At 43.9% G+C, this 1,143,781-nt stretch overlaps 2 protein-coding genes across 3 annotated transcripts; both read right to left on the reverse strand.

Moving 5' to 3' along the window:
- Window positions 1-408,847: 408,847 nt before the first annotated feature.
- On the reverse strand, window positions 408,848-932,567 carry LOC124544843 (myrosinase 1-like). 2 transcript variants are annotated; one of them, XM_047123549.1, is made up of 12 exons: window positions 932,417-932,567; window positions 662,804-663,102; window positions 650,670-650,803; window positions 541,689-541,823; window positions 508,578-508,700; window positions 499,962-500,145; window positions 473,256-473,350; window positions 458,684-458,831; window positions 434,530-434,678; window positions 423,391-423,525; window positions 414,725-414,831; window positions 408,848-409,679 (listed from the first exon to the last, which is right to left on the reverse strand). In XM_047123549.1, the coding sequence occupies exons 2-12, from the start codon at window positions 662,967-662,969 to the stop codon at window positions 409,517-409,519; spliced, it is 1,539 nt and encodes a 512-aa protein (XP_046979505.1). In that variant the 5' UTR covers window positions 662,970-663,102; window positions 932,417-932,567; the 3' UTR covers window positions 408,848-409,516. The 2 variants fall into 2 exon arrangements, with proteins under 2 accessions (XP_046979505.1, XP_046979506.1); XM_047123550.1 differs by lacking the exon at window positions 932,417-932,567 and adding an exon at window positions 754,334-754,452.
- Window positions 932,568-1,019,191: 86,624 nt separating this feature from the next.
- LOC124545949 (WSCD family member AAEL009094-like) lies at window positions 1,019,192-1,126,564 on the reverse strand. The gene is made up of 5 exons (XM_047124911.1): window positions 1,126,550-1,126,564; window positions 1,115,605-1,115,799; window positions 1,101,764-1,101,962; window positions 1,091,878-1,092,129; window positions 1,019,192-1,019,607 (listed from the first exon to the last, which is right to left on the reverse strand). Exons 1-5 carry the CDS (start codon window positions 1,126,562-1,126,564, stop codon window positions 1,019,192-1,019,194), a joined length of 1,077 nt encoding a protein of 358 aa, XP_046980867.1.
- Window positions 1,126,565-1,143,781: the final 17,217 nt, after the last annotated feature.

Here is a 1,143,781-nt window from a genome sequence, read left to right on the forward strand (position 1 = left end):
ACTCAGAGGGTCATAGAGACGGGTTCACAGGTAGATGCCGTGTTTCTTGACTTCCGTAAGGCGTTCGATACTGTTCCCCACAATCGTTTAATGAACAAAGTAAGAGCATATGGACTATCAGACCAATTGTGCGATTGGATTGAGGAGTTCCTAGACAACAGAACGCAGCATGTCATTCTCAATGGAGAGAAGTCTTCCGAAGTAAGAGTGATTTCAGGTGTGCCGCAGGGGAGTGTCGTAGGACCGTTGCTATTCACAATATACATAAATGACCTTGTGGATAACATCGGAAGTTCACTGAGGCTTTTTGCGGATGGTGCTGTGGTATATCGAGAGATTGTAACAATGGAAAATTGTACCTAAATGTAGGAGGATCTGCAACGAAGTGACGGATGGTGCAGGGAATGGCAATTGAATCTCAATGTAGACATGTGTAATGTGCTGCGAATACATAGAAATATAGATCCCTTATCATTTAGCTACAATATAGGTCAGCAACTGGAAGCATTTAATTCTATAAATTGTCTGGGAGTACGCATTAGGAGTGATTTAAAGTGGAATGATCATACAAAGTTGATCGTCGGTGTAGCAGATGCCAGACAGATTCATTAGAAGAATCCTAAGGAAATGCAATCCGGAAACAAAGGAAGTAGGTTACAGTACGCTTGTTCGCCCACTGCTTGAATACTGCTCACCAGTGTGGGATCCGTACCAGATAGGGTTGATAGAAGAGATAGAGAAGATCCAACGGTGAGCAGCGCGCTTCGTTACAGGATCATTTAGTAACCGCGAAAGCGTTACGGAGATGATAGATAAACTCCAGTGGAAGACTGCAGGAGAGACGCTCAGTAGCTCGGTACGGGCTTTTGTTGAAGTTTCGAGAACATACCTTCACCGAAGAGTCAAGCAGTATATTGCTCCCTCCTACGTATATCTCGCGAAGAGACCATGAGGATAAAATCAGAGAGATTAGAGCCCACACAGAGGCATACCGACAATCCTTGTTCCCACGAACAATACGAGACTGGAATAGAAGGGAGAACCGATAGAGGTACTCAAGGTACCCTCCGCCACACACCGTCAGGTGGCTTGCGGAGTATGGATGTAGACGTAGACAAGAATCGCCCTGCTGTCCGGCATCTGACCATGAGTGCAGTGTGGCAGTCTGGCTGTGCGGCCAGACAAACGCCTACAGGCTGTTACCTGTGTCGATAGTACTGTAACCCATTGAGGAGCTATCTGATGCCGAATTCCCTGAGACACGGGAGACAGAGACGTTAGACGCCCTGAAAACGATCGCTCGCGGCTGTCCGGCAAACTCGCAGTCGGGCAGCCGACCCGAGCGGAACGGCACGCTGCTCTCTGCACCTGGCGTTGGCGTAGCTGCCCGCTTGATAGCTCCTCGGAGTGGTCTCGAATAAGCTGCAACTGGCGTAGCTGCCGGTGACGCTCTTCTGAGCGGCACGAACCAGCCCAAGCCGCTGAACGCTTCCAGGCGCTAGGCGGCAAGTGTTTCGGCTCAACTTTCCGCAACTCCAGTTGCAAACCTCCCCAGCGGGACTCTCCCCTTTTTTGGTACGGTTATTTCAGCGTCAGGGGCCCGTTCACGTAGGACAGGCTGTGGAGGCTCTCACGACTGCCGTCCAAGACGCAATGACTGACGCCATTCCACATACAACACCAAGACAACACTCGACGGCCCTGCCCCAGGAGATCCTGGGCGTTATCTCAATGTGGAACCGCCTCAGGAGATACTGGCAGCGTACCAGGCGCCCGTTCTATAAACTACGCGTCAACAGACTCCAGGGCATAATATAGGATAAAATACAAACATTCAAAAACGAACAATGGGGACAGAAACTCGCTGGGCTGGATACCACACGTCCTGGCGTGTGGCAGCTAGCCAGACACTTCACCAGGGAGAAACACTACATTCCAACGCTACAAGGACCAGACGGCCCAGCCTACTCCGCGACGGAGAAGGCAGAGCTTATGGCCACAACACTTGCAGCGTCTTTCATGTCGAATCTGGTTCCTTCAGACCCAGCATTCACACTTGAAACGGACCAGGAGGTTACACGACTTGTAGCCCAGCCCTCGCGCAACGAAATAAGACGTGCTAGCACAAATGAAGTCACATGGGCCATCAAGCACACCAACGCTAGGAAAGCCCCTGGGCTTGATGGCATTCAAAACCGTGTCCTCCCGGAGTTCACGGATAAAGCCGTAGAATTCCTCACACACTTAACGAATGCCATCCTGAAACACCAACACTTCCCTGACTTTTGGAAGGCGGCCAAGGTCCTGATGTTCAGGAAGCCATTGAAAGACCACTCCCTCCCGCAAAATTACCGACTCATCAGTCTGCTGTGTTGGCTCAGCAAGATTGTTGAGAAGGTGATATTAAAACGTATCACTAGGCATTGCATCGCCAACGACACCCTAAGACCGGAGCAATCCGGCCTTAGGAATCACCACTCGACAACACAACAACTCCTCCGCGTAGTCGAACATATAACACACGGCTACAACATGATCAAAGCCACAGGGGCCGTGTTCCTGGACATCGAAAAAGTTTTCGACGGTCTCTGGCACAACGGCGTTATACGCAAACTAAGCGAAGCTGGTTTCGCGGACGGACAGATGTTTCAACACTGATGTGCGGGCCAATCAATCAACACAACACGGTATCCAAGCTGGAGTACCCCAGGGCCCATCTTGTTCAACCTGTACATTAACAACTTCCCAGCAACACAACACACGACGTTATCCATCTACGCGGATGACACCGCCATCCTTGCGCAAGATTGGAAACCGTCGAACATTAATTCACGAATACAGACAGCACTCAGAACAGCTGAGCTTTGGCTGGAGCGATGGCGTATTAAAGTAAACGTCGACAAGTAGACCGAAACTACTGCGCAAACATCAGCACCGTAGACCGAAACACCACAAACACGTCCAATACGTTTCCGAGAGAAAGTCAGATATCTTGGTGTCTGGCTGGACCGGAAACTTACATGGGGGGACCATATAGAGTACGTTGCCAACCGAGCGCACGCGAGGCTCAAACAGCTCTACCCAATGCTCAACAGGGAAAGCACACTGAATAGGAGGGTGTCGAGGTCCATATACATGACACTGATTAGACCTCTGATGACGTACGCAGCTCCCGTCTGGGGATATGCAGCTCCTACACGACTGCGCCGCCTGCAGATCATACAGAACAAAGTGCTACGAATCATTAGCAACACTCCACGCTGCACACGCACCGTGGATCTTCACCAAGAATACCGCCTCAAAATAGTATTCAAAAAACACGCCACACGACTATACAGGAATTCGAGACACTCGAACGATCCTTCCATCCTCACGCTGGGAAATTACGATCACAACCGTAGGTGGAAGCACAAGCGGTCAAAGACGCTGCTAGCTAGGGCATTGCCACCTATGGCAAACTAACATACACTAACAAGCGACAAACGTCGGCAAGCCCCTGCATATCAGCAACACTGACAGGTAACTACCAGCTGCTATTAGGGCCGACCAACAGGCCACAGCAGGGACACCGACGAGCTCGCCCACTGACGCACATATAAACCGCTAACATCACCCTACACTGTGCATCCGGTGTATGACCTATCGGACACAAAACGATAATAAACCTAACTGTCCCAGTTGCAAATAATTATTCACTCATGTTTATAATAATAATGAACTCTATTTTCAAGTAATAATTAACACATAATTACAGTTTCTTCACAGACCTCAGTTTGATACGCGTCCGCAGTCTACAAAAGCCATTCAACAAAAGGTAAAAACGAAGGAAGACAAGCGCAGATCATAAAAGGAATTTACAATTATCACTGTCTTTGTATGATACACATCGATATGTCTAATTACACAATAAAAATGGTTCAAATGTCTCTGAGCACTATGGGACTCAAGTGCTGAGGTCATTAGTCCCCTAGAACTTAGAACTAGTTAAACCTAACTAACCGGAGGACATCACAAACATCCATGCCCGAGGCGGGATTCGAACCTGCGACGTAGCAGTCGCACGGTACCGGACTGCGCGCCTAGAACCGCGAGACCCAATCTATCTCCAGATGAGCGCGTATTAGTGGTTAACCCTAACCAGACGTACGCAAACATCGCAGTACCCACATCCTGCGACACCTCACATTAGTGAAAACTAACCCTTATGCAGAGATGGCAATAGACCTATTGAGTTGGCCAGAATGCCGGACATTTGCCACGCCGGACATTTGCCACACTTGCCCCTTCGCCAGGTAGCGATCCCTAAGGTAAGGGACGCCCTTCCTACTTCTGTCCGCTTTCAAACCGTCGTCTCCGCATCTTACTCCATACAACCAGTACGTAAGGGACCTTCTTCTTCGACATCTTGGTCAAATACAGAGCTTCTTTTCCGACATAGGAATATTTATAACTTTTGGGAAACAAAAGCAATACCGACGATTATGTCAGTATATAATTAGTTCTGCCAAGTATAAATATAGATCCCTCTGTCTGTACGGGAGCTTCCGTTCACGCTTGCTGATTGCGATAGAAACAATCTATCGCCATGAGAGCAACAAGAAAGGAACGATGTAAAGAGAATGCGAATGCGCGCTAATCATTTCTTTTTGATCACTGCATTTGTGCCTACTTTAATTACTACAACTGCATGCCCAAAAAACAATAAGGAAAGAAGAAATGGGTATGTGAATGTTTGAAAAGAAGAACGACATACTCTATATTAATTTACTCTCTAAAATGCGATATCCCTTGCGGCGAAACATTAGTTAATAAAGTGTAGCGGGACAATGTTTAGAACATGACTGAAAACATGTTCACTAAATAGAGATTGACATGTCATCTAAAGTCGACATACAATTTTAAAATGTTAGAAATAAGGAAGTAATACAGAATGCTATGCTTGTAACGTACATAGTTGTTCTACATTGTCTAGCTCTGGTATTTACAGGGTCACAGAGAAAGCATCGTAGGTTTTGGAGGGAAAAGCCGTAATTGTAATGATCTGCAAAACAACAGAAACAAGAAGCACAACTTAAGGCCGGCCGCGGTGATCTAGCGGTTAAGGCGCTCAGTCCGGAACCGCGCGACAGCTACGGTCGCAGGTTCGAATCCTGCCTCGGGCATGGATGTGTGTGATGTCCTTAGGTTAGTTAGGTTTAAGTAGTTCTAAGTTCTATGGGACTGATGACCACAGCAGTTGAGTCCCATAGTGCTCAGAGCCATTTGAACCATTTTTGAACCACAACTTAAGGAAAAATAATATAATGTGTGTTCCAGCTGACGAGCGACATTGAAGCAAGACATTCCTGTGACTTAGTATGGACAGAGTTCGACAACCGGAATAAAGTAATAACTGGATCCTTTTACAGACCCCCGCTCTCAGATGAAACAGTTGTTGAACAGTTCAAAAAAAACTTGAGTCTCATCACAAATAGATACCCCACTCATACAATTATAGTTGGCAGTGACTTCAATCTACCTTCCGTGTGTTGACAAAAATACATTTTCAGACCGTACTGTAGATAGAAAACAACTTCTGTAATTGTTATAAATGCTTTTTTAAAATTATTTTGAACAGTTAGTTCACGAGGCCATTCAAATTGTAAGTGGTTACGAAAACACACTTGACGTCTTAGCCACAAATATTCCTGAGCATCACGACGGATACAGGGATTAGTCAACACACAGTCAATTCCATAACAAAGAAATTCACCAAAACTAAACGCGAAATATATCTATTTATAAAAGCAGCTAGAAATTTGGTTGACGTCTTTCTAAGAGACAGTCTCCAATCCTTCCAAACTATGTAAGTGAAGACCATATGTGGCCTAAGTTCAAAGAAATAGTATCAACAGCATTCGAGAGATTCATACCAAGTAAATTAATAATGGACGGAACCGATGCCCGATGGTACACAAAACACGACAGAAAGCTGTTGCAGGAGCACCGAAAAAGGCACTTACAATTTAGACGAGCGCAAAATCTGCAAGATTGGCGAAGTTTTACTGAGGCTTGAAATTTGGTGCGGATTTCAATGCGACGTGCATTTAATAGATTCCACAACGAACTGTTTCTAGAAATGTGGCGGAAAATCCATATAGATTCTGGTCCTACGTTAAGTAAACCAGCGGAAAGGCTCAGTAAGCGTGGAGGAGGAGGAGGAGGAGGAGGAGGAGGAGGAGGAGGGGGGGGGGGGGGAGACATGGGACCCAACCCTCCGGAGCAGGTAAAATCGTGGCAAATGTCCGGCGTGGCAAATGTCGGCACACCGTTTGCCATCATGCCGGTGTGGGCGTGGAGGGGCTCCACCTCTTTATGAAAAAAAAAAGCTGTCCGCCAAACTGTGCTCGCCGCCGCCGCCGCCGCCGCCGCCACCGCCGCCGCCGTGTTTACCTGCGGCCAAGGACTCCGCCGGCCGGCCTGGCTGCTTAGTCGGCCAACGTCCTCGCGGCCTCCACTACGCGCTTATCTCAAGGCCGGCCCGCCGCCTGGACCTGCCAAAGAGCTGACGCAACGCCTGCGACGAGTCGAGATTGTGCCGAGTCGCACATTAACCGGTCACCGATTACACTGTTGTAAACAGTACACCCCCGGCTCTTCAAACGAGAGAACCCCCGTGTATCCAACAGCCTCAATCGTCTCATTACTTTACAAATTAGTTAATGTGTTACAGCTGAGCATAGAAGCCAGAATGAGTTTACAGAAGGATTGAAATTACGCTGGTATTCACTAAGTGCTCTCGTTAAAACACCAGATGAATATACTGTCCTCAATACGAGCTCCATTTCAAGCAAACGCCTGTTTTTATCGCATCTCACTGTACTCTTAACAAGCCCCCCGGAGTAGACAACATTCCATTAGAACTACTGACAGCCTTCGGAGAGCCAGTCCTGACAAAACTCTACCATCTGGTGAGCAAGATGTATGAGACAGGCGAAATACCCTCAGACTTCAAGAAGAATATGATAATTCCAATCCCAATGAAAGCAGGTGTTGATGTGAAATTACCGAACTATCAGTTTAGTAAGTCACAAATACTAACGCTAATTCTTTACAGACGAATGCAAAAACTGGTAGAAGCTGACCTCGGGGAAGATCAGTTTGGATTCCGTAGAAATGTTGGAACACGTGAGTCAATACTGACCCTACGACTTATCTTAGAAGAAAAATTAAGGAAAGGCAAACCTAAGTTTCTAGCATTTGTAGTCTTAGAGAAAGCTTTTGGCAATGTTGACTGGAATACTCTCTTTCAAATTCTGAAGGTGCCAGGGCTAAAATACAGGGAGCGAAAGGCTGTTCACAATTTGTACAGAAGGTATAAGAGTCGAGGGGTATGAAAGGGAAGCAGTGGTTTGGAAGGGAGTGAGACAGGGTTGTAGCCTAACCCCGATGTTATTCAACCTGTATATTGAGCAAGCAATAAAGGAATCAAAAGAAAAATTCGGAGTAGGTATTAAAATCCATGGAGAAGAAATAAAAACTTTGAGGTTCACCGATGACATTCTAATTCTGTCAGAGACAACAAAGGACTTGGAAGGGCTGTTGAACGGAATGGACAGTGTCTTGAAAGGAGGGTATAAGATGAACATCAACAAAAGCAAAACGAGGATAATGGAATGTAGTCGAATTAAGTCGGGTGATGCTGAGGGAATTAGATTAGGAAATGAGACACTTAAAGTAGTAAAGGAGTTTTGCTATTTGGGGAGCAAAATAACTGATGATGGTCGATGTAGAGAGGATATAAAATGTAGACTGGCAACGACAAGGAAAGCGTTTCTGAAGAAGAAACAGTTGTGAACATCGAGTAATTATTTAAATGTCAGGAAGTCGTTTCTGAAAGTATTTGCATGGAGTGTAGCCATGTATGGAAGTGAAACGTGGACGATAAATAGTTTAGACAAGAAGAGAATAGAAGCTTTCGAAGTGTGGTGCTACAGAAGAATGCTGAAGATTAGATGGGTAGATCACATAACTAATGAGGAGGTACTGAATAGAATTTGTGAGAAGAGGTGCTTGTGGCACGACTTGACTAGAAGAAGGGATCGGTTGGTAGGACATGTTCTGAGACATCGAGGGATCACCGATTTAGTGTTGGAGGGCATCGTGGAGGGTAAAAATCGTAGAGGGAGACCAAGAGATGAATACACTAAGTAGATTCAGAAGGATGTAGGCTGCAGTAGGTACTGGCAGATGAAGAAGCTTGCACAGGATAGGGTAGGATGGAGAGCTGCATCAAACCAATCTCAGGACTGAAGACCACAACAACAACAACTTCACAAATGAGTTAACGTGTTGCAGCTGAACATAGAAGCGAGAATGAGTTTACAGAAGGACTGAAATTACGCTGGCATTCACTAACTGCTCTCGTTGTCAAACACCGGATGAATATACTGTCCTTAATACGCGCTCCATTTCAAGCAAACGCCAGCTTTTATCGCATCTCATTGTACTCGTATATGACGACATATAAACCATGAAGTACGTATCTTACAATTGTATTATTCTGTGGTACTTTCTGGGAAATGTGTACACAGGGCCTGCAAAATGTGTAGCACAAAGTGTTAGTAAAAGAGCAGCAGTAAATTAAACGTTATGGCGATGCTGTCGCCGATGCAGTACTGGTTATTGGTTGAAATGGCTCTGAGCACCATGGGACTTAACATCTGAGGTCATCAGTCCTCTAGATTTAGAACTGCTTAAACATAACTAACCTAAGGACATCACACACAGGGGCAGGATTCGAACCTGCGACCGTAGCAGCAGCCCGGTTCCGGACTGAAGGGCCTAGAACCGCTCGGCCACAGCTGCCGGCTTATGTGTCTTACAGTCATATAATGTTGCAGGTACATTTCGGTGGTACATGCGGATACTGTCTGCAAATTGTGTTGCGACAGAAGTAATGCTTCATGGAAAAGTTAGTCTGCTCGAACTTCAGTAAGTGATAACTGTTTTTCCATTTCATCATTTGCAGCGAGAGGGGAGGAGGATAGAGAGTCAGCTAGTAAAAATTTCGTAAAAATTTGAAATTATACCTGAAGTTTGTTAGATATCGTTAACAGCTGTCATTCTCAGATACTAGATGAATACAGTCCGGGCACTTGCGCGCCGTCAGTTACGCTGCAGCAGCCAACGCACGTATTCTAAGTTCAGTACTTGTCTTGTTGTGTGAAATTTTAACGTAAGAATATAAATCTTATTGAGTACATCACGACAGCAGTTTAACTTTTTAAATTCGGCCAATAACTACGCGAAATATTGAAAACGAAATTTTCGTTGCCCCTGAAAGCCGTTGGGCAGGCAACCCGCAAATGACAATGCGTTCCGAGATAGAGGGTTGTAATGCAGATATTAAATATAGCACAGGTAAGTGGAGCGTAGTATTAACACGAATTCCTTACAGGCGAGTGGAAAAACTGGTAGAGTCCACCCTTGGGGAATACCAGTTTGCATTCCACAGAAATGTTGGAACAGGTGAGGCAATACTGACCATACGACTTATCTTAGAACATAGATTAAGGAAAGGCAAACCTACGTCTCTAGCTTTTGTGGACTTAGAGAAGGCTTTTGACAATGTTGACTGGAATTTTCCTTTTCAAATTCTGAAGGTGACAGGGGTCAAATATATGGTTCTGAGCACTACGGGACTCAACTTCTGAGGTCATTAGTCCCCTAGAACTTATAACTAGTTAAACCTAACTAACCTAAGGATGTCACACACATCCATACCCGAGGCAGGATTCGAACCTGCGACCGTAATGGTCTCGCGGTTCCAGACTGCAGCGCCTAGAACCGCACGGGCACTTAGGCCGGCTGTCAAATATATGGAACAAAAAGCTATTTGCAAATTGTACATAAACCAGATGGCACTTATAAGAGTCGGGGGACATGAAAGGGAAGCAGTGGTTCCGAAGGGAGTGAGACAGGGTTGTACCCTATCCCCGATGTTATTCAATCTGTATAGTTCGGAGGCAGCAAAGGAAACAAAAGAAAAATTTGGAGTAGGAATTAAAATCTATGGAGAAGAAATTAAAACTTCAAGGTTTGCAGATGACATAACACTTGAAACAGAAACTTTGAGGTTTGCCGATGACATTGTAGTCCTGTCAGAGACAGAAAATGACCTGCAAGAGCAGTTGAACGAAATGTACACTGTCTTGGAAGGAGGATATAAGATGAACATCAACAAAAGCAAAACGAGGGTACTGGAATGTAGTCGATTTAAATCGGTTGACGCTGACGGAATTAGATTAGGAAATGAGACACTTAAAGTGGTAGATACATTTTGCTATTTGGGGAGCAAAATAACTGATGATTGTCGAAGTAGAGAGGATATAAAATGTAGACTGCTAATGGCAAGGAAAGCGTTTCTACAGAAGAGAAATTTGTCAACATCGGGTAGATTTAAGTGACAAGAAGTCTTTTCTGAAAATATTTGTATGGAGCGTAGCCATGTATGGAAGTGAAACATGGACGATAAATAGTTTAGACAAGAAGAGACTAGAGGATTTCGAAATGTGGTGCTACAGAAGAATGCCGAAGATTAGATGGATCGATCACGTAACTAATGATGAGGTATTGAATAGAATTGGGGAGAAGATGAATTTGTGGAACAACCTGACTAGAAGAAGGGATCGGTTGGTAGGACATCTTCTGAGGCATCAAGGGAACACCAATTTAGTAATGGAGGGCAGTATGGAGAGTAAAAATCGTAGAGGGAGACCAAGAGATGAATACACTAAGCAGATTCAGAAGGATGTAGGCTGCAGTAGATAGTTCGAGATGAAGCTTGCACAGTATAGGGTAGAATGGAGAGCTGCATCAAACCAGACTCTGGACCGAAGACAACAACAACAACAACAACAACAACAACACGTGGTGCGCAATAAAACCTTCACGAAGTTATAATGGCTCGAGAGTTAGCGAGATGCACGCTAACTGGGCACCCACAAGTGCAACAGTAATACAAACAGCTCATTTTAATGATAATGTCGGTAGAAAATGTACGGGACATGCAGGACGTTTCCGTAAAAACTCTCGACTCTGTACAATTGTACCTCCAATGAAGCCCATTTGCGAAAGGTTGAACCGACATGTAAGTGCCACGGTCAGCAATGCGCTACCAACTTAAGAAACATTGAGAAACTGTTTGTGTGTGAATCACCTGGCAAACGATATGCAGCGACGCGCTGCTGTTTCCCGTGCTTAACTGGCGCCGTCTCAAAACGTCGCGTCTCGCTCACAAGTGATGTTTTCTGATGGATGTGCGATACACTGCAGTCACCACGGCGTAAAAGTGGTTTTCTGGTGTAAGGAGAACACACATTATGTGCAAGAGTTGGTAAGAAATCGTCCCTCAAGTTTTTTTATAGAGGTCTGTAAGTCATCAAGGCACCTAATTAAACCTTTTTGTTTCCATGGTATGTGAACAGACACACTTTTCTGGACATGTTGAAAACGTGGTTAATAACTGAGATCGACGACGAGAGACCACGTGTGATTGGACGGAGCAACAGCGCACTCTGCTATTTACGTGCGTGAGTTCACTGACAAACCGTTTCGAGGACGCTGCAATGGGCGTGGTCCAGCAGATTCTTCCTGCCCAACCGAAATGGCCACCACGAGCGCTGCTCCTTCCACACCACACAACGTATTACGGGGAATATTCGGGTATCAAGTGCTTCAGCGTCGCTGAAACACAACTGAGAGGGTCAGTGTTCATGCGACACCATTCGAGAAAACAACCGGCAAATTTCAAACTTCCCTGCGGATTAGAAATCTGTGTGGCACGGGCATCTAAGTGCTCTACCCCCTACCACTGTTTCGTTTTATTTTGTTTTGTTTTTTGATTTTTATAACGAAAAATATTTCATTGTGTTGGCATACTATGAGGGACAACACTGTGAAAATACTGACAAAAAGATTAAGCATTATTATCAGCATGCCCTTCAAATTATTTATACTGGCAAAGAACTGGACAGAACACACAGAAAATGTTGTGCGATAGGGCAACCTAAGACTGCGTTTTATTGACACAGCACTTAAAAGATGCACCAGATCCACTAAAGAGACTGCCTACACTATGATTATCCGTCTTCTTTTGGAGTACTGCTGCGCTGTGTGGAATCCTTACCACATGGGGTTACCGGAATACTTAGAGCAAGTTCAAAGAAGGGCAGCACGTTGTATATTATCGAGACAAAGGGGAGAGTGTGTCACCGACATGATACAGAATTTTGGGTGGGGATAATTAAAATCTAGACGTTTCTCGTTTCCGTGGAATCTTCTCTTCCGAATGCGAAAATATTTTGTTGACGCCGACAGACATAGCGATATCGATCTTCATAATAAAATTAGGGAAATCCGAGCTCGCACAGAAAGATACAGGTGTTTGTTTTTTCCGCGCGCTGTTGGAGAGTGTAATAATGGAGACTTATTGTGAACGTGAATCCTCTGCCAGGCATTTAAGTGCGATTTGCACAGTATCCATGTAGATGCAGCTGTAAAAATTAATTAATTAAAAAATAAATACAATAAAGCGACATACCAGCTTATATTTTGTGCCTACCAGAACATAATTGCTTTGAAATACTTCTCGCTGAACAATTTTCTCAGTATGTTGATATATTTTTTGAACTGCTTTTAGCTATAAATTAGCTAAGTTAAACAACACAGTTCCAACAGCTTCCAAAGGGATATATGTATTTTTTTTCTAAAATAAGGGTTTCGTGTACTTTAGAAGAAAGTCAAAATATGACACGTGCGTTAACGCAAGCCATAATTTGTTCAGATCTGTTGTAGATGAAAGCGATTAATTTAAATTACATAGGTACGAAAATTAGACGTGAGACTTAAAACATATTTTCATCATTTCCACGAAAAAAAAAACAAAGTTCCACCAAACGGATCTGTTGCACTGTAATGTGCAGTCTCAAAACAATCTAGATTTTAAGCCTATTTTCTTTGTAGCTTTACATGATTCTCACAACTGATTTCTTTCATCAAGTGACTGTGTCACTGCCTCAAATTCGAATTTTTCGTCATCATTTTCTATTGTCAACCTGTCTCGAGAACTGAACCGAAACAATTGTGCACCGACGGTCCATGTCTGCGCCTACACGAGATTTGAGACTCATATATTGCAATGAAAGAAATCGAAAAATTCCCATAAGCCAGTGTTGTTGAATACGGCGAGAAAAAAATGCCAAGTGACCAACAAGCCACGCAAAGGCATCTTGTTTAAGGACAGGGAACAATTTTCAAACTTGCTCCGCATTTATCATATTTAAGCGGTTCTTACGACGGTGGAGAGTTTTTTCGACTCTCTATTCCAAATGTTAAACGTTTTGTTACACAGATATATGTGTGACATATTCGTTGTAACATTACAGACCTCACATAAAGCTGAGGAGATCAGTTTTATTTTAGATTCCTTAAGGAGAGTTGGCTAGGTTTCAGAAATAACATCTTCGTGAAGGAGTTTCTACATACTTTTGGCCATTTTGAGTGAGGATGTTCGATGTGCATAGGATGCATAGAAGCGAGTCGGATTATTGGCTGACAGAGTCTGTCAGATGATTGCCTCAATGTGTCCTTTCCGATGTAGCTCATTTCTATGAGAAATATCTGTAAATCTGACGTTCCGGATCGATATCAATTGGCAGCTGTAAGTCTGAGAGTCGAGACATTTGGAAGATATTTTCTGTGTTGCTTCTTGCGCCTTTCCAGAGTATCTTGCTTATTTGCCTGACAAATATTCTCACGAAGTGCAGTTATAGATTTCTCTAACCCAGTACGCCGTTGATACATGGACTGGCCTTCATGATAAAACGCAATTTAAACCGAAACTTCCTGGCAGATTAAAACTGTGTGCCGGATCGAGACTCGAACTGGGGACCTTTGCCTTTCGCGGGCAAGTGCTCTACCAACTTAAAAAAAAAAACTCATTATGGACAGAGACGCTACTCATTAGGCTTTTTTTCATTTTGTACTGCAGAGTGAAAATCTCATTCTGGCAATTTGAACCATTTTAATCGACAGAGGTACCACTCCACCGCGGAAAGTATTTGTCTCGCACAATATTCAGGCGAAAGAAGAATTGCAACAACATGATTTAGCTTAGACTTACATAAGCATTACCATAGTACGACAGCCTCTATTTAGAAGTCTAAGGTTTCCGTCGTTTTTATTGATTGCAACTTCTCATTCCAGTTGGGTTCCAACATCTGCATGGGATCTGCCGTAACGACCATGCACAAATGGCGTTTCCTGTCCTCTGTACCCGGCCGTGGGTGTCGTCGAGTTTCAGAATTAGGTCTTTGAAACAAGACTCACCAAACTTCATAGAAGTTCTCGTCCATACCTTGCGGAACTAGCACCACACAAAGAAAAGATACGGCGGAGAAGTAGCGACAGCCTAGCAAGTTTATCAACACATCCACGCAAGGTTCTGTGAGTATGGCAACCAGTTTATGGGTCCGTCCCTTCCACGAAGCGGAAGTGTTTGTTTAGCGCGGGGCTGGAAGTCAAACGCCCGTCGTATACCCGTTAGCTGTGTGCGAGCTGCTGGCACAGTCTGATCGACTGTTCCAGCTGACTGTACCCGTCAGCTGTGGAATCCACGCAGCTCGGTTTCCCAGTTTTGTATTGTATTGTATTGTATTGAACTGTATGTTAAGCGAGGACCTAGAAACGACAGAGGCTCCGTCCCCGCCGCAGCCACAGTGGTCCACAACCCCACGGCGACTACCGCAGTCCACTTCACCCCTCCGCCGCCCCACACCGAACCCAGGGTTATTGTGCGGTTCGACCCCCGGTGGACCCCCAGGGAACGTCTGGCACCAGACGCGTGTAACCCCTATGTTTGCGTGGTAGAGTAATGGTGGTGTACGCATACGTGGAGAACTTGTTTGCGCAGCAATCGCCGAGATACTGTAGCTGAGGCACAATAAGGGAAACCAGCCAGCATTCGCCGAGGCAGACGGAAAACCGCCTAAAAACCATCCACAGACTGGCCAGCTCATCGAACCTAGACACAAATCCGCCGGGCGGATTCGTGCCGGGGACCAGGCGCTCCTTCCCAGTCCGGAAAGCCGTGCGTTAGACCGCACGGCCAACCGGGCGGGGTTCCCAGTTTTGGTTCCCGAACATGGCTGTAATTCATCGATACGCTTCTGGCCACGTGCCGTAAGCAATGTGCAAGTTTTCTCACAAAAAAACTAAAAGTCACACTGCTTTCCAGCATCTTACATTTCTAAGACGACTTTAATATTGTTGTTTCGAAACGTGTTCGCCCTGGTCGTCCGAGAGGGACTGTTGATGCGTCCCGTCCTGGCGCAATGACTGCGAGGGAGGAGTTTCTTCAGGAACAGACTGCAGTGATGCCTTTCTGTGCTACACAGTGAGAAGAAAACTTTTATTTTTATTTTATTTTTTATTTATTTATTTATTGTTCCGTGGGACCACATTTAGGAGAAGTCTCCATGGTCATGGAACGAGTCAATACATGAAATTATAACACGATTGTAGAAACAGATAAAATGAAACAAGTCGTTAGTTTAAATAAAGAAAATCAAGAATGTAACACTGGAATTTGCTTAATTTTTTATCTCTTCCAGGAGCTCCTCGACAGAATAGAAGGAGTGAGCCATGAGGAAACTCTTCAGTTTAGACTTAAAAGTGTTTGGGCTACTGCTAAGATTTTTGAGTTCTTGTGGTAGCTTATTGAAAATGGATGCAGCAGAATACTGCACTCCTTTCTGCACAAGAGTCAAGGAAGTGCATTCCACATGCAGATTTGATTTCTGCCTAGTATTAACTGAGTGAAAGCTGCTAACTCTTGGGAATAAGCTAATATTGCTAACAACAAACGACATTAAAGAAAATACATACTGTGAGGGCAATGTCAAAATTCCCAGACTATTGAATAGGGGTCGACAAGAGGTTTTCGAACTTACACCATACATAGCTCGAACAGCCCGTTTTTGAGCCAAAAATACCCTTTTTGAATCAGAAGAATTACCCCAAAAAATAATACCATATGACATAAGCGTATGAAAATATGCGAAGTATACTACTTTTCGTGTTGAAATGTCACTTATTTCAGATACTGTTCTAATGGTAAATAAAGCGGCATTTAGTTTCTGAACAAGATCCTGAACATGGGCTTTCCACAACAGCTTACTATCTATCCGTACGCCTAGGAACTTGAACTGTTCCGTCTCGCTTATAACATGCCCATTCTGTCTGATTAAAATGTCAGTTCTTGTTGAATTGTGGGTTAGAAACTGTAAAAACTGAGTCTTACTATGATTTAGCATCAAATTATTTTCCACAAGCCACGAACTTACTTCATGAACTACATTATTTGATAATGTTTCAATATTACACGCAAGATCCTTCACTACCAAGGTGGTGTCATCAGCAAACAGAAATATTTTTGAATCACCTGTAATACTAGAAGGCATATCATTTACATAAATAAGGAACAGCAGTGGCCCCAGCACCGACCCTTGGGGAACGCCCCATTTAACAGTGCCCCATTGGGACTGAACATCATTACCACTCTCAATATTGCGGAGGATTACCTTCTGCTTTCTGTTCTTAAAGTAGGAGGCGAACCAATTGTAAGCTACTCCCCTTACTCCATAATGTTATGGTGACTGATGTCCTTCTAGTATTCAGCTTGGTGGAGGAGGCGGGGTAATTTACGTTAAATGGATTTGTTAATTACGGAAAATGAATTTGGAGGCGTGCGGAAGGTTGGATACGTGTGGAGTGTTATTTGGGTGGGTGACTGGTGAGTAGGATAATGAGTACTGCGACTGGGTTTTGCGGTTTCATGCCGGATTCGTAGGTACCTTAGGGAAGTGGATGAGCTGCTGCTATAAGGTGCGAGATGGGAGAAGACAGCGAGGTGCGTTAGTCGAGACGGAGCACACGTCTTTCTAGCACGCGGAGGCACGAAGTGATGAGGTCAACACTAGTAAAAGTAAAACTGTAATCTAAGTCAGGTAACACTGGGAAATCAGATTAGTAAATCAGGTTCTGAGAGAAACAGACGAGTTTCGATATTTGGGCGTCAAAATAAATAATGTCGACAGATGTGTGAAATGCAATCGGAAAATTTAAAGAAAAGTTTTTCTAAAAAACAAAATAATACAAAGTTTTGAACTGTGGTGTTCCATAAAAATGCACTTCAGGGCTCAATGTGGTCAGTAATAAGCTGGAATTCAGTCGAAATGGAAAAGATAACGGCACAACTTCACAAAAATCAGAGATCGGTAGGTGGGGCACATACAGAGGTATTAAGGAATAGTGCATTTGCTGGTGGCAAGAAGGCCAGATGGTAACAACTGTTGAGAGAGAGAGAGAGAGAGAGAGAGAGAGAGAGAGACAGAGAGAGAGAGAGACCAGGAAGCACTTCCAAATGGCTGTAGGTTCTGGAGAAGAGGATGTTCGGACAGTATAGATCAGCGTGGAAAGCTGCATAGAACCAGTCTTCCGTGTGAAGATAGCGAGAAGCGCGGCTCTGACTTGTATCTGTGTAATTTACTGTCCCGCGGCAGTACATTCGTCAGAAACACACACGTGTTATTTGCTTGTTACCGTCGATTTCCTTAGTTTAATTTCACGTCCTCTGTCTGTCACAGCGGGATTCGAAACCGCAGCTGCGACCTGGCGATGCTTTGTCGCCATGATGACCCTGACCCGCTCTGACACTACAGCTGAAATGCACTATGTGGTCAAAACTATCCGGACACCCCCAAAAACTACGGTCGCAGGTTCGAATGCTGCGTCGGTCATGGATGTGTGTGATGTCCTTAGGTTAGTTAGGTTTAATTAGTTTTAAGTTCTAGGCGACTGATGACCTCAGAAGTTAAGTCGCATAGTACTCAAAACCATTTAAACACCCTCAAGAACATACGTTTTTCATATTAGGTGCATTGTTCTGCCACCTGCTGCCAGATACTCCATACCAGCGACGTAAGTAGCCATTAGACATCATGAGAGAGCAGAATGGGGCACTCCGCAGAACTCACGGGCTTCGAACGTGGTCACGTGATTGGGTGCCTCTTGAGTCATACGTCTCTACGCGAGATTTCCATACTCCTAAACATCCCTAGGTCCACTGTTTCCGATATGATAGTTAAGTGGACACGTGAAGGGACACGTAAAGCCCAAAAGCGTACATGCCGACCTCGTCTGTTGATTGACAGAGACCTCCGACAATTGAAGAGGATCGTAATATGTAATAATCAGACATCTATCTAGACCATCACATAGTAGTGTTGAGTGGTACTTAAGTAAATAAATTAGTGAAATCAAAGTGAACTAGAAATTAGAATATAAATGGAAAACTTGGTTTAGTTTGGAGAGTTACATACTGGCACACAGCGGGCACAACAGCAGAGCAGAAGAGACAATGACCGTGAAGTCAGCAAGTTCCACATAAGCGGGTGCTGTCGATTCAGCCGTCAGGGCATCGCCCGACCGGCTCACGTGTTTCTCAGTTGTCGCATGTGAACAAAGGCCCTCGCCTACTTTCCAAGAGCCAATGACCAACGATAAGAAGATTCTTCGAGAAGGTTTTCAACGTGACAGAAGAGGCAATGGCCGTGAAGTCGTTCACCTCCAGTGAACTGAAGTGAATAAATACGCGAGATGCGGTGGGCCCGACAGATGAAGACGGGGACGAGGACGAAGACGGAGACGAAGGAAGAAAAGAAGAGTAGCAGTAGTTTTCAGTCAGTTTCGGTGCTGAAGACCGTCATGCAAGAAGAGACTGCATCATGCACAGACGCACCAAGTCCGCCGCTGTAATGGAATAGCAAGCAGCAGCCGCGGCGCCAGAAGACAGAAGTTAAAAGGTATGTGAAGTCTGATTTTTACGTACCCGGGTGACTCGTGAGGACCGGAAGGAGACGGCCTCACCTCAGCAGTCACCTGTGAGCTGAGATGAAGACCTGACAGCCGAAGACTGGCAAGCGGGAGTCCGTGGTTCGAGTTCGGGACACTGGCCTTGCCCCGCCGCGACGCTCCGCTGGTCGACGCACAACACACGCGGCCGCTTAGAGAAGAGAAACACTGGGACGCCACATCCAAGGTATCACCGTCCGATGCACGACTTCGCTCTCAATAATTAAACGGGCCACCTCGCGCTGCGCGTCTCCAGTCAACTGGGCGAGACGGCGACACGAGATAAACATCGCTACGCGTAATCAGACGCCGCCGCCGCCGCCGCCGCCGCAGCAGCAGCAGAAGACTTCACAAACGACACAGCTGCCGCTCTCCGAACCAGAACATCCCGTAAGATACAGTTGTACAAATCTTCAATAAAAGTTATCTTATGTAAAAATGATGTTTCATTCGACCTCATACCCGAGCCAAGGAAGAACCCACCCTGCCCACATGTTGTTAAGAGAGAAAAGTTAATTTATTTAATATTTTCACCCTGACAGAATGCTTTAGAATACTCATCCTGACAATTGACAGCATCAAAAGAGAAAACCCAGTTACATTTAGTGACAGAAGTGTCACGTTTAGTAACACAACTGTTACAGTAGTTCCAAACTGCATGAGGATCCACTGAAAGTACTATGACAGCTAGGCGGGAGGTGAGAAAACTTTGATTTCATGGTCGAGCGGCTGCTCATGAGCCACACATCACGTTGGTAAGTGCCAAACGACGCCTTGCTTGATGTAAGGAGCGTGAACATTGGACTTGGACTTCATGGTCCAGCAGCTGCTCATAAGCAACGTCTCACGCCGGTAAATGCCAAACGACGCCTCGCTTGGTGGAAGGAGCGTAAACATTAGACGACTGAACAGTGAAAAAACGTTGTGTGGAGTGACGAATCACGGTAGACAATGTGGCGATCCGATGGCAGGGTGTGGGTACGGCGAGTGCCCGGTGAACGTCATCTGCCAGCGTGTGTAGTGCCGACAGTAAAATTCGGAGGCGGTGGTCTTATGGAGTGGTCGTGTTTTGCATGGACGGGGTTTGCACCCCGTGTTATTTTGCGTGCCACTATCGCAAAACAGGCCTACACTGATGTTTTAAGCACCTTCTTGCTTCCCACTGTAGAAGAGCGATTCGGGGATGGCGACTGCATCTTTCAACGCGATCCAGCACCTGTTCATCATGCACGGCCTGTGGCGGAGTCGTTACACGACGCCACGCGGAGTGTCCGCGCGGTTTGAGGCGCCTAGTCACGAACTGCGCTGACCCTCCCGCCGGAAGTTCGAGTCCTCCCTCGGGCATGGGTGTGTGTGGTGTTCTTAGCATAAGTTAGTTTAAGTTCGTTTAAGTAGTGTGTAAGACTAGGGACCAATGACCTCGGCAGTTTGGTCCCTTAGGAATTCACACACATTTGAACATTTGGTCACACGACAATAACATCCCTGTAATGGACTAGCCTGTACAGAGTCCTGACCTGAATACTAAAGAACACCTTTGGGATGCTTTGGAACGCCGACTTCGTTCCAGGCCTCAGCGACCGACGTGGATACCTCTCCTCAGTGCAGCACTCCGTGAAGAATGAGCTGCTATTCCCCAATAAACCTTCCAGCACGTGATTGAAGGTATGCCTGCGAGAGTGAAAACTGTCATCAAGGCTAAGGGTGGGCCAACACCACACTGAATTCCAGCATTACCGATGGAGGGCGCCACGAACTTTTAAGTTATTTTCAGGCAGTCGTCCGGATACTTTTGATCACACAGTGTAGTATGCGAGGCATCGCGAGCCGCTTCATTGTTAAACTTGTACTGAACACTGTCGCCACGATACAAAGACAACTAGGGCAAAACAAGCTCCACTGTCCCTAACATCACATTAATCCAATACTTACACCGTATTTCGCCTCGCTCTTCGCGTTGACTGTAAGCTTTCTACTTATTTGTCTCGCCAGTTTCTACACTGACACGCCTCTCCGGCTTCTCCATATAAGATCCCTGCTGTACCAACTACACACTGCACAAAAGAAAGATGCTCCTTCCCTTCCGTCCCCTCCTGTATTTACGCCATGTACGTTCATTTCAAGAAAATGTCACTGCAAAAAATAGTCTTTAGACACGTGTAACCTCCCCCTCACTTATCGACCTTAATGACAGTGAAAAATTAAACCGCCAGCACCTAATGGAATTTTGGGAAAAGCAATCGTCACCGAAGTTAATCTGTCGGTAAAGAGGGAGGAAAGGGTTACATCTAAATGAAAGGAAAAATGCAAATGAAATTGGTGAAAATTAATTTTGAGAAAAGGGGTAAAGTTAATAAAGGAAGTACATGTGCGGTCGTTACGTTAACAATTAATTGGCGTTAATTAGATATTTGAGATTTGTGGGAAATTACGGTCGCCAGTCCTATGGACAACTACTATAATAACTGAAAATGAAAGATTAATGCACATATAATTAGCACTAAAAGCGTGGCAACTGAAGGTTGACACATGTTGTGTGAAAACTGAATGTTTGTCAGAAGTAATAAATTTCGCTACTCTGTGACTTAATTTAGCAAAAGAATTAATAAAACTGGAAAATTGAAAGTTAATTTAGTGACTGAAATTAATAGTGAACTTTGCTTCTGAAGCACTACGAAATTCAATAAAATATGGTTAGTCTTGGGCTACCTCAACAATCATTTCAAAAGCTACTTGAATCTACACAATTTTGAAATAAGAGATTTAACTTTGAACTTGAATTAAATGATTCTGAACAATTAACAGTAGTAAAATTTAGTACGTACCAAGCTGAGCTGCAGTCACAGGTAAGCTAAAATATGGTAACAAAACTCGCACTCTTAATTTCTGCTTGTGTAATCTAAATATTGTGGCCAGCTACGAATACCTTAACTGAACTTTGAAACTAAAGCAGTGAAATCGAATGATATTACTTTAATGCTGGCGTTTGAATGCTGGCGACACTCGAGTTCATTTCGGAAAAGGAAGGGACCCTGCTTGGTAATGCAATTGGGACAATGAGCAACAAAGGTTCATGCTAAGTTGCTGTAATTTTGCGAGGCAAATGGTACAATTTTAAAAGCTGAGGTCTGCCATACAGTTCTAAAACTTTACGTGCTTCCAGTCTTCCTTGTTGGCTGAGTGAAGGTTTGAAGTCGTCGATCGAGGCGGTGGCGACAGTCACTCATTGTCGGCCGTCGCTGTTGCAGAAGCTGGATGTTGGCGCGCCTTCTTCTCGACACGGTCACCAGGCGAAACGGGCTCTTGATGTGCGCCAGCTAATGCTTCCCGTCCGCGACACCGCGTCACAAACTATCATAGCAAGTCGAGCGCAATTACATGCTGCCAAACCCCGAAAGCGCGGCAACTCGCGGGAGCGTCACACAACACACCCGCTCCACCGCCCTACTCCAGCCAGACTCCCCCTGCCCGCACTCCACGCGACAGAGTTAACACTACCAAAGATCCTAAACACTTTGGTTCTCCACACGACCTATCGATGTAATCGTTCGATAGCACAGTTTTCCCTAGGCCAGAACCAGCTTATAAATACAAATAATATTTACAAAACAAACCAATTATACATCTATATATATAGTAAAACAATTACAATATATAAAGACATGGAAATGTCATATCTTCAGGTAACAAAATAAGGAAAAAATTTGTAGTACAATAGGTGGAGGTAGGAGGATATGCATTTCCGGCGTTACACACATAATGAAACGACTGATATGCGTCAGTACACTATTATGACGATTTTGGGGGTAAAGTAGTAATTTTTATTTGCAAACGTCGGCATTACTGTCATCTTCTTTCAAAGCCATTTCAATGAAATAGCTACAGATGCTGATTCCATGCCCAAAGAACTGCCATTCTTCAAGGATTTTTTTAATTATTTAGAACTGTAGTATATTTTAGTCTGAATTCTTCCTTCAGCTAAGAGTAATGTTACTGGAAATGCCTTTCGACAAACAGATGATGAGGCAGTTAGTGCTGCTCTAGAGTTTGCTTCAGACAGGACAAGCTCTCGTGTGAAACAGATGTCTAAAACTACTGCTCGCATAGAAATGTTGTTAGCATTGTTTGTTTGCCAAATGGTCAGTGATGTCGCCTGTGCTGGAATGTAAGGAGTAGTAACAAGCGTCACTCTTCACTTAAAACTTCCGGGCTGATAGGCCGTGGTCGAAGTATAGAACTCTCTCCTGACGTTTCGTCTCCGACTGCGGGAGACATCCTCGGAGGTAAAGCGGTGAACTGCGAAGAGAATTCGAGGAAGCGCTGATCATACATGTAGTACAGAGGGCGCCACAGTCGATCACGTGGCGTCGGCTGTGAGATTGTCTCTGGTAATGCCAACATTCTCGATTGAAAGTAATCGATCGTCACGCTTGCGGTGCTAAGCTGATATCCAAATTTTATCCAGTTTAACACCTTCGTCTTTCATGATAAAATTATTACGATGCTTATCAATCTCGATAGCCTCTCTATACAAGCGTGCATAATAATGCGAGGTTTTTGATATGACGCTAGTCTCGCTGAATTTTATTTCATGATCACCTTCCTGGTAAACATGTTCCGCTACGGCCGATTTATCCGTGTGACCCAGGCGGCAATTCCTCTTATGTTCAACAAGACGGGTGTTCACACTTCTCTTTGTGGTACCGATGTAAACCTGCCCACAACTACAATGAATTTTATATACACCCGGTGTAGCCAAAGGGTGTCGTACATCTTTTGCCGACCTTAAAAATGCTTTTATTTTCCTGGTGGGTCTGAAAATAGTTTCCACCCCATACTTGCCCACACATACTGATCGTTATCTACACAAAGATTCAAACCACCATCCTAGACAAAAAAAGAGGTGTAATGAAAACTTTGGTAGACAAGGCGTACAACCTTTGTGAACCTGTTAATTTAAAAGATGAGATTGAACATCTACGGTCAACTTTCGTGAAGAATGGCTATTCTAGCAAGGATATAGATCGAGCACTTCGCTCTAGGCAGAGAATCAGGAGTAACGAGGAACAATAGTCGCCCAAGGGCAAAGTTTTTCTTCCGTTCATTACTAAGGTCACAAATCGCATTGGGAAAGTTTTAGGTAAGTATGGGGTGGAAACTATTTTCAGTCCCACCAGGGAAATAAAAGAATTTTTAAGGTCGGGAAAAGATGCACGACACCCTTTGGCTACACCGGGGGTGTATAAAATTCCTTGTAGTTGTGGACAGGTTTACATCGGTACCAGAAAGAGAAGTGTGAACACCCGTCTTGTCGAACACAAGAGGAATTGCCGCCTGGGTCACACGGATAAATCGGCGGTAGCGGAACATGTTTACCAGGAAGGTGATCATGAAATAAAATTCAGCGAGACAAGCATCATATCAAAAACCTCACATTATTATGCACGCTTGTATAGAGAGGCTATCGAGATTGATAAGCATCGTAATAATTTTATCATGAAAGACGAAGGTGTTAAACTGGATAAAATTTGGATGTCAGCGTAGCACCGCAAGCGTGACGATCGATTACTTTCAATCGAGAATGTTGGCATCACCAGAGACAATCTCACAGCCGACGCCACGTGATCGACTGTGGCGCCCTCTGTACTACATGTATGATCAGCGCTTCCTCGAATTCTCTTCGTAGTTCACCGCTTTACCTCCGAGGATGTCTCCCGCAGTCGGAGACGAAACGTCAGGAGAGAGTTTTATACTTTGACCATGGCTTATCAGTTCGGAAGTTTTAAGTGAAGACAATATCGGCCGTGAAACCTTACATTGTATGATCAAGCGTCACTCTGTTTGTAGAATGGACACGTAACATCACAACTGCGTTCCTTGCCACCTATCAAATCGGACCAATGGTACTCAAGTAGTGAACCTGCAAAACCTGTGTCTACAGACTACACAACTGAGCACGAACTATCTATACTAATAACAAATCTCTGTAAAACGTCATGTCTGTCTGTATGTCTGTATTGAACACGCTAACCTACAAAACGGCCAGGTGGATTGTTTTTGACGGGACAGTCACTTGACCGTAACTCCAGCGTAGCGCAGCCCACTAGTGGTCCACGAGCTGCAAGCGGCCGGCGCGCCGGTTCTGGCGAGTAACGGCCGAATCCGAATCCGAAAACGTCAACTAACGTTAAGAGCGTATTACGAGTGTAGTATTCCTCTTCAATAACAAAAATACAGAGATAGCAGTATTTTAAGATGTCCTTAATTTTAACTGACCTTTGTGAATTTGGCCGCTTATCCCAGGGATTGGCCGGTGCAGAGCGCGATAGGACGAAGTTTTATTGTTCGCCTTCCGACAACACATGGGCGTACGCGACTCGTACCCATCAGCTGCTGTGGCACAAATGTCAAACGGAAGCACCATGGCCTCGTGAGTGTGCGTTATAGAGACGTTACAAATTTGTAACAGATAATATGAAATTAAATTAAGCCTGTTGTAGCACAACCTAATGAGGAGAAGAGAAACAACATTCGAAACATTTACCAAATCTGAGGCATCCCGTCTCATATTGCATAACACATTTAATCACAAGTACAGTTATTGTATTAATCAAATAATCATCTGCTGTCGCATGCAATACAATAACACTTCATGGCGGGGGGAGGGGGAGGGGGGCTATCTGTAAAGCAGAAGTTTTCCGAATGGGGCCGACTTTCAACGATCAGAAATTGGGGGACCGGCGGTCAACTTACCTCGCCCTTACCGTAGATAATCTATAGGAGGCTCATAACACAGTAATTTATGCAGGATACCAATTAATAATGAGGGTCGGTTCATATGCGGTATAGGGTGTATTTCATCAAAATGGGAACATGAAAAAAAATATATTCATATTTCTTACAAAAATGTATGTTTGTTCCATATCTCCTCCGAAGCCACTCGACCGATTTCGACCGGACTTCGTACATACATGACTTACTGTGTGGAAAGTATCTCTGCGGGGGCAGGGACCACCCCTCCCCACCAAAGGGGTGGCGGCGAACTGTAGTTCAGGCCACCGCCTGCGAATACCCAGGTTTTATTCAACCAGCATTTGAGAATCACAGCTTCCAGTGATTCTCAACGAACTTTACACATAATTTCAAACCTTTACGAATTTTTTTCCCGCTGACAATCGCCGCAAAATGATGAAAGGAAAAACTTTGATCTCGTACAAGATGTCCGCTGTTCGTGCAGTAAAACGTTTTCGCTACTTATTCTATTCGCCTCGCATTTAGCAGACAACCTCCACAATATGCTGCTGAACGTAGCTACAAAACTATGTTACTCTGCGACACAAAGTTCAGGAGATACGGGATAAGGAGGAGGTCGAAAGAGCGGTGGGGGGCCAGGAGGAGATTGACAAAGAGGGGGGAAAGAGGAGATGGACAGAGAGGGGGCAAAAGAGGAGATTAACTAACAGAGGAATGGAAGAAGTACGTGGCCGGGCATTTTTTTTATGAATAACTGTTAAAAGCGCGGGAGCTAGTAATAAATAATTAAAAGTTTTGCAAACATAGACCTGTCGAAGTGTACTTAAAAACGTACCAGAACTGGTCGAGAGTGTCACTAGACACAGGACTGATCTTCTGACCGGCAGACTGCTGTCTGGCACGGTCTACTCTGGTGTTCTTCCAACGGGACGGCGCACCCCTAACTGCATCGCAGATACCTGCACAGCGCACCCTTGAAATGAAATCTGCATTTCTACCGTGATTTAGTTCCTGGTTGACAAATTCCAAACAAGCGCAGTTTCTTATTTTTGTTTGAGCTGTGCATTTATCCACCGATGCACAGTATTTGGTAGTCCCCTCACACACTAACCCAAGGGCAGTATTCAGAAACGAAGTGCAAAACACAGCCTATCAGCAGAGTAAAATGATACTTTTTTTTTTTCTCTTTCTTGTGGCTTTGTCCCGCATCGGCCTAGGGTCGCCATTGCTATGAACGGATTTGGCACTGTTGACTTAAGTGGTGGAGGATGTCCTTGGCAGGGGTAACGTGTACCCCGACTGTCTGCATGTAGAATTATGCACGCGAAAGGGAGCGAAATTTTCCCAAGTATTCGCGAATCGTGTAACTATGGCAGGACTTTGGTGCCAGCCCAGTATTCACGTATCAGACTGTCAGCAAAACTGCACGATTATGACTGGAAATAGCTGCTCTGTGCAGTACGGAAAAATTAATTGGTTAATCTGTCCATTACCTTAAACCTTTCTACTTGTTCCCTTCGCAAATTCTTATTTTCGTAATTCGTTATTGCATTGATGAATGCATTCCACAAGAAATGTGAGTGAGAGGACAATTCTTTCATAAAATTACAACTCAACTCACAGATACAGCTCTGAGCTAGCCGTTTTTATCACCATAGTGAAACCGCGTGAATGGCTAAAATTTGCACGTTTACTTCTTGACGACTGTCGGTGGCAGTTACAACGCTGCACTTCCACATTCTATCTTTGTGATCAACAACACGCCAGTGAATTGGCACAGTGGCGAAACAGACCCCGCGGTCGCATCCAGGGGGACGCCAGTTCTAATCCCCCGTCCCCATACATTCACCCAGAGTTGGGTTTTCTTTGGTTTCCTTAAATCCCTTAAGACAAATGTCGAGAAAGTTGCTCTAACAAAAAAATCGATATCCTTCGGATTTCCGTAGTTAGTCACTGATCTTCCGTCCTTCCTACCACTGCAGAAGCTGGTGACGTTGTTGTATCTCGACGGAAATGAGGAAACGCACGGCATTTCAGTTGTACTGATTCCAACAAGCTTCTCAATTTCGCGTTAGCATGTGTGCGACGAGAAACAGTCACCCCGCTGATTTCGAGAGCAATTCGAAACCTAAACAGTCACCGCCCTGATTTCGAGAGCAATTCTAAACGTAAGTTTTCTATATGTTCTACATCAACTGTTGAAGTGAGCGGGCATTATTTCGCAGATGTTGGTCCTAGCTTCACCGCGATTCTTTCCTTCGCGCCCGACTTTAACTAATTTACGTTAACACTAACTTCTTTACGATGCCCATTTCACCCCTATCCACTAAAATATATTCACAGGCAATGTGGCTACCTGTCATTTGTTTATATGTACATGTATATCACATCTACAAATTTCCATCCCATTGATTCGTTGCGAGCGAATTTTTTAAAGTATATATTAACATTCGACCTAACGTCCTGGGTCCTTCGCTTTTCTGTCTAAAGCGACACAGAGATGAAGTAGGAAACACCCTAGTGATAATTAGAAAGCTGTCGAAAAGATACGCGGAAAATGTAATGTGCATGACAAGCTACTAATGGTCGTGACATAATACCGTATTTGAAAGAAATGAAAATTTCTGCTACTTTTAAATCATCCATGTTTCATTACAGTTTCAGGCACTTTGGCTCTTGATTTATGAAGACAAATACGTTTTGTTGCATTCGACACTTAATGACGTAAGGTATGATCTTGCTACATTGCGTAGACCCAGAGCGAACCTCGACATCAGACTTACGAATGCAGATCTCGTAACACCTTCATTTAAGTAAACTTATGTCTCCTCTGTCATACAGACAACAAGAAATGAGTTGTTAAACGAAAACGCACACAACAGAGACTGTATGACACATCTGTCAAAGCACGCTGCCAGGTCACACAGATAAGTCAGACAAACACATCGAGGCACTCCATGTGAGTTGTCACAATAATAATAAGAATATTTTGAAAGGTTGTCTAAACTGTGTAGGTCGGTAGAAGAAACCAATATTACAAACATTTATGTCGAGTAAAACTTACAAGACCATTCAGTGAGCGCCTTTGACGACAACACAGAATTATCGTAGGTTACAATTAATGAATCTCCTCCTCGTACTAAAATCACGTGAAAAGTTTTGCACTGTGTCTCTTAAACGACAATACAATGAATGCAAACGTTCCAGGAAATCTGCATAAAGAAGTGAAGTAGTGAATTTGGTATTTCACTTTCTTATTTATCACAGACGTGACATCATTGGAAGTAGAGATTAAGAAACATCAAATTGCTTCATCATGATTGCAGATGTAAGAGTGATGTATGATCATACGAAACAGACCTGGGCGCCACTACCACAAAATGGGAGCACACAGACTGTGCTCCTTTATTCGGCACGACGCCACGATTTTGCACTGTTTTTCATTTGCAATGATTGAAGGACGGCTGCATGCTGAGTCACTTCCGTGTAGGAGAGCTGGGAAAACCAGCCGCGGGCAACAAAAGGCGGTTTTTTAAAGATATCTGCAAATTGCTTTTGAAAGTAGAACGGGGCCATGCGTCGCCAAAGTTTTTCGCTTGACGAATGGAAGAAATACGTGGACAATAAAAGTGTTTGCAGCAGTAATCTGGGCCAAAGAGTGTCAGTCAATGAGAATACCTTCTAAGAATAAGCGTGCGTCACTTTGAGTTGTAATCGAGCAGAAGTTGTGGGGATATTACACGTACGAAACTCCGGAAGCCGTCAGAAACACCAACTATCTCTCTGTTCTAGAAAACGGAATATTATTTCACTTTATTATTCACTTGCTTAGCTTGGAGGTATTTTGGCCCATTCTTTTGTTAGAAAAGATATCTTATGGTGTAGACATGCATATTTTTTACGTGAAACAGACAATACAAGATACTATATAATTGGTTTATTACTAACTGTTACCAGCGGCTGCACTCGCGTATTATTGTTTCGTTATGATGAGCGATGTTGAGTAAGCTACTGTGCGTGCGATAGCGTCATCTGCCCCTAAATTGTTTGAGTACGCATAGCTAGTTATGTGCTGCCATACACAGCACCTAAACATTACACAACGCGTATGTCATACAACAAATTTTATAATTTTATCAATGTTTATGTTCACTGACGTAAAAAAAGGTGTTCCATTTTCTACGGTACCCCTTTAGCTGTAGATTTTCTTTTTTAACTTCGAAAGTAGCTTATGTTCTTCATCATGTTTCAAGCTATCTCCGTACCAAATTTCACTAAAATCACTCCTTAGTTTCGTAGCGAATACGCAACGGACAGAGTGAATGGCCGGCCGGGGTGGCCGAGCGGTTCTAGGCGCTACAGTCGAACTGAGCGACCGCTACGGTCACAAGTTCGTATCCTGCCTCGGGCATGGATGTGTGTGATGTCCTTAGGTTAGTTAGGTTTAAGTAGTTCTAAGTTCTAGGGGACTGATGACCTCAGAAGTTAAGTCCCATAGTGCTCAGAGCCATTTGAACAGGGTGAATGTCTCACTTAAATATGGATTAAACTCATTGAAGATTGCATAAACATTATGTCCATTATCTCGAATCGTATTATGTAGGACAAATCAACAAATGAAGCAATTTCACGAATATGATACATTTCAAAAGTCAAGGAGTAAATAGCTTTGTCAAAGAGTAAATATTTTTCCCTAGTTCACGTAATATTCTTAAAATCAATAAATATCTTGCCCTACACACTTTCTGAAGCAGCCTATGTTCTTACTCAGCATTCAAGCTATCTCCCTACCAAAATTCATCAAAATCGGTTCAGCAGTGAACAGGTAACACACAGAGTACTTTCGCGTTTATAACATCGGTAAGGATGTATGCCAGTTATAGTTGTTTGTAGTATTTATAATACAACTTAGGGTTGTGGAGAGGGAGAGAGAGAGAGACCAAAAACGAATAAAGCAGGGTAAAAAACGGAAAGAGTAACGGAATCAAAGGGTCAGAACGTTTCTACGATTCATGGTAACAATATTTACAATGGAGATTGTGATATAATGCCAATTATCGTATTAAAATCACGCACAATTCATGGGTAGCATATACATAGTCGATAACTGTCTGACTGCAGTTCTTTGCACCACAATTTAAAGTTACGAAGTTTTCAGTTGAACTGCGACTGCATACAACTAAATCTCCAAAAACATCTTAACTCTTCCTCTAAGTGTCTGGTTTGCTTGATATCAGACACAACAAAACATTTCTCCATGTGGATATCGGTGACTGAATTCAGTATTCTCTTCGATTTCTGTACCTGGGGAGTGCTGGGCAGCTGTCTTGCATGACACCTGAAGTGTGGGCGGCGCACGCAGGTCCTACTGCATCGTTTCGGTTACGTCACATGTGTGGCACTGCACATGGCGCAGCGTAACAAAGCAGCTGAACAGACACCATCGACATCAAGGGAAAGACTGTATAATGCAGAGCACTCTGTCATTTCGCTATTTGTGTTGTAATTGCGTGAGATATTCTAATTTGTGGAAACAAATGTTGGGAAAAAAAAGAAAATAGTCCAATGGAGAGGAAATTCGGATTGGAGTATAGGCGTGGTACAATTTTCAGCTATCGTGGCATAGTCAACTAATTTAGATAATTGAAACTAGTCAATTAAAGTTTGTAAACTGCAGCACTTTGGTCGTACATAGTACACAACTAGCCGATCGTAGATATACGTAAAAAGAAGTACCTGAAAATGCAGTTACACTCTCGAAACGCAACGCGAGTGTGAAAATGAAGTATCATTCATAATGTCGATGGTGACAGAAATTGATTTCTTTATAAAAATAGTATTCGTACTGTCACAGACACTTTAGTTATACGAAATAAACACTGCGATGTTTCGATATGAATACCTATTGTAATCGAAGGTGGGAGCAACAATGAAATATTTGAGCGGGTGCATATTTTAAATATCTGGGTTGTGACACCAGTTACGACTGTAATAATGATAAATCGATATGTGGAAGAATGAACAGAACAGTTAATTACGAAAGGGGAAAAGATACAAACATTAAAGCGACAGCACGCACACCTAATATCTTCGGAAACGCTGCGTATAAAAACGGAATTTTCCGGTGCTCATACTTCGTGTTCTGCTGATGATAAAAGCGTGGGGCTAGAGTGTTTTGGATAGCCCATCAGCTGGGATCTTTAGAATACCCAACGGAAGGAACGTCTTAGTGTCACTATCCTACAGTACAGACTCGGTGAAAGTATGAATATTAGACACTTCCAACTGCTTAGGTAAATGGAGCAAATCGGTTGGTTCTTTTTGCTTTTGACGTGGTCTGCATTGGGAACGATGGACTTACGGAGGGACAATTAATTTATGGACGATTCCTCAGAAGACCCACCAAATGGTTCAAGTGGCTCTGAGCACTATGGGACTTAACATCTGAGGTCATCAGTCGCCAAGAACTCAGAACTACTTAAACCTAACTAACCTAAGGACATCACACACATCCATGCCCGAGGCAGGATTCGAATCTGCAGCCGCAGCGGTCGCGCGGTTCCAGACTGAAGCGCCTAGAACCTCTCTGCCACAGCGGCCGAAGACCCACCAAAAAGATGTTTTTCGTTTACTATATTTTCGCCGTCAAAGTCCAGCGGAGGATTCCAATACAGCTATCCACACCAAGTGGTTGAAATTTTTTGTATGTATTTCTAAGATCCTGATCTCGAAGAACCTTACATTTTTTTGATATCCCTTTATCCGTTTACAAGATACAGAGGTTAGTAGCTACTCTACTTGTGAACGTAAAAAACACACGTAAAATCCGCTATGAGGTTAAACCGTAGCACGGAGAAATATGCTGTAAAGTGTCTCCGCTGTAACTGGGAACCCCATGTTGTAATACTGAAGTACGTGCAAAAATTTTTTGCACGTAAAATACGGTCTGACGTGTAAAATTAGTATTGCTTTATTTCAATTTCACAAGGATTCCAAGACAATTTCGTTCCTGCTGATCCTCTAGTAACACCAGTTCATACTGAACCAGAATGACACTTTTTTTTTAAATATTTTTATGCAGCGGACAGCAACTGATATTGTTTATATACGAATATACACCCTACAGTTGCAGGTTAACTTTTCGTTTCATCTTCCAATAAATGGCGTAGGAACACGGGGGTCAGCCTTTGCGGAACATCTGGTGCAAATGGCTCATACACCTAAACCTTTACGTGACAGAGCTACTACAAATTTATGCACACCTAATTACAGATAGAGGCAATTTACTGAACGATCAACTGTATCTAAAAAATAGGGCATACTTCGAAGGCTTCCAACCTATACTAGGTTTACAATAATTCATAATGCATGTGACCTCACAGTTTCTGTAATAATAGATCCTTTCCTACAGATGTTCATACGAGATTTGTTGGTCAAGTTTAGATAGCTCTGTAGTAGAATGTAAAACGTAGTCATGCTGGATACTGTAATTAACTTACAATAGTAAAATATAAAATTAATTCATAGCGAAAAGGTTATCTGACGCGTGCGTAATAAGAGTTTGATTCTATACGTCTCTCTGTGAGGCAGACCGCGAAGCCCTCGCGGTCCGCAGTTTCTAGTCACACGACGAGGCCCATACAACGGGCTTAAAGTGAATTTGCTACAGCTTGTTTAATAGAAGTGACAAAACCTTATGGTTATGCATCAAGTTTTATAAAGTTGACTTAGGACATGGCCTGTTTTAGGCAAACATTTAAATAATATTTTATGTAAGTACTACACGTTGCATCCTGTAGGATGACCATATCTAATATAATTTACTAGCGCATTATAATATTAACTTGTTGTAGGTTCTGAAGAAGACGTTATTACTAACGTTGAAACCTAGGTAAACAAAAAGTTAACCTGCAACTGTAGGCTGTATATTCTTATATAAAGAATGACACTTGTTATTTGCTTATGCAATTTTACGATCAATTCCGAATAAGTTAAAAGGTTTTCACATAAATAGGGTATCTAAATTTTACTGAGCAATACATTCGTTTTCATATGAGTTACACGCTGTGCTGCAACGGGGAAAAGAATGGAACCAGCAGGAAAATGCTCCTATCGGAGCGCAAAAACGCCAGTATGTTCCTGTATAAAGCACTCTGAGTGAGAAGTGGGGCACTAGCTGTCTCTTTCTACCTTCCTGAGAAACTTTAGAAATACTCCCAAACATTTTGGCATTCGAAAATAGTGGCGCTTCTTGAAGCTGAGGGGGAAAAGGGGACGGTGGTGTTAGGAAAGAGAAAAGTCATAAATACTGGAAGGTAATAGACAGTGGTTGAGCTATAGAAAGAGTGAAGGGGACAATGGCAGTGTGAGAGAAAGAGGGAGACAATAGCAGTGCAACGTAACTGACAGTGACAGAACCGTGCTGGGAAAAGAGCGAAGGAGACAATTCCAGTGAGAGAGGAATGAAGAGAAGGAGAAAGTGGCAGTGGGTGACAGCCAGTTATAGTGAGAGACAGAGTATATGAGAACCACAACGAGGAAGAGAGAGAGAGTGACAGTGAGAAGAGGCAGGAGCTGTGGGAAGGAGCGAATGAGATAGTAGGAGAGGGAGAGGGAGACGATGTCACTGAGAGGAGAGTGTAGTAATAGAAGACTGAGGTTGTAATACATGAGACAGTGACAGAGACAGAGACAGAAACAGATGAGTTGGGTGAGTGAGTGAGAATGGGCAAGTGCGAGTGGATGGGTATGAGTGAGTTACAGCGAAGTACCAGTGATTGTGAACGAGCTACAGGTAGGGGAACTTGTGGAAGAGAGAGGCGAGTTGCATGTTAAAAAGAGTGCGAATATGTTGGCGTGCCAAAATTTTAGGGAAAATTTTTAAAGGTGCTGAGGAAAGTAGAACAAGACAGCTTGGGCCGGCCACACTTCTCAGTCAGAGTCAGACAACAGCATATCTGCCTTATTTGTGCTCCGATAGGAGCACTTCCCCTGGTAAAACTATGGCGATAGCGCTAATCCCTTACATAAGAGAGAGTTGGATAAATGAAAAGAAAGATGACAACGAAGTACAAGCAGCAGAGCCGAGGTTTTTGAGAAGGATTAGGAGTTGTAGTAGAAGAGATTTAATTATGGATGACGAAATTGATAATGTGCTGAATGTAGATGCTGTTGATGAGGAAACAACGGACTACAGAGACAGGTGGAGACAAACGTTAAATACAATGAGATATGAAAGACTGCCTAAGACAATTCTGAACTAGAACACCAAAGGCAGGAGAGATATACAGGGTGGTCCAATGATTGTGACCGGGAGAAATATCAAACGAAAGAACTACGAAGGACGAAACTTGTCTAGCTTGAAGGGGGAAACCAGACGGCGCTACCGTTGGTCCGCTAAATGGCGCTGCCATAGGTCAAACGGATATCAACTGCGTTTTTTTAAACAGGAACCCCCACTTTTTATTACATATTAGTGTAGTACGTAAAGAAATATAAATGTTTTAGTTGGAACACTTTTTTCGCTTTGTGATAGATGGCACTGTAACAGTCACAAACATATGGCTCACAGTTTTAGACGAAGAGTTGGTAACAGGTAGGTATTTTAAATTAAAATGTAGAAAGTAGGTAAGTTTCAACATTTTATTTCGGTTGTTCCAATGTGATACATGTACCCTTGTGAACTTATCATTTCTGAGAACGAATGCCGTTACAGCGTGATTACCTGTAAATACCACATTAATGCAATAAATGCTCAAAATGATGTCCGCCAACCTCAATGTATTTGGCAATACGTGTAACGACATTCGTCTCAATAGCGAATAATTCGCCTTCCGTAATGTTCGCAGATGGATTGAAAATGCGCTGACGCATTTTGTCAGGCGTTGTCGGTGCATCACGATAGCAAATATCCTTCAACTTTCCCCACAGAAAGAAATCCGGGGACGTCAGATCCGGTGAACGTGCGGGCCACGGTATGGTGCTTCGACGACCAATCCACCTGTCATGAAATATGCTATTCAATACCGCTTCAACCGCACGCGAGCTATGTGCCAGACATCCATCACGTTGGAAGTACACCGCCATTCTGTCATGCAGTGAAACATCTTGTAGTAACATCGATAGAGCATTCCGTAGCAAATCAGCATACACTGCACCATTTAGAATGCCATCGATAAAGTGGAGGCCAATTATCCTTCCTCCCACAATGCCGCACCATACATTAACCCGCCAAGGTCGCTGATGTTCCACTTGTCGCAGCCATCGTGGATTTTCTGTTGCCCGATCGTGCGTATTATGCCGGTTTACGTTACCGGTGTTGGTGAATGACGCCTCGTCGCTAAAAAGAATGCGTGCAAAAAGTCTGTCATCGTCCCGTAATTTCTCTTGTGCCCAGTGGTAGAACTGTACACGACGTTCAAAGTCGTCGCCATGCAATCGCTGGTGAATAGAAATATGGTACGGGTGCAATCGTTGTTGATGTAGCATTCTCGACACCGACGTTTTTGAGATTCCCGATTCTCGTGGTATTTGTCTGCTACTGATGTGCGGATTAGCCGCGACAGCAGCTAAAACACCTACTTGGGCAACATCATTCGTTGCAGGTCGTGGTTGACGTTTCACATGTGGCTGAACACTTCCTGCTTCCTTACATAACGTAACTATCCGGCGAACGGTCCGGACACTTGGATGATGTCGTCCAGGATACCTAGCAGCATACATAGCACACGCCCGTTGGGCTTTTTGATCACAGTAGCCATACATCAACACCATATCGACCTTTTCCGCAATTGGTAAACGACCCATTTTAACACGGGTAATGTATCACGAAGCAAATACCGTCCCCACTGGCGGAATGTTACGTGGTACCACGTAATTATACGTTTGTGACTGTTACAGCGCCATCTATCACAAAGCGAAAAAAGTAGTCTAACTAAAACATTCGTATTTCTTTATGTATTAGAAGAATATGTAATAAAAAATGGGGCTCCTATTAAAAAAAAAAAGAACGCAGCTGATATCCGTGTGACCTATGGCAGCGCCATCTAGTGGGCCAACCATAGCGCCGTCTGGATTCCCCCTTCAAGCTAGAAAAGTTTCGTTCTTAGTAGTTTTTTTAGTTTGATGCTTATTTCGTGAGATATTTGGCCCGGTCACTATCAATGCACCACCCTGTATAGTAGGTCGACGTAGAAAACGATGGACACGAACTTCGTGAAGACGGAAGAGGCAGCAGTGTGATCCTTGTACGTAAGACGAGGACAAATTTTTACTGTAGCTGGGTGGGACAGAGTGTTGTTGTTGTTGTGGTTGTTGTCTTCAGTCCTGAGACTGGTTTGATGCGGCTCTCCATGCTACTCTATCCTGTGCAAGTTTCTTCATCTCCCAATACCTATTGCCGCCTACATCCTTCTGAATCTGCTTAGTGTATTCATCTCTTGATCTCCCTCTACGATTTTTACCCTCCACGCTACTCTCCAATACTAAATTTGTGATCCCTTGATGCCTCAGAACATGTCCTACCAACCGGTCCCTTCTTCTAGTCAAGTTGTGCCACAAACTTCTCTTCTCCCCAATCCTATTCAATACCTCCTCATTAGTTACGTGATCTACCCACCTTATCTTCAGCATTCTTCTGTAGCACCACATTTCGAAACCTTCTATTCTCTTCTTGTCCAAACTATTTATCGTCCACGTTTCACTTCCATACATGGCTACACTCCATACAAATACTTTCAGAAACGACTTCCTGACACTTAAATCAATACTCGATGTTGACAAATTTCTCTTCCTCAGAAACGCTTCATTTGCCATTGCCAGTCTACATTTTATATCCTCTCTTCTTCGACCATCATCAGTTATTTTGCTCCCCAAATAGCAAAACTCCTTTACTACTTTAAGTGTCTCATTTCCTAATCTAATTCCCTCAGCATCACCCGACTTAATTCGACTACATTCCATTATCCTCGTTTTGCTTTTGTTGATGTTCATCTTATATCCTCCTTTTAAGACACTGTCCATTCCGTTCAACTGCTCTTCCAAGTCCTTTGCTGTCTCTGACAGAATTACAATGTCATCGGCGAACCTCAAAGCTTTTATTTCTTCTCCATGGATTTTAATACCTACTCCGAACCTTTCATTTGTTTCCTTTATTGCTTGCTCAATATACAGATTGAATAGCACCGAGGATAGGCTACAACCCTGTCTCATTGCCTTCCCTACCACTGCTTCCCTTTCATACCCCTTGACTCTTATAACTGCCATCTGCTTTCTGTACAAATTATAATTAGCCTTTCGCTCCCTGTATTTTACCCCTGCCACCTTCAGAATTTGAAAGAGAGTATTCCAATCAACATTGTCAAAAGCTTTCTCTAAGTCTACAAATGCTAGAAACGTAGGTTTGCCTTTCCTTAATCTTTCTTCTAAGATAAGTCGTAGGGTCAATATTGCCTCACGTTTTCCAATATTTCTACGGAATCCAAATTGACCTTCCCCGACGTCCGCTTCTACCAGTTTTTCCATTCGTCTGTAAAGAATTCGCGTTAGTATTTTGGAGCCGTGACTTATTAAACTGATTGTTCGGTAATTTTCACATCTCTCAACACCTGCTTTCTTTGGGGTTGGAATTATTATATTCTTCCTGAAGTCTGAGAGTATTTCGCCTGTCTCATACATCTTGCTCACCAGATGGTAGAGTTTGTCAGGACTGTCTCTCCCAAGGCTGTCGGCAGTTCTAATGGAATGTTGTCTGCTCCCGGGGCCTTCTTTCGACTCAGGTCTTCAGTGCTCTGTCAAACTCTTCACGCAGTATCATATCTCCCATTTCATCTTCATCTACCTCCTCTTCCATTTCCATAATATTGTCCTCAAGTACATCGTCCTTGTATAAACCCTCTATATACTCCTTCTACCTTTCTGCTTTCCCTTCTTTGCTTAGAACTGGGTTTCCATGTGAGCTCTTGATGTTCATGCAAGTGGTTCTCCTTTCTCCAAAGGTTTCTTTAATTTTCCTGTAGGCAGTATCTATCTTACCCCTAGTGAGATAAGCCTCTAATTTCTGGCTTGTTCAGCCATAATATAAGGCTCCAGGAAGCTATTCCCAGGGCAGTGGAGATGCAAGAAGCATAGAGATGACGTAATTTGGGATGAGGTACCGGTGACAGATGTCAGATTCGGTACCATTCGCGCGAGAAAGACCGCCTGCATTATGCTGCTGCTCTGTGATTGGCTGCTGTGTTCGGCGGTAGGGCGCCAAAACGTTAAACTTTAGTTGCTATTATTATTTAAACCTGTCATCCAAATTACTCCATTTTATTCAATAAACATCTCTCAACAGCCAGCTATCAATCAGTCATTTCAAAATTATTAAAATCAAAGTATAACTAAAGCAAAAGACTGACGATATTACTGCCGATGCACTTCCGTGGCGTTCGGGTCACGCCTTGCTGGCTTGGCGCTCGAAGTGTCTCGGGCAGTCCGGCTCTCCAGTTCTGACCGTTCCAGTAGACAGACATGTTGTCTGTTATAGCAGTACTTGTTTCATGCAATTTTATTTACTACAGTTCCGACCGTCGCTAGTTACAGACAATGTAATAGTAGTATTTGATTCATTTAATTTTATCCTTCATTTTTGACGGTTCCAGTACACAGACATGTTGTCTGTGGCAGGATGTATTTCATGTTATTTTAGCCAGATATAATGACTGTGGAAAGATATGTTCAATACGTTGTGATCAAGAATAGTTTCTCGTGTCTATATCAATAAAAACCCGAGTGGCATCCCAAATGAGTTATACTTTATTCGTAGCAGCAGTTCCTTGCGAAGTTAATTTCAGCCTCAAGAAAAAGAATCCACGACCTGCGTGCTGTTTTCTGCGCTGGGGACATCATCATCATCATCATCATCATCATCATCATCATCATCATCATCATCATGAAGACAGCAGGTTAGTGAAGTGTACCAGAACTTATGTATTCCACACAGGGCAGTGGAGACAACTAGGCACCTCACGTGTACTGCATGCACAGTGCAAATGTGCTCAGTGACATGTCATCTGCACTAATGCAGAGGAGGTAAAGAAGGATGAAAGTATTAACACTATCTCACTTTTATTCCTTTTCCTTGCCGTACAGTACAGAACAACTTTACGTGTTTCTCAAGTTTTATCCAGCAGGGTGAATTGAGGCGCAAAAGAAATTGGTACACCTGCCTAATATCGCGTAGGGTCCCCGCGAACACATAGAAGTGCGCTGCAACACGGCGTGGCGTGGACTCGACTAATGCCTAAAGTAGTGCTCCAAGGAATTGACACCAAGAATCCTGCAGGGCTGCCAATTCATCCGTAAGTAACGGAGTGCAGATGTCTTCTGAACAGAACGTGGCAAGGCATCCCAGACACGCTCAATAATGTTCATGTCTGGGGGGTTTGGTGGTCAGTGGAAGTGTTTTTACTCATAAGAATATTCCTGGAGCCACTCTGTAGCAATTCTGGACGTGTGGATTGTCGCATTGTTCTACTGGAATTGCCCAAGTCCGTCGGAATGCCCGATCATAATGAATGGTTGCTTACGTACGTGTCACCTGGCACACTTCCATCTACACGGATCAGGAGTCCCATATACCTGCAACTGCACGGGCCGCACAGCATTACAGAGTCTCCTGCTAACATGAAGGGTCCATGGATTCACGAGCTTGTCTCCATACCCATACACGTCCATCCGCTCGATACAATTTGAATCGAGACTCGTCCGACCAGGAAACATATTTACAGTCATCAACAGCCCAACGTCGGTGTTGACGGGCCCATGCTTTGTGTCCTGCCATATCGATGATGTTTCGTTGAATGGTTCGCACGCTGGCTCTTGTTGATGGCCCAGCATTGCAATGTGCAGCGATTTGCAGAAAGGTTGCATTTCTGTCACGTTGAAGGATTTTCTTCGGTCGTCGTTGGTACCGTTCTTGCATGATCTTTTTCCGGCCGCAGCGATGTCGGAGATTTGATGTTTTACCGGATTCCTGATATACATGGTACATTCGTGAAATGGGCGTACGGGAAAATCCCCATTTCATCGCTACCTCGAAGATGCCGTGTTCCATCGCTTGTGCGCCGACTCACTTAAATGTTGATAACCTGCCATTGTAGCAGCAGCGACCGATCTAACAACTGCGCCAGACACTTATTGTGCTATTTAGCCGTTGCTGACCGCAGCACCGAATTGTGCCTGTTTATAAGAGGGTTGGAACTTAAATAGTGGCAACTACTTGCTCACAACCGATAGAAAAGAGTTACATGTTTGGAACTGTTACTCTCCTTCAAAGCAGTCACCAGCGTTGTGTGGAACCCGTTGGCAGCGATGTGGATGAAGTAGTATACCGTTAGCAGAGCCAGTTCTGTTGATGGCGCGAGTGGAGCGGTCTATTGCCCCTTCCAATTCTGGAAGAGTTCTGAAGCGAATGCCACGAAGTGATTCCTTCACCTTCGGAATCAAATCAAAGTCACAAGGACTTAAGTCCGTGGAGTATGGTGCACGGTACAGTGCTTCCCAGTCCCATCGACCGAACAGAGCAGCCACAGTTTGCGCCGTATGCGCCCTCGTATTGTCGTGCAAAATGTTGGGTGGGTTGCACAGAAAGTGTCGCCGCTTCTTTCGGATAGCTGGTGGCAGGTGATTATCCAAAAAACGCAAAGTAATACCGTGCGTTGACGGTCTGCCGTGGAGGAATGCAACGCGTTAGGGTAACACCATCACAGTCTTACTCGAGAAGCACCGTAACTTTAGACCGCTCCATTCGCACCATCAACAGAACAGGCTCTGTTAACGGTATACTATGCCTTCCACATCGCTGGCAACGGGTTCTACACGACGCTGGTGACTACTTTGAAGGACAGTAACCGGTACAAACATGTAACTCTTTTGCATCGGTTGTGAGTCAATAGTTGCCACTAATTAGGTTCGAATCCTGGTATAAATGATTTGATGGATAGCGTCGGAAGTTCCGGTGAGGCTTTGCTCAGATGATTCTGCTGTTCTAGCAAGGAAATTTTCGAGGCCAGAAATTTGTAGCGAATTGCAGGAATACCTCGGCAACCGGTGCAACGAGTTTCAGTTGAGCCTCAACGTAAATAAACGTAACGTACTGGGCATGCACGGACAGGAAGACACTCTGTTCATAGATTATAGTCGCTGATCACTGGACACAGTGTCTGCCCCCGGTAGCAGAGCGGTCAGCGCGACAGAATGTGAATCCTAAGGGCCCGGGTCCGATTCCCGGCTGGGTCGGAGATTTTCTCCGCTCAGGGACTGGGTGTTGTGCTGTACTAATGATCATCATTTCATCCCCATCGACGCACAAGTCGCCGAATTGGCGTCAAATCGAAAGACTTTCAGCCCGGTGAACGGTCTACCCGACGGGAGGCCCTAGTCACACGACGACTGGAAACAGTTAACAGCCGTAAGATCTTGCAGTATCCATTCAGAACAACCTGTGCCGGGACGAGCACATTAAATCAGAAGCAGAAAAAACAGGTGCCAGGCTAAAATTCAGAGGAAGAATCCCCAGGAAATATAACTCAATCAGCGGAAAACATGCTTTCGAAAGTAGTCGACGACAGAATATTGACTGCCGGTCATCAGTCTATGGTCCTTACAAAGAGGAATTTGTCGAGCAAACAGAGAAGATCCAAAGAGGGAGGTCCGTTTTGTGACTGGTTCGTTTGGTAACCGAAAGCGTCACGACGATTTTTCTTACTAAAGTTGAAAGGTCTCTGTTGGATTCCTTTCATGTTAATTTCTTAAATCTGCTGTCATTTACGGCATAAATTCCTCTTCAAAATTTACTGTGGTGTTTCTGACTATCTGGGAGGAGACTGAGCAGTGGAACGTGTTACTTTTACACATAAACATGAACGATCTGTCACACTACTACACTTTAAAACACAGTTTATATGTAATTCATGCCACACAGTCTCATACGGAACCCACATCCGCTTTCTTTTATATACCGTATATGACAAGATACTGTCATCCCCCTTCCCTTCTGTGTGAGAGGATGAATGAGCAAATGTATTTCTAGTTGCATGCTGGATGGTAGCAGACAAGCCTGTCTGCTAGAGAACGGTAGGACCAACGTCGGAACAGGTAGTTACGCTTTCTGGAAGCAAAGAGGTTTCTGTCCTTAGTATGGTCCTGACCGTCCCTTGTCATGTTGGTATAGGAAGCTGCCTCTCTGGTCACTTCCGTTTTGTATACGGAAGCACCCTTGGTAGGAGCCCAGGGCAGTCTGTCCGCGGCGAGCGTCTGAAGTGGTAAGATCTCCGGCTAAGCGCGTGTCTGCTAAGTCCGTAGGACAATGGATTTCTTAAGATCAGCCTAACTGAAAATTTAACCACCTTTATTTCAGGTTTAGATCTAAAATATCTATGTTGTTGTTGTGGTCTTCAGTCCTGAGACTGGTCTGATGCAGCTCTCCACGCTACTCTATCCTGTGCAAGCTTCTTCATCTCCCAGTACCTACTGCAACCTACATCCTTCTGAATCTGCTTAGTGTATTGATCTCTTGGTCTCCCTCTACGATTTTTACCCTCCACGCTGCCCTCCAATGCTAAATTTGTGATCCTTGATGCCTCAAAACATGTCCTACCAACCGATCCCTTCTTCTAGTCAAGTTGTGCCACAACCTTCTCTTCTCCCCAATCCTATTCAATACCTCCTCATTAGTTACGTGATCTACCCACCTTATCTTCAGCATTCTTCTGTAGCACCACATTTCGAAAGCTTCTATTCTCTTCTTGTCCAAACTGGTTATAGTCCATGTTTCACTTCCATACATGGCTACACTCCATACAAATACTTTCAGAAACGACTTCCTGACACTTAAATCTATACTCGATGTTAACGAATTTCTCTTCTTCAGAAACGATTTCCTTGCCATTGCCAGTCTACATTTTATATCCTCTCTACTTCGACTATCATCAGTTATTTTACTCCCTAAATAGCAAAACTCCTTTACTACTTTAAGTGTCTCATTTCCTAATCTAATCCCCTCAGCATCACCCGATTTAATTTGACTACATTCCATTATCCTCGTTTTGCTTTTGTTGATGTTCATCTTATATCCTCCTTTCAAGACACTGTCCATTCCGTTCAACTGCTCTTCCAAGTCCTTTGCTGTCTCTGACAGAATTACAATGTCATCGGCAAACCTCAAAGTTTTTACTTCTTCTCCGTGAATTTTAATACCTACTCCAAATTTTTCTTTTGTTTCCTTTACTGCTTGCTCAATATACAGATTGAATAACATCGGGGAGAGGTTACAACCCTGTCTCACTCCTTTCCCAACCACTGCTTCCCTTTCATGCCCCTCGACTCTTATAACTGCCACCTGGTTTCTGTACAAATTGTAAATAGCCTTTCGCTCCCTGTATTTTACCCCTGCCACCTTCAGAATTTGAAAGAGAGTATTCCAGTTAACGTTGTCAAAAGCTTTCTCTAAGTCTACAAATGCTAGAAACGTAGGTTTGCCTTTTCTTAATCTTTCTTCTAAGATAAGTCGTAAGGTTAGTATTGCCTCACGTGTTCCAACATTTCTACGGAATCCAAACTGATCCTCCCAGAGGTCCGCTTCTACCAGTTTTTCCATTCGTCTGTAAAGAATTCGCGTTAGTATTTTGCAGCTGTGACTTATTAAACTGATAGTTCTGTAATTTTCACATCTGTCAACACCTGATTTCTTTGGGATTCGAATTATTATATTCTTCTTGAAGTCTGAGGGTATTTCGCCTGTCTCATACATCTTGCTCACCAGATGGTAGAGTTTTGTCATGTTATCTTAAAGTGCAATGCAATGTAATTCGAGTGTGAAGTTCAGAATATCTTCGAGTAGTTGCTTTGTCACTACTTTGGGAGTAAAGTGGAACCACATGTGGATGATCTGTAACTCTAACTAAGATCATCAATCATGAATGCGAATGTGCGTGAGATTATAACGTCTCGTCTTGATAATATTTTTCAATATAGCAACTTTTCTTTATGTTCAACCCACGTGGGATGTACTTTGTGAGACCAGTACCACGTGCTTATACAATTGTTTGACCCATCAGGTTAATAGTAAGACGATAGTAACCAGTTCGAGGTTTTTTTTTGTAAATTGCTTTTCGATCTAATTTAATTTAATTATAAAAATTATTGTGGAGTACACTCTTTGTGTAAACCAAGTTGGCCACGTGAAGCATGTGGTGTAATCATCAAAGTAGCCCCCAGCTATTCTTTTCGGGAAGATTTCAGAGGGAGTTAGCATGAATTTAGTATACCAGTATGTGGAAATTACATGACGGACAGGATTGTGCTACGAACGTAACTTCTTTGGGTGAAAATTGAATCGGTTGGTTGTGGTTAATTTCCTCTTGCATATGTTTCAATGTTCTTCGTGTGTTATTTTATGATTGCAGCGTTGTATGCAGTCTCCCAATCTTGGCTCCACATTTGATGTGTTCCGTGAGATTACAATCTCACATTTTCACAATCCTAAATAAGGCACCAGTTTAGTTATGAATGAAGTTTAATATGCTGAAATTGCAATGATCAATGTTAAAATAAATTTCCAAATATAAACTGATTTATTTCTTTTTATTTGGTTGGGAATTTGGTAAGGTAGACTGGATACCTGGTGAAACAGTTGCGCAGTAACGCAAGTGTAACTTCCCCAGACAGCTCACGGCTTTTAACCTGCTTTTATTGTCTTGAATATAAGCACCGCTCTCATAACAAATTAATGCAACAACATTACAAAGTTCACAGACCTCGCGTTCCAGCGAGATGCGACTGCCGGCGGGGGTGGCCGAGCGGTTCTAGGCGCTTCAATCTGGAAACGCGTGACCACTACGGTCGCAGGTTCGAATCCTGCCTCGGGCATGGATGTGTGTGATGTCCTTAGGTTAGTTAGGTTCAAGTAGTTCTAAGTGCGAACGCCCTCTTCGGGGATCGAATGGGAGTAACTCTTTGTCACACTCCGATAAACTGGCTTGCCTAGTATAGATGTGGCGGCTGTATTATGATAACTGAAGTGTCGGTAAAATTCCACGCTTTTCTTTCCCGTTTCTTAGGCTCTTTTACGTTTTGCAGGATGAGAACAGCGGTGGGTGCACGGTGGGTGCGTTTTTCTGCAGATGTGTCGGTCTCGGTCAGTGAGCTTACGGCCGAGTCGCTCGCTCACGTAACCGCCTGCCGGGGTGGGGTACTCCATGCTGCGCCGCTGTGTTGCTGCATAGTGTATACAGTACAGTGTACTGTATGGCGATGCCGGCGTCTCTCCTTATCTGAAGAGCTTTTAAGCTACCGGAGGAGTTCGCAGCAGGCAGAGACACAGATAGTCCCCACACGCTGCCCACTCGTGTTCTCTCTCTCTCTCTCTCTCTCTCTCTCTCTCTCTCTCTCTCTCTCTCTCTCCCCTGTCTCCTGTCTCTCTCCCCCCTCATGAGATGAGGTACTGCAGCCTTATCTAATCTTTAAGAGAATGAACGGAGACTGGCGGTAACCTTCCCGTTGATTTGTGGGTCATTAGGGCAGAACAGCAACTCAGAGGACTACTGACGGGTTGGGAACAGCAGCGGCGTCTAGAAGGAACCATCCTAGGATTCGCCTGAAATTACGCAGGCAAAGCAAACCTGAACGAGAGCGCTCTGCCATTCTGTTCATCGGCAGCTGCATTCACCTGTTCTGGATTAACCGCTGTCGCTGTGAAGCAGTTTCCAAGTGAGAATCAAATACATACCTCGTGCAGCGTAACAACCACTGCTTGTTTGAAACCGAAGCATAAGAAAGAAAAAAACAAAAATGAAAGAGAGGACTCACCTACTGTATAACTCGCCAAAGAGCAGTACTGCAGTTGCAGTGAAATACAGCCAGCCGCGGTGGCGGAGCGCTTCTAGGTGCTTCAGTCCGGAGCCGCGCCACTGCTACGGTCGCAGGCTCGAGTCCTGCCTCGGACATGGATGTGTGTGATGTCCTTAGGTTACTTAGGTTTAAGTAGTTCTAGGGGACTGATGACCTCAGATGTTAAGTCCCATAATGCTCAGAGCCATTTCAACCATTTTGCATTGAAATACTTCGCAGTGAGAGTGTACCCGTGGTCTAGCGGTAGCGTCTTTCATTCATAATCAAAACGTCTTCGGTCCCGGGTTCGATCCCCGCCACTGCCTAAATTTTGAAAAATAATCAGCATTGGCGGCCGAAGACTTCTGGCATCAGAAGTCAGCCTCATTCTGCCAACGGCCTTGTCAAAGAGGGCGGAGGAGCGGATAGAGGTTCAGGGCACTCTCTTGTCCTAGGGGTGGGAAATTGCCCCTAAAGGCGGAAGAATCAGCAATGATCAACGACATGAGGATGCAGAAGGCAATGGAAACCACTGCATTAAAGACACGTAACGTGTATCCACAGGACATGTGGCCTGTAATTGAAGAAGTGTCATGATGATCTCTCCATTGGCAAAAGATTCCGGAATAGTCCCCCATTCGGATCTCCGGGAGGGGACTGCCGAGGGGGAGGTTACCATGAGAAAAAGATTGAATAATCAACGAAAGGATAACGTTCTACGAGTCGGGGCGTGGAATGTCAGAAGCTTGAACGTGGTAGGGAAAGTAGAAAATCTGAAACGGGAAATGCAAAGGCTCAATCTAGATGTAGTAGGGGTCAGTGAAGTGAAGTGGAGGGAAGACAAGGATTTCTGGTCAGATGAGTATCGGGTAATATCAACAGCAGCAGAAAATGGTATAACAGGTGTAGGATTCGCTATGAATAGGAAGGTAGGGCAGAGGGTGTGTTACTGTGAACAGTTCAGTGACCGGGTTGTTCTAATCAGAATCGACAGCAGACCAACACCGACAACGATAGTTCAGGTATACATGCCGACGTCGCAAGCTGAAGATGAACAGATAGAGAAAGTGTATGAGGATATTGAAAGGGTAATGCAGTATGTAAAGGGGGACGAAAATCTAATAGTCATGGGTGACTGGAATGCAGTTGTAGGGGAAGGAGTAGAAGAAAAGGTTACAGGAGAATATGGGCTTGGGACAAGCAATAAAAGAGGAGAAAGACTAATTGAGTTCTATAACAACTTTCAGCTAGTAATAGCGAATACCGTGTTCAATAATCACAAGAGGAGGAGGTATACTTGGAAAAGGCCGGGAGATACGGGAAGATTTCAATTAGATTACATCATGGTCAGACAGAGATTCCGAAATCAGATACTGGATTGTAAGGCGTACCCAGCAGCAGATATAGACTCAGATCACAATATAGTAGTGATGAAGAGTAGACTGAAGTTCAAGACATTAGTCAGGAATAATCAATACGCAAAGAAGTTGGATACGGAAGTACTAAGGAATGACGAGATACGTTTGAAGTTCTCTAACGCTATAGATACAGCAATAAGGAATAGCGCAGTAGGCAGTACAGTTGAAGAGGAATGGACATCTCTAAAAAGGGCCATCACAGAAGTTTGGAAGGAAAACATAGGTACAAAGAAGGTAGTTGCGAAGAAACCATGGGTAACAGAAGAAATACTTCAGTTGATTGATGAAAGGAGGAAGTACAAACATGTTCCGGGAAAATCAGGAATACAGAAATACAAGTCGCTGAGGAATGAAATAAATAGGAAGTGCAGGGAAGCTAAGACGAAATGACTGCAGGAAAAATGTGAAGACATCGAAAAAGATATGATTGTCGGAAGGACAGACTCAGCATACAGGAAAGTCAAAACAACCTTTGGTGACATTAAAAGCAACGGTGGTAACATTAAGAGTGCAACGGGAATTCCACTGCTAAATGCAGAGGAGAGAGCAGATAGGTGGAAAGAATACATTGAAAGCCTCTATGAGGGTGAAGATTTGTCTGATGTGACAGAAGAAGAAACAGGAGTCCATTTAGAAGAGATTGGGGATCCAGTATTAGAATCGGAATTTAAAAGAGCTTTGGAGGACTTACGGTCAAATAAGGCAGAAGGGATAGATAACATTCCATCAGAATTTCTAAAATCATTGGGGAAGTGGCAACAAAACGACTATTCACGTTGGTGTGTAGAATATGAGTCTGGCGATATACCATCTGACTTTCGGAAAAGCATCATCCACACAATTTCGAAGACGGCAAGAGCTGACAAGTGCGAGAATTGTCGCACAATCAGCTTAACAGCTCATGCATCGAAGCTGCTTACAAGAATAATATACAGAAGAATGGAAAAGAAAATTGAGAATGCGCTAGGTGACGATCAGTTTGGCTTTAGGAAACGTAAAGGGACGAAAGAGGCAATTCTGACGTTACGGCTAATAATGGAAGCAAGGCTAAAGAAAAATCAAGACACTTTCATAGGATTTGTCGACCTGGAAAAAGCGTTCGACAATATAAAATGGTGCAAGCTGTTCGAGATTCTGAAAAAAAGTAGGGGTAAGCTATAGGGAGAGACGGGTCATATACAATATGTACAACAACCAAGAGGAAATAATAAGAGTGGACGACCAAGAACGAAGTGCTCGTATTAAGAAGGGTGTAAGACAAGGCTGTAGCCTTTCGCCCCTACTCTTCAATCTGTACATCGAGGAAGCAATGATGGAAATAAAAGAAAGGTTCGGGAGTGGAATTAAAATACAAGGTGAAAGGATATCAATGATACGATTCGCTGATGACATTGCTATCCTGAGTGAAAGTGAAGAAGAATTAAATGATCTGCTGAACGGAATGAACAGTCTAATGAGTACACAGTATGGTTTGAAAGTAAATCGGAGAAAGACGAAGGTAATGATAAGTAGTAGAAATGAGAACATCGAGAAAATTAACATCAGGATTGATTGTCACGAAGTCAATGAAGTTAAGGAATTCTGCTACCTAGGCAGTAAAATAACCAATGACGGACGGAGCAAGGAGGACATCAAAAGCAGACTCGCTATGGCAAAAAAGGCATTTCTGGCCAAGAGAAGTCTACTAATATCAAATACCGGCCTTGATTTGAGGAAGAAATTTCTGAGGATGTACGTCTGGAGTACAGCATTGTATGCTAGTGAAACATGGACTGTGGGAAAACCGGAACAGAAGAGAATCGAAGCATTTGAGATGTGGTGCTATAGACGAATGTTGAAAATTAGGTGGACTGATAAGGTAAGGAATGAGGAGGTTCTACGCAGAATCGGAGAGGAAAGGAATATGTGGAAAACACTGATAAGGAGAAGGGACAGGATGATAGGACATCTGCTAAGACATGAGGAAATGACTTCCATGGTACTAGAGGGAGCTGTAGAGGGCAAAAACTGTAGAGGAAGACAGAGATTGGAATACGTCAAGCAAATAATTGAGGACGTAGGTTGCAAGTGCTACTCTGAGATGAAGAGGTTAGCACAGGAAAGGAATTCGTGGCGGGCCGCATCAAACCAGTCAGTAGACTGATGACCAAAAAAAACTTCGTCACGTCTTCAGCACCTGGGCAACGGCGGAGCATGACGAGTTAACTCACCCACACCACTCGAGGTGTTAAAATATGGTGGGGTGTCTTAGTACACAACAAAAGAATCAAACACGAGAAGAATTAAGAATTTTTTTTTTTTATAAGACGCCGGTTTCAGTGACAATATTTTCTTATTTTGGCCCAACGTGTTTGGGAGGTAAAACACCGTTCCCAACGATTACAATGAGCTGTTTTGGACCTTAAATCGGATTCAATTCGTGAACTTCATTTCGACAGAAAATGTTCCTCTTCTGCATAACTTTCTTTACTTTCGAACAAATAAGCGCGTAACCGACAACATGTTGGGATGTGTGTCCCTGAGTGAATTTTCGTCCGCGTTTGGCATTACATATTTAATACAGTCCATTACTTGGATCAGAATGTATCGCAGTTTCAAGCAGTGTTGTTTAATTGTTACTTGCTCCTTTTTTCGAAAGGGATTCCAATAGTAGGTTCCCGCATCTGGTTGGCAGTGTGAATTTGTGCTCTCTCCTGCAATTATGCGGTGCAAATGTGCTAGACACCGGTGCATATTTGTACCTGTAGTTGTTACAATATTTCCAATTTTCATTCCTATCCTTATACACGGTCCAGTCACGTTGATGTGACCACCGCCTACGTTCGACGCAACGTGCAGTAATCACTCACAGCAACACCGAAATTAAGTAGACAGGGGGACTGAGAAAAAAGATCACGCACGACTAAAAACACTTAAACGTGACTGGATCGACAAGCTACCGGAAACTCGTTTTCAAAATAAACTTTCGTAATATTTTGCAAACCACGAAACACAGAATACAGCATGTTGCTCCGCTCTTAGCGGATAACAAGAACTTACGATTTACGATGGTGACTGTTTTTGGTAAACACTCTCGCTTATACCGTGAAACGCGTGTTGCATCATTCTGGCACGGAGTAATTAATTCCACGGGTTGGGAGATCAAACGGTGTTAAACAAACTTCCTGGTACATTCAAACTGTGTGCTGCGCCGGTGCAAGAATCCCGAACCTTTGCACACACGGAAGTTTCAAATTAGCGCACACTCTGCTGTACAGTAGAAAGTCATACCGTAATACTAACTGATACACAACATAACTGTGTTCTCTCCGTTGTCATTCTTCAGAGACGTGTTAGGGAACTTTACCTTAACAGTTTAGGTAATACAGTAACTAGAACGACGCAGGAACGCGGTTTCAACCGAGCAAAAATTACACTTGCGACATTTAAACGGTGGACTGGCAGAGCAAAAATTACCCTACGATTATTTAGCCGGCTGGAATGACCGAGCGGCTCTAGGCGCTACAGTCTGGAACCGTTCGACCGCTACGGTCGCAGGTTGGAATCCTGCATCGGGCATGGATGTGTGTGATGTCCTTAGGTTAGTTAGGTTTAAGTAGTTCTAAGTTCTAGGGGACTGATGACCTCAGAAGTTAAGTCGCATAGTGCTCAGAGCCATTTGAACCATTTTATCATTTCGCGTCCCCTCCCACCCCACCCTACCCCCGCAAACACCATTCCTTGAGATTCTGCTCATTTTACGCATGTCATAAATATAATAATCCTCTCCGTTGTTGACTGGTAATAGTCACACGTTTCATGCTCTGGACGTGTGTTCCATAGCTCGTGACCGTACCAATTTCAACTGATATTCCCGCCACTAAAACAGCGTCAGATGAAACTGTTGGCACCGACCTGTTGTAACGATTCGTGTTGAATGTTACTTGAGTTTCTTCTGCCTGGTCCATTGATGAGTGAATGCGAAATTTTCATGCTTCACAAAAATTTATTCAAATTAATTGACATCCGAACTGCGCTCTCGTCATGTCAACAAAACACGGACAGACTTCGCTGATCTCTCCAACTTCCGAAAGTAACTTCAAAACTGACTTGTCGCAGCATCACTGCGTCACTTTATACACAATTTTGACAGTGGCTTCCGAAATAAAGCATTATTAATTTTGATGTTACAATTAAAATTTGCAAAACGTAAAGAAACTGATGTTACAGCCGAATAAGGTATAAAGTACAATATTGAATGACAATCTTTTACAGTAATAGCTTTAGTTTTCCATAAGAAAATCATTCTGAACTTTAATTACAATAATGTCTCTTGTATTATTTTAGTTACGTAATTAATTACAGTTTGGATTTGGTTACTAACATTTAATGGTAGTACAGAGCTCGTGCTTTATCCCATTACAACCATAAAATGCACAAATAAGGCCTCAAAGTCTGAAAATTGGAAAACTGTGAGATGTAAACAATTAGAGAGTTAATTAGAAATGTAATTACGAAGATTATTAATTGCAGAGGAAGATATAAAAATGAAAATACATCGCTTGGTAATGACTTTTAAGCTGTTTCTCAAGATAATGAGGTCTTCTGTTACTGGATTTTTAGGTTACCATTTTGTTAATTAGAAACATTTTTTTTTCGTGCTAACATCTCTGCAGTCTCTTAGTTATTTATTGCTAAGGATTTATTACTTCAATATCTTGATTAGTTAATTTAGTTGATTAGTTAATTTAGTACATGTACAGAATTTTATCAATGACAACAATCCACCGATAATTATGACAACGCACATCCTTCCAGAACATTCCATGTGCTTTCGCAATGAATATCAAGTTTTTTATCAAATAGAACAGAATGATATACACTCCTGGAAATTGAAATAAGAACACCGTGAATTCATTGTCCCAGGAAGGGGAAACTTTACTGACACATTCCTGGGGTCAGATACATCACATGATCACACTGACAGAACCACAGGCACATAGACACAGGCAACAGAGCATGCACAATGTCGGCACTAGTACAGTGTATATCCACCTTTCGCAGCAATGCAGGCTGCTATTCTCCCATGGAGACGATCGTAGAGATGCTGGATGTAGTCCTGTGGAACGGCTTGCCATGCCATTTCCACCTGGCGCCTCAGTTGGACCAGCGTTCGTGCTGGACGTGCAGACCGCATGAGACGACGCTTCATCCAGTCCCAAACATGCTCAATGGGGGACAGATCCGGAGATCTTGCTGGCCAGGGTAGTTGACTTACACCTTCTAGAGCACGTTGGGTGGCACGGGATACATGCGGACGTGCATTGTCCTGTTGGAACAGCAAGTTCCCTTGCCGGTCTAGGAATGGTAGAACGATGGGTTCGATGACGGTTTGGATGTACCGTGCACTATTCAGTGTCCCCTCGATGATCACCAGTGGTGTACGGCCAGTATAGGAGATCGCTCCCCACACCATGATGCCGGGTGTTGGCCCTGTGTGCCTCGGTCGTATGCAGTCCTGATTGTGGCGCTCACCTGCACGGCGCCAAACACGCATACGACCATCATTGGCACCAAGGCAGAAGCGACTCTCATCGCTGAAGACGACACGTCTCCATTCGTCCCTCCATTCACGCCTATCGCGACACCACTGGAGGCGGGCTGCACGATGTTGGGGCGTGAGCGGAAGACGGCCTAACGGTGTGCGGGACCGTAGCCCAGCTTCATGGAGACGGTTGCGAATGGTCCTCGCCGATACCCCAGGAGCAACAGTGTCCCTAATTTGCTGGGAAGTGGCGGTGCGGTCCCCTACGGCACTGCGTAGGATCCTACGGTCTTGGCGTGCATCCATGCGTCGCTGCGGTCCGGTCCCAGGTCGACGGGCACGTGCACCTTCCGCCGACCACTGGCGACAACATCGATGTACTGTGGAGACCTCACGCCCCACGTGTTGAGCAATTCGGCGGTACATCCACCCGGCCTCCCGCATGCCCACTATACGCCCTCGCTCAAAGTCCGTCAACTGCACATACGGTTCACGTCCACGCTGTCGCGACATGCTACCAGTGTTAAAGACTGCGATGGAGCTCCGTATGCCACGGCAAACTGGCTGAGACTGACGGCGGCGGTGCACAAATGTTGCGCAGCTAGCGCCATTCGACGGCCAACACCGCGGTTCCTGGTGTGTCCGCTGTGCCGTGCGTGTGATCATTGCTTGTACAGCCCTCTCGCAGTGTCCGGAGCAAGTATGGTGGGTCTGACACACCGGTGTCAATGTGTTCTTTTTTCCATTTCCAGGAGTATAGCAAGAGTTCACGCCGCCACTGAGCAAGTTACAGCTGCAATGCTATAGCGAGTATGGGAAGAAATTGACTCCCGATGGGATGTGTGCAGGATAACCAACGGAAGCCACATACAACATCTTCAGTTTAAGGTAAAAAAAAAACTTGATGCGTTTCCCTATAAAGTAACACTAAACCCAGCTCTATTTCTTCTTTCAGTAAATTTATGTGAATTTTTGAAATTGTAATGTCCTTTTTGAAACACTCTGTATGTATGGGGGCAGAATGTCTGTCCGCAACCACCATAGTGCCGAAGTGGAATGGTGCGCAAAGTTCAGTGCTGAAGACACGTCCTCATATCGCAAACGTCGCAACACAGAAGCGACGCCAACTCAAGTGGCAGAGACTCGATTTCCTGTGCTGTAGTCCCGATCTCTACATAAACTATCACCACGCCTACGGTCCCTTAAAAAAGACCATGCAGTGACGAAGATTCCTGAAGCACGAAGGTATGCAGCAGACAGTTTCGGACTTCTTCACGCAGCAGCACACGGTGTACTACCAAACGGGTATCTGCCATCTGGTGCGTCTGTGGGCTTACTGCCTCTATGCTCACGGCGACTTTGCCTGATCGGCATACAGTTTCTGGACTGGGCGGCCTACGAAAGGCAACTTCTTGATTGCCCCTTATACTCAGCCCCCTGTAGAATAAGTAAATTTGCCGGCCAATGTGGCCGAGCGGTTGTAGGCGCTTCAGTCCGGAAACGCGCGACAGCTACGGTCGCAGGTTCGAATCCTGCCTCGGGCACGGATGTGTGTGATGTCCTTAGGTTAGTTTGGTTTAAATACATCCAAGTTCTAGGGGACTGATAACCTCAGCACTTAAGTCCCATAGTGCTCGGAGCCATCTGAACTATTTTTCGAATAACAAAATTTTATTGTCATGTTTACAGATAAATAAACAATGAATCTCTTGTGGCTCACAGTATAACGGCACAGCCTCCCCAAGGACTCATATGAAATGTCCGATACCACGTTTATATATATATATATCTGGATAGTTATCGGACGATTCAGTGCTTCCTGAGGCCTTGTATGTGTGTCTTTATATATACACTCCTGGAAATGGAAAAAAGAACACATTGACACCGGTGTGTCAGACCCACCATACTTGCTCCGGACACTGCGAGAGGGCTGTACAAGCAATGATCACACGCACGGCACAGCGGACACACCAGGAACCGCGGTGTTGGCCGTCGAATGGCGCTAGCTGCGCAGCATTTGTGCACCGCCGCCGTCAGTGTCAGCCAGTTTGCCGTGGCATACGGAGCTCCATCGCAGTCTTTAACACTGGTAGCATGCCGCGACAGCGTGGACGTGAACCGTATGTGCAGTTGACGGACTTTGAGCGAGGGCGTATAGTGGGCATGCGGGAGGCCGGGTGGACGTACCGCCGAATTGCTCAACACGTGGGGCGTGAGGTCTCCACAGTACATCGATGTTGTCGCCAGTGGTCGGCGGAAGGTGCACGTGCCCGTCGACCTGGGACCGGACCGCAGCGACGCACGGATGCACGCCAAGACCGTAGGATCCTACGCAGTGCCGTAGGGGACCGCACCGCCACTTCCCAGCAAATTAGGGACACTGTTGCTCCTGGGGTATCGGCGAGGACCATTCGCAACCGTCTCCATGAAGCTGGGCTACGGTCCCGCACACCGTTAGGCCGTCTTCCGCTCACGCCCCAACATCGTGCAGCCCGCCTCCAGTGGTGTCGCGACAGGCGTGAATGGAGGGACGAATGGAGACGTGTCGTCTTCAGCGATGAGAGTCGCTTCTGCCTTGGTGCCAATGATGGTCGCATGCGTGTTTGGCGCCGTGCAGGTGAGCGCCACAATCAGGACTGCATACGACCGAGGCACACAGGGCCAACACCCGGCATCATGGTGTGGGGAGCGATCTCCTACACTGGCCGTACACCACTGGTGATCGTCGAGGGGACACTGAATAGTGCACGGTACATCCAAACCGTCATCGAACCCATCGTTCTACCATTCCTAGACCGGCAAGGGAACTTGCTGTTCCAACAGGACAGTGCACGTCCGCATGTATCCCGTGCCACCCAACGTGCTCTAGAAGGTGTAAGTCAACCACTCTGGCCAGCAAGGTCTCTGGATCTGTCCCCCATTGAGCATGTTTGGGACTGGATGAAGCGTCGTCTCACGCGGTCTGCACGTCCAGCACGAACGCTGGTCCAACTGAGGCGCCAGGTGGAAATGGCATGGCAAGCCGTTCCACAGGACTACATCCAGCATCTCTACGATCGTCTCCATGGGAGAATAGCAGCCTGCATTGCTGCGAAAGGTGGATATACACTGTACTAGTGCCGACATTGTGCATGCTCTGTTGCCTGTGTCTATGTGCCTGTGGTTCTGTCAGTGTGATCATGTGATGTATCTGACCCCAGGAATGTGTCAATAAAGTTTCCCCTTCCTGGCACAATGAATTCACGGTGTTATTTCAATTTCCAGGAGTGTATATGTTCAGTTAGTGAAGCCGGCAAAGGAGGTACAAACACGATATCCGTGACGAATCTCCACAAAAAAAAAAAAGTCTGGGCAACGTCGGGGCCATGCAGTTGGCACATGACGGCCAATCGATTGACCTTGAAAGCGGTCACTGCGAAAATTGCAGACGTCATCCAGGTAGTGGGGCGGTGCACCATCTTTAACGAAGTAAAGATTTCGTTCTCGGTCATCCTCATCGATTTGTGGTATCAAAAATCGTTGTAACATATGCAGGTACACTAACACGTCCATGGTTCTCTCACAGAAAAAAAGGGGCCGTACACTTTGTTCTTGCTCAGTGCACTTAAAAACGTTCAGTTTATGGCTATCACGAACATGCTGCAATGTTCGATGCGGATTTTCACTGCCCCAAATCCTACAGTTGTACGTGTTAACCTTACCACATAGGTGAAAAGTAGACATAATGTAATGTTGATGCATTACGTTGTTCTGAAAGCGGTGCTTATATTCAAGACAATAAAAGCGGGTTAAAAGCTGTGAGCTATCTGGGTAAGTTAACCTTGCATTACTGAGCAACTGTTTCACCAGGTATCCAGTCTAGCTTACCAAATTCCCAACCAGACTAACATTAATTTATAATCTTTTAATAGTCATCTTACGAAAACCGGTGATAAAGAGAATTTAAATAAAAAGAAATAAATCAGTTTGTATTTGGACATTTATTTTAACACTGGTCATTGTTCTGTTGAACTTCCAGCATATTAAACTTGATTCATAACTAAACTGGTACCTTATTTAGGATTGTGAAAATGTGAGTTTGTAATCTCACGGAACACATCAAATATGGAGCCAAGATTGGGAGACTGCATACAACACTGCATTCATAAAATAAGACACGAAGAACGTTGAAACATATGCAAGAGGAAATTAACCACAACCAACCGATTCAATTTTCACCCAAAGAAGTTACGTTCGTAGCACAATCCCGTCCGCCATGAAATTAGCGCACATTGGTAAACTAAATTCATACTAACTCTCTTTGAAATCTTCCTGAAAAGAATAGCTGAGGACTACTTTGAAGATTACACCACATGCTTCACGTGGTCAACTTGCTTTACACAAAGAGTATAACACCACAATAATTCTGATAATTAAAATAAATTACATCGAAACGCAATTTACAAAAGAAAAACCTCGAACTGGTTACTATCGTCTTACTATTAACCTGATGGGTCAAACAACTGTATAAGCACGTGGTACTGGTCTCACAAAGTACACCCCACGTGGGTTGAACATAAAGAAAAGTTGCTATATTGAAAAATATTGTCGAGAGGAGACGTTATAATCTCACGCACATTCGCATTTAAGATTGATGATCTCAGAGTTATGGATCATCAACTCGTGGTTCCACTTTACTCACAAAGTAGTGACAAAGCAACTACTGGAAGATATTCTGAACTTCACACTCGAATTACACTGCGTTGCAATTTAAGATAACATTAGATATTTTAGATCTAAACCTGAAATAAAGGTGATTAAATTTTCAGTTAGGCTGAACGTAAGAAATCCATTGTCCTACGGACTTAGCAGACACACGCTTAGCCGGAGATCTTACCACTTCAGACGCTCGCCGTGGACAGACTGCCCTGGGTCCCTACCGAGGGTACCTCACAGATACAAACGGAAGTGACCAGAGAGGCAGATGCCTGTACCAACATGACAAGGGACGAACAGGACCATACTAAGAATAGAAACCTCTTTGCTTTTAGAAAGCGTAGCTACCTGTTCCGACGTTGGTCCTACTGTTCTCTAGCAGACAGGCTTGTCTGCTACCATCCAGCATGCAACTGGAAATACATTTGCTCCTTCATCCTTTCACACAGAAGGGAAGGGGGATGACAGTATCTTATCATATCCACTATATAAAAAAAAGCGCATGTAGGTTCTGTATGAGACCGTGTGACATGAATTGCATATAAACTGTGTTTTAAAGTGTAGTAGTGTGACAGATCGTTCTTGTTTACGTGTAAAAGTAACACGTTTCACTGCTAAGTCTCCTCACTGATAGAGTCAGAAACGCCACAGTAAATGTAGAAGAGTGATTTATGCCGTAAATGACAACAGATTTAAGAAATTAACATGAAAGGAATCCAACAGAGACCTTTCAATAATAATATAATAAAATATAATTAATAATAATAATAATACAGTAATATAATATTAGCTGATGCATTAGTGGATAGACGGCAGTACAGTCTACTAAATTCTGATATTTACTGCGAAAAGCAAGAGCGCCAAAGTATGTTAAAGGGACCACAAACGCTAAATAACGGGTAAACCTTACTGGATCCGGACCGAACTGTTGACTCTTTTTCAAAATAAGATTTCACAATATTTTGAAAACATCGAAATTAAGTAGACAGGGAAATTTATGGAGAAAAAAGGTCACTGAAGTCTAGAAACACTTAAACGTGACTGGATCGACAAGCTACCGGAAACCCGTTTTCAAAATAAACTTTCGTAATATTTTGCAAACCACGAAACACAGAGTACAGCATGTTGCTCCGTTCTTACCGGGTAATAAGAACTTACGGTTTACGATGGTGGCTAACTGATTTTGGTAAACACACTCGCACACACAGACATTTTCATCCTCATGTAATCGATTTAACATATCCGCAGAGAAGGTCTTACTAGCAAACTTATCAGCGTCTCTCATTGGTTGTACGGTAGTCAATCTGTACGGTTTCAAATGTAAACGATTTTCTCAAGGCACGCCAAACAGTCGTGTGTGGGATTTGCAGTTGGCGAGGTGCACGCTGGATCGATTTCGTAGGGCTGTTGAGAAAACGTTGTCTCACTCGCTCAACGACGTTGTCAGATGTGCTTGGACGACCTGACGATTTCCCATGTCTTACTGAGTGAGTACCCTGTTTCTACAAAACATTTATGCCGCTCACAAATTGTAGGCATACTAGGAGGATCTTTAGCGTACTAGGTACAGAAATCACGCTGAACTGTTGTTACCGACTTCTATCCTCCAAATTAAAATACACAGCTAGGACGCTCGGGTCCAGCGAAGGCAGCTATGTTTAACGCAACTGCCCCTAGCACTCCTTACGGTCAGATTCGGCATTAGAGAACTACGCGAGACAAAACTTTATGTATTTCCCTACAAATTGAACTACAGTTACCTCTATAGGTACTACGAATTAATTTATATGATATTGAATGTTGTAAAGTCTTTTTCGAAACACTGTAATCTTCATTCTCCAGTGGACGTTATAGCGTCCCCAGTGCTATATTACGAAAAGACTTAAAAAACAGTATTTATAAAGAAGGGACATTTAAAAATTGAATAATATATTTTTATCATGTAGCAGTAAAACAATAATTTCTCTGTCAAGAAATGCAATGCAAAGAAATATAACAAAGTGATCTAAAGAGACGACAAGATACGCTCTTTTGTTAATTTTTTAGTCAAATTCACTTCTTCTCTTGTCTTTGTTGTGTATAGACGGACATCTGCCGGCCTTTGTAGCCGAGCGGTTCTAGGCGCTTCAGTCAGGAACCGCGCTGCTGCTACGGTCGCAGGTTCGAATCCTGCCTCGGGCATGGATGTGTGTGATGTCCTTAGGTTAGTTAGGTTTAATTAGTTCTAAGTCTAGGGGACTGATGACCTCAGATGTTAAGTCACATAGTGCTTAGAGCCACGGTCATCTTGCGAGTGCTGGCAAATGTAAGCATATTTGTATGAGTTAAGCAGATTATATATATACTGATTTAATATTATTGTGCACTTTTAATTTGTAAGAGGTGATCCCGATTTCATGTCCGCCGTCCTTTGAATTAACCTGCATTCGAGTAATTTACAGTTCAACAATCGCAGCGGCCGATGCAGCCAACGACGCCATTACGTGGCGATATTAACTTATGAAAAATTAGCGGAAGCGGAAAACTCGCCCGCTATTAGCATAATATTAATTTTTCTCCACAGCCGCACGAAGTTGCAGAAATACGTAGCTTTAAGAGACTTATTTTCAGTACCATAGCCGACAGCCAGAGCCAGGACTCCGACTACGTGGCAATGGTTAACGGAGGTAAGAAAAAATACTCTCGCGCGTGTGTGGGCCGCAGTTGTAATTAATACCTAAAGATCTGTTGCTTTAAAGTGAGCTGACTAGCCGAGGAAACTAATATGTAAAGTTTATTACATTGTTCAGCTTATACGCTCATGTTTTAAGATTCAGCGAGTCTAACATTCATTAACGTAACAAGTAATTTGAAATTAATATTGTTAAAAAGGAGAACTTCAGGAAAGCATTTAATCGTAAAATCAAAATTAAATGAAATATCATTTTCATTTAGGCCCACCACGTAAGTCGGCAACAATCAAAATAATAATAATAATAATAATAATAATAATAATATATTAAATTACGACGGCCGACGGACGCGAGAACGTCTACCGGCGTTTGTCCTTCAGCAGCCAAGAAAAGAACAGCAGCATGTTCGTCCTGTTCTGACGCATTTGCTAATACCGTCGGCACAGATCGCGTTTCCGTACAAACCGCACGCACGTCGCAAAGACCCGCACAACACACACACACATACCTTGCCTACAAGTCGCTGCTTACGTACCCGTATCAGAGTCGCGTTACATTGCACAAGCGCTGTACCGACGACCGCTAACGGAAACGCTTTGATCGGCCCTAATAATACGTGGAAAATCTCTCGGGAATGGACAGAGTAATTACAAAAAAAAAAAAAAAAAAAGAAAAGAAAAGCAGAAACGTTACATATGGTGAGAGGCACCCACATGCCTTGCTCATACTGTGGCATCAAGCAGTCAGGCCTGCAAGATGAGTGGTCTGCCAAGCGAGTGGATTCATTCTTATTTATCGAGTATCATGAACTCTAGTACTCACACTTAAGTTACAAGTTATCCACCTATGTGATTAATACGCAACGGAAACACGCATCTGACCATCAGTAATTTACAGAACTCTGACTGTACACTACGCACTGGCAATACCACATTTTCTTTTTGTCTTTTATTTAACGGCTTTTATCAACACGTGGCCACCGCACTGAATATGAATGGCGCACACATTATAAATTCGGGACATTATTACAACATACAATTCGAAGGAAAAGTCCACCAATCTTTTTCTTTTCACTATCTTATTTATTCCAATAAATTCTCTAACCTAAACACACAAATTCTACAACCTACAACAATAACACATGAGAAATTCTGCCCAGTGGGCATGGCTTTACAATGGTTAATCTCTATATTATGGTCTCGTAATTATTTTTAACGCTACAGTGCACTTTCTGGATAGGATGGTGGATCTTTTATTATACCGCACACTTCGACTCTCACAATCATCATCACTAAACTTTCCTCCAGACCGAGCGGTACCGAAGGAACAAGCATAACCCACTAATCTTTTGAAACTACCTCGCTACTCTCACATGCAAACGACACATACCCAAATTACATGACATACACCACACTACAACATGAAATACTACACAGAGAATAGTCACAACATTATCACTTTCAGCTTTCCCACTTCAATTAATATTTATCCCAGTTTCACACGACACTGTCCCACTTCGTAATTCTACTTTCTTACTATGAACTCTGGAGATATATGCACGTCTTCCTGTGCAATGCAAGCCAAGTGGCGTTGCTGGATAGACGATCGACTCACCTTGATTCTCTCTCAGAGTTTAAATCTACCGTCACACGGAATCATATCACGCAAAGTAATATTAAGAACATACTCATCACACACGCGAGTCCTCAACTGATACCATGGACGTGTACTTCTCTTTATCTTTTGTCTCATACACAGTTTGAGACTCACATAGTACTCACCACGTGGAAGTAATCGTCTCTAAATTCAAGTCCTGCACACGCCATTTCTTAAATATTTCAACTTATGGTACACACACTATTTCTTAAATATTTCAACTTATTGTACACACGCTAGTAATTCAGCTTAACTTAAGCACACGGAAGTATTTCAACTTATTGCTACACGTGGTTTCATTGTGACCGTTGGTCACTTCCGAAGATTCCTACAATCCCATTAATATTACCTGCCTGACATTTAATTCTCCCCACAAAAGTTCCTGAAATAGAGAAATTTATATTTCAAACTACTCTTCAATATTCCACATGCATACTATGTCTCCACTCTTTCGTCATTACGGAGCACAACTAAAACAGGTCTTAACAGCACAAGATCCAGCGGCAGAGTGTCGAAACATGGCCGTTCTCCAGGTCCTCTCCCATCTCTGTCAAGGTGGGGGAAGCACCTTGCTATCGTATTGGTCAGCCACATTTCAGGTGCTCAAAGCTCAGGCAAATTTCATCTCTTTAGTCCCACCGAAGGTGACCAAAGGATCGACTCAAAGATGATCATATATTCACATTCACTATCTGCGGTTAGCAGACGACCATACGTTCATTCATTTCACAGATCTCACCAAACTGGATGTAGGAATTTACTTTGTGGGAGTGCACATGTGATCAATTAAATAAATAAATTGCCATTCTTTCCCACACTGGTATCCGGCTTCGCTGTATTAATTGAAATTGAGTTATTTTACAAAAAAAAGTGTTGTTCTGACAAAAGTAATGAAGTATGTTGTACCTATTTTCAATGTCGGGCAGTACTGTACCCTTTCAATGGTCAATGTTTTTTTCTTAGTTACAGACAATTTTTTGTTGTTAATGTTTGCTTTGTTTGTGGCTTTTTGTTTTCAGATTCCCAGCTTGGGTCTGCAGATATTTTTTCCTTCTCAAATGTCTTCAGAAGACTAAATGAAATGCTCAAAATGTCAACCTTCTAAACGCCACCTCATAGACTGTCTTTATGGTTCCCGTATTCCAGGTGTCTGCATTATCTGCTGAAGTCCTCCTTGAACACGCTGGTGAAGAATGTAAAATATAAATATTAAACACGCTGTGTCCTTTAGATGACCCCAACAATAAAAATTAAATGGAATGAGATCAGGAGACCGGGCAGGCCAAGACGTTGCTGCAACGTGACCTGTCCGTTTATTTGGAGAACGCTGGTTTGACACTGTGCTAGTGTTCTCGCCTGCAGAGCAAATTAAGGTAGTGACCCATCGCGCACGAACCACATGTTCTCACGTAAGGGAAAGGAATGTCTTTCAGCGGGATATTTAAATGTTGCATTAAAAATTCAATTTACGGTGATCCAGTCAGCGTTCCACGGGCAATGAGAAATCGAATCAATCTGTACCCAGCTAGATCAGCTCATACATTAATATTACACTGCTGTTGATGTCTTACTTCCAGAACTGAAAATGGACTTCATCCAGCCGTATATGAGTGTTGTGAAAGTTCTGCACTCCACTCTGGTTAAAGTTTGCTTCATCAGTGGATAGTATGGTAGACAGAAAGTATTGGTCTAGAACAAGCATCTCCAGTAACTAACTGCAAAAAGCTTTTCTGGACTGAACACCAGTCTCAGTAAGAGCCTGCACTATGTGGAGATAATACGGGAAAGCAGTTACTCTCATTACACCTGCCACGCTGTCACACGACTCCCACTCTCAGTTTCTGCTAGTTCTCTGGTACTGCTGTCATCACTGACCTCAACATGATGATGTACTCCATGTTGTAAACCAGGAGTTGAAACAATATTTGATCTTCCACAATGAAATGTTTTCTCAAAACAGCCTGTCTCCACGAGACGTTCATCGATTCATCGAAACGTATTATCGCTGGAAAACAGCGTACAAACATCTGGCTTCAAACGGATTGCAATTTGCAAGTCCATACGTCAGGTGCATGTCCGAAATGTGGTAATCAGAATACATTTTAGCTAGGAATGTGTTGCCCACGCTAGTCCAGTAAGAATACGGCCGAGTAGGCGTCACACCCGGGACTGGAAGCCAGACACAACACTTGGCTGTTCAGCTGAGGTCGCTATGGTCGCTTGTTCGATGGCGCCCTTTTGGGAAACAGCCGCTTCGATTCCTGGTGGGGGAAGAAAGTTGAGTACATACCAAACAATCGTCGCTCAAGAACTGCAGAGTAAGCATCCACTACTGATTGTGTTGTCAACACTAAAAAGATACGTTTATTTAATAGCACCATGGCAACCGAGATAAACATAAGAAGGCTATGACTTAACACTCACGAAAACGAACATTTGAAGAGGAAACATACGTGTACAACCAAGCTGAAAATTTGGAAACAAGAAGACACATTGTCCGCAGCTCGTGGTCGTGAGGTGGCGTTCTCGCTTCCCACGCCCGGGTTCCCGGGTTCGATTCCCGGCGGGGTCATGGATTTTCTCTGCCTCGTGATGCCTGGGTGTTGTGTGCTGTCCTTAGGTTAGTTAGGTTTAAGTAGTTCTAAGTTCTAGGGGACTGATGACCATAGATGTTTAGTCCCATAGTGCTCAGAGCCATTTGAACCATTTGAAGACACAAACGAAGCAAACAAGTGACAGCAAAAAAAGCCTCCGTAACGAAGAGAATAGGAAAAATTGCCCGTATGTACATACGAACTATTTTGCTCAATTTAAGTTCGCTGTCAATTCCCATACTTTTCCCAAATATTAGTTAACACCTTGTGAATACAAGGTGGATCACAGTTAGCAGTGAAAACTGAGACAGATGAAGATACAAGACATCAAAGGCAAGAACATCCCAGTCAACGTGGGTACACAAAGGAGCCGCATGCGAGATAATTGCTTCTCTTTGGTTACCATTTCACAATAGAATGTTGTCCTAGCTAGAGTAAACGTTTTTGAAACGTGAACTCTTCGATTAAGTCCCCGACTGATTGGGTTCAAATTCCACACATGCCGTTCGTGACTCACCACCAGCAACATTTCTCACTGAATGTGTCCCAAAGGGTCACGGACTCTTTCAAAATGAACTGTATGAACGACAGTCCTTTCGGTTTCAGTGGTTGGCGGGATCTTCAACGACTGCCTGAGGATGTGTCCCTTACACGCGGCACCGGTACATTTCGCTGCTCGTGTAACTATCACGGCATCTAATACGCCAATATGGACAGACATGGATAATTGCAGACGGGCTCGTGCAAAAATTTAAGTGCATGGCCCTCCCGTTGATAGAGAACCGGAATAGCAAATTGTAGAGTCATGTCTGGATTTACGAGATGTCCCGGGGTGTTTCAAAGAGTTGCAGAGACGAGTACCGTATCTAACTGCATGTAAATGCGGGGGCGACACGTGGAACACCTCCTGTAGCAAGCGCTAGCCTACAGTGCTGTAGTTGTAGGTAGGACACGGGTGAAAATTGAACCCAAATAGACTAAGATCTGATCGAAAGTTCACGTTTCATACGCTCTTCTTCTGTAATTTAAATAATGAAAAACTAAACGACTTATGCATTTTTTATTAGTTATCAAGGCGCGTCTCGAGAATTTATTCTCTTTATCAAGTGCATTTATTTACACAAGCATTTTCTGTGAGGTCTGTGCCTGTGATTTTCTGCCTCTTTTGGACTGTACCCGTTTCTTTAAGGTTATACTTCAACTGGAAGATCAGACAAAATAAATGTGGGGCCACTTCTTATATGCTAATGTCAGAAACAATATTTTTGTTGGTATACTTGCGCAACAAAACTGGATATATAACATCCTCGACGTACTGCTGTGCTGTGAGGAGCCGCGGATGACAAACAAAGGCGTCCTGTCTATGAAAAGGCATAGCACCCCACACCATCACCCATAGTTGTTGGGCTGTATCTACATCTACATTTATACTCCGCAAGCCACCCAACGGTGTGTGGTGGAGGGCACTTTACCTGCCACTGTCATTACCTCCCTTTCCTGTTCCAGTTGCCTATGCTTCGCGGGAAGAACGACTGTCGGAAAGCCTCCGTGAGCGCTCGAATCTCTCTAATTTTACATTCGTGATCTCCTCTGGAGGTATAAGTAGGGGGAAGCAATATATTCGATACCTCATCCAGAAACGCACCGTTTCGAAACCTGGACAGCAAGCTACACCGCGATGCAGAGCGCCTCTCTTGCAGAGTCTGCCACTTGAGTTTGCTAAATTTCTCCGTAACGCTATCACGGTTACCAAATAACCCTGTGACGAAACGCGCCGCTCTTCTTTGGATCTTCTCTATCTCCTCCGTCAACCGGATCTGGTACGGATCCCACACTGATGAACAATACTCAAGTATAGTTCGAACGAGTGTTTTGTAAGCCACCTCCTTTGTTGATGGGCTACATTTTCTAAGGACTCTCCTAATGAATCTCAACCCGGTACCCGTCTTACCAACAATTAATTTTATATTATCATTCCACTTCAAATCGTTCCGCACGCATACTCCCAGATATTTTACAGAAGTAACTGCTACCAGTGTTTGTTCCGCTATCATATAATCATACAATAAAGGATCCTTCTTTCTATGTATTCGCAATACATTACATTTGTCTATGTTAAGAGTCAGTTGCCACTCTCTGCACCAAGTGCCTATCCGCTGCAGATCTTCGTGCATTTCGCTGCAATTTTCTAATGCTGCAACTTCTCTGTATACTACAGCATCATCCCCGAAAAATGGTTCAAATGGCTCTGAGCACTATGGGACTTAACATCTATGGTCATCAGTCCCCTAGAACTTAGAACTACTTAAACCTAACTAACCTAAGGACAGCACACAACACCCAGTCATCACGAGGCAGAGAAAATCCCTGACCCCGCCGGGAATCGAACCCATCCGCGAAAAGCCGCATGGAACTTCCGACACTATCTACTATGTCATTTGTATATATTTTGAAAAGCAATGGTCCCATAACATTCCCCTGTGGCACGCCAGAGGTTACTTTAACGTCTGTAGACGTCTCTCCACTGAGAACAAAATGCTGTGTTCTGTTTGCTAAAAACTCTTCAATCCAGCCACACAGCTGGTCTGATATTCCGTAGGCTCTTACTTTGTTTATCAGGCGACAGTGCAGAACTATATCGAACGCCTTCCGGAAGTCAAGGAAAATGGCATCTACCTGGGAGCCTGTATCTAATATTTTCTGGGTCTCACGAATAAATAAAGCGAGTTGGGTCTCACACGATCGCTGTTTCCGGAATCCATGTTGATTCCTACAGAGTAGATTCTGGGTTTCCAGAAATGGCATGATACACGAGCAAATAACATGTTCTATATCTTTCACGTCGATCTGTTGTAGAATTTTAGGTCTATAGTTTCGCGCATCTGCTCGATGACCCTTCTTGAAGACTGGGACAACCTGTGGTCTTTTCCAATCATTTGGAACCTTCCGTTCCTCTAGAGACTTGCGGTACACGCCTGTTAGAAGGGGGGCAAGTTCTTTCGCGTACTCTGTGTAGAATCGAATTGGTATCCCGTCAGGTCCAGTGGACTTTCCTCTGTTGAGTGATTCCAGTTGCTTTTCTATTCCTTGCACACTTATTTCGATGTCAGCCATTTTTCCGAATGTGCGAGGATTTAGAGAAGGAACTGCAGTGCGGTCTTCCTCTGTGAAACAGCTTTGGAAAAAGGTGTTAAGTATTTCAGCTTTACGAGTGTCATCCTCTGTTTCAATGCCATCATCATCCCGGAGTGTCTGGAATCAATCGAGCTCGTATCCGACCAGTGATGAGACCCGATTAGAACTGAACCCCGATGACCAACGAACCCACAAGAAGAAAAAAGCCCAGTAAACGTGGATTCTAAGATGCATACCTTAACAGCTATGCACACGTCTTCATTTTCTATGCTGTGAAACAAATCTCTTCAACTGCAAGCTCTTCGTTTTGCATATTTTGCGAGAAGCTGGTATGGACCAAAACGAGAAAGAAATGTGTAGTAAACCTCGGCTCTAAAACGCATACCTTATGAGTTGTGAACACTTGCTGATCTTCGCTTCTGTGAAACACGTCTCCCCTATCGAACAAGTGCTGCTAGCTCTTAAGGTATGCATCTCAGAGGCCATGTTTACCGGACTTTGTTTCTACTTGTTGTATGAAGAATCCATTCCTGAAGTTCTGTCATTAATTTCTGAAACAAGCTGTCTAGCATGGACCGGTTGGCGCGAACCTATCGTAAATGTGCTTTGTTGCTGTGGGCCGAGAAGCGCGCACGGTATTTGAATCTGACAGATGAAGTACGCGTTTTTGGGGCTGGTTTGTTTACAATATTACGGGAATTGAATGAGTTGGGCTCGGCAAAATATTCCGTATGACTGAGTGCGCTTCTGGGTGAATTCCACAACGGTGGTCCTATACACTTGTTGCATCTATATTAAATGTCAGAGACTGGTGTTTCTTAAGTTTTCTTCATCCTGCATTTTTCATTCTTAGATAAAGATACAGGGTGAGTATAAGGGAAGAGCTTTTATGATTTTGAGTTGGACAATAAATTTAATTTCATTCTTTTCACCTTCGAATCCCACTCGTGGAAGTAATTACTTTCAGCTAAGACACTTACGTTCATTCAATGTAGTATAAGGAGAGTATGTCACCACTTTATAACCCAGTCATTTACACTATTTAAATTTAGACTGACAAATGCATTGTGTTACAGTGTCTCAGCGCACCGTGTGACTTTTTCAGGAATCGTTATCATTGGAGGGTGTTTTAGTGACGCGGCTCTACAGAGCCATAAGCGGCTACAGTTCTTAACACAGATGCTGCGCAGTTTCTGGAGGACATCGCATTCGATATGAGGAAATCCACGTGGCAGCAACAAGACAGGTGTCCAGACAATGAAACACAGATGATTACGAACTTCCTTAGCCGAATACTTGATCGTTGGAACGGTCATTCAGGAAATACACTTAACACCTCTGGACTTTTACATGTGTGGAGTAAATGAAAACAAAAGGTCTGCAAGGAAACACCGACGCCTGGCGTATAGCCAGGGGGCCAGCTGCGACGTGTCCATATGAAGTTCAAGGTGCAGCGTTCCCTATCCAGAACCGCTTTGTCACATATATGAATGCTCAGGGTCAACATTGGGAACACTTAATAACAGTCTATAAGATGAACATCCACAAAAGCAAAACGAGGATAATGGAACATAGTCTAATGAAATAAGATGATGCTGAGGAAATTAGATTAAGGAATGAGACACTTAAAGTAGTAGATGAGTTTTGCTATTTGGGGAGCAAAATAACCGATGATGGTCGAAGTAGTGAGGATATAAAATGTAGGCTGGCAACGGCAAGGAAAGTGTTTCTGAAGAAGAGAAATTTGTTAACATCGAGTATTGATTTAAGTGTCAGGAAGCCGTTTCTGAAAGTATTCGTATGGAGTGTAGTCATGTATGGATGTCATACATGGACGATAAATAGTTTGGACAAGAAGAGAATAGAAGCTTTCGAAATGTGGTGCTACAGAAGAATGCTGAAGGTTAGATGGGTAGATCACATAACTAATGAGGAGGTACTGAATAGGATTGGGGAGAAGAGAAGTTTGTGGCACAACTTGACTAGAAGAAGGGATCGGTTGGTAGGACATGTTCTGAGACATCGAGGGATCACCAATTTGGTATTGGAGGGCAGCGTGGAGGGTAAAAATCGTAGAGGCAGACCAAGAGATGAATACACCAAGCAGATTCAGTGGTGCAGTAGGTACTGGGAGATGAAAAAGCTTGCACAGGATAGAGTAGCATGGAGAGCTGCATCAAACCAGTCTCTGGACTGAAGACCACAACAACATTAACAGTAAACACACGAACGGTACCCCAGTTATCGTATCTGGTTAGGTTTGCTGTGACCGTCGCTCCTGGCGGTGGGACAGTAGTTTTACGCTCCTGTAATCTTGTTATCGTTTGATCGGATTCGACATCACATTATGTCGTTCAAGACATCTTCTGTGGTTCTTTCAAGTGCCAGATTTTTTTAAAAAAAGTCGGTGTCGCAGCTCGGCAGCAATAAACGTTACAAATTATAGGCACGTCTCGTAAAATTCTCCGCATTGTACGGTATAACTTAGATCTTCAATATACTTACTCATGATGTGTGTATCTGGAGGTGTCCCGGCTTAGCTGCATCGCACTGGACAGACTGCGTGTAATGTGGCACAGGCTGTTTCGGCTGTTAAGTGTGTCCCCATCTTCATTAAGCATTATCGTATAGTCCTCAATGCCTGTACGTTCACATACACAACGAGCCTCAGAAATGGGTAGCAAAAGGGGAGGAAGGAAGATTGGTGTTTCACCTCCCGTCGATGTGTAGATCATTACAGACCGGCCACAAGGAAGTCTATCAATTCTTTATCCCTTTGGTGCAGTTTTCCACTGCGGTGGACGGTTTGTAACGGTCGCTTCTTTGGCGTTTTCAACAGTTCACGAGGCTGCTAATGTTGTAGTGTGCCAGTAAATAAGTAGTTTACTTTTCAGTTATGTTGTTATTAAAGGCCAAAACTGATCAGTAATGACGTGTAATACATGATGCAGTAAAGGTCATCTTGTATTTAAAAAATTGACAGCGTACGATGGATATTGAAAATTGTATTACCGTTGAGAGATTTTGAGCGAATAACGAAAAATGTAAATGTGAAGGGTCGGAAGGAGGACTGAACCGCCAACCATTTGGACACGAGTCCAGTGTGAGCCGTGATCGACTCGCGTTAATGCCGTTTTTCCTTTTGGGTATTTTGTCACCATCGAGTGGCGCCTTATTGCTCCCTCAGTTACTGTCTGAACGAGTCGCTCACTTGCCTCCGTCAGTGGCAGCAGCAGCGATTATCGATACTGGTACTGCCGTAACTTCTTTGGTGTGGCAGTTACATTTCCGTGCCATGGTGTGTACGGGTAGTTGGTCAGTTGCGGAGGAGCAGCGAGGAAGTCTCTCCGGCGGCGTGACCGCGCGATCAGAGTTGTGTGGCACTAGCTGGGAGAACTGACAAGTTCGTCGCCCACCGCACCTGCATACTGGAGTCGAGTAACCAGTGAACCTTGCATGGGGGCTTAATTAAATATTATAGATTGAAAATGATTTTAATTGCTGTATGTCCGATTACGCAAGTCTCGTAAACGGTTGGCCCTGACTAGTATTATTACGCTATCTGACTGCAACAAACAATGTAAGAAAATTTTCGTAAACACAGTTAATTAATTAAGTCCCCAGCAACTATAAAACCTACAAAATCCAAGCACAAATGTAACTGTTCTGTATGTGGGAGTGTGACTCAACGTCCACATCTGGCACGGTTCTTTTCCAACAAGACAAGAATTTTTTTTAAATACCAACTATGCTGACGTGACAAAAGAAATTTAGAAAAACTGTAATTGCGTAAGAAAACCAGAATTCACTCTAATATAAGAACACAAGCCAGATGCTTTGTTGACTGAACCTGTAGTGACACATTATTTCAGATACACAAATAATAAAAAGATATTATAAGTTTTACCTTCATATATATTGACGAAATGCACACAATAACATCTGCTATCTCTCCCATCAAATAACTGCATAAAACAAGGAGCAACACTCTTTACTACCACATCTCACTCCGACTTCACGACAATCACGAGCTCTTAACACACACTGTGCTCTCTACTAGCACTGACTGCCACGAACTCTCAACAACCACTGACTTCTACAATCTCATAACAAGCACTGTGGAGGCGGCTTAATAGTACTCTTTGGCGCACTCTCTGGCGCAGTGGCACAGTGTAGCCACCTTTCATATGCCCCTCCTCCACAGGCCAGAATTTGATGGTATTTTTGCCAGCATTGGTGGTGAAAATACCACCAAATTCGTCCAGAAAAATACAGACAAAAATAAAAGATAATATTAATACCTAAATGTCACATAATTAGTTAAAATTTTGGCTTTGCACTGACCTTTTACTAACCTAATATATAAAGTACAGTAGGCAATACAAATTCTTTTCATACACGTGGCTTTACATAATAGTTTACACAATATACAAAAAAAACAGTTTATACAAATGTTCACATAAAATGCTTTCAATGATTAGTTAATACAAAAAAAAGAACACCAACAGGTGACATCTTTTCAGTAGGAGCAGTCCATCAGTTGCACCCAGCAATGTTGAGTAGGTGCATACAGCAACAAGTGACTTCATTTCAGTGGAAACAGTTCATTAGATGCACCCAGCAATGTTAAGCAGGTGCAGACACCAACAAGTGGCCTCATTTCAGTAGAAGCAGTCCATCAGTTGCACCCAGTAAAGTTTAGCAGGTACACCCAGCAACAAGTCACATTAATTCAGTAGAGCAGTTCATCAGAGGCACCCAGCAATGTTGAGTAGGTGCAGACAGCAACAAGTGACTTCTTTTCAGTAAAAACAGTTCATCAGTTGCACCCAGCAATGTTGAGTGCAGGTGCAGACACCAACAAGTGACACCATTTCAGTAGAAGCAGTCCATCAGAGGCACCCAGCAATGTTGAGTAGGTGCAGACAGCAAGAAGTAACATCATTTCAGTAGGAGCAGTCCATCAGTTGCACCCAGCAATGTTGAGCAGGTGCAGACAGCAACAAGTGACATAATTTCAGCAGAAGCAGTTCATCAGTTGCACCCAGCAATGTTGAGCGCAGGTGCAGACACCAACAAGTGATACCATTTCAGTAGAAGCAGTCCATTAGTGGCATCAGCAATGTTGATCAGGTGCACACAGCAATAGGGGACATCTCTTCAGTAGAAACAGTTCATCAGAGGCACCCAGCAATGTTGAGTAGGTGCAGACAGCAACAAGTGACTTCATTTCAGTAGAAACAGTTCATTAGTTGCACCCAGCAATGTTGAGTGCAGGTGCAGACACCAACAAGTGACACCATTTCAGTAGGAGTAGTCCATCAGTTGCACCCAGCAATGTTGAGCAGGTGCAGACAGCAACAAGTGACTTCATTTCAGTAGAAACAGTTCATCAGTGGCACCCAGCAATATTGAGCAGGTGCAGACAGCAAAAAGTCACATCTCTCAGCAGAAGCAGTTCGATAAAATTCACTAGCACTGATCACACTGTTCATCAGCAGAAATTAGACATGACTAAATGTCACACATCATGTTGAAAAGTGCAGGTAACAGTCCATAATATTCACCTTCACTAAACTGACAGTTCAGGCATGAACAATAGTTTGAAAACACACACAAATGCTTTTACAATGCTCTTACACTAAACATACAAATTCTAATAAACACACAAAAGATGTCAGATAATTGTCATATTAACTATTACAAATACTCAAATATCAGTAAACCTATAATATTCATGGGTGTCAGTGCAAGCCACTACACACAAATAAAATAATATTTAGGAGATAGATGGGTAGGATTAGGAAAGGAAAACACACAAAACACACTCACGCATCTCTCATCCACATTAAATACTACTGTGTAATTGAATAGTGTTAATTGTGTAAATGAAATTCTGTCTAAATCTGATGTTCATCATGTGTATCAAGTAGTACTGGCAGCAATGTATAACAGTCAATAATAGTTAAGTCAACGTCATAGTCATCATGTCAAGACCAATGTTTGCCAAGCCAGATCAAAATGTACTGTTGTTGAACAACTGTCAGTGAGCCAAGATATGCAATTACTTCCTCTCTCCAAAAAAAAGTATATACTGCTTATTGATTTAACAAAGTGTGTATAGACAATCTTCCTTCTATTTTAGTGTTCTAGTCTGCTATCTTCATCCTCCTTGTTCCATAAGACCAACAAAAAAAAATATGCTCCTCACTTACTTTACCTCATACACCAAAACTCCAATAATCAACAGCATCACATAATCTCAATAATACCTCAATAATACGTCGATAAATATAAACCTCAGCACCAATATCACCTTACCTCTTGTCCACAAACAACTTCATATACTCTCAATACCTATAATAATACGTCGATAAATATAAACCTCATTGCCCATATCATCTCACTTCCAACAAAACTCTTTCCTCTAGTCAGTCTCCTTGAACAAGTACAGATAAAATCCTAATGCAACTTCAATTCAGCATCCCATACAATCCGAAGACACATTGTCAACACACAACCTCTGTGTAATCCATCTGACCCAAATCTTCTACTCATTATAAATTATAAACAAAGAAATGCATACATGACCTCTAACAGACTTAGTTCGAATAACTCTCAGTAATTAAGTACGATTACGGAGTGTGAATGATCATAATATTTCACAGTGTGTACACCACTTCAAGAATTATGGCAAACAGAAGCAAACATGTGGAGTATTTCTTGTGTCAAGTGTCACTTCCTATTTCAATTGCTCACGAAAAATGCAGTGTAATAACTGTCAATGGTCTAAACCTAGTTTTGGTATGTCATGTCGTTAGCTTCCTTCCTATTAGCATAAATTTATACAGCTTCCATAAAACCTCCAGCTCATGTGACTTCTATGAAGTTTCTTGTACTAATGTCGTTTATGTCGAATTATAGCAGTTCATTTTCCTATCATAAAATATAAGGCACTGAGCGTAAGCAAAACATGCAATAGCGAGTAAATATACCAGTAGAGAACAGAATGTCAACAAGTGGATGCAGCACAATTCTTACAACGAGGCTCTGCCAAGCGAACAATCTATAATTAATACAATAGTGTGACCTAAACTCTATGTTTGTACACAGTATATCAGCATTTCTACACACCAAATTAAAGAGTAGTTATGACAACAAACAGAAATGTATAAATATGCAATACATACGCATAGCAGTAAACATGTCATTAGCATAATAAACAGGTCATTAGCATCATATCAGCATAAGCAAATAAATGTTCATATGTCATCTTAATAAGTAAACATGAAGGCGCAAGCAGATAAATCACAAAGTATAACCTACATACATAACCACAGTCAGCACAATCAGATGACAATTATAATTTAAATAAATAAGCACAGCAGGCACACAATTAAAAGAAAATATGACATCAGTGAAAAAGCAGTGCAGCCAAGCGATGCATAATATATACAAGTTACAACCCAGTTCATTAATCAATAATTGTCAAAATCAGTAAATGTATACAAGCATGTCGCTTCACAAGTAAATTCATAGAACATGAAATTAGCACAAAGTATGAATCACGTAATCGCGAGCAGCAAATTACGTCTAAAGTACGTACCTAAGTGGAAATATGTTACCTGAAAATGAACTCAATTAATAGTTACCTTTTTTTAGTTTATTACTTTCTTCTTCGAAATTACATTCTTCCTGAAATTTTCTCGATAGCAAGTCGTCTTAACGTCGGAGACACGCACAGAATTTACCTGAAGTTCTTAAATACTTTATACAACCGTATCCTGCAAAATACTAAATGTTAATAACAGAATTCATCAAGTCACTATAGCTTTATACTGAATTTAGTCGGAGAAATTAGACTGAGTATTTGTTTACGGCTGTCAGTGCATTCGCACTGAGCGCTCGATCAGCTGTAGCCGCGTGACGTAGGAAGCAATTGTTCGCGGTCAGCGACTGCCTTGTGCGGCGCGCAGACTTGACTGTTGCTTTGAGTATATGCCGCCGCCAAAACACAGCGCGGTATCCTTGTACTCTCCGCATGTTTACATGTAGCTGTTAGTTCTCCAAAGTATGTCATTCCACAAAAATTTTTACGTTAGATATATGGTGTATTCCTTTAGAGCGTCGAGATTTAAGAGTTTCTACTTCAACAGTGTTATCATGTATAATTTTGCGAATTCTGTATGGACCGTTATAAAGCAGAAAAAATTTGCGACATAAGCCTTTTCCTTTATGAGACAAACGGTGGGACTTAATTAATACCTTCTGACCAACTGACAAATTTTTTAAACGACCAGGACGTTTCGCCGATTTCTTTCTTCTAGCAGCCGCGGATGCAATATTTCGTAGAGCCATGTTCACAACTTCAGAATGCCGTAGTTTCCGTGAAGGTGGAAAAGGAACTATTTCAGAAATGCGATTTGTCGGTGCTTTATTTTTTAATATCAATAGAGGCGGTAAAGAAGTTGAATCATTAGGGAGTTCATTCAGAATGTTTTGAAAAATATGAAGATACTGATCCCAAGTTCTGTGATTCTGATGACAATAAAGACGGCACAATTTATTGATTTCCTTCATCCATCTCTCTGAAGCATTAGATTGAGGGTGAAAAAGTGAAATAAAGATTGGTTTAATTTTACGACGCTGTAGAGTACGAAGCCAAATTTTAGAGCGAAACTGTGATCCATTATCTGATATAACCTTATCAACATGACCCACTTCTTTAAGGAAATGTTTGATAAAAGCGTTAGATACTGAACGAGCTGTTGCTTTGCGTAAAGGTGTAAAACACACATATTTTGATGTCAGTTCCACTGCTACGAAAATGTACGCAAAACCATTAGTAGATCGAACCACTGGACCAAACAAATCGACTGCAGCCATCTCCTTTAATTTCGCTGGAATGATGGGAAACAACGGTGCTCTGTGAGAAATCGTTGGAGGCTTAGCCATTTGACATAATTTGCATTTGGCAAGAACAGATCGAATACGTTTTTCCATATTACTGAAGTAACAATTTTCTCGTAATTTATGAAAGCATTTTCGGGGACCAAAGTGCGCATAACTGAGATGCGTATACCAAATCAATTTATTGACCCACTCATCAGGAATACAAACTAACCAAACGGAGTTGTCGACCGATTTTCGTTTAAAAAGAATGTCATTGCGGACTAAATAATGCTGTCTAATCGCTACGCTTTCCTTTTTCCTCCACTTCTCCTTAATGTCCTTCCAGATAGGATCCTTATTTTGCTCCTTAGCGATGTCCTGGAGCGAAGACGAAATAAAGTTCTCAAACGCAACACCTTGAATATACATCAAACAATAATTGTCTTCCTTGCAGTCCTCTTCAGCACTTTGTTTCAAACCCATAGGTGCACGTGATAAGGCATCGGCAACAATATTTGAAGAACCCTGTATGTAAACAATACTAAAGTCAAATTCCTGTAGGTACAACGCCCATCGTGACAATCTGCCGTGAGTTAATTTTGTTGACATAAGAAATTCCAGAGCTCGATGATCGGTGTAAACCTTAGTATGTCTGCCAAACAAAAATGTGCGAAATTTTGTAAAAGCCCAAACAACAGCCAAAGCTTCAAGTTCCGTAATCGAATAATTCTTTTCTGATTTAGAAAGAACGCGACTTCCAAATGCAATAGTTTTCTGTACTACAACGCCGTTTTCTTCTATCTCTTGAAATAAGTGTGCCCCTAGGCCCTTGTATGATGAGTCCGTCGCCAAACAAAATTCTTTAGATAAATCCGGATGTGAAAGAAGTGGAGCAGCAACTAAAGCATCACGAAGCTGTTCAAATTCTGACTCAGCTTCCTCATCCCAACACCAATTAGATTTCTTTCCAGATAGTTCACATAAACGAGGTGTGGCCAAATCGTCCAATTTAACAAAGCGTCTAAGAAAATTACAGACACCAAGGAAACTACGAACATCACGTTTTGTGGTAGGAACAGCATAATTACGAATAGCATCTAATTTTTCTGGATCAGGAAGAATACCTTCTATAGAAATAATGTGACCGAGAAATTTCACCTGTGAGCGATCAAATTCAGATTTTTCCAAGTTCACTGTCATGCCAACTTTTGCAAAGATGCGTAATAATGAGTCCAAAATTTTGTTGTGCTCACTCCAAGAACGTTTAGCAATAAGAATGTCGTCAACATAAGAAGTAATGTTGTCACGAAGATAAACAGGTAAAATTTCATTTAGGCTACGAATGAATGCTGCTGAAGATACTGTAAGTCCAAACGGTAATTTCCGAAATTGGTAACAGTTACCAAAAGCTAAAAAGGCGGTGTATTTTCTACAGTCAGGGTGGAGTTCTATTTGCCAAAAACTTGCGCGCATATCAATCGTGGATAAAACTTTAATTCCATGAAAATGTTGAAGAAGTTCATCTAAATTTTGTGGGCGGTCAGTTTCAGGAATGATGATGTTATTTATCTGTCTGGAATCCAGAACCAAACGAATTGACCCATCCTTTTTAAGAACAACGTGTAATGGGCTAGTATAAGGACTGACTGCAGGCTCAATAATGCCCTGATCTAACATGTACTGAAGTTCATTCTTAACCTTGTCTCTGTAAGCCAAAGGAATAGCGTACGTTTTTCCGCGAAATGGTGTGTGTTCTTTTACTTTAAATAAATATTGTAAGCCTCGTATAGTTCCTGTGTGATGACTAAACACTGTAGCATGTGAAGTTAAAATGTGGTGCAGCTCTTCTCTTGCAACGTCATCTGGCACTTCAGCTTTCTTAACCTTTTCTTTAATTAATTCTTCGCTATTAATTATATCATCCATCGCGTCTCTGTATCTATTGTCATTATCATGAATAAACACATTGTCGTCATAATGCTCAACGAAAACATCAGAAGTAAGAAACCTTAAACATTTTGTATCTGACTCAGATCTTGTTAAACACTCGAAAAATTTTAAACATTTCGGCATTCCAGCAACAGTCAAATTTACACTTCCTTCTTTAAAGTTCAAAATTGCCTTATGTGCGTTAAGAAACTCCATACCTAATATAATTTGTGTACTGAGTAATGGAACAATAATAAAATTAGCAGAAAATTCGTATCCTTGACAAATGAAATTTAAATTGGTCTGTTGTTTGACCTCCACACTTTTTCCAGAAATCGCACCTCGAATTGTAGTTTTAGAAATAGGTAACACAGGACAAGCAATAGTTCTTACACATATACGAAAAACTGATTCACTAATGACATTCAATGGGCTCCCAGAATCTAATACTGCAGTGAACTTATTCTTACCCACACATACTTCAATAACAGGATGTAAAAATGCGTCTACATTATTTTCCTTTTCGTCTAATAAAATGTCTCTCATGTCTTCCAGGCGTACGTAGTGTAAAGTCGTAGTGTCATTACTTTCTGAACCGTCTATATTGCTGCCAGAAGCCGAAGCTGCAAGTCATTGTCGATTGTTTGCGTCACGTCTTTGAGTATTCGCGTCATTTCGCGGATCCATTTCTACGATTTGCACTTGTCTCTCTGAAATTCTGTCACGTGGAGGATGCCAATTAGGTCCCTCCTGTCTGTTAGATACAAATTCTTGGTTGTGTCTGTTATTAAAATTTCTGTTTTCCTGTCTGTCTGCATAACTACTTCTTGTGTAATTTCGACTGTCATTTCTGAAATTATTGTTGTATCTACTACCCTGACTATTTCTGTAGTAAGAATTTCTATTACTGTATGAATGATTTCTGTCCTGATGATACCGATTACTGTTTCCGTATGATTGATCATTCCGGTACGAATTACCGCTATTGTCTGTGTAATTTCTGTTAGAACGTCTGTTATTGTCATAGGGCTGGTATCTATTGTCGTGTCTGTTACGTCTGTCATTCTCAAAATTACCCATATAACGCCCGTTCCGACCACTATCACTTTTCTCTGAAAATCTATTGTAATTACTGTTACTGAAAAAGTTACAAGAAGTCCCGTCGTCGTTGTCATACTCCAGTTCTTGCAACAAAGTCTTAAAAGTCTCAATGTCATCTTTACATCTTCCGGCCAAAGCAATTTGTCTTATGGATTGTGGCAGCTTAGTTAAACAAATGCGAATTAATTCAGTCGGGCTATAAGGGTTGGACAGGAACTGATTCTTTCGAATCATGTCTTCAAAGTACTCTGCCGGCGTGCGGAACTCAGACTGTTTGAAATTACGCTGCATAATAAGACTGTGTTTGACTCTGTCTTGCGTGTTTTCGGACCAATATGCCGATAGAAATGCATGATAAAAATCATTCAGATTATTACAATCTCTAATGAGTGCGCGCATCCGCGTCGCCGGTTCGTTTTCTAAATATCCACACATAAATTCCAGTTTGTGACTTAGTGGCCAATTTGGTGGAAGTGCGTACATAAATTGATCTAACCATGCACATGGATGTATGTCATTCTTAGAATTGCGGAAGATCTTAAATTTCCGGACAGTCAAAAAGTGTTTATAATCAAAGTTTTCGCCTCGTGGCGACAAAGACCTACCGCATCTGTCCCAGTCCGAATGTCGATTATTGTAAAGTTCGCGCGCCTGGCGCTCTCTTGTTGCATCCCGTAAATGAAACAAATTATTTTCTTCAAACCCCTCTGCTGTCTGTGATTCGAAATTTCTTCTGCTGTCTTTTCCTACAATTTCGCCTTCGATCTGTTTGACTTGCTTTCGTAATGCCTCAACTTCCCTTTTAACGCGTTCATTAAATTTTCCCTGATTTTCAACATGCTTATTTATGTTCTGATACTCTTCGGTTTCTGCAAATGGTAATGGGGCTGTATCATCCGAATCTCTGTCCCCATGTAAACTAAGATTTGTCAATTTATCTGAAATTTCCTCAACTCTTTCCGATAAGTCGCCTATTTTTTCTTTCTGTTTGTTTACATCTTCCGTAAGTGTCGCGACTCGCGTTTCAGTATTGACACATTTGGTAGTTAACTGTTCATATTGTCGTGTTAGATTATTTATTCTGTCATTTGGTACGGATTCCTCGATCCTTTCAAATATTTCTTCCTTGTCTTGTGCACGTTGTAAATTTAACTCTGAAAATTTCTGTCCTATCACGCGATCTTTTTCTTCCTGTTCCCTGCCCTGTTCCTCTTGTCTGATTTCTGTTGAAATTAAGCTATTATTGTGAGCCTTCAAAATCGGTTGTACTTCTTCTCTAATTTCTTTATTTGATTCGTCTTTCATGTATTTGAAACATGTCCCTGTTCGTGAGCCTAACTGATTTTCCATTGTTCCCCTATCAGTTTCTAATTCAGATCGTAACTGTGATCCCACTGCCTTCATCTCGGTTTTAGTTGTTCCTATTTCTGTTTCATTTGTTCCTATTTTTGAGCATAAACGTGTTGTCATTGCTTTCATCTCAGTTCTAAATGTTTTTAATTCAGATCGTAATGAGTCTAACTGCGTTTCCATTGTTCCCATCTGTGTTACCATTGTTCCCATTTGTGATCCCAGATTTAATATTGCACCCATCAACTGCTCTATCTCTTCTGTCGTTAATCTCGTAATCTGTGAATTTTCTGATTGAGAAACATTTTGAACTGTTACCGGACTATTTTCCTTGCTTATTAAATTGTTTTCCACTACATTATTCATGACACTGTTTTCCTCTGTTGGCGAGTTCGCCATGTTAACAATTTCGTTATTCTGACTATTCATCATTTTTGCCTGTTTCATTGACCGCGTAATCATTTACAAAACATAAAAAAAATTCGTCACTGTTCGAAAATTACACACAATGCCTCCTTATCTCCAACAATACTATTCACACTAGATGTTTCCTTCAGACACGATCAATCGAACAATTGAAATAATTGCACTAATTTGTCAAACGCGTATACAAGGCAATAAAAATTAAATTTTGAAAAATACCATTAGAAGAATGCCAATTACCAAATCTACACATGCAAAATAGACTACAATTACTATACTACAAATTACTACAACAATACTACCGTCTACTATTTTCACAATCAGAAGAATCCAAGGGACGATCCGAAGCAGCGGTCGCCACGTGCATGGGGGCTTAATTAAATATTATAGATTGAAAATGATTTTAATTGCTGTATGTCCGATTACGCAAGTCTCGTAAACGGTTGGCCCTGACTAGTATTATTACGCTATCTGACTGCAACAAACAATGTAAGAAAATTTTCGTAAACACAGTTAATTAATTAAGTCCCCAGCAACTATAAAACCTACAAAATCCAAGCACAAATGTAACTGTTCTGTATGTGGGAGTGTGACTCAACGTCCACATCTGGCACGGTTCTTTTCCAACAAGACAAGAATTTTTTTTAAATACCAACTATGCTGACGTGACAAAAGAAATTTAGAAAAACTGTAATTGCGTAAGAAAACCAGAATTCACTCTAATATAAGAACACAAGCCAGATGCTTTGTTGACTGAACCTGTAGTGACACATTATTTCAGATACACAAATAATAAAAAGATATTATAAGTTTTACCTTCATATATATTGACGAAATGCACACAATAACATCTGCTATCTCTCCCATCAAATAACTGCATAAAACAAGGAGCAACACTCTTTACTACCACATCTCACTCCGACTTCACGACAATCACGAGCTCTTAACACACACTGTGCTCTCTACTAGCACTGACTGCCACGAACTCTCAACAACCACTGACTTCTACAATCTCATAACAAGCACTGTGGAGGCGGCTTAATAGTACTCTTTGGCGCACTCTCTGGCGCAGTGGCACAGTGTAGCCACCTTTCAACCTGTCACGAAAGCTCAACCGTTGTGCCATCTCTCCGTTGACTGCTGGTTGTTGCATACCGGGCTGTCCCCGCAAGCAGCCACTTGATGGTGTGTTGGAGTCGCGAAATTTTGCACCCGTCTCCCTGTATGGTGTTTAACCTTTGAAATGGTTATAATTTGTTGGTGAAGAGCACCAGCGGTATCTTCTGCCCTGTGGCTGTTTACGTTCCGGTCACCTGCCCTGGTCGTTAGCGTAGTTTTGCCGCAGTGTGTTTTCCTCGCCGTGTTGATGCTGTCCGGCACGGCGTGTAGTTAGACAGCTTGGTGTTGTTCTCCTTTTCTCTTTGAGTGTTTATTCTGCCTTGACTGTGTTTATACGCCAATTATTACGACGTAATCCTGCTGGGATCTTCGTCTTCGCTGGTACATTTGGTTGTCGTTCTGTTGGTAAGGTGGCATGGAATGGTTTAGGCGGTTGGTCAGTTCGTCAGCCGTCTGTAGGTCGTGCTGCAACCCGATTGTTTAGTGTTTTCGCTTGGCTGTCCGCCTCGCCTACACTGTAGGTTGGAGTTTCCTCGCCAGGCCGACCCTTGGTACACTTCTGAGCACCACTGTTTGTTGTTTGTCATTTTATTTGGTCGCAGGTATTGTGCCGGGCCTTCAGCCATGTATTAATGTTGTCTGTTTTCTGTTTAGTATATGGCCTTCAGCCGAACTTCATAACAACTCTAAGATTAGGCCTTCAGCCATGTTTCATTTAAAATTCTTCTTGATCTGTATTTAGGCCTTCAGCTACGTTTGTTTTAGAATCTGTGGCTTTAATGTGTAAATCCTTGTCTGTAAGCTTCCTCTTTAACTATCTTGAATTCTTGAAACGGCCTTCAACCGTGTTGTCTAAATGTTTATCTTAAGGTTGTTGGCTCAAAAATGGTTCAAATGGCTCTGAGCACTATGCGACTTAACTTCGGAGGTCATCAGTCACCTAGAACTTAGAACTAATTAAACCTAACTAACCTAAGAACATCACACACATCCATGCCAGAGGCAGGATTCGAACCTGCGACCGTAGCGGTCGCTCCGTTCCAGACTGTAGTGCCTAGAACCGCACGGCCACTCCGGCCGGTTCTTAAGGTTCTCTTTCATTATTGTTGAGTAATTGTTTGGGCCTTCAGCCGACATGATATTTCAAGTTTTCTTAAGATGCTATTCTGTTGTACTGTGAACAAGCTTATATTTAAAGTCTCTGTTTTATTACGTAAAGAAAATTTTTATAATTGGGCTTTCAACCGAAGAATTAACTTGAATTTTCCTTAATATGGCCTTTAGCCGGAATTTGTAAATGCTTCAAAAATGGTTCAAATGGCTCTGAGCACTATGGGACTTAACATCTATGGTCATCAGTCCCCTAGAACTACTTAAACCTAACTAACCTAAGGACAGCACACAACACCCAGCCATCACGAGGCAGAGAAAAATCCCTGACCCCGCCGGGAATCGAACCCGGGAACCCGGGCGTGGGAAGCGAGAACGCTACCGCACGACCACGAGATGCGGGCTGTAAATGCTTCACTTTTAAAGAATTTCCTTAGCTGATTTGAAATATTATTTGGGCCTTTAGCCGAGAAGATATTGTAATTTTACCTAAGTAAGGCCTTCAGCCGTTACTTTAAATGCTGGTGTTTTAAAAGCAGTCATTTAAACTTATTCTGGAGAAGTTACTTGGGCCCTCAGCCGTGAATTGATCTTTGTTGTCTTAAAGAGAGAACTGTGCATTGGTTTGAGGAATAAAGTTGTATGTGTTCTTGTGTAACTAACAGTAATTGACCGTGGCCGTTTTCCACAACCTGATCCGCTGTGTCCTGCGAAACCAGATTTCACAGTGTGTATCACGCCAATATCTCATCAGCGTAGTGTAGAGTAGTGTAGTGTAGTGTAGCAGATGATACGGTATCTGTCTGGGACTGAGAATTCGCGCATCTGGTCACGAGAAGACTCGATACGACGCCATCGCAGTAATAAGCGCTCGCGGACACGACCATCAGCTGTTCAAACATTTGTCGAACCACCGGCGCTGCGATAGGAACGGGATTACGTGGTCTGTTGGAGTTTAATTACCCAGCTAACACGGAGGCAGCGGCCACACCGATAAACGCTGCAGTTCCCGTACCCAGTGGCTTTGGTCCGCTGCCAGAAATTTAGTGTCCTCATAAAAGTCCGTCTCAATGCCACCATTGTAGTCAAATGGTTCAAATGGCTCTGAGCACTAAGGGACTCAACATCTTAGGTCATAAGTCCCCTAGAACTTCGAACTACTTAAACCTAACTAACCTAAGGACTTCACACACACCCATGCCCGAGGCAGGATTCGAACCTGCGACCGTAGCAGTCCCGCGGTTCCGGACTGCAGCGCCAGAACCGCTAGACCACCGCGGCCGGCCCATTGTAGTCGCGATTTATCGCAACAAATACGGAAATTATTCTTTTGTTGTAATGGACAAATGGCCTCCTTGCGTGCTGCACTATAGTATTAGGTTCTTTAATGTACGAAACATCATATGTGCGCACTCTACAATATGGCTTGTTTTATAGTACCACAGAAATGATACTGATACGTTTGACAGTGTTCCCTTATGTTTTGTTACGCTGAATAGGTAATTACGATTGTTTTCTTCTGCTACCGACTTTTACAGCTTTCGTCCACATCATTACAGACAAACTTAAACTGGAAATGTTAACTGCGTTCTTTGCTTTTACTGTAGTAACTATTTCTCTGTATTGTTGGTGCAGTAATAGCTAATTCGTTTCGGACTGTACACATTCAGAGACTGATAAATTGTCTTTTTTTTAATTTCCGATTTCATCTGTTTTATTTGAGCGTGTGTGAGTGTTGCCAAAGCGAATGCAAGGGTCGGGAAGGCTTCAGTAGACTAAGCAAGAAATGTTCCGAAGGGGGAACCAGAATGATTGCAGTACTGATAGTGGGAAAACACAGTTAACGGTCTAGTATAACGGCGACGTGGTCAGTGGAGAATGTAGGGTAAAAGGTAAGAGTGGTGGGGACGATTGGAGCAGAAGTTACGAGTTCAGTAGTTTTGTTACTCACAGTAGTGGATCACATGCAAACATGCCATACTGACAGACACTGAATACTGCTACTGTGCCATCTAGCGATACGAATGTAGTCGTACATATTTTAATAGTGAAGCACTCTTCCGTTTACTTGAGGCGAGGAGCAGTGTTCAACTGAAAAAGAAGCTCCTGTTTCAAACAAGGTCTCTTCTCACCAATTTTCGCGTCTGTTGTTGTTGTTGACAAATGGGAATAAAATTTCTCTGTTGACTGATCTACTACTCTGAAGGAAATCAGCGAACGAAATAAATTCAGCATCCAAGAACACTAACTCATTTATCGTTTTTATCGGGAAACAAACATTGTTTACGTTGCCATTTTCTGTAAACTCACATGACTGCTGGTAGAATTCTAGAGCGTAACGATAACTGTAAGTCTGTATTCTAATAGGTGACGATTCGTGTAAGTCTCAGAAACGAAGTAAGTTTCATTCTAATCAGGACGATGCTGAAATTGTCGATAAAGTTTCAAACTTCATACACGCTTTTGGTATAGTGTGACAAAACGCAGCTCCTTTCTTGTGAAAAGTACTTAGATGGGCATTTTTCGTGTTCCACTTCCCCCCGCAAATTCACTTTCAAATGTTTTCGGTATCGGTAATGTCCCACACTTCGGTCCGCCGATCTCCTCCCTGCAGTATAACACACGCAACATCGCGACGACTTTCGATAACGATGCGCTTCTCGTAGTGACTTTGCGAAATAAATTCTAGTGTCCGATTCCACTCGTCGGCTTTGAGCCAAGACCTCATACATGAGACACAGGCGCTACGTACAGGCAATTTATGAAAGCAACGTATCATACACGTAAACAAACGAATGTAGCATACGATAAAATTACAGTCCCATTCACGAAGTTATTTACTTAGTCACGAATTATATCGAGGCGAACTGAATATAACAAAAGTAATTAAGAACAAGAGTTAAAAACAAATTTTTATGTCTGGTAAGAAGTATTATCGTAATTTATGCGACTAGAAGAGTACAGAGAACCTTTAAATTCCATTACAGTAAAGCGCATGGTGAAGTCACACTATTATAAAATATCGTTACGTTTATATTAATTATTGAATCTAACGGGAGAAGCGCAAAAAATTGGTGGTTTTGGCGGGGAGAAACTGAAATGTATCAGAAAAACTGGAAAATTAAATGAATCGCAACAAATACGAAACAGTAGGGTAAAATGTGGAGAAACCGACGCACGGAATTCTGAAGGAAAAGCCAGTACATGACAAACGAATATCTACAAAAAATAAAGAATATTGGAATCGATAACTAGAATTAATATATGTAGGTAAATTCCAGTTACAGATTCCAACCGCTCCATGATTCATATGCAAATTATTTTTGCAGTTGTATGCACTGAAACGTACTACCAATTCTACATCTGATTCTTCCCTAAAATTACTGCGGGGTGTAACATAAACTGGAACTGACCTCGTGTGTAGGTCAGTTTTAGTTACCAATTCCAATATTAGCGACTTTTCTGCAGTAGTTCAGAGAGAAATTAAAATGCAGAAATCATATTAGTCTACATTTTGGTGCACACACGTGTGAAAAAACCATGTAATTAATGAATCATCGAATAATTGGAACCAGTAACTAGAATTTACCTACATAGGTCTAGTTACCGATTCCAATTTTTCGATGGTTCATAATTTTGGACATTTTTGGAGTAAATCTGTGGCCAGGTTTTTGTAGGATTTATAGATTTCTTATTGATCTCAGAACTACTACGAAAACCTATTAAATATTGTAGTTACAGCTTCTAAATTTTTCTCTTTTTCATATTAATGAAGATAATGACACCGTATGTACAAATTCTGTAACAATTTAGTGCACAAACTTCTTGTTAAAACCATCTAAATAACGAACAGTGGAATGGTTGGAATCGGTAACTATAATTAACCTATTAAGGTCAGTTCCAGTTACCGATTACAGTATTTCTTAGAACCTACTTTTTGTCAATTTGCGTTACTTCTGTGCTCGTCCCTTTAGATTTAACAATTACTATTACAAGTTAACGCTGATTCACAATATTATGACTTCACCAGGAGCTATACTGTACTGAATTTAAACGTTCTCTGTGCATCTCTTACTCGCATAAATTACGATAATTTATTTTAGTCATGTGTACTTCTCTTTTACTGTTGTTATTTATTTTCATTACCTTTTATTCTTGTCGGTATAGTTAGCAGCTAAGTAAACAATCGTGTGAAGTGTGTGTGTAATTTTATCGTATACTATATTCGTTTGTTTGCGAATACGGTCAGTTGCTCTCAAAGACTGCCTCTATGTAGCGTCGATGCCTTAGGTATGACGTCATTGCTCAAAGCCGACGAGTGGAATCGGACAGCAGAATTGACCCAGTGTATCACATACAGCACCGGTACGGCCACGTCTAGAATCGGCAGCTTTAGTTGTATTCTGTGCAAACAGGAGATTGGGTGCATACATTTTCATGAACGTCAAACGACCCTGATTTGCTCAGACTCGTTATAACAAAGAATTACTCCCCCCCGCAATGCTGTGTTTGACTACAAGATGTAGAACGAACTGAGCAACAGCAGGAAAAACAAAAATGACGGCAAACGACAGAGCCTACTCATTTGTTGATCTGTTATTTTCCATCAGTTCGAGTTCTTCGTGCGAAGCATAAGGCGAAGTGTTCCTAGTTATTACGCGTGGGGATTGGAAAGTACTGCATGAACTAAGTAACCAAAGGAACCTACTGCGGAAAGTGGCACACGCAGAGTGTTCTGCGTCTTACTTGTGTTGGAGGGTGATGGCGTCAGCAGGAGCTACAGCCTGAGACACACAGCTTAATGCATCAAATTCTTTCAGCAAATGGACGCACAGAAACCACTTAGTACGTCCTCACGTCTTGCTTTTCAGCTGCGAATTCCAGCGTCAGAGACGACACGAAACGCAGGCAAGAGGAATTCTCTTGTGCTTTAAACAGAATCATTTGGCTCTGTCCTGAATAATGACGCACATATGTATTTCTTACTGAAATACGACACTCCGGCAGGTAAAAATAAACACGCGTGGCCTGACACACAGAACACACAGAGTCGTAAACAAATTTTCGTCGTTGTTTCAAACTGCTCTTTTGCAAATAAATGGTGAATCTAGAAACACGAACCAGTCTTCTTGCACTCACTTCTTGGTAAAATTCAGCTTCCTGATTTACAGCTCAATGTTCACTGCTGCTTAAGGAAAATAGTACCGCAGCTGTGTTTCTGAGGAGATCAGTGATCACACGCAGCAAACATGAGTTGAAGAAAGTGATACCAGTTCTTAATTTCCACTTTAGACCGCCTGAATTTTAAAATACCTTATTATAAATGGATTAGCTTGAAACGTCCCCTAAGAAAAATTAATGAATTACTGTGCTGGTAAACCCCTTACGTTATTTGATTTTCAAACAGCTGAGCAAAACTGAACGTACTCCCACGATTACACAAAAATCAGTTGACAATTATTTCCGAATCCATTCCCAACTTTGTTTTGGCGCTAAGATTTTTCTTAACTTTGTGTTTTTCGATAGCTTTGTGTATGAGAACCGTTTTCTCCAAAAGTCAAATTAATTAAGAATTACCTTACGTCCACTATGAGTCAAGCACGGCTGTCTAATTCATCAGTTATTCAATAAAGTCAGCTACTGTGACAGAGGAGGTCTATCGGAGCAAGTAGTTTAGAGTAGCTACGACTGCCGTGACACAAAGGCAGCAGGTATTGGGAGTAGATTTTAGAGATTTCTGGTTGGGCGCAAATGTCACTGTGAAACGTCCCCTTAGACAAATTATACATGACTGTGCTTAAACTGACACACAATAATTTTAGCCCAACGCAGTCTGACTTTCAATAACCCCTACAAAAGAATGGCCCTGACTAACAGTAACCTATACCTTTCACAAATCACTTACCTCACAAATATCTTCGTTACTCGAACTACTGCAATACAGGGAGCGCCAATACTGCCAGCTAAATAAAAGATTCTAACTACTGAAGGTACTAACTACTGATAGGCAAAGGTAGCAAATGAAAGATTTTGTCAGAGAACAAACAATGCAATATATATATATATATATATATATATATATATATATATATATATATATATATATATATATCTCAGTTCATGACATCCAGTCTTACAAATTTACTGTCTCTGATGGACACACGTCCAGATCATCCGCTCTCAAAACTCTGCCATCTCTCTCCCCACATCCACCACTGCTGGCGGCTCACCTCCAACTGCGCAACGCTACGCGCGGTGTTGTTCACATCCAACTGCCCAACACTACAATGGCGAATATTCCAACAATGCCAACCAGCCATAGATGACACGCAGCACAACCAGTGATTTTCATGTAGAGCGCTATGTGGCGTTACTAATATAGAAACCTAAACAGCCTACTTACAAGCTTGAGTATAGGTAAGTTTGCGGGGAGGGGAAGTCACACACACACACACACACACACACACACACACACACACACACACACACAGAGAGAGAGAGAGAGAGAGAGAGAGAGAGAGAGAGAGAGAGAGAGAGAGAGAGAGGGGGGGGGGGGGGAGGGGGAGGGAGGGGGAGTGGGACGTGGTGTGAGCAGTTTCTTTTTTCTGTTTTCCTGTTTGTAGAGACTTAAACGACGTCGTGTAGAAATGGTAGAATGTTTCAGTGCATACAACTGCAAAAATAATTTGCATATGAATCATGGAGCGGTTGGAATCTGCAACTGGAATTTACCTACATAGATTAATTCTAGTTATCGATTCAGTATTCTTTACTTTTTGTATATATTCGTTTGTCACGTTTAAGTACAAAAATGGTTCAAATGGCTCTGAGCACTATGGGACTTAACATCTGAGGTCATCAGTCCGCTAGAACTTAGAACTAATTAAAAGTAAACAACCTAACGACATCACACACATCCATGCCTGAGGCAGGATTCGAACCTGCGACCGTACCGATCGCTCGGCTCCAGACTGTAGCGCCTAGAACCGCTCGACCACCGAGGACGGCTCGTTTAAGTGCACAAGTAATTTAAAATACAGAGGCGCTTCAGTAGCAGAGTAGCAGTGAGCTCTTAAATCACTCATACTTCCAAGAATTAGCGACATTTCCAAGGCAACAGCGAGAGTTTTGCGTCTGGACGAAGCATGAAGAAGTGACAACTATCTGAGTAGTTCTTTTGACTGGAAATTTTAAAATGACTGCTTTGTCACACTTTTCCAATTTCAAACGAAATGAAACGAATTATATTTAGCTATGCACTGAAAGAGTCTAGCATTTCTTTAGATTTGCTAGTGTCGCAAATAAGGGTGTGTACTGTGCTCTTACCCAGGTAAGGAGAGGGCAGTGGGACAAAGGAGGAGGGAGCGGGAAGGGGGTGGGTGTGGGAAGGGGGGATGGGAATGGGAGAAGGGGGGCGAAGGGGGAAGAGGAGAGGGGGGAAACCGGGTGTGGAGGAAAGGGTGAGTTTGGTTTTCAGATACTTCGATATATTAGTGATCTGGAGGCACTGTTTACACATTAAGTCACTTGAACAAGGTGCTTCTAAAAACACCTAAGAGTGAAAGTGCGAGTGTTGTGGTTCAAAATAATAAAAAAACAGAGATAAACAGAACTTTATGCTCATATATGATGTTGTAACGTTGATGAATTAATTTGTTCTGAAAGCGGTGCTGATATTCAAGACAATAAAAGCGGGTCAAAAGCTGTGAGCAATCTGGGGAAGTTACCCTTGCATTACTGAGCAACTGTTTCACCAGGTATCCAGTCTAGCTTACCAAATTCCCAACCAAACTAACGTTAATTATAATCTTTTAGTATTCATCTTACGACAACCAGTGATATATATATATATATATATAAAGAGAATTTAAATAAAAAGAAATAAATCAGTTTATATTTGGACATTTATAATAACATTGATCATTGTTCCGTTAAAATTTCAGCATATTAAACTTGATTCATAACTAAACTGGTGCCTTGTTTAGGATTGTCAAAATGTGAGTTTGTAATCCTACAGAACACGTCAAATATGGAGCCAAGATTGGGAGACTGCATACAACACTGCATTCATAAAATAACACACGAAGAACGTTGAAACATATGCAAGAGGAAATTAACCACAACCAACCGATTCAATTTTCACCCAAACAAGTTACGTTCATAGTGCAATCCTGTCCGTCATGAACATACCACACACTGGTATACTAAATTCATACTAACTCTCTGTGAAATCTTCCCGAAAAGAATAGCTGAGGGCTACTTTGATGATTACACCACATACTTCACGTGGTCAACTTGGTTTACACAAAGAGTGTAACTCCACAATAATTTTTATAATTAAAATAAATTACATCGAAACGCAAATTACAAGAGAAAAACCTCGAACTGGTTACTATCGTCTTACTAGTAACCTGATGGGTCAAACAATTGTATAAGCACGTGGTACTGGTCTAGAAAAGTTGCTATATTGAAAAATATTGTCAAGACGAGACGTTATAATCTCACGTGCATTCGCATTTAATATTGATGATCTTAGTTAGAGTTACGGATCATCCACATGTGGTTCCACTTTACTCACAAAGTAGTGACGAAGCAACTACTGGAAGATATTCTGGGGAAGAATTACGCTGCGTTGCAATTTAAGATAACATTAGATATTTTAGATCTAAACCTGAAATAAAGGTGATTAAATTTTCAACTAGGCTGAACTTAAGAAATTTGTTGTCCTACGGACTTAGCAGAGACGCACTTAGCCGGAGATCTTACCACTTCAGACGCTCGCCGCGGACAGACTGTCGTGCGCCCCTACTGAGGGTGCTTGACAGATACAAAACGGAAGTGACCAGAGAGGCAGCTTCCTATACCAACGGACAGGACCATAATAAGAATAAAAACCTCTCTGCTTTTAGAAAGCGTAGCTACCTGTTCCGAGGTTGGTCCTACTGTTCTCTAGCAGACAGGCTTGTCTGCTACCATCGAGCATGCAACTAGAAATACGAGGGCAGTTCAATAAGTAATGCAACACATTTTTTTTCTCGGCCAATTTTGGTTGAAAAAACCGGAAATTTCTTGTGGAATATTTTCAAACATTCCCGCTTCGTCTCGTATAGTTTCATTGACTTCCGACAGGTGGCAGCGCTGTACGGAGCTGTTAAAATGGCGTCTGTAACGGATGTGCGTTGCAAACAACGGGCAGTGATCGAGTTTCTTTTGGCGGAACACCAGGGCGTCTCAGATATTCATAGGCGCTTGCAGAATGTCTACGGTGATCTGGCAGTGGACAAAAGCACGGTGAGTCGTTGGGCAAAGCGTGTGTCATCATCGCCGCAAGGTCAAACAAGACTGTCTGATCTCCCGCGTGCGGGCCGGCCGTGCACAGCTGTGACTCCTGCAATGGCGGAGCGTGCGAACACACTCGTTCGAGATGATCGATGGATCACCATCAAACAACTCAGTGCTCAACTTGACATCTCTGTTGCTAGTGCTGTCACAATTGTTCACCAGTTGGGATATTCAAAGGTTTGTTCCCGCTGGGTCCCTCGTTGTCTAACCGAACACCATAAAGAGCAAAGGAGAACCATGTGTGGGGAATTGCTTGCTCGTTATGTGGCTGAGGGTGACAATTTCTTGTCAAAGATTGTTACAGGCGATGAAACATGGGTTCATCACTTCGAACCTGAAACAAAACGGCAATCAATGGAGTGGCGCCACACCCACTCCCCTACCAAGAAAAAGTTTAAAGCCATACTCCCAGCCGGTAAAGTCATGGTTACAGTCTTCTGGGACGCTGAAGGGGTTATTCTGTTCGATGTCCTTCCCCATGGTCAAACGATCAACTCTGAAGTGTATTGTGCTACTCTTCAGAAATTGGAGAAACGACTTCAGCGTGTTCGTAGGCACAAAAATCTGAACGAACTTCTCCTTCTTCATGACAACACAAGACCTCACACAAGTCTTCGCACCCGAGAGGAGCTCACAAAACTTCAGTGGACTGTTCTTCCTCATGCACCCTACAGCCCCGATCTCGCACCGTCGGATTTTCATATGTTTGGCCCAATGAAGGACGCAATCCGTGGGAGGCACTACGCGGATAATGAAGAAGTTATTGATGCAGTACGACGTTGGCTCCGACATCGACCAGTGGATTGGTACCGTGCAGGCATACAGGCCCTCATTTCAAGGTGGCGTAAGGCCGTAGCATTGAATGGAGATTACGTTGAAAAATAGTGTTGTGTAGCTAAAAGATTGGGGAATAACCTGGTGTATTTCAATGCTGAATAAAACAACCCCTGTATCAGAAAAAAAATGTGTTGCATTACTTATTGAACTGCCCTCGTACATTTGCTCATTCATCCTTTCACACAGAAGGGAAGGGGGATGACAGTATCTTATCACACACAGTATATAAAAGAATGCGGATGTAGGTTCTGTGTGAGACTGTGTGACATGAATTACATATAAACTGTGTTTTAAAGTGTAGTAGTTTGACAGATCGTTCTTGATTATGTGTAAAAGTAACACGTTCCACTGCTCAGTCTCCTCCCAGATAGAGTCAGAAACACCACAGTAAATTTAGAAGTGGAATGTATGACGTAAATGACAACAAATTTAAGAAATTAACATGAAAGGAATCCAACAGAGACCTTTCAATGTTGATTAATAATTTCACACAAAACTTCTTTTTAAGTACGTTAATAAAAAGATATTACTGTGACAGATTGTAACGGGGAAGGGGGAAGGGGGGAAGGATGGGAAGAGGGGAAGGATGGGAAGGGGGGAAGGATGGGAAGGGAGGAAGGGGTGGAAGGGAAGTGAAGGAATTAATTACATCAGTTGCATCGGGACTTTGTGTGGAATCAATGGCGACAGGTAAAAATGTGTGCTGGACTGAAACTGGAACTGGAACCCAGGATCTCCTGCTTTATTAGATAGTTGCATTAACCACTGTGCCATCCAGACTATCCCAGCACGCTGCTGGCCGACTCTCACTCCCAACTAGCCACGTACACCAGGGCAGGCCACTACGCTGTACAAAGCTGTTCAGAAAGCGCCACGCTAGGCCACTGTTGGCGACTTCCCCCCTCCCCCCCCCCCCCCCCCCCCCCCGAGAAAAAAACAAGTTACCATAGAACACATAGTACCTAAAGGTTTACAGAATGAAACAAGTACATCACATTTACGATAAACATATTTGGCAAAATAATTCAGGTTGCACATCTGTATTATAGTGTCACACGCAGCATCCATCAGCATCGGGGTACCATCTGCTGTGATTACAGCAGTCTATTTTCCGACCACCTGCTATGGAGATACAAGCCTGTACACCAGCACAACACACACTGCCCAGACAACTTCGGATTTTACTGCTGACGTTTACTCCTTATATGTTTTCAAGTTTACAAATGATTCAAATGGCTGTGAGCACTATAGGACTCAACTGCTGAGGTCATTAGTCCCCTAGAACTTAGAACTAGTTAAACCTAACTAACCTAAGGACATCACAAACATCCATGCCCGAGGCAGGATTCGAACCTGCGACCGTAACGGTCTTGCGGTTCCAGACTGCAGCGCCTTTAACCGCACGGCCACTTCGGCCGGCTCAAGTTTACAAAAACTACTGGAGATACTATGGGAATAATAGTCGATCCATCTTGGATTTATTTTTAAAAAACTCGTCAGGTGCCAGTAGGACTCATGCTCAGAGGGTTCCACACAAACATTATTATGTACAGTGAGGTGACAAAAGTCATGGGATATCTCGTAACACTGTGTCTGACGTCCTCCTGTCCGGCACAGTGCAGCAACTCGACGTCGCAGGGACTCAGCAAGTCGTTGGAAGTCCCCTGCAGAAATATCGAGCTGTGCTCTCTCTATAGCCGCCCACAATTGCATTCGGGAGGACGACGGTTCAATTCCGCGTCCGGCCATCTTGATTTAGGTTTTCCGTGATTTCCCTAAATCGCTCCACGTAAATGCCGGGATGGTCCCTTTGAAAGGGCACGGCCGACTTCCTTCCCCAATCTTCCCTAATCCGATGAGACCGATGACCTCGCTGTCTGGTCTCCATCCCCAAACACCCCAACCCAACCCGTCCTCAATTGCGAAACAATCGGCGGTGCAGGATTTTCTCCAGGAACTGGCCTCCCGATTACGTTCCTTGTTTAGCGATCTGGGTGGCACAATCATTCGCTCGGATTGTCGTGAATGTTGTTTAAACCAATCGCGAACAACTGTGGCCCAGTGACGTGGTGTGTTGTCATTAAAAATTCCATCGTTGTTTGCGAACCGTAAGTCCACGAGCGGCTGCAAATGGTCTCCCCAAGAAACCGAACACAGCCATTGCCAGTCGATGATCGGTTCAGCTGGACCAGAGGACACAGTCCATTCCATGTAAACAAAGCCCACCACATTGTGGAGCTATCACCAGCTTGAACAGTGCCTTGTTCACAACTTGGGTCCAAGTCATCGTGGGGTCGGCGCCACACTCAAACTCTACCATCACCTCTTACCGACTGAAATCAAGACAGTGGCCGCGGTTTTCCGGTCATGTAAGGTCCAACAGATATTGTCTGGAACCCGGGAAAGGCGCTGCAGGCGATGTCGTGTTGTTCGCAAAACCACTCGCGTCCGCCTTTTGCTGCCATAGCCTGTTAACGCCATATTCCGCCGCACTGTTCCAACGGATACGTTCGTCGTACGTCCCACTCTGTTTTCTGCGGTTATTTCGTGCACTGTTGCTTGTGTGTTAGTTCTGACGGCAACCGACGCTGCTGCCGGTCGTTAATTGAAAGTCGCCGTCCATTGCGTTGTCCGTGGTGAGAGGTAATGCCTGAAATGTGGTGTTCTCGGCACACGCTTGCCACTGTGGATTTAGAATACTGAATTCCCTAACAATTTCCGAAATGGAATGTCCCATTCGTGTAGCTGCAACTCCCATTTCGCTTTTCAGGTCTGTTAATTCCTGTCCAGCGGCCATAATCACGTCGGAAACCTTTTCACACGAATCGCCCGAGTACCAATGACGGCTCCGTCAATGCACTGTCCTTTTATACCTTGTGTACGCGATATTACTCCCATATGCATAAGTGCACGTTAGTATACCATGACTTTAGTCAGCTCAGCTTATACAGACAGTTCATCCGTCCTGCATATCGAGAATCACGACGATTTTTGCCTGTTATCGACACTGATACTGATAAGATTCCGGTCACGGAAATTCCAAGACTTTCGCAAATGTTTTAAAGTCGGATAATAAATCACAAAAGAAATATTTACATGTTATGTAATTACAGATTAACGGTTTTCTGGTATTTTTACTTTATTCCCTATAGGTTGTCATGACTGAGTTTATGAGTAACAAATCATGTGACGTAAATGGCCGTATCTTTTGATTGTACTGATTTAGAAGCTTATACTTACTAAACATGCTATGGGTGTGAAACATGGACTCTCGGGACAGAGGAAGACCAGAAGCTAAATTCTTTTGAAATGTGGTGCTATAGACGCATGCTCAAAATAAAATGTATCGACAAGGTCACAAACGAAGTGGTTCTGGAAAGAGCAAGTGAGAAGAGAAGCTTCTGGAGTTTCATTGTTAAAAGAAGAGTGCAATTTACAGGCCATCTACTAAGACATAAAGGACTCCTGAACACAATCATAGAGGGATATGTCGAGGGAAACAGACCAAGAGGAAGACCACGACTGAGGTACATGGATCAAATCGTGAAAGATGTGGGATGTAACACCTATAAAGAAATGAAGAGAAAAGCTGAAAGACGCACAGAATGGAGACAAGCTGCCATTGTAGCTGTTGCAAACCAATCCTTGGATTGACCACTACAGAAGACTTACTAAACCGCCAAGAGGCTATAGACCTGAGAATGCGACATAAATATCGACCTGATACGCCTACCCGTTACTGAGAAGGGTTTTTAACAGTCAGACAGAAAGACAGACAAACAGGCTGGCAAGCAGGCAGACAGAAGGACAACAGGGTGGTCCTAAAAGGGCTCCGTTTCTCCCGACTGAAGTGCGGAATCCTAAAAATAATCACACATCAACCATAGGAATACTGCAGCATTTCTGGGAAACAAAGTATCATTAATAAGGTGGCAGCTGCAAAAAATTTGTGGAAACAAAGATTGTCGTAAAATGAGAAATAACAATGAGGAAACTTCCTGCCAGATTAAAACTGTGTGCCAGACCGACACTCGAACTCGGGACCTTTGTCTTTCGCGGGCAAGTGCTCTACTGCCTGAGCTACCCAAGTACGACTCACGCCCCGTCCTCGCAGCTTCAGTTCCGCCAGTACCTTCTAACTTTACAGAAGCTCTCCTGCGAACCCTGCAGAACTAGCACTCCTGATAGAAAGGATATTGCAGAGACATGGCTTAGCCACAGCCTGGGGGATGTTTCCAGAATGAGTTTTTCGCTCTGCAGCGGAGTGCTAGTTCTGCTAGGTTCGCAGAAGAGCTTCTGTGAAGTCTGGAAGCTAGGAGACGAGGTGCTGGCGGAATTAAAAGCTCTGAGAAGGGGTTGTGAGTCGTTATGGGGTAGCTCAGCCGGTAGAGCACTTGCTCGCGAAAGGCAAAGGTCCCGAGTTCGAGTCTCGGTCCGGTACACAGTTTTAATCTGGCGGGAAGTTTCGTATCAGCGCACACTCCGCTGCAGAGTGAAAATCTCATTCTGGAAACAGCGAGGAACTCTTTCAAGAGTAGAGCACTATATTTAAGAGGACACAAATGCACCCAAAAGAAAATGTTGATCATCAAGGGCATTAGAAATGAAGCGCACAACTTGACGAGAACGCGCGTGAGAACTGGAAAAGTCAGTAAACAAAACAACTAAGAGAGGGAAAAGTACTCGAGACGTGACTTCACACTTAATGGTCATTGCGGAAGAAACAAATGTGTTACAACGTTTTGGCTACATTTTGTTACTGTTGAATGACTGGTGCTGCTTTGGACGGCATTCAGTATTCACGTTTTGTCTTTTAATAAAGTTTATACGTTTCACTCGAAAAAGATAGCCTTCCTTTTCCCTGAGGCGAGATTGATTGACAATTGCAGCATCATGAAAAAGTATGAATAACTTATTTTGTGCTGCATCAGCATGATAAGGATGGTTTAACCCTTCAGTTTTGACGGCAGAATCGCCTTTCGGTGAGCTGGAGATAACAGGCTTACGAATACACGAAGATAAACAGAAAGCATTCGAGTATTCTATTTCCAACTGTAATGCTGACTTGCAGTTTCAACTAAACGAAATGTGATTATTGTGCTATGGTTCGATGATGACTTTTGACATTTTAGAAATATCTGGGCAATTTACTTTTTCGTAACAAACTCCTAAAGTAAAAAAAAAAATAAAAATAAAAAATAAAAATTAAAATAAAAAATCTGGGGAGAAACAAACAGTACGTTGAAGTAAATAGGCTGGAATTTGCACACGATTTTGATGTACTATCTGCATATCTAGTAGATGGATAAATAAAGTCTTTTCGGATAGGTAACTAGCAGACGAAGTCCAAGAATTTCTGGAGAAAGAAACGAATTTGCCGTTTGCATAATAACGCACGGACATTTTTAAGGACCGATATAACTCAAACACAAAACTGTGAAGGTTCTGAAGTACCTACGAAAGATCACTGACGAAAATGGATTAGAAAAATGTGCTATAATGAAAAGTTATACGATATGAAATGGGAATACGGAATAACAACAAAAAAAAATTGAAATAAAAAGTGCATATAAATAAATGCAAAAATAACGGATTAAAATATGGCACTGAAACCGGAAAGCTTCTATTCAATTGAAGTTGTAGCACTGAGTAATAACTTAAAGAAAGTACCTTTACAATATTTTTTCGAGTAATGAGGAGACTGTCGGGTCCAATAAGAAGGAAAGGAACTTGTAAATTAAGAAGCATTAATAAAATATGCCAAAACGTATAAGAAACAGAACTCATAAGCAATGAGTCTCATTTTGCACGTTGATACAAGATAAATGACAGTAGGCTGACAAAACAGGTTTTTGAATATTTGTGGGAAAATAAATTAACAATAAACTGCGTCCGAGAAGCCAAAAAAGGTTTGGAAAGACACAAAATAAAGGCAGAATAAGTATCAGCAGTAATAGATAATTTTGAAAGGAAACTATAAAATTTGGTGTGAATGTAAGGCAGAAGTAGTAAGAAAACACAGGTGAAGTAGTCTGAAGAAAGAAGATAGGCGCAAGTCGAAAAGATAGGGGACGTCGGAGGAAAGGAAAAAGAAAACTAGGAAGAATTGGAACTGTCACGGTGTTCCCAAATGGCGAACATCGGACGAAAAACAGTACTTCTCACGAAGCTGTTTGTTCCTTATTTTCATGTCATTACTTAAAATTCGAAATATGTGACAATCAGCAATGGTGCTTGTGAGCTGTACTGGAAGTCTAGATGCCGATGCTGTATTCGCTACGACGCTACATTAGATGGATGGCGATATTGTTCTACCCGTCCTCTGCACATACGACCTCCAGGGAGCTTATCGACTCACTGCTCTCAACAGTGTCAGCCTCCAGTGGCTGCAGATGGGGTAGGCTCTGGTCTCTGACTGTAAGGCGCGTAACAGAAAATGTCGTCTCACCCTTAGGCGTCTTCGATGACCCTTTGCATATATATATTTTTTGTTGAGTCATCAATCTTCTGACTAGTTCGATACGGCCCGCAACGAAATCCTCCCCTTTGCCAGCATGTTCATCTCAGAGTAGCCATTGGAAAATACGTCTTCAGTTATTTGCTGTGTGAATTCCAATCTCTGTCTTCCGCTATAGTTTTTAGCCTGTACAGCTCTCTCTAGAACCGTGTAAGGTATTAGCTGATGTCTTAACAGGTGTACTATCATACTGTCCCTTCTTTTTGTTTGTGTTTTCCATGTCTTCTATGTATTTATTTGGCAACATCTCAAATGCTTCGATTCTCCTCTGTTCCGGTTCTCCCGCAGCCTATGTCTCACTAACATACAATGCTGCGCTCCAGACGTACATTCTCAAAAATTCCTTCCTCAAATTAAGGCCTATGTTTGATACTGGTAGACTTGTCTTCACCAGGATGTTGTTACAGAAGTCAATTAGAAACAGGGCAGATATTTATCCTCTTCGCAACTCGAGGGTGAGTTCGTCCTGTCTCCTGTGTCCTGAGAACAGACCTGCATCACCGAGCGAGGTGGTGCAGTGGTTAGCACACTGGACTCGCTTCCTGAAGATGACGGTTCAAGCCCGTGTACGGCCATTCTGATTTAGGTTTTCCTCGATTTTCCTATATCGCTTCAGGCAAATGCCGGGACGGTTCCTTTGATAGCGCACAGCCGACTCCGTTCCCACTGCTTCCGTAACACGATGGGACCGATGAGCTCGCTGTTTGGCCCCTCTCCCAAATCAACCAGCCCACCACCAGACCTGCACAACAGTTTGTTATAAGGGACGTCCGTGGTTTCGGCCAAATCGTTCCGTTCGTGTCTTACAGCACTAGTGCCTGCTAATCTCGCCGGACACCATGTTACTTACCACTCAAAACAGCACAGCGATCGCTTCGGAGAGCTCTACACGGAATGGAAATGGTACCGGGTGCTCGAGTGACTGAGCTAGTCATGGTGGTGAAGTGTTACGTACACCCCAGACGGTTGTGTGGGCGACGTAAGACGAGGCAACGCGGTGAGCTGGCAGAGTAGCTCAGAGGAGCCGTCGTGTGCGGACGTGCCTGCTTCCACACCGCAGATCACGTCTAGAGATAGGTCGTTCGCGAAATAACGGGCCCAAAGGAACGGTTCGCCAAGATGAACGGAACGGGCGAAGAACGAATTCTAAGGAACAGTCTTTCATAGTTCACTTCGGTCGCGGCTTTCTGCTTATAGTTCCCGGGAACGGGAAACGGCCGGTCTCGTTCCAGCCTGGGTCCCGTTCCCACTCTGCCTCTGTCTCGGTCTCGCTCGGCCGGACTCGTCCTTCTTCGCGTAGCCACTCGTTGCAGGTCCATTGCCGACTGCTCCTAGTTCAGTATCGAGTTGTTCGTTTAGTTCGCTGCGCACGCCCATTCTAGATCTTCTGTTTCAAACAGTTTTTGAACTCTGAGCTTCTGGTTCTTTTCTCTTCAGCGTCCACGCCCGGTAATTAAAATGTATTTTATAATTACGTAAATTACAGAAAAGTTACGTGGTATGTAATATATACATCTTTTCAGGCAACAAAACGGCATATCAGCTTACTTCACTATTTCGATAAACAGCAGAAGAAATACTCGTAAAAAGGCAAGATTGTTTTTTTCAGAGTGTGATTCTCACCCTACAGCGGAGTGTGCGCTGATATGAAACTTCGCTGCAGGGTGAAAATCTCATTCTGGAAACATCCTTCAGGCTGTGGCTGAGCCATGTCTTCGCAGTATTTTTCTTCCAGCAGTGCTAGTTCTGTTAGGTTCGCAGAAAGGCTTTTGTGAAGTTTGGAAGGTAACAGAGAAGGTACTGGCAGAATTGAAGCTATGAAGAGGGGTCGTGAGTCGTGCTTGGGTAGCTCAGATGGTAGAGCACTTGCTCACGAAAGGCAGAAGTCCCGAGTTCGAGTCTCGGTCCGGCACACAGTTTTAATCTGCCAGGAAGTTTCAAGATTTTTTTTGTTATTACACATGTAAAGAAAGGCGCGGCACACACGAGTGGCCATTTTCCGTCTTTTTTTGATCCAAGGTGAAACAGGATGTACATTGTTATGGAAGGCAGACCGACTTACAATCGAATGAAGCCCGCGCTCCATAATCGAGTGTCTGGTGTCAGGTTCTGTAAAGAGAATGTGATAACTTCTACAATATTATTTCAGTGGTACAGGGTGGCACACGAAAAATCGTCCGCGACTACTAGACTGCTCATTGTCGCCCATCAATTTTCATCTGTTGTTTCGAAGTTGTTGTCTGCATTAGCTTATTTGTTACATCTTCACTGCCTAATTATTACATGTTCATCTATTCTGCTCGTGGCGGCCAACAAATCGTGCGTAATTGGCGAGTAGTCTCTACTCGAGGCCTGTTATTCGTGCGCCACCTTATATTATTTCACTGCGATCAGCCACCTAACGCTACAGCTGGCTAAACGAGATGTTTTGCAGAATCACGAAAATTACAAGTGCGTGAGAATTCTGTTATGAATAAAAACTCTGTACTCCAGTGGAGGCATGTGCCCCCTATTGGCGCCTTCCATCTTCAGCCACCTATGCTAGTAATTTTCAATTTTTCGTAAGAACCATGTACCTAGCACAGTGAACTGTGAACGAATAAAAATGAACGGTTCCCGAAAAACAGCGATTACCAGTGAATTGCTTCCCAAGGATGAAAGAGTTTGCCCATCTCTAATGACGTCATGTGAACGCCGACTTCGCAACGTGTCTACAACCACAGGTGCGCCTCTCGCAACGGCGAAGGACAGCGTAACAGCTGTGGCACCAAAAAAGACCCTGGCCGACAGGAAACGGACGCGAGTGTCATGTCAGGCGATTGACCAGCGGTTTCAAACCCAACAATAATTGGTGCTGCCGAAAAGTACACGTCCATCTCAGCCGATTTCTGGGCAAACACTGCGAAGGGAACTGCATGCAATGGACATCTGCAGTCGCGCACTTCTCTATAGGCGACTGCAACCAGAGGCACACGAAGCTGCACGTGATTTGAGCTCATCCAGTCATGTAACCGTGGACACGAATCGGGGTGTTTATTTCAACATTCTGGGTGACGTGTTCGCTGGGGGTACTCCCATCTTCGAAGACGACGGCTACCGTGATCACACTAGTTCCCGTCTTGACGGACACTTAGGCAACTATGTCCCACCTCGCCTGTCCCACTAAATCACCCGACCGTAAGCCCACAGGAAATATCGCCGCAACTACCTGCAGCAGTGGGTGAGAAGCAGGAATAAACATCAGCGAAATGTTTCTACTTTGTCATATATAGTCGGGTAAGAGTGGCTTCATCTGGATATGGCATATCTGAAGGAATATAATCAATTATCACGACTAGACGCGCTGTTACACGGTATTAGCGTGACGTGTTGGGAGGGAGGGAGGGTTAGTGCTTGTGGACAGATGGTGGGAGCAGACTGCCGGTGCTTGTTTCGTGCAGTGGTACTGCTATAAGAATGAAGTCCCTTGCCGCTTCAGTTGGTTTACGTTTTCTCGAATTGTGCGCCGTTACGATATTCCTTTGATCTGTTCAAAGTGTAAACATTCACGAAACTTATAACCTCAAGACGAACCGAGGAAAATGTTAAGAGAAACTAGTAATGCATGACATATCTATTAGGACATTTTGCTATTCCAGGATCTGTTTTATTTCTTTCGCCTATTTCAGACTGTCGCTGATTAACATCCCCTTTGAAACTCTCAATCTCTGGCTGTTCAGTTCTTCTTCAGCGCCCCATTTCATTGATTTCCTATCTTTTTCCAATTCCGTCAACTTTAATCTGCGTTTCATAACTACTCTATTATGCTGGTAGCCAATATCTGCCCATGGAAATGTTTTGCAATTTAAAAACTGATTTCTAAATATCTGTCTTAGGGTTTTGTTCAAATGGTTCACATGGCTCTGAGCACCACGGGACTCAACTTCTGAGGTCATCAGTCCCCTAGAACTTAGACCTACTTAAACCTAACTTAACCTAAGGACATCACACACATCCATGCCCGAGGCAGGATTCGAACCTGCGACCGTAGCGGTCTCGAGGTTCCAGACTGTAGCGCCTAGAACCGCTCGGCCACTCCGGCCGGCAAGGATTTTGTAATTTATCTTCAACTTTCCTGTGTCTTCATGCCTCTTCTTCGCATACAATCTTCTATCATGTTTCTGAAATTTTGTGTATTGCAAGGAGATTCAACGGAAAAGACGAGCTATTCGATGCTACCCAAGGAAAGTAAGAAATGAATAGGTGCTGGAAAGTAAACCAATAAAGAAGAGTAACGACAAATTACGCAAAAAGAGCCAATTTGGAAGGAACCTGTGTTAGGCCATCCAAAAATAATTAATTAAATACGCCAGAATAAAATTAATGGAATCAACAAGGTAGCGTAATATCTGCGAAACCCAATAACGTGAAACGATACCAGGGTAAACTGTTTACAAATCCCGTACAGCAGCGAAACGAGTATTTGGTGATGATGGTACATTTGTGTCCCATTCGAACTCCGAGCCGCGCGGGATTAGCCGAGTGGTCTACGGAGCTGCAGTCACGGACTGTGCTGCTGGTTCCGGCGGAGGTTCGAATCCTCCCTCGGGCATGGATGTGTGTGTTTGTCCTTAGAATAATTTAGGTTAAGTAGTGTGTAAGTTTGGGGACTGATGACCTTAGCAGTTAAGTCCCATAGGATTTCACACACATTTGAACGTTTTTTTCGAACTCCTATCCCCTTGCTCATCGCAAGCAGGCGCTTTAACCATTTCAGCCATCCGAGCAGCAATGTTCTGCTGCCGGAGCGAGGCTGCCCGCCGTATGATGGACATCCGAATTCGGATCGCTGCCTGACACTTTGCCTCTGTCGCAATATGTGCACTTCGCTTCACTTTACAAAGGAGTAGATAGCTCGGCACTTAAGGCAAGCGTACAACGATAAAGTAGCACAACCACACAGAGATCTGAACGTGCAGACCGGTTTATCGAGTACAGTACGTTGTGTATAGCAGATATGCAGAGGTGAATGTACTGGGACATACACCCAGAGGTAAGAGAGCATTCGCGTAGGCTAATGACAACGAAGAAAATCACGAGTTCTACCGAAGATAATAAGGAGCGTTTACATCTACTTCCTTCTAATTTCTGTTTAGCGTAGAGCAAGAAAACATTTGTAACTGTCGTTCGCTCATCATCGGCAACGAATGTTCGCACCGTTGACGTTCTCTTACATGTACAGTCTAACGTGGCATACTTCGAGGAAGGCGTTGGGGACCGTAATAACACTTCGACTTGTTTCCGCTGAGTGCCGATGTTAGTTAAAAAACAATACTACCCGTGGTGACACTGAAGAGTAGTAATTTGTAACGACTAGGCTTCATTTGTGACTGTATAAAATAATTTAAGAGCTTATTAGCTCCCTACTTTAGTAGAACCACGAGTGTACGAATGTTTCACGAGGTTGCTGGCTTGGGGGGGTAGTCTATTGCGCAGGCCATGGTCGCAGGACACTGCTCGTAAGATGATCAACACGTCTACACCGTTGGCGGTACTCCACTTTCGTTCATGTTTTTCATCGTCCAGATTTATTTTAATTATTCTATAAAAAACGACTTCCACAGTCCTTTTATCTTTCTTTCATACTGAGTAACATTAATAACATTAACGAGTTCATTATTGTTCGTATAAATTAACATTCTTGAACTTGGTTTACGACTTTGGTATATAGCTTGGTGTTAAGCTTTGGAACCTAAGACAGTGAACGCAGCAAACAGCTTGGCAAGATGAGCACCAACAGAAGTCCTCGGATAACACAAGACAAAATGTAAAACGGCAGTATATGAATCAGGAAGAAGAGAATACAGACACGTCTAAAAATGAAAATGACGGAAGACGCAAATTTGGAAAACAGGAATGGCTCGAGGATAAAGGCAGCGATGTAGAAGGACGCGTGTATGAAGGAAACCTGGCGCCACACGTACAGTAGCCGTACAGTTGCACGCAGGCTGCATCCCGGTAATCGTGCAGACGTGGCTTCAAGAGATTCGCACAGGACTAACTGCAGTGGACAGTTTCACAAAACCCGTAATCGGAGTGAAGGCCGCAACCTCAGCAACGATATCCATCGCAAATATTCGCTCATATATTCGTGGCAGCGAAAGGTTGACACTAAATTGGTTTCAAATCCTCGTTCCAAGCGGTCGCCGACAAGACGAGAACATCAAAACGAGTGCAGCACATCTACACCACTAATCTGAAAATCGCTGTAAAGTGCTTGTCAGAGGACAAAATGGCTCTAAGCACTATGAGACTTACCATCTGAGGTCATCAATTCCCTAGAACTTAGAACTACTTAAACCTAACCAACCTAAGGACATCACATACATCCATGCCCGAGGCAGGATTCGAACCTGTGACCGTAGCAGCAGCGCGGTTCCGGACTGAGGCGCCTATAACCGCTCGGTCACAGCAGCCGCCTGTCAGAGGACAATTTCCATTGTATGATACGTATTGCCCTCTCTGCGAGCTTTGGTCAGTTTGGTATCTTCTCGGTCCACGTGGGAGCGGCACGAAGCGGAGGACACAGCTCGTCGGAGAGCTACGGCGACGGAACTACACCGAGCGCCCGGCCTCTCAACAAACTCACGTCTATGTAGCGTACTTTTGTAAAGACTTTATATGTGGATGTAACGGCTGAAAAAAAAGTCAAGTATTTGTAATGTGTGTACTACGCGCTGGAGTAACTACAATACTGTACACGTACTTAAAGGATGAGGAACTCAAAATACGAGTCAGCATTTAGCATAGCAAACATCAGGCAGAGTTAAGGAAATAATCAAGTAACGTAGAGTAAAATAAGAAAATTGCCTTTTATTTTATGTCGGAAAACAAAGTCTGCATATTAACGTCAGTTAGTGGGAATTTAAGGAGATTGGACCTGGATAAACTGAAAGAACCAGAGGTTGTAGAGAGTTTCAGGGAGAGCATACTGGGAACAATGGACAGGAATGGGGGAAAGAAATACAGTAGAAGAAGAATGGGTAGCTTTGAGGGATGAAGTAGTGAAGGCAGCAGAGGATCAAGTAGGTAAAAAGACGAGGGCTAGTAGAAATCCTTGGGTAACAGAAGAAATATTGAATTTAATTGATGAAAGGAGAAAATATAAAAATGCAGTAAATGAAGCAGGCAAAAAGGAATACAAACGTCTCAAAAATGAGATCGACAGGAAGTGCAAAATGGCTGAGCAGGGATGGTTAGAGGATAAATGTAAGGATGTAGAGGCTTATCTCACGTGGGGTAAGATAGACACTGCCTACAGGAAAATTAAAGAGACCCTTGGAGAAAAGAGAACCACTTGCATGAATATCAAGAGCTCAGATGGAAACCCAATTCTAAGCAAAGAAGGGAAAGCAGAAAGGTGGAAGGAGTATATAGAGGGTCTATACAGGGGCGATGTTCTTGAGGACAATATCATGCTAATGGAAGAGGATATAGATGAAGATGAAACGGGAGATATGATACTGCGTGAAGAGTTTGATAGAGCACTGAAAGACCTAAGTCGAAACAAGGGAGTAGACAACATTCCATTAGAACTACTGACGGCCTTGGGAGAGGCAATTATTAGATAGTTGCATTAACCACTGCGCCATCCAGACTATCCCAGCACGCTCCTGGCCGACTCTCACTCCCAACTAGCCACGTACACCAGGGCAGGCCTCTACTCTGTACGAAGCTGTTCAGAAAGCGCCACGCTAGGCCACTGTTGGCGACCTCCCCCCCAGAAAAAATACAAGTTACCATAGAACACATAGTAACTAAAGGTTTACAGAATAAAACAAGTACATCACATTTACAGTAAACATAATTGGCAAAATATTTCAGGTAGCACATCTGTATTATAGTGTCACACGCAGCATCCATCAGCATCGGGGTACGGTCTGCCGTGATTACAGCAGTCTATTTTCCGACCACCTGCTACGGAGGTACAGGCCTGTTCACCAGGACAACAGGCACTGCCCACACAACGTCGGATTTCGCTGTCGACGTTTACTCCTCATATGTTTTCAGGTTTACAAAAACTATTGGAGATAGTATGGGAATCACAGTCGATCTATCTTGGATTTACTTTTAAAAATTTCGTCAGTTGCCAGTAGGACGTACGCTCAGAGAGTTCCACAGAAACATAATTGTGTACAATGAGGTGACAAAAGCCATGGGATGTCTCCTAACACTGTGTCTGACATCGTTTCGCCAGGTGTAGTGCAGAAACTTGATGTCGCAGGACTAAACAACTCGTTGGAATTCTCCTGCAGAAATATCGAACTGTGCTCTCTCTATAGCCGTCCACAATTGCGAAACAATCGGCGGTGCAGGATTTTCTCTACGAACTGGCCTCCCGATTACGACCTTCGTCGAGCGACCTGGGTGGCAGAATCATTCGCTCGGATTGTCGTGAAAGTTGTTTAAACCAATCGCGAACAACTGTGGGCTGGTGACGTGGTGTATAGTCATTAAAAATTCCATCGTTGTTTGCGAACCGTTAAGTCGACGAATGGCTGCAAATGGTCTCCCCAAGAAGCCGAACACAGCCATTGCCACTCAGGGACCGGTTCAGCTGGACCAGAGGACACAGTCCATTCCATGTAAACAAAGCCCACAACATTGTGGAGCTATCACCAACTTGAACAGTGTCTTGTTGACAACTGGGGTCCGAGGCATCGTGGGGTCTGCGCCACACTCGAACCCTACCATCAGGTCTTACCAACTGAAATCAAGACAGTGGCCACGGTTTTCCGGTCATGTAAGGTCCAACAGAAATTGTCTGGAACCCGGGAAAGGCGCTGCAGGCGATGCCGTGCTGTTAGCAAAACCACTCGCGTCCGCCATTTGCTGCCATAGCCTGTTAACGCCATATTTCGCCTCACTGTTCCAACGGATACGTTCGTCGTACGTCCCACTCTGTTTTCTGCGGTTATTTCGTGCACTGTTGCTTGTGTGTTAGTTCTGACAACAACCGCCGCTGCTGATCGTTAAGTGAAAGCCGTCGGCCATTGCGTTGTCCGTGGTGAGAGGTAATGCCTCAGATTCGATATTTTCGGCACACTCTTGCCACTGTGCATTTAGAATACTGAATTCCCTAACGATTTCCGAAATGGAATGTCCCATTCGTGTAGCTGCAACTACCATTTCGCTTTCAAGGTCTGTTAATTCCTGTCCAGCGGCCATAATCACGTCGGAAACCTTTTCACACGAATCGCCCGAGTACAAATGACGGCTGCTGCTGATGTTGCATGACGGGGACACATGGGCCCCTGTTGTTCTATGGAGTCCAAGCGGGAGAGCTATGCCTCCAAGGTGGCGAGTGTTCGTACGTTGATCTGACTTCGTGAGGATATCGTTGCAGTCAGCTGGGACGGTGTCTTCTTGACGCATTTGCGGCTTATTGGTCGAAGCAGGTGGAGCCATCTGGTTGCGTTAAGTCGCTGCACCCGGTGACCCAATGCTCGGAGGAAGGCACTGGTAATGTAATGCTCTGGCCACGTAAAAACAGATAAAACTGTCTACTCACCAAACTAATAGGGGCCAGTAGTTCTAGAGACAGAAATTCTTAGGGTGAATCTCAAGTTTTCAGTTTATTGGTTCATTCAGATGTCATATTTTGTTGGTCTCTTCATAAAGGAGAACCTCCAGGGAAGTGGGCAGTATCAGCTTATTAATTACGCAGAATACCAGACATGAGAAACTGATTTCGTACAATACCTTTAACTACCATTATCCTACAGTTCCCTGCGTATGCTTAAAAGGCAGTAAATTAATATAGTTAACCGGAAGCAAATAAAAAGAAAAGAAAACTTAAAAACTGATGTTTTTATTTCTTATACAAAGTGGCTGTAGTTTATCTATTTTTGTTTACTGTTTACAAGAGAGTTCCAAGAACATGCTGTCAGAATAGTATGTATGTATTTTAGCTATCCCCTAATCTAGAACCCATGATTCCATCTTTCTTGAACTAGTGTGGAAAAGTAGGGACAATAAATGTGTAGAGCAGATGTGAAAAATAACTCACGACACACAGTTAAAAATCACAATAAGAGATGGCTTGAGGCACACATCTTTTTTGCATGTCTGATGTGTTGTTGCCGCATACCATCATATTCCATTAAAAAGATTATTTGTCTATCTGAAGTATTTCAACATAGATTCACATAATACCATTTATAATAGTCATATGTCAGGGTATCTTTTCTTTACTCATTTCAGAGCAATTTTTTTGAACAAAGAAACCAAATAATTCATGAAGAATAATGGGCAATTAATTTCAGTGAAACTTTTGTTACAGACACTGGAAGGCGTGGAATATTTGGAAATAACTCCTGACAGGTGCTTGATCTTCCCATCAGTTGATTATGTACGCAATTTGATGATGAAGCACAGCATGAGGAATGACATGCCAATTGTCATTAACTGCACTCATGTATTTAAAGCAGATTACACAGCTGCCAACGTAAATTATTTAGTAGTTTTGTATTTAGTACCCTGATTCCAGAGTGTGAGATCTCTGAATGTAATAATAGGACTGATAGTACAGTATACCATATAGTAATACTGTGAGCACATCTTTGACTGCAGCTAAGAGACAACAGTAACAATAATTGAAAAACAAGTACAATAAACTTACACCACCACTCACCAGATTTTTTTGGATAACAAAAAGCCACTGCAAAAACTGTTCTGAAAGACCTCTCTTGGGAACAAAGAGGCAAATGCCAGACTTGTCATAGAAGATCCGTGCAGCCTGGCGGAACCTATCACGCACAGTAGGTATGTTTGAGAGCCGGTGGAGATCGGCTGACGGGGAGTCCCGAGGCAGGTGAAGCGCCAGCCGCAGGATCCGGTTCTGTAGCAGTTGTAGTCGTCCGACCTGGGTCGCTGTAGCGTTGCCCCAAACCACAGCGGCGCAGTCGATGAGCGGTCGTATAAGAGTGAGGTAAAGCGCAATACCGAAGTCAGGTGGTAGCGCAGTCGGATTTAGGAAGGGGTATAGTTGTTTCAGTCTATGCCTGACCTTTCTGACGACGCTGTCAACATGCTGTCGCCATGTTAGTCCTCTGTCCAGCGTCACACCAGGTACTTAGCTGTAGTGCCCAAAGGTACGGCGGTTCCCCTGATGGTAATGTGCGGGAGGTCGGCTGGGACGTGCTTCTTTGTGATGAGTAGGGCTTGCGTCTTAGCCCCATTGAAGCTAAGGCGCCACTTTCTCGCCCACTAACTGTGTCAGCTGGTGCCTGCATGCGTCGCTGGAGCGGAGCTGCATTCATACTTCTCGCGTACAGCGCCGTATCATCGGCACAGAGTGCGAGGTGGACCCTGTCCGTCCGTGGCATGTCCGCAGTGCAGAGGATGTAGAGTACGGGACCAAGGACGGAGCCTTGGGGAACTCCGGCCCTGACCAGACGGAGCGTCGACACGTGGTCCGTGCGCCCATGGAAGCTTCTGTCGGCGAGGTAGGATTTCAAGAGGCGGACACGCGGTAGGGGCACGCCGACGTCGTGGAGTTTGTAAAGAAGACCCTCATGCCATACGGAACCGAACGCGCGCGAGACATCCAGGAAGATAGCCCCGAAATACTCCCGAGCACAAATGACGGCTCCGCCAAGCCACTGCCCTTTTATACCTTGTGTACGTGATACTACCTCCATATGCACATGTGCATGATACTTTCGTCAGCTCAGCGTATACAGACAGTTCATCCATCCTGCATATAGAGAATTTTTGCCTGTTCCCGACACTGATACTGGTAAGATGCCAGTCACGGAAGTTCCAAGACTTTCGCAAATGTTTTAAATTTAACTTTGCAGTCGGATAATAAATAACAAAAGTAATATATTCATGTTACATAATTACGAATTAACGGTTTTCTGGTATTTTCTCATTATTTGTCCTGTGAAACCTTGCTTATTCCCAAATTTCGTAATTCTCGGTCAACGGGAAGAACCCTATAGGATTTCATGAGTGAGTTTACGAGTAACAAAATATGTGACGTAAATGGCCGTATCTTTTGATTGTACTGACTTAGAAGCTTATACTTACTATACTGCCAAGAGACTATAGACCTTAGTATACGACCTCAATTTCAACATGATCCGTCTACCCGTTACTGAGAAAAAGGGTTTTTAGCAGTCGGTCGGAAAGACAGACTGGCAAGAAAGCAGGCAGACAGACAGAAGGGCAACAAGGTGGTCCTAGAAGGCCTCCGTTTTCTCCGATTGAAGTGCAGAATCCTAAAAATAATCACACATCAACCAAAAGAATACCGCAGCATTTCTGGGAAATAAAGTATCACTAATAAGGTAACAGCTTCTAAGCATTTGTGGAAAGAAAGATTGTCGTAAAATCAGAAATAACAGCGACGAACTCTTTCAAGAGTACAGCATTATATTTAAAAGGACACAAATGCAGACAAAAGAAAATGTTGAGCATCAAGGGTATTAGAAATGAAGCGGACAACTTGACGACAACGCGCGTGAGAACTTGAAAAGTCAGTAAACAAAACAACTAAGAAAAGACAAACCACTCGAGACCTGATTTCACACTTAATGCTCATTACAGAAGAAACATATGTGTGGCTACGTTTTCGCTACATTTTGTTACTGTTGAATGGCTCTGATGCTGCTCTGGACGGAATCAGACGTTCCACACGACGGCATTCAGTATCCACGTTTTGTCTTTTAATAAAGTTTATACGTTTCACTCGGAAAAGTTCGCCTTCCTTTTCCCTGAGGCGAGATTGGCTGACAATTGCAGCATCATAAAAAAAGTATGAATAACTTATTTGTGCTGCATCAGCATGATAAGGATGGTTTAACCCTTCAGTTTTGACGGCAGAAGCGCCTTTCGGTGAGCTGGAGATAACAGGCTTACGAATACACGAAGATAAACACAAAGCATTCGAGCATTCTATTTCCAACTGTAATGCTGACTTGCAGTTTCAACTAAACGAAATCTGATTGATGTGCTATGGTTCGATGATGACTTTTGACATTTTAGAAATATCTGGCCAGTTGACTTTTTCTTAACAAAGTCCCGAATTAAAAAACAAACTGGGGAGAAACAAATAGTACGTTGAAGTAAACAGACTGGAATTCGCACACGATTTTGCTGTATTGTCTACATATCTAGTAGATGGATAAATAAAGTGTTTTGGAATAGGTAACTAGCAGACAAAGTTTAAGAATTTCTGGAGAAAAACACGAATTTCCCGTTAGTATAATAACACACGAACAATTTTACGGACCGATATAATTCAGACACAAAACTGTGAAGATTCTGAAGTACCTATGAAACATCACTGAAGAAAATGGATTAGAAAAATGTGCTATAATGAAAAGTTATACGAAATGAAATGGGAATATGGAATATCAAAATTTGCAATAAAAAGTGCATATAAATAAATGCAAAAATTACGGATTAAAATATGGCACGGAAACCGGAACGCTTCTATTCAAGTGAAGTAACTCAACTGAGTAATAACTCAGAGAAAGTACTCGAAAAAATATTGTAATTATAATGAAGAAACTGTTGCGTCCAATAAGAAGGAAATGAACTTGCAAAGTGAGAAGCATTGATAAAATACACCAAAACGTATAAGAAACAGAAGCAATAAGCAAAGAGACTCATTTTGGACGTTTATACGAAATAAATGACAATAGGGTCACAAAACAGATTTTTAAATATTTCTGGAAAAATAAATTAACAATAAACTCCATCCGAGAAGCCTAAACGGGTTTGGAAACACACAAAATAAAGGAAGAATAAGTAGCAGCAACAATAGATAATTTTGGAAGGAAACTGTCAAATTTGGTGTGAATGTAAGGCAGAAGTAGTAAGAAAACACATGTGGAGTGGTCTGAGGAAAGAAAATAGGCGCAAGGCGAAAAGATGGGAGACGTCGGACAAAAGGAAAAAGAAAACGAGGAAGAATTGGAACTGTCGCGGTGTTAATCAAACGTCGAACATCAGACGAAAATGAATACTTCTTACAAAGCTGTTTGTTCCTTATTTTCATGAATCACCTAGTCATTACTTAAAATCGGAAACATGCAACCATCAGCGAAGGTGTTTGTGAGCTGTACTGGACGTGTAGATGCCGATGCTGGGTTTGGTACCACGCTACATTAGATGGATTGCGATGTTGCTCTACCCATCTTCTACACATGCGACCTCGAGGAAGCTTATAGACTCACTGCTCTCAACAGTGTCAGCCTCCAGTGGCTGCAGATGGGGTAGGCTCCGGTCTCGGTCTGTAAGGCGCGTAACAGAAAATGTCGTCTCACCCTTAGCCGTCTTCGATGACTCTTTGATAACTCAACAAGAAAAAATTATAAGCAGTCTTCTGGCAAGTCTGGGCCGGCCCGCCACGAATTGCTCACCTGTGCCAACGTTTTCATCTCAGAGTAGCAATTGGAACCTACGTCTTCAGTTGTTTGCTGGATGTATTCCAATCTCTGCCTTCCAAATCAAATAGCTCAGGGCACTATGGGACTTAACTTCTGAGGTCATCAGTCGCCTAGAACGTAGAACTACTTAAACCTAACTAACCTAAAGACATCAGACACATCCATGCCCGAGGCAGGATTCGAACCTGCGACCGTAGCGGTCTTGCGGTTCCAGACTGCAGCGCCTAGAACCGCTCCGCCACCTCTGTCTTCCGCTATAGTCTTTAGCCTGTACAGCTCTCTCTAGTACCTTATGAGGTACTAGCTGATGTCTTTAACAGGTGTACAGTCATACTGTCCCTTCTTTTTGTGTGGGTTTTCCATGTATTCCTTTCCTCGCCGATTCTCCGGAGAATTTCCTCACTGAATACCTTATCAGTTCACCTAATTTTGAACATTATTGTTTACAACAACATCTCAAATGCTTCTATTCTCTTCTTTCCCGGTTCTTCAACAGTCCATCTCTCATTACCATACAACTTTGTGCTCCAGACGTACAGTCTCAGAAATTCCTTCCTCAAATTAAGGCCTGTGTTTGGTACTGGTAGACTTGTTTTCACCAGGATGTTGTTACAGAAGTCAATCAGAAACAGGGCAGATATTTATCCACTTTGCTACTCGAGGGTGAGTTTGTCCTGTCTCCTGTGTCCTGCGAACAGACATGTATCACCGAGCGAGGTGGCGCAGTAGTTGGCACACTGGACTCGCATTCGGGAGGACGACGGTTCAAACCCGCGTCCGGCCATCCTGATTTAGGTTTTCCATCATTTCCCTAAATCGCTTCAGGCCAATGCCGGGACGGTTCCTTTGATAGCGCACAGCCGACTCCGTTCCCACTGCTTCCGTAACACGATGGGACCGATGAGCTCGCTGTTTGGCCCCTCTCCCAAATCAACCAACCCACCAACAGACCTGCATAACAGTTTGTTATAAGGGACGTCCGTGGTTTCGGCCAAATCGTTCCGTTCGTGTCTTACAGCACTAGTGCCTGCTAATCTCGCCGGACACCATGTTACTTACCACTCAAAACAGCACAGCGATCGCTTCGGAGAGCTGTACACGGGGTGGAAATGCTACCGGGCGCTCGAGTGACTGAGCTAGTCATGGTGGTGAATTTTTACGTACGCGCCAGATGGTTGTGTGGGCGACGTAAGACGAGGCAACGCGGTGAGCTGGCAGAGTAGCTCAGAGGAGCCGTCGTGTGCGGACGCGCCTGCATCCACACCGCAGATGACGTCTAGACATGGGTCGTTCGCGAAATAACGGATCCAAAGGAACGGTTCGCCAAGATGAACGGAACGAGCGAGGAACGAATTCTAAGGAACGGTCTTTCATGGTCCACTTCGGTCGTGGCTTTCTGCTTATAGTTCCCGGGAACGGGAAAAGGTCGGTCTCGTGCCCGAACGACACGTCGGTCGGTCTCGTTCCAGCCTGGGTCCCGTTCCCACTCTGCCTCTGTCTCGGTCTCGCTCGGCCGAACTCGTCCTTCTTCGCGTAGCCACTCGTTGCAGGTCCTTTGCCGACTGCTCCTAGTTCAGTATCGAGTTGTTCGTTTCGTTCGCTGCGCACGCCCATTCTAGATCTGTTTCAAACCTTTTTTGAACTCTGAGCTTCTGGTTCTTCTCTCTTCAGCGTCCACTCCCGGTAATTAAAATGTATTTTATAATTACGTAAATTACAGAAAAGTTACGTGGTATGTAATACATATATCTTTTCAGGCAACATAACGGCATATCAGCTTACTTCACTATTTCGATAAACAGCAGAAGAAATACTCGTAAAAAGGCAAGATTTTTTTTCGGAATGGTATTTTCAGCCTGCACCGGAGTGTGCGCTGACATGAAACTTCGCTGCAGGGTGAAAATCTCATTCTGGAAACATCCTTCAGGCTGTGGCTAAGCCATGTCTCCGCAATATCCTTTCTTCCAGCAGTGCTAGTTCTGCTAGGTTTGCAGAAGAGCTTCTGTGAAGTTTGGAAGGTAGCAGAGAAGTTACTGGCAGAATTGAAGCTGTGAAGAGGGGTCGTGAGTCGTGCTTGGGTAGCTCAAATCGTAGAGCACTTGCCCGCGAAAGGCAAAGGTCCCGAGTTCGAGTCTCACTCCGGCACACAGTTTTAATATGCCAGGAAGTTTCAAGATTTTTTTTTATTACACATGTAAAGAAAGTCGGCGCGGCACACACGAGTGGCCATTTTCCGTCTTTTTTCATCCAAGGTGAAAAACCATGTTCATTGTTATGGAAGGCAGACCGACTTACAACCGAATGAAACCCGCGCTCCATAATCGAGTGTCTGGTGTCAGATTTTGTAAAGAGAATATGATAACTTCTACAATACTATTCCAGTGGCACGGGGTGGCGCACGAAAAATAGGCAGCGAGTACTAGACTGCTCATTGTCGCCCATCAATCTTCATCTGTTGTTTCGAAATTGTTGTCTGCATTAGCTTATTTGTTATATCTTCACTGCCTCATTATTACATGTTCATCTGTTCTGCTCGTGGCGGTCAACAAATCGTGCGTAATTGGCGAGCAGTCTCTACTCGAGGCCGGTTATTCGTTCGCCACCCTATATTATTTCACTGCGATCAGCCACATAACGCTACAGTTGGCTAAGCGAGAGGTTTTGCAGAATCTCGAAAATAAAAAGTGTGTGAGAATTCTGTTATGAATAAAAACTCTGTACTCCAGGGGGAGGCAAGTGCCCCCTATTGGCGCCTTCCATCTTCAGCCACCTACGCTAGTAATTTTCAATTTTTCGTAAGAACCATGTACCTAGCACAGTGAACTGTGAACGAATAAAAGTGAACGGTTCCCGAAAAACAGCGATTACCAGTGAAGTACTTCCCAAGGATGAAAGAGTTTGCCCATCTCTAATGACGTCATGTGAACGCCGACTTCGCAACGTGTCTACAACCACAGGTGCGCCTCTCGCAACGGCGAAGGACGGCGTAAGAGCTGTGGCACCAAAAAAGACCCTGGCCGACAGGAAACGGACGCGAGTGTCATGTCAGGGGACTGACCAGCGGTTTCAAACCCAACAATAATTGGTGCTGCCGAAAAGTGCACGTCCATCTCAGCCGATTTCTGGGCAAACACTGCGAAGGGAACTGCATGCGGTGGACATCTGCAGTCGCGCACTTCTCTAAAGGCGACTGCAACCGGAGGCACACGAAGCTGCGCGTGGTTTGAGCTCATCCAGTCATGTAACCGTGAACACGAATCGGGATGTTTATTTCAACATTCTGGGTGACGTGTTCGCTGGGGGTACTCCCATCTTCGAAGACGACGGCTACCGTGATCACACCAGTACCCGTCTTGACAGACACTTAGGCAACTACACTCCTGGAAATGGAAAAAAGAACACATTGACACCGGTGTGTCAGACCCACCATACTTGCTCCGGACACTGCGAGAGGGCTGTACAAGCAATGATCACACGCACGGCACAGCGGACACACCAGGAACCGCGGTGTTGGCCGTCGAATGGCGCTAGCTGCGCAGCATTTGTGCACCGCCGCCGTCAGTGTCAGCCAGTTTGCCGTGGCATACGGAGCTCCATCGCAGTCTTTAACACTGGTAGCATGCCGCGACAGCGTGGACGTGAACCGTATGTGCAGTTGACGGACTTTGAGCGAGGGCGTATAGTGGGCATGCGGGAGGCCGGGTGGACGTACCGCCGAATTGCTCAACACGTGGGGCGTGAGGTCTCCACAGTACATCGATGTTGTCGCCAGTGGTCGGCGGAAGGTGCACGTGCCCGTCGACCTGGGACCGGACCGCAGCGACGCACGGATGCACGCCAAGACCGTAGGATCCTACGCAGTGCCGTAGGGGACCGCACCGCCACTTCCCAGCAAATTAGGGACACTGTTGCTCCTGGGGTATCGGCGAGGACCATTCGCAACCGTCTCCATGAAGCTGGGCTACGGTCCCGCACACCGTTAGGCCGTCTTCCGCTCACGCCCCAACATCGTGCAGCCCGCCTCCAGTGGTGTCGCGACAGGCGTGAATGGAGGGAGGAATGGAGACGTGTCGTCTTCAGCGATGAGAGTCGCTTCTGCCTTGGTGCCAATGATGGTCGTATGCGTGTTTGGCGCCGTGCAGGTGAGCGCCACAATCAGGACTGCATACGATCGAGGCACACAGGGCCAACACCCGGCATCATGGTGTGGGGAGCGATCTCCTACACTGGCCGTACACCACTGGTGATCGTCGAGGGGACACTGAATAGTGCACGGTACATCCAAACCGTCATCGAACCCATCGTTCTACCATTCCTAGACCGGCAAGGGAACTTGCTGTTCCAACAGGACAATGCACGTCCGCATGTATCCCGTGCCACCCAACGTGCTCTAGAAGGTGTAAGTCAACTACCCTGGCCAGCAAGATCTCCGGATCTGTCCCCCATTGAGCATGTTTGGGACTGGATGAAGCGTCGTCTCACGCGGTCTGCACGTCCAGCACGAACGCTGGTCCAACTGAGGCGCCAGGTGGAAATGGCATGGCAAGCCGTTCCACAGGACTACATCCAGCATCTCTACGATCGTCTCCATGGGAGAATAGCAGCCTGCATTGCTGCGAAAGGTGGATATACACTGTACTAGTGCCGACATTGTGCATGCTCTGTTGCCTGTGTCTATGTGCCTGTGGTTCTGTCAGTGTGATCATGTGATGTATCTGACCCCAGGAATGTGTCAATAAAGTTTCCCCTTCCTGGGACAATGAATTCACGGTGTTCTTATTTCAATTTCCAGGAGTGTATGTCGCACCTCGCCTGTCCAACTAAATCACCCGACCGTAAGCCCACAGGAAATATCGCCGCAACTATCTGCAGCAGTGGGTGAGAAGCAGGAATCAGCATCAGCGAAATGTTTCTGCTTTGCCATATATAGTCGGGTAAGAGTGGCTTCATCTGGATATGGCATATCTGAACGAATAGAATCAATTATCACGACTAGACGCGCTGTTACACGGTATTAGCGTGACGTGTTGGGTGGGAGGGAGGGAGGGTTAGTGCTTGTGGACAGATGGTGGGAGCAGACTGCCGGCGCTAGTTTCGTGCAGTGGTACCGCTATAAGAATGAAGTCCCTTGCCGCTTCAATTGGCTTACGTTTTCTCGAATTGTGCGCCGTTACGATATTCCTTTAATCTGTTCAAAGTGTAAACATTCACGAAACTTATAGCCTCAAGACGAACCGAGGAAAATGTTAAGAGAAACTAGTAATGCATGACATATCTATTAGGACATTTTGCTATTCCAGGATCTGTTTTATTTCTTTCGCCTATTTCAGACTGTCGCTGATTAACATCCCCTTTTAAACTCTCAATCTCTGGCTGTTCATTTCTTCTTCAGCGCCCCATTTCATTGATTTCCTATCTTTTTCCAATTCCGTCATCTTTAATCTGCCCATGGAAATGTTTTGCAATTTAAAAACTGATTTCTAAATATCTGTCTTAGGGTTTTGTTCAAATGGTTCACATGGCTCTGAACACTATGGGACTCAACTTCTGAGGTCATCAGTCCCCTAGAACTTAGAACTACTTAAACCTAACTTAACCTAAGGACATCACACACATCCATGCCCGAGGCAGGATTCGAACCTGCGACCGTAGCGGTCTCGAGGTTCCAGACTGTAGCGCCTAGAACCGCTCGGCCACTCCGGCCGGCAAGGATTTTGTAATTTATCTTCAACTTTCCTGTGTCTTCATGCCTCTTCTTCGTATACAATCTTCTATCATGTTTCTGAAATTTTGTGTATTGCAAGGAGATTCAACGGGAAAGACGAGCTATTCGATGGTACACAAGGAAAGTAAGAAATGAACAGGTGCTGTAAAGTAAACCAGTAAAGAAGTGTAACGACAAATTACGCAAAAAGAGCCAATTTGGAAGGAACCTGTGTTAGGTCATCCAAAAATAATTAATTAAATACGCCAGAATAAAATTAATGGAATCAACAAGGTAGTGTAAAATCTGCGAAACCCAATAACGTGAAACGATACCAGGGTAAACTGTTTACAAATCCCGTACAGCAGCGCAACGAGTATTTGGTGGTGATGGTACGTTTGTGTCAGATTCGAACTCCGAGCCGCGCGGGACTAGCCGAGTGGTCTACGGAGCTGCAGTCACGGACTGTGCTGCTGGTTCCGGCGGAGGTTCGAATCCTCCCTCGGGCATGGATGTGTGTGTTTGTCCTTAGAATAATTTAGGTTGTGTGTAAGTCTGGGGACTGATGACCTTAGCAGTTAAGTCCCATAAGATTTCACACACATTTGAACGTTTTTTTTCGAACTCCTATCCCCTTGCTCATCGCAAGCAGGCGCTTTAACCATTTCAACCATCCGAGCAGCAATGTTTTGCTGCCGGAGCGAGGCTGCCCGCCGTATGATGGACATCCGAATTCGGATCGCTGCCTGACACTTTGCCTCTGTCGCAATATGTGCACTTCGCTTCACTTTACAAAGGAGTAGATAGCTCGGCACTTAAGGCAAGCGTACAACGATAAAGTAGCACAACCACACAGAGATCTGAACGTGCAGACCGGTTTATCGAGTATAGTACGTTGTGTATAGCAGATATGCAGAGGTGAATGTACTGGGACATACACCCAGAGGTAACAGAGCATTCGCGTAGGCTAATGACAACGAAGAAAATCACGAGTTCTACCGAAAATAACAAAGAGCGTTTACATCTACTTGCTTCTAATTTCTATTTAGCGTAGAGCAAGAAAACATTTGTAACTGTCGTTCGCTCATCATCGGCAACGAATATTCGCACCACTGACGTTCTCTTACATGCACAGTCTAACGTGGCATAGTTCGAGGAAGGCGTTGGGACCGTAATAACACTTCGACTTGTTTCCGTTTAGTGCCGATGTTAGTTAAAAAACAATACTACCCGCAGTGACACTGAAGAGTAGTAATTTGTAACGACTAGGCACCATTTGTGACTGTATAAAATAATTTAAGCGCTTATTAGCTCCCTACTTTCGTAGAACCACGGGTGTACGAATGTTTCACGAGGTTGCTGGCTTGCGGGGGTGGTCTATTGCGCAGGCGCGGGTCGCAACACACTGCTCGTAAGATTATCAACACGTCCACACCGTTGGCGGTACTCCACTCATGTTTTTCATCGTCCAGATTTATTTTAGTCATTATTCTAGAAAAAACGACTTCCAGAGTCGTTTTATCTTTCTTTCATATTGAGTAACAATAATAACATTAACGAGTTCATTATTGTTCGTATAAATTAACATTCTTAAACTTGGTTTACGGCTTTGGTATATAGCTTGATGTATAGCTTTGGAACATAAGATAGTGAAGGCAGCAAATAGCTTGGCAAGATGAGTCCCAACAGAAGTCCTTGGATAACACAAGACAAAATGTAAAAAGGCAGCATATGAATCAGGAAAAAGAGAATACAGACACGTCTAAAAAATGAATGACGGAAGATGCAAATTTGGAAAACAGGAATGGTTCGAGGATAAAGGCAGCGATGTCGAAGGACGCGTGTCTGAAGGAAAGACTGGCGCCACATGTACAGTAGTCGTACAGCTGGACGCAGGCCGCAGTACGGTAATTGTGCAGACGTGGGTTCAAGAGATTCTCACAGGACTAACTGCTGTGGAAATTTTCACAAAACCCGTAATCGGAGTGAAGGCCGCAACCTCAGCAACGATATCCATCGCAAATATTCCCTCATTTCTTCGTGGCAGCGAAAGGTTGACACTAAACTGGTTTCATATCCTCGTTCTAAGCGGTCGCCGACAAGACGAGAACATCGAAACGGATGCAGTACATCTGCACCACTAATCTGCATGTAAAGTGCACGTCAGAGGACAATTTCGACTGTCTGACACGTATTCCCCTCTCTGCGCGGTTAGGTCAGCCTGGTATCTTCTCGGTCCATGTGGGAGCGACACGAAGCGGAGGACTGAGCTCAACGAACTACACCGTACGCCCGGCCTTTCAAGAATCTCACGTTTATGTAGCGTATTTTTGTAAATAATTAATATGTGGATGTCATGGATGACAAAAAAGGTCAAGTATTTATAACGTCTGTGTACTACGCGCTGGAATAACTACAACACTGTACACGTACTTAAAGGATGAGGAACTTAGAATACGAGTCAGCATTTAGCATAGCAACCAACAGGCAGAGTGCAGGGAAGTAATAAAGGACAAAATAAGAAAATTACCTTTTATTTTGTGTCTGAAAACGAAGTCTGTATATTTATAATGTCAGTTAGTGTCGTATAACATGGGTTAGTTTCGTAAAGTTAGTACGAGATACTAGTTATTATTATAGTACATATTTTCGTGCCTTTATTCTAATGAAATACTCAGTAAAGTCGTTGAAATCTGTTTCACTCGGAACTTCTCTTTCAGTTGATAAAATTAACGAATTGGCTAGACGTTCTTGATTCATCGTAGAGTAAAGATAATTTTTGTTAGTTTCAGTTTAGGGAAACTTCCCTCGCACGCGAATGAAACGCAAATGGTCAAGAAGTATTGGATTATAAGTGATGTGTAAGATGACTACTCACGGAAGACCCATATCATTATTAATTGAAGGATTACTTTGTCTGTCCATCTAGCAAATGTCCACACGAGTATCGGTTGCACATAGATATCTATGATACCTTTTTATCTCACGCTGCACCTGCTCCTAATCAAACTTAGCATAATTTTCTATCAGACTCTCCAGCGCTACAACTATCGGAAGCTTGAATCATAATTTCTTTTAACCGTCTGGAAAATTCTCGTGATTTCTTTCATGCCCGTGTATCTTTGTGACAGTTCTTATACAAATCGTTCTATGAATTCAAACACTGACCGACAAACTACTTCCTCAGTCGAGAATCCAGCTGTATTGTTGTGTGCCTCACTGCTTTTTTTTTTCTTCTTGAACTAATTTGTGCCTGATTTTATTCTGAGAAGCTCAGTAATGTATGTAAATACCGTAAATGTAAATGTGACTCAAAAAGTACTTGAAGTGAAGTGAAGCGCAGCTGGACAGCAAGAAACTCTTTAGCGCGCAATCCCCACAACGATAGTATTAGAGAATCTTTGAGTATGGACACCAAAAAGGACAATTGATTTTATTAAAAAAAAGAGTTAATCTGTACCCTGTGAAAAGTGGACGTGTTGCTAGGCCGTCGCTCAGAACGCATCGTTACATTTAATGAAAATTGATATTTTAGTGATAGAACCGAGTGAAGTATATGTAAGAGTTGCCAAACATTTATGTATACAAATTTTCTGGAAGTGAAGAATAGAAATATCTTGTTTTTGGAAAAGGAGGTGAACATTGTCGTTGCCGTCTATCAATCGACAAAATTGTAAGTGTACAAAGTACACTAAAATACAGGAAAAGAAATGCATTCTCTACAGTTTTCATTCAATAAGTAATAACCTCCCATAATTTCTTAATTACAGTAATTGGATTATGTTCTTGTACAATAGTATGGTGCTGAACTCCATTGACAAATTTTGATGTAGCAGGACGTGTAGTTTGTGTGCCAAGCAATCTCCTTTTCTCACGGAAAGCAGATTGCTGTTTGGTCTTATTTACTTGCAACAGTGGTCCCTTAGGTATGAAAAACCACGAAAACTTGGGCTCAAAGCTGTCCTCAACTAACAGAGTCGTATTTTAAACCTTAAAGAAGTTACGACTTAAAGTAAAAATCTCAATCAATGTCTCTCTCTCCAAACACATATATAAATTTTCATATTACTAAGATAAAAGTTATTTTATACACGTCATGAGCTACTTCACCCGACTTCGTTTTATTATTCCTCCTCCTGCCTCGTCGGCCAATGTTAATGTCTATATGACTGCATATTTTAGGGGCTGAAGTAATAGTATTGTCTATAATTGTACTTCGTTCCATCATTAAAAGTTCATTCAGGATTTTTAACTTGGCGAGTCCTTAATCCAAAGACATTTTTGGAAACTGTAGATACTACTGGGCCGCCAGCGGCCTTGCCGCAGTGGTAACACTTGCTCCCGTCAGGTCAAGCGGTGTCTGCACTTGCATCATGGATGACCGTCCGGGTCTGCCGATTGCTTTTGGCAAGCAGGGTTGTAAGTAGGCTCTTTATGTTTTCTTATTAGCAACGTTACGTAGCGCTCTGTATCAAAATCACTGGCTGTGCTGTGTTTAGTCTGTGGCTAGTTTGCATTGTTGTCTGCCATTGTAGTGTTGGGCAGCTGGATGTTAACAGTGCGTGGCATTGCGCAGTTGGAGGTGAGCCGCCAGCAGTGGTGGATGTGGGGAGAGAGATGGCGGAGTTTTGAAATTTGTAAGACTGGATGTCATGAACTGCTATGTATATTATGATTTTTCAACACTATTAAGGTAAATACATTGTTTGTTCTCTATTAAAATCTTTCATTTGCTAACTATGCCTATTAGTAGTTAAGTGCCTTCAATAGTTTGAATCTTTTATTTAGCTGGCAGTAGTGGCGCTCGCTATATTGCAGTAACGAAGATTTTTGGTGAGGTAAGTGATTTGTGAAAGGTATAGGTTAATGTTAGTCAGGGCCATTCTTTTGTAGGGATTTTTGAAAGTCAGATTGCGTTGCGCTAAAAATATTGTGTGTATAATTTTTCTAAGGGTGCGTTTCATATGTCGACCCTTAGCCGAGGCTACCTCACTGGAATCTTCTGATTTTTTCTTGTAGTTTGTGTAATTAGTGTAGATTTTATTTGTTGCTAGTGCGTAATTGTAGAGAGAATCTCCTTTGTAGTTGCAGTCTTTCACTGTTGTTGTGGCATGCATGTAGATTTGCGCCAAGTATTTCGCAGCTGCGCTTGCAATTAACGAGATATTATTTTCAGTGCTATGTTAATGTGTTCTCTTATTTTTGCTCTTCAAATTGTGGTTCTCTGTGTTGTCGTGTGAAATATTGTGAGCATAATAGCATGTGAAAAACGTAATACTAGGCTCCAAAGTAAAATGAGAAATCACAGTGAAGACGAAAGCAGTGTGTTAGCGCCGCCCGGTAATGAATTAACTAATGTTCAAAGTAATAATTTGGTACTTGTGCATAGGGAAATGGAGCGGGCTGCAAATAATGGTGTAGGCAGTGAAACAATTAGTGAGCAGGGAAGCATTATCGATCGATCGGTCGGTCGGTCGGTAACAGCTCACCTCAGGATTCCGAAATGACAGGGCACAATCTTGCAAATACTGTAGATTTAGGTTTTGCCTCCTCACCGTTTTCTCAAATAAATCAAGACACATTTTCTGCTTTTCAAAATGCGAATATTGCCGGTTCAAACGCACTGCCGAATAGCACTGAGGAACATGTTTCAGACACCAGTGCACTGTTATTACAGTTATTGCAACAAATGGGACAAAGGCTACAAAAGTTTGACACAACGCTTGAACAAAATCAGAAACAAATGGGACAAAATCTTCAAAAATTAGACACAGTGGAACAAAATCAGAGACAAACACAGCAAAAGCTTCAAAAGTTAGACACAATGGAACAAAATCTTCGGAAGTTAGACACCACACTTGAACAAACACGTGAAGATTTAACTACTGAGTTACATAACATTGAATCGAAATGTCAAAAAGTCTGTAATGACGTAAAAACACAAATTTGTGAGCATTTCCAATCTATTTTTCCGCGTCATGAAAATGCATTACAGAATCACGAAGCAGCCATAAAAGAACCGCAAACTACTGTTCATGAAAATCACGACACCTTGCAAGCTAAAATTGACTCAGTTGCATCTACCGATTCGGTTACGCAACTTGCAAAAACTCAGGAAAACTTAAAGGACACAGTAGATACTCTGAAACTTGGTTCAGAAAAACACACTGAGGAAATAAGTACACTATCGGCGAAAGTAGCCGAACTTTCGGATCAGTTCACTAATTTATCTACGAAGGTAGATGATAATCTGAATGACACAAAACCGGTAGTCTTTACTGACACAGAAGAGTGCGAACAAATTAGGAAATTCAATCAAAATCAAATCAATATACAGTACAAAAGAGAAATCCGGGAAGTACAAGATCAGTTGGCACAATTAATACAAGAATTACATATTTCAGGGGACACTCGTGCTCCAGTACAGGGAGAGGGACTTATAAATACGGAACAACCACAAAATAATAACACAGGACACTTCGGAAATTATGAAAGAAATTGGCAAGGCGCATTGTATTTTGAGATGGAACCGCCGAAACGACGTAACAATGAGCGATGTGCGACTCGCCGACACGATGATTTTGACTATAATCTGTTCATTACTACACGTAAATTCAAAACATTTAAGAATTCTGACAACGACATTCATCCCCAAGCATGGCTTCATCAATTCTCTCATTGTTTTCCTCCCAACTGGTCATTGGAGCACAGGTTAGAATTTATGTGTGGCTACTTGGAGAATGAACAAGCTGTAAGAATGCGGTCGGTCATTCACGATTGTCACAGTGAAGGAGAATTTTATCATGCCTTCCTCTCAGCGTATTGGTCACAAGCTACACAAGACCGAGTAAAACATAGCATCATAATGATGAAACGTTTCGAACAATCTGAATTTTCCAGTCTTATCAAACATTTTGAAGACATGTTGCATAAGAATCAGAATCTTTCAAACCCATACAGCCCCTCAGAACTCATCCGCATTTGCTTAATCAAACTGCCTGAACATTTACGACATATTATTTTAGCAGGACGTTGCAAAGACGACATTGAAGCTTTTCAGGGACTGTTACAAGAACTGGAAATTGACACCGACAATCGCGGAACGCGAAAACAGGAGCACAACAATTACAGGTCACATCTGTCACAATTCCGCGATGACAGAAATAATACACGACAAGGCTATTCTTTCAACGTAAATCGTGACCAAAACAGACACCACCCGTATGACAACCATTGGCAGAGTAGTAATAATTACAGGGAATGATCACCTCTCCGCAGTAATGACTATCACAGAGACAATCAGAGAAACAGAAAATGTGGGAACCAAAATAGTTATTATCAAGGGAGACAGAATAACTTCAGATGCAATGGTCCAGCGCGCAGTTACGATTCAGGGAGAAATTCTCCACCACGTGACCAACAAGAAAGAAACTATGGAATCTACCGACATGACGACAGACGATATGATCGTAACGACAGACCTGAATTGCATCAGAACTGGCGGGATTCAAACAGAGCAGGCCCCTCTCGACAAGGTGAATTTGTAGAAGTTAGGTCTCCAAATCCCAATAACGACGCGCGCCAACGAAGACACAATAGGCAATGACTCTTATCGCTGGCAGCCACAAAACGTACTTATGAAACTGACGATGCAGCTGCCGTAGCTAGTAATTACGTAAAAATTGAAGACATTAGGGACATCTTACTCCAGGAACACGACGTAAAACATAACAACATTGCATATCCTGTGATTCACATTACTGTAAACGACGTAAAATTTACGGCAGTACTTGACTCTGGCAGTCCCATTTCAGTAATTAGTGAAACAGCTTTTAGCAAATACAACAAATCGAACGATTGCCCCACACTTCCGTTACGTAAGATTAAATTGCAAGGTGCAATCGTTGGAAAAAGTGTATATGTACGCCAACAAACCAACTTAGAATTCTTTTGTCAAAGCCACAGCTTCTCTATGAACTTTCTCATTGTTCCATTATTGTCGACGGAAATTAAATTGGGAGTAGACTTTTTGAATGAATACAAAGCAATCTTAAACTTTCACGATGCTGAAATAAGTTTAGAGAAAGAAGGTAAGTCAATAGCTTCGAAATTTGAAGATTGGCTCTCAAACCATGACGAGGAAATTAATCGGCTTTACCTTCTGTTAGACAACAGCTCGGAATTTTCTACGGAACTAGACACTAACAATCACTCTGCAAGAACTGACAGGGATGATATCGACGGCATATTTGAAACTAATGAGTTAATTCAGAATAAAATTCAAACAATTGAGAATTGTAATGACACTGATAGGCAGGACCTTTTTGAGATTTTACAAGCACATTCCACAGTTTTTACTCACAAAACAGGAACAATCAAGGGATTTCAATATCAATTTCGTGTTCGTGAGCATAGTAAATTTTGTGTTAGACCATACGTAATTCCAGCACATTATAGGGACCGTGTTAGAACAGATATACAATCTATGCTTGATGAGGGCATTATTGAGCCTGCAGTAAGCTCATACAACAATCCATTACATGTTGTTGAGAAGAAAAATGGATCGATCAGGCTTGTCTTAGATTCGAGACAAATCAATACTATCATTATTCCTGAAACAGACAGGCCGCAAACGATGGAAAAACTTCTTCAAAATTTTAATGGTGTAAAAGTGTTGTCTTCCATTGATCTCAGATCCAGCTTTTATCAGATCGAACATCATCCAGAATGTAGAAAATACACGGCTTTCCTTTGTTTCGGCGTTGTTATCAGTTTCGGAAACTTCCTTTTGGTTTGAACATTTCTTCGGCAGCATTCATTCGCGGGCTAAATTCCATATTACCTGAGTTCTTAAAACGTCACATCACCTTATATATCGACGATATTCTAATAGCAGAAGCTTCATGGGAACAACATAATCGCATCCTCAACAGTTTGTTACGTATTTTTGCAGAATCTGGAATTACAGTTAACTTGGAAAACTCTGAATTCGGTAGGTCAAAGGTGAGGTTTTTGGGACACATTATTCCTTCTGAAGGCATTCAGCCGGATCCTGAAAAGTTAGAAGCAATCAGAGCCATTCCAGTTCCATCCACAAAAAAACAGGTCCGCAGTTTTCTAGGTCTCGTAAATTTTTACCGTCGTTTTCTGAATATGCAAATTCTTGTTACACCAAAACTTTGTTCTCTCACTGGAAAAAATACTATTTGGAACTGGGACGAACAGGCACAGTTGGAATTCAATTCTTTGAAAGAATTGCTACTTAACGCGCCAATACTAGCTCATCCAGATCTGTCACAAGATTTCTGCCTTAGCACGGATTCTTCTAAAGTCGGTCTTGGTGCCCATTTATTTCAAGAAGCCATAGAAAATGACACTACCATTCAGAAAACCATTGCTTTTGCTAGCCGAGTGCTAACAAAATCTGAAAAAAATTATTCCGTTACTGAATTAGAAGCTTTAGCTATCGTTTGGGCATTTAACAAATTCAGTTTCTTTCTTTCTGGTAAGCACGTAAAAGTATACAGTGATCACCGTGCAATACAATTTCTTATGTCTTCAAAATTAAATCATGACAGGTTAAGACGTTGGGCATTGTTTCTGCAAGAATTCCACTTCACAATAGTCTACATTCCCGGCAAGGAGAACATTGTTGCGGACGCACTGACACGCGCACCGGCTGGGCTTGAGAAAATAACACAGAAGGCAACCTCGAGAAAAATTTCAGTATTATTTACATTCAGAAAGTCGCCTTTGAAAACTTCATCACCACATCTTTAAAGGACATTGCTCATGAACAAGATAAAGATCCGATTTGGAAAGACATCAAAAGTAAATGGCATGTAAAGACACACGCTCAGATTTGGCATTATTATCTGGTTAGAAACAACATACTGTTCAAACGCTGCACTGTTGGTGACAAGCTATGGGTACTTTGTATTCCAGACGATTTTGTTAATAAGCTCATTTGGTACATTCATTTCAGCTACGCACATTTTGGTCCACGAAAATGTTATCATATTCTTCGAACGACTTGTTATTTTAACAATATGGAAAAGAGAATTCGAAGAGTCTTGTCTATTTGTAAACTTTGTCAAAAGGCGAAACCATCTACTATCTCACATCGTGCTCCGCTGTTTCCTATTATTCCTTCAAAATTAAAAGAATTTGCTGCTGTTGATCTCTTGGGACCGCTTGTCAGAACATCTAATGGATTTTCGTACGTTCTAGTCGCTGTTGAACTTACTTCAAAATTTGTTTCTTTCACACCGTTACGTAAAGCCACTGGACGGTCTGTATCCAACGCCTTTGTTAAAAAAATTTTACGTGAAGTTGGACACGTTAGTAAAGTCATTTCAGATAATGAACCGCAATTCAGATCTGCTGTTTGGTCACGCATGCTTCGGAATCATAAAATCAAACCTGTTTCTGTTTCATTGTACTGACCACATTGTAACCCCTCCGAACGGATTATGAAAGAAATCAATAAGCTTTGCAGACTTTATTGTCACAGAAAGCATCAGCACTGGGACAGATATTTACACTTATTTCAAAACGTGCTGAATGAAATGCCTCATGACTCCACTGCTTTACCACGTACTCTTGTACTGAAGAATGAAGAACCACCGAACAGAATCAGAGACCTGGTACCTTTCCCGAATACACGTTAACTTCGACCCAAAGACATAATTGGTTTGGCTATTATAAATATAAAATCTGCAGCAGACAAAAGGAGAAAACTACGCGGTAAAGCAAATGCAAAGAAATTATATATTGGTCAGAAAGTTCTCATTAAAGCTCATTCATTGTCACATAAGAAGAAACACTTGAGTCACAAATTCTTTCTAGTTTACAATGGACCTTACAGAATCCGACGTATACCACATGATAATTGCGTTGAAGTTGAAACTCTGCGTACTAGGAAGAGTAAAGGTTTACACCACATTTCACATGTAAAACCGTTTAGTGAAAGATAATCTCCTTGTTAACTTTGTCTTTGCCATATAACTTTTCACTTTACATTACTAGTATGCTTTGTCAGACTTAGAATCTGTTAACATGCAACAATGTTTGAAGTTAAATATCCAGTCAAGAACCAAGAGAACTTATTTCAACAGAAATTACGAATGCATTGTTTAGTAAACAGACGACACAGTGTTGTTAATTTTTACATTCTTGCTTGTTAGTTGCACGATTACGTAACGACTATAAGGCTCACATACTTAGAACATTTACCAGTACTGCTAATGAGATTTTAATGAAACATTTTGGTTTACTTGAAAATACATTCTGGATTTAAAGTACTTTCTGTGAGATACCAGATGACACAGTGGTTAGTTTATGTGACAGCTACACGATTTTATCGCGACGCTACTAATGAGTGACAATTTACAATGTTGCTTTTGCGGTGTTTCTGTTTTATATCTGCACAGTTTTTCTGAATTATTCTGGAAAGTAAAACATGTTTTAGTAGTAACTTTTGTGATATAGCTACAATGAGACAGCCTTTTCCGTAGCACAACAATATGTTACAGCACAGTACTTTCATCACGGCAATAAGCGTAATAACTAAGATATCTATACTCAAAGCATTTCACTTTTGTTTATCATGAGGTAAGTACATTGACTTCTGCAGAACTTAGCTTTCGGAGGACGATAACCACGACAGTTCCACAGAGATTATCTTACAACAAGACGCATAGTTTAGTGCTACAGTACACATATTTGAGTAATTAATTTTGTACTTAAAACATTTATTTTCAAAGATATTTGAATTGTAACGCAAATATTTCGACCTGTGAAATTTTATTTGTATCCAACTGTCACTGTAGTGGAAACATGTAAATATTTCAGGAGGTCACTGTAAGCACCCAGCTGCACGACAGTCGCCTGGAAAAAAGCCATTAGTGTGTGCCTTTCAGAGGCACAGGTGGAGAAAAAAAAAGGAGGCCATTATCCTCGCTATTGACATTTCTTTGTAAAAAGCATCGTGAATATGACACGCCCAAACTTGAAAACATGATTACACTGTGGAGTTCTTAATTTATGATATTTACTGAAATGAAATGATGAGAAACATTTCACATCTATTGTCTTTCTAATTGAGAGATTGCTCGTTTTGTTTAATATCTGGTTTCCAGCTGTGTTGCAGCATTGGTTTTATAAAATAAACTTGAATGCATTTGCTAATGTGAACACTTTCTGTCAACAGATCTATTAAATAATTATTTTATGATCCACATTCTTCGAAAAAGGAGCTCTTGGAATGGAAAGAACAATAAGAAGGGACTAATAACAGTAACTGAATATATAACTTTCTTTTCAAGTACTTGGTAATTTTTTGTAGAGTTAGTTTTTGTGGTGCACCACTTTAATTACATAGACAATAAGATGTGAATAGACATTTCCCTTATCTGCATTGTTGTCTTTACTGTAATATTTTTTCTGCTTGTGGGGTTGTCATGTTTAGATATAAGTTATTGCAGTTGCTGCTGCTGTTTGCCAGGCATAGTGTTACTGAATTTCACTTTGTATTACTCTGTTAAGCTAGTTTTACTACTGATTTATTTTCTTGTTTGCTGCTCATTGCCTTATATTAGTTGTAATTTTGCTGCTTGATTTGCCAATTTGCATTTTTCTGTCATTGCTGTTTGTGTTAATTGTTTTGTGCTGCTGCATTGCCTCGTCCATTAGTTTAGCATCTGAGTTCAGTAGATTTAAGTTAGCTTAAGATGGGGTAGGCCATAAGAGAACGAGTTGTGATGAATTGGAAGAAATGCATTGAGAAGCAGTAAGAAAATGGTTTGTCCAAAAAAGGGTTGTGAAAGAGGATATGAATAAAAAAGTAGGATTTAGGGACAACAGGTTTAGGTAGGATTTTCTTGGAAATAAATGATGAGGTAAGATAATGGAAAATAAATAATGAGGTAAGGAATGTGTGAACATATAAATACAGAAGCATGCTTGGATAGAATTTTTTTGGTGGAAACAAATGTTGAAATAAGAGGAAAGATATATGGAAGGAAGTTTTGAGGTGGACTGCAGTACCAAATGTCACACTGAAAACAAACCCTGTCCTGTATTTGTGTGTTTTTACACTATGTGAATTTGTGTTTTTCCTGTCTTAATGTGTTTAGCTAATAAGAGTTATGTTGTAGAATTTTCCTCATAATATGTTATTTTCTTTGTAAAGATGTTTAGACATTATTTATTCTGTTCTGTTTTAATGCTCATGTGTGAAGTTGATGTTTCGAAAGTTATTCTGATCTTTTATGTATGTACTCATGTCATAATTCCTGTAACACTGGTGTATATGTTATTTCGATTCTTTTGTGAAGCCTGTACTACAAATGTTACCTGTATTGTTATGTTCTTTAATGATGTATTTTGTACCTTTGTAATTGTATTCTTATGTTATAAAATTGTAATTGACACCAGTTCATCATATTATTAACTTTTAAGTTCCATTTCACTGCACACGTTTCTGTTGGTCATAGTATATGACAATATGTGAGAAGTAGGGACTGTTAGTGTTTGCACATGTGTTAATAATTCAGCAAGGGACTGGATAACAGCATTGCTGGTTCTAAGGACAATTCCAAAAACTTTGTGAGTGCACGAGTGGTGGTTATGGACTTGCTATATTATCCACAAGACTCTTCAATGGTGATGTGCACCTGCACAGTCACAACAGATGGCTGCTGGCCATCTCTACAAGGACTACAGTGGGTCTGCATCTTTGATGACCAACCAATACCATTATTTCTACAAGGACTGCAGTAGGTCTGCACCTCTGGTGGCCCACCAATACCACAATCTCTACCAGAACTACAGTGGTTCAAATGGTTCAAATGGCTCTGAGCACTATGGGACTCAACTGCTGAGGTCATTAGTCCCCTAGAACTTAGAACGAGTTAAACCTAACTAACCTAAGGACATCACAAATATCCATGCCCGAGGCAAGATTCGAACCTGCGACCGTAGCGGTCTTGCGGTTCCAGACTGCAGCGCCTTTAACCGCACGGCCACTTGGGACGGCAACTACAGTGGGTCTACTCTGTGATGACCTGCCTACCAATATTCTTCAAAACTTTGAATGACTCTGCTGTGTGTTTGCTCTGTTGTGACCCATTACTCGTCTGCATGTCGAGAGTCAGCACTGTCTTTCCGTTGGAAGGACAACACTACTTCTTCAAGAGTGCATGGAAATCCACCAATTCAGTGTGCATTTTATTTTACTCCTCAGACTTTGAGAAAAACACTGCAATTTTACTGTGATGAATGATCAGGACTGTCTTTATGATGGACTGTGAGAAAATTTTAGCTTTTGACCAACATTGTATCAATAAGTGTGTGCATTTGATATCTTTGTTATTGTAATTATGAAAAATTTTATCAAATCATTATTGGCCACTGCCCAAAACAATTTGTAAAATTTTTTGTGGGGTGCATGGGGGCTATGTAAGTAGGCTGTTTATGTTTTCTTATTAGCAATGTTACGTAGCGCTCTGCATGAAAATCACTGGCTGTGCTATGTGCAGCCTGTGGCTAGTTTGCATTGTTGTCTGCCATTGTAGTGTTGGGCAGCTGGATGTGAACAGCGCGTAGCGTAGTTGGAGGTGAGCCGCCAACAGTGGTGGATGTGGGGAGAGAGATGGCGGAGTTTTGAAATTTGTAAGACTGGATGTCATGAACTGCTATGTATATTATGATTTTTCAACACTATTAAGGTAAATACATTGTTTGTTCTCTATTAAAATCTTTCATTTGCTAACTATGCCTATTAGTAGTTAAGTGCCTTCAATAGTTTGAATCTTTTATTTAGCTGGCAGTAGTGGCGCTCGCTGTATTGCAGTAGTTCGAGTAACGAAGATTTTTGGTGAGGTAAGTGATTTGTGAAAGGTATAGGTTAATGTTAGTCAGGGCCATTCTTTTGTAGGGATTTTTGAAAGTCAGATAGCATTGCGCTAAAAATATTGTGTGTCAGTTTAAGCACAGTCTAGTATAATTTTTCAAAAGGGGACGTTTCAGGGTGTACTGACCCATTGTGAGCCAAATTCAGAAGCTGTTACGGTCACGAAACCTGACAACAGCCGGTAGAGCGGAGTGCTGATCAGATGTCCCTTCATATCCGCATCCAGTGACTCCTATCGGCAGAGGATGAGACGGCGGTCGGTCGGTAGCGTTGCGCCTTCCGAAGCCTGTGCGGACGGAGGAGGAGGAGGAGGAGGAGGAGGTACCGTTGGACTACTCAGTTTATTTGCGTCAGTATCGTGTGCTAAATTTTGCTGTAGGTCAAGAAGGTGAAATCACATATAGTTGGAAGGAGTAGCTTGCTGCAGATTTAGCATCAAGGTCGTGCATATCTTTCAAACTCCACCTGTCTACAGTTCCAAAACGGGTGACGCTTTCAGGGGCACATGACAATCGATGAACTCTACCAAGCTTTATGGAATGATTTGTTCAGGAACTGAGCGGTGTTTCCCCACTGACTTTTCGAATTTTTCGTTGTCCTCCATTCACGCCTGACACTGGCGCGACTTTGCCATTACCTTCAGCCCTACGCAAAGCAATTTCCGGCCCATCTTTTTCCAGCTGCTGTTGAATCTCTTTCCACTTATCCCCTGCACCCTTTACCCACACATGAAAAACCCAAGAAAAATTCTAGAACTTCCACAGTGTTATCTTCTATACTGACGTAAGTGGAATTACAGTACACATGCGTAAGGTGTAGGTATCAAATAACGTTTTATGTAGGGTAACTGCCCCTAGCTGAAAATTAATTATCTACGGCTACATCTAAATATATACTCCGCAAGCCACCGTATAGTGTACGACAGAGGATATCTTGTATCACTGCTAGTCACTTCCTTTACTGTTCCACTTGTAAATAGAACGAGGGAAAAATGGCATCTGTATACCTTCTTATGAGCCCTGATTTCTCTCATCTTAGTGGCCCGTACGCGAAATGTACGTTGGTGGCAGTAGAATCGTTCCCCAGGCAGCTTCAAAGAAATATCATTCTACAGACTTTAAGTTTCGTCTAACGTTTTTGAAAAATTCTGAACACACACATTGACGAAAGTTTCTGGCAGGCTAAACTCGGTGCAGGAGCAAGACTCGAACTCGGGACCTTTACCTTTCGCGGGCAAGTGCTCTACCGCCTTTTTTTTGTGGATCTCATTTTTGTTCTATATTGTTTGTTGAATTTGTTCTTGGCGGAAGTCCGATGACACCCGTTCAGGTTGTTTGTTGATCCGTTCACTCAGGTTTTTTATCACATAGGATAGCTAAACCCTCTGACCGAACACGCCGAGCTACCGTGCCGGCAGACTGAGCTACCCAAGCACGACTCACGATCCGTCCTCACAGCTTTACTACCGCCAGTACCTCATCTCCTGCCTACCAAACTTCACAGATTCGCAGGAGAGCTTCTGTGAAGTTTGGAAGGAAGTAGATGATGTACTGGCGGCAGTAAAGCTGCTAGGAGAGATGGTGAGTCGCAGTTACGTAGCCCAGTCGGTAGAGCATTTGCCCGCGAATGACAAAGGTCCCGAGTTCGAGTCTCGGCCACGCACACTGTTTTAATCTGCCGAGAAATTTCGTATCAACGCACACCCCGCTGCAGACTGAAAACTTCATTCTGGACACACATTGACAATTGCCATGACCTGATAACGGGGCCTCCTAACTCCGAACTGAAACGGTCTGGTCCTGGGGTCCTCCAAATCGAGGCCCGGGGCAGGATGCCTCCACCCCCCCCCCTCCCCCCCCACGAATCACTCATCAAATATTCCGCCACTGGCAATACGTGGGACGGCAGTAAAGTGCTGTATTCCTAGATCCCGGTATCGCGTTAAACTATTCTCTCTCTCACACACACACACACACACACACACAGAGAGACAGAGAGAGAGAGAGAGAGAGAGAGAGAGAGAGAGAGAGAGGGAGAGAGAGGGGGGGGGAGGGGGAAGGGGCTTTCCCGCTGTGACGTCAGGTGCCGAGCAGCGCTTTCTCCGTTGCCTGCGGCGAGAGCTGCAAGAGAAACACACACAGACGCCACTCGTCTCCCGTTACTACAGTCGCGTTACGAGTCAACATGCACCTAGTCTCTGCATCTCGCTATGTCTCCTCAACGACACAAGTAGTCATCTCAATTTTTTTCCTGGCGTACGGGAAGACAACGGTTCAAACCCTCCTCCGGCCATCCAGATTCATGTTTTCCGTGATTTCCCTAAATCATTCCAGGCAAATACCGGGATGTTCCTTTGAAAGGCACGACTGACTTCCTTCCCCAACCCTGGCAAAATCCGAGCTTCTGCTTCGTCTCTAATGACCTTGATGTCGATGGGACGTTAAACAGAATCCTCCTCCTCCTTTTAAAAAATTCAAATGGCTCTGAGCACTATGGGACTTAACATCTGATGTCATCAGTCCCTTAGAACTTAGAACTACTTAAACCTAACTAACCTAAGGACATCACACACATCCATGCCCGAGGCGGGATTCGAACCTGGCGACCATAGCGGTCACGCGGTTCCAGACTGAAGCGCCTAGAACCGCACGGTCACACCGGCCGGCGATGTGTAACTGTTTGCGGGTATAGCATCCATGTTTGACTCCAGTACTAGTGGTACATATTCGTTATAGACATTCTCCTGTAATGTAGACATTCTTCTTTAACACGCTGGCTACCGCGTGACACATGGGGGTCACAGCAGACGGCCCTGTTTTGTACACATTCCTGTTTAGTTGCTGCCTACTTTGCTCTCGCGAATTCGTTTCATGGCGTCTGCTTTGGCTTCACTCCTTTTGTCAAAGAATTCGGCTTCTACAGGATATAATGTCTGTATCTTACGCAAAACAACTATACACTGACGTGACCAAAGTCATGAGGTACCTCCTCATACTGTACCGGACCTCCATTCACCCGGCGTAGTACAGCAACTCGACGTGGCATTGGCCTCAACAAGTCTCTGGAAGTCGCCAGCAGAAATACAGAGCCATGCTGTCTCTACAGCCGTCCATAACTGCGGAAGTGTTGCCGGAGCAGGATTTTGTGCACGAACTAACCTCTGATTATGTCCCATAAATGTTCGATGTGGTTTAAGTCGGGCGATCTCTGTGGCTAAATCATTGACACGAATTGTCCAGAATGTGCTTCAAACCAGTCGGGTACTAATGCGGCCCAGTAATGTTTGGGAACACGAAGCCCATTAATGACTGCAAATCGTCTCCAAGTAACCAAACCTAACCATTTCCAGTCAATGGTCTGTTCACTCGACCAGAAGGCCCAGTCCATTCCATGTAAACACAGCCCACACCATTATGGAGCTTGCACTTCGGTGCACGGCTTCGTGGAGTCTGCACCACGCTCAAAGGCTACCATCACCTGCTACCAAGTGAAATCGCGACTCATCTGAACAGGCCACAGTTTTGCAATCGTCTGGCGTCCAAACAATATGGTCATGCTGAACGGCAACTCCGTTGGGACTATTTAAATGATTGAGAATGTTGGCATAATTTTAGTCTCCTAACAACATTTTTTTTTTTTCAATCAGACATAAATTATGCTAAACAAGCTACAAACTGAATACCCTGAACAACTAACAGGTTGGCAAACACAGTTTAACTAGGTTGTCAGCGAGTCAAGTACCCTGGCCCTGAACTGATCTGACGCTGAGCAGACTTTGACTGACCAAATCTACTGCACTTTCTCTACATAGGTGCAGCTGAGAGCAAGTGGCGATTCAGATCTGTACGCCCTGACAGTGCTGAAGTGGCAGTACGTTTATTCCCCTGTGTACGTGACTTGCAGCTGGCGAGATGTGTGCAGCAGAGGCGAGACGTGGAGGCGGCTCCTGTGAATCGATCGCGGCCATGAAACAAATGCAAAAGTCTTATGGTCTACCGATCAGGGATCGCAATTTACTCTCTACCAGTGCTCTGAAATTACGATAGAGTTCAGTGTGAGGCACACCTTTTCTGGCCGTACCAAGGACGAATTTGGCTCACTTGTACGACAGAGTAGAGGAGGATACCGAATGTCAAGGCTGGTACACCAAAAACGAATAACTGTGCCCTCGGCAAACGAGTAGTCTGTCAGTACAGTAAGAACTTCACCACAGACTCCCCAGTCTAAACTACTTGCAAGTGAAGTCAGTCTCAGGACATGTTCCAAGTACCAACCAGACATACCAGATCTTAAACCAGAAGTGCTTACCAGACCAAAGTCCTGCACCCAAGTGCTTCACACCTCTCCAGAAAAGTCCGTTTTCCTTCAAAGTGCATGAACGACGCCGCCTTCACACCGTCTTGAGCCAACTATAGAGTTCTAGAGGCGCTAAATCTCCCCTCCCACACGCCAGCGCAAACTCATCTCGAACCAGGGCAAGAGTTAAGCAACCTGCATCTCCGAAAAAAAAAAAAGAAAAAAAAAAAAAAAAAAAAAAAAGAAACCTCCCAATACTAGCTTTTTTAGGTTTTCGCAGAAGGGGAGAGGGATGATTTTTTTTCTGAAGACATGTCTCTTCCCATGTCAACAAGCAAACAGATACAATCTTAAAGATCTTTATATAACCACCTTGGAGCTTGTTAGTCCTAGCTATGAGGTGTAATAAAGATTCTATCTCTAAACGTTTTTCAGAAGCCGGAGTTTCTTATACAACCGAGGCAGCTGATGGAATTTGTTCATTGGCCTATTTGCACGATCGGTGAAGACGAAATTAGGTGAATTTTTATTATGTGTGGCCCTGCACACAATGCCTGGTTTATGACTACACTGTGTAGACACGTCCCTTCAGTCCATCACCCCATTCCCAGCTTTAGCTGGTGCCAATGCAGGTATGATGGCATTGTTCTGCTGGATGCCTGTGTCGATGAGGGGCTGCCCTATCTCCGCTGTATGGCTGTGGGCCTGTCGAGCTGGAGTGGCTGAGTGGTTCTAGGCACGACAGTCTGGAACTGCGCAACCGCTACGGTCGAAGGATCGAATCCTGCCTCGGGCATGGGTGTGTGTGATGTCCTTAGGTTAGTTAGGTTTAAGTAGTTCTAAGTTCGAGGGGACTTATGACCTCAGAGGTTGAGTCCCAAGGTGGTCAGAGCCATTTTCACCCTTTTGATGGGCTCACCGCCAATTGCTTTCAACTCCCAACAAGCCGTTTCTACAGACTAAGAATCATGAAAATACCTCATGCTTTTAGTGCCCTACCAGGCTCCACCAACGTCTCCTCAGGGCATTAACTTTCTAGAGTCTCGTTCAAGGTGCATCAGGTTGTAATGAAATCTTCAATAATTTTCTGTACGTGAAAAGAGTAACTTGTTCTCTCTCAACGAGCCCAACAGAGGCGCTGCAGGCTGTGTCGTGCTGTCAGCAAACGCACTCGCGTCGGTCGTCTGCTGCCACAGACCATTAACTCCACGTTTCGTCGCCCAGTCCCAACAGATACATTGGTCGTACGTCCCACATTAATTTCAGATATTTCACGGAGTGTTGCTTCTCTGTTAGCACTGCCAACTCTACGAAACGCCGCTGCTCTCGGTCGTTAACTGAAGGCCGTCGGCCACTGCATTGTGCGTGGTGAGAGGTGATGCCAGAAATCTGGTACTCTCGACACACTCTTGACACTGTGGATTTCGGTGTACTGAATTCCCTAACGATTTGTCCCATGCGTCTAGCTCCAACTACCATTCCGCATTAAAAGCCTGTTAATTCTCGTCGAGCGGCCGTAATCACGCCGGAAAACTTTTCACGTGAACCAGCTGAGTACAGATGATAGTTCCACCAATGTTCTGCCCTTTCATACTTTGTGTACGCGGCAAGGAAGGAAGGAAGGAAGGAAGGAAGGTGTTGGGTTTAACGTCACATCGACATTGAGGACACTAGGACAGAGCACAAGATCTGATTGTGTCAGCGATTGGGAAGGAAACATCCCGGCATTTGCCTATAGCGATTTAGGGAAATCACGGTAAACCTGAATCTGGATGGCCGAAAGCGGGTTTGAGCCGTAGTTCAAATGGTTCAAATGGCTCTGAGCACTATGGGACTCAACTGCTGTGGTCATCAGTTCCGTAGAACTTAGAACTACTTAAACCTAACTAACCTAAGGACATCACACACATCCATGCCCGTGGCAGGATTCGAACCTGCGACGTAGCAGTCGCACGGTAACGGACTGCGCGCCTAGAACCGCGAGACCACCACGGCCGGTGAGCCGTAGTTCTCCCGAATGCAAGTCCAGTGTGGTAACCACTGCGCCAGCTCGCACGGCCTGTGTACGTGATACAAACGCCATCTGTATGGGTGCATTTCGCAGTCCCACGACTTTCGTCACGTCAGTGTAAATCCAAACGTAAGACAGCAGCATCGCGAGATAGTCAGTGGGTATTCTTTACTGAAATGTAGAAAAATTAAGATTTTAATGAAGAGTACCACGTACGAGGGCGCAGAGGTGTTGAAATATGTTTAGATTTATGTGAGAAAACAGGTGTTTGCAGAATAGACGGATCTTACAGTCAATTTTATCAGGAAACACGGCCATTGCCCCTGAGCACCGAAACCAAATGATGAATAACGCAATTATTTGTTTGTGTGAGTTCATTCTTTTAATGTGGCAATAGCATCCTAACCGCCGTTTTCTGATCTGATCTCAGTATGGATATCTGCGTATTGTTCACTTCCTATTTGCGCTCCTGTGTCGCTGTTGTTTGCCTACAAGTTTCGGGCCTAGATTTTTTTCTTACGATTTTGCGTTCCTTTTTCACACTGGTTTCAACGTCTGTTTTCCTGTTCCAAATTAGTGATTCCGAACCACACAGGTATTCTGGTTTGATGACTGTATTGTAATGTCTTAGTTTTGTGTGCTTACAAATACCTTTCTTGTTGTAGGCGTTTAGGATAAGTCCGTATGAAGTTCCCATCTTTTGCCGCCTAATTCCGTTTCATTTTGTTTCGATTCCATTTCAGTCAACGGTTTCGTCGATATATTTAAACTGTGTAACTTTTTTTGTTTTCTCATATTTCGCCTCCATGAATTTTGGTGTTTCTTTGTTGTAGGTCACGTATTCTGTCTTTTCAAAAGGTATCCGGCGGCCGACTTTCTCTGGAGTTTCTTTTAAGAGTTCCGTCTCATTTTGGAAATTATTATTATTACTAGTAAAGCCATCAATGCTCCTCATCTGTTATCTATGTTCTAGACTTGGATATAAGTTCTTATCTCCTTCTCCGCTTTTCCTTTGTCCATCTCCTACTCCTGCTCCTCCTCCTCCTCCTCCTCCTCCTCCTCCTCCTCCCCCCCCCCCCCCGCTCTGCCCATCTCCTCCTTACCCCTCCCAACGTCCATTTAGTTCCTCCCCCATCTCTGTCCATGACCTCTTTCCACACTATCTCTGATTTTCAGACTCATTTATTGTTCCTGCAAACAAAACCTTGCTTTGGAATTGAAGTCGCTTAAAATGAGTGGCTAAATCGGTTGGGATCATTGGTATACGGGGTGTCAGAACGAGACATGTTCAGCTGCTGGTTCCATGAGGATAGTAGCTAAAATGAGAGTATTAGTAAGGGAATAGGCAGGATTTGGAAGTTTTCGGACCACTCGAGATTCCGTAGCAGTAGTGTCATTATATGCCGGTAAGCAATAAATGCAACTTTTGTGTTTTTAACGAAGTGTGAGGAAGAAAATAAAACTGCACATTGTTGCATATACAAATTTTGTTTAAAACTATATGCAGGGTGACTCAAAAGTAAAGTCTCATAGGATAAAGTCGTATTCGGGGGGATGAGAGAAGTCCGCAGCTTCTGGTCGGGCGGTAGCGTTCTCGCTTCCCGCGCCCGGGTTCGATTCCCGGCGGGGTCAGGGATTTTCTCTGCCTCGTGGTGACTGGGTGTTGTGTGATGTCTTTAGGTTAGTTAGGTTTAAGTAGTTCTAAGTTCTAAGAGACTGATGACCATAGATGTAAAGTCCCATAGTGCTCAGAGCCATTTGAACCATTTTGGTATGAGAGGAACGCTCATTTGAAACATAAAAGTCTAGTAGATATGGGCTCTGAGAGGCACTACATCTCCGATACTGTGAAACACATGTCTTCCACTGCAACGTCTTTCCGTTCCATATCTAGTGAAGTGGTGGTACGGACTAAAACAAGAGAAAAAAATGGTTGAAATCGCTCTGAGCACTATGGGACTTAACATCTGAGGTCATCAGTCCCCTAGAACTTAGAACTACTTAAACCTAACTAACCTAAGGACATCACACACATCCATGCCCGTGGCAGGATTCGAGCCTGCGATCGTAGCGGTCGGGCAGTTCCGGACTGAAGTGCCTAGAACCGCTCGGCCACACCGGCCGGCCCAAGAGAAAAGAAGTCCAGTAAACATGGATTCTAAATTGCGCAGCTTAAAAGGTATAAATACTTCTACGATAGTGAACAAGTGCTCGTAATTCTTTAGGTATGGCTTTACTGGCGTTTACTGGACATTTTTACTTCGAAGATGGTTCCTGTCATATCCCGGGAAACGACTTCGTCCTATGCCGCATGACTATTCAGCCACCAAGTTACAGTTTGTCGTATGGGACATGAGTGTTGAGTGACTCTCTATAAGGACAAAAATATTCTACGCTTGAAAAAAATTGTCTGTTTAAATGGTCTGCTGTCGTAGTTAAAACACTGAGAGGAAGAAAACTGGACCACACATTTTTCACAGCATGGGATAGCGCAGGATTTTCTTTTTTGCGATCTCTTTTAACAGAAGACCTGTACATTGTCATACAGCCAGTGTCGTGTCTAAATGTTTCGTAAGAGTGTCGTGTAAAAACCTGAAGTAAATCGGTCAAGAACTTTTCGAGGTTTTTCCTAACAACGTGAAAGAAGGTCTAATCTTGTCTTTACATAGTATTATAGATATTAAAACATTCATAATTTATAGTTGTATATAGCAGCTGTTGAACAAGGTGTCAGTTATTGAACTATATGAAAGACACTTAAATTAGTCACGAACTACGACGTGCACACACTTTATTCAACATGTAAACGTCACTACAGATATTCGGATTTACGTTATGACATGTTCGATATGCCTGCCATCATTGCCGATGATGTGGCGCATATGAATAGCAAAATTCTGCATGACCAGCTGAAGAGTCGGAACATCGATGCTGTCAATGACTTCCTTAATGGCTGTTTTCAGCTCAGGAATAGTTTTGGAGTTATTGCTGTACTCCCAGTCTTTAATATAACCCCACAAAAACGAGTCGCATGTGTTCAGATCCGAAGAATGTGGCTGCCAATCGATGACAATGCCAGTGGCCTCTGGGTACCCCAGAGCCAGAATGCGGTCCGCAAAATGCTCCTCCAGGACATTAAAGGCACTCCTGCTCCGATGGAGTGGAGCTCCGTCTTGCATGAACCGTATCTTTTCGAAATCAGGGTCACTTTGGATGAAGAGGATGAAATCATCTTCCAAAAGCATAACGTACCGATCGGTATTCAAGGAATGTCGCACCGATTATTCCCTAACTGGACTCTGCACATCACTCAGTTACCCGTTGAGGGTGAAGAGACTTCTCGATCGCGAAATGCACATTCTCAGTCCCCTAAATGTGCTGATTTTGCTAACTTTACGTACAAATGGCCGACAGCAACAAGGCGCATGGCCATATTAATTGTCCGCAGCTCGTGGTCGTGCGGTAGCGTTCTCGCTTCCCACGCCCGGGTTCCCGGGTTCGATTCCCGGCGGGGTCAGGGATTGTCTCTCCCTCGTGATGACTGGGTGTTGTGTGCTGTCCTTATTTTGGTTAGGTTTAAGTAGTTCTAAGTTCTAGGGGACTGATGACCATAGATGTTAAGTCCCATAGTGCTCAGAGTGATTTTTTTTTTTTTTTTTTTTTTTTGGCATATTAATACCCAGCATGCCCCGCGGCCAACCGTGCAGTTGGAACGTCCTAACGCAAACCGTTCGGAAGTTGTTGTTGTTGTTGTTGTGGTCTTCAGTCCTGAGACTGGTTTGATGCAGCTCTCCATGCTACTCTATCCTGTGCAAGCTTCTTCATCTCCCAGTACCTACTGCAGCCCACATCCTTCTGAATCTGCTTAGTGTATTCATCTCTTGGTCGCCCTCTACGATTTTTACCCTCCACGCTGCCCTCCAATGCTAAATTTGTGATCCCTTGATGACTCAGAACATGTCCTGCCAACCGGTCCCTTCTTCTTGTCAAGTTGTGCCACAAACTCCTCTTCTCCCCAATCCTATTCAATACCTCCTCATTACTTATGTGATCTACCCATCTAATCTTCAGCATTCTTCTGTAGCACCACATTTCGAAAGCTTCTATTCTCTTCTTGTCCAAACTATTTATCGCCCACGTTTCACTTCCATACAAATACTTTCAGAAACGACTTACTGACACTTAAATCAATACTCGACGTTAACAAATTTCTCTTCTTCAGAAACGCTTTCCTTGCCATTGCCAATCTACATTTTATATCCTCTCTATTTCGACCATCATCAGTTACTTTGCTCCCCAAATAGCAAAACTCCTTTACTACTTTAAGTGTCTCATTTCCTAATCTAATTCCCTCAGCATCACCCGACTTAATTTGACCACATTCCATTATCCTCGTTTTGCTTTTGTTGATGTTCATCTTATATCCTCCTTTCAAGACACTGTCCATTCCGTTCAACTGCTCTTCCAAGTCCTTTGCTGTCTCTGACAGAATTACGTCATCTGCGAACCTCAAAGTTTTTATTTCTTCTCCATGGATTTTAATATCTACTCCGAATTTTTCTTTTGTTTCCTTTACTGCTTGCTCAATATACAGATTGAATAACATCGGCGACAGGCTACAACCCTGTCTCACTCCCTTCCCAACTGCTGCTCCCCTTTCATGCCCCTCGACTCTTACAACTGTCATCTGGTTTCTGTACAAATTGTAAATAGCCTTCGCTCCCTGTATTTTATCCCTGCCACCTTCAGAATTTGAAAGAGAGTATTCCAGTCAACATTGTCAAAAGCTTTCTCTAAGTCTACAAATGCTAGAAACGTAGGTTTGCCTTTCCTTAATCTATTTTATAAGATAAGTCGTATGGTCAGTATTGCCTCACGTGTTCCAACATTTCTACGGAATCCAAGCTGATCTTCCCCGAGGTCGGCTTCTACCAGTTTTTCCATACGTCTGTAAAGAATTCACGTTAGTATTTTGCAGCTGTGACTTATTAAACTGATAGTTCGGTAATTTTCACATCTGTCAACACCTGCTTTCTTTGGGATTGGAATTATTATATTCTTCTTGAAGTCTGAGGGTATTTCACCTGTCTCATACATCTTGCTCACCAGATGATAGAGTTTTGTCAGGACTGGCTCTCCCAAGGCCGTCAGTAGTTCTAATGGAATGTTGTCTACTCCCGGGGCCTTGTTTCGACTCAGGTCTTTCAGTGCTCTGTCAAACTCTTCACGCAATATCGTATCTCCCATTTCATCTTCATCTACATCCTCTTCCATTCCATAATATTGTCCTCAAGTACATCGCCCTTGCATAGACCCTCTATATACTCCTTCCACCTTTCTGCTTTCCCTTCTTTGCTAAGAACTGGGTTTCCATTTGAGCTCTTGATATTCATGCAACTGGTTCTCTTTTGTCCAAAAGTCTCTTTAATTTTCCTGTAGGCAGTATCTATCTTGCCCTTAGTGAGATAAGCCTCTACATCCTTACATTTGTACTCTAGCCATCCCTGCTTAGCCATTTTGCACTTCCTGTCGATCTCATTTTTGAGACGTTTGTATTCCTTTTTGCCTGCTTCATTTACTGCGTTTTTATATTTTCTCTTTTCATCAATTAAATTCAATATTTCTTCTGTTACCCAAGCATTTCTACTAGCCCTCGTCTTTTTACATACTAGATCCTCTGCTGCCTTCACTACTTCATCTCTCAAAGCTACCCATTCTTCTTCTACTGTATTACTTTCCCCTATTCCTGTCAATTGTTCCCTTATGCTCTCCCTGAAACTCTGTACGACCTCTGGTTTAGTCAGTTTATCCAGGTCCCATCTCCTTAAATTCCCACCTTTTTACAGTTTCTTCAGTTTTAATCTACAGTTCATAATTAATAGATTGTGCTCAGAGTCCACATCTGCCCCTGGAAATGTCTTACAATTTAAAACCTGGTTCCTAAATCTCTGCCTTACCATTACATAATCTATCTGATACCTTCTAGTATCTCCAGGATTCTTCCATGTATACAACTTTTGTGATTCTTGAACCAAGTGTTAGCTATGATTAAGTTATGGTCTGTGCAAAATTCTACCAGACGGCTTCCTCTTTCATTTCTCTCCCCCAATCCATATTCACCCACTATGTTTCCCTCTCTCCCTTTTCCTACTCTTGAATTCCAGTGACCCATGACTTAAATTTTCGTCTCCCTTCACTACCTGAATAATTTCTTTTATCTCATCATACTTTTCATCAATTTCTTCATCTGCAGAGCTAGTTGGCATATAAACTTGTACTACTGTAGTAGGCATGGGCTTCGTATCTATCTTGGCCACAATAATGCGTTCACTATGCTATTTGTAGTAGCTTACCCGCACTCCTATTTTTTTATTCATTATTAAACCTACTCCTGCATTACCCACCCACCCCACCCACCCCCCCCCCCCCCCCCATGAACCATGGACCTTGTCGTTGGTGGGGAGGATTGCGTGCCTCAGCGATACAGATGGCCGTACCGTGGGTGCAACCACAACGGAGGGGCATCTGTTGAGAGGCCAGACAAACGTGTGGTTCCTGAAGAGGGGCAGCAGCCTTTTCAGTAGTTGCAGGGGCAACAGTCTGGATGATTGACTGATCTGGCCTTGTAACACTAGCCAAAACGGCATTGCTGAGCTGGTACTGCCAACGGCTGAAAGCAAGGGGAAAGTACAGCCGTAATTTTTCCCTAGGGCATGCAGCTTTACTGTATGGTTAAATCATGATGGCGTCCTCTTGGGTAAAATATTCCGGAGGTAAAATAGTCGCCCATTCGGATCTCCGGGCGGGGACTACTCAAGAGGACGCCATTATCAGGAGAAAGAAAACTGGCGTTCTACGGATCGGAGCGTGTAATGTCAGATCCCTTAATCGGGCAGGTAGGTTAGAAACTTTAAAAAGGGAAATGGATAGGTTAAAGTTAGATATAGTGGGAATTAGTGAAGTTCGGTGGCAGGAGGAACAAGACTTTTGGTCAGGTGAATACAGGGTTATAAATACAAAATCAAATAGGGGTAATGCAGGAGTAGGTTGCGAAGTTATGACGATTTTATTTCATATAGTTCAATAGCTGTCGCTCTGTAGGTTGAAGGTAGGAGTGACTGCACATCTACATCTACATTCAAGTGACTGGCAGGGGGTTCATCGAACCACCTTCACAAGTTTCTACTATTCCAATCTCGTATAGCGCGCGGAAAGAACAAACACCTATATCATTCCGTAGGAGCTCTGAGAAAGCTGGTGACTGGAATTTCGTGAGAAGATTCCGTCGCAACGAAAAACGCATTTCTTTTAATGCTTTCCAACCCAGATCCTGTATCATTTCTGTGACACTCTCTCCCATATTTCGCGATAATACAAAACGTGCTGCCCTTCTTTGAACTTTTTGGATGTACTCCGTCAGTCCTATCTGGTAAGCATCCCACACCGCGCAGCAGTACTCTAAAAGAGGACGGACAAGCGTAGTGTAGGCAGTCTCCTTAGTAGGTCTGTTACATTTTCCAAGTGTCCTGCCAATAAAACGCAGTCTTTGGTTAGCCTTCCCCACAACATTTTCTATGTGTTCCTTCCAATTTAAGTTGCTCGTAATTGTAATTCCTAGGTATTTAGTTGAATTTACGGCCTTTAGATTAGACTGATTTATCGTGTAACCGAAGTTTAACGAGTTCATTTTAGCACTCATGTGGATGACCTCACACTTTCCATTATTTAGGGTCAACTTTCACTTTTCGCACCATTCAGATATCTTTTATAAATCGTTTTGCAGTTTGTTTTGATCTTCTGATGACTTTATTAGTCGATAAAGGACAGCGTCGTCTGCGAACAACCGAAGGCGGCTGCTCAGATTGTCTCCCAAATAGTTTGTATAGACAAGAAAGAGCGAAGGGCGTATAACACTATCTTGGGGAACGACAGAGATCACTTCTGTTTTACTCGATGACTTTCCGTCGGTTACTACGAACTGTGACCTCTCTGACAGGAAATCAGGAATCCAGTCACATAACTGAGACGATATTCCATAAGCACGCAATTTCACTACAGGCCGCTTGCGTGGTACAGTGTAAAAAGCGTTCCGGATATCCATAAATACGGAATCAATCTGAAATCCCTTGTCAATAACTCTCAACACTTCATGTGAATGAAGACCTAGTTGTATTTCAGAGGAACGATGTTTTCTAAACCCATGTTGACTGTGTGTCAATAGACCGTTTTCTTCGAGGTAATTCATAATGTTCGAACACATTGTTCTAAAATGCTGCTGCATATCGACGTTAACGATATGGGCCTGTAATTTAGCGGATTACTCCTACTACCTTTCTTGAATATTGGTGTGACCCGTGCAAATTTCCAGTCTTTGGGTACGGATCTTTCGTCGAGCGAACGGTTGTATATGATTGTTAAGAATGGAGCTAATGCATCAGCATACTCCGAAAGGAAGCTAATTGGTATACAGTCTGGGCCAGAAGACTTGCTTTTATTAAGTGATTTAGGTTGCTTTACTACTCCGAGGATGTTCACTTCTACATAACTCATGTTGGCAGCTGTTCTCGATTGAAATTTTGGAATACTTACTTCGTCTTCTTTTGTGGAGGCATTTCGGAAGGCTGTGTTTAGTAACTCTGCTTTGTCAGCACTGTCTTCGATAGTATCTCCATTGCTATCGCGCAGAGAAGGCATTGATTGTTTCTTGCCGCTAACATTCTTGACATACGATCAGAATCTCTTTGGATTTTCTGCCAGGTTTCGAGACAAAGTTTCGTTGTGGAAACTGTTATAGGCATCTCGCATTGAAGTCCGCACTGAATTTCGAGCTTCTGTAAAAGGTCGTTATCTTGGGGATTTTGCGTGTGTTTAAATTTGACATGTTTGTTTCGTTGTTTCTGCAAGTGTACCAAGGAGGACCAGCTCCGTCGGTTGTTAATGTATTTGGTATAAATGTCTCAATTGCTGCCGATACTATTTCTTTGAATTTAAGCCACATGTGGTCTACACTTATATTATTAATTTGGAATGAGTGGCGATTGTCTCTTATGAAGGCGTCAAGTGAATTTTTATCTGCTTTTCTGAATAGGTATATTTTTCGCTTATTTTTCGAGGATTTGGGGATTACAATATTCAGCCTTGCTACGACAGCCCTGTGTTCACTAATCACTGAATCGGTTTTGATGCTCGTTATTAACTCAGGATTATTTGTTGCTAAGAGGTCAAGTGTATTTTGACAACTGCTTACTATTCGCGTGGACTCGTGAAGTAACTGCTCGAAATAATTTTCAGAGAATGTGTTTAGCACAATTTCGGATGATTTTTATGCGTACCTGCGGAATTAAACATGTATTTTCGCCAGCGTATCGGGGGTAGAGTCGGGTACGTGTTTGAAATCAAAGTCAAGTTTTCTTTGAACCTTTTAGCAACTGCGTCATCTGAAACGTCCCTTAGAAAAATTTATGAATTACTGTGCTGATAAACCCCTTACGTTATTTGCTTTTCAAACAGCTGAGCAAAACAACGTACTCAGACATTACTCTCTTTACTTATTCTGATCAACACTAAACTGACACACAATATTTTTAGCGCAACGCAACTGACGTTTAATAATCCCTACAAAAGAATGGCCCTGACTAACAATAAGCTATACCTTTCATGAATCACTTACCTCACAAAAATCTTCGTTACTCGAACTACTGCAATACAGAGAGCGCCAATACTGCCAGCTAAATAAAAGATTCTGACTACTGAAGTCACTAAGTACTGATAGGCATAGTTAGCAAATGAAAGATTTTGATAAAGAACAAACAATGTATTTACCTTAATAGTGTTCAAAAGTCATTATATATATCAGTTCATGGCATCCAATCTTACGAATTTACTGTCTCTGATAGACACACGTCCAGATCATCCGCTCTCAAAACTCCGCCGTCTCACTTCCCCACATCCAGTACTGCTGGCGGTTCTCACGTCCAACTGCGCAACGCTACGCGCTGTTAACAGCCAACTGCCCAACACTACAATAGCGAATATTCCAACAATGCCCACCAGCCACAGACTGCACACAGCACAGCCAGTGGTGGTGGTGGTGGTGGTGGTTGTTGGATGTGTAAGGGGGACTAAACAGCGAAGGTCATCAGTCCCCCAGCACAGCCAGTGATTTTCATACAGAGCGGTATGTGGCGTTACCAATATAAGAACCTAAACAGCCTACTTGCACATCTTACACTTTACAACCTCCCAGGGCAGCTGAGAGCGCTGACGCGTTGCTTCCTGGACTCTGGCAGGCGCGCCAGCCCCGGATCGAATCCGCCCGGCGGATTAACGACGAGGGCCGGTGTGCCGGCCAGCCTGGATGTGGTTTTTAGGCGGTTTTCCACATCCCGCTAGGTGAATACCGAGCTAGTCCTCATGTACCGCCTCAGTTAGACGTGTCGCAGACATTTGAAACACGTCTGCACTATTTCACACTTTACACTAGACGCAGACAGTTGGGTTCAAAATGGTCCAAATGGCTGTGAGCACTACGGGACTTAACATCCGAGGTCATCAGTTCTTCTTCAGCGCCCCATTTCATCGATTTCCTATGTTTTTCCAATTCCGTCAACTTTAATCTGCGTTTCATAACTAATTTATTATGCTGGTAGCCAATATCTGCCCATGGAACTGTTTTGCAATTTAAAAACTGGTTTCTAAATATCTGTCTTAGGATTTTGTTCAAATGGTACAAATGGCTCTGAGCACTATGGGAGGTCATCAGTCCCCTAGAGCTTAGAACTACTTAAACCTAACTAACCTTAGGACATCGCACAGAACTATGCCCGAGGCAGGATTCGAACCTGCGACTGTAGCAGTCTCGCGGATCCGGACTGAAGCTCCTAGAACCGTACGGCGACCGCGGCTGCCCAGGCGGTTGGGGTACACTGATTCTGTTCTGTGGGGTAACCACGCCGACTCTGCGATTGCTGCGGGACTATGGCGTAAGCGAAAGACAGAATGAATCATGTTACACTTTACGGGGGTCAACGGCGCAAGGAACTCCAACACCAACTCAAAGGAAGCTTTGATCCGCTTCTGCGTCCCAGGCGCTTAAATTTTTACGTCGACTGCCGCTGCTGATTGGTGTACACCTTCTTCCAAACCAGCAGTGCGAGTGTTTTGCCACGCTCTGTGGTGGAGAGCAGTGGTACTGTTTGTTAGTGGCAGTAGTTTAGCAGCAGCAGCAGTAGCAGCAGCGGACACTTGCGCAGACGCCTGGAGCGTCGCCAGCCCGCCGGCGGCCAGAATAAGAAGCGCCAGGGACCAGGGACGCGCCTTGACCGTGACTCGCCACTGTGGCGGCGGCGGCGGCAGCGCCGCGTGCTGCCCGGTTCTCCTCTGGATGGCGGCGCGACCGGCCGGCTATCTGTGACGTGGGCCGGCGATAAGGGCCAAGTTCAGAGGCGGGCGGGAGGGCAGCCGGCGCCGCTCTGGCCTCGGCCGACCCATCCAGCCAGCCAGCCAGCCAGCCAGCCAGTCAGCCAAGTCAATCTACTGTCTGAATGGAGACGCGCCTGAAGAACCAGCCACACACCACACACCGCACGCACAGTGGCAGGCGGGCGGCCGCCTCCCAGCCACGCCACGCGGCGTGCGCCGTCTGTCCGGGCCTTTGGACTCCAGCGGCCGGCTCCACACTGCGTGGAATCAAAGGACTGGAGAGGAGAGGGAAAGGCCAAGGCGACCGCACGCACTCGCCGGCCTTCGTCTGGCCGTAAATGTCTGCTGTGGGCCGCAGACCACGCGATGACGCGCGGACGGCGACTGAGTCCGAGCAGTCTGCTGCGTTCTTAGTTACGTGTGTGTGTGTGTGTGTGTGTGTGTGTGTGTGCGCGTGTGTGTGTGTGTGGTTTGAGGTTTTCGGGCGCTAAACAGCGTGGTCATCAGCGCCCAAACGCTGAGAAGCAGTAACACATGCGGTGAAGTGACGAAGACGGACAGCGAACAAGGAGAACGGCTAAAAGACACAGACCTGACGCAGTTCCAAATCCTCACATACAGAGACAAAATAGGAGAAGAAACGCACTAAAAAGGAAAGGAAACACAAGGAAAAGATAACAGAAATCGAAGTGAAACTAGGTAATCGTGACTGGCGGACCTCTCACCTAAAACCTGGGTGAGCCAGTCACCCAGCAGCACATTAAAATCCTCTCCCTAAAATCCGGGGCAACAAATTGGACAGGACACAAAACCGTAAGACTTTAACCACAGTCGTTGCGTCATCTCTCAAAATAGAGGGCAAATCCGGTGGCAAGGAAACCACCGCCCTCGGGTCAGAGAATGAAAGACAGTCAAGTAAAATGTGGCGGACAGTAATCTGGACGCCACAAGCACTGCAGATTGGGGGGTCCTCCCGCCGGAGTAAAAAACCGTGCGTTAAGGGACTGTGCCCGATGCGGAGGCGAGTGAGGAGAACCTCATCCCGCCTGCATGACTGGTAGGACGTACGCCATGGCCGCGTGGTGGCCTTGACCAGACGCAGCTTATTTTCACCGACTGCCAGCCACTCCTCTTCCCATTGACGCAAAACACGAAAACGCAGGAGGGAGGTAACAGCATGGAGGCGGACGGCACATTCAACAACGAGAGGGAGGGAACATGCATCTTTGGCAGCCACATCCGCCAGTTAGTTTCCCCTAATACCCACGTGCCCCGGCACCCAGCAGAAAGAAACCTCCTTCCCCCGCCGTTGCAGGTGGAGTAGGGCATCGTGGATGTTCTGGACGACCGTATCCGCTGGGTACAAGTGTTGCATGGTCTGAAAGGCACTCAGGGAGTCAGAACAGATGAGGAACTTAAGACTGGGAACACATCTCATCTGCTCCAATGCCCGCAAGATCGCAAACAATTCGACATCAAAGATGGTAAACGCCGCAGGAAGCCGTAACTTGACGACTCGATCAGGGAAAACAACAGCACAACCAACAGAGTCCCCTAAATACTGGTACATGGTCGGGATGCTGGTGTAAAATATCGGAAAATAAGGAGGTAAGAACAAACGCAGGAGTGCAGCTCCTCCGGTACTCTGACAAATCTAAAAGGACGCTGGGCCTCTGAAACAACCAGGGAGGCAGGCGGGTAAAACCCTGGAGTTGGGGTGCCACACGCTCCACACCAAGAAACTCAAGCAAATGCTTGGCACGAATCCCAAATGGTCTCGTTGCCCTGGGACGACTGGAAAAGAGACGTTCCATAGGCGGTCGGGCAACGGTAGGGTACGCAGGGGAGGTAGGACAGGCAAGGAATCGACTCACCCGTCGCACCATGAGGAGTTTCCGCCGGATGGCGAGCGGCGCTTCCCCTGCCTTAGTTACGAAACCGATGGGTTGCCACTGCTTGTTACAGACGGTCAACGTCGTGGATATCAGCGCCCTTACAGTTATTACATGCGATGAATGTACCACATGGTTATAACTGAGACGTGATCTTGATTTGATTATCACAGCGCAAGGAAGAGCCTTCGAGGAAGTAGAGGTAAAGTTGGAGAATACCCTAGAAGCTATATCAACATTCTACGATGACAACTCGCTCAAACCAAGCCAAATAAAACGAAAGTTTGCGCTTTTCAGATGCACACAGGCCCAGCAAACAGAAAGCTACACGTTAACTGGAAGGGGTGTACCCTTGAGTACACAGACCAGCCAGCATACCTCGGAGTGATGGTTGACAGCTCCCTCAGAGATTAACATCAATGCAAGGAAGCCCGAAATAAGGTAGCTGCAAGGAACAAAACCCTTAGGAAGCTGACTGGCAGTAAGTGGGACGGCAAACCTATTGTGATCAGGACCACAGCTTTAGCACTTTGCTTTTCCACAGCTGAGTACGCATACCCTGTCTGCTTGGTTGGTTGACTGATTACGGAGGGGAGGGGGGGGGGGGGGGGGAACCAGACAGCGAGGTCATCGGTCCCATCGGATTAGGGAAGGATGCAGAAGGAAATCGGCCGTGCCCTTCCAAACGAATCATCCCGGCATTCGCCTGAAGTGATTTATGGAAATCACGGAAATCAGTCTTGGGTAATTACTCCTTTATTATTACATCACTACCGGTTTCGTGGCACTAAAAGTCGCTCCTTCAGTTGATCGTATGACTAAAACATTGAGCGGAAAAAGCTCTAAACCTTTTTACCTAACATTCGTTGTGCATCAAGACAAAACATCAGTAGAAGACGGCATGTCACAGAATAAAAACAAAATTAATAATTAAGTTTGTGGTAAGGTTTTAAAGGACCAAACTGCTGAGGTCATCGGTCCCTAAGCTTATGCACTACTTAATCTAACTTAAACTAAATTACACTAAGTACAACACAGACCCTTGCCCGAGAGAGGACTCGAACCTCCGACGGGGGGAGCCGCGCGAACCGTGACAAGACTCCTGAGACCACACGGCTACCCCGCGCGGCCAATAAAAACAGCTAGATGCCAATATAGTGAATGGGTCCGCTTCTTTTAGTGGCACGAAACCGTTAGTAATCCAATAGACAAAATAGAGCTGAAGTGATTATTAATGCCCAAAATGAATACTCATAGCTGTGGTTGTCCCGCCTACAAGGGAGTCTGCAAATCACGGAAAACCTATGTTAGGATGGCCGGACGCGGGTTTGAACCGTCATCCTCCCAAATGCGAGTCCAGTGTGCTAACAACTGCGCCACATCGCTCGGTACCCTGTCTGGGCTAGATCGACGCATGCAAAGGAGGTAGACGTAAGCCTTTACGGAACCTGTAGGCTAGTCACAGGATGAACCGCACTCCACTCGAAAAGCTCTACCAAGCTGTAAGTTTCAGCAGTCCGAAATTTCGTAGAGTAGCTCATAAACAGTTCAAAAATACATGTGATGAGGTCCATCCACTATACGGCAGCCATTATGCACCAAAAAGACTAAAATCAAGATATGCGCTCCTGAATTACACTTTGGATGAACCCAATGTCAATTACCACATTTTAGAACACCCAGCAAGTGCTATTGATGTAAACTACAAGTCATGGACAATGCTGAAACGTATCAGTACTGGTGCAGCCCCTGTCAAAACCAGTACGATAAAACGGAGCTTCTTAGAACCTCATGACAACAAGTGAGACTGTGGAGAAATACACAACGTGGGACATTATCTAACATGCCGAAATTGTCCTGCACCTCCAGACGACCTCTAGCTAAGCAAGCCTGAAGCTTTTGGGCCCAAAAATTGACAGCTCTGGACACGAAAAAGAAAGACAGTATTGAAGACTTGAAATAAAAAATGCTCTACGTGCCAAAATCATGAATTTCAGGAAAATGAGTTTTAAGCACACTACGTCATTAATGCGTTTTACTTAAGAGTTAAGCATTGTATTTTCAAAGGAAACAACAAACTTTATACTGCAGTGGTATAGAAAAGTTACTGAAATTGGAAATAACATGGAAAGGTTTAAGTACCATGCTTTGGTTGAAAGATGACGCCCACTTGCACTTCAATTGGTTCGTCAATAACCGAAATTGGAGCATTTAGGGGACTGAGAATCCGCATTTCGCTATCGAGAAGTCTCTTCAGCCTCAACGGGTGACTTTGGTGTGCAATGTCCAGTTACGGAATACTCTGTGCCATATTCCTTGGTGACTACCGAACGGTACGTGAAGGTTTCGCTAGATGATTTCATCCCCAGCCGGCCGTTGTGGCCGAGCGGTTCTAGGCGCTTCAGTCTGGAACCGCGCGACCGCAACGGTCACAGATTCGAATCATGCCTCGGGCATGGATGTGTGTGATGTCCTTAGGTTAGTTAGGTTTAATTAGCTCTAAGTTCTAGGGAACTGATGACCTCAGATGTTAAGTCCCATATATTTCATCCCCATTATCCAAAGTGACCCGGATTTCGACAACATGTGGTTTATTCAAGACGGAGCTCGACCCCATCGAAGCAGGAGAGTGTTTGATGTTCTGGAGGAGCACTTTGGGGACCGCTTTGTGGCTCTGGGGTATCCTGAGGCTACTGGCGAGATCCATTATTGGTCGCCATATTCTCCGGATCTGGACACATGCGACTCCTTTCTGTGGAGCTATATTAAAGACAAGGTATGCAGCAATAACCTGAAACCCATTGCTGAGCTGAAAACACCAATTCGGTTGGTCATCGACAGCATCGATGTTCAGACACTTGAGCGCATCATACAGAATTTCGCTATTCGTCTGCTCCGCATCATCGCCAATGATGACAGGCGTATCGAACATGTCGCAACCTAAGGTGCGTGCACCTCGTAGTTTGTAACAAATTTATATTTTTTCATACAATTCAATAATTGTCACCTTGTAAGTTAACAGCAGTGCCTGTTAAACCGCTGGAAAAAGGCATTGCACTTTCTATTTGTTACTCTGTGGTGTGGATACAAAAGCCATCAAATCTCGGTTCTTTCCTCTTTCAAGAGAATACACCCACAAGACATATCAAATATAGCGTGACGTCCACACATTATCGGGACCTCCTTGTACAGCATGTGATTCCTGCTTTGAAAGAGCGGAGCTACGTGGAAACCAGTATCTTCAAGCAAGACGGGGCAAGACTCACGTCGCTCGCCCAGTGAAAGATCTGCTTAATCCTAATGCAACCTTCCAAGACCGTAATGCAGTCGATAACAACAACAACTGCTGGCTTGCATCGCGAAGTACTGTACTGTACTGCACGTATGCTGATGTGTGAGTGTGGTAGGCGGGTCCCTCGCGAGGGAACGGTCCACTTAACTGTGCCAGAGGACCGGGGACCGACTGCTGACGAACGGCCGTTCAGCCTGCAATTCAGGTCACTCTTCTTCCTGCTTTCACCTCCGCCTTTCTTCGTTCAGCTGTAGTTCCTTTCGTTCATTGCATTCGCCTGCTCTTGTTCAGTTTTGAGCCGTTCTCTAAATCTCTACTTCTAGCTCTTTGTACGATCCGTTCACTGTTCGCGACAGGTAATTTATAGTAAATCCATATTTATATACTAGCGAACCAGGCAATACTTCGTAGCTGCTAAATATGTACGTGAATTCGATCTACATCCTAAACTACTCGACCACTCTCCCCTCCTCCCCTCCTCTCTGACCATCTTTTCCTCTCTCTTCTCTTCGTCCATCTCCTCTTCACCCCCCCCTCTCTCCCTCTGTCCATCACCTCTTCCCCCATCTCTCCGTCCATTTCCTCTGCCATCTCTACGTCCATTTACTCCTCCCCCATTTAACTCTTCCATCTGACTTCGACTTACTGCACATGAAATTGATAAATGGAACTATTTTTGCTAAAACATGGAAGCGTGCAGTTACATATGAGAACCCTGTAAATGACTTCAATGCTTGTGGGATTCATCCCCTGAACCCGAATCGCCTGAATGAGAAAGTCTTTGCTCCCACAACTGTGCATGAAGACCCCACTAATGCTCTATACCAAATACCGAGGAGAATTAACTGGAGATCCACAGGTGACAGCTGTACCAGGAAATAATCGAGTGGAGGAACTGCAGGCACGGCCAACAACAGATATCACCAGAGAGACTGCGAAGGGGAGAAGAAGTTTGAAGGACCTCACTCCTGGGATCTGCCGCAATCAAACAGACGATGGGAACAACATTCACTTTGACAGATCCTACTTTTACTACTGATTTAAAATAGAAAAAGACAGGGTGCCAAACAAGAAGGTAGCGAAGAATACAAAATCTGATATGCATCAGAATGAAGTGTGCAATGTGTGTAAAAAATCTATACAAACACGGTGATAATTGGGTGTAATGTCCAGTTTGTTATTTCTGGTTTCATGCTGTGTGCTTCAAATTGAAATGATCCCTACTTTGTCTGCCAGAATTGTTCAAATGATGAGAGTGATTAAGAAGAGTGGTGTCCATTTGCCCCGTGTGGAGTGTCCGTTTGCCCCTATATTTGGGGACAAAGAGACGTTAGCGCACCTTCTATTTATTTTAGTATCCCTGGGCTGAAAACAAAATTTAAAAACAATTACCTTTTATTCTTTCCACGTAAGATAAAAGCTTGTTAGTGATATAAAAATTTGAAATTTGCCATTTTTAATAAGTACAGGTTGATTAAAAAAGAATACCACAACTTCAAAAATTTGTATTTAATGAAAGAAACATAATATAACCTTCTGTTGTACATCATTACAAAGAGTATTTAAAAAGATTTTTTTTCACTCAAAAACAAGTTCAGAAATGTTCAATATGGCCCCCTCCAGACACTCGAGCAATATCAACCCGATACTCCCACACTCTCTGTAGCATATCAGGCGTAACAGTTTGGATAGCTGCTGTTATTTCTCGTTTCAAATCATCAATGGTGGTTGGGAGAGGTGGCCGAAACACCATATCCTTAACATACCCCCATAAGAAAAAATCGCAGGGGGTAAGATCAGGGCTTCTTGGAGGCCAGTGATGAAGTGCTCTGTCATGGGCTGCCTGGCGGCCGATCCATCGCCTCGGGTAGTTGACGTTCAGGTAGTTACAGACAGATAAGTGCCAATGTGGTGGCGCTCCATCCTGCTGAAATATGAATTGTTGTGCTTCTTGTTCGAGCTGAGGGAACAGCCAATTCTCTAACATCTCCAGATACTGTAGTCCTGTTACAGTAGCACCTTCGAAGAAAAAGGGACCAAAAACTTTATTGGCTGAAATGGCGAACAAATGTACAACTAAATGAAACTTTATAGCTCCCTTAATTCGCCGACAGATAGTGCTTAGCTCTGCCTTTTGTCGTTGCAGAGTTTTAAATTCCTAAAGTTGTGGTATTCTTTTTGAATCACCCTGTATTTTAAAAAATCGCCTTAGGGTGTCCGTTTGCCCCAGCTTTATCCTAATGCAGCTGTTGCCTCGGCACGACGTCACAGTGCTGCGATCTGGTGGAGAACCCTCACACCTTTTGTAGGAAGCATCTGTCCACAACATTGCCTACACATTATTTAGGTCTTCATATTCTTACATGGATGTGTGTAGTGTTCAACCTGCTCCAGTCCCATAACGATTGGAAATCAGACACTTGTTCATATTGTTCATAGGACTTTTTCGGTTTATTTTCACATGTAGAATCACCTCAAAAATTACTTGTCATTCCTCCTGTGTCAGGGGAAGAATATAATTTCAAAATGAAATTAAATGAATGTACCACAATAGTTCCCTGCACCATTTACATTTTTCAGGTGGTTATTCTTGCTTCCTGTTAACGGGGCAGTCGTACTACCTCGAGTTCATTGTAATCTGTTTCTTTCCCTCAAGTTACTATTTGAATTCGAATTCCGAAAATTTCTGATCAGACTCGACTCTGACGTGAATAGGATGTGCATGTAGTTTACCGACTTGCTCCTTTGGCTCAGACGTCCAGACGTCAGTTTCCTAAAGCGACAGAACGCTACTCTGGAAAAAAAATCGGTAAATCGGCTCTGAAGATGGCAAAATTTATCAGCACTCTTACACACAAAACAATTGCAACGTAGTCGCTGGTTATAGAGTGTGAAGTGTCATTCATGACAACGGTCAAATTAAAAAAAAAAATTGGACTGCGTAATAGACAGCTGATTTCGTTCATTTACCATTAAACCGATAAAACACTGAACTGTTAAAGAGAGAGATCATTTTGTCCACTTTTATTCAGTTGACAGCGAAAAAATGTGTAGCGGAAATGTTTTCTAACTGTAATGTCAGTGGTTCAAATCTCACCAGTAGTAAGTCTTCCACTTCTTTCTTTAACTTCCATATATGAATCGGACTTTTTTTTTTTAAAGGGCGTAAGTCACTGCTACTGTGGTGGTTGTGGGCTTACTGTCTATTTTGGCTACAATAATACATCCACTATGCTGTTAATATTAGCTTATCCGCGTTCCTAGTTTGTTATTCATTATCAAAGATACTCCTGCATTAAGCATATTTGATTTTATATTTATAACCCTGTATTCACCTGACCAGAATTCCTGTTTCTCCTGCTACCGAACTTCACTAATTCTCACTATATCTAACTTTAACCTATCCATTTTTCTAAGCTACTGAACCGACTGAGGGATCTGCCATTCCAAGCGCCAACCCGTAGAACGCCTGTTTTCTTTTTCCTGATAACAACGTCCTCTTGAGTAGTCCCCGTCTGGGGATCCGAATGGGGGGCTATTTTATCTCCGGAATATTTTACTCAAGAGGACGGCGTCGTCATTTAACCATACAATAGAGCTGCAGGCCCTTAGGAAAAATTTCAGCTGTAGTTTCCCCTTGCTTTCAGATGTTCGCAGTACCAACCCACCAATGCTGTTTTGGTCGATGTTACAGGGCCAGATCAGTCAGTCATCCAGACTGTTGCCCTTGCAACTACTGAAAAGGCTGCTGCCCCTCTTCAGGAACCACACGTTTGTCTCTCAACAGATACCCCTCCGTTGTGGTTTCACCTTCGGTATGGCTATCTGTGTTGCTGAGGCACGTAAGTCTCCCCACCAACGACAAGGTCCATGGTGCATAGTTAAGGGAGACGAAAATTTAACAGTCATGGGGACTGCATTCTATAGTAGGAAAAGGAAGAGAAGGAAAAATAGTAGGTGAATATGGCGTGGGGGTAAGGAATGAAAGAGGTGGCCGCCTGGTAGAATTTTGGACAGAGCATAATTTAATCAGAGCTAACGCATAGTTTAAGAATCATGAAAGAAGGTTGTATACGTGCAATAGACCTGGAGACACCAGAAGGTTTCAAATTGAGTATGTAATGGTCATCATCATCATCATCATCATCATCATCATCATCATCATCATCATCACTTAAGACTGATCATGCCTTTCAGCGTTCAGTCTGGAGCATAGCCCCCTTATAAAATTCCTCCATGATTCCCTATTCACTGCTAACATTGGTGCCTCTTCTGATGTTAAACCTGTTACTTCAAAATCATTCTTAACCGAATCCAGGTACCTTCTCCTTGGTCTGCCCCGACTCCTCCTACCCTCTACTGCTGAACCCACGAGTCTCTTGGGTAATCTTGCTTCTCCCATGCGTGTAACATGACCCCACCATCTAAGCCTGTTCGCCCTGACTGCTACATCTATAGAGTTCATTCCCAGTTTTTCTTTGATTTCCTCATTGTGGACACCCTCCTGCCATTGTTCCCATCTACTAGTACCTGCAATCATCCTAGCTACTTTCATATCTGTAACCTCAACCTTGTTGATAAGGTAACCCGAATCCACCCAGCTTTCGCTCCCATACAACAAAGTTGGTCGAAAGATTGAACGGTGCACAGATAACTTAGTCTTGGTACTGACTTCCTTCTTGCAGAAGAGAGTAGATCGTAGCTGAGAGCTCACTGCATTAGGTTTGCTACATCTCGCTTCCAGTTCTTTCACTATGTTGCCATCCCGTGAGAATATGCATCCTAACTACTTGAAACCGTCCACCTGTTCTAACTTTGTTCCTCCTATTTGGCACTCAATCCGTTTATATTTCTTTCCACTGACATTACTTTCGTTTTGGAGATGCTAATCTTCATACCATAGTCCTTACATTTATGATCTAGCTCTGAAATTTTACTTTGCAAACTTTCAATCGAATCTGCCATCACAACTAAGTCATCCGCATATGCAAGACTGCTTATTTTGTGTTCACATATCTTAATCTCACCCAGCCAGTCTATTGTTTTCAACACATGATCCATAAATAATATGAACAACAGTGGAGACAGGTTGCAGCCTTGTCTTACCCCTGAAACTACTCTGAACCATGGACTCAATTTACCGTCAACTCTAACTGCTGCCTGACTATCCACGTAAAGACCTTTAATTGCTTGCAAAAGATTGCCTCCTATTCCATAATCTCGTAGAACAGACAATAACTTCCTCCTTGGAACCCGGTCATATGCGTTTTCTAGATCTATAAAGCGTAGATACAATTCCCTGTTCCACTCATAACACTTCTCCATTATTTGCCGCAAGCTAAAGATCTGGTCCTGACAACCTCTAAGAGGCCTAAACGCACACTGATTTTCATCCAATCGGTCCTCAACTAATACTCGCACTTTCCTTTCAACAGTACCTGAGAAGATTTTACCCACAACGCTGATTAAAGAGATACCTCTGTAGTTCTTAAAATCTTTTCTGTTTCCATGTTTAAAGATTGGTGTGATTACTGCTTTTGTCCAGTCTGATGGAACCTGTCCCGACTCCCAGGCCATTTCAATTATCCTGTGTAGCCATTTAAGACCTGGCATTCCACTGTATTTGATGAGTTCCGACTTAATTTCATCCACCCCAGCTGCTTTATTGCACTGCAGTCTATTGACCATTTTCTCCACTTCCTCAAATGTAATCCTATTTCCATCATCATTCCTATCCCATTCTACCTCGAAATATGAAACATTACTGATCGTATTTTCACCTATATTGAGCAACTCTTCAAAATATTCCCTCCATCTGCCCAAGGCATCCCCAGGATTCACCAGCAGTTTTCCTGACCTGTCCAAAATACTTGTCATTTCCTTCTTACCTCCCTTTCTAAGACTGCTAATTACACTCCAGAATGGTTTTCCAGCAGCTTGACCCATAGTCTCCAACCTGTTTCCAAAGTCTTCCCAAGATTTCTTCCTGGATGCTGTAATTATCTGTTTGGCTTTGTTTCTTTCTTCAACATAACTTTCTCTGTCTACCTGAATTCTAGTATGTAGCCATTTTTGATACGCCTTCTTTTTTCCCTTTACAGGCTGCCTTGACTGTGTCATTCCACCAAGCTGTTTGCTTCATCCTACTTTTACACACTACTGTTCCAAGACATTCTTTAGCCACTTCTAGTACTGTGTCCCTGTACCTTGTCCATTCCTTTTCCAGTGACTGGAATTGACTACATTCAACTAACTGGTACCTTTCTGAGATCACTGCTATGTACTTGTGTCTGATTTTCTTATCCTGAAGTTTCTCCACTCTTATCCTCCTGCACATGGACCTGACTTCCTGCACTTTCGGCCTCACAATACCAATTTCACTGCAGATTAAATAGTGATCAGTGTCATCAGAGAATCCCCTGAATACACGTGTGTCCCTCACAGCCTTCCTGTATTCCTGATCTGTTATTATATAGTCAATGACAGATCTGGTTCCCCTGCCTTCCCAAGTACACCGGTGAATGTTCTTATGTTTAAAAAAGGAGTTTGTGATTACTAAGCCCATACTGGCACAGAAATCCAAGAGTTGTTTCCCGTTCCTGTTGGCCTCCATATCCTCTCCAAATTTACCCATAACCTTTTCATACTCTTCTGTTCGATTTCCAATCCTGGCATTAAAATCACCCATGAGCAGAACACTGTCTTTGTCCTTTACTCTAACAACTACATCACTGAGTGGCTCATAAAAACTATCCATCTTATCTTGATCTGTCCCTTCACAATGCGAATATACTGACACAATCCTAATTTTCTTCCTAGACACTGTCAAATCTATCCACATCACATACCTTATTGCAACTACGCTGGGTTCATTTCTTTCCTGATGAAAAGCCCTACACCCCATTGTGCTGTTCCTGCTTTGACTCCTGACAGGTAGACCTTGTATTCTCCCACTTCCTCTTCTTTCTCACCCCTTACCCGAATGTCACTAACAGCTAAAACGTCCAGCCCCATCTTACTTGCAGCCTCTGCCAGCTCTACCTTCTTCCCAGAGTAGCCCACATTGATATTAATAGCTCCCCATCTCATTACCATTTGTTTGCCAAGTCGTATCTTAGGAGTCCCTGGTTTGTCAATTAGAGGTGGGACTCCGTCACCTCCAAATGTTCGAGGCATTTTGCTCTGATTGTCGCCAGCATCATATTTAAAGTACCAGGGAAGCTGGTTGCTAGCCTTACTTGCCCCGAGTCCCACTGAGTTTTACCCCTAACGGTTGAGGGACTAACCGGTGGATTTGGTAGTCTTTGCCGTATGAGCACAAAAGTGACCACGACTCAGAATATGTCCGAGATGCCCAGCCTTATTCCAAAGTAACTGGTATCCCGACTGTCGGGACCTGGACTCTGACCACAATTTATTGGTTATGAACTGCAGATGGAAACTGAAAAAGTGCAAAAAGGCAGGAATTTAAGGAGATTGGACGTGGATGAACCTAAAGAACCAGAGGTTGTAGAGTGTTTCAGGGATGGCATTAGGGAACGTTTGATAAGAACAGCGCAAAGTAATACAGTAGACGAAGTATGAGTAGCATTGGAAGATTAAATAGTGAAGGCAGCATAGGATCAAATAGGTAGAAAGACGAGAGCTAGTAGAAATTCATGGGTAAATTGGTGCAAATTTAATTGATAAAAGGAGAAAATATAAAAAGCAATAAAATAAGTAGGCGAAAGAGAATACAAACGTCTAAAAATGAGATCGACAGGAAGTTCAAAATGGCTAGAGGACAAATATAAGGATGTAGAAGCATGTATCACTAGCGGTAAGATAGATGCTGCCTACAGAAGAATTAAACAGACTTTTGGAAAAAAGAGAGCCACTTGTATGAATATCAAGAGTTCAGATGGAAAAGAGATCGAAGCAAAGAAGGGAAAGCAGAAAGGTGAAAGGTTGAAGGAGTATATAGAGGATCTATACAAGGGCGATGTACTTGAGGGCAAAATTATGGAAATGAAAGAGGATGTAGATAAAGATGATATGATACTGTGAGAAGAATTTGACAGGGCACAAGAAGACCTAAGTCTAAACAAGGCCCCTGCAGCAGAGAACAATGCGTTAGAGCTACTGATAGCCTAGGGACAGCCAGCCATGGCAAAACTCTTCCATCTTCCATCTGGCGAGCAAGATGATGAGACAGGCGAAACACCCTCAGATTTCAAGATGAATATAATAATACCAACTCCAAAGAAAGGAGGTGCTGATGGGTGTAAAAATTTCCGAACTATTAGTTTAATAAGTCACGGTTGCAAAATATTGACAAGAAATCCTTTACAGCAGAATGGAAAAAGTGGTACAAGCCGACCTCGTGGAAGATCAGTCTGGATTCTGGAGAAATGTTGGAACACGCGAGGCAATACTGACCCTTCGACTTCGCATAGAAGATAGGTTAAGAAAAGGGAAACCTATGTTTATAGCATCTGTAGAGGTAGAGGAAGGTTTTGGCAATGTTGACTGGAATACTCTATTTCAAATTCTGAAGGTGGCAGGGGTAAAATACAGGAAGCGAAAGGCTCTTTACAATTTGTTCAGAAACCAGATGGCAGTTATAAGAGTCGAGGGACATGAAAGGGAAGCAGTTGTTGGGAAGGGAGTAAGACAGGGTTGTAGCCAATCCCCAATGTTATTCAATCTCTATATTGAGCAAGTAGTAAATGAAACAAAAAAAAATTTTGAGTAAAAATGGAGAAGATGTAAAAACTTTGGGGTTTGCCGATGACATTGTAATTCTGTCAGAGACAGCAAAGGACTTGGAAGAGCAGTTGAACGGAATGGACAGTGTCTTGAAAGGAGGATATAAGATGAACAACAACAAAAGCAAAACAAGGATAATGGAATGTAGTCAAATTAAGTCGGGTGATGCTGAGGGAATTAGATTAGGAAATGAGACACTTAAAGTAGTAAAGGAGTTTTGCTATTTGGGGAGCAATATAACTGATGATGGTCGAAGTAGAGAGGATATAAAATGTAGACTGGTAATGGCAAGGAAAGCATTCCTGAAGAAGAGAAATTTGTCAACATCGAGTATAGATTTAAGTGTCAGCGACTCCATTCTGAAAGTATTTTTATGGAGTGTTTCCACGTGTGGAAGCAGAACATGTACGATAAACAGTTTAGACAAGAAGAGCATAGATGCTTTTGAAACGTGGTGCTGCAGAAGAATGCTGAAGATTAGATGGATAGATCACGTAACTACCGAGGAGGTAGTGAATAGAATTGGGGAGAAGAGGAGTTTGTGGTACAGTTGACTAGAGAAAGGAATCGGTTGGCAGGACACGTTCTGAGGCATCAAGGGACCAAGAATTTAGTGCTGGAGGGAAGTGTGGAGGGTAAAAATCGTAGAGCGAGACCAAGAGATGAATACAGTATGTAGATTCAGAAGGATGTAGGTTGCAGTCGTTACTCGAAGATGATGAGGTTTGCACAGGATAGAGTAGCATGGAGAGCTGCATCAAACCAGTCTTCGGACTGCATACCACAGCAACAGCAAGTCACCAGTTTGGCTACGTCACGTTATGGTTCAAATGGCTCTGAGCACTATGAGACTTAAGATTCGAGGTCATCAGTCCCCTAGAACTTAGAAGTACTTAAACCTAACTAACCTAAGGACATCACACACATCGATGCCCGAGGCTGGCTTCGAACCTGCGACCGTAGCAGTCGCGCGGTTCCGGACTGAAGCGCCTAGAACCGCTAGGTCACCACGGCGGGCGTCACGTTGGGTAGTGGATGATATATTACGGGCGTGGATGTATCGTATGTGTTTAAAAGGGCGCCTGTAACACGTTCGGATGTCCGCAGCTCGTGGTCGTGCGGTGGCGTTCTCGCTTCCCGCGCCCGGGTTCCTGGGTTCGATTCCCGTCGGGGTCAGGGATTTTCTCTGCCTCGTGATGACTGGGTGTTGTGTGATGTCCTCAGGTTCGTTAGGTTTAAGTAGTTCTAAGTTCTAGGGGACTGATGACCATAGATCTTAAGTCCCTTAGTGCTCACAGCCATTTGAACCATAACACGTGCGGTTCTCTTGTAAGACGGTATTGAAAATCCCATTTAGTTTGGAACCAGCGTAAGTCAATGACGGTGTGCCCTTTTGAAAATGAACAGTTGGCAATGCTCCGGTGAGTGCGAACAGTTGATCTGGCTGCCACGTGCGTCATGTTTTCGAAGTTTCTGGTATGCTTATTAGAAGCATAATGTGTGATGATGAATGTGTTTATGGCAATATTGAAGACTAGAGACGAAAAAGGATTGGACGAAACCCGCTTCGTTCCAAGAGCAGAAAAATACAAGCGTCTCGGTAGAAAGGCCAAGTCTACTTAAACCACAGTGGGAATTTAATACAGTCCAAAGGACGCGGCTTACCTTGCAAGTAGGTTCGCGATTTGTTTTTGCATCATCTACAGATACGTATGTTTCAAATGGTACTTGCTATCGTCTCAAATTAACCTGCGTAGTATGTTACCTTCGGTGAATGCTGTCGTGTTTTACATCCTTGCTTACATATTCTCCTAAACGTAATTCCATTCCTTAGCATTTTTCCAGCTGCAAGAAAAGTCATTTAGAACATCTTGGAGACGACAACTGCATGGACATCTTTACAAGGTTTCACGATATTTCAGGAAGATCTCAGTCAATTTTTTTATGGTTTTAAGGGACAAAACTGCTACGGCCATAAGCGCCCATTCTGTGGCTAGTAAAGGGTTATTAATGGAAATTTAAATCAGCAGCGGTGGAAGCGAAACTCAAGGAGGGAAACTAAAAACGGAAGGGAAATATTAGAAAATTGTATTGAAGGGGGATTGTCGTCCCCTAAAAAGAGCGACAAATGACCGACGTCAACTCACTAACACCGATAAACTCAAGGACGCGGTCGGCTGAGCGCGTGTCATCTGCTAGAATGGACGGTACATCAGACGACAGCTGTAAACGGGCGCGTAGCGGAGTAAAATAGGGGCACTGAAGCAGACGAAAAGGTGTCTCATCGTCCACGATTGAGAGCAATGGGGATAAAGCGGGGGAGGATCGCCGCTTAAAAGATGTCGATGGCTAAAAAGACAGTGCCCTACCCGGAGTCCAGTTAAAATTACGTCCTCCCGATGACAAGGCCGGGAGGAAGAGGTCCAAGCACAGGCAAGAGCTTTCACGTCCCGTAATTTATTATCGGGAAGCGTAGACCAACGTGCGTGCCATAGAAGAGCAACACGACGACATGAAACGCTCTGTAGATCGGCAAAGGGAAGCATGCAAACAGCGGGCCGAGGAAGAGAGGCCGCAGCTTTTGCCATTATATCGGCTGCCTCGTTCCTGCGGATACCAACATGGCCTGGGGTCCAGAGGATAGCCGCAGATATCACCACCAAGTGGAGCATGCGGAGGCAGTACTGAATCTGGTGGACCAGAGAGTAGACGGGATAAAGAGCTTGGCTGAGAAGAGAGCTGACCGAATCCGAGCATATGACGACGGATGTATTGGACAGCCTAGAGAACAACGTAAAGCTCCGCAGTAAAAACCGAACACTGGACGGGAAGCCGAAATCCAATAGGGGTGTCACCAACAATGTAAGCCCTCCCAACTACAAAGGTGGTCTTTGAGCCGTCAGTGTAAATAAATGTGGCATCCTCGATAGAGCAGTAAATGCCCGACGATAAAGTATAGGAGGGCGGGGGGGGGGGGGGGGGGGGCGCTTCTATCCTTGGGAAGCTGACGAAGGTCACGGAGTAGGCAAGTCTGGAGAACAAGCCAAGGTGGTGTCGTACTCCCGTTTGTCAAGGAAGTTTCAGGAAAGTGGAAGGAAAGAGAATGTAGCAGTTGATGGAAGTGGACTCCCGGTGGTGGTAGAGAGGAAGGGCGGCCTGCATACCCTAAATCCAAGGAGGCGCCGAAAAAAAGGGTATGGCATGGAAAAAAAAGGACAGCTCGCCGATTGGACAGAGGAGGTTCAGCAGTCTCAGCGTAAAAGCTCTCCACGGGGCTGGTGTAAAAAGCTCCAGACGCTAAACGCAATCCACAGTAGTGGACAGAGTCGAGACGGCGGAGAATAAACGGCCGTGCAGAGGAGTAACCCAGCTCGCGCTATTCGTCCACGAGACTCAGAGGTCCATAGACGGGTTCACAGGTAGATGCCGTGTTTCTTGACTTCCGCAAAGCGTTCGATACAGTTCCCCACAGTCGTTTAATGAACAAAGTAAGAGCATATGGACTATCAGACCAATTGTATGATTGGATTGAGGAGTTCCTAGATAACAGGACGCAGCATGTCATTCTCAATGGAGAGAAGTCTTCCGAAGTAATAGTGATTTCAGGTGTGCCGCAGGGGAGTGTCATAGGACCGTTGCTATTCACAATATACATAAATGACCTTGTGGATGACATCGGAAGTTCACTGAGGCTTTTTGCAGATGATGCTGTGGTGTATCGAGAGGTTGTAACAATGGAAAATTGTACTGAAATGCAGGATGATCTGCAGCGAATTGACGCATGGTGCAGGGAATGGCAATTGAATCTCAATGTAGACAAGTGTAATGTGCTGCGAATTCACAGAAAGATAGATCCTTTATCATTTAGCTACAAAATAGCAGGTCGGCAACTGGAAGCAGTTAATACCATAAATTATCTGGGAGTACGCATTAGGAGTGATTTAAAATGGAATGATCATATAATGTTGATCGTCGGTAAAGCAGATGCCAGACTGAGATTCATTGGAAGAATCCTAAGGAAATGCAATCCGAAAACAAAGGAAGTAGGTTACAGTACGCTTGTTCGCCCACTGCTTGAATACTGCTCAGCGGTGTGGGATCCGTACCAGATAGGGTTGATAGAAGAGATAGAGAAGATCCAACGGAGAGCAGCACGCTTCGTTACAGGATCATTTAGCAATCGCGAAAGCGTTACGGAGATGATAGATAAACTCCAGTGGAAGACTCTGCAAGAGAGACGCTCAGTAGCTCGGTACGGGCTTTTGTGAAAGTTTCGAGAACATACCTTCACCGAAGAGTCAAGCAGTATATTGCTCCCTCCTACGTATATCTCGCGAAGAGACCATGAGGATACAATCAGAGAGATTAGAGCCCACACAGAGGCATACCGACAATCCTTCTTTCCACGAACAATACGAGACTGGAATAGAAGGGAGAACCGATAGAGGTACTCAAGGTACCCTCCGCCACACACCGTCAGGTGGCTTGCGGAGTATGGATGTAGATGTAGATGTAGATGCTTCAACAGTCAAATTTCGAGCGCGATGTAGGCGGAGCAGGCTGAAATGGCTCTGAGCACTATGGGACTTAACTTCTGTGGTCATCAGTCCCCCAGAACTTAGAACTACTTAAACCTAACTAACCTAAGGACATCACACACATCCATGCCCGAGGCAGGATTCGAACCTGTGACCGTAGCGGTTACGCGGTTCCAGACTGAAGCGCCTAGAACCGCACGGCCACACCGAGGCGGAGCAGGACCACTCGTTACGCTCCACAGGAGATACTACTCAGAACGCGGAGGGTGTTGAGGGATCGCAGACAACGGGCCGAAGGATATGACACGTGGGAAGACCGCCACAGTTTTCTGTCAAACATAAGGCCCAAGAATTTGACGACGTCCGCGAACGGAAGGTCAACAGGGCGTAGATGTAGGGAAGGCGGAGGAAACTTCATACGACGCCAAAAATTTACACAGACGGTCTTACTGGGAGAAAAGCGGTAGGCGGTTTCGGTGCTCCGTGAGTGGAGGCGATCGAGACATACTCGAAGACGTCGTTCAAGAAGGCTGGTCCGTTGAGAGCTGTAGTAGATCGCAAAATCGTCGACAAGGAGCTAGCCTGAGACATCGGAAGGGAGACAATCTATAAATGGATTTATGGCGATCGCAAACAGTACAACACTTAGCACGGAGACCTGGGGCACCCCGTTTCCTTTTGAAAGTACGCGAGAGAGTAGTGTTCACCTGCACCTTAAATGTGCGCTCTGTCATAAATTCATGAATAAAAAGGGACAGCCGACCTCGAAAGCCCCAAGAGAACAGTGTGCGGAGGATGCCTATCCTCCAAAAGGCATCGTATGTCCTCTCCAGATAAAAAACTATTGTTACCGTTCGACGTTTCCTGAGAAAATTGTTCATGATGTAGGTGGAGAGAGCAACAGATGGCCAACTGCAGAACGATGCTTTCGGAAACCGCATTGGGCAGGTCTTGAAAGGTTTCGGGACTCCAGCCACCAGCCGAAACGGCAATTCGCCATACGCTCCAAAACCTTACTACACTACTCGTGAGATATATGGGGCGATAGATAGATGGGAGATGTTTGTCCTTTCCAGGTTTCGGAACAGGAATGACGATAGCTTCCCGCCATCTTCTGGAAAAGGTACTGTCGGTCCAAATTCGATTGTGAAGGCGAAGGAGGTTATGCCGACTACAGTATGATAAATGCAGCAACATTTGGATATGGATACCATCCGGTCCTGGGACGGAAGAGCGAGAGGGAGGGAGTGCGTCATGGAGATCCCACATAGAGAAAACAGTATTACATCTTTCGCGATTTTGAGAGGAGAAAGCAGGAGGTCGCACTTCCGCTGCTCGTTTCTTCGGGAGAAAGGCTGGTGGGTAATTAGAAGAGCTCAAAGACTCAGCAAAGTGTTGACCCAATGAGTTAGAAATGGCGACTGGGTCCACTAAGGCATCGTGCTCACCCCAGACATTGGGGAGAAAGTAGACGTGCTAGATAACAGTCAAAAGTGGCTCCAAACTGCAGAGGGAGTAAAGGTGTTAAAGTAACTGGTAAAGAAGTCCCAGCTTGCCTTCTTGCTGTCGCGGATAATGCGACGGCATAGCGCATGTAACTGCTTATAGTGGACACAGTTGGCCAACTAGGATGATTGCGGAAAACGCGAAGAGCACGTCTCCACTCACGTATTGCGACACGGAACGCCTCGTTCCACCAAGGAACTGGGAGGGGGGGGGGGGGGGGGGGGGCGCCGGGCAAAGGAGAGGTATGAGGTATTGAACGTTCCACGGCTGTAAGAATAACTTCCTTAACATGAGTGACCTGATAGTCGATGCTAGGAAACGGATGGTCATCAAATGTTGCTAGAGAGGAGAAAAGTGTCCAATCGGCTTGGGAAAACTTCCAGCGTCTTGGGCGCATAGATGGCAGTTGTGGCTGTAATTGAAGGACACAGAGGGATGGTCAGTAGAGTGTGTATCAGCAAGGGTGAACCATTCCAAGCGCCGAGCTAGCTGAACACTACCGATGGAAAGGTCCAAATGAGAGTAGGCTGACGTGGAGGCAGACAAAAATGTAGGTTCCCCAGTGTTGAGGCAAACAAGATCCGCTTGGTGGAAGAGGTCAATCAATAGGGAGCCTCTTGGACAAGGACGTGGAGATCCCCAAAGTGGGTTGTGGGTGTTGAAGTCCCCAACCAGCAAATAGGGAAGTGGGAGCTGACCAAGGAGGTGATGGAAGGAGGTGAAGGTGATCAGCTCTTGCCATTGGTGTAGAGGGTGGAAGGAATAGAGTACAAAGAGAGAAGGTGTATCCAGAAAGGGAAAGATGTACAGCGACAGCTGGGAAGGAGCTGTGTAAGGGGGCTGGGCGATAATGCATTGTATCATGGAGAAGAATCTTAAGTCCCTGTCTGCCGGACTGCCATCAACAGAGGGGATATCAACCTGGACTGATTGGAAATGAGGGAAGACAAAGCGATAATGGGGACATAACTTTGTTCCTTGAAGACAAAAGGTATCTGGGCAGTAGGATCGTAAGAGGATCGACAATTCATCCCGATTTGAGCGACTTCCGCAGATATTCCCATGGATAATTGACATAGGGTGGACAGAAAAGTAAAAAATCTCCCGATGGTTACCGCGAACTCACCGACCGCTGAGAGCCGGCGACCGACGCTGTGAAACAGCATTCACCCAAAGGCAGAAGATCCTGATCCATACGTTGTTCAGGGGCAGCTCCTGACGCCAGTGATCGGCTGTTTGATAAGCTACCAGTAGTGCGTCTCGGCGACATGGAAGACGGATGGCCACTACCATTGGGTGGCGCTGTAGAGGAAACACGCTGTGGCGGAGAAGGAGAGGAACTTTGTTTTGCATTAACCTTCTCGGACGCAGGACGTTGAGATGAAGGAGGAATCGATGGTTGTGAGGTCGGGGTACGTAAGAAATCTTTGCGGGTAGGCTCTTTTTTGGAAGTCCGGGTGTCCGATTTTGGGGCCCGTGATTTAGCAGGAGCTGATGTGGGGTGAGCCTTGGAGTGAGCAGGTGATAGTGGGGAGGTTGAATGGGTGATCTTTGGGCTGGCTGATTGGACGACCGTGGCGCTAAAGGTGAGAGCGCAAGTCTGTGTGGCTACCTCCTTAGTAGGCCGAGGAGATGCACGGACAGTGCTATATTTACCCCCTGGGAGCACAGTGGGCTTTCTACTGGCGAATAACTCACGAGCAATAAAGGTAGACACCCTTTCCTTCACTCGGATGTTGTGAAAAATTCGTTCATCTTTGAAAATAGGGCAATCTCGAGACGAAGCAGCATGGTCGCAATGAGGCGATGGAGATGAACAACCTTCCTCATGGGTGTCCCTGCTATATGTAACGCATTTGGCCATATTGGAGCACAACTTGCTGGCACTGACACCGATAGCAACGCATAGGGTTGGGGATGTAAGGGCGAACTGAAATCATCTCATAGCCCACTTTAATGTTCGATGCAAGTTGAACTCAGATAAACGTCAAGAAGAGAGTACAGGTCGGTACGAAATCCTTGTCAACCATTTTCGTGACTCGATGGACAGCCATTACGCCCTGGACAGACAGGTAATTTTGAACGTCCTCGGTGGATAATCCGTCGAGTGATCTTGTATAAACCACCCTGTGCGAAGAGTTTAAAGTCGGTGCACTTCCACCTGGATAGAGAAGGTGTTTAGCAGTGTAGTTCGAAGCAATTTACTTGCCTGAAGGGCACTGTCTGTTTCTAACAACAAGGTGCTATTTCGTAACCGGGAACAAGACTTTACAGGACCTGGAACTGCGTCGACACCTTTCTAAGTAATGAATGGGTTGACTGTAGAGAAGTCTTGATCTACGTCAGACAGAGAAACAACTAGGAGGTTTAGCACTGTTGGAAGAATTGTCTGTGGCTGAGACTCGTCTAGCTTTGTCATGTGGGCAGAAAATGTAGAAGTAGAGGAAACCATTGCGAAAACATCCCCCATGATTACCGGCGTCTCCAATGGCGCGCTCCTTCGTCTGAGGACACTCCCGCCTTAGGTGATTCTCCACACCTCAGGTCATACCTCCCGAGAAATGGACGGAGGGACTAATTGGCACGTTCGAAAGGTAACAGCTCGGGTAATCAACCCTACCTGGGCCTGGCCTTTACCAGGGGGTACGTACGTGTCCTACCTGTCTACCAGGGGTGAGGAATTACGCGTTACCCCGTCACCGGCTACGCGTGGGAACGTGAGGGTCGGCCAACAGACACGCACAGGGACGAAAGAAAGAGAAAGGGAGGAACAATGAAAAGGGAAGAAGAGAGGTCTCGAACGCCGCAGCGGAGAAGAAGGTAAAGAGAAAAGGCATGGAAAAAGAGAAGGGCAAAGGGAGGACAGAGGCTTAAGAGACTTTCCAGCAGAGAGACCAAAGAACTACGTCTTACAGCCACAAGCGTCAGTCTCCAGACGTAGGCACGAAACACACTTCCAAAAAGAGGGAGGAGGGGAAGGGTAGGGGCGGCAGGAGGGGGGGGGGCGGAGGATCGGGGTCAGAGAGGAACGTGGAAAGGGAAGGTACGCAAGCCCGGAAAGGAAACAGAGCCACACTAGCTCGGGCTTCCGTGCTCGCCACAAAAGAGTTGTGGACCCCCTGGCGGGATCTCAGTCGATGTTTTCTGCGTTCAAGACATTAAAAAGAGATCAAACACTTTGTATGTTTATCATGAAGGAGCCGGTGGGCAGGATTTCAATGAAATCTGTTCCTTTTCATTTGAATATATGACGTCTATCCCCGAAAATATCACACAGGAAGCGACTGTCCTGCGGTAACTGCACAGTGCAGAACAAAAACCAAATGTCCTCTAGATTGGTACTCTCACTAAAAGATTCTGGGCGTTTCAGTCTTATTCAACAGTATTTCGCAGTGAGGTAACTTTTTATCGTGCGGTCGAAACTTTGGTATCATTTCAAAGGAACTTCGACATAATGGCAGGCTATTCACAATTTATCAAATAACACAGCACAGTCTACAAATTAGTACAGAAACCTGAAAATTTATGGTTACATCTGTTGACACATCTGAAATTCTTGACTTTAAAGGCTAGTAGACAAAATATTATAAGAAGAGGAGAGTTTCGTAAGAAACAAGGAACAAGCGAAGATGTGATAGAGAAAAATTTCCAGTCGACACTTTATCTCGTTCGACGTGTACCAACGGATTAGTGAGTCACACATCCTTCATGGCACGTCAGCGAGAACCTGTTCTTCCACCTGCGGACGCCGCCTACACGGCGGGACAGGCGCCAATTGAAGTCCAAAAAATTCAAGACTCGCAAAAGATGCAGCAGTACCACGCAAGTCTACGGAGAACGTACCAGCTGCATTGCTGACAGTAGTACAGCACGTGAGGATCACTGAGGAACAACAGCCCATCACAAGTGAAGGACTTGAGTTTCCATGTCCCTTTCGAATATTTCTACGCATTTCTTTTGCAAGTATGAGAATATTACGTTCATTGTCTGTGCCTTGGAGTCGTTTTTGTAACATTTAATTCGCTAGTGTGGCCAAATATCAGTGTTATGATCTGTGTCTCCTTCGTATGAGACCAAATTTGTTTTTACAAGTGTGGATGGTTTAACATTTTAGATGTTCATAACGTTGTATATATTTGAATTCATGTAAAAATTAATGCATACACCAATCAAGGGCCACCTGTGCTACTAGTCCGTACGAGAAGAATTCCTTATTTCCTGGAATTTTTCTTCTAAAATATTTTTTTTATTTCCCACTATGATTATTTTCTTATGCCCTTTTAAAAAAAGAACGATGCATATATTAGCGAAGTAAATGTTGTTAACAAATATAGAATTGCATTTTTGGTGAGACTAACTACTTTTATTTCTGATTAATGATCATATCATCTTATGAAAATAAATCAATATTGTATATAGTCATACAGTACTGTACATTGAGGTGACAAAAGTCATGAGACACCTCGTAATATCGCGTCGGACCCCTGTTGCCCTGTAGGTTCCGTAACTGCGAAAGTGTTGCCGGTGCAGGATTTTGTGCTCGAACCGACCTCTCCATTATGTCTCGTAAGTGTTCGACGGGATTCACGTCGGGCGACACTGGTGGCCGATTGCACTACTGGCCATTGAAATTGCTACACCACGAACATGACGTGAAATTTAACCGACAGGAAGAAGATGCTGTGATATGCAAATGATTAGCTTCTCAGAGCATTCACACAAGGTTGGCGCCGGTGGCGACACCTACAACGTGCTGACATGAGAAAAGTTTCCAACCGATTTCTCATACACAAACAGCAGTTGCCTGGTGAAACGTTGTTGTGATGCCTCGTGTAAGGAGGAGAAATGCGTACCATCACGTTTCAGACTTTGATAAAGGTCGGATTATAGCCTATCGCGATTGCGGTTTAACGTATCGCGACATTGCTGCTCGCGCTGGTCGATATCCAATGACTGTTAGCAGAATATGGAATCGGTGGGTTCAGGAGGGTAATACGAAACGCCGTGCTGGATCCCAACGGCCTCGTATCACTAGCAGTCGAGATAACAGGCATTTTATACGCATGGCTGTAACGGATCGTGCAGCCACGTCTCGATGCCTCAGTCAACAGATGGGGGACGTTTGCAAGACAACAACCATGTGCGCGAACAGTTCGACGACGTTTGCAGCAGCATGGACCATCAGCTCGGAGACCATGGCTGCGGTTACCCTTGACGCTGCATCACAGACAGGAACGCCTGTGATGCTCTACTCAACGACGAACCTGGGTGCACGAATGGCAAAACGTCATTTTTTCGGATGAATCCAGGTTCTGTTTACAGCACCATGATCGTCACATCCGTGTTTGACGACATCGCCGTGAACGCACATTGGAAGCGTGTATTCGTCATCGTTATACTGGCAGGTAGCAAAGGAAGTTTTAAATCATCAGACACTTTGGTGCATAGTGAATTATTAATTGTCGATATGTGTCCCCGTCTGAAATAAATCTAATGGTAGTTAGCAAAAGCGTAGCAAGTGCAACAAAAAGATGTTTTCTGCAGTCCACTTAGCTGATTACAATTCGAGTTAAAAAGAAGTAAATTTTAAAAAATGGTAAACATCAAGTGAAACACAAGTTTGGTGTTACCAGTTACTGTTTATTTATCTCCACGTCGCGTTTCAGAGGTTTAAACCCTCATAATCAAGTGGATTTACATTTGTTATTATGACAGGCGTGTGCGCGTGCGTGTGCGTAAGCGCGTGACGATTTTTTGGAGGAACTTACGGCACTTTCTCCACTGCTCACAGGTTCCTTTCACTGTCGCAACAAAAAAATAGCTCTGAGCACAATAGGACTTAATATCGGAGGTCATCCGTCCCCTAGAACTTAGAACTACTTAAACCTAATTAACTTTAGGACATCACACACATGCATGCCCGAGGCAGGATTCAGACCTGCGACCGTAGCGGTCGCGCGGTTCCAGACTGAAGCGCCTAGAACCGCTCGGTCACTGCGGCCGACACTGTCTTAACACATCACATGTCATATGAAGGGCTTATTTCAATAATGGTACAAGTCCACTTTTGTTCATTCTGAGATACGGAGTCCTACAGTTAAATGGGCGCTGAAAAATCTGCAGTTGAGATACCAGAAATATTTAAGCATATGGCTTCTTGCTAGAGATGAACCTTTCTTTCTGTTTCTTTGGACCATTCATCTCAGAAGCATTGTAGACAGAAAAGGGGAGGTAATGGACTTGTACCACTATTGAAATAAGCCCTTCATATGTTGTACACAAATGTGGCGTCTGGAAACTATTAGACTTTTTTTTTTTTTTTTACAAGATATGACAGTCAACGTGTGATCTGTTACGACAGTGAAAGGAACCTATGATCATTGGAGACAGTACCATAAATTCCTACAAAAATCGTAATACAACACACACAGAGACGTCATACTAACAAACGTAAACCCACCTGATGATGGAGGATTAAACATTTGAAATGCGTCGTGGAGATAAACAGTGATTGGTAACAGTAAACTTGTTTCATTTGATTTTTGGAAATCAGTGGTATGTTCCTATGGGACCGAACTGCTGTCATCGGCCCTAAGCTTACACAGTACATAATCCAACTTAAACTAGCTTTACGTTAAGTACAAAACACACACCCATGGTTGATGAAGGACTCGAACCTCCGACGGGGGGAGCCGCATGAACCGTGGCAAGGCGCATCAGCGTGCGGCTCCCCCGTGCGACTTTCATTTGACGTCAATAACAAATGGCTCTGAGCACTATGGGACTCAACTGCTGTGGTCATAAGTCCCCTAGAACTTAGAACTACTTAAACCTAACTAACCTAAGGACAGCACACAACACCCAGCCATCACGAGGCAGAGAAAATCCCTGACCCCGCCGGGAATCGAACCCGGGAACCCGGGCGTGGGAAGCGAGAACGCTACCGCACGACCACGAGATGCGGGCCGTCAATAACAGTCACGCTGAAGCCTAACCTAAACGCCCGCATCTCGTGGTCGTGCGGTAGCGTTCTCGCTTCCCACGCCCGGGTTCCCGGGTTCGATTCCCGGCGGGGTCAGGGATTTTCTCTGCCTCGTGATGGCTGGGTGTTGTGTGATGTCCTTAGGTTAGTTAGGTTTAAGTAGTTCTAAGTTCTAGGGGACTGATGACCATAGATGTTAAGTCCCATAGTGCTCAGAGCCATTTGAACCATTTTTGAACCTAACCTAAACTGTTCGCATTTAAAATGGTAAGCAATTCCATAGTGAGTTTCTCAAGGTTTACATACAGGTTCGTGAGTGAGTGACTGACTGACTGACATTTGCACCTGTACTGCGAGAATCAGTACAGAGTGTGTGGTGGATGTTGGTTCCTGCAGAGAGTCCGGTGCAAAGTGAACAAACAGCAGACTGGCTCACGCCAGGGAGCTCCGCGCCCCCGGCATTGTGTTGGTGGCGGCCTACAGTCAGCGGTGGAGCAGCCCTGTACTGTACTGTAGTGTAGCGGGCACCCCACTTGTTCCCGAGGTCCGTTGCGCTGATCAGAGGCAGGGCGGACGCTTTCACTGGCTCACTCACGACGGAACGGCGGCAGCAGCAGCAGCAGCAGCAGCCAGCGAAAGCCGGCGAAACCCGCGGCTGCTGGCAGGGACACTCCGTAGCCACACGTCGCCACGTCACACTCGCGAGGTGCGGGCAGGCGTTCTGTTGAGTCCGGCGTTCAGCGTCCCTCCGAGGCGAGGTCATTACATCCAGGGCACAAGTCGGAACTGATGCAGGTTGCGACGCGGCTGTTTCAAGATTTGGCGGTACCGTATGCAACGAAAAGTATCTGCGCTCGTGGTAAGCGGTCACACCCCTCGCTTTTAGTGTTCACGCGGATGACTGTCCACTGCACGTTACTTGTCCCGTATTCGTTGCGACGCGGTTCAAAGTTCTCGCGGCGCGACAAGCGATTTCGGAATTATCTCTGTCAAATAGATCACGAATACTGAACCTTCAACACTGACATGAAGTACCCAACTTCCGTGTGAAGAATTTTAATTACGTCGACAAAATTACTCCTAACTGATGACTTGAAATAGAAAAAGGCTCAATGCGCCACAATAAGGAATTTTGAGGTGTTGTGTTGGCAGAAGAGCTAGTGGATGCCGAAATGCACGCGTTTCAGCTCACACAGGCTGACGTGAGGAGGGAAGGACTATACTGACGTCAGGTCTGGAACATGACAAGGAATTAGAATTCAGATAGCGGACGTAATTAGTTTGATACTTAACTTTAATCCATTAATGATTAACGTCGCTCCTGACAGTACAAGATTCGCAATATTGTCTGTTCAGAATTCATTGTAATTACTGAATATGGCGCCTTGCTAGGTCGTAGCAAATGACGCAGCTGAAGGCTATGCTAAACTATCGTCTCTGCAAATGAGAGCGTATGTAGGCACTGAACCATCGCCAGCAAAGTCGGCTGGACGACTGGGGCGAGTGCTAGGGAGTCTCTCTAGACTAGACCTGCCGTGTGGCGGCGCTCGGTCTGCAATCACTGATAGTGGCGACACGCGGGTCCGACGTATACTAGCGGACCGCGGCCGATTTAAAGGCTACCACCTAGCAAGTGTGGTGTCTGGCGGTGACACCACATGGAGGTATCTGTGTGAAATGGGATCTACATGCCGAGCCCAGTAACGTGGGAAAAAGGCTCTGACTCCTATGAATAAAAATGCAGTACCAAACGCGGTTTGACAGCCACTGCCGTTAACATATGAGAGGCTCTACGTTCCAAGCGCTTGCTGCTTATATGTCGGATGAATTGCTGTGGGGGCGGATGTTTGTAACATTTTCACTGGACAAAAAATTGTTCAAATGGCTCTGAGCACTATGGGACTTAGCATCTGAGGTCATCAGTCACCTAGAACTTAGAGCTACTTAAACCTAACTAACCTAAGGACATCACACACATCCATGCCCGAGGCAGGATTCGAACCTGCGACCGTAGCGGTTGCGTGGTTCCAGACTGTAGCGCCCAGAACTGCTCGGCCACCCCGGCCGGCTTAACTGGACAGAAACGACGAATTAAAGGGGAAGGTACTGTGGCAAGTATCAGGAAACAGCTGAAAAATCGACACACGAGTTAAAGTGATAAATGGATTCCTGCGGAAGCTCGTCGAGCACAGCAGTTAAGCGTCATTACTGATCACTACCCTACGACGTAACAGGGCAGAATCTCTATTCTTGAGTTACCAAATGCATTGTTTCAGAAGTTGTGAAGGACATGAAACAGCAACAAAACAAAGAAAACCATTCATCTTCAGTAACATGAATAAATCTGACTTCTTAGTTGTCAAGAAACCTGTAGATGCTAATACAAACGCAACAAATCCGAACATGTCCAAAGTACTGGGGCTATGTTTGGACAAAAAAAAAGCCTTATGTAGTTAAGACCAGGAGAACGTTAAATTCTATTCGGAGCCGGAAGCTACCCCTATTTTGAGAAAAGGTGTAAGATTACAGGACGTCAAGAAAATGCGACCACCTGCCCCAGATGGTACAAGCCACGTCCGTGAACAAAATAAATTTAATTCACATGATGCAGTATCTGGCAAATAATGACCACATACAGTTTAGAAAGGCAGAATGAACTTTTACTATATTTTTGTTGACTTTTCAACTATTGCGCTTAGAGCTTTTCGTTACGTTACCACTTTCAATAAGTTTTTCACACTATCGCTAAACTTGGGTTACACGATAAATCAGTAGGATAAATGAGAGATTTGTTAGTACCATCACCGAGTGTGACTGACGGTGAATACCTCGGAATGGTTTCTTCGAGCCGTTGTCCGCCAATTAGTAGAGAATTTTGCTTGTTGTTGTTGTGGTCTTCAGTCATGAGACTGGTTTGATGCAGCTCTCCATGCTACTCTATCCTGTGCAAGCTTCTTCATCTCCCAGTACCTACTGCAACCTACATCATTCTGAATCTGCTTAGTGTATTTATCTCTTGGTCTCCCTCTACGATTTTTATCCTCCACGCTGCCCTCCAATGCTAAATTTGTGATCCCTTGACGCCTCAAAACATGTCCTACCAACCGATCCCTTCTTCTAGTCAAACTGTGCCACAAATTTCTCTTCTTTCCAATTCTATTCCATACCTCCTCATTACTTATGTGATCTACCCATCTAATCTTCACCATTCTTCTGCAGCACCACATTTCGAAAGCTTCTATTCTCTTCTTGTCCAAACTATTTATCGTCCATGTTTCACTTCCATACATGGCTACACTCCATACAAATACTTTCAGAAACGACTTCCTGACACTTAAATCTATACTCGATGTTAACAAATTTCTCTTCTTCAAAACGATTTCTTTGCCATTGCCAGTCTACATTTTATATCCTCTCTACTTCGACCATCATCAGTTATTTTACTCCCTTATCCTATTTATTACTAATCCTACGTATTAACTACTTTAGGTGCCCATCCATGTACAGCATTTGGTGTTTTCTTGGCTAGATTGCCAGCACTTTTGCTTATTTGCTGTCACATCTCAGCTTCCTGCTCCTGTTCCTCCTCATTGTCACTATTTTCGTTGTCACTGTGGGTATCGCTGTCCATCCTCTGGAGATTTCTGTTACGCTGCACATAGGCATGTCTGTTATGCCGTGTCGACATGTACTCTTCATGTGTTGTTTTTGAAATACTGTTTGTCAGTGCGTTTAATTGTGCCCATTGTCCTTCGTCTCTTATTGCTGTGTATATATCTATGTCTGTATCTGTGTAATCTAAGTGTAGTGTATGTCTATTTTTTCGCGTATTGCCCGCAGAAAAGGACAGTGTGTTCTGGGGAACCTTCTTCCCCGCACGTGCATGTAGGTGTCTGCCTCAGACTCACGCGGTTTAAGTGCGTGGGATAAGGTCCGTGTCCGGTTAAGAAATGTACCATACTGCGGCTGGGATCGATATGTCCCGTTCTCAACCGCTCCCTTATGTCAGGGAGGAAGTCGTGCAGTCTACGTCCCTTATCACTTACATCCCACTCACCTTGCCATGTATCCAAACGCCAACTTTTAAGGTGACTTATCGTCTCTATGAGCACACCGATTATTGTGTGTACCTTATCTAGTCTCCCCACCTTTAACCAATACCTTGCAACTCTGTATTTGATCGTCATATCTATGGGGCATATTCCGAGCACCACACACAGTGCATCCGCTGAGGTGTTACCGAAGGCTCCAGATAGCCTAAGTAGGACACTTCTCTGACCTCTGCCGCGTATAGAACACCGGTACGACGCATTCTTGAGTGCTGATCCAGTGTTTGGGATGCCCACTAGGTCGTATTAAAGGAAGACATCGAAGTAGTTCAGAGGCGGACTGCCAGGTTTGTTACCGGTTGATACGATCAAGAAGCGAGTATAGCGCGGATGCTCCGTGAGCTGAAATGGCTATCCCTGTAGTGAAGGCGACATTATTTTTGAGAAACGCTATTGAGAATATTTAGAGAAACGGCATTTGCGACTGGTTTCATGACGATTCTACTGCCGCTAAGGTACAGTGCGCGTAAGAACCACGAAGATAAGATGACGTACGTAAGGGTTCATATGGAGGCAGATAGACTGTCGTTTTTCCCTCGCTCTTTTTGCGAGTGGAACAGGAAAAGGGAACAACTAGTAGTGGTACTAAATACCCTCCGCGATGCACTTACTCTGGCTTGCGGAGTATGCGCGTACTAGACGGTACAGATAGCTTCTGCGGCAGCGACAATCTGAGCTACCTACGCCGTGCGAATACTGCCGCTAGTCACGGGAACGCGCTACTCGTGCGGCGCCAGGTAGATAAGTGAATCGCCGTCTCATGTAATTACTGAGCTGTCAGAGGGGCGCGGCGGCAGTGGCTTATCTGCTACTACGCTACTGCACATCAGGCTGACACACTGCATTAAGAGCAGCGTGCGAAGCCGTCAACTCGGACCGAACCAATACCGAAGTCTACGAATAACGGTCAGGGGAAGCGCAAAATGGGTGCAACTTTATAGGACGACGATTAGGAAAAAAGAAAAAAAACGTTTGTTTAAAAATATAACATACACTACTGGCCATTAAAATTTCTACACCAAGACGAATTGCAGATGATAAACGGGTATTCATTGCACAAATATATTATACTGGAACTAACATGTGATTACATTTTCACGCAATTTGGGTGTATAGATCCTGAGAAATCAGTACCCAGAACAACCACCTCTGGCCGCAATAACGGCCTAGATACGACTGGGTATTGAGTCGAACGGAGCTTGGATGGCGTGTACAGGTACAGCTGCCCATGCAGCTTCAACACGATACCACAGTTCATCAAGAGTAGTGACTGGCGTATTGTGACGAGCCAGTTGCTCGACCACCATTGACCAGACGTTTTCAATTAGTGAGAGGTCTGGAGAATGTGCTGGCCAGGGTAGCAGTCTAACATTTTCTGTATCCAGAAAGGCCCGTACAGGACCTGCAACATGCGGTCGTGCATTATCCTGCTGAAATGTAGGGTTTCACTGGGATCGAATGAAGGGTGGAGCCACGGGTCGTAACACATCTGAAATGTAACGTCCACTGTTCAAAGCGCCGTCAGTGCGAACAAGAGGTGTCCGAGACGTGTAACCAACGGCACCCCATACCATCACGCAGGGTGATACGCCAGTATGGCGATGACGAATACACGCTTCCAATGTGCGTTCACCGCGATGTCGCCAGACACGGATGCGACCATCATGATGCTGTACACAGAACCTGGATTCATCTGAAAAAATTCGTGCACCCAGGTTCGTCGTTGAGTACACCATCGCAGGCGCTCCTGTCTGTGATGCAGCGTCAAGGGAAACCGCAGCCATGGTCTCTGAGGTGATAGTCCATGCTGCTGCAAACGTCGTCGAACTTTCGTGCAGATCGTTGTTGTCTTGCAAACGTTCCCATCTGTTGACTGAGGGATCGAGACGTGGCTGCACGATCCTTTATAGCCATGCGGATAAGATGCCTGTCATCTCGACTGCTAGTGATACAGGCCGTTGGGATCCAGAACGGCGTTCCGTATTACCCTCCTGAACCCACCGATTCCATATTCTGCTAACAGTCATTGCATCTCGACCAACGCAAGCAGCAATGTCGCGATACGATAAACCGCAATCGCGATAGGCTACAATCCGACCGTTATCAAAGTCGGAAACGTGATGGTACGGATTTCTCCTCCTTACACAAGGCATCACAACAACGTTTCACCAGACAACGCCGGTCAACTGCTGTTTGTGTAAGAGAAATCGGTCGGAAACTTTCCTCATGTCAGCACGTTGTAGGTGTCGCCACCGGCACCAACCTTGTGTGAATGCCTTGAAAAGCTAATGATTTGCATATCACAGCATCTTCTTCCTGTCGGTTAAATTTCGCGTCTGTAGCACGTCATCTTCGTGGTGTAGCAATTTTAATGGCCAGTAGTGTAAATGATGCAGAAGCCGACAACAATAATGATAATTTTAGAAAAGTCGTTCCTATCATTGCCAGTGAGGAACGAACGCGTAAGAAGACTGCTAGTTAAAAGTTAGCTTTTGTTGTGGAGAAACAATAAAAAGTGGACTCACCACTGAAGCAGCAGGAGAAGCAGACTGTTACAGAGAAGATCAGCGAGAGTCGCGAAGAGCAGAACAGCCGGTAGCGAAATGCTGATTGCATCGGTTGCAAAACCGTTACGGATCGTGCAGTGATATGTTATTGTCAAGATCAACCGCGATAGCACGTCCCGCGGATGGAAACTTAATCCCTGTCATAGCGCCTGAAACAGCCGGCGTCAAGTGCTGCGTGTCTCGCCTCAGAACAGGAGTCAGGCGGGGGCGAAACACCGGTAACAGAGAATGTGGGCGGCATATTCAGCAGCAGCTGGCCACGTGGTCGTTTGCCGGAACCGTGGCTCAGGTTGTCAAAATTCTGATACCTGCTGTGTCCCACAGCGAAGCTCGCGTGATGTTCAGCGATTTGTCAGCTTCATTGCTTCTCATGTTGTCGACGATGAAATTGCAAACTTTAAAATGAAATGTCCACACGACCGATTTACACCCTTCCTGTTTCGTAAATTATTACCTTATACTATTTTGTTTTATTCGTGAGATTATAATTTAGAAGGGAAAAAAGGATGAATGAGTTACGGGTACTGTTCTACAGTTACGGCTGTTAGAACATTAAATAACAATTAATAAATAACAATTAAATAACAATAACAACAAAACCACAGCCGAGTGAATATATTAAAAAAACAGGGCGTATCAGTTAGGCTAGCTTAGTGAAGCTCCGAAGATCGTCCTGAATGGGTGGCTTTCGGACGTACGTTCATCGCATTGGCTTTGAGAGCATTCAATGATAGCATACTGCATTACTTACCGAGAATTTTGCGAGTGCATTTTCATTTGCAAGTTATCATGTAAATCTCACACAAATGTCTGTAGCTTAGAGAAACTCTCAGTACAGTAGCAGAATGTACGGAGATATTAAGAATGTAATAACCGCACTCCCATAGAAGGCAGGTGGTGACAGAATCAACAGTTTAGTAAGTCCTTTCCAGAAGATTGGAAAAAAACTGGTAGAAGCCAACCCCGTGGGGAAATCAGTCGGCATTCCAGAGATATGTGCACTACCGGCCCTAAGACTTATTTCAGAAGGTATGTTGAAGAAACGAAATTTACGTTTGTAGCGTTTCTACTTTAAGAGAAGGCTGTTGAGAGTGTTGACTGGAATACATTCTTCGAAATTCTGAAGGTAGCAGGGATAAAATACAGGGAGCGTAAAGTTATCTAGAGTCTGTACAGAAAGTATGCTGCAGTTACAAGAATAGAACAAAATGAAAGGGAACCAACAGTTATGAAGGGACTGAGACACTTTTGTAGCCTATCACCAATGTTATTCAATCTGCGCCTTAAACAAGCTGTGAAGAAAACAGAAGAGAAAAGTGGAGAAGGAATTAAAGTTTAGGGAGGAAAAATAAAAACTCTAGGGTTCGGCGATGACACTGCAATTCTGTCAGACACGGCGAAGGACTTGGAAGAGCAATTCAATGGAGTGAATAGTGTCATGCAAAAAGGTTGTAAGATAAACATCAACAAAAGTAAAAGAAGAGTGATCAAATTTAGATAAACTAAATCAGGCGATTCTGAGACAGTTAGTATAGGAAACAAGGCACTAAAAATATGGCCGAAGCAGAGAAGGTATGAAATGCAGAATAGCAACAGCAAGTAAACCATTTCCGAAAAAGAGGAATTTGCTAACATCTAGTATAAATTTCAGTGTTAGGAAATCTTTTCTAGAGGTATTTATCTGGAGTGTAGCCTTGCACGGAAATGAAACGTGGAAGATAAATAGTTCAGATAGGAAGAGAGTAGAAGCTTTTGAAATGTGGTGCTGCAGAAGAATGCTGAAGATTGGATAGGTAGATGCAGTGACTAATGAGGAGGTACTGAATGATGGAGAACAATTATCGCACAACTTGACTGAAAGAAGGGACCGGTTGATAGGGCACATCCTAAGGTAGGGAGGAGCCGTCCATTTGGTAATGGAGGAGGTGTGTGTGTGTGTGTGTGTGTGTGTGTGTGTGTGTGTGTGTGCGTGCGCGTGCGCGTGTGTGCGTGTGTGCGGGGGGGGGGGGGGGGGAGGAGCCTGGAGAATTACATATGAAGACCAAGGTATGAATATAGCAAGCAGGTTGAGTCGATGTAGGTTGCAGTAGTTATACGTAAATCAAGAGGCTTGCACAGGATGAAATGGTGTGAAGAGTTGTATCAAACCAATCTTCAGACTGAAGATCATTACAAGGAAATATTAATGATTTTTTTTTTTTTTGCAGTTACTAGAGATCATAGAGATGGTTTCTTTGTGTAATGGGGACTGGCAAATGAGAGAAAATTGTGGCGGGTCACATTAAACCAGTCACGAGGCTAAGCGTCGAAAGAAAACTGCCTCCCCGTTAAGTCACGAACGTCCAACTTAAGCAGTCATAACGTCTAGAAATTTGAATACAGTTAGATGTTGGGATTCGATTTTGATTTTGTCTGAAACATGTGGCAACAACTGGGGAGAGGATAAACTGATGCAGAAGGCGAATCAGAGTGGATGACACTCACAAAACGATTTGGAGGCAGTGGCCAAAGGGGTGCGGATCTGTGCGACTTTTGCAAAGGTGATGATACGACGGGTGAGGCTCTTGCAGGAGGTAGTGGAGAGTTCTAGGCCTATGTTTCGCTATTTAGTATTTTCAGGCTGCTGTGGGTTTCGTTTCAGATTGGTAATGCGTAGGGACTAAAAGTTTTTTTTTTTTTTTACAGTATATTAGTTCAAGGTACTTAGTTGGATCAACCGGATGGTCGTACATTGTCAGGTAAAAGTATCCAGGGGGAAATATCGCGTAGATTTTCGTATAACTTTTGCCTGGATTTCCGCAAGCTTCATGGAGAAGAACCACTGGTTACAGTAGGAGCGGATATTATTGAGGTGGAATTGAGGGAATAGCTGGGACTAATCAAACGTGGGATGGACAGCAAGAAGAGTAGCGCCGTCGGCGTACTGAGGTAAGGACACAAGAGGGAGTGGTTCAGGAGCCTCGGCGTTAGGACAGATTCATCAGGTACACTAGCAGTCCAATGGAAAATACGGGGGTGGGTGTTGTTCATTGTAACATAGGGTGAACGGTTGGCTAGAATGGACGTAGTTAGGCTGATATAACAGACTGAAAGCGGTACTAGTAGAATCTGAAGAAGTAGCCATACATCTTACTTAATTTTAGGCTTTGTCATTGTCTAGAGACAAGATAAAGGGAAGTCGGTTTAGGAGATGGACTAGGCGTACGTGTTGATGGTCAGCTGAAACGTAGAGACGGGAGCCACACTGGGTGATGATTAGAGGGAGGGACGGAGTTTGTGGGTGCGTTCGGCGAGGGTGGGTTCAAGGACACTGATGAAAACTAACGTGAGGGTAATGTGTCGGTACGGAGAGGTTTTATGGGAGGCTTTGCTGCGAGAGCGGTGTTATTTAGGCTTGCTACGGTTTCTAGGAATTACGAGGGACTTTCTTTAGGCTCCTCGTAAATGATGAACTCATGACCAGGGGCGATGTTCTTGAGGACAATATTATGGAAATGGAAGAGGAGGTAGATGAAAATGAAACGGGAGATACGATACTGCGTGAAGAGTTTGACAGAGCACTAAGAGACCTAACTCGAAACAAGGCCCCCGGAGTAGACAACATTCCATTAGAACTACTGACAGCCTTGGGAGAGCCAGTCCTGACAAAACTCTACCATCTAGTGAGCAAGATGTGTGAGACAGGCGAAATACCCTCAGACTTCAAGAAGAATATAATAATTCCAGTCCCAAAGAAAGCAGGTGTTGACAGATGTGAAAATTACCGAACTATCAGTTTAATAAGTCACAGCTGCAAAATACTAACGCGAATTCTTTACAGACGAATGGAAAAAAATCGTAGAAGCCGATCTTGGGGAACATTAGTTTGGATTCCGTAGAAATGTTGGAACACTTGAGGCAATACTGACCCTACGACTTATCTTAGAAAATAGATTAAGGGAAGGTAAACCTACGTTTCTAGCATTTGTAGACTCATAGAAAGCTTTTGACAATGTTAACTGGAATACTCTCTTTCAAATTCTAAAGGTGTCAGGGGTAAAATACAGGAGCGAAAGGGTATTTACAATTTGTACAGAAAGCAGATGGCAGCTATAAGAGTCGAGGGACACGAAAGGGTAGCAGTGGTTGCGAAGGGAGTGAGACAGGGTTGTAGCCTCTCCCAGTTGCTATTCAATCTGTACATTGAGCAAGCAGTAAAGGAAGCGAAAGGAAAGTTCGGAGTAGGTGTTAAAATCCATGGAGAAGAAATAAAAACTTTGAGGTTCGCCGATGACATTGTAATTCTGTCAGACACAGCAAAGGACTTGGAAGAGCAGTTGAACGGAATGGATAGTGTCTTGAAAGGAGGGTATAAGATGAACATCAACAAAAGAAAAACGAGGATAATGGAATGTAGTCGAGTCAACTCGGGTGATGCTGAGGGAATTAGATTAGGAAATGAGACACTTTAAGCAGTAAAGGAATTTTGCTATTTGGGGAGCAAAATAACTGATGATGGTAGAAGTAGAGAGGATATAAAATGTAGACTGGCAACGGCAAGGATAGCGTTTCTGAAGAAGAGAAATTTGCTAACATGCAGTATTGATTTAAGCGTCAGGAAGCCGTTTCTGCAAGTATTTGTATGGAGTGTAGCCATGTATGGAAGCGAAACATGGAGATAAATAGTTTAGACTAGAAGAGAAAAGAAGCTTTCGAAATGTGGTGCTACAGAAGAATGCTAAAGATTAGATGGGTAGATCACATAACTAATGAGGAAGTATTGAATAGAACTGGGGAGAAGAGGAGTTTGTGGCACAACTTGACTAGAAGAAGGGATCGGTTGGTAGGACATGTTCTGAGGCATCAACGGATCACCAATTTAGTACTGGAGGGCAGCGTGGAGGGTAAAAATCGTAGAGGGAGACCAAGAGATGAATACACTAAGCAGATTCAGAAGGGTGTAGGCTGCAGTACGTATTGGGAGATGAAGAAGCTTGCACAGGACAGAGTAGCATGGAGAGCTGCATCAAACCAACTGAAGACCACAACAACAACAACATGACCAGGGGAGGTGTTGTTTTTCTTTGCAATGCCGGCTTTTACGTCGTCTGATGTGACTGGTGTATTTACATATGTTCGTGGTGTGGCATTTCTCTCCTGCAAACTAGGATTAGATGTGTGTACACGCTCACGGACGTATGGGGCCATGGCGTGGCGAAAGTTTTGGATTATTAGGAATGGTGAAAGTGTCTTTGGTGTAGGATAGGTAAAGGTTGGTTCGGATTAGGTTGTCAGGGAGGACGTTTCTTCTACAGAGGCGCGAGGAGTGTTGAACGAAGCTGCTGGAGTTTAGGCAAAGTGTCATCAGTCATGCTGTCTTTTAGGAATTCATGAAAAATGCGTCCAGTGACATTTGCGCCCAACCAGAAATCTCTGAAGCCTACACCCAATACCTCCTGCGTTCGTGTCACAGACGTCGTAACTACTCTAAACTACTTGCTCCGATAGATCTCCTCTGTCACAGTAGCTGACTTTATTGAATAACTAATGAATTAGACAGCCGTGCTTGACTCATAGTTGACTTTCGGAAAAAATGAGTTCTCTTACACAAAGCTATCGAAAAACACAAAGTTAAGAAAAATCTTAGCGCCAAAATAAAGTTGGGAACCTATTCGGAAATAATTGTCAACTGATTTTTGTGTAATCATGGGAAGTTTCGTTTCTGAAGTTTTAATGTAATGACTAGGATCTGAAACAACAACTGATATACGTTCCATGGTTTTGCAACGTGTGTAGATTTCTTGTACAAAGCTGTCGATGCACTCTCAACACAGACGTTCTCAGTTCGCAGCGTGCTGTATAGTACGGCTTGAAAAAACGAGCTCCGAAACCTCTTGGTTGCGTCCCTCAGCTCTTCTACCTACCGGGCAAGGACAGTAATGGACCCTTCCTCGACCCTTTCTGGGCGAAAATTTCAGTGGGCGCGCTTTTCAGCACAACGTCTTTTAGCATTCAGTAAAGTGCGGACGTATCTCTATCATCGCCGTGGACGTGCGTCTCGGTCACAGGTGGTGTAGACGTAACAGTAGGTAGGATCGGCTGGGTTCAGAAATGTTTACCGCCTGATCCCTTTTACGGAAAGAACGTTTACAAGAATCACGTATCTGGGAATGTTGTATATCCTTTTTTTTCGAAATTCTGAGAACATGTTGAAAACTTTAATTTCTCAGCAGGATTGAACATCACCCAATTTACACCTGTATCCAACGAGTGGTCTCAAGAAAGGACCGGTCGTTACGGGGCGTACGGACCTCGCACTGCAACATCGGCCTCTAAGGACGCCTCCTCTCACACTGTGTGATTTCTTTTAACGATTTTGTGGCGCTTTTGAAGGCTTCCGTGCATGTGCTTCCCATTCCAGCAACTTTGGGTGAACTGTGACAGCAAATAGCAAGAACAGGAAACGCAATAACTCGAAACACGCAGAAGTATTGGGCGACTAAGGGGATCATGCAGGTATCTGCCGTGTGTTCAGTGATGGTGACATTCAACAGTCGTGAAATGGAAGTGAAAACTTTGTTCCTAACCGTAAGTGTCAAATTTAGCGCAAGATTGTATGTACATGCATGTGAAATATAGTCTGAAGAGCCAAAGAAACTGTTCCCTTCCTAATATCGTGCAGCGCCCCCGCGAGCACGCAGAAGTGCCGCAACACGACGTGGCATGGACTCGAATAATGTCTGAAGTAGTGCTGGAGGGAACTGACACCATGAATCATGCAGGGCTGTCCATAGATCCGTAAGAGTACGAGGGGGTGGAGATCTCTTCTGAACAGCACGTTGCAAGGCATTCCGCATATGCTTAACAAAGTTCGTGTCTGGGGAGTTTGGTCTCCAGCAGAAGTGTTTAAACTCATAAGAGTGTTCCTGGAGCCACTCTGCAGCAATTCTGGAGGTGAGGGGTGTCTCATCGTCCTGCTGGAATTGCCCAAATCCGTCTGAATGCACAATGGACGTGACTGGATGCAAGCGATCAGACAGGATGCTTACGTACGTGTAACCCGTTAGAGCTGTATCTAGACATATCAGGGGGCCCATCTCACTCCAACTGCACTTGCCGCCCACACCATTACAGAGCCTCCACCATCTTGAACAGTCCACTGCTGACATGCAGGGTCCATAGATTCATGAGGTTGTCTCCAGTCCCGAACAAGTCCATCCACTCGATACAATTTGAAACGTGACTCGTCCGACCAGGCAACATGCTTCCAGTCATCAACAGTCCAATGGTCGGTACTGACGGGCCCACGCGAGGCGTAAAGCTTTGTGTCGTGCAGTCATCGAGGGTAAGCGAGTGGGCCTTCGATTCCGAAAGTCCGTAACGATGATGTTTCCTTGAATGGATCGCACGCTGACACTTGTTGATGGCCCACCATTGAAATCTGCGGAAGGGTTCCACTTATGTCACGTTGAACGATTCTCTAGAGTTGTCGTTGGTCCCATTCTTGCAGTATATTTTACCGGCCGAAGCAATGTCGGAGATTTGATGTTTTACCGGGTTCCTGATATTCACGGTACACTCGTGAAACGGTCGTACGGAAAAAATCCCCACTTCGCCGCTACCTCGGAGATGCGCATGGAGAGCTGCATCAAACCAGTCTCAGGACTGAAGACCACAACAACAACAACACCAGCTCGGAGATGCTGTGTCCCATCGCTCGTGCGCCGACTATAACACCACGTTCAAACTCACATCTTCATAACCTGTATTGTAGCAGCAGTAACCGATCTAAGGAAAGCGCCAGACACTTCTTGTATTATATAGACGTTACCGACCGCAGCGCCGCATTCTGCCTGTTTACATATTTATGTATTTGAATACCCATGCCTATACCAGTTTCATATGAAACGTCCCCTTAGAAAAATTAATGAATTACTGTGCTGATAAACCTCTTACATCATTTGATTTTCAAACAGCTGAGCAGAACTGAACGTACTCAGACATTTCGCTCTTTACCTCTTCTGATCAATACTAAACTGACACACAATATTTTTAGTGCAACGCAATCTGACTTTCAATAATCCCTACAAAAGAATGGCCCAGACTAACATTAACCTATACCTTTCACAAATCACTTACCTCACAAAAATCTTCGTTACTCGAACTGCTGCGATACAGCGAGTGCCACTACTGCCAGCTAAATAAAAGATTCAGACTACTGAAGGCACTAACTACTAATGGGCGTAGTTAGCAAATGAAAGATTTCGATAGAAAGAATGTATTTACGTTAATAGTGTTCAAAAATCATTATATAAATATATCAGTTCATGACATCCCGTCTTACAAATTTACTGTCTCTGATGGAGACACATCCAGAGCGTCCGGTCTGAAATCTCTGCCATTTCTCTCCCCACATCCACCACTGCTGGCGGCTCACCTCCAACTGCGCAACGCTACGCGCTGTTAACAACCAACTGCCTAACACTACAATAGCGAATATTACAACAATGCCACCCAGACACAGACTGCACACAGGACAGCCAGTGATTTTCGCACAGAGCACTACGTGGCGTTACCATTATAAAAACCTAAACAGCCTACTTACAGTATTATATAGATGTTACCGACCGCAGCGCCGTATTCTGCCTGTTTACATATCTCTGTATTTGAATACCCATGCCTATACTACAAGTTTCCTTGGCGCTTCAGTGTATATCGTTGTACAATCACATTAATATTTTAAAAATAGAAACTTTCTAGTCTTATGCGTAAATTTAAATTGATCTGAAGTTTCTGTCTTCTGTCATACAGAAGGCATGGTGGTGTGGAATCCGAGGGAGCTTTCTGAAACACAAACTCGTCGGGGCAGAAGACACAGACTGGAGCAGATTGGGCGAGTCTGTACGGGCAGCAGCAGCTTCACTCAGGGTTTACTGCAGGGCAGAAGCAGGGGTAGGGATATCCTCTGAATCTCAGAACGTAACAGAGTGGCCATTATGATCGATATCGTATTTCGCAAGCGAGTATCAAAGAATGCTTTCTGTACTGACAGAGGCTAGCTGAACAGGTATTACAGACAGGGGCAATGACGCAAAACTCGACTGATAATTCGCAGCGAACTCGGGCGAGCGCATGAGTCACGGCGCACGTGGCCTCCACGTGGGCCGGCCGCCTCACTGCGCTGCGGCGACACGTGAAACCCTGTGACGCAGGTCCCCGTGGCGGGCGACTCATTCGCCAAACTGACGCTTCCCGCGAATCCGCTCCCGCGTAGTAATATTGCCGACGTAGACTGCACGCTCATCTGCCACTGCCACAGTCACCACCTCCAGTGTGTTAACGCGTGACGTGTCAGGCCGTCTGCACACGGAGCGACTGGAGAGCAACGCAACGCGCCGGCAATCTGAGTCAGTGACTGAGTGCCGACTCACTGGCAACGCAGGTCCGCATTCCGCACGCAGTGCAACTCCGAGGTGTGAGAGAGAGAGAGAGAGAGAGAGAGAGAGAGAGAGAGAGAGCAATAGCTGTGTGCGACTGTCTAGGAAGAGGAGGGGGAGAGGAGGAGGAGGAGGAGGAGGAGGAGGAGGAGTGGGGGTAAGCGGTACTGTTTGTTGCACCCGGACGTCTTTTTGTTACGCACGGCGTACAGAGTACTCTGTTGTTATCGCACGCGTATAAGAAAACAAGCTACATTATATTTTTAGGGTGGGAAATCTAAATGTGATACTAAAAAAACTGCATTACCCACCATTTCTTCACATTTTACAGTTAAATATATTGAACTATTTTTTTTAAAAGAATTTAACAGCTTTTATATATGTGGAATAATCGGGTCTACTGCCGGATGTTTGTGTCGCTCTAGCACAATATTTCGGCCACGTAACTCGTTGCCTTCTTCAGGTGCTACCTGAGACTGCCGTATTGGAGGATCTTGTCCAGTATTTAAGGTAGCACCTGAAGAAGACAACGAGTTACGTGGCCGAAATATTGTGCCAGATCGACACAAACATCCGGCAGTAGACCCGATTATTCCACATGTCAAGATCGCGCCGGGAAAGCCTGAAGTGTTATAGCTTTTATATAGTTAAAATAATTTAAAAAGAAGGTGTAATGAACGTAGACGACGTTGGTAGCACTGCTGAAAAACATTTGCTGCCAAAAAAGGTCGATTCTATTTTTGTGTTAACGGATGGTGTTTTGTTTACTGTCAACCTAACCTCACTTTCCCGTTTCCTGTACTTGTGCTCAGTACAGTGTCTAATAGTGGTTGTAAAAACTCTGGTGACAGTTTTTGTGTATGTGTGGTAAATTTGTGATTAAAAATACCATAGAAACATTAAAGACTTTGTGAAAAAGGTTTATCTATCAGACTTTGGATCTAAACTTGGTGATCAAGATAAATCTTGGGCGACACATAAGGTATGTTTCGTGTGTGTTGAAGATCTGAGAAAATGGTCCAAAAAAGAAGATTGGATTGAATTGTTTGAGGGAAGAGACCAAACAGCGGTCTCATCGGATTAGGGAAGGACGGGGAAGGAAGTCGGCTGTGTCCTTTCAAAGGAACCATCCCGGCACTTGCCTGGAGCGATTTAGGGAAATCACAGAAAACCTGAATGAGGATGGCCAGACGCCGGGATTTAACCGTCGTCCTCCCGAATGCGAGTCCACAGTGTGCTAACCACTGTGCAACCTCGCTCGGAGATATATATATATATATATATATAATTCCTGTAGATAGCTGTTGCTATGATATGGAGGGAATCAAGAAATCATTCCGATGATTGTGATGATTGCTACTTTTGTAGTGTTGATATTACTGGTCATAATTCGAAAAACAAAAAGGTAATAAGCTACCCAGACCTTCCATCTGCCATCTGACCAGTAGGGCATGGTGTAGATTTTCGGTTACTGAACCACCAGATGATTGAAATTCTATTCCAATAGAAGTATTTTCTGATGTACAGTGTGATTTAGATGAACCAGATGATGAATTCCATTGTAATACAGAAAGTCCAGAGTCCGAATTGTTAACTCAGACCGAGCTTAACGATTTGGTTAGAGATTTGAGATTAACAAAAGGAAAGGCGGAATTGCTTGGCTCTAGATTAAAAGAAAAGAACTTGGTTAGGGATTTGAGTTTAACAAAAGAAAAAGCTGAATTGCTTGGCTCTAGATTAAAAGAAAAGAACTTATTGGCAGTTGAAACCAGCATATACATCTATAGAAAGAGAGCAGCAAGTTTCCAAGTTTTTTCAACAAGGCGATTTAGTGCACTGCTCAGACATTCGCGGTCTGATGAATGAGTTTGGTATTGAATACAAAAAGGAAACTGGAGGCTGTTTATTGATTCATCTAAGACTAGTTTAAAGGCTGTTTTATTACACAATGGTAACATGTATGCATCTGTACCTGTTTGCCATTCTGTACATATGAAAGAAAGTTATGAAAAACTAGAAATAGTGCTAGATAAAATAGACTATTCTGCTGATTGTTGGATGGTATGTGGCGAACTAAAAGTAACAGACAAGGTCGTAGGTCCGGATGGTGGCTTTACCAAATTTCCATGTTGCTTGTGTGAGTGGGACAGTAGGGCTTGGGATCAACACTGGTGCAAAAAGAACTGGCCTTTGAGGGGGTCTTTAAAACCTGGCGAGAAGAACATTCTACGCAAGAACCTTGTAGATCCAACAGACGAACTCCTACCACCTCTACGTATAAAGTTAGGCTTAATGAAACTGTTTGTAAAGGCTTTGCCTAAGGATGAACCATGTTTTAAGTATCTCTGCCAAAAGTTTCCACACCTTTCAGAAGCTAAGCTAAAAGAAGGCGTCTTTGTCGGACCTGACATTAGAAAATTGATGTTTGATGCTAATTTTGAATCCAAAATGGCCTTAAATGAGAAAGAAGCATGGGTATCATTCAAACAAGTCGTTACAAAGTTCTTTGGACATGAAAAAGACCCAGGATATGTTTCTGTTGTAGCTACAAAGCTGAAGAAGTTTAAAACTTTAGGCTGTTTAATGAGCTTGATAGTTCATGTTTTGAACAGTTGCCTTGATTACTTCCCAGGCAATATGGGAGATGTTAGTGAGGAGCAAGGAGAGCGTTTTCACCAGGACAGTGATGGATAAACGATACCAAGGCCGCTGAAACACCAACATGATAAGGGGACTACTGTTGGTCACTTCACTGAGAAGCTCAGCAAGTGACTCACCATAGAAAAAGCTACAGAAGAAGCTTCAATGAGAAAATAGAAATAAAATACAAACCAATACCAACTGACAAGTGAAACCTCTATTAACACATAGCACTGTTTCAAGTAGCTTACTGTAAATACAGACCATGCTTATATTGTAACAAAGCGTTTCATTAATTTCCCCGTTTACTGTATAGCATAGGATTTTTATACTATATAATAAAATGCATATTGCTCGAAAACTATGGGTGATACAAAAAAACTAAAGGTATATTTGGTTTCAGCTCATAAAAATGTATAAAGATCGGCTATCAAAGTAAAAAAAAGTCACGAAAAAAATTTTTTTCGTTGGCCTGTGTTATCGTCCGGTGACCGACTTCAACTTTTATACAGTTTCTTGCGTACTTTGTTAGGAACTGGATATCGCTAAAAGTTGAAGGACGCCTGCAATAAACCCATGGAGACCGAAAACAGACAGTAGCATAAAGATACACATACGTGATTATAATCTAGATGATAATACATTTATTTCTTAGGCGTATTGTTACTTCACCCACATGTATTAATTTTATCTTATGTCAGTGTTGAAGCACATGTCTCCTGTCCTCAGTGAAGTATTTCGGAACATTTTCGTTATCGACAGTTCTCTCTGTTTCCCCAGTCGAGCAATACTGATGTTTCCAGAATGAGATTTTCACTCTGCAGTGGAGTGTGCGCTGATATGAAACTTCCTGGCAGATTAAAACTGTGTGCCCGACCGAGACTCGAACTCGGGACCTTTGCCTTTCGCGGGCAAGTGCTCTGCAAGGTTCGCAGGAGAGCTGCTGTAAAGTTTGGAAGGTAGGAGACGAGGTACTGGCAGAAGTAAAGCTGTGAGTACCGGGCGTGAGTCGTGCTTCGGTAGCTCAGTTGGTAGAGCACTTGCCCGCGAAAGGCAAAGGTCCCGAGTTCGAGTCTCGGTCGGGCACACAGTTTTAATCTGCCAGGATGTTTCAATACTGATGTTGTTCTATACTCTGTCAGTATAGTGAAGAGCGAGAAAACGGGTACCCACTCTCTCTCCCTACGCAACTACTTCAGAAGCAGAAACTATAGGCTTTTCCACAGTGTTATACCGGCCATTCCGTAGCACGCCACTTGAAATGAGTGGCAACACAATATTCCGACACACCTGCGAATGTATGTTTTCCACTAAATTTTTTCACAACACGCAGAAGGCAGGAAATTAGTAGCTAATACAATTAACACAAGAGCGCGCATGGAGGGAATCGACACAAATCAAAACATGCGTCACTATCCCACTAGAAGGGAAACTGATTAATGGTGTTCCAGTACTGCAGTTGTAGAGTTCTTCCGTAAAAGACCACTTCCCCCTCCAGAAGCGCTTTCACTGTACAGTTTATCCGCACAGTATACACTAGGTGACCCACTAACACCGTGTAGGACCTCCTTCTGCCCGGCAAAGTGCAGAAACACGACGTGGCGTGGACTCAACAAGTCGTCGTAAATCCCCTGCACAAATACAGAGGCCTGCTGTCTCTACAGCCGTCCATAACCGCGGAATTGTCCCATAAATATTCGATGGCATTCGTGTCGGGCGATCTGTGTAGCCAGAAAGTTCTTCAAACCCATCGCGAACAATTATGGCCCATTGAAATGGCGCACTGTCACACACAAAAATGACATTGTTGGGTTAGATAGAGCAGCAATCGGTCGTAGAATTAAGTTGCTTTAATATGACATTTATAGTCACAACGCAGATCAGATTTCGACCTGTGTCAGGTCATTATCAATGCTAAAACAAATACAAGAGTACAGGGTGTTTCAAAAATGACCGGTATATTTGAAACGGCAATAAAAACTAAACGAGCAGCGATAGAAATACACCGTTTGTTGCAATATGCTTGGGACAGCAGTACATTTTCAGGCAGACAAACTTTCGAAATTACAGTAGTTACAGTTTTCAACAACAGATGGCGCTGCGGTCTGGGAAACACTATAGTACGATATTTTCCACATATCCACCATGCGTAGCAATAATATGGCGTAGTCTCTGAATGAAATTATCCGAAACCTTTGACAACGTGTCTGGCGGAATGGCTTCACATGCAGATGAAATGTACTGCTTCAGTTGTTCAATTGTTTCTGAATTCTGGCGGTACACCTGGTCTTTCAAGTGTCCCCACAGAAAGAAGTCACAGGGGTTCATGTCTGGCGAATAGGGAGGCCAATCCACGCCACCTCCTGTATGTTTCGGATAGCCCAAAGCAATCACACGATCATCGAAATATTCATTCAGGAAATTAAAGACGTCGGCTGTGCGATGTGGCCGGGCACCATCTTGCATAAACCACGAGGTGTTCGCAGTGTCGTCTAAGGCAGTTTGTACCACCACAAATTCACGAAGAGTGTCCAGATAGCGTGATGCAATAATCGTTTCGGATCTGAAAAATGGGCCAATGATTCCTTTGGAAGAAATGGCGGCCCAGACCAGTACTTTTTGAGGATGCAGGGACGATGGGACTGCAACATGGGGCTTTTCGGTTCCCCATATGTTTATTGACGAAGCCGTCCAGGTAAAAATAAGCTTCGTCAGTAAACGAAATGCTGCCCACATGCATATCGCCGTCATCAATCCTGTGCACTATATCGTTAGCGAATGTCTCTCGTGCAGCAATGGTAGCGGCGCTGAGGGGTTGCCGCATTTGAATTTTGTATGGATAGAGGTGTAAACTCTGGCGCATGAGATGATACGTGGACGTTGGCATCATTTGGACTGCAGCTGCAACACGGCGAACGGAAACCCGAGGCCGCTGTTGGATCACCTGCTGCACTAGCTGCGCGTTGCCCTCTGCGGTTGCCGCACGCGGTCGCACTACCTTTCCAGCACGTTCATCCGTCACGTTCCCAGTCTGTTGAAATTTTTCAAACAGATCCTTTATTGTATCGCTTTTCGGTCCTTTGGTTACATTAAACCTTCGTTGAAAACTTCGACTTGTTGCAACAACACTGTGTTCTAGGCGGTGGAATTCCAACACCAGAAAAATCCTCTGTTCTAAGGAATAAACCATGTTGTCTACAGCACACTTGCACGTTGTGAACAGCACACGCTTACAGCAGAAAGACGACGTACAGAATGGCGCACCCACAGACTGCGTTGTCTTCTGTATCTTTCGCATCACTTGCAGCGCCATCTGTTGTTGAAAATTGTAACTACTGTAATTTCGAAAGTTTGTCCGCCTGAAAATGTACTGTTGTCCCAAGCATATTGCAACAAACGGTGTAATTCTATCGCAGCTCGTTTAGTTTTTATTGCCGTTTCAAATATACCGGTCATTTTTGAAACACCCTGTATATATTACAATGTGGTTTACATAAGTTATAAGTCCATCACATCGTTGTCTTTTAATGTTAGCATTACATACCAGTGCGGAATTGTAGCAGTTGTTCGTGCTCAAGTGAATGCTCACACAGTTCAACCATTACTGTCGTAAAATTATATGTTGGTTTCACAGTACACATCGGTTTTGCGTATGGCGCGCTCTACGAGCTGCGCCTGAAGTTTGTAGTTTTGACGACATTTTTTGTAATATTTATGTTGTATAGTAACTAAGTAGTAACATGAAATTACTATGAGTAAAACTATGTAAAATTACAATTCTTACTTTTTCTCATGTCTGTAATGTGCTAGATGTTTAAAATTACTATAGCACGTAACAGTGAAATTTTACGCCTCATGGGCTAAAATTAATTAGAAAACTGATATGGCTACGTAAAGTACGTTATAGGAAATATTGCATATTTTGTCGTGTTGGGACCTGTCTTAACTTAATTTGTTGTTACTTGACAAAAGATCCAACGTGAACTTTATTTACAAAATGCACTTAGTTGGCGCCAGTAGCGCTTGCAAGCATCATTTCCATATGTCGCACTTAGTGGTCGAGAAATAAAAAACAATATGATAAAGGGTGAGCTTTTGAACACTTATTTTGAAAAATGACAGTCTTACGTATTAATAGTTGCTAATATTTACCCTCATGAGTTTGTGTGTTATTCTAATGCGATAAGTTATGTAAATATAGTGTTATGAAAGTGGTACTCGTTTAGATCTTATGCCTAATTGAAAACAGTGAAAAATTCGACCCAGGGGGCCTCAAAGATCAGTCGCAACCTCACGCCATTATGTAGCAGCCACTTGCATAAGATCTTAACGAGTACCACTAAAACAAGAAGCAAGAAGAATTTACGTTGGAAGGTACGCAGCCAACTAGTGTAAGCGTTTTTGGCACTGACGAATGTTACGGACAAATGTTAAGTCGTGTGTGTTTCATCCAACCGACTGAGAAAAGTGTCCGACGTGTTGCCCGTCGTGAAAGTGCTGCGCAGCAGATGGTCCACTTATCTGTATGCTAAACTGGCAGGTGTCCCATTAAACAGTGGTAAAAATGAACCTACAGACGTGTAAGGCAGTTTGTACGTCAGTCGGGTAACGTGCCAGTTACATGACGGGATAGGTCATCACGTTGTGAGTTGCTGAGCGGTGATCTTGGAGTCAGATTAAAGGACACGTTCACAGTGGAAACTAGAATTAACTCCTTACGCAGCACTGGATGGCCATCTTACCTGTTTTTTTCTTGTAACGTTACAGCTTTCCGGGTCAGTACGCCAGCGAATACAGCCGCAGAAGCCGTTTGTGCCACTGGTGCTTCAGCAGTGCGGACGCAGATCTGGAATGCGAAGAAAACATCCTTGAGTAACGCTCCTAGGAAGTCCCAGTCAAGGAAATACGCGCGACACATACACTTGTCAGACAGAGAGAGAGAGAGAGAGAGAGAGAGAGAGAGAGAGAGATTACTTCTGCACTGTACAGCAAGATCGTGCGGTAGCGTTCTCGCTTCCCACGCCCGGGTTCCCGGGTTCGATTCCCGGCGGGGTCAGGGATTCTCTCTGCCTCGTGATGACTGGATGTTGTGTGCTGTCCTTAGATTAGTTAGGTTTAAGTTGTTCTAAGTTCTAGGGGACTGATGACCATAGATGTTAAGTCCCATAGTGCTCAGAGCCATTTTTTTACAGCAAGAAAACATGTAAACATGACCAGGTTGAATGGTTGGATTAACAGAAGAAATAGGTATCGTCCCACGAAGAGCGGCACGTTTCGTCACTGCGTCACGGGATCGATAAGCGTGCGCCGGAGAGTTTCGGAGATGCTCCACAAATTGCAGTGCCAGGTGCTACAAGAGGGGCCAGTATCAAGGAGAGTTTCTCTGTTTAAATTCTAAGAGCACACGTTCCTAGAAGAGCCTGGAAATTTATCACGTTGTCCAAGATTGCTCGTAAAACAACCACGACAAGAAAATCAGAAAAATTACTGGTATTCGCCGGAAGTCGTTCTCCCAACTGCACGAACACCGCCAGTGGGTGCTTGGAGCGTGGGATAAACGCTACCTGGAATCATGAGTCACAGTACACAAGGTCTACCATAATTAATGGCGTTATCTCGTACAGTTCAAACTACAAGAAAAAAAGCTCTCGATAAACATAGGTCCCCAACACAGCCGTCTGCGAGGAAATTGCGACTTTGTGCTTACCAGCCACCACTGACGTGATTCGGTGTAAACACCGCATGATGGTGCGTGGTGTGGTCTTCGTTTACATTTTCGAGGCGTGTAGTTGTAAACAGACCGGGTACGACAGTACATCACACAATCGGAATACCACTCGTGTCAGCTGGTTGCGGAGCGTCAGTTGTGTTGTACGAGAGTCGGTGGTTAACGTCGAACACTGCGGTAACGAGCAGTCTGCGAATATGCGTTTCAAGTGTGGCAGGGGTAGAGGCAACGCACGGGATGCCGCACGCCTGTAGCCTGCCCGAGACTCTGGCGTTTACATGGGAGCATCGACGCCTCCGAGAAACTGGCAGCTTTGCAGGTGCTGCAGGAGCTGCTATGTCTGCACGAATTGCATCTGTGCTGGAAGATGTGGTGCTCGAAAAAAGTCGAACACTTGCATGGGGGCTTAATTAAATATGATTGAAAATACTTTTAGTTTTTGGTAGCTGTATGGCCGATTACGCTGTATCTCGTAGTCGGTTGGCCCTGACTAGTATTATTACGCTATCTGACTGCAAAGAACAACAACAAAGAATGAAATGAAAATTTTCGTTAACACAGTTAATTAATTAAGTCCCCAGCAACTATAAAACCTACTAAACCAAAGCATAAGTGTAACTGTTCTGTATATGGAAGTATGACTCAACGCACATCTGGCACGGTTCTTCTTCAATAAGACAAGAATTTTTAAATACCAATTATACTGACGTGATAAAAGAACATTACAAATACTATAATTGCGCAAGAAAGCAGAATTAAACTCTAATACAAGAACACACGCCAGATGCTTTGTTGACTGAACCTGTAATGACGCGTTATTTAGAACACTGAAATAAAAACAAACGGAGTTAATTACCTCATTTATATTGATGAAAATCATTCTAATCCTTACATTATATCTCAACCAGAACTCTCCAATATCACATCTCAGCAAGCACTGCCTAATAGCACATCTCAGCAAACACTCTCTGCTACAACATCTCAGCACAGACTACCACGAGACCTCGACAGGCACTGACTACGACGAGCTCTCGACAAACAGTGACTTCTACGAGTTCTTAACAGGCACTGACTTCCACGAGCTCTCGACAAGCACTGTGGAGGCGGCTTAATAATACTCTTTGGCGCAATCTCTGGCGCAGGGGCTCAGTGTAGCCACCTTTCACACTCTCCACGAATCTGACAAGGTGACTTGACACACAAATTCCTGGAATGAGCCACAGTAGTGTTTGGAGAATAATGCTTCTCAATGCATTATACCCGTACCACTTCCACACAGTTCAGTGTCTTAGTGAAGCGGACGTGACTGGTGGTCTAACGTCCTGTCAGTGGTTGCAGCAACAATCTGTAGGTAAACCTCCAGTCGACAGTGATATTTTATTTACAGGTGAAGCAGGGTTCATTCGTCATGGTGTGTTTAAGTTCCGGGATTCTCACGTCACCCATATACTGTGCGTGAGTCTCCACGTCAGCGACGTTTCTCATTGAATGTATGGTTAGGGACACGAGGTGGTCCTCTTATTCGGCCGTGCACGTTACCAAACAAACTCAGTGGGCGGAATCACCTTCGGTTTCTGCAGCATCATCTTGCAGGGTTGCTCGAGCATGTTCCCTGAGAGCAACGCAACAAGACATGTAAAACTCCGATGTGGCCGAAGATGGATGACCTCCGAAGATCACCTGGTCTGAACCCCGTGGACTTGTGCGCTTGGGACCATCTTAAAAGTGTAAGCCGGCCGCTGTGACCGAGCGATTCTAGACGCTTCAGTCTGGAACCGCGTTGCTGCTACGGTCGCAGGTTCGAATCCCACCTCGGGCATGGATGTGTATGCTGTCCTTACGTTAGTTAGGTTTAAGTAGTTGTAAGTCTAGGGGACTGATGACCTCAGGTGTGAATCCCATAGTGCTCAGAGCCATTTGAACCAATTTTTTTTTACCAGCAGTCGTTCCATACCAGACAGGAAGCGTGTATTTACGCTGCCGGTGGTCATTACGAACGCAGCACGTGATGGCCAATTGTCTCCTTATTGTCGGAATCCATATAACTAGTGAATGCATTTGTGTTGTTCTTTATTGTCTGCTAGCCCAGGTATGGTACAAGTTTCTGAGTGGGAACTTTTCAGTATACAATAACTTTCCAATACACAATATCTCCTAAACGACTCGCACTAGTATCCTGCAACAAACAGCACTGACATTGTATTTTACCCTATTTTCAGTTTGTTCTTGTGGTCTTCAGTCCTGAGACTGGTTTGATGCAGCTCTCCATGCTACTCTATCCTGTGCAAGCGTTTTCATCTCCCAGTACCTACTGCAACCTACATCCTTCTGAATCTGCTTAGTGTATTCATCTCTTGGTCTCCCTCTACGATTTTTACCCTCCACGCTGCCCTCCAATACTAAATTGGTGATCCCTTGATGCCTCAGAACATGTCCTACCAACCGATCCCTTCTTCTGGTCAAGTTGTGCCACAAACTTCTCTTCTCCCCAATCCTATTCAATACTTCCTCATTAGTTATGTGATCTACCCATCTAACCTTCAGCATTCTTCTGTAGCACCACATTTCGAAAGCTTCTATTCTCTTCTTGTCCAAACTATTTACCGTCCATGTTTCACTTCCATACATGGCTACACTCCATACGAATACTTTCAGAAATGACTTCCTGACACTTAAATCTATACTCGATGTTAACAAATTTCTCTTCTTCAGTAACGCTTTCCTTGCCATTGCCAGTCTACATTTTATATCCTCTCTACTTCGACCATCATCAGTTATTTTGCTCCCCAAATAGCAAAACTCCTTTACTACTTTAAGTGCCTCATTTCCTAATCTAATTCCCTCAGCATCACCCGACTTAATTAGACTACATTCCATTATCCTCGTTTTACTTTTGTTGATGTTCATCTTATATCCTCCTTTCGAGACACTGTCCATTCCGTTCAACTGCTCTTCCAAGTCCTTTGCTGTCTCTGACAGAATTACAATGTCATCGGCAAACCTCTAAGTTTTTATTTCTTCTCCATGAATTTTAATACCTACTCCGAATTTTTCTTTTGTTTCCTTTACTGCTTGCTCAATATACAGATTGAATAACATCGGGGAGAGGCTACAACCCTGTCTTACTCCCTTCCCAACCACTGCTTCCCTTTCATACCCCTCGACTCTTATAACTGCCATGTGGTTTCTGTAAAAATTTTAAATAGCCTTTCGCTCCCTGTATTTTACCCCTGCCACCTTTAAAATTTGAAAGAGAGTATTCCAGTCAACATTGTCAAAAGCTTTCTCTAAGTCTACAAATGCTAGAAACGTAGGTTTGCCTTTCCTTAATCTTTCTTCTAAGATAAGTCGTAAGGTCAGTATTGCCTCACGTGTTCCAGTGTTTCTACGGAATCCAAACTGATCTTCCCCGAGGCCGGCTTCTACTAGTTTTTCCATTCGTCTGTAAAGAATTCGCGTTAGTATTTTGCAGCTGTGACTTATTAGACTGATAGTTCGGTAATTTTCACATCTGTCAACACCTGCTTTCTTTGGGATTGGAATTATTATATTCTTCTTGAAGTCTGAGGGTATTTCGCCTGTTTCATACATCTTGCTCACCAGATGGTAGAGTTTTGTCAGGACTGGCTCTCCCACGGCCGTCAGTAGTTCCAATGGAATATTGTCTACTCCGGGGGCCTTGTTTCGACTCAGGTCTTTCAGTCCTCTGTCAAACTCTTCACGCAGTATCATATCTCCCATTTCATCTTCATCTACCTCCTCTTCCATTTCCATAATATCGTCCTCAAGTACATCGCCCTTGTATAGACCCTCTATATACTCCTTCCACCTTTCTGCTTTCCCTTCTTTGCTTAGAACTGGGTTTCCATCTGAGCTCTTGATATTCATACAAGTGGTTCTCTTCTCTCCAAAGGTCTCTTTAATTTTCCTGTAGGCGGTATCTATCTTACCCCTAGTGAGATAGGCCTCTACATCCTTACAATTGTCCTCTAGCCATCCCTGCACTTTTAGTTTATTACTGTGAAAAAGCATTTTTCCATTTAAAAAGTTGCATATATGCACAAAAATACACTTTCCAAGACTTAAATCAATTTCTTGATTGGCTAACAACACGGTAACAATACGAGCCCTTGAGTAGCCCCTGACTATCAGTCCATTCTGTGGAAACCGCTCATCAACACTTTCAGTTTCCGCAGTATCTGCGGTGCAAGTTTGGAGTGATCGACCCTGTATTCGCGCAGCAGACAGGGTCATTTCATTGTCTCGCTCAGATCTCCGCTTTTCAGCCAGAGCGCGTGTTTTTGCACTGCCGGTGTGGGCAGTGTCCTTTTTTTTCCTTTTTCACGAAACTGTCGCCCGCGAGTACTTCGAGCGCTCGTGGAGGAGCGGCATCGCGGCCATTGCACGAATCGTTCCAGTAAGGTACCGAGGACGTGCTTCCAGGGCACGTTTCCAGGTGGAGTTTTGTACTGCCTCGAGCACCCGTAGGTTCGTGTGAATCCCCGTGCAGCAGCAGCAGCAGCGTATTCCAGCATTTGCAACACCGTAGTTTCATGTAGGCTTATCCGAGGAAGAGAAAATATGGGTTTCAGAAGGACCTAAGTTTCTCCAGTCTTCCGACCTGGAGAGTGTGTCGGTATCTCATCAGTGTGCTGTGAAACGTACGCCAAGGTGCACGGCTGTAGGGAACGATTCGACAAGTTCGCCCCGCTCCATCGCTTCTTGTGAGCCTCCGAGCACCACCTTCTGGGAGACTACGACACACTTGTGTTTTTGAGGCGTTGCACGAGCGCCGCCATTTCCTCGCCCACCCTGCGACGTCGCCGGTTGCCTGCTGCAGTGGCCTGCCCATCAAGTCGGCGTTCGTGCTGCACGTCAACACAGCGGCGTGTCCGCACTCGAGGCGAGCTGCACCCGTCCGGTCTGGTGTCGCAGGCCCGCAGTGTTGAGCACGCACGACACAACAGCGGGCCGAGCACACAACCCTGTGGGGCACCTGTCTCACTGAGTGAGGCGACGGCGGCCGGAGGCGGCGACGTCTCGGAGTTTAAGTGAGTGTCGCTGCACTTTCCAGCCGGCACTGTACGTGTCCCGCTCTCTGGCAGAGAGCGCCGCTAATGCAGCCGCCTCCTTGCGCCACCTCGAGGTACGGCCATCGAGCCCAGGCCGCTGTACCTCCCACACAGTGTCGGTATCGTCTGCGTCGCGCCGGCGATACCAGAGTAGTAGTGCTATATACAACTGCCTCACAGAGTTTCCTACCTTATCCGTAAGATCGTTGATACAAATAGTGAGCACTAATGATCATGTAACTCTCTGCTAACTTAACTTTCACAATTTCGCTCTACTAGGAACAACGTTATCTATAAAATAACTAGCTGACCCGGCAACCTCAGTTCCGCCTTGAAGCCAATAAATAATCAGATTTTGGATGTTAGGTTCAATTTTTATTACGAAATACAAATAAAAAATTAAGTTTTTTGATGATTCTTTATGTTTTTGTGCATAGCTTCCACTCTTCAATTAAGTACCTTGTGATACACGACATTTTTTTGTTTTATTAGCAGGCGCAAGAACGAACAACGCAGATGGTCTTCCGACCTGTGAACATGCCACATATAATTGACCATGTGAGAAACATGGATATTCCAGATTTAAACCACAAACTTTCAAGGATTGGCCTGTGATTTGTTAATGGTCTTGGCGACTGCAAGACGGATAGGAAATTGAAGTCTTTTAAATTCAAACGGCATATCGGTTGGGATCATCGGGATCCTTGGAATGACAACTTCCTCACCTTAGAATTTTCCTTTGAGTGTCGTCGCGTAAATAACATTGTTCATCAATTTACTTACCACCAAACGCGTACCGCTGCGCAGTTTTCGTTGGTTTATGTTTCGAAGCATGATTACTACGGAGCCAACTTTAAGGCGTAAATTGTGCGGTGGTAAGCCAGGCACATCCAAGGAGTTTAACAATTCAATTGGATAGTTGGTGGCTTCATCTTCATTTGTTACACAGTCAATACATTTCAATGAATGCATTTTACCAATGATCTCATTCTGAGGTCATCTACATCTTATTCTTAGCCGCTAAAATTGCTCGCTCACTCAACCATTCATTACTTTTGTAGTTAGTAATGATGTTTGGGAATACTTTGTTGATAAGTTCGTTTTTCGATGAGACAAAGTTACAGAAATTACGAGGAAATGAAATCAATCCGCTCGATTCTTCGACAGGTACTCGACCATTTCCGGTAGTCAGCAATTGCTCAGAGAAATCTTCAGCACATGTATCATTAAGCAATTCAACTCTCATGTTTGTTGTCAGCTGAAGTTTCGTCACATTGTGCCATAGATTCGATGATTTGAGGCAAGCATTTATTTCGTCTGGCGCCGTTGATCTTGAGAGTACTGGCAGTGTTTGGCGGAAATCGCCAGACAGTAAAATCATTGCTCCTCCTAAACATCTCGAGTCATTGCGTAGATCTTTCAATGTTCGGTTAAGTGCCTCTAATGCACGTTTATGCGCCATTGTGCATTCGTCCCCGATGATGATCTTGGATGCTGATAAAACTTTGGCCAATGCTGAGTTTTTTGTAATATTACATGTTGGTTCTTCAATAGCTTGAAGATTTAACGGTAATTTTAATGCTGAATGAGCCGTACGGCATCCTTCTAACAATGTGGCTGTTATTCCAGAAGAAGCAACTGCAACCGCAACGTTGGACCTCGCACTAACAGTGGCTAAAACTACTGACATGAGGAATGTCTTGCCAGTTCCACCAGGGGCATTGAGGAAATATAAACCACCATTTCCATCATCAGTTGCCTTCATTAATGTATCATAAACTTCCTTTTGTTGGGGGTTCAACAGGGGTGCATTCGTTTGATCTATCTATCTATCTATATCCGAATCCCGCTCCAGCTACTGCCGGGTCTGGGTGCTGACGAGTCTTCTCCATTTGGCTCGATCCTCCCACCACTTTTCTTCCTCCACTTGCTTTCAGGTCACACCTCTCCTTTCAACAGATATTCTCACTCCCATTTTCCATCGGGTTCTTGGGCGTCCTCTAGGTCTTTTCCCATCCATCTTTAGTTCTTCCATAATTTTGGGGAGTCTCTGCCCATGCATCCTCTTAACATGCCCATACCATCTTAATCTCTTTCTTTCCATTTATTCTTCCGTACTTCCTTGTTTAAGGTCCTTTCTAATCTCTTCATTCCTTACTCTGTCCATTCTTGTTTTTCCCTTAACTGCTCTGAGAAATTTCATTTCGCCTGCTTGCACTCTGCTCCAGTCCCTTTCTGCCATTGTCCATGTTTCTCCACCATAGGCAACAATAGGGATGTAATAATTCTTATACATAAGGAGTTTTGCTCTTTCTGAAACTTCTTTATTCCAAATCCAAAGGCTAAGGGAGACAACCCCAACAGAAAATCCTTTCTTGCGTTAGGCCTAGCAAGCCAGTAGGAAAGTCTTCATATGTTGCTTTCAAAACACAGACGAGCCTCGGAACGAACCACTCGTTTGAACTACTAAATCTAATTCCCGGTGATCATATTCACATTCCCGTTCCAATTCTCGACTAAATGCGTCATTCATTTCACGGTTTGGCGCTGGCATTCCTAACCTGACTAATAAACTTCCGCACATGAGGTAACATATGTCTTCGATCAAGAGTAAAGCCCGATTATGTATCTCCTCATTCATTTGAAGATCGTGATTTCTGGAACTGACACGAATTTGATGTAAAATATTTGTTATACCACGTTTTGTAGTGACGTTTAGCTGACATTTGCGTTTTGTTATTCCATGCCAGATGCGTTTTTATTATACCACGTTTTACAGCGGTACAACGGGATAAAAAGTATCCTATGCCCGTCTCCTGGTTCCAAGATACCTCTCCACCAATTTTCAGCCAAATCGGTCCAGCCGTTCTTGAGTTGTAAATAGTGTAACTCACACGACTTTCTTTTATATATACACTCCTGGAAATTGAAATAAGAACACCGTGAATTCATTGTCCCAGGAAGGGGAAACTTTATTGACACATTCCTGGGGTCAGATACATCACATGATCACACTGACAGAACCACAGGCACATAGACACAGGCAACAGAGCATGCACAATGTCGGCACTAGTACAGTGTATATCCACCTTTCGCAGCAATGCAGGCTGCTATTCTCCCATAGAGACGATCGTAGAGATGCTGGATGTAGTCCTGTGGAACGGCTTGCCATGCCATTTCCACCTGGCGCCTCAGTTGGACCAGCGTTCGTGCTGGACGTGCAGACCGCGTGAGACGACGCTTCATCCAGTCCCAAACATGCTCAATGGGGGACAGATCCGGAGATCTTACTGGCCAGGGTAGTTGACTTACACCTTCTAGAGCACGTTGGGTGGCACGGGATACATGCGGACGTGCATTGTCCTGTTGGAACAGCAAGTTCCCTTGCCGGTCTAGGAATGGTAGAACGATGGGTTCGACGACGGTTTGGATGTACCGTGCACTATTCAGTGTCCCCTCGACGATCACCAGTGGTGTACGGCCAGTGTAGGAGATCGCTCCCCACACCATGATGCCGGGTGTTGGCCCTGTGTGCCTCGGTCGTATGCAGTCCTGATTGTGGCGCTTACCTGCACGGCGCCAAACACGCATACGACCATCATTGGCACCAAGGCAGAAGCGACTCTCATCGCTGAAGACGACACGTCTCCATTCGTCCCTCCATTCACGCCTGTCGCGACACCACTGGAGGCGGGTGGCACGATGTTGGGGCGTGAGCGGAAGACGGCCTAATGGTGTGCGGGACCGTAGCCCAGCTTCATGGAGACGGTTGCGAATGGTCCTCGCCGATACCCCAGGACCAACAGTGTCCCTAATTTGCTGGGAAGTGGCGGTGCGGTCCCCTACGGCACTGCGTAGGATCCTACGGTCTTGGCGTGCATCCGTGCGTCGCTGCGGTCCGGTCCCAGGTCGACGGGCACGTGCACCTTCCGCCGACCACTGGCGACAACATCGATGTACTGTGGAGACCTCACGCCCCACGTGTTGAGCAATTCGGCGGTACGTCCACCCGGCCTCCCGCATGCCCACTATACGCCCTAGCTCAAAGTCCGTCAACTGCACATACGGTTCACGTCCACGCTGTCGCGGCATGCTACCAGTGTTAAAGACTGCGATGGAGCTCCGTATGCCACGGCAAACTGGCTGACACTGACGGCGGCGGTGCACAAATGCTGCGCAGCTAGCGCCATTCGACGGCCAACACCGCGGTTCCTGGTGTGTCCGCTGTGCCGTGCGTGTGATCATTGCTTGTACAGCAATCTCGCAGTGTCTGGAGCAAGTACGGTGGGTCTGACACACCGGTGTCAATGTGTTCTTTTTTCCATTTCCAGGAGTGTATATAGATTTCCACTGCTTCCGTCACTCTTTACTATGATTCATCGAACGAGGTGGCGCAGTGATTACTACGCTGGACTCCCATTCGGAAGGACGACGGTTCAAACCCGCGTCCGGCCATCCTGATTTAGGTTCTCTGTGATTTCCCTAAATCGCTTCAGGCAAATGCCGGAATCGTTCCTTTGAAAGGGCACGGCCGATTTATTTCCGCAGCCTCCCTAATCCGATGGGACCTTTGACCTCGCCATTTGGTCCCCCAAATCGATCAACCAACCAACTACTATTCAATTAGCACGACGCCTTTCGGCAGCGTGGTTCCATCATCAGACGCATTCCAGTTACATCTACATTACATTAACCACAAGTGTGATTAGGTTCATTTGTTGTGTATGGCAGTGAATTTACGAATCGAAATATAATTCCGTTCGCGTAGTTACATGTATGTCAGTGTGTATATTAAGTGATTTGCATCTTTAGATCATTGCATCAGTGCGCCTAACTTAGTTATCTGGTACAGACAGTACAGTGACAAACGCATCACAGAATGAAATTTCCACTCTGCAGCGGAGTGTGCGATGATATGAAACTTCCTGGCAGATTAAAACTGTCTGCCGGACCGAGACTCGAACTCGAGACCTTTGCCTTTCGCGGGCAAGTGCTCTACCATCTGAGCTACCCGAGCACGACTCACGCCCCGTCCTCAAGCTTCATATCAGCGCACACTCCGCTGCAGAGTGAAAATCTCATTCTGGAAACATCCCCCAGGCTGTGGCTAAGCCATGTCTCCGGAATATCCTTTCTTTCAGGAGTGCTAGTTCTGCAAGGTTCGCAGGAGAGCTTCAGTGAAGTCTGGAAAGTAGGAGATGAGGTACAGGCAGAAGTACAGCTGTGAGGACGGGGCGTGAGTCGTGCTTGGGTAGCTCAGTTGGTAGAGCACTTGCCCGCGAAAGGCAAAGGTCCCGAATTCGAGTCTCGGTCCGGCACACAGTTTTAATCTGCCAGTAAGCTTCAAACACATCAGAGCTTAACACTTTCATATACATATGTTTTAATCAGTCCAAAGAGATTTAACTACTACGACAAACTAGTTTCAATTGCTAGTACAGTAATATATATTGAAGATGAAACTGTTTCTGTCTTGATGCATTTATCTCATGACACATACTAGATAATGTGATTACTTGGTAAAGACAATTTTTTGTTAACGGCAATATTTTCAGTAAATAATCATTAACCAATCGAGAAGTTTTTGAAGAAATTAATATCGTTTCTTTCTAGCTCCTAATTCAGTAAGATGTTACCATGTACTGTTCAGTAATTAAAATTTCTTATTCTTCATGTAAGTTCCTTTCGTATCCCTTGTCCATTTCATGTAACGAAAATTATTTCATAAATTTACAGTACAGGAGAATTTCTCGAAACATTCCATATAATATGGATAAATTTAAGTTAAACAACGTTATCTGCTGAAAAGTCCTGTACCCAATCAGAAAGCTAGTAGCATAGTCTGTAAGGTCGTGTTTTGTTCGTGTATGGAAAGTGCAGAACCGTATCGAATGCTTCCGAAAGTCGAAGAACAAGGCGTCAGCCTGGACGTCTCTCTCAGTGGTGTTGTGTATCTCATAAGCGAGGTGAGCGAGCTTCGTTTCAAGTCACCGCTATCGGCGGAATCCTTGTTCATTGATATACAAGGGATTTTTGTTCCCCAGAAAGGTTATAATACGTGATCATAAAATCTATTCCTACCCAATTCGGAGATTCGAGTCCTCTGTCGTGCGTGTGTGTGTGTGTGTGTGTGTGTGTGTGTGTGTGTGTGTGTGTGTGTGTGTATGTGTGTGTGTGTGTGTGTGTGTATGTGTGTGTGTGTGTGTGTGTATGTGTGTGTGTGTGTATGTGTATGTGTATGTGTGTGTGTGTGTGTGTGTGTGTGTGTTTTGTCCTTAGCGTAGCGTAAAAAGTTAGTTTAAGTTAGATTAAGTAGTGTGTAAGCCTAGGGATCGATGACCTCCGCAGTTTGGTCCCGTAGTCCTTACCACAAATTTCCTATTTTAAATAAGTCTACCCAACAGACTGAGGTTAGGAACACATACATGTACGTAGGTACGACGACCCTTCTTTGTAACGGGAACGACCTGTGCCTTTTTTCCCAACGGCTTCGAACCCTTCGCTCTTCCACCAATCTATAATCGACTGTTGTTGGACAGCCCAACTTTCAAATTCCTTCCACATCCCTGTCCCCAATGAACTGCCGTGACCACAAATCTTTTGTTTCAGCTGCAGGCAGTAGATACACTTGAACCGCCGACGGGATATTACAGTGTCTGTGCGTGATGTTGCACGTTTCTGTCAGTCTGATCAGCGTGTTCACTAGCCCTTGGGCAAAGAACGTCCCTCTCACTCAGTAGACTGTTAATTCCGGTTTTATCGTCGCAACTGATAGATTAACTACTAACAAATGCAGACAAGAATTAGAGTTAATAGTCTCCGCGACTGGCCGGCCGGAGTGGCCGAGCGGTTCTAGGCGCTACAGTCTGGAGCCGCGCGACCGCTACGGTCGCAGGTTCGAATCCTGCCTCGGGCATGGATGGGTGTGATGTCCTTAGGTTAGTTAGGTTTAAGCAGTTCTAAGTTCTAGGGGACTGATGACCTCAGAAGTTAAGTCCCATAGTGCTCAGAGCCATTTTTTTCTCCGCGACTCCTGTGCAGCTGAAGATAAAATCCAGCGTTTTCTGTTTAGGCAGTGTAAAATGTAAAGCATAGGGTGAAAAAACTACACGAAGTACTTTATTACTTATCCCTACGATTAGTTCTAATTTCTGTCACCTATCATGCCTGTAAATGAATTTATAAGCTCTTCACACTTTCTAATAGGGATTTTTTAATAATAATTTGACTGGTACAGTGTTCAGTGTTTTTATTTTCGTCATAAAGTGTACAGACATTAATGTTGTACATTTTTGTACGCTCTCGTCCTTCGTGTGAGTAATTACCGTTTAACTTTGTCTCATATTTCTGAATTTCTTACCTACTTGAGTTGGCCATTGCCCGAAGCCATTTCAACTAAGATTAATAAATAAGATGAGAGCAAGTTCCTTCCCATAGTATGTACACAACGGTATAGGTGTGTCATCAGCTCCAGACGCCTTCCCGTCTTTTGAGCCGTTCTAGTAAGCTGACTATTCCGCGACCGCTTACCTCAGTATTTGCCAGGACAGCGTTCACGGGATGGTCGAAATTGGTGACTGTATTCATTGTTACCTGCCGCTGTTAAACAACTGACAACCAGTCTCGCCAGGGAACACGTGGACGGCAGGAGTGTGTGTGTGAGACACGCGGTGAGTGCCGCTACGACTCTGACGTTCTGCAAGGGCAGGGTCACGGATAACCACCGGCGAACGCTCTCGGCGACGTGAGTGTGCCAATCTCGCCTGTCAGCGGAGAGGAACACCCACTTCCTGTGCCTGACAGCCGGACTTTGCGTCTTATGAGAAATTCCGCGTCTCGTTACAACGACAGATGACAGCCAGAAGTACAGAAATCATTCACGACCGGAAGTCGTTTACATCAGGCGAGGCGGACAGATCGAGGTAAAGGAGTCTGGAAATCAGCGCTGAAATTTTCAACTCCGGCTTTTTACGTATACAGGCGGTACGAAAGCGACGTTATTATTGCTGTCCAAAGTCTAAGCTACAAACAAGAGAGAAGAAAAAAAAAACCGTGCTGAGGTCGTGGAACATTCCACCTCGTCGACTACGGAAATGAAATGCAGCAACGAATGCCTAGGAGAACCAGCATTATACGCCGCTCAAGCGGGTTAGTAATCAAGTTTTTACCGTCACATGGAAAAGTAAAGTTACGTAATTTTTTGTTTGTTGTGCAGATACGCGCGTGCAGTCGTGGTGGTACTCGGTGAAACTGTGGCGCCGTAGTACCACAGCACGCCGCTAGGGGAGCCAAAACAGAACGACGCGGAGCACATATACTGTGCTGCATTGCGCGATGGTTCAGTTTCTCCTTCTGAAGAGGAACAGCGCCACCACAGTAAACCGCACCTGAGATGTTGCTGGGCGTGTTCGAGTACGATTCACCATCCTGTAGCACAGTGGCCCACGAGGCGCAGACGTTTCCAGCGCGGCCAAACGTCTGAATCACGAAGGACGAGGCGGAAGACCAGCTCTCGATAAGAACTGGCAAACACAAGGGAAGGGGTGGCGTTGATGATTGAATACTGACCTGTTACATCTAAGCGTTAATCGACAAAACGAAAACTAGTGCTGGATCGGGATCAGGGCTACAATATTGAGTGTGACCTGGTAAAAACAGCATCTGCAACGAACCATACAAATGTTGGCTTGGTTGCTGCTTCCATGCGGTATGATCGGCCTCAATTGAAGAACTCTGTCAGGAGGGTCAATATGGAGCTACATCAGCTGCTTCGGGCGGCTACTTTGTCGGGCATAGGTTTGGTTCCTGTTGATGGTAGGTGGGACTTCCCAAGACATGGCCCGCATCTCAGTAGGAAAGGGAAGGGTAAACTGTCTGGGTTGATAGCAAAATCTTTAAGGGGGAGGGCACTGAAACTCATGGGAGTATTTTATTAGGCTAAGATCAGTGTTCAATCGTCCTACTTTAATAGAAATTAAGCTTAATGACAAGTGCAGACAGGCAGGTACTGGAGATATGAAAATATCACAAGATTCTCATAACAGTACGGTGATAAATAATGTTAGTGCGTCACTAGATTCACATAAAAGCACAGTGTACAATAATGTTGATATATTGCATCAGAATATCAGGGGATTAAAAAACACAGTAGAGCTTCTTGTTTGTTTAGAAGATTTAGAAACGGAGGGTGGAATAGATGTACTATGCCTGTCTGAACATCATATAGTCACAGGTATGGAAATGGCAAATGTGGGTGGATGTAAGTTTTCAGCACATGTAAGTACGGAGAGAGGAGGAGTTGCCATATACGAGGGCTGTCCAGAAAGTAAGTTACGATTGATCGCGAAACGAAAATCACAGTGAAAATCAGAAATGTTTCATTTGTAACAGTTAGCTACACCTTTCAGCTACTTCTCTACGTAGTCGCCGTTCTGACTCAGACATTCGTCGTAGCGTTGTACCAACTTTCCAATACCATCATCATAGAAGGCAGCCGCCAGTGCTTTCCGCCAATTCCCTACGCTGGCCTAAAGCTCCTTGTCTGTGCCAAAATGTTGTCTTCATAGCCAGCGGTTCGTTTGAGCAGAGATGAAACTCTGTGGGAGACAATTACAGGCTGCATTGTGGGTAACCAAACATTTCCAATTGAAACGATGCAGGAACATCTTCATTGCCCCTGCAGAATGAGGCTGAGAATTGTCTTGAAGAAGAAACCGCACAACAGTTATGTAATGTTGGTTGCATAGCTTCAGGGGAAAATTCTCACCAGGCCCTCGTACTTGGCGGGAGACACTATTTTCTATAACATCTTTATGCGCTCACTAAGAGCTCAGGAATGAAAAGAGCGACATAATTCTACCTAGAGTCATACTAGAGTCACTGCCCAACACATACTTGCAAAGCTTTATCGGATTTTCATAGTCGTTTCCATTTCGCGACCGATCGTAACTTACTTTCTGGACAGCCCTCGCATGTTAAAATCTGTCACAATGCGAAAAATTTGGAAACTAAAAAATTTTGCATAGAGCAACATATGCAAACATGCGCATGTGAGCTTAAACTAAATAATGGCACTCTGATAATTGTAGCCGTGTGTATGCCCCCATTGAGAAATTTTCAACAATTTTTGAAAAACTTATATTCTTTGTTGTGCTATCTGTAAGACAGAGGAAAGCAAATTACTGTTTGTGGAGATTTCAATGTAGATTTTCCGAAAGAGTCCGATAGAAAGCTTGACCTTGAAGTATTGCTTCGTTCTTTCAATTTCACATCAGTTATTGAGTTTCCTACACGGGTGACACAGGATAGCAGCATAAATGATACATAATGTTTTCATAGAACAAGATAAATTTAATCAAATAAAAACTTTTCCTATTAAGAATGGTCTGTCTGATCATGATGCACAGCTAGTTACAGTATATGATATAGCTCCATTTTTGCAAAACAGTCCTCCAAAATAGTGCATTCAATTAACGATTTAACAATTCAAGATTTTAGGGAAAGCTTGCAACAGATAGACTGGGATGAGGTGTACAGGGAACACGATGCTAATTTAAAATTTAACCTATTTGATGACACCTTTGTGAGTATATTTGAAAACAGTTTCCCTAAGAAAACAGCGAAATATAATTGTAAGAAACCATGTAAAAAGCCATGGCTTACTAAAGGGATAAAGGTATCTTGTACACAGAAAAGGGAAATGTATCTTATAGCTACGAGGAGTAATGATTCCAAAACAGAGAAACATTATAAAAACTACTGCACTATATTAAGAAAAGTTATTAAAAAGTCCAGAGCCATGGACATTATGTCTGAGATTAGCACATCTGAAAATAAAATTAAAACAATTTGGAATATTGTTAAAAGGTAAATAGGGCATGAGGGCACAGGCAGACTGTATTTCTATCAAACACAATGAAAAGTTTGATAACAAGAAATCAGAAGTAGAAAACATTTTTTGTAATCATTAAAGTGTTCTAGAGAAAACAGGATCCAGTTTTTCATTAGAAAATGCAAGGCAATATATGGAAGAGGCAGAACCTACACAATTTGAAAACTGAAATTCAACCCACCTCTTCTACTGAAATTAGGAAAATAATAAATTCACTCGAAAGTAAAAGCTCACTTGGAATTGATGGCATTTCCCGCAGAGCATTAAAAGCTTGTTCCCAACAAATAAGTAGGATCCTCAGCCACATACGTAGCATCTCACTGAAACAGGGCATTTTTCCAGATAAACTGAAATATGCTATTGTTAAACTATTGCATAAAGAAGGGGATAGATCTGACTAATAACTACCGTCCAGTCTCACTTCTGACAGTTTTATCCAAAATTCTCGAAAAGGTAATTTATCCAAGAGTAGAATCACACATCTGTAAAAATAAAGCACTAACAAAATGTCAGTCTGGTTTTGAGAAAATCTTTTCAACAGAAAATGCTATATATGCTTTCATTGACCAAATATTAAATGCATTGAATAACCGGCCATCACCATTTAGCCATTTTGTGATCTCTCAAAGGCTTTTGATTGTGTGACTCATGAAATTCTTCTAAATAGACTTAAGTATTGTGGTCTGAATGGAAAAGTGTACAAATGGTTTAATTCATACTTAAATGGAAGAATCCATAAGGTTCAAATTAACAGTAGAAAGAGTGTGCAGAAACCAGCAGAATCCTCTAACTGGGGAGATATCAAGAATGGCATCCCACAGGGTTCAGTCTTGGTTCCCTTATTGTTCTTAATATATATTAACGACTTGCTACTCTACATTCCCCCCCATGAACCTTGGACCTTGCCGTTGGTGGGGAGGCTTGCGTGCCTCAGCGATACAGATGGCCGTACCGTAGGTGCAACCACAACGGAGGGGTATCTGTTGAGAGGCCAGACAAACATGTGGTTCCTGAGGAGGGGCAGCAGCCTTTTCAGTAGTTGCAGGGGCAACAGTCTGGATGATTGACTGATCTGGCCTTGTAACATTAACCAAAACGGCCTTGCTGTGCTGGTACTGCGAACGGCTGAAAGCAAGGGGAAACTACAGCCGAAATTTTTCCCGAGGACTTGCAGCTTTACTGTATGATTAAATGATGATGGCGTCCTCTTGGGTAAAATATTCCAGAGTTAAAATAGTCCCCCATTCGGATCTCCGGGCGGGGACTACTCAAGTTAGATATAGTGGGAATTAGTGAAGTTTGGTGGCAGGAGGAACAAGACTTTTGGTCAGGTGAGTATAGGGTTATAAATACAAAATCAAATAGGGGTAATGCAGGAGTAGCTTTAATAATGAATAAAAAAATAGGAGTGCGGGTTAGCTACTACAAACAGCATAGTGAACGCATTGTTGTGGCCAAGATAGACACAAAGCCCATGCCTACTACAGTAGTACAAGTTTATATGCCAACTAGCTCTGCAGATGATAAAGAAATAGATGAAATGTATGACGAGATAAAAGAAATTATTCAGGTAGTGAAGGGAGACGAAAATTTAATAGTCATGGGTGACTGGAATTCGTCAGTAGGAAAAGGGAGAGAAGGAAACATAGTAGGTGAATATGGATTGGGGGGAAGAAATGAAAGAGGAAGCCGCCTTGTAGAATTTTGCACAGAGCATAACTTAATCATAGCTAACACTTGGTTCAAGAATCATGAAATAAGGTTGTATACCTGGAAGAATCCTGGAGATACTAAAAGGTATGAGATAGATTATATAATGGTAAGACAGAGATTTAGGAACCAGGTTTTAAATTGTAAGACATTTCCAGGGGCAGATGTGGATTCTGACCACAATCTATCGGTTATGAACTGCAGATTGAAACTGAAGTAACTGCAAAAAAGTGGGAATCTAAGGAGATGGGACCTGGATAAACTGAAAGAACCAGAGGTTGTAGAGAGTTTTAGGGAGAGCATAAGGGAACAATTGACAGGAATGGGGGAAAGAAATACAGTAGAAGAAGAATGGGTAGCTCTGAGAGATGAAGTAGTGAAGGCAGCAGACGATCAAGTAGGTAAAAAGGCGAGGGCTAATAGAAATCCTTGGGGAACAGAAGAAATATTGAATTTAATTGATGAAAGGAGAAAATATAAAAATGCAGTAAATGAAGCAGGCAAAAAGGAATACAAACGTCTCAAAAATGAGATCGGCAGGAAGTGCAAAATGGCTAAGCAGGGATGGCTAGAGGACAAATGTAAGGATGTAGAGGCTTGTCTCACTAGGGGTAAGATAGATACTGCCTACAGGAAAATTAAAGAGACCTTTGGAGAGAAGAGAACCACTTGTATGAATATCAAGAGCTCAGATGGAAACCCAGTTCTAAGCAAAGAAGGGAAGGCAGAAAGGTGGAAGGAGTATATAGAGGGTTTATACAAGGGCGATGTACTTGAGGACAATATTATGGAAATGGAAGAGCATGTAGATGAAGACGAAATGGGAGATAAGATACTGCGTGAAGAGTTTGACAGAGCACTGAAAGACCTGAGTCGAAACAAGGCCCCGGGAGTAGACAACATTCCATTAGAACTACTGATGGCCTTGGGAGAGCCAGTCATGACAAAACTCTACCATCTGGTGAGCAAGATGTATGAGACAGACGAAATACCCTCAGACTTCAAGAAGAATATAATAATTCCAATCCCAAAGAAAGCAGGTGTTGACAGATGTGAAAATTACCGAACTATCAGTTTAATAAGTCACAGCTGCAAAATACTAACGCGAATTCTTTACAGGCGAATGGAAAAACTGGTAGAAGCGGACCTCGGGGAAGATCAGTTTGGATTCCGTAGAAATGTTGGAACACGTGAGGCAATACTAACCTTACGACTTATCTTAGAAGAAAGATTAAGAAAAGGCAAACCTACGTTTCTAGCATTTGTAGACTTAGAGAAAGCTTTTGACAATGTTGATTGGAATACTCTCTTTCAAATTCTGAAGGTGGCAGGTATAAAATACAGGGAGCGAAAGGCTATTTACAATTTGTACAGAAATCAGATGGCAGTTATAAGAGTCGACGGGCATGAAAGGGAAGCAGTGGTTGGGAAAGTAGTGAGACAGGGTTGTAGCTTCTCCCCCATGTTATTAAATCTGTATATTGAGCAAGCAGTAAAGGAAACAAAAGAAAAATTCGGATTAGGTATTAAAATCCATGGAGAAGAAATAAAAACTTTGAGGTTCGCCGATGACATTGTAATTCTGCCAGAGACAGCAAAGGACTTGGAAGAGCAGTTGAACGGAATGGACAGTGTCTTGAAAGGAGGATATAAGATGAACATCAACAAAAGCAAAACGAGGATAATGGAATGTAGTCTAATTAAATCGTGTGATGCTGAAGGAATTAGATTAGGAAATGAGACACTTAAAGTAGTAAAGGAGTTTTGCTATTTAGGGAGTAAAATAACTGATGGTCGAAGTAGAGAGGATATAAAATGTAGACTGGCAATGGCAAGGAAATCGTTTCTGAAGAAGAGAAATTTGTTAACATCGAGTATAGATTTAAGTATCAGGAAGTCGTTTCTGAAAGTATTTGTATGGAGTGTAGCCATGTATGGAAGTGAAACATGGACGATAACTAGTTTGGACAAGAAGAGAATAGAAGTTTTCGAAATGTGGTGCTACAGAAGAATGCTGAAGATAAGGTGGGTAGATCACGTAACTAATGAGGAGGTATTGAACAGGATTGGGGAGAAGAGAAGTTTGTGGCACAACTTGACTAGAAGAAGGGATCGGTTGGTAGGACATGTTTTGAGGCATCAAAGGATCACAAATTTAGCATTGGAGGGCAGCATGGAGGGTAAAAATCGTAGAGGGAGCCCAAGAGATGAATACACTAAGCAGATTCAGAAGGATGTAGGTTGCAGTAGGTACTGGTAGATGAAGAAGGTTGCACAGGATAGAGTAGCATGGAGAGCTGCATCAAACCAGTCTCAGGACTGAAGACCACAACAACAACAACTCTACATTCATGAAGATACAAAGCTAGTTCTTTTTGCTGATGATAGAAGTATAGTAATCACACCCAACAAGCAAGTATCAGCTGAGGTAATTGCAAATAATATCTTTCAGAAAACTGTTAATTAGTTCTCTGAGAAAGGACTCTCACTAAAGTTTGAGGAAACACAGTTTATACAATTCTGTACAGTAAATGGCATAACATCATTGATAAATATAGACTATGAACAAAAGTCTGTTGCTAAGGCAGAATACTCAAAATATCTGGGTGTGTGCATTGATGAGAAATTGAATTGGAAGAAACACATTGATATGCGCTGAAACGGTTAGCTTCAGCTACTTATGCTATTAGACTTATTGCAAATTTTGGTGATAAACATATCAGTAAATTATACTACTATGCCTATTTTCATTCACTGCTTTCATATGGCATCATATTTTGGGGCAATTCGTCATTAAGAGACTAAGTATTCATTGCACAAAAGCGTTTAATCAGAAAAATAGCTGGAGCCCACGCAAGATCACCTTGCAGACATTTATTTAAGGAACTCGGGATATTCACAGTACCTCCGCAATACGTACACTACTGGCCATTAAAATTGCTACACCAAGAAAAAATGCAGATAATAAAGGGTATTCATTGGACAAATATATTATACTAGAACTGACATGTCATTACATTTTCACGCAATTTCGATGAATGGATTCTGAGAAATCAGTGCCAGAACAACCACCTCTGGCCGTAATAACGGCCTTGACACGCCTGCGCATTGAGTCAAACAGAGCTTGGATGGCGTGTACAGGTACAGCTACCCATGCAGCTTTAACACGATACCACAGTTCATCAAGAGTAGTGACTGGCTTATTGTGACGAGCCAGTTGCTCGGCCACCATTGACCAGACGTTTTCAATTGGTGAGAGATCTGGAGAATGTGCTGGCCAGGGCAGCAGTCGAACATTTTCTGTATCCAGAAAGGGACGTACAGAACCTGCAACATACGGTCGTGCATTATCCTGCTGAAATGTAGGGTTTCACAGGGATCGAATGAAGGGTAGAGCCACGGGTCGTAACGCATCTGCAATGTAACGTCCACTGTTCAAAGTGCCGTCAATGAGAACAAGATGTGACCGAGACGTGTAACCAATGGCACCCCATACCATCACGCCGGGTGATACGCCAGTATGGCGATGACGAATACACGCTTTCAATGTGCGTTCACCGCGATGTCGCCAAACACGGATGCGACCATCGTGATACTGTAAACAGTACGTGGATTCATCGAAAAAATGACGCTTTGCCATTCATGCAGCCAGGTTCGTCGTTGAGTACACCATCGCAGGCGCTCCTGTCTGCGATGCAGCGTCAAGGGTAACTGCAGCCGTGGTCTCCATGCTGCTGCAAACGTCGTCGAACTGTTCGTGCAGATGATTGTTGTCTTGCAAACGTTCCCATCTGTTGACTCAGGGATCGAGACGTGGCTGCACGATCCGTTACAGCCATGCGTATAAAATGCCTGTCATCTCGGGATGGGCTACAATCCGACCTTTATCAAAGTCGGAAACTTGATGGTACGCATTTCTCCTCCTTACACGAGGCATCACAACAACGTTTCACCAGGCAACGCCGGTCAACTGCTGTTTGTGTATGAGAAATCGGTTGGAAACTTTCCTCATGTGAGCACGTTATAGATGTCGCCACCGGCGCCAACCTTGTGTGAATGCTCTGAAAACCTAATTATTTGTATATGACAGCATCTTCTTCCTGTCGGTTAAATTTCGCGTCTGTAGCACGTCATCTTCTTGGTGCAGCAATTGTAATGGCCAGTAGTGTACATTCACTTATGAAATTTGTCATGAATAACCCACCCCAATTCAGAAATATCAGCGATGTCCATAGCTACCACACTAGAAGAAAGGATGATACTGGTCTGAATTAAATCTCACTTTGGCACAGAAAGGGGTGAATTATGCTGCCACAAGGGTCTTTGGTGATTTGCCAAATAGTATTAAAAGTCTGACAGATAGCCAACCAACATTTGAAAGGGAATTAAAAGAATTCCTTCTCAATAGATTAATATTTAGAAGTGAAGTAGTAACTGTAAAAAAAATTAATTTTAATTATATTGTGTAAAGAAAACTTGTATTAACGTGACACATTCCACATCATTATGAAATGTTGTATTCATGATCTATGGAACAAGGATTTATGTATGTATGTATGTATGTATTTATGTAGGACATTGTGAACTAGACAAAGGTGACCACCCGCAGGGTTCCGCGCTTGCTCACACTCAAACCTTACTGTTCCGTCTTTAATATACATCCTGGTGGACAACTATCCAAAAGTATCCCTGCCGAGTATCTAACAAGTTCAAAATAGCTTGTAGTGGTGTAGATGTGTCATCAGTTCTGTATTTAAATATTCTTCTACCATTTTATTCAGATGAACAGAGATTATAAAAATCATGACATAGGGACACGCACTTATACAGATGTCGACACCATCGCATACACGAGGTAAAAATGAGCAGTGGATTGGCGGAGCTGTCATTTGTAATCAGGTGGTTTATAAGACTTTCAATGCACCTGCAACCTACACACGAAAATAAGACATCAAATCATGCATCTCAGCAACAGAAGAAATGATCCAAATCAACAGACATCAATCCGGACGATCTAGATTGAAGCAATCCAGAGAGAGTGACTTTCTTTACGTTGGTACAAGTGAAGAGATAATGGCTGCACGACAGGTATTAATAGACTCTGAGCGCAAAATGGTGGTTGAAGCTAGACGCATGGGACATTTCATTTCGGAAATCGTTAGGGAATTCACTATTCCGAGATCCACATTGTCAAAAGCATGTCAAGAATACCAAATTTGAGGCGTTACCTCTCACTATAAACAACGCTGCGGCCGGCGGCCTTCAGTTAACGGCCGAAAGCAGCGGCGTTTGGGTGCAGCTGTCAGCGCCAACAGACAAGCAACACTGCGTGAAATATCCGCAGAAATAAGTGGGGGACGTACGACGGACGTATCCGCTGGGACAGTGCGACGAAATGTGGAGTCAATAGGCAGCCAGACGACCGACGCGAGTGCCCTTGCTAACAGCACGACACCGCCTGCAGCGCCTCTCCTGGACTCCTGACCGTATCGGTTGGATCCTAGACGACAGTGAAACCGTGGCCTGGTCAGATGAGTCCAGACTGCAGCTGGTAAGAATTGATGGTAGGCTTCGAGTGTGGTGCAGAGACCACGAAGCTATGATTCCAAATTGTCAACAAGCCAGTGTGCAAGCCGGTGGTGGCTCCATAATGGTGTGGGCTGTGTTCATACGGCATGGTCTGGGTGCTCTGGTCCAGCTGAAGCGATCATTAACTGGAAACCGTTATGTTCGGCTACTGGAGACCGTTTTCAGCCATACACAAACTTCATCTTCCCAAACAACGACGGAATTTTAATGGATAACAGTGCGCCATGTTACCGCGCCACAGTTGTTCGCAATTGGTTTGAAGAACTTTCTGGACAATTCGAGATAATTATTTGGCCACCTATATCGCTCGACATGAACGCTGTCGAACACTTATGAGACATAATCGTGAGGTCAGTTCGCGCACAAAATCCTGGACCGGGAACACTTTGGCAATGATGGACTGCTATAGAGGCAGCATGGATCAGTATCTCTGTGGAGGTCTTTCAGTGACGTGTTGAGTCTGTACCGCGTCGACTTACTGCACTATGCCGGGCAAAAAGAGGTCGAACACGATACTAGGACATATTCCATGATACGTAATGAAAAAAGTATTTAATTTACTGTCAATTTGTCGTCTGTGAAATGTAGCGATGTGTGAACTTTATAAGCCTTATCGTTTGTAAAAAGCAAAGATGTTACTGTCAATCATTTATAAATAATGTGTACGAATGTAAGGAAGGTCACTCTCTCTCTAGACTGCTTGGATTTAGATCGCTTGGACTGATGTGTCTTCATTTGGATCATTTCTTCTGTTGCTGAGCTGCATAATGTTGTGGGATCGTGGGAGTAGCCAGTGATGCGTGCTTCGTTTACTCCATGGAAGTGCAGCGAACTTTAGATTTAAGTTTTTACTCTTCCTCAGTTAGTTCAGTTTTCTTTTCCGAATCGAAACAATTTTGAAAAGCTGTATGTGAGTAATTTGGTGCCTACAATTTAATGCCTTCTTTTCTTGTGTCGATAGAATGTGCATTAAAAGTGTAAAAAATATTTGTTGCATCACGTATATGTCCGCCTCTGTGACGCTGCGGTAGCGTTACCGCATGCCACACAAGGGGGCCCGGGTTCGATTCCCGGCAGGGGACTGGGTGTCGTGTGTCCATCATTATTTTCGTTATCACTGACACGGAAGTCACCGAAGTGGTGTCAACTAAAAAGACTTGTAACACGGCGGCCGAACTCCGAAGGGGATATCCCGGCCAATAAATGGTATCACGACAATGTCATTTAGGGGGCCTTTTCGTTTCAAATTAGGATGAAAGTCAATTTTGTGTAATAAAACTGAAACAGTTAAAAATGGAAGCTATTCGTTTGGTTCCCGATGATTTTAAACTCCGTTTTGTATGCAATTGCTACTTCATTGTCACATTCAATACATCCTGCATGCATTTATTTTTCACGAAGTCACTTCACAATTCTGAGTACAATTCTTTAGGAAGGTATCATCCAGTCTTTTCACGGTCAGGCAAAATTCTAAATCAATTGTTTCCAACCCAACTGTGACCCGAGATATTTTTCAGTTTTGCAGAAAATCAAAGTTAACAGTATTATCGTCATTCTTGACTTTTTACGAAAGCAGTTGAGAATTAAATCAGGGATATTATTTGGCCCCAGTTTTCTTATAATGTTGCCGCCAAAGAGTTTCGATAAATAAATCTACCCGACAGTCGATGCTTTTAGTTGTCCGATTCTGAGTATAAAGTCAATTTCACGAAACTACAGTGCGAATATTGTACGGGCTAAATGGAATATAAAATTTCTGCATGCAACCTCCGACCTGGTGATCATCTACTGTCGTGCAACGGAAACGAATTCTAGCGCTTAGGTTCAGAAATCTTCAAATGTGTGTGAAATCATATGGGACTTAACTGCTAAGGTCATCAGTCCCTAAGCTTACACACCACTTACCCTAAATTATCCTAAGGACAGACACACACACACCCATGCCCGAGGAAGGACTCGAACCTCCGCCGGGACCAGCCGCACAGTCCATGACTGCAGCGCCTTAGGCCGAGCGCTTAGGTGGTGACAAGCTATCTGCTTTGACGTCACAAATCCTCTTTATTTCTAAGACGTCAACGACACCAAGAACACATCCAACAAAGAATGATTACAAAATCGTTACACGACGAGGCATTGTCCTCATAACACAATAATCCTGTGAAGACATCGGGAATACAGTATTGTGGGGAGGAAAATACGGAAACAGTTGCGTATGAAGAGGGTAAATTATTATTCTCTCGCACATCTCTTGCAGATACAGCTATGAAACGTGTTTCTCTGCTAGCTACCGGCCACTATTCCAAGCACTTGGGGCTCAGTGAGGGAAATTACGGCCTACCGCGGAACGGACTACCGTTGATACTTTGGTTGCATCGAAAGCGTTGCAGTAGGGTTTTGGAGCATATACTGTATTCAAACATTATGAATCACCTCGAAGGGAACGATCTATTGATACGTAATCAGCATGGTTTCAGAAAACGTCGTTCTTGTGCAACGCAGTTAGCTCTTTATTCTCACGAAGTAATGGCCGCTATCGACAGGGGATCTCAAGTTGATTCCGTATTTCTAGATTTCCGGAAAGCTTTTGACACCGTTCCTCACAAGCGACTTCTAATCAAGCTGCAGGTCTATGGGGTATCTTCTCAGTTGTGCGACTGGATTCGTGATTTCCTGTCAGGAAGGTCCCAGTTCGTAGTAATAGACGGCAAATCGTCGAGTAAAACAAGTGATATCAGGTGTTCCCCAGGGAAGCGTCCTGGGACCTCTGCTGTTCCTGATCTATATAAATGACCTGGGTGACAATCTGAGCGGTTCTCTTTGGTTGTTCGCAGATGACGCTGTAATTTACCGTCTAGTAAGGTCATCCGAAGACCAGTATCAGTTGCAAAGCGATTTAGAAAAGATTGTTGTATGGTGTGGCAGGTGGTAGTTGACGCTAAATAACGAAAAGTGTGAGGTGATCCACACGAGTTCCAAAGGAAATCTGTTGGAATTCGATTACTCGATAAATAGTACAATTCTCAAGGCTGTCAATTCAACTAAGTACCTGGTTGTTACGATTACGAACAACTTCAGTTGGAAAGACCACATAGATAATATTGTGGGGAAGGCGAACCAAAGGTTGAGTTTCATTGTCAGGACACTTGGAAGATGCAACAAGTCCACCAAAAAGACAGCTTACACTACATTCGTTCGTCCTCTGTTAGAATATTGCTGCGCGGTGTGGGATCCTTACCACGTGGGATTGATGGAGGACATCGAAAGAGTGCAAAAAAAGGGCAGCTCGTTTTGTATTATCACGTAATAGGGGAGAGTGTGTGGCAGATATGATACGCGATTTGGGATGGAAGTCATTAAAGCAAAGACGTTTTTCGTCGCGGCAAGATCTATTTACGAAATTTCAGTCACCAACTTTCTCTTCCGAATGCGAAAATATTTTGTTGAGCCCAACCTACATAGGTAGGAACGATCATCAAAATAAAATAAGAGAAATCAGAGCTCGAACAGAAAGGTTTAGGTGTTCGTTTTTCCCGCGCGCTGTTCGGGAGTGGAATGGTAGAGAGATAGTATGATTGTGGTTCGATGAACCCTCTGCCAAGCACTTAAATGTGAATTTCAGAGTAATCATGTAGATGTAGATGAGGGAACTGTGCCAAACGTCAACCTGACTTGACTGAACCAAATAAGCATAAACGGAAACGACGCGAACGCGTCCTATCGTGTCCTACAGTACACCTGGTCCTCGCGGGGACAGCGGGAGGCGCTCGGCGGAGTTATCCGACACCGGACGCCGCCCTTGCGTTCATCACGTCCCGACGTTCGCCAGGGCCGCTCACCGACTAGGGAGACCTCACGCAAATGAGGTCGTGCCGCTGTCCTTAGGAGCGGGAGAAAGCAGCGCACGTTACGTCTGAAAGTGACCGGTCACGCCCTCTCCTTACTGTCCTTGAAGTGAGACTACGTCTTAACTCTGCCGTCTGCCTCCGCTAGTCTCTCGTGAGAGATAATTTCGCATCCAAAGCGAGAGGGTAAAAGATCGTCAGATTTTAAAATCTCCGCTCATCCCAAACGTCACATTTCTGTCTCGCCTTTGGCCGCCTCCACCGGTTCCAAGACGGCTCTGTGGCAACCAGAGCTGGGAAGCCGACTGGTGCAGTTGAAACAATCCAGTCAGGGGCCACAGGTTTTTCTGTGACTATTGCATCCTGCACTTCTGTCATATCCAAAACTAGCTCTCTCTAGTTTTCGTTATAAGTTGAACATGTTTTATATTTTTTCATTATTAATTCTGACGGGTTCGTGTGTGGATAAATGCTAGGCAGAGAGCCACACTTATTAAAATTATTCAGTAATTTCTTGGTTAAATAATTTTTGTTACTGCATTACTCTTGTTTGGCGCGTATGACAATGGCTTTGTCTGTAAGGTCCGTTCTGGTTCTTTTACTCGACCGTGGATCTCTCTTCAAATGGTAAACCGTTTTATTGGACTTCGAAAACATTTACTCACCGAAGAAATGGCTCGTACTGGACTATTCATGTGCATTTAATGAACAGGGAACCTTACGCCATGTCAGGTCGCTGTATAGCTGCGATGACTTAACATAAAATGAAACAAATATGAAGTAATATCACTATATTCAATTATCACACATAAACAACAAATTTACAGTGACACATTAAATCAGTTGCTGTACGCAACAATATGCGAGTGCGCCTAATGTGATTGCGCCTCTACAAAATATAAATGGTTATGGTGGTGTGCCGTATAAATCTGACGTAATCGCAGAGAGCGTCCCTCTTGTCTCGCTTCTAAAACAAAAAAAGGTGCCGTCCCCTTCATAAAAACAATTGACGAACGTAATTCTACATTTGTTTCTGTGGTCGTATCCTACAGTCGACACAACAGTTCACAGAACTTAATTTTTAACTGGTGACCGTTTGGGATCCTTATCAGGTCGGATTGAGGGAGGACATAGAATCAATTCAGAGGCGGGCTGCTAGACTTGTTACTGCTAGGTTTGATCATCACGCGAGTGTTACGGAAATGCTTCATGAACTCGGGTGGGAGTGTATGGAGGAAAGGAGGCGTTCTTTCCGTGAATCGCTACTGAGGAAATTTAGAGAACCAGCATTTGAGACTGACTACAGTGCAATTTTACTGCGGCCAACTTATATTTCGCAGAAAGACCACAAAGATAAGATAAGAGAGATTAGGGCTCGTACAGAGGCATATAGGCAGTCATTTTTCCCTCGTTCTGTTTGGGAGTGGAGCAGGGAGAGAAGATGCTAGTTGTGGTGCGAGGTACCCTCCGCCACGCACCGTATGGTGGATTGCGGAGTATGTATGTAGATGTAGTAAGGAATAAACCTTCTAATGAGCGTACTACCGATGTCTCCTGATGTGGCTCAAATTCACCATGAAGACAAAAGGTTGCAGCAACTTGTCCAGAAGGGTGTTTCCACTCCACGACAACGTCCTAGTTCCTTCCACATGGGACACAGTTCGACATGCTGCATCTTTGGGCTGCCTATTTCGCCTCTTCTTCCATATCGTCCTGGCCGTGGTATCAACTGTCTCCTTCCTTTTTGCTCTGACGAAGAAACCGTTGCAGTGACAGGCATTTACCGAATGACAAGGTGGTCGTTTTCGAGATGGAGCGCTTCCTTAACAGCCAACATGCAGGCTTCTATGCGCAGCCTCGCCACAAAATCATCCATCGTCGAGAAAAATGTGTTGCACCGAAGGCTGAAGATGTAAAGAGGAATTATCACAATGGTTAAAGCCGCGTTTTAGCGAATATACCAAATTACCACAAAATACCTACATCTATTCTCTACAAACCACTGTAAAGTGCATGGTAGTGGATACGCCCCATTCTACCAGTTATTAGGGCTTATCTCCCTTTCATTCGCCTATGGAGCGCGGGAAGAAATATTATTTGAATGCCTTCTGCGTGCTGCAGTTAATCTAATTTGTCATCAAGATCTCTACGGGAGCGATACCCAAGAGGTTGTAGAATGCTCATAGATAAATCATTTAAAACCGGTTCTTGAAACTTTGTAAGTAGACTGGTTTAGTCGGTCTTCACCAGCGTCCCAGCCCACTTCTTTCAACAACTCTGTGACACACTTGTACGGGTCAAACAGATCTGTGACCATTCGTGCTGCCCTTCTCTGTATACATTCAGCATCCTCTGTTGGCCCTATCTGGTGCGGGTCCCACACGCTTGGGGCCGGACGGGGTGGCCGAGCGGTTCTAGGCGCTACAGTCTGGAACCGCGCGACCGCTGAGGGTCGCAGGTTCGAATCCTGCCTCGGGCATGGGTGTGTGTGATGTCCTTAGGTTAGTTAGGTTTAAGTAGTTCTAAGTTCTAGGGAACCGATGACCTCAGAAGTTAAGTCCCATAGTGCTCAGAGCCATTTGAACCATTTGAACCCACACGCTTGAGAAATATCCTGGTACGGTCGTACGAGTGATTTCTAAACAGTCTTCTTCGTTTCTCGATTGCATTTCCCCAGAATCGAAGTCTAAAAATGGTTTAAATGGCTCTGAGCACTATGGGACTTAACATCTATGGTCATCAGTCCACTAGAACTTTGAACTACTTAAACCTAACTAACCTAAGGACAGCACACAACTCCCAGAATCGAAGTCTACCACCTGCTTTATCCACGACTGAACTTATGTGATCGTTGTATTTGAAGGGCTTATTTCAATAGTGATAGAAGTCCATTTTTGTTCATATTGAGATACAGAGTCCTAAAGTTAAATGTGCGCTGAAAAATCTGCAGTTGAGATACCAGAAATATTCAAGCATATGGCTTCTTGCTAGAGATGAACCTTTCTTACTGTTTCTTTGGCTCATTAATTTCAAAAGCATTATAGACAGAAAAGTGGAGGTAATGGATTTGTACTACTATTGAAATAAGCCCTTCATTTCATATCCCTACAAATTTTTACACCCAGGTATTTTTATGAGTTTAGCGATGACTCACGTACATTATAGATATAGGATACTACGTTTTTTTTTTCGTTTCGTGAAGAGCACAATTTACATTTATTAATGTTTAAATCGAGTTGCGAGTCTTTGTACCATTTGAAATATTATCAAGATCTCACTGGATATTTATGCAGCTTCTCTCAGGCAGTAATTCATTATACAAAACTGCATGATCTTCGAAAAGTCTCATGCTACTACCAGTATTGTTTGCAAGATCATTAATATACAACATGAACAGCAAGGGTGCCAACGCACTTCGTTGGTGCATACTCGTAGTTACTTCTACACCTGACTGTGACTCTCCATCGAAGATAACATGCTACGTCCTTTCTACCAAAAAGTTCTCAATCCAGTCACAAATTTCACTTGATAGTACATACGATCGAACGTTTGGTAATGGGCATAAATGTGGCATTCAGCCGAATTCTTTTCGGAAATCCGAGAAATACTGCATCTATCTCACCGCCTTAATCCATAGCTTTCAGCATGACGTGTGAGAAAAGTGTGAGTTGGTTTCACATGAACGGATGTTTCCAAAATCCATGCTAAATGGCATGGATGAGGTTATTCTGTTCGAGATACGTCATTATGTTTGACCTCAGAATATGTTCGAAGACTCTACAAGAAATCAGTGTCAAGGATACGGACGATAGTTTTGTGGACCACTTCTACTTTCCTTTTTGTAGATCGGTGTGACCTGTGCTTTCTTCCACCTTCTGGACACCGATTTTGTTCGAAAGAGCTACGATAGCTTACAGGTAGCGTAGTGGCTAACTCAGCGGCAAACTAAGTATAGAATCTCATAGGGTTTCCATAGGTCACTGGAGCTTTGTTCAGTTTCAATGATTTCAGATGTTTCTCACCGTTGGTGACACTAATATCTATTACACTTATCTTTTCAGTGGTACGATTATTAAATTACGGCAATTTCCCTGGGTTTATCCTTGTAAATGAACATTTGAAAACCGATTTCAGCATTTCTACTTTTGCTTTGCTACCCTCAATTTCAGTACCTCTGTCATTTGTGAGTGATTAGACACTATGAAAGGTGGCTACACTGAGCCACAGCGCCAGAGAGTTTTGTTTCGCCGCCTCCACTGGCAGTGATTATTGAGAAGTAGCGGAGGGCAGTGCTTGTTGAGAACTCGTAGTAGTCAGTGCTTGCTGAGATGTCGTAGTGAACAGTGCTTGTCGAGATGTGGCAGTAGTCAGTTCTTGTTGAGATGTGGTAGTAGCGAGTCGGTGTGGAGATATTGTAATGATTAGAGTGCTTTTCATCAATATAAATGAAGGAAACAAACTCCTTTTCTTTTTTTCTCATTATTTCAATGTCCTGAATAATGCGTCATTACAGGTTCAGTCAACAAAGCATCTAGCTTGTGTTCTTGCCTTAGAGTGTAATTCTGGTTTTCTTGCGCAATTATAGTATTTCTAATTTTTTTTATCACGTCAGTATAAATGGTATTTGAAATTTCTTGTCTTATTGAAGAAGAACCGTGCCAGATGTGTACGTTGAGTCACACTTCCACACACAGAACAGTTATACTTGTGCTTTGGTTTCGTAGGTTTTATAGTTGCTGGGGACTTAATTAATTAATTGTGTTAACGAAAATTTTCATTTCATTCTTTGTTGTTGTTCTATGCAGTCAGATTGCGTAATAATACTAGTCAGGGCCAACCGTTTACGAGACAGTGTAATCGGACATACAGCTACTAAAAAATTTAAAAAAAATTGCATTTCATATTCAGATAATTAAGCCCCCATGCAACTAACAGCGTTTACATACGACCAGCATTTCTTTAGCTTTTGTGAAAGATCTTTCGACAATATTCTGCTACAATAGTCAGTGAAGGCTTCATGCATTGCTCTCTGGACAGCCAAATGCGCTTCATTCAGCACCTGGTACCTGCTTACCTGTAGGCCTACGCTTTGTCTTGTACCTATTACGCAGTTGTGTTGCAATGGCAGTATACGTTGGACGGTCCCTCCCATCATGAACTGCTCTATCCAGTGCATAATCAACAATTCTTTTGAACGTGACCCAGAGTTCCTCTACATTCTACTGTTCTAAAATAAAAGCTTCAAGTTTCTCATTGAGATACTACACTACCGCTTCTATGTCTAGTTTTCGAACGTATAAATCCTTCTGCTTGTTTCACTTGCTCTTTGTACTTTGGTATCCACTGTTGGTGTAAATGTTTCATCATCATCGATACCAGATTCAATGCGGACGTCCTCAAAAAGGTCAGGTCTGTTTGTTGCCATTCGATATAATATACTTCCATCACGAGTGCGGCCACGGACTATCTGTTCAAGAGTGTTTGTAGAGAAGGCAGGCATTTAATAATGTTTCACACGATGTCTTGTCATGCCCACCACTGACAAAACTGTAATTACCCCAACGAATTGCTGGATTACTTAAGTCTCCTCCGATGATTACACTACGACTGGGGTACTTTTACATACATTTAAGGGTATTAACAAGGTTATAATCGATCTTATAACTAGGGACAGCTCTGTGATTTCTCCTGAGATCATCAAATATGGCTGCTACTCCTTTAAATTTTGTAGGTGAATTAAAATTACTAAATAGAATTATTTCTGGATACTCCTTTAGATTTTTGGTATTAATCTTTTATCCTTTTTAGAGGTGTTTATACTTTGTGTATGTCTTCCTATCCCTAGCATGGTTATTATGCTGGTGTATGTACTACTTCTCTTGCTTATCGACCTGAATATCATACTCGGGCAAACTGATATTTTCTATTACATCAGAAGGTGAGTGGGGTGGTCGATAGACTGCTCCTATTACAATTTTAAGCCTACCCTTCTTACTGAGTCTTGCCCAAACGCTCTGACATGTTTCAGTTTCTATCTCGGTGAAATTGAGTTTCTTTACTACTGCTCCCATTAGCCTATCCTTTCGGTATACCCTCAAATTTTCCCTAAAACACATCACTACTGTCTAGTTAAGGTTTTAACCAGGTTTCTGCGCCCAGTATCTTGTGAGCTTCGCTGGTCTGTAGAAGCGCTTCAAACCCTGGAGCTTTGTTGCGAATGTTTCGGAACTTAACCACTAGGATTTTAATCTGCGTGGGTTATTTCTTTGGTACTTCTGAGTCCCCTAAAGTTATCGTTAGAAGAACTGGATGGCGAACTTCCTGATCGGCAAAAAGTGTGTGCACCACACAGACAGTCAGCCACCTGTGGAGCTGTCTTTGATGTGTAGAGGACACTTTATCTGTTTAGGGGGAACTTACAGTTCTCAACCCTATGCCACAAGTCTAGGAAGTGACGGCTTACTTTGTCACAGAGCCTTCGCAGTCTCTGATTCTGGTAGTCCTCTCCACTCAGAAGCAAAGAGGCCATGACCCATTCTGGGGACGACGCTGCAGATGGTGAGCTTCGTTGAAACTCTTTCAGCAAGGCTGGTATTCTCAAGCATGTCTGCTAGTCACTGGAATGGTCCAAGTATGACCTCTCAGTCCAGACGACAGGCATCGTTTGTTCCTGCATGTGCCGCAATCTGCAGTTGGATGTACGCCGTTCCCCTGACCACTGCCACAATAGCCTCTTCAGCATGCTAAGTGAGCTCCCCAGGCCTACATACCTAGTGGATCTGGTGTTTCATCCTGTCCCTTGCTGCCATTTTCCTAAGAGAGTACCATTATTCGCTGTACGTCTCAACTGCCGACGAGTAACAGATTTGCGTTCGCCGCCTCTTCACACAGAACACAACACATTTCCCAACATGCGAAGCTAGTTTCAGTTTCGGTTTCAGTGTAAGACTACACTTCGCACCAGTTGATTATGGGGGCTGGTGCGACACCAAGAGTTCTCTCCACTCCCCGTGTCCCCTGCAGAGGAAGCCCAGACCTACCACCGAAGCGCCACTCGCAGTCAAGTGGACGGGTACTGGTGGGCCATGCATTTCCTGCGGAGGAGACACTATGCACAGGAGAGGACAGGGTAATAGGTTAGGCAACTTTGATATCTAGATCTCTCTCGGTAGCCTTTCACAGTACTCAGGGCGACTTCCATCTGATTTCGAATAGCAACTAATTGATTCAAACACAGTGGGACATTTCGCTCGGTACAGTATTTTACAGGAAAGTAAAGAAATAACTATACATTAGGCTTTCTGTTTCTCTTTTATTCCATGAGTCATGCGCCACGAGTTATCACCAGTACTCTTTCAGATTTAAGATATTTAAGCTTAGTACAAGTTTCACTATTTCTCTGAAACGTTTTTCAGGTTAAGGTCAGTAATCAATTCGACAATAGTGTTAATTTATGATAAAAGCGAAAAGCATATACATCTTTTAAAACAGAAAACTAAAATGATATAATTGTTACTTATTTACAGTAACTGTAAATCACAAACGCCGATCTACTACGAAAGAGGTTCTGCAAAACACTCGTAACCTACGAAAATCTTTGCAAACGTCAAAAAATTCACAAAAATATACCATTGTTTCACGTAAATGTAAAGTGAAATCAAGGAACTATTGGTTTCGAAGCAGTATATTGTGGCTCAAAGTTGTTCGAAATAACGATGTAAGTCTACAAATGACGATATTAAACTGCACAATGACATTCCCCTGCTTTATCTCTTCGTTGATAGTCCTCGGAGCCGACGTACTGAATAATAAACTGGTGAAAAATGGCGGAGGGGTGGGGGGGGGGGGGGGAGTTCAACACCGATTACTGTAAATGATGTAGTCGACAGTTGCACAGTTTCGTTTCACAGTTCTTTACTTTTACTGTTCACATCCCCATAATATTAACAATTTTATGGCCCTTTGATAAGTCTCATTAATACTGCTACAATAGTTTACCGTTGAACTTCTATGAGCAGTAAAACACTAACCACACAGTTGTACAGAATAATACGATACGTGTGACACTATTGAACAGACACTGCCATAAACACGGCCTATTTGCACTCATAAGTTGATACATCGTTGTTACTTGAAACAGTACATAATTCCCCTCTGAAAATCGGCCGTGGACTGACTATCTCATGACCAAAAATCCATCCTTTATATATATCGTCACAATAATAAGTATTGAACCTATAGATTGTTCGATATTTAAAATACAGAAATTACAATTAAAACATAACTCATTCAATTAACTGAATCTACCGAAGAACTCGTTCTTTGCAACAGTTTCTTTTACCACAAAGGTTAGGCCGAATTATTTGTTTAAATAATACTTTTGACAAACCTGGTAATTATTTTTGAAATAATAAAGGGCTGGCTTTGCTAATATGTTTTCGAATGGAGTCAAATAAAAACTTTAAGAATCCTACTAGTTCTTCTTCCAAATCCTAGTAGTTCTTCTTCCAAATGTTTATAATTAGTGCACAATTTGTATCTGTTTATAAATCAACAATAGAATCTAAGTCCCGAAACAATTACTGACTTCACCATATAACAAAAGTACTGACTAGGAGTGGTCAAAATGAATTAGGAAATTAATTACATACACAAAACTAAGTACAATATTAGACCCGGTGCTAATTATTTAAGACTGAGGGCCAACGTTTCTCTTTTATGGAAATGCAGATTATACTTACGTATGTTAATGGTAGATTAGAAAATGAGACACTTCAAGTAGTAAAGGAGTTTTGCTATTTAGGGAGTAAAATAACTGATGATGGTCGAAGTAGAGAGAATATAAAATGTAGACTGGCAATGGCAAGGAAAGCGTTTCTCAAGAAGAGAAATTTGTTAACATCGAGTATAGATTTAAGAGTCAGGAAGTCGTTTCTGAAAGTATTTGTATGGAGTGTAGCCACGTCTGGAAGTGAAACATGGACGATAACTAGTTTGGACAAGAAGAGAATAGAAGCTTTCGAAATGTGGTGCTACAGAAGAATGCTGAAGATAAGGTGGGTAGATCACGTAACTAATGAGGAGGTATTGAGTAGGATTGGGGAGAAGAGAAGTTTGTGACACAACTTGACTAGAAGAAGGGATCGGTTGGTAGGACATGTTTTGAGGCATCAAGGGATCACAAATTTAGCATTGGAGGGCACCGTGGAGGGTAAAAATCGTAGAGGGAGACCAAGAGAGGAATACACTAAGCAGATTCAGAAGGATGTAGGTTGCAGTACTGGGAGATGAAGAAGCTTGCACAGGATAGAGTAGCATGGAGAGCTGCATCAAACCAGTCTCAGGACTGAAGACCACAACAACAACAACAACAACAACAACATGTTAATGGTAATTAGTCGAATATGAAAAAAATGAATTTACGGAGGGAGATGGTAAAACAAGAGAGTAACTAAAGAGCTCCCAGCTTCCTTCGTCACAGCTTCTGGAAAGCATAAATTATGTTTGCAATTGACAATGTAGAGGGTGTCTGGGGAGCAGGGAATATAATTAAAGTGCTACAGGACAAACAAAATTTATCGAATATGTAACGTTTTTTGGACGAACACATTGAGGAACGTCTGCCATTCATGTACGAAAAATTATATCCTCCATACGACCACCCAAGGCCGCGCACCAACGAGCAACGTGTTCACAGAAGTTCTCGATGACGCGTTCTCAAACATCTGGTGGGATGCCGTTAATGAACCTTTTAATTTCATCCTTTAATTGGTGTATTGTTTGTGGTTTGTTCACGTACACATTTATTTCATAAATCCCCACAAATAAAAGTCAGAAGTCGTACGATCGCATGATCTGGCGGGCCATTCCTGGTTGCCACACAGAGAGCTAATTCTCGGAGGTATGTACCGTCGATGCAACCAATTGAAGACAGTTCGTTTCTCATATTGTATGGCAACAAACAAACTGCCTTCAATTGGTTGCATGGGCGGTACATACCTCCAAGGACTTAAAGCAACTAAGGGAAAGACGAAAAATAGAAAAAATTACGAGTGAGATTTTTTTGAGGAAACTTTTCATTCAGCAGAACAATCGTTTCATGGGATGTGTTACAAGTGGCACCATCTTGTTGAATCCAAAAATCGTCAGTCAGAAAGCATGTTTCGGTTACGGTCCCCGTTCACAGTGACGGCAGCTTCCTCAACATGTTCAAAAAAGTACAGGCCGATCACTCCTCGTGCCCAGAACCCACTGAAACGTAACAGCCCATTAAGACCCCACTTAAAACGAACATTTTCCAGTCTAATTCAGGATCGCACATGTAAATAAAATATGTAATTCGTCTAGAGAAAATTATGACTGAGAAAATAACTGTTCAATCTCTTTCACTTCAAAGTGTAGAAGCTCTCTAAGTGAAGGGAACAATTCCCATGAAGGGAGCCTGTAGTAATTCACAAAAAATGTAAATGTGTTATTGTAATATCTTATTTCAGAATTTATTCTCGAATAAAATAACAGACATGTACTAATATGTAGTGTACTAGCTGTTCTGGAGTAAATATACAATCAGATATGTATTTTCAATTCTTTTGTATCAATTTTAATTGTTAATTAATCAAATATTCATTTTAAACAATGCCGAGGATTGTTCAGGATGGTTAAGTAAGTATAAATACACTCCTGGAAATGGAAAAAAGAACACATTGATACCGGTGTGTCAGACCCACCATACTTGCTCCGAACACTGCGAGAGGGCTGTACAAGCAATGATCACACGCACGGCACAGCGGACACACCAGGAACCGCGGTGTTGGCCGTCGAATGGCGCTAGCTGCGCAGCATTTGTGCACCGCCGCCGTCAGTGTCAGCCAGTTTGCCGTGGCATACGGAGCTTTATCGCAGTCTTTAACACTGGTAGCATGGCGCGACAGCGTGGACGTGAACCGTATGTGCAGTTGACGGACTTTGAGCGAGGGCGTATAGTGGGCATGTGGGAGGCCGGGTGGACGTACCGCCGAATTGCTCAACACGTGGGGCGTGAGGTCTCCACAGTACATCGATGTTGTCGCCAGTGGTCGGCGGAAGGTGCACGTGCCCGTCGACCTGGGACCGGACCGCAGCGACGCACGGATGCACGCCAAGACCGTAGGATCCTACGCAGTGCCGTAGGGGACCGCACCGCCACTTCCCAGCAAATTAGGGACACTGTTGCTCCTGGGGTATCGGCGAGGACCATTCGCAACCGTCTCCATGAAGCTGGGCTACGGTCCCGCACACCGTTAGGCCGTCTTCCGCTCACGCCCCAACATCGTGCAGCCCGCCTCCAGTGGTGTCGCGACAGGCGTGAATGGAGGGACGAATGGAGACGTGTCGTCTTCAGCGATGAGAGTCGCTTCTGCCTTGGTGCCAAAGATGGTCGTATGCGTGTTTGGCGCCGTGCAGGTGAGCGCCACAATCAGGACTGCATACGACCGAGGCACACAGGGCCAACACCCGTCATCATGGTGTGGGGACCGATCTCCTACACTGGCCGTACACCACTGGTGATCGTCGAGGGGACACTGAATAGTGCACGGTACATCCAAACCGTCATCGAACCCATCGTTCTACCATTCCTAGACCGGCAAGGGAACTTGCTGTTCCAACAGGACAATGCACGTCCGCATGTATCCCGTGCCACCCAACGTGCTCTAGAAGGTGTAAGTCAACTACCCTGGCCAGCAAGATCTCCGGATCTGTCCCCCATTGAGCATGTTTGGGACTGGATGAAGCGTCGTCTCACGCGGTCTGCACGTCCAGCACGAACGCTGGTCCAACTGAGGCGCCAGGTGGAAATGGCATGGCAAGCCGTTCCACAGGACTACATCCAGCATCTCTACGATCGTCTCCATGGGAGAATAGCAGCCTGCATTGCTGCGAAAGGTGGATATACACTGTACTAGTGCCGACATTGTGCATGCTCTGTTGCCTGTGTCTGTGTGCCTGTGGTTCTGTCAGTGTGATCATGTGATGTATCTGACCCCAGGAATGTGTCAATAAAGTTTCCCCTTCCTGGGACAATGAATTCACGGTGTTCTTATTTCAATTTCCAGGAGTGTAGTTACAGCCATGTTGGCAGTGTGGGTCAGCACTTTGAGTGCATTTAGACAGAAAGCATGCATTTAGTTGACCTTGATTTATTTCATTATTGTAAGTATGTTACAACTTGTTTCAGATTTATCAAGATTCTTTTAATTGAGATTATAATAAATTTTCAGTGGAAACAAAAAACAGGATTAATTATTTAAAAAATAACTTTAAAGTTTTTTTTTCAGTAACTGCCTCTAGGACTTATACTGCGACAGATTTCCAGATACGATGAGCAAAACAACCCCTGAGAATGTTATACCACACTACTCAGTCGTGCGTTGTGTATGCACCTCGTCTTCAACTGTGGGTTTTCGTTACTTCAAATTCTGCAGTTCTGCTTACTGAAGTGTCCACTGAGGTGGAAGTGCGCCTCATCTCGGAAAATAATTCTTTTTGTGAAGTTCTCGTTCTCCGCTTGTCGAGCCAAGACCTACTGAGCAAATCGATGTCTCTTTCCATGATCTGCAGGCTTCGACTCTTACGTAAGTTGAATCTTGTACGCATGCATTTTCAGATCTTTTGAAAGGTTTCATGCAGTGAACTTGGTGACAAGTTTATGAGCTCCTCGACGAACCGATTTCCAGGCGCTGACGGTCACACTGTCACATACGACAGCAATGTTTCCCTGTGTGCCTACAGAGCGCGGTCGTCCTGTTTCCTTAACGTTTGAAACGGATGCCATGCTCTCAAACTTCCGGATCAACTTCCGAACTGATGATATGGTTAGAGCAGTATTACATCAGAGTGTCACACGCAGTTCACGAACGGTTGCCATGCTAGTTTCACTGTTTTCGTAATAACTTTGTATCGCTTGGATATGTTGTTCAGTTGTCATCTGCCGCATGACGAAAATAAACTACAAATAACAATGCTCACCACACAAAAGCTATCAGGCTACTAATGTGAAGGATCGCAAGTAACAAACACGAACAAATCACGGCGCAGAATTTAAATTCATCCTTACTTCCCAGACACACGTTATCACTATACAACATATCAAGACACACCTGCTACACTTTTGCTCATAAATTAAGAATAATTGCAGAATGTGGTGCCACACAACGTGGCACTACACAAAACAGACGCTAATAGCATGGGCACATAGGGAACACACACGACACAGATCTGTAAGTCCACGGTATTGGTGATAAGTTGAGAGAACTGTCCCGAAACACATGTGCTACAAAACGCCACTGTTTCCTGTGGATGCACCCCGACATCAATAAGGGATATGGTTACCATGCACACTTACACAGGCCGCACAACGGGTTGGCGTACTCTTGATCAGGTGGTCAAGCAGCTGCTGGGGTATAGCCTCCCATTCTTGCACTAGTGCCTGTCGGAGTTCCGGAAGTGTCGTAGGGGTCTGAAGACGTGCAGCGATACGTCAACTGAGAGCATCTCAGACGTGCTCGATGGGGTTTAGGTCTGGAGAACAGGTACTGTTCTGTTTCAAGGTACTCCTCCACAATGGCAGCTCGGTGGGGCCGTCCGTTATCATCCATCAGGAGAAAGGTAGGACCCACTGCACCCCTGAAAAGGCGAACATACAGGTGCAAATTGACGTCCCGATACACCTGACCTGTAACAGTTCCTCTGTCCAAGACATGCAGGTGTATACGTGCACCAATCATAATCCCACCCCACACCATCAAACAACGACTTCCATACAGGTTCATTTTCAAGGACATTAAGGGGTTGGTATCTGATTCCTAGTTCACGCCAGACGAAATCCCGGCGAGACTCACTGTTCAGACTATACCTGGACTCTACTGTGAACATAACATGGGACCACTGTTCCAATGACCATGTACTGTGTTCTTGACACCAGGCTTTAAGGGCTCTCCTGCGACCAGGGGTCAGTGGAATGCACCTTGCAGGTCTCCGGGCAAATAAACCATGTCTGTTCAATCGTCTGTAGACTATGCAGTTAGCAATAAAAGTCATTGAAAAACATGGAAGGGAAAATGTCAGAAAAATCTTAGGACGAGAATGTCAAAACGAAATTTAGATGAAAATGAAATCACAGGAGATGTATCAACTTAAAGGAACAAAATCAGAAATACTGTCAGGAAATTGCGATCATAGTTTTATGGTCACCTATAGAGAAAGAACAGGAGGTTCTGAAACAAAACTCTAAACTTAATCTTATTTATGCAACCCCACAACTGGCTAACAGAAGTTAATAAAGACCTAAAAAAATTGGCATTTTTCAAGATACGATTCAAGATAGGTCGATACTCAGAAGCCTAATTTACAAACAGAAATTTGCTGAGAATCGTACCACACATAATTCACGGTTGGCATCAGAACGCAAAAAGAAATCAGAAGCAAACTAAGAGATACGAGGAGGAAAATAAGAAAAAAAAGTGCTAAATAAGTTCAAACGCGCTACCAGTATGGGCACAACGAATAATAAAAAGTAATGATGAACTTCCAGATGTGACCAAGTAAGGGAGTGAGGGATAGGGGAATGACCGGCAAGAAACAACAAAATATAGGCTATGGAGATAAACACAGGAAGACGGTAACTGTGTGTGTATGTTGTTCGTTGTTGTGGTCTTCAGTCCTGAGACTGGTTTGATGCAGCTCTCCATGCTACTCTATCCTGTGCAAGCTTCTTCATCTCCCAGTACCTACTGCAGCCTACATCCTTCTGAATCTGCTTAGTGTATTCATCTCTTGGTCTCCCTCTACGATTTTTACCATCCACGCTGCCCTCCAGTACTAAATTGGTGATCCCTTGATGCCTCAGAACATGTCCTATCAACCGATCCCTTCTTCTAGTCAAGTTGTGCCACAAACTCCTGTTCTCCCCAATACTATTAAATACATCCTCATTAGTTATGTGATCTACCCATCTAATCTTCAGCATTCTACGGTAGCACCACATTTCGAAAACTTCTATTCTCTTATCGTCCATGTTTCACTTCCATACGTGGCTACACTCCATACAAATACTTTCAGAAACGACTTCCTGACACTTAAATCTATACCCGATGTTAACAAATTTCTCTTCTTCAGAAACGCTTTCCTTGCCATTGCCAGTCTACATTTTATATCCTCTCTACTTCGACCGTCATCAGTTATTTTGCTCCCCGAATAGCAAAACTCCTTTACTACTTTAAGTGTCTCATTTCCTAATCTAATTCCCTCAGCATCACCCGACTTAATTCGACTACATTCCATTATCCTCGTTTTGTTTTTGTTGATGTTCATCTTATATCCCCTTTTAAGACACTGTCCATTCCGTTCAACTGCTCCTCCAAGTCCTTTGCTGTCTCTGACAGAATTACAATGTCATCGGCGAACCTCAAAGTTTTTATTTGTTCTCCATGGAATTTAATAGCCGCTCCGAATTTTTCTTTTGTTTCCTTTACTGCTTGCTCAATATACAGATTGAATAACATCGGGGAGAGGCTACAACCCTGTCTCACTCCCTTCCCAACCACTGCTTCCCTTTCATGCCCCTCGACTCTTATAACTGCCATCTGCTTTCTGTACAAATTGTAAATAGCCTTTCGCTCCCTGTATTTTACTCCTCCCACCTTTAGAATTTGAAAGAGAGTATTGCAGTTAACATTGTCAAAAGCTTTCTCTAAATCTACAAATGCTAGAAACGTAGGTTTGCCTCTCCTTAATCTTTCTTCTAAGATAAGTCGTAGGGTCAGTATTGCCTCACGTGTTACAACATTTCTACGGATTCCAAACTGATCTTCCACGAGGTCGGCTTCTACCAGTTTTTCCATTCGTCTGTAAAGAATTCGAATTAGTATTTTGCGGCTGTGACTTATTAAACTGATACTTCGGTAATTTTCACATCTGTTAACACCTGCATTCTTTGGTATTGGAATTATTATATTCTTCTTGAAGTCTGAGGGAATTTCACTTGTCTCATACATCTTGCTCACCAGATGGTAGAGTTTTGTCAGGACTGGCACTCCCAAGGCTGTCAGTAGTTCTGATGGAATGTTGTCTACTCCGGGGGCCTTGTTTCTACTTAGGTCTTTCAGTGCTCTGTCAAACTCTTCACGCAGTATCATATCTCCCATTTCATCTTCATCCTCTTCCATTTCCATAATATTGTCCTCAAGTACATCGCCCTTGTATATACTCTCTATATACTCCTTCCACCTTTCTGCTTTCCCTTCTTTGCTTAGAACTGGGTTTCCATCTGAGCTCTTGATATTCATACAAGTGGTTCTCTTTTCTCCAAAGGTCTCTTTAATTTGCTTGTAGGCAGTATATCTTATCCCTCGTGAGATGTATGTAGAACAAGCAAAAAGCGAAACCAAACTAGGCGAAGGAATCGGATCGACAAGACTTGGAACATAAGAAAGACGAGGAGCATAGGCGTCTCTGTCTGATTAGAACAACAAACACGCTGCAGTCACCGGGAAGTCTACAGGAAGGCGCAACCGGCCATCTGCAAACTTCCCGCCGCCGCAGTTTCACAGAAGTGATGACGCGTTCTGTTTACACGCTGCGTCAACTCGGACCGCAGCTACCCGCGGGTTGTGTGAATGAAGGGAGAAAGGAATGCCTCGCAGCCGGCGGTTCTCTGCTGTGGAGTGCGCTCGGCGGCCACTAGAAGGCTTATTTGTACACTGGTGTCCAAAATTAAAGCAACAAACTGCTATTCCCCAGTCCTGCGTCTGATTCATACTGTCTGCAGATGTCCGTACGATCGTGTTCTGCACGAACGACGGCATTCCGGTCAATGGACAACCACGCCAACAATGACGTCATGGCACCCACCAAATGGGGATAGTTTTGGCCAGGTAGTCTCACATCCACGGTCGCTGCGTGCACAATCACAGACGGTGCAGTGTGGCACAGAGAAGACGTTCTGCTGTGGATGACTGTAGGAAGAATGGAAGCGGGAGACGCAAACTGATGTGACCCGATGGCTTAGTGTGACCCATTCTGTTGTTTCTCGGATGTGACGACAGCTTATAGAGACCGAAACTACATCTCGGAGACCAGTAGAAGGCCGTCCACGTGTGAAATAAAAAAAACTGGTCCATTATTTGGCTGTAAGGACACGCCAGTACCGCCTTACTACTGCACTGCAACTGGCATCTGACCTGGTAGCATCCACTGGACGTGTTGTATCGAGGCAAACGGTGTAGGGAATGCTTCCACAGAGTGGCCTTTACTGTCGGAGACCTGCTCTCTCTCTCTGTGTGTGTGTGTGTGTGTGTGTGTGTGTGTGTGTGTGTGCCTCTGATGCGTCTTCACAGAAGGTAACGTTCACAGCGGAGTCGTCAGCATCCCACCTGGGCGGTTGAACAGTGGGGCGCTGTTCTTTGGGCTGGAGAGCGATTCTCGGCGGATTCACCTCTGAAGGGAACGCTATTTCCAGACCCAAACATTGTGGAAAGAGACTGAGATCGAGGAGGATCGCTAATGATATGGGCAGGGATTATGTTTCATCACTCGAACACCTGTTCATGAAATTGCACGGGTAAATCGGAATGATTTACCTGCTGTCAAGTATCGTGACGAAGTCTCGGGTCCTCATGTACAGCTGTTGCGAGATGCTGTGGGCAAGAGCTTCGTACTGATTGTAAGTAGGCTGTTTATGTTTTCTTATTGGCAAAGCCACGTAGCGCTCTGTATGAAAATCACTGGCTGTGCTGTGTGCAGTCTGTGGCTAGTTTGCGTTGTTGTCTGCCATTGTAGTGTTGGACAGCTGGATGTGAACAGCGCGTAGCGTTGCGCAGTTGGAGGTGAGCCGCCTGCAGTGGTGGATGTGAGGAAGTGGGATGGCGCATTTCTGAGAGCGGATGATCTGGACGTGTGTTCATCAGAAAAAGTACATTTGTAAGAATGTATGTCATGAACTGCTATATATATACTTTTGAACGCTATTAAGGTAAATACATTGTTTGTTCTCTATCATAATCTTTCATTTGCTAACTAGGCCTATCAGTAGTTAGTGCCTTCAGTAGTTTGAATCTTTTATTTAGCTGGCAGTAGTGGCGCTCGCTGTATTGCAGTAGTTCGAGTAACGAAGATATTTGTGAGGTAAGTGATTTGTGAAACGTATAGGTTAATGTTAGTCAGGGCCATTCTTTTGTGGGGATTACTGAAAGTCAGATTGTGTTGCGCCAAATATATTGTGTGTCAGTTTAAGCACAGTCTTTTACAATATTTCTAAGGGGACGTTTCATATGTCGACCCTTAGCCGAGGATAGCTCACTGGAATCTTCTGATTTTTTCTTGTAGTTTGTGTAATTGGTGTAGCTATTGTTTATTGCTAGCGCGTAATTATAGAGAGAATTTCCTTTGTAGTTGTAGTTTTTCATTGTTGTACAGTAAAACAGTTTTGACGTGCATGTAGATTTGCACCAAGTATTTCGCAGCTGCGCTTGCAATTAACTAGATATTATTTTCAGTGCTATGTTAACGTGTTTTCTTATTTTGCTCTGCAAATTGTGCTTTTCTGTGTTGTGTGAAATATTGTGACAATAATGGCGTGCGAAAAACGTAGTACTAGGCTCCAAAGTAAACTTAGAAATGACATTGAAGACGAAAGCAGTGTGTTAGCGCCACCGTGTAATGAATTAACTAATGTTCAAACTAGTAATTTGGCTATTGTGCATAGGGAAATGGAGCGGGCGGTAAATAATGGTGTAGACAGTGAAACAAGTAGTGAACAGGGAAGAATTATCGATCGATTGGTCGGCAACAGCTCGCCTCAGGAATTCGAAATGACAGAACACAATATTGCAAATACTGCAGAGTCAGGTTTGGGGTCCTCACCGTTTTCTCAAATTTGTCAAGAGACATTTTCTGTTCGTCAAAATGTGAATGTTGCCGGTGCAAATGCACTGCCGAAAAGCACAGAGGAACAGATTCCAGACACTAATACATTATTATTGCAATTAATGCAGCAAATGAAACAAAATCAGAGACAAACACAGCAAAAGCTTCAAAAGTTAGACACAATGGAACAAAATCTTCGGAAGTTAGACACCACGTTTGAACAAACACGTGAAGATTTAATTACTGAGTTACATAAAATCGAAGCAAAATGTCAAAAAGTCTGTAATGATGTAAAAACACAAATTTATAAGCATTTACAACCTATTTTTTCGCGTCATGAAAATGCATTACAGAATCACGAAGCAGCCATAAAGGAACTGCAAACTATTGTTCATGAAAATCATGAGACTTTGCAAGCTAAAATTGACTCAGTTGCATCTACCGATTCGGTTACGCAACTTGCAAAAACTCAGGAAAACTTAAAGGACACAGTAGATACTCTGAAAATTGGTTCAGAAAGACACATGGAGAAAATTAGTTCATTATCAGAGAAACTAGTTAAACTTTCGGATCAGCTAAATAATTTATCTATGAAGGAAAATGATAATCTGAATGACACAAAACCGGTAGTCTTTAATGACACAGAAGAGTGCGAACAAATTAGGAAGTTCAAACAAAATCAGAATCAAATTAAATTAATACGCAACACCAAAGAGAAATCCGGGAAGTACGAGATCAGTTGACACAGGAGATACAAGAATTACATATTTCAGAGGACACTCTCTCTCCAATATGGGAAGAGGGACATAGAAATACGGAACAGCCATTAAATAATAACAAAGCGCATTTCGGAAATTATGAAAGAAATTGGCAAGGTGCACCGAATTTTGAAATCGAACCGCCGAAATGACGTAACAATGACCGACATGCGACTGGCCGACACGATGATTTTGACTGTAAGCTGTTCATCACTGCACGCAAATTCAAAACATTTAAGAATTCTGGCAACGACATTCATCCACAAGCGTGGCTCCATCAATTCTCTCATTGTTTCCCCCCCCCCCCCCCCAACTGGTCATTAGAGCACAGATTAGAATTTATGTGTGGCTATTTAGAGAATGAACCAGGTGTAAGAATGCGATCGGTCATTCACGATTGCCACAGTGAAGGAGGAGTTTATCATGCCTTCCTCTCAGCATATTGGTCTCAAGCTACACAAGACCGAGTAAAACATAGCATCATAATGATGAAACATTTCGAACAATCTAAATTTTCCAGTCTTGTGAAATATTTTGAAGACATGTGGCACAAGAATCAGTACCTGTCAAACCCATACAGCCCCTCAGAACTCATTCGCATTTGCTTAATCAAATTACCTGAACGTTTATGACATATTATTTTGGCAGGACGTTGCAAAGACAACATTGAAGCTTTTGAGGGACTCTTTCAAGAATAGAAATTGACACTGACAATCGCGGAACGCGAAAACAGGAACACAACAATTACAGGTCACATCCATCGCAATCCCACGATGAACGAAATAATAACTGGACACGACAAGGCTATTCTCACAACACAAATCGTGACCAAAACAGACACCACCCGTATGACAACCGTTGGCAGAGTAGTAATAATTACAGGGAAAGATCGCCTCTCCACGACAATGACTATCACAGAGACAATCAGAGAAACAGACAATATGGGAACCAAAATAATTATTATCAAGGGAGACTAACATTAGACGCAACGGACCAGCATGCAGTTACGATTCAGGGAGAAATTCTCCACCACGTGACCGACAAGAAAGAAACTACAGAAGCTACCGACATGACGACAGACGATATAATCGTAACGACAGACCTGAATTTCATCAGAACTGGCGGGATTCAAACAGGGCTGGGCCCTCTCGGCAAGGTGAATTTGTAGAAGTTAGGTCTCCTAATCCCATTAACAATGCACGTCAACAAAGAGACAGCAGACAATGACTCACACCGCAGGCAGCCACGTGCGCCGGCTGGCTCAGAGAAAAATAACATAGACGCTAACCTTGAGAAAAATTTGAGCATTCTTTACCGATGTACCATATACCACATGATAATTCTGTTGAAGCTGGAGCTCTGCATAGCAGGAAGAGTAAAGGCTTGCACCACATTTCACATGTAAAACCTTTTATTGAGAGATAATCTGCTTTTTAACTTAGTCTTTGCCATAAAATTTTTCACTTCACACTACTAGTACAATTTGTCACACTGAGAAACTGGTAACATGCAACAATGTTTGAAGTTAAATATCCAGTCAAGAACCAAGAGAAATTATTTAAACAAAATTACGAATGCATTGTTATAGTGAACAGACGACACAGTGTTGTTATTTGTACATTCTTGCTTGTTAGCTGTAACGACTATCAGGCTTACATACTTAGAACACAGACTGGTACTGCTAATGAGATTTTAATGCAACATTTTGGTTTACTTGAAAATACATTCTGGATTTAAAGTACTTTCTGTGAGATACCAGATGACACAGTGGTTAATTTATGTGACAGCTACACGATTTTATCACGTTGCTTCTGGAAAGTGTAACATGTTTTAGTAGTAACTTTTGTGGTATAGCTACAATGAGACAGCCTTTTTCATAGCACAACAATATGTTACATTATAGTACTTTCTTGATCACGGTAAGGTACATAATAACGACGATATCTATATGCATAGCATTTCACTTTTGTTTATGATGAGGTAAGTACATTGACTTCTGCAGAACTTAGATTTCGGAGGACGATAACTACGACACATCCACAGAATTATCTTACAGCAAGACGCACATTTAGCGCTACAGCACACGCATTTGAGTGATTAATTTTGTACTTAAAACATTTATTTTTAAAGATATTTGAAGTACAATGATACAAAGGTTTTCCGTGATACATTTCATTCCATTGCTGTAATCTGTAACACCTAAGGGTATCATTACATTAATCCTCAGGGGATACAAGCCTACTTTGTGTAACATGCGTTTGGCAAGCACGAGGAGCCCTAGCTAATATGGTATTTGCTTATACAACTTTACACATCGGTACCATATTTCTCTAACACGTAATTACACAGCTATCTGATAATTTAACTGAGAGAGACAAACATTTCTTTACTACATCAGTGACAGATGTTTACGTAATTACAGTATTGGATAACTTCACACTCATGAAATTGTATATTGTCTGTACTTTGTGAACTGTTCATATATTTTATCGGAACCATTGTGATACTATGACAGCTATGAATGGTGTGTTTGGTATGGGATCATGATATTTAAAGTACGTTTGAGGTAGATGACACTATTTAAATGAGTAGAAAATTTTTTTTTTAGGTTTTGAAATTATTGCAGAAAGCTACGACGGTTTTGCGATTTGACTGAGGTGTTATGATATTATTACGACGACGATATGTATTATGCTGTTGAGGAATTTGATTATGCTATGTATTTATTATGATGAAATGTGAGAAGTGTCGCTGCAAGATTGACGTGTTGACGAATATGTACGTGTGTAATAAGGTAAGGAATAAGGAGTAGTGGTTAGGGACTCTGATTTATGAAAAGGATGTTGGAAACCAAGAATCGTACTTTAAGAGTTATGAAATGTGTGTATATGCGTGAATGTATCACAAGGCCGCCGAAAATTTTTTGGACACTGTTATATTTACAGGATTTTGTTTCTACGCATTTGTAACGCAAATTATCAACCTGTGAATTTTTTTTATATGAGACTACCACTGTAGCGGAAACTGCTGTCTTAAATATTTTGCTAAGAAAGGTAAGTGACCATGACGTAATGCGTTGTGAGCGGCCAGGTGTTCCAGCTGCCTTGAGAAAAATCCATTAGATGGAGAAGAAGGAGGCCATTATCCTCGCTATTGACATTTCTTTGTAGAAAGCATCGCAAATACGACACGCTCAAACTTGATAACATGATTACACTGTAGAGCTCTTAATTCATGATATTTACTGAAATGAAATGATGAGAAACATTTCACATCTGTTGTCTTGCTAGTTGAGAGATTGTTTACTGCATTATGAAATACCATATGGCTAGTGAACGATGTTTCACGCCTTGCTTTGCCTATTTTGTTTAATATCTAGTTTCTAGCTGCACTGCAGCATTGGTTAAAATAAAATTTTATAAATGTACTAATATAAATATTTTCTGTCTACAGATCCAGCAAATAATAATTTTGTGATGTACTTCCAAAAAAATGAGGGAGCACAAAAAGACATTTCCCTTCAGAGGAACTGCATACATAATTTTCTTTTCAAGTACTTGGTAATTTATTTCATAGAATAAGTTTTTGTGGTGCACCACTTTAATTACATAGACATTAAGATGTGAATATACATTTCCCTTATCTCCGTTGTTGTCTTTAGTGTACTATTTTTTCTGCTTGTGGATTTGTCATGTTTAGATATAAGTTATTACATTTACTGCTGCTAGCTTTGCCAATTTGCATTTTTTTTCATTTCTGTTTGTGTTCATTGTTTTGTGCTGCTGCATTGCCTTGTTCCTTAGTTTAGCATCTGAGCTCAGTAGATTTAAGTTAGCTTAAGAGGGGGTAGACTATATAAGAAACTAACTATGGAGAATAGGGAAAGAATGCATTGAGAAGTTATATGAAGATCTGGGTCAAAATGAGTATTGCACACTGAGCAGTATCAGTGAAGGAACAGCTTGCGCTTGTTCGGGGTAGCTGAAAACGATCGAGAAAACACCGACGACCTGGCCATTAGCCTCGTGCGTGAGAAACTTGGCGTGCAGATCGACGTGGCCGGTATTGACAGAAGCCACCGTGTTGGGCGCAGGATACCAGGTGCGATGAAACCCAGGCCCATAATAATTAAATTTGTGTCATACCGGAAAAGAGCTGAAGTGTTTGCTCAGAAAAGAAAACTTGCCAAGAGTGGGGTTACCCTGAGGGAAGATCTGACGCGCGAAAGACTAAAAGTTTTGAACACTGCGATCACACAGTTCGGCCTTCAAAATGTATGGACCCAGGATGGCAGGATCGTAGTCAAGACGGAAGGAGGGAGGAAAACGGTGACGAACATGTCCGAACTGAAAGACTGAGCGAAATCTCGCGAGACACAAAGTCTCATATTTTACTCTGTCTAATATAAGTTAATTTTTATTCTTTCTTTTCATTTTTTTTACATAAATATTGCTTCGTTATTTCTATATGTACCATAAGTACTCTATTTAAAATCAGTCAATTGTTTCACATAAATATTGCTTCTTTAGTTGCCTATCATAAGTGCTCATTTATATTCATATTGTCAGTCAAATGGGAATTAACATTCTCCATTAACAGGAATCTCCTTAAAACCGCCTTTCTATATCTGTTATTTTCATCCTCGTCACTACCACTACTACTACTATTATCTTTATCGTAACCACTACTGCCACTTTCCATCTTTCTTTTCGCTCCCTTCTCCGATACCACCAGCCTGTCTTTCACCTTTAGCCCACAGACGCTTGAGTCAGTCACGACCTTGGACACACCTGTAAATATGTCTTCCCCCGCGAAATCCAGCTTTTGTCCCTCTTCCGGCCGGCAGGTAGACGGAGCGCGCTCGGTCCTACAGGCGGCCACAATGGGACGGACCGGTTCCGGCGGCGGGCTCTTTGTGGCCCACGCGAACGCTCAGTCGCTAACGGCTCACTTCGACGAGTTCTGTGACCTGTTCTGCCAATCGCTGTTCCATATTATCCTCGTCTCTGAAACTTGGTTGAAACCAAACATTTCTTCCGACGCTATCCGAATCACTGGTTACTCTCTCCTAAGGGCAGATCGTGAAACACGACGCGGGGGTGGTGTGGGTGCCTATATTCGCTCTGATCTGAGACCTACTATACTATGCACATCGGATGCAAAGGGCGAAGGAGAAGCAGAGTTCTTGTTTTTCGAAATAAATACATCAAATCAGAAACTGCTAATTGGAGTAATCTATAAAACTCCAAACGTCGGTGCTATGTCCTCCTTTCAGTCTGCCCTGTCCTCGCTCGTGACACTGTATGAACACAATCATTATGGGCGACACAAACATCGACTTACAGTTAAAATCTCCCTCTGCAGAAAAACTTAGGAGACTGTTCCACTCCAATGATATGAGTTTAGCACCGCTGGACCCAACTCATCACACGCCACACAGCCATACACTCATAGATATAATAGCAACAAAGCGACCAGATAAAATAATTCGCGCCAATCAGACATCCGCTCCAGGACTCTCTGCTCATGACGTGATTTTCTTAAATTACTCAGTACATACTACCAAAGAAAAATCTCACCTGGTAACCTACAGAAACCTAAAAAATGTTAACCATGACGCTCTTCAAAAGGATTGCTCAGACATCCCTTGGCATGATACAAGCAATGAACCGACTTTAGACGGAAAAATTCGGGAATTATGTCGCAAAATTATTGCACTGTATGATAAACATGCTCCTCAACGCACTGTCAAGGTAAAGAGAGCTCCCGCTCCGTGGCTCACCACTGCATTACGCCAGTTAATGAATGAAAGTGATGCTGCACATAGGGCCTTCAAGCGTAACCCAACTCCCGAGGCGTAGGAAGCTTATAGGAAACTCCGAAATAGAACCAAGCAAAGCGTGAGGAATGCCAAAATCAGACATGCCCGCTCTGTCGTATGCGGCATATCAAAACCTGCCGCACTGTGGAAAAAGCTGCGCAGTTTCGGTATAGGGAAGCGAAGATCTGACGCTGTTTATCAAGCGTCTGCAGAAGAATTAAACGATTTCTTCTCAACAGCCGTAAACTGCCACGAAGCGACAAATTACCAGCCCCAAGATATCAATCTCTCGAGAGACAAGTTTTTCCTAAAACATGTCACTACCGGCACAGTACACAAGGCAATTATGAGAATCTCTTCCGAGGCAGTAGGAAATGATGGAGTGAGCATTGGCATGATTAAGAACGTCGTAAACACTATTACTCCAGTTATCACAGACATCTTCAACCTGTCTCTTGTCAGTAGTACATATCCTACTGAGTGGAAGCAAAGCTTAATTCAACCTATACCCAAGACTGACAACCCTAAGTCGCCAGGTGACTACAGGCCGATCAGCATACTTCCTGCAATATCTAAAGCCCTAGAACACATCGTCCATGAACAGCTGACAGATTACCTCAAAACTCATAACATCCACGACAAATATCAGTCAGGTTTTCGAAAGCACCATAGTACAGCAACTGCATTAATCAAAGTAACTGATGACATTAAACATGCTATGGACAGACGTGAAGCTACCATCCTAACACTGCTTGACTTTAGCAAGGCTTTTGATACAGTTGACTTTGATATATTACTAATTAAAATGAAGCAGTTGAATTTCTCAAACAGCGCAATACACTGGTTCGACAGCTACCTCAAAAACAGAAGTCAACAAGTCATTTGTGGATCGGAAAAGTCATCATGGAAAAACGTGCGCTCTGGAGTTCCCCAAGGCTCCGTCCTTGGTCCATTACTCTTCTCACTGTACATCAATGATATTTCTTCAGTGATTCACTCCTGCAACTACCATCTATATGCCGACGACATCCAACTGTACATAAGTGCAAGCCCCAAGAACATTGCTGACGCAGTAGCGAGTATGAACGCAGATCTTTGCTCTGTTTCTCGATGGGCACAGAACCTAGGTCTGAAACTAAACCCCAAGAAATCCCAGGTCATACTTATATCTCATCCAAAGTTAATCAGTCGGTACTTTCGCGAAACAGTCCCTCAAATACTCCTCAATGGTACCCAACTACCATACCAAAAAACAGTAAAAGACCTTGGAATAATCTTGGATGAACACCTAAACTGGGAAGAACAAACAGTCACAGCTTGCCGGAAATCGCTCTCCTCCCTACATGCAATTCAAAAGTTTAGAAAAATATTTCCATCCCATGTTAAACAAAAATTAGTCCAAACACTAGTCTTGCCTAATCTTTACTACTGTGATGTAGTTCAACATGGCACAAATAATGAAAATTCGAGATGCCTCGAGCTAGTGATGAATGCTTGTGTTAGATACGTATGCAACATACGGTTGTATGATCATATCAGTCCTTCATACTCCCAGCTAGGTTGGGTACGCCCACATAAGGCACGCGATCTCCACACGATGTGCTTACTTCATCGATTTCTTAGCCACTGGTGCCCCCAATACTTATCTTCTCACATTAAACACCTATCATCATTCCACAACCGCAATACCAGATCGGATACGTCTAGCATCTTGGCTGTACCTTTACATAACACAAAATCTTTCTCCGTGTCATTCTCCATCTCAGCCATACGACTATGGAACGCGCTCCCCTGTGATCTGCGTCTTATCCAAAACCATTCCACATTCAAGAGGGAACTTAAGACTTACATATTAGGGACGGTATAGCCACCATTGTTGTGGCCCCCCCCCTCATCTTTTTCTTTCTCCTCTCCATTATAGCTTCGAATTTTACCATTCTATTTCTCTTCCTCTAACCTATCTACCTCTTCTATATCTCTTTCACCCCATTCCATCGTCTTATGTCTCTGCTTGATGAGAATAACTTACAAGCTGCAAGAATATAACGAGAAAATTCCCAACTAGCAATAGGACTGACACTCATATAAGAAAAATATGTTTACTTTCATATACATAGTCATTATTATTATTATTATTATTATTATTATCATTATTATTATTATTTTTATTATTCTTGATTGTTATAATTATTTTTTGATTGTTATAATTATCATTGTACTACTTTTATAATCTCTATTTTTTTTCTTTAACATTAATACTGTATAACATGTTATATGTCCTAATTTTCTGTAGACACTGAAATTTGTTGAATCTGAGTATGCCTGGTTAGGTGTAAGAGAGGGCCTGAAGGCCCTAATCTTGCCAGGTAAAATAAATGCATAAATAAATAAATAAATAAATAAATAAATAATTATTTTGAAAGAAATATGAATAAAATACAGAAAACAGGTATAGATAGGACTTTTTGGGAATAATGATCAATGAAGGGAGATCTCCAAGAAGTAAAGAAAGTTTTGTTTGCAAAATACTGCAGTAAAACAAACCCTGTCGTTTCCTTTTGTATTATTCCGCTATGTGTTTGTGTACTCTTGTATATTTGTGTTCTTCCTGTCTTTATGTGTTTAACTAATACGATTTATGTTGTAGAATTTTTCTAGTACTAAGGTACATTCACTATGATGAGGAATACTGTTATCCTCAAATATAATTTGCATTAATAATATGTTACTCACTTTGTAAAGATGTTTAGACATTATTAATTCTGTTCTGTTTCTATGCTCAAGTGTGAAATTAATGTTTTGAAAACTATTCTCATTACTTTATATATTTACTTATGTCATAATTCCTGCAACACTGATGTATATGTTTATTTCTATTCTTTTGTAAAGGCTGTACTACTACAAATTTATTTGCATTGTTATGTTCTTTAATAATGTATTTTGTACCTTTGTTATTGTATTCTAATGTTATAAAATTGTAATTGACACCAGTTCATCAAATTTCTGATGGTCATAGTATATGCAAAATATGTGAGAAGTTGGGACTGTTAGTGTTTGGACTTGTGTTAATAATTCAGCAAGGGACTGATTAACAGCATTGCTGGTTCTAAGGACACTTCCAAAAACTTTGTAAGTGCACATGTGGTGGTTTATGGACTTGCTATATTCTCTGCAAGACTCTTCGACGGTGATTGTGCACCTGCAAAGTCGCAATGGATGCCTGCTAGCCATCTTTACAAGGACTACTGTGGGTCTACACCTTTGATGGCCCACCAATACCATTATCTCTACCAGGACTACAGTGGGTCTGCTCTGTGATGACCTACCTACCAATATTCTTCAAAACTTCGACTGACTCTGTGGGGGGTTTGCTCTATTATGGCCCATTACCTGTCTGCATGTCTAGAGTCAGCACCGTCTTTCCGTTGGAAGGACAACACTACTTGTTCAAGACTGCATGGAAATCCACTACTTCTGTGTTTATTTTCTTTTACTGCTCAGACTTTGAAAAAAAACCACTGAAATTTTGCTGTGATGGATGATCAGGACTGTCTTTATGGACTGTGAGAAAATTTTAGCTTTTGACTAACATTGTATCAATAAGTGTGTGCATTTGATTTCTTTGTTATTGTAATTTTGAAATTTTTTTTCAAATCTGTATTGGCCACTTCCCAAAACAATTTGTAAAATTTTTTGTGGGGAGCATGGGGGCTATGTAAGTAGGCTGTTTATGTTTTCTTATTGGTAACGCCACGTAGCGCTCTGTATGAAAATCACTGGCTGTGCTGCGTGCAGTCTGTGGCTAGTTTGCATTGTTGTCTGCCATTGTAGTGTTGGACAGCTGGATGTGAACAGCGCGTAGCGTTGTGCAGTTGGAGGTGAGCTGCCAGCAGTGGTGGATGTGGGGAAGTGAGATGGCGCATTTTTGAGACCGGATGATCAGGACGTGTGTCCATCAGAAACAGTACATTTGTAAGAATGGATGTCATGCACTGCAATATATATATTATCAGTTTTGAACATTATTAAGGTAAATACATTATTTGTTCTCTATCACAATCTTTCATTTGCTAACTATGCCTATCAGTAGTTAGTGCCTTCAGTAGTTTGAATCTTTTATTTAGGTGGCAGTAGTGGCGCTGGCTGTATTGCAGTAGTTCGAGTAACGAAGATTTTTGTGAGGTAAGTGATTTGTGAAAGGTATAGGTTAATGTTAGTCAGGGCCATTCTTTTGTAGGGATTACTGAAAGTCAGATTTCGTTGCGCCAAAAATATTGTGTGTCATTTTAGTGTTGATCAGAATAGGTAAAGAGCGAAATGCGAGAGTATGTTCAGTTCTGCTCAACTGTTTGAAAATGAAATAACGTAGGGGCTTACCAGCACAGTAATTCAATAATTATTCTAAGGGGACGTTTCATGATGGACGATAACGCTCGACCGAATAGAGCACAGGTGGTTGATGTTTTCTTGGAAATGGAAGACACTGCACGCATGGCATGGCCTGCCTGTTCTACCGATTTGAATCCCATAGAGCATTCCTGGGATGCACCAGGGAACGGGTTGCATCAAGTCAGCATCCACCAACCACTCTCCAAGACATGCGAGCATCTCCGCAGCAACAATGGGCGTTATTGCCTCAACATGACATTTATGACCTTATTCACAGCATGCTCGGTCGTTGTCAGCACTTTATTGCTGCCAGAGGTGGTCAGACCCCATAGTGAGCACACTGACCAGTTGTCGGAATGTTTGTGGAAATCTGTTATGTCGAAAAAAAAGAAAAGAACGAACATTTTCGACTACTGTTATGCACGTTGCAGTTGTGTACGTTATGTATTCTTTACATATTTTCTAATTTTCTAATTTGCTATCACCTATTTATACTGATCTGTGACAAAACAAACGCAACCTTGCAAAATTTCCGTTTGTTGCTTTAATTTCGAACATCAGTATATTTTCACGTCCCAAAAGTCCGCCAGTGCACCAATGATACAAACGCCAAAATCGTAAGTGGACAACTGTCAACTAAAAACGTATACACGCGATTTTAGCCCGATAAAAATTGATGCATAACTATCTGCATCCCACACAGGCTGTCGTGTCAATCACAATAAACAACGAGAGGGAGCCCCACACCCGCAGAAGACGTCACTCGATATCAGTTTCTGGCCAACCACTGTCCCGCCTCCCTGCAAATACCCCAACGGCAACACGAGCAACGAGCAACTAACAAAGTGTCCTACGTTACTTTAGTTTAAGACCTTTCATTTTTAAGTACCAATTTTCTCTATGTATAATCGCCTGAATATCAGCAGAACATGCTTGTAAGTCATTGACTCGCCAGGTTAGCCGAGAGCGCTAATGCACTGCTTCCTGGCCTCGGGTAGGCGCGCCGACCCCGGATCGAATCCGCCCGGCAGACTAACGACGAGGACCGGTGTGGCGGCCAGCCTGGATGTGGTTTTTAGGCGGTTTTCCACATCCCACTAGGTGAATACCGGGCTGGTCCCCTCGCCCCACTTCAGTTTTACAACTCCCAAACATTTGAAATATGTTTGCACTACTTCATGGATTACACTACACGCTGACAGCTGGTGTACACTGATTCCATCCTGGGGGGTATGGGGTGGCGGCAGGAAGGGCATCCAGCCACCCCTTCAATTAACCATACCAAATCTGATCGTAAGCATGCTGACCCTGCGAAAAATGTGGGATAAGGCGCAAGCGAAAGAAGATGATGCTCGTAAGGCATTGCAATATCTTAAATTAGACATAACACAAATGAAAGTGACCGATAGCAGAAAATAAAAATAATAAGTAATTACTCCACACAGTCACGGTGCCCAAACATAGCCCGTGAGCCCACAAGTAAAAATAGAGCATCCACGTCAGAGACACGCCTCCAGATGTGCTGGACGTTCTGTTCAAATGTCACACTCTTGGGACACCTGTGGCTGCGCTGTCAGCTCACATTTCGTATCACCCTGAACTGGCATCGGGCTGAAGACCAGTTTCAGCAGTCTTGGTCATAATTTCGAGGTGTGAGAACCTACATCGTTTCGGTTATCTCATCTCACAGATACGTACATGTAACGCTCTACTAGTAAGATGAGCGTCCATATTAAACTGTGTAATTTAACAATCAAACAGGACAAGTTATTTCGAACATAATAACGTACTCTACGCTACCAAGACCGAGACCGGAACCGAACATTTATTTTGTTTTCTCTCGGGCATGCAGCGTGGTAGATGGTTTGAGGTGACGTTGTAATAATAGTACTGAACCGGAATGCTGCTATATCGTATGTCATTTTATTGCAATAAAACAACATCAGTTATTGCAGCATTGTGGCTCAACAAGATACCGAAAACATTGTGAATGCTAAAATCAACTCACACTTTTCTCACATGACGTCCAGAAAGCCATGGCTCGAAAAGCGTTTGATTCAGTGCAAAATCCAGGCTTGTTAGCGATACGGGGTATGAAGCGAAATCTGTGACTGAAGTCAGGATTTCTTGGTAGGGAGGTCGTAGCATTTTATCTTGGATAGAGCGTCCTCGTCAAATGTAGATGCGAACTTCTGGTGTACCCCAGGAAAATGTGTTGGTAGAGCACTTGCCCGCGAAAGGCAAAGGTCCCGAGTTCGAGTCTCGGTCGGGCACACAGTTTTAATCTGCCAGGAAGTTTCTTACTGTTCATGTTGTATAGTAACAGGCAATATGAACAGAAGCCTCACACTTTTCGGAAGTGATGCGGTTACTTATAACGAAATACTTCCTGATATAAGCTGCATGAATATTCAGTCAGATGTCAATAAGATTTCGAAGTGGTGTGAAGATTGGCAACTTTCTTTACATGTAAAACTGCGCACCACACAAAACACAGGAAAGTACTATTCTATGACTACGATATCAGTGAGTCACAACTGGAAGCAGTCAGGCCATACCTGTATGTAACAATTTGTAGGAGTGTCAAATTGAATGCTCAGTCGAAGGCAATGCGGGTCGTCGACTTCAGTTCAGGGGCAGGATACTAGGAACATGTAATCATTCTGCTACTTAGAAACCACACGTGCGTCCAGTCTTAGAATACTGGTGAAGTGTGTGGTCCGATACCAAACGGGACTACCGGAGCTTACTGCACACGTGTCGGGAAGGACAGGTCTGTTTGACTCAAGGGAGCCACACGGTAGTGCCGAAAAAACCTCAATTGAGTGACGCTTAGAGAAGACTGTTATCCCGCGAAAGCGTACTCACTAAGATTCAAGGGCCAGTATTAAGTGGAGAACGCAGACACACACTTCGGCTCTGTGTGTCGCTCTCGAAGACATAAAACGAAGACGAGACCAGACCACTTACAGCGGGCACGCAGACAATTAGGCAGCCGTTCTTCCTGCCGTCTACACGCGGTTGTAACGTGAAGAAAGTCCAGTTAACTGCCGGGTATCCTTCGCCATGCACTTCACACGAATTTGTAAACCGTGTATGTAGATGTGCAAAAACTAACGATTCTTTCACAAACTGACGGAAGTCACATAGGGCATTTATCGTTATTCTCACATTCTGATCTTGGCTGCTGTCCCTTCTTCCTTATCCGTATGACACGGTGAGTACGCACTCTCTCCTTACTATGAGGTCCGGCCTCTGTGGCTGAGCGGTTCTAGGCGCTACAGTCTGGAACCGCGCGACTGCTACGGTCGTAGGTTCGAATCCTGCCTCGGGCATGGATGTGTGTGATGTCCTTAGGTTAGTGAGGTTTAAGTAGTTCTAAGTTCCAGGGGACTGATGACCTCAGAAGTTAAGTCCCATAGTGCTCAGAGCCATTTGATATTTTTTTTACTATGAGGCTGTCAAACACACGCACTTGAGAATGAGCTCACCGCGTGACGTATTTTCTCATTCGTTTATTTTATCGAGACGAGTGTTGAATGCTTGACCCTAAATATGTTCAATGGGAGAAAAAAATTTCTATACCTCTGTTTCTCATATTGGAGGAATGCATTGCACATCACCACTCTTATATTTTACTTTAGTGAGACACAGTTGGCCTCTGTAGGTGATGCGGTTTCCCATTACAATACACTGTACCCATGGTACAGTCCTAGCTGAAAGGGGTCTGCGTTATGCTTTTGTTGTTGTTTGTGTTAGGCCGACGACAGTATGCTCATTAGTACCCAAACAGTCATAAATAAAAATTCAACCAAATAAACTCATATGAGGAAACATTAACACCAAAGCGCGATGGTTACAAAAGTACAGAAATGTTAAAAGCAGTAATTTGTAGTAGAGAACATTGCACACGGATAAGTGCACAAGTAATTGTATATTCTAGGGATGTCTCAAATACAACTCTAATACTGTTTGATACCCAACGTAAATCTTTCTGCCCAACACTTTTCATAAAATCTCAGCAGATAAATGACACATTGTTGATGTTCACATAAACAGACAGCAAGTCCACGACGAAACTGCATTACGCACACATTTGTAAAGTGGTGTCACTCTCCCGAAATGCGAGCTACTGATGTGTCGGCTGTACACCACATTCACCACAACGTGGTGAGTCCTCTGGTCAGGCTGGGTAGGAATCCAAGTGTAGTGCCTGACCATCCAGGACACAGCAAGGAGCACTTCGTTTCACCGTATTAGCTGAGCGGATGAACACCACAGGTACCAGCGGAGTAGTGCACGCTGATCAAGATGGAATCAGGAAAAAGTCCAAGTAAGAGTAGAAGTTAAAAAATTGTACTTTCCTTTCGACAGCAAACTCATTTCCTTACAGAGGATAGCGGAAAGTGACAGTTGGAATTGATATTAAAGAAAAGTTCTTTTTTACCTACGATACTTAGTTATTTTTTATTTATTTTACATTTCAAATTAAAGGCACACAAAAATTTCGGAAAATACAGAAGAAAATGTAAATGTCATTCATTTCTCCATGCTGAACGAACTGTGTCATCAACACTTGCGTTTCCTCTACAAATCATTTTAGAAACAAAGTCGTCTTTTTATTTCGTGAGCCACAGTCAGTAGCGGCGAACCCTTTAGTGCGCACACAGTAGCACGAGTGTGTTTTGTCTTCTACACTCATTAAGCCGTTTCTACTCGTCTCGTCACCTCTCCCTCCACGTATGTCTTTTTAGCAGTAATTATTATTACCTTCGTGCTTCAGAATTTTCGACAACGTCCCATCACGGTGTCCCGAAAGTTTTCGCTACATCCTTTCTTCTTTCCTTCTACTCCAGAGTCCGCGGCCTCAGTTATCCGCTTCTTTTCTGCGAAAGTCAAACAGCCGTGCTTCTTGGAAGTCATTGTTACAGCTAATTGATTTGTATGTTCTGTAGTAAGTGACCCATCGCTGAGAAATCGAAAAAAGTGTTTCGCAGAACCGACTGGAATACAGTTACTTGAAGAATTGCTCTAACAATTCGAATTACCCAATACTGCGTTGTCACTGATTAGATAATCCTGGTTGTTTGCGAGGTTGTGCGTCATGACAATCGTTTCAAATTATCGTGTATAAGAAAAAGAAAATTTCTCCGATTTAACGAGGTTCTTTTCAAGGTAACTTCACAATGAGTCCGACGTATCGACAGATTCCATTTATCGACGTTCGAGAAAACAATAATCGCTAGTATTACCACCCATGAGCAGAGCGAGGTACACATTTGCCTTCATGTGCGTATCTGATCTTACATTCTAAACCAAGTACCGCATGAAACTATGTGCCGGACCAGTATTCGGAAAAGGTCATTAAGCTACAGAGGAAATACCAAGGACTACAACATGGCAGCTTGTGAGAAAGCACAAGTACTTAGATCCCAGTTGGAAGATGGCTCAGGCTTAACAGGACTCGTTGTTGGTACCCATTCCTTTTTGTCCACGGGATACTACTGAGAAGTACTTTAGCGACATTTCCTGTTGTTGTTGTTGTTATCGCCAGTACAGAGACTGGTTTGATGCAGCTCTCCATGCTGCTCTATCCTGTGCAAGCTTCTCCAAGTACCTACTGCAACCTACATCCTTCTGAATCTGCTTGGTGTATTCATCTCTTGGTCTCCCTCTACGATTTTTACCCTCCACACTGTCCTCCAGTAGTAAGTTGGTGATCCCTTGATTTCCTGTCACACCATAATATTCTGTCTTACTAAATAGTATTTCCTAATTTACGCAGCCAAACGCCTTTGACAGATCACAGAATATCTCAGTAGCCCATTACACAGGGAAAAAGTGCAGCAACTAGATCCCGGATACCTGGACGGGAATCTGAATAGTGTTCCCCGAAATACGACCGTCGTGCCTCCACGTTCAGCAGTGATTGCAAAACTGTTACTGGAGAAACTCGTGAGGCGATAAGAAATTTCAGCTACATGGTTGTAATGGCACCATTTTTAGTGCAGACTTGCTTGTAAGGATGCCACTCGTTTCAGAATGTGAATACTGAAAACGGGAAGCACACATCTGAAGAATAACTAATACTGATTCAAAATGCAACACAAATCTAACATCAAAAGTCATCTTGCTCCACACAAATAGGAAGGTCACAGGCACTGGAAAAGACCTTTTATATAAAAGCATTTCTTCATTTTTCATGAAGATATGTTCTGTCTTTGCAGCTAGGTGAGAGGGAGTTTGTTTTTTGCCATTAGTGTTTCGCTTCTTTTATTTATGAAGCATCTTCAGTGGCATGTAATACATGTCTGTCTGTACGTCTATAATAAATGCATTATGTAGTTTGTACAAGTATGTATGTTTTACTACGTTATTCTGTTGTTTTTCATATTAGAGGCAAAAAGTTGTTTCTGGCCCGAAAAACAACAATTTGCTTCAAACTTGAAAAACAAGTGAATAAACTGAGGAAACGTAACGTAAAATGCATTTATTGTACGCAAGGTGATTCAGGTGCCCCTACTTACGGGTTTTATGCAACCCGCAATGCCTTTAGAAATACGTATGAGATTTTCATACTCTCTCGCTCGCTACACGCAAACTGTCAGTCCTACATTTCAAACCCTCAGGACGTTTTTGTAGCATACTTAATGGAGTTGAATTTTGTAATAGGATAGGGTTATGCTAGATGCTGTAAAATTATTCAAGAAAACATGCAAAACTGATCTTGGAACGCACTTTTCTTTAATATCCGAAAATCCATTGTCGCCTGCGAAAACGTAGTCCAGAAGAAAATTTAAGCACATTAAATTTCCTTCGAAAGGTCATGTTCAGTTTTTCAGTAACAAGAGAGAAAATATGAAAATTTCGCCTGTGGTTTTTGAAGATGCTGGAGGTTGCATAAGATCTACAGGCTGAATCACCATATATATAAAAACAAATATATATTACGGGCCGTCACTGAACACGTTCCATAAACAAAAGACAGCGAAATGCGTACCACAAAAAACAAGGTTCCTTTTATTTAGCTGCAAAGACGAAACATACCCATCTCCATGAATTTTGAAGAAGCTAAGGAACGACGGAAAACCGGAAAAGATGACGATACTTCATTTTATTTAAGGTAGTGGCGAAGGAAATAAATAATTCTGCGGTTAAACGGTTAAATATTTTCCAGGTGACACAAAGTACGTTGGAATCACCTATACAGTCTTTCCCAACTTTCCCCCTCGTAAATACGGCTTGAGTAGAGAAACAAAGGGAACTGCGTTCGACTTTCTTCTCTGAGCACATAAACACACAAACACAAACTTGGTGCGTTGCCCAACAGCGCAGAGACGAAAACAATGTCGGAACCCGTAACATATGTCAGCCTTATCGCCCACTTTACGCAATTTCCGTCGCAAGCGCGATGCAGCAAAGCACAGTATATAACCTTCGAAAGTAAAATTATAACCACGTATATTCAGGGGACTACTGTGAATCGACGGTTTTATCACGCCAGCGAAAAACTTTAACTGGCTTTGACTTGCCGGGCGGATGCAACGGAATAACGTGAACGGAAGGCATCGTTTTGCGCGTAGGTGACCTGCTCTCTAGCAACCGTAAAACTTGTAGCGTTTCACACAAGAGCGTCCGTCTACAGCAGCACAAGCTAGGACGACAATGGAGCAGAAGAGCTCTTTCCCGGAGGAGACGCCAGGTTACACGTCATCTCACACAACGTCAACGCACGCCACTCGACATCACGTTGCACACTGCTTTCACAGTTCTGTGCAAGATTACTGGCACCAGCTGCGGCCGCTGGTGGGGGGAGGCGGGCTGCCAGTTGCCACCAGACAGCGCGCGGAGCCATCTAGCGAGCCGCGTCAGAAACATCGACGTGGAGGCCGACGAGAATGCGACTGCGTGCGCGACGGGAAGTTTGCAAACTGCAGGCTCATTTCCCTAGGATTCCGCCGAGAGCGAAACGTCCGGTTTCAGGCAGCGCGCGGCCCGCAGCGGACTGTAAACTCGAAAGAAGAAAGTTTAATGTCCCGTAGACGTCGAGGCCATGAGTGATGGGGTCACGAGATAGGACTGTTTCAAGGATGGGTAAGGAAGTCGGCCGTGCCTTTCTCGACGGAACCTTCCCGTGAATTGTCCGGAGCGATGTAGGGAAATCACGGAAAACGAAATCTGTGTGGCTGAAATGTTAGTAATCTCGAATACATGCCGGCCGCGGTGGCCGAGCTGTTCTAGGCGCTTCAGTCCGGAACCGCGCGATTGCTACGGTCGCAGGTTCGAATCCTGCCTCGGGCATGGATGTGAGTGATGTCCTTAGGTTAGCTAGGTTTAAGTAGTTCTAAGTTCTAGGGGACTGGTGACCTCAGACGTTAAGTCCCATAGTGCTCAGAGCCATTTGAACCAAGCCAACCTGAATACATGTCCAGTGTGTGATGTAACCACTGCCCTATACCTTTCGCTCTGCCTATAAACCGGTGAGGAGGGGATAGGACTGGGGCTGTTACCAGCCATGTGTACTGTGTAATTTATATTGCTTGCAGGTGGTCATCAAGCTGATGACTTTTGCAAACATCAAACACAGGACAAAAGAAAAGTTTCACTGTAATAAATACGAGGGTTGATACTTTAATAGTGGCAACTATTTATTTACAGCTCGTACAAAATAGATACGCGTTTCGAAGTTTTACTGACCTTCGAATTATAACTCGTTGCCAGCGATGTGGAAGGCGTAGGATACTCTTAGCAGTGCCAGTTGTGTTGACAGTTCGAGCGGCGCTGTCTATTGCCAGACGAATTTGTAGCAGTTCTGAAGCGAATGCCGTGAAGTGTTTCCTTCAGTTTAGAAATCGAGTTGAACTGACGAGGACTTATGTCAAGGGAGAGCAGTAGGTGGTATAGCACTTGGCAGCCCCATCTGTCAAACAAATCAGTAACAGCTTGCACTGTACGTGCTTGAGCATTGTCCTGCAATATGATGGTCAGGTCCTGCAGAAAGTGTCATCACTTCTGTGTCTATGCTGTTCATTTTTGGAAAACAACCTACGACCAGCTTAGGGACAGAAGGACAGTGCTAAAGCACGTACAGTGAAAGCTGTTACTGATGTGTTTGACTAGTGGGGCTGCTAAGTGCTATACCACCTACTGCAATCCCATTAATTAAGCCCTCGTGAGTTCAACTCAGATTTCTAAACTGAAGGAAACACTTCACGGCATTCGCTTCAGAACTGCTACGAATTCGACGGGCAATAGACCGCGCCGCTCGAGCTGTCAACACAACTGGCACTGCTAAGAGTATCCTATGACCTCCACATCGCTGGCAACGGGTTATACACAATGCTGGTGACTACTTTGAAGGTCAGTAAAATAAAAGGAGCACTCAAATCAAAGTGAGAGAGGCGAAAAAAGGTAAGTAAACTGTTTATTTTAAAAGCAATCGCCATAGCTGTTAATACGTTTATCCCACTGTGAGACAATACGGTCATTGTCTTCATGGCAAAAATGCTTGCGGATACCAACGGAAGCATGATTGTACACAGGCCAGCACATCTTTGTCCGAAACGAATCAAAGGCCACTAATGTCTTTCTTCACGGCTCCGAAAGTATGGAAACCGCATGGGGGAGACATCGAGACTTTGAGGCGGTTGTGTAACGGATTCCCAGAGAAACTTCTGCAGCGTAGTCGAAACAACAGGCACGCCAGCTCCGGGAAAGTCACGATGACCTTTTCTCTCTGACTGCAAAGGACCGCTGCTCATTTACCTTCTGCAACACGGCGCCACAATTAACGCACAGCGGCGAGTGGACACTTTGCAAAAATGGAAGGGCGGCATCAAGTCCAAACGCCCCGCAATATTCACGGACGGCATCGTTCTGTTGTCGGATACTGCTCACCAACATGTTGCCAGCGTTTTTTTGACTGCACTGCGGAAGTTTCACACTGGAACCCCTTATGCATCTCTCATGCAGCCCGATGTCTTTCAATGGAAATTCTACACTTTTGGAGCCCTGACGAAAGACATTCGTGAACGTCGAGTAGCTTCGGACGAAGAGAAGCACGCCTGGGTAGAATCATGATTCCGTAGGCAAGAGGAAATATATTTCCACCAACCCACTGACTGCCTTGCATCCCAGGGCGATAAATGTACACTACTGGCCATTAAAATTGCTACACCAAGAAGATATGCAGATGACAAACGGGTATTCATTGGACAAATATATTATACTAGAACTGACATGTAAATACATTTTAGCGCAGTTTGAGTGCTTAGATCCTGAGACATCAGTATCCAGAAAACCACTTCTGCCGTAATAACGGCCTTGATACGCCTGGGCATTGAGTCAAACAGAACTTGGATGGCGTGTACAGGTACAGCTGCCCATGCAGCTCCAACACGATACCACAGTTCATCAAGAGTAGTGACTGGCGTATTGTGAAGAGCCAGTTTGCTCGGCCACCACTGACCAGACATTGGTGAGAGATCTGCAGAATGTGCTGGCCAGGGCAGCAGTCGAAAATTTTCTGTATCCAGAAAGGCCCGTACAGGACCAGCCACATGCGGTCGTGCATTATCCTGCTCAAATGTAGGGTTTTGCAGGGATCGAATGAAGGGTAAAGGCACGGGTCGTAACACATCTGAAATGTAATGTCCACTGTTCAAAGTGCCGTCAATGCGAACAAGAGGTGACCGAGACGTGTAACCAATGGCACCCCATACCATCACGCCGGGTGATACGCCAGTATGACGATGACGAATACACGCTTCTAATGTGCGTTCACCGCGATGTCGCCAAACACGGATGCGACCATCAGGATGCTGTAAACAGAACCTAGATTCATCCGAAAAAATGACATTTTGCCATTCATGCACCCAGGTTCGTCGTTGAGTACACCATCGCAGGCGCTCCTGTCTGTGATGCAGCGTCAAGGGAAACCGCAGCCATGGTCTCCGTGCTGATAGTCCAACGTCGTCGAACTGTTCGTGCAGATGGTTGTTGTCTTGCAAACACCCCCATCTGTTGACTCAGGGATCGAGACGTGGCTGCACGATCCGTTACAGCCATGCGGTTAAGATGCCTGCCATCTCGACTGCTAGTGATACGAGGCCGTTGGGATCCAGTACGTCGTTCCGTATTAACCTCCTGAACCCACCGATTCCATATTCTGGTAACAGTCATTGGATCTCGACCAACGCGAGCAGCACTGTCGCGATAAGATAAACGGTAATCGCGATAGGCTACAATCCGACCTTTATCAAAGTCGGAAACGTGATGGCACGCATTTCTCCTCCTTACACCAGGCATCACAACAACGATTCACCAGGCAACGCCGGTCAACTGCTGTTTGTGTATGAGAAATCGGTTGGAAACTTTACTCATGTCAGCACGTTGTAGGTCTCGCCACCGGCGCCAGCCTTGTGTAAATGCTCTGAAAAGCTAAGCATTTGCGTATCACAGCATCTCCTTCCTGTCGGTTAAATTTCGCGTCTGTAGCACGTCGTCTTCGTGGTGTAGCAATTTTAATGGCCAGTAGTGTATTAAGAGTTATTATGGCGGTTACCTTCAAAATAATTAACGTTTTGCTTGCTTTTTTTAGATCTGTTTAGTTTTGATTTGACTGTCGTATGCATACAGGGCGGTCAAAAAGAGTCTGAAAATTTTGTAACGGTGTTGAAGGTTACGTTGTGCTGACAAACAGTTGTTAACAAAAAAATTCGGTACGTTGCACTGCGTCCGAGTTAATTAGCATTGGAGTTAGCCAATCAGACCGCTGCGCGCTCGTAATTTCAAAAGCGCCGCCTGAGACGGCGTCGCCGAACTTGTTCCTCGTGTGGTTTGCTAAAACCGAACAAGAGAGCGATACAAAAACTGGACGTGGGACGCGGCAAGGATCGAACACGAGCGAAGGGCTGAGCAGTCTCGTGCTCTGTCACCTGCACTATGAGAACAGCTAACACTAATTGTATCTGGCGGGCCGCTAGAATTTGCCCGCATAACGTCCTGATTGGCTAGCTTCAATGCTGATTAATTCGGGAAAGGTGCAACGTATCGATTTTTTGTTAACAATTATTTCTCAGCACAACCTGCGCTGCAACATCGGTAGAAGTTTTCACGCTTCTTCCGACCATCCTGTAGACGGGCTGACTCAGCTGCCCCTGTTTCATGCAACCAGCAACGCCTTCAAATAAGGGCTTCAGTCCATTTTAGCTACCTGTTGGATTATTAAGAAAACCTATCTCGAATTTTTACTATCATAAAACAAAGGTAAAAATTGTTACCATCATACAGTGAATACACATTAGCATTCCTCTGAATATGTTCCATGAATGTATCATACAGATTGATTAAATCTTGTGGACTGATGATCTTTCTTTGTGAAAGAGTATACAACTCTGAAGCTGTAATGATCTAACCACACAAAGCAGCGGTTTTGCTCGGCCTGAATTCGGGAAGTCCTCGCTAGGTTTCCAGAGTTACACAGTGTCACCAGACATCCAGAGGCACAGGTCATGCAGTCCCAGCAAACTACTGGCCGGCGGTGTGAGATCGCGGTGCTGGCGCCCAGTACTGTGACTCAGACATTGTAAGTAAGACGTTAATAAAGGTACATTTCGGTTAATTTAATATACAAAAGAAAAACTCTTATGTATAAAGCAGCATAAATTAAATAGCACGAACCACCAGGCAGCTTAATTCTTCATTCTGAGGTCATCTACATCTTTATTCTTAGCCGCTAAAATTGCTCGCTCACTCAACCATTCATTACTTCTGTAGTTAGTAATGATGTTCGGGAATACTTTGTTGATAAGTTCGTCTTTAGATGAGACAAAGTTACAGAAATTATGAGGAAATGAAATCAATCCGCTCGATTCTTCTACAGATACTCGACCATTACCGATAGTCAGCAATTGCTGAGAGAAATCTTCAGCAGATGTATCACTAAGCAATGCAACTCTCATGTTTGTTGTCAGCTGAAGTTTCTTCACATTGCGCCATAGATTCGATGATTTGAGGCAAGCATTTATTTCGTCTGCATAAAAGAACCAATGCAAATGGAGAAAGACTTATTAGTTTATGCAGAGGACATGACATAGTTCTAAAATCTACATTTTTCAAAAAACTCCCTGGAAAACAAACTACATGGGTATCCCCGAATCCGGTCTATGAAGAGAAACGACTTGGCCATGTTGCTATAAGCAGACAGTCTACATCAGAGATACTAAATGTAAAAGTTGCTAAGAGTGCAGGTTTAGATTCAGATGACTATCTTTCTATCGTTAAATTCAAAATTAGGCCAATACTTAAAAGGAACAGTCAATATCAACCTAAAAAGTCTGACACTCGGAAATTAACTTAGGAAGATAATATCAGGACGCTTTTGGAACAGAGAACACCTAAAACATGGGAACAACTTCAAAAAGATATAGTACAGTCAGCAGAAGAAACCGTTCTCCTTACCAAAAACTGGAAACATGCCTGGTGGAATGACAAGTGTACGAACTAATCCTAGAAAGATATCGAGATTGAAACATACGGAATGCAAATAAAATCGATAAAAATAGGAACTCCCTAGGCCGGCCGCTGTGGCCGAGTGATTCTAGGCGCTTCAGTCCTGAACCCCGCTGCTGCTACGATCGCAGGTTCGAATCCTGCCTCGGGCATGGATGTGTGTGATGTCCTTAGGTTAGTTAGGTTTAAGTAGTTGTAAGTCTAGAGGACTGATGACCTCGGATGTTTAGTACCTAGAAGAAAACGCTTTGTTGACAAACAACCAAGACACATTCAGAGAATATCAGTCTTGTGAAACACAACCAGTTCTTTATTCGCACAAATTAATCCGTGTTCTCGCCAGGTGATGTCAAATTGATTCTATATTTCCAGATATCCAGAAGGCTTTTGAAACCGTTCTTCACAAGCGACTTCTAATCAAATTTGCGTGTCTATGGAGTATCGTCTCAGTTGTGCGACTGGATTCGTGATTTCCTTATATCCAGATCACAGATCGCAGTAACTGATGGAAAGTCATCGAGTAAAACAGAATCAATGTCTGAGGTTCCGCAAGGAAGTGTTATAGTCGTCTGTTGTTCCTGATCTACGTAAACGATTTAGCAGACAATTTGAGCAGCCCTCTTAGACTGTGTGCAGATAACGCTTTTACAGTCTTGTAAAGTCATCGGATGATAAAAAACAACTGCAAAATGATTTGGACAAGATATCTGCGGGATGCGAAAAGTGGCAACTGAGTTTAAGTAATGAAAATTAAGAAGTTACCCAAGTGAGTACAAAAAGATATCAGCCAAATTTCGGCTACACGCAAAATCACAGAGATCTAAAGCCTATGAATTCAGATAAATACTTAGTGATTACAATTACAAATAATTTGCATTTGAACGATCACACAGACAATGTTGTTGCAACGGCGAACGAAAGACTGCGATCTATTGACAGAAAACTTAGAATATGCAACAGCCCTACTAAAGAGACTGCCTGTGCTAAGTTTCCGGAGTACAGGTGTGCGCTGTGGGATTCTCATGAGATAGGACAAGCGCAGGATATCGATAAATTTCAAAGAAAGGCAGTTCGTTTTGTACTATCGCGAAATAGGGAAGAGAGAGAACCACGGATACGATACACGAATTTGGGTGGCAATCATGAAAGAAACGCTTTTTTCGTTGTGGCAGGATCTTCTCATGAAATTTGAATCACCAAATTTTTCTTCTGTGTGCGAAAATATTTCGTTGGCGCCCACCAATATAGGAAGAATGAAGTTACTATTACATCAATAGCATTAGCTGCTGACAAGCGTTGATATACACCAACGGGGAGACCGAGAATACAAAATAGGGAACTGAGACGTGCTTAAAGCAGAACCATAATTTTAGAAGACTCTGCACAGTCAGTGACATAGCTTAGTAATGGGATCCTCCTTGAGCGCCTTATTATCTAAAATGTTTATGAAAAACTTTGAACAAACACATCTCGATAAATAGCCCCCGAGTTCTAAAATACAACAACAGGCACGTATGTTGACGATGTACTGTTCTTGTGGATGGGTACTACCAGACAATTCAACAAATATTTTTTTAATATTTTAATAAAATCAGTAACCAGAAACTTTATTACGCATTTTTCTTTAAGGTAATACGCGTTTAGAGCTTTCATGCATCTTCAGTTAACGTAGTACATATCTGAGTCTTCAGTCAGTAGATAGTTACAACATAGGCAACAAACTGGATGCTGCAGCTGCGCTGTACAGAATACACTAACTGAAGATGCGTGGAAGCCCGAAACACCTATTAGCTTAAATAACAATGTGGCTGGTCGCTGTATCCATCAAAGTAATATAATCGACAGTCACGGAGTTCAACAGTGACTAAAGATGATAAAATATCTTCTATATTTAAATTTACAACACAGCAAAATTAAATTTACTGAGGAGCTGGGAGTAGACTGTGAGCTTCTTAGACCTCACCATTTAGGCATTACTGTACAAAAATATTTATATAATATATACGAGAATAAATACCATGGACCTTGCCGTTGGTGGAGAGGATTGCGTGACTCAACGATACAGATAGCCGTACCGTAGGTGCAACCACAACGGAGGGGTATCTGTTGAGAGGCCAGACAAACGTGTGGTTCCTGAAGAGGGGCAGCAGCATTTTCAGTAGTTGCAGGGGCAACAGTCTGGATGATTGCTTGATCTGGCCTTGTAACACTAACCAAAATGGCCTTGCTGTTCTCGTACTGCGAACGACTGAAAGCAAGGGGAAACTACAGCCGTAATTTTTCCCCGAGGGCATGCAGCTTTACTGTATGGTTAAATGATGATGGCGTTCTTTTGGGTAAAATATTACGGAGGTAAAATAGTCCCTCATTCGGATCTCTTGGCGGGGACTACTCACGAGGACGTCCTTATCAGGAGAAAGAAAACTGGCGTTCTACGGATCGGAGCGTGGAATGTCAGATCCCTTAATCGGGCAGGTAGGTTAGAAAATTTAGAAAGGGAAATGGATAGGTTAAAGTTAGATATAGTGGGAATTAGTGAAGTTCGGTGGCAGGAGGATCAAGACTTTTGGTCACGTGAATACAGGGTTACAAATACAAAATCAAATTGGGGTAATGCAGAAATAGGTTTAATAATGAATTTTAAAAATGGGAGTACGGGTAAGCTACTACAAACAGCATAGTGAACGCATTATTGTGGCCAAGATAGACACGAAGCCCACGCCTCCTACAGTAGTACAAGTTTATATGCCAACTATCTCTGCAGATGATGAAGAAATTGGTGAAATGTATGATGAGATAAAAGAAATTATTCGGGTAGTGAAGGGAGACGAAAATTTAATAGTCATGGGTGACTGGATTTCGAGAGTAGGAAAGGGGAGAGAAGGAAACATAGTAGGTGAATATGGATTTAGGCTAAGAAATGAAAGAGGAAGCCGCCTGGTAGAATTTTGCGCAGAGCATAACTTAATCATAGCTAACACTTGGTTCAAGAATCATAAAAGAAGGTTGTATACATGTAAGAATCCTGGAGATACTAGAAGGTATCATATAGATTATATAATGGTAAGACAGATTTACGAACCAGGTTTTAAATTGCAAAACCTTTCTAGGGGCAGATGTGGACTCTGACCACAATCTATTGGTTATGAACTGTAGATTAAAACTGAAGAAACTGCAAAAAGGTGGGAATTTAAGGAGATGGGATCTGGATAAACTGACTAAACCAGAGGTTGTACAGAGTTTCAGGAAGAGCATAAGGGAACAATTGACAGGAATGGGGGAAAGAAATACAGTAGAAGAAGAATGGGTAGCTTTGAGGGATGAAATAGTGAAGGCAGCAGAGGCTCAAATAGGCAAAAAGACGAGGGCTAGTAGAAACCCTTGGGTAAAAGAAGAGATACTGAATTTAATTGATGAAAGGAGAAAATATAAAAATGCAGTAAATGAAGCAGGCAAAAAGGAATACAAACGTCTCAAAATCATATCGACAGTAAGTGCAAAATGGCTAAGCAGAAGAATGTAGAGGCTTATCTCACTAGGGGGTAAGATAGATACTGCCTACAGGAAAATTAAAGAGACCTTAGGAGAAAAGAGAACCACTTGTATGCATATCAAGAGCTCAGATGGATACCCAGTTCTAAGCAAAGAAGGGAAAGCAGAAAGGTTGGTTGGTTGGTTGTTTGAGGTTAAAGGGACCAAACAGCAAGGTCATCAGTCCCTTGTTTCAAATAGACTCCATTCTGCTAACGGGACATCTCAGTATAGTCAGAAAAATAAAACGGATAAAGGGGAAACGTAAAAGGGCAGTCACGTTGTCATTAGTAAAAACAAATGAGGGAAGTTGGCAAGAGAACGAACCCAACACTATGCTGAAGCAGCATAGGCAAGACCACCTGTGACTTAAAAGGTACAACTGCTATAATGCAGAAAGTACGTATGGGAATAGAAAAACTAACCAAGCCTTAAAAAGAAGGGGTAAAAACAGAGTAAAAGGGAAAGAAAAGAGGATTCCGGTCAGGGAGGTGAATCGGGAATCTCTGAACACTGCCTACAGTGGGAGACACCCAAACACTCACCGCCCTGCCCCAACACCAGAGGGAGATTAAAAACTTAAAAACTGAGAATAAAAACCACTCTCCCGGAGGAAACCTAGAACCAGAGAGACAATCCGGGAATCGTCAGCCAGCATCAAAGGTAAAGTGTGGGGGAGTCTGTACTTAGCACGCAGAGCCAAAAGAAGGGGGCATTCAACCAAAATGTGGGCCACTGACTGGAAGGCTCCACAACCACATAGCGGGGGTGGCTCATCACGCAAAAGGAAACCATGGGTCAGCCTGGTATGGCCAATGCGGAGACGACACAGTGTGGTCGAGTCCTTGCGGGAGAGGCTAAAGGAAGAACGCCATGGGCCTGGATTCACCTTAATGGCACGAAGTTTATTAGACAGTGGAGTAGCCTCCCAAGAATTGGCCCATGACTGTGCAAAGTGGGATTTGATGTGAAGCCGTAAATCCGCTGCAGGAGGGGTTACAGAAAACGGGGGGTAAGTAACTGCTCCCCCAGCCAAACGATCAGCGAGCTCATTACCCGGGATACCCACATGGCCCGGGACCCATAGGAAGTCAATGGAACAAGCAGCACGGTGAAGATCAGCGAGATGGTCATGGATGGCAGAGACCAAGGGATGGCGCGAAAAACACCGGTCAATAGCAAGAAGGCCACTCATCGAGTCCGTACATAACAAAACGCGGTTGTGTTGGGATTGTTTAATAAAGGTAAGGGCCTGGGAAATTGCCATCAATTCCGCAGTAAACACCCCACATGTAGGTGGCAGCAGATGACTTTCCGTTCCAACAGAGGACGTGAAGGCATACCCAACACGATCAGCAGATTTAGAGCCATCAGTGTAAAAAACAACAGCATCCCGAAACTCCCATAAAATTTGGCGGAAAAAGGAACGGAACACCACCGGGGGGATGGAATCTTTCGGACCGAGGCGGAGATCCATCCGAATTCGAGGCCGAGGAACTAACCAAGGAGGGGTGGAGGGGAGGGAGCGAGGAAGACAGGACAAAGAAGGAAGCCGAAAATCACGGTTAAGAGACGCAAGGCGCAGCCCAACCGGTAAACCCGCCCGAGGGCGGGAGTCAGGCGGGCGACGTCCATGGTCTGGGAATAGGATAGAATAGGAAGGATGAGCGGGAGAAGAACGGATAGTAAGGGCATAAGACACCAGAAGCTGGGACCGCCGAACAGAAAGGGGGGGGATCCCAGCTTCAACCAGGAGACTATCAACAGGGCTAGTAGGGAAGGCACCGGTGGCCAAACGGATACCACGATGGTGGACTGGATCCAGCACGTGCAGCGTGGAAGGAGCAGCTGAACCATAAACTTGACAACCATAGTCCAAACGCGACAGAACTAGAGCACGATAAAGACGGATGAGGAGGGAACGGTCCGCACCCCAGGAGGAGTGGGCAAGGAAGCGAAGGACATTGAGTTTACGGAAACATCCTACCTTCAGGAGTCTGATATGGGGCAGCCAAGTGAGCTTGTTGTCGAAAAGAAGACCTAGGAAACGAAACTGTGGAACCACAGGCAATCTTTGTGCAGCGAGATAGAGCTCTGGATCAGGGTGGACCGTAGTACGGCGACAGAAGTGGACCACCCGCGATTTTAAAGGAGAGAATTGAAACCCGCGTGAGAGGGTCCATGCAGAGGCACGCCGTATAGCCACCTGGAGCTGCCGTTCTGCAGATGGCATCGAGGAGGAACTAACCCAAATGCAGAAATCATCCACATACAGGGCAGGGGTGACCAAGGGACCGACAGAGGCCACAAGTCCATCGATAGCAATGAGGAAAAGAAGGACAATCAAGACAGAACCCTGTGGGATGCCCGTCTCCTGGATCCGTGGAGAACTAAAAGCAGTACCAACTCGAACTCTGAATGACCGATGGATGAGGAACTGGCGGATAAAAATCGGGAGTGGGCCCCGAAGACCCCACTGATGAAGGGTTAGGAAGATGTGATGGCGCCAAGCCGTGTCATAGGCCTTGCGAAGGTCAAAAAACACTGCAACCAAATGGCGGCGCTGGGAAAAGGCCTGCCGAACTGCGGATTCCAAGCGAAGCAAATGATCGATTGGAGATCGTCCCTCTCGAAAGCCACACTGGTAAGGGGACAATAGATCCCGAGATTCAAGGACCCAAGTGAGCCGACGGGCTACCAGCCGTTCAAGTAACTTACAACCAACATTGGTCAAACTAATTGGCCGATAGCTGTCAACAGATAGGGGGTTCTGACCAGGCTTAAGGACAGGAACCACAATGCTATCCCTCCACTGAGAAGGGAAGTCACCCTGGAGCCAGATACGGTTAAACACCCGAAGAAGATGGTGCCGTTGTGGAGCACTGAGATGTTGAAGCAGCTGGTTATGAATGGAATCTGGGCCAGGGGCCGTATCATGAGAGGAAGATAGAGCAGAAAGAAATTCCCATTCAGTGAAAGGTTCGTTGTAAGTTCTGACTCACAAGTGGTGAAACATAAGGTGACAGCTTCAGCCTGCTGTTTTTGATGAAGGAAAGCAGCTGGATAGGAGGCCGACGCTGATGCCACTGCAAAATGGGTCGCAAGATGTTCTACGAGAACTAATGGGTCCGTACAAATGCCATCTGGGAGGTGAAGGCCTGGGAGGGTGGAGAGAGCGAAGTGTAGCCCATACCCGTGACAGAGGGACAGTGGAACCAAGGGAAGAAACGAATCGTTCCCAACATATCCGCTTGCTCCGTTTGATTAAATAACGGGCTTTAGCGCGAAGGCGCTTAAAGGTAGAAAGGCTGGCTACAGATGGGTGCCTCTTAAAGTGTTGCAAAGCTCGACGGCGATCACGGATGGCAATGGCAATGGCCGTACTCCACCACGGGACTTGCCGACGACGAAATTGTCCAGATGAGCGCGGGACAGCAAGGTTAGCAGCGCGAACAATCGCGTCAGACACGTCACGTAGGACGTCATCAATACAACCCGACAAAGAGGGAGAAAACTCGACCTGTGCAGTATATAGAGGCCAGTCGGCGCGGTGGAAAGACCAACGAGGTAACCTGTCCATCGGGGAGCGGGAAGGGAGCGTGATAATCAACGGGAAATGGTCACTATCACAAAGGTCGTCGTGTGGCGACCAGTGTAATGAAGGGAGGAGAGAGGGAGAAGAAAGAGAAAGATCAATGGCAGAAAAGGTACCATGACCAGCACTGAAATGAGTAGGGGAGCCATCATTAAGAAGGCACAGGTCGTGGTCTGCAATAAATTGGTCTATAAGAAGACCTCGTCTAGATGGAAAGGCACTGCCCCACAAAGGATGATGAGCATTAAAATCCCCAAGGAGGAGGATGGGAGGAGGAAGTTGCTGAAGAAGGGTGGTTAAGGCAGCAGGTGTAAGAGTCCTGTCAGGAGGGAGATAAAGATTGCATACTGTGACTGCAGAGTCTAAGTGGACCCTAACAGCAACCGCTTCCAATGTAGTTTGGAGAGGAATCCACGTGCTAGCAATGTCTGTACGGACCAACGTACAAACGCCACCAGAAGCCCGCAAGGGTCCGACCCGATTTCGACAGAAAACACGGAACCCACGGAGGGTCGGTGAGTGAGCATCAGTAAAATGAGATTCCTGGAGAACCACACAAGCTGCTGAGTAGGACGAAAGAAGGGATTTCAATTCCGGAAGGTGACGATAGTAGCCATTACAATTCCATTGGAGAACCACAGAACGATGGTTTAAATGAGGGCTGAACACGCTAAATCCAGTCATACCGCCGGGTCCCCACCCGTCACCGACAAGGAGGGGGCGACATCCATAAACGACAGGTCAGAATCCGGTTGTGAAGCCGGGGAAGGGACCTCCGGTGACACCAGAGGCTCTTTGTCCCGGGACTTATGTTTCTTCTTCTTTTCAGGCTGAGATCGAGGAGGGCTGTGTGGCATAAAGGAGCCAGCTGCAGCAAGATCAGGAACAGAAAGAGACCGGGCGACCCGGGGGCCGATAGACCGCGGCTCTCGCGGTCGCCGCGCTGCAGCAGACCTTTGACCTGGAAGGTGCCGGGAAGGGGCATCCCGGGAGAGGCGCCCTTGACCGGCAGACGCCGAAGGAGTGGGACACTTCTCCGGCTGGGGAGGGGGAGCGGCGCCCAGAGGAGAAGGTGTGGGAGCCGCAGGGGAGGGGGGAAGGAGAGGGGTCCGGGACGGGGGTAAGGAAGGGGGAGGAAGGGATGAAGATGTAACCAAGGCGTAACTAGATGTCATGGACACAGGGTGCAATCGTGCATATTTCTTACGGGCCTCTGTGTAGCTTAAACGATCAAGAGACTTATACTCCTGTATCTTTTTTTCTTTCTTATAGACTGGGCAATCTGCTGAACGTGGAGAATGACTACCATGACAATTTACACATACAGGAGGGGGAACACAGGGACTCCCCTCATGGAGTGGACGTCCACAGTCACCACAGAGAGGGTCCTGGGTACAGCGAGAAGACATGTGGCCAAAACGCAAGCACTTAAAACACCGCGTAGGAGGTGGGATGTACGGCTTCACATCACAGCGATAGACCATAATCTTAACTTTCTCAGGAAGGGTATCCCCTTCAAAGGCCAGGATAAAGGCACCAGTATCAATACGATTATCTTTAGGACCCTTCTGAACACGCCGAACAAAGTGAACACCCCGCCGTCCGAGATTGTCCCGAAGTTCCTCATCAGTTTGAAGGATGAGGTCTCTGTGAAAAATCACACCTTGTACCATATTTAGAGACTGGTGAGGGGTAATGGACACGGGAATTGTGCCAAGATGGGTACAGGCACGAAGGGCCGCAGATTGGGCAGCCGAAGCAGTTTTTATCAGCAACGAACCCGACCGCATCTTGCTCAGGGAGTCCACTTCGCCGAACTTGTCTTCAATGTGTTCCACAAAGAATAAAGGTTTGACACTGGTGAAAGTATCTCCATCAGTCCTGGTGCAAACTAGATAACGGGGGAAAGGTTTTGCCCCTAGACGACGGGCCTGACCCTCCTCCCAGGGGGTAGCCACGGAAGGGAAGGCCGAAGGGGCAAGAGAAGCAGCACTTGAGGAATCAGTACCACGCAGAGAGACGGCCGCAGAAGAGCGGCCAGAGTTTTGGACCCGTATGCGTTTCATCTGCATAGCGTCCGCCCTGATACCACCCACTCCGATCAGGGGCTCTCCTCACGGGCGCCACCCAGCCACAGCAAGGGCCGTCTGGCACGGCGGCCATTGCCGGGAGTTCCGATGCTCCAGGATGACGAGCAACCACTCCAAGGCATGCATGAGGAGGTCACAGCTCAGGTATCAGAAGTGTGATCCCTGTGTGTTCAGGGGGCTCAACCAAAAGGGTACATAGCGACCCCACCACACGGGCTGGCTACCGCGCTGGCTATGCACCCTAGCATCAGACAACGACGTAAAAGAAAAGGTGGAATGTACTAGGAGGGCACACGTCGGAGACACTAGGTAAGGTGCTCTTCCCCAAATGGCTCACACTACGGAAGAGAAATTTTGGAATGGAGGTCAAACCCCAGAGGGGGACCAAGGAATGCCAAAAGGAGGAGATGATTACGCAACAAAGCCGGAGTGCAAAACCCAGGAGGACAGTGGGGGCCAACATAAGCAAGGACACCAATAGAGGGAGAGGAGAGGGCGAGGGGAAAGGGGTATGGAGGGGAAAGGAGGGGAAGGGAAAGGAAATGCAGCCCGGGAGAGAAAGAAGGCTGCAATGGCTCGGGGCCCCGTGCCCGCCACGCACGTATCCACGAAAGAGTTGTGGACCCCCTGAGGGGAAAGCAGAAAGGTGGAAGGTGTATATAGAGGGTCTATACAAGGGCGATGTTCTTGAGGACAATACTATAGAAATCGAAGAGAATGTAGATGAAGATGAAATGGGAGATATTATACTGCGTGAAGAGTTTGACAGAGTACTGAAATACCTAAGTCGAAACAAGGCCCCGGGAGTAGACAACTTTCCATTAGAACTACTGACAGCCTTGGGAGAGCCAGGCCTTACAAAACTCTACCATCTAGTGAGCAAGATGTATGAGACAGGCGAAATTCCCTCAGACTTCAAGAAGAATATACACTCCTGGAAATGGAAAAAAGAACACATTGACACCGGTGTGTCAGACCCACCATACTTGCTCCGGACACTGCGAGAGGGCTGTACAAGCAATGATCACACGCACGGCACAGCGGACACACCAGGAACCGCGGTGTTGGCCGTCGAACGGCGCTAGCTGCGCAGCATTTGTGCACCGCCGCCGTCAGTGTCAGCCAGTTCGCCGTGGCATACGGAGCTCCATCGCAGTCTTTAACACTGGTAGCATGCCGCGACAGCGTGGACGTGAACCGTATGTGCAGTTGACGGACTTTGAGCGAGGGCGTATAGTGGGCATGCGGGAGGCCGGGTGGACGAACCGCCGAATTGCTCAACACGTGGGGCGTGAGGTCTCCACAGTACATCGATGTTGTCGCCAGTGGTCGGCGGAAGGTGCACGTGCCCGTCGACCTGGGACCGGACCGCAGCGACGCACAGATGCACGCCAAGACCGTAGGATCCTACGCAGTGCCGTAGGGGACCGCACCGCCACTTCCCAGCAAATTAGGGACACTGTTGCTCCTGGGGTATCGGCGAGGACCATTCGCAACCGTCTCCATGAAGCTGGGCTACGGTCCCGCACACCGTTAGGCCGTCTTCCGCTCACGCCCCAACATCGTGCAGCCCGCCTCCAGTGGTGTCGCGACAGGCGTGAATGGAGGGACGAATGGAGACGTGTCGTCTTCAGCGATGAGAGTCGCTTCTGCCTTGGTGCCAATGATGATCGTATGCGTGTTTGGCGCCGTGCAGGTGAGCGCCACAATCAGGACTGCATACGACCGAGGCACACAGGGCCAACACCCGGCATCATGGTGTGGGGAGCGATCTCCTACACTGGCCGTACACCACTAGTGATCGTCGAGGGGACACTGAATAGTGGACGGTACATCCAAACCGTCATCGAACCCATCGTTCTACCATTCCTAGACCGGCAAGGGAACTTGCTGTTCCAACAGGACAATGCACGTCCGCATGTATCCCGTGCCACCCAACGTGCTCTAGAAGGTGTAAGTCAACTACCCTGGCCAGCAAGATCTCCGGATCTGTCCCCCATTGAGCATGTTTGGGACTGGATGATGCGTCGTCTCACGCGGTCTGCACGTCCAGCACGAACGCTGGTCCAACTGAGGCGCCAGGTGGAAATGGCATGGCAAGCCGTTCCACAGGACTACATCCAGCATCTCTACGATCGTCTCCATGGGAGAATAGCAGTCTGCATTGCTGCGAAAGGAGGATATACACTGTACTAGGCCGACATTGTGCATGCTCTGTTGCCTGTGTCTATGTGCCTGTGGTTCTGTCAGTGTGATCATGTGATGTATCTGACCCCAGGAATGTGTCAATAAAGTTTCCCCTTCCTGGGACAATGAATTCACGGTGTTCTTATTTCAATTTCCAGGAGTGTAATTCCATTCCCAAAGAAAGTAGATGTTGACAGATGTGAAAATTACCTATCAGTTTAATAAGTCACAGCTGCAAAATACTAACGCGAATTCTTTAGAGACGAATGGAAAAACTGGTAGAAGACGACCTCGGCGAAGATCAGTTTGGATTCCGCAGAAATGTTGGAACACGTGAGGCAATACTGACCCTACGACTTATCTTGGAAAATAGATTAAGGAAAGGCAAACCTACATTTCTAGCAATTGTAGACTTAGAGATAGCTTTTGACAATGTTGACTGGAATGCTCTCTTTCAAATTCTAAAGGTGTCAGGGGTAAAATACAGAAACCAGATGGCAGTTGTAAGAGTCGAGGGGCATGAAAGGGAAGCAGCGGTTGGGAAGGGAGTGACACAGGGTTGCAGCAGTCCCCGATGTTATTCAATCTGTATATTGAGCAAGCAGTGAAGGAAACAAAGGAAAAATTCGGAGTAGGTATTAAAGTCCATGGAGAAGAAATAAAAACTTCGAGGTTCGCCGATGACATTGTAATTCTGTCAGAGACAGCAAAGGACTTGGAAGAGCAGCTGAAAGGAATGGACAGTGTCTTAAAAGGAGGATATAAGATGAACATCAACAAAAGCAAAACGAGGATTACGGAATGTAGACGAATTAAATCGGATGATACTGCGGGAATTAGATTAGGAAATCAGACACAAAGTGGTGAAGGAGTTTTGCTATTTGGGGTGTAAAGTGACTGATTATGGTCGAAGTAAAGAGGATATAAAATGTAGTCTGGGAATGGCAAGGAAAGCGTTTCTGAGGAAGAGAAATTTGTTAACATCGAGTATAGATTTAAGTGTCAGGAAGTCGTTTCTGAAAGTATTTGTATGGAGTGTAGCCATGTATCGAAGTGAAACGTGGATGATAAATAGTTTAGACAAAAAGAGAATAGAAACTTTCGAAATGTGGTGCTATAGAAGACTGTTGAAGATTGGATGGGTAGATCACATAACTAATGAGGAGGTATTGAATAGAATTGGGGAGAATAGGAGCTTGTGACAGAACTTGACTAGAAGAAGGGATCGGCGCCACAGTCATCACAAAAGTTCACACCATCAAGACCGAAGGCGAACACCTCGGGAGTTCACAAACCGTGTAGGACGTTTAGCGAGGTGTCCACTCTTAAAGAACGCATACAGAATCATACTGGTGTAACACGCTGATGCGAACTGGCGGAATGTGATGGCTCGCAGCCGGATACGAAAGTCTGTCGTGGAATGTGTGGTGAAACTGGCTATCCTGTAAGGTGCAGCTGCAGGCCGTGAGACAATGTGTTTTGTAGGCGCGGAGAAAATAACGATCCAGAGGCTGAACTTGTCCAGCATTCGTATAAGTTGCAATGTCAAACACTTTTTAGAAGGGGTAGTTTGCTCTAATGGAGTATGATTTTTATACGCAGACAAGGAAACAAGCTAATGGAAGTTATTTTGACCAGTTATAGGCCAAAAGCAGTGGTCATATCACAGTTGTAGTTCCCGTAAGCCCATCTTCGCACACTTGCTTGCTTTTACGTAAATATTCCCTACTGCCCTTGCAAGATGACGCACACGAGAAAGAACTGTAGTTGCCAAAGCACCTCTAATTTCTCGCAGCACAATAAAGAACGTTCCAGCAAATTTGCCATATAGATTAGCAGTAAACATAATTGTATGCGAATGCGTTAAGGCGTTGATATTACCTGATCTTGATAGAACTCTCTTCGTACCTCTGATTTCCAGGGTTCCTTTCATATGCACCTCCCTGTCCGACAAGAATGATGAACTATATGGCTCTAAAACTGTTTCACTTCCACTTTCTAAGAATGTTTCGTCATCATTGTACTCCTGATGTACATTTCCCGCACAGTTGAGCGTATGAGACACCATGCATTCCAATCATCTTGCAGGAAGACTAATATTTCATGTGCTACTTATTTATGACTGTGAAATTTCTTGGGTTCCTTTCCAACGAAATGTGAACTTCGACAACTATTGTGGTAGACATAACGGAATATTTGCGTTGTCTATCGTTGCATTGCTCTGCTTTGCATGAACACCACTAGCAGTGGAGCAATGGTGTGAGTTACTCGTCAACTAAGCACTTCCAATACGATCCGTAGCCTCATGCTGCACTCACCATTGGATACCCCCTAGTCCCGGTCCCTTTTGCCATCAGCAGCCAATATTTTGGTAGCATGGTAGACAATATGCGGCCGGCCAGTGTGGCCGTGCGGTTATAGGCGCTTCAGTCTGGGACCGAGAGAGACCACTACGGTCGCAGGGTCGAATCCTGCCTCGGGCATGGATGTGTGTGATGTCCTTAGGTTGGTTAGGTGTAAGTAGTTCTAAGTTCTAGGGGACTAATGACCACAGATGTTAAGTCCCATATTGCTCAGAGCCATTTGAACCATTTAGACAATATGTGGGTCGCCGAATGCCGTAAGTGTCAACAGCATTCTACATCTACATCTACATCTACATTGATACTCCGCAAGCCACCCAACGGTGTGTGGCGGAGGGCACTTTACGTGCCACTGTCATTACCTCCCTTTCCTGTTCCAGTCGCGTATGGTTCGCGGGAAGAACGACTGTCTGAAAGCCTCCGTGCGCGCTCTAATCTCTCTAATTTTACATTCGTGATCTCCTCGGGAGGTATAAGTAGGGGGAAGCAATATAGTCGATACCTCATCCAGAAACGCACCCTCTCGAAACCTGGCGAGCAAGCTACACCGCGATGCAGAGCGCCTCTCTTGCAGAGTCTGCCACTTGAGTTTGCTAAACATCTCCGTAACGCTATCACGGTTACCAAATAACCCTGTGACGAAACGCGCCGCTCTTCTTTGGATCTTCTCTATCTCCTCCGTCAGACCGATCTGGTACGGATCCCACACTGATGAGCACTACTCAAGTATAGGTCGAACGAGTGTTTTGTAAGCCACCTCCTTTGTTGATGGGCTACATTTTCTAAGCACTCTCCCAATGAATCTCAACCTGGTACCCGCCTTACCAACAATTAATTTTATATGATCATTCCACTTCAAATCGTTCCGCACGCATACTCCCAGATATTTTACAGAAGTAACTGCTACCAGTGTTTGTTCCGCTATCATATAATCATACAATAAAGGATCCTTCTTTCTATGTATTCGCAATACATTACATTTGTCTATGTTAAGGGTCAGTTGCCACTCCCTGCACCAAGTGCCTATCCGCTGCAGATCTTCCTGCATTTCGCTACAATTTTCTAATGCTGCAACTTCTCTGTATACTACAGCATCATCCGCGAAAAGCCGCATGGAACTTCCGAAACTATCTACTAGGTCATTTATATATACTGTGAAAAGCAATGGTCCCGTAACACTCCCCTGTGGTACGCCAGAGGTTACTTTAACGTCTGTAGACGTCTCTCCATTGATAACAACATGCTGTGTTCTGTTTGCTAAAAACTCTTCAATCCAGCCACACAGCTGGTCTGATATTCCGTAGGCTCTTACTTTGTTTATCAGGCGACAGTGCGAAACTGTATCGAACGCCTTCCGGAAGTCAAGAAAAATAGCATCTACCTGGGAGCCTGTATCTAATATTTTCTGGGTCTCATGAACAAATAAAGCGAGTTGGGTCTCACACGATCGCTGTTTCCGGAATCCATGTTGATTCCGTTGATTCCTACATAGTAGATTCTGGGTTTCCAGAAATGACATGATACGCGAGCAAAAAACATGTTCTAAAATTCTACAAGAGATCGACGTCAGAGATATAGGTCTATAGTTTTGCGCATCTGCTCGACGACCCTTCTTTAAGACTGGGACTACCTGTGCTCTTTTCCAATCATTTGGAACCCTCCGTTTCTCTGGAGGCTTGCGGTACACGGCTGTTAGAAGGGGGGCAAGTTCTTTCGCGTACTCTGTGTAGAATCGTATTGGTATCCCGTCAGGTCCAGTGGACTTTCCTCTGTTGAGTGATTCCAGTTGCTTTTCTATTCCTTGGACACTTATTTCGAAGTCAGCCATTTTTTCGTTTGTGCGAGGATTTAGAGAAGGAACTGCAGTGCGGTCTTCCTCTGTGAAACAGCTTTGGAAAAAGGTGTTTAGTATTTCAGCTTTACGCGTGTCATCCTCTGTTTCAATGCCATCATCATCCCGTAGTGTCTGGATATGCTGTTTCGAGCCACTTACTGATTTAACGTAAGACCAGAACTTCCTAGGATTTTCTGTCAAGTCGGTACATAGAATTTTACTTTCGAATTCAATGAACGCTTCACGCATAGCCCTCCTTACGCTAACTTTGACATCGCTTAGCTTCTGTTTGTCTGAGAGGTTTTGGCTGCGTTTAAACTTGGAGTGGAGCTCTCTTTGCTTTCGCAGTAGTTTCCTAACTTTGTTGTTGTACCACGGTGGGTTTTTCCCGTCCCTCACAGTTTTACTCGGCACGTACCTGTCTAAAACGCATTTTACGATTGCCTTGAACTTTTTTCATAAACACTCAACATTGTCAGTGTCGGAACAGAAATTTTCGTTTTGATCTGTTAGGTAGTCTGAAATCTGCCTTCTATTACTCTTGCTAAACAGATAAACCTTCCTCCCTTTTTTTATATTCCTATTAACTTCCATATTCGGGGGTGCTGCAACGGCCTTGTGATCACTGATTCCCTGTTCTGTACATACAGAGTCGAAAAGTTCGGGTCTGTTTGTTATCAGTAGGTCCAAGATGTTATCTCCACGAGTCGGCGATCTCGCACTCAAGGAGTTTCTTGTTAGTGAATGTCCTTATGACATTATGTACGATAGTCTCCATGTACGAGGGGGAGTTGGAAAATAAGTTTCCCCTGTCGACTGTGGGCCGAGTTGTGTATGAAAGGAAAAAAAAAATAGAATAAGACTTTAAAGATATATATTATTTTTCTACATAATTTCCAAGTACATTGAGACATTAGTCATGCCACTTTATACGCTTCAAGAAACCTTTCAGGAAAAAAATTAGGGCGTTGCATACGGAAGAAGCGTTGAACGGCTTGTTTGACGTCAGCATTGCTGCCAAAGCGCCTTCCGCCGAGAGTTTTCTTGGAATCTGGAAAGACATGGAAGTCACTTGGTGCGAGATCCGGACTGTACGGCGGGATAGTTTTGTTACGCGAAACCGTCTGTTTTCGACTGAGTCACAGAACAGAAGTTTCGGCTAGCCTGTTCCCTCACCACGTCATTTCCCTCGGACTTGTTTGTGTTGCACTCTTTGCACATGAAACTTGTCGAAGGCCGAAATAACAGGTAAGATACAGAATCGCAGAATGAAAACATTATGCTGTTGTTGGTGACATATTCTCACCTTCCATTGATTTACGAATCGATTTACTATATGTGGCATAGGAGGTACACAGAATCGGGACGTTGCAAGCCTACATTTTCTACGCAACCAAACTATTTTCAAAACCGAAAGTCATGATTAGTGATAGAGAAAAATATCGGGATCGAACAAGAATCTAATCTGGAACCGCTAGATTTGCAATCCGACACATATTCGCTGACCTGTAGAAGCAAACACCTTCGATCTACGAGAAAAGATACCCAAGTCCATTGGAATTCTTAATCACGATCAAAGCCGTTTATGGATTTTATTTGGCTTCGGTGTTAGAGAATAATATTGATTGATACCCTTCTGTCAGCTGCTGCTGTGTGCATCCGACAGTTAAAAATTAAGCAGCAGTCATTGGATCGCGGTGTGACTGGACCGATGGCAGTGTAGAAATAAGGATTTCAAGCACAGCCTAATATTTCACAGCCATAACGAGATGCGAATGTGTTTGAAACTGCAGCACCTCTGACTGAGTCGGTGGCCAACTTTTCCCCTCCGACTGTTACTATGAAGATGTGAACTTCTAAGAGGTCAAGAATCTTCTTCTGCGGCGGGCAAGGCGTACCACGTGTTTCCGACTGTCAGATACCTGCCTATGTTGCAACACCGGCACATAATTCAGTGTGCGTAATCTTTCTGGAAGCCGTCTTAGCGTATTATCTGATAAACTTTATCGGCAGTTCACTACCGACGTAATCTCGCACCATCTCTTAGGGACACGCACTAGCGAAATTGTCAACAAGAGGGTGATGAAGATAAATCGATAAGCTACCACTACGGAGTGGCAGCCGGAAACTTAGGCAGAGAGTCAAAAATTTCTTACTCTGCAGGTGGGACAAAATCGTCTGTGACGTCTGTCAGAAACTGCGAACGTTATCTTGGAAGCGAAGAGACAAACCGCAGAAGATATTCCAGAAACATTGTCTTTTCACATTAACCTGATATGTTTTTAGCACATACATTTAATTATTCTTCCATGTGCTCACCACTTACGCTGCTGGCATTTGTGAGCCTTGCAAGTGAACTGCTTTACTCCAGCGTCGTGAAAGTCACCTACATGCACCGTCACTCACTTTATCAACGGGTCTTCAACCGTCATTAGTCTACAAGAGTCTTTCAAGCCAGTAATTTTTTCAGTTTTGAATCCAAGATGAAGTTACGTTTTGCGCTGATATAGAACGAACGATGGATGCGTCCTGGCACCCGACTTGAAGGACTGCTTCAGTTCCGTACGGAAATGTGTTGTTTCTAATTAAAAGTACATCAGTCTGCAATACAAAGTGAGGTCAAACTTCCTGGCAGGTTGAAACTGTGTGACGGACTGAAACTCGAACCAAGGACTTTTACCTTTCGCAAGCAAGCCACTTCTCCGCAATACCCTTTCTTCTAAGAGCGCTAGCTCTGCAAAGTAGGCAGCACAACTTCTTTGAAGTTCGGAAAATGGAAGGAGAGGTACTGGTGGAAGACAAACTGTGAGGGTGGGTAGAGCACTTCCCGCCAAAAGCAGACGTCCCGGTTTCGAGTTCCGGTCCGCCCCACAGTTTTAATCTGCCAGTAAAAAGTTTCAGATCAGTGCACACTTGGCTGCAGAGTGAAAAATTTGACATGGAAACCAAGTCAGGTACTTCACATATTTCGTCACCTTACCGTCGTTTACATTCTAAGACATTAAAGATAAGACATAACTTTATTTTTCTACATAATTTCCAAGTGCACTGAGACATTTATCATACCGCTTTATAAACTTCAAAAAGCCTTCCAGGAAAAAATGAGGGTGTTGCATACGGAAGAAGCGTTGAACGGCTTGTTTGACGTCAGCACTGCTGCCAAAGCGCCTTCCGCCGAGAGTCTTCTCCAAAGAAGGAAACAGATGGAAGTCACTTGGTGCGATATCCGGACTGTAAAGGGGGTGCTGTAGGCGCTCCCAACCAGGAGTTAGAATATGGTTTTGCGTCGCCGTCGCCGTGTGTGGTCTCGCATTGTCATCCGACAGCAGAACGCCAGATCTGAGAGGGCCAGGCCGCTTTTTCCGAATCACCTCTTTCAGTTTCGACAGAGTGGCACAGTACCGCGCAGCATTGATGCTTGCATCCTCTAAAGTATGCAACGCCCTGATTTTTTCCTGGAAGGCTTTTTGAAGCTTATAAAGCGGTTTGACAAATGTCTAAATGTACTTGGAAATTATGTAGAAAAATAGAGATATGTCTTATCTTTAATGTCTCATTCTATTTTTTTTTTCCTGTCATACACAACTCTGGCCACAGTCGACAGGGGAAACTTATTTTCCAACTCCCCCTCGTATCAAATAAAGACAGAAAACTAATATTACTGGAAATTTTGGATGTCAATAACATTAGTCACATTTTTTGTCCATATACGATACTATTCTACGTCACTGCTCACTTGGTCACTGTTTTTCCCTTTATATTCATCTACTTTTTACCTTTGAGTAGAATATAATATTATATCGTTTACTGGCAAGTACCTTCCTTATATACAGGATGTATCACCTAAAACTTGATCCACAAATATTGCGGACAAGGAAAGTACTATTTAAATGGTTGAAATGGCTCTAAGCACTATGGGACTTAACATCTGAGGTCATCAGTCGTCTAGAACTTAGAACTACTTAAACCTAACTAACTTAAGAACATCACACACATTCATGCCCGAGGCAGGATTCGAACCTGCGACCGTAGCAGTGGGGCAGTTCCGGACTGAAGCGCCTAGAACCGCTCGGCCATTACGGCCGGCAAAGTGCTATTGATGTGTTGTTTTTTGTGGGCTTGTTTGTTCCTTATGTGCATAGCGACTACCTAGTCCGTAGCGTGCGACGGTCCAAGCAGTAGGCCGTGGGTGGACGATGGGATTTACCAATGCAGAAAAAGCCGACATGCTCATGGTGTATGGATGAAGTAGAAAGAATGCAGTCCATTCTTGTATGATGTATATGGCAAAATATCCCAACAGATTTAACCATCTAGGCAATCATTTACCAACCTCTTCAAACAATTATGTGAAAGTGGTAGTGTAACAACTAGATAACATAACAGAAGGAAAGAAGTGACGATAGACGAGGGAGAAATTAACGTTCTTGCATCTGTCGCACTTGTTTCACACGTTAGCTCCCGCGCAATCGCACGGGGAAGTGGCATAGGTCAGACAAGTGTCCCGCGCATTCGCCATCGACATAGGCTCCATCCATATCACATCTGTCTCCAAGAGAAGCGTGGAAACGATTATGGGTTTCGTGTACATGGGCGTTAAGACAAGATACTCCAGATATATCATGTACCTTGTTCAGTGATGAAGCCACTTTTACCAATCACGGCCAGGTAAACTGCCGGAACGTGCAGTATTGGTCTGTCGACAATCTCCGTTGGATTCGTCTGGTGGAACGTCAGCGTCCATGGAGTGCAAACGTGACGCGTGGGACAGTGAATCATCAGCTCAAAGCCCCGCGTTTCACAGACAGAACACTGAACGCGTACAAGTACCGCAATCCTCCTAACAGACCATCTTCCACGGATGGTGGAACAGGTTCCTCTGCACACTAGGAGGAACCTGTGGTACCAACGTGATGGCTGTCCAGCCAATAGTGCACCAAGCACTACAGCATTTCCTCACGAATTGTTTCCCAGCAGGTGAACTGGACTGGAGGCAGAGGAGCAGTACCTTGGCCTGTGGATTTTTTTCTGTGGTGGAAGCTGAAAGACGTTGTCTGCATGGACATACCAACTACACCCAATGATATGCAACGACTTATCACTGCAGCCTGCCCGGACTTCTCAGCTGAAATGCCAGCACGTGTGCAGCAGTTGTTCCATACTAGACTGGAAGCGTGATTTTTGCCGCCAGTGGTCATTTTGAACACAACCTGTGACGGTCAACTGTCTAGTTACTGGTCAGTATCCACATAACTGGTGTATGCACTTGTGTTGCTCTTTAGTGTGTGCTACGACAGGTGTTGTACAAGTATTGGAGTGGGACCTATACAAAATACGATATCTCGTAAACGACTCTCCCTAGAATGCTGCGACAAACACCACTGACATTCTAATTTACCCTACTTCTAGTTTGTTAATGAGAAAAAAAGCGTATATTTGCACAAAAAATACACTTTGTAAGTAGTGTTACAACATTTTGATTGGCTAACAATACGGGCCCCTGAGCATCAATCCAGACTGTAATAACCGCACTTTCAATTTCCGCAATATTTGCGGTACAGGTTTTCGTAATTCACCCCGTATGTTTCAGCACCAGCTTGTTTGTAGCTTAGAGATTTTAACCACTATCTGTATAGCTGTATAAGTATGTTGAGGTCAGTCAAACATTTGGGTTTGTGAATTTATAATTACAACTTTAAAGTCTAAAATATTCAGTACATGATTACGTATCATTTCTTGCTCTATACCCATTTCAAATTGAAACATTCCAATTTTGTGCTTTTCGTAAAGATGCATAATGTTTAATGCTGTACAGTTATGGAAGTAGTAGTCTTTGCAGAAGTTCTCTCTGATGTAATGTGGACTACCTGTTCGGTGTTAAGCTGTCCGAATCCCAGTTTGCAACAACATATAAAATAAATATTACGTCGAACATCAGTAGGGTGCATTTCAGATTTTTGTATAGAAATAAGTTGCAAATATTGCTCTCTTATAGGTCTCAAAAGAGACAGTTGTTGGATGATGCAGCCGGCCGCTATGACCGAGCGATTCTAGGCGCTTCAGTCCGGAACCGCACTGCTGCTGCTGCTGCTGCTGCTGCTGCGGTCGCTGGTTCGAATCCTGCCTCGGGCATGGATGTGTGTGATGTTCTTAGGTTAGTTAAGTTTAGATAATTCTAAGTCTAGGGGACTGACGACCTCAGATGTTAATTCCCATAGTGCTCAGAGCCATTTCAACCATTTTTTTAATTGGATGATTCGATGCTTTTCCCTTTCTACCACACAATAATACGAGTATTCACCACTATTGTTCTGCGCGCACGGAAGGGTTTGGGTGTTTGCTTTAAGACACGCCTTCACCGCCCATGTTTTCGGTCGGACGGATTCAAGGAAACGCAAGAAAACAATGATTCGCTACGGCCAGGTAGAGATCTGAATCCAGCTGACTCAGCCAGCTGGTTTTTCCGTCGTTGCTGCTCCGTGGAGAAGGTGGCGATCTTACGACCTTGGTCGCTGCCACTCCACAGGCTATTAAGTCCACCCATTCTCCGTCGCAAGAAATAGGAGGTGGTTCAGGAAAGGAAACGCTTCACTGGATTCGTATTTACAATGCCGCGTGCTTCCATGTATACCTAAGAGTAGCGATTCAGAGACACAGATCTTTTAATGCGCTCCAAAGAAGCGTTTCATTTTGGGTTCAATTAACTGAAGCTGCTCGAAATATTCTGTGACTCTTGTTTTCGGTCCAGTGCCTGCATTGTATATCTAAGAGAACGCGACATTTATCACAGGTGAGGGTAATCACCTCGACACAACAGAATTTTGAATCATTTGTTCTATAAAGAAAACTGCGTCATGACTATTGTTGGCAGATGAGCAAAAACCGTTGTTACTCTATTCGTGCTTACACTGAGAACACAACAAAAGGTTCAATTGGCTCTGAGCACTATGGGACTTAACTTCTGAGATCATCAGTCCCCCAGAACTTACAAGGGAACCTCCCCATCGCACCCCCCTCAGATTTAGTTATAAATTGACACAGTGGCTAGGCCTTGAAAAACTGAACACAGATCAATCGAGAAAACAGGAAAAAGTTGTGAGGAACTATGAAAAAATAAGCAAAATATACAAACTGAGTAGTCCATGAGCAAGATAGGCAACATCAAGGACAGTGTAACCTCACGAGCGCCGTGGGAAACAAGAGGTCTTGGGTTCGAGTCCTCCGTCAAGTGAAAATTTTACTTTCTTTATTTTCGCAAAGTTAGGATCTGACTGTTCGTTCATTGACGTCTCTGTTCACTGTAATAAGTTTAGTGTCTGTGTTTTGCGACCGCACCGCAAAACCGTGCGATTAGTAGACGAAAGGACGTGCCTCTCCAATGGGAACCGAAAACATTTGATCACAAGTTCATAGGTCAACCGATTCCTCCACAGGAAAACATGTCTGATATATTCTATACGACACTGGTGACGGCATGTGCGTCACATGACAGGAATATGTTGTCGACCCACCTAACTTGCACACTAGGCGAATGGGTAAAAAGATTCTTCTACCTTGCCAGATTTAGGTTTTCTTGTGGATGTGATAATCACTCCCAAAAAAATGATGAAAACACAAGAGTTTGTCACATAAACTGCAACAAATGAATACAACAGTTTCACAGTCGCACAGTTTTCCCTGTGCTCTGTCAAAACGTATGTTTTTTACGTTTTCAAATGTTTCCGTGTGTAGACCGTAAAACTGTGCATATGTCCAAGTAAATCTGAACACGCCCTGGAATTTTGGAGAGCGAAGTTAATTATGTGTGAGAGCCTGGCCTTTGATAATTGTCCGAAAATAAAAAATGAAACTTTTCTCTCAAGAGAAGATTCGAACCGAGGACCTCTCGTTTCGCAGCTGCTCACGCTAACCACGGGACCACGGCGCTCGTAAGCTGGCACTCTCCTAGATGTTGCACACATTGCGCATGGACTACTCAGTTTGTATATTTTGCTTATTTTTGCTTATTTTTTCATAGTTCCACACAACTTCTTCCTGTTTTCTCGATTGATCTGTGTTCAGTTTTTCATGGCCTATCCCTGTGCCAACTAATAACTAAATCTGAGGGGTGCGATGGGGAGGTTCCCTTGTTAGAACTACTTAAACCTAACTAACCTAAAGACATCACACACATCCATGCCCAAGGCAGGATTCGAACCTGCGACCGTAGCGGTCACGCGGTTCCAGACTGGAGCACCTAGAACCGCTCGGCCACTGCGGCCGACCAGGTAGCGGTAACGCCATCTACATTCTGTGTACAGAACGTTATGGGTATAAGAGCGGATACTTTTATTGGTGACTGAGGACAGTGTACTGAACACTGTATCACTGTTTACTTCATTTGCAGAGTGTAAGTAGGCTGTTTAGGTTTTTATGTTGGTACCGCCACGTAGCGCTCTATATGAAAATCACTGGCTGTGCTTATGCAGTCTGTGGCTGGTTTGCATTGTTGGAATATTCGCTATTGTAGTGTTGGGCAGTTGGCTGATAACAGCGCGTAGCGTTGCGCAGTTGAAGTGAGCCGCCAGCAGTGGTGGATGTGGGGAGAGAGATGGCGGAGTTTTGAGAGCAGATGATCTGGACATGCGTCCATCAGAGACAGTAAATTTGTAAGACTGGATGTCATGAACTGATTTATATATATATATATATATATATATATATATATATATAACTTTCGAACACTATTAAGGTAAATTCATTGTTTGTTCTCTATCAAAATCTTTCATTTGCTAACTATGCCTATCAGTAGTTAGTGCCTTCCGTAGTTTGAATCTTTTATTTAGCTGGCGGTACTGGCGCTCACTGTATTGCAGTAGTTCCAGTAATGAAGATTTTTGTGAGGTAAGTGATTCATGAAAGGAATAGGTTAATGTTAGTCAGGGCCTTTCTTTTGTAGGGATTTTTGAAAGTCAGATTGCGTTGCGCTAAAAAATATTGTGTGTCAGTTTAGTGATGATCTACTTTCTTAAAAAGGGAGCACAAATAGACATTCCCCTTCACAGGAATTGCATACGTAATTTTCTTTTCAAGTACTTGGCAATTTTTTTTGTAGAATAAGTTGTTGTGGTGCACCAATTTAATGACATAGACATTAAGATGTGAATAGACATTTCCCTTATCTCCACTGTTGTCTTTAGTGTATTTTTTCTGCTTGTGGGTTTTCACGTTTAGATATAAGTTATTGCATTTGCTACTGCTGTTTGCCAGGCATGGTGCTACTGAATTTCACTTTGTGTTACTCTGTTAAGCCAGTTTTACTACTGATTAATTTTTCGTGTTTGCTGCACATTGCCTTATATTAGTTGTAATGTTTCATTTGCTCTGCTAATTTAGATGTATTGCTGCTTGTTTTGCCAATTTCCATTTTTTTGTCATTGCTGTTTGTGTTAATTGTTTTGTGCTGCTGCATTGCCTCGTCCCTTAGTTTATGGATCTGAGCTCAGTAGATTTAAGTTCGCTTAGGAGGGGTTATAGTATATAAGAGAATGAGTTGCGATGAATTGGGACAAATGCATTGAGAAGTTATATGATAAAAGTTTGTAAAAAAAGGGTACTGTATAATGAAGAACTATTATTTTGAGAGGGGGTATGAATAGAATACAGAAAGCAGATATAGATAGGACTTTTTGGGAATAATGATGAACGAAGGGAGATCTCCAAGAAGTAAAGAAAGTTTTGTTTACAAATGAAATACTATAAATACTGCAGTAAAACAAACCCTGTCCATTCCTTTTGTGTTATTCCGCTATGTGTTTGTGTACCCTTGTGTATTTGTGTTCTTCCTCTCTTTGTGTGTATCTGATAAGAGTTATGTTGTGGAATTTTTCTAATAATATGTTAGTCACTTTGTAAAGATCTTTAGACATTATTTATTCTATTTTGTTTTAATGCTCATGTGTGAAGTTGATGTTTCAAAAGTTATTCTGATCTTTTATTTATTTACTTATGTCATAATTCCTGTAACACTGATGTACATGTTTATTTCTATTCTTTTGTAAAGCCTGTATTACTACAAATGTTATCTGTATTATTATGTTTTAATGATGTTTTCTGTACCTTTGTAATTGTATTCTCATGTTATAAATTTGTAATTGACACCAGTTCATCAAATTAAGTAACTTGTAAGCATTCATTTCAGTGCACACATTTCTGTTGGTCATAGTATATGAACAATATGTGAGAAGTTGGGACTGTTAGTGTTTGCACGTGTGTTAATAATTCAGCAAGGGACTGGTTAACAGCATTGCTGTTTCTAAGGACAATTCCAAAAACTTTGTGAGTGCAGAAGGTGGTGGTTTATGGACTTGCTATATTATCTGCAAGGTTCTTCGGTGGTGATTGCGCACCTGCACAGTCACAATGGATGGCTGCTAGCCATCTCTACAAGGACTACAGTGGGTCTACACCTTTGATGGCCCACCAATACCGTTATTTCTACAAGGACTGCAGTGGGTCTGCAGCTCTGGTGACCCACCACTACCATAATCTCGACCAGGACTACAGTGGGTCTGCTCTGTGATGACCTACCTACCAATATTCTTCAAAACTTCGACTGACTGTTGTAGGTTTGCTCGGTTGTGGTCCATTACCTGCCTGTCAAGAGTCAGCACTTTCTTCCCGTTGGAAGGAAATACTATTTCTTCAAGACTGCATGGAAATCCACTACTTCCATGTCCATTTTCTTTTTCTGATCAGACTTTGTGCAATGCAATTACTACTGTGACGAATGATCGGGACTGTCTTTATGAGGACAATTTTTGCTTTTGACCAACAGTGTATCAATAAGTGTGTGCATTTGATATCTGTTATTTTAATTATGAAAAATTTTATCAAATCGTTATTGGCCACTGCCCAAAACAATTTGTAAAATTTTTTGTGGGGAGCATGGGGGCTATGTAAGTAGGCTGTTTAGGTTTTTATGTTGGTAACGCTCTATATCACAATCCATTCTCTTATATTGTCTACCCCTTCTTAAGCGAACTTAAATCTACTGAGCTCTATATTGCGCAGGTGGAGGTGAGCCGCCAGCAGTGGTGGATGTGGGGAGAGAGATGGCAGAATTTTAAGAGCGGACGATCTGGACGTGTGTCCGGCAGAAAGAGTAATTTTGTAATACTGTATATCATGAACTGATATATATATGATGACTTTTGAACATTATTAAGGTAAATACATTGTTCTCTATCAAAATCTTTCATTTGCTAACTATGTTTATCAGTAGTTAGTGCCTTCAGTAGTTAGAATATTTTATTTAGCTGGCAGTAGTGGCGCTCGCTGTATTGCAGTAGTTCGACTAACGAAGATTTTTGTGAGGTAAGTGATTTGTGAAAGGTATAGCTTAATGTTAGTCAGGACCATTCTTTTGTAGGGATTATTGAAAGTCAGACTGCGTTGCGCTAAGAATATTGTGTATCAGTTTAGTGTTGATCAGAATAAGTAAAGAGAAAAATGTCCGAGTACGTTCAGTTCTGCTCAGCTCTTTGAAAATCAAATAACGTAAGAGGTTTATCAGCACAGTCATTCACTAATGTATCTAAGGGGATGTTTGGAGAGTAATCATTATAGCTATAACGAGTCATATGTTTTTAGGCTAGGTAGTAGCTCCAAGTACATGTGGCAAGAACAAACCATTATTGTTTATTTTACTGTGGGTAGCAGGTCTGGCACTGAAATGTGGATGCCAAACTTTTAGTCTACACCGACAGGCGTAGTATACGAAGTGGTGCAGTTATCACTGTTTGGAAAACATCAGGTCGTAAAAACTGTGACATGTTTGTGGGAAGCCTGTTCGACGCAGAGAGTAAACAGCCATCACACGTATGCCTGAACGTGTTAAGGTACCACGTATAAAAATATCTGCAGTTATTCCTGCTTTATTCTGTATAAGGAACGATTGCGCACCCGGTTTCTTATTCAGAAATCGCGTTTGAATGTTTCTTGTTTCTATATTTACATCTAGAAATCGCGTTTGAATGTTGTTTCTGTATTTACATCTCTACTCTTCAAACCACAGTTAAGTACACGGCAGAGGGTATGTCCTCTCATGCCAGCCGCTATGGATTTTTCCCGTTTCATTCAGCTATGGAGTGCAGGAAGAAGATGGTGTTATAGTTCATGTAAGAATGACGCACTCTGCCAGCACCCGTTTGGATCCATCATTGGCCGCAATGGTTGCCCATCAAGACTGTTTATTCTTGTGTGATATTGTTGTTCACATTGACTGGGATCCCATCACACGAATGTAGAACCTACGGGATCAGTTGGGCCATAACAATGCCGCGCGGTTGGCGTCCAAGACTACATACATTTTGTTCGTTCGGACGTCCAGAGTTGTAGAGCTGTTATAGTATGATCTCTACTTGCCTGATCAGACAGTTCAGTATGGCTGTGTCTAACTATTAACCATGATAATCACATGATTGCCCTCCAATGCTAAATTTGCGTTCTCTTGATACCTCAGAACATGTCCTACCAATCGATCCCTTCTTCTAGTCGAGTTGTGCCACAAGCTCATCTTCTCCCAAATTCTATTCAGTACCTCCTCATTAGTCATGTGATCTACCCATCTAATCTTCAGCATTCTTCTGTAGCACCACATTTCGAAAGCTTCTATTCTCTTCTTGTCTAAACTATTTATCGTCCATGTTTCACTTCCATACATGGCTACACTCCATATAAATACTTTCAGAAACGACTTCCTGACACTTAAATCTATACTCGATGTTAACAAATTTCTCTTCTTCAGAAACACTTTCCTTGCCATTGCCAGTCTACATTTTATATCCTCTCTACTTCGACCATCATCAGTTATTTTGCTCCCCAAATAGCAAAACTTCTTGCCCACGTTAAGTGTATCATTTCCTAATCTAATCCCCTCAGCATCACCCGATTTAATTTGACTACATTCCATTATCCTTGTTTTCCTTTTGTTCATGTTCATCTTATACCCTCCTTTCAAGACACTATCCATTCCGTTCAGCTGCTCTTCCAGGTCCTTTGCTGTTTCTGACAGACTTACAATGTCATCGGCGAACCTCAACGTTTATATTTCTTCTCCATGGATTTTAATACCTACTCCGAATTTTTCTTTTGTTTCCTTCACTGCTCGCTTAATATAGAGATTGAATAACATCAGGGAGAGGCTACAACCCTGTCTCACTCCCTTCCCAACTACTGCTTCCCTTTCGTGCCCCTCGACTCTTATAACTGCCATCTCGTTTCTGTACAAATTGTAAATAGCCTTTCGCTCCTTGTATTTTACCCCTGCCCTCTTTAGAATTTGAAAGAGAGTATTCCAGTCAACATTGTCGAAAGCTTTCTCTAAGTCTACAAATGCTAGAAACGTAGGTTTGCCTTTCCTTAATCTATTTTCTAAGATAAGTCGTACGGTCAGTATTGCCTCACGTGTTCCAACATTTCTGCGGAATCGAAACTGATCTTCGCCGAAGTCGGCTGCTACCAGTTTTTCCATTCGTCTGTAAAGAATTCGTGTTAGTATTTTGCAGCTGTGACTAATTAAACTGATAGTTCGATAATTTTCACATCTGTCAACACCTGCTTTCTTTGGGATTGGAATTACTATATTCTTCTTGAAGTCTGAGGGTATTTCGCCTGTCTCATATATCTTGCTCACCAGATGGTAGAGTTTTGTCAGGAATGGCTCTCCCAAGGCTGTCAGTAATACTAATGGAATGTTGTCTACTCCGGGGGCCTTGTTTCGACTCAGGTCTTTCAGTGCTCTGTCAAACTCTTCACGCAGTATCTTATCTCCCATTTTATCATTAAATACATAGACAATTAAAAAAATATATATCAAAAGAAAAGAAGCAAAAGGTAGGCCAGGAGCCTGTAGGGAAGCAGCCTACTCACGCTGTAGTAAATTCACATCAGTCTTTCCATTGTGTGCCAGCCTAGTCCGCTGTAACTAGCTCTGACGTCATAAATGTTGCGCAATACTTTTTAAAATCACGTAAATAACCTGAAACGGTTCTAGCATGTCAGGAGTAATACTAAATCAGTATATGTTGAATATCAGTTCAATAACTGTAACCATTTTCGAAATTTGGACGTTTTTCTGTAAAAATCATTGGCGCAACAGAAAAGGGCTAGAGACTTAAAAATTTGTATTTAGATTCCTTTTTCATAATAATTTAATAGAAACAGTACTTTGGATTTCACAAATTAAAATTTTAGTGGAAATTCATGATTTTCTGGTTTTTGTCTTAAAAATTAAGGAAGCAAGATGGATTAAGTAGGCTAATAAATAAGGCTAGGATGTTTATATTTAAGTAGAATGGAGATCCGCTATAACCATAAAGATGTGAGAAGTTTCATTTGAATAACTATAAAACTATAGCGATAGCGTATCTCCAAAGGGCAAGTTCAGAGCTCGTCTACTGCGTGCAGTGTAATTAAATTAATTCTCTCGCCCAAAATATGTAACTTAGCCACGTTAAACTTTTATTATGATTACTTACCTGGGTGCTGAATGCACATTTAAATAGAGAGCTTCATCGGCCATCAGCAAAGGAAGCCATGATTTATTCAATAACTTAATGTGGTGCATTACTAGCCCAGCGGCTAGTCGGGAGAGCCGATTTGATCAGGCGTTCCCTTAGCTGTCCGCACCGCGGCTATATATATAAGAACGCTGCGCGAGGAAGCAAGGCCCCAGTTCTCTCCAGACGCTGAATAGCACACCGTCTGTGTCGGGAGCAGCGTCGCGTCGGTATCATTGCTATAAACAGCCTCGGATGCCGTATTAAGTTACTCGGGATACGCGTAACCATGAAATCATTTTCGAGAGAAGTGTTAATTCTGGGATGACTAATTATGTATCTTCAGTTTGCGTATGTCGTATGTTCACGTACCGCCGCGGGACAGACATTCTACCATTATTTAGCGTGGCGTTTGATGAACATTATCATCAAATTATGGCGAGCATTCACTTAAACATTTAATTTGGACAGTTATAGTTGCATCAGCGCATTAGACTCTGAACTGCTCTGTTAGTTAGATTTTGTGGATTCTTTTTTTTATCGGTGACTTTCAGAATATACTGAACTATTTTTAGGTGTATTTCTCAGATGAAGTGGGCACTAGGAATTCTAATTACAGGCTTCACGTTTTGCTAATCACTTTCTGGTTGCCAATATTGTAGTTAGAGAGCCAGTGTTGAGAACGGCAAAACAACAGCATAAATAATAGGAACACTTATATAACAATTAATTCCACCCGTCGCTCCACATATGATTAATCGGCCGTGAAGTGTTTCATCATTGAAACATTTATACAACAGTAAATTTTCTAACTGCCGCCTCCACATATGGTGCATCGGCCGGGAAAGAAACTACCAAACACTTTTATTATTCAAAAAAAGTCCACCAGCTGCCCCACAAGCATAATGTCTCTGTGCTTTCTAAGTCACAGTAAATATTTAACGAGTTCCTTCATGAATAGTATATACCGGATATAAACAAAGGCATAGATGAATAAATATATTTATAAGCATGCTGCTACCGATTATTCGTGTAAGTGTGGAGTACTTCTGGCCTGACGCGATCGATAGTAATCGGCCACTTTGACCTCCAATAACTCATGTACTATTCAGGTTACATGCCTGTAATTCATACCACTTTAGGTTTACACTAATAGCTTTCTAAAGACACAGCGATCTACGAAATCGGATGAAACGTTAACATTTTGTAAATTCTATGCTGGGTGTTACTTGTCTAATTTACAGTCAGATACTAACCTTTAAAGTAATATATTGAAAATCTGATTACACTATCAGAATCTTTGTGCAAATAATGTTAATGTACATGTTTCTTTTTGAGGTATCATGATTCCTCTGGCTACTATTAATTTGTATATCAACTGTGAAATGTCTGCCATTAAGGTTTCACAAAGTCAGCCATCTTTGGCACTCCCGGCATAGAAATCTCCTTCGTCGACACAAAGTAGCGTCCTCGTCATAGCGTCAAATGGGATTCCTCTTGCTTCGGCCAGCGTCCGGCACCACGTGGTCGGCCAGCTGCTTCCTCCAAACTTGTAATATTTTCAGGGCGCGCCGACTCGCCCGTTACCTCACAACCTGGGTGCCTAGGTCGGTAGCGAGGTGGATTTTTGTAAGCTTTTTATAGTCGTGTTTGTTATTTCGTTTTTATGTTCTCCATTGTACACTCCTGGAAATGGAAAAAAGAACACATTGACACCGGTGTGTCAGACCCACCATACTTGCTCCGGACACTGCGAGAGGGCTGTACAAGCAATGATCACACGCACGGCACAGCGGACACACCAGGAACCGCGGTGTTGGCCGTCGAATGGCGCTAGCTGCGCAGCATTTGTGCACCGCCGCCGTCGGTGTCAGCCAGTTTGCCGTGGCATACGGAGCTCCATCGCAGTCTTTAACACTGGTAGCATGCCGCGACAGCGTGGACGTGAACCGTATGTGCAGTTGACGGACTTTGAGCGAGGGCGTATAGTGGGCATGCGGGAGGCCGGGTGGACGTACCGCCGAATTGCTCAACACGTGGGGCGTGAGGTCTCCACAGTACATCGATGTTGTCGCCAGTGGTCGGCGGAAGGTGCACGTGCCCGTCGACCTGGAACCGGACCGCAGCGACGCACGGATGCACGCCAAGACCGTAGGATCCTACGCAGTGCCGTAGGGGACCGCACCGCCACTTCCCAGCAAATTAGGGACACTGTTGCTCCTGGGGTATCGGCGAGGACCATTCGCAACCGTCTCCATGAAGCTGGGCTACGGTCCCGCACACCGTCAGGCCGTCTTCCGCTCACGCCCCAACATCGTGCAGCCCGCCTCCAGTGGTGTCGCGACAGGTGTGAATGGAGGGACGAATGGAGACGTGTCGTCTTCAGCGATGAGAGTCGCTTCTGCCTTGGTGCCAATGATGGTCGTATGCGTGTTTGGCGCCGTGCAGGTGAGCGCCACAATCAGGACTGCATACGACCGAGGCACACAGGGCCAACACCCGGCATCATGGTGTGGGGAGCGATCTCCTACACTGGCCGTACACCACTGGTGATCGTCGAGGGGACACTGAATAGTGCACGGTACATCCAAACCGTCATCGAACCCATCGTTCTACCATTCCTAGACCGGCAAGGGAACTTGCTGTTCCAACAGGACAATGCACGTCCGCATGTATCCCGTGCCACCCAACGTGCTCTAGAAGGTGTAAGTCAACTACCCTGGCCAGCAAGATCTCCGGATCTGTCCCCGATTGAGCATGTTTGGGACTGGATGAAGCGTCGTCTCACGCGGTCTGCACGTCCAGCACGAACGCTGGTCCAACTGAGGCGCCAGGTGGAAATGGCATGGCAAGCCGTTCCACAGGACTACGTCCAGCATCTCTACGATCGTCTCCATGGGAGAATAGCAGCCTGCATTGCTGCGAAAGGTGGATATACACTGTACTAGTGGCGACATTGTGCATGCTCTGTTGCCTGTGTCTATGTGCCTGTGGTTCTGTCAGTGTGATCATGTGATGTATCTGACCCCAGGAATGTGTCAATAAAGTTTCCCCTTCCTGGGACAATGAATTCACGGTGTTCTTATTTCAATTTCCATGAGTGTAGTTTCTGAGTCATAAATAAAAATTTTCTGATTGGGTCTACCAGAAAACGACATATAAAAAAAATTGGCAGTACTTCATTCATCTTTATCATTACACCTTATAAGGGAACTGGACTCTTCTGCTTGCTGGATAAGTTGCGGAGTTAGTGCAGGGGGGATGAGGGGACCTTCCCTCGACCTTTCCTTCGGGCAGATTTCACTGGGCGCATTTTACACGACAGCACATTCACCGTCAGGCACGGACGACGCAATCGCCTTACAACATGCCCCACACACCCTGCAGTGAGCATTGTTCCTCCGAAGTCGCGTACTCTGGGAGGCATCTCGGTAGCAGAGGCGTGACGTGGTCGGCCATTGTGGCCGAGCGGTTCTAGGCGCTTCAGTCCGGAACCGCGCTGCTGCTACGGTCGCAGGTTCGAATCCTGCCTCGGGCATGGATGTGTGTGATGTCCTTAGGTTAGTTAGGTTTAAGTAGTTCTAAGTTCTAGGGGACTGATGACCTCGTATGTTAAGCCCCATAGTGCTCAGAGCCATTTGTCCCACGTGACGCGCACGTCCTCCACTGCCCCTGCACCGAGAGGCAGCAGCTGAGCTCGTGGCCACGAGCTTCTTCCGCTGTTCGCTATCTGCACGCCTCCCCTCCCCCCATCCGTCCATCCTACTAATAAAATTTGATAGAAGACAGCAGATAAAAATACATATAACACGACCTGTGTAGTGATTTAGGAAAAAATTTGCACTACCGAGTTCACTGAAAACGCAAATGCAGGCTAGTTGAAAGCACTGAGCATGTCGTTGACACTGGTTCACTGCACGCTGGCAGACAAGGAAAGTCAACTTCCCCGAGGTCTGTTTGCACCAGCTTTTCAATTCTGCTGTAGATAATTCACGTCACCATTTTGTAACTATCAGACTGATAGTTTGGTAAATTAACACCTATCAGCAACTTCCTCCTTTGAAATAGAAACTATTATATTCGTCTTGATTTTTAAGTTTATAGTGTTAATTAACCAGAAACAACATACGGCAGTCAGTAAGTGAGTGACAATTCAGTGATTTGCTGTTCCAGCTGGTCGCAGTTCTGTACAGACTTTCTGTGCAGCTGAGTTCGGCTAGTCGAATCCAATAGCCCCCTTGCTGCTCTGTAATCGTTCCGTGCTACGCTTAGAGGAAGATAGTTCCCAAAGAAGACGAATCTATGCTGGTAGCAGTTGACAGACAGTCATGATTTCTGAACTGGACCGTCCATGCATTTTGTGTAAGGTACTTACAATTCTTCAGCAAGTACTAAAGTGGAACCATGAACCGCTGCTACAAGCTTATGACAGGTAAAAGTGCACTGCTGGTAAGTTACTTGGGCAGTTTTTCCAAATGGTGGTGGCAGACAAGCTCTGTGTAGACAGCAGTCACTTTTATCCTCTACACTAACAACTGTCTCATACTCACCTGGGCAGACGTGCGTGTTAAAGCGCCGCAGCCGGGACGGGGAGGTGCGCCGGTCCCACGTCGAATCCGCCCAGCAGATTAACAACCAATATGGGTGTGCCTAGCCAGCCTTGATGTGGATTTTGGGCGGTTTCCCACAGTCGACAAGACGAATACTGGGCTCGTACCCAAGTCTGGCGTCTGTTACATGATTCCCAAACATTCGGAAAACTGTCGCCCACTTTCACGTGAATAACACTGCACGCAGACAGTTGGGGTACATATACGAGCACTATTCGGAAAATAAGGTCCGATCGTTCGCGAAGCGGGAACCACAGTGAAAATCCGGCAAAGCTTTGCACAGATGTGTTGGCAGTGTCTCTAGTATGCCCGTCAATGGCGTAGCGTCGCTCTTTTCAGTTCTGAGCGCACAGTGAAGCCGTACAGATGCCTAGAACAGTAGTGTCTCCCGTCAAGTATGGGTGCCCACCGCGAGGTTTCGCCTGATTTCACGCAACCCCGCATAACATACCTCTCATGCATTTCCTTCTTCATCACAGTTCTCGGCAGCACACTGCAGGGGCTATGAAGCTCCTGCAGCATTTTCAATGGGAACTGTTTGATCAGCCATGATATGGCCTGGAATTGGCTCCCTCTTATTTGCATCTCTGCTCACATGAACCGCTCCCTCTGAAGACAACATTTTGGCCCACACAACGAGCTGCACATCGGCGTAAAAAAGGACAGAGACCACAGATAACTGCCATCTATGACGAGGGCAATAGAAACTTGGTACAACTCTACGACAAATATATCAGTCGGAGTGGCGACTATGTAGAGAAGTAGGTGTGGTTTTCATTTCGTGACCGATCGGAGTTTACATTCCGAATAGGCCTCGTATTCCGTCCTGGTGGTGGGGGTGGTGAGGGGGGGGGGGGGTGACAATGTGGAGGGCATCCGGCCACCCTTTAAACTAACTTTGCCACTCCGTTAACAACCACGCAGACCCTGCCCCGAAGTGGGACAAGAAGAACATTAACACCCGTCTCACTGTTGGAGCCCCCAGTGTTAGGATCTGAAATAACCACGAGTTTTTGTCGATGTCTCAGTGAAGACGGCTTGGCGCGTCGGTTTCTGCAAGAAGCGCAGCAGTGTAACAAAAGCACGGTGCAGCAGTAACAGAACAGCGGTACAGCACCACCGGCTGTTGTCCTCGGCTGCTATAGCAGGTCGCCGTCTCTGGTCATCTCCTGGCTTCTCGCAAAAACTCCTTTAGTAGCGTCTGTTGCACCCCTCTACATTCCTCTGAGAAACTTTCTGACTGGTGGCTCTTCACACTCCTGTACTCCCTCAATAATTTAATCTCTCGTGTGGTCCATGCTCCTACCAAAATTTAGTATAATACTCCTTTAATAACATGAATTATTTATTTATTTATTTGTAATTACCAGTACTATACAGGTTTAATAGTTGGCGGGAGACAGTGTTGTTCTAGCCATATTTATGTGCTCACTGTGTGCCCATATAGGTTTTTAGTTCATATTAGTCTCCTAGAGTTTCCACCAGTGGTAGGTTTCTAATCGGTTTGACTGAAGCTCACCCCACTATTTCTCTGTGTGATGCGCAAAAGTGTCGAGTACGTCCATCTTGGTATCCTGTAGCGATGTTGCACAATATTTTTCAAGAAGGAATTTCGAAGATTTTAACACATCCATCATAGCAGAACAGTTAGGATCGTTCCAGATTCGGTATTTTATAAAAACAATGTTTCTAAGTACATTTCTCAAGAAAAAGCTATAGTTATTTCACAACTGACTAAGAAACACGGCAACACCTCTTGGCAACGTCACGGAACTTACCCAGCAATATTTTCATGCAGTGTCTAGTTTTTTAGTTCCAAGTGAGTGCGTGACAGTAACCTGTGTCGTAGCTCTTGATAATTTGAATGTTACGTCACAGCATCACTGCAAGTAGTCGCTCAGGCGTATAGGAGGTCCAACCAAAGCACCACGCTCGCTTCAGAGCTAGCCCGTTCAGCCTGCGACGTATGAAACCCGCTGTACACCACTCCTGTTTGGCTTGCATAAACTGCAGAGTCAATATCCGAAACACGTTCGGGCTGTCATCAAACCGACGCCGAAGTATTTCGTCTGTCTGTTTGGCGGGGAAGGAATCGAGCTCGGTTTGTGACTTTTTTTCTACATCTGGGGGAGGGGACTTCCCCCTCCTCTCACTGGGGACGCCAGTGTTAAGCGCCGTCTCTCGCGTGCCGGTGACAGAAAGTAGAAGACAGCACGTCACTGTTAGCAGAAACAAGACATCAGACGTAAAAGCACCTTCAAACATCCCGAAAAGGAGCGTTACAGGACCATCTCTTTTCATCACATACAATGGTGACCTCGTCGACAACATCGAAGTTCCACGAGGCTTTTCGCAGATGGTAAAATGCAGAAATACCTGCAGAGCAGAATGAACAAGTGTAGCGTATTTTGCGCAGTTAGGTAGAAATACCCGCTGTTGTACGATACGACTGCAGCGTAATCACTGGTCGTAGTCCCGTGCATTAAATATATGGGAGTACGCGTACGGTCAGATTTGAAGTGAAATGACCACATTTGAACTAATCACAGGAAATGCAGGTCCCAAGCTGATGTTCATTGGAAGAATTTTCAGGAACTGTAATCCAGCCATGAAGGGGCCAGCTTACAGAACCCTCGTTCGACCAACTGTGTCTACTGGCATTCATACGTCTTTTCCGTTTATGTAAAAACGTCGGTCAAGTGCGAGTGTCCGATCAGACCAGCAAGGTAAGCCCCCAAGTTAATCTGTGAAAAATCGAAATAGAGATAGTCGACAGACCTAAATTCAGAAAGTATATTTAAAGGTTTTTGATCATTTGCATAGTGAATGTATTCAATAACAGTGTGGGCTATAAAGCTACAAGAGCAATGATAGGAAATGACGAAATGTTACTTACTGTGGGTACGCACTGTAGTACGAAGAAGAAGAGATTATTAAATCTGTAGGTGATTTGATGATACGATTCGCTGATGAGATTGCTATCCTGCGTGAAAGTGAAGAAGAATTAAATGATCTGCTGAACGGAATGAACAGTCTAATGAGTACACAGTATGGTTTGAGAGTAAATCGGAGAAAGACGAAGGTAATGAGAAGTAGTAGAAATGAGAACAGCGAGAAACTTAACAGCAGGATTGATGGTCACGAAGTCAATGAAGTTAAGGAATTCTGCTACCTAGGCAGTAAAATAACCAATGACGGACGGAGCAAGGAGGACATCAAAAGCAGACTCGCTATGGCAAAAAAGGCATTTCTGGCCAAGAGAAGTCTACTAATATCAAATACCGGCCTTAGTTTGAGGAAGAAATTTCTGAGGATGTACGTCTGGAGTACAGCATTGTATGGTAGTGAAACATGGACTGTGGGAAAACCGGAACAGAAGAGAATCGAAGCATTTGAGATGTGGTGCTATAGACGAATGTTGAAAATTAGGTGGACTGATAAGGTAAGGAATGAGGTGGTTCTACGCACAATCGGAGAGGAAAGGAATATGTGGAAAACACTGATAAGGAGAAGGGACAGGATGATAGGACATCTGGTAAGACATGAGGGAATGACTTCCATGATACTAGAGAGAGCTATAGAGGGCAAAAACTGTAGAGGAAGACAGAGATTGGAATACGTCAAGCAAATAATTGAGGACGTAGGTTGCAAGTGCTAATCTGAGATGAAGAGGTTAGCACAGGAAAGGATTTCTTGGCGGGCCAGATCAAACCAGTCAGTAGACTGATGACCCAAAAAAAAAAAAAAGTTATTTGAGGGTCTACTGGACGAGAACTTTACCACGCAGACCTGCCTGCAGCAACATCGGCCGGGACCCAGCTGGGCAGAGGGTCGAACTGAGCTTGGATGACAGCAGATACGGGTACAGCATTCAGTGTTACTTCAGTTTTGTGACAGAGTTCATCACCAGCAGTGGCCGGCAAGGTGTGGAGTGGAAATCTGTCGGCAACCAATGACCGGATGTTATCCAGGGGTGAACCTACTGGTCAGGCCAACAGTGGATCACTCTCTGTGTCGAGACGGAACTAGACAGCAGGGCGCGTCGGTTGAGAAGGCGAGGCAGTTCCACTGGTCTTAGCGCGATGGAAATACAGGGTGAGTCAGGGGGGGAGCTACACGCTCTGAGGAGTGATAGTATTGGTGTTTCTGAACAAAAAACTGCGATGAACACATGCCATCTCCTTAGGCGTATCCGACAAACAGCTGTTTGAAACTCTGGGCGTCAGTCGCATTTCCTCCATCATAACTCACATACGAATGCAAGCAAAGCGACATTAGGCTACATACTGTTGTATTTACTAACGTTCAACGCGCTCTTCGCTTGCGCATGGTGGGGTGAGGAGTCCTCCTAGTCTACACGTTGTTTACCTCACATCTCAGTACAACAACAGTTGCACCAGCCTACAACTGTGACGATACCTGTACAGTCAAAGCAGTACGGGGAAGAGCAGCGAAAATACCACAGGGCAACTGCTCGCGAATACGAAAGACGATTTCCTAAACGCAGAGTGCCAGATACCGGGGTATTTGGGCAGGATGTTAGACTCAATGAGCGCGGTACATTTCCCAGCGTACATGTTGTGCCTGAACGTTCCGTCCAACGATATCTTAGTGAAGACGAGAGCATTCTTGAAATGCTATAATGCAGCTCAACAACCACCTCTAGAAGAATTGCTGCACAGCTTGGTGTTCCACAAACACGAATGATGCGCACAGTACATTAGCAGAATCTGTATCCGTATCATCGGCACAGTGTGGAACATCTGCATGTATGAGATGATGCCAAGCGGAAGTAAGTCTGCCAATGTATCATTGCCGATGAATGCTGTATTCCACGTATTCTGTTCGACACGTGTCGGCAGATGAAACTCTGCACACTACTGCCGAAACAAATTTTCAGCCATATTTCTCAGTGAACGTGTCATGCGGCATTAATGATGACCATCTCATCGGTCCAGCTCTTTTCGATAACCGTCTCAATGGAAAATAGTATCTTGATTTCCTTCAAAAAGTTTTACCACAATATTTGGAGGATATTCCTTTCGCAACACGACGTCGTATGTACTTCCAGCACGGCGGTGCTCCTGCAACTTTCTGTACGGTCAGTGACACAGTACAGCAGGCCGGCCGGCGTGGCCGAGCGGTTCTACGCGCTACAATCTGGAACCGCGCGACCGCTACGGTCGCAGGTTCGAATCCTACCTCGGGCATGGATGTGTGTGATGTCCTTAGGTTAGTTCTAAGTTCTAGGGGGCTGATGACCTCAGAAGTTTCATAGTGCTGAGAGTCATTTGAACCATTTGAACGGTACAGCACTGAAACTTACTCTTGCCGTTTGACTGATCGCCCTGGAGTCATTTCTTGGCCACCGAGTTCGACCAATATTATTCTATCAGATTGTTGTTTGTGGGATTCACGTAAGAGCGAAAGCTACAGGCACAGAACGGACACAAAGGACGAAGTTCTCACTCGAAGTGGTCAAGTTAAGGACCGTATGAATGAGATCATATTACCAAGACAGCAGATGTATACAATAGCTTCAAAAATACGTTTGAGTTGGCAGTGCACATTCTGAACATCTTTCGTGACGGAATGTACACAATTAAACAAAACACTAGATCAACTTCATTTGTTCTGTTCTCCACGGTTTTCCTTAGTTTCCTTGGAAACCTTTTAGAATATGACACAATCTGACGGGAAAAAATCGCAGCACCAAGAAGAAAAAAATGGTTCAAATGGCTCTGAGCACTATGGGACTTAACTGCTGTGGTCATCAGTCCCCTAGAACTTAGAACTACTTAAACCTAACTAACCTAAGGACATCACATACATCCATGCCCGAAGCAGGATTCGAACCTGCGACCATAGCGGTCGCGCGGTTCCACACTGTAGCGCCTAGAACCGCTCTGCCACTTCGGCCGGCCACCAAGAAGAAGTTGTGCGACAAAAGAAAGTTATTAGGGGTAGGCGTGTTTCTTCATCTCAAAGTTCATGCCTATTCAAATTTCGCGTCAGTCGTGTAAGAGTGACGCTGATAGCCTTGCTTCAAATACACACCGTAACGGTCGTGAGCGTTAGTCACCTTTGACACTGTATGTGGTGAGTTAATATTAGTCAAGAATGCCTTTAAGGCGACAAAGACCGCATCACCAACACCACACTGAGTTTTAACGGGATCATGTAATAGGGCTACGAGAAGCTGGACGCTCCTTCTGCGATACTGCAGAAACACTTGGCAGGACTGTAGCCACTGTACGTGACTGCTGGCAGAGATGGTCACTAGAGCCTACGGTCTCAAGAACACCGGACTCCGGACGGCCACGTGGCACTACCGACAGTGAAGGCTATCGTGTTTAGCGTACGGTTTTGGCGCATCGCACCGCATCTGCTGCAGCAGTCTGAGCAGTTGTTGGCACCACAGTGACACAACCATCTGTTACAAATTGGTTACTTCAAAAACAACTCCGAGGCAGACTCCCCGTAGAGGGCATTCCACTGACCCCAAACCACCGCCATTTGTGACTTTAGAGGTGTCAAGTGAGAGCTCATTGGAGGGCAGGGTGGAACGCTGTAGTGTTTTCTGATAAAAGCCGGTTCTGCCTCAGCGCCAGTGATGGCCGTGTGTTGGTTATGAGGAGGCAAGTCGAGGGCCTGCAGCCAACCCGTCTGTGTTTTTTTTTTTTTTTTTTTTTTTTTTTGTGGTTTTAGGGCCCAAAACTTCTATGGTCATTAGCGCCCAGCCCGTGACGTAGAAAACAGGAGAAAAAACGAAATTTAAAATCAGCAGCAATGGGAACAAAGTCATAAAATTTGAGAAACTAAAGGCAGAAGGAATGCTTAAAAATCCACTATAGAAAGGGGTTGGTTGTCCCCCAAAAAAAGCTTCAAATGACTGACGTCATTTCACTGTCACTAATAAACCGTAGAACGCGGTCAGCTGAGCGCGTGTCATCTGCTAAAATCGACGATAGATCAGGCGATAGCTGTAGACGGGAGCGTAACGGATTAAAATAGGGGCATTCAATTAAAAGGTGTCTGACCGTCCACAGCTGAGAGCAGTGGGGACAGAGTGGGGGAGGATCACCGCTTAAAAGATGTCGATGACTAAAAAGACAGTGCCCTATCCGGAGTCTAGCTAAAATTACCTCCTCCCGACGACGCGTTCGGGAGGAAGAGGTCCAAGCGCAAGGAAGGGCTTTCACTTCCCGCAATTTATTATGGGGAAGTGTTGACCAATGCGCATGCCATAAATGAGCAACTTGGCGACATAAACCGCTCCGTAGATCGGTAAACGGAAGAGACTGAATAGCTGGCCGAGGAAGAGAGACTGCAGCCTTGGCCGCTATATCGGCCGCCTCATTCCCACAGATACCAGCGTGTCCCGGGAGCCAGAGGAACGCCACTGAGACGCCCCCCAGGTGGAGCAAGCGCAGACAGTCCTGAATCCGGTGGACCAGAGGGTGCACAGGGTAAAGAGCTTGGAGACTTAGGAGAGAGCTGAGAGAATCTGAGCAGATTACGTACTGTATCCGCTGATGGCGGCGGATGTAGTGGACAGCCTGGAGAACAGCGTAAAGCTCCGCAGTATAAACCGAACACTGGTCGGGAAGCCGAAAGTGATTTGGGGTGTCGCCAACAATATAGGCACTCCCTACACCTAACGGTGTTTTCGAGCCGTCGGTGTAAATAAATGTGGCTTCCGTCATTTGTGCACATAGAGCAGCAAATGCCCGACGGTAAACAAGTGTAGGGGTACCATCCTTGGGAAATTGACATAGGTCTCTGAGCAAGTCGATCCGGGGACGGAGCCAAGGCGGTGCTGTACCCCAAGTTGTCAAGAAGGTTTTACGAAAGCGGAAGGAAAGAGAATGGAGCAGTTGACGGAAGCGGATTCCCGGGGGTAGTAGGGAGGAGGAGCGGCCTGCATACCCGACATCAAAGGAGGCGTCGAAAAAAAGGTCATGGGCTGGATTAGCAGGTATGGAAGACAGATGGCTAGCATAACGACTCAGAAGGACTGCCCGCCGATTGGACAGCGGAGGTTCAGCAGTCTCAGCATAAAGGCTTTCCACAGGGCTGGTGTAAAAAGCTCCAGACACTAAACGTAATCCACGGTGGTGGATAGAGTCGAGACGCCGAAGAATAGACGGCCGAGCAGAGGAGTAGACTATGCTTCCATAATCCAATTTCGAGCGCACTAAGGCGCGATAGAGGCGGAGAAGGACCACTCGGTCCGCTCCCCAGGAGGTACCATTCAGGACACGGAGGGTGTTAAGGGAACGCAGACAGCGAGCCGAAAGATAGGAAACGTGGGAGGACCAGCACAGTTTTCTGTCAAACATAAGACCCAAGAATTTAGCGACGTCAGAAAACGGAAGGTTGACAGGACCTAGATGTAAGGAGGGCGGAAGAAACTCCTTACGTCGCCAAAAATTAACACAAACAGTCTTACTGGGTGAGAAACGGAAGCCGGTTTCGATGCTCCACGAGTGGAGGCGATCGAGACATCCTTGAAGACGTCTTTCAAGAAGGCTGGTCCGTTGAGAGCTGTAGTAGATCGCAAAATCGTCCACAAAGAGGGAGCCCGAGACATCAGGAAGGAGACAATCCATAATTGGATTAATGGCGATGGCAAAAAGTACAACACTTAACACGGAGCCCTGGGGTACCCCGTTTTCTTGGGAGAAAGTACGGGAGAGAGTAGTGTTCACCCGCACCCTAAATGTGCGCTCTGCCATAAATTCGCGAAGAAAAAGGGGCAGCCGGCCCCGAAAGCCCCAAGAGAACAGTGTGCGGAGAATGCCTGTCCTCCAACAGGTATCGTATGCTCTCTCCAGATCAAAAAATATTGCTACCGTTTGGCGTTTCCGGAGAAAATTGTTCATGATATAAGTGGAGAGAGCAACAAGATGGTCAACGGCAGAACGATGCTTTCGGAATCCGCATTGGGCTGGTGTTAAAAGACTGCGGGATTCCAGCCACCAAGCTAAACGGTAATTCACCATACGCTCCAAAACCTTACAGACTACTCGTGAGAGAAATGGGGCGATAGCTAGAGGGGAGATGTTTGTCCTTTCCAGGTTTCGGAAAGGGAACGACAACAGCTTCCCGCCATCGCCTGGGAAAGGTACTGTCGGTCCAAATTCGATTATAAAGGCGAAGGAGGTAACGCAGGCTATGGGTTGATAAATGCAGCAACATTTGGACATGGATACCATCCGGTCCTGGGGCGGAGGAGCGAGAAGAAGAGAGGGCATGTCGGAGTTCCCGCATGGAGAAAACAGTATTGTAGCTTTCGTGATTTTGAGAGGAGAAAGCAAGATGTCGCACTTCCGCTGCACGTTTCTTCGGGAGAAACGCTGGCGGGTAATTTGAAGAGCTCGAAATCTCAGCAAAGTGCTGACCCAATGAGTTAGAAATTGCGACGGGGTCCACTAAGTTATCATGCGCGACAGTGAGCCCAGAGACCGGGGAGAAACTAGGCGCGCCTGAGAACCGTCGAAGCCGACTCCAAACTTCCGAGGAGGGAGTGAAGGTGTTAAATGAGCTAATAAAGAATTTCCAGCTTGCCTTCTTGCTATCGCGGATGATGCGACGGCATCGCGCACGGAGCTGCTTATATCGGATACAGTTGGCCAAAGTTGGATGGTGACGGAAAATGCGAAGAGTACGTCGCCGCTCACGTAGTACGTCACGGCATGCCTCGTTCCACCAAGGAACTGGGGGGCGCCGGGGCAATTCGGAGGTGCGTGGTATTGAACGTTCCGCAGCTGTGAGAATAACGTCGGTAAAATGTGTGACCTCATCGTCGACGCTGGGAAAGCGACGGTCATCGAATGTCGCTAGAGACGAAAAAAGTGTCCAATCGGCTTGGGTAAACTTCCAGCGTCGCGAGCGCATATATGGCAGTTGAGGCTGCAGTCTAAGAACACATGGAAAGTGGTCACTCGAGTGTGTATCATCAAGGGCGAACCATTCGAAGCGCCGAGCTAGCCGAACAGTACCGACCGCAAGGTCCAAATGAGATAAATTTGCCGTGGAGGTAGACAAAAATGTGGGGACCCCAGTGTTGAGGCAGACTAGATCCGCTTGGTGGAAGACGTCTAGCAATAGTGAGCCACGTGGACAAGGATGAGGAGATCCCCAAAGCGGGTGGTGGGCATTGAAGTTCCCAACCAGCAAATAGTGGGGTGGAAGCTGATCAAGAAGATGAAGGAGATCAGCTCGTGCCATTGGTGTGGACGATGGAATGTATACCGTACAAAGAGAGAACGTGTATCCAGAAAGGGAAAGACGGACGGCGACAGCTTGGAAGGAAGTGTTTAAGTGGATTGGGTGATAATGGAGAGTATCATGGAGCAGAATCATGAGTCCTCCATGTGCTGGCGTGCCTTCAACAGAGGGGAGGTCATATCGGACGGACTGAAAATGAGGGAGAACAAAGCGGTCATGGGGACGCAGCTTTGTTTCCTGAAGACAGAAGATGACCGGCGAGTAGGATCGTAAGAGGATCGACAATTCATCCCGATTGGCTCGAATGCCGCGGATATTTCAGTGGATAATGGACATAGGGTGAACAGAAAATGGAGGAACGTGACCATGGGTGCTGTCAACTCAACGACTGCTCAGAGCTTGCGACCGACAGCATGGAATGGCATTCAGTCGAAGGCAGAAGATCCTGATCCATAGGTTGGTCAGGAGCAGCTCCTGCCACCAACGATCGGCCAGTTGACCGGCCACCAGCAGTGCGCCTCGGCGACACAGAAGATGGCCGAGGGCGATTTCCGCCAGGTGGTGCTGTAGATGGGACACGCCTTGGCGGAGAAGGAGAGGAACTGTGTTTCTTCGTAGCCTTCTTGGAGGTATGATGTTTAGATGAAGGAGGAACCGATGGTTGTGAAGTTGCAGTACGTAAAAACTCTTCACGAGAATGCTCTTTTGTCGAAGACTTGGCGTCTGACTTTTGGGCTCGAGATTTAACAGAACCCGACGAAGGGTGAGCCATGGAGTGGGCAGGCGAAAGTGGTGAGGTTGAACGGGCGATCTTTGCGCTGGCCGATCTGACGACCGTGGTACTAAATGTGAGGTCGCAAGTCTGCGTGGCCGCCTCCTTTGTAGGCCGAGGAGAAGCAAGGACAGTGCTGTATTTTCCTTTCTGAGGCACGGTGGGCTGTCGACTGGCGAGTAACTTTCGAGCAGCAAAGGTCGACACCTTTTCCTTCACTCTTATTTCCTGGATGAGCTTTTCGTCCTTAAATACGGGGCAATCTCGAGAGGAAGCAGCGTGGTCACCCATACAGTTGATGCAGCGAGGGGATGGAGGTGGACAAGCACCCTCATGGGCATCCTTGCCACACGTAATACATTTGGCCGGATTGGAACAGGACTGGCTGGTGTGATTGAACCGCTGACATCGATAGCAACGCGTAGGGTTTGGGACATAAGGGCGAACGGAAATTATCTCATAGCCTGCTTTGATTTTTGATGGGAGTTGAACTTTGTCAAATGTCAAGAAGACAATGCGGGTTGGAATGATGTTCGAGTCAACCCTTTTCATAACCCGATGAACAGCCGTGACGCCCTGGTCAGACAGGTAGTGCTGAATTTCTTCGTCAGACAATCCATCGAGGGAGCGTGTATAAACGACTCCACGCGAGGAATTTAAGGTACGGTGCAGTTCCACCCGGACAGGGAAGGTGTGGAGCAGAGAAGTACGCAGCAATTTTTGAGCCAGGAGGGCACTGTGTGTTTCTAACAACAGGGTGCCATTCCGTAATCTGGAACAAGACTTTACAGGACCCGCAATTGCGTCGACACCTTTCTGAATAATGAAAGGGTTGACCATGGAAAAGTCGTGACCTTCGTCAGACCGAGAAACAACAAGGAACTGTGGCAACGATGGAAGAACCGTCTGTGGCTGAGACTCAGTGAACTTACGTTTGTGAGCAGACATAGTGGAAGGTGAGGAAACCATTGCGGAAGAATCCCCCATGATTACCGGCGTCTCCGATGGCGCGCTCCTCCCTTGTGGGGGCCCTCACCGAGTGCACACCCGCCTTAGGTGATTGTTCACACCTCAGGTCACACCTCCCGACAAACGGACGGAGGGAGCAATCGGCACTTTCGGAAGGTATCAGCTCGGGTAATCACCCCTCCCTGGGCCTGGCCGTTACCAGGGGGTACGTACGTGTCCTACCTGTCTACCCGGGGCGGGGAATTACGCGTTACCCCGTCACCGGCTACGCATGGAAGTCCGTGGGTCGGCCTTCAGACACGCACAGGGAGGAAAAAAGAGAAAGGGAAAGGAAAGAAGAGGGGATCTCAAACGCCGCAGCGGAGAAAAGGGCAAGGAGAAGAGGGAAGGAAAAGAGAAGGACAGAGGAAGGACGAGGACTTGCAAGTCTAGAAAGCAAGGAATTTGCAACAGTTTCGAGCGTCCGTCTCCGGACGTAGGCACAAACCATACTCCCAGAGGGGGAGAAAGGGAAGGAAAGAGCCAGAGGTGAGGAAGGGGGGGCGAAGATGGGGGACGGGGAGGGATGCGGAAAGGGAAGGGAAGGTATGCAGCCCGGAAAGGAAGGAGGGCCACATTAGCTCGGGGTCCCGTGCTCGCTACGCACGTGTCCACAAAAGAGTTGTGGATCCCCTGAGGGGAACCCGTCTGTGTGCCAGACACGCTGCACCTTCACCTGGACTTACGGTGAGGGTTGACATTTGGTATGACAGTAGGAGCACCTTCGTGGTCATCTCACGCAGACTGCCTGCAAATCTGTACGTCAGTTTTTATAGACCACCAGTATCAGGAACAAACGTCGCAGAACGTTTCAGGGAAAGTCTTGGAGTACATTGGAAATAAATATCCAAACTATCCATTAGTTATAGGTGGAGACTTTAATCTGGCATCCACTGACTGGGAAAATTGAACGTTTATCACAGGGGGCAGAAGCAAGGACTCGTGTGAAGTTATTCTAGGAGCGCTCTCAACGTACAACCTTGAGCAATTGGTTAGAAAACCAACTCGAGATGGGAACATATTAGATATCTTGTCGACAAACAGACCTGATCTTTTTGAGAAAGTTAATCTAGAAGAAGGTATTAGCGACCTTAATGTCGTTATGGGTTCTATGTCAGTGTAAGTTGCAAAAAAAAAAAAAAAAAAAAAAAAAAAAAAAAAAAAAAAAAAAAAAAAAAAGAGTTTTCTTGTTTGGCATTAATGAATATCTTCATACATAGAGCATCTTTGGTCTGAATTTAAAGGTATTGTCCACCACGTGCTAGAGAAGTATTTGCCCTGCAAAAGTATAGGGGAGTGAAAGGATAAGGACGTTGCTGAGAAGACACAGAATTTTGCACAGTCGTTATAAGTGTAGTCACTGCCCCGCTGACAAACAGAAATTATGCGAAATGAAAGCTGCTGTCAAAAGGTAAATGAGAGATTCTTTTGACGAATTTGAGACCAATATTCAATCTACAGATTCTAAAAATAACCCCAACAAATTTTGGTAGAAAGTAAATTCTATGAACGATACAAATAATTCAATACCTTCTCTTGCTGACAGTACGGGTAATGTAACTGATGATGATAAACAGAAGGCCGAAATTCTAAACCTAGCTTTGAAAAACTCGTTTACGGTAGAGTACTCCAGCACCATTCCCCCTTTCAATTACCGAACAAATGCAAGGATGGCTGACACTGTGGTTAGTGTATCTGGGATTGTAAAACAGTTAAGATCCTCAGACGCCACGAAGGCATCTGGCCCAGACGGTATCCCGGTAAGTTTATATGTTGACTATGCTACAAATATACACTCCTGGAAATGGAAAAAAGAACACATTGACACCAGTGTGTCAGACCCACCATACTTGCTCCGGACACTGCGAGAGGGCTGTACAAGCAATGATCACACGCACGGCACAGCGGACACACCAGGAACCGCGGTGTTGGCCGTCGAATGGCGCTAGCTGCGCAGCATTTGTGCACCGCCGCCGTCAGTGTCAGCCAGTTTGCCGTGGCATACGGAGCTCCATCGCAGTCTTTAACACTGGTAGCATGCCGCGACAGCGTGGACGTGAACCGTATGTGCAGTTGACGGACTTTGAGCGAGGGCGTATAGTGGGCATGCGGGAGACCGGGTGGACGTACCGCCGAATTGCTCAACACGTGGGGCGTGAGGTCTCCACAGTACATCGATGTTGTCGTCAGTGGTCGGCGGAAGGTGCACGTGCCCGTCGACCTGGGACCGGACCGCAGCGACGCACGGATGCACGCCAAGACCGTAGGATCCTACGCAGTGCCGTAGGGGACCGCACCGCCACTTCCCAGCAAATTAGGGACACTGTTGCTCCTGGGGTATCGGCGAGGACCATTCGCAACCGTCTCCATGAAGCTGGGCTACGGTCCCGCACACCGTTAGGCCGTCTTCCGCTCACGCCCCAACATCGTGCAGCGCTCCTCCAGTGGTGTCGCGACAGGCGTGAATGGAGGGACGAATGGAGACGTGTCGTCTTCAGCGATGAGAGTCGCTTCTGCCTTGGTGCCAATGATGGTCGTACGCGTGTTTGGCGCCGTGCAGGTGAGCGCCACAATCAGGACTGCATACGACCGAGGCACACAGGGCCAACACCCGGCATCATGGTGTGGGGAGCGATCTCCTACACTGGCCGTACACCACTGGTGATCGTCGAGGGGACACTGAATAGTGCACGGTACATCCAAACCGTCATCGAACCCATCGTTCTACCATTCCTAGACCGGCAAGGGAACTTACTGTTCCAACAGGACAACGCACGTCCGCATGTATCCCGTGCCACCCAACGTGCTCTAGAAGGTGTAAGTCAACTACCCTGGCCAGCAAGATCTCCGGATCTGTCCCCCATTGAGCATGTTTGGGACTGGATGAAGCGTCGTCTCACGCGGTCTGCACGTCCAGCACGAACGCTGGTCCAACTGAGGCGCCAGGTGGAAATGGCATGGCAAGCCGTTCCACAGGACTACATCCAGCATCTCTACGATCGTCTCCATGGGAGAATAGCAGCCTGCATTGCTGCGAAAGGTGGATATACACTGTACTAGTGCCGACATTGTGCATGCTCTGTTGCCTGTGTCTATGTGCCTGTGGTTCTGTCAGTGTGCTCATGTGATGTATCTGACCCCAGGAATGTGTCAATAAAGTTTCCCCTTCCTGGGACAATGAATTCACGGTGTTCTTATTTCAATTTCCAGGAGTGTAGTTATATTCTTATCCATCATCTATTAGAGATCATTGGAACAACGGAAAGTTCCACGGGACTGGAAGAAGGCTTAGGTCACAGCAATCTATAAAAAAGGGTAGAAAATCGGATGCACATAATTACCGGCTAATTTCACTGATGTCGATTTGTTGTAGAATCATGGAACATATTTTGTGTTCAGACATAATGCCCTTTCTAGACTCTGAGAAGCTGATCTGCAGAAACCAGCAAAGGTTTGGGAAACAGCGGTCATGCGAGACACAGCTGGCCCTCTTTGTGCATGATATACGAGTACAACAGGTTGTAGACACCTGCTCCCAGGTTGATACCATATTTCTCGACATTCGAAAGGCATTGGACTAAGTTGCTCCAAAAAGTGTGCACTTATGGTCTATCCGATGACATATGCGGTTGGATAGAACGTTTCTAACAGACATATAGCAGTATGTCGTCCTCAATGGGGTGACTTCAACAGAAACAAGCGTAACTTCAAGTGTGCCGCAGGGCAGCGTAACAGGTCCGCTGCTTTTTACGATTTACATAAACGATCTGGTTGATGGTATTAGCAGCGGCCTTAGACTGTTTGCCGATGATGGTGTAGTCGACAGGAAAGTAGTGTCACACGAAAGTTGTGAACAAATCAATGAGGATTTGCAGAAAATAAATGCGTGGTGTAATGAATGGTAGTTATCTCTCAATATTAGTAAGTGGAACCTACTGAGTATAACAAGGCGAAAATCCTCATTAATGTATGAGTACAAAATAAATGATCAGTCTTTGGAAGCGGTAACATCAGACAAGTATCTGGGTGTGACTATTCGAAATGATCTCATATCGAATGATCAGATTACACAACTAACGGGCAAGGCAAACTCTAGATTGCAGTTTATTGGTAGAATCCTGAAGCGATGCAGTCCTTCAAGAAAGGAAATTGCTTACAATTCGTTAGTGCGTCCAGTCAGAGTATTGTTCGTCTGTATGGGATCCTTGTCAGTTGGGCCTGCTTCAAGAGATGCAGAAGGTCCAAAGAAGAGCGGCAAGATTCGTGACTGGTACATTTAGCCATCGCGAGAGCGTTACAAATCTCATTGAAAATTTGATGTGGGACACACTTGCAGACAGACGACGAGCTAAACTGAAGGGGCTGCTCACTAAATTCCGAAATCTGATCTTCGCCGAATATGTAGAGGATATATTATTACCACCAATTTTCAAATCGCGCGATGATTACCATTAAAATGAGTGGAACGGGGGGGGGGGGGGGAGGGGGGGAATGTGACTTTGGTGAGAGTTGTGCCCTCCGCCACACACCTCTCGGTGGTTAGCGGAGTATACATGTAGATGTAGTCTGCTGATTAAACCTGTTCTATTGTCATCCAAGAACACCAATTGCAGGGGGTGTTTTTCCAACAGGATAACGCTCGCTCACGTTCCGTTATCGTAACCCAACGAGCTCTACAGAGTGTCGACATGTTGCCTTGGCCTGATCGATCATCAACTCTGTTTCCAATGGAGCACGTATGTGACATGATCGGCCGACAACTACAAACTGACATATGACAGCTGTACAACATAATGCACGCACGTTTGCATGCTTTCATGTGACATTCTGGCGCTTACAGCAGTTTTTAACGTACCAGCATTCCACATTTGCAACGGATTATCTCATGCTTACATTAACCTTTTGTCTTGCATTAACCTTTTGTCTTGCAATGTCAAACGTCCCCTTAGAAAAATTATACATGACTGTGCTTAAACTGACACACAGTACTTTTAGCGCAACGCAATCTGACTTTCAATAATCGCTACAAGAGAACGGCCCTGACAAACAATAACCTGTACCTTTCACAAATCACTTACCTCACAAAAATCGTCGTTGCTCGAACTTCTGCAATACAGCGAGCGCCCACTACTGCCAGCTAAATAAAAGATTCAAACTACTGAAGGCACTAACTACTGGTAGGCATAGTTAGCAAATGAAAGATTTTGATAGAGAAAAAACAATGTATTTACCTTAATAGTGTTCAAAAGTCATATATATATATATATATATATATATATATATATATATATATATCAGTTCATGACATCCAGTCTTACAAATTTACTATCTCTGATGGACACACGTCCAGATCATCCGCTCTCAAAACTCCGCCATCTCTCTCCCCACATCCACCACTGCTGGCGGCTCACCTCCAACTGTGCAACGCTACGTGCTGTTAACAGCCAATGGCCAAAAACTACAATAGCGACTATTGCAACAATGCCAACCAGCCACAGACTGCACACAGCACAGCCAGTGATTTTCATACAGAGCGCTACGTGGCGTTACCAATATAAAAACCTAAACAACCTACTTACAAATGTTAACCACCTAAAACGTTTTACCTACACACATGTATTCCCGAAAGTCCATCACTGTAATAATACTGTCAGCCCTGAAACCATGTACGTCTCCTCTTGACTCACTGTGTAATACCTGCTGTCCACATTAGCGGCTACGCTACCGACGATCGTGTTTGTGTGCGCAGTGACACACGATCCAGACAGGTGCTGGATCCGAATGACGACAATGAGTGCTCCACACTCACATACGTGGGTCGTGACCGTGTACACAGAAGCAGGGCACGCTTGGTAAGACGACGCGATGCCACTCTTGTGTCCGTCGTTGTCGGCGGCGCCACTGTGGGCTCCCACCGTCCCTCTGCTGTCACGGCCGCAACAGAGAGACAGTCCGTGAGGCTCCACACGTAGTCAGACTGTCCGGGCGACACTGCCGCGAACAAGCCCATTTCGAGACTTCAGGTACATCTACATCTACATCCATACTCCGCAAGCCACCTGACGGTGTGTGGCGGAGGGTACCTTGAGTACCTCTATCGGTTCTCCCTTCTATTCCAGTCTCGTATTGTTCGTGGAAAGAAGGATTGTCGGTATGCCTCTTTGTGGGCTCTAATCTCTCTGATTTTATCCTCATGGTCTCTTCGCGAGATATACGTAGGAGGGAGCAATATACTGCATGACTCCTCGGTGAAGGTATGTTCTCGAAACTTCAACAAAAGCCCGTACCAAGCTACTGAGCGTCTCTCCTGCGGAGTCTTCCACTGGAGTTTATCTATCATCTCCGTAACGCTTTCGCGATTACTAAATGATCCTGTAACGAAGCGCGCTCCTCTCCGTTGGATCTTCTCTTTCTATCAGAAATCAACCGTTGGATCTTCTCTACCTATCAGATATCAACCCTATCTGGTACGGATCCCACACCGGTGAGCAGTCTTCAAGCAGTGGGCAAGCAAGTGTACTGTGACCTGCTTCCTTTGTTTTCGGATTGCATTTCCTTAGGATTCTTCCAATGAATCTCAGTCTGCCATCTGCTTTACCGACGATCAACTTTATATGATCATTCCATTTTAAATTACTCCTAATGCCTATTCCCAGATAATTTATGAAATTAACTGCTTCCAGTTGCTGACCTGCTATATTGTAGCTAAATGATAAAGGATCTTTCTTTCTATGTATTCGCAGCACATTACACTTGTCTACATTGAGATTCAATTGCCATTCCCTGCACCATGCGTCAATTCGCTGCAGATCCTCCTGCATTTCAGTACAATTTTCCAATGTTACAACCTCTCGATATACCACAGCATCATCCGCAAAAAGCCTCAGTGAACTTCCGATGTCATCCACAAGGTCATTTACATATATTTTGTGAATAGCAACGGTCCTACGACACTCCCCTGCGGCACACCTGAAATCACTATTACTTCGGAAGACTTCTCTCCATTGAGAATGACATGCTGAGATCTGTTATCTAGGAACTCTTCAATCCAATCACACAATTGGTCTGACAGTCGATATGCTCTTACTTTGTTCATTAAACGACTGTGGGGAACCGTATCGAACGCCTGGCGGAAGTCAGGAAACACGGCATCTACCTGGGAACCCGTGTCTATGGCCCTCTGAGTCTCGTGGACGAATAGCGCGAGCTGGGTTTCACACGATCGTCTCTTTCGAAACCCATGCTGATTCCTACAGAGTAGATTTATAGTCTCCAGAAAAGTCATTATACTCGAACATAATACGTGTTCCATAATTCTACAACTGATCGACGTTAGAGATATAGCTCTATAGTTCTGCACATCTGTTCGTCGTCCCTTCTTGAAAACGGGGATGATCTGTGCCCATTTCCAATCCTTTGGAACGCTACGCTCTTCTAGAGACCTACGGTACACCGCTGCAAGAAGGGGGCAAGTTCCTTCGCGTACTCTGTGTAAAATCGAACTGGTATCCCATCAGGTCCAGCGGCCTTTCCTCTATTGAGCGATTTTAATTGTTTCTCTATCCCTCTGTCGTCTATTTCGATACGTGACGTCTCTGCGCGGCCGAATAAAAAATACGTCTATCCTCTCGGGCGCTAGTAGCGTGGGGCTGTTGAGAACCTTCAGGACGTTGAGTGCTGCCCTCCCCACCCCATCTATTCCCAGTCGCGAGTCCCCACCAGTGCCAGCAGCAGCACCGCGGAGCGATGGGCCGCAGCCACGGTAGGACACGGTGGTCAGCCGCTGTCGTGCCGGCAGACTTTCCTCAACCGGACAGGGGGCGTAGTTCTATCTTCTCACGTACAAACGACGTTCTAAAGCGATTTATGAATGCTACACCGGCTGCATAACCTTTCCTTGTCTAAATAATGCAGATGGCTCTACTACCAGTGCTTAATTTGTGGGGGTACGCGCCAGTATCCCATATCGGTACTTCCGCCAAAGAAAAATTAGAACCCGGAGTATCAGATATCAAACTTCATCTTCTGCCACTGGAGGACGTCAAAGGACGTGATAAACATTGGCCAGACTTTTGGACTTCTGAACAAACCAACGAGCTTTCAAAACAAAATTATAAAAAAAATGGTTCAAATGGCTCTGAGCAATATGGGACTTAACATCTGAGGTCATCACTCCCCTAGAACTTAAAACTACTTGAACCTGACTAACCTAAGGACATCACACACATCCATGCCCGAGGCAGGATTCGAACCCGTGACCGTAGCAGTCGCGCGTTTCCGGACTCAAGCGCCTAGATCCGCTCGGCCACCACGGCCGGCACAAAATTATAGTTCGCTTATTGTACACCACAGAAAATTTGGCTGTGAGGTTTGCTGAGTAGTTGAAGCCCTGGGCGTTGAAAGAAACTGCTATGAAAATGTCTAAGCAACTGACTGGATGTAATATCACTAGTTTTGGGGAAACTCGAACCCAGCAACGACAGCTTTGAGAAAAGAGATATTTCACTACAAAGACAGTGCCGCACCGGAGCAGCTGTAAAAGTTTTATCCTAGTCCCAAAAGCTTACAGTAGAAAATTTTTGTTTGAAAACCTTATCAAAGGAGAAAGAAGCTACAGCCGCGAACCTTTCGTACTGCCTACAAAGTTGCTAAATAAAACCAATCTTTCAACAAGTTTTAATCAGAAATCTATGTTCAAGAGCTCAGTGAATTAAATATAGGGCGAATACTCTACATTCGAAGAAAGCATTTGTCGAAATCATTAACCGTTTGCCGGCCGCTGGTGGCCGAGCGGTTCTGACGCTAGAGTCTGGAACCGCGCGACCGCTACGGTCGCAGGTTCGAATCCTGCCTCGGGCATGGATGTGTGTGTTGTCCTTAGGTTAGTTAGGTTTAAGTAGTTCTAAGTTCTAGGAGACTTATGACCTCAGCAATTGAGTCCCATAGTGCTCAGAGCCATTTGAACCATTAACCGTTTCAGTACGGAAATGAGAGAACGTGTTATGCAGGGTATAGTACAAGCGGATAATAATTTTGCAACCGTCGTAGACTAATCAACTACTTAAGGTAAAGAAATAAGTTTAATTTTGCACATTACAGTCTGCCTTACAAAACTCAGTAGCATCCTCTGTAAGTTTATCAAGACAATTCCAATATCATCTGCTGAATGTGGGAGAGGGCTTTTCCAAATGAATCTGATCACTACTGACGCTAGAGCCTCTCTGTTAACACAAACTATTTCTGCACTACTTTTTCTGACGGTGAATGGGCGACAAGTAACTGGTATGGATTCTTCAAAGTACAGTACGTGCAGTCTCGGCTGATTCGTGGGAGGCAGTCCGCTATGTACACCGATAGCAAGGAAAGAGAGAGAGGAGGGACGCTCAACCAAAACCTTTAAAGCCTTGGACAATTTTATTACCTGTATCTTAAAACATTTATGTTTTCTTACCTTTCTTAATATCTTATAGTTCAAATTTAGGTGTGCTCACCTTACTGTAACTCCTTGTAACTAACCGTAAATTCAAAGATTATATTTAACTTAATTAATAAAACATGTTATAAAAGGTAGATGGTGCACATGGAAGTTATTTTTACGAGTACGAATTTTGATTCCACATTTTTAAAAAACGCTGTAAAAGCGTTAAAAACGTTTCAAAAACACCGTCCGGGAGTTAACAGTACCGGAATCTCCTTTTTAACAAATCAGGACCAGTTCACTGCCATACAGTCGTACTTTGTGCTGCCATTTGCGTCTCGGACGTGTAGCAAACGTCATGCCCATTTCATGTCTAATGTACTCCGCCTTCATGGTATTGCAATCTTATTGCGCAACTGGGTTCATTTCCAGTGTTGTGGTACAGTTTATAGGCGTTGCGATAATTTAAGTAAATGTGCTTTGCTAACTGAAAAGAGTCAAATTACATAAAAAGCAAACTCGTTAAAAAAAGAAAACAGTTCGCTTTGATCTTTGGAGGAGACCTGTCTTGAAATCTAAACTGTAGAAATCACCGTCTCTGTCACATTTTACTTCATTTGAACAGTTCAACGGTTTCTGCTTCACAGACACCATCAAATCTGTAAGAGGAAAACAGAAAGAGGTATTCCAGACTTAACCTATTATATACTAACGGGGTTACTTTAATGTAAAGTGAGGCGGGCTTGCCTAACACAGAAGACATGGACAGGGCCAAGCACTGGTGCCTGGGTTCTGTGCCTGATGTGGAACTGATTCTCGAGAATGACTACGACGCGGGAAGTAGTAAGTGCGACACGACCTATTCCTCATAGCTAACTCATATCAAAAGTATTAAAAGCTGCGATTATTGAAATTTTCCTGGTGTGAAGATCATTCCATGGAGTTTCGGGATTGCGGGCGGGACAAGTCGACCTCTTGTGGCGGTATTTCGGCTGACAGTCATTCAGCCATCTTCAGGCGAGTGCTTGCAGTGCAAAACACTCACCTGATGATCGGAAAATGCTAACGCTTGTATCAACAGAATTCTTCATTGTCCTCTATTCTTTGCTTTCAAACTAAACACACATAATAAGCTTACTTTAAGAGCAGGTACACGTCTGAATGTGTGACACTCCCTCAAATGTCGCCTGCAGTGGATTGTAGAGAAGGCTGACATATATGTACATCATTCGCAGTAATCGGTATTTGCTCACTAAACATTCCATTAGCGGTCCCTTACTGATTGCCACCGTATCTGTGGACACAGCTGTAAGCACTGAATTTCAAGAAGCCAGAAAATGTCACGAGGTTTGGGATGACATCCGCAGAATTCTCTGTCAGCTGACGTAAGCAGCCACACCGCTGCCGCGGGAGAGCCGAGACGTATAGTTGTCATACATATGTCTTTGGATAGGGTCCGCCTTTAGCAAAACACAATACTGTTTTTTTAACCCTAAAATGTTTCACTGCAGTTGCAGCATCTTCAGTGCGCTTTTATTTTATGGCTGTTAGGCCTTAAAGATAAAGAATGTTCTTTACTGTTTGTATACATGTAAATATTGGTTTTTAAATCGTAATTACTGATATTTGAAAAACACATAAAATTATGAATTCATACTTTTTTACATGGTATGGTTTTTCTGGGGTGTTATGTTTCTACAGTGACTTGTTTCATAGTTTGTCATCTGCTACCACTTACACCTTTAAGTAGACAAATTATTTAAGCCAAAATTACGGTTTGAAAATTGTTATGGCTATGCCTGAAATTAATTAATTCTGTGTGTGTGTGTGTGTGTGTGTGTGTGTGTGTGTGTGTGTGTATGTATTTACATTATGTTTCGCTCTGAAATATTCAATGATATCATGAATACAGTCAAACAAAACACAGAAGCACAAATAAAATCAAAATGGAATAAACTCAAAAACTAAACACGCTTTTAAAACAAAATAAAGTTTTTACACATAAAACTACAAAGCAAGCAAACCAAACATTCCGCAAACGTCTGCTCGACCTTACTAACATACAACTAACTAACCAAGAAATAAATTATCTACAAAAAGTCCCAAAACACAATCTCAACACACACATTACACGCAAGACAGTGGAGAATCTTATCACAGAAAGTCAGTACATCATAAAACAACAAGAAAGAAACAGTAACCCAAACTCCAATGCAGGTCTAACAAGAGAATTAGTCGCAGAAGAAGTGAGATGCATAATAAAGAAAAACAAAAACAACATACTGACAGGAATAAAAACTGAAGGAAAAAACCTCCAGAAAAATAAAGGACAAACTCAAAGACAATGAGGCACTATTTACGAGATCAGACAAGGGCAGCGCCATCATAATAAAACAGGATCACTACAAAGAAAAAACCTTAAAATTTCTGGAGGACTACAAAAGGTAACCGATGACCCAACACAAAGATATAAAAAAACACACTAACACTCCTAAAAAATAGCTCACACATATTCACAAACCAGAAAGCGAAATGGCTGAAACTTAAGAACCCCCAAGCACTCACACTGAACAGCCTACTAAAGCTCCACAAGGAGAGCATTCAGACATGCCTCGCTGTCAATTTCAGAAGTGCACCCACATACCACTTAGCGAGAGAAATGCACACATCCTTACAGAAACATTCCATATAACAAATAACATAAGCGTACATAACACTCAAAAGCTGATACAACAAATCAAAGACATCAAGATACCCACAACAGCCACACTCACATCATTTGACATCACATCCATGTACACCAAAATCTCCACCACAGGAACCATCAACATCATCGAACAACAATTAGAAGAACAAGCCAAAATTCCCAAACCCCACATAAAAGAAACAGCTAGCATTCTAAAACTAATCACAAAGCAAAACTATTTCTTATTTGAAAATCAATTCTACTCACAAGAAGACGGGCTTCCAATGGGGTCAGCAGTCAGTGGACTCCTAGCCAACATTTTTCTCAGTCACATTGAAAACAAAATATTTGAAACAATAGTAAGACACAAACAATCCCGGATAATATATTTGTATCGTTATATAGATGATATACGCTTTCTAGATGAAACACCAGGTCACATACAACAACTCCACAGTGACCCAAAAATAAAAAGGTTAAACTTCTTTGACCTCACAATATACAGACACATCAACCAACAACAATTCTCCATATTCAGAAAAGTAACCACCACCAGTACAACCATTCACAAACATTCCAATCATATGATTATGCAGATTAGATTAGATTAGAACTAGCCAGCTTCCAATATATGCTACACAGACTGCACAAAACCCCACTCACTGAAAAGAACTACAAGAATGAATTATAGACAATCAAACAAATAGCTGAAGAGAATGGATATGACACAAACACTAGAGATAAACTGAACCACAAAATTAAAACAAAATTAAAAAGGACACCCAACACAAAAACAAAACTTCCTCATCATCTTACAAACACACAGAACACACATATGAGCACACATGCACAAGAAACACCCCACAATGACAAACAAGTGGTTCACTCTCACCCACAACAACGAAGCAGTTCACAGACCAGGCAACATACTCAAAAAACAAGGGGTAAAAATAGCCTAGAGGACAGACAACTCAACACAGAGAAAACTAAGGTCAAGCAACACAAGCGCCAACAAACACAACACATCTGGTATTTACACACAAACATGTCAGGACTGCAAATCAGTTTATATAGGGCAGACAAGCAGAAAATTTAATACCAGATACACAGAACACACAAGAGCATTAATAAGTGACAGCTGTCATTCCACATTTGCTGAACACATTATGGACAAGAAACATAACCCAACAGACATCAATACCGATTTGAAAATTATCGAATGCAGCAACAGCCCCTCTCAAAAACTAATAATTGAAGAAAATTATCAGATACAAAAATCCATAGTGGGAGGAAAACAAGTGATAAATGAATACACTGCTCTCTGCAATAGAAATCTGTTCTCTGTCCTCAAAGAATTATTAGGCAAGACCAACCTATATAGCTCTCACACCCTCCCCCCCTCCCCCCCTCCCCCCCTACACATACGAAATGGACAGACACCTCTGGAAGATTCAGAACAGTCTCCAGGAACACCTTCAACTGTTCCACAGACAGCCGTTTTGTTTTTACACCTTCAACTGTTCCACTGTCTGCCATGTTTGTTTTTACAGCTGGTAAACAGTGAAACGGTGACAGTGACAGCTCAATATATAGTGTTTTACAGTCATGAAGATGAGGAAAAGGAAAACGTAAGTTAAACATAATGTAAATAGACACACATAGCCATAATTTTCAAATCGTTATTTTGGCGTAAGCAACTTGTCTACTTTAACCCTTTGTTGCCTGACGGTACTTAAAAGTACCAGTAAGTTTTGACTTTCATTATTTTCTCCTGGTGCAGTTTCGTGATCTGAGAGCCTGTCGGTACGTAACAGTAACTCTGCTCTACTGTTTCATAGATGTTATTGTGCAATACATAGACCTCTCTGGCGGTCAGAGCTTGAAATTGTTTTTCGCGCGCTGCTGTGAAAGCGGAAGATTGTATGTGCTAGGTTCCATGGTGTTGCCTGAATTTGTACGCAATTTATTGAAACTTCCGTTGAGTTTTCCATTGTACGTACTTACCTTCTTTGTTTTTTTATAATAGTTTGAAGAATTACGTTACATGTGAATGAGGTAAAGTGGAAAATATAAGGCGGACTTATTAGTACCGTCAGGTTGTGTGAACACTTTATTGTAGCAACAATGCATTACCTCTCACTAGTTGTTCTGTCCACTTTTTCTAACACAGAAATCGGTAAATACATTTGCCTTTGGAACAATTAGAACAAACAGGAAAGGTTTGCCAGGGAATTTACCTAAAGAAAAATGTCTAAATCAAATCACAGAGAGTCATCTTTAGACCTAACAGTATTTCAATGGAAGGAAAAGAAAGTAGTGTATTTTGCGTCAAACTTCCATGGCACTGAACAGAGCGTAGTGACAAAAAATCAGAAAGATGGAACTAAGATGACTATACCATGTCCAGTTATTGTATGTGATTACAATAAAAACATGGGTGGTGTGGATCATGCAGACAGATTACGTTCAACTTATGGTTTTGACAAGCGATGAAAGAAATGGTGGCACCGTCTCTTCTGTGGAGCAATAGAAATTGCTTTTGTCAATGCTTACGTCATTTTCAGTGACCTACATGGGGCACTGCCACTGCTGAAATTCAGGCATGCTGTGGCACTAGGGCTAATGAATGAACAGCAAGTGCCAAATCTCAAAAAGAGAAACTCTGGTAAAGATGAAATAACTCTCCCAAAGAGAACGAAGGATAATTTTTCTGTTCCGAAGGATGTACGTCTTGGCAACCGAGGAAACCATTTTGTAGTGTTCAGTTGTAAAAGAGGACGATGCGAAATGTGTGCGAAAAATAAAATTCAGTCGAGACCACATTCACAATGTAGTACATGTAAAGTTTTTTTTTTTTTTTTTTTTTTTTGTATGTGGTTTTAGGGCGCAAAACTTCTATGGTCATTAGCGCCCAGCCCGTGACGTAGGAAACAGGAAAAAAACGAAATTTAAAATCAGCAGCAAGGGGAACAAAGTCATAAAATTTGAGAAACTAAAGGCAGAAGGAGTGCTTAAAAATCCACTATAGAAAGGGGTTGGTTGTCCCCAAAAAAAAAAAAATCAAATGACTGACGTCACCTCACTGTCACCAACAAACTGTAGAACGCGGTCAGCCGAGCGCGTGTCATCTGCTAAAATCAACGATAGATCAGGCGACAGCTGTAGACGGGAGCGCAACGGATCAAAATAGGGGCACTCAATCAAAAGGCGTCTGACCGTCCACAGCTGAGAGCAGTTGGGACAGAGCGGGGGAGGATCACCGCCTAAAAGACGTCAACGGCCAAAAAGACAGTGCCCCATCCGGAGTCTAGCCAAAATCACCTCCTCCCGACGACGCGCTCGGGAGGAAGAGGTCCAAGCGCAAGGAAGGGCCCTCACTTCCCGCAACCTACCATGGGGAAGTGTCGACCAATGCGCATGCCACAAATGAGCAACTCGGCGACATAAACCGCTCCGTAGATCGGTAAACGGAAGAGACTGAATAGCTGGCCGAGGAAGAGAGACTGCAGCCCCGGCCGCCACATCGGCCGCCCCATTCCCACAGACACCAGCGCGTCCCGGGAGCCAGAGGAACGCCACCGAGACGCCCCCCAGGTGGAGCAAGCGCAGACAGTCCCGAATCCGGCGGACCAGAGGGTGTACAGGGTAAAGAGCCCGGAGACCTAGGAGAGAGCTGAGAGAATCTGAGCAGACCACGCACTGCATCCGCTGACGGCGGCGGACGTAGTGGACAGCCTGGAGAACAGCGCAAAGCTCCGCAGTATAAACCGAACACTGGTCGGGAAGCCGAAAGTGATTTGGGGTGTCGCCAACAATACAGGCACTCCCCACACCTAACGATGTTTTCGAGCCGTCGGTGCAAACAAATGCGGCCTCCGTCATTCGCGCACACAGAGCAGCAAATGCCCGACGGTAGACAAGTGTAGGGGCACCATCCTTGGGAAATTGACATAGGTCTCTGAGCAAGTCGATCCGGGGACGGAGCCAAGGCGGCGCCGCACCCCAAGTTGTCAAGAAGGTTTCAAGAAAGCGGAAGGAGAGAGAATGGAGCAGTTGACGGAAGCGGACTCCCGGGGGCAGTAGGGAGGAGGAGCGGCCTGCACACCCGACATCAAAGGAGGCGTCGAAAAAAGGGTCACGGGCCGGATCAGCAGGCATGGAAGACAGATGGCCAGCACAACGACTCAGAAGGACCGCCCGCCGACTGGACAGCGGAGGCTCAGCAGTCTCAGCACAACGGCCCTCCACAGGGCTGGTGTAAAAAGCTCCAGACACCAAACGCAATCCACGGCGGTGGACAGAGTCGAGACGCCGAAGAACAGACGGCCGAGCAGAGGAGCAGACCACGCCTCCACAATCCAACCTCGAGCGCACCAAGGCGCGATAGAGGCGGAGAAGGACCACTTGGTCCGCCCCCCAGGAGGCACCATTCAGGACACGGAGGGTGCTAAGGGAACGCAGACAGCGAGCCGAAAGACAGGAAACGTGGGAGGACCAGCACAGCCCTCTGTCAAACACAAGACCCAAGAACTCAGCGACGTCGGAAAACGGAAGGCCGACAGGACCCAGATGTAAGGAGGGTGGAAGAAACTCCTTACGTCGCCAAAAATCAACACAAACGGTCTTACTGGGTGAGAAACGGAAGCCGGTCTCTACGCTCCACGAGCGGAGGCGATCGAGACATCCCCGAAGACGTCCCTCAAGCAGGCTGGTCCGTTGAGAGCCGCAGCAGATCGCAAAATCGTCCACAAAGAGGGAGCCCAAGACACCAGGAAGGAGACAATCCACAATTGGACCAACGGCGACGGCAAACAGCACAACACTCAGCACGGAGCCCTGGGACACCCCGCCCTCCCGGGAGAAAGTACGGGAGAGAGCAGTGTCCACCCACATCCCAAATGTGCGCTCCGCCACAAATTCGCGAAGAAAAAGGTGCAGCCGGCCTCGAAAGCCCCAAGAGAACAGCGTGCAGAGGATGCCCGTCCTCCAACAGGCATCGTACGCTCTCTCCAGATCAAAAAACACTGCCACCGTTTGGCGTCTCCGGAGAAAACCGTTCATGATACAAGTGGAGAGAGCAACAAGACGGTCAACGGCAGAACGATGCTTTCGGAATCCGCACTGTGCCGGTGTCAAAAGACTGCGGGACTCCAGCCACCAAGCCAAACGGCAATTCACCACACGCTCCAAAACCCCACAGACACCACTCGTGAGAGAAATGGGGCGACAGCCAGAGGGGAGATGCCCGTCCCCTCCAGGCTTCGGAACGGGAACGACAACAGCCTCCCGCCATCGCCCGGGAAAGGCACTGTCGATCCAAATTCGATTGTAAAGGCGAAGGAGGCAACGCAGGTTGATAAATGCAGCAACACCCGGACTCGGACACCATCCGGTCCTGGGGCGGAGGAACGAGAAGAAGAGAGGGCATGCTGGAGTTCCCGCATGGAGAAAACAGTATTGCAGCCCTCGTGACTTTGAGAGGAGAAAGCAAGATGTCGCACCTCCGCTGCACGCCCCTTCGGGAGAAACGCTGGCGGGTAATTTGAAGAGCTCGAAATCTCAGCAAAGTGCTGACCCAACGAGACAGAAATTGCGACGGGGTCCACCAAGGTATCATGCGCGACAGTGAGCCCAGAGACCGGGGAGAAACTAGGCGCGCCTGAGAACCGTCCAAGCCGACTCCAAAACTTCCGAGGAGGGAGTGAAGGTGTTAAATGAGCTAATAAAGAATTTCCAGCTTGCCTTCTTGCTATCGCGGATGACGCGACGGCATCGCGCACGGAGCTGCTTAGATCGGATACAGTTTGCCAAAGTTGGATGGTGACGGAAAATGCGAAGAGCACGTCGTCGCTCACGTATTGCGTCACGGCATGCCTCGTTCCACCAAGGAACTGGGGGGCTCCGGGGCAATTCGGAGGTGCGTGGTATTGAACGTTCCGCAGCTGTGAGAATAACGTCGGTAATATGTGTGACCTCATCGTCGACGCTGGGAAAGCGACGGTCATCGAATGTCGCTAGAGACGAAAAAAGTGTCCAATCGGCCTGGGCAAACTTCCAGCGTCGGGAGCGCATATATGGCAGTTGAGGCTGCAGTCTAAGAACACATGGAAAGTGGTCACTCGAGTGTGTACCATCAAGGGCGAACCATTCGAAGCGCCGAGCCAGCGTAACAGCACCGACCGCAAGGTCCAAATGAGACAAATTTGTCGTGGAGGCAGACAAAAATGTGGGGACCCCAGTGTTGAGGCAGACTAGATCCGCTTGGTGGAAGACGTCCAGCAACAGTGAGCCACGTGGACAAGGATGTGGAGATCCCCAAAGCGGGTGGTGGGCATTGAAGTCCCCAACCAGCAAATAGGGGGGTGGAAGCTGACCAAGAAGATGAAGGAGATCAGCTCGTGCCATTGGTGTGGACGATGGAATGTATACCGTACAAAGAGAGAACGTGTATCCAGAAAGGGAAAGACGGACGGCGACAGCCTGGAAGGAACTGTTTAAGGGGATCTGGTGATAATGGAGAGTATCGTGGAGCAGAATCATGAGTCCTCCATGGGCCGGAGTGCCCTCAACAGAGGGGAGGTCATATCGGACGGACTGAAAATGAGGGAGAACAAAGCGGTCATGGGGACGCAGCTTTGCTTCCTGAAGACAGAAGATGACCGGTGAGTAGGATCGTAAGAGGACCGACAATTCATCCCGATTGGCTCGAATGCCGCGGATATTCCAGTGGATACTGGACATAGGGTGAACAGAAAATGGAGGAACGTGACCAAGGGTGCTGTCAACCCAACGACTGCCCAGAGCCTGCGACCGACAGCATGGAATGGCATTCAGTCAAAGGCAGAAGATCCTGATCCATAGGCTGGTCAGTAGCAGCTCCAGCCACCAACGATCGGCCAGCTGACCGGCCACCAGCAGCGCGCCTCGGCGACACAGAAGATGGCCGAGGGCGACTTCCGCCAGGTGGCGCTGCAGATGGGACACGCCTCGGCGGAGAAGGAGAGGAACTGTGCTTCTTCGCAGCCCTCCTGGAAGTATGATGCTTAGATGAAGGAGGAACCGATGGTTGTGAAGTTGCGGTACGCAAAAACTCTTCACGAGAATGCTCTTTTTTCGACGACTTGGCGTCCGACTTTTGGGCTCGAGATTTAGCAGAACCCGACGAAGGGTGAGCCACAGAGTGGGCAGGCGAAAGTGGTGAGGTTGAACGGGCGATCTTTGCGCTGGCCGATCTGACGACCGTGGTACTAAAGGTGAGGTCGCAAGTCTGCGTGGCCGCCTCCTTTGTTGGCCGAGGAGAAGCAAGGACAGTGCTGTATTTTCCTTTCTGAGGCACAGTGGGCTGTCGACTGGCAAGTAACTTTCGAGCAGCAAAGGTCGACACCTTTTCCTTCACTCTTATTTCCTGGATGAGTTTTTCGTCCTTAAAAACGGGGCAATCTCGAGAGGAAGCAGCGTGGTCACCCATACAGTTGATGCAGCGAGGAGATGGAGGTAGACAAGCACCCTCATGGGCATCCTTGCCACACGTAACACATTTGGCCGGATTGGAACAGGACTGGCTGGTGTGATTGAACCGCTGACATCGATAGCAACGTGTAGGGTTTGGGACATAATGGCGAACGGAAATTATCTCATAGCCTGCTTTGATTTTTGATGGGAGTTGAACTTTGTCAAATGTCAAGAAGACAGTGCGGGTTGGAATGATGTTCGAGTCAACCCTTTTCATAACCCGATGAACAGCTGTGACGCCCTGGTCAGACAGGTAGTGCTGAATTTCTTCGTCAGACAATCCATCGAGGGAGCGTGTATAAACGACTCCACGCGAGGAATTTAAGGTACGGTGCGGTTCCACCCAGACAGGGAAGGTGTGGAGCAGAGAAGTACGCAGCAATTTTTGAGCCTGGAGGGCACTGTGTATTTTCAACAACAGGGTGCCATTCCGTAATCTGGAACAAGACTTTACAGGACCCGCAATTGCGTCGACACCTTTCTGAATAATGAAAGGGTTGACCGTGGAGAAGTCGTGACCTTCGGCAGACCGAGAAACAACAAGGAACTGTGGCAACGATGGAAGAACCGTCTGTGGCTGAGACTCAGTGAACTTACGTTTGTGAGCAGAAATAGTGGAAGGTGAGGAAACCATTGCGGAAGAATCCCCCATGATTACCGGCGTCTCCGATGGCGCGCTCCTCCCTTGTGGGGAGGGCACACCCACCTTAGGTGATTGTTCACACCTCAGGTCATACCTCCCGACAAACGGACGGAGGGAGCAATCGGCACTTTCGGAAGGTATCAGCTCGGGTAATCACCCCTCCCTGGGCCTGGCCGTTACCAGGGGGTACGTACGTGTCCTACCTGTCTACCCGGGGCGGGGAATTACGCGTTACCCCGTCACCGGCTACGCATGGAAGTGCGTGGGTCGGCCTTCAGACACGCACAGGGAGGAAGAAAGAGACAGGGAAAGGAAAGAAGAGAGGTCTCAAACGCCGCAGCGGAGAAAAGGGTAAAGAGAAGAGGTAAAGAGAAGAGGTAAGGAAAAGAGAAGGACAAAGAAAGATGAAGACATACAAGCAAGGAAGGCGAAGAGTGCGGTACATTTACAAGCGCCCGTCTCCGGACGTAGGCACAAACCATACTCCCAGAGGGGGAGAAAGGGAAGGAAAGAGCCAGAGGTGAGGGGGGGGGGGCGAAGATGGGGGATGGGGAAGGATACGGAAAGGGAAGGTATGCAGCCCGGAAAGGAAGGAAGGCCACATTAGCTCGGGGTCCCGTGCTCGCTACACACGTATCCACAAAAGAGTTGTGGATCCCCTGGGGGGCTACATTTAAAGTGTATTTGTGCTGCAATGAAAAAAAGAACTGTTTCCTACAATTTCATGAGGTATCACTAAATATGTGATATGTATACACTGTCAAAAATGTATAGCTAAGTTACTATGCATTGTGAAGTTGCTCTAGAAGAAATTTATGCGAAATTAAAAAAAAAATTCAGAAATATCATATTTCTGTTAATTAATTTACTAATGTAAAAATATTTAATATTTATGTGGAATAAAATACAAGTTATAAAAATTGGAGCATTTTTCTGCGCATGTTGTGATTCTGTCCATGGAGTCTGACGGTACTTCTGAGTACCAGGAGAGAAAAAAGTTGTGCAAAATAAAATAAAATATTACAAAAAATCCTACCGTCATTTGAGGCCACAGTAGCATAAATTCTGCAAAGAAAATGTTAAAGAGCAAATTTTTTCTTATGTCAGGAAACAAAGGGTTAAGGTGTAAGTGGCTGCAGACGACAAACTGTGAAACAAAAGTCACTTTAGAAACATAATACATCAGGAAAACCATACCATGTGGTAAAAAGGTATGAATTCATAATTTCATGTGTTTTTTAGTTATCTGTAATTACGATTTAAAAACCAATATTTACATGTATACAAACAGTAAAGACCACTCATTATCTTTAACAGCCATAAAATAAAAGGCCACTGAATATGCTGCAACTGCAGTGAAACATAATTGGGCTAAAAAAAAAACAAAATTGTGTTTTGCTAAAGGCGGAGCCTATCCAGAAACATATGTATTGATAAAGCAAACACGGAAGAAAAGAGCTTCAGCCCCAAGATGATTGTAGTTGTAGTGTATGGGGTTGGCATGAGGTGTTCCACATAGTTTTCAGCACACACGTACCAGTGAGGTGAGGACCAGAACTGTGTTTGAGGCGCAGTGTTTTCGATCCACGGTTTGCCGTTATCATGTGCGCTAATGACGTCACGTGCCTCTAGTCTCACTGCGGTGACAAGGTGAACCGGGCGATTTATGACCGCCTGCGAGAAAGCAGCCGTTTCCGTCCAACATCTGTGTAGGTCAGCGCCTTTTCAAGCTCTCGACTGCACCGATTTAAGAAATTCGTGATGCGGAACAGGAAACCAAGTTAATGCACCCCACCTTTTCGCTCAAAAGTGGTAACGTAAGAAACTTGGTAGAGCTGTCGGCGGACTTTTTTCTCATCTTGCTCCATGCCCTCCATCTCTTTGTTCTGAAGCCTCGTATACTAACAAGGCAATGGTCCAATCCGACATGTCGAAACGCACCCTGAAATTTTTCGGAGAGGGAGAATACACGGAAAGAAATTCACTGTCAAACTTCTAGCTGTTAAGGCGCATTGCAGGTACTTTTCCAAAAAAAAAAAAAAAATTGAAGTTACTCGTTTCTGCTGCACTGTTAGCCGCTTATAATGGCGGACTGTGCAGCCCTTACTGCCTATCGCTCGAATCGGAGGGTAAGCAGACGTATCCGCAACAAGAGAACGCATCGCTCTGTAGCGCAAATTACAAAGTGCACGCACGCGAATTTTAAGCACTTAAGCCGTACCAAAAATGCCGCAAATCATTATTTTTCTTTGAATAGCTTACAGTTTATGTCAGCAGATAAACTACTCCAGGTTTAACTGTTACACAAGTGATCATCAGAGGAAAGAAAATCAAGGCAGCGTATGCTGTTGCATCACAGACCACTTCCGTCAGTATCGATATCAATTTGTTGACTTGAAATATTTTATAACAAATCGTGTACCACAGTTCCTGGGATAATTTTTCGATAATGCACACTGAAGCACCAAAGAAACTGATATAGCCATGCGTATTCAAATATAGAGAGATGTAAACAGGCAGAATACGGCGCTGCGGTCGGCAAGGGTTCTTAGGTCGGTTACTGCTGCTACAACGGCAGGTTATCAAGATGTAAGGGAGTTTTAACGTGGTGTTATAGCCGGCTCATGAGCGTTGGGACATAGCATCTCCGAGGTAGCGATGAAGTGTGCATTTTCCCGTACGATCATCTGACGACTGTACCGTGAATATGAGGAATCCGGTAAAACATCAAAGCTCCGACATCGCTGCTGCCGGAAAAAGATCCTGCAAGAACGGGACCAACGACGGCTGAACAGAATCGTTGAACGTGACATAAGTGCAACCCTTCCGCAAATTGCTGCAGATTTCAATGCTGGGCTATGAACAAGTGTGAGCGTGCGAACCATTCATCGAAACATCGTCGATATGGCCTTTTTGAGCCAACGGCCCACTCGTGTACACTTGATGACTGCACGATAAAAGCTTTACGTCTCTCCTGGGCCCGTCAACACCTATATTGGACTGTTGATGATTGGAAACATGTTGTCTGGTTGGACGAATCTCGTTTCAAATTGTATCGAGCGGATGGATGTGTACGGGTATGAAGACAACCTCATGAATCCATGGACCCTGCATGTCAGTAGGGGACTGTTCCAAGCTGGTGGAGGCTCTGTGATGTTGTATGGCATGTGCATTTGGAGTGATATGGGATCACTGATACGTCTACATACGACTCTCACAGGTGACACGGGCGTAAGCACCCTGTCTGATCACCTGCATCCCTCCATATCAATCGCGCATTCCGACAGACTTGGGCAATTCCAGCAAAACAAAGTGACACGCCATATGTCCAGAATTGCTATAGAGCGGCTCCAGGAACACTCTCCTGAGTTTAAACACTTCCACTGGCCACCAAAGTCCCCAGACATCTGGGCTGCCTTGCAACGTGTTGATCAGAAGAGATCTCCATCCCTTCGTACTCTTACTTATTTATGGACAGCCCTGCTGGATTCATGGTGTCAGTTCCCTCCAGCACTACTTCACATTAGTCGAGTCCATGCTACGTCATGTTGCGGCACTTCTGCGGCCTACACGATGTTAGGCAGGTGTACCAGTTTCTTTGGCTTTTCAGCGAATGTTTACTGACAAACACTTTCTTGTTTGTACCCGGTAGTCGTCACAGATATTCGAAGTGCCTATTGGGTGATGAAAGCGAACATTTTCCTTACATCAAGCACACTTGACAATAGAAAATTATTGCATTGAGGCACATCACAGTAATTGTTGGTTTTATTTAGACAGAATAGGGATGGAGGAAGAAATGGCCTTGGCCGTTTTTCTGCATGTTGTACTGCGTACCAGGCATACGCAATCACATTCGTAAAACGGTAAAACACTGTGATGCAAACTGACAAAGCACAAATGTCTGAAGTTTAACGGTACTGTTCCGCTGATAAACCTAAAATAACAACAAGAAAAAATGGTTCAAATGGCTCTGAGCACTATGGGACTCAACTGCTGAGGTCATTAGTCCCCTAGAACTTAGAACTAGTTAAACCTAACTAACCTAAGGACATCACACACATCCATGCCCGAGGCAGGATTCGAACCTGCGACCGTAGTGGTCTCGCGGTTCCAGACTACAGCGCCTAGAACCGCACGGCCACTTCGGCCGGCCCTGAAATAACAAAAAGCTATCAGAAGTTATATTGTCCGACAGTTCTTTGATAAACGGTATACACTGGCGATAAATGTCTTTATCCAGAGGCTGAACCACACTATCGGTTCCGAGCGAAATCTGAATTATATTAACAATCCTTTCGTCGTCGTTCTAAAAATGGACGTGGCGTTATGACCAGGTGAAGATGCCAACAAAAGCAAAGAATTATTTTCTGCAACTGGCAAATAACTCCAGCATCCAGTCACATCGTTATGTATTTTTATATAAGCTAATACGCCTTTCGAACTTTCACCCACTAGCGTAATACATATTTCAGTCTTCCATCAGTACAACATCGACAACAAATTGGCTGCTGCAGATTTCCGGAATGAGTTCCTCATTAACCCTTTTAAATTTGAATAGAGATACTCAGTACTGAATAGTTATGAACTATTGAAGTGCAGAAACGACATACGGTTTCCTGAAAAGGCTGAGTTGGCGTAATTTGATATCACTGAACTCTGCACAACCATACCTGTCAATAAAACAATAGAGATAATTAAAAATAACTTGCACAAGCGCAAAAACGTTTTCTTACCAGAAATACGAGTTGACTGATTTGTTAACATTAATGCTGTCAAATAACTACTATTTTAATAACAAAATGAACCAGCAGAAAAATGGCCTAGCTATGGACAGCTGCCTTGCCTGTTTACGTGCTGCTATTTTCCATCAATAATTTAGATTGTAAATTCTTTAAAGTAAATACGCAGATAGCTAACTAATTAATATTGATATGTTGATTTACTGATGTTATTGCATGGTACAACAGAGGATCTCGCAAAAGGAATGAATTAAATACGTCAGAATGTCATCTTCACTGCTGAACACCAAACAGTTAAAGGCTTAAATCCCCTGGATCTCTTCACAAGTAGCTCTACCAACGTACACAAATTTCAAGTGTACAGGAAACCAACGCACATAGATGCCACAATCAAAAAAACCTCATGCCACCGAGATAAACACGAATTGGCTTCATCCAGAGCAATGTTAACAGAACGCGCAAAATCCCATTAGGATCAGGTGACTAAACAACTGCTTATAAAAAGGGCTACAATCAAAACCTAATAGATGAGATAAATAGTATAATAAATACCCACATAACCAATCACAAAGACAAACGAATACTAAATAACCCTACACCACATAACAGAAAAATATGTGAGCATGCCACTTTTAGCAAAACTATCACACAAAGTAGTAAACGTTTTCTGCAGAACGAATGTCAGAATCAGTTTTCACACAAACAATAAAACGAAGGACAAAGCCATCCATAGCGTTAAAAATAATAGCAAGCCATACACTCTATCAGGAATATACAAAGTTAACAAATCATGTTCAGTGACATACATTGGCCAAACAGGAAGAAATTACAGGATACGATTCCGGAAACACATGGCTGCCTTTGTTACATATATAAACAACTTAAGCAAATCCCCCTTTGCGCTACTGCTAGCTGAAGATGAACGTCAAGAGACAGGCATAGCTCACAACTTACACATACTCCATCTAGTCAAGAATGGAGAAAGAATAAACATACTTGAAGAAATCGAAATTTATTCTCACAAATTTGCATCCCCAAATGACATCCTTAATGACCAAACAGAGCTACCAGGCAAAATTCTTGTAAATTTCCATAATTTGCCCATACAACTATACATCAAGCACAGCGATGAAAAAACATAACGCAATGTGACCCCATCCAGTGCATAAAATAGTTCTACATGATGTTAAACTGTGAGAGAGAAAAAGAAGAAAAAAATACAATTTTTCTTATATATCAGACAGATTTCCAGAAACCAAGCTGGATTTGTGAAGAACTGCGGCACAACTGATGCGCTTCATGCTGCAAGACTCTTAGTCGAGAAACATCATGAGAAAGCCACGCTGCTGCATCTAGCATTCCTGGATCTCGACAAGGCCTTTGATCGGGTGCCACACAGTCTCATCCGGGTAGCACTTTGACAGCATGATGTGCCAGAGCAGCTCATTAACTGGGTGCAGTTACTTTATGCACAGCCAAGAAGTTATGTCCGTACAAGCTGAGGACTATCCACGGACTTCCCCACGGCCCCCACCAAGGTTCTGCATTATCACCCCATCTGTTCATCCTCGTAATGGACGCCGTGACAGCTGACCTGCACTGGCCATTAGCATGGACCCTACTTTGTGCTGACGACGTGATGCTAGCAGCAGAAAACAAGCTTGATCTGCAGAGACTAACTCTAGAATGGAGTGACCGGTTGGGGCAACACGGTTTGCGCCTTAATTTGAAGAAAACCGAGTACATGACATCAGACAGACATGAAATGGGAACCATCACGATTAATGGTGACGATCTGACTGGTGTGAGTAAGTTTAAGTACTGCGACGGTACAAACCCCCGTTACTAGATGAATAGGCCTAGTATGCAAGCATTGCTTTGTAGAGAGCGAATGCGCAACATGGTGCGTGATTCGCGGAAGCGCGTGGCGCGCCCGCGCGAGATTTGCAACGGTCGCCGGGAGGCCACGTGGCCCGCAGCTTGGGGCAGTGTTTGGTTTTTCGCGCATTACGCCAAAACTATGTAACTTATGGTGAAGAGCGATGTGGCAGTGGATTGTAGTCAGCAATATGCACCTTCTTAAAGATCGATCTTTATTTCGAGTCATGAGACGCAAAAGTTTTAGTAACCTCAAAATCGGTTAATATCACGAATACTGAAAGATTAATAAAAATAGTAAATAACAATTTACAGGGATGAGCGAGCAATCATTAAAAACCTTTATGTCATAGCGGATGGAGTGTCAGTCATACTTTAAGATTCATAAATAATTAAGCCCATAAAGAGCAATAAAAAAAGTTTGAGGGAAAATTGTTTATAAAATTCAAAAAATTCGATAGAAAATTCATGACGTAAAGAACGGCACTATTATTTTGGGTGGCATCATACGTATTTTAAACTAGTTAAGTTATACTATACACTTAACTTGCAATATTTTCATTGTTTGCAAATTATTATTAACACTTGTTGTCCATAATTAATTAATTAATTAATTATTATAGATATGAAGATTTTGAGCAGCGCAATGTGTAGATCGCTATAGATTACGTATAAAAACGGTGCTATAAGCAGTTCTGTTTTAAAACTTTGCAGCACAGATGTAAGCAAACAAATTTGCGCTATGTGGCGAAATTTTGCAGAAACTAAAACTTCAATTACGGACGATAGAGTAATCATAGAAATTAATGTAACATAGCAAATAAGATGTACTTTTTACCGCTGTTCCGATGGTGTACTTATTTCTGTCGAGGGATGTATGTATCAAAATTTGTAACCTTAACTGGTGAGATTGGTACTTGCATATCAATGGGGGCTAGACGTCCGAGCCTATATAAGCGAGCGGCCATCTTGGCCAGGGGTCAGTCGTTGGGCAGTCGTTTTGGAGCGTGGGTGGCGAGCGAGCCCCACTTGAGGGGGGCCCATGTGGTCATTTGAGTAAGAACTTCTCGCGCCGATTTATTCCCATATTTCGACAAAGAGTACTGTTTAATAGTGCAAGTGTGCAAGCATATATTTTGTGAACTGGAAGTGCTACGATTATTTGTATGAGTACGAATTACGAGGTATACATCGGCGTAAGTGAACATGTCGTGATCTGCGACTTCGCGCCAAAACTGTTAGAACAAAGAGGACAGTGGGACTTATGGTTCTGTTCGAATTGATTGAATAATTTTCGTTTATAGCAGCCTACGTTACTGCTATTGCGGCCTTGGAGTCAAATTATCATTAAAGTAAAACTGTAAATCGTCTCACCAGTGATAATTTCGTTGTGTGAAGGAAAAGTACAACGGCAATAAATAGTGATTGAACTGTGTCGTGAAAAAACTGATATTTGCTATAATAATCGCCTAATTTTTGTTCCCTAGCATAAACTGTACTCATGTCTGAGTGAATAATTAATTCAAAAACTATAACTAATGCGGGGGTGTGGAAATGTGTATTAATGCAGCAAGTGTGGAAATCATCCCCTGAGACTTCCGTGGGAGCCAAAAATTTGCAATAACATTTTTTACCAACATTTTTATATGCACATTCGTGTGAACTCTGCTTCAACCGCACTACTTCTTTATTGACCTCCCCGTCGCGGTACCTCGCTTCCACGGTCACCGTCGACGGCCGACTCACCGGAGACGTCAACACCAGAACTCAGGCAGCCTGGATGAAGTGGCGAACAACAACTGGAGACACTTGCGAACGCAGGAGGAAAGACAATTTAAAATCAAAAATCTAAAACACTGTCATCCGACCAGTCGCCTTGTATGGTAGTGCGTGCTGGGCGACTACAGTTCAGACAGAACGCCGCCTAAGTGTAATGGAAACGAAGATGGTAAGGTGGACAGCAGGCCTCACTAAGTTAGATCACGTTTCTAAAGACAGCATTAGGAAACAGTCTGGTGTTGCACCGATCCAAGACAAAATGCGTGAGAGTCGTCTTCGATGGTTTGGGCATGTTTTACGGGCCAGTGATGACTCTGTTGCCAAGGCGGGTTACACACTTCAAGTCGTCGGGGCAGTAGACCCAAAGGACGACCTAATCAACGTTTGGCTGATACGATTCATAAAGACCTGCGTAAACATTCAACGGACCAATACAGCGGACCACGCAGGCACGTGGGACAAACGCTGAAGGAAAAAGAAGAAGAGATACCATATTATTTTTATTTTTTATAATACAGGGTGTTTCAAAATGAATATAGGGGATTTAAGACTTTGTAACACATATTATATTCAGCTTACAATTATAAATAATACCCCAAATGAAAGAGAAACACAAACAGTTTTTCTTACAATTATCCAGTGAGAACACCGATCACACATCGAGTCGATAGGAGAGTTGTTCCGAAACCTTAATCAATGTGTCAGCAGTAGCTCTTGCAATAACACTGTTTGTAAAGTCGGATAGATCAGCTGCTATCGCAGGCACATACACAGGATCGCGTCAGATCGTGTGTGAACGTGGAGGTCATGCACAAAACGCTGCTTCCAATCTACCGGTCGGATACAACGTCGTTTAAACAGGCGGCGCACCATCTTGTCCCCAAATAAAGATGTGTTGTGCAGCTTCTTCCCACTGAGGCACGGGCCATAGCTGTAGCGCATCAAGGTAAGAAACATCAGTTACAGTTTATTCACCGACAAAGAAAGGCCCATAAACTTTTCGCGACCGAGCGAGGTGGCGCAGTGGTAACACTGGACTCGCATTCGGGAGGACGACGGTTCAATCCCGTCTCCGGCCATCCTGATTTAGGTTTTCCGTGATTTCCCTAAATCGTTTCAGGCAAATACCGGGATGGTTCCCTTGAAAGGGCACGGCCGATTTCCTTCCCAATCCTTCCCCAACCCGAGCTTGCGCTCCGTCTCTAATGACCTCGTCGTCGACGGGACGTCAAACACTGACCACCACCACCAACTTTCCGCGTGGATATTTCTCGGGGCTAAGCGTGAAAGACTCGCACTCTTTCAACACGTTTTTCAGTAACTCTTCGTCATTCCCTACTCTTCCCATTGCGTACACGTAAACAAACAAAACTGTTTGAGTTGCTCTTTCATTTGGTGTATTATTTACAATTGTGAGTTAAACGTAATAAATGCTACGACGACTTAAAACCGTTATGTTTACTTTGAAACACCCTGTATTATACCACATAACCTAAACAGTCAATAATGCACTTATTTAATAAGCATACAGAGTACTCAGCACATTCTTGTTAAACAATTTCAATTCTATTTAGTCATACAAAAACTGTAAGCAAAACACAACTTTGACCATTGCAGAACATTGAAGTAAGATATAATCTTTGACGAGAGATGTATTTTCAGATGTAAACAAAGAAGTCAGTCGGCAACATGGCCGATACTGGGCTATTTTGTTCAAAACAGAAGTAAAAAAGTGCGTGTGCCACATCCACATGGAAAAAATCGAAATAACACAACTAGAGTAGAAAGTAAGTACACCTAAAAAGCAGTACATAGTAAACACACAACTCTCGAATGTAGTAGCTAAACATAGTATTTACTTAAAATAGGGCAGTTGCAGCATTCCATTTGCTGTAGATGTTGCAAATATGTACTGCCTGAAGACTCAAATATGCATTACGCAAATTTCAGATGGGTGAAAGATCGAAAGGCGTATTAGGTTAAACAAAAATACGTGACAGTATGGCTGGCTGCTGTACTTATTAAAATAATATAATCTATAGCCACGGAGCTCAACAGCCACTAAAATGGATAAATTATGGAAGAAGACGTTTCGGATATAATACTGAAACTTATTCTGCCCTATTTTTCCAGATTTTGCAGTGTCAAATGTTCAAATGTGTGAAATCTTATGGGACTTAACTGCTCCGGTCATCAGTCCCTAAGTTTACACACTACTTAACCTAAATTATCCTAAGGACAGACACACACACCCATGCCCGAGGGAGGACTCGAACCTCCGCCGGGACCAGCCGCACAGTCAATGACTGCAGCGCCCAGACCGCTCGGCTAATTACGCGCGGCATGCAGTGCCGATTACAAGATTTTTTTCTAACTGAACAGTCTTTCTTTCAAATTTTTTATCGTAATTTGCTTCACAGGTTTCTGAAGAGAGAGATAAAGATGCGGAAAGAGTACCCACTAATACTTATCAGTGGCATTATTGTAAACGAAGGTGTCACAGCATTCTTCGATTGCAAAGCGATTCTGTCTTTTAGGCTAGAAATGATGAATTGCGGATTGCACGCAATTCTTACAAGAAACCTGACTGACTGGCTTTATACACAGCATTTTATGGAACAACAAGGAGCTTCATCTTACGTGGCCATTCCACACAGACACGCCAGGCTGTCCGCTTCAATAGACCAACAAACGTCCCCCAGCCCACTGTAAGGCGCTGATTCCACACAGCCGACCGACGCGTACACCTTACTGCGCTGCCAAGGTTTCCGTAAGGGGTCGAGGGTCGCTCCACCATCCGGCACGAGTTGTACGTCGTCTGCATCGCCCCAAAGCGATAAGGGTGCTCTTTTAAAACTGTGACAAATGTTTTGTCCGACGAGCTTATTATCTCATTGTAAATAAAATCCTGAAATAGCTTTCTACATTAAGTCTAATAATTCTTACACAGTTAATGAAAATCTCGAATATGCATTTTGGTTGTAATTATTTTACTGGACACCAAACCTTCCCCCCAACACTAACACATAAACAGTGATGCACACGCATAATTCATTCCTACTACTACGTATTTAATAATGTATCCCTTGAAAAATTTAGAGCTAAACAATTACTGTAAACGTGACAAATAACGCGCGTCAGGTTCTTATATTCGAGTCTTTCGCTGACGCATGCGGTAAGTAGGACTCTGGTCCCTGTGTCATGTTGCCTGATTTCAGTAATATAAACGCGGATACCTCGTGTACTTTACGGTGTGGACATAGTCTTCGTCCTCCTCTGGAAGTAGTTTCTGCCACCTAATACAAATTTGGAAATTTGTGGAAGCACTATGGCAGCAAACTGCTGAGGTCATCGGTCCCTAGGCTTACACACTACTTAATCTAACTTAGGCTAACTTACACTAAGGACGGACGGACAGACAGACAGACAGACAGACAGACAGACACACACACAGACACACACAGACACACAGACAGACAGACAGACAGACACAGACACAGACACAGAGGAAGAGAGAGAGAGAGAGCGGACTCTAACCTCAGACAGGGGGAGTCGCGCGAACCGTGGCATGGTGCCTAAGACCTAATACAGCCATTCAGCAGGTAAATCAAGATTGGTATCTTGGGCGGGAGTACTACAGCTTCCAGACGATGAAATTCGCAACACTGAGCGGAGGCGAGACTATATGGACTGGTTTCAGACAGGCACTGTCAGGTTAATAAACAGGGAGTAACACAAAAAATTAATGTTTAATATTTATGAAATAGCTTTTTGCGTGGTCTTCAGCATATAGAACGGAAATTCGACTCAGAAAGTCCCCCCGGATAGTGTGTCCGCAGCTCTCTGGCTAAGAAGTGAAAACTGTGGGCTTCGTGAAGCTGGAACGCGGACAGCCTCGTTCGTATGTGGAAAATAGTGTCTCTGTCTATGTATTCTTTGCGGATGACCCTGTATACTCTGCGTTTGTAAGCAGCGTTTCTGATCGCCCGTTTCCATGACAGTGTAACTGAAATAAGTATCTAAATTTGCTCCGAGTGTCATCCAAACATTTATCGAAAGACGTTTATACGCACGAAGATTATTAAGGTTCAGTTTAACAGACCAGTATATTAGAGCGACAAGGTTTATTAGACTTTGGTTAGGGATACCTAACTGGGGGTCTTTTGAATGAGTGTTTCTCTAATCACTGGCATTCAAAGTTCATCTAAATTGGCAGTTCTAACAATTATGACTGATGTAGCTGTACTTCCTGGGATGGCAGCTGCCACAAGGGTGCAAGATTAATGCTGTTCGAGGAGGTAACGGTTACGACAGCCATACCGTTACTCTCTCCGACCCCAGGTGACACACCTCTATTGTGGACGAAACAATCACCCAGTGGCACGTGACATCATGAACCTGTCGCCTGTCACGTGTTGGCAAAAGCTGTCTGTGGCACTGCGTGAAGTAAAACAGCGGACAAGGTGGCCAAAGCAGTCGCTTACGGCGGAGAAAAAGAGAAAAAGAAAACGTGTCCCAGTAACAGTGCCAAATCTTGTAAAAAGTGACATACTAGCAGTGGGAGAGGAGTGAAATACTGAAAGGTAAGAGTCATCCAAATGCAAACTCACAGGTTAGGCCGAAGTTGTCACCTGGCGCTAGTGACCAAGCTATGGCAACAAAAACATCAGACCACCAGAAGATTTAACACGCTTCAGACAACCAAGGATGCTACAGTAAACAAGTGCATCGCATTAACCTGGTGGCATCCTCATTACACGACTGCCGTGAATAAGCGGCTGCCAGCCACATCTTCTCTGGTATCCCCAACAGATAGGATACTACAAGTCATCTGTGGTATGGCCAACATGGCTTATCCTCTGCCCACTCCTGTAACCCTGCTGCTGTACCTGAATGGGTTCTGTGCATATCTTGTGCTTTATTCCTCTCATTCAAGTGCACGTCAAGTTTTAAAGTGTTGTACAGTGCGAACCAGAACTTCACCTCTGATCTTCCAAAGGTGGTAGTATCCACTAAAACACGGAAAAGAGTGTCCAGTAAACACTGACTCAAAAATGCATGCGTTAAGAGCTATAACTACTTGTTCAGTACAAGAGATGTGTTTCACAGTAGTGAAGTTTAATAATGTCTCTTACCTCGTAAGATATGCGTTTTAGAGCCAATAATTACTGTTCATTTTTTTCTTGCTTTGGTCCAAGCTACCCCCTTCGAAAGTTTGTTGGAGCACTGGTTCACTCTGTAGGGGAGTATGTATATATGTATGTACGTACTCGTACGTATGCAAGCATGTTGCTGTGCTGATTCTATGAAATTTCAAACTGCAAATAAAAAATTCATTGAAACTTCCTGGCGGATTAAAACTGTGTGCCCGACCGAGACTCGAACTCGGGACCTTTGCCTTTCGCGGGCAAGTGCACTACCATCTGAGCTACCGAAGCACGACTCACGCCCGGTACTCACAGCTATACTTCTGCCAGTCTCTCGTCTCCTTGCAGTTCTGCAAGGTTCGCAGGAGAGCTTCTGTAAAGTTTGGAAGGTAGGAGACGAGGTAGTGGCAGAAGTAAAGCTGTTAGTACCGGGCGTGAGTCGTGCTTCGGTAGCTCAGATGGTAGAGCACTTGCCCGCGAAAGGCAAAGGTCCCGAGTTCGAGTCTCGGTCGGGCACACAGTTTTAATCTGCCAGGAAGTTTCATATCAGCGCACACTCCGCTGCAGAGTGAAAATCTCATTCTGGAAAAAATTCATTGTTTTTATGGTGACAGTGCAGTCTTACCGTTTGTGACCAGTAATGTTAATTTACTTCTGTATAATACGTGAGTAAACGATTTGTTTAAAATTTATGTTGTGTAATACGTAAATATTTATTGTCTTTGTAGAAGGCAAATATTCATGCACTTTGTCATCTTCTTTGAAACTTTTACTACTGTCATTGAAATACATGCGTATTGAGCTTGTGGAACCTATTTCATTATGATGTCATACAAAAAATTTAAAAATCGAATGTACGGTGTAAGTTTTAATAAAAACCTACATGTATTCATTTGTAATTCTCTATATACGAGGCGACTTCGAAAACTAAGTTAGGCCTACACATTATTACGACAGGCCGAGCAGCTTTTATTGAACGGGGCACTCCAAAGTGACACAGACGGATGATACGTGACACTGTTTTTGGACATAGTCACAAAGTCTCCGAAACAACAATTGGAACATACGACGAGTAACTCGGTTCCTCGACGATGAAAATCCGTTCCTCAGTGACCAAGGAATTCGAGAACCGCGGTGTCTTCGTCCTCCTCATTGCTGGCACCGGGATCGACGCCAGGTGCAGGCAGCGCTCAGGGCAGGACCAACGAGGAAGCGGCCCTGCGGGACAGTATTGGTGTTGTTGCCATACAGCAATGGCTTACCGAATCCCCCCTCCCGCTCTGCCTTTTTTACTTTTATTTTTTGAAGGTAGGTACGAACGAGGGACTAGCCCGGAATCTTCCGGCACTAGAGAAATCATCACGACACTCTTTCAATTACAGGCCACATGTCCTGTAGATACACATTACGTGTCTCTAATGCAGCGGTTTCCACCACCTTCTGCATCCTCATGCATCATGGATCATGGATGATTCTTCCGCCTTTTAGGGTCAGTTTCGCACCCCAAGAGCAAGAGAGTGCTCTGAAACTGTCCTCTACTCCGCCCTTTTTGACATGGCCGTTGGCAGAACAAGAATGACTTCTTATGCTGGAAGTCATTGGCCACCATTTCTGGTGTTTTTCATTCAAAATTTAAGCTGTGTCGAGCTTCTAACCAGGGATCGAAGACGTCTCCGTTACTAGTCGAATACGCTACTCTTTTTTTCCTTCCTCTCGACCGTAATTGGGCTCGATATTTGATCTAGGCGGACGTCACATGACACCTGTTCAAGTTTATTGTTGAATACGTCACTCAAAGACTTATTTTAGGGAGGAGCCAGCCCTCTGACCGAACACGCCCAGCTACCCCCCCCCCCCTCTCTCTCTCTCCCTCTCCCTCGTATGCGCGCGCGCACGCGCGCGCACACACACACACACACACACACACACACACACACACACACTTTCTGTGAGAGACCTAGTATTTCACAACAGCTCCGAAAATTGCAATTAAAAACGCACTAAAATTGCTACTGACTAGTGTTTCTAGCGTGTTGGCTTCGCAATGAAGGTGTTTTCAGAAGAAATGAAGCCCCGACGGTAAAGCTGTAACTTCCAAACATCCGTTAGCCTAGTAAGAACGAAATTAACAACGCAGGAAACGGTTTTTACTATTACGTTCTGCTTTCCAATGGCTCCGACGGAACCTTTCAGGTCTGTGAAAACGCATGACCTTCCTGTCCAATGCCTTGAGTCTAGGATGGCCGCTTCACAGGGTCGAAACCGCTCACCGGAAAATATAACACTGTGATTGTGTTAGAAAATCAAAATCGTTCTTGCCGTGTACCTTTCTTCTTTCGTCAGTATTTCAGCAGTGTCTACGTCATTCGAGAGCAGTAGGCTACTTATCAAAATGGAGTTTGCTCCCTCTGCTTTCTCTCCCACAAATAACACCACAAACACTTCACACCCACTCTTCAAAATCACGTACACTGAAACAGTTCCAGTTAACGAGTAAGCCGGTTTGTGTGGCCTAGCGGTTCTAGGCGCTTCAGTCTGAAACCGCGCGATCGCCACGGTCGCAGGTTCGAATCCTGCATCGGGCATGGATGTGTGTGCTGTCCTTAGGTTAGTTAGGTTTAAGTAGTTCTAAGTTGTAGGGGACTGATGACCTCAGATGTTAAGTCCCATAGTGCTCAGAGCCATTTGAACCACGTAGTTAAGGAGTAACACTTCAGCCATCGTACTAATAACGAAGCAGAAAGGTTCGTCTTATTAGAATGGTATTTTAGCTTCTGCCACAGAGTGTTGTGTTATCGGATGAGTGGTTTCGACCCTCTCAGATGGGCCATCCTCAGATCAAGGGACATCACACGAGGGCCCCACGCTGTCCTTGACTTAAAACATTCCACAACAACCATGTCTGTTCTTAGCAAACAAAGTCCTCATCCGACGGCCAAATCACCACCATCGGCGTCACATGCCCACAGTCATTCATTCAGACATTGCGGACACATTCAAGATTGAACCCTGGACGTTGGCGCAAATTCTACCGATCGGAAAACTGACATCACTACCTCTCCATCCACTACCGACCAATTTCTGGCTACGGAAATGCCTTCCACCTGCACGATTCTGACCGGCTGCCTCTGATCCCAGCACCAGCGCACCACAGCGCCCTCTAGCAGACTCGCCTAGGAGCACACCAGAGAAACACGGACAGGCGGTCTCGCCTAGCGACGAGCGCCCACCAGCTCCGGGCCACATCCCGTAGCCTTGCCGCCTTCACGTGAGCCGCTGCCGGTGCCTCTTGGGACACACAGTGCTAGGCGGGGCTTATGTAACGCCGCTCCATTCATCCATAAAGCCGTCACGCCGCGAACAATGCCGCACAGCTACAGCCAGCCACACCACACGGCTCTCTCAGGCTCCTGAAGCCGTTCCACGGGCCGGCAGGCTACGGATCCGTTTGCCACTAGACAGTCTTCCACCGCTCCACAGCTACTGTACTGTCCGAGACGGAACCTGTGGTTACTGACGCCGCCCGCCGATTTACAGGACGTAAACGAAAACAGCTTTGTTTACGCTCAGGACACAATTCACATGCTAAGCGCCGGTGGACCGCCGAGTCCAAATAGTGTAGATTTTACCTCTTGTCCCTTTTCTCTCTTCATAATAAAAAAAATAGGAGTGCGGGTAAGCTACTACAAACAGCATAGTGAACGCATTGTTGTGGCCAAGATAGACACGAGGCCCACGCCTACAACAGTAGTACAAGTTTATATGCCAACTAGCTCTGCAGAGGATGAAGAAATTGATGAAATGTATGATGAGATAAAAGAAATTATTCAGGTAGTGAAGGGAGACGAAAATTTAATAGTCATGGGTGACTGGAATTCGACAGTGGGAAACATAGTAGGTGAATATGGATTGGGGCTAAGAAATGGAAGAGGAAGCCGTCTGGTAGAATTTTGCACAGAGCATAAATTAATCATAGCTAACACTTGGTTCAAGAATCATGAAAGAAGGTTGTATACATGGAAGAACCCTGGAGATACTAAAAGGTATCAGATAGATTATACACTCCTGGAAATGGAAAAAAGAACACATTGACACCGGTGTGTCAGACCCACCATACTTGCTCCGGACACTGCGAGAGGGCTGTACAAGCAATGATCACACGCACGGCACAGCGGACACACCAGGAACCGCGGTGTTGGCCGTCGAATGGCGCTAGCTGCGCAGCATTTGTGCACCGCCGCCGTCAGTGTCAGCCAGTTTGCCGTGGCATACGGAGCTCCATCGCAGTCTTTAACACTGGTAGCATGCCGCGACAGCGTGGACGTGAATCGTATGTGCAGTTGACGGACTTTGACCGAGGGCGTATAGTGGGCATGCGGGAGGCCGGGTGGACGCACCGCCGAATTGCTCAACACGTGGGGCGTGAGGTCTCCACAGTACATCGATGTTGTCGCCAGTGGTCGGCGGAAGGTGCACGTGCCCGTCGACCTGGGACCGGACCGCAGCGACGCACGGATGCACGCCAAGACCGTAGGATCCTACGCAGTGCCGTAGGGGGCCGCACCGCCACTTCCCAGCAAATTAGGGACACTGTTGCTCCTGGGGTATCGGCGAGGACCATTCGCAACCGTCTCCATGAAGCTGGGCTACGGTCCCGCACACCGTTAGGCCGTCTTCCGCTCACGCCCCAACATCGTGCAGCCCGCCTCCAGTGGTGTCGCGACAGGCGTGAATGGAGGGACGAATGGAGACGTGTCGTCTTCAGCGATGAGAGTCGCTTCTGCCTTGGTGCCAATGATGGTCGTATGCGTGTTTGGCGCCGTGCAGGTGAGCGCCACAATCAGGACTGCATACGACCGAGGCACACAGGGCCAACACCCGGCATCATGGTGTGGGGAGCGATCTCCTACACTGGCCGTACACCACTGGTGATCGTCGAGGGGACACTGAATAGTGCACGGTACATCCAAACCGTCATCGAACCCATCGTTCTACCATTCCTAGACCGGCAAGGGAACTTGCTGTTCCAACAGGACAATGCACGTCCGCATGTATCCCGTGCCACCCAACGTGCTGTAGAAGGTATAAGTCAACTACCCTGGCCAGAAAGATCTCCGGATCTGTCCCCCATTGAGCATGTTTGGGACTGGATGAAGCGTCGTCTCACGCGGTCTGCACGTCCAGCACGAATGCTGGTCCAACTGAGGCGCCAGGTGGAAATGGCATGGCAAGCCGTTCCACAGGACTACATCCAGCATCTCTACGATCGTCTCCATGGGAGAATAGCAGGCTGCATTGCTGCGAAAGGTGGATATACACTGTACTAGTGCCGACATTGTGCATGCTCTGTTGCCTGTGTCTATGTGCCTGTGGTTCTGTCAGTGTGATCATGTGATGTATCTGACCCCAGGAATTTGTGAATAAAGTTTCCCCTTCCTGGGACAATGAATTCACGGTGTTCTTATTTCAATTTCCAGGAGTGTATAATGGTAAGACAGATTTAGGAACCAGGTTTTAAATTTCCAGGGGCAAATGTGGACTCTGACAACAATCTATTGGGTGTGAACTGTAGATTAAAACTGAAGAAACTGCAAAAAGGTGGGAATTTAAGGAGATGGGACCTTGATAAACTGACTTAACCAGAGGTTGTACAGAGTTACCGAACTATCAGTTTAATAAGTCACAGCTGCAAAATACTAACGCGAATTCTTTATAGACGAATGGAAAAACTGGTGGAAGTCGACCTCGAGGAAGATCAGTTTGGATTCCGTAGAAATGTTGGAACACGTGAGGCAATACTGACCTTACGACTTATCTTAGAAGAAAGATTAAGAAAAGGCAAACCTACGTTTCTAGCATTTGTAGACTCAGAGAAAGCTTTTGACAATGTTGACTGGAATACTCTCTTTCAAAATCTAAAGGTGGCAGGGGTAAAATACAGGAATCGAAAGGCTATTTACAATTTGTACAGAAAGCAGAGTCGAGGGGCATGAAAGAGAAGCAGTGGTTGGGAAGGGAGTGAGACAGTGTTGTAGCCTCTCCACGATGTTATTTAATCTGTATATTGAGCAAGCAGTAAAGGAAACAAAAGAAAACTTAGGAGTACCTATTAAATTCTATGGAGAAGAAATAAAAACTTTGAGGCTCGCCGTTGACATTGTAATTCTGTCAGAGACAGCAAAGGACTTGGAAGAGCAGTTGAACGGAATGGACAGTGTCTTCAAAGGAGGATATAAGATGAACATCAACAAAAGCAAAACGAGGATAATGGAATGTAGTAGAATAAAGTCGGGTGATGCTGAGGGAATTAGATTAGGAAATGAGACGCTTAAAGTAGTAAAGGAGTTTTGCTATTTAGGGAGTAAAATAACTGATGATGGTCGAAGTAGAGAGGATATAAAATGTAGACTGGCAATGGCAAGGAAATCGTTTGTGAAGAAGAGAAATTTGTTAACATCGAGTATAGATTTAAGTGTCAGGAAGTCGTTTCTGAAAGTATTTGTACGGAGTGTAGCCATGTATGGAAGTGAAACATGGACGATAAATAGTCTGGACAAGAAGAGAATAGAAGCTTTTGAAATGTGGTGCTCCAGAAGAATGTTGAAGGTTAGGTGGGTAGATCACGTAACTAATGAGGAGGTATTAAATAGAATTGGGGAGAAGAGCGGCTTGTGGCACAACTTGACAAGAAGAAGGAACCGGTTGGTAGGGCATGTTCTGAGGCATCAAGGGATCACAAATTTAGCATTGGAGGGCAGCGTGGAGGGTAAAAATCGTATAGGGAGACCAAGAGATGAATACATTAAGCAGATTCAGAAGGATGTAGGTTGTAGTAAGTACTGGGAGATGAAGGTGCTTGCACAGGATAGAGTAGCATGGAGAGCTGCGTCAAACCAGTCTCAGGACTGAAAATCACATTAACAACAACAATTTCAAACACACATTCAGGAGAGCTCTAACTCCATCGACAACATTTCGCAGGTTCTTCAGCAGTATCTCACAGTGTTTTCGCATAAGGGAGCCTTGGTCCCCGATGGTTCGTTACAGAGTAAATGCTTCTCGTTGGTTTTCTTAACCCCCACTTATATCTTTGGAAATTGGAAATTTTTGGTAAGTTCCTATGGGACCAAACTACTGAGGTCATCGGTCCCTAGGCTTGCATATTACTTAATCTTACTTAAACTAACTCAACGCTAACGACAAAACGCACACACACACACACACACACACACACACACACACACACACACACACACCATGCCCGAGGGAGGACTTGAACCTCCGACGGTGCTTATATCTTTGTATCTTTAACTGCACTGAAAACATCTACTCATTTTAGCTACTAATAATGAATATGCCGTTCCAAAATCAGAAGACGAGGAGGTATACTGGGGAAGGGCCTGGAGGCAAGGGAAGATTCCAGCTGAATTCTGTAGATCATAGGTACACAAAGGTTTTGAAATCCGATGGCGGTAGTAACATGTACCCGGGAGCACATGCAGATTCAGATCGCAATTCATTAATGATGAAGAGCAGACTGAAGCTCAAGACAATCGCTCGGAAGAAACAGTGTGGAAAGGAATGCCGTACTAAACTACTGACCAATGGTGAAAAGTGTCTGAAGTCTCTAAGGCTGTACATACTGCGATTATGAATAGTACACTACGCAGGTCAGTTGAAAATGAACGGACATCTCTTACAACGGTAATCACCAAAGCTGGATATGCAAATAGAGGAACAAGGAAGTAACTGAAGAAATCTTTGGTCACAGAAGAAATACTTCAATTCATTGACGAACGACTGAAGAACAAAAACGCTCACGAAAAGATGGGAATGCAGTAAGATAAATCACTTAGGAATGAAATAAATATGAACTGCAGGGAAGATGAATCGAAAAAGTTGCAAGAAAAATGTGAAGAAACCGAAAAAGAAATGGTAGTCGCATGGACAGCTTCAGAATATAGAACTAGAAAAAATATAAAAATCGGTCAAATTAAAATCAAATTTGTGAACATTAGCAGTGGAATGGGAATTCTACTGTTAAATGCAAAGAATAGAGTGAATATGTGGAGAGAGCAACCTGAAGGCCTCTACAAGGGGGTGGACTTTGATGACGTGATGAAAGAAGAAATGAGAATCGATATAGAAGCCGTAGGTTGTAGAATATTGGAGTCAAGAGTTTAGTAGAGCTTTGGAAGACTGGCAAACAAATAAGGAGGAAGGCATAGATAACATTCCTTTGGGATTTCTGAAATCATTGATGTGTGTGGCAACCAAACAACTATTCAAGTTGGTGTGTGGAATCTACGGGTCTGCAGACCTATCATCAGATGTTTGGTAAAACATCATCCACACAATTCTGAAGACAACAAGGGCAGGTAAGTATGAGAACTATCGTGCAATCAGCTTAACACTACATGAATCAAAATTGCTGACAAGAATAATATTCAGAAAAATGGAAAAGAAAGTAAGGCTATGTTACATGACAATCAATTTGGCTTTAGGAAAGTGCATGGCATCAGAGAGAGAATTCTTACGTTGCGCTTGGTAATGGTGGCAAGACTTAAGAAAAATCAAGACATTCTCATCTTGATGTTGAAGCCCTGGTCTGTGTTTGCTTTTAGAATACATACGTTTTCGTGTGGGGTCCGCCTTTAGCAAAAAAAATTGTGTTTTGCTGAAGGCGGACCCCAAACAAAAACAAGACATCTTCATTACTTCATTTGATTGGTGCACCGAGAAAAAGTGACTTACGGTGAAAAAGGATTCAAGGCGACTCAAATTCTGAGGAAAATAGGGATAAGCTACAGGGAAAGACAGGTAAGCCACAGTATACACAAAATTTAACAGGGCACGTTAAGAATGGAAGACCAAGAACAAAGTGCTTGGATTAAAAAGGATGTAAGACAGGGGCGAAGTTTTCGCTCCTACTGTTGAAGCTATACATCGAATAAGCAAAGACAGGAATAAAACGAAGATTCGAGGTCGGAATTAAAAATCAGTGTAGAAGGATGTCAGTGATAAGACTAGCTGAAAACATTGCTGTCCTCAGTGAAAGTGAAGAAGAATTACAGAACTGTTGAATGGAATGATGAGTCTAATGTGTACCATGTCTACCATGTATGGAATGAGGGCAAACCGAAGAAGACGATAGTAACGAGATGTAGCAGAAATGAGATGAGCGATAAATTTAGCATCAAAGCAGAACATCACGAAGTAGATGAAATGAAAGAATTATTCTCTCTTGGAAGCAAAATGACGCGACGGATTAAGTGAGGAGGACAGAAAAAGCAGACTTGGGACAGGCAAAGGGGCATTCCTGACCAAAAGAAGTCTACTACTATCAAACATCGGCCTTAATTTGAGGGAGAAATTTATGAAAATTTACACTTTGGAATACAGAGTTGTAAGGATGTGAAACATGGGCTGTGGGAAAACCGGGAAAAAGAGATTCGAAGTGACAAAAATGTAAATAAAATAGCTAACATATGTACATATTCCAGGCCACTGATGATGCCTTGCAGAAAATAAAGGCGAAACGCGTATGGCACTAAAATTGTGTTTTATTCAGTTGCTGTCAGACGGTCCATAAGTAAAAATTATCAATATACCGTAAGATTCGAAGTGTTTGAGACGTGATGTTGCAGTGGGTTGGTGGACATTTGGTGGAGTGATAAGATAAGGAATGAGGAGGTTCTTCATCGAATCGGTGAAGGCAGGAACATTTGCAAAACATTGACAAGAAGAAGGGACAGTATGATTTGACAGGTGGTAAGACTTCTATGATATTAGAGGGAGCTGTGTACAGTAAAAATTGTAGGGGAAGACAGAAATTGGAATATACTCAACAAATAACTGAGGCTGCAGGGCCCAAGTGTTACTGTGAAATGAAGAGGTTGGCACAAGGGAGGATGAACTCGTAGCGGTCCTCATACAACCCGTGAGACGACTGATGAAAAAAAAAAAATGTAGAGTGAAATTAACAGCAATAGCAGAGCTCGGTCACAGAAAAGGAGTCTTTTGACCTAGGTTTCCACACTGGTACGAATGACTTCATCATAAATAAAACCTTCAAATTGGCACGACACGTATTAAACTAAAAATCAAGCGATAAAGCTTTAGTCACAAAATTTTTTGCACCAAAAATCACAAAAGGGCTGTTCACATGCGTCGAGCTACGGTAGCATCCGACTCATTTTTTGCGACCGATGGCTGCTATTGCTGTTAATTTTACTTGTAAACGGTCGCTGACCACGCAGCCATGCTCAAAAATTTAAAATGTGTAGAGTCCTACCTTCTGGGAAGTCATGAATCCAATTACAAATTCGTACTTGGTAAGCTCGTATGCTCTTCACTAATCGGACGCCTTCCCGCAAACAGAGTCTCCTCAGCCCTCACAACCTTGCTCGGCGCATACCATTCTAAGGCACTGCGTACAATGGCCTGAAAGCAATCCATTTGCGTTCCACGTCTTCATCCCTAGAGCTGGATACTTGATCTTGACTATTCAAATAATCTGCGACTTGATTCCTATTGCTATTGCTAACCAAAAATACTTTCCTACCTTTCTTATCGTTCCTTGTTAACACCTGTAGTCACCAAAGCTAAAACTGTCTTATGATCACCGTCTACCGCTATAAACCCCCGTGGTGTTTGTAACATATAGCGTATGTGTTTGGGATTACCTAACATTGTCTCCACAGTGGAGTTCTCAGCCTACAAATGACTAAAACGACGCTGTCATGGACCATCTACACCCAGCTATTTCCATAAAACAAAGTACTGTGTTGTGGTTTTGCTTTACCTGAGTGTAGCGAATCTAACCAGTTATTCCTATCGGGATGCTACCAGAATGTATCATAACTAGGGTACCGTAAACTATTTACTGTCGAAAAAAATGTAGAGTGCATAAAATTATAAATATGAAGCACACAATGTCAGCTTGTATCCAAAATGTAATTTCGAGACAGGTATTTCATGTTTGACTTTCAGAATGAGATTTTCACTCTGCAGCGGAGTGTGCGCTGATATGAAACTTCCTGGCAGATTGAAACTGTGTGCCGGACCGAGACTCGAACTCGGGACCTTTGCCTTTCGCGGGCAAGTGCTCTATCACTTGCCCGCGAAAGGCAAAGGTCCCGAGTTCGAGTCTCGTTCTGGTACACAGTTTCAATCTGCCAGGAAGTTTCATGTTTGACTTTGATTGGACCACGCCCCCTTTTATGAGATGGACTAGCTGATACTGATTAGCGGTAAGGAACAGAAGATCTACACACTGACTGGTACTTTCAGAAAAATCTCAGTGTAGAAGCAAATGGAACTCAGTACATTTACTGTGAGTGTTTCCCTATCGGCCGAACCAGAGTGCGTCTATCACATATTGAAATACGGGAAGCAGATGCACTGAGCCAATGATCTGCTCATAGGGGTTTTGGCCTCTGTGCAGATGACGTTCGTGGGTGGCGTATCTGTAATTATCTGCCTACATAGTGGATGCAGTATACCTTCTGTGAACTCCTACGGCTGGAATTACCTCGGTACAAGACAGAACACGAGTCAAGATTTCTGTTTGCTCACTAGCTAGGAACAGAAACTCGACTGAAGTGTTCCTCTGCAAAGAACAACTTCACTGTGTGTCAGACACCGCAGAGAGCTAAAGAATCGTCAGCACAGTAAACAGAATAGCAACTCCGTCTACTTCACGTGCTGCTTGTGTCCCAAGCAACTCTTCTCAAAATCTAAGCGCCAGATTCTCCGCTGTGGGTCTCGCCAGTCTCTAGCTCGATACCCAGAGGGGAATGTCTCCGATCGTACCCCACAGGGAACTTTCTCCACTCCATACTCCAGCTCATTCCTGGACAGGCGGCGTCTATGTTTGCACTCGGACGAAAAGTGTCAGCATCCAGTAGAAAAACACTACTTCCCACTGTATGGGTCATGAATCTGCCAGACAATCGCCTCGAGCTCCTATTCATTTTAGATGATTTTCTGGAAGTTTCCATTTTCCCTCCTACGTCCTATAACACTCTGCCAATCAAGTACGGATCTCTCCTTTTCAGAGGGAAGCATCGCCACGAGCTTCCCGTGAGGCGATTCCTCGGAGGTCGCCTCACGACCATCGTTTGTGACCCAGCGCATTCCTTCGCACTAAAAGGTCTTTTCGCCTTGTTCTGCCCCCTACACTCTTCCACCTGGTATGTTATACTGAAATATTTTCTGTTCCTCCAGAGTGCAACCTCCGACCCACATTGTCGGTGCTACAGGTGTTCTGGAGCCTCCAGCATTGTAAACCGCCGCCCCCTCGCTCTGCTCTCTCTCAGGGCAGTAAACGTCCGCCCCTGCAGAACACAACTCCCTTGCCAGCTCGTCTTCAGCCCCTTAGCGGTCTCTGAATGCCCAGTTCACTCTTCCTCTCAGTGATCAGCTCTATTTAACTCCCAGACATGCAGTGCAACAGAAATCGTTTGTGTGTCGTGCTAGTATCAGCCAATGAAACGATTAATAATCAGATTCTGCATTGTAAACAGTGATCTAATAAGAATATAAATCAAAAGTAATTCACACAATATTAAATGCATGGTGGCTAAATCTGGCAACTTTGCATCACCTGTACGTTTAGGGCCTAATATTTCAAGAAGTTTGTTTCTGTTACCTGGAGGGAGATCTGAGGCGTTGGCTTTAGAAGTTGGTTCTCTAACTAACTGGTCGAAGTATTTCTCAGGAAGAAAGGTTACAATAGTTCAAACGGTACCTGGTACATGATTTAATCGCATGATTCTCCCATTCTAACAAAGATACTGACTTCTTCCCTATTACAATAGCATGAAATTACTCACAATATTATCTAATTTTTGTCTGAAATACCCTGCCGCTACATCTACTGAGGCAGGGAGTCTAAAAAACGACAAGATTATCGTGCTTGACCAAACTTTGACGCCGGCCGCTGTGGCCGAGCGGTTCTAGGCGCTTCAGTCCAGAACCGCGCTGCTGCTACGGTCGCAGGTTCGAATCCTGCCTCGGGAATGGATGTGTGTGATGTCCTTAGATTAGTTAGGTTTAAGTAGTTGTAAGTTCGAGGGGACTGATGACCACAGACGTTAAGTCCCATAGTGCTCAGAGCCGTTTGAACCATTTTATCCAAGGCGTTCAACAGCCACCGGAAGAGTGTCACCCACATCTCGGTCGAGACCTTCTGGCAAACATACCGAGTGCACGCTGGCATTCTTTCCCAACCTGTGCGCTATTTTCTTGAGGGGCTCCTTTACCCATCTAGCGTTGCAGTTACAAGTGACTAGCATACTCGCCCGCTGCATTTTTCTGGACTGTGCAGGAAAATTGGCCGCTGGCCCAAAAGGCGAGGCATCCCGTGCTGGCTCTGATACGCTACCAAGACTGAGCAACATCTCTGTCCTGTTTCCGAGATGTAAGGCTTGTTCCCACGATCACCTTTCACCCAAAAATACGCAGCCCACCTTCGAGTCAGGGCTAAGCGATCTGAGGTTGTGCAGAGGAAGACGTAGTGACATCGTGGTTCCCAGGGAATTCCAGCCACAGCAGAGGTGTCACGGCTCTTGACACCTCGCCTCAGCCTCGCACCAGCTGAGGCCAGCAGCCTGAAGCGCGTCAGCTGTGGCCAATGCAGCGTCTACATGTTTCCACACAGTGACCACTCCATCTTGCATCTACATGCGGGAAGCATAGTACCTGTTAATCTTCTACTACGGACAACTATTAAAACATCACGAAAAAATGCACTAACTAAACTAATTCCTTCATTAGTTGGTAATATATTTACCCTTAAAATATCTTCTAGGTACTTCTTCATGGTAGCTTCGTTATCTAATTACTAAGCTCATTACCAGACCACGAATAAGCATCTGAGGATGATAGACTTAGAGATGGAACAGCTCAGTCTTGAACTTACGTTTCGAAGGAATATTTAACAGTTCACTTTTCAAATCACTTTCATTATCCGAATTAGTAAAATGTATCGAGTAGACACGAGCATTTTCAGCGAAAATGAACCTGTACTTTTACAAGCATTTACTACAATAAACCGTTACTTTTCACTTAAAAACTCACTCTAAGCAATCCATAAATCGCCAGTTACAAATAAAAGTTCACACTGCCGTAAGCATCCTCGTTGTCCCTCGTAAACGCGATTACACCATGTGTTACGGCAATTGCGGGCTACTGAGCTCTGGTTGGGTTCACTCTGACGTCAGCGGTGCGGCTTGCTACTGCGCATACATCTCGTGACCCCACAGGGTATTCTGGTATCTGTGGTTACACCACTGTGTTTTCTATTTGTAACAGATATGGAGATGGCAGTAGATGAAACCGGTAATTGTGAATTGTAAAATTTGTGTGATCAAGATCGACCTTTACAAATAAAGTGCCATAACATGATGGTGGACTCATTTAGAGACAATATGTTTTCAGTTGATAAAGCAGCTCTGACTGTACCGAAATTGGAAAAGCAAACCATGTCCTATGGGAATGTCTACTAATTGAAGATATAGCAAAGACTGCTAGACAGGCTTGTATAGGTAAATCTTTTTATGACATGATTAGAGCAATCTTAAATCTTGTGGCTGATGCCATCTCGAGGGAAGCAAGACTAATTACAGCCAACAGACACCACAGCAGAGGCGAGTGAGGTTTGTATACGGTCCTATTGAACGTCGACGAAGCCCGATAGCTGTACTATCACATGGCCCTGTAACGGGATGAGTGAAGGTAGGTAGTTACAAGCGTACCCAAGAAGAGCGAGAGGAACCAGTGAAGTGTAGCTGGTAAACTCCGATCCGTCGTCATTCTGTCTGAGGGCAGCAGAATATCGGTGAACTCGACGAGGTGGCCGATCTGGCAGCGAACTTAGAAACTAGATACATTTCGATTGTACTAAATTGTATGTGAGTCCATCACAGACTACAATAAAGACAAATAGTGATCATTTGTAATCATAGTAGAAATATCGAAATACTAGTGTTAGTAGCAGCAATATAATCTTCTGTAGCAGTGACATTAGGTGATAAATCTTGACGACGGGAATAGTATCACCGACTTTTCTGTGATTGTAATAGTTAGGTTGTTTGTTATTGCAGAAGTAGCATACTTTGCCGTAACAGTGCTAATAGCCGCGGGTATAATACTAACTACGAATTAGTGAAGATAATCTGAAACAACGAAAACCTATGACACTCTCTCTGTGTCTCAGTAAATGTAGACGCGACTGAGGGCGTACAGAGGTGCCATAGGAAAACGAGTGATAGTCATCTAAACGTTAGAGTGACAGTAGTAGAAAAATATAAAGAGAAGTATACAGTAGTAGACAGTGTTAACCTGGAATTCCCAGCCATGTGGTCGGCCTGGACCACGCGCTGGATCTACCCCTCTTGACCCGGCTAACGTACGACACCACGCGGTCGCTGACGAGCCCCAGCTTGTCGAGTGGCGCGTGCGGCCGCGCCAACTCCGAATTAGAATATTTTCAAGGCACCACAACTCGACCGTTACCTCACACAGTCAGCCTTAGGAAGCTGCCATTTAAGTGTGCACGCAGGTGGGGTAGGAGTCAGCAAATGGCTAGCACACAGGAAATGGTCGCTCGAGTAGGTGTCAGAAAGAACAGACCACTCATGATAGGCAAGCTGGGCAGTGCACAAAGAGAAGTCCAAAGGAGAATAGGTGTGTGAGGAGTTGGAACGGAAAGTGGGTGCTCCAATGTTAAGGCAGAAGAGGTTGAGTTGATTAAGAAGATCAGCGAAGAGGACACCTCTCTGACAGATTCTGCGAGAACCCCAAAGGGGATGATCTGCTTTAAAGCCACCAATTAACAGAAATAAGGGAGGTAGCTGCCCAATAGGCTGAAGGAAGTCTGCTCTAATGACATCAAATGATGGAGGGACGTAAATGGTACAGAGAGAAAAAGTCAGGTGGGGAAGGAAAAGGTGAACTGCAGCAGCTTGAAGAAGGGTAGTCACAGAGATGGATTGACTATGAATGTCATCCCGTATGAGCAGCACGACGCCCCCATGAGATGGGATGCCGACCTCAGAGGAAAGATCAAAACGAACCAGGAAGAATTGCGAAAGCTCAAAGCGGTCTTGAGGGCGCAATTTCGTTTCCTGGAGGCAGAGTACAAGGGGACGCTGTGATAGAAAAAGCAGCTATAAAAGCTCTTTGTGGGAAGCCGAAAACGCTCCACTGGAGGAGAGTGATGAGGAAGAGATGTGGGGGTGTCACCTCAGTGACTGCTCAGTGACAGCCTTTGAAGAGTCGCTACTACAAGGCACAGAAGCAGGAGGATCCTGCTCCATGGGGTCTACGGAAGCATCAGCTTACTTGAGCTGTCCGTCTGTGGAGTCCAACGCTGAAAAACGGTTGGTGGTGCGCCCTGGCGACACTGAGGATGGCCAGGTTAAGGTAACACATGGCGACACTGTCCAAGAGGATCTTCAAGTCACCGAAGGAGAAGACCATTTGCCTTTGGTGGACATCTTCGAGACTTTCTGGTTAGAGGAAGACTAGGGTGTTGGTTGGCTGGAGGGATGTAGGCAGTCCTCCCTTTAGTGCTCCTTCTGTCCTTTCTGGCTTACCTGTTGTGTAGCTGCTGGCTTCGCCTCTTGAGGCGAGATTTTGTTGTACAACTGGACAGGGGGATGGCGATGCTATTTTGACACTGGGCGATTTCACAACCTGAGATGAATTGGAGGTCATTGTCTGCATGGCCATGTCCTTCACAGAGCGAGTGGTAACAAGAACAGAACTATGAGTGCCAGACAGGAGAACGCAGGATGCGCGACTATCCAATAACTTGCAGGCGACTGGGTAAGGTACTGTTTCCTTTACCTGGATCTCTTGGACAGCCCACTCATCAAGATACACGGGGCAATCCCGAGAGGAGGCAGCATGGCCGCCATTGCAGTTGATACAGTGGGGGGGAAGAAGGCAGACAATCACCCTAGTGTGCATCCCTCCAACAGGTTACAAAGCTGGCTGGGTGTCGACAAGACGTTCCAGTTTGAGTGAAACGATGATGCTGGTAGCAGCACATGGGGTTCTGAATGTACGGCTGGGCTCTAATAATTTCACAGCCTGCTTTCATCTTGGTGAGAAACAGTGTGTGGGTAGGCACTAAGGAGGAATCTTCCTTTTTCATTACCCAGTGGACGGCAAAGACACCCTGATCAGACAGGTAAGATTGGATTTCGGTCTCGGTTAGACCGTCAAGCGGCCTAGCGTAAATAACACCACAGGAAGAATTCAGAGTTCTATAGACCTCGACACAAACAGGGTAGCTGTGGAGAAGCGAGGTGGCGAGCAGTTGTGCTTGAGAATCATAAGTAGTCTCCAAAAGCAAAGTGTCATTTCGTAAACGAGAGCAAGATTTCGCACAGGGCTGGCAACTGCATCAACATCTTTCTGAATAATAAATCGATTTACCGTGGTGAAGGGCTGACTGTCTTCAGTATGTGAGACCACGAGGAAACTTGGTGCACCAGGAAGGGTTACTGAATCGATGGCCTCCTTTCGTTTAAGTTTTGTAGACGTTGATCGTAAAGATGATTGACTCATTTCGAGGAAATCCCCCATGATTGCCAGCGTATCCGATGGCACACTCCTTCCAACTGGGGGCCCCCTTCACAAGGGTGTGCACCAGCCTTAGATAATTGTTTACACCTTAGGTCGCACCTCCCGAACACCTGACAGAAGAACCAATTAGCGACTTGGGAAGGTTGCAGCTCAGGCAATCACCCCTTCCTAGGCCTGGCCTTGATCAGGAGTATATGTGAACCTGACCTGTCGACTCAGGACTGGAAATTAGGTATTACCCAGTCACCTGTTACGCGTCAGACACAGAGGCCAGGCTTCAGGAGCGCACAGGGAGGGAGAAGAAAAAGGAACCTCAAACGCCGAGGCGGAGGAAGGAGAGGAGAAGGGAAATAAAGAAAAGGGAGCGAAAAACAATGGTGAAACTGTTTTTACGTCATTGAGAAACAATGCTGAACATTCCCAATAACACCCCAGACATGCTCCCCAAGTGAGGGGAAAAAGAATAGCAAGAGGATAGACATGCAGGACGGAAGCGAAAAAATGCTGTAAAGGGTGCGGCCCCGTGGTAGCCAATCAGGAATGCACCAAAGTATGGCGAGCCCCCTGGGGGTCACATTGATGTGACCACCACCTTTGTTTGATGTCAACACAGGTGGCAGTTGGCAGCACTTCCAGTGGACGGTACATAAAGGGTGTCCAGGGAACGCGGAAAACAGTGCTCTCGTTGTTGGAATACAGAAATGTAGAGATTTATCTGATGTGCGAAACGACATGATCAAATGGTTCAAATAGCTCTGAGCACTATGCGACTTAACATCTATGGTCATCAGTCCCCCAGAACTTAGAACTACTTAAACCGAACTAACCGAAGGACATCACACAACACCCAGTCATCACGAGGCAGAGAAAACCCCTGACCCCGCCGGGAATCGAACCCGGGAGCCCGAGCGTGGGAAGCGAGAACGCTACCGCACGACCACGAGCTACGGACACGACATGATCATTGGCTTTCCGTCCAAAGCTGGAAGCATTTACGAAACATTGTTTGACAATATGGATTAGGAAAAAGAAACAACAGAGGAGGAATGCTAGTGGAAGTCTGTCACCGAAATAATTTTGGTGGTGATGAACACTTGGTTCAAGGAAAGGAAGAGTAAACTGTAGACATGGAAGAGCCCAGGAGATATGAACAGATATCAGATAGACTACATTCTCGTCAAACAGAGGTTTAGGGGCAGTGTGAAGGACGCCAAGACTATGCCGGATGCCGACATCGACTCGGATCACAACCTTTTGGTTGCAGATATCAGCACAAGGCTGAAGAAGATCCGACAGAATGGGAGGAGAAGACAGAGATGGAACTTGGAAAAGCAAAGAGAGAATAACGTGGCAGTAAGAAAATCGTTAGAGAAAAAATTTAACGAAGTAAGACACAAAAATACAACTGCAAGTGGGGAAGATCAGTGGCAAAATGTTAAAATGGTTTTGTTAAATTCTCTGAAAAGAGAAGTTGGGAGGGAAACAAAGAGAGCGAGAAAACCCTGGATCATCAATGAGATGCTGGAGAATATGGAGGAAAGGATGAAGTGTAAAAATGTTAATGAAGAAGAATACAGAAGACCTAACAACGCCCTCAGGAGGGAAACACACAAAGCGAAGGAAAAGTACTTAGAAGAAATGTGCGACGAAATAGAAGAACTACAAAGAAGAGGAAGGTACGACCTCATGTACCAGAAAACGAAGGAAATGGGAGAAGGAGAGAACAGAAGTGTGAGGACGTTCGGAATAGAAGATTCTAGAGGAAAAGTGGTTACTGAACAAGTAGAAGTGCTGAAAATATGGGAAGAATATATAAGGAAACTATAGGATACAGAACATCGCCCAGATGACATCGACATAGATCCAGAGAAAGCTATTGACGATGATGAAAAAGGGCCCAGTATACTAACATACTAACCGTCATTACCATCAATCTCACTCTTACTATCCATCGCGATGAAGATGAGGAAACCATGACCTTTATCTTATAGTAGAATTAAGTTAAATGAATTCGAAAATAAACTGCGCGACTCAAGCCACCATACGACCCGGGCATGAATCATACGTTCCATCACCTTGCAAACACAGCTGGTAAGCTTGTAAACAGTTCGCATGCAGCCGTGGTTATAGAACACCGTGCATGGCAAAATGGCGCCATGCAAAACTGGCGCCGTGGCAGGTGTGGTCGCAGAAGACATGGGCGAGCGGCTGCTGCAGGGACGTGCTCTGGCGAACAGACGTGGAACTGTAAACAGCTGACTTCCCAGAGGAACCAAGGGACTACCAACAGCGCATCCTCAACGACCGTTCAGCAAACGCTGCTGCGTGTGGGTCCCCGAAGCAGGCACCCGGCTTATGCACCCATGCTGCCTGCTGTCCACCGCCGATGAAGGCTGGAATTTGCACACCAGTACAGTATCTGGACGACGACTGAGTGGCGAGAGGTTACCTTTTCCGATCAATCAAATTCTGTGTTCCATCTGACAGATGGCCATTGCTGTTTACGGACCTGTCACAATCGACGGAAGAACCCAGGCAGGAGGAGGGAGCGTTATGGTCTCGGGAATGTTTTTGTGGCCTTTCCTCTCGTCATCCTGGAACGCACGAAGGCTCCATACAAATATGCATCTAGCTTTGGGGAGCTTGTCGACGCTTACACGTTGTTTATTTTTCCTAGGCACGACGGCATCTCCTGGCATGACAATGCAACGTGTCACACAGATCCCGCTGTATGTGGTGATTCAGCGGGCACTAGGAATGAGTTTGTCGTTCTCCCCTCGTGGCCAAATTCCCCGAATTTAAATCCAATCGGTCATCTGTGGAACTAGCTGGATTGTGCTGTCCGCGCCATGCAACCAAGAAATTTGAAAATAGTTTCCGTTATTGATCAGAATAAGTAAAGAGAATAATGTCAGAGTACGTTCAGTTCTGCTCAGCTGTTTGAAAAGCAAATAATGTAAGAGGTATATCACCACAGTCATTCATTAATTTTTGCAAGGGGACGTTTCAAAACCACCGAAGCGAACCACGACAACATGAATAGACGTGGCTTGGGTAGTTGAAGCCACTGCTCAACTTTGACGTCCTGGGTGGGTGAACCACGAAGCTCGTAGCGATCGGACAGCTCCACACACGCTCCGACACTGTGCAGGGGCTGCCAGCGGCCCCAGCCGACTGCACCGTGCGGAGATAACTTCCCTCTTCCGCAACAACCGACCGACTCACTCCAGACCCCCTTGCCGGAAACAATATGCACCAAACCAAAGATGGTACACGGCGCAAATATCGATACACATGACTGCTGCCACACGTGGAAGGAAGAAGAACCACGACGTAACCGCGACAAGGGCGGGAAACCAAACACAGAGAGACAGCCAAGTTCACGAAAACGCAAAGTTGGGACTGAGCGCGGCTCACTAGTGATGTGCGTTTCTCAGTCGTTTCCGAGAAATCAACATTCAAAGTTTTATTAGCCACCTGAATACAAAACCGAGATCCAGAAACTGAGTAGAAGTGCTAACGCAGCAGCCGGCTAAAGCGACAGACTAGAACTCTCCCCGTACCCCGTCCTATTCTCGTCTTTTTTTTCGCTAATCTTCCTCTAAACACTCGTACGATGGTTCCTCAATAGCGGCTGAAAGTCTTGGTAACGGATCCATTTCAAGAAGCGAAGTAAACTATGTTTCCAGTGCCCGTAGCGAAAGAGTTCCCAGAGCTTGTATGAACTGTTGACTTACAGCGTGATCACTTCTGGACTCGAGAAGAGGTGGTCTGGATGACAGCAGGTAGGAAGGCAGACAAAAGCTCCACGAGTATCGGGCACGCGCGGCTGCTTTCTAGTGATCCACCAAAAGCGACACGAAGGCGCAAGGCGTTCGATACAGTTCCCCACAGTCGTTTAATGAACAAAGTAAGAGCATATGGACTATCAGACCAATTGTGTGATTGGATTGAAGAGTTCCTAGGTAACAGAACGCAGCATGTCATTCTCAATGGAGAGAAATCTTCCGAAGTAAGAGTGATTTCAGGTGAGCCGCAGGGGAGTGTCGTAGGACCGTTGCTATTCACAATATATATAAATGACCTTGTGGATAACATCGGAACTTCACTGAGGCTTTTTGCGGATGATGCTGTGGTGTATCGAGAGGTTGCAACAATGGAAAATTGTACTGAAATGCAGGAGGATCTGCAGCGAATTGACGCATGGTGCAGGGAATGGAAATTGAATCTCAATGTAGACAAGTGTAATGTGCTGCGAATACATAGAGAGAAAGATCCCATATCATTTAGCTACAATATAGCAGGTCAGCAACTGGAAGCAGTTAATTCCATAAATTATCTGGGAGTACGCATTAGGAGTGATTTAAAATGGAATGGTCATATAAAGTTGATCGTCGGTAAAGCAGATGCCAGACAGATTCATTGGAAGAATCCTAAGGAAATGCAATCCGAAAACAAAGGAAGTAGGTTACAGTGAGCTTGTTCGCCCACTGCTTGAATACTGCTCAGTAGTGTGGGATCCGTACCAGATAGGGTTGATAGAAGAGATAGAGAAGATCCAACGGAGAGCAGCGCGCTTCGTTACAGGATCATTTAGTAATCGCGAAAGCGTTACGGAGATGACAGATAAACTCCAGTGGAAGACTCTGCAGGAGAGACGCTCAGTAGCTCGTTACGGGCTTTTGTTGAAGTTTCGAGAGTCAAGCAGTATATTGCTCCCTCCTACGTATATCTCGCGAAGAGACCATGAGGATAAAATGAGAGAGATTAGAGCCCACACAGAGGCATACCGACAATCCTCCTTTACACGAACAATACGAGACTGGAATAGACGGGAGAACCGATAGAGGTACTCAAGGTACCCTCCGCCACACACCGTCAGGTGGCTTGCGGAGTATGGATGTAGATGTAGAATACGGTGTGTTTTATTCGAAGCAGGTGCAGCTTGGTATGACTTCACTGCGATACGCGCACAAATGTATCGATAAATAAATGTTCATTTGGTCACGACTTCTTTTGGTACTTCGATTATAGCTCGACTTGAATGCCACACTACGGTTATCTTCATTATTATTATTATTTTTATTCCTTCTAGGAGAAAGATGATTTGGTTTTGGGAAGAGAGACGAAACTGGGAGGCATTGGGATGAGACAGAATTTTATGTTGCCGCCTCGGCCTGTTGAGCTAACGCCCTGGCGCTTTGCTATGGCATTCAGCAGGCTCTGAGAACTTTGGACCTCGAATTCCCGGAAACACTTGGCAGGTGCATAATTGTAGCGCAGCACTCGCTTTGTGTAACGACTTACCACAGCTGTGCGGAAGGTGAGCAGAATCGTTACGTGTGCGCTTCCAACGAACGCCACACCACGTTGACAGACTGACTGACTGCCTGCCCTTGCTCTCAGTGAGGAATGTCACGCAGGAGCCAGAGATAGGACCCTCGCGGGTCGCCGGTTTGCCACTCAGCTTCACTTCCCGGATGTAATTTCCTCGAGATCCCGGCGGACTTGTCAGCGCGCTTTTGTAACGTAGCGAATTTGCGGGAGTCATTTTTTTGTCCCCCGTTCAAATTGGATGCTAGCATGCAAAGGATGCAGGAAGGCTGCGTCTGACGTGGTACTCTGAGACTAGAAGCTTCTTTTAGAAACTCTGGCTCTATAGCATTAACCTTGTGGTTTCACTGAAGGGCTTCTAGCAAACGAAACACACTACGCATTCTTAACGGAGAGAAGTCTTCAGAAGTGGAAATGACTTCAGTTGTAGCCCCAGTGACAGTTATAGGACCACTACTTTTCGCAACAGCGCGTATCTCCTCAGAGTCATCAGCCGCATTCCTTCTGGTATTTTGGCAGATATTTGCAGTTTAGTTCCTGCAGCGTGTAGCTGGAGTCAGCCCAATAAAATCCGGCTCCTCGTGTCTTTTGTGCGACGCCCACTGTTGGCGGAAACCGTCGGTTTGTTTCCCACTACAACACAAAATTATTTTTAAAGAGGAATTTTACGTGCCTATTCGACAGAGCAGTCCCAAATTAGTCTAGTGTGATCATTGTTTGATCGATATGTATTAGCAGGGATAGTGAAATACACAAAGTATAACCAGTACTACAGCGGCGACAGTACCGCCGGCCGGCCGATGTGGCCGAGCGGTTCTAGGCGCTTCAGTCTGGAACCACGCGACCGCTATGGTCGCAGGTTCGAATCCTGCCTCGGGCATGGATGTGTGTGATGTCCTTAGCTAGGTTTAAGTAGTTCCAAGTTGTAGGGGACTGATGACCTCAGACGTTATATTCTTTGTGTGCTTCACTGTCACTGATAATACATGTCGATAAATCTATGGTCACACTACACTAATTTGGGACCGCTCAATGGAATGGAGACGTAATATTCCACTTTCCGATGATTGTTCATAAAGTAAGTTCCGATAAGTCTGCGAAACACAAACCAAAACGAAAAATTTGCTACCGTCTTCTACAACTTGCAGCTACTGCTCTGTATAGTCGCCCCTCCGTCTTAGGCATTCGCCGTAGCGTTGTACAAGCGTTCCACTACCCTGGCCACAGAAGGCAGCCGCCTGTGCTTTCCTACACTTCTCTACGCTCATCTATAGTTCCTTGTCCGTGTCAAAATGTTGTCTTCGTAGCCAGCGGTTCACGGGAGCCGAGGTGAACATCAATGGGAGCCAAGTCCGGGACGTAAAGTGGGTCATAAAACACTTCCCATCAAAAACGCTGTAAGGGCGTCTTCACTGCCCCAGCAAAGTGGGGCCTAGAATTGGCACGAACAAGGAAATGCTTGACATGGAACTTCCTGGCAGATTAAAACTGTGTGCCGGACCGTGACTCGAAGTCTAAACCTTTGCCTTTGGTGGGGGGAGTGCTCTACCGACTGAGCTACACAAGCACGACTCACGACTCGTCCTCGCAGCTTTACTTCCGCCAGTGCCTCGTCTCCTACTTTCCAAAACTTCACAGAAGCTCTCGTGTGAAGCTTTCGGAAACAGCACTCCTGGAAGAAGGGATACTGCGGAGACATGGTTTAGCCACAGCCTGGGGGATGTTTCTTGGCTTGGCCAGCATCTGCATTTGTGAAACTTCCTGGCAGATTAAAACTGTGTGCCCGACCGAGACTCGAACTCGGGACCTTTGCCTTTCGCGGGCAAGTGCTCTACCAACTTCGACCGAGACTCGAACTCGGGACCTTTGCCTTTCGCGGGCAAGTGCTCTACCAACTTGGCTCTACCAAGTTGGTAGAGCACTTGCCCGCGAAAGGCAAAGGTCCCGAGTTCGAGTCTCGGTCGGGCACACAGTTTTAATCTGCCAGGAAGTTTCATATCAGCGCACACTCCGCTGCAGAGTGAAAATCTCATTCTGGATCTGCATTTGTGTTCGAGCATGCATTCCTCGCGGTTTTTCCAGTTTTTCTCCCATCCCTGTACTTATCAACAAAAAATCTAGTGACGCCGACGCTGAACAGATGAAAAATCTGCGACCTAGTTTTTGTCGAGATTACTCTGAGAGGCACTCGTGAGCTCTCCTACGCGTTATATTCCTACATTTGTGGTGTCACGGATTATGCGTGAAAAACTAGTGACTTCAGCTGGTACGGTACCAATCAGCATTTATCAACAACTGAAATCTTTTCCTAGTTAAAAATCACTAAAAACGAGGTGACATCTTCAGTGAGCAACGAGTGGCTAAGGGGTCTTGCCACATGTGAAAGACGCTAACCAATCAGCCACCATAACTGCGTTTATCTGGGTTTAATTGTAATCACACAGTAATACGCAATACTATTCATGCTTGGAAGAATATAATAGGTATATACCTCAAGACATACTTAAGTACTGCTAAACATGTGTTGGCAGTTTTGTGAAAGCCTAGGGGGCAGAAGAACCTGCGAATTTATGTCACCTGACTGCATTTTGCAGTCTCTCGGAGCATATGCAACATTTCTGCATCCTCAGTTGAAATCACATTTCAGTGCTGGCAAGGTCTTAATGGCACAAACGAGACTGAACACCTCGCAGCAGTTTCTTCGACAAGAACTTGCGAGACATGTACCCAAATGTAACAATTGCGCTAAGAGTATCTTTACGCGTCCCACTGTCTGCAGCCTCTGTAGAACGTGGAATATGCCATTAGATATAGAAATACCATCGTTCAGCATCGATTTCTGTTAACAGCAGACGTTAAATATATATATATAAAAACATAACGTAAAAATATAATATTTATAAACAATTTTTAGTGATGCAGAAGTAGTTGCTGTTAACAAAAATCTGTGCTGAATAATTGTCTTTGACCGAAACTGGCTACATAATAAAGAATAAATTGAACAGCAGCGTGCAGTGTTACATGACGTCATGTCTACAATTTATCAAAACTGTGAGACACAGTCAACAACAAATATTTTACACATTTTGGGTTGTGTGGGTAAAGTGCAATCCACGACCAGCATTCAATTGACATTAGATGAAAGAGGGAACCCTCCTAATGCGTGTGTTTCTCCTACAGCTCGAGAAAGGTTCAATCCGAAAGCTGGCAAAGCAAAGCTCTGTACCTTTTCTTTGTGTGTACCTGTTCACGGCGCAGCGCTTCTGCGTTTCGGTGAGTCTTCTCTTTATTCCTAAATAATTCTCGCACACGATCTTGAGACTTATGAAATAAAATATGACGACTACACAGTTTGCCGTCCAGTATGCATTTACAGTTCAGATAACTGCCAGTTGTTAGCATGGATGTAAAAAAAAAAAAAAAAAAAAGAGGGAGTGATATTACGTCAAAAACTTGAAGCCGATGTCCGCCATCTTAACTAGCCCAAAATAATTAGGTTCACCGCGCTGAGCCGGCCGCAGTGGTCTAGCGGTTCTAGGCGTGCAGTCCGGAACCGCGCGACCGCTACTGTCGCAGGTTCGAATCCTGCTTCGGGCATGGATGTGTGTGATGTCCTTAGGTTAGGTTTAAGTAGTTCTAAGTTCTAGGGGACTGATGGCCACAGATGTTAAGTCCCATTGTGCTCAGAGCCATTTGAACCATTTTCACCGCGCTGACACTTCCCCGTGATGTCACCTTGACGTGCCCGCGCCCAGTTTCGACCGTGTTAAGTGCTATGATTATGTGGAGACGTCGTTTCATTAAAACTGTCAGCTTGCGTTGTTTACGGGTGTACTAATTTATCCTATCGTAATCTGAAGTTTAAAGGAATCACATTTCATTCGTAAGTGGGGCAATTCAACCAATATTTTCTTTTGTATACACTAATTGTTGTCCCACTTTTATTGTAGTGCGTTCATTTCTGTCATTTGACTTAAGATTCGCCTTACTTTGCTCAGTGTCCGCTCTTTCTCAACTTTCCTGTGTTTTTCATTGCCTTCCAAATCGCAGACGCTCCGGCATTCGCGTCACACTGCATCAACAGTCCCGTCCCTCACAACACACGGCTACGTAACCGCGCCCATTGTTGGGACAGCACATGATGCCCCAAATCCCTCCCCCTTTAAAAAAGATTCTGGCTAGAACAGTCCGAGACAGCGGCCATGTGCGCGTTGAGTTTAGTGTGTGTGTGTGTGTGTGTGTGTGTGTGCTGTGCTTCCTTTCTGAAGAAGTCTTCGGATGAAAATTTATGTGAACACTTTTCGTCGCTCCTGCCTTATGCTCGTCGTGTGAGTAGCGATCTATCCGTCTCATTAAGTTTGTTGTAAATAATCCACTGCACTTCAACAAGAACAATGATGTACACAATTACAATAACAAAAGAAAAAATGGCATTCATTGTGCCACATTAAGGTTGTCTGTAGCACAAACGAGTTCACAATACGGCAACCAAAAGTTTTGATCACTTACTGGTTGGTATAAATGGTATATAGCAAAGTAAAAATTGAAACTAAACTGAAAACGTTTGTCTTTGATAATCTTCCACGGAATAGTAGTTATCTATTAGTGTAATGTGTAGGCGGTGATGGGAAGAATTACTGACCAACATCTGTCTGTCTTTAATTAAAGAACGTGAGAAACAATAAATGATCAGCATGGAGGCATATTTATAAAAAGAAATATTGATGTCTATATATAATGATTCGTTCCATATCATTACGATTTATCTTGGAAATGATACGTGGAACATGAAACTATTGGTATCTCACAAAGCATGGTACAGACATATACTTTTAAAACCTCAACATGAAATTCAAAAGTAAAATCAAGCAGATGGTCACTGTATACGCACATTGCAGTTGTGCTATGTTTGGTTATTCCTGAAAAACTGACAGAGTTACTGGTGAGAAATATTCCGGGGAAAGGTAGGCCTACATGTTACACGGGTTAGGCTGTCATTTCTAAAAAGTTACACATATGTCAAAGCAAAATGTCAATTTTAAAGGGTCTTAAGCGTTTGAGATCATTCCCTTAGTCACGTTTATAGCATTCCACAACGCTGGAAGACATTGAAAAGATTATATCTTTTTTTTAGCGTGTAAGTTGCTATTACTGGCCACGCACTGAATCACGCATCATAGGTAAGATTTCAAAGTGAGAAGCTGGTAAACTACAGTGAGAATGAGGCTCTAATACAATAAGAACTCTATTCTGCATGGAGGTATACCTCTATGCAGTTCGGTTTCTTTGACATTTCAATAATCATTCACTTTGTTGACATGCACAAGATAAGATAAAAATGGTTCAAATGGCTCTGAGCACTATGGGACTTAACATCTGTGGTCATCAGTCCCCTAGAACTTAGAACTACTTAAACCTAACTAACCTAAGGACATCACACACATCCATGCCCGAGGCAGGATTCGAACCTGCGACCGTAGCGGTCACGCGGTTCCAGACTGAAGCGCCTAGAACCACACGGCCACACAGGCCGGCTAGATAAGATAGTATGCGTTGTTTCTTTCCTAATTGCACAGTTTATGGGTTATCAAAGAACACGTAGGTAAGTTTTTTTTTTTTTTTTTTTTTTTTTTTTTTTGCAAGTGTGAACAGTAAAAATGTTTTGCATACGAGTTGAAAGCTGAAAATCTAACGAATAAGAAACAGTACCGATACCAATAAGCAAACAAGCATTGATTTCGGAGTTCAAGTTTCATTTGCTATCAATACAAAGACAGTAAAAGTGGAATGAAATGGATTACGAAAGCATGCTTTTCACATCACTTCCTTCTGTTTCTGATTATCCGAAATATAGCAGCAAAAAAGAAGTTACGTTAACGAGAACAAATGTGTCTTATTACTAGAGCAAATACACATTCAAGAACAGAGAAACGTTTAAAAATGCCGTCCTGACACTGTTATTCGTGTAAGCTCTATGAGTTTTAGTATTTAGAAGAGTTGCTGCGTGCACACGACAGAAATAATGAACAAGGAGCAATCGTAAACGATAGTCTGCTTCTATTTTGGGTTACCTAAAGTGGCGGCAGGCGCTTCCCACTCTGGCAACGTATAGCGTAAGTCTGTAATACCACCTCCCTTCTTTTATTACCTCCGTTATCACCATCCGCTAAAAATCCCTGGCATCGTAAAATAACTGTTACTGTAACAATTGTCATCGCAAAATAACCGTTTGGCCCATTTTCTTCGCAGCTACAATTCCATACGCCAAGACTTATGCACTGTCGTCAGCAACAACACAACGGCACAACACAGACGATAGCATGATCACCGCAAAAAAATTCAGGGACGTCAGCGGTTGCGTCATAGAGTACGAATATCTGTGGAGTGAGCATAGCGTTCTGCGCGTGACGCCGACATCAAAGTGTAATAGTTACTTGACTGCGGTGTAACACATTTGTTTACATTTTGTGGTAATAGCGATATTTGAATACTACATGGACCTGTCTTGTTTTTATGTAGATATTTATTAGTTATAGTTGTTTACTTGTGACGAATTTACTATCCAGTAATTGGCTATGGTTATAATGGTTATGCATTGTAGATTTAATTGTATGATGGCAGTGAACTTTAAAACTGTAAGTGGAACAATAAAATGATTGAAGCAATGATGCATCCCTGAGTGAAATGGCGAAATTGTTAAATTTTCAATTTCATGAACTGTTTCATTCAAATGATTCTATGTCTCTTAGAGCTAAAGTTTATAATATGCGTAACAAATTTGGGTCAGGCAACATTGTCCGGTTAATTGGGCGATGTGTCATCTCTGTTTTCAGCCTCCTCTTAACACTATGACTATAAATTACGAACTAAAAAAAGACAGGAGAGAGGGCTGTTACACACTTCCCACAGCATCGTGTCTCGCTTCCTGCAATTTGTACATCGCCGACTTGAAGTCCTGTTTTCTCTGTCAGTACTTCAGTATTCTTGGTGTGGGTTTAGATGGTCTGGAAGACATGGAGGTGTGAAGCGTTTCAGACGAAGCTGTCTCAATTCAATAGCGTTTAAATGGTGGAGAAATATTTCGATCTCATTCTTTTCATGGTATCTCGGAAACTTCATAAATGTTATAGACAGTTTAGGTATGTTCTCGAATGTCCCAGAAATTCTGCGAATATACTTAAATGTTCTGTAATGGGAAATATGTTTTAGACGGATATCGAATGCTCTTGACATAGAAATACTCAATATTACGTTTCAGAAGTTCGAGTGTGTAGGAATGTATGCAGGAAAGTTCGCCTCGATTACACGAATATCGAAAAACCAAACAAAGATTAAGTTAGTTTCGAATAACAGAACATGGTGGCACGAAACAGAAGAACGTTACGTCGCAGAAGCTTCGATCTCACAGTACTTAAACGTTCCTTGACGGCCAATAATACTGCAGTTATTGAAGTTTTCACTAGACTGCTCAACAACACTTCACAATAATATTGTGGTTCGGTTCAAAATGGCTCTGAGCACTATGGGACTTAGCATCTGAGGTCTTCAGTCCCCTAGAACTTAGAACTACTTAAACCTAACTAACCTAAGGACATCACACACATCCATGTCCGAGGCTTGTGGTTCGGAATGTTGTCGCTCCTGTCGTGATAATTGCTTTTACTTCATTGCAACTGGAAAAAAAAGGTGGATGAAAAATTCGTTCTGGAGAGAATTGAGGTCGAACAAACAAAAGGTTATCATAATTTTTACTTGTAGATGGTCGAATATTAGATAAATTATTGTAAATGCTTGTCTACATACATAGGCAGTCCATTCCCCCTTTCATTTGGAGTAAGCTTCTATTCAAAAAAATTCTCATTCACTTCTAGAAATGATTTTCGGTGATTCTGTTAAACCCCTAGTCTAGCCAAATGCGCTACACGCCTGATTACCGTCAAACTATACTAAAGCTTTAGCAATCGCTGCGTAACTTACTTTCGGATAAAAGTTACGTAGGGGGGTTATATTCTGATATGCACATACATAAATATCTATATAAACTTTTATTCATAACTTTGCATTAAATAATCCTGAAGCACTAAGTGGGAGAAAATGTTATATTGCTATTAAACCTACGTAAATTTTACTACCCCAAATTTTTATTCAGAGGAAATCTTAAATTATTTTATTCATGGCTGTATAACTGTCATAAATTAAGGTTTATGCAATAGTTAATTACAATTATTAGAGCCCCCAATAATATGTTACGTACAAAATGTCCTGTTTTATACTCTATGACTGTTTTACTGCTCAAAATGTCACAATTTATGTTATGCTCTAGTTACAAATTGTTATAGCCCCAAAAGTATTTTACACACAAAATGAGCAGTGAGTCTTCTGTTTTAGACGCTATTATTACAGTTTAATCACGACCTGGCTCGGTCTTCCCCAGTCACCTTGCGATTCTTCTTCCGATTCCTAGTTTTCCTCGTTTGCTGCTTCAAAGTCTGCGCCTATAGTACTGTCGAGAACATTCTAAGACTAAATTCTCCATTATCTGTATCTTTCTATCAGCTTCTTGAAGCAAATCACCGAATATGTTACTAAGACAATCAGATTCAATATCATACCTATTGCGCCAACTTCAGCGCAAAAGGCGAGATTATCACTTAAGAGGGCTAATGTGAAACAAGCCAACACTTTTCTAACTGTGACTGCTTGATATGTCAATTAAGACGCCACACTAAAACTGTAAGCGATAAAACAAATGTGTCGACTGTGAGAAAACAGGCGCGCCGTTGCACAACATTAGTAATATTTACGACAAGAGCGCCAGGGTCATCAAACCGCTAAAGTCAGGCAGTAAATAATTTAGCCATTGTTAACAATGTTTGCCACGAGGATACTCAAGGGCAGGTGTCGCTGATGATTCCAGATTGGCAGGAACCCCAAAGAGATACCAACTACAATAGCAAAATTTTAAGAATTTTCTGTTTTCTCACAGTCGACACATTTGTTTTATCGCTTACAGTTTTAGTGTGGCGTCTTAGGATTAAAAATTTTTAAATTATCTTCCTTCGTGGCTGTATGGTACCCTTCCCGGTATCTTCTGAGCAAAAAATCGTACCGTTCATTCTTAACATGTGTTTCTGTACTCATCTTGTTTTGAACTCATTTTCAACACAACAACAACAAAACAACGACAGCGAACCACGGTCAGCTACCACACAGATGTCCAACGACTGTAGCACGCGAGAGACAGGCAAGGCTATTGTCAATGCTGCCCACACACAGCACATCATCTCCGGCCAGCGCAATATATTTCAAGAGTTTTTGATGCTCCCAATATAATTGTGCAACCTCTCAGTCTCACTCCAACTCGTTCAGTATTATCGTGCATCATGAAATATTGCGCAATATTGCGGACCGCTTAGTGGTCGTTTAGGGCAAGCATTGGCTCAACTACATAGGTCTCAAACAACAAAATGAGTTAGTTTCGCCCAGTGAAGACAGGAAGAAATGGGACAGAAGGACGCTATGTTCTGGAAATTTGGTATCTGGGAGCACATAAGAAGTAAAGATCGATTACAGTAATAATTACTTTAAATGAAGACATCTGTGAGAATCACGGAAACGTGTTATCTGTAGTCATTTTCAGTGTTCAAGGCCTAAACTTAAGACAGTATTTGCGCTATTTCGGGCGAAAGCACAGAGAGAAACGGGGCAACACGGTAAAACGAAACAGAAAAAGAACGAGGAAGATGACTTGTTTCAAAACTGAACTCCTCTCGAACAGGCCATGAAGGCCCAACGGCACCGACCGGCCGCCGCGTCATCCTCAGCCCATAGGCGTCACTGGATGCGGATATGGAGGGGCGTGTGGTCAGCACACCGCTCTCCCAGCCGCATGTCAGTTTCAGAGACCGGAGCCGCTACTTATCAATCAAGTAGCTCCTCAGTTTGCCTCATAAGGGCTGAGTGCACCCTGCTTGCCAACAGCGCTCGGCAGACCGGTTGGTCACCCATCCAAGTGCTAGCCCATCCCAACAGCGCTTAACTTCGGCGATCTGACGGAAACCGGTGTTACCGTCGGCAGCTTCAAAACTGGAATGTTATTAATGTACGAGAATGTGTCCAAATGACATGGACCTACATGTCGAGATTATTCGTATGGTGTTTGGTGACAGCCATCATATATACATACATCTTATGATTTGTTCACATATGACATTTCAAAAATTGAAATATAGAAACAGGTTTGACCTTACATGTTTTGATCTTCAGACAGAAGAGTTCATCGAAATTATGATAAATTATACTGTACATTACACAGTGTGGAAAAAAAACTGCCCGGGAATGAGGTGATGTAAAACAGAGTAAAAATCTTCAGGTAACCGCAGCACCGTTGTGGAACTGCGGTGAACTCGCGTAAGTTTATCTGGAAAGCAAACTTGTGTGGGTGCGTCTATATTAGCTGTGTGCTTTCGTCCGCCAAAGCTGGTGCTGTATCCGTTAGACGACAAATTTCTTTTTTGCTGTACATTGGCAAAAATTTAAAACATGTGTTTTTAGATTTCGTTACGCATTAATAACACTGCACCTCACTCACAGTGCGACAAGTCCTCCATTCTACTGCTGTGTCGCTTCTAAAGTGCAGTTTATTACCTTAACAGGTTAATGGCGTTACCGTAGCTTTAGCATAGCTGATTTATTGGTCAACAGTTTACACTGTAAACACAAAATATTCGTGTCTAGCGTAACAAGCTTTGGAGAAGAACTTAAAGTTTGCCTAGCTGTTCAGTTGGAGCCATTATCTTCAGCTGATTTAATTAGCAACTGCGGGTCGGATGGACGTAGGATGCTGTGGCGGAAGAAGAATGAAGAATTTTAAACTCCCAACGGTTAAACCGACTATAAGGAATGGAGACGGCAAGTCTGTATATCTACATTTGAGCCGCGTGAATTAGTATTCACCACCAGTATTACGGACAAATATGTCCATCTGAACGAATAAGAAACAACTTGAGCAACAGTGTTGAAAAAATAGGGATCTCAAACACGTTCACGTTTCAGCAGGACAATGACCGGAAACACAAGGCTCGCATTGTGGAATATTTTTTACAGTAGCCCAAAGTCTTACGACCACAACCTACTTCACCAGACCTCGCCCCTACTGAGAATGTGTGGGCAGGACTAGAGCGACGTATTAGGAAAACACCGACATCTTCCAAAGAAACTTTGAAGTGTCGATCGAAAGAAGAATGGGACGGCCTATGAACTGACTATTTAAAAATAAATCGTTGACAGTATGCCACGGCGATTGAAAAAAAGAAGTGATACAACAGAATGACTACACGACAAGATATTGAAACATATTTTTCACAAAAATTTGTCTTGAAATAGTTCTGAAAAGTTTCTGGATATTAAAGTAACGTGAAAACAGGACCGAGTTTGATTTAAGTTGTACTATCAAAAAGTTTTGTTAGCCATGTTAATAGAGTTTACGCTATTGTTTACAGAACATTTAACTAAATATATGCTACTTGGTTACGTTTTTTGTTTGTTATCATTACAAAGTAAAAATCTCAGTGTCCGAATATTAACCTAACTCGCTTGTCCCGTAAGAAAACTTGTTGGGTGTGTTTATAACAGCTGTGCGGTTTTGTCCGCTGAAGCTGGTGTGCAGTACTTTTTCGGATAACAATTTATTTTTGCTCTCCGTAAGTCAGGAAAAGTTTGTAACAGGTGTCCATTAGATTTCATTACGTGTAAATAACACTGGACCACACAGAAGTGCATGTCGCCCATCCCCCCCCCCCCCCCCCCGCTGCTTCTGCAGCACAGCTTAAGGTTACGTTAACAACTTACGGTAGTTTTAGCGTAGCTAATTTAATAGTAAAAGTTGACTCGGTAAACCTGACAGTTTCACGTCTAACGTAACCAGCCATGGAGAGGAACTTAAAGTTTGCCAGCAAGAGAGAGAGAGAGAGAGAGGGGCGGGGAGGGGGGGGGGGGGACCTACCTGGGCCCAGGTCTGCTGGAATGGCGAACCTCCTCCTGTGGTTGCTGCGCCTGCCGATCTTCACGCGTCGCGGACGATGCATGGACGCCTGTGTACTGAGCGCACAGCTACGCCCGTCCTCTAATAAAAGCCCTCGGTGGCTCAGCGGGACGTGTTTATCTGCACGGCGCGACGCGCGCGTACTGTTCCATCGCGGCGGACTTCAAAGTTGAAGGTCGCAAACTCACAACCCGAGCGCGCTGCGCTTCAGCGGTCTGCTTTCGAGTGTTCAGCACAGCTCTTGGTTCCATTTCATACACAATATTTCACCAACATCAGGTGTCGCGAGCTGTGTTGTTAGTATGCATTCGCTGCCTGGATTGTGATGAGCTTTTGCTGTCGGGCCGCCATTTACATTCGAGTTCAACTCTCGACTCGCACTACGACCTCTGATGCTCATTTGTTTCTCGGAGCCCGTAATGTTATTTCGTGAAATGCATATTGTCTCGGCGTTTTACAGCCCTGTTGGATGAGGAAGCCGACGATATCTTGATAAATTCAGTGCTAGTTCCCAGCCGTTGCTAAAACTTAAACCCTCGCCTTGGTTTATAGAGTTTGGTCATCGTTATTTAGATAAACTACGTAACTACGCTGTCCCTGAAACATGCCGTTTAGCACGGCGATAGTGGTGTCCTCGTATTTTATTTCTTAATTACAGTCGAGACAGTGTTCAGCGACAGCTAATTAGCTTACTTAGCTCTGTAGAAACACGTTGCTTTGAGCTAGGCGAGCCCTAAAGCGTTTGCTTCAAAGTCGTTGCGGCACTCCATTTATTACGATTTCGCCGGGCACCTCATTAACCAGAACTCAAAAACGCTGAGAGAAAGTGCGTTTCATCGCACAACAGTGCGTATGAAAGACAAATGACCATCGAAGAGCGTAAGCGGCTGCCAGAAGACGAACTCTAGAAGGCAATTGCCGTCGGTAGTCGAAATATCGCGCACGGAATGAAACAAACAGCCCGGCCGAACACCGGAAAGCGTACCATTAATAAATTACACCGAAAATAAAAAACCTGTGAGATCACATGCTGCACTTTAGTAGTTGACTTCATTCCTGACGCGTGCACGATAAACGCCTTCAGTCTTCGATACAATTCTACTCAATTCTCTGCTCTTTTCATACCTCAAAGATCGTTTGTTTTAGGTGGAATACCTCTTGTTCGTCCAAATAAAAAGTAATAAAAGTTGATTTTGGTGTAACAGAGCAGATATTTTCGGGTACTAAGTAAAACTGCTTGACATTTTCCGTCTCTTTGAATATAGCTCTTTATACATACACTAAGTTGATCAGCTGCTTCAATTTTTTGTATTTGGTTTCCCTTTTACAAACTATCTTCAGAGATGTCAACATTTATTGGAAGTCAAGCACCACCTACAGTGATGTAGTACATTTTGTGTAGGATACCTTCCAGGAAATAATCTCATACATCCTGATCCGAGAGCACTGCGTAATATATTTTTCGGCGCTTTCTTCGAAAAGCATTAAGTATTACAGTCGATATACCTCAATACAGGCGGTAACAGTAGCTAGGAGTCGGATTCTGCTATAAATAGCGGCACGACACCCGCAATACTTCACAGTCTAGTTGGAGTACGCGTTAACAACACAGTCCGCAGCAAGCGAAGACGACGAGACGGTCTTTGGTCGTCAAAATTCCGTTCAGAAAAACTGAATCAATAGCTCGGTTTAGCAATAGCTGCGAGCACAGCATTATTCAATAACTACTCACTCCAAACGCTCGCATCCTCGTTGATATTCTGTCCACAGGGTAGTTCAGACGTTTGCAACCCACATGACATCATCCATTGCTCACCACCAAGTTTTCGTTTCCAGACGTACTCATTCCGACTCCCGTCAGCAGAATACCGCAGGCCGTTCCATTCGATTGATTTCTGCCTTCTGGAGAAAGGTCTTCACGAGCTGAGTACAGTCACCTCGTGCGTTATTTTCTTGAAATACGAACCGTCGTCGAAATGTTGACCGTAGGGCTGCACTTTAGGTTTTAGAATCCTGTTCCGATACTTAACAGTCTTCAGATTACCTTCGAAACAGATGCGGGGCGTCCTACTTCCGTGAATACTGTGATACCCGGCGCCAGACGAATTATGCACGCCTCGGCGAAGAAAACCGCCTCTTTGCAACGTTTGCCCATGGTTCAAATGGCTCTGAGCACTATGGGACTTAACTTCTGAGGTCATCAGTCCCATAGAACTTAGAACTACTTAAACCTAAGGACATCACACACATCCATGCCCGAGGCAGGATTCAAACCTACGACCGTAGCGGTCGCGCGATTCCAGACTGTAGCGCCTAGAACCACTCGTCCACCCCGGCCGGCCAACGTTTGCCCATCATTTGAGTGTCAGGTACGTTACTAATCTGTTCAATTAATGACTAAAAGTCCCTGTGTCACTTCTTTTTAAAATAGTAAACTTATTTGTTCCTCCGGCTGTATGTAACTAGCGACCCACCCGGACTTTCCACGGGCACCCTAAGTATCTACTACGGGCGAACGACTCGACTGTCGTAGGAGTAATCTCTGTCTACGAAAATTGGTATTTGAGTTGTCGGTTAGAAGTAAAAGAAAATACGTGTTTCAGTATTTTTGGAACTGTTTTATGAAAATATGTGATTGTGAAACCATTTTCAGGCCGGCCGAAGTGGCCGAGCGGTTCTAGGCGCTACAGTCTGGAACCGCGCGACCGCTACGGTCGCAGGTTCGAATCCTGCCTCGGGCATGGATGTGTGTGATGTCCTTAGGTTAGTTAGGTTTAAGTAGTTCTAAGTTCTAGGGGACTGATGACCCATAGTGCTCAGAGCCATTTGAACCAATTTCGAAACCATTTTTATAGCTAAATCTACGGAAATTGGTATTTTGTTTCCCGGTTAGATATGAAAAAAATTTGTGTTTCACTGTTTTGGGATATTCAACCCTTAAGGGGGTGAATGGTCCATACTGATCCACGGAGTTATCACCGACCAGCCTAAACTGCTAAGGATATAAATTTGAAATTTGCAGAGGGTTTGAGTCTTATTCTGTAGGCATCATTTAAGAAGCAATTGTTCCAAATTCCGCTCCTGAGGGGATAAAAGGCCTTTTGAAAACATCTCTCTATCAAGACAACTTTGGAGCTATAATTACGAAAATAAAAAAATACGTGTTTCAGCATTTTTGGAAATTCAATGCGGTAAAATAGTGAGTGCAAGTTTTTTTAAAAAAAATAAATCATTGTTAAGGAACTAATAAAGCATTCTTAAATAAAGCTACATCAATGAAAATTAGTGTTTGACTTTTGGTTACAAATTAAAAAAAGTACTTTTTTAAGTGTTTTTGAGAATTCAACCCCCTAATGGAGTGAAATTTCGTTTCGAGCTTTTATTTTGCAACATGTCAAACACGATACTTGTATGTTGGAAAATCGAATTGTAGAACTGCAATATAAAAAGAAAAGTTTCATCATTCAGTATACTATTCACCCCAGTTGCTTGACGTAAAGAATTATGATGCCATCCATCCTTTATTGTTTGTCACACTAGTAAATGCTGCTCTCAGGTCTGTATAGTGAAGAATAGTGGGTACATTCCACCTCGTTTCACAACGGCATGTTCGCTTCTGTTACTGGAACGTCTAAAAATTGCACGAAGTCCTTATAGATTTGCCACAAACATTTTTACTGGACAAATTATTGTAAAAGCATAGAGGAGGACTAGGTTCAACTGTTGAGCGTAGCAGTGGATACAGAGAGCATGCTTGTTTCACAATACAATGGACACTATAATTTTTCCCTGTCATTGCACAGCGGCCGTCGTATATTTACGATACTAATTTGTTTTTATCAATATTCCAACTGCTTAGCACTTGCAACAAAACAGTGTCTATGCCTTGTGCAGCCCGATCTTCGGATACGTCATAAAACCCTGCGATTCTCTCTTGTATTTCCCCTGATCTGTTATTTGCAAAACGAAAAATTACACTCTTTTCATTTCTAATTGTGACATCCGTTCTTTCCTCGGCTTTTAATGATATAAAAGACAATTTCTAACTTAACTTGCAATTTGTTCTTTAACAGCATCCATAATAAAGCTATTAATTCATTCCGTGCGTCAGAGGAAGTGCCTTTAAATGCTCCATAGGATGCTAAACGATCTTTTATTTGTGGTTGTTCTTCTGCGAAGAAAATAATTTCCCTTATTTGCTGATACCTCAGATTCGTCATGATCTAGAAGAGCTAACTCTTGCCGTGCTAAAAAGCAGACAATAGAAATAAGCCTCTTCATTATACTGTTTCGGTCAACCTTCTCGTAATGTTCAAAGCTTCCAGGCATGTTGCTTCTGAAAGAGCATAGTCAGGTCTTACTGTACCTAGTTGATTGTATTTAACAGCTTCTGTAATGTGGAAATGCAACATTCATAGTTTTAGCTTTCGAAAGGGAATTTTGAAGACTCTCTTCGCCTACTCCCCGCTTACGCCATGTTAAACCGTCTTTACCTATTCCAGATAGTACACAGTAAAAACAAAAAAGTTTATTCCTAAAAAGGCTGCCACTTTATCACGTTTTTTAATTGTACCATTGTGTTTGGAAAGGTCTTATAAATTTTCGTAAGATTTTTTAATAGACAGACTTGGCGTCAGCTTTCTTTCTTTCATCAGGAGTTTATGTTCAAAGAAAGGCGTGAGAAGAATGTAAGATTTACAGTTAAAAAATTCATTGGATCTTGTGATGGAATAAATGCATCCATGACAGTTTGAGGTAGTCAGCAATACCATGCGTTACAAGATAATGATTTAAATATTAGAATGATTTACATATTCGACAACTTACAGTTTTCCTTTCGAGAACATAATGACGAGACAAATTGATGATGACGTCTCACACGTGACGGGGTACACCGAAGTATACTTCATTAATCAGTTAATTACAACCATTGCAGACCCAGCTCAAACACCAGCAGCAATATTATCAACAGCAGGTGCAACAGCTGAGCAACTACCAGGGGAGCCAGACACAGAAGAAAATGCTGCTGCAGATGGTAATAGAAGAATAGGTTCAGTCGGGAAAAGAAAAGCAGTACTTCCAGCACACCTGAATGATTTTTTATTGACAAGGTAAAGGTAAGTGATCAATTAAATATGCCAAAGTCTAACAATATGCCAAAGCCTAACAAACGCTTTGATTTCATGCTGATTCATCAAAATGTCCAATCATTGCTAAACAAATTAAGTGAAGTTTAAATTTTATGTACTGATGAGCTAAAAAACGTTTCTGTAGTGTGTATAACTCAACACTGGCTGCCTAAAGATGCAATGTCAGTCACAAAACTTGCAGACTTCAACCTTTCTTCATCATTTTCTAGAATTACATCCAGTCATGGAGGGTCATGTATATTTGTTAAAAGTGGCATGGATTATTGTAACATAAAATGCATTGAACTGTTAGCTGAAGAGAAAATTTTTGAAGTATCCACAGTTGAACTCTCTGCATTAAAATTAATAATCATCTGTGTATATAGGAGCCATGATGGGAACTTAAATGATTTCTGTCACCAACCAAAAGTAGCTTTAAATACTATAAAAAACTTCAACAAAACAGTGATCATATGTGGAGATTTTAATATTAATTTTCAAGAAATCTCAAAAGACCAGCAAAGCTTGATGACCCTACTGGAAACATATAACATAAAAGCCACCATAGACTCTCCTACAAGAGTTACACCAACAACTAGCTCAACAATTGATCAGATATTAATAAACACAAATGTAAATCACAATTTATGTGCCAGAAATCTTAATACTGGCTTCAGTGATCACTATGCACACTTTATTGCTTTGCACACCCCAAGTGAAACAACTGAGAAAGAGGAACTTGTAAAAGAAGCAAGGAAATTCACTAACAAACAAATAAACCTTTTTGTACAGAGACTAAGTGAAGAAACTTGGTATGAAGTGTATACCTGTGAAAATACTAACAAAAAGTTTGAAAAATTCATGGAAATCTTCATGTCATACTTTGAAGCTGCGTTTCCATTAAAAAAGCAAAAATGTCAACCTAACTTCAGAAAGAACAAATGGATTACAATAGGTATTAGAATATCTTGTGCAGAGAAAAGAATATTACACAATATAGCAAAGACACAGAACACGCCTCATGAATTTCATTTGTACCTGAAGAATTACAAGAGGATCCGCAAAAATGTTGTAAGGAAAGCTAAAACAATGGCAAATGACAAATACATTGAAAACTCAAAAAACAAATCTAAAGCTATATGGGAAGTTATAAAAAATCAAACAACAAGTGAAACTAAACAATATAAAAATGTGAACTTATGTTATGAAGGACAAATGATTTCTTGTCCAACAGAAATTGCAGGGACCTTCAACAAATATTTTGCAAATGTAAGTGAACAGTTGGTGAGTGGACTGGAAGAACACAACAAAATATCACCTCCAACATGCAATAGTGTGAGAAATGTGTCTACATCTTTGTTCCTTTCACCCACAAATTCTGAAGAAATTTTATCAGTTATAAAAACCTTGAAAACAGGCTACTCATGTGGAATTGATGGAATACCAGATGCAATTATTAAAAAATGCTGTCTTGCCTTAGCTGAACCCTTGACACATTTGTGCAACAGCTCACTGGCATCAGGAACCTTCCCTTCATGCTTAAAAACAGCAAAGTTGAAACCACTGTTCAAAAAAGGAAATCCAGAATGTGTTTCAAATTATAGACCAATAGCCCTACTGCCTGTATTTCCTAAAATTTTAGAAAAAGTTTTTTATAAGAGATTGTCTGATTTCCTAAATAAAAATAAGATTCTCTCTCCTTCACAGCATGGCTTCAGGAAAGGCTATTCAACTGAAAGTGCAATATTTGAATTTCTTAATGAAATCTATACTAAACTGGATGCAGGTGAGTTTGTGACAGGCATATGTCTTGATTTATCTAAAGCTTTTGATGTCATTGACCATAATGCCCTACTGCAGAAGCTTGACCAGTTAGGAATTAGAGGTATATCCAATGAGTGGCTCAAGACATACCTATGTGGTCGCAAACAGGTGGTTGAAGTGCAGTATACTGAACATAACAAAATCAGCTACTACTATTCAGGATACGAAAATGTGAAATATGGTGTCCCTCAAAGATCAGTATTAGGACCCATTCTGTTTCTCCTCTATGTCAATGATCTTATGTACAACAAGTATTGCCAAACTACCCTCCAATTTGCAGATGATACAAGCTTCCTTATTAGTGGTAAAACAGAAGAAAAACTGAAAGACTCCGCTATCCAAACAATGAACAGTGTAGAACAGTGGTTCAGCTACAACAAGCTAATTATAAACAAAGAAAAGACAGTAGCACTGAATTTCTGTAATGTAAAAGGAAGACACCACCCAAACATAGAAATAGAACTTAGGGACAGAGTTCTTGAAAGTGTTGACAGCACTAAATTTCTGGGACTCTGGCTCCAGAACAACACAAAATGGGTGGTACATATTGAATATTTGCAAAGAAAACTAAGCAAAACCTGTTACATGATATGGATCTTAAAAACTTGTTGCAGCAAAGCCAGCCTGTTAAATGTATACTACTCCTATGAGCATTCCGTAATTAAATATGGCATAATCTTCTGGGGCAATACAACAACAAATATTAAACTTTTCAGGATGCAAAAGAGAATACTAAGAATTATTGAAGGGGTAAACAATACGAAATCGTGCAGACCATATTCAAAAAACTGTCAGTTCTTCCTCTTCCTTGCATTTTTATCTATGAAACATCAGTTTTCATCAAACAATATATCAATAGACACCCAGATATCTTATTAAAAAATGAAGATATACATGCACACAATACAAGGCAAAAAACTGACCTTCATGTGAAACGGGTGAGAACATCATTGTGCCAAAAAGGTACACTACATACTGGGATAAAGATTTTCAATAATGTACCTAAACATATTAAATCAATAGGTAAACTCAGTAGTTTTAAGGCTGAAGTAAAGGCATATTTAATTGATCATTGCTTTTACAGTCTGACAGAATATATAAAAGCCAAACAACAAAAATAAAGATGCATTATTAATATTCTAATTTGTATGTTGCCTGTAATGTTTGTTGTATTTATGAATCTGTGCTAAATTACTTCAATATCTAGTCCTTAGGATTGCAATACAAACTGTATTTTATCTTGTAAATACCTAACCATGTACAATATCCTTGTATATATTCTATACATATAGGATTTGAAGGACTAAATAAATAAACCACTACCTACTACATTTTAACTACAAAATTTTTGTTCCAGGTTTCACCACGAGCACATCTAGACCTATACTCTGTTCATCATCATAAGGTTAATTCTTATGACCGAGCGATGTGTGATGAAAAAGCGGACTACAAGGATTTCACCATACTGTTGAAATCATAAGCCAATGAAGGTATTAATTAGTCAGTCGTCAGGTAATCTCTTAGCTCCTTCCTCATCCGAATCCGAGAAATACGTTTGAGTTCTGGGGCTGTCACCTGCTACGTTGATAATGAGTCGATCAACAACAGAATCTTCTTTTGTGACATGCCCTTCTGTATCCTGCCAGCGCTTGAAAGTGACGTGTGAAAAAGCTTCGTGCGTTAGTTCCAGTACGTCTGGCAGCTTAACAGCCGTGTTATTTCTCGGTTCAAATCCCCTAACTTGGTTCCAGATCAGTTCTGTTGGCTTCATATAGTAATGGTACAGTGGCAAATGTAAAAATGCAGCATTTGAACGGTGTGCTCGATGCTGTGAAAATGATTGTCTTCCATCTTTCTACGACACTTATCTACATCTGTTATAAAACAATGAACGCAGTCCAAATAAAGAGTATTTGGTTTTTTTTAATTTTTGCCTTAAACAATTAAATTGTTATGTTTTCTTAGTTTACACAACTTTTAGTAACAGTATTTCCACAAAATATCGATAATTAAGAATTTATGTTTGAAAAGAAAACAGTAGTTTCGCATGCAATATGTAATTAGAAACAAGAAGACCTGCATTATTCGTAAAAATGTGATGATGAATTTTACAATTACGAGGTGTAGGTATTTCAAATTGAACAAGGAAAAAAAAAGTAACTCAGGCGAGACTTGACCCATCGAACCATGAACTTAGTAATTTGCTATGCTACCGATAACGCTATACAAACATTGTCAGTTCATGTGTCAATTGTATCTAACACAGTCCTTGGAAACCTTCAAAGCCAATTATTTCTGTAAATTTATGAAAAACATTATGAACTACCTATTTCTCAGCACTTTTTAGCCGTGTTTCACTACGGAGCAGAAGGCAGCCTCAGCCATTTTCGTACTGCGCATTAACAACGCGACAATCAGAGCACACAACACCGCAGAGGCTGTGACTGTACACGATTTTTAAGTAAAAACTACGTAGCTAAAACGTGATTAAGAAATACGTCGATGTTTGTTAATACGCTACTGGCCATTAAAATTGCTACACCAAGAAGAAACGCAGATGATAAACGGGTATTCATTGGAAAAATATATTATACTAGAACTGGCATGTCATTACATTTTCACGCAATTTGGGTGCATAGATCCGGAGAAATCTGTACCCAGAACAACCACCTCTGGCCGTAACAATGGCCTTGATACGCCTGGGCATTGTGTCAAACAGAGCTTGGATGGCGTGTACAGGTACAGCTGCCCATGCAGCTTCAACATGATACCACAGTTCATCAAGATTAGTCACTGGCGTATTGTGATGAGCCAGTTGCTCGGCCACCATTAGCCAGACGTTGGTGAGAGATCTGGAGAATGTGCTGGCCAGGGCAGCAGTCAAACATTTTCTGTATCCAGAAAGGCCCGTACAGGACCTGCAACATGCAGTCGTGCATTATTCTGCTGAAATGTAGGTTTTCGCACGGATCGAATGAAGGGTAGAGCCACAAGTCGTAACACATCTGAAATATAATGTCCACTGTTCAAAGTGCCGTCAATGTGAACGAGAGGTGAGCGAGACGTGTAACCAATGGCACCCCATACCATCACGCCGGGTGATACGCCAGTATGGTGGTGACGAATACACGCTTCCAAAGTGCGTTCACCGCGATGTCGCCAAACATGGATGCGACCATCGTGATGCTGTAAACAGCACCTGGATTCATCCGAAAAAATCACGTTTTCCCATTAGTGCACTCAGGTTCGTCGTTGAGTACACCATCAGAGGCACTCTTGTCTGTCATGCAGCGTCAAGGCTAACTGCAGCCATGGTCTCCGAGCTGATAGTCCGTGCTGCTGCAAACGTCGTCGAACTGTTCGTGCAGATAGTTGTTGTCTTGCAAACGTCCCCATCTGTTGGCTCAGGGATCGAGACGTGGCTGCACGATCCGTTACAACCGTGCAAATAAGATGCCGGTCATCTCGACTGCTAGTGATTCGAGGCCGTTGGGATCCAGCAAGGCGTTCCGTATTACCCACCTGAAACCATCGATTCCATATTCTGCTAACAGTCATTGGATCTCGACCAACGCAAGCAGCACTGTCGCGATACGATAAACCGCAATCGCGACAGGCTACAGTCCAACCTTTATCAAAGTCGGAAACGTGATGGTACGCATTTCTCCCCCTTACACGAGGCATCACAACAACGTTTCACCAGACAACGCCGGTCAACTGCTCTTTGTGTATGAGAAATAGGTTGGAAACTTTCCTGATGTCAGCACGTTGTAGGTGTCGCCACCAGCGTCAAACTTGTGTGAATGCTCTGAAAAACTAATCATTTGCAAATCACAGCATCTTCTTCCTGTTGGTTAGATTTCGCATCTGTAGCAGATCACCTTCGTGGTGGAGCAATTTTAATGGGCAGTAGTATACATTTGAATATCTTAAAGTTTCCTGTAACGTAACTTAGTAATAATATATCTGATACATAAGTAGGACTTACTTCCAGGACCATAACAACACCAGTGCACATGTGCTACGGCTTCCGACGAATCATCGTATTTGTGTTTATTTAAATCAGGTAAAATGAAATGATCATGTGGGTATATCCCCTTCGGGCTTCGGCCACCGTAGTGCAAGTCTTTTTAGTTGACGCCACTTCAGCAACTTGCGTGTCAATGACGATGAAAGATACACACCACTCAGTCCCCTAATGGGAATCGAACCCGCCTCCAACATACCTTGAGATCAATGACATCATCACACACAGTACTTGATATTGTTTTCAAATATAAATATGTTAAAGCTGCTAGTAATCTTTATATTTAACACATTGACTGCCATGTGAGTTAAATATAACTCACAGGAAGTGTTCTCTTTGGGCCACATGAAGTAAATACACCTCATGGACATTTTTCCATTTAAAGCTCCGTGGTGCAGTTGTAACTCACAGGAGCTTGCTGTGGCTCGGTGTTATAGTTGATTATGGCCCCAGTAACAAATAATGTTCGTGGTCTACAGATTTCAAGAGCTCAAGAGTAGCTATTGACATCTGAATTCGTGAGTTATATATAACTCACATGGCTCAGTCGTATTGGACTTTTCTTCTTTTTATTATTCATTTATTATCTAGTTTGACATATTACTTAACAGTAGATTGCAAATCACATTCCGTTTTATTTACATTCTTCAACTCTAATTGCAACAACAATGAAACTGAAAAATTTGGGTCATTCCACTTAGTTTCTCTAACACCTGTATGCACTGTGCTTTATGAAAAAACACTTTACGCAAAAATATGAGTCACAATTCTTCCATTTCCATGCAGTTTGTTTGCATTTCTTGACGGCTTGCCCTCATCCGAATTCATTCTTCATTTTTTTCATAGCACACTGTACACCTACGTCTGGCTGCTCCCATGTTCACAAGTGCAAAATCTGTAGGTTCAAAATGGTTCAAATGGCTCTGAGCACTATGGGACTTAACATCTGAGGTCATCAGTCCCATAGTAATTAGAACTACTTAAACCTAACTAACCTAAGGACATCACACACATCCATGTCCGAGGCAGGATTCGAACCTGCGACCGTAGCGGTCGCACGGTTCCAGACTGAAGCACCTAGAACCGTTCGGCCACACCGGTCGGTGATCTGCAGGTAACGCGGTAGCTTTGGTGAGAGGTCTCGGGCTCATCAGCATCTTATGTGTGAAATAGTCTCAGCCTCACTTCCTCTTTGAATTCTGTGACTGAGATCTTCTTGTTATTGATGTATCGATAAATCACATGAGCATTTACCAATGCTCACCCTGTCAACAATTCAATTGCAAGCTTCCTGTACCATTTCACACCCCACCTTAGACAATGCAAGTATGACTTCATTTGGTCAGAAAGATCTATAAAAGACTTTGACTGATTATAGTCAATTATCATGGCTGGTTTTTTTCTTTATACGCTTCCTGGTTTGAACTAGTGCTTCTTCTTCTCCATGAACTGTACTCAGCATCGGAACATCCCTCTTATCTTTCCATTTCAGTACTACTACACCTGTAGTACTTTCCTTTGCTTTGTGTTCCCCCTTCTTCAGTTTTGCCTCAACAACATCTTGAGGATTCAGTTTTCTGTTTGAGCTTAGAGTACCAACTAAATGTGTTGATTGTTCAAGAAGCTGGTGTGCTACATGAACACTTGTGTAAAAATTGTCTGTTTATAAGATTCTGCCCTCATTTAGTAATCCACCCGCAAGGCTCATAACAACAGAAGTGGCAAGGGGAACACCAGGATTTGCATTCTTCCCACAGTTAAACTTTCATATTCCAGGTGTAGCCACTCTTTATACAAAGTTTGAACAATTTAATTCCGAATTTATGGCGCTTATTCTTTATATACTGAATGAAACTTAGTCTGCCTCGAAATAGCGCAAGTGTTTCGTCAATGCAAACATCTTTCTCCACCACAACTGCACTTTGAAATCTCTGCAGCAATTTATCAATAAGAGCTTGAATTTTGAATAAGTGGTTTCCCAGTGGGCACTGGTTGTTATCGGAAATATGCCACATACGTAAAAGCAGTTCAAAAGGATTGCGTGACATAACATTTTTTACATTGTTGTTATATAGTATATTTCTTGACCAATAATTTGGAATCCTCAGTTATACATTTTTTTGTGGCGGCGTTAGTAGCGACAAACAATTCGCTGTAGAAACGGCTTACGAAGTCACCGCCACACTTTTAATAGCGGGCCGACCGGTCCGCTGGAACAGTGAACAGAAAGATGAAAACCCAAACACACTGATTAAATAAAAGTCGGTACTTATCTTTATTAACGAAGATACAGAAACACAGTAGTGAACTCCGTGTCTACAGAGATCTGTCTAGTTCGAGTCGGAGCGGCTAGGTCAGCGTCGGCTGACGACAAACAACAACTCTGCTGACACAACTGACTAGCAAGTACACAATTCGGTGGCGAGTATACAACTGAGCGGCGAATACAGAACTGTCCTAGCGCTCGCGACTCCAGCGCTTAAGAAACCAGAAGCCAGCGGTGGCGCGCGCAGACTTGCGGCGATTTCCTGTCTTGCTGGCACTGCTTATGCGGACGGCGTCCGGACTTTGATGCTGCCAACCTTTTGGCAGCGGGCTCGGGTGGCATTACTGGCTAGGATATAACACATTTAGTGACATCCATAACAAAAATCCTAAAGATTGTTCGATTTCAGTTTTGCTGACATCAGTCCACTTTTTCAGTTGTGAATTAACAGTTACTGAATGACTTTCTAAGACTTGTTTTACGTACAAATTAGTTTGTTGAGTCACATATTCTAAAATTTCATCAGTTACAAAATATTTGAAGAAATCGTATGGTGTCTTGCCTTTGAGAGTTAGTGCAACTGAAGCATTTACACCAAAACTGGAATGAATAAATGTAAAGTTTTTCATATTTTTACCTGTAACTGCCTCCCAGACAATCTCAAATATTAGAATTTGTTCTAAGTGTGTCATCTTCATCTTCAGAGCTTTCTGATGTTACACTTACTTCAATTGGACCTGAATCAACTGTAGTAGTTATGGCACTAACACGGTTAGAGGTGCTTTGTTGCCTGTTTTTTTTACAGCTGTGAAGTCTGGTTCTTTGGCTGAATGTCAACATAAAACTCTTCTTCCTGCCATCACTGATGTGATTCCATCATCAGAACTTCCAGTTTCGCTTCCAGTCTCCTCTGGTAAAAATTTGTCTGAGCTATCACCAAATAAAGAGACAGAATCTTCATCACTTATGTCCATAACTTCATCTAAAAGCTGCCTTTGTTCATCTTCACACCTTCTACGAGACATTATCTTCTGCCACAATATCACTTTGTTACAGAGCAAACAACAGCAGATAAAGACTGTAGCAACAATGCAGGAAAGCAATAATAGAACTGTACACAAATAATGCTGTGGAATGAAAAACTGACAGAAGAACAAACCCAAAATTATTAGTGGCACAGCAAATGACACACCTTGTACCTTCACTCTGGAGCCATGTGAATCATATGTAACTCACACAAAAACAATTTAAAAAAGGTACTGAAATGCCATATTTTCAGTTTATTTGCACTTAACGAGTTTACTCAGAGCAAACTAAATCAGGATATTGAAAAAAAGTAAATGGCCCCAAGGGGTCGGTAATCCAACTATACCATGGCAGTCAATGTGTTAAAACCAAGGACTAGCAGTTGGATCACCACTGGCAAATTGTCTGGCGAATATTTTTATGTCTACATTTGAATACTGTGTTATGATATATTTCCAATGTATGTCAATAAAATCATATTGTGGGGTAAATATGTGGATGATATTCTAGTTTTATATGAAGGGAAAAATGATGATTGCCGTGGTTTTGCAGATGAGTTCAGTGGTTTATGTCACAAAATCTGTTTCACTGCCCAACATAGTTAGGGCAGATCACGTACTTACTTGGATCTTTTGATCACTCTGAATAATTCTAACATGGAATTCAGTGGATACAGAAAAGTAAATGCTACCGATCTTGTTTTTCACGACACCTCTAATGAGCCCTTAACATACAACACGACTCGTTTGTGTCATTGCTTTATAGAATGTGTAACATTCCCTGTTTAACAAAGCCTCAGAAAGAAAATATGGATTTATTCAGTACATAGCATAGGCTACAGCAATGGCTATGATGCAAATTTTGTGAATAATATTAACAAAGGCATTTAAAAAAAGTTAAAGCCAACCACCTTTTGCGGCTGTCAGTGAAATGATATAACTGTGGTGAATGTGGACCATGAGACTGGGGAGGAAGTTATGATATGTAGATTTCGATACTTTGGAAGAATCTCAGAGAAGATCGACTCCGACATTCAAGCCCACTATATAGGTTGACTCTTGCAGAGAAGACAATAGCAACCAGCCACTTTTTTACACTGCTTTTTATTTATTTAAATACAGTTGTTACCGGTTTCAAACTGAAAGGTTCATCTACAGACTGCTAGTTCATGTTAAGATACTTTTTACATTAGCCTTCACTTTTTGTTTTCCCAACTGATGAAATTCCCTTGTGCTGGTAGTGTCCTACAACCAAAACAAGAAGTGAGACAATCTATTTTTAACTGTGTTGTGTGTCACAAAGATTTTAAATGATGTAAGCAAATTATTCTAGTGGAATTATTTTGGTTACTTACCTTTCCACTAGTATAATTTGTTTACATCATTTAAAATCATTGTGAGGCACAATTAGAGTTAAAAAGACATTTTATCACATCTTGTTTTGGTGTCCTACAACCAAAACAAGAAGTGAGACAATCTATTTTTAACTGTGTTGTGTGTCACAAAGATTTTAAATGATGTAAGCAAATTATTCTAGTGGAATTATTTTGGTTACTTACCTTTCCACTAGTATAATTTGTTTACATCATTTAAAATCATTGTGAGGCACAATTAGAGTTAAAAAGACATTTTATCACATCTTGTTTTGGTTGTAGGACACTACCAGCACAAGGGAATTTCATCAGTTGGGAAAACAAAAAATGAAGGCTAATGTAAAATGTATCTTAATGTGAACTAGCAGTCTGAAGATGTACCTTCCAGTTTGAAACTGGTAATGGAGGTATTTAAATAAATAAGTAGCATTGTAAAACAGTGGCTAATTGCTATTGTCTTCTCTGCAAGAGTCAACATATACTTACTACACAGCCACAGGCTCAGAATGTCAGTTTTCAACAAAATAGCACAAAGCCTACTTCTTTCACATCCAATAATATCACCAGCAGATACAGACACAAAGAATGTACCACCAACTAAAAATATCTGCTACAGGTGTCGACTGTACCCAATGTGAAAGCTGTCCCGTGGCGTACACTGGCCAAACTAGAAGGGGTTTTGACATCAGATTTTGAGAACATTTGAATTTAACCCTTTCAATACCAGCTTTAAGTACACACTTCTCTGAACAAGGACATTCTGTAACTAATTTGTTGAATAATCTAAAGATTTTATATTGAGAAAACAAAGGTTAAACCACCTGAAATATTTTGGGGAAAACTGAGATATTATGTTGTAAGAATCATCTCCCACAATACACATTAAAAGGTCAAACTGAATTTAGGGATCTTATTCTTCTTGCAAATTTTTACTGCCTAAATTGGGTTGTTTAGTTTTAGTCTTTTTTTACTATTGCAGTAATATATTTTTATGTTACGTATTTTCCCCTCTTTTTCCTATTTCCTTCTGCTTTTCCCTCATCAATAACTTTCACTTTGATAATGAAGATGTCACAACATTGAATCTGACTAAATGCCATAGCTAAAACAAAATCTGATAGCAAAAAATAGGAATAGACAGTTTTTGTGACAACTAGTGCTTGGTGCACTATAGATCACAATTTAAATATCCCAAGCATTAGTGAATGTTACTCAATGAAGTGTATAAGTCACAGGCATGAAAAAAATAATATGTCACAGATAGAGAGACAGATGCACTTGTTTCCCTAACTTGCCCCTAGCAAACATCTCCCTCTCCACAATCCTTTCCATTGACCCAACCAAGCTATGTCTAACAGGCCTTATATTTTATTTTGCAGTAGTCGAGCAAAGACTTTATTAACTGGTTTTTGGCTCCCAAGTTAAAGTCTGAGGATGGCTTCGTAAGCCAAAGACCAGTTAATAAAATAAATTAATGCTATGTAGCAATCACAATTTTGTGCTCTTCATGCTCACCTCACCAATGGGTCTCAGTTGCACTTTTTTTCTTAAAGTTCTTTACCCCCAAAGAATGAATTTTACATCTCTAAATTTATGGGTTCTATGTTGGGTGTACCCAGCATGATGGCATAATAGTTAACACACTAGACTCAAAGTTCAGAAGACAAAGGGTTCAACTACCTATCCAGCGACCCAGATCTAGGTTCTTTCTGGTTTCCATGTCTTCGTTAAGATAACTAGGGGATTGCTTCCTTTCAAATGAATGCAGCCAATTATTGCCCTTTGGCCTTATCCTATCTGTGCTTTCATTCTTTTCTGTTTACTGCATCCAGTTAAAGATTTTCCTAACCATCTTTTTTACTTCAGTGAAAGTCTGTCTGCAGTTGAGAGATGTTGTCAAGCAAAATAGTTTCGATGAATGCTGTAACAGCCTTTGATACGAGACATACTTATGGTTAAAACTACTTAAAATGCTGCTAATGGAGTCTGCTTCTGATGCAAGTAGGTACCTGAACTTCTCTCATTAAAAAACTTCAAAATATTTTATGGGAATGTACCATGTGTAAAATGAATAAAGTTGAATTTAAAATAAATATACATATAATGTACTTCAGAGGAAAAGGGTACTGGAATAGTTACAAAGACACATGTAATATTACATACATCAATACAAAAATATGCTTGTAATTTAGAAAATTTGAGCATTTCACATGTTGTTTTGCCTGTTTGTAAGCTCCATAACAATATATATACAAAAAAATTCATAAAGCTGCTGGGTGTCTTTTTAACAGTGGCACATGAAGACCAGCAGGCCTCACTTGTTTTGATGTGAGTCACTTACAGCTAAGCACAAAATAAATATTTACAAAGTATGATTCAGATTCTTTCAGAATCATTAACAGCAAAATCTCTTGATTTATATTCTATGTCATATGCGAACTCACTTTTCAAGTGATTTAGTTGTGCCATTCCTATTACATTTATACTTACTAAAAGCACAACAAATGCATTACATCAAAACATTTTCTTTTTTTTACAGTGATAAATTTTATCAATAGCAAACATGATCCAGTTGCTCTGTGACTTCCTTAATCCTAGAATTCTTCCCTAGTGTGGTACAATACTAAGTCACAATAGATTTTTATATTGAAGCAATCCATACTATACTGATGAGCAAGGAACTTGTTCTGTATCACTTTACAATTATTGTGCTGTTATACTAATATTAATGCTGTACATTGTTCCACGTGATCACGTAACAAGTACTACTCTTGGCTCAGGCATTTCTCCTTGTAATAAATTGGGTACAAGTGCTCGATGTTTGATGATTTTGCGTAAGGCTTGAGCAGAGTCTTTTGGAATCCTTGCAAGATTGGGATCTGTGAAGTTGACTTGGTAAATTCCAAATTTTTCCCTGAAACATACACAGAAACATATGTAGTAGCTTTTTAAGTAACACAAAATTCTTTACTATCACAATATGTGTACTGTGAGTAAAAAACATCTTGGTGGTATGTTTTTGAATAAAGAACCATAACTTGTTATTTCATGTTTAATTTTTGTAATAGCATATCCACATTACTGAAACAGCTTACTATCTTAACGTAATCTGTAACTACTGTATTAAGCACACTACTTTATAAATCTTTGTGAAAGTCTTCTTTAAATATTAGATATGCTTCAAACACAAAATTCTATTTTCTGTGAGTTAACTCACAATGGCCAATTGAAATTTTTCATATGCTGTCATCTACAACTTGCTGAGTACTATCACCTCATGAAGAAAGGATAAGGTGAAGTCTAATCATCTTTTCAATTACTTATGCACAGATATTGGTATGTGCATCTATTCAGGGTGTCCTTCCTAAATGTTACCAGGTGCATGTTCTATTTTGTTTTGGCAGGTATTGGCAATTCTTTTTTGCATCTTGTAGCTCGAGTCAGCCCAAACAAATCCTGCTCATTCCATTTTTCATATACATGCAGCATCAGCAGAAACCTTTACAAACATAATTATTTTTGAAGAGAGATTTTATGTTCCCATCTGACAGAGCAGTCCCAAATTAGTCTATTGCCATATTCATTTTATTGAAGAGAGAGAGAGAGAAATTCGTTTGATATTTACATCCACGTGACCACTCTGCAATTCAGAATGATGTACTTGGCAGAGGGAGAGTTCACAGAACCATTTTCATGCCATTTCTCAGTCATTCCACTCTTGAATAGCATGTAACTCTTACCGTGTGAACTCTGATTCCTGTTATTTTATTACAATGATCATTTCTCCCTATGTAGGCAGGAGTCAACAAAATATATTCATATTTGGAGGATAAAGTTAGTGTATGAAATTTCAAAAATGAAAAATAGTTTTGTTTTAATAATTGCTGACCCAGCTCACTAATCTTATCTGTGACACTCTCTCCCTTATTTGTGAATGCTCTGTAACTGAGATCATTGGTGCAACCTCACCATTCATGCAGCCACCTTCCACAAATGGCAGCTCACGAATCATGCATTGTGTCAACAAAGACAAATACAACCAACATATATTTTGAGACTCTCTGACACCAGCATTGAAATTGCAGCAACTAACCCAGTGCAACCTCAACATCAAACAAGAAACACTTCACTTACAAGAAGGATGGCACACATACAATGTGTGGTGACTATTGGGATCTCAACACCTGCACTAACCCGGACAGTTATCGAATTCCAAATATTCAGGACTTCACTCATAATTTAGCAGGCGCCTCCATGTGCAGTGTTCCAAAAACACTTATGTGCAGATCCCCAAAAACCATGAGGATACACTAGAGATTCCTATTACCATCCCTTTTGGACTTTGTGAATTTCTTTGCATCCCATGCAGACTAAAAAAATAACGCAGACTCAGCAAATGTTCATAAATAATGTTCTTTTCCAGTTTCCCTTTTGCTATGCCTTCTTAGAGGATATTTTAGCCTCATCTACTTCTCAACATGAACATGGTGAACATCTCAAACTGGTCATCAATGCCTTACATACACTTGGCATCACAGGCAATGATGAAAAATGTCAGTTGTGAAAGTCAGTAGTTACTTTCCATGGGCATTCTGTTACCAGTGATGGTATATGGCCTACAATACAATGAACTGAGCTCTTTAGTCAACTACCCTGGTCATGTAACTTTCAAGAATGACACCAACTCCTTGGCACGATAAATTTTTATCGCAAACATCTACTTCACACAGCTGCTATTCAGGCTCCATTGATGAATACGTTAGCAGGCAAACACATTACAGGCAAAAGTGACATTCAGTGGGCTCCACATGTGCAACAGACATTTGGACAATTAAAGAGTGCCTTCCTCAGACTAAGGTGCTGGCACACCCATTACCCAATGCAAATCTGTTAATACAGCTGATTCCACAACTGAAGTGGTTCTCCAACACACAGTAGATGTAACACAACAACCACTAGCTTTATTTCCAAAGGGTTAACTGACTTCCAGCGCAAGCAACCAACTTCTGACAGGGCATTGCTGGTGGTGTATGAAGCAGTATGGCACTTTAAAGGAGACTGAAGGGCAGACCTTTGACCATCTACACAGTTCATTGGCCTTTAGCAGATTCCATTCACGATCCGGCAAAAGACTGTTGCCCACCACATTTTTGTCAATTAACTTATATTCCACAGTTCACAGCAGGTGTCCGACATCTTCATGGCACTGATTAGCTCTCTAGGATCAAAGTGCTCTCAGTAATTACTGGCTATGATAAATTAGCAGAAGCACAACTACAGGACACACAATTATGTGAACTCTTACACAACACCACTGTCGGTTTGTAAGTAGAATGCCAGCCTGTTCATTTCTCCTCAAGAGAGGTGCTTTGTGATGCTTTACTGAATCATCTTTCACTACTGGTATCTCTTGGCATATGGAGACTCATCTTCAGTAAACTACACAGGCTATCACATCCAGAGAACCATCCAACAGTGAAACTTGTCACAGACTGCTCTGTGTGCCCAAATAACAAAAAAAAGATTGTAAAACTTGGATGTAATCACATGCTGTCTGCCAATAGTCTAAAATAGGATGGAATGCACAACAACGACATGGCTGTTAGTCAGTTCCTAAGGGCTGCTTTCAGCACATCCATCTAGGCCTCATCAGATCTCACCCCAACTCAGATGGTTTTCGTCATATCCTTTCTGCAGCTGATAGGGTAACTCAGTGGGTTGAGGCTATACCTATATCTCATATCACCTCAGAAACCACGCCAAAAGCATTTGTCAGTTTATGAATGTCCAGTTTTAGTCATCCTGCCTCAACTGCTACTGATCAAAGCACACAATTTGAATCACCACTTTTTACTGAACTCAGTCATCTGTGCAGTGTTCAGTACTTCCGAACCACACCTTACCATCTTCAATGTAATGGACTAGTGGAGCACTGGCACCTTATGCTACAAAAAGCCATCAAGTGTCAAGAAGCCCTGCCATGGGCATTTTAGGCATGTGTTCAGCATATAAAGAAGACCTCTGTGCATTTCTTGCATAAGTACTTTCCAGGGAACCACTTGCTCTACCAGTGGACCACACATGGCTCACATAGCATCTCCATCCATCAAGCCCTAAAGGACTGCAACTACACAATGCTGACAGGTGGTACTGTCTGCCCGACATTGCAACCACTGTATCAGGTCTGCACAGAGTGATTCAATGGGACAGTGACATGTGTGACATCTTATTGAAATGGAAATTTATGACTGTTACCGTCAATAGACTGAAACCTGAGGAGATCCTTAAGGAAACCTCCAACACGATAGTAAGTATCATCAACCACATGGACGACATCACTCACATCGATCAGCATGAGAGTGTAGTTATAGTACAAATAGACATGCAACAATTTGAACCTGAAAAAGTCCCCGTTAGACTCATTTATGACCTTTTCAGTTTGGAATGACAGGAAGTTGAATGATGGAGCTACCAAGGGACACCTCTGGAAATATACTCTGGCCATTACAGGCTTCCACAGGACAGGAGCACAAAAATATAGGAAAGACTGAAACAATACACATTACCATGGCTAATACAGTGTAGGAAAACCGTTGGCATTCAAAACAGCTTCTTTTAATCTCAGAACGGATAAATACATGTCCTGTAAGATTATCAACAAAATCTTATATTATTATTCCTGCAAAATAGTGGCACATTCAGGTGACAACAATGGAGGTTGAGAGAGACCACACTCCCATCTCTCCAAAGACGACCACAAAGCCTCCATAACATTGAGATCTAGTGACTGTGGTGGGCAGTGGAGATGTGACATTCCATCCTCAAAACCAGTCCTGAATGATGTGAGCTGTGTGAACAGTGGCCCTGTCATCTTGGAACACAGCATTCCCACTGGGGAACAAACATTGTACCGTGAGATGGACCTGACCAGCCAGAACAGTCATATAATCCTTGCCAGTAATGCAACCTTGCAGACTAATCACGGCATCCATAGAATACCATGGTATGGCTGCCCAAATCATCACCAAACTCTTGCATGTTTCACTATTGGGACATAAATTCAGCCAGAAGTTTGGAAGCAATGTGAAACAAGACTCACCTGACCAAATTACATTCTTCCATTGTTAAATAGTCTAGATTTTATGGCTTTCACAGCACAATTCTTGTTATGGGCATTTACATGACTGATAATTGCTTTTGGAATTCCAGGTCAGCCTAGAACTTGCTGCTTATGGAGTTCCTTTCATGTTGTTTTCATGCTGATAGAGTTCGTGAGTGCGACATTCAGTTCAGGCTGTGACTTTTGCAGCTATTGTATTGTTATTTTTCATGACAATCCTCTTCACTGCCTATCCATCATGAACATTAGAATCAACACACACCTTTGTCCATGTTGTGATTTAGAGGATGAGGTTTTTCTTCCCTGTATGCTGTATAGACATTTGGTACAGTGCCTCTTGAAACACTACATACTTCAGCTACCTTGTTTGTAGAAGAACTCATCATACAAGTGCTAACAATTTGCCCATGTTCAACTTTACTTAACACTGCTTTGACCACAAATGGCACTTGCAACATGTTGAGGACATTGCAAACGTGCCATTCATGGCAAAATACAACAGGGCAGCCTGCAGGCTTGGCCAGCAACTGCATTTATGTTCAAGCATCCATTTATTGAGGTCTTTCCATATTTTTGTTCAACCTCTGTATATCATACTTTACCTCTTCCACTGGAAATGATTTATAGACCAATAAAATACAATAAAAAGAAAAATTGTGATAAAAAGTATCATGTAGATCCTTCAAGCATTTCCAATCTTGCAACAGAGTAGAAAAGATTTTTTTGTAGCAATTATACGTTCAGCATTTTGATAAAAGCAAAACAGTTGCATAAAAATATTTATTTTTATTCCCATAAAATTTGTCAGTAAGAATGTTTACATTAATTTTCATACTCACGTATATCCTCTTGCCCATTCAAAATTGTCTACCAGACTCCATGCTGTATATCCAAACACATTGCACTTATCTATATAAATAGCCTTCAGCAGTTCTTGTAAGTAGCTCTGGAAAATTATAAGAGTAGCTTTGGAATCAAAATGCATATCATGTGTTCCATATGAAAATCCACAGACATTTTAGTAGTTTATTTATTTAGTTATTTCATGTGTGATTCATTGATCAAGAAAGTGACTGAATCACTAGGATACAAGAGAGTCAAGGTTTTCTTCACAAAAATTAAAATCTCAGTACTGGTAATGGGAACATATTGATGTTTATTTATTTATACGAGTCCAAAATTACACTAAAACACAGTATAATCTAAAATTATAGTATAATATTAATGACACAGAATTTCACACTTTCTTGTTTAATGTTCAGCAGGCAGAATGGCACATCATGAACAGCAACTGCTAGATAAACTTACACATAAGGCAATATACTAGCATAAATAAAGAAGTTAACTATGTATACAGACTGAAGTGATAAATGAAAATTTGGACCAAGGCCAGCCAGTACAAATTTTCATTCATTGATTCAGTCTGCATGTATACATCATAGATGTTTCAGACTTGAAAAGGTCTCTGCAACCATAGAGCTTCATTTGATTAAAGAAGTTAAGCAATGAACACGCGAAATTGTCAGAGATCCAGTAAAATAGATACACAAAGAAATTATATTAGTATGTCACGATCATTTTACTACAATTTCTAGCTTCAAGTGACAGTACCAGTGTCACATATAGATCTGATCCTTAGACTCTGCATCAATGTGAGAGCTGCAACAATTGATAAATTTTCAGTAGGCACACTGGGGGAAAGGGGAGGGAGACAAAAAATCTCGCATTCAACTGTGCACATTTTTCATGATGAAATTGCATTTTTTCTTTTCTTTTGCTAAATTTACTTTATCTCATGAGGTGCTTGCTTTGCTCATACCATATTTTGTATTACTTTCAATATTTTCTATTAAAGCCTCCAAGGAACTGACTTTTCCAGTAACTTCACAATACATAAAATCCCTAATGCAATTTCTTTTAAGTAATGAATCATAATTCAGAAGGAATAATAACATCCATAATTCCATAACAGATTAGAAAGGGCCATTACTTTGAACTGAAATTAACTTCATAAGGGATGAACGATGCTGAAACAAAAATTCTCTTTATTCCTGCTGTGATATAAAAATGCCTAGTAAATAGCAGATTTAACACAAAAATTAACTTAATATGATCCTCTTTGACAGCCCTTTTCCTTCTGTTGACAAGAATGTGTTTAGAAATTCATACATTGCAGACTAGTGTAAAAAAAAGAAAGTTAGGGTTAAGTGTCCAACTACTGATAAGCTCCACAGAGGTGGAGTACAATGCTGGATCAGAAAGAAAACTGGTTGTGTCGTTTTCCACTGGAGCTGTTTTGACTCTGCTTCTTCAGCAACACAGATTTTATTGAGAGGAATCTATTTACAAATAAATCATGAAAAGCAACATCTATGAATATACAAAACAATACAGTACCCTGAACAAGTGTTAAATAACTCACATGTCAGTGCTGGGAACACTGTTTGTACGAAACACTTGGATATGATCCACACTCTCAGTTCGCCAATATGCCATCAGATTGTTTGCAGAAAACACAGTGGCCAGTTGAATGGAGAGCAAAGACAGCCCTGCATTAGGCAGATAGGCAAGTCTATTCTCGAGTCAAACATTGTTAGTAGGTAACAACAATGTCCAAATTACAGTCCAGGAGAAAACCATGTGGCATTTGGGTCATTGTTCACAGACGCACTGAACAGCTTGCTGTAAACATTGGCGAGACCATGGCAGTCCATGGTTTCTGTGCTCAGAATGGATGTCTTCTTTTATTCTGGTATCATGACTGTGATACACATTATTAGGTTTAAAAAAGGGACTTGTTCCCTTATGAAACAAGTCATGGATAATACATACTGTGCAGTGGGTGCAAGGATTTCAAGTTCTGTAAAACGATATCTGCATATGGCTTGACAGTGGACTCCACAAATTATTCTTATTGTTTTTTTCTGTGCATGAAGCACTTTTCTAGCTAGTGGCTAAATTCCCCAAAGTATGATTCCACATGTCACAATAGCATGAAAATAATTGCAATAAATCGATTTAATAGTTGCTATATTCCTATAAGAGCAAACAATGCATAAAGCATAAGTTGTAGAGCACAGATCCAGGATATGGTTTGACCAATTTAGTTCTTTATCAGAATGTAGGCCCAGGTATTTTTGAAAGGGCCAGCCCTAGTTATCTGCTGGTCACCTACTTCTTTCCTAGTCCTTAATCTTTAGAGTTTTTGTGAAACTGAATAAGCATTTATTGATGGTATTTGATTCATGTACTGCATTTATTGTATTGTTTTATTGATCTTCTTTATCATTTTTGTATGTACATGCAGCCTGACATGGACATAAGGTCATAGCAAAAGGCATAGTTCTCTGCCCAACATTTCATCTTCCATTACTGGAGACTTCATCAGAGAGTTTAACTACTCAGAAAGCTGTTATAGACTCAGACAAGTTTGGAAAGCTGAACTGTTTATATATATGCACATGATGGCCACCTCATGACATTGTGTCTGAGATTAGGAAGTCACACCATTATATACTGTTGAGATTGTAGTGGGGAAGAGCTGGTGCTGTTTGTTTTATTTAGTACTAATGACCACAACTTGTTAATTTCAATTCTTCTTCTTCTTCTTCCCTTCCTTCTTCTTCTTCTTCTTCTTGAAATCATTTTTTTCTGAATGTCTATGACCTCCCTGTGTATCACAGTGTAGTAATAATTACAGCTTGCTAAAACCTGTGTCAGAGAAGAAATGAATTTGATGGTTTCCCGATCATAGTATGTGGTCTGCTACTGCTGATTGTATGTGTCTTCCTCAGGAAACAACTGCACTTTTTTTTTTTCTTGAGGTGTGTACAAAGGGGAATTTTATATACTTCTGCTGTACTAATTGGCAGGTGTAGGTCCTTTTCAGTGTTCAGATGTCATGAGCAAACTGACAGTGTGACCATGTGTAGTGATAGAGAAATTTTGTTACAAAAATTTGAAGAAGCAGCCCTTCAGACAATGAAGATGAAACCCTCTTGTTCCTTTGGTATGAGGTTGATACTTTTGTTATATGTGCAGCCAATTGGAAAACCTTTTTGAACCTTAGGGCATATAGTCTACATAAAGCACAGTCACTGATACACACTTTTACAAAAATTCCAATCACCATCCCAAGCAGAAAAAAGGAGTGATCAAAACATTAGTGAACTGGGCTGGAAGAATGTGTGAACCACAGTATTTGGAGGACAAGCTTGTTCATTTAAGAACAACCTTCAGAAGAAACATTTGCTGTGACAAAAAAATAAATAGGGCACTAAATCTTAAATGGGATAGAGTTTGAAATGAAAAAGAACCAAATAAAGAGATATTTCTCCTTCTATTCGTAGAATCAATCACACAGTGCAACAGCAAAAATATTCTAAAAACATCTGCATCTATACTCTGCTAACCATCCTAGGAGCATAGCAGACATTATGTCCCATTGTAGGAGTTATTAGGGTTTCTTCCCGTTCCATTCACATATGAAGCACAGGAAGAATGATTGTTTCAATGCCTCTGCATGCGAAGTTAATGTTTTGATCTTATCCTCATGATCCATATGTGAGTTCCAGAGTCAGCATTTAAAGTTGGTTCTTGAACATTGTTAACAGAAGTTTTTTGGATACTTTACGTCTATCTTGAGGAGTCTTTCAATTCGTTTCCTTCAATACCTCTGCAATACTCTCCCACAGATCAAGCAAACCCGTGAACATTCATGTTCTCTGTATACATTTGGTATCCCCTGTTAGTCCTATTTGGTAGAGTTCCCACTCAAAAGCAATGTTCTAGAACTGGTTACACGAGTGATTTGTAGACTGACTGCACTCCTCCAGTATTGTACCAGTAAATTGAAGTCTACCACCTGCTTTCCCCACAGCTGAGCCTATGTATTCATGCCATTTCACACAGGTATTTGTATGAGATGGATGATTACAACAGTGACATATTGATATTATAGTTTTAGGATACTATATTTATTTTTAATGTTTTCATCTTTGAAGTGCACAATTTTCCATTTCTCAACATTTGAAGCAAGTTGCCAATCTTTGCGCCACTTTGAAATCTTATCAAGATCTGGTTGAATATTTATGCAGCTTCTTTCAGACAGTACATCATCATGGATAACTGCATCAACCGCAAAAAGTCTGGCAATTTTACTATTAATATTGTCTGCAAGGTCATTGATACACAACATAAACAGCAAGGGTCCCATCAGTGACAAACGGAAATGTGTACCAGGCTGGGGTTCAAACCGGGATCTCCTGCTTACAAGGAAGGTGCAGTAATTAATGTACCATCCAGGATGCAGCGTTATCATAACTGCATGGACTATCTTGGTACCCATCGCAGCCAATCCACATTCCCATTGAGAGCCACCTATCCACAGTCCCTGACCATTATACTCCTGCTCGCTACTTAGAGATTCCCACATGAGGTCAGACGTATTTGAGCATTTGCACTCAATTATTTAATGCACACTGTCTGTTCCTTCAAAAGAACAGACATCATGCAAATTCAGCTGCTATGAAACACTATATGTAAACTGAATAGGGATCACTGCTATCAACTGCAGTGGGACATTAAGCAGAATCAGTGGTGATGAACAAAAATGTGTACCAGACCAGGATTCAAACCCAGGATCTGCTGTTTACTAGGCAGATGCAGTAACCACTGTGCCATCCAGGACGCAGCATTATCGCAACTGCATGGACTATCTCGGTATGCCTCACAGCCAATCCACACTCCCATCAAGCACCACTTATTCGCAGTCCCTGTCCATTATACTCCTGTTCGCTGCTTAGAGATTCCCACTGGAGGTCAGGCGTATTTGTGCTGCTGATTCTGCTTAATGTCCCAGTGCAGCTGATAGCAGTGATCCCCCTTTAATTCACATATAGTGCTTCACAGCTCTGGATTTGCATGGTGCATGTTCTTTCGAAGGAGCAGACACTGTGCATTAAATAACTGATAAGCCTGGCTGGGCAATGGATCCACTTTCTTCAGTGTGAATGGTTATCGCAACTGCCTAGTAAGAAGGAGATCTGGGGTTCAAATCCCAATCCAGCATGCATTTTTGTTCATTGCTGTTGATTCTGCTTAATGTCCTGCTGCAGCTGATACCAGTGATCCCCATTCTATTTACATATCAAAATTTAAACACTACGCACTTCCTCCAGCCCAGCATTCTTCAGCATTATGTGTGGTCTAGGGAGGAGCTTAGGTGGCTTACAAAAGCACCATATGTTCGCTGGTGGTTTTCTTAGAAGACCTCAAAAAACCATGACTTTTGGGTACAAAAAGTACCAGTTGTAGGGACAGCAGCTTCTATGATAGAAAATTATCAAATTTTTACTGTATGTTCTTAACATTATATCCTTAGAGAAGCCTGAAATTTTTTTGATATCATTACTCATTACGAAGAACCATAAGTCCAAATTTACTGTACTTATGCACATAAAATATGCTTATAATATCCAGTCTAAGGTGTAAATGAGTTTTAGCTTACATAGTGAAATTACATAGCAACACATTTAGAGTTCTACGGTCATCACTAAGATTCTGAGGTCACCAAGCTATGTTTTTAGTCATCATCTTGCCATTAATAAAACTTCATGATGTGCTGTTTCTGTATAATGTGCACTTCATGATTATATAAATATGCTGAAAGTGGTACTGCAGTGACAAAGTATTTGCATATATATTCGTTTTATATAAGCAGCACACCCTGCTGTAGCTAGGAAAAAAAGGGAACTGGCAGAGAAATGATCCTGTCAGAGAACAATGAAGGTGAATAGGTCCCTCTTTAAAAGACCATTATACAAAAATAGGGATGCAGGTGTTGCAGTCTCCACTCCACCTTCCTTGACAAAAATTTTGGCATGCAGACAAATTCTTACTTTTTTGTGATGAAAGAGAGTAGCAGAGATACAGTGAAAGTGGAAGAGAGAGGAGACAGTGCCAGTGGACGAGAGAAAGTGACTGTGAAAGAGAAAGGGAGATGGATGAAGACAATAGCAATGGGAACCAAAGGTGTAGGAGATATTGATGGCCAGTCAGAGACAGTGACTGAAAAAGAGAAAAGGAAGATGGATGGAGATAAAAGCCATGGGAGCAAAAGAGTGATGAGACAGTGGAAATGAAAAATACAGATGAATGAAGACCATACACACACTTCGGGGTTGTGGGCCCTTCCAGACCGGTGAACTTTTAACATATAGGAGAGGGTGCCCTTAGAACCAAAACTTTAAACATTTGGGTAAAGGGAAAAAAATAAGTTGGACTCTCCCCTCTGCCTTAGAGTTTTTTAGCTGCCAAGGTATGGTGGAGACAGTGTCAGTGGAAGAGAGACAAAAGGAGACAGTGTAAGTAAGAGAGGGGGCACTAGCCGTGGGATGTAGTGTAAATCAATGGGGGAAGAAGGAGAAAGTGGGAGAGGGATATGTATAAAGACAGTGGCAGTGAGAGGTAGATGCTGAGTATGAAGGATTAACTATAAAGAGAGACTGGGTAAAAGGATTTACAGTGTTCTGTGTTGAAAGGGCATGGACAAGTTTGTGTGCCAAAATTTTTGATGAGGAAGGTGGAAAGGATTGAGGCAGTTAGTTCCCCACTCTTATGTCACAGTCTTTTATGTGCTCTGGCAGGGGCAATTTTCTGCTCATAAGCCTATGGCTGTAAGTGAAGAAACAAAAAAAGTTGAAAAATAAAAGAGAGCATTCATTAATAAATACCTTTTTCGGAAGTTGTTTCACATAATAAACTGAGGAGCTACTTAATACCGGTAGAGAAAGGTAGCACTTCAAACAAACAGTACAGAGAGGATGTAGGCTGCATGTGACCAAAGAGTAAGATGAGAAAAATATCAGTTAAAAATAAAAGTAAAAGAAGGCCTATGACTCTGTTGACAGGCAGACTCTCTTTGACACACTAGAAGAATATGAAATAGACAGAAAAACTAGGGCACTTATAGAACAGACACTCACAGACACCACACCCAAAATAAAATTTATGAGAGAAATCTCAGAGCCATCTGAGGTACATACAGGGGTCAGACAAGAAGATGGTCTCGCACCACTTCTATTCAACATAGTACTAACAAAATTATCAATCAGTGGGAAGAAAAAGTAAAAGGAATTGAGTTAGAAAGAATACGTGCAAACAAGACAATCATAAAATGCCTAGCATTTGCAGATGACTTGGCAATACTCAGCAACAACAGAGAAGAGGTGCAAGAAGCCCTTGAATATATATATGAAGTCTCTGCTAAAATGGGGTTACAGATATCATACAAGAAAACACAATATATGGAAAGAAAGAACAACAATACTCAAGTCATGCACACATATTACGCATTGGTTAACAGAGTGGAAAAATTCAAGTATCTTGGAGAATACATACAAATAGGAGGATCAAACAAGGCATCCAATACAGAACAAGCAGAAAGCATACAAACTCACACGGACGCACTACAATAAAAGAAGCATCTCAAGACAGGTGAAACTCAGGCACTACAATGCAGTTGCACTACCAGAAGCCCTCTATGTATCAGAAATGACCACAATCGGTGCATCGGGCACCACAGAGACAGAAAAGATAGAATATAAAATCCTTCCAAACATTTTTGGAGAAGTACATAGAGATGGTCCATGGATGAAGAGGTCAACCAAAGAACTATACAAACACGCAGACAGACTCACAAACATAATCAGAAAAGGTCAATTAACATTCTTTAGGCACATAACCAGAATGAACAACACCAGACTCACAAAGAGGATTTTTGATGTAGTCAACAGCTCAATCAAAAAAACCAACTGTTCTCATGAAATAGAAGAAGACCTAAAGCAACCAGAAATCAATGAAGAATTAATAGATGAAAGAGACAAATTCAGAAACAAAATTATGGACATGAAATCTGAAGTAAAAGAAAGGAAGAGACCAGGAAAAGTATGGACAGAACATAGGAAACCCGAAAAGTCGAAGAATGAAGAGGTTTGGGGAAGAGAAAAAGAAAACATAAAAAGGGGAAAGTTGAATAATGATGTAATGTTCAAGTTCAATCACTGTCTTAAGAGCAAAAATGTATAATAATAATAATAATAATAATAATAATAATAATAATACAGGATAAAGTTGACATTATACCAATTATACTATCAACTACAGGAGTCATACCACACAATATCCACCAGTACATCAATGCAATACAGCTACATCCAAACTTATATATACAACTACAGAAATCTGTAATTATTGATACCTGTTCAATTACCCGAAAGTTCCTAAATGCAATAAAAGAAATAACAATAATAATAAAAGTAAAAGATACACTTCAGGCTGAGGAACTATGTGAGAAAACTGTTTACAAATTTGGACAGAACATTTGAATGTTAAAAATGAGCTTCATAATAATAAAACAAGAGCTTAGAGCACAAAAATATTGCAAAGGAAATCTCATATGGGCATCCAACATTTTACCCTATGCATATCCAATAACTTTACTTACAACGAAGTAATTGATGCGATCTTTATCGTGTAGACCACCATGGTCAGAGAAACCATTTTCTGTAATCAGCACTGGAAGGTTGCCATATTCTTTCTTAATCCAGTTCAGCATCTTCCTCAGACCCCAGGGCACAACCTGAAAAAAAATCAAACAACAAAGAACCATATTTAACCATCAGTAAAAATTAAGTGGCACTAACCCTATTAGTATAAAAACTCAGTTTCTGTTTGGAAATGACTGTTCTGTGCTGTACATTTGTCAGAGTATACAAGTATAATGTACTGTAACAGATCTCTGTCTGCTATTTCTTTTTTTCTCTTTTAGTAATTGTTGATATCTTTGTTGAACAAGTCACTCAAAGTGACACCGTCTGTCATTTCTTTCATTGTCTGAATAACTACACAGAGACAAAGTGATTTTATCTTTTATCAATCAGTATACAACCAGAAGACATTTCATCAGTTCCAGTGTCTGTTTCATAACAAAAAATTCATTTTCAGACTTATAATAAGCGAACAAGTTTATTTTTTCATTGGGATTCTTCATCATCACGCTGTATTAGTAACTGCATTCAAGCAATACTACAACAATCTTCTAAAATGTTGCCAATGTCCTCATTCTGCTCACTTTTTTTCACCAAGATGGGGTCTATACTTTATTTTCATCAGTGCCACACTACTGCAGAAGGGGACAGAAAATCCTGCAATAGTCTCCAAAGAGAAGACATTTATGTCCATGAAGCTGGTGAAAATTACAAACACATGATGTCTAATGGACTTGTTTTACTTGTGAAAATTGATAAAGAGACATGGTAGTTAGTTAGTTAGTTAATTTGTTTGTTCATTGCACATTCCATAGATCATTTTGCATGATAAATCACAATGATGTGGAACAATTCTGTAGCAACCTCAGCTGTCAGCTCATTTGTGCAGTGTGGTACGTGTGTGTTTACAGACTTTGTGCTGTCCCAAAATAGTTTTATCACTAGCCGGAAGGGGCATTGTGTTTCTATTATATGCTCTACGTTTCTGCTTATTCTTAGAGCTGCTCAGAGAGCCTTGCTGTATTATCTGATTTTGACTAGTGAATGAAGTTGTTGCTACAGAACCAAGACATTGTTTGTGGAATTTAATTACAATACCACACAGGATTAATAGCTGGATGAGCGAGATCACAGCTCAACAGCCACAGCAGTGACCCAAACAAGCCTGCATAACACTTGAATTTGACACGATACTATCAAGGACAATTTATGAGATGACAGAAAGCCCGGCAGCGACCAACCTCACTGTGTCAAGACTTGCAGTGTGACTGCTGCCCTTCTGACTTCACAATACAGCCCTCTGTTTTGTGCAAGACAAAGCTATCTTCACCTACTAAGGCACAAGTGCCAATGCTACAAAGTCTGCATTGGTCATAAGTCAGCTTGACCACCAGTATGCTGCTGAGGTGCGGGACGTAGTTACTGGGCCACCTGAAAGCCATTCATACACCCGACTGAAGGCAGAGTTAATGAAAAAGGTATTATCTTCACAAGAAGAATGCCTCCATAAGGTTCTAACACATGAGGACACTGAGGACCATGAACCATCACAGTACTTGCAGCACCTGCATAGTAAGATCAACACTGGTGCGGTTCTAGACAACCTGCTACAAACTATTTGGAGTAGCTGTTTGCCACCTCAGATATGTCTCTGGATTCCATCCTGTATATTTCATTGTGTAAAGATAGTAAAATGTCTTATTTCATATGACACTTTCACACTATGGTTTTCCTTTTTTTTCTTTGCTGGAAAAATTTACTCTCAGGGCTATGCAGTGTATAATAGTAACAATATCCTCTTTCCAAGTTCAACATCTCAGTTGTTATATAGGGATGCTGACACAGTTACTCAGGATAGCAAATGTGAAGTTGTGGTACATAAAATGGAAACCAGACGCCATTACTATGGTCCTGACATCAGCTGGTAGTGTGTACAGTAACATTATGAAACTATGTGTGTATAGTTATATATAAAAACAAAGATGAGGTGACTTACCGAACAAAAGCGCTGGCAGGTCGATAGACACACAAACAAACACAAACACACACACAAAATTCAAGCTTTCGCAACAAACTGTTGCCTCATCAGGAAAGAGGGAAGGAGAGGGGAAGACGAAAGGAAGTGGGTTTTAAGGGAGAGGGTAAGGAGTCATTCCAATCCCGGGAGCGGAAAGACTTACCTTAGGGGGAAAAAAGGACAGGTATACACTCGCACACACGCACATATCCATCCACACATACAGACACAAGCAGACTGCTTGTGTCTGTATGTGTGGATGGATATGTGCGTGTGTGCGAGTGTATACCTGTCCTTTTTTCCCCCTAAGGTAAGTCTTTCCGCTCCCGGGATTGGAATGACTCCTTACCCTCTCCCTTAAAACCCACTTCCTTTCGTCTTCCCCTCTCCTTCCCTCTTTCCTGATGAGGCAACAGTTTGTTGCGAAAGCTTGAATTTTGTGTGTGTGTTTGTGTTTGTTTGTGTGTCTATCGACCTGCCAGCGCTTTTGTTCGGTAAGTCACCTCATCTTTGTTTTTATATATAATTTTTCCCACGTGGAATGTTTCCTTCTATTATATTGTTATGTGTGTATAGTGTGTGTAGTATGTGCCATGACTGGGAGTGAGGAATAAGTGAACAGTGTAGTACTAGTCTTTTACTTTATTAAATAATGTCTTTCTAAAACAGTCCTGTACATTAGGGACAAACTGTTATAAACAGTCTGGCCTCGTATTTAGGAAGGTGCAGGCTCCAGTCTCCATCCTGCCGCCACGATTTAGGTTTTCTGTGGTTTTCCTAAATTACTTCAGGCAAATGCTGGGATGGTTCCTAGTACAAGGCCATGGCCAACTACCTGCCCCATCCTTGTCAAACTAGACCTGTAAGTATATAAATGCTTGTACATATGAATTGCGTTATTTTTGTTATTCTGAAATTGTAGCAGCAAGACTTGTCCAATATCATTGTAAAATTGATTTATGGATGAACAAAACAACAACAACAACAACAACAACTACTACTACTACTACTACTACTACTACTACTACCACCACCACTACTACAGGTGTAGTACAGGGACTCATGCAGGGTCTGCTCTTGTTCTTGTTATGATCTTACATCATAGGTTCAAGAAGCAGAAATAGTTTATCTTGCTGATGAAGCAAGTATTAAAATCAAGCCAAATGAATTAACTTAAAAATCTGAAAACGCAAATAATTTTTTTTTCGAAAATTACAGTTGCTCGAATGAGATTTCAATTTATATGTTTACTCATCAAAAATTGCAAGCATTGAATAATAAAATATCAACAGTTGGTATATTTTGTGATTTTTTCCCATGCCATTTGAAAGTGTATATCATATTGGTGGTTTCACAAATAACTGTCTATGTACCTAAAATCCCATAAACAATGCAGAAATATAATCAATCAGAATCAGGTGAGAAACGTCAACATTCAGTCGACGATTAACGATAATACATAGGGTGCTACAAAGATCAATCTGAGGACCATTTGTTTTTCTTCTGTGTGTAAATAATATCATACAACCTGCTGATTCCCATATAATTACTTATGCTGGTGACACCATACTGCTGTTTTATGGTGATAACAAGGAGGATATGACACATTTTTAACATACGTGACATCACAAATGACTAAATATTTTAGTAACCATGGCTTAAAAGTCAGTACCATAAAATCACAGTTACTGGAGTTCAAAGCAGGCAACTCATGCCACAGTTGTGTAGGACATATTTGTGGAATTTCATACAGAGACAATGAAGATTGTAAATTTCTTGGTCTGCATTTGTATGTCAGTCTTCAGTGGGAATCAATGTCAACTTTGCATGCAAGAAAATAATCAGTGAATTCTAGTCACTTAGCCAATGGTCCAGAATTGTATGTGATATAATGCTGAAAATGGTATAGTATCGGACAATGTTCCCATTTATACATTATAATGAAACACACATGACACTGGTGTAATATAAGTAAGTTATGGGAGAGAGCTAAGAGGGAGAGAGAGCCAGTGCACTTAAACAGAATACTGGTGCTACAAAAGAGCCGTTAGGCTGATACATGGTCTGGGCTAGAGGGAGATCTTTCATGACGTTCTTATCGAAAGTAAATATCTCACAGTATACACAATTTTTTTTAAGCCATCAGGCCAATGCACCCATATGTTCTGATGAACATAATCACAGCACAAGAAATAAAGAAATAAGCACAATTATTTCAGTCAAAGAACAAAATTAAAAGTATAACATAACAGTCCTTATATCAGTGGCTCAGTGTGGTACAACAAATTGTCAGAATTTGTAAGAGCACATACTGGTGATCCGTTTAAAACAAAATTTAAGTTTCTTGTCGTAAATAAGTGTCTGTATTCACTGAAAGAATTCTAAGCTGTATATATTTTATAGATTAACCTTTGTAGATAAATCTGTTATGTATTAAATGCCTGTACAAAAATACTGCATGATATATAGTGGAAGATGCTCTAACATGACATACTATAAGGGAAATATTCTACTGTGGGTACATTTTCTGAAGTATAAGTTAACACTACAAGTATAAGTTAACATTAAAGCTATTAACTACACAGTGATATAGGAAAGAAAACTATGTTATACCTTATATGATTGTTACAATGTAGTATTAGAAAGATTACACAATGTCATGTCCTGAGAGTCATTGGGCAAAATGACATACTCTTGTGTCTTCTATGGATGTTCACTTTTATTTGCAAATATCATATGGAAACACCACAAATAATGGCTTGTCAAATTATAGGTAGGCTATCAAATGTGTGGGGTCTTGACCAGTGAGACACTCCAACACAGCATCTCTGATTATAGAGTGGTGCTGAGTAGATACTCTCTGCCAGTTTAGCCTGGACCCAACCTGCGTCATGTTAGGACATTGTGTAAATAAGGTATTGAACTCTAATGTATGGAATTGTGTTGTATCTTGTCACACCTGCCCATACTCAAGTTCCTAAAAGGTGACTCTTGGCTATCTCATCGTGTTGTATTTTCTCACTTTACTGCTGAGCCGATTACTGTGGAACAATAATGCAACCATTATTGAAATCTGCACCTACACATTTTGCATGAACTGACAGTGATCTGCATGCATCCTTGTTTTACATGCTGCACTATGACACAGAACATTTGTCCACGGTACATCAAACTGTTTTCATACCTGAAACAATGACACAAACATGTAGTGTACCGCCCACCAGTGCATCTACGGTGTCCCACCTGCCATCAGTGTGCAAGAAATGGCCCATTTGGGCACAGAATATATAACTGATGTGTTTGACACTCTACAACAGTGCTTACAATATTCTCCACAGGATGTAAACTCAGATATGAAGTGTCGTTACAATGCTGGATGGATACACACTATCCATATAGTTAGACAGCACATTCTTTTTGATGGTATGTTTTGATCACATCATGTTTGAACAGGAATCATTTTCATGATTGCACCTTTCAACCAGTTGAACAGTGTTGAAACATAATTTTCTGCCTACTATTTTGTACAGTCGACAATGTGTGGTCGACACCATCAACAATGACAGCCATCTTGCCTCACCGCAACCTCCACTCACCTCTCGAGAACAAGAACCTGAACTCACATGACTTCAGCTGACCCTCACTGATCGTGACACCCTCATCAACATGCCATCTCAGATTGTCATGGGATCTGGCATCCCCTTCGTGCCATGGCAGTCAGCCATAATGTCATGCCTTTGTCCAAATGACACTGTGATGACATGACTCACTCTGATCACCACCTTGGAAGGAGGTGACACTTCCTTGCAGTGGTGCCAGAAAACATAACAAATTCTCATGCAGCGAATACTAATCTCCCACCATGCGCCAAGTCTATGCTGGTTCCACCTGTGTTTCGGCTCTTCCGCATGCAAGTGCCAATATCTGCACACATTTAACTACTGTGTTGCATGACCCGCACCATGTGCGCTAAATCACAGATCCTATCTGATGTCATACTGCAGCGTTTGCACCACAAGAAGAACAGTGTTATTGCAATGAACAAACATTCCATGATGATATCATGGTTCCACAGACATCTATTGGGCAACTTGTTACATACAAGAAGCCATCTTTGCAACATTTGTTCCCTCCTGAACAATTGCAACAACTGCATACAGGTTTTGGCATACAATCTGCTGGTTTCAAACAACCCCTCCCCTTACAACAAATGACAACTGCAGTGCAGGGGATGCAATCTACTGCCCCTGTCACAGTTAGGAAATCTCAACCTGATGACTCACATCCTAATGGTCTGGTCATGCCTCACACAGACAACATTTATGGCACATCTGGCCAGGTGCATCTGTGTCTCCATCCTGTGAGAAAGGATCCACCTGTGGCCTGCCTCACAGCCAGCCATGAAACATGCGGTCACACACACCTGTTCACAGATGACCACACCAACAACCCACCTCCCTTCTCTCCTCATTGTCTGCTCTTCACTAGAGGGTGGAGGGATGGCTCTGTGGATACTCAACCAGTGAGACTGCCCAACATGAAATATCTGACTATTGAGCAGTGTTCAGTAGATGCTCTCTGACAGTTTAGTCTGGACCCAACCTGTGTTATGTTAGGATGTTTGGTCCACAGCAGTATACATACTCTGTGTAAATAAAGGAGGGAACCCTAATGTATGGATCTGAGTTGTATTTTATCACACCCATCCGTACCTGAGTTCCTACAACTGCTTATTGTTTGTTTTATTAAATTAAATATGAGTTTACCTGCCATCAATGGCTGCTTGCTGAACTGGTTGCCAATTTCATTCCACATGGTGTGACGAAGCAAGCTGGGATAATTTTATTCCCCCTCTTGTTTTGCCATCTGCCTCCTTAAAATTCATTTTTTTCCACTTTTAACTAATTACCATTAACATACATGAGCATAATCCACATTTTCATAAAAGAGAAAGGTTGGCACTCAGTTTTAAGGAATGTAAACCAGATCTAATTTTGTGCTTGGTTTTATGTATGTAATTGATTTTCTAATTTATTTTGACTATTCCTAGTTAGTATCTTTCACTATAGGGCAAAGTCAGTAATTGTTTGATAACTTAAATTCTATTGTTGACACATAAATAAATATAAATTCTGCAATAATTATAAACGTTTGGAAGACGAAATGCTAGTGATATTATAGTATTTATTTGGCTCTATTTGAAAACATGTTAGCAAAGCCAGTTCTTAATTAATTCCAAAGTAATTAACAGTTCTGTCAAAAGTATTGTTTGCATAACTATATGTGTTAGTTTTATGATTTAAACAAATTATTTGGCCTAACTCTTGCAATAGAGGAAACTTAAAAACATTCTGCCTAACTCATGTACTAAAAGAAACCGTTAAAAGGACTGAATTTTTATATGTATTCAGTTCATTTAATGAGTTAAGTTTTAATTGTAATTTCTGTAAATTAAACTTCGAACTCATTGCATTAACTCAGGGTACCCTCCGCCACACACCGTCAGGTGGCTTGCGGAGTACGGATGTAGATGTAGATGTAGAACAATTTGTAGTTTCAGCACCTATTATTATGGGGATATATAAGGGCCCAATTTTTGGTCCCGAGACAGTCAGTCCACAGCTGAGCTTCAGATGAGGAACCTGTGTTGGTTAGATCAACAACAATGCGTCCTTGAAATAAGTGTTACCTAATTAGGCTGTGTGTAAAAACAATGACAGTGACTGTTTCCATACATACCTTTCTGTACTACAGGACTTGTGAACTTTTTGGTTAGGTTTTTTACTGCTCATAGATGTTCAACAGTAAACTACTGTAGCAGTATGTGGATGTTCGCCTGAAAACTATTAATGTGGCTTATCGAAAGTTAAACAATAGTGCACTGGCCATATTAAATGTGTATATGGGGGGTTGTGAAAAGTGAAAGTAAATAACAGTGAAGCACAAGCGTACATCTGTTGGCTACATCAATTACAGCAGACTGCAGTCGCACTTCCACAACCCATATTTCAGCCAGTACGTCGACACTGAGGACAACAAAAGAAGAAACAAAGAAGGTGAACGGCTACAATGGCTAACTCAAATGCTAGTTTCTTTACGTCATTCAATGTAAGGCATAACAGCCTGGATTCAAGGTCTTTAATGTGCTGTTTTACCTCAGTTTCTAAATATGTTCAGAGCATCGCTGGAATCAACCTAAGCCATTATCAGCACTTAAAACTTACTTATCCTTACCATGTGTTCTCCTTCTTGAAGTAGTCTGAGGAACACGAGGTATTTTTCAAGGCCACTAGCAGTTCATTTGCTTGTTAGTAACACTATTAGTAGCCTTCTGTGCAGGCAATTAATCAGGCTGTCCGAACAGGCCTTGGAAGACCCAATGGTACTGGCCAACTGCTGTGTCATCCTCAGCCTACTGGTGTCAGTGGAGGTGGATATGAAGGGGCATGTGGGTAGCACACTGCTCTCCTGGATACTGTCAGGTTTCATGACCAGATCATTCCCTCATAATTACTAAGCTAATCATGTGTACATATCCACTTACTCATTCCACATGATTTCAATAAAATACCCATTCAAATGATCCATGCAACATGTAACTAATGAACAACCAGTTCCCTGCAAATGGATAGCTATTGAATTTAGATGAAAATGATACATATGATTCAATGGAAAGTTCTGGATAGTAACAACAGTGTAGAAAAGATAGATTGCTACTATTTACATAGAGGGCACACTGACTTATGGACAGTCACAATGAAAAAGACTGCTAAAAATATAATCTCTTGATTTAAAAAGACTGTAGCAACTACAACACATTCTGTACCAGAATTTCAAGCACCTCTTGTCACGCACTGAACTGAGGAATACCTTTCCCATTGTCCTCCCCCTACCTCCTAAAAAGATATTCCACCATCCACCGAACCTATGCAATCTCCCCGTCTGTATCTACTCCATCCCTGCTCCCAACTCCCTGCCTTGTGGCTCATACCCCTGCAATATTTCTAAATGTATGGCCCATCCCATACATCCTCCCACTACCACCTACTCCAGTCCTGGCACAGCCCTCTCCTACCCCATCAAAGGCAGGGCTACCTGTGAAAGCAGCCATGTGATTTACTAACTAAGCTGCACCATTTTCTATGTGGGCATGACAACTAACAAACTTGTCTGTCCACGTGAATGGCCACCGCCAAACTGTGCTCAAGAGGCAGCTGGACCACCCAGTTGTCGAGCACACTGCCCAACACGAGGTGCTTCACCTCAGTGACTGCTTCACAACCTGTGCCATCTGGATGCTTCCTACCAACACCAGCTTTTTGAATGGTGCAAGTGGGAACTGTTCCCACAATATCTCTGTTGTTCCCTGGCCTCAACCTTCGCTTTTCCCTGTCCTCTTCCTACTTGTCCACTTCCCTGCTCCCACTCCAGCACTACACATGCGTCTAACCCACAGACAAACCTACTGGTCTTTTCCCGTTCTCTACTTCCCTCCTCTCCCCTCTCCCTCTCCCCTTCCCCCCTCCATCCCCAGCATGGCCTCCTGACTCTACACCTAACAGCCCATCCTGTCTCCACCACATCCCTGCACACTCCCACAGGCAACATATCATCTTTCTCCCCTAAGCAGCTATCCCTGCCCCTCCCTTGCAACTAAACACTTCTCTATGTGGAGAGTAGCAAACCATTCTTTTCATGTTGTTGTTATTATATACAATTGAGTGTTGCGAAAAGCCTGACCACAGACTTCAGATAATGGATGAGGGTAAACCAGTAAAAAAATGCAGAATATTCTACGTTCTAGGGAGTTTACATTAATAAGAACCTGAACTGTGTGTCACATGCTACAGATCTTTTCAAATATATGAGATCTGCAGCTTCTGCATTACAGATAGTATCATATGTTGAAGACAAAAATATAAAAACAGTTGACTTATTTTTTCCTATTTTTCTACACTTATGTGGCATCATACTCTGAGGAAATTTATCAATGAGGAAAGAAGTATTTGTTGCACAGAGGCACTTACTAAGATTTATGTGTACCATCCACTCTGGAACATTTGGGTGTACCAACAGTAGCCTTGCAATACATTTACTCTCTTACGAGGTTTGAGATGGAGAGAGGAAGAGAAGATAGCTAAGTATAAATCACGGTGTGCATGAAAAAACCTTAAGAAATCATTAACTGGTCAGCATGTCACCATATTTTCTGCTGCAAATATGTACTGTAATTGTAAAACTGTCTCACAGTGAAAGGCAGTGCTTGGTTTGTGATGATACACGATACTGGTACCTTTGACAAAAAAGAGTGTTAAAATAATGTTTTATGATTGGTGATTTATCTGGTAATAAACATGCGACCAGTCACTTTTTTATGAATTATTCAACCACGAATATGTTTTCAAGCCACCTCAGGCTCATCATCAGATGGAGGTGTTACAAGAACATTATGTTGTGGGCCAAGATGAGATAGATGCAGTGCTGGTGCTGCTGGCAGAAATGATAGAAATTTAGTAATAGGTGACAAAATGTTTATGAACCTGAAAGTTTTTTTATGTTTTAGGTACTTTCAGGTTTGTAAACATTTCATCACTGATTACTAAATTTCTGTCATTTTCCCAGCAGCACCAATACTGCATCTAGCTACACTTGGTCCACAACATAATGTTCTTGTAACGTCTCCATCTGATGATGAGCCTGTAGTGGCTCGAAAACACGTTTATGGTTGAATAAATTGTAAAAAAGAAAGTGGCTGCATATTTATTACATGATAACTTACCAGTTTAAATCATAGTTGCAGTTTGTCATCCACAATGGATCTACTGAAATGTTTTAAGATGTCTAAATTTCAAAAGGTTCACCCCTGAAGGCTACAGTACTAGAATCTTTTCTTTTGCTAATCAAGCACTGATAAGAGGTAACAGTTATGATCCACAGAACATGCTAATAACTACCTAACTAAGAAACTATATCTTTATTCCACACAAAATAAGTAGGTAAACATTTTTTAAAAAATTGTTAATCACTGTCCTTTGAGTAATTCTTAAATTTCAGGTATTTTAACAATAAACCATTTTACCTTGAGCCAGGATGATGCAGATGAAGGCCATTTGGGGTCATAGCTTCTAATAACTCCTGAATCTCTTTGAAGAGATGGAATTTCTCCTTCAGTGCCCGAAGCAGCATATCGTGTTGTGTAATGATTGTATGCGAAGAAATCTGCTGTACCTGAAAACAAGATTAAACTGGAATAAACACTGTTGATTTTTAAGAGGAACATTTTTATCATGTTTCACACTGCTTAATCCAAAATGCAAAGTGCCATAAAATATAGTTGTTATCCCACAAATATGTAAACTACTTTCTTGAGATCATTCTATGATAAATGTAATGCACAAGCAAACAAAAATTAGATTCTGAGTTGGTTCATTTATTTGTGTTTGCATAACATCTAGAAGCTGTTGCTAAAGCATAATGACAGTTGTGTAGGTGGTCTGAAACATACTCCTTCCTGATCCACAGAATGAATGCATGTGTGAGTGAATAATGTAAACAGATATTTTTTCCCCTTTCACTGAGAAATAAAACATAAAGTTCATTTTTCAGTCCAGTTATTATCTTATTATATAATTTTGGGAATTATCCATTTAATCTGGTTCATACACATCACCTCTAATCACCATTGTACAGCATTCTACCAGAATTGACATGAAATGTAAGTAGCCTAGGGGAAACTAAACTCCAAAGTTATATTTTATGACCCTATCCTGTACAAATATGCAGGTAAAATGAACTAAAAGTAAAACAGAAACTCATGTAAATGCAGCTGGATAAGTAACCCATCAGTCATAAAGCCATATAAAGTGGAAAAGGGGTGCAAAAGAAACTGGATATGTAACCCATAAACTCAACATAATTATATTCACAATGAAAGGTCTGGCATATGCAAATGAGGGTGTAATGATTGTGAAGTATCATATATATGCCAGACTGGCAGAATGTTTGAGACTAGGTTCAATGAACACAGGCCAACTAAGAAAGACCAGGCTAAACAAAATTACATGTTTTCTGAGCATCTTTAGTCAAGTGGACACTAATCCCCCACACTAGAAATCTTGAGAACACTGCACCTTGCCCAGAAGGAGAGAAAGCTGCAGCTGCTCGAGGAGCTGGAAATTGTTAAGTATCTGTATGCTGATAGGACAAGTCGCTGAACGGTCAGCTGATTAGCAGAAATAAAGTACATTATGATACAATGCTACCAGTGTTTGGAGTGTTGCTTTAATGATATCTTTATTTTATGTCGATAGCACTATTTTTTAAATTGTTTGTTTTGTTATCAGGCAAGTTAGAGGCATTACATTTCAAGGTGGGCTTTTCAATGGCCTTATTTTATCATAAGTGACTTTACTTTTTTGTATTTTATGTCTTATGTTTCTTTATTTTAATGGCTAAAAATAGGCTTTTGTCTCTAGTTTGCAACATTTATGATTGCCCCTGATCCTGATGCCTTGATGTTTGGGTCTGTTGATCTTGAATGCATGTACTGTGTGTGTACTTTAAAATTTAGCTATTTTATCCTGTACCACAGAACTTTGATGACATATTTTGGATCCCTGTTTATCATGTCACCATTTTACATATTTTTTCTACTTGGTGTAGGGGTACCTTAATGTAATTTTGGTTAGATGAGATTGCAATGCTTTACATATATACATATTAATCTATTTGTTTTATATAGATCTACATTTCATAGATGTGCCTTACACCAGTCTTGAATGCCAGCTGGGCACCTTTTGCCACATTGTACATGGTGTTTGCATCCTGGTCGGTCACAGTAATATTTGTGTTCATGCCAAACGGACATTACTGGGTGTTATGCAGCTCATACCACATTTATTTTGTGAGCGTGGTCCTTTTCTGTGCTGCTGTGGTGGAGTTGACTGGTGTGCTTAAAGTAACATGTGATAGCTTCTGAAATTTTTCTGCGCCTTCTTGTATCTCCTTGAACAGAAACTGATGGTTTTCTTTTGTTTTAACGAGGTCCACTTTCCATTTTATATGTTTTATGATGGATGGGTTACATATCTAATTACTTTTGCATCCATTCTCCATTTTATATGGATGGATTACATATTCAGCTACTTTTATGAAGTTTCTACAGTTATTTTACCTGCACAGTCACACAAGATAAGTCCATGCCCCTTCCTCTATATGTTTATAATAGATTGTTTTATAGACAATCTGATGATATCTTGAAAGGGAGAAATGCATTGTTAATATTAAATAACTTTGCAACCAAGACTGTTTTTATTTTGAAATAATTCAAAACCGATTGATATACCACACCACTACAATTGAGCAGGAAAAATATTATATTGTTAACGAGATATGTAGAACCAACTCCAGAGAAAGAATGGATACGAAATCCAAGGATTGAGGGCAGGAGTTGTGCAAGAATGGACGAGTATATTGTTTAGGTTCAGTGGATGGTGGAATACCACTGTGAGAGGGGTGGGAAGGATAGTGGGCAGGGCATTTCTCATTTCCTAATGCATCCCCTGCTCCCAATCCCTTACCTCATGGCTCATACCCCTGTAATATACCTAAATTCAAGACCTGTCTCACACATCCTCCAATGACCATCTACTCCAGTCTGGTCACTAACATCACCTATTTCATCAAAGTCAGGGCTACCTGTGAAACCAGTCTACAAGCTAAGCTGCAACCACTGTGCAGCATTCTATGTGGGCATGACAAACAACAAGCTGTCTGTCTGCACGAATGACCACCAACAAACTGTGGCCAAGAAACAAGTGGACCACCCTGTTGCTGAACACACTGCAAAACATGACATCCATCATTTCAATGACTGCTTCACAGCCTGTGCCATATGGATCCCCCCCACCAACACCAGCTTTTCTGAACTGAGCATGCAGAAGCTTTCCTTGCAATACATTCTATGTTCCCATAACCCTCCTGGCCTCAACCTTCATTAGTCACTGTCCTCATCCATCCAGCCCCTTCCCTGTTCCCATTCCAGCACTACACAGGTGTCATTCCACCACCACACCCAGTCTTTTTATTTTTCTCTCCTTTTCCTCAACTTCCCCCCCCCCCTCCCCCCTCCTCCCCCTCCCTGTCCATCTCTCCCCTGCCCTCTGTTTGAACTGCAGCAATTCACTGTCTGCCACCCCCACCATACTATCCCTCCCCCTTTCCGCTGCAGCCATCTCCTTACCCCCACCCAGTCGCCATTCCCATCATGCACTGATGCTGCTGCTTGCAGTGTGGTTTCAGTTGCCTGAGACTGCAGTCAGGTGTGTGAGTTGCATTTGTGTGTGTGTGTGTGTGTGTGTGTGTGTGTGTGTGTGTGTGTGTGAAATGTTGATGAAGGCCTTAATGGCTGAAAGCTTTAAATGTGAGAGTCTTTTTGTTGTGCCTATCTGTGACACAGCATGTCATGGTGAAATACAAATAAAATTGTTTTGCGCCATTCCATTCTTGTTTCACAATGACAAGCCCATACCTATTCCTTCATTAATGTTCAGCTAACACAGTGATAAACTGAACAATAGAAAATCCAGGATGGAATGTAACAGTATTATGAAAAGGGTAGTTGTTATTCACCATATAGCAGAGATGCTGAGTCACAGATAGGCATGAAAAAAAGACTGTCAGAAAGTGAGCTTTTGGCCGACAAGGCATTCATCAAAAATAAATAAACACACACACACACACACACACACACACACACACACACACACACGCACACACACACACACACACAAATGCAACTTGCTCCACTTGTGTGTGTGTTTTTTGTTTATTTCTGATGAATTCCTTGTTGGCCAGAAGCTTGTCTTCTGTCAGTCTTTTTGTTGCGCCTATCTGTGACACAGTACCTCTGCTATATGATGAGTAGCAACTAACCCTTTCACAATACTGTTACAGTAATAAATTGCATTGTCATAAGTCCATTTGAGCAGCAGTAATATAAAATAAACAGTAAGCTAGGTCAGAAAAAATTACAAGCCTTGTAAGAAAATCACCCACGTAATGAACTAGCAGCACAATCGTACAATGAGGCTGCTGCCTATGAGATAATGTGTAAATGAAGAAGTGGCTGGTGGGGTTCTGATGCTTCTGCACTGTTTAGTGGTTTGAGTGGGTCATTCCTGTGGGGTAACACCTGTCTGTGGCAACAGAGGAATGTGATGAAAGTTTATTTCATCATTGTTTAATTAACCTGTGCTTTAGTACATATTATGTGAGTTTATTTCATCATAGCTTAATTAAACTGATCTTAAACCATTATTTTGCTCTTACATGTTCACTTTGGTAACGTAAAGACAGCTGTTCCTTACATGTGTCAAGGGTTAAAGAAAATAATATCTGAGCCACAACACTTCAGATTTGCACAGCAAAAATCCTTACAGGATAGAGCTATTCTGAAAAACTGTGATAATTTTGATCTCAAACTATACATGAACACACCTTTAATCCAAGAGCAACACTGATAATGGATTCATAATATATTTAGTCTGGAATTTAATGAACCTTATACTCAGCTATGAACACAAAAGCATTACTATTACATTTATTAAAAGCAGAATTGAAGGACATAATCAGTAGCAACTTATTTTTTTGCTTCAGAAGAAACCACTAAGCTATTACAAAATTCTCTTGACCTAATAAATAACATAAGAGTCCAATGCAGAAAGTATATTTCTGAAAGCTGCCATGACCTTTTATCCTCAAAATCAAATTTTGATAGCATTTAAATGTATGAACAAAATCATAATCATGAAAGGAGCCTAAAAGCAATTGTGCATTTCATGCAATGACTGTAATGCAATGTGAATTTGAATATAACACATAAATGAATGTATTCACTAACTCTTAACATATCCCATCAATGAGTTAGTTCGTGTAATACTGTCGTATAAGAACAAATTCTCTTTCTCCAAACAGATTATGTGTCACATTGGTTGTATACAGCAGGTTAGAACTGTGAGCCAGGCATAAATTTTAAATGAGTCATAGAACTACCAAGATAACCAAATCATGTTCTGACTCATTGCTGGTCTATACAGACTTTCACTATTCAAGTTAGGAGGACTACTTCATACTGGTTGGTACCACTGCTTAAGTGCTGTAATGGGTAGCATACAGTTCTTTGTTAGAGATGTATGGTAATGTAGTGACCTGAAGATTGATTGAGAAATCACAACCAACAATTTACTGCCACAGAGAGATGTGTTTTGTCTTTTGTAAGATCTTTGTATTGTGTTTGGCACATTCTCTTGTGACCTAGCAACACTGCAAGCTGTATGTGCTGTCACAGTGGATGAGCACATCAGTCACAAAATCCTACAGTGGTGACCCAAGAGGGAACACGAGGAAATGACAGACCAACTTGGAAGTGTCAGCGTTAGACAAGAGGACATAAATGAGGTACAGCAAACACGATACCTCACTGCAGCAAGTACTTCCACTGACCAGCAACCACTGATTCATCTGTTTCCTGAACAAGATAGGGCCACATGCCCAGTCAAACTGCAGGTATTCTGAACATCTAGACCAGAACTCAGGGTCATGGAAGCTGATAGCATTTCTTGCCAATATGGTATTTAGTTATAATAGAGGGAAACATTCCACGTAGGAAATAAATATCTAAAAACAAAGATGATTTGACTTACCAAATGAAAGTGCTGGCAGGTCGACAGACACACAAACAACCACAAACATACACACAAAATTCAAGCTTTCGCAACAAACTGTTGTCTCATCAGGAAAGAGGGAAGGAGAGGGAAAGACGAAAGGAAGTGGGTTTTAAGGGAGGGGGTAAGGAGTCATTCCAATCCCGGGAGCGGAAAGACTTACCTTAGGGGGAAAAAAGGACGGGTATACACTCGCACACACACACACACACACACACATATCCATCCACACATATACAGACACAAGCAGACATATTTAAAGACAAAGACTTTGGGCAGAGATGTCACTCGAGGCAGAAGTGCAGAGGCAAAGATGTTGTTGAATGACAGGTGAGGTATGAGTGGCGGCAACTTGAAATTAGCGGAGATTGAGGCCTGGTGGATAATGGGAAGAGAGGATATATTGAAGAGCAAGTTCCCATCTCCGGAGTTTGGATAGGTTGGTGTTAGTGGGAAGTATCCAGATAACCCGGACGGTGTAACACTGTGCCAAGATGTGCTGGCCGTGCACCAAGGCATGTTTAGCCACAGGGTGATCCTCATTACCAACAAACACTGTCTGCCTGTGTCCATTCATACGAATGGACAGTTTGTTGCTGGTCATTCCCACATAGAATGCGTCACAGTGTAGGCAGGTCAGTTGGTAGATCACGTGGGTGCTTTCACACGTAGCTCTGCCTTTGATCGTGTACACCTTCCGGGTTACAGCACTGGAGTAGGTGATGGTGGGAGGGTGCATGGGACAGGTTTTACACCGGGGGCAGTTACAAGGGTAGGAGCCAGAGGGTAGGGAAGGTGGTTTGGGGATTTCATAGGGATGAACTAAGAGGTTATGAAGGTTAGGTGGATGCCGGAAAGACACTCTTGGTGGAGTGGGGAGGATTTCATGAAGGATGGATCTCATTTCAGGGCAGGATTTGAGGAAGTCGTATCCCTGCTGGAGAGCCACATTCAGAATCTGATCCAGTCCCGGAAAGTATCCTGTCACAAGTGGGGCACTTTTGTGGTTCTTCTGTGGGAGGTTCTGGGTTTGAGAGGATGAGGAAGTGGCTCTGGTTATTTGCTTCTGTACCAGGTCGGGAGGGTAGTTGCGGGATGCGAAAGCTGTTGTCAGGTTGTTGGTGTAATGCTTCAGGGATTCCGGACTGGAGCAGATTTGTTTGCCACGAAGACCTAGGCTGTAGGGAAGGGACCGTTTGATGTGGAATGGGTGGCAGCTGTCGTAATGGAGGTACTGTTGCTTGTTGGTGGGTTTGATGTGGACGGACGTGTGAAGCTGGCCATTGGACAGGTGGAAGTCAACATCAGGGAAAGTGGCATGGGATTTGGAGTACGACCAGGTGAATCTGATGGAACCAAAGGAGTTGAGGTTGGAGAGGAAATTCTGGAGTTCTTCTTCACTGTGAGTCCAGATCATGAAGATGTCATCAATAAATCTGTACCAAACTTTGGGTTGGCAGGTATGGGTTACCAAGAAGGCTTCCTCTAAGCAACCCATGAATAGGTTGGCGTACGAAGGGGCCATCCTGGTACCCATGGCTGTTCCCTTTAATTGTTGGTATGTCTGGCCTTCAAAAGTGAAGTTGTGGGTCAGGATGAAGTTGGCTAAGGTAATGAAGAAAGAGGTTTTAGGTAGGGTGGCAGGTGAACGGCGTGAAAGGAAGTGCTCCATCGCAGCGAGGCCCTGGACGTGCGGGATATTTGTGTATAAGGAAGTGGCATCAATGGTTACAAGGATGGTTTCTGGGGGTAACGGATTGGGTAAGGATTCCAGGCGTTCGAGAAAGTGGTTGGTGTCTTTGATGAAGGATGGGAGACTGCACGTAATGGGTTGAAGGTGTTGATCTACATAGGCAGAGATACGTTCTGTGGGGGCTTGGTAACCAGCTACAATGGGGCGGCCGGGATGATTGGGTTTGTGAATTTTAGGAAGAAGGTAGGGGTGCGGGGTGTCGGTGGGGTCAGGAGGTCGATGGAGTCAGGTGAAAGGTTTTGTAGGGGGCCTAAGGTTCTGAGGATTCCTTGAAGCTCCGCCTGGACATCAGGAATGGGATTACCTTGGCAAACTTTGTATGTGGTGTTGTCTGAAAGCTGACGCAGTCCCTCAGCCACATACTCCCGACGATCAAGTACCACGGTCGTGGAACCCTTGTCCGCCAGAAGAATGATGATGGACCGGTCAGCCTTCAGATCACGGATAGCCTGGGCTTCAGCAGTGGTGATGTTGGGAGAAGGATTAAGGTTTTTTAAGAAGGACTGAGAGGCAAGACTGGAAGTCAGAAATCCCTGGAAGGTTTGGAGAGGGTGATTTTGAGGAAGAGGAGGTGGGTCCCGCTGTGACGGAGATGGAACTGTTCCAGGCAGGGTTCAATTTGGATAGTGTCTTGGGGAGTTGGATCATTAGGGGTAGGATTAGGATCATTTTTCTTCGTGGCAAAGTGATACTTCCAGCAGAGAGTCCGAGTGTAGGACAGTAAACCTTTGACGAGGGCTGTTTGGTTGAATCTGGGAGTGGGGCTGAAGGTGAGGCCTTTGGATAGGACAGAGGTTTCGAATTGGGAGAGAGGTTTGGAGGAAAGGTTAACTACTGAATTAGGGGGTTGTGGTGCCAGATTGTGTTGCTTGGCATTTTGAGGTTTTGGAGGGAGTGGAGCTGGAAGTGGGAGACTGAGCAGATGGGAGAGACTGGGTTTGTGTGCAATGAGAGGTGGTTGAGGTTTGCTGGAAAGGTTGTGAGGGGTGAGTGAGTTGCCTTTCCGGAGGTGGGAAACCAGGAGGTTGGATAGTTTTTTGAGGTGAAGGGTGGCATGCTGATCTAATTTGCGGTTGGCCTGTAGGAGGATGCTCTGAATAGCCGGTGTGGATGTGGGAGAGGAAAGATTGAGGACTTTTATTAAGGATAGGAGTTGACGGGTGTGTTCATTGGCTGAGTTGATGTGTAGGTGAAGGATTAGGTGGGTGAGGGCAATGGATTGTTCAGTTTGGAACTGGTATAGGGACTGATGGAAAGAAGGGTTGCAGCCAGAGATGGGAACTTTAAGTGTGAGGCCTTTGGGGGTTATGCCAAATGTCAGACAAACCTGAGAAAATAAAATATGAGAGCGTAATCTGGCTAGGGTGAAGGTATGTTTGCGGAGGGGATGTAAATAAAACTTAATGGGGTCGTTGTGGGGGTGTTGTGAGGGTCACATGGTATTAGAAGGTGGAAAGTGTAACATGAGGTTGAAATGAAAATGAAAGATAAAAATATATGGGGAGAGATAAGGGTGAACTAGAAAGTAACTGGAGATCTGGTATGGAAAAAGGCGAAAAACTGTTGGTTAAGTTGATCCTGTGGTGAACTTGGGTTGGTAGACAGCGATGTGCATGAAGGTTAGGTGGTTGTGTTGCCGCTAAAACACGTTAAAGGACGGAGAAATTCGGGAAAATTTCGAAAACATGTGTAAATGTATTAAAAGGAGTGGTGTTGTGGTGAAAGATTACGAAAATGGGGCTAACAAATGTGAATAATGACGTTAAAACCTGTGGGGAGCGGCTAAAAATGATCAGTGATGTGCGAAAAACGGAAGTGGAAATGAAGTCAAAGTTATTAGAACTAGCCGAAATGGTTGTTTAATACGTGAAAGCAGCTGTTATTGAACTAGAAACGGTGGATTTCATAGCAGCGGTAGTGTTGAAAGCGGAAAATAAAAACTATTTGGTTTTGGTTTGGAAGTGGGTAACGTATTATTGAGTATATATAGGCAGGATAAAATTGTATTGCGGTAAAAAGTGGAAGGTGAATACAAAGTGAGACTACTGGTGAAAACAGAAAGAGAAAATAAAGAGAAAATAAGACGACAGGAAAGATTTCGAAATGTAACAGCGACAATAACGAACGTAATTGTTGGGTTCAAATTAATGATATGGTTATAATAGAGGGAAACATTCCACGTAGGAAATAAATATCTAAAAACAAAGATGATTTGACTTACCAAATGAAAGTGCTGGCAGGTCGACAGACACACAAACAACCACAAACATACACACAAAATTCAAGCTTTCGCAACAAACTGTTGCCTCTTCAGGAAAGAGGGTAGGAGAGGGAAAGACGAAAGGAAGTGGGTTTTAAGGGAGAGGGTAAGGAGTCATTCCAATCCCGGGAGCGGAAAGACTTACCTTAGGGGGAAAAAAGGACGGGTATACACTCGCACACACACACACACATATCCATCCACACATATACAGACACAAGCAGACATATTTAAAGACAAAGACTTTGGGCAGAGATGTCACTCGAGGCAGAAGTGCAGAGGCAAAGATGTTGTTGAATGACAGGTGAGGTATGAGTGGCGGCAACTTGAAATTAGCGGAGATTGAGGCCTGGTGGATAACGGGAAGAGAGGATATATTGAAGAGCAAGTTCCCATCTCCGGAGTTCGGATAGGTTGGTGTTAGTGGGAAGTATCCAGATAACCCGGACGGTGTAACACTGTGCCAAGATGTGCTGGCCGTGCACCAAGGCATGTTTGGCCACAGGGTGATCCTCATTACCAACAAACACTGTCTGCCTGTGTCCATTCATACGAATGGACAGTTTGTTGCTGGTCATTCCCACATAGAATGCGTCACAGTGTAGGCAGGTCAGTTGGTATATCACGTGGGTGCTTTCACACGTAGCTCTGCCTTTGATCGTGTACACCTTCCGGGTTACAGGACTGGAGTAGGTGGTGGTGGGAGGGTGCATGGGACAGGTTTTACACTGGGGGCGGTTACAAGGGTAGGAGCCAGAGGGTAGGGAAGGTGGTTTGGGGATTTCATAGGGATGAACTAAGAGGTTACGAAGGTTAGGTGGACGCCGGAAAGACACTCTTGGTGGAGTGGGGAGGATTTCATGAAGGATGGATCTCATTTCAGGGCAGGATTTGAGGAAGTCGTATCCCTCCTGGAGAGCCACATTCAGAATCTGATCCAGTCCCGGAAAGTATCCTGTCACAAGTGGGGCACTTTTGTGGTTCTTCTGTGGGAGGTTCTGGGTTTGAGAGGATGAGGAAGTGGCTCTGGTTATTTGCTTCTGTACCAGGTCGGGAGGGTAGTTGCGGGATGCGAAAGCTGTTGTCAGGTTGTTGGTGTAATGCTTCAGGGATTCCGGACTGGAGCAGATTTGTTTGCCACGAAGACCTAGGATGTAGGGAAGGGACTGTTTGATGTGGAATGGGTGGCAGCTGTCGTAATGGAGGTACTGTTGCTTGTTGGTGGGTTTGATGTGGGCGGACATGTGGAGCTGGCCATTGGACAGGTGGAGGTCAACATCAAGGAAAGTGGCATGGGATTTGGAGTACGACCAGGTGAATCTGATGGAACCAAAGGAGTTGAGGTTGGAGAGGAAATTCTGGAGTTCTTCTTCACTGTGAGTCCAGATCATGAAGATGTCATCAATAAATCTGTACCAAACTTTGGGTTGGCAGGCCTGGGTAACCAAGAAGGCTTCCTCTAAGCGACCCATGAATAGGTTAGCGTACGAAGGGGCCATCGTGGTACCCATGGCTGTTCCCTTTAATTGTTGATATGTCTGGCCTTCAAAAGTGAAGAAGTTGTGGGTCAGGATGAAGCTGGCTAAGGTAATGAGGAAAGAGGTTTTAGGTAGGGTGGCAGGTGATCGGCGTGAAAGGAAGTGCTCCATCGCAGCGAGGCCCTGGACGTGCAGGATATTTGTGTATAAGGAAGTGGCATCAATGGTTACAAGGATGGTTTCTGGGGGTAACGGATTGGGTAAGGATTCCAGGCGTTCGAGAAAGTGGTTGGTGTCTTTGATGAAGGATGGGAGACTGCACGTAATGGGTTGAAGGTGTTGATCTACGTAGGCAGAGATACATTCTGTGGGGGCTTGGTAACCAGCTACAATGGGGTGGCCGGGATGATTGGGTTTGTGAATTTTAGGAAGAAGGTAGAAGGTAGGGGTGCGGAGTGTCGGTGGGGTCAGGAGGTTGATGGAGTCAGGTGAAAGGTTTTGTAGGGGGCCTAAGGTTCTGAGGATTCCTTGAAGCTCTGCCTGGACATCAGGAATGGGATTACCTTGGCAAACTGTGTATGTGGTGTTGTCTGAAAGCTGACGCAGTCCCTCAGCCACATACTCCCGACGATCAAGTACCACGGTCGTGGAACCCTTGTCCGCCAGAAGAATGATGATGGACCGGTCAGCCTTCAGATCACGGATAGCCTGGGCTACAGCAGTGGTGATGTTGGGAGTAGGATTAAGGTTTTTTAAGAAGGACTGAGAGGCAAGACTGGAAGTCAGAAATTCCTGGAAAGTTTGGAGAGGGTGATTTTGAGAAAGAGGAGGTGGGTCCCGCTGTGACGGAGGACGGAACTGTTCCAGGCAGGGTATGAAAAAAGGCGAAAAACTGTTGGTTAAGTTGATACCAGATCTCCAGTTACTTTCTAGTTCACCCTTATCTCTCCCCATATATTTTTATCTTTCATTTTCATTTCAACCTCATGTTACACTTTCCACCTTCTAATACCATGTCACCCTCACAACACCCCCACAACGACCCCAATAAGTTTTATTTACATTCCCTCCGCAAACATGCCTTCACCCTAGCCAGATTACGCTCGCATATTTTATATTCTCGGGCTTGTCTGACATTTGGCATAACCCCCAAAGGCCTCACACTTAAAGTTCCCATCTCTGGCTGCAACCCTTCTTTCCATCAGTCCCTATACCAGTTCCAAACTGAACAATCCATTGCCCTCACCCACCTAATCCTTCACCTACACATCAACTCAGCCAATGAACACACCCGTCAACTCCTATCCTTAATAAAAGTCCTCAATCTTTCCTCTCCCACATCCACACCGGCTATTCAGAGCATCCTCCTACAGGCCAACCGCAAATTAGATCAGCATGCCACCCTTCATCTCAAAAAACTATCCAATCTCCTGGTTTCTCACCTCCGGAAAGGCAACTCACTCACCCTTCACAACCTTTCCAGCAAACCTCAACCACCTCTCATTGCACACAAACCCAGTCTCTCCCATCTGCTCAGTCTCCCACTTCCAGCTCCACTCCCTCCAAAACCTCAAAATTCCAAGCAACACAATCTGGCACCACAACCCCCTAATTCAGTAGTTAACCTTTCCTCCAAACCGCTCTCCAATCCGAAACCTCTGTCCTATCCAAAGGCCTCACCTTCAGCCCCACTCCCAGATTCAACCAAACAGCCCTTGTCAAAGATTTGCTGTCCTACACTCGGACTCTCTGCTGGAAGTATCACTTTGCCACGAAGAAAAATGATCCTAATCCTACCCCTAATGATCCAACTCCCCAAGACACTATCCAAATTGAACCCTGCCTGGAACAGTTCCGTCCTCCGTCACAGCGGGACCCACCTCCTCTTCCTCAAAATCACCCTCTCCAAACCTTCCAGGAATTTCTGACTTCCAGCCTTGCCTCTCAGTCCTTCTTAAAAAACCTTAATCCTACTCGCAACATCACCGCTGCTGAAGCCCAGGCTATCCGTGATATGAAGGCTGACCGGTCCATCATCATTCTTCCGGCGGACAAGGGTTCCACAACCGTGGTACTTGATCGTCGGAGTATGTGGCTGAGGGACTGCGTCAGCTTTCAGACAACACCACATACACAGTTTGCCAAGGTAATCCCATTCCTGATGTCCAGGCAGAGCTTCAAGGAATCCTCAGAACCTTAGGCCCCCTACAAAACCTTTCACCTGACTCCACCAACTTCCTGACCCCACCGACACCCCGCACCCCTACCTTCTGCCTTCTTCCTAAAATTCACAAACCCAATCATCCCGGCCACCCCATTGTAGCTGGTTACCAAGCCCCCACAGAACGTATCTCTGCCTACGTAGATCAACACCTTCAACCCAATACGTGCAGTCTCCCATCCTTCATCAAAGACACCAACCACTTTCTCGAACGCCTAGAATCCTTACCCAATCCATTACCTCCAGAAACCATCCTTGTAACCATTGATGCCACTTCCTTATACACAAATATCCTGCACGTCCAGGGCCTCGCTGCGATGGAGCACTTCCTTTCACGCCGTTCACCTGCCACCCTACCTAAAACCTCTTTCTTCATTACCTTAGCCAGCTTCATCCTGACCCACAACTTCACTTTTGAAGGCCAGACATACCAACAATTAAGGGGAACAGCCATGGGTACCAGGATGGCCCCTTCGTACGCCAACCTATTCACGGGTCGCTTAGAGGAAGCCTTCTTGGTTACCCAGGCCTGCCAACCCAAAGTTTGGTACAGATTTATTGATGACGTCTTCATGATCTGGACTCACAGTGAAGAAGAACTCCAGAATTTCCTCTCCAACCTCAACTCCTTTGGTTCCATCAGATTCACCTGGTCGTACTCCAAATCCCATGCCACTTTCCTTGATGTTGACCTCCACCTGTCCAATGGCCAGCTTCACACGTCCGTCCACATCAAACCCACCAACAAGCAACAGTACCTCCATTACGACAGCTGCCACCCATTCCACATCAAACGGTCCCTTCCCTACAGCCTAGGTCTTGGTGGCAAACGAATCTGCTCCAGTCCGGAATCCCTGAAGCATTACACCAACAACCTGACAACAGCTTTCGCATCCCGCAACTACCCTCCCGACCTGGTACAGAAGCAAATAACCAGAGCCACTTCCTCATCCTCTCAAACCCAGAACCTCCCATAGAAGAACCACAAAAGTGCCCCACTTGTGACAGGATACTTTCCGGGACTGGATCAGATTCTGAATGTGGCTCTCCAGGAGGGATACGACTTCCTCAAATCCTGCCCTGAAATGAGATCCATCCTTCATGAAATCCTCCCCACTCCACCAAGAGTGTCTTTCCGCCGTCCATCTAACCTTCGTAACCTCTTAGTTCATCCCTATGAAATCCCCAAACCACCCTCCCTACCCTCTGGCTCCTACCCTTGTAACCGCCCCCAGTGTAAAACCTGTCCCATGCACCCTCCCACCACCACCTACTCCAGTCCTGTAACCCGGAAGGTGTACACGATCAAAGGCAGAGCTACGTGTGAAAGCACCCACGTGATCTACCAACTGACCTGCCTACACTGTGACGCATTCTATGTGGGAATGACCAGTAACAAACTGTCCATTCGCATGAATGGACACAGGCAGACAGTGTTTGTTGGTAATGAGGATCACCCTGTGGCTAAACATGCCTTGGTGCACGGCCAGCACATCTTGGCACAGTGTTACACCATCCGGGTTATCTGGATACTTCCCACTAACACAAACCTAACCAAACTCCGGAGATGGGAACTTGCTCTTCAATATATCCTCTCTTCCCATTATCCACCAGGCCTCAATCTCTGCTAATTTCAAGTTGCCGCCACTCATACCTCACCTGTCATTCAACAACATCTTTGCCTCTGCACTTCTGCCTCAACTGACATCTCTGCCCAAACTCTTTGTCTTTAAATATGTCTGCTTGTGTCTGTATATGTGTGGATGGATATGTGTGTGTGTGTGTGTGTGTGTGTGTGTGTGTGTGTGTGTGCGAGTGTATACCCATCCTTTTTTCCCCCTAAGGTAAGTCTTTCCGCTCCCGGGATTGGAATGACTCCTTACCCTCTCCCTTAAAACCCACTTCCTTTCGTCTTTCCCTCTCCTTCCCTCTTTCCTGATGAGACAACAGTTTGTTGCGAAAGCTTGAATTTTGTGTGTATGTTTGTGGTTGTTTGTGTGTCTGTCGACCTGCCAGCACTTTCATTTGGTAAGTCAAATCATCTTTGTTTTTACAATATGGTATTTACAATGACACAGCTCAAGTTCACTATGTCATTGAACATTTAAAAGACTTGCAGACCGTACAGGTAAAGGAGAATTTACTTATATGCATTGAAAATTTGCTTACCTAATAAAACAGTCCACACCTACTCCATAGTTTGGATTACAGAGGTTATTATGTTACAGAAATCAGATGAGGGAAGTGAGCCAACCAAACAACCCTTGCTAGAACTTCATTCAATGGCAGGTTCGGATCTGTTGCATGAGAGATCAGTGAGAATGCTTTGGTTATAAAGGCTTCCTGATATCAAGAGAATGATACTAGCCAGGGACACAGAATTGCCTCTAAGTGTTGACAGAAAAGCAGAGGTAATTTCTGCTAGTCTACAATTCAATGTTTGCAGCACTGTGCTAGAACTGATGTGGCTGATGGGCCTGAATCAAGTGTTTCAGAGGCAGTTATATGTTCTGGCCCATACCAGACATTCGACTGGATGTTCTGACAAATTCCACAGAGCAAGCTGGCAGGGATCTTTCAGGCAGTCAGCACATAAGTTGTGCCACCACAGAATAGGTAATGTTTGGAGGACACAAAAACTAGCAGAAGGTGTCAAGCCCCAATCAAGCAGTATAAATTCAGGACAAATAAGCATAAGGATTATTGGTTTTGGTTTCACCAATGTTTAGGAGACAGGGCATGCAAGTGCACGACCCCTCTACAAATACCCAAACTCCCTTGATGGACTTTAAAGGGCGCTACACACCATGGTGCTGCATTTTTCAGTCACCCCTCCCCCCTTCACCTGCTGTGACTACTGTGCTGAGTATTCTGATGACATCCATAACTGAAAAATTACACAGTGTGCTTTCAGGCACAAAGCACAAGATGATTTAAGTGGAGAAACCACTGTGTCATTTTCCTGCACATAGCGCTGAACAGGTGAATTGGTCTAATTCTGGGAGGTCTCAGTTTTCTTGGCCCTAGTGCACAGAACAGCAAGACAACAGTTTTTTTTCAGATAGCAAAATATGGGTGCACAGAATCATAAATTTGAACCTGTACACAGAGCACAATCAATCAATGTACAGCTTCATTGCATTACTTTCGCATCTGGCTGCAAGAACCTCATCTTTGAGGAGCTATGATTTTATTTTGGTGATACAACCATTAGGCCTAATGTGCCTGTTTAAAATCCACAAAGAATTGGTTTCATGAGTGCACTGGGTGTATCTTGTCCTTATCGTGGACATGTATTCAAGAACAAAGTTTTAGGCGGACACAGGTTCAGACCTAGGTGTGCCACTGATAAGTCATTTGGAACCGATCAGTCTGTTGGCTCCACTACATCTCACAGCAGCAAACAATTCAGACATCACAGCATACAGCAAGAATATCATGACATTAGCCGTTTGCTTAAACAAACAATTTGAGAGGAATTTCTTGGTAGGGGGATGTCAGTGACACCATTTTGGGAATGGATTCTTTACACCATTTCAAACTGGCCATGGACTTCAACAGAGGAACACTGCAGAGACTGTTGCAGCGGTCACAGCTGCAGAGTATGCAGGAGATCTGAAGTATATTTTGGATGAGTTTCCTGGAATAACATCAATGACAGATGCAAAGAGCACGGCCAGACACAACACACTGCACTTCACTTGCACTTCATTAGGTCTTCTGGTAGTGACCATACCCTGATGGCCAGCACCTAAGCTTATCCATAAATTTTTGTGGCACCAACTGATGTTGAAAAGATGGCCCTCACCATGCAATTTGGATTATTTGGGTACCATTATATTGCATAAGGGTTGAAGAATGCCATGCAAACTTGGCAGTGCATCATCCATCAAGTGTTCAGGGCTTCGAATTCCTCTTTTGTTATGCGGATGACATCCTGATTTTACTCAATACTAGATCCATCTGCGTCAAGTTTTTTGGCATTTACAGGAATATGGGGTGGTAATCAGCTGAGATAAATGTGCATTTGGTAAGAGCAGCATCATGTTACTGGACTCTGAAATTCATCAGCAGGTATCACACTCTTGTTGGAATGTATGGAAGCAACCCACCACTGACTGCACTGCTAAAAAGGAAAACATATCGCCAGAACATGGAAGATAAAAGTGGCAAACAGAGCAACTGACCTTTTTCAATAGAGTCACAGACTATGCAGTGGTAGCTGTACTGTTTGCATATCCACACCATAACATGCCTATGACACTCATGGTAGATGCTAGTCAGGTGGCTGTGGGGAAATCCTACAACAGTTCCCAGAAAGTGTGTGACAACCTTTAGCATTCTTCTTTCTCTCCTCAGCTTCTCACCAATGCTCAGAAGAATTGGCGCACCACTGACAGAGAGTTGTACACCATATATGCCGCTATCTGGCATTTTAGACACTCACTTGAAGGGAAACATTTCTCCATCTACACTGACTGTGCTCCTTTAACAGCACTATTAACAATCTTTACTGCTTGCTCAATATACAGATCGAATAACGTCAGAGAGAGACTACAACCCTGTCTCACTCCCTTCCCAACCACTGCTTCCCTTTCATGTCCCTCAACTCTTATAACTGCCATCTGGTTTCTGTACAAATTGTAAATAGCCTTTCGTTCCCTGTATTTTACACCTGCCACCTTTAGAATTTGAAAGAGAGTATTCCAGTCAACATTGTCAACAGCTTTTTCTAAGTCTACAAATGCTAGAAATGTAGGTTTGCCTTTCCTTAATCTTTCTTCTAAGATAAGGCGTAAGGTCAGTATTGCCTCACATGTTCCAACATTTCTACAGAATCCAAACTGATCTTCCCTGAGGTCAGCTTCTACTAGTTTTTCCATTCATCTGTAAAGAATACACGTTAGTATTTTGCACCTGTGACTTATTAAACTGATAGTTCGGTAATTTTCACATCTGTCAACACCTGCTCTCTTTGGGACTGGAATTATTATATTCTTCTTGAAGTCTGAGGGTATTTCCCCTGTCTCATACATCTTGCTCACCAGATGGTAGAGTTTTGTCAGGACTGGCTCTCCCAAGGCTGTCAGTAGTTCTAATGGAATGTTGTCTACTCCCGGGGCCTTGTTTCTTCAACTTAGGTCTTTCAGTGCTGTATCAAATTCTTCACGCAGTATCATATCTCCCATTTCATCTTCATCTACATCCTCTTCCCTTTCTATAACATCACCCTTGTATAGTCTCTCTATATACTCCTTCCACCTTTCTGCTTTCCCTTCTTTGCTTAGAACTGGGTTTCCATCTGAGCTCTTGATATTCATACAAGAGGTTCTCTTTTCTCCGAAGGTCTCTTTGATTTTATTGTAGGCAGTATCTATCTTACCCCTAGTGAGGTAAGCCTCTACATCCTTACATTTGTCCTCTAGCCATCCCTGCTTAGCCATTTTGCACTTACTGTCGATCTCATTTTTGAGACGTTTGTATTCCTTTTTGCCTGCTTCATTTACTGCGTTTTTATATTTTCTCCTTTCATCAATTAAATTCAATATTTCTTCTGTTACCCAAAGGTTTCTACTAGCCCTCATCTTTTTACCTACTTGGTCCTCTGCTGCCTTCACTACTTCATCCCTCAGAGCTACCCATTCTTCTTCTACTGTATTTCTTTCCCCCATTCCTGTCAATTGTTCCCTTATGCTCTCCCTGAAACTCTGTACAACCTCTGGTTTAGTCAGTTTATCCAGGTCCCATTTCCTTAAATTCTCACCTTTCACAGTTCCTTCAGATTTAATCTACAGTTCATAACCAACAGATTGTGGTCAGAGTCCACATCTGCCCCTGGAAACGTCTTACAATTTAAAACCTGGTTCCTAAATCTCTGTGTTACCATTATATAATCTATCTGATACCTTTTTATATCTCCAGGATTCTTCCATGTATACAACCTTCTTTTATGATTCTTGAACCAAGTGTTAGCTATGATTAAGTTATGCTCTGTGCAAAATTCTACCAGACAGCTTTCTCTTCCATTTCTTAGCCCCAATCCATATTCACCTACTATGTTTCCTTCTCTCCCTTTTCCTACTCTCGAATTCCAGTCACCCATTACTGTTAAATTTTCGTCTCCCTTCACAACCTGAATAATTTCTTTTATCTCATTATACGTTTCATCAATTTCTTCATCATCTGCAGAGCTAGTTGGTATATAAACTTGTACTACTGTAGTAGGTGTGGGCTTCATGTCTATCTTGGCCACAATAATGCGTTCACTATGCTGTTTGTAGTAGCTTATCCACACTCCTATTTTTTTTATTCATTATTAAACCTACTCCTGCATTACCCCTATTTGATTTTGTATTTATAACCCTGTATTCACCTGACCAAAAGTCTTGTTCCTCCTGCCACCAAACTTCACTAATTCCCACTATATCTAACTTTAACCTATCCATTTCCCTTTTAAAATTTTCTAACCTACCTGCCCGATTAAGGGATCTGACATTCCACACTCAGATCTGTAGAATGCCAGTTTTCTTTCTCCTGATAAATACGTCCTCCTGAGTAGTCCCCGCCCGGAGATCCGAATGAGGGACTATTTTACCTGTGGAATATTTTACCCAAGAGGACGCCATCATCATTTAACCATACAGTAAAGCTGCATGCCCTCGGGAAAAATTACAGCTGTAGTTTCCCCTTGCTTTCAGCCGTTCGCAGTACCACAACAGCAAGGCCATTTTGGTTAGTGTTACAGGGCCAGATCAGTTAATCATCCAGACTGTTGCCCCTGCAACTACTGAAAAGGCTGCTGTCCCTCTTCAGGAACCACACATTTGTCTGGCCTCTCAACAGATACCCCTCCGTTGTGGTTGCACCTATGGTACGGCTATCTGTATCGCTGAGGCATGCAAGCCTCCCCACCAATGGCAAGGTCCATCGTTCATGGTTCAGTAAAGGAAACAAAAGAAAAATTCGGAGTAGGTATTAAAATCCATGGAGAAGAAATAAAAACTTTGAGGTTCACCAATGACATTGTAATTCTGTCAGAGACAGCAAAGGACTTGGAAGAGCAGTTGAACGGAATGGATAGTGTCTTGAAAGGAGGATATAAGATGAACATCAACAAAAGCAAAGCGAGGCTAATGGAATGTAGTCGAATTAAGTTGGGTAATGCTGAGGGATTTAGATTAGAAAATGAGACTCTTAAAGTAGTAAAGGAGCTTTGCTATTTGGAGAGCAAAATAACTGATGATGTTCGAAGTAGAGACGATATAAAATGTAGACTGGCAATGGCAAGGAAAACACTTCTGAAGAAGAGAAATTTGTTAACATCGAGTATGGATTTAAGTGTCAGGAAGTCGTTTCTAAAAGTATTTGTATGGAGTGTAGCCATGTATGGAAGTGAAACATGGACAATAAATAGTTCAGACAAAAAGAGAATAGAAGCTTTCAAAATGTGGTGCTACAGAAGAATGCTCAAGATTAGATGGGTAGATCACATAGCTAATGGGGAGGTACTGAATAGGATTGGGGAGAAGATGATTTTGTGGGACAACTTGACTAGAAGAAGGGACCGGTTGGTAGGACATGTTCTGAGGCATCAAGGGATCACAAATTTAGCATTGGAGGGCAGCATGGAAGGTAAAAATTGTAGAGGGAGATCAAGAGATGAATACACTAAGCAGATTCAAAAGGATGTAGGTTGCAGTAGGTACTGGGAAATGAAGAATCTTGCACAGGATAGAGTAGCATGGAGAGCTGCATCAAACCAGTCTCAGGACTGAAGACCACAACAACAACAATAACAACAACATTAACAATCTCCAATGGGTCTCCTAGACAATGCAGATACACAGAGTTCATGTCACAGTTAATGATGGACGGGCATCACATTAGTGGAAGCAGAAATGTGGTCCTGGATTTTCTGCCCAGATGCTGCACAAACGTAAAGGCTGTAGACTTGAGTAGTGTGGTGTCACCGCCAGACACCACACTTGCTAGGTGGTAGCCTTTAAATCGGCCGCGGTCCGTTAGTATAAGTCGGACCCGCATGTCGCCACTATCAGTGATTGCAGACCAAGCGCCGCCACACGGCAGGTCTAGAGAGACTTCCTAGCACTCACCCCAGTTGTACAGCCGACTTTGCTAGTGATGGTTCACTGACAAAATACGTTCTCATTTGCCGAGACGATAGTTAGCATAGCCTTCAGCTACGTCATTTGCTACGACCTAGCAAGGCGCCATTATCAGTTGCTATTGATATTGTAAAGAATGTACAGACAAGAGCGATGTTCACCATTTATGGATTAAAGTTAAATATTCTACCAGTTACCTCCTTTTTCTAAGTTCTAATTACCTTGTCCTGTTCCAGACCTCACGCCAGCCTGCGTGAGCTTAAACGTGTGCCTTTCGGCTTCCTCCAAACTCCGTTGGTTGGCTCCTGCCAATCCACAACAAGTAGTATTGCTGTGGCTGAAAGACTGGACCCTGAGCATCATTTCCCCCAGGAAAAGGGCAGTCTAGCTTGGAAGTAGCATAGGTGCACATTCCAGAATTGGCTATATCTTTATGGTGTGACAAATCTTGTAATATGCTTTGAGTCTTTGTTCACCACTAACTGAGATAGGCAGTTTGAAGAACCATTGTTTCAGGAGTTCCTTCAATGATGCAGTTGCCTGAACATTCGCACCACCAGTTACCATTCCACAAGTAACAGGATGGTGAAATGGCTGCACCAGACTTTGAAGGCAGTGTTGACATGCAGAGGTTAAAAGTGAACAGATGGCTTGCCTTTGGTCCTGCTGGGTTTAAGGATGGCTCTGAAAGAAGATGTAGGACACACAGCAGCCCAGTTGGCCCCTGGCAAAACATCGAGACTGCCTGCTGAGCTGCTTATGGACAAACACACACAGATTCCACTGGTGGTGAGTATCTCTGAGTTTTGGAATGTCTTTCCTCAGAATGTGTCTGTGCTGTAACTGACTGAGCCGAAGCCTCACTATGACAAATTGGTGTTCAGTCACAGGGATCTGTTCAGTATTACTCATCTTTGGGTGTGAGACAGTGCTGTGCACCCACATTCAACATCAATGTACTCTGGTTTGTACATGGTGATATGAAGAGGACCACATACTTCTAAAATTTTCTGGAATGCGCAAAAGGAGACAGTTTCTGTCATGCACTTAAAGCAGGCTCATCTAGCTGAGGAGACGACCAACACAAATGCAACTGAGGGCCAGCCTAAAAAAAAAAAAAAAAAAAAAAAAAAAAAAAAAAAAAGAAAAGTGAGTTGTAAGGTGGAGGAGGTGTCACAACTTGAAGATCAATTGGGAAATCACAAACAACAATTGACTGTTACAGTGAGATATATCTGTCTTTTGTAAGATGATAATACTCCTTTTGGTGCATCCTCTTATAACCTAGTGACACTGCATTGTGTTAACTTTGAGGATATTAAAAGTATTTATTATCAAGCTGTATGTGCTACCAGTCACAAAATCCTACATTAGCAATGGTCAAGTCAAGTAAAATAGCAGGACAGTATCACTAGTATATACTGGGTGAAAATCAAATTACAAAGCAGCAACATACGACATCCTAGTGTTGCAATCAGGATAACTGTGGGTAATTTCAAAGATGTTAGTAAACTCATAAAACTTTTGTTCACTAACAGCCACTGACAAGCTGAATCACTGTAAGATAAATTGAAGACTTACAGTGATAGAGAATTAAATTGACTGATCAAACTCTTAGATTTTGCAGAAGGTTTAAATTACGGCACACTCCAGAGAAAATGCAACTTTAATAGAAAAATTACAGAATTATGAGTTCTAAGCTAAGTTTGGATGCAAATTGCTAACTGCACCTAATAAATATCAATGTTAAATTTCGTTAATGGTTTTCATTTCAAAATTTCAATTTTTATTACAACCAAACATGATTGACAACAATTAAAATTAGTAAGAATCATAATTTTGTTTAGGCAACACTCTCAGGATCTCTCTCTCCCTCTCTCTCCACCTTGTCAATGTGTGTGTGTGTGTGTGTGTGTGTGTGTGTGTGTGTGTGTGTGTGTGTGTGTGTGTTTTTCAATAATAAACAAGGTGGTCTTGGCATGATTTATAGAGCAAGTCGAAAAGCTTCAACCTGGTGCGAGCTATCCCATTCCCTTCAAAACTGTGCAGTGAGCTCCTCCTACCCTCCTCCCCTTTACTCACCCTATGGTGCCAAGAGGATAGCACCACAGTGAAAAAAATATAGTGGGAGTTGGTTCTAGGTTGCTGCTGAGAATGAATTTTGTTTGCCTATTTATAGTGAGGCTACACAGATTTTATGTAACGAGCTGAAACTGTGCCAGACAAGGTGTAATTGGCAGCAAACTGCCAGTGAAAAGCAAGACTTTGGGTATGAATCTTTGTCCAACATGCAGCTTTCACTTCTCATGTATATAATCAATGGGACACATATTCTGCAAAGAGTATGATAATTCATTCGGCAACAGACTAAGAAGTGACTGGTAAGTAAAACTTCCCACGGGGCCCTTTCTCATGAAGGTACTACTAGTCTTTCAGTATAAACTGAGAGGGCTTCTAGTTAGTATGAAGCCAGTGACAGGCTCAAGCTTTGAGACATGACCAGATGGCATACTTGGTTGTGGCAGAGATGTAGCTTCAAATTTTGATGTGGCATACAGTTTTATCTCATTATGTATAATCAACATTGTTTAGTGTTTTTTTGTTATGGAATGTCATGGTCTGTACCCCAAAGGCACAAATGTTTGGCTACAACAATTATTTTCCATTATTACCTCTGATAAATTTGACCCACTGTGGAGAAAATTCTGGTAGACGAGATCTGAACCGGCCCTCTGCCAGGCTGTTTCTCATGATTCTCTCCTTCATTACAGCAGGATAGTCACCAATTTTGCTGTAGATTGGATGGGCCCAGTATCCAAACTTAAATAAAACAGTAAAATTTTCACATTATGTAAGCCATTTTACATAATACATAATTCGTAGATAAAATAATGCATTATGAGTAGTAATTACAAAGTGTTTACTAGCAACTAAAAATTAAACTTATGTATTTAAATGGTTGTACGTTTGTTTCCAAGTACATGTCTACAGTCCTGGTATGTACTGAAATCTGACACCACAGTACATCAGCAAGGCACTAGAACTGCCAGAACAGTGTGGAAGCCCATCACTTTATCACCGGGCTGAACCATTTTATTTTGGCACTTCTAGCATTTTGCTTCACTGCTGTGGAGTGAAGTTCCGGTATGCACCGGGACTCCAGACATGCACTTGCAAATAAAAACAAACAATGAAATACGGAACTTTCCTTTTTTAGTTAACAGAAAAAATTTTATGTTTACTTCTCAAATTACTGAGTGTGGTAGGCTACTATGAAATTCTTTCAGTCAAAATACTTTGTGATATAGTTTTGTTAAATTCTGATCTGTAACTGCAATATTGTACAAAAACAAATAATGAAACAAAAATAACAGTTTTTTATTTGCCCTTTACAGACAAAGGTCCTAACTTATAACATCGGTGTCAAGTAAGCTTAAAACACAAAATAAAATCCACTTACATAACAATAATGGAAATTCCTGGATGGAGCAATGCATAAAATAAGGGAAAGGCAACTACTCACCTACATCACATCAATGCTTGGGGCACAGCAACTCTTAACAGAAAGCAGCATTCACACTAGTTTTCATGCACTAGCTCATTTTTCAGCAGCAGTACACACATTCATACATGCATCCACACAGACACCCAAAAACATACTCACATGCCCACAGCAAGACTAATCATTGACACTCGATTTTTAAAAGTGGTTGTCTTAGGTGATGGGGGTGGGGAGGGGATAGGAAAGGATGCAAAAATAGGGTAGCAAAAAAGAGGCAGGTCTTTGAACAGATGACTTCATCATGACTGCTAAACAAGATGAAAAAAGTACAGAGGATAAAACAAAAATAGATGTAGGAAGAGGGAGGGAGCAAGGAACTGAGGGGGGGAAAAGGGGGAAGGGTAAAAAGGAGAGAAAGGTGAAGATCAAGAAGAAGAGAGAAGAGAAGTGGTGGAACAGGAGAGGGGAGGAGGCAAATGGGGAAAGGGAAAGAGAAAGAGAGAGAGAGAGAGAGAGAGAGAGAGAGAGAGAGAGAGAGAGAGAGAGAGAGAAAGGGGGAGAGGGGAGAAGAAGAGTGCTGGGGGAAAGCAGTGGATGATCTGGATGGAGAAGGAGTGGTACACGCAGAAGAGAGAAGGTAAAAGGCACGGTGAGGCAGTGGGAACAATTTAAGTTTGTCTATACACCAACAGCCCCCATGCCCTAGGTATTGTGGTCATGGAACACTACCTTTCCCAGTGTCTTCCTGATACCAAACCACCACCTCTTTCCTAACCCTCTTAGCCAACCACATCCTGATCCACAATTATTTCACTTTCAAAGACCCAATGTACCAAGAAATCTGTGGTACTGCGACAGGTACTTGTATGACTCCATCCTGTGCCAACTTATTTATAGGTCATCTAGAGGAAACCCTCATATCCAATCACTGCCTAAAACCTCTTGTGTCTTCAGATTCATTGATGACATTTTCACAATCTGGACTCAAGTAAAGACAACCTTAGCTCTTCCCTCTATAACCTCAACTCCTACTCCCAAGTCTGCTCCACCTGGTCCTTCGTATGTCATTGAGCCACTTTCCTACACATCAACCTCCACCTCTCAGATGGCTCCATAAATACATCTGTCCACATCAAGCACACCAAATGCCAACAATTTGACAAATGTCAACCATTCTATCAAAATATCTCTTCCTTACAGCCTCACCATCTGTGGACACTGCATCTGCTGTGGAAAGTAGGAAAGCCTTACCAAAACCTTTACTGAGAGGCAATATTTTATCCAACTCATCCATAAACAAGTCTCCCTTGCCATCTGTTCATATAACACCAGTAAACCTGTTAAACAGCCACCAGTATCACTGTGGCCTTGAAAAGACCAACCATATTCTCCACCAGATCTTCTACTACTTCCTGTTGTCCCATGAGATGATGGATATACTACCCTAAATGCCACGCAAATCAGCCAAAGTGGTGTTCTGCTGCCCACTCAAGCTTCAGAATATCCTGGTCCACCCCTGTTCCAAACCTGTACCCCTTGGGTCATTCCCTCATGGTCGACAGAGGTGTGAGACCTGTTTCATTCACCCACATACCACCTCCTACTGCAGTCGGAGTCATGCGTGAAAGCAGCCATGTTATATGTCAGCTATGCTCAAATTAATGTGCAGCATTCCATGTGGCCATGAGAAGTAACCAACTGTCTACTTGCATGAATGGCCACCACCAAACTGTGACAAACCACAAACTTAAGCATCCAAACTTAACCACCCACTTGCCAAATATGCTGCACACCACAGCACAAGTGGCAGAAACAGTTGCTTCACTGTGGGGGTCATTTGGATATTCTCTTTCAGCACAAGTTTCTCTAAAATATGCAAATAGGAATAGTCTCTCTAACACATCCTGCATTCTTGCAGTCCCACTGGTCTAAACCTCCACTAACCTGTTCCCACTGATTCACCTTGACTTTTCCCTTCTCTCTTCTCTCTTCTCCCTTCTCCCCTCCCTCCCTCCATCCCCCACTCCTCTCCCCTTTTTCAGTCTGTCTCCTTTCTCTATCCCCTTCCCTCTCTCCCTCTTCATCTTCACCTTTCTCTCCTTCTTCCTCCTAATTTCTCTGCCCCCTCTCCCTCTTCCTACATATTTTTTTTTTTTGTACCTTCTACACTTTTCTCATCTTATTGTGCAGTCATATGTCTAAAGTCTCTTTCCCACTTCCCCATCCCGTCCCCACCTCCATCAGTTCAGGCAACTGCTTTCAAAAATTGAGTGCCAGTGACTAGTCTTGCCATGGTGGTGTAATTGTGTGCTTGAGTGTCTATGTGGTTTATGTGGTTGCATGTTGCATGTATGCATGTGTCTAATGTTGCTGAAAAACGAGCTAATGCTCGAAAGCTAGTGTGAATGCTGCTTGATGTTAAGTTTTGCTGTGCTCCATGCACTGATGTGATATAGGTGAGTAGTTGCCTTTCCCTTCTTTTATTTGTTGTTGTTGTGGTCTTCAGTCCTGAGACTGGTTTGATGCAGCTCTCCATGCTACTCTATCCTGTGCAAGCTTTTTCATCTCCCAGTACCTACTGCAACCTACATCTTTCTGAATCTGCTTAGTGTATTCATCTCTTGGTCTCCCCCTATGATTTTTACCCTCCACGCTGCCCTCCAATACTAAATTGGTGATCCCTTGATGCCTCAGAATATGTCCTACCAACCGATCCCTTCTTCTGGTCAAGTTGTGCCACAAACTTCTCTTCTCCCCAATCCTATTCAATACTTCCTCATTAGTTATGTGATCTACCCATCTAATCTTCAGCATTCTTCTATAGCACCACATTTCAAAAGCTTCTATTCTCTTCTTGTCCAAACTATTTATTGTCCATGTTTCACTTCCATACATGGCGACACTCCATACAAATACTTTCAGAAATGACTTCCTGACACTTAAATCAATACTGGATGTTAACAAATTTCTCTTCTTCAGAAACGCTTTCCTTGCCATTGCCAGCCTACATTTTATATCCTCTCTACTTCGACCATCATCAGTTATTTTGCTTCCCAAATAGCAAAACTCCTTTACTACTTTAAGTGCCTCATTTCCTAATCTAATTCCCTCAGCATCACTTAATTCGACTACATTCCATTATCCTTGTTTTGCTTTTGTTGATGTTCATCTTATATCCTCCTTTCAAGACACTGTCCATTCCATTCAACTGCTCTTCCAAGTCCTTTGCTGTCTCTGACAGAATTACAATGTCATCAGCGAACCTCAAAGTTTTTATTTCTTCTCCATGAATTTTAATACCTACTCCGAATTTTTCTTTTGTTTCCTTTACTGCTTGCTCAATATACAGATTGAACAACATCGGGGAGAGGCTACAACCCTGTCTCACTCCCTTCCCAACCACTGCTTCCCTTTCATGTCCCTCGACTCTTATAACTGCCATCTGGTTTCTGTACAAATTGTAAATAGCCTTTCGCTCCCTGTATTTTACCCCTGCCACCTTTAGAATTTGAAAGAGAGTATTCCAGTCAACATTGTCAAAAGCTTTCTCTAAGTCTACAAATGCTAGAAACGTAGGTTTGCCTTTCCTTAATCTTTCTTCTAAGATAAGTCGTAAGGTCAGTATTGCCTCACGTGCTCCAGTGTTTCTACGGAATCCAAACTGATCTTCCCCGAGGTTGGCTTCTACTAGTTTTTCCATTCGTCTGTAAAGAATTCGTGTTAGTATTTTGCAGCTGTGACTTATTAAGCTGATAGTTCGGTAATTTTCACATCTGTCAACACCTGCTTTCTTTGGGATTGGAATTATTATATTCTTCTTGAAGTCTGAGGGTATTTCGCCTGTTTCATACATCTTGCTCACCAGATGGTAGAGTTTTCTCAGGACTGGCTCTCCCACGGCCGTCAGTAGTTCCAATGGAATATTGTCTATTCCGGGGGCCTTGTTTCGACTCAGGTCTTTCAGTGCTCTGTCAAACTCTTCACGCAGTATCATATCTCCCATTTCATCTTCATCTACATCCTCTTCCATTTCCATAATATTGTCCTCAAGTACATCGCCCTTGTATAGACCCTCTATATACTCCTTCCACCTTTCTGCTTTCCCTTCTTTGCTTAGAACTGGGTTTCCATCTGAGCTCTTGATATTCATACAAGTCGTTCTCTTATCTCCAAAGGTCTCTTTAATTTTCCTGTAGGCGGTATCTATCTTACCCCTAGTGAGATAGGCCTCTACATCCTTACATTTGTCCTCTAGCCATCCCTGCTTAGCCATTTTGCACTTCCTGTCGATCTCATTTTTGAGACGTTTGTATTCCTTTTTGTCTGCTTCATTTACTGCATTTTTATATTTTCTCCTTTCATCAATTAAATTCAATATTTCTTCTGTTACCCAAGGATTTCTACTAGCCCTCGTCTTTTTACCTACTTGATCCTCTGCTGCCTTCACTACTTCATCCCTCAAAGCTACCCATTCTTCTTCTACTGTATTTATTTCCCCCATTCCTGTCAATTGCTCCCTTATGCTCTCCCTGAATCTCTGTACAACCTCTGGTTCTTTTAGTTTATCCAGGTCCCATCTCCTTAAATTCCCACCTTTTTGCAGTTTCTTCAGTTTTAATCTACAGGTCATAACCAATAGATTGTGGTCAGAGTCCCCATCTGCCCCTGGAAATGTCTTACAATTTAAAACCTGGTTCCTAAATCTCTGTCTTACCATTATATAATCTATCTGATACCTTTTAGTATCTCCAGGGTTCTTCCATGTATACAACCTTCTTTCATGATTCTTAAACCAAGTGTTAGTTATGATTATGTTGTGCTCTGTGCAAAATTCTACAAGGCGGCTCCCTCTTTCATTTCTGTCCCCCAATCCATATTCACCTACTATGTTTCCTTCTCTCCCTTTTCCTACACTCGAATTCCAGTCACCCATGACTATTAAATTTTCGTCTCCCTTCACTATCTGAATAATTTCTTTTATTTCATCATACATTTCTTCAATTTCTTCGTCATCTGCAGAGCTAGTTGGCATATAAACTTGTACTACTGTAGTAGGTGTGGGCGTCGTATCTATCTTGGCCACAATAATGCGTTCACTATGCTGTTTGTAGTAGCTTACCCGCATTCCTATTTTCCTATTCATTATTAAGCCTACTCCTGCATTACCCCTATTTGATTTTGTGTTTATAACCCTGTAGTCACCTGACCAGAAGTCTTGTTCCTCCTGCCACCGAACTTCACTAATTCCCACTATATCTAACTTCAACCTATCCATTTCCCTTTTTAAATTTTCTAACCTACCTGCCCGATTAAGGGATCTGACATTCCACGCTCCAATCCGTAGAACGCCAGTTTTCTTTCTCCTGATAACGACATCCTCTTGAGTAGTCCCCGCCCGGAGATCCGAATGGGGGACTATTTTACCTCCGGAATATTTTACCCAAGAGGACGCCATCATCATGTAATCATACAGTAAAGCTGCATGCCCTCGGGAAAAATTACGGCTGTAGTTTCCCCTTGCTTTCAGCCGTTCGCAGTACCAGCACAGCAAGGCCGTTTTGGTTATTGTTACAAGGCCAGATCAGTCAATCATCCAGACTGTTGCCCTTGCAACTACTGAAAAGGCTGCTGCCCCTCTTCAGGAACCACACGTTTGTCTGGCCTCTCAACAGATACCCCTCCGTTGTGGTTGCACCTACGGTACGGCTATCTGTATCGCTGAGGCACGCAAGCCTCCCCACCAACGGCAAGGTCCATGGTTCATGGGGAGGTTCTTTTATTTATACATATGTAATTCAGCATGGTTATACAAAACACTAAACAATGAGTTAAATCATATGGTAAGAAAAGAATGATTATTAATATAATGTAATCCATTCTGGACATCAGGAAACCGATTTGAATAATTCCACACCCAACTCTATACCTGAGATCATTATCAAAACTAATAGTGGTGTTAGATACAGTTTAAGTCATGGTGTCTTGACTACATTCTCCAGATTATGCTTTTTTGATGTCAGTCTTTTCTGTACTAGTTATCAGGAAAGCATCATCATGAATTAAGATGATAAGGTCTTGCCTTCCTCTGACCTTTGACCTAGCTTACTTGTTCAGTTACATGAGGGCCTAAAGTTTTACATCAGCTCCAAAGCACAGTGCAACTTGGCATCAGTATGACAGTTTGATCCAGACCAGTTCATAGTCTGTATAGTTCCTGCGTTTTTGGAAGCCAGTGATGCCAAGCCATTTCTGTGTCTACATAGTAGTCAAACGGCAATGGACATGTCATGCAGCAGTATCTCTGGTTTCTTACTTCCCTTGTAAGAATTGAGAATGCTAATGATGCTAGAATCTCTCAGAAACTTCTTTGCACATAGTACTGCAATATTATTCAAGAGAGAAGTTTTACACTTCATAAACCTGTTGATATTTTGGCCCTTCCTGGTCTTGGATCACCATTCTCAGTAGTCAGCAAGATGATTAACAAGGAGTGGCATTCAAGTTGCTGTCTGTCCACTCTGATGTAGGCTATATGGATTCCCTAAGTCAATCAGGGTTGCTGAGTTGGTTCCTTTCAAACAGAAATGGCCATTTTCCTTCCTCATCCATACCCTGTCTGAGCTTGTGCTTTATCAGAAATGACATTGTGGCATAGAGCGCCATAAATATCGATATTTGTTCTGTGCGTAAGTGTGCTATCTTTGAGGAGAGGGCTTTGGGCAGGATGTTGGACGCGAACGGCAGTTAGCCTCCGGACTTGTATCTGTGTAGAAGCTAAGTGTGAATAAATCTGTATCTGAGTGAATTCTAGTTGTTTACCTACAACTATTGTATATTCCATCACTGGTGACCCTGTTTTTGTGTAATACGCGTCTGAGTTACTGCCCGAAGGTTATTTACACGCCTACCGCGTCGGGTTTCTCCGCGATCGCGAGGGCCTTTGTTCAGCTCCAGACAATGGCCTTTCAGCATTCACCACTGCCCGGATTCCAGCAACATCTCTCCAGCACTCCTGCCATCGTAGTGGACATGCCGCAAGAATCTTCGGAATCCTTCAGCCAGAACATGCAGTGGGATTCATCGAGTGCTGCCAGTTTCTTCCAACCGCCAACGGTCGTGGACTCTGGCTTTGTTAGCCTGGACCTTCCCACGTGTTCTCCACGGAGTGCTGGTCAGAACATTCCTACTCCTGTGTCGAACACACAATTCGATACAGTTCGTGGCGTCGAGCGAGGTTGTGCTACTTTGGAAAATCCAGTAGTAAATTCAAACTCGAATCAGTTCCCGCCACGTGTGTATCCTTCCACGCCGGCTAGTCAACAATGCTCGCCAAACAGCAAATATCACACCGAGTGTGCATCCTAGTGGACGTGTGTGGGATCCTTGTGTTGCTTCTAATCAAGTCAACAATTCTGTGCTGGACAGTAATTACTCCGACATCTACAACCAGCCCCACCACTCACGGTCGAGTGAATACTGTGTGCATAACGGACATTCACCGGCGTACTTAAGCACTTGTGACTTCTATCCGAGCTACCACGTCAATGAGAATGCACATTTTGACTACGATCCTCACACCGTTCGAGCATCCGTCGCTTCTCAGCCGCCACCCCGGCGTCAAGTGAATTAAGCGATTCCCGCATTACGGGACGCCAATAATTCAGACTCGCAATCTTCTGTATGCTCTACTTCCGTCCAAAGTAATGGGCGCACCTCCGCAGTGCCGAATCTGCCGAAATTACCAGACTTCAAACCCGCTCACCCTGAGTTCTGGTTTAACCTGGTTGACCAAACATTCAATGTCTGTGCTTTGGACGACGACGCACGCTTTGCCTGCCTCACGAACCATCTTCATGACCACGTCGATTTAATTTATGATCTGGTCAAAGCACCTCCCCTAGCAGGGAAGTATGCTGTGGCGAAACAGACGATACTGGAGCGTGTCTCTAAAACCAGGAGAGAAAATGTGCGACAGCTCATCTATGAAGAGCGTCTCGGCGACAGGTCTCCGTCCCAGCTGTGGCGGTGCATCCGTCTTCTCGTCGATGAGAAAGTTATGCCTGATGACACGCTCACAGAAATCTGGACCGAAAAGCTGCCTTTGCCTGTCCAGACTGCAATCTCTGCATATGAAGATAGGCCAGTAAATGAACGTTTACGCGCTGCCGACAGAGCATACTCCGCCAGGCAACGTGAGCTCCGTGCACTGCATTCTGGACGTGACCGCACTAAGACGCTTTCTGACGCCACGCCCTTGTCTGGTGCTGCTAATAACAAACATATTCCTTTCGCTTCGCCGAGTGGCAGTTCAGCTAACACCAAACATGTGTGCTGTGCTAAGAAGTGTGTAAACCTATCCTTGGACAAACAAGTGGCTAGTGGAGTGCGCCAAGTCTTCGAAGTTGCGGATGGAACGTACGGAAATGCTGCTGCACCTCCGCGACATACACCATGAGTTGGCCTCCACACAACAACGCCTCGCGGCACTACAAGCAGACGACTCGTCGGCTACCGACAAGGTCAGTCCATGGCAATCTGGTGTTCCCGTGCCCGCGCACGTTAACGACAATGTTGTGAACTCTAAACTGTGTCAGCACCCCCTTCTGTAATGATAGGGTATGCCCGAGTGCTCATGCTGCTTGCGTTCCGAATGGAAAATTAACTTGCCAAGCTTGTGGCAATGAACTACGGCCATCTGCTGTCCGGCCACGCCCACTCGGGCCTACAGCTCTCGGAGCGGCACGGCCCGCTACCAAGAACCAGTGTACCAACCTCGCCCATGTTAACACGTGTGCGGCCTTTACGCAGCCTACGAGCGGGTGGCACACCTGTACTTTCGTGCCCTCAGCGCCACAGCTTGGCCCGTCCGCCACTGCCTGCTCCGCGTCACGGAAATCTGACTATCGTGCCGCGCCACGCATTCCAGTAGTCACTAATGGCACAGTTCATCGGTTACGTCTAACCGATGGGCCGCCCATATCGCAACGCCCACGCCGCCTCAAGCCGTAATTTATGAAAATAGCAAAAGAACAGTTGGACGATCTGTTACAAAAGGGAATAATTGAACCTTCTTCCGGTTGCTGGGCTAGTCCTATCCTGTTTCACCAAAAGAAAGACGGTACTTGGCATATGGTCGGAGACTATAGGCGTTTAAAAGCCTGCACCATCATTGATAAATATCCGGTCCCACAGATTGCAGACTTCAATCATGCGCTCGCAGGTGCAAAGTACTTCTCTGTTTTGGACTGTAAGCACGCATTTCATCAGATTCCTATGGCTCCGGAGGATATTGAAAAGACTGCCATAACCACTCCCTTCGGGCTGTTCCAATACAAATTTATGCCATTTGGGTTGAAAAACGCAGCCCAAACGTGGCAGCGTTTCATCAATCAAACTTTATCCCATCTAGACTTTTGTTTCGTATACATGGACGACATATTGGTTTTTGCTTCTACTTTGGAACAGAGTGAGGAGCGTGTTCTACTCGTGACAGATATTTTAGCAGCCGCTGGTATTGAACTTAACAATAAAAAGACTCAATTGCACCAGTCATGCGTCACATTCCTAAGTTATGTTGTGTCATCGGACGGTCTGACACCACCACAGGACAAGATCAAGCCTGTTCTCGAGATGCTACGCCCTCAGACCTATAGGGAATTATGCAGGTTCATCAGAACAGTTAATTATTACCGGAAACATTTGCCAGCCGCTTCTGCGGTGCAGGCTCCTCTCACAGATGCTCTCGCTGGCCCACAAACTTCTGGCACCCGCCAGGTACCATGGACACCAGACATGGACAAGGCATTTAATGAACTCAAACAGCTGTTGGCCTCCGCCGTCACTATTGCTCACCTACGGGCGGACGCCACAATGTTTATCACTACTGACGCTAGTGACAATGCTATCGGCGCAGTACTGAGTCAGACATACAACGATGTTACGCCCCCTGCAGTTTCTCTCAAAAAAGCTAAACAATGCGCAGAAGAAATACTCAGCATTCGACAGAGAATTACTTGCAGTTTACGAGGCCATAAGACACTTCAGAACTGATGTTGAGGGACGAGATTTCTATGTGCTCACTGATCACAAGCCATTGGTTCCTGCCATAAAAAAATCCTGCGGCTGATCCGCCCCCACGACGCTTTCGTCACATCGATTACATCTTACAATTTACAAATGACATTCGCAACATCCGAGGAGCGAACAATGAGGTCACTGATTTTCTCTCGCGTGTTGGTGCTGTCACAACCTTAATTGACTTAACGGACCTACCTCGGTTGCAATCGGCTGACCCCGATACCAGGCAGTTAATTTCAGACCACAGCTCCTCTCTCCAACCGGTATGCTGATGAATCGACTGGTACGTTGCTGCCATTCAGTCCTAAGCCCCTTCAACGCCAGGTCTTTGACAAACTACACACATTAGCACACCCCGGTGTCAAAGCTTCCACCCGTCAGGTAGCTGAACGGTTTGTCTGGAGAGACATGCGCCATGACTGTCAGTCTTGGGCAAGGGCATGCGTGGTGTGTCAACAGAGCAAAGTTTCCAGGCACACTTCTCCACCCCTTGGCTGCTTTTCCCAACCACCAGGCCGGTTTCACCATGTTCATGTCGACCTCGTAGGCCCTTTGCCCCCCTCCGAGGGTTTCCGTTACTTGTTTGCAGCTACTGACAGGATGACTCGGTGGGCTGAGGCTGTGCCTATTCCGAACATTACCTCTGAGACAGTAAGTCGAGCATTCTTAGATTCATGGATCTCTAGATTTGGCACACCCATTTACCTCACTACTGACCAGGGGCGACAATTCGAGTTTTCAGTTTTCTCTGACTTATGTAAAATGTGTGGTATCATCAAAATTCATACTTCTGCATACCGCCCCCAAAGCAATGGGCTTGTCGAGCGATGGCATTGCACCTTAAAGTCTGCCCTGCATTGCCATGACTCACTATGGACAGAGGCACTGCCCTTCGTGCTTCTCGGCCTTCGTGCGACTTTCGAGGAAGGTCTCAAGGGTTCTGTAGCCGAGTTTGTGTATGGCCAACCTCTGGTTTTGCCTGGAGAATTAGTCACTCCCACCCCACTTCCACGGCCCTCTGAACTCCCTTCACTTCTCGAGCGGGTGCACTTGCACAGCAGCAAAATTCAGCCGCCACCTCCGGCTGCACATACACCTCCATGTGTGTACGTACCGCGCACGCTAGACTCTTGTGAGTACATGATTCTCAGAGACGACTCAGTCAAAGCCCCGCTTCAGTCGCCCTACACAGGTCCTTACAAGGTCGTCAAACGCTCTGAGAATAACATGGATCTCCTCATAAAAGACTCTGTAACCACGGTCTCACTCAACCAAGTGAAACCAGCTTTCATTGAGCCTCAGGTGAACCTCCCCGATTCTGCCCCCATTTCTCCCACTCCTGCTTCGAGCGGCCATCCATCTTCTCACACCGTGCATTCGGGTATTGATTCTCCACAGCGTGCTTCTCTGCTGAGCACTGCTCCTTCTCCGCGTTCATCTAATTCGAGTGGCCAATCTTTCTGGGGCTTCACTCCTCACAGCTCTTGCAGTTGAACTGTCGACCACTCGGATCCTACCATTGTGGTACCATCTTCGTGTGACAGCTCTTTGTCACGCCGTTCACTCCACGCTGGCTCCTTGTTGCCTTCGGTCACGCTCCCTCGTCTTTCAGCTGATCGCCCAAGGTTGTCTCCTGCGCAGTCCAGTGCACCTGCCACCCTCCTCTTGGCAGATGCTTCCCCCTGCCATGGCTTTCCCACACCTCCCTGCCTCCCTACCATTGCTCATACAGGTGCCATCCAAGAATTCACAACACATGTGCACCCTGATGACATACATAAATTATCTGTTGTCGTAGGTGGCGATACGGTGTGTGTGGTACTCGCGTGTGACAATATTGAGGGAGGAAGTGCAGAATCTCATGTGGTGCGCCACTTTAAATTGACCAGAAGTGCTGCGTGTGGCAATTTGCATGCCTTTGTTAGGGCTTCTGGCAAGGTGATTCTCCGCCTGCCGGCTGACGAAGTGCTACACCTCCACTCCAGGACGGGACGTCGTCTTCAGCCGCCAGCGTCGCTTGCTGACTTCACCGTCGACGTACCGGGTTTCACCCCCCCGGTCTCCTACCAGTCGACCGCTTCCGCCTGACGCAGAAGAACTGTGCGTTACCTTCCTAACTTCTAACCCCCCCTCCCCCCCGCCCATTCACAGGGACGTACTCCATACTGTGCGGGGGGGGGGGGGGGGGGGGGGAGGGCTATGTGGCGTAGAGCACCATAAATATCGATATTTGTTCTGTGCGTAAGTGTGCTATCTTTGAGGAGAGGGCTTTGGGCAGAATGTTGGACGCGAATGGCAGTTAGTCTCCGGACTTGTATCTGTGTAGAAGCTAAGTGTGAATAAATCTGTATCTGAGTGAATTCTAGTTGTTTACCTACAACTATTGTATATTCCCTCAACATCATTGTCTGTGGGCTATAACAGTCTTACTCTTTCTTCTTTCAATCATTGTTTATTCTTGCACAACCAGCACTTCAGGAACTATGCCAACTGACAGTGCACAAGCAGTGAATTTCAAATGAACACTTTACAGACAAAAATTAAATAAAGACACACACACACACACACACACACACACACACACACACACACACACACAGTACTGAAGAATTTAGACAATGTAAATTATTCAAAAATTAAGTTATCCAACACTGCACTGAAGTACTTACTCACACACTAGAATTTACAGTAGTTCCTTTAATATGAGTCAGATATGGAAACTGCAAATACTTGGAATCTTACATGAATAAAAATGTACTCGTCACTTTGCAAACAGTATGTAAGTTTTCAAAGCAGTATCAAAAGCTGCGTTATAATATCAATTTTTGAGGATTCAGCAACATATGCTTCTACATAAATTTATTCTGAAAGCCAAAAAGTTTCAGTTGTGAGTTGGGTTTGCTACAAAAAGTGAAAGTTCCTTGTGTTCTCTGAAACATGTTTGGTTTTTGTTATCCATCTTAATTTAATTCATGCATGAACATTTTTTTTTTGCACGTGCAGTTTTTATGTGAGCTTTCTGATGCTAATATCATATCCTGTGTCACTCCCTTCCTAGCACTGTTTTTCTTTGTCTTCTTCATGTTTCTCATACTCTTTTTATCTTTTTTCTCAATAACTTTTACAAGCATCTTTTTTTATGTGTATCACCCTCTTTTTTTCTTGTAACTAAAATATTCATAAGTAATGTTTCTTCCTATTGGAATTTCTTTTTTGTGTATTTGTTTATGTTTAGGACACTATTTCTGTGCCTTTCATTTCTGCCCCTCCAGTTTATATCTCCACAGAGCTATCATATAAGGGTTCTTCTGAAATTTCATTTGTTTGGGCCTTACTCTTTTTCTGCCTTCCTGTTGGTATCTGCTGGGCCTACAGTTTGAAATTGCTGATGGCCCTTTTATTACAGATCACAACTATGCTTAAACATTTCCTCTCTTTCCTCAGAAGGGCACACACAGACTTTTGACTGAAAACCTAAGACAAATATATAGTTTCAAATATGTCTACAGGCATTCTACAAGTTCTCACCTTAAGACTTTTTGGTACATTGCTATTGATGTAGGAGAATTTTTTTTCCCCTATAGGTGTCAAATAAGTACAAAATAATCTTCGCACTACATGCAGCTGAATTATAAAATAAGTAACATTTGATTTGAAATACTTACATAAAACTGTCTAGCTCTTTCAGCTGCCTGTCTATCTTCTTGAGAATTTGTTCGAGGCTCAAGCCATGCTGAGTTCAGTGTAATGCTTACACGACCTTAAATTGAAGCAAATGTGCACTGTTACTAACAATGCTAGAAATCTGATACATAGTATAAATACGGAAAAGAGATGCTTAGAGAAGACTGCTTGGCATCTTGTTTCACTTCTCATAATATAAATAAAATGTATAACTCTTAGAATTGCACAAAACAAATAAATTTGGTATAATCTTCCTGCAGTTACGTAATTATGATAGCAAATACTTATTTGTTTGATCAGCTTCTTTCAGTATCAGTGTTATTGCAAAATAATGTTTGAATTTCCCTGTTAAACTATTTTCTAATAATTTTATATTGTTTAACTGTTAAAGAAACACTTTAACTTCCAATGGTGTTGGTATGTAAACATTACTCTAGCTTAACTGTCCCTGAGAGGTACAGAGATAAACTTCTCTGCCATGCATTTCACAGGAAGTCATTGTGAAGATGGTTAACACTGGTTTTATGTGGAATTTTGTACTGCAGTCTACAAGAACAGTGATGTTGGTCATTATCCGTGATGCAGCTATGGCTACTATTAGCACACAGCACTAGAGAGGACCAGCTGGTGCTTAATGTTCAAGTTAATTTAAGGATACAGGGTACTTATAAATGGTGGAAAAATCGAAAATTTTTTATGGCCTTATTAAATTCTATAGTCTTTCCTGATTACATTGATATATACATTATAGGGTTTCAAATGAAAAATGACCTATATATACCAAATTTTATAGTTACGGTCATGTATACCACCATGCTCTCTTTATTTCTGTTGCAGAAAGCAGTATTATTTCGAAAAGAACTATGAAATACCTGTTTCCAGAGATTATATGTATGATACATCATATATGTTGGTAACAGTGCAGGTTTATAGTGCCAGTAAATGATTATCTTTGTTAGCATTTACTTTTGTTTCGCTGAAACAGTTTGTTCACAAGTTACTGAATGTTTTTAGCCCAAGTGCTACATATATTTGTGGAGGTACATATCCTTTAGTGTGCAATACATACAAACAATACCACATCTCAAGAAATTCAATAAAAGGAAATTCTGTGGTAGGTAACCAGTTCACAAACAAAGCAAGCCACTCTGTTGAAAGTAACCTATGTATCAGTTCTTCAGGGAAGAAACTTCCACATGGCACACCTCCTGGTGATTCAAATTTTTGTGTTAACAATGACACTGTTTGTGCTGGATTTGTTGTTGTTGTTGTGGGCATCTTATCTTCTCTGATAAAGAAAATGGCGAAATTTAAACAATGTGATGGTGTAGGCTATCTGGAAATAACTGAACAACAAAGTAGCAGGAAGGGTTTAGCGTCAAAATTAGTTGTTCTATGTAGGTCCTGCAATAAATCTACCTTGAAAATGACTTCAAACATTGTGTATAATTCATATGATGTGAATCTGAAGTTAGTGTATGCAATGCATGCAATAGGAAAAGGAAAAAAAAGCTGCTCAAACGTTTTGTGGTTTGATGAATCTTCTTCCTCCTCCCAGTAGGTTTAGGAAGTACATAAAAATACTTTTAGGTGCCTTGATGGTTGTGTCAAAAGTATCAATGAAACATGCAGTAGAAGAAACTGTCAATATTAGTGGTACTAGGGACATTGCTGTTGCACTTGATGGGACATGGCAACATCAAGGACATTGTTTCTTGAATGGTGTTGTAAGTGCTACTTCTCTGGAGAACAGAAAAGTTGTTGATGTTGAGTGCTCATCTAAGTACTGTCACACCTGCCATGGTAACACTGAAGGACATATTGAACGGCTGTGTTCTAAGAATTATGATGGTTACAGTGGAGGTATGGAGTGTGATTGAGCTCTAAAAGGGAGAAAAGTTAAAGTTCTTATACATTGAGGTATAGGATAAACAATGTTCACAATGCTATAAAGTAATGGTAAATATGATTTTCAATGAAAAAAAACTCATTCTGGATAACAATGACTAAAAATGAAGGGTCGTGCCAGTGTTAGTTTTTGGAAATTAGAAATTTCTTTTTTTTCTTATTTTTGGTCAGAAATGGCTTATCCCAGATGCACACTGTAGTCTTACTAGCATTGTTTTCCTCCAAGAAGGATGTTTATAATGTTAGATATATGAAGTACCTAGGTGATGGGGACTCTAAAGCTTTCAATAGAATTAATGAGTTCTATGTTTATGGTGATGTCTTGGTAACAAAACTGTAGTGTTGTGAACATGTGCAAAAGAGGATGGGTGCTAGATTGAGGAGCTATGAAGAAAAATGAAAGGAAAGTTGCTATCTGATGAAAAAATCTGTCTGGATGAGGCAGATTGACAGATACTGAAATAGACCTTCTTCAGAGTTATTATGGCCTGGCTGTTAGACGAACTGCATCTCTGAATGATGTTACAGCAATGAGAAAAGCTGTATGGGTCACCTACTTTCATAAGTTGTCCACAGATGACCAACCTGTTCACAGACTTTCCCCTAAAGGAGCGTATTCTTGGTGTGGTTACCAAAAAGCAAAAGAAAGTAGTCAAATACACAGTCATTACCATTCTCTTCCTGAGCCTGTTAAAATAAATAAAACCAATTTTTAGAGACCTGAGTGACCCAATTTTGCTTTGTAAATGTCTTCATGGGGGCACTCAGAATACAAAAGAAAGTTTCAACCATTGCATATAGGAAAGATTACCCAAGAATGTTTTTGTAGAACTAAATACATTAAAAGATGGTGTACTAGATGCGGTGATATGTTTCAATGATGGAGTGATAGGAAGGTTGGAAGTCCTGAGAAATTTAGGCATAAAATGTGGCTGTAATATGGAAGATCAATTGCTTGTGTGTGACAGACAACGGGTGCATGAAGCTGAAAGATTCGCTCTTCAAGTTACCAAAGAAGCAAGTAGTGCAGAAAGGAATGCCAAGAGGAAGTTTTAACATGAAGAAATGTTGCAGGGTGAAAACTATGCTTCAGGAGTGTTCTAAGGCACACTTTAATTGGACTTAGGGTGAAGGCTCTAGTTTTGGCCACTACCCCACTTATGGCCACCTTGATGTCAAAGGTTAATTTTTAAGCTTCTCTGGAATACCAGCCAGTTCTACTATAGATTATTATAAACTTTGTGAAAGGCTCTCTTCATTTGTCTACATAATCATTCTTTTGCCTGTTCTTGTTTGGAGACACCATTTTGTGAAATGATCAGTGTTGCAGAAGCTGGGTTTTGCAGAAGTTTTCTTTAAGCAACACATGATCTGTTTTTTTGTATTTTACATGTTTAAATAAAACATCAGAAGAAACTTAATCTGTTCAGAGGCAAGATAAGACATTATATTTTCATTTCTTTAAAGTTTTATATCGCTCCAGCCTAAAAACATGTTATCAAAAGTATGTGGCCATTAACAGATCCATATGTATCCCTGGTTCTGTGTTATGGCCATTTATGTGGCCATAAGTGGAGACATATATGTATCCTGTTTTGGCCACTTCTAAAAACTGATACAAAAACATCAATATTAGTGTTCTGTCCTACATTACACTAGGCTAATTTTATTTAAATAGGCTTATTAAAATATTTTTGGTATTTTTAAATCAATGTATACCTCATTGTTAGTATTGTCTTGGCATATCATAGTAATTTACCTATGCTTGTAAGATACAAAATATGCAATAGGCACTATTCAAATATGCAACATTCTTTAACTAAATCTTTGTGCATTATTTATAGGAAAAATGAGTCAACCAAAGAATAAGAAGTTTCAGTATTCTCCCAGCAATGTTAAAGATGCTATAAAGGCTATTGATGAGGGAATGAAGGTTGCTACTGCAAACAAGTTGTACAAAGTTCCAAGGACAACATTAAGAAACAAAATTTCTGGTGTATCTCCAAAAGAATCTACAGGACACTGTGGTCCACTTTCTGTCTTAGGAGAACAAATTGAATAAAAATTGGTGGACTGGGTTTTGGACTGTTCTAGCGTGGGATTTCCAGTTACTAAAGAAAATCTCTGTGCATCTGTGCACAAACTTATTGAGAATGCAGGTATGGAAAGTTGTAAGGCTACATTTACTAACAATCACCTGGAAAAAAGTGGTATTATGGATTTCTTAAGAGGCACAAGGTTCTGTCACAAAAACATGCAGAATATGTCAATAGGTCTAGAGGTTCTGTTACAGAAGAGAAAATAAGAAACTGGTTTCAGAAGTATCCATCACTTTAAATGATATGGATGTGTTAAATGACCCAAATAGAATTTTTAATATGGATGAAACTTCTTTTTTTCTGGCTCCTAAAGGGGAATTAATCATAGGTCCTCGTGGCCATCATGTTTATGAAGAGTCGTGTAACTCTGACAAAGATAACGTTACTGCATTGTTTGCAGTGAATGCTGCTGGAAAAGTTGCTCCTCCCTTAACACTGTTCAAATATGCAAGGATTCCAGCATCATTAGTGAAAGCAGCTCCTCCAAACTGGGGCATTGGAAAAACAGAAAATAGGTGGATGACAGGTGAAAGTTTTTTTGAGTATATAACAAATGTATTTGATCCGTTCTTGAAAGAAGCTGAAATTTCCCGGCTTGTAGTAATATTTTTAGATGGGCACTGCTCTCATTTGACACTTCATTTGAGCAGATATTGTAGGGAAAATCAGATCATTCTAGTTGCTCACCATCCCAATTCTACACACATCTTGCAACCATTAGATGTAGCTGTCTTTGGACCTATGAAAAAAATGTGGAAGAAGATTGGTCAGAAATGGCATTTTGAAAATAATGGCACTGAAATTTCAAAATCTGATGTACCTTCTGTTCTGTCACAAATTATTACAGAACCTAAAATGGTGGCAAATATTCGTGCTGGTTTCAGGGCCACTGGTCTGTTTCCATTTAATGTGAACAATGTAGATTACAGCAAGATAGTTGTTCGTAGTATACCAGCCTCAACCACAGTTCAGACAAATGAGGAACTTCCGAGACATTTCTCATACATAGAAAAGCAAATTGATCCTGTCCTTCTAGATGAGTTCAGAGCAACCAAGAGAAGCAATCATTAGTGGGAAGGAAATCAAGAAGCATTATTACTTTCCAAGTTCTGGAGAAAAATAGCTGATGAGGTTGAAATGCATGGTGCTAGTGGTAACACTGATGACATTCTGACATATAGCATAGCGCCTCCCTCTGAAGATAATCAAACAGAGAATGTTTCACAAAACGCAGACAGACTTAATCAAAATGTTGATAATATTGACATATTTTCAACACGCAATTCAGATGTTCCTTCAACACCCACCAACAGTCTTATTCCTGCAGATATATCAACAACCCCCAACAGTATTTCACTTAATTCAGGTACTCCAATATCCAACCATAGTCCATCTTCAGTGTGTATCCAAGTGACACCACCAAAATCATTAGCAACAGTTTTTGAAAGTGTTATCACTTGGCCAGAACCTAAACAACGAGGCACAAAGAGAAAGAAAGAACATACACCCACTGTTGTGACTAGTGACAAGTGGGTGGAATATCATGAACTGAAGGAAAAAGAGAAGCAGGAGAAGGAGCAGGAAAAAAGGAAGAGAGAAGCTATGAAGGAATTAAAGTCCAAAGAGCAGCACTTGGCATTATCTCACGTAAAAAGGGGGAAAACAAGAAACAGACAAGAGTTAAGTGATAGGCCAACAAGGTCTTCCGAGGAACGAGAATGGACAGACAATGGAAGCAGTTTCGATGACTATGTAGAAGGAGATGAAATACCAGAAAATGTGAAACAATCTTCGAGTGAGAATTTGAAAGTAGGGGACTTTATTTTGGTAAAATTTAGTTTAACAGGAATTAGAAGAACAAGACCTGCAATTTTTAAGTATGTATCTGTAATTTTGAAAGTGCTTTCTGACTCTGAATATGAAATTCAGTGCCTAAAAAGTTCTAATGTTCAGAAAACTTGTTTCGAATACATTGAAAATGATGTTTCGACTATAACGGGTGAAGATATTTTAGGGAAACTGCCAGATCCAGTCTTGATGCAAGAAGGACGTTCATTAAAAACAAAGTTCCCTGGTTCCATTGAGACTCGTGAGAAAAACTTGTGTGGAAATTGATTTAAGTAATTACTGGGACAATTCTTTGCCTAACGAATTTTTTTTTCTGTTCATTCAGTTTCTGTACCTTTTACCTATTTGATGTATGTTTGTTGTCTGTTGTCTTATATACTTGTATAAAGCACAAATTACTTTCTGGCACATGGATTGACAATTATTTTAGCCATAGTTTTATTATAATATGAAGTGGCCATAAGTGGGGAAACAACTGGCCATAGGTAGGGTTAACATGGCCAAAACTGGGGAAATGCGCCATTTATTTTTCAATATTTTTTTCTGCTTTTGTTAAATAACTTAGAATATTTGTTTCTACATGGTTGTAATGTGTAGACTTTGAATCAATAGATACGATTTTTTTAAGTAATTTGTATACTTTCTTCCTATACTAAAAATGTGGTGTATCTCGAATTGCCCTTAATGTGGCCATAACTGGGGCCTCAACCCTATATCTTCATTTGCAATTTCCCGCAAGCTGTATTTTTCAGAATTCAGGTACAATATTTCCTAAAGATTATAAAGCATTGCTCTAATTATTTTTCTGTAATTTGCAATAGTCCATACTTATGTAGCAGACCTAAGATTTTTGGCAGCATTAACTAAATTATAGAAAAAATAACATTTTTATTAGGAAAAAAGTTATAAAAATTAAAATGTAAGATGTGATTTTTTTATCCTTGTAATATACATAATAGGTAGAATTAAATAGGTTTAGTACCTCAGACATCATATCATGCACATCTGGTAAAAATTTGGTCTCCTTCAAATGTATAACATTTGATTATATGGTACCTCAATTTGAGGAAGCATTTTGGAAAAAAATTGCAACAATTTCCTTGTAATTTTTTTAATAACCCTAAGAAGGTTCAAAAATATTCAAAATACCTCTGATTTGTTCAGAAAGTGTGCTGCATTACCTGATATCAACAGAAAATCTGTAAAACATTTTCATCATAAATGGAGTGTGAAAGAAATAGGTGTTGATTTTTACATAACATTGAGACAGAAAAGTACCCTGTATCCTTAATGCAGTATTCATTCACTCACTTAATGTACTATATACACAATGAGAAACCTCCAGGGATATGGAAAGAGTCAAGGAACATATTAGTAAATAAAAACAGCTATTAGAAACTAATTCTGTAGACTGTATTAAGTGTGGTAACCTCTCCACTGAGAGCTCAAAATATTACACAAGTAAAACTCTTTGGAGTGATATTAGTTTAGTCTTCCCACAGGGAGGAATATCCTTGCACTCTAGCCATCCTCACTTCACTGTGAAGAACTGTTTTGTATGCATGTAATCTTTCTGTACACTCTAGTATCAGTAAAAAAAAAAAAAAAATCATGTTAACTTTACTCACTGCTTCCAGCTTCATTCCGCAAACCATTAACACCCAAATTCCTACAATGTTCATATGATCATTTATTAGCTATTCAGCATGTTTACCATGCAACTGCCTTTGTCAAAATACATTTTACATATTCATAAAAGTATAGTTGTTACTAATTTTACATTATGCATATACAGGGTGAGGCAGCTAAGTCATAACACCCCTTGTATCTCCCCAACTGTAATAGATAAAAAGATGCCGTTTGGACAGTGAATTGCTGGGACAGGGGTTACTTGAATATATCATATTTCATGTTTTTGCTAGTTTTTATTGCAGAGATATGAGACCATCTTTGGTTTTTTTAAAAATGGAACCCTATGTTAAATTTTAGTGTAACATGATGGGCTTCAAAAGATGGTTTCAAATATGTGTATATCATAATATTTAGGCGAGTAGACAGAATGGTGATTTTAAAAGTGACTCCTATAACATTCTCTTTCACTTTGATCAGCTTACAATTTGTGTAAAACACAAGAGTGACATACTACTGCACTCACCACCAACAGCAACAAGGTGAACATATGTATGAACAATGTGTAACGCATTTTGATCTCCTTAGTGATTTCGGTGAGAAGCAAATCTAGCCTCATATCAACAAGGTAGTATTTGGTCAACTAGTTCACATCTGCATAACAATATTTTGAGTCTTTATTTTCCTTCAATATCCACCACAGTTGTGATAATATACATTTCTTTGTAATGACTATTTTTGGGCCGTACTGACCAATTTTAAATCATGGCCTTGGGCATAATTGTAATCATATAGCCCCCAGTAATGTACATGTGGGTAACGTAACATTCATCATTCCTAACCAATAAATATTATGTAGATATAAAAAGGTAAACTTCACATGAGCATACAATGTGAATTCTTTCCAGTTAAATGCAGCAAAGAATTAACATTGTATGCTCATATGCAATTCATCATTTTTTAGCTATGTAATAATTACTAGTGAGGAATAATTAATATTTGGTTATTCACATGTATGTTGCAGGGAACTGCATTATTACACTTATGTCTAACGCCACGGATTGAAAATGGATATGATGGTCTTAAACTAGTCATCACAAAGAAATGACTGTCATTGCAACTGTGATGGATATTATAGGAAAATAAAGATTTAACAGCCCAGTTGCTGGTCCTATCCACCATCAGAATGCTGAAACTTCATAAATGTATTGAGTGATTTTACCAGTCCATAAACGCCAGGAATGATCAAGATGACTCCATTCATAATCCAATGCAGGGCCCAGCTGGCTGGCAATGCGACAAGATACTCAATTTTCCACCCATACTGTATATGGTCTACAGGATACTGTCTGTCATTGATGTCAGACTGAACTTTCCAGCAGTTCCTCAACAGGACTTCTGTGGAGTACATATATCAGCAGGTTCTCAACTTAAACTACTGACCTTACAACCAGAACACCTACAGTCATTGAATTCATACAGCCAAGGCACCTCCACGAATAGATCAACTTAATGTTATGTCCAGCAGCACATTCTGGATGTTCTGGTCAGTTAAATTACTGGCTTTTTTTTCAGCTGCCGATGATTGCATGAGTATGATATGAGGGAAAATAAATTATTTCTGGCTGACTGACTTTTTGCCATCCCAAAGCAATGACAATATTTGAATATGAGTGCAACAACAAATGCTGCCAGCACATTCTGGCATGACATGCCAACTACAGCCATGAGAAAATGTCAAGACTCGAACAGTTACGTACACTCATGAGAGAGATGTCACGAGTGACAAGCCTGGGAGTCGTGATCTTCAGCAGCATGTGACTGCCACACCTGTGGCTGACAACAACATATATCGAAGCAGCAATGGGGTGTGGCAGGACCTGTGTTGGTTTCACTCAGGTTTCAGTGATGAGGCATGCAGTTGCTCCAGACTGTGCAACAATCCAAATGTAAGACACAGCCTGGATCACAACGCACAACAGAGTTGTCTACAGCTCAAGCAAGAGGGCAAATTAGTTTTGCCCCATCTACAACTGGTGGTGGTAGACTACATGTGTTAGTGCAAATCACACCTCCTTTGCATCACCTCCGGCATAAAAATGTTCCTTTTAAAAGCACTGGAAAATGAGAGCAATATTTTTAAAAACTGAAACATGTGTTGCTTGGTTGTCCATGTATCACGTATTTCGATCTGCAAAACCTGTAGTGAATATATTGTGGTAAGCTGTCCTGTAGCTACAGGTTGTACAAAATTTATTGTAGAGTATTCCAACAGAGCTGTTTTTTTATTTACCATTTTTATTTATTGCTACTGGTTTCGAGCATAGCTCATTGTCAAACCATACCGAAATATAATCAAGTTATTATTGGTACATATATTTATATATGTACATATAAATTGTAATAATTGATTGTGACATAATTTTTTTGCATACACTATAGGACGGTATATGCTGTTTTTAAAATTGGAAGTACTTTTGTATTGATACATTGCGGATGTTGTGACGAAGGAAGCTGGAATACTTTTACTTCCTCACTTATTTTGCCATCTGCCTCCTTAAAATTCATTTCTTCATGTCTGACTAATTACCATTAAAATACGTGAGGATAATCTGCATTTTCACAAAATAGAAAGGTTTGCCTGCAGTATTAAAGAATTTAACACGAGATCTAATTTTGTGATTAGTTATGTAATTGATTTTCTACTTTATTTTGACTGTTCCTAGTTAATATCTTTTGTTATAGGATTAAATCGTAACTTAAATTCTACTTTTTACTTATAAACAAATATAAATTCTGAACTTATTATAAAAATTTGGAAGACGAAATACTAGTAATCTTAAAGTATTCATTTGGCTGTATTCAAAACATGTTAGCAAAGCCAGCTCTTAACTAATTCCAAAGCAATTTCCAGTTTCTGTTTGTGTAACTATATTTGTTAATTTCATGATTTAAACAAATAATTCGGCTTAACCCTTGCAGTAGGAAGGAACTGTTAAAAAGAAGGAAGTTTCCGATGTATTCAGTTAATTTAATGAGTTAAGTTTTGATTGTAATTTCTGTATTTTAAACATCGAACAATGTGTAGTTTCAGTGCCGATTATTGTGAGGATATATAAGGACCCAATTTTTGTTCCCGAGACAAGTCAGTCGTCCATGGCCGAGTTCAGACGCAGAAGCCATATTGTATAGATCAACAACAATGCATCAGCTTAACTGTGAAATAAGTGTTAGACCAATAGGCCGCATGTTAAAGCAGTGGCAGTGTCTGTTCAAATTATTTGAAAGACTGTGAAATGTGTGGTTAGGTTTTTAACGCTCATAGATGTTCAACAGAAAACTGTTGTAGCAGTATGTGGATGTTTACCTGCAACCTACTAATGAGGCTTATCGAAAGTTAAACAGTAGTTAAGTGGCCATATTAAATGTGTTTATTGCGGGGTTGTGAAGGGTGAAAGTAAAGAACTGTAAAATGCAAATGTGCACCTGTCGGCTATATCATTTAAAGTAGTCAGTGTTGAACTTCCACCCCCTTTTTTTAGCCAGTACAGTAACGCAGTACATCGACACCCAGGACAATGAACGAGGAAATAAAGCAGGCGATCGTCACAATGTGTCATGTATATCACATGTAGAAATAACACCACTGGTCAGAATGATGTCAAACTGCAACGGAATATTATCGGAGAAGCAAAAAAAGTGTGAAAATTGATCAATAGATGGTGCTGTATGTGTCATAAATCGTAAATGAAAACACCTGTCATGCACACAACCCTCTGAAGTTTGTATAAACAAGCCAGGTACACAGCTATTCCACTTTTTGCGTATGCGACGTTCGACATGACTGTCTCAAGGCAGGATCGCGCTCTACTTGTAAAGCTGTATTATAAGAATGGTGACTGTGCACGCGTCGCTCTGCAGAAGTTCCGGACACTGAAGGATTTGAAAAAAATGCGTTGAACCGGTGACTGCCGTGGGTCGAGAAAATGAATCGGAAATTCGAATAGACGTGTTCTTCTGGTGTGCAACCTGGTAGAGGGAGGAAAGGAATTGATTCGACGTCAGTGGAAGCAGTGGCCACAGCAATGCAGGAGGAGACGAGTGATGGTGTGCAAACGTGGACACTTGACGCACCCGTGAGCACGGTGCGTAAAATCCTATGAAATGTCCTTCTTTGCTATTCATTCAAAATTACCCATGTGCACGAGTTGCTTCCTGTTGACCTGCGAGCAAGAGAGACCTTTGCTTTAGAATTTCTTGCTCACATGGAAGTGGACAATGATTTGCCCTGGAAGATTTTGCGCAACACATTCTGAAAGTGACCCCGAAAACACTTCTATCAGTTGTGGAACTGCTGTTTCTCGATTTCAACTTGTTGCAGAAAACGGTGGACAGCATATTCATCATGTTTTGCGCCAGTCACATGGAAACCAATAATCCTGTTTGATTCTGATAGATGCATTTTATTCGGTTTTTGGCCTCAGGACAATTAAAAACCGATGTGGTTGATGCTTTTAATGTGGTGTTTGGCCTCAGAACAATTAAAATCGATGATTGATGCTTTTTATGCGGTTTTTGGCCCCAAGACAGTTAAAACCCCATGTAAATGATGCTTTTTATGGCGTTTTTGGCTTCAGGACAGTTAAAAACCTCTTTTCCCGACCGGATGTGATATGACTTTGCCGTGGTGGATGGTTTTACGTAACTAAAAGTATCACACCTGTTCACCCACGCACACTGAATAGTAGAGTTTGTTTAGCGTCAAACATGCATCTGAGGCATTGTTGTATGATTCATTTGTCATTTGTAGTCGACCACTATTAAATTATGATGCTTACAGCGCCATCTATTGCCACATTTTGTAACTATTTATTTTTCTTCTGCCATATGTTTTCCCCCTTCTCAGATAATCCGTTGCAATTTCATGTCATTAGGATCAGTGATGTTATTTCTACAGCGGTCTGAAAGTTCAACTATAATCACGTCTGTATATATAATTTAAGCGCTCTTTTTGTTATTTGGGAAGTAGATGTAATGCTCAGATTCCTCTTTAAACAGTAAACTGATCCTATCATAACTTCCTGCTTCAGAGTAAGGGGAAGGCAGAGGTGTACCACCTGCAACAACACGACACCATAAAATATTGTGGCTTTCTAAACGTGTGGACTGGCAGTTGATTCACTTGACTGAAGTATTTCGAAAGGTATTTTGTGTAAGAAAAGCTAGAAAACTATATTGACGACCAGCATAAACAGAAGCAATACATAACACGTGAGTCATGCTGCTGCAGGTAAAGGCAGGTTCTTCAAAGGAGAACAGATGAATCATGGAAAATGGGGACGTTTAATAGAATGTGCAGAATCACAAGGAAATTTAGATCCACATCCAAACTCTGTAAATGTACAAATGTGTGTGAATTCCTAAGGGACCAAACTGCTTAGGTCTTCAGTCCCTAGACTTACACACTACATAAACTAACTTAACGTAATCTATGCTACACACACACCCATGCCCGAGGGAGGACTCGCACCTCCGGCGGGAGGGTGTAAATGATGGTGAAGTGCATGGCAGACAGTATATCCCACCGTACCACTTGTTAGGGTTTGGTTGGTTGGTTTGTGGGATTAAAGGGACCACACTGCAGCGGTCATCGGTCCCTTGTTCCAAGACTTGAAACACCAACACAGAGTAAAAACGACTATTGCAAAAGATGACAGACGACACAGGGCAAGAGAAACTTAGACAAAGACCAGACAAAACGAATTAAAATCACACAGAGTGTGATTGTGGTTGGCCGACCATAGAGAGAAAAAAAGGAAAAGCCAACCACCGAGAACACATTAAAAACTCAGTCTAAAATCGTAGGCCAAAGGCCAGACTAAAAAAAAAAAAGAAAAACCACACAGATTAAGTTATAAAAACCCCCTGCCCGAATAAAACGCAAAACTAAACCTGCCATAGAAGAGTCATCAGTTAAAAGGGCAGGGAGCGTATCAGGCAGCGCAAACGTCTGCCTGAGCATAGTTAAAAGTGGACAGGCCAACAAAATGTGGACCACTGTCAAAGCCGACCCGCAGCGACACAGAGGGGTCCTCACGGCGCAATAAGTGGCCGTGCGTCATCCGAGTGTGCCCAATGCACAGTCGGCAGAGGACGACAGACTCCTTGCGAGAGACTCGCAAGGAGGAGCGCCACACAGTCGTCATCTCATTGATAGCACGGAGTTTGTTAGGGGTGGTCAGATCGCGCCATTCAGAGTCCCAAAGCGCGAAAACTTTGCGGCGTAAGACAGCTCGCGAATCAGTCTCCGGGAGGCCAATGTCCAGAGATGGTTTACTGGTTGCCTCTTTCGCCAGGCGGTCTACATGTTCATTGCCCCACGCCCGGGTTCCCGGGTTCGATTCCCGGCGGGGTCAGGGATTTTCTCTGCCTCGTGATGGCTGGGTGTTGTGTGATGTCCTTAGGTTAGTTAAGTTTAAATAGTTCTAAGTTCTAGGGGACTGATGACCACAGATGTTAAGTCCCATAGTGCTCAGAGCCATTTGAAACATTTGTTCATTGCCGGGTATCACAACATGGCCTTGGGTCCACACAAATACCACAGAGCGTCCGCAACGGGCAATAGCATGGAGGGACTCCTGGACAGCCACCACCAGACGAGAGCGAGGGAACCACTGGTCGATAGCTCGTAAACAGCTCAGGGAGTCGCTACAGATAACGAAGGACTCACCTGAGCAGGAGCAGATATACTCTAGGGCACGAACGATGGCGACTAGCTCTGCAGTGAAAACGCTGCAGCCAGCCGGCAAGGATCGTTGTTCGTAATGGTCCCCTAGAGTTAGAGCATAACCGACACGACCAGCAACCATCGAACCGTCAGCGTAAAAAACGCTAGAGCCCTGTTACATGACTAGGATGGAATAAAAGCGGCGGTGGAAGGTCGCCGGAGGGACTGAGTCCTTTGGGCCCTGTGCCAAGTCGAGCCGAAGCAAGGGCGGGGCACACACTACGGGGGTGTACACAGAGGGGCCCAGAAAGGAGGTGGAAGACGGAAGACCCCAAGCCCGGAGAGAAGCTCTCTGACGCGGACTGGAATCGTACAACCCGACCGGGGCCGACGTTCTGGGAGATGGACGAGCAACTGTGGGAATAGTAGTCGATAGTTAGGATGCCTGGGCAAGCTAAAAACATGGGCAGCATAAGCGGCCAGTAAATGCTTGCGCTGTAACTGCAGTGGAGGGAGACCTACCTCCACAAGTAAGGTGTTCACAGGGCTGGTCCGGAAAGCACCAGTAGCAAGGCGCATCCCACTGTAAAGGATTGGGTCCAGCATCCGCAACACCGAAGGGGATGCTGAACCATAAGCCAGGCTCCCATAATCCAGACGAGACTGGGTTAATGCCTGGTAGAGCCATAAGAAGTAGAGGTAGATCGGTCAGCGCCCCAGCAGGTGTGGCTCAAGCATCGCAGAGCATTTAGATGCTGCCAACACATCTGTTTAAGCTGCCAAATATGAGGCAGCCAAGTCAACCGGGCAACAAAAACCACATCCAAATACCTATGTGACTCCACCACAGCAAGAAGTTCGCCATCGAGGTAAAGCCGTGGCTCCGGGTGAACAGTGCGTCATTGGCAGAAACGCATAACGCAGGTCTTGGCAGCCGAAAACTGGAAGCCATGCGCTACAGCCCAAGACTGCACCTTGCGGATAGCGCCCTGCAGCTGACGTTCAGCAGCGGCAATGCCAATGGAGCTATAGTAGAGGCAGAAGTCGTCAGCATACAACAAAGCGGAGCCAGACATTCCCACCGCCGCAGCGAGCCCGTTAATTGGAATTAAAAACAGGCAGACACTCAAGATTGATCCCTGTGGTACCCTGTTTTCCTGAATGTGGGAGGAACTATGGCAGGCCGCGACTTGCACGCGTAAGGTACGATGTGACAGAAAATTGCGTATGAAAATCGGCAACGGACCCCGAAGACCCCAATCATGAAGTGTAGAGAGGATGTGATGGCGCCACGTCGTATCGTACAACTTCTGAATGTCAAAAAAGACAGTGATGAGAGGCTGACGGCGGGCAAAGGTCGTACGGATGGCAGACTCCAGGCTCACCAGATTGTCGGCGGCAGAGCGGCCTTTACAGAACCCACCTTGAGACGGAGCCAGGAGGCCCCGAGACTCGAGTACCCAACTCAATCGCTGGCTCACCATCCATTCGAGCAACTTGCAAAGAACGTTGGTGAGGTTAATGGGGCGGTAGCTGTCCACCTCCAAAGGGTTCTTGGCAGGTTTCAAAATGGGGATGATAATGCTTTCCCGCCACTGCGACGGAAACTCACCCTCAACCCAGAGACGGTTGTAAAGGTCGAGGAGGCGTTGCTGGCAGTCCACTGAAAGGTGTTTCAGCATCTGACAGTGGATGCGATCTGGCCCAGGAGCGGTATCAGGGCACTGTGAAATTCCCACTCACTGAATGGAACATTGTAGTATTCAGGATGGTGGGTGCAAAATGAAAGGCTCCGACATTCCATCCGCTCTTTAATGGAGCGGAAGGCCAGTGGGTAATTTGCAGAAGTGGAACTCAGAGCAAAATGCTCTGCCAAGCGGTTGGAAATTACATTGGAGTCAGTACAAACTGTTCCATTCAGTGAGAGTGCAGGTACGCTGACAGTGGTCCGATAGCCATAGAGGCGCCTTATCTTGGCCCAAACCTGCGATGGAGAGACATGGAGGCTAATGGTGGAAACATACCGTTCCCAGCACTCCTGCTTGCGTTGGCAGATAAGGTGGTGGGCCCGCGCAATGAGGTGTTCTAAAGATGGATGCCGCTTGTGACGCTGGAGCGCCCGCCGGCGATCTTTAATCGCCTCAGCGATCTCAGGCGACCACCAAGGCACAGTCCTCCGCCGAGGGGACTCAGAAGAACAGGGAATGGCAGATTCTGTGGCAGTAAGATGCTGGTGGTGACCGAGTGAACCACCACATCAATGGCGTCATTAGAAAGAGGCTCAATAGCGGCCAAGGAGGAGAACAAGTCCCAGTCAGCCTTATATGTAGCCCATCTGCAAGGGCGTCCAGAAGAGTGATGCTGTGACAGTGACAGAAAGATCGGAAAGTGGTCACTACCACACAGGTCGTCACGCACACTCCATTGGACAGAGGGTAAGAGGCTAGGGCTGCAGGTCGAAAGGTCGATGGCGGAGTGCGTGCCATGCGCCACACTGAAATGTGTGAAGGTACCATCATTTAAAATGGAAAGATCGAGCTGTGCCAATACATGCTCAACGGTGGTGCCTCGACCTGTTGCCACTGACCCACCCCACAGAGGGTTATGGGCGTTGAAGTCGCCCAGTAACAAGAAAGGTGGTGGCAATTGGGCTTTCAGCGCAGCCAGGACATGCTGTGTGACATCACCATCCAGTGGAAGGTAAAGACTGCAGATGGTAACAGCCTGTGGCGTCCACACCTGAACAGCGACAGCCTCTAAAGGTGTTTGTAGAGGGACAGACTCGCTGTGAGAAGAGTTAAGGACATAGATGCAGACATCACCAGACACTCTTTCATAAGCTGCCCAGTTCTTATAATAACCCTGATAGCTATGGAGGGCGGGGGTTCGCATTGCTGGAAACCAAGTTTCCTGAAGAGCAATGCAGAAGAAAGGGTGAAGGCTGATAAGTTGTCGGAGCTCAGCTAGATGGTGGAAGAAACCGCTGCAGTTCCACTGGACGATGATATTGTCCATGGCTGAGAAAGGCGTGAAGGGACTGGGAAGGCAGATTACGCCACTGGGTCAACTGCTGCCTCCGATTGAGCACCTGTGCTAGTGCTATCCAAGGTGTCTGAGGGTATGGCGAGATCGAGGTCCTCAGCGGACGCCAGAATCTCCACCTGTGTCCTCAGACGCGAAGCTTGTAGGAAGCGGTGGGATGGATGCCACAGTAATGTCATGGTGCTTGGGGACTTTCTTCTTTTTCTGCTTCTCTCACTGTGCCTTCGGTGGTTCGGGCTGGGGGGGGGGGGGCTTCATTGGGTCAGTCTCAGGGACAGATGACGACCGCGAGGCCCTACGACCAGCGACTGGTGGTTGTTTCAGCCACTTGCGGGTGTCCGCTTTTCCGCTGGTCGTAACTTGCGAAGGGAGATCCCCAAGGGGCCCCTTCCTGGCGAGAGTAGCTGAAGAAGTCTTACTCTTCTCCAGCTGGGGAGGGGGTACTGACGTCCCCGATGGTTGGGGGGGGGTGTTGCTCATGAAGTAGATGGAGCCGGAGCAACAGGGAGTGAAGTGCCCCCCCCCCCCCAAAAATCAAGGGGGGTGGTGGATTCTGACCCATCATAGAGCTAACCATATGGGACAACATGGGAGATGGGAGAACCGTCGTTGCAGCAGCGGCATAGGTTGACGTCATTGGCACAGGATGGAGCCTCTCATATTTCCACCTAGCCTCGGAGTAGGTCACGTGGTCCAGGGTCTTATATTCCATTATCTTCCGTTCTTTCTGGAATATCCTACAGTTCAGCGAGCAGGGGGAATGGTGTTCTCCGCAGTTAACACAGCGGAGCACATGGAGAATTGGGATGCGAAGGACGGCCACAATCTCGACACATGATGCCGGAAGTACATCGGAAAGACATATGCCCAAACTTCCAGCATTGAAAACACCGCATTGGAGGAGGGATATATGGTTTCACATCACAGCGGTAAACCACCACCTTGACCTTTTTGGGTAATACGTCACCCTCTAAGACCAAGATGAAGGCACCGCTGGCTACCTGATTTTCCCTCGGACCCCGATGGACGTGCCGGATGAAGTGAACACCTCCTCGTTCTAGGTTGGTGTTTAGTTCATCAGCGGACTTCAGAAGAAGATCCCTGTGGAATATAATACCCTGGACCATGTTTAAACTCTTATGGGGCGTGATGCTAACAGAAACATCCCCTAACTTATCACAACCAAGCAACCTCCGTGACTGGGCAGAGGATGCCGTCTTGATTAGCGCTGACCCAGAGCGCATTTTGGACAAGCCCTCCACCTCCTCGAACTTGTCCTCTATATGCTCCACATAAAACTGGGGCTTGGTTGACATAAATGATTCACCATCGACTCGGGTACAGACTAGGTACCGGGGTGAATAATCTGCACTGCCTTCTTTAGCCATACATTCCTCCCATGGAGTGGCCAGGAAGAGAAATTATCTCGGATCAAATTTCTTCCCATTCAGGTTAGACCTCGATCGCTTAGAGACTGCTGGTGGAGGCCCACCAGCGAGAGATGATGTACCACACTTCATTGCGGAGCATCTGCCCTGATGCCACCCACTCTGACTGGGGCTCTCCCCACGGGCGCCACCCAGCCACAGCAAAGACCACCTGGCAGGATGGCCTTTTCCAGGAGTCCTGATGCCCCAGAGGGATAGGCATCTACTCCTCGGCATACATGGGGAGGTAGCAGCTTAGGCATCAGCAGTGCGATCCCTGCGTAGTCAGGGGGCTACCACCAAGAGGGTACATGACGACCCCACCACAGCGGACTGGCTACCGTGCTGGATGTCGGGTGTCAAATATCCATGTACGTCATGAGGGCAAAGATGGAAGTGCACAATGGAGGGAATGTATACTACCTGGAACACACTGCAGCTGATGTGGCCGGAAGCTCGTTGTAACTCCAACTCCATGACAATATCGGGTGTGCCAGATCTTATGGCAAGATGGATATATAATGCACCACGTAAGGCGTCCTTCCCCAAATGGTGCGCACTAACGTAAAATTTTGAAATGGAGTGGTCAAACCTCTTAGCGGACCATCAGATTAAAGGCCGAAACAGTTGAGACTCCTTTTAGTCGCCTCTTACGACAGGCAGGAATACCGCGGGCCTATTCTTACCCCCGAACCCGCAGAGGGGTGTTAGGGTTTCTTCCACTTTTCTGTGCGTACTGTAACTAGTCTGATAGTGTCCTCACAATCGCTACAGGGACGATAAGGAGGTTTCAATAACACATTACTAGATTGCACTATCTTCAAATGTATTCCAGTTTAGTTTCTTTGGCACTTCCGTGAAAGTCTCGCACAGGTCAAACAAACCCTTGACCATTCATTCTGGCCTTCTATGTGTATGTTCAGTATCTCTTGTTAGCCCTATCTGGTACGAGTTCCACACACTCGAACAATATTCTAGAATGGATTGCACGAGTGTTTTGTAAGTAATTTCCTTTTTTAGACTTACTGTGTTTCCCTACTATTCTGCCAATGAATGAAAGTCTGTCAACTGGTTTACTTATGAGTGAGCCTCTGCGGTCTACATTTCATATCCAACGACCTCTGTAGTCCAGGTCGCTAAAGCTCGCACATGCGGTGATGCTCGATTCAGACGTAACACGGTTCAATCTCTCGTGGTATGTGTAATTTCCTTTCCCAGTATTTTGCAGGCAAGTGGAGGAGGGATGGTGGCTCAAAGTCGCTGATCATCAGTCTTTGCGCCAACGTCCTGGTTTAAATCCCAAACCCCTCTGCAGTGTATAATGAAGAGAGGGCATGTGACACTGTTGATGCTCGTCCATACATCGGAAGGGGGCATTAAACTCGGTGGCCTCCTTGGTGCTATTTGAGAGGAGTGGTCTGTGTGCCAGCACCAGGTTTAACCCTCTCTCTCCTCACATCATCATATCACCATCATCATCATCATCATCATCTTCTAACAGATACCGAACACGACACTGAAGTCTAATCAAGATCCAACTGAATATCAGTGGCGCAGCGTGAGGGGAGACTCTGAGACTTAGTTTCCCCTGTATTCGTGCTTAAAAAAATTGCAATAGGAATTCATAAAAAAAATATAAACAACTTCCTACTAAGAGCACAAAATGTACGAAGACATCAGTTTTGTAGCCCGCGCCGCCGCACCCTGAGTATTGGTATGTCTGCCTGCTTGAGACTCGGCTGTTCTCAGACTCTGCCTCCCTTCTCCTACCTGGCTGTGTGCGCCTGCGCCCCCTCCACTTCCCCTCTTCCACGAAGGCCGGTGCGCTGCACTTGCTAGCAGGTATCGAGACTAGAGATGGGTCGAAATCGTTTATTCCCGTGAACTACTTCATTCATTTCACTCTTTGCCGTGAAGCGTTCAAATGAAGTAGTTCATTCATGAAGTACGGAAGCCTGGCGAAGTTGCCCAGTTCGCCGCTCAGCCGTTGCTACTCTCGTTCGCCTCGCTCTTACAATAAAGCTTCGTAATACTTCATAATTTTAACAACAGATGGCCGAACTATGCAATAACGTGCACGCAACGTTTTACACTTTTACAGCGTCTGAGTTAAAAAACAGAGCATGGTCGAAGGGGACAAAGGAAAGATAAACAGAGAAGCTTGTCACATATAAAGAAGGTATTACATTTAATCTTGCTCGACATTTTCTCATGAAGCGCCCAAAAAAGTATTTATCTGCCGAGTGAAACATTATTTGTCGTATTCATGGACTGAAAACTAGGGCTACCAACGAAATGCAGTCCAATTTTATGTTCCTTTTAAAATTTAATCCAAAATAGAATGAGTATGTTTACCACTGTCACAAAGTCTATATATATACGTTAAGTAATGATTCAGAAGTTTTCCTGTAGATTTTATTTTTGTTGAGAATAATAACCCTCCAGATTCAAAACGTAAACTGTCACCTGTAGTCATTGGTACGATTTTAGGTAAAATCCCTCTTTCAGTGTTATTAACAAACCTTTTATTTTCATGTTGGCTGTGCGTGCTCACACAGCCAGCCTCTTCATTTGTATCTGAAATATTCATTTGTCCGCAAGCGCTGCCAACGGTAGGCTACCGGTAGACGCGAAGTATAACTGAACTGCACAAATAGTCACGCGTAATGATGTCAGCACTGCAGGAAGCAGCTGACGGTGCCTTCCCCTCGCCCCTCACCTCCACAACCCATCGCAAACGTATCGTTTCCTCACAAACGCCGCGCGATTCGTCGACAGGCAGTAGAGGGGGGACTGAAGTGAAGGGAGAATGAATGACGTAGCGCCGATGTAATGGGCCAGGGAGAGGGGAAGAGAGTGAGTGAACTAGAAAAAAGTGTGGAGTGTGTTATCTGTGAAGAGTTTGAAGTGCCAGTTCATTGAAATTGAGTGGTTAGTTCACACTTCATTGGAGTGACGCGTTCATTTGAACGACTCATTCGCGAGCTCCCCATCACTAATCGAGACTAGTCTCTGCCGCTTCTAAGCTGGCTTTTAACACGGAAGTGAACAGTCGCGCGGCTTGTGTTCATAGTCATTCTTGTGTTATTTTAGTGCATATTTTCGTTGTGTCGCCAACATGAGTGAGCCAACAACTGAACACCTTATAGAATTTTTATTAAAAACGCCTTTTTCTACACCAACGTAAGGAAAAAAGTTCGAATTGAAGGACAAACGACCTACTCCTATGCGCAGTGTAGTTTTAAGTGAAGCCAAACAAAAACGAAGTTTTCAGGCAGTCTGGTATGAAAAGTATGTTTGGCTGACTGCAAATGCAGTTAATCACAGATTATATTGGTCTATATTTCTTCTGTTTAGTGGCGAAAAGGAATGATGCAGTTAGGGCATTTGTACAATAAAGAACTTTGACAGGAAAACACAAAAGCATCAGATATCAAAACGTCACCTGCAGAACAAAGAATCATTTCAGTTATTGGGCAAAACTAGAATTGGGCACGCCCTTTCTGAAGCCGCTCGTCTGACAGCAATAAAATACGACAAACAAGTTGCATCCAGCAGGAGAGTATTGGCTCGTCTTATTCAGGCAATTGTATTTCTTTGTAAACACGAACTAGCCTTTCGCGGCCATCGAGAAGACGAATCCTCCACCAACAAAGGTAACTATCTGGAATTGTTGGATTTAATAGCTCAAGGAGAGCCGTTAAGCCGAGACCATCTGTCATCATCTTCAACCTTTAAGGAAACATCTCCAGATATACAGAATGATGTAACAGTAATGATAACTCTGGCAGTTGATGAGAAAAGAAAATCTGAAATTCAGAACTGCAATTTCATTTCGATTCAGGCTGATGAAACATTAGACACATCATGCAAGAGTCAAATGATTATAATATTCAGGTACTGTATTGTAGACAAAATTGAGGAAAGACTCGTTGGATTTTACGATGTTTCTGGAGATAAAACTGCTGAAGGTTTGTCAAACATTGTTCATGCAGTATTGAAAGAATGGAATGTGGAAGGATAAGTGGTTAGTAAACCATATGACGGCGCTACAGTAATGGCGGGCAGAGAAAGAGGTCTACAACAATTGGTGAAGCAGTTCTGTCCCTATGCGCTATTTATTCATTGTTAAGCACACCAACTGAATTTGGTACTGTTACGTGCCTCCAAAATCATACGACAAGAACGCATGTTTGTAAGTGATCTTACTGCATTCCATTCGTTTTTCAGCAAATCATCAAAACGAACTGCATTGCTAACTGAGAAAGGATTTAAACTGTCATATGCAAGCAACACTCGCTGGAACTTTCGTTCCAGGGCAGTTTCAACAACATCTAGTCATTTCTCAGGGCTATGTAGTGTTTTTAATTATATATTTGATGATACAGACTCTCAGTGGGACCCAGAATCTTTGAGCTGTGCTGTGGGAATGAAACGACGGATGGATGATCCTACGTTTGTCTACTTGCTTTGCTTCTACCGAGGGCGCTTTGTTAATGTTGATCATCTCTTTAACGTTCTTCAGCCAAAATCTGTCGCTATAACTGCTTGCCACGACGAAATAAGAACTGTTTTGAGAAACTTACGACAATTAAGAGCGGAAACATTCGTTGATGAATGCATTAATTGCAGCTTGTGTTTGGGTGGCAACTACGACAATTAAGAACTCAAATATTCGTTGATGAATGCATTAAATGCAGCTTGTGTTTGAATGGCAACTTATCATTCTGTGGCAGTCAAAAGACATTTCTCAGGGCATTAACTTACGAGATACTGGATTTGCAAATTGTTCAGATGCAAAGAAGGTTTCAAGACTTTCCCCAAATTTAGTTTGTTGAACTTATGAACGAAAAGTGTTTCCCGAACTATCAAAAAGAATTCCCAAAGTTGAAACTGCTTCACTTATTAGAACAGTACCCTTTTTTCAAACAAGAACAACTTGAAAATGAACTTCATAAAAACTGATGAGAAAAAACACTTATCTCCAAGAACCCTCTTAAAGTACGTTGTCAACAATGATTTAGACTCCGTTTATGAAGAAACAACGAAGTTCCTGCGTTTGGTTTTGACCGTACCCGCAACTGCAGCGAGCAGTGAACCAAGCATGAGTGCTCTTAAACGAGTGAAGAATGATTTAAGGTATTCAGTGTCCATCATCCGGCTGTCGTGACTGAGCACGTTAGCAATAGAAAAGACACTACTTGGAGAGCTATCCAGTGATCAGATCTTTGTAGACCGAGTTATGGACTTATTCGTGGAAAGAAAAGACAGGCGCATTGCATTTGTGTACAAGGAAATATAAGTGCTTCTTGTTTTATTCGAAGCATTTTGTTTCATTTGTTTAAATTATTGTTTACTGTACTATTTTGTCTCGCTATAATAACTGCAGAGTGTCCCCAACATTTACAACCACGCTACGCCACTGCTGAATATCTGTGCAGCTTTTTTCAGGCAGTGTTTAGTTTAGATAACTGTAACATCTGGAAAGAATCTTAGGTTGCTATTAATATTGACTGCAAGATCATGAGCAGCAATACTCCCAACAGACTTCGCTGGGGTAAACCCAAAATTACTTCCGCTTCTGTCGATGACTCTTCATTCGAGATGAGACGCTGCGTTCTCCCTACCGATAAATCGTCAATCCTGTCACATTTTTCGCTTGATATCTCGTAGCATTGTGTCTTCGATACCAAGCGTGGATGTGGTAATACGTCATATGCGTTTCAGATATCAAGAAATCTAAAAGGTTTGAAACTTCCTGGCAGATTGAAACTGTGTGCCGTACTGGGACTAGGGCTTTGGACCTTTCCCTTTCGCGATCAGGTGCTCTACCACTATACTTTAGTGTACTCTCAAAGGAGGACCAGAGAAAAAAATAGCTCATCATTATGTCGTCAGCCTTTGCTCTACAATAATATTGTAGAAGGCGGAGGTTCCAGATTCGATTCCCAGTCAGTCACATAGTTTTAACGTGGCAGCAGATTTCAGATCACTGCACAATCCACTGCTGAGTGAAACTTCATTTTGAAAGTGCAGATTTGTTCACCAACAGATAGGATTGAAGCCGTCGGCACACGGACCGTGCTGTCGAAAGTTAACGTCGATCGTGTCAAGTTCAAAGTGCTGCTGAACGCTCAGGAACCATGCGACTTGTGCACACGGTACGTGGGCCCCAACGTGGTATCCGCGATCGCAACGCACTCCAGCGGCAGTTGAAGGATGTTTCTAGTTCGTAAATCACACTCTTTATTCAGTGGGCGCGCGTAAAATTCCCACGTTAGCTCTATTAAAACGCACATTTCCTCCATCGCCCAAGAAAAAGAAAGTACCATGTCCAATCAATAAGGTCAGGCTTATAAAAGTTCCATTACAAACAGTGCGTTTCAAATTTGGAATATTTCTCCGCATAAGATAAACATTATTTCATCATTCCCACATTTTAGTAAAGCCCCACGGTCAGTCTTACTTGACCACTGTTCTCGCCCAGTAGCAGAATCTTTGCAACACGTGAATTACGAAGCGTAAAAGAAAAAGGAGGGAAATATCTTTATGCAACTAGCGCAAGCTCTCCTGTAGATTAAGCCAATCGAACAAAGACACCCCTCAATAAAAGGCGATCTTATATTTACATAACATGAAATATTATAGTATATACTTACATTAAACTAATAATGAAGTATCAGAACCTAATAAAAACGCGAAAGTTAGGGGAAAAAAATTGGAAGTGTTACGACGCGAACCACCGCCACATCCTACTTTTTAATTAAGGACAGTGACACTACTCATTACGCTTTTTTTTTTTTTTTTATCTCATTTCGTTCGTTGTATCTGCTCGGAGCGGACGTCGAAAGACACCCATGTCAGTTCGTTGTAGATAATGTTCTCTTGGCAAACATAGAGGAAGATCTAAAAACTACTCTAAATGCATTCAGTCTGGCATACAAATCTATTGGTCTAGAGCTTAACACAGACAAAACGAAAGTCCTCTGTCAACCAGCCCCAAATTCCACCGCAGCAGCTCCAGTTATCACAGTTGACGGAACACCTCTAGCGATTGTAGAGTATTTTCCTCACCTGGGAAGCCATCTTTCTGCAAATTCAAACACAGATGCAGAAATTCAACACCGACTAAACTATCCACTAACTCAGTTTTTTTTATAACAGAGGGTAGCTTGCCCTCTTTTCTTTTCTTTTTTTCTTTTTTTTTTTTTTTAATTTTCACTTTGTTCGCTGTAGTTCGTTGCATCTGCTCGGGGCGGACGTCGTAAGACATCCATTTACGTTCGTTGCTGATCTGTTAACTCAGTTTTTTTATTACAGACGGCGCATTACCCTCTGACCGAACACGCTGAGCTACCGTGCCGGCTGACGCTAAACCAACAGCACATTTTCTTTGTCTAATCATGTTATCTTACCCCTTGCTGAAAACCTTAATCGTAGATATGTTGCTAATTGAAATTTAATTATAACAAATTGTACCAAGAATAATGTGTTTTGGGTGGATCTTCCATGTGTCACTGCCTTCAAATAGTCTACTCTCATAATACGTAAGTTACAATAATTCTTTTGTCCCGAATATGATGTTTCTCATTATTTTATTGGAACGAATCACACAGTTAACAACGGGTTTTCCAGTGATCCTCAAATTGCTGGTGCTCAGAAACGGCATATATACATATAGGCTTGAAATGAATGCCAATATGGCGCCTCACAACTCTGTACTGAAGCGAGACGGCGTGCGTGTGACGTAGGTGGCGTTGTGCCATCTCATTGGTCAACGCTCAGGCGTACGCTCAGAACATCTGACATGCCAGATATTGCTCTGCACGTTCGGAAAGACTCCCGAGCGTGCTATTCCACGCTATGACGTCAGAAACTCGGCACGCTCAACGCTCAACGTTCGGATGCACGGTCCGTGTGCCGACGGCTTAAGAACTGTACCGTGAGTCTCTTACTCTGGATGGAGTGTGAAGTTATCGTTGAAATGTTTGAGACGAGAACGCTCACCTTTCTGCGTCTTGCGGAAGTACTTGTCGTACAGGTGGTAGGCCTTGGCGTGCGCCTTGAGGAGGGTGTGGCTGGCCTGGTAGTCGGCGACCCCGTGGTCATCCAGCCCGGGCGCCCCCAGGCGGCTGTTGGCGTAGCTCTCGATGATGCTGGCGGGCTCGTTGATGGTTATCCAGTACTTCACCTGAGCATTTACGTACACGTCAGTAAAAGAACAAGGTGGGCTGACAGCTACCACCGCTCAAAATATCACGTACAAAGAGAGCCACTGTATCAATATGACGTGTCGCTTGTTGCCAACTGCTTGTCGTCCGAACCATTGAGAACAGTCAAGTTTCCAGATACAAATAATGACACATTTTACATGTTATTAATGTTTCAAAATTGTTAAAGGCTTTCATGGCCACTTGTTGAAAAACTGCCTATTGGCTTCTGTCTCGGGTTCTTCCGCCGACGCTCATCTAACGATTTTACTGACGTTTCATTGAGAAGCTTAAGAAACTGAAACTTGCGCCAAACGACATCCTGGTCAGCTTCGATGTTGTTTCTTTGTTTACGAAAGTGCCACTCAGTGACGCTCTGGAGCACATCGGTTCCATTTTACCGCAAGACATCACAAAGCTCTCCCGTGCATGTCTCACCACGAGCTATTTCACGTGGAATGTCGATTTCTACGAACAGCTGGAGGGCGTTGCCATGGGCAGTCATCTTACTCCAGTGGTGGCCAACTTCTTCATAGAACAATTCGAAACACAGACACTGAACTGGGCGACTTGCAAACCTAAGGTGTGGTACAGGTACGCCGATGATACTTTCGTGGTGTGGAGCCATGGTGAAGAACAGCTCGGTGACTTCCTAAGACACTTGAACAGCCTCCATGCCAACATAACATTTACCATGGAAGTAGAAAAGGACAAGAAACTGCCATTTCTAGATGTGCTGGTCACAAGGGACGGCGAAAACCTGGGACACAGCGTGTATCGAAAACCGACACACACGGACCGATACCTGCACAAACTGTCAAACCACCACCCGAGCCAGAAAAGAGGCTTGATTAGTACGCTCGTAACGAGAGCAAGACGAATATGTGAGCCGCAACACCTCAAACGAGAAATGCAACACCTGGAAACTGTCCCGAGCAGCAATGGGTACTCCACAAATTATATTAGAAGTGTAACAGAGCCAAACACTCGGTGAAGTAAGGAATCAGAAAAAGAAATGTCGGGTACGGCCTTTCTACCATACATTCCCAGAGTGACGGACAGAATCGGCCGTATATTGCGCAAACATGGCGTATAGACGATTTTCAAACCGACAAGGACGATCAAAGAGTGTCCAAGATCGGCAAAGGAGAAAAGGGACCCACTTGAAATGTCGGGAATATACCGTATACCATGCACATTCGGAAAAGTTTATGTCGGAATGACTGGACGATCAATCAACAGCAGGATCAAAGAACATAAGCGACATTGCAGGTTGGGGCAGGTGGAGAAATCGGCCGTGGCAGAGCACGCACTGAATGAGACCGACCACGTAATAAAATTCGCCGACACGGAAGTTCTGGCTGTAGAGAAGCACTATCACACGCGCTTGTTCAGAGAAGCTGTAGAAATCCAAAAACACGCGAACAGTTTGAACAAGAAAGAGGAAAGCCTTAAGGTAAACGGATCCTGGCTTCCCGTACTGCAGCGAACGAGCGTCGCAGGTAGCAAGAGGAGAACCGCACCGGAAATGACCGAGGAGAAGCCCTCGGACGTTGGCGCACCAGGTACATATAGTCTGCGGCCGCGAGCTCGGCTCCAGTTCACCACCGGCAATAGAGGGTGAAGCTTTGACAATGCCAGCCACTCGTGCTCGCGAAACGTCAGAAAAATAATTAGATGAACGTCGGCCGAAGAACCCGAGTCAGAAGCCAATAGGCAGTTTTTAAAGTTTACTTATAATGACAAAAAGCCTCACTAGGTCTCTAGTAACATACAACAGAGTAAATACTAGCTCATCAAGAGTATCTGGACACTTTCTATTGGTGGATATTGATATGCAGTGTGTGTACCTTCGCCTTTATTATGGCTTGAACTCTGGTGGGGACACTTTAAATGAGGTCTCTGAATGTCCGTGGAGGAATGGTGCCCATTCTTCCTCAAGGAGCAAAACTAAAATGGAAATGACGCTGGTCGCTGGGATCCGGAACGACGCCGAGGTTCTAAGTAATCATAAAGGTGTTCCATTGGGATCGGGTCGAGACTGGGAAGGCAATATTACTGCCCACTAGCGATTGCTTCACAATCGCTTTGTGACAGGGTGTACTGCCGAACTGATTCAATCAAGAATCATCTCTGAACTGTTCCTCTGCTGTACACAGTACACAAAGCTTGGAACGTGTTCATATTCTCCCGAATTTAGCGCTTTCTTAAGTGCAATAAAGGGACCACACTCTAAGAAAAACACCCCCGTACTGCAACACCACTTGTTTCATACTTGACTGCTGGCACTACATATAATTAGATGAATGCGTGTCCGAAAGAACAGACACCACGCATTCACAGAATTTAAACGTCCTGGCAGATTAAAACTGTGTGATGGACCGAGACTCGAACTCGGGACCTTTTCCTTTTCTCGGGCAAGTGCTCTACCAACTGAGCTACCCAAGCACGACTCACGCCCCGTCACTTACCCGCGAAAGACAAAGGTTCCGAGTTCGAGTCTCGGTCCGGCACACAGTTTTAATCTGCCAGGAAGTTTCATATCAGCGCACACTCCGCTGTAGAGTGAAAATTTCATTCTATATTCATACAATTGATTCGCCTCGTTGTTTTATTGTTTGGTCTTCAGTCCAGAGACTGGTTTGATGCAGCTTTCCATGCTACTCTATTCTGTGCAAGCTTCTTCATCTCCCAGTACCTACTTCAACCTACATCCTTCTGAATCTGTTTAGTGTATTCACCTCTTGGTCTCCCTCTACGATTTTTACCCTCCACGCTGCCCTCCAATACTAAATTGTTGATCGCTTGATGCCTCAGAATATGCCCTACCAACCGATCCCTTCTTCTAGTCAAGTTGTGCCACAAATTTCTCTTCTCTCCAATTCTATTCAGTACCTCCTCATTAGCTATGTGATCTACCCATTCGCCTCGATGGGCAATGAATGAACAACGTTCAGTGTGGATGCATATTTCGTTCGACATCCAGCGTCAAACTAAAACTAGCGAGCATCGAGAATACGGACATTGACTGCAGATAGATGGCGGTAGGTGGGTATGTGGATCGGCCGGGAACTGTGCCGAGACAATTCGGACACTTGCCATAAGTACTCTGTGTGTGGATGGCGCATTGGTTAACCCAATAGCCTTGTGAGCAGGACATCTGGGGTTCGAGCTCCAGTCTGGTAGACGTTTTTACTCCGCAGATTCCGCGTAATGTCCCGATGAAGCTGGTATCATCAGTTCCCTTGCATTCCTGTCCTTTGTACCACCTCCGTGCTCCATTACATACTAAACATAAGGGCGGATAACGTTTTCCACGCTTTCGCCAAATCAGAACCCATCCATCCGATAGCCACAGGGTATAGAGTAATTCATTACTCAGAGTCACTTATCAGTACTCATCTGCTGTCCTAGTGCATCATTCTTTTTCATTACCTAAAACGTCGCTTAGCATTGGCAACAGAATCATAGACATTTACTCGTTCACGAGTGTAAAATGTCTTTTGGTTGCGTTATCTGTGGATTCTTTGGTGGGTAAATAGTCCTGTTCTGGAGCCACAGATTTTCCTGCAGTAATGGCATACCCAGTTGATGTTGACCGAATGGTGAATAGGTTTGTTCCTCTCAAGAGCTCCTGTTCTCTTCTGCGATCTCTCTTCCTATTTTCCAGCAGTTGTCTCTGCTTTTCAAAGTTAAGTGTTCCTTGGTGAACAATTTGTCGCCATTTGGATCTATCTAGGTCTGCAGCTTCCCAGTCATTTGTGTGTATTTGACATTTTGTCATATTTGACTTGAGGATACCTTTATATCGTTTTGTTTCCCCTCCCTGATTTCGTTGGCCATTCTTCCATTGGGAGAACATGAGTTGCTTCGGGAGACGACAGTTTGGCATGCGGATGATATGACCAGCTCAGCGAAGTTGATGTTTGACAATTTCTGCTTCAGTGCTGGTGGACTTGGTTTCTTCCGAAATGCTGTTGTTTTTTCGTCGATCCTGTCAATTTACTTTCAATGTTTTCCTTAGGCAACGTTGGTCGTATTTTTCTGACACCTGTAGATGGCCCAGGTTTCACACTCATAAAGAGGTGTAGGCATGATAATGGCATTGTAGACTGTAAGCTTAGTTTTAACACTCAAATGGTTCAAATGGCTCTGAGCACTATGGGACTCAACTGCTGAGGTCATTAGTCCCCTAGAACTTAGAACTAGTTAAACCTAACTAACCTAAGGACATCACAAACATCTATGCCCGAGGCAGGATTCGAACCTGTGACCGTAGCGGTCTTGCGGTTCCAGACTGCAGCGCCTTTAACCGCACGGCCACTTCGGCCGGCTTTAACACTCAAATCATGGTCATCAAACACTCTAATCAAAAGACGACCATATGCGGTACTTGCACCCTCTAGTTGGTGTTGAATTTCTGCATCTATGTTTGAATTTGCAGAAAGATGGCTTCCCAGGTGAGGAAAATACCCTAAAATCTCTAGAGGTGTTCCATCAACTGTGATAACTGGAGGTGCTGTAGTAGAATTTGGGGCTGGCTGATCGAGGACTTTCGTTTTGTCTGTGTTAAGTTCTAGACCAATGGATTTGTATGCCAGACTGAATGCATTTAGAGTAGTTTGTAGATCTTCCTCTATGTATGCCAAGACAACTTTATCACTAGCGCACTGAAGTTCTACGACGGCTGTTGTGGTTATTTCGCTTTTAGCTCGGAGTCTGACTAAGGCTGAATAGCTTACCATCAGTCCTATAAACTATTTCAACACCCAACGTTAGGTTTTCCTTAACAAGGCGAAGTATGATTCACACAAATATCGAGAATAGGCTAGGGGCAATAAGACATCCCTGCTTGATTCCTGTGGTAATCTTAAACGTTTCTCCGGATCCAATGCTGGCAAGGATAGCGCCACTCATGTTGCCATGTAGAAGCCGAAGTATTCTGATGTATTTTCCGGGACATCCATTTGATGCCAGAATTTTCCTCAGTGGCTCGACCACTGTTTCCCTTTCCTTCTAACTCATGCACAGTAACTGTGCTAGCTGGGCTGCGAATAGAACTTTGAAATTTATGAGAGATTCCGATGATTTCATACGATTTTTCAGTCACGCTTCGCAACGCGCGATGGTCACTGACCGTCAGTACATGACGTCTGTGTGGCCTTGCGTTAGCTGTGGCAGATGTTTCCTTAAAGGTTGAAGATGATGACAGATTGTCTCGGATTAACTGCTCCCCTTGAGCTATTAAATCCAACAATTCCAGATAGTTACCTTTGTTGCTGGAGGATTCGTCTTCTCGATGGCCGCGAAAGGCTAGTTCTTGTTTACAAAGAAATACAGAGGCCTGAATAAGACGAGCCAATACTCTCCTGCTGCATGCAACTTGTTTGTTGTATTTTATTGTTGTCAGACGAGCGGCTTCAGAAAGGGCGCGCTCAGTTCTAGTTTTGCCCAATAACTTCGCGTTTCCACTCCACAGTCACCTCAACAACAGTCAGTAGGCTTGGGCAGCTTTAGAAGAGCTTAAATGTCCCTGATATGTCTGACACTCAGGTGATATCCAGTGATTAGTGCAAGTTCGAAGTCATTGAGCTCTCGTGAACGACCCATTCCCCTGTATGATGCTTCGCTGCTGACAATACAGGACGCCCCGCCTCCTTTTATAATGGCGGGTCTGCCTTCCGTGGCATCTATTGGTCATTTCCACATTACATAGGAGTGTTCGGATACTTTTGATCATATTGTGTATATTACAGCCTTATAATTTAATTTGATACGAAAAAATAAATTAAACTTATTTTATTCATGAGTTAACAGAAAAGTTTCATAACGATGCAAATGTTCACACACTAAAACATACAACAATAATGGGGAGGCTATTGTTGTCAACAATTATCAAGAGAAGGCAGCTTGCAGTAGCTTCTTAGGCAGATTGCACTGCTGTGATGATACCTACTTCTGCTAATAAGTTCGCCAACGGGGCAGAACGTCGCTAATACATCCTATAAGCTTCTCTTGAACTGTACATCACTGACATGTGAAGTCCGGCAGCCGGCTTTCGAGAAATATATATTTTCTTTCAGCGTTCTTGATAGACATGCTATAATCACAGAGTTCTCTGTGAAAAAATTGAATAGTTCTGAAAAATTTCGCGAATAAAACCATAGTACTCGAGCAAATATTAATCTGATAATTAAAATTATTAGCCAATTATGATCACAATTCTGAATATCTCTCCAGGGTTTCTAAAAAAAAAAAAAAAAAAACCTAATGACATTTTTTGTACAGATTATAGTTTATACTAGAGAATTACGGTAGCGAGGGGCCCATTTTCACTAATAGTGACGTCGGCACTCGACTTTCGAGAAATATACATTTTTTTCAGAGTTATTAATAGATATTCTAGAGTGCTTTTGTAAAATCTGAATAGTTCTGCAGAAATTCGCGAAAAAAATATGATCACAATTTTTTCCAAGTGTCTTGTTTGGTGATTTTATGATAGCACATTTTTCTGCTGACGGTAGAAGATCAAATTGTTTTGTTAAGTCCTTATCGGACGATGAACCAAAAACGTACCAGAACTCATCTTTGCTGTTGTCATCTTTTTCTTTAACGAAACATTCCAGCGTGAACGTATTTCTAACGAACGTAAGAAGACCATGACGATCTTCCTTAATTGTTGTGCAAAAATGTTTCAATGACATTTTGATTCGATGTCTTCCATCGCATCTGACAGTTTCTGAAAAACAAGATGAGACGCAGTGAAGAGAATGCCTCGATGGCGGATCACATAACATTCTTCCAAGGCGAGAAGACGTTTCAGTTCTGGCAGCTTGTACATTTTTAGGGTTGTTATCGTTCATAAATATCAGACGACTACACAAGAACATTTACTGAACGAGCATAACTATACAGCTCAAACGAGCGTGGGAAGTATTGTTGCGTATACTTCTTACACTCTTCTTAGTTAACGTGTTCTTTATTTTCTGATTGTTACGTACTCCTTTACGAATAAACCTTAGGGACATGCCATCTCAATATTCGCCTTTTCTTTTAACAGAATTCCGTGGTATTCTTCTGTCTGATAAATAATCCGGAGCTGGTATGTCGTCGAGATCGTTTTACAAAATAAGGTATTCCAGCCTTCAGTAAACAAATTAAAAGAGCATCGAGAATTTTTTACCATAGCATTTCCATAGTGCTTCAGATTCTAGAAAACTTCATATTGCACATTAAATGTGCCTTACCACAAAAATTAAAAAACGTTGCACACTATATCTTTGTCACAATTTTATTTTAAATGGCTAACTTAAATTAGACAACCTTGCACAGACTGCTAGCCATTTGGGGCGAATCATACTGAGGACGTAGTTTTCCAACAGCTATGATCATAATTTCATTCGTAAATTAGCAAATAATTATTTTTTTTTAAGATTAAAATTTTCTGCGATATGTTGCAGAAGTATTCAAATTTTGTACAAGTAACTGTAGAACTATGGCACAGCTACCGAAAGCTCTGAAAATATGTGTATTTCTCGGAAGTCGAGTGGTATCCTTACCAGCAGGCTTAGCAGTTAAATTCTGTATTTCAAATTGTTGCAAAAATGTTGTGTTTGTTGAGTACTGTATTGTAAAGTAGTCTCATGAAGATCACATTGTATGCTATACTGACACCTTCAACGTAAAATAAGTTTAATTTTACTGAAACTGTTGTATTAGTGCACGAATGGAAATTAAAGCTGACTCTCTTTAGCCCAAAAACAGAATTTACAGCAGTCGCAACAGTGCTCATCACAGTTATATGCCAACAGTAGAAGTGTTAGCAAAAGCACGGCATCAGATCAGACAGTCAGCAACTACTTTAGATCTTAATCTATAATTTTCAAGCCACTTTCCGGTAGGTGGCGGAGGGTACTTCTGGTAACACTAATTTCTTCCGCCCGTCCCCGTTCCATTGCCAATGGTGTACGGAAGAACGACTTTCGGAAAGGCTCCTCATGAGCTCTAACTTTCCTGATTTTCTCGTTGCTGTCATTTCGCGAGATATTTACGAGAGGAGCTAATATGGTTGCTAGAGCCACTTTGGAAGATACGCTATCGAAATATCACCAACAGCGACGAACAATGTGTCGTTTGTATTGTCTGCCACAGTATTTTGTTGATCGTCTCCGTAATACTCTCGCGCCGACTAAATGATCTCGTGACGAAACGCGCCGCTCTTCGTTGGATGTTCTCTACATTGTATGTCAGTCCAACTTGATAAGGGTTACAGATTCATAAAAATGTGTGATCATTCCTCTTTGGGTTGCACCAGATGGCTGGCTACTCCTTGGTATTTTACAGCAGTTACTGTTTCGAGTAATTTATCATTCAGTAGTGTAATCGAACATTAGTCAGTCTCTTCGCCCCTTACCCGGTCGCCGAAATGACGGAACAGGATCCTGGCGTAGTCCTCAAAGTAGTCAGCGATTACAGGATTGGGCCATCCTCCTAGGTCCTGCAGCGGTTGTGGGAGGTCCCAGTGGAACATCGTCACCTGCAGAACAAAAAAATTATGTGATCAATCGCTGTTAAAGAGGCTACTAATAAAGCATTTCTTACTGTTTTTAAAACGACATTTTTACGTCACTTCGTTGGAGAAGACTGTTCAAAATGTATCCTATCATTAGATTTGGTACTCAAATGGAAGATGATGGATATAAAGCGTTAAAGATCTCCAAGTGAATCACCAAGTATACTTGAGGTCAGTCAGAACGAAATGTATCGACCATTCGACTCTCGGTGCGTGTTTATTACTGAAATGCGTTGTTGCCGCTGAAATCTGGCAACAGTGCCATCATAGTATCAGCGGTATGTTTTCTGTGGTGTTGTCTTGTATTTGTGTTTAAAAATCCTTAAACAATGACTGTCGAAGGCTGTGATCAAATAACGGACAGTTCTCTGCTAACCTCGCTGCGGAAAGCATTAGGAAATGGACATTTTATTTTCAGCATCCATGTACCTCATTCTGTGGTGCGTGAACTGGAGGTGACTGATCCTGAAAAGAGACACAGAAGCAGTACTATCATATCTGAAACAGGAGCTCGAAACGTTTAGCGCTGGGCAGGAGCATATAGAGGAACTGTGGCACAAGTTTAGGAAAACAGTTGAGTAACCACTGGATAGATGGCTAGTAGAGTTGTTGATGACGTAAGGGAACCTCTGTGGTAAAAGGCCTCTGTAAACAAACGTCTAAGCAATCAGCGTTTACCGCGCAACAGCCGTAAAAAAAAAGGCTCTGAGCACTATGGGACTTAACATCTGAGTCATCAGTCCCCTAGAACTTAGAACTACTTAAACCTAACTAACCTAAGGACATCACACACATCCATGCCCGAGGCAGGATTCGAACCTGCGACCGTAGCGGTAGCGCGGTTCCAGACTGAAGCGCCTAGAACCGCTCGGCCGCTACAGGTGTAAAACAATGCATAATCTTATAGATAAAGACGCTAAAGAAGACGTATTTGGCTATGAAACGGGCATTGCTTGAAGCCTTCAAGGACTACAGCAGCAGAATCTTATCAGAAGAGCTATTACAAGGCCCAAAAGTTATAGTCACATTTAAGGCTGTCGGTGGAACCAAAGTTAGTGTTCAGGCATTCACGGAAGCCACAGGAACCGAAACTTGGGTATCAAAGCAAAAGCAGAAAAGCTGAACTCCACTTTCAAATGTTCCTTTACAAAGGAAGATTCAGCAGTACTGCATAGTTTGCTTTTCGCACCATTCCAACGATGAGCTATCAGATATTAGTGTCAGTAGCGTTGCGAAACAGCTAAAATCACTGAACAAGACTACGTGTCCCGATGGAATCCCTGTCAGAATTTGTTGCTGAGTTAACCCTTTTTTTGTTAAACCGTAATATACCGTAGACAGCTACGCACAGTCGTTCCAAGAAAGCACACCCGCCTACAAGAAGGGTGACAGAAGTGACCCTCAAAACAGCCATCCCTAACACTGACATTCACCTACTGCACCAGGGCATATCCTAAGCTCAAACGTGATTAGGTATCTCGAACAGGATGACCTCAGCCATGTCAAGCAGCACGGATTTTGAGAACATTGGTCGTACCCGTCTCATGTTTTTCGCCCATATCCTGAAAGCCATGGATAGAGGCAACCAAGCGAATCCAGTACTTCGTCACTCTCGAAAAGCATTTGACTGAGTACCATATCAACGCTTGTTCAGGACACTACGATCGTATTACAACGAATATACGTTCTTTAAAAAAGATAGATATTTTTAATACCAAAGTCCGTGGTTAAAAATGGCGCTGAGCACTATGGGACTCAACTGCTGAGGTCATTAGTCCCCTAGAACTTAGAACTAGTTAAACCTAACTAACCTAAGGACATCACAAACATCCATGCCCTAGGCAGGATTCGAACCTGCGAGCGTAGCGGTCTTGCGGTTCCAGACTGCAGCGCCTTTAACCGCACGGCCACTTCGGCCGGCAGTCCGTGGTTAGTTACTTTATAGTTACATTCCTTACATTCAGTGCGTGACTAGATTCGAACTCCCAGGCATCTCCCTAGGGGTGGGCGTTATCTTCGATCATTGGTGAGACTATTTTTTTACTTCCTGATTATGTTCACTAAATACTCAGTGTTTGTATTCAAGTGTGTATTTCGGGACTGAAAAATCCATTCGGTTTATATTTGTGATTGCTAGTGAAACATTAACGTTGGGCATAAATAAACAAATACCACCCGGATAACTTCTTTTATTTCTGACTACCGGTTACAATGCAGTTTATCTTCATGTCTAATTGGAGCAGGAAAAAGTGGCAACAAGAATAACAATTACAAAAGAGTGACATTACAAACAATACTATAAGGGATTACGCAATTAACAACAAAATATTATTAGATTCCAGAAGTACTTGGCGCCGCAAAGTGCAGTTTGTCAACTAACGTAAAATACAGGGTGTTTCAAAAAGAATATAAGTGTTACAAAGAATTATGTTGTCAAAGCAATCGATCGCTGCGCCGCGGTTGTTTATTGGAGGAAGGAATACATTGCCTGGTTTGTATCCATTGCCGACACATATCATTTTTCTTCTGTTTGCTTAGTTACCGTCACATGTTGCAAAATTACTTCTCCGCAGCTGAAATTAAGTGTAATTACGTGATTACAATGCAAAGACGTTCCAGCATGAGGTACCACACTCATTCTCCGAATGGGTGAAAACTCGCATATGTTATCGACAGTGTGTAAACACAGGATGTGTGTGTAAGGGAAAGAGTCCTCGCCACCTACATGTGTCCAACGAAAATGTCGTACGAATTCAAACCGCTTTCCAACGCTGTTCTAAAAAATCAACCCTTCGTGCCAGTCAGGAGTTACAACTGTCTACAAAAATAATTTGGTGTGTTTTGAGATGTCGTTTGGTTATGAAGCCGTACAAGTTACAGCTGTTACGAGCTCTATGCATGACGACAAACACAAACGTGTGGAATTTCCTGGCGATCTTCAGAATGCTATGAGAATGATAACTCTTTCGCACAACGTATCGTGTTCAGTGCTGAAGCGATTTTCCATCTTAGTGGGAACGTAAACAAACACAACGTTCCAATTTGGGGGGCTACAGGAACCACATGCACACACTGAAAGCGCACGTGATTCACCCAAAGTCAAAAAGTGTTTTAGGCGATATCACATTCTTCTGTCTACGGCTCATTCTTCTGTGAAGAAAACACGGTTAACGGGTCAGCAGTATCTTGCTGTTTTACAAAACGGGTTGTTTCCGAGGATGAACGGAGACAACCTCATTTTTCAATAAGACGAAGCACCCGGTCACTAGAGTCGTCATGTGCGTGAATATCTGAATGAAACTCTAGCGATCCGCTGGATTGGTCATCGAATAGCCGGTGACTTAGCACTTCTCGGCTGGCCTGCGCGGTCACTGGATTTGACTCCCTGTGACTTCTTCCTGTGATGTTTCATTAAGGACAACGTTTATGAGCCAACACTACCACAGACCCTTGAAGAGTTCAAGAACCGTACTGCTATGACATCAATGACGATGGACATGCCTGCAGGAGTATGGGAGGAATTCGAGTATGAATGTGATACTGTTCGTGTCGCTGGTGGAGGACATACGGAACATCTGTAATCTACAAACTTGATAGAGTCGTAAATATATGTCCCAAGTTTCATAGTTATGTGTTTTACGTTCCAGATACGTACTTCTTTTTGAACACACCCAGTATAAAGGTTGTGGGCGGTGTAAAAATGTTTGTGTTGTCACGTGACTTGTGCTTTTGTCATACGTTAGTACATTAAGGAAGCGTCAAAGAGATTCCTCCACCATAAAAAATAAGTAAAGGAAAAAATTTCAAGAATACAAACGTCACAAAAATGAGATTGACAGGAAGTGCAAAATCGCTAAGTAGGAATGGCTGCAGGATAAATGTAACGATGTAGAAGCTTATATCACTAGGGGTAAAGTAGATGCTGCCTGCAGGAAAATTAAAGCGACCTTTGGAGAAAAGAGAACCACCTGTACGAATATCAAGAGCGGAGATGGAAAACCAGTCCTACGCAAAGAAGGGAAAGCAGGAAGTTGGAAGGGTTGTACAGAGGGTCTATATACAAGGGTCATGTACTTGAGGGCAATATTATGGAAATGGAAGAGGACGTAGATTAATATGAGATGTGAGATACGATACTGCGTGAAGAATTTGACGGATCGCTGAAAGACCTAAGTCGAAACAAGGCCCCGGGAGTAGACAACATTCCGTTAGAACTTATGGAAGCCTTGGGAGAGCCAGTCCTGACAAAACTCTACCATCTGGTCAGCAAGATGTACGAGACAGGCGAAATATCCTCAGACTTCAAGAACAACAGAATAATTCCAATTCCAAAGAAAGTAGGTGGCGATAGGTGTGAAATTTACCGAACTATCAGTTTAATAAGCCACGGCTGCAAATTACTAACACGATTTCTTTACAGGCGAATGGAAAAACTGGTAGATGCTGACCTCGGGGAAGATCAGTTTGGATTCCGTAGAAATGTAGGAGCACCCGAGGCAATACTGACCCTGTGATTTATCTTAGAAGATATATTAAGGAAAGACAAACCTAAGTTTATAGCATTTGCAGACTTAGAGAAAGGTTTCGATAATGTTGACTGGAATACTCTCTTTGAAATTCTGAAGGTAGCAGGGGGAAAATACAGGGAGCGAAAGGCTATTTACAATTTGTACAATAACCACATGCCAGTTATAAGAGTCGAGGGACATGAAAGGGAAGCAGTGGTTGGGAAGGGAGTGAGACAGGGTTGTAGCCTATCCCCGATGTTATTCAGTCTGTATACTGAGCATGCAGTAAAGGAAACAAAAGAAAAGTTTTGAGTAAGAGTTAAAATCCAAGGAGGAGAAATGAAAACCTTGAAGTTTACCGGTGGCATTGTAATTCTGTCAGAGACAGCAAAAGACTTGGAAGAGTAGTGAAAGGAATGGGCAGTGTCTTTACAGGGGGATGTAAGATGAAGAACATAAAAAAAAACGAAGGCAATGGAATGTAGTCGAATTAAATGAGGTGATGCTGATGGAATTAGATTAGGACACGAGACAAAGTAGTAAATGAGTTTTGCTATTTGGGGAGGAAAATAACTGATGATGGTCGAAGTAAAGAGAATATAAAATGTAAACTGACAACGGAAAGAAAAGCGTTTGTGAAGAAGAGAAATTTGTTAACACCCACTATAGATTTAAGTGTCAGGAAGTCTTTTCTGAAAGCATTTGTATGGCGTGTAGTCACGTATGGAAGTGAAACATGGACGGTTAACAGTTTAGACAGTAAGAGAACAGAAGCTTCTGAAATGTGGCGCTATAGAAGAATGCGGAAGATGAGATGGGTCGATCTCGTAACTAATGAGGAGGTACTGAATAGAACTGGGGAGAAGAGGAATTTGTGGCACAACTTGAACAGAAGAAGAGGACGATTGGTAGGACACATTCTGAGGCATCAAAGGATGACGAATTTAGTATTGGAGAGAAGCGTGGAGGGTAAAAATGGAGGATAAAAATCATAAGGGAGACCAAGAGATGAATACACTAAACAGATTCAGAAGGATGTAGGTTGCAGTAGTTACTCGGAGATGAAGAGGTTTGCACAGGATGCATAGGGTAGAGTAGCATGGAGAGCTGCATCAAACCGATCTTCAAATGGTTCAAATGTCTCTGAGCACTATTGGACTTAACATTTAGGTCATCAGTACCCTAGAACTTAGAACTACTTAAACCGAACTAACCTAAGGACATCACACATCCATGGCCGAGGCAGGATTCGAACCTGCGACCGTAGCAGTCGCGCGGTCCCGCCTAGAACCGCTCGGCCACCCCAGCTGGTTAAACCAGTCTTTGGACTGAATACCACAACATCAACAAAAGAAATAACGAAATCAAGAACTAAAAGACATGATAATGTAGTAGATTTCTAAATGTATGACGCGTCATACAATAGAGGATGAAATACACATGTAAAAAAAAAACAGCCTCACAGCACAGTGTACATGCTACATTTTCGTTCTTGTCTGCATATTTTAAAAGACAGTTCAGAATTAACGAACATATCTAATCAGCATAGTTCGAGCCTTCCATCTGTCAAAATACAACTGAAAGAATTGGCCTTCATAATAACAATACAAATATACTGAGGATTCTAAGAAGTGGGAGATGAGGGAATCAGTTACAAAAATAACTATAGCTTTTTGCGAATAATGTACTATAAATTACAGAGTCGTTTAATGAGTAGTGTGAGAAAAATAACGGAGTTTCCGCCAGAGTGCGCCACCTACCACAACAGTCTGAGTGACGAGGTAAGCAGTAGTATGTTGATTATGCACGTCACAGGCTGCATCTTCAGGCAACTACGTACGTCATACGCCGACCAAATGACGTGCTAAACAGACTCATGTTCGTCGAACGAGGAAAAACACTAGCTATTGCGCACCTACTGGAAAGAGTCATCGGTAAGCGTTACGTTCTGTTCGTTAAGATTCTTGTCAGATTGTTTTATTTTGGCAGTATAAATTTCAACTTCCTCAAGTACGTCGAGGCACTGCCCTTTGTTTGCTCTACGCAAGATCTCCATGTTATTGTCAGCACCAGTGATTTCATGTTTGAATATATTGATACAATACAATACGACGAAGTGCCCTAGTACAATTTGACTTTGTCCAAGCGAACGTCCATCAAAGCGAGTTTTACATATTGGACCCTTTGGGCCAGTGTAGTTCTTCTGACAGTCATCACACGTTACATTACAAACACCGGGGTGTAAGTACTTATTTCAGAGGACAGCTTCGGTCGGTGTGGCGTGTCGTAACGATGGGTCTGTACGTGTGACGTCAGGCGGCAGCTGTGTACTGCAGTGTTGCCTACGCGGACGGCGCCGTGAGTGCGGGACTGGGCGGTCCAGACAGCTGCAGCGCTCTCCATGACAACATGGCGAGCACAAACAACACGGAGCAGACAGTTCTCTGTCTACATGGGCATATATTTATTCTATTTGTGCTATTCGGTGAAGTTGAAAAGTGTTTAGTATGTAATAAAGAAGTACAGACTGTTAAGAAACGTAATCTATAACGTCACTACTCTGTGTGCCACCAAAAGAGTATGACAAATACAAAGGAGAAGAACGTGGGGCAGTAATATCGGAATTAAAGGAACATGCTGATATGGAGGACTACCAAAGTAGTGGAGCGTCTTCCTTCATATAGTCAAGGAACTAGAGCCATTTACTGAAGGACACTTTGCGAAAGAAATGATTGTGCTGGACGCTGAAGAAATGTGCCCAGATTTGGCACATTTATCTCCTAAGACTATTACGCAACTTATTCAGGAAATGGGTGCAGATGCCCAAGAGGAACTATTTTAGGTGTTATGGCACACGAGTTTCCACATTATTCCTTCGCTGTCGACGAGAGTGGTGACTTGTCACATACTGCGTAATGAGCTATTTTCATTAGGGGCGACGACGACAAGTTGAACATCACAGGGGTATTGTTGGATTTAGTACCCCTTAAGGGAAGAGCTGTTGAAAACGCTGGCCTAATTTGGAATAAGCCTGTTTCTGTCGAAACGGATGGAGCTCCGTCTACAGTAGGAGCAATTGTTGAATTAATAACACAGATGAAAGGACATACGAAAATGTGTTCCTGGTGCAACACGTGATCTCACTGCTCTCCACTGCATTATTAATCAACAGAACCTTCGCGCCAGTTACATTAAAGCTAAAAATGTTATGGATACCGTGGTACAGGTCACAAATTCCATCCGATCAAGAGGCTCTAAGTGTAGACAGTTTACAGGTTTTCTTGGACGATGTGGCAGTCAGTGTGGAGATCTCCTTTATTGTTGTAGTGTGAAGTGGTTGAGCAGGGGCAAGGTGTTGAATCGATTCTGTGAGTTACGAGACGAAATAGCATTATTCATGAGTAATCAAAATCAACCTCTTCCGTAGTTGGAAGACAAAAATACTAGATTTGTGACTTAGCTTTCTTGCTGATTTAACAGGTCATGTGAACGATTTAAATACCTCACTCGAAGAAAAGGGTTTCATCGGAACAGGTATGTACTAAGGAGTGGAAGGCTTCAAAATGGCGTTGGATCTGTGGACGAATCAACTACTGGCTGGAAACACTGTGCGTTTCCCAGAGGTATCGCAGATGCTTAGCCCAGATACCAGCCTCTCTGAAGAACGTGTGCAACTCCTACAAAATCTTCGTAACCAATTCGTGTCCAGGTTTCAAGATGTAGACACATTCTCCACTACGTTTCCGATCTTTGCAGCCCCGTATTCAGCGGTGATCAACAGAATTTCCTACCAGGCACCAAATGAAAATGTTGGCAATGTGACGATTTCTTGAAGGGCACTGCAGTCTGGAACCGCAAGACCGCTACGGTTGCAGGTTCGAATCCTGCCTCGGGCATTGATGTTTGTGATGTCCTTAGGTTAGTTAGGTTTAACTAGTTCTAAGTTCTAGGGGACTAACGACCTCAGCAGTTGAGTCCCATAGTGCTCAGAGCCATTTGAACCATTTTTTTCTTGAAGGGCAAATATACCCACAAGGACCCGGCTGATAGCCTTTCCAAAACCATATTTCCGAGTTTGTATGCACTTGCTGCACGGATGTTATGTATCTTCGGTTCGACATAATGTGTACCAGCAGTTTCTTTTCCGCTATGAAATTATCAAAATCCAAATCCCGAAACACCTTGTCGGATATCACAACCTAACATGCAGTCTTCGACTGCAAATATCCCAAACATTACGTCCTAACATTGTTAAAGCAGCTAAAGAAAAACGAAACAGAAATGTCGGAAAATGTTCAAGTGACTGTTCTACACGGACAGAGCGAGGTGGAGTAGTGGTCAGTCCGCACACTGGACTGACATTTTGGAGGTCGATGGTTCATAACCGCGCCCGGTCACGCAGATTCAGGTTTCCCATTCTTTCCCTAGATCGCTCGAAGCAAATGGCGGGATGGTTCCTTTGAAAAGGGCACGGCCGATTTCCTTCTCCATCATTCCGTAATCTGCGCTTCTGCTCCGTCTCTGATGACTTCGCTGTCGACGAGACGTTGAACTGTAATCTCCCTCCCTCCCTCCCTCCCTCCCTCCCTCCATCCCTCCCTCCCTCCCTCCCTCCCTCCCTCCCACCGTTCTATACAGCTCCCTTTTAAATTTTAGCGAAAGTGGTGTTATGTTCTGTTCTATTTACGTCATGACAAGACAGTCCTTCACATAAAACTATAATTTTCATACAGTGTGATTTAGCTGCCCGTACCAATCTCGTTTTATGCAACCTACAAATTTCTATCTGTTCCGAAAACATCTGTCCGTCTGGTTTGCTCAGCAGACACAAACATAAATCTTGATATTTACCGCCTCACGATAAAAGAATGCCGTAATGTTATAAAACAACGAAAATCATGAGTGAGCTCTCTAGAGAATATAAAGCTAAGACGCTGGCGAAACACTAAGGTGATACTGTGGCCGTGTTGAAACCAACAGAAAATACTCTGCTCTGAACCAGTTGTGCTGCACTGAACTGTAGCGTATTTGAAAGAACTGACCGAGCGTTGTGGAAAGGTCTTGCGGTTGAGGTACGTCGTTCGAAACCTGGGTGAGGATTCCATTTATTTTTTATGTTTGTGTGATTTTTAACGCACATAACTAACGTGAAATATCCTATTTTTATGCAAATTGTGTGTGGATCCAAGAAGGGCCTATTTGTCAGCAGGTCGGACAAATATTGAACAGAGATAAGGGGGACAACACTGCACTAATGATGTTTTTATTATCAGCAAATGTTCTAAGCGATGACCGTTTTAGTTAACGCACATCTGGGACCACTGCCGAACCGAATACCTGCCACGTGTGTCCAGAATCGTTTTGAAGATGAGCTTACTAGTCCTTAGTACAGTACAGTAAGCGAGCAAGGTAATATCGACAATATGACGACTTCACACATTTGTTGGATTGCATCGTAAGAATTTCGGAACGGGCTACTGAGTCCCCCTGTGTATTTTCTTATAGCATACATCCGAAATTCAGTTGTTTATAATGCGTGGTCATTACGAAATTGAAACAACCAGCATTAAAATGGCAATATGCAAGACGTCAGTTGTCAACACCAGATCTGTTTGGTGTCTTTCCTAAATTTCTGCTTCCCGCACACCTCTGTTCTTGCAGCAGCAGCAGCAGCAGCAGTACACAGGGCGGTGACGTCACATGCTTAACTCTTCTTCGTTGGCAGCATGTGCAGCGTGACGGCTGGCTGTCCTCTCCTGACTTATTCCTTCCCTGTGAAATGTTATGACGAACCCTGTATCCCAATGTATTTTCAGTTGTAAAGGCAACTTTTACATTATATTTACGTAGGGACCTTCTGATTTTATCGTCCGCAACTCGTGGTCTAGCTGTCGCGTTCTCGCTTCCAGAGCACGGGGTCTCGGGTTCGATTCCCGGTGGCGTCAGGGATTTTTACCTGCCTCGAGATGACTGGGTGTCTGTGTTGTCCTCATCATTTCATCGTCAGTCCTGAAAGTAGCAAGATTGGACTGAGCAAAGGTTGGAAATTTCTACGGGCGCTGATAACCGCGCATTTGAGCGCCCCATAAACCAAACATCATCATCTGATTTTATCACACGTCGTGCCATGGTAAGCGATTCTGACAAAATTATGCTTCTTCCTTACTTCAGGGTCGTGTTGACTACGCTTTAATTTATCGTACATGCACGTAACCACAGAACAGCTGTGTTCATTTGTTTCCGCAATCTATTTCAAAGTCTCCATTTCCTTATCTATCTTGACTTGCGACAGAAACAGTCGTATTACCTTTTATGTACTACTTCTTATACAACGGTAAGGAGAGGTGGGTTACAAACTGGTGCAAGAGCTCTCATCATAGGGAAACTGGGCAGGATTAGAAATGGTTATCGAACTTGTAAGTAAAGTAAAAAGAAGTTTTAGTTAACATGTAGTGAGTGTTCTCCAAGTGTTGCAAAGAAACTTTACGAAAGAATAAACAGCAATGGGTCCAGCTATTACAAGAAGCACTTAAGACCGTCGTGCAGGGTGAGCTGCCACTACTGATACATGAGGGAACTGTCAAGGGCTCAGACTGAAGACTGCCACTGAGGCTCGGCCGTGCAGCTGCCGCCGGGTCCCTGCGCGACCGCTGTCGGAGTCTGCCGCAAATGTGCGTTTCCATTGCTAACTGCGAGACGCCGATGGGGTTCGTATCGATCTATGATACCACATCATTCTACAGAACCCTTCCTCAAAACGCTTAGGATGTTATCATTTTGCATGGACTATAGTCACTTTTCTAAAGATGCAGAATTTGTGTTTGCCATCAGCTTTGGATTTACACTACTGGCCATTAAAATTGGTACACCACTAAGATGACATGCTACAGGCGCGAAATTTAACTGACAGGAAGAAGTTACTGTGATATGCAAATGATTCGCTTTTCAGAGCATTCACACAAGGTTGGCACCGGTGGCGACACCTACAACGTGCTGACATGAGGAAAGTTTTCAACCGATTTCTAATACACAAACAGCAGCTGACCGGCGCTGCCTGCTGAAACTTTCTTGTGATGCATCGTGTAAGGAGCGTAAATGTGTACCATCACGTTTCCGACTGTCATAAAGGTCGGATTGTAGCCTATCGCGCTTTATCGTATCGCAACATTGCTGCTCGCGTTGGTCGAGATCCAATGACTGTTTGCAGAATATGGAATCGGTGGGTTCAGGAGGGTAATACGGAACGCTGTGCTGGATCCCAACCGCCTCGTATCACTAGCAGTCGAGATGACACGCATCTTATCCGCATTGCTGTAACGGATAGTGTAGCCACGTCTCGATCCCTGAATCCACAGATGGAGACGTTTGCAAGACAACAACCATCTGCACGAACAGTTCGACGACGTTTGCAGCAGCATGGATTATCAGCTCGGAGACCATGGCTGCGGTTACCCTTGACGCTGCATCACAGACAGGACCGCCTGCGATGGTGTACTCGACGACTAACCTGGGTGCACGAATGGCAAAATGTCATTTTTTGGGATGAATCCACGTTCTGTTTACAGCATCGTGATGGTCGCATCCGTGTTTGGCGACATCGTGTTGAACGCACATTGGAAGCGTGTATTGGTGATCGCCATACTGGCGTATCACCCGGCGTGACGGTATGGGGTGCCATTGGTTACACGTCTCGGTCACCTCTTGTTCGCATTCACGGCACTTTGAACAGTGGACGTTACATTTCAGATGTGTTACGACCCGTGGCTCTACCCTTCATTCGATCCCTGCGAAACCCTACATTTCAGCAGGATAATGAACGACCGCATGTTGCAGGTCCTGTACAGGCCTTTCTGGATACAGAGAATGTTCGACTGCTGCCCTGACCAGCACATTCCCCAGATCTCTCACCAATTCAAAACGTCTGGTCAGTGGTGGCCGAGCAACTGGCTCGTCACAATACGCCAGTCACTACTCTTGATGAACCGTGGTATCGTGTTGAAGCTGCATGGGCAGCTGTACCTGTACACGTCATCCAAGCTCTGTTTGACTCAATGCCCAGGCGTATCAAGGCCGTTATTACGGCCCGAGGTGGTTGTTCTGGGTACTGATTTCTCAGGATCTATGCACCCAAATTGCGTGAAAATGTAATGACATGTCAGTTCTAGTATAATATGTTTGTACAACGAATACCCGTTTATCATCTGCATTTCTCCTTGGTGTCGCAATTATAATGGCCAGTAGTGTAATAATGTCAAGGAAATTGAGGATATTATTGTTATCTATTTTTAAAGTAAATTGTAGACTGAAACCAATAATTAGTGAAAAAAGAGGTGGTCCAAACAGTGTGTGTTTATTTATTATAAGAAAAAGAGATCACTGTTCCCACGACCTGACGTCAGGTATGAAACATTGGTGATGTGAGTGGACGGTAAGGTGGAACCTAGCGGTGTGCAAACGAACAGCCATTGCGAGAGGTGAGGGAGAGGGGATGAATTAATTATCTTCTCAGAGTGGTGTAGTCTTGGAAGGCGCACGTGGAACTGTTTGCTCACAGAAGGATTGCTTGCGTGTTGCAGCGCCGCTAGTTTCTGGGGGCAGATATCTCATTTCTAGCAGGATTTTTCGTGGTGTTCTGCAGGGGTGGTTTCGCGGCAGTTCGTGTACGCATGATTAGCGCTAAAAAACTCGGACTGTCCAGTACAGGCAGCTGTGCAACTTGACTGGGTCGGCGGATCTTAATTTTTTGTAGCTCTTCTAAGGAAGTCAATTTTCTGGGGGGGGGGGGGGGGGGTCGACTCTATTTCGGATCGCCGGAGAGAGAAGACGTGCAGCAGAGACAGGACATTCGGTAGAGTTAAAGAGTTTTCACTGACTCGGTAGCCCACACAGAGCTCTGTAAACGCTGATCCAGACCGCGGGTCAGCAATACTCGGTTTCGATGTCGCGACTTGTTGGTACATCGTCCACGGGCACAGTTCGTCGGGGAGTTTGTCTCGGTCCGGCACGCAGTTTTAATCTGCCAGGAACTTTCACATCAGCGCAAACTCCGCTGCAGAGCGAAAATTTCGTTCTGATTACAGAAATAGTTGTTCGAAAAACGAGAAACATGTGCCTTTCACCCACATCCTTTAAAGAGGAAAACAAGATGTTCGTGTCAACAGTGTGGTGTTACAACATGTTCTAGAAAGTGGAGTGTTCCAGGAGGTCTTTGTGAAATGCACGCAGGCTGAAAGTACGTAAAATATCACTCAGAGCCATATGAGAATACGTAATCACTTTCTATTTCATTTTTTAAAGTAAAATGTGGCAAAGTTGATTTCACATACAATTTCTCATAACTGAAGTGTGTTTTTCAACATAGTTACGTTGCGAATCTGTAATATTACCTCCCTGATGATAATTTGTAAGTGAGTAGGTGGGTAAACATCTACCGTTATTTTAGTAATACAGAAAATAAAAAAGTTGCGAATTTTGCTGTGTTTTAGTAGTCCAAGTGGTTTGAACTTTCAACTGTTTAAACTTCTAAAAAATGTGATGGACAACAGGAAGTCATGAAAATATATGTTCACGAAAACAATGGTTCTATACAGAAAAAATGACAACACGGTCTTTGAGACCCTTCCTTAGTAATTATGTACCTGTTAACGCCCATAGTACTTAAGGGTTAAGCATTGTGTAAGTCAAACGGCCCGTAAGTCACAATCTAACGACAATAGTGGCAGACTTCATATCACTTTTGTTCTGGGAAAATTATATTTTTACGTATGGCTATAGAGCCGCTCTTAATTTCTTAAAGAACTTTTCTTGTTTCGAAATAAACGCTTCAAATGGTTCAAATGTCTCTGAGCACTATGGGACTTAACTGCTGTGGTCATGTCCCCTAGAACTTAGTACTTAAACCTAACTAACCTAAGGACATCACACACATCCATGCCCGAGGCAGGATTCGAACCTGCGACCGAAGCGGTCGCGCGGTTCCAGACTGTAGCGCCTAGAGCCGCTCGGCCACTCCGGCCGGTAATAAACGCTTTATGTCATTATTTATCAATTAGGTAATTTTGGCCCCTTGGGCGTTGTAAAGTTACACGGTGGTTAAAATTGAAATTTTCCTATCTGACAGGACATTGCATGAAAAACGGGTGATCGAAGGATAGTGAAGCTTTGTGGAAACATTTTTACCGAGATGTGGAAGAGATGCAACGAATAAACAATTGAAAAACACATTTTAATTTCCACGTGAGAGACTAACAGTTATTAATTGCTTACCAAGTTTACGTTGCAGGTTAGAAACGTAGCTTAATGTGAGGACCACCTGCATCCTCGACAGCCTCCTTTATGCTCATCTTCAGCTTCCAACGTGTGTTAGTGTCTCGTTGATAAAGCCTGTCATTCAAGTAACCCCACACCTAAAAATCACGCCTGGTTCTAATCCGGTAATCTTGTTAGTCACGCAGTTTGGAACGATCGGCCAATGATTCTGTTTTCTCCAGACGTGTTACGGAGTAACCGAGTGACCTCACATGCAGTGTCAGGCGGAGCTTGTAAGGTGCCTCTTACCAGTTTTAGTAAATTATTGTCTCTTATTGATGTATTCACGATAGTTATGAAGTGCTGTAGTCCGTAGGCGGCGATGAGTCGGAGAGCATTTCCCACGCTGGCTGGCTGGCTAGGTGACGAAGCGACCATATGTCGCGCGTAGTGGGGTGGGGCTCGGCGCTGGACCGTAGCAGCAAGCGTCAGCCTGGGAAATATACGTGACGGGAAGTACCGCCATCTTGGCGCCAAAGTCACCGATTTTGTTTATTTATATTTAATAATTAAAATCATTTACGACAACATGAATACTAGGAGGAGCCTCTGAATGTTTGAAACTATCTATCATAATTTTGCCCCGTTAAACTTCACACCCGTTCATTAACAAATGCATATCTTAGTAAGTACCAACTTGATCGGAAATCCGCGAACTGTGACGAAACTAGTAAGAGATACGGACTGCGCGCCAAAGTCGGCAGCCGGCGTTAAGAGCTCTTCCTGTCTTGTTCGATGGTAGCCATGCTCTCGGTTACGAGTAGTTTGTGACATGAGTGTTTCAATATTGATATAATAGGAATAATGTTAATTTAATAATAGGAATAATGTTAATTCCGAGTAAATAGATACCACAAAGTTGATCGACAGCAATTTCAGATAATTAGCTTCCACCGACAGACACATCCAATGCGCCACTGAAGAATCTGCACGGGACGACATTTACGAGAGCTGCACCGCGCACAGGTAAGAGGAAATCCGACGACACGACCCACCGAGTCGGATCAAGGAAGGTCCGACTTACACTCGCAAATTCCGGGTGGAAATGCTGACCAGTTATACTGTACGTCACATATACCACCCTCTAGGGACTCGCGGATAAGCTGAATAATAACAGTATCAGTTCAGAAGCGAGGGGATCTTGCAAGCTGCATCGTGCATCAGAACAGTTGAGTGCAGTGCAGCTGTCTCCCTTACGCCACGCGGGGTAGCCGCACGGTCTGGGCGCCTTGTCACGGTCCGCGCGGCTCCCCCCGTCGTAGGTTCGAGTCCTCCCACTGCCATGGCTGTGTGTGTTGACCTTAGCGTAAGTTAGTTTAAGTTAGATTAAGTAGTGCGTAAGCTTAGGGACCGATGACCTCAACAGTTTGGTCCCATAAGACCTTACCACAAATTTCCAATTTCCTCTCCCCTTAGAGCAGGTATCACTTGTTGGCGAAACAGACCACAGTAGCATGTGCCGTGCACGCTGCACATGCTTGGTCTTTGGGCTCAGACTTCCTGAAAGAAAACTGGACCAATAGTGAACTGTGCCGTGAAACCACTCAGCACAGTGACGCGTCCACTATGGAGGAGAACTTCATGCACGTTCGTTGCCGGCGACGAACTCCAAATGCGACAGATGTGAGTGTTCGCTACCCCATTGCGTGTACTGTGTGCTTCATCACTGCACAAAATGTTCCGAAGCCACATGTGGCTAAACTTCAACCCTTGCAAGAAATGTAAGAACGAAGACTACCCGAACGTATGCTTCACGTGGCAGAAGCTCGTGAGTAATGTGAGGTTTGTACAGATTCCATTTCACTATGTTGTTTGCAGCACTTTTCGAACGGTGCGCCACGAAATGTCCAAGTGTCGTGACACAGTTCGTGCACTGCTTGAACATCGGACGTTGCGTCCAGCATTCTCAACCACGGCAACAACAGCTCGTTCAACGATTTGTAGCCCAATTAGCCGTCGGCCTCTCCCAGAAGCAATTGGCAGTTAATTCGAACTTCCGAATCACGTTCTTCAACCCCGTTGCGTCGATAAAATAGTTTTTACGGAATTGGTGGCTTTACACAAAACTGGTTAGCATCATACTTAACAAACAGAATGCGGACAGTTGTGCTAAATAAATTAGACAACCATGGAAAAGTAGAAAATTTTAGTGACTTAGGAGAAATCGGAATCCCGCAGGATTCAGTTGCGGATCAATTCCTTGCCCTTATACATGTGAATAGCCTTCCACTTAACATTCAACAAGCGAAACTAGCAGTTATTGCAGGTGATACTAGCAATATAGCAAAGGAAGAGACTGTTAATGACATTTTAGAAAGAATTATTCAGTGTTTCTCTGAAAATGGACCATCCCTGTAAGTTGAGAAATCACAGAATATTCAGTTCTGTACAACTAACAGTCATACCAACAATTGATGTAGCACATGGACAAGAGTCAGTAGGTAGGGCGGAATGCGTCAGGTTTTTGGGCGTTTTTTTCATGAAAACCTGAACTGGAAGAAGCATTATTGCTGCGTGTATCAATCAGTTTTCAGCTACTTTTGTTCTTCATGTAATTGCTAGTCTTGGTAACAAAAGAATCAACCTCCTGACAAAATGGTTCAAATGGCTCTGAACACTAGGGGACCTAACATCTGAGATCATCAGTCCCCTAGAACTTAGAAACCTAACTAACCTAAGGACATCACACACATCCATGCCCGAGGCAGGATTCGAACCTGCGACCGTAGCGGTCACGCGGTTCTAGATCGAAGCGCCTAGAACCGGTCGGCTACAACGGCCGGCCAACATCCTGACACATTTTGCATATTTCTACTCAGTAACGTCGTAAGGAACAGTGTTCTGTACTAACAACTTGGAAAGAAAGTATTAATTGCGCAAAAGCGAGCAGTAAGAATAATACGTGGTATTCATGTGCACTTGTCTTCTAGGTATTTTTTCAAGAAGTTGGAAATTTTAACTGCACCATCAAAATACAAATAATCGCTAAGGAAATTCGTTATAAATAATCCATCATAAATTGATAAGCGTAGTGATGTACACACCTACCACACTAAAGGAAAATTTTAGGGGTTCAGAAAGGAGTATGAGGCAACAAAAATTTGTTATGATTTTCACAATACCACAAGATGTCTGACAGGTATCACAGCGCAGCAAGTGTTGAATGTAACATAAAATCGTTTCTCCTGGTCCGTTCCTTCTGTTCCATGGGCAAATTTCTATTTAAAAACTGCTAGCCAGTAAAAAAAAAAAAAAAAGAAACATCTAGTTTTTAAGTGTAGAGGCATGAGTAGGAATAAAAAACAATGCGTTAATAACGTTAACACAAGTCATGTACACATATCCTGTAAAGCAGCTGTATCGCACACTGATGCATGTGTTTCAGTACGGCCGCCTGACGGCAAGTCGTGACACTAACAGTATTAACAACGAAAATCCTGCAGTGCAAAGCGAACAAAAGTCGTATAAAGTTGGGTACCTGTATGGTAAATAGCTTTCCGTCTACACTGGCCTCAGTAGCGAATGATAGCCCTCATGTACATCATTATATATTTTTTATATTTTATATTCTGACAGACTGTAACTTTGCAGTGTTACTTGAAAATGGCCATAAGGCCGAAATTGCAATATTAACAAAAAATATTTTATACAGTCAACGGCGACTATGATGTCTTTTAAGAAATATTATATGACTGTGAATCCCAACCATGAGAAGTTAATCACAGTTAAAGCTGTTAATGCTTACAGCACGTCATACTCCATACGTTAGTGTTGAAGGCAGGAGGAGAGGGGGTTTGGGTGGGGGAGGGTGGAAGCGACATCTGATGGCGTTCCTAGTAGAGGCTGAGACGCGTGCTGACTTAATGTCAGCCGCCGACCACTCCATTCGTGTTTTCACTCTGACCTCCTTTAACGTGTCACGTATGCTAGCACTGTGATAACAGTTTTACATGTGCACTTCGACGCATCTGTCACAGTTCTGCCGATACCTAATATGAGCGTGTGAAACTCTTAATAGGGCGGCCATCGGACCCTCCTTGTCTCCCGACACTCATGTGTGGAATACGACACCCTGTAAGCGACACACCTTGATAATATCCAAGGGGGCGAATTCAGCTATTTGCCAAACAATGAAATAAAGGACCACGACAGTCTGAAGTCCGTGCGTACTTTTTCACCATTGTCCCCAAAAAATAAACTACTGGCCATTGAAATTGCTACACCACGAAGATGACGTGCTACAGACGTGAAATTTAACCGACAGGAATGCTTTTCGGAGCCTTCACACAAGGTTGGCACCGGTGGCGACACCTACAACGTGCTGACATGAGGAAAGTTTCCAACCGATTTCTCATACAAAAACAGCAGTTGACCGGCGTTGCCTAATGAAACGTTGTTGTGATGCCTCGTGTAAGGAGGAGAAACGCGTATCATCACGTTTCCGACTTTGGGTTGTAGCCTATCGCGATTGCGGTTTATCGTATCGCAACATTGCTCCTCGCGTAGGTCGAGATCCGATGACTGTTAGCAGAATATGGAATCGATGGGTTCAGGAGGGTAATACGGAACGCCGTGCTGGATTCCAACGGCCTCGTATCACTAGCAGTCGAGGTGACAGGCATCTTATCCACATGGCTGTAGCGGATCGTGCAGCCACGTCTAGATCCCTGAGTCAACAGATGGGGACGTTTGCAAGACGACAACCATTTGCAAGAAAAGTTCGACGACGTTTGCAGCAGCATGGACTATCAGCTCGGAGACCGTAGCTGCGGTTACCCTTGACGCTGCATCACAGACAGGAGCGCCTGAGATGGTGTACTCAACGACAAACCTGGGTGCACTAATGGCAAAACGTAATAATTTCGGATGAATCCAGGTTCTGTTTACAATATAATGATGGTCGCATCCGTCTTCCGCTACATCGTGGTGAACGCACTTTGGAAGCGTGTATTCGTCATCGTCATACTGGCGTATCACCCGGCGTGATGGTATGGGGTGCCATTGGTCACACGTCCCCGTCACCTGTTGTTCGCACTGACGGCACTTTGATCAGTGGACGTTACATTTCAGATGTGTTACGACCCGTGGCTGTACCCTTCATTCGATCCCTGCGAAACCCTACATTTCAGCAGGATAATGCACGACCGCATCTTGCAGTTCTTGTACCGGCCTTCTGGATACAGAAAATGTCCGACTGCTGCCCTGGCCAGCACATTCTCCAGATCTCTCACCAACTGAAAACGTCTGGTCAGTGGTGGCCGAGCAACTGGCTCGTCACAATACGCCAGTCTCTACTCTTGATGAACTGTGGTATCGTGTTGAAGCTGCATGGGCAGCTGTACCTGTACACACCATCCAAGCTCTGTTTGACTCAATGCCCAGGCTTATCAAGGCCGTTATTACGGCCAGAGGTGGTTGTTCTGGGTACTGATTTCTCAGGATCTATGCACCCAAATTGCGTGAAAATGTAATAACTTGTCAGTTCTGGTATAATATATTTGTCCAATGAATACCCGTTTATCATCTGCATTTCTTCTTGGTGTAGCAATTTTAATGGCCACTAGTGTATAATAATTGCTACAAATGAAAAGAATCAATAATACAATAAAAATATTATTCGATATTCAGACCATGTCAGTTCAGTATGTTGCTTCTAATAGTAATGTAGGAGCCAGTAGTTGTACTTTGTCTTTATGTTTTGTTCTAAACTGATGTTTAAGCATTTTCTCCACAGAACATGAATCATGACCGTGAGGACTATAACCACCTCAGGGAAAGAACGAGGCGTATTTTTTAGAAAGACATGAAAATAGTGTATCGAGTCGCTAGTTAGGCCTACTGTTTTAATATGGGTATGTGTATTTATAAGCATAAATGCTGTATCTGACCAATCGAGGGGGCTTGCGAAGGAGCATAATTCTGAGAAGAAAGGGACGACATGTGAAGGGAGGGAGGGAGAGCTGTCTGGCTGCCTGTCTGGCTGGCTCTATCGATTGCATCCCCTGGTCTTCAGGGAATGGCGGGACGCTCGCTTTGTTCTCTGTAATGTAATGTAGGAGCGCACGCGGAAGGGACGGTGCACCGTAATGGCAGCGAAAACGTCTGAGCGAGTGACTTTATTAACGCAGAGGTGTCAAAAATCAACTGTCGCATGTTGTGCCTTTTCCAGTACCTCTTAAAACACAAAAGTCGTAAAAGAAAAAATACAAAATTAAAAATCCTTAAAAAATGATATAATTGTAGTGGCAGTTAAGTGGTTGTGAACCTTAACCAAGAAAAGATAATACGAAATGTAAAGACCACTTTTAAAACGCATCAGGATTTCTTGAGCGCGCAAAAATGGCTTAAAATGGTTTAAATGGCTCTGAGCACTGTGGGACTTAACATCTGAGGTCGTCAGTCCCCTAGAACTTAGAACTAATTAAACCTAACTAACCTAAGAACATCACACACGTCCATGTCCGAGGCAGGATTCGCGCGGTTCCAGACTGAAGCGCCTAGAATCGCTCGGCCACCGCGGCCGGTGAGCGCGCAAAAGAATACGCCTTCTTATGCGAATTAAATAGAAATCAGTAGACCTCTACTGACGAATTTACGGACTGGTTAGAATGTTTTCTGCTCTGTGGATTCGATAATTCAAAACTGTACGCGTTTCCAAAAAATATGTATGACTGAGTTCCACCTGTTTTAGAAAACTAACCTTTCCACTTTACTTTTAGATCATCGCAAACCAAAGACTTATTATTTCAACGTTTAGTCAGGCATTCGCCAACCAGCCCAACAATAACTCCTGAGGACAAATCTCAATATAAAATTCAAGATAGTTGTTTAACAAAATGCTTACATCTAAAACTCACTCTAAACTCTCATAAAAATGCTTTTATATTTTCAAACAATGCAAAATCCAGGATGGAATGTATCAATATTACACTCCTGGAAATGGAAAAAAGAACACATTGACACCGGTGTGTCAGACCCACCATACTTGCTCCGGACACTGCGAGAGGGCTGTACAAGCAATGATTACACGCACGGCACAGCGGACACACCAGCAACCGCGGTGTTGGCCGTCGAATGGCGCTAGCTGCGCAGCATTTGTGCACCGCCGCCGTCAGTGTCAGCCAGTTTGCCGTGGCATACAGAGCTCCATCGCAGTCTTTAACACTGGTAGCATGCCGCGACAGCGTGGACGTGAACCGTATGTGCAGTTGACGGAATTTGAGCGAGGGCGTATAGTGGGCATGCGGGAGGCCGGGTGGACGTACCGCCGAATTGCTCAACACGTGGGGCGTGAGGTCTCCACAGTACATCGATGTTGTCGCCAGTGGTCGGCGGAAGGTGCACGTGCCCGTCGACCTGGGACCGGACCGCAGCGACGCACGGATGCACGCCAAGACCGTAGGATCCTACGCAGTGCCGTAGGGGACCGCACTGCCACTTCCCAGCAAATTAGGGACACTGTTGATCCTGGGGAATCGGCGAGGACCATTCGCAACCGTCTCCATGACGCTGGGCTACGGTCCCGCACACCGTTAGGCCGTCTTCCGCTCACGCCCCAACATCGTGCAGCCCGCCTCCAGTGGTGTCGCGACAGGCGTGAATGGAGGGATGAATGGAGACGTGTCGTCTTCAGCGATGAGAGTCGCTTCTGCCTTGGTGCCAATGATGGTCGTATGCGTGTTTGGCGTCGTGCAGGTGAGCGCCACAATCAGGACTGCATACGACCGAGGCACACAGGGCCAACACCCGGCATCATGGTGTGGGGAGCGATCTCCTACACTGGCCGTACACCACTGGTGATCGTCGAGGGGACACTGAATAGTGCACGGTACATCCAAACCGTCATCGAACCCATCGTTCTACCATTCCTAGACCGGCAAGGGAACTTGCTGTTCCAACAGGACAATGCACGTCCGCATGTATCCCGTGCCACCCAACGTGCTCTAGAAGGTGTAAGTCAACTACCCTGGCCAGCAAGATCTCCGGATCTGTCCCCCATTGAGCATGTTTGGGACTGGATGAAGCGTCGTCTCACGCGGTCTGCACGTCCAGCACGAACGCTGGTCCAACTGAGGCGCCAGGTGGAAATGGCATGGCAAGCCGTTCCACAGGACTACATCCAGCATCTCTACGATCATCTCCATGGGAGAATAGCAGCCTGCATTGCTGCGAAAGGTGGATATACACTGTACTAGTGCCGACATTGTGCATGCTCTGTTGCCTGTGTCTATGTGCCTGTGGTTCTGTCAGTGTGATCATGTGATGTATCTGACCCCAGGAATGTGTCAATAAAGTTTCCCCTTCCTGGGACAATGAATTCACGGTGTTCTTATTTCAATTTCCAGGAGTGTATGATAGATAGTTGCTAATTCGTTTATATTTTCACATTTTCAATAAAACAAGGAGGCACTGAAGACGGTCCCGATGTGCTGATGTACGTCTGGGCCACAAAAATGTGGTAAAAGGAATTTATGTTTCCTAAAAGGAGGTGGAATACAGGTCTAGAATAAATTTTTAAAGAAATGTTCAAACTGTTTAATGATGTAATGAGTGATGTCTTAGAGATATGGCTGTCAGTGTAAGGACTGTGAAAATTGTCACCGAAGTTGTACTCGGTACACACATAATTTAATTCGCGCATAGATCAGGACACGTCTGGAGAAACATTGCCTCGTTCTTTTTAACAACAGAGGCACTGCAGCATGGTATTCATCCGCCGATACCAGACACTTTCAATTAAAATGTCCTCTCCTGAACGGGAATCACGTAATGCGTGTCCAAGTACAGGTTGTGTGACGCTGGAACGATGACAGCGTGCGTGGACAGTAAAGCGGGATATGCGGGTTCGAGTCCCGATCGGCACAAATTTTCACTGTCATTATTTCCTTATACAGATGACGGTTGGTCGTATTCGCAACTGCGAATTCATGTATTTCATAACGACTGTAGTCGCTGCAGTGGCTGCTCTTTGGCCATGCATGCACCATTCTTCTTAACAACACAGGAAATACAATATCATACCCATTCCTAACGTTTCGGTAAATGGTTTTTGAAGTTATGTCAAAGAGGTGAGTAAGAATTTCCGATACCTCACAGATTTCCGCTGTTGTTGTTGTTGTTGCTCAAGATCCGTTTTACTCCTTCAAGATTCCACGGCGCTTAACAAAACGCAGTTGTTGAACTTTATCATTAGAACCACTGGCTTCATTGTGTTGTATGTCCCGTAGATTTGTCATATTAGTGTGTGAGGAGTAGAGAAAGTTCTAATTATCAACAGGAAACAATAAAGTTAAGTAAGCAATTGTTTGTTTATTTGCAGATACGTGTCTCCATTCCTCGTAAACACTGAAATCCCTGCACCACAGTACCTTACCGCGCCGCTAGATGACCAAAAAACGCGATGGCGCAATCCTTTCATAAAGTGGAATACTGTATACAGTAACCCGTTTAGTGAGACTGATTGATAACGACGCTGTGCTACAGACAGTATTGAGTTGACGGAAGTGGGCAGGACGCGAGTAACGTGGAGAGGGGCAGGGGGAGGGGGGGGGGAGTCCTCGACGTCGACGACTGGCATCTGACAATCGAAGCGGCGGTGTAAAAAGCGAAACCCAGACAGGGGTTGGTTTCCAGCAGTTGCACGCCGCTCTGACCGTGACAGAGGGCACCCCAGTTGGATTCCGCAACTAGTCACCCCCCCCCCCCCTAAAGAAGCCCGCGGAACTTCGGCAGCCGTGTCTGGCCAGTCTAGGTGAATCCTTCAGCCCCTTAGTCACCTTCGACGACCACTAGCTGTACCGTAATGATCTTAAGACAGAGCAGAAAACAAGCATTTGGAATGCTTGGATTCGCAACTCCCGAAAAAGATGAAGACCCAATCATCGTCATGTAGGGTGATGCTGAGATTTGTTGGAATTGCCACAGAGTGGGGCTATCAGATAATACTTGTAACAGGGCAAACCATCATAAGAGCATAGCACCGAAATCTCACAACGAGGTGACAGACAGCTGTCTAGATGAAGCATCGCAGGAAACTACCCAACAGTTTTTTTTTCCCCCCATGAGAGCAGCTCGGTCCAACCTGCACAGAACACAGTTACACACGCTGCTTCTTTGGGCTATCAAACTGTTTCTCACTACCTTCCCCTCCCCCCCCCCCCCCCCCCTCAACGTCCTCACGTATTCTCCTGGCATTTGACCCAGTGACTCCTTCCTCTTTCCACAAATGGAAATACTGCTGAGTGGCATGCATTTCCAGTTTGACACTGAGATGATACTGTACTATATGGGAACGGCATTGCTCTATAATGTGCTGAACAGGCACAGTATTGCACTATGTTGTACTCTATGAGCCCTCCACTGTAATATACTACACTGTATCAGCATTTGTACTATAGTGTCCTGCACAGGCACTATACCATACCATACTGAACTGCACAGCTACTTTACGAGGTTCATTCAAGTTCTAAGGCCTCCGATTTTTTTTCTCCGGACTGGAAAGAGATAGAAACATGTGCATTGTTTTAAAATGAGGCCGTGTTCATTGTCAATACGTCCCAGAGATGCCAGCACCGTACGGCAGATGGAATTTTACCACCAGCGGCGAGAATGAGAACTGTTTTAAACACTTAAAATGGCGACGTTTTCCTTACTTGAACAGCGTGCAATCATTCGTTTTCTGAATTTGCGTGGTGTGAAACCAATTGAAATTCATCGACAGTTGAAGGAGACATGTGGTGATGGAGTTATGGATGTGTCGAATGTGCGTTCGTGGGTGCGACAGTTTAATGAAGGCAGAACATCGTATGACAACAAACCGAAACAACCTCGGGCTCGCACAAGCCGGTCTGACGACATGATCGAGAAAGTGGAGAGAATTGTTTTGGGTGATCGCCGAATGACTGTTGAACAGATTGCCTCCAGAGTTTGCATTTCTGTGGGTTCTGTGCACACAATACTGCATGACGACCTGAAAATGCCAAAAGTGTCATCCAGGTGGGTGCCACGAATGCTGACGGACGACCACACGGCTGCCCGTGTGGCATGTTGCCAAGCAATGTTGACGCGCAACGACAGCACAAATGGCACTTTCTTTTCGTCGGTTGTGACAATGGATGAGACGTGGCTGCCATTTTTCAATCCAGAAACAAAGCGCCAGTCAGCTCAATGGAAGCACACAGATTCACCGCCACCAAAAAAATTTCGGGTAACCGCCAGTGCTGAAAAAATGATGGTGTCCATGTTCTGGGACAGCGAGGGCGTAATCCTTACCCATTGCGTTCCAAAGGGCACTACAGTAACAGGTGCATCCTACGAAAATGTTTTGATGAACAAATTCCTTCCTGCACTGCAACAAAAACGTCCGGGAAGGGCTGCGCGTGTGCTGTTTCACCAAGACAACCCACCCGCACATCGAGCTAACGTTACGCAACAGTTTCTTCGTGATAACAACTTTGAAGTCATTCCTCATGCTCCCTACTCACCTGACCTGGCTCCTAGTGACTTTTGGCTTTTTCCAACAATGAAAGACACTACCCCCAACCGCACATTCACCAGCCGTGCTGCTATTGCCTCAGCGATTTTCCAGTGGTCAAAACAGACTCCTAAAGAAGCCTTCGCCGCTGCCATGGAATCATGGAGTCAGCGTTGTGAAAAATGTGTGCGTCTGTAGGGCGATTACGTCGAGAAGTAACGCCAGTTTCATCGATTTCACGTCGGTAGTTAATTAGAAAAAAATCGGAGGCCTTAGAACTTGAATGCACCTCGTACTTTGACACATTGTGCTGCAAAGGTACTGCACTGCATTGTACTGTACAGTACAGACGCTGTATTTTTTTATACTGTAGTTCATTCTGCTCTATCGTACAGGCACTGTACCTGGTTCTACTGTACTGTATGGGCACTGTACTGTGCTATGCTGTACTGTATTGTGTTGTATTGTACTGCATTGTACTGTAATGTAATGTAACGTAATGTATGGACTCCTGACTTCACTACAGTGGAATGTATGGCCACTGCATTGCTCTGTGCTATACCGTACTATATGGACACTGTACTGTGCTGGCACTGTATTGCAGGATACTCTACTGTGTCAGCACTGTACTTTGTTATAATGTGCTGAACAAGCACAGTAATACACTAAATTGTGCAGTATGGGCACTATACTGTACTGTGCAGGGTCTGTATTGCACTTTACTGTACTGTACTGTATGGTCACTGTTTGGGCACTTTAACGACTGTACCGTACTGTACTCTACTGTATGGGCTTTATTTTGCAGTATGCTGTACTGTGCACGCATTTTAGACTATATTATACTGTGTGGGAACTGTACTGCATTAACTTTTACTGTACAGGTACTGTACTTCATTCTGATGCACTGTACAGGCACTGTGCTACATTCTACCATACTATACATGCGCTGTCTTGTGCTATAGTGTGGTGTATCATACTAGCACTGTGTTTCACTATACCGTACAGGCACTTTATTCTGCTATATTGTATTGTGCATGTGTTCTACTGCACTACACTGTACTGTAAGAGCAATGTATTTCATTTAGTTGTGCTGCACAGCTGCTGAACACTGTTTTACACCATACCATACTATACTCTACTGTACTGTACAGGCATTGTATCCCACTTTATAGTACTGGACGGACACTGTACTTACCATACTGTACTTATGATCAATGTATCACTCTACACTATACTGTATGGGCACTGTACTTAGTTATACTGTATTGTATGCACACTTTTAATGTACAGGCACCCTACTTCTTCGTACTGTACAAGCACAGTACTTCGTCAGTGTGCCACAATACCGCACTGTAAGCTGTTATTATTTTTTGTAATGTCTTCTCCAGCAACAAATTTTCCGCAGTTTTTCCATATCGTCCATTGTTTTATTTATTTTGCAATTCCAAGGCGCATGTAAGTAGCTATGCATACTTCTGATGATGAACTGCATATCTGATGTAGTAAAGGCACGAACTGCAATTTTTATTCCGAAATTCGCCATCGATTCGATGTTTTGAGCTCAAGTATATTTGTTTTTGCAGACATCAGCATCCAGTGCAACAAAGTCATCTAGTGATACCATATCACAGTTTTACAATGTTTACAGATTACCTTTTTTTGCTGTTGCGCATAAAAAATAAAATACAGGGTGATTCAAAAAGAATACCACAACTTTAGGAATTTAAAACTCTGCAACGACAAAAGGCAGAGCTAAGCACTATCTGTCGGCGAATTAAAGGAGCTATAGAGTTTCATTTAGTTGTACATTTGTTCGCTTGAGGCGCTGTTGACTAAAGTTGTTGGTCCCTTTTTCTTCGAAGGTGCTACTGTAACTGGACTACAGTATCTGGAGATGTTAGAGAATTGGCTGTTCCCTCAGCTCGAACAAGAAGCACAACAATTCATATTTCAGCAGGATGGAGCGCCACCACATTGGCACTTATCTGTCCGTAACTACCTGAACGTCAACTACCCGAGGCGATGGATCGGCCGCCAGGCAGCCCGTGACAGAGCACTTCATCACTGGCCTCCAAGAAGCCCTGATCTTACCCCCTGCGATTTTTTCTTATGGGGGTATGTTAAGGATCTGGTATTTCGGCCACCTCTCCCAGCCACCATTGATGATTTGAAACGATAAATAACAGCAGCTATCCAAACTGTTACGCCTGATATGCTACAGAGAGTGTGGAACGAGTTGGAGTATCGGGTTGATATTGCTCGTGTGTCTGGAGAGGGCCATTTTGAACATCTCTGAACTTGTTTTTGAGTGAAAAAAAACCTTTCTAAATACTCTTTGTAATGATGTATAACAGAAGGTTATATTATGTTTCTTTCATTAAATACATATTTTTAAAGTTGTGGTATTCTTTTTGAATCACCCTGTATTTTAGGTAGCTGGATTTAAAAACAAACACCATGAAATGACTTTGACACAATATTCACTTATTTTGACTCTTACTTCATCTACTTTGACAACTGTACAACAAATCCGAAAACAGAATTTTTTTATTTTTTATTTTTTTAATTTATTTTATTTATTTATTTATTTTTAGAGAGAAGGGGCGATGTAGCAGGAGTAGCAACCGTTGCTTAGTTACTTCACTTTGGCAAAAAACACTAAGAAAGCAGGGGCAGTCGCGTCTACAGAAAGCAGGTGCATGATTTCGTCCGAAAAGCAAAAGCTTTTCGTAGTGAACGATTTTTATTTTGTGTTAGAAGAAGAAAAAGGGTATTAAATTACATAGGATATTTTCGCAACTACAGTATTATTTCTTGATAATCGGTTTTTCGTGAACGTTTTGCATGGTACGTATACTGAGCTAAAGTAAACAATAACACCATAAACTGCGTCTGCTGGCAACAGATAACTCCGCAGTTTGTGGTCTAGTGCAGACGGTGAGCCGGAGCTTGTTACATTACGCCGCAATACCCGCTCGTGAATTATCGATGACGGCCTGTCGTGACACTACCATAAGTGGTTCAAAAATGGTTCAAATGGCTCTCAGCACTATGGGACTCAACATCTCAGGTCATAAGTCCCCTAGAACTTAGAACTACTTAAACCTAACTAACCTAAGGACATCACACACATCCATGCCCGCGGCAGGATTCGAACCTGTGACCGTAGAAGTCCCACGGTTCCGGACTGCGCGCCTAGAACCGCGAGACCACCGCGGCCGGCACCATAAGTGGGATGATGGCGTATGCGTTTGTTTCCCCAGCCGTAAAGCCGACCTAACTGGCGAGAAATTAACTCAACCCTCCGACGGGCAATTTCGCGTTACACCACTTTTACTGGAAACAAGCGTCAAAACAATGTCCGTACTGTGAAGCATCAAAATTAACATGACGCGGTGAATATTGGTGGCATTACTAACATTTTTTAGTTATTTTACACCGATTTTATTCTTAACTGGTTGTATTACTAACATTTGTTAAGTTCTATTACACTGATTCTACAATGAATAATTTACGGCTCATAACAGTAGAACTTTCTCTGCAGAGAAGGGCAAAACACAGTTTGTACGTCAGCGCACAGACTTTCCAGCCACATGTATTTTGAGGAAACTGCCCTCACGAAGAAGTACACCGAATTTTTTTAAATTTTACATGACACCTTTGCGCCCCCACTAAGCCCGTGACAACAATAATATAGCTTTCAGCTGTTGGTGTGTGCTGCTGCCATTTGAAAATCTAAGCTATCGTGTTCGAAGAGGTCATGACGAAATGGTCAAAGCCAGTCACAGGTGACAGCAACATGGAAGTCAAGTAAAATGGGCAAATAAAATGGAAGCTCCCGTATCCGGACTATCTGGAACCGTATCTCATCCGAATATAGAAATCCAGATAATACGGAGAATCGGGAAATATTAGATAGAAGTTGGTTGAAGTGCCATAAACATACACGTTGTATTTATTTTCGCGTAAACGAAAGAATTACACATTATTTTCAAGTAACTTTTGAGCGTACGTTGAAGAAAAAAAACAGTGCTCTACCAACTCAGCTAAGTAAGCACGAGTCAAGAGTCGTTCTCATAGCTTTACTTCCGCCAGTAGTAGCTCAGGTGGTAGAGCACTTGCCCACTTACGGCAAAGGTCCCGCGTGCGACTCTCTGCCAGGAAGTTCCACACCAGCGCACACTCCGCTGCAGAGTCAAAATTTCATTCATAATTTTACATAACGTTGTTAGAGAACAGCGATCTTTATTTTTATAAAATTATTTAAAAGCAGTGTTGATTGCAGCCGATGTTAACTTCAGACCGGTTTCGGCCTTTTAATTACGGGCCATCATCACAGTTTGCACCTCTGGATGACGGCGATGGCGCCTGAACCGCTGTGGAGGTCTCAAACACTGTAACTGTTTTTAAATAATTTTTATGAAAATTTCATTCTAAAAATGTAATTGTTGGTTTGTCCAAAATCGGGTATCTCAGAAAGTTCTTGACCGAATGCGTTGAAATTTTGCCACAACGTTGCACTCTAATAGAGCCGTGTTGTTAGGTACGCGTTTTTATTTTTTATTGATATATGATTTTTATGATTTTTTTCTGACAACGTTTCCCTACAATTATATTTTAAAAATGTATTACACTTATTGAAACAGGTTTATAAAAACACACGCGTCTTCCAATTAAACTTTGTATTATGTTTTAAACATCTGGTCAAAAACTTTTGGAGATTTGCGATTAGGAACATTTACAGTTTCTACAAAAGTACGAAAGTAGATTCTAGTTTTTTCAGACTCTCAAATCTCCGAAAGTTCTTCACGGATTGCTTTGAAATTTTGACGGAACTTTACATTCCATACTGAAGTGCTTTTATGTAACTACTGGAACGCCATCTGGTTTATACGTAATAAACACGGAAACATTATACAAATGTATCTTGACACAACGTTGAATTCTACAATATGAGTGTTTTTAGGTACCAAATTTTTTAACACACACACACACACACACACACACACACACACACACACGCACACACACAAAGGGGAAAAATCTCAAAATGTTCGTTTCCGATTTACTTCAAATTTTAATACATTACTGTAATAAAATGGGTTTAGAAAACATCGTTCCTGTGAAACACAACTAGCTCTTTATTCACATGAAGTGGTGAGTGCTATTTACAAGGGATTTCAGATCGATTACGTATTTCTGGTTTTGCGGAACGCTTTGGACACTGTACCACACGAGCGGCTCGTAGTGAAATTGCGTGCTTAAGGAATATCGTCTCAGTTATGTGACTGGAATTGTGATTTCCTGTCAGAGAGGTCACAGTTCGTAGTACTTGACGGAAAGTCACCGAGTAAAACAGAAGTGATTTCCGGCGTTCCCCGAGGTAGTGTTATAGGCATTTTGCTGTTCCTTATCTATATAAACGACTTGGGAGACAATCTGGGCAGTCGTCTTAGGTTGTTTGAAGATGACGCAGTCGTTTATCGACTAATAGAGTCATGAGAAGATCAAAACAAACTGCAAAACGATTTAGAAAAGATATCTGAATGGTGCGAAAAGCGGCAGTTGACCCTAAATAACGAAACGTGTGGGGTGATCCACATGAGTGCTAAAAGGAACTCGTCAAACTTCGGTTACACGATAAATCAGTCTAATCTAAAAGCCGTAAATTCAAGTAAATACCAAGGAATTACAATTACGAACGATTTAAATTGGAAGGAACACATAGAAAATGTTGTGCGGAAGGCTAACCAAAGACTGTGTTTTATTGGCAGGACACTTACAAAATGTAACAGATCTACTAAGGAGACTGCCTACACTACGCTTGTTCGTCCTCTTTTAGAATACTGCTGCGCGGTGTGGGATCCTTACCAGGTAGGACTGACGGAGTACATGAAAAAAGTCCAAAGAAGGGCAGCAGGTTTTGTACTGTCGCGAAATATGGGAGAGAGAGTCACAGAAATGTCCGCAGCTCGTGGTCGTGCGGTAGCGTTCTCGCTTCCCGCGCCCGGGTTCCCGGGTTCGATTCCCGGCGGGGTCAGGGATTTTTTCTCCCTCGTGATGACTGGGTGTTGTGTGATGTCCTTAGGTTAGTTAGGTTTAAGTAGTTCTAAGTTGTAGGGGACTGATGACCATAGATGTTAAGTCCCATAGTGCTCAGAGCCATTTGAACCATTTGAGTCACAGAAATGATACAGGATTTGGGCTGGATATCATTAAAAGAAAGGCGTTTTTCGTTGCGACGAAATCTTCTCACCAAATTCCAATCACCAACGTTCTCCTCCGAATGCGAAAATATTTTGTTGACACCGACCTACATAGGAAGGAACGATCACCTAGATAAAATAAGGGAAATCAGAGCTCGTACGGAAAGGTAAGGGTGTTCATTCTTTCGGCGCACTATACGAGATTGGAGTAATAGAGAATTGTGAAGGTGGTTCGATGAACCCTCTGCCAGGCACCTAAATGTGATTTGCAGAGTATCCATGTAGATGTAGATAAAAACGTTTAGCGGCACATAGATTATATGGCTTATTGGAGTTTATCATTAGAATAGTACGACAAAATCGGAATATGCAATAACTATATAACAGGGCTCAAGTTCAGGGACGAGGGGAAGGGGAAATGGACGAAGACAGCCCGCGCCAGAAGCGGCCGACTCACCACGGGCGTTATCCTGTGCGCCATCAGCTCCGTGAGGAGGCGGTTGTAGTACCAGAGGCCCTCCTCGTTGACGTAGTCGACGGTGCCTCGCGGCAGGATTCGTGACCAGGAGATGGAGAAGCGGTAGAAGTCAAACTGAAGCAAAAAGAAAACAAACACAAGCAGTCAGAGCCGTTTCTATTTATCCGTATCTAGTTTATTACACGAGACTTCGTAACCTCCCGCTCTCTTATCGACCTTAATGACAGTGAAAAATTAAACCGCTTGCCCCTAATGGAAATTTGGGAAAAGCAATCGTCACCGAAGTTAATTTGTCGGTAAAGAGGGAGGAAAGAGTTACATCTTGATGAAAGGAAAAATGCAAATGAAATTGGTGGAAATTAATTTTGAAAAGGGGTACAGTTAATAAAGAAAGTAAATGTGCGGTCGTTACGTTAACAATTAATTGGCGTTAATTAGATATTTGAGATTTGGGGAAAATTACTGTCGCCAGTCCCATGGACAACTACTATAATAACTGAAAATGAAAGATTAATGCACATATATGAAGCACTAAAAGCGTGGCAACTGAAGGTTGAAACGTGTCGTGTGAAAACTGAATGTTCGTCAGAAGTAATAAATTTCGCTACATTCTAACTTAATTTAGCAAAAGAATTAATAAAACCGGAAAACTGAAAGTTAATTTAATGACTGAGATTAATGGTAAACTTTGTTTCTGAAGCACTACGAAATTGAATAAAATAAGGTTAGTCTTGGGCTACCTCAACAATCATTTAAAAAGCTACTTGAATCTACGCAATTTAGAAATAAGAGATTTAACTTTGAACTTCAATTAGATGATTCTGAACAATTAACAATAGTAAAATTTAGTATGTACCAAGGTGAGCTGCAGTCACAGGTAAGCTAAAATATGGTAACAAAACTCGCACTCTTAATTTGTGCTTGTGTAATCTAAATATTGTAGCCAGCTATGAATACTTTAACTGAACTTTGAAACTAAAGCAGTGAAATGGAATGATATTACTTTAATGCTGGCGTTTGAATTTCAACGACACTCGGGTTCATTCCGGAAAAGGAAGGGACCCTGCTTGGTAATGCAATTGGGACAATGAGCAACAAAGGGTCATGCTACGTTGCTGTAATTTTGTGACACAAATGGACCAGTTTGAAAAGCTGAGGTCTGCCATACTGTTCTAAGACTTTACGTGCTTCCAGTCTTCCTTGTGGGTTGATTGGAGGTTTGAAGCCGTCGATCGAGGAGGTGGCGACAGTCACTCATTGTCGGCCGTCACTGTTGCAGAAGCTGGATGTTGGCGCGCCTTCTTCTCGACACGGTCACCAGGCGAAACAGGCTCTTGATGTGCGCCAGCTAATGCTTCCCGTCCGTGACACTGTGTCGGAAACTATCATAGCAAGTCGAGCGCAATTACATGCTGTCAAACCCCGAAAGCGCGGCAACTCGCGGGAGCGTCACACAACACACCTGTTCCACCGCCCTACTCCAGCCAGACTCTCTCTGCCCGTGCTCCATGCGGCAGAGTTAACACTATCAAAGATCCTAAACACTTTGGTTCTCTACACGACCTATCGATATATACGTTCGATAGCATAGTTTTCCCTAGGCAAGACCCAGCGTAAAAATACAAATAGTATTTACAAAACAAACCAATTATACATCGATGTAAATGCATAAATATATATATATATATATATATATATATAAATAGTAAAACAATTACAATATATAAAGACACAGAAATGTCATATCTTCAGGAAACAAAATAAGAAAAAAAATTATAGTACAATAGATGGAAATAGGAGGATATGCATTTCCGGCGGTACAACTTATACTAGACAGGAAAAGCAGTGAAATCCACCAATAGTGTAAAAAATGTGTACATATCTAGTTTTCCATCACTTTTACTTGCCATCTCTTCCACACCCACACTTCAATCCCTAAGGACGCTAGATTTGTCGTATCTAAACAGTGCTTTTTTTTCAGACAGCACGTCTATAAGGTAAGTAGTTTGCTTTAAACTGCTCCAGACCTTCCAGCGCTATGCTTACCAGCCAAAAACTTTCACAGACCCATCCCCACAACGCCAAGAACTACGGGTATCGTAATCCCACGGTAAATATCCCCTGATACTAATGCGTAAGAGTACCAAGCTTGGCGTTCCAGAATTATGGAATCTCTCTCTCTCTCTCTCTCTCTCTCTCACACACACACACACACACACACACACACACACACACACACACATACACAAAAGCTGAGGCACCAAGGTTACTTTCGTCCCGTTAAAGGCATTTGTAATCTGTTTTCACCGAGACAAACAGTGGCCAGAGGCTCACAGAAGAGTAAGTAATACGTTCTTATAGCTTCATTAATAACCGGATACAGATATCAACTTCGTTTCTTTCAAACATAACTATGTTATTTTTGCCACCAGAGTTGCAGAAGTCGATGAGACAAACTGAGTGATGTAATTATTTTGTAGATCTTGGATTGAAAATACTGGCGCAGCAGCGATTTTTGTGCTGTTGTCGCAGTCGTTGAGTGGCCGCGACACAGAAATGTTAACACTACTGTCCAAGTAAACTTGGGCCGCCGAATTAACAGGCAGTGTCATTCTTGTGAGCCAGAATTTGCAGATGGCTTAAACATGTTTCGTACCTAAGAACACCTACATCGCTGGAAAGTCGTCCAGCCGGCGTGAGGATGATACAGTTCTTTATCTCCCGCAATGTTCAGCAGATGATCAGACATCCATCTGGATCTCTGCTTCTTACAAAAGAATGCTCGTTGGTGACAAAATAATAAGCTAAAGGTAAGACAGTTTTTGCACCCTTAGAGATCGACGTGTGAGCGTGGAAGCTAAAATTTATATTTTTACATGAAAATCAAATTTTTTCTGCGTTCCTTTATTTATTTTTTTTACACACTCTGCGTCATCTGCACACCGGCAAAAAAATTGGAAACTAAAATAACGAGTAACATAAATGAAATCAAAGATGTGAACAAAAAATGAAGACACAATTATGTGCCGGATAGTTTCTGTTGGTGAAATTTTTCAAGAGTATGTCCAAAGTGAGAAAAATTTGCATCAGGCGCCTTTCGTACTCGCCGCATGACTGACGAACTAACAGGTGTCGAGGTACCTGTCGTAGCCGCCTTACACGCAGCGGTAATTAGCTCTGACGTTTACACCACACCCGCTGCAACCAGCTTGTACGCCACACGCCGTACACGAGGCCAGACGAAGAAATCAAACGGCGTGAGGACAGGCGGTCGTGCTGTAAACCTGTGAACACCACTGGCTCTTTCCACCGACCAATATGGAAATAACCGACTTAACGCATCTGCTGCTACTGAAGAATTACAGGCAGGACATTCATCATGTTGCATGTACATTATTTGATGAGTTATCAAGCGTACACCTTCTAATAGCAAGGCTAAGCTACACATCTTTGCTGATCATCGGGACTCAGTTCGAAGCGGGACTCACTGAAGACAATTTTACTCCACTCAATGAGATTCGTGGCCGAAGATGTGTCTGGAGCCGCCCCGGACAGAGGTGGGACAGCAGCCCAGCTGTCGCCTGCTACACGGTTCGACGACCAGGAGTGACGATCTGGGGTGCCATTAAATTTCGTCGCAGGAACCCCTCTGGTTGTCACCCGCTGTACCCCCAACAGCACAGCCCTACGTCGAAGAAATTCTACGCCCCGCTCTGTTGCCCTTCATGGTAATCCAACGTGGGCTTACATTTGAACAAGATAACGGCCGCCCCCACAGGGCGAGAGTCTCTACTGCCTGTCTTCGTGCTCGCCAAGCGGCCAGCAAGGTCACAGAATCTGTCCCAAACTGAGAATTTTTGGAGCGTTATAGCAGGGCCTTCCAACCAGCTCGAGATTCTAACGATCTATCACGTCAGTTGTACAGAATTTCGCACGATATTCCCCAGGAGGACATCCAAGAAATCTGTCAGTCAATGCCAAGCCGACTAACTACTGGCATAAGCCCCAAAGGTGGACCAACGCGTTATTGACCTGCTGAATTTGTGAAGCTCTTTCTTTTGAATAAATCATCAAATTTCTTTGGAACTGTTGTAATATGTCTGTGTACGTACATCATGTCCATCGCTTTTCGTCCCATTCTGATAATTGCTTCGTGGTGCGTCGGTTTTTTCTCTCTCTGAGAGTGTATTTATCCTCGCATCGTAAGTGTCAAGTCTTTGGGTGTCTGTTGCCACGTCTACTTCATAAGGAACTCGAACACTGCAACAGTACTCTAGAACTGGTCGCATTACGATCTTCTATGCGATCCCCTTTCAACGTGCACTGCGCTTTCACAGAAGCCTTCCGACGCGTCCAAGTCGTCGCCTTTTCAGCTACCGATTTTGAGTAATCGTCCCATTTCACATCGCTTCTCAGTAGCTCCTAAACGCTTGTACGTTGTGACGCGGCAGCAGGTGCTGGTCGCCCAACCTTGTAGTCGCCTACTGCCAGTGTCTCTCCGCCAGTGGCCACCCACACTTAGGTTTTCTGGGGTCTCCTAAAGAGCTTCAGGCGAGTGATGGCACGGTGCCTTTGATAGGGCGCCGTCCACTTCTTTACCCGCCACCCCCCAATGCGAGCTTGTGCTCTGTTTCTACTGATCTTGCCGTCGGCGGCACAATCCTTTTTTTGGCATAATTCTACGGTTGCACGCACAATAGACCTGGTAGTACGTGGAAACAACTTTTCGTGAAGAACGGATCTCCTATGGGCTTCCTGAATTTTGCAGGGTAGAAAATCAATATTCATACATTCTACCGTATCTTCCTTCGCCGTCGGCGTTGTCGTTGTTACCATGAGACACCGTTATACCAAGAGGAAAGGCGCGTCGATCTTAGAGCATGAGATATGATGACCTTAAGCCATTGACACCACACAACGGTCACCGTAGCACCTGATTCCAGAATAGCTGCAGTAGTTAGGATCTACGAACTATCCCCTCTTGACCATGTCCCCAAAACCTAACTCGTAACGAGATCCCTTCAAAGCAAATTGTCATAACGATCGTCTATAAAGGCTTCGTACAACGAGAAGAAATGTTACAGTTTATGGAATAATAACAGATACGACCAAACTGTCTTGTCTCTTCTGCTTTGTTTAACATAACTTCATTCACAGTTTCATTTCGTATTCACCACTCATTCACCGAAACCCTTTGATGAACAGTTTTGGTTGCTTGACACGAACAGTCAATGATAATGATACAGCTTTTCTCCTTTTTATAAATTGAAGCCCGCTCTCCGCGATATAATTAAAAAACCGGTCTCAATACCGCGTCCCTCGTGAGATGCGAATAGACTTATCCCGGAATTGACCGCCCTGTAGGTGTACCAAGTTTAATGACCACACTTCGCTATCCGCTATTTCGCGTATCTGAATGTCGATTTGTTAGTCTGATAATACACCGTAGCTATTTAAAATTCGCCCCTATATTTTTCACAACGCACAATTGCACTTCTTTACTTGTTTTTTTTTCTAAGAGTAAACGGAAAAAAAGACGCCGTATCATCGGCTTAGTCGATATAAAGCAAAACACCTTAATATGCCTAATTTTACCTCTTCTTATAGGATCGGCTATCTTACTCATTAATTTAATACATATTATTTCCAATAACACTAAACAGGTATCGCCGTTATATTTTAATTGTATTCAAAAGCATGTTACTACTATTATGACCGACCAAATCGTAACATATCGCGCGGCCTGCGTTTTTAACGATAACTTTACGCTATTCAAGTTCCGTTACAGCTATCTTGACTCGTAATGTTACAACATGTCGGGGGAACCTTTCACTACTAGAATTCTTTTGACAACATTTGTTAACTATAAAATAATAACAGTAACTCTTGCTGTAAACGTGAATCTGTCGATACAACTCTGTCGAAAATAGCAAATGCAGATACGGCGGCAATGTTTCAGAGACGGTTCATCAGGTAATGGACTACTGCATTAGTATGGCTAGAACGGAATACAGGATCAGACATGCCTCACTGGGAATACAGTGCACCAACAACTTGAACTGGAACTGCACTCGATTCATCTTGATAAATGGCAATATTGCAAATATGAAGCGGCTACACAATGATCATTGCTGAATGTACTGTGACCGTACAATACTAAGAGTCTGTGCATCAACGGCAACACACCCTGACAGAGAGCCACAAAATAAGTTTATTTATTTTTAATTTTACTTACATTTCCTTTTGCGAGTAGTCGTCAAAGGACGTCTTTTCGAAACATCATGTTGTGCGTAAAGAAGTGGTACGTATCATATTTATGTACAAACATTTAATGTATAACTCATAATCTGCAAGTGGCTAATACGTAACATACACAGCTTACAATTATTTCAATGAATACAGACGTTTTTAATTTTGGTTTAAAAGCATCCCCAGTATGTACTCTTATGGATCGTGGCAATTTGTTGGAGCACATCTACTGATGTATGGTCTGTTTTTAATTTCGTTCTCTGTCTGTAATAACCATGTTTATTTCTTGTGTTGTGGTTATGTAATCACTACATTTGGATGTGTCGTCCTGATGGCTTACAAACGTGTGGTATATACATGTAAGGACGATTCCTGAGGTAACTATTTTGAATAAAAGAGGTAATTATTTTGGATAAAAGCAGAACGACAATTTCTCTGCACCCCAGACCATGTGTCACCAAACAGCTCTCGCTTGCAGTACCAGCATTCTGTCAACTGCATAGCAGCAGCACAAACCCCGTAACTTATAAATGGGAAAATTGTGTTGCATAGGGAGCAGGCACTACGGAAGTAGTGTGCGACAAGTTGCCAATATGGATCTGGCCGTGAGTGGGGCTCGGATGGGCGATCACTGCGACCGCTGGCGTCCAGCAGGAAATCCGGGTTCGAGTCCCGGTGTAGCAAAAGTTTAAATTGCTTTGAATGCCCTCATGCAAATGATATCGGTAATTCACTTTCATCTTGATAATCAGCGAGACACACTGAAATGAAGGCAAAAAAGGGTAAGGCAATTTTACGCAACTGTACGACCATTATTTATGCCAAGTGCTGGATAATTTCGGTTTTGCTGAAGAGATATAGCAGCCAATCCGTTGAATGTATATACGTTTAAATCAATGTGCACCTGCGAGAAAGATCTACGTATGACAGTCTGAGTCATAACCTCCGGGCTATGCAGATTTCTAAACCTTTGTGTTTATTTTTAGGCACGCACAATAGACAGCAATACGACTACCATCTACGACGCGGGGAATCATTATGTTCGATTAATATTCTAGTTTAATTGTGTGCTTCCGTGTTTTCAGCAGACTGGTTGATTCCATTTTTCTGTTCGATATTTCACCGACCGACCAAGACTGCTGGATTCGTCGTCCAAATATTGCGCACACCATGGAAACAACAGTTCACTTGAACAATTGGATGTGCACCTTTAACCAATCATACCTGAGATATCAAAATGCTTTAGTTTGTTTAACGTTAAACGAAAATTACAAACACGATAGCTGAAAGTAAAAGCGAAAAAATTTGCCCGTAAAAATTTTGATTGTCTAATAGCTAGCTAACTTACTGCATGCCGTAGCTCCAAATTCGGTGTGTTTCGTCATACTTTGACGTACCACGAAGCTATTTCGCACGCTACCGTAACATAACGCATTAAAACATAAATTCGGCGATACGACGACATACAACACAATACGTAAAAATAGTGATGGCTTTCCTTTCATTTCCTAAAACAAAACAAAAGAGGGAGTGTGACACTTGGCCACAAACAATGGGAATGCTGTTCAAAGGTTTAAGCAAACTTCAGTCCAGGTACTGAATGCAAATTATTAAGATGGATATGGTATGAGTGTACAAAATTCACGGTAGTTTTGAACGGTTTCTGACTATACTAACGATGTCATGGCACTGAGTCTGCAGAGCGCTTCTAGACAAATCTTATGCCGCATCATGGTCGCGTGACGACAAAAATTTCGTTCTGAGCATCCGAATGCTCACTCAACAGATAATCATACTTTATGAGGTGAATCAACGAGCTCAGAGGTCAAAGCGATAATTATGACGACCAAAGTAAAGAATTTGGCGATCTACAATTTTACATTCGTGATGGCACGAATACTTGTCGAATAAACGTCAGACCGATTCCACAGTCAGAAAATTCGAAAGAAGCGAAGAGGGGAAAGAAGACATATTGTGTTCCAGTGCCCAGAAACTCTTACGTTGTCTTCACTTGTAAGGAAAACCATTGTATTTGATATCAAAATAATGAAAACAGTGGTAATACCACTGTCTTCTAAATACACTCCTGGAAATTGAAATAAGAACACCGTGAATTCATTGCCCCAGGAAGGGGAAACTTTATTGACACATTCCTGGGGTCAGATACATCACATGATCACACTGACAGAACCACAGGCACATAGACACAAGCAACAGAGCATGCACAATGTCGGCACTAGTACAGTGTATATCCACCTTTCGCAGCAATGCAGGCTGCTATTCTCCCATGGAGACGATCGTAGAGATGCTGGATGTAGTCCTGTGGAACGGCTTGCCATGCCATTTCCACCTGGCGCCTCAGTTGGACCAGCGTTCGTGCTGGACGTGCAGACCGCGTGAGATGACGCTTCATCCAGTCCCAAACATGCTCAATGGGGGACAGATCCGGAGATCTTGCTGGCCAGGGTAGTTGACTTACACCTTCTAGAGCACGTTGGGTGATACGGGATACATGCGGACGTGCATTGTCCTGTTGGAACAGCAAGTTCCCTTGCCGGTCTAGGAATGGTAGAACGATGGGTTCGATGACGGTTTGGATGTACCGTGCACTATTCAGTGTCCCCTCGACGATCACCAGTGGTGTACGGCCAGTGTAGGAGATCTCTCCCCACACCATGATGCCGGGTGTTGGCCCTGTGTGCCTCGGTCGTATGCAGTCCTGATTGTGGCGCTCACCTGCACGGCGCCAAACACGCATACGACCATCATTGGCACCAAGGTAGAAGCGACTCTCATCGCTGAAGACGACACGTCTCCATTCATCCCTCCATTCACGCCTGTCGCGACACCACTGGAGGCGGGCTGCACGATGTTGGGGCGTGAGCGGAAGACGGCCTAACGGTGTGCGGGACCGTAGCCCAGCTTCATGGAGACGGTTGCGAATGGTCCTCGCCGATACCCCAGGAGCAACAGTGTCCCTAATTTGCTGGGAAGTGGCGGTGCGGTCCCCTACGGCACTGCGTAGGATCCTACGGTCTTGGCGTGCATCCGTGCGTCGATGCGGTCCGGTCCCACGTGCACCTTCCGCCGTCCACTGGCGACAACATCGATGTACTGTGGAGACCTCACGCCCCACGTGTTGAGCAATTCGGCGGTACGTCCACCCGGCCTCCCGCATGCCCACTATACGCCCTCGCTCAGAGTCCGTCAACTGCACATACGGTTCACGTCCACGCTGTCGCGGCATGCTACCAGTGTTAAAGACTGCGATGGAGCTCCGTATGCCACGGCAAACTGGCTGACACTGACGGCGGCGGTGCACAAATGCTGCGCAGCTAGCGCCATTCGACGGCCAACACCGCGGTTCCTGGTGTGTCCGCTGTGCCGTGCGTGTGATCATTGCTTGTACAGCCCTCTCGCAGTGTCCGGAGCAAGTATGGTGGGTCTGACACACCGGTGTCAATGTGTTCTTTTTTCCATTTCCAGGAGTGTACATTCACGACACTCTCAGATGAGAAAGTTGTTACTATTTGACAGACAGAGCGACACTAGCGCTCAAAGCGGTGAGAAAGCAGAGTGTCGCATGAGTCATAATGTTTGTTTTTAATTATATTCTACTTAATTAACGGAATAGTTGTTAATTTTGCGTTCAATGCGTTACCAAGGGACATGAATTATTGCGAAATGCACGTAAAAATAGCCGAATCATGCTGTTTCAATTACATAAGCTGCAGGTCATTCATGAAGAAATACTTTAGAATATGTTTATATACGCATCTTATTCCCCGCAAAGCAAGAGAATATAAACACAGTTCACGCGTGAGAAACATATATTTTTGTTGTTATCTGATGTAATTATCGTACGAGTGCAATGAATCGCCCTTTCTTACTCTTCATTAGACTTTCTAATAGACGAATACTTCTGTAAATGTAGTTACTTTTGCTTCAAAAGCGAATGTGTTGAAGATTATTCCCGTTTGTTGCTCAGATTTACCAACAATTGTGGAAATGCTTTCTTCTGTGTTGGGAAACAGTGTTATTGCTTTTGACGTTTTATTGTCACGTCTGTGTGATTTCCCCTTAAGATACAGTTGTGGTGACTTATTTCTTACGTTAAATAATGTAGGTATTACATTTCGTCTAGCTTTCCTAAGTTCCAGATTCACCGATACGGCAGAAAGTGTAGCAAACAGAACTCTGCTTTGTTGGATAGATATGCGACGTCTTTTTGTAAAAGGTCAGCTCTTCTGGTGTTTACCAGCAATTTTTTTGTTATTAACGCAAAACGACGACATTTCTCGGGAAATGTCTGTGCATTACAAGAGAATTGTAAATAAACTGTCCCGTAATACACCGTTTCGTACCTCGCTAGGTCATTAGGAAAGTAAATAATCACAAATGTGGTGTAACTTTTTAGTTATTGTCGATTTTCATGGCACTGCACAAACTACCTATTGTAAAAACTATGTTACACATTAATATAATTGTTAATATTCGCACTCATGCGATATCGTATTGAGAAGTGTCGATTTGTGGTCGCTAGGGACGCTGCTATCGCTGGGGTAACAGAAACGAGACGAAGTGTCGCGACTGTTGTGTGGGGCTGTGGTGATACTAATATACACTGCCTGACAACGGAAGTGAAGCACCCAGAAGGGGGCAGGAAATGAAATGAAATGAACCTTCACGGTTTGAGAGGGTACATGATGCTATTTCAGTGATTACGAAATCGAGTCACGTTTACAAAGTGCTTGGCCGCATGATCCCACCTGTCAGTTTGAGTTCGCACGCGATTAGTCCTGGATGCACGCACTGATTCCGTGTATCCTCTCCCTCTCCCACCCCTCTCCCTCTCCCTCTCCCTCTCCTTTCCCGAGGCAAGCTGGCCCACGTGTGTTGCAGCTGGTCTTTCATAACCTGTATACTGGCACTGGGGTGTAGTTTACGTACGTACCATTGGGTCGGATCTGGATATCTAGATGACCACGGGAGTACTTCCAGCATCACGGAGACAGTTCAGAGAGACACGTTCCATATGTGGACTGACATTTCCAGCTGGGAAATGAGGCCATGGTACTGCCGCTTGAGAGGATGAGGACGGGGGGTGCCCCTCAGCCTCTGCCAGCCGTGCGCTGACGTTATACCCGAGGGCTGCCCCCGCCATGCCACCAGGATTAACACTGCTCAGGCTCTCCGAAACGGTGGAAGAATGAGACCTCTGCCAGGTCGCCCCACCATAGTCGCCGGCGGTGGATCATCCGGGGAAGTGAGGAACCGCGATTCATTGCTTAACACCGACGACGCTCACCAACAGTCCATGTTTCCCGGTCACTGCACCAGGCGTTTTGTGTCGTGGTGTTGAAGGCAGACCACTCATGGGACGGCAACTCCCCGGTACGATTGCTTCCAGTCTGCAGCCAATGTTGCGGGATGGAGCAGAACTTTGCAAGGAGTCCCTTTACTTGTTCTCGAGTGGCAGGCGCAGGAGTGTGATGGTTGCGGTGTGCTTTGTGCACAGTAGGCCGATCCTCCATTGTGGTGGTCACACGTGGTCGACCGGGACATTCACGACAAGTCTGCCAGCCCCCACATTCCCACGCAGTCCAACGTCGGGCCACTGTCGCATGAGTACGCTCCACAGACCTGGGTACTCCATGACTCGACCAACTGGTCAAATGGGGAAGCTACGATGAGGCCCCTTATAAATTGTGTCAGGCGCTGACAACGCCGTCTCACATTAATACACGTACCTCCGTGTCCTTCACAGCAGTCACTCAGCGTCTGGCGTTGTTCACCACTGCCGTATACAGGGCGTCCATAATTAAAGTTTCTGTTTCAAAACGCACTACAAAGAGAACCACTGCTCAGAATCACGTCGAATTTGAACAGTAAGTTATTGACGTACGGGGAAACAACATGGAACAAAAAAGAATTAAAGAAAACTTGCCAATAGATGGCGCTTGGAGGGTCAGAAAACGCGCTCTAGAAGACGCGCGGCACACGGCTATTCCTCAGTTTGGATCCGAGACTCCCAACATGACTGCCTCCATGAAGATCTCGTGCTGCTGGTAAAGCTCTTTTACTAAGTCGGTGACTGTACGGTGCCGAAACTCGAGGGTCTCAAAAAGGCATTCCTAAACTTCGGGAAAAATGATTACAAATCTCTGTACGTCCATCTTTATACTCGATAGTTATGGGGCACCGGTTGTTCAATACAAAATGTCGAATCGAAACACCTTCAGGCGTCTTCCAGTTTCACTTTGGCTATTACTTTCAGTGTTACATTACGCCACGTTCATAGCCACTGACCGACGTTCAGGACGAATCGCACTCTTGGACAGTCAAGTCTGCAGGTGATGATCGAATGCATCGCTTAGTGACTCTATTGTGGGCCCCATTTTGACTGTGAAATGGTTCAAATGGGTCTGAGCAGTATGGGACTTAACATCTGAGGTCATCAGCCCCCTAGAACTTAGAACTACTTAAACCTAACTAACCTAAGGACATCACACACATCCATCCATGCCCGAGGCAGGATTCGAACCTGCGACCGTAGCAGTCGTGCGGTTCCGGACTGAAGCAACTAGAACCGCTCGGCCACCGCGGCGGGCTTTTGACTGTACAAGAGGTGGAATTCGTCCTACACGGCGGTCAGGGCGCCAGAACATGGCTTAATGTACTGCTGAAACTGATAGAAAAAGTGAAATAAAACAGTAAATTTAGACGGCTGAAGGTGTTTCGATGTCACACTTTATAATTCCTACGAAATTCGAAAAGACAGGTTCTTTTCAACTGCAATGTGGCAGAGGGAGGAAAGCAGTTGAGACCACAACACTAAAGGAGGGGTCGAGCAGAGGTGTGCAAAACTGAAGTGCATGGGGAACTGCGCGAATGTTAGACACACCTGCGGGCACGGTGCATAAAATCCTGCGAAACATCATGCGTTGCTATCCTTATAAGGTCATCCGTATTTGCATCCTGCTGACCGGGCAGCAAGACAAAGTCTCTCTGGAGTTTGTTGCTCGCATGGAAGTGGACAACGAATGTCCATGAAACATTCCGTGGACAGACAAAGCCGATTGCCATCTACAAGGACATATCAATGTGCAGAAGTGCAGAATATGGGCAACGGAAAATCCGTTCGCACATCAACCGGTATCTCTTCATTCGGCTAAAGTGTCTGCGTGGTGTGGGTTGACTTCATCGTTTACCGTAGGGCCATATTCTTTTCGAGGAGATTAGTCCTGCGGGTCCTGTTTACCTGTGCCGTCACTGGTAAACGCTTTGAGAGTCTTTCTCCCACCAACGTCATCGCAACCCTTGTACAGTGTAGATGTGTGGGTAGGATCATTTTTATGCAAAGTGCCGCTCCTTTGCAAGTTGCACAGCCAGTGCAGCGGCTGCTGCAGAGTCCTTTTGGAACTGGTAAAATTATAAGGCGTCATTTCCCTACAGAATGGTCGTCCAGATCTGATCTTAATCAGCGTGACTTCTGGATTTGAGGTTGTCCTAAAGGCTTGTGTTCAGATTTTGCGGCGTTCGATGGACTTACCTAGCTAACAGTGCCGCAACTATCGACTGCCGAACTTGTGCAGTGGTGCACATTGAACAGTACAGGTAGTGCAATGTGCAGCTCAAACCATACTGCAGCTGCGTTAGCCTACTTCAGATAATTTTTTTTGTCTGCTAATCACCACGGCCGATTGCTGAGTGTATCATTACGTCACCGACGGAAAGGAGCAAAGCAGCTTAAATCACTTAATAAAGGCAAGGCTTCCGGTCCAGATGGTATACCAGTCAGGTTCCCTTCAGAGTATGCAGATGCAACAGCTCCATATTTAGCAAATTATATGCAACCACTCGCTCACAGAAAGTTCCGTACCTAAAGACTGGAATGTTGCTCAAGTCACACCAATATCCAAAAAGGGAAATAGGAGTAATCCGCTGAATTACAGGCCCATATCACTAACGTCGATTTGCAGTAGGGTTTTGGAACATATAGTCTATTCGAACATTCTGAACTGACTCGAAGAAAATAATTTAGTGACACATAGTCTGCACGGATTCAGAAAAAATGTTACACTCATGAAGTAATGACTGCTATCGATAGGAGATGTCAAACTGACTCCATATTTTTAGATTTTCAGAAGGCTTTCGACTCCGTTCCTCACAAGCGTCTTCTAACCAAATTGTATGCCTATGGAATATCGCCTCAGTTGTGCGACTGGATTCGTGATTTCCTGTCAGAAAGGTCACAGTTCGTAGTAATAGACGGAAAGTCATCGAGTAAAACAGAAATAATATCGGGCGTTCCCCAAGGAAGTGTTATAGGCCCCCTATTGTTCCTGATCTATATTAACGGCACAGGAGACAATCTGGGTAGCCCTCTTCGATTATTTGCCGATGATGCTGTGATTTACCACCTTGTAAAGTCATCAGATGGTCAAAATGAATTGCAAAATGATTTAGATAAGATATCTGTGTGGTGCGAAAAATGGCAGTTGACCCTGAATAAGGAAAAGTGTGAAGTTATTCACATGAGTACTACAAAAAAAATCCGTTAAATTTCCATTACGCGAAAATTCACACAAATCTGAAGGCTGTAAATTCAACTAAATACTTAGGGATTGCCATTACATATAACCCAAGCTGGAACGATCATATAGATAATGTTGTAGGTAGAGCAAACCAAAGACTCCGATTCACTGACAGAACACTTAGAAGGTGCAACAGATCTGCTAAAGAGACTGCTTACACTACACTTGTCCGTCCTGTTCTGTAGTATTGCTGTGCGGTGTGGGATCCGCATCAGATGGGACTGAAGGATGACATCGAAAAAGTACAAAGAAGGCAGTTCGTGTTATAGTTTCGCAAAGTAGGGGACATAATGCCAGAGACATGATACGTGAATTGGAGTGGCAATCATTAAAACAAAAGCGTTTTTCGCCGGGACGAGATGTTCTCATGTAATTTCAATCACCAGTTTTCTGCTCTGATTGCGGAAACATTCTTTTGGCACTTACCTACATAGGTAGAAATGATCATCTCGATAAAATAAGAGGAATGAGAGCTCGCACAGAAAAATTTAAGTGCTCATTTTACCCGCGCGCCGTTCGAGAGTAGAACGATAGAGACATAGCTTGAAGGTGGTTCATCGAACCCTCTGCCAAGCACTTAATTGTAAATAGAAGAGTAATCACGTAGACGTAGATGTAGACCCAATAACCATACAGAAAGCTGAGTGTGTTTGACATGGTCACGGTGTGGCCCTAACAGATTCTGCTCTTCACGGGCAAACCGTCACAGGAGAATACCACCGAAATCTGCTCACGAGACTGCCGAAGGCTTTCCAAGGGAGTGCTTGTGCTCGACGCCCGGCTGGAGTGGCCGTGCGGTTCTAGGCGCTACAATCTGGAATCGAGCGACCGCTACGGTCGCAGGTTCGAATCGTGCCTCGGGCATGGATGTGTGTGATGTCCTTAGGTTAGTTAGGTTTAAATAGTTCTAAGTTCTAGGGGACTGATGACCTCAGAAGTTAAGTGGCATAGTGCTCAGAGCCATTTTTATGTGCAAGACGACAACGCCCGCCCGACCTCATTCTTTCGGCTGCCAAGTTTTACCTCACTCCTCTCTCCCGGTAGTCTCCTGACATGCCAGCCAATGACTTTTTCCTCTTCCCCTCGGGTGAAGAACCCAATGCCTGGAAGACGTTTCCAGAATGATGATGAAGTGATTTTCGGTGTGGAATTTTTTCGACGTGACACTTAAAACTCCGCGAACAGCCGTCGTGCTAACTAACCTGGACGATTCGAGAACTAACAGGGAGCGTACTCGATCGAGTTGGAGGCCGATCCCGGTCACAATCGACGTGAATGGGAGAAACTGACTCCAAGTACAATTCTAACAGCTTGTCTTCCATTCATTAAGCGTGAGCTGCTTCAGAGTCCAAGCTCTTTTCGGTAAGAATCCTTGTTGCAGCTCACATGTAAGGTTGATGCATAAGTTACTAGCGTTTTGTTCTAAATGTCGGTATTCCGGTTGCTACGGGTTTATTTATGGAATGTCGTCTTTTATTTGTATTTCACTGTTGCTATCTGAGTTCACATTTGTCATTTATAGATAGTACGTGGATCTGTGGACGCTAAAAATTATGGTGCCAAGTGGATAAATCGGAACATTTCCGAGCACAGCAAGAAAATAGCTTTCTAGTTTTAAGGAGGATTGTTTTGAGATTAATGACTCTCCTCGTTCAGGAAGATCTTTGGGATTTGATGAAGATCGTTTAAACTCATTAATCCACAGTGATACCCGTCAGTGTATTCGAGAACTGGGGAATGTGATGAACTGCGATCGCTCCACCATGGTGTGGCATTTACGTGCAATGGGGAAGGTTCAGAAATCGGAGTACGCTCCAAGCCAAACTCACAACAATCAGCAGGTGGCCATACGTGCATCTCTGCTTGCTGGTCATCAATTGGCTCGTGAACAACATCGACAATTCCTATCCCGTATCGTTACTAGTGACGAGAAATGGTGTCTTTATGCTAACATAAGGAGAACAAATGACTGGTTGAGCCTAAACGAAGCAGCAACTCGTAGGACCAGGACCTCCGTGCACGCACAACAGATAAAGGTATTCATCTGGTGGCTGAGCGACGGTATGGCGCACTACGAATTGCTTCCCCAGGGTGTAACCATCACTGTTGACATTTATTGTCAACCACTGGGAAGTCTTGCAGACGCAGTCCAAGGACAGCGACCAGGAGGACTGTGTAAAGTGATGCTACTCTAAGACAACGCCTGCCCGCATTCTGCTAAGTTGACAAAAAATGCTATACAGGAGTTGATCTGGGAAGAAGTCATTCCGCACCCACCTTAATGACCAGTTCTTGCGCTCTTAGATCTTCACTTTTTCCGCTCCCTATCGACGAACCGTCAAGGAACTTCCTTTCTGGATGAAAATATGCTCCGAACGCGGCTCGACGAGTTCTTTGCCTCAAATCCACCGTCATGTCGACAATTCCGGAATCGAAAAGTTACCTCAGCGTTGGTCGACTACTCTTAATAGTGAAGGAAAATGTACTTTCGATAACTAAAGTCTCTGTGAAGTGTACTGAAAAACGCTACGAACGTATGCGCCAACAAAATAATTTTCGCGATTCATCGTTCCAGACCCGTTTCTTATATCACGTGCAACATGCATAACTGCAAATTGTGTGTAAGGTCACATCATTGTAGCTTCCAGCAGTGAACTAATTTTTTTCCATATAATCATTCGATTAAGAATGATTTTGAAGTAATAGGCTTAACATCAGAAGAGGCACCAATGTTAGCACGGAAGAGGGGATCATGGAGGAATTTTATAAAGGGGACTATGCTCCAGACTGAACGCTGAAACGCATAATCAGTCTTAAATGATGATGATGATGATGATGATGATGATGATAATCAACTACACTACTGGCCATTAAAATTGCTATACCAAGAAGTTATACAGATGATAAACGGGTATTCATTGGACAAATATATTATACTAGAACTGATATGTGATTACATTTTCACGCAATCTGGGTGCACAGATCCTCAGAAATCAGTACCCAGAACAACCACCTCTGGCCGTAATAACGGCCTTGATACGCCTGGGCATTGAGTCAAACAGAGCTTGGATGGCGTGTACAGGTACGGCTGCCTACGCAGCTTCAACACGATACCACAGTTCATCACGAGTCGTGACTGGCGTATTGTGACGAGCCAGTTGCTCGGCCACTATTGATCAGACGTTTTCAATTGGTGATAGATCTGGAGAATGTGATGGCCAGGGCAGCAGTCGAACAATTTCGGTATCCAGAAAGGCCCGTACAGGACCTGCAACGTGCGGTCGTGCATTATCCTGCTGAAATGTAGGGTTTTGCAGGGGTCGAAAGAAGGGTAGAGCGACGGGTCGTAACACATCTGAAATGTAACGTTCATTGTTCAAAGTGCCGTCAATGCGAACAAGAGGTAACCGAGACGTGTAACCAATGGCACTCCATACCATCACGCCGGGTGATACGCCAGTATGGCAATGACGAATACACGCTTCCAATGTGCGTTCACCGCGATGTCACCAAACACGGATGCGACCATCATGATGCTGTAAACAGAACCTGCATTCATCAGAAAAAATGACGTTTTGCCATTCGTGCACCCAGGTTCGTTGTCGAGCACAGGCGCTGCTGTCTGTGATGCAGCGTCAAGGGTAACCGCAGCCATGGTCTCCGAGCTGATAGTCCGTGCTGCTACAAACGTCGTCGAGCTGTTCGTGCAGATGGTTGTTGCGTTGCAAACGTCCCCATCTGTTGACGCAGGTATCGAGACGTGGCTGCACGATCCGTTACGGCAATGCGGATAAGATGCCTGTCGTCTCGACTGCTTGTGATACGATGCAGTTAGGATCCAGGACGGCGTTCCGTATTACCCTCCTGAACCCACCGATTCCATACTCTGCTAACAGTCATTGGATCTCTACCAACGCGAGCAGCAATGTCGCGATACGATAAACCGCAATCGGGATAGGCTACAATCCGACCTTTATCAAAGTCGGAAACGTGATGGTACGCATTTCTCGTCCGTACATGAGGCATCGCAACAACGTCTCACCAGGCAACGCCGGTCAACTGCTGTTTGTGTATGAGAAATCAGTTGGAAAGTTTCTTCATGTCAGCACGTTGTAGGTGTCGCCACCGGCGCCAACCTTGTGTGAATGCTGTGAAAAGCTAATCATTTGCATATCACAGCATCTTCTTCCCGTCGGTTAAATTTCGCGTCTGTAGCACGTCATCTTCTTGGTGTAGCAATTTTAATGGCCAGTAGTGTATTAATTCGCTACATTGCACAACTGTATTTGATTGATTCCTTTAAACTGGCCAACTACTGTATAATCAGATCGACCTCCAATTGTGGTATGTTGCTACACCTACACCAACACACACTCCCCGTCCTGTTGCCAGGCTGCGTCAGGCCGTCCTTACCGGTCCATGCAACGCGCCCCCACATCTGGCCCTGGTAACATCTTCTACCCGGCGCTTCCCCTCCTGATCCACATTAGGACTCCCCTACCCGCACCTTCCCGTCCTTCCCTCTCCATATTACCACACACACCCGCTTCTCCCATGTCTTCCTACAATTCTTCCCTCATCGTATGACTAGTTCTCGCAACAACATATTTTTCTTTTGTCCTTTTCTCTGCGTCTGGCTCTCTGTCCAAGACGCCTTCTTCTCAAGAACTGGGAGGGGTATCAGGTTGAAATTTATGTCAAATACTAAGGTCTACGGTCCCTTGGCGGCATACGTAATTTAAACTTCGAAGTCCATGCAATCAAACGATACGGCCATTTACGTCACATATTTGGATAGTCACAAACTCTCTCATCAAAAACAATAGATAAAGTTTTCACATACATGTCGGGTATAAGTAGCCTGGCGGCAAAGCTCCCTCCTACGTATATCTCGCGAAGAGACCATGAGGACAAAATCAGAGAGATTAGAGCCCACACAGAGGCATACCGACAATCCTCCTTTCCACGGACAATACAAGACTGGAATAGAAGGGAGAACCGATAGAGGTACTCAAGGTACCCTCTATCACACACCGTCAGGTGGCTTGTGGAGTATGGATGTAGATGTAGATGTAGAAAGCACGTGCCTGGAAGCCGAGAGGTCGCAGGATCCAGTCTTGGTCGGACCACGAATTTTTCAGTCTTCGTTTTAATCCAGGCTTAACTGTCAACGGTGTGAGAAACAACACGCGGTTAGGATTCCACGTCATACTGTTGCTGCCCTCTCCACGCCGAAGCGGCGTCCGATAGCAAGACCTGCATCATGCCGCTGAACCAGACGAAATTAAATAATAATAATTATTACCGTTATTACTATTATCGGTACACAATTAGCACAGAACCGTCATTGCTCGAGTCTTACCGGTTTTTAAATTGCCCATTAACTCCAATGTTGTGTACTACAACAAACCGGAACTAACGTCATACATTAACTACTGGACGTGTGTTTTACCATTTATTGGTTATCATCGGCCTATAGCCCCAAAAACTTATCGCTTTTTACGTCTTCTATTTTTTCGTTCGAATAAGCTGTTTTAAAGACGTGAAGTTCAGCAATAAGTACTGAATTGCATGTGATGATTTTTACTGGAAGTTAATGCTAACCCATCTGCCTTGAACCACATGTTGATGTTTTCAAACATTTGATTAGTCCTTTTCTAGTGAGTGGTCTAACACTACTTTCATACCTGTGCTTGTATCACCTGAAAAGAGATCAGCGTAAGTGGAAGATCATTTATGTACATCAGAGACAACAAGGTACCAAAAATTGAACATTGTGGTACAAATGCGAAGTGTCTACTGATAAGTTAGTTTGTCTATTATCCCGTAATACGAGGCTCATTTAAAAAGTACTGTACGGTGTGCATGCGCGACTGTTACGGTGGCGTGATCAAGTCGAAATGCGTGTCACTCGTGAGCGCGACTTTAGGCGTGACGGTCATATATGTTTTTCTTTTTTTTCTGGTTCGCGTGACTGTGTTGCGAGTAATTCTGTTATAAAATGGAAGCTGAAACCGAGTCAGGTCGCATCACATATAGTAACTAGCGTTCCTAGGTCAAAATCGAATGCCTATGTGGAAGGAACCCAACGGAAATCGACAGCGCTCTGAGAGAGGTGCGTGGGAACAGTGTAGCGGGTCGTAGCACCGTATCACCGGGGTCTGCTCGTTTCCGTGAAGGTCGGGTAAGCACAACCTAAGAATTGCAAGCGCACCTCTCAAGTTATTGCTAACGACATTTTGAGAGAGGATCGACGAAAATCATGTGAGGAAATTGCATACGAGGCCAGAATGTCCGTTACTTTTGTTTACGGAACCATAACTGAAAAGTTAAAGACAGGAGAAGTTGCTGCCAGATGGGTTCTGCATCATCTGAGTGAAGAGCAGAAATCAAGTGGCAAAAGAATGGCAGAAGAACGGCTTCAACATTATCGAACAGAAGGAGAACGGTTTCTGGAAAGGACTGTTGCACTCGATGAAATCTGGATACGAGATTTTGAGCCATAAATGTAGTCTCAGTCGTCACAATGGAAAAGTTCCGACTCTCCACGTTCGAAAATATCCTCCCGTCTACAATCAAAGGTGAAACTGATGACGGGCTTTGCGTATGACACGAATGGAGTGATAGCTACAAACAGAGTGGCCCAAGGGACGTCTCTAACAGATGCATACTACAATCTGTTCCTGCAGAATGTTTTGAACCAGGAAATTAGTCAAAGAAAGGGTGGCATGCTTGCACCTTGTGTCCTCCTCTTGCACGTTAACGCAAGACCCCATATTTCTCTAACTGTGAGAGAAACTCTCAACAGATATGGATGGGAAATATTTCTCCACCCGCCATTGTGTCCCACCAGACTTTGATTTGTTTCCCAAATTCAAGGAACAACTCTGTGCAAAACGGTTTGATGCAACTAGTGAATCTTTCAGTGGCGTGACCAAGTAAACAGACAGCTCTACAGTAAAGCTGTCGTATCCGGAATACATAAGTTGCCGAAACGTAGGGAAGCTGTCATAAGCAAGAATTGAGATCATATTGAAGACCTCTAAAGGTATTTAGCAAAATAAATCATTTTCTTCAATTCTATCTTACAGTGTGCAGAACTTTTGAAAGACCGCCGTATTTTAAATTTTGCGTGAGGATATCTTCATAAACATTAGATAAGTCACAAAATACTTCCGATAGTAGAAATTTATGATATATTGATTCTATGACACCATCTCATAACATAAAAATAGCGTGTTCAGCTGACTGTCCTTTTTGAAATCAATGTTCGTCCTCTACTGGTACCTTAATAAACGTTTAAAAATTTATTTTGTATGATAATCTCGAACTTTTTTTGAAAATACTGGAAAATGAGACCAATTAATAATTCTTTGCTGCTGTTTTATCCCCCTCCTATCAAAATGGCTGATAATAGCAAGTTTAATATTCTTCAAGAACTGCGCGCTAAACGACTGTATTAACTAAATCCAGGATAGGAGGGTGAGCGGCACCGTTTAGTGCAGATCGATTTCAGCTACTATGTAGCCATCTGCAGTGCAGTTATAACCACATTTTAACTGTCTGTTATCTGTAATGGCAAGGTGGTACAACGTGCTACTTTATTTACGATCAATCATAATGGCGTCGATATAATTTTACTGTAGCTGAAATCGATGTGAATGAAACTCCTTTCGTATCTGCCGTATTGAACAGTACTTTTTGCATTTTTTTGCGCTTTCGAAAGAAAGTGAATGATGTTGCTTAATTCCTATGTTGTAATTTTAAATAAAATAATTTCTGTTGTTATCAAGGACAAGCCGATCAGCGCATAGGCTTCCGATCTTCGACGACTCGTGTTTCGTACTCGGTGTAGACTGTCAGCTTTCTTTTATTGCCAATACACACGGAAGCGCCAGACAAACTGGTATACGCATGTGTTTTCAAATAAAGAGATATGTAAAGGGGCAGAATACGGCGCTGCGGTCGGCAACGCCTATTTAAGACAAGAAGTGACTGGCGCAGTTTGTTTGACCGGTTACTGCTGCTACAGTGACAGATTATCAAGATTTGAGTGAGTTTGAACGTGGTGTTACAGTCGGAGAACGAGCGATGGGACACAGCATTCTCGAGGTAGCGTTGAAGTGGGGATTTTCCCGTACGACCATTTCACGAATGTACGGGGAATAGCACGAATCCAGTAAAACATGAAGTGTCCCACATCGCTGCGGCCGGATAAAGATCCTGCAAGAACGGGACCAACGACGAATGGAGAGAATCGTTCAACGTGACAGAAGTGCAAGCCTCCCGCAAACTGCTGCAGATATCAATGCTGGGCTGTCAACAAGTGCCAGCGAGCGAACCATTGAACGAAACATCATCGATATGGGCTTTTGGAGCCGAAGTCTCAGTCGTGTACCCCTGATGGCTGTACGACGAAAAGCATTACGCCTCGCCTGGGTCCAACAACACCGACATTGAACTGTTGACGACTGGAAACATACTGCCTCTCGGACGAATCTCGTTTCAAACTGTATCGAGCAGATGGACATGTGCGGGTATGGAGAGAACCTCATGAATCCATGCAACCTGCATGTCAGCAGGGGACTGTTCAAGCTGGTGGAGGCTCTGTAATGGTGTGGGGCGTGTGCAGTTCGAATGATACGGGACCCCTGATACATCTAGGTAAGACTGAGACAGGTGACAAATACGTATGCATCCTGTCTGATCACCTACATCAATTCATGTCCATTGTGCATTCAGGCAGACTTGTACAATTCCAGCAGGACAATGCGACATCCCACACGTCCTGAATTGCTACTGAGTGGCTCCAGGAACACTTGTGAGACGTCCGCTGGCCACTAAACTCTACAGACATGAACATTATTGAGTATATCAGGGATGCCTTGCAAAGTGCTGTTCAGAAGAGATATCCACCGCCTAGTACTCTTAAGGATTTAACGATAGCCGTGCAGGATTCGTGGTGTCTGTTCCCTCCAGCACTACTTCAGACATTAGTCGAGCGCTTACCACATCGTGTTGCGGCAGTTCTGCGTGCCCGCGGGGGCCATAGACTATATCAGGCAGGTGAAACAGTTTCTTTGGTTCTTAAGCGTATCTTATTCTTCTGTAGCAAATGGAAAGAGGAAATGACGGCCACACGTCCGAGATCCAGTCACACTGATGTCACCGCCGCCTATGTTCGAGGTCAACGTGCAATAACCTCTCACAGACGGCGGGTGGCAGCACTAGCTATATTAATCGTATTGGGGGAACGTGGAAAGACTGCAGTCGTTGTCATAATGCGGAAAAGGAGCGATTTATGTGACGTCCAAAAGGTCATCATCAATGGCTTTCGAACCAAGGGTGGAAGCATTTTCTAAACTGCTAAGTCTGTAGACTGTTCGCGTGCCGCCGTGGTTAAAATTGACTGTGGATAGAAAAATGGCGCTATCCAGACTGCGGTGCGCCACAGGCCATAGATCAAGGGATGAACGACGGCTGCGGAGACGTGTTCGGGGCGAACAGACGTGCAACTGTTGAGCAGCTGACCGCCCAGATGAAGCGAGGGGCTACCAGCAGTGTCTCCTCAACGAACGTTCAGCGAACGTTGCTGCGTATGGGGCTCCGCAGCAGGCGTGTGATTCATGCTGAGTGTGGTTCATGGGTGACGAAGGTTGCAATTTGAACGCCATTACATGAACTGCGCCTTCGGTGAGTGGCGGCAGGTGGCCATTTCAGATGAATCACGTTTTATGCTCCATCGGACACATGGCCGTTGACGTGAAACGTCTGAAAGCCAACACCCTGCAACAATCGTCGGAAGGGTCCAGGATGGAGGGCATTCCCTGGGTGATCTCGTTGTTCTAGAAGGCACAACACAAGAATGCACCTATACTTGGCTACCATGTCCACCGCTACATGCGGTTTGTTTTTCCTCAGCGCGATGGCATCTACCAGCAGGACGATCCAACGACTCACAGAGCTCGTAGCGTACGTGCGTGGTTCGAAGAGCACCAGGTTGACTTTACCGTACCACTGGCCCCCAAAGTCTCCGGGTTTAAACACAACCGACAATCTGTGGGACCACCTCTATCAGGCTGTTTGCGCAATGGATCCTCCACCGAGAAACCTAGCGCAGCTGCTCGCGGCCCTGGAGTCAGCATGGGTCGACATCCCTGGCGGTGCCTTCCAGAACGCCGCTGACTCTCTTCCTGCACGTTTCGCAGCTGACCGCCCTGCAAAGTGTGGTCACTCTGGCTTCTGACAGGTGGTCACAGTAATGTGACCGGACTCAGTACTATTTAATTACTGCTGTAACACCGATCTCTTTGACTCATTCCGCGTGGCAAGCCTTCACAATGCGTAAAGGAAGTGTCGACTTTGGGTCAGGATTGCATGGTTGCGCATTCACTCTAAAGCAGTTCTCAGAAATGTATGCTGAAAAGTTTAAGATCGATGTAGTAAAGCTAATGAACAGGTTGTGGGGTCAGAATTTCTTCAATCCAAAGACAAAGAAATGGTCAAAACAGAAGGAAGTGGACAACAAGCGTTCTTTCTAACAAAATGTCAGTTGGGTTTTCAGAAAGGCTTTTCAACATAAAATGCTATATACGCTTTCACTGATCAAATATTAAATGCTCTGAATAACTGGACATCACCCATTGGTATTTTTTGTTATCTCACAAAGGCCTTTGATTGTGTAAATCATGGAATTCTTTTAGATAAGCTAAATCATTATGGTTAGAGTGGGGCAGTCCACAAATGGTTTAATTCATACTTAACAGGAAGAATGCAGAAAGTTGAAATAAGTGGTTCATGTAATGTTAAAACAACAGCTGATTCCTCAAACTGGGGGGGCTATCAAGAACGGGGTCCCACAGGGTTCGGTCTTAGGTCCTTTACTGTTCTTGATACACATTAATGACTTACCATTCCACATTGATGAAGATGCAAAGTTAGTTCTTTTTTCTGATGATACAAGTATAGTAATAACATCCAAAAACCGAGAACTAAGTGATGTAAATGATGTTTTTCACTAAATTATTAAGTGGTTCTCAGCAGACGGACTCTCTTTAAATTTTGATAAAACATAGTATAGACAATTCCGTACAGTAAATGACACAACTCCAGTAATAAATATAGACTTTGAACAGAAGTCTGTAGCTAAGGTAGAATTTCCAAAATTTTTAGGTGTGTCCATTGATGAGAGGTTAAACTGGAAGCAACACATTGATGGTCTGCTGAAACGTCTGAGTTCAGCTATGTATGCTATTAGGGTTATTGCAAATTTTGGTGATAAGAATCTCAGTAAATTAGCTTACTATGCCTACTTTCATTCACTGCTTTCGTATGGCATTATATTCTGGGGTAATTCATCGTTGAGTAGAAAAGTATTCATTGCTCAAAAACGTGTAACCAGAATAATTGCTGGAGCCCACCCACGGTCATCCTGCAGACATCTATTTAAGGATATAGGGATCCTCACAGTAACCTCGCAGTATATATATTCACTTATGAAATTTGTTGTTAATAATCCAACCCAGTTCAAAAGTAATAGCAGTGTGCATAGCTATAACACCAGGAGAAAGGATGATCTTCACTATGCAGGGTTAAATCTGACTTTGGCACAGAAAGGGGTAAATTATGCTGCCACAAAAGTCTTTGGTCACCTACCAAACAGCATCAAAAGCCTGACAGATAGCCAACTAACATTTAAAATTAAATTAAAAGAATTTCTAGATGACAACTCCTTCTACTCATTGGCTGAATTTTTAGATATAAATTTTAAAAAAACTTAAACATTAGTGTCATGCAATATTTTGTGTAATGTAATATCTTTTACAGACATCTTTTATTAACCTGACACGTTCCACATCATTACGAAGTGTCGTATTCATGATCTATGGAACAAGTATTAATCTAATCTAATCTAATCTATGTCCTGGATCCAGTTTACAAGGTATTTGATTCAATCATGAACTATAAAAAAGAGCAAGCTGCAAGTCTCGTGCAGAAACTGAATATTGAACTTAAACCTGAAGATAGCTAAAAAGACGGCGAGGCCCTCCTCAAGGTTGTGATGAGGACCTGGCTCCCAGCTGGTGAAGCTTTGCTTCAGATGATAGCAATTCATCTGCCATCTCCTGTGGTTGCACAGAAATATAGACTGGAAATGTTGTATGAAGGTCCCCATGATGATGAAGCAGCAGTTGGTGTTAAGAACTGTGACCCCAATGCCCCATTGATGATGTATACAGGGTGTCCCAGCTATCTTGTCCACCCAAAATATCTCTGGAACAATAACAGCTATTGGAAAACGAATTTCACCGGTATCAATGTAGGGCTGGGGCTCATGAATGTACATATTTGGAAACATTCTAAAACTTATGTTTTTTTAAATGGACCTCCTATATTTTTTCTTCAGCAATCCATAGCAAAAATGGCTCTGAGCACTATGGGACTTAACATCTATGGTCATCAGTCCCCTAGAACTTAGAACTACTTAAACCTAACTAACCTAAGGACAGCACACAACACCCAGCCATCACGAGGCAGAGAAAATCCCTGACCCCGCCGGGAATCGAAACCGGGAACCCGGGCGTGGGAAGCGAGAACGCTACCGCACGACCACGAGATGCGGGCAATCCATAGCATGACAAAGCACATACACAATGGCGTTTACCCGACATGCGCTGCTAGCGCACGTCCTGAGGCTCAGGCGTGAACCCCATGCTGCCCGTAATCGCGATGTGATTGACATGTGTAATCACACCTCCATACTTATCAAGAGGTCCGAAACGAATAATACGGTCTGCTGCCAACAACTCTCATAAGCACGTAATGGTTTCCCTCTTGCACGTTTTACGCATCTACGTACACAATATGAACCAGTACCGACCGGTGTACACCCGTCAGGTTGTCTTATTTATCCTGCACACCCAAAATAAGGTTTATCTAATGCGTTATATGACCCATTGTGCCTGTCGCGCGAGGAATATGCATTATTGGGCCGCAGACAATCAAAAATGGCTCCGTCAGGTAGAGCATCAACGTCCGTGGAAAGTTAATGTTTGGTGTGGGATTATTGGAGATACCATTATCGGACCTTTCTTTATAAATGGCATCCAAAATGGCAGACAATACTCCAGATTTATACGACACAATCTTCCTGTTCTCTTGGACACCGTACCTCTGAACGGGAGAATGGTCATGTGGTATCAGCATGACGGATACCCTGCACATAACGCCTTACGAGCACGACGACTTCTGAACCGTAAGTTCCCTGGTAGGTGGATTGGACGAGGTGGCCCAGTTAGGTGGCCTGCCCGATCTCCGGACCTTACACCGCTGGATTAGTTTCTTTGGGGAGCAGTGAAGGATGCTGTTTACCAACATGAACCAACAACACCAGAGGACATGAAGCAACGCATTATTGATGTTTGTACAGCCATCAAAGAGGAAACAGTAGCACGAAGTAGGGCATCTTCATCCGCAGTGACCCTATGTATGCAAGCCAATGGGCATCACTTTGAGCATGAGATGTGAACGCTATGTTTAGTGTGTAGTGCTGGTATCACAGTGGAAGTTTCTACAAAGGGCCATTTTACCCAGTGATGTTAAGAAACATTTGTTTGCAACAATTTTCATTTAACGCATTAGATAAACATAACATTGATAATTATGTGATAATAAAACTAATTGGTTAAACATGTTTACATTCATCTTCTATGTCCTACCTGAACTTCCTAAATCAAAACATTTTTACCTAAACAACGGTAAAACTTTTAGTCCACTTGCTCGTTTCACTAAAACCATCAACATGAATTTTACTATTACGAGTGAGTGATTAACTGTCACTTGCGATAGATCTACAGTAAAGTAAAGTTTTAACGTTGAACGGCATTACCTTTTTAGTAACGGATTAACGATAAGCGAAGTTAACTTTGTGACTAACGTTGCGGTACACAGATATGTTACAGAACCGCATCACCCCTATGGGATAAATACCTGCTGGAATGTACGACGTTAATGCAGGATGGCAGCAGACCGTATTATTCGTTTCGGACCTCTTGATAAGTATGGAAGTGTGATTACGCATGACAATCACATCGCGATTACGGGCAGCATGGGGTTCACGCCTGAGCCTCAGGACGTGCGCTAGCAGCGCATGTCGGGTGTTTCAAGCGTCAACTTCGCGTCTTAATATCTCGGGATGTAATGGGAATATTGCGATGCAATCAACGCCATTGTGTATGTTCTTTGGCATGCTATGGATTGCTGAAGAAAAAATATAGGAGGTCCATTTAAAATAACATAAGTTTGTGTTAAAAAACACATATGCTTTCGTTTTAGAATGTTTCCAAATATGTGCATTCATGAGCCCCAGCCCTACATTGATACCGGTGAAAGTCGTTTTCCAATAGCTGTTATTGTTCCAGAGATATTTTGGGTGGACAAGATAGCTGGGACACCCCGTATATCAAAAATGGTGCCAAATTCTGACAAAGGTCGTTTCTATGCCTTTGGTCGTGTCTTCTCTGGAAAGGCATCTTACACTGGATGAGGATGGAAAATGTTACACGAGGAACACCTTGACGGAATGCTACCGAACTGACACTGCCTGTCGGGTATATCGGTTACAATTTCACGCTTATTCGAGCCTATTCCTACACATCCCTATCCATTCCTACAGATGAAGCACATGGTGGCTATTGTGTGTATCTGACGTCACCGGAAGTTTTCAAATGCTTCAAATGGTTCTAAGCACTCTGGGACTTAACATCTGATGTCATCAGTCCCCTAGAACTTAGTACTACTTAAACCCAACTAACCTAAGGACATCACACACATCCATGCCCGAGGCAGGATTCGAACCTGCGACCGTAGCAGCAGCGCGATTCCAGACTGTAGCGCCTAGAACTGCTCGGCCACATCGACCGGCGGAAGTTTCCAGGCACAGATAGCAACACAGCATGCCAGCAGCCGTGCATATGTAGCTTCTCGCCGTCTTTTGGACATTGAAATCATTGGCAAGAGGGACATCGATGCATCGAACCTACAGATCGCACAGACGGTTGCCTGTAGCGCAATGCCTGCAGAACGCTTGGCGACTACGCGGAGAACAGCAAGCAGTTCTACAAAGACCACACCACGGTGAGGTCGTAGGGCTTGTCCACAGCGTTTCGACCGATTCCCCTTCACTTACGACATCACCACACATGCACCACCCCCTACGGAGGTGTCACTGCTGAGTGGTCTACACAAACTGTTCCACTGGCCCTGAGAAACAGACGGATGGCAACAGTTGAAATCGGGCAGAGGCTGCAGGCAGGCAGACTGTTACTCCGAATGTCGGGAAGCACGGCTGAGATCTCGAGTCGGCACGCGTCGCTTACCGCTCACACCACTCCACGGACAAGAGACACTTGGCGCGGGGTAGAGCAACACTCAACTGGGACGCCGAGTGGCATTGTGTGGAGTTCTGCGGTAAGTCTCGCTCTTGTTTCTGATCGTCAGCTCCATGCCAACGTATCCACAGACGGCCTCGTCGAAGGTCACAGGAAACAGTCATCAAGATGGATAGGTCTCCATAACCTGGAATCAGGGTATACGGAGTTACGATTTCCAGAATGTTGGAAGGAGGCTGAATGATCGTCAGTAAGTGGCAAAAATGGTAAACCCGGTGCTGAAATCCTTCATGACCAAGGTATCAGATGGGATAGTCTATCAGAATAATATTACAGTATTGATATTTATACTTAAAATTTCGCTATGGGCAAGTATTCTAATGACGTCAGCTGATCCACTACGGATCCTAAGTGGTGACGTTTTGTTGTGTCGTCCGAAGAACGAGGTGCCAAAGCAACCTATAAACGCAAACAAAAGGTAAGACAGAAAGTGCAGGCTGCACCGACGAATGAGCGACACCGGCGTAGCCACACCCACAAGAGTTATTACCGACTAAGGCGATTGCACCGTGTTCTAATACACCAGTTGGGTCATCATTGTATTACACAGGACTCTGCTTGAAAGTTATCGTCAAATGTACTCTCAGCGACACTCTTGTATTTTGTCTCTATCAAATGACACGTTACTGTTCAGAGACAGTTGTGGATACTCGTGACACTCCTGTGGAAATGAATTGTACGCAGTCAGGTAATTCTTTTCATCTACGTTTCAATAAAGTGAACTAATATTTCGTGTATTACTGTGTATTGCAGCGCCAGCAACCCCACAGCAGTAACACCAGTTCCCATCAGTTCAGTTCAGTTAAGTGCTGTCGGACTTGGCTAGCACTTGGACAGGTGACCAGTCTGGTTCGTCAAGCGCTTTTAGCAACTGCGATGCACTCAGCTCTTGTGTGGCCAACTGAGGAGCTACTTGATTGACGAGTAGCGACTCGGTCGCAAAAGCTGACAACAGCGGGAACAGCGTTGTACAGACTACATGCCCCTCCATATCTGGATCCAGTGACGCATATCGGCTGAGTAGGATACGGCGGTCGGTCGGTACCGTTGCGACTTCTGAAGCCTATTGGGACGGAGTTTATTCATACGTGTTATGGTGTTCAGTCGGACTCCTCCTGAAACAGACCAAAAAACCCACCGCTGTATCGACGAGTGTATCTTCGTCTGCGGAAACACTTTTGACTTCAAGTTTTACCAAAATGGAAGTGTTGTCAGCTAAACCCTTCGGTAGGAGTTCCTTTCACTTGACCCCCAACTAATGTGCAGAAGGTCCCTTAAATCGTTGGGTCCTAGGGGATCGCCCGAAACTGAAAGTGACCAGTGTTTTGCGCCTGAATGGTCCACAGTTTCTTTTTGGACTGTAGCACTGTGGAGTCAGCCCACCCGGATAGCCGCGCGGTCTAACGCACTCCTCCCCGAGCGGAAGGCGTGCCAGTCCCTGGTACGAATCGCTTCAAATGGCTCTGAGCACTATGAGACTTAACATCTGAGGTCATCAGTCCGCTAGAACTGAGAACTACTTAAACCTAACTAACCTAAGGACATCACACACATCCATGCCCGAGGCAGGATTCGGACCTGCGACAGTAGCGGTCGCGCAGTTCCAGACTGAAGCGTCTAGAACCGCTCGTCCACACCGGCCGGCTCCCTGGCACGAATCCGCCTGGGGGATTAGTGTCGAGGTCCGGTGTACCGGCATGCTTGTGGATGGTTTTTAAGGCGGTTTTCCATCTGCCTCGGCGAATGCTGGCTGGTTCCCCCTATTCCGCCTCAGTTACACTATGTCGGCGATTGCAGGTCGTACACCATAATTACTCTACCACGCAAACATTTGGGTGGAGTTGTAAGGGATCCGTGATCCCACGAACATAGACCATAGACGCTAGTATCCGACACCCAGGTCGATAGCAGACAGGAGTCGATTGTCGAGCGCTGCAGGAGGCAGTGAGACGAGTGTCGAGTGAGAAGTGTGGTACTGGAGAGACGGGCAAGAATGATGGTCGAGTGAGTAGTAAATGGTAAATTCACCGGAGTATGACAAATGAGCGCGTCCCCCCGATCTTCGCGGGGTTGACCCTCATCGATACCGATTCGCGAGTGATACGAAACCAAAAGTGACAAGTGCCGAATTACGTGTTTCACGCCAGCCGCGTCGGCCAGCAACAACCACGGATTGCAATGAGGATTGTTGTGAATGTTAACCATCATCATTGCGTGTGACGAAGTATTTAATATCAGCAACCAATAAAAGATATAACCGTAATTATACGTGTAAGGCGAAGGTAGCAACTGCCTCAGAATTTGTGTGTTACTAGAAAATACGTATCAGTTTGTATATCGCAACCTTTATGGTCTTTAATAATAGACAAACTTTCAATCATTAAGTATTCCGTCTCAGAACAGCCGCGCTCGGTTGAAATACCCCCGAAACCACAGCAGGAAAACCGATAGCCTTCATCCATTCAGCACACGGTCATATAATTCATTAAATAATTGTTTGGCGGCTTCAGTAAATCACACAGACTCAGTAAAGGACAAAACGGGGGTGTTTCATACTGCAGTGGCCTGTTGTGGGGTTGTGAACCACTGAGGGCTACGGCAGCACGAAGCCTCTCCGTCGTTTCTCGATACCCGGTTCAATACACAATACAATACATACACACACTGTGGAGCCAGGAATATATTGCGTACAGCCACAACGGATCGGAATAAAGCTGGCGAGGAGACTGAGCCAAGCCGCTGGGAGGGTGTCACTCTAATTGGGGGCGGACTCGTGCCCGCTCGTCTTGCGCTGCCCTGGGATCGGCGCGTGGCGACCGCGTCGGCAGCGAACGCTGACGTGACGTCACTGTGAGGCTGTCAGCAGCGACAGCTGCCGCGCGATATTAAATTCCGCGCAGGCTGCCGATGGAAAACCCAGCGGGGCGGCAGGGGGCGTGGAGAGGCTAGGCGACGTGGGTTTTAATCATCCCCCTGCCACGTGCGCTGACACGCCCTCGCCGAAACTCCGACAGTGCAGCTCTGCCAAATATTTGCTTGTTTTTCCCCTACCTGTCGAACGCTCCATACACTAATTACGTGTGCGTATACGGCGTGAAAATTAATTTTGTTTTTTCGAGACTGTAGTAAACTTTAACGCAAAATGCTACGCTTGTCGATGTTGAAATTGCAGCACCACGAACGCGGAGGGGAACAAGCGTGTAGCTCTCACGAAGCGCGCTGCGTGGTTCCATGTGAAAGTGGGCAGTGTTCCAGCGCAACACTACTAAATAAGGCAGACGTTTTAACATACGTTCCACAGAACGCAGTAGCACCAGTTTGTCCTGTATGATTTTTGTATAGCACAAACTGGTAGAAGCTTTAACATTTCCATTCGTGAACATAGCAACAGTAGCTACAATTGTACCTCATCTTTTGGAAACCATCTTCGGATGAGCAAACTACGAGGCGTGTTTTTTAAGCAAGTACCGTTTTGAAATTAAAAAAGACGTGCTAAGATATCTCAATAGTTTTATTTTTACATGAAAGCCTGTACCTTAATCTACGCACTGATGCCATTACAGTCTGATTCTTCCTTGTTTGCGTTGTGTACTGAGTGTTTAAGATGCCTCCGATTATCGTGAGTCCCGCCGACTGTGAAGTACGGGCTGTTATAGGATTTCTTACAGCTAAAGGCCTAAAAGCGTTCGATGTCCATCGTGTGATCTGTGCAGTTTACGGAGGAAACATTATGAGTGATGAAATGGTAAGAAAGTGGGTGAGAGCATTTAAAGATGGCCGCACAAACGTGCATGATGAACAACGGAGTGGGCGTCCTTCGTTCTTTAATAAAAATTTGGTGCAGGAAGTAGACAATACAGTGAGAACACATGCTTTACAATTTCCTCCTTGTGGGATGACTTTCCTAATGTTTCTCGTAGTGTTTTGTATGACATTGTGACCAAGCACTTGAATTACCGAAAATTGTGCGCATGTTGGGTACCGAAAATGTTGACGGATGTGCACAAAACTAAACGTTTAGACAGTGCATTGACTTTCCTTGAGCGGTACCACAACGATTGTGATGATTTCTTAAGACAATTGTTACAGGCGATGAAACATGGGTGGCCTACATCACACCAGAATCAATGCAACAGTCCATGGAATGCCGGCATTCAGATCCGCCCAGGAAAGTGCAGTTTAACCAAACAATTTCTGTCCATAAAATCACGTGCACAGTTTTTTGGGACAGAAAAGGAGTATTGCTTGTGGAATTCCTGCCTCGCAATGAGAGAATCAATGCAGCAGCTTACTGTAAGACATTGCACAATCTGCGCCGTTGAATTCAGAACAAAAGATGTGGCAAGTTGAGCAAGGGCATCGTTTTGCTGCAAGACAATGCCCGTCCGCATGTGGCGAATTAGACCAAAGATCTCATCACATCTTTTCGATGAGAAACTCCAGATCATCTTCCGTACAGCCCCGATCTTGCGCCCAGAGACTACTATCTGTTCCTGCACTTGAAGAAACACCTGGGCGGTCAGCGTCTTCAAGACGATGACAAAGTCAAAAGAGTGCTGATGCAGTGGTTAACAAGTCAGGCGGCAGACTTCTATGAGGAGGGTATTCAAAAACTGGTACAACGTCATGACAAGTGCCTCAATATTGAAGGAAATTATGTAGAAAAGCAGATTAAGGTACAGGCTTTCATGTAAAAATAAAATTATTGAGTTATCTTAGCACGTCTTTTTTAAATTTCAAAACGGTACTTACTTAAAAAACACACCTCGTAAATAAGATGACATCGAAAACTCCTTAGATATTCTCCACAGAATCGGAAGAGACAAACAGGTTAATTATTTAGAACAGATTATTTATATGGCGTTTAGAGATCAGCTAGAAAACATCTTGAATGAAGAGATTGACTTTAAAAATAGAAGATTCTTCGACTGCTCCAGGAACATCTTATAATATGGTGTTTTTTGATATAGCCTGCTTTAGCCGTGTTAGCCTAGCATGTATTCTAGACCATGCTACACTTCTTAGTAATTAGAACCTGTTTCCTTCCGAGCTATGATTACATTCGTGTATCACTGGTAACGTATCACACTCTTGGCCAAGTGTGTGCGCTTGTTTTGCTTGTGTGGACCGCTGCTTTTGTCTATACCTGCGATTTTTCACTCTTTTATACTAATATTTTATAGGTGCTGTCTTAATGTGACTAGGTAGTCAATTCAGTTTTTGCAATGGCTTATCCACTTTGATTAGATGTACGTGTCTTGTAGATCTAGTTATCACTCACCGTAAACGAGAACACTCACATTTGTCATCACTTCCTTCGCTTGACACAGCATGTTTTTCTGAACGCGCATACTTCATCTGAATATTTACATTTAGGATTCCGGACTGTGTTACATTCTTGTTTCAGTAAGCTGTTTCCTGTGACGAGGCAAGTAACTTCAGTTTTACCGTTTGACATATCGGTAAGGAGTGGATGTAGTTGCACATGTTCATTTACACATTACCTACTTTTAATTTACATTTTCACTTTTATTTGATGATTGCGTTTTTATTCAAATTCAGTTCTGTTACTTTTGTCCCTCCACCGAACACTTTCTAGAAACCAAATGATATCGGTTCTATACGGCGAGATTCGTTTGCCCCTCCAGATGGTATTTTATACAACCCGAAATGTTATATCTGGCCATCAAAAACCACAAGCGAGATTTTCATATTCTTTCGCTTGCTACGTGCCGACTATTAGCTCTGTAGAAAAAATGAACAGGATCCTTTTGTAGCAAATTTAATGTACTTGAAGTTTGTACTGCGCTAAGTTTTCATTAGACGCCTTAGTTTTCGAGTTATTAAAGATAAACTTAAAAAAAGTTACGTTCACGAAAGAAGCCCCATTTCCACACTCAGCCCCCTGCGGTCAGGATTTGTAGTATGTTCTTCACGGCACTCCCACCTACCATTGTACAAAAGTTGCGTCTGCACGAATTATTTTCCACATTCGACCTTTTTTGGTCTTCATTGCCTGGCCTTATTACCCCACGGGCTTAGTCGACCACTCAAAAATTGTAAAATTGACACCTGTGTAAATTTCACCTAACAGTTTTGTGAATTTTAACAGAGTAACATAAACAATTACATCGCTGTATTTGTCAGGTCTTCTGACTACGAAACTATTTTGCTTGTAAAGTTTGAGTTTGAATCGAATTGTCAACGTAATTACACTGGTGTTCAAAATTAAAGCAAGAAAGCGTGTGGTCTTCGTCCGAATTTCTGTGTGGTGTTCTGTGGTAGGTTTCCACTGTCAACATCCAACTATCACCACTCTAGATCATTTTTTCGACAGAATCAATCATTTCAGTAAAGGCGCGCCAAGCGTCCACGTGTCGTTGCGTTTGTTACGCTGTCGAGGTTTCCCCAGACAAACTTTGCACACACTTCTGTTGAAAGGGTACAGTACCGCCCGACACTGAAAATAGGTACAACATACTTCATTATTCTTGTCAGAACAACATATTTTTTCTAATAATAAATCAATTTCAATTAATACAGTGAAGCCGGATACCAGTGAGGGAAAGAATGACGATTTATTTATTTAATTGATCACATGTGCACTCCCACAAAATAAATCCCTACATCCAGTTTGGTGAGACCTGTGAAATGAATGAATGTATGGTCGTCTGCTAACCGCAGATAGTGAATGTGAATATATGATCATCTTTCAGACGATCCTTTGGCCACCTTTGGTGGAACCAAAGAGATGAAACTTACCGGAGCTTTGAGCGACTGAAATGTGGCTGACCAATACAGTAGCATGGTCTTCTCCCACCTCGACAGAGGTGCGAGATGACCTGAAGAACGGCCATGTTTCAGCACTCTGCCGCTGGATCTTGTGCTGTTAAGACCTGTCTTAGTTGTGCTCCGTAAAGACAAAAGAGTTGAGACATGGTATGCATGTGGAATATTTAAGAGTAGTTTGAAATAATAATTTCTCTATTTCAGGAACTTTTGTGGGGAGAATTAAATGTCAGGCAGATAATATTAATGGGATCGTAGTAATCTTCGGAAGTGACCAACGGTCGCAATGAAACCACGTGTAGCAATAAGCTGAAATACTTCCGTGTGCTTAAGTTAAGCTGAATTACTAGCGTGTGTACTATAAGTTGAAATATTTAAGAAATAGCGTGTGCAGGACTTGAAATTAGAGGCGAGTACTTCCACGTGGTGAGTACTGTGTGAGTCTCAATCTGTGTATGAGACAAAGGATAAAGAGAAGTACTCGTCCATGGTATCAGTTGAGGACTCGTGTGTGTGATGAATATGTTCTTAATATTACTTTGCGAGATATGTTTCCGTGTGACGCTTGATTCAAACTATAACACTCTGAGAGAGAAACAAGGTGAGTCAGCCGTCTATCCAGCAACGCCACTTGGCTTGCATTGCACAGGAAGACGTGCATACATCTCCAGAGTTCATAGTAGGAAAGTAGAATTACGAAGTGGGGCAGTGTCGTGTGAAACTGGGATAAATATTACTTGAAGTGGGAAAGCTGAAAGTGATAATGTTGTGACTAATTCCTGTGTTGTATTTCATGTTGTAGTATGGTGTATGTCAAGTAATTTAAGTATGTGTGGTTTGCATGGGAGAGTAGCAAGGTAGTTTCAGAGGTAGTGGGTTATGCGTATTCCTTTTGTACTGCTCGGTCTGGAGGAAAGTTTCGTGATGATGATTGTGATAGTCGAAGTGTGAGAAATAACAAAAGATCCGCCATCCTATCCAGAAAGTGCACTGTAGCGTTAAATAATTACGAGACCATAGGATAGAGAATCACCAATGTAAAGCCATGCCCACTGGGCGGAATTTCTCATGTGTTATTGTTGTAGGTTATAGAATTTGTGTGTTTAGGTTATAGAATTTATCGGAATAAATAAGATAGTGAAAAGAAAAGGATTGGTGGCCTTTTCCTTCGAATTGTATGTTGTCATGATATCCAGAATTTATAATGTGTGCGCCACTCATATTCAGTGCGATGGCCACGTGTTGATGAAAGCTGTTAAATAAAAAAAAAAAAAAAAAAGGAAAATGTGGTATTGCCAGTGCGTAGTGAACAGTCAGAGTTCTGTAAATTACTGATAGTCAGAAGTGCGTTTCCGTTGCGTATTATTCATATAGGAGGATAATTTGTAACTTAATTGTGAGTACGAGAGTTCATGTTACTCGATAAATAAGAATGAATCCACTCGCTTGGCAGACCACTCATCTTGCAGGCCTGACTGCTTGATGCCACAGTATGAGCAAGGCATGTGGGTGCCTCTCATATTTTCGACCCTGCCAGGATTTTGCTGTTAGGTTTATTGCTGTTAAGATTTTTTTTGATGGAATATATTGTGATAGCGCTAAGAAGTAAAATTTTTTTTGTTTGCAATTTATTTCTGGATTGGAGAGGATCTTGTATTTTTTTTATGTAATTAATTGCTATATCGTCCGAGGCTGGAAGATCGTTGCATAATTTTTTTTGCGTAATGTCCATAGTAACTAGGTCGCAGTCGAAAAGTGTAGTCACCATGTAGAATAGTGATTCTGGGGTGAACTTAGCAGTGCAGTAGGAAGTAGGTGTCGACCTTGGGTTAATGAGTGAGAACGGCAAACACTAGGAAGGGGCTGAATTGTTCAGCGGACCGCGGCTAGGTGATCCTTTATGCGGCGGGCTTTGTCCACAAACGGGGGCTTTTCCCGACGATGCGGGCTAGCCAGGACTAGGTCAGGTATGCAGTGAAAGTGAAGCTACCCTTGGCGAAGCTACGGTTTCTCAGGCGAACGAGGTGAGTGCACCGAAAGTAGCAAATGACAATGTGCTGCTGCAGTTTCTACAGAGGATGGATAGAGATAATAAGGAAAGATTGGAAGCGATGAATAGAGATAATAAGGACAGAGATAGGGAGATTAAGGAAATATTGGACGTGATGGATAAAGATAATAAGGAAAGATTGGAAGCAAATAAGGAAAGATTGGAGGCAATAGATAAAGGAAATAAAGAGGCAATGAGGAAGCTACACTCAGTTATCGATGAGCGTCTGCCCGCAGTTAATAATCGGTCAGATGAAGGGGAGAAGAATCTGGGTGCGTTGAAGCAAGTATGTGACGCCTTGAAAGAAAAAGCCAATAATTTGGAGGTACAAATAATTGCAATAGAGAGTGATATTACAGAACGTAGGGACGTGTTGCCAGATGAGCGAATCAAAGAGGTAGTGGTCAGAATGAATACGATTAGTGCAGATGTAGAAAAGATCAGTATAAGAGGCGAGACATGCTCTGACAGTACGCAGCGAGAGGTTTATGCCAACCAGGGGGAGATACAATCACTATTACAACTTAAAGAGGCGCAATTAGAAATAAGTAGGAAACATAGGGAAGAACTAGCACAATTGCAATTAGCATGCAGTAGCGAAGGTGACACACCACCAGGTAGATTGCAGAGGGAAAGTGAGATAAATTCAAAAAACGAAAATAGGCAGAAAGAGGAAGACGAACTCAGAGAGTTAGAAGAACGGTTGTGTCGGATAAAACAGGTGGCAAACCCAACTGGGTATAGTCCAAGGCTGTCTCAATTTCAAGATTCATTACCTTCATCGTGGGGACTGCTCCACAAAATGAAGATTGAGTGTAACCATTTGAGGGACGAGGCTGGAGCGAAAATGCAGGAAGTTATTAAAGACTGTAGTAGCTACAAGATATTTTGCGACAAGTTTTTAAATGAATTCTGGTCGAAAAGTAAGCAGGACCAGGTTAAGCAAAGCATATTGATGATGCCAAATTGTAACGAAGGTGGTATAAGAGATCCAGTGTCGTGCTATCAGGAAATGCTGAGGCGAAATAGGTATTTGGCTGTGCCATACGAAACTGGGAAGCTCATTAGGATCTGTATAACGAAGTCGCCAGTGAGATTGCGTAGAGATATAGTGATAGCAGGCAGAGGCTTAGATGATTCCGCGTCATTTCAGCACTTGTTACAAGAATTGGGTAATGAGAGCAATATCGTGAACGGAGACACGACTCATAGGTCAGATAGTGTCGAGGATAGGAACGGCAGAAACTATCAGAATGACAGGAGAGCATGGAATCCTGGCATTTCATTCTTGTCATAATGGATTGAAGGATAGGAGAAACTAATCCAACATATCAGCCCTTAACATCTTGCTTTAAAACACATGCAGCTGGCACTGAAAATTGTCTATGTAGCAGACATACTCTACTGATATGTAGGAATGCAAATACCATACTTCTGATCAGAGAATAAAACACCAGTAATGGCATCTGTTAGGCTGGTCTCTCAGAGCAAAATTTGCAAATTTTTATTTCGAACACTAAAGTAAAAGGACTGTTTCCTCAAAACAAACCAGTTGCTAAAAAAAAGTTATGTAATAATGCCAATGAGTCCAGTTTAATTAGTGTGATTTGACTATTGCAGGTACTTAATACGTAATGTAAAAAGTCAACATTGTGATCTGTATGGAATAGGGTACGTTTATACTGGTGTTACAGGTAACATCAGTAATATGATCGAAGTTTTTAAATTAGATGCCATCTGATCTATAGTATGTCATTGTCGTGGTGACAGTTATAATGAAGTGCTGTGTATGGTTGTTCGGAATCGGGTGTTAGGGAAAGAGGCCACTAGCACCTAAGTTTCTAACACTTGGGCTGCCCATTTCTCCCAGCTTGTATACTCTCTGCACACATTTAATTTTCGTGTAAGCACAGATTCCTAACTAGCAAATTCATTACGGTGTATAGTGGACCATTCAGAGTGAGGCGGATTGTCCATGAAAATGCTGTACTGATTGAGACGATCAAGGGAAAACAATCTCGTGGGCTTCATCACATTTCTAACATCAAATTATGGAAAAGTTAAGGATAGATCGAAAGTAGGCAAGTTATGGTAGATAGTCAGTGTATTTATTTGTGGTGTGTAACGTTGTGCAGGGTCAAATCGAACATAAGAATTTTCAGGCGGGATGTCAGGAAGTATGACGGAATATACTGGTCGAATGAGTCATGAACAGGAGTTGACAGAGTGGTGTATGTACGTATTTTTTGTCATATGAATAAGGATCAAGCAGAAACGACGTGATGATTAATGAGTGGATGAAGATGGTAGATAGAGAGAGAAGTGACGTGATAAATAATAGGGGATAAAGGTGATATTTAAGGAGAGAAGCGACGTGAAGCAGTGTGATTAATAAAGAGAGATTCGACGTGATGAAACAGTGGTAAAGAAAGGTGAGTAGAATTAATAATGTGGAGATGTCTTAGATGTATGTTACAGAGAGGCCTGTGTATGCTGCAATAGAGATTGATGCCAATGGCGAAGGAAGACCAGGAAATAATGGAGTAATGGAAGGACGGAGAGCCGAAATACGAATGAAGAGATGAGGACAACTGCACAACGTGAAAGGACATAAAGGGAGTATGAGATCCAGATGGTGAACGTTGTGGAATACTGACGTAAGATGTAATATAAGTGTAAATCTAATTCTTACCATAACATCTGCAAAATGAAAAAAATAATTTTTGTTGTTGTTGTTGAAGCCTGGTACCAGTATAACTAATCAAAACGATACCAAGAATGTGTACAGTTATTTTGCAAGATGAATAATTTGTGTATTTTTTGTTCTTAGATGAAATGTCGCAATTCTAAGTTGATATTTAGCAGGATCAATAATCGGTAAAGTGAATGCAGAGGTAAGCCGATGGAGAGAGGTGCCGGAGTCAAAGGACGAATTCGGAGACGGGAATCCTATCTCCGAAACAGCTTCATGTGTTATGTGGTTGAGTATAAGGGAGCAAAGGTATGGTATGTTGTCGTGACTGTGGTGGTGTTAAGGTTAGCTGACTTATAGACCCATTCTGTTAGTGTATTTATGGATTGAATGAGAAGGAAAATGTGATGTCTGGTGAGTGAGAGTCGTAGAATGGTGTGATCAATGCGCACACTCCTGTAAAGGGGATGCTACAGATCCATAACTAAAACATTATTGAGCTTTATTGTTTGATTTGGAGGAACCTCGATGGCAGGCCAGGATCTGACATCATGTGGATGGTTCATACATGTCCTAGAAATGTTGTTATATATAATAAAGGTAAAATATATAAAGAGATACGAATTTCAGTCTGTCACAAGCACAAAGGTGCATTGTATGTTGTAGATTTAGAGTCATCAGTTTCTAAAATGATTATTGTGTTAGTATGTTAAAGTAGTTTACTATTTAATAACATGTGGTAGGTTATTGTGTTAGTATGTTAAAGTAGTTTACTATTTAATAACATGTGGTAGGTAATTGTGAGCTGTGTAGATTGTTTCTTATTTTTTTGTTAGAACACTTTCAAGGGGTATTAATTTCAGTCTGTCACAAGCAAAAAGGTTCACTGTATATTGTAGTTTTAGAATCAACAGTTTCTAATATTTTCACTGTGATAGGATGTTAGAGTAGTCTACTATTTGATATTGTAATTATGAGCTGTATAGATTGTTTGTTATTCCTTTTTTTTTCACTCTTTCATGTTTTGTATGAGGGACAACAGGTACAATCAATAGCACAAGTGTGGGCCATATATAGAAAAGGGATGAATGTTGATGTTGTGTGTGTAGAAAACTGGGGTGTATGATTTTACGTTTTTTGGAACAAAGATTCTTTTATTACCAATGTATCTAACAGATCATACATGTAATCAATGAGTATTTAAATACTGTAAGAATATCCTTTTGTCTGTAATGTTGCGAGATGCATGGAAGGGTCTGACTGATTGGGTGTCGTAGCGCTGAGGGGCTACACAGGACGCGCCCGTACCACATAAGCCAAGCAGACGTCGGCAACAGAGCCGGTGTGCTCCCCACTCCACTGCCGGTCGGGGTACACTCCATGCGCCCGCTACACCAGGTCAACGGCCTGGGGCGACACACACGTACCACTGACCATTCATAAGTTCCGCCACCCTTACGACTGGGGAAAGTATCCCGTGGAGGCAACAGCAGGTGGTTTCTTCTGCTCAACGGTTCGCGCGGCGGCGCCACAGCAGAATGAACGACATGCGTCAGAGTCTGGCGGGCATTTTTTACCAGCAACTATTAACTAGTACTGGACTGTGGAGCCGTGAAACAAGATGACTGCTCGTTATGTCTCCATAAGGTGGAAAGTGAAGGACTGGTGTTCCCACGTTGTGAGTGGTGGAAAAGATTTTGTCTTTAGCAGACAGGACGATTGTTTTGTTTTGTCTTGACCACTGAACGGTGGGATCCATAAGCTTTCGGCAGTGACTTGTTAAGTGTGCTTTGTGAATTGCATGTGGGACGCTTGGTATACTTAAAGAGGACAGTTGTCGTTTGGTGACTAATTACTGTATGAACGCAAGAAACTAAAGTGGGACATTGACATTTGCATTTGTGGTAGGAGACATTTCTTTAATTGGTGCAGGAATAAGTGCTGGTTGTTGGAACTTACGACTTTTAATTACACCACGAACTGAAAGGACAGAACCGTGGGTAATAGTAGTTGTAGGGCCATTTCTGGAAGACCAGATTCGTGTGGCTGGTACTCTGAGAGTGACTATGACATTTGTGTTTAATGTGAGATACAGTTTACAGTAAAAATCGTAGAGGGAGACCAAGAGATGAATACACTAAGCAGATTCAGAGGGATGTAGATTGCAGTAGGTACTGGGAGATGAAGATGCTTGCACAGGATAGAGTAGCATGGAGAGCTGCATCAAACCAGTCTCAGGACTGAAGACCACAACAACAACAACAGTTTACTGTTCAGTGCGTGTTCAAAATGCCGATTTGAGTGACCTAAAGACTTTCGTCCAGGTAACCTTGGGAGAGCTTTGACACCGAGACAGTGTTTCTAGGAAAACTATCAGCAACTTTTTGACCCCAAGAAAATCACAGAATGAAATGTTTCCGTGTGACTCGCAAGATAGGGAATAACGAATTTGTAATTGTGTAATTTTTTTTTATATGTTTCGTCCCTGAAGGGACAGCAAGTGTAATTGTATTTCATTAACATTTGTGTTTAGAATAGTTAGTGTTTTTTTGTTTGTTCTGGGTTATCAAGTTCACGTAGCATGTTTATTAGAATATTTGGTACAATGATGCTTTAATTATTAGCCAGTGGCATAATACTAACGTAACGGCTGTTGTTGCATTGGTCAGTAAGGTTGTCACAGGGGACAAGAGTTTGCATTGCACAACAAATATCGGAATTAATTGATGCATTTTGATATCGTGGACAGTAATGATCTTGTTGGTGTGTTGACTGAGGCCACTTATTTGCATTATCACAGTGGTGATATTTCACATTACAGTGTAATGAAGGCTAGTCGAAATGCAAGTTCTTGTCGTCTAAATGTGTAACAACAGAGAAATGAGCAGTAGAGTAAGATACAAGAGCTACTGGTGGATTCAAGCACTTATTGCTAAACTATTTACTGCGTGTATTGATCAAAGTTGATGGACTGACTAGCTCAGCAGCAGGTATTTGTACTGGTCGACAAGGATAAGGTTAAACTCACAGTCGAGTAGTTGTGGCAATTGCTTAAGTGATGATAGTTAATTAGGTATGACATGATGTCTTAGATGAACTATATTACGTAACCAGTATGTAACTTGTGGTATATTTCATTGTTTTTCTTCTCAGTTTTATTTCTCTGTAGGTTTGATGTATATTTTAGAGTAATGGTATGGAGCCTGACATTCTACATGTAACTAGTGCACGCAATGTTTTTCTTTTGTTGATTTTGTTTTGTATTTAAACTTTGCTGTGTAAAGGTTTTTACCCCGCAATTTATGAATGTCAGATTACTTGCTCTGTGTTTGGACGGTGAGTTATTTAAAATTTCATGAGTACAATTAGTAATTTTTTTATTTGTCATAGAATTAGTGAAGTTTGGATTACTCATAAAAATAACGAAGATCCCAGTAACTAAGCAAATTTTTGCCTCAACATTATTTTTTATTTGTATGATGTAATGTTTTATTTGTCATGTGGATTGTTGTAAATTTGATTGTGTACGTTACTCCGAATTGTGGAGAGTACAACAATGCAACAACTGTGTCAATAATTTGGTAAAGTAACAGTATTTGGTCGTCTATTTGAGGTCACCAGGGGCTAAGGTCTCCTCCTGGTTATTATGATGACTTGCTACGTTTGTTCTAATACAGCTTTCTTAAAAAAATGTTCGGAACTACCCTCGCATTGCAAGGATAGTACCGTGCCATTTTTTTCTGCATGGGTAGCCGGTGGTGAAAGGCTACAGTACCGCCCGACATTGAAAATAGGTACAACATACTTCATTATTCTTGTCAGAACAACATATTTTTTCTAATAATAAATCAATTTCAATTAATACAGTGAAGCCGGATACCAGTGTGGGAAAGAATGACAATTTATTTATTTAATTGATCACATGTGCACTCCCACAAAATAAATCCCTGCATCCAATTTGGTGAGATCTGTGAAATGAATGAATGTATGGTCGTCTGCTAACTGCAGATAGTGAATGTGAATATATGATCATCTTTGAGACGATCCTTTGGCCACCTTTGGTGGAACCAAAGAGATGAAACTTACCGGAGGTTTGAGCGCCTGAAATGTGGCTGACCAATACGGTAGCATGATCTTCCCCCACCTCGACAGAGGTGCGAGATGACCTGAAGAACGGCCATGTTTCAGCACTCTGCCACTGGATCTTGTGCTGTTAAGACCTGTCCTAGTTGTGCTCCGTAAAGACAAAAGAGTGGAGACATGGTATGCATGTGGAATACACTCCTGGAAATTGAAATAAGAACACCGTGAATTCATTGTCCCAGGAAGGGGAAACTTTATTGACACATTCCTGGGGTCAGATACATCACATGATCACACTGACAGAACCACAGGCACATAGACACAGGCAACAGAGCATGCACAATGTCGGCACTAGTACAGTGTATATCCACCTTTCGCAGCAATGCAGGCTGCTATTCTCCCATGGAGACAATCGTAGAGATGCTAGATGTAGTCCTGTGGAACGGCTTGCCATGCCATTTCCACCTGGCGCCTCAGTTGGACCAGCGTTCGTGCTGGACGTGCAGACCGCGTGAGACGACGCTTCATCCAGTCCCAAACATGCTCAATGGGGGACAGATCCGGAGATCTTGCTGGCCAGGGTAGTTGACTTACACCTTCTAGAGCACGTTGGGTGGCACGGGATACATGCGGACGTGCATTGTCCTGTTGGAACAGCAAGTTCCCTTGCCGGTCTAGGAATGGTAGAACGATGGGTTCGATGACGGTTTGGATGTACCGCGCACTATTCAGTGTCCCCTCGACGATCACCAGTGGTGTACGGCCAGTGTAGGAGATCGCTCCCCACACCATGATGCCGGGTGTTGGCCCTGTGTGCCTCGGTCGTATGCAGTCCTGATTGTGGCGCTCACCTGCACGGCGCCAAACACGCATACGACCATCATTGGCACCAAGGCAGAAGCGACTCTCATCACTGAAGACGACACGTCTCCATTCGTCCCTCCATTCACGCCTGTCGCGACACCACTGGAGGCGGGCTGCACGATGTTGGGGCGTGAGCGGAAGACGGCCTAACGGTGTGCGGGACCGTAGCCCAGCTTCATGGAGACGGTTGCGAATGGTCCTCGCCGATACCCCAGGAGCAACAGTGTCCCTAATTTACTGGGAAGTGGCGGTGCGGTCCCCTACGGCACTGCGTAGGATCCTACGGTCTTGGCGTGCATCCGTGCGTCGCTGCGGTCCGGTCCCAGGTCGACGGGCACGTGCACCTTCCGCCGACCACTGGCGACAACATCGATGTACTGTGGAGACCTCACGCCCCACGTGTTGAGCAATTCGGCGGTACGTCCACCCGGCCTCCCGCATGCCCACTATACGCCCTCGCTCAAAGTCCGTCAACTGCACATACGGTTCACGTCCACGCTGTCGCGACATGCTACCTGTGTTAAAGACTGCGTTGGAGCTCCGTATGCCACGGCAAACTGGCTGACACTGACGGCGGCGGTGCACAAATGCTGCGCAGCTAGCGCCATTCGACGGCCAACACCGCGGTTCCTGGTGTGTCCGCTGTGCCGTGCGTGTGATCATTGCTTGTACAGCCCTCTCGCAGTGTCCGGTGCAAGTATGGTAGGTCTGACACACCGGTGTCAATGTGTTCTTTTTTCCATTTCCAGGAGTGTATTTAAGAGTAGTTTGCAATAATTTCTCTATTTCAGGAACTTTTATGGGAAGAATTAAATGTCAGGCAGGTAATATTAATGGGATCGTAGTAATCTTCGGAAGTGACCAACGGTCGCAATGAAACCACGTGTAGCAATAAGTTGAAATACTTCCGTGTGCTTAAGTTAAGCTGAATTACTAGCGTGTGTACTATAAGTTGAAATATTTAAGAAATAGCGTGTGCAGGACTTGAAATTAGAGGCGAATACTTCCACGTGGTGAGTACTGTGTGAATCTCAATCTGTGTATGAGACAAAGGATAAAGAGAAGTACTCGTCCATGGTATCAGTTGAGGACTCGTGTGTGTGATGAATATGTTCTTAATATTACTTTGCGAGATATGTTTCCGTGTGACGCTTGATTCAAACTATAACACTCTGAGAGAGAAACAAGGTGAGTCAGCCGTCTATCCAGCAACGCCACTTGGCTTGCATTGCACAGGAAGACGTGCATATATCTCCAGAGTTCATAGTAGGAAAGTAGAATTACGAAGTGGGGCAGTGTCGTGTGAAACTGGGATAAATATTAATTGAAGTGGGAAAGCTGAAAGTGATAATGTTGTGACTATTCCCTGTGTTGTATTTCATGTTGTAGTGTGGTGTATGTCATGTAATTCAAGTATGTGTGGTTTGCATGGGAGAGTAGCAAGGTTGTTTCAGAGGTAGTGGGTTATGCGTGTTCCTTTTGTACTGCTCGGTCTGGAGGAAAGTTTCGTGATGATGATTGTGATAGTCGAAGTGTGAGAAATACAGTTCCGCACTGTCGCCTGATAAACAAAGTAAGAGCCTACGGAATATCAGACCAGCTGTGCGGCTGGAGTGAAGAGTTTTTAGCAAACAGAACACAGCATGTTGTTATCAATGGAGAGACGTCTACAGACGTTAAAGTAACCTCTGGCGTGCCACAGGGGAGTGTTATGGGACCATTGCTTTTCACAATATATATAAATGACTTAGTAGATAGTGTCGGAAGTTCCATGCGGCTTTTCGCGGATGATGCTGTAGTATACAGAGAAGTTGCTGCATTAGAAAATTGTAGCGAAATACAGGAAGATCTGCAGCGGATAGGCACTTGGTGCAGGGAGTGGCAACTGACCCTTAACATAGACAAATGTAATGTATTGCGAATACATAGAAAGAAGGATCCTTTATTGTATGATTATATGATAGCGGAACAAACACTGGTAGCAGTTACTTCTGTAAAATATCTGGGAGTATGCGTACGGAACGATTTGAAGTGGAATGATCATATAAAATTAATTGTTGGTAAGGCGGGTACCAGGTTGAGATTCATTGGGAGAGTGCTTAGAAAATGTAGTCCATCAACAAAGGAGGTGGCTTACAAAACACTCGTTCGACCTATACTTGAGTATTGCTCATCAGTGTGGGATCCGTACCAGGTCGGGTTGACGGAGGAGATAGAAAAGATCCAAAGAAGAGCGGCGCGTTTCGTCACCGGGTTATTTGGTAACCGTGATAGCGTTACGGAGATGTTTAATAAACTCAAGTGGCAGACTCTGCAAGAGAGGCGCTCTGCATCGCGGTGTAGCTTGCTGTCCAGGTTTCGAGAGGGTGCGTTTCTGGATGAGGTATCGAATATATTGCTTCCCCCTACTTATATCTCCCGAGGAGATCACGAATGTAAAATTAGAGAGATTAGAGCGCGCACGGAGGCTTTCAGACAGTCGTTCTTCCCGCGAACCATACGCGACTGGAACAGGAAAGGGAGGTAATGACAGTGGCACGTAAAGTGCCCTCCGCCACACACCGTTGGGTGGCTTGCGGAGTATCAATGTAGATGTAGATGTAGATGTAGATGAGAAATAATAAAAGATCCACCATCCTATCCAGAAAGTGCACTGTAGCGTTAAATAATTACGAGACCATAGGATAGAGAATCACCAATGTAAAGCCATGCCCACTGGGCGGAATTTCTCATGTGTTATTGTTGTAGGTTATAGAATTTGTGTGTTTAGGTTATAGAATTTATCGGAATAAATAAGATAGTGAAAAGAAAAGGATTGGTGGCCTTTTCCTTCGAATTGTATGTTGTCATGATATCCAGAAATTATAATGTGTGCGCCACTCATATTCAGTGCGATGGTCACTTGTTGATGAAAGCTGTTAAATAAAAAAAAGAAAAAGGAAAATGTGGTATTGCCAGTGCGTAGTGAACAGTCAGAGTTCTGTAAATTACTGATAGTCAGAAGTGCGTTTCCGTTGCGTATTATTCATATAGGAGGATAATTTGTAACTTAATTGTGAGTACGAGAGTTCATGTTACTCGATAAATAAGAATGAATCCACTCGCTTGGCAGACCACTGATCTTGCAGGCCTGACTGGTTGATGCCACAGTATGAGTAAGGCATGTGGGTGCCTCTCACTGTCTTCATCACAACATTCTGGAGTATGTTTGAACGGAGTGATTCCGCTATAGGCCGTTCAAGTATTATTTATTGCGCTTGCAGTTTCGACACACGCTCATTATCAAACATTCTGGTAGCAAGTCGGTCACCAAATGAAATACACTATGGTTACAAAATTAAAGAACCTTTAAAACTGAAAATTCAAAGCTACTGACGAGGGATAATGGGAACCATAAAGTTGCGACGCATTGGAATGTAGTTGCCAGCAGTGTGTGGTGGAATAAATCTATCCGCTGTTCCATACACCGTGTGAGCACACATGAGAAGGCTGATAAAATAACAGCAAACAGCTCAACCGGTAGTGAAAACAACCTCCACTATCAACACTTAAGTCAAAATCTCGTGTAGCGAAAATGGTGGATCGATCGCAACGGCGGCAGAATGACAAGGATGCAAACACGGAAAGAGATCGAGGTTGAGGGCGCGAGGACCCTAGTACTGTATACCAGGATGATTCATCGGCCCCTACCGATGTAGTTTTATGCAAACCACAACGCTGCATCTCGCCATCAAAAACTACGCCCGAAATTTTCTAATTCTCTCACTCGTTACGCGCAATTACAGTATTCATCCCACAGGAAAAATGAACGGGATCTTTTTGCAGCAAATTTAACAACGTTAAATTTTGTACTGGGAGGACACGATTTCGAGTTATTGGTGAAAAACGTACAAAAGTGAACTTAAAACGCATCTCTACCCCCACACTCATCCCTCATTAGTCAGGATTTCTATGCTGCGTTTATTTTGCCACAAAATAGTATGCACAGCTGATGATAAGGTAGAAACTGTAGTATCATTGCCACAGATACTACCACAACGCCGCGCCAACGCAAGGTTGGCAGCCCGTCGTCTGCCGAGCACAGAGCACTCTAGCGGGCTGTGCAGCTCGACGGAACTGGAGTGTGCCTCGTTCACTTCTTAGCTAGATTTCAACCTAGGCAGACGCACTTCCATAATCGGCCCTCAGCCGGTTCTGTAATGTTTGCACTGATTCTCTGAGGAGGGCCCATCAGACTTATTCCCTGAGAATATGTTGTTTTAGTTATAGCTGTAGCTGCAGTGCTACAAACTACTGAAGATAAGTAATTTTCATTGTACTATGTGTTTCTTGAATAATAATCCTTCTCTCTAACAGTGTGCCGTACCGCATATTATTGCAACTTGGACTCCTTCAGCTCCTACAACTCGGCCTCCTACTTATTTGCATTTAGTAACGAGTTGAAAACACCCACGCGTTTTGTGCCTTTAAACAGTGAGACACAACAGAAACAACGTAAAGAATACAGACCGTAAACAACCGCAACATACACAGCCGCAAACATAAATGTTTTTCGTTTTTTCCGACTTAACGGATTTGCACATACATTCTGAAAACTGGTTAATGTGCTCAGTACGGGGTGTGACCACCTCTTCCAGCAATAGAGGCCTGACAACGGCGGGGCATGCTGTGTTTGATGTCATCAGTCTCATGTTGAGGCAGTAACGCCCATTCTTTCTGGAGAGCTGCTCGCAGTCCGGGAGAGTGGTCCTAGGCGTGCTCCCTGGGATTCAAACCGGGAGAGCGTGCAGGCAACACCGTGAGTGCAGTATCTTCCGTTCCAAATGAAACATCAACCACTCGTCCTCTGTGAGGTCGAGCACTATCGTCCATCAGTACGAAGTTTGGGCGCACAGCACCACGCAACAATCGTACATGAGGTCTCAAGACCTCGTCACGATACCTGGCGCAGTTAAACGTTACCGATTCACCCGTACAATTTCATGAGCAGATGTTTGAGTGGTCAACATAATCTCTGCCCACACCATTAGGGATTCTCCTCGATGTGGGGCTGCTTACACAGTGTTTGGGTTCCGAAATTGAGTTCCGCGTTCCTTCCAGATGCGAATCCGACGAGAATCACTCTCCAGACAAAATCGGGACACATCTGTGAAAGGAACATTACACCACTTTTCGACCGTCCAGGTGGCATGTTGACGACTCCACTCCAGACTTTCCCTTTTGTGAAGACACGCCAGAGGTGCACGCACAGCAGGCCCCCGACAGTAAAGGCCACTCTGCCGACGCCTTCTGTACACCACTTGCCTCGATACAGCACGTCCTCTGGATGCTGCTAGGTCAGATGGCAGTTGCAGCACTGTACTAAGGCGATATGGTCGTGCCCCTACAACCAAACAACGGTCTTCTCTTTCTGATGTCACAAATGGTCGGCCCCTCCCTGGTCTTCGGGATACAGTTTCGGTCTCTGTAATCTGTCGCCACATCCGAGAAACAACAGAGCGGTTTACATTAAGCCATCAGGCCAAATCAGTGTGCGACTGTCCTGTTTCCATTCTTCCTGTGTCCCTCCACCGCAGTCAGTCTGGTAGGCGCCTCCCATACTGCCTCATCTTTGACTGTGTACACAGCAGTTGTAGATATGGGGCTTCCCAGCAAAAACTACCCCGTTTGATAGATGCACTGATGTCGTCGTTCGCGTGGTTGTCCGTTGACCGGAATGGTTCAAATGGCTCTAAGCACTATGGGACTTAACATCTGAGGTCATCAGTCCCATAGACTTAGAAGTACTTAGACCTAACTAACCTAAGGACATCACATACATCCATGCCCGAGGCAGGATTCGAACCTGCGACCTTAGCGGTCACGCGGTTCCAGACTGAAGCGCCTAGAACCGATCGGCCACAGCTGCCGGCTGAAGGGAATGCCACCTTTCGTGCAGAACACGTTCATACGGACTTGTGTTGACCGTTTGTACGATTATATCTTGATTTAGGGGTAGTAGGGGTTTGTTTTTTTAATTTTGAACACAAGTGTACTTTTAGAGTATTGTTTACAAAAGTCGTTTTTCTTTCATTATCCCCACGGACACGATTAAATTAACAATGATAAGGAAATAACAGACCGTGCGATATAACAGCCCGGTGAATAGAGGCCAAAAAAGGTAGAATAATGGGAATAGTTCGTGTAGTCGAAAACTTTTGTTCAGTGTTATGAGGGAGTATTATGAAAAACGTATTAGAAATTGTGACTAATGAGGGATAAGTGATGGGGTGGAGATGCGTTTTAAGGTCACTTTTGTACGTTTTTCACGAATAACTCGTAAATCGTGTCCTACCAGTGTAAGTAGGCTGTTTATGTTTACTTTATGTAAGTAGGCTGTTTAGGTTCTTATATTGGTAATGCCGCCGCCACGTAACGCTCTCTGTATGAAAATGAAATCACTGGCTGTGCTGTGTGCAGTCTGTGGCTAGTTTGCATTGTTGTCTGCCATTGTAGTGTTAGGCAGCTGGCTGTGAACAGCGCGTAGCGTTGCGCAGTTGGAGGTGAGCCGCCAGCAGTGGTGGATGTGGGGAGAGAGATGGCGGAGTTTTGAAATTTGTCATGAACTGCTATATTTATATATGATGATATCAAGGTAAATACATTGTTTGTTCTCTATTAATATCTTTCATTTGCTAACTATCCCTATCAGTAGTTAGTGCCTTCAGTAGTTTGAATCTTTTATTTAGCTGGCAGTAGTGGCGCTTGCTGTATTGCAGTAGCTTGAGTAGCGAAGATTTTTGTGAGGTAAGTGATTTGTGAAAGGTTAGTCAGGGCCATTCTTTTGCAGGGATCTTTGATAGTCAGATTGCGTTGCGCTAAAAATATTTTATGTCAGTTTAAGGACAGTCGTGTATAATTGTTCAAAAAGGGGACGTTTCATATGTCGACCCTTAGCCTAGGATACCTCACTGGAATCTTCTGATTTTTCTTGTAGTTTGTGTAATTAGTGTAGATTTTGTTTATTGCTAGCGCGTAACTGTAGAGAGAATCTCCTTTGTAGTTGCAGTCTTTTATTGTTGTACAGTAAAACAGGTGTGGCATGCATGTAGATTTGCACCAAGTATTTCGCAGCTGCAATTAACTAGATATTATTTTCAGTGCTATGTTAATGTGTTCCCCTATTTTTGCTCTTCAAATTGTGTTCTTCTGTGTTGTCGTGTGAAATACTGTGACAATAATGGCGTGTGAAAAACGTAACACTAGGCTCCAAAGTAAACTGAGAAATAATAGTGACGACGAGCGTGGCTTATCAGCACCACTGTGTAGTAAATTAACAGACGTTCCAAGTAGTAATTTGGTAACTGTGCATAGGGAAATGGAGCGGGCGGTAAATAATGGTGTAGACAGTGAAACAGGTAGTGAACAGGGAAGCATTATCGATCGATCGGTCGGCAACTGCTCGCCTCAGGAATCCGAAATGACAGGACACAATTTTACAAATACTGTAGATTCAGGTTTTGCGTCCTCACCGTTTTCTCAAATAAGTCAAGACACATTTTCAGCTTGTCAAAATGTGAATGTTGCCGGTGCAAATGCACTGCCGAAAAGAGTAGAGGAACAAATTCCAGACACTAATGCATTGTTATTACAACTAATGCAACAAATGGAACAAAATCAGAGACAAACACAGCAAAAGCTGCAAAAGTTAGACACAATGGAACAAAATCTTAAAAAGTTAGACACAATGGAACAAAATCTTCAAAAGTTAGACTCATTGGAGCAAACTATTGAACAAACACGTGAGGATTTAACTACTGAGTTACATAACATTGAATCGAAATGTCAAAAAGTCTGTAATGACGTAAAAACACAAATTTGTGAGCATTTTCAACCTATTTTTTCGCGGCATGAAAATGTATTACAGAATCACGAAGCAGCCATAAAAGAACTGCAAACCATTGTTCATGAAAATCACGACACCTTGCAAGCTAAAATTGACTCAGTTGCATCTACCGATTCGGTTATGCAACTTGCAAAAACTCAGGAAAACTTAAAGGACACAGTAGATACTCTGAAACTTGGTTCAGAAAAACATACAGAGGAAATAATTTCACTATCGGATAAAGTAGCCGAACTTTCAGATCAGTTCACTAACCTATCTACAAAGGTAGATGATGATCTGAATAACACAACACCTGTAGCCTTCACTGACACTGAAGAGTATGTAGAAATTAGAAAATTCAAACAAAATCAAAATCAAATCAATACACAGTACAAAAGAGAAATCCGAGAAGTGCAAGATCAGTTGGCACAAGTAGTACAAGAATTACGTATTTCAGAGGACACTCGCGCCCCAATATGGGAAGAGGGACATAGAAATACGGAACAGCCACAAAATAATAACACAGCGCATTTCGGAAATTATGAAAGAAATTGGCAATGTGCACCGAATTTTGAGATTGAACAGCCGACACGACGTAACAATGACCGACATGCGACTCGCCGACATGATGATTTTGACTATAAGCTGTTCATTACTACACGTAAATTCAAAACATTTAAGAATTCTGGCAACGACATTCATCCACAAGCGTGGCTCCATCAATTCTCGCATTGTTTTCCTCCCAACTGGTCGTTAGAACACAGATTAGAATTTATGTGTGGCTACTTGGAGAATGAACCAGCTGTAAGAATGCGATCGGTAATTCACGATTGCCACAGTGAAGGAGAGTTTTACCATGCCTTCCTCTCAGCATATTGGTCTCAAGCCACACAAGACCGAGTAAAACATAGCATCATAATGATGAAACGTTTCGAACAATCTGAATTTTCCAGTCTTATGAAATATTTTGAAGACATGTTGCATAAGAATCAGTATCTTTCAAACCCATACAGCCCCTCAGAACTCATCCGCATTTGCTTAATCAAACTGCCTGAACATTTACGACATATTATTTTGGCAGGACGTTGCAAAGACGACATTGAAGCATTTCAGGGACTGTTACAAGAATTAGAAATTGACACAGGCAGTCGCCGGATGCGAAAACAGGAAAACAATCACTACAGGTCACATACGTCACAATTCCGCGATGACAGAAACAATAACTGGACACGACAAGGCTATTCTTACAACGCAAATCGTGACCAAAACAGACGCCACCCATATGACAACCACTGGCAGAGTAATAATAGTTACAAAAAGATCACATTTCCGTAGTAATGAATATGACAGAGACAATCATAGAAACAGACAATATGGGAACCAAAATAATTATTATTACGGGAGACAGAATAACTTTAGACGCAACGGTCCAGCGTGCAGTTACGATTCAGGGAGAAATTCTCCACCACTTAACCGACAAGAAAGAAACTACAGGAACTACCAACATGACGACAGACGATATGATCGTAACGACAGACCTGAATTGCATCAGAACTGGCGGGATTCAAACAGAGCAGAGCCTTCTCGGCAAGGTGAATTTGTAGAAGTTAGGTCTCCTAATCACAATAACGACGCGCGCCAACAAAGAGGCAGACAATGACTCGCACAGCAGGCAGCCGCGTGCGCCCGCTGGCTCCGAGAAAAATAACATAGACGCTAACCTTGATAAAAATTCCAGTATTCTTTGCCGACGTATACCGCACGATAACTGGGTTGAAGTTGAAACTCTGCGTACTAGGAAGAGTAAAGGTTTACACCACATTTCACATGTAAAACCATTTATTGAAAGATAATCTGCTTTTTAACTTTGTCTTTGCCATTTAACTTTTCTCTTTACATTACTAGTATGCTGTGTTAGACTTAAGAAACTGTTAACATACAACAATGTTTGAAGTTAAATACCCAGTCTAGAACCTAGGGAACATTTTTAAATAGAAATTACGAATGCATTGTTATAGTGAACAGACAACACAGTGTTATTGTGTGTGTACATTCTTGCTTGTTAGTTGCACGATTACGTAACGACTATCAGGCTTACATACTTAGAACATTTACCAGTACTGCTAATGAGATTTTAATGCAACATTTTGGTTACCTGAAAATACATTCTGTATTTAAAGTACTTTCTGTGAGATACCAGATGACACGGTTAGTTTATGGGACAGCTACATGATTTATATCACGACGTTACTAATGCGTGACAATTTACATTGTTGCTTTTGCGGAGTATCTGTTTTATATCTGCACAGTTTTTCTGTATTATTCTGGAAAGTAAAACATGTTTTAATAGTAACTTTTGTGCTATAGCTACAAGGAGACAGCCTTTTCCGTAGCACAACAATACGTTACAGCACAGTAATTTCTTCATCACAACAATAAGCGTAATAACTAAGATATCTATACGCAAAGCATTTCACTTTTGTTTATCATGAGGTAAGTACATTGGCTTCTGCAGAACTTAGCTTTTGGAGGACGATAACTACGACACTTCCACACAGATTATCTTACAACAAGATGCACATTTAGCGCTACAGGACACGCATTTCAGTGATTAATGTCGTACTTAAAACATTTATTTTTAAAGATTTTTGAATTACAAAGAAAGTTTTGCGTAATACATTTCATTCCATTGCTGTAATCTGTAACCTGAGAGTATAATTACATTAATCCTCAGGGGGGGTACACGCTTACTTTGTGTACCATGTGTGTGGCAACCACAAGGAACCCTAGCTAATATGGTATTTGCTTATACAACTTTACACATCGGTACCATATTTCTCTAACACACAAATTACACAGCTATCTGATCATGTAACTGAGAGATAAACTTTTTTTATTACATCAGTGACATATGTTTACGCAATTACAGAGTTGGATTACTTCACACTTACGAAATTGTATTTTGTCTGTGCTGTGTGATCTGTTCATATTTTTTCGGAACCATTGTGATACTATGAGAGCTTTGAATGATATATTTGGTAAGGGAGCATGATTTTAAAGTACGTTTGAGGTAGATGACACTATTGAAATGAGCAGAGAATTTTTTTTGGGTTTTGAAATTATTGCAGAAACCTACGACGTTTTTGAGATTTGACTGAGGTGTTATGATGTTATTATTACGACGACGATGTGTACTATGCTGTTGAGATATGTTTATGATCAATAAGATGATGCTACCGTATATGAGGAATAAGAAGTATGTTTGAAACCAAGAATCGTACTTTAAGAGTTATGAAATGTGCGTAAATGCGTGACTGTATCACAATGCTGACGAATATTTTATTTGGACACTTATATTTATAGGATTTTCTTTGTACAGATTTGCAACGCTAATTCTTGACCTGTGAAATATTTTTATGTGAGACTGTCACTGTAGCGGAAACTGGTGTCGTAAATATTTCGGTAAGTAAGTTAAGTGACCACCTGCACGTAATGCGTTGTGGGCACGCAGCTGTGTCAAACACCTGGAGAACAAGCCATTAGGGTGTGCCTTTCCGGAAGCACAGGTAGAAAAAAAAAAAGAAAAAAGGCAGGCCTTTATCCTCGCCATTGATATTCCTTTAGAGAAAATATTGCAAATGCGACACCCTCATTACTTCCATTAACCTTGCTATTGACATTACTTTGTAGAAAGCATCGCAAATATTACACACTCATTACCTGAAAACATATGATTACTCGTACTTTGTGCTAATTACAGCAATGCTTATGAATTGATGGGAAATATTCGTACATCTGCACACCTGATTATGACAAGTGTCTTTCTATGAGAGTTGAGAGCTACTGACTTACGAAATGCCACATGACTATTGAATGATGTTTTTACGCTTTGGTTTGCGTAATTGCTTATTTCATTTGATATCTGGTTTCCAGCTGTGTTGCAGCATTGCTTTTATAAAATAAAATGCATTTGCTAATGTGAACACTTTCTGTCAACAGATCTATTAAATAATTATTTTATAATTCACATTCTTTAAAAAAGGAGCACTTGGAAAGGAAAGAACAATAAGAAGGAACTAGTAACAGTAACACATAATTTTCTTTTCAAGTACATGGTAATATTTTTTTTACAATAAGTTGTTGTGGTGCACCACTTTAATTACGTAGACATTAAGATGTGAATATACATTTCCCTTATCTGCATTGTTGTCTTTAGTGTAATGTTTTTTTCTGCTTGAGCTATGTCATGTTTAGATATAAGTTATTTCTGCTGCTATTTGGCAGGCATAGTGCTACTAAATTTCACTTTGTATTACTCTGTTAAGCTAGTTTTACTATTGATTTATTTTTATTGTTGCTGCACATTGGCTCATATTAGTTGTAATTTTGCATTTTATCTGTTAATTTAGATTTGCTGCTGCTTGCTTTGCAAATTGGCATTTTTTTGTCATTGCTGTTTGTGATAATTTGTTATGTGATGCTGCATTGCCTCATCCCTTAGTTTAGCATCTGAGCTCAGTAGATTTAAGTTAGCTTAAGAGGGGGTAGACTATATAAGAAACTGACTATGGAGAATAGGTAAAGAATGCATTGAGAAGTTATACAAAAAAAAAGTACAGAAAACAGGTTTAGGTAGGATTTTCTTGGAAATAAATGTTGAGGTGAGAAATGTGTGAACATATAAATACAGAAAGCATGCTTAGATAGAATTTTTTTGGTGGAAACAAAGGATGAAATAAGAGGAAAGATATATGAAGTTTTGGGTTGGACTGCAGTACCAAATGTTACACTGAAAACGAACCCTATCCTTTCCTATTGGTGTTATCCCACTATGTGTTTGTGTACCCTTGTGTAGTTGTTTTCTTCCTGTCTCTGTGTAGTTTCATAGAATTTTTTCCTCTTTTAATATTAAGCTACATTCACTATGATGAGGAATACTGTTATGCTCAAATATAATTGGCATTAATAATATGTTATTTACTTTGTAAAGATGTTAGACATTATTCATTCTGTTTAAATGCTCATGTGTGAAGTTGATGTTTCGCAAGTTATTCTGATCTTCTATGTATGTACTCATGTCATAATTCCTGTAACACTGACGTATATGTCTATTTCTATTCTTTTGTAAAGCCTGTGCTACAAATGTTATCTATATTGTTATGTTTTTAATGATGTATTTTGTACCTTTATTGTATTCTTATGTTATAAAATTGTAATTGTCACCAGTTCATGATATTATTAACTTGTTAGTTACATTTCACTGCATATGTTTCGGTTGGTCATAGTATATGGACAATATGTGAGAAGTTGGGACTGTTAGTGTTTGCACGTGTGTTAATAATTCAGCAAGGGACTGGATAACAGCATTGCTGGTTCTAAGGACAATTCCAAAAACTTTGTGAGTGCACAAGTGGTGGTTATGGACTTGCTATATTATCCGCAAGACTCTTCAATGGTGATTGTGCACCTGCACAGTCACAACAGATGGCTGCTGGCTATCTCTACAAGGACTACAGTGGGTCTGCATCGTTGATGACTCACCAGTACCATTATCTCTACAAGGACTACAGTGGGTCTACATCTTTGATGATCCATCAATACCATTATTTCTACAAGGACTGCAGTGGGTCTGCACCTCTGGTGGCCCACAAATACCACAATCTCTACCAGAACTCCAGTGGGTCTGCTCTGTGATAACCTACCTACCAATGTTCTTCAAAACGTCGAATGACTCTGCTGTGGGTTTGCTATGTTGTGGCCCATTACCTGTCAGCTTGTCAAGAGTCTGCACTGTCTTTCTGATGGAAGGACACTACTTCTTCAAGACTGCATGGAAATCCACTACTTCTGTGTGCATTCTCTTTTACTGCTCAGACTTTGAAAAAAAAGGAAAAACACTGTAATTTTACTGTGATGAATCAGGACTGTCTTTATGGACTGTGAGAAAATTTTAGCTTTTGACCAACATTGTATCAATAAGTGTGTGCATTTGATATCTTTGTTACTGTAATTGTGAAAAATTTTTGGCAAATCTGTATTGGCCAGTGCCCAACACCATTTGTAAAAATTTTTTGTGGGGAGCATGGGGGCTATGTAAGTAGGCTGTTTATGTTTTCTTTATGTAAGTAGGCTGTTTAGGTTCTTATATTGGTAATGCCGCCGCCACGTAACGCTCTCTGTATGAAAATGAAATCACTGGCTGTGCTGTGTGCAGTCTGTGGCTAGTTTGCATTGTTGTCTGCCATTGTAGTGTTAGGCAGCTGGCTGTGAACAGCGCGTAGCGTTGCGCAGTTGGAGGTGAGCCGCCAGCAGTGGTGGATGTGGGGAGAGAGATGGCGGAGTTTTGAAATTTGTCATGAACTGCTATATTTATATATGATGATATCAAGGTAAATACATTGTTTGTTCTCTATTAATATCTTTCATTTGCTAACTATCCCTATCAGTAGTTAGTGCCTTCCATAGTTTGAATCTTTTATTTAGCTGGCAGTAGTGGCGCTCGCTGTATTGCAGTAGCTTGAGTAGCGAAGATTTTTGTGAGGTAAGTGATTTGTGAAAGGTATAGTTTACTGTTAGTCAGGGCCCATTCTTTCGTAGGGATCTTTGATAGTCAGATTGCGTTGCGCTAAAAATATTTTATGTCAGTTTAAGGACAGTCGTGTATAATTGTTCAAAAAGGGGACGTTTCACCAGTACAAAATTTAACTACGTTAAATTTCCTGCGAAAATATCCCGTTGATTTTTTTTCTGTGGGATGAATACTGTAGTTGCGCGTAACGAGTGAGAGAATTTGAAAATTTCGCGCGTGGTTGTTGATGGCCAGAACAGCGTTGTGGGTTGCACAAAACTATATCGGTAGGGGTAGACGAATCATCCTGGTATACAGTATTAGGGTACTCGCGCTCTCAACCTCCAGCTCTTCCTGTGTCTGCATCCTTGTCATTCTGCTGCCGTTGCAATCGATCCAGCACGTCCGCTAGACGAGATTTTGACTTAAGTGTTGATAGTGGAGGTTGTTTTCACTACCGGTTGAGCTGTTTGCTGTTATTTTATCAGCCTTTTCACGTGTGCTCACATGGTGTATGGAACAGCGGATAGATTTATTCCACCACACGTGTTTGGTGCTACACTGCTGGGAACTATGTTCCAGCACGTCGAAATCTTATGGGTCTCATTATCCTTCGTCAGTAGCTTTGAATTTTCAGTTTCAAAGTTTCTTTAATTTTGTAACCATAGCGTATTTCATTTGGTGACTGACTTGCTTCCAGAATGTTTGATAATGAGCAAGCGCAATAAATAATACTTGAACGGCCTATAGCGGAATCACTCCGTTCAAACATGCTCCAGAATGTTGTGATGAAGACAAAAGAGTGTGCAAAGTTTGTCCCGGAAACCTCGACAGCGAAACAAACGCAACGACACGTGGACGCTTGGCGCACCTTTACTGAAATGACTGATTCTGTCGAAAAAATGATCTAGAGTGGTGATACATGGATGTTGACAGTGGAAACCTACCGCAAAACACGACACAGAAATTCGGACGAAGAACGCACGCTTTCACGACATGACAGACATTCGTGACATGTGTGAATCGAACGATATCCATAGAGGGACTCTTCTGACAGTTTGACATGGCTGTATGGATCTTGTGCGCTGTGCTCAAGTGGTGGGAGACTAAGCAGAGCACGCGAAGCACTGCAAAGACCATCTTAACTTTTTTCTACTTTTCTTAGTATCGAATCCGGCAGTGCTTCGCAACTGCTAAATATCCCCCCTTCCTTTGGCCATCCCCTACGTCCCTTCATATATCATCCTCCACTCCCTCTCTTTGTCCATCTGGACTTCCCCCCCCCCCCTCTCTAATCTGCTAATCTGGAGCCTTGTGTACTGTCACTGCAAACTCAAAGTCCGCAGTCCTATCGTAATCATAAGCCGACAAGCCATAAATACAACTTTCCTGTTTTCTGTAAAAGGCGACTACAAGGAGAAAAACAAAACACCACATTGTTGTGCATATCATTTTTGTATAAGATTTTATATACATACAGGTTGCAGCGAAATTCGGGCACTCAGGCTTCGCAGCGCGACCCCTCACATGCCAGCGATAAAAATATGTCTGTCAAAAAATTTCATCTGGTGAGTACATCCGGCAGAAAAAGGACGTTAAGGAGTGTCAGTGAGGCAACACTGTAACCAAATGTGGCGTAACTACCTGTGTCAGCCCACCCCAGTTGTCCTGTGCAGTTGGTGCAGTGGGTAGAGCTTTGCGTTAACATGCAGGAGGTCTAGGGTTCGATCCTGGAGTTGGGCGCATTTTTTTTATTTGCTTGTTTCATTCTGACATTACATACTGTAATACACACCGTTTCTTAGGTCACATGTATCCTAAATTTACAACATTTTGTAACGCTGAACATAACAAAGAAGTGGTTAGACAAATAAGGAATAGACAGTTGAAACAAATGACCTGTCACTGGACAGAATAACTACAAAAACAATATCAATTTCTAGATGCTAAAGATGGTAGCGCAGTACAATAACGCAACATCTACTTGTCATTTATACTACATGTAATATGAGCGCTCAATGTCGCACATTAGCGACCAGTGACAATAATAATATCCAAATTAATGACCGCATGACCTTCACAACAGAATTCTTTATCCTCAGAACAACAGATGCTCAAAGCGACATGCCTGTACGTCCAAACGCTGCGCAATTCGCCGGATCATACAGCTCTGGACCATTCGCAGAAAATCTGCATCCACAGTAAAAAGAGCATCATGAACACACACTACCAATTCTTCCACATTCGTCGGCGCAGTAGAGTACACATGCTCCTTCAGGTGTCCCCACAGGAGGAAATCCAAGGGATTAAGGTCAGGTGAACGCGGTGGCCATACAACTGAACCTCCATGTCAGAGTCACTTCCCTGGAAATGTTCTGTCAAAATACTGTCGCACATTAATTCCAGAGTGTGCAAGTGCACTATCAGGTTGGAACCATACCTTTTGCCGAACTTACAGTGGAACATCTTTCAGCGCATCAGGCAGATAGTTTGAGAGGAATGCATGATACCATCGTGCAGTCAACCTGTCAGGCAACATGTAGGGGCCAAAACACCTGTCGCCCAATATTCCGACCAGACGCTGATACCAAAGCAGGTGATGTGCGGGTTAACCTCACACCAATAGTGGGCATTGCGCATATTGAAGACACCGTCACGAGTAGATGTTGCGTCATCTGAGTATATTACGGTGTTCCCAAAGTCATCGTTGGCTTTATGTTATTGTTGGAACTATTCACAGAATTGCATCCGCTGATGCAGGATGCAAGTGTTGCGTGAAAGCATAATGATAGGGGTGCGGTCCATGCTCGTGTAGCATGTTAACGATTGTACGCTGCGACACAGGCAGCTGCCTTGCTACGCTACGTGTACTTCGCTGAGATTCTTGGTGTATGACCTCCAGAATAGCCTCCTCAGTTTCTGGACTACGGCGAGTCCGCGGACGACCTCTGTCACGCGATGGTGGAAGTAGAAAACCTGATTCCCGAAGGCGCAGCTCCAACCGACGAAACACATTTTTATCTGGATGGCGTCGACGAGGATATCTAGCAGCATATTCACGAGCGGCAACACCAGCCCAGTTATCAGATACACCAAGGACCAGCAGCATTTCCACATATTAATAGTTTGTGTGTGCCATGCGTCTGCCACACTTGTTTAAAGGTTTACAATGAAAAAATTCGATACGTGTACGCTTGCACGTTGGAGTCTGTCACGGTCTTATTACTCCAGTCGCAATTAGTCCCTGTCTGGTGGACAACGCATACAGTATAAACACGCTGTCAGTCCTGAGTGTTGTACCACCTCTGACAGATATTGTTCTGCGTTATCCATCCCAATTGCACTAATTATGAAATGTTCAGTTTCGAAGTACACTGTTTCGCTAACGGTAACAGATGTGATGTTTCCACAGTCCTATCGATAGAATAATAACAATAATAATAATAATAATAACGCATTGAGATACGTACTAGACAGCATCGGTTACCAGACTCAATGTTGGAAGGCATAATTAAGAGGTATCAGGGTGATAATTCACAGAAATAGTAACCGAGTTTAGACATAATTCGCAAAGCACGTTGCTAGTCCTGCTGGCAACGTAAGGCCCTAACGAAATCTAATGGACCTGAACGAGGCAGGAATAATAGCTGGTATTAATCTATGGCACCACTGGCGGGGATACAAAGGAAACAGGTTTTGCATCTAGTAGGTGAAGTGGTGTGAATAAATTCACGGCCTCGACGTGGAAAGGGCTTCTTTCGAAGCTGGCCATTTCTACGGTTGTAGTAAGTAAGTGCAGATGTTTCCTAGAGGACCCGCTGCAATCGCTGTTGATGATTAAGATGTCAAATACCTTACCAAATGGACTACATTTACCAAATAAAAAACACATCCCTCAGCCCAGGTTCGAACCATCGACCTCCTGCATGCTAACCCAAAACTCTATCCACTGCACCACCTGTACAGTACAGCTAATGTGTTCTGACAGAGGTAGTCAACACACATGTGGTTACAGAGTTGTCACAGCGGCACTCTTTAAAGTCCTTTTTCTGGCGGATGTACTCACCAGACCAAATTTTGTGGAGACATTTTTTTATCGCTGGCATGTGAGGAGTCGCCCTGCGAAGCCCGAGTGCGGGATTTTCGCTTCACCCTGTATATAGTGAGAAAGAATGTACCTATATGGGAGAAACAGCAGCTAATGTTATAATTGCCCTCCTACTGCAGAAAAAACTGACTGCGAGGAATAGAAGAAAACCAGACATTTTCACAGCAATATACATATATATATATATATATATATATATATATATATATATATATATATATATATATATATATGAACGGTTAGTTGATGTTAGTGATGTATCAAACTTGAATAAGTCAATACTTTTCCGAGATTTTTGTAACATTTCTGTATTAAATGGTAAAGACTTGTATGTATTTATAAACTATCTATGTCAAAAATTTGTCGTCTACCACTTATTGGAGTATGGTAATGTGTAAAAATTTCAAGTAAATCGATGAAGAACTCTTAGAGATTCATGGTAAAAACATTTCCCCAGGTTTTTGTATCAACGTTAAACGACGACTTGTCTTTGTACAGTAGTACAGATTATTCCAGTTCGAAATTTTTGGAGTGACTGAACAGGTTCCAAGAAGAACAAAACTAGACAGTTCGCTTTCTTCACCACCATCATCACAGAGGCCCTGTGTCTGTTGACGTAATACAGGCTGCCACTGCGAACACCATCATCTACGGTTCGCGCAGCCGGTAATTTGGACAGTACGCGCCACGTTTCGACGCGGCAGTGCTCCGTCTTTCAGTTCAGAGTTACGTTATATTTCGACAATATAACGCAACACCGCATGTTGCTCTTGGTACCCTGACCTACCTCGCTCGATACAGGAGGTGTTCGACGGTATTCCTGATCAGCACGCTCTCTCTTCAGGCGACTCAGACACTGGAAACTTCTCGTCACGCGTTGCCGACAGACTGGCACGCCAACCTCTATGGTTGATGAACTCGCAGCGCGGAGTGAAGCAGGCAACCTGAATCTCACATTCCAGCTCAGTTCGAATTGATGCCCACCTGGGTTAGCGACAGACGGCAGCTCCGTACACTGATCTTCGCGTCTTGTACACCGTCGAATGCCGCACAAATTCAGTCATATGTTCTTCGTACTATACTGTATATGACGAGTATCTAAAATTTCATTTTTTCTTATCCTTCGTGGTGATGCAATTTGAATGGCAAGTAGGGTATTTGGCGGAAGAAGAAAGAGAATATTTCTTGATGTTTGAACAGACAGCTGTTTCACCTGGCACTACATAATCTTTGTAACTGTGCCTTTTTTTGTCAGATGTTAGAATGATCGTGTTATAAGATATCCTAGACATGTCGCCCATTTTAAGCGAATGTAAATATGGTCGACATCATTGAACGGGGTCCTTCAAAAGGCGCGTCACTTTTGATGCTGAAATTATGAACTTTATTTTTTCTAAACTCGTTAACAAAATACATACACAAGTTCATCTCAACTTCCCATTTCAGGCACTGACACCTGACATATGACTCCTTCTACTGTTCTGGCAGAGAAGAACTCTGTCCGTAAATTTCGCTCTGACTGCCTGACCCACTTGCATTTTGCCAACAACCCTTCGAATTTCCTTCCTGAACTCACGGGTGTTTCGGGGTTTACTGACGTACTCCAATGATTTAACATAACCGCAAAGAAAAAAAAATCACGAGGAGTTAAGTCACATGACCTTGGTGGGCGCCGGCCGATGTCGCCGAGTGGTTCTAGGCGCTTCAGTCCGGAACCGCGCTGCTGCTACGGTCGCAGGTTCGAATCCTGCCTCGGGCATGGATGTGCGTGATGTCCTTAGGTTAGTTAGGTTTAAGTAGTTCTAAGTGTAGGGGACTGATGACCTCAGATGTGAAGGCCCATAGTGCTTAGAGCTATTTTTTGAGCCTTGGTGGGCATTGTTGGCCACCATTACGCGAGATGAGGCCGTCCGGGAACTCAAATGTTTCCTGGGCAGTGTAGCGTGGCAGCTGAAACCACTACTCTTCAATGTCCCTCCCACGACAGGACGCCAAAAAAAAAATTCTCTTACGTGCGCACCGTATCGTTTTCCATTAAATGTCACAGCTCATTTTGTGTCCCCTTCAAAAGATTGGGGCCGATTATGCCGTCCACTCAAAAGTCATACCAAATGGTGACTCGCTGTGACTGCATTTCCCTCTCTTGAGCGACTCCAGGACTTATGACCCCGAGATACGGTAGTTCAGTATATCCACAAATCCATTTACGTGGAGTGCGCTTCTTCACTAAAGATGATATTCCTCACAAAACCTTCGCCTTTCTGTCGTCTTCTCAGAAACCAGTGAGCAAAATATCGCCCTTTCTCACGGTCGGTTTCTTTTAGCTACTGCTTGAGCTAAGTTCTGTAAAAGTTGCAGTGATGGAGGTCGTACTGGAGAATTCGTGGTACTGAATAATATCCTATGCCCAATACTTGAGAACGGCGAAGAAGCGACTTCACTGGACTAACACTAGCGAACCACCGCGAGGTTTCGCACAGATCGGCTGGAATGAGACCGTCCAGGACTCCTAAATCTTCACTGTTATCACTGCACCTTCCAATAAGTCTGCGAATTCTTGACCTATTCGGAGCTTCACTACGCACTAGAATCACGCGAAAACGTCTCACAGTTGATGGATAACTTTCTCCGTTCTGAAAAAAAAAATGTCGTTATTAGCACACGATGTGTAGTGGTAAACTCCTCCATGGTTAACATACAACGAAGATCTGCGAGAAATTCGCGCTAAAGCAAACATCATACTGTTTAAGAAAACCGAAATGATGGAGAACGACAGGGTCAACGTGAAAGTTTCCTTTCGAAGGCTGTACAGTCCAGAATCGGCATGCCGTGTGCACTAAAGCCGTCGGCACACGGACCGTGCATCCGAACGTTGAGCGTGCCGAGTTTCTGACGTCACAGCGTGGAATAGCACGCTCGGGAGTCTTTCCGAACGTGCAGAGCAATATCTGGCATGTCAGATATTCTGAGCGTGCGTCTGAGCGCTGGCCAATGAGATGGCACAACGCCACCTACGTCACACGCACGCCGTCTCCCTTCAGTACAGAGTTGTGAGGCGCCATATTGGCATTCATTTCAAGCCTATATGTATATATGCCGTTTTTGAGCACCAGCAAAATGAGAATCACTGGAAAACCCGTTGTCAACATCATATTCGTGGTAAAAGAATTATTGTAACCTGCGTATTATGAGAGTAGGGTATTTGAAGGCAGCGACACACTGATGATCCAACAAAAAGGTATTGTTCTTGGTTCAATTTGTTATAATTAAATTTCCATTAGTAACATATCTACGATTAAGGTTTTCAGTAACGGGTTCAAAAAATGGCTCTGAGCACTATGGGACTTAACATCTATGGTCATCAATCCCCTAGAACTTAGAACTATTTAAACCTAACTAACCTAAGGACAGCACACAACACCCAGTCATCACGAGGCAGAGGAATCAGTAACGGGTAATAAAAAATATATGTGTATATATATATATATATAAGGGTTGTGAACTTCGTTTAGCGTAGTGAGTAGCGGCACCGTCCTCTGTTGAGATGGGGCGAGGGTTCGCGTCTTGACACTTCCAAATTTTTTTTCATAACATTCGCCCTTTTTTAGGTTCTCATACTATATTATTAGTTTAATATAAATATATACTATAATATTTGATGTTATTTAAATATGAGTTCACCTTTCTTTGAGGGGTGCCTTTGTTCGATTGGCCTAATCTACAGGACAGCTTGCGCTATTTGTATAAAGATATTTTGCTCCTTTTTCTTTTACGCTTCGTAATTCACATGTTGCAAAGATTCTGCTACTGGGTAGGAACAGTGATTAAGTAAGACTGACCTTGGGGTTTTACTAAAATGTGGGAATGATGAAAAAAATGTTTATCTTACGCGGAGAAGTATTCCAAACTTGTAACGCACTGTTTGTAATGGAACTTTTATAAGCCTGTGTCCTTATTGATTGGAGATGGTACTTTCCTCTTCGTGGACGATGGATGAAATGTGCGTTTTAATACAGCTAGCGTGGGAATTTTGCGCGCGCCCGATGAGTAAACAGTGTAATTTACGAACTAGAAACATCCCTCAACGGCCGCTGGACTGCGTTGCGATCGCGTATACTACGTTGGGTCCCACCTACCGTATGCACGAGTCGCATCGTTCCTGAGCGTTCAGCAGCACGTTGAACTTGGCACGCTGAACGTTAACGTTCGACAGCACGGTCCGTGTGGCGACGGCTTAAGGACATCATCCCATTGACGCACCAGGTTGAAAGATAGCCGTTCCGTAAAACCGTGTCAAACTGCGTGGAGGACCGTAACTGTCTGCTACACATCCCCGTCCGGCATGAATCGTCGACCCTTCAAGGCTTTTCTTAAGGGACCGAAGGCGTGACAAACGTACGAGGAGAAATCAGGACTATAGAGCAGGTGCTCCTACTTCAGTTGACGGTAATTTCTGCGTTACGACGTTTGCGATATGGCGAAGTGCGTTATCATCAAGCGGCAGAGGCCCTTGTCGTAATGTTTCCGGACGTTTCACCTTATGGCTGCCTGTACAGCCGAATCGCAGTCGCGCTGGGTTGTATATACGCTGCAGCAACGCAAGCAAACGGAAACAATTTGATCGGCCCGGTAAAAGCCTTGAATAGGGCCAGTGGCGTACTTTTGTGTTTCGTACAGCGCATGCCGTGAGGTATGATGGGAACAAAAGAAGGTGGGTCAGCTGTTCGTGTTACGCAGGCGACGAGAGAGCAGCAGGCAGAGGACGTGCTTGCAAGCAATACATTCCGAAGGACGGGTGAAACACTGGTGTAAACGAGGATTGTAAATGTACTTACTCCTCGTTGACTTGTAGCTCTTTAAACTCTGCTAGTATCTGCAAGCCAAGGACACAGTTGCAGCGCAGGAGATATTCGGAGAAGCAGTGAAATATTCCTCTGCTCTGTGTTCCTATGCAGGTCATCTGCGTAAGGGGATCGATGTTTTTTAATTAAATCATGGGAGAAGGTAGGTGGATCAATGTTAATCAATATATCGAACGTGCGACTCTTTTATGAATGAACATTTATGCACCTACCTTCTCCCATGATTTAATTAAATAACATTGACCCACTCACTCAGCGTGCTCACGCAGATCGACTGCGTAGTCATTTCACCACCAAGTTTGATGCATTTTCATGTTTCTGCAATTTATTCAGGAGACATGCACCAACGGATGACGTCGCACTGCAGAACAAAACCAGTTAAATCAGTCAAATTTACAGCACTCGCTGCCAAACAGCGAACAAGACAATGGTTTCAATTTACGCGCTACAAACACACTGCCTCTGTCCTCGCCTCTCACTGGTTACATGAGGGAATTATCCCACTGGCTACGCGAAATTGCCGCGTTTCCAGCCACCAACATGATTGCCGCTGGCGCTGATCTGGACTTCAGCCTTGAGCACCTTGCGGTATCCGATTCAAACCCACCTCGGTTTTTGGAGGACTTTTTAGATCTATAACACCTACAAGCTGTCCTTAACCCGAAGGCTGATATGAATACTCGGTGCTTCATTATCCACGGTCACATTGGACATGCTACTCCCTCGCCTTCCTCCGATCTTCCAACCCAGCCAGTCAATTACAGAGCAACATCTTGAACGCGGACCCCGATCTACTGTGCAACTCGCCAATTTTAAAATGAAAGAGTAAGTGTCAAAGGTAAGAGAAGCGACAAATGACGTATAAAACTCGTGGGACCAGCTGAGGGTCGAACCCGTAACGTTTTGAATGACTGTCCGGCACTCACCCACTAAGCCATCTTCTTTCACTGTCTGAAAATTATTTTAACTTTTGTTTCTGTTAACCGTAAACAGTGTGAAGTAATAAGCTGAACAGATTTCCAGTTAGAAAAACTTGTAGTCACGCACATCTGTAACATATTTTTTCTTCAAAAATGGTTCAAATGGCTCTGAGCACTATGGGACTCAACTGCTGTGGTCATAAGTCCCCTAGAACTTAGAACTACTTAAACCTAACTAACCTAAGGACAGCACACAACACCCAGCCATCACGAGGCAGAGAAAATCCCTGACCCCGCCGGGAATCGAACCCGGGAACATTTTTTCTTCTTTACTTTCCTTTTCTCTGTTTCCTCCTTTTCATTCTCGTCTCTAATGTAGCACTGTCATTTCCTGCACCGGTCTGAGAAGCCTTTATACTTGCAGAACACTACCCTGCACCATGAAGTTAACTAGTCTGAGTTGTTTCACAATCAGGTGATAATTTTACCTTCTTTGAGTGCCGAACTACTGAGAAATTTTTAAGCCTTCTATTCGTGGAAGTTTACCACGCCGTCCCACGCCACTGCCAGCGCCTTTACGTCCAGTGCGGCCCCCACACAGCCTCAACAGCACTCCGTCTGTGATGGACACGTCATGGCCTGAGTGGCATTTGTTTCTTCAGTTATTTTTCGAACATTATTTACAGAGAACGGTACTGCTCGTGTCTTAAAAAGTTTCGAAGTAGAAGATCATACTCGCACTTCTTCCAATCGGAGGTTCGCTTGTAAATTGTCGGAATCAACATGTGTGGGCTGACGAGAATCCGCACGCAATTGTGCAATCACGTCATCAACACAGATTTTCTGTGAACGTTTGGGCAGGCATTGTTGGTGATGTCTCGATTGGGCCCCATGTTCTTCCACCTACGCTCAATGGAGCACGTTATGATGATTTCATACGGGATATTCCACCTGTGCTGCTAGAACATGTGCCTTTACAAGTACGACACAACATATGGTTCATGCACGATGGAGCTCCTGCACATTTCAGTCGAAGTGTTCGTACGCTTCTCAACAACAGATTCGTTGACCAATGGATTGTCAGAGGCGGACCAATTCCATGGCCTCCACGCTCTCCTGACCTCAACTCTCTTGACTTTCATTTATGGGGCATTTGAAAGCTCTTGTCCACGCAACCCCGGTACCAAATGTAGAGACTTTTCGTACTCGTATTGTGGACGGCTGTGATACAATACGCCATTCTCCAGGGCTGCATCAGCGCATCAGGGATTCCATGCGACGGAGGGTGGATGCATGTATCCTCACTAACGTAGGACATTTTGAACATTTCCTATAACAAAGTGTTTGAAGTCACTCTGGTACGTTCTGTTGCTGTGTGTTTCCATTCCATGATTAACGTGATTTGAAGAGAAGTAATAAAATGAGCTCTAACATGGAAAGTAAGCGTTTCCAGACACATGTCCATGTAACATATTTTCTTTCTTTGTGTGTGAGGAATGTTTCCTGAAAGTATGGCCGTACCTTTTTGTAACACCCTGTATAATATGTGTGTTGTTGTTGTTGTTGTTGTGTGTTATGTGAATGAGATAAATGTCTTTCTTTCTGTCTTCATAATGGTTACCGCTCACACAAATTTGTTTATTTATTATTATTATTATTTGAGTTATGCTCCTGCAGAGCGCATTTAGACTAAACTTCATGCCCATTTTCCCGTTGTTTTCTCTTTACGTTCTGCCCAAACTTCCTAATTCGTGTGCTATGTTTCTGCTACCGTACTTCGGCTTCTCTTTTTTCCTGTTCGCCCAATGTTCCTTCATACTCGGGCTGTGTTCGTGTCGTCCCTGTCCGGTCCATTGTGTTCGTTTGTTGTGTGGTGTTTCTTGCAGTTTGTTTCTTCTGATCGGGTTCCTAAGGAATGTTTTGTTTTGCATTGATTTCTATATGATGATGAGTTGTTCCGTGTCATTTCTTACTTCATTCAACCATTTGTTGTTTTTCCTTGTGCTAACCCAGTCCAAGATCTGTCTCGTTATCCTATGTGGTGCCATCCTGCTGAGGTGTCCGGAAAACTGTAGTCTTCGTTTCCTGATCTGGTCTGTTATTTTCTCTGTGTGTTCGTATAGTTCTTCAGCTGGCCCCTTCATCCATACTCCGTCTTTCTGCGTCGCCCCGCATATTTTCCTGAGTATTTTTCGTTCCGTCTTCTATATCTGTTTGATTCGTGTCTGTCCTTGTACTACTGTGGTCTCGGCTGCGTTTAGTGATTTTCTGGTAGCACCACCGTCTCGTAGTGTCGTCGCTTGGCCTTTCGTGAGATAGCTTTATTATTGTAGTGATTCCAAGTCAGTTTGTAGACCTTTCTAGTTTCGCTCTTCTCTCTTCATTAGATACCTTATTTCTTTCTGTAATCTGTATTGTTTCTCCTAGGTACTTGAAATTTTCTGTTCTATGTATTGTCCCATATTTTGTGTGTAGTGATGGGTGTTTTCGGGTGCTCATGAACTGTGTTTTCTCGTATGATATCTGTGGTCCAGTCTTGGCTGCAACTTCGTGTAGTTCCTCTACGGCTCTTATTGTTTATGTTCCTCGTACCGCTACGATGGCTAAATCGTCTGCGAACGCTAGGCACTTGACTCTTACTTTCCCTAACAGGACTCCTTCCTGTGTATTTTCCCATTTCTCCACAATTTGTCCAGTACTATGTTGAACAGCAATGGTGAGAGGCCGTCACCCTGCCTGACTCCCGATTTCGAATTGTTCTGAGAGCTCTCCACAGAACTTCACTTTAGATTTCGTGTTTGTTAGTGTTTGCTGAATTATGCTTACAGTCTTCCTATCTACTCTGTATTCTTTCAGGATTTAAAGAGGGTTTCTCTGTCTACTGAGTCGTACGTCTTCTTGAAGTCGACGAAAGTGAAGGTTACGTTCTGTTTGTGTTGGAGTATCACCTTAAGGTTCCATATCCGTTCAGCACACGACCTGTGTTTACGAAATCCAGCCTGGTATTCGCCAATCAGGTGGTCTGTTTGCTTCTCTAATCTATTTAGCAGTGCTTTCGAAAGTATCTTATATGTGACAGGTAACATTGAGTTGTTTGGGTCCGATTCATTCCCTTTCTTGTGTAGAAGGTGTATCAGTGCTGTGCGCCATTCTTTCGGTATCTCTTCTGTTTCCCATATCATGATGTTGTGTATGTATTCTATGAGATCTGGGTCTTGTAGCTTCCAGAATTCCGCGATGACTCCATCCTCTCCTGGTGCTCTGTTGTTCTTGATGATTTCTCTTACTTCTTCTATGAATGGCGGTTCGCTATCTGGGTTTGATGCGGGTTCCTCTGTGTCCAATTTGCCTGTTGATGATTCTGCGTTTAGGAGTTTCTCAAAGTAACTTCGCTAGGAGGTTACAGCTGTTCTCGGTATTGGTCTCTAGTGTGCCGTCCGGTCTCCTAAAGCAGAGGTTCGGTGCTTGGTATTTCATCATGTTTCCTCTGAACGTCCTGTAGAAATTCCTTGCGTTGTTCCTTGTGAAGTCTGCTTCTATCTCTTCTAGTTTCGGTTTGTTGTGGTTTCATTTTTCTTTACGGGTAATTTTACTTGTCTGTTTATGTATTTTGAGAAATTCATGCCAGTTTTCTGGTATCTTGTTGCTATTGTACATCTTCCATGTGTTGATTCGTCTTTCGATTGCTAGGTCACATGTGTGGTTCCACCAGCGGTATTTCCTGGTTCTCGGTTGTACTGCTAATTTCATGGCTTCCTAAAGCTTTCCTGATAGCTGTTCCCAGTTTTGCGTTGTTCCTATCTTAATTTTCTCCAGTATTTTCTCTTGGCTGAGTGTCAGATATTCTGGATCTGGTCTAATGATTTTAGTTTTCTGTTGCTTCCTCTTAGCGATTAGGCGTAGTCTTGTTTCTGTAGTAGATGTTGATTCGAGTCAAAGAAGTCCTTTCATGTGTTGATGTTCAGTATTTGCTTCTGTGCTTCTCTTCGTGTTATGACGTGGTCGATCTGTAATTCTCTCTTGCCATTTGGGAGTTTCCATGTGGTTAATTTTTGTATTGGTTTCTTGAATTCTATCAAGTGTTTCCCGTTTAGGTTTGTGTCACGGTGTGGTGTGTATCTTTCTGAAATGTGCCTCTACTTTTGTTGTTTTCCTAGTTTTGCGCGTTGAAGTCTCCTTGAATAATTTTAGTTCGGTGTGTAGGCGTTTCCTAGATTGTCTCCTCCACTACGGCACAAAAGTCCTCAATGCCGTCTGGGTCCTTTCCGTTGTGGTGATTTGTTGGAGCGCGTGCGTTTATGATGGTGTATGCCCTGTTTGCCGACTTAATTGTCAGTGTGCTGATTCTCTCGGTAGGCGATGTGAAGTCCATTACTACGTCTATGATCGCCCTGTGTGCTGCTAAGCCCGTGCCACAGAGCCTGGGGTTCTTCCTCTGCACAGATGGTTTCCCCTTGTATATTCTGTAGTTCCCTGTGTTGAAATGGTCTCCATCTGGGAATCTTGTTTCTTGTAGTGCGCAAATTCCGATCTTGAACCTGTCTAAAGTATCTGTGAACTGTTCCATCTTGCCCGTCTTGAATAGTGTGTTCACGTTCAGTGTTGCGATGTAGTGTTTCTGTTTTCGTCTTGAGGGGGTTTGAGAAGCTCCGATTCTTCTCATGATGTCAGTGAGCCCCCGTAATCCGATGCTCACGATTGTTCCAGTCTATTGACTGGGGCCACGGGTGGTGAGATTTTCCTCGTTGTTCCATCGTGATGTTTAGTGGTAGGATTTGTGGCGTGTTGCCGAGGACAACCTGATTTTCCAGATCAGGAGGTTGGTTGAGGCCGCCACTAACATGTGACACAGAAGCCTTTTGTAGCCGCCCATTGTGGGAACCGACGATACATATCTATGACACCGCGATAGACCCACCTCAGAATAAATTGGAGAGTCTGTATGGCACACATTATCAGTCCAAAAACCAAGCGAGATAGTAGGTTGCACAGGAAAAGCTATCTAAAAAAACAAGGCGCGTCTAAAAAGGTTAGAATGCTGCCATAAAAAACGGAATAGAAGATACAAACAAATATCTTTAACAACTCCAAAGCACTGGCCATGAAACATTTTTGCAGCGTTAATAATGCTGTTTGAATCCGTCTTATTGGCATTACTTATAGGTGGGAGCTGAAATGTGACGCACTGGAACCATGATGGTTGTGGATCCAGCTCTCGATCGAACTGGTACCGCTAAGTCTCATGGAATACTTTGACTCAGTTTCCACAGTGGTACCAAACCCCTTACGCAGCAGCAGGTCAATATCGTAGGCATTTTAAGCATCTTGATGGATGGACGTATGTAAGGTTGCACCTTCCGGTCAATGAGTCGTACTTTGGTTAAAGTCAGTAGGATAGCGGTCATCTTCCCCAGCTTCCCTCTGACACTCTTCATTGTATTTTGACATCAAAGGGAATCTCCCACTCTTTCCTAAGACTACGTGAATGTAAGCTCATAATATCTTGGGATGAAACAACACCTTTGCTTTAATTAAATGTTGTGAAGATCGGTAACAAACGGAGAACTGAAGATGTTCAGCATTCAGCAACATTCTAAACTGAGGGGAAGTGGCGATGGATATTGGTACCCATTTGGGAGGCTTATTACTGTTTTCAAACTTCCATCGGTTTCGCAAAAAAGGATAGAAACATGAAAGCTCTTCGAGAGTTCCTTGTTCACTCTCTACAAGTAGAAACACTATGTCACATTCCGTTACATTTTTACGTCGTGTCTAGTCTATCCTCGCGAGTGTTCAGTTGGACTGAACTCACGGGATGTCTTGCTGAGTGCGTTACTAGGAGACTGTCCGGTCGAACCGTAGTGAATGTTTGTGTGCAGTTACTGAGCTCCATAGAAGTTCCACGAGCAGCTACCGAAATCTAGTTATCACCAGCGACTCCTTCTCCTCAACAGCGACCCAGTTTATCGGCTCTTAACACTCAGAGTTTGAGAATACATACGAGGCTGCTTTTTAGTAAGTAACGTTCTGAAATAAAAATAAAACATTAGACACTTCATAGCAATTTTATTTTTACAATGTCTCCCGTACTTTACTTACCTAGATTATACCAACTGTTCATAGCGTGTTTACGTTTATTTGTGCGTGTTTGAAATATGCGCCGTATTCGCTTTCTCAGTGTTTAAGGCGTGAAAGCGACTGAAATTCATCGTCAGATCAGTGAAGTATAAGGAGAAAATGTTATGAGCGATGGGATGGCACGGAAACGGGTAGAGTTTTTTAAGATGGCCGTATGAATGCGCACGATGCGGAACGAGGTGGACGACCTTCAGTCATTACTGGTGATTTGTTACATGAAGTTGGCGAAAACATGAGAGAGAACAGACGATTAACGATTTCGACGTTTTGTGGTGAGTTTCCCTAATCTAGCGGCAGATTGCTTCGTGGATAGTACTCAGAGGCTGTTTGCACGATACGATAAATGCCTTAATATTGGTGGGAGTTATGCACAAAAGTAAAGTAGAGGCTTTCATGTAAAAATGGAATTTCTAAGGAAAGTCTACTAGTTTTATTTTTAATTCCAAACGATACTTACTTAGAAAACACGCTTCGTATATGTATCAAGGCAACCTCGCGGTACGGGAACTTAAGGCAAGATTAAAGGTGGACCAGCAACAGGAATGGAACCGTGGGTAAGGCACATGTCAGACTAAGATTCATTCGAAGAATTCATGCATGAGAGAAGCCGTGTGCAGAACTTCGATCGTACCGATCCTGTGCTTTGTCGCAGCTTTTTGATGTTGGACCAGTGAGAGAGAGACAGAGAGAGAGAGAGAGAGAGAGAGAGAGAGAGAGAGAGAGAGAGAGAGAGAGAATTTAGGAAAAAAGAGCTGCGTGACTCGTAGAGTGGTTGTTTGATCGCGAAATTTTTAAATTCAAGACGAGTCAACAACTAAGTGTTTTCTTCCTATGTAACTTAAATCTCTTTCGATGAACCTACTGGTAAGTTGTGCCAATTCGCTATTACAAATCTGCATAGCAGTAGCAGGTCTTCCAGCACATCATGTGTGAACGAATATCTCTATTTTTATAAAATCAGCTAATGTTTTGTCCTAAATAGTTTCATAGGTCTGACCTTTTGGAAATGGTTCAAATGGCTGTAAGCACTATGGGACTTAACATCTGGGGTCATCAGTCCCCTAGACTTAGAAATACTTAAACCTAACTGACCTAAGGACATCATACACATCCCTTCCCGAGGCAGGATTCGAACCTGCGACCTGGCCGGCCGGGGTGGCCGAGCGGTTCTAGGCATGCATGAGAGAAGCCGTGTGCAGAACTTCGATCGTACCGATCCTGTGCTTTGTCGCAGCTTTTTGATGTTGGACCCGTCAGAGAGAGAGAGAGAGAGAGAGAGAGAGAGAGAGAGAACCGCGCGACCGCTACGGTCGCAGGTTCGAATCCTGCCTCGGGCGTGGATGTGTGTGATGTCCTTAGGTTAGTTAGGTTTAAGTAGTTCTAATTTCTAGGGGACTGATGACCTCAGAAGTTAAGTCCCATAGTGCTCAGAGCCATCTGAACCATATTTTGAACCTGCGACCGTAGCAGCAGCCCGGTTCAGGACTGAAGCGCCTAGAACGGCTCGGCTACAGCGGCCGGCGAACTTTCGGAATGCAAATGTTGCTGCAGTTAGTATTTTTGCAACGGCATTTTAAACATTGCTTGTTTTCGCGTTTGTGGTGGGAAAAAGTGGTCGGAGTGCAGTGCAGGTTTCAGCGTGGATAGCTAAAGGTGTAATCTGTCACGTTACGTGTTAAAGTCTAGTTCGGAGACCGTAGTTTGACCGTGAGAGGTCTTTCTTTTCTGTGATAGTGAATGTATTCTTGCGTACCGTGTGGCAAGTTTCGTCGGCAGAACGGGAGGCTACTGTCTTCTCTGTGGTCTGCGACGCGCTGCGATTTCTGCTGACCGCGCGGAGTGCTGCGGGTTGCAGTTACGTCGGGCGCAGGCGGCGCTGAAGCGCGGATTGCGGCGGGCTGACTGCGCGGGCCAAAGCTGTTCGTTGCGTCGGGCGTCCCAGGCAGAAGCGGACGCCGTCTACGGAAAGCTGGCTGCAGGTGCTAAATGAAATGATCGTATGGCATTGTCGGCCGTGAGGCCCCATGCGGGGAAGTTCGGGGCCCGAATTGCAAGTCCTTTTTTAGTTGACGCCACTTCAGCGACTTGGGAGTCAATGATAATGAAATGATGATGAAAAACACGGGCCTAGTGTAGCAGGGGATACAACCCGTCGGCTTTGAACAATGACGTCACAGGTCGCCAGAGAGCATGTATTACAAAGATGAAAGAGCTGAGGAGAATGTTGAGAAACAAAGGAATGCGAGAGAGATAAACTTTATTTCACATATGTAAGGGCCAGTAGTATTTTCACGTTAACGATATCGCGTGTTTGTATCTTAGTATTTCTCCGCAAAATACAATGGAAAGAAATGAATGAAATTACTAGGGAAGAATACATCACGTTACATGTATGTCAGTTGTATCTCGAAAGTCTTTGGAACTGTATTGCTTAAGTGCAGTACGGGATACAAGTTCAGCGTAGTCGATTTCTTAGTTTCAACCAGCATTGCTGTCCTGTTGTTCGCTTGAACTATGTATCCCCTGCTTCACTAAACCGCAAATGAAACACCGGATACAAATTAAAAGCTCATTCGAAGTGTGTTGCTTAAGTACAGTCCGGTATACGAGTTTGTCGTAAGTCGATTTCTTCGTTTTCACGAGCATTACTGTCCTGTTCTTCACCTGAACGATGTATCCTCCGCTTCAGTAAACCCTAAGTGGAACACGGGATACAAATTGTAGATGTGCTGTTTATTTCGCCTCCGCTATTACTAACATAAAGTAGTATCAGTTTATTCTATCTCGTGAGATTTTTTTTTTAAGAAAGCCAAAAAACACTTATCAGCTACTGAAGCATCTGTATCTAATATCAAGCGATCGCTTTTAGATTCACATTCAATTATTTTAATGATAGCGCTTATTAGAACACAGAACTGCTTCATTATCTATGCCTCGAAGTGAAGAAATTACTATCTATGACTAAGGAATGACGTCATTGTTCAAGGCCGACGGGTTGTATCCCCTGCTACACTAGACCCAAAAACACACAACACCCAGTCATCACGAGGCAGAGAAAATCGCTGATCCGCCGGGAATCGATCCCGGGACCCCGTGCGCGGGAAGCGAGAACGCTACCGCAAGACCACGAGCTGCGGACGGCTGCGTGTGGCTCTTATTTCCTGGCGTTGCCGAGTAACAGCGTGGAAAACTGTGGAACAAACCGAAGATCGTACTGCGCCTAACTAAACTGGTTGCACTCGGTTTAGAGACAAACTACATGTGCAATGGATTCAGAATTTGGTAATCGGCTGCCGTACAGCAAATTTCGTCCGGTGTGCGCTCCCTTTGCCTCATTCTGCGAAGCATTTGGGACGTGGGCGTCGGCTTTTAACTGAGTTAAGCTCCAAGTCCGCGAGTATACGAGGACACTGGAGCGTACAACCTGGACCACGCTGGCGGCAGCCGCTGCTACTTTGGAAAATGCCGAACGCGCTCCCGGAATCGACATGAACTACACATCAGTCGGAGGACGTCGAAACTGTGATGCGACTCCGACGGGCAGGAGCACGGGGGCAAGAAGACGAGTGGTATCTAGCGAAGAGTTAATTCCCAAAAGAAAGAAAATGGAAACTAATATGATAAGAGAACGTAGGCTTCCACGGCCAGTGTCATAGTGATTAAAATTCCTCTGGGTATCGTTCACGACATGGACATCCACGAATAGCCCCTTTCCTTCCATCTTCCCCTACGTCATGACTAGCCTATCATATTAGTCGGCCAATTAAAAGTTTTACAACACTGACGTCAGACATCGATAGTCTGTAATAAATAGAAGCACCTATCCCCATGCAAAACCAGTCGTGCCCTGAAGAAGGCCGTTGCAATTCGGCCGAAACATCGGTTTTACTTTATTATTGTTGTTAGTTTTTTTTTTGACGCGGCATAATACTCAGATTTTTAATCACTATAAAATGATAAGCGCTGAAGATGAGATCTTAGCGGAGTTCCAGAATGAACTAAAACAAAAAAGGGAATCAACCACAATTACATGGCAGGTTAGAGACAAAATTTGGGCACTCGCACTAGGTCAAGCAAGGCTCTATGGACAGAATGAAGAGCTCAGAGCTGAAAACACCAGACTCATAAAAGAACTAGCGGTTGTAAAAGCACCAGATGCCCAGTAACGCATTCAGCGCCTGGAACAAGAAATAGCGGAACTCAAATCCGAAAATCAGACACTGAAGTCAGAAAATAAACCCTTCGCACTCTCATATGCAGTGGTTGCGGCTGCCGGTCTGGTTGGAAAACCTAAAAGCAAAGTACAGGAACGCATTCAACAAACAAATGCTAAACAGTCCAGCACACTTTTCTTTAAATCATAAACCAATCGAGATGCGAGAACCATTAGACAAACCATCATTAAAACAATTAACCCCAAGCAAGACAAATTAAAATTAAAATCAATCAGGTCAACAGAAAACACCGTAATAATTGAAACAGACTCACAAGTAGACAAGAAAAAGGTAATAGAAAAAGCAGCACAGCTTGAGGACATTAGGTGCGAAGAACCCAAGAAGTTCAGACCCTTGCTGGCAGTGCACCATGTCTCAACATATTTAACTGAGCAGGAATTCTTAGAAGAGCTCTACGAATTAAGCCTGAGTGAACACATTACTAAAGACGAGTTCGATAACGAGGTTAAAATAAAATTTAAAACAGGACCAAAGGGCAAAAGGACAGTAAACAATATTCTAGAAGTGTCGCCAAGAGTACGATTACTGCTGCTTCAAAAAGAAAGGGTTTTTATTCGATCTGAATCTTTGTACACCAACGACTTTGTTGCTGTACAAAAGTGTTTTAATTGTTGGGGCTTCGGTCACCCATCGAAGCGTTGCGTCAAAGATCCAGTATGTGGAAGATGTGAAAAACGGGGACAAAAAAAGCCAGAATGCAGGCAGGAGAATCCTGTAGGCTGTGTACCATGCAAACACAGAAACAGAACATGCGATAAGGCAGGGGGGCGAGACTGTCCTACATATAAACAGATCTACCAAAGACAAATACAGCGCACCGAATACAATGTTCTGTAGAACGTCCATTAATAAGGAGTGCTACCATAACTGTCAGAAACCCAACTCCCTAACACACGCAGGAACAGACGTAACTAATAACACAAACAGGAAAATGTACAAATCGCCGTCGACTAGGATGAGAGGCTGGCGGCGAGTCGTCACCTGGAGGCAACACATGGGGTTGTTTCAACCCCAAATGCAGATACAGATACTAATGTAACGCCTCAGTGCTGGGAGACAATGCAGTGCAGGTACTTCAGCGTTGCCGACTATATGGACGATATGTGCGTACAGGGTGCAATAGAATATGTGGTTTCCAGACACCTGAAACATCACATGTTTGATTGGGCCATCTTCCAGGCTGGTCTTCTTTTACGAGTTGACGAAAGACTGCGAGATAGTACAGAGAAATACAACGACGTCCTTGAACATCCTCAGAATGAAGATGTCACTGAGTTCTACATCTACATCCATACTCCGCAAGTCACCTGACGGTGTGTGGCGGAGGGTACCCTGAGTACCTCTATCGGTTCTCCCTTCTATTCCAGTCTCGTATTGTTCGTGGAAAGAAGCATTGTCGGTATGCATCTGTGTGGGCTCTAATCTCTCTGATTTTATCCTCATGGTCTCTTCGCGAGATATACGTAGGAGGGAGCAATATACTGCTTGACTCTTCGGTGAAGGCATGTTCTCGAAACTTTAACAAAAGCCCGTACCGAGCTACTGAGCGTCTCTCCTCCAGAGTCTTCCACTGTAACGAAGCGCGCTGCTCTCCGTTGGATCTTCTCTATCAACCCTATCTGGTACGGATCCCACACTGCTGAGCAGTATTCAAGCAGTGGGCGAACAAGCGTACTGTAATCTACTTCCTTTGTTTTCGGATTGCATTTCCTTAGGATTCTTCCAATGAATCTCAGTCTGGCATCTGCTTCACCGACGATCAACTTTATATGATCATTCCATTTTAAATCACTCCTAATGCGTACTCCCAGATAATTTATGGAATTAAGTGCTTCCAGTTGCTGACCTGCTATTTTGTAACTAAATGATAAGGGATCTCTCTTTCTATGTATTCGCAGTACATTACACTTGTCTACATTGAGATTCAATTGCCATTCCCTGCACCATGCGTCAATTCGCTGCAGATCCTCCTGCATTTCAGTACAATTTTCCATTGTTACTACCTCTCGATACACCACAACATCATCTGCAAAAAGCCTCAGTGAACTTCCGATGTCATCCACAAGGTCATTTATTTATATTTTGAATAGCAACGGTCCTAAGACACTCCCCTGCGGCACGCCTGAAATCACTCTTACTTCGGAAGACTTCTCTCCATTGAGAATGACATGCTGCGTTCTGTTATCTAGGAACTCTTCAATCCAATCACACAATTGGTCTGATAGTCCATATGCTCTTACTTTGTTCATTAAACGACTGTGGGGAACTGTATCGAACGCCTTGCGGAGTTCACAAGAAATCCAAAACCACAGGCAAACACAAACAAAGACAATTGCACACTACCCGCGCAACAAGTAGAATATGATGTCACTAAATGTAGACCCTATATTACACCAGTTCGTTTTGTCTACGGGGGTAGCACACACACAGTCACTACGAAAAACAAAACAGTAATGTAACTGAACAGAAAGACACATCCTGCACCAAACACAAACACCCCAGAAACGGACATACACCAGCCACATTTTACGAACAAGTCCCCGGTAGAGCAAAAACAAAAAGTCACTATCAGGGGGAATTCGCAGCAAAAACACATCGAACTCCATACTACCAGAAACCATAAAGCAGGAATCACGTGCTGCACTACAAAATTACTCCGAATCGGTGCAACAAACAAACAATCAAGAACACCAACCAGATACAACTAAGGACCCCAAGCTGAATACCGTTTATTACGTAAACTACGAAAACTTAGAAGTTAACCCACGGCTTAGCAGACTAGAAAACAAGGACATATTTCAAACAGCTCTTCGCTATGTAATAAGAACTAAGCATGAAAGCGGTGATAAAATCTGCTTTCCAACTACAGAAAAAACTGACAGGATGATCCTAATAGTTGGAAATCTGCCAACGAACCCCAAAGAGCTACGTAAGCTTCTAGGGGAGGCATGTGCGCAAAGGGGAGAGGGCCTTAACCTAGAGAAAGTATACAAGGACTTCGTGAGAGGACATGGACGTGTGTTTCTGGATATTAAAGGAACTACACTCAAGTGTTTTTCCTTCACTAGGTATCGCTTCTGAAGGTAGAAAAACGAAATTGCCAGGGCAGTACCCTAGTAAACATGGAACGAGGTAGGCTCTTAGAAGAAACAAAAGCAGACATCGCCTGCGTTCAGGAACATTTTCTGCGAGGCGGGAAAATTTCAGGGCTCCCATCACATTACATCACAATAGCTGGAACACCAAACGCGAAAGCCGCGATAATAGTTGTTAATAAAAACCTCATAGTAACACAGATCACCCAGTTTTGCTCTGAACACGTTGCCACAGCAGAAATAACAGACGGACAGGATGTATGGCTCATGTTGTCTATTTACGCTCAATACTCGTATGGAAATGGAAATGGAAATGTCGTGTGGCTAGGGCCTCCCGTCGGGTAGACCGTTCGCCTGGTGCAGGTCTTTCGATTTGACGCCACCTCGGCGACCTGCGCGTCGATGAGGATGAAATGATGATGATTAGGACAACACAACACCCAGTCCCTGAGCGGAGAAAATTTCCGACCCAGCCGGGAATCGAACCCGGGCCCTTAGGATTGACAGTCTGTCACGCTGACCACTCAGCTACCGGGGCGGACAATACTCGTATGATATAGAACCTTTGTTAGACTATACAAAAGACATTGCACGGCACTCAGAAAGAAAAAGGCTGCTCATTCTAACTGATATCAACGCAAAATCCCCCTTGTGGAACTCAGATAGAACTGACGACAGAGGACAACTAGTGTTCTTGACGTGGTAAATGAATGCAACCTCTTCATACTGAACAGGGAGAGTCAGCCACCTACCTACCGCGGAGATGCCGGTGCTGTAAGTAACATAGAACTTTCCCTGTTCGAAGCTATAATCAATGAAATTCATATATCAGAAATTTATTAAGTTATTTAAGGAATAATGCATTGAAGTAGCAATGAATTATATTCTATTTCAACTAACAAGTTACAAAAATAAGTGTATTTCTCATATGAAGCTAAAATTAATGTATTCCATGTATGAAGTGCTCAGTCAGCATTTAATCTGTATAATCTGTGTAAACATACCCTAGCGCAAACCATTTCAGATGAGAATAGATCGAGGTTGTAGTGAGACCTTCTTATCTGAAACACATAGAAGTAGGCCACTACTAACCGACATGCTACTTCAGACTGTATTGCTCATCCAAATACAGCGTATCACTCCCCTCTTTATTTTACAAATTATTCTTAACCACACTCATTGTGTTATATTTTTATTATTTTTATTTGACATTTCCATTGTATAAATTACACTACTGGCCATTAAAATTGCTACACCACGAAGAAATGCAGATCATAAACGGGTATTCATTGGACAAATATATTATACTAGTACTGACATGTGATTACATTTTCACGCAATTTGGGTGCATAGATCCTGAGAAATCAGTACCCAGAATAACCACCAATGGCCGTAATAACGGCCTTGATACGCCTGGGCATTGAGTCAAACAGAGCTTGGATGGCGTGTACAGGTACAGCTGCCCATGGAGCTTCAACACGATACCACAGTTCATCAAGAGTACTGACTGGCGTATTGTGAGGTGCTACCATTCACCAGACGTTTTCAATTGGTGAGAGATCTGGAGAATGTGCTGGCCAGGGCAGCAGTCGAACATTTTCTATGTCCAGAAAGGCCCGTACAGGACCTTCAACACGCGGTCGTGCATTATCCTGCTGAAATGTAGGGTTTCGCAGGGATCGAATGAAGGCTAGAGCCACGGGTCGTAACACATCTGAAATATAACGTCCAGTGTTCAAAGTGCCGCGAATGCGAACAAGAGGTGACCGAGACGTGTAACCAATGGCACCCCATACCATCACGCCGGGTGATACGCCAGAATACACGCTTCCAATGTGGGTTCACCGCGACGTCGCCAAACACGGATGCGACCATCGTGATGCTGTAAACAGAACCTGGATTCATCCGAAAAAATGACGTTTTGCCATTCGTGCACCCAGGTTTCGACGTTGAGTACACCATCGCAGGCGCTCCTGTCTGTGTTGCAGCGTCAAGGGTAAGCACAGCCATGGTCTACGAGCTGATTGTCCATGCTGCTGCAAAGGTCGTCGAACTGCTCGTGCAGGTGGTTGTTGTCTTGCGAACGTCCGCATTTGTTGACTCAGGGATCGAGACGTGGCTACACGATCCGTTACAACCATGCGGATAAGATGCCTGTTATCTCGACTGCTAGTGATACGAGGCCGCTAGGATCCAGCACGGCGTTCCGTATTACCCTCCTGAACCCACCGATTCCATGTTCTGCTAACAGTCATTGCATCTCGACCAACGCGAGCAGCAATGTCGCGATACGATAAACCGCAATCGCGATAGGCTACAATCCGACCTTTATCAAAGTCTGAAACGCAATGGTACGCATTTCTCCTCTTTATACGAGGCATCACAAGAACGTTTCACCAGGCAACGCCGGTCAACTGCTGTTTGTGTATGAGAAATCGGTTGGAAACTTTCCTCATGTCAGCGCGTTGTAGGTGTCGCCACCGGCGCCAACCTTGTGTCAATGCTCTGAAAAGCTAATCATTTGCATATCACAGCATCTTCTTCCTGTCGGTGAAATCTCGCGTCTGTAGGACGTCATCTTCGTGGTGTAGCAATTTTAATGGCCAGTAGTGTATATTCCTATCTACTATGTAGTAACAAACTACATGGAACCATTTTAACAATTGTTAAGCATTCATTTTGCTGTAACCTCACAGAAGTCTTTATATATTATGTTCTTTATATTATTTAAAAAAAGACGGATTGACAAGAGTGTAACAATGAGAAGTCTCTGCTGTTAGATTCAGAAGCATACGACCCAATTTACATTTCAAGGCGGTGGGTTACTCTGTACTGTTAATGAAATAAATTGCAACCAATAATAATAAAAATTGAGCCACATTTTGCAAAGCAAAATTTTTTGTTTTTAAACTGACGGACTACTGCAAACCGCACAGGAAGCACTAAAATGATTAGAATATATAAAAAAGAAAAGTCACTCGCATATCAGACCGTAGAGGATGGCACGACGCTCGGCAGCACCCACGTCATCCTCTGCCATAATTGTGGCGTCCTGCGGATGGGGTATGGAATGAATATATCCAAAAATAAATAACGGTGTTCGCGTGTAACTTAATTTTGTTATCAGCAGAGAGTTTTATTTTGGGCTTCTGGACACTGGAACGATGAGAGAACTCGCCTCGCTCATTTCCAGCGTGCAAAAGAAACCGCCTGTGAGGAGAATCGCCGGGTTTCAAACTTGCCTGACCGAAGCGGACGCAGCGGTCCAGAGGCACAGTGTACGCGGGAGCACGGCAGCACGGTGCAGGTAAACAGTCTAGCAGCCGGCCCCGACTCCAGGCGTCCGTTTGGGAGTTTTATTGCTGAATTGTTTGGCAGTAGCACGTTATGCCGTCCCGGGAAACATCTGCTGCCCGGTACGAGGTCATAAATTGAATCCGCTACAGCAGTAAACGTATGGCATTTGTCCGCGCTCCTGCGCAACAATAAACACCTGCTGCGCCTCAGTTTACAGCGCAGGGGCGTCCGCCGTTTGCTCATCAATTACCGTGCGTGTGTTAGTTTGTGAAGCTCGTACTTTGTGGGTCGCATGTCCACCCGCTGTACTGCCAAGTTTCCGCGCTGCGTGTAAACTGCATTCCGCTGACGTCACCGCTCGCAGAGAGTGCGCCTGCACTGTTGATAAGGACGAGCAGACGTTGTGCGCTCTCCGTTAGAAAATCCAGTCAACGTTATCGCGTTACTAAGAATTTGGGTAACGGAAGCAAAAAAGTCTGAAATGCTTACCTTAAGGGGCTCCGGAAAGGCTCAAAATCATGAAAAGTTCAATTTTTACTTTTTTGCGTTTTCTGAATCTGCAGACTATTACCTTTTAATAGATATATAATTTATTCAATTCCGAAGACTACAACTATTTTTAAATTTTTTTTGAAATGTGTTCTACATGGGCGTGACACACTGTGGCGCTGTTAAACTGCTCTCAAATGGTGTTATTATTAACGTCCGTGTTCATCAGGTACATTTTAGTGATGTGAGATAAAGTATGTGTTGTGGCTAACCTGTGATGGTTCAATATATATCGCTGGTGTGATTGTCGATTTTTTCATGTTTATTTACTCTGTCGTTATCTCGAAAATATTCGTAATTAATTCTGTTTCTTGAGTCTCTGTCTTGTTGAAGTATAATAATGAGTAAAAGTAAAGTTATTAGAAATCCTCTGAAGGCTTTTAAGAAAAGGAGAAATGTTGGAAAGCCAAAGGTATGTGTTATTACTGTAAACAATAAAGACGATAACCAAGTGAGTGAACCTAACCTCTCAAGTACACCTGCCCATAGCAGTCAAAGTGGGAAAGAAAATACTTCACAGAAGAAGCTTGGTTCAATGAGTGAAAACTATGAATGTTTTATTGGCGAATCGGATGTGAATGAAATATTTGATATGTCGGTTCTCAAAGGAATTTTTTCAAACTGTGTAAGATGTATTCATTGTAGTGAAGTTGGTCTGGAACTCTCCATAATAAAGCACGTAGGACTTGCTAGTGAAATACAACTGAAATGTGATAAGTTTTCATACATGACCACCTTTTGGAACAGTGTTGCAGTAACTGCAACTGAAGAAAATGGTAGCAAAATCTACGAACACAACAACGAGCGATGCTTGCTTTAGACAAGGAACGCCTTCGGGCTGCAGACAGGGCTGTAAAGAGTTAAGAAATACAAGCAAGAGTAAACAGGAGGTGGAACAAGAGGAAGCTAGAGGAGGAGTTTGCAGAGGATGAAGATAATCCATCCTATGGACCTGGAATGCACTAAAAAGTTAATCCAATCTTTGTAGCTCGATTCCCAAAACTTTTATTTTCTCATACTAATTACATGTTTTCTAAGGATCTTCCAAACATATTTGTTTCAAACTTTCAGTAAATGTTACACAGTACCTTCTGCAGAATATAACACAGCCTTTTTCCAAAAAACTGTATATTTTTGAATATATAAATAAAAAATTGCAAAAAAATTTTGTGAATTTTCATTACAATTGAAAAAAAATCATCTTTAATAACTGAACTAAAATTTTGTAAAATCCCTGTGTTAAGTTGTAGCCCATATTCCAATAAATAATCTGTAAAAAGTTCAGCTTCCTACCTCAAATACTTTGTGAGGAAAGATGTAATTTATAAGCGTTATTTTAACATTGCAAGTATAGGGCGTTCCGGAGCCCCTTAAGACTTACGAGCACTTGTTCAACAGAAGAGACGTGTTTAGTGAATATAAACAAGTGCCTATAGCTCTTAAGCTATGCAAGTTGGCAGGCCGGTGTTGCCGAGCGGTTCTAGTTGCTTCAGTTTGGAACCGCGTGGCCGCTACGGTCGCAGGTTCGAATCCTGCCTCGGGTATGGATGTGTGTGATGTCCTTAGGTTAGTTAAGTTTGTGTAGTTCTAAGTTCTAGGGGACTGATGACCTCAGATGTTGAGTCCAATAGTGCTCAGAGCCATTTGAACCTATGCATGTTGACTTCATATATTTGTTTCAAATTTTCGTTTCTGTCATGTCCCTGAGTACTGAGCATTCCTGCTGGGAAACGTTGTAGAGAAGAAACGTGGGCGAAGTATGCATCATTCGACTCGCATGCGGGAGGACGACGTGAAACTTGCGTGCACGGTATCCCTATTTACGTTCTCCGAGCTATCCTTAGATCGCTCCAGGCAAATGCCGGGATTATTCCTTCGAAAGGACGCGGCCGATTTCCTTCCCCATCCTTTACACAATCAGAGTTTGTGCTCCGTCTCTAATGAGTTTCGATGTCGATGAGACGTCAAACCCAATATTGCTCGTTTTACTTGAAGTATCCATGGCGTGTCTATAATATATTGTCTGGCAGACAATATTAGTCATTAACGGTGATGACGGTTTTCTGCAATAATAGATGGTGTCCGTCTACTTAATTTATTGGACTTCTGACAACAGAACACATATTCACGTTGATGGAGTTCACAATCCAGATGTATTATCTCTAAGAAGCCACAGTCCGCTCGACATTTCTATATGAATTGAATATGAGCCTCAGCGCAAGTACTAAACGCCTCGCCGGCCGGCGTGGCCGAGCGGTTCTAGGCGCTACAGTCTGGAGCCGAGCGACCGCTACGGTCGCAGGTTCGACTGCCGCCTCGGGCATGGATGTGTGTGATGTCCTTAGGTTAGTTAGGTTTAAGTAGTTCTAAGTTCTAAGCGACTGATGACCTCAGAAGTTATGTCCCATAGTGCTCAGAGCCTTTTGAACTAAACGTCTCCCACTTCAATCTTGCGTACTGCTGCTCCCCGAATTTTTCATCGTGTGCTCGCTCGTCCACTTCCAACGCACTACTGGGTTCGTGCGTAGCTAAAGCAATGTTTCCCTAAGTGCGGAAATGTACCGCAGCGTGTTGCGGAATAAGCTGCGCGAAACGTTTTGTTTGGGGCGGAGGGGTGCGAGTCAAAAAGTGAAATATTTAAGTGGTGTTTTCTTATAATTACATCTACATCTACATCTATCTACATCTACATTTATACTCCGCAAGCCACCCAACGGTGTGTGGCGGAGGGCAGTTTACGTGCCACTGCCATTAACTCCCTTTCCTGTTCCAGTCGCGTATGGTTCGCGGAAAGAACGACTGTCTGAAAGCCTCCGTGCGCGCTCGAATCTCTCTAATTTTACATTTGTGATCTCCTCGGGAGGTATAAGTAAGGGGAAGGAATATATTCGATACCTCATCCAGAAACGCACCGTCTCGAAACCTGGCGAGCAAGCTACATCGCGATGCAGAGCGCCTCTCTTGCAGAGTCTGCCACTTGAGTTTGCTAAACATCTCCGTAACGTTATCACGCTTACCAAACAACCCTGTGACGAAACGCGCCGCTCTTCTTTGGATCTTCTCTATCTCCTATGTCAACCCGACCTCCCGACCTGGTACGGATCCCACACTGATGAGCAATACCCAAGTATAGGCCGAACGAGTGTTTTGTAAGCCACCTCCTTTGTTGATGGACTACATTTTCTAAGGACTCTCTCAATGAGTCTCAACCTGGCACCCGCCTTACCAACAATTAATTTTATTTGATCATTCCACTTCAAATCGTTCCGCACGCATACTCCCAGATATTTTACAGAAGTAACTGCAACCAGTGTTTGTTACGCTAGCATATAATCATACAATAAAGGAGCCTTCTTTCTATGTATTCGCAATATATTACATTTGTGTATGTTAAGGGTTAGTTGCCACTCCCTGCACCAAGTGGCTTTCTGCTGCAGATCTTCCTGCATTTCGCTTCAATTTTCTAATGCTGCAACTTCTCTGTATACTACAGCATCGTCCGCGAAAAGCCGCATGGAACTATCTACTAGGTCATTTATATATATTGTGAAAAGCAATGGTCCCATAACATTCCCCTGTGGTACGCCAGAGGTTACTTTAAGGTCTGTAGACGTCTCTCCATTGAGAACAACACGCTGTGTTCTGTTAGATAAGTGCACATGATAGACTCATACGAGAACTAGCTTCTCACACCTTTTTCTTAATTCAATGAAAATTTCGTGCTGCTGAAATAGAGAAATATTTAAGTCTGTAAGGCCGGCCGGTGTGGCCGTGCGGTTGTAGGCGCGTCAGTCTGGAACCGCGTGACCGCTACGGTAGCAGGTTCGAATCCTGGATGTGTGTGATGTCCTTGGGTTAGTTAGGTTTAAGTGGTTCTAAGTTATAGGGGACTGATGACCACAGATGTTGAGTCCCATAGTGCTCAGAGCCATTTGAACCATTTAAGTCTGTAAGAAAAATTGGTTTTTCGCTTTACTCAGTATTTATCACGTCCTATCTCCTAAACTACATATGAGTCGTACAACAACAGGAGTTTATATACATAAAATGTATTCGGAGTTGCGAATACGGACAACACTCTGGTGTATAACGGAATAATGACAATGAAAATTTGTGCCGGAGTGGGACTCGGTTTTGGATTTCCCTCTTATTGCGAGCGGCCGCCTTACCATTTGGCTACCCGAGATGAACTCAGAGCCACATACAAACTTCTACATGTCTACGACCTGTACTCGTACATCCATTATATGTTACTACGGTACAGGGGTGACATTCTACTTCATAGGCGCTCGCCCGCTATCGCAGGATAAATAGGAAGGAACATTGCATCGTAATTCGGAATAACACAGGCACTGCAATATCATACACAATTTTACAATTGGCTCCAGTTGTACATGTTCACTACTAGCCATTTCAATTGCGACACCAAGAAGAAATGAAGATGATAAACGGGTAATCATTGGACAAATGTATTATACTGAAACTGACATGTGATAACATTTTCACGCAATTTGGGTGCATAGATCCTGAGAAATCAGTACCCAGAACAACCACCTCTGGCCGTAATAACGGCCATGATACGCCTGGGCATTGAGTCAAACAGAGCTCGGATGGCGTGTACAGGTACAGCTGCCCATGCAGCTTCAACACGATACCACAGTTCATCACGAGTAGTGACTGGCGCATTGTGACGAGCCAGTTACTCGGCCACCAATGACCACACGTTTTCAATTGGTGAGAGATCTGGAGAATGTGTTGGCCAGGACAGCAGTCGAACATTTTCTGTGTCCAGAAAGGAGCGTACAGGACCTGCAACATGCGGTCGTGCATTATTCTGCTGAAATGTGGGGTTTCGCAGGGTTCGAATAAAGGGTAGAGCCACGGGTCGTAACACATCTGAAATGTAACGTCCACTGTTCAAAGTGCCGTCAATGCGAACAAGAGGTGACCAAGACGTGTAACCAACGCCATCCCATACCATCACGCCAGATGATACGCCATTACGGCGATGACGAAAACAGGCTTCCAATGTGCGTTCACCACGATGTCGCCAAACACGGATGCGACCATCATGATGCTGTAAACAGAACCTGGATTCATCCGAAAAAATGACGTTTTGCCATTCGTGCACCCAGGTTCGTCGTTGAGTGCACCATCGCAGACGCTCCTGTCTGTGATGCAACGTCAAGGGTAACCGCAGCCATGGCCTCTGAACTGATAGTCCGTGCTGCTGCAAACGTCGTCGAACTGTTCGTGCAGATGGTTGTTGTCTTGCAAACGTCCCCATCTGTTGACTCAGGAATCTAGACGTGGCTGCACGATCCGCTACAGGCATGCGGATAAGATGCCTCTCATCTCGACTGCTAGTGATACGAGGCCGTTGGGATCCAGCACGGCGTTCCGTATTACCCTCCTGAACCCACCGATTCCATGTTCTGCTTACAGTCATTGCATCTCGACCAAAGCGAGCAGCAGTGATGCGGTACGATAAACCGCAATCGCGATTGGCTACAATCCGACCTTTATCGAAGTAGGAAACGTGATGGTACGCATTTCTCCTCCTTACACGAGGCATCACAACAACGTTTCACCAGGTAACGCCGGTCAACTGCTGTTTGTGTATGAGAAATCGGTTGGAAACTTTCCTCATGTCAGCACGTTGCAGGTGTCGCCACCGGCGCTAACCTTGTATGAATGCTCTAAAAAGCTAATCATTTGCATATCACAGCATCTTCTTCCTGCCGGTTAAATTTCGCGTCTGTAGCACGTCATCTTCGTGCTGTAGCAATTTTAATGGCCAGTAGTGTATTTACGAATGTATTACATTGGACATAATGAAAGACATTTTTTCTTACATGTTTCATTCATTTTTGTTCCGATTTCTGCCCAAATTAACTCCTTTTGTATTTAGTTTTTCAACGCGGCATCATTAATGTTCCACAAACCACGCTATTCGGATACCAACTCGATACGCTGCTTATCCTATGAGGCAGAGAAGCGGTCAGCTGACATTTCCGGTAAAAGTTTGAATAATAATTAGATCGGAAGAATTGGCTTGTCCGCTGCTGTTCGTGTGCACGAAACAAATAGACTCCCGCCCTCCTTCTCCTCCAACCCAGAAAATTGCAAATTGCAAATTGCGACGTGCAAGCCAGACTCCTCCCGAAGTACGCGAGCGTAGAGCCCTCAGCGGCGCTGCGTTGCCCGCACCCTGGCAAAACGGTCTGCTAGAATGTCTGCAATATGCGGGTGGGGGGCGCCGTCTCGCCCGCGTCAATGCAGGCAAATTGCGAGAGATTCCCGCAGCCAGGAGAACCTAGCTTCACGTCCAGCACTGTCGGCGCGACACGACGCTGCCCTGACCGCCGGAAGCTGCGAGCAACGACAGCGAACTCTGGAGGCTGAGGCTCGCCACATGGTCACGTCCTACATCTACATCTACATGGTTACTCTGCAATTCACACTTCAGTGCCTGGCAGACGGTTCATCGAACCAATTTCATACTACTACTCTACCATTCCACTCTCGAAAGACGCGTGGGAAAAAGGAACACCTAAATCTTTCCGTTGGAGCTCTGATTTCTCTTATTTTATTATGATGATCATTTCTCCTTACGTAGGTGAGTGTCAACAAATTATTTCCGCATTGGGAAGAGAAAGTGGGTGATTGAAATTTCGTAAATAGATCTCGCCGCAAAGAAAACCGCCTTTGTTTCAGTGACTGCCACCCCAACTAGCGTATCATATCAGTGACACTCTCACCCCAATTGCGCGATAACACGAAACGAGCTGCCCTTCTTTGCACTTTTTCGATGTCCTCCGTTCAATCCTGCCTGGTAAGGATCCCACACCGCGCAGCAATATTCCAGCACACGACTGACAAGTGTAATGTAGGCTGTCTCTTTAGTGGGTTTGTCGCATCTTCTAAGTGTTCTGCCAACAAAGCCAATCTTTGTTTGCCTTCCCCACAATATTATCTGTGTCGTCTTTCCAATTTAAGTTGATCGTAACTGTAATGCCTAGGTATTTACTCGAATTGACAGCCCTCAGATTTGTGCGATTTATCGTATACCCAAAATTTATCGGATTTGTTTTAGTACCCATGAGGATGACCTTGCACTTTTCTTTGTTTAGTGCCAATGTGCACTTTTCGCACCATACAGAACTTCTCTCTAGATCATTTTGTCATTGGAATTGATCGTGTGATGATTTTACTAGACGGTAAATTACAGCGTCATATGCAAACAATCTAAGGGGGCTGCTCAGATTATCACCTAGGTCATTTATGTAAATCAGTAACAGCAGAGGGCCTATGACAGGCGGAACGCCAAATATCACTTCTGTTCTACTCGATGATTTACCGTCCATCACTACGAACTGTGACCTCTCTGAGAGGAAATCACGAATCCAGTCACACAACTGAGACGACAACACTCCATATGCACGCAATTTGATTAATAGTCGCTTGTGAGGAACGGTATCAAAAGCCTTCTGGAAATCTAGGAATATGGAATCGATCTGAGATCCCTTGTCAACGGCGCTCAGTACTTTATGGAAATAAAGAGCTCGCTGTGTTGCACAAGAACGATATTTTCTGAATCCGTGTTGGTTATGTACCAATAAGTCATTTTCTTCAAGGTGATTCATAATGTTCGAGTATATTATATGCTCCAAAATCCTACTGCAAATTGATGTCAGTGTTATGAGTGTGTAATTCAATGGGTTACTCATGTTTCATTTCTTGAGTATTGGTGTGACGTTGCTCGGTAAATCGCTCGCAAGGATACCGACAACACCGTGCGAAACCACTAAAAGGATCTTGACATTTTTGGTGACTGGTCGCAAGAAAAGAAAATCGCTAATATTGGTTCGAAGTACTCTACAATATCCACTGTACAGTGCTTCTAAAGTACAAAGTTATGTACATGTAGATTGTGCTGAAAAACTAACGCACAGCAGTAATAAGTGACGCGAAGTCATTTTTCGCGCAAAGCGGGAAATTCAAGTTACTGGGACATTTTTATTGATATCTTGGTACTGTCATCTTCAACAGATGATTATTACGATCATTGGACCCATCTGATGACGAAGCAAATGTTCAAAACGATCAATGGTAACACACAATAAATACATTTGCAAAACATACTTTCTCATAGAATTGTGAAAGCCTGAAAATGTCATCTACTGAGGAAACAGCCTCCTTCTTTGTGTCGGTAAGTTTAGTTGTTCTCGGTCAGTCGATTTCAGAGGGCAAAGTATGCTGCCACGACACCACGTATAGTATGTCTGGATACCTCAAACAGATTTTCCCTGATGAACAAAATAATTCAAGGAGCAAAAACCAACTGACAGCTTAGAACACTGTCAAATATTTTATAATTCCATTTGAAAGTAAAAGGCAGTGCATTACGACAAAGTCAACTGTACGCACAGTCACGCTGCACGTGTCGAGCAAGTTATCAACTGTACTGAGCTACACACATAACCAGACACTAAATGGTTCAAATGGCTCTGATCACTATAGGACTCAACATCTGAGGTCATCAGTCCCCTATAACTTAGAACTACTTAAACCTAACTAACCTAAGGACATCACACACACCCATGCCCGGGGCAGGATTTGAACCTGCGACCGTAGCGGTCGCGTGGTTCTAGACTGAAGCGCTCGGCCACAGCGGCCGGCCACCCAGAAGCTATGACTTCATATTTTTCTCTAGAACATATTGTCCTGGAAGAAAATTTAAAATGGCTCAAAAATCGCGGTTCGAATCGAGTTTTTTTGGGGTATTCCTTTGTCAGATGTCGTACCTGGAAATCCCCTCCCAAACATGCGCACAGTAAGGGTCTGCGCACCACCTGTTCCATCTCGCCTCATGGCAGCTGGGCAGGCTCTGCAATGGGACAGAGCTCCAGCCTTCACGTTAGAGGATGAAAAGTGCGTGTACACTCATATCAGAACAATACTCAGGAACTGGGATCTGTGCTTGAACGAGAATGTTCACATAAAATAAAATGTCGTGTGACGAGGGCCTCCCGTCGGGTAGACCGCTCGCCTGGTGCAAGTCTGTCGATTTGACGCCACTTCGGCGACTTGCGCGTCGATGGGGATGAAGTGATGATGATAAGGACAACACAACACCCAGTCCCTGCGCGGAGAAAATCTCCGACCCAGCCGGGAATCGAACCCGGGCCCTTAGGATTAACATTCTGTCGCGCTGATCACTCAGCTACCGGGGGCGGACGATGTTCACATCATCTTGACCAACTTCTTCACATTGTAGCCCACGTATGGAAGTACAGTGGGAGAAATGAAAGCACCAGTCCGACACTAGTGGAACAGTATGTCGCACGTCTGACTCAAAGATTGAGAATTTTCGAATTATTTTTGCGAGAAGTTTCCTCATTTTTTTTTAAGTCACTTTGAAAGAGGATATGTTTGTTGAATCTGAAATCCAAAAAATAACGTTCGAATCCAGCTCTGAATAAATTAATTTTAGCTATGACAGGTATGCCTGAATATCACTGAAGGCTGCTGTTATTGAGTTCTTAGGCAGCAGAAAGGACCCAAACTATATTTCTGTGAAAGGTTTATATACGAAATGAAACAGCAGTAAATCACAGTTACTTTGGTATCCTCCCATTTGGTGCGTCTCTGAAAGCATGTATAACGAGAATTGCCTGTTTATCCGAAATATTGCCAGTTTAACTATCTTCGCATGTTTAACACACGAGCGGTAGACAGTCTCTAGTTTCCAGAGGTTGGATTATTGAGGAAAGCGCGGGCAAGCTCGAAGGTAACCAGTCGGGTCGGGTCGGGTCGATTATGGTATGAGTACTTGATAGGGACTGCGCGTGGCTACCGTTACTGGAACTTTCCATGTGGAGATGGCAACACAGTTTATCCAGTGGGTGTGAACTTTTGAGTTTATCCCCATCTTTCGTAGTCTGAGGAAGGTCGAGTCACTGGCATGAGGAAAATAGGCGCACAATACAGACAGGTTCCGCTGGCAGCTGTAGAACGAGGTATGACAGCAGTGCTCCAAGACAGTAGACATTGGTCCATCCAAATGGACAACAGCGCAAGAAGGCCGTAGGACTGTTCGATTCGTTCTGGCGAATAACAAATGACATCACCTGAAATCCGAGCAAAGGTTACAGCTGCTGTGTCACACCGAAACGTCGGGAACAGACTGCTGGAAGATGGGTTGAGATGTCGGCTGACATGGGACGTCGACCGCCGACACCTTACGAGTATGACGGACAACAGGCACTGGCATTCTGTACATCCAGAGACACGTGGGACGGTGAGTGACGTCCGTGGTGGTCAGAGGTGAGTCTCGCCTCTGTTTGCGGCACTCGTGTTCACCCCCAGCGTGTCCCTAAGTAGACGTCCTGGTGAACGGTCACAGGAAGCAGCGACTGTAGACACCCATACTGCTCTAGTTCCTGCAGTCATGGTGTGGGGAACAACTGGATATGAAAGCAGGATGAGTTGGTAATTTTGAGCGGAGGCTTCATGGTCGCCAGTGTGTGGCGAGATCGGTAAACCCTGATGTCACACGCTTGACGACAAGGGTACCAAATTATATATTTCAGTACGATAACGCAACACCGCGCACTGCAGTTCACGTTACAGAAACCTTGAAGTATGCGCGGAACCCTGACTGGCCTTCGCGCTACACAGTTCAAAAAAATGGCTCTGAGCACTATGCGACTTAACAGCGGTGGTCGTCAGTCCCCTAGAACTTAGAACTACTTAAACCTAACTAACCTAAGGGCATCACACACATCCATGCCCGAGGCAGGATTCGAACCTGCGACCGTAGCGGTCGCGCGGTTCCAGACTGAAGCGCCTAGAACCGCTCGGCCACCAGTGGCCGTCTCCACGGTTCTGTCACTCATGGGATGCGATGGGAACACATGTACTTTCATGTCAGCCTGCAACCAGCAGTCTTCATCAAACGGCACAGCCCAATCCTAGAACCAAACCACGTGGCTCTCCTGCGAACTATAACTTGTCGAGAACAGAGTTCGATGTCGTTCACGATATCAAGGGGTGTACGTACTGCTACGTGGAGAGGAGACAGTGTTGCCATCAGACTGAAGGTTCGGCTAAAAACCACTGGGCATTTTCCTGGTGGACGTGGGATGCACTGGCCTTTTGCCAACCTTCGAATTGACTTAGCCAGCTAGTTATAGAGGATCCTGTCATTTAACGTGGGATCCCAACCGCAGCGGAACTTAGGCGATTTCCACATCCACTAACACTTCCAGACGTGAAAAGAGTCGTGAGCGACATGTAGAAATTCTAGTACTCATGGGGAGGTGGAGCAGTAGTTAGCACATTGGCCGAGCATTTGGGAGGATGACGGTTCAAACCTGTGTCCGATCCCTCGTGATTTACGTTTTCCGTGATTTTCCTAAAGTCGATTAAGGCAAATGCCGGGATGGTTTTTTCGAAAGGGCACGGCAGGCTTCTTTCCACATCCTTTCCTAATCCGAGCTTGCGCTCTGTCTCTCATGAAATCGTTGTCGACGACACGTCGAATACTAATCTTCTCCTCCTCCTCTTAGTACTGGTTAGAGGTACAACCAGATACCTCTGAATTCGTAGTCTGGCAATTAACCACAGAGCTAGAATGAGATTTCCACTCTGTAGCGGAGTGTGCGCTGATACTAAACTTTCTGGCAGATTAAAACTGTGTGCAGGACCGAGACTCGAACTCGGGACCTTTGCCTTTCGCGGGCAAGTGCTCTACCAACTGAGCTATCCAAGCACGACTCACGCCCGGTACTCACAGCTTTACTTCTGCCAGTACGTCGTCTCCTACCTTCCAAACTTTACAGAAGCTCTCCTGCGAACCTTGCAGAACTAGCACTCCTGAAAGAAAGGATATTGCGGAGACATGGCTTAGCCACAGCCTGGGGTAGAGCACTTGCCCGCGAAAGGCAAAGGTCCCGAGTTCGAGTCACGGTCGGGCACACAGTTTTAATCTGCCAGGAAGTTTCAACCACAGAGCTGTCCAGCCATACTTGGGTGACGCCAGTGTGTGTGTGTGTGTGTGTGTGTGTGTGTGTGTGTGTGTGTGTGTGTGTGTGTAACAGTACTAGCGCAGCCCTGCATGGTACAAATGCCTGACTAACCGCTTTATCTCGAGACCTGCATTCGCGCACCGGTAAAGACATGACGTTACTTGCTTACGTAGCGCTCTCACGCAACCGTTTCCTAATGTCAACACGCGACCAGTTGGGCTGAACATGATGCCCGTGCACGCCGCCCATTTAGGAACAGTCTCTCCACACGTATATCACACACAAGATAAACTCCAGACAGCCGTGTGTGGGCGAGTGAGGCATTCCACATAGTACAGCTTACATAGTGGTAGCGCTGCGTACGAATCCTGACCCGGCACACGCTTTCCATTTGTTACACGGACTGATGAGGGCGTAAAATCCGCGAGTGAGTGGTGGAATAATTACATGTCTTACACGTCTGACAGCCGATGCTGGGTGTACCTTCTCATCTCATAACGCATTTTGTTACGAATAGTCAGTATAGCAAATAAATTCACTATTATTATTACGAGGGTAAAATTACTATAGGAAAAATAGTGGGGGTTTTAAATAAAGTATGTAAGCAAGGCAGTAATGGAGGAAAGGGTATGTGGTATCGAAGCCATCCTAGGTGAGGATGAGTTATTTCATTGGGTGGGGGGCTAATCAGTATGATAAGAGGAGAGCTTATACAAAAAGTTCTAACAGAAAACTTAGGAATCAGGAGGTAGAAATTAATGTGGGGGGTTTGTGTAATGAGAGGGATCACAATGTGGTAGATAGTAAAATAAACAGTGTTGGATTCACAGCTTTGTTAGGTAATGAAAATGCATCAGCTGTGCAACTGGGTAAAATGAATGTGAGCCGTGAGGAGGAGACTGAGTGTGTGAATGAAGACACGGAAGACATTGAACTGGGTGAAGTTGGTACTACTCCAGTGGAAGGCGATGTTAATGGTGTGAAGGCGCTGACGCCTGTTTTTAGTGTTATTATGGTTGGAGATGTGGACGAAGGTGCATGTTTTAGCAGTGGAAATGATGACAGTGATGAGCAGGCTGGAGGACTTTCCTCCTTAAATAATGTTTGTTAAGTGAAAAATTTAAATTTGGCGCTATTCCGCAAGGCTGCTTCTCAAATCCATTGCAGTCGTAACTTTGTGCGTCAACAGATGCCAGTACTGCGGTCGCTTGCAAAATGGCCGACATCGATGGTCGTATTACACAGCATTCTGTGGTAGAGCTGTTGATTGCAGAAGATGAAGCGCCCATACGCACTCATACAAGACGGAAGAATGTGTAGAAGTGATGCAACGGTGGATATTAGTACTGTTAGACGATGGGTTCGTCGCTGTAACGAAGCAGAAGGATGAACGCCTTTGGCTAACGAATCGCGGTGCGGTAGGCCTGTGACTGCACTGAGTCCAGACAACACTCAGCGAGTCGATGACATAATTCGTGGCCATCGCAGGGTGACTGCAGATAATTTGTGTCGCGTTACCTCCCTCAGTAAACGCAGTGTGATGATCATTCAACAGTTGGGATACTCAGTGGTTTGTGCAACTTTGGTACCAAATATCTTAACCGATCAGAATAAACATACATAAAAAAATTGCCTCCAAGCACTTGCAGCTGCTGCGTTTGGAGGATGAGGAGTTTCTGGAAAAAGTTGTGATCGGAGACGAAACATGGGTTACATTTTTTTCAACTAGAATCAAATACACAGGCAGTCGGATGGCACCACAGAAAGTCACCAAATAAGAAAAAGTTCAAAACTGTGAGATCGGCTGGGAAAGTTATGGCCACAGTATTTTGGAATGCAGAAAGCTGCGATTATGGTTAATTTTTTGGAGCAGATATGCGCAATAAATTCTGTTCGATACGTCAGAACCCTCAAAAAAATATGGTTCAAATGGCTCTGAGCACTATGGGACTTAACAGCTGAAGTAATCAGTCCCCTAGAGCTTAGAACTACTTAAACCTAACTAACCTAAGGACATCACACACATCCGTGCCGGAGGCAGGATTCGAACCTGCGACCGTAGCGGTCGCACGGTTCCGGACTGAAGCGCCTAGAACCGCTCGGCCACGGCCGCCTGCGTCAGAGCCCTCAAACAGATTCAAGCTCGTCTTCAGGGAGTTGACCCAGCAAAAGCTATGGCAGGTGACAATGCACGACCAAACATCAATCGAGTCGTCACGTCACTGAAAAGACTGTGAGAACTGGAAGCGGAGTCTCGCCTCATCCCCCGTACAGCCCTGGCCTGGCACCATCAGAACTCGAGCCGCTAAAAGAAGCTCATTGCGGGACTCACTTTGCCGATGAAGCGGCCATCAATGGCATCGGAAGCAGGACCGCGCGTTTTACCGCACTGGAATATATGCGCTTGTTTTTAACTGGGGAAATGGACGGCGATTACACTGAGATGTCAGAAAATAACCGTCGATGTTTTGGTTTCCAAGCTATTTAGTTCGATTTTAAATTCTTGGCTAATAAAAAAAGAAAAGAAACGAGGCCTTACTTTTTGACTGTCCGCTGTATTATTATTATTAACTGTAATATTATTACTATTGACTGTAGCCAGGGTGGATAAGTTTAGGAACTGTGACTGCGTGGAATAATTATTTGAATTTTCTGTTGCCCGTCACATTTACTTATTTTATGTTGTGAGAGTCGAGGGACATGAAAGGGAAGCAGTGGTTGGGAAGGGAGGGAGACAGGATTTTAGCCTCTCCCCGATGTTATTCAATCTTTTTATCGAGCAAGCAGTGAAGGAAACAAAAGAAAAGTTCGGAGTAGGTATTAAAATCCACGGAGAAGAAATAAAAACTTTGAGGTTCGCCGATGACATTGTAATTCTGTCAGAAACAGCAAAGGACTTGGGAGAGCAGTTGAACGGAATGGACTGTGTCTTGAAAGGAGGTATAAGATGAACATCAACAAAAGCAAAACAAGGATTATGGAATGTAGTCGAAATAAGTCGGGTGATGCTGAGGGAATTAGATTAGGAAATGAGACACTTAAAGTAGTAAAGGAGTTTTGCTGTTTGGGGAGCAAAATAAGTGATGATGGTCGAAGTAGAGAGGATATAAAATGTAGACTGGCAATGGCAAGGAAAGCGTTTCTGAAGAAGAGAAATTTGTTAACATCGAGTATAGATTTAAGTGTCCGGAAGTCGTTTCTGAAATTATTTGTATGGAGCGTAGCCATGTATGGAAGTGAAACATGGACGATAAATTGTTTAGAGAAGAAGAGAATAGAAGGTTTCGAAATGTGGTGCTAGAGAAGAATGCTGAACATTAGATGGGTAGATCGCATAACTAATGAGGAGGTATTGAATAGAATTGGGGAGAATAGGAGTTTGTGGCACAAGTTAACTAGAAGAAGGGATAGGTTGGTAGGACATGTTCTGAGGCATCAAGGGATCACAAATTTAGCATTGGAGGGCAGCGTGGAGGGTAAAAATCGTAGAGGGAGACCAAGAGAGGAATATACTACGCAGATTCAGAGGGATGTAGGCTGCAGTAGGTACAGGGAGATGAAGAAGCTTGCACAGGATAGAGTAGCATGGAGAGCTGCATCAAACCAGTCTCTGGACTGAAGACCACAACAACAACATGTTTAATTTACCGCACTACCATGCGTATGGAGCATGATTCGCTCGTCATCAGCCGTTATTCCTACAGGTGTTATTTAAAGACCAAACAGAAATAGTTAATTAATAAATAAGTTCACATTATGTTATGAGATAGGCTTCGACATGAAATATGGTGAAGAGATGCTTGCCGTATGGCTATTCCAGTGAGGCATTTACTTAAGACACTGGGTTTTGTTGGAGGAACTTTCTCCATCGTCATCCGCCGCCTGGGCGGGACCTGAATGGAACGCCGCGACCTCCCAGTGTCATCCGCGACAGCCATTTACCACCACCCGTCCCACACTGACCGCAGAAGCAGAGAACAGTTGCCGAAACAGACATGACACGAATCACGCACTGCGCATGTATTATCTTCCTCCACGGCTCTAGGCGTTGTTTCTAAGTCGACCTCTCACCAAAACTGTCTTCCTGTGTTTCTTGTAAATTTTCTCCCATTACTGACAAAGAGCATGTGTCTCTTCAAAATATGGTTACTCAGATATAGTGGACAAGTGTAGCGATATTTCAAGTCTCTCTTCAGAATTTGCGATCGTCGTTTATTTTCTCTCCCTTTTGATAATTTCATCCCACTCTTCCCGTATTTCAAGAGTGAAATTTTCACTTATGTCTTCCTCACATATTCACCCTTCAATCGAAAGATTTTTTGCCAACAATGGATGATTCTTCGCAGACCTTGTCCGTCAGTGACTGTTTTTAGGCTTTGTGAGAAACATACCCCCGTCGAAACTCACGTCTTCATCATTCTGGAATGGCTGTCAGACCTTGGTTTCATCATCCAAAGGAAGAGGAAATAGTGACTGGAGCCATATCAGAAAAACAAGGGACGGGGTGCAGGGAAGGGAAGGGTTGGATAAAATTTGTTAGTCGAAAGAACCTGCAGGACCGAGAGCGTCCGTTCAGCGTGAACCGGGCCGTTGTCGTGGAGCAAGAAACCCGCTCGGACAGGTTGCCGCAGAGAGCTCCATCTCGATAGCCCGCTGTCACTTCGTCACGTGACTTCAAAAGTAGGGTCCTATGGCAGTTTGCCCCACGTAGGACCATAACCCGTTAGCACCATATCAACGCAGTCCCAAAAAACATTCTACATGGGAATCGCCAAAGCGTGCGCGAGTAATGAGTGAATGAGCAAATGTCTATAAGGTACATTACATATGTAGAATTGTGGACAGCTGGGAATGTGAGTCTCACGGGAAGCGTGCAAGGGATAAGTCCCTGCAGTCGCGCTATTCATCTGTGTTCTCGGTGACTCAGATGGATAGAGCGTCTGTCATGTAAGCAGGAGATCCCGGGTTCGAGTCCTGGTCGGGGCACACATTTTCAGCTGTCCACATCGAGGTATATCAACAACACCAGTCGGCAGCTGAGGGTTTCAGTTATTCATAATTTATTCCAGGGAAAAGCTGCACGGTCATCAACAGTATTCTGTTCTTTCGAGAACAGTTACTGTCTTCATATATTCTACATCCTCTTGCTCGACTCTGGTAGGGTCTTCACCGTTTCCTGTGTTGGTGAATCCGGTTGTCCCCACTGCTCGCTCTGCCCCTCTGTATTGCGGTTCTAGCGACACACCACCGACTCGCTCAAGGCGATCAGGCGACTGAAGAAGTGATGTGGATTGGCCAGACTCTGCCGCCAAATTCACCGCTGCTGCCTCGGTCTGGCGGGCTTTTAGAATGGCTGCGAGCTGCCGCGCAACCCAGCAAAACAACGTCGCCCACACTAGTCTGTAGGGGCTGGGGGTGTGGAGTATTAAAAACTTCGGAAAACGAATGGCAACGTGTAAGCAGCCATAAAAAAGCTTCAGTTCCGATCCTGTTAAGAACTTGGATAACACTGACTTTTAAAAACATTTTCTTGAACTATATTTTTTCTTTTTTTCTTTTCCCTGAGAGCTAAGAGGGATCGGGGATGGGGGTGGCAGCCCCCCCCCCCCCTTGCCTCGAGGTATGGGCGCCCTTGGAACCCAGCACGCGGCTAGCTCTGACATGTTCTAAATACACAAGACGCTGAAAGCGGATGCGTGACTGGTTTCCCCCTTTTCCAACGTCGCGTGGTGCTCAGTCTTTGAGCACCAGGGCTTCCTCCACTGCCTTTGCGATTTCCGGTTCTTCACGGAGAGATGGATCGCCACTTGGTTCTCCGCAATTTAGACTAGTATGACAGCAATGGAAACGTGTGCACTACCTACCATCCGTACCATACGATGGGGCACTGTTGCCGAACAGTGGTGTCACTTCAGCATGGACTGTTGCAGTGCCGTTCCCCTTAAAACGCAGAAATCTAACCATTTCACGACACTCCATTTCATCAGGTGATACTGAGGAAGTTCGAGCAGGAAATGAGACGTTTTGCTTTTTGGGCAGTAAACTAACTGACTATGGCCACAGTAGAGAGGATATAAAGTTGAGATTCGCAACGGCAAGAAAAGTGCTTCTCAGGAAGAGAAATTTGTTATCATGGAATGTAGATTTAAGTATTAGGAAGTCTTCTATGAAGGTATTTGTCTGCAATTCAGGTATGTAGATTATTATTACGAACACCATAAATTGGGAAGAAGACACAGAAAATGTCGTGGTGAAGGCTACCCAAATAATTCGTTCTATTCGCAGGTCACTTAGAAAATGTAACATGTCTACTAAAGAGACAGGGTACACTACGCTTGTACTTCCTCTTTTAGAATACTGTTGCGGGGTGTGCGGTCCATACCAGATAGGATTGACGGAGTACATCGAGAAAGTTCACAGAAGGGCAGCACGTTTTGTATTATCGCGAAACAAGGAAAGAGTGTCACTGAAATACAGGATTTGTGGTCGACATCGTCGAAACAAAAGCGTTTTTCGTTGCGACGGAATCTTCTCACGAAATTTCAGTCAGCAACTTTCTCCTCAGAATGCGAAAATATTTTGTTGACACCGACCTACATAGGGAGAAACGATCACTATAATAAAATAAGGGAAATGAGAGCTCGCGCGGAAAAGTGTAGGTGTTCGTTTTTTCTGCGCGCTATGCGAGATTGGAATAATAGATAATTGCGAAGGTGGTTCAATGATGCCTGCCAGGCACTTAAATGTGATTTGCAGAGTATCCATGTAGATGTACATGCATGGAAGTGGAAGATGGACGATTTATTTATTTAATGGTATGGCTAGGGACCCTTGTCGGGCATACCGTTCGCCGGGTGCAAGTCTTTCAAGCTGACGCCACTTCGGCGACCTGCAGACGATGAAGATGACAGGATGATGACGAAGACAGCACAACACCCAGTCCCTGAGCGAAGAAAAGTCGCCGACCCAGCCAGGAATCGAACCCGGGACCAGAGGACTGACAGTCCGTCACGCTGACCATTCAGCTACGGGGGGCGGACAGATGGACGATAAACAGTTTCGACAAGAGAAGGACAGAGGTTTTTGTAATGTAGTGGTACGGAAGAATGATGAGTATTAAATGATTAGATCGCAAAACTAGCGAGGAGATACTGAACACAACTGATGAAACAACAAGAAATTTGTGGAACAACCACGAATTTAGTATTGGAGAGGAGCGGTGGAGCGGGGGTTAGGGGGGAGGGTGGGGGGTGGAAATTATAGAATGGTAGAGGAAGACGAAGACAAGAATGGAATAAAGCGAGCAGATTCAGGAAGATGTTCTTTGCGGTAGTTATTCGGGGATTAAGAGGCTTGTGCGGGACGGAACAGCATGCACGGCTGCACCAAACCAGTCTTCGGACTGAAGAACGCAACACAAGAATTTCATTTCACTAATGGGGCTACGCTATTTCGTTTTGGCTCTTCTAGCCGCGTGCTACGGTACCGCGTCGCCGCGACTTCGACGTTCTGTGACTGAGTCTCGTAGTACCGTGTGCCTGAATGGAATTCGAAGTCGGTTCTTCACCTCAGGCCTCTGATGCTGTTACCGAGATTTCACGGCTTTTGGAAAGCTCTCTCCCCAGCGCATCTGTCCCCCCAGTTCCACCTTCCCACCCCGCGAACGTCCCTGACGTCCTGTCGCTACTTCATCCAACTACGAATCACATTCCTGAGGTAGCCCGGACTGTAGTGCGGCGGCGCTTTGCTCGCGTGAAGCCGGTTCTGAACCTGGCAGTGGAGGAAACACTCACCAGCGGGGTCTCCCCGACAAGGGGAGGAGAGGCGGCGGCCTAAACTTCCTGACCAGCAGCGTATGCGCCTACGTCCTGGGTTACATCCGAAACCTTGGCAGTGTCTCTAGTAGTGAAACCATGCAGCACTATTGACGGTGTTACGACCCTCAGGTGGATGTTAAACCCCGTGGTCCACCTGGTGCTATTCGAGAGGAACAGGCTGCGCAACGGCACAGGAATTCACCTTTTACCTGCTCTCATGGTCATCATGCAACATAAACACCAGATTGTACAACCACAGCCATCTGCCGTCAGCCCTCACACAACGCGAGGGCTAGGGTAATTGTCGATGGAGGAATAAGTCCCTTTACGAATAGGCTACGCAACAGCCACTTGGAGTTATCTAGAGAACAGTGCTATACGAATTTTTTTATATTACAATATAGTAAGTTTTAAAAAAGTATTGCACAAAGTTTCGTGCGCGCGCGCGCGTGTGTGTGTGTGTGTGTGTGTGTGTGTGTGTATGAGGAAGATCGCAATACTCGCGCCAGAAATTTTAAGAGGTGAAGGAAGAACAAAAATCAGGATTAAAGGATTCATTTCAGCTTTGTCCATTGTTAGCAATCTGAATCAACTGACGGACGGAGAAGCGACGTTCCTGGTTGGTGGTACACGCTACAGCACGCACGGGCAGTGTGGGCCACTGTGTGCTGAGAGTGGAGAGTTGTCCTCTGACCGACTCACCCCCGTGTCGACGAGCGCCTGGACGTCTTCCTTGAAGCGGTGGAAGGAGTCGCAGGCGACGTCCGCGTTGCTGCCGTCGGCCACCCAGTCGGGGTGCTGGTGCGTCCACCGGTCCCAGATGTTCTCGCCCTTGCCTGGACACACGACCACACGGACACGGTCAGCACCCAGGCACTGCGCCAGTTACAGGGAATGGTAGAGGTCAGAAGGCCACGACAGAAATTCGTACATCAAACTAACACTGGGGACAAAGTCTGATGGAGCCGACGAACCACCAAACTGGAGAGATTAAGAACAATATGTCAATACTCTTGTAGTCATTCATTTATATTTTTTGCCCTCTTCCATTTTTAAAAAGGGATTTCCAATTTCGTGTTGGACCAGTAGTACTTCCCCCGGATCCCAAGTTTCTTTCTCCATCATAAACCACCCTTCACATTGTCTGTTTGTTTAGAATGCTTCTAATTTGCTGTCTTTATCTCTGACTTTCCTCATTTTCTCTATTTTACTTTTCAAATCTTTTAGTGTGAATTTTAGTTTCCTGATACCTTGCTTGAATTCTGCAATTCATCTACTGTTGCACTTACTATCTCGTTACTTCGCTACTGTTCAATTCGTGATTGAGTTTTGGGCGTTCTGATTTGATGTTCAAAGAATGAACTGATGTGTTCATTTCCACTTCGATTTCCTTGCAGATTAGTCTACAAGCAGATATATACTGGGGTTCCTGCCACAATTATCACAAAATCATCAAATCTGTCAAGTTTCACTACATTTAACAAAAAATAGCACAAAATCATCAAAATATCACCAAAAAACAGGTTTTTACCAAAAAGTCAGATTTTAATAAAAAAAAGTCAAATATCTACATTACAAACAACAACAGTCGTCTTTTTTGGCATTTGAACTATAAAGAGGCGAGACGCTTTATTCAGTCACAAACTCGCGACCGCGGACGCACAGTGGGGTGGCTAAGATTGACTCAGATTCGCGTTGACAACTGAAATCACCTTGACAGGAGCATGTGGGTGGCCAATATCACACTATGCTCCACAGATGGGGTTGTCTCCGGAATTCCACAGGCCGCTAAGGTGAGTAGGATAAAACTGTTCAGTAGGCAAATTAATGGATGCTCGTTTCTCACGGCTGCTTTTCAAGTCCATTGCAAAATTAAACCTGTGAGTTAAAGGGCATTGCGCTCTCCTTTAACTATATGACCGAAAGAGTCAGCCTACAGGAATTGCGCAACGAACCCTGTCGTCCAGGGCCGGGTGCCACAAAGGGCGCAGATTCACCATGAGATGGGGAAACTGACTGGGGTCTATTATCTATTGTCTATTGAGGCCTAGGCACTATAGTGTGGGAGTGAGACAGAAGAGAACCTACGTCACAGGGAAACCCAATAAAAGGCCTTTGTGGCTAAGGAGACGTAGCAGTGTTACATATGGCGGACCTAAGATCGGCCATAAATGGAAACCTTTATGAAAACTATTTAATTCTGTTTTAGTGCAGAGAATCAAGCCAAGGTAATTTTAATCTGCTGTCCTCCATAAATGTTCATGGTGACCCCAATAAAACTTGAATATTGATCATATCTATAATAGCTTAGGATTTACCGTTGAAGTGGACCTAATAAGTTTTGTAACAGACCTGAATGCTAAAATCTGAATGCTTAGGTCGATCTTAACGATTGACATTTCATATAAAAGCGGGTCATTAAAAAGACTAATTTTCTGCCCACTATGTTTCTAATATATTCCATTGACTTTCTGAATATTCAATAATACGTTAACTTGTGGAAACATTTTTCAAATTTTTTTGCTTTACCCTTCATTCCTGTATTTAAATCTATATACTTTTTCAATCAATGAGATTGGTTAAAAATTAAAACATAATGTTCTTTTGTTATCTTCATTCCAAGAGGCAATACTAAGATTTGTGTAGTGCATAAGATAATCATGTTTGCCATTCAAAATTGTTAACAACGTTTTTCTTTTGTCCCAGGCACAATTTTTTTCAGGAACTAATGGTAAATCTTTTGTTCATGATTTAATTTTTTGAATACTCTAAATTTGCTCAAAAAATGTACTGAAATTGAGAAGTATCAGAAATTTCACTTATTTTTTTTAGAATCAGAATAATCTCGATTATCCCATTAAAATTCATCACACAGAAAATAGTGACTCATAGTCCACTTTCATCTAAGTATGTAAAATAATTTGATTATTAATTAGAATCATTATTTTTCAAATATTTATTATATTCCTTGGCTATATTTTACAACACTGAGATATTTGGCCTGTAATTCCTTTTTTAGTCAATAGTATCATGTGATAATCATCCAATATCTGTAATTTAACTCCATTTATTTTTAACATCTAATCAAAAACTAAATCAGGGACTGTGAAATACCAAGATCGATGTAACTCATGACCTTCTATAAAAGGTTTTCTAAAATTTTCAGAAATATTTGATAGTAACAAAACATTAATTCTGAGATATAAATCATATTTTTTACCAAGATTTTTTGTACTAAAATTTGCTCAAAATAGTTCCACATGTATATTTTCTTGATAAACAGCATCGCATTCAATTAATTTGCTACAGAAATTATGTTTTGAGGAAAGGCCTGTTTTTTCAAATTTTTTCCAACTCTCTCTATAATCATAAGGATAAATCACATTTAACTACAAAATTTACTACATTTTCCGGAAAAAAAGTTTAATGTTGTCATTTGATCACATCTTAAATTCGATAAACGTTTGTTTAGACTTGATGGTTAATTTTAAATGTATATCTCGTCAGATTTTCTATTTTTTCCAAGGCTAATATATCTAATTATCTGGTATCAAATCTATTTCTTTTTTTCTCAAAATCGAATTCTTTTATAAACAACTGAGCATCATGTCCTAATAAATCACATAAATAAATTGTTACAAAGCTTGGATGATTTAGTTGTAGATTACCAGTATTACATAATGGACTTATATATTTTCCAATTAAATGAGCATGATGACAAACTTATTTGTTTTTATAAACAATGGCACCTAGACAATGAATATGTATTTGAATTATTAGGCTTTGATTGCTCTTCAGATGTTAATGGTCTGATATCTTCAATTCCAGAAATGTATTATCTTCATTCCTCATATATTCTATAAATTTTTATTATTAGCACAATGTGAACAGCTATAAACAACTGGGTATCTCTAGTGTCCATTGATATATTTATCATAATAACAAAAAGCCACTTGGTTCATGTTTATGGTATTTCAAATAGATATGGAAGAAGGGCTTCTAGCTACTTTAAAAAATTAATGAATAGTAAGGAAATTAATACATTTTCTAAAGTTATTAAATAAAATATTGAAAATGTATTTAATACAAAAATGTTTATATCAAAAAATATCAGCTACTTCAAAATTTTAACAAAACTACAAAAAATTTTGTTAAAATACTTCGTTTCTTAAATAGCAAAGATTCTAAATGATCGATTTGCTCATTCAACGAAATATACTTAAAATTGTAAAGAATTATAGTGTAATTAACACACACTTACAGCCAGATAGAAATCATATTAATGAAACAGGTTTATATTCTAAACTGTCACAAAAACAGATACTATTAAAATACAGTCAACATATTTACTAACAAATTCCAAAATTTATTCCTTATTTTTATTAATAAACTATTTTATAAATAAAAATAATAGATTTAACTAAAAATACATAAAAATAAAATTGTAATTAAATGTTTTCTATATCAATGGAAGTTGAAAACAAAAATGCTGTTGCTAATACATATTCTTGAACAGAATTATTAGAAAGTAAAATTAAATCCACAATGAGAGATTTGGGTTAAAGTTACTTACAGAAAATATATTTAACCACATTTTAATGACAAATATTGGAGAGATAAATTATACAAAAGATGAACAAAAATCACGCAAATCTGAATGAATAACAAAACCTTCTTGTGATAATATGACGATTGTTAAAATTACAAATTCAGCAGATTTAGAAGGACAATTATTGGAACAAACGATGTTTGTGGATCACTTAACAGTTATTTAAGAAGCCAATTTCCAACATTTCATTAGCAAATCAATTTATATAGCTTAATTACCACAAGTTTTTAATAGAAAAAACTAGTGGAGTTGTAGAAATAAAACATAAAACCAGCAAAATAATATATAATAAATAATAAAAATTTAAAACTAATGCCATATAAACAAGATTTCGCACATGAAAATTATTAGTATTATTAGAAGCATTACCAGAAATTTTAAACAGCTACTGAACATTATTGTTTGCTTCCTTTAGATATAACACAAGATTTTCAGTAATTTTAATGAGATGTAAATGACTAATTATTTCTTAAACAACAATTTTTGTAAAGAAGATGAAACAGAACAAGGTTGTATTATTATTGTAGATAATGATAAAACTGTTAGTAAATGTTGTTTAACAAGGTTTAATCATAATTCTGGAATAAAAATATCTAACAAATTTGTCAAATAACAAGCACTGCAGTAAATATAAATTTAGGTAATCACTAAAAAAACCTAGCAAAATGTCTTGATAAAGGATTAAAAGGAACATTTAGTTCTGATTTAGTAAAAAAATGGAATTACAAGACTAGAAGTAACTATTTGAATACTAATACAAACTTTAAAAATAGTGTAGAATTTGATCCTACAGATTGTTGGATAAGTTTACTAAAATATAAAAAATACTTTAAAAATTTGAAAAAATTATAACTTCTTTTTATACTAGAATTATGATTAATCCATGTTAAATAATATTTAACAACAGTTTTACTGTTATTTACAATAATTTTGCATCCTTCTTCTATATGATGTTCCTTACAAAAATTAAAGTTGTTTATGAAATTGTCATTCCTGATTTACTTTTATTCATCTTTTGTACAATTTATATCTCCAATATTTGTCATTAAATTGTTATCAAACACATTTTCTGTAAATAACCATAATCCAAATTATCCTCTGTAGGTTTGGTTTTATTTGCTATTAATTCTTTTAAGGGATATGTATTAGCAGCAAAAATTTTATTCTCAGCTTCCTCTTACACAGATAAATTTTTAATTACATCTTGTTTTTATGCATCAGGAATTAATTTTAATAGTTTTGGTTTTTTAATGTTTAGATTATAAACCTCTCTCACTAATAAAGTTTGTATTTTGACGTAGTGTAACAGTTAATTACAGTTTAATTGTTTGTGATGTTCAACAGCCTATTGGGTGTGTGAATCACTCAGGCATAAAGTTTTCCATTTAAGGAATTAAGTATTTTAACAAAATTTTCGTAATTATAAGGTAGGTGAAATTTTTCAATTTATTTTGGTATTTCATTTAATACCTCTAGAAAAATTCAATAATTTTCTTAAAATTAATTGAAATTTTAGAATTTTTAATGTAACTGAAAAGCATCATAGCAACCCTCCTTTCGTACCTACTTGAGGAGATGATAGGAAAATTTGAAATATTTATACTTTTTTAATTTTTGTTTGAAATTTACGATTTTTCCTTGAAATCTTGGGAACATATTTGAAAACCATTTGGGGAAATGAAACAAATGTAAAAATACTCAAAAAATAGTTAAATATTTGAACAATATTGAAAATGTTTGAAAAAGGGCAGCAATGTTCCATAGAGCAGTTAAAATGCTTACAAAACAGATTGTTATTCGTTCATATCAATTTGATGTTTTTGTTATTAAAATCTGACATTTTGGAACAAATATGTTTTTTGGTAACATTTTGCTGATTTTTTGACTATTTTTGTGAAATTCGGCCAATTTATTCATTTTGTGAAAATTGGGATGGTACTTTATATGTATATATACTGAGGAGGATTCAACTTTTGCCCATATTGTATTCTGAAATACTGCATATGGTGTCACAAACCATTTGACATTTACGCATTTGTTCAGTCAATGGCATTTTTATATTTGTAGCTGTGTCAAACTGGCAAAGGCTAAACAAAATCTTAATGAAGCCAGTATAGACTCCTAAGTTGGATTGTACTGAATGTTTTCCTTTACAGGATATGATGTTTCTTTCGCTTTCAGGAATTTTTGAATTATGGTTCTTATGTACAGTCTGAGTTTAACTGAAGTACTCCATTCCAAAAATAGTAAAAACTTTATAGCATAACACATTACAATAACCCTTGTTACATGTCGAAGTAGTCCCTATATATATCAATGTTTAAAAAGATGAACATGTATCTTTAAACCATCTTGTGTGACAGGTAAATAAGCATTTCAAATTGTGCTGAAACATGTGCATACTTCATTAAGGAGTAAGAGTTTTGTAATCCCCAATCTGCATGGAGTGTTGCCTTCATTCAAATGTGGAAAAATACCTCATTAGCAGATAATGCATTGAAACAGATTTGAACATCAATATGATGTGTTCCCTGTGCCCTACCGACGATGTTTAATGTTATGGATAAAATATTTTCATGTTCTTTTTCTTTCCATTACGTCTTTACTGGCAATGTGCCTCCTTATATGTGAGTAATAATATTCTGCTGGAATTAGCCTTACCCAACGATATTCATTTCCAAACCGCTGTCAACAGGTACTTAACACCAACTGATGGATACAGGCCTGTTCTAGACTTCTCCATACATTACGGCCTTCAGATGTCCACATCCATGTTTGTCCTGCTTCTTGTTTCTTTGTTGTGAATGCGTCTTCCATTAGGCCACACTCTATGGGAATTCAGTAAGGAACCTACTTCACCCACCTTCCTTCATCTCACCTCACTGTATCCTCTGCCATACTCAACATGAATTTTATACTGAACATTATCATATCCTCGAATACTGTCTTGTTTTGTCACCACTGCGCCTTCTCATTATGCCCAGCATAAATCACTCCATTGCTCATTGGACAACAATCAGTTACTGAACTGTCTTGCTCATACAATTTCCATGGGTCACTTTTGTGACTGAGTACTGGCAATGTGTGGTGGTTGCCGTCTTGCCCTTTAAAGTGCATTGGCAATTCATATTCAAAACAACCCTCAGTTTTCCATGTAACTTCACACCATTTTTACCCTTCCATTTATATCTTTAAGTATCCATCTGCTTCTTGTTTTCATTTCACCTTAATGTATAAATTCAGGAACGATTTCAATAGCTTCATCATTAATATTTTTATTTTCCTATCAGCATACTTATAGTGTATTACTGTCATCTTAGTTTAACTAATCTTCGGGCCTACTGTATACATGCTCTGTTTAGTAACTATCTATACTTGAAGTTCTTCGAGATAACATTATTATTTGCAAACCATATATGATCTGTTTATGTGAATTTCTCCTTCATGCCATTTCAATGATCGGAAGGCCTCTTCCTAGGCTGTTTGAAATAGGCCGTTTATAAAGATATGACGTACAACCAGACACCTTTTTGCAGTTTTAAGACAATCCATTCTACGATTAAATAGTTTTCGTGACACTGCAGGCTTGTTATCAGATGATGGCATTATTCTCTATTCTCTGCACCAAGTGCAGCTATATGCGTTTCTGTAACAAACATCACCATCTGATGATGAGGATATAGTGGGTCGACAACTAGCTGATGGTATAATAAATCATATGAAATTCATAAAGCGACTGGCTGCACATCATACCCACATAAATCGCCAATTTAAAGAACATCTGAAGTTCGTCATCCATAATGGATGTGACATATGAAATAGTTTTGGTTAAGTGGAGACACATTTCTAATTCCTTTCACATTTGCTAACTTTTCACCTTCTTGATGAAATTGAATGGAAACTATAGCCAAGATTACGGAATTTCTTTCCTACTCAGTTGCATAAACTTAGAATTTTCTACATTTAGAGCAACATGACATTTGAAAAATTATTGTAAATAACAGTAAAACTGTTGTTAAAGATTATTTAACATGGATTAATCATAATTCTAGTATAAAAAGAAGTCATAATTTTTTTTCAAGTTTTTAAAATATTTTTTATATTTTAGTAAACTTTCGCAATGAGCTGTAGGATCAAATTCTATACTATTTCTAAAGTTTGTATTAGTATTCAAATAGTTACTTGTAGCCTTGTAATTCCATTGCTTTTTACTAAATCAGAACTAAATGTTCCTTTTAATCCTTTATCTAGACAGGAAGTCTGTCCAAATCATCCTCTGTCCTTCTACAGTCGTTCAACGAAGATGCTTCCCTGTGCATTACATGATATCAGAAGACTAGCAAATTGCTGCTTAACCTATCCTTCAGATAATTTTTGTCTATCGAGGACTAGTCTGGCCCTGTCACAGTTCCCTAGGGGTACGCCTAGTGATAGACATGTCTCTGGTGAACACTCGCCGTCGAGGACAACGTACTGTGTTGTATTATTAAGAAGGCTTCAAGTGACTCGCATATCTGGGATCCTAATTCGGACGCTGGGACCTACTTTGGCAGTCTTTGCAGAGGAGGAGTCAAACGCTTTCTAGAAATCTAGGAATATGGAATCTACCTGTTGCCATTTATCTATCGTTAGCAGGATATCGTGTGAGAAAGGCCAATCAACCTTCACGTCCCCCATCCTCAGGCCTTTGGAGCCACCTAAAACAGTTACTAATGCAGAGGCACTTCGTCAGCCTCTCATAAGGGCTGCGAGACGAACTGGGGGTATCTGAAAGTGCGCTGGGGTGCAACACCCGTGGAATGTGTGGATAAACTGTGTAATTAAAACTATGTGGACACCCGTACGTAGTGCGGAACTGACCACTAGATGTCACGAGTGGCGGACACGCCATAGAGGAGGAGGCGGGTGAGGACTGCGCTGTCAGCAGCGGAGCAGAAACAGCAGGGAATTCCGGCAGGGATCTCTTGACTTGTCGGTGGATATCACCTGAGTAACAGAACGATCAGCAACCACCCCTTCTAAAGTTGCACAAGTCGACTGTTAGGGATGTCACTGTGAGGCAACAACCACTGGTAAACCACGATTTGGCAGACCTGAAGTACTCATGGACAGGGACAGTCGACCATTGCAGAGAGTCGTTGCAAAAAAAAAAAAAAAAAAAAAAAAAAAAAAAAAAAAAAAAAAAAAAAAAAAAAATTAAAAAATCGCATGAAATCAGCAGAAGGAATGGCTCGAATGTTCCAAGGTGCTACCAGGAGTTTAGGTAGCGCAGAGACTGCTTGTAGGGAGTTAAAGACAATGGGGTGCAGTGGTGGAGAGACTCCTCATGAGCCACACATGTCCTTAGCCAGTGCTAAGCAAAGCTTGAGGTGGTGTGGACAACGGCGCCAGCGGACAGTGGATGACTGGAAACGAGTGATTTGGAGTTTTGAGCCACTCTGTACCCTGTGACAGTACATTGGTAGTGTTCGTGTGTGGTGGATCCTGTAGAACATTACCTGGCATCTCGTGTAGTGCCAGCAGCGAAGTCCTGAGCCGGTGGTGTTAAGGTATATCAGCTTTTAGCGGTCAGGGCATGGTCGCCTTATTGTGCTTAAAGAAAGGGTACACGTGGAAGGATCTGGGCACGCTTTACATCATTGTGTACTGTGTGCAGTGGGGGAAGTCTGGAGACAATGAGTGTTTGTATCAGTATGACAATGCACCCCGTCATAAAGCAGCGTCTGTGAGGCAACAGGTTGTGGACTATTACATTCTTGAAGTGGACTGGCTCGCCAAGAATCACGCCTGAACCGAAACGAACACCTTTCGGATAAGTCAGAACGTCGATTTCGCACCAGACCCCAGCGTCCAAAATAACCACCTTCTCTGGTTTCGGCTCTTGGGTGTGATCTAACATTCCAAAGATGTTCGGGTTCACACGCGGTTCCTCTTCCTCGAAATGTCTTGGTTCAGACTCGTCTAGGGGTTAAACCGCACGTGTCGCATTACACGCCCTAAATTAGACACTTGGGCCATTTTGGTTAAATTGTCTGGCAGGTGGCAAGTTTGGGAAATTGTATGAAACATACAACGTTAATGTAACGTATAACAACAGTAATAATAATATCGGGAGCGAAATTAACGACCCATAATTGATGTAGGCCACACAGTAGCGATTGGTTAGAATAATGTTTATTCAGAAAGGAAACTAATAGCGAAAGTGGTCGTATTTAGAATTGTTTTACACTCGAGCGCTTATCCATTTGACAAACTTCGATCATTCACAATCTCATCGCGAATTACAAGCCCAATACTCCACCTCGGTAACCACACGAAAAGTTAGAGTTCACACCAGGCGCGCGGCTGCTCACCGCTCAGAGACTAAGTCCCATGATACCACACAACGCGACATTTTCTAAGCCGTTTCACTTCCTAGCCACCTAATGGCCGACCGTCCGCTTTCGCGTCTCCACCAACACTGTCCTCTGCCCGTCCCCGGCCGCGTTTCCTGCACGCCGAACATCCTCGCTCAACTGACTAGCGCAGTTCCCTTCCCTGAAGCCGTCCATCTGATGGGCTACAGCTTATTCCACATTATTTTGCATTTTAAGATATTTAAATAACGAAAGCTTGACCAAAATTTCCTTCTTAACTTTGAATGTCATGACCAGTAGCCTTACACGAATGTGCTTTCTGATAAATAAATAAATAAAGAACAAAAGTAACTATTATGTACTAAGCTTTACAACAAATATTCTATTACCTAACGATTCAATAAGGTGTCATGGTGTCATCGTTCAATGTGTTTTGTGTGGAGGAAATGATGATCTGATGCTTAACTGAAAATACTGATAATTTAAATCTATAGCTTTTAAACAAAGTTACAGAGTTGATATTTACGACGTTTGTCATTTTAATGATGCGCTTTTATATGAAATGTCGATCGTTAAGATCGACCAAAGCGTTCAGGATACAGCATTCAGGTCTTTGTTACAAAACTTGTTAATTTAACTTTAACAGTAAATCCCATACTATTATAGATACGATCAATATTCAAGTTTTATTGTGGTCACCATCAAAATTTATGAAAGATGGTAGATTAAAATTGCTGTGGCTCCATTCTCTGAATCACTACAGAATTAAATAGTTTTCGTAAATGTTTCCCTTTATGGCGGATCTTAGGTCCGCCATATTTAACGCTGCTACGTCTCCCTGGCCACAAACAGCTTCTACTGGGTTTCCCTATGACTCGCACACTACAGCACTTAGGCCTCGTTCAGCACAATTGACGCTTGTGAATTCTCCATGTCGTGGCGAATCTGCGCTCTTTGTGGCACATGGACCTGGACGACAGAGTTCGTTTCACAATTCCTGAAGGCTGAGTCTTTCGGCCGTATATTTAAATGATAGCGAAGTGCTCGTTAACTCAGATGGGGGATAGTTGGCTGCCGCTCGTGCACAGGCATTCATTCAGACACCTCAGTGGAAGTGTCCCCAGCACAGCTGACGCCGTCATAAAAGCGAAGGGTGGACACACCCCATATTAAGTCCAGCAATAGGTGTATGGATACTTGTGATCATACACTGTGTACAGAGCCAAGTGGAGGATGATTCTTATTGAGAATGAAACTTTCACTGTGCACCTGTTCTGAAACTTTAAGGACAAGAACTGGGACCTGGAATCTCGTGTTTGGATGGCAGTTATGTTAGTGGCTGAGCTATGCGGGCACGACTGTGGTCACAGCTTGGATTCTGCTAACACAACTCTCGTTTCCAAAATGAACCACCCTGATATGTATGTACCATTTTAGAAACAATCGTCTAGGTCGAGAGTAAGCCATTCCTGTGTAGTATCCTGTCTGCTAGGCCTGTAAAGCATGCAGGAGAGCTTCTACGTAATTTGGAACGTAGAATATGAGGTACTGGCTGACGTAAGGCTGTGAGGGCGGGTGGTCAGTCACGCCTGGATGGCTCAGCTGGTAAGAGCACAGTCCATGAAAGGGAAGCTTCCGGATTCGAGCCGCCACCAAGCAATCACTTTTAACCTGTCAGAACTTCTCGACATTTTGAATACTTGTTACGAGATACTCATCGCCGAACTATGTAAAATGTCCTTTGATCTGTACTCAAAGACTATTGTTGTACACGTGTTAATTCTGACCTCTGCTGCGCTTCTGTGAGTAGCTGTGACAGAGCCTGTTGACAAGAAGAAACGTGAGGGGTGCTGCAGGTGAGTACGACCTACCGCTGAGGTTCCAGGCGCCCTCTATCTGGAAGGCGGCGGTGGCCGCGCCGAACATGAAGCCCGGCGGGAAGTCCCGGCTGGGCAGGCCGCCCTGGGGGGAGCCCCGGGAGAGGCCGAAGAGGGCGAGGAGCGCCGCGGCCAGCGCCATCGCCGCGGTGGCGGCCATCGCACGAACTACTCACTGCTGCAGGCAGGCAGGCGGGCGGGAAGAAAGAGAGAGAGTCGGCGTTACTCGAGGCTCACCCACCACCAAGAGAGGTAGGGAACACGTCACGTCAGTCGCCGACGGCGAACCAAACCTGAAAATGAAATTCATCTCTGGTTTAGGGAAACATAAGAGTTTATTGATGATGTATGTATAATAATTGCTACAAATGACAAGAATGAAACAATACAATAAAAATATTATTCGATATTCAGACCATGTCAGTTCAGTATGTTGCTTCTAATGCACTACCGGCCATTAAAATTGCTACACCACGAAGGTGACGTGCTACAGACGCGAAATACAACAGACAGGAAGAAGATGCCGTGATATGCAAATGATTAGCTTTTCAGAGCATTCACACAAGGTTGACGCCGGTGGCGACACCTACAACCTGCTGACATGAGTAAGGTTTCCAACCGATTTCTCATACACAAACAGCAGATGACCGGCGTTGCCTGGTGAAACGTTGTTGTGACGCCTCATATAAGGAGGAGAAATGCGTACCATTGCGTTTCCGACTTTGATAAAGGTCGGATTGTAGCCAATCGCGATTGCGGTTTCTCGTATCGCGACATTGCTGCTCGCGTTGGTCGAGATGCAATGACTGTTAGCAGAACATGGAATCGGTGGGTTCAGGATGGTAATACGGAACGCCGTGCTGGATCCTAGCGGCCTCGTATCACTAGCAGTCGAGATGACAGGCATCTTATCCGCATGGCTGTAACGGATCGTGCAGCCACGTCTCGATCCCAGAGTCAACAAATGCGGACGTTTGCAAGAGAACAACCATCTGCGCGAACAGTTCGACGACGTTTGCAGCAGCATGGACTATCAGGTCGGAGACCGTGGCTGCGGTTACCCTTGACGCTGCATCACAGACAGGAGCGCCTGCGATGTTGTACTCGACGACGAACCTGGGTGCACGAATGGCAAAACACAATTTTTTCGGATGAATCCAGGTTCTGTTTACAGCATGATGGTGGTCGCATCCGTATTTGGCGACATCTCGGTGAACGCACATTGGAAGCGTGTATTCGCCATCGCCATACTGGCGTATCACCCGGCGTGATGGTATGGGGTGCCATTGGTTACACGTCTCGGTCACCTCTTGTTCGCATTGACGGCACTTTGAACAGTGGACGTTACATTTCAGATGTGTTACGACCCGTGGCTCTACCCTTCATTCGATCCCTGCGAAACCCTACATTTCAGCAGGATAATGCACGACCGCATGTTGCAGGTCCTGTACGGGCCTTTCTGGATACATAAAATGTTCGACTGCTGCCCTGGCCAGCACATTCTCCAGATCTCTCATCAATTCAAAACGTCTGGTCAATGGTGGCCGAGCAACTGGCTCGTCACAATACGCCAGTCACTACTCTCGATAAACTGTGGTATCGTGTTGAAGCTGCATGGGCAGCTGTACCTGTACACGCCATCCAAGCTCTGTTTGACTCAATGCCCAGGAGTATCAAGGCCGTTATTATAGCCAGAGGTGGTTGTTCTGGGTACTGATTTCTCACGGTCTATCCACCCAAATTGCGTGAAATTGTAATCACATGTCAGCTCTAGTACAACATATTTGTCCAATGAATACCCGTTTATGATCTGCATTTCTTCTTGGTGTAGCAATTTTAATGGCCAGTAGTGTATAATAATTGCTACAAATGACAAGAATCAATAATACAATAAAAATATTATTCAATACTCAGACCATGTCAGTTCAGTATGCTACTTCTAATAGTAATGTAGGTGCCAGCAATTGTACTTGCGCCCAGTGACTACCATCTGTTCCTGCACTTGAAGAGACACCTGGGCGGTTAGCGTCTTCAAGACGATGAGGAAGTCAAAACAGTGGTGATGCAGTGGTTAACAAGTCAGGTGGCAAACTTCTATGAGGAGGGTATTCAAAAACTGGTACAACGTTATGACAAGTGCCTCAATATTGACGGAAACTGTAAAAAAAAACATCTGTTTCTCTTCACTCAATTTAAAAATTTTGTGAGTTCACGTTTTTTGAATTTTATCAGGGCGTGTTTCATATTACACCAGTGATTCTTCACCTGAAGGTTCACAATTATTAACGAATTTCCTATACAAAACACATCTATCATATAAAATTATTGAAATAAATATGTATATAGCTGGTACAAAATAATACATATATTTCTGAGTTGGAGCCACCAAAGAAACCACATGACAATTAGATTCTTGTATTTTTTTATATATTCATAGGGCGTGAAGGCCAGAACTCAAATATTTCTTGCAGCGTTCCTCTTTCATTACACTCTCTGCTCTCTAATAGTGATTTTCGTGGGAGTTCGGACAACACTTCTGCACTCATAATGAGACAAACGTCGGGAGCAATTGCCCTGTTTCTCACAAATGTATGTATCGGAGATGTCTGACCGCTCAGGCACCATACTATTCTGCCAAAGGAGTACCATGCAAATCTCAAAAAGCTCTACAAAATTGACTTTCAAGTTTTTCCAACTGTCTTTCACACCCTAAAACAAGATCGTCGTTTCGAAGAGGCAGCGTGGCACTGAGGTAGATCGTTTGCAAGCCAAATGGATGCAATGGACTCAGTTCCTGGCCAACATAAACATTTAAACAAAAGTCCAAATTCTAAAAGCATTCCCGATGAAGCGTAAAATAAATCAAAATGGAAAAAATTAATTTCAGATTTTTTTAAATTTAAACATTCTTTATTAACTATCTTTTATACAAGATACTTAATTAGAAATTTATATTTGTAATGAAAACTAGATTTATGTAATTAGGAATAGGAAGATGCGCATTTATCATAAAAATGGCAATTAGTTACGTGTTGATCAACATATGTCTGATATTCACAAGCTGCGACATTGTCGCGAAAAACAGTGACCTGTATATGTAATATGTTCCCTTTAATTTATGTCTATGGTCACAAACCTTTTGTTAACAGATTACCGGTTTCGGTCTTTAATGACCACCATTATATCTGTTTCATAAAAACAAGGCCCTAATGTACTGCAGCCATAGTGGCATCGTCAAATGTTAATTCGGAATCAGCACCAGCATCGTCAAATACATATAAATAACATCACATGCACGAGTCATGTTGTCAGTAGTGCTATCTGATAAATTTCATATTTCAATGACGTAGATATTCGAACTGAACAGGAGAAAACTGAAAAAATAGTGACCAACATGAGACACAAATCAGCAACTACCAGACACGACAGCTATCGATTTTTTTTTTTCATCTTTACGCATTTTACGCTTCACGGAAATGCTCGTAGAAAACGCACCAGTGTTTAAAAATTTGCCTCGACCAGGAATCGAAGCCAGGCCGCTCACATTCCTGGCGAGCACTCTATTCTACCACAGAACCGCGTCGCGCTGCTCGCCGAAAACTAGACCTCAATTTAGGGAGTTGAAGACTCTCGGAAAATTTCAAAGTCGACTTTTTAAGAGTTGCAGGGAAATGTTCTGGGATACTAACATTTGAGTTCTAAACTTCACGTACCATAAATATAAACAAATTACAAAAATCCAAATGCTGTGTGGTGTCCTCCTTGTAAGACTTTCTCTCAATGGCTATGTTTATCACGTGCGTCTAAATGCAGGAATCCGAAATATAACCAGCACACCAGCCACTTCTTTAATCAGACTTTTGACATGTTTAGCCGCCAAACACATCATTAAATTCTACATCTACGAGGGTGAGTCAAATGAAACCTTAAATTTGTAATAACCAATCGAAATTTCGCGCCGTTATCCTGTAAGTTGGTAAGCGTGCTACAAACAGCGAGCAGAGTGGTCTGTAGGTGGCAGCATAGTGCAGATGCACACATACTGTCGCAGTATCAGTATAAAGATTGCCGCCCCACTTGCTACTTGCACCAGGGAAGAACAACGTTCTGGCTCTGAGCACTATGGGACTTAACATCTATGGTCAGCAGTCCCCTAGAACTTAGAACTACTTAAACCTAACTAACCTAAGGACAGCACACAACACCCAGTCATCACGTCCAACGTCGTTTTTGCGTAGTGAAAGTGTGAAACTTATTGAAATTCATCGACGAATGAAGGTTCAGTACGGTGATGCATGTTTGTCACAGCAGTAAGTCTACTAATGGAGTAGGAAGTTCACAAATGGTGTGACTTCAGTGGAAGATGCTCCTCGTCCAGGTCAGGCACAACGAGTTGTGACTCCACAGAACATTGCAGCAGTTGAAGCCATAGCGAAGGAAAACCGCCGAGTGACACTGAATGACATTGCAGCATGTTTACAGATTAGTCACGGGTCAGCAAACCATATTGTGCATGATGTGCTCCAGTTTCACAAAGTGTCTGCAAGATGGATGCCACAGCAGCTGACTCCTGAAATGAGAGAACGACGTGTTGATGCTTGTGAAGAACTTCTTCGGCGCTTTGAACGAGAAGGTGATGGCTTCCTTGCAAAGAATCATTACTGGGAACGAAACCTGGGTTCACTTCCACCAACCGGAAACGAAGAGAGCGAGAAAGGAATGGCGCCATTTCTCATCAACAAAACTAAAGACGTTTCGAACAGAACCATCAGCAGGGAAGGTTAAGCTGACTCTCTTTTGGGACGAGAAAGGCGTCATTTTGGAGCATTACGTGTCTAGAGGGACCACTGTCACCAGTGCTTCATACACAGATCTCCCAAAAAATCATCTGCGGCCTGCAATCAAATCGAAGCGACGTGGATTGCTGTCAGCAGGTGTCCTTTTGCAACGTGACAATGCGAGGCCCCACAGTGCCCGTACAACATTTGCAACAATCACAGACCTGCATTTTCAGTGTCTTCCTCATCCACCATACTCACCAGACCTTGCCCCAAGTGATTTCCATATGTTTGGACCACTCAAAGACGCAATGGGAGGAAAGAAGTTCCGCTCTGATGAAGAGGTACGCCACGCGGTGCATGAGTGTTTGAGCGGACTACCAAAAGAATTTTTTTCTAAAGGAATTTATGCACTTTGTAAGCGGTGGAGGACATGCATTGAGCGTGGGGGAGATTATGTTGAAAAGTTATACAGCTTTGTACCTCTTCTGCACAATAAATAATATTTAAAAAAATATTTGAGGTTTTCATTTGACTCACGCTCGTACATCCATACTGTGCGAAACACTGTTAATTGCATGGCAGAGGACACGCCCCACTGTACCAGTCATTGGTGTTTCTTCTCGTTCTGTTCCCTCGAGGAGCGCGGGATGACGCCCCGCTGAACAGACCTAGGCGGTCTTCTCGGCCCCTGCGGAACTGATACGTACAGACAGGAGTAGATACACTCCTAGATTCATCATTTAAGACTGGTTGTTAAGTCTTTGTCAGTGGTCTCTTACGGGAAAGTTTGCGTCTGTATCCAAGAGTCTGCCTGTTCAGTGCTTTTAGCTCCTCCGCGACACTTTCCTACGGATAAGACAAACTTGAGATCATCCACGCTGCTCTTCTCCGTATACGTTCAGTACCGCATGTTAGTCCTATTTTGGTGCGGGTCCCTGATACTTGAGCAATATTCTAGGACATGTCGCAGGAGTGATTTGTAAGCGATCGCCTTTGTACACTGATTGCATTTCCCTAATATTCTACTAATAAACCGATCTCCCCCCACACACAAGTATTTGAATGACATTACCGATTCCAACTTTCACTCACTGAAATTTAGGATATTACGCTTTTTTCCGTTTTGTGCAGAGCACAGTTCTACAATTCTAAACAGTTACAGCAAATTGCCAATCTTTGCACCACTTCGAAATCGTATCAAGATCTAAGTGAATATTTGTGCAGCTTTTTTATAATCGCATCATACGCGAAAAGTCTGAGGCTGTATTTATATTGTCTGAAAGGTCATTAACACACAACATGAACAACACGTGTCCCAATACACTTTCCTGGGCCACAACCGAAGTTATTTCTGCATCTCTCGACAACTCTTCACAGATGATAACACTACGCGTCCTGCCTGTCAAGGGATCCTCAGTTCAACCACAAATCAGAGGAATACTGCGTCTATCTCACAGCCTAGATCCATAGTTAGACTGCCTAGATTCATAATCTGACTGCCTAGACAAATTATATATATATATATATATATATATATATATATATATATATATATATATATATATATATATATAAAGAAACGCGTTGGTTGACACGGACGTCATTCCGCTCTAGATACCTCATTACGTTTGAGGTCAGTATATGTTGTAAGATTCTAGAACAAATGGATATCAAGGATATTGGCAGGTAGGCTAGTGCATCACTTCTGCGACCCTTCTTGTACACAGGCGTGACCTGTGTTTTCTTCCAAGCAATAGAACCGTTTGTTTCCTTCGGGGGATCTACGATACATTCATCTTGGAAATGAGGGGCTAACTCTGCCGCCAATTCCGTTTAGAATGTGATAGGGATCGCATCGCACCATGGCTCTTTACTTATTTTTAGCGAGTTCGCCTGTTTCTCAGTACCACTGACAGTAAAATCTGTTTCACTCATCTTTGCAGTGGTGCGAGAATTGAATTGCGACAATACTGCTGTATTTACTTTTATAACGGATCGTTTGAAAGCTGAGTTCAATGCATTTACATTGGTGTCCTCGTGGAGGAGGGCACATTTGTGTGGGAAGGTGGAGCCTGTTCATGAGTTTACCTATCGATGACCTTTCGTTTTCCAGCATGTCAAGACGGGCCGAGCCAACAACGAGCCGAGGCGGCTTTTTGAAGGTGAGTCTGGAAATCCCTGGAGGTCTCCTGGAGCACCGAGCGAGGTGGCGCAGTGGTTAGCACACTGGACTCGCATTCGGAAGGACAACGGTTGAATCCCGCGTCCGGCCATCCTGATTTAGGTTTTCCGTGATTCCCCTAAATCGCTCCAGGCCAATGCCGGGATGGTTCCTTTGAAAGGGCACGCCCGACTTCCTTCCCCGTCCTTCCCTAATCCGATGACCTCGCTGTCTGGTCTCCTCCCCCACAACAACCCAAACTCTCCTGGAGCTCGCATGCGTTGGGATACACGCTGGACAGGGACGTACTACTAGGCTACTGCCTTGTCGCTGAGTGGCCAGAAATAATGCCGCTTATTTCGCTTTGCGATTGTCGTGGGAAATGAAATACTGCTTGCGCTGTAAAAGACTGCCTCCACCAGAAGCGGACTCTGGACATGTGTGCAACAGTTTTTCATTCTTGTTGCTGTTGCCTGCATAAAGCTCTCTCACTCCAGCACCCGTTTTGCTGACGCGTATAACGGATGACTGCTAGAATTTTACTTACGTAACTACCCCTCCCCTTCTTTTTCATTTCCTGCGCCTCGCGAGATTAAGTGTTACGATCTGCTTCGCCCTTGATGATATTTTCAACATCACTATTGTCTTAGCCTTGACGTTTCTTTTTAAATACAAATGCTTGTTCAGTGCATGTTCACCTGCATTTACGATCTGAACAATATGACGATGGTTGTTATACAGAACTGATATTCTTAATTAAGTTTTAAATGTCTGCGGCAAGGTAGTAGAACTTTTTGGAATAAATACTTTTTTTAATTTGAATAAATTAATACCGCTGTCTCCTTTCATGGTCGTGTGATGCTTCACAAAGAAACTAATATTAATCATTTACAGCAATATTTGCACGTTGATGACAAAAAAACCTAAAAAACCCCAAGATAGGCGAAGTTTTACAGACACGCGAAATTTAGCGCGAACTGCAGTGCGAGATGCTTTTAATAGTTTCACAACGAAACTCGGTCTCGAAACCCATCAGAAAACACAAAGAGATTCTGGTCGTATGTAAAGTACACCAGCGGAAAGATACAGTCAACATCCTCACTATGCGATAACAATGGTGATGTTACTGATGACGAAGAGTTTGTAAATACGGTCCTCCGAAATACCTTCAGAAGAGTTTATAAATACGGTCCTCCGAAATACCTTCACCAAAAAAATGGTTCAAATGGATCTAAACACTGTGGGACTTAACATCTGACATCACCAGTTCCCTAGACTTAGAACTACTTAAACCTAACTAACCTAAGGACATCACACACATCCATGCCCGAGGCAGGACTCGAACCTGGGACCGTAGTAGAAGCGCGGTTCCGGACTGAAGCGCCTAGAACCGACCGGTCACAGCGACTGGCCCTTCACCAAAGACGACGAAGTACATATTCTAGAATTAAAACCAGGAACAGTTGCCAAAATGAGTAACTTAGACCTAGATATCAGCTTATAACACTTAAGAAAGGCAAGGCTTTCGGTGCAGATTGTATACGAGTCAGATTTCTTTAACAGTACGCTGATACAATAGCTCCGTACTTAGCAATTATATACAACCACTCGTAAATCGAAAGATCCGTACGTAAAGACTGGAAAGTTATACAAGTCATACGAATACGCAAGAAAGGAAATAGGACTAATCCGCTGAAATACATACCCACATCACTAACGTCGATTTGTAGTAGTACTTCCAAGAAAACGATTTGATGACAAACAGGTAACACGGATCCAGAAAATACAGTTCTTGTGAAACGTAACTAGCTTTTTACTCTCAGGAATTAATGAGTGCTATCGACAGAGGATGTTAGATTGCTTCCATATTCATAGATATCCAGATGGTTTTTGACACCGTTCGTCAGAAGCGACTTCTAATCAAATTGCGTGCCAGTGGAGTTTCCTCTCAGTTGTGCGACGGAATTCGTAATTTCTTGACAGAAAGGTCAAAGTTCGTAATAACTGACGGAAATTCATCGAGTAAAACAGAAGTAATATCTGACGTTCCAGAAGGAAGTGTTATAGGCGCTCTGCTGTTCCTTATCTACACAAACGATTTACGAGACAATCTGAGCAGCCGTGCCAGCCGGTGTGTCCGAGCGGTTCTAGGCGCTTCAGTCTGGAACCGCGCGACCGCTTATATCGCAGGTTCGAATCTTGCCTCGGGCATGGATGTGTGTGATTTCCTTAGGTTAGTTAGGTTCAAGTAGTTATAAGTTCTAGGGGACTGATGACCTCAGATGTTTAAGTCGCATAATGCTCAGAGCCATTTGAACCATTTTGAGCAGCCGTCTTAGGTTGATTAGAGATGATGCTGTCATTTATCGTGTTATACAGCGATCAGATGACTATAATAAATTGCATGACGATTTGCACAAGACGTCTGGGTAGTGCGAAAACTGGCAATTGACTGTAAATAATGGAAAGTGTGAAGTCATCCATATGAGAACTAAAAAGGTTCCGCTAAATTTTGGGTACACGATAACTCACACAAATCTAAAGGCTGTAAATTCAACTAAATTCTTAGAGATTACAATTGCGTAGAACTTAAACTGGAGCGATCACCTAGATCGATCACCTGTTCTGGAGAAAGCCCACTGAAGACTGCGATTTATTGGCAGAACAGTTTAAAAAATGCAACAGGTCTACCAAAGAGACTGCTTACACTACGCTTGTCCGCCTTCTTCTGGAGTACTGCTGTGCGGTGTGGGATCCGCATCAGACGGGACTGACGGAGGGCGTCGATAAAGTTCAAAGGCGGGCAGCTCGTTTCCTACCATCGCGAAATACGGGTGAGAGCGCCACGAATATCATACGAGAATTGAGGCAGCACTCATAAAAAAAGCCGTTTTTTGCTGGGGCCCGATCTTCTCATAAAATTGCAACCACCAACTTTCTCCTCAGAGCGTGAAAATATTTTTTTGGCGCCCACTTACGTAGGGAAGAATGATCTTCAATAAATAAGAGAAAGGTTTGTGTGTTTGTTTTTCCCGCGCGCCGTTCGAGAGGTAAAGAAACAGCTAGCAGGAGGTTAGGTGAATACCCTGTCAGGCACTTAACTGTGAACTGCAGAGTAATCACGCAGAGGTAGACGCACAACTGTCAGTACCTCCCCGCAGCCCGCTTCGCGGCTACATACTGGTGACGTCACGCGACACACTGGCCGCTGTCTGCGCAGTGAGACAAGAAGCGCCCCGGCGTCGCGTAATGCGGCGTGCCGAGCTACCTGGGGCGATTCTATACTCAAACGTTAAATGGTTTCAGGCATCGTCCCAAGACGTCGGAAACAAAATTAATGAATAACTTGACATTATTAAACACACGCTACTCTGTATGTAAGATACAAAACTCACTGAAAAGCTTAAGCCTGATAGTAGAGAGTGTACTTACCCTGCACGCAAACAAAGTCGAAATTTCGTGCTTGGGCATTAAAACTGTGTGCCGGGCCAGAATGTGAAACTAGGACCACTGTCCGGTCCATCAAATATTTTCCAGCTGCCAGGACGTTTCTAATGGGCGCACAGCCCGCTGCAGAACGAAAATTCGTTCTGATGAAGAAATTTAATCATAGCTAAACTTGGTTCAAGAATCATAAAAGAAGGTTGTATACCTGGAAGAATCCTGGAGATACTAAAAGGTATCAGATAGATTACATAATGGTAAGACAGAGATTTAGGAACCAGGTTTTAAATTGTAAGACATTTCCAGGGGCAGATGTGGATTCTGACCACAATCTATTGGTTATGAACTGCAGATTGAAACTGAAGAAACTGCAAAAAGGTGGGAATTTATGGAGATGGGACCTGGATAAACTGAAAGAACCAGAGGTTGTACAGAGTTTCAGGGAGAGCATAAGGGAACAATTGACAGGAATGGGGGAAAGAAATACAGTAGAAGAAGAATGGGTAGCTCTGAGGGATGAAGTAGTGAAGGCAGCAGAGGATCAAGTAGGTAAAAAGACGAGGGCTAGTAGAAGTCCTTGGGTAACAGAAGAAATATTGAATTTAATTGATGAAAGGAGTAAATATAAAAATGCAGTAAATGAAGCAGGCAAAAATGAATACAAACGTCTCAAAAATGAGATCGACAGGAAGCGCAAAATGGCTAAACAGGGATGGCTAGACGACAAATGTAAGGATGTAGAGGCTTGTCTCACTAGGGGTAAGATAGATACTGCCTACAGGAAAACTGAAGAGACCTTTAGAGAGAAGAGAACCACTTGTATGAATATCAAGAGCTCAGATGGAAACCCAGTTCTAAGCAAAGAAGGGAAGGCAGAAAGGTGGAAGGAGTATGGCTCTGAGCACTATGGGACTCAACTGCTGAGGTCATTAGTCCCCTAGAACTTAGAACTAATTAAACCTAACTAACCTAAGGACATCACAAACAGCCATGCCCGAGGCAGGATTCGAACCTGCGACCGGAGCGGTCTTGCGGTTCCAGACTGCAGCGCCTTTAACCGCACGGCCACTTCGGCCGGGTGGAAGGAGTATATAGAGGGTTTATACAAGGGCGATGTACTTGAGGACAATATTATGGAAATGGAAGAGGATGTAGATGAAGATGAAATGAGAGATAAGATATTGCGTGAAGAGTTTGACAGAGCACTGAAAGACCTGAGTCGAAACAAGGCCCCGGGAGTAGACAACATTCCACAAGAACTACTGATGGCCTTGGGAGAGCCGGTCATGACGAAACTCTACCATCTGGTGAGCAAGATGTATGAAACAGGCGAAATACCCTCAGACTTCAAGAAGAATGTAATAATTCCAATCCCAAAGAAAGCAGGTGTTGACAGATGTGAAAATTACCGAACTATCAGTTTAATAAATCACAGCTGCAACTACGAACGCGAATTCTTTACAGATGAATGGAAAAACTGGTAGAAGCCGACCTCGGAGAAGATCAGTTTGGATTCCGTAGAAATGTTGGAGCACGTGAGGCAATACTAACTTTACGACTTATCTTAGAAGAAAGATTAAGAAAAGGCAAACCTACATTTCTAGCATTTGTAGACTTAGAGAAAGCTTTTGACAACGTTAACTGGAATACTCTCTTTCAAATTCTGAAGGTGGCAGGGGTAAAATACAGGGAGCGAATGGCTAATTACAATTTGTACAGAAACCGGATGGCAGTTATAAGAGTCGAGGGGCATGAAAGGGAAGCAGAGGTTGGGAAAGGAGTGAGACAGGGTTGTAGCCTCTCCCCGATGTTATTCAATCTGTATATTGAGCAAGCAGTAAAGGAAACAAAAGAAAAATTCGGAGTAGGTATTAAAATTCATGGAGAAGAAGTAAAAACTTTGAGGTTCGCCGATGACATTGTAATTCTGTCAGAGACAGCAAAGGACTTGGAAGAGCAGTTGAACGGAATGGACAGTGTCTTGAAAGGAGGATATAAGATGAACATCAACAAAAGCAAAACGAGGATAATGGAATGTAGTCAAATTAAACCGGGTGATGCTGAGGGAATTAGATTAGGAAATGAGACACTTAAAGTAGTGAAGGAGTTTTGCTATTTAGGGAGTAAAATAACTGATGATATAAAATGAAGACTGGCAATGGCAAGGAAATCGTTTCTGAAGAAGAGAAATTTGTTATCATCGAGTATAGTTTCTGAAAGTATTTGTATGGAGTGTAGCCATGTATGGAAGTGAAACATGGACGATAAATAGTTTGGACAAGAAGAGAATAGAAGCTTTCGAAATGTGGTGCTATAGAAGGATGCTGAAGATAAGGTGGGTAGATCACATAACTAATGAGGAGGTATTGAATAGGATTGGGGAGAAGAGAAGTTTGTGGCACAACTTGGCTAGAAGAAGGGATCGGTTGGTAGGACATGTTTTGAGACATCAAGGGATCACAAATTTAGCATTGGAGGGCAGCGTGGAGGGTAAAAATCGTAGAGGGAGACCAAGAGTTGAACACACTAAGCAGATTCAGAAGGATGTAGGTTGCAGTAGGTACTGGGAGATGAAGAAGCTTGCACAGGATAGAGTAGCATGGAGAGCTGCATCAAAGCAGTCTCAGGACTGAAGACCACAACAACAACAACAACAACAAAGAAATTTAAATTCGTGCGACTCAAAGTTAAGCCGTCAGAAATAAATTAACCAAATGAGTGGACAAAACAGATATGCTGTGGAAAAATGAACTTAAACGTACCTTTTATAATACCTAATGAGTTTTCTAATACTTGTACTGGCTTGGTTTTTCGACAAACTTCGAACCAAGCTGAATCAAAAATAATCAAGAACTTTCAAACTCAGTATAATACTTGTTTGTTCGTTGTACCTTACAGATTCCACTAAAATGCAAGGTATTCTGCCACTAACTACAATTCTGAGAGGGTCCTATCTTCTCCAGGATCTCTGTTTTGTTGGTGGCCATGTGATCTCCTCCCAACGTATTAATTATGACCGTCACTTTCCACCTGAGACGATAATTAAGAAACTATTGAGTGGACCTGCAGTTAGTAAAACTTCCCCTGGAGCTAATCTCCTCATTCCTTGAGTTAACCATTCTGCCTGAAGACCAAGTAGATGGCAGTAGCTACAGTACAGAGTGGATATTACAGTGAAGTAAGACGACCGCACGTTTCTCGCAAACCTTTCAGCGTTTTCTAATGACATCTTACGATTTCCTGCGCTGCTGGGTTTACAGTTTTCCCTAAAACTGTCTTCGTAACAGGCAAGAGGACACTCGGGGAACCGGTAAGAGTCGGTCGAATTGTAGAACTGTTATTTTTACGTCGTAACAATAGGAATGCATTACACAATTCTGTTTCACGTCCATTTATTCATAGGTCTCTCTCCCGAGTCATAACACAGACATTTACTTAAAATCGTCACCGGTCCATCCGCGGTCAAGCAAATAACGAGTTGTTAAGGTATGCCACTCACTTCTAATATTTATCGAACAGTTTAAAATATGGTACATCTGCTTTCACTCATATGAATTGTACTTAACTCCAGACTAAATTACGTACTTTCTGTTGCCATTGCTACATTAATTATCGAGATGTGACTGTCAGATTTCAAAAGGAACTACACTAATTTCTACTAGTCGAACTGCAATTATCAAAGAGACAAATCCGACAGCATTTCACCGTACTAAACCCGTTAAGTTGTTTTGGATAAATTGCAAAGAATTTACTGCTTCTGAACATAAATCAGTTAGTTTTATTACGTGTAGTTGTCGGGTCCAGCTAATGCAGCACTACAGCTTGAGGCATCCTAGAAAGTCTAAATATTAATTCAGAATAGTTGGGAATACCCCATTTGGCCAGATGTGGTTGGACTAATACATCAAGCAGAAGACAAAGGACGCGGCCTCTAATAATGGATCACTAGTTTATTAGTGTAATAAACCTGCTATTTTGTCTGGCTTTGAAAGAAGGGCGAATGTCACGAACTGAATACATCCATGTAACAGACAACTGTGGTATTTTTTTTTCTTTATTGAAATTTCATTCCCCTGTCCCATGGGCAGGGGAAGGCTGGCAGCGGCACAGTCCACCGCTCTTCAGCCAAACGGTTTTAAAACATACATGAAAGGGGAACACTTACAAAACTAGGGGGGTGATAAAAGGGGGACATAAAAAACACAGCAAGTGGAGATGATTGGAGTTAATATATACACTAATAGGGGACATGTACAGGGGGGACAGTTAAAAAGTCGACTTAAAGTTAAAAGACCACAGCTGGCATTTCGTTGTGCACTTAAAATCACAGGAGTCAAACACAAGTTAAAAGTCGGCCACAGTATAAAAATCACACAGAGCGAGACATTTAAAAAACAAAACAACTGAAAACGAGGGAACACTCACAAAGAATAAAAACAGCTGGTAGGGACCTGCCAAGGTACTGGAGGTCGGAGGGCAACTGAGGTATTAAGACTATTACAATACCTTAGTACACACAAGCAAAATTAATATGAGTTTTATTTCAAGATATATATGCTCTGACATCGTTGCACACGACGCAAGAATGGGTATGTTTTAAGTCTTCTTCGGTCGTCGGAACTTTTGCATAATCTTTGAGTTTACACCAATAAAAAATGTCCAGTGGCGTCGAACCATGTGGATGCGTGAGCCTACTCATATGACCATCACTGAGGGGAGGGAAGGGGCTGCTGGTACTCGTTTCGTGCTGAATGTCGTTTTGAGTTTTCACGACAGATTGCTCTAGCTACACTTGCAACTACACAATGTTGTTGTTGCTTTCAGTCCGAAGACTGATTTGATGCAGCATTCCATGGTACTCTATCCTGTGCAAGCCGCTTCATCTCTCTGAGTAAATACCGCAACCTACATCCATCTGAAAATGCTTACTGTATTTATCCTTTACTCTTCCTCAACAAATTTTATCCCAGACACTAATCCTCCATTAGCAAATTTTCGATTCCAGACCATCCTCTCACGCCATATTCACCGCCACCTCAACCAGTACCACCTCCTTCCCCTTGCACAGCGTGGCTTTCAGCCTTCCTTCTCAGACGACGACCAGCTCCTTAAATTTACCCATCTTCTTTCCCTCTAACTCCCGTCGCTCCACTATCTTTGTTCCCCTTGACCTCCAAAACGCCTGTGACCATGTCTGGCATGCAGGGCTCCTCTTCAAACTCCAGACCTATGCTCTCCCTATCAATGTCATCTGTCTCGTTGCTTCCTTCCTCTCCTGTCGTCCCTCCTATGTCACTGTCCACAATTCCAATACCCGTACCTTCTGTCCCTCTGCCAACGTGCCCCAAGTCTCCGTCCTTCCTCCTCTCCTCTATCTCCTGTACACTGCTGATATGCCCAAACATCCCCCACCTGTTCATCTCTTCCAATTTGCTGATGACACCGCCTTCCTGACCCTTTATCCTACCCTTCAACGGTCCCAATGCACCCTCCAAAATCACCCTGACCAGTTCGCCACCGACCGAGGTGGCGCAGTGGTTAGACACTGGACTCGCATTCGGGAGGACGACGGTTCAATCCCGCGTCCGGCCATCCTGATTTAGGTTTTCCGTGATTTCCCTAAATCACTCCAGGCAAATGCCGGGATGGTTCCTTTCAAAGGGCACGGCCGACTTCCTTCCCCGTCCTTCCCTAATTTCATGAGACCGATGACCTCGCTGTCTGGTCTCCTTCCCCAAAAACAACGAACCAGTTCGCCACTTGGTGCAACCAGTGGTTCCTTTGTATCAACCCCTCCAAGACCCAGGCGATCATCCTAGTCCGCATCACCCACTCCTTCCGTCTCCCTGATTTCTACCTAACCATTTATGGCCGTCCTATTCACCTCACTCCTACCCTCAAATACCTTAGCCACACCCTCAACTGCCACCCTACCTCGACTCCCCATCTCCTTACAATCCAACATAAAGACCACAACAGAAACTCCTGTCCAGCTGGAGATGGGGACTGCATCCTTCCACCATCTTTCACACCTACAAATCCTTGATCTGCCCCATCCTTTGTTTTGCCACCATTGCTTGGAGATCTGCCTCTCCCAGAATACCATGCACTCCGCCTTGCCTTCCATATCCGCCTTCCATCCCCCACGCATATCCTCTATGACCGCATCCCCCCACCTTCTCCTTTTCCTTGAACACATCCACAGCCTGTATATTTTCTGCCCAACACCTACCCCTCCTGGATGACGAGCTTCACCTTGACGTCTACCCCTCCTACCAGCTCTAACCCCACCTTCCTCCTGCCTCCTCCTCAGGGCTCCCTTTCCTCCCCCTCCCTTCTCCTTAGTGGCTTTTCCTCTCCTACACCCCCTCCCCCTCATGTGCTCCCCTTCAGTGTCTCTGCACTCCCTCCTGCCTTGTCTTCCCCGTTCATCTCCCACCCTGCCCTCTGCTGTTTCTTGGTGCACCTCCTCTCCCCCCCCCCCCCCCCCCACCACCCAGCCGCTCCACCGCACCTTCCTCCCTTCTCTTTCCCTGCTCTCCAGCCTCCAGTCCGTCAGCAGGTCCCTACCACAGGTTTTTTATTCTGCATGTGTGCTCCATAGTTCTCCAGTGTTTTCAAAATGGTTCAAATGGCTCTGAGCACTATGGGACTTAACATTCGAGGTGATCACTCCCCTAGAACTTAGAACTACTTAAACCTAACTAATCTAAGAACATCACACACATCAATGCCCAAGGCAGGATTTGAACCTGCGACAGCAGCAGTAGCGCTGTTCCGGACTGAAGCGCCTAGAATCGCTCGGCCACAGGGGCCGGCTCCAGTGTTTTCCTAAGTGTCTTGCTCTGTGTGATTTTTTATCCTGTGTCCGACTTTTAACTTGTGTTTGCCTCCAGTGTTTTAACTGTACTTTGATTTGCCAGCAGTGGTCTTTTATGTCGACTTTTTAACTGTCCCCCAGTGCATGTCCCCATCTTAGAGTATATTTTAACTCCCATCATCTCCATTTACTGTGTTTTGTATGTCCCCCTTTTTATCCCCCGTTTTTATGTAATGATAATGACCCTTCTGTATTTTTGTAAAGCCAATTGGCTAAAGAGCTGCTGTCAGCCCCATATAGGCAGGGGAATGAAATTACAATAAAGGAAAAAATTACGATTCCATGATTCCCCAGGGTCTATACTATCAACCGATCAATTTCCTTAGTCAAGCTGTGCCAAACATTTCTTGTCCCTCAATTTGATTCAGTACCTCCCCATTAGTTACATGATTTACCCATCTCATCTTTGGCATTCTCTAGTAGCATCATATTTCAAGAGTTTCTATTGTCTTCTTGTCACAAGTGGTTAGCGTTCACGTTTCAATTCCGTACAAAGCTACACTCCAGACAAATACCTTCCGAAAAGGCTTCACCGCGCGGGGTAGACGCGCGGTCTGGGTCGCCTTGTCATGATCCGCGTGGCTCCCCCCATCGGACGTTATAGTCCTCCCTCGGGCAAGGGTGTGTGTGCGTTGTCCTTAGCATGTTAGTTTAAGTTACACTCAGTGGTGAGTACGCTTAGGGTCCGATGACCTCAGTAGTTTGGTCCCGTAAGACCTTACCACAAGCCGGCCGCGGTGGTCTCGCGGTTCTAGGCGCGCAGTCCGGAACCGCGCGACTGCTACGGTCGCAGTTTCGAATCCTGCCTAGGGCATGGATGTGTGTGATGTCCTTAGGTTACCAGAATGAGGTCCTTAGGTTAGTTAGGTTTAAGTAGTTGTAAGTTCTAGGGGACTGATGACCAAAGATGTTAAGTCCCATAGTGCTCAGAGCCACCTTACCACAAATTTCCAAAATTTCAGAAGAGACTTCCCAACGCTTAAATTTATATTAGATGTTGTAAGCGTATTGTCAAATCGCTAGTTTTGGTTGCAGAGTCGAGCACAGGACACGGAGCTGTTATGTTGTGCTGTCGGTATGTCTACATGTGAAAGGCGTTATTATGCAAGTTCAAGTGTGGCTATAAGTGCTATTACAGTGAAGTAATGAGATATGGATTCAGAGAAAAGTGCGTAAGTAATTAAACATGAGCAGTGCCGCCGATAACGTAACCGTGTATCCGCTCGTTGCGTGTCGTACCATACAACATCAATCATCCACGTCGTGTTCGGTCTCCCGGAATGAACTGATCTGAATCAGTAGAAATTAGTTACCATAAAAGAGTGCAGTCAAATGCCAGCGTCTTGTAGCAAGCGTGAGAACGTGCGTTCGGTCATCGCGTTTCCGCATCATCAACAATCAGTCGCTTCGCGACGGTTACGCGCACGCTCGTACAAGTGAGAACTGAGAACTGAAAAATTAACTTTTATGAACAGTGTTGTATTATTACAAGTCTCAAGAAGGACTGATACCAAATATCTGTGTGTACGTGACGAGCGTAAGAGCTTTCGTTCGATCATTCGGCTTCCGCATCATCAATAATCACCCGCGTCGCGTCGGTTACGCGTACGCTCGTCCAAGTGATATTGTGGACAGATAATCATCATCATTGCCATTTAATGTTGAATGGCTCCCCTAAACCCGCTTGCATATTTAGATACATAATTTCAGGCAAGCCAGCAGCAGTGTGGAGCAGAACAATACGACCACCGCGGGAGTTTCAGATCCGTGGTGCGGACAGGGCGCACGGTCAAAGCGAGATTCCAGTTTAAGGGACCCCCACCATTTGTAACCCCGGGCGTGTTACAATGTTAAGAAATTCTCTTCGTCAGAAGCGCTGTAATTACTCTGCATTTTATATTGTCACTGCTTCGGATATCATCAGTTATTTTGCTGTCTAAAGAACAAAACTCATCTACTACTTTTAGTGTGTCATTTCCCAGCCTGCGTACTTCAGCATCGCCTGATTTAATTCGATTAAATTCCATTAACTTTATTCTACTTTTGTTGATGATCATCTCACAGGCTCTTCTCATGACGCTAAGCACTTCATTTATTCCCCTTCCAAGTTCTTTGGTGTCTCTCACAGAATGTCTCTGACACAATGTCACCAACAGACTTAAAAATTCTTATATCTTCTCCTGGATCTGTAATTGTTTTTCCATATCTCTTTGGTTTGCTTCACACCTTGTGGAATGTACAGAATGCCTATCATCGGAGATAGGCTACAACTCAGTTTCTCTCCATTCTCAACCACTGCTTTCCTTTTGTGTGCGTGGACTCTTACAACTTCAGTCTGGTTCATGTACAAGTTCTAAATAACCTCTCAGTGTCTATAATTTGTTCCCGTTTCCATTAGAATTTAAAAAAGGAGTGTACTCCAGTCAACCCTGGCAAAAGCTTCTCTAAAACGCCAGATAATATAAATGTAGATTACCTTTCTTCAACTTATTCCCTAAGGTAATGCGTATGGTGAGTATTACGTGTTCCCACATTTCTCCAGAATCCAAATTGATCTTTGCCGAGGTAGACTACTACCAGTTCTTCCATTCTTCTGTCTACAATTCGTCTCAGTATTTTGCAACCACGAGATATTAAACTGATGGATCACACATGTGATCATCTGGTATCTTTGGAATCGGGTTTGTTACGTTCCTCTTGAAGCCTGAGGGTATTTGGCTTGTCTCATATATCTTACCCACCAGGTGGATCAGTTCTGTCACGGATGGCTCTCCCACGGAGCACCGAGCGAGGTGGCGCAGTGGTTAGCACACTGGACTCGCATTCGGGAGGACGACGGTTCAATCCCGCGTCCGGCCATCCTGATTTAGGTTTTCCGTGATTTCCCTAAATCGCTCCAGGCAAATGCCGGGATGGTTCCTTTGAAAGGGCACGGCCGACTTCCTTCTCCGTCCTTCCCTAATCCGATGAGACCGATGACCTCGCTGTCTGGTCTCCTTCCCCAAACAACCCAACCAACCAATCCCACGGAGCTCAATATCTTTTTGGGAATGTCATCCAATCCAGCGGACTTTTTTCGACATAGATCTTTCAGCACTATGTCAATTTCTTCTGCCAGTACCCTACGTCCCATCTCATCTTCACCTACTTCCGCTTCCCTTTCTATAATATTGTTTTCATGTTCACTTCCCTTGCATAGCTGTTCTATATATATCTTCCACCTTCCAGGATTTCCTTCTTTGCTTAGTACCGGCTTACCATTTGACCTCTTGATACTTTTCCAGCTACTTCTCCTTTCCTCACGGGTCTCTCTTATTTTCCTGAAGGTAGCAACTGTCTTTCTCATACGAGGGTTGGAACTAAAAATGTTGTGGACTGGCAAGACAGCCAATCCACAGTGACGGGTAACCGAAAGGCACGCGCTTAAACTCACGCCGGCTGGCGTGAGGTCTGAAACAGGATACGTAATGAATGCTATAAAGAAAAGTACGTAGCTGCTGGAATACTTAACTTTAATCCACAATTGGTGAACACTGATCTTGTTACTGTACATGCTTCATTAGATACATAGCAAAGGATAAATGGCGCCTTGCTAGGTCGTAGCAATTGACTTAGCTGAAGGCTAAGCTAACTATCGTCTCGGCAAATGAGAGCGTAATTCTCAGTGAGCCTTTCCTAGCAACGGCGGCTGTATAACTGGGGCGAGTGCTAGTAAGTCTCTCTAGACCTGCCGTGTGGTGGCGCTCGGTCTGCAATTACTGACAGTGGCGACACGCGGGTCCGACGTATACTAGCGGACCGCGGCCGATTTAAAAGGCTACCACCTAGCAAGTGTGGTGTCTGGCGGTGACACCACATAAATAGTGACAACTATTTATTCACAACCGATTCAGAAGAGTTACATGTTTGCAACTGTTCCTGTCCTTCAAAGTAGTCACCAGCGTTGTGTAGAGCACGTTGCCAGCGACGTGGAAGGCGTAGTATACCGTTAGCAGAGCCTGTTCTGTTGATGGTGCGAATGGAGCGGTCTACTGCCTGTCGAATCTCTGGAACAGTTCTGAAGCGAATGCAACGAAGTGCTTCCTTCATCTTCGGAATCAAATCAAAGGCACAAGGACTAAAGTCCGGGGAGTATGGTGGATGGTACAGCACTTCCCAGTCCCATCGACCGAACAGAGCAGCCACAGCTTGCGCTGTATGCGCCCGCGCATTGTAGTGCAAAATGATGGGTGCGCCGCTTCTTTCGCAAAGCTGGTCGCAAGTGATGCTCCAAGAAGGTACAGTAATACTGTGCATTGACGGTCTGCAGTGGAGGAACGTAATGCGTTAGGACACCACCATCATAGTAGCACACCGTTACGTTAGACCGCTCGCTCACAAGTGACTGTGCTTCCCTCGATTGCGCGCACGCCGGTGACGTGGAACGGGCGAGTCCATTTGCTCGGAGGTAAGGCAGCAATGTCAACAATGTGTGCTATCAACGACAGTAGTAGATTCCATTGCATAGTGTCTCCACAGCAGTGTTGCCACTATTTAAGTTCCAACTTACGTAGTTAGGCATGCTTCTACGTCCTTGGATTCATCGTTTGGCTATTCCTGCCTTACCATTTTCAATTTCCTGTCAAAAGCAGTTTTAGACCGCTATATATCTCTTTGCCTTCATTTGCTGTGGTTTTGTATTTTCGTTTTTCGTCAGTTACATAAAATCTCTACACTACAAATTATCCGTAATATATTGTGGGTTTCGTTAAACGGATTGTGAAGTAATACGTCTCACTGTTTGGCAGGACATTATGTTGATACAGTTTACAAACACTTTATTTTTTAGGGGAAAGGTGGGATGGGACAAGGGCCCTCCCCTGAATATCCCCTTGTCTTCACGTAGTGTAACTGAACCTACAATGCGATGATAAGAGAGCTAGGTGAGTGCTTTCCCAGATTGATCCGGGGGTACACAGTGCTGGCACGACATACATACATGTTTGGACCGGTGGAGCTTCAGTAAGAGACTGTGAGAATCAGTTGCTGTTTCGATTTCTTCAATTATGTAAGGACCAATCACGTAGTCTCCAATAATCGTGCAAGAACTTCCGCCTTCGATGTTCAGTCTTCAGCCAGTACGAATATCAATGGCTCCGTAATGCATATTTCTTACAGTCAGCTTTGAGCGATTTATAAAGGTTACTTCATCGGTAGTGCATCTTTGTTTAAGTAAACATGTATCACCTATTCATATTACACGTCATCAGCAGACCATGAAATAAAAAAGAAAATCGTTAACTATAAATATTATATTGTGACTCATGTAGTGTTTCCTGTTTAAGTAAACATGTCTCACCTATTCATTTTACACGTCATCAGCAGACCGTGAAATAAAAGAGAAAATCGTTAACTATGAATATTGTATTGTGATACAGTAGTGTTTCCGGGCAGCAGTTCCAGGTTGTATTACTATTTACAGTAAGTACAGAGTTGTGATTTCCCACTTAGTTTTGTGTTTCCTTTTCTTTTCGTGTCTCCCTTGATTGTAGCGTATGCACTAGATGAAGTCAGTACATCTCTCCAATTGATAAGACGCCAGAATTATGCATGAGGTTGCAAAAGACTGATGATATTTGTCCTTATTTATACGGAAAACATAAATGAAGCAGCACCTGAGGAAGAACCGCAGGAAATATTTACAACAAAAGTGGTCATCACTTTCTAAAAGCAGCCGTTTATTTCTAATTCCTACAAACGATTGTCTTTGCTTTTGCAAAAGAGTCACCGTTAGTAAACACAAGGAAAGAAACACAAAAAGCATTCTTCCCTACCGGCATTTGCCCCACGAAATGCCTGCGTGAGAAAAAGTTTAGACCAAATGGAGAGTACCGTCTGGTGCCATAAGCTTTAAACGACGGCATGCCAATACCGAACCAAGCTGCCTCTAACTCATCACAGCCGCTATCTAAACGCCACGTGGTCCTGACGACGGACGTACCCACCGAAGCTGCCCAGAAACAGTGGGCCATTGGCGGATACACCTGTCATCGCTAAACACCAAGCGACTGATCCGGCACACCGTTCGTGGAGCAAGATTCCAGCTGCAGGCTGCCCATCTACTGGCTTTCAGGGGCCACAGAAATCTGATTTTCAGTATTCCGTATGATTACTGGCCGAATTTCAGAATTTAAAATGCTGCCATAATCTATTATTAAGACGTACAATCGTATGTTAAAGATTTATCGCAGTAATAAGAGTGCTACAGTTACAAACTCTCTATATATCGTGAAGCGGCACAGTATGACTCACGGCGGTCACATTAGCCAGACTTCATTCAATAAGTGCTTGAGCGTGAGAGCGCTAAGCGACTTTCAACGAACTTTAAACACAATTTTAAACCTTTACAAATCTTTTCCTTGCTGACACCCCAAAAAAATGATGAGAGGAAAAAAGCTTATTTCTTAGCACATTCTCTCTGTGCACGCATTAAAAATCCAGAATTTGGCATGTCGTTTTGCTTTATAATATCATTATTACTAACTCAATTCGCAACTCATTTTGCAGGCAGTATCGACAAGAAAGAAGGTTTGCAATGTTTTCAACTACTTTTCACTATCAGCCATCTACCCACTTCTGACTACCGTTCATCGAAAAGACACAAGTACATCACTGAGAATAGAACACAAGATTTTTGGTAGGTTAGTGAGTAAGAAAGAAAATATTCTTCCACAATTTTTTTAAAATTTTTGCGTACACATTTATACACAGAAAACAATCCTTTCTTTAACTTTCTTTGGTGTAGTTTCCATAGTACCTAGCTTAAATTTTAACTTAAATTTATGTGCAAATCATCTAGTTCTTTTTCCAATTAGTAATTCAACAAATACAAAGAGTATTTTCTTAAATTCTAATTAGTTTCCTGAAAAATAACTCTTTTATGGCTTTAATAATCAGCTCGGTTCCTTCTTGCAATTCTTGTAACTGAGAGCATTCGGGGATCTAATTTTGTGTATTATTTCCTGCAATTGTTAAAGTATTCCATATCTTCTTGGATGTTTGTTGGGAACGCATCTACTAACATTCTTGTGGAATTTCCATGTAGAACTTACAGTTTGCATCATGTGCAAAGAATGTCCATTAAATGTAGTTATTCCATCAGTTTTAAACTCTTCAAATAGCTCTTCTTGTGATAGATGCACAATTTCCACCTTTAGATACAATCTTATCCAAGCACCTACAAATGGAAATGGAAGGTTACATAAAGTCTTTTCGCGTATGCTTTGAAAGCACCTTCAAATCCATCTTTTCTGCAAGTGCTCAAATGTATGACCACATTCCATTAGTATTTACTGTGAATGCCGATATCTTGTATTCTCCAGTTGTATCCAGATTTTTGCATACTCTGTGTTTAAAGTAATTTGTAAACCTGTCTTGCACATCTGCAGTGGCCCACTCATTTTGCATCAGCAGTTTATATTCCTCCATTATGGCTATCGTTTTTGCCAAATATTCCACTTTTTTGGCTTTTACGCCGAAATCTTTGATTTCAAGTTTTCATTTTCATGCAAGTAACACATAACTGCGCACAATTTAGCAATCTTTTTAACATAGTCTGTCGTACGTCTGTTTGATACATTGGTCCTTTTTCTTTGTTGGAGTCTGCGTTAATAGTCTGCATATAGTTTGTAGGTTAATAAGAGGTACAACGTAGCTTATAATTTTTACTCAGCCTTGATTGTCTGGAAGGTTTATTTGTACACCAGTCAACTTTCAGGTATTCTTATTGCCACACTATACAAAATTGTAAAACCCTTTCAATCATAACACAGCAGCTGTTTTGTAAATTACTTCATAGTACATAGAAGCTATTGGTACAGTGTACATTGGAGTACATTATAAACACTGTTTATTGGCGTCATAACACTTTGACCTCTACACTGTCATTACACACCATCCTTTCTGTTGTTATCAATCATAGCTTTAAGTCTGGTAGTACAATGCTCCTTAGGCAAGGAAGATGTAAAAGTTTCTCGTAGGCATGTATCAGGTCACTTTATAAAATCGCCAAGATGGTATTTGTAACTTTTTGAGGCTTGGGCTTTTGATTCGACATCTAAATTTTTTGTATGTCTTTATTACACAGTTGGAACTCATAAGCATTAAACACATTATTGCTTCTGTCTTATCGTTGTTTACAGTAATATCGCCATTTCCTTGGTAGTCCCCTTGCACATAGAAGATCCAGTTTCATGTTAGATAGTCTCACATCTCCATTTCGTTAAAAACCCCAGCAGAATCTTCCATTATATCCAGATCTGTAAGGTAATAATCGTCTATATAGAGTGGCTGAAATATCCTGGGCAGATGCTCTATCAGAACATCCATTTTGGCGTCATCCAGTTTCACTTCATATAGTATAGCTATAGGATTTTTATATTTCCCTTAAATGATTTCCAGCCCTTCCTTGCCAATTTTTTCTGGTATTCCTCTTGCTGTCACATTGCTTTCCATGTAGCAGAAATGGTAGTTTCACCTTGACCATGTCTGACAGGGACGAAATTGGAGAATTTACTACTTAGATAATAGTTAACTGATCCACACATCTCTTTTAGCACTCCAGGCTGTCCCTCCTCTAACTGCTTTTGGTAGTCCATCACCGATTTTAATCACCATAATGTTGTCCCAAAATGGTTCTATAATGGATGTAAGTCAATTTAATTGTTTATTGTTAAGGAGCCTACCATTTTATATTTACATTTATATTACCAATGTCAGTAACAAGATCGTTCAGTTTCGCCAATAATAACTACAATCCAATGTTCTTCCCTAATAGCTGAGGGATGTTTAGCATTTTGGGGTAAGTCATTTTGAAACTCTTTGGTACCACAAAAGACTGATCAGCTGTGGCTACCAAGCCTCCTTATACACTCTAGAGATAGCAGCACTTCCAGTCACATGATTATGTCATCACTTTTGGTCACACCATCTAATTTTGATTATAGTGGCAGTCCAGTCATAAGGTCCTACACTTGTTGCACTATTCCAACACATTTATGTACATTAAGACGTACTTTATTACTAATATCAAATTATGGCTTCTGTGTGCAAAGAGACTAGCAAGGAATCAACAGTGTGATTTTGGAAAATGGTAAGACAGTTCGAATAAATTGTTTAGTGTTGATGAGTTCCAATTGTAAAATAAAAATATGTAACAAGTTTATATGTCAAATCACAAGAATGAGAGTGAAGGAAGATACCAGTACCCATCTTATAGATTTTTTGAAGTGTCCTGATATGTATTTACAAGAAACTTTTACATCATTCTTGGCTAAATAAAATGGTATTACCTGACTTGAATCTATGATTTATAACTACGGAATGGATGGTGTGTTTGACACTGTGGAAGAGTGTCTAAGGCTATTAAACGGCAATAAACAGTATTTACGATGTGTTTCAATGTACTATGTAGCAATCGCTTCTATGTGGTATAAATTAAGTACAATTTAGTTTTTTTTTTTTTAAATTTATGCAGCAGAGCAATAAGAATGTTTAAAAGTTGACAAGTAAACCTACCAGACAGTCAAGACCAAGAAAAGATTATAAACTATAGTCCATTAGCCTACAGTTTTAATTATTTACCATTAACCTATATGGAGATTGTTAAGACAGACTCTAACCAAAATGGCATAAATATTGTACATAAGTGTTATATTAAAGCTGGAGAAACGTAGTTTTCCACTTTTTGACACTGCTCTCAAATGGCTCTGAGCACTATGGGACTCAACATCTTAGGTCATAAGTCCCCTATAACTTAGAACTACTTAAACCTAACTAACCTAAGGACATCACACACAGCCATGCCCGAGGCAGGATTCGAACCTGCGACTGTAGCAGCCTCGCGGCTCCGGACTGCAGCGCCAGAACCGCTCGCCCACCGCGGCCGGCTTGACACTGCTCTCCGCAATAACATCAAATATAGATATTGCTGAATTAGAATTGGTTTGCACAAATAATGTTATTCCCCAGGTCTTGAGAAAAGAAAAGCATGTATCAAACAAACTGAAGACACCCCATATTATAGAAATTACTCCCTAAGTGCAATTAATGTGTTATGTGTATGAAAAAGAAAACTGGAATGAAAGAGTTTAAAGTAAAATTGCAGATGTGTGAGCAAGGCTTACAAATTACTTTAAATACAATATGTGGAAGAATCTGGATACGAATGGAGAGTATAAGACATCGGCATTTGCTGTAAATACTCATGGAATGTAGTCATACATTAGAGTGCTTGCGTAGAATGATGGAATTCAAGGATGTTTACTATATTATAGCACAAAGGAAATGACTTTTTATAAACATGCAATGCCATTTGGGTGTTCTTAGAAAGGATGGTTTCGTTGTATCTAACTGTGGTAGGCTGGAAACTGTGCCTCTAGCAAGAGAAGAGCTGTTTGCAGAGTTTAAAGTTGGTGGAATAACTACACTGAACAGGCATTCATTTGCACAAATTGTAAACTTTATGTTCTGTAAAGAAATTCCACAAGAATGTGTGAGCTGCCAAAGTAGACCCAAGAAGATATGGAATGCTTTAACAGTGTTGTTATGTAGGAATAATATACAAAATAAAAATTCGCAAACGCTCTCAGCTAGGTCAATAGCAAGAAGGAACAGAGCTAATTATTAAAGCTCTAGAAGAGATTTTCACAGAAAAAAGAATTTGAACATGTACCTTTTTTATATTCGTCGAATTACTGGTTGGGAAAAGGATTACATGATTCAGACATAAATTTAAATGTTAAGTTAAAAATTAAGCTGGGTTATACCGAAACAACACCAAACAAAAATTAAGAAAGAGTTATTACCTGTGTGTAAATGTATATGCAAGAACAGACAGTATTCTATTTGCAGTTATCTACTTGTGCCTTTTGGATGAAAAGTAGGCAAATGTGGGTAGCTAGGTGATGGTGAAAAATAGTTGGAAGTTGGTAACTGAAAGCATAAGAACCCTAGTTTCTTACCTATATGAACAATAGTTGAAACTTGGTAGCTGAAAGCATCATAACCCTAGTTACCTATATGAACAATAGTTGAAACTTGGTAGCTGAAAGCATCATGACCCTCTTTTTTACCTATATGAGGGTAGTCTAGTAAGACACTACACATCTGATACGTTGGTGACCCTTTGACATACAGACTGACATATTTGATTGTGGCACCCATATTGGGTCATAAATTATAGTGATAACTGCAATACGATGGGTAATAAATTAGAACTTAAATGAAGGTGGCCTAGAGGGATGGAGGGAGGTGCACAGGTGACCTTGAAAGTGAAAAGTGGGGGAAGAAGCTATAAATCATTATGCCCAACTCCCACAGCCCCATTACTAACACTGAGCTGAGTGAAAAATTAGCTTCTGCTGGAAACAGAGCGTAAGTTACCCAGACTATATTATTCGGTCAGCGTTCGATAATAGAGCACTTAGCGACTTCAAACACAATTACAAGCCTTTTCTAAACGTTATCTCATCTGTACGTTGAACATCAAATATTTAACACCTTAACGCATTTTTAAAATAATCATAAGTTTAAAGTTGGTTTGTACATGGGACTTCGATTTTTTTGAAGAAATGGAAGTTTGCTAGTACCCACTGGATGGGTTCATTCTGATAAGGTACCATTTGCAGTGTCTGTGTTTAACGGGCTACAGTGCAACGTCCGTTAGACATGCACGCACGTCTGAAGAAAGAGAAACTGCTGCTGTGATCTACAGCTGTAAGAAATACAAGAAATGTATTGACATCTGAGAATATGATGAGAATGCAGCTGTGCAATGTATTGACGACACGCGAAAATTTGTGGCGGACCGAGACTCCCATCAACATTGCTTGCCTTATGCAAGCGGTCACCAATACTACTTAGGTTATGTGGGCACGCTTTCCAGTACCAACTCGAACCTCCATATGTCACCGTGTGTCCACGTCTTGCACGCACAACCACTGCGATTCCCGCACAGGCAGAGACTTATCATCATTGTGACTTTTTCCTAGGCGTGTAACTAGTAGTTACAGTGTCTGTGTTTAACAGTCTACTATGCAATGTCCTTTAGATATGCATGCATGTTTGTAAGGACGCCATATGTACACTGCATAAACATATACAGTGTGTAAATCACTCTTCTGAGTACTGTGACATTATCAACATTTATCTTTTCTCTAAGAATAATTTAAACCATGGATGTAATGCAGCGTAAAAGACATTCAGTGCAAGAATTCATAGAACAGAAAACAGTCAGATACTGTAACTGTATGTCAGTAGATCTACACGAGAAGGTACTCAAAAACCTGTATCTCCAGCACTAGCTAATTGCTGCGCTCTATTGCATAAGGAAGGACTTTTTGGAGATTTTTCCACCCATTATTTTTGTCAGAGATAACGTACGAGGGTTATTCGGAAAGTAATATCCAGTGAAAATCCGATGAAGCTTTGTGCAGATGGGTTGGGCAGTGTCTCCAGTACACACGTCGATAGTGTCACGTCGCTCTTTTCAGTTCTGAGCGCACAGTGGGCACGTAAACATGCCTAGACCAGTAGTGTCTCCCCTCAAGTGTGGAGTACCCACTGGGGCGTTGCGCCTGATTTCATGCAACCGGACACATCATACCTGTCGAGCATCTCCTTCGTCGTGGCAGTTCTGGCTGCACTCTGCAGGGGCAATGGGGATATTCCTCTAGCGTTTACGGTGGGAAGTGTTCGATCTGCCACCGTAAAGCCATTAACTGGCTTCCTCTGATGTTCGCCTCTGCTCTCATGACCCGCTGGCTATGAAGACAACATTCTGGCACAGACAATGAGCTGCAGACCAGCGTAGGGAAGTGGCGGGAAGCGAGGGCGTCGGCCTTCTGTGACGAGGACACTGGAAAGTTGATACCACGCTACGACGAATGTCTAAGTCGGAGCAGCGACTATGTTGATAAAGGTGGAATGTGTAACTAGCAGTTGCACAAATAAAACGTTTCTGATTTTCACTATGGTTTTCATTTCGCAGCCGATCGGACTTTATTTTCCTAACATTGCTCGTACATTCTGCTCCTTGTACGTACTGCAATGCCATTGTACCCAACTTCAGTTTGGTCTTCGTGACATATATTCGAGTCGAACAAAGAATGTTCCTATGCCATATATGATCCAGGTTCTTAGTTACATATCCTGTATTGGCCCACTCCATTCACATTTACAGTCATAATTAGGTGTTACACGCCGTTCTTTTCCCTGACCCATCTCTCTGTTTTTCGTGCAATTTCCAACATGCGTACCTCCAGAGAACACTGAGCAGACCCCTCTGTTTTTAAATGGGTTTCACATTAAAAGTGGGTATCTGACTTAAGTTAGTTAAAAAGTTAGATAAAACTATGATACACACTGACTGGAAGCTCTCCTTTTTTACACATCAGGAGCTTCGTTTTGAAAGTCATGTTTAATTTACAGAAAGCACTGCAGATTAGTTTCACCCTTCCGTTTAATTATTTTGGTGCTCATCGGGTAATTATGTACAAGTGCCCTAAATACAACAGTCTATCCGCTGGTTGTATCTCTTCACTGTTCCATTTGTATTATTTTCTTTTCGACATGTCGGTTGTGCGCTATTTTGATTTTCTTGTAATTGATTTGCAGTCCAACTTTCAAACATACTCGTTTCGTTCTTCCGTCATCTACTGGAGTTTATCTGCGCGATGGGGAAACATTGAACTTCACATACACATCAAGGGTGATGTAACTCCTTCCTTTACAACAAGCGGGAACAACTGTGATGATATGGAATCTTCTGGGCCATCACCCCTTTCACTGAGACTCTTGTTGAAATCTAATATAAGCTGTAGCAATGGCGCGTATGTATTGTCCGGTATACTCATAAAAACTTGTTTTCCAATGGTTGTTTGTACAGAGTTTGGTTGAAATTAACTATAAACCTTTTCAAAACATATAAAGAGTTATTCGTACGTGAGCAGGTTAGAACGAAAGCGGGTTGCGGAAGTTAATCGGAGACTAAGAGGCTGCAGGCTGCACGGGGTACAGTAGCTGCTAGAGCTGCAGCAAACCTGTCACTCAACTGGAGACCACAACAACAAAACAACAACAACGACAGCTGTAGTACCTCTGGAATTTCAGACGTCGGCTATAGAAAATAGACACTTATCAGTGGATAGAGCATCTCTTAAAATTTTCAGCTCGTATTTTAGGTGGTCAACATGCTCTTCGTTTGTGACGCGGTGACTGTCGACACGATAGTCAAACTCTTGCTGTATACGTCCCAACATCCCACGGTTGATATCAGAGACCGCATTAAGTATCCTTCCTCAGAACTCTTCTAGTTTAAATGGAAGTGTAGGCGGGAACACGGTGCTTTTGGCGTAACCTGTTAAGAAGAAATCGCACAGAGTTAAGTCTGGTGAACGTGGGAACCATGGAAGAGCAGGAGGGTCATAATGGGAAACACGTCCCATCCAACACTGATATTGTTAGGCATCGACGTAACCAAGACGTCAGGAAGAAAATGTTGCAGTACCGTCTTGTTGCAGAAATGAAGTCTCCACTGTATTCCTTTAATTGTGGCAAAAGCTACTGCTGCAGCATGTCCAGGTACACAAAATCAGTTGCGTTTTTATCCGCAAAGAAAAACGGTCCATAAACTCTTGAGGATTTCCTACAAAAAAAAGGCTTGTTTTTTTCGCTGGGACTAATAGTTTCCGCATTGGATGGGATGGAGAAATCGCAGATCATTAAAAATAGTGTTTTAATAGTATAAAATTGATGTTTATTGTTAAACGAAGTCGATTAGGAACAAATATTAAATTTATGTGCAACGTGTAAGTGCCGTAGAACCTTATTAGAGGATGTATTGTATTGTATTGTGGGACAGACTGTAACATGGTGGAGGTGGTGGGGGTGGAGGGTAGAGGCTAGAGGTGGTTGGATTGTGGTCACGCAGTTCCTCCTTCGTAGGTCTGCAAACTGGAGAGCGAGCAGGTGATTCCGCACTGTCTGCTCCAGTGTGTCACGCGGAACAACTACAGGGTGTTTCACAAAGTTATACTGGCCCTAACTGGTGACGCAGTGTGCATACATGCCCGCGGAGAGGGTTGTTTATTTTCCAGAAAGTGCGCTAACAATACACGGAATAAAGACGGGAGTTGCTAATAAATACTAAGGCAGGAAACGCAAACGGCACAAAAGTTACGTAAATCTCTGCACCGTGTTCAGCACTGCTAGAGTGGAAATTGATTCTTAGTGATCCTGTATGACTACTGTAGCGTACTTCCGGGAGAGGCGACTTTCCCCACGAAGATCAGTGCTCGTATTTCAGTTTATAGACAGACTCTACCTCCTCACCATTTCTTGTCCAATTGTCATGTGAGTAGACAAAACAACTCCACTGAACACATATTTCTACAGTGGAGCTATTTTCAGTTTATTAAATGAGTATATATTTGCAGCTGTTTACTGAGCTATGTAAGAAGCTCAACTGCTGGAGTTGTGAAGTGTCTGCCACACTGACTGGCCTGCCCCAAGTGTAACAAACAATCAATATGTATTCGACAATATCAATTGCAATTTCATTTTCTCCGCTGCCACTGTCTGGAATACTTTCCACGGCATGAGGAGTGTCACATTCGTCAGCCAAGCTTCAGCTCTCCCAGCGTCTGAAGAGAGATACAGGCTTAAATTGTCTCCCTCTGCCGCAGAAGTACTGTAGGTCACCTCGGTGATATGGGACTTCGGATATTTCAGCATAAGACAGGCAGCGCCCAACAGAAGATTACTGACATAGACCTGAACGAGACCAGACCCATTCCGTCAGGCATATCCACACCCGCCATGGAAGATGTGCCGTGGATGCCTGGTAAGAGGCTCCAGTCAGTGCAGCCCACTCAAAAAGTGCCAGCAGCTCCTGAATGAAAGAGATTTATGAAATGTGATCGGAGGCTTTCCCGGCGTATGTGTTGTTTCAAGGCTCTCGGGTGTCCATCCGGATGCGATCGTTGAAGTCCCACGATATTTCGGCGAATAACCACCTGATGATGGCGGAAAGGTTATTCGCCGAAATATCGTGGGACTTCGACGATCGCATCCGTCTGTACACCCAAGAGCCAACGAGATTTACGAAAACTACAATTAATGGTAAGAGAAGTGGAGTAACTTTCAGGTTATTCGTTAATTCACCATTAAGTGATTACAACACAGTTGTGTTGTTTTACAGTACTCTGTCAATGTTAGACGGTACCAAGGAGTCATATTTACCAATACAATACAATCCCTTTCCAACCATCACTGCACACGTCACTCACAGTCCACTTCCAAATTGCACATTTTCCGCTATTTGTAACACCGTATTTAACGTAAAAGCTCCCTTAGCAAAAGGAATTAAACAATTACTTGGATTGACGGGAAATAGCCCTACCACATAAGCATGAAATTGGTGAAGTTATTTTGTCTACTCACGTAAGAGAATTGGACAGAAGTGATGGGGAAGTATAGTCTGTCTCTAAACTGAAAAGCGAGCAGCGATCGTGGGTGGGAAGTTCTCTTTCGCACAAGAAGGATGACTAAGAATCAACGTACCCTGTAGCAGTGTATAACAGTTTGCAGAGATTTACGTAGATCCTGTCCATATGCGCATCTCGTGTCAGTAACTTTAATAACCCATATCTACATTGAAGAGCCAAAGAAACTGGTATACCTGCGTTATATCGTTTAGGACCCCCGCAAATATGCAGAAGTGCTGCAACACGACGTGACATGGACTCGAATAATGTCTGGAATAAAGCTGGAGGGAACTGATACCAAGAATCCCGCAGGGCTGTCCATAAATCCGAAAGAGTACGAGGGGGTGGAGATCTCTCCTGAACAGCACGTTACAAGGCATCCCAGATATGCTGAATAATGTTCATGCCTGGGGAGTGTTTAAACTCAAAAGAGTGTTGCTGGAGCCACTCTTTAGCAATTTTCGACGTGTGGGGTGTCGCATTGTCCTGCTGGAATTGCCCAAGTCCGTCGTAATGCACAATGGACATGTATGGATGTAGGTGGTCAGACAGAATGCTTACGTACGTATCACCTGTCAGAGTCGTATCTAGACGTATCAGGGGTCCTATATCACTCCAACTGCAGATGTGCCACACAATTACAGGGCCTCCAACAACTTGAACAGTCTCCTGCTGTCATGCAAGGTCCATGGATTCATTAGATTGTCTCCATACCCGCACGCGTGGGCCGTCCGGTCGAAAACATTTTGAAACGAGACTCGTCCGACCAGACATGTTTCCAGTCATCAACAGTCCAATTTCGGTGTTTACTGCCCCATGCGAGGTGTAAAGCTTTGTCTCGTGCGGTGGTCAAGGGTAGACGAGTGGGCCTTCCGCTCCGAAAGCCCACATCTATGATGCTTCGTCCACTGGTCCGCACACTGGCACTTGTTGATGGCCCGGCACTGACATCTGCAGCAATTTGCGGAAGGGTTGCACTTCTGTCACGTTGAATGATTCTCTTCAGTCGTCGTTGGTCCAGTTCTTGCAGGATCTTTTTCCGGCCGCAGCAATGTCAGAGATTTGATGATTTACGGATTCCAGATATTCACGGTACAGTCGTGAAATGGTCCTACCGGAAAATCCCCACTTCATTGCTACCTCGGAGATGCAGTGTCCCGTCGCTCGTGCGCCAGATACATCACGTTGAAACTCACTTAAATCTTGATAACCTGCCATTGTAGCAGCAGCAACCGATCTAACAACTGCGCCAGACGCTTGTTGTCTTATAGAAGCGTTTCCGACCGCAGTGCCGTATTCTGCCTGTTTACATATCTCTGCATTTGAATACGCATACCTATACTAGTTTCTTTGGTGCTTCATGTAAATTCCGTGTGGTAGTTAGATTACTGTGGGGAAAATCCACCCTCCGCTGGCATATCTGTGTACTGCGTCACCCTGGAGTTGCTTCTTGTGACACAGAGTGGCAGACAGAATGGCGAATCACCTGCTCGTTCTTCAGTTTGCAGACCTATGAAGGAAGGGAGGAAGCGGACGACCACAAGCTGGCGACCCGCTTTCCCTCGCACTTCTACCGTTCATCTTCCTTCCCCCTCGCCCCCTCCCCTTCCATCCTGTTAGACAATTTATCCATTTATCTCTCAACATGACTCTACTGCACTTGGACCTGTTTCACACATTCAACATTCGTCCTTTAACAAGAAACATTAATTTTATATAATTAAAACACTATTTGTAACGGTCTACTATTTTTTCACCTCCTGTAACACAGAAACTATTAGTCATAGAGGAAAAAACATAAGAAAGTTACTTCAAAAGCTTCTTCCATCCCACCAGTGTAGACTTTTAGTATGTTGTTCATGGCATTCCCCTGTACCACTGTACAAACATTTGCGACTACTCGAATTTCTTGCCCCCTATTCGATCTTCTTCGGCATTCGCTGGCTCGGCTACTTGCAGAGTACTTCTCCTGGCTGCTGATTCCCGCATTCGCCCCGCCCCCACCGCTGACGGTCTGTCTACCTCACACCACGTAAGCAGACGCCCTCACGGAATGTGTTGTACCAGCCATGAATTGTTTTGTGAGTTGGAGCTATTCCCTGGCATCTGGTACAAAATCGCCGCTGAACCTTCACAGATGACTCACACTTAGCGAATTCAAGGACACAAAACACACGCGCAGCCCAATTGTACGTCATGTTCTGACACGCTTATTCCACAGTGGTGTGCTTTGCATCTAAGCCGTGGTGCGCATTGCGAATCGACTTCTGGAGAGGTGCCCTAGCCACTGATATCTTATGAGGTACCCGTGAACAGCCCAGATCACTCCACACAAGGTGTTGACTCACAGACACCCATCATTCCGTTGAACACTTTCATTCACGTATTGCACATGCTCTATTTTACAATATTCCATTCTACAGCCAGCTTTTTGCTTTATCTGATAGAAATCGGATGTTTCCTCCGTGCAGTGAACATCTTGTACATTACAGAGAGGAAACTCAGCAAATATTTGCATCTTTTCTTGTGAAGTGCAATAATGATAGCATTCTTCCACACCTATCGCACTGTCTTCCTCCCCAGATATTCTATAAATATTTTTGAAAATCTTTCTATAACTTCTCTACAACTAGGCCTCCTAATCATTTCTATTGCATCATCATCCTTTTCAGACTGGACGTTCTTCATACTTTGAATAACTTCATCCATTTTCTCTGAAACTAATTCTGAAGTACGTTATTTTCATTGTTAATTACTTGTATTTTTTATTCATGTCTTAAATTATATATACACGTCGAAATCTGTACGTCTCGTAGTTTTCATACTTCGTTATGCAAAACCAATTTTTTTCATACTCTTACTGCTTACAATTGTTTTAGTTTACAAATTTCCACTGCATAGTCTCGCATGTTTCCAAATGCCACAGTTTCGTTTAATTCAGCATGGTCTATCAAGTTTCTGCCACTGTTAGCATGGAACTCTCATCTTTTCTTTGATAGCTGCCTTGCTCTGTTTCAGGCGTTCTTTTCTTTTCCTTTTTGCGCGTGCACAACATTTTTGCTGTTGGAATAAGTAACTTTGTTAAATAAATGCTGCTCTCGTCAATATCTCTAAGATCGCCATTTTTCATGATGCTGAACTTCTTGCTTGATTTGATGTGGTATGCTCCCGACTCTCAAAGAAATTCACATGATCAGCGTTTCTGACTTCCTGCCTTAGAGTTTTTCAAGGCTCATTGATGTGGTTAGAAAATAATAAGAATGGGACCGAAACCGGAAGTCAAAATGAAAGTAAGTAGAGCTGTGTACTGAATGATGCAGTTCCTGCCGAACACAATACTATCTGCTGAGTCGTAGTTTTATGTTTGTTCATTCGAAGACACCTCCTTACGCGATGTTTTTAGACATTGGTAAACACAGCTTATCAGTTGTACGTCGGTATTTGCTGCTAATGAAAAAAAAAAACATTCTAATTAATCGTTCCCCTAACTTTTCGTCTTTCTTGTTCCGCGACTTAAGAGATTTAATTCCGCCTACCTACAGGCTATAAACTTGTTGCTGACTCATTTTAAGACTTAACCGTCATGTAGCTCAAGATTTCTGTGTTTTATTACCAGGCCGTAAAACTGAAGGAACATTCACGAAAAGATTGTTCTGTTTGCACCAGAACGTCGTGTTCTCCACCTGAAGCATCGACAGCTCCCATGTCATTGGGGCGTTTCCAGCGGAAACTGGAGGAGAAATGAAATGTTTTAAGACTTGTTTTGTTTATAACTCTGTACAGTATTAATTAGTTTGACTCAATTAGTAGCATTATGTAGACGAAAACCGTCAGTACTTTGCTGAATGTACTTTACGAACTTGTCTCAGCGCAAAATAAACTGATCACAAGGACGTACACTATGCTTTATGGAAGTGCTGATACTAAGCGACCAGCAGATTTAAAACCGTGGAATTTTAATGGCTAGTTTTTTTATTCTTTTGCGTCTAATGTTTGTTAAAATTACAGAAGTTTCTGAACACTACATTCTACAATCGCTACAACAGTGTAGGCTAAGGAGAATGTCTATACTATTAGTTCGCAATTTCCTTAAGTCCTTCCAAAAGGCATTTGGGGAGCGAAAGTCTCAGGAAGCGGACAGGGAACGGATAAATAGAAACTGCTTTTTATCTTTGTTTGCATCGATGTACAACTGGCCAGCTGTGTTTACCAACGCTTAAAAACACCGTTGTTGTGGTCTTCAGTCCTGAGACTGGTTTGTGCAGCTCTCCTTGTTACTCTATCCTGTGCAAGCTTCTTCATCTCCCAGTACCTACTGCAGCCTACATCCTTCTGAATCTGCTTAGTGTATTCATCTCTTGGTCTCCCTCTACGATTTTTACCCTCCACGCTGCCCTCCAATACTATATTGATGATCCCTTGATGCCTCAGAACATGTCCTACCAACCGGTCCCTTCTTCTAGTCAAGTTGTGCCACAAACTCCTCTTCTCCCCAATTCAATTTAATACTTCCTCATTAGATATGTGATCTACTCATGTAATCTTCAGCATTCTTCTGTAGCACCACATTTCGAAAGCTTCTATTCTCTTCTTCTCTAAACTATTTATCGTCCATGTTTCACTTCCATACATGGCTACACTCCATACAAATGCTTTCAGAAGCGACTTCCAGGCACTTAAATCTATACTCGATATTAACAAATTTCTCTTCTTCAGAAACACTTTCCTTGCCATTGCCAGTCTACATTTTATATCCTCTCTGCTTCGACCATCATCAGTTATTTTGCTCCCCAAATAGCAAAACTCCTTTACTACTTTAGGTGTCTCATTTCCTAATCTAATTCCCTCAGCATCACCCGAGTTAACTCGACTACATTCCATTATCCTCGTTTTGCTTTTGTTGAAGTTCATCTTATACCCTCCTTTCAAGACACTGTCCATTCCGTTCAACTGCTCTTCCAAGTCCTTTGCTGTCTCTGACAGAATTACATAGTCATCGGTGAACCTCAAAGTTTTTATTTCTTCTCCATGGATTTTAATACCTACTCCGAATTTTTCTTTTGTTTCCTTTACTGCTTGCTCAATATACAGATTGAATGGCATCGGGAAGAGGCTACAACCCTGTCTTACTCCCTTCCCAACCACTGCTTCCCTTTCATGTCCCTCGACTCTTATAACTGCCATCTGGTTTCTGTACAAATTGTAAACAGCCTTTTTCTCCCTGTATTTTACCCTTGCCTCCTTCAGAATTTGAAAGACAGTATTCCAGTCACCATTGTCAAAAGCTTTCTCGAAGTCTACAATTGCTAGAAACTTAGGTTTGCCTTTCCTTAATCTTTCTTCTAAGATAAGTCGTAGGGTCAGTATTGCCTCACGTATTCCAACATTTCTACGGAATCCAAACTGATCTTCCCCGAGGTCGGCTTCTACCAGTTTTTCCATTCGTCTGTGAAAAATTCGCGTTAGTATTTTGCAGCTGTGACTTACTAAACTGATAGTTCGGTAATTTTCACATCTGTCAACACCTGCTTTCTTTGGGATTGGAATTATTATATCCTTCTTGAAGTCTGAGGGAATTTCGCCTGTCTCATACGTCTTGCTCACCAGATGGTAGAATTTTGTCATGACTGGCTCTGCCAAGGCCATCAGTAGTTCTAATGGAATGTTGTCTACTCCCGGGGCCTTGTTTCGACTTAGGTCTTTCAGTGCTCTATCAAACTCTTCACGCAGTATCATATCTCCCATTTCATCTTCATCTACCTCCTCTTCCATTTCCATAATATTGTCCTCAAGAACATCGCCCCTGTAGAGACCCTCTATATACTCCTTCCACCTTTCTGCTTTCCCTTCTTTGCTTAGAACTAGGTTTCCACCGCGTAAGCAGGAATCTCAGAACGGACAAACGTATAATAACGACTCAGCAGACAATGTTATGGTGGTCACGAATGCATGATGCAGCACACAGCGCTACTTATTTTCATTTTGACCACCGATTTCAGTCCCATTTTACCATCTTTGTGCCATAAAAGAGGCATTTAATTGTGAACTCCACAAATACAACAACTAATGATGTATGAAATATTCCATTCGGGCGTGACATTTGACATTACAACAAACATGCACTGCCTTGAAGTGCAAACGTCAATGAGCCTGGAACAAGCCTTGTGTGCTGCTGCCCAACTCCCCTAGCTGCCGCCGCTGCTGCTGCTGCTGCTGTTCTTGTGATGATAACACTTAACACTGGGACTGCGTAGTAAATTTAGCTTTGCTGTTGTAAGCTAGAGAAGCAGCCAGACTAAATGTTTAAAATCACACGTTATATTTTTAAGACATACATTAACTACCGACTGTTAAGCAAATGTTCTCTGTACACTATGCCAACTCTTTTTCAAGTGAGACGTATATTGGGAAAAATAATTTGTAATAGAAGAATTCGTGGGTAAGCGGGCAACAACAGCTTGTTGCCAACGATCTTTATCTACAACAGTTGACATCAAAGTAAAATTTTGTCTGATGAACTGAACATCGATTTCGTGAGCTCTCTTTATATGGTTCTTACTTCTTTACACTACTTACAATTTCAGCGACAGCGAACACATTCCAGCCTTGGATAAAAGACGAAATGCTAATGGGAAAACGAGAGTATATGTCAAATTCTAATCTGGAAGCCCATAATAGCTGCTTGCGAGACAGTACACTGATTAAAGACTTACTCTACAAACATTGAATCGCACACGTTTTTCAGTGCCTTTTCTAAAGAACGTAAATCATATCTTGCGCTTACAAGTGGTATTTTTGCCCCATCAATAGCGCACCTGTGCCGTGACAAGGACAAGGAATGGTTCACGTCAATGCCGGAACTGATTATAATTTTATTTGATTTACGGAGGCACGTAATCTTACAGTCTCTTGAAGTGACAGTCACGCTCGTAAGAACTAACGATTCACAGACCTCATTATTGTGAAATGTATGCTGCATTTTTCAGCAGTTTTCTCATTGTGGATTTGTTGTTGTTTTTTAATATCGTTATTTGTGTAAGGTTTCCAGTGTGTTCCTTGTTCACAGACAGGCACTAGATTCGCTATTAGACAATGTGCAGATCGAATCACGCTCCTGTCCGCCTCAGTAATCGTTTTATGAGCAACGTCCGTGTATTTATGTTGGAGGGCTTGCTAATTTATAGCTAGTTGGACAACGTTCAACTACGATAGAACTCGTGTTATTGCTGGCTGTCCCTCCTCTGCATTTGCATGTTCACAGCGGATACCAAGCGTCTACAGCCCTTTGCCAAATGCTCTTGACTTAAGCCGCTTCACATAAGGGAGCTCAGAGCTAGGGATGCAGACAACAAATGGTAGAAAAGGGTGTAAAAGTAGAGTAGTTGGTGAATAACACAAAACATGTGCTGTATACGAAAAGACTTTTTCTGAGCACTGTAGACTCAGTGATGGACGTCATTTACAATAACTTGCAGGCTGTGAAACATTCCAGTATGAAGGCTGTGGCGTTGTCGCTACAAGGGCCAGTCGAATGAAAACGAGACAGGTGGGAAAAAGTAAGAAAACTGTTTTTTATTGCCCGCATCTCGTGGTCGTGCGGTAGCGTTCTCGCTTCCCACGCCCGGGTTCCCGGGTTCGATTCCCGGCGGGGTCAGGGGTTTTCTCTGCCTCGTGATGGCTCGGTGTTGTGTGCTGTCCTTAGGTTAGTTAGGTTTAAGCAGTTCTAAGTTCTAGGGGACTGATGACCATAGATGTTAAGTCCCATAGTGCTCAGAGCCATTTGAACCCTTTGTTTTTTATTTCAGAAGTGATCGCCACAGCTGTTAACTCGTTTACTTCACTGTGACACAAGAAGATCAACACCACCTAATGGAAAATGGTTTGTGGGTTCCTACGGAACTATGATTGTGAACAGGCGTGCACCTCGTAGTCCGAAGGAAATCGAAGGTCACCAATCTCTTTCTTCAAGACATCAAAAATAGGGAAATCGCGTGGGGAGAGACTGGAATTTATGGAGTCCGTGTCAGGGCTTCCCAGCGAAACTTCTACAGCGTACTGGAAACAACCTTGGCAATATGTGGGTGGACCCACGCGATTTCATATTTTTGGAGCCCTGAAGAAACAGGTTAGTGGCCATCGATTTGCCTCGGATGCACAGCTGCACGCGTGGATACAACTATGGTTCTGCAGGCAACGAAAAACATTTTCCCATTAACGCACTGACCGTCTTGTCTCACAGTGGGATAAATGTATTAACTAGTGTGGCGATTATTCCTGAAATAATAAACAGTTTACTTATATTTTTCCTTGTGTCTCATTTTCGTTTGAATGTCCCTTATAGTTTATCGAAATATACATGTCAAATGCCACATGTGCGGCTAAGTACATTTTCACATTAATAGAAATATTTATCTTTTGGTCCATAGGGTTTTCCAGGGTTTTGTAGAAATACTGGACCTGACGTCACGAATGTAAAAAAGTACTGCCTGTTCCCTGTGCATTTATTTCCTAATTAAAACTTCATCAGCCGGCCGTTGTGGCCGATCGGTTCTAGGCGTTTCAGTCCGGAACCGCGCACCTGCTCGCAGGTTCGAATCCTGCCTCGGGCATGGATGTGTGTGCTGTCCTTAGGTTAGTTAGGTTTAAGTAATTCTAAGTCTAGGGGACTAATGACCTCAGATGTTAAGTCCCATAGTGCTTAGAGCCCTTTGAACCATTTTTGAAACTTCATCGTTTTATCACAAGTTAACATGCCTAATATTTTGCCACCCAAAAGTATTATGAAAATCCATTAGTAAGAAACACGTACACTTGTGACGAAAACTCAGCAGCAACTGTCACTTGTGTCCCAAGCATTTCTGTTTGCGGATGGCACAGTATACATAAACATGAGGCAAAAGTCATTCAGTCTAGCCTTACTTTTTTTGCTGCTAATTAGTTTCAAGTTGAAATTAATAGCGTATAATAATAAAAGATGTCTCTTGGAAAATTCCATTTCTGTTTGACTTGGCATCACAATTTCGACACCCCTCAGATTCCGCACGCATGCACTACTGTGCTGGCGCAGCACGGGTCAGCTGTGAGCTGTCGAAAGGGTTGCCTGCCTGCAGGCATCTGGGAATCCGCCAGGGGTTCTCTCTCTCTGTACAGGCACATCTTTAAAGTGCTCAACAGGGGTGTGCAGGTGGCACCGAGTATGTTGCTAAACCAGACGGGCCCCAGAAGACCCTTTGTTGTTTTATTCACGCAGGTGACAATGTCGCATTCCATGTGATCAGGCCTGGAAAAAAAAATAGACAGCTTTTGCTGCTTCGCACCATGTTCAGATTTGGACGAATGGCTTTCAACGGTCCCTAGCGGTTTCTCCCTGTATACCAGAGCAAAAACTGGGGTCGCCCCTCCTAAGGGGGTCAGATCATGTTTAGTGGATATCAAGTCCCAGGATGCACTAAGAAAAGCACTGAATCGCCCAGTACAAAGAAGGGCAGCTCGTTTTGTATTATCGCGAAGTAGGGGAGATAGTGTCACAGACATGAAACGTGAATTGGAGTGGCAATCATTAAAACAAAAGCGTTTTTCGTTGCGACGGGAACTTCTGATGAAATTTCAATCACCAGTTTTCTTCTCCGATTCCGAAAACATTCTGTTGGCACCCACCTACATAGGGAGAAATGATCATCACGATAAAATAAGAGAAATCAGGGCTGGCACTGAAAAATTTAAGTGCTCGTTTTTCCCGTGTGCCGTTCGAGAATGGAACGGTAGAGAGACAGCATGAAGGTGGTTCATTGAACCCTCTGCCAGGCACTTTATTGTGAATAGCAGAGTAATCACGTAGATGTAGATGTAGGACATTCCAGCAGGATCGCAGGTTCTCAAGAACGTCAGTCTGTTGCACACTGTGCTGAAAGTTATCGTTTTCGACCGCGAAATGTGTGTACATGAACGCCGCGAGGTAGCGGTGCCTTCATTGACGCCCTATATGCCGCGTCCTGAGGCCTTTTCGTGTCGATTTCGAACGGCTGTGCGTCTGCCATGTTTTCCTCAACCACCTGCAAGAAAACCACGTGATTTCAAGGCTGGGTGTCGCCTTTCTGGCCTCCATCGCAGGTGTGTCAAAAGAAGGGGGGAAATGTGGGTAATAGGGGCTGTGACGTCCTCCCTATCGCGCGACACGTCCACGGGGGTGTTGGACAGAACCGTGGCGAAACTTGGTGCCAAGGTGACCTCACCCGCACTTGTGAGCTGTGACCCTTCCGTGGAATGTGTCGACACCTCGCTGCTTGAAGCGTCTCCAAACCATTGGGCGAGGTCTCAGGGCGCCACGCTTCTCTACTGTTACAGAGGGAGGTTGCAGCCATCTTTGATGCAACCTTCAAACTTTTTCGTGGCAATGGGAGAAAATTACAGCGTATAAAAAAAGGGACGCTTTAATTCCTATGCGCAGAGTGTCATTGACTGAAATACAGTAGCATTACAAGAGTAATCGTCCGTGTAGCCCTCGAAATCTTTAAGAAATAATCTTGTGGGGATGTCCATTGGACCTTGCCGTTGGTGAGGAGGCTTGCGTGCCTCAACGATACAGATAGCCGTACCGTAGGTGCAACCACAACGGAGGGGTATCTGTTGAGAGGCCAGACAAACGTGTGGTTCCTGAAGAGGGGCAGCAGCCTTTTCAGTAGTTGCAGCGGCAGCAGTCTGGATGATTGACTGATCTGGCCCTGTTAACACTAACCAAAACGGCCTTGCTGTTGTGGTACAGCGATCGGCTGAAAGCAACGGGAAACTACAGCCGTAATTTTTCCCAAGGCCATGCAGATTTACTGTACTGGAATACTATCTTTCAAATTCTGAAGGTGGCAGGGGTAAAATACAGGGTGCGAAAGGCTATTTACAATTTGTACAGAAATCAGATGGCAGTTATAAGAGTTGAAGGACATGAAAGGGAAGCAGTGGTTGGGAAGCGAGTGAGACACGGTTGTAGCCTCTCTCCGAAGCTATTCAATCTGTATATTGAGGAAGCAAGAAATGAAACAAAAGAAAAGTTCTGAGTAGGTATTAAAATCCATGGAGAAGAAGTAAAAACTTTGAGGTTCGCCGATGACATTGTAATTCTGTCAGAGACAGCAAAGGACTTTGAAGAGCAGTTGAACGGAATGGACAGTGTCTTGAAAGGAGGGTATAATATGAACATCAACAAAAGCAAAACGAGGATAATGGAATGTAGTCGAATTAAGTCGGGTGATGGTGAGGGAATTAGATTAGGAAATGAGACACTTAAAGTAGTAAGGGAGTCTTGCTATTTGGGGAGCAAAATAACTGATGATGGTCGAAATAGAGAGGATATAAAAGGTAGACTGGCAATGGCAAGGAAAGCGTTTCTGAAGAAGAGAAATTTGTTAACATCAGGTATTGATTTAAGTATCAGGAAGTCGTTTCTGAAAGTGTTTGTATTCAGTGTAGCCATGTATGGAAGTGAAACATGGACGATAACTAGTTTGGACAAGAAGAGAATAGAAGCTTTCGAAATGTGGTGCTACAGAAGAATTCTGAAGATTAGATGGGTAGATCACGTCACTAATGATGAGGTATTGAATAGAACTGGGGAGGAGTTTGTGGCACAACTTGACTAGAAGAAGGGATCGGTTGGCACGACATGTTCTGAGGCATCAAGGGATCACCAATTTAGTACTGGAGGGCAGCGTGGAGGGTAAAAATCTTAGAGGGAGACCAAGAGATGAATACACTAAGCAGATTCAGAAGGATGTAGGCTGCAGGAGGTACTGGGAGATGAAGAAGCTTGCACAGGGATAGAGTATCATGGAGAGCTGCATCAAACCAGTCTCAGGACTGAAGATCACCACCACCACCACCACAACAACAACAACAACAACAACATACCTTGTGTCACGTGAGAGTAAGAGAGTAAAAACAGGTAGTAACCCATGACGTCATCTGAAGTCGAGACATTTTTGATGTGAAATATTTGCTGACTAACTGACACAGTACACATGTAAATCATTTCAAAATTGTATTATTTATGGAGTAAAGAATTTAACCAAGTAGAATATGTTTTAGGATCAATAGGTATTGACTCTCTATGAGCTGGATATAAATGTGTTTTGACATAGCACATCACAATGCTGCGTTATGCGTGATATTTTTTCTCTTTGAGAAGGATACCTTCTGAATTGCTCGAGTGCGCGGACAAGTCGTAATCGAGTGCGGGTCCACTGTAATTTTTATGAATGGACATAGAACTGATAACTCACAGCCCGGAGTTCGTGTAGAAAATATTCTAGGGAAGCACGGCCAAACTTTGCTACAAACAAATCGCGGGCGGACTTTGAAATGTCGGCGCGAAGCCTGAGATACGCGGTAGGCTATCGCGCGTTGTAGTGGCGTTATAGTTTAAGTGACACTGGCCATTATTTGTTGACATTAACTTAATAATAATTATCAAAAAATTATCGGAAGGGATAGTAAGTGTTCTTGATGCTTAAAGTAAGTGTGAGTTGATTTACTGTTTGTATACGACACATATTGATCACGGAAGAGTCAGCAAGTTGATACGTTGCTTAGCAACCCGTAAACAGATTGTTATAGAATTACTGGAACGATCATTTCAATCATTAGTGACTACTACACACACAAACCAGAAAACTAACTACCCTCGTTGTGAATGACATTTGGAATAGATGAGTTTTGTTTCAGCTCCTTGGGATCAATAAACTTCATCCGAAGTGGAAACTTTACAAACTGTGTCGTGTTCCTTCAGTTTGGTAGAACGATAGACATTATAGTCTACACTACTATTTATCTTTTTTTCAAAAAGAGAGCACTTACCTTTTTCTTTTAGAGGAATGTTTCTGCTCCAGTCATCAATCCTCTCAAAACGGAGATAAGGGTGACACTCAAACATTGCACTACGTCATCGTGATCAACCACACACAGGTGCCCCCTTTCTCCCTCCGTTTTTGTCCTGAAAATCCTGAGATATAGCCACGGTACGACGAAGGAAGAAGGAGGAGGAGAAGAGAGAGAAGAAAAGGAAGAGACGGCCAAAGAGGGGAGGTCACAATAGGTTCGAAAATTGTGAAAATAAACTGCCGATGCGTGCGATTCACTTTTAATTTGGGCATATACGTCATCTCTGGTAATGTATTTTTATGAAGTAATTATTGAATTAATATGGACACATTAATTAATTAGTTAGTAATCAACATTAATTGCAACTGAATTGCCTACACTAAGTACTCTGATAATTTTTGTCGTCTGCACTGGAACAGTTGTTATATGTGATGTATTCGAGAGGATACAAGATGACCTGATCAAAACAAACCAGTCTCCTAAGAAGTGAACTCTGTCATTATGAACTGTGTGCCACCATGTACTGCTGCTGTGTGCGCGAAACTGACATCTGGACCGTAAATGTATTATATCCATACAGAGCCGAAATTAAGTAAACTTATTGCAATGTGGGAAGAACGTCGTGTATAACCGAAATCTAACTCAAACAGTTCGTAAATTTATTTTCTTGGCCCAAAAAACCGTTCCGATCGGAAGGACTGAGTTACTTATCAGTCTTTTATACTGACGTGGTGTTTTATGCACGAGCACAGCAAATAACTGTAATTGTATTAGATGGATCGAAGTTAGAAAGGTGGCGCGAATGGCCTGTCAGTTTCGGAAGAGGCAGAGAGAAGGGGGCGAGAGACGGGGGGGGGGGGGGGGATTGTATGGGGCTCTGATTTTTTTTTTTCTTTATTGTGATTTCATGCCCCTGCCCCATATGGGCAGGGGAGGGCTGTCAGCAGCCAGCACAATCCGCCGCTCTTCAGCCGAGTGACATGATAACTAAAACAAGAATAAATTAATACATGCATAAGGAGATAAAAAAGGGGAACATAAAACAGAGTAAGGGGAGAAAATGGAGGTAAAAATACACTGTCATGTAGAAGTTCATTGGGAACAGTTAAAAAAGTCACCAGAAAGTTAAAAAACACAGTTGGCGATTCTTAAAACACAGAGAAGACACTGGATGCGCATGCACAGGTTAAAAGTTGGCCACAGTATTAAAAACACTCCGAAACAACACACTTAAAACCCACTTGGAGCACACACGACGAAGAATAAAACTACCAGGCGGGACCTGCCGAGGGAAAGGTCAGAGAGGATGGAAAAGGAGGGGAGAGCATGGGGCAGCTGGGGAAGCGGCGAGATGAAGAGAGGAGGGGCAACTGTGGGTTCACGAAGAGGCAGGAGACACATGGGGGCGGGAGAGGAAAAGGGAAGACACGGCAGGAGGGAGCGCAGAGACACTGAAAGAAGGCACAAGAGATGGATGGGGAGTAGGAGGGGAAATCCGCTCAGAAGGAGGGAGGGGGAGGAGAGGGAGCCCTGAGGACGAGGCAGGAAGAGGGGGTTAGAGTTGGTAGGAAGGGTAGATGTCAGGGCGAAGCTCATCATCCGGGAGTGGTAGTCGGTGGAAGTTGTGTTGGAAAAGGAGATGGAGGGTGTGGAGATGGAGAGAGGGAGGGACACAACGGCACAACGGTAAAGGCGCGGCAACTGGTTGGGAGTGGAGAGGAAGGGAGACACCAGGGGGTGAGGGGGATCAAGGCGGCGGACAATATATGGTGTGCGGATGTGTTCAAGGAAAAGGAGAAGGTGGGGGAAGGGGACGAGGTCATAGAGGATGCGCGTGGGGGACGGAAGGCGGATGCGGAAGGCGAGGCGGAGTGCATGGCGTTCGAGGATTTGGAGGGCTTTATAGAACCGGGGAGGGGCGGAAATACAAGCGATGCTGGCATAACAAAGGATGGGGCGGATCATGGATTTGTAGGTGTGAAGGATGGTGGAAGGATGCAGACCCCACGTCCGGCCGGACAGGAGTTTCAGGAGGCGGAGGCGGTTGTGAGCTATTTGGATGGTAAGGAGATGGGGAGTCCAGGTGAGGTGGCGGTCGAGTGTGAGGCCACGGTATTTGAGGGTAGGAGTGAGGTGGATAGGACGGCCATAAATGGTGAGGTAGAAATCATGGAGGCAGAAGGAGCGGGTGGTGCGGCCAATGATGATTGCCTGGGTCTTGGAGGGTTTAACACGGAGGAACCACTGGTTGCACCAAGTGGTGAATTGGTCAAGGTGGGTTTGGAGGGTACGTTGGGACCGTTGAAGGGTAGGATAAAGGGCTAGGAAGGCGGTTCATCAGCGAACGGGGCTCTGACTACGAGCAGACTATTTATCGCCCGGAGACTGTCGTCCGAGGTCGATGTCGCTGGCCGTCGTTCGCGCTTCGCGGTCCCGGTCACTACGCCTGCAAGCACCATTGCATCTCCGTAGCACGTGCACAGCCCGAGTTCCACGGTGAATCAGTGAGCAGCTTTGGCGTTTCACCACAAAGAATCGTACTGTCCCGCGTACTTCAACTTCAGACTACGTTTCCGGTTGCCGCGCCATTTCACAAGGAGGCTGTGATGCGTCTGTCACCTGTACCACAGCAGAACTGTGTCTGCGGGAGGCCTGGAGCTCTTCTGACGATGCGACACTCTTGGTGCGTAATGGCCTTAGCGTGCAACTACAAGAGTGACTTACTGTTTAAAGTACCCTCATACATAACGTTGTATCCTGCATGCCGGTTCTTAATGCCGAAAAACAATAGCACAGCCTTCAAGGACTATTCTTTGTTATTTCCTGTTGTCTTCCGTTCCCTCTAAAATAAACGCTCGTTCATAGATAGCAGCGAACGGCTATGTGCATTGGCATGTGTAGAAACGTACTGTAATAAAAACCATATAGCATTCTCATCGCTATCCCAAAACGAGGCGTATACAGAAAGCTCACTTTTGAGTTGGTGAATCCTCCTTTTATAGCTTCAAGTGCGGAGTATATTATTTGCTTAATAGGTGGGACTCTGTGAAGTGTTGTTTTAGTAGTCATGTCAAATATGTCAGTCCGTGGTGTAAGGATACTGTGATCGATAAGTCTGCCAGCAAGCCACCTAGCAGAAGGTTGCAGCTGGCGAGCCTTAGCTTCTAGAACTTTCAGTGACCTCCTGTCTTTTCCAGTTGATAGGGCACCGACATCGAGAATGTGGGTTAGTACAGTCCGCGCAGAATATCTTGGCCGGTAGATGGGCATACAGCAGGGCGCACATGAAGTGAACTGTAGTGGTGCGGGTTGCGGGCAGTGGCTGTGGGGGAAATGCCGAGCGCTGGAGGGGGAAATGCATTTTTTGTAAATATTACGTGGGGCCCAGCCAGGCCCACGCTTGCATGGCGACCATTCAAAAGCAACTGTCGCCCCTGCTTTGCTTAGAATCTAAAAAGAATTCCGCCGCAGCAATTCATTTTCTCCTAATTTGTGAATGATTTGCAACTTTCAAAGGAGCATCATGAGTGGCGAATTCTGAGTAAAATCCGCGCATTTCTCTTGTTGCCATGCTACACATTTTTCTTGTTGCCACGTTGAAATTTGCTTCTTTTGTCGAAACACAGTGCTCCTTAAAGTTTCTCACGTCACTAACCTACTGTACAGACACAGTTGCGAGAGATTTCTGAAACACTGTATTATTAAGTTTATTAAATGAGGAACAGACAAAAACTAAGGTCAGTACATTATGAAGAAACATGAATTCAGTAGAAAATAAGTGTGTAATGTCGTCACACGTGTTGTTACAGAACCCATAGCATTTCTCACTTCACCAGAAAAATGGCCCTTAAAAATTACATTCTTCCATCGGATAAGTCTGCAGTTAGTGAAATAACATGGTAGAGAATGAACCTTTGCATAATAATGATATGACAAAATACTCTCCTCTTTATGTTCTGTCTTTTCCCATAATCTCATTTCAGTATCTCAAATATGATGAAAGTCGTAGATATTTCAGTCTGGCTTTATGGCTGCGGTGGCGCGATCGCCAATGAGTGTAGAACATTAGATCACTTTTTTCGAGATTGTAGACAGATACAGACCTCCACGCAAACCTAAAACAAAATTCAGTATGCTAAATTTCGTCCATGGCAATATATTATATATTACCGGGTGATCAAAAAGTCAGTATAAATTTGAAAATTTCATAAACCACGGAATAATGTACATAGAGAGGTAAAAATTGACACACATGCTTGGAATGACATGGGGTTTTATTAGAACAAAAAAAAAAAAAGACACCCCATATTGCTAGACGCGTGAAAGATCTCTTGCGCGCGTCGTTTGATGATGATCGTGTGCTCAGCCACCACTTTCGTCATGCTTGGCCTGCCAGGTCCCCAGACCTCAGTCCGTGCGATTATTGGCTTTGGGGTTACCTGAAGTCGCAAGTGTATCCTGATCGACCAACAACTCTAGGGATGCTGAAAGATAACGTCCGACGACAATGCCTCACCATAACTCCAGACACGCTTTACAGTGCTGTTCACAACATTATTCCTCGACTACAGCTGTCGTTGAGGAATGATGGTGGGCATTTTGAGCATTTCCTTCAAAGAGCATCATCTTTGTCTTACTTTGTTATGCTTATTATTGCTATTCTGATCAGATGAAGCGCCATCTGTCGGACATTTTTTGAACGTTTGTATTTTTTTGCTTCTAATAAAACCCCATGTCATTCGAAGCATGTGTGTCAACTTGTACCTCTCCATCTACATTATTCCGTGATTTATTCAGTTTTCAAATTTATACTGACTTTTTGGTCACCCGGTATATACTAGATACAAAATCACAGTAACGCCTATTTTTCATTGAAAACTCTTTTTAATTTCGTGTAGTGCCTTAATTCCACGTAAATGTAGCAACAACTACGACCATTAAAGAAATGATGGGGACATCATGAACCTGACATATAAATCTACAAGCAAAGCAAAAGTGAAATTTACCCATTAACCATGGACCTTGCCGTTGGTGGGGAGGCTTGCGTGCCTCAACGATACAGATAGCCGTACCGTAGGTGCAACCACAACGGAGGGGTATCTGTTGAGAGGCCAGACAAACGTGTGGTTCCTGAAGAGGGGCAGCAGCCATTTCAATAGTTGCAGGGGCAACAGTCTGGATGATTGACTGATCTGGCCTTGTAACACTAACCAAAACGGCCTTGCTGTGCTGGCACTGCGAACGGCTGACAGCAAGGGGAAACTACAGCCGTAATTCTTCCCGAGGGCATGCAGCTTTACTGTAGCAATGTATGGAAGTGAAACATGGACGATAAATAGTTTAGACGAGAAGAGAATAGAAGCTTTCGAAATGTGGTGCTACAGAAGAATATTGAAAACACGTAACTAATGAGGAGGTATTGAATAGAATAGGGGAGAAGAGGAGTTTGTGGCACAAATTGACTAGAAAAAGGGATCGGTTGGTAGGACATGTTCTGAGGCATCAAGGGATCACTAATTAAGTACTGGAGGGCAGCGTGGAGGGTAAAAATCGTAGAGGGAGACCAAGAGATGAATACACTAAACAGATTCAGAAGGATGTAGGTTGCAGTAGGTACTGGGAGATGAAGAAGCTTGCACAGGATAGAGTAGCATGGAGAACTGCCTCAAAGCGGTCTCAGGACTGAAGACCACAGCAACAACAAACCGAATAGTTTCTGTAAAATCGTTTGAGAAAGACTGCAGGGAGCGCGCCTCTATTCTGTCATGGCCGACCGGCCGAAAGGCGGCAGACACTGTCGGTGTTCCCTTCCGAACAAACGAATGAAGTCGCTCAGCGCTCTGGACGAGAACTCCTCTCTGCGCATCGCCCATCCTATATTGCGTGGACTGTGGCGAGCGCGCGAGGGAGCAGTGCGGCGGAGTCGATCGAGTGAATCAGACGTGAGTCACAAACTCGCTGAGTTGAATTACAAAGTGTTCAGTAGTGCATTGAGAGAAATATTTCCTTGGAACAGAAACGCTGAATCGTCCGCATTTAGAATGAATAAACTGTGGAAATAGTTTCATCAAAGTCAATAAGTTCGATACAGTTAAGCGTGTTTTCTACTGTCTGGAAGGTGAATAAACTAAGTTAAAGAACATTAGCTTCTATATCAGAAGAACACTTGCCAATATTTACGATAAATATTGCAGTAAATATATGTCACATCAAATACAGTTAGGCTTCTGTTTGGTTTTTTGTGCTATCACGGCTGAAGAAAGTCTCTCTTCCTACAGTCCGATAGCCAACCATGACAGTCAGATCGCTTGAAACTATGGGGCTGAGAGCCTACACAAGGTCCTCTAATCATCATACAGACCAAACTGCCTTCCACACACCACAGCATTCTGAATATAAGAGCAATATAAACCAGTACTCCTCGATGCACTGTTAAGTGAAACATGTCGTGCTGGGTGCATGGCTCCTACTTATTGCCTTTCATTAAGCAACCACTGTAACTCTGAGTCGTTAAAGAATAGAGCTCTCACGTATGAAACATCTTCAAACCTCAGTTGCTTCACAAATGAGCTAATGTGTTAAATATCTGACGTTGAGTATGTAACAGAGAAAAACTTTAGGAACAGTTTGAAGTCCGCAGTTCGTGGTCGTGCGGTAGCGTTCTCGCTTCCCACGCCCGGGTTCCCGGGTTCGATTCCCGGCGGGGTCAGGGATTTTCTCTGCCTCGTGATGACTGGGTGTTGTGTGCTGTCCTTAGGTTAGTTAGTTCTAGGGGACTGATGACCATAGATGTTAAGTCCCATAGTGCTCAGAGCCATTTGAACCATTTGAACAGTTTGAAATTATGTTTATAATTTGTTGGAAGTAGCTAAGTTCTGTCACGATAAAACACTGTCTGAGTACAGCGTGGGTAGTTTGCTCTCCGTTTTAAGCAGAAGCTAGTTTTCCGCGTATGTCAATATTTATGGCATGACATCTCCTTAACGTGCTGGTACATGCAGCGATAAATGTAGGTATTGCCTGTAAAATATGTTCCAAATAAATTTCAATGGCTCTGAGCACTATGGGACTCAACTGCTGAGGTCATTAGTCCCCTAGAACTTAGAACTAGTTAAACCTAACTAACCTACAGACATCACAAATATCCATGCCCGAGGCAGGATTCGAACCTGCGACCGTAGCGGTCTTGCGGTTCCAGACTGCAGCGCCTTTAACCGCACGGCCACTTCGGCCGGCCAAATAAATTTAATAGTGAAGAAGTAATAAATTAAAATATCGATCTCATTCCGAAGTTTGACTACAATAAACAGAGAAAATGTAGTAAGCGATAAAGTTCTATTCCTTTCGCCATTTTGTGGCGCTGCCAGTGAGAAAAAATAACTTGAAAGTTTGAAACTATGTGAACAGTTTGTTGGAAGTCGCTAAGTGCTCTCTCATACTGGCTGAATATAGTCTGGGCAATTTGCCCGCCACGAGTTACACTGTCTCATGATACACAGTTCCTACCTGTAATACCTACCTCACTGTGTCAAGCCTTTAACGTAAGATTATACCTCGTAAGGAGTAATTTATGACAGCGTTTTAAATTTCTAAATTCACATTATGGAGGCGATTTTCCAATATGGAACCTCACTGTCTGTTTCTGTATTTCTTTTAATATAACAAACGTGTTTTGAAGAACCTACCTTGAGCAAACACTCTCTCTCTCTCTCTCTCTCTCTCTAACATTTATCACTTTATCACTTCATACACTGTAAGAGATTTTTAACAGTTTGGTATTTATTTTTCCATGTTTGATGCTGCTTGGAGATTGACGCAAATTATACCGCGAAAACTTACTTTCAAATTTTCAGGAATTGCTATAAAGAACGGAGAGAATCATTTCAGCCCTCTATAGATGAGCGTACCCTAGAAAAAAAAAGCCGAGCTGGAGTCCTGTCGCACCACGCACACATACGTATCATTCGAGTATCAGTGTGAAGCAAGGCGGAACGTGTAACTACTACTGACTAACTGGTAGCAAGACTGCCCAGAACCATTTCTCTTGGAGTCTCAAAACTACTTCACCATTCGAAGCGAAATTTCTACGAGTTTCCGTCCCCGCCCCACTACCACAGCTCAATACATGAGTGCCCTCTTGCCCTCACGTACCGTGAAGACAATACTGGAGCAACTGCAGCAAGCACTAAAGCATTAAAGCAGTCCCCCTTTCAGCGCTCCGTACCAGGTTGGTAGTAGACGATACCTTAAAGTGTGACATAGTGCTAAGTACCCTTTGCCATGCACTTCACAGTTACACAGACGAGCCAGAACACCGTGACCACTGCTCATCGCGAGACTGAATGCCGACTGGTGTCTTTGAGAGGACGTGAGGCGATAATGAACGTATGTAGGCGGAGCAGAAACGGTTGGTGAGTCATTCTAGTACCGATACGGACTGCACATGTGAAAATCCACTTACATTAGCGCCTTTGAGACAGGACAGACTGCCATGGTTCGGTCACGTGAACGAACATCTCAGAAACGGCGATGGCGCTCTGCGTTTCGCGAGCCACTGTCGTGAGCAGCCGTGGGAAGTGACCTCAAAGACGGCGACACCACCAGTAGACTGCCGCCGGGCGTTGGCACATCGACAACATACCACGGAACGTGTAGGTTGGGGCCTTGCCCACTCTGTGAAGTGGGACGGGCGAGATCTCTGGCGGAGGTGGCGGCAGAGTGCATGGTGGTCCGTACGTTTAGAACCACCCTTCCAAAACAAAACCTGCAGGTAACGCCCTGATAGACCGATATTTATCGTCAAGGAATATGAAGATGGAAAAGGAGAAAACCTGTGATAGCTCGTGCTATGTCACCAGGATACCGGCCGTTTCGGAAGCCAGCATCTTGCATGCAACCCATAAATTTTTAAATGGAAAGAGGACTGTGATAAATCAAACATAAAGAATTACTCGACCAAAACAATGGTGCCTTTTATTTGAGTATAGTTTTATTGATTCAAGAGCTACAACAGATGTTTGTGGCCGGCCGCAGTGGCCAAGCAGTTCTGGGCACACCAGTCCGGAGCCACGCTGCTGCTACGGTCGCGGGTTCGAGTCCTGCCTCGGGCGCGAATGTGTGTGGTGTCCTTTGGTTGGTAGTTCTAAGTCTAGGGGACTGATGACCTCAGATGTTCCATAGTGCTTAGAGCCATTTTTGAACAGATGTTTGTTCTTACAGGTGATGTGAAAACTGATGACGTCAACACAAGCTGAACGCAATGAGATAATCTTAGTACCAGGAGCGGATTTCAACCGGCGCCATTCACGCAGGCCATCGATCACCCAAAGCACAACAGTGAGACTTCTCGTGAAAGTGCACCGAATTGGTTCTGGCAGCAAAGGATCGAAAGCTGGGCGACCGGAAACGCCGACTGATGGAGCAACATCCGCCGCTGTTCTAGCACCATTCGGCGGTCCAGCGCGCAGTAGATGCCGCATCTCGCAGGAAACTGGGGTCGACCTCACATTAAAAATGAGTATTTCCGCCACGCATAAATGGCCGTTACGAGATGCATATGGTATGATATCTGAGCGGCAAGGATCCAGATCTCTGAGTTCTGTTTGACATTGGATAGCATGCAAAGTGCACGAAAACCGTCGTTTTCCTCATGACATATTACTCACGAATGAAGATAATTTCTTTGTGAAGCGAGAGGTAAATAAACTGACTCGAAAATACTCCTGAGGTGCCATTCCACACATCCACCGGAGGGAAGTGCCCCGCTGCCTGTGATATTTTTGTGTGGAATACGGGATTCACGTATTGTTTTCTTTATTCAAGCTACACCAACACCAGGGCGTTATCTGCAGTGTTTGGACGCAGATGTGCTGCCTTCGCTGCTGTCTGAAAAAGGCATGATGGTGCCCCATCTCTTTATAGCCTAACTGTCCGTGCGTGCCTGGATATGCAGTTTCCCCGAAGATGGACAGGTCGTAGGGATCACGTGGCATGGCAGACGCGTTCCCAAAATTTAAGTCAATTGGATTTCTATCTGCGAGGACTTGTGAAGACAACTGTGTATGTCGTGTAGTTCAGAACCATCGTACACCTCAGGGAGCGAACTGTTGATGCTTGTACCCGCATTCCGGTAGGTCTACATATGTTCGTTAAAGACCACGAGGAATGGGTGAAGCGGATAACAAAAATATTGCAATTTGCTGGATAACACGTCGAGCTGATCCTGTAGGCTTCACGTGCTGTCAGCAGTATTTGGCTTGTTCCAAACAAAATACGACGTAAGTCGAGAATGAATAGAGCTATGCTCAAATGAAAGACACCATCGTTGACCTCGTGTAATTCTCTACTTTTGATGTATCGCATGACACGTATACCATTTATTATCATCAGTTGCTTCTAAAATGATCGCCACCTTGCTAGTGCAACCTCGTGCTGTAAACAAAACAGTTCTCTGCGCCAGTCACTCGCTTATTTTCCCCATTTCTCAAACCCATGAGCCACCCGTAACAATAACGGTGCAGGCGGAAGGTCTTCGGGACACATTGTTGAACATACGGCTCCGCCGCAGCAGGTGATCATACGTGTTCCCACGTTGGCCGAACGACGGCATCCATTACGATTGCAGTGGCAACGAGATCATCGAGAGTGGGCCGTGGATCAGCGGGAATGTGTCGCCTGGTCGGATGATTCAGATTTCTTGTTATACCACACCGATCGTGGTGTGCAGTTATGCCATCAATCAGACAATCGGCACGCATTCATGTCATTGGGGACAGCATTAAGCTATAGGGAGATTTACATGGGCTTCTAGGGCAGCCGTGGTGGTAAACGAAGGCGCCATCATGACAGGGGTGGGCTACGTGAACTTTACCGCACACTACCTGCATCCCCTCCCACTTGGTGTCTTCCCCGACGGTGTTTGGCATCTTCCAGCAGGATAACTGTTTGTGTTACATGGCCTGGTTCGTGTTACAGTGATCTGAGGAACGTGACAGCAAACTCACGTTGATCTCTTTGCTACCAGTTTCGTGCGATATGAACCGGATGGAACGCATTTGGGACGCTACTGGATGCCACGATCGCACACGCAAACCACTCGCCCTTAGTTTACGGGAATTGAGTGACGTGTGCGTGCACGTTTGGTTCACGCACCTCCGTAAACAGGGCCAGGGACTTTTCGAATGTACACCACGCAGAATCGCTGCTGCGTTGGGCTAATACGATATTAAGCGAGTTTGCATAATATCTTGGACAGGCTGTGTCGCGCGGTCTTTGGCGTCTTGTGACGGTTCGCGCGGCTCCCCCCGTCGGAGGTTCGACTCCTCCCTCGGGCATAGGTGTCTGTGTTGCCCTTAGCGTAAGTTAGTTTAAGTTAGATTAAGTAGACTGTAAGCTTAGGGACCGATGACCTCAGCAGTTTGGTCCCATAAGACCTTACCACAACTTTCCAAATTTTTCAGACTGTCTATGATAATCTTGGAGAACTTAGTATTGCTTGGGCTGTAACAAAGCTGATGTCTTTGAACTCAAGATGGAACGTGACTTTGTAACTTAGCTTGCGTCATGGTCACTATTTGTAAGTTGCGGAAAAAAATGGTGTTATCTGTAAGTTGCGCGAATCTCACTTTGAATAAGAAAATACTATCTGACATAGAAATCAACGTAAAATATTGTGTCGCCACCGACTCTAGCCACACGACAAATAAAGGGTTCGCTGAATCGGACAATTAATTAATTTAATCCTAAGAAAAAAACTCACAAAAGAACATTTATTGTACTATTACTCATAAAGAATGGGATGTAATTACTAGTTTGGTCCAGGCATTGCTCACGTGAATCAAATATTAAAATAAAGTAAATAATGCGAGAACACTGTGCATAAGAGCGGCTTGCAGCAGCACTCTTGAAAACAACATCTCTTCTAAAGAATTTAAATAAAAAGGTGACACTACTTAATGGGGCTTGTGCGCATGGAAACGCTGTGGATGGGCTAACAAGGAAACTACAAGGTAAATGGCGTAGGTAATAGTGACGTAACGTCGGTACACAGGATAACATTGGTGGCAAAATTATTTATTCCTTAAAACATTGATGTAATGCATCTACACAACTGCAGTTGTCTGGTAGCTAAGAACAATTTCTTGTGAAACGGTACACGATTCACGACAAACTTGTATGCCCACGTGGTTTGCGGAGACACAATTTCTACATACCGTGACCAAGTTTTAACCACATTAAACCACGCAGCCGCGAACAATTAACATTTTTCAGAAGGCACATTTGAATGCACAAAGGGTGATGGCAGTGGCCCAACAAACTCTAATAGTAAACCACGCGGATGGCTTCCAACGGACATAAGGTAAATGAGACAAACAAAATTCACGAAAAGGCAAAATTATTAAGGTGCACGAAAGATTAGAACGTATACAGACGCAGTTGCAGGCAGACAAAAATTCCCACTGAACCGAGGCCGCATTTCTTACAAATGCAACACATTTGTGTTACGTTCTTCTTACGGGTCAAAGTCTGCATCGGGAATTAAACTGAAAGTCCGCAGAAGCCTTGCATTCCTTACTCCGACAAGGTTGAACAATCCTTATAAGACGAGACGCGAGACCAAAAGCTAAAAGCTCCCCTCTCGCTACTAGACAACGCGCCACACGGTTAAACCAACTCACCCTCCTTCGAAGAGAGCTCGGCTGCAGACCCTCGGCTCGCTGGAAGCAGACTGAACGTCTCACATACTCCAACGTCTCCCATGCGACCCCGTGGCCAGGAAAACCCAGAGATGAGGCTTCAGCCACCAACCTAACACCGGCAACTTCCACGCAAGGAGAGCAAACCTCTTTGCCTACCCGAAAACTACAGGGGGTTCGCCATTCTGTACGACTACCGCTGATCCTCTGAAGCAGACTAAACCACCGTATATCAACATGAAACACACCACATTCATTAACTCACGCCTCCCAGTGAGTTTTGTATCACTGGCAAGTAAATAAAATGATAACGAAAGGGGACTACAGGACCCTTTCAGCTTCTCATGCACATTTCCAGAACATTTAAGCGTTTATGTGGGAATGATCATCAATTACGGAAGCGAAAATCTGTCAGCTGGAACCGCATCATCAAAATCTATATTGGCTACCTCACGGAACCCAACAGAAGTATTATTGGGAAATCGGTTAACGAAAAGAGGATTTTGGAGCCTCATGTAAACGGATTACTTCAAAAACCTATGAGAGATCTCCGTTGTAAAAAAGGAAACCTGGTTAATAGGCTTAATAGTGATTATCTTGTGCGTGAAATTTCTACCATGAGATACCTATTCATAACTTGTGATGCTGTGCGTTTTGGGATTTAATGTAATGAAACCTTACCATCCGTCTCTTAGCAGACCGTAGTGCCAACATTTGTAATAATGACGTAATTAAGTAATTTGCCAATCATGTCGACAATTCGTAGGCGACGGTTCGGTAACTGGTTGCAGACTTCGGCTTTATCACTAAAGATAACGAAGTGGCACGGAAATGCACCGTTTCCTTAAAGCGCTCGTGCCGTTAAAACTCCGAACTTCAGACTTCTCCAGAGCAGCGTAGCTGAATGCATAGTGGTGGACATCAACAGTACGCAGTCGTTTCAAAAAAATGGTTCAAATGGCTCTGAGCACTCGACATGTCGGAAAGAAAATAATACAAATGGAACTGTGAAGAGATACAACCAGCGGATAGACTGTTGTATTTATGGCACTTGCACATAATTACCCGATGAGCAACAAAATAATTAAACGGAAAGGTGAAACTAATCTGCAGTGCTTTCTTTAAATTAAACAGGACTTTCAAAACGAAGCTCCTGATGTGTAAAAAAGGAGAGCTTCCAGTTAGTGTGTATCATAGTTTTCATCAACTTTTTAACTAACTTAAGTCAGACAACCACTTTCAATGCAAAACCCGTTTAAAAACAGAGGGGTCTGCTCAGTGTTCTGTGGAGATACGCGTGTTGGAAGTTACAGGAGTAACAGAGAGATGCGCCAGGTAATAGAACGGTGTGTAAGACCAAATTATGATTGTAAATGTGAGTGGAGTGGGCTTATACAGGATATGTAACGAAGAACCGGGATCATATATGGCGTAGGAACCAACTGAAGGTGGGTGGAATTGCATTGCAATACGTTCAAGGAGCGTAATGTTCGAGGGTTGTTCGGAAAATAAAGTCTGGTCGGGTGCGAAATGGAAACCACTACGAAAATCAGAAACGTTTTATTTGCGCAACTGCTAGTTACAAAATAGTTCTGAGCACTATGGGACTTAACATCTGAGGTCATCAGTCCCCTAGAACTTAGAACTACTAAAAACCTAACTAACCTAAAGACATCACACACATCCATGCCGAGGCAGGAATCGAACCTGCGACCGTAGCAGTCGAGCGATTCCAGACTGTAGCGCTTAGAATCGCTCAGCCACTTCGGCCGGCCAGTCGTTTCAGATTACCGATAAACCTATTGTGCGTACAGTACTACTTTATTTATTTGGGCCAACCTTCTGGAGTTTTTCAATTTATACCTTCTGGAGTACCGCTGAACTTTGTCTCACGAGCTTGTTATCTGCCATTACATTAAGGTAAAGATAATTGTGTATGCCGTCACTTACCAACTGCATAGACAATACTGGCTAATACCATGGTAAACGAAGTCGAGACAACTTTAGATAACCAGCTAACTGAAGAAAGGCTGGTCCTTTGCAAGCCGTACTTTTATTTTGAAATCAATAAATCCTCAGAATGTGTACACGGAAGAAATAGTGGATTTCTTTGTTATTTTAAGAGAGATTTTGTTTCAGCAGGTAAATATAAAAGTATTAGAAAATTACGAGTAAAATTACGAGCGAAATTCTAAGAAATCAAAGTAAAATTTACAGGAGAAATACGTCGATCATTTAAAATGCAAGGTAATATAAGGCATGGTGATGGCTTATCATCTTTATTGCTTGACTGCTGGAAACAGTACGAGAAATAGTAGAAGAGTTACAAAGTTAAATCCGCCATTCTGGAAAGAAAACGGCGAGTTAAAGATGTTTTCAGTGATTCTATGAATGAAAGCACCCAACAAAATCTCTTCATTAGAAATAAATAAATGTACCGAAATGTATAGACGTACAAATACTTGAGACACAAATGTTCAGGGAATTTAAATACGTAGTACCTTGCAGAAACAACGGAAGGAAATACCGTATCTGGAAATATCTGCAATAGATGTGATTTAAATAGACCAACTATAATACTCCATGTATATCATAGTAGTTCGTCGAGTATGGATGTAGACATGAAACTCAGAAGGTAAGAAAACCAAGAAAACAGTAACAGCATGGACGGAACATTGAAAGCGACAAAATCCAGGGAATACGGCAGAATACTGCAAGAAAGGAAAATTTTAGCTTATTACTAACGAAAGGAGGAGTAAGAGGCTACTGCGTTTTGTTAGAAACCGTCCGGTGATTCGCCTGAAAAGATTTGGGAAAACCAGGAAAAATCTAAAGCAAAATGATGGGGCAGACAGATATACTGAGTCTGCTTTGCAAACCATTTACGTCACCTTCCAATGACTTTAATGATAATCACAGTTTAGTGGGAGTTAGTTCTTAATCATTGGTGAAATATGATGCTGAGCCAAGGAAGAAACGAGATAATCTTGAAAGATCAGACGTAATGCTGAAAACTTAGATTAATATTTTGTGGACGTGCCTGTGCAGTTAACAAGAATAAGCAAACGACAGGAATGCCGCTGTACTCCTGCAAACAGAAGTAAACACTTGTCTGGATCACGGAAATGAGAGAGACAATTATCAGAGAGACGAAACAAAAAGAAACTCTCTTACAACCTAATATTTCATCTACAGAGCTGTTAAGGCACTCAGTATACGAAGTCAAGGACAATGCTGTTGTGGGGAGACGATAAAGTAAAAGGAGAACAAGGAAATGAGGAGAACTGAAGTTATTACGTGAGCACAGAAAGGCAGTACGACGAAAAAAAGACGTTGTGTGATTGAGGTATAATCTCTGGCGCTAATAGACCAACCGCTCCGCAGAGCGCGCATACAGATTTTACAGATAACACTAGTACGTTCAAGGCACGCCAAGGTCTCGAGTGTTACACAGAGCCGGGTGAAGGTGCCATTTCTCGAGTGGAATGCGAGGCTGGACGTTATAGGAGCCGTTCGGTAATAGATAACAGGAATAAGTCGACCAAGGACAGAGTCGGCTGCGGTTCAGTGGTCTAGGTTGCCGGACACACAGCAGCAAGAGAAACCCGCTGTACAGATGCCGGTGCGGATTTTCCAGGGCGCGACTTTTTTACCCAGTAAGGACGAGGGACGATATGCTTTGCAAAATACGCAAGGCTGCACTCGCGGAGATGCCTATGAATTACGCACTGTTGCAGAAGAGTCAGCATGCGTAGAGTGAGTGCGTTGAGGCGCGGGGCTTAACAGTGATTGCACAAGAAGCGACTGCTGGCAGTTTCCAGCCTTCACAACCGATGGCGATTACTTTGAAAGCCAGTTACGATATTTGGTTTACAGCTCTAGTTTCCTTTACTTTTTGAGACCACTGACCAAACCTCTAAGACGCCTCTTTTACTATGAATCTGTGGATAATGTAGTCAGAAGGGCAACTGCGCAGTGCAGAGTCCAAAGAAGCGAGCACGCTAACGCCGTAGCGCGCCTGGTGAATGCCTACCGTAGAATTCTCCTTGAGCTGTTGTCGAAGTGTGGAGTGGAACGCGGAGTGTTCCGAATGACAGACTGTTACGACTACAAGCTAGAATAAGCTCGCATTGTCTGTCTGTCCACATGTTCCATAAGTTCATGTTGTTTGTGCAGAGAGGGTATATTCTGAGTTATGGTTTTGCTTGAGCGCACTGTTCCAGACATAGGCTATGTCAGTGCGTTGATATCATATGTCCACCAGGACGTTTGGAGGCCACCACATCCTCCATAGTACGAGGTGCATTCAAGTTCTAAGGCCTCCGATTTTTTTTCTCCGGACTGGAAAGAGATAGAAACATGTGCATTGTTTTAAAATGAGGCCGCGTTCATTGTCAATACGTCCCAGAGATGGCAGCACCGTACGGCAGATGGAATTTTACCGCCAGCGGCGAGAATGAGAACTGTTTTAAATACTTAAAATGGCGACGTTTTCCTTACTTGAACAGCGTGCAATCATTCGTTTTCTGAATTTGCGTGGTGTGAAACCAATTGAAATTCATCGACAGTTGAAGGAGACATGAGGTGATGGAGTTATGGATGTGTCGAAAGTGCGTTCGTGTGTGCGACAGTTTAATGAAGGCAGAACATCGTGTGACAACAAACCGAAACAACCTCAGGCTCGCACAAGCCGGTCTGACGACATGATCGAGAAAGTAGAGAGAATTGTTTTGAGGGATCGCCGAATGACTGTTGAACAGATCGCCTCCAGAGTTGGCATTTCTGTGGGTTCTGTGCACACAATCCTGCATGACGACTTGAAAATGCGAAAAGTGTCATCCAGGTGGGTGCCACGAATGCTGATGGACGACCACATGGCTGCCCGTGTGGCATGTTTCCAAGCAATGTTTACGCACAACAACAGCATGAATGGGACTTTCTTTTCGTCGGTTGTGACAATGGATGAGACGTGGACGCCATTTTTCAATCCAGAAACAAAGCGCCAGTCAGCTCAATGGAAGCACACAGATTCACCGCCACCAAAAAAATTTCGGGTAACCGCTAGTGCTGAAAAAATGATGGTGTCCATGTTCTGGGACAGCGAGGGCGTAATCCTTACCCATTGCGTTCCAAAGGGCACTACAGTAACAGGTGCATCCTACGAAAATGTTTTGAAGAACAAATTCCTTTCTGCACTGCAACAAAAACGTCCGGGAAGGGCTGCGCGTGTGCTGTTTCACCGAGACAACGCACCCGCACATCGAGCTAACGTTACGCAACAGTTTCTTCGTGATAACAACTTTGAAGTGATTCCTCATGCTCCCTACTCACCTGACCTGGCTCCTAGTGACTTTTGGCTTTTTCCAACAATGAAAGACACTCTCCATGGCCGCACATTCACCAGCCGTGCTGCTATTGCCTCAGCGATTTTCCAGTGGTCAAATCATACTCCTAAAGAAGCCTTCGCCGCTGCCATGGAATCATGGCGTCAGCGTTGTGAAAAATGTGTACGTCTCCAGGGCGATTACGTCGAGAAGTAACGCCAGTTTCATCGATTTCGGGTGAGTAGTTAATTAGAAAAAAAATCGGAGGCCTTAGAACTTGAATGCACCTCGTAAATGCTCGACAGCAACATTTGGTACTGTTCTTGCCTGCAGGTTAACACTCAATTTCCCTGGCCTAAGTTCATTTTAGCGTTTGGACGTAAGGCAACTGCGTCAAGGAGCGCACCGGATTATCTGGGAGCGTTCCTCTAATGAGGCAGACTCTCGGGGAGGCGAAATGCAGAGCGGCAGTCCTCGGCTGTGAAGTTAAGGCTGGTCGCCGCGAAACCTAAGAGCTTTCCTGAACCTAGCCGCAGGCGAGCAGATGTCCAGCAGTGACAATTTATGTCACAGCGAAGCTCAAATGGTTCAAATGGCTCTGAGCACTATGGGACTCAACATATGGGGTCATCAGTCCCCTACAATGTAGAACTACTTAAACCTAACTAACCTAAGGACACCACCCACATCCATGCCCGAGGCAGTATTAGAACCTACGACCGTAGCCGTCTCGTGGTTCCGGATTGAAGCGCCTAGAACCGCTCGGCCACCGCGGCCGCCAAAGCGAAGCTCCCCGGTAAGTTCCAACTGTAGCTTTGTACGGGAATGTAGCGTGGACGATAAGCAGTCCACACAAGAAAAGAGTAGAAGCTTTTGAAATGTGGTGCTACAGAAGAATGGTGAAGATTAGAGGGCTATGTCACGTATCTAATGACGAGGTACTGAATATAATTTCTTGCGCAACCTCTCAATAGATCGGTTGCCACGGTGCTCGCTAAGGCATCAAGAAAATTGTAGCCGGAGACCAAGGGCTGGGAACGGTAAGCGGGTCGATACGAGTGTAGTTGGAGGCAGTAGCCGTGTAGAGATGGCGGCGCTCGCACGGGACTCAGCAGCGTGCAGAGCTGCGGTGAACCAGCGTTCCACCAGTAATTTGTCGTAGATCGCTTGAGCAACGAAGTGTACCTAGCGACTGGAAAAAAGTGCAGGTCATTCCCGTTTTTAATAAAGGCCGTAAGACAGATCCACACAATTACAGACCTATATCACTGAAGTCAATCTGTTGTATAATTATGGAACACGTTATATGCTCAAGAATTGTGACGTTTTTGGAAAATGAACATCTCCCCATAACAATCAACATGGATTCCGCAAACGGAGATCCTGCGAACCTCAGCTCGCTCTGTTCCTCCATGAGATCCACAGAGCAGTGACAGCGGCGCTCAGGCTGATGCCGTGTTCCTTGATTTCAGTGAGGCATTTGACACCGTCCCGCACTGCCGTTTAATTAAAAAAGTACACGCTTACGGAGTATCGGAGCAGACTTGCGATTGGCTTTAAGAATTTCTTGCAGATAGTACTCAATACGTCACTCTTAACGGAACAAAATCGACAGATAGTAAGGTAATGTCCGGAGTACCACAGAGGAGTGTGATAGGACCGTTGCTGTTCACAATATATATAAAAATGATCTAGTAGAAAGCGTCGGATGCTCCGTAAGGCTATTCGCAAATGATGCAGTTCTTTATACCAAAGCAGCAACGCCAAAACATAGTAAGAATTTGCAGAATGCATAATTGATGAATGGTGCATGCTCTGCCAGTTGACCCTGAACGTAAATAAATGTAACATATTGCGCATACATAGGAAAATAAATCCACTACTGTACAGCTACACTATTGATGAAAAACAGCTGGACACAGCGTCTGCCGTAAAATATCTAGGCGTAACTGTCCAGAGCGACCTGAAGTAGAATGACCATATAAAACACATAGTGGGAAAAGCAGACACAAGACTCAGGTTCATCGGAAGAATCGTAAGGAAGTGTGACTCATCAACGAAGGAGGTGGCTTATAAGGCGCTTGTTCGCCCGATTCTTGAGTGTTGTTCATGTAATTGGGATCCCTATCATGTAGGGCTGATAGAGGAGATAGACCAGATCCAACGAAGAGCGGCGCGTTTCGTCACGGGATCGTTTGGCTGGCGAGAGGGCGTTACGGAGAAGCTAAATAAACTCCACTGGCAGACGTTACAAGAGAGGCGTTGTGCATCACGGAGGGATTTACTACTGAAATTTCGGGACAGCACTTTTCAGCAGGAGTCTGACAACATATTACTTCCCCCCCCCCACATACATCTCGCGTACTGACGACGAGGAGAAAATTCCAGAAATTAGAGCCAATACAGAGACTTACCGACAATCATTCTTCCCACGCGCTGTTCTCGAGTGGAATGGGCTTGGAGTGATCAGATAGTGGTACCGAAAGTACCCTCCGCCACACACCATTAGGTGGCTTGCAGAGTATGATGTAGGTGTAGATAAGGACGACGAAAACAACGTCTATTCTTTCGACAAACGAGTATGTGATACGCACGCTGATATTTTTTCCCCGCTGTGAATATTGTTTTGAAACGGAGGCAGCCTGTAGTTTCGCCCCCCCCCCCCCCACACACACACCTACTTTCTCCGATGAGATGGAGTGATTACTTCGTAAACGAACACTAGTACCCTTCCAAAATGAGATTTTCACTGTGCAGCGGAGTGTGCGCTGATATGAAACTTCCTGGCAGATTACAACTGTGTGCCGGACCGAGACTCGAACTGGGGACCTTCGCCTTCCGCGGGCAAGTGCTCTACCAACTGAGCTGCCCAAGAACGACTCACGCTCCGTCCCCACAGCACTACTTCTGCCAGTACCTCGTCTCTTACCTTCCAAATTTTACAGAAGCTCTGCTGGGAACCTTAGAGCACTTGCCCACGAAAGGCAAAGGTCCCGAGTTCGAGTCTCGGTCCGGCACACAGTATTAATCTGCCAGGAATTTTCATATCAGCGCACACTCCGCTGCAGAATAAAAATCTCATTCTGGAAACATCCCCCAGGCTGAGGCTAAGCCATGTCTCCGCAATATCCTAGCTTTGAGGAGTGCTAGTTTTGCAAGGTTCGCAGGAGAGCTTCTGTAAAGTTTGGAAGGTAGGAGAGGAGGTACTGGCAGAAGTAAAGCTGTGAGGACGGGGCGTGAGTCGTGCTTGGGTAGCTCAGTTGGTAGAGCACTTGCCCACTAAAGGCAAAGGTCCCGAGTTCGAGTCTCTTCCAGGAAGTTTCATTAGTACCCTTCCTCTACAGTGGTAAAATTATGCCAGATAAGGAATAGCCCACGCTGAATCCATAAAAATACATCATCTGCAAAAGCACACTACAGATACGAAACCTCAATAGCATGACCTACGAACGACAGGTTCCTGCATCTGCATTTATACCTTTAAAAATCCCTAACATATTATGTCGAGAACGTAATAGACTCGTTGGCTGCTGCAACAGCCTCTGCGTATTACTATTAAAATTTATTATTTACATACAAGGTATTTGAGGAAACTTCGCTACTGTTAACAGGAGACAGTACCGACGGAAACTAGAGAGACCACGAGAGCACGTCCGAAACACTTGTCGAGGCACGGACCACTACCGGCTGCGACCACTACCACACGCTTCCTTTCCACTCCACAAACAACGCGGCTGGCTGCCCCCGCATAGTAGACACACCCACCTAAAGACGCACTTGAGCAATGGTTACGGGCTACACCAGTGCCTCTAAGTGTCCCCATAGCCAGAGATCTAAGGAATTAAAGTCAGGTGCCCGCACTACTGCACTTCTAGCCCATCGCTCGTTACAAGTTCCTTTCAACTGCTGTCTCACGACGCACAGAAAAAGTGGCTGTGACCCTTCGTGCATACATCACATCCATTGTCTCTCAGTATCGGTAGAGGTCTCTAGCAACTCCGCTAATGCGTCGCGCGAAAGCTGGTGATGGGCAGCATTTGTTGAAGCGTCAAGTATGCGGCCCTGTAAGAGCCAACCCATGATCAGACATTGACACTAATGCGAACCTAGTGCATTGCTTGTAATCATCGCTCATGCGCATCTGCCTGCACACGGTTCTTCAGTCAATTATCCCATTTTCTGCGAATCCCGCGCCGTCCGTGAACAAAATGCAAGCTGTGGACTGCGGACGCTCAGCTGAAATCTGGCCCGGGAGCGCGCACGCGCCGTAACTCGTGTGGCTCGTGCAGGGCGGATCAGGCAAACACATCACCTCTGTCTGCCTCCAGCTGATCCAGACCCTCACCCCCACATGTTCCAGACCCTCGCCTTCTGCTCGTCGCAACACGCCAACTGTGCGGCGTCTGCCGCGCTTCATTGTCCTCATTGTGGATGACCCTATGTCTCGAAGTCGTTCGACAACCTGGTCAGTATTTTTGCACACGGATGGGGCGCCGCGCATTGTCATTCGGCGTACATGACAAGTACTTGTCGGTTGATGCTGTTCGTTAACCGTTAAGGAATTATGCAATGAAGCTACGCAAAGTGTCTGCTGTTTTTCGTATCATGTGTGTCTAACAACACCCGCATTCTGACAAAATACTTACACCAAGTATTACTGCTGCCATCTCTGCCGTTACTACTACTACTACTACTACTACTACTATTATTTCTTTACTTTCTCAGACGTTAAGTCTGGTTAAAAATGGAAAGTGACGCGGACCTTGATCAAGCGTCACTTCCTTTTAACTGTACGGTATATGTTACATTGCATTTAGGAACTTTCGGGTAATTGAACATGTATCAATAATTACAGATTTCTGTAATTGTATATATAAGTTTGGATGTAGCTGCATTGCATTGATGTACTGGTGGATATTGTGTGGTATGACTCCTGTAGTTGATAGTATAATAGGTATAATGTGAGCTTTATCCTGATGCCACATGTCCTTGACTTCCTCAGCCAGTTGGATGTATTTTTCAATTTTTTCTCCTGTTTTCTTTTGTATATTTGTTGTATTGGGTATGGATATTTCGATTAGTTGTGTTAATTTCTTCTTTTTATTGGTGATTATGATGTCAGGTTTGTTATTTGGTGTTGTTTTATCTGTTATAATGGTTCTGTTCCAGTATAATTTGTATTCATCATTCTCCAGTACATTTTGTGGTGCATACTTATATGTGGGAACATGTTGTTTTATAAGTTTATGTTGTAAGGCAAGCTGTTGATGTATTATTTTTGCTACATTGTCATGTCTTCTGAGGTATTCTGTATTTGCTAGTATTGTACATCCACTTGTGATGTGATCTACCGTTTCTATTTGTTGTTTGCAAAGTCTGCATTTATCTGTTGTGGTATTGGGATCTTTAATAATATGCTTGCTCTAATATCTAAAAATGTTCAAATGTGTGTGAAATCTTATGGGACTTAACTGCTAAGGTCATCAGCCCCTAAGCTTACACACTACTGAACTTAAATTATCCTAAGGACGAACACGCACACCCATGCCCGAGGGAGGACTCGAACCTCCGCCGGGACCAGCCGCACAGTCCATGACTGCAGCGCCTTAGACCGCTCGGCTAATCCCACGCGGCGCTGTAATATCTATTATTATTACTATTATTATTATTATTATTATTATTATTATTATTCCATCCATTTTATAATTATAGCTCCCCAGCCGCGGCGAAGTATCCCAGGAGTCGCCAAACCGAACCAACCTGTGATTCCCGAATGGGAGCGGCAGGAGACCTTTTCAGCAGTTGCGGCGGTGACAGTCCCTATCTGCCCTTGCAACATATGACAACACGGCCTCGCTGTGCTGGAACTGCGAACCTCTCGCAGCAAATGGAAACTGCAGCAGTTGTACTTCCCGAGGACGAGGAGCTCTTCAAAAATGGCTCTAAGCGCTATGGGACTTAACATCTGAGGTCATCAGTCCCCTAGACTTACAACTACTTTAATCTAACTAACCTGAGGACATCACACACATCCATGCCCGAGGCAGGATTCGAACCTGCGACCGGAGCAGCCGCGAGGTTCCGGTAGCCGCGAGGTTCCGGGGGTTCCGGACAGTAGCGCCTAGAACCGCTCGGCCACAGGGGCCGGCGACGTGCAGCTCTACTGTGGGGTTTAATGACGACGATATTCTCTTGGGTTAAATATTCCAAACGCGAAACAGACCACCAACTGGCCTACGCAGTAGGATGTCGTCATCAGGAGCAACAAAACTGGTTATGTGCAGGTTGCAGCGTGGAATGTTAGATCGCTTTACAGAACGTGAAAAGAAAAATGAATTCGTTGAAGTTAAAGATGGAGTTCGTGAAGTGCGGTGACAGAAGAAGAGAACGTCTGGTCAGACCAGTACAGGTTTAGCAACACAAAATGAAACAGGGGCAGTGCATGAGTAGTTCTAGTAACGAATTAGAAAACGGCAGTCCGGGTAAACTATTATAAACAGTGCGGTGAACGCGTTGCCGTACTGAAGACAAACTCCATACCCACCACAGTACTTCAAGTTTATATGCCTATTAGCTTCGCAGATGATGAGACCGAAAGAATGTATGACGAGATGAAAGACGTTAGTCTCTTAAAAATTGCGGGCTGGTAGGCCGTGGTCGATGTGTAAAACCCTTTCCTGGCGTTTCGACTCCGACTGCGGGAGACATCCCTCGAGGTCAAGTGCCGAGGCAGTCAGAGGCGACACGTCACGAGAGAGTTTTATACGAGAGCTATTCGGAAAGTAAGGAACGATTGGTCGCGAAATAGAAACCACAGTGAAAATCAAAAGTGTTTTATTTACAACGGTTAGCTACACCTTCCAGCTACTTGTCTACACCGTCGCCGCTCAGACTTAGACATCTGTCGTAGCGTTTTACCAACTTTTCAATCCCCTCGTTATAGAGGACAGCTGCCAGTGCTTTTCGACAATTTTCTACTCTGGACTGTAGCTCGTTGTCTGTGTCAAAATATTGTCTTCATAGCCAACGGCTCATTTGAGCAGAGATGAACCTCAGGGGTAGCCAATTACGGGCTGTATTGTGGGTGAGCAAACAATTCCCATCGAAAACGGTGCAGCAACATCTTCATTGCCCCTGCAGAGTGCGGCCGAGAATTATCGTGTAGAACGGACCGCATGACAGTTATGTTATGTGGATTGCATAGTTTCAGGCGAAATCTATCACCAGGTCCTCATACTTGGCGTGAGACGCTACTTTCTAGCCATCTTAACGTTCTCACTGAGAGCTCAGAACTGAAAAGAGTGACATGATGCGGTCGACGGGCGTACTACACACAGTGCCCAATGCAGTGCCCACGCAGCTTCATCAGATTTTCACTGTATTTTCCATTTCGCGATCCATCGTTCCTTACTTTCCGAATAGCCCTCGTACATCAACGCGGAAGTTTTAAGTGAAGGCAGTACCGGCCGTGGAAGCTTACATTGTATGATCAGACATTACTCAGTTCTTTAAAGGAAACAAAATTTTTTTCGTGATGGGGACTGGAGCTGGACAGTAGGGAAAGGAATAGAACGAATAACAATACCTGAACGTGGACTGGGGGGAAGGAACGAACGGGTACGGCAACTGGTAGATTTTTGCCAAGAGCGCAAGTTAATCATCGCTGACACTTGATTTAAGAACCACTTAAGAAGGTTCTATAAGTGGAAGATTTTTGCTAAGAGCGCAAGTTAATCATCGCTGACACTTGATTTAAGAACCACATAAGAAGGTTCTATAAGTGGAAGAGGCCTGGGGACACTGCAAAGGCTTCACACTGAATGTATGGCGGTAACACAGACACTTTAAATTGCTAAACGTTGCCTGAGTCAGATGTGGACTCTGGCCACAATTTACTGGTTACGAACTATACCTTAAAACATAAGAAATTACATAAGCGAAGAAATTGAAAGAGATAGGACCTGGTGCCAGTGAAAGAATTGCCGCTTTTGGAGAGCTTCAAAAGGAACAGTGGGCTAGGACTGACAAAACGGACTAACTATGGCAGTGGTCTCCAAACTGCGGCCGGTGGCCTGCATCAAGTGTTGGTGCGACACGCGGTCCACAGCCGCGTATTTTATAACAACATGCATCCAGCAATTAACACCACAATCCAAAAACATCAGCTAACTTTAATAGCTTCTTATGAGTATGTTTCTTTTGTTCGGCAACAAAAAAAAATACTTACAGAGACAGTAACATTTTAGGATTTGCTTAATTTTAATTGATGGTGAATTCGACCGCGAGCTCAGTAAAGTTTGCTGTTTACGTCAGGGGCGGAGTGGTATGTGGTATGACCGCTGCGGAGTTATACACTCCTGGAAATTGAAATAAGAACACCGTGAATTCATTGTCCCAGGAAGTGGAAACTTTATTGACACATTCCTGGGGTCAGATACATCACATGATCACACTGACAGAACCACAGGCACATAGACACAGGCAACAGAGCATGCACAATGTCGGCACTAGTACAGTGTATATCCACCTTTCGCAGCAATGCAGGCTGCTATTCTCCCATGGAGACGATCGTAGAGATGCTGGATGTAGTCCTGTGGAACGGCTTGCCATGCCATTTCCACCTGGCGCCTCAGTTGGACCAGCGTTCGTGCTGGACGTGCAGACCGCGTGAGACGACGCTTCATCCAGTCCCAAACATGCTCAATGGGGGACAGATCCGGAGATCTTGCTGGCCAGGGTAGTTGACTTACACCTTGTAGAGCACGTTGGGTGGCACGGGATACATGCGGTCGTGCATTGTCCTGTTGGAACAGCAAGTTCCCTTGCCGGTCTAGGCATGGTAGAACGATGGGTTCGATGACGGTTTGGATGTACCGTGCACTATTCAGTGTCCCCTCGACGATCACCAGTGGTGTACGGCCAGTGTAGGAGATCGCTCCCCACACCATGATGCCGGGTGTTGGCCCTGTGTGCCTCGGTCGTATGCAGTCCTGATTGTGGCGCTCACCTGCACGGCGCCAAACACCCATACGACCATCATTGGCACCAAGGCAGAAGCGACTCTCATCGCTGAAGACGACACGTCTCCATTCGTCCCTCCATTCACGCCTGTCGCGACACCACTGGAGGCGGGCTGCACGATGTTGGGGCGTGAGCGGAAGACGGCCTAACGGTGTGCGGGACCGCAGCCCAGCTTCATGGAGACGGTTGCGAATGGTCCTCGCCGATACCCCAGGAGCAACAGTGTCCCTAATTTGCTGGGAAGTGGCGGTGCGGTTCCCTACGGCACTGCGTAGGATCCTACGGTCTTGGCGTGCATCCGTGCGTCGCTGCGGTCCGGTCCTAGGTCGACGGGCACGTGCACCTTCCGCCGACCACTGGCGACAACATCGATGTACTGTGGAGACCTCACGCCCCACGTGTTGAGCAATTCGGCGGTACGTCCACCCGGCCTCCCGCATGCCCACTATACGCCCTCGCTCAAAGTCTGTCAACTGCACATACGGTTCACGTCCACGCTGTCGCGGCATGCTACCAGTGTTAAAGACTGCGATGGAGCTCCGTATGCCACGGCAAACTGGCTGACACTGACGGCGGCGGTGCACAAATGCTGCGCAGCTAGCGCCATTCGACGGCCAACACCGCGGTTCCTGGTGTGTCCGCTGTGCCGTGCGTGTGATCATTGCTTGTACAGCCCTCTCGCAGTGTCCGGAGCAAGTATGGTGGGTCTGACACACCGGTGTCAATGTGTTCTTTTTTCCATTTCCAGGAGTGTAATAAAAGAACTGAGTCGGGGAATGCTTTATTGTGTCTGTCTTCCAGTGTTGACTGCTCACGGGGCTTGCGCAACTAGCACACCGACCAGCTGCTGTGGCGTAAGTGCCAAACGGAAGTACTGTGGACTCGTGAACGCGTATTGGAGAGACCGCGTCTTCATCTACATGTTTGCAGCAAGTAATGTGAAATCAAATGAAAGTTGTTGTAATTCAATGCAGTGAGTAAAAGCAAAAATGGCATTCAAAAAATTTAGAAAACATTTGTGATCGAGTCTGGTATTTCCATTAATGATATTAACTAATTAATATAACTTGCTAATTTATGTAGGTTACTAATTAATACTGAGATCGGTAGAGGAACGTGTCGTGAAGTGGCCAGGGCGGGAAAAGTGGCCGCTGCATATTTTTTCACCTGAACAGCGCTGCGAGAAGTGGTCAGACCAGTTCTAATATACATTTAAAGTAAGTTACGATCGGTCGCGAAATGGAAACGACTATGAAAATCCGATAAAGCTTTGCAAATATGTGTTGGGCAGTGTCTCCAGTATGACTGTAGGTAGAATTACGTCGCTCTTTTCATTCCTGAGCTCTTAGTGAGCGCGTAAAGATGTTATAGAAAATAGTGTCTCCCGCCAAGTACGAGCGCCTGGTGAGAATTTTCCCCTGAAGCCATGCAACCAACATTGGTTCAAATGGCTCTGAGCACTATGCAACAAACATTACATAACTGTCGTGCGGTTTCTTCTTCAAGACAATTCTCAGCCTCGTTCTGCAGGAGCAATGAAGATGTTCCTGCTTCGTTTCAATTGTAAATGTTTGGTTACCCACAATACAGCCCGTAATTGTCTCCCACTGAGTTTCATCTCTGCTCAAACGAACCGCTTGCTATGAAGACAACATTTTGGCACAGACAACAAGCTTTAGGCCAGCGTAGAGAATTGGCGGAAAGCACAGGCGGCTGCCTTCTATGATAAGGGTATTGGAAAGTTGGTACAACGCTACGACGAATGTCTGAGTCAGAACGGCGACTTAAGCAAAAAACTCTGACTATAACTGGGCTAATGGAACAGAACAGAAGACGAATGGGTAGCTCTGAGAGATGACATAATGAGGGGCAAGATCAAGTAGGCAACAAGATAAAGCTCGGAAGAAATTCTTGGATAACACGGGATACTGAATGTGTTAGACGTAACTGCAAAGTAAAAAATAAAAAATGCAGAAAATGGAGCATGCAGAAGGGCACACAAACGCTTCAGAAATTAAATTGGTCGGTAGTGCAAAATAGCAAAACAGCAACGACTATACGAGAAATCCCAAGCTGTAGCAGCCTGCATGACTAGGGGATACATAGATACTGCACGCATGACTAGAGGGAATATAGGCGCCACCTGTAGGAAAATTAAAGACGCCTTTGGAGAAAATAAAAAGCACCTGCAACAGTGTTAAAACCTGCGATGGTGCGTCCGTACCAAGCAAAGAAGGGGAGGCTGGAACGTGGAAGGAATATACAGTGAACATAGGGGAAACAGACTTGAAGACAGCATTATAAAAGGGAAGAAGAAGCACATCAAGATGATATGCAACATATGATACTGCGAGAAGAATCTGACAGAGCACTGAAAGATCTAAGTAGAAACAAAGCCCCTAGAATAGACGACATAACCTCAGAACTACTGATAGGCTTGGGAAAGCCAGCCATGACAAAACTCTTGTAACTGGTATGCGAGATATATGAGGCAGGCTCAGTACATAATCATTCCAAATCTTACTGTGTTACTGCGAATTCTAAGGTTGTATCTACAGCTACATGCGTACTCTGAAAAACACCGCGAAATGCGTAGCAGAGGGTAAGTCCTATTGTAACAATTATTAAGAGTTTCTTCCCGCTCCATTAACGTTTGGAGCGCGGAACTAATGACTGAACGTCTCTGTTCGCGCAGCAATTATTCTAATCTTATCCTCAAGATTCCTATGTGAGCTATACGTAGGAGGTTGTAAAATATTCCTAGAGTCATCATTTAAAGCCGGGTCTTGAAAGTTTCTTAGTAGACTTTCTCGGGATAGTCTGTCTTCAATAGTCTGACAGTTCATTTCCTTCCGAATGTCTGTGACACTTTTCCGCGGATCAAACAAACCTGTGACCATTCGTGCTGCCATTCTCCGAATACGTTTAGTGTCCCCGTCAGTCCTATTTGGTATGTGTCTCACATACTCGGGTTGTATTGTGAATGGGTCACATGAATGATTTCTAAGCACTCTCTTTTGTAGACTGATTGCACCAATAAATCGACGTGTACCACCTGCTTTGCCGGCCGGGGTGCCGAGCGGTTCTAGGCGCTACAGTCTGGACCTGCGCGACCGCTACGGTCGCAGGTTCGAATCCTGCCTCGGGCATGGGTGTGTGTGATGTCCTCAGGTTAGTTAGGTTTAAGTAGTTCTAAGTTCTAGGTGACTGATGACCTCAGCAGTTAAGTCCCATAGTGCTCAAAGTCATTCGAACAATTTTGAACCACCTGCATTACCCCCGACTGAGTCTACGTGATCATTCCATTTCATATCCCTACAAAGTGTTACACCCAGGTGTTTGTATGAGTTGGTCGATTCCATCAGTGCCTCATTGATTTTATAGTCATCGGATATTTCGTTTTATCGTTTGTGAAATGCACACTTTTATATTTGTAGATACTTAAAGCAAGTTGCCAATCTTTGCACCACTTTGAAAACTTATCAAGATCTTACACGCAGCTTCTTTCAGATGGTACATCATAGATAACTGCATCATCTGCAAAAAGTCCGAGCTTACTATTAACAGTGTCCGCAGGCTCACTGACATACAACATATATGGCAAGGGTGCCAACACACCTCGTTGGGGCACGACCGATGTTACTTCTACATCTGACTATGACTCTCTATCGAAGATAACATGCTGTTTCCCCCCTACAAAACGTCCTTAATCGAGTCACAAATTTTACTTTATACAACATATGATCGTACTTTTGTCATTAAGCATAGATGCGATACTGAGTAAAATGCTTTTCGGAAATTAAGAAATACTGCCTCTACCTGACTGCCTTGATCCACAGCTTTCAGTTTGTCATGTCAGAAAAGTGTGAGTTGGGTTTCACATGATCGGTGTTTTCAGAATGCATGCTTGTTGGCATTGAGGTCATTTTGTTCAAAATACCTCATTCTAAGATTCTACAACAAATTGGTCTCAAAGTAATTGGACGGCAGTTTCGTGGATCACCTCTACTACCCTTCTTGCTGGCGAGTGTTACCTATGGCCGACTTCAGCACCAACAGACGACCCATAGTCAAGGAAAGAAACGTCCCCGACGCCACTGTGTGGAATATCCTGCACGACATGGGCACACATCTGTTCGAGAATCGGAAGGTACAACACCTGTCAGCTGATGACTTTCCCCAGCACTTGGAATTCTGTCAATGGTATCTACACCAAACGGTAAACATCCCTGACTTCCAAACGTGTCTTTTGTTTACTGACGAATTTGCCTTTACAGTGGAAGGAACATTGAAAAGTCACAATACTACATCTGGGAGTCGCGAACTCCCAAAGCAATCCGTGTGTTTCACCATCAAGAGAGATTTATCGGAGAAAGTCCCGTTAGCGATAAGGCAGAGATTGAGTTTCCAGCACGACAGGAGCCCACCTCGGCGTGCCTTTGATGTCTGGGAACGTTTAGACAGCCAGGGCTGGGCCACCAAACTCACCCGACCTCCCTCCTGTGGATTCCTCTCTGTGATGGGAGATAAGGAGTGCGAGACGCCGTTCGGTGAGGCTGCAGCCGTTATTCGGGAAACGCCTGGTCGTTCTGAATGTGGTGGACCAGCGATGCTCAAAATGTGCTCCGCGAGCTCTGGAGCTCTGCGAGGGCTCCGGTTAAATGAAAAAGAACAAAAACCCACCAAGTCTTGTCAAACATTGATAAAAACAGCAGGTATCAAATCAGTGTTGCTTTTATAAACGTTATTTTCTTTCTCCCACAGGGGAACCTCCCCATCGTACCCCCTTCAGATTTAGGTATAAGTTGGCGCAGTGGATAGGCCTTGAAAAACTGAACACAGATCAGTAGAGGAAACCGGAAGACGTTGTGTGGAACTATGAAAAAAATAAGCAAAATATACAAACTCAGTCGTCTACGCGCAAGGTAGGCAACATCAAGGATAAGGTGAGCTCAGGAGTGCTGTGGTCCCGTGGTTAGCGTGAGCAGCTGCTGAATAAGAGGTCCTTAGTTCAAGTCTTCCCTCGAGTGAAAAGTTTAATTTTTTATTTTCAGACAATTATCAAAGTTCAGGCACTCACACGTAATCAACTTCGCTCTCCAAAATTCCAGGACATGTTCATATTTGCTTGGACATGTAACGGAACTGAAATGATGGTGGGCTGACAGTAATTTGGAGCCCGCGCGTCGGAAACGGGCGTGCTGGTGTGAGACTGCCAGTGAGTGCACCCTGATGCCATCTATTGGCGAAACTGGGAATTTAGCGCTGCCTCTCAGACAATGCACTAAGATATCGGAGTCAAATGTATTCTTTTTCTTGGTAATTATAAGCTATTACTGTATGATTTAATGTTATAAAGCGCTAGTAGTAAATTATTATGACTGGTATGAACTCCAGGGTAATAAATATAAATATTCTTAAATACTAAATGATTTCGGTGAAAAGGTGGTAGGGGAACGCCCCCACTCTTGGTGATACGAGCGTAGCTAGAGGTAGCTGGAGACACAGGGACTGAACAATGGAATGGCCTGGGGAGTGTTGACGTGACCGGACGTGCATAACTGTGCTCACGCAAAAGTGACTGTGCAACAGCGAAAAGGAGAATATCGTCGCCGTTTGTGGAGTAGAACGCGACGAATGGTTGTCGAAGCCGTCTCTATGCCACTGGTGCTGATTGTAAGAGTTCCTGCGCCCAGATTTTATGGCGGACGTGCAGTAGCTTATACGAGTGCTACAGCTCGTAGTTCCAGCCGCCATTAAGGGCATGAGGCGTGAAGAGGAAGAGCTGCGTTAGCCACATGCATCTCACCACCAGCACCGACACGTCTACCCAAGGCAAGACTGCTTGAAATTGTTAAGTCGAACTTTGTATACATGTAAAAGGAGAATACCAGTTTTCTTTGTGCAAGTGCAGAGGACAGAATATAGTAATGAGTAAAATTACGACGCATGTTGTTCATTGTAAAGTGTAGTAACCTGAAACATAGTGTAGTGAAATCAGACTGAGGCCACCATCGCCTCTTTCATTTACAATTCTTTTGGTTGTAGAATACTTTAGCGTTTAAGAATGTAGAAAAGAGCAATGGTCACACCAGAATGAGTCGCCTATTTATAGTTACTTAAATTTTTCTGAGTAACCTTTCAAGTAAAGTCACTTAACTAATTCTATAGCAATTGTCCAAAGAGTAATATCCCAAAATCATTAAATAAGTTGAAGGGTAGAAGTTTGTTAACCTAAGTTGCTTAAATTGTCTTGGTGGCAATTACCAAGCCAACTCACAGAAATTGAGAGAGTATTTGCTTTGTAGAATCACCTAGAATCATCAGAAATAGTAATATTCAGAATTAAGTTTAAAATTCAACTCAAGCCGTTTCACTTTGAAACGAGCCAAAAAATTGATTTATTCTTTTGCTCCTTCAGAGCTGGCGACCGTAGTTATAAGTATTTTCAGGAGGATTCGACGGTAAGTCTGCTGCTCTCGTCGTGCTGATAGGATTACCCACTGCTGCTAGCAGTGGTGATTGGATACATAAGCTCACTACCAAGTTAAGTGGGTCAGGTAGGCAGTGTTACCGTGTGAACTGTAGGGCACTGTAGGCCGTGGATCGAACCCGTTCAATCATCACAGCTCTTTGAGAAATAGTCCGGTTAGGAGTGTACTAATCCAATAGGTAAATACTGGCGAGTAACGGTCAAAAATGTATACGCAAGTGAATTTAGCAAGGTCCATGTAGCACCTAGTTAATGTGGTGTAATGGCGAGGGTAGGAGTGGAGTAAAAGTGAGCTGAGCTTGTGGCAGCTGTGCTGTCTTCAAAGATTAATAACGCCAGAATTCACTACTAACTCTTACCATTAGGGCTGAGCTATTTACGGTTAAAATACGTAGCAGTAAGCGCAAAGGCGTGACAGCTACAAGTCCGTATTGGCTTTATACATACGGAAGTAAGAAGCGGGTCATTCTGTCAGTGGAGGGGTTAAAACATCGGAGTCACTTGAGAACATACCCCATTTACTGATGGAAAGATTCGGCGGTTCGGTCGCAGACATATGCAGGATTTGACGGCCTGCACACGGAAAAATTTGAAAATGTTAAAAACATATGTTTTGACAGAGCACAGGGAAAAGTGTGCGACTGTGAAACTGTTGCATTCATTTGTTGCAGTTTATGTGACAAACTCTTATGTTTTCATCAATTTTTTGGGAGTGATTATCACATCCACAAGAAAACCTAAATCGGGCAAGGTAGAAGAGTCTTTTTACCCATTCGTCAAGCGTACAAAGTTAGGTGGGTCGAGAACATATTCCTGTCATGTGACGCACATGCCGTCACCAGTGTCGTATAGAATATCTCAGACGTTTTTTTCTGTGGAGGAATCGGTTGACCTATGACCTTCCGATCAAATGTTTTCGGTTCCCATTGGAGAGGCACGTCCTTTCGTCTACTAATCGCACGGTTTTGCGGTGCGGTCGCAAAACACAGACACTAAACTTATTACAGTGAACAAAGACGTCAATGAACGAACGGACAGATCATAACTTTGCGAAAATAAAGAAAGTAAACTTTTCACTCGAGGGAAGACTTGAACTAAGGACCTCTCGTTCCGCAGCTGCTCACGCTAACCACGGGGCCACGGCGCTCCTGAGCTCACCCTATCATTGATGTTGCCTATGTTAGGCATGGACTACTCAGTTTGTATATTTTGTTTACGTTTTTTATAGTTCCACACAACTTCTTCCTGTTTTCTCGACTGATCTGTGTTCAGTTTTTCAAGGCCTATCCACTGTGCCAACTTATAACTAAATCTGAGGGGGGTGCGATGGGGAGGTTCCCTTGTCAGTGCCTAACAGCCTAAACTGAGGCGCCAGGGAGCGTAATAGGTCTACATCAATGCCACGATTAGAAGGTAGAAACAAAAGAATATGTACGCATAGATATGTAGCGATTCGATACAGTAAAAATTAATCAGTTATGTCAAATCACGCCCTCTTCAGCGCCGATTGTTTCCAGTATTGTGTGAAGGTTACGACAGCAGACATAAAACACTACTGCTCCACACAGAGGTTAGATGGTTATCTTCAAGTAAGAGGTCAACAGGATTATTCGAACTAAGAGGTGAGTTACAAGCGTTTATGACTGACTGCATTTGAAATTAAATTAGCGTCTGAGCTATGCAGCTTGCTTGTTCAGAGTAGCTTTCTTGAGAGATACATTAGGAAAAACTAATGAATTAAATCTATGTCTACAAGGAAAAGAAACAAAGATTTTAAATATTAAGAACAAAATAGCCGCCTTAAAAAATTAGATTTTTGCATTGTTTGTGTTGCGAAGAGAGAACTAGAAAGCTATTTAACACTAAATCTGTTCGTTGGCGAGGCAGCAGAAATACTAAATGATATAGGTGAAGAATTTGGCCGATGACTCCATGATATGGTTCAAATGGCTCTGAGCACTATGGGACCTAACTTCTAAAGTCATCAGTCCCCTAGAACTTAGAACTACTTAAACCTAACGAACCTAAAGACATCACACACATCCATTCCCGAGGCAGGATTTGAACCTGCGACCGTAGCGGTCGCGCGGTTCCAGGGTGTAGCCCCTAGAACCGCTCTGCCATCCCGGCCGGCTCCATGATATGCGCGTCTTTTGATAAGTACTGTATTTTCCTGATAATAAATGCATGGGTTCAGAATACTTTTATGCGGAATTTGCCGAGGCCAGAAAATACGTCAAACGAAATCTATGAATCTTTTTTAGAAATGACAACAGATTCAAACATGGAATCATTGTTCAAGACGATGTCATTTGATGATTCCTGGTGCCCCGTTCTCGACAAATATCCACGACTTACTACACTGTTCTTCTCCCGTTCCCAACAACATACTTCTGTGAAACGGCATTCTCAGAGTATGTAGCTACAAAAACAACATATCGCATCAGACTGGATGTTGAAACTAACGTGCTTTTTCAGCTCTCTTCCGTCAACAGTGAGTCAAACATAAAAAGCAACTTTCCACCGCCCATTAAAAGGAAACAATTTCCAATACGGAATGTTGCAACAGTGCGCTGGTACCTCACCCAGTCAAGGTCGTCTTGCCTTCGGCGTGTGCCAGTATCTCCGTGTCGCCCCACGTTGTCGTAGCAACGTTGTTTTCTGTTGCAGTATTGACAGGACAGAAGAACAAATTCTAGAGGTAAGCGAACTGTGATGCATCATTGGCACAGTTAAAAAATACGACCTACCAAATTAATGTGTGCCATCCACAATAACGTGAAATATCAGACTCTCATCGTTATTTGTGTAAGAGTACTTGTTATGGTGTGTGTATCAGCAAACGTTGCTGGCTTCTTCCACAAAGGTCTGATCTGCCGCGTCTTTCGAAATGTTTGCACGTGGTGCTATTTCGCCCCGTACACGTGAAGCTATTTCCGCTCAGGCAGATTCTAGAGAACACGTTTTCTTGATTTCTTTTCGGAAAAAGGCCGACTGCTTCATGGTCCGAGGATGGTGTGAGGCGAGCATTAACAATTGTTATAGGCAGCTTCTTTGCATAAAGTGCCTGCAATGTGGCACGTGGTTTCGCGATGTGCGTGTCGATGTTATACGACCAAAAATGTTGACTTGTGGTAAATGCTTGTGATTTTGACACTGAAATACACTGGACGGAATAGATTCCTGACTGGGGGGTATAGCCCCATCATTTTTATATACTGTGATTTGTGCCTTCTTCAGATGTTTGTTTAATAATTTTTCATGTAAAGGAATTTCGATCCGCTATATACTGGAATGTATTCACAATTAAAATATCATAATTGTATCGCATTGACAGATTTTTTAGAAAGTTTCATATCATATTATACAGGGTGAAGTGGAATTCGTGCACTCGTGCTTGGCAGCGCGATAAAAAAATGTGTCTCCCAAAATTTCGTCTGGCGTGTACGTCTGGCAGAAAAAGGACGTTAAAGAGTGACAATCTGGCAACACTGTAAACATATGTATGGTGACTACCTCTGTCTGCACTAACTGGTTGTACTGTGCATTTGGTGCAGTGTATAAAGTGTTGCGTTACTATGCAGGAGGTCGAGGGTTCGATCCTAGGGTGAGACATACGTTTTTTATTTGGTAAAAGTAGTCCATGTGGTACAGTATCTGGCATCTTAATCGTCAACAGCGATTGCAGCGGTCCTCTAGAAAACATTTTCGCTTACACACTACAATCGTAGAAATGGAAGACTGGTCAGCTTTGGAAGAAGCCCTTTCCACGTTGTGGGCGTGAATTTATTCGCACGACTTCATCTACTAGATGCGAAACCTGTTGGCTCTGAGCACTATGGGACTTAACTGCTGAGGTCATCAGTCCCCTAGAACTTAGAACTACTTAAACCTAACTAACCTAAGGACATCACACACATCCATGCCCGAGGCAGGATTCGAAACTGCGACCATAGCGGTCGCGCGGTTCCAGACCCTAGCGCCTAGAACCGCTCGGCCACTGCGAAACCTGTTTTCTTTGTACCTTTCTCCAATGGTTCCATACGGAAATGCCCTGTGGTTAGGGCCTCCCGTCGGGTAGACCGTTCACCTGGTGCAAATCTTTCGAGTTGACACAACTTCGGTGACTTGCGTCTCGATGGGGATGAAATGATGATAAGGACACCACAACACCCAGTCCCTGAGCGGAGAAAATCTCCGACCCAGCCGGGAAACGAACTCGGGCCGTTAGGTATGACATTCCGTCGCGCTGACGACTCAGCTACTAGGGTCGGACATGATCCCATAGATTAGTACCAACTATTGTTCTTGCCTCGTTTAGGTCGATTACATTTAGTTAGGGCCTTACGTTACCAGCAGAAGTAGAAACTTGCTTTGTGAATAATGTCCAAAAAATGGTTCAAATGGATCTGAGCACTATGGGACTTAACTTCTGAGGTCATCGGTCCCCTAGACTTAGAACTACTTAAACCTAACTAACCTAAGGACACCACCCACATCCATGCCCGAGGCAGGATTCGGACCTGCGACCGTAGCAGCAGCGCGGTTCCGGACTGAAGCGCCTAGAACCGCTCGGCCTCAGCGGCCGGCGAATAACGTCCAAACTCGGTTATTATTTGTATGTGTTATCACCGTGGTCCCTCTAATTATACCTTTCAACATTCAGTCTGGTAACCGCATGCTGTTTACTACGTATCTCAATGTATTATTATTATTATTATTATTATTATTATTCTATCGATAGGATTGTGGAAATATCACGTCTATTGCCGTTAGGGAATCAGTGTAATTCGAAACCGAATATTTCACAATTAGCGGTGTCGGGATGAATCGTGCAGAACAATATCTGTCAGAAGGGTAATGCGCATTAGGTGGAACAGCTGACAGGACTTAGGGCGTGTTTATACCCGTATGCTCCGTCCGCAAGACAGGGACTAGTTGCGGGCGGCGTGAGACACCCGTGACAGACTCCAATGTGCGTACATGTATAGACATATAGAATTTTCTCATTGTAAACCGCTAAACCAGTGTGGCAGATGTATGGCATACACAAACGATGAATATGTGGATATGCTTCTGGTCCCTGGTGCATCTGCTAACCGGTCTGGTGTTGCTCGTGAATATGCCGTTAGATATCCTCGTCGATTCTATCCAGATAAAAATGTGTTTCGTCGTATGGAGCTGCCCCTTCGGGAGTCAGGTCCTCTCATTCCACCATCGCATGACATAGTGCATGGGGGCTTAATTAAATATAATTGAAAATATTTTTAGTTTTTAGTAGCTGTATGTCCGATTACGCTGTGTCTCGTAAACGGTTGGCCCTGACTAGAATTATTACGCTATCTGACTGCAAAGAACAACAACAAAGAATTAAATGAAAATTTTCATAAACACAGTTAATTAATTAAGTCCCCAGCAACTATAAAACCTACAAAACCCAAGCACAAATGTAATTGTTCTGTGTGTGGAAGTATAACTCAACGTACACATCTGGCACGGTTCTTCTTCAACAAGACAAGAATTTTTAAATACCAATTATACTGACGTTATAAAAGAAAATTAGAAATACGATAATTGCGTAAGGAAAGCAGAATTACACTAATACAAGAACACACGCCAGATGCTTTGTTGACTGAACCTGTAATGACGCATTATTTAGGATACTGAGATTAAAAACAAACGGAGTTAATTACCTCATTTATATTGATAAAAATCATTCTAATCCTTACATTATATCTCAACCAGAACTCTCCAATATCACATCTCAGCAAGCACTGCCTAATAGCACATCTCAACAAACACTCTCTGCTACAACATCTCAGCACTGAATACTACGAGCTCTCTCCAAGCACTGACTTCTACGAGCTCTCGACAAGCACTGTGGAGGCGGCAGAATAATATTCTTTGGCGCAATCTCTGGCGCAGTGGCTCAGTGTAGCCACCTTTCAATAGGTCATCCAAGGACTCGCCGTACTCCAGCTACTGAGTAGCTATTCTGGAGGTCATACACCAAGAACATCAGCGAAGTACGCCTAGCGTAGCAAGGCAGGTGCATGTCTCGCAACACACTGTCCTTAACGCGTTGCAATAAGCATGGGCTGCACCCCTATCATTATGCTTCCGAGCAACACCTGCGTTCTGCACATCGCCAACAGAGAATGCAATTTTGTGAATGGTTCCAACAACAACAGGTAGCCAACGATGACTTTGGGAACACCGTTCTATGGTCAGATGAACCAGCAGTCACTCGTGAGGGTGTCTTGAACATGCGCAATGCCCACCATTGGTGTGAGGTTAGCCCACACATCACCGACGACCGTGGATACCGAGTTCGCTTTGGTATCAACGTCTGGGCCGGAATATTGCCCGACAGGTGGTTGGGCCCTACATGTTGCCTGATCGGTTGAAGTCACGAAGGTGTCATGCATTCCTCTCGAACTATCTGCCTGATGCGATGGAAGAGCTTCCACTACATATTCGGCAGAAGATATGGTTTCAGCGTGATTGTGCACCTCCACACTATGGAATTAATGTGTGACAGTATTTGGACAGAACATTTCCAAGGAAATGGATCGGACTTGGAGGTACATTTCTATGGCCACCGCTTTCACCTGACCTAAACCCCCTGGATTTCTTCTTGTGGGGACACCTGAAGGAGCACATGTACTCTATTCAGCCGACGAATGTGGAAGAATTGGTGGCGTGTGTTCATGCTGCTCCTTTGATGCCAGGGGACCAAAGCTGTAAGATCCGGCGGGCTGCGCAATGTTTGGACCCGGAGGGAGGTCGCTTTGAGCATCTAATGTTCTGAGGACAACGTATTCTGTTGTGAAACTCATGCGGTTATTAATATGGACATCATTACTGTCACTGGTTGCTAATGTGCGACATCTGAGCGCTCATATTACATGTAGTGTAAATGACAAGTAGATGCTGTGTTATTGTACTGTGCTGACATCTTTAGCATCTCCAAACTGATATTGCTTTTGTAGTTATTCTGTTCTATGACAGGTCATTTGTTTCAACTGTATTTTTTTATTAATCTAACCACGCATTTGTTATGTTCACCGTTACAAAATGTTGTAAATTTAGAATACGCGTGACCCAAGAAATGCTGTGTATTACAGAATGAAGTGGCAGAATTAAATTATCAAATCAAAAAAATGCGCCCCAACCCACGATCGAGCCTTCGACCTCCTGCAAAACTTTATACACTGCTCCAACTGCACAGTACAACCAATGTGTGCTGACAGAGGTGGTTACCATGTATGTGGTTACTGTGTTGCCAGATTGCCACTCTTTAACGTCCTTTTTCTGCCGGATGTACTCGCCAAACGAAATTTTGTGAGAGAGATTTTTTTATCGCTAGCATGTGAGGAGTCGCGCTGCGAATTTCGCTTCACCCTGTATAGGGCTTATAGTTGAAATGATCGGAATAGTCCCACGGTACCCCAGTCTTATTTTGTGTTTTGTATTATTGTGTGTTGTTTTTTATAATGTTATGTAAGTTACTAGTCAGTAATGTGCCTATTGTTGTGTGATTTTCATTATGTAACTGAACTGTAACTATAGAATAAACATAAAACCAGGTTTTGCTTATTTTAGGGCTCGGTTAAATACTTAGAGTTTCAAAATAGTTCCATCGCCAAAGAGGTTTGAGAACCGCTGTGCTAGACAATCATTAGCACACAGACACCAGCTGTGCTTGAACGTAAACGGACGACATTTTCAGCAAAATGAAAAAAAAAAAAAACAATATTATTCATCGCACGGAAGTCTGTACGCAGCCTCTGAACACCCCTAGCGTCAAAATCTTCAAGGACCCATAGTAGGGAACCGGTACACTTGTAACCTGCTTGTCAGATATCTCCTCTAAAGAGTCCAAAATTTTGTATTCGTAGTTTTTTTGCGCCCTATATATGCGAATAAAATAAGCCGAAAGGGGAAACAGGATCAATACAGTATTTTTTACTTAAGATAAGGGTAGGAAATATATTCACATCATTGCAACAGTTAAGTTACCTTGTTTCACCTACTCCAACAGAAAAGGAAAATGTTAGCTAAACACAACTCTCGCAAACCCGCCTTATTCAGCGCTGTTCCGTATTGGTGGTAAGGCGTGATTCATGTTCGACAGGTTTACAAGACAGATGCTGGAAATACACACTTCATTTTCTTTTAGACACAATCACAGAACTACAGAACTATGATTAGAATCACTGCCAGTTTCGGCCGTACTCTGCTTATCTTACTGAGACTGTGTATGCTACATACAGGCTGCCTCCGTCCTCGATCAGTTCACAGCGTACGTTGCTCTAACTTTCTCCGCCAAGTTGAAGTTGCGCTTCGTTTTGGGGCTTCATTTCTATGTCTCCACGCTTGAATGGGAGAACCCATCGCAACAGACAGCAAGTGTCGGCATTGTTGCCGCAGAGAAAGGCAGCTTTATTCTTTGAAACGGCTGCAGTATCAAAAATATCCCAAGTGTCAGAGTTGATGATTGTAGTTATATCTAAACGTCAGAAGAAAAAGGAATTTATAGGAATGGAACAAACTGGAGAATGGTTCAAATGGTTCAAATGGCTCTGAGCACTATGGGACTCAACTGCTGAGGTCATTAGTCCCCTAGAACTTAGAACTAGTTAAACCTAACTAACCTAAGGACATCACACACATCCATGCCCGAGGCAGGATTCGAACCTGCGACCGTAGCGGTCTTGCGGTTCCAGACTGCAGCGCCTTTAACCGCACGGCCACTCCGGCCGGCAAACTGGAGAACGAAATTTTGTACAACCCCGGAAAGGAATACACTTCCCATCTCTCGAAAAGTCATTCCCGTGATACTATGTAACAATGACCAATGTTATGAAATGAGAGGCCAAAATCATTCAGTTACAGCGGTGGGGCTTGTCTTCAGATGGTCGACTGCGGATGGTGTGAGGAAAGGCAACATCAGATTATTCTGCCAGAGCCGGCCGGGGTGGCCGAGCGGTTCTAGGCGCTACAGTCTGGAACCGCGTGACCACTACGGTCGCAGGTTCGAATCCTGCCTCGGGCATGGGTTTGTGTGGCGTCCTTAGGTTAGTTAGGTTTAAGTAGTTCTAAGTTCTAGGGGACTAATGACCACAGCAGTTAAGTCCGATAGTACTCAGAGCCATTTGAACCATTTATTCTGCCAGAGCGTACGTTGTTGCTATGTTGTGCTGATTTCGCTGTAAGAGAAGTGTTAAAGCCGAAAATGCAAGCAGTTGACTCACCTGAATAATGGGCTGAAACCGTAAAGAAATGCAGAGTAAGTAGTCTCTAGTTAGTCACAGAAATGACGAACTTAATCTAAAGTAAGTAGTAGCAAAAAGGTAACTGTCGGTAGCATGGGGAAGCGACAAACGTTCAGTGTTACAGACTGTGCACTGTAACAGCAGTTTTCCTTCCGTGACATCCAGAAGAAAAAATTCAGTGTATAAAAGGGGGTAGAAAAATACATTGTGCTACACATTTTCACGACGAAATACGGTCGTGCCAGATGAATTAAAAAGTCAATATACGACGGTATTGCGTCCTTCATTAAAATTTACAATATTGTCTCCTTCATTAAAATTTACAGCTCCTGTGTATGAATGTGCTGCAGTCCGCCCCGGTAGCTGAGTGGTCAGCGTGACGGATTGCAGTCCTACGGGCTAGGGTTCGATTCCCGGCTGGTCGGGATTTTCTCCCCTCAGGGACTGGGTGTTGTGCTGTCTTCATTATCATTTCATCCCCATCCGGCGCGCAGTCCTCCCAATGTGGCGTCGCATGTAATAAGGCCTGCACCAAGGCGGCCGGACCTGCCCCGTAAGGGGCCTCCCGGCCAAAGAAGCCAAACGCTCATTTCCATTGTGCTACAGAAATCACGAATCCGAATCTGAACATACTTCTGAAATCGAGGAGTTTCATTGCGGCGTGTACTTCGAGACAAATTTGCAAAAGAAACACGTTTTGCAGTTTGCTTCATTCAAATTTTGTTTATTTCGTTAGTGTTCTTTGTGTAATGGAAACAAGCCCTGTCGTACGAAAAAAATTTCAATTAAAAAGTCTTCACGTGACACAGTATTTAGGTGTGAGAAATTTGAAAGGTGAAAAGAAACAATAAATAATTTTGCAATTAAGTCACACAGTATCTAGTGCATTTCGACGCTTGTTTAGTGTTGGTATTCCCCCTAGGTGTAAATCTGCAAAAGTTACGTGCCTGCTAATAGCTGGAATTTAGAAAAACTTAATTTTAAATGTGAACATTTTTAGGTTAGAATTTACCGTGACTGCTATTGACATTAAATGAAACAACAACTTTTACTGTTACCAGTCACTGTTTATTTATAGGGTGCAGTAAAATTTCCGCTACCAGACACAATAGAAGGTTATTTATATCTTACACGACCGGTTTCGGGCTTGCGCCCATCCTCAGGTATTTATACATTTATGTGCATGTTTATATTGTTGGAGATCAATAAAAATGAAGCACCATTATTATAGTTACGCTGTGGTGACAGTGTTTTCCATTTAGTTGCACACTTATTATCATTTTCACGTCCATATTTCAGTTTTACAAATTTTAGCTGCATATTTCACTATTACGATGTGCACTCGTGAAATACACCGTGTTTACATACAAACATGTGGGCTATGGCCTTGACTGGTAGCGGTAATTTTTCTACACCCTGTGAAGGAACAGGAGTTCAACAGCATGCACTATGGATAACATTCATTTACTGTTTGTTACCTCCACGACGCGTTTCACGGGTTTAAACTACATCATCAGGTTTGATTTACATTTGTTAGTATGACGTGTGTGTGTGTGTGTGTGTGTGTGTGTGTGTGTGTGTGTTTGTTGTGTTACGATTTTTTGAAGGAACTTGGGGCACTGTATAGTGCAGACAGTTCCTCGACAAAATCGTAACACAGCACACACATAGATGTCATAACAACAAATGTAAATCCACCTGATGATGGAGGTTCAAACCTTTGAAACGCGTCGTAGATATACAGTGACTGGTAACAGTAAACTTGTTGTTTCATTTAAAACTTAATTTTCTCGCGACGAACTTTGTTAGGATTTCTCGTTTCAGTGAGCCATTCAGTTCTTGATACTGACGCGTTCGCTAGTATGAAAAGTTGACGGAAGTGTTGTTCAAGTGCAGAATGTGACTGGCGCAAATAGGACGCGCGAGTGCTGTATCTGTCGCCTGAGTACTGGTGTGTGGACGCGGTCTAGACGGACCGGCTGGCCAGTAGCTGTGTTCAGGGTGGAGGCGCTCCTGGTCCCTGGGGCCGGCAGCGCGGCACGTGAGCGACGTACCTGTCCCGTCTGTAGCGGCAGCAGCCCTGGAGAGCAGGCAGAGGCAGAGGCAGAGGCAGGGGCAGTGGAGGTGCAGCGCCGGCGGCCGGTGGGTCGCGACTGGAGCTGGAGCGGCGCGACTGTCCAGGGCGCGGCAGGCGGACTGCCGGCGGCCGTGTGGGGATGTGATGCCGGGGCACGCCGCGGTGACTAAACTGCCGGCGGCAGTCGCTCACGTGCCACTCACTCACTCAGCCAGTCAGCAGTCGGTCACATTGAGAGGGCGGAGCGGCGCAGACAGGACACGGCCGTCAGAGTGTGCGCCCGACACTCCGCACTCGCGCGCAAGTGCCGCGGCTTCATCCACATCACTACCCTTGCGGATCGCTTCAGAGTGATTGACGGAAAGTTACTTTAACCGTTGCAGTTATCAAGGTTCCTTCCCGTTCCAGTCTCCTCCTCCTCCTCCTTCTTCTTCTTCTTCTTTATCGTCGCCTTGTCCCACGTCACGTAGGGTCGGCGTTGCTCTTCTGGATCCTTCTCCTCCATAGCGCTCTATCCATTGCCTCTTCCTTCTTCCATCCTTTTCCCATTAGGTCCCCGGATATCTTATCCTTCCACCTCATCTTCGGTCTTCCTCTCCTTCTCCGTCCATCAATCTTTGTATCTTCAACTCTGTTTCCCATATACTCTTCCCCTTTTCTCTCTAAGTGTCTGTACCACCTTAGACTGCTCTCTTGTATCTTTTTCCCCATGGGTCCCACTTTCACAGCTCCTCTAACAAATTCATTTCTAGTCCTGTCCTTCCTTGTAACCCCACACATTCACCTCAGCATCCTCATTTCCGCCACTTCCCGTTCCAGTCTACATTTGCACATACAGGATGATTTATGCATCGGAATAAACGTAAAATGTTTAGTAAACTTCTTTTAAAACTGCTTTAATTTCAGAGCTATGTAGCAGTGTAGGGATGACAAGCGCGACACAAACAACACAAAATTGATTCTTCTCCGAAAGCGACGTCGCGAAGGGACCCGAAGCTGAACACGACTACGTCCTGCACATTGACCCCGGACACCTTCAAAATTGTGTTCGTGTAGACGAAGACTGTGAGGTTCAGGACGCCTTACCGCTCTCTGAATGTTGCAGCCTCCGTTCACCTCATTCTGCACACCTGCACAACCATTTTTCGGTTCGCTGCTGTGGTTGTGTTGCATTCTCAGATGCAACGCCGTACACGAGCTCCTTAAGATGGCCCCAAAGGTACAAGTCCAGGGGGTTGAGGGGACCACACCCTGCCTATCTAACCCGTGTTAATTTCGGCAAGTATTTGACAGATTTATGAAAAAACTATTTGATGCAGGACCTTAATATTATTACTGTATGTTACACGATGCGAATGGAGTCAACTGTACTAAAATCTACTTTATCCATTTTATAGTTTTTAAGAAATACTTTTTTTAAATTAATTAACAAAAAATATTAAGTTGTTTCTGCAGAGAATATTTCTTTGTGAACTTCCTAATGGGGGAATATTAATGAATGTAGTACCAGAGGTGACTGTTTATGTTATGCAGAGTCTCTGAAAATTTCATTCATTTATCTATGATTGTTTCCGATATAATGGGGCATATGTACTGAAAATTTTAGTTTGCGGGATGATGGCCCTTCTTTGGCCTCTAGCAGGTCTTCCAGCTTCTTTTTCACATTCCCGGATGTTTGTCTTGCTTTCTTGGCCATATTAGATGCAGACCTGTCAGCATCGGCTATCCTCATTTTATCGCAATGTTGCAGCCCAGTGATCATATTTTCACCGGGATTAATTCCCAGCTTTTTCAGTACCCAACACATTCCAGTATTACCACAATTGGATGTAATAACAGCATCATGAACTCCTAGTTTCATTTTACGCATGCGTACAAATACAGTTTTAGGAAGTGGGTTCCAAATTATGCTGTTGAAACATTCATTTGGGTTCTGTGAGTGCCCATGCAGACATTTCCTTAGAAGGTCAGGATGAGCCAAGTCTCTGAGGATAGGTTTAATTGCTGTAATAACATCAGCAGGAAGAGAATGCTGGTGAGAATAAGATTCTCCAGTTGCCTAAGCCGAATTGTATTTGCACCACGAATTTTCTCCTGATGGACACAATTCATGACGTGCCTTATCATCAGTAGAGGACTTACGGAAGAATATGGCCCAAACATCTCTCTTCATTGCCTCCAGATTTTCTTTATTTCTCCTAATTGCCTACCTATAGTATACCTGCAAGTTTTCTGTTTCAGTTTTAGTTAACCGACCCTGTCCAGTCAACAATTTTCCATCTTCTAGTGTTTTTCCTCTCACATCAACAGTTTTCTCAGCCTTGTTCCCACGCGTTTTTGAACATGGCCTACACGTTCTATTTTGCTAATAATGGTATGTCCATATGGCTTAGAGTTGACAGTGGGTGACAGAAAAGTGGGCGTGGCACATAAACACACGTGGTAGGAAAATGCTCTTTAAATGCTCGAAAAAGAATTTTTTCAGCAAAATCCTTTTCAGAGTACTTGAATAAAACTTTAATCTATCGAAATATGATTAAAACCGAAAATCCATATTTTTCGACCTGAACCACGGTGAGGTCCCCTCAAAATACGGTGATCTGGGAGGGGTGGGGGCAAGCAACTGGTGCAGCACGACCTGCCCACTCATCGGGATAAGCAGGGCTGGGATACCCCAAACATTTAAACGTGAAGGGTCACCGCCGTGTGTAAACCATGAGAAGGTTCGTGTAGCGAGTGCGACACCATGAAGCAGGCCGCCCAGTTCACGTTCCAAAAGCTAGCGATACACCCCACCAGTCAGGTACTGTGAAATAACATGCGCTCCGAGTAACTGACCGTCCACTGTACCACACCAACTGTTGAGTGCAAAACGATGTTGATACCCTCATACTGTAGTTACGCGTTCATTCTCATACATACACACACAGACACACACACACACACACACACACACACACACACACACACACACACACACACTTGCATATTGTGGCCGTTCACGATACCCGCACGGGTAACGAGCCAGTAGCGACTTGTGACGTGTCGTGTCTGCCTGCATATCGACTGGTGTTGCTTTGTACACCCCAGTACACTGCTCGTTTGATTCTGGCACGAAATGCTTGTGTTTAGTTGAGTTCCGTCTGGTCTGTTGTACTCTACGATGCTGTTGCAGCCTAGGGCAGGTGTCATCTCCTGTAGCTTCTACAGGTGAAAGGGATCGAATTTCTGTCTCCGAAGAAGCCGCCATAAAGTTGATTCAGGAACCCCTACAGCGGCACTTACAGGGCTGATACTTACGGGCGGATCTCCATCTACCACTTCTAGGATGTTCTCAACACCGACTCCAACTAGTTGAGGCCGACCTACCCGTGGTGCACTACGAACGCCATATTTCCTTCAACGCCTGTCCACAGCAGTCAAAGCCTTATGGTTTGGTACTCTTGTGTTTAGAAGCATTTCCATACATCGTCGTCTCGCTGTTCGCGCATAGCCTTCTGCTGCATCGTAAAGGACGGTCATATCCGCGTATTCACCGTCTGGATACGCCGTCGTACCGTACACGGCGACTTCAGTCGACGAACTACTGACACAGTGAGTGTACGTAATACGTGTGGTCCCGCTACGCTGCAACAGCACCGTACAGTACAACGGACCACACAGAAGTCAACTAAACACAAGCATTTCGTGCCAGAATCAAACGAGCAGCAACACCAGTCGATATGCAGGCAAACACGACACGTCAAGAGCCACTGCTGGCCTATGATGTAATCCCCACCACAAATGACGTTAAGCGTCGCAACTCGGAAATAACGCAGTTTCAGACAAAACTTTACTCAAAATTTTACTCTTATTTTGGTACATACATTACATCCACGAAGTGTGTGTACAGCTACTTCTGAATCACCCCGTATAGTGCTAAAGCCACTGACATTAGCGATTTTGTGTCCTCGCCCACTCTGGTATCGACGGAGGCGATAACCGCTGTGCTCCTCCAACTACAACGGACTGGCGCTACGACACAGCCGTCGTTGACCGCAGTCCGGGTCTGCAGGTCGTGGTCTAGTGGCCAGCGTTGCTGCTTCTGGATCACGGGGTCCTGGGTTCGATTCTCCGCCGGGTTCATCTACATCTACATTTATACTCCGCAAGCCACCCAACGGTGTGTCGCCGACGGCACTTTACGTGCCACTGTCATTACCTCCCTTTCCTGTTCCAGCTGCGTATGGTTCGCGGGAAGAATGACTGCCGGAAAGCCTCCGTGCGCGCTCGAATCTCTCTAATTTTACATTCGTGATCTCCACGGGAGGTATAAGTAGGGGGAAACAGTATATTCGATACCTCGTCCAGAAACGCACCCTCTCGAAGCCTGGACAGCAAGCTACACCGCGATGCAGAGCGCCTCTCTTGCAGAGTCTGCCACATGAGTTTGCTAAACATCTCCGTAACGCTATCACGCTAAGCAAATAACCCTGTGACGAAACGCGCCGCTCTTCTTTGCACCTTCTCTGTCTCCTCTGTCAACCCGACCTGGTACGGATGCCACACTGATGAGCAATACTCAAGTATAGGTCGAACGAGTGTTTTGTAAGCCACCTCCTTTGTTGATGGACTACATCTTCTATGGACTCTCCCAATGAATCTCAACCTGGCAGCCGCCTTACCAACAATTAATTTTATATGATCATTCGACTTCAAATCGTTCCGTACGCATACTCCCAGATATTTTACAGCAGTGACTGCTATCAGTGTTTGTTCCGCTATCATATAATCATATAATAACGGATCCTTCTTTCTATGTATTCGTAATACATTACATTTGTCTATGTTAAGGGTCAGTTGCCACTCGCTGCTGGGGATTTTTCTCTGCCTGGGAACTGGGTGTTTGTGTTGGCCTTATCATTTCGTCATCATAATCATCATCATCATAATCATCATAATCATCGTCATCATCGTCATCATCATCATCGTCATCATCGTCATCATCGTCATCATCGTCATCATCGTCATCATCGTCATCATCGTCATCATCGTCATCATCGTCATCATCGTCATCATCGTCATCATCATCATCATCAACGTCATCATCATCATCATCATTTGGGACAGTGGCTAGATTGGATTGTGAAAAAATTGGACTGCGTAAAAATTGAGGCTTTGTACGGGCGCTGAAAACCGCGCAGTTGAGCGCCCCACGAATCAAACATCATCATCATCGCAGTCCGGTTTACTGTCAAAATTCCGAGACCGTACATTCCTAGAACACTCTTGTGCCGCATCAGGCCAGCGGACGAAATGCCGGGTGACCGCCGCAGATACGGGAACCGGTCGCTGCGGAATGACGCAGAACAGGTGCCGGCCGGCCGGTCCTGTAGCGCCCCGCCGATGACGTAAAACGTGGCTGCCTGCAGTCAGACCGGTAACTCGGGCCGACGTGACATAATGGCAGAAGGGAGTTATGTCAGGTTTTGTTTATTTTTGGCACAGTCACTTTTCGTGAGACACCCATAACCGCTTTCGGTCCACAATGGCCGTCTTCAGATGCTACAAGAGGAACAAATAAAAACCTTATACTACGATCCGAAAAAAATAACAATATTTTTAGTAGATCTGAAACTTCCTGGCAGATTAAAACAGTGTGCCGGACGGCGGCTTTAACTTGGGACGTACTGCGACTGTTCGTGGGTCAAAATAAACGTGAATCGTACCTCTGTGGTGAAAAAGCGTTCACGCGATGTCAAACTAAACATAATAACGAAAATCAGATTTCCCTACTCTTTGCGTTGCATGCGCACGTCCTCTATCTGACAGATCTTTACTTGAAACTTCCTGGCAGATTAAAACTGTGTGCCCGACCGAGACTCGAACTCGGGGCCTTTGCCTTTCGCGGGCAAGTGCTCTACCATCTGAGCTACCGAAGCACGACTCACACCCGGTACTGGCAGAAGTAAAGCTGTGAGTACCGGGCGTGAGTCGTGCTTCGGTATCTCAGATGGTAGAGCACTTGCCCGCGAAAGACAAAGGTCCCGAGTTCGAGTCTCGGTCGGGCACACAGTTTTAATCTGCCAGGAAGTTTCATGTCAGCGCACACTCCGCTGCAGAGTGAAAATCTCATTCCAGATCTTTACTTGCTGTCTGCAAACAACCACTATGGGGATAACACCCACCCATCTATCAAAGATGTGGGGGTAGGCATGAAAAAGCCGGCCGCGGTGGTCTCGCGGTTTTAGGCGCTCAGTCCGGAACCGCGCGACTGCTACGGTCGCAGGTTCCAATCCTGCCTCGGGCATGGATGTCTGTGATGTCCTTAGGTTAGTTAGGTTTAAGTAGTTCTAAGTTCCAGCGGACTGATGACCACAGCTGTTAAGTCCCATAGTGCTCAGAGCCATTTGAACCATTTAGGCTTGAAAAAGCACTGTAGCTCACGACGCGGAACTACCCATACCTCAGTCATACAGTATTTGACAATGACGGTGTGGTATGCGTACTGTAAGACCTTCAGTACACACACCATTAGATTATTTGACTTGTCGCTCTAACGAAGTAGACGAGTGTTAGCAATATATCTCGTGATCTTATCGTGGCGTGTTTATCTTGTGCCGTTAGGTCAGACGATAGAAATGCCACTTGCACGCTTAGAGTAGCAGATTGACGGTGACCCATTTTTAAACAGAACTTGATTAATTTTCACACATATTTATTAAAATAATAACAAGCATAAAAATTACTTAAATTGGTTCTGGATGCTATTTACAATTGACAATCTGAAGTTCCTTTGGTATTGGTACGTTAATCTTATTCTCACATATATCTCTGATACTTGACAAAAGTGTCTATACATTTATCTTCATGGCTATTTACAGGAATACGGTAATCTTATTAGGCGCAGACTGAAACTTGACTATAGACTGCTACAGACTGGTGCAGACAAATGCAGACTCACTAATCGGAGGTCTGGACACTCGTTATAATACCTCGTGCATTCAAGTACCACTGTGCGAGTGTGATCCACGAGGAGAAAAGGTTCTACATTAGCAGCAATCTCATTGGCTGCGTTACATGTTAATACGCGGATCGGCGGAAGCAGAATTTGGTCCGTCTCTAAGGCAGCGCCATCTCGTAGTGCGGAGACGGACGAGCGCTGCGCCTGCGCTGTTGTGCTTAGCGGGGCGCGCTCTAGTGGGAAAGTTGTGTACGCACTGACTACGTGGAACTATGTACACAACAGACGTGCTTAGAGACTTGCAACAAACTGTAAACATAATTTCAAACCTTTACGACACTTTTCTGTCACTGACGACTACCACAAAATTAAGAAAGGAAAAAAGATCGTTTTTCAATCCTTTAAACTGTCACATGAGGCATCATGTTTTAATTTATTATTACTTTACTACTAACTATATTCGCGACACTTTTTTCAGACAGTATTCACGCATTCCACTGAATGTACCAGAAAAATTACATCACTGTACGACACTTAGTTTAGGGTATATGACTCAAACACTGAGATGCGTAATAAACTACCGCATCATGCAAGACATTTAAATTTATTAGTTCTTTGTTACTAATTTTATTCGCACCCCATTTCGCAGACAGTACGCAGATACACCACTGGATGTACCTCCAAAATTATATCACTGTGCAGCATACAGTTGAGGAGATATGTCGTAAAGATTGACATGACTGAAAATGAAACTGCAGGGCGAAATTTGCTAAATATACAGGTGAAATGTGTGTACAAATAGGAGTGAGATATATTAAATAGGTGTGAAATATAATTTCACACGTGCGTATGCGGGCAAAGGGACGGATAAGAAAGTGATTCAAAACCCCTGGAACCGTTTCAATCACATCTAGGGAAAGAAATAGTTTACGGGCAAGAACCACCCGCCTCGTATTGGAGTGTATGCGATAACGTCGACAGAGAGGGGAGGAGAAGGAGTAGATAGAGGCGATGGACAGAGGCAGGGAGAGGAAGAGAGAGAGAGACGGAGGAGGAGGAGGAGATGCACACAGAAAGGAAAGGGCAGGAGATGGGCAGGGAGAGGGGAAGAGAAGGTGGACACAGGGAGGGCCAGGAGGAGATGGAATCATAGGGAGGGGAGGAGATGGAAAGATAGAGAAAGGGAAGAGGAGGAGACGGACAGAGAGAGGTAAGGAGGAGATTAACAGAGTGAGGGAGAAAGAGGACATGCACTAATAGAACACTGGAATAAATACATACCAGGGCACGCCGTGTGGTTAGCTAGTTTACAATAATAGTTACGTCAGTTATTTATAAAATATAAAAATAGTCTACAGGTCTTTGAAGCAGTGAAATCATACTTCAAAGAGAGTAAGGACAAGACGACAAAAACAACAAGGGCGCAATCCTTGTGGTACCTTGTTCCGACGGCTGATCGCGCTGTATCTACTCTGTAGGAATCAGCATGGGTTTCGGAAAAGACGATCGTGTGAAACCCAGCTCGCGCTGTTCGTCCACGAGACTCAGAGGGCCATAGACACGGGCTCCCTGGTAGATGCCGTGTTTCTTGATTTCCGCAAGGCGTTTGATACAGTTCCCTCCACAGTCGTTTAATGAACAAAGTAAGGGCATATGGACTATCAGACCAATTGTGTGATTGGACTGAAGAGTTGCTAGATAACAGAACGCAGCATGTCATTCTCAATGGAGAGAAGTCTTCCGATGTAAGAGTGATTTCAGGTGTGCCGCAGGGGAGTGTCGTAGGACCGTTGCTATTCACATTATACATACAAATAACCTTGTGGATCACATCGTAAGTTCACTGAGGCTTTTAGCGGATGATGCTGTAGTATGTTGAGCAGTTGTAACAATGGAACATTGTACTGAAATGCAGGAGGATCTGCTACCAATTGACGCATGGTGCAGGGAATGGCAGTTGAATCTCAATGTAGACAAGTGTAATGTGCTGCGAATACATAGAAAGAAAGATCCTTTATCATTTAGCTACAATATAGCAGGTCAGCAACTGGAAGCAGTTAATTCCATAAATTATCTGGGAGTACGAATTAGAAGTGATTTAAAATGGAATGATCATGTAAAGTTGATCGTCGGTAAAGCAGATGCCAGACTCAGATTCATTGGAAGAATCCTAAGGAAATACAGTTCGAAAACAAAGGAAGTAGGTAACAGTACACTTGTTAGCCCACTGCTTGAATACTGCTCACCAGTGTGAGATCCGTACCAGATAGGGTTGATAGAAGAGATAGAGAAGATCCAACGGAGAGCAGCGCACTTCGTTACAGGATCATTTAGTAATCGCGAAAGCGTTACGGAGATGATAGATAAACTCCAGTGGAAGACTCTGCAGGAGAGACGCTCAGTAGCTCGGTACGGGCTTTTGTTGAAGTTTCGAGAACATACCTTCAGCGAGGAGTTAAGCAGTATATTGCTCCCTCCTACGTATATCTCGCGAAGAGAGCATGAGGATAAAATGAGAGAGATTAGAGCGCACACACAGGCATACGAACAATCCTCCTTTCCACGAACAATACGAGACTGGAACAGAAGGGAGAACCGATAGAGGTACTCAAGGTACCCTCCGCCACACACCGTCAGTTGGCTTGCGGAGTATGGATGTAGATGTAGATGCAGATCTATTGACAATCATCCTCTGCGCCAGCAACAACCATTCTTTTACTCTGTCGTACGTAGAATAACACGGCTTCCATTACGCCAAGACGAAGAAAGAATTAGGCGTATTAAGACAGATCGTCGTTGGAAATAAATATGACTGGGAAATAGTGAAAACTACATATATCAAAATTAACGAGAGTGTAAAGAAGAGAAATAAGCCATATGTATGGACGGCAACCTGTAAGGTGAAGTACGCTTCTATGAAGTGTACAGGCAAAAAATCAGATGAAAGTGTGCGTATATTTCAGAGAAATAGGGTCAAAAATGCCTTCGGGTCATTACGTAATATAAATCACGAGTGCGCCATAGCTTGCCACATAACAATAAAAGTCGTGGGAAATCGGGGGTCTATAAAATACCGTGCCGTGACTCGCAAAAAATCTGAATCGACCAGAGAGCAGGTCCTTTGATCTGTGATTTAAGGAGCACACCTACGGCAGCAACAAAACAGTATTACGCTTATTTATTCTAAAACAGGGAGATAATATTGATGAAAAAAGTAAACGGTTAGTTATTTTAGATGAATTGTAGATACATTATTAGGAAACGGAAATAAACGGGACAAATCCTCGGTGAGCACAACGAGTTCACAGCAGACGCGTATTTTAATATTTGCGGCGACCTATTCAGGTGAGAGAGTCCAGCCGCTGCCTCCTGGATGCCGGCTCCAGCCGCTGGAGACGGAGAGGGGACTCCCTGCGACGCAGCGCAGCACTGTGCAGTCCAGCGCCGCAGTGAAACAGGAGTGCCAGCCAGCAGCGGGGGAGTGAATTCCGTTCAATGAAGTATCTGTTTTGTTGAAGGATAATCGTGGGTAAACATGAAGTGATTGGAAACCCTCTGAAGGCTTTTAAGAAAATGAGGAATGTCGGAAAGATAAAGGTATGATAACCAACTGTTTGAACCTAACATTGCTGGTACACTTGCCAATTGCAATGAAAATGAGAAAGGAAACTTGATTCAGTTAGTGAAAGGTATGAATGTTTTATGGGCGAATCGGATGTGGATGAAATATTTGATACGCTAGTTCTCGACAGAATTTTTGCATAACTGTGTAAGATGTATTTAGTGCAGTGAAGTTGGTATAGAACTCTCAATTAAAGAATCACATGACCACCTTTTACAACAGTGTTGCAGTAACTCCAAATGAAGAAAATGGTAGCAAAAACCATGAACACAACATTAGATTTGTTTATGCATTGCGTATAATTGATAAGGGTGCTACTGCAGGTGGAGTTTTTGTTGTGTTGGCAGAAGAGTGTTACTAGAGGAGGCCGAAATGCACGCGTTTCAGCTCACGCAGGCTGGCGTGAGGAGGGAAGAACTATACTGACGTGACGTCTGGAACATGACAAGGAATTAGAATTAAGATAGCAGACGTAATTAGTTTGATACTTAACTTTAACCCATTAATGATGAACTTCGCTCTTGACGGTACATGATTCACAATATTATCAGTTTAGAATACATTCTTGAATAATATGGAGCCTTGCTAGGTCGTAGCAAATGACGTAGCTGAAGGCTATGCTAAACTGTCGTCTCTGCAAATGAGAGCGTATTTTGTCAGTGAACCATCGCTAGCAAAGTCGGTTGTACAACTGGGCCGAGAGCTAGGAAGTCTCTCTAGACCTGCCGTGTGGCGGCGCTCGGTCTGCAATCACTGATAGTGGCGACACGCGGGTCCCACGTATACTAACGGACCGCGGCCGATTTAAAGGCTACCACCTAGCAAGTGTGGTGTCTGGCGGTGACACCACAGTTTTCTGTGGCATGGTGAATCTTCCAAATCCCCCAACCAAGTTTACGAACTATAATAGATTTATAGGGTCTAAAGTAGAAGATGCCTGCATAGAATCTGTGAAAAAAGCTGTGGAAGAGGTAGTAATAGGAAACAGTGGTAACAGAGACTTGGCTGCAGCATTCCATGGTAGTTAGCATAAACAGGGACAGACATCTCTTCATGGTGTAGTACCTGCCACCAGTACGTATACAGGGAATGTTTTAGATGTAGCAGTACTATATAAATATCGCAGGTGTCCACAGAAAAATAAAGGTACACATGAAAATAATTGCACAGCTAACTATAGTGGTTAATGGAGGTATGGCAGTGGCTGGTGTTGCTAGTATATTTCAGCGTTCTGTCGCATGTGATAAAGTGCGATATGTGAACTACCTTGGTGACGGTAATTCTAAAAGATTCAAACATATTCAAGAACTGAAGCCCTACGGAGATGAAGTCGTAGCGCAGAAATTTAGTGTATTGGACAAGTACAGAAACGAATGGCATAAAGACTTTGGCGACTGAACGCTTCGTACAAAAGACAAAAACTCAGTGATGGTGTACGGTTCGATGGGAAGGGAAGGTTAACTGACAGTGTAATTGACAAAATACAGAACTATTACGCAATGGATATTAGGCAAAACACAGACAGTGCCCATGAAATGAAAAGGCTGTTTGAGCTCTTTTCTTCCATACTTTTTCAACCGATGAAAGTCTTTATCATTACGTGTGTCCCAAAGGAGAAAACAGTCGGCGTAAGTACTACAAGGGACTGCTAACTGATCAAGTGTACACTCATAAACATAGTCTGCCTGATGCGATAATGGAGGTGGTAAAACCTGTTTTCCGAGACTTAGCAGCACCTGAACTGTTGAGTTGGTTAAGAGGGTTCATGCAAAAACTCAAAACCCCAATAAAAATGTAAATAGTGTTAAATGGTCCAGAATCCCCAAGACTGTGTGTGTCGGAGTAGAAACACTTCACTTTGGTCTGTATGACGCTGTTGCTACTTTTAGTGATGGCAACGTTGTAAGCTGCAAAATATTTCGAAATATGGGAATGAAGGCAGGTTTCTACGTGATACGAACTCTGCTTGCTTTATACAAGGAACGTCTTCAGGCTGCTGACAGGGCTGTAAATAGCCTAGAAATACAAGCCAGAGTGAACAGGCGGAGGACAAAGAGGAAGCTGGAGGAGAAGTTTGCAGAAGACGTAGATAATTCGTCTTATGGACCTGGAACGCACTATAAATGTAACCCAAATTTTGTCGTCCGATTCCCATATGTTTTATGTTTTCATACAAATTACATGTTTTCTCGGGACGTACGAAACCAATTTGCTTGAAATTTTCAGGCAATGTTCCACAGTCCTTTCTGCGTAACTTAACACAAACTTATCAAAAACCTGTGTACTGCTGAATTTATAAAGAAAAGTGGCACAAAAAAGTAGTGAATTTTCATTACAATTGAAAAAATTAATCTCTAACAACCGAATTCAAATGTTTAAAAATGCCTGTGTTAAGTTGTAGCCAATACTCCAGCAGATAACCTGTAAAAATTTCAACTTCCTAGCTCAAATACGTTCTGAGAAAACGAGTAATTTGTAAACGATGTTTCAACATTGGGAATATAGGGCTTTCCAGAGTCCCTTAGGTACGGTTTTACTGCTTCAACGACCTGCGCTCTGTTTTCACATTTTTCGAATAACTGATTTAACTATTATTTCAAATTTGTCATATTGTTCGGTTTTCACAAATCTTATAGAGAGCGGTCTGAAAGTATTTGTATGGAGTGTAGCCATGTATGGAAGTGAAACATGTACGATAAATAGTTTGGACAAGAAGAGAATAGAAGCTTTCGAAATGTGGTGCTACAGAAGAATGCTGAAGATTAGATGGGTAGATCACATAACTAATGAGGAGGTATTGAATAGGATTGGGGAGAAGAGAAGTTTGTGGCACAACTTGACCAGAAGAAGGGATAGGTTGGTAGGACATGTTCTGAGGCATCAAGGGATCACCAATTTAGTATTGGAGGGCAGCGTGGAGGGTAAAAATCGTAGAGGGAGACCAAGAGATGAATACACTAAGCAGATTCAGAAGGATGTAGGTTGCAGTAGGTACTGGGAGATGAAGAAGCTTGCACAGATAGAGTAGCATGGAGAGCTGCATCAAAGCAGTCTCAGGACTGAAGACCACAACAACACAACATAGAGGCCGCAGGGCAAGAAGGATACAAATAGTTAAGTCTAAGTATAATTCAATGATTTTTGATATTACGTTTAGTCTGTTCCGCCCAAAGTACAAGTCACGTGTATTTTAACTGCACAGTACTTATTTCGCAAGTAGGCGCAGTAGGTCGCACATTCGATTCCCGGTCGGGTACACAGTCTCAATCTGTCAGGAAGTTTCGGACGTAGTGAAAATAATTTTACTTTTTCCGAGGTCTTACTACAAGCTTTCTATTAGATCCTAGTGTGTGTAACAACAACAACGCTGTGCTATTGTACATATAATAATTCTTTTTCTGATTTTCGATAAATTAGTGTAATCGATGTTCTGATTTCATTTCTTTTTTGTTTCATGCCATTATGTTAAAGAAACTGTAAACAATTTTCGATGTGAATATTAATGTTTATGTCAAATTTCAAGCAATATTATAACAGAATTGAAATGTAAGAAACGTTGAAACTATTGTAAGATGTTAAAATTGTAATTGTGCGTCTGGTCCATACACAGGCAATGTATTAGGAAATGTAGAATGCAAAACCTCGAGTGAATACCCTGTCTGTAAGGGAGCGGAAAAGGTGGATGGCAGGCGAGCGCGGGAAAATGCACACGGGCGCGGCACGGCATAACGGGCTCAGCAGTAGTAGTCGGAGTTGGGCATCGGTCTGAGCAACACGTTCTGGATCGAGGAGGCTCTCCTGGAAGACGTAGTTTCATTGAGCCTCGGATATGCCGTTCCGACGCCTATACAGCATGGCAAAATGCCATAGGCACTAAATGGAAAAATGTTGCGACGCTAAGAAGAATTAAAGTGCCGGTACATCAAGAGCCATTGCTGTGGGTGTATGTGTGCTTTGTGCCTCGCCACCTCGCCGCCCGCCAACCGCCGCATCGATACAAACAGGTTGAATCTTTTAGTACTGTATTCGTGTGGACCAGTGTTACTTTTGTTCCATACTGTTCAATAACAACTTAAATTTTACCAGAACTGTCCTATCATTTAATTATCCTCATCACTAACCTAGACAGGGTCGTCTCCACATGTTGTGCAATCCGAGTGTCCCGAAATGAAGATTTAAAGTTTATGTTAATAATAATTACCTGCAGACCTATCTATGTTAGAATGATGTTTAAAGAAGTTTTTGTTAATGAACCAATAGACGAATAACAAAGGTCTGACAAAGTTGGAAGATAATTTTGATATTGATTTAGTAATGAAGTTTAATTATTTCGAGACAGATATAATGGTATTTAAATGAGCAGGAAATAAGATAAAAAGAGCAGTAACTCATATATTGGAAATCTTGAGCACACAATGATTTCAGTAATCAAATTTTTTTTATACAGTGATCATAACAGTTTCAGGGTCCCCCCCCCCCTTTTTTTATTCATTTGAATTCTCAAGTGTTCTAAACTGATTTGACCAGCAAAGTTAAAACCAAAATAAAAACCAAAATTTATCAGTGTTTTACCTTTATCAAAATTGACATTGTGTGCGTGTTTTGAAAGTGCTATTTCTAGGGTAACCTATGCCCGATTTTAATCAGATCAGTAGACAGTACGAAGTTTTGTAGTAAACATTATAGTGTAATGTTATGCATTTATGGTTTATCCATATTAGTACAGAAAGTGAAATTATCAGTTCAGTAGATTTTCTGGTTCTAAAATTTACCATATTATGCAGTGTTATTACGGGTGGTTTTGCATGAACGTACATCAACTTGTACAGGGAAGAAACTCAGTTAATGCCTAATTAGGCTGGCGACCGTATAATTAACAAATTGGTAGCATCTTCTGTGTTGTTTCTTGTTCGTCCTGACGTGTAGTTGCATTTCGGACTTGCTTGACGTATCATTGTTATTACAGAGTTGGTGTAAGTCTGATTTGCCTCCATTCAGGTACACGCGGTCAATATCTATACGAAAATCCTCTCTCATAAGGTGAAGCCCGTCAACTTACCATAGTACAGGCTTTAAGGAGTATCGTGTGCCCCGAAAGCGCAGCGTTACATCTAGCGTCTGAAGATCAGGATTATGGCAGAAAACAATGAAACTTCTTTATTTAATTTTCCTGCTTATATTGCTGAGAGAAATTAAATGCAAGTGTCACTTTGCTAGACTTTGTCATTATAGCATTGATATACAGAATTTGCCCTGACTAACAGAACTCAAACTTTTCCTATACATTAATTACCCACAATATTCAACTGTAACGCGAGCTGACTGCTTTGAAATTAACTCAAAAGAATGGCACTGAATAAGAAGAAATCCTGAGAACAACCTATACATTCCATAAGTCACGTACCTCACAAAAATCTTCATTACATGAACTACTGCAATACAGCAAGCGCCAATACAGCCAGCTAAATAAAAGATTCTAACTACTGAAGGCTCTAACCACTAATAAGCATATGGTTAGCAAAGGAAACATTTTGTTGCAAAGCAAACAAAATATTTTTTTACCTTAACACTGTGACAACCAGTTCAAAAAATATGTAATCTTGCGTGACATTCAGTTCCCAAAATTATATAATCATGAATAATATTCCATCTCCAAGTCGGACACGTGCAGACCGTCCGCTCGCGCTAATACTGCAAACCCCCAACACTGCTAATTATTAACCTCTAACAACCCTACCACAACAAAGATCAAAATTTAATAATGATTGTGGTGTTGCTCACGCTGCTAAATACTGCATTTTCGGGCAACAACAAAGTTATTATGTGGCAGGTTTCATTAGAGCACAGTTAATAAAATCGTTTCATGTAATAATGAATAAACTAGGTACTCATTTTTTCGTGTTTCCCATGCTGGTCTCGTTGTAAAATCATGGCTCAATCGTCGAAAATCTAGGTGGTGATGATTCCAAGCTCGGATGCAAAGAGGCCTACGTTTTGTTCTGCTATATTCAAAAGTTTTATAGATGTGTTTCACAAACCATTCTTGAAGATTCAACCTTTGAAAGTTAGCACAATGGTGATGTAAAAAAAGTAATCAGCACTTCTTTTTTATTGCTTTTGTTGCAATGGCACGTAACACACAAAGCATCACTTCACAATAGAAAACATACTTGAAAACATCTTCCTCGCTGTTAAAGTTTAGATTTTATAAACTGGCTACAATATGTGTCTTTCCAACATGACGTCCAAGACTTGACTTTCTCAAGGTCCGACTCTAACTAACTGCTTTCGCGCCCAAAAATCAAGAGTTACAAAATACGTCAAAGATCATAGTGACAAAAGAAACAATACACATAAGAATAATATCACTGCAATACAAACATATCGATGTATCAAAATACCTCTACATTAATGAAATCAAATCTGAAGGTTGTCTCAGAAGTATGTTAACTACTTTACGGAAACACAGTAGAATATTACTGGTATCGAGAGGTTCAGATGAGGTGCCGTAATGGTTACGTAATTCAAGTACCATTACAACCTCCATCACTGCTGACTACTCACTCGCAACTTCCATCGCTGCTGGCTGTTCACCTCCAACTGCAAGATCGACCAGCCACAGAGAGCCTCTTACAGAGTGCGCACGGCGCAGTCAGAGATTTAATACAGAGCTACATAGCGCTGCCAGCATAAAAACACATAAACAGCCTACTTACACCAGTAACTATTGTGTCATAAAAAGTGACTGCACCACAACTAAAGGAAACTCTACAATAACTCAATCAGCTATCTCCTTAAACGGAATGTCACTGCACTCAGCACCGCGACGTGAACTAGGTTCGCAGTTTATTTGGTGGCGTGTCAACGCGGACTCTCCACGGTGCCTACGAGTAATGGTGTACCATTCGCAGCCACGTAACACGGACTAGCAACGGTGGCCGCTAAAAGATCCTAGCCGACAGGAACCAGAGGCGATTGTCACGTCTTTGCCTGATGCCTTGAAACACGGACCAGTTAAGCCACTGCCTAAAGAGGACATTGTCTCAGCACCCTTCGACTATCGATCTATTGTCAATCTTCCTGTACTGTCCAGACCCTTACAAAATATCCACGACCAGCTAACAAACTACCTACTTACAAACAAGCTACAAAATGAATACCAATCAGATTTCCGTAAACGTCGCAGTACATCATCTGCTCTAATAAAGGTAACAGACCACCCGAGGCTTGCTGTGGATGTGCAAGGGGCAACTATAACGTACGTTTTGGTCTTCAACAAAACCTCTGACACCGTCGCCTATAACAATTCACTCGCTAAACTCAGCAGCCTAAATTTCTCGCCACATGGAGTGCAATTGGTTTACTCGTACCTGACGTCTCGCCGGGAATGCGTCATTTGCGGCGTCATAAAGTCAAAATGGAGGCAGGTAGTATCAGGAGTTCCCCAGGGTTCGGTATTAGGTCCGACACACTTGTCATTGTACGTAAATGATGTGTCATCAGTGTTGTCCTATTGTAAACACCACACGTACGCTGATGACCTCCAACTGTATCTAAGTACAAAACCTATAAACCTGATCACAGCTATCCAGAGTCTCAACACGGACCTGTGTGGTCTATCAAAATGGGGACAGGATACAGGGTTAAAGCTCAAGCCATCCAAAACACAAGCGGTACTGATTGGTCAATCTAGGCTCAGTAGCCTGAAATTTCGGGAATACCTACCATCTTTAATCCTAAATGAGAGAAATATGAACTTCAACAGAGAGTCTAGGAGTTCAAAAATGGTTCAAATGGCTCTGAGCACTATGGGACGTATCATCTGAGGTCATCAGTCCCCTAGAACTTAGAACTACTTAAACCTACCTAACCTAAGGGCATCACACACATCCATGCCACAGGCAGGATTCGAATCTGCGACCGCAGCGGTCACGCGGTTCCAGACTGAAGTGCCTAGAACCGCACGGCCACACCGGTCGGCTGTCTAGGAGTAATAACAGATGAAAACGTAAATTGGACTGAGCACGTAACGGTAATGTGCAAGAAGGCATCATCATCTCTCCCTAGCCAAAAAAATACAAAAACTTATTCCCTCCAGCCACGCGAGGTAGCCCCGACGGACGTTCGAGTCCTCCCTCGGGCATGAGTGTGTGTGTTGTCCTTAGCGTAATTTAGATTAAGTAGTGTATAAGCCTAGGGACCGATGCCCTCAGCAGTTTGGTCACATAGGAACTTACCACCTACCTATTCCCTACTGATCCGAGAAAGCAACTTGTAGAAACACTGATACTTCCACCTATTAATTACAGCGATCTTAACCTGCAACGCCTCTCTCAGGAGATCTCACGGCTCCTGGAACTGGTCATGAATGCCTGTCTTCGTCACATCCGTGATGTTTGACTCTTCGTTCACACTTCCCCGTCACATGAACGGCTATCCTGAATGTGAACAGAAAAGCGCAGAGATTTCCGCACACTCTGTCTTACCAACGAACACTGGCCCTCATATCCCTCACTCTTGTTTGAACAACACGGCAGAAACAGTCGTTCCCATTAGAACAAACTCCTTTTTTTGTCGCACCCCATCGTACAGTCACCTTCTCGAAGTCTGTCTGAGTATCAGGAACCCGACCCTGGAGCAACCTTACGCGTTATATTAGAGAACTAAGTAACATCTCCAACTTCGGAAGACAGGTAATGACGTAACTAATAAAGCAACAATAAGGATTACCACTGTCCCGGTGCGCAATCGCTACCCTTGTACATTCCTCTCTCCAACATGACCTTCCTCGTTTCCCAGTATTCTTAGCCTATTTATTCTCCTCAAATTTCTCTTCCCCAGACCTCTTTATATCAGAAAACATCTTTTTTGCACACTACCTGCCATTAAAACTGCTACACCACGAAGATGACGTGCTACAGACGCGAAATTTAACCGAAAGGAAGAAGATGCTGTGATATGCAAATGATTAGCTTTTCAGAACATTCACACAAGGTTGGCGCCGGTGGCGACACCTACAACGTGCTGACATGAAGAAAGTTTCGAACCCATTTCTCATACACAAACAGCAGTTGACCGGCGTTGCCTGGTGAAACGGTGTTGTGATGCCTCGTGTAAGGATGACAAATGCGTACCATCACGTTTCCGACTTTGATAAAGGTCGGATTGTAGCCTATCGCGATTGAGATTTATCGTATCGCGACATTTCGGCTCGCGTTGGTCGAGGTGCAATGACTGTTAGCAGAATACGGAATCGGTGGGTTCAGGAGGGCAATACGGAACGCCGTGCTGGATCCCAACGGCCTCGTATCACTAGCAGTCGAGATGACAGGCATCTTATCCGCATGGCTGTAACGGATCGTGCAGCCACGTCTCGATCCCTGAGCCAACAGATGGGGAATTTTACAAGACAACAACCATCTGCACAAACAGCTCGACGACGTTTGCAGCAGCATGGACTATCAGCTCGGAGACCATGGCTGCGGTTACCTTGACGCTGCATCACAGGCAGGAGCGCCTGCGATGGTGTACTCAACGACGAACCTGGGTGCACGAATGGCAAAACGTCATTTTCTTGGATGAATCTAGGTTCTGTTTACAGCATCATGATGGTCGCATCCGTGTTTGGCGACATCACGGTGAACGCACATTGAAGGCGTGTATTCGTCATTGCCATACTGGCGTATCACCCGGCGTGATGGTATGGAGTGCCATTGGTCACACTTCTCGGCCACCCCTTGTTCGCATTGACGGCACTTTGAACAGTGGACGTTACATTTCAGATGTGTTACCACCCGTGGCCCCACCCTTCATTCGATCCCTGCGAAACCCTACATTTCAGCAGATAATGCACGACCGCATGTTGCAGGTGGTGTACGGGCCTTTCTGGACACAGATAATGTTCGACTGCTGCCCTGGCCTGCACATTCTCCAGATCTCTTACCAACTGAAAACGTCTGGTCAAAGGTGGCCGAGCAACTGGCTCGTCATAATACGCCAGTCACTACTCTTGATGAACTGTGGTATCGTGTTGAAGCTGCATGGGCAGCTGTACCTGTACACGCCATCCAAGCTCTGTTTGACTCAAGGCCCAGGCGTATCAAGGCCGTTATTACGGCCAGAGGTGGTTATTCTGGGTACTGATTTCTCAGTGTCTATGCACCCAAATTGCGTGAAAATGTAATCACATGTCAATTCTCGTATATTATATTTGTCCAATGAATACCCGTTTGCCATCTGCAGTTCTTCTTGGTGTAGCAGTTTTAATGGCCAGTAGTGTAGATCTACAAATTATTCATTTATCTGGTACTATCAGTGTTATCAATGTTACAATTATTGATATTATTATTATTATTATTAATATTTGTGTTATGACTATTAGCAGCTGGATCTTCAGCAGTACATAATAATGTCAGTATTAACTTTGTTAGTGCATAGGCAGTATAATTTACTCACAGCGCCACTGCAAATACTCATATGATTTCAACATCAGTGTGATAATAAAATCGATATTTTCTTGGGTATCCATGATGTACTATATACTGTATGTGTGAAACCCTGGTCAGATGCAAGAGAGGGCCTGAAGGTCCTAATCAGATCGGGTGAAATAAATAATTAAAATAAATAAATAAAATAGCGGCCTCAAACCCAGAAGGAACTGCCGCTGTCAGGGAATGAAAGTCGGACTCGTTTCCGAACACGGACTGTGACGGGAAGTGGAGGCAATGGACAACTGGAGCTGGGTGCATCGCATGAGGCCGTCGCTCGCCACGGCACATAAAGCTGCACTCCTCCACACAGGAACTAGACAGCGGCTGACCGCTGGCGTGTAGTGTAGTGTAGTGTAGTGTAGTGTACGTCTGATGTATGCTGGTGAGAGAATGGTCGTACTCTTTCCTCCTCGAATACAGTCTCTCTGTCTTGCCATTAGGTAAACTATTAGAAACTTTTGTGTGTCTCAAGGTCTCTTACATTAATTCACCTGTCATAATTTTTAAGTCAAACGTTTGTGACGATTAAATTACACTCTGTGCAAAATTATACCAGGAAACATTCTCTCTCGTTCCTTTCCGCTGTTTTTCCTTCACTCTTTTGTTGCTAGCGGATTCTACTCCCAAATCAGAAATTTTTGTCTCTCGCGACTATACGAGTAATTTCTGTTTTGTCATCATACATTCTTACAGTCTCTACATCAAATGCAGAGCTGAAACTTCCTGGCATACTAAAACTTTGTGCCGGACCGAGACTCGAACTCGGGATCTGGCAGAAGTAAAGCTGTGAGGACGGGGCGCGAGTCGTGCTTGGGTAGCTCAGATGGTAGAGCACTTGCCCGAGAAAGGCAAAGATCCCGTGTTCGAGTCTCGGTTCGGCACACAGTTTTAATCTGCCAGGAAGTTTCATATCAGAGTGCACACTCCGCTGCAGAGTGAAAATCTCATTCTGGATATGCGGAGCTATTTAGTAAATAAAAGTGTAATATTGATGCGGGTGTTTGCTTTTTGCCTATCTCGGCTACAATAACGCGTTCGCCAGTCGTGTCACTTACCAGTAATGATTCTTATCCAATATCGTACACAATCGTAAATTCTATAGTAAGTCATAAACGGTTAATATTTTGGTTCCATCAGCTGTCAAACGTACCTCTGTTGCCGTACTGGAACAATTTTCTTCCCATTCCCTGGTAAAGACAACGGTGCTGTTCTTAATAATTGCTGCAGATATCTTTTCTTTGTTAAGACACTGACGAAAAAATATGGCAATACCAATAATGAGTTGTGCGACATAAACGAAAGTTCGTGGGCGTTTTTTAACAGAAAGATGATGTCTATCCAAATGCTTAAGATTAGCGCTAGTAGCGTCACTATGAGGACGAAAAGCAGGTTTGCTTTAAATATAAGCTGTAGCTGTGTAAGCCTATTGTCATATCGCTGGCTTAGTTGTGGAGTATCTTTGATAAAATGGTTCAAATGGCTGTGAGCACTATGGGAATTAACATCTGAGGTCATCAGTCCCCTAGAACTGAGAACTACGTAAACCTAACTAACCTAAGGACATCACATCATCCATGCCCGAGGCAGGATTCGAACCTGCGACCGTAGCGGTAGCGCGGTTCTAGACTGAAGCGCCTAGAACCGCTCGGCCACACCGGCCGGTGGAGTATGTTTGCGGGCAGCCGCGTCTGTATAGCGTCGAGCACAGGACACGGAACTGTTATGTTGTGTTGTGTTGTGGGTAACTCTGCACGTGAGAGGCGTTGTTAGTATGGAAGTTGAAGTGTTGCTACAAGTGCTATTACAGTAGAGTGATGGAATATGCAAATGGTTCAGAGGAAAGTGCGTCAAGATGTAATTTTAAGAAAATGAACAGTGCCGACGATAACGCATTTGTGTATCCTCTCGTTGCGTGTCGTACCGCACAGTATCAATCACCTGCGCCGTGTTGGGTCTCTCAGAATGAACTGATGTGAATCAGCAGAAAAAAGTTACCACAAAAAATGTGCAAACATGTGGAAGTGTGTTGTAGCGAGCGTGAGGACGTGCGTTCGGTCATCGCGTTACCGCATTATCAACAATCAGCCGCGCCGCGACGGTTGCGCGCACGCTCGTACAAGTGAGAACTGAGAACCGAAAAATTAACTTTACGAACAGTGTTTTATCATTACTAGTGTGAAGGAAGACTGGTATCAAAACAAATCTGTGTATGCGTAAGAACTTTCGTTCGATTATTCGGCTTTCGCATCATCAACAATCATCCGCGCCGTGTTCGGTACGCGTACGCTCGTCCAAGTGCTATTGTCGACAGATAATCATCAAGATTGTTAATTGGGATAAACATTTACGACTTATAGTGTAAACAGTGCAGCCTGCGACTTTCTTTTATCGTCTCAGAATATAGTTGTTCACACCAGACGTAGATGAGTGTGTAACGCCGGAAATGCACATATATATATATATATATTCATGCATTTATGTCGATGTATAATTTGTTTGTTTTGTAAATATTATTTGTATTTTTACGCTGAGTCTGGCCTAGGGAAAACTATGCTATCGAACGATTACATCGATAGGTCGTGTGGAGAATCAAAGTGTTTAGGATCTTTGGTAGTGTTAACTCTGCCGCGTGGAGCGCGGGCAGAGAGGGAGTCTGGCTGGAGTAGGGCGGTTGAGCGGGTGTGTTGTGTCGCGCTCCCGCGAGTTGCCGCGCTTCCGGGGTTTGGCAGCTTGTAATTGCGCTCGACTTGCTATGATAGTTTCCGACACAGTGTCACGGACGGGAAGCATTAGCTGGCGCACATCAAGAGCCCGTTTCGCCTGGTGACCGTGTCGAGAAGAAGGCGCGCCAACATCCAGCTTCTGCAACAGCGACGGCCGACAATGAGTGACTGTCGCCACCTCCTCGATCGCCGACTTCAAACCTTCAATCAACCAACAAGGAAGACTGGAAGCACGCAAAGTTTTAGAACTGTATGGCAGACTTCAGCTTTCCAAGCTGTTCCATTTGCATCATTAAAATACAGCAACTTACCATGAACCTTTGTTGCTCATTATCCCAATTGCATTACCAAGCAGGGTCCCTTCCTTTTTCGAAATGAACTCGAGCGTCGTTGAAATTCATACGCCAGCATTAAAGTAATATCATTCCATTTCACTGCTTCAATTTCAAAGTTCAATTAAAGTATTCATAGCTGGCTACAATATTTAGGTTACACAAGCACAAATTAAGAGTGCGAGTTTTGTTACCATATTTTAGCTTACCTGTGACTGCAGCTCAGCTTGGTACGTACTAAATTTTACTATTGTTAATTGTTCAGAATCATTTAATTCAAGTTGAAAGTTAAATCTCTTATTTCTACATTGCGTAGATTCAAGTGCTTTTGAAATAATTGTTGATGTAGCGCAAGACTTACCTTATTTTATTGAATTTCGCAGTGCTTCAGAAACAAAGCTCACTATTAATTTCGGTCACTAAAGTAACTTTTAATTTTTCGGTTTTATTAATTCTTTTGCTGAATTAAGTCAGAGTGTAGCGAAATTTATCACTTCTGACAAACATTCAGTTTTCACACAACACGAGTCAACCTTCAGTTGCCACGCTTTTAGTGCTAATTACATGTGCATTAATCTTTCATTTTCAGTTATTATAGTAGTTGTCCATAGGACTGGCGACCGTAATTTTCCCCGAATCCCAAATATCTAATTAACGCCAATTAATTGCTAACGTAACGACCGCACGTTTACTTTCTTTATTATTTTACCGTTTCCTCAAAATTAATTTTCACCAATTTCATTTGCATTTTTCCTTTCATTTAGATGTAACCCTTTCCTCCCTTTTTACCGACAAATTAACTTCGGTGAAGATTGCTTTTCGTAAGTTTCCATTAGGTGCACGTGGTTTAATTTTTTACTCTCATTGACGTCGATAAGTAAGGGGAGGTCACAAGTGTTGTGTTTTAATGTTGAGTGGCTCCCCTAAACCCGCTTGCATAGTTCCATAGATAATTTCAGGCAAGCCAGCAGCAGTGTGGAGCAGAACAGTACGACCGCCGTTGGATTACCAGGTACGTGGTGTGGACAGGGCGCACGGTCCGAAACGAGAAACAGTTTTAGGGACCCCGCCATTTGCACCCCGCGGGCGTGTTACAACGGTCGTGAGCGTCAATTACCTCCCCGGTTGGTCGTGGTAACTCGATGTTAGTGAAGAATGCCTTTCAAGCGACAATGACGCCATTATCAACACCTCACTGAGTTTGAAGGGGATCGTGTAATACGGCTGTGCCTTCGGCAGTATTGGGGAAATATTTGGCAGGAGTGTAGCCACTATACATGATTGCTGGCAGTCTGTCGGTAAACTGAAGAGCGAGCGAGCGAGCGAGACCCCACTCTGCCAACCCAGCTACGTCACGAGGGTCTTCTAGAGGCTGTTTCACAACGTAGTACAGTCCCTGCCACGGCGCGCGCTTTAAATCTGTGGCGAAGTCGTGTACAGATACGTCTCGGCTGCGTTTATTTTTAGACAAATGCACTAAGACCGTAAGGAATACAAAAAACGATAGCTTCTTCCGAAACACAACATTATAGAATAAATAATATTAACATAAGAATGGAAGTCAAGATTCTACTAGAAACATAGACCCAAATGCCTGTTCTTGTGAATGTATGTTCCTCTATTGCTATTCGTAAGACGAATCCCATATAATGCAATCAGTCTGTAGAATTTAAGGCTTGTTCTTACTTTGTGTTGCTACTAAAGGGTAGAAGTTTTCTTTGAAGGATTGCATTGAAACTTAACAATTCTTGCAACACGAAGAGTGTTTAAGAAGTAAGCAGAAATTTATAATTTTGTGGGTTGTATTAGTTCGATTTGCACTACTTTTTTGTCACTGTCTTCGTAAACATGCCTCAGAAGTGTGTGTTCAATGTTATGCATATTGGGTATTTACTCTGTTGTCAGCTGTCAGAAAGGTGACATGTGGTTTGTTAGCATCAACGACTATTTGTTTGTATAAAAATAAATTAGAGAATCTGTATTAAATTTTGTTATAGCAATGGAATAAAGTGTATGAAATTTTTAGAAATGGTAAATATTGCTTTTGGTGAGCCTGTTATGAGTAGACCAAGGGCAGACAAGTGATATAAACATTTCAAAGTAGGCCTTAAAGGACAGCGGTTTTACAAGCATGTATGAGATTAACAATGCACAGTTAAGGGACCTATAAACTATCCCGAAGAAACAGTTCCTAAAGTGTTGCGGGAATTCGAAAAAGCACTGGCATAAGTATATGGTATGTAATGGAGAATATTTTGAAGAGGATAACATTGCTGTAGATTAACAAATAAGGTTCTTAACAAAAATTAATATGTGAACGCACTTCGTATGTCAAGCTTTTTGCTTAGAACTCCAGAATCGGTGTACATGTTTCCAAGGAAATTTGAGCAGTGTTTAGAATAGCTATTGCGGACATGTTTTAAGCAATATGTCTTAGAATCAAGTGAATAGTGACCAAGATAGAGATTTAGTGTTCCATAAGCATCAAAGGTTTTACGTTATTTTGAAAGTGTCTATAACGATGGTTTTCCTCCCAAAATTATTAGTTTTCCTTCGTGGCGACTCCAGTAAACCATGCGACTTATTTTTCCATTCCTTACTTACGCGTCCTATTAGGTGAAGCTGACGTTTGCATAAATTGCAGCCCTTTGATTGTGACTGGTAATATTAACCAACAGTTATTTTAGTGTCGCCTCCTTAGCACACGCTGCAATAACATTAGAGACGATCGAACGCTCGTTACTCCACAAATACCTCCACTTCTTCGTATTCTGCACATTGACTATTCATCACTTCCGGATATCGAAGTACATCATTAAGTATACAAAGTTAACTCACTGACACTGGCAACTAAGATCCCACGAACAGAATCGACTTATATCGCTGCATGCCGATCTGCACCGCTAGACAGGTAACGGGCAACAGATTTTGGGTGCCCCTGTAGGCCGGTGGCAGCGTTCTTCGGGGAAAGGCCACTTCCCCAACCAAAAGCGCTGCTCGCTCTTGAGTTTGCAGGCAGGCTATACAGTAGGGAGAAGATGGGGCTCCGGACGTCCACGTGGCACTACCGAGGGGGAAGACCGCCGTGTTGGGAGTACGGCTCTGGCGCAATGCACTGCATCTGCAGCAGCAATCTGAACAGCAGTTGGCGGCGCAGTGACACAACGAACTGTTACAGATCGGTTACTTCAAGGACAGTTACGAGCCTGACGCCCTGTAGCGTGCTTTGCACTGACAAGGGAACCTCCCCATCGCACCCCTCTCAGATTTAATTACTAGTTGGCACAGTGGATAGGCCTTGAAAAACTGAACACAGATCAATCGAGAAAACAAGAAGAAGTTGTGTGGAACTAAGAAAAAAATAAGCAAAATATACAAACTGAGTAGTCCCTGCGCAAGATAGGCAACATCAAGGGCAGTATGAACTATGAAGCGCCGTGGTCCCGTGGTTAGCGTGAGCAGCTGCGAAACGAAAGGTCTTTGGTTCAAGCCTCCCTCGAGTGAAAATTTTTTTTTTATTTTCAGACTATTATCAAAGTTAAGGCACTCAAACATAAACTTCGCTCTCTAAAATTCCAGAACATGTTCAGATTTGCTTGGACACATGCAGGATTTGACGGTCTACACACGGAAAAATTTGAAAACGTTAAAAACATATATTTTGACAGAGCACAGGGAAAACTGTGCGACTGTGAAACTGCTGCATTCATTTGTTGCAGTTTATGTAACAAACTCTTATGTTTTCATCACTTCTTTGGGAGTGATTATCACATCCACAAGAAAACCTAAATCGGGCAAGGTAGAAGAATCTTTTTACCCATTCGCCAAGTGTACAAGTTAGGTGGGTCGACAACATATTCCTGTCATGTGACGCACATGCCGTCACCAGTGTCGTATAGAATATATCATACGTGTTGTCCTGTGGAGGAATCGGTTGACCTATGACCTTGCGAGCAAATGTTTTCGGTGCCCATTGGAGAGGCACGTCCTTTCGTCTACTAATCGCACGGTTCTGCGGTGCGGTGGCAAAACACAGACACTAAACGTATTACAGTGAACAGAGACGTCAATGAACGAACGGACGGATCATAACTTTGCGAGAATAAAGAAAGTAAAATTTTGACTCGATGGAAGACTTGAACCAAGGACCTCTCACTCCGGAGCCGCCCACGCTAACCACGGGACCACGTGGCTCCTGAGCTCACAATATCCTTGATGTTGCCTATCTTGCGCGTGGACGACTCAGTTTGTATATTTTGCTTATTTTTTTCGTAGTTCCACACAACTTCTTCCTGTTTTCTCAACTGATCTGTGTCCAGTTTTTCAAGGCCTATCCACTGTGCCAACTTATAACAAAATCTGAGGGGGGGTGCGATGGGGAGGTTCCCTTGTGAGACCGAACCACCGCCATTTGCCACTTCAGTGATGTCAAGCGAGAGGGCAATGTGGATCTGATGAAAGCTGGTTGTGCCTCGTTGCCGGTGGTGGCCGTGTGTTGCTCACAGGGCGGCCTGTTGAGCGACTGTAACCAGCCCATCTGCGTGCCAGATTCACTGCATCCGCACTTGCAGCTGTATGGTCTGGGGTGCGGTTTCTTTTAACAGCACGAGCACTCTCTTTGCTATTCCAGGCACCCTGACCGCAAATGTGTGCCCCAGTCTGGTGATTCCACACACTATGCTGCCATTCGTGGACAGCATTCCAGGAGGTTGCTTCCAACAGGATAACGCTTGCCCACATATCGCTGTTGTAATCGAACATACTCTACAGCCGGCCGGAGTAGCCGAGCGGTTCTAGGCACTACAGTTTGGAACCGCGCGACCGTTACGGTCGCAGGTTCGAATCCTGCCTCGGGTGTGTGATGTCCTTAGGTTAGTTAGGTTTAAGTAGTTCTAAGTTCTAGGGGACTGATGACCTTACAAGTTAAGTCCCGTAGTGCTCAGAGCCATTTGAACCATTCTCTACAGAGTGTCGCCCTTGTGCCTTGGCCGATCTCCAGTCGAGTACATATCGTGAGACGACAACTCCAGCGTCATCCAAAAACAGCATTGACCGCTCCTGTATTGACTGAGCAAGTGCAACAGCCATGGAACTCCACCCCACAAACTGACGTCTGTGGAATAGAAGGAGTTGGCCACTAGTAAGTCTTTCAGGCTCCTTTTAAACTGATCTTTATTTGTAGCTAAATTTTTTATGTTTGCTGGCAAATTATTGAAGAAGAGTGTTCCTGAGTAGTGGACCCCTTTTTGAACTAAAGTAAGTGCTTCTAAGTCCATGTGCAGATCATTTTTGTTCCTGGTATTGTATGTATGAACTGAGCTGTTTGTTGGAAAAAGAGATATATTATTTAGGACAAATTTCATTAAGGAGTAAATATACTGAGAGGCAGTAGTAATGCACGCTTGCTTGCTTTCAAAATGCTCGTGGTCACAGCGGTTATTAATGTACCAGGATTTCACATCTGCAATGGCTACCTCGCGCTTACATTAACCTGTGAACTTGAAAAATTGTCTCTTAAACATGTTACCGAGACACGTGTATTCCCGAATTTTCATTAGTCTACATTTATTTTTTTTATTTTTTATTTTTTTTGGGGGGGGGGGGGGGTCTTAGGATTTTTTCTCTGCTATGTATTTCAAATAAGTTCGACAGCATGTAGGTAGGGAGATAAGATCTTAAAAGTTCTTTATTTTAACATGCTGTTCTTTCGATAAACGGGGCTACGATTATTTACTTTACATAGACAAGGTAGCAAGAAGAACGCGTGATTTGATTTGTAGTGGATTTCCGGGTGACACTGTCCAAAGTCTGGTCACAGATGTGTCACCACGTCGGGTGCTAACAACAGTTCTAATCCGGGTAGGCAGGAGTGTCATCCCCTGCGGTTTCAGCTCCGTGCCAGACAGAGTTCAACAGTCGTTCTAGTAGCCGGCGGCGACGCGCCACACACTCGCCGACCCACTGCCAGGTGCTTCCAGTCTGCACAACGTGCTGGACAGGGCAACAGTCGAACAGCGTCTGTGTCGAGGTAGGTCAGGGGAGCACGGGCGAAACGCGGTCCTGCCGTGTCTCGACGAAGGACAACCTGTCCGGGACCTCGGAGGCGGGGCGCAGCCGACGGCCTTAACACGCTGTCCAAATTATCGGCTACGCCATTGGTTCTCAAACTGTTTTCCTCTGCGCCACCTTTCACGAGGAAAACATTGTATCGCCCCCCATCTCAGGCCAATCTCATCAATATTCATTTATTAATATCTTCTTTGCTATATTCTATGTTCTACCAAATTCGACTCAGAAGGATTTTACGCAACAGAAACCAAAACTACATTAATTATTAGAATGAAGATACGAAACAAATAGTTTACCTTCACCACATTGTCATTAATTCAAAAACTATGAAATGAACAATATTTACTATTCAGCAAAAAAATGGTTCAAATGGCTCTGAGCACTATGAGACTTAACATATGAGGTCATCAGTCCCCTAGAACTTAGAACTACTTAAACCTAACTAACCTAAGGACATCACACACATCCATGCCCGAGGCAGGATTCGAACCTGCAACCGTAGCAGTCGCGCGGTTCCGTACTGAAGCGCCTAGAACGGCTCGGCCACAGCGGCCGGCACTATTCAGCAAACAAAGATTACAGGAGCATTAAAACTTTAAGTTACAAAGTTCATCCTGATGGATAAGTTTGCTTCCAAGAAGACAGCTTCTCAAGACTTGGTATAATAGCACAAACAGCCACTCCAAGTTCTTTGCTTGCATTTAGCTTTGAACGGTAGTTCGACTTCATAGCTGCCAAAGCTCAATAGCCAGTCTCGCACAAGTTACGAATTACATCGAAGAGAACGGTCTATTGTCGCACAGTCAACAGAGATTTAGGAAACATCGTCTTTTGAAACATAACTAGCTCCTTACACATACGAAGTGTTGAGTGCTATTGACAAATGATTTCGAATTGATTCTATGTTTCTAGATTTCGAGAAGGCTTTAGACACTGGACCACACAAGCGGCTTGCAGTGAAATAGCGTGCTTATGGAATATCGTCTCAGTTATGTGGCTGGATTCGTGATATCCTGTCAGAGAGGTCACAGTGTGTAGTAACTGACGAAAAGTCGTCGAGTGAAACAGAAGTAATTTCTGGCTTTCCCCAAGGTAGTGTTATAGGCCCTCTGCTGTCCATTGTCTATATAAACTATTTAGGAGACGATCTGAGCAGCCGTCTTAGGGTGCTTGCAGATGACGCTGTCGTTTATCGACTAGTAATAATCAGAACCTCGAAACAAATTCCAAAACGATTTAGAAAATATGTCTATGTAGTACAAATACTGGCAATTGACCCTAAATAATGAAATGTGTGAGCTCATCCACAGGAGCGCTAAGAGGAATGCGTTAAACATCGGTTACACGATGGATCAGACAAATCTAAAGGTCCTAAGTTCAACTAAATACCTAGGAATTACAAGTACGAAAAACTCAAATTGGAAGGAACACACAGAAAATGTTGTCGGGAAACCTAACCAAAGACTGCGCTTTATTGGCAGGACACTTAGAAAATGTAACAGACCTACTAAGGAGACTGTCTACACTACGCTTGTCCGTCCTCTTTTAGAATACTGCTGCGCGGTGTGGGATCCTTATCAGATAGGACTAACGGAGTACATCAAAACAGTTCAAAGACAGGCGGCACGTTTTGTATTATCCTGAAATATGGGAGAGAGTGTCACTGAAATTATGCAGGATTTGAGATGGACATCATTGAAACAAATGTGCTTTTCGTTGCGGCGGAATCTTCTCACGAAATTTCAGCCACCAACTTTATGCTCCGAATGCGAAAATATTTTGTTGACGCAGACCTACATAGGGAGAAACGATCACCATAATGAAATAAGGGAAATCAGAGTTCGCACGGAAAGAAAAAGGTGTTCGTTTCTCCCACGCACTGTTCGAGAGTGGAATAATAGAGAATTAATGTGAAGATGGTTCGACGAACCCTCTGCCAGGAATGTAATGTGATTTGCAGAGTACCCATGCAGATGTAGATGAAATATATTGTTGCAAAAGGAACCAGGATCTTCATTCCGTTTTGGCTCAGAATTGGGAATTTCTTGCTAATAGGTATACAAAACTCCAAGAAAGACACCTCATCAAATTTACACGTTAGTAAAGTATCACAAGTGAGCTCAATAAGTTATTCTTGCTCTCTTATATTTAGACGTGATGCTCCGGGAGCACTTCTGAATGGATTTTTAAACCAAGTACATTTATCAAAACCGTCGTTGAAATAGCTGTCGAAATGAACCTCTAGTGTAGCATAACTACGAGAGAAGCAGACTTTTATCACCATTTTAAGTATCGGTTTATCTGTATCCTCTAACAGTGACACTAGAGCAGGGAACATATCTAGCATTCCACTTTCCATTAGGTTTTGCCACACGTCTAATTTCTAATCAACGCCCTCACTTTTTTGTCCCAAGGTAGTACAGTTGCCTTACCACGTTGATGACATCTTTGAAGTATATTTAGTGTCTCAAAAATGTCAGTGAAGTGAGTCATTTGCAAAAGAAAAGCCCGGTTGCTGAAACAGTCTGCCAAAGAGTGGCTTTTCTCCTACAAGAAACAGAATACCTCATTCCTCAGTCCAAACATTCTTTGTAGTACCTCATCCCTTGAAAGCCATCGAACGCTACTAAAACGAGGATCTGAGTGTGTTCAGCTCCCATCTATTCACGTACTACTTTAAAAAGCCTTGAATTTGTACATTTTGCCTTAACAATGATGCTGCTCCTGTAACTGTTAGCAGCACTTCATCAAGGGGTGGAATGAGTTTCTTTCATTTCAATTTATTGGCTTTCGGAACATGTCCGTACAGCAATCTCGACACAGGAAACGTTATGTTACAACTTGTTTTGACTATTTACGGTAGACATTAGCTAAAGTCGTACTTTGGTACGAAGTTACATAGGCTTAACAAAGGACTGATTCGGCACATAACATGTTTTACAATCAGACTATACTAAAACGAGTGAATACGTGGAAATTGTAATACAGGATACACAGTAGTGGTACGCTGTCAAATCTTACTGGTAACACAATAAGAAATGGTAAATCGCCTGTGGTACACAACTGGGGTACTTCCAGTTCAGTCCATATTAACGAATACATATCTAAATTAACAATACAAAGTTCTTTGTGTGTGCGGCAGGAATTTTTTCAAAAGCTGCGGACAGAGTTGAAGACCTGACCTGGTCTGTAAGTACCATCTAGACAGAACAGAACAGGAAAACAGGTTACAAGAACCTGATTTGTATATTACAGCCACACTCGTAGGTACACCAGTAGTCAGACACATACATATAGGAGATACATAGTGACATACAGTTAGAGGCTGAGCGTTCCATATTATGCTGAGTAGCATGTGAGAATATAAAATTGAGCTTTTTGACACCACTGACGGTGTAAGTGTCAACACTGCTAGATTAGCAGCGCAGAGACCTATATATCGATACTGGCACTGTTGACGACCTCGCACTGTATCTTTTACGTTGATGTATCCTTGGATGTTCACAAGGTTGCAGGCTGATTCGGAACTGATGACCAAGACCCCAAAGATTGCTTGAAGGTTTCTATCTGTGATACGTGTTCCGTCGACATTGTAGGAATACACGGTTTGGATTGTCTTCCTGTCCGCAATACAGGGTGTTACAAAAAGGTGCGCCCAAACTTTCAGGAAACATTCCTCACACACAAATAAAGAAAAGATGTTATGTGGACATCTGTCCGGAAACGCTTAATTTCCATGGTAGAGCTCATTTTAGTTTCGTCAGTATGTACTGTACTTCCTCGATTCACCGCCAGTTGGCCCAGTTGAAGGAAGGTAATGTCGACTTCGGTGCTTGTGTTGACATGCGACTCATTGCTCTACAGTACTAGCATCAAGCACATCAGTACGTAGCATCAACAGGTTAGTGATGATCACGAACGAGGTTTTGCAGTCAGTGCAATGTTTACAAATGCGGAGTTGGCAGATGCCCATTTGATGTATGGATTAGCACGGGGCAATAGCCGTGGCGCGGTACGTTTGCATCGAGACAGATTTCCAGAACGAAGGTGTCCCGACAGGAAGACGTTCGAAGCAATTGATCGGCGTCTTAGGGAGCACGGAACATTCCAGCCTATGACTCGCGACTGGGGAAGACCTAGAACGACGAGGACACCTGCAATGGATGAGGCAATTCTTCGTGCAGTTGACGATAACCCTAATGTCAGCGTCAGAGAAGTTGCTACTGTACAAGGTAACGTTGACCACGTCACTGTATGGAGGGTGCTACGGGAGAACCAGTTGTTTCCGTACCATGTACAGCGTGTGCAGGCACTATCAGCAGCTGATTGGCCTCCACGGGTACACTTCTTCGAATGGTTCATCCAACAATGTGTCAATCCTCATTTCAGTGCAAATGTTCTCTTTACGGATGAGGCTTCATTCCAACGTGATCAAATTGTAAATTTTCACAATCAACATGTGTGGGGTGACGAGAATCCGCACGCAATTGTGCAATCACGTCATCAACACAGATTTTCTGTGAACGTTTGGGCAGGCATTGTTGGTGATGTCTTGATTAGGCCCCATGCTCTTCCACCTACGCTCAAAGGAGCACGTTATCACGATTTCATACGGGATACTCTACCTGTGCTACTAGAACATGTGCCTTTACAAGTACGACACAACATGTGGTTCATGCACGATGGAGCTCCTGCACACTTCAGTCGAAGTGTTCGAACGCTTCTCAACAACAGACTCGGTGACCGATGGATTGGTAGAGGCGGGCCAATTCCATGGCCTCCACGCTCTCCGGACCTCAACCCTCTTGACTTTCATTTATGGGGGCATTTGAAAGCTCTTGTCTTCGGAACCACGGTACCAAATGTAGAGACTCTTCGTGCTCGTATTGTGTATGGCTGTGAAACAATACGCCATTCTCCAGGGCTGCATCAACGCATCAGGGATTCCATGCGACGGAGGGTGGATTCGTGTATCCTCGCTAACGGAGGACATTTTGAACATTTCCTGTAACAAAGTGTTTGAAGTCACGCTGGTACGTTCTGTTGCTGTGTTTTTCCATTCCACGATTAATGTGATTTGAAGAGAAGTAATAAAATGAGCTCTAACATGGAAAGTAAGCGTTTCCGGACACATGTCCACATAACATATTTTCTTTCTTTGTGTGTGAGGAATGTTTCCCGAAAGTTTGGCCGTAACTTTTTGTAACACCCTGTATAAAGAGGGGAGGTGCTTAGGTTGAGCCGACAAAGGTGTGTGTTGAACTTCCAATGATTGAATTTCAGCCGTGCTGCAACTGTCATGAAGCCCCTGGATGTTTGTGCCTTGTTACATCACGGTACTGTTTCAATCGTGGGATGAGTCACTGCAGAGTGACTGCCTTCGATTTTAGATGTCCTCGACCATTCCTCTTGTCAGTACGAGGATAACCGATTTCTGAACATTGGTACCATATCTGTCAGAGAGAGTTCATCATATTTCATAGCTCCATTCGGAGAGGCCAACTATACTAAGGTATCTACTTCTTCATTTGTATCCCAGAGTGGCCTTTCGTCCATACCTTCAAGATGTTGCGACTGTTTGTAACATTACATGAGTATGCCCAATATAGTCGGATCTACTTTGCGTCACGTGAGTGTAGGGGAGTCGAAACCATTAGTGACCCATGACGTCATATCAACGTGAGATTTTTTTATATACATTTAATTCATTTCTAAATTTTATTGATTATTTGCATAGTAAAAAATTTAATTATGTACAACATTTAATAGGTAATGAGTTTTAATGAGATAGATATAAATATGTTTTGATATAGCAAATAACCTTGAGGCATTATGCACGATATGTTTACTCTTTGTAAGAACAAAAACTTCCGTGTTTCTTGAGTGCGCGATCAAGTAGTCGTCGAGTGCGGATGTGCTTTAACTTTCATCAATGGGCAGGGAATTGTTAATTTACAACCCGGAGTTGATTTAAAAATTATTCTAGCGAACCACGGCCCGACTTTGGTGCAAACAAATCACGCGCGAGCTCTCAAATATCGGCCCGGAGTTTGAGGTACGCCGCTGGATCTCGGGCGTTGTCGTCGCGTGTGGGATTGAGTAACATTAACCGCAATTTACGGACATTAGCTTGATGAAATGAAATGATCGTATGGCATTGTTGGCCTGGAGACCCCATGCAGGGTTGTTTGGCCGCCGTATTGCAAGTCCTTTTTAGCTGACGCCACTTCGGCGACTTGCGAATCAATGAGGATGAAATGGTGAAAGACACACAACACCCAGTCATCTCGAGGCAGAGAAAATCCCTGACCCCGCCGGGAATCGAACCCGGGACCCCGTGCGCGGGAAGAGAACACCACCGCAAGACCACGAGCTGCGGACATTAGCTTGATAATAACTATCAAAGACTTATATGAGCGGCGTAGTAATCGTCTTGCTGCTTAAAGCAAGTGAGAAGCGATTTACTGTCGGGATACAACAAATATTAATCAGTGTATAGCCAGCTTGTTGATACGTTGCTAAGCAACTCATAAACGGACAGTGATAGAATTACTGAAACGATCTTTTAAGTATCAATGACCACCACACACACACACACACACACACACACACACACACACACATCAGAAACTAACTGCTCTAACTGTGAGTTACTTCTGGATTGGATGAGGATTTTTTTTATTTCAGCTAATTGGTATTAATAAACTTCTTTTGAGGTTGAAACTTCATCAATGGTATCGCGCTCATTCAGTTTATCAGAACGATAGATAATACTAGCTACGCAACTATTTATAGTTTTAAAAGAAAAGAGAGCACATACCTGTTTTTTTTTCTTTTGAGAAATGGTCGTACTTGCCGGCGGTTCTAGGCACTTCAGTCTGGAACCGCGCGACCGCTACGGTCGCAGGTTCGGATCCTGCCTCGCGCATAGATGTGTGTGATGTCCTTAGGTTAGTTAGCTTTAATTAGTTCTAAGTTCTAGGTGACTGATGACCTCCGAAGTTAAGTCGCATAGTGCTCAGAGCCATTTTGTCAGTCTTCTAAACAGAGGCGCGAGTGATGCTCCCTCACAGCACTAAGATATCGTGAACCACCACACACATGTGCCGCTTTCTCACTACATTCCGGCACTGAAAACCCTGAGATATAGCCGCGGTACGAAGAAGGGATAAAGAAGAGGAAAAATCAGCGAAAGATACAGAGCAAAAAGAGAAGAGGAATGGTTCAAATGGGTCTGAGCACTATGGGACTTAAAACTTCTGCGGTCATCAGTCCCCTAGAACTTAGAACTACTTAAACCTAACTAACCTAAGGACATCACACACATCCATGCCCGAGGCAGGATTCGAACCTGCGACCGTAGCGGTCGCGCGGTTCTAGACTGTAGCGCCAGAACCGCTCGGGCACCAGCGGCCGGCACAGAGAAGAGGAGGTCACAAGTTCTTCTGCACCGCAAATACAACGTCGACACTTCTGCAACTATGGGAATGTAGCAACTGTTTTGATAGTTTCTGATCAGTTGTAGGGCTGACATTCTATCACAGGTTATGACTACTGTGTCTGCTGTGGTCGTCTGTGAGTATAGCAGGGCTTCCAAAAGGGCCATCAGTTCGGCTGTCGTAACAGTGGAGTGCGCGTCCGGCTTGTACAGGTCTTGTTTGTTTGTTTCGGTGTACTCAGTGAGCACTACCAGCGCCTTCACTGGAATTTGACCCATCTGCATACACCGAAGCACGCGTCGTGACAGGGAGTCGGGAATTCTATTGCAGTTAAGCTCGTCCTAGTACCAATCTGCAGAGTCGACGTTTCGTACGGCCTAATGTAAAGCGGTATAAGAGGACTTTTCCACACCATCTCCCTTACTGCTTGCATCTGCAAGTATTCATCCTGGACGGGTGGAAGTTGTTTATTTATCCAAAATATCTTCCGCATACAGAGTAAGATGTTAATCCGCAGTTGTTTTCGTCAAGGGACCCATATCCGTCGAAACAGAGCCGCAGGAAGAATTTCTCGCAGAGGAATATTCGTCGCAGCTTTAGCTGTGGTGCATTCGCTTCGGCAGGTAATGCGTTGTTTGGGGTTGACATGAATGCGCTATACGCAAGGCTTTGTACTGTGTGGAGTCAAGATTTTGGAGCGTGCTGTCTGACACTGATCCGTAGCATTGCAGCGGTAATCAAAGTGTGTCCTCAGTGGGGACCGGTACAAAGTTACCGCTGTCCGCCGATCAGAGCCCCACCGTACTCTAGTAGTAGCCCTGATGAGGTTGCAGGCTTTTTTCACATCTACTAAAGCTGTGCCAGATATGACGAGCTGCTCTTAGTTTATCGGCGATAATCGGCCCAAGATATTAAGTTGTTTTCGCAGTAACGAAAGTGTGTTGTCCCGGTTGTATTGTTTGAGGAAGTGGAACCCTGTGGCGAGTATAGATCATTACAGTAGACTTGCTACTATAGATTTCGAGGCCACTTTCAGTGCATCACTGCGAGGTCATTTTCAGATGACAGGACTGAGGAGTACTGTATTCGGAGTATATGCATACATAGTCTGCGTATTTCAATAGTCGATTGGCACTAGCAAAGATGTCATGAAGGTCTCCAGTAAAGAGCCAATAGAAAGGGACCCAAGACTAATCCTTGAGGGAGTGCTCTGCTAGTTTCTCTGGGTCCCTGTGTAGTTCCGTGTTGTGAAATGACTGTCTTTCCATTGCTCAGAAAGCCGACAACGTTACGCACGGGTGGCTTTGGAATCTAAAGTCATCCAGTTTTCTCCCTAAAGCTGACAAGACGACGTTGTGGTATGCTATCGCGAAGTCCATGAACGTAACCATCATATAATTCTTCCGAGATAAATATGGTGTATTTTAGTGGATAACCGTAGAAGGATTTCAGTTGTCCCTTTTTGTTTGCCAGACCCAAATTGTTTTCCCAGTAATATTTCCTTGTTTTCACAACACCATTCTAAGCACCGCTTAATAATCCTTTCCATTACCTTCGCCGAACATCGTAGTAATGTGATGGGTCTATAGGTCACTGGTATATCACATGTTTCCCAATTTGTGGATGGGGACGACACGATACGTTTTCACCGAGCCGATTTTCATCTTTTGTGTCTAGACGCTATTGTAAATTTTGAGCAGCAGCAGTTCCCCTTTGTGTGGGATGTGACATAGCACTGGGTGGTCAATGTAGTCCAGTCTGGAGTTCTTCCAGCGAAAAGGGTTGTGTAGTGACACTGTTGTCCTCTTCACATACCGCCTGGTCTTTCTTGTCCATTGCGTCGTATCATACACAAGAGGGATTCTAAAAGTTCGTCTAATGGCGGAGGCGAGTGCGTGTCCGCTGTCGGACAAGTTTTTATGTTCCGTGTTACATTCTAGATCCTGGTGTTTCTTTAAACCGCAACGCAGAAATTTTGCCACAATTTTCTTTTTTTTCTATATATATATATATATATATATATATATATATATATATATATATATATATATATATATATATATATATGGCTGCAGCTTGTGCACGAAAGTTCGAGCCATTAGAGAGAGGTTTGTATCTTCTTAATGCCTCCCTTCGTTCCTTGCGGACTGTCTGAATAGTGCCAACAGCGTGATGGCCGACGAGTAGTCCGCTTATGTCCTTTTTGAGGTACTGAGACTTCCGCTGCTTCAATGATTTCCGATATCAAGACCCCAGGAGTCTCTTTCGGGATTCCCAGTCTCCATGATCGATTCCAGTCTGTCCTCCCGTAGTGTTTCGTCTAGTTGTTTGTGTCCCCTTACCACCTGAATGTGTGTTTGACAGTGTACCTAGATTGTGCGTTTAGTATGATTTGGATCGGCAAGTGATCCAAACCTAAAGTAAAAGGTACCACTTCCCATATTATTGCGGTAGACAGGGCAAGGGATGCTATGCTCAAGTCCACTGCCATCAGGGCTTCGTTTGGTCGGACTGTTTTTGGGGGTGAGGGATCATTTAGTACTGTAAGGTTTACCCAATCTAGCACATCCACTGTGTGGGCATTTCTACAGCCCCACAGTGCTTGGTGAGTCACCTAGTAGCACAAGGGATTTCCTGAGGGAGACAATAATTGTTGTCAGCTGTTGTTTAGAAACGTTGTCGGTAGGCGATTTTTATGATGAGATCAGTTTCAGATGGAGGTCCTTGATCCGCAGGCGGATACCCATTATGGATCATGCTGAGTGCCAGTACTGACAACGGAAAAGTGAATATCTTGTGTTACTAACAATGCTGCACCACTGCGGCCGTCATCTCAGTCTTTTATAGCGACAGAATAGCCCGGGAGTGCGAACGGTTCGTTCGATATTAACCGTCTTTCTGTGATGGAACAAATGTCTACTTGAGTCTCGAGCAGAAAATATTGAAGGCTGTCTTTGTCTGCCTTCAGCAACCTCGCGTTCGATTGGATGATTTTATAGGCCATTTTGGGGTGGAAGGAGTGTGGTAAACATATTTTGGATTGACACGAGGATCGAATGGGTTCTCAACATAACTGTTGGCTGAATTTGTGAAATTATGGTAGGTAGGAGTTGGGAGCCAATAGGGCTAGAGGAATACACAGTTCTGGTTGTTATAACTGGTCCCGCGTGACCACGCTTTGAGGGGGTCCTGTATGTTCTACAGAATCTGCGCGTTGCTGATGGTGTAGTTGGGTGTGCTCTACTAGAGGAGAGCGCGGTGGTATCGGCGGTGAATCAACTGGAGCCGCAGTTCCTGACGTCTGTGGCATTGTCGCCACGACGTGGGTTGCTGGCTCCTGACGGTTGCACTGAGCCGCTGATGAACTAGGAGGGGCGGGAATTCTGTACTCTGTCTCGCAATGGTGGGGGGAGATGCAAGTGCATTCGTATAAGGCCTGTTTTCAAACACAACTGCTGCTTTTAGAAAGATTACGTTATTGGAAGGCATGCTTTTCTCAATTTCCTTGTGTTTGAGATACGTTGCGCAGGTTCAAGACACAGCACTCTGACCACTGGTACGGTGAATACAGTTTGGCTGACTGGTCCTCCTACAGGCTTCGCATGTGTGTGGTCCTGCGCAGTGCCCACCTCTTGGTTCCTTCTGCACTGTTTGCAGCCGTGTCTATATTGCAAACAATTACAGCAAAGAGGGAGAGTACACGTTCACTGGGCAGCAAACTGTGGGGACCGCTGTTATCTAAATGTAGCAACACATACCGGAGACGGCTTTATTACCTTTTGCCCGTTCAGAATTACAATTTTATTACATCTCCTGATGGCAATAATTTCGCAGCAACACGTAATTTCCGTCAGTCATACGTCCTACGTAAGGAATGTTCCAACAGAATCGATGATGCCTTGTTTTGCAGTGAAGAATGTAAGTCTCTGGCTTTGCTTTGTCTAAGACAGAGTGTCGAGCTAAGATACTGGCAGTTAATCCCGACAGTCTCAGTTTTTACACGCGTTTTTCCCCACCGCCATAATATTGCTTGTTGTTGTTGTGGTCTTGAGTCCAGAGACTGGTTTTATGCAGCTCTCCAGGCTACTCTATCCTGTGCAAGCTTCTTCATCTCCGAGTAACTACTGCAACCTACATCCTTCTGAATCTGTTTAGTGTATTCATGCCTTCGTCTCCCTCGACGATTTTTACCCTCTGCGCTTCCTCCACTACTAAATTTCTGATACCTTGATGCCTCAAAACCAACCCATCCCTTCTTCTAGTCAAATTGTGCCACAAATTCCACTTCTTCCCAGTTTTATTCAGTACCTCCTGATTAGTTACGTGATCTACCCATCTAATCTTCAGCATTCTTCTGTAGCACTACATTTCAAACGCTCCTGTTCTTCTCTCGTCTAAACTATTTATCGTCCATGTTTCACACCCATACATGGCTACACTCCAGACAAATACTTTCAGAAAAGACCACCTGACAGATCTATACTTGATGTTAACAAATTTCTTTGCTTTCCTTGCCATTGCCAGTCTACATTTTATATCCTCTCTACTTCGACGATCCTCCGTTATTTTGCTGCCCAAGCAGCGAAAGTCATCTACTACTTTAAGTGTCTCATTTCCTAATCTAATTCTCTCAGCGTCAGCGGATTCATTTCGTCTACATTCCATTATCCTCGTTTTGCGTATGTTGGTGTTCATCTTATATCCTCCTTTCAATACATTTTCCATTCCGTTCAACTGTTCTTCCATGTCCTTTGCTGCGTCAGACAGAATTACAACGTCACTGGCAAACTTCAGTGTCTTTATTTGTTATCCTGGATTTTAATACGTACTCCATATTTTTCTCTGGTTTCCTTTATTACTTGTTCAATGTGCAGATTGAATAACATCGGGCATAGGCCACAACAGAGTAGCACAATTTACCAGTATGTGAGAGGCTTGGTGCGGGAAGAGAAGTGCCAATAAGGTGCAAGTTGGTGCTATACAAGACTTACTTCACATCCATAGTAATTTACCGTTCAGAGACGTGGAGTATGACTAAAAGAGAGGTGAGCAGGATACAACTCAGTGAAATGAAGTTTCTGGGAAGTATGCTAGGGAAGACGAGGACAGGCAGAGTGAAAAATGAAGGTTTTAGGAAGGAAAGTGGAGTGGGGAAGTTGACTGAGAAAATAGAAAAAAATAGATTAAAATGGAAGGGCATGTGAAGAGGATGGGAGAGGGAAGAGTACCAAGAAGAATGATTGAGTTCGAGATTGAGGGCAAGAGACGAAGAGGAAGACCGAGAACAAGATGGATAGATAAAATAAAGATGAGTTTAAGGAGGAGAAACCTGCTATGGAACCAAATTGTGCAAGAAGAACGGTGGAAAGACCGAATAAAGTGGCGAAATACCATTGATACCCCAACCCGACCAGATATTGTATAGAGGGGAAACGAAGATGATGATTTTGATGATGACATGCTACAACCCTGTCTCACTCCCTTCCCAACCACTGCTTCCCTTTCATGTCCCTCGACTCTTCTGCCTTCTGGTTTCTGTACTAACTGTAAATAGCCTTGCGCTCCCTGTATTTTACCCCTGCCACCTGCGGAATTTTAAAGAGTGTGTTCCAGTCAACATTGTCAAAAGCTTTCTCCAAGTCTGCAAATGCTAGAAACGTAACCTAGCTTCTAAGGTATCTCGTGGGGGTCTGTATTGCCTCACGTGTTCCAACATTTCTACGGATTCCAAACTGATCTTCCCGGATGTCGGCTTCTACCAGTTTTCCCAGTCATCTGTAAAGATTTCGTGTTAGTATGTTGCAACAGTGATTTATTAAACTGATAATTTGGCAATTTTCACACCTGTCAGCACCTGCTTTCTTTGGGATTTGAATTATCATGTTCTTCTTGAAGTTTGAGGGTATTTCGCCTGTCTCATTCATCTTGCCCACCAGGTGGAAGAGTTTTGTCATGGCTGGCTCTCCAAAGGCTGTCAGTAGTTCTAATGGAACGTTGTCTACTACCGGGGCCCTGTTACGTCGTCTTCCATTTCCATAATATTTACCCTCAAGTACATTGGCTAGAGCACAAATGTAAGGATGTAGAAGTATACATCACTAGGGGCAAAACAGATGCCGCCTACACCAAAATTAAAGAGACGTTTGGAGAAAAGAGAAGTACCTGTTTGAGTATCAAGAGCTCAGATGGTAGACCAGTCCTGAGCAAAGAAGGGAAAACCGAAACGTAGAAGAAGTATACAGAGGGTCTATACAAGGACGACGTACTCGAGGACAATATTGCCTATGTGCTTGAATTATGACTCGTAGTCCGCTTAATGAGTTTGCCTAGTGCGACAGGATGGAGCCTGCCTATGTTTCTGTCTCTGTTTTCAACAAATAAGATGGAAGGCCCTTTATCGATAGTTGTAAAATAGCACTGAAATTTACACGTTGATGGGTGATGGTTCCTTCTCGGGTGGGGTCGACACGTGGCATTTCCTCCACTTCATCCTGTTGGTGGTCTCGTCCTTCTTCCTCTGTGTGGTCTCGTTGGTGTTTCTGCAAGGGCTGTACGTCTCTTGCTGTAGCTGCATCGACAAATGGAAAATGCTGGTGTGTGTGTGTGTGTGTGTGTGTGTGTGTGTGTGTGTGTGTGTGTGTGTGTGCGTGTGTGTGTGTGTGTGTGTGTGGCTGCGCTGCGGGATACGAGTACGTCGCTAATCACTTCACTGACCGGTGCATGAAGTGCCTCCATTGCGACACACTGTGTGGCTGGTTTTGTGAAGTTCGTGGAGACGCAATCGCCATCGTCCACGGTGGTGATCGCAGCGGAGGGAAAATTTTAACGATTCGACACAGCCTATGGAAGTAGAACAAATACCGGAAGGAACTGTCACTTTACACACTGGCCGGATTTGAGGTGATTGCGCTGCAGGGTGGTTTGCCCATGTTGTCTCTTCCGCCTTCCGGAATGAACTCGACCGGGGAGGGGGGGGGGGGGGGAGTGGGAAGTCATTGTTTAGCAGTCAGAGCCTCCTCATGTGTCGTGCAGTGAGGCCCTACTAGCATCAGGAGCTACAGCTTTAACTTTCGCTCGAAATCCGTCACGAATACTCCTACGCACCTATTCCACACAATTTCCCGTTCCGATTTAAAAAAAAATTATGTCAAAATGGCTTTTTTCAGTATCTGCTTAAAGAAAAGCAATTCCACTAACAATCAAATTAAGATGTTCATGAATGTCAGTCGCTTTGTTCACTTTAACAGTTGTTACGTAGTTTTTGGATTAACTGCTCCATTAAATCGTCAGAAATGTCTAAAATTGTACGCAACGTGTCATTAACGATAGGAATACTTTTCAACGATCGCCGAGCGTTGTTCATGTTACGTCGTGCAGTCGCATTAACGTGGTCACCTGTCAACAGCCTGAACAACCACCTCCTGCAGCGGGGACTGCTGCGACACGTGAAGGAAGGGAGACAACCAGGTTGTGGAAGGTGCCGACATGGAGGTGGAGTTGCAGGTGGAGCCGCACCAAATCCAGTGCGGCGGCCTGCTGAGCCCTGGCTGTCTCGGTTGAGGATCCACCGCGCGATCAGCCAACACCGACTCAAAGGAAGGCCTCGGCGCTTGTTCGTGACGTCACGGCAGCTAGGCACGGCCAACGCCAGGTCTGTTGCAGGCATACTCATAATGGTGGTGTCTCCCTCCCTGACACAGGAAAATGTGAAACTATTGGCGGTAGTTGAACAACACACATTGTTCTGAGAGATTTCTGCAATCAATTAATTGTGCAATTCATTGTACTTCTTAACAAATAGTGTACTCCTGAACTTAAATTTCCACCTGTTTTAAGCATTTACATACAAAAACAACTTCGTGGTCCAACAGCAACAGAATTCGTGCTTCTTTCCCTTATTTGTAAATCTGAGGAAGTTACGTTTGTACTGGGTTGCTTTTACAAGAAACTGTGAACATATTGGTGCTCTTCTTTAGGTATCTTGGTTGACTATGGGGTGAGGAGCACTGAATGTCGATGAAATATCTTGCGATTATACACGTTTGGGGGGAGGGGGTGGGGGACAGAAAAAGAGGCAAAAGAGAGATACTTGTTTTACCAAATAAAATTTTTTTATCTTATAAAGTTTCTCCTTTCAGTTGCAAGAGGGGAATATTTATCTTTTCTAATGTGCATGTTTAATAAAGTTTAAGCTCAGCAGTGTTTTCGATGTATGAATATTTTGTTTCCTGTTTAGAATTCCTTTCGTTGAATATGACTGTAATCTAATGACTGGCAACAGTTGGACATTTACACATGTAAATTAGTTCACATTTCCAGTGACGATGTCAAACGAAAATAATTAAATAAATAAATAAAAGAAACGAGTTCATTGTAACGGGGTTGGGGTAAGTTTCTATAACAAAATGGATCAAGTAAATATAGTTACTTGAATGTAAAATTTCCGAAGCTTGCAATGGGCCAAAGCATCTTCTCATATTGATCTAAGTTCGTTTCGACAGGATTCAGTAATACAGAACTATGATCTTCATTTGTAGCTTTACGATAGTAAGAAAATCTTTCATCTAAATAAAACTGCAGAATCCAAAACAATACCAAACATTTTGTCCAAAAATACGAGATTTATAGTGACAAGGACGCCCAGGCGTTTCTGCCTGCAACAGACCTGGCGTTCGCCGTGCCTAGCTGACGTGACGTCACCAACAAGCGCCGAGGCCTTCCTTTGAGTCGGTGCTGGATCAGCCCGATGGAGTCGGTTCCACAGAGTCTCAGTCGCGTTGAAATCTGGAGAGTTTGCTGGCCAGTCGAGTGCGGTAAAGTCAGACTGGTGCTCTTCGAACCACGCGTGTACACCGCAAGCTCTGTGACGCGTTGCATTGTTCTGGTTGTAGACGCCGTCGCACTGAGGAAAAACTAACAGCATGCAGGGGTTGAACATGGTCCCCCACGGATAGATTCATACTTGGGTTGACCCACTGTGCCTCCCATAACGACGAGATCACCCAGGGAATCAGGGAATACCACGAAAACATTCCCCAGACCGTGACGCTCCCTCCTCCGGCCTGCACCATTCCGACAATTGCTGCAGACTGACTGCTGGCAGAACTTTCACGCCGTACACGCAAACAACTGCCTGTAGACTGAGAAGACCTCCAGCATTCGTCGCCGTTGAACGGGAGGCAGCCACGCCTGCTGGGGAGACCCATAGCGAGCAACGTTCACCGGACGGTCGTCGAGCAAACGGTGCTGCTAGCCCCTTCGTTCACCTGGACGGACAGTTCCTCAGCATTTTCACGTCTCTTCGCCGGTACACATCTCTGCAGCCGTCAGAGGTCCTTGGTGCACCACAGTTACCTCGGCTCCTGTTTCGGATAGTGGCAGTCTTCCACGCAAGGTATACTCTCGCTACAGCGGCACACCCGAACAGTTGATAAACTTAGAATTTTTGGTAATGTTTCAACCCTTGGCCTGGAGGCCAATGATCAAAATTCAAAAATGTTCAAATGTGTTTGAGATCTTATGGGACTAGACTGCTAAGGTCATCAGTCCCTAAGCTTACACACTACTTAACCTAAATTATCCTAAGGACAAACACACACACCCACCCATGCCAGAGGGAGGACTCGAACCTCCACCGGGACCAGCCGCACAGGGTCAATGATCACGCGCATTTGGACGTCAAATGAATAGCTCCGTTTTCGCATGACGACGACGACTGCACTACATTACGCGCACCCCCGACACGCTTTACCGTATACCCTCTCTACGGCTAGTGCTACCACCTGCCATCTGTGAGCCGTTGTTGCACTTTGACGTCCGACATAGACTGTGGTCGCGTTAACGTGACTGTCCCGTGTACACCAATAGCCACTACACCAGATGTTTCCAGTCTGAGATCGGCTGGACAGGGGAACGGTCGAACAGCTTCTGTATGGAGGTAGGTCAGGAGAGCACGGGCGAAATGCGGTCTCGCGATATCTCGATTGAAGGATAACTTGTCTGGGAGCTCAGAGGCGGCGCGCAACCGCCGGCCTTAATACGTCATAAATGTTAACGGCCCCTGTCCGAATTATCGGCTGCGCCATTGGCTTTCAAACTTTTTTTCCTCTGGGCCAACTTTCACGTGCAAAAATAGTGTCAGCCTCGCCCTGCTCTCGGGTATATTTCATTGATAAAAACAGTTATTTTTTGTATTTTATTTGCCTTATTCTCCGTTACACCACGCCCAATTTAGAAGGATTGTACGCAACATAAACCGAAACCAAGACGTGGTGTAATAGCACGAACAGGAACTCGAAGTTCTTTGCTCACATTTAGCTTTGAACGATAGTTCGACTTCATAGCTGCCAGAACTGGGAAGTCCGACTCGCACAAGTATGTTGTTGCAAAAGGAATCGGGATCTTCAGTGTTTTTTGGGAATTACTTGCTAATATGTATCGAAAACTCCAACGCCGCGCGGGATTAGCCGAGCGGTCTTAGGCGCTGTAGTAATGGACTGTGCGGCTGGTCCCGGTGGAGGTTCGAGTCCTCCCTCGGGCATGGGTGTGTGTGTGTTTGTCCTTAGGATAATTTGGGTTAAGTAGTGTGTAAGCTTAGGGACTGATGACCTTAGCAGTTAAGTCCCATAAGATTTCACACACGTTTTGAAAATTCCGACAAACACACTTTATTAAATTTACTCTTCAATCAAGGATCACAAGTGAGATCAACTAGTTCTTTCTGCTCTATTACATTTAGACGTTATGGTACAGGAGGATTTTTTAATGTATTTTTAAACCAATCAAATTTATTAAAATCGTTGCCGAAATACTTTTCGAGGTAACTTTTAGTGTTGCAAGACGATGAACAAGGTAGGCATTTATCGCGATTCGTCGTACCGACTTACCAGTATTCTCTTAACAGTGACACTGGAGTACGGAATATATCTAGCATGCCAGTTTCCATTCGGCTTTGTCATGGCTCTAATTTATTCATCAACGTCTTCACTTTTTCGCTGCAAGGTAGTACAATTGTCTCATTACTTTGAAGTGAAGTGTTAAGAATATTTAGTTTCTGAAAAGTGTCAGTGAGGCTGAAACAATTTGTCAGAGAGTAACTTTTCTCCTTTAAGAAATACACTATTGGCCATTAAAATTGCTACACCACGAAGATGACGTGCTACAGACCTGAAATTTAACCGACAGGAAGAACATGCTGTGATATGTAAATGATTAGCTTTTCAGAGCATTCACACAAGGTTGGCGCCGGTGGCGACACTTACAACGTGCTGACATGAGGAAAGTTTCCAACCGATTTCTCATACACAAACAGAGGTTGACCGGCGTTGCCTGGTGAAACATTGTTGTGACGCCTAGTGTAAGGAGGAGAAATGCGTACCACCACTTTGATCGCCTATCGCCTATCGCGATTACGGTTTATAGTATCGCGACATTGCTCCTCGCGGTGGTCGAGATCCAATCACTATTAGCAGAATATGGAATCGCTGGGTTCAGGAGGGTAATACGGAACGCCTTGCTGGATCCCATCGGCCTCGTATCACTAGCAGGCGAGATGAGTCAACAGATGGGGACGTTTGCGAGACAACAACCATCTGCACGAACAGTTCGACGACGTTTGCAGCAGCATGGACTATCAGCTCGGAGACCATGGCTGCGGTTACCCTTGACGCTGTATCACAGACAGGACTCAACGACGAACCTGGGTGCACAAATGGCAAAACGTCATTTCTTCGGATGAATACCGGTTCTGTTTACAGCATCAAGATGGTCGCATCCGTGTTTGGAGACATCGCAGTGAACGCACATTGGAAGCGTGTATTCGTCATCGCCATACTGGCGTATCACCCGGCGCGATGGTATGGGGTGCTATTGGTTACATGTCTCGGTCACCTCTTGTTCGCATTGGCGGCACTTTGAACAGTGGACGTTACATTTCAGATGTGTTACGACCCGTGGCTCTACCCTTCATTCGATCCCTGCGAAACCCTACATTTCAGCAGGATAACGCACGACCGCATGTTGCAGGTGCTGTACGGGCCTTTCTGGATACACAAAATGTTCGACTGCTGCCTTGGTCAGCACATTCTCCAGATCTCTCACCAATTGAAAACGTCTGGTCTATGGTGGCCGAGCAACTGGCTCGTCACAATACGCCAGTCACTACTCTCGATGAACTGTGGTATCGTGTTGAAGCTGCATGGGCAGCTGTATCTGTACACGCCATCCAAGCTCTGTTTGACTCAATGCCCAGGCGTATCAAGGCCGTTATTAAGGCCAGAGGTGGTTGTTCTGGGCACTGATTTCTCAGGATCTATGCACCCAAATTGCGTGAAAATGTAATCACATGTTAGTTGTAGTATAATATATTTGTCCAATGAACACCCGTTTATCATCTGCATTTCTTCTTGGTGTAGCAATTTGAATGGTAAATCAAGATAACAAAATAAAATTTATAAAAATTATTGGGTAAATTTGAGTAAAATAGAATCAGAGGGTAGAACAAGTTAATTCACCTAAGATATTCAACGATTATAACGAAAGTATTGAATTACCGAAGGTGGTGCCATAAGCAGTTTGATTGCTATCGACTGCATGTGGCCTAACCACCGACGTTGCCGAAATTCAATCCAGGTGAACGCCAACCTGTTTGTTCGAAGGAAAAGATAAACGCAACTCTTTGTGGCTGATTTTTTTTTTTTATGAAAAGATGTACAGCGCCCACCGTGCACGCTATTGGTTCAAATGGCTCTGAGCACTATGGGATTCAACTTCTGAGGTCATCAGTCCCCTAGAACTTAGAACTAATTAAACCTAACTAACCTAAGGACATCACACACATCCATGCCCGAGGCAGGATTCGAATCTGCGACCGTAGCGATCGCTCGGTTCCAGACTGTAGCGCCTAGAACCGCACGGCCACTCCGGCCGGCGTGCACGCTATTCGCCCCCTACCCGCCCCAAGAGTTAGAGAAGCAGAAGTGGTCGTGTTGTGTTCCCAGTGTAACACCAAACCATCACGCCACCTGCTGGGCCACACACGGATACTTACATGGCACCTCGCATCGCGAAGCTGTACTCCGAACCGCGACTGGTGTGAGAAGACTCCAGCAAGTGACCAGTGTCTTCAACGCTCCCCTCGCTGCTGCCGCCTGAAGGCAAGCCGCAACAATGGATCGTGGTGATCCAGAGCAGACGTTTCGCACTGTCCGTGTGCATACTGGCCCCGCTGCAGACGAGCCCATTCCCTGGCTGTAGGGTCCTGCGAGGCCGAACGGAGAGTACAGCAGCTGACGGAAAGTACAGGGACAGCCCTGATCGTAGGACGTCACGACAGTTGGCCTGACCAGGGTGAGAGGCGGCGAGCAGACTTGTGTCATCAGCAGAGAAGCGATAACTCCGTGACTTCAAACGTGGACCGCTCATTCGATGTAATCTGAGTAGCAAATGGGTCAGGCACCTTTCGCCTCTTCTACATCTTCCCAAGTCGACTATTGGTCACGTGATTGTGAAGAACAAACGCGAAGGGACCACCACAGCTGAATCAAGATCAGACCTCTGGTACTGGATGGCAGGGACCGCGAGCATTGCTCCTGGAGGGTGGATGTAAAACAAATCGCATGAAATCAGCGGGAGAAATCGAACGTGAGTTCCAAAGAGCTGCCAGTACCCCATCTAGCACAATGACCGTGTGTAGTGAGTAGGAAAGAATGGGGCACAGTGATCAATCAGTTGCCCATAAGCCACAGATTTCTGTAGCCAGTGCTGAGCGACGCTTGAGGTGGCGTAAAGACCGACGCCACTGGACAGCGGGTGACTGGCAACGAGTGCTTTGGGCTGATGAATCATGCTGCACCCTGTGGCAATCCGACGGAATGGTTTGGTTTTGGCGAATGCCTGCGGAATGTCACCTGCCGTCATGCGCGGTGCCGACAGTGTAATGCGGAGGAGGTGCTGTTACGGATGGGGGGTTCGTGGTTAGAGTATTGTTCTCTTATTGCGATTGAGGAAACGCTAAATGCGGAAGAATATGAAAAAGATTTTTACAACAGGGTGCATTGCGTACAGTGGAGGAACTATTCGGAGGCATTACATCTACATCTACATCTGCATCGATACTCCGCAAGCCACCTGACGGTGGGTGGCGGAGGGTACTTTGAGTACCTCTATGGGTTCTCCCTTCTATTCCAGTGTCGTATTGTTCGTGGAAAGAAGGATTGTCGGTATGCTGTGTGGGCTCTAATCTCTCGGATTTTATCCTCACGGTCTCTTCGCGAGATATACGTAGCAGGGAGCAATACACTGCTTGACTCCTCCGTGAAGGTATGCTCTCGAAACTTCAACAAAAGCCCGTACCGGGCTACTGAGTCTCTCTCCTGCAGAGTCTTCCACTGGAGTTTATCTATCATCTCCGTAACGCTTTCGCGATTACTAAATGATCCAGTAACGAAGCGCGCTGCTCTCCGTTGGATTTTCTCTATCTCTTCTATCAACCCTATCTGGTACGGATCCCACACTGCTCAGCAGTATTCAAGCAGTGGGCGAACAAGCGTACTGTAACCTACTTCCTTTGTTTTCGGATTACATTTCCTTCGGATCCTTCCAATGAATCTCAGTCAGACATCTGTTTACCGACGATCAACTTTATATGATCATTCCATTTTAAATCACTCCTAATGCGTACTCCCAGATAATTTATGGAATTAACTGCTTCCAGTTGCTGACCTGCTATATTGTAGCTAAATGATAAGGGATCTATCTTTCTATGTATTCGCAGCACATTACGCTTGTCTACATTGAGATTCAATTGCCATTCCCTGCACCATGCGTCAATTCGTTGCAGATCCCCCTGCATTTCAGTACAATTTTCCATTGTTACAACCTCTCGATATACCACAGCATCATCCGCAAAAATCCTCAGGGAACTACCGATGTTATCCACAAGGTCATTTATGTATGTTGTGAATAGCAACGCTCCTACGACACTCCCCTGCGGCACACCTGAAATCACTCTTACTTCGAAAGACTTCTCTCCATTGAGAATGACATGCTGCGTTCTGTTATCTAGGAACTCTTCAATCCAATCACACAATTGGTCTGATAGTCCATATGCTCTTACTTTGTTCATTAAACGACTGTGGGGAACTGTATCGAACGCCTTGCGGAAGTCAAGAAACACGGCATCTACCTGTGAACCCGTGTCTATGGCCCTCTGAGTCTCGTGGACGAATAGCGCGAGCTGATTTTCACACGACCGTCTTTTTCGAAACCCGTGCTGATTCCTACAGAGTAGATTTCTAGTCTCCAGAAGTCATTAGACTCGAACATAATACGTGTTCCAAAATTCTACAACTGATCGACGTTAGAGATATAGGTCTATAGTTCTGCACATCTGTTCGACGTCCCTTCTTGAAAACGGGGATGACCTGTGCCCTTTTCCGATCCTTTGGAACGCTACGCTCTTCTAGAGACCTACGGTACACCGCTGCAAGAAGGGGGCAAGTTACTTCGCGTACTCTGAGTAAAATCGAACTGGTATCCCATCAGGTCCAGCGGCTTTCCCTCTTTTGAACGATTTTAATTGTTTCTCTATCCCTCTGTCGTCTATTTCGATATCTACCATTTTGTCATCTGTGCGACAATATTGAGAGGGAACTATAGTGTAGTGCTTCTCTGTGAAACAGCTTTGGAAAAAGGCATTTAATATTTCGTCCTTTAGTCTGTCATCCTCTGTTTCAGTACCATTTTGGTCACTGAGTGTCTGGACATTTTGTTTTGATCCACCTACCGCTTTGAGTCTTTATATCAGTACGAATGTGCACCCTGTCTTAAATCAGCAACTGTGAGGCAGTCGTTTCTGAACACTATCATTCCTGATGTTTCGGGGACAAGTTACGACGCTGAATTCGCTTTAGAGACTAGCGTCCTACATCATCCTTTTCCGATTTCGTCTGCTGAGAAAGTATGGGCTGCCGTTCCTTCCCAGACGTTCAGACGCATCACTGAAAGTGTCCCCAACACGGTTCACGCCGCCACAATAAAGGCGAAAGGTGGGTAACACTCCACAGTAGTGTCCGCTAACACGTGTCCTGATACTTTTGATGAGATGGTGTACGGCTGTGGTCTTTGGCGCCAGCTCCATGGGCCATTGAGTTCCTGCACGGTACTGAGTGTAGCCCTCATGAACCCACTGATTCCACTGTCGCACGATAGGCGTGATATCCGACCCACCGAATGCTAGCAGCAGTACTGTGGAACGGTAAACCGCCTTCTCGACAGGCCAGGACTATGTCGCTCTTGAATTCTGTCACCTGTTAGTTCTGCCTTCTTACTGGAGGAGTAACTCCACCTTCTCACGAACTGTCAACATTCTAATGCGATTCGCGAATGAGAAACACGCTGCACGATCTATCACTATAGACGGTGGATACCATTACCTTTGGCTACCTTTGTGTGGGTGACTGAAATGCTAATCACTTACCTATCCAAGCATGTGTTACCAATTCCACGTTTGTCCCATGTCATCCAAATGCAGGCTACATAAATCCATTATTATCCGCATCCCCTCTCCAATCAAAAAAATATCCCCTCCATACAGTTAATGAATTACGAATTAGAAATTTCTGCATTCTTTTTGTTAAATATGACGTGAACAATCTTTTTGCTATGCCGTTAACTGCATGACACCTCAATTTCCATCTGCCCAGTTACATAGCCAGATGCTTGACTGGAGAATGTATCCAGAAGATTAATGGTTGCCAATCGTTTAAATTTTCATTTTCTTATATTTTACTATTACCATGATGGGAAACTATTCTAGACTGTATCAATTTCCAGAATGAGATTTTCACTCTGCAGCGGAGTGTGCGCTGATATGAAACTTCCTGGCAGATTAAAACTGTGTGCCGGACCGAGACTCGAACTCGGGACCTTTGCCTTTCGCGGGCAAGTGCTCTACCATCTGAGCTACCCAAGCACGAATCACGCTTCGTCCTCACAGCATTACTTCCGCCATTCTCTTTTTATCTAAAGTATTTGTCGTCCATGTTTCACTTCCATACATGGCTACACTCCACACAAATACTTTCAGAAAAGACTTCCTCACACTTAAATCTATACTCGATGTTAACAAATTTCTCTTCTTCAAAAACGCTTTCCTTGCCAATGCCAATCTACATTTAATATTCTCTCTACTTCGCCCATCATCAGTTATTTTGCTCCCCAAACAGCAAAACTCATTTACTACTTTAAGCGTCTCATTTCCTAATGTAATTCCCTCAACATCACCCGATTTAATTCGTCTACAGTCCATTATCCTCGTTTTGCTTTTGTTGATGTTCATCTTATATCCTCCTTTCAACACCCTGCTCTTCCAGGTCCTTTGCTGTCTCTGACAGAATTACAATGTCATCGGCAAACCTCAAAGTTTTTATTTCATCTCTGTGGATTTTAATTCCTACTCCAAATTTTTCTTTTGTTTCCTTTACTGCTTGCTCAGCATACAGACTGAATAACATCGGGGATAGGCTACAACCCTGTCTCACTCCCTTCCCAACCACTGCTTCCGTTTCATGTCCCTCGACTCTTATAACTGCCATCTGGTTTCTGTACAAATTGTAAATAGCCCTTCGCTCCCTGTATTTTACCCCTGCCACTTTCAGAATTTGAAAGAGGGTATTCCAGTGAACATTGTCAAAAGCTTTTTCTAAGTCTACAAATGCTAGAAACGTGGGTTTGCCTTCCCTTATCTTCTAAGATAAGACGTAGGGTCAGTATTGCGTCACGTGTTCCTACATTTCTACGGAATCCAAACTTATCTTCCCCGAGGTCGGCTTCTACTAGTTTTTCCATTCGTATGTAAAGAATTTGTGTTAACATTTTGCAGCCGTGACTTATTAAACTCATAGATCGGTAATTTTCACACGTGTCAACACCTGCTTTCTTTGGGACTGGAATTATTATATTCTTCTTGAAGTCTGAGGGTATTTCGCCTCTCATACATCTTGCTCACCCGATGGCAGAGTTTTGTCAGGGCTAGGTCTCCCAAGGCTATCAGTAGCTCTAATGGAATGTTGTCTACTCCTGAGGCCTTGTTTCGACTTAGGTCTTTGAGTGCTCTGTCAAATTCTTCACGCAATATCATATCTCCCATTTCATCCTCATCTACATTCTCTTCCATTTCCACAATATCGCCCTCAAGTACATCGCCCTTGTATAGACTCTATATATACTTCTACCACTTTTCTGCTTTCCCTTCTTTGCTTAGAACTGGGTTTCCATCTGATCTCTTGATATTCATGCAAGTGGCTCTCTTTTCTCCAAAGGTCTCTTTAATTGTCCTGTAGGCAGTATCTATCTTACCCCTAGTGATATATGCCTCCACATCCTTAAATTTATCCTCTAGCCATTACTCTTTAGCCATTTTGCATTTCCTACTGATCTCATTTTTGAGACGTTTGTATTTCTTTTTGCCTACTGCATTTTTATACAAGCATTTTCTCCTTTCACCAAGTAAGCTCAATATCTCATCTGTTACCCAAGGATTTCTACTAGCCCTCGTCTTTTTACCTACTTGATCCTCTGCTGCCTTTACAATTTCATCTTTCAAAACTACTCATTCTTCTTCTACTGTATTTCTTTCCCCCGTTCTTGTCAATCGTTTCCCGATGCTCTCTCTGAAACTCTCTACAACCTCTGGTTCTTTTAGTTTATCCAGATCCCATCTCCTTAAATTCCCACCTTTTCGCAGTTCCTTTAGATTTAATCTACAGTTCATAACCAACAGATTGTGGTGAGAGTCCACAACTGCCCCTGGAAATGTCTTACAATTTAAAACCTGGTTCCTAAATCTTTGTCTTACCACTATATAATCTATCTGATACTTTCTAGTGTCTCCAGGCCTCTTCCACGTTCACAACGTCCTTTCACTATTTTTAAACCAAGTGTTAGCTACGATAAAGTTATGCTCTGTGCCAAATTGTACCAGGCGGCTTCCTCTTTCATTCCTACTCCCATATTCACCTACTACGCTTCCTTCGCTTCATTTTCCTTCTATCGATTTTCAGTCCCCCATGACTATTAAATTTTACTGTCCCCTCACTATCTGAATAATTTCTTTAACTTATCATACATTTCTTCAATCTCTTCGTCGTTTGCGGAGCTATTTGGCATATAAACTTGTACTACTGTGGTAGGCGTGGGCTTCGTGTCTATCTTGGCTACAATGATGCGTTCACTACGCTGTCTGTAGTAACTTATCCGCGCTCCTATTTTATTATTCATTATTAAACCTACTACTGCATTACCCCTATTTGAATTTGTATTTATAACCCTGTATTCACCTGACCAGAGGTCGTGTTCCTTCTGCCACCAAACTTAACTAATTCTCACTATATGTAACTTTAACCTATCCCTTTCCCTTTTTAAATTTTCTAACTTTCATACCCGATTAAGGGATCTGACATTCCACGCTCCGATCCGTAGAACGCCAGTTTTCTCTCCTGATAACGATGTCCTCCTGAGTAGTCTCCGCCCGGAGATCCGAATGGGAGACTATTTTACTTCTGGAATGTATTACCCAAGAGGACGCCATCATCATTTAACCACACAGTAAAGCTGCATGCCCTCGGGAAAATTTAGGGCTGTAGTTTCCCCTTGCTTTCAGCCGTTCGCAGTACCAGCACAGCAAGGCCGTTTTGGTTAATGTTACAAGGCCAGATCGGTCAATCATCCAGACTGTTGGCCCTGCAACTACTGAAAAGGCTGCTGCCCCTCTTCAGGAACCACACGTTTGTCTGGCCTCTCAACAGATACCCCTCCGTTGTGGTTGCACCTACGGTACGGCTATCTGTATCGCTGAGGCACGCAAGTATCCCCACCAATGGCAAGGTCCATGGTTCATCACGGGGGTAGTGCGTCATTATCGTTATCGTGATTTCATCGTTCAGAAAACAACAAATACTTTGAGTTTTCCTGAGGAAAAAGTTAATTAAGTGTATCTTACAGTTAAATCTGAGAAATATGAAAATTTCATGGAGTTTGCGAAGAAGTATGTGCCACCTTCAGACACGAAATTTACCAACTCGCTATCTTTTGCAAATAATTCGAATCACTGTCAGCAATTCACATACATCGATATCGCCTTAAAATAAAGCACATATCTCAAACGCAATGGGCACATACAGTGGAGTCGGATCTAGTTTTCGTTTAGCGCAGCGACCATACGTTCTCTATTGAAAACATGCAATATGCAATAACAGCACGTAAGAGATGACGTGTGGAAACAGGTTTCCTCCGCTTGAAGTGCCAAGCATAAGAGTCGCCATGATCATTGTCTGCCTAAAGAGCGGGATCTGCCGAAACTTGGTAGCTTACTGGTGCACGACATAGCGCTAAAAGTCTGTCTGCAATACAAGTTAACCAAACGTATCAATGGATTCAGTAGCCGGGATATGTGCAGGAGCACCGCCTGTTCTGAAACACCACATTTCAATCGTATACGTCATACTACATCTCCAGCTACATCTACATGTATACTCAGCAAGCTACCCAACGGTGGGTGGCGGAGGGCACTTTACGCGCCACTGTCATTTCCTCCCTTTCCTATTCCAGTCGCGTATGGTTCGCGGGAAGAACGACTGCCGGAAAGCCTCCGTCCGCGCTCGAATCTCTCTAATTTTACGTTCGTGATCTCCTCGGGAGGTATAAGTAGGGGGAAGCAATATATTCGATACCTCACCCAGAAACGCACCCTCTCGAAACCAGGACAGCAAGTTACACCGCAATGCAGAGCGCCTCTCTTGCAGAGTCTGCCACTTGAGTTTGCTAAATATCTCCGTAACGCTATCACGCTTACCAAATAACCCTGTGACGAAACGCGTCGCTCTTCTTTGGATCTTCTCTGTCTCCTCCGCCAACCCGATCTGGTACGGATCCCACACTGATGAGCATTACTCAAGTATAGGTCGAACGAGTGTTTCATAAACCACCTCCTTTGTTGATGGACTACATTTTCTAAGGACTCTCCCAATGAATCTCCACCTGGCACCGCCTTACCAACAATTAATTTTATATGATCATTCCAAAAAAAAAAAAAAAAAAAAAAAAAAAAAAAAAAAAAAAAAAAAAAATGGTTCAAATGGCTCTGAGCACTATGCGACTTAACTTCTGAGATCATCAGTCGCCTAGAACTTAGAACTAAATAAACCTAACTAACCTAAGAACATCACACACATCCATAACCGAGGCAGGATTCGAATCTGCGACCGTAGCGGTCGCTCGGCTCCAGACTGTAGCGCCTAGAACCGCACGGCCACTCCGGCCGGCATGATCATTCCACTTCAAATCATTCCGCACGCATACTCCCAGATATTTTACAGAAGTAACTGCTACCAGTTTTTATTCCGCTATCATATAATCATACAATAAAGGATCCTTCTTTCTATGTATTCGCAATACATTACATTTGTCTATGTTAAGGGTCAGTTGCCACTCCCTGCAGCAAGTGCCTATCCATTGCAGATCTTCCTGCATTTCGCTACAATTTCCTAATGCTGCAACTTCTCTGTATACTACAGCATCATCCGCGAAAAGCCGCATGGAACTTCCGACACTATCTACCAGGTCATTAATATATGTTGTGAAAAGCAATGGTCCCGTAACACTCCCCTGTGGTACGCCAGAGGTTACTTTAACGTCTGTAGACGTCTCTCCTTGAGAACAACATGCTAAGTTCTGTTTGCTAAAAACTCTTCAATCCAGTCTCACAGCTGGTCTGATATTCCGTAGGCTCTTACTTTGTTTATCAGGCGACAGTGCGGAACTGTATCGAACGCCTTCCGGAAGTCAAGGAAAATGGCATCTACCTGGGAGCCTGTATCTAATATTTTCTGGCTCTCATGAACAAATAAAGCGAGGTGGGTCTCACACGATCGCTGTTTCCGGAATCCATGTTGATTCTAAAGAGTAGATTCTGCGCGCCCGCATCTCGTGGTCGTGCGGTAGCGTTCTCGCTTCCCACGCCCGGGTTCCCGGGTTCGATTACCGGCGGGGTCAGGGATTTTCTCTGCCTCGTGATGGCTGGGTGTTGTGTGCTGTCCTTAGGTTAGTTAGGTTTAAGTAGTTCTAAGTTCTAGGGGACTGATGACCATCGATGTTAAGTCCCATAGTGCTAAGAGCCATTTTTTAGATTCTGCGTTTCCAGAAACGACATGATACGCGAGTAAAAAACAAGTTATAAAATTCTACAACAGATCAATGTCAGAGATATAGGCCTATAGTTTTGTGCATCTGCTCGACGACCCTTCTTGAAAACTGGAACTACCTCTGCTCTTTTCCAATCATTTGGAGTCTTCCGTTCCTCTAGAGACATACGGTACACCGCTGTTGGAAGGGGGGCAAGTTCTTTCGCGTACTCTGTGTAGAATCGAATTGATATCCCGTCAGGTCCAGTGGACTTTCCTGTGTTGAGTGATTTCAGTTGGCTTTCTATTCCTTGGACACTTATTTCGATGGCAGCCTTTCTCGTTCGTGCGAGGATTTAGAGAAGGAACTGCAGTGCGGTGTTCCTCTGTGAAACGGCTTTGGAAAAAGGTGTTTAGTGTTTCAGCTTTACGCGTGTCATCCCCTGTTTCAATGCCATTATCATTCCAAAGTGTCTGGATATGCTGATTCGATCCACTTACTGATTTAATGTAAGACCAGAACTTCCTAGGATTTTCTGTCAATTCGGTACATAGAATTTTACTTTAGAATTCACTGAACGCTTCACGCATAGCCTTCCTTACGCTAACTTTGACATCTTTTAGGTTCTGTTTGTCTGAGAGATTCTGGTTGCGTTTAAATTTGCAGTGAAGATCTCTTTGCTTTCGCAGTAGTTTCCTAACTTTGTTGTTGAACCACGGTGGGTTTTTCCCGTCCCTCACAGTTTTACTGGGCACGTACCTATCTAAAATGCATTTTACGATTGCCTTGAACTACCTATAATTAAAATTCTATGCGTAATTTGCGTTAACTGATTTTCAGTACCATGAGAAATTTGAAATATTGGACGTTGTTCATTGACTGTCTCGTATGTATCGCCGATGTTACTGACCTTTTTATACAAAGCTGGATATACTGGGGTAGAGACGGTGGAGCATGTATGTACAAATAAATGGTCGTCAAATGAAAACGAGGAAGATGTAAAAGAAGTAAGTAAACTGTTTATTATTTCAAAAGTAATCGCATAGCTTTTAACATGCACTGAGGTGACGAAACTCATGGGATAACGATATGTATACACAGATAGCAATAGTATCTCGCATGCGGGATATAGAAGCGCAGTGAATTGGCACAGCTGTCGTCTGCACTGAGATGACTCATGGGAAAAGGTTTTCGACGCGGTTGTGTCCGCACATTGGCAATTAACATATTTTGAAAGCGGAATGGTATTCGGAGCTAGACGCGTGGGAGATTCGATTTCCGAAATTGTTAGTCAATTGAACTTCCGAGATCTACAGTGTAAAGAGTGTGACGAGAATATCAAATTTCAGGCATTACTTCTCACGACGGACAATGCAGTGGACGATAGCCTTCACTTAACGACCGAGAGCGGCGGCGTTTGCGTAGAGCTGTGAGTGCTAACAGACAAGCAACGCTCCGTGAAGTCAGTGTGGCACGTGCGAGGAACGTGCGGCGGAATCTGGCGACGCGAATGCCTTTGCTAACAGCACGACATCGCCTGTAGAGCCTCTCCTCGGGTCGTCACCATATCGATTGGACCCTAGACGACTGGAAAACCGTCGTCTCGTCAGATGAGTTCCGATTTCAGTAGGTAAGAGGTGATGGCAGAGTTCGAGGTTGGTGCAGACGCCACAAGGTCACGGACACAGGTCGCCAACAAGGCAGGCTGGTAGTGGCTCCATAATGATGTGAGCTATATTTACAAGGAATGGACTGGATCGTGTAGTCCAAATGAAACAACTGAGGCTATCTGCAGCCGTTTAAGGACTTCAAGTTCCCAAATAACGATGGAATTCTTATGGATGACAATGCGCCATGTGGCAAGGCCACAATTGTTCGCGATTGGTTTGGAGAACATTCGATGATGATGATGATGATGATGATGATGATGATGACGATGTTTGGTTTGTAGGGCGCCTGTGCAAATTCCCAATCTTGTCGCAGTCCAGTCGCTCCATTTTCCCGTATGATGATGAAATGATGAGGACAAGACAAACACCCATTCCCCGGGCGGAGAAAATCTCGGACCCACCCGGAAATCGAACCCGGGACCCAGTGATCCTGAGGCAGCAACGCCAACCACTAGACCGCGAGCTGTGGACAGGACGAGTCGAGTGAATGGTTTGCCCACCCAGATGGCCCGATATGAATCGTATCGAACATTCATGGGACATAGTCGAGAGGCCAGTTAGTGAACAAAATCCTGCACCGGAAACACTCTCGCGATCACGAACGGCGGCTAAAGAGACAGGATGGCTCAATATTTCTGCGGGGGACTTCCAACGACTTGAGTCGATGCCATGTGGAACTGCTGCACTATGTCGGGCAAAAGGAGGTCCGACACGATATTAGGAGGTGTCCCAGGACTTCTGTCACCTCAGTCTATGTATCCCACTGTGAGAGCAGACGGTGAGTTCCTTCATGGACAAATGTTTGTTGTTCTCCACGAAACCATGATTGCACTCAGGTGCGCACCTCTTCATCTGAAGCAAATCGACTGCCAGGAATGTCTTTCTTTAGGGCTCCAAAAAATATATCGAAACCGCATGGGAAGAGATCTGTTCTGTATGGGGGACGTTTAAGGACTGCCGATCGACAGTTAGTCGGAACAAACTTGGCAAAAGGTGGACTCTTACACATTCCCCATACGGTCCTGATCCCTCCCGATGCAATTTCCATAGTTTTATAACCCTTAATAAAGACATTCGCGGCCGTCGATTTGTGAAGAGATGCGTGCCTGAGTGCAATCACGTTACCGTAAGCAACTGCAAGTTTTTGTCCATTAAGGCACTGACCCTCTTGTCTCACAGAGGAGTAAATGTATGAAGAGTTACGGTAATTACTTTTGAAGCAATGAGCAGTTTACTTTTTTTTCGTCTGTCTCGGCTTCACTTGTCTGACCCTTTTACGCGCTGGTGAAAGTGGGCGTAACCTTGTGAAATCGGGCGGTGAGCTGCACCCGGCCAGCCCAGCACATTGCGGGAGCAGGAACCGGTCGGCGGCACAGCTGAAGGCGTGCGCGATACACTTCTCTCCTCTGCGTTGCCTTGCCAGTAGCCGGTGTCGGCTGGCGACAGCCAACGATTCGTCAGGTATGCAGACTGGATCGTGGACCTGTCTGGACGGGATTGCCGTTCTGCGCCTGCCTTTGTTTGGCGACCAGGTTGCTGCACTCTGCATGTACAATCAGATCAGAAATAACCGCGCAAGAAACGGCTCTCAGTCCTGCATCAGGAATGTACTGCTGTTAGAGTGTTAACAAGGAAATACGCGAAGCAGAATAACGCTGTGTCTGGAAGTGGATAGTAAAATAATTTACATCGATGGGTAGGTAGATTTAAACACAGAGAGGTTGCTGGATAATAAAGATACGGTTTTCCATAGGTCAATAACGAGGAAATACTCAAGGATGCATAACATCTAATAAAGCAGAAATACCGAATAAATATTCAGATTCTACATCAAACGATCCTCGAGAGTGTGAAATACGTAAAATAAACCAGCAAACGTATAGCGTGTCCCAGAAGCAATGGTCAATATTCACGGATATGACAGCAACGATCTTTCGAAGCAAAAATGTCTAGTAAACATGGACCCTAAAAAAGCATACCTTAAGAACTATGACAACTTCATCATCTTCGATACTCTGAAACACATCTTTTCTACGGACCAAGTCCTCTTAGCTCTTAAGGTAGGCATTTTACAGTCTGTGTTTACTTTTTCTCTTCAAATGATTGTTTGTCTCATATACCTGAAGATTGATCATTCCTCCTGGGACACCCTGTGTATATACCGAAAGTGCGCAACATAATTTTAGACTATTGTAGCCACATATTATAAAAAAATTTGCAATACTTATTTACGCTGATCACATTCGATGTGAGATTTTTCATCACATTCACGTTATTTGATGTTATTAATAAACTATACATCAACTGGTTCTACTACAGAACTTCATCAGTGGAACAGACGGGGTTGGCCGACAATGCATTCTTTCGGATCCTCATAAATCGTACGTTGTTAATAGTTAAACTTTTGAGGGCTCTAGCAAGTTGTTTAAAACGTGTGCTCCTCACTAATGAATATCTTTACGTACCAAGAAAGTCACTTTAAATCTTTGTGTAGGTTATTGTTTTTCCAGTATTGAGCTGTCGGTTTGAAAAAGAGATATACTATTCAGGAATAAATATGTGGGGAAACAGTAGTTGCTTTCCCCCAATTCACTAAACAGGTCTTTGTAGTAAGTTCTTGAATTGACACCACAAATAACTGGTATTACTCGTTTTTGGACTTGGGAAACTTTAGCTTGGCCTGATAACGTACCCTAATGACTCTCTCCGTTTGACCTCACAAAACGAAAGTATGAGAATTTTGCTAGCGGTGACACACACGCATTGCAAATAAGTATCTGTTTCTGACGCTTACGCAGCTCTGTAATATGCTCCTCCCAACTCAGTTCATTATCAACCCGTAATCACAAGAGTTTAGCACTGTCGACGACTTTTGTCCGGTTAATATATTTTGAGAGAAAACTTTCGAATTTCATATAGATTGTCTTTTATTAGCGCAGAATGTGTAACACACACCCAATGTGAAAAGTTTGTAACACGTTAACTGAAGACAGTACAGGTGGAAACTAGTTTCAACAACTTGCTTTTTGACGGTTTACAAGATACTCAGTGCTAATGAACACGTATCTCACGTATCAAGTGTCAAGTGTCAAGTCAACAAATGGATGTGAAGCATTGAGGTACCGAAAACGCTGCAGAGCAAGTGGCTGGTTGCACTTTCAGCCACTTTAAAGAACGTAGATTGGGACTAGTTGTCTATGACTCACGAAGCGCGAGGGTTAGTTGGAAACGGACTGAAGTCACCCGCTGTACTGAGAACACGTGCAGTGGTACAGCGTATGTATGGCCTGGCAGCGATTCGATGCGATTTTCCACACTTGTCTTGCGAAGTGTCGGACTATTTCCTCACATCTCTCTGAGTCAAAATACGCTGCCAGTAAAAAATGAAACACACGTAACTAAATTTCCCAGTGTTTATAGACGTATCTTTCATTCGTAAGTATGCTGACAGCAAAGCGGCTCCAGGCATAGAATTAAAAGAAAACATGATGTCGATGAGAAACATTTCCTGTATTCCAGTAAAAGGCGTTTTTTATTTCACTATCAGGGGCGGCTGGCAGTTTACGACTCTCACACGGAGCCGTCCTATTTTTAAAAAATCAATAGGTGTTTTACTTAACGTAATTTTACATGGAAGCATTTCAAATATTTGAATAATGACTTCTTAGTTTTTCAACTGCTGGTATCAAGCGATGTTTCTCAAATAAGTAGTAGCTAATAATCCTACAGTGTGCACGTCACATCTTTCGTTGTAATTCATGACTATCTGTGAGGGACAGTCGTGCAATGTAAACCTTTTATGCGGAAAACGGTTTGGTTTACAACAGTACCCCTGGATAGCAGCGTAACAACTCTCTCACCTTAGCGTCTATTTGTTGACATTATGATCATTATAATGCATGTTATTGGATGTCTTTTCAGCATATAAATAGAAAGAAATCCCAACCAGGTTAAAACACGTCAGTGGAAGAGAAAAATACACACTGACGTTCACTTTCAGCGAATTTGTGATTTTTTCTCCTTTTAAAAAAATCGCTTCATTCCACCGTGAGGGACTCAAACCAACTTTCCTGAAAAAATAAATATTTTTTAATAAGGTCAAAGGTGGTGTGGACACTCTGGATGATTGATGTTGTACATTGACTACAAGGACAAAATCTTGATTTTTGAAGCAATTTTACAAAATTTTGGACATTACTGTACTAATTCTTTCACTGTATACAGTAGATCACGAAATATAATGAAGAAGAAAACAAAAGACTGAAGGAAATGTATAAAGAACATTCACTGAGAATCTATAACACGTAACGCTGTTGTTACATTGATGACCTAGATCAAGTGTTAAGGGGAGTCGTACCGCCCATCTCGACAATGTTAAATTGGCTATATAAATGCCCCGTTTTCTCAGGAACTGTTGAGTATATAAATGGCCTTATCCATAGAAGTATCTTAGATTAGTGTCAAAGAGTCCATTATTTACTCTTACTTCTCCAGTCTTGAAAGTCTTTTCGCTTTTACAATTCAAACACATTATTTGTAAAGTGCACATCAGACCATTGCGTTGAGATAGCTTTTCAGAAATTTCAGTTTCCCCTCCACATATACGACAACACACTGTTTTACACAAAGCTGAAATAAGCATATGGAAATTAATAATGATATTGCAGTTTGTTTCACTGTCTGAAGCTGCGTTGTATTTTACATCATTACCCAGCAGTTTTTTCTTGGAAGCTCTCGGAGGAGTAGGACTGTCACTACTTACAACCAAATTATCACGCCCTTCGGCGCTAACCACTCTTTTTACTGCTGCTATATTTGTTCTGTAGTATCTCTTTTCTTTGTTTAGTATTTTTTTAAACACTCCTTTTGGTTTAGTCATGACGAAAACTATCACAGGAAACACAGAAACTAAAACGCGGCTTGTGGATAAAACAAATGTACAGTTCAAAGAGTTTACTGCGAAGTACCGCCAGTGTTGGCAACTTGTGAAACGGACAGTTCTCTACAAGACAAAAGAAACCACAGACTACTAGACTACACAGTTCCAGAGAAAAATGCCAATATGCGAAATGATGGAAAACAAAATTCTCGGTAATGTCATTGCATGATTATTTTCAAATATTCATTTAAAATACTAAATAATCGAATATTTCAATAAAACCAACACCAAATTAAGCATAACCATCCATATTTTCATAATTTGCATAAAAGTAAAAATGTCAAATTTTGTCAGTTTGGGCGGTACAACTCCCCATAAATGAAAAACGCCAAATATCGTGTTTAGAAAGTAAGTGGCTTGCTTAATTATTCTGCGACCATGAATTTTAAATATTTTTTATGAATGTCAGTCTCGTTCGCACTGATGCATCAGATTTTGTGATTAAGAAAACAACGTGCAAGTTCAATACTGTATGATTCCTACACCCTGTAGTAATGCTGCATGGGGTAGCCGCGCAGTCTTGGGCGTCTTGTCACGGTTCGCGCGGCTCCCCCCCCCCCTCCCCCCTCCCCCTCCCCCCCTGTCGGAGGTTCGAGTCCTCCCTCGGGCATGGGTGTGTGTGTTATCCTTAGCGTAAGTTAGTTTCAGTTACATTAAGTAGTGTGTAATGTTAGGGACCGCTCAGCAGTTTGGTCCCGTAAGATCTCACCGCAAATTTCCAATTTTCCAATAATAATCTCAATGAGATTGCCGTAATAGCGGTTGAACAGATCACGTCCGAACCGACTAATTTTGCTCATAAACCAACCGCACCGAGATTTGCAAGGTATGGGTAGTTGAAAATACAAATATGTCATTAGTTTCAGGAAGCGAATAAGCACATTGCAATGTGCCTAATTGATCTAACTACCTAGTGTTCAAAATACTACCTTATCTAATCACATAAACCATGCAGACGGAGGCTAGGAGAAGAACAGATAGCGAACGAAGTAACAAGAGAATGTAGCAGGACAAAAAAAGGACGATATTTGCAGAGTTATCAACATTCTGAGCTTACACAATACACAAGTCTCTATTAATCATAAAAGAAAATATTAATTGTCCCCATAAAAATATGTTACAAAAGAAAATTATCTCTTTTAAACTGTCTCCTTGACTGAGGCACGAAAATGGAAACATTTGCGTTGTGAAATCAACCACAGATTCTTTATACTGTTCAAGTGTCCATGGATCACAAATATTTGGCAGGATATATGATTCACAAAGGCTTGTTCACTGCAAATGTCAAATTATTTTACATAAAGCTCTGGATCAATATGTTACGCTCAGGCACTTGACTGATTATTCTAAATAAACTCGCATTTGGTAAAGCGAATGCCGTAACATGACGTCTTATTGAACGTAAACATAATTTACGTAGCTGACATCAAAATTCAAACTTTCCGTCCGTAGGACGCCTTGCACCAATAGCGAGCGGGCAACTGGTCGGCGCTCGGAATCTACCATAATGGCGGACGCCGCACTGTTATATAGCACAGAAAAACACGTAAATACGCCGGACAAAACAATGTCGACATACATGAAAACACACCCTAAAAAATAATACGTAAAGACACACGCAATAACAGCTGCAGTAAAATAAATGAATAAGACAGAGAAAATAAACAGTAGTAACTACTGTTAAGGACGGGCTCAATAATGTCAACACTGATTTATAAACACACTTTACAAATACCACCTTTATTTTTAGAGAAAGTAAATACTGGGAAAAGTTAGTTCCAAAAGGAAAAGACATTACAATTGAAAGAGTTTGAAATGCTTTGAGTCTTTATAGAGAGAGAAAGAGCGCATTGGTATTTCAGCTTATCTGTTTGTACATGATGCGTCGTGACGTCAGCGGCAGTTTTTTGGTGATGGAAAATGTCATGGAATTACAATGGAAACATCCTTTTGCTTGGAATCAGACCGAGCGAGGTGGCGCAGTGGCTAGCACACTGGACTCGCATTCGGGAGGACGACGGTTCAATCCCGCGTCCGGCCATCCTGATTTAGGTTTTCCGTGATTTCCCTAAATCGCTCCAGGCAAATGCCGGGATGGTTCCTTTGAAAGGGCACGGCCGACTTCCTTCTCCGTCCTTCCCCAATCCGATGAGACCGATGACCTCGCTGTTTGGTCTCTTCCCCCAAACCAACCAATTGCTTGGAATCAGTTCCTCCAACTTATTCCAGTCTTCTTCGCATTCTCTACGTCCTAGTCCGGTAGGACGTAGTCGTTTACGTATAATTCCACGTTGGTATATATGCGATTACGACGTCTCATACACACACGTTTGTGTTTCTAACGTTCCGTACACAATTTTAAAACAGCATAATATTCAATTCCATCAGCTGACAGCGATATTACAGACCGTGCACTTTTAGCAGTCACCACCGCACATTTACAGTTCCGGCGACAACAGTGCCACACGTCACAATCGGTTTGCAAGTCTCCACGGCGTCAGTTCACGTTTCAGCGCGCGCGACCACTCATTAAATTGCAAAAGAGATAATACATTAGTTCGTGTCGTTCGTTTATCTGCAGATACATAGTTCAGTTCTCACAACGACAACCACACACACAGTCACTGTCGCTGCTGTTTGTTGCCCTCCACGAAACTCACGGCACTCCCACAGTCCAACACTTTGTTCCATTACGTACACGTCGAAGTTCAGCTTAGGCCGGGACCGAAAAGCTGAAACGCAGCCATGAATTTTCGTGTGATTTTGTCTAGCACGATTACGCAACAGAAACCCCACATATGCCGCGACACTGCACACCTTCTGAGTGTCTTCACTGTCAGACTACAACTATCGACATCGCACAACAATGCTGCGTATTACACATGAAGGTAAGAGAAGAAGAGAGATTGCACTACGGACCATAGCGGTAAAGAAACAGGGGAAGTGGCATTACGTCACAGACCTGTAGGCATGGATATAGATAACACACTGCGCATGACGTCATTTTACTGAAACTGACTCGGGGCACGAAGACCTTCATGTATGCTCAGATAAGTCTTGTTTTGTATCCTGCAGATTAGGTAAACTGATGAAAACCTCAGTTATGAGTGTGAACTACTATATAATACTTAAACAGAGAAGGTCCAGGGGTCTAGGGGTAGCGGGTGGTTGGTTGGTTGGGGAAAGAGACCAGACAGTGTGGTCATCGGTCTCATCGAATTAGGGGAGGATGGGGAAGGAAGTCGGCCGTGCCCTTTCAGAGGAACCATCCCGGCATTTGCCTGGAGCGATTTAGGGAAATCACGGAAAACCTAAATCAGGATGGCCGGACGCGGGATTGAACCGTCGTCCTCCCGAATGCGAGTCCAGTGTCTAACCACTGCGCCACCTCGCTCGGTTAGGGGTAGCGTCTTTGATTCATAATCAAAACGTCTTCCGTCGCGGGTTCGATCCCCGCCACTGCCTAAATTTTGATAAATAATCAGCATTGGTGACCGAAGACTTCCGGCATAAGAAGTCAGCCTCATTCTGCCAACGGCCTTGTCAAAGAGGGCGGAGGAGCGGATAGAGGTTCAGGGCACTCTCTTGTCCTGGGCGTGGGAAATTCCCCCTAAAGGCGGAAGAATCAGTAATGATCAACGACATGAGGATGCAGAAGGCAATGGAAACCACTGCATTAAAGACACGTAACATGTATCCACAGGACATGTGGCCTGTAATTGAAGAAGTGTCATGATGATCTCTCTATTGGCAAAAGACTCCGGAATAGTCCCCCATTCGGATCTCCGGGAGGGGACTGCCAAGGAGGAGGTTACCATGAGAAAAAGGTTGAATAATCAACGAAAGGATAACGTTCTACGAGTCGGGGCGTGGAATGTCAGAAGCTTGAACGTGGTAGGGAAACTAGAAAATCTGAAAAGGGAAATGCAAAGGCTCAATCTAGATATAGTAGGGGTCAGTGAAGTGAAGTGGAAGGAAGACAAGGATATCTGGTCAGATGAGTATCGGGTAATATCAACAGCAGCAGAAAATGGTATAACAGGTGTAGGATTCGTTATGAATAGGAAGGTAGGACAGAGGGTGTGTTACTGTGAACAGTTCAGTGACCGGGTTGTTCTAATCAGAATCGACAGCAGACCAACACCGACAACGATAGTTCAGGTATACATGCCGACGTCGCAAGCTGAAGATGAACAGATAGAGAAAGTATATGAGAATATTGAAAGGGTAATGCAGTATGTAAAGGGGGACGAAAATCTAATAGTCATCGGCGACTGGACTGCAGTTGTAGGGGAAGGAGTAGAAGAAAAGGTTACAGGAGAATGTGGGCTTGGGACAAGGAATGAAAGAGGAGGAAGACTAATTGAGTTCTGTAACAAGTTTCAGCTAGTAATAGCGAATACCCTGTTCAAGAATCACAAGAGGAGGTGGTATACTTGGAAAAGGCCGGGAGGTACGGGAAGATTTCAATTAGATTACATCATGGTCAGACAGAGATTCCGAAATCAGATACTGGATTGTAAGGCGTACCCAGGAGCAGATATAGACTCAGATCACAATATAGTAGTGATGAAGAGTAGCCTGAAGTTCAAGACATTAGTCAGGAAGAATCAATACGCAAAGAAGTGAGATACGGAAGTACTAAGGAATGACGAGATACGTTTGAAGTTCTCTAACGCTATAGATACAGCAATAAGGAATAGCGCAGTAGACAGTACAGTTGAAGAGGAATGGACATCTCTAAAAAGGGCCATCACAGAAGTTGGGAAGGAAAACATAGGTACAAAGAAGGTAACTGCGAAGAAACCATGGGTAACAGAAGGAATACTTCAGTTGATTGATAAGGAGGAAGTACAAACATGTTCCGGGAAAATCAGGAATACAGAAATACAAGTCGCTGAGGAATGAAATAAATAGGAAGTGCAGGGAAGCTAAGACGAAATGGCTGCAGGAAAAATGTGAAGACATCGAAAAAGATATGATTGTCGGAAGGACAGACTCAGCATACAGGAAAGTCAAAACAAACTTTGGTGACATTACAATCAACGGTGGTAACATTAAGAGTGTAACGGGAATTCCACTGTTAAATGCAGAGGAGGGAGCAGATAGGTGGAAAGAATACATTGAAAGCCTCTATGAGGGTGAAGATTTGTCTGATGTGATAGAAGAAGAACAGGAGTCGATTTAGAAGAGATAGAGGATCCAGTATTAGAATCGGAATTTAAAAGAGCTTTGGAGGACTTATGGTCAAATAAGGCAGAAGGGATAGATAACATTCCATCAGAATTTCTAAAATCATTGGGGGAAGTGGCAACAAAACGACTATTCACGTTGGTGTGCAGAATATATGAGTCTGGCGACATACCATCTGACTTTCGGAAAAGCATCATCCACACAATTCCGAAGACGGCAGGAGCTGACAAGTGCGAGAATTATCGCACAATCAGCTTAACAGCTCATGCATCAAAGCTGCTTACAAGAATAATATACAGAAGAATGGAAAAGAAAATTGAGAATGCGCTAGGTGACGATTAGTTTGGCTTTAGGAAAAGTAAAGGGACGAGAGAGGCAATTCTGACGTTACGGCTAATAATGGAAGCAAGGCTAAAGAAAAATCAAGACACTTTCATAGGATTTGTCGACCTGGAAAAAGCGTTCGACAATATAACATGGTGCAAGCTGTTCGAGATTCTGAAAAAAGTAGGGGTAAGCTATAGGGAGAGACGGGTCATATACAATATGTACAACAACCAAGAGGGAATAATAAGAGTGGACGATCAAGAACGAACTGCTCGTAGTAAGAAGGGTGTAAGACAAGGCTGTAGCCTTTCGTCCCTACTCTTCAATCTGTACATCGAGGAAGCAATGATGGAAATAAAAGAAAGGTTCAGGAGTGGAATTAAAATACAATGTGAAAGGATATCAATGATACGATTCGCTGATGACATTGCTATCCTGAGTGAAAGTGAAGAAGAATTAAATGATCTGCTGAACGGAATGAACAGTCTAATGAGTACACAGTATGGTTTGAGAGTAAATCGGAGAAAGACGAAGGTAATGAGAAGTAGTAGAAATGAGAACAGCGAGAAACTTATCAGGATTGATGGTCACGAAGTCAATGAAGTTAAGGAATTCTGCTACCTAGGCAGTAAAATAACCAATGACGGACGGAGCAAGGAGGACTTCAAAAGCAGACTCGCTGTGGCAAAAAAGGCATTTCTGGCCAAGAGAAGTCTACTAATATCAAATACCGGCCTTAATTTGAGGAAGAAATTTCTGAGGACGTACGTCTGGAGTACAGCATTGTATGGTAGTGAAACATGGACTGTGGGAAAACCGGAACAGAAAAGAATCGAAGCATTTGAGATGTGGTGCTATAGACGAATGCTGAAAATTAGGTGTACTGACAAGGTAAGGAATGAGGAGGTTCTACGCAGAATCGAAGAGGAAAGGAATATGTGGAAAACACTGATAAGGAGAAGGGACAGGATGATAGGGGCAGAAATCCATTCCAGTACGATTATGCCATAGGTGGTAAATCATTGGAAGCGGTAACGACCGTAAAATACTTAGGAGTTACTATCCGGAGCGATCTGAAGTGGAATGATCACATAAAACAAATAGTGGGAAAAGCAGGCGCCAGGTTGAGATTCATAGGAAGAATTCTAAGAAAATGTGACTCATCGACGAAAGAAGTAGCTTACAAAACGCTTGTTCGTCCGATTCTTGAGTATTGCTCATCAGTATGGGACCCTTACCAGGTTGGATTAATAGAAGAGATAGACATGATCCAGCGAAAAGCAGCGCGATTCGTCATGGGGACATTTAGTCAGCGCGAGAGCGTTACGGAGATGCTGAACAAGCTCCAGTGGCGGACACTTCAAGAAAGGCGTTACGCAATACGGAGAGGTTTATTATCGAAATTACGAGAGAGCACATTCCGGGAAGAGATGGGCAACATATTACTACCGCCCACATATATCTCGCGTAATGATCACAACGAAAAGATCCGAGAAATTAGAGCAAATACGGAGACTTACAAGCAGTCGTTCTTCCCACGCACAATTCGTGAATGGAACAGGGAAGGGGGGATCAGATAGTGGTACAATAAGTACCCTCCGCCACACACCGTAAGGTGGCTCGCGGAGTATAGATGTAGATGTAGATGTAGATCTGCTAAGACATGAGGGAATGATTTCCATGGTATTAGAGAGATCTGTAGAGGGCAAAAACTGTAGAGGAAGACAGAGATTGGAATACGTCAAGCAAATAATTGAGGACGTAGGCTGCAAGTGCTACTCTGAGATGAAGAGGTTAGCAAAGGAAAGGAATTCGTGGCGGGCCGCATCAAACCAGTCAGTAGACTGATGACAAAAAAGATATTTCCATGAGTTGAAAGTTAGAAAATATGTCGACCCATAGATGTAAAACCCGATGAAAGGCTAACGTTTTAAGTGGCGGAATGTTAACATCTAATTGACTTCAGGAATATTCTTCAATACTTTCTAATATGTCTTACGTCCATTGTTTCGGTGTCTGTACTGGATGAAGCAAAAGTCATAAAATATAAACGCTTATTACGGAAAAACGGGACGTTATGGATATAAACGGATTACATTTCTGATAAAAGGGTAATGAAATTTGTTATTCATGTTGTTGACGAATCGTCAGAAAACTAATACTGCCTGCGAAACCGACTGTTCGTCTGCTGCTCTTGTGGAAACGGTGAATTAAGACTGACAGTACAACAAAACCTGGCATTCACCAAATAACTGTAATTCTGTCGTTTGTGAAAAGAACTATCAAAAGTTTTCAAATGGCCATTTGTAATAACGATAACCGTCGCATTAATATTAGGAGTTTAGGGAACATTAAGTTAATTGTACTAGTACATGTTGTATAATAGCAATACGACAAGTCATTTTTCTATTAAAATCTAGTCTTCATTTCAGGTATAAATTATAAAAACTGTCAGTTCCACTTTGCATAGCGTATAATGACAGAGGTTCGGCTTGCTGCAACGAGTTTAGCTAGCTGCCCCGATTCACGTGACTTATATGTTGATTTCATACGTCAAAACGGCAGATTTTGGTGCGTACGCGGTCTATGTTATCTATGGTCTATGCTATAGACTTATGCTGTATGTGTTGAAGCCAAAGTGAGCGGTGCCTGCCGCCATTTAAAGTAGCCCAGAACTTTGGCGGACTACTCTTTACGACTGCTTCTTGCTCATTATTTCTGTTATGTGCATGCAACATCTGTTTTAAATACTAAAAATTGCAGTGCTTACGTGCTTCCTGAGAGGAAGATAATTTCGAAAATTTTTATGTTCTTGAATGCGTGTTTGCTCTAGTAATACGACACATTTGGCCTCGTTAATGTAACTTGATTTTGTTTTCATATTAGGAAAAACAAAGAAGAGAAGGGCGTGATGTGAAAAAAATGCTTTCGTAATCCATTTAATTCCACTTATACTCTATTTGTGTCCATGGTAAATGAAACTGGAGTTGCGCAACCAATGCATGTTTGCTTACTGGTACTGCTTCTTGTTCATTACATTTTCAGCTTTCAACTCGTACGCACAACATTTTTAATGTTCACATTTGCAAGAAACGTACCTACGTGTGCTTTGCTAGCCTATACACGTGTGCAGTGAAGAAAGGGACATATCTTGTGCAAGTGAACGATGTGATACAAAATTGTTAAGGCTTTCGTGGCCACTTGTTGACAAACTGCCTATTGGCTTCTGTCTCGGGTTCTTCGGCCGACGTTCATCTAATGATTTTTCTGACGTTTCGCCAGCACGAGTGGCTGGCATTGTCAAAGCTTCACCCTCCATTGCCGGTGGTGAACTGGAGCCGAGCTCGCGGCCGCAGACTGTATGTACCTGGCGCGCCAACGTCCGAGGGATTCTCCGCGGTCATTTCCGGTGCGGTTCTCCTCTTGCTACCTGCGACGGTCGTTCGCTGCAGTACGGAAAGCCAGGATCTGTTTACCTTAAGGCTTTCCTCTTTCTTGTTGAAATTGTTCGCGTGTTTTTGTATTTCTACAGCTTCTCTGAACAAGCACTTGTGATAGTGCTTCTCTACAGCCAGAACTTCCGTGTCGGCGAATTTTATTACGTGGTCGGTCTCACTCAGTGCGTGCTCTGCCATGACCGATTTCTCCACCTGCCCCAACCTGCAATGTCGCTTATGTTCTTTGATCCTGCTGTTGACTGATCGTCCAGTCATTCCGACATAAACTTTTCCGAATGTGCATGGTATACGGTATATTCCCGACATTGCAGGTGGGTCCCTTTTCTCCTTTGCCGATCTAGGACACTCTTTGATCGTCCTTGTCGGTTTGAAAATCGTCTATACGCCATGTTTGCGCAATATACGGCCGATTCTGTCCCTCACTCTGGGAATGTATGGTAGAAAGGCCGTACCCGACATTTCTTTTTCTGATTGCTTACTTCGCCGTGTGTTTGGCTCTGTTACACTTCTAATATAACTTGTGGAGTACCCATTGCTCCTCAGAACAGTTTCCAGGTGTTGCATTTCTCGTCTGAGGTGTTGCGGCTCACATATTCGTCCTGCTCTCGTTACGAGCGTACTGATCATGCCTCTTTTGTGGCTCGGGTGGTGGTTTGACAGTTTGTGCAGGTATCGGTCCGTGTGTGTCGGTTTTCGAAACACGCTGTGTCCCAGGTTTTCGCCGTCCCTCGTGACCAGCACATCTAGAAATGACAGTTTCTTGTCCTTTTCTGCTTCCATGGTAAATTTTATGTTGGCATGGAGGCTGTTCAAGTGTCCTGCACACCACGAAAGTATCATCGACGTACCTGTACCACACCTTAGGTTTGCAAGTCGCCAAGTCCAGTGTCTGTGCTGGATTGTACATTTACATAAATCGTGTGGTTGATTTTAGTTTTGAATTTCATGTTGAGGTTTTCAAAGTATATATGCCTATACCATGCTTTTTGTATAGCAGTAGTTAGTTAGTTAGATAGATAGTTTCATGTTCCACTTATAATTTACAAGATAAATCGTAGTGCTGTGGAACGACTCATTATATAATGATTTTTTTTACATAAACATAGTTTTCTTCGTTTTATAATTAAAGACAGACAGATGTTAGTCAGTAATTCCTACGCATCACTATTTACACATTACAGTAATAGATAATCATCTGTGGAATAAAAGAAGCTGTCAAAGAGAAACGTTTTCAGTTTAGTTTAAGATTTTACTTTGTTGTCAGTCTAGCATTTTATATCACTGTATAAGTGATCAAAACCTCTGGTTGTAGCATTGTGAACCTCTCTTTGTGCTACAGGTAGTCTAAATGTGACGCAATGAATGTCATTTTTTCCCGTTATTGTAGTGATGTACTTCATTGTTCCTGTTGAAATGTAGTGGGCTATTTCCCACGAACTTCACGAGGGAAGAACTACACTGTAAATCGGATAGACTGCTACTCACATGCCGAGCAGCAGGCAGGCACGACGAAAAGAGTGTTCGCGTGTTTTCTCAGCCAAAGCCTTCTTCAGAAAGGAAGAAAAGCACAGACACATAAGTTCACACAGTCATATATCCGGGACTCATACACACATTCGCGCCGTCTCCGGCTGTTCTAGCCAGAATCTTATTTAGAGGGGGAGGAAATGTGAACAGTGAATATTTATCAGCGACAGGAATTTGGGGCATCAGATGCTGCCCCAACAATGAGCGCGGTTACGTAGCAGTGTGTTGGGCGGGGACAAGTGTTCTGCTACAGCGTGGCTCAGCTGTTGGAGCGTTTGGGATTTGGAAGGCAACGAAAAACACAGGGAGGAAGAGAATGAACAGAAACTGACTAAAGTAAGGCAGATCTAAAATCAAATGACAGAAACAAAACCATTACAATAAAAGTAAAGATTGCAGTCATGCATACAAATAAAATGTTGCTTGAACGGTTTCATTGACGAATGAAAAGTTATTCCTTTAGACTTTATATTATGATCGGATCGATTAGTGCGCCCGTAAACAACGCAAGCTGGCGTTTTTGACGAGACAGCTACGTCTACACACATTCAAAGGAACCAACACGGTCGGAACTGGCCACGGGCGCGTCAGAGTGTCGTTACAGGGACGTATCACTGCGGTGATCCTAATGTTTTTGGGCTACGTAAGATGGCGGACGTCGACTTCAAAAAAATGGTTCAAATGGCTCTGAGCACTATGGGACTTAACTGCTGTGGTCATCAGTCCCCTAGAACTTAGAACTACTTAAACCTAACTAACCTAAGGACATCACACACATCCATGCCCGAGGCAGGATTCGAACCTGCGACCGTAGCGGTCGCGCGGTTCCAGACTGTAGCGCCTAGAACCGCTCGGCCACTCTGGCCGGCCGTCGACTTCAAGTTGGTGACGTAATGACAACTTTTTTCTTTTTTTTTTTTGCCTCCAAGGCGTTACACATGGCGATACAAGAGGAAAGGAGTTTTCATTACGTCACAAACTGGAAGCCGTCGTCCGCCATCTTATGTAGCCCAAAAACATTAGGTTCACCGCATTCATATCGCCACGGTTCACCACGGTGATACTCCCCCGTGCCGTCACTCTGACGTACCCATGGCCAGTTTCGAGTGGTGGGAATAACTATCGACCTTCGAGGTCGTATCCCAAATAACATCCGGTGCTTTGATTGTGTGGAGATGTGGTTGTTTCATAAAAATCTCTATTATGCATGCAGTTCTGTTCCTTTGACATTTCAATAATCCTTCAGTTTCCTGACGTGCACAAGATCGCTTCTTTCCTTATTGCACGCGTTTATGAGCTAACAAAGTACATTTTTTTGTGAACGTAAACATTAAAAATGTTGAGCATACAAACTGAAATATGAAAATGCAACGAACAAGAAGCTGTAGCAGTAAACAAACCAGCATTGGTTTCGGAGTTCCGCCTTCATTTGCTGTCGATACAAATACGGTGAAGTTGGAATTACATGGATTACGAAACCATACTTTTCACATAACAACATTCTCGACTTGGTTATTCGAAATGTATTAAGAAAAAGCAGTTACATTAACGAGGCCAAATGTGTGTTATTACTAAAGCAAATACGAATTCAAGAACAGAAAAAAGTTAGAAATTGCCTTCCTGACATTGTGTTATTCATGTAAGCAATGTAGTTTTTAGTATTTAAAACAACTGTTGTGTCCACGCGACAGAAATAATGGACAAGAAGCAATCGTAGACAGTAGTGTGCTAATGCCTTGCGCTGTTTAAGATGGCGGCAGGCTCCACCCACTCTGGCTTCAAAACATCCATTCGGTTTCTATGATCGCTCATTACATGACACAAAGGTACAAATCATTTCATATTTACGATAGTGTCTTTCTTTAAAAGAATTTGAGATAAAGTCTGTAGCGCCATCTTCCTTATTTTTACCTCCATCGGATTGCATTTGACTTAACACATATCCTACAAAAATGCTGCATATTACATTTATTTTTAAACAGCGCATTAAACAGAAAATGAAACAAGCACTTAAACTATTACATATTGAGTTAAAAGGTGATTCATGTAGCAGTACAAATAAAGAAAACATAGTAACATTTCGTATTGCAGAATATAACAAGAAAGTATTCTAGACCAGTGTTTCCCAAACTGTGTTCTGCAGAACACTGATGCTTGCGGGAAGTAAATAAGTGTTCCACGAAAAACTATTAATTGTATGGCCGGTATTTTTCACATTCTTTCTGATTTTTTAAGAAACTGTATTACGATTTCTGTGTTACTAGATATGATTTCATGCCAACTAATGACTGAAGAACACAAGTTTTTCTTATTTTTAAAAACTTTAATTGCTTTATAAAAAAAATTTCATTAATAGTTTTATCCCCCCCCCCCCTGAACCATGGACCTTGCCTGGTGGGGAGGCTTGCGTGCCTCAGCGACAAACGTGTGGTTCCTGAAGAGAGGCAACTGCCTTTTCAGTAGTTGCAGGGGCAACAGTCTCGATGATTGACTGATCTGGCCTTGTAACACTAACCAAGACGGCCTTGCTGTGCTGGTACTGCGAACGGCTAAAAGCAAGGGGAAACTACAGCCCTAATTTTTCCCGAGGGCATGCAGCTTTACTGTAGGATTAAATGGTGATGGCGTCCTCTTGGGTAAAATATTCCGGATGTAAAATAGTCCCCCATTCGGATCTCCGGGCGGGGACTACTCAGGAGGACGTCGTTATCAGGAGAAAGAAAACTGGCGTTCTACGGATCGCAGCGTGGAATGTCAGATCCCTTACTCGGGCAGGTAGATTTGAAAATTTAAAAAGGGTAATGGATAGGTTAAAGTTAGATATAGTGGGAATTAGTGAAGTTCGGTTGCAGGAGGAACAAGACTTTTGGTCAGGTGAATACAGGGTTATAAATACAAAATCAAATAGGGGTAATGCAGGAGTAGGTTTAATAATTAATAAAAAAATAGGAGTACGGGTAAGCTACTACAAACAACATAGTGAACGCATTATTGTGGCCAAGATAGACACGAAGCACACGCCTAGTACAGTAGTACAAGTTTATATGCCAACTAGCTCTGCAGATGATGAAGAAATTGATGAAATGTGTGATGAGATAAAAGAAATTATTCAGGTAGTGAAGGGAGACGAAAATTTAATAGTCATGGGCGACTGGAAATCGAGAGTAGGAAAAGGGAGAGAAGCTTTTGACAATGTTGACTGGAATACTCTCTTTCAAATTCTAAAGGTGGCAGGGGTAAAATACAGGGAGCGAATGGCTATTTACAATTTGTACAGAAACCAGATGGCAGTTATAAGAGTCGAGGGGCGTGAAAGGGAAGCAGTGGTTGGGAAGGAAGTGAGACAGGGTTGTAGACTCTCCCCGATGTTATTCAATCTGTATATTGAGCAAGCAGTAAAGGAAACGAAAGAAAAATTCGGAGTAGGTATTAAAATCCATGGAGAAGAAATAAAAACTTTGAGGTTCGCCGATGACATTGTAATTCTGTCAGAGACAGAAAAGAAGAGTAGTTGAACGGAATGGACAGTGTCTTGAAAGTAGGATATAAGATGAACATCAACAAAAGCAAAACGAGTATAACGGAATGTAGTCGAATTAAGTCGGGTGATGCTGAGGGAATTAGATTAGGAAACGAGACACTTAAAATAGTAAAGGAGTTTTGCTATTTGGGGAGCAAAATAACTGATGATGGCCGATGTAGAGAGGATATAAAATGTACACTGGCAATGGCAAGGAAAGCGTTTCTGAAGAAGAGAAATTCGTTGACATCGAGTATAGATTTAAGTGTCAGGAAGTCGTTTCTGATAGTATTTGTATGGAGTGTAGCCTTGTATGGAAGTGAAACATGGACGACAAATAGTTTGGAGAAGAAGAGAATAGAAGCTTTCGAAATGTGGTGCTACAGAAGAATGCTGAAGATTAGATGGGTGGATCACTTAACTAATGAGGAGGTATTGAATAGAATAGGGGAGAAGAGTTTGTGCACAACTTGACAAGAAGAAGGGACCGGTTGGTAGGGCATGTTCTGAGGCACCAGAGGATCACAAATTTAGCATTGGAAGGCAGCGTGGAGGGTAAAAACCTTAGAGGGCGACCAAGAGATGAATACGCTAAGCAATTCAGAAGGATGTAGGTTGCGGTAAGTACTGGGAGATGAAGAAGCTTGCACAGGATAGAGTAGCATGGAGAGCTGCATCAAACCAGTCTCAGGACTGAAGACCACAACAACAACAATATTTTTATTAACCTTCAAAATAAACAAGCTGTTCCATCAATGTATCAGGATTTTCAAAGTGTTCCGTGGAAAGAAAAGTTTAGGAACCCCTGTTTTAGATCATCAAAGGTATATATACAGAGTAAAAAAAAAGGAAAGAGAGAAGAAAAAATATTTCTCATAACTAGCAATATCTTCATAATACATAGATAAAAATAAAGTTATCACTACATTTAGTTTACCAGATTCACTAAAAATGTTTAAATTTTCAGAACTGGTGTCAATCATATAACCATCACCAGGAAAAAAATTTCTATCCACTCAGTTTCTACGATCGCTCATTACACGACACAAAGGTACAAATTATTTCATATTTACGATAGCGTCTTTCTTTAAAAGAATTTGAGATGAAACGGTAAGTTTATTTGTGTCAGTTTTAGTGGAAATTTCGACTGGAAGTAACTGGTGATAACTGCACTGCCTACAGGAGATAGAAGACTCCAGACTCAGTTGCATGACTGCACATCATCGCAATCCAGGGACCTCCAGGGGAGGTTTTCGGTTTCAGAGGACAGGACACCTCGAGGCCGTTCAAGATAGGATTTCAGGTGGTCGTGTTGACGTTCACGTTAGGCAGATTACATGGAAGGAAACATAGACAGTAATTAGAATAGTTGCACACACACGAGACAGATTCTTGCGCAGAAGGGAAAGTGCACCTTAATTTGTTTTCTATAATTGACACAAGTCAATATCATTTTATGTCAGAATTCACTGGGAATTCTCATGAATTTAACTAGAAGCCGGAGTATCATTTCAGGACTATGACAGATGTAACTTTAGCGTATTTTATTTGCAGGGAATCCATAGACAGTTGCAAATAATCTTTATTAGTTAATGACTGGTCTAGAGATAACCAATCACACGAACAACATACAGTGTCTCTGCGTGTGATATTGTCAATTTTTGAAGTCATTTATTTGTTCATTAAACGTTAAGATGTTTGCACTGGACCACCGACAGTAAATTTAGACAAGCGCATGTAGCGGCTCACAGCCCAGGTTGCGCAACGCTGCCACACCGACTGCCTGCCTCGTACATACACCCATATTCAGTGTTGATCTGCTTAACATTCAGGGCTGCTGTCAGCAACTTCGCAACATTTGTTGCTACTCACAGGAAGAAACTAAGACCTTTTGCGTGTTCAATCAGTGTCCGACACCGCAACCTTCCAGCACTGGTAAGTAATGCATTCTGTCTCTGCCAACCAGCTTTTCCAGTAGGCGATACAGTTATTTCGCATCACTATGTACCACCGTCTCACGTTTTGTTCACTTTCACTAAGAGTACTGTACGTACATAGCACAGTTAATTATTTACGCTGGGTCAGTTAAATTCGTTCTCCCCTTCACTTTACTTATAGAGTACTTTATACATGGTCGGCCTCACTCACGAATACTCTAATTGTGAATTAACTAGAAATCTATGTTCTGTTCCTACATCAACTTAAATTATTTAAAAATTTATATTTTTTTTTCCTTGAGCGGTGAGTACATACAATTAGCTACGTGATAATATTTCGTGCTTTTATGTTATTCGAACGGAGAACAAAAACGGACCAAATGGCTCTGAGCACTATGGGACGTATCATCTGAGGTCATCAGTCCCCTAGAACTTAGAACTACTTAAACCTAATTAACCTAAGGACATCACACACATCCATGCCCGAGGCAGGATTCGAACCCGCGACCGTAGCAGCAGCGCGGTTCCGGACTGAAGCGCCTAGAACCGCTCGGCCACAGCGGCCGGCGAACGGGGAACACAGTTCAGCGTATATCGTGCTCACGCCAAATATATGCTACTCTTTCATTTACTAATAGAGTAATTCAGCAGCTTTCAGTATGCGAATTAGCATATAAGAAGCAAGCAACAACATGTGCAGATATAAGTCTCAACCGGAGACAAAAAAATATATTCATCGCGAAATGAACCGAGTAACATATATTTATTTGGGACCCGTACAAAATTCTACACTCTTCCCTGTTCAGTTACTTATTGATAGAAAATATGTATATAACATTACCTAAAATTACTTTAACAGGCAATTACCACCAGGTGTTTTAAAGCCATATCTCTTTTCTTTTAATCACTAAAATAGCAAATGATAAATAATTTATTGTTCAAATGTGATACTGTTCGTTTACTATCTAAGAAGTTTATATGTATACATACACTCCTGGAAATTGAAATAAGAACACCGTGAATTCATTGTCCCAGGAAGGGGAAACTTTATTGACACATTCCTGGGGTCAGATACATCACATGATCACACTGACAGAACCACAGGCACATAGACACAGGCAACAGAGCATGCACAATGTCGGCACTAGTACAGTGTATATCCACCTTTCGCAGCAATGCAGGCTGCTATTCTCCCATGGAGACGATCGTAGAGATGCTGGATGCAGTCCTGTGGAACGGCTTGCCATGCCATTTCCACCTGGCGCCTCAGTTGGACCAGCGTTCGTGCTGGACGTGCAGACCGCGTGAGACGACGCTTCATCCAGTCCCAAACATGCTCAATGGGGGACAGATCCGGAGATCTTGCTGGCCAGGGTAGTTGACTTACACCTTCTAGAGCACGTTGGGTGGCACGGGATACATGCGGACGTGCATTGTCCTGTTGGAACAGCAAGTTCCCTTGCCGGTCTAGGAATGGTAGAACGATGGGTTCGGTGACGGTTTGGATGTACCGTGCACTATTCAGTGTCCCCTCGACGATCACCAGTGGTGTACGGCCAGTGTAGGAGATCGCTCCCCACACCATGATGCCGGGTGTTGGCCCTGTGTGCCTCGGTCGTATGCAGTCCTGATTGTGGCGCTCACCTGCACGGCGCCAAACACGCATACGACCATCATTGGCACCAAGGCAGAAGCGACTCTCATCGCTGAAGACGACACGTCTCCATTCGTCCCTCCATTCACGCCTGTCGCGACGCCACTGGAGGCGGGCTGCACGATGTTGGGGCGTGAGCGGAAGACGGCCTAACGGTGTGCGGGACCGTAGCCGAGCTTCATGGAGACGGTTGCGAATGGTCCTCGCCGATACCCCAGGAGCAACAGTGTCCCTAATTTGCTGGGAAGTGGCGGTGCGGTCCCCTACGGCACTGCGTAGGATCCTACGGTCTTGGCGTGCATCCGTGCGTCGCTGCGGTCCGGTCCCAGGTCGACGGGAACGTGCACCTTCCGCCGACCACTGGCGACAACATCGATGTACTGTGGAGACCTCACGCCCCACGTGTTGAGCAATTCGGCGGTACGTCCACCCGGCCTCCCGCATGCCCACTATACGCCCTCGCTCAAAGTCCGTCAACTGCACATACGGTTCACGTCCACGCTGTCGCGGCATGCTACCAGTGTTAAAGACTGCGATGGAGCTCCGTATGCCACGGCAAACTGGCTGACACTGACAGCGGCGGTGCACAAATGCTGCGCAGCTAGCACCATTCGACGGCCAACACCGCGGTTCCTGGTGTGTCCGCTGTGCCGTGCGTGTGATCATTGCTTGTACAGCCCTCTCGCAGTGTCCGGAGCAAGTATGGTGGGTCTGACACACCGGTGTCAATGTGTTCTTTTTTCCATTTCCAGGAGTGTATGTATATAACATTACCTAAAATTACTTTAACAGGCAATTACCACCAGGTGTTTTGAAGCCATATCTGTTTTCTTTTAATCACTAAAATAGCAAATGATAAATGGCTCTGAGCACTATGGGACTCAACTGCTGTGGTCATAAGTCCCCTAGAACTTAGAACTACTTAAACCTAACTAACCTAAGGACAGCACACAACACCCAGCCATCACGAGGCAGAGAAAATCCCTGACCCCGCCGGGAATCGAACCCGGGAACCCGGGCGTGGGAAGCGAGAACGCTACCGCACGACCACGAAATGATAAATAATTTATTGTTCAAATGTGATACTGTTCATTTACTATCCAAGAAGTATATATGTATAGATATTTACAAATTTATAGGTAGAAGAAATCTAAGTTTCCTGTACTTCTCTAATTATGTACTTCTATCTAAATTTGTGGATCAGTATTGTTCGGATTTAGTTCATCACTTAAGTTCCAAAAATTTCAACTACTGGAATGTCTTCAGCACATCAAGAATAATGTTATCATTTGCTAATCAACAGTCCTGAATCAAATTCTTACTAGCTATTACACTGAAGAGCCAAAGAAACTGGTACACCTGCCTAATATCGTGTAGGGCCCCCGCGAGCACGCAGAAGCGCAGCAACACGACGTGCCATGGACTCGACTAATGTGTGGAGTAGTGCTGGAGGGAACTGACACCATGAATCCTGCACGGCTGTCCATAAATCCGTAGGAGTACGAGAGGGTGTAGATCTCTTCTGAACAGCAGGTTGTAAGGCATCCCAGAAATGCTGAATAATTTTCATGTCTGGGGAGTTTGGTGGCCAGCAGACGTGTTTAAACTCAGAAGAGTGTTCCTGAAGCCACTCTGTAGCAATTCTAGACGTCTGGGGTGTCGCATTGTCCTGCTGGAATTGCCCAAGTCCGTCAGAGTGGACAATGGACACGAATGGATGCAGGTGATCAGACGGGGTGCTTACGTACGTGTCACCTGTCAGAGTCGTATCTAGACGTATCGGGGGTCCCATATCACTCCAACTGCAAACGCCCCACACCATTACCGAGCCTCCATCAGCTTGAACAGTCCCCTGCTGACATGCAGGGTCGATGGATTCATGAAGTCGTCGTCCGATCAGGCAACGTGTTTCCAGTCACCAACAGTCCAATGTCGATATTGATGGCCGCACGCTAACTGTAAAGCTTTGTGTGGTGCAGTCATAAAGGGTACACGAGTGTGTATTCGGTTCCGAAAGCCCATATCGATGATGTTTCGTTGAATGGTTCGCACGCTGACACTTCATGATGACCCAGCACTGAAATCTGCAGCATTTTGCGGAACGGTTGCACTTCTGCCAATTCGAACTGTTCTCCTCAGTCGTCGTTGGTGCCTTTTTGCAAGATCTTTTTCACGGCCGCAGCGATGTCGGAGATTTGATGTTTTACCGGATTCGTGATATTCACGATACACTCGCGAAATGGTCGTACGGGAAAATCCCCACTTCATCGTCACCTCGGAGATGCTGTGTCCCATCGCTCGTGCGCCGACTATAACACACGGAGAAACTCGCTTAAATCTTGATAACTTGCCATTGTGGCAGCAGTAACCGATGTAACAACCAGAAAATTGTCTTATATAGGCGTTGCCGACAGCAACGGCGTGTTCTGCTTGTTTACATATCCCTGTATTTTAATGCGCATACCTATACCATTTTCTTTGGCGCTTCAGTGTATTTACAATATTACGTGGTAGATCATTCAGTCAGTGAAAATGTAGCTCTATCAGTTAATTACAAAACTGTGACTTTTCATTACTATATTGTCAGTTTAGTTTCCTCACACCTACTTCGAGCCCCCCTCCCCCCCTCTAGAGAATAGCTCACTTTCAGTGAGCATAGCAACTAAGGTCCTTCTCACATCCTAATCTCATTGCTCTCTCTATTAAAAGTATATATATATTTATATATATATATATATATAGCCACCATAGCTAATACATGGTAGCAGTAGGGTAATAATAAGATATAACATTAGTCATTGCTCATTACAAATAATTCCACAGTCAGCATCACTTCGTATCACACGAGTTGGTAACCTCAAAAAATAAAAAATAAAATCAAAAAATTCCCGACTGATTTACCACATTGTATTTCAATAGTTACATCACGCCCACTAGACATCGTTCATTAACTTTACAAGTAGATGATGGGAAAAATACTTTCCGTCTTACCATTTATCAAGAATGCTTTCATATTAAAGCTATGAATGAACAGTACTTGAAGTTCCACACTCAAGAATTCACGCCAAAATGTACATACTTAGTCCAGTTTTCAGCACAGTTAAACTTTTACTTCCATGAGTGTCTGCTATAACATTACTTTTCTATCCAGTTCTCTGGGAGTGCTAATATGCAGTTCATGTTGCCCACCTACATATTCTACAAAAAAAAAAAAAAGAATCTAGAATGCCTGTTTCTTATCGATCATTTAAATTCCGGACCTGGTGGAAGGTCAACTCATTTGCCCCTGCCAGTATTTCATCGTCGCAACAGTAGTGTATTTAATTACCTATTTGGGCCTTGCCAATCGACTCCGGTTTCCTTTAATAACACTAGCCTAATATTACAGCGGACGTAACATTTTTCATCACTCACTATAACAAGTGCATTGCTGTTGATGTGTAGCAACTAGTTACTTGCGTATCCTAGTTTAATAACAGTAATATTCTCACCAGCAAAAACTGAAGCATTTCATACATAGCAATAGAACTTACTTAGTCCATGAAAACAGAGTAATCGCTGCTTGCTTTTATTTCACTATAATTAAGTTATGATCTAAGTGTAGTCAGTGGTACCTAACTGCCTAAGTAATAACTGCAGTGTTACATAAAGATTTATGGTTCCTGAGCCTTAAATCTTTATGTAACCCTGCTGTTATTGCTTAGACAGATCCTGAGCCTTGTGTGGATCTTTCACCTCCGTTAATTACTTGCAAGCGCTAGTGAAAGTATTTCCTTACCTCCATGTGTAAATATAATTCCTTAATTTTCTTACTAGATGGAAAAGCTAAAAGTATCTGTCCTTGTGGTGAATTCTTACTATTTGGAATTTAACTGCCCCCGTCCACTCTGGTTGACCTAGTGGGTGTAACACGCCATATAGTAAGATTAGTGTTCCTTCCTAGGCGGGGAGAGCGTAAACAGACCGTTTTTCCGTCACGCCACTCATTTTATTAACGCAAGGCGAGTCGCTCTCCACGTGCGGAGTGTAGTGCAGCGGCTTCTCCATCGGTAGCGTCACCGCACTGACTTTTCCATCTTACGAAGTACAGAGACTAAAAAACCTGCGAGAAATGACTTGTGACGTAACTGCTGTTACAGTTTTTGTCATTCATATTATTTTAGATGTGAATATCCGAATCTGCTAGTGTTCTTCTAGAGTTTCGTCTAACAAAATGGAAGAAAGAGTGGGCTCTGCCCCCATACTACTAGGTATAAGGCATTGTCGTAACTGATTACTACTGTGTACTTCCCCAGCATTCCTATTTCAGGAGACGATAGTCCTAACTACCTGTGCTGCACAATTCCTTCCATGTTCCTTAACCGCATTCAATTCACTTTCTATATTACGTGTTTGAGTACTAAACTGAATTTCTATACTGTCCTTCCACTCAGGCAGTTCTTCTATCGGTGCCACTCATTGTTGCCTGTACTGACTTTTATTTGCTGTTTCTATACTTCAGTGATGGCTTGCTGTACCGCTTCTTTTAACTCTGACTCTAATCATTCTGTGATCTGACCATCCTTCTCTTTTAAAAACTCATCTACCTTTCCTTCATGTTTGGTAGAAGGATCCTCTACCTGTTTTACTACCTGCCGAAGAGTTTACTTTAAAGTGTTTTTTTCTAATTGTAGGGTATTTAATTTCTGAGTCAATTGCTTTTCCTATTCAGCGGTACCTTTGATACACACATCAAAAAAAGTTTTGCATCACCCCGATTCCCAGAACACCTGAAGATAAACGTTGACTGTTGACATTGTATCAGAGACAGAGTCCCTTTGACTGGTCAGACATGTCACTAAACCCGCCCAAAGATGTAAACAACCATGCATCAGCAGCGCCTATTAGACGGAGGGGACCCAACAGTCGATCACTTCCAGTCATTCCACCAGGAAGGAGGCACACGGCTCGTGTAGCTCAACCATGCTTAGATAGTAAATACCGCGGTTTGATCGCGTCCGCTTTGTTACTTTGTGGCAGGAAGGACTCTTAATAAGGCGTCTCTGAGTGAACCAAAGCGATGTTGTTCGGACATGGAGGAGATACAGAGAAGCAGGAACTGTTGATTACATGTCTCGCTCAGGCCGCCCGAGGGCTACTAATGCAGTCGATCACTGTTAATTACGGATTATGGCTCGGAGGAACCCTGACAGCAACGCCACCATGTTGAATAATGCTTTTCGTGCAGCCACAGGACGTCGTGTCACGATTCAAACAGTCCGCAATAGGCTGCATGATGCGCAACTTCACTCCCGGCGTCAATGGCGAGGTCCACATTTGCAACCACGACACCATGCAGCGCGGTACAGATGGGACCAACAACATGCCGAATGGACCGCTCAGGATTGGCATCACGTTCTCTTCACCGATGACTGTCGAATATGCCTTCAACCAGACAATCGTCGGAGACGTGTTTGGAGGCAACCCGGTAAGGCTGAACGCCTCAGACACACTGTCCAGCGAGAACAGCAAGGTGGAGGTTTCCTGTTTCCTGATGTTTCTGGTTGTCATTATGTGGGGCCGACGTACACCGCTGGCGGTCATGAAAGGCGCCGTAACGGCTGTACGATACGTGAATGCCATCCTCCGACCGATAGTGCAACCATATCGGCAACATATTGGCGAGGCATTCGTTTTCATGGACGACAATGTGTGCCCCCATCGTGCACATCTTGTGAATGACTTGCTTCAGGATAACGACATCGCTCGACTAGAGTGGTCAGCATGTTCTCCAGACATGAAGCCTATCGAACATGCCTGGGATACAGTGAAAAGGGCTGTTTATGGACGACATGACCCACAAACCACTCTGAGGAATCTACGCCGAATCGCCTTTGAGGAGTGGGACAATCTGGACCAAGAGTGCCTTGATGAACTTGTGGATAGTATGCCACGACGAATACAGGCATGCATCAATGCGAGAGGACGTGCTACTGGGTATTAGAGGTGCCAGTGTGTACAGCAATCTGGACCACCATCTCTGAAGGTCTCTCTGTATGGTGGTACAGCATGCAGTGTGTGGTTTACATGAGCAATAAAAAGGGCGGAAATGATGGTTATGTCGATCTCTCTTCCAATTTTCTGTGCAGGTTCCGGAACGGTCGCAACGGTGGTGATGCAAAACTTTTTTTGATGTGTGTAGCTTTTTGCAATCCTGAAATGCATCATGCCCTCTACGTCGGCCCATCACAGTGCAGTTACGTGACCGGATACTTCAGTTTTTAATTTCTCAGTTCGATTTTTGACTTGTTCAGCAATTTGTGCGACCAGACTAGTCAAATTGTGTTGTTGTCGCTTCGTAGCAGTAAAATCAGTAGCCATAGTCTCTTGCTTTTGATTCATATAAGTAACCTCATTAGTCACCTTAGTCGTGTTATTACCCATAGTAGTGATACCTGTCCTAGCTTCTAATTTTTGTAACATCTGCATAATACGATCGGCTGTCGTTACAACAGTCTCAGCAATAGCTTCTATTGCAGTGAGTGACATTCCCTCACTTGCTGAAGCAGAAAAGACATCTACATTTTTACTGGCGTATTCGGGGGTTGGGTTGTTTGGGGAAGGAGACCAAACAGCGAGGTCATCGGTCTCATCGGATTAGGGAAGGATGGGGAAGGAAGTCGGCAGTGCACTTTCAAAGGAACGATCCCGGCATTTGCCTGGAGCGATTTAGGGAAATCACGGAAAACATAAATCAGGATGGCCGGACGCGGGATTGAACCGTCGTCCTCCCGAATGCGAGTCCAGTGTGCTAGCCACTGCGCCACCTCGCTCGGTATTGGCGTATTCGCCCTCGGGTTCTTGATCTGATACATTTTCTGCATTTAACGAAGCTATCATAGTATGATGACTTGTCGTTAAAACCACATTAGCGTACAAGAACAATTTGTGGAACCTTATGCCAATCTGACTTGGAGAAGAATAGAATAATCCCAGTCCCAAAGAAAGCAAGTGTGCACACGCAAACACAATTGCGTTCACGGTAATGGAAGTATTGAAAATCCCATGCGTAAGTTGTTCCACATTATTTATTTGCTGAGCATAAATAAGTTCTGAAACGTCGCCTTTGAAAAATTAATGAATTACTGTGCTGATGAACCCCTTACATTATTTGTTTTTCAAACAGCTGAGCAAAACTGAACGTACTCAGATATTTCTCTCTTTACTTATTCTGATCAACACTAAACTGACACACAATATTTTTAGCGCAACGCAATCTGACTTTCAATAATCCCAACAAAAGAATGGCCCTGACTAACAATAACCTATACCTTTCATGAATGACTTACCTCACAAAATCTTCGTTACTCGAACTACTGCAATACAGCGAGCGCCATTACTGCCAGCTAAATAAAAGATTCTAACTACCGAAGTCACTAACTACTGATGGGCATAGTTAGCAAATGAAATATTTTGATAAAGAACAAACAATATATTTACCTTAACAGTGTTCAAAAGTCATAATATATATAGCAGTTCATGACATCCAGTCTTACAGATTTACTGTCTCTGATGGACACACGTCCAGATCATCCGCTCTCAAAACTCCGCCATCTCTCTCCCCACATCCACCACTGCTGGCGGCTCACCTCCAACCACCCAACGCTACGCGCTGTTAACATCCAGCTGCCAACACTACAATAGCAATACTGCAACAGTGCAAACAAGCCACAGACTGCACACAGCACAGCCAGTGATTTTCGTACAGAGCGCTACGTGGCGTTACCAATAAAAAAACCTAAAAAGCCTACTTACAGTTCCTTCATACGGTCCCAAAAGCAGAAATCCAGTGGATTGAAATCAGAACTGCGTGCTAGCCATCGAAGAGGACCAAACCGACCTATCCATTGACTTGGAAATCGTTTATTCAAAAATCTTCGTACTCTGTGACCAATGTGGGGTGCAGCACCATAGTGGAGGAACCACATGTTATGACGTACGGCAAACGGAATATTTTGTAATAAAGTCGGTAGCAATCTTTCCTCTAGTCAGTCGTGCAGGTAAAACGTAAGGCTCAATACTGTAATCATCGATTATATTCGCCCATACATTTACGGAAAAGCCGCGCTGTGAATGTGTTGTTACTGCTTGGCGCGGCTTGTGTAGGCTCCAGTCTGCGTGTTATGGAAATTGGTTATTCCGTCGTGTGTGAAATACGCTTTATTCGTGGAGAGTAAAGCAACCACTGTAGCAATTTTCGCCACGAAGGGAAATCTTGCTCGTCCAACGCTTGTAGACGTTGAATGTAGCAAGGCTGCAGACGCCCCTGTTCCAAAGTGCCATGAACTACATTGTGCGGTACACCCACTTGACCAATGACGCTTCTAGTACTCCGAGTACAATAATCGTGGATGCGGTCCGGAATTTGTTCCTCAGCTTCCAACGTACGTTCTTCGCGTTGGGGGCCTCTGCCTTCCGCGCAGCGTAGTAAAGACCCAGTATCTCACAATCTATGCAAATTAAATACGTGCTCTTAAGTTGTATTCTGTCGTGATTTATTTAATAATAAAATGAAAGCATATCCAAATAAACAATACGTTTCGAATACAGAATTAAAGGTAAAGCTAAACAAAATGGCTCTGAGCACTATGCGACTTGACTTCTGAGGTCATCAGTCGCCTAGAACTTAGAACTAATTAAACCTAACTAACCTAAGGACATCACACACATCCATGACCGAGCGAGGTGGCGCAATGGTTAGCACTCGCATTCGATAGAACGACGGTTCAATCCCGTCTCCAGCCATCCTGATTTAGGTTTTCCATGATTTCCCTAAATCGTTTCAGGCAAATGCCGGGATGGTTCCTTTGAAAGGGCACGGCCGTTTTCCTTCCCAATCCTTCCTTAACCCGAGCTTGCGCTCCGTCTCTAATGACCTCGTTGTCGACGGGACGTTAAACACTAACCACCACCACCACACATCCATGCCCGAGGCAGGATTCGAACCTGCGACCGTAGCGGTCGCTCGGTTCCAGACTGCAGCGCCTAGAACCGCACGGCCACTCCGGCCGGCAAAGCTAAAGGTAACTACTGTTCTTTGTTACGTATGAATAGCAGAATAATCGAGTAAAATTAGAGAACTATGACGATACAAACCTTCGGTGAACAGCGGCAAATGTCGATCGTGCTGGAAGTTTTCGTCATGGGAAGCGTTCTCTATACATTTGTACAAGTGCCCACGCAACACCTCTTGCCTCGCCATAAATTAAATGAATATGGTATAGTTCAGTGATAGTAAATGTGCCTTCCATCCTAACATTTAATGGAGTTGCAACAACAATAACTTGTGATCTTTTCATAGCTTCTGTTACTGCTAATAACTACACAACAGTGCCTACGAGCTTTAATTTGTACGCTAAATCACTGAAGATGATCATTATGTGATCGAAAATCGATTTTGCTATTAATACACCATCAAAATTACGGCCAATTCTGACCTTCCTTCTAATTTTATTTATCATATTGTCGTTGTGCACACAGCACTCTATGGAGTCGCCAATCAATCTTTCGGAGGGTTTAGTGATATCTCTGAACAGTCAAACGGACTGCGTCTGTGATACAATATCCACAGTCAACGTCTATCTTCAGGAGTTCTGGAGAACAGGGTGATGTGTGTATTTTTGTGACTCGGTGACTTAATTCTCTGCCAGTCTCCATTTTCTTCTCCAGAATTAATGTGATGAAAACCACCCATCAAATGTTGTCTATAACGACCTGATCGGCTTCCTTGGCTTTACGTAGCTGTAATGAAACTTACAAGTACACTTCGAAACAGATAAATGGGAAAAAAGTAACCTGCACAGCACTTTGAAAATAAAGGATGAAATTTCATTCGTGTGGCTACGTTGGCTCGGTACGACGTTCCATCTCATGGAAAATGGCCACGAAATTCTAGTATCCCTATGCCTTGTACTAGCCCATTGTCGTAACAATTGAAACAAGACTATATGCTGATGGTGCCAGCCGTGGGAGGTTATGAGCAGGCAATTCGCCAAACGGACGTTGCAGTACCACAGAAAATTTAAAAAATACTTATTCTGAATATATTTTGCACTTACACTGTTGTTTTTTAAATTTTTAAAATCTATGTAGTGGGTTGGTGCATAAGTTCGTGGCGTTTTTGTTTTGCTTATTGGTATTCCGGTTCCTATGGACTTTTTTATAGGTTGTCAGTTTTTCTTTATAGTTCACTGTTTCTATTGTAGTGTACACAGTCCTTTTTTTCATTTGGAGATAGTGAGAGGAGCAGCGCACGCTAGAAAATGGCGTGCCAAGTGGAGAAATCGGGACGTTTCCGACGTATTCTTCGGTTTGAGTTCGCTGGAGGGGTGACAGCGGCAAAGGCAGCCAAAACCATTTGCGCCTTGTATGGGGGAAATGTCACTGGACACAGCACCGCAAGAAAATGATTTTCTCGTTTTAAGGAGGATGATTTTGACTCTTCACTTTCAGGAAGACTTTCTGGGTTTGATGAAGATCGTTTAAACGCATTAATCCACAGTGATACACGTCAGCGTACTCGAGAATTGCCGAATGTGATGAACTGTGATCATTCCACCATCTTGCGACATGTGCATGCAGTGGGGAATGTGCGTCTCTACTTGCTTATCACCTGTTCGCTGAGCAACAACGACGATTTCTATCCTGTACCGGTACAGGTGACGAGAAATGGTGTCTTTATGCTAACAGAGGGAAAAAAAAGAGAATGGACGAACCCAAACAAAGCATCAACTCCCCGTACGAAGACCCGGTTTCGGCTCTTTAGATAGAATGCGCTGCCATCCTTCCAGAGCCATTCAGAAACACAGTTGAAAGTGTCCACAGCAGAATTCAAACCGCCATAAAGGCTAAGGCTGGACACACTCCATGTTACGGTAATGTCCAGAGCAGGTGTCTGCTGATCAGGTGGTATACAGTGCGAGCGTGTATTGTCAGGGCTCTTCACCCAGTAGATCAGAAACACATACTTTTGCTTTTAAAAGGTGGTGCTGCGTCATTTAATCCTAATAGTGATTAGGTATAATTTTTCGCCTATAATTTTTTTCATGTTTACGGGAACTACCGTAAGCAGATTCGGCTCCAAAGTATTGGTCGGCTAGGCGGGTACCAAGAGGGTGGAAACGTATGGGGCAACATATACTGGGAGGAAATTTAGAAAATGTCAACGCTTACGTTGTTTCGACAACGAGTCAGCATTTGTGGCCATGCAAGCAGTAGCAATGCGTGAGGTAGTGTTCGAGGTCTGGTGTGGTTTTTTAGATGAACTCTTGAAGTCCAGTTACCTGTAGTGACAGTGGAGAATCACCGATAAAGAGAAAGGAGGAAAAATTGGGGTTTAATGTCCCGTCGAGACGTGGTGATCAGAGGTGGAGCACGTATTCAGATTGGAGAATTGTGCGAAAGGAAGTCGGCAGTTCCCTTTTCGAAGGAATCATTCCGAGATCTGCCTTAAGCGATTTAGAGAAACTACGGAAAACCGAATTCTGAACGGTTGGACGGGGATGTGAAGCATCGTCCTCCCGAATGCGAATCACTGCCTGAACACCTCCTAAGCCAACGGGCTAGCTTATCGCCTATAAGCTAGGTGCAGTGCGGGGCCCAATGGAACAGTAACAGCCCCCATCATCTGCAGAACATAGCGTCACTGATGTATAAAGGCACGCAGCTAATGTGAACCGGTGCTCAAGGAGGTACAGAAGGGGGCAGATCCAACAATGTTGGTCACCGTTGGCCACGAAAGTCGTCTGTGATGTCTGGATTTATCTCCGTCAACTGCATACAGAGGCTTACATGAAATGATTAATATGCGGCAAATGCCAAGAAACTTTGAGGTATGCGGGATAAATGATAAATTTCCTGTATTTCTGGAGGAAGACCTGGGGCTCAGGTGGGAGGCAGACATATTTGAATTCGGAAGAACAGTAGGAACACGCGAGGCAGTACTGTCTCTACGACTTACCTTAGAAAACATTGTCGAAAGACAAAGCTACATATTATGAATGGAATACACGTTTTTAATTTCTGAAGTTACGCTGGGTAACATACGAGGAAGCAAAAGTTTATCTATAACTTGTACAGAGACCAGACTGCGCCGGCCGGAGTGGCCGAGCGGTTCTAGGCGCTACAGTCTGGAACCGCGCGACCGCTACAGTCGCAGGTTCGAATCCTGCTTCGGGCATGGATGTGTGTGATGTCCTTAAGTTAGTTAGGTTTAAGTAGTTTTAAGTTCTAGGGGACTGATGACCTCAGAAGTTAAGTTCCGTAGTGCTCAGAGCCATATGAACCATTGAGACCAGACTGCGATTATATGCTATGAATGGGAGGCAGTGCGAAGCGGAATTAAATTTCACGGAGAGGAAATAAAAACTTTCGGGTTTCCCGCTGACCTTGTCGTTCTGTGAGAAACGGGAAAGAACTTCGAAGTGTCTCGGAAAGATGTTATAAGATGAACATCATCATGAATAATTCAAGTGTAATGGAGTATATTCGGATTAAGTGAGGCTATGGCGAGAGGAATTAAACCATGGAAAACACCAAAAGTAGCAGACGAGTTTTGCTAATTGGGCAGCAAAATGGTTGCCGATGGACGAAGTAAAGAGGATTCAAAATTCAGACCGGTAATAGCAACAAAAATCTGAAGAAGAGAAAGCTGTTAACATTGAATATGAATGTATCACGGAGACTTTAAAAAAAATATATGTCTGAACTGTGGCCTAGTACCAAGGAGAATTGTAGATGATGAGCAGCAGAGATAAAAAATGGGAAGAAGTTTCAGGAATGTGCTGTTTTATTAGAATGTTCAGGATTAGAGTGGTAGATTAGATGCATAACGAGGACAGCTACTGAGTGAGATCGGGGTGAGTGGGGGAGGTGAGGGAGGAAAGCTGTATTGTGGCACGACTTGACCAAAAGAAGACATATGACGGTGGGACGCATCTTGAGACATCAAGGTGACGCCAATTTCTTAATGGTGGTGGTGGTGGTGGTGGGGGGGGGGGGGGGGGGGGGGGACGTCAGGGCGGTGAAACTTGTACACGGACTCGAGGTCTTGACTAGAGCAAAGAGGCTCAAGCAAATGAAGTTCACAGTAGTTATGTGAAGGCGAGCAGGTGTGCACTGCGCTCAAGAGCGCCATCAAATCACACTTAAAAGACTACGGGAAATGAGGGACAGTAGCGAGGGCCCAGAGCAACTAACTGCGAGAACAGATGATTAATTCATAACCACTTAAGTTTTTACAGTAGCAGTTATAAGCGACTGATCGCACAGCCTTTCACCTACCAGCCGTTCAACATAGGGCAGGCCACTTCCATTTGGACGTTTACTCAGTGCCTGCGGCCATGAAAAGTTGGCCACCGCAACTACGGAGGAGGCCTCGGTGCAAGCAGGAGGCTGCCTTCTAGGACTGCAGGCAGCGGTTACCAACCTTTCTGAGTGCATTCAGATATTGACTATTACCGCCCACTTCCCCCGCCCCTCATCAACAACATTAGCTCATAGCTAAATTTTAGAATGAAAAACTATTTCCTTCGAATGTAAACGTAGGCTTCCACGACCATTGTTGCTGTTGTTGTTGTTGTCTTCAGTCGTGAGACTGGTTTGATGTAGCTCTCCATGCTACTCTATCCTGTGCAAGCTTCTACATCACCCAGTACTTACTGCAACCTACATCCTTCTGAATCTGCTTAGTGTATTCATCCCTTGCTCTCCCTCTACGATTTTTACCCTCCACACTGCCCTCCAATGCCAGATTTGTGATCCCCTGATGCCTCAGAAGATGTCCTACCAACCGGTCCCTTCTTCTTGTCACCGAGCGAGGTGGCGCAGTGGTTAGCACACTGGACTCGCATTCGGCAGGACGACGGTTCAATCCCACGTCCGGCCATCCGGATTTAGGTATTCTGTGATTTCCCTACATCACTTCAGGCAAATGCCGGGATGGTTCCTTTGAAAGGGCACGGCCGATTTCCTTCCCCATCCTTCCCTAATCCGAGCATGTGCTCCGTCTCTAATGACCTCGTTGCCGACGGGACGTGAAACACCAATTTCTTCCTCCTCCTCCTCCTCCTTCTTGTCAAGTTGTGCCACAAACTCCTCTTCTCCCCAATTCTATTCAATTCCTCATCATTAGTTATGTGATCTACCCATCTAATCTTCAGCATTCTTCTATAGCACCACATTTCGAAATATTCTACTCTCTTCTTGTCCAAACTATTTATCGTCCATGTTTCACTTCCATATATGGTTACACTCCATACAAATACTTTCAGAAACGAATTTCTCTTCTTCAGAAACGCTTTCCTTGTCATTGCCGGTCTACATTTTATATCCTCCCTACTTCGACCATCATCAGTTATTGTGCTCCCCAAATAGCAAAACTCCTTTACTACTTTAAGTGTCTCATTTCCTAATCTAATTCCCTCAGCATCACCCGACTTAATTCGACTACATTCCATTATCCTCGTTTTACTTTTGTTGATGTTCATGTTATATCCTCCTTTCAAGACACTGTCCATTCCGTTGAACTACTATTCCAAGTCCTTTGCTGTCTCTGACAGAATTACAATGCCATCGGCGAACCTCAAAGTTTTTATTTCTTCTCCATGGATTTTATTACCTACACCAAATTTTTATTTTATTTCCTTCATTGCTTGCTCAATATACAGATTGAATAACATCGGGGAGAGGCTACAACACTGTCTCACTCCCTTCCCAACCACTGCTTCCCTTTCATGCCCCTCGACTCTTATAACTGCCATCTGGTTTCTGTACAAATGGTAAATAGCCTTTCGCTCCATGTATTTCACCCCTGCCACCTTCTGAATTTGAAAGAGAGTATTCCAGTCAACATTGTCAAAAGCTTTCTCTAAGTCTACAAATGCTAGAAACATAGGTTTGCCTTTCCTTAATCTTCCTTCTAAGATAAGTCACGTGTTCCAACATTTCTACGGAATCCAAACTGATCTTCACCGAAGTCGGCTTTTTCCTGTGTTTCCACTCGTCTGTAAAGAATTCGCGTTAGTATTTTGCAGCTGTGACTTATTAAACTGATAGTTCGGTAATTTTCACATCTGTCAACACCTGCTTTTTTGGGACTGGAATATTATATTCTTCTTGAAGTCTGAGGATATTTCGCCTGTCTCATACATTTTGCTCACCAGATGGTAGAGTTTTGTCAGGACTGGCTCTCCCAAGGCCGCCAGTAGGTCTATTGGAATGTTGTCTACTCCCGGGGCCTTGTTTCGACTCAGGTCTTTCAGTGCTCTGTCAAACTTTTCACGCAGTATCGTATCTCCCATTTCATCTTCATCTACATCCTCTTCCATTTCCATAATATTGTCCTGAAGTACATCGCCCTCGTATAGACCCTCTATATACTCCTTCCACCTTTCTGCTTTCCCTTCTTTGCTTAGAACTGGGTTTCCATCTGAGCTCTTGATATTCATACAAGTGGTTCTCTTTTCTCCAAAGGTCTCTTTAATTTTCCTGTATGCAGTATCTATCTTACCCCTAGTGAGATAAGCCTCTACAGCCTTACATTTGTCCTCTAGCCATACCTGCTTAGCCATTTTGCACTTCCTGTCGATCTCATTTTTGAGACATTTGTATTCCTGTTTGCCTACTTCATTTACTGCATTTTTACATTTTCCCCTTTCGTCAATTAAATTGAATATTTCTTCTGTTACCAAGGATTTCTACTAGCCCTCGTCTTTTTACCTACTTGATCCTCTGCTGCCTTCACTACTTCATCCCTTAGAGCTACCCATTCTTCTTCTACTGTACTTCTTTCCCCTATTCCTGTCAATTGTTCCCTTATGCCCTCCCTGAAACTCTATACAACCTCTGGTTCTTTCAGTTTATCCAGGTCCCATCTCCTTAAATTCCCACCTTTTTGCAGTTCTTCAGTTTTAATCTACAGTTCATAACCGATAGATTGTGGTCAGAGTCCACATTTACCTACTATGTTTCCTTCTCTCCCTTTTCCTACTCTCGAATTCCAGTCACCCATGACTATTAAATTTTCATCTCCCTTCACTATATGAATAATTTCTTTTATCTCATCATACATTTAATCAATTTCTTCATCCTCTGCAGAGCTAGTTGGCACATAAACTTTTACTACTGTAGTAGGCATAGGCTTCGTGTCTATCTTGGCCACAATAATGCGTTCGCTATGATGTTTGTAGTAGCTAACCCGCACTCCTATTTTTTTTATTCATTATTAAACCCACTCCTGCATTACCCCTATTTAATTTTGTATTTATGACCCTGTATTCACCTGACCAAAAGTCTTGTTCCTCCTGCCACCGAACTTACTAATTCCCACTATATCCAACTTTAACCTATCCATTTCCGTTTTTAAATTTCCTAACCTACCTGCCCGATTAAGGGTTTCTGACATTCCACGCTCCGATCCGTAGAACGCCAGTTTTCTATCTCCTGATAACGACGTCCTCTTGAGTAGTCCCCACCCGGAGATCCGAATGGGGAACTGTTTCACCTCCGGAATATTTTACCCAAGAGGATGCCATCATCATTTAACCATACAGTAAAGCTACATGCCCTCAGGAAAAATTACGGCTGTAGTTTCCCCTTGCTTTCAGCCGTTCGCAGTACCAGCACAGCAAGGCCGTTTAGGTTAGTGTTACAAGGCCAGATAAATCAATCATCCAGACTGTTGCCCCTGCAACTACTGAAAAGGCTGCTGCCCATCTTCAGGAACCACATGTTTGTCTGGCCTCTCAACAGATACACCTCCGTTGTGGTTGCACCTACGGTACGGCTATCTGTATCGCTAAGGCACGCAAGCCTCCCCACCAACAGCAAGGTCCATGGTTCATGGGGGTAGGTCTGCGACCATTATCACAGTCAATAAAATTTTTATGGCTTTGTGACCGCATTGTCAATACGTTAAACTACCGGCGTTTCGGTCACTGTTGCAAGTGACGTTCTTCAGGGTCTATTTGTTTCCTTCGAACATTTTTATTGTAAAAGGACGTTTTATTAAACCGTGAATGTATGAGTCAATGACTCAACTGGTACTGTTTGTTTTTCTTAGAATGATAAAGCAGTTACAAGTGCATCGGGAGCTCTTCCTACAAGTCATTGCCAGGAAAGCAGGCCAACCATCGGCATTTGGGGCAGACACTCGTTACAAGACGTGCTTCGTAGCGACACTTGTTTCACTCACACCTTGCAGCCCGATTTGCAGTCAAGCGAGTTAAAATGTGTGTGCACTCCACTTACTGTTTCTGACTCATTTGACTGGTAGACTCGTTACTTGTGAAATGGAAGAATTTGGAAGACTTTGGGTTGCCAATGTTTTGTGTCTGACTGCGCACGGGGTCTCGGGTTCGATTCCTGGCGGGGTCAGGGATTTTTCTCTGCTTCGAGATGACTGGGTGTTGTGTATCTTTCATCATCATTTCATCCTCATTCACTCGCAAGTCACCGTAGTGGCGTTAAAGAACTATCTCTCTCTCTCCCTCCCTCCCAATCTCTCTCTCCCCCAACGACATTCAAATACAGTAACTCTCCCTAAATTCACTATACATATATATGTATATACATTGTTTGTTGAGTGTACCATAGAAATATGTCATAGCCCATAAGTTCAACCAAATTTAAAGGACGCCATCTTTTGGCGCCAACCAAATTAATCTCATTAAATGTCGTTAAATATTCATAAAAAAGTACAGCGCTAATAAGTGCACACAGAACTGGAGCTGAAAAAAAAAAACAACTAGAAAACAGACAAATACAAAAGTTAAAAAAGTACATAATTAGAAACAAAAGTTGTTTAATAGCAAGAACTAAATCATAAAGAAAATACAAGAAAGAATATAAGAAAAGAAAAGATACGATTACTGTATGTGTAAAACCTAAATGTGCCTTTGACCAAGCAATGTATTTGTTAACTTGTAAATAAAAGTTTATTACGTTACAAAAAAAATGCCATACGCTCATTATTATTGTAACGAAGCAATTTTTGGTCATTGCATGAAATGCCTACTACTCATTTCCACGAGATATTTTGAAGCGTCCCCTTAGAGCAATTTTACATGACTGTCCTTAAACTGACACACAATATTTTTGGGCGCAACGCAATCTGACTTTCAAAAATCCCTACAAAAGAATGGCCCTGACTAACATTAACCTATACGTTTCACAAATCACTTACCTCACAAAAATCTTCGTTACTCGAACTACTGCAATACAGCGAGCGCCACTACTGCCAGCTAAATAACAGATTCAAACTACGGAAGGCACTACTGATAGGCATAGTTAGCAAATGAAAGATTTTGATAGAGAAAAAACAATGTATTTACCTTAATATCATCAAAAGTCATAATATATACAGCAGTTCATGACATCCAGTCTTACAAATTTCCAAACTCCGCCATCTCTCTCCCCACATCCACCACTGCTGGTGGCTCACCTCCAACTGCGCAACGCTACGCGCTGTTCACATCCAGCTGCCCAACACTACAATGGCGAGTATTACAACAATGCAAAGCAGCCACAGACTGCACACAGCACAGCCAGTGATTTTCGTACAGAGCGCTACGTGGTGTTACCAATAAAAAAACCTAAAGAGCCTACTTACAATTTAACCGTATGGCCACCACCTGTCAGAAATGCGTAAATAACCGCCTTCTGCAGTGCGCACCCCTGAGAGACGTGCAGCAAGGCAGTCAGTCAGGTTCTGGAAGGTAAGCGGAGCCATGCAAACTCCAATGTTGTGACGCTCTGCGCTACGTTTCTCGGTTGCAGATCCGTGGCCCGAGGACGCCCCGCTGACTCTCGATTACACCTAAACCCGTGGAGGTCCATGGCCAGGGGAGAACAGTAAAATCATCCTGGTGCTCTTCGAACCACGCACTTACCTACGAGCTGTGTGACACGTTGCATTGTCCTGCTGGTGGGTGCCGCCGCGCCGAGGAAAAAAAACTGCGTGTAGGGGTGGACATATCCCCCAACGATAGATGAGTACCTGTGTTGATCGATTTTGCATTCCAGAACGACCAGGCCATCCAGGGAATGCCCCAAAAAACATTCCCCAGACCATAAATGTTGCAGAGTGTTATCTGCCCAAATGAGCATAAAACGTGGTTCACCTGAACAGGACACCTGTCGTCACTCAGTGGGCGTCCAGATGGGGTACTGGCGCACATAATTCCAGCCTTCGCCGTCGATGAACGGAAGCCAGCGTGGGTGCACCAACCAGGCGCCCGCTGAGGAGGTCCGTACGCAGCAGCGTTCGATCATCGGTCGTTGAGCAGGCCCTTGGTTCGTCTGGGCGGTCAGTTCCGCGTGTATCCGCCCGTACGCATCTCCGCAGCCGTCCTTCACTCTTCCGTCTATGACCCATGGTGTGCCACTTTGCTGTGCGGCGTATCCTTTAACCATGGCGGCACGGAAACACTTTACAGACTTAGCCGTTTCGGAAATGCTTCGACCCTTGTCCCGTTAGCCAGTAATCGTGCCCTTTTGTACGTCAGATAAATCGTCCCGTTCCCGCGTTACGACACCGACTGAACTGTTTTCCAGTATTCCTGACCTCTTTATATACCCTCCACTGCTAGTGCTGCCGGCTGACGTCTGCGAATGGTTATTGCGCGTTGAAAATACACGGCGCTGACATTAATGTGATTGGACCGTGTACATGTCTGTTTTACTGTCATAGTGAGGAAGATGTTCATACAATCGTTTCACAAGTTGTAAACCTTCACCGCCAACGGCCTTGCCGCAGTGGTAACATCGATTCCCGTCAGATCACCGAAGTTAAGCGCTGTCGGGCTGGGCTAGCACTTGGTTGGGTGAGCATCCGGTCTGCCGAACGTTATTGGCTCTGACCACTATGGGACTTAACTGCTGTGGTCATCAGTCCCCTAGAATTAGAACTACTTAAACCTAACCAACCTAAAGACATCACACACATCCATGCCCGAGGCAGGATTCGAACCTGCGACCGTTGCGGTCTCGCGGTTCCGGACTGTAGCACCTAGAACCGCTCGGCCACTCCGGCCGGCCCGAGCACTATTGGCAAGTGGGTTGCACTCAGCCCTTGTGAGCCAAACTGAGGAGCTACTTGACTGAGAAGTAGCGGCTCCGGTCTCGGAAGCTGGCCTACGGCCGGAAGGGCGGTGTGTTGACCACATGCCCCTCCATAACCGCACCCAGTGACGCCTGTGGGCTGAGGATGACACGGCGGCCGGTGGGTACTTTTGGGGCTTCATGGCCTGTGCGGGAGGACTAAACCCTCAGCACATTGTGGCATTCATTTCTGCTAGTACAGTAGCGTCTATACCTTTATTACTTTTACCGCAAGTACCATTTCGTTTGTAACTTTGAGCCAATAACAAAATCAGTTACCTCTCTATTGTATATCGTAAATAGTTTAGCAGGAGGTCTTAGTTTTAGTTTCTAGCTTTAACGTACCCTAATCTCTTCTGGTTAAGTTAGTTTTTAGGATGTTGGATGTTAAAGGCATGGTGAGCGATGGCCAGCGTCTTGAGGGTCATTCCAAGACCCGGGCCGCCGCCCACAACCAGGTGACGGGCAATATTATACCTATCTCTTCTCTATTCAATTCTCTTCCTTGCTTCTTTCTACATATTTAATTCCGTTTTGTTTATTAATATCTCACTTGATTTTGTATTAGTTATAAGTTTTCCTAATGCTGCACAAAAAAGATATCAAATGGATGTAAACAAATAGAGCCCGCCTCCACGTGGCGGGAAACGGGCAACGGTTTGAGTGGGGACGGGAGCCGGGGTGGTGTCACTCTTAGTCACTCCGGACCCCGGACCCAGTCACAGCGGCCGAGTGGCATCATACGACCCACCATGAAAAATTCGACGGTGGTCATAAAAAATAAGCAGCTAGCCAAAAAAAATAAACTCTCGATTATCCGCGGTAACTGAGGACTTGAAAACCGCGAATAATGAAATTCTGCGGATAATCCGCAATTAAAGTACACAGTAATGTACACTCCTGGAAATTGAAATAAGAACACCGTGAATTCATTGTCCCAGGAAGGGGAAACTTTATTGACACATTCCTGGGGTCAGATACATCACATGATCACACTGACAGAACCACAGGCACATAGACACAGGCAACAGAGCATGCACAATGTCGGCACTAGTACAGTGTATATCCACCTTTCGCAGCAATGCAGGCTGCTATTCTCCCATGGAGACGATCGTAGAGATGCTGGATGTAGTCCTGTGGAACGGCTTGCCATGCCATTTCCACCTGGCGCCTCAGTTGGACCAGCGTTCGTGCTGGACGTGCAGACCGCGTGAGACGACGCTTCATCCAGTCCCAAACATGCTCAATGGGGGACAGATCCGGAGATCTTGCTGGCCAGGGTAGTTGACTTACACCTTCTAGAGCACGTTGGGTGGCACGGGATACATGCGGACGTGCATTGTCCTGTTGGAACAGCAAGTTCCCTTGCCGGTCTAGGAATGGTAGAACGATAGGTTCGATGACGGTTTGGATGTACCGTGCACTATTCAGTGTCCCCTCGACGATCACCAGTGGTGTACGGCCAGTGTAGGAGATCGCTCCCCACACCATGATGCCGGGTGTTGGCCCTGTGTGCCTCGGTCGTATGCAGTCCTGATTGTGGCGCTCACCTGCACGGCGCCAAACACGCATACGACCATCATTGGCACCAAGGCAGAAGCGACTCTCATCGCTGAAGACGACACGTCTCCATTCGTCCCTCCATTCACGCCTGTCGCGACACCACTGGAGGCGGGCTGCACGATGTTGGGGCGTGAGCGGAAGACGGCCTAACGGTGTGCGGGACCGTAGCCCAGCTTCATGGTGACGGCTGCGAATGGTCCTCGCCGATACCCCAGGAGCAACAGTGACACTGACGGCGGCGGTGCACAAATGCTGCGCAGCTAGCGCCATTCGACGGCCAACACCGCGGTTCCTGGTGTGTCCGCTGTGCCGTGCGTGTGATCATTGCTTGTACAGCCCTCTCGCAGCGTCCGGAGCAAGTATGGTGGGTCTGACACACCGGTGTCAATGTGTTCTTTTTTTCCATTTCCAGGAGTGTATTATGGTTGTTCTAAAACAAAAATTAATTAGAATATCATAACATAAACCATTAACTAATGTTTATTATAAATTGTACTTTAATCAACACAGTATATGCGAGAATTACGTGCTGTCAACGAATACAGTACAATCCAATTTCACATTACGTATCTTACATTAGTGTGGAACATTCCAGCTCTTGAAGTGATCGAACAGTGCATTATTTTCTACACCCGCAACCACTCTCGGGTTAATGGAGAATTTTCAGCAGAAAGAAAGTGGGAGAATTATGCTGTGGATAACCCGTAAAGAGGATAATACACCCGCTTATACTGCAGAGTTTACTGTAGTTGAAAAAAAATTAATTAGTGGTAATTTACATAATTAGTATTACAGTCTTACGCCGGCCGCGGTGGCCGTGCGGTTCTAGGCGCTCAGTCCAGAACCGCGCGACTGCTACGGTCGCGGGTTCGAACCCTGCGTCGCTCATGGATGTGTGTGATGTCCTTAGGTTAGTTAGGTTTAAGTAGTTCTAAGTTCTAGGGCACTGATGACCTCAGATGTTAAGTCTCATGCTGCTCAGAGTCATTTGAACAGTCTTACGAAATAGTGCTAATAGTAACGATATTTTGCAATAATATAGGTTCATAACCGAAATACAATATTGAATTCTATTGCTCTTTACCCTCACAAAATTTCAGTTAACCCTTCAGGGTGGCATTACCGCGAGGCTGGGAACCAGTGTTCTAGGATAGATGTAGCCGCTCTCACACAGTAGCCTAGCGCCGGACCAGTGAGGAAACGACCCGTGCTTTCAGTTACATAGCAACGCTAGAACAGTTACCTTCCCCAGCGTAAGGAACGATGTTTGTTACGTAGTCATTTCTGTTATCGCCACACCTGTCAAGCATTTCGCAGATTACCAGCAGGTGGCGTGCGCGCAACCATTCGCCTGCCGCTGTTGTCAGTTTTACGTGCATGGCGGGCCAGCCCAAGGCACGCCAACACACACACATCTAGAGCGTGTAAACTTGCATCGAAATTACATCAGGAAGTATATTAAAAATCATAACATTTTATACCTTGTGCGTAAACAGTGTAGTAGGAATAACAAATGAATAAAGCTTGGTGTCGCTTGGAGGTACATACAGGGTGGTCCATTGATTGTCAACGGGCCAAATATCTCACGAAATAAGCCTCAAACGAAAAAACTACAAAGAACGAAAGTTGTCTAGCTTGAAGGGAGAAACTAGATGGCGCTATGGTTGGCCCGATAGATGGCGCTACCATAGGTCAAACGGATATCAGCTGCGTTTTTCTTAAATAGGAACCCCCATTTTTTATTACATATTCGCCTAGTACGAAAAGAAATATGAATGTTTTAGTTGAACCACTTTTTTCGCTTTGTGACCGATAGCGCTGTAATGGTCACAAACATGAGGCTCACAATTTTAGACGAAGAGTTGGTAACAGGTAGGTTTTTTAAAATTAAAATACAGAGCGTAGGTACGTTTGAACATTTTATTTCGGTTGTTACAATGTGATGCATGTACCTTTGTGAACTTATCATTTCTGAGAACGCATGCTGTTACAGCGTGATTACCTGTAAATACCACATTAATGAAATAAATGCTCAAAATCATGTCCGTCAACCTCAATGCATTTGGCAATACCTGTAACAACATTCCTCTGAACAGCGAGTAGTTCGCCTTCCGTAATGTTCGCACATGCGTTGACAATGCGCTGACGCATGTTGTCAGGCATTGCCGGTGGATCACGATAGCAAATATCCTTCAACTTTCCCCACAGAAAGAAATCCGGGGACGTCAGATCCGGTGAACGTGCGGACCAATCCACCTGTCATGAAATATGCTATTCAATACTGGTTCGACCGCAGGCGAGCGATGTGACGGACGTCCATCATGTTGGAAGTACATCGCCATTCTGTCACGCAGTGAAACATGTTGTAGTAATGGTTCAAATGGCTCTGAGCACTATGGGACTCAACTGCTGAGGTCATTAGTCCCCTAGAACTTAGGACTAGTTAAACCTAACTAACCTAAGGACATCACAAACAGGATTCGAACCTGAAACCGTAGCGGTCTTGCGGTTCCAGACTGCAGCGCCTTTAACCGCACGGCCACTTCGGCCGGCCATGTTGTAGTAACATTGCTAGAACATTACGTAGGAAATCAGAATACATTGCGTCATTTAGATTGCCATCGCTAAAGTGGGGGCCACTTATCCTTCCTCCCATAATGCCACACCATAAATTAACGTGCCAAGGTCGCTGATGTTCCACTTGTCGCAGCCATCGTGGATTTTTCGTTGTCCAATAGTGCATATTATGCCGGTTTACGCTACCGCTGTTGGTGAATGACGCTTCGTTGCTAAATAGAACGCGTGCAAAAAATCTGTCATCGTCCCGTAATTTCTCTTGTGCCCAGTGGCAGAACTGTACACGACGTTCAGTGTTGTCGCCATGCAATTCCTGATGCATAGAAATATGGTACTGGTGCAATCGATGTTGATGTAGCATTCTCAACACCGACGTTTTTGAGATTCCCGATTCTCGAGCAATTTGTCTGCTACTGATGTGCGGATTAGCCGCGACAGCAGCTAAAACACCTACCTGGGCATCATCATTTGTTGCAGGTCATGGTTGACGTTTCACATGTGGCTGAACACTTCCTGTTTCCTTAAATAACGTAAGTATCCGGAGAACGGTCCGGACACTTGGATGATGTCGTCCAGGATACAGAGCAGCATACATAGCACACGCCCGTTGGGCATTTTGATCACAATAGCCATACATCAACACGATATCGACCTTTTCCGCAATTGGTAAACGGTCCATTTTAACACGGGTAATGTATCACGAAGCAAATACCGTCAGCACTGGCGGAATGTTACATGATACCACGTACTTATACGTTTGTGACTATTACAGCGCCATCTATCACAAATCGAAAAGAGTGGTCCTACTAAAACATTCATATTCCTTTACGTACTACACGAATATGTAATAAAAAATGGGAGTTCCTATTTTTAAAAAAACGCAGTTGATATGAGTTTGACCTATGGCAGCGCCATCTCGTTTCCCTCTTGAAGCTAGACGAGTTTCGTTCTTTGTAGTTTTTTCGTTTGATGCTTATTTCGTTAGATATTTGGCCCGGTGACTATCAATGGACCACCCTGTATAATGCGAAACACAGTACGCAGAGAGTTGCCACCAGCTCTGGGTGTTGACAGCTGAGTGTCGAGTGGAACTCATCTCGGACGACGTGTGCGGTTACGTCACTGTGTGCTGCTCTGCTGCAACAGCTCATCACTCACGGTGGCTGGCGCCAGTCGCTCGGCGTGCCACGGTGAGACGTGTGTAGCAGGTGAGAGGCCTGCTGGACCATGCACTGGCCAGCATAGCGGCTCAGCGCTCTCTGTACCGAGGCAGACCACGAGGGTGCAGACAGTATGCGCTCTTGCGCTATCTTGTTGAAAGATAACGTCACAAAGACCTCGGCGATAGGTGCTAACATTGTGTAACCGATGGCACCTTATACCATCAAGTCAATAGCTGAATCCTTACAATGATCACGATTAAAATCTCCTCTCAGCCTCCGCCGGCCGCAGTGGCCGAGCGGTTAAAGGCGTTACAGTCTGGAACCGCACGACCGCTACGGTGGCAGGTTCGAATCCTGCCTCGGGCATGGATGTGTGTGCTGTCCTTAGGTTAGTTAGGTTTAATTAGTTCTAAGTTCTAGGCGACTTATGACCACAGCAGTTTAGTCTCATAGTGCTCAGAGCCATTTGAACCATTTTCCTCTCAGCCTCCACACAAGGACACATCCACCACGGTGTCGTACGCAGACTCAGAACTGGTCAGCACCCAGCCTCCATTGGTGAGGCACAACAATAAATAGTCACACATTTAGCTTTTTCTGTTTGTTTCATAGTTGGCAGCTGTAGGATGTATAGCGTGTGTGCATGCTGTGTGCAGACGCAGTAGGACCTGGCCACAGTTTGCGAACAGCTGAAGACGATTATGACTGGTGATCCACCTGCAGGGCTGTAGCGGTGGCCGAGCGTCTGATGCGTCGTGAGTGCTTACCACCACAGGTGTCGCTCATTCCTCCCACGGACTCCACTGCCGAAGCACCTACCAGTGTATCCGAGGCAGCGGATCCATCCTCACAGAGGGTGAGCAATTCACCGTGTGAACTCCCTCTCACTTACCGACCTTAATGACAGTGAAAAATTAAACCGCGTGAACCTAATGGAAATTTGGGAAAAGCAATCGTCACCGAAGTTAATTTGTCTGTAAAGAGGGAGGAAAGGGTTACATGTAAATGAAAGGAAAAATGCAAATGAAAATGGTGGAAATTAATTTTGAAAATGAGTAAAGTTAATAAAGAAAGTAAATGTGCGGACGTTACGTTAACAATTAACTAGCGGTAATTAGATATTTGAGATATGGGGGAAATTACGGTCGCCAGTCTTATGGACAATTACTATAGTAACTGAAAAAGAAAGGTTATTACACATATAATTAGCACTAAGCGTGGCAACTGAAGGTTGACAAGTGCTGTGTGAAAACTGAAAGTTTGTCAGAAGTAATAAATTTCGCCACACTCTGACTTAATTTAGCAAAAGAATTAATAAAACCGGAAAATTGAAAGTTAATTTACTGACTCAAATTAATAGTCAGCTTTGTTTCTGAAGCACATCGAAACTCAGTAAAATACAGTTAGTTTTGGGGTACCTCAACAATCATTTGAAAAGCCACTTGAATCTACGCAATTTAGAAATAAGAGATTTAACTTTGAACTTGAATTAAATGATTCTGAACAATTAACAATAGTAAAATTTAGTACGTACCAAGCTGAGCTGCAGTCACAGGTAAGTTAAAATACGGTAACAAAACTCGCACTCTTAATTTGTGCTTGTGGAATCTAAATATTGTAGTCCGCTATGAATACTTTAACTGAACTTTGAAATTAAAGCAGTGAAATCGAATGATATTACTTTAATGCTGGCGTTTGAATTTCAACTACACTCGGGTTCATTCCGGAAAAGGAAGGGACCCTGCTTGGTAATGCAATTGGGACAATGAGCAACAAAGGTTCATGCTACGTTGCTGTAATTTTGTGACACAAATGGACCAGTTTGAAAAGCTGAGGTCTGCCATACTGTTCTAAGACTTTACGTGCTTCCAGTCTTCCTAGTGGGTTGATTGAAGGTTCGAAGCCGTCGATCGAGGAGGTGGCGACAGTCACTCATTGTCGGCCGTCACTGTTGCAGAAGCTGGATGTTGGCGCGCCTTCTTCTCGACACGGTCACCAGGCGAAAAGGGCTCTTGATGTGCGCCAGCTAATGCTTCCCGTCCGTGACACTGTGTCGGAAACTATCATAGCAAGTCGAGCGCAATTACATGCTGCCAAACCCCGAAAGCGCGGCAACTCGCGGGAGCGTCACACAACACACCTGCTCCACCGCCCTACTCCAGCCAGACTCTCTCTGCCCGTGCTCCATGCGGCAGAGTTAACACTACCAAAGATCCTAAACACTTTGGTTCTCCACACGACGTACCGATGTATTCGTTCGACAGCATAGTTTTCCCTAGGCAGGACCCAGCGTAAAAATACAAATAATATTTACCTAACAAACCGATTACACATCCACATAAATGCATAAATAAATATATACATACAAATAGTAGAACAATTACAATATATAAAGACACAGAAATGTCATATCTTCAGGTAAGAAAATAAGGGAAAAAAATTATAGTACAATAGATGGAAATAGGAGGATATGCATTTCCGGCGTTACAACGGTGACCCGTTCGCATCGCTTGAGGTGGAGAGTCAATGTGGGGCTGCTGGCCGTCTAGCCTCACGCATCCACGCTGTGAGTAAATATATAGCCGGTCTTTCAGCAGCGTCCGAGCACACACACGTCGGGGGGGGGGGGAGATGGGGCGAGGGTGGAGTGGTTTACTAGTTGTCGGCAGATCGAGTGTTAGGCAAGTTATGGAACCCTTTAGCGGGATAGCGTCCAGGCCTGGAAAGGATTCCAATGTGAACTCAGCTTGTCTGCCGGAAGCCTCATCTGAGATGTCAAGGAGGCCCTCCCAGTGGCTACTGAGCGTGCAGGATGCTGTCATCTGCAAGTTGTGACTCATGTCAGCTCCACTGACGTCTGCCGCTTGCGTTCTGAGGCCATCCTCAGTTCGTATGCGTGACTGACTGAAATGGAAAAGACTGCTGCACTTGCTCACAGGGTGCAAGCAGATCTCACAATTTGCAGCATCATTCCCTGCATTGGTATACGTCCTTTGGTTTGCAGCCGCGTGGATCGTGTCAGCCAAAGGCTCCGTCTATTCTGTGACGGTCTTGTCTACCGATTATTGGACCTGCATTATGGAGTTTAGAATTGTAGGATTTCCCTTGACAGGTCAAGGGTGCACTACACAAAAGCAGCAGCTAGTCGGGTAGCTGAGTACTTGTGGAGTGTACACTTTTTTTTAAGGCTAGACTGTAGTTAAAGTTCTCTGGCGAGCACAGGCCAGTCAATAAGCAGACAGCGAAATGAGACCGTGTAAAGAGTAAAGGCATGTCAACTGTGAAAATTTTAAAAGCGCATTGCCACAGTATTGGCAACAAAGTTCCTGAATTTACTGACCTACAGGAAAGGTGTCATCCTCATACTATCGGAACAAATGGTTCAAATGCCTCTGAGTACTATGGGACTTAACTTCTGACGTCATCAGTCCCCTAGAACTTAGAACTACTTAAACCTAACTAACCTAAGGACATCACACACATCCATGCCCGAGGCAGGATTCGAACCTGCCACCGTAGCGATCGCTCGGCACCAGACTGTAGCGCCTAGACCCGCACGGCCACTCCGGCCGGCACTATCGGAACAGAAAGCTAGTTCAAATATTAAGCCAAAAGCTCAGAAATATTTAGCGAGGCCTGGAACGGTTATCGAAACAACAGATTGGATGCCATGGGACAGGGAGTGCTCAATGCTGTCCACAAAAATTTTGCGCGTATCGAGGTCGAAATCACATCTAACTATGAAGTTATCTGGATGCAAATAGCAGGCCAAGTACAGTTAATTATCGAATGATTCTACCGGCCACCCGATTCTGGCATAACAGTTGTAGAAACATTAAAAGAAAGTCTACACTCGGATAATGCAGCATTAGCTGGACGCAACTTTAAGCTATCGAGTGACGACTGTGGCGTCTGTGGATTCACTGCCGGTAGAACGGCAGACACTTTGTGAAGTCCTGTTGACCACGATTCCGTATACCGTCTTCAACAACTACTTGGGCAACTCACACACAATTTACCGTTTGACGGACGCACAGACTCCACCATTGAGGATACGGTAATAGGCAAATCCGTGTAGTAGAGAAGCAGCGAAAAGAGATGAAAACAAACAAGTCGCCGGCTCCATAAGGCATACCAGTTCGGTTTCACAATAAGAACGCTGAGACATTGACCCCTCGCTTAGCTTGCACTTATAGCGAGCGTATCGTCCGGCGCAAAGTCCGATGCGTCTGCAGAAAAGAGCAGATGCCGCCTGCATATAAGAAGGCCAAAAGAACGGACCAATATAATTACAGATCAACATTCTTAACATAAGTTTCCTGCAGAATTGTTGAACATATTCTCAGTTCGAATGTAATAAATTTTCTTGGGACAGAAAAGCTTCTGTTCACGAATAGGTACGGATTTAGAAATCGTTTCTCACACTAATCTCTGCTTGCCCTTTTCTCGCTTCATATTCAGCGAATCGTGGATGGAGGCCACAGGCAGATTCCAAATCCCTAAATTTCCAGAAGGCATCTGATACGGTGCCTAAATGCTGACTGTGACAGAACTTAGGAGCATACGGATTAGGTTCCCATATTTATGTGAGTGGCTCGAAAGCTTCTTAAGTAATAGAACCCACTACGTTGTTCTCAACGGCGAGTGTTAACGAGAGAGAAGCGTATCGTCAGGGGTGCCCCAGGGAATTCTGACAGGAGCGCGCTTATCCTCTGTGTACGTAAGTGATGCGATGGACAGTGTGAGGAGCAATCTGCAGCTGTTTCCTGGTGAGGCTGTTGTGTACGGGAAGTAGGGTTACCAACCGTTCGGATTTTCCCGGGCATGTCCTGTTTTTCTTTTTATAACGTCCGGTCGGAAGTTTTATTCTTTAGAAAGTGTCCGGCTTTTTGGTAATAAAGTTGCATTTCATGCTCCGACGAATTTCAGTGTAGCGTAAATGGCTACACATTTTTTCACAAGGTCCGCTATCAATGGCTACCAGTTATCGGAGAAACGTTCCATTCGTAGTTGACGTGTACGATATATCGATTCGAGCTATTGTGCTTTGTGTAGCATTGCTTCGATATTTTCACGGTCGACTCCGATATCTCGAGTGGAGATATTGTAATTCGCCTAGCAAAACTCTGATGTTTCCACGCTCTGAAACAAAAGCTTGTTAGTTAAAATCTGATTTGAAGTACGTCGTCTTCCAAATTCCAGAGATAGCAGAAAAAGGCAGATAAAATAAAAACAAAAGACCAGTGCTTTGTATTTGAACGAAACGAAAGTGAAGCTAAACGCGCAGTGTGTGATTGTTACGCTAATATGAGAAATAAGGCTGCTATGGACTTGGGAAGAAACTTAGCACAGGAAAAAATAAAATGATAATACGAACCAGATCCACGTCTGGCTCACTGCTCGATTTTCTAAGTAAAAATCACCCGCTTGCAGTCAGAAACGCTCGAGTCACAGAAGCCATGCTGGCCTACCACACTGTTTCCCACCGTCATTTGTGCAAATCGGAAATTACATACAAAACTACTTCGAAAATATGAGGTTGCACAAAATATATCTTGTGGAAGAACAAAAACAGAAGACATAATTAATTATGTCATTGCACCACACACTGTAGATGTTTTTGTCAAAGCTTTAAATGACCAATTTCCATGTTTTGGCCTGAGGAAAGATGTAAGTAATAAGGATACACTGAAAATATTGCCAGCTATAATCCAAAATTTTGATTACTATAACAGTGGAATTCAACGAAAGGTTCTTGACCAACAAAGTTGTCCAAACGAAACTTCAGAAAGTATTGCCAAATACATCACAATACTTCGAGAAAGAATAACCTTACCACTTCTCAAGGTACTGCTTATGTTGGTCATAGTACAAATGTTAACTTCGTTGGTCTTACAACCAGGGGAGGTAAAAATGTGTATTCTGTCCTCAAACGAGAGTTAAAGGAAAGCATAATAGGTATTGGCTACCCTGGGTATACCAGAAAATAACTTGCAACACGGAACCGATTCTCTTCCTGTAGATACAGATTCTTTCGTTATGAAAGTGTTCAAATTTTTTCACCTGTATGCAGTTCGCACAGAGTAACTGAAAGATTCCTGCTAATCTGTGGACATAAATTACCAGTAGCCTCTAGTCCAGTCCGGGAGCAGATGGCTGTCATCGTATCCAGCAACAGAAAGGGTTCTACAATTGTAGCCAGCACTTAAATGTTACTTCATCTCTCAGGATGGCAAATCCGTGCATAATAAAATTAGAAATTCTCTACAGAACGACTTTTGGGAGCAATATCATCTGCTTCTCTCCTAGAGCATGCACATTTTTCATTGCAACGTGAAGTCCGTTGAAAATAAAAACACTTTATTATGGAAGTTCGTGACGTTTTATTTTCTCTGAAAAACAGACTTGGGAATAAGTTAATTACTCTCAGACAAGCTCTGAATTCCTTTTCCGAAGCTGGCTTGGAAAACGAGTGCCAGGTGCACGTGGAAAATGTATCTAGTTTCAAAGAAACTTGCACTGAATACACAAAAAAATGGATGCAAACAATGGAAGAATACAACCACACTAATGGCTTAAACTCAAAGACTTAAAGGACCTTTTCTTGGAGGAGATTCTTGCGTGTCTTCAGCCCTTACAAACGATGAGCCTGAAAAATAGATGATTGGAAATGGTTTAATCAGTTCTGCAACATCAGGAATTGTGCCAAATCCACAGTGCTGAATGAAAACTCTAAAAATATACCAGCAGTGGTGCTGTTTATTTAAAAAGTGTCAAAATGTCGAATCAGTTTCTAAAATTTTGAAAATGTACCGATTTTTCTTTCCGGTTCCGAGTAGCAATGCGCCTACTGAATGTGTCAAGTCAACAAATCCATGTATGACGCACTAACAGTATAATGCATTACACCTTCACCACAACCCAACTTTGGCAATTAGCTTTATGCGTTTACAGAAGCTTTCGTGTGTAAACATTCAGAAGAAGAAGGGGGAGGAGCAGAAGTAGTACTCCTGAAACCGCTTTGTAGATTCTCTGACTAGGTGGGGAATCTATGTAACCGTTGTATACTAAAGAAACCAATCCACACCTGGTAGGGTAGTCAATGACAACGGTATTCTTGTACAAAATCTTTATTAATTTACACACACGTTTATACCCAGACTACTGAATGTATCTAAATACACTGATGAGCGAAAATATTACACTAGCGGCCATTAAAATTGCTACACCCAGAAGAAATGCAGATGATAATCGGGTATTCATTGGACAAATATATTATAGTAGAACTGACATGTGATTACATTTTCACGCATTTTGGGTGCATAGATCCTGAGAAATCAGTACCCAGAACAACCACCCCCGGCCGTAATAACGGCCTTCATACGCCTGGGCATTGAGTCAAACAGAGCTTCGATGGCGTGTACAGGTACAGCCGCCCATGCAGCTTCAACACGATACCACAGTTCATCAAGAGTAGCGACTGGCGTATTGTGCGAGCCAGTTGCTCGGCCACCATTGACCAGACGTTTTCAGTTGGTGAGAGAATGTGCTGGCCAGGGCAGCAGTCGAACATTTTCTGTATCCAGAAAGGCCCGTACAGGACCTGCAACATGCGGTCGTGCATTATCCTTCTGAAATGTAGGGTTTCGCAGGGATAGAATGAAGGGTAGAGCCACGGGTCGTAACACATCTGAAATGTAACGTCCACTGTTCAAAGAGCCGTCAACGCGAACAAGAGGTGACCGAGACGTGTAACCAATGGCACCCCATACCGTCATGCCGGGTGATACGCCAGTATGGCGATGACGAATACACGCTTCCATTTTGCGTTCACCGCGACGTCACCAAACACGGATGTGACCATCACGATGCTGTAAACAGAACCTGGATTCATCCGAAAAAATGACGTTTTGCCATTCGTGCACCCAGGTTCGTCGTCGAGTACGCCATCGCAGGCGCTCCTGTCTGTGATGCAGCGTCAAGGGTAACCACAGCCACGGCCTCCGAGCTGATAGTCCATGCTGCTGCAAACGTCGTCGAACTGTTCGTGCAGATGGTTGTTGTCTTGCAAACGTCCCCATCTGTTGACTCAGGGATCTTGACGTGGCTGCACGATCCGTTACAGTCATGCGGATAAGATGCCTGTCATCTCGACTGCTAGTGGTACGAGGCCGCTGGGATCCAGCACGGCGTTCCGTATTACCCTCCTGAACCCACCGATTCCATATTCTGCTAACAATGATTGGATCTCGAACAACGCGAGCAGAATGTCGCGATACGATAAACCGCAATCGCGATAGGCTACAATCCGACCTTTATCAACGTCAGAAACGTAATGGTACGCATTTCTCGTCCTTACACCAGGCAACACTTTCGGGCTGACATGCGTGGTCCATACATAAAATTCTCCCCTGACGTTTCGCCTTCGACTGCGGAGGGCATCCTCCGAGGACATTCGGCGACCTGCAACGAGAGTGCGAGTGAGCGCCGTATGTATAAGCCATCCAGAGGGCGCCTCTGTCAGTGACGTCGGCTGTGCTATGATCTCTGATACTGTCAACTTTCCCTACTCAAATTAATAGATAGTACGCTGATGCGGGGATGCCTTCCTGTTACATCTGAATAGTATTAATCGAAGAATTCAATTCACTATGGAAAAGGAAATCGATTGTCACCTGAGCTTCTTAGATGTGACTGTAATCAAACGAGACGACGGATCATTGGGTCATAAGGTTTTCAGAAAAGACACACACACACACACACACACACACACACACACACACACACACTGATCGTTATCTGCAGAAAGATTCTAGCCACCACCGTAGACATAAAAGAGCGGTGATTAAATGGCTCTGAGCGCTATGGGACTTAACATCTGTGGTCATCAGTCTCCTAGAACTTTGAACTACTTAAATCTAACTAACCTAAGGACATCACACACATCCATGCCCGAGGCAGGATTCGAACCTGCGACCGTAGCGGTCACGCGTTTCCAGACTGTAGCGCCTGGAACCGCTCGGCCACCCATAGCAGGCAGCGGTGATTAAAACATTAATAGACAGGGCGCACAAAATATGTGAACCAGCTCACTTAGATGATGAGACTGAACACGTTAGAGCGACCTCCTTCAAGAAGAATGGGTATTCCACCAGAGAGATAGATCGCGCACTACGCCCTAGACTGACGACCAGGACGGACGAGGAATGACACAAACCCAAGGTGAAAGTGGTCTTACCATTCATCAGTAAGGTCACTGATCGCATTGGAAAAATTTTAAGCAAGTACGACGTGGAAACTGTTTTCAGACCCTCCATGAAAATAAAACAATGTTTAAGATCCGCAAAAGATAAACGACATCCTCTGGCTACACCAGGTGTCTATAAAATTCCGTGCAGTTGTGGAAAGGTCTATGTAGACACAACAAAAAGAAGCGTCAACACCCGTCTGGGTGAACATATAAGGAACTGCCGCCTCGGGCAGATCGATAAATCGGCTGTAGCGGAACGTGTGTGTCAGGAAGGTGATCATGAAATAAAGTTTAGTGAGACGACCGTCGCAGCAAAGACGTCGCATTATTATGCGCGAATGTACAGAGAGGCCATTGACATTGCCAAACACGGCAGTAATTTTAATAGAAAAGATGAAGGCATTAAGCTGGATAAGATATGGATGTCAACACTGCAGCAACAACGTGACAGATTAATTTCAGTTGGGAAAGTTGGCAATATCAGAGATCATAGCACAGCCGACGTCACGTGACTGACAGCGGCGCCCTCTGGATGGCTAACATATACGGCGCTCACTCGCGCTCTCGTTGCAGGTCGCCGAATGTCCTCGGAGGATGCATTCCGCAGTCGAAGGCGAAACGTCAGGGGAGAGTCTTACGTATGGTGTTAAGTGATGACAACACCTGCCGTGAAAGCCTTCATTGTATGAGGTAAGGAAATGACTGTTAGTGGCACCGAGTACCCGCCCTCATGGACAGCGGAGTACGGATGTAGGCGTAGACGGAGCACATGTGGGATGCAGTGGCACTGTGTGAACTTTCACAGTGATCTGCAGGCAGCAGTGTTCACGAACTGACACAGGCAGGACAACAAAGTCCTGAATCTGATATTCAGAGGCAGTTTGCTTTCGTGCTGCGGCGAATACAACGGTGTATTCGTGACCGTGGGGGGCAGATCACACACTGGTGATGCATAGTAGTTCGAAAGTAATGGAAGCGTAATCAGGTAATCCCTGGTATGTGACGAAGATCTGTACAAAGCGTGCTGAATGTGGGACCGGTGCAGCCGTTAGGCCCGTCTTCAGCGTAAGCAGAGGAGAGGGGTGGGCGGCAGTGTGTGTGTGTGTGTGTGTGTGTGTGTGTGTGTGTGCACGGCCTCCTCCTGGCAGTGCGTCCGGCCGCCTTACTCCCCCCCCCCCCTCCCTTCCCCCCCTTATCGTCCCGGAAACACGCTGCAGGCGGCGGCAGCGGCAGCAGCAGCAGCAGCAGCAGTAGTCTGGCGTGCTTCCAGCGCGTGCCTGCGCGCTCTGCCAACGCCGCGGCCGAGTCGGCTCTGCTAGCGCGGCCCCCCTCTCCACGCTGCACGCTGTCCACTGTTTACTGCCGCCGCCGGCTCGCGTGCACCACCTCGCTGCCGTCCACAGAATCGGCGGTCCCGCCTCCCATTCCCCTGACGCCTCGCAAGGCTTTGGCAGCGCCGACGTTCTGTCCTCGCCACAATTTCGACATGTCTACGACGCACACGTGTCCGTGTGCAGAAGTGCTGGCTGCAGCACTCGCTCACCCCCCGCGGCCTCGCTGGCGTGTCGCCACTCGGCTCTGAGGCGGCCCCTCTTAGAGACGAGGAGATCCCTACCAGCGGTGTCTGGTCAGCGAGGAGACGAGAGGACTCTGCCCTGTTGTCAGTCAACCTCTCCTCGGTGCCCCGCACAGTGTAGGTATCTACCTCTACACGGTTATTCTGCAATTCACACTTAACCCTATGACGCCCAAGCCTTTTTTTCTAACTTGGATGCCTAAGGGGAAGGGGGGGGGGGGAATTCGGCGAGCCCACAGGTATTAAATAAGTTTAGTGACGAAAACTTACAACTTTCAAAATGGTTTATGTATTTTAACTAAGGCATCGGTTTATAAATGTTGTTAATTGTTATAAATATTGGATTGAGTGAATAAAAAATTGACATATTACAATACAAAATACAGATGTGTTCGTATACAATAGACTACTCTGAGTCCTCAACTTCAAGGCAAGAGACACACTTCACAATTTTTTCTGAATGTGTGTTACACACATGTTTATGACACTGTCCACAATACTGTTTTGGTTTACTTACATTGTTGTACTTCTGCTTCTTTGTCGTAGCTTCTCTTACACAAATATGGCACCGACTTTTCCCTGCAGGAGGCTGACGTGCTTCTGTTGTCACTTCTTTGGTTTTCTTTTGTAGAATAGTCTCCATTGATTGAACAATTTGGTTAGATAACCCACTTGCATTGGCACTTGTTTCTTCTACCTGGAATTTCACTAGTTCCATCCCAGCTTGCAGAAGATAAAGTTTCCATTTGTTGTGTTTCTTTTCATTCCATCTTGGATGTTGCTGAATGAATAAGGCGGTTGCATTGATAGCACAAATGTCGATGAGAGAGTAAAATACAGATAGAGGCCATCTCTTTGTTCCCCTCTTGCAGGTGTACGTACGCGACATTTGATCTATGGTATCAATTCCACCTTTAGTGGAACTATAATATGCATTTATCTCGGTTTTATTCTTCTCTCCTCCAACAGTGCCTTTATCTTGGTGCATTGTTGAAAACATCAGTAAGTTTTTACTTGGTTTCGTTTTTGCTGTGTAGGACACCAAAGTCACTGGAGGCCTACGTGTTGGGAACTGCACCAACTCACTGCAGGTTTACAAGATAAATAACAGCTGACTGACATCAACAATCACTTCCTCTGAAAGTAAGACGATTGTTGTGAATATCAAGAATACCAACCAACAAGAAACTAACTTGCATTGTTGTAAAAATGAGAAATACGAAATGCTACTAAGGGAAATTTTCTATAGCATGGAAGCCTAAGGGGGGGGGGGGGGGGGGAGTTTGTTGGACCCATAATAAGTTTTTTTTTTTTCTTTCAAAGCAGGAATTTTCTATAAAATATATTGACATTAACGTTTCATAAAATAGCCAACAAACAATAACTGAAAGGGATTATGTAGTATGAAAGTTACTTGCGCAAAAGCAGGGGACATAAATTGTGCGTTCAACAAACCCCCCCCCCCCCCCTTAGGTGTCCTAGGGTTAAGTACCTGGCAGAGGGTTCATCGAACCGTTTTCATACTACTTCTCTACCGTTCCACTCTCGAATGGCGCGGGGGAAAAAGGAGCACCTACATCTTTCCGTTCGAGAGCTGATTTCTCTTATTATGATTGTCATTTCTCCCTACGTAGGTGGGCGTCAACAAAACATTTTCGCATTCAGAAGAGAAACTTGGCGATTGAAATTTCGTAAACAGATATCGCCGCAAAGAAAACCGCCTTTGTTTTAGTGACTGCCACCGGAACTCGCGTATCATATCAGTGAGTCTCACCCCTATCGCGCGATAACACGAAACGAGCTGCCCTCCTTTGCACTTTTTCGATGTCCTCCGTCAATCCTACCTGGTAAGGATCCCATACCGCGCAGCAACATTCTAGCAGAGGAGGACGTTAAGCCCTGCCGCCGCTCCACCTGCTCGTGCAGGGCACTGTACCCACCGTCTCCGCCCCCTACACCCCCAACACAACCACGACACTGCTCCGCCACTGTGCAGGCACTCCTCAGGAACGTCCGCACCAGTCAGACACAGACGTGGCACTTCACTTCACGCCAGGTCGGCGACAGCCAGCGGCAGCTCACCGCCACTCGGACCTACTGGTCCACAACGGCACTCTAGGTTTCCCCCACACACGTCTCCGACGCTCATTTCTAGAGCGCGAAACGCACGTTGCCGTAAAGGTAGCGGTGTCTGCGCTTTTTGTCTGTTCACAGAGAAAGGTCCTTAAAGGAGGATCGTTACCGTTTACCATCTCGTCATTCAGACCATTTGAAATGGAGCTCTGGCTCAAGGAAAACATCGCCTCGGCCGCCCAACTGGAACAACTCTTCCGCATCTACGAGGTGACAGGTGGCACGCAGCGCTGCACTTTCCTTCTGACTCGTGCACGCCCTTCAGTATTCCAGTCAGTGAAACAACTACACCCTGAAACAGAGCCCCAAGCCTTATGATGCCCTCAAAGCTAGCCTCTCAGACTATTGTGATTCGCAGATTCACATCACAACCATGGCGCATATTTTTCTAAGCTGTCACAAGGTAGCATCTGATTCGTACCGCAGGTGGATCACCCTCTTACAGGGACTATCAAGAGAGTGTAAATTCAAGAGTGCTAATAAACAGTGTCGCCATTCTTATGCTTTCTCGCCAATTAGAGACATAACACTGCAACATGATCTCCTTAAACACAAGGATCAGTCACTTGATGCGTGTCACCCAGTTATTCACACATATAAACAATCGCTCCACTCTTCAGCAGCCCTGAAGGTCCCACCAAAGTGTTCACGTCCAAGTTGGCCAAGCCCACCTGTGGGCCCCAATGGCCATTCCATTCCAGAAGCAGGACGGGGTACCCCTGACAGGCCATGACAGCACATAGCACCCTCCCCCCCCCCCCCCTCCCCCTTGTACGCAATGTTTTATACGACACCTGCCCCAGCACTACCGTTTTCGGTGCATGAAATGTACATCTTGCACCAAAATAGGACAAAGTGGAGGTCTGCCCCTCCCCCTCACAAATGATTGCGGATTATAGTGAAACTGAACAATTTGTGCATTCCAGGCCCAGACAGAGTCTGAGGATCCCAACATAGCATACATCCAGTCTGTTCTACCGCTTTGGCCATACACATAAAACCGCAGGTTCAAATTGATGCGGTGACAATGTCCTTCAGGTCCAGATAATTATTTCTTGTCATTGCGACCAAAGGTCCCACTTCAATACGAGCACTAACGAGATGCTGACACTCGTTCAGCAGTCAAAATAATTGACTGGAACATGTACAAAAAAGTGGGGGCATCATATTTTCATCATTTTCCACCCCATTGAAGAGTTTCAGAAATGATGTGATATCGGTAAGAGGTTTCTTCCATTGGTCTTGGACAAAGCTGTTACGACTCACATCCTAGTTGTTGCTACCATGGGTGCCTATAATTTGCTGGGTATGGATCTCTTTCACGCCGTGGCCTTAGAGATATATGACATCTCACCAACAGTGCTATCAGTCGATAGACTGCTGTAGGTGTGACATTTCATTCAACAGTTCCTCACGACTTCTTCATGAAATAAAACAGAGATACACAACTGTGAGGCACACATTACCATATTTTTAAAGCCCATAATGTTCCATTCCCTCTGTGGGGGAGGCTTCACAGAAACTTGAACACCTGCAGGAGGATGAGGTTCTGTCACCAGTGCCCAAAAGTAGATAGGCAACCCCACTGTCTTAATCAATACATCCAATGGAGGGTCTCGCATTTTTGGGAACTTTAAAGCCACCATCAATGCACAGGAGGTCATCGATTCATATCCAATGCCCAAAGTTGAAGATGACATGACTCGTCTCATTGGGGATAGAGTCTTTGCCAAGACTGATTTTAAGCTCTCCCATGACAATGAATCTAAGAGCTTACTTGTGTTGAATACTTCATTTGGAGTTTTCAAGTATAAACGATTGCCTTTTGATATTTTCAGTGCACTGGTCATATTCCAAGGATATTTAGAACAGTTAATCAGACAAGTTCCTAGGACGTCCAACTATATAGACGATATTTTGGTGGTGGGAAAAACTACAGAGGACTTCCTCATAATTCAGAAGCATTATTTACTATACGTATTTTTCAAAAAGTTAATTTACATTGGAACATGTACAAGTGTGAATGCTTCATAAACCAAGTGGAGTATTTGGAACACACATTCAGTGCTTTGGGTATCTGTCCCACCTCAACTTAAGTGGATCCAAACGCTGCCTAACCCCAACTGAAGTCGGTCTTAGGTCAAATCAGTTACTACCACTGCTTCATTCCCCAGGTGGCATCCATAGTGGAACTGTTACATTAGCTCATATGAAAAAAGTTCCATAGAAATGGATGGACCAATGTGATTGAGCTTTTGCACAGGTTGAAACAGGCTCTTCTCCAACCTACCTCCTTAATAGCATATGATTAAGCAAAGACATTGGTCCTTTTTGCTCTACACATCTGATTACGGATTAGGTGCAATCCTCTTACAAATAGCGAAAGGGGTAGAATGCCCTACAGCCTTTTTTTCCAAAAAATCGAATGATACACAGAATAATTACAGCCAATCCAGAACGGGGCTCTTGCCGTCACATTTGGCATACAGCAATTCGACGACTACATCTACGGCCATCAGTTCACACTTCCCACATACTATGGGTCCTTCCACACCTGCACTCTTCCCACCAAGACCGCTAATGCTTGCACTGCTGGGCCCTCTTTTTTATAAAGTTACTCATACGATATCTAGTTTAGTTCGACAAAGCGCCATTCTAATGCAGATCATCTCTCCTGTTTACATTGATGGTTGGATCGTATCTTCAGCAAGGACCACAAGGCCTAGCTCCCACTGGATATTGCAGCATAGGAAGACATCAACAACCTCCCTCTGGATGTCAACACTATTGAAGCACCACACACAACAGGACTGATTACTAGGCAAGGCTGACAGATGCATGCAATTTAGGTGACCAGCCAACAGAAAGCAAATACAGAAAGCCCAGAACTTCAAGCATTCTGCGATCACCGCTACAATCTCTCTACACTATTGGGGGGGGGGGGGGGGGGGTCATACTGCTCCATGGGAAAATGGGCGAACACACGTTGTAATCCCCATCTCACTTGAACAGAGGGACTAGAACTCTGCTACCAGAGTCACTGGGAGGTGGTTCTCACAATGCAGCTGGCCAGACATCACATGCACTGCTGGGGAATGGACACACCCATCACAAACATGGTTTGCACTTGTACCACTTGCCAATCCAAGGAAGAGGCCCCAGGCTGCAGATATTTCCCATGGCCATCCACATCAACCCACTGGTCAACGATTCATCAAGGATTTTGCTGGCCCCTTTCTGGGAATCTTTGGCTCATTGTTGTGGTGCAGGCTCTGGATACCTATTAGTCTCACAGATGACTTCCACCACATCTGCTGCCGCCATCCAGACCTCAGCCAAGATATTTTCCTTAGAGGGTCTCTGAGAAACCATAGTAACAGATAGTGGTTCCCCATCTACATCCACAGAGCTCCACGAATTTTGCAAAGTTTACAGAGTCACATTAGTCCATATGGCCCCATTCCAACCAACTTCAAACAGCCTGGTGGAACATTTCGTAAGAACTTTCAAAAGTCAAAAGTCTAAACTCTGCAAGCATCACTCAGTCATCATGTACTCTCCTTTCTTCTATCCTCATACCGGGACATGCTCACAAGGGTGTGTGTCACCCATTGAGAAGTTACACAGGTACCTCAGCTTTCCATCATGCACCTGACACTTCCATTTTATCAGCCCTCCTGCCCACTGCATCACAGGTATAAACAATGATACCTGGTCTGAGCAAATCTATGTACCATGGTAGGAATTTCATTTGTTGATGGGTATAGACACAGCCACCAACTTTGCCCACAGCAGAAAACCTGACAAGCAACAGAAAATGTGATGCCACTGTTTGTTCCAAAAACCATGGCGCCACCAGCTGACAATGACCAGGCGCCATTCTACAAGGACACCATTCAACCACCACCAGCTCAGCAGCACCTCCAGATGGATGATGATCCATAACCTGGAGCTTCCCCTAAGGATCAGAGGACTCTGATGTCAGTGAGGCCGCACCAACATGCCCCCATGTCAACGCCTCCGTCCTAGTGGGGGAGGGATGCTATACCGCGCCTCCTGCAGAGTGTCAGTGGTGGTATATCTGCCAGCTGGATAACTGAAACGACGACGCCACCACCGCAACTGCAGCAGGGCCAAGAAGTCATCGAGTAGACCATCAGAGGGCGACGCTGGCAGCGGCACCAAAGTGCCAGTCATCGTATGCAGCTAGCATCAGCATGACTCGACAAGAGTATGTTCTGCTTCTGCGACCCAGTCAAGTAGGCGACCAAAAAGATGTAGTACTGTGCACATCAAGGATTTAAGTACGCGCTGATGAAGCAGAAGGCACTGTCATAGCCTGACTGGAGCTGATGAACTTCACCAGAACTGCCCTCGCTGTCAATGTTCAGTCCGCCATCCACCAATGCACTTGAGCCGAGGCATCACACCCTCAGGGACCAGACAACTAACTCAGCTTGTGTCAACTCTGTCATCGTTTCAGTGACTATAGATAGGAACATTAACTTTTTCATTATGCCCGTCTGGTTAGCCATGCAGTATAACGATTAGCTTTCCGGATTGGGAAGGAGAGCCTGGTCCACAGCACGAATCCTCTCGTCGGACTTGTGTTGAGGTTCGGTGAGCCAGCCAGTCTGTCGATGGTTTTTAGGCGGATTTCCGTCTGCCTCGGTGGATTTCCATCTGCCTGGTTCCCTTTATTCCGCCTCAGCTACACTATGTTGGCGACTGCTGCACAAACGAGTTCTCCAAATACGCGTACACCACCATTACTCTACTACACAAACATAGAGGTTACACTCATCTGGTGTGAGATGTTCCCTGGGGTGGGAGGTGGGGGGGTCCACCGGGACAATAACCCTGAAAGAGTGCTTCGGTGTGGGGTGGCGGAAGGGTGAAGTGGTGTGCGGTAGTGGTCTTAGGGGGGTTGTGGACCACTGTGGCTGCGGCGAGGACGGAGCCTCTCCGTCGTTTCTAGGCCCCTGGTTAACATACAATACAATACAATACAATACAACTTTTTCATTAGTCAAAATTTGCACGGACTTAGCATTCATGACAAATGTGCTCTGTAGTGGCTCGTCGGAAATTTAACTTTTGTTCTACCAGTTATATCGTCCAGCAAGGGACTTGATTATTTGTTATGCAGTTATTGCCATGCCGGATTAGCCGAGCGGTCTAAGGCGCTGCAGTCATGGACTGTGCGGCTGGTCCCAGTGGAGGTTCAAGTCCTCCCTCGGGCATGGGTGTGTGTGTGTTTGTCCTTAGGATAATATAGATTAAGTAGTGTGTAAGCTTAGGGACTGATGACCAGCAGTTAAGTCCCATAAGATTCCACACACATTTGAACATTTTTTTATCCAGTTATTGACGTTTTGCAAGACTGTGTTATTTACTACAGTGTTCATGACCAGCTCTCCTTGCCACAGCAAATTTACTGAAGAAGTGTTTAATTTCTGTGGTGTTAATTGATTAGTTTTGGAGGAGACTTCAAGAAGCATTTTTTATGTTGTTAATACTTTGCTGGAGGCTCAGAACTGCGCGGATTCAACGTAATTGTGTCAATGAACATTTTTCCAGTTTTATCTCCGTGTATCAACAATGTCAGCTATAATAAAAGCTACTGCAGGCCCAAATCCTGCCGGCTCAGAGGGCCAGGTACTCCGGGAACGTTACGGCCAGTTCGCGTGGCCATGGCTCCCGCAAGTTTCCAGTCAGTAATGGCATTCAACAGTCTTTGTGTCATCCATAATACACGATGGTCATAATTAACCTTTCGCTACTTGGACCAGTGTAGACGGAAAACTATTCACCGCATGGGTACCACCCAACTTTACAGCAATGATGTTCAGACAGAGCGCTGGAAGATTTTCAGTACTAGTAGTGTTACTGGTGATGGCGATGCAGGGCTGAAACATAGGCATCAGTGTGGGATACAGTTGCAGACGGTAAACATGTGTCTGGACAAGGTGAGCAGGGCTCTACTAGTGGAGATGTTTTATTCAAGGAGCAGCAGTAGTGCTGCTGCCATTTATGAGTATCAAAGTGTTAAAAGAATACAGAGGGGTCGTGTTTTGGCACCGAGTGTCAAGAACACAATTCCGAAGGTTGATGTAAGTGGTGATTTGAGAACGGCTCCTGGCAGACACCAACGGCAAATGGCGCCACAAATAGCCGAAGAAAAAAAAAATGTGTTGAGAGGTGGCATCAACCCCCTCTCATATTTCTATCTTAGTCTGAGTAAATCGATCTTCCTCTCTAATTGCATGCGGTGAAAAGTCGCTATTCCTTCCCACGCGGACTTCCCACACAGCGTCTCTCGTCACCCGGGTGGTCCGGTGACAGGCGGGCTCTGCCGATCTTGAAAGGGTTAAGCCGACGGGTGTGAGGGAGTCGAGTGAATGCTTTCCAGACGCCGACATTGTCATAAGAGCGGCGGAGATACGTCCGCAAGGGCCTGAAGGAGCGGCTGGGATAGAGATTCCGTTACTTCGCAGAAACTTAGCGAAAACACTTTCTGGTGGGCTACCAGCGAGGCGTGGGAATGACTTGTGTTCCCAGGCAGTCTTGGTGGGCAAATTCCCGCGTTTTCTACAAAATCGTAACTGTGATTGGCTTGCTCAGGGCATAGCTCCATGACGTAGCAAAATCGGCACAGAAATTGGCGCCAAGAATCTCCATTGGTGGACTAGTACTGCATCGGCAATAAAGTGGAATTTTCCGCCAGTTTTCGAGTTGCTGATTGGAACGTTTAACCACGACCACTGTGGTGGGGGCGGGAATGTTCTGTGTTCAGCTTGTACAGGTGCTCTTGAGGTAGTTGGCTCTCGCCTTTTGGTCAGAGTAGGTTACAAGACTGAGCTCTCGCTGCTCTCGACAGCCTGCCTTCTGTTGGCTGTCTAATATACTTCTATTTAATTGTAACTGTTTGACGAAGTTGCTGAAGTTTCGACTTCAACGTAACTTTCCGAGTACAGTTGTCAATTGAGCGTTCTGCGTACAAGCGGCCTATGTTCTCTGTCTTGAGCTGTTTTGGCTAAAGTTGACTGTAACGGAGCTACTGTGAGACTTTGCTTGTTAAACTCAATCACTGTACCGTCAGTGATTGTGTGGCGAGCCTTCTTCGTCTCCCTCAGAGGCGCATTTGCATTGTTAGGAAGTCTTTAGTCTGGAACAACCAGACCAGGATAATTTGTTTCGGGCTACACTCGCGACATTATCATCACCACGAGGGGCCGTCGAAACAACCAGCCATCGCCTCCACCAATTTGGGCCAATTTGATGTATTGTAAATGATTCATGGGTAAGGGGCAGGTTACTGACGGGGATAGGTTCGGAGATGAGATGGGCACATTTTTAGCAGGACAGGACGCCAGGGTCATTGATGAGGACGGTGATTTGGACGCGAACTTAGAGCAACGTCGAGGCCGTGATTATGATAGTGAAGTAGAGGATGAAACAGAGACAGGGACACATGTCGAGACGGTAGCAGAAGTTTACAGTCAAACGAACGAGAGCAGACAGGGGCCAGCTCGGTCACGTCAGAGCTCTAGCGCCCAGGTGTCCAGAGTTACATCTCCCACGTTTGAAGAGGATCAAAAAGATGACGTAAACCCAATACTGAGCTTCCTACGATCAATGCAAGAAGAAGCTGACGAAGAGCGTAAGAAGGACACTCAGGCAATAATTTAGCATATAGGGGAAACTCGTGGGGAATTACTAACAATAACGAAAGAATGTGGAGAAGCAAGACAAATGTCAATGGTAGCACAAGTAGCAGGCCTAGCCAAAACGGCAGCAACAGGGGCAATGAAAATGGCAAAAGCAACTTCTCAACTCGCAGGGCGCTTGCGACGTGCAACACAAGCCCACTCAAAATCCCTAGCGTTCTTGAAAACTCAAGGTAATATTGCGGTTACGAACATGACGAAACGAATGAAAGAAGTAGAGAGTCGGATAGCAAAACTAGAGCGAAAAGGGCACACGAGCACTGCGCGTTCGGATACCAATGATGGAGTACACAGAATTGTTTCTCCGAGGAAAAGCCCGCCGTGCTCTAGCCCAGTGACAGAGTGCGGAACTAACAATGCACACGCAGAAACAGCGAGTAATAGCTCCAATAATTGCAGCCCACTTAGAAGAGTGAATGCTGAATCCCACTTCCACTGTGATACAGAGGTAGCACATCACAGTTATCAGCAAGATAGATCAGGACACTCAGCAGACGTGCAAGTATCGGAAACGAGTGACAACACCAATGCGAGGATCGGACAGGATTTTGATCACAATCACTTCCTGTCCATACTAAAATTCCAGAAGTTCAGAGATAATGGAGGGTCGATGCATCTGAAGAGCTGGGTGATGCAGTTTACAAATTCACTACCGTCGTCATGGCCAACCCAGGCAAAATTAGAATTCATGTGTGGACACATCGGAGGCCAAGCCGCGGAAAAAATGCGGGGTGTGGCAGCGACGTATCGGCCTTATCAGGAATTTGTTGGTGCATTCCTGCGGACCTACTGGACAAAGGAAACGCAAGACGGGATTAAAGAGGAAATAATATTTTGTCCTGAACTGGAAGTGTCCGGGCATAGGAGCGCAACCAAATTTTTTGATGATTTACTCAAGAAGAAATCATTAAATTTTGCTTTTCCAAATTGCCAGTTAGGTATCAACAGACACTTGTTGGGAAGTGTGGATCTGACATGGAAGCATTCAAGAGTCTATTGCGTGAACTCTAAGTAGTCTTTGATAAACAAGACGCAAAGGACAGGAAGAAGGCACAAAATAACAAATACCACGGGTCAGCAAGAGAAGACGACAACAGATCGCATAATCGCACTGGTCAGTTAGGAAACCAGGGTTACGGAAATCAAGGTTACGCTATTCAAGGTTATGGAAACCAGAGACACGGAAACCAGAACGTTAGGGAACAGGGACAATCTAGACAAGGAATCTGGGACAGGAGGAATAACGAGTGGCAAAGCGACCGTAATTGGAGAGAGCGAAACCAAGGACAACAGGAGAACTAGGAGATTGAAATTAGACCTGCAAATCCTAATGCACGTCAGAGGAGGGGGAGTCTAACAAGGGATTGGCGCTAGTCCATAGGACTCCACCACATCTCACACACAAAGAAGTTCATGGAATAATAGTAGTTTAAGTGGTGTTCAAATGGCTCTGAGCACTATGGAACTTAACAGCTGAGGTCATCAGTCCCCTAGAACTACTTAAACCTAACTAACCCAAGGACATCACACACATCCATGCCCGAGGCAGAATTCGAACCTGCGACTGTAACGGTCGCGCGGTTCCAGACTGAGGCGCCTAGAACCGCTCGGCCACTCCGACCGGCAGTTTAAGTGGTGTACATAGTAGAATAGGCAAATATATGAACCTTTCTTCGGAGAACAATAATCGTTGCATGAATAGATTAAGATTGTTAAAGTATTAACACGCTGCGTTTTCTCGCATAAGAATTTACTGCTGCTAACTTTTTGTTTTGTTTATGTTCGCGACTTCCAATGTCGATGGAGTAGGAGACACTACCTTTCCATGAGCAATGTTTTTGTCCTTTCCTGTCTGGTGTCCATGTTGAGGGATAATGACGAGTGAGGAGATGTCGCACATACGGGCGCATACAAGAACGTGCTCTTAGAAGCGTTGAGAAGTCGTGATACGCTCCATAGCGGCCACAACCAGTTCGTGGGACGTTCATACCAATGCTTGCAGGCACGCGTCAGTGCACTGCAAGATTGTGGTATATTGCGTGACTTCGAGGATGAATAGGGGCAGTATAGTTTTTACAGTGATGCGCCAGCATCGTTGTCTTGCAAGTCGGGGTGAACCTGTGAGCGTTCGACTCCAATGGTGCCCTAGACGGTAGAAATGCGGGCATAAAGCCTACCATGCCAATGTGCTGGATTCGGATTTAGCGTGCTGCTCGTGACAGTCACAGATGAATAGCCAAGGAATTATACTTTGAGATTCGTGACATACCGTGTAGCTGTCGTGTGGTGGGCGACTGAATCCTCAACAGGAACCAGTCCTGGCTTGGTCATATTACATTGCCTCTGGAAAGGTGCCCTTTGATCGCTAAAAACAGCATCACATAGAAAAAGAAGTTGCAACTGTAAATTTATTGTCTTGTATAGCCACGGCTAACCCAGTCCCTGGAGTTTCAGTGAGGCGTAGTTAGAACTCGGAGGCCGTGTCGTACGGCGCGCACATCACTGTCGTCGTCAATTGCGGCGAGCAGCGAGACGTCTCAGCGTAACAGGAATTATGTAAGAGTATTGTATAAGCTAAAAACAAAAAAAAAAAAACAAAAAAAAAAAAAAAAAAAAAAAAAAGAGAGTACCATATACTAGGATAAGTTAAACTTCAGGATTTAACAATAACTAGATTCTTAATATTGTGGGGGTTTTCTACCACAAGTGTTTGGCGCGCGCCTGTTGGGATGCTATTTTTCAGGTCACCGAACCACAGACCCCGAGATGGAGGGACGACGGGCGAGCGAACGTAGAATAGCTGCATGTTCTTTATAACTCAGTAAAACTTCCACCTGCATAATAACATAATTTATTCAAATGACATAGAATGTAGATCTTTGGCAAATGGTAGTTAACTCTTGAGCATGTCTACTGTCGCTCTATGTAAGTAATAGTAATATTAGTGCGGGCCCGCACATTTAGTTGTTCGTCCAATATAGCGTCACACACCATGTACAGTAGTGAGATCGGTCTCTACACAAATATCAAAATAGATTATTTCCATGTCTAGATTAGATACACCAAGATTTTTGTATAATGATAGCTGTAGATTGATAACTATAAAATTAAAATAAGAGTGTCTGAAATGACGGACCATCAATGTATCATCATTATGTAAGTTTATTATAACATAGGTCATGGGAAAAAAAGTTAGGCATAAGATTTTTGTCAGAACTGTGCAGATGACGGGAATCATGGCAATGCAGAGGCCAGCCGGAGCAAAAACAAGAGGTCATCGGCTATCTGCAAGAAGGCGAGCGTCAGCGCGCCACCTGACGAGAAGGGCGCAGGAGCGTCCAGTCCTACAAGCTGTCAGTCACCGGGCCCTATACCTGAGGGATTAGGCAGGCGGCAGACAGCCCTCGCCGGGCCACAACCGAAAGTGTGGCTGGCCGTTGACACTGACACGCGACCAGCACGCAACAGCCAGCTAGCTCTCCAGCCACGGCAGCCGTTTGGAGGGATTCCCTGCGGCAGACCACGTTGTCCTGAGTACACGAAGAAGATCACATAAGGTGCCAGAACCTGCGCCTCATGTGCCTCAGGACAGAAAGGGACGCTATATAATCACCTGTTTGAGTTTTTACAACTCACTAGTATTGGCCGATCTGCATACACAAAGCAGTATCGTGCCACAAACTCTAACAAATGAATTGCCTGATTTCTAACTTCTCCTCTCTCTTAGAGAGCAGGTGTAGCAATTGTCGCTCCTAGTTCGATCCTGTATGGATGACCTCACACACTTGTGGAGTCACTCCACATGCCATCATCCCTCGTCGGACTGCAATATTGGGAAACGTAAAAGTACTGTTCAGCGAGAGAAGAGACCTAGACTAGCGATGTATCGCAAGAAGTAGACCTCAGAGACAATTAATCGACGTGAGGAGAGCCTATCACTATGTCTTCCTACCGTACTGCCGTGATCATATGCGTGGGTCTTACTGCAATCTCAACAGAGTACTGCAGATGCTCCAGCACACCCTATTGCTGTTGCAACAACGTAGCAACAACACCCGACGTTTGGTCCTATGTGATGTCAGTACTGTGGCCCCATCCCGAAAGCCCCCCTCCGATGCTCAAGACATGGAACCACGTGCATCAATGCATATGACTCAACATACCAACCCCCTCAGAGAAACTAACGAATTTGTGAAGTACTTCGAGTATTTCTAACAATGTGATTTAGTGCGTCATTCTCAGCACAGGTTTGAACATTGTGCAATGTGCAAGCACAGCTTGACACCCCATGAACCTTGTTTTATTTCTTAAATTTCGTTCTTTAGTGTTGTTTTTGTAATGTATGTCATACCTTGTATGTGTTTCTGTTATGCACTGTGATTCTTATGTAAGTGTTAGAGTAGGGCGCACAAATTACAAATTACTGTATTGTTCTCTACACCATGTTTTTTTGTATTCTGTATTTATTGCTGTGTGTATGCAAACAGTGTGCCTGAAGTCCCCATAAACTGAAGCAGATACCACCATTGTCATTGTGAATGGACCATCAGTTCAGGGAACATTTTGTAAAGGTTATTCTTGCTGCAGGGAGACAGAATGAATCAGAGGTTGTAATTAGATTCTGAAAGCTCACAAAGAGATTGTTAACTTAAACAGTGTCATGTGTGATAGAGTTCAGGTTAGTTTAATGATTGAAATTGTTGTAACATCTTGGGCATTTAATTGCGGAGCACTCCCACTCTGATTGTAAAGAATAAACTGCTCCATATTTGGCTCACATGCCCGGGCCATATTTAGAGTGTGAATGTCTGTGTGAATCGGTGTTTGGAAGGGGCTCCCTGAGTATGGATGTGTGATGTGAGTGTTAGAGTTCCATATTAAGAAGGTGAAGTTGGCTACATCATAAATAATCCTCCATATATGAGATGCATTTGTCAGTTGCAGTGATTATTTTTATAGAGTGCGGCATGTGGAGTCAGTTTGCAAGATTGTACTTGGGCGATTGACTCACTACCTTGCTTCTAAGTGAGCCAACCGCTTACCAATGACAATCTAAAATGGCGTAGGAGCTATGAGAGGTGGCATAAACCCCCTCTCATATTTCTATCTTAGTCTGAGTAAATCGATCTTCCTCTCTAATTGCATGCGGTGAAAAGTCGCTATTCCTTCCCACGCGGACTTCCCACACAGCGTCTCTCGTCACCCGGGTGGTCCGGTGACAGGCGGGCTCTGCCGATCTTGAAAGGGTTAAGCCGACGTCTGTGAGGGAGTCGAGTGAATGCTTTCCAGATGCCGACATTGTCATAAGAGCGGCGGAGACACGCCCGCAGGGGCCTGAAGGAGCGGCTGGGCTAGAGATTCCGTTACTTCACAGAAACTTAGCGAAAACACTTTCTGGCGGGCTACCAGCGAGGCGTGGGACTGACTTGTGTTCCCAGGCAGTCTGGTCGGGCAAATTCCCGCGTTTTCTGCAAAATCGTAACTGTGATTGGTTTGCTCAGGGCATAGCTCCGTGACGTAGCAAAATCGGCACAGAAATTGGCGCCAAGAATCTCCATTGGTGGACTAGTACTGCATCGGCAATAAAGTGGAATTTTCCGCCGGTTTTCGAGTTGCTGATTGGAACGTTTAACCACGGCCACTGTGGTGGAGGCGGGAATGTTCTGTGTTCAGCTTGTACGGGTGCTCTTGAGGTAGTCAGCTCTCGCCTTTTGGTCAGAGTAGGTTACAAGACTGAGCTCTCGCTGCTCTCGACAGCCTGCCTTCTGTTGGCTGTCTAATATACTTCTATTTAATTGTAACTGTTTGACGAAGTTGCTGAAGTTTCGACTTCAACGTAACTTTCCGAGTACAGTTGGCAATTGAGCGTTCTGCGTACAAGCGGTCTATGTTGTCTGTCTTGAGCAGTTTTGGCTAAGGTTGACCGTAACGAAGCTACTGTGTGACTTTGCTTGTTAAAATCAATCACTGTACCATCAGTGATTGTGTGGCGAGCCTTCTTCGTCCCCCTCAGAGGCGCATTTGCATTGCTAGGATGTCTTTAGTCTGGAACAACCAGACCAGGATAATTTGTTTCGGGCTATACTCGCGACATTATCATCACCACAAGGGGATGTCGAAGCAACCAGCCATCGCCTCCAGTACGCCAGATCGTGTCCTTGCAGTTAAGAAGACAGCTTGGTAATGTACGTCCGTAGCACCGGCAAAGCAGGCAATTTTGCTAGGTGATAATCAGAGCTCTGCAGAGCGCGCCTGTTCGTCTTTTCTAAGTTTGTTCTGTCTTGGGTGTTCATTGCCTGAGTTCTCACTATTGTAGCAGCAATTAATGTTGGGTTGGCTGTGTGTTTCTCTTAAGATTTGAGTTGCAAGGAATTGGCTCCACATACCACTTCACCATAAATGTCACAATCTAGTTTAGGGACAACTTCACCTTCACAGCACTTATTTGAGTATCCAATTTGGGCCAATTTGATGTATTGTAAATGTTTCAAGTGTTTTGTTTATTATTTTGAGTTTAGTCATAATAAATCATATTGTTATTTTGGACAGAACTTTCATCCTGTTAATCGGTAGAACAACCCAATCATTTCGCAGTACGTTAATGAAACTTTCCATTATTTAACTTATTTATCAAGTTAAATTATTGCAAGTGGCAAACTCTTCTACTCCACTTGCAGGGTCGATTACAGTCAGTTCGCGTTTCTTTTTAATCCATGTGCAACAGCAAAAGTCGGAGGTAGAATGGGGGGGGGGGGCTTAGAGCATCATTTACATATGTAGATTCTAGAAGAATTTAGCGTTAAATACACTGCTAGCCCCGGCAGCTCGCAGTGTGTGAAATCTTATAGGACTTAACTGCTAAGGTCATCAGTTCCTAAGCTTACACACTACTTAACCTAAATTATCCTAAGGACAAACACACACACCCATGCCCGATGGAGGACTCTAACCTCCGCCGGGACCAGCTGCTCAGTCCATGACTGCAGCGCCCTAGACCGCTCGGCTAATCCCGCGCGGCTTGTCGAAGAAGTTGCCATAGCTGAGTACGTTGGGCGCAACAGGGGGGGGGGGCGGGGGGGCGGGGGGGGGGGATCTTCAAGCATTGCACGAACTGCCTCACGACAGCTGAACATTTGAAAAGTGCTGCGGACAATTGTGAAATGGCACATCTCTCTAGAGTGCTTCGAGGCTGTCATAGATGCAGATGGCCACCATTTGTAACCAACATTTGTAACCTGGAATGTAAGCAAGGTACGCAATTAGCAAATGTTACAGTCTCATGTCGAAATTAAAATGTGTTCTTTGAATGGTTTATCAGTTATTTCTCTTCCGCATGTCCTTACAAATGTTTCCACAAAGTTTCATCATCCTACGATCACTCGTTTTCCATACGGGCCCTCTCAAGCAGTGAAAGTTCAACTGTAATCATCCCATACGTTTAGTAGAGAGTGTCGTACAGTATTTGTGTCAAGGTTGTGTCTGCAGAGCGAGTTGGAGAACCGCTCATCCACCCTGTTCCCCATGAAGTAACCCGCCAAGGTTGTTGCACCATGCCCACTAACAGCTGCACGACGAGAACGTGCCGATTACACAATAAGATGTACTTTGACTGTTTCTCCTAATTCCAACTCGGGCGCAATTGAAGTATGTCTCTGTAGTCCTTACGAGTGTGACCTTTTCCAATTAATGAAGCCTAATGAAAGGGGATTTTGTCTCCGGTACTATGGGCACAGTTGCAGCGAGTGTTGAAATTGTGTGTGAGAAGACAGCCAGACAGTGCACAGCACAGGAAGATGATGACGCTACAACGAGAACGCCCACACGACAGCTTCCACGGCGCGCGGCTGTGACGTCACATCGCGACGAGTCGCGGTTAACCGGCCGGCATCCTTGACTGCGTTCTGCACGACGGGTCGCTGTTCTGGATCACTGGCTGGCTGCTCGGAGGGTGATATAAGCGTCCAACACAACGCCGCCCACAGGCAGATGTCTGTGATAGACCTCTGTCCTCTGCGGTCACGCGTGCGGCAGGAGGAAGAAGCAGACAATGGGTAATCGCTTAATAAAAGGTTTCGTGTTTATCATTTTCTGTTCGCAGTGTCGATTTCACACCAGCTAGCCTTGAGACTCGTTCCGCCTCTAAACCATAGTCGCACACAGTTCTGCTATAAGTATTGAAAGAAAAAGATACGAAAGAAACATGTCTTGCTTGTGGCGTCTCGAATCGTCTGAACAGTCCTACTCGATACCGCCTATGTTGCTGGAAGCAGTGACAGACAGTTCCTTGTTCAAGCGAAATTCTCCACATAGAGTATAAACGAGGACACATTGCAGCAACGAAAGAAGACGATTCTTTGTACCTTTCAGAGCGGGTATGAAACTATCTCAGCATTACCTCTTGTGCATGTTGCAAACAGAGCGTCTTCTAGTCTGCGACTTTCACAAGATCACCACCTCCCGATCTGCGTGAGTCGGTTTGTTACGTGTTAATTCAGGAGGGAAGAGAAGGGCTTAAGCTCCCTACGACGACTAGGGCATTGCAGAGGGAACACTAATGTCGGACGTGGGAGAAAGAGAACAGCATCTGGCTATGTTCCTTTCATAGAAACCATGGAGTTAGGAAATTTACGGAAAACCTAAATCGAGATGGCCAAACGGGGATTTGAACCCTAATGCCAGCCTTCCCGCTGCGCTCGGTTTATCCGTAATACTGACACAACACGTGACGACATCTGCCGTATTGCTGGGCACGCCGTTTACTTCTTGCGGAACAAAAAACCCCAGTGCACCTTGCTGTAGATAAACTACCAGCACTTTTCATTAAGAACAGTTATGTAAAAGAGGCGTTCAAGGTCTAAACACACTGTAGATAAAACGAAAAAGTATGGCGACACCTATATCGTATTATATTCATTTTCTGATTTGGTTCATGAAAAACGTTCAAGTTTATCGACGTTTAACTGTAGGTTTCTCTTGTAATGAAGCGGATAAAATGATTTTCCTCCGGTGGAAAGGCAAGGCCAAGACATACCTAATAAAAGAACTATTTCTCAAGTGAACCTCCGTTTTTCTCAATACATACTAATCGCACAGGGATGAATGAAGTACCGTCCTCAGCTTGTGCTCTACTGGCTAGCATTGCTGCCTCTGCATCACCAGCTCCCGGGTTCGATTCCCAGCCGGGGTGGGAATTTTCTCTGTCCGAGGACAGGTTGCTTGTGTCGTCGTCATCATTTCATCATCATCATTCGTGACAGTGTCTAGATTGGACTGTGAAAAAATTGAGACTTTGTATGGCCGCTGATGACCGCTCAGTTGAGCGCCCTACAAACCAAACATCATCATCATCATCATCATCATCATCATAATCATGACTGAAGTACCGTTAGAAAGATTTTCTAAACAGCTTCTGACATTGCAAACCGGTTTTTCGCTAAAACTTATTATTTCTGGGAGGTGATAACGTAAAAGAGAGACTTAACTATCTTAGGTAAAAGGGCATCACAGTTGCCCAGCTTCATACCTGTATCTTACGAAGCTAAATTATTGATCACGAAAAAAGAGACTTCCTTTTCATGTTATATTACTACAAATACAATTTCATTGCTTCTAAATTATTTACACTACTGGCCATTAAAACTGCTACACCAAGAAGAAATGCAGATCATAAACGGGTAATCAATGGAAAAATATATTACACTAGAACTGACATGTGATTACATTTTCGCGAAATTTGGGTGCATAGATCCTGAGAAATCAGTACCAAGAACAACCTCCTGTGGACGTAATAACGGCCTTGATACGCCTGGGCATTGAGTCAAACAGAGCTTGGATGGCGTGTAGAGGTACAGCTGCCCATGGAGCTTCAACACGATACCACAGTTCATCAAGAGTAGTGACTGGCGTATTGTGACGAGCCAGTTGCTCGGCCACCATTGACCAGACGTTTTCAATTGGTGAGAGATCTGGAGAATGTGCTGGCCAGTGCAGCAGTCGAACATTTTCTGTATCCAGAAAGGCACGTACAGGACCTGCAGCATGCGGTCGTGCATTATCCTGCTGAAATGTAGGGTTTCGCAGGGATCGAATGAAAGGTAGAGCTAATTATTTGACAGTAACGTCCAGTGTTCAAAGTGCGTCAATGCGAACAAGAGGTGCCCGAGACGTGTAACCAGTGGCACCCCATACCATCGCGCCGGGTGATACGCCAATATGGCGATGACAAATACACGCTTCCAATGTGCGTACACCGCGATGTCGCCAAACACGGATGCGACCATCATGATGCTGTAAACAGAACCTGGATTCATCCGAAATAATGACGTTTTGCCATTCGTGCACCCAGGTTCGTCGTCCAGTACACCATCGCAGGCGCTCCTGACTGTGATGCAGCGTCAAGGGTAACCGCAGCCATGGTCTCCGAGCTGATAGTCCACGCTGCTGCAAACGTCGTCGAACTGTTCGTGCAGATGGTTGTTGTCTTGCAAACGTCCCCATCTGTTGACTCAGGGACCGAGACGTGGCTGCACGATCCGTTACAGTCATGCGGATAAGATGCCTGTCATCTCGACTGATAGTGATACGAGGCCGTTGGGATCCAACACGGCGTTGCGTATTACCCTCCTGAACCCACCGATTCCATATTCTGCTAACAGTCATCGGATCTCGACCAACGCGAGCAGCAATGTCGCGATACGATAAATCGCAATCACGATGGGCTACAATCCGACCTTTATCAAAGTCGGAAACGTGATGGTGCGCATTTCTCGTCCTTACACGAGGCATCACAACAACGTTTCACCAGGCAACGCTGGTCAACTGCTGTTTGTGTATGAGAAATCGGTTGGAAACTTTTCTCATGTCGGCACGTTGTAGGTGTCGCCACCGGTGTCAACCTTGTGTGAATGCACTGAAAAGCTAATCATTTGCATATGACAGCATCTTCTTCCTGTCGGTTAAATTTCGCGTCTGTAGCACTTCATCTTCGTGGTGTAGAAATTTTAATGGCCAGTACTGTATTAGCTGTATAATTTGTATGCAGCTTTCTCACAGATAATAAACAAGAGCACTGAGTTATTCCGTGCTTTCTCCTCGTCGTACATCGCTTCCCACGCCCGGGTTCCCGGGTTCGATTCCCGGCGGGGTCAGGGATTTTCTCTGCCTCGTGATGGCTGGGTGTTGTGTGCTGTCCTTAGGTTAGTTAGGTTTAAGTAGTTCTAAGTTCTAGGGGACTTATGACCACAGCAGTTGAGTCCCATAGTGCTCAGAGCCATTTTTCCTCGTCGTACAGGTTGACTTTTCTGAACGAGTACACTTTCGGAAACGACAAACATACTTGTCGTTGTCGCCTCGAATTGTGTTTTACCTGTTGCTACTGCGGCGTAGTGTGGTACTTCTAACTGAAAATGTGTGTCGCACACTAAAGTAATAAGCCCTGTGGCCCTACTGGCAGTCCCTGATCTTTAGCCGTCACAAGAACCGGGAAATTTTTGGACAGATGTTAATGTGTATACAAGAATGAGTAGACAATAGATACATATAGCGCGTTTTCTCGTGTTTGCAAATCGTGCCGTGCTTCACCCGTAAAACAGACGAATCAACATTTGTTTTCTGCCGATACTGATTTCAATACCGAAAAGTAAGGTCACATTAGCTGGTGTGTCGCGTTGTGCAAAGCCCTTAATGTTTTATCTCAACGACCCGCCTCTGTCAGCTCTGGACATGAACCGGTACTGTGTGCAACAGGCTTTGGCAGGCCATTGTTGAATGCCCTGACAGCTCATGCGTAGCCTGCAGCGCGAGCTCTCACCGTGTCGATGAGGCGCGTTCAAATTCATTTGTGTGAAGTATTTGGGCGTTCATTCCTCACTGTGTGACTGTGGAATCTTTCGCTCGGTGTGAAGCACTGTGCACAGATTCTGGTCGCCATTTTGGGTGGCGGAGGCGAAGCGCTCTCCCTGTGCGGCGACCACCAGCCTCCAGTAGCCTCCAGCAGCCTGTGTCCAGGGCAGAGCTGGTTTCCTCCCCTCCTCTCACCACTTTGTACTAGCGTTCTGGAGAAAGCTCAAAAATGTTGTAATCTATTGACCGAGACGCTCCTCAACGTACCGCTACCTTAGTGGATGTTATTACTGTAACCGGTAGTGAAGGAAGGAACACTGGGTTTAACGTCCCGTCGACATCTATCTACATCTACATCTACATCTACATCGATACACCGCAAGCCACCTGACGGTGTGTGGCGGAGGGTACCTTGAGTACTTCTATCCGTTCTCCCTCCTATTCCAGTCTCGTATTCTTCGTGGAAAGAAGGATTGTCGGTATGCTTCTGTGCGAACTCTAATCTCTCTGATTTTATCCTCATGGTCTCTTCGTGAGATATACGTAGGAGGGAGCAATATACTGCTTGACTCTTCGGTGAAGGTATGTTCTCGAAACTTTAATAAAGCCCGTACCGAGCTACTAAGTGTCTCTCCTGCAGAGTCTTCCACTGGAGTTTATCATCTCCGTAACGCTTTCGCGATTACTAAATGATCCAGTAACGAAGCGCGCTGCTCTCCGTTGGGTCTTCTCTATCTCTTCTATCAACCCTATCTGGTACGGATCCCACACAGCTGTGCAGTGTTCAAGCAGTGGGCGAACAAGCGTACTGTAACCTACTTCCTTTGTTTTCGGATTGCATTTCCTTAGGATCCTTCCAATGAATCTCAGTCTGGCATCTGCTTTAGCGACGATCAACTTTATATGATCATTTCATTTTAAATCACTCCCAATGCATAATCCCAGATAATTTATGGAATTAACTGCTTCCAGTCCCTGACCTGCCATATTGTAGCTAAATGATAAAGCATCTTTCTTTCTGTGTATTCGCAGCACATGACACTTGTCTACATTGAGATTCAATTGCCATTCCCTGTACCACGCGTCAATTCGCTGCAGATCCTCCTGCATTTGAGTACAATTTTCCATTGCTACAACCTCTCGATATACTACAGCATCATCTGCAAAAAGCCTCAGTGAACTTCCGATGTCATCCACAAGGTCATTTATATACACTCCTGGAAATGGAAAAAGAACACATTGACACCGGTGTGTCAGACCCACCATACTTGCTCCGGACACTGCGAGAGGGCTGCACAAGCAATGATCACACGCACGGCACAGCGGCCACACCAGGAACCGCGGTGTTGGCCGTCGAATGGCGCTAGCTGCGCAGCATTTGTGCACCGCCGCCGTCAGTGTCAGCCAGTTTGCCGTGGCATACGGAGCTCCATCGCAGTCTTTAACACTGGTAGCATGCCGCGACAGCGTGGACGTGAACCGTATGTGCAGTTGACGGACTTTGAGCGAGGGCGTATAGTGGGCATGCGGGAGGCCGGGTGGACGTACCGCCGAATTGCTCAACACGTGGGGCGTGAGGTCTCCACAGTACATCGATGTTGTCGCCAGTGGTCGGCGGAAGGTGCACGTGCCCGTCGACCTGGGACCGGACCGCAGCGACGCACAGATGCACGCCAAGACCGTAGGATCCTACGCAGTGCCGTAGGGGACCGCACCGCCACTTCCCAGCAAATTAGGGACACTGTTGCTCCTGGGGTATCGGCGAGGACCATTCGCAACCGTCTCCATGAAGCTGGGCTACGGTCCCGCACACCGTTAGGCCGTCTTCCGCTCACGCCCCAACATCGTGCAGCCCGCCTCCAGTGGTGTCGCGACAGGCGTGAATGGAGGGACGAATGGAGACGTGTCGTCTTCAGCGATGAGAGTCGCTTCTGCCTTGGTGCCAATGATGGTCGTATGCGCGTTTGGCGCCGTGCAGGTGAGCGCCACAATCAGGACTGCATACGACCGAGGCACACAGGGCCAACACCAGGCATCATGGTGTGGGGAGCGATCTCCTACACTGGCCGTACACCACTGGTGATCGTCGAGGGGACACTGAATAGTGCACGGTACATCCAAACCGTCATCGAACCCATCGTTCTACCATTCCTAGACCGGCAAGGGAACTTGCTGTTCCAACAGGACAATGCACGTCCGCATGTATCCCGTGCCACCCAACGTGCTCTAGAAGGTGTAAGTCAACTACCCTGGCCAGCAAGATCTCCGGATCTGTCCCCCATTGAGCATGTTTGGGACTGGATGAAGCGTCGTCTCACGTGGTCTGTACGTCCAGCACGAACGCTGGTCCAACTGAGGCGCCAGGTGGAAATGGCATGGCAAGCCGTTCCACAGGACTACATCCAGCATCTCTACGATCGTCTCCATGGGACAATAGCAGCCTGCATTGCTGCGAAAGGTGGATATACACTGTACTAGTGCCGACATTGTGCATGCTCTGTTGCCTGTGCCTATGTGCCTGTGGTTCTGTCAGTGTGATCATGTGATGTATCTGACCCCAGGAATGTGTCAATAAAGTTTCCCCTTCCTGGGACAATGAATTCACGGTGTTCTTATTTCAATTTCCAGGAGTGTATATTGTGAATAGCAGCGGCCCTACGACACTGCCCTGCGGCACAAATGAAATCACTCTTGCTTCGGAAGACTTCTCTCCATTGAGAATGACATGCTGCGTTCTGTTATCTAGGAACTCTTCAATCCAATCTCACAATTGGTCTGATAGTCCATATGCTCTTACTTTGTTCATTAAACGACTGTGGGGAACTGTGTCGAACGCCTTGCGGAAGTCAAGAAACACGGCATCTACCTGGGAACCCGTGTCATCGAGGTCGTTAGAGACGGCTGCCCAGTAGGGGGTGGATAGGTGTAGGGTATGAATGTCTAGTTGTCCATCCTCCTACGTTAAATTCGTCAGTCATGTTTCTGTAAACTTAACGATGTAGAGGTACGAATCAGTGAAAGGCGCGTCTCTTTACACGCACTGCTGAAGCACAGTGCGCTCTCTGGCGAGTGTATCTAAGTCTCACTGCAAACTCATTACAGCGGTAGTATGAAGCCCACACCTTTTCTGCGGATATCTCGTGTATTTTTTATTTATTTACTTATTTGTTTTCATTTTGGAGCACTGTACATGCTATTGATGTCGCCATAGTTTGTAGAGATCTCACAATTTTATTTACACTGTGTGGAAAACATATCTGCGTGATAAGGCATCTATGTTAACAGCGCACTAATACAAGTGAGTGCTGCGCGCAGTGCGGTAAACTGCTGGGTAAGACGCACATTAAGAATCGTATGGTACAGCGCAGTAATAGACAGTCAACAAAAAGACAACATTTCAGTGGTAATAACAACTGGCGTTACAGCAGCTTCAACAGAACGTATTTTTTATCACGAATCTTAAATTCTTCTGTAGTGTGAAACGCGTGTTGCTTGAGCCATCTTTGTGTAGTGTTCCCGAAAACATTCACACGGTCTTCCTGCGTCGGCAGAGTGTTAAATAAATGTACCTCTATAAAACTGTTTTGTGTCCTCGTAAGTCGTGTAACTGCGATGTCAGTCATGATCGTGTAAAGACTGTCGCTACCTGCGTTCTGTAGGTTTTCCTTGGTGTGCACCAAACAAAGAAGTGAAGGGATGTATTTCCATACGGTCAGCAGGATTTGTGGTTTCACAAGCACTTGTCTACCTTCAGTACAACTGTCTAATTGGACGTAAGTTCAGAATAACTGTGCTGCCGGCACGCCGCCGGATCTGTGTTATGACGACATTGTAGTTAGCGATGATTGCAGCTGACCGCTGATTGCACAGAGAGAGAGAGAGAGAGAGAGAGAGAGAGAGAGAGAGAGTGGGCTAATTACGTGGAGACTGGGGCTGATCAGCACTGCGCTCGGACGCAATTAACTCCTCAGCTGTGGAGGCGGAAGGGAGGCAGTCGTGGACGCGCGCACGCCGAAGTCTCCGATCCGTTGCCGCTTCTGGCACCGGCTGCCTGCACTTGAGGTGCCAACTTTTGCGTGGGACCTCGCCCCGCCGACAGCACAACAGCTTGCACTCATTTCCTTCTCTTCACAAGCGTACACTCCATTACAGCAATCGCAAACACTGTCCACTGCAGCTACAAGTTGCTTCAACTTCGTTCAGATTGATTAGCAGAGTCAAGATGAGCCACACATCCACCAGACCTACCAATGCATCTGTGATCGTGACCACTAACGACCAGAGAAGTCGCGTAACAGTCAAAATCGGTGGGTTTCATTTGTGGCTTTGCAAAGTCGAAACTTCCACGTGTACTGCCAATAAATATCGCCAGAACATTTTGTGGTGTCGTCCAGAGATAACCAAAGTCGGCAACGCGAATGGATACAGCGGACATTAGCGAGCTGTCGCTGCGAATCTGGAACAACCAGTGGGAGAAACTCCAGGACAGAAGCCGCCCACTCTCAGTACAGCAGCGCCCTCACGCTGAGGTCAATGTAGTGTCGAGGCAGAAAAGGCTGAGCCCCAGTTCCCTACCTCAGCTGAAGCAGTCAACATCACCGCCAAGTAGGACACTGACAGTTGTTAAAGTTTCTCATGAAATGTTCTTTGGTGAATGTTGCATTTTGTACTGCAAGAGAACACTTTGCTAATTGGTGCATCAAATGATTCTTTCGTGATGTTATTGTTGTTGTTGTTGTTATCTTCAGTCCTGAGACTGGTTTGATGCAGCTCTCCATACTATTCCATCCTGTGCAAGCTGCTTCATCTGCCAGTACCTACTGCAGCTTACATCCTTCTGAATTTGCTTAGTGTATTCATTTCTTGGTCTCCCTCTACGATTTTTACCCTCCACGCTGCCCTCCAATACTAAATTGGTGATCCCTTGATGCCTCAGAACATGTCCTACCAACCGTCAAGTTGTGCCACAAACTCCTCTCCTCCCCAATTCTATTCAATACCTCCTCATTAGTTATGTAATCTACCATTCTATCTTCACCATTCTTCGGTAGCACCACATTTCGAAAGCTTCTATTCTCTTCTTGTCCAAACTATTTATCCTCCATGTTTCACTTCCGTACATGGCTACACTCCATACAAATACTTTCAGAAACGACTTCCTGACACTTAAATCGATACTCGATGTTAACAAATTTCTCTTCTTCAGAAACGCTTTCCTTTCCATTGCCAGTCTACATTTTATATCCTCTCTACTTCGACCATCATCAGTTATTTTGCTCCCCAGATAGCAAAACTCCTTTACTACTTTAAGTGTCTCATTTCCTAATCTAATTCCCTCAGCATCACCCGACTTAATTAGACTACATCCGATTATCCTAGTAGTTTTGCTTTCGTTGATATTCATCTTATATCCTCCTTTCAAGACACTGTCCATTCCGTTCAACTGCTCTTCCAAGTCCTTTCCTGTCTCTGACAGAATGTCATCGGCGAACCTTAGTGTTTTTATTTCTTCTCCTTGGATTCTAATACCTACTGCGAATTTTTCTTCTTTCATAGTCAGCTGTAAATTATCAAACAATCGTGTGGCAAAGGACTGTATCGAAGTCAAGAAAATCCTTTATTCGTTTATGTAATAAAGTGAACTAGTATTACATGTGTTCTAGTTTGGTGAGACTTGTCCCAGAGCAATCAAAGAAACCCACAGTTACGGCCGGACAAAACTAGTTTCGTACGGCCGCAACACAATCTCCAGCCACATCTCGTATGTAAGCGCATAGCAGCGGCCGGAATTCTCCAGACTTCTACTATCCCAGAACAAGGAAGATCGGCATCACGACAAAGTTTTACAGGCTGTTGAGTTATCCGAGTAACTAGGCAGAAGCTTTCAGGATGTGTCTCAATACACCCAGTCACAATTAGCTATAACTGCATGCCTCACAACTCTAAAAATAAATATTTGCACATCGTTGATTTTCATTTTTCACTGAGGTACCCGATCCCCAAGTATTACTCAGTAATTTCAATATACCTCATATATGGACGACAGCTTCCACATAGCATTATACACCATATTATTACGTTCAGTTTCAAACCCATTTGTGCAGAATACCCCCTTCAGTGTTAGTATACGCAGTACCTCTCCCTCTACTCGCTTCCAGCAGTGAAGTATTAGGTTTTATCCTCATGTGGGAATGTTAGCAACGTAATCGGCTGAAAAATTCAGCACCGCCGCCTCTGTCGGCACATTCTTCTTTGTCATCAGCAGCGAACTCAGGCCGTTATCACAACGCATTGTTCATCAGCAGCAGTTCTAAGCAACACCACAATACGCTGCCACCATTGTTCCGCTGGCGCGTATCGTCTGTAAAAGGAACGAAGGCCGACTAAAGATTGCAGACGCCAATAACGGAAAGAGGGCACAATGGTACGTATTGGCCATTTTTAAGCAAACAATAGGCTTCTAGACTGTAAGTATCTGTTCAGCACTAAGGTTTCCTTCCCACCGCTGCGTTGGCATATGTTCCACTCTCTAGCTTGTTAATACGCGAACCGCAATTGGAATTACATGCAAATTTCTGAGTTAAATGTGCTTTTCGACGTCACATGGCAGATATTACTCGGAGGAGGCGAATGAACAGTTATCCTATATGTTCCTGACCTGCATTTCTCAAACGGGTTTCCTCAACCACACAAGGATGGTGCATTTCGAAAAACAGGATTGGGCCTGGCACCTTTAAACCTAAGCTGTGGTACTAGATCGCCGCCGACAGACAGCTCCGTCGTGTTCAGCCATGCTGAAGAACAGTTCCCTGACTGCCTAAGACACCTCAACAGCCTCCATGACAACATTAAATGTACTACGGAGATAGAAAATGATCAACAGTTACATTTCCGAAATTTACTGGTTGCGAGGAATGATAAGAATCTAGTACACAGCGTGCAACTAAAACCGACACACACGAACTGACACATGCTCAGACTGTCAAATCATCGCCGGAGGTAGAAAAGTAGAATGACTAATACGCTCTTAACGCACGCAGGGTAAGCGTGTGAGGCGCAGCACATGGGACGCGATACAGAATGCGTTCTTACTCCCCAATTTGCATAAAAAACTCGAAACTCAGTATCATCATCATCATCATCATCATCATCATCATCATCATTTAAGACTGATTATGCCTTTCAGCATTCAGTCTGGAGCATAGTCCCCCTTATAAAATTCCTCCATGATCCCCTATTCAGTGCTATCATTGGTACCTCTTCTAATGTTAAGCCTATTACTTCGAAATCATTCTTAACCGAATCCAGGTACCTTCTCCTTGGTCTACCCCGACTCCTCCTACCCTCTACTGCTGAACCCACGAGTCTCTTGGCTAACCTTGCTTCTCCCATGCGTGTAACATGACCCCACCATGTAATCCTGTTCGCCCTGACTGCTACATCTATAGAGTTCATTCCCAGTTTTTCTTTGATTTCATCATTGTGGACATCGTCCTGCCATTGTTCCCATCTACTAGTACCTGCTATCATCCTAGCTACTTTCATATCCGTAACCTCAACCTTGTTGATAAGGTAACCTGAATCCACCCAGCTTTCGCTCCCATACAACAAAGTTGGTCGAAAGATTGAACGGTGCACAGATAACTTAGTCTTAGTACTGACTTCCTTCTTGCAGAAGAGACTAGATCGTAGCTGAGCACTCACTGCATTAGCTTTGCTACACCTTGCTTCCAGTTCTTTCACTATGTTGCCGTCCTGTGAGAATATGCATCCTAAGTACTTGAAACTGTCCACCTGTTCTAACTTTGTTCCTCCTATTTGGCACTCAATCCGTTTATATCTCTTTCCCACTGACATTACTTTCGTTTTGGAGATGCTAATCTTCATACCATAGTCCTTACATTTCTGATCTAGCTCTGAAATATTACTTAGCAAATTTTCAATCGCAAAGTAATACGAGGGCAGTTCAATAAGTAATGCAACACTTTTTTTTTCGGCCAATTTCGGTTGAAAAAACCGGAAATTTCTTGTGGAATATTTTCAAACATTCCCGCTTCGTCTCGTATAGTGTCATTGACTTCCGACAGGTGGCAGCGCTGTACGGAGCTGTTAAAATGGCGTCTGTAACGGATGTGCGTTGCAAACAACGGGCAGTGATGGAGTTTCTTTTGGCGGAAAACCAGGGCATCTCAGATATTCATAGGCGCTTGCAGAATGTCTACGGTGATCTGGCAGTGGACAAAAGCACGGTGAGTCGTTGGGCAAAGCGTGTGTCATCATCGCCGCAAGATCAAGCAAGACTGTCTGATCTCCCGCGTGCGGGCCGGCCGTGCACAGCTGTGACTCCTGCAATGGCGGAGCGTGCGAACACACTCGTTCGAGATGATCGACGGATCACCATCAAACAACTCAGTGCTCAACTTGACATCTCTGTTGGTAGTGCTGTCACAATTGTTCACCAGTTGGGATATTCAAAGGTTTGTTCCCGCTGGGTCCCTCGTTGTCTAACCGAACACCATAAAGAGCAAAGGAGAACCATCTGTGCGGAATTGCTTGCTCGTCATGTGGCTGAGGGTGACAATTTCTTGTCAAAGATTGTTACAGGCGATGAAACATGGGTTCATCACTTCGAACCTGAAACAAAACGGCAATCAATGGAGTGGCGCCACACCCACTACCCTACCAAGAAAAAGTTTAAAGCCATACCCTCAGCCGGTAAAGTCATGGTTACAGTCTTCTGGGACGCTGAAGGGGTTATTCTGTTCGATGTCCTTCCCCATGGTCAAACGATCAACTCTGAAGTGTATTGTGCTACTCTTCAGAAATTGAAGAAACGACTTCAGCGTGTTCGTAGGCACAAAAATCTGAACGAACTTCTCCTTCTTCATGACAACGCAAGACCTCACACAAGTCTTCGCATCCGAGAGGAGCTCACAAAACTTCAGTGGACTGTTCTTCCTCATGCACCCTACAGCCCCGATCTCGCATCGTCGGATTTCCATATGTTCGGCCCAATGAAGGACGCAATCCGTGGGAGGCACTACGCAGATGATGAAGTTATTGATTCAGTACGACGTTGGCTCCGACATCGACCAGTGGAATGGTACCGTGCAGGCATACAGGCCCTCATTTCAAGGTGGCGTAAGGCCGTAGCATTGAATGGAGATTACGTTGAAAAATAGTGTTGTGTAGCTAAAAGATTGGGGAATAACCTGGTGTATTTCAGTGCTGAATGAAACAACCCCTGTTTCAGAAACAAAATGTGTTGCATTACTTATTGAACTGCCCTCGTATTTCAGAGCTAGATCAGAAATGTAAGGACTATGGTATGAAGATTAGCATCTCCAAAACGAAACTCAGTATAAGGAGAAGAAATGTCGGCCACAATCTACATCTACATCTACATCCATACCCCGCAAGCCACCTGACGGTGTGTGGCGGAGGGTGCATTGAGTACCTCTATCGGTTCTCCCTTCTATTCCAGTCTCGTATTGTTCGTGCGTCGTGGTATAACAACCCGGCGTCACGGTGTTCTCGAGCCAAGCGTGTTAGGGTTGCGTTCGCGCCGCGGCTCCGTGTCCGTGCGCCACAGCGTGCGGTGCGTGTGGGTGCAAGCCTGCGCGTGCCGTGCGTCCCGTGTGCGTCGGCGCGTCCGCGTGTGCGGCGCAGTTTACTCCCTCGCGTGATCCGATTCGAGGACACTGCCAGGCGGGGAGTTTGACTGGGGTTCTGTGTGGGTTCTAATCTCTCTGATTTTATCCTCATGGTCTCTTCGCGAGATATGCGTAGGAGGGAGCAATATACTGCTTGACTCCTCGGTGAAGATATGTTCTCTAAACTTCAACAAAAGCCCGTACCAAGCTACTGAGCGTCTCCCCTACAGAGTCTTCCACTGGAGCTTATCTATCATCTCCGTAACGCTTTCGCTATAACTAAATGATCCTGTAACGAAGCGCGGTCCTCTCCGTTGGATCTTCTCTATCTCTTCTATCAATCCTATCTGGTATGGATCCCACACTGCTGAGCAGTATTCAAGCAGTGGGCGAACAAGCGTACTGTAACCTACTTCCTTTTTTTTCGGATTGCATTTCCTTAGGATTCTTCCAATGAATCTCAGTCTGACATCTGCTTTACCGACGATCAACTTTATATGATCATTCCATTTTAAATCACTCCCAATGTCTACTCCCAGATAATTTATGGAATTAACTGCTTCCAGTTCCTGACCTGCTATTCTGGTAGCTAGATGATATGGGATCTTAGTTTCTATATATTCGCAGCACATTACACTTGTCTACATTGAGATTCAATTGCCATTCCCTGCACCATGCTTCAATTCGCTGCAGATACTCCTGCATTTCAGTACAATTTTCCATTGTTACAACCTCTCGATATACCACAGCACCATCCGCAAAAAGCCTCAGTGAACTTCCGATGTCATCCACAAGGTCATTTATGTATATTGTGAATAGCAACGGTCCTACGACACTCCCCTGCGGCACACCTGAAATCACTCTTACTTCGGAAGACTTCTCTCCATTGAGAACAACATGCTGTGTTCTGTTATCTAGGAACTCTTCAATTCAATCACACAATTGGTCTGATAGTCCATGTGCTCTTACTTTGTTCATTAAACGACTGTGGGGAACTGTATCGAACGCCTTGCGGAAGTCAAGAAACACGGCATCTACCTGGGAACCCGTATATATGGACCTCTCAGTCTCGTGGACGAATAGCGCGAGCTGGGTTTCACACGATCGTCTTTTTCGAAACCCATGCTGATTCCTACAGAGTAGATTTCTAGTCTCCAGAAAGGTCATTATACTCGAACATAATACGTGTTCCAAAATTCTACAACTGATAGACGTTAGAGATATAGGTCTATAGTTCTGCACATGTGTTCGACGTCCCTTCTTGAAAACGGGGATGACATGTGCCCTTTTCCAATCCTTTGGAACGCTACGCTCTTCTAGAGACCTACGGTACACCGGTGCAAGAAGGGGGGCAAGTCCATTCGCGTACTCTGTGTTAAATCGAACTGGTATCCCATCAGGTCCAGCGACCTTTCATCTTTTGAGCGATTTTAATTGTTTCTCCATCCCTCTGTCGTCTGTCTGTATGGGCAATCAAATGGATACGAGACAGATGGAAAAAAACGAAGTAAACTGTTTATTACTTGAAAAGTATCTGGAATAAGTATTAAAGTGTTTATTCCACTGTGAGACAAGACGACCAACGCCTCCACGGAAAAATGTTTGCGGCTGCCTGCGGAACCGCGATATAACACAGGCCAGCACCTCTTCGCCTGAACCAGATCGACGGCCACGGCTCCAAAACTATGGAAGTCACAAGGGGAGAGGTCGGGAGTATAAAAAATGGTTCAAATGGCTCTGAGCACTATGGGACTTAACATCTTAGGTCACCAGTCCCCTAGAACTTAGAACTACTTAAACCTAACTAACCTAAGGACATCACACATATCCATGCCCGAGGCAGGAGTCGATCCTGCGACCGTAGCAGTCCCGCGGTTCCGGACTGCAGCGCCTAGAACCGCACGGGCACCGCGGCCGGCTCGGGAGTATAGAAAGTAAGCGTAATAGTTTTCCAGCGAAACTTCCGCAGCGCAGTCGAGACAGCCTTGACGACATGTGGCTCTGCGCACGGCAAACAATTTCCCACGAAAGCAATGACTGTCTAGCCACACAGCGGCATAAATGTATTAACAGTTGTGGCGATTGCTTTTGAACTAACAAACATATTAGCTACTTTTTTCCGTCCGTGTCGTTTCTTGCTCATTACGCACGTGTAACGTGACGCCTCGGGTCCGACTCCATTCCGCCACCAGCCACGGAGGCAGGTGGTGTAGCCCTGCAGTTTGCAAACCGGATGAACCAACGAATGCTCACGAAAATGACTGTAACGTAAGACATTTGTAGTCGACGGGTTAGACGTTTTACTTTAAAGTGGCTACACAACCGAAATGATCTAGTCCCCAAAATAAAATAAAATTTGAATAACTTATTTAGTAAACACATTGGTGGTCACATACAAGTTGTTACTTTTTATTTTTAGATGAGCAGTTTCGACCTGATAATGAGATCATCATCAGGTCTACATTCCTTGGTGATGGCAGCAATCGCTGATATGGAGCAGGCCCATCCGTCGTGGCGTGTATGGGCCTGCTCCATGCCAGAAATTGCTACTGCCCCCCATGTAGACGCTTCCTGCGTGTAGTGGTCTCCTGACCTGTTTAGCGGAACCTGGAAATGTTACTTATAACCCGTCTTTATTGCAAAATTTTTATTCATATGATCGGTTTCGGTTCATGTGAAAGTTGCTGGATTTGGACAGACTACTCCTGTAACCGAAATATTAGATCTGAAGATGGTTCTAGATGGACCGAAACCGGTCACATGAATAAAAATTTTGCAATCAAGACGGATTATAAGTAACATTGTAAAATTCACTGATTGCTGATATCCTATCAGACATTATGTCTGTTTTTGCAAAGGAATCTGGAAACCCACCACCATATGGCGGAAGTCGAGGAATCTGCAACCTAAACAGTTTGAGCCTCTTATTCATACCCCCCACTCTGCTCCGTGCCAAAGGACCACAGTCGGCTCTGTCAACGATAGTACCGATGGCGAGCTCCGCCTTTACCTCGCAAGCGCGACTGGCAGTCTTTATTACTTCAGCTAGCTGCGCCCAAACCAGATAGAATCGCATCTGATCCAAAGCGATACACATTATTAGTACCGACATCAGCCGCCACCAGCATTTGGCTGCACCCCGTGCTCATCGTGGCATCCACAAGCATCCACTCCACATTTGGAATGACTGCTACCGGTATGCACACAGAGTGAATGTTGGATTCGTTCCCCTCCTTCACAGCCATATCCTTAAGGGGCTCTATATAGCACATAGCGTTGGAGCTCCCAACCAGTAATCCAACCCTTTGTGAATGTCCACACCTTACAGGCCGAGAGGATTCCTGTGGAACAGAGAGAGCGACTTCATCTGGCTCAGGGACTTCGTCAGCCACAGATAGTGCCCGGAACTTGTTCGTCAGAGGAGCCGGGGAGAGCCTCTCATCAGCCTCTCGCCCATTGGACCACAGGTAAGGGAACTACCTGAGTGTGGGCAGTACCCAGGGTGGCCACAGTAGTGGACCAATCGTGGGACGCGTGCGTCGTGTTGGACGTCCCTCGGACTGCCCAGTCTGGTCCCTCACAGTGATGCCAACTGGCAACAGCCTCGAGCTGCATGACCAAAGCCAGCACCGCCTGCAGCTGTGAGCGAAGGGTCACCAACTCGGCTCCAATCTGGACACAACAATCACAGTTCCTGTCCATACTAAAGAAAGTCTGATACATACATAGACACGCACGAAATACACTTACGAACTTTAAAGTAATTCGCTTCTTATTTCGATTCACGGTCCTCTAATGCTTCGCTGCTGCTTCTAGCAGAGCTATCACTCGACTGGCGGATCTGATTACTCTTGAAACACTAAAACAAGTGCGTGGTGCGATGCAAACACCGGTTCTCCGCTCTATACATGATGATGATGATTGGATTGTGGGGTGCTCAACTGGGCGGTTATGAGCGCCCATACAAATTCCTAACCTTTTCCCAGTCCAATCTTGCCACTTGCATGAATGATGATGAAATGATGAGGACAACACAAACATCCAGTCATCTTGAGGTAGGTGAAAATCCCTGACCCCGCTGGGAATCGAGCCCGCGACCCCGTGCTCGGGAAGCGAGAACGCGACCGCGAGACGACGAGCTGCCGACTCCGCACTATGCAGTTAATAAACATGTTGTTGTTGTGGTCTTCAGTTCTGAGACTGGTTTGATGCAGCTCCCCATGCTACTCTATCCTGTGCAAGCTTCTTCATGTCCCAGTACCTACTGCAACCTACATCCTTCTGAATCTGTTTAGTGTATTCATCTCTTGGTCTCCCTCTACGATTTTTACCCTCCGCACTGCCCTCCAGTACTAAATTGGTGATCCCTCGATGTCTCAGAACATGTCCTACCCCGATCCCTTCTTCTAGTCAAGTTGTGCCACAAACTCCTCTTCTCCCCAATTCTATTCAATACCTCCTCATTAGTTATGTGATCTACCCATCTAATCTTCAGCATTCTTCTGTAGCACCACATTTCGAAAGCTTCTATTCTCTTCTTGTCTAAACTATTTATTGTCCATGTTTCACTTCCATACATGGCTACACTCCATACAAATACTTTCAGAAACGACTTCCTGACACTTAAATCTATACTCGATGTTAACAAATTTCTCTTCTTCAGAAACGCTTTCCTTGACATTGCCAGTCTACATTTTATATCCTCTCTACTTCGACATCATCAGTTATTTTGCTCCCCAAATAGCAAAACACCTTTACTACTTTAAGTGTCTCATTTGCTAATCTAATCCCCTCAGCATCACCCGACTTAATTCGACTATTTTCCATTATCCTCGTTTTGCTTTTGTTGATGTTCATCTTATACCCTCCTTTCAAGACACTGTCCATTCCGTTCAACTGCTTTTCCAAGTCCTTTGCTGTCTCTGACAGAATTACAATGTCCTCGGCGAACCTCAAAGTTTTTATTTTCTCTCCATGGATTTTAGTACCTACTCCGAACTTTTCTTTTGTTTCCTTTACTGCTTGCTCAATAATAAACATAACAATATAAAATCATTTCGAGAGAAACCACCAAATAGGAGGCCCGAACGGATAGTTTCTGAGCAGGAGAGAAATAAAATAGGCGAAAGAATGAAAAGGTTCTAGGAGGAGAGGAGAAAAGGCAAGACGTCGTCTTTGCGGTGCATAGTTGGCCACATTCAGTATTTAAAAAAAAATCATGTTCACTGTGGAAACATTCGTCGCTTAGAAGATTTTAGTAGCAACAGAGACACAAAACTGGTCTGTAAGTACGGGACGTTGACTGCCCCTGCTCTACACGTTCACACCGGACTGAGGCTCATGGCCTTGATAGTCGCTCGTAACACTAGAGCCGCCGACAGGGCACTTATGTTCCATAGCAAAATTTTAATCCCTCGTTTCTGGGCGGTAGATCAGTTTTCCAATATTTCATAGCCTAGATCATTTAGAAATAAGAGTCAGTCTCATGGATTGCAGAGTTTGAACGAAAAAATAATAATTATGTAAAATTTCCGGCGTGAAGTTTTCGTTCCACTGGATAAATCAAGTACTACCGAATGCTGCACATGGTTAATAGCCTTTACTGTTCTCTGCTGATGCAATCAGATGCAAAACTGTTCAAAAATGGCTCTGAGCACTATGGGACTTAACATCAGTCCCCCTAGAACTTAGAACTACTTAAACCTAACTAACCTAAAGACATCACACACATCTATGCTCGAGGCAGGATTCGAACCTGCGACCGTAGCGGTCGCGCGGTTCCAGACTGATTCGCCTAGAACCGCTCGGCCACAACAGCCGGCCGCAGAACTGTAGTGCGGCATCTTTGACACAATAAAAATTTGTGTAAGTAGAATAACAGGCCGTGTGAAGTGGTGTACTAAGGTTCGTCTGCACCATCTCTCGGGTGAGCAGTTGGTATTGATATATCGTATTCAAAAAATTCTACCTGAAGCAGAATATGCAGATTGTATTTAAAGTAATTCTGATGACGATGCAAAACGAAGTACAGCAGGGATCAATGAGAAGGCAGCTATGTAGATTCTGATAAATCTCCGTGTGCGCATAGAAACGGAAAATATGAGAAACAAAACGTTTCTGAGATCATATATTTTTCTTTCCCAATTTTCATTGCAATTGCAGTCGTTCCACAAAAAAACTCTAATTTCGAGGCCTGCGTTTCTTTCAGCGTATACATTGTTCAAATTTACGGGAATGCAGTTGGATGAGGTCGTCGACAAGCGCCGATATTTCGACAGGAACACACGCCGCCATTTTCAAGGCAAAACTGTAGCAGGGAACCTCTGTGCAAGCGAATTTAATATCTCGGTTTTCAGAGAAGCCACGGAAAGATAACACACTCTACTGAAGAACTGGATGACTTCTACGACTAGTTAAAAAGGTAGTAGGAAAAGCTCGATTAAAAAATAACGGGAAATTGTAATTCAGAATTATGACAGAAACTAAGATCGATTCATCAGTGGGAAACTTTGAATACGATACAGATATGAACATACGTTAGTAGGGTGTTGGAGAAGAATATATTTTCTCTCTTCATCAGAGAAAAGAAGTAGAAATTGCACTTGTCATGTTTCAAATGGAACTACATATCAGATATATTTTATGAATCAAATAGGGAAGGCATTTTCGATTCAAAGGTCATAAACCGCTTTGGAATATCAAAAAATCGGAGATGAGTAAGATCTACAGTAAAAATGAACATAAATTTATTGCTCATCACAGAGAAAATCGGAAACATAAATCACGCAGATTTAATTTGAAGTAGGAGGGTAAACCAGACCCCATAAAGCAACACATTCATTACCTTACACAGTAAGTATTTCGGCAATGTGGATGATAGGAACAGTTGAGACGTTGTCGACAACCGCTGATATTTCGGCAGAAGCGCACCCTGACGTTTCTAAGGCAAGTCTGCGGCAAGTAAGCAATGTGCAGCGTGTGCTGCTGTCGAAGTATCCGCCGTTGTCGATGTCGTCACCCGGATGCATTCCAGCAACTTATCTGAACACTCGTTTCGCTTGTCTCTCGGTGTCGCCTCATTCAGAGGCCAACCACTTCATCACAGTGCTAGAAAAGGCAGCCGAGCCGGCTCCGCCGCAATCATTTGTCGTACTGCTGCCCGAGCTGCTACAGCTGGAATTTTGCAAGCTCACAATGTCGAACACAGGGTACAGCGAGAGGCGATGGCGATTCTCACTTAAATGGCGCCGAACTGAACCACGCGCTTCCTACAAGGCAACGTAGTGCACTTAAAAGACACTGTCTCAGTGATTTGACTGTCGGTACAGAGGCTTAATTTCAACAAAGTCGGATGTAGGTAGAGCGCGGACATCAAAATGTTCCTCTGGATATTTCTGGTCGTTCCCCGTATCCTAAAAGCCTGGGGTTCATCAGACATCTACCCTCGACCGATTGGAATTTGTTATTGACGAACATATTCTCAAACACACTACTACATCTGATACTGTTAAAGGACTTGATTCGTTTCTTGCTATCCTACCTCTGCATCCAATGCAATCACGGTATCGAAGCGACTAAAGACGAAAGGGGTGTTCTCATGTCATACATATGACAGACACTCACAGCGAGATGTCAAAGCATGTGCATTCCGGTCTACAAATTTGGGTCGATCAGCTGTTGTTCCTGTCCAAGTCCACATCCCGGTTCACTCGGTCTGGCTTCAAAACCTGACAGGTACGGGTAGAAACGCCAAGTGGCTGTCGACAGTGATTCCATGCTAAAAGCTTTCCCATAACGTGGTGAAGGTGAAATCGGTCCTGCTGGCGAACGCCTTTAATGAAGACAATTGTGGGTCCATACATAGATACTTGGATGTAGCGTGTGACTACTTCTTCACATAACCATCACTAACACAACATCTGAAAACAAATCAATCAAAATGGCTCTGAGGACTATGGGACTTAATTTCTGAGGTCATCAGCCCCCTAGAACTTGAACTACTTAAACCTAACTAACCTAAGTACATCACACACATCCATGCCCGAGGCGGGATTCAAACCTGCGACCGTAGCAGTCGCGCGGTTCCGGACTGAAGCGCCTAGAACCGCTCGGCCACCGCGGCCGGCACAAATCAATCAACCTTTCATTGTACGACACTCAAAATTAGAAAGAAAGTGCCTGGGTGTCCGAAGAAAGTTTGTGGGGTCACATATAATAATCTCATTTTCAAAAATCACAGTAAGATCCTGACAGTGTCTGAGAGAAGGCCGGGAAAGAACGTAATAATTACGGTTTCTTGCATCCAGACGTATAAACTGGAACTGATACACGGTCATGGTACGGAGAAAATGCTGTTGACCAACTGCCCGCCAGCTATCAGTGAAAGCTGGTGGGAGAAGGTGGCCAGTCCATAGACTTCACAGTATTCGAGATTTTGCAGACACCAGTGCTTGGGTAACCTTGGGTATACCCCCGCCCCCGACTTCCTGTGTCGCTTACAGCTGTGTCGCTGCGCTCGCTCCTTGATTCTATTGTTTCTTTTACTGTTGCCCTGATTTGCACCGCCCGCACGCAACCTTGAACTTCCCGGGCACACGTGTTGTACAGCGGAGGTAAACCGCAGTCGCTCCACACCCTTCAAGCAACCTCCTACCACGTGCGACATCTCTTCTTGGTCTTTGCGTAGTTGCTGCTTTCGACATTTCTGTAAACTTATCAGACTGTTGATACTCAGCGAGTCTTAAATGCCTGTATGGTAGCCAGCGAGTTGTCTGGTGCAGTTAACAGGCACTGGCGGGATCCACTTTCAGTTGGACGACGCTTCAAATCCCCGTCCAGCAATCCTGATGCAGAGTTTCCGTGGTTTCTCTAAACCGCTAACGGCAGACAACAGGGCTGGTTCCTCTGGGATGGAGACAGCCGATTTCCTTTGCCAGTCAGAGCTTGTGCTGCGTCGTCGAAGGGACAAACTCCGATCTTTCATCTCTTTTTTTTTTTTCTAACGTCCTTCACAACAATTTCCTGTTCAGCACGACACGGTAGATCTTAAACAAAAAAGATGTGCAGTCGGGGACTACTTCCCCACCCAACTGTGACAATTCGACCTCATACTTCTCTTTCTACTTGCAGATTATCTACGGCTGGCGCCGGTTCGCCACCCCCAATCGTCATCTTCTTCTGTCTTTACTTTCCTCAATGTTCATATTCCGTAAGATAAGTTGCGCCGTGGGCGACCTCTTTTCTTCCGCTGGGATGGTGTTCGGCGTAGTATCCTATTTGGTATCCCTTCTTCATTAATCCTATTCACGTGGCCAAACCACGCCAGCTGTCTTTGCTGGATGTCGTCACAGATATCCCTATCCATTTTCATCCTTTGTCACATTACGTAACTTCTTATCCTAGCCATCCTAGTACAGTTTGACGTCGTCTTAAGTAATGCATATCAGTGGCAAGCAGTTTGTTCTTATTTCTTTTGCCGACGTCCTAGGCTTCTGCTTCGTACAAAACTACACTCTGGAGTATAGTCCTAAAAATTTCTCTTCTTCCGTTGTTCTTATCTGTTTGTTCCACAGAACAGAGTCCTGTGCTCTTGCTACAACTCATCTTTTATTCATCCTACTAGTGATTTCATCATTGCCTATAGCCTGTTTACTCAGTAATGTTGTTGTTGTTGTTGTTGTTGTTGTGGTCTTCAGTCCTGAGACTGGTTTGATGCAGCTCTCCATGCTACCCTATTCCGTGCAAGCTCCATCATCTCGAAGTACCTACTGCAACCTACATCTTTCCGAATCTGCTTACTGCGTTCATCTCTTGGCCTCCCTCTACTATTTTTACCCTCCGCGCTGCCCTCAAATACTAAATTGGTGATCCCTTGATGCCTCAGAACATGGCCTACCAACCAACCCCTTATTCTAGTCAAGTTGTGCCACAAATTCCTCTACTCCCTAATTCTATTCAGTAACTCCTCATTAGTTATGTGATCTACCCATCTAATCTTCAGCATTCTTCTGTAGCACCACATTTCGAAGGTGTCTATTCTCTTGTTGTCTAAACTATTTATCGTCCATGTTTCACTTCCATACATGGCTACACTCCACACAAATACTTTCAGAAACGACTTCCTGACACTTAAGTCAATACTCGATGTTAACAAATTCCTCTTCTTCAGAAACGCTTTCCTTGCCATTGGCAGTCTACATTTTATATCCTCTCTACTTCGACCATCATCAGTTATTTTACTCCCCAAATAGCAAAACTCCTTTACTACTTTAAGTGTCTCATTTCCTAATCTAATTCCGTCAGCATCACCCGACTTAATTAGACTACATTCCATTGTCCTTGTTTTGTTTTTGTTGATCTTCATCTTATATCCTCCTTTCAAGACACTGTCCATTCCGTTCAACTGCTCTTCCAAGTCCTTTGCTGTCTCTGACAGAATTACAAAGTCATCGGCGAACCTCAAAGTTTTTATTTCTTCTCCATGGATTTTAATACCTACTCCGAATCTTTCTTTTGTTTCCTTCACCGCTTGCTCAATATACAGATTGAATAACATCGGGGAGAGGCTACAATCCTGTCTCACTCCCTTCCCAAAAACTGCTCCCCTTTCATGTCCCTCGACTCTTATAACTGCCATCTGGTTTCTGTACAATTTGTAAATAGCCTTTCGCTCCCTGTATTTTACCCCTGTCACCTTCAGAATTTGAAAGAGAGTATTCCAGTCAACATTGTCAAAAGCTTTCTCTAAGTCTACAAATGCTAGAAACGTAGGTTTGCGTTTTCTTAATCTAGCTTCTAAGATAAGTCGTAGGGTCAGTATTGCCTCACGTGTTCCAATATTTCTGCGGAATCCAAAATGATTTTCCCCAAGGTCAGCTTCTACCAGTTTTTCCATAATTATCAATAATACGCGAAGATATTCTGCTTTTTCCACATCTACAATTGCCTCTTCATCCAGCACCAAATTGTTTACTTTTTCCGTTCGAGCAGCCAAGCGCCGACACTTGTTCAACTTTATCTTCAGATCAGCCTTATTTTATTCGTCTTTAAGCTCTCTTATCACTTAGCTCAAATCATCTTCATCTTCTGCTAGTACAATTTGGTCACCTGCAAAATACAAGCTAAATATCTTGCTGCCCTCTACCGTCACTCCCGTAACCTGGCATTCCCTATCCCAAGTCTGCAGGATTGCTCCTACATACCGCTTAAAAATGCTGTCCAACTATTACCCATCCTTACTCTCGCCGTGTTATTTTCATATAATTTCATAACAGCATTTAGGAATCTTTGATCCAACTCTGTCACTTTCAACATTTCCCACAGTTTTTTGGTGGGTATATTATAATACGCTTTCTCTAGGTCAGTGAAAGCTATACGCCCCTACAGTGCAACCTTCCCGGGTGTTTCACTTATCAGTTCCATTGTGAAAATGTTATCCGCTACCGATCTTCCTGCTCAGAATCTTACTTGCTCTTCTTGCTGCTTGTGACAAGGTTCTTTCTCTACTAGATCTTTCAGTTCCTTCGAGTACAGTCTTCCAGCGAAACCGATCACTGCCAATCCCCTATAATTACGTGACTCTTTCTTATGCACTGGTCCTATGTAATATGTTTCCCATTCCAAAGGAACATCTTCCCCATTTAATACTCATTAAAACAGCCTCCTTAACATATCAAACTATTTTGGTGGAGCAAATTCCACCAGCTCTGGATATGAAATTTCCTGGCAGATTAAAAGTGTGTGACGGACCGAGACTCGAACTCGGGACCTTTGCCTTTCGCGGGCAAATGCTCTACCAGCACACAGTTTTAATCTACCAGGAAGTTTCATATCAGCGCACACTCCGCTGCAGAGTGAAAATCTCATTCTGGAAACACCCCCAAGCTGTAGCTAAGCCATGTCTCCGCATATCCTTTCTTCCAGGAGTGCTAATTCTGCAAGGTTCGCGGGAGAGCTTCAGTGAAGTTTGGAAAATAGGAGACGAGGTACTGGCGGAGGTGAAGCTGTGAGGAGGGGGGCGTGAGTCGTGCTTGGGTAGCTCAGTTGGTAGAGCACTTGCCCGCGAAAGGCAAAGGTCCCAAGTTCGAGTCTCGTTCCGGCACAGTTTTAATCTGCCACGAAGTTTCATATCAACGCACACTCCGCTGCAGAGTGAAAATCTCATTCCAGCTCTGGATATGTTGATCCAGATCCTGGTGCTTTCATCATCTTACAGCTCCTAACCTCACAGCATACGCCATAACTCCTAACCTCACATCCATGTGAAAATTCAGACCGATTTTCCTGGAATAAATCCTTAAAATACGTTAACCATTGATGATGACTAACATCATTATCACGTAACTTGTCGTCACTAGTTGACTCACAGACTTGATTGTTCTCCGTGTCTGAGCGCTGCGAGCCCCAGCAATTATCCTCCCAGCCACAGCTGCAAAATACTAACGCGAATTCTTTACAGACGAATGGAAAAACTGGTAGAAGCTGACCTTGGGGAAAATCAGTTTGGATTCCGCAGAAATATTGGAACACGTGAGGCAATATTGACCCTACGACTTATCTTAGAAGCTAGATTAAGAAAAGGCAAACCTACGTTTCTAGCATTTGTAGACTTAGAGAAAGCTTTTGACAATGTTGACAGGAATACTCTCTTTCAAATACTGAAGGTGGCAGGGGTAAAATACAGGGAGCGAAGGGCTATTTACAATTTGTACAGAAACCAGATGGCAGTTATAAGAGTCGAGGGACATGAAAGGGAAGCAGCTTTTGGGAAGGGAGTGAGACAGGGTTGTAGCCTCTCCCCGATGTTATTCAATCTGTATATTGAGCAAGCAGTGAAGGAAACAAAAGAAAGATTCGGAGTAGGTATTAAAATCCACGGAGAAGAAATAAAAACTTTGAGGTTCGCCGATGACATTGTAATTCTGTCAGAGACAGCAAAGGACTTGGAAGAGCAGTTGAACGGAATGGACAGTGTCTTGAAAGGAGGATATAAGATGAACATCAAAAAAAGTAAAACGAGGATAATGGAATGTAGTCGAACTAAGTCGGGCGATGTTGAGGGAATTAGATTAGGAAATGAGACACTTAAAGTAGTAAAGGAGTTTTGCTATTTGGGGAGCAAAATAACTGATGATGGTCGAAGCAGAGAAGACATGAAATGTAGACTGGCAATGGCAAGGAAATCGTTTCTGAAGAAGAGAAATTTGTTAACATCGAGTATAAATTTAAGTGTCAGGAAGTCGTTTCTGAAAGTATTTGGATGGAGTGTAGCCATGTATGGAAGTGAAACATGGACAATAAATTGTTTGGACAAGTAGAGAATAGAAGCTTTCGAAATGTGGTGCTACAGAAGAATGTTGAAGATTAGGTGGGTAGATCACGTAACTAATGAGGAGGTATTGAATAGGATTGGGGAGAAGTTTGTGGCACAACTTGACTATAAGTACGGATCGGTTGGTAGGACATGTGCTGAGGCATCAAGGGATCACAAATTTAGCATTGGAGGGCAGCGTGGAGGGTAAAAATCGTAGAGGGAGACCAAGAGATGAATACACTAAGCAGATTCAGAAGGATGTAGGTTGCAGTAGGTACTGGGAGATGAAGAAGCTTGCACAGGATAGAGTAGCATGGAGAGCTGCATCAAACCAGTCTCAGGACTGAAGACCACAACAACAACATATTCCTATCTTTCTTCCCATGCCTTGTCTTTCCTAATACTGTAAGTAGGCTGTTTAGGTTTTTGTGTTGGTAACGCCACGTATGAAAATCACTGACTGTGCTGTGTGCAGTCTGTGGCTGGTTGGACTCATTGTTGGAATATTCGCTATTGTGGTGTTGGGTAGTTGGATGTGAACAGCGCGTAGCGTTACGCAGTTGGAGGTGAGCCGCCAGCAGTGGTGGATGTGGGGAGAGAGATGCCAGAGTCTTGAGAGGTTACTATGTGAGCAAGATCTGGACGTGTGCCCGTCACAAAATGGAAATTTGTTTAATTGGACATCACAAAATTATATATATGGTGACTTTTGAACATTATTAATACATTGTTTGTTCTCTGTCAAAATCTTCCATTTGCTAACTATGCCTATCAGTAGTTAGTGCCTTCAGTAGTTTGAATCTTTTATTTAGCTGGCAGTATTGGCGCTCGCTGTATTGCAGTAGTTTGAGTAACGAAGATTTTTGTCTGGTGAGTGATTCATGAAAGGTTATTGTTAGTCAGGGCCATTCTTTTGCAGGGATAATTGAAAGTCAGATTGCGTTGCGCTAAAATATATTATGTGTCAGTTTATTGATGATCAGAATAAGTAAAGAGAGAAATGTCTGAGTACGCTCAGTTTTACTCAACTGTCTCCGTATCAAATAACGTAAGAGGTTTACCAGCACAGTAAATCATAATTTTTCTAAGGGGACGTTTCAATACCTACATTTAACACTAAGAAAGAAAAGTGGTTTTATTATTTAAAGAGGCGGAAAGAGCAACCTGCGTTTAGTTGTTCCGCCGGACTTCCAGAACTTTCCATTTGAAGTTATACTGAGAACGCTTTGAAGGATTCATTGTAAGATATCGGGGGAAAGAAGCAATCTCGCGTTTTCGTTTTTTCATCTAAAAACAACACGCTGTACTGTCCTACGATGTGTATCGGTGGTGTACTTTCAACACTTGGCCAGCACTCGGAGGGGTAGCGGCTGAAGGCCGAAACTCACGAAAGGCGCTGTGACGGAAAGTACGTAGCAGCGGCGGCTGTTTAGTTCAGTAGAAACGGTCTCGCAGCGACCTTGACAAACTCCCCGGGCTGGAAAAACGTTCTCGCTCTGACAGCGGGACATTAATTTCCGGGCGGTATTGGTAATGGCGCACTGGTGTGTAGGTGGGAACCGGACACAAGACAGAGAGAGGAGTAATGCGACAATTAAGTTTCTCGTTATCCACACAAAAGAATTTCATTACGTATGTAAAAGAATTCAGCTGACTGGCAGCAATTACTCCACTAGAGCGAGAGAGAGAGAGAGAGAGAGAGATGAAATGAGATTTACAAAGCAGAAAAATTGACTGCGTATACAGCAAAGGGAGCTTGGTGGGTAGCTAAGGCAAAAAAAGGACTGCGGCGACCTGGAGGTCTATTGTTAAAGCTGAAAATTGTTTACGTCCTTTCATCGTTTCTTTTGTGCTTCTCTTAAATCCCTAGAGAAGTGCGTTAATAATTGCCGCCTTCATTAAACTGTAGACCTAGCTGCTACTACACCTGATACTGACGGTGGCTATGAACAGCAGTGAGCGTTGGAAGTCGTAGCGCCTGCTCCGTTCACAGCCACCGTCTACCATCTTGGTGTGAGGTCTGAAGATGGTCTAAAACAGGCCGAAACCAACAAAGTAGTTTCTTGCGGTTGTAACTGTTCACGTTCACTTTTGCCGTTGTAAATCCTCGGTACATTGCTGTGCCTATCGACTCTATAAAGTTAAATAAATATTTTCATCAGTTTATAACAAAGTGAAGTAATATTTCACATGCCGTAGTTCTGATCAGCCATCTCCCAGAGCAGTCAAAGAACCCACAGTTGTGACCGGATGACTGTAGTTTCGATGAGGATAAAAGATGACGTAATGAAATGAAATTTGTGCAAAGGACGGGACCTCAACCCAGGTCCCCCGTTAAGTAGGCAAATGTGCTGTCCACTGCACCACCCCTGGCTAACACAGGTGCCCTTCAACTCGCGCCTCAGCCCATCTCGATTTTCCATTTCTTACACTACTGGCCATTAAAATTGCTACACCACGAAGATGACGTACTACAGACGCGAAATTTAACCGACACGAAGAAGATGCTGCGATATGCAAATGATTAGCTTTTCAGAGCATTCACACAAGGCTGGCGCCGGTGGCGACACCTACAACGTGCTGACATGAGGAAAGTTTCCAACCGATTTATTATACACAAACAGCAGTTGACCGGCGTTGCCTGATGAAACGTTGTTGTGATGCCTCGTGTAAGGACGAGAAATGCGTACCATCACGTTTCCGACTTTGATAAAGATCGGATTGTAGCCTATCGTGATTGCGGTTTATCGTATCGTGACATTACTGCTCGTGTTGGTCGAGATCCAATGACTGTTAGCAGAATATGGAATCGGTGGGTTCAGTAGGGTAATGCGGAACGCCGTGCTGGATCCCAACGGCCTCGTATCACTAGTAGTCGAGATGACAGGCATCTTATCCGCACGGCTGTAACGGATCGTGCAGCCACGTGTCGATCCCTGAGTCAACAGATGGGGACGCTTGCAAGACAACAACCATTTGCACGAACAGTTCGACGACGTTTGCAGCAGCATGGACTATCAGCTCGGAGATCATGGCTGCGGTTACCCTTGCCGCTACATCACAGACAGGAGCGCCTGCGATGGTGTCCTCAACGACGAACCTGGTTGCACGAATGGCAAAACGTCATTTTTTCGGATGAACCCAGGTTCTGTTTACAGCATCATGATGGTCGTATCCGTGTTTGGCGACATCGCGGTGAACGCACATTGGAAGCGTGTATTCGTCATCGCCATACTCGCGTATCACCCGGCGTGATGGTATGGGGTGCCACTGGTTACTCGTCTCGGGCACCTCTTGTTCGCATTGACGGCACTTTGAACAGTGGACGTGACATTTCAGATGTGTTACGACCCGTGGCTCTACCCTTCATTTGATCCCTGCGAAACCCTACATTTCAGCAGGATAATGCACGACCGCATGTTGCAGGTGGTGTACGGGCCTTTCTGGATACAGAAAATGTTCTACTGCTGCCCTGGCCAGCACATTCTCCAGATCTCTCACCAATTGAAAACGTCTGGTCAATGGTGGCCGAGGAACTGGCTCGTCACAATACGCCAGTCACTACTCTTGAATTGTGGTATCGTGTTGAAGCTGCATGGGTAGCTGTACCTGTACACGCCATCCAAGCTCTGTATGACTCAATGTCCAGGCGTATCGAGGCCGTTATTGCGGCCAGAAGTGGTTGCTCTGGGTACTGATTTCTCAGGATTTATGCATCCAAATTGCGTGAAAATTTAATCACATGTCAGTTCTAGTATAATATATTTGTCCAATGAACACCCGTTTATCATCTGCATTTCTTCTTGGTGTAGCAATTTTAATGGCCAGTAGTGTATATCATGAGTACTTCTGAGGCTCTTCAACACTGGAATAGCTCCCCAGCTTCGTGTGTAACGGGGAAATTCTACCTGAACCTCAGTTGTAGGTGATCTATTGATGTGATGGAATTACATGTTCCTGGAGACATACTGAGTCCCAACTTGATCTTCGATAAGGATAGAAGGTGAAGTAAGATGAGGTGTATAGGCTGGATTTCCTCCTTGTATACAATGCTGCGGTGCTATTCTAATACCGGAAAGCCTAGGCAAGAATGGGATGGGCTGAGGCGTGAGCTGAGGTTTGTGTTAGGGAAGGCACTGCACCAGGGCAGGGCAGTGCAGTGGGCAGGGGACCCGGCTTCAAGTCCCGGTCTTGGCACAAATTTTAATCCAATACGTCAGCTTCTATCCACCTCAAAGATAAAGTTGAGACTGAATATGTCTCCAGGAAAGGAAAAATCCATCAGGTCTAAACAAAAGATACGCCTGAGAATGGACATGTGGGGTAGACGGAACACAAGACATCCTACTGTCGAAGTCACTCGCTTATAGTGGGCGACGAGAAATGGTAGCAGAAAACTGATATCGTGTTATTGAGTTGTATGAACCACATTTGTGCCTCTGTATGGGTCTTGCTGAACATTGTGTTGGTAGTAGTCTTCATACGGTCTTCTGGAAGGACTGTGTGCAAGCTGTAGCCTTCAGATACACAGACAGTCTCGCTAAGGGGGAGCCTGCAGTTTAAATTCTAATTCCGAGAACAGTTCCATTAGATGTTTTACATTTAAACTGTTTACTGCCAGAGTAGACTGTCAGCTTAGCTGTGAGAAAGGAAAATCCCGAATCAGAGACGTTTACAACCCTTCCTCTCAGTAAACCCTCTCCCCAACAAGGCGGTCTGTCATATACCGCTGCTCTTTGGTTGGTTGATTGGGTTGGGGGAAGAGACCAAACAGCGAGGTCATCGGTCTCATCGGATTAGGGAAGGATGGAGAAGGAAGTCGGCCGTGCCCTTTCAAAGGAACCATCCCGGCATTTGCCTGGAGTGATTTAGGGAAATCACGGCTGCTCTTTATTTGCAGGAGAAAACACATCCGGATGCACCGCCCTGTCTGACCCGGTAAATGCACTATTTTCCTATTTAAACGAGTTAATCTTTAGGAAGACTTGTTCATTACTACTAAGAGTAACGATATATAATTAGTACTGAGAAGTTAGATATGGCTTGTAAAGTAACTGGCTGTGTGTCAAAGAGTAGGTCCAGAGCTGGTCGATTCCTCAATCACTCCTCCAGTAGACTGCGCCACTAATCGCCTGCTTCACTGCCAGCGATAACCGAACTAACGTGTCGAGTAGCGAGTTGCGAGTTGTTCCGCGTTTCGCAACCGGCTGCGTCTTTCACACACGACGTCCCAGAACGGCGAGGGTGCGGCGCTCGCCGTGGGACCACACCTAGGACAACTCTGAGCTGCGGAAACTAGCCTCGGCCTAAGGAGAGCTTTTTCTTTTCAGATAGTTCAAAATAAAAGACCACTTTCTTCGAATTTTTTTATATATTTCTTCACTTGTGACACGACTGAAGTTGTTTTATGTGAACACGCTATGAGGACAGCATACAAAGCGCTAGCCGCTCAGTAATAAAAACATGTTGTTGTTGTTGTTGTGGTCTTCAGTCCTGAGACTGGCTTGATGCTGCTTTCCATGGTACTCTATCCTGTGCAAGCTTCTTCATCTCCCAGTATCTACTGCAACCTACATCCTTCTGAATCTGCTTAGTGTATTCATCTCTTGGTCTCCCTCTACGATTTTTACCCTCCACGCTGCCCTCCAATGCTAAATTTGTGATCCCTTGACGCCTCAGTACATGTCCTACCAACCGGTCCCTTCTTCTTGTCAAGTTGTGCCACAAACTCCTCTTCTCCCCAATTCTATTCAATACCCCCTCATTAGTTATGTGATCTACCCGTCTAATATTCAGCATTCTTCTGTAGCACCACATTTCGAAAGCTTCTACTCTCTTCTTGTCTAAACTATTTATCGTCCATGTTTCACTTCCATACATGGCTACACTCCATACAAATACTTTCAGAAACGACTTCCTGACATTTAAATCTATACTCGATGTTAAAAAATTTCTCTCCTTCAGAAACGCTTTCCTTGCCATTGCCAGTCTACATTTTATATCCTGTCTACTTCGACCATCATCAGTTATTTTCCTCCCCAGATAGCAAAACTCCTTTACTACTTTAAGTGTCTCATTTCCTAATCTAATTCCCTCAGCATCAGCCGATTTAATTCGACTACATTCCATTATCCTCATTTTGCTTTTGTTGATGTTCATCTTATACCCTCCTGTCAAGACACTGTCCATTCCGTTCAACTGCTCTTCCAAGTCCTTTGTTGTCTCTCACAGAATTACAATATCATCGGCGAACCTTAAAGTTTTTATTTCTTCTCCATGGATTATAATACCTATTCCGAATTTTTCTTTTGTATCCTTCACTGCTTGCTCAATATACAGATTGAATAACATCGGGGAGAGGCTACAACCCTGTCTCACTCCCTTCCCAACCACTGCTTCCCTTTTATGCTCCTCGACTCTTATAACTGCCATCTGGTTTGTGTACAAACTGTAAATAGCCTTTCGCTCCCTGTATTTTACCCCTGCCACTTTCAGAATTTGAAAGAGATTATTCCAGTCAACATTGTCAAAAGCTTTCTCTAAGTCTACATATCCTAGAAACGTAGGTTTGCCTTTCCTTAATCTTTCTTCTAAGATAAGTTGTAAGGTTAGTATTGCCTCACGTGTTCCAATATTTCTACGGAATCCAAACTGATCTTCCCCGAGGTCGGCTTCTACCAGTTTTTCCATTCATCTGTAAAGAATTCGCGTTAGTATTTTGCAGCTGTGACTTATTAAACTGATAGTTCGGTAATTTTCACATCTGTCAACACCTGCTTTCTTTGGGATTGGAATTATTACATTCTTCTTGAAGTCTGAGGGTATTTCGCCTGTCTCATACATCTTGCTCAACAGACGGTAGAGTTTTGTCAGGACTGGCTCTCCCAAGGCCGTCAGTAGTTCTAATGGAATGTTGTCTACTCCCGGGGCCTTGTTTCGACTCAGGTCTTTCAGTGCTCTGTCAAACTCTTCGCGCAGCATCTTATCTCCCATTTCATCTTCATCTACCTCCTCTTCCATTTCCATAATATTGTCCTCAAGTACATCGCCCTTTTGTAGACCCTCTATATACTGCTTCCAGCTTACTGCCTTCCCTTCTTTGCTTAGAACTGGGTTTCCATCTGAGCTCTTGATATTCATACAAGTCGTTCTCTTTTCTCCAAAGGTCTCTCTAATATTCCTGTAGGCAGTATCTATCTTACCCCTAGTGAGATAAGCCTCTACATCCTTACATTTGTCCTGTAGCCATCCCTGCTTAGCCAATTTGCACTTCCTGTCGATCTCATTTTTGAGACGTTTGTATTCCTTTTTGCCTGCTTCATTTGCTGCATTTTTATATTTTCTCCTTTCATCGATTAAATTCAATATTTCTTCTGTTACCCAAGGATTTCTACGAGCCCTCGTCTTTTTACCTACTTGATCCTCTGCTGCCTTCATTACTTTATCCGTGAGAGCTACCCATTCTTCTTCTACTGTATTTCTTTCCCCCATTCCTGTCAATTGTTCCCTTATGCTCTCTCTGAAACTCTGTACAACCTCTGGTTTAGTCAGTTTTTCCAGGTCCCATCTCCTTAAGTTCCCACCTTTTTGCAGTTTATTCAGTTTTAATCTACAGTTCATAACCAATAGATTGTGGTCAGAGTCCACATCAGCCCCTGGAAATCTCTTACAGTCTAAAAACCTGGTTCCTAAATCTGTCTCACCATTATATAATCTATCTGATAGCTTCTAGTATCTCCACGATTCTTCGATGTATACAACCTTCTTTTATTATTCTTGAACCACCTGTTAGCTATGATTAAGTTATGCTCTGTGCAAAATTCTACCAGACGGCTTCCTCTTTTTATTTCTTAGCCTCAATCGATATTCATCTACTATGTTTCCTTCTCTCCCTTTTCCTACTCTCGAATTCCACTCACACACAAATACATAGGGTGTTTAAAAAGAAAGTCTTGTATCCTCGTAGGGGCTGGTATCGTTCAAATAGTAAAGAAGCGCCTACGTAGATACGTACGGAATTAAATAGTTTTGGGGTATGATCTGTTTTACCCTGGTCCAGAATGTTCACCGCTGGACGCTGAGGATCAGTAGGTCAGAAGCTGCATTTCAGTCACGGATGGAGCGGTATTCAATCAGAACGCGGCAATAACTTACCAAGCAAAAGCACGGCCGGGCAAGTGCGAATCACCCAGCCCCCATCGAATAGAGGCGTCACGTTAGCTACCGCGTACTGTGACTGGATGAGGGAGAACAGTGTGTTGTGCACTCATATGCCGCTGCACTTTCGCGGACGTCTTGACGGCTCCTGCTTACCACAACCTGCGGAGTCACAAGTCACACGCGCTATTGACGACTGTCGCCCTTGGGCACGAACACAGATGTGGTTTATACGCGACCGGAGACCAGCCTGGATTCGAAGACTGGCGCAGACTTTTAATTCGTTAACTTGTACGACGTTTGCTTTGAGGGCCCCACGGAAGAGCGAGTGGTCTACGGCGATATCGGCTGTAGTTGCTGGCTCATTCCCACGCCACCATACGCGAGCCATCTGTCAGGTAATATCAACGGGTATGACGAAAGCCTTGTACTGGCCTGCTATGTTTACTAGCAGTGGCAGTAGACCTCCGTCGGTCCACTAATACTTGGAAAAATTAGGGAAAATTAAAAAAAGGGAATTTACAATTTATTATACTTTTTTTGAAACGTTTTCCTTCGGTCCTGTGGGCTAGATTACACAACGTTACAAGTGTGTTCAGTACATCTTTCCTATCTGTATCTCTCAAATAAGTCTTAAAATCGACAGTTCCTTTTCCATTTATTAGTCATTTAGCTTAACTGCAAGTATCTACAGAGTGATTTTGAAGTCTCGTGCGTATATAGAACTGTTATCAGAGTCAGCACTGCTACTTTACATAATTCTTCCTGTAAATTGATTGAGCGTGATTTAAATGATATGAATGACTCAAAATCACGAGATGGAGATCTGTGTCTGGTGACTACAGCTGTCAACTGCCCACGGGTTGCCACTTCTACAGCGCCGCCCTCAGGACGCTCATTACTGCAAAATGTGGGCCCGTCGTTGTCTTTATATCTGTTTTCCTTTTTAATTGGGTCCACTGTGGGTTCTTAAAGAAACATTGTAAATTAACTAATGAAACACTGTTTTTGCCTTGTTTCACAAATTTTATTATGATTACTGTACGACCTAAGTTTCGGGTTATCAGCCCATTTTCAAGTACATTACTAATTACAAAGATGATAATGCAAGGTAAACATGATGATAAGCCAAAGATAGTCACCTCAACTCCTAAATGTATCGATCCTTGGCGTAACGTAAAAGTACTTCAATGACCTTTTTTTGACAAATTACATATGGAATTATACAATTTAGCAATTACACTAACATGACTTGGCATACCTAGGAATAAAATTATGCATCAGCCTAGAACTTTTTATCCACTGATGGATTGACGCGCAAACTTTTACTCCCATTCCGGAGTTGTAATATCATCTAACAGAGGTGGGGTTGTACACATCTATTTTTTTTTTTTAATTTCTAGAATTTCTAACCGGCTGAGTGTACCCCTTTTTTCTCTGTGTGTAAGACTTGTACATAAAAAATGGTAACTGAAGTAATTTTACATTAAGCCAAGGATCGGTACATTAAGAAGTTGAGGTGACTTATCTTTCGCGAACAGTGCAGTACATCCTTGTAAAATTCGGCATTTACAGTTGCTTCTTTTTTCAGGGCGAGGAGATTTACCAGTTGTCCATTGGCAACTCTGAAGTTTTGTCTCATCGTCAAACCCACAGATCCAAATTTAATCTACGGTTACAATTTTGGACTTGAAGTTCGGATCTGACTGAAGAAGATCCTTCAACTCCGTGCAAACAGACATACGGTCACAAAAAAATCTCGGAACAAATTTCGCACATTCTCGTCTCATATGCAAATTATAGGTTAAATCGCTTTTCATGGACTCATACGAAATCCTAAGGCTTTTTTAGTAAGATCTGGTAGAGTTAGTTATACGCCCATCTGAGCAAACAATTTTTTCCACTTTTTGAATTTTTTCCTCTGTTTTTTTAGGTTAATGGGCATCCAGAATGTTGCTCTTTTTGCACCGACTCATTTCCGCTTTCGTGTCCGGTGAGACAGGTGTGTCCCATACACAAATTTATTTCCCTGATTTCCCAGCGATGTGAATGTCCCACATCTATGTGGTGCTGCAATCTACACTTGAATGTATCAACTGTTTGGAGACAATAGATTCATTGTTCGAGCCCCAAAAGCGATATATCGCTTAATATTTTCAGTTGTACATTGTGCCCCCTGTTTTTTACAGTTTCATGTAATTTTTTCCTGTCTGCAGCAGATAAGCTCCGCAAACGTGTTTGTTGTCCTCTTTACATTGATTTCTAGAAAGATACAGATACGTGCACATATTTATTGATAAACCACTTTCAAATTCGTTTAGTACTTATACCTTACAGCTACAGTGTGTGTAGAGAACTTATATTTGTGCCCTTCGTTCATACTTGTGTCCAAATTTTTACATTTATATGTTATATCCGGTGCTGTATTTTCATTGAGTTGTAAAATGGAAAACTCCACTGACTTGTGGTTTGTTTTCTGCGATCAGTGCTTGCCTTCCCCTTCTCTTTATGTTTCTCCCAGTTGAGGCTTGCCTTCCCCTTCTCTTCATATATCTCCCAGTTGATGATTGCCTTCTCTTTATCTTAATATTTCTCCAAGTCGAAACCCGCTTGCAAAATCAAGGTGAAAGAATGGTTGTCACATTTTCCTTCGTTGTTATAGTTCCACACGATGAAACTGTTGATTATTGAAACGTCCAAAAGAAAATAAGGACAATGTCACCATTTGAGTAACGTACTTCCAGTAACAGACCGTCTGCTGGTCAAACCGGTCCACACCTCCCATTACAGCCACGCAGTCTGCTGTGGATGCAGGGCAGGATAGGGCTCAGGTTATACCATCTACATTTCTCTTGTGACGAATCACGTGATCAGCAGTTGACAAAACTGTAACTGGCTGATTATCTTGGTATTTGTCTGTTTCCTTTAAAAAAAAAAAACATGATCCCTAGTAAAAACATTATTTTAAGTGCAATGTATATGTCTAGCTGGAGTCCAGCAGGAATAAATTTTAGGGAACCATTTAATCCTTCTCGACTCCAACGGGACATACACGTCTCATAGAAAATAATTATAAAAATATGAACAATAATCGAAACTTAGGAACATGGCCTCACTCAGCATCCATCCCAAAAGCAAAAAACCAATATTTACGGTAATGTGCGAAATTTCAATTAATTTCGTCACGAAATGGTTACATCGAAAATACCTCTCGTAAACAGTCTTCAGAATTACAGCATTATCGTCTCACACCAATTTTAACACTGCACGACTTTCTCTGGCACTTGTTTGCAACTTGAAGCAGAACTTAATCTTCACGCGTTGTTCGAAATTCACGATGCGTGACAGACACGGTAAACACAACCTCAGTCCGATATCAGTTTATCTATGAAATATAGTAAGGGCCATCTTTTTATTGCAGGCAGCGACAAAACACTCGCTGCAGAGGTGACGTCATTCCAGTTATCGGGCTAGCGTCGCGACAGATAACGAAATCACTGAACACTGGTGGTACAGGAAGCTGTTCTGTGATACGCGAAACTTAAGAGTCGCTACTGTGTACATAGATCGGTTAAAAACTGAGCTGTTGGCAAGCAGAGCATATCGATATTTGTATTAGTGCATGTACTGAAGGGGGTGTTAGACTCAAGCAAAGCGGCTCTTTTGAAAGATAAGTCTAATGAATACAGTAATTTGTCGAAGTGTTTCTTGTTCTCAACATTGCAACAGTTTCGTTGAATGGGCCGTTTAATTTGCTTTATTAACCATTCTAAGGGATTTGTCATGTTAAGTCCTCATGAAAAGAAATACTTTCACTCACTGAGAAGATTTAATGCAGTAAGTGTGTCACAAAACACTCCATGGTTAACCTATTCACCTAAAACCAGGATTAGTCTTGCCTTATTTTTAAATAGTCGGGGTATATTTTCGTTTTGAAGATGGTACTACATTCACGCACATGATGGCTACTTTTTCTTATATTCTACAGAGTGAGTTCAGTGCCTTCATCAGTTTCTAAGGTCAAATAGGTGCAGAGAAAACCGTTTTTGACTGAGTTTGCAAAATTCTCTTTTTGAGCATGATAAATAATGCGAAATTTGAGCGGGAAATGAACGCTGCTGACTGAAGACGCTCATAGGTTCGAAAATAGTTACTGCTAGGTAAGTCGTGTATTAGACGAAAGTAAGATTGATTCTCTTCTTTATTACACAATCTACCATCATGGACCAACAGTGATTTATATGTTTAATTCGATTCACTTTAGTTTGTGGATTACAAGTACAAACTCTTCCTGTAGGAACATCAGAGTCCAAACAGATGCCCACGGGAATGAGTGTACTGTGAACTACCCATGAACAGATTTAGGTGCGTTTTAATAACGGGTTACAAGCGGAAATCAAGCAAATTCGAATATATTTCCGTGATTAAAGAAACTTTGTTGGCATTTTCTTGTTCGGTGTTAAACAATTTGGATACTCTGAGAATCCTTGATACTTTTGCTGTTCAGAAAAAATGTCACAAATAGGTAACGCCGATCGGGTGATGGAAATATATGTACCGTTAATTTGCAGATATGTGAAAGAAAGAAACATTATGAAGAGAAAAATTTAGTCACCGCACTTCACACAGTAAACAGATATTCTAGAATGTTTTGGTAGGGACAGAGGGAAAAATACGCGTTAAATACCAGTGAAACAAATTACACGATTTATAGCTGTAACGTGACGTTTTACGCGTAGACGCTGATGGAATATTAATGCAGTGTCACACAATTTTTGAACGAGTTGCTTGTGTTTTTATATGCGGTGTGCACCCACAGATTTTCAATTTCTTCGCCTCGGTGTGCTGTCGCCACGTTAGCTTATCGCTCCCCGCTTGTTCTTTTAGATAAGCGTGACCCTTGCGTCACTGCACGAAAGGACACAGCTTGTTAAGGTTTACGCTCACCGGAAAGAGGCGCCGACCGTGTCCGCCCACGCCGTGACGCTGTTACAGAGTCGTGCCGGCTGACTGGCTTCTGCGACGGCCCGCAATCCCGTGCCGAGTCGGCGGAATCCTCTGTTTACAAACAACTTCACGCACGGAACAGCTGGCTAACCTCGACTGCAGCAGAGATATCAGCTGACGCTCGCTGTCAGAGATAACGCAGCTGCTGCCCAACCCGTTCTGCCAACATTGCAGACCGAAAAAGCGGCGAGGCGTGTGAAGGCGTGCAGCGTACCCGATGCCGTGAATGCAGTTGTTTGTCACTGTATCACGGGGCGCTTCGCGTTAGACCTGTTTCACATGTATGGGGTCCCATCCGGTTAGTTTCGTTTTCGGTTGCAATGAAAAACGAATGCAACCCTTTCGCCCATACACGATTCTCACACGGTTCATATTACGTTTTGTTTTTCCTTCTGCACGCAGGTTCAGTAGTGACTATGGAGAGAAGTCAAATTGTTCTCTACAAAAGATTAAAAATGGTGTACCGCATTATAATTTGATATGTATTTTAAATAACTGCCATTGGATATTTTCTTAATTTTCAAATCTTTTCCTTTTATGTTCCCTCAAAATCATGGTGAGTTTACTATTTGTTCTTATGGACTGCGTCTCTTATTAGACAAGAACGAATTTTTCAATGCTTACCCAACTAAAATTTTTAGTGACGTTGAATTAATCAAAACGTCGAAAATTTCAACACATACGTCTTTCCATGCTTCCTGCGCGTTTAATTTATCCTTATATTTTTCACAAGTTTTCTCTTATGGTATTAGTTTGGCTTGTACTGCAAAAATCAGCCGATCCACATCAACATCCGGTAAACCGTTCACAAGTATACACAACATTTATTAACAGATACCCAGAATTAAAATTTTTAACAGAACAACGACTAGCTGATCAGATCCATGTAATAATAAAAAATAACAGGATACCCCAGTCAGAATTAGAAAACATCAAACAACAAGTACAACAAATACTGGAACAAAATTATGTGCAATCAGAAGAAGAAGAAAATACAGTAATGGACTCAAACATCCCAGAGCAAACAAACAAAGAACAACACGCATCAATTAAACAGTCAGAGGAAAACGAAAGCTTAAGACAGCCACCAGAACAAGCACAAATAGAACACGAAGTGACACACATGTTAGATACAGAAGAAAAATTTCAGCTGGCATATATAGAATACAAAGACACAAATACAGACATTAGACCATTCTTGCATAGACCGCCAAATAACCCACAAGTCGAAACAACAATAAAAACTATCAACACAATCATAAACAACAAAATAAATGAAAACACAACTATGGAAGAGCTACAACTACTGGTTTATATAGGAATACTCACTACACTAAATATACACACTACGCAGAGATCAGAACCAACCAACACACAGAAGAACCCCATAAAACCAGCATGGCAACACAGGCTACAGATCAGAATAGAAAGACTGAGAAAAGACATCGGACAGCTAACACAATTTATAAGAAATGAAATGTCAGAAAAAAAAACGAAAAAGGTTAGGTAAAATCTCACAACAAGAAGTGATAGAGCAATTAGATGAAAAGAAGCAGAAATTACAAGCATTGGCCAAACGACTCAGAAGATACAAAAAAAGTGAAAATAGAAGGAAACAAAACCAAACATTCAACACAAACCAAAAGAAATTTTACCAGACAATAGATAACACACATATTAAAATAGACAATCCACCAAACATAGAAGACATGGAACACTTCTGGAGCAACATATGGTCAAACCCGGTACAACGTAACAGGCATGCACGGTGGATACAAGCAGAAACAGGTACGTACAAGATGATACCACAAATGCCTGAAGTGATAATTTTGCAACATGAAGTCACACAAGCAATTAATTCTACTCACAATTGGAAAGCCCCTGGAAAAGATAAAATAGCAAATTTCTGGCTAAAGAAATTCACCTCAACACATTCACATCTAACTAAATTATTTAACAGTTACATTGCAGACCCATACACATTCCCTGATACACTTACACATGGAATAACTTATCTGAAACCTAAAGATCAACCAGACACAGCAAACCCAGCTAAATATCTCCCCATAACATGCCTACCAAGAATATACAAAATATTAACTTCAGTCATTAGACAGAAATTAATGACACATACAACACAGAACAAAATTATAAATGAAGAACAAAAAAGGCTGTTGCAAAGGAGCACGGGGATGTAAAGAGCAACTGATAAAAGATGCAGAAGTGACATATCAAGCTAAAACTAAACAAAGGTCGCTACACTATGCACACATTGATTACCAAAAAGCTTTTGATAGTGTACCCCACTCATGGTTACTACAAATATTGGAAATATACAAAGGTCGCTACACTATGCACACATTGATTACCAAAAAGCTTTTGATAGTGTACCCCACTCATGGTTACTACAAATATTGGAAATATACAAAGTAGATCTTAAATTGATACAGTTCCTAAACATAGTAATGAAAAATTGGAAAACCGCATTTAATATCCAAACAAATTCAAATAATATCACATCACAGCCAATACAGATTAAGCGTGGAATATATCAAGGAGACTCATTAAGTCCTTTCTGGTTCTGCCTTGCTCTGAACCCACTATCCAACATGCTAAATAATACAAGTTATGGATACAATATTACTGGAACATACCCACAGAAAATCACACATCTGCTATACATGGATGATCTAAAACTACTGGCAGCAACAAATCAACAACTCAACCAATTACTAAAGATAACAGAAGTATTCAGCAATGATATAAATATGGCTTTTGGAACAGACAAATGTAAGAAAAATAGCATAGTCAAGGGAAAACACACTAAACAAGAAGATTACATATTGGATAACCACAGCGACTGCATAGAAGCGATGGAAAAAACAGATGCCTATAAATATCTAGGATACAGACAAAAAATAGGAATAGATAATACAAATATTAAAGAAGAACTAAAAGAAAAATGTAGACAAAGACTAACAAAAATACTGAAAACAGAATTGACAGCAAGAAACATGACAAAAGCTATAAATACTTATGCTATACCAATATTGACCTACTCATTTGGAGTAGTGAAATGGAGTAACACAGACCTAGAAGCACTCAATACACTTACACAATCACAATGCCACAAATATAGAATACATCACATACATTCAGCTACTGAAAGATTCACATTAAGCAGAAAGGAAGGAGGAAGGGGATTTATCAACATAAAAAACCTACATTATGGACAGGTAGACAATTTAAGAAAATTCTTTCTAGAACGAGCAGAAACTAGCAAAATACACAAAGCAATCACTCATATAAATACATCAGCTACACCACTGCAATTTCATAACCACTTCTACAACCCTTTAGATCACATAACATCAACAGATACGAAGAAAGTAAATTGGAAAAAGAAAACACTACATGGCAAGCACCTGTATCATCTAACACGGCCACACATCGATCAAGACGCATCCAACACATGGCTAAGAAAAGGCAATATATACAGTGAGACGGAAGGATTCACGTTTGCAATACAGGATCAAACAATAAACACCAGATATTACAGCAAGCATATTATTAAAGATCCCAATACCACAACAGATAAATGCAGACTTTGCAAACAACAAATAGAAACAGTAGATCACATCACAAGTGGATGTACAATACTAGCAAATACAGAATACCCCAGAAGACATGACAATGTAGCAAAAATAATACATCAACAGCTTGCCTTACAACATAAACTTATAAAACAACATGTTCCCACATACAAGTATGCACCACAAAATGTATTGGAGAACGATGAATACAAATTATACTGGAACAGAACCATTATAACAGATAAAACAACACCACATAACAACCTGACATCATAATCACCAATAAAAAGAAGAAATTAACACAACTAATCGAAATATCCATACCCAATACAACAAATATACAAAGAAAACAGGAGAAAAAATTGAAAAATACATCCAACTGGCTGAGGAAGTCAAGGACATGTGGCATCAGGATAAAGTTGACATTATACCAATTATACTATCAACTACAGGAGTCATACCACACAATATCCACCAGTACATCAATGCAATACAGCTACATCCAAACTTATATATACAACTACAGAAATCTATAATTATTGATACATGTTCAATTACCCGAAAGTTCCTAAATGCAATGTAACACATACCGTACAGTTAAAAGGAAGTGACGCTTGATCAAGGTCCGCGTCACTTTCCATTTTTAACCTGACTTAACGTCTGAGAAAGTAAAGAAAGAATGAATAATAATAATAGTAATAGATTTTTTTTTAAAGATATCCACTCGCTATCAGGTTAAAACAGAAACAGAACTGCTAGTGTGTGAACGCCTCGATTGCTTTCTGTTTCCTGGAAACAAGTTTGCACGTTATAGAAACCTGATGAAACCTGTTCGTGTCGAGGGGGTATTCGGAGCTCTACTGTTTCCTAGGTCACATTTGTCGGCAGCGGCCAAGAAAGAACCGAGAACGAACCGAACGGAATAGAATAGCATACATGTGAAACAGACATTACCGTGTCTCTTGCTGCCTTCTAGGAACGATAGGTGATTCATTTGCCAAAGCGGAAACTCTAATATTACATACATAAGCAATAATTTCCTGAACTCTGTCTCCATAGCCGAGTGGTCAGCGCGTCGACTACCACGCAGTGCCCTCGGATTGCGATTATTTCATTTGCTGAAATATTCAGCTACTCTAAGTAGCGGGGAAATGCTGTCGCGGACGCCAGAATTTGAGAAAATAACACACGGACGACGATATTTGCAGTTGGCAGACAGTAGCCAACAGTCGCAGCCGACCACTTCCGGCCGCTGCGTGGTGCGTGCAGCGACCCGACCCGTCCGCGCTACCGCCGAGTCGGCTGTTCACTTACCGACGGAGTCACGAGTCGCTGGAATGAGAACGGCGCAATCAGCTTCCGGCTGAGATCGGCAGATTCGATTGCGGAGACAGACTGATCTGTAGAGTATCTCGAATTCTAGGTTAGGTTAGAAGGTGATGATTTGGCTGCGGGTTGGCGAAGCCAACGAATGCGAATGCCAAATAAAGGTTGTGGTAACATATTGACCTGTAGCGTAGCCTAATGTTGACGTTCGCTCCATATTTAATCGCTCTCATTTAGCCCAACGTCAGTTGTACCGTACTCATTCAGCTGCTCGTGACAGAGTTCATGGACACTTGGTGCAAAGTGTATAATGCAGCTTATGGCTGTGATTTGTTCACCTTCTAAACTCAGTAAGGGATGTTTCAGGAAAAGAAGTTGGTACGTCAAACGCAATTTCTAGTAAAAAATGGCTCTGAGCACTATGGAACTTAACAGCTGTGGTCATCAGTCCTCAAGAACTTAGAACTACTTAAACCTAACTAACCTAAGGACATCACACACATCCATGCCCGAGGCAGGATTCGAACCTGCGACCGTAGCGGTCGCGCGGTTGCAGACTGAAGCGCCTAGAACCGCTCGGCCAATTTCTAGTCACATGCCAAGTGCTCCAAATCGGCAGTTTACAGTGCTACCTTTCGTTCACAGTGGAACGTAAACAGCTGAATGTAGCATTTGTAAGCCTATTTTTAATTGCTTGACAGAGTGAGGGAGGGCACTTTGGGTTAGCAACAAAGGAATCGATTCTCCACCTGTTCAATAAAAGTGTCAGATTCCAAAGATATGGCGAAAGAACCGAGTAATTGCTATACTGAATCCTCGTAAAGAAGGAAACAGTCCAAAGAATTTTAGAGCAATCGCACGGCTGCGTCACCTTTACAAACTGCTAGAGAGGATGGTTTTAAGCCGTCTCTCACATGTTATTGATCCCTCGCTTATACCTCAGCAAGCTGGATTCCGCCCTGGTAAAAGCTGCACAGGACAATTACCCAGTCACACACAGTTCATAGAAGATGGCTTTGAGTCATGTAAGGTGACAGGAGTGGTGTTCGTGGACTTGACAGCACCGTACGACATCACCAAGCTCATCGCCAATCTTCTGCAGAACCGAAAATTCTTCGTTGACCTCCAAGGGCAGCGCAGCCGACGGAGGGTGCAGAAAAACGGCCTTCCCCGGAGAAGTGTGTTGGCTCCAGTTTTGTTCTGTAGATACTAACGACTAACCCATAGTTCCCAACAGCAGGAGCTTCTTGTCCGCCGATGATCTTGCCCTGGCAACCCAAAACACAAACTTCGATTGAATAGAAATCACCCTTAAGAATGACCTTGAAGAGCTGTCAAAATACTACAGAATAAACCAGCTTAAACCAAAACCCATCAAAGACACAAGTGTATGCTTTCTATCTGAGAAACAAGGAATCCACCTGTAAGTTAAAGATACAATGGTCAGGGGTTAAACTGGAACACTCTCACACTCCAAAATACCTAGGAATCACACTCGACAGATCTCCAATGTTAAAAAGACACTGCATGAATTTCAAATCAGAAGTCTCTACCAGGAACAGCCTACTGAGAAAACTCGCCATATCACAGTGAGGCAGCCAAGCTGAAACCATCCGAACTTGTGCATAGGCATTATGCTACTGCGGTGCAGAGTATGCCTGTCCTGTATGGTATAAGTCAGCATATGCCAAGCAGGTGGATACTGCCCTAAACGACACATTCAGAATTATAACAGACTGCCTCAAGTCAACACCAGTCGAATGGCTCTACCACTATGCGGGAATTTCACCACCTCCTGTTGGACGACAAATAGCAGCAAACAGGGAAAGAATGAAACTGGAACAGGAAAAAAACTTATCCCGTGCATGGGCAACAACCCTACTCACAACGACCAAGGTCAAGGAAAAGTTTTCTCAGAACAACCTAACATCCACTGATGAAGAACCAGGCTGCAACTATGGAGCCCTGAGACGTCCCATTCTCCTGGTTTGAAAAGACGGTCAGAATCTTTACCCCCTGGTGACGAGGAGAATTGACCAGTCTGGAAGTCCTCGAATACGCTGAGGTCAGGAGTGGGCAGATCACGGGCTGACCTGGCAAAAAGGGGATACACTGAAGCAAACAAAACCAAATGTGACTGCGGGGAAGAACTGACTGTTCAACATACGCTACAGTGTCGACTGTGTTGAGCCACCTGCACAGAAGATGACCTTCACCAGGCAACGAAAAATGCACTGAAACCGGACAGTTTTTGGTTAAAAATTATGTAAACTGTGTTGAGCTGTCAAATTTGTATAAAACTGTGTTTATGTATGTTTATGACACGAGAATAATAATAATACTAATAATAATAATATTTATCCATTGACCCTTGCTTTTCAGCTCATATTCTGGTCACGTCGCATGACGAACATCGATGCGTTATACTTTGCCAGAATCGGTGGAAATGTCTACTTTTATTTGGAGTATTAATGTTGTTGTTGTTGTTGTGGTCTTCAGTCCTGAGACTGGTTTGATGCAGCTCTCCATGCTACTCTATCCTGTGCAAGCTTTTTCATCTCCCAGTACCTACTGCAACCTACATCCTTCTGAATCTGCTTAGTGTATTCATCTCTTGGTCTCCCTCTACGATTTTTACCCTCCACGCTGCCCTCCAATACTAAATTGGTGATCCCTTGATGCCTCAGAACATGTCCTACCAACCGATCCCTTCTTCTGGTCAAGTTGTGCCACAAACTTCTCTTCTCCCCAATCCTATTCAATACTTCCTCATTAGTTATGTGATCTACCCATCTAATCTTCAGCATTCTTCTGTAGCACCACATTTCGAAAGCTTCTATTCTCTTCTTGTCCAAACTGGTTATCGTCCATGTTTCACTTCCATACATGGCTACACTCCATACGAATACTTTCAGAAATGACTTCCTGACACTTAAATCAATACTGGATGTTAACAAATTTCTCTTCTTCAGAAACGCTTTCCTTGCCATTGCCAGCCTACATTTTATATCCTCTCTACTTCGACCATCATCAGTTATTTTGCTCCCCAAATAGCAAAACTCCTTTACTACTTTAAGTGCCTCATTTCCTAATCTAATTCCCTCAGCATCACCCGACTTAATTAGACTACATTCCATTATCCTTGTTTTGCTTTTGTTGATGTTCATCTTATATCCTCCTTTCAAGACACTGTCCATTCCATTCAACTGCTCTTCCTAGTCCTTTGCTGTCTCTGACAGAATTACAATGTCATCGGCGAACCTCAAAGTTTTTATTTCTTCTCCATGAATTTTAATACCTACCCCGAATTTTTCTTTTGTTTCCTTTACTGCTTGCTCAATATACAGATTGAACAACATCGGGGAGAGGCTACAACCCTGTCTTACTCCCTTCCCAACCACTGCTTCCCTTTCATGTCCCTCGACTCTTGTAACTGCCATCTGATTTCTGTACAAATTGTAAATAGCCTTCCGCTCCCTGTATTTTACCCCTGCCACCTTCAGAATTTGAAAGAGAGTATTCCAGTCAACATTGTCAAAAGCTTTCTCTAAGTCTACAAATGCTAGAAACGTAGGTTTGCCTTTCCTTAATCTTTCTTCTAAGATAAGTCGTAAGGTCAGTATTGCCTCATGTGTTCCAGTGTTTCTACGGAATCCAAACTGATCTTCCCCGAGGTTGGCTTCTACTAGTTTTTCCATTCGTCTGTAAAGAATTCGTGTTAGTATTTTGCAGCTGTGACTTATTAAGCTGATAGTTCGGTAATTTTCACATCTGTCAACGCCTGCTTTCTTTGGGATTGGAATTATTATATTCTTCTTGATGTCTGAGGGTATTTCGCCTGTTTCATACATCTTGCTCACCAGATGGTAGAGTTTTGTCAGGACTGGCTCTCCCACGGCCGTCAGTAGTTCCAATGGAATATTGTCTACTCCGGGGGCCTTGTTTCGACTCAGGTCTTTCAGTGCTCTGTCAAACTCTTCACGCAGTATCGTATCTCCCATTTCATCTTCATCTACATCCTCTTCCATTTCCATAATATTGTCCTCAAGTACATCGCCCTTGTATAGACCCTCTATATACTCCTTCCACCTTTCTGCTTTCCCTTCTTTGCTTAGAACTGGGTTTCCATCTGAGCTCTTGATATTCATACAAGTCGTTCTCTTATCTCCAAAGGTCTCTTTAATTTTCCTGTAGGCGGTATCTATCTTACCCCTAGTGAGATAGGCCTCTACATCCTTACATTTGTCCTCTAGCCATCCCTGTTTAGCCATTTTGCACTTCCTGTCGATCTCATTTTTGAGACGTTTGTATTCCTTTTTGCCTGTTTCACTTATTGCATTTTTATATTTTCTCCTTTCATCAATTAAATTCAATATTTCTTCTGTTACCCAAGGATTTCTACTAGCCCTCGTCTTTTTACCTACTTGATCCTCTGCTGCCTTCACTACTTCATCCCTCAAAGCTATCCATTCTTCTTCTACTGTATTTATTTCCCCCATTCCTGTCAATTGCTCCCTTATGCTCTCCCTGAATCTCTGTACAACCTCTGGTTCTTTCAGTTTATCCAGGTCCCATCTCCTTAAATTCCCACCTTTTTGCAGTTTCTTCAGTTTTAATCTACAGGTCATAACCAATAGATTGTGGTCAGAGTCCACATCTGCCCCTGGAAATGTCTTACAATTTAAAACCTGGTTCCTAAATCTCTGTCTTATCATTATATAATCTATCTGATACCTTTTAGTATCTCCAGGGTTCTTCCATGTATACAACCTTCTTTCATGATTCTTAAACCAAGTGTTAGTTATGATTATGTCGTGCTCTGTGCAAAATTCTACCAGGCGGCTTCCTCTTTCATTTCTGTCCCCCAATCCATATTCACCTACTATGTTTCCTTCTCTCCCTTTTCCTACACTCGAATTCCAGTCACCCATGACTATTAAATTTTCGTCTCCCTTCACAATCTGAATAATTTCTTTTATTTCATCATACATTTCTTCAATTTCTTCGTCATCTGCAGAGCTAGTTGGCATATAAACTTGTACTACTGTAGTAGGTGTGGGCTTCGTATCTATCTTGGCCACAACAATGCGTTCACTATGCTGTTTGTAGTAGCTTACCCGCATTCCTATTTTCCTATTCATAATTAAACCTACTCCTGCATTACCCCTATTTGATTTTGTGTTTATAACCCTGTAGTCACCTGACCAGAAGTCTTGTTCCTCCTGCCACCGAACTTCACTAATTCCCACTATATCTAACTTCAACCTATCCATTTCCCTTTTTAAATTTTCTAACCTACCTGCCCGATTAAGGGATCTGACATTCCACGCTCCGATCCGTAGAACGCCAGTTTTCTTTCTCCTGATAACGACATCCTCTTGAGTAGTCCCCGCCCGGAGATCCGAATGGGGGACTATTTTACCTCCGGAATATTTTACCCAAGAGGACGCCATCATCATGTAATCATACAGTAAAGCTGCATGCCCTCGGGAAAAATTACGGCTGTAGTTTCCCCTTGCTTTCAGCCGTTCGCAGTACCAGTACAGCAAGGCCGTTTTGGTTATTGTTACAAGGCCAGATCAGTCAATCATCCAGAATGTTGCCCTTGCAACTACTGAAAAGGCTGCTGCCCCTCTTCAGGAACCACACGTTTGTCTGGCCTCTCAACAGATACCCCTCCGTTGTGGTTGCACCTACGGTACGGCTATCTGTATCGCTGAGGCACGCAAGCCTCCCCACCAACGGCAAGGTCCATGGTTCGTGGGGGGGGGGGGGGGGGGGGGGGGGGGGGGGTGTATTAATATTATATTTTAATTGAAAAGGTGGTTATTTAAGAGAAAGCGTTGTTTTTCGACCTTTTTCAGCGATGTCAAATCTGAGGAGTCATAGAAGTCAGACCGCAATTAGAACTTCTTTTGCACAGTTTAAAGACACGACCGCACTCAACTTCCAGACGAATGGTTCTTGCTTTCCAGTTACTCGTTTTGTCGTAATAATGGTAGACGTAGATAGCTGCAATTCGCCGAATGGTGATAGATATTAAACAGACAAGTGAAAATGCAAGCTCTGTTGCCGCCTTTCGCAGCCGTTATGTTTTTATACACGTAAATCTACATAAAGCGCTAACATCACATCTTCAATTACTTCGCATTTGCGTTTCTACTCGCCGCGTGGGCTCTCGTGTGCTACGTTGCCGGACCTCTGAACAGCACTTCCATTTCATTGTTTATTGTTGCAGATAGGAAACAATCGTGCCCCCATTCCCTGTTGCGTATTCGTGTGAGACAGTGCTCATAACATGATTAGTTGCCTTGTAGTTGTGTGGAACCATGCATCATTTACCGAGCTGTGAAAATTTATGGTGCTGAGTCCGCGTGCTTACTACTTTGAGCCCGAAAAAGAACAGGTGGCGAGCCGTTCCTTTTCACAGCCAGTAAAGAGAACTTCTGAATGGCTCGGTACCAGTGAAAGTACAGTTAAACGAGTTTCGAGAGAATATAGAAAACTTCACGTCTTGTATGACCAAGAAAGAGTTCTGGCAGGTGACAGAAGTTTGTACTGGACGAGTTTACATAGGGAGTCATAAGATGAAAAATCTACAATTTCTATGTGGAAAAGCAATTTCCAACAGTGGCAGCCGCGCCGGAAAAGTTGAAGACTGAACTGGAAGATTTTCCTGATGTGAGTGAAACAACCCTTTGGTGCACTATTCGAAAATTGGGCTCCAGATACAAAAAGTTCAACAAAGAAACTGTTCTGATGGAAAATAACCAAGCAACAGGAAAAAGAGGCGAGTTCTCGAGGGAAATAAGACGCTTTTGCAACACTGTATGGACTACTTACTACATTGATCAGAGTTGGTGTGGTTCAAATCATTCCAGAAAGTTTCGTTTGCAGGAACAAAAATTGCCTTATGCATCAGAATATGCATACGATTATCAAAGAGGAAGTGTTCAAGAGCTGAATGGCTGGAAAGGAGCAACTCAAACACCTTCTGGTTGTGGAAAAACGATTATAATATGTCACAATAGGAATGAAGATGGATTTGTGCAAAATGGTAGCTCATGTTTTATTGGGCAAAAAGGAAGTGCAGATTATCATTCTGAAATGAATGCCAGACACTACGAAGTGTGGTTTAGGAGCGATGCCGAAAACTTGTCTGACAGAAATGCGATTGTTTTCGCTCAGGCTCCATATCACACGATGATCAATTCACTATCATGAAATCCATCTATGAAATGGAGAAACGATACTGAGTGGATGGAAAGCAATAATGTAGAGCTTCCATCTAATGCCATATCATATGAGGAATTTACTAAAACTGAGCTACTGGAACAGTGCAACCGCACTTCAGGGCACAGGAATATCTTTTGGAAAGTATATTGCGATCAGTGGACAGTAAAATTAAACTTCATTGATTGCCTATTGCATACTGCGAATTGAACGCCATTGGACTTATCTGTAAGTTTGTCAAGAACAAGGTTGCAAAGGAGAACAAGAATTTAAAATTAAATGATATTTTACAGTTGTGTCGCACTGAAAAGTGTTCCCCAAAGTGTCTGGAGGAATTCAGTGAGTCATGTGCACAAAATTAAAAACAGTCATGCACAAAGGGCCCACTGTCTTGACACAGCAACAGAACCGTCGCTGATCAACAGACGACTGCAGTAGTAGAAGCGAGACCTCATTCAGCTGGAAAGCGATTAAGGTAGGTTTTATTTCAGTCGTCATTCTTTACTGCAAAATTTATTGGAGCTAATCGTCTTTTCCATTTACTGTTGAAATGTGCTATACAAATATTCATTTCTTGTGAGCTGTTTGCATATCGAGCATTAATTTGCAATTTCCTACATTATTTCCCTCTACTCGCAACAAAAACTGAACGCGCAAAGCTGTACTGGAATGCGACTACGAAGTTGCTGTTCTTCGCTGAAGAACAGGCGTTTGGTTCAAATGGCTCTGAGCACTACGGGACTTAACATCTGAGGTCATCAGTCCCCCAGAAGTTAGAACTACTTAAACCTAACTAACCTAAGGACATCACACACATCCATGCCCGAGGCAGGATTCGAACCTGCGACCGTAGCGGTCGCGCCGTTCCAGACTGAAGCGCTCAGCCACTCCGGCCGGCGAACAGGCGTTTATGGCTCATTCCAACATGGGCGGCGCGCTCGAGTGACAACTACACTCCACCACAGTTTCGCGTATATTGCAGCTACTAACACGATTGCTTTACAAACTTAATTAACCAACACGAGGATTATTTACTAGTAAAGACATATGACGTAAGCAACAAAAAGACATATGATGTAACCAACAAAAGTTAAAGTTTCTGCGCCGGCCGCGGTGGCCGTGCTGTTCTAGGCGCTCCAGTCCGGAACCACGCGACTGCTACGGTCCCACGTGCGGTTCTAGGCGCTACAGTCTGGAACCGAGCGACCGCCCCGGTCGCAGGTTCGAATCCTGCCTCGGGCAAGGATGTGTGTGATGTCCTTAGGTTAGTTAGGTTTAAGTAGTTCTAAGTTCTAGGGGACTTATGACCTCAGATGTTAAGTCCCGTAGTGCTCAGAGCCATTTGAACCATTTTTTAAAGTTTCTCCGTCGCAGTAGCTACAACGCAGCGTCTTGCGTTTCACATTACACCGATGAAACGAGTAATCAGAAACTAACGAAAATCCGCCTGAAAAGAGAACTAGGTCGTATCTTTGAACTGTGCAACGGAAATTTTTCTCCAAATTACACTCTGATTTTTATGCGTCCGTAAAGTTGTGACTCGCCGGGGAATGCTAGAAAAAGCACGGTTTCTCTTAAGTATCTCCGCGTATGTCGCCCCGATTTCAACTAAGATGTAATATTTACACACTAAATAAAAGTAGACAGTTCGACGACTTCGGAAAGGTATAAGATATAGATTTTCATAATGCAATGTGACCAGAATATGAATTCAAAGTCAGGGGTCAATCATTATGAAATGTATAATAGAAGGGGTCAATCATTATGAAATGGATAATAGAAGGGGTCAATCATTATGAAATGGATAGTAGAAGCGTGCAGGAGTGTAAGGCTAGCCGTGACATAATACAGAAGTTGGGTACACGATCTTGCTTCATTGTGTTGCACAGAGAACAAATGAGCGACTCTAAAGAAGATGTGGTTCCTGAGACTATAGGGAATGTAGAACGAAAACTGCGTGACTGGAGTGTACATAATTTCAAATGTGCTCCAAAAGAGGAAGTGTGGCGTCTGGAAGAAGTTCTACGCTGTTTTGCACACTGCAGACGTAAAAGATAAAAATTTTGCACAGTTGAAACAAAATGGTTGCTCTCTTGTTTATTCTGCTGTCACCACGAGGAAACATACGTGTTGCGTCAATAGAAAACAGGACGCATGTCATCGCCATTCTTATGTCCCTGCAACCAAAGTGTGCGCTGTCTGTGATTCAGTGCCACTCGTGTTATACTACGCCATTCAGTACGGGTCACGGCTCCGGTTTCAGAAACGTGGCCCAATCACTCGCATCTGTACGAGCTGCAGTGGGTTGTGACGTACACGTGGACGTACACCTCATCCGACTACGGTTATGAACACAATTTCAATTGCAGACGCTATTAAAAAGGTACTGGTTCCGTGGGTTATTGCTGCATTATCTTTAAAAGAGCCTCTTTCCAAACTGATGTATGGATGGAGGATGCACGTAAAATAACGTACACTACATTATTAGTGAACATTACTACACTGTTAGTGAAACGTGGCATATGAAGAACAGAGAACTGTTTATCGACCCATTTGCTGATGAGGAAAAACCAGCAGTTAACGTTTTACCGGAGCTTGTTGGCTGTTTCGAGTCCTTGACAGTTTGTTATTACTTAATGAAGTCACCACCTTTCGTAACAGGTCAAGGGTGTAACATAGTGGCAGGTCTGAAACACGTAACAATACTTCCCAGCTCTTGTCACGGTCTTAGCACTTTACTCTGACACACTTTCAGCTCGGAGTTTTTCACGTCGCAGCCGGAACTAAGTCGTGTAAAAGAGATATTAAACTTGTGTAAAAGACTAATGGTATATTGTAATAGAGTTGGTTTTTCGAAGAGACTCGCAGAATCACTGAAACAAGAGATAGAAGTCCAATGTTAGACATGCTGGTTGCAGTACGTGATACTTTGGTCAAGGTTAAGGAATTGCCCCAGAAAAAAGAATTAAATAGAGTTCAGCATGTAGACGAGCACAGCCTAAATCAGCTTGTCATTTTCCTCAAGTTATTCAAAGAAGCTAGTAACGATGTACAACGTGACAACTGTCCAACACTTCATGTATCACTTCTTTGGTGATGTAAACTTCTGGATGAGCACTTTTGAGTCTTAATGTATTAGAAAGGGACGCCATGGCAATACTTAAATTAAAATGCAGAAGTTACATGGAAGTAACGATAAGATGAAACTGCACTTGTAACCAAAGATCGCAATATTTTTGTGTCCCCCATATCGTGATCGTTTGATGATGAGCTGAAGATAGAGATAACGTTTTCAAAGAGGCTGTTGTGTGAAAACATTTCAGGACAGTGGACAGCTGTATACACCTAATATTCTTTGCTCGTGGAACTTGATTACGAGTGAATGAATGTTGCTACAAATTGTGACAGCGGTTGTTTCTAGTCACTCGTAGTTCACGTGAAAGTGCACCGGGCCCATGGACGCTGCCGCAGCCGTTGAAGTTTCAGAGGTACGCGAGAAGTTTGGACCACACGGACAAACATCGCGGATTATTGCTGTACCTCTCAATCACGGTTAGCGGAGTCGGCCCCGTTAGCTGAATGGTCAGCGTGACGGACTGCCGTCCTAAGGGGCCCGGGTTCGATTCCCGGCTGGGTCGGGGATTTTCTCCTCATCATTTCATCCCCATCCGGCGCGCAGGTCGCCCAATGCGGCGTCGAATGTAATAAGGCCTGCACCAAGGAGGCCGGACCTGCCCCGTAAGGGGCCTCCCGGCCAATGACGCCAAACGCTCATTTCCATTACTGCTGCCGGAAAAGATCCGGAGACGGACAAACGTGAAACGATACTGCCGCCTCTGGCACTTGTAGCTCAGAGCATACTGTGTATTCCAGTCTCAAGTGAAAGGAAGTTCAGTGCTGCACGGCTGGTTGTAGCCCAACGTCGTAGTCGTCTGGACCTTAACGTTGCGAATGACATATAATTGGTTCACAGTAACTATGATCTGTTAAACACATCAGATATATATTAATTGCTGTCGATACTAAGTGTTCAAATGTGTGTGAAATCTTATGGGACTTAACTGCTAAGGTCATCAGTCCCTAAGCTTACACACTACTTAACCTAAATTATCCTAAGGACACACACACACCCATGCCCGAGGGAGGACTCGAAACTCCGCCGAGACCAGCCTCACAATCCATGACTGCAGCGCCTCAGACCGCTCGGCGGGTCTGTCGATACTATTCAGCTATTAAAGTAACATCGTTACTTTAAGTTATTTAAATTTAATTATCCTTTTCAACGGTTTCCTAAAAACACTTAGCACGTTTCTGTAATTTTTTGACTACTGCTGTAAATTTATTTTAATACTGTAGGTAACCATTATTCAGATTAACGACGCTATCCTCGTGTACTGTTTTCTGGTACTGTTGTCTCTCGGTACCTTGCCGAAAGTGTGTGCGTATGTGAACGCAATTGTTGGACTTTCTCTAAATAGACAGCATATATTAAAATGAATCTAAAAATTTAAAGGCGGTCTCCAAAAAGTTTGTATTGTGTGTGTGTGCGTGTGTGTGTGTGTGTGTGTGTGAGAGAGAGAGAGAGAGAGAGAGAGAGAGAGAGAGTAAACTGTCAACGCCCCATATTCGCACGAGTGGCCGGACTACTTGGCTATCGTAGTGGTAATGCACTGAGTACGCAAATCGTCGTCGTGACTCAGCCTGTTAGTGAAACCGTATCAAAGTCCCCACGGTATTTTGTGAGATCATTCTTCACGTATGGACAGGAAACGATGGCGGGGAACTTTAAGTTAACTATGTATAGACAGACAGTCGTCATCCCCCACTCTGTGCGTGTATCGGCCATGCTCCGCGAGTCCTCGGCCCTACTCGCCAACTCGTGTGCCCGGCCTCCTTTCGCCGCTGGCGTGGTACAGTACAGTACAGTGCAATACAGAACTATTGTAGCCGACCACAACAGGCTCACGTGGCGGCGGGTTGTCGGTTACAGGAGCGGCGGCGGAGACACAAGAAGACGGCGCGTTCGGAAATGACGTCAGAGAAGCCGCTGGCGAGTTTACAGGGACTGTCTCTGGCACAAGGCGGGTCACTCCACAAGCGCTTCGTGTAACGCGGAGCAGTGCTGGAAGCGGCAGTCTTGCGGTATGGCGGGAACGCGAGACCTCTGTCGACAGCTGATTTTAAGAGATCAGAGACACAACCGTGACAGACGAGACGTTTTGTAGACCTGAACTGAAAGGTTCCCGCAGGGAGTAAGCCACGCACTGTGCATGACACAGGAATATTCTATAGACCAGATTTACTAGTATGAAAGAGGAATCCTAGGGAAACGCTTTGTCTGCCACTTATATGGCCAAGAATTTTTATGTATAAAAATAGTTTGTCGACTCTGTTTATCGTAATGTAACGAGTTACTGTAATGTATCGAGTTGTTGTTGTTGTTGTTGTGGTCTTCAGTCATGAGACTGGTTTGATGCAGCTCTCCACGCTACTCTATTCTGTGCAAGCTTCTTCATCTCCCAGTACCTGCTGCAACCTACATCCTTCTGTATCTGTTTAGTGTATTCATCTCTTGGTCTCCCTCTACGATTTTTACCCTCCACGATGCCCTGCAATACTGAATTGGTGATCACTCGATGCCTCAGAACATGTCCTACCAACCGATCCCTTCTTCTAGTCAAGTTGTGCCACAAATTTCTCTTCTCCCCAATTCTATTCAATACCTCCTCATTAGCTATGTGATCTACTCATCTAATCTTCAGAACTCTTCTGTAGCACCACATTTCGAAAGCTTCTATTCTCTTCTTGTCCAAACTATTTATCGCCCACGTTTCACTTCCATACATGGCTACACTCCATACAAATACTTTCAGAAACGACTTTCTAACACTTAAATCTATACTCGATGATAACAAATTTCTCTTCTTCAGAAACGCTTTCCCTGCCATTGCCAGTCTACATTTTATATCCTCTCTACTTCTACCATTATTTTTCTCCCAAAATAGCAAAACTCCTTTACTACTTTAAGTGTCTCATTTCCTAATCTAATTCCCTCAGCATTACCCGAGTTAATTCCACTACATTCCATTATCCTCGTTTTGCTTTTGTTGATGTTCATCTTATATACTCCTTCCAAGACACCGTCCATTCCGCTCAACTGCTCTTCCAGGTCCTTTGCTGTCTCTGACAGATTACAATGTCATCGGCGAACCTCAAAGTTTTTATTTCTTCTCCATGGATGTTAATTCCTACTCCGAATTTTTCTTTTGTTTCCTTTACTGCTTGCTCAATATACTGATTGAATAACATTGGGGATAAGCTACAACCCTGTCTCACTCCCTTCCCAACCACTGCTTCCCTTTCGTGCCCCTCCACTCTTATAACCGCCATCCGGTTTCCGTACAAATTGTAAATAGCCTTTCGCTCCCTGTATTTTACCCCGCCACCTTCAGAATTTGAAAGAGAGTATTCCAGTCAACATCGTCAAAAGCTTTCTCTAAGTCTACAAATGCCAGAAACTGTGTCATATTTCTGTAGCACCAGTGTATCAGTCATTTGTGTAAGAGATCAACTGCAAAGACTTTATCTCTGATTGATACGTTTGTAAAGCTTGAACACATCAAAGGAGACATTGTCTTTGAGTATTAAGAGAAGCGCCGTTGCGTAGAATAGCGCGCGGCAGGCAGGGCAGAAGCAGCAGCAGCATAGGGGAAAGCGAGGCGCAGTCGTAGGCGTGTTGTGTGCTGGGCGAGATGCGACCGTGATCGGAGCAAGTGCTTCCCCTTCGAAGATGAGGCATTTTGAGAAGTGTAGAATAGCTAAGAAATGAATATTACTGGAGGAAAGACTTTTGGAATTTGTTTTTTACACAGAAACGATTCAGCAACCGAAAGGTATCCGTCGCATTGCTCTGTGTTCATTTGGTCCGCCCCCCGGTAGCTGAGTGGTCAGCGCGACAGAATGTCAATCCTAAGGGCTGGGGTTCGATTCCTGGCTGGGTCGGAGATTTTCTCCGCTCAGGGACTGGGTGTTGTGTTGTTCTAATCATCATCATTTCAGCCCCATCGACGCGCAAGTCGCCGAAGTGGCGTCAAATCATAAGACTAGCACCCGGCGAACGGTCTACCCGCCGGAAGGCCCTAGTCACACGACACTTGCAATTTAGTAGTTTGTTAATTTTCAGTGTTAAGTGATTTCGAGTGTTAGGCAAAGGAGACAATTTATCAGTCATACGTCCTAAGAGTTAGCAAGTTGCATCCACTTCAGTTGATTAAAGGGGGGAGGGTGTTCATTTAATAATTTAATAGCAATTTTATACCTCAATAATACTCGGTGTCTGTGATAGGATTAAAAATAATGAGTAATTTTATTAGAAGGAGTTTAAAAGTTACATTTGCAATTTTGAGAAAATTAAATAGATCCTGATTTCATTTTATTTTTCATTTATAATCATGCTCTTCTTTTCTTGAACGACCAGTAAGACCAGTGGTGGCAAATGAATAAAACGACGAGTGTACAGGTTGTTTTCTTTCTTGACAGGCGGTGAATTACAGCCCACTGTTCAGCGCTGTTCCCTGTAAGCTTATTATGTCGCAACGGCGTTATCTTTGGCAGCAGACCGAGCGCCTGTTGCGGGTAAGACTTTGCAGAACTCATTTGCAAGGTGGTTTCCTTGCGTACAGCTAATAAATTAGACATTAACGCATTCTCGACCGACGCGTAATGTATAGCTACTGTGAGTTAGCATGTCCCTGACAAGGTTAGTTTCACTTGATACTGTCAGTACTGAAAGTCCCTTCATTAGAAATTTCCGGCTTATATGATTTTCATTGTATTAGATACTTTCTGTAATTTCGGATCATTACTTTTTTTTTCATTGGATGCTTTCAGAATTTACGCTCATGTCATAAGATAACCACAACCGCGTGATGTGCACTGTATTCGAAAAAAAAAATGGCGGTCAACAGTCTGCGGCACAAAAATTAATCACGCTCCCTTTTTTCTAGCTATTAAAGCTAATCTCCGGGAGCAAACTCAAGACGGAAAACACTGAGTTTTAACGGCGAAAGAAAACTGTAATTCTTCGCTTTCATTGATTACCTGAAAGTATCGTCATTGTGGGTACATGAGCTGCTGCACTACCGACCGCTGATCAGGCCTGGTTACAGGTTATATGCAACAAATGCATGTGCCAAACGAAAAAAAGAGTGATGTAAGAAAAAATGGGAGCACGTAAAAAACTCAATACAACAATGAACATGACTAGGCAAAGTATTTGAAATAAAAAATGGCATGTAATACAGTTTATCGAATAAAAATAATAACCTAGGGAACCTTCAACATCTAAATATTTAGAAATACAAATTTCAAAGCACGTGACAAAATTCACATCCAGGAACGTATGTGAACCACTGCGCTACACCATCATTCTGCATTCCGTTGTTGTATTTATGACTTTCCAGAACCTGTTGCAACGATGATCTGCTGCCTCCAAAAAGTTCGGCCTCGCATACGAAGCGTATCTACCGTAGCTCCATCTCTGTGATGACGGTAACCGTATGCAGGGTGTCCCAGTAAGAGCGTACAAAAATGCAACAGGATAAAGAGAATGCTCCACTGAACAATTTGAGGTAGAGAGCCTGGGGTCACAGAAGCGAGCTTAAGGAGATGTGGAAGTAAACTTCTCTACCGCTTTGTCTAGCATTACTGTTTTCCAGCTTATTTACAAATAACATGCGCGCAAGTTTACACGTACTGTAGTGTACCTTCTTTATTTCCTGCAAGGCAACTAGGACGACGAGTCATGACGCAGGTCATGTTTAATTTACTTGTCCATAAGATGGCACTGTTGTAACGTATTTGGATTGTCCCATGACAGGACGTTCTATGAATCAACGACATACTCATTCGTTTCTCAGTGCTGTCCAGAGACGTACAGTACAATACTATAGAGCAAGCCGGCCGGGGTGGCTTAGCGGTTCTAGGCGCTACAGTCTGGAACCGCGCGACCACTATGGTCGCAGGTTCGAATCCTGCCACGGGCATGGTGTGTGTGATGTCGTTAGGTTAGTTAGATTTTAGTTCTAAGCCTAGGGGACTGATGACCTCAGAAGTTAAGTCCCATAGTGCTCAGAGCCATCTGAACCATTTGAACTATGAAGCAATACCGGTACAGTATTTCCTGGTCGCTAGATTGGAAGGGGAAGCCCATGGCCTGAGAGGTCATTTGACCTGAATACAGTTGATTATTTCGACTGGGGACATCTAAAGCCACTTGTGTACGAGACCTCAGTGGATATGGAGATGGAATTAGTTGCCAGAATTGTAGCTGCCAATGATGTGATTAGAAACACGCCAGGGATATTTGTGAGGGTGCGCCAGATTCTTGTTCGACGATGTCATGCTCGCATTGAGGTTGATGGCCTTCGCTTTCTGCAGATTTTGTAAGATGCAGTAAAAGTGGCACGTTCATTGTGTCAGGGATGGTATTTGCAGTTGACTGTAACTAATCTAAATAAGAAAGTGCACAGTATTGTGGTTTTATTACTGTTATCTCCTTAAGGTGACTTCTCCGACCTCATGTTCCTACATCAAATTGTTCAGTGGCGCATCCTTTATGTTCTGTTACGTTTTTGCACGCTCTTACGGGAACATCCTATATGTAAGGCTGAATCGCGTCTTGTGCAAAAGGATCCAGTAGTGTCTGGTTTAGGGCTGTGTACGAAAGGTGAGTACGTCGTTAGCATCGTTGTGTGTGTGTGTGTTTATGGGTGTGTTTGAGTCTTGCCATGTCTGATGAAATGCTAAATAAAAGGGGGCAGGCCCAGGAATGGGGATCCGGAATTCCAAAGTGAACTGTCGAATTGTTGCGGCAGCTTGCAACGGCGAATAGTTCGGTGGTGACGCTGAGACGCTCTGGTTGGAGGAAACCACCTCCAACGCGTAAGGTGTCAGCCCACAAGCGGTTTTAATCTCGCTGGAGTACGTGTGCGCCCGTGCAGCCCTCGCCGACGCTGACACACACAGGTCGGCAGTACCTCAAGAGTAGAGGCTGCAGTGGCCAACCGCATTGTGGGACGTGTATAAACTACCTCTGCGTTCGCATTACCAAACTCTGAATTTGCGGTCAAAATATGCACGTGCTACACGTTTCTCAGCTGGCTACTTTGCGGTAGTGAGTTATTACTTATCCTCAGGAAGAGCGAACATTTTACAGCGGTAAGTTAGCTAAGTCCACGGCAGCTGTGCAGACTCGCAAGCGCCAACCGTGAGTACAGAGTGCAGAGTTCCGCCACACCCGGTCACACGGGCCTCTCGCCTGTTGGGAGACGAACGAGGCAGCCATCTGCTCTCCAGATGCTGCCGCGGCTCAAGACGCCGGTGTAGCGCCGTGCTGGCAGTCCTATGCAACGGGATCTGGCGACAGACCGTGGGCTCTTCCCTTGCAGTCCAGGTGGTTAGCTCAAGCTTGGACTGGGACATGGACGAGGCAGGAAACCGGTCGCGTTCTTTTGAAACGAATCAGCCCTGAACTCGGTTTTGCGATTTAGGGAAACAACGAAAAACGGAAATCTGCACTGCCTGACGGGGACCTACATCTATGCCCATACGAGGGGCGTCTGAAAAGTCTGTGCAAAACTAAAAACTTATTACGTGTTTGGGGTAAACCTTTTTTATTTTTCGACGTAGTCTCCGTTAAGACTTATACACTTCGTCCAACGCTGATCTAATTTGTTGATCCCTTCCGAATAAAAGGAATTGTCCAAGTCTGCAAAACAGTTATTAATTGCTGCGATCACTTCCTCGTTTGAATAAAATCTTTGTCCCACCAGCCATTTCTTCAAATTGGGGAACAAATTGTAGTCCAAGGGAGCCAAGTCTGGAGAATAGGGGGGGGGGGGGGGGGACGTGAAACGAGTTGTAATCCTATTTCCATTAATTTTGCGACCACAACTGCTGAGGTGTGTGCTGGTGCATTCTCGTGAAGGAAAAGGACTTTATTCCGGCCCAATCTCCGGCGTTTTTCTTGCAGCTCGGTTTTCAAACGGTCCAGTAATGATGAATAATATGCACCTGTAACGGTTTTACCATTTTCCAGATAGTCGATGAGGATTATCACTTGCAAATCCCAAAAGACAGTCGCCATAACCTTTCCGGCAGAAGGAATGGTCTTCGCCTTTTTTGGTGCAGATTCTCCCTTGGTAACCCATTGTTTGGATTCTTGTTTGGTCTCAGGAGTATGTTTAATGTATCCATGTTTCATCCACAGCGACGAAACGATGCTTAAAGTCCTGCAGATTCTTCCTGAACAGCTGCGAACCATCCTTGCAACGCATCACACGATTCCGTTTTTAGTCAAGCGTGAGCAATCGCGGAACCCATCTTGGGGATAGCTATCTCATGTCCTAATGTTTGTGCAAAATTTTAAGTATCCGTTCAGTCGAGATGCCCACAGCACTAGCAATCTCACGCACCTTAACTCTTCTGTCATCCATCACCGTATCACGGATTTTATCAACGATTTCTGGAGTCGTAACCTCCACAGGGCGTCCAGAACGTTCAGCATCACTTGTGCCCATATGGCCACTCCGAAAATTTTGAAACCACTTATAAAGTGTTCTAATCTAAGGTGCAGAGTCACCCTAATGTTTCTCAAGCTTCTCTTTAGTCTCCTGAGGCGTTTTCCTTTCGTAAAGTAATGTTTAATCACCACACGAAATTCTTTTTCGTCCGTTTTTTGACAATCACTCGACTTCCTTGATTCACACGAATGCTGAACACAAAGAAATAGACCAATATGGCTGAAACTTGGTGTGCGTTCTTTCCAAACATGCTACTAAGTAAACATGACCTCGATACGCGCCGGTGGTGCCATGTCTCGGACTTTGCACGGACTTTTCAAACACCCCTCGTATTCCGTAAGCTACCGTACGGTGCGTGGCGGGGGGTACCTTGTGCCGCTACTGGTAGTCTCCTTTCTTGTTCCAAAGGCAAACACAGAGATGGGAGAACGCCTGTCTATATGCATCCGAACAAGCCCTCATTTTTATTATCTTATCTTCGTGATCTTTACTATAAATGCACACTGGCGGCAGTAGAATAGTTCTACGGTCGGTCTCAAATGCTGGTTCTTTAAATTTTCACAGTAGTTTTCCTCGAAAACAATGTCGTCTCCCCTCCACGGATTCGCTTTTGAATTCCCGAAGCATCTCCGTAACACTTGCGTGCCCTTCGAACCTACAGGTAACAAATCTAGCAGCCTGACTCTGAATTTCTTCCATGTCTTCGTTCCATACTAGCTGTTGTGGATCCTGGAGCACTTAAGCAGTACTCAAGAACATGTCGTACCAGCATCCTATAGGCCAGGCTGTTCCAACCGAGCTCCAGGGAGCCGGAGCGCTCCGGAGCGCTCACTGCGGCAGCTCGGAGCCAGCGTGGAGGGGGAAAGCGAACTCACTGCCCCCTGGCCGCATGCAGCCGCAACTGACGCAATAATCCGTGTTCAATGACACCTATTACTAGTCGTGAGAGCCCTGTACCTCTATTTGAGGATACCTTTCTATTCATTGAGTGGAATGGTCGCCCGCAGTGTCTTGTATGTCATAAAGTATTTAATTCTGCGAAGAGGTCGAATATACAGCGACATTATACACGTCTTCACGCCGCGCACTACGATCAGGCAGAAGGCGTTGCACGCAGAGAACTGGTAGCCAGGCTTAAGAACGTAAGTTTAAAAATGGTTTCGTAATACGGAGGGTATCAAAACATGCAACATAGTTCGTGTTCTGTAATGGGTTTATAATTTTCAGGTGAATGAGAGCGCAGAAAACACTACTGAATCTGCAATTCGAGCAAGCTACAGGGTCGCTCACATCATAGCGACGAGTGGCAAGCCGTTTTCGGTGGGACCACTCGTAAAATCGTGCATGGTAGCAGTTGCAGAATGTTTGTTTCCAAGGGAGGTGCAGGCAATTGAAGGAGTTTGCCTGTCGAAGCAAACAATGTCTCGTCGAATCCTGGACATAGCAGCGGATTTAGAGACACAGCTGAAGAAAATGGCGGAGACCTTTGTTACATTTTCGCTAGCGCTTGACGAAGGCACCGACATATCGGACTGTGCTCAGCTTGCAGCCTTTGTGCGTGGTGTCGACATGGAGCTGCAAGTAACTGAAGAACTCTTGGATGTGGTACCACTCGATTACACCGCAACAGGGCGTGACATTTTTGAAACTGTTTGTGAATCAGTGAACAATATGAATTTGCCGTGGGATAAGCTCCATTCTGTAGCGACATTCTTCATTGTTTTATTCACCAAGAGGCACTATGTCCTGAAACAGTAGAGCTAGTTGGGGTAGATTTCGTGAAGTGTGTGAATTTTGTGCAGCGTCATGGTATGAATCACCGCCAATTCAAAGGATTCCTGAAAGATATGGAAGCGGAGTATGGGGATATACCTTACCACAGTACAGTTCGTTGGCTGAGTCGGGGAAAAGTTCTTGATATTTTCTTTGCCATTCGTTAAATATCCCTTTTCCTCGAACTGAAATGGGGAAGATATGCGTTGCCTGAAAGATATAAAATCAGACCTGGCGTTCCTAGCTGACATAACTATGCGTCTGAATGATTTAAATCCGTCATTGCAGGGCAAAGGGCAGCTAATCGTTGACATGCACGACCAGATGAAAGCGTTCATGGAAAAGTTACGTTTGTTTGAGAGGCAGATGAGTAATGGACATTTAATGTTCTGCAATCGTCTTTCTTTTTTAAAACTACCGGAAGGTACTACTTTCGGCGATTACCGAGCAAAGTTAAAGCAGCTCATCATGTCGTTTGAAACACGATTCTGAGACCTTACTAGTTTGGAAATGGAACTCCTTTTTCAGTTTCCCCCGATGACTTGTCATCGTCACTTCAATTGGAGATTATTGATTTGCAAAACTGACCGTTGTTGAAAGAGAGGTACTACAACACGCTGGTATCGTTCACTACAGCAAAAAATATTTCCCAAGCTTCACAACAATGCCGCTCAGATCATGTGCATGTTTGGATCTACGTATTGTTGTGAGCAGTTTTTCTCAGCAATGAAAAGAGTAAAAAGTAATGAACGATCCCGAACACTATGACGCCTGATTTTTTCCGATCTTGTAATGAAAAGAAAATGTCAAACTACACAGGCCCAATAAATTTAGTACGCAATTTCTTGTAAAACAATTGTTTCTTATTTATTTCCTGAAGATCGTATTTCCTGGTGTAGCATGTCACCACGTCTTAGCAGCTAAGAGTGTGAGGTTGTCGATCTTGTAAGACGCAGCTGGCACATCAAAACCCTTGCCTTGCCGCCTCAGCGGAGCCGACGAGCTGGAACAGCCTGCTATAGGCGGTCTCCTTTGCAGGTGAACTACACTTCCCTAAAATTCTCGCAATAAACCGAAGTCGACCATTCGCCTTTCGTGCCACAGTCCTCGCCAGCTCGTCCCACTTGACGCCGCTTTGGAACGTTACGCACAGATACTAAGACGACGGGAATGTGTCAGGCAGAACACTGCTACTGCTGTAACCTACCATTACGAGTTTTTTTCTCCTGCTCATCCGCATTAACTTACATTTTTATGGTTTTAGAGTCAGCTGCCATTCATCACGCCAACTGGAAATTTTGTCTAAGTCGTCTTGTACCTTTCAACAGTCACTCAACTTCGACAGCTTACCGTACGCCAAAGCATCATCAGAAAGCAACGGAAGATTGCTGCCAAACCTGTCCGCGAAATCATTTATGTATATAGAGAACCACAGCGGTCATGTGACATTTCCCTGGGACACTCCTGATGATACCCTTGTCTCTGATGAACACTCGCCATCGAGGACAACGTACTGGGTTCAGTTACTTCAGAAGTCCTCGTGCCACTCACGTATCTGGGGACCTACACCACATGCTGCTATCTTCGTTAAGTCTGCAATGGGGCACCGTGTGAAGTGCTTTTCGGAGCTCTAGAAATATGGAATCCGCTACTTGTCCTCCGTCCATACTTCGTAGTATATCGTGCGAGAAAAGAGCAAGCTAGGTTTCACAATAGCGATTCTTTATAAAACCGTGCTGATTGGTGTATATGAGCTTTTCCATCTCTAGGAAATTTATTGTATTCGAATTCAGAGTGTGTTCTACAATTCTGCAGCAAACCGATGTTAAGATATTCGCCTGTAATTTTGAGGGTCAGTTCTTTTATCCTTCTTGTATACAGGAGTCACCTGCGGTTTTTTCAAGTCGCTTCGGACTTTGCACTGAGCGAGAGATTCGCAATAAATGCGACCTAAGTAAGGCGTCAGCGCTTTAGAGTACTGTTTGTAAAACCGAAATGGGAGTCGCTCCGGACCTGGTGACTTATTTTCATTACTTAACACTTCCGGGCTGAGATGCCGTGGTCCATACATACACTCTGCCCTGACGTTTCGCCTTCGACTGCGGAAGGCATCCTTCGAGGACAAGCGGCGAACTGCCTTCTTTCTATGATCTGGCGGCTTGGTTGTTTTCAACTCTTTCAGTCGTTTCTCTGCGCCGCGGATGCTTCCTACGTCCTACGTCATCCATACGGGACTCAGGGCGGTATGCCTGTACAATTCTCCTGCATCAACGATTTCTTAAATGCGGATTTTAGAATTTCGGTTTCCTATTTTCAGCTGCCGCACCAGAGTTTTCAAGTTTTTTTATATTACTTATATATTAGTTTTTGTATGAATGCGAGCGGTTCCTTTAACATTTAGACGTGGCCCCACGACACTGTAGCCCTCTGTTGCTATCTATACAGAATTAACGTAGCTTCACGGGCCAAGTTCTCAGTACACCGTATCTCCAATACCAGTTTTGAGAGTGCCCATTCCTTCCATGTGAGATTCCGCGACACGAAAACGAAACGTAAGAAAATGCAGTTTGATTACAGTGTCGTCTCACATATTGTTCTGCACTTGGAACAGAAAATAAAGCGATTAGTTTTTTTTAGAATGTTACGTTTGCACATTATTCATGAGATCTCTACACTTCTTTCCATAATTATCACTAACACGTTTCTTAGGAGACACTTCAGCTTATAAGTGTCACGGAAGGAAATGAGCTCTTACACAATCTGGGTACACTCTCTCTACACGGTCTACAGACAGATCTTCTAGAGACAAACCGCGTCACACGTATTGTAGTGTGTTCTAAGCTTTTCGCCTGTAACGAATGGATGCAAATACTACGCAGCGTTTTGCAGTCTTGAGGTTTCCGATACTCAGAACTAGTGAGCCCAGCGCCCAAGTAAACAGTTTACAGGCCGCACACAACTCTGTTACGTTAAAATCCAGTACAACAAAACAGAAAATAGAAATAGTGTAAGAGTAAAAACAGTCGCAGTTGGCGTGTTCCAGGAGAGAGGCAAAAGGAACGTAATTATGGTGACTCTGAGACTGCGAACAGTTACCAGCGTCGACTTTGTTACGCTGTGGCGAGCGGTTTTTCGGTTATGACTCTAAAAACTAACCGCTGCAGCTCCATCTAGAGTAAGGGGCGCTACAGAAAGATACAGAGCAAAAAGAGTCCCAGCGAAACTCGTGCCTGGCACAAAGCAACATAGATTCTTAGGTCGCTTAGTCGTTTCTTTCCCGACAGCGCTACAATGCTGTTATACCAAAGCTAAACTTAAATCTCCCAACTCGGCATTTCCAATGAAAGCCGAGAAGAACACGAAACCAGTACACCGGTGCGCTTCTGAGGGTAGGCGGTCAGCGGTCGCAGAGACACAAAAGACGGTTGGAGTCAACGCCGCGAATGAAATGTAGCTCTTCTGGGAACATTCGCCGTGCCCTGTGGACGGAGGACAACGTTTCAGAGTGCAGGGAACACGTCGCTCTGTTGTGAAAGGTAATACCGCCCACAGCAGAACAAAGATAGGGTGAGGGGCGATTAATATTTCATCGAAACAGCTGAACTGTGAAACAGTCACAGCGTTCAGTAGACGTCAAAGCGAAGCGCCGCGACGCTTCCACAAACACCGACGCCAAGATAAACAGTTCGTGTCCCGTCCATTGCTCCCAAGCCATAGAACTGCGGAAACGTATGGCGACTGCGGGAAATACGCGTCTTATCGAATCAGAAGACAAAGAATATCGGATAATTCATTAGCTCCAGTGCTGTTTCAGAACAAGTTTGCGCAACTACTAGTACAAGAGACGCAGCTTTCAGGCGACATCATCTGATCAGCAGAAGGACGGAACGCCGTACTGTGTACCAGGCACGTGGTAGCTGCTTCATTTCTGCGTCTTCCATCCGAGAACCAGTAACTGATCCTCTGCGACATCCTACGTCACCCCGCGCCAGTGGTCGGGCACTGCCGGCAGCTGGTCTGGTGAGTTACCGTCCCGTGCGTGGGCCGCTGGTAACACCACACAGCAAACGGCTGCCAAACTTCACTGTACGAGGGTTGTCCAGAAAGTATGTACCGCATTTTTCTTCTTCAACAACTCTTCATTGAACATAATGAGAATTACACAGGGAAGACGAATGGAATATTCCAGAATTTGAAACACGAACAGCTGCTAGCATGAGTTTCTTAGAAGTAGATACCTTAGGGGTTGCGAAGCAACTCAAATCGCGTGATACGGGCAAGTCTTCAGGTCCAGATTGTATACCGATTAGGTTCCTTTCGCATTACGCTGATACAATAGCTCCCTACTTAGCAATCATATACAACCGCTCGCTCAGCGATAGATCTGTACCTACAGATTCGAAAATTTCGCAGGTCGTACCAGTGTTTAAGAAGGGTAGTAGGAGTAATCCATCGAACTACAGACATATAGCATTGACGTCGGTTTGCAGTAGTGTTTTGGAGCATACACTGTATTCAAACATTATGAATCACCTCGAAGGGAACGATCTATTGATACGTAATCAGCATGGTTTCAGAAAACATCGTTCTTGTGCAACGCAGCTAGCTCTTCATTCGCACCAAGTAATGGCCGCTTTCGACAGGGGATCTCAAGTTGATTCCGTATTTCTAGATTTCCGGAAAGCTTTTGACACCGTTCCTCACAAGCGACTTCTAATCAAGCTATGGGCCTATGGGGTATCGTCTCATTTGTGCGACTGGATTCGTGATTTCCTGTCAGAAAGGTCACAGTTCGTAGTAATAGACGGCAAATCATCGAGTAAAATTGAAGTGATATCAGGTGTTCCCCAGGGAAGCGTCCTGGGACCTCTGCTGTTCCTGATCTATATAGATGACCTGGGTGACAGTCTGAGCAGTTCTCTTAGGTTGTTCGCAGATGATGCTGTAATTTACCGTCTAGTAAGGTCATCCGAAGACCAGTATCAGTTGCAAAGCGATTTAGAAAAGATTGCTGTATGGTGTGGCAGGTGGCAGTTGACGCTTAATAATGAAAAGTGTGGGGTGATCCACACGAGTTCCAAAAGAAATCCGTTGGAATTCGATTACTCGATAAATAGTACAATTCTCAAGGCTGTCAATTCAACTAAGTACCTGGGTGTTAAAATTGCGAACAACTTCAGTTGGAAAGACCACATAGATAATATTGTGGGGAAGGCGAGCCAAAGGTTGCGTTTCATTGGCAGGACACTTAGAAGATGCAACAAGTCCACTAAAGAGACAGTTTTACACTACACTCGTTCGTCCTCTGTTAGAATACTGCTGCGCGGTGTGGGATCCTTACCAGGTGGGATTGACGGAGGACATCGAAAGGGTGCAAAAAAGGGCAGCTCGTTTTGTATTATCACGTAATAGGGGAGAGAGTGTGGCAGATATGATACGTGAGTTGCGATGGAAGTCATTAAAGCAAAGACGTTTTTCGTCACGGCGAGTTCTATTTACGAAATTTCAGTCGCCAACTTTCTCTTCCGAATGCGAAAATATTTTGTTGAGCCCAACCTACATAGGTGGGAATGATCATCAAAATAAAATAAGAGAAAGCAGAGCTAGAACAGAAAGGTTTAGGTGTTTGTTTTTCCCTCGCGCTGTTCGGGAGTGGAATGGTAGAGAGATAGTATGATTGTGGTTCGATGAACCCTCTGCCAAGCACTTAAATGTGAATTGCAGAGTCATCATGTAGATGTAGATGTAGACACACCAGCAAGAATGGTGTTTTATCTACACACCCTATGTTTCTTCGTAATGTCCATCTCGTTCTGTGCCCTTCCTTCAGCGCGAAATAAGGGCGCTTATGCCCTGTCGGTCCAATCCTTGTCCTGGTGGCGGAGGCACTGCTTCACTATGTGAACCACCTCATCATCGTCCTCAAAATGTCTTTCACACATGGCATCCTTTAGTGGCCCAAACAAGTCGAAGTCCGCGGGGGCTAGGTCAGGACTGTGGGATGGACGGGCTAGCACTGTCCAACCCTGTTTTGCGATGTCTTCAGCGGTCCTCAGACTTGTGTGGGGCTGAGCGCTATCGTCTTGCAGCTAAATATCTCCTGGGTTGCTGTGGCGCCGAAGTCGCCAGAAGCGCGTCTTGAGTTTCGTTAATGTGTTGACATATGCTTGTGAATTAATGGTACCGCCTCTTGGCATCACATCAATGAGAATCACACCTTCACAGTCCCAGAAAACGGTGGAAATGCAATCTGAAAACAAAGGACGTAGGTTACAGTACACTTGTTCGCCCACTGCTTGAATACTGCTCAGCAGTGTGAGATCCGTACCAGATAGGGTTGATAGAAGACATAGAGAAGATCCAACGGAGTGCAGCGCGCTTCGTTACAGGACCATTTAGTAATCGCGAAAGCGTCACGGAGATGATAGATAAACTCCAGTGGAAGACTGCAGGAGAGACGCTCAGTAGCTCGGTACAGGCTTTTGTTGAAGTTTCGAGAACATACCTTCACAGAAGAGTCAAGCAGTATATTGCTCCCTCCTACGTCTATCCAGCACCTCCTATAGAGGAAAGCCTGCGCGCCCGCTCAGTGACGTCACGCACGTAGTCTGGTGCCGGTGCTCGCAGTCCGTTTGGCCACAGCAATAGACTGTTACGGGAACCGTACGAGGAAAATTCGTAAAGAAATCTGACATACCTCTATCATGAATTACAAGATTTCCTTTCTCAAATGACCCAGTTCTTTTGTCTGTAACTTATTTCTGCATGCCTTTTAGCCCCGACGTAAAAAGTGGCTGTAATAACTTTCATTATCTGAGGCATCAAAACTCCCAAATGAATGGACCCATTTCATTGTAGTTTATTTTAAAGGTGCTTTAATGGGGATTGTCACGACTTGTTTGATGGCAGTCTGGTTAGCCGTTCAAAGATCGTCAGCTACACAAAGTGCAAGTGTTTGCCACCAGTGTGCTCTTTCCCAATACCATTCCTAAACTGTAAGTGCTGTAGTATAAATTGTAAATCTCGAAAGGGCCAATCTAAACGTCTGCAACGGTATACATTTATCTTTTATGGCTGACCACCATTCACCATTCTTCCGTTTTGCAGTTCCTGTGTAAGACGATTTTTAATGACAAAAATTTTGATTGAAAGCCATCCGCGAAAGATTCTCGTATGCTCTCGCGGACTTTCTTTTAGGGGTTTTGTTCTGTTTTTTGAGTTAAATATTGCATCACTTTGACGCAGGTCTAATAATGTGGACGGCACTTTGCAAAGTAGCACACTGGCAGCTAACATTTTACGGACACTGTTATTGCCGCTGTTTATTCCTTATGTAGCAAAATCCATTTTAAAACCTGATTGGATGATATACCTGTTAATTAAAAAAAGAAACACGAAAATTGGGCAAATAGTGTTCGAATTATAACACCCCCTATAGAGAGGCACTGGTAATAAGCAATAGTATGAGTCGTTTCAAAAACTAACACTGCCCTGAAAGACATGTTCTACATATGTTTTAGTCCACCATTTCAGCAACCTTGTATTCATGCTTTTTTTTAAAATTTAAAGAAATTTCTCCTGTTAATATTTTTTAAGTGAAATGCAGTTCTAATGAATGATATGATATCTCTTCTCAGTTTGTGCACCTTTCCCTAAGAAAGTTTCTTTCCATTAAGAAAATCTCACTGACCTGAGATGAGTATGTAATGGTATTGCCATAAAGTTTTGGTATGCCAATACAAATTTCAATGAATTCTCTTTTCCCAGTAAGTTAACTAAATTTCCATTATGTATTGAAATTACAAGAGGTCTCAAAATACAGATTACCAGGTTAGAATTTCGCTGCTCTAAACTGAATACCTTTGAAGAAAGAATGTTTCTGTACTAAGAAGTATATACTTGGAAACAAACAGTTTGCATGAATTGCACATAAATAAATTTCAACTACAAAGTAAACTTTCATTTCATCTGTTGAGAAGTTTTATGACGTGATGTGACCTGTGATGAAATAATTGTGAAAAATGAACACTTACCTTCATTTGGCATCACATTTGGGCTGCACTCACCAGTGGCTTAGATACTTCATCCTTCTGTAAGTTTGGGGAAAGGGGTGGGGGTGGTGGTTCAGCTCTATTTAGTTGCAATACTTTAACAGATCATCATTCCAAAATATATATACTGGTAATTGTTTAAAAGTGGAAAACAAGTTTCATCTACTGACCATGCTGATATGAATGAATGCAAATTAAGTAAAAAAATTCTGTGTATGAATGAATTTATTTATTTCTTTTGTTCATCTTCCATACACTCTTGTCAATAATCACTAACACATGGAATGAGAAAAATTTTAGATTATAGTGGTTCACAATAGAAAATTATAAATGTACAGCATGAATACTATGTAGTGACAAAATAATTAAGACTTATGGACACCAAGGCCAAACATTAACAATAACCACATTCTTGAGACTTAAGTTTCATAATTTTAGGAATAATAATGATAAATTTTGAACAACATTAATGATTAAATTGCTATTTTATAATCTCCAGGGTAGTAATGGAAGGTCTTTAAGTGGGACACTAAAAGAATGCAAATAAAACACTGCACCATAAAGTTTTGTGTAGGAAGAATGCATATGAAAGCACTGTAGTAGAAAAATGGGGATGCATATAGACATTATATTAGGTCACCCTGTAAATTGCAAGTAATTACCAACTGTAAGTGTATGTTATGTGGCAAAAATGTGTCAAGTGGTGTTGGAATATGATCTGGTTACATTAATTAGATTAGGTGAGTGAAAAGCAGTTGTGACAGGCTTAAGCTTTTTTAATATTCTTTTATAAACAAATATATTCAAAAAGCCAACAGAAGGGCATACCTGAGAGTCCACCTCAGATATTTTTCTCCTCAGCAAAGATGAGCTAACAAGAAGGCACTTTATGGCACAGAGCAAGCATCTATTTAAAATGCTCAGTAATTAGTCAACCTGAGAATTAGTGGCACTCAATAGTGCTTGTAACAGAAGTGAGAGCTGTTCCACAATTACATTACTATTAGATGAGGAGACCTGCCAATCATTATACACAAAGAAGGCCATGAAAGTACTGCAAAGCCCTCCCCTAACGGCTTCTCCATTTGTATTAGTAGTAAAATATATGCAAACATGATCTACATAAGAAAATGTTGAGAAAACAACAGTTATAACAGCTGCAGAGAAAGTAGTAAACTCAGAAAAAGAGAGGCAATTGTCACAGCATGCACATCTGCACTCATAACAGTGACAGTAGTAGAAGACAGAGGAACACCACAAACACTACGTGAAATCGAAATTTGTCTACCTAAAGAATCCATAAATACTATAGTAGCTTTTTCAACAGTAACAATTAATGAATCATTACAAATTGGCAGATTTCTCACATGTATCACAAGCTAAAGTAATAACTTCAGTATACAAAGAAAAGTGTTGCAGAGAATGTAGAGAACTATAGAGCAATTTTGCTCTTGTCTCCCATTTATCACCAAAACAAAGTAACCTTGTTTGCAAAAAAAGTGGAGTCTGCTATAGCACAGTTTGTGTAAGTTTTTCTCAAAATAATAAAGGAAGGTGATCAAAATGGCATTGTCTTGTCATTGTCAAAGGCATGTGCCATGTTGGGCCACATAACTTTATTACACAAATTAGAAATACTATGAATAAGGCATGCAGCAAAGAAGTGGTTTAAGTCATACTCGCAAAAGCAAGCGAATTGATTTTTAGGTTTCACGTACTATAAAAAGATTACTTTTGGTCCTCTCTGCCTGCCACACCCCCTCCCCTCCCTCCTGTATGTATCATTCACCACCCAACTTCAACTGAGAAAAAATTAGTGTAAGATTCTTTATATTAAAGATTAATTTCTTTGATAAAAATTTCACGTTAGGCTATTAGTGTTGATAGCTGTTAGCAGCTGTATATTAAAATATTTATACAAACTCTCAGCCATAAGTTACAATTTGGTAAGTTTGACTTGTTTCAGATTAACCTGACTAGTTCAGCTTAAGAGGCATTTGTTGATGTGGCAATATTACTGATGACAGGTTTTGTATTAATGATTTAAAAAGAATCTGAGATAAAGATTTCAAAGTTATGTTGTAAGAGTTTGCAGTTTTCGCTGAGTGTTTTTTGAAATTTTTTTTCCATTAACCTTTTTACAGTAGTTGTTTAAAAATATATTGACACCAACCCAAACAACACTTTTCATTATTGCCTGGGATGAATGTCCATTGCAGCATACCCCATCAAATAATAAAAAGTCATTTTCGTGAAGAGTAGCAAGTGCTACTGCACAGGCAATATCACGTTGATTCGTACAGGCAAGAAAATCTCTTTCATGTTCTTTGAGAAGTTTGCTGATGACAATATAAGTGTAGACAATCATATTTAAAATAGTGTCTGATGGGTATTTTAGTCCTCCATGATCAAGTCTCTGTATCAAACTAAAATGTTCGTTTATTGGCAACTCCTTTTCAATCACAATTTCATTAAGGCAACTCTCACATTTCAGCTTCTTAATCACTGCATGAGCACAGTAGCCTGCAATGAAAGTTAAAGACGTTGCAATATCTTTCACTGAAAGAACATCGTCTTGAGTTACACTGACTTCTATGTCTAATGTGTCTGTTTCTTCAACTTCAGAAAACATAAAATTTTTTATGGCCCCTACTGTGATATTGCCATAGGAAGGAGAACATAAAACTAAAGGCATTACACTTTGAATTCGAAGCTTCTTTTCTGCTTCATAGACTTGTGTCACTGAAACATTGTATTGGGAACCTGCAAGCTGTCTATACTTTCCAAAACGCCGCTCAAGCACATCTGTTTGTAGCTTGGCTGTCAGTAAATAGCTCATACCTAGCTCTTCAGTACAGTATCGAGCAATCTCTACAATGGCATATGTTGTATGCTGAATAGCAAAAAATGTTTCTTTTGTGAGAAACCCACTTGACAAACCTTTTGCTTTCCACACATCAAGCCAGTCTAGAAAATCTAGCAAAAATTGCATAGAAATGCTATCAGTTGTCAACGGATCCATATAAGGATTCTGTTTGTGTTTCCCTTTAAACACTGATTTCACATTCATGACATCAAACCATTTTGTTATTATTCGAATGTATTCTGCTGTTGATGGTGCATGTCTCAAATCAAATTTATCACTAGCTACCTCAAGGCCCTCTGACACATGTCGATTGAATATCTGCAGCACTAATTTCATGCTCTGTTTTTCTAATGATGTAGGGCAAAGTGATTTGAGAGACAATGTGTGACAATATTTTACTAAAGAACTGGAATCTATGTCATAAATCTGTTTCAGTGTTTTAAAAGAAGCTACAGAAAACTTATTTTCTTCCACTTCTTTTCTAACTGGAAACTGAGGATAAAACATATCTTTACCATCATTTTTTTGGTTCAGCCACACATTTCTTATGCATTTAACAATGTGTATGGCATCAATTAAAAAGAAAAGTGGGCGATTAGGATCAGATGGATGTTTAAAAACTATATTAACAGCTTTATCCAGAGAAAACATTGACATGGTTTTGCTATTGATTTTGTTGTTGTCAGTTACCACACAAAAAACCCTATAGCCTATTAGTTCAAGGCCATTTATTATGGCCAGTAGCACATCGTATAATGCATTAGATGAAATGGTTTTCATCGGTAAAATGTGAACAACATCCCTGTACAAAGACTTGACACTCTGCAACATAAATACAAATGCTGAATTTGCAGCACATTCAGAGTTATATGACATGCCCAAAACACTACCTCCTTTATATTCCAAATAAGAATTTAGATGAATTTCATCTACACTCAAAACAACATTGACATCATCGCTGTTCAAGTATTGAAATTTCTGTCTTGCATAGGACAGGAAATTACTTCCCCCAAGCCTTTCGTGAGATGGATTCACATTAAATTTGCTGCAGATCCTACGCAGAGTGCTTGGATGTGGCATTTTCATTAATGAGCTGCTACGTAAAAAATTGTAAGCATGAGATGAAATTGAAAATAGCAAACAACACAGTATCATAAATGTAGAACTAAACCTATGATTAAATTTCTTTACATTTGTGAGACTAACTTGTTCATATATAAAGTCTACCATGTCCTTTTCACTCTCCTGTAAACTGTCTTTCAGCACTCCTAGACTGTCTTTCACTATCTCTACAATACTATCTATAGAAGTTTCTGAGTGCCCACAATCTGTGTCTGAAAACTCCTGCAGTACACTGACAATTTCATGGATATTGGTTACAATTACAGGAAAAGATCTTTTTCCTAATGTCTTAATTTGTACATCTTTCTTAAACAATGAAACATTTAAATTACTATCTATAACGACAGAATGTGTGATTAATGGTGCTGGATTTCTTATTATCTTTAAAAAACAAACAAAATAACTGTGTTTTTCGATCACACTCCACTCGTTGGGCAAATCCACTTCCTTCGTACGCAACATCAACTCTTCTAAAGAACTGAAGCTGAAAGTGTTTTCATAGTCCTCCTGTGATGCTAAACTATATTGTAATGCTGCAGCTAACTGCTCATTTTCAAGCCTTTGCTTTTTCTCCTCTGGCCCTTCACGTCTACTTTCTTCCTTTGAAAGGTAGGAAGGACAGTTTGGGAGTAGTGATGGAACTGCATCTGGTCTCAAGCGTGGTTTGAGAAGGGGGGCTCTTAATAACTGACCAGTCCTTTCATCCACAATTTGTGTTTCCCAAATAACATCATCCTTGTGGAAGTGAACATGACATACCTGTAATTAAAAATGAATAAAAAATGAAAAAGGTGCTTACAACTGAATGTGATGACAATATTAATAGTGTGAAAACAATTTATGAATATAAAGTTAGTTTCTAGTTCTAAAATACAAATAGACTCCCAACTAAAATGCAGAAGAATGCTCAGGTGATAAATGTGGCCATGGCATAGTAACTCTATAAAACAATAACATTACAATATCTAAACACATGCAGTTACATGTCATGGCAACAAGCTCTTAAAGAGATGGTGAAATGAAGAAAGTACTTTCCCCATCAAAAATTACAAACATTGACTAATGTTTGTAGCATAATTCAATAACAGTGACAATTTTTTTTATAAGTTAGCCTTGAAGCTCATATTTACAAGAGGGGTGGGATTTTTGCTTAATGTCTTGCTCTATTCCCCCCCACCCCCACCCCACACACACACCTCAGACACAAGAAAGCATGATGACACCAAACTCACACAGGTGTAATCCAAGAAGCAACTGTGACACAGTAACAGAATAATACAAAGTAATTGTCAACACTGTGTAACCTTTAGAACTATGAAATACTTAAAGGTAGTGCTTTTTATCAGATAGACACTGTTTTGCTTTTGATATCAGTTCATAACTTACATAAAAACTGACAGTATGATGAACTAATACATTGCCACTTATGTGCTACCTATTAGGCTAAACATGAGCACACAATTGCTTTCAAGTACTTTAGCTGTGTATCTATAAGACAGCTGTGTAGGCCACTGGCATGTATCTGAAATTCCAGACCCAGAAAGTAAGAATTTGTAAAATCCACAAGTATTTTTTATATGTTTTCACAGTTTCTCCCTTTGCATTTTGTGATGGCCTGTTAATCCATTCATGTACTCATTCATTTTTCCTGTCTATGGTTCACTGTTAAGTCTAAAGCCTACTATATTCCCTAATAGTAACATTCCTTGCAATGACTTCAAATTCCCACCAATAATTTATTAAAAACAAGCGACTGAGACACTGTTTTTACTTCATTTTCAATTCCTGGGTACACCACATTACTTGTTTTTGAACAGGCAATTTCCTAAAGACTTTTACAGCAAAAATAAACACAAATACAGAAGCAGAATACATCGAAAATCGTCTGTATCTTAAGTGCACGTACTTAATTATAAACCGACTTTTATTCCTAACAACAGGCAGCATAAACAGTAAGTATAAAGATATACTGAGATATTTAACTACGTAAGTATGACTGTGCTTAGGCTATACTGGTTGAACTTGCAGAATACAGAATTCATATAACCTATACCAGCTAAACTGTAGAATTGCCAGGGCAAGAAAACGAAACGCTATTTTCTTCGGCACTTATTCAGTTAAGATCTGATATATTAGTCAAAATGTCGCTGACCTTCCTTACTGCATACGTGCCTATTCTTTGTTAGCACACTTAACCTCTTTTAAGAAATAAACAAAACAAATACTTACTCTTGAACTTGAAGAAGGAGTGAAGTTATCTCTGCGAATACTTGACAACCATTTCTTTCTCATTGCTTCATCCTCCGGAAATTTAAACACGGTTACTTTTGGTCCACCGTCGTAATTTCCTCTACAATTCGGCACACAACAACGATACGGCATTTTGCAGGCAACGAAATTTTCACAGGCAAGAAAAACAGATCACCAGTTTAGTGCACAGAAACTAAACAACCAAATCACGTACACTAACGCAGGAACACCATTCACTATAATAGTAAACTGACGCGAAACTCGTCGAACGACTATTCACAAGCACTGTTCCGTGAAACTGTTGAAGAAAGGACTATGTGTGTAGCCATCTTGTGACGTCACGCACTACGTAGACAGGCTTTCTTTTACAGGGGGTGCTGGTCTATCTCGCGAAGAGACCGTGAGGATAAAATCAGAGAGATTAGAGCCCACACAGAGCCATACCGACAATCCTTCTTTAAACAAACAATACGAGAGTGGAACAGAAGGGAGAACCGATAGAGGTACTCAAGGTACCCGCCGCCACCCACCGTCAGCTGCCTTGCGGAGTATGGATGTAGATGTAGATGTAGATCATGACCTTACCGGCGGAAGCAGTTGCTTTGCATTTTTTCTTCTGTGGGGAGTGGGAATGGCGCCATTCTATCGATTGTCGTTTTGTTTCGGGCTCAAAACGGTGAACACCACGGGTTTCATCACCTGTCACCATCCGGGGCAAGAAGACCTACCCCTCAGCTTCAAAACGTTGCAACAAATCCAGACAAATGTGTTTTCTGTGCAATTTGTGGTCCACCGTTAGACACAGCGGGACCCATCTCGCACACACTTTTGAATATCCAAGAGTGCGGGTAATTGCATCCGCACTTCATCTGCTGATTGACAAATGCCGAGTCGTAATGCGTCTGCCCTCGCGAATGACATCAGTTCGCTGCAACATGTCAGGTGTGACAGCCGTGGATGGTCTCCCCGACCGCTGCAAATCGTGGAGCTCCACCGAACCGCCTTATGATGACCTCACGCTCCGTGCCCAGCGACTAACTGTACTTCTGTCCACGGCAGATGTTCCACAGACTTTGCAGGAGCATCTGTGTGTATTCCGCACAGTTTCTTTCTCTGCAGTGAGAAATTCAATGACGGCATGTTGCTTGTAACGAGTATCACACGCAGACGCCATTTTGAAACAGTCCTACAGCTACGCTAGCTGTCGGAAGTGACGGAAACTTGGCGCGCTCACTCTGGAAACTTCAAAATATAATACATACGTAACGTTTCGCATTTGTAGCATTGTTTTCGGCTGAGAAAAAAAAATGCGATGCATTTCTGTGCTCAGTGCTAGCGGCTTCCATCAGTAGACCATTGTCAACCCGAAGCCTAGCGAACAGACAAAACCTTTACAGTGCACACGTCAAAATACACTGAAAAAAATTACCGCGTTAAATAACGTAGAAATGATTTACAAAGCGTAACCAGCTTGTCACAACAACATTTCAAGTGAATAACTGCGATCTAAGCAAAAAATATATATAAAAAAAACATAGCTTCTGTTACAATAGATAATCTGCAAAAGACACAGACATGTAGGAGACGCAAGCACGGATCATACATCTCAAACTGAAGAAAATTTTAATGGAGTTGTAGCAACAAAAATTTTTAACAGGAAAGATCAAAGGTCAGTTGCTATGAATCTTTGACAAAGATCGCAAGAGAGTGTCTGTAGCTGTAACATCGATAATGTATACATATCAGAGGTACTTGCGAAATCTTTGGAGTATTTTGAAGTATATAGATTTAACAACGATGTAGACAGTGAACTGGGTTAACCCATTCGGACCCTCTGGCTACCATTGTGTACTTGAACTTTTACTGTGTCTTAGGTGCAACAGAAGTATTTTTTCGCTCTAAAAGCCTGAGGTACACATTTGTGGATGTTCAGCCTTTTCATCATGCACAAGTGCTGCCAACTGTTGGGCATCACTAAGAGAATATCAGCAAGTAGGGTAGCAGTGCCCGGCAGCTAGTGACCACCAGAATACAAATTACGTTTTCAAAATGGATACATATTTTTGTTTAAAACTTGCATCTAAAATCATTAAAAATTATCTAAGACCATTACCACACAAAGAAAAATTTTTCTTCCTCCAGAAAAAATTCATGTGTTAAAGGGCTAAAAAAAATGTATTTAACAAATGGTATCACCAAAGCATAATGATTAAAAACGCATGCAGTGAAGTGACATTTATGGTGAAGGAAAGCAGTACAAAACGTTAATGTCAAATTAATAAAAAGTAAACAACAAAACATCGAATTAACCTGCTTTAAGGTTATGTGTTATACATAGGTGAATTTGAGGAAACTATGTTTTTTATTAATCTTATCAATCAAACGAGCATGTAAGGGGTCTCAAGCACTGTCATCATAACAAAGCTAGAACGGCACACACACTGAAAGGATTTCTAACCACATCAATCATATAATAATGTAAACAGTCAAGCAGCTATTGTTAAACATGTAAACATTGTCAAAATAGGACCCTTATAAAGTGATGCCTTATATAAACAAACGTCAAAAATGTATAAAACATCGTATAAAAGTCATCTCTTTTAAATAAAACGTGAATATAAGCTCTAGCCCCCTCTCAAAGGGTACAATATAATGACACTGATTCACAGAAAAATTAGATAGAGCATCAGATGCGGATATGGGAGGTGGGAAATACTTAACGGTTAGGCACTTCAGTCTGGAACCATGCGACCGCTAAGGTCGCAGGTTCGAATCCTGCCTCGGGCATGGAAGTGTGTGATGTCCTTAGGTTGGTTAGGTTTAAATAGTTCTAAGTTCTAGGGGACTGATGACCTCAGAAGTTAAGTCCCATAGTGCTCAGAGCCATTTGAACCATTTTTGTAATCAGAGCAATAACATCGTGTAGGGCTATCGTTTAAAACTGTGAAGCTTCATTTCATTTCCTCCTCCCATTCTGCATGTGTCACTTTTTTTTCCGGGCACTGTGCTCGGCGTCCACGAATGAACGGAAGTATAGCTACTGCTTTTACTATACTGGCACTAAAGCCGTCGGCACACGGACCGTGCATACGAAAGTTGAGCGTTGAGTGTTGAGCGTGCCGAGTTTCTGACGTCAAAGCGTGGAATAGTGGTGTGTGCTTACTGTAAGACCATCGGTACACACGCCATCAGATTATTTGACTTGTCGCTCTAACGAAGTAGGCGAGTGGCAGCAATATGTCTCGTGGTCTTATCGTGGCGTGTTTATCTTCTGCCGTTAGGTCAGACGATAGAAATGCCACTTGCACGCTTAGAGTAGCAGATTGACGGTGACCAACTTTAAACAGAACTTGATTAATTTTCACACACATTTATTAAAATAATAAAAAACATAGATATTACGTAACTTGAGTCTGGATGCTGTTTACAATTGACAATCTGAAGTTCCTTTGGTCTTGGTACGTTAATCTTATTCTCACATATCTCTGATACTTGACAAAGTGTCTATACATTTCTCTTCATGGCTATGTACAGGAATATGATAATCTTATTAGTCGCAGACTGAAACTTGACTATAGACTGGTACAGACAAATGCAGACTGGTTGGTAATTATGGTTTGTGCGACGAGCACAGCAAGTCTTATTGTGTTGTGAATAAAAAATAGTGAAAAGTATCGAAGTGTTACGAAAATTATTTAAAGCGACGTAGCATAGTATTCCTTGGTTTCCACCGTCTTCGTGAAGTGAACCGATGCCGACTCATGATGGTACACACGGTCAACAAAGAGAAGAACATCGATGGCGACTAATGAATTAATATTGTGGCAGAAGGACTAATTCTACGTCTAAGGTGAGAACTCTGATCAAATCAACAATGACGTGGAATTTAAAATGTAAAATGTTTTTTATTTATTTCGCCACAAGGTGAGCGCCACAATCAGGACTGCATACGACCGAGGCACACAGGGCCAACACCCGGCATCATGGTGTGGGGAGCGATCTCCTACACTGGCCGTACACCACTGGTGATCGTCGAGGGGACACTGAATAGTGCACGGTACATCCAAACCGTCATCGAACCCATCGTTCTACCATTCCTAGACCGGCAAGGGAACTTGCTGTTCCAACAGGACAATGCACGTCCGCATGTATCCCGTGCCACCCAACGTGCTCTAGAAGGTGTAAGTCAACTACCCTGGCCAGCAAGATCTCCGGATCTGTCCCCCATTGAGCATGTTTGGGACTGGATGAAGCGTCGTCTCACGCGGTCTGCACGTCCAGCACGAACGCTGGTCCAACTGAGGCGCCAGGTGGAAATGGCATGGCAAGCCGTTCCACAGGACTACATCCAGCATCTGTACGATCGTCTCCATGGGAGAATAGCAGCCTGCATTGCTGCGAAAGGTGGATATACACTGTACTGGTGCCGACATTGTGCATGCTCTGTTGCCTGTGTCTATGTGCCTGTGGTTCTGTCAGTGTGATCATGTGATGTATCTGAGCCCAGGAATGTGTCAATAAAGTTTCCCCTTCCTGGGACAATGAATTCACGGTGTTCTTATTTCAATTTCCAGGAGTGTATATACATGGTAACCATCTCTGTCAAACGACTTTTATTGTCTTGTATCCGTGGTCCAGTGGATAGTGTTTTGGCTTATCGTGCAGGAGGTCGAGGGTTCGATCCTGGTTGGGGCGCATTTTTTAATTTGCTAATTTCATTCTCACATTTCATACTGTAATATACACCATTTCTTAGATTACATGTATCCTAAATTTAGAACATTTTGTAACTTTGAACATAACAAATATGTGGTTAGACAAATAAGAAATAGACGGTTGAAACAAACGTCCTGCCATGGAACAGAATAACTGCAAAAACAATATCAGTTTCGAGACGCTAAAGATGATAGCACAGTACAACAACACAGCATCTACTTGTCATTTATGTCACATGTAAAATGAGCGCTCAGATGTCGCACATTAGCAACCAGTGACAATGATAATGTACATATTAATGACCACATGACCTCCACAACAGAATACGTTGTCCTCAGACGCTCTACATTGCGCAACCCGCCGGATCATACAGCTCTGGAACCTTCACAGCAAAGCTGCGTCCACAGTAACAACAGCAGCAACAACAATAATAATGATAATAATAATGCATTGAGATAAGTAATAAACAGCATGCGGTTACCAGACTCGATGCTGAAAGGTATAATTAGTGGGACCATTGTGATAACACGTGCAAATAGTAACCGAGTTTCGACATTATACGCAAAGCACGTTGCTAGTCCTACGGGTAACGTAACGCCCTAACGAAATGTAATGGAATTGATCGAGGGAACCATAATAGTTGCTACTAATCTATACGACCATTGGAGGAGGGTACAAAGAAAACAGGTTTCGCGTATAATAGATGAAGTGGTGCGAATAAATTCACGCCCAGGATGTGGAAAGGGCTTCTTTTAAAGCTGACCAATCTTCCATTCCTACGATTGTAGTATGTAAGTGCAAATGTTTTCTAGAGAACCCGCTGCAATCGCTGTTGTCGAATAAGATGCCACATACTGTATCACCTGGACTACATTTACCATATAAAACACATATGCCCCAACACAGGATCGAACCCAAAACTCTACCCACTGCAGCAACTGCACAGCACAATTGGAACGTACTCACAGCGGTAGTTACCATACATGTGGTCACAGTTTTGCCACATTGCCACTCCTTAACGTCCTTTTTCTGCCAGATGTAACCGCCAGACGAAATTTTGAGAGAGACATTTTTTTTTTATCGCTGGCATGTGAAGAGTCGCGCTGCGAAGTCCGAATGCGCGAATTTCGCTTCACGCTGTACAGTCGGTGAATCGGCATATCTGTGAAGTGTGCTGTCATCTAGCAGGATTTATGCCGGGCAAATGTGGATAAGTCGGCCGCAATGTGCTACCACCTAGTGGCATTGACGTGAACTTGCAGTTGAGTGGTAAGGGCTAGCAATGCACGCCGTTAATTCTGCACGTTGTTTGTCAAATCCGTATGTATTTGGCCCATAAGGCAAGTACGTCACGCCAGTTTCGCATCTGCAAAAGCTCATTAAAACGTGCACAACTGAAGGTGTGCTCACGGCCGTCATGCCGAGTTTGACACAGTCTACAGTAGCAGAACCGCACGGTAGATTTAAGTACTATGTATTTCAGATTACCGCATCTACACTACATTTAACAGCAAAAACATGCAGTCATGGACTGTGCGGCTGGTCCCGGCGGAGATTCGAGTCCTCGCTCGGGCATGGGTGTGTTCAAATGGCTCTGAGCACTATAGGACTTAACTACTGAGGTCATGAGTCCCCTAGAACTTAGAACTACTTAAACCTAACTAACCTAAGGACATCACACACATCCATGCCCGAGGCAGGATGCGAACCTGCGACCGTAGCAGCAGCGCGGTTCCGGACTGAAGCGCCTAGAACCGCTCCGTGACAGCGGCCGGCTGACAACGCTGGGGTAACTTTTCCATCCTGCGAATGTAGAAATCGCGTGGCTTTGAGGCGAAGAACTCGTCGAGGCACGTTCGGGACGCATTTTCATCCGGAACGGCAGTTCCTGGAAGGTTATTCGGTAGAGAGCGGAAAAATGAAAATCTGAGGGCGCAAGATTAGGTGAATAAGAAGGGTACCGAATGACTTCCCAACCCAACTCCTTAGTAATTACTTGTTTACATAAAGAATCGCAACGTGAACTGTTTGATAATACAAAAGTAACAAAGCTGTATCGTTACAGATCTCGGTGACAATGCCTTAAATCAGGAAAAAGGCGGAACGGGTCTGAGAAAAATAAATTAAGTTGCAGCAAGAAAAGGCGGTTTTATTTACAAAATAAGTATTTCTGTGCTTGCTACGGAGAATGGCCACGTCACGCCATGCCAGCCATTTCCATGTGGTCCATACCAGAAATTCAGAAGACTTCAACTCGACGTTCGTAAAACCATACAACACACAAAATTCGCCAACATATGGAAATGTAACGATCTTTTACCTAAATATATCAATCTAAACTTTAAAAAAGAGTTCCCCAGCGCCCAAAAAGCATTGCATGCTGCTCAGAAAAAGTGGTTACAACACGAAATCAAATCCCTATACTCTAAAAAACAAGAGCTAAATTACGGGTTATATAAGATATTTACAAATTGTACACACCATTAATAATATGACAGTCTTCTCCCATCTGGTCAACAAGTTTGAAAAGCACATAAAAACAGCTATACAAAGAATGGAAACAGTTTATAGAAGAAAGATCAACCAACCCAGAAAACTCCAGTCACAACACAATACCTTTACCCACAACCAAGAAAAGCACACACACAAATTCTACCCATAATTAGTAAACCTTACAGACACACAATTAAACAGTAAAGCAAGACAGCTGTCTCAGAAAAGATTTAAATACAAAGTATATTCAAAAGTAGGTGAAGAATTAATGTAGGTTAATTCTTACAAAGAAGAAGACAGCAACCAGCCACTGTAAATACTGCTATTTATTTAGGCAAATAGCGCCGTTACCGGTTTCGAATTGGCAAGTTCATCATGAGACGGCTGTTCACATGATTTTCAAGATACACTTTACATTATCGTCCGTTTTCGATTTTTATTATTACACTGTGGCGAAGCAGTTTTGGTGTGTTATTAGAAGCGCCCTATGTGAAAATAACTAACCTCCAAACGATGAAATACAGCGTGAGTAAATATGTGAGGTTAAGTGGTTATGGTACTTACGTCGAAAATTCCGCGCGATTTTGTTGCGAAGTTGCAGGATTGTATTTTTCGAATATTCCTAAATATATCCAGCACTTATGTAATTTGTACCTCACCATATTGTGCAAAGCACCACACACACACACACACACACACACCAAAAAGAATTTGCCACATGTGAAGTTATAACAAAGATTGCAGATTTACAAACACAACAGTGTCAGAGACGTTCTCTCTCAGAGAGGCGCTTCTAACACAGTTTTCTACCGTAGGGCAACAACACACCAAAAATGCTTCGCCACAGTGGAATATTAAAAATCGAAAACGGACCATAATGTAAAGTGTATCTTGAAAATCATGTGAACAGCCGTCTGATGATGAACTTGCCAGTTCGAAACCGGTAACGGCGCTATTTACCTAAATAAATAGCAGTATTAATAGTGGCTGGTTGCTGTTTTCTTCTTTGTAAGAATTAGCCTACATAAATTGTACACAGCCATGTCAGTTTTAGACAAAATAGCATTAGGTGAAGAGTGAATAGAATATCTAATTATAGAAGCAGAATGTGTTTTGACAAGGGAAGACAGGAATGAAAACAGCAGTGGCAACATTGGACTAATTAGAGAAGCAGTAAGAAAAAGAAATCCATAATACAATAACCAATATAAAAACCCAAAAACACAGAATCCGCAACACTCAGAAAACCTAGGACAAAATTTCAAAATGCAAATCTTATCATTTGAAAACCAGACAAGTGGAACGCAGTAGTACTGACAGACAAAGAACAATACATTGAAAAAAACAAGAACTCATCTCACAAAATAACATTACAAATTTAAAATCAGATTCAACAAACAGATTCCAGACAAAAGTAGAAAACACTCTGAAAAATATAAACATCATATTGGATACCATGAAAAAAAGTCGGCATATGTTAATCCCAGTGCGCCTGTGCTCTGAAGCCAACCAAAGATCCACAAACAAAATCTTCCTGTGAGATCAGTACTGGATTTCAGAAAATACCCCACTTACAAGCCTGTAGGATACACATTAAAATAACTGTCTGAAAATGTTCAAGAAGACAGAACCACTAAAAACATTATACAGCCAATACAACAAATCAAAGATATAAAAATCCCAGACACATCAACACTCCTCTCGTTTGATATAGAAAGCATATACTCCGACATACCAGTACCAGAAACAATAGAAATCGTAGATAAGAACATCTAAACCTATAGTCAACTCCCTGATGAACAGACAAAGGAAATATACACTTTAATAAAGCTCATAACAGAATAAAATTACTTCCAATTCAATAATGAATTTTATTTACAAGAAGATGGATTATCAATGGTGTCCTCAGTTTCAGGAGCCTTAGCAAATATTTTTGTAAACCACATTGAATAGGTCATTTTCACAAATGTAGTAGCAAGAGATTACAACATATTATATTGGTTCAGGTATATGCATGACATCCTTTGCTTAACAGATGAACCACAAACAAAGATTGAAAAAGCACATACTGACATCAACAAGGTACATAAAAATATAAATTTCACAATCGAAAGAGAACAGAATAACCAAATTAACTTTCTGGATATAACAATTAACAAACAAAACAATAAGAACATGTTCGAAGTTTAGCTTATATCCACAGCAACGAACATTATCATTCCCCAATCCTCGAACCACCCACACTTAAAAGAGCAAGCAGCCCTTCGACACATGCTCGATAGACTCAACACATTACCACTCACCAAAGAAAATTACCAAAAGGAATTGGACATAATAAAGCAGATAGCGCAAAACAATGGTTACAACGGTAACATAGTCACAAAGCTAAACAACAAAATTAAAAATAAAATAAAAGCTCGAAGCACCAAACCACAGACAACAACACAACAGAACCAAACACGAACACGCAGTCCCATAACAACTACACTGAATAATCAGAAAAACACGAAAGCAAAGACAAGATGGTACACAATGACGTACAAACACAATCTCACACACAAAACATTTACAAAAGACAGAGATTAAACGTAGCATGCAAAACAGACAATTCTATACAAAAATACACCCCAGAAATGACAAAAAGCAGAGACATATACCAGATAGCATGTATATATGAACTACAGTGTAACATTTTTGAATGCATATACACAGCACAAACAGATAGAACATTTGATGTCAGATACAAAGAACACGTGAGAGCCTGGAAATATGGGACAAACAACTCCACATTTGCAAAACATGTAAGAGAACGCAACCACAAACGAACCACTAGAGGAGAAGACATGAAAATAATTAGAATCAACAATGAAGAAACACCTTCTAATCCTGCAAGAAAATTACCAGATACAGAAGAATCAAAGCAGAAAGGTAAACCCTGTTGAATGACCAAGTAGACATGCCAAACAATTCATTGTTTACACAGATAGATAAAATAATAAAATAACGCTCCGAAAGAGGGTTAATGTAATAATACCACACAATATAATAAGAATAATAATACCACCCAATATGTTTGGACTCACTTATCCATGAACCCCTCCACAGAACATTGAAACTAAAAGTCAAATCAGCTGTCACCAAAGCTTTTAACCACTCGCTAACAACTAGTACACACATATTCAACACTCCACAACTCAACCACCAATCCCCCCTCCGCCCCCCCCCCTCCCACACACACACTCTACAAAAAGAAAGCATATACACACTCTTCAGCTATCTCTCTCTCTCTGTCTGTCTCTCTCTCTCTCTCTCTCTCTCCCCATCTCACTCACACAAAAACACACATACACAAACAAACACACACACACACACACACACACACACACACACACACACACACACACGATATAAACATCATGAATAGAAGTTGGTTTTGAACGTATACTTCGTTAGGTTGGCAGCATAAAGGTAAACAAAGCAAAGAGAAGGAAACACGTAATGACGTTACAATATTTAAGTTGTTAAGAGCGCAGTGTCCGAAGAAATAGCTATATCGAGTGAAAAAAGACTAATAGTACACCACAAGAAAGAAGGAGGAACATGGTGAACAGTGTGAAAAAGTTCGGAATACAAAATTGTGCTTATATGTCTGTAATAAAGTGGTAGTGTGACGTCCAGACGAGATGAGAGAAAACCAATTACTGCCGACACCTAGACCATATGAGAGGAGCCGCAGATCACAGCAAACCGTAAGGTAATTACTTATTTATATAAAAAATCGTGACCTGAACTGTTTGATAATCTAAAAATAACAAAACTGTCGTTATAGATCCCCTTGATGATGCCTTAGAGCAAGAAAAAGGCGAAACGCGACCGGGAAAAATAAATTAAGTTTCAGCAAGAAAAGGCGGTTTTATATACAAAATAATTAAATATTCCTGCGCTTGCTGCGGAGGATGGCAAGGCAAGGCAAACAAGCTTCTCCTAACAATCTTTTTTGCCTGCCTAGCGGAGTGCGGACGGGCGTCGCCTTGGACTGGCACCACTTCACGCAGTCGTCCTGGTCACTGTTCTTGGACTGCGTCTGCAAAATGTCTCAGCTGTTGACAATAAATGTCAGCAGTGATGGTTACAACCCGGGGAAGCAGTTCGTAGTACACCGCACCGTCGCTGCTCCTCCAGATGCTTTACGTTATCTCTCGTGCGTGCCTGCAGGTCTCTGAATGGGGAATTGCTACCTTGTGCGGGGTCACGCATTCCTTTCTTTTCCTTACGTTAGCAGAAAGACACCATTTCTCATCACCAGCAACGATACAGCATAGGAATGGTCAGTGTTGTTCACATATGGCCAACCGCTGGCTTTTGTGATTTTGGCATAGAGCATGCGGTCCCCAGACACCCGATTTTTGAACATTGGCTCTGAGCACTATGGGACTTAACATCTATGGTCATCAGTCCCCTAGAACTTAGAACTACTTAAACCTAACTAACCTAAGGACATCACACAACACCCAGTCATCACGAGGCAGAGAAAATCCCTGATCCCGCCGGGAATCGAGCCCGGGAACCCGGGCGTGGGAAGCGAGAACGCTACCGCACGACCACAAGCTGCGGACGATTTTTGAACATTCCCCGTTGTGCGGAAATGTCGCAAGATGGTGGACTGATCGCAGTCCAACACTTTTGCCAGTTCTCGAGCTCAGTGACGTAGATCATTGTGTATCAATGCGTTCATCAAACGCCTAAGGTGTTCCTGAACGTGGAGAATCACTAACGTCAAAACGATCCTCCTTAAAGCGAGAAAACCATTTTCTTGCCGTGCTCTGTCCAATGGCGTTATACCCATACACGGTGTAAATGTTTTTGGGTGCCTTCATTGCTGTCACCCCTGTATTGAATCCAGACAGAAGAAAATGTTCCGATTTCTCTACTTGGCACTCCGTTTTCTAGCGTCCACTATCTCCAAATGACAAAATAACGATATCTAAACAGAAATAACAACAGCGAACTACATATAACAAAAATTCGATAAATAAACCCATACCAACCGAAATAAGAACATGCAACACAAAAACGCTACGAACTTGCGCACCAACCTAACACTCTGTTCTGAGTTTCGTTAAGTGTGAGAAGTTTGTATTTTACACATCTCAGTTCACAAAGCTAAATAGCGTGTTCGCAACACGGCAATAATAGCGTTGTCGCAGCGTTTACTCCGTGTTGAGAGCTTAATAACTTTCACTGATGGCTTAAAAAGAAAAGAAAAGTTATTGGAAGCAAATAGAGTCTTTAATGGCGGATGGGTGCATTTAAACGTTTTTAGTGGTTGTAAAGGAAAACCCATTTGCTTAATATTTCAAAAAAATTATGGCTGTTCAAAAAGAACAATCAAAAACGCCTTAATGGTAGCGGGCATAAAGCAAAATTTTTACGGAATTTAAAATACAGGCATTCAAATCGTCAGTGAAGAACCAACAAAATGTTTTTAAGGCTGATGTTCAAAGTAACGAGTCGGGTGTACAGGCGAGATCGAAGTCAGCCGAAATACTTGCGATTCTGGCCCACCATTTCCACATAGCGAATTGGTGAAACAGCATGCTTCAGTAAACAAAAAAATAAAAAAAAAAACAAAACAAACTGGAGGTGTTTTTCTGTCTGGCACAACGTGCTCCTTGGGTACTGAAGATCTGGGCCACAATTTATGCTAATGAGTTCAGGAGAAGGCGCGATTATTCTAATGGTTGCCTTTACTTATTGATGAAAGTGATGGTGTTTTCAGATACTGCGCAGCTAATAGTATTTGTTCGTGGAATCGATGACCACCTTCATGCTTTTGAGGAGCTTTCACAGTTACTCGCTTCGAAATGAATGAGTAGACGGGGAGATTTATTTCGTCACTTAGGACAAGCGTTACTATCAATGAAATTACCGCAATAGAACTTTTTTTTAATTTAAAAACCATTAAAATCTTCAAAAAACTTTTGGTTGCCGCATTAGCTGTTAGTAGTTCCTTTATTACAGGGTCATACACAACCAGTTTCGCGGTTATTTAATCGTATCCTCAGGCGTTCTCATCTACGAAGAAATACATGAATTAGAAGGCAAAATAATGGTAAAAATAAGGCAAAGGACCGGAAATACAAAGTAACAAATATTCACACACTTAATTTAACATTGGTTCGTTAAAAATTCACAGCCTCCCAACGTTCGGATGACCTTCGAACTGCCAGAACCGCCTAAATTGGATGGTTACAAGATCCATCACCTAAAATACCAGCGGTTAGGAGGTGCAGGCAGGCAAACCATGGCTAAAACTGGACAGCTTTACAACTGATGGGGGCAGAAACATGAGAGCACTAAACAATGGTCAGCTGGATAAAACTAAAACTATACTGACAGAAATAACCTGCTCTATCCCATTATTTTTCCATTCTGTTGTCCACAAAGCGTTATGCTCCAAAGGTCTTGCATGGAAATAAGCAAATGACATCGTGATATCCACCGTAAACTTCATTAGAAAAAATGGGTTTATACATCTCTATTTTAAACAGTTTCTCGCAGAGATTTCCATATCACCAAACTGTCTTATACTGAATTTAGGTGGTTAAGTAGAGGCACAGTAAAGAAAAGATTTTCTCAAATTACCACATTTATGATAGAAGATGGCTAATGTGTTACAGAACTTACAGTTCCTCACTGGCTAGTAGACCTAGGATTTTTCATAGATTTAAATAACGAAAAAATATGATGAATATGAGGCTTCAAGAAGGAAACAAATTAATATCTGATATGCACAAAGACGGCTATGGCGCAGAAATCCGTATTACTGCTCTTCGAAATACTAGGGTAGTGCGGCAAAGAGAGTTAAGATGCATTTTTTTGTGCAGGTTGCACACATTCAGAGGCAAGCATACATTCAGGGGTAAATTATCGCCCTCCCCTTAACCTATTGTTATGCTAATTGATTAATGACCCCCGGGGATAATCTATCCCACTGAGAATCCCCTCCCCCTCCTCCTCCCCCCCCCCCCCCCCCCCCTCTGGGAAATATGTGCCTATCTTGGGACACTGTTTATTTTCACCCTCACCACCACCTTATGATGGTTCTTCTTCGTAATAAAACATATTTACAACGTTTGAGAATCGTGCACACACATTTTGCAAACCAAATAACTAAATATCTGCCACAAATGATTGTAGCACTATATACACTACTGACCATTAAAATTGCTACACCGCGAAGATGCCGTGCTACAGACGCGAAATTTCAACGACAGGAAGAAGATGCTGTGATATGCAAATGATTAGCTTTTCAGAGCATTCACACAAGGTTGGCGCCGGTGGTGACACCTACAACGTGCTAACATGAGGAAAGCTTCCAACCGATTTCTCATGGTTCAAATGGCTCTGAGCACTATGCGACTTAACTTCTGAGGTCATCAGTCGCCTAGAACTTAGAACTAATTAATCCTAACTAACCTAAGGCCATCACACACATCCATGCCCGAGGCAGGATTCGAAGCTGCGACCGTAGCGGTCGCTCGGTTCCAGACTGTAGCGCCTAGAACCGCACGGCCACTCCGGCCGGCGATTTCTCATACACAAACAGCAGTTGACCAGCGTCGCCTGGTGAAACGTTGTTGTGATGCTTCGTATAAGAAGGAGAAATGTGTACCATCACGTTTCCGACTTTGCTAAAGGTCCGATTGTAGGCTATCGCGATTCCGGTTTATCGTATCGCGACATTGCTGCTCGCTTTGGTCAAGATCCAATGGCTGTTAGCACAATATGGAATCGGTGGGTTCAGGAGGGTAATAGGGAACGCCGTGCTGGATCTCGACGGCCTCGTATCACTAGCAGTCGAGATGACAGGCATCTTATCCGCATGGATGTAACGGATCGTGCAGCCACGACTCGATCCCCGAGTCAACAGATGGGGACGTTTGCAAGACAACAACCATCTGCACGACGTTTGCACCAGCATGGGCTATCAGCTCGGAGACAATGGCTGCCGTTACCCTTGACGCCGCATCAGAGACAGGAGGACCTGCGATGGTGTACACAACGACGAACCTGGGTGCACGAATGGCAAAACGTCATTTTTTCGGGTGAATCCAGGTTCTGTTTACAGCATCGTGATGGTCGCATCCGTCTTTGGCGACATCGCGGTGAGTGCACATTGGAAGCGTGTATTCGTAATCGCCATACTGGCGTATCACCCGGCGTGATGGTATGAGGTGCCATTGGTTACACGTCTTGGTCACCTCTTGTTCGCATTGACGGCACTTTGAATAGTGGACGTTACATTTCAGATGTGTTACGACCCCTGGCTCTACCCTTCATTCGATCCTTGCAAAACCCTACATTTCAGCAGGATAATGCACGAACGCATGTTGCAGGTCCTGTACGGGCCTTTCTGGATACAGAAAATGTTCGACTGCTGCCCTGGCGAGCACATTCTCCAGATCTCTCACCAATTGAAAACGTCTGGTCAATGGTGGCCGAGCAACTGGCTCGTCACAATACGCCAGTCACTACTCTTGACGAACTATGGTATCGTGCGGAAGCTGCATGGGCAGCTGTACCTGTACACGCCATCCAAGCTCTGTTTGACTCAATGTCCAGGTGTATCAAGGCCGTTATTACGGCCAGAGGTGGTTGTTCTGGGTACTCATTTCTCAGGATGTATGCACCCAAATTGCGTGAAAATATAGTCACAAGTCAGCTCTAGTATAGTATATTTTTCCAATGAATACCCGTTTATCATCTGCATTTCTTCTTGGTGTAACAATTTTAATGGCCAGTAGTGTATATCCGAGGTGTTGTATGCACCAACGTTTGAGCACATAAGCCTGCTCCTCCATGCACTGCCCATAACCCACGCAACATACGCGATCGCGAAGGCAGCCCAATGCCAACTGAGTATCAGTTCGCAATACAGAGGACACCGCGACAGCAGTCGCAAGCTAAATTTTTTGTGACCGCCCAACCGGTCAGCCCAGGCCTGAACCCCCTGAGGAGTGCATGAAACTTGATGTCAGCTTCCTGTGACCTCGGGCCCTGAACAATGCATAGGATGGTGGCATCCCTTTGAAATTTGATACCTGGGAAATTCTGGTTTGTGTCTCATCTCAGAACACGTGCACTATCTCAAGTGGTCACTATCTCAAGTGGTCACTTGCTGTCAGGCGCCTCGAGATGACTGGGTGTTTGAGTTGTCCTCATCATTACATAGTCATTCATGAAAGTGGCGAAATTGGACTGAGCAAAGGTTGGGAATCTGTAGGGGTGCTGGTAACCACGCAGTTGAGGACCCCACAAACCAAACATCATCATAGTCATCATCATCATCATCATCATCATCATCATCCCGTAGGGCAAAGCAGAGGATGGCTGCAGCACTTTGACGTTCGATACCCTAGAAATTCTCACCAAGCCGCCTCCGCTCTCCCGCCAAGCGGTTACCTCCTGTTGTAACACATGCAGCTCAAACCTGTAGACGAAACGTTCTGCCCCCTCCCCTCCCTACGTCCCTTACCCTTCCCTACTTGTGAACTGGAAGGAGAAAGAGTCTGTGCTGAGCTGTGCTCTACCTCTCCTCTGTCACAGGATACCTCCTCACATAAGAACTCACTTAAGTTAGTTAAATGCCTCGTCACCTACCAAGTCTCTTGAGGTAGTCAAATAGCTACACAGAGGAGTTGTAAATTTCAGCTTAACAGTACAAATCACTTTATACATTCGTTAATATAGCTGATTTAGTTTCAATGGCCATCTCTCACTGTGTAGCTGGGAGATTGAAATTTCATGAAAAGATATTGCAGCAATGAAAAAAACTCCTGATTACTGCTCCAACTCACGAATCATATTTGTAGCACTCTCGGCCTCGCTTGCACCCACTCCCCCCACCCCCCTGGTGGCACGTCACTACGTCACTGACATAAAATTGATTGAGTAATTAATTAAATTGGTCACGAGAGCCCTTTGGCATGGCGAGTAATTTTTTCTTCCTGCAGTCGGATTACACTCACCAGGTAACTCAAATGGGAATCCTGGAGGGAAGGCAATGTTCATTTCAAGGAACACTAGTGAGAACCGACATTTGAAGCTGACTGCAGAAGGATTCTACTGCCACCAACACACATTTTGTGTGAGAACTACTAAGATAAGATCCGAGAAATTAGCTGTTATACGGAGGCACATAGATAGTATTTTTTCTGTCGCTCTATTTGCCAGTGGAATAGGAAAGGAAATGACTAGTGTGGTAGAGAGTACCCTCTGCCACGCATCGTACGATGTCTTGCAAAGTATGCGTATAGATGTAGATGTAAATTTACTCTACCTATTAAGATGTCTGACCATCCATTTATAGGCGTACAAAATTCACGGAAGAATTGTGTCTCCTATGTATCGAGAACACGTGAGATGGAATTTCTGCCGCTCTCTGTCTTTCAGGATAAAAATCTTTGAATTGGCCTCTAATTTTCTCACTGCAGTTATTTCCCAAGACGTACGTGTGAGGCCGTTATACGTTTTCCCACAGCAACAGGAGCGGTGTAGAGCTCACATCTGGACTCAGAGTGTCACTTACCCGCCGTATTCTCACGAGTTTTCCCATCTTTGATACATAGTAGCTTTTGAATCGACTACATTGTGAAAAGTAAGAATCATCCCCAGCCAGGTTACAGATCTTTTCGAATTCTCTTGAAATACCATCACGTTCCGACAGCACTGTTCCATTAGTTACAGTGCTGTCTAGTCCCCCATCTGGCTCTCACTAGATAGGGAACTACCACAATGCGAAAAATAGCACATCATATTTTTTTCCCCTCAGCCATATCACCGCGGCTGCCCTACACATCCTATTTATCACGTTCCTAAAGTATTTATATGGCCACATTAACTTATTTCCGTGAACATTCTCATATTTCCTCGATCAGTTTAGGTGTAGCCACTAATTTTCTAATTGCAGTCACTTCATGAGGCGTATGTGGGAGGGAGTAATATGTTTGCTCACAACGATTAGAAGAAGCAGTGTAGAGATCGCCGGCCGGTGTGGCCGTGCAGTTCTAGGCGCTTCGGTCTGGAACCGCGTGACCGCTACGGTCGCAGGTTCGAATCCTGCCTCGGGCATGGATGTGTGTGATGTCCTTAGGTTAGTTAGGTTTAAGTAGTTCTAAGTTCTATGGGACTGATGACCTCAGATGTAAAGTCCCATAGTGCTCAGAGCCATTTGAACCAAGTGCAGAGATCACCTCTCAGCCTGTCTTTTGTCAGAGTATTACTTACCTTCCATATTCACGGGAATAATTCAGTCTTCGATTTGTAGTGATGTACATCCACAGACAAGTCGCTGATCCCTGGTAATTATCTCGAAATACCTTCACGTTGCAACAGTCGTGTTTCACTAGTTTAGAGGGCTGTGTTGCCCTCTACCTGTCACTGACTGTGTAGAGAGCTATTACAATGAGAAAAGACAGCACACTGACGTTCGGGGAGAAATTCACCACCATGCTGGCGTCCAGGTTTTTTTTTACGACTGGTACATTTTCAATCCGCCATGAAGCTCCAAATTAGAGCACACTGCTCTCCATAGTACAAATCAGTTCTGGAAAACCTACAGGTTTGCTGTTGACCTTGTAATTCTGTCAGAGACGGCAAAGGAGTTGGCCAATCAGTTGAACGGAATGGATAGTGTCTAGAAAAGAGGTCATACGGTGAACATCAACAATAGAATAAGGGTAATAGAATGTAGTCGAATTAAATCGAATAATGCTAACAGAATTAGGTGAGAAAACGAAGCACCAGAAGTAGTCGACGTGTTTGGCATTTAGGCTCACAATTAGCTGACGATGGTTAAAGCAGAAAGGGTATAAAATGCAGACCGGTAATAGCAAGAAAAACGTCTAGAAAGAGAAAATTGGTAACACAGAATATAAATTTAAATTTTAGGAAGTCTGTCCCTTAGGTATTTGCCTGGATCGCACACAAGTGAGATGCAGATGTTCAGCAGTTATAACAAAGAAGCTTTTGAATCTCTATGCAACAGAGAAATCTCGAAGATTGGATAGGTAGATCGTATAAGTAATGAGGAGGTATGGAAGCAAGTTAAGGAGAGAAGAAATTTATGGGAAACAGTGATTAAAATAAGGATAGGACACGTCCTGTGCCATCGTAGAGTCGTGAGTTAGGTAATGGAGGGAGATATTGGAGGGAGGAGGAGGGAAATTGTAGAGGGAGGCCGAAGCTCGTTCAGGTACAGATGGTTGTAGGACGCAGTAGTTTTGCAGAAGTCGTGAGTTCAGAACAGGATAACAAGTCTGGAGATCTGCATCAAATCAGTCTTAGAACTGTAGGTCACAACAAAAAGAAAATTAAAACCATCCCCCCACTACGGCTGCCGTTTATCGGGCCATTCATTGATACTGAGATTAGACACTCTTTGTCGGGTTTGAACCAATGCTGCGATCCCGGCCGGGCCTTCTTCGTCGGTCAATACAGCACCATGAATTGCAGATGTAAACACGAGAGCGGCGTGTGTGAGACGTGGGCAGGACGCAGAGCGCTCTTGTCCGGCCAGGGAGCGTTAATTGGGAGAGAGATACAGAGTGGGCGGCAGGCTGCGCGGGCCCCGGTATTGAACCGTGTGGGACGGCGCTGTGCCCTGCTCTGCGCCGGCCGCCGCTCAGATCAATGCGATCGGCCGACGGTCCCCGGCTTGCTCTCGCTCTCAGCTGTTCTGCTCGAGCGTCGTCTGCCATTGTGACGGCCGTACTGGAGTCAGGGACACTCAGAGGCTCACCACCATCATCGACTTCCCGCTAGTTAGCGGGTCCTGTGCGTCTCTACCTCTGGTGGTCCCTCGCTTCCTTCTTAGTACGGCCGCTGCTTACCTTGCTGCCCAGCTCGTGGTCCACGATCTGAAATGTCTTCACCCTCGGCCCCTCTTCCCTTTCTCTTATCAGTTTGCAGCCGCTTCTATTAACCCCTCCTTCTGTCTTAGCAGACGGCGATCCACATAAACATGAACTAATTCAGTGGGTCATAATTTCCCTACGAAAGCTCGTAGACATGAGGATGTTGTTTCAATGATGTCAGCAGCTGTGGGAGAATCAGAAGTACCGCCCGCTGTTGGACAGTTGACTGTTGGTTCTGCGTGTGAGGTCCTCTGTCCGGTACAGTGCCACGCTTGATCGGCTCGTGTTAGTACGTTCGTAGCCCAGTCGGTCGCTGTTTGTGAAGTCTGGGAGTGTTTTGTTCAGGCCGCGTGACAATGATGAGCAAATTAGTGGTTCGCTCGCAGTCATGAGCTGGCAGAAACGTGCAGTACACGCTTCGAGAGTGGGTTTCTAATTGTGAAAACATATTGGAAAACGGATCCATTGGGTACAACAATTGGGCATTCCGGATAAAATTCACTGTGCGCGATGTTCCAACAAAAGCAAAAATTTTATCGATTGTAAGGAAGCTGGAGACCACTGGTACTAGCTGCAGACGTTACTGATGACGGTCGAAGACCATTGGAGAACTCTATAAGGAAATCGTTGCGTCGATTGAGTTAGGAGAGAGGCATTTCATATGGCACGTTTCAGAGAGCCAATGTGGCAATGCGACCAAATAGACTGCACGTGGTACAAGTATTGCAAGAAGCACATCATGAGAAAAGAATGCTTTGCTGTCGATCGTTTCAGGGGTTTCTTATTCATCGTCCAGACAGTCTCTCCGTAACACGGATTACAGATGAGCCATGTTTCCATCTATCAGATTATTTCAACACAGAAGACAGCAGATACTGACAGGGTGTAAGTCCCCGTATCATCCATCAAACACCATTGCGTGAGGAAAAGGATGGAGTGTGGCGCACGGTGTAACCTTCCAGGATTGTTGACCCTATTTTCATTAATACAACCGCAGACACTACAGTTTGTACGGGCGTCTTCAGTACATTTGTGAAGTAGCAGGATGACGTCGAACTTAAAGAGGATAGTTTCCAACAAATCGGACCGGCGTGTCACACATATAACGCTTCCACGCAACTCTTAACCGGTTTCGCTGGTAACCAAATAATCTCACGAAATTTGTGTCCTCGATTACGTGGGCTAACCCCCGCCCCCGCCTCCGTATTTTTCTCTTATGGTGGTATCTTAAAGACAGAGTGTACACGAATAGGCCGCTGACAACTGCAGAACCGCGTGACGTCATTACACAAGAAATAAACAACATTGGAGAGGATCGCTGTGGAATATGATGAGAGAAGTAAGATGTGCATCGATAATGGTGGAGGGCACTTCCAACATTTGCTGTGAGCACTTTTGTGCATGTATTTAATCTCCCAGTTGTGTATTACCATCTCCCAAAGTTGCAAATGTGTCTTATTGTTGGTTAAATGCTAGGACTCATTAAAGTAGTTCACGTTTATATGGATCGCACTGTATATTCCGTATACAGCCCCCTTTTCCTTCTTTGCAGTGCTCTCAGTAACTGTCTCTGCTCTGCCTTTCTTGTCACCATCTTCTCATTTCTCACTCTATCCGTCCTACAATTGTTTTCGTCCTCCACCTCATCCACATCTCAAAAGTTTCCATTTTCGGTCCAGCTTTCTTTTTCATTGTCCATGTTTCGTCACACTTCATCAGCATTTTACTCAAATCTTTGTCAATATTGGCAGCATTGGTATGCGGCAGGTACTGGCTTGTTCCGTAGCCTCTTCTCTACAGCTCCAGTTTGCGGGAAGCGTCAGTACTGAACCGTTGTACTGTTACAGTGTCAAGTATGGAACACTGCGCACACAGTCGGTCAGTGCGATTTGAGCAACGTACAGTCACTGGATTCTTGACAACAGAAGGTGTCACCCCAAAGGAGAGTCATCAGAGAATGAAAGTAGTTTATAGTGATTGTGTTGATGTGGTACTGTGCGTCGTTGGCCGAGTAAGTTTGAAAATGTACAGGCGGGAACATCTGACCTGCGTGACAAACAAAGAGTTGGATGTCCTGTGACAGCAACCACCGAGTTTCACAAGCAAAATGTTGACAGACTGATTCAGGACGATCGTCGTATAACTGAGGGAGTGATTGCAAGCACAATCGGCAGTTCACAAGGACGTGTGGGTCACAATATTGCATTGGCTTTGCTTGGCTATCGGAAGACCTGTGCGCGATGGGTACCCCGGATGCCGACTCCTGAAATGAAAGCGCTCAGACTTGAAATTTGCCAGGAACTCCTCTCGCGTTACGAGAACGAAGGTGACGCCTATCTCCATTCAGTTGTGACAGGAGACGAAAAGTGGGTACCCATTACACCCAGAGACGAAACGTCAGTCTATGGAATACCTACACAAAGACTCGCCCCAGAAAAAGAAATTCAGCTGAAAAAATCATGGCCACAGTGTTCTGGGACGCAGATGGTGTTACCCATGTTGATTTCTTTGATCAACAATAAATTCAGAGCGTACATCAAAACGATCCGAACTCGGCTTAGAAAGGTCCGAAAGGAAAAGGGAAATTTTTTCCCGCAGCATGACAATGCCAAACCACGCACTTCACGTGCCACCACAGCAGAACTTCAGAGACTGGATCTCACCACCGTACGGCATCCTCCATACAGTCCAGATTTAGCACCGTCTGACTGCCATCTGTTCCCGATAATGAAAGACGATCTGCGGGGACATCATTATGTTTCTGATGAAGACATTGAGAAAACTGTGAGAGTGTGGTTGCGGAGACAGAGTTAGACTTCTTCCGTGACGGGTTAAAAAAACTTGTTCATCGTTGGCAGAAATGTATCCAATTGGCTGATGATTATGTGGAAAAGTGAATATTGGTAATTCAAGATAACATATTAAGGATTATTTCTGCGTTTGAATCATTAAAATATTCCCATCCATACCCAATTACCGAAGATGGAGGTATTACTTTTCATTCAACCCTCGTACTTTTCTTACAATGTGCCCGTTTTCTCATCTGTATTACTAGACGGCTAAACCGATGCGTGCTGCACAGCCATAGTTGTAGGTGGCCTATTTAAATGTTTCCAGGATCAACAAATAGTTGATTTTTGAGTATGTCATATAATTATTGACCGAATTAAAAAATTTAAAATGCTCTAATTAAGAGAAGTAATCTTATGTTATCGGTTTAACATAGCAAGACAACTAGTGCACTTCGAAACTGTGTACATGTCACGAGGCAGCCAGACTGTCTTCACCCAGTACTTACGAACGAGAGCACTTGGCGAATTACAACAAATTTTACACATGATTTCAAACCATTACGAGGCTTTCTCTCCTTGACACTCCCTCCCTCTCCACTCCAACACAAAATCATGAAACGAAAAAAGATAATTGCTTCACACATATTCGCTATTCACGCACTACAACTTCTGCGTGAGGCGCGACGTTTTAATTCATTGCTTCTTTACTGCTGTATCTATTCGCAACATATTTTGCAGACAGTATTCACATCCGCCACAGAATGTATCTGCAAAATCATGCCATTGCACGGAGAACACGTTGTTCAGCATATATGCCGTTGTAAACGTTGAGATGGGTGAAAAACTAGCTTTTGGAGTGCAAATCACCCAGAATATACTAAACTAGTGTTTCACAAAAAGAGCACATAGCGACTTCCAAGAACCTATAACACAATTTTAAACCATTTCTAACCATTTCCCGCCTGCGTGCTTGATGCCAAATATTTAACATTGTAACACATTTTCAAAGTAATTGGACGTTTGAAGGTACACTACTGGCCATTAAAATTGCTACACCACTAAGATTACGTGCTACAGACGCGAAATTTAACCGACAGGAAGAAGATGCTGTGAAATGCGAATGATTAGCTTTTCAGAGCATTCACACAAGGTTGGCACCGGTGGCGACACCTACAACGTGCTGACATGAGGAAAGTTTCCAGCCAATTTCTCATACACAAACAGTAGTTGACCGGTGTTGCCTGGTGAAACGTTGGTGTGATGCCTCGTGTAAGGAGGAGAAATGCGTACCATCACGTTTACGACTTCTATAAAGGTCGGATTGCAGCCTATCACGATTGCGGTTTATCGTATCGCGACATTGCTGCTCGCGTTGGTCGAGATCCGATGACTGTTAGCAGAATATGGAATTGGTGGGTTCAGGAGGGTAATACGGAACGCCGTGCTGGATCCCAAAGGCCTCGTATCACTAGCAGTCGAGATGACAGGCATCTTATCCGCACGGCTGTAACGGATCGTGCAGCCACGTCTCGATCCCTGAGTCAACAGATGGGGACGTTTGCAAGACAACAAACCACCTGCACGAACAGTTCGATGACGTTTGCAGCAGCGTGGACTATCAGCTCGGAGACCGTGGCTGCGTTTACCCTTGACGCTGCATCACAGACAGGAGCGCCTGCGATGGTGTACTCAACGGCGAACCTAGGATCACGAATGGCATAACGTCATTTTTTCTGATGAATCCAGGTTCTGTTTACAGCATCATGACGGTCGCATCCGTGTTTGGCGACATCGCGGTGAACGCACATTGGAAGCGTGTATTCGTCATTGCCATACTGGCGTATCACCCGGCGTGATGGTATGGGGAGCCATTGGTTACACGTCTCGGTCACCTCTTGTTCGCATTGGCGGCAGTTTGAACAGTGGACGTTACATTTCAGATGTGCTACGACACGTGGCTCTACCCTTCATTCGATCTCTGCGAAACCTGATTTCTCAGGATCTATGCACCCAAATCGCGTGAAAATGTAATCACCTGTGAGTTCTAGTATGATATGTCTGTCCATTGAATACCCGTTTATCATCTGCATTTCTTCTTGGTGTAGCAATTTTAATGGCCAGTGGTGTATTTTATGCGCGGAAGTTCAATTCCTTAAGGGTCGGGTATAGGGCTTTACTGGTTGCTATATAATTTTCAGTTTCTTTGCTACGCTTGAAAATGCTGTCTTCCGTTTGCTAAGTATTTAACGATTTACAGCTGTTCTAATGTTTATCCATTCAGCTTCATCTTCGTCATTTTATTGCCTTCTAGAGCCATTACGTCTGTTTTCTTTGTTGTGATTTTCTTTTCACAGCTCTTTCCTGTAGCTACAATGACTTCTATTATTTGGAGCAACTCCTTTTCGTCCATTACATGAAAGATCATGTCATCTGCAAATCTCAGACACCGTATTCCTCTTCCTGAAATTATACCACCTTTGTCAGTTTATGGTACGTGCTTAGCCATACTCCCAAGTACAAAAGGAAATGGGTAGGATGCAGGCACCAGCCTTGTCCTACTGCCTTACCTAATTCAGCCCGGTTGGTACTTTCTCCTCTAATTCTCGCTGACGCTTTTTGACTGTATACGTTTCACAGCTTTTCCAGACCACTCCCTTTTCCCTCATTGTAGTTCCAACAAGCCAGATTATCAAATAACTTTTTATATTAAGCATATATAGAAGCCGCTTGCCTTTTCAATAAACCTCTCTCCCGAAATTCGCAAGAGCTCTGTGACATATTTTGTATCTGGATTTCTTCTAAAACCAAACAGCTTCTCAGCGAAATTCTCGTCCAGTACTTTTCCAGTCTTTTATCCGCGATTCTTAACATCACTTTGGCTGCGTGTCAAATGAGGCCAACAGTAATGCGCTGACGTCTTTACTGGGATTCTTGTGTCTTTCGTATTGCAATCGTAACTATTGTCAACAAGTTCACTGCATATTCGCCTCTGCCATATATTTTGTTGTATAACCTCAATATTTCTCTCATTTCTTCTTGCTTCAGACACTGAAAGATTTCTCCTGGTATAGTACATGCACCACTGTTTCCCCATTTTTCATTGTAGTTTGCATTCTTTACGTCTTCCTATACGATTGGTGGCTCTGTTGTCTTGTTGGAGGAACTGCCAATGACCCCTCAACCCGAAAATAAATGCAACATAGTACGCATAAATGTGCGGTAAGATCCATTATACTATCGGCGATAAAACGCTAGAAGCAGTAACAACTCTACAATTCTGGGAATAGCCGCCCGGAGCAACTTAAAGTGGAAGGATGACACAGAACTATTAGTAGGGCAAGTAGATGAGATTCATTGGAAGAGTCCCAACAAAATGTAACTCATCCATGAAAGAAATGGCTCACAAAACAATAATTCGACCGATCCTCGTCAGCTCCTGGTACTTACCAGGTACATATCAGATAGAGAATGTCCAAAGAAAAGCGGCGTGTTTCGTCAAGGGTTCATACGGCAAGTGAGAGACAGCTATAATCCCATACGTGACGCTACAAGAGTGCCGTTGTGGATCACGTATAGGATTACTGTTGAAATTCCGAGATCATATGTTCCAAGAAGGGTCAGGCAGCACATTGCTTCATCCCACACACATAAGACAAAATGACCACTACGGAAAAATGAGAGAAATTGCAGTTTGTACGGAGCAGATCCAGTGTTTTTCTCGGGCTGTACAAGGTCCGGCAGAAAAACCTCCCCTTTAAGGAAAGCTAATAAAAACAAAACCAAATAAGGTAGAACAATTTTATTTATACTAAATAAAAGTACATATTATGCCATTTTAGAAAATACTCTTATGGTCTTACTTTTTAAATAAAACATCCCTTAAATGGCTTCCTGCACTGTCGACACACTGTTTGAGTCTTTCCCTGAAGTTATTCATTACTCTTTGAGTCATTTCAGGTGGAATAGCTTCAATCTCTTGTGTAATTGCTTCTTTCAGGGCTCGTAAAGATTGTGGACGTTGTTCATAAACTTTTGCTTTTAAATAGCCCCAAAGAAAGAAATCACAGGGCATTAAGTCTGGCGATCGTGGGGGCCAGCCAATGTCTCCACGCAACGAGATCACATGTCCAGGAAACATTTCCTTCACCAATACCAGTGACTGCCGCGCTGTGTGGGCTGTAGCACCATTTTGCTGGAACCACACGTTCTCTATTTCACCAAAAAGCTCCCTTAGTTGCGGTTGGAGAAAGTCGCGGAGCATGGCACAATAGCGTTCACTGTTGACGGTTAAATTCCTGTCATTTTCTTCGAAAAAGTAAGGACCGATCACTCCAGAATTGTAAACAGCACACCATACTGTTACTTTAGGGCTATGAAGTGGTCGTTGATGAAGTTCTTGGGGATTGTGTTCACACCAGTACCTGCAATTTTGGCTGTTCACTGTTCCGGCAAGGTGAAAGTGTGCTTCATCAGAAAAAATCACAATATCGTTGGGACGAATGTTCCGAAGAAGGTCTTGGCACAAACTTACACGGACACCACAGTCTCGTTCACTCAGTTCCTGCGTAGTTACAATTTTGTAAGGATGCATTTTAAGATCTCGATGCAAGATTCTTCTCACACTTCGATCAGATATCCGTAATGCTGCCGCATGCTTTTTAGCGGATCGTCGAGGAGATTGTTGAACTGAAGCTCTAACTGCATCAACATTTCCGGGGCCTGTTGCAGTCCGTGGTCGTCCAGGTGGTTTCCTTTTTAATGCGGAACCTGTCTCACGAAAGTTAGCAACCCAAGAATTAATTGTTTTCTTATCGGGAACAGGGTCCCGTCGTCCGAGCGCAAAGCGAACGCGAAAAGCACGTTGAGTATTAAGAGGCGATTCGCCATTTTGAATAAAATCTTCCACTACGAAGGCACGATGTTCACCAGACCACGCCATGGCGTACACTGAAAACGGCACGTAGGCAGCTACTTAACGACGCGCCCCCCACCACTCTGCTCCTTCTACTGTCCGCTGCACGTTACTTTGTAATCGGGGAGTTTTTTATGCCGGACCCTGTACTTGTGAATGCAACACAAAAGGGAACAAATGATAGTGGTAGTGAAGCACTCCCTATCACGAACCGTGAGGGGTTGCGGATCATGTAAGTTGATACAGATGTAGGGCTTGTTCGACTGTAACTGCCATGTTAAAATAACCTAACCACACATACTCGAAGGACACATTACGCTTGGTAAGAAACTATTTACAAAAATAAATATTCATCCATTCCCTACCTTTGAATCCCGTAGAGATAGTGCAAATAACAGAGGTGTCCAAGCAGTCATTCGTACCTCACTCCATTCCTGAGTGGAATGAGAAGAAAGCCTAATGTATGCCTCTGCCACACACCTAACTGTGATTGCTAGAGTGCAGATATAGGTGAAAAGTGTAAACGCGACACTTCTAATATGAAAACGCTAAATAAGTATGCTGAATGAGTAGCGGGAGTGAGAATTCCGAGTCGCAAAAAGAAGAAAAGAAAAAAAATTAAGATAAACGAAGAAGTCGCTTTCATCATTCAGCAGTCACTCTATTAGGCAAAGTAGGGTTGGTTTATTTGCGTACAAGAGATATACGATGCGGGCAGTAGAATTAATGCACCGGGTTACCTGCTGTTTAAACTTATGCTAGAGTTTTGAGTCTGACCGGTACACCTTAACATCAGAAACGCTGTGCCAGAAATTCAATAAATGATTTTATTTGAGAAAGCACACTTTTTGCTCACTGTATCTCGCTTCTTTGTATGAAATGGAAGAAATACGAGATGTAGAACGTGTTCTGGAAAAACTTGTGTGATAATTTTTTTTAAATGTATTACATGTACAATCCAAAATCCGAAAAAGAGAATTAGTGACGGGTAGGTTAATATCTGTGATAAACAAAAGACTGCGGCAGACAGCGGACGATCGAATGATGGCAGAGCAGCAGGCAGCATGGAGTGACGAAAAGGTACGTGGAAATATAATGTGCAAACATGTCATGGCAGTCTACGAAAAATGCACGGTGAAGGTAACCAAAATGATGAACTGATAGAAGGACGACTTGTCAAAATAAGTGACAGGATGTTGGCGGATCTGAATGACGACAATCCGTTTGAACGCGCATCCGAAATCTCAACAATACGTACTGAAATGTGTGATGTAATTAAACGGTGAGCTGTTGCGATAGACAACAGCTCTTCTCCTCTTATTAGTTTATAAATTTTCGCTTAGTAAATTGATAGTGCCGGGTTGACAAAATGCTTAGGCGCATTATAGGAAGCGGTGCGTGTTGTAGGCCTATATTCGTTTAAGATACAAAGCGACATACTTCGTAAAAAGTCGGAGTCGCATGTGGGAGTCTCTATACCACCTATAGAGGAAGAACACTGGTCTTGGAGTAGGCATATAGAAGGCCTGCGTGCTTGCAGAATTGTCTGTACGTGACTAAAGACATTTTTATATATCTCTGGTCGTAATACTTACGCCATTGCATCAGTATTGTAAGCAGCGACCAATCATATCAGCACGATACTGCAGTACGTCACAAGGTGACTAATTTACCAGAATAGTTCCTTTTCAAATAAATTATTTTTAAGTCTCTCTGTTGATTTTATTCCGCAAATATCAACACACAATTATAACTAAATTGTTAAATGAAAATTGTGAAGGCGCATTTACTACTTACTTGCAAGAAAGTTTCAACACTCTTCCGGAAGTCCACTATGTCTTGTTGTACGTGTATCTCTGTTGTCAAACTAGACCACATGTAGTACCCAGAAGCGCAGGACGCTCACCTAAAAACTCTACGTTTAATGCCCTATTGAGAGAAATACATTGTCACTTTCGCGGTGTGTTTGTTCGCATTCCATCACTTGAAATACCACGTACGTAAAAACGTATATCACTTTAGAATGAGAATACCGTTTCATATGATATTTCAGTTTCTCCTTAAAGTACTTACATAGTTCATTCGTATTCTTAAGAGTATTATTTGCTTATAAGTAAACTACGTGATCTTAGTACAACATGCTTCTGCATTGTTTGGGACACTTATTTACCGAATTACATATACGTAATGATTAAACTAATATAGTATCTAATTCATCCATATGTACTAGATCTCATGGCGTTATTTTGGAGTGGAAAGAACCAGCAAATTACAAGCAAAAGTAAAGCAGAATCAGTTTCCCGATTAGGCTGACAATTTAAAGTGCAGCGGAACTGTGATCGGTTCCTGTAATAGTTGTGAAACAGTTCGTTTTATTCTCTTCTACTAAACTGGAACATCCAATGTAATGGAGTCGCGTATGTGTATGCTCTGAAGGCACTTCTTTTGCGTTCTATTGACACTTCGTTTCTTGATACGGTATGGCATCAACGAAATACGATGGTGTTTGACCTTAGGCAGACAGCTGCACTTGGTCATCTTGTTCAGGTGTACATCACTAGCGAACAGTAGCCATCAAAAAGATGGGCCCGTCCGTTGACTTTTAACATTTCGTCCAGCAAAACCACGAACCTGGATCTCTGTAAATGGACTGTGAACGGCGGTATGTACAATTTAGGGAAAAATTTTTAATCGATAGTGCAAGCGACGTTGCTTAATTAACTGTAACCATCACACTCCACGATTGAAAACAGCTGGATACAAAACTCTTGTTCACACTTCGATTTCCGTCGGCGAGCTTTATTTACAGTTTGTGAAAGTGACTCTGGATGGCGCAAGCAGATTTATTACAAACAGTCGAATATAATTTGCTAAAGTGATGTACCATGACACTCTGAATTACCTTTCCCGCTAGTCGCAAACAAATTTGGCAGTCTTAATAGGTGGATACAGAGCGTTCACTGACCATAATTCTGTGACTTTTACGTATTTTACATGTAAATTTAACAGAAATTGCACTCAGTCATCGTAACAGTAATTTCTGTTGATGCTATAGAGGTGTTCTGTTTATTTATGTACATGCGATGTGTCATTAGACTGGGTGATATGAAAGCAGTGTTGATCAAAATAGTGTTCCATAACCCCTTCAAAAGTTTTTTTTATCTTATAGTTAGTGCAGTTTAACAGAGCGTGTTGAGAAATAACAGTGAGTTGTTTAATAAGCATCTGAAAAATTACGAGCGTTAAGTGAAGCGTTATTTTATGGGAGGTTTACCACAGGAGGATCTAGTACGACAATGTGCAGGATGATGGGAACAGACGTCACTGACCAGTAATGATTTGAAATTGCCGCCGGTTCTTAGTTTAAAGTCTAGCATGTTCTCCTCATAACTACAATTCGCCGTACTGTTAAGGGGTAGGTGAATGAACGATGGTGGCGGCAGACATCGGATGGTTTGTAGGTTGGGGCACATTGTGGAATACTGTAAACCTTCATGCTCGGCAACCTACACCTAACCATGTTCATTATGTAATCTTTCCTTGAATTTTTGAGCATCAGTCAAAATACTGGCAATAATTAACCTTGCTAGAGACAGCAAATACCAAAGATCACACTTAAATGTCCATGCGAAATTGTTTGTACTGCAGTACACCCAATGAATGGGATTCGTGTAGGGTCGTTGAAAATATCACGAGTATTCGTGGAAAATCTGCAGCAAAATCTTTTTATCTCACAGAACCAGTGGATTCTTCTGTACTGTTATTGCAAGGCATCCAGGCGTTTAATCTGACGCTGATACGAATTATGGGTTTCACAATCACGTTTAGTATCAGAAGATGGATGCTTTTGGTTTTTTATTTGCCTCTTGGCATACTAGCTCCATTTTTAAAAAAATTTAGAGGCATTCAGTCATTTAGAGATCATTGTAACGTTTTCCAGGAAATAAAGAAAATAATAAAATCGCTTAAATGTAAACATTCTAATATGGTAGATAACATTTCAAGCAAAAATTAAAAGCACGTTCTTCTGATATAGTGACTGTATGTAGCCATATATTTAATGCGTCAGTTTGCGAGACACGCTGAAGTTTGCCAATAGAATGAAATATGCCATTGTTACCCCTCCTCGAAGACAGATATTAATGACTAAGAGTATCTATCTACAGTTTCATTATTGACTTTGTTCTTAAAAGTTTTAGAATATGGTTGAGCATGTCTGTAACTACAGGTTTCTGAGTCAGTTACTATTTGGATTCCAGAGTGCATCTGCACTGAAAATACCTTCTGTCATTTCACTGACCCAATATTCAAATATCTGAATGGTAAGAAGTCACCTTGTGGTTTCCTGAACCTATCTAGGGCATTTAAGTGTGCATTTAGCAACATTTTTTGGAGAAACTTGAAAATTATGGGTTTTGGGATACAATTAGTAAGCGATTCATTTCATATTTAACTGACAGGAAGCAAGAGGCCATATTAGATAGCTCATGCAGCTGTCAAGACCAATCTTTTTCTGAGTGTGGACAAATCACTACTAGCGTTCTTTCACAAGGTTAAATTTTGAGACCACCGGTATTCTTGCTATGCACAAAACCGCTTTCATCTTGTAGTGATAATGCGAAAATAGTGCCCTTTGCTAAAGACGCAAGCGTCATAATCACGCCAAAGAGAACAAAACTGTAAGGAGCCATAAATGACATTCATGAACCACAATACAGCACTGGGGAAAGGAAATACGTAAAACTGATGGTTGGAAGTCATTGGGTGTGCATATTGAAGAAATCCATTTGAAAATCGCATGTTGTAGATTTTCTCAAACACCAGACTGCAGCAACAGTTACGCTACATGTAACTACTGATTTTGATCATGAAAACATTAAAAGATTAACTTACCTTGTACACTGCCATTCACCGATGTCGTATGGATTAATTTTCTGGTGCATTACACAAACAGACACAAATATTCATTGCTGAGGAAGGTACTAGCAGGATAATATACGTATGATATCCATCCTCGAACTTCGTGTAGGTTACTGTGTAAAGAGTTAGTCATACTACCAGCAGCCTCACATTGAGTTTACTTACTTACGAAGATTTTTGTGAAGACTGAGGCGAACTGTAAAACTATAGCGGCTGTAGGAACAAAGATAGCCTCCATTATACCCAACTAAACCTTATTCTGGCACAGAAAGATGCGAAGTATGTAGCCATAAAAATATCTACCCACCTCCAGTATGAATGATAGGTCTGTCAGAAAAAGAGTGTTTTAAAATCAAACGGAAGTCTTTTCTTTTTTACAACTCCATCTGCTCAACAGATGAATTTCTGAGTACATAGCGTCGTTGGTTTGCATTTAACAAATCTGGTTGTGAATTTAGATAAAAAATCAGTTAGGTAGACGGCCAGCATGAAGTCATGTTTTAACAGAGAAAATGTGTGTTGTTTGTAAAGCTACTGATATCGGGTGTTCAATATGATGAACGCTGGAGAAATGCGGACACGGAGACGTGCTGACGGCGGGGTTTGCTGGACATTTGCAGACACCACCTCTATCTTGTAGTGGCCGTATTCGACAATGACAGGCAATTTAAACCACGTCCTTGTTTTTGTCGAAAGCTGTATAAACGAATTGGGATAAAAATGTTGAATATAGACACATTCAGCTTTTGGCCAGCACGTAAATAAAAAGGAACTCCTTGAGTACGAGGTCGCAAAAGGCCAACGATGTTTACGGCATTCGACGAGCCACACATTGTCTGCCATGCAACAACAATATTGGCTGCTAATGGCATCGGGGGCTGGACCAGAGGAACCCAACTGTGAGCATAGCATGAGGCTCCGAGCGTAGTTGAATCGCTTAGTCGACGAGTAACTCACAACAGTCCCGCAGTGCTAATGATGTTGATGTAAGGCAGAGCAACGACATCGATAAACAAAGCAAATATTGCATCATATGTACAACACCAGCTGTCGAAGTTGACAAGGAGCGGGTAACAAGTATAATTACACAAATACAAGATTATCCGCGGCATAGTAAAAAACAATTACGAACAGTTTTCGAATAAGTCCGCAGAAAAATGACCGTGAACTTTATGAGTAAAATTTCGAATATTCAAGGGAGGACAAGGCGCACTTGTTACAAAACTGATGTTTGCGCGTTTCAAGGACGCTCGATGCAATTTACAGGACGTGCATGACAGTGAACTACTACGTTATGCGCATCAAATTGAGAGCGACATAGATTGAACTTGCGACCTGCTTGTAAATATTCGTATTGCTACTGCTGGATGTCCAGATTCCTTAATCGTGAGACTGACGTGCATTTTACGGAGTACCAGTCATTGTTTAAACGCTATGTGTTGCTCGAAGTGGAGCAGTTTTCGGCAGCTGCAATGTGTAATACAGCTGTGATTTAATTGGACAATCTAAACTTGTGTTTATATATTTAAAATGATGGCAATGCCCCAGAGAATAATATATTACTCACATTCCGGAGTGTGAAATACAATTATTATTGGACAGACTTACGCTGTCTTAAGGGTTTTGTATTGAAATACTATTCAGAACTACTAATCGGTGTCACTGGTAACCATATCCAATTGTGAATGCCCTCCATTCCCAAAACTGATGAAAAGATTTCTTTCAGACCAGTAATGCGGTAATTATTAAATCTAAAACCGTGCAACACTTGACCAGTACACACGTAAGTACCCGTTTTAGTCACATGAAACCTAGCTCACAAGTTAGTGCGTTGAGTAGCTTGAACAAAGACGTTTACAGCCGCTACCGCTCTGCACATTGCAATATCCGCAAATCTCGGGTGTCAGCAAGTCTCGGTATCCGCATGTTTCCGGACACTGAATATGATGCATGAAAAATGACGAACAAGAAATTGACTACACTTTGATTGCTTGTATCAGTTTTTTGTACATCCACATTAGTCAAACCGAATCAGTAAACACTGCCCACCAGAATTTGTTGTTTTTCTTAGTGTACCACCTGCCTCAGATTTCTCATAAATTTGGGACATTCAGCACTCCTTTTAGGTCTCAGTTATCACTTCGAACACAAATTATGTTGCATTTTGTGTAGGTATGATGTTATAAACCTACGAGAAGAAATATTAGAAATATTTGCAGATATTTAGTACTGTAAATATAAGCTGAGTCGAGAATAACAAAAAGCGAGTGGTACAGTTAAAGCAAGGAAAGGATATAAAGCGTAATAAGGATACTGTTTCTGTACACTCCTCGTAACAAGGAGCTGTTACTACACAGCAGAGGCAAAAATTTCAGGACAATGAAAACAAAGTTAATGAGAAAGTCACAACAGATTTATTGCACACAACTGTATAAACTCTATAAACACAAAAAACAGACAAAATAAGTTATATTTAAAGGCCTTCGACAGTTTGGTGCTCATACCACCTAGTATAAAGGAATTTCAGTTCTGTCATCTTGTTCCTATCGGAATACATGCTTTCGTGATAAATTCGCAGTTTCCAGTGTTGGAAGAGCTTTTGTGAAGAAAACCATCTGTTCATGTGTATCATTACAAAAATTACAACGAGTGTTAAGTAGCTACGATTATAGATAAAACGCCTTAATCAAACAGCTACAAATCAAAATAATTTCTTTGGAAATCAAGAATTTTAACAGATTCGGTACCCTGTGTCGTTTACCTCAATACTCCCGTTAAAGAAAGTCTATTAAACGCGCAAAACAAAGTTGACACTTGGCGCGGCGGCTGATGTGGGAAACGCCTTTACGGTCGCTCCCACCAGCCACCGCGCCGAGTGTCAACTACGTTTGCGCGTATGCTACACAACATTTAACAAGAATGGAGGCCGTAAACAATACTGTTGCTGTATCATCACATCATTCGTCACAATAAGACGTTTGTTTCGCCCATTTCGAGATTTGGATCCAACCGTAATAATTGTAAACAGGCTGAAATAGCGTGCATGTTATTTCACAGTAACATCAGACACAGTGTGAAATGATAGTACGTGCAGTTATCTACGTCAGTCATTGACTTTCAGCTTGCGAAACAGCCGTTCTCACGAATACTTAGGCTATAGTAATATTGGGAAATGTAACAGCTCGGAGTGAAGGGAAAGGGATTTCTGCATGCCTGCTCAAAATAATTACACATTGCAAATTTGTCGAGTTTGCATTAGGTGTGTGGCCACCTCTACCGATGGCAAGAGCCAGGAAGGAGTGTAAATCTCACTGGTTGTCAGTGGTTTGTGAACGTGGAAGGTGACTGCGCAAAACGGTTCGAAACTATGTAAGGTACAGCTGTTGGTGGCACACATTTCGACAGAAATCTTTGTCGTACATTGTAGTTAAAGATGTACGTTGGAAGACAAAAAAGTTACTCGAGGGTAACAGACAAGCAAAAAATGACCTACTTTAGGAATACTCGTTGATAGACGATCACATAGAAAACTTGATTGGCTCACATTTCAGTTCACAGAAAAAGAAGCTTTCATCAAATGGGATACCAAGAGTGGGAACCGGATGTCTTACAGAGAATGACTGTGCGCTATGAAGTTAGCCTTGGTGTCTTAGTTTAAAGCCGGCCGCGGTGGTCTCGTGGTTCTAGGCGCTCAGTCCGGATCTGCGCGACTGCTGCGGTCGCAGGTTCGAATCCTGCCTCGGGCATGGATGAGTGTGATGTCCTTAGGTTAGTTAGGTTTAATTAGTTCTAAGTTCTAGGCGACTGATGACCTAATGACCTAAGATGTTAAGTCCCATAGTGCTCAGAACCATTTGAACCATTTTTTCTTAGTTTAAAAATACCCATGGTCTAATCTGAAATATACGTGTTAAGTTAGATGAAGTTTGGTCTTCATATTTTAATGCTTCATTTGTGGAAGTCAGGTGAGAAACGTGATATTCATCACAATGGTCCTTCAGAGTGTGGGTTTTTGGCACAAGTACTTGACTGAAGCGCTCTTTGAGAGGGTCAACATGCCTTTAACTGCCATCTTTCGAGCTCTGTCGGGCGGAAATGATGATCTTCACATTTATGACTTTTAAACCGTCTTAATTTAGTAATTTTTTTTAGATTTCGACATTTTCCCCAGCTGTCTTGCTCTCGTGCACCTATTTCAGCTCTCGTTCGCTTCATATCGGCCTCAACTAAACTAAACGAACTCACCGAGAGAGCTATGTGAGGGGTTCGAGACCCTCTAACCGCGTTTCAAAGGTAGGCGACGTCATAAGACTCCTTTCGGTTGTTACGCGGAATGCACGACACCTTCTTTTCGGAGCCGAGATAATTTTCACTTTTGTTAAGGGACCGACTTGCAAATGGAAGCCTTTTTGGAAAAAATTTCGAAGTATCAGTGCAGGTACTCTTTTCCAGTTTACAGCTAACAGTTTCGCTTGAGTCCAGGCAGAAGACTTCTTGCGCTTGGAGGAGACCGACAACGAATGTAGGCCAGTCAAATAAACTCCAAAAAGGAGGTTGCCTTCCAAACATTTGTGGAATTCTGGAAAGAGTTTTAATCACTCAAGTAGGCCTCTGATACGATATGAATACTCTGAGCTTACCCCGATTTCTGAGTGGAGCTTCAGCCGCGACGAAAAGAATACCACCAAAATTTGGCACTTTTCCTGTTTCTTTTTTTCCAAATTCCTACTAAACTAGGCGATAATCGAAAAAACGTCGGGCATTAAATTCTGCATAGACTACGTGCCGAAACTTTGCTGTTTTATTAAAACTTCGTTTAGAAAAATTACGCCATGAAACGGTAATTTTTACACTTTTCAAAAAACCCTCGTATCGTCGCTATAAAACATGAAGCATCTGAGACTTGGCCAATTTTACGCAAAGTTTCATGTGGGAAAAGTTGTAGAGCATCGAAGTGTGTTTTCAAAGAGTCAAAGGAAGTCGCAAAAAACCTGTCTGGTAAGTAAATAACGTCACTATTCAGTTATATATATATATATATATATATATATATATATCACGTGGTTGACAACTAAATCGGCTTTCTACTTTCAGCTGAATGGTTTCTTCCACTGTTCACTCTTGTTGGTTTGCTTTTCAGTCCCCTCATTCTCTTCGTACGTTGGCATGCGGAAAACACAAAAAGCTATGTTTCCCAAGTTGTTTGATGCCTTTAAACAAGCAAGCAAGTGGCTTCGAAAAGGCAGGGTTCATTGTAGATGGAGAATCTCTGTTGTATTGAGTGGCATGGGAAGCATAAGAACTATTTTCTTCCACAGGAACTAAGTTTGTAGATTACACCAAACGTTGGTATGGCAGGAAGGTCACGATTGTGTCTGATAGCTTTCCTGGTGTGACAGGTGACAGGAGCATCAAATCAACTGAACGGCTGCACAGAGATACCAAAACAACTGCACCAACTGTCACCTTCAGTGGAACAACGTGAGTGACGACGGCAAAAGATTTGTTTGTGTCGAACGAGCAAAATAGACAGCGCTTCATTTCTTTATTGATCACACATCTTGAGACTGAGCACTGCAGTCTTAATCAAAATGCCGAGTACGTCGAAACTGTAACTATAGCTACTGCTGCTGACGCTGCGTCGTCGTCGCTGGGGAGGCCAGCGACCTTCTTGTCATTCTGATTGTTCCAGCCACATCGTTCCCCTACAGTTTTCTGCTGAAGCCAGGCAAATGTAGACAAGACTACGTAGTCTAATGTCCCCTAAATTTCAAAATAAACGTGAAAACGACATTCTGTTCCTACACGCTTTCGACAGCTGCGATAAGACTTCGTCGTTTTGTCGCAAGGGGAACAAGCCTTTCAAGACACTGGAGACGAAAACAACCTACAGAAAGCAGCAGAGATATACAGCAATTGCAGTGCTGTTTCTGATTGGTTAATGAAGCTGGACAGAAGTTCATAGCAGCCCGGAAGGCTTCAAAATCAAGTCTCTTACCAATTCCCACTCATAAAGAAACAGCACGCAAGGAACTGTCCAAAAGCATTTACTGCACATATTGTACATGGTGCCTGCGGGAAAACAGCATTAACGGTACCACCGTTTGCAAACTATGCAAAACTGACATCCCCGTTATTGACACTGATGATTGTGACGTAGATAATGCGATTTTGGAAGAAGAGTGAACGGATCCCACTACGGATATGAATACAGAAGAACTGGAAGAATTAGATCTAATGTTATTTGAACCGTCATCCTCCAAACGTTTAAAAAAGATAATACTGTAAAATTAAGAAAAACGCATTGTAGACAGCTAAAAATTAATCTTTTACTCTAAGATATTTTCTTTTAGTGTATTACCTAAAAGCAATTTCATATAATCATATATAACTCAATTTACTATTAGGTGAACTATGATTTAATTCCTCTTGAAACAATAATAAACCTAACAAATATTTCGTCCTCTATGTAACGTTATACATTAATATTATACTGTTAATTTCATGGTTTTCAAAACTATTTTCACGATAACGCGTAGATCAAGGATTATATACCAATAACAAAATTAAGAAAGCGAATATCGGAAAAAAATCATTGAATGGAAAGTAGAAAGTTGATGTTGGTGGTTAACCATGTGACTTACTTATAATTGAATAATGGCGATATTTACTTACTACCTAGGTTTTTTGTCACTTTCTTTGACTTTTTGACTACACAATTGGATGCTGTACAACTGTTCTCGTCTGAAATTTCGCGCCAACCAAATGCTAAAGTTTTAGTACTTTGCCAATGTAGAATTTAATGCTCAACATTTCCGGTAATGTGGTTTTTTCCATTAAATTCTTAGTTTCATGGGAATTTGAAGACCAGAAAAAGTTAGAAATTTTGGTAGTTTTCTGTTCATCAAGGCTGAAGTTCCACGCATAAATCGGAGCAAACTCAGGTTATCAGAGGCCTATTCGAGTGATTAAAACAGTTTCCAGAATTCCACTAATTTTTGGCAAGGGAAACTCCAGAGTATTGTGAAAAATAGCAGCAATAAATCGGTTACAAATTCGTTAACCAGAAGATAATTCTTATGTCCTCATATTACATTTTCTTCACCAAAAATTAAACTCGGGAAACAAGCTAAGGCAAAACTTCATTTCCTCATAAGAAGAACTATTAGCAAATAATTTGAGAGCTTCTAACTAACCGATGTTTTGAAAAATGTAAAAGATTCCTCACATAACGGTGGCTAAATTTAAAAACATGCACTAGTAAGTATAAATCATTGTTTCATTTGGAACACCTCACTGCAGATTTAACCGAAATCATTTAATAGCTGAAAAACAACGTCAAATATACTATACTGAGGCGTAATAGCTGCTCATCCCAAGTTTTAATGATTCCGATTTCCTAAATGCTCCTTTGAATTCCTCAAGTAGTTTTCCGCAATCAGCATAATGACCGCAATCCGAAAACTGAGCCAGAATGCTCTCACCCTTCCTCTCACGGTACAGACACGAGAGATTTTTCTGCAGCGGCCATTGCGTTTCCAAGCACAATATTTGCCGGACGGATACTTCCAAACGTGCTGGAAATTTTCGACAGCCCATCAAGACACGATGCCTTGCATATTATATGTCGTTGTAAACTGGCATAAATTTCTGTGAAATCGTTACTTAATTCTCAGAGAGAAGATTTCTTTCTGCTAATTACCTCTTTGTAACAGTTTCCTGTGCGCTGTCAAATTACGTATGGATTTAAATTTTTGTATCGTAGTCATCTGTAGACAATGAAATTGTTTTTTAATATGTCTATTTTTTCAGTGAGTGTGTGAGTGATTCGACAGTCTTTTAATTCTAAAACAGACTGAAAGTCCTTCTAGAGGCATGCAATCATTATGAACACAATTACGAATTGAAAGAATTTAAAAAGGCTGTTTTATGTTTAAAAAGAGTAGCTGGTTTTTTCTGAGTTTGCTAATTAACTGTCATGACGCGTTTCGACTTTAATCCATCATCTGATGACCATTTTATATACAGATACATGAGACTTGGATGTAGAAGTCAAATAGTCTCAATGCTGATGTGTAGAATAACAGGAAGCGCCATTAGTTGCACAGTTCGAACCTAACTGGAAGTATCGTACAAGCAACGAATGGCCAGCGCCACCGTGTGCGCCTGGGATACCACTTAAGGGAACAGAATGATCATTTAGCTTCCACTGAAAATTGTTGATTAGTATTGCACGCTGACAATTAGGGTGATAATTCGGATATGCTCGAAAAAGTGGTAATTTACGTCAATAAAAGGTCGAACCCAATCATTTTGATTAACAAGCAGACGACAAGTAACCGTAACTAGGTTTTTAGCCTTTTCGACGAAATGTCCATCAGTCGAAATAAAATAAAATAATATCCCATTCCTGTTTATCACGTTATCTGAGCTAATGTCGATCTTTCATTTATGAAATTTAAACTTCATCTAATGTTACACCTATTTTGCACTAGGTCGAGTGGGTGATGATCGGTGAGTCTTTGTTCTGTTGTGGACTGAAATTGTAAATTCATTTGTGAAATTTTAACTCTCTCTAATGTTGCACGTATTCGCACTTGGTCGGATGAGCAACGGCCAAGAACGTTTCTTTAAAATAAAAATGAAAATCCATTTTTGTGGTAAGTTACACAGCCAATTTTCACTGTGACAGATTTCAGATGATCATTTCTTGACAATTTTATGTATGTATACAAACAAAAAGTCTTGTAAAGATTTTATGAAATATGTCACTTGAATTTTTATAAGTGAGATAGGACTTTTGCCCGCCGGTGGGCAAACAAGTTTTCGATGTTTTAAATACTGACACTCACTTTAGGCAGTTGTGCCTTAAACATTTAAATGTAATACTTGCACTGGCCGCGAATCTGTGCGGCGCTCTTTAAACGAGCATCGCTCCCATCACACACAGTGGTGCTGGCCATTGCGTGTACGGTGTTTCAGCAGTTACGTTTACTGTGTTTCCAAAACCAGGCACGATCCACTAACGCGACGAAAAAGGGAAATATTCTGTTAACGTGCGTGTTTCCAGGAAATGTTACCGTGTTGTGTTGTATACCACTAGCAGTGATGACACCAACGTTTCGGCCACAGTTATATGGCCTCGAAAGTTTTCTGGTTTCCCCGTTGTTTCTCTAGCTTGTCTCGCTTCCACTTGCACGACACCCTCTCTTGCTAAACGTTTACAGAACGCTTCGGTTACTTCGGTATTCTATGTTGTCTTACTGTATAAGTTTCACTGGTCTTGTTTAAAGCCGCATCTTTATACTCCGTTTCTTGTCTCACTCACTGTGACTTGCATAGTTTGTTCACCTATGTTTTAAAAAAAAGCCTTTTAAATATTTAAGCATGGGCGTAGTAACAAAGGACTTACAGCAGATTCTCTCAAAGCCCCGTAAACTTCTTGTGTGTACACTTTTTTTTCTTCTTGTCTTTACGGGAAAAATACCCTTTACTTAAATAGTAACTAATGATTTGAAAAAAAAAAAACAGGAAATCGTGCAGGATTTACGTTCTACGTGGTGTTGTGCTGATAGTGTGGATATATCAACGAAGATGACATCACAGCCGCTGATATTTTATGCAGGGAATTCCTGCCGTCATTTGCGTTGTGAAATCTGATAGTATCTCCGACATTCGCTGTATCAGATAATAATGCACTTAGAAGGAAGACTTTTTCACGTTAAGAAGTAGCCTTTTTAGAAAGAACTGCAAGTTCCAAAACCTGTTTCGATAATTCGAAACGTGAGAATAAATTTCACCTCATTGTCTTTTGTTTAGTTGTTTAGTTTCAATAGGTTGTGGAGAACTCGCTATATAAACATTGTAAGTGGGAACCGATAACATATCCTGGTATGCAGTTGTGTAAGCATTTCAATTTGTTACACGATGTTTTTATGACTCAGAGTACTGGTAGATAAGCGTAATGAGTTATGTGTCTACATAGCCGACAATTTATCTCCTAGTAGCCACGGCCAGAAATCCTAAAAATACTCGTACGTGTGGATTTAGCCTTTTGTTATCAAACAGTTCTGTCATGCGATTGTTTCTCAGAGGTTCCTGATAACTATATAAGGATAAAACGAATTTGTTGCCTAAATTTATTACTTATAGAAATTTAATTTAAATACTGGGATGCTATAAATGAATCATCCTTTTCTAAGTTCTATAGTTTCCAATATCTTTATAAATATCAGACAATGGAAACTTCAGGCTGGAATATCAGCAATGTAAGGAAAAGACAGATTGCTACCTGCCGTAAAAGTGACCCATTAAGTTGCAGGCAGGCACAGTTAAAAGACGCTTACACATTAGCTTTCAGCCACAGCCTTCGTCATAAAAAGAAAGAGGAACATGTATACATTCATTCACACAAGCAGTGTGTGTGTGTGTGTGTGTGTGTGTGTGTGTGTGTGTGTGTGTTTCTTCTTCCGACGAAGACTGTGGAAGAAAGCTAATGTATAAGTGTCTTAATTGTGCCTGCCTGTAACTTAACATGCAGGTAGCAATCTAGCTTTTCCTTAGATTGTACATGTACGTACAAACGTGACTGATGGATGAATGGATCCGTAAACTCACCGAATTTGCGTTTTGTCTACCAATTGGCGTTTCGAGTACAGAGCCTCGACGAAATGGCCACAAAGCAAGACAAGAGTTCTTGTGTGATGTTTATCTGTTACAACAGTGCGGCGAGCATTCAGATGGAACTCTGGGAAAAGAACAGTCATGTAAGCGGGGCATTGTGTGTCGCTTTCGTCAATTCGAGGACACATGTTTGTCTCTGCAATTGTGCCAGATGTACCGTGGAGAGGGTGAGGGAAAGTTTGGTACCCAGTCCAAAAAAAATCAGTAATCCTCTCGTGTCGGGAACAGGAATACTGCAGGAAACTGTGCGGAAGCTTTTGCGACGGCGGTTAAATTTCAAACCGTAGCGTCTTCACCTCGTGCAACGATTATAGCCATCAATTTTAGATCACAGTGCAGGAAGCATTTGAGGATGAAGATTTCGCCTCCAGGCTGATATTCAGCGCCGAAACAACCGTCCATTTACCTGGAAATAACGTAAGAGTGTGGGCCACTGAAAATTCTAGTGGAATTGTGACGCACGAATGAGATTCGACGAAGCTTAATGCTTTCTGTTCAGTGTCACAGCTAAAGCTGTGTGGGTCGCTCTTCTTGTGTGAGAAGACTGCGACGGGTAGCTCTTACCTTGATATATTGCAGCCATCTTCCAAAAAGACGGGGCACCCCCTGATTGGCGCCCCGATGTTGGTCGATACGAATTTCCGCGTCGCTGGCGAAGAGGGCTGTTCCCTTGGTCCCCTCCCCCAGGTCTCTTGACCTCACACCGCGTGGCTCTTGCCTCTGGAGCGGCCAGTAAGGACCGTGTTTACATATTTAGACTTGCAGGAGCACTGGAACAGCTCAGACAACGCACCCATGCTGCTGCGATTACCACTGACAGGATGTTGCTACTTAAGTTACGAAACGAACCTGACTACCGCTTGGACGTGTGACCAGAAGGGCACTCACAAAACAACTGTAGAGGCCAAAATACAAAGTTGGTGAGCTTATGGTTATGCTCGGGCATCAGTCATATTTGTACACGTAATACTTTGGAAAATACAGAGCTGCGAAAACGAATGAATGGTTTATAGTAGCCCCGTTGTAGCTTGTGTAAAGTTTTTTTTAAATTTCACGACAATCTCTACGATTACAGCAACGCATCTCACATCCCCGCATGTGAAGACTGGCCATATTCTTTATACAGAAGCTACTTGTGCACAAAAATGTCTGTTCACAGTGGGTAGCTGCATGCAGTGAAACAATCAGATGATTTGCTTTCCCGTCGTGATTTGCGGAAGAATCTGTCGTAACAAATACTAACGTGCAGATATTTTGTTTGAAACGGAAAAGCGTAAAGATCATATAGACCATAGCGCGGTGTATGAACTGTAATTAGATGACTGAAAAACTGTAAGGCAGCTGACAAAACAGATTTATCCCCTCTGGAATATTTGCCGGTAGCGACAAATCCTCTTCCGCGGACTTCAACAAGTTCGTGGTACGCCAGAAAGAATGTACAGGTAGCTTCGATCATTTACACATTACACGTAGATAGCTGCCCCTGGAAGGTTATCGAGCCATATGCAACTGGATGCTGAGTTTCTACTGGAAGCGCTCGTAAGTTCCCTCAGATTGTAGTTACGTTTGTGGAAAACTGATTTTTACAGTCGTTAGTAACAAAGACTACTCGAATCGACGGCAGTGTTGATTGAAGACATAATGAAAAGTTACAATATATATGTAACTGGTTCCCGAAAATGAAAGGCTTATGCAGTAGTTCTAGAATTATAAAAGCAGTTATATTAAGAAATTATTTCGAAAATTTCTTATGAAAAGAAGACATGTAAATCGTATAAAAACCTTTTTAAACTAATAAATCGTAAGTAATTTGTCGCAAATTTTGCTCTATTACTTCACTTGCCGATTAATATTTCGAAAATGAATTTTATTTAACTGTGAATTTCTTTCTGAAAACGTAGCAGACGGCACAGGGTCGTATTTTATAATTGACGGGAGATATTATGAAGGACCGTGGTTCTGCAACCACAAGCGACACAGCTTTCAAATCGTCGTGTAGGTCACAGCAGTCGTATATCTGCTATAAGGACAGAATACCTATGGGCTCAGACTTGAGGAATGAAGACAGCAACTGTGAGCCTGTGTGATGTAAGAGTGTAGGCCGTTTTATGTCTGCTAACCAGGCAGGTCTGGAGCTCGCGAATGCAGTACGAGCAGCGTTGGTCGTTTGCAGTAAAGGAAAATCCGGTGTGTCTGCCGCTACACCCGTCATACGAAGACTTAGATATGTCGATCTTAGTACACCAACTAACGATATGACTGTGAACTTTGTATAGGATAAATTGTTGTTCACTCATGTGTAACACGAGTAGTGGTATTCTCAACAACGTTACATTGTAGGCATCGAGTACACGACAGCTGAGCGTGAAGGAGAGGCGCTGACAAAAGTAGTTGTTCTCCCTGCGCTGCAAAAGGGACAAGAGAACGCGGCGAGTAGCACGCCAACACTTAGACGGCGAAACGTGAAGCTGTCGGGCGAGTACGGCGATAACAGAGAAATGCTACAGGGCGCGTCGGTAGACTGGGCAATGCCGTGCAGTCAGCGAGATTCAGGCAGCTGTCGGGTGTAGACCAACAGCACGGCTGGGGGTGTGCGGGAGAGCGGTGGCGCAACTGGAACACACGTTTCATTTGTCCCGGGATCACTCTCATATTCTGTTTCTGATGGCCGAGTATTTGCAAACTAGCGATCAAAACAGTCCAGAGACTGCAGAGGAAGAGCAGAATGACCGAGCTGTCTGACAACCACGGGAACGGTGAATGTATCGTAGCAATAGCACGCGATGATCACGCGTGTGATTGAATTTTTTGAGTGGACAGCCAATCTCACCAAAGACATTCTTCCCGTACTCGTACAGCCGTTTTTCAGAGCGGGTAATTGGAGGCCAATTGAGAGTAGAGGTGTCACGGTGTAAAGAACAGAGAGCAGAATCAGACAGAAGCGCGATTACGTGGGGGAAATTTGGGTTGTGCTACGTCAGCCTTCTCGGCTAGCATCAGTGGTTTTGGTAACGTCGTAGACAGGGCTGTATAGGTCCCGAGACAGTGGGAAACAGACTACCCGGATGACAGTAAAACCGACGATAAAATTTGTCAAATTAAAAGAATCTGATGCTGCAAACGAGATCTGTCGTCGCGTGTTTAAGATTCTGAACCGACGTCAGGCATCACCGTCGTGCCAAAGTTGCACTCTACACGAAGTCGTTTCCACGGCGGGATCTCGTTACTTGAATCAAAGTAGACACGTCACCGAGTGAGAAAACGAAGGATGGCGGTGGATGGAAGAGCATCTTTTCGGGGAAAAGAGTACCGCGTGCGATCGTACGTCCGGTCGTAGCCTCGCTCTCCAGGGTTGGGACCGGTGTCCGGCTGTCACGTACAGAGGAGTGCAGGGACCCCGGGAGCAGAGGCAGAGGACGACGGCGGCGACCGCGGCGGCCCGTCGGGAGACGGCAGGTGCGAGACGCGAGCTGCGCCGGCAGGCCATCAGCTGCCCGGCGGCTGCGCCGTGGGCCCGGGCCCGGGGTCGACGCCTGCGCCCAGGAGGCGCTGCTGGCGCAGCTGGAAGTCGCGGATGGCGGCGAAGACCTCGTCCTCGGCGGCGCGCAGGTCGCGCTTCATGTCCTCGGAGAAGGGGTCGAAGGCGTCGGCGGCGGCGCGCCGGCGGCGCCGGTAGATGCCCTCGCGGCGCACCACGGTGCAGGCGAGCTGCTGCGCCGAGACGGCGGCGTCGGCGCGCAGGAAGCGCAGCAGGCGCAGCAGGTGGGCGCGCAGCGCGGGGGCGTCGGCCGCCGCCAGCGACTCGTAGCGCGCCACCAGCAGCTCGCCCGGGAAGTTGCGCAGCCAGTCCAGGTTCAGCGCCCGCCACTTGGCCACCATCGACCGCACGAACGACTCCCAGTCTGGACACAAAGCGGTGAGGGTTAATGGTGTGCAGTCGGGCGAACGAAATAGCTGCAGCGGAGAAGAGAACTAGTTACGAAATTTTACTTATTGTGCGTATACAGTAAATTGGTAGGTGATTTGGGGTATACAGGGTGCGATTTCCTGTCAGGAAGGTCGCAGTTTGTAGTAATAGACGGCAAATCGTCAAGAAAAATAAAGTGATATCAGGTGTTCCCCAGGGAAGCGTCCTGGGACCTCTGCTGTTCCTGATCTATACATGGTGTTATAAAAAGATACGGGCAAACTTTCAGGAAACATTCCTCACACACAAATAAAGAAAAGATGTTATGTGGACATGTGTCCGGAAACGCTAACTTTCCATGTTAGAGCTCATTTTATTACTTCTCTTCAAATCACATTAATCATGGAATGGAAACACACAGCAACAGAACGTACCAGTGTGACTTCAAACACTTTGTTACAGGAAATGTTCAAAATGTCCTCCGTTAGCGAGGATACATGCATCCACCCTCCGTCGCATGGAATCCCTGATGCGCTGATGCAGCCCTGGAGAACGGCTTATTATATCACAGCCGTCCACAATACGAGCACGAAGAGTCTCTACATTTGGTACCGGGGTTGCGTAGACAAGAGATTTCAAATGCCCCCATAAATGAAAGTCAAGAGGGTTGAGGTCAAGAGAGCGTGGAGGCCATGGAATTGGTCCGCCTCTACCAATCCGTCGGTCACCGAATCTGTTGTTGGGAAGCGTACGAACACTTCGACTGAAATGTGCAGGAGCTCCATCGTGCACGAACCACATGTTGTGTCGTACTTGTAAAGGCACATGTTCTAGCAGCACAGGTACAGTATCCCGTATGAAATCATGATAACGTGCTCCATTGAGCGTAGGTGGAAGAACATGGGGCCCAATCGAGACATCACCAACAATGCCTGCCCAAACGTTCACAGAAAATCTGTGTTGATGACGTGATTGCACAATTGCGTGCGGATTCTCGTCAGCCCACACATGTTGATTGCGAAAATTTACAATTTGATCACGTTGGAATGAAGCCTCATCCGTAAAGAGATCATTTGCACTGAAATGAGGACTGACACATTGTTGGATAAACCATTCGCAGAAGTGTACCCGTTGAGGCCAATCAACTGCTGATAGTGCCTGCACACGCAGTACGTGTACGGAAACAACCGGTTCTCCTGTAGCACTCTCCATACAGTGCCGTGGTCAACGTTACCTTGTACAGCAGCAACTTCTCTGACGCTGACATTAGGGTTATCGTCAACTGCACGAAGAATTGCCTTGTCCATTGCAGGTGTCCTCGTCGTTCTAGGCCTTCGCCAGTCGCGAGTCATAGGCTGGAATATTCCGTGCTCCCTAAGACGCCGATCAATTGCTTCGAACGTCTTCCTGTCGGGACACCTTCGTTCTGGAAATCCGTCTCGATACAAACGTACCGCGCCACGGCTATTGCCCAAGTGCTAATCCATACATCAAATGGGCATCTGCCAACTCCGCATTTGTAAACATTGCACTGACTGCAAAACCACGTTCGTGATGAACACTAACCTGTTGATACTACGTACTGATGCGCTTGATGCTAGTACTGTAGAGCAATGAGTCGCATGTCAACACAAACACCGAAGTCAACGTTACGTTCCTTCAATTGGGTCAACTGGCTTTGAATCGAGGAAGTACAGTATATACTGGCGAAACTAAAATGAGCTCTAACATGGAAATTAAGCGTTTCCAGACACATGTCCACATAACATCTTTTCTTTATTTGTGTGTGATGAATGTTTCCTGAACGTTTGGCCGAACCTTTTTGTAACACCCTGTATAAACGACCTGGGTGACAATCTGAGCAGTTCTCTTAGGTTGTTCGCAGATGATGCTGTAATTTACCGTCTAGTAAGGTCATCCGAAGACCAGTATCAGTTGCAAAGCGATTTAGAAAGGATTGCTGTACGGTGTGGCAGGTGGCAGTTGACGCTAAATAGCGAAAAGTGTGGGGTGATCCACACAAGTTCCAAAAGAAATCCGTTGGAATTCGATTGCTCGATAAACAGTACAATTCTCAAGGCTGTCAATTCAACTAAGTACCTGGGTGTTAAAATTACGAACGAGAAAGACCACATAGACAATATTGTGGGGAAGGCGAGCCAAAGGTTGCGTTTCATTGGCAGGACATTTAGAAGACGCAACAAGTCCACTAAAGAGCCAGCTTACACTACACTCGTTCGTCCTCTGTCAGAATACGGCTGCGCGGTGTGGGATCCTTACCAGGTGGGATTGACGGAGGACATCGAAAGGGTGCAAAAAAGGGCAGCTCGCTTTGTATTATCACGTAATAGGGGAGAGAGTGTGGCAAATATGATACGCGAGTTGGGATGGAAGTCATTAAAGCAAAGGCGTTTTTCGTCGCGGCGAGATCTATTTACGAAATTTCAGTCACCAACTTTCTCTTCCGAATGCGAAAATATTTTGTTGAGCCCAACCTACATAGGTAGGAATGATCATCGAAATAAAATAAGAGAAATGAGAGCTCGAACAGAAAGGTTTAGGTGTTCGTTTTTGCCGCGCGCTGTTCGAGAGTGGAATGGTAGAAAGATACTATGATTGTGGTTCGATGAACCCACTTAAATGTGAATTGCAGAGTAATCATGTAAAAGGAGATGTAGAAATGCAGGGCACGAGTTGCTGACCCTGACTGCAACAGCTGCTTATAACACCGCTGGGCACACAATCGTACTGAGCCAACAATCACCACCCAACCTCAATAGAAACAGACTTAAGAATACTAAAACCCAGCCACAGCCTATACAGCAAAATGACCACTGAGGAAAACTTCCATACGCAGAAGGCAATACCAGAAGGAAAACAGGCCTTAAACGAATGCACTGCACTCTGCAAGGGCACACTATTTAACACATTAAAGGGACTTTACTAATAAAAACAGCACAAACAGATAAAGTCTGCACACACACACACACACACACACACACACACACACACACACACGCAACACACACACACGAAAAATAGATACACTAAAATCTGCAAAGACGTGCCATTTACATATAAAAGACAACACACACAGCTAAGAAGCACACAGAACACACACACACACACACACACACACACACACACAGATAGAATGCAAGTAAAATTCAAATTTGGCGCCGAACTCTCTGGTGAAGAAATGAACACTGACTGGGCTGGGATACATAACAAACCACTATCACACTGTGTTCTGGTGTAATGAAAAGTGTTTTACTACGTTATTTGTGGAAAATAATTGTTATAGTTACGTACGCATCACAGCATCTCAGCATGATGCGGAGAATGGAACTGCTTGCCACACGAAAATACGAAAATAGGCGCGAAAACATCGCGAAAAACTAAATTACATTCTAGAAGATAGGTTAACTCCCAGCAAAAAACTTTTCTCATCAACATCGTTTGGTTGCAGACGACAAGCTACCTGTAGTAATTAAGACACAAGCGATCCAGAAAATTCATGCTCACCAAATGTAAAGCTATTTACAAAAAGAAACGATCTGTTGTTTCAACTAAAAATGCACATAATTTTATAATTATTTAACAAAAATGTTCACATTACAAAATAAATAAAAATGAAAACCCACTGACGGTGGCACAGTGAGCCTAAACATGTTTGGGTACTGAGAAAATCAGTGTTTTGCGTAACTGGCGGACTTAATATCCAAAATTTTAACTGCAAACTCGGCCAATACCAGGAGCTGCAAATCAAAAAGATGATTACCGAGCTCGATTGACACATGTCGATGGGGGTACGTCATTACGCGCTGCTGCGACTCTGTGTCGGCCGTACTGGCTACCGACTGGCGGTGTTGCAGCCAGTCTCCCACCTCAGCTCGCCAACGCCTGACCCGACGTTTCCAGACATTTGAGAAAACTACTGCCCAGGGCAACAGGCGGGCACTCTCCGTATCGGTCTCGCCTCGTCGTGTTCCGTGGTAAAGTGACGGAGATCTCGAACGTACGTCACAGCCACCAGCCTTAACACGTCAGGAGCGTAACGGCTGCGGTCCATGCTAGATGTTACACTAACCTCGGGTAACCAGTGACGTCGCGTCAGGGGCTGGGCCCTTATGACGATGACGAAAGCAGTCGGTCAACTTTCGTTATCCTCGGAGCCTCCAAACGGGGGCGCATCCACCGTGACGCTGTAGGGACTGGAGGAAAATGACTAACATTGTCATCGATTATTAACGTCAGAACTTAATTTTTTCGCCGTTATAACTTAAGTGTTACCACTACCCCTTGCGTACTGGCAGCTGGTGGCTAAAGGCACTGCTCTTCCGTGCATAATTCTTCTCACTCTCGCATTCTGACACTTGTATGTAGAGATCGGTGGTAGATCGTAGGATTACGTTTCGGTGCGAAAATTAACTGACGACAGCCAGTGATGAGACGAAAATAGTTGAGACTCCTTTCAGGATATGCAAGGCTCAGGATTTCAATAAATTTCGTAAATTCCCCCAGGCGCTTGTTCGAATGGTTCTTTACAAGACCGCAGCGGATTTGCTGCATGTACGTTGCGTGTGACGGGGGGGGGGGGGGGGGGGGAGGGGGTGAAAGTCTTCTGGTAGCCCTCTCTTCGCTCTGCCCCAGTCTCCCCCCCCTCCCTTATCCATTTGCAAATGGTCCGCGAAGTGACGCCTGTCAATAACAATTCGTATTTCTGTGAGACTTCTTGCAACCTGTACTCTTTGAATTGCAACGGTAAACCTCTCCGTGATGGACAGCTCATCATCTCTTTTTAACATTTCTCGAGATTTTAACTACGGCATGTGAGTACATTTACCAATCAGCTGTACACGCCAAGAAGACGCTGATGGTTACTGCACAAACAACTCTATCTGTGACCATGAAACACGATCCAGACTGGACTTACATTTACAAAGAGAGACTAGATTTACAAATGGTTCAAATGGCTCTGAGCACTATGGGACTTAAGTTCTGAGGTCATCAGTCCCCTAGAACGTACAACTACTTAAACCTAACTAACCTAAGGACATCACACACATCCATGCCCGAGGCAGGATTCGAACCTGCGACCGTAGCAGCAGCGCGCTTCCAGACAAACGCCTAGAACCGCTCAGCCACACCGGCCGGCTGTGTGATGTCGTTAGGTTAGTTAGGTTTACGTAGTTCTAAATCTAGGGGACTGGTGACCTCAGACGTTAAGTCCCATACTGCTTTGAGCCATTTGAACTATTTTTATTAGTTTGAAGAACATTCTGGACAGTTAGAGCGAATAATTTGGCTACCCAGATCACCCGACGCGAATGAAATTTATGGGACATAATCGAGAGGTCAGTTCGTGCTCAAAACCTTGCACTGGGAACACTTTCGCAATTATGGACGGCTATAGAGGTAGCATGGGTCAGTATTTCTCCAGGGGACTTCCAACGCTGCACTACACCGTGCAGCACGATATGAGGAGGTCTCCCACGACGTTTGGCAACTCAGTGTACGATTTTTATTGTTTGTAGCGATTTCCCGCCAGCACTGTAAGCTAGCTTCTTCTGGCTTTGCACAGTTCCTGTACGCAAGAGCATCATCATCAGCGCACACTCTCAATAAGGCTGGAATTTACCACACTGGATAATTTTCTGTACGTGGTGAAGAGTAGAGCCCTCGCAGCACTTCCTCGGCATAACCCAAGGCTACTTTTACATCCTTAGCTTCGCTTCGTTAAGAAGGACGTGTGGATTTTTATGTATTAAGGACTCAAGAATCCTTAAGATAGTATTTTGTCCATTGAGCGACAGTGGAGGGCTGCATCTATTGCCTTCCGAAAGTCCAAGGAGATGGCATTGACCAGGAAAGCGTTATCTAAGTGCTTCGTCCTCGTCGAGAAACAGAGCACGTCGAATCCTACGAGATCATTGTTGATCGGAATCTACGTTAATTCGTATAAAACAGACTTTTTTCCCAAAAGCACCGTAATATGTGACAATATACGACGTTCCGTAATTCCACAAGAGATTGACGCCAGTGATATAAGCCTATAGCTGTGTGCATCTGTTAGACTACCGATCCTGAAAATTGTAATGACCTGCGACTTTTCCCAGATGCTCGGAAGTCTGCAGTGCACCAGTGACTTCCAGTACACTTCTGCTTGAGGCAGAACGATTTCTTTCGCGTAGCTTTTACAGAATGCCACAGACATTTGGTGAGATCCAGTTGGGTTCCACCTGTCGAGCGAGTGTAGTCGCTTTGCTACTCCGCAATGAGGCAGGTCAGTCTCTGCCGGCTTCCTTGTGGTGACCGCGACATGCGCGGGACGCTGCTACGTCTGGCCTCGGCGCTGCCCTGCATTGTAACACGGTGCCGCCAATGTGCAGACACACGGAGAATCTCGGCCCACGGTCGACTTGCATGGCGGCCGGTCGCAGCCGCCTTTCACCAAAGCTCGACTCGAATGCTGTTGACCTTTTGGTTTGGCTTATATGCGTAGCCTCGTATTTCCATATATTCAAGGCAGTCCGCCTTAATCATTAAGGTAACTTGTGACAATGCAACCATTAAGGCGTTTCGAGATGTGCCCCACTAGTTTGCACACCCACGCCCATACCATCTTAAACTCCTCATACGGGCGTTAAACCAAACAGTGTGGTAGCCTGCTACACATCCCTAACTTCTGCCACTTGCTTTCTAGCTTGTGTGTAGCACACTGGCAATGTGCTCTGATCTCCCTCCTCTCATCTCTTGTCAAACAGAACTAGCTCTATATTCTCACGAAGTGATCAGTGCTACCGACATTGCATCTCAAATTAATTTCATATTTCTAGATTTCCAAGAGGCTTTCGATACCGGTATTCACAAGAGGCTTCATATAACAATGTGTGCCTATGGAATATTGTCTCTGTGGTGTGACTGCATTCGGGATTTCCCGTCAGAAAGATTACATTTCGCAGTGACTGACGGCGAGTCATTGAGTAAAACACGAGTGATATTTGTCGTTCCCACAGGGAGTTGTTGGAGGCCCTCTGCTGTTTGTAATCTAGTGCTGAAAGGAATCCGTTGAAATTCAGTTACACGATAAATCACCCTGCTCTCATACTCTTATGACCAGGGCATATTCCAGAAGAATAATGCAAAACCCACACTACAGACGTCTATTGGAATGCTCACCAGCGCCGGCCGGGGTGGCAGAGCGGTTCTAGGCGCTACAGTCTGGAACCGCGCGACCGCTACGGTCGCAGGTTCGAATCCTGCCTCGGGCATGGAAGTGTGTGATGTACTTAGGTTAGTTAGGCTTAAGTAGTTCTAAGTTCTAGAGGACTGATGACCTCAGAAGTTCCATAGTGCTCAGAGCGATTTGAACCATTTGAACTGCTCACCAGTCCGCTGATCTGTCACTAACGGAACACGTCCGGGGTGCGACGAGAAGACGAATGCCACTTTTTTTGATGTGTGCATTTCAATGAGTCCCCCGCTCGTGACTCCTAGAACATAAAGGCTTTATTCGAGTTCTGCCCGCAGCATACAGGTAACGATACCCAGGAGTTTCAGTATTAAGATTGAAAGAAATGCCTCTGGCAGGTGGGAATATTACAGTCCTAATGGTTATCTGACGAAGCATTTGCAACAAAGTGCCAGAGTTGGAAACGCTCATGAAAACCAGTGAAGCTCACTTAATACTAGCCACAGAAAGCTGGTTGAAACTTGAAATTGATAGCAGTGAGATTTTTGGTCAAAATTTAACTGTATATTGTAAGGATAGGCTAATGGGAAAAAGAGGTGGTGTATTTGTCGCAGCAGACAAAAAACTCAAACCCACCGAGATAGAAATTGAAGCTGCATGTGAAATTGTTTGGGCAAGACTCAATATCAGAGGTGGGCATAAAATTACAATGGGATCGTTCTATTGCCCACTAGACTCCTCAGGTAATCAAAAACTTTAGACAAAATCTCAGTTCCCTTGTACGTATGTTCCCCAATCATAGAGTAATCATCGGTGGAGACTAGCTGGTTAAAAAACTTCAGAAAGTGAAGAATCACATCAGTGGAGAGTTTTATCATCCAACGATTAATTGGGAAAATTACAGTTTTGTTTGCGGTGGGCGTGATAAAGCATCCTATGAAACTTTACTAAATGGCTTCTCTGAGAACTACCTAGAACACACAGTTCGGAACCCCGCTCATGATGGAAATATCATCTAATAACAACAAACAGACCTGACCTCTTTGAGAATGTAGACATTGAAACGGGTATCAGCGACCGCGGCAAAAACGATTGCCAATGTACAGATGGCAACTAAAACAAGCAGAAAGATGTATACGTTCAGTAAACTAGATAAAAAAAATCAGTAGCGTCATATCTCAATGGTGAACTTAAAACTTTCAGCACATTGCAGGAGCGTGTAGAATATTTCTGGCTCAAATTCAAAAGAGTAGTTGACTATTCGCTGGATAGATACGCAGCCAGTAGAATAGTTCATGATGGGAAGGAACCTCCACAGTACGCAACCACTGTGAAGAAACTTCTAAAGAAACAGAGACTACTTATCTTGGATGGAGAGTCACCGTCAGATGCAGAGGTAAATTCTGGTGTGCCCCACGGAAGTGTGCTGGAACTCTTTCTGTTCATGTTGTACATTAATCACCTTTCGGACAATATGAACAGTAACTTCAGATTTTTTGCAGACGATGCAGTTATCTGTAATGAAGTAATGTCTGAAAGCAACTGCATAAATGTTCAGTCAGATCTTGATAAGATTTGAAAGTGTTCCATAGATTGACAACTCGCTTTAAATGTTCAGAAATGCAACATTGTGCATTTCACAAGACCAAAAAGCGTAGTGTTCTATGACTATAACATCAACGAGTCACTGCTGAAATCGGCCAACCCATACAAATACCCGCGTGTAGCACTTCGTAGGAATATGAAATGTAACAGTCACATAGGCTCTGTTGTGGGTAATGCAGGTGGTAGACTTTTGGCTCATTGGTAGAATACTGGGGAAGTGGAATCAGTGTACGAAGGAGAATGCTCACAAATCACTCGTGCGATCCGTTCTAGAATATTGCTCACGTATGCGGGATCCATACTAAATAGGCGTAAGGGGGCATATTGAACGTATACAGAGAAGGGCGACACGAATGGTCATGTTACATTGATGATGAAGAGACTAAATTGGCAGACCCTTGAAGTTAGGCGTAAATTATCCCAAAAAATCTACTAACAAACTTTCAAGAATCGGCTTTAAATGATGAGTCTACGAATATACTACAACACGCTATGTATCACTCACATAGGAACCGTGAGGACAAGTTTAGAATAATTACTGCGTGCACAGAGGCACTCAAACAATCAATTTTCCAGCTCTACATACGTGAATTAAACGGGAAGAAACCCTAATAACTGGTACAATGAATGGCACGCACCCTCTGCCATGCACTTTGCTGTGGTTTTGCAGAGTATGGATGTAGATGTACAGTTCAAACTGCTTCATTGATTCCTGCATGGGCAGCAGTTTCGCTGAGTAGTGTTGTGTAACGTCGGAAGAGCGCGGAGGCGATGCGGTGGGACCACCACGACACATCCGCCTCTCAGGAAATGTGTGATTCGGCGCATCCCTCACACTGAAACTCCAATGTGGCGGGGGGTGCACTATCGTGCGGCAGCTATTCGATCTGCGGTGGCAGAGCATATCCAGGTAAACATTTTCCGTAATAGTCCTCTCTACGAAGAAAAATGGTCCTGTCACCCTGCCCTGCCATAAAGGCGTCGGTAATTCCGCTGTAGCATTGTTACAGATCTGGATTCTGGGTACCAGATGACACATTGTGCCTTCTCGTAGAGATGCACAAAGGGAAAAAAAAAAACTCGGACAGCTTCTAAGCGTTTCACAATAATCCAGGATACTCAATCAGTATGGCTTTTACAAGCGATAGCGGGACTTTATGGACACCCTGTATAATATGACTGAAACAGTTAATTATTGTTATTATTATTATTATTATTATTATTGTTATTACTGTATTCCGGGCTACGTAGCTACTAGCGAGCTTTCGCCTTACAGTCATTTCCGTGCTGCCTGACACCGGTGCTACGGGTGTTCCTGGGTGCACTTCACTCCAGTTTCTGGACCCACGTGGTAAGAGAGATTAAGATGTTCTGAAAGACATATTGTACTGATCTCTAGCGTAAATTCCCTATGGTCAATTTACAGTTGCTCAACGTCTTTCCTAACTAGTTTTGTGCACTTTGCGTAAGTCGTTTTCCCTTGAAGTGTGCCCCCAGTCGTCCATCCTGGCTATAGGACTGCAACAGATTAGCGTCCTGTTTCTTATACCTGTTATAATGCACTCTTAATTTTGGTGCAGTTTCTTTAATGTGTCTGATTCTCTGCACCTCCTCCTTCTTTGTTACGGTTGAGGACTTTTCTCAGAATCTTGCTGTCCTTTAGTCGTAGTTTCTTCAGTTGCAACTTTCTGACCACATTCAGTTATTCTGAGATACAGAGCACTAAAATTCTCAGTCCGGTGTTGGAGTGTCGGAGTTCTAGGCTGACGGAAAGGGATTTAGACTTTTAAATGTTCTTACAGAGGCGGCAGGCTGTCTCCAGTTTGGTGCACCTGTTGTTCGTGGCGAGACCCCCCCCCCTCCCCCCCGTGCTATAAGAGACGCAGTCTGCTCTTCCAGTCGGCTCGCTGGAGCAAGACTAGGTGTGGAACGTGATCGTATTTCTTTGTTGCATAGTTCGCTTCTCTCTTCGCCATCACGTCGGCAACTTCATTCCTCTCACGCCGATAATGGTCACCTTACTATGGCGATTGTGCCACATGTTCTGCCATGTTGTATACTACGTAGTTGTAGATTATGTTGACTACATGGCTCTTCGGCAGATTTATTGCAGAAGTGCAAGTCTAGCGATATAGTAACCGTGTCGTCAGCTGTCGTATTTAAGTGCTTTAGACATCCTCTTCGGTAGCTCTGAATCGTCTCGTTGCATTATAGTACGCAGAAAAAAAAAAATGGTTCAAATGGCTCTGAGCACTATGGGACTTAACGTCTGAGGTCATCAGTCCCCTAGAACTTAGAACTACTTAAACCTAACTAACCTACGGACATCACACACATCCATGCCCGAGGCAGGATTCGAACCTGCGGCCGTAGCGGTCGCGCGGTTCCAGACTGAAGCGCCTAGAACCGCTCGGCCACGCCGGCCGGCAGTGAGCAGCAGCGACGCCTTCAGTTGTACGCGACGTACCTGCATAGAGGCGCCGTATATTTTCCCACTCCATAGAACGCATTCCATCAACAATTTCGTATTTGTATTAGAATCCGCACCAGGCGCATGTCCGCGTGAGGGTAGAGGAGTCCCGAGCAACCAATACGTTTGTGGACCTCTGGTATTGACTTACTATACTAACTTTCACGAGAGCAACTATTCATGCCCTCATAGTCGACGGACTCGTGACGATCTGCTACAAATCTACTGGAGGTGACTGTATATGTTACTGCGTGCATCATCGTGGCAGCGTTCGGCGCTTAACGGCAACATAGCAGAGGATGACCTACACTAGCTGAAAGAGGTTGTTGCTACTCTTTCCTGTGCAAGCTTCTTCATCTCCCAGTACCTACTGCAACCTAAATCCTTCTGAATCTGCTTAGTGTATTCATCTCTTGGTCTTCCTCTAAGATTTTTACCCTCCACGCTGCCCTCCAGTACTAAATTGGTGATTCCTTGATGCCTCAGAATATGCCCTCCAACCGATCCCTTCTTCTGGTCAAGTTGTGCCACACACGTCTCTTCTCCCCAATTCTATTGAATACCGCCTCATCAGTTGTGTGATCTACCCACCTAATCTTCAGCATTCTTCTGTAGCACCACATTTCGAAAGCTTCTATTCTCTTCTTTTCCAAACTATTTATCGTCCATGTTTCACTTCCACACATGGCTACACTCCATACAAATACTTTCAGAAACGACTTCCTGACACTTAAATCTATACTCGACGTTAACAATTTACTCTTCAGAAACGCTTTCCTTACCATTGCCAGTCTATATTTTATACTCTCCCTACTTCGACCATCATCAGTTATTTTGCTCCCCAAATAGAAAAACTCATTTAGTACTTTAAGCATCTCATTTCGTAAGTCCTTCAGCATCACCCGATTTAATTCGACCTGAAAGAGTTAGCAGGAGATTAAAGACATCTAATAATAAGAGCAATGCCACGAAAGTTACAGCTGAGCACAGTACGTGTCTGGAGAACAGGGTGTGACTGGAGCTAGCTGTCGCAAACTGTGTAAACAAAGATTCGAGGTTAAAGGGTTTGCTAGAAAATCTGCGGTGCAATAAAACCCTGCGTTGCAGGGTCTCCTCGACTGATACACAGACTGTTTCAGGTTGACATTTCAAACACTTCGGGACAGGTTTCTTAGGCCAAAACAAGAAAAGAAATGTCCAATAAACATGGGCTCTAAAATGGATACCTTACGAGGTATGAGCACTTGTTCAGTAGAAGAGACGTGTTTCACAGTAGCGAAGATGTGTTGATAGCTCTTAAGGTATGCATTTTATACCCGAACTTTACTGGACATTTTTTGCTGTTTTGATGTAAGGAACTTCTACCCAAATAATTAATATGTTATTCTGAAACACCCGATACGAGTAATGTATTATGTGAGAACTTAATTTTCAAAATAAAGTTTCAACACAGAATAACATTTTTTTTCGTGAAACTTGGAAAGGCCACCAGGTAGGCCTGGACTACGCAGTCAGCCATCACGTATGCAGTCAGCGAGTGTCTGATAGTCTGTCTCCGAAGCGCCCAAGTCCAGCCGCAGCGGACAAGACAGGCGCTGGACTCACATATTGACCAAGCATCGTAACTGAGGAAGCGCGGTTCAGGCACGAAACAGATCGCTTGTAACCCCTCGCCTGTCCCATTTCTGGGTAATGTACGAGGGCGTGCTGGATAGTAATACCTCCGAATTTTCTATGTGAAAGCTCTTAAACAGTTTTAAATGAAACAAACTTTATCAACATTCCACTTCCATACTTTTCACGCCTACATCTATATTTCTCAACGTAGTCACCATGGCGACGAAAATATTTCTCCGAACGAGAGACCAGTTTGTTGATGCCATCACTGTGGAATGTTTGTCTTTCTTGACCTACCCACATCTTCATCTCTGCTTATCTGTTTCATCAAATGAAGTCCTCAAAGGTGTTCTTTAGGTTCTGGAACAGATGAAAATCGGATGGAGCCAAGTCGGGACTGTACGGAGGACAATCACTACCTGAATAATTTCTTTTATCTCATCATACATTTCATCAATTTCTTCATCATCTGCAGAGCTAGTTGGCATATGAACTTGTGCTACTGTAGTAGGTATGGGCTTCGTGTCTATCTTGGCCACAATAATGCGTTCACTACGCTGTTTGTAGTAGCTTATCCGTGCTCCTATTTTTTTATTCATTATTAAACCTACTCCTGCATTACCCCTATTTGCTTTTGCGTTTATAACCCTGTAGTCACCTGACCAGGAGTCTTCTTCCTCCTGCCACCGAACTTCACTAATTCCCACTATATATAAGTTTAACCTATCCATTTCCCTTTTTAAATTTTCTAACCTAACTGCCCGATTAAGGGATCTGACATTCCACGCTGGTGCCTTAGATTATGTGTATGCGTATGTTTAAAGAAAGTGCTTCATACAGTCTTCGCTGCTGCGTGAACACAAGCAGTCAGCACTGGAACGCAATAGCGCGGATTTTTCAGCTGAAGTAACCAAAACAGCTTCACTTTAATAATTCGTTTACATCGTTTAAAATCGTTGTGAGGCACAATTACAGTTAAATAGACACTGTCTCACATCTTGTTTTGGTCGTAGGGCACCACCACCCCAGGGAAATATCATAATTTGGGAGAACAAAAAGTGAAGGCTAATGTAAAATGTATCTTGTTGTGAACAAACCGTCTGATGATGAACCTGTCGGTTTGAAACCGCTAACGGCGCTGTTTAAATAAACAAACAGCATTATAAAAAGTGTCTGGTTGCTGTTTTTTTTTTTTCTCTGTAAGGGTCAGCCTGTATTCCGTACGCAGACACGGGCGCAGAATGTCGGTTTTCGACGAAACGACGTAGACAATTCCGTATTCCCACCTCAGCCGTGCGATCCCGACCAACGCGCGCAACAGCGTCGCGCTACGGTGAACCGCATTCTGGACAGGGCGCGAATCTCTCGGTGTCGCACACCGACGCACGCTGCTAGCCATTCGTTCTTGTTACACGAGGCACAACGCTGTCTCCTCACGAACAAACGACATTTTCAGTGATCTTTTCATACAAGCATATTGTAGATGGCGTTACGCCTATGTACATCGTGCGGTCACCCTGAAACGCTTCCCATCTGAATATCCCTTGGTGACGTACACTTCGCGTCAGTTTGACATTTGTTGCACGGTGCCTCAATGGTGTAGCAGTTTCAGTGGCCATCAGTTCATTATTGTAGAACAACGATCACAGTGGAAGTCAGAAATATTACATAAACTGAAACTCGTGAAGCAAAGTAAGTAAAAGTGTTGGCTCTGAGCACTATGCGACTTAACTGCTGAGGTCATCAGTCGCCTAGAACTTAGAACTAATTAAACCTAACTAACCTAAGGACATCACACACATCCATGCCAGAGGCAGGATTCGAACCTGCGACCGTAGCGGTCACGCGGTTCCAAACTGAAGCGCTAGAACCGCAAGGCCACACCGGCCGGCGTAAAAGTGTTGTGTCTAGACAAGACAGCCTAGACACAATGAGAGGAAGCCGAAAGGCACGCGCTACGCTCACGCAGATGGGCGTGAGGTCTGAAACAGGATACGTAATGAATGCTATAAAGAAAAGTACATAGCTTCTGGAATACTTAACTTTAATCCATCCTTTTGGTACATCTGGAGATTGTGGCGATACAAGTGAGACTCTTTAGATACATGCAATGTTACTAATGGCGCCTTGCTAGGTCGTAGCCATTGACTTAGCTGAAGGCTATTCTAACTATCTGCTCTGCAAATGAGCGAGGCTTCGTCAGTGTGCATCGCTAGCTACGACGTCCGTACAATTGGGGCGAGTGCTATCCCGTATCTCGAGACCTGCCTTGTGGTGGCGCTCGGTCTGCGATCACACAGTGGCGACACACGGGTCCGACATGTACTAATGGACCGCGGCCGATTTAAAGCTACCACCTAGCAAGTGTGGTGTCTAGCGGTGACACCACAAAAAGTGTATGGACTAAACTTCTTAACGCGCTGTTAAGACCTCTGTAGTCGAGAAAGACCTACGCCGACACTGCACAACGTAAGTTTCGTTTGCCTGTGTGAAGGACTGTTAGCGAAGCAGGTGCGGCGCGGCGGGTCGCTCTGGACGCGACCGCCTTGCTGGACATCCGGTGCTGGGACTGACTGCACGCAGAGCCGGTGCGGGCGCGCCCGCGTGGCCGAGGCGGCTGCAGCCTCCTAGATACAAGGCCTACCACAGCGGCCATATTGGCACGTGACGTCACAAACTGTTGGCCGCCTTATCTTCAGTCGGCAGTCCTGTTTGCGTGTATGCTGTGTTGAAAGTGTGTGACACGTGAAAGTGATATATATTTCATACAGTATTCGCCTACAGTTCTTCGAAGTATGGGATACAAGTGCTGCGTTCCCTTTTGCCAGGGAAATTATAAATCCCAAAAAGACATTAAAGTGCACATGTTTCGATTTCCCAAATGTGTCAAGTTGAGAAATCGCTCGATTGCAACTATTCCCGGACAGGAATTTGTGTCTACGCATCATTCAAGGGTAAGTAACTGACAAAAAACTTGTAGTGTTTTATTTGTTTCCATTGTACCACATTTGCCAATTTTTTTAAAAGCAGTTATGTGTCATGTACCAGTATCATTTGTTTCTTAATTCTGGACCATTGCCGCGAGGTTAATACGAAGGTGGTTGTGAAATGTCTCTCACATTTGCAACTAGTGTCAGACAGAATAGTTATATTAATTAGTTTGACTCGAAAATGTTTAGTATTCCTTATCATTCCTACCAGATTATTGAGTTTCCAGTACTTTTACTTGGAAGAGCTGCAGAATGATTTTGTTCAGTGTTACATATGCAGCTATTTGGAAATAATTTCAGTGTAAGTAAACTACCTTCGCAAATTGCTTTAATGAATTGTGTGTTCGAGAGATTAAGCAGTATAGAAAGCAGAATTTCGAGGTAAGTACATTATGAATAAATTAACAGCACTCTGTGACACGAATTTCAATCAAGGATGTAGGAGAAACAATCTTTTCATGTTTAAGGTTCTAAAGTTCTGGAGAAACAGGGAAATAAAATATTTTTTCGGTTTTTTTGATTTATTAAACATTATGTCAGGAGGTGCTCCATTTCGTCGAATGATTTGAGTTTCGTGTGAGGTCAGCAAATTTTGAAGTGGTGACAAAAATTTACGAAAATAAGCAAGGAAACAAATTGTTAAATTCTGTAGGAGTTCCACCTGCTTTATTTAAAACCGAAAACGTCTGCTTGTTGTTCCATAATGCCGATTTTTTACTGCAAGAAAACGTAGCTCCTGAGGTAAAAGATAGAATTTAAAATTACAGTTTGTATTCAAGCCTAGACACGCGCATTTACGGCAAATCGTCAAAATAATTTTATATGTAGAAATAAAACAGGGCAGTTTTGTTAAGTTACTTTACGCAATGATATAAATTTCCATACTTTCATTACAAGGCCATGTAGAAGAGGAAAGGACGAGAGTCCCTATGCGGTGTCAGCTCTAAAACTCCTAAAGTTCGTGTATAGCTGCAGAGTGCTAACAGGAGCGTTCCGATACTGACCGAGCCCTCAGTATGTGACGTCACAAGTGTGCGCGCAGGCCTGTAGACTAGGTGGTGTTGGTCTGGCCGGGCCTGGCGGAACACGCCGAGGTGGCGCGGCAGGCGTGGCAGAATGCGGGCGAGGAGCCGCAGGCCGGCGCGCGCAATTCCAACCAGCTGCCACTGCCGCCTGCTGCACAGCCATCGAGGTTTACGCGGGTGTACCACAGTGCGCTCTGAGACGCTACACAAGCGGACGAGAAGTTCAGACGAGAACAGCCTTCCCCCCTCTGCCTTTGACTGTAACCACACCAGGCACCATGCGGCCAAAATTTCCCCTACGTCTCAACAGACCCAATAGCAGTGACATCAGGTTCTGTGCTGTGTCAGCCTCTGTCGCTGACGATATGTGAACACACCATGTGGCAACACTATAGATAGAGACCTCTCGTAATAAGCAAGATAGTATCTGCATCCGCATGCCCCTGAACTCACGTAGGTCTTATGTGTAGCCGCAGATATTAGAGTTATGTATCAGTATTCACAAAACTACTGACAGATTGCCTGTTGAGTTTTGTCTCGGGTTCTTCGGCCGACGTCTGTTTGATAATTTTCCTGACGTTTCGCCAGCAACAATGGCTGGCATTGTCAAAGCTTCACCCTCCATTGATGGTGGTGGACTGGAGTCCCCCTATCAACCGGCAGATTGTATGTACCTGGCGCGCCAACGTCCGAGCGTTTTTCGGTGGTCATTTCCGGTGCGGTTCTCCTCTTGCTACCTGCAACGGTCGTACTCTCAGCACGGGAATGCGAGATCCGATGCGGTGGCGAATTTCACTGTACGGTCGGTCTCACACAGTGCGTCCTCCGCCACTGCCGATTTCTCTGCCTGCCCGAACCTGCAATGCCATTTATGTTCGCTTATCCCGGTGTTGATTGATCATCCAGTGATTCCAACATCCCGTGTACGTGGTATTCGGTATGTTCCCGACATTGCAAGTTGGTCCCTTTTTTTCCTTTGCCGACCTGAGACACTCTTTGATCTCCTTTGTCAGTTTATAAACAGTCTTTAGGCCGTATCTGCGCAATATACGGCCCATTCTTTCCGTCACTCTGGGAATGTATGACAGAAATGCCGTACCCGCATTCCTTTATCCGATGTCACACCTCGCCGAGTGTTTCACTCTATGACACTTCTTATATAACTGGTGGAATACTCATTGCTCCTCAGAACTCTTTCCAGGTGTTGCATCTCGCGTCTGAGGTGCTGCGGCTAACGTATTCGTCTTGCTCACATTAAGAGCGTGTTAATTATGCTTTTTTTTCTGGATAGGGTAATGATTTGATAGTTTGTGCAGGTATCGTTTCGGGTGTGTCGGTTTCCGATACACGCTGTGTCCCACGCTTTTATCATACGTCTTGACCATTCCATCTAGAAAGGCTAGCTGTTACTCTTTTTCTACCTCCATGATAAATTTAATGTTGCCTTGGAGACTGTCCAGGTGTCTCAGAAGTCACCGAGCTGTTCTTCAACATGGCTCCACAGAAGGAAAGTGTGGTGTCACCGCCAGACACCACACTTGCTATGTGCTAGCCTTTAAATCGGCCGCGGTCCGTTAGTATACGTCAGACCCGCGTGTCGCCACTGTCAGTGATTGCAGACCGAGCGCCGCCACACGGCAGGTCTAGTCGAGAGAGGCTCCCTAGCACTCGCCGCAGTTGTACAGCCGACTGTGCTAGCGATGGTTCACTGCCTACATACGCTCTCATTTGCAGAGACAATAGTTTAGCGTAACCTTCAGCTACGTCATTTGCTACGACCGAGCAAGGCGCCATATTCAGTAATTAGAATGAATTCTGAACAGATAATATTGTGACTCATGTACCGTCAAGAGCGACGTTCATCATTAATGGATTAAAGTTAAGTATCAAACTAATTACGTCCGCTTTCTGAATTCTAATTCCTTGTCATGTTCCAGACCTCACGTCAGTATAGTTCTTCCCTCCTCACGCCAGCCTGCGTGAGCTAAAACGCATGCATTTCGGCCTCCAGTTGTAACACGGTGTTGGCTCTTCTGCCAACACAACAGACAGTATCCCCTACGTATCTGTACCACATCTTAGGTTCACAAGGTGCTACATCCAGTGCCTGTGATCCGACATTTTCCACGAAGAAGTTGGTCACCACTACACTAAGTGAACTACCGATGACGACGCCTTCCATTTGTTCGTAGAAGTTGCGATTCCACATGGAATAGCCCTTGGTGAGGCATGCGTGAAAGAGTGTGGTGACGTCTTGCGGATAAATCAAACCGATAAACTCCAGAGAATCAACGAGTGGCAGTTTGGTAAACAAACAAACGACATGAAAGCTGACCAGGATGTCGTTTGGTCCAAGTTTCAATTTCTTCAGCTTCTCAATGAAATGTCCTGAGTCATTTGTGTATGTGTCAGACTTTTCCACTTGAGGCTAGAGCAGAGAGGCCATATGTTTCGCCATTCTATACGTCGGTGAGCCAAGAACGCTGTCTATCGGTCTTAGAGGAACGTTATTCTTCTGGAACTTTGGTAATCCACACACGCGATGTGGTAGGGCACCTGTGTTGCGCAGGTTCCTCTGTATGTTCGCCGAGGGAGAAGACGCCTCGATTAACCAGCTCGCACTCGTGTCGTCCGCTGCGTCGGATCTACGCTTAGTTTATGGCCTGAAGACTATTTATAAACCGAAAAAGAAGATCAAGTGTCAGGAAGTCGTTTCTGAAAGTTTTTGTATGGAGTGTAGCCATGTATGGAAGTGAAACATGGACGATAACTAGTATGGACAAGAAGAGAATAGAAGCTTTCGAAATGTGGTGCTACAGAAGAATGCTGAAGATTAGGTGGGTAGATCACGTAACTAATGAGGAGGTATTGAATAGGATTGGGGAGAAGAGAAGTTTGTGGCACAACTTGACCAGAAGAAGGGATCGGTTGGTAGGACATGTTCTGAGGCATCAAGGGATCACCAATTTAGTATTGGAGGGCAGCGTGGAGGGTAAAAATCGTAGGGGGAGACCAAGAGATGAATACACTAAGCAGATTCAGAAGAATGTAGGTTGCAGTAGGTACTGGGAGATGAAGAAGCTTGCACAGGATAGAGTAGCATGGAGAGCTGCATCAAACCAGTCTCAGGACTGAAGACCACAACAACAAAGAAGATCAAAGAGAGTCTCAGAGCGGCAGACGAGAAAAAAGACCGATTTGCACCGTCAGGAAGATACAGAACACCATGTACATCTGGAATAGCCGATGTTGGAATGACTAGACGAGAAATTAAACACCAGGATCGCCGAACATAAGGGGCATTGCAGGTTGGGGCAGGTGGAGAAACCGGCCATGGCGAAGCAAGCGCTGTGACACCGACCACGTAGGAAAATTCGCCGACACCGAAGTTCTTGCTGTAGGGAAAAACTATCACACCCGCTTGCTCAGAGAAGTCACAGAAACACACAAACATGAGAATATCTGCAACACGAAAGAAGGAAGCCTCAAGGTGAACGGATCCCCAGTTACCGTGCTGCAGCGAACGACCGTTGCAGGTAGCAAGAGGAAAACCGCAGCGCAAATGATCACGGAAAAGCCTTTGGACGTTGGCGCGTCAGGTACACATAGTCTGCGAGCTTGACTCCAGTCCACCACCAGCACCACCAGTGAAGCTTTGACAATGTCAGCTACTCGCCCGAAAAACCTGAGACAGAAGCCAACTGGCAATTTGCCAACAAGTGGCCACGGAAGCCTTAACAGTTTTGAGCTGCGAACTGGATGGCAGAGGGTGCTTCACATCGTAACAACTATTAGGCTTCCTTCCTTTCAATTAGCGTATGGAGCGCGAGATGAATGCATCTGTGCACACTCCAGTGTCTTCGCGGTCGCTAGGTAGCCTGACGTGGGAGCTTCACGTATGTTTCCCTACACCGTGCACTTAATACTGGCTTTCGAGACTTTGTAAGCAGCCTTCCTTGGGATTGGATTCGCTGTTTTCAGCATCTCACAGCTGCCTTGTCAGGGCTCAAACAAACCTATGACTACTCCTGCGGGTCTTCTTTGTAAATATTCATCACTACCAGCTAGGTCTATGTGGTAGGCGTCCCACACATTTCTGTCAATATATAGGTCGCACGACTGTTTGGTAAGCAGACTGCTTTGTTTTACTGCCTTAATACCAAAACTCAACTACTACTTCAAGTGTCTCGTATCCCATTCTAATTCCCTCAGCATCACCTGATTTAATTCGACTACATTCCATAACCCTTTTTTATCTTCATCTTATATACTCCTTTCAAGACACTGTGCAGTCCGTTCAAGTGCTCTTACAGGTCCTTAGTCAGCTCTCACAGAATTAGAATGTTATCGGCACACCTTAAAGTTCAATTCCCATTTCCTCGATTTTATTTACTGCTTCGCCAAAGAATTTTCCCAACATTCTCCCAGTGAAGCTAAATCCCGCCACTTCTGCAGCTGTATGTAATCCAGTCATCAGTGAGTGTCTTCAAGTGGATATGACGCACCGGGGGACACTTGAGGACTCCCTTCCTAGCCAAAATACGGACGATAACAAGGATAGGGCCACGCTAGCGTGCTGTGTCCTGGAGGTAACGAACATTGTGTACACTGTGCAAACTTTTAGATGGCAGACCTCTCCCTAGTCCTGAATCGGTAGAAGTCGGTAAACGTCGGGAGGCTTCGGTAGGCACGCAGTTTCGACTGCTGCCAACATTACGTAGCTGACTGTGTTGTTTGCGAAACGTGTTGCGAATAGTGTTAGTAGTGAAGAAATAATAGAACAAAACGTCATGCCTGACGCGGCACTTTTTCACGCATCTCGATGTTTACCACGTCATGTCTCCTGAATTATGTGTCGTAAAGAGACATAAATTTGCCGGCGTATTTACTGATATATGTGGATACTGTATGCGGAATATGTTGCGATTAGAGTTAATAGTAACGAGATAATACATTAAAACGTCATGCCTACTGCGGAAGATTTACGGTATGTACTGAGAAAATGTAGTAAGCCACAACCTTTTTTGCTTTCATTATTTTGTGGGGGGTGTCACCGAGTAAAATTTTCGTAAAGGTTTGAAATTGTATGTAACGTTTGTTCGTAGTCGCTAAGTTCTCTCATTCTCAAATAGTGGATGCATAAATCTGGGCGTTTTCCCGCGGTGGCATCTCATTGTTTATGACGTCATATCTCCTCAAGAATGTGTCTTATTTCTCTTTTTCTTCGGCTAGGAACCTTCGTGGGCGTACGGAGAACAAATCACCAAAATTTCATCGCAATCGGATGAATGGTTTGGGAATGCACAGGCAGCAGACATACATACATTCATTTTTATATATAGAGATTGACAGTTACGTCATACTATATGACCTGTTTAAGCATATTTAAATTTTATAATTAATAGTTTAACATTGCGGGGAATGAAATAAAATGAAAAAAAAAATTGCGAGCAGTGGGAATCGTACCCGAGTTCGCTGCATTACGAGCCTTAACCCAATCAATTGCCCTACGCATACTACAGAGAACCGTTGAAAGATTGTCTATTACTCTTTTCGGGCGTTCGGAGAACAACTCACCTAGTTTCATTGCAATCGGATGAATGGTTTGTGAGCGCATAGTAGACAAACATACATACATTCAGATTGTAATGCACGTGACGATTTCAGTTTCGTTTACGAACAACACTGAAAGCGAGTTTTACTTTGAAGCCTTTCGTCTGCTTTCGTGTAAGCATGACGCGCAATTTGTAGTGCCAGCACTGCAGCTGGTGGGCGTGCCTTGGCCCGCCCCCCCAAACAGCTCCTCTCCCCTCGCCAGCCAATGCTTGCTTCCTCCTCTCCCCGCACTCCCCTCACAACTCTGCCGTCTTACAGTTAACACACTGAACGCTTTGCTTACGTTGCAACAGCCTTTGTTGTTGCAGATTATGACAGTGATCGTGACAGAATGATAAACACAAAATATGTCGTAGCGGGAGAATACAGATCGAGGCGTATCCTGGGACGGGACTGGAGGGGAACAGGGCGGCGCGAGTGACGGATGGGCGAGTGGGCAGCAGATCGATCTCCGGCCCTGCGCCGCCCTGACAAGGGCCGACCGGCAACCTGTGGCCGCCCAGGGGGGTCAATATTGACGGCGCGGCGCCCGACGGCGCACACGTCGCGTCCATCACGTGTCGCCTAATGACGCGTATCGCCGCCTGGGGAGTGACGTCACACATATGTTCTAGCAGACGCCTCGAGTACCGCCGCCGGATTCAAAAGGCAACATCGCCGGTTCGAGATCGCGCCCCATCACTGAGTATGGGGATAAAAAAGAGAAGGTTTTGTAGTTACTTTGTTTCAGTGTCCTTCCGTACACGCACTGCACTGCAAAAGCTGGCGCATTTAAAAATGGTACTCATATCCAAATGGAAATCGAAGCATATACACTACTCGCCATTAAAGCTGCTACACCAAAAAGAAATGCAAATGATAAACGAGTATTCATTGGATAAATATATTATACTAGAACTGACATGTGATTACGTTTTCACGCAATTTGGGTGCATAGATCCTGAGAAATCAGTACCCAGAACAACCAAATAAGGGCCTTGATACGACTGGGCATTGAGTCAGAGCTTGGAAGGCGTCTACAGGTACAGCTTCAACACGATATCACACTTTATCAAGAGTAGTGACTGGCGAATTGTGACGAGCCAGTTGCTCGGCCACCATTGACCAGACGTTTTCAATTGGTGAGAGATCTGGAGAATTTGCTGGCCAGGGCAGCAGTCGAACATTTTCTGTATCCAGAAAGGACCGTGCAGGACCTGCAACATGCGGTCGTGCATTATCCTGCTGAAATGTAGGGTTTCGCAGCGATCGAATGAAGGGTACAGCCACGGATCGTAACACATCTGAAATGTAACGTCCACTGTTCAAAGGGCCGTCCATGCGAACAAGAGATGACCGAGACGTGTAACCAATGGCACCCCGTACCATAACGCCGGGTGATACTCCAGTATGGCGATGACGAATACACGCTTCCAATGTGCGTTCGCCGCGATGTGTCCAAATACGGATGCGACCATCGTCATGCTGTAAACAGAACCTGCATTCATCCGAAAAAATGACGTTTTGCCATTAGTGCACCCAGGTTCGTCGTTGAGTACACCATCGCAGGCGCTCCTGTCTGTGATGCAGCGTCAAGGGTAACCGCAGCCATGGTCTCCGATCTGATAGTTCATGCTGCTGCAAACGTCGTCGAACTGTTCCTGCCGATGATTGTTGTCTTTCAAACGTCCCCATCCGTTGACTGAGGGATCGAGGCGTGGCTGCACGATCCGTTACAGCCGTGCGGATAAGATGCCTGTCATCTCGACTGCTAGTGATACGAGGCCGTTGGGATCCAGCACGGCGTTCCGTATTACCCTCCTGAACCCACCGATTCCATATTCTGCTAACAGTCATTGGATCTCGACCAACGCGAGCAGCAATCTCCCGATACGATAAACCGCAATCGCGGTAGGCTACAATCCGACCTTTATCAAATTCGAAAAACGTGATGGTACGCATTTCTCGTCCTTACACGAGGCATCACAACAACGTTTCACCAGGCAACTCCGGCAACTGCTGTTTGTGTATGAGAAATCGGTTGGAAACATTCCTCATGTCAGCACGTTGTAGGTGTCGCCACCGGCTCCAATCTTGTGTGAATGCTCTGAAAAGGTAATCATTTGCATATGACAGCATCTTCTTCCTGACGGTTACATTTCGCGTCTGTAGCACGTCATCTTCGTGGTGTAGCAATTTTAATGGCCAGTAGTGCATCTATAATATGAGCAGAAGTTTTTATAAATATTCAAGCCATCTACAACTTGTCCGAAACCAGACCGTGACTATAACAGTCCAATTATATGAAAACGAAACCGTAGCAGACAAGGGAGTGAGTTGTGGTTGTAGGTCATCCCCAGTTTTATTCATTGGCGAAGCGGTAAATAAAATCAAGAAAAAATTTGGAATGGCAATTGAACGTCAAGGTGTGCCGATAACATTCTAATTCTGTGATAGATGACTAAGGACCTGTAAAAGCTCTTGAACGGACTGTACAATGTCTTGAAAGGAGTATATAAGATGAACATAAAAAGAGGGTTATGGAATGTAGTCGAATTAAATCAGGCGATGCTGAAGGAATTAGATTGGGAAACGAGACACTTGAAGTAGTAGATGAGTTTTGCTATTAGGGCATTAATACAACTAATGATGACCGAAGTAGAGAAGATAAAACACGCTTCTGAGAAAGAGAAATTTCCTAACGTCAAACATGCATTTATGTGTTAACGCGTCTTTTCTGGAGGTATTTGCCTGCAGGGGAGCCTCGCAGGAAAGCGAAACGTGGACGATTAACAGTTCAGAGAAGAAGAGAATATCTTTTGAAATGAGGTACTACAGAAGAATGCTCAGCATTAGGTCGCTAGTTCGAATAACTACACTGATTGACAGTTGTTCAGGAACAACTGACACTTGCCAAACAACAACCGACTATTGGTACGGAGGACCCGACCAATGTCAGTGAAAGCGAATGTAGAGGATGAGACGTGGCAACTGCAACGAAATCTGTGCACGATAGCTCCGTGTGCATTCAGCAGTTCATGCAGCACTGCCGCCCGCTGTGGCCGAGCGGGTCCAGGCGCGTCAATCCGGAACCACGCGGCTGCTACCGTCGCAGGTTCGAATCCTGCTTAGGGTATGGAATTGTGTGCTGTCCTTACGTTAGTCAGGTTTAAGTAGTTCTAAGTCTAGGGGACTGATGACCTCTGATGTTACGTCCCACAGCGCGTAGAGCCATTTGAACCATTTTGAACCACGCAGCACGGTGTTTGACGAAGGTTGTTCTGGAACCGAGTAGTGCGACAGTCCGTGTGGTATGGCAACATGTCTGCGACACATCATTTGAGCGCTCACGGCCGTGGACGAGGAATTGGACGCCTCGAAGTCCGTCAAGGTGTTGCAATTGTAGCCAGCCACAGTAATGGGTGTGTCCGAAAGTGTCATCTCACAATTAAAAAAGGCCGCTGAAGCTGCAAATGCTATGCGAAAACATGTCTGTGGTACTAGATGGACCACCTCACCGCAAGAGTATCGATACGTAGCCCTTGTGGCGAAAAGGAACATACACCTCCCTCCTAGGTAGATCGCTGCATACCTTGTACATGTACACGTGTCTCTGCCAGAAACATTTCGTGGCGCCCGAATCATGTTGGTTTCTAAGCTCGGAAGCCTCTTAAAAGCGTCCCACTTCAAGCACGCCATCGTCGAGGAAAAGTTCGTTGGTGTAGAGAGCGTGTTGGTTGGGGTCATCAACAGTGGTTCGGCCGGCCGGGGTGGCCGAGCGGTTCTAGGCGCTACAGTCTGGAACCGCGCGACCGTTGCGGTCGTAGGTTCGAATCCTGCCTCGGGCATGGTTGTGTGTAATGTCCTTAGGTTAGTTAGGTTTAAGTAGTTCTAAGTTCTAGGGGACTGATGACCTCAGCAGTTCAGTCCCGTAGTGCTCAGAGCCATTTGAACCATCAGCAGTGGTTCAGACTGATGTTCCTGACGAATCCCTCTTCACAGTTACAAGTGTTTCTGACCACTAGTTAGTGTGGAGAGAGAGAAAGAAAGAGAGGGGGTAACACGCTACACAGCACAGAATGTCCACGAACATCATCGATGTGACCTAGGCGTTATGGTGTGGGCAGGCATTACGCGCAGTGGCCGAACACCGCTGCATATCTTTGCGCAAGGTGCCTTTACAGCACAGCGATATTGCAGGGAGATTATTCTGCATCATGTCCGTCTGTTTAGCGGTCTACTATGTACCTGTTTTGTGTCTATGGACAACAGTGCCCGCCCACACAGGACCGCTGAGGTATCGGACACACTGGAAAGTGAAGATATTGAACGTATGGGATGGTCTGCACACTCACCGGACCTAAACGCTGTACAGCAGGCCTGGAATGCTCTCGGCAGACGTGTTCCTCAGCGGATGCTCCCTTCGTGAACCGTGCAGGAGCTGAAAACTGCCTCGAGAGAGGAGTGAGACCACGTTTCCCAAGGACCCCTCAACAGTTGCCACCATGAATAGCAGGTGCATGTTCCTTACTGAGAGTCCAATATTGACCTTCTAGTTTGAGTCTGACCTGTGTGAAACTTGAACCTTTGTTCTGTCCGTTATCCTGCTTTCCGACGAGGTGAAATCTGTACCATTTTTCGGTATAGATACACCTCTCCACATGTATTATATATGTACTGTGTTTCATGTCGTCTATCATTGCCTGTAGTTATTCCTGTCCAACAATGTCTCTGCTCCCTACCAACAGTCAAGCACTGTATGAGGTGGTGCTGAATCGAACTGGGAAGAAAAGAAATTTGTGGCACAACTTCACTAAAAGAAAGGATCGATTGATAGGACACATTCTGATGCACCAAGGGACCTTCACAGTTCACTGTGGGAGGGAAGTGTGGGGAGTAGAAATTGTACACGGGGGTCAAGGGCTGCCACAGTATGCAGCTTCAAACGGCTATGTCTCGTAGCGCAGTAGTCCAGAGGAGTAGAGGTTTGCACAGGATAAACCAGCGTGCACATCTGGATTAAACCATTCATGGGACTAAAGCTCATTAGAGGGAAAACAAGAACGACAACAACAGGGTGAACAAAAAGAACATCGACAGTTACTGCGAATGTTTTATGCGACGGCAAATTTTTATTTTTTAAGAGTGAAATTACATCTAGAAATGCTGGTTTCGGCGCAGTGGAGCATCGAATTTGAGAAAAGTAGCGTCATACCTTGTCTGGAATATGTCTGGCATTGTAATCAGTTAAATGCAACCCATTATCTCTCAAAGCTGAGTTAACACAAATTGTGCCTAATAAATAGCGTTTTCGGGGATTTCCGTACTGGATCTAACCTTTGACGATGATGAGTTCACATACTTAGCATTCCGCAGAGACACGAGGCAGCATGCCTCAGTCGAGATGACGTAGCCAATAAACGTGTACTGATACGGCAGAGGAGCCTGGGGAGAGGGCTCGACATTCTACATCAGCACTGGGCGCCACTCGAAGCGCATGATGAGTAGTACTACTCTGAACTCGCTCCATCTATACACTGGAAATATCTGCCCCAGCACCGGAGAAAAAGCGCCGGGAAAATTAGGAGAAACAACATGGGCCTGACCCAAAGTTCTCATTCCAAAACTACGAGGTTGACGAGTGGATCTTGAATGGGGTACTTTAAGATGAGGAAAAAAATTGGTGGGAATAGTATTTTACTCACTGACACAATCTACATGAACCATACTGCGGCAAGTTAAGCTCACACTGACTGTTCAAAGCGATTAGCGTATGCCTCAGTAGGTGGGCCACTGTGACACATGAAACGTTGCCACACACTTTCGCAATTCAGGCAGCCAACTGCTCTTCAATCCCCACTGTGTTCTCATACACCAACCATTTCAAGTAACCCCGTAAGAAAAAGTATCCAGCCACCTTGACCACGGGACAGGACCCTTCCTGCCACTCCAGTGAAAATTGTGTTTTTTATTTTCAGGCATCCACAGATGTTAGTACCAAAATGGCGTAGTATATCGTCATGGTGAAACCACATCCTCAGGTAAACAATGTTACACGACCATTTCAACCAAATCGTCCCATAACTTGTGTAAAATTAAATGGAAATAAATAATTCCCACTAGACAACCAAACATGAATTACTAGCGATTACTAACACATAACTAAGTGCATTTTGATTTCCTACATTAAACTGTATGTGTAGGAAAACGAAAGGGCACTGTGAAAGCAAGGTGAAAACCACTGAGACCGAACGATGTGGTGTAGTCCATAAAACGGCAGCGGTATTCACAGAACTGCGCTTGCCCTCTTGCCCCCTGTGTGAAGAGAAAAGTGAGGCACGTGAAATCGACCAGAGTGGTGTTTTGTTGAGTGGGAAGAAGAAACAAGCCACCCGAGCAGAGTTGCGGAGTTAGGCGCTGCGCGTCTGCTGCCAGGCGAGGCGGAGTATCTCTCAGGAATCTACACTTGACAGCAAAAAATGTGGGCCACTGCTGAATGCAACCAACATACGTAGCTCTCTCGCAGGTCCTCGAAACTCCGAAACCCTGTGGGTTCAGTCGTTTCACTGTACGTAATGGTTACCACAGGAGACCACTAAAGGACAGTGCTCTTTATGGCAGTCAGTCCAGATGTAAATTAATACTGTGAGACAACCAATACTAGAAAACACGTTATTAGAGTTCAGGCAGTCCCTAACGCTTGTAAATTACACTTCACTACAATAAGTAACACTGCAGAAGTTTTATTACACCACTTACATGACATGACGAGTGGTTGTCCATGATCTGAATTTTGAACGCACTGTTTGAGCAGGATGAAACTTGTCGAGAAGGCCTGCATTCGCATATATACACGTGTTGTCTCTACAAGTTTTTGTTCAAGTGGCACACGGCACATTATGACAGTTATCGTGAATATGACGTAGGAAACATGCAACTACTGAAGCAACAAATTAACTCCCCTCACGGTATGGGGCAGCCGCCTCACGTATCCTTTAAGGAAAAATCGGTACTCGACGGTGGTTTCGTCGAAAAAGCCAACTACGACATAAGATTGCTTCACGGTTCTCTTAGGTTCACAGGAGTGAATTTATTGTTGAAAACGCTCCTGACTGGAGTGACAGAAGTCTCCTGTCATCCATTCTGTACAATTCTCCGACCGTCTCTGAATTTTTCCATCAGCGATAGAATTATGCGCTTGACGGCTGCTCTTCAAATGGGTCTGAACACTATGGGACTTAACATCTGAGGTCATCAGTCCCCTAGAACTTAGAACTACTTAAACCTAACGAACCTAAGGACATCACACGCATCCATGCCCGAGGCAGGATTCAAACCTGCGACCGTAGCGGTCGCGCGGTTCCAAACTGAAGCGCCTAGAACCGCTCGGCCAGTCCGGCCGGCACGGCTGCTCTCCTTCAAACTGTAATGGCGGTGTTCTCCACACTTCGGCCAACACTAACCTCCCTTTCGCAATAAATGTCACCATATGGCAATGCTTCAGGGCAGCAGATACGCTTCTGTCCACTAAGTTTGTTTACTTGCTGCTATGAACAGCTGATACCACAATAATTGTGAGACTCACGTGAACAGAGAAGGTATACTATCATGTCCTTACATGGACACCCTTGTTTTCTAAGTTCCCACACATCAAAAATTATTGGTCAGTCTTGAACAGCCAACGTACATCATTGCTTGCAAAACGTGTAGCACAATGAATGACCACCAGAGATGAATAAAAATTCGTCGTCTTGCAATTTAGAGAAAGAACGTCCTGACCAGTTACAGGAGATTAAATGCCAAAATGAAGTGTTTGACGAAATTAATTCTTGTACCAGTAAGGCCTTCCACAAGGCATATCACAATGTCAAACATAGTTCGAATTTACATTCCAAATAGCTTTAGCCATGACGAGAATTCGGTGCATTGGCTCACATCAAGAGCAGATTCAAATTACTGGAAAATCTTACTGGACAAAAACTCAAGTGACTGTGTAGAGCAACGAATAGTTGGTATTTACTGTAAGACGTACTTTGATTTTGGTACCCCTTTCATTAATTGTGGAACTCACTGACTTAACTTGGTAACATATTAACTTTTCGCCTGTTTCTCATTCAGTTGAGTAATGCCGATGCCCAAAGGCAGTGCCTGTATAACCTACGTTTCCTTTTAAGTGCCCTTTATGATCAGCACTAAAAAAATCGGATGCAACAAACACCGGCACACTCCCGTGTGGCCTACGTAACTCGTGGAGCATACGCAGGTGGAGAAACGAGTTTTTCCGCCAAATTTTTAGGCGAGACGTTTTATTGGTTCTTCATATCTCTTGGAGGAAGCGTCTAGAAGGATCCGGTAGCTGTCTCTCCTCCCAACGGCGCCAAAGAAGGTTTATTCCTAGGCACTGCCCTCGGGCTCTGACTGGACTAGAGCGCCGCGCCACAAAGAGAAGCGTGACAGAGCACTGGCCAGTCAGGACTGCGTAAATCGCAGGCCAGAGGCCACGGGATTTGCAGAGAGTGCGGACAGATAAGTGTGGGGCTTCATAGAGTTGAGTCTGAAAGCCGTGGCGAGCGACACAGACCAGGTGCACACGGATGGTGCAGAATCACACAGCAGTGGGTATTTATACAGAATAATTTCGATGCTAAAAGTACCAGATAGTTATTGGATGTTGTATAATTCAGATCTGCGTAGAACACAACAGAGGCACTAAAGTCATGAGAAATTCAATTGACTCTTTTATTAGAACATGTTACGCGTTTCGGGATTACACCCATCTTCAGACATCACAAACTTCAACTCCTTCTTAACCAACTAGGCGTACAGTATACGCTCTGCTTCAAAACTGCTTGTGTCGCAGTTATGGTCATATGTTATTGGACACTTTCTTTGAGTTGCCAAGGCTGTACGCCTGGTTAGTTAGGAAGGAGTTGAAGTTTGTGATTGAAGATGGGTGTAATCCCGAAACGCGTAACATGTTCTAATAAAAGAGTCAATTGAATTTCTCATGACTTTATTGCGAATCTACAGCACTGGTTGCCAATTATTAACACAAAAATGATCGCAGGCCTCAGACGGGATTTTATGTCCTGTATATCACAACAGAGGGCTGGTGGAAGACTTCAGAGGTTGCTGCCGGGTGGAGCTGCTCCAGTCTGCTAGTTGAAATGGTGAGAATACATGTAATTGGAATTGAGGTTAGTGAGCAGCTTAGGCCATATTGTAATTGTTCCATTCTGGATAACACATTATTGTTTTTTTGTGAGGATGCGTACATAATGAGCCAACGCAGAGCCTTACATTCAGTTTGCGAACGTGCCCGGTTTGTTGTTTTAGAAAAGCAAGGTCCTGCGAGGGTCCACCCGGCTCCTGTCTCCAAACCCTTAATTAACACTGTTCGATCTTAGGCCCTCCGATCGTGATCCGTACGTGCCCTACTGTACCGTCTGGTAAGGTTTCAGCGCTCTCAGCCAGGTCCCGTAACCCATTCAAGTGAACACGGCTAGTGCCTTCGTGGTTTGTACGGGACAACAGTGCGTACCAATTCGTCATAATTTTCTAGTCAAAATTAATGTCAAATTTTCAAGGTAAAGTCAATAAAAATGTATAGTATATATGTATAGTATACAGTATAGTATAGTATAGTGTAGAGTTAAGTGTCATGAAGTATTTTCTGAAAGTATTTGTATGGACTGTAGCCATGTATGGAAGTGAAACATGGACGATAAACAGTTTAGACAAGAAGACAATAAAAGCTTTTGAAATGTGGTGCTACAGAAGAATGCTGAAGATTAGATGGGTAGATCACGTATCTAATGAACAGGTACTGAACAGAATTGGAGAGAAGGGAAATTTGTGGCACAACTTGACTAGAAGAAGGGATCCCTTGGTGGGACACGTTCTGGGGCATCAAGGGATCACCAATTTAATAATGTAGTGAAGCTGGAGGGGGGGAGGGAGGGCTACAAATCGTAGAGGGAGACCAAGAGATAAATACACTAAGCAGATTCAGAAGGATGTAGGTTGCAGCAGTTGCTCGGACACGAAGAGGCTTGCACAGGATAGAGTATTATGGAGAGCTGCATCAAACCAGTCTCTGGACTGAAGACAACAAGAACAAAAACTCCTTTTCATATTACCTAGTTCTCAGTCCCCATGTAATCATAGTCGGTATTATAAATTGGAAAGGTGCAAATTTCACGTAAAGATCAAGTTTTCCTCTCCATAAGGCTGTAGCGAGCTAACGCAGGACTAAGATGAGAATATTCTCTCTTAATTTCAGGCCTACTTCGATTCATAATTTGGTTAGAACCCGCTACGGCCACTGCACTTATAGCTGATGAGCAGTTAAAAACAATAAAAGATTATATATCTGGCGGGAGAAGTTTCTAACGTGTTTTAATAGGACAGATCCTATTAGCCGCTACAAATTCACTAATATTTGTCAAGTATAAGGCCTAGATACCTCCAAATATTTACGCTACTAGTAGTCAGTTGATGTCAACAAGCGCCTTTCATTGCTACTAGGAGAAGAAATTCCGGACACTGTATGCAACTTTTTAAGTCTGTTCACCGACAGCAGAGCTGTGTGGAAGAAAAAATGGTGGAACAGCTTTTGTCCCCTCTTTCTGTTCCGTCCGTCAGTAGGATCATTCCATATTGTTAATGGAGGTAGAAATCAGCTGATTGTGTGGGACATACACAGGGTGATTGTTTCCAAGGTGTGCAGACTCTAGGGACTGATCGATGTGGGTACACAGAACAGAAAAGGTCTACTGAACTTAGGGGGAATGCATGTTTTCCATGCTGGAGACCGTTTATTCAATCATACCGTGTTACAGAGACTCCGGTCAAATACGCGCTGTACCATGCAGTCACATTTACAGTAAGCATGGTTTCTTCTTCGAGGGTGGTACTGTTCCTCATACGTCATGCCCTAACACTCTCTCCAGCTATAGTGATTGGTAATGTTGTGTCCGATACATTTCTCTTGCTGACTCACCTTGTAGTGGATGTGATACAGCGTTGTACACAATGGTTCCGTATTCAAATCGAACGCTTGCCGACATGGTGTTTACTTATGGAACGGCAAGTGGCAACGGGCGACGGACAGCAAGGTTGTATCACGAGGCCTATCCCCGCCGGCAACAACCACAACATTCAATTTTTTGCAACAATGTTTCGCCGTTTGTCTGAGACAGGGTCGTTCCAGGAAGCAGGAAACCGTGAAGGACCTACCAGAAACTTTCGGGCACCAGACCTGGAGGAAAATGTGATTAACACTGTGGAAGGCTACCGCCGTGTCAGTGCCAGGCAGTTGGGCCGCCAGTGCAGCTGACCGTGTGGAACATTCTCCACGACGATTGTTACTACCCTTATCATTTACAGGGCTTACTGGCGACAGACTTTCCACATCGGGAGCAGTTTTGTCACCGGTTTCTTCATCGAGCAACCGAGATTTGCGTCAGCCATCTTATTCACATATGAGACCATGTTTATGCCGACTGGTATCTTCAACTTTCTCATTAGCCCCTCTGGGATGGTATGCAGAACTCCCATGGTATGGTGACAGCGAGTCATCAGCATCTGTGCAGCCTGCATGTGTGGGTTTGGATAATTGTCGATCGTATTTTGGGAATAGTCTTCCTCCCACATCAGCTAACAGGCCGGAACTAGCGGCATTTCTTACGAGTGACTTTGCTTCCCCTGCTGGAAGAAGTGCCGCTGATGATTGGAAGGGTCATGTGACCGCTACATGGCGGTGCTCCAGCCCCCGGACGCGTCTCAGTCGTGTCTTCCCTGGTCGATGGATCGGACGAGGAGATCCAGTTGGATGGCCTGCTCCTTCACCGGATCTCGACCCGTACGATTTCTGATTTCTGGTATGGAGCCATCTCAAGAGTATGGTATATGCAGAGCCCATTCCAGATGTAGAGATGGTGGAGCAGCGTATTCATGCTGACTTTGATACTGTTCGGATGCAGTATAGCTGATGTCGACGTGCGAGACAAGAGATGCTATGCATGCGTTGAGGCACAATTAAACCATTTTCAACATACACTGTAACAATGGCTGCATGGTACAGCGCGTATTAGACAGCAGTCTCTGTAACGGTGTGTCATTGAGTAAACGGCCTGTAGGATGGAAAGCAGGTATTTCCAGACATAAGTTAATTAGACCTTTTCTGTTCCGTATCCTCTCATCGATCAATCCCTACAGTTTGTAGACGGAGGAAAAGATCACTCTGTAGAATTTTAGCCTAATAATTGTAGCCCAAAACAAGACAAATGACGTGATTTGCAAATTTTACCCAGACTGTGGAGGCCAGTCGCAGGAGACTGTTAAGAACAAATTGTGGGGTAGCGCCAGCGATGGTCGTTAGCGAGCGTGTCCCTGCGTCATAGCGTGGCCAGCCGTAGCCCACTCGACAACACTAAATGTGGTGTTTGACGAGGTAACACTGAACAGTTTGGCGCACTTCCGTAACATCGCCCAAAGCATTCTCTTTCTGTTCTTTGAGTATCAGGGAAAAGTCCTCTTCCAGGAATATGACACGCTCTTACATTGGCAAAAAAGGCACAGTCACATTTTCAGGGAGGGCTGTCGGTTAGTTGGTTCAGAACAACACTTTGAAGCAAACAGTGGGAGAAACTGTCATTTTCCACATGCCCCAGCAGAAATGCCGTTGCAGTTACTTTTCGCGTTCGTCATCGTAGTGGGCACTCGCTGCCTCCTCTCTTTTGAAGTCCTTGTTGCTGGCACTTCCTAGGTGCAATTGTATACGCCCTGATAGTGGCTGAGTCCTATCATGAATTTTGCAGTACCGGCAGTGTCGTGTAAAAACATTTCTATAAACTTTTACCGCTTTTCATTAGAGCATTGTATCGGCATATGCATAACACGAGTGTTAAAAACAAGCTCAAAAAAACCTGAAAAATAATGAAGTGCGAGTATTTGCATGCTTGGTGAGTTATAACCACCTGTTTCCCTATCGTTTATTAAATTCAGATTGCCTTTATATGTTTTGCAAAACAATACATTGTGCGTGAATGCGATGTCCGCAAAAACATTTGAAACGAATGGAATCAGGTCATTGTAAATCACGCCACACTTAATTTTTTTTTTTTTTTTAAATCTAGTTCGGCAGTATTCCACACCAACATGGCTTCTAACTGCAGCGTCATACATCTGCCGCGGTCAGCAGGAAGATTTCACAGTATCAGATAATTGGTGAATCGTTTTAAAGCCTTGCGGTAGGAAATACAACAGCCAAGCACAGAATACTCGTGTAAAGAACATATAAAAACATGCAGCTGTTATTAACACCATTTCCGTGAACTACCGATAAGTGTTTATCTAATGGTGTACTTATCCACTTTTCATAAAAATTAACTCAAAAATTAACTGAATATATGTATGAACAGTGCAGTTTTCAGTAAACCCTGTGTTCCGGGAACTAAGCTAGTAGCCGAAAGTCATATGGCTTTGTGAACTACCGAACGGCGTCATTATGGGAAGTGTATTCCCTCGATATACTTGTAACATTTTTCACGATACTTTCTGAAAGCAGTGTTACCAGATTCTAGAAATGGTGAAGCAAAATGAATTGTGTTATATAGGAGTGCGAACGTAAATAAGCGAAATACAAACATAAGTTAAAATGCTTCTGGCCACTGAGCATGCAGTAAACGCCAACGGTTGGCTTTTCGCCACAACAGCACAAAATACACTAATGGCCATTAAAATTGCTACACCAAGAAGAAATGCAGATGATAAACGGGTATTCATTGGACAATTATATTATACTAGAACTGACATCTTATTAAATTTTCACGCAATTTGGGTGCATAGAACCAGAGAAATCAGTACCCGGAACAAGAACATCTGGCCGTAACAACGGCCTTGATACGCCTGGGCATTGAGTCAAACAGAGCTTGGATGGCGTGTACAGGTACAGCTGCCCATGCAGCTTCAACACGATACCACAGTTCACCAAGAGTAGTGACTGGCGTATTGTGACGAGCCAGTTGCTCGGTCACCATTGACCAGACGTTTTCAATTGGTGAGAGATCTCGAGAATGTGCTGGCCAGGACAGCAGTCGAACATTTTCTGTATCCAGAAAGGCCCGTACAGGACCTGCAACATGCGGTCGTGCATTATCCTGCTGAAATGTGGGGTTTCGCAGGGATAGAATGAAGGGTAGAGCCACGGGTCGTAACACATCTGAAATATAACGTCCACTGCCCAAACTGCTGTCAATGCGAACCAGAGGTGACCGAGACGTGTAACCAATGGCACCCCATACCACCACGCCGGGTGATACGCCAGTATGGCGATGACGAATACACGCTTCCAATGTGCGTTCACCGCGATGTCGCCAAACACGGATGTGACTATCATGATGCTGTAAACAGAACCTGGATTCATCCGAAAAAATGACGTTTTGCCATTCGTGCTCCGAGTTCGTCGTTGAGTACACCATCGCAGGCGCTCCTGTCTGTGATGCAGCGTCAAGGGTAATCGGAGCCGTGGTCTCCGAACTGATAGTCCATGCTGCTGCAAACGTCGTCGAACTGTTCGTGCAGATGGTTGTTGTCTTGCAAACGTCCCCATCTCTTGACTCAAGGACCGAGACGTGGCTGCACGATCCGTTACAGCCATACGGATAAGATGCCTGTCATCTCGACTGCTAGTGATACGAGACCGTTGGGATCCAGCAGGGCGTTCCGTATTACCCTCCTGAACCCACCGATTCCATATTCTGCTAACAGTCATTGGATCTCGACCAACGCGAGCAGCAATGTCGCGATTCGATGAACCGCAATCGCGATAGGCTACAATCCGACCTTTATCAAAGTCGGAAACGTGATGGTCTTCCTCCTTACACGAGGCATCACAACAACGTTTGACCAGGCAAATCCGGTCAACTGCTGTTTGTGTATGAGAAATCGGTTGGAAACTTTCCTCATGTCAGCATGTTGTAGGTGTCGCCACCGGCGGCAACCTTGCGAGAATGCTCTGAAAAGCTAATCATTTCGATATCACAGCATCTTCTTCCTGTCGGTTAAATTTCGCGTCTGTAGCACGTCATCTTCGTGGTGTAGCAATTTTGATGGCCAGTAGTGTAGGTAGCGGTAACGACATCTACCTTCCGTGTGTAGTGAAATATTTCGCAGGGGGTGTGTCTTTCGGAAATTGCAATTGAATGTCTGTGGCCTGTGTTGTGCCCCGTGTAACCGGGAGAAGCATCAAGCGGCGAGTGTCACGTGATCGACAGCGGTAGGGTCCTCGCCCGCGCAGACCGCGGTTCGTCAGCCGCCCCGGTTGGTCGGCATGCCTCAGCTGCCATGAGGGTAGGGATTCGCCGGTTTCAGAGCCACGCGTGATCTCGACGACCCCACGCGCCTAGCGCCCGAGCGGACAGCCGCCGTTTGGTCGGCTCTGCGGGGTCGCCACACGTTGACGTACGTGGAGTCAGGGGGTGGGCCTGTTTCCAGTGAGGCTGGTACCCGTAATGGCGACGTCGCGACCACCGCTGCGGCTTCCCCGGCCATCTCCAAATCTTGTCCTGCGCCATACAGCTGAACCAGCAGTGAACGATGTCTGCCTAGAAACAACCGGCTTCTGAAATAACCCATTTTCAGTTTTTTGTTCCGGTTATTTCCTGTAACTAAGGTAGAAATCGAATAAAGATTGAAAAATTTTGACTCTCACAGTTTCAAGACACAGAGAATCAAAACATGAAATTAAAAAGGCCAATAGAAGAAACTTTAGTCCAGCGACCATTCGCTGCTCTTCTCGAAAAGCGGTAATTGGTTGAATACTACAAAAAAAAAAAAAAACAGTATTCCGCTACTGATAGCAATTTCTTGAATCTCTGCTCAAAAATCATGTTGTAAGCGACGATCATGTCAATATTTGGTCACTACCAATGGTCAGTGCTATAGGCTGAAAACTGACGTTGAAGGATTGTGTTTTTCGTGTTAGTTTGTCCGTTGTCAAGTGCTACGAGCAGATAAAGGTATATTATGCAGACACATTGTGATTCAAATACCTTGAGAACTGCTGCCTTGGCAATGGTATACAGCGCGACCGAGTATTGTGCACCTGTACGGGCCAGAAGTGTGCACATATCAAAAATCGATATCCACCTAAGAGAAACAATGAGAATATTATAGGGAGCATTTAAACCTACACCTATAGATTGACTCCCGTACAGTCTAACATAGCACCATCTGAAATCAGAAGAAATCAGCTACTATCAAGAGAATATAGAAAAATACCGTCAAACCCAAACCTTCCCATATACCAGGACCTGATACCAAAAAACCGCCTGAGATCAAGGTCACCTCTTTGGCAAACAGGTGAAGAGGTGTTTCCCTTCGACACAGAAAATGAACAGAAAAGTTTTCGGAGTAGAAGCACAGTAAAGAACAGGAAACTGGTTACTGACCCAAGCATACCAATAGAGGGCTTTAAGCTTTCCAGAAGAGTGTGGACTACGCTGAACCGTGTGAGGACGGGTGACGGGAGATGCAGGGAGGTGGTGTCAACGTGGGGCCTCGCGAACGACCCTAAGTGTGAATGTGGACTCAACCAATCAATGCCGCACTTGATAGCGTGTACTCTGCATGGTTTTAATTGTGAACTGGAGGATGTACATAACCTCACGGACAATGCGATTGAATGGCTTTAAAAAAAAAAGAAGTCATATTGTATAAAATTGTGTATTTTGTATTATGTATTTAAATAATGCTGAATGTCTCGTTTTAATGCTGTAATGTCCCAGTTTAATATGTCGCCTTGTAATCGAGTAAATAGACACAGGAACCAAAACAGTTACTTTCTATTTTTATTGTGTACTATGAAGCAGCTGTTGCTACGTTTTTAAATTATTACTGTTACAATAATTTCCTTCCTCCTTTGTTGTTTCTTAGAAATCCCAGACGAATCTTCAATCTTTTAAAGCAAATAATGCATTGTATTTTAGTGCTACGTCACTTTTTACAAATATGTCCAGACTAGGGTTGGTGCCATTCTGCGATACGACGGATGTCCGGAACGACAGTGAGAAACTGCCGAACAGACGGGGCGGGGGCCAAGTCTCGCACGCTGCACGCACACAGACGTACCTCAACCCACAACACACGGCCGCACGGACTTTACTGTGTCAGCCGTGCTGTTGCAGTTCTCATGCCGTGCGTTTGCTGCTCGTTTCTGTCGGCATTATTATCGGAATGGCACTGATCGCTTTTCCCATTTTCTACAATAATGCAATAGAAACCAATCCAAATTCTACATTTAAAAATTACTTATTGAAGAAGGTTTATTTAAAAACCAAAAATGTTAGCAGTGCTGCTACCACTAATTGATATTTAAGTTTATTATTCCGTCATTACTAAAAAACAAAAAGCACCTTTATAACGGAGACCAAAAAATACCGAAAAATGCCGGTTATTCAGAACTAGAATAACGGAATTGGTTTTAACGGGTCGGTTTTTCCATCCGCAGAGAGCGGCATCGCTGCTGCTGTAGGTGGACAGTTGCGTGTACTAAATTCCGCACCTCGTAGATCCGCAGATCGCGGACAAATTCAGTCAAGTATTCACCACACTGTACTCTATACACACAATAATTAAAGTCCTTCCTGATGTTTCAGTTGTAATGGCTCTCAGTCCAGTTCACATCGGCGATTATTAAAATTGCGGTACACGAAGATTAACGGCCAAACGCCTCTGCGTCGGTTCGACTCCGAAAGCTGACACCAAACCTTCGTGGGTTTTCCTGGACTGTGACGAGTGTTTCTGTGACGAGAGCTGTTTCCAGCGTTGCTCTGGCTGATTATCGAAATGAAAGGAAGGGCCAGCCAGTGGGAAATTCGAAGGCAGCAACTAGCCCGTTCCTCTGCAGGAGCAGCAAAGTGTTGCCGCCGCCAGCTCCTCCACGAGACAAGCGGCTTGTCGTGCAAGACTACAGGTGGTACCCGTGGAAGGCAGCGTAGGACTGAGCGACGCGGCGGTGTGCATACCTCTCCTGCACTCTGAACAGTACTGCTGCCGCTGTCACTGTCAACTGTGGCGGTCCACGGCAGCGAGGCAGCTTCCCCACGCTAGTCCAGCCTCTGCCGGTCTCTTTTATTTCCGCACGACTACCGCAACCTCTACCCACTCGGACCTGCTTACTGAACTGCAGCCTTCGTCTCCTTATGCAATTTTTACCACTGTCCCTAACACTACGGCATGTGTTCCCCATTATTAAACCAACTACTCCTCGATGTGTCTCAACAACCGGTCCCTTCTCTTCTTTTGATCAGGTAGTGTTCAAATGTTCAAATATGTGTGAAATCTTATGGTACTTAACTGCTAAGGTCATCAGTCCCTAAGCTTACACACTACTTAACCTAAATTATCCTAAGGACAAACACACACACCCATGCCCTAGAGAGGACTCGAACCTCCGCCGGGACCAGCCGCAAACGATCAGGTAGTGCCATAGAGTCAGTACTCCTTCGTTGGTTACCTGATCTAGCCACATAACGTTCGGCATTCTTCTGCTGCAGAGCATTTCAAAAACTGCTTTGCTCTTCTTGTCTATACTCTTAACCGTGCACTTTTAGACTTGCGGTGAGGACTACATTACAGACACTTAGCGTCACGGGAGTATTTGTAACAGTAAAATTTATGACAGATGCTAACAAATTTCTCTTTTTCACAATCATTTTCCTTCCTGTGTCCAGTCTCCATTTGATACCGTCTCTACTTGGGGCATCGGCAATTTCTTTTTGACCGTAAACCAAAACTCATCGACTACTTTTTATGTGTCCTTTCCTAATTTAGTTCCCTAACATCACCTGATATAATTCGACTTCATTCCGTCACCCTTGTTTCACTTCTGTTCGTATTCATCTTCTATTCTATTGAACTGGGGACCTAGAAACGACAGAGAGGCTTCGTCCCCGCCCTAGGCTTCAGTGGTCCATTCACCCCACCGCCGCGGCCCCACACCGAACCCAGGGTTATTTTGCGGTTCCGACCGCAGTGGACCCCCACGGAACGTCTCACACCAGACGAGTGTAACCCCTATGTTTGCGTCGTAGTGTAATTATGGTGTACGCGTACGTGGAGAAAGTGTTTGCGCAACAACCGCCGACATAGTGTAACTGAGGCGGAATAAGGGGAACCAGCCCGCAATCGCCGAGGCAGATGGAAAACCGCCTAAAAACCATCCACACACTGGCCGGCATACCGGACCTCGACCTCGTTCCAGGGACCGGCACGCCTTCCCGCCCGGAAAGCAGTGCGTTAGAGCGCACGGCTAACCGGGAGGGCGGTATTCATCCTACAAAGCCTCTGTGAAAACCCCCTCCATTGCATTCAAGTTATTTTCCAGCTCCTTTGCTATATCTGTCAAAATTATAAAGTCATCAGCAAACGTGTAGGTGTTTATTCCTGATCTCTGACCTTCAATTCTCTTACCAAATTTGTGCTCGGTTTTTCCTTCTGGACTGCACAATATACAGATAGAGTAAGATCGAGAGTAATCTACAAACGTCTCTCACTCCCTTTTCACGTACTTCATGTACTTCTACTCTTATAACTGTCGTCTGCAGTCTTGTTTGTGTACAAGTTGTAATGTACAAATAAGTCGTAAAGCCAGTATTGTTCCGCGTCTTCCTACACGTGTCTGCAATAAAATCTTTTGAAATGCGGTGCTACAAAATAATTTTGAAGATTAGATGGTTAGATCGAATAAGTCAATAACCTGATTTCCACTGGACACGAAAGATTTCATCTCCCACCGCATCTCATCAAATTATACCACAATAGTATACTCACGTCAATAGTGGGATACGGCTCGGGAGCCTGGTGGCTGCCATGACAGTGAGAGGAGTCCAGAGGAACATGTTAGCGAGATCAGTGGGGGCGTACAGGACAACCCTGTTAGTCATAATGGGGCTCTGCCCCCTGGACATCAAAATTCGGGAACAGGCCGCATGGTACTGGGCCAAGAAGGGGAACATAGAGAAAACAGAGGTTAGGCATCAGGGCTGGGAACAGGGTTGAGGTCAGATTAAGACGGCACCAGTTATGGCAAGAATCCTGGGAAGCTAAAGAAACCCTACGTAGAACGTTTGATCTTCTTCCGGATATTAGGGAACGGATGGGAATGACATACTTCGAACCAACCTGGGGACTATTCCACTTTCTCACTGGTCATGGACCCTACCCGAAATATTTATGTCGATTCGGGGAAAAGGCTACAACCGCGTGTGACTGTGGTGTTCCGGAGGGTACTCTTGACCATGTCGTTTACGAGTGCCCCCTTTTCAATGACGTAGCTTCAATGTTACGTGACCAACTGCCACGCCACGACACATACAGCTTACTTAGTCAACACGACAACTTTCAGACCATCAACAAATTGGCAAACGTGGTATCGCAAAAAGTTTTAAAGGAATATCTGAGAGACTTGAATTAGAAAGAATGTGAGAAATATTTAAACACCTATAGAGTCTGGTACCCAATTCCCATACCGCCTGAGCGCGGACAGGCCGACTTCTACAGTCTGGAAATCCGCCGCGTTCGGGACTTAGGGGGAGTGGGGTGCAACATTACCGATCATGGACAATGCACCGAACTTGACTTTAGGATAGGTTTAGTTGTAGGACTTAGATTTAGGTACTATTTCTAGGAACCTGCAGCGACTAACATCTTGGCCTGCCCAGTGTGAGGGGCACGCTGATTGGGTTTAGCTCAATGAGCAAGGCTCTATAAGTAGGTTTATACTTTTGACCCACACGTATGTAACACTGCAGGCATTAGTAACTAGTTAATAGATAGGTTAATTAAGTAATTCACATACGAGGGCAGTTCAATAAGTAATGCAACACATTTTTTTTCTCGGCCAATTTTGGTTGAAAAAACCGGAAATTTCTTCTGGAATATTTTCAAACATTCCCGCTTCGTCTCGTATAGTTTCATTGACTTCCGACAGGTGGCAGCGCTGTACGGAGCTGTTAAAATGGCGTCTGTAACGGATGTGCGTTGCAAACAACGGGCAGTGATCGAGTTTCTTTTGGCGGAAAACCAGGGCATCTCAGATATTCATAGGCGCTTGCAGAATGTCTACGGTGATCTGGCAGTGGACAAAAGCACGGTGAGTCGTTGGGCAAAGCGTGTGTCGTCATCGCCGCAAGGTCAAGCAAGACTGTCTGATATCCCGCGCGCGGGCCGGCCGTGCACAGCTGTGACTCCCGCAATGGCGGAGCGTGCGAACACACTCGTTCGAGATGATCGACGGATCACCATCAAACAACTCAGTGCTCAACTTGACATCTCTGTTGGTAGTGCTGTCACAATTGTTCACCAATTGGGATATTCAAAGGTTTGTTCCCGCTGGGTCCCTCGTTGTCTAACCGAACACCATAAAGAGCAAAGGAGAACCATTTGTGCGGAATTGCTTGCTCGTCACGTGGCTGAGGGTGACAATTTCTTGTCAAAGATTGTCACAGGCGATGAAACATGGGTTCATCACTTCGAACCTGAAACAAAACGGCAATCAAAGGAGTGGCGCCACACCCACTCCCCTACCAAGAAAAAGTTTAAAGCCATACCCTCAGCCGGTAAAGTCATGGTTACAGTCTTCTGGGACGCTGAAGGGGTTATTCTGTTCGATGTCCTTCCCCATGGCCAAACGATCAACTCTGAAGTGTATTGTGCTACTCTTCAGAAATTGAAGAAACGACTTCAGCGTGTTCGTAGGCACAAAAATCTGAACGAACTTCTCCTTCTTCATGACAACGCAAGACCTCACACAAGTCTTCGGACCCGAGAGGAGCTCACAAAACTTCAGTGGACTGTTCTTCCTCATGCACCCTACAGCCCCGATCTCGCACCGTCGGATTTCCATATGTTTGGCCCAATGAAGGACGCAATCCGTGGGAGGCACTACGCGGATGATGAAGAAGTTATTGATGCAGTACGGCGTTGGCTCCGACATCGACCAGTGGAATGGTACCGTGCAGGCATAAAGGCCCTCATTTCAAGGTGGCCTAAGGCCGTAGCATTGAATGGAGATTACGTTGAAAAACAGTGTTGTGTAGCTAAAAGATTGGGGAATAACCTGGTGTATTTCAATGCTGAATAAAACAACCCCTGTTTCAGAAAAAAAATGTGTTGCATTACTTATTGAACTGCCCTCGTACAATCAAAATCAACGAACTCTGTCCATAGCAATTATCCTATAGCTCACTTTACTAACTAGTTACTTAAATATAACTTAGGATTTAGCTGCGATTGTAACTATTGTATCATCATTTGGACCCACTTATCATATAAGGTAGTGGGTTAAAATTGTATAATTATTAAGATTTGGAAATAAACATTTTTTTTTAAATAAAAAGAAAGTGTTAAAAGAGGGCGGTAGGAATGTAAATGGGAATACCGTTTGCTGAGGAGTCGAAGAATTGTAGATTTTGTAACGCAGGGAAGAGTGTGCTTGGACGGGGCAGGGAGCGTGGGGTACGAACTGCAGACGGACAGCGAGGCTGCCACACAACGAACGGGTTGAAGTAAAGGTAAGTTGCAGGAGGGATGAGGCCAGCACGGGGTAGCCTAGCGTGAACAGTGCATCAGGTGAGTCTTCGGACTGAAGACCAAAACAAGTGCAACGAAAGGTATGTGGCGTAAGGGAAAACCATAGTTTAGTGGAACAACAGAGCCCAAGATGGCGGTAATTCCTTGCTGCAAAATGTTCTTCCTCGTGTTCGTCTGGTGTTGGACAGAGCAAAATGGAGCAACGGACAGCACGCTGGGCGCGCATTCGGCAGGACGAGGGTTCGAACCCGCATGTGGCCAACCAGATTTTAGCTTTCCGTGATTTCCCTAAAGCACTCCAGGCAAACGCCGGAATGGTTACTTTGAAAGGGCAGGGCCGACTTCCGTCCCCGTCCTTCACACAGTCAGAGCGCGTGCTCCGCCTCTGATGGCCTCGATGACCACGGAAAATTGAACCCTAATCTTCCTTCCTTCCTCCTGTTATTCGAGCAACGTAGACTGTACCGGCAACTCTTTTTTTTTTTATTCGGAACACCCATCGTAAAATTTTCATTTCTTCCTTTCGTACTGGCTTCATTAAAATGTAAGAATAAAGAGATCAGGTTCCACGACCGAGTGCTCTAGAAACATAATCTTTTGTCATTAAATGCTAGCGTAATAGATACTTCGTAGTCGTATCGGGAGCCACTGGGAATAATATGGAATTGCGGAGGATGGCCAGGGGAGCAGCGAAACGCGTAAAATTGAGCTGCCTCGACGCACTCGGACCGCAGGCGGGGAGGAGTGGAGACGCAACTGCAGTGCGAGGCCCCCACACGACACCCCCGGGATAACAAGGCCGTCCAGCAGTGTTAGTGACGTCACACTAAGCGGCCCATAGCCGACGCAGCAGTCCACGGACACCTCCGTACAGACGCGCCTGATGCTAACGATCTTCAGTCCGTCATACAGAAAGAAGCGAACTATAATTCGAACCAAAGACCAAATTATATATATATTCTTGTAAACAGCATAAAGGTTCATAACGAAATACCGATTACATATACGGGCAGGAATAGGTTCTAGAACTCCTCTGAAAAGTGTTTATCTTCAGTACCAGAATGAACATCAAATTGTCAGGTTTTCTAAATAGAAAAGCACTTTGTTAGTAACAGACAGCAATAATGAGACTTGCAGTTGGTGATTTCTACGTGGAAAAGGAAATAAGCTGTAGAGAGATTGAAAATGGTAAGTAAAGAGAGCCTCAGCCTTTTGCTCACATTCTTACATGTAATGCACTTGGTTGTGTTTCATTTCCTTACCTTTCATAACATTTTTAATATTGTTTCAAGAAGTGTATCTTCAATAGCAGAGTGAACTTCAAATTGTCAGGCTTTTCTTAAAGGAAAGAGCAGTCCCTTAGTATCACAGTGAAAGACAGAATCTTGTGTTCAGTGATGTCTATGTTAAAAGGAGAATATTTGATATTTATCTTTTGTTTCCATTCTTTATTACTGGGGATACACTTGTAAAATTTCTTGAAAAGAGCTGTCACCATGAACATATGAGTAAATTCACAATACTCATGTGTTTCATGAGATAAAGCGAACTCTTGTTACCTTATTGTAAACGAAAGTTGTGAGGATTTTGCTATGTATGACAGTGTTTAAGGTAATTTACTTTCAGTGTAATAGCTTGAAAATGTTAAGTCCTGTTGACAGTTGGCATTTGTCACCACCTGTATGCGAGTTTTAAAGCTAAATAGTGTTCTGACAATTATAAAATAGTGGCAAAGTTCCTCAATCGATTAAACTTATTCCTGCCCGTATATGTAATCGGTATTTCGTTATGAACCTTTATGCTGTTTACAAGAATATATATAATTTGGTCTTCGGTTCGAATTATAGTTGGCTCCTTTCTGTATGACGGACAGAAGATCGTTAAGGCGCGTCTGTACGGAGGTGTCCGTGGACTGCTGCATCGGCTATGGGCCGCTTAGTGTGACGTCGCTAACACTGCTGGACGGCCCTGTTATCCCGGGGGTGTCGCCCCACACCACCAGAGGGGTTCGGCCACCAGGAGCCGCGCTCTGCGCTGCGCTGCGCTGCGGTGCCGACCTACAGATCGTGGCCAACTGCCGTGGATGGCAACTCAGTTGCCTTCGTTCTCCGTGGCACATAATGTCCCTCCAGGAATATCAGATTTTTAAAATACCATAAACTTGGTGTGTATACCTAAAACAAAGGTGCTGCGATTTATTTATTTCGCTAGTCAGTACTATAAAAACACGCAGCGATTTATATCGGCAGTAAATGCTATAAAAACAACGTGCTGCGATTTACTTAGATCGCTAGTAAATACAATATCATTATAACAGACAAATCTAAGGAAAATAAATACTTACATCATCTGTTCCTGATCCGGTTTTCATACTCTCTCTTCTCTTGTTGTTTTCCACATTGAACATGTTTCTCATATTGGAAAACTTTATCTGGCATTACTTTGGGTTCTGTAACTGCGGCCGAACACTTTTCACTTTCTGGAACACTCTACTTAGAGCTTCCGACCGGGAATGTTTATTATAATAGTTCTTGCATTTCACATTACACAAACACTGCTCTTCCTTGAACGCGTCTATCAACACACACAATTCATCGCGTGTCCAGGCAGGCATATTTCTCCTTGTAAAGTTCTGATAGTACTGAGTGGAGAGACGCCGTCCGTGTGACGTAGGTGGCGTTCTTCCGTCACATTGGTCAACGTTCAAACGCAAGTTGAGAATATCTGACATGCTAAACGTTGCTCTGAACGTTCGGAAAGACTACCCAGGGTGCTTTTCCCACGCTGTGACGTCACAAACTCGGCACGCCCAACGCTCAACGTTCGAGAGCACGGACCGTGTGCCCACGGCTTAACCGTGCATCCGAACGTTGAGCGTTGGGCGTGCCGAGTTTCTGACGTCACAGCGTGGAATAGCACGTTCGGGAGTCTTTCTGAACGTGCAGAGCAATATCTGGCGTGTCTGATATTCTGAGCGTGCGTCTGAGCGTTGACCAACGAGAAGGCACAACGGCATCTACGTCACACGCACGCCGTCTCCCTTCAGTACAGAGTTGTCAGGCGCTATATTGGCATTCATTTCAAGCCTATATGTATATATGCCGTTTCTGAGCACCAGCAAATTGAGAATCACTGGAAAACCCGTTGTTAAGTGTGTGATTCGTACCAATAAAATAATGAGAAACATGATATTCGTGGCAAAAGAATTATTATAACTTGCGTATTACGAGAATAGGCTATTTGAAGACAGCGACACACTGAAGATCCACCCAAAATGCATTGTCCGTGGTACAATTTGCTATAATTAAATTCCAATTCCTAACATAATTATGCACGATTAACGTTTATAGGAAGGGGTAACACAATACGATTAAATATAAAAAACGGGTTGTTGGTTTAGCTGCCGGCACGGTAGCTCAGCGTGTTCGGTCAGAGAACTGTTTGGCCTCTGTAATAAAAAAAAACTGAGTCCGAGGATCAACAAACGAACTTGACTGGAGGTCATGTGACATCGGCAACGACCAAACACAACGATCAAAAACGAACAAAATGCAAAAAAAAAAAAAAAAAAAAAAAAAATTAGCGTAATGTGTAGCGTCTCTGAACAAATATGAGTTTTTGTTGGGGGCGGTGGTTCGCGTCTTGACACTTCCAAATTTTTGTTTCCTAACATTCGCGTTTTTATTAGGTTCTGATACTTTATTACTAGTTTAATGTAAGAATATGCTACAATATTTGATGTTATGTAAAAATAAATTCACCTTTTTTGAGGGGTGACTTTGTTCGATTGGCTTAATCCACAGGACAGCTTTGCTCCTTTTTCTTTTACGCTTCGTAATTCACATGTTGCAAAGATTCTGCTACTGGGTAGGAACAGTGACCAAGTAAGGCTGACCTTGGTATTTTACTAAAATGTGGGAATGATGAAATAATGTTTATCTTATGCGTAGAAATATTCCAAATTTGGACCGCACTGTTTGTAATGGAACTTTTATAAGTCTGTGTCGTTATTGATTGGACATGGTACTTTCGTTTTCGTGGACGATGGAGGATACGTGCGTTTCAATACAGCTAACGTGGGAAATTTACGCGCGCCCGTTGAATAAACAGTGTGATTTGCGAACCATAAACATCACTCAACTGCCGCTGGAGTGCGTTGCGATCGCGTGGACCACGTTGGGACCCACGTACCGTATGCACAAGTCGCATCGTTCCTGAGCGTTCAGCAGCACCTTGAACTTGGCACGCTCAACGTTGACGTTCGACAGCACGGTGCGTGTGCCGACGGCTTTAGTGAGGGCCCGCTTGCCGGCAGATCGCAGCACGGCAGCAGGCACCGCGCCGCCCCCTGCACGCATCGAGAAGCAGCGGTCGCTAGCTATCCACATCAGCTACAGTGCGCGTCATTTGTGACGGCGGCCGAGTTTAGGTTCGTTCTGCGCATCTGACGTCACAAAACACAGTCAGCCAATGAACAGAGAACGACGTTGCCAGAGCTCGACTGCAGTGCAGAGCACAGACGAATGTCTTCAGTTTTAGAAGCGTTCAGTCATAAATAGAGTAATTGAACAAAAGGAATGTCTTGCTAGCAGACTTTCTTTTATAAAAAGTTTGGAAAAAGCTTTCTTTATACCAATTGCTTCATATTCTATTAATTAATTAAACCAAACAAGTAATAAGCCTCCTAATTCAGGCGATAGCAAGGAAAGGTGTTTCTATCATTCTCACTAACCACTTTTTCGCAATAAAGAACAGCCGTAATTGTTTATTTCCTATTGTAGTTCGACAAAACGTAATTCATAGTCATACCAACAATGTTTGACGGTATTTTGTGTGACATTTTAAAGTCCTCCATGATGTCTATTAAAAGATGAGCTGCATTAGGGTTCGGTTGTTTGGGGGAAGGGACCAAACAGGGAGGTCATCGGATTAGGGAAGGATGGGGAAGGAAGTCGGCCATGCCCTTTCAGAGGAACCATCCCAGCATTTGCCTGGAGCGATTTAGGGAAATCACGGAAAACCTAAATCAGAATGGCCAGACACGGGATTGAACCGTCGTCCTCCCGAATGCGAGTCCAGTGTGGTAACCACTGCGCCACCTCACTCGGTGAGCTGCATTAGTGTAATGGTTAAAGTGATTGGCTGCTGAGCGAAAGGTTCTGAGTTCAAACCTTGTTCAGGGCCTAATATTTTCTTTATTTAAAAACGATATCGAAGTGCCTTACTTCACGAATTTTATACGTTTGACTGTAATTTTTTGAAATTTCTAGTGGCAACTAAAATCGACCATACGGAAAGTATACGCCGTGGACTTTTTACCTCTGCAAACTCTTCAAAATTTCGTGCAATGGTTTACTACATCTAATGCTGGACAATAACTGCGTTGAACATCGAAAGAAAATGAAGTCATTTATGGGGGGAAGCTATCAGTCAAGAAGATGTGTAAAAATCAAATTTTTGGGCCAAATAGTTTTTGTGAAATGGAATGATGAAGTGTGTGAAAGCAGTGAAAACATCTCGTGTCTGCACAGGCGAGCAGTGCAGTGATAACAAAATCGCGCACAGCGCGCAATGCGGGGAGTACGTCTCTGCAGTAGCGATAGGGTTAATGCGGCCGTGGTGGCTTTACTTCATAAACTGCACGTCAGTTTGCGAACTATACTATACTATGGCGCTGCTTCTCTTGGCGTGTGCGTCGTGTGCAACTGGCAACGCAGCAGTCTCCAGCGCCTGGGCGGGCATGCGCGAGCCGCCAAGATAAAAGAATTGAACTATAGTAACAGTAGCCACACTTCAGACCGGAAGGACCAGGACCCCCGCTGTACTCGTTGTTTTATTGACACACACGGCCTTGTCCAGACTGCACTGAACGACGCCGTGTCGTGAACAGAGCCTCGCTGCTACACGCAAGCTGCCCGGTGCCGTCGCGCCCCAGCCTGGAGGCCGCGTCGCGCCCGTCTAGACGTCGTGTTGCTGCGTTCCTGCCGGAGAGTGACAACGAGCACAGCGGTAGCAACGGGGCGGCGGTCGTACGCTTTCAACGACGTTCTGCCACGTTCGGTGTCTCCGAAAGAAAGCAGAGCTGTGGATAACGGTAATACACTGTCCGTATGGGACACAGGAGGCTAACGTGAGGCTATTACTTCAGCAGTCTACGCAACGAGAGATAACTTGACGGTGCGACATAACGACTGGCATTGCAGCCCAAACGCACAGAGTAGCTGGGACTAACGCCATTTGCGTTCCGTCTGTGAGCGTAGATCGTGCAGCAGGTTTCTCGTTCAGAAATCGGTCGTTCACGTTACGTCCCGTGACGTGCGGCGGCACGTGTCGGTATTCCGCACCAACAGGGTCCTACTCTACTGACAAGGGGAGTGCCAGGGTTGGGAAATGAAGTTCGGAGTGGGACGGCGCGTGTTTGCAGCGCTACCCCATAGAGTTACAATACCCCAGCCATACGGCCAGATGGCCAGCCATTCACGACAAAAACGCTCCGAAACTGTCAGTCCTACAGTATTTGATACCCATGCGTCCGCTCACTGAACGGAATGGCGCGGTCGCCGATGCAATATTGGTAACAATTCGTGCTTCGTATTTTCAAAGTATCTATTTGCTGTTCCTAATTAAAAAAAATACAATGACGTTCAAAATGAAAACTTTCGTGTTTCAACATTTTCAACTTTTCCAACCAAATTATTTTCTTCAAATATTAGTTCGTATCGTATATTGAAAACTGTGTGCATGGGAGAACAATATTCATATTGTGAAGACTATGAATAATGATACGTTCATTCGCTGGATTCCGAAATTACACAAGAGCCAGAACCATATTTGTCATAAAAACACTCGAAACAAAAGATGTTTGAACAATTTGCGCATCGAATAAATGAAGATCTTTTACACGAGCAGCGAGTTTTGAGGATATCTGTCGAAAAGCAGACCTCGTTAACATTTCTAAAGATGTGTCTTTCTGCGGTTAGTTTCGACACGAACCATGCGTATTAAATCATATTGTGAAAAATAGGAGATGATAACTGATGGTGAACGATCGAGTGAATTTTAATACAACCTCCTCCTGAATTAATCTCTCGTTCCTGTTCGATTAACGTGGCGCAATTTTGCAGGCATGTAATGAAATAATTCATCTGTCTGTAAAAATAAACGTCACAGGGCTGCAATAGTGGTGTACACTTCAGTGGAATAACTTCGAGGGTACAGGTGGGACGTTGTGCGTCGTCCTGGAAAACCTCGTCGTAGAGTTGTGGTTCTGTTTGCCCTCCCCAGGAGTCGACGATGAGGAGAAACCTTTCGCTCCCAACATAGGGCTTCAAAGATGTTTTAAGAAACTCGTTGAACGTGTTTGTAGTGAGACTGCAGTTCATGGTTCCGCCACACTGCCGCTCGCTTTGGTCTGGCCGCCAAATGGCAAGTATTTGTCACGCGAGTGTGAAATCTACGGGTTCAGCAGGGCCACACTCAGAGTCATGCAGTATCCCAGAGGCTAATTCAAATGGTGCAATTGGCTCTGAGCATTATGGGTCTTAACATCTGAGGTCATCAGTCCCCTAGAACTTAGAACTACTTAAACCTAACTAACCTATGGACACCACACACACATCCATGCCCGAAGCAGGATTCGAACCTGCGACCGTAGCGCTCACGCGGTTCCAGACTGAAGCGCCTAGAACCGCTCGGCCACGCCGGCCGCCCATCACAGAGGCCCCAGGCGGCTAACTCCCGACACGACACACACATCGTTTCTTCAGCCCATTTTACACGACAAACTTTCCCGTCAAAATCGATTACTCGAAGTGAGTGTACCTTTCGTGCCGTCGTGTAAATCTGCAACCGACCAGGACGCGAGTCTTTCTATGACGTCAGTGATCTGTGCACTACGCCGAGCGTCAACTTCTAAATTTCCGACTGGGCTGCAGGCTGCGCATGCCCGCAGACTGGGCACTTTGCCAGCGTCTTATAATATCGAAGTTATAACCTCTTCTGGTCCAGTTGGCTTCTATTATAGAAATGGATTTTGTGCTTTCGCGCCTTCCTAATCTGTATTATGCTGTTTGCTTTGTTTTGGTGGAACGTTGAGATGTTACACGTGCTCATAGTATTTTTATTACTAGTATTCTCCTACAAGAGACACGAAATACGTGAAACCAAAAAGTATTTACCATGCATAAATAAGAAGGTAAATAGATGGAAGTGTTTTAACGAAAATTATTTCACAAGCGAAAAACTCAGATTTGTTGGACGAGAAAAATAATTTTCGTTGTTGTTCTAATAATTTTCGGATGTGCAGCCGGATCCCGACGACATTCTGCCACAATATTTCGGCCCACAGACGTCCGGCCATCTTCAGGAGAGTAGAGCAGCGCTGGTTGCCCCACGGTCTGAGGCGTCTTGTCACAGTCCGGGCGGCTCCCCCCGTCGGAGGTTCGAGTCCTCCCTCGGGCATGAGTGTGTGTGTCATCCTTAGCAAAAGTTAGTTTAAGTTAGATTAAGTAGTGCGTAAGCTTAGGGACCGATGACCTCAGCAGTTTGGTCTCATAAGACCTTATCACAAATTTCCAAAAATTTTGCAGGAGAGTAGACAACTACTGAAGAGCGCGGGTGTACCTGAAGATCGCAGGACGTCTCTGGGCCGAAATCTCGTGGCAGAATGTCGACGGGATCCGGCTGCACATCCGAAAATTGTTAGAAGAAGAAATGCGCAGGAAAAATTTCAGAAGTTACAACTTTCGTTATTGTTTGTCTCTTCTCAGGAAAACAAGATACAATGGATAAAGGGAAAATGGCACTATTTACTGCGTTCTACAGATTGCTTGGTGTGTTTGCAAGAATATATTTGCTCGAGCAAATAAATGTGCACGTTTTGAAATGTTTGGATGATGGTTTTCCCAATCTTTCAGTTCTCAGGACTGTGAACTTCCACTATGATTACTGCTTCTTTCGTTAATGAACTCTAATCGCATTGCTTGTTCCTACATTTAGGTACTGTATTTAGATTCCAATCCCAAAGCAAGCAGGTGTTGATAGACGTTAAAATTACCGAACTATCACTTTAATAAGTCACAGCTGCAAAATACTAACGCGAATTCTTTACAGACGAATGGAAAAACTGGTAGAAGCCGACCTCGGGGGAGATCAGTTTGGATTTCATAGAAATGGCAATACCGACCTTACGACTTATCTTAGAAGAAACATTAAGGAAAGGCAAACCTACAATTCTAGCATTTGTAGACTTAGAGAAAGCTTTTGACAATGTTGACTCGAATACTCTCTTTCAAATTCTAAAGGTGGTAGGGGTAAAATACAGGGAGCGAAAGGCTATTTACAATTTGTACAGAAACCAGGTGGCAGTTATAACAGTCAAGGGGCATGAAAGGGAAGTAGTGGTTGGGAAGGGAGTGAGACAGGGTTGTAGCCTCTCCCCGATGCTATTCAATCTGTATATTGAGCAAGCAGTAAAGGAAACAAAAGAAAAATTTGGAGTAGGTATTAAAATCCAGGGATAAGAAATAAAAACTTTGAGGTTCGCCGATGACATTGTAATTCCGTCAGAGACAGCAAAGGACTTGGATGAGCGGTTGAACGGAATGGACTGTGTCTTGAAAGGATGATATAAGATGAACATCAACAATGTTAACAAATTTCTCTTCTTCACAAACGCTTTCCTTGCCATTGCCAGTCTACCTTTTATATCCTCCCTACTTCGACCATCATCACTTATTTTGCTCCCCGAATAGCAAAACTCCTTTACTACTTTAAGTGTCTCATTTCCTAATCTAATTCCCTCTGCATCACCCGACTTAATTCGACTACATTCCATTATCCTCGTTTTGCTTTTGTTGATGTTCATCTTATATCCTCCTTTCAAGACACTGTCCATTCCATTCAACTGCTCTTCCAAGTCCTTTGCTGTCTCTCACAGAATTACAATGTCATCGGCGGACCTCAAAGTTTTTATTTCTTCTCCATGGATTTTAATACCTACTCCGAATTTTTCTTTTGTTTCCTTTACTGCTTGCTCAATATACAGATTGAATAACATAAATTTTCTAACCTACCTGCCCGATTAAGGGATCTGACATTCCATGCTCCGATCCGTAGAACGCCAGTTTTCTTTCTCTTGATAACGACATCCTCTTGAGTAGTCCCCGCCCGGAGATCCGAATGGGGACTATTTTACCTCCGGAATATTTTACCCAAGAGGACGCCACCATCATTTAACCATACAGTAAAGCTGCATGACCTCGGGAAAAATTACGGCTGTAGTTTCCCCTTGCTTTCAGCCGTTCGCAGTACCAGCACAGCAAGGCCGTTTTGGTTATTGTTACAAGGCCAGATCAGTCAATCATCCAGACTGTTGCCCTTGCAACTACTGAAAAGGCTGCTGCCCCTGTTCAGGAACCACACGTTTGTCTGACCTCTCAACAAATACCCCTCCGTTGTGGTTGCACCTACGGTACGGCTATCTGTATCGCTGAGGCACGCAAGCCTCCCCACCAACGGCAAGGTCCATGGTTCATGGGGGGGGGGGGGGTCTGTGCCTCTACCCCGCACAAATACGTGGTCGGCATCATGGTGGATATCAGTGGCGCCTTTGACAACCTGTGGTGGCCCTCGCTCTTCTCCCGATTGCGAGAGAAGGAGTGCCCGAGGTCGCAATATGGCTGTCTCAGGAGCTATTGTGAGAATAGGGAGGTCTGGCTATCGTCCCCTAGCGGGAGAATAAGTAAAAAGATCAATAAGGGGTGCCCACAGGGGTCTGTCCTGGGGCCACTCTTTTGGGATGTTAATATGGAACCCCATTTGGATAACCTTCAGAACAGCGACGATGTGCTAGAGGGCATAGCCTATGCGGACGACCTCCTCCTGCTGGTTGGTGGCCGTAGCCGCGAAGACTTAGAGCCGAAAATTGAAAGGGCCATATGAATTCTAAGTACATGGTGCCACATGTCCAAAATGAAGATTTCACCAACCAAATCTACATATTTACTTCTAAAATGACAATTAGCTAGAAACCCAACTGTAAGGATAGATGGCTCACCAGTTCTTCGACGCCATGAGGCGCGATACCTGGGCGTAGTCGTCGATGAGAGGTGGACCTATGCATCACACATTGACACCGTCACACATAGATCATTAGAAACATTAAATAATCTAATTGCGATTGGACACAAGCGATTCCACTTACCACCAGAATTAATCAAATTATATCATAACAGCATATTGACATCAACTGTAGGATATGGATCAGGAATCTGGGCCCACAGACTCACGAGGGCTATGCCTGCCATGGCTGTGAGAAGAGTGCAGCGGAACATGCTACTCAGATCAGTAGGGGCATACAGAACAACACCAGGAGGAGCCCTAACAGTACTGATGGGGCTCTGTCCGCTTGACATAAAAATCAGGGAACAGGCAACATGGTACTGGGTAAAAAAGGGTAACAGGGATAAAATAGTTGATCTAATGGGGATTTATGTGGGGAACAAAATAGAAATCAAACGAAGGGGGGAAGAACTTTGGCAATAACAATGGGATAATGAAGTAACCGGTCGTAGAACACACGAACTGCTGCCCAATATCAGGGAAAGGTTGCAATTAAAACACTTCACACCGTCACGAGGACTGCTGCACTTCCTCACAGGTCATGGACCCTACCCGGCATACCTATGCCGGTTCGGGAAACGGGCTACACCAGCGTGTGACTGTGGGGCCACACCAGGCACCCCGGAACACGTGGTGTATGAGTGCCGCCTCTTCGACGACGTAGCGGCACAATTACACCACCAGTTACCCAACCACGACACGTATCAGCTGCTGAGGCATGAGGACCATTTTTCAATCTTGAATAAGTTGGCTAATGAGATCTCACTCAAAGTGATAAGGGAATATCTCAGGAACAATGACTAAGATCTCACTACACCCAATTTGACTCCGCGCACCTGACCTGTTCCGCCGAGGCGTGGACTTGGCCAGCCGCCTCACGGCTGGAATCCGCCACGCATGGGATTAGGGGGGGGGGGGGAGGGGGGGTGCGCCCAACTACCGATCTGAGACACTCACCGATTTCGACACTAGGTTAGGATAGGTCAGACGTAGGATAAGCTAGGACAAAAACATTAGTATAGTGCTGCAGCGATCTACAACTCCGGCCAGCCCGGTGCCAGGGGCACGTTCACCGGGATTAGCTCGGTGAACAGGGCCAACAACGTAGGTTTATACTATGCTGGCACATTTGTAACGCTGCAGGTAGAAGTAGCTTAGTATAAGTAGAATAAAATAACATAGAAAGACAAAAGAGTAGTGCCCGTAGTGAGAGCAATAGAAAACTAATATAGAGTAAGCTGTAGTACTAACACCAAACTGTATCAACTAGGACCCACTAATTGTATAAGGTGGTGGGTTGTTATGTATCATATATATATTGAGAAATAAAGATTTTTTTTAAATATATTGCTTTTCCTTTTACTGTGTTCTGAATGTTGAACTACGTTCACGATGCGTATGGTGCTATTTTTCGTTACCTTTACTTGTTTCTAGTAGCGTGGCTCTAACACGGAGACTGTTACACGCGGACAGTGCGTCCGCCGTCGCCTCGGCAGCAGAGAGAGAGAGTTAGGCTGCGGGGCAGCCAGCCACCCAGCCACACGGCCGCAGCACTGGGCACATCGTCTCGCCGGCCCTGCGTGCAGGCGGCATCGCCCGCAGCTGCAAGACTGCACGCAGCTTCACCGGCTCAGCACCTGCCGCGAGAGCACAGCCCGGCTGCCACTGGGCACACGGCGGGCTCACCTCTGTCTGGTCCGTCCAGCCGGTAAGGTCGGCAGCAGCCGCCAGATTTATCCCCGGTGGCTGTGGCCCTTCTACAGGTCTCTCAACAAAACGGTGCAAGACGCGCTGTGCGCACCTGCCTACATACAGAGGGCGTTCCAGTACCTCACCGCTCAGCATGTCCGCTCACACTCTGGCACGCCACCGCTCACCAGCCACCACGACTGATGAATCACACACAGCTGAATCAACACGGACTCTAGTCCCGCACTTGATGTCCAGTCGGGTCAGTGCCAAACGTAGCAACTCTGTGTATTAAATTTCCCGTCACTGCTCTGGCTGTCGCACACATTGTGAGACGCCAGTGTTTCAGCACCTGGGCCTCAGTTTACCTTCTGCTCTCTGCTCTCTGCTTCTGCACTGAGACGTCGCCCACCACTTCGCCGTTCGTGTTCAGGTTCCCGCGACCGCACTGCAGGTGCGTGCGCCAGCTGACCACCTGACCACCTCGCTGCCGAACACTCCCAGCAGCTCAGCAGGGATTCGTGAAGCCCCAATTACTGTAACAGTTGAAAGGGTCCTGCAGCCACCTTTCATTAGTCCGGTAGCTCATTTTCACTAGCATTTCTCTTTCTTTTCCTTGTTTCCCTTTTCTCATAACTCTCACAATGGTGTGATTGAATGAATGTGGTTGTGTGTCACGTTGCTAGACGGTGGCACAGTCTGCTGCAGAAAGTCTGCGATAGTCGTACAGATTCAGCAGCAGTTGTACAGAATAGCCAACTCGCGTAGTGGTCAAGTAGGCAAAGAGATTTTCACTGCTTGTGAGAAATCCACCTGCGTTAGGATGGTGGCGGAAATGGCATCTTTGGGCTTTCCGGGCCACGCGTAGCGTGGAGGAGGCTGCCGTCGGTACGGGAAGCGTCCACAGCTGTGCTCCAGTCGAAGAGCGGTGAGTTAGACTGACCGCGTGGCGCGTTGTAACTTGGTGAGGGGAGAGCTGCTAGCTTTTGGTCTCGCTTTTCAGCTCTGAAAGATTGCTTTGCCTTGTCGCAGCAACGAATGCAAAACTTTGGCAGAATTTTCTTTTACAGAATTTCTATAGCAGACCGGAAGAGCGCCACACAAAGGTGTCGATAAGAAGTGAACACTCGCTTCTGTATGAATGTCTGTTTGCCTTCAGCTGTGCCTGTATAAGCTTTTATTTTCCTAAATATCAATAGCTTTACCTTCTCGTAAATTTTCCTTGCTTTATGTATCTTTCGTCCGTGGGGAGCCAACCACGTGGTTGAACATTAGAGTTTGTTGGGCTACCGTCATCACTAATTGTCCGATCTCATGTTTGTTTTAAAGAATGTTAACTGTTCATGATTGAGTGATGCGATATTGTTGCAACTTGGCCACGATACCTAGAAATTGCGTCTCCACAAACCACGTGGTCACGCGGGTGTACTGCGAAACGTGTACCGCTTTACGAGTTATTGCAATCAGTTATCAGGCAACAGCAGTTGTATGAATGATTCACACCAATGATTTTAGGTGTAGATTATAACGGTGTATGTAATGATGATTTTCTTTAACGTTTTAGGAATTAATGTTATCAGGAATTGTGAACATGCCTCACATCCATATCTTACGAATAAATGATTTTATACACAATTTTCTCTTGCGTTCCGAGGTTACGTTTTTACACCTAAGCCACTCACCTCGTAGCTTTCCCGTTAGCACATCCAACGCGTTTTCTTACGCACAGGTCCAGTGATTAGGTTCCCCTTTTATTTTAAAACAAATGCTTTAGATTAAGTCTTATTAACAGGTGTGCTGCTGGGAGCTGATCTTCTGCACAGTGTTCATGCATGTGCTATTTTATTTTAAATGGTTGATTCTCGTGGTCAATGCACGGGAAATACTATTAATTACATCGCATCACCTATGAGCGATATCACGACGTACGTATTTTTATGAGTTTTTGGTCTGTGATCAAATTAATTTATTTTCCGACTCGGCCAAACCTTTGATTAGTTGTATGGTTTGAGTCGGTGGCGACCCTAATCTTCTCACGTAAATTCCAAAATCAATAAGCATTTCCATTCGCACTCTTAACGTAATAACCCGTAGAGTCAGGTTAGTTACACAGTCTCCGCTTTACCAATCGGCTGCGCCATTTTGTTTTCGCCGCTGTAGTGGGCTGCTCTGGCAGTGTGGCGAGCTTATTTCAATACCTGCCAGGATTGCAGACGTCTAACAGCAAATAAAACTTCGTTTGATACAGATGATAATTACCCGCGAGAATGTTTTAGACAGAATAAGTGACATAGTTGCAGAGGTGTTTCTATATAACGTGTGGGCGATTTAGGAAAGGGTTCAAATCACTTCTCGCGCTGTCGACGTACTGTGGATGAGCCTCGGGGTCTTCAGTTTCACGTGAGAAACAGTACAGCGATCCAAGCAGAGGTTAGAAGGTGGGGGAGGCTCTCAGCAGAGAGAGCAGGGAGACGATTGCATCTGGCGCCAAAGGTTAGGTAGGTATATACGACGTTTTTTAGAACAGAAAACAGGATCCTTTTTACGTATTACTTCATAGAGGCAATCGCGTCTTATGAAGACACATTCAAATTATTTTTCTTCCACCCATATAAGGTGCATCATTTTATAGGCCTTCTTCAGTGAGCTTCTTTATTAGTCTGAATACTATTTGCTATAGAAATTTGCTCTGTGGCAAGTGCGAGGGAAAGGGAACAACATGAAAGACTCAAAGGTACACACTGATTGGCTGTTTCGCTATAATGACTGGTAAAATAGTGGTTCTAGTGGGGAGATGTAAATGTGTGTGTGTGTGTGTGTGTGTGTGTGTGTGTGTGTGTGTGTGTGTGTGTGTGGTGCTTTATACGTTTTCTTGGTTCTAATGGCTCTGAACACTATGGGACTTAACATCTGTGGACATCAGTCCCATAGAACTTAGAACTACTTAAACCTAACTAACCTAAGGACATCACACACATGCATGCCCGAGGCAGGATTCGAACCTGCGACCGTAGCAGTCGCGCGATTCCGGACTGAGCGCCTAGAACCGCGACACCATCGCGGCCGGCTACGTTTACTTGTTGACGTTTCTTGAAGGAAATGGCGTTGCTTAAGATGGAGCCAAGTGCGTTCTGTATTGCAGTACAGCAATCTTTAAGTATTTTGATAAATGTTACAGGCAGTTTTAATTGGTATTTTCTTTGCCACAAAGAACCAATCACAGGCGGGTTTCCGCGATAGATGTGTAGTGTCGCGGAATAGTAAGGAGTTGGAAACGTGGAATATTGTCAAAGTTTCGTTGCCTATGCCGAGAGCCTGAGGCAGAAGGTTAGCCAAGAGGATTGCACATGTATCGGAATGTGTCGTCAAGCAGCGGCAGTGGCCTGGTTACACACAACAGGCGAGAGGGAACTGCTTAGCACGCGGGTTTGTGTTAGACGGAGACTTTCGTAGAGTGCAAGACAGAGGTATAGCGTCAGCTGTACTGCATTTCATAACTTCGCGTAAGTCTGCTGTAACAACACGTAACTCTGTCGCAAGAACACCTAAGGGGCGAGTACGACAGATGAATCAGCAGTTTAAGTGGAACGAATGTGTTCGTTACAAACGAGCATGACGTCAGGACGTCGCTCGTTGCTTCCTTTAAATACGCCAGCTTCGACAGCAACAAGGCACTCGCACTCGCAGTTAGACCTGCAGTTAGATGTGTACTGGGTCGCTGCGTAGCGCTCAGCTCTGTGATCGACATGTTAATCTTCATTAAGGAGACGTTGCAGTGAGGGCGGGCCATCCAGCAGCAGACGTGAGGGGACAGCACCAGCTCTGGTCCTCCCTGCTGCCGCTGTCAATCGTCGACCCAGGATTAGCAGACATCGCGGCAGACTCGCTCGCCGCCAATGCTGACCACGTCAGTGAGCCGTCGTCGAGATCGTGCGGGGCCTAGGCCCTGTGCATCCGCCGTCACAACCGGGTGAGCCGACGACGCCGGGGGACTGCATCCCGTTCCCCCCGTCCACCGCGGACGAGCCACCATGAGGAGCGGGGAAGCAGACGGGGTGGGACAGAGTACACCCTGCACTACGAGAACGCCTCTCGTGCCGACAGCGCCGGCACTCCAACCCGGAGCCTCCACGCGCAGCAGCTTGCTGTCTGCAGCCGAGCCGGCCGACAAGCCGAGCGCCGCCAGCCACGTGTGGCCGAAGTAAGTGCATACTTCCGCTACGTCACAGCACGCGGCGCTGCGCTAGCAAGACTGGTGCGGCCCGTATCTGGTGTCATCGCTACGAGTCAGTGAGGACCCGGGAAGGTTGTTGATATAACCATGCCACATTGTACTCGGCAGGAATAAAGGTGTTATGAATTAATAATATTTCTTTGGCGTTTCTGACGCGTCCACAGTCATTTCCTAGCATCCTGACAACTGGAGAGGTCACCGCTCGGCCGTCCAGTCCGCCGTAGGCGACCGGGACCACCGGGGCGCCTACAGATGGTATACACAGAACAAGATGGCACTTCTGTGATACATACTGATTGCCTGTTTTGTTTTACAAGGTGGTACAATACTGGGCTGTGATTGGAGAAGAGCAGAGGGAGTGGGGGAGAGGAGGAGGCTGCGAGGCGAAGAGGAGGAGGCGTGGGAGGAGAGGGGAGAGGCGTGATGATGACACGATAAAGATGTCGCTTCGAGGTCACTGACTTGCCCCAGCGCGTAGGAACCTCAATGGAATGGTTTGAGGTCATTATTACGTAATGCGTTCAAGTACAGTCGTCCAGGGGAACGGCTGGTCAGAGGTGCTGTCTGTCACACGTGCCTGTGGGCACAGTATTACGCTACGTGGAACATTCAGCGGCACTTTAGAGGGACCAGCGGCAGTAATATAAGGCGCCATCACAGCTGTGGGCTGTGTAGCCCAGGATGACCGCCCGTACACAAGCCTAGGACCGTGGGACAGGGACTGAGCAACATGAGAGTGGACCTGTGTTGATGTCTTGTCCACCACACTTGCCTTATCTGAAGGAACAGAACTCACAGTATCGTGCGCCAGCTCCTCCCCGACAAACCACTGGCCCCCAATTCGTGGGAATTCCGCCAAGTGTGCGTAAACACCTGGCGTGGGAGCCTACCGAGGACTTGTCGAATCCCTGCTGCACGCAACCACTGCAAAGGTGGACCGACGCGCAGTTAAGCACGAGGACGTAATCTTTCGTCTCGTCGGTGTATGTTTAAGCGACAAAGGTCAACTGTCCCTGGACGATGAAATACAAAACCGACCGTGCCAGATTTTTTTTATTTCCTTAGCGAGCGCAGGCATTGTCCGCAGAGGCCCAGAAGCCGTCGGGAATTAAAACTGTAGAGCAACCAAAAGCCGTACGTAACTTTATTTTATTTTGACGTGTTTCGCTCGACTAACGCGAGCATCTTCAGAAACGGCTTAGCCGAGGCATCAGACGTTACAAGTATCGGCCTGTGTGTTGCGCCGCCGTCACACATCTTCAGTCGCGGGAACATGTCACTAGACTCACTTCCAACGTTCAAATATTTAAAAATTAGCTTCTGGAGGGACATAAAACTGAACGTGCTCATGTGCAACAGTTAGACCACAAACCAGCCACGCCTCATACGTTGTAACCGACGTTTCATATCAACGACAGCCTGAAACACCTCGACACTGGCAGTCAGCGGTATTTGGTCGTATGGGTAGAGGACCACATAACCTATTCCGTCCAAATTTGCAGAGGGGCGCTGGAGGAGCGGGCAGGGGCAGACTTGTTTTGTACGATGGCTCCGCAGTCTTCGGACACGAACATTATAAAGGTTAGGGGATGGGAGAGGGGAGGCCGCGTGTTTTCCACAGGAACCATCACAGCATCTGCGTTAAACAGTGCAGGAAATCCGAAATGTCGGTGGCGGGACGGAGGCTCGGACTGTCGCCCAGACTCACCCCATCACCCCTGGCGCAGCCGCCCCGCCCCCGCCCCGGCAAGCTACTGTCCGCTGCTGGCTGCGCAACAGCACGTCCGGCTGTCCGCATCGTCTGCCTCAGAGAGAGAGTGCACCAGCTCCACGGCCCCGTAGTTGCCTTGCATGTAGGCGTCTCCTCCCCCCCCCCTCCCTCTCTCTCTCACCCTCCTCCGTTCTAGTTGCCCATTGCTACACATACACAGATCTATTTCTGTGGATAACTCATACTCTGCCCTTAGCGAAGCTCCCTGTGTCCTTGGTCAGAGCAAAAGGGAGGTTAATAACGCCGTACACGTGGCTAAAATACCTTTGCTATGCTGCGAGTCACATGACATCACGTCAGGAGATTTCTCATCCGGAGTCACGAGCGAACAAAAGTTCAGATGACGTCATTACGTGCAACAGGTGAATCTCGTCAGGAGGAGCTTCCACGTCCGCTGGTCAGGCATCTGCGTCGGGAGGTGGGGAGACGTGCCCGCACGTAGCACACTAATCCCTGCAGTGGGGGCGGCAACGTTAACGGGTCGCCGTCAGCAAGCACACGTGTAGTCAGTCGGTGCACGGCACACCGAGCAGGGGTGTGAAATCCTACCCCGTCTCGGCCTCAACTACTGAGCAGAACGAGTTGTGATTACGTAGACAGACAGAACCACACGATTATTGTTACTGTTACGGCGTATAACCTGTGTCACGCCCTCGGAAGAGTTTTCTTTTTTTCGATTACACTGATTATTCTGACGTCGGTACCTGCTGTCTGCTACACAGCTAGGCGTTCCCGCCGTACGCCGCGAGGAATTTGCTGCCAGTCTCAGCCCACAAATCGAACCAGTAAAGGCGCCGCTCCTGCTGCAGACTCTCACCGAGTCCAGGACGGCGCCATCGGCAGAGCGGATGACGTATCGAGCCGTCGACGTGAAACCCACCAATACTGCTCACCTGCGCACGTCGCGACACTTTCTGCAGTGCATTCACGGTTGTTTTATTCGTCTTCATTGACAGTGGCACACGAGTAGCCACATAATGCAGTCTGCCTTACGCGAATTTCAGTAATTTTATTCAAACCAGTTCTCTGATATACACATTAACTTCTACGTCGTTGCAAGGGGACGTATGTTGTTGTATGTTGGTAACTCTATAGTCACACTAGTCGGCAGTCAGTAGTTTTTGTTCTCATGTTGCGTAAATTATTATCGGTTACAGCAACTGAAATGAACTCATTTACTTTCATCCTATCTGGAGTGAGAGAATACAGATTGTTTTACGCCATTATTGGTGACTTTAAAGTGTGTGATCCACATGGTATCAAAAATCTTTGTTCGTAAAGGACAACCATACAATGCCGACGGCCTTGCCACCGTGGTGACACCGATTCCCTTCAGATCACTCAAGTTAAGCGCTGTTGCGCTGCCCTAGCGCGTGGATGGGTGACCGTCCGGGTCTGCCGACCGCTGTTGGTAAGCGCGGTGCACTCAGCCCTTGGGAGGCCAACTCAGGAGCTGCTTGGCCGATAAGTAGTCGCACAGGTCACGAAAACTTACAACATCCGCGAGAGCGGTGTGCTGACCACATGCGCCTCCGTATCCGCACCCAGTTACGCCTCTTATCTGAGGTCGGTACCATTTCGCCACCCGAGGTATATACAGGGTGTTTCAAAAATGACCGGTATATTTGAAACGGCAATAAAAACTAAACGAGCAGCGATAGAAATACACCGTTTGTTGCAATATACTTGGGACAACAGTACATTTTCAGGCGGACAAACTTTCGAAATTACAGTAGTTACAATTTTCAACAACAGATGGCGCTGCAAGTGATGTGAAAGATATAGAAGACAACGCAGTCTGTGGGTGCGCCATTCTGTACGTCGTCTTTCTGCTGTAAGCGTGTGCTGTTCACAACGTGCAAGTGTGCTGTAGACAACATGGTTTATTCCTTAGAGCAGAGGATTTTTCTGGTGCTGGAATTCCACCGCCTAGAACACAGTGTTGTTGCAACAAGACGAAGTTTTCAGCGGAGGTTTAATGTAACCAAAGGACCGAAAAGCGATACAATAGAGGATCTGTTTGAAAAATTTCAACGGACTGGGAGCGTGACGGATGAACGTGCTGGAAAGGTAGGGCGACCGCGTACGGCAACCACAGAGGGCAACGCGCAGCTAGTGCAGCAGGTGATCCAACAGCGGCCTCGGGTTTCCGTTCGCCGTGTTGCAGCTGCGGTCCAAATGACGCCAACGTCCACGTATCGTCTCATGCGCCAGAGTTTACACCTCTATCCATACAAAATTCAAACGCGGCAACCCCTCAGCGCCGCTACCATTGCTGCACGAGAGACATTCGCTAACGATATAGTGCACAGGATTGATGACGGCGATGTGCATGTGGGCAGCATTTGGTTTACTGACGAAGCTTATTTTTACCTGGACGGCTTCGTCAATAAACAGAACTGGCGCATATGGGGAACCGAAAAGCCCCATGTTGCAGTCCCATCGTCCCTGCATCCTCAAAAAGTACTGGTCTGGGCCGCCATTTCTTCCAAGGGAATCATTGGCCCATTTTTCAGATCCGAAACGATTACTGCATCACGCTATCTGGACATTCTTCGTGAATTTGTGGCGGTACAAACTGCCTTAGACGACACTGCGAACACCTCGTGGTTTATGCAAGATGGTGCCCGGCCACATCGCACGGCCGACGTCTTTAATTTCCTGAATGAATATTTCGATGATCGTGTGATTGGTTTGGGCTATCCGAAACATACAGGAGGCGGCGTGGATTGGCCTCCCTATTCGCCAGACATGAACCCCTGTGACTTCTTTCTGTGGGGACACTTGAAAGACCAGGTGTACCGCCAGAATCCAGAAACAATTGAACAGCTGAAGCAGTACATCTAATCTGCATGTGAAGCCATTCCGCCAGACACGTTGTCAAAGGTGTCGGGTAATTTCATTCAGAGACTACGCCATATTATTGCTACGCATGGTGGATATGTGGAAAATATCGTACTATAGAGTTTCCCAGACCGCAGCGCCATCTGTTGTTGAAAATTGTAACTACTGTAATTTCGAAAGTTTGTCTGCCTGAAAATGTACTGTTGTCCAAAGCATATTGCAACAAACGGTGTATTTCTATCGCTGCTCGTTTAGTTTTTATTGCCGTTTCAAATATACCGGTGATTTTTGAAACACCCTGTACTTTACAAATGCAACTGAAGGATTATCAAATTACAGCATTCTACCAGCACCCGGTATAAACTGCCAATCTTCGGGTAAGCATTTCTTGCAGTTTTGGACATGGCTGTCTTTCAGCAACCGTATATAAGTTTTCACAGGGAAATAACAGTTCCAACCGGTTGCAAATAATTATTTAATTCATTGACCTACGTTTCGGCAATGCTAAGGATCTCTTCATCACAATTAAATTTTTGAAAACCGTAAATTTACAATAGGAGAAGGCAATAGTCAAAGTTTGGAGCAGACATGGTCAAGTCAAATCAGTGTGATGCTCTTTCTTGCAAGGTATGCGTATCAAAAGCTGGAACGTTTTTAATTTTTAATTTTTGAATTGAGCACGTCTCAATTAAACTTTGACTGTTGCCTTCTCGCAATGTAATTTTACGACTTTTAATAATTTAATTCTGGTGAAGACATCCTTAGTGTTCCGAAACCTAGGTCAGTGTATTAAATAATTATTTGCAACCTTTTGGTTGTGTAATTTGTCCAGATAAAAGTTCTTTAGCTTGTTTTTCATATACCCCTGGCAAAGAAGAAAGGTTTGTACAAACGTGGACAGGGACCAACGCCACAATGTCGCAATTAGACGATGGAGTTTATTAGGGAGGGTGGGTGCTTCGAATGGACTGATGGCTACTCCGACAGTTGAGTACAGGCTCTATTCCCTGATTCACCTGGTCTGCTTCGCGTTTGACATCGTATGAGCTACATAACGAGCTAGGCACTGTAAACATCTCACCTAGGAAATAACATGGGAGCCTTTGTGTGGTGTGCGTACTGTAAGACCTTCAGTACACACACCATCAGATTATTTGACTAGTCGCTCTAACGAAGTAGGCGGAGTGTCAGCAATATGTCTCGTGGTCTTATCCTGGAGTGTTTATCTTCTGCCGTTAGGTCAGACGATAGAAATGCCACTTGCACGCTTAGAGTAGCTGATTGACGGTGACCAACTTTAAACAGAACTTGACTAATTTTCACACACATTTATTAAAATAATAACAAGAATAAAAATTACTTAACTTGGTTCTGGATGCTATTTACAATTGACAATCTGAAGTTCCTTTGGTATTGGTATGTTAATCTTATTCTCACATATATCTCTGATACTTGAAAAAAGTGTCTATACATTTATCTTCATGGCTATGAACAGGAATATGGTAATCTTACTAGGCGCAGACTGAAACTTGACTATAGACTGCTACAGACTGGTGCAGACAAATGCAGACTCACTAATCGGAGGTCTGTACACTCGTTATAATACATCGCGCGTTCATGTATCACTGTGCGAGTGTGATCTGCGAGGAGAAAAGGTTCTACGTTAGCACCAATCTCATTGGCTGCGTTACATGTTAATACGCGGATCGGCGGAAGCAGAATTTGGTCCGTCTCTATGGCAGCGCCATCTCGTAGTGCGGAGACGGACGAGCGCTGTGCCTGCGCTGTTGTGCTTAGTGGGGCGCGCTCTAGTGGGAAAGTTGTGAACGCACTGACTACGCGGAACTATGTACGCAACACTTTGTACTAACGAAAACTTTCGTGCATTCCCACCCTATAGTACTGACGCGTGCCACCCAGCTGACGCGAACGAGCACACATCGGTCTGTCACTGACAGAGATGGCGGGCAATGTCCAGTTTTATCCCAGACTGCAAAAGACGCGTGATCGTTTCTCCGCTTCTTGCAGCAGTCTGACAACGGAAACGATGACAGTGGCCTCTCTGGTGTCCGAACACCTGCTGAATTGACTGTAGTAACGCCATCGTGCGTAAACGGCACGTGCCGAGACCAGATGTAATCGAAGGTCGAAGCTGACTGGTAGAAGGAGAAGGACTTGGTTCAAATGGCTCTGAGCACTATCGGACTGAACAGCTGAGGTCATCAGTCCCCTAGAATCTACAAGTACTTAAACCTAACTAGCCTAAGGACATCACACACATCCATGCCCGAGGCACCATTCGAACCTGCAACCGTAGCGGTCGCGCGGTTCCAGACTGTAGCGCCTAGAACCGCACGGCCACAGCGGCCGGCAAGGAGAAGGACTTCCAGGTGGATTACGGTCAGAAACCGTAAGAGCAGGCTAAAAAAAAAAAAAAGTCAGTTGGACCAATGTGTACATGGACCAGTGCGTACAGAAAGCTGCATCATCAAAAGGTACTCCGAACGAAATGCGTGCGACAAACACTCAGGGTAGAGCGGGCGGTCTTCTGAAAAGACGGCTTTACGACTCGAAAGGCCTCGAAACGAGTAGCCAGGCGTGGTGATCGTAGGCAGGTTATTGCCGAGCAGTGGGCGTTTTAGCATTCTGGGAGCTCGAGTCGAATCAAGTGCCTGTGGGCTACTGTGACACGCGACGGGACTCCACGTCGAATCCTGACCTCGGCCCCCTCGTTGTCCCCAGTGGTTGGGTTACAGGGCAGCAGTATGTCAGTACACTGGGCGACGCTTTCCACTCAACGCTTCAGCCTATGTTCATTGTGTACCGAGGCGATAAACGCCGCATTGACGCCTAGAATTGTGCTGAACTGGTGTAACGAAAACGATGATCAAGTGAAACACCTTGTGTGAACCCTTCAGTACTCTTTATCTGCTGAATCATTGTGAGGACGAGCTGCAAAGTCACTTTCCGAACTAGCTGTATTTTTGCATGAGGAGTGGTTATGTGGTGGTGGTGGTGGTGGTGGTTAGTGTTTATCGTCCCGTCGACAACGAGGTCATTAGAGACGGAGCGCAAGCTCGGGTTAGGGAAGGATTGGGAAGGAAATCGGCCGTGCCCTTTCAAAGGAACCATCGCGGCATTTGCCTGAAACGATTTAGGGAATTCACGGAAAACCTAAATCAGGATGGGCGGAGACGGAATGGAACCGTCGTCCTCCCGAATGCGAGTCCAGTGTGCTAACCACTGCGGAGTGGTTATGTACTCATCCCACCCAGAGCCTACTAATAAAGGTTTTGTACCGTTTCACGTGTATTCAAAAAAATGGCTCTGAGCACTATGGGACTTAACATCTATGGTCATCAGCCCCCTAGAACTTAGAACTACTTAAACCTAACCAACCTAACGACAGCACCTTGTCATCACGAAGCAGAGAAAATCCCTGACCCCGCGGGGAATCGACACGTGTGTTCATAGTATACTGCTGGGCAGTAAAAGTGCAACAGAATTATTGCGTAAGGTACAAATGTCAGATTGGGGTGAAATATACAACACGTTTCTATATGCAGACGGTTACTATTTCAAGGCAATCCCACAAGGTAGGCAAGAGTAAAGATTACGCTGCGAGTTCCTCATTCAGAAATCAAGTTTGAATGTTTGTTTTTTCTGAGACAATGGTATTACACCAGAGGGAACAATGAAAAACGAGTACCGGCGTGTGTCGGTATGTGACAGCGCAGCGGTTCAGCGTCCCGCGACGTTGCTGATCGCGTTGGCCGGGATCGCAAGACTGCGTTCGAGTGCGGAATCGATAGGTTCTGAAGATGCATACTCAACGCCGGGCAGGATCTTAACAGTCCCCAGTAATTTCCTCCCAGGAAGGTACACATTTCGTTCGCTCGACCGTGCACGGTATTAGAGACACGTTTCGTATTTCGGGTCGAGAGAACGGCTTGTAGCCTTACGGCAAATGTCCCGACAGGGACAGGGCGACGGCGTCTGGAACAGCACCGGATGTCGGCAGGGCGATAGATTGGGGGGGGGGGGGGGCGCTCTGGAGAGAACGAATGTTGCAAGACTGCGTCCGTCGTAGTCATACAGGCTCAGCACCCAGTGTGATGGCGTGGTGTGCCATTTGGTACTGCACAACCTCTTCTTCGGATAGCCGGTAAGTTTGACACTGGGCCCTACCTTTCTGAGGGCGATAGCTGTGCCCTATCTTCGAGATCTCCTCATTTCATGTTTCAACAAGATAGTGTAAAACCACTGGTTGCGCGTGCTGTCCTGTCCTGCTCCCTTGCACTGGAAACATCTGGTGAGGGGTTGGTATGCCACCACACGCCGGCTGCTACGTCTAGTGATCTCTGGCGCACAGCAGAAACAGCACGGTATGAAGTGCCCCTGTCTGTCAGCGGAGCTGAGTGTTCGACTCTCTATTTACAATTTGTGCAGAAACCAGATGGCAGTTATAAGAGTCGAGGGGCATGAAAAGGAAGCAGTGGTTGCGAAGGGAGTGAGACAGGGTTGTGGCCTCTCCACGATTTTATTCAATCTGTACGTTGAGCAAGCAGTAAAGGAAACAAAACAAAAATTCGGAGTAGGTATTAAAGTCCATGGAGAAGAAATAAAAACTTCGAGGTTTGCCGATGACATTGTAATTCTGTCGGAGACGGCAAAGGACTTGGAAGCGCAGTTGAACGGAATGGACAGTGTCTTGAAAGGAGGATATAAGATGAACATCAACAAAAGCGAAACGAGGATAATGGAATGTAGTCGAATTAAGTCGGGTGATGCTGAGGGAATTAGATTAGGAAATGGGACACTTAAAGCAGTAAAGGAGTTTTGCTATTTGGGGAGCAAAATAACTGATGATGGTCGAAGTAGAGAGGATATAAAATGTAGACTGGCAATGGCAAGGAAAGTGTTTCTGAAGACGAGAAATTTGTTAACATCGAGTATAGATTTAAGTGTCAGGTAGTCGTTTGTGAAAGTATTTGTGTGGAGTGTAGCCATGTACGGAAGTGAAACTTGGACGATGAATAGTTTGGACAAGAAGAGAATAGAAGCTTTCGAAATGTGGTGCTACAGAAGAATGCTGAAGATTAGATGGGTAGATCACATAAGTAATGAGGAGGTATTGAATAGAATTGGTGAGAAGAGGAGTTGGTGGCACAACTTGACCAGAAGAAGGGATCGGTTGGTACGACATGTTCTGAGGCATCAAGGGATCACTAATTTAGTACTGGAGGGCAGCGTGGAGGGTAAAAATGGTAGAGGGAGACCAAGAGATGAATACACTAAGCAGATACAGAAGGATGTAGGTTGCAGTAGGTACTGGGAGATGAAGAAGCTTGCACAGGATAGGGTTGCATGGAGAGCTGCATCAAACCAGTCTCAGGACTGAAGACCACAACAACAACAATACTACTTGCTACTGTATCGTTTTCGCACAACAAATGTTACTGCGTCACTTGGGCGCCGCGCGGCGGTGCGGCAGATTGCAGCGGCGTACTCACACTTGCCCCTGTTGCGGTGGTAGCGGTCCGGCGAGGCGAAGCCGACGTGTCCGCCGCTCTGGCGGTTGAACTCTGCGAGGATGGCGGGGGCGGGCGCGCGCACCAGCAGCACGGCGCGGCTGAAGGGCGCGCGCGCCTCGGGGCCGCTCTCGTGCGTCTTCACCACCAGCACCGACCCGTTGCACACCGACTCCGCCGGGAAGCCGTTCTTCAGCAGCCCGAAGTCCTTGTACACCGAGCCCGTATACACGCCTGCAACACGCCGGCGCAACGCGTCAAAACGTCTAGGAGGCGCAGAGCCGAGGGGGCAGGGGACGAAAGACCACAAGACAGAGACTGCCAGATGCAGGACTCCGACTATCTGTTACTGGGTACTTAGCGACAGCACTGCGTCACCACTGCACCATACAGTGCGATGAATTCTAAGGAAATGCAATCCGGAAACAAAGGAAGTGGGTTACAGAACTCTCGTTCGCCCACTGCTTGAATACTGCTCAGCAGTGTGGGATTCGTACCAGGTAGGGTTGATAGAAGAGATAGTAAGATCCAACGGAGAGCAGCGCGCTTTGTTACAGGATCATTTAGTAATCGTGAAAGCGTTACGGAGATGATAAACTCCAGTGGAAGACTCTGCAGGAGAGACGCTCAGTAGCTCGGTACGGGCTTTTGTTGAAGTTTCGAGAACATACCTTCACCGAAGAGTGAAGCAGTATATTGATCCCTCCTACGTATATCTCCCGAGGAGACCATGAGGAAATCAGAGAGATTAGAGCCCACACAGTGGCATACCGACAATCCTTCTTTCCACGAACAGTACGAGACTGGAATAGAAGGGACAACCGATAGAGGTACTCAAGGTACCCTCCGCCACACACCGTCAGGTGGCTTGTGGAGTATGGATGTAGATGTAGATGACGCTCTGCAGGTTTCACCTGCCTCCTGTGTACGCTCAGTCGGTTTCCTACCACACGATACCCCAAGCCATTCCATTCTATCATTCCTTCTTCCTCGAGGGAGCTATTCACGAAGTGGGCGTGGTTTGCTAGTGCCTTATTGTTCACTTCAAAGTTAGGCAGTAGGTGCAAACATCCTGTCCTGATACAGCACAAGACACTGATGAGAGCCGACCGAGAGCTGTACACAGTACTGGTCCACAAGTCTGCCGCGCTAATGGTCTTCTGAGCCCTTACCCGCCTGACACGTGCATTGGTACCTGGCCACCTCTACGTTTTTCTGCGACCATCGTCACGTCTCAGACAAACCCTGCACTCGACGCCATGATCAAAGTGGCATTGCTGGTGTCCGCACGTTCTACGCGCACCACGGTGCTCGAGAAGTCTTTATGTTGTTCGTAATGGACGTCTACATGCCAAGTCGATGTAGCGTGGATGATTGCAAACTTGGTGTGTGCCGACAGAGCTCTCGCAGTTGCCTCTTACTTACAAGAGTCCTAAGTGAGGTATTATTTCCTGAACCAGAAACCGCCATATTGCGACACGTTCTTCCCTTTTTCGTCATCGAGGTGTACGTTTGGAGTTTCAGTAAAGCGATTAAATGGCTTGGCTCTGCGCACTATGCGACTTATCTCCTAAGGTCATCAGTCCCCTGGAACTTAGAACTACTTAAACCTAACGAACCTAAGGACATCACACACATCCATGCCCGAGGCAGGATTCGAACCTGCGACCGTAGCGGTCGCTCGGTTCCAGACTGAAGCGGCTAGAACCGCACGGCCACTCCGGCCGGCAGTAAAGCGACTGACACACAACGGAACAGAGCAGTGTACATACTTTCACTAGGGCGACGCTTTGCCGTGCTGCGTCACTGTCGACGTATCGCGACTGAAGCAGCCCACTACTGAACGCTTCATCGCTAACAGTGTGCGTATGCATCTCTGTGACGAGCTGTTTCGTTCCAGTGTGTTTCAACGACTCCCTTGTAGCTCCACATTTGCACTTCGATGACGGGCAACGGAAGAACGTACGGCGACACAGCAGCTTCTAATTTGGGAAATATCACACTCTAGGTAGTCTATGTGCTAATACATATTCTTTCAAGCAAGTTTTGAGCTTCTTGATGCTAGTACCCCGCTTATGACTATCTGATAGCCGGCCGGTGTGGCCGAGCGCTTCTAGGCGCCTCACTCCGGAACCGGAGTTCGAATCCTGCCCCGGGCATGGATGTGTGTGATGTTCTTAGGTTAGTTCGGTTTATGTAGTTCTAAGTTCTAGGAGACTGATGACCTCAGCTGTTAAGTCCCATAGTGCTCAGAGCCATTTGAACCATTTGCTGGCGATAACTACCTCGAGTTATCAGGAGAAAGAAAACTGGCGTTCTACGGATCGGGGCGTGGAATGTCAGACAAGAAGAGAATAGAGGAGGTATTGAATAGGATTGGGGAGAAGAGGAGTTTGTGGCACAACTTGACTAGAAGAAGGGATCGATTGGTAGGACAGATTAGATTAGAGATTAGATTAGATTAATACTAGTTCCATGGATCATGAATACGATATTTCGTAATGATGTGGAACGAGTCGAATTTTCCAATACATGACATAATTAGGTTAATTTAACAACATACTTAAGTTAATATAACAACTTTATTTTTTTGTGTTTTTTTTCTGTTCTGAGACATCGAGGGATGACCAATTTAGTATTGGAGGGCAGCGTGGAGGGTAAAAATCGTAGAGGGAGACCAAGAGATGCATACACTAAGCAGATTCAGAAGGATGTAGGCTGCAGTAGGTACTGGGAGATAAAGAAGCTCCGACAGGATAGAGTAGCATGGAGAGCTGCATCAAACCAGTCTCAGGACTGAAAACCACAACAACAACAACAACAACAAGTATCTCTTACGAGGCACTCTTTGTCCGGCGGCTTACGCCTCTGCTGCCTATAGATTCCTTAACCGTGAAACATTGATTCTACTCACGTGCAGAGTTTTACACATAAGTGATGTCGACTGATGGCAGAACATAAAGGTTTCGGTATATTTAGGTAACTTTCACTCGGTTTCAGAAACTCCAGGAATTCGCTGGCCATCGGGGCCCAGTTCGAAGCGGGGCCGTCACTGAAGACAATTCTACTCCAGTCCATGAGATTCCACGGCGAAGGTGTGTCTGGAGACGTGCTGGATAGCTGGAGGACGCCAACCTCACTGTCGTCCACTGTACGGGCCGACAAACAGGAGTGAACGCTTTGGGGTGGCATTTGTTTTCTTACAGCACAGTAGTTCGTCGACGATATTCAACGCCCCGGTTTGTCGCCCTTCACCGCAACCCGTCCTGGGTTTACGTTTCAGCAAGATGACGGCTGGCCGCACACGGCGGGAGTCTACTGCTGGTTGTGTTCGTGGTGACCAGACCCTACCTTGGCCAGCGACGTCGCCGGATGTGTAGAACGTTTGGACCATTATGGGCAGGGCCCTACAACCAGTTCGGCACTTTGACCATCTGACGCGCCAGTTGGACAGAATTTGGCACGATGTGCGTCATGAGGACACCCAACAACTCTATCAATGAATGCCAGGTGCAATAACTGGTTGCATAAGGCTCAGAGAACGATCAACGCGTTGTTGACTTCCTCCGCTTGTGAGGTCCTTTGTCTTTAATAAATCAGTCAATTTTTCTGAAACTCATCCAGTTTTTCTGAAAATCATTTGTTTGTCTCTACAAGTACGTCGCATTTACCGATATCCGTCCCATTCGGATGATGCTGGCGTGGTCGTCGTGCCCCCCACCCCCCATCCCCTCTCAAGAATTCTTTTTCTCCCGGTACTAATTGTGAGTTTTTTGAAGGGGGGCAGAATGTCAAAGTGGCCGACTGGGAGCAGGAGAGGCACCACAGCATATTTTAATTTCCGTGGTGCTGAATATAGGTTTCATGGTTTCCATTACAAAATACACACGTTTGAGTTCCACAGAGCGAAATACAATGACGTGCGATAGAAGAACGTGGCACTGCAGTTTCGGGGTTGCAGAGCGTAAGTGTAACAGCTGTCGCTCCAGGTGACGCGCCCCAGCTGGTGGTACCTTGCAAGTGTCCCAGGCCACAGTTACGGTGAAGACCTCAACGGCAGCTCGTTCGAGAACAAACCCCCTCTCCTCTCTGACTGAAGCAAAGAGAGAAAAGTACCATCTAATATAAATCATGAATTGGAAATAATTATCATTTGAAAAGAAAATTACACATGTACATCATTACCCCTCGTACAAGTTACCCATATATATAATTCCAAGGATTAAAAAATTCTGTAACCTTAAACGGCAAGCATTAGGACACCACAGCTACTAGTAGTGTGGCGTGGTGAAAATTAATATTAAAAAGTAGGTATAAGTTTTATTTGGCAATTATCAATGTAATAAAGTAAGTATTGTACCACCGACGAAGAAACAGCATCTGTTTAGCGTAACTGAGAGAGCAGAAACCTTCTAGAGAGTAGCGTCCTTGCTTGTAATAACATACTGTGTTCCGGAGAAAGGTAGGAAGAGGCAAAGGCACATTGACCCTGCAACCTATCTTAGAAGATAGCTTGAAGAAAGGTAATCTTACGTTTATATCATTTATACACGTAGACAAAGCTTTTGAGAATGTTGATAGGATTACACGCTTCGAAACTCTGAAGGTACCAGGAGTAATTATACGGAGCGGAAAGAAATCAGACTGCAGTCACAGTCCTAGGGTGTGAAAGGGAAGCAGTTCTTGAGAAGGTACTGAGAGAGTGGTGCGGGGGGGGGGGGGGGGGTGGGATGTATAGCTTCTGCATGACGTTATTGAGTCTGTACACTGAACAACCAGTGAGGTAAACATATGAGGAAATTGAAAACGAAATTAAAGTTCATGGAGAAGAAATAAATATCTTGCGGTTTGCTGATGACTTGTAATTCTGTCAAACGGGAAAGGAGTGGCAAGCACCATACTCTGAGGACTGAGTACTCAGGCATAAATACGACCAACAAGACGTGAGAGTCCACAGGACGACAGCACGCACCACTGAATACTCGCCGCTTTTGACACGTAAGTAATAACTCGGCCCAAGCAGTATCTGCACAGAACGATGCAGAAGTCCTTCATTAATGGATGCGTGTCGACAATGCCGACCACCCACAGTCGTATTAAGTCGTCAAATGTACTCGCAAATTGCGAGGACGATGTTACATCAGATCTGTGGTGTACTAAAGAGACACGAAAATCTGTACTGGACTGGGACTCGAACCCGGATTAGCCACTTGTCGCGAGAGCTCGTCTTAACCACTTCGGCTATTCGTGCATGCCTCACGTCTCGATCCAAACTTCTGTACATCATAGACTATCATCACTATGGGATGTAGACATAAAGACATACGGAAATTCCGATCGATCCGCGAGGCGTGAACGGATAGCCGAAGTCGTTAAGCCGTCGCGGTACAAATTTTCGTACCTCTATAGTACACCACAGAGCTGGTGTAATAGCGTATTCGCAGATTGGGAATATATTTAGCGAGCAACATTATCAAATAAAAACAAATTTTTAATATCTTACGTTTTTAAATCGTATATCCTAACAGGAAAAACTAGGATCATGGTATTTCGAGGGAAAGCTTCTCTTCAATCAAAACTCAGTACCTGTTCTGTGTACAGCAGGTTTCATAATTCAGGTCTGAGGTCTAATACCACGTACCGGTATGGCCGACACATTTAAGATAATATATGAAGATGGTATCTGTTCTTTCAGACATGTCCGAAAGAACAGGTACCATCTTCATATAGATAAGGGTTACCGTCGATTAACGTTCTTCAGTGTGGCTGCACAAACATTGCTCAAACTCTTACGGGAATCGGCAGATTCTCTGAAGTGAGCGGGACACGGGTGAGGTGGGTACCAGACCCCAACAGCGCGAATAAGATTCTGCGTGCACTTAACGCTGCTCCAAGAAGATGAGGAGGAGGAGAAGAAAATGAATATGCTGAAATGACGATGTTGACTTTTTTATTTTATCACTTTTATCAAAATTTTTAGAAAGAACGAATAAACTGATACTGTAGAGTAGTGTGTGTGTGTGTGTGTGTGTGTGTGTGTGTGTGTGTGTGTGTGTGTGCTGTTTAGAGAACTGCCACCTGTTTAGAGAACTGCCACCTGTTTATTTTAATGCTTGTAGGAACATTTATTATTTCCTATCATGCTGCAGCTGTCGTCAAGTCCCGAGCGTCACCAACAACGTCGTCATTTATAAGACGCCGACACTCGCGTGGTCGGGTACCCGTATATCGCTGTTTTGGACCGTTTTAGATCCACTGGCTGCAAGACGTTTCGCAGTTACGTCAGCTATCTTCGTAAACGTGCGAATGTGAGCCTGTGACAAACTAATTCCTCACGAGGTCGCAAGTTCAGTCTTTCGTAAGACTGATTTGAAAGTGTTGTGTTAGTAATTATGACAGGAAAAATATTAGTTGCTAATGACTCACCATGTGCATCAGGAGGGCGACATAAAATGAGTGGCCGGGAGGTGCAGAGATCAATCTTTACTTCACAAAATGGATATCGCCCATATTCAAGTAATGTTCCAAACAAACAATTAACTTGCACCGGAAACATCGAATGAAAAATGGCGAGCCAGAGTGACCACAAAGGTTCACGGCATCAAGATCGAAGGCGAACTCGTCGGGAGTTACAAACCGAGCAAGACGCTCAGGTAGCTATCCACTCTTCAACAATGCAAATTTCCGCTCCTGGAAACTAAGTGATTAGCGCGACGGAATGTCATACTTAACGGCCCGGGTTCGATTCCCGGCTGGGTCGGAAATTTTCTCCGCTCAGAGACTGGGTGTTGTATTGTCCTAATCATCATTATGTCATCCCCATCGACGCGCAAGTCGCCGAAGTGACGTCAACTCGAAAGACTTGCACCAGGTGAACGGTCTACCCGACGAGGCCCTAACCACACGGCATTTCCAACAATTCAAATGAAATCATATTGATGTAACGGAGTGATGAGAACTAACAGGATGTGATGGAATGCAACCGAATGCGAAACATTCTGTCGTGGACCTTACCGTGAAACTGGCTATCTTTTAAGGTGTAGTTTCAGATAAAGCGATAATATGCTTTATAGGCACTTAAAAATTAACCAACCAGAGGCTAAATTCGTTCAGTGGTTCCAGATGGTATGGCTGCGATATCACGCACTCTTCACGAGGGATTGTTTGCTCTAAATGGGTATGATTTTTATACACAGACCATGACCCAAGAAAAAGGCAAGTTATTTTGACCAGCTATTGGCCAAAAGCGGTGCTCATACCGTAGTTGTAGTTCCCTTACGCCCATTTTCCCAGCCTTTCTTGCTGCGACGTAAATATGCCCTACTACCCTTGCAAGATCACGCCTCCACGGAAGAATCGCAGGGGGGGGGGGGGCAAAGCACCCCCTAACTTCTCGCTGCACAATAACTTTTCAGCCAATTTACGATGCAGATTAACGGTTGACATAATTGTGTACGAATGCGTTACGGCATTGTTGTTAGTTGATCTTGATGCAACTCTCTTGGTACCTCTAATTTCCAGGGTTTCTTTGATATGTATTTTCCCTTCAAATCCTGATTGGTCGGAGTTGCAAACAAATACCTTACTGAACGGTGGAATAAGTTTGTTTACCTCTGCTACAAATTTTTGGGGCCGATTCTGCACTTTGCTGTGCATCGCCAGCTTGACGCATTGTTTGAAAACTGCGTTAGCTTAGGTCTTCGAATTCTGTAGCACTGTTTGAAGATATGGAACCATCCACTGCTTACCTTGAAATCACTGTACGTCTCGCGCAATTTGATATGTCTAACATGGCAGGTGACAATCATGCACGTATCGTCATCATTGTAGTGCTGATGTACATTGCCCGCACAGCCGAGCGCACACATTCCACTGTCTCACCGTGCACAAACGCTAACATTTCATCTGCCACTTCTTTCCCTCTGCGAAATTCCTTGGGATCGTTTCTCACGAAATCTCAACTTCGGCAGCTGTTTATCGTTGCCATTGCTCTGCTTTGTGTCAACACCACTAGCACTGTAAGCCTGGTGTGAGTCATTCGTCGACTAAGCAGCTCAACTACGCTACGTAGCCTCATGATGTGCTCACCATTGGATGTCTCCACTCGCGCCCTTGGTTGCCATTAGCAGCCAATGTTGTGGTTGCATGGCGGACGATATGTGGGGCGCCGAATGCCGTAAACATCAACGGCATTTAGCGAGCTCGCATTCAAGGGGTTCGTTGTCATTGACGGTGGAGACGTTCGGCCCTTTGTCGTCGATTGGGGACACGTGTCCCCTTCGTTCGAGGGTTTTTCACATGGCGAGTCTGGTACGAGACTAGCTTTGGTAGTCATATGAACTTTGTAATGGTACTTGAATTACGTAACCATTGCGGCACCTCACCTCAACCTCTCGATACCAGCAATACTCTACTGTGTTTCTGTAAAATAATTAACATATTTCTGTGACAACATTCAGATTTCATTTCATTAATGTAGAGGTACTTTGATACATCGATATGTTTATATTGCAATGATATTATTCTTATGTGTATTCTTTCTTTTGTCACTATGATCTTTGACGTACTTGTAACTCTGATTTTTGAGCGCGTAAGCGATTGTTAGAGAGTCAAGTCTTGGTCGTCATGTTGAAAGGACGCAAATTGTAGTCTGCGAACTTTAACAGTGAGGAAGATATTTTCAAGTATGTTTTATATTGTGAAGTGATGTTGCAACAAAAGTAATAAAAAAGAAGTGTAACTTAAATTCGGAGTTCTGGTTACTTTTTTACATCACCATTGTCCTAACTTGCAAAAGTTTAAACTTCAAGAATGGTTTATGAAACACATCTATAAAACTTCTGAATATCGCAGAATAACACCTAGGCCTCTTTGCATCCGAGCTTGGAATCATCACTACCTAGATTTTCGACGATTGACCCATGAGTTCACAACGAGACCAGCGTGGGAAACACGAAAAGATGAGTGCCTAGTTTATCCATTATTTCATGAAGTGACTTTAATAACTGTGCTCTAATGACACCTGCCACATAATATAACTTTGTTGTTGCCCGAAAATGCAATATTTAGCAGCGTGAGCAGCACTACAATCATAATTAATTTTTGACCTCTGTTGTGGTAAGGTTGTTAGAACCCCCACTTAATTGTTCTTTCTGCGTTTTTTTATTTATGTGTTGTTCACATACCCTCAGACTGCACTGCAGCCTTTGAGGGAAACAATAATACATTTAAAACAATAATACACTTACAAATACATTACCGAGCGAGGTGGCGCAGTGGTTAGCACACTGGACTCGCATTCGGCAGGACGACGGTTCAATCCCGTCTCCAGCCATCCTGATTTAGGTTTTCCGTGATTTCCCTAAATCGTTTCAGGCAAATGCCGGGATGGTTCCTTTGAAAGGGCACGGCCGATTTCCTTCCCAATCCTTCCCTAACCCGAGCTTGCGCTCCGTCTCTAATGACCTCGTTGTCGACGGGACGTTAAACACTAACCACCACCACTACCTACAAATACATTAGAAGGAACAAAAACGACTGTCTGAAGCTTGGTGAGATATTTGTAATGTGTGTAATGTCGAATACCACGGGCGTGTTGGTTCTAAGAGCTCCTGGCAACATTTTCTAATAGGACACTGTGATGCAGATGTGATAGGAGAGCAACTAATATGCGGGGAAGATAGTGTATTGTGGAGGGTAAGAGACTATCACGATGGTAGGATTGCAGTTATGCAGGGAAGGGACTGTCTGCAGCCAGTATTTAGAGTGGAAAAGGTAGGGTGGGTAGAACTCTGGAATGATTTGTAGGCCTCGGAGGAGAAGGCAGTCGACATTACGGAGTGCGTGAAGGTGGCTGCCCTGCGCTCACCTGTGGCCTGCTGCAGCAGGTAACGAAGCCAGGTGTTGCCGCTGCCGGGGAACGACACGAGCGCCACGACGGGCCCCGGGGGGCTGAGGAAGTGCAGGGGGCGGCACCAGTGGAGGCGGCTGCGCGCCCGCCGCCCCGCGCCGCCCACGCCGCCGCCCCCGGCCTGCCCCCTGGCGGCCGCCCCCACGCCCGCCGGCATCTCGATGCTGCCCAGGTGCCGCCCGCCGACGCCTCCTCGCAGGCTGTGTGCGAAGCCCTGCAAAAGACGGCGCGGCTAAATGTCGAGCACGGCGTCTGCCGGGGGCGTCACAGTTGCGCACGTGCGGTTCACTAGGCGGTACTCCCAGCAGCGCATCCTCCAAATACACACTTGCAATTATGATAGACATCTCATGTGCCTTCGACAACCTCTGGTGGCCGGCCTTGTTCAAGAGGCTCAGACACCTGCAGGTACCGGAGTCTCTGTATAATAGTTTCATGGACTATTGCAGAGACAGAACGGTCGTTTGGCAAATGGACATCCAGAAAGTGACTAAACGAATTACAAAAGGCTGTCCACAAGGGTCGATCTGCGGCCCCATCTTTTGGGACATAGTTATAGAACCGCTCCTTACAGTTACTAGAGGAGCACATCTTGACAGATGGAGTTGTCGCTTATGCTGATGATCTACTCGTCGTAGTTTCAGCAAACAACCGTGCCCAGCTAGAAGAAAGAGCCAATGGAACACTTCGGACAATAACCCAATGGTACACAGTTAATAAATGAAAGATAGCAGGAAACAAAACAACTTATACATTGCTAAAGGGTATCCCGCGCAGGAACCCAATAGTCAAAATCGGGGACACAAACATAAAAAGACTAGCAGTCACACGCTATCTTGGAGTATACATTGATGAACGACTGAACTTCCACGAACACATGCGTATATCCACACATAAAGCAGAAAAGATACTACACAAACTGGCTAGGCTAAATTCGGAACAATTCAGACTACCCCTGTCAGTGACACGAACATACCATTGCGCTCTCTTCGAGTCAGTACTACGCTTTGCTGCCAGTACGTGGGCCCACAGATTCAGTCTCTCAACCAACAGAACCATTGTGCGTCGAGGGCAAAGAAGTGTTCTACTTCGACTAACAGGGGCATTCAACACAACATCAAATGACGTACTATGTGTCGTCATGGGAATCTTCCCCATAGATATCACCATCAGGTACCGCGCAGCAATGTACTGGCTTAGGATGGGGAGAATAGACCAGGTTCGGCAGATCACTGGTGTACCGATTGAGACAACACGCCAACTCAGAGCATGGCGAGTGGATACCTGGCAGAGCGAGTGGGCCAACAGCGATAAGGGCCGCCGTGAATACAACTTCTTCCCTGCATTCCGGGAAAGGCTAAAACTAAAACATATCGATCCCAGCCGCGGTATGGTACATTTCATCACAGGACATGGCCCTTATCCCGCGCACCTGTACCGCGTGAGTCTGCAGCAGACTAATAGATGCACATGCGGGGAAGAAGGTTGCCCTAAACATACTGTCTTCTTCTGCGGACAACGCACGAACACAAGACACACAGTACACATAAATCGCCTGAACACACAGAACGAACTACACGCCATAATACGCGACCCGGAAAGGTGGACTGAACTCAACAAACTAACTGACGAAATCTCGAAGATCCAACAAATAGAATGCGTGCGCAACAGACCCTACCGAAGGCAAGTCGGTCCAAACAGACATCACGATGCCCAGGATGACACAGATATGATTAGCACCACGAGTGATGAAGAAGAAACAGATACAGACCAGGGCACCAACACAGATATTGAAGCGTCCAGCGCGGATGATCCATAGTGTCAACCTAGTCCACTTCAAAGAACAGTCTGGAACAACAGACAAGAGGTGCACAAGTCACACACAATCCTAAAACCAGATTCCACCTTATATGTAAATAGTTAACAGTACGTCCATGTCTAGTAAGAGATTAAAGCTAGGTACAACTTCAAGGGACCTACGCCTTCCGTTAAGAGGCAGCGCACAGTCTGGATGGAAGGATCTTAATTGTGGTTCCTCTCTTTTGAGCCCAACCCGACGGATACCTATAGTAGATCGGGGAAAACCACAGTCCAGGTTGTGCTGTCGGCGGGGCCGGGAGGTGCTTGCGCCTGATGTACTCTACTAGGAGCCCTGTAGGCTCAACACAAACCGTTAGCGTCATTACCTTTATTACTATTACCACAAGAACCCTTTCATTAGCGACTTTGGGCCAAGGACAAAATCAGTTACCTCTCTATTGTATATCGTAAATAGTTTAGCACGCTGGACATGGAGGTCTTAGTTTCTAGCTTTAACGTACCCTAATCTCTTCTGGTTAAGTTAGTTTTTAGGATGGTAGATGGTAAAGGCATGGTGAGCGATGGCCAGCGTCTTGAGGGTCATTCCAAGACCCGGGCCGCCGCCCACAACCAGGTGACGGGCAATATTATACCTGTCTCTTCTCTATTCAATTCTCTTCCTTCCTTCTTTCTAAATATTTAATTTAGTTTTGTTTATTAATATCTCACTTGATTTTGTATTAGTTATAAGTTTTTGTAATGCTGCACCAAAAAAAAAGATATGAAATGGGCGTAAACAAATAGAGCCCGCCTCCACGTGGCGGGACACGGGCAACGGTGTGGGTGGGGACGGGAGCCGGTGTGGTGTTACTTTCAGTCACACCGGACTCCGGACCCAGTCACAGCGGCTAAGTGGCAACATAAGACCCGCCATAAGAGATTAGACGGTGGGTCATAAAAAATAAGCAGCTGGTGAAAAAAAAGTACCGTCACCGCACGTAGTGCTGTACCAGCTAGTGGATCTTCCGTCGAGCGAAAATTCCTACGCGGTACAGCGACATACTTACGGACTTCATTCAGACAGTAACTCACACGTGTCGCCCCACGCTATGACCACTGCGCAACAAGAGGTCCGCATTGTCAGAGGAGACAACATCTTCCGGGTTTCCCGCGGACACAGTTCCGCTGCGGTTCGGATAACAGGGGCGTCACGGAGTGAGAAAGGAACGGCCCGGCAACTGGAGGTGTAAACGTACTCCAGACGTGAAGCAGGCGGTACAGTACGAATGTTGGGGGCGAAACGCCTGGACTGGACACAGATTCTGGCAGTACATGAGCAAATGCCAATGCCGCCTGCAGCTGTAGTTGAATGGCGCCAACAGTCTGGACAAGTCCACACAGGCGCGGGTGGTGATAATCGGCCGCACAGCAGCTCTCGAGCGACTCCGTGACCAGGAGCTCGATTCCTGTCGTCGAGGAACTCAACGACTGGTAGAACGCACCAGCCGTTGCTCACGGAGACTCGGTGACTATTTTGAAAAATTCTGTAATGTATCTGCATTACTTTGAAGTGTAGCGCGGCAATAAGGAAAAAAGTTACTTGGCCTGCCGTAATAACGTGTAACTTTATGTGCCAAATACCGTAACTAAAGCAGGAAACACCTTTACTGACTTTACAGTATGCTGTAGTATACAGAGACGTTGCAGCATTAGAAAATTTGTCGCGAAATGCAGGAAGATCTGCAGCGGATAGGCACTTGGTGCATGAAGTGGCAACTGACCCTTAACATAGACAAATGTAATGTATTGCGAATACATAGAAAGAAGGATCCTTTATTGTATGATTATATGATAGCGGAACAAACACTGGTAGCAGTTACTTCTGTAAAATATCTGGGAGTATGCGTACGGAACGATTTGAAGTGGAATGATCATATAAAATTAATTGTTGGTAAGGCGGGTGTCGGGTTGAGATTCATTGGGAGAGTCCTCAGAAAATGTAGTCCATCAACAAAGGAGGTGGCTTACAAAACACTCGTTCGGCCTATACTTGAGTATTGCTCATCAGTGTGGGATCCGTACCACGTCGAGTTGACAGAGGAAATAGAGAAGATCCAAAGAAGAGCGGCGCGTTTCGTCACAGGGTTATTTGGGAAGCGTGATAGCGTTACGGAGATGTTTAGCAAACTCTAGTGGCAGACTCTGCAGGAGAGGCGCTCTGCATCGCGGTGTAGCTTGCTCGCCAGGTTTCGAGAGGGTGCGTTTCTGGATGAGGTGTCGAATATATTGCTTCCCCTACTTATACCTCCCGAGGAGATCACGAATGTAAAATTAGAGAGATTCGAGCGCGCACGGAGGTTTTCCGGCAGTCGTTCTTCCCGCGAACCATACGAGACTGGAACAGAAAAGGGAGGTAATGACAGTGGCAGGTAAAGTGCCCTCCGCCACGCACCGTTGGGTGGCTTGCGGAGTATAAATGTAGGTGTAGATGTACCTCTTACGAAGACCAAAGTAAAATTGCTGTTACTGCCTCCGCTACCGTTGCTTGACGCCTACAGAGCCGACATGCCAAGCGAAGAATGGAGCAAGCTGATGCAAAATTCAACGGTGTTGTTTCGGGTGGCAGTTTCCATTTTTCTGCATTTTTCTGCACAATATTTTGACGACTGAGCCAGCTGTCTCCAACAGATGGAGAGAGTTTTGCTGTTACACGTACTCACTGCCAGAACTACAACCACTGTTGGAGAAACGGAACGAACGACACGGGAGATCACCCGAAACGACGCCATTAATCTTCCATCACGGAAGAAAACCTGAGAGATCATCGGAGAAAAGTTGATGGTTGAAGTTGTCACTGAATGGCTGTAATACTGCAGTATTACAAGGCAGTTGTTTGTAGAGTTCATGTACCACCACACTTGATATCACTGATGACACGTCTACACAACAATCGCCTTGCACCTGTGAAGACAGGTGCTGGAACTATGACTTGCCCAAAGGCATCAGACAGTGTTGTATGCAATCCCCCCAACTGTACGACATCTATACCAAACATTTCATTAGAAAATCTTTCGATGTTTGGACGTAAGGTGTCGCAAACGGTGGAATAAATACCGTCTACGTCGACACCAGCAGTGAAGATGAACTTACTGGTTTGCTAAAAAACCTAAAGAACGTTACTGCATTACACATCAATCTCAGCAAGTGCAGACTCGTGACAACTGATCGAGGAGCACAGGTACAACTCACAGGTACAACTCACAGGTGGATTAAAGGAAGTGGATGTCTGCACTCTTTCATCTATCCCGGTTCAGCCGTCTGCGACTCGGGAGTTTGTGGAGACGAGATATGAAGACGGCGACTAGTTATTTAGCAGCTCACCAAGGTCTCACGGGGCAGAGTGGTAACGAACTGCCCAGAGATCGGGCTTCTTCGCGAAATGTGGACCCTCAAGGCCAGCGACAAGCAGCGTATTGACCAATTTGAGGTTTGGTCCTCGCGGAGGGTGCTCCGCATAAAATGGCCCGTAAGAAGAACTAACGTGTTACTCACAGAGCAACTCAGTATCTCATTCCTTCTTGCGTCAACTAAAAATTTCTACACTTCCTTGTCCGTGTTGTGAATAGCGATTGAGAAAATCTAGAAAAAATAATCGTGGAGGCAAAGATCGAGTGGATGAGACCTAGGGGGAAATCAGTGAGCAGGTGGATGGATCAAACAATCGAGGTGATCTCCAGTCTGTCTCTTCAGCACGCCCTAAGAAACGTTGGTAACAGCCGAGGATGGAGACGCTTGCTTCGTGCGGGTCACAACACTCAGCAGTGTGTGATGATGTTTATGACACTCCGTTTACGTTAAGTACGTTTGTATTGTGTGTCTCAGGGGGTAAGGGTTAAAGTGCCAGGCTGCAAATCCACAGGTCTCCGGTTTGATCCCTGGCCATTCCTAGGAGTTTTATCTGTCACTTACTTCCCGCGCCCGGGTTCCCGGGTTCGATTCCCGACGGGGTTAGGGATTTTCTCTGCCTTGTGATGACTGGGTGTTGTGTGATGTCCTTAGGCTAGTTAGGTTTATGTAGTTCTAACTTCTAGGGGCCTGATGACCATAGATGATAAGTCCCATAGTGCTCAGAGCCATTTGAACCATTTTATATGTCACTTAACATGTCTTTCATCTGTGACAAAGTTCGTTGCTGCGAAAAATGCCGAGCTGATTTGTACTTCCGCCTATAACTGGCTGAGTAAGTCAGTTCAAATTTCGGAGGGAAAAAACGACAAAGGAGTTATGCAAATTGGTCACAAATTTATATTCGTACATGTAGTGGCGGAAAATTGAAAATTGTGAGCTTTTGCGGCCGATAGATGAATGCATGACGCTGCAGCGCAGTTTCACTGTGTACGCGGAAAGGATAGTAAACATGTTGATACCAGGGCATAGAGTGTGAATTTGATTTCTTTTGCTCAGCTGAACAGTAATTATGCCTCGCAGACAGGCACGTGAACAATATACAGGGTGAGTCACCTAACGTTACCGCTGGATATATTTCGTAAACCACATCAATTACTGACGAACCGATTCCACAGACCGAACGTGAGGAGAGGGGCTAGTGTAAAAACTGTTTAATACAAACCATACAAAAATGCACGGAAGTATGTTTTTTAACACAAACCTACGTTTTTTTAAATGGAACCACGTTAGTTTTGTTAGCACATGTGAACATATAAACAAATACGTAATCAGTGCCGTTTGTTGCATTGTAAAATGCTAATTACATCCGGAGATATTGTAACCTAAAGTTGACGCTTGAAACCTCCGACGTTCAGTTGCGTGATGTAACAAACACGGGCCACGGTCGGCCAGCAGCATCTGCAGGGACGTCTTTACGATGGCGACCGTGTTTACGAGTGTGGCTGTAGTGCACTGTTGTGGTTTGGTCTAGCTGTCGCAGTGTCCGCATGTAGCTCTTGCTGCTATTGTTATTCTGCATTCGTCTCCGCACGCAGACCAACTGTAGTACACCGCGTTACCAGACGTCTGTGATAGTGTAGTGTTGTAGGAACTGTGACCATGGTGTATTCGAAGTCTGAAAAGGCGGAGATGATACTCATCTATGGCGAGTGTCGACGAAATGCAGCTGAAGCCTGCAGGGTGTATGCAGAACGGTACCCGGACAGAGAGCATCCAACGTGCCGCACATTGCAAAACATCTACCGCCAACTGTATGCAACAGGTATGGTCGTAGCACGCAAACGGGTCCGTAACAGGCCCGTCACAGGAGAAGCGGGTGCAGTTGGTGTGTTAGCTGCTGTTGCCATGAACCCACACATGAGTACACGGGACATTGCGAGAGACGGTGGACTGAGTCAAAGTAGTGTCATGCGCATACTGTATCGTCACCGCTTTCACCCGTTTCATGTGTCGCTACATCAGCAATTACATGGTGATGACTTTAATCATCGAGTGCAATTCTGTCAATGGGCATTAACAGAGAATGCGTTGCAGTTGTACCTGTTTACCGATGAAGCGGGTTTCACAAACCACGGGGCAGTGAATCTACGGAACATGCATTACTGGTCCGTGGACAATCCTCGCTGGCTCAGACAGGTAGAGCGACAGCGACCGTGGACTGCAAATGTATGGTGCGGAATCATTGGCGACCACCTCATTGGTCCTCACTTCATTGCAGGGGCCCAAACAACTGCAACATACATCGCGTTTCTACAGAATGATCTGCCAACGTTGCTCGAAAATATCGCACTGGAAACGCGTCGACGTATGTGGTATCAGCATGATGGTGCACCTGCACATTCCGCAATTAACACTAGGCTGATCAAATGGTTCAAATGGCTCTGAGCACTATGGGACTCAACTTCTCAGGTCATTAGTCCCCTAGAACTTAGAACTAGTTAAACCTAACTAACCTAAGGACATCACACACATCCATGCCCGAGGCAGGATTCGAACCTGCGACCGTAGCGCTCTCGCGGTTCCAGACTCCAGCGCCTAGAACCGCACGGCCACTTCGGCCGGCACTAGGCTGATCCTTGACAGGATGTTCGACGGGCGTTTCATAGGACGTGGAGGACGCATAAATTGGCCAGCCCGTTCTCCTGATCTTACACCTCTGGACTTCTTTCTGTGGGGTACGCTAAAGGAGAATGTGTACCGTGATGTGCCTACAACCCCAGAGGATATGAAACAACGTATTGTGGCAGCCTGCGGTGACATTACACCAGATGTACTGCGGCGTGTACGACATTCATTACGCCAGAGATTTCAATTGTGGGCAGCAAATGATGGCCACCACATTGAACATCTATTGGCCTGACATGTCGGAACACACTCTATTCCACTCCGTAATTGAAAACGGAAACCACGTGTGTACGTGTACCTCACATGTGTACATGTGCGTCAGTGAAAAAGACCAATAAAAAGGTGTTAGCATGTGGACACAATGTGCTGTTCCAGTCTCTTCTGTACCTAAGGTCCATCACCGTTCCCTTTGGATCGCTACGTAATTCGGTGCTCTCCGATACACACGATCGAACAGCGAAGGAGTGGTACTCAAGCGTCAACTTTAGGTTACAATATCTCCGGATGTAATTAACATTTTACAGTGCAACAAACGGCACTGATTACGTATTTGTTTATATGTTCAGATGTGCTAACGAAACTAACGGGGTTCCATTTAAAAAAACGTAGGTTTGTGTTAAAAAACATACTTCCGTGCATTTTTGTATGGTTTGTATTAAACAATTACACTAGCCCCTCTCCTCACGTTCGGTCTGTGGAATCGATTCGTCAGTATTTGATGTGGTTTACGAAATATATCCAGCGGTAATGTTAGGTGACTCACCCTGTATACAGACGTCAGCATTTGAGGGGGGTGTAGCTGCGCTCAAAGATGCCGGGTGGAGTAGTCGGAGAATCGCTCGACATATGAATGGGAGCGACGCCGCTATCCAACGATGGCGGCAGCAACGGGAGAGTGGTGGCCGAACACAGCGTCAAGAAGGAAGCGACGGACCTAGAGAGGCGGCAGAAGCTGAGGACCGGGCAGTGGTCAGAGACGCGGTCGGAGCCCCGTACTCACCACTGTCATCGATCCGACGGCCAGCTGGTGCTTCAGTGGCCCACAGGGAGGGCGCTGAGATCGCGGCTACCACTCACCTCTGTACGCCAACTGGCCAGTGCGCAGTGGTGTGGGCCAGCTTCGGCCTGGAATCTCAGTGAATCACGGAGAACTCAGTCAAGAGCCTTATCCTAGTCACAATATATTCTCAGTGGGCATACCTGCAATTTACTAATTGCAGTATGTCACTTTTCAACGTAAATGTAGCTACGAAGGTCTACAGACAAAAACGAATTGCTACGAAGGGCACAAACTTTTTATAAATTCAGTTATGCTTAATCACTTTAAATTATTCTCTGGTTTACTTCCAGCTTGCACCCGTAGTTATACGTTAATTTTGATGTTCGTGTACAACAGAATTTATAGATGCTTAATAAACACAGTAGCAAAGAGCACAAACCTGTATCATTGCTATAGATATTATTCAGTAAGGTGAACTGATGCTTCATTTGTCACGGACTGTAAGCAAAGATTATAATGAAACTGACTTAAAATGTTTCTAGAAATCTAAAAATCTCAAAGGAAGTGGTAGTTATATTCATTGCCCTGATTTTGTTGAAATGGTCCACATACACAGTCAGCCCATTCCTTTATTTGATTAATAAACAATGATTTTGTTTGTGTTGTTAATTATTAACAACCATTTCTGCTCAGTTATTACTTCCATTATACTTTCACACAGATAGGAAAAATTCTGCCTTTAACAATTGAATTTATTTGCGTATACCAAACATTTATTCATGCTAAGAATCTTCAGTATTGTATAATAAGAAGAAAATTATTTAATTATACATGTTTTAATGTGAGAGTTACACTGCTTCTTGACAGCTCATTTGAGTCTAGCTATTTCTATTTACAAATACACACATCAAAAAAAGTTTTGCATCACCTCGATTCCGAGAGTTCCGGAACCTGTACAGAAAATTGCAATACAGATCAACATAAACATCATTTCCGCCCTTTTTATTGCTCATGAAAACTACACATTGCATGCAGTATCAGCATACAGCAAGACCTTTAGAGGTGGTTGTCCAGAATGCTGTACACAGCGGTACCTCTAATACCCAGTAGCACGTCCTCTTGCACTGATGCGTACCTGTATTCGTCGTGGCATCCACAAATTCATGAACCCACTGATTGTCCCACTTCTCAACGGCGTTTCAGAGTAGTTGGTGGGTCACGTCGTCCATAAACAGCCCTTTTGAACATATCCCAGGCATTTTCGATAGGGTTCATGTATGCAGAACATGCAGGCCACTCTAGTCGAGCGATGTCGTTATCTTCAAGGAAGTCATTGAGAAGATGTGAACGATTGGGGCGGGAATTGTCGTCCATGAAGACGAATGCCTCACTGCTGACATGGTTGCACTGTCGGTCGGAGGATGGCATTCACGTATCGTACAGCCGTTACGGCGCCTTTCATGACCACCAGCGGCGTACGTCGGCCGCACATAACGCCATCCCAAAACAGCAGGGAACCTCCACCTTGCTGCAATCGCTGGACAGTGTATCTAAGGCGTTCAGCCTGACCGGGTTGCCACCCAACACGTCTCCAATGATTGCCTGGTTGAAGACATATGCGACACTTCTCGGTGAAGAATCCTGAGCGGCCTATTCGGCATGTTATTGGACCCATCTGTACCGCGCTTCATGGTGTCGTGGTTGCAAAGATGGACCACGCCATGGACGTCGGCAGTGAAGTTGCGCATCATGCAGCCTATTGTGGACAGTTTGAGTCGTAACACGACATCCTGTGGCTGCACGAAAACCATCATTCAACATGGTGGCGTTGCTGTCAGGCTTCCTCCGACCATAATCCGTAGGTAGCGGTCATCCACTGCAGTAGTAGCCCTTGGGCGGGGTCTGAGCGAGGCATGTCATTGACAGTTCCTGTCTCTCTGTATCACCTCCATGTCCGAACAAGATCGTTTTGATTCATTCCGAGACGCCAGGACACTTCACTTGTTGAGAGCCCTTCCTGGCGCAAAGTAATAACGAGGATGCGATCGAACCGCAGTTTTGACCGTCTCCGAATGGTTGAACTACAGGCAACTTCCTTCCTGGTGGAATGACTGGAACTGGCCGGCTGTTGGACCCCCTCCGTCTAATAGGCGCTCCTCATTCATGGTTGCTTACATCTTTAGGCGGGTTTAGTGTCATCTGTGAACAGTCAAAAGGACTATGTCTGTGATACGATATCGACAGTCAACGTCTGTCTTCAGGAGTTCTGGGAACCGGGGTGATGCAAAACTTTTTTTGTGTGTTTATATGGTTGTGATAGGTACTTTCATTTTGTGTCCTGATCATGTATACATTTGTTCTACATGTTTACACGTGCTAAATGCGGCCGGCCGAAGTGGCCGAGCGGTTCTACGCACTTCAGTCTGGAACCGCGCGACCGCTACGGTCCCAGGTTCGAATCCTGCCTCGGGCATGGATGTGTGTGATGTCCTTAGGTTAGTTAGGTTTAAGTAGTTCTAAGTTCTAGGGGACTGATGACCATAGATGTTAAGTCCCATAGTGCTCAGAGCCATTTGAACCATTTTTTTGAACCATTTGCTAAATGCAGATAGTACAGGTTTCTTGCAGTTGGTATGTCACATTTAAACATTGCTTTGCACATAACCTGTAGTACAGCACACTGTACATGTTCTTTGTCAGACGTTTTAGGGCTGAGTGAGGGATCGTGGGGTCTGTAGAGGGTGAGAGTGGAGTGAGGTGTTGGAGTGCAGATGCAGGGAGGGTGACTGGTGGGGCACTGGCTGTGTGTGTCTTTTTCTATGGTAAACTGTGAATTAGTTTAAATATTGTTCTTCTATTACCGCTCTTTTATCGATTGAGCATATTTTTCATTTTTATTTATGTATAGTGTTCTTCCTGTAGAGAGGCGATTCTCTTTCTTTTCTTTCGATATAAGACTGACGTAACTGTTTTGCTCCAAGTGCGTGGCGAATTTTTTTTTTTTTTTTTTATTAAACGTTCAGCGTTTATGGAGTTGGTACATTCACATTTCAGTGGACTTCTATGTTGTTTGTACCTGCCGTTAAACATTTCTTGCAGTGATGCCAATATATTTAGCGTTGGTGGTAGTAAAAGTTAACTTATATATAACTCAACTGAGGTTCTTATATTCCTCTTCTGTCAAAGTATTTTTGTTTCTTTTGTATTGTGATATTTGTTTTGTGCTGTGTGGATTTAGTACAAAGAGAAAGACAAATGGATGAATGATCACAGCATAAAATGAGTGCAAGTAAAAAACACAAGTGACCTGCTTACAGACCTCATATCCAAATTTGTGTACTTAAATATTTTTCTGTGTGTTATAGACCACTGAAGATGACTAGCATGAACAGGCGAAACATATTTGGCACAAACAATTAAATTACTCAGTTGCAAAATAAGCACTGCGTCGTTTCTTTGTGATAAAGCATATTTTAATGATAATCTTGTTCATTATAGAGATTAGCTCTACTGTTTTCTTGAATCTTTTCTGTCTGTCTTTTTGTGAAGTAGAAAAATTACAGCATCCTTAAGTTCCTCCTGTATTACTTGTCCTGCACCCTGAATAAATACTATAGAACGCAGCATGTCATTCTCAATGGAGAGAAGTCTTCCGAAGACTTCAGGTGTGGCGCAGGGGAGTGTAGTAGGACCGTTGCTATTCACAATATACATAAATGACCTTGTGGGTGACATTAGAAGTTCACTGACGCTTTTTGCAGATGATGCTGTGGTGTATAGAGAGGTTGTAACAATGGAAATTTGTACTGAAATGCAGGAGGATCTGCAGCGAATTGACGCATGGTGCAGGGAATGGCAATTGAATCTCAATGTAGACAAGTGTAATGTGCTGCGAATACATAGAAAGATATATCCCTTATCATTTAGCTACAAAATAGCAGGTCAGCAACTGGAAGCAGTTAATTCCATAAATTATCTGGGAGTAGGCATTAGGAGTGATTTAAAATGGAATGATCATATAAAGTTGATCGTCGGTAAAGCAGATGCCAGACCGAGATTCATTGGAAGAATACTAAGGAAATGCAATCCGGAAACAAAGGAAGTAGGTTACAGTACGCTTGTTCGCCCACTGCTTGAATACTGCTCACAGGTGTGGGATCCGTACCAGAGAGGGTTGATAGAAGAGAGAGAGAAGATCCAACGGAGAGCAGCGCGCTTCGTTACAGGATCATTTAGTAATCGCGAAAGCGTTACGGAGATGATAGATATACTCCAGTGGAAGACTCTGCAGGAGAGACGCTCAGTAGCTCGGTACGGGCTTTTGTTAAAGTTTCGAGAACATACCTTCACCGAAGAGTCAAGCAGTATATTGCTGCCTCCTACGTATATCTCGCGAAGAGACCACGAGGATAAAATCAGAGAGGTTAGAGCCCACACAGAGGCATACCGACAATCCTTCTTTCCACGAACAATACGAGACTGGAATAGAAGGGAGAACCGATAGAGGTACGCAAGGTACCCTCCGCCACACACCGTCAGGTGGCTTGCGGAGTATGGATGTAGATGTAGAAACACCTTCATTTGTTTAGACATTTGTGTAGTTACAAAACAGCATGTCGTGTAGTGAATATCATACGTGCAATCTATGGACAACACACTCCTGTACGTTGAGAGATGTAGGCCGCGTTTGGGCGAGTAGTTTACCGAATGTAAGACTGTTGCCGCTTATGGATTAGGATCGTCGTTTTAGAGCTGGTTGAGGGCAGCAACTACCTCGGCATTCGCCTGGAGTGATTCAGGGAATCCAGTAACAATGCAGAACAGAGAGTTCGCCCTCGGAGTTGCTGATAGTCTGAGAGTCTGAGATCCTACACCACGCAGAGTAATGGCGGCGGCATATACTCACGTTGGAGTAGTAGTGGGGGTCGATGGAGACGGAGGAGAGCAGCAGCACGCCGGCCAGGTAGACGCAGACGAGCGACAGCACGGCGCACAGCCGGCCGCGCCGCAGGCGCAGCTTCTGCAGGGGGCCGCCGCCGCCGCCCCCGCCGCCTCCTCCTCCGCCGCCGCCGCCGCAGGTGCTGCCATACCGGCCGAGCGCCTGCGGGGAGGAGGAGCCAATTAGCAGGCTGCGACACTCACTTGTTACTCACAGACGCGACGGAGGATCTCGCTGGAAAATTAGAGGGTTTACCAATATTCGGCGCGACAAGTATAACGAAAATGTTTTTAGGTTTGTTTATAAATAAATCTTGTGCTAGTAGTCACGATTCTTTCTTTATTTCACTTTTCGCACGACGCATTTCGGGAAATGATTCCCATTTTCAACAGCGGTATTTTTTTTTTTTTTATTAAGCTATTTCTATTGATGTTATCAACGTATGAGAGTCTGCTTTATTTCGTTGACTTTTACTGCAATATATAAGAAACGCGCGATTTTTTAGTTGGGTATCGATTCTTTTGGTGAAGTTAGTGGCGAAATTTAGAAGAATTTGTACTTACAGTTTTCTAATGGCCACTAGCTTCACCAAAAGAATCGATACTCGACTAAAAAATTGCGAGTTTCTAATATATTGCACTAAAAGTCAACGAAATGAAGCAGACTCTCACACATTGGCAACATCAATAGAATGATGACTAACAAACCCTCAGCTGCCGACAGGTTTTGTTGATATACCTCGATGTGGACAGCTGAAAATGTGTGCCCCGACCGGGGCAAATGTCTATAAGGTACATTACATATTTAGAATTGTGGACAGTTGGGAATGTGAGTCTCACGGGAAGCGTGCAAGGGATAAGTCCCTGCAGTCGCGCTATTCATCTGTGTCCTCCGTGGCTCAGATGGATAGAGCGTCCGCCATGTAAACAGGAGATCCCGGGTTCCAGTTCCGGTCGGGGCACACATTTTCAGCTGTCCACATCGAGGTATATCAACAACACCTGTCTGCAGCTGAGATTTTCAGTTAGTCATCATTTATTTCAGGGAAAAGGTGCACGGTCATCAACAGTATCTGTTCTTTGGAGAACAGTTACTGTCTTCATATCAATAGAATGGTTTAATACGCAAAAAAGACACTTGAAAATGTGAATCATTTCCCCAAACGCGTCGTGCGAAAAGTAAAATAAAGAAAAAATCGTGACTAGTAACAGAAGATTTATTTACAGACAGACCTATTGTTTCACAGTCGCAGGCTTTCAAAAACCATTTATAATGGATCAGATCAGCAATTTTTTTTTCACAATCATAACATGTGTGGCAAGGATGGAGGCGAACGGGTGGGATGGGAACACACCCGTGACACCTGGGGGAGACAGGTAAGACTGCTGCCCGTGCTCAGACAAGAACGTCTCGCGCAGGCCCCAACTTGTCGTATGTTATTGCACGTGTATTATAGAAATGCACATGTACCCGATTAGCTTCTTGCGTCGAATTTAGACTAACTCAGTCAAATACAGTGAAGAGCCAAAGTTGTACACCTGCATAATATCGTCTAGGGCCGCTGCAAGCACGCAACACAACGTGGCATGGAGTCGACTAATGTCTGAAGTAGCGCTCGAGGGAATTGACATCATGAATCCTTCAGGGCTGTCCATAAATCCAGAAGAGTACTAAGGGGTGGAGATCTCTTCTCAACCGCACGTTACAAGGCATTCCAGATATGCTCAATAATGTTCATGTCTGGGGAGTCTGATGGCCAGCGGAAGTGTTTAAACTCAGATGACTATTCCTGAAGCAACTCTGTAGCAACTCTGGACGTGTGGCGTGTCGCGTAGTCCTGCTGGACTGCCCAAGTCCGTAGGAATGCACAATGGACACAAATGGATGTAGGTGATCGGGCAGGATCCTTATGTACATGTCACTTGCCACAGTCGTATCTAGATGTATCAGGGGTCCCACATCACTCCACCTACACACACCCCACACCAATACAGAGCCTCCACTAGTTCGACTAGTGCACTGCTGCCATGCAGGGTCCATGGACTCATGAGGTTGTCTCCATACCCGTACACGTCGATCCACTCGATACAACTTGAAACCAGACTCCTCCGACCAGGTAACGTGTTTCCAGTCATCAACAGTCCAATGTCGGTGTTGACAAATGGTTCAAATGGGTCTGAGCACTATGCGACTTAACTTCTGAAGTCATCAGTCGCCTAGAACTTAGAACTAATTGAACCTAACTAACCTAAGGACATCACACACATCCATGTCCGAGACAGGATTCGAACCTGCGACCGTAGCGGTCGCGCGGTTCCAGACTGTAGCGGTGTTGACGGGCCCAGGCGAGGCGTAAAGCTTTGTGTCGTGCGGTCGTCAAGGGTACACGAGTGGGCCTTCGGCTCTAAAAGCCCATATCGATGATGTTTCGTCGAATGGTTCGCACGCTAGCACTTGTTGATGGCCCGGCATTGAAATCTGCAGCAGTTTGCGGAAGGGTTGCACTTCTGTCACGTCGAACGATTCTCTTCAATCCTCATTGGTTCCGTTCTTGCAGGATCTTTCCCCGGCCGCAACAACGTCGGAGATTTGATGTTTTACCGCATCCCTGATATTCACAGTACACTCGTGAAACGGTCGTACGGGAAAAAAACTCCACTTCATCGTTGCCTCGGAGATGCTGTGTCCCGTAGCTCGTGCGCTGACTATAACAGTACGTTCAAACTCACTTAAATCTTGATAAGATGCCATTGTAGCAGCAGTAACCGATCTAACAACTGCACCAGACACTTGTCGTCTTTAATAGGCGTTGCTGACTGCAGCGCCGTATTCTACCTGTTTACACATCTCTGTATTCGAATACGCATGTCTAGACCAGTTTCTTTGGCGCTTCAGTGTATGGCACACCCTGAGATTGCGTCAACTGTTCCTCGCACGCATACGAGCTCATGTCAGCCAGTCTGGACTTGTTTGAGACCTTCCTGACTGAATGTTGTTGTTGTGGTCTTCAGTCCTGAGACTGGTTTGATGCAGCTCTCCATGCTACTCTATCCTGTGCAAGCTTCTTCATCTCCCAGTACATACTGCAGTCTACATCCTTCTGAATCTGCTTAGTGTATTCATCTCTTGGTCTCCCTCTACGATTTTTACCCTCCACGCTGCCCTCCAATGCTAAATTTGTGATCCCTTGATGCCTCAAAACATGTCCTACCAACCGATCCCTTCTTCTTGTCAAGTTGTGCCACAAACTCCTCTTCTCCCCAATCCTATTCAATACCTCCTCATTAGTTACGTGATCTACCCATCTAATCTTCAGCATTCTTCTGTAGCACCACATTTCGATAGCTTCTATTCTCTTCCTGTCCAAACTGGTTATCGTCCATGTTTCACTTCCATACATGGCTACACTCCATACAAATACTTTCAGAAACGACTTCCTGACACTTAAATCTATACTCGATGTTAACAAATTTCTCTTCTTCAGAAACGATTTCCTTGCCATTGCCAGTCTACATTTTATATCCTCTCTACTTTGACCATCATCAGTTATTTTACTCCCTAAATAGCAAAACTCCTTTACTACTTTAAGTGTCTCATTTCCTAATCTAATCCCCTCAGCATCACCCGATTTAATTTGACTACATTCCATTATCCTCGTTTTGCTTTTGTTGATGTTCATGTTATATCCCCCTTTCAAGACTGAATAGGAAAACAGATATTAAAAGCGACGCAGTCGCCAGTATCAAGTTGATGCTGTCTGTCGGTGGCAGACTCAGAAGCTGACTGTGACAAGGAGGAAGAGGAGTGGGTGGGACCGTATCACACGTGTGTGACGTCAGGTCAATGTGTACTTGTAGCAGCGTTTGTCCTAACCCCTAAGTTAGATGAGTAGTGCCAATAAGTCGTCGGTATGTGTTTTGCACTCCTATGGAAGAAATGTTAATGTATTTTTATAAATAATACATTTTTTGCTTTCTCTAAAGTGCTATTTTACTTTGGTACAATGAAGGAACTATTGTCGTCGCCAAGCGAACCACAACCGTCGTCGCCAAGCGAACCACAACCCGTAAATTCTATCAGGAGTGCCAACAATTGAGCCACATATGTGTTTTGCTGTTATGCACAAGTAATACATACTATTTTCCTCATTTCTTGCGGTACTGTATTACTTTGGTACAAAGACAGAACTATAAACGTCCACAATGGCACATCGAAGTTTCCTCACTGTGGACATTTCTCCAAACGCACCGACACATGAGGCTCAAGTAGTAGACCCAAGAGAATGTGTAAGGTCCCTGAGAGGAGCATTCTGAGCAGCAGCTATGTCGTCCTAAGTGTTTACGAAAGTAACAAAAAAATGGTTCAAATGGCTCTGAGCACTATGGGACTTAACATCTAAGGTCATCAGTCGCCTAGAACTTAGAACTACTTAAACCTAAGTAACCTATGGACATCACACACTTCCATGCCCGAGGCAGGATTGGAACCTGCGACCTTAGCGGTCGCGCGGTTCCGGACTGAAGCGCCTTGAACCGCTCGGCCACATCGGCCGGCCGAAAGTAACATGTTGCATTTGATGCTTTTCGTAGTTATATTTCTTACTAACATATGCAGTTTAACTGATACATCTCTCTAAAGGTCTCTCCAAAACGTGTGATTTTTAGTACAGTTTATTTTGCTAAAGTCATGAAAAACGTGACATCTGTAGCTGAAAATGTTGTAGTTCTTCATGTTATTTAGTAGCCGATTATGGAAAGTAAAGGAAATGCCGCGTGTAAATATTTTTAGACAACCTTGGCACCATTGTTCCGATCGGTAAATGTCAAAACCTTTCTCGGAACTTCGATTTGTAGCGCCAGTGGAACATAACCTGAACTATCCATAAGAACAAAAGTAACAAAAACCTATGTTAGCCATTCAGTAACGTCAATTATATTTTTTTGCTGGTGTAGTACATGATGCACTTTCTTGTTCTCTTCTGAAATGGCGCTTGGTGAGGTGAGGTATTCATGAAAGTACATCTAAAAAGGTTTCTTCACACCAGTAACATAGCATGAAACTGGCCTAAAACCGAAGGGCCAATATCTTTATTTATCTGATAAATATTATAGGCAATTTAGAGATGGAAATAACATTGTAATATTTGATGGCGCCTTGTGCCTTTTACCAAGTGGAGTACAAATATCGAACATTAGTCGTCACTAAGTGGAGTACAGAGAATAAGTTGGCTGCGTCTGGGATACGTACTGATTTGCGTTACGTTTTAATCGCCGGTAAAATACTGTTCTGTGACTGAGAGCTGTGAATATGTGTGTGTGCGCGCGCGCTGGCTCAGAAGCTCCCTGTCTAGTTAGTGGCAGCACGGCGGTCTGGCCTAGGACAATGGAGGGGAAAGTCGTTGGGCACGATGACGTCATCCCGCCGCCACTGCCTCAGCCGCCGCCAAGGCCAGGACTAACCGACGCTTCAGGTTCAAATTTTGGCCAGAATCCCCACTGCAATCCTACTCACAAAATTAGACGTTGTGTTTCATGTAAATTGACGGGGGGAGGGGAAGAAAGGAAAGGAAAGGGAAGAAGCTATTCGTGTCAGTGGCATGAGAACTTGATGTGGAATCAGCAACGACGGGGAAAAATGTGTGCCGGACTGAGACTCGAAAGTGGGATCTCCTGCTCACTAGGCAGCTGCGTTTATCTCTGCGCCATCCGGACACACACTGTTTATCACAGCTGCACAGACTGTCTCAGCCGACCCACACCCCCGCCTACATTCCTCACACACAAAGAAAGAAAATATGTGGACATGTGTCCGGAAACGCTTACTTTCCATGTTAGAGCTCATTTTATTACTTCTCTTCAAATCACACTAATCGTGGAATGGAAACACGCAGCAACAGAACGTACCAGCGTGACTTCAAACACTTTGTTACAGGAAATGTTCAAAATGTCCTCCGTTAGCGAGGATATATGCATTCACCCTCCGTCGCATGGAATCCCTGATGCGCTGATGCAGTCCTGGAGAATGGCGAATTGTATCACAGCCGTCCACAATACGAGCACGAAGAGTCTCTACATTTGGTGCCGGGGTTGCGTAGCCAAGAGCTTTCAAATGCCGCCATAAATGAAAGTCAAGAGGGTTGAGGTCAGGAGAGCGTGGAGGCCACGGAATTGGTCCGCCTCTACCAATCCATCGGTCACCGAATCTGTTGTTGAGAAGCGTACGAACACTTCGACTGAAATGTGCAGGAGCTCCATCGTCCATGAACGACATGTTGTGTCGTACTTGTAAAGGCACATGTTCTAGCAGCACAGGTAGAGTATCCCGTATGAAATCATGATAACGTGCTCCACTGAGCGTAGGTGGACGCGTAGGTGACGAAACTAAAATGAGCTCCAACATGGAAAGTAAGCGTTTCCAGACACATGTCCACATAATATCTTTTCTTTATTTGTGTGTGAGGAATGTTTCCTGAAAGTTTGGCCGTACCTTTTTGTAACACCCTGTATAAAACACTGGTCGCCTTAATTCGGATTATTCATTTTTCCCCCTAAAAACGTAATGTCGTCCATTTGCACACTATGGTTCGTCTATTCTGGTGCTACATGAAATCTAAGCGCCACAGACAGAACAAATTTTCTCCTGAGTTTCCTTTATCGCTTTGAAGTACGCTTCAGTGTGACAAAAACCGCGAGTATTAGTATTTCCTTATACTGTTCATGTTATCCCAGAAATTTTGCGTAACAACACATTCATCCATATCGTAAGTGAAATACTTATTACTACCTCGACACTCTGTCCCCCTTCGTGTTCCTCCGTACGTAATTCACTCACCACAGAATGACTCAACATCACGTTGCGTATGTAGCCTTCCCTGACGGCGTGATCACTCCCCTCTCCTCCTCATCGCCAGTGAAAGTGACGACGTCAACAGTAAGGTGTCCGTGCGCCTACTGAGCCGCGAGGTCCGTACAGTGCGCACACCACTCTGGTCTGCCACTCCGTTCTCCCTGCTGCGTGACTGAGTCACCAGCGCTGCGTCCGGGCCTAATGTGTGTGTGTGTGTGTGTGTGTGTGTGTGTGTGTGTGTGTGTGTGTGTGTGTGTGTCACAATGGGATAGAGCTATGATAGGCATTCTTGTGAATTTGGCCGAGGTTGAGGCAGTGACTGGCCACTCGCGTACATCGTACATGTATACTCCGCAGGTCACCTTAAGGTGTGTGCCTCAGGGTGCTTATGTTAACATAATCATTTCCCCCATTTCCTGTTCGAGTTCCGAAAAGTGTTTGCGATGGATGAATATAGTTCAAATGGCTCTGAGCACTATGGGACTTAACTTCTGAGGTCATCAGTCCCCTAGAACTTAGAACTACTTAAACCTAAGTAATCTAAGGACATCACACACATCCATGCCCGAGGCAGGATTCGAACCTGCGACCGTAGCGGTCACGCGGTTCCAGACTAAAGCGCCTAGAACCGTACGGCCACACCGGCCGGCTTGGATGAATATCCGAAACCCCTCGTATTAGCCGTAATTTCTGTGATTTTCCCGTGATGGTCATTTCGCTCTCATATGTGGCAGGAAGCCGGCAAGCCGCAAGCTCGTAATTACAACAGTAAACGGCTAAGTGCTTCACTAGGACTTACTTTCAACGTCTGCCACTGACATTAGACGGCCATCTCCATTATGACGTCACTGTTAATAAACCAACCCCTAATGAAATACACCGCTCTACTTTGCATCTTCTCTCTCTCTCTCAGCTACAACCGTACTGACCAAGGATCAGAGACTGACGGCTAATGCGTACTTAACGAATGGTCAAACAATGTTTTTTGCAAGCCACTTCTCTGTTTGATGAAGTGCATTTATTCAGATTCTTCCAGTGATTCTCAGCTCGGTTTCTGCCTTCCCTACAACTATATTCATATGACTGTTTCGCTTTACTGTTTCGCTTTCAGTTTGTCTTCACAGATAGTCTTCAATAATACGCGGTTGTTATTGCTTCTAGTTATGCATCGCCAGTCGAAAAATAACTCTTTCGTTTATTTATGCGCAAAACGTTACATTTAGGGCTAAGGACGACTGTCGAGGATACACACCCACGACTGATTTAGATTCTTCACTGACGGTCACAAGGGGGAAACTCAATTTTGTGACTCTACCCTTCTTATTGGTACCACCAAAGTTCAGTGGAGCACAGACACTGTGAAGAGAGAGTGCACTATACTATAGCAAACTCAGAATTTCTGTGTGCATCACTGATAAAATCGGGACCAAACATATATTGTTCCGAGAAAGTTACCTACTGTTCGCATTTCATGATAAGTAGTCAAGCCATACACTTCTACAGGGTGGTCCATTCATCGTGATCAGGCCAAATATCTCACGAAATAAGCGTCAAACGAAAAAACTACAAAGAACGAAACTTGTCTAGCTTGAAGGGGGAAACCAGATGCCGCTATGGTTGGCCCGCTAGATGGCGCTGCCATAGGTCAAACGGATATCAACTGCGTTTTTTTAAAATAGGAACCCCCATTTTTTATTAAATATTCGTATAGTAAGTAAATAAATATGAATGTACTAGTTGGACCACTTTTTCCGCTTTGTGATGGATGGCGCTGTAATAGTCACGAACATATGGGTCACAATTTTAGACGAACAGTTGGTAACAGGTAGGTTTTTTAAATTAAAATACAGAACGTAGGTACGTTTGAACATTTTATTTCGGTTGTTCCAATGTGATACATGTACCATTGTGAACTTATCATTTCTGAGAACGCTTGCTGTTACAGCGTGATTACCTGTAAATACCACATTACTGCAATAAATGCTGAAAATTATGTCAGCATTGACAATGCGCTGACGCATGTTGTCAGGCGTTGTTGGTGGATCACGATAGCAAATATCCTTCAACTTTCCCCACAGAAAGAAATCCGGGGACGTCAGATCCGGTGAACGTGCGGGCCATGGTATGGTGCTTCGACGACCAATCCACCTGCCATGAAATATGCTATTCAATACCGCTTCGACCGCACGCGAGCTATGTGCCGGACATTCATCATGTTGGAAGTACGTCGCCATTCTGTCACGCAGTGAAACATCTTGTAGTAACATCGGTAGAACATTGCGTAGGAAATCAGCATACATTGCACCATTTGGATTTCCATCCATAAAATAGGGCCCTATTATCCTTCCTTCCATAATGCCGCATCATACATTAACCCGGCAAGGTCGCTGATTTTCCACTTTTCGCAGCCATCGTGGATTTTCCGTTGCCCTATAGTGCATATAACGCCAGTTTACGTTACCGCTGTTGGTGAATGACGCTTCGTCGCTAAATAGAACGCGTGCAAAAAATCTGTCATCGTCCCGTAATTTTTCTTGTGCCCTGTGGCAGAACTGTACACGACGTTCAAAGTCGTCGCCATGCAATTCCTGGTGCATAGAAATATGGTACGGGTGCAATCGATGGTGATGTAGCATTCTCAACACCGACGTTTTTGAGATTGCCGATTCTCGCGGTATTTGTCTGCTACTGATATGCGGATTAGCCGCGACAGCAGCTAAAACACCTACTTGGGCATCATCATTCGTTGCAGGTCGTGGTTGACGTTTCACAAGTGGCTGAACACTTCCTGTTTCCTTAAACAACGTAACTATCCGGCGAACGGTCCGGACATTCGGATGATGTCGTCCAGGATACCGAGCAGCATACATAGCACACGCCCGTTGGGCTTTTTGATCACAGTAGTCATACATCAACACGATATCGACCTTTTCCGCAATTGGTAAACAATCCATTTTAACACGGGTAATGTATCAAGAAGCAAATACCGTCCACACTGGCGGAATGTTACGTGATACCACGTACTTATACGTTTGTGACTATTACAGCGCCATCTATCACAAAGCGAAAAAAGTAGTCTAACTAAAACATTCATATTTCATTACGTACTACACGAATACGTAATAAAAAATGGAGGTTTCTATTTTAAAAAAAACGCAGTTGATATCCGTTTGACCTATGGCAGCGCCATCTAGAGGGCCAACCTTAGCGCCATCTGGTTTCCCCGTTCAAGCTAGAGGTGTTTCGTTCTTTGTAGTTTTTTCGTTTGATGCTTATTTCGTGAGATATTTGGCCCGGTCACTATCAATGGACCACCCTGTATATGGGTTCTGAACAGATTTCAAGTAAGAGGTCATGTCCCATAGCGCTGAACTGTCAATTGTGAAGAAAAACTGATGCTTTTTTAAACAGTTCACTGGCGTCGATGATATAACACCGTAGAGCGGCTCACTACCAGTTCTCTCGCAGTCACAGCTCTGTACTGGACCTGCTGTGACGCTCTGCGTACCACCGTTGACCTGCGTCACCGTCGCCGACTACGGCAGTCTCGCCTTCTGTAGCTTCCAGACAAACAAATTATTCCAAGTTCAAGAACTCTTATTTATTGTAACTCACAAAACATATTTGCATGAACTCTGGTACACAAGTATTCGATACAAAGGAAGTCTTAGTCCGTTAGAAGTTGTCACTTTATGTTCGTGATTGCGTTAATACTCAGTTCTGTCTCGCAACAGTGTTTCGGACTTCAGTCTTTGCCTTGGGTGTTAATTAAGTATGGCGCAGAATTGTACGGTTTCTAGTTTATATTTGGTGTTCAATGAAAGAGACGTCAGTATTATATTTATATTGAATGTCTCATACCGCATATTTGTACGCTACACACTTTTCAAACGGTAGTTTTCGATAGGCGAAATGTTACGGCAGAGATGTTCTGAGTTTCTGATAGTATTATTGTGGCAGTAAGGGTTCTTAGTTAAGCTAATGAGGGATTCGAGTGTTGGCTGCGCTAGTGAGAGAATGTAAATGGCTTGCGGAAGACTGTCGATGTAAAGGGTCGCTGCATTACTTGTTTGGGCGTCATTGTCATGTGTATCAAAAGAAAAAAAAGATTCAAATAGCTCTGAGCACTATAGGACATAACATCTGAGGTCATCAGTCCCCTGGAACTTAGAACTACTTAAACCTAACTAACCTAAGGACATCACACACATCCATGCCATAGGCAGGATTCGAACCTGCGACCGTAGCGATCGGGCGGTTCCAGACTGAAGTGCCTAGAAACGCTCAGTCACAGCGGCCGGCTGTTTCTCAAAGACAGAAAGTTTTATTGAAATTTTTCATTATTTGTTTGGGTGATTTAGTTCATTGTTCAGACGAGGATAAGTAAATCACTTGCACTCAGAGGTTATAGATTTTTACCACTCCTTTACAATTTCTAGTAATAAATTTAATGGCAGACAAATATTTCTTACAGAATATAATTTTTGTAATGACGACTGCAATGGTCAGACAGTGACTTTCAGTGTTTTAAAGATCATTCATTGTAAATCATTCAAAATGTCAAATTCCACCATCGTCTGCGCACGAAAGAATTTCAGTTTCTGATTGCGTGTGTCGCAGCGTTGCACGGAGCAGAATACAGCTGCACAGAGTAAAAGGAAAGGAAAGCATGATCTGTTTAGGATAGCTGCGCGTCCTTGTACTTCGTTGCCCAAGTCTCTCCCTCCTGTTTAGCTACTAGGCTGCTGCTGAGCTGTACATCTTAGGTCAATCATTTCGAGCAGTACCGAGTTTCCGTTGCCACACGTAAGGCAGATGAAAAAGTTTTAGGGCCGGTTACATTACAATCAAGAGAATAAGATCATTTACAGGTAGCCTTATTTTTCAAAGTTCATTATCAGGGTCAGTGTTGGTATAAAGTTCATTTCAGATTTGATTACAGATTTGATTACTAGGCAGTTATTCTCACGGTGCAGCGTTACACTCGTCTCTGTGTTATTCAGAATTGGAATTTTATTCAGCCGGACTGCGTACGTAAATTGTCACTGCATTTTCGTAGAAACATTTTGAGTATTTATTCTTTCAAAACTGGTCAGTAATGTAATAGAGCATTTTTTGCCGTTAGCTTCGTGTGTTAGAATTGTGAAGTCACACATTGTAGCACTGCTCACTGTGCTACATCTACATCTACATCTACGTGATTACTCCGCTATTCACAATAAAGTGCCTAGCAGAGGGTTCAGCGAACCACCTTCAAGCGGTCTCTCTACCGATCCACTCTCGAACGGCGCGTGGAAAAACGAGCACATAAATTTTTCTGTGCGAGCCCTGATTTCTCTTATTTTATCGTGATGATCAGTTCTCCCTATGTAGGTGGGTGTCAACAGAATATTTTTTGCAATCGGAGGAGAGAACTGGTGATTGAAATTTCATGAGAAGATCCCGTCGCACCGCCCTTCTTTGTACTTTTTCGATGGCAGCCGTTAGTCCCACCTGATGCGGATCCCACATGGCACAGCAATAGTCCAGAATAGGGCGGACAAGTATAGTATAAGCAGTCTCTTTAGTAGATCTGTTGCACCTTCTAAATGTTCTGCCAATGAATCGCGCCGGCCGCGGTGGTCTCGCGGTTAAGGCGCTCAGTCCGGAACCGCGCGACTGCTACGGTCGCAGGTTCGAATCCTGCCTCGGGCACGGATGTGTGTGATGTCCTTAGGTTAGTTAGGTTTAAGTAGTTCTAAGTTCTAGGGGACTGATGACCACAGAAGTTAAGTCCCATAGTGCTCAGAGCCATTTGAACCAATGAATCGCAGTCTTTGGTTTGCTCTACCCACAACGTTATCTATGTGATCGTTCCAGCTTAGGTTATTAGTAATTGTAATCCAAAAGTATTTAATTGAAAATACAGCCTTGAGATTTGTGTGACGTATCGCGTGATCGAAATTAAACTGATTTCTTTTAGTACTCATGTGAATAACTTCACACTTTTCTTTGTTCAGGGTCAAAAAAAAATGGTTCAAATGGCTCTGAGCACTATGGGACTCAACTGCTGAGGTCATTAGTCCCCTAGAACTTAGAACTAGTTAAACCTAACTAACCTAAGGACATCACAAACATCCATGCTCGAGGCAGGATTCGAACCTGCGACCGTAGCGGTCTTGCGGTTCCAGACTGCAGCGCCTTTAACCGCACGGCCACTTCGGCCGGCCGTTCAGGGTCAATTGCCACTTTTCGCACCATACAGATATCTTATCTAAATCATTTTGCAATTCGTTTTGATCGTCTGATGACTTTACAAGACGGTAGATGACAGCATCATCTGCAAACAATCTAAGACGGCTACTCAGATTGTCTCCTCTGTCGTTAATATAGATCAGGAACAATAGAGGGCCGATAACACTTCCTTGGGAACGCCGGATATTACTTCTGTTTTACTCGATGACTTTCCGCCTATTACTACGAACTGTGATCTTTCTGACAGGAAATCACGAATCCAGTCGCACAACTGAGGCGATATCCCTTAGGCACACAGTTTGGTTAGAAGACGCTTGTGAGGAACGGTGTCGAAAGCCTTCTGGAAATCTAAAAATATGGAATCAATTTGACATCCCCTGTCGATAGCACTTATTACTTCATGAGTATAAAGAGCTAGTTGTGTTTCACAAGAACGATATTTTCTGAAACGGAGCTGACTGTGTGTTAATAAATCCTTTTCTTCGAAGTACTTCATAATGTTCGAACACAATATATGTTCCAAAACCCCTACTGCACATCACTGTTTCACGGGATAGCTTGTTTAGTTTAGAGTTCAGGTTTTCTAATTACTTTGGGAAAGTTAAAAAATAGTACAGTTAAATAATTTCAGTTTTGACGATTCATTTATCAGTTACCTTTTCTATAATTACACCACTCGTATTATTCATGGCAACAAGACGGATACTCGACTTAGAAAGAATAGCAGTTCAGTTTCAAATACGTATTTTTATTTAGAATATTTACAAGGTTCGACATTTTCAGCACGAGAAGAAGGAAAACTCTTTAGCGAACATCCAGGGATGGCACCAGGACAAACGAAAACTTCGTAATAAAATCAGCGGTCAGTTTTTCCACCTACAGAAGTGCCACGTTGGCACGGAGAATACATATAAAATATAGAAACTCCAAAAATAGCGATAAACTTCTTCGACGTAGTTTTCTTCTTATTGCACTTAATACAGACAACTACATTCACTCTTTTCTCAAAAGAATCATCTCGACCACTTTCAGTCTGCGTTACAAATTAGAACGTATCAACAACGTTCCTGAGTGGCTTGAAAACAAGTCACTTTAAGAGACTCTAATGTTGCACCATACTGCAGTCAGAATACGGCGTCTATGTTCCGCAAAACTATTTATTTTACATATGATGGCTTTCGAATAAAGGGCTGACAAAGAATAACTGATTCATTTATCATTTGACGAAATCACTTTCCCGTAACGGTCCACCCATAACGACTTCTCCAAGTAGTGGGGAGAGCGGCGGCCACGCCCCCTGCTGTCGTGGTGGCCCTAGACACGCCGACATCGACGGCCAGAGGGACGAAGCCCTGCCCGTGCGAGCGACGCTCGGAGTGGCCGCGCGTATAGACGCGCCATGTCATGTCACGGATTACGCGGTTCCTCCCCCCGGAGCTTCGAGTCCTTCCTCCGGCAGGGGTGTGTGCACTCGTGTGTGTGTGTGTGTGTGTGTATGTGTGTGTGTGTGTGTGTGTGTGTGTGTGTGTGTGTGTGTTGTTCTTAGCATAAGTTTGTTTAAGTAGTGTGTAAGTGTACGGACCGATGACCTCAGCAGTTTGGTCGCTTAGGAATTCACACAAACACACACATCATTAGCGCAGCACCTAGCCTTTCTCCGATTCCTTAGCGACGCGAAACATAAGTAAAAGCCGCGTACTCACAGCTAACCGCATAAACTCAAATACAAACGCAAAAACAAATTACAAGTACCTTATCCCATTAAACCATGCTGTAAACCAAATTATACATTAAGCGGGCTGCAACACTGAATTGCTGTGCCAACATTTTGGGACACCAGAACTTCCAGTGGTAAATAGTCTCCAGAGACTAAAAGGCCGGATCTGTGATGGAGCGCTACGGCTCTGGTGGTCCTAATAAGAAGTCTACTCACACAGCGTGTTCAGGTTTAGCATCTTTCAGTGGTCTACGGGGTTTGCTGGTACCTTCCAACTCGATCCAGAATAGAACTCCAACTGGCTGTGCAGTGCTCGGACACCGCGTGGATTGCTACACTGGGCTGCCATTGTCAGAGATGACGAGTGTCGCCAGTTGGGTCTCCTGGTCGGACGTTGTCATCCTAGTGTCTGGTCGTGGTGCGTGGTGCTTGTCGCTAAGGAGACACGCAGGCTTGCGCAACTAGCGGCTTCGCCTGTAAGGCATGCAACCCGGAACACAAAAGTGACGGGAGGGATCTGTGTCCGGTAGGGGTAGCCGCACAGCACAAGAGAGTGAGTCTACATCTACGTCTATAGCTACACAATTACTGTGCAGTTCACACTTAAATGCGTGACAGAGGTTTCATCGAACTACCATCTAACTATTTCTGTACCATCTCACTCTCGAACAGTGTGTTGGGCAAACGAACACTTAAATCTGATTTCTCGCATTTTGTGATGATCATTTTTTCTTACGTAGATCGGTGTCAACAAAATATTTTCGCAGTTGCACATGAGGACTGAAATTTCATGAGAATATCCTGCCGCAATGAAAATCACTTTTTCTTTGAATGACTGCCGTTTCAGTTCTCGTACCATATGTGTGGCACTCTCTCCCCTATTTCGCGATCGGACAAAACGAGCTGCCCTTCTTGTAACTTTTTGGGTGGCGTCTGTCAGTCCTATCTGATGCTGGTCCCACAGATCGGAGCAATACTCCAGAATAGGACGAACTAGCGTTCTGTATGCAGTGTCTTTAGTAGGAGCCTTGGATCTTGTAAGTTTTCTGCCAAGAAAACGCAGTACTCGGTTTGCTTCCCGCCAACGTTGTCTGTGTGATCGTTCCAATTTAAGTTGTTCCTAATTGTAATTCCTAGCCTTTTGGCCGAATTCACAGCTTTTAGATTTGTGTGATATATAGTGTAACGGAAATTTAGCGGACTAGATTTAGTATACATGTGGATGATCTCACACTTTTGATTGTTTAGAGACAGTTGCCACTATTTGCACCATACAGATATCTTGTCTAAATGATTTTGCAGATAGTTTTGGTCATCCGTTGACTTGACGAGACGGCAAACAGGATATCATCGTCTGGAAATGACTCTTCAGATTGTCTCGTAAACGGATTATCTAGAGGGCGTATGACACTTGGTTCGGTGACGCGAGATACCACTACCGTTTCGATCGATGACTTTTCGTCAGTTACTACGAACTCTCACCTTCCTGACAGGAAATCACGAACGTAGTTGCACCACAGAGACGGTACTCCACGGGCACGCAGTTTGATTAGAAGCCACCTGTGACAAACTACACTGCCGTTGAGGTTTACGGTGGGAACGTTCGACTCGGGTCGGAGTGTGTGCTTCGTCGAAAATCCCTAATACGTTAGTGAACCGTGAATCTATTTTCAAAATCTTTTCTTAAGAAGTTACTTTATTTCCTAGCGATTCATCAAGAACATTAACACATTTAATCACACTAAGTGAGTGTGGAAGTAGTTGCCAGAGGGTAACTGATGAAAACAAATTAAATTTCTTACAACAAATGGAAATTTTATTCTTAAATCAGAAAGCAGCCTCAAAATATCAAGTTACAATTTTACTCAGAGGCAGAAAGACAAATATTGACAGTATGAGCTTTCGGGCTGAGAACCTTGCCGCTGCCTTTTGACACAGCCGTAGTCACAACCGCTCACAACCACCTCTGAAAGACTACACTGGTGCAAATCTGCAACACACCAGATTACTTTAAACTAAAAATTTTAACAACTGACACAAGCTAATAAACTATACACCCTGTAGGAGGGATGGAAATGGTACAAAACACTAACATAAAAAAACTAACTTGCCACCGAAGGTGCAACTTGATTTTAAAAAAACTCTTACGGTGGAAGGGTGGCAACTTTATATACTAAAATGACCATTTAAATAAAAACCCATGAAATGCAGTCTTACATAAAATATACAAACATGCTCTACATTACACATATACGGCCTCTCAAGATGATAGGCAAGATGAAAACATACTTCAGGAATTCGGCCGTTACGCTTCAAGCAATAAATTCGTTAACACCGAATGCGACAAACATTAACGTACGACACACAGACAGGCAGACAGTAACTGCCTAACAAATGCGGACGAGAGACAAACTAGCAAGCTTGGGACGAGGGACTGACCGAGAAAACAAGTAGAATTTAAGAAGTAAATGGAACAACATATCACCAATCACTTGACTTCTAATAACTGCGATTTCTGGCGAAGACCTGGTGCAGCACCCCCAAAACGCTCTCCCGAACCGTCCGTTGCCAGCCGCTTCAACGGACACAGGAAGGCGCGCCGATCTCCCGTCCCACGGCGTCGCAGCTCGCACCGGCCAGACTGATGTCGTGGGTTGACTCCTGTTGCTCTCGTGTCGACCGCGGAGTCTCTACCCCTCGCTATACGGAGCGGCCCACTGGACTCACGTGGCGACCTCACATGCGCCGACGCTCAAGACGGACAAGTTATCTCGTGTCTCAGTGCGCGACCGACCAAGCGATCGATCCGACAGCCAACGACCATTGCCTGAGCAAACTCGAGCAGACTGGCGGCCCAACACATACTAGCACTCCGGACGATAGACAGACACTGACTGCCCCACACTGATCCGGCTGACCAACTGACTAGACTCGCCCTCTTAGCGAGCTCATAGGGCCCCTTAAATGCACATGAGCGGGCTACCTTTCCCCTTTCCCGCCAGAGGGTGACACCAAAGCTGGAATTTAGAGAGCCTGCATACAGAGAGAGTGGCGATAGGTGAAGTTGCCCGTGACTGGTTGATTAGCTTTGGCAGAAAAATGGCGCCAAACGTCTCTCGCGCTTCCTATGTTCGCAGTGCTTTTGAGTTGAATTGAAGTTCAGAGAACTTTTGGAAACGATTAAAAGGTTTTTGAATTAGTGAGAGACTTGTTATGCGATGTGCATGCATGTTCGATTTAGTTGCATATTGTGGTGTCACCGCCAGACACCACACTTGCTAGGTGGTAGTCTTTAAATCGGCCGCGGTCCGTTAGTATACGTCGGACTCGCGTGTCGCCACTATCAGTGATTGCAGACCGAGCGCCGCCACATGGCAGGTCTAGTCTAGAGAGACTCCCTAGCACTCGCCCCAGTTGTACAGCCGACTTTGCTAGCGATGGTTCACTGCCTACATACGCTCTCATTTGCAGAGACGATAGTTTAACATAGCCTTCAGCTACGTCATTTGCTACGACCTAGCAAGGCGCCATATTCAGTAATTAGAATTAATTCTGAACAGACAATATTGTGAATCATGTACCGCCAAAAGCGACGTTCATCATTAATGGATTAAAGTTAAATATCAAACTAATTACGTCCGCTTTGAATTCTCATTCCTTGTCATGTTCCAGACCTCACGTCAGTATAGTTCTTCCCTCCTCACGCCAGCCTGCGTGAGCTAAAACGCGTGCATTTCGGCCTCCAGTTGTAACACGGTGTTGGCTCTTCTGCCAACACTACATACGAGGGCTGTCCAGAAAGTAAGTTACGATTGATCGCGAAATGAAAATCACAGTGAAAATCAGAAGTGTTTCATTTGTAACAGTTAGCTACACCTTTCAGCTACTTCTCTACGTAGTCGCCGTTCTGACTCAGACATTCGTCGTAGCGTTGTACCAACTTTCCAATACCCTCATCATAGAAGGCAGCCGCCAGTGCTTTCCGCCAATTCTCTATGCTGGCCTAAAGCTTGTTGTCTGTGTCAAAATGTTGTCTTCATAGCCAGCGGTTCGTTTGAGCAGAGATGAGACTCAGTGGGAGACAATTACGGGCTGTATTGTGGGTAACCAAGCATTTCCAATTGAAACGATGCAGGAACATCTTCATTGCCCCTGCAGAATGAGGCTGAGAATTGTCTTGAAGAAGAAACCGCACGACAGTTATGTAATGTTGGTTGCATAGCTTCAGGGGAAAATTCTCACCAGGCCCTCGTACTTGGCGGGAGACACTATTTTCTGTAACATCTTTACGCGCTCACTAGGAGCTCAGGAATGAAAAGAGCGACATAATTCCACCTAGAGTCATACTAGAGACACTGCCCAACACATCTTTGCAAGGCTTTATCGGATTTTCATAGTCGTTTCCATTTCGCGACCGATCGTAACTTACTTTCTGGACAGCCCTCGTATATCGTTTTTAGTACGTAATTAGCGTTTGCGATCTTAAATACGAGTTGAAATAATGAAGCGTTTTGTGATGAAGTCGGTAGGCGTACATGTTTGAAATAAACACGTTAGTAATTGTACAGTATTGTTTTTGACATCTGTAATTCATTCTGCAGACGTTCGTAAACGATGCCAGGTTGTGCTGCATTTGGTTGTTACAATAGAGGCGAAGGTGGATTTCGCATGTTAGCATTTCCACGCAATGAAGAAAGACGAAAGCAGTGGGCAGTCGCAGTCAACAGGGCTGGCATAAATCAAACGGGAGCCTTGTGGAAACCAACCAAGTACTCTTATCTGTGCGAAGTAAGTCGTTTTTGCTTTTTACTACATATAAAACAACTTGCAATTTACGTAGTTAAATTTGAAAACAGACCTGTAAATAGGCTGTGTGAAAAGTATTATAACACATTATTCTTATAAACAAAGGCATTTAACGAATGATTTCGCCATATTATCTTGTGCTTTTGATTAGGTGAGTTTGTACTCCACTACTCCACTACTGGCCATTGAAAAGTCCCGCGCGCAGTTTGGCAGAAAAATGGCCGCCGTGTTGTCCAATTGGCCACTCTCTCCCTAGACAGACTCTCTACTGGAATTGCCACAGCGGCGCCACCGCGAAAAACGGAGAGCGACTGCTTCACAATACGCGCTGCGGCGCGCTTTTCAAAACAGCAAATTTTACGACGGCTCGGCTCAGTTAGAAACGTCTGCATGACCGGAAGAGGGAGCGGGACCTCGACTTGGGCGTCCACCGAGGCGAGGCGTCCAGCGTTTGGCCCGCCATCACAGCTCCACTTCTGCCAGTCCCCGTCTGCCGCCGTCCAGACTCCACAGAAGCCAGGAATCGTTAGCGCCAGGATTTCACCCGGAACAAGTCCCGCCCACTCACCCCCGGTCATCCCGGTCTCTGTTCGTCTCCTGGGCATAGTTCCAGTTGAACCACGTGGCTTACCGCGTTCGGCTGCACTTGGAGTGAATGTTAAATTAATATCTTGCTGGGTCTTAAATTTTGCCACATAGCTAAAAGACACGTTAAAACAAACGTGCACAATTGGCCTCAGCTGTGCCAGGTGATTGCACAGCAAACATAACACAAGACAATTTAGCGCCGAATTCTTTAAATACGAACTCAGTATTCAGATGAATAGCCTATGAAGAAACATGCTTCTATGTGAGAAAAAGCACCTAAAGCTACAACAGGAAAAACCTACCCTCAAAGAATAATTTGCTTGGAGAAAGAGGAACCACGGTATACTCGACACTCGAGTTTCAGAACTCAGACAGTGTACGCGAAACAGGCATCAGTGTTCGCTATAATTCCAGGGGGCATCAAAATTACTTTGTTCTTGCTACATCGATCCAGGTTGTTTTCGCGTGTTATTCACTGAATAGTTTTGCTGAAAAGTTTTAGGGGTGGAAGAAGAGCTAACACAGCATGAATGACGTTTTACAGCATTGTTTTCGCATTGTATGTTTGCTGTGCTGTTACCCTCAAATAAACGTATTACAATAAGTGAATTACTTAATGAAAATTTGTCCTTATTGCCCTTAAATAACATCACGTTATTTTTTTGTTTTCTATTGCTAGCGATACTATCAATTCTCCATAAATATTTTTATTTCTTTAATAATGCAAATTCATGTTATATTACCATCCAGAAAAACTTAAATTTCATATCACCACTGACTCTCATCACAGTGTAACGTGTGTTGGATTGTGACGATAACAACTTTGATCCAGCTTCCAGTTTGTGGAACTGGCGGCTGGTTAGGGGAGGGCCTTACACTGTGGATAGGCGTGGAGGGGGGTGAATGGGCGGGACTTGTTCCGGATGAAATCCCAGCGCTAAGGGCACGTCCAGAAGCCCCCCTGCACGGAGCTGCCGGACCAGCACTTACGCGACTGCGGTTATCGCGGGGATCCGTGTTTGTGACGGTCGGTGGGCTGCTCCCAGGATGACTCTCCAGCAAAGTACGCAGTGTCTGCCACAGGCCCAGACGTGTGCGTGGGCTCCAGACGGGGCGCACGCTGCGCCCCACGCCGGCTGCTACAGCCTGCCACACCTGTGCCTCCGTGGCGGTCGATAGCGGCCCGGTCCACGGCAGACCAAGGCACAGCAGGCCACCGTGCAGGGCCGCAGCCACGGCACGCCGGCACCGCCCACGCCTCCTCCTCCTCACTCACCCCCCCCCCCCCCCCCCCCGGCTGACTGCAGCGAGACTGTGGCGCCGTACGTCACACTTAGGTTCGACGTCAGCTGCCACTCCCTTCTGCACGTACTGGTAGCGCGCAGTCCTCTCTCTGTACTTTGTAGCGAGTTACTGCCACTGTCGCCTCCCTGTACGGAACAGCCCCATCTGGCCACAGTCACAAACTTCTATGTCATTTACGTGATCGTGAAAAGAGGTCTCGAAACCTGCAAAAGCTGTTGTATCAATAATTTCTACTACTTTGATTACTTTCCGTCTAAAATCATCGTCACGTCGACTACAACGAAACAAGTGAATCTGTCGCTATAAGACTGAGAATACGTCCCCGCTCACCAATCTTGTTCTAAGTAGGCTGTTTAGGTTTTTATGTTGGTAACGCCACGACTTACCTTAGAAGCTAAATTAACAAAAAGGCAAACCTACGTTTCTAGCATTTGTAGACTTAGAGAAACCTTCTGACAATGTTGGCTGGAATACTCTCTTTCAAATTCTGAAGGTGGCAGGGGTAAAATACAGGGAGCGAAAGGCTATTTACAATTTGTACAGAAATCAGATGGCAGTTACAAGAGTCGAGGGACATGAAAGGGAAGCAGTGGTTGGGAAGGGACTGAGACAGGGTTGTAGCCTCTCCCCAATGTTGTTCAATCTGTACATTGAGCAAGCAGTAAAGGAAACAAAAGAAAATTTCGGAGTAGGTATTAAAATCCATGGAGAAGAAATAAAAACTTTGAGGTTCTCTGATGACATTGTAATTCTGTCAGAGACAGCAAAGGACTTGGAAGAGCAGTTGAACGGAATGGACAGTGTCTTGAAAGGAGGATATAAGATGAAAATCAACAAAAGCAAATCGAGGATAATGGAATGTAGTCGAATTATGTCGGGTGACGCAGCGGGAATTAGATTAGGAAATGAGACACTTAAAGTAGTAAAGGAGGTTTGCTATTTGGGGAGCAAAATAACTGGTGATGGTCGAAGTAGAGAGGATATAAAATGTAGACTGGCAATGGTAAGGAAAGCGTTTCTGAAGAAGAGAAATTTGTTAACATCGAGTATAGATTTAAGTGTCAGGAAGTCGTTTCTGAAAGTATTTGTATGGAGTGTAGCCATGTATGAAAGCGAAACATGGACGATAAATAGTTTGGACAAGAAGAGAATAGAAGCTTTCGAAATCTGGTGCTACAGAAGAATGATCAAGATTAGATGGGTAGATCACATAAGTAATGAGGAGGTATTCAACAGAATTGGGGAGAAGAGGAGTTTGTGGCACAACTTGACTAGAAGAAGGGATCGGTTGGTAGAACATGTTCTGAGGCATCAAGAGATCACCAATTTAGTATTGGAGGGCAGCGTAGAGGGTAAAAATCGTAGAGGGAGACTAAGAGATGAATACACTAAGCAGATTCAGAAGGATGTAGGTTGCAGTACGTACTGGGAGATGAAGCAGCTTGCACAGGATAGAGTAGCATGGAGAGCTGCATCAAAACAGTCTCAGGACTGAAGACCACAACAACAACAACAACAACGGCACGTAGCGCTCTATATCAAAATCACTGACTGTGCTGTGTGCAGCCTGTGGCTGGTTGGCATTGTTGGAATATTCGCTATTGTAGTGTTGGGCAGTTGGATGTGAACAGCGCGTAGCGTTGTGCAGTTGCAGGTGAGCCGCCAGCAGTGGTGGATGTTGGGAGAGAGATGGCAGAATTTTGAGAGCGGACGATCTGGACGTGTGTCCATTAGAAAGAGTAAATTTGTAATAGTGCATATCATGAACTGATATATGATGATGACTTTTGAATATTAGTAAGGTAAATACATTGTTTGTTCTCTACCAAAATCTTTCTTTTGCTAACTACGGCTATCAGTAGTTAGTGCCTTCAGTAGTTTGAATCTTTTATTTAGCTGGCAATATTGGCGCTCCCTGTATTGCAGTAGTTCGAGTAACGAAGATTTTTGTGAGGTGAGTGATTCATGAAAGGTATAGGTTATTGTTAGTCAGGTCCATTCTTTTGTAGGGATAATTGAAAGTCAAATTACGTTGCGCTAAAAATATTGTGTGTCAGTTTAGTGTTCACCACAATAAGTAAAGAGAGAAATGTCTGATTACGGTCAATTTTGCTCAGCTGTTTGAAAATCAGATAACGTAATACGTTTATCAGCACAGTAACTCATAAATTTTTCTAAGGGGATGTTTCATCGTCAACATAACGTGGAAGGCCGGTTCGTTGAATTCGAAACTGCAGGCAGAACACATGAGTCTCCCGCATCTCGGTTTTACCCTGTACTCCAGTTTGTAGTCAGCAGACGATCAAGTTACGAACGCCCACTCTGCAGCGCAAAAATAGCTCCAAAATAAAAGACAGAGCTAAAGTAAAAGGCAAATCGCAAACGATATAACCATAATGTAGGGCAACCACTGTAACTCGTTACCTGGACAAATGTCGGAAACCCGTAGCGCCCTTAAAAGTCGTAAACTTGTTCACACAGCTAAGCGGAGGCGGAATTTGTTAGTGACTACTTATTACAGGCTTTACCCGCGTCAGTCGTCTACGCTAGCAGACTATAGCACGCCAGACAACCCTCAGACACTGCCGACGGGGCTCTGCTACTGTTTATTCGCCCTCACTTGTGTCAAAAATGGTTGAAATGGCTCTGAGCACTATGGGAGTTAACTTCACTTGTGTCCACACACACACACACACACACACACACACACACATACATCACTCCACACATCCACGTCAAACATCCATAAATATAGTTAATCATTGCTATCATCGATATCCTATATCCAGATATCGATAAATAGTAGGGTTTTACAGAAGATGCTAACAGGTCAGTAGACACAGAGCCATTATTTTTACAGTAATCCACCTCTCATCTATGACCGTTACTCAGTACATAGTGCTGTCTATACTTAGCTCAACTGCCACCCGTGGTGGCCGTGCGGTTCTAGGCGCTTCAGTCCGGAACCGCGAGACTGCTATGGTCGCAGGTTCGAATCCTGCCTCGGGCATGGATGTGTGTGATGTCCTTCGGTTAGTTAGGTTTAAGTAGTTCTAAGTTCTACGGGACTGATGACCACAGATGTCAAGTCCCATAGTGGTCAGAGCCATTTGAACTTAGCTCAACTACCTGGAGCTTCCAATGAATTCATGCAAACAGGTTCGGTCTCTATTTAGCTATGCGAAGATTTTTATGTCTAAAGGCTGTACGGTTTTCCAAAATTTGTGCAACTAACTTGGCACAGTTGTTGCTCTGTTTTATCGCTTTGTCTTCAGTGACGATGAAAGCTTTTATTTTGTTATTGTCGGTTATTTTAGACGGGATTTTGCGCTACAGAATGGACACTTGTAAATTGTTCCTCTGCTGTCAACAAATTAAATTATAAAGCAAAATCAGGATCCTTCGTGCAGGGGACTCATGTGTTGTGGCAGTACTTTTGATGCTACCCAACCTTCCTCCCACCTTATGTTGACGACATTTCTCACTATTTACGTATTCTGTGCTACAGGCGTATTCACAGCCTCATGTTGTCATCGTCATGACTGGAACTCACGCACTTCCTCTTTTTTCGTTGTAGGTCGCCATGGCGATGATTTCAGGTCAAAAATAATAGAAATAATAAAAATAATTAAGAACATTTGCCGATTTTTCAGGTGTGTAGCTGCTTTCACTCCAAACAAATATCAGTCGCTCGCCACACCTTTGCCGGCCATTGTGGCCGAGCGGTTCTAGGCGCTTCTTATCGGGACCACGCTGCTGCTACGGTCGCAGATTCGAATCCTGCCTCGGGCGTGGATGTGTCTGATGTCCTTAGGTTATTTAGGTTTAAGTAGTTCTAAGTCTAGGGAACTGATGACCTCAGATGTTAAGTCCCATAGTACTTAGAGCCATTTGAACGATTCACCACACCTTTAATGCGACGCCCGGAGTCGGTTTGTATCCCGTTAGAAACATAATTATTTCGAAAGCAGAATTTCCCGTCAACATTGGATACACCGGTCCCAAATTACTCTAGGAGGATTTTCTTTTTATCGGTATGCACAGGGTGTTTCAAAAACAATACAAGTGTTACAGAGAATTATGTTGTCAAAACAATCGATCGCTGCGGCTCGGTCGTTTATTCGATGAAGGAACACACTGTCTGATTTATACTCATTGCCGCTAGATATCAGTTTTCTTCTGTTTTCTTGGTTACCGCCACAAGTTGCACAATTGCTGCTCCGCAGCAGAAATTAGTTTTAGTTCTCGAGTTTGCGAAGTGTAATTCCGTGATTACAGTGCAAAGACGTTCCAGCTTGAGGTACCAAACTGGTCCCCCGAACGGATGGAACACTCGCAGATGTTATGTAGAGCGTGCGAACACAAGATGTGTGTGTCAGCGAAAAAGGCCTCGCCACCTTCGTGTGAACGACGAAAATGTCGCACAAATCCAAACCGCTTTCCAGCGCAATCCTAGAAAATCCGATCTTCGGGCCTGTAAGAAGTGACAACTACCTAGGACAACCATTCGGCGTGTTTTGAGATGTCGGTTGGTTAGAAAGCCGTACAAGTTACAGCTGTTACAGGCTCTACGCCATGACAACAAACGCAAACGTGTGGCATTTTTTGGCGAGCTTCAGAATGCTATTGAGAATGATACTCTTTCGCATAACGTATCGTGTTCAGTGCTGAAGCCATCTTCCACCTTAGCGGGAAACTAAACAAACACAACGTTCGAATTTGGGGCCTACAGAAACCACATGCACACACTGAACACGTACGAGATTCATTCAAAGTCAAGGTGTTTTGGGCGATATCACATTCATCTGTCTACAGGCCGTTCTTCTTTGAAGGAAACATGATTAACGGTTGGCAGTATATTGCCATGTTACAAAACTGGTTGTTTCCGAGGATGAGCGAGGACAACCTCATTTTTCAACAAGAGTGGACTCAACAAGTGCGTGAATATCTGGATGAAACTATTCTGTAGAAATCAGCATGGGATTCGAAAAAGACGATCGTGTGAAACCCAGCTCGCGCTATTCGTCCACGAGACTCAGAGGGCCATAGACACGGGTTCCCAGGTAGATGCCGTGTTTCTTGACTTCCGCAAGGCGTTTGAAACAGTTCTCCACAGTCGTTTAATGAACAAAGTAAGAGCATATGGACAGTCAGACCAATTGTGTGATTGGATTGAAGAGTTCCTGGACAACATAACGTAGCATGTCATTCTCAATGGAGAGAAATCTTCCGAAGTAAGAGTGATTTCAGGTGTGCCGCAGGGGAGTGTCGTAGGACCATTGCTATTCACAATATATATAAATGACCTTGTGGATAACATCGGAAGTTCACTGAGGCTTTTTGCGGATGATGCTGTAGTATATTGAGAGGTTGTAGCAACGGAAAATTGTACTGAAATGCAGGAGAATCTGCAACGAATTGACGCATGGTGCAGGAAATGGCAATTGAATCTCAATGTAGAAAAGTGTAATGTGCTGCGTATATATAGAAAAAAATGGCTGTGAGCACTGTGGGACTTAACTTCTAAGGTCATCAGTCCCCTAGAACTGAGAACTACTTAAACCTAACTAACCTAAGGACGTCACACACATCCATGCCCGAGGCAGGATTCGAACCTGCGACCGTACCGGTATGCGGTTCCAGACTGTAGCGCCTAGAACTGCTCGGCAACCCCGGCCGGAAATACATAGAAAGAAAGATCCTTTATCGTTTAGCTACAATATAGCAGGTCAGCAACTGGAAGCAGTTAATTGCATTAATTACCTGGGAGTAGGCATTAGGAGTGATTTAAAATGGAATGACAATATAAAATTAATAGTCGGTAAAGCAGATGCCAGACAGATTCATTGAAAGAATCCCAAGGAAATGCAGTCCGAAAACAAAGGAAGTAGGTTACAGTAGGCTTGTTCGCCCACTGCTTGAATACTGCTCAGCAGTGTGGGATCCGCACCATATGGCGTTGATAGCAGAGAGAGAGAAGATCCAACGGAGAGCAGCGCGCTTCGTTACAGGATCATTTAGTAATCGCGAAAGCGTTACGGAGATGACAGATAAACTCCAGTGGAAGACTCTGCAGGAGAGACGCTCAGTAGCTCGGTACGGGCTTTTGTTGAAGTTTCGAGAACACACCTTCACCGAGGAGTCAAGCAGTATATTGCTCCCTCCTACGTATATCTCGTGAAGAGACCATGAGGAGAGATTAGAGCCCACACAGAGGAATACCGACAATCTCTGTTTCCACGAACAATACGAGACTTGAATAGAAGGGAGAACCGATAGAGGTACTCAAGGTACCCTCCGCCACACACCGTCAGGTGGCTTGCGGAGTATGGATGTAGATGTAGATGCACTGGTCTTCAAACAGGTGGCGACCTACTACTTCTCAGCTGGCTTTCATCGGTGATTTCTTCCTGTGATGTTCATTAAGGGAACGTTTATGCACCTACACCACCACAGGCCCTTGAAGAACCGTACTGCGATGACATCAGTGACGATGGACATGTTTACACGAGTATGGGCGCAATTGGAGTATCGATATGATACTCGTCGTTTGTGGAGGACATGTGGAACATCTGTAATCTATAAATCTGATAAGATTCGTAAATATGTGTCCCAAGTTTCATAGTTGTATGTCCTACAATTTAATAA

The sequence above is a fragment of the Schistocerca americana genome, chromosome 8 (assembly GCF_021461395.2).
Source record: "Schistocerca americana isolate TAMUIC-IGC-003095 chromosome 8, iqSchAmer2.1, whole genome shotgun sequence".
Taxonomy (NCBI): Eukaryota; Metazoa; Arthropoda; class Insecta; order Orthoptera; family Acrididae; genus Schistocerca; species Schistocerca americana.

Bases quoted from the DNA above. Each gene is read 5' to 3' on its own strand.
- LOC124545949 (XM_047124911.1), bottom strand. The intron at 1,101,963-1,115,604 runs GTGAGTATATGC...GGCAGCATCGAG, and splicing joins ACCCCCACTACTACTCCAAC to ATGCCGGCGGGCGTGGGGGC. The intron at 1,019,608-1,091,877 runs GTGAGTACGCCG...CTTTGTGTCCAG, and splicing joins CCACCGCAACAGGGGCAAGT to ACTGGGAGTCGTTCGTGCGG.
- LOC124544843 (XM_047123549.1), bottom strand. From the start codon at position 662,969: ATGGCCGCCACCGCGGCGATGGCGCTGGCCGCGGCGCTCCTCGCCCTC. The intron at 500,146-508,577 runs GTAAGGGGCGAA...GTAAATGCTCAG, and splicing joins TCCGTCATTTCGGCGACCGG to GTGAAGTACTGGATAACCAT. The intron at 409,680-414,724 runs GTGAGTATGAAA...TGTATGTTTCAG, and splicing joins GAATGGGCAAGAGGATATAC to GGAAAAATTTGGAATTTACC.